This window comes from Phyllobates terribilis, unplaced genomic scaffold (genome assembly GCF_046119375.1).
Source record: "Phyllobates terribilis strain yellow unplaced genomic scaffold, ASM4611937v1 Scaffold_8__6_contigs__length_399053987, whole genome shotgun sequence".
In the NCBI taxonomy this organism is placed as follows: Eukaryota; Metazoa; Chordata; class Amphibia; order Anura; family Dendrobatidae; genus Phyllobates; species Phyllobates terribilis.
The window spans coordinates 284,715,954-285,727,092 of NW_027362768.1; the positions used below are offsets into that span (position 1 = coordinate 284,715,954).

Here is a 1,011,139-nt window from a genome sequence, read left to right on the forward strand (position 1 = left end):
ACCTAGAATATATAAGACATATGTAACATACCTGGTGGCGGGCTTGCATGGTGCTCCATCTCTCACCATGCAAGATCGCAAACTTGATCATCAGTCCAGTCTGCTAGCCTGGCTTCTTTCCATGCTGTCTGTTTGTCTCTGTTCTGACTGCTTAGGGCGGCGGCCGGTCACTTCCAGTTTCCTGTAGCTGCTGTGAGCACACTCCTAATGCGTCCTCAGCCTATTGCTGTCAGTCACTGGATATTTAAACCAGCTTCACCTGGAAGCTGATGCCTGAGCAATGCTTTCATTCAGTTTGCCCCTTGGCTCTGAATGTGCCAGGTCCGTTTCTGTTCTTGTCTGTTTCCACCACTCTGGGGACTGTATTCCCAGACTGGTTCCTGTATCTCTCTCAGTAGCAGTTCCTGTCTGAACTGTATCCTAGCCTGTTCGTCCCGCCTTCTAGGGGCCACATGCCTAGACCTGTTGTCTGCGTTTTCTTGCCTGTCTGTCTGCCTTCCTGGAGGCTGTATTTCCAGGCCAGTCTGAACACGCTCCTAGCCTGTTTGTTCCGCCATTTCTGGGGGCCGCTTACCCAGACTCGCTCCTGTATCTCGCTGCAGTGTCAGTTTCTGTCTGAACACTCAGTTCCTGTCTGAACTCTCTCCTAGCCCGTTTCCTGTTTTTCTCTATGTCTGTACCTTCGGTTTTTCTGCAGAGTCTGAACCTGCACCTAACTCCTACTCGTTGTCGCTGTACTTCCGTTTGTGAGTTTAGAGTCCACTCGCTACTTCATTGCAAGTATCTTGTGCGTATCGGGTTCTGCCTTTCCCTTCCAGTCTGTTCCGTGTGAACAGAGCCCTGTCCCCTCTGCTCTGCCTTGCTCACCGCTCTAGCGGTTCTTGCCTGCTCTGCCTTGCTCACCGCTCCGGCGGTTCTTGCCTGCTCTGCCTTGCTGACCGCTCTGGTGGTTCTTGCCTGCTCTGCCTTGCTCACCGCTCCGGCGGTTCTTACCCGCTCTGCCTTGCTCACCGCTCTGGCGGTTCTTGCCTGCTCTGTCTTGTTCACCGCTCTGGCGGTTCTTGCCTGCTCTGCCTTTGCTCGCCGCTCCAGGCGGTCTCGCTCTGCTCTGCCTTTGCTCACCGCTCCAGGCGGTCTTGCTCTGCTCTGCCTTTGCTCCCCGCTCCAGGCGGTCTCGCTCTGCTCTGCCTTTGCTCACCGCTCCAGGCGGTCTCGCTCTGCTCTGCCTTTGCTCACCGCTCCAGGCGGTCTCGCTCTGCTCTGTCTTTGCTCACCGCTCCAGGCAGTCTCGCTCTGCTCTGCCTTTGCTCACCGCTCCAGGCAGTCTCGCTCTGCTCTGCCTTTGCTCACTGCTCCAGGCGGTCTCGCTCTGCTCTGCCTTTGCTCACTGCTCCAGGCGTTCTCGCTCTGCTCCGCCTTTGCTCACCGCTCCAGGCGGTCTCGCTCTGCTCTGCCTTTGCTCACCGCTCCAGGCGATCTCGCTCTGCTCTGACTTTGCTCACCGCTCCAGGCGGTCCCGCCCTGCTCTGCTCTTGCTCACCGCTCCGGCAGTCTCACTCTGCTCTGCTTGTCTACCGCATCTGCGGTTCTGTTCCTGAGTCCCAGTCTGTACTGGACCTTATCCAGTCTGTGCTCCAACCTGTCGGCACTCCAGCCGTGCGTGCCAGTACTCCCTGCCTGCATACCAGTCGTGCTTACCAGTGCCCGTCTGTCTGCATACCTGCCGTGCCTGCCTATACCCACCAGTCAGTGTGCCAGCCTAACCTGCCTGTTCCTGTATTCTCCGGTGTGGGTCAACAGCCGTGTCCGGGGTCTGTCCTGGAGTAGCACCTCGTCCCTCTGCTCAGTTCCTCCCTGGTGCACTGGCGTCGTTAGCCGTCGTGTGACCTTGGTCGGATCGGGTAGATACTTAGTTACGCCCCTCTAGGGACTCTCCGGTTCATGGTCCAGTGGGATCACTAAACACGCACACGCCAGTCAGTCCGGGCGTGTGCATAACAGTTTGCTCAGGCCATGGTTCCCGTTGAGCCCCACGGCCCTTCGCTCTCAGAGACATTTTGAATCCGTCTCCAGCGAATACGTGCATTAAAAAGTAAATAAATAAAAAAAAAAATGTTTTCTCTAGCTATGGCCCAGGCGAATTACCCACCTGTCCAAATGGAGCTATCGGCACTCTATCCTGCGGATCCGCCACGTTATTATGGGGATCCAAAACAAAGCCGTGCGTTTGTGGAGCAATGCATGCTGCATTTCAAGTTCTACCCTCTCTATTTTCCTACCGATTGGTCTAAAGTGGCATTTATGTTATCCTACCTAGCGGGTCATGCCTTGAAATGGGTCACCCCCCTATAGGAAGCATGGGATCCTATCGTCCTTGACCTGCAGGCCTTCCTGGTGGCTTTTCTAATGGTCTTCGATGACCCCAATCCTGAAGCCTCTGCTAATGATTCACTTCCCAGTATCCCTGAGCAGCCCCGATGGGTAATGTGTGTGGGTAGCTCACCAGTTCTCCAGCCCGAAGAGACTGCTGCCCACCCAAAATCCACACAGGATGACTACGCTCCACAGAATACTTCTCTTCCCAACCTCAAGAGGCAGTCCAGACGTGCTAGGCATAGAGGCAAGCCATCATGCCAGGTTCTGTCCTCCCAAAGACCTCTTATTCCCCAGCCTGCAGAAGCAGCTACCTGCACTGAATCCATGAAGGTTGACCATGTTTGGCAGGCAAAGCAGAGGCCGGAACTCAGTCACGAAATCGGATTGCAGTCCCCCTGCGGTTGTTTGGGTCCCCCTGACGGTCTTTGTCCAGTGAAGGTTGGAGAATCCCAAGACATTAGGCCTGTAGGAGAGGCTGCCCTTGGCCTTAGTGTTTCCTCTCCACAGATGACCATGACTGTCTCCGTGGCAAGTAAAAGCCTCGGATTAACCGGAAGTTTCGGGCTTAAAGCCTTGAAGAGTCAGTGTCTGATTCCCGTCCGAAAACTCCAGAAGCCGGTTTGGGCATTGTCTGCAGAAGGACGAGCCCTACTCAGAAACAGTCATAAGATGTCTGTACAAATTAAGCTCCAGATTGGAGCATTACACTTGAAGAAGCTTTCCTTTCAGGTGCTGACAGGTTTACCCACAGGTCGTCCAGAGCTGAGAGATCTAGTGCCCGCTCAGGTCTGGAGACCTTGCATGGTGTATCCTGGGGGACTGTTAAGGTACAAGGGGTGTCCAGTCCCCATATCTTCAGGACAGTCAGCAATGTCTTCTTCTTCTTCACCAGATCTGCTAGTCACTGACTCGCTGTGCGCTGAAGTCTCCGAAGGAAGAGAAGCGGAGGCAATGTCCCCACACAGTCTCGACGATTGTACCAATGATCTGGCTTCAGGTACCGTCCCGCCTCACAGACATGTCATCTCTGAAACCAGTTTGAGGATGGTCCCAAAGCATGGACTCTCCATCTTTAATAAATCTGGCCTTGCGTCCATTGAGGCAGTGGATACCCCCAAGTCTCTGAACCCCTCCAACCAGGCGGAGGACCTCCAGTTGCCTCCTGAATCCTCCAGGGTGCTACCTGATAACAAATGGACAGAGACTTTCCTACACCATGTACCTGATACCTCGCTCACTTCGTCCAGTGAGCTTGACCAAGTGTACCCCGAAGCGGTGGTTACCCCCAAGTCTCTGCACCCCTCAACCAGGCGGAGGACCTCCAGTTGTCTCCTGAACCCTCCGGGGTGCTACCTGATAACAAATGGACAGAGACTTTCCTACACCCTGTACCTGATATCTCGCTCACTTCGTCCAGTGACCTTGACCAAGTGTACCCCGAAGCAGTGGTTACCCCCAAGTCTCTGCACCCCTCAACCAGGCGGAGGACCTCCAGTTGTCTCCTGAACCCTCTGGGGTGCTACCTGATAACAAATGAAGAGAGACTTTCCTACACCCTGTACCTGATATCTCGCTCACTTCGTCCAGTGAGCTTGACCAAGTGTACCCTGAAGCAGTGGTTACCCCCGAGTCTCTGCACCCCTCCAACCAGGCGGAGGACCTCCAGTTGTCTCCTGAACCCTCTGGGGTGCTACCTGATAACAGATGGACAGAGACTTTCTTACACCCTGTACCTGGTACCTCACCCACTTCATCCGTTGCTGAGGATGGCTTGAAGGGAGAAAGCATCCTAGGTACCAAGATGATGAGACCAGTTTCGTTTCCTCTAGTGGACAGAAGAGGTAGTCCTCTTGAAGAGAAGGATTGGCCTCCAAATTCTCTGCGGAACTCTCTTGCAGGCTTGAAGAAGAGGTGGCGTAAAGGGGGGGTACTGTAACATACCTGGTGGCGGGCTTGCATGGTGCACCATCTCTCACCATGCAAGATCGCAAACTTGATCATCAGTCCAGTCTGCTAGCCTGGCTTCTTTCCATGCTGTCTGTTTGTCTCTGTTCTGACTGCTTAGGGCGGCGGCCCGGTCACTTCCTGTTTCTTGTAGCTGCTGTGGGCACACCCCTAATGCGTCCTCAGCCTATTGCTGTCAGTCACTGGATATTTAAACCAACTTCACCTGGAAGCTGATGCCTGAGCAACGCTTTCATTCAGTTTGCCCCTTGGCTCTGAATGTGCCAGGTCCGTTTCTGTTCTTGTCTGTTTCTGTAGCACCCCGAGGACTCGGCTGCTACAGGGGTATTGCACCTCAAACCAGAGGTGTGGTATTCCACTCCCGGGTAAGGATGGAGTGTGGGACCGAGCTCAGTAGCTGCATGCACTACACTCATCCCATTTCCGGGGGACAGAACAACGGTACTCCCACTAGGTAGATGTGCAGGTACGACAGCGTCTGTCCCTGGCTGGAGTGGGAGGGGGGGAGGAACATCCCAGTAGTGTAGGAGCAGACAGGGGAGGGACTCTGGGCATAGGAAGGAGCCCATTGGGTGCTAGTCACCTGGGCTCGGGTGTCAGAGGGAGTATAAGAGGTGGGCACCATCTTTAGACAGGGTCTGTTCTGAGGGAGAGTTCAGCCAGAGAGGGCTGACAGGGAGCTGTGGCTCCGGCTGGGCCCAGCTCCAGGGCCAGGCCTGAAGCGCAGAGAAAGAGGAAGAAGAGGAAAAACCCAGTGAAAGGCCCAGAGACACAAGCAGAGGGAACCCTGAGATCCCACAAGTGAACTAAGACGGGTGAAGGGTTGGCAGAAGAGGGTACCGGATCCCAAACTGGTAGAGGCAAAACATCCTTAGCCAGGAACCGGAGGTCGTGGACAAGTTTTGGCGCGACCCCTCACCATATCCACCAGGAAGGCAAACCACGCATAGGGTCAGGGAAGCCGGGAAAGGTTTCGCCACCAAAAGACCCGAGGGAGCCGGACAAAGGTGGGTCCCTGGTGAGGACGGCCCGTAGGAAGGAATAGAGGGGAGCTCGGGACCACGCTCTGGAACTGCCTGGGGGTTGGCCGAGTCCCGCACCTGGTGGACGCAGCACGGCTCGGGTGGTCACTGCTGGCCAAAGTGACCGGAGCAACACCTGTGAGTAAAAGCCTTGAAACTGCACCACACGTCTCTGAGCTTCCTTGCTGCACCATCACTCCCACTATCATCCACATCTGCTGCCCTGAGGCCATACCCCTCCCGTTGGGGGTTATACCATCCACGCTGCACATCCGTACCACCGGCCTCAGCGGACTGTCCTGCAGCGGCGGCTTCATAGCCGCATTCAACGGGTGGCGTAGTCGAACATTCTAACATCTACTGCTGAAGACTGCCGCTCAGTTTGACTCCCTGGGCACGGACCGGGTCACCGCCACGAGACTACTACCCCCATCTGATCCGGCTCCGGGTAAGCCCCCGTGCGTGCGATGCCGCACGACACAGCAGGCCCAGGGGCGCGTCAACTTTGGCGTAGTCGGCAGGATTACGTGCCCGCAACCGACGGGTACTGCGTGCCTGAAGAAAAGTTCACATTTACCGTAAAAAGGAGTCTCCCGCCAATTCCGGAGGGTCCCCGCCATCGGACGCCATCTCGGATCGTTTCCCGCCGTTTGCCCGCCATCTGCAGCCTTTTCCCGCCATCCACGGAGTTTCCCGCCATAAAGAGACGATTCCCGCCATCTGAGACGATTTCCCGCCCTGGCAGAGCGGACTCCATTATGGGCGTGCCAGAAGGTGGCAAGAGGCCACCTCCCATCGTGGGCCAGGTCCAGGAATGGCGCCACAAGCGGAAACCGCCCCCACCAGCAGAGACTGCAATGATAGAAATGTCCATCAGTGTGAGAGGGCTGCCCCTGGAACTGACAATCACTAAGTTGCCCCGGGACCACCCTCAATGGGGGCGGATACAGAACAAAACCAAGAAGATGGGTGCGGCCTGGAGGAGTCTGGACAGATCGCACCCGGAGATGGAGGGAGAGTCGATCAGCACCGACCCTGTGGTCCGGAACATGTTGCAGGCTGCCACCCCGGAAGGCCTGGTGGAGATCCTGGCACAGCTCCCCAGAAATCGGGAGCGTGCACAGACCGCGCTGGAGGCCTTGGCCCGGAAGATGGCCCGGGTACAGCAAGAAGCGCTGGCCGAGTGGAGGAGAGAGATGGTCCAGCAGGCTGGAACCAGCCAGCAGAGGACACCACCCGCAACGTGGAGCATGTCTGCCCCTGAGGATGGTGCAGGAGGAACGGAGGCAGGAGACGACGCCGAAGAGGGAGCCGCAGAGATGGAAGCAGGTAATGGGGACGTCATCACCCCGTGCCCAGTAGCCGCAAGCCTGCCCCAGCTCCCCGTCGCAGAGCCCGAAGTTCCACTTACCGCGCCCGTTGCCGCACCGCCGCTGCTTCCAACTAGGCCTCAAGCGGCAGGAGCCGCGGTCGTGCCCTCTGTTACGCCACGCCCCTTGACCCTGAGCGCGGCAAAAGAGGAAGTGCCCCCGGCCTGGTCGCAGGGCCGAGTACCCCCGGGCGCCGCAGTCTCCACAGCGCCCTCTACCTCCACAGCGCCACCGTCCTGGTCGCAAGGCCGAGTACCCCAGGGCGCCGCCGTCTCCACCGTACCCTTCACCTTCAGAGTGCCACCGGCCTGGTCGCAAGGCCTGGTGAATCCGGGCCCCGCTGCCCCCACCGCGCCCTCAACCTCTACAGTGCTGCCCCTGGGTGAAGACCTATTCACGCAGCACACTTGCCCGGACGGGTCTGAAGACTATCCTCAGGAGGAGCCAAGGAGAAGACACCGCTACTGAAGGGAAGTAGCCCAAATAAAGTACTGTAAATAGTTACCCGTAAGGGTACTTGACATGCTGCTAATCAGAGTATGGTCCCCGTTGGGACTAGTGTGGAACTGTTTAAAAGAACTGTTTCCTGTGTGCCCCTATCCCTTACCAGGCTGAGGACTGTGAGCAGCCATTCCCCTATCCCCACTGGCCGAGGACTGAGAGCGGCCATACCCTGTAAATAGTTGCGCTTCCTAAAGCGCCCCCTTTTGGTTTTATAAAGAACTGTTTTTCTATTAGTGACTGTTGCACTTTACCCGGTCACAAGTTGCACCGTGGCCGGAAGAACAAGAACATTTTATATAAAAGAGTTTTATATAATATAAGAAGTTACCCGTAACGTTATATTTTCTGATAATGTTTTTTATAATGTTTTATATGTTAGTGTGTACTTTAAAAATTTTGTATGTCTAAATGTCTTTACTCTTTTCCAGCCCGAGGACGTGCTGTGGTTTACCAGGGGGGAATGCAGCACCCCGAGGACTCGGCTGCTACAGGGGTATTGCACCTCAAACCAGAGGTGTGGTATTCCACTCCCGGGTAAGGATGGAGTGTGGGACCGAGCTCAGTAGCTGCATGCACTACACTCATCCCATTTCCGGGGGACAGAACAACGGTACTCCCACTAGGTAATGTGCAGGTACGACAGCGTCTGTCCCTGGCTGGAGTGGGAGGGGGGGAGGAACATCCCAGTAGTGTAGGAGCAGACAGGGGAGGGACTCTGGGCATAGGAAGGAGCCCATTGGGTGCTAGTCACCTGGGCTCGGGTGTCAGAGGGAGTATAAGAGGTGGGCACCATCTTTAGACAGGGTCTGTTCTGAGGGAGAGTTCAGCCAGAGAGGGCTGACAGGGAGCTGTGGCTCCGGCTGGGCCCAGCTCCAGGGCCAGGCCTGAAGCGCAGAGAAAGAGGAAGAAGAGGAAAAACCCAGTGAAAGGCCCAGAGACACAAGCAGAGGGAACCCTGAGATCCCACAAGTGAACTAAGACGGGTGAAGGGTTGGCAGAAGAGGGTACCGGATCCCAAACTGGTAGAGGCAAAACATCCTTAGCCAGGAACCGGAGGTCGTGGACAAGTTTTGGCGCGACCCCTCACCATATCCACCAGGAAGGCAAACCACGCATAGGGTCAGGGAAGCCGGGAAAGGTTTCGTCACCAAAAGACCCAAGGGAGCCGGACAAAGGTGGGTCCCTGGTGAGGACGGCCCGTAGGAAGGAATAGAGGGGAGCTCGGGACCACGCTCTGGAACTGCCTGGGGGTTGGCCGAGTCCCGCACCTGGTGGACGCAGCACGGCTCGGGTGGTCACTGCTGGCCAAAGTGACCGGAGCAACACCTGTGAGTAAAAGCCTTGAAACTGCACCACACGTCTCTGAGCTTCCTTGCTGCACCATCACTCCCACTATCATCCACATCTGCTGCCCTGAGGCCATACCCCTCCCGTTGGGGGTTATACCATCCACGCTGCACATCCGTACCACCGGCCTCAGCGGACTGTCCTGCAGCGGCGGCTTCATAGCCGCATTCAACGGGTGGCGTAGTCGAACATTCTAACATCTGCTGAAGACTGCCGCTCAGTTTGACTCCCTGGGCACGGACCGGGTCACCGCCACGAGACTACTACCCCCATCTGATCCGGCTCCGGGTAAGCCCCCGTGCGCGCGATGCCGCACGACACAGCAGGCCCAGGGGCGCGTCATTTCCACCACTCTGGGGACTGTTTTCCCAGACTGGTTCCTGTATCTCTCTCAGTAGCAGTTCCTGTCTGAACTGTATCCTAGCCTGTTCATCCCGCCTTCTAGGGACCGCATACCTAGACCTGTTGTCTGTGTTTTCTTGCCTGTCTGTCCGCCTTCCTGGAGGCTGCATTTCCAGGCCAGTCTGAACATGCTCCTAGCCTGTTTGTTCCGCCTTTTCTGGGGGCCGCATACCCAGACTCGCTCCTGTATCTCACTGCAGTGTCAGTTTCTATCTGAACACTCAGTTCCTGTTTGAACTCTCTCCTAGCCTGTTTCCTGTTTTTCTCTATGTCCGTACCTTCCCTTTTTCTGCAGAGTCTGAACCTGCACCTAACTCCTACTCGTTGTCGCTGTACTTCCGTTTGTGAGTTTAGAGTCCACTCGCTACTTCATTGCAAGTACCTTGTGTGTATCTGGTTCTGCCTTTCCCTTCCAGTCTGTTCCGTGTGAACAGAGCCCTGTCCCCTCTGCTCTGCCTTGCTCACCGCTCCGGCGGTCATTGCCTGCTCTGTCTTACTCACCGCTCCGGCGGTCCTTGCCTGCTCTGCCTTGCTCACCGCTCCGGCGGTTCTTGCCCGCTCTGCCTTGCTCACCGCTCTGGCGGTTCTTGCCCGCTCTGCCTTGATCACCGCTCCGGCGGTTCTTGCCTGCTCTGCCTTGTTCACCGCTCTGGCGGTTCTTGCCTGCCCTGCCTTTGCTCGCCGCTCCAGGCGGTCTCGCTCTGCTCTGCCTTTGCTCACCGCTCCAGGCGGTCTCGCTCTTCTCTGCCTTTGCTCGCCGCTCCAGGCGGTCTCGCTCTGCTCTGCCTTTGCTCACCGCTCCAGGTGGTCTCGCTGTGCTTTGCCTTTGCTCACCGCTCCAGGCGGTCTCGCTCTGCTCTGCCTTTGCTCACTGCTCCAGGCGGTCTCGCTCTGCTCTGCCTTTGCTCACCGCTCCAGGCGGTCTCGCTCTGCTCTGCCTATGCTCACCGCTCCAGGCGGTCGCGCCCTGCTCTGCTTGTCTACCGCATCTGCGGTTCTGTTCCTGAGTAGAGATGAGCGGTGTTCGACTAGAACTGTTCGCCAATCTCAAATTCGAGCTGTTTTGGGCGGTGTTCGAGTTGTTCGACGAACCCGAACGATTTGCAAAAAATTCGGCTGTTCGAGGTTATGTTCGATAACTGTTCGTGCACCAAAAGCGTGTCCTGCATGTCTGGCGCTATTTAGAGCACCAATCATTCAGGGATTGTCTGCCACTCACTGTAATGCCACAGCCATGGTGGTTGTGGCATTACAGTGATTGCCCAAATCGATGGGAACAGTGCCAACAGTGAAACATGAAAAGCCGGCAATTCAGCAGCGGCATACACCTGTACCCGACAATTTAGAACCGAAAGAATAGAGCTTCACACATAGATTAGATAGATATAAACATGTCAGCCACATATATACGAAGTACAGTGAAAGTGCTGCTTACTGTACTTGTCATTTAGCGTAAAGGATTTATCAAAAAAAATAATAGTGTTTTCATGCACCGTCTCTTTAAAAAAGCTGGCCGGCAATTCAGCAGCGGTATCCGACAATTTATAACAGACAGAATAGAGCTTCACACATAGATTAGATAGATAGAAACATGTCAGTCACATATATATGAAGTACAGTGATAGTGTTGGTTACTGTACTTGTCATTTAGTATTAAAATAAAGAATTTATTATTAAAAAAATTGGCGTGGGGTTCCCCTTAATTTTAGGCTCTAGCGGAGGTTAAGCAGACGGCTGGGGCAGATGTTTGAGACCTGGGAAGGGGGTAATACCCACGGAGCTTCCCAGGCTACTAATATCAGCCCCCAGCTGAATACATAGCCTTTACTAGCTATTAAAATGGGGGACCCCCCAAAAAAAATGACGTGGGGTCCCCCCTAATTTAATAGCTAGCAAAGGCTAGGCAGACAGCTAGGGGCTGATATTAATAGCCCAGGAAGGGAGCCATGAATATTGGCCCCCTCCCAGGCTAGAAACACCAGCCGTCAGCCGCCCCAGAAATGGCGCATTCATAGGATGCGCCAATTCTGGCACTTAGCCTCGCTCTTCCACGCTGCCCTGGTGCGGTGGCAGGGGGTAATAGGGTTGGGGTTGATGTCAGCTTATAATGCCAGCTGACATCAAGCCCAGGTTAGTAATGGAGAGGCGTCTATAAGACACCCCCATTACTAACCCCATAGTCAAAGTTAAAAAAAACACAAACACCCAGAATAAAGTCCTTTAATTGAAATAAAGACACAATCCTTTATTGTTCTAAATTAAACCATACTTACCGTCACGCCCATTCCAGCTGAAGCCAACGATCTCCTGCAATAAAAGAAAAATAATAAAGCAACCTCATCCTTACCTTTCCATGGTTCCCACGACAGCTTCAGCTCTGCTACATCGAGATGACAGGCTGGACCGCAGCAGAACGCTGCCATCCAGCCTCTCATCCCGCAGACACTGAGAAGCGCAGGCTTGCTTGCGCTGCTCAGCGTCTCTCTGTGACGACATCCAGATGAGCCGAGTTCATGTCCAATGAACTCGGCTCACCTCATGCATGTCACTGACAGTGTGGGAAAATTCTCACGCTGAAGCGGTGAGTGCAGGAGAATTCTCCCATGCTGTCAGTGACGTGCATAAGGTGAGCTCATGTCCAACGAACTCAGCTCACCTCCTGCACGTCACTGACAGCGTGGGAGAATTCTCCTGCACTCAGCGCTTCAGCGTGAGAATTCTCCCACGCTGAAGCGCTGAGTGCAGGAGAATTTTCCCACGCTGTCAGTGACGTGCATAAGGTGAGCTCATGTCCAATGAACTCAGCTCACCTCCTGCACGTCACTGACAGCGTGGGAGAATTCTCCTGCACTCAGCGCTTCAGTGTGAGAATTCTCCCACGCTGAAGCGCTGAGTGCAGGAGAATTTTCCCACGCTGTCAGTGACGTGCATGAGGTGAGCCGAGTTCATTGGACATTAACTCGGCTCATCTGGATGCCCTCACAGAGAGACACTGTGGAGCGCAAGCAAGCCTGCGCTTCTCAGTGTCTGCGGGATGACAGGCTGGATGGCAGCGTTCTGCTGCGGTCCAGCCTGTCATCTCGATGTAGCAGAGCTGAAGCTGTCATGGGAACCATGGAAAGGTAAGGATGATGTTGCTTTATTATTTTTCTTTTATTTCAGGAGATCGTTGGCTTCAGCTGGAATGGGCGTGATGGTAAGTATGGTTTAATTTAGAACAATAAAGAATTGTGTGTTTATTTCAATTAAAGGACTTTTTTCTGGGTGTTGTGTTTTTTTTAAATACTTTACTAGAAATTCATGGTGGTCATGTCTAATATTGGCGTGACCCCATGAATTTCGGGCTTAGGGCCAGCTGATAATGCCAAGCTGGCCCTAACCCCTTTATTACCCAGTGAGCCACCGCATCAGGGCCCTGGATGAGTTGGGTACAGCGCCAGAAGATGGCGCTTCTATGAACGCGCCATTTTCCGGGGTGGCTGCGGACTGCAATTTGCAGCGGGGGTGGCCCAGAAAGCTTGGGCCTCCCTGCGCTGCGGATTCCAGCCCCCAACTGCATAGTTGTACCTGGCTGGACACAAAAACAGGGCGAAGCCCCACGTCAATTTTCTTTAAATTATTTCAAGAAATAATTAAGAAAAAAAGGGCTTCCCTATATTGTTGTGTCCGGCCAGGTACAAATAGGCAGCTGGTGGATGGGGGCAGCCCGTTCCTGCCTGCTGCACCTGACTGGACACAAATATAGTGGAAGCCCCACGTCAATTTTTTTTAAATTATTTCATGAATTTCCTGAAATAATTTAAAAAAATTGAAGCGGGGCTTCGCACTATATTTGTGTCCAGCCAGGTACAGCAGGCAGGAACGGGCTGCCCCCATCCACCAGCTGCCTATTTGTACCTGGCCGGACACAACAATATAGGGAAGCCCTTTTTTTCTTAATTATTTCATGAATTTCATGAAATAATTAAAAAAAATTGAAGTGGGGCTTCGCACTATATTTGTGTCCAGCCAGGTACAGCAGGCAGGAACGGGCTGCCCCCAACCACCAGCTGCCTATTTGTACCTGGCCGGACACAACAATATAGGGAAGGACTTTTTTTCTTAATTATTTCATGAATTTCATGAAATAATTAAAAAAAAAGTACGTGGGGCTTCGCCCTATTTTTGTGTCCAGCCAGGTACAACTAGGCAGCTGGGGGCTGGAATCTGCAGCGCAGGGAGGCCCAAGCTTTCTGGCCCCCCCCCCCTGCTACAAATTGCAGTCCGCAGCCACCCCGGAAAATGGCGCGTTCATAGAAGCGCCATCTTCTGGCGCTGTACCCAACTCATCCAGGGCCCTGGTGCGGTGGCTCACTGGGTAATAAAGGGGTTAGGGCCAGCTTGGTATTATCAGCTGGCCCCAAGCCCAAAATTCATGGGGTCACGCCAGTATTAGACATGACCGCCATGAATTTCTAGTAAAGTATTTAAAAAAAACACAACACCCAGAATAAAGTCCTTTAATTGAAATAAAGACAAAATTCTTTATTGTTCTAAATTAAACCATACTTACCATCACACCCATTCCAGCTGAAGCCAACGATCTCCTGCAATAAAAGAAAAATAATAAACCAACCTCATCCTTACCTTTCCATGGTTCCCACGACAGCTTCAGCTCTGCTACATCGAGATGACTGGCTGGACCGCAGCAGAACGCTGCCATCCAGTCTGTCATCCCGCAGACACTGAGAAGCGCAGGCATGCTTGCGCTCCTCACTGTCTCGCTGTGACGGCATCCAGATGAGCCGAGGTCATGTCCAATGAACTCGGCTCACCTCATGCACGTCACTGACAGCGTGGGAAAATTCTCACGCTGAAGTGCTGAGTGCAGGAGAATTCTCCCACGCTGTCAGTGATGTGCATGAGGTGAGCTCATGTCCAATGAACTCAGCTCACCTCCTGCACGTCACTGACAGCGTGGGAAAATTCTCCTGCAATCAGCGCTTCAGCGTGAGAATTTTCCCACGCTGTCAGTGACGTGCATGAGGTGAGCCGAGTTCATTGGACATGAACTCGGCTCATCTGGATGTCGTCACAGAGAGACGCTGAGCAGCGCAAGCAAGCCTGCGCTTCTCAGTGTCTGCGGGATGACAGGCTGGATGGCAGCGTTCTGCTGCGGTCCAGCCTGTCATCTCGATGTAGCAGAGCTGAAGCTGTCGTGGGAACCATGGAAAGGTAAGGATGAGGTTGCTTTATTATTTTTCTTTTATTGCAGGAGATCGTTGGCTTCAGCTGGAATGGGCGTGATGGTAAGTATGGTTTAATTTAGAACAATAAAGGATTGTGTCTTTATTTCAATTAAAGGACTTTATTCTGGGTGTTTGTGTTTTTTTTAACTTTGACTATGGGGTTAGTAATGGGGGTGTCTTATAGACGCCTCTCCATTACTAACCTGGGCTTGATGTCAGCTGGCATTATAAGCTGACATCAACCCCAACCCTATTACCCCCTGCCACCGCACCAGGGCAGCGTGGAAGAGCGAGGCTAAGTGCCAGAATTGGCGCATCCTATGAATGCGCCATTTCTGGGGCGGCTGACGGCTGGTGTTTCTAGCCTGGGAGGGGGCCAATATTCATGGCTCCCTTCCTGGGCTATTAATATCAGCCCCCAGCTGTCTGCCTAGCCTTTGCTAGCTATTAAATTAGGGGGGACCCCACGTCATTTTTTTTGGGGGGTCCCCCATTTTAATAGCTAGTAAAGGCTATGTATTCAGCTGGGGGCTGATATTAGTAGCCTGGGAAGCTCCGTGGGTATTACCCCCTTCCCAGGCTTCAAACATCTGCCCCAGCCGTCTGCTTAACCTCCGCTAGAGCCTAAAATTAAGGGGAACCCCACGCCAATTTTTTTAATAATAAATCCTTTATTTTAATACTAAATGACAAGTACAGTAACCAACACTATCACTGTACTTCATATATATGTGACTGACATGTTTCTATCTATCTAATCTATGTGTGATGCTCTATCTTTCTGTTCTAAATTGTCGGGTACAGATGCTGAATTGCCGGCCGGCTTTTTTAAAGAGACAGTGCATGAAAACACTATTATTTTTTTAAATAAATCCTTTACACTAAATGACAAGTATAGTAAGCAACACTATCACTGTACTTCATATATATGTGACTGACATGTTTCTATCTATCTAATCTATGTGTGAAGCTCTATTCTTTCTGTTCTAAATTGTCGGGTACAGATGCTGAATTGCCGGCCGGCTTTTTTAAAGAGACGGTGCACGAAAACACTAATATTTTTTTTAATAAATCCTTTACACTAAATGACAAGTGCAGTAACCAACACTGTCACTGTGCTTCTTATATGTGTGACTGACATGTTTCTATCTATCTAATCTATGTGTGAGGCTCTATTCCTTCTTGTCTAAATTGTCGGGTACCGGTGTATGCCGCTGCTGAATTTGCCGGCCGGCTTTTTTAAAGAGAGTGTCTTCTGAGCAGTTTGTCAGCTTTTGGACACCTTTGCAGGTGTTTTCTATGTGTTTCTATGTGTTTTTGTTTGCCTGCCATTGGTTTTAACGGTGTTCGACGGTGTTCTAAGGTGTTCGACGAACAGTTCGACGAACAGTTCCTCGAACATCCCGGTGTTCGACGAACCGAACCGAACCCGAACACTACGGGGGTGGCTCAACACTATTCCTGAGTCCCAGTCTGTACTGGACCTTATCCAGTCTGTGCTCCAACCTGCTAGTGCCTCCCTGTTGGCACTCCAGCCGTGTGTGCCAGTACTCCCTGCCTGCATACCAGTCGTGCTTACCAGTGCCCGCCTGTCTGCATACCTGCTGTGCCTGCCTATACCCACCAGTCTGTGTGCCAGCCTAACCTGCCTGTTCCTGTATTCTCCGGTGTGGGTCAACAGCCGTGTCCGGGGTCTGTCCTGGAGTAGCACCTGGTCCCTCTGCTCAGTTCCTCCCTGGTGCACTGACGTCGTTAGCCGTCGTGCGACCTTGGTCGGATCGGGTAGATACTTAGTTACGCCCCTCCAGGCACTCTCCGGTTCATGGTCCAATGGGATCACTAAACACGCACACGCCAGTCAGTCCGGGCGTGTGCATAACAACATATTTTCAGTTGTTTCACACTTTTTTTATTAAGTATATAATTCCACATGTGTTAATTCATAGTTTTGATGCCTTCAGTGTGAATGTACAATTTTCATAGTCATAAAAATACAGAAAAATCTTTAAATGAGAAGGTGTGTCCAAACTTTTGTTCTGTACTGTATGTAGTAAGGTACTGCATGAATAATAAATACTACAGATGAGAGGATCTTTTGACATTTGAATTTGCCAACTTTGCTGTATTTTTCCCCTAAAATTAGATTGGCAGCAAATCATTTTGTGCGAATCTCAATACTAGAAAGCTTGCAATTGCTTGGAAAATGGAGGAGAGAAAGAGAGAGTCGACACCTCTGACCATAAGAGCTTACACTTTACAGGCGAGAGAGGAAGGACCCCACTGACCATAAGAGCTTACACTTTACAGGAAAGAAAGTGAACCCTGCTGACCATAAGAGCTTGCACTCTACATGAGGGAGAGGACCACTCTGACCATAACAGCTTACACTCTACACAATTGAGAGGACCCCGCTGACCATAAGAGCTTACACTTTACAGGAGAGAGAGAATCCCGCTGACCATAAGAGCTTACACTCTACAGGAAAGAGAGGACCAATCTGACCATAGCAGCTTACACTCTACACGAATGAGAAGAACCCGCTGACCATAAGAGCTTACACTCTACATGAATGAGAGGACCCCACTGACCATAAGAGCTTACACTCTACACGAATGAGAGGACCCCACTGACCATAAGAGCTTACACTCTACATGAATGAGAGGAACCCACTGACCATAAGAGCTTACACTCTACACGAATGAGAGGACCCCACTGACCATAAAAGCTTACACTCTGCACGAATGAGAGGAACTCACTGACCATAAGAGCTTACAATCTACACGAATGTGAGGACCCCACTGACCATAAGAGCCTACACTCTACACGAATGAGAGGACCCCACTGACCATAAGAGCTTACACTCTACACGAATGAGAGGACCCCACTGACCATAAGAGCTTACACTCTACACGAATGAGAGGACCCCACTGACCATAAGAGCTTACACTCTACACGAATGAGAGGAACCCACTGACCATAAGAGCTTACAATCTACACGAATGAGAGGACCCCACTGACCATAAGAGCTTACACTCTACACGAATGAGAGGACCCCACTGACCATAAGAGCTTACACTCTACATGAATGAGAGGACCCCACCGACCATAAGAGCCTACACTCTACACGAATGAGAGGACCCCACTGACCATAAGAGCTTACACTCTACACGAATGAGAGGACCCCACTGACCATAAGGGCTTACACTCTACACGAATGAGAGGACCCCTCTGACCATAAGAGCTTACACTCTACACAAATGAGAGGACCCCACTGACCATAAGAGCTTACACTTTACAGCAGAGAGAGAACCTGTAGGTTGTTGGCAATGAATCCCTAAAGGGGCCAATTGTGATAATATTATTTAAAGAAATTGCTATTTTAGCTAATCTCTAATACATTATTTAAAGTGACTCTGAAGGTGGAGCTTTGCTTTAACTGAAATCCTTACTTTTATTATTAATACCTCATGATAATTCAGTCGCGGCATTTTTCTAACTGTAATAAACTATTCCATTTGTAATTAATAACTCTAGAGAGCCATGTTACACATGGGTAAAGTACAGTATTTTCTGATTGTTAATTTTAATTCATATTGCTAATACGATTTGGAGAAATGTTTATTAATTATTCTGTTTGATTATTTCTTCTACACAAAGCTTAAAATCGTGTTATGTTCAGCAAAGTTAGGAAGTAACTAATTCACTGCCATTAATTTCAGAGTTTTAAAGAAGTTTGTCCTAGATTTTCAAAGTAGTTGTCATAAATAAAACACCATCAAGTTTTTTTGTATTACAGAAACAGAAAGCCTGATCACCACGCTTAGATGAACTTTTTTTTCCCAGTTTGTAGAAGTGTGAGAAGGAACTGGAGCAATGAGGAAGAAAAAAATTAACATTTAACTTTTTAACAAAAACTCTAATTTAGACCTATTTTTTTTATTTTCAAAAGGGTAACAGATAAAAATGGACCCCAAAATGTATTGTGCAGTTTCTCCTGAGCATGCCGATACCCAATATGTGGCGGAAAATAAATGTTCGGGCACATGGCAGGGCTCGGAAGGGACGAAGAGCCATTTGACTTTTTGAACCCAAAATTGGCTGAAATTGAGAGCGAACACCCTGTCGCATTTGGAGAGCCCCTGATGGGCCTAAACAGTGGAAACCCCCCCCATAAGTTACCCCATTTTGGAAACTAGACCCCTCGATGAATTTATCTAGATGTGATGTGTGGTGAACATTTTGAACCCCCAGGTGCTTCACAGAAGTTTATAACGTAGAGCCGTGAAACTAAAATGTAAAATTTTTTCCACAAAAGTGAACTTTTAGCCCCAATTTTTTTTATTTTCAAGGAAAAAGAGAAAATTGACCAAAAAAGTTATTGTGCAATTTCTCCCAAGTATGCTGATACCCCAAATGTGGGGGAAAACACTATTTGGGCGCACGGCAGGGTTCGGAATGGAAGGAGCACCGTTTGACTTTTTTTTTAGCACAAAATTGGCTGGAATTGAGAGCGGACGCCATGTCGCATATAAATTTAGAGAGCCCCTGATGCACCTAGACAGGCTAACAGGAGAAAATGGACCTCTCATTTTGTTGTGCAATTTCTCCTGAGTACGTCAATACACTACATGTAATTGGGAACTATTTTTGAGGCACAGTTCAAGGAGCACCATATTATAGTTGTTGAAACCCAACATGCATTAGTTCAGATTTTACTGTTATGGTTTGAGGGTGCCATGACCCATTGGCAGAGCCCCTGAGGTTCCAGAACAGCAGAACCCCCCATAAGTGACCGCATTTTACAAACTACACCTCTAAATGAACTCATCTAGGGGTGCAGTGATCATATTGACACCACAGGTGTGTCACAGAATTTTATAACAATGAAGAAAAAATTATTACATTTTCACATTGAGAGAATGGATAAAAATGGCACCAAAATTTGTCCCACAATTTCTGATGAATGTGGCAATATCTCATATGTGTCTGTACAGTACTGCTTAGCCATACCGCTACACTCGGGAGAGACGGAGCGCTATTTGTCTCCTGGTGCACAGATTTTTCTAGAATAGTTTGCGGCCTCCATATACAGAGCCCCTAAATGCTAGAAGAGCAGAATCCCCCTCAAGTGACCCCGTTTTGGAAATTATGCCGTTGCCAAACATGTGGATGCTAAATGTGGCTTAGGTACACACAGGGGTGGCATTAGAATTTCAGAGCGCAGAATTTGCTGAATTTCTTTTGGGGGCGAGGAGCCATTTCTCTTTTCCAGAGCTTTTGTGTTGACAGTTAAGTGGAAGTCCCCTATATTTCCATTAACAGATGATGGCCCTGAATGGAGAGTTGAAGTTTTTATTGGGAACATTTTACATAATATTTGGGATCACATTTATCTGGTGCTCTATGCTGAGCAATTACTTTGGGGTTTCCATCTAAATCTCTGAGTGACATGATTCAGATGAAATCCCTGTGGGATCCATTCACTATAATGAGGCAGCAGAGTTACTCTGGACTCCGTTTGGCCTCTGTTCAGCGTTGTCCTTCTTTTCAGAGGTGCACAAAACTGTGGCCGACCGCGCGACCGACAGGTCAGACAGCGTCCACAGTGCCTCCATCTGCCTCATTATGGGGAATCTTCCTCTGAGACAGTGATGTAATGGCTTGTCTTTTGCGGGACGAGTTGAAGTTTATATTGGTACCATTTTCAAGCACAAGTTATTTTTTAATTGCTTTCTATTCGATTTTTGAGGAGGCAGAATGAACAAAAATCGGCAACTCAGGAATTGTTTTTTTTATGCCGTTCCCCGTGTGGTAAAATTGATAAGGCAGGGTTATTCTTCGGGTCAGTACCATTACAGCGTTACCTCTTTTATATATTTTTTTATGTTTTGGCACTTTTACACAATAAAAACTTTTATAGAAAAAATAATTATTTTTGCATCGCTTTGTTCTGAAAGCTATAACTTTTTATTTTTCCGCTGATGGGGATGCATGGTAGCTTGTTTTTTGTGGGACAAGATGACATTTTCAGCGGTACCAATTTTATTTATATTCATTTTTTTGATCGCGTTTATTTCCACTTTTTTCCAGCGGTATGATGATAAAGCATTGTTTGCCTCATTTTTTTGTTTTGTTTTACGGCGTTCACTGAAGGTGTTAACTAGCGTGACACTTTTATAGGTCAGGTCGTTCCGGACGCGGCGATGTCAAATTTGTGTACTTTTTTTACTTATTTAAATTTTTTACATAAAAATGTGTATCTATTAGTGTAATGTTATTATTATTATTATTATTATTATTTTGTAATATTTTTTTTACGTATTTTTACAATTGTTTGAACCATTTTTTTACCTAGTCCTTTTATGGGATGTTCACTTTTTTTCCCTTTCATCACAGGTATAATGCATTGCAATGCACTAGATTGCAGTGCATTATACCTATAGCGAAAACTCCTGAGACCATGTTGTGAGCATGGTCTCAGCAGCTTTCCGTAGCTTGGTGACTCGGGGGTCATCGTGATGACCCCTGGTCACCATGGCAACGATCGGGCCCCGTGATTATGACTCGCCCCCTGGGCCGTGGGGTACCCGGAACCGGGCTTCTGTACGATGCTGGAGGTAGTAGTGGCAACCCAATCCCGTGGCTCAGGGTGGTCAGACCAAATTGTGGCGGTCTATTTATCAGTGTTTTGAATGTCCGATTATGCCACCCGTGGATTGCGGTCAGGGATAACTGCCGCTGCAGGGCAGGCCATTGGGGCTGGTGTTGGTGTGCAGCACAGAGGTAGAATAACTCCCCACGGGAGGAGTGTAGCCCCAGGGTAGTGTAGGTGGATGTTGGGGGTGATAGTTCCGTCCTCGACGGTCAGAATGCAGAGTCCGCTTAAACAGTTCAGGGTCTTTATTATAACAGATGGTAATGACCCAACAACAGTACCGGCTAGAAGGGGGCCTGGATGTCTGAGAACACTCGGGAAGCCCCTCTGGTCAGGGTGAGGGTGTAGGCCTACCGTGCTCTCTAAGCTCTTTCTGACTTTTTCCCCCTTTAGTGGTAAAATAGCCCTACGTCCCTGTGCATGCCGTGTATTCTCACCCGTATGGCTTGCAACTTGGACTCCTTTTACCTCTGGCCTCTCTTGGCTTTGCTGGTCCCTTCTGTTGTGGCGGAGCCTCCGGGCTTTTTAGGCCAAAGGATATGAAATCCCTCGCGGATTGGTTCTCTGCTGCTGTACTTAGAATCTTTACAGCCTCGGACCCCAATGTCCGGTAGATTATTCTCCCTTTCTGCCAGGACAGGCTCTCGGCACCGTACGTCCCTTGCTAGCAGTTCCTCCACCGCCTCACGACCTCCTCAGCTACAGCTAAACTGTCCCTCCTTCTCTGGGACTAGTCTCACTCCTGAGCTAGGTCGTCCAGTTCTCTCTAACCCTGCCCCCAGTTCCAGCTTTTATAGGGGCAGCCAGCTCCTGCTCTCAGACACAGCCTTTATTATTTGTGGCATCCAGGCCTGGGGTGACACAATTACATCGTGGAGGTGCCGATCTGAAGGCAGAGGGAGCTTCCAGCCCTCTGCATTCCTCCTGAATGCTGTGATCGCGCTCGATCGCAGCACCCAGTGGGTTAACTGCCAGGGACAGCGCTGACACCGCTCCTGGCTGTTTAGTACCGGAGCTCAGCCACCAGCAGCACTGACCTCCGGCACTGATCGTGCAGGAGGTGCTGATATTACAGCATCTCCTGTACTATCATGCTGAGATCGGTCAGTCAGATTGACTGACCGATCACAGCGATCTGGGTATGGGGACCACCGGCATGGGTCCCTGCACCTCTTCCCCTGCCACTCAGCTGTCACAGACTGCTGTCGGCACTTAACTGTGATTGCTTGTTTACACGCAGTGACAGTTCAAAGCCATGACGGACAATGCACGGCAATAAAGGGGAACTAACACCCACTCATGCTGTGCAGTGTCCATCATGGAACCTTATGGGGTTAAAGGGCTTGTGACGGCTGACTTGTGCATCCTCACTTCGTGTGCACTGCACGCTATGAGGATTCTTAATGGCGTTGGGAGTGGCGGTTATGGAACAGTGCTGACTAAATAGGTGCGACCTCATTTAATACAAGTGTATTGATTAAAGCTGGACAAGTCTAGTCGAAATGTGGCCCAAGTATGCAAATCACAAACTTGTGGTCACATGACCTACTGCTCCCACTACCGACACTGGAGAATCCTTACAGCATGCGGTGTGCACGGTGTGATGATTCAGAAGTCTGCAGTCAAAGTCCCTTTAATTACGGGTCCACAACAAAAGTATGTGTTTCAACTAGTACAAAGTAAAAGAGTAGCCTCTCTACAAAGTTTGTATGGGTCTTTTGCATATCTGTATCTTGTATTTAAAGAAAAAAATCCAAAAAGGCTCATGACTCAGCAGTAACCACTTATTCTCCCAATTCCTTCTTTATGGATTAACCCAAAGAAAAGTTTCTGAATGTGTACTTTCAAAGTGTAAGCCGTGCAGCTCACACACCGTACCCTTCATTCTGTACAAGTCATCAGATAGATAACATATGAAGTGTTGCAGTTTATGTAAGAATCTATTTTGTGAGTCACACCATTAAAAAGTGAGGAAAACTTATTTTGCAGTTTCAGTATAATTACATGTTTTACTTCCCACCTAAAACAACACTTGGTATTCAACCAGATCTTATTCCACCTCTCACTTCCAAACCTGCTGGGTTAAAGGGAACCTGACAGCTGATACATGCTATCTGATCCACGGTCAGCATTTATCAGACCCTGGTTGTATGATTTCAGCCAGGTATGTTTGACTCTGAAATGCTGCGGCATTTCAGAGGAAGTCCTACTTTAAAATCTGTTGGGAACTGAGCCGTACAGGAGACTAGTCGGAAAGGCGGACCTCCAGAGCCTTCTCCCCTACCCACTGCCAGTAAGTGACAGGTCTCTTCCTATACAGGCATGCAGGAAGAAACTTGATAATCCAGGTCAGCGGGTGGGGAGAAGCCGCCGGGGACCTACTTGTCCGACTAGACTCCCATGCGGAAAAGTATGTTTTTATGCCGCGGCATTTCAGAGTCAATCATACATGGCTAAAATCATGCAACCAGTGTCTGATACATTCTGCCCATGGATCGGGTAGCATGTATCTGCTTTCAGGTTCCCTTTAAGTATTGTATTTTGTCTTGTCATGTTTTTTTTGTTGTAAAAATATATTTAAGATCTTATAATATTTTAGATTTCATGGAGTAGAAAAAAAACACAGAGAGAAATTTGTTTATGGAAATTTTGGTACCCTTAGTTTTGGAATGTTGACTCCCTACTGCTCACTACTTTTCTCTTGGCTAGATTAATGGACCATGTAGAGAACCCAACTTTTGCTAATCGAGTGCAGAACTTTTCTGCAGTTTTTATTTGCTTTAACTCCTCAACCGGAATCTATTTTTGACATGAATTGAATGTTGCAAGTCAATGTGAAGAATAGTGTTCTTAATAACAGTCAATAATAGATACAATTTCATTAGCCACATCCATTGTGATGTGGAAATTCAGTAAGACTAGCTTGTTTCTATGAACCATTAAAATCAATTTTAAATGCAGGCAGTTGTCATTTAGGTGCTATAGGACGTACTTTAATATAAGATGCAACGGAAGTTACACAGCAGAAAATATGAAAAACATACATTCTACTAATTGAAACTTCCTTGCTGGTGTAAAGAAGTGGAGGGGTCAATACCACTAATTTTAATGCACTAAGCTAGAATATGGAGATAGTTGTTCTCCTAGCGTTTCTCTTCAGTATGTGTTTTATACACATATACATGTAGCTTTAGAGCATGCGAATTATGTATATGCTCTGCAGCACACACATATATACAAAACTGCTGTATGCACAGTACCTACACACTCATATCTTCTATATACACACAAGCTCTGCTACATCCTCACACACAGCACTGCTACACACACGCACAGCACTGCTACATTAACACACACAGATCTGCATCATCAAATCACACACAGCTTAGCTACATTAACACACCACACACACACCTCTGCTGTAGCCTAAATACTATGAATGCACTACCATATTTTGAAGTTCCTTTCAGGCATGTTCTGGTAGCACCTGCACAGTGTTCACAGTGATTGAGAAGGACGATGTGTCAGCATTCTCTCCAACCTTAGGAAGTTGCTTCTGGACTATAAGACTCAAATTTTTTTTTACCAACATTTTTATCTTACTAAAAATTGCTTCTTACAGTCCAAAAAATAAGGTAAAATCTAGCATGGCCACCACATCATAAGCCAGTTTCTGGAAATACTATTGTTCACACTGAAATGCCATCCAAGTCAGGTGGAAAAAGTAAAATTTTCACCACAAAAAGGCTACATGTAGTAATTCATACAAGAATTATGGCCTATCAAGGGAAAATTTCCTCAAGAACATCAACTTCCACAGAATGTTGCTTATATAACGACCACTATTCAACAATGTGAAAAAGCCTGAGAAAGACTCACGTAGAGTCGAAACGCTGCTGTTTTTTACTTTTTCAATGGAACAAAGAAGGAATTTTTTTTATCCTCTAGAGTTCTATGGTAATCTTCTCTTTTCACATACACATTTGGGGCTTTTAAGCTAAAGCCTGACACTATGTGCACTCGATTTGAATTATTGGCTGTCTACTCTTTAATGCTAAAAAGGATATGAGGTGCTGCTGATTTTCATTTTTGTCTAAACAATTTTGAAAAATTCACACTTACCTACTGATTTACAGATGTAAATTGGCTGCAGCATTTTAGACAAATATGTATCCAAATTACAGTACTGGAAACTAAAGAAAGAACATATGTAAAGGAAATTTTTCTTTTTAAAAATCTTCTATTTTTTAAATAAAAGCTATGGCAGACTTTAACATTTATTGTTCCTGGGTGTTAGAAGGCATAGTGGATGTGGGTCTAGTTATTCGCCCTTACACCAGGTTAACCCCTTAGTGAAAAGGCCTCAATGGACATTAATCAGGTTTTATCGTATATGAGCTTTTAATGGCACAAAAAAAAAATTTCACTGGGATATTAAAATAATTTCAACCCCCTTTTTTAACAATACCTGGGACTTAATTTTATATCATTTTTAAATTCCTTTTTTCTTTGCTTTTTTCTCTTTGTGGGGGGAAATGTAAATAAAAATAGGAAATACAAGTCTATTTTTAATTTTGTTTATATAGATTTTTTTTCCAACCACAATTTACAACTAAAAACAGTTTAAATTGCATTACCTTCTCCATGTAAATTATTTTTTAATATTAAACATATTTGATTTTCAATGATGAAGAGGCTAGAAACAACGATTCAAACTGTCAGTGTCTCTTTTTCTAGTTTTGTTTTATTTCTTTATTTATGCCTTTTTCTATTTTTTTTGTTTTGTTTATTCATTTATTTTTTCACTTATTTTACACACATTTATTTTACACTTAAAATAGCTTTGTTTGGGCATTTTAACATATTAATACAATCTTGTTATTCTTGATTTCCCCTGTAACTGGGGTTGGTATATTAAGTCTAGTTACAGAGGAAATTCAGCCTCCAGGCTGCATAGCAGAGATGACAAAGTCTTCTAGAACTCAGCAGCTCCTGCACCCTCCCAACACCTAGTGATTACATATTCATTTGATAATATCAATGCTACTCCTTCCTAATCTGTATACACGCTGGTTCAGTTTTGTGTGTACAGAGATAAAGAAGGTAGACATGGTAATAAACCTTGTTTATCTTTTCTCTGGGTATTTTGGTTGTGCCTGATAGAAGACTTCCTACCCCTACAGCTGCATGATCTTGTTCAAGTAGCATTTCCAGAGTTGAGTGGGGACTATGCAGACGTTTATATTCTATGGAGAGTGCCAAAGATGTTAAAGGGGTTTTCCCACAAACAAAATCGTGGGAAATTTCAGCTGTGATCCCCTGCTGAAATGTCTGTATATTCTTTTGCTTCCTCCCCTGCCCAGGAGATGTGGTATGATCAGACATTTCACGTGTGATCACCTGCTGAAATGTCTATATATTCTTTTGATTCCTCCCCTGCACAGGAGATGTGGCATGTTCCTTACACGGTCAGACACAGCCATTGATTACAATGAACTTTTGTTGGTGGGAAAACCCCTTTAATGACAGGCCATTTTTTTTTGTTTTTGCCTCTCCTCTTTTCAGCAGCAATCATTTTCTATTTTTTCATTACCATTGCTGTATGGGGCTTTGTTTTATGTGGGATAAATTGTAATTTTTTTTAGCACTGTTTTAGGGTACATATACATTACTGTGTAAATGCTTTTTGCATAAATGAGAGCCCCAATTACAGGGGAAATCAGCTCCTTATAGTAACAGAAGTAACTGGTAGAGTGATCATGTGATTTCCAGGTCCTACAGAAGAATCGGCAATGCCAAAGCTTCTGTTTACTTGCGTGTTGATCACTGTACTCTGAGTTACTGGTGCACTAGTAGAGTCCTTCCCCTTATAGTAGATATGAAGAACTAGGAATTAGGTAGTTAAATTGGTAATATTTTATAAGCAATTCAATATATACAATGTTTCGGTCAATAGACATTAGACCTTCTTTAGAAAAACTATAAAGTCAAAGTGACACTGCATATTGCAAAATAGTAATAAAAATAATGTAAAAAATAATAATAAAAATCCCCCATAAATATACATATATTATGGTAAGGCAAATTCCAAAACATCAATAAACAGAGACAATGAGGTATATTGCAGGCAAAATATAATTATGGCTGATGTCAAATATCCAGGCGTGTGTTAATAAGACAAGTATTTGAAGTGATGCCTTGACTGTGTGGAAGATGTATGGTGTATGCTAATGCATGGAAAAGAGGTGGGGAAACAATGTAGAGACTTCTTATTTTTTATTACTTTTTTCTCCAGATGTTTTGTTTTTTTGCATCCATCTGAGCCCCAGTTACATGGGACAACAGCTACTAGGTCCTATAGAAGCACTGGCAAAACCGATGCTTGTGTTCAAGGCAAAGCACTCACTGAGTACTATACTGATGGCAGAAGAGAGGACAGAGCCCTTGATAACTCACATGTCTCTTCCCCCCCAAGAATGCCCAGTTTATTTTACATAGTGCACTAGACCTGCTTCCACGACATTGCAGGAGCTTCAACCTTGTGCCTTGAATTTACAATGGCGTCGGGTTTAAGCAAAAGACCAACTGAGTTAACTTTTTGGCTTTCGGTCGTTACCAAGTTAAACTAATAGTTCCTTCTTCATATAGTCTAAAGTTCATGAGAATTCTGTAATATTATTGTGTTTGTCTCATTTACATATCTCGGTAGAGGGGTTGGGGTAGAGTAATTCCTTTAATTCTGGTGATATTGGTTGTCCATTATATTTTTAGAAAGTGATAGAGTATCATCAGAGATTGTGTTAACAAAGTCTGTTCCACATTTTGAGGACAACACAAAGATTTTCTGATTGTAGAAGACAATGCACTTTAAGGAATAGCCTAATTTTGGAAACCCATTTCAAATAGTGTATTCAAGAATTCTAAGTTAATAGCTGTCTTAAGAGCGGACAGCAGTTTCTAGGAGAATCTCTTCCACTGGAAGATGAAATACGTCTGTGTACTACATGAATGGTCTCTTGATTTCATTGGACAAGAACATAATGTAATGCTTAAAGGGAATCTGTCAGTACTATTAACCCTACTAAGCAGTCTATATGGGCACACAGGTCACAGAAAGTTGAAAATAATGATATCTTAATATTTGAGATCTGATGTCTTATTCCAAAGAAATTGGCTTGGGAAAGGTTCTCAGTCAGAACCGATATGTCGGCATTATGGGCTATTAAATAGCACTTTTTTCATTTTCTACAAATTGCTGTGCTGCCTCCATTTTTTCTACTTTATCAAAAAAATCCACATTTTTAATATATGCTAATGAGCTGTTACGATATATGGGCCGGACATAGATCTCCTGGAGAATCTGCTTTCTGCGCTTATTTTAAATGAAAGGAGGTGTTACCAGTGTAAGATATGTAATGACTGACACATTGCTCTCATAATGACACACAGCTCTGCAGTGAGATCAGAATTAACACAGTAGATCAGAGCTAAAACAGTACAGCAGAGGTGAAGTTTATATCATTACAAAAACATTTGCAGCTGCAGTCCTCTCAGAGTGCTTCAACTTCCATGTCATAGACAGTCAGTGTGGGGGAAGGGCAGTACAGCAGAGCTGACAGTATTGTAAGAAGTCAGCTGAAAATGTGCTTTTTGTATTTGTAATGAGCAAGACTCAACTCTGCTGTACTCTGTTGGCTATAATCAGACACAGCTCTGCAAGCTGGTTTAGCAGCCAGCTGTGGGCAGATGTTTGTAGCCTGGGAAGGGGATAATACCCATGGAGCTTCCCAGGCTATTAATATCAGTCTCCAGCTGTATACTTAGACTTTACTGGCTATTAAAATGGGGGACCCCCCAAAAAATTTAAGTGGTGTCCCCCTATTTTAACAGCCAGTAAAGGATAGGCAGACAGCTGCTGGCTGATATTAATAGCCTAGGAAGGGGCCATGAATATTGGCCCCCGCCCAGACTACAAACACAAGCTCTCAGCCACCCCAGAAATGTCACACCCATAAGATGCGCCAATTCTGGCACTTAGACTCTGTTCTGCCCATAGCCCTGTGGTGGTGACAAGTGGGGTTATAGGGATGGGGTTGATGTCAGCTTATAACGCCAGCTGACATCAAGCTCAGTTTAGTAAGACGACCCCACTACTAACCCCATAGTGAAAGTTAAATAGTGAAAAAAAAAACACCTAATTTAAACCCAACTTACCATTACGCCCATTCCACTGAATCCATTGTCACCTGTAATAAAAACAAAATAAACCAAACTCATCCTCAACTCTCCGATGTGAAGAACATAATCCATTTGTTCCGCGATGGGTCCCGCTCTGCTACATCGAGAAGACAGGCATAGTAGCTTAATGCGACTATCCAGCCTGCCATCCTGCAGAGACACCGAGGAGCGCATGCTTGCGCACCTCAGTGACTCGCAGTGACGTCATCAAGTTGATCGGAGTTCTTATCATATGAACTTCGATCACCTCATTGACGTCAGCGTGAGAGTGAGAAGGTTCTCACGCTCACGGTGCCGGTAAATGACGTCAGCGCATGCGCAGTGAGAAATTTCCCACACTCGCGATGACGTGAATGGAGTTCATACAGTTTGAACTCCGCTCAACTTGATGATGCCACTGTGAGTTACTGAGGTGCACAAGCATGCGCTCCTCAGTGTCTCTGCAGGATGGCAGGCTGGATATCAAGCTACTATGCAGCCTGCCATCTAGATGTAGCAAAGGGGGTCCCATCGTGGGACAAATGGATTATGTTCTTCATGTCAGAGAGGTGAGGATGAGGTTGGTTTATTATTTTATTTTTATTACAGGTGACAATGGATTCAGTGGAATGGGAGTAATGGTAAGTTGGGTTTAATTTAGAACTAGTAAAGGAGTCTGCATGGTTATTTCAAATAAAAAATTTTATTCTGGGTGTGGGTGTTTTTTTTTCACTATTTAACTTTCACTATGGGGTTAGTAATGGGGCATCTTATAGATGCCTCTCCATTACTAACCTGGGCTTGATGTCAGCTGCCAATTTTATTTGACATCAACCCTATAACCCCACTTGCCATAACCACAGGGCAGTGGGCAGAGCGGAGGCTAAGTTCCAGAATTGGTGCATCTTATGGATGCACCATTTCTGGGGCGGCTGAGAGCTGGTGTTTGTAGTCTGGGAAGGAGCCAATATTCATGGCCCCTTCCTAGGCTATTAATATCAGCCCGCAGCTGTCTGCCTAGCCTTTGCTGGCTGTTAAAATAGGGGGACACCACATCATTTTTTTTTTAGGTCCCCCATTTTAATAGCTAGAAAAGGCTAAGTATACAGTTGGGGTTGATATTAATAGCCTTGGAAGCTTCATTGGTATTACCCCTTCCCAGGCCACAAACATCTGTCCACAGCTGGCTACTTAACCTCTGCTGGTGTGTAAATTTATGGGGGCCCCATGATATTTTTTTTTTAATTCTTTAATTTAGCAATAAATTACATGTACAGTAAGCAACACAGTCACTGTACTAATTATGTATGTCACTGGCATCTTTCTATCTAACTATTCTATGTATGTATAAGTATTCTCTCTATTCTATAATGTCGGGTACCGCCGTGATTTTACAGATGGCGGCTGATGAATTGTCGGGTTTCAAGGAGATGCATGCATGAAAATTGGACCGCACTCGCATGGTCTGAGTGCCGTGCGATTTTTTTCATGCATCCATTGACTTGCATTGGCGAGTCTCGTCCGAGATACACGGCAATACGCAGCATGCTGTGATTTCTTTCTTAGTCCGATTTCAGCTGAGAAAAAAATCGCAGATGAGATGTGCCTCATAGAATAACATTTTTATCGGATTGCACTAGTCCGTTTTTCTCGCAGATGAGTATGAGCCCTTTTAATTATATACATATCATGAAGGCTATACCTTACTGATTATACTATATTCTAGTTATTCTATCAGGTTCAGACATAATAACAGTAAAATTTGGTTTGTGGGAAATTTCCATCCAAACAAAAGCTGCACAGAAATGTCAAAATTGTTTGGGCCTCCTGAGGTTTAGTTTTAAAACAGACTCCTCGCAGGGAATGAAATATCATTTTAGAGAGTGCAGCAGCAGTTTATAACATGTCGCTGCAGTCTAGATTGATGACTTGTCACCTGAAACCCGCAACTGACAAGTAGATCATTTCCAAAGTTAATTCCTATTGTCAGCAAAAAAATAAATAATAATGGAATATCTTTGTATTACAAGTAGGGAATGGGGTATGAAATATTGTGAAATTTTCTTTTAAGCTTAGTAAATCCGCACAAGCTGTAGACTGAATAACTTTAGCTTTCCACAGTGTTTTTTGAGGTTTCGGTATTCCCTTAACAATATAGAGTAACTTTGACTGGGGCTAGGCAGCGGCGTTTCTCTCATAAAATATATTACAGTGTGCCCTGGATTTCTGGAACAAGACGTTGGAACTCTATTCCCAATATATATATATATATATATATATATGTATATATATATATATATATATAATTTATTTATATATATATATTTATATATATATATTAAGAGTACTTGACGCGCCCCCTGGGCCTGTGTTGTGCAGGGGAACCCGGAACCGGGCCTGTTGTAGAATGCTGGGGGTTGTAGTCTCCGTGTGGCGGTGACCCGGTCCGTGCCCAGGGTGGTCAAACCAGTGGCAGTCTTAATGTATAGCAAATGTCTGACTATGCCACCCGTGGATTGCGGTCAGTGGGGACCGCCGCTGCGCTGCCGACCGCTGAGGCTGATGTTGTTTGCGCAGCCGAGTATGGGATAACTCCCCACGGGAGAAGTATTGCCTCAGGGCAGCTAATGTGAGAGATGATGGGAGTGATGGTGTGAGGGTCCCAGTGCTAATGGTGCTGGTGCGGCAAGGAATCACAGAGACGTGAGGTGCAGTTCAGGGTCTTTACTGATGGTACAAGGCAGACCCTCCCGGGAGTACTGGCTAGTATAAGGGGCCTGGTCAGTCTGCGAGCAAGCAGGAGTTCCCCTGGCCAGGTGGAGTTGTAGGCCTCCCCGTTTATCTGCACTCTTCCTGGCTACCTTGCTGTCAGCGGTTACAAGTAGCCCACGTCCCTGAGTATACCGTGTGGTGCTCACCCGTATGGCTGGTGACTTGGGGCCTTCAGTTAGCCTCCGCTCCTGGATGGCGGCGCTGGTCCCTTCTTTGTGACTGAGCCTCCGGGCTTCTATGGCCAGAGGACCTGGAATCCCCTGCCGGTTGGTTTCTGCTGCTGGGTATATATCAGTCCCCACAGCCTCGGACTCCTGTGTCCAGTTTTAGTAACTTCAGCCAGGGCGAGCTATATCTCTGCTCACAGCCCCTGGCCTTCAGCTGCTGCTCCTACAGAGCTCCTGTTCTCACTTTCACTCTGACTGCTCTGCTTGTTCTGCAGGCTCTGTCTAACCTAATCCCGCCCCAGACCCAGTTTATAAGGGCAGATTCCTCCCCTCCCAGGTCTGGGTGGGCCGTGTTGCATGCTTAGGGCTCCTGACCAGAGAAACCTCCCACTTTCTCTCAGACATAATATCTCTATTACTGTGGCAACCAGACCCCTGGGGTGTCACATTCCCCCCTAGTAAATTTTAGTACTCCGGGACTAAACACATGTTTAAAACATAATAACAGGGAATAAACAATAATACGATAACATATTTACAAGAAGCTTTAGTTTTTTTTTTTTTTAAAGGTCACGGCGTGTCCGCAACCAGGTGTCCATATCACCCAAGGTGAAGCTTTAAGCGAAGTAGGGGACCTGTCCAAAGCAAACCCCTTGCGTTGGCCTTGGGCGTGGCTGCAAGGCTGGAGCTAGCTACTTTGGGCCGCAAGTAGGCCACGCCAGACAGGTTTTCTCTTCCGCGGCCGTCTTCGCAAGAGGCACCAAGGTGCAACTATCTACAAAACTGTTCTGGTTATCAGTGTCCATAACCTGTTAGTCCATAAAAATCTGCTGGGTAACTGAGAAACATAATTAATAACAGGCAACAAACATAAACCATAAACAGTTAGCAGATAAATTCACAGTGCACTAGTTTAGATTCTCCAGCGAGCGGGCATCTGACCTCTAGTGACTCTAGTGGACCTACGCAGCTCACTAACTGGTTCTGCACTACAGGGTGTAGGAGGTGTTATGGGTAAGCTGGACAGCTGTCTGCGCACGCTTTGGCTCACTAGGGGCACGGCAGGCTCACTACTAGCAGAGGGTTGATCCTCCTGTACTGCTGATGTGGACTCTTCAGCCTCTTGGGCCGGCTGCTCTTCCAGCTCTACCGGTTCCTCTGTAGGCACTTGCGGGGCTGGCTGGAGAAAGGTGAGGACGGGTACCACGACAGCGCCGTTTACTTGTGTCCAAGACCGGGGGAAGTCTCCGAGTACGGTACTGATCATTTCTTCCCTTTCCTCTGCGGGTTGAGGGTTTGCTTGATCTTCTTCAGGGCTTTGCAGCTGCTCGGGACACTTCTTCAGATGGTCTCTGGAGACAATGGCTGTAGTTTCTCCTCCATCCTTACTGATTACGCAGATTTTTGGGTTCTCATGGCTTGATGGCAGTACGGTGTACGGGTCCTTCTCCCACTGGTCGTCCAACTTGTGGAGCCGCCTCTTCCTCTTCAAGACCTGCTCTCCAGGTACCAGGGGAACAGCGGGAGCATACTGGTTATAAGCCTTCTCTTGCCTTTCTCTAGCTTGAGACAGACTTCGCTCGACGCTCTCCTGTACTTTCCGATACTGCTGCTGCCGTTCTGTATCCCAGTCTGCCTCTGGCGAGGTGTCCTCAGGCGTCAGGACTCCCATATCCAGGTCAATAGGCAGCTTACCAGGTCTTGCTCTCATTAGGTAAGCCGGGGTACAGGTCGTGGAACCTACAGGGATGTGGTTATACAGGTCCACCAGATCGGGCAGTTTCTCAGGCCACAGACTGCGTTCTTCCAGGGGCAATGTTTTTAGCAGATCTATCACCACCTGGTTCATCTTCTCGCAGAGTCCATTGGTTTGAGGGTGATAGGGCGTTGTTCTTATCTTCTTGCAGCCATACAGGTTGCAGAACTCCTGGAAGACCTCCGCTTCGAAGGCTGGTCCTTGGTCTGTCAACACTTGGTCCGGGTACCCGTGTGGACGGCAGAAGTGCTGCTGAAAGGCTCTAGCTGCTGTTTGAGCCGTTAAGTCCTTGACCGGGACCACCACCAGGAACCGGGAGTAATGATCTACGATTGTGAGGGCGTAGACATACCCAGATCTGCTTGGAGCCAGTTTCACATGGTCCAGGGCTACCAGTTCCAGTGGCTGTCTGGTGATGATGGGCTGCAGGGGAGTCTTCTGGCTGGCTCGGTCTTTTCTTCTCAGGTGGCACGGGCCACAGTCTCTGCACCACCTCTCGATGGCTCCTCTCATGCCTACCCAGTAGAACCGTTCACGCAACAAGAACTCCAGCTTCTTCCATCCAAAATGCCCTGCTCCGTTGTGGTATGCCTCCAGAACCATAGCCGCGTCTCGTCTTGGGACCACCACCTGCCAGGTCAACTCATGTGTTCGAGAGTTAACCATTCTCCGGCACAGCTTCTCCCTGTAGAGGAACAGCTTACTTTTCTCCTTCCACAGTTGCTTGGTCTCCTCCGGAGCATCTGGGTCAAGACGGGCATCGGCCTGGGTCAGCATTTCCTTCACCAAATGGACTGCGGGATCACTGTCTTGCGTCTCCGCCCAGTTGTAGTGGGGCAAGGGATTGAACGTCACGGAGCGCCTGTCCTTCACACGGTGGGAATACAGGGTAATCCCATGACGGTGGAACGCAGGGAGCTCAACTTCTTCCAGATCTTCTGGATCTTCCCCTACGTCCGGTAAGTTCGGCATTCTAGACAGGGCATCCGCGTTGGCATTTGAGCGTCCTGCCCGGTATTTGATGGTGAATTCAAAGTTGGACAGGCGGGACATCCATCTCTGTTCCAGGGCACCAAGCCTTGCAGTGTCCAGGTGTGTCAACGGGTTGTCATCCGTGTACACGGTGAATTTAGAGGAGGCAAGGTAATGCTTGAAACGTTCGGTCACTGCCCACACTACTGCCAGGAACTCCAGCTTGAACGAGCTATAATTCTCAGGGTTCCTCTCCGTGGGCCGTAGCTTTCGGCTGGCGTAAGCGATTACCCGTTCTTTCCCTTGCTGGATCTGGGACAGTACGGCTCCTAGCCCGATGTTGCTTGCGTCCGTGTGGAGGATAAAGGGCTGGCTGTAGTCTGGATATGCCAGGATTTAATCCCCCGTGAGGGCCATCTTCAGCTGGCAGAAGGACTCCTCTTCCAGCTTTTCCCACCTAAAGGGCGGCTTCTGGTTTTTGGCTTTCCGAGATTGACCTACCAGGAGGTCCTGCATAGGGGCTGCCATTTTGGTGAAACAGGGAATGAATCTTCGGTAGTAGCCTACCAACCCGAGGAACTGCCGCACTTCCTTTATGCTGGAGGGTCTCGGCCAGTCCTTAATCACGGTGATCTTATCAGGGTCAGGAGCCACTCCGTCAGCACTCACCACGTGTCCCAGGTATTGCACCTTTGGTTTCAGGAGGTGACACTTGGAGGGTTTCACCTTTAGGCCGTAGTTTGTCAGAGCTTCGAACACTTCTGCCAGGTGTTTCAGGTGGTCCTCGTAGGTCTTGGAATAGACGATGACATCGTCCAGGTATAACAGGACCGTCTCGAAGTTCCGGTGTCCCAGACAGCATTCCATCAACCGTTGGAAGGTTCCTGGTGCGTTGCAGAGCCCGAACGGTATACAGTTAAATTCGCTGAGACCCATCGGGGTGGTGAATGCGGTCTTCTCCCAGTCCGCCTCTGCTACAGGAACCTGCCAGTACCCGCTAGTGAGATCCAAAGTAGAGAAGAAGTTAGCAGATTTTAATGCAGCTAAGGACTCTTCTATCCTTGGTAACGGGTACGCATCTTTGTGTGTGATACGGTTGACCTTCCTGTAGTCTACACACAATCTCATGGTGTTGTCTTTCTTTTTCACTAAGACTAGTGGAGCTGCCCAGGGGCTACAGCTGTCCCTGATTACCCCAGCCTCCTTCATGTCTCTAAGCATCCCCTTGGCGTGTTGGTAGTGTGCCGGGGGTACGGGTCGGTATCTCTCCTTTATGGGAGGATGGTCTCCCGTGGGGATGTGGTGTTCTACCCCCTTTACTCGCCCGAAGTCTAGCGGGTGTTTACTAAACACTAGAGATGAGCGTTGTTCTACTCGAACTGTTCGCCAATCTCAAATTCGAGCTGTTTTGGGCGGTGTTCGAGCCGTTCGGCGAACAATTTGAGAAAAATTCGGCTGTTCGAGGTTATGTTCGATAACTGTTCGTGCACCAAAATCATAACTGGATTTTTTCTCAGTAATGATGAAAATTAATGTTAATACGCAGTTTGAGTGTACAGCGGGGTGGGGGGAGGGGCAGGGGATGGATCTCTGCAGGAACAATGAAGATCTCCATTTATTTTTTGTCTTTCCCGCATTTGCAGTGGGGAGGTGCAATCTGTCAGCCTATCAGCAGCGCACACACGGAGCGAAGTGCTTTTTTTCACACAAGCAAGGGCATGTGTCATTGGCAGTGTATGTCACATGTCCTTGCCCTATAAGACCAAGCCATTTTCCCCGTCTCGCCACCATTTTCTCACTGCTGCAGCTGCGTGTTAGACGGCACCGCTGTTGCTGTGTGCGCTATATCTTGTTAATTTCAAGCCAATTTTCGCACAAATCTACAGATAGCTTAGGAGTAGGGAATAGTTGTGATTGCAGTCCTTTTAAGGACTAGGTTACAGCATTTCCTATGACATTTATCAGGCAGGTCTGTGCTCTTAAATAGATAGATTGTGGGAGTAAAGACTAATTGTAATTGGAGTCCTTTTCAGGACTAGGTTACATCAGTTCCTATCAGTTTTTGCCAGGCAGGTCTGTGCCAGTGCTGTGCAAGTTTTTTTCACAGCATTTGGCTGAATCTAGCAAAGCTAATCCTTTTTGGCCTATTGCAGAGTGTGTTAGTCAGTGGAGTAGCCTATCTGTGTTGCAAGATATACCACCTGTGTATAGAATACCAATTTTTTTACTGCACCTAGTGAAGTAAAATCTTTTGGGCATAGCATCATTCTATTAGTCCATCTATACTGACCTCCATCAGGTTGCAAATTGAATATAATTTTTTTCTGCATCTAGCTCTGAAAAAATATTGGGCTTCTAGATGTGTGTGGGACTTGTTGTATTAGTCCATCTATACAGACCTCCATCAGGTTGCAAACTGAATATATTTTTTTCTGCATCTACCTCTGAAAAAATATTGGGCTTCTAGCTGTGTGTGGGACTTGTTCTATTAGTCCATCTATACTGACCTCCATAAGGTTGCAAACTGAATATAATTTTTTTCTGCATCTACCTCTGAAAAAATATTTGGGCTTCTAGCTGTGTGTGGGACTTGTTCTATTAGTCCATCTATACTGACCTCCATAAGGTTGCAAACTGAATATAATTTTTTTCTGCATCTACCTCTGAAAAAATATTTGGGCTTCTAGCTGTGTGTGGGACTTGTTCTATTAGTCCATCTATACTGACCTCCATAAGGTTGCAAACTGAATATAATTTTTTTCTGCATCTACCTCTGAAAAAATATTTGGCCTTCTAGCTGTGTGTGGGACTTGTTCTATTAGTCATCTATACTGACCTCCATCAGGTTGCAAATTCAAAATAATTTTTTGTCTGCATCTACCTCTGAAAAAATATTTGGGCTTCTAGCTGTGTGTGGGACTTGTTCTATTAGTCCATCTATACTGACTTCCATAAGGTTGCAAACTGAATATAATTTTTTTCTGCATCTACCTCTGAAAAAATATTTGGGCTTCTAGCTGTGTGTGGGACTTGTTCTATTAGTCCATCTATACTGACCTCCATAAGGTTGCAAATTCAAAATAATTTTTTGTCTGCATCTACCTCTGAAAAAATATTTGGGCTTCTAGCTGTGTGTGGGACTTGTTCTATTAGTCCATCTATACTGACCTCCATAAGGTTGCAAACTGAATATAATTTTTTTCTGCATCTACCTCTGAAAAAAGATTTGGGCTTCTAGCTGTGTGTGGGACTTGTTCTATTAGTCCATCTATACTGACCTCCATAAGGTTGCAAATTCAAAATAATTTTTTGTCTGCATCTACCTCTGAAAAAATATTTGGCCTTCTAGCTGTGTGTGGGATTTGTTCTATTAGTCCATCTATACTGACCTCCATAAGGTTGAAAACTGAATATATTTTTTTTCTGCATCTACCTCTGAAAAAATATTTGGCCTTCTAGCTGTGTGTGGGACTTGTTCTATTAGTCCATCTATACTGACCTCCATAAGGTTGCAAACTGAATATAATTTTTTTCTGCATCTACCTCTGAAAAAATATTTGGGCTTCTAGCTGTGTGTGGGACTTGTTCTATTAGTCCATCTATACTGACCTCCATAAGGTTGCAAATTCAAAATAATTTTTTGTCTGCATCTACCTCTGAAAAAATATTTGGGCTTCTAGCTGTGTGTGGGACTTGTTCTATTAGTCCATCTATACTGACCTCCATAAGGTTGCAAACTGAATATAATTTTTTTCTGCATCTAACTCTGAAAAAATATTTGGCCTTCTAGCTGTGTGTGGGACTTGTTCTATTAGTCCATCTATACTGACCTCCATAAGGTTGCAAACTGAATATAATTTTTTTCTGCATCTACCTCTGAAAAAATATTTGGGCTTCTTGCTGTGTGTGGGACTTGTTCTATTAGTCCATCTATACTGACCTCCATAAGGTTGCAAATTCAAAATAATTTTTTGTCTGCATCTACCTCTGAAAAAATATTTGGGCTTCTAGCTGTGTGTGGGACTTGTTCTATTAGTCCATCTATACTGACCTCCATAAGGTTGCAAACTGAATATAATTTTTTTCTGCATCTACCTCTGAAAAAATATTTGGCCTTCTAGCTGTGTGTGGGACTTGTTCTATTAGTCCATCTATACTGACCTCCATAAGGTTGCAAACTGAATATAATTTTTTTCTGCATCTACCTCTGAAAAAATATTTGGCCTTCTAGCTGTGTGTGGGACTTGTTCTATTAGTCCATCTATACTGACCTCCATAAGGTTGCAAACTGAATATAATTTTTTTCTGCATCTACCTCTGAAAAAATATTTGGCCTTCTAGCTGTGTGTGGGACTTGTTCTATTAGTCCATCTATACTGACCTCCATAAGGTTGCAAATTCAAAATAATTTTTTGTCTGCATCTACCTCTGAAAAAATATTTGGGCTTCTAGCTGTGTGTGGGACTTGTTCTATTAGTCCATCTATACTGACCTCCATAAGGTTGCAAACTGAATATAATTTTTTTCTGCATCTACCTCTGAAAAAATATTTGGGCTTCTAGCAGTGTGTGGGTCTCATTGTATTAGGCCATCTATACCAAGTTCCACCAGCTTTTCAATTAATAATAATTTTTCGCTGCATCTAGCCCTGAAAATAATTTTTCTTCCCAATAGTGGTAGCAATAGAAATATGGGGCGCGCTCCTGGCTTACAAAAATATACGCTTCATAACAAAAAACACCAGCTTAGCGCACTGCATTAATAAGATGGCATCATCGTCTCTCCCAGTGCTAGGCCTACTACCCAGGCTAGCATTCCTGTGCCTAAAACACAATGTATGGGTCCGCGCTAGCCACTATGCTGAGGGGTCTAAAGCTGCTGCTAACGCTTTATAACAATTCAATTGGCAGATTTTCACAGAGCTCTTCCACAATGCCCACCCATCGGGACAACAGTTGCCCACCTTCCCTATGGGATCTAGTGGCGAATAGTTGATGCCATTAATCAGAGCGTCAGTTGCCCCGTCGACGTGGCAAGCATACGGTAAGGCATGGGAAGAGTGGACACGACTAGTAGCAGGCAGACGGGTTGACCAATGTGAACAAGCCAGATCACAAGTCACCATAGAATTTCTCCACCAGCTAATGATGAGGGGCATATCAGGGGCGTCAGCGCAGCGGTGTCTGACCGGAGTAGCATTTCACTTCCAACTACTGAATTGGGGAGATGTGACAAAGATTCATCATCAGACAATCCATAAAAGGGTGGAAAAGGGGTCAGCCAAGTCAGGAGTGTAGACGTCCCGTCCCGTGTCACTAAAACTGATTTCTCACATCATATCCCTAACACCATTAACATGACACTCACAATTTGAAGCAACACTACTGTCTACTGCATTTGTGATCGCCTTCTTCGGGGCGCTATGCATAAGCGAATTAGTCCCTCAATCCAAAATTAGCACCAGTGGAGGCTTATTACACCAGGACGTAGTCATAGCCAATAATGCAATACGTCTACGCATACACAAATCGAAAATGGATCCAGCGGGAAGGGGCACTTGGGTACTTCTACAACCCACAAACGGTACACTGAGTCGGGTAACAATAGTAAAACCATATCTAACCATCAGATCACAAAGTAATTTGTTCCTATCACACATTGATGGGACGCCATTAGCAAGATACCAGTTCCAAGCTATATTTAATAAATACATAACATCGGCAGGGAACCACCCCAAAGATTACGGGACACACTCATTCCGCATAGGCGCGGCCACAGAAGCAGCAAGAGCAGGACTGTCAGAAACGGAAGTTCAGAGGATAGAGAGATGGTGATCCACGTGTTTGGCAAGATACATAAGACCGGACTTGTTATCCTAACGTGGTTTGTTTCTTTTACAGGTGACGCTAAGCCAACAGTGTGGGTGATAGGCCACTCGTATATATATTGGGCAGATTAAAGGGCGAAAGTCCGCCCAGGCGGGAGGAAATTAGAGTTTCATAACACATATTTCAACTGGAGAGGTATTAGAGGCCTGCTATGGCCACAGGTACTAATGGAGGTAATCAAGGTAGGGAGAGAGGCAAGATGTCTGGTCATCTTAGTTATACAGGCCGGGGGAAACAACCTAGGTCATCACAAGAGCGCATAACTAATGGCAATAATGAAACTAGACACTGAGCGCTTCAGAGAATTTTTCACAAAACTAGCTATAGTATGGTCAGAGATTGTGCCGATAGCGGTATGGCAAGGTGCGCGAGACATCACGGCCATCGAACGGACAAGGCGGGTAATAAATATTCGGATGGCAAAATTTAGAAGAGACAGAGGCGGTGTAGTGGTATGACACCGACAACTGGAAGGAGATAAAGCAGGCCTCATACGGCCCGACGGTGTTCACTTAATGGATATTGGACTGGACATATTCCTGTCAGGACTCCAGGACGGAGTGGAACAAGCGTTAAGAGTGATGGGTGGGGGTCAGAGTCCTGCATACGAGTACGCAGGATCCTCCGTGGCCTGGAAATAGAAAGGACATGTTGGAGAGTTACACTTGTTGGCCAAGTTGCCGGAGTGGAGACCCAGGGCATGCTGCAACAAGCTGAATTATTTTAGAAATAAAATGTCTTTCTAATGGAATGAGTATAAAGAGTTAATAAAGCTGTGACCGATCCTCACCCATCCAGTTGTAAGAGTTACATTATTGTATTGTCAAGGAAAGGGGGGCGGTAGGGGGGCTGAGCGTCTGGGTTTGGTTGGGGGTCCCCACAGTCTGCCTAGGCTAGATGCATTTAAAAATTCTTATTAGATACACAGGCGGTGCAGCTTGCTTCGCAGCTGGGCTACTACGCCCAAAGTACTGCCTAGGCTAGATGCAGTTAAAAATTCTACACTGACTAGCAGACACTGAAGATTTGGAGCAGACCTCTGAGTAAACAGCTCTTCAGACTCAATCATCTGTGTTACCCCAAGCCATAGTGTATGTAGTTTCTTACAGTTAAAAGGGGGGGGGGGGGCGACCCAACCCACCTGGAATTGACGATGCCAACGTCACGTAAGACACAGCAAGGGGACTCCAAAAAGAGTTTTCATTTTTTCCCAAAACTGTGGCACAGACACCACTTAACCCTAGAATGCATACCTGGGGCCTCGCAGTCCCGCCCTGTTAATTGTTTTCTATTTTCTGCAAGATTACTTTAGTTAGAATTTTGAAACTCTAGGTATTCTTCATGTATATAGTTGTTTGTCATTTGAGTTTGAGTTATTCAATGTTATTTGCACACGGGCCTAAAAGGCCCCAGGTATATGAAAGTGTAGATTTTTATGGTCATGCGTTCTAGGGTTAAGTGGCATCAATTGCCCCACAGTTGCTTAAAACGGTTGGTGAGGTGATATTACCAAATCCTCAAGCTTTTAGCCTCCCAAGGATAACACAGGATTAGAAAAGTCCTTGCGAATCCATGATTTGTTCATCTTTATGAACGTGAGTCTGTCTACATTCTCAGTGGACAGCCGCGTGCGCTTATCTGTCAGCACACCATCAGCAGCGCTGAACACACGTTCAGAGAGAACACTGGCTGTAGGGCATGACAAGATCTCCAAGGCGTGAGTGGCGAGCTCCGGACATTTTTCCAGATTGAGCAAGGGTCCAGTGACACAGTCATGGCTTCGATGTTCACTTGGAGATACTCCTGCACCATCCTCTCTAGGCATTGACTATGTGTCAGACTTCTTGTCTCCTGTGGCCTTGCAAAGGATGGTCTAAAAAAGTGGTGAAATGATTTCACAAAATTGCTGTTACCAGCAGATACTGTGTTACTGTTACGGTTTGAGTGATGAAGACTCGACAGTCCCGCGGTTGGCAAGTTAGAACTGTGAGATTCACTTCGTGCACCACTGGTGTTTTGTGGAAAAGCACATGTAAGATTCTGCAACAGCGTCTGCAGATACTCCTGCATGCGTCAATCCCTTTTTATGGCAGGAATTATTTTGGCAAATTTACTTTTGTACCGGGGATCTAAGAGTGTGTCAACCCAGTAGTCGAGATTACTTCGAATTCTGCAATCTGAGGGTCATGTTGCAGGTAGTGCAGCAAGAAGGCACTCATGTGTCTTGCGCATCCAGGAGGACCAAGTCCTTGTTGTGTTGGTAGCGAGGTAAGAATCATGCTTCTTTCCTCTGCCCTCTCCCCCCAACCTCGCACAACAGAAATGTGATCAAGGTCTCCCTCATCTGATGAGTCTTCCTTGCCCATCGCCAGTTCATCCTCCACTTCTTCCTCGGCTCCTGCACCTTCCTCAACAGTTTGGCTGCTACCATGCACCCTGTTTAATCCCTCTCCCCCACCCTCCCATGCCTGCCTCCTTGGTGCTGCCAACCGTCTGGACCTTGGAGATGTTATCCCTTCCGCATACGACTCCTCCTCTACTTCCTCCACCTCCTCTTGTCCGACCACCTGACTCTGAATTCTGAATTCTGTTTAATGTGTGCTCCAGAATGTAAATCACCGGAATAGTTATGCTGATAATGGCATCGTCGTCAGCACTAAACATCTTCGTCGCCATTTCAAAACTGTGCAGAAAGGTGTGTGGCGCCCCTGAGGGTGCAGTCACAACAGAGTTACTGCATCTCACCCAGAGGTGTGGTATCTCACCCTCAGGTAAGGAAGGCGTATGGCTCGGGACCCTAAAACCTGCATCCAACACATACCCGCAGTGGGGTTAGGGCGAGATTGCTCCTAAGGGAGAGCACAGTCCCAGGTCCCTAGCTGGTGGGAGGATCCTATGTAGTGGGTGCTTAGGGGAGCAGCTTAGGGGAGCACATATAAAGAGCAAGCCAGTCAGAGGAGGAAAAGTGACAGGAGCAGAGGCTCGGCATGAGCTCTGCTCCGGAGGCGGGCCTAGCCTGGGAGGCCCAGGACTGAAGGAGAGAAGAGAGGAGTGGGAGCAGGAAGGCTCCAGGAACCGAAGGGACCCTAGGGCTACGGGCCATGCAGAAGGCCACCTGTACTCCCGCTGCTACCAGGAGGTAGAGGGGTCAGGTCAGATAAGGGGAACCGGTCCCTCAACTAGAGGAGAAACAGCAAGGCTCAACTAGAAACCGGAGGCTGCAGCATTTCATGTACTGCAGGCAAAAGTCCACACCAGTCTCACTAAGAAGGTCGCCACATAGGACCCAGGGGACGGAACACAAGTCGCCCGCCAAGGCCCGAGGATACTGGATAGAAGTGTCACTGGGTGTGAGGTGCAGGGAGAAGGCCAGAGAAAGGACACACAGAAGGGGGTCCTGCTAAGTACTCCGGAGCTATCTGGGGGTGGACTGAGCCCCTCACTGAGTACGCACAGCACGACGGGTGAGATAGCTCTGGTACCTGTAATCTGGACTGCAACAACTGTGAGTAAAGATCTTGGGACTGCATCACACGGACTCTGTGTTCATTACTGACTCCCTGCACTACAACCACCATCATCCACCCACACTGCCCTGAAGCTACACTCTTCCTGTGGTGAGTAATAATACCATTGCAGCAAAACCACCAGCTTCAGAGGACTGTTCCGCAGCGGCGGCCCCTTTGGCCGCACTCCACAGGTGGCGTAGTCGGACATTATAAAATCCATATATACAAATTACCGTTGGATTGACCGCCCTGGGTCACGGACCGGGTCACCGCCACAGTGACTACAACCCCCAGCGTCTACCGGCCCGGCTCCGGGTACCCCACGGCCCAGGGGGCGCGTCAACTTCATAGGTCCCTGATCTGAGACCACTCGTGCTGTGTGATTTGCCCCACCTCTGGATCTCGTTGGCCCAGGCTATACGTCAGAAACTATTGCACCAGGGCTTGTCGGTGCTGCCACAGTCGCTGCAACATGTGCAGAGTTGAATTCCACCGTGTCGGCACATCGCATTTCAGCCGGTGAACTGGCAGGCCCAACGACTTCTGTAAAGATGTAAGTCGTTGAGCTGCGGGATGCGAACGGCGGAAGTGAGCACACAGCGACCGTGCCCTCTGCAGAAGGCCATCTAGTCCGGGATAGTGGGCTAAAAATTTATGGACAACCAGGTTCAACACGTGAGCCATACAAGGCACGTGTGTAACATTGCCCCGGCGAAGGTTTGCAGCATTGTCGCACACGGCCTTCCCTGGTTGCAGGTCCAGTGGAGACAACCATTCATGAAACTGGGTCTCCAGAGCTGACCACAAGTCCTCAGCTGTGTGACTCACATTTCCCAGACATTTCAAAGTAAACACTGATGCCGTTGAGCCCTGCTGCCAGCATAGTAAGGAGGTGCGCAGTTAGAAAGCAGGTGGCATTACCAGACAGGCTTTGGGTGCAGGTGGAGGACCGAGAGGAGGTTGAGGAGGCAGAAGCAGTGGAGGAACTTCTAAATAAAGAGGATTGACGTACAACTCGCGGGGACGGCAAGACTTGGACAGCAGCCCCTTGTCCTGCTGTCACCATAGTTACCCAGTGCCCTGTCAGCGACATGTAACGCCCCTGTCCATGCCTACTCGTCCAAGTGTCTGTGGTGAAATGCACCCTGTCACACACAGAGTTTCTCAAAGAAGCGGTGATGTTGTGTGCGACATGCTGGTGGAGCGCAGGCACACCTTTCTTTGAGAAGTAGTGCCGACTGGGCATCTGGTACTGGGGCACTGCGACGGACATAAGGTCTCAAAAATCCACTGTGTCCTCCAGGCGGAAAGGCAGCATTTCTGTAGCCAACAGCTTGCAGATGGTGAAATTCAACCTCTTAGCTTTCTCATGGCTAGGAGGAAATGGTCTTTTACTTGTCCACATCTGAGGGACCGAGGGCTGGCTGTTGTGCTTTGACGGGGTTGAGTAGGGTGTCCCTGGCAAACTGCCGGTCTGTGAGGAAGATGCAGGCGGACATGTTAGGTTGCCTTGATCCAAAGGTGGTGCTCTCGATGTCAGAGAGCTCTCAACACCAGCAGGTGTTTCCACTTCCCAATGAACTGACGACCTGCCAATCACACTGGCTGTTGCAGGTAAAGAGGTGGCAGGTCTGCGTCCAAAAACATGTGTGACTGCTGTCCCCCCAGTCACAGAGGATGAAGAGGCCGCGGATGCACAAGATGGGGCAGACGGTGGTTGGCCCAGCCTGCTAGGCCGCATTGTAGCACAGTGAGCTTCCCACTGCAACTTATGCTTCATATCCATGTGACGGTACATGCATGAAGGACTCAAACTATGGATTTTTTGGCCTCTACTTAGCTTTTGGTGACAAATATTACAGATAACACGAGTTGGGTCATCCTTATCGATCTGAATAAATGCCCAGGCTATGCAAGGCTTAGAGCCCATGCGACCTGAAGAGCCACTACGACTTGTGGTCAGAGGCGGAGTTGTGGTTGAGGATGCAGTTGTTGACGTGCTTCCAGTACTCCGTCTCTGTCCAGGAAGGCGCAACCTAACCTCGTCGTCAATAGCATCTGTGACGCCCCGCTGCGCTTGGTATCACAGATCCTAGAAGAGTGTATTGATGGAATCCTCCACAAGAGGCCCCCATAAACATTCACACATCTCCACCTTCCACCTCAGACCAGCAGAGGGAGCCCTTTAGGGATATAAATAGGGAAGGTGGAGCTAGGCAGTTCAGTTCCTCTGAAGAGTTCCTGCAGTAGAGAAGCCTAAGAGAGGTCAGTCTGCAGTGGAGCTCAGTCTAGTCTAGAGAACTCAGTTAATAGTTCAGCAGTGGAGCACGAGGCTCCTGCTAGCTAGATTCAGGGAGCCCAGATAGAGCTTAAGGTGTGCCAGCGTCATAAGATCGGTGAAGCGCGGCAAGCTGCCGTTAGTCTGTATAGCCTATTGAGGGCCCGAGTAGGCCGAAGGCGAGTGGCGAGTTAGTACATAAGGGGCAGAGGAGCTTAACCAGCTCACCCCGAAGCATTTACCGGACACCGGATCCGAGCTTACCGGGATCTCTATGACCCAGTAAGGCATAACCGGAATCCCTGGAGAACTACAAGTCCCAGGATCGCTAAGGTGCTGATACGTAACAGAGCCAGGAGACGCTTAGGCCCCGCATACTGGGAGCGTGAACTTCAAGAGAAGGCCCTACCACAAGGTCAGCCAGCGCAGGACAGAGACAAAGTTAGGCCTAGCTCCAGGCAGGTCAGAAACTTACTGCGCAGAGGCAAGAAACAGGAGGCCCTACACCCGCTCATTGGGGAGGATCCTGATATGCACCCTTCACCCTACAGTGCTCCAGGATGTGCCTGAATTTCCTCCAGTAAAAGGTACTGAAGTAACTACCGTGTCCGTTTCCGTTCTTGCTCTGACCCAGCTGGGTCTCGCCTGTCCTGCATTCCCCCTGCATACGCTGCCCTGAGACCTAGCTCCACCTGTGGGGAGCTATACCATCGAGCTGCCTTATCACGGGCCTCAGTGGACTGCTGCAGCGCTGGTGCTTCTCAACAGATACCACAGGTGGTGTCACAAACTCTTATAAAATTAACAATTATCCACCCTTTTAAAGAGTGACCCCAGGGTACGGGCCAGGGAGCCGACCACCGCGACACCCCAAAGGTCAGGCAAAGGCCCGGGTGACCTCATCGACTGGCTGACTGTGGGTTGACAGTAAGTGGGATCTCCAACCTTGTCATCATCACCCTGTGTGTTATCACACCCGTCGTCCTCAAAGCCAACCTCTTCCTGCCCTGACCGAAAAGTCAAGTTGTCGCTCCAATCAGGTATTTGAGTCTCATCATCGTCTTCATCATTGTCTCCACCAACAGGAGTTACAGTTTGGGAACGAGGGTCTACATTATGCTCAGAACCTTCTTCATCTGGTCCTGGATCCGACTTATAAAGATTCTGGGCATCAGTGCAGATCATTTCCTCGTCTGGATTAACAGAAGCTCTGGAGCAGACCTCCGTTTCCCAGGCTATAGTATGAGTAAACAGCTGTGCAGACTCAACCATCTGTGTTACCCCATACTCAGACGGGCAGCTGGAGACTTGGGAGCTGTGAGGAAGCAAGTGCGATTGGGGTGACACCTCTGAGGACTGGAGTATTTGTGATGTTGAAGTTGAGGTGGAGGAGAGCCCACTTGAAGGAGCACTTGATATCCGCTGAAGCACCTGCTGTTTTTGTGCCTCATCTGGAATTTGTAGCGATGGGCGTGTCCGTAACAAAGGGTTCGTATCACATTGTCCACGAAAAGAAGTCGACATGTTAGTTTGGCTGGAAGATGGTCTTTCTTCTGCAGATGTTACTCCCCCCCCACCGCGGGGGGCTCGACCCACCAGCGGACAGGCACCAGTATTAGGAGAGGGGGGCTGGCCGTCAGGGTCCACCGCGGCTCTGGCACAAACCCGGCGACACGGAGGTGGCACGGGCAGGAACGGACTGGCCGTGTCGGCTTCTCACTTTTTGGATTTTAGAAGGGCATGACATGCCTATATCTGTGTCTCCCCCTCCTTTTACTCCTCCACCTCTTTTCTTTTCGCATGACTATATGTACTTGTCACTTTTCCATGTGTTAGTTATGTCTTCTGAGCAGTTTGTCAGCTTTTGGACACCTTTGAATGTGTTTTCTATGTGTTTCTATGTGTTTTTGTTTGCCTGCCATTGGTTTTAACGGTGTTCGAAGGTGTTCGACGAACAGTTCGACGAACAGTTCGGCGAACACACGGGTGTTCGACGAACCGAACCGAACTCGAACACTACGGGGGTGGCTCAACACTACTAAACACTCTCTCGTACTCTCGAACCACCCGATAGACTCCCTGTTTCTGGTGTGAGGGAGTGGAGTCAGTACCCAAATGCAGTTGCTGACACCAGTCCTCCATTGGTTTCTTAGAGCCGTTACCTTCCTCTGGTTGAGATGGAGGCAAGGGTTCCACGGCCTGTACAGAGTTCTGGTTGATGGTGAACAATTTGACTAGCGTGGCATACCGGGGCAGGTGTACTTCTCTCTCCCCGATATTTATGATGCAAACGGGCACCCTCCCATGGCATACATCGACCACCCCCCGTGCCGTCAAAATGGTGGGCCTACTGTCTGAGTAGACGGGTTCTACCATTGCTTGGTAGTCTCTACCTCTTAGACCAATAGCTGCCCGGCACCAAATCATCATCTCACTTTTTGGGGGCATGGCAATAGGGAACGGGTCACACATTCTCACGCTACCTATCTCACCACCAGATAGTTCCACCTGTTGCCGCTTCATCAGTGCCCGGATCTCTTTTTGGAGCACACGCTGCTGGCCGGAACTGGCGTTCTTGGCAACCTGCTGTAAAATGAGAATCACCTCTGCAAGACAATTTTCAATCACATTAGTTCCCAAGGTTATTCTAGGGTGACTCTCATGACGGTCTATGTCCACTATAATCAGTCCTTGTGCCGCCAGTTTGACTTTACCGATCTTAATGGTCACCTCTTTGAATCCCACCTGCGGCACGGGCTGACCATTGCTGGCGATGATACTCAGGTCGTCAACTGGGTAGCGGGTTATGTCCGAGTCATTCCAGTACTGTTTAAAGAGCACGTACGGGATGGTGGTCACCTGTGACCCAGTGTCTAGTAGGGCACTCATAGGAATGCCATCCAGTACCACAGGCAAGATTGGACGTCCCCCTACGTATTTATCACGCCAGTTTGATGGGCCTGATGGTCTTATGCCTGGGGGTTGGCCCTCTACCCCAGGTTGTGCCCGTTTAAATGACAGTACCTTGCCACATGTCCGGGTTGATTGCAGCGGCGGCAGATGGGTCATCCGTCCTCGTTGTATCTGTCGCTGGGTCTTCCTCTGGCCGGTGGGGTCCTCCTCAGTCGGCGCCACGGGACGTCCTCCGGTCCAGTTGCCAGCTGGATCTTTCCTGGAGAAGAGACCTGTAAAGACTGCACAGTTCTGGTTAGGCCGGCAACGCTCTTAGTCAGCTCTTGGACCTGATGGTGCAGGTCTGTAGCCGGGTCACTGTTTAAAGCCTGCACATCAGCTCCCACAGGCCCTGCAGACAAGGGCGCCGTCTCCTGGTGGTAAGTGATAGCAGGGCGCCTGTGGGTCACAGCGCCACCTGGTGCCGGTTCTCGGAGCACCCGGAAGGCTCTGTCCTTGAACTGTGCAAAGTCCAGGTCAGGGTCCTGTAAGGCCATTGCCCGCAACTGGGTTCGGTGGGCATTGCACAGTAGACCCTCAATAAATTGTTCAGTCAACAGCTTATCTTCATTTCCCACGCTGTCAGGGTCTGCCTGCTTAATGGCTCTCAGGGCCTCTTGTAGGTTTAGAGCATAGTCTCTTATACTCTCATGTGCCCGCTGTTTACACCCGTAAAATCGTAGCTTTATTTCGGCTGAGGTGCGGGTATCAAATGTGTCTTTCAGCCGGGCTAGTATTTCTCTGACAGTCCTCTTCCTCCCAGGTGGCCAGGACTTTACCTCCCTTTGGGCTGCCCCGATTAATTGGGCCACCAGAATGCTCACTTTTTGCTCTTCTGTGAGGGGGTACACCTGGAAGAGGCTATCCAGTCTTTCTCTAAAGTCATTTAGAGTATGTGACTCCGCTGAGTACTGGGGTAGCCAGGTTGCCCCCGGGATATAGGGCATGGTGAATGGCATGACTGCTGCAGCGGTTGCGCTGGCGGTGGCTGTGGCAGTGGAGCTCCCCTCGGTATCCGGCATCCTCCTCCCCCCTAGTGGACCGTGGCCTACCTTGCGATGCTCTTCTTCCGTAGGCCGCAGCTCCGCAGTCGATCGTCGGGGTTGAGGACCTGGCGTCGCGCTCCGATGACGTCAGTGTCGCTCTTCCTCCCTTCCAGGACCTTGTGCAGCGTCAGAGTGTGAGGCGGAGCGTGGGGCGGAGCTTCGGATCTTGCGCGCTTTCGGCGTCTACGCCCCTCTTCTTCCCATGCGGCGTCCCGAAGATGGCGTCCGAAGGCGGGAAGCAGCTGCGGATGGCGGGAAGAAGGCAGAAGACGGCGGGAAACGGTCCAAGATGGCGTCTGATGGCGGGAATCGGCTCCGGATGGCGGGAAACGACTCTGGACGGCGGGAAACTTCACCACAGGTAAGTATAAAAGTCTCTTTTTCAGGCACGCAGTACCCGGTGGTTGCGGGCACGAAATCCTGCCGACTATGCCAAAGTTGACGCGCCCCCTGGGCCTGTGTTGTGCAGGGGAACCCGGAACCGGGCCTGTTGTAGAATGCTGGGGGTTGTAGTCTCCGTGTGGCGGTGACCCGGTCCGTGCCCAGGGTGGTCAAACCAGTGGCAGTCTTAATGTATAGCAAATGTCCGACTACGCCACCCGTGGATTGCGGTCAGTGGGGACCGCCGCTGCACTGCCGACCGCTGAGGCTGATGTTGTTTGCGCAGCCGAGTATGGGATAACTCCCCACGGGAGAAGTATTGCCTCAGGGCAGCTAATGTGAGAGATGATGGGAGTGATGGTGTGAGGGTCCCAGTGCTAATGGTGCTGGTGCGGCAAGGAATCACAGAGACGTGAGGTGCAGTTCAGGGTCTTTACTGATGGTACAAGGCAGACCCTCCCGGGAGTACTGGCTAGTATAAGGGGCCTGGTCAGTCTGCGAGCAAGCAGGAGTTCCCCTGGCCAGGTGGAGTTGTAGGCCTCCCCGTTTATCTGCACTCTTCCTGACTACCTTGCTGTCAGCGGTTACAAGTAGCCCACGTCCCTGAGTATACCGTGTGGTGCTCACCCGTATGGCTGGTGACTTGGGGCCTTCTGTTAGCCTCCGCTCCTGGATGGCGGCGCTGGTCCCTTCTTTGTGACTGAGCCTCCGGGCTTCTATGGCCAGAGGACCTGGAATCCCCTGCCGGCTGGTTTCTGCTGCTGGGTATATATCAGTCCCCACAGCCTCGGACTCCTGTGTCCAGTTTTAGTAACTTCAGCCAGGGCGAGCTATATCTCTGCTCACAGCCCCTGGCCTTCAGCTGCTGCTCCTACAGAGCTCCTGTTCTCACTTTCCCTCTCCAGGCTCTGACTGCTCTGCTTGTTCTGCAGGCTCTGTCTAACCTAATCCCGCCCGAAACCCAGTTTATAAGGGCAGATTCCTCCCCTCCCAGGTCTGGGTGGGCCGTGTTGCATGCTTAGGGCTCCTGACCAGAGAAACCTCCCACTTGCTCTCAGACATAATATCTCTATTACTGTGGCAACCGGACCCCTGGGGTGTCACATACTTTCCTGTCTATACTAATTTACTCTTGTGTTTTTGTATTATATCTTTATATATTTTACACCTGTGTTATAATTATATTAACTGACAATTTAGAATATAATAAAATCTAACAACTATTGAGTTGAAGGTGTATTCTCTTACCTTTGTCCCTAATGTATTTATTTTTTTCTTTTACCTTTAAAGAGCTAACATATTCTAAAGTGGTGCAAATACACTAGCATTACTTATACTGGTCTCTGTATAGACATCACCATCATTCAGACAAGTCTCTATATGCAATATGTCTCAAAAATCCATTTTATTACCTGAAACAGTGAACAATTAACTGTATATTTTTATAGCCTGCCAATCAACACAGAGAGATCTCACAAACCGCTGTTGGCCTTGGTTTAAGTGGAACCCAAGAGCCCAATGCAGTAATGCACCAAATCTAACTAATAGTGGTATAATTAGAGTATGATGGACCCTGGTGCAAAATTTGGCCCTGGGCCTCTACCTGCATGTTTGTCAGACATATGGGCCCTTGCAGTGTTCCAAATCCTGTGAAGACATATGTGTTCGCCCCTCCATGTAACAATGTCCCCCATCCTATAATATTGTCCCCGATCCTGTCCCCTTCCTGTAATAATGTCCCTGATCCTGGCCCCTTCCTGTAATAATGCCCCCCTTCTTGGTATAATGCTCCTCATCATAGGCCTCTTCCAGTAATATATGCCCCCATCCTAATATAATGTCCCCCATCCAGGGCCCTTTACATTAATATATGCGACCCATCTTTTTATAATGTGCCTTATCTCGGGCTTCTTCCAGTAATAATGTCCCTGTTCTGCTGCTCTTCTCCATCAAATATAAAAAAAACAGATTCTACTCATTTTCTCCCGCTCTCATGATGTTCAACATCCTCTTCTAAAGCTGGTGCAGAAGCCGGAAGCTGACTTCAGCATACAAGTGACAGAACTCGCATGACGTCACTGCCATGACCTGCCAGTGACTTGCATGCCAACATCAGCTGGTGGCTTTTGAAAGAGAGCAAAGAGAGAGAGATTTTCCAGCTCAAAAGTCCTGGTCTCCATTGTTTTCAATGGGGTTCGGGTTCCGGTTCAAGTTTGTGTACAGTTCTGATACCCGAACAGAACTTTTGAATAAAGGTTGGGTCAGGTACCAGAACTTGAACTTCCACTGGTCCACTCATCCCTAATTACATTCTCTGCCTTATAGAAAAAAAAAAGTATATAGACTTATTTAACCTTAGTTATCTTCTCATTTTTCTTTGTAGTTGCAGATAGTATGTATTGTGCTCCCAAAATTAGTAGAGAGTGGAGTTTTGTTGTAATGAATATTTATATAATAGGTACCAGTGTATTTTACATGTCAGGAGATGTCCCAGTCTCACACCATATTGGTTGTAATAAATGTATTTCAGTTCACTTAGTCCCACAACTGGATAGGTAGGATTTGTTTTGTGGAAGTCTTACAAAGGTCATTCTTGTCTGCAAAGTTGTTACATATTTTATTCTTTTGAACTCCCCATGTAATGTGCTGACACTGCATAAAAAAGAATATGTACAGTCTACAGAACACATTTATTGAATTTATTTATAAGGATGATGTTTTTTTAATATAGACTCAAAAAAGTTTCAAGAACATGGTATTTGGTGCCTGGCATAGTGGATGATTTCTAGTATCTTCATCGGAGTAATGGTCATTTTTACAGTATCTTCATAATTGTATCAAAAGTTCTCATGCATGGAGCCTGTAGAAAAATTCCCTATTGATGGGTATTATGGAGCTGTAAAAAATGGTTTAAGGATTGGATACCTCCATAATAATAATACAGCATTTTTAAGATAACTAGATTCCAGATCTGTACGAAATAAATGATCTAAGTAATATTTATATGCATTATTCCCATACTTTTATCCATGTTCATCCTCTTCAAAGCATTATCTGAATCCTTACGACATTAGCTGCCTTCATGCAGAGGAGCAGCAATCAGCAGTAACATGACACTGTGCTTTTCAAGTCTCTCAATCACAGGTAATTTCAATGCTAATCTGATGTGATTACACCACTATTGATGTGACTATTGGTTTGAAAAACTTCTGATAGACAAGTTAAAAGTTTCAATCGGTGAAGATCTCATTTCTGAGACTTTCACCAAGACTGAAATGAATGGGAATAAAAACTAAGCTAGATATTGTGCTGCTATAGCTATGGATTACCTCAGAGAGGTGGAGTGACGGGTATATAGGGTAGAAATAAAAAAGATCAGGCAAATTCTCCTGATTTTCTTATGGGCTTATAAATCACTTTTTTCTCTTTTTTCAAAGAGGAGTGCTGTATTCATATTTTTGCATTTATTTAAAAGCTTTTGTATTTGCCTGGAGGATTTGCACTTATTCAGTCCTGTATGTCTGCTGGTGAGGCTTCTTCTTTTTTTCTTTTTTATGGATTACCTCAGAGAGGTGGAGTGACCGGTATGTAGGGTAGAAATGAAGAAGATCAGGCAAATTCTTCTGATTTTCCCAGGAAACCTTGATCAGCAAAGACGTTATTTTTCACAAGTTCAATGTCCCTTATTATGCTCTTGAACAGTGGACCCCAACATTTCTTACCGTGAGAGCCACATTCAGCTTTGAGAGATGGTCACAAGCCACATTCAGAGCCACCCCTTCCCCACCCCACACAGTAGTGACACTGAGAACCTGGTATAAAGACAGCCAAAGCTTCCCCGCAAAAAGCACATCATGACCTTGTTCCCCTTTCCTTATAGGAGTGCCCACTTTTCCCCCCATTCATTATTCTTACCTCAAGCATACTCACCTAACTGGTAGTATCATTCTATCTCCAGCTTACCATATTTATCCCACCCATCCAGTATATGAGCATCCAAATCTGCTCTTCCGTGAGGTGATACTCAGGAAAGTCAACATCTGGAGACCTGCTCTTCATAGATGTTTGCTAGTTATGGTGCTAATGCACCAAGCTGGCAGACAGCCACAAGCCACACATCATGGGCCTGCGAGCCACAGGTTGGGGAACCCTGCTCTAGAGTCTCTCTAATTCCCAAAGTATAATAAACATATAATGTTAAAAATAAAAAATAGTTATACTCATCTCACCAGGCCTCTCTGCTCCTTACTTTCACTTGTCTGGTTTTCATCACATCTTCTCATAACCGCCGCGAGGCTTGAATCCCCAAACCTCTAATAAACCCCAGTAAGGTTTTGCACAAGTGGACAAAAGGTCAACTCATAACACAATGAAGTCACAACGTGTGCCATGACCTTGTGCACACATGTGCAAACCTGGCCATCAGAGCTGGAAGTCTGAGCCTACAGCGAGAGGCTTGAAGATTTTAATTCTCCACGTGGAGTTAAGAAGATGAGACGATGACCAAACGGGTGATTGTGAGGAGTGGAGTTGCCGGAAAGGTAAGTGGTAAGTTGAAAATAAGTATTTTTTTTACATTTTTTAACCTATTGATGGCCCTTTATGGTTCAGAAAAATGGCGGCCACCAGCCAAATCCATGCAGAATCGAAGTACAAAAAAAGTCTGCATATTGGAGAATGAAGATTTTTGTAATATTCAAGTAGAATTCAATTTCACTCGAATATATTTGCTCCACTCTAGTTATAAACTTTCTATGTTCCTATTCACATTTCTATTAGCGGGGTCTTAGCAAGCAACGCCCACCAATCAAAATTTGATTTTTTTTTTACTGCAGTTACCCTTTAAATAAGAATAATAGTAATGTAATTTCAAAAGATATTTCAAACAATTAAATGCTGAAGAGCTGTTATCTGAGGTCAAATCACAAAGCATTTTTCAAAAGTGGTCACTGTAAAATTTATGAGAACCCACTGAGCTATGTTAAATTTTGTAATTTTGTACAAAAAAAGCTAAGAAAGAGGTATAAGCCTTATGTATTGAAAATTCCTCTAGTTTTTTAAGAAGTGTCCACTGATTAAAAAAAAGCTAGCGACTGGGACTCTCAGCAATCCGCTGTTAACTGTGTACAATTTCCTTGCAGCTCTCCCATAGGTAAAACAAGGTATTACATTTTTGTGTTCTATTGAAATTAATATACAGTCCATACAATGCATAGGTGAGTCTGGGCCTCCAGAGGAAGAAATGCTTTTTGGCCTGGCTAATAGGTAAGGATTAGTGCTGAGCGAGTATGTTCTGTTAACCCTTTCGCCGAGTATGCTTGGGCCGAGCACCGAGTATTTACAGCTGCTCGGTGATATGTTTGAAATGCTCCCGTGTGCATGATTTGCAACTGTTTGACAGTTTTAATACATGTGAGGAATGTCTATTTCTTACACATTCCTCACATGTAATAAAGCTGTCAAACAGTTGCAAATCATGCACACGGGAGCGATTCAACCATATCACCGAGCAGCTGTAAATACTCGGAGCTCGGCCCGAGCATACTCGGACAGAACATACTCGCTCAACACTAATAAGGATTCCTCCCCTCTTCCTCTCAGAATTCCTTAATAATTAAAATATTTATTTTTTGAATCAAACTCTTAATTTAAAAAAATAACTGTATCTCTTCTCTATTGGGAAATAGATTAGATTATCCTACTATTCAAATAATTTATAAACTTATATTTTATCATTATTAGTTTGTCCCACTAAATGACCATTTCCATGATGTGTAGGAGACAGATGCAGTTTAATAATGCTCCTATTTTGCCTACTAAATGGATACAGAATCTCTTTTTCTCCCCATCCCCTCCCTTTCTCTAATTTCCTGCTCTTCTAAAGCTCTTCAGCGCATAAAAGAAACTGGCAATTTCTAGTAGTGTGTCGCACAAAAAGATTAATACAAACATCAAGAAGCAAATCACAAAGATGGCAAGCAATATTTGAGACATGCTTTTGTTGTGTCCTAAAGTAATTGAACACTTGGCTTATATTTTATTTATTTTTTTGGGCTTTTAGGCACCAGCACATAGATGTATTAAACAGACAGTACACTTAAATCACATTTAATCCCGCGGTGGAGGGAATTCTGCAAAACTGATGCTGCCAAGATTGCTCTATAATTAAACCAAGAATAGATAAACTAGAAATAAACTCTTCCACTGGTGAAGACATTTTGCATTTCCTAAACAATCTTTCGTTTTATACCTATTTGCGTCTGCCTCGATACTTCTCCACCAACTTATATGTACAGCGTTTCATATCCCTCGGTCTGTCTTTCAAGAGGCATGACTATTGCAGCTGTCATCACTCATCATAGTATTTCTAGCCACCATAAGAAAATGACTTGAATAATATTTACAATTTTTGTTTAAAATTTCCCATAGAGAAACGCTCTTGATTACTGTATGAAAAAGCTCTATTTTAAATGTTATATATTTTATAAATTACAGGTCTTATCACACATTTACGGATGTGTTTGTTCAATCTGTAACCTCAGTTCAATGGACATCACACATTGAGCAACCACAGCTATAAAGGTGTACTAAGACATGCAATTTTTGGATTTTAATGGAAACCCATAGAAGTTTACAATGGTAGCATTTATTAACCCCTTCGCAACATATGACGTACAGTTACATAATACAGTATGTTGTGTCCCTGACTTTGATGCGGACCTGCTTTTTTCCTGGCTGATGATGGCTAAATTCTTCAACCATCATCTGCCCCTAAGAGCCATGAGCGAAGCTCTGCCCGCAGATGTTGACATGTTAAATGCTGCTGTCAATCTCTGGCAGTAGCATTTAAAATGCACCAGAAGGAGATTTCATCATTCCACGCACCCATCGACGTGCCCATATTGTGATTGCGGGGTGCCAATGGGTTGACATGACAGCTATGGACCTGCTGAAGACCACCATGCTTGTCATGACAACTCTCTTGTGAACGCCAGCCTGTAGCTGGCGTTCATAGGAGATTGTGATTTTAACTATACATAGCAGTGCTATAGCCCTGGTATGTGTAGCACAAGCGATCAGATGATCACAGCTTCTAGTCCCCTAAGGGGACTAACAAATACAGTTAAAAGTGAAAAAAATGTTTTTAAAAATATGAAAAAATAAAAAAAAATGCAAAAGTTCAAATCACACCCCTTTTGTCCCATTAAAAATAAAATAATTAAAATAAATATAAAATACATATGTTTAGTATCATTGCATTTGTAAAAGTCCAATCTATCAAAATATAAAATAAATTTATCCGATTGGTAAATGGAGTAATGAGAAAAAATGAAGAAAATGTATCTACCCCAAAATGGTATCAGTAAAAATGTCAGCTCAGGGCACAGAAATAAGTCCTCTCACAGCCCCATATCCTGAAAATTTTAAATGTTACAGGTTTTGAAAATGGCGACATAAGCAACATTTTTTTAAAAATACACATTGCCAGGTGAGTTTTACCATATAGTGAACATGGTAAATAAATAACCCAAAAAACAATAGTGAAATTACACTTTTATTGAAATTGCAACGCTTTCCAGTGCATCACATGATAAAATAAGTGGTGTCATTCATAAGAACACCTCGTTCCACAGAAAACAAGGTCTCATATGGTTATGTGGGCGGAAGAATAAAAAAGTTATTGCTTTTGGAAGAAGGGAAGAAAAAAAAAAGGAAATTGGCCACGGCCTGAAGGGGTTGAAGAGTAACTATACTTTCATTTTTCATTGTTAACTTTGTCCAGCATGGAAAGTTATAAAACTTTAAAAATCACTTTGTCTTCACTTCTGTAAAAAAATTGTATGAAAGTGGTTTCCAAACTCCTGCTATTATGCGGTTTGTCTTCAGCTGCATCGATATCATAACATATTCAGATGGAGAACAGATGATAGCAGTGAAAAGCTCTGCACCTGTCTCCACCTCTGAGTTTTGTGCTAGTAAGAAAAATCTCCTGAAACAACTTATCCCCAGAGTTATTGAGACACAGATTCTGAGCAGACCCATCACTGCCATCATCTGTACTCCGAATGAGTGAATTCTCAAATTAATGTACCTGAAGAAAGCCAAAAATAATGAGAAAAAGCAGCAGTTTGTAAACTACTTACATGCAATTACTTTATAGGAAGGAAGACAAATCACCTCTTAAAGTCATGAGCAAACTTTCATAACTTTCTATACTGGACAAAGTTATTAGAAAAAAACATAAACAAAAGTTCAGTTACTCTTTAAATGAATACTTGAAGCACTGCGAGCATCAGGGTTGTTAACTTGCCCTTCTATTTTTTCAGGACAGCTTTTCAAAAAATCAATATTTTTTTATAGACACATTGGAAAACCATAATAAATCATTATGATTATAAGTGATTCATGTCTACAGCCCATAATTCTGATATGAAGACATCATCTGCATTCACTGTATAAAGACAAAATAATCTGTATAAGTTTCTTGAGCTTCAAAAAAATCATGAATGTCTTACATTTTTTTTTACGGACAGGGCAAAAAAGTGTCTTATTTTTATGCACAGTCCAGGAACTTCTGGATGGTTGGCAACCCTGATGATCATTGATTTGGTGCACCAACTGTTTGTACACGATCTATGTTATAGGCAGTAGAGGAGTAAACTCTATAGATTGGCTACAATAACTAAGTTGTCCGCCATGCCAGTCAGGATCAGAATTGCTTCATCTGGACATTGCTGAAGATATGACTACACACTCCTGGACCCCATGTGAAATCTGTAACAGGACCCTCCGCTTTTCATGTGCCATTTATAATACTGGTGTCTCCAAAAAGAAGCCTTTAGGCAGTGGCGTAACTTGAAGTAGCGTTCCCCAGTGCAAGATCTCCAAGAAGGTCCCCAGTCATTGCAGGTCTGTAATATTAATAGTCTTTTGATATGGGCTAAAGGAACTTTTTGGCCCCCTTAGACTCTGGGGCCCGGATGCAATTGCATCGTCTTCAGCTATTATAGTTACTCCCCTGCCTTTAGGAACCAGTGCTCACTTATGACCACTCTGAATGCCCATGTTGCATTGCTAGCGTGGTATGTGGGCAGTTGTAAAAGTTATCATATCTTTGCACTTGCTCTACTTATCAAGGTTGACAACCTATTGACAATAAATCTGCTTATTTCTTTTCACAGACAAAAGTCCCTTATTTTTACAGGCAGTATGTGATTTTATGATTCTCCGTTATGTCACTTCCTTTGTGTACTACTGTATTAGGCACTGCAAGGAGTGGATGCATAGATGTGTTTTTATACAATGGTATACAGACAAGAGGATGGCAGCTCTAAGAAATGAAATACTGTAACAAGTAAGAGGAAATTCCATGAGCATGAGAGTAATCTCTTATAATAGGACCCATTAGTGCATATGGAGGTTGTAGAGGTGAACGCATTTCAGTAGTTCTTCTACGAAATCTAGTTAGAGTTTCATTACTTACATTGGTCCAAAATACCTACTGTACATGCAGAGAAAAAATCATGAATTCTCCAAATACCAGTCCTGTTTTGGAGAACTAGGTGGGACTGTATGTTGCATACATCCATTTCACCCACATTTTCCTTGCCTGAGGATGATCATCTAGGGGTCATCAGGATCATTCAACTGCTACATCAGTAACAATCAACTGATCACCATTGAGTTGGTATTTAGAAAAAGGGTTTTCTTGATGAGAGAATATTTTTAAGAGGCTGGTCAGTAGTGTTTTCTTTTTTTAGGCAGAGAAAATCCAGGATCATTCACCGGAATTCACAAAAATAAATATTTATTAAAAACACAACGCGTTTTGGTTGTACCTAGCCTTCCTCAGTACAGCCAAAATGTGTTGTGTTTTTAATAGTTTTTTATATTTGCAAATTCCGGTGAATGATCCATCTTTTTCCTTTGGGGCCGCCAATTACCTAGATTTTTTCCATCTGATTACATTTTTTTGGGACTCTCCCTGGAAGAATTTTCCACAGCAACCAGGTCGGCTGCAGCCTTCCACAATTGTTCATGAGGTTTATGGAGTTGTGCCCTACCTGCAGAACCTCAGCAGGTGAGAGGTTTTTCCTTTAATGGTCACATTAATACTAACCTACTATGCGCAGAAAAGCACTGCTGTCTCTTGTTTTCTATATAGTACGGTATATATATATATATATTTTTATTATGAGTTATCATTAATTTTCTCCGCACTGTGTGTGCGCTCTAGTAGACACTGTGTAATGGTCCTGTATCTGAAAAATCTTTCAGATGGAGAGAAGTGTGCTGATCTTGTTGGAAGCAGTGACTTGTCTGGTGTCAGATTATGTGTGTTAGAACAGAAATGTACATGACAAAGACAAAATCAAAGTGTGATGTTAAAAAAAAGCTTTGAGCTTGCAGACCTATCATCAGAACAATCGATTGAACTGAGTGATAAACTTATACTCCATAAACAAGACCCATGGATGAACCTGGATGAAAGGATAGATGGATGTTTCTTTTTATTGCATTTTATTGTACATGGTGTTACCTTTTATGATGTGGCTTTTACTGAAGATATTCTAGATCTGGAATACATATACTGTATATGTAAATGTATTGGGACACCTGCATATTGTACCTACAGGAGCTTTAATTCTACATTCTACATTTATAGACATTAATATGGAGTTGGTTCCCCCTTTGCAGCTATAACAGCTTTTACTCTTCTGAGAAGGTTTTCTACAAAATTTTCTAGGATGTCTAAGGGAATTTTTGCCTATTAATCCAGAAGAGCATTTGTGAGGTCAGACACTGATGTTAGACAATCTCCTTTCTAGTTCAATCTAAAGGTGCTCGATGGGGCTGAGGTCAGGGCTCTACATGGGCAAAGCTACACCACAGGGCAATGCAAGTATTTCCACATCAAGCATACCCAACCTAGACATTATGGACTTTGCTTTGTGAACTTTACTTGTGCTCACCTGACTCCAAAATATCATGATCTGCTGAAGGATTAAAGCATCGCTCCAGCGCTTTTGTTTTTTTAAATTTCTCCTCTGGAGTGGTTTCACTATTCCCTGTTTCCTGCCCCTAGTAATATACTTACCAGTAGTTGTTTCCTGTTCTTCCCGGCACCTCTCCATTTCCATTTTGCCATCTTGTGATCGCAACTTCTGACTGCCTGGAAGTCAGGGGTAATGGTCACAAGCTCTCAGTGTAAGTCTAAGAGATCATTGTTCTGGCTTTGTTTTGGCTCTCAAAGACTTACATTGAGTTGTGACTCCCGGACGACCCAGAAAGCACTAGAACAATCCAGCAGGTCAAAGACTGCAGAAGATGACCGGAGCGGCGCCGATAACAGCAGGAGACGGCGGCTGGTAAGTATATTACTAGAGGGAAGGAACTTACATTTGTGACACCACTCCAGCGGTAAAATAAATAAAAAATGCTTGCGTGGTGCTTTATGTTTTCATTCATTAGAGCAAAGGGACCAATGCTGACTACTGAAAAACAGCCTCATAGTATTATCCTTCCTCCACCAAACTTTACAGTTAGTACAATGCAGTAAGGCAGGTAAAATTCTCTTGGCTTTCGCTAAAAGCAATGTCATCCATCAGATGTCAGATAGAGAAGTTTGAGTCATGACTCCACAGAATACATTTCATTAATAAATACAGTGCATTGTGAAAGTATTTGGCCCCCTTGAACTTTTCTACCTTTTGCCACATTTCTGGCTTCAAACATGAAGATATAAAATTAATTTTTTTTTGGGAAGAATCAACAAGTGGGACACAATCGTGAAGGGGAACGAAATTTATTAGATATTTTAAACTTTCTTAACAAATTAAAAACTGAAAAGTGGGGCGTGCAATATTATTCTCCCCCTTTACTTTCAGTGTAGCAAACTCACTCCAGAAGTTCAGTGAGGATCTCTGAATGATCCAATGTTGTCCTAAATGACTGGCATTGATAAATAGAATCCACCTGTGTGTAGTCAAGTCTCCGTATAAATGCACGGGCTCTGTGATAGTCTCAGGGTTCTGTTTCAAGTGCAGAGAGCATCATGAAGACCAAGGAACACACCAGGCAGGTCCGACATACTGTTGTGGCAAAGTTTAAAGCTGGATTTAAAGCACTATGCAAGCGATCATATTGAAATGGAAGGAGTATCAGACCATTGCAAATCTACCAAGACACGGCCGTCCCTCTAAACTTTCAACTCGAACAAGGAGAAGACTGATCAGAGATGCAGCCAAAAGGCCCATGATCACTCTGGATGAACTGCAGAGATCTACAGCTGAGGTGGGAGAGTCTGTCCATAGGGCAACAATCAGTCGTACACTTCACAAATCTGGCCTTTATGGAAGAGTGGCAAGAAGAAAGCCATTTCTCAAAGATATCCATAAAGTCTCGTTTGAAGTTTGCCACAAGCCACCTGGTCAGATGAAACCAAAATCAAACTTTTTGGCCACAATGCAAAATGATATGTTTGGCGTAAAAGCAACACCGCTTATCACCCTCAAAACACCATCCCCACTGTCAAACATGGTGGTGGTAGCATCATGGTTTGGGCCTGCTTTTCTTCAGCAGGGACAGGGAAGATGGTTAAAATTGATGGGAAGATGGACGGAGCCAAATACAGGACCATTCTGGAAGAAAACCTGTTGGACTCTGCAAAAGACCTGAGACTGGGACGGAGATTTATCTTCCAACAAGACAATGATCCCAAGCATAAAGCAAAATCTACAATGGAATGGTTAAAAAATAAACGTATCCAGGTGTTAGAATGGCAAAGTCAAAGTCCAGATCTGAATCCAATCGAGAATCTGTGGAGAGAGCTGAAAACTGCTGTTCACAAACGCCCTCCATCCAACCTCAATGAGCTCGAGCTGTTTTGCAAGGAAGAATGGGCAAGAATTTTAGCCTATCGATGTGCAAAACTAATAGAGACATACCCCAAGCGACTTGCAGCTGTAATCGCAGCAAAAGGTGGCGCTGCAAAGTATTAACTCAAGGGGGCCGAATAATATTGCACGCCCCACTTTTCAATTTTTAATTTGTTAAAAAAGTTTAAAATATGCAATAAATTTTGTTTCACTTCACGATTGTGCCCCACTTGTTGATTCTTCCCAAAAAAATAGAATTTTATATCTTTATGTTTGAAGCCAGAAATGTGGCAAAAGGTAGAAAAGTACAAGGGGGCCAAATACTTTCACAATCCACTGTATATTAAAAAGAAGTGGGGCAATACCAATACTGATCCCTGTGGTACCCCACTGTTAACTGTTCCCTAATATTAGTATAGTTTGGGAAAAGAAGGCGCTAAGGGCTCTTCACTAACAGTAGCTGTGAATTTTGGACAGGGAACCACTTTATGTCCTTAAGTGTAAGTATACTAGTAGTTTAGGTATAAATTCACGCTGACAGTAGTGAGGCGGATTCGAGAGGGAGGATTAAAAAATTGCTTCTTTATTGGACCATAGGTTAAAAGATTTTTTAAAATAGTAGTACAATACAGAAGCTGTGTATTGTTATTTAGACAGCGTAAAAACAATATTTAAAAAACAATAAATAGTCAAATACAGGTTAATATTATAAATTAATAATACAGGCTATCAATACAGTTCGGTGCTCTTGGGGTTCTTTAGAGTACGATGATGCTTTTGGGTGGCTAGGTAGTGTGACTGCTCAGACCTAGTAAGAGAAACAAATAGAGGGGGTAGTTAGGTCTAGTAGGAGGGTAGTAGCGCAGTATTTGTGTTCTTAAGATTACCTGGTGAGATGCAAGGGCGTATCTCTTCAGGACAGATGGTTATAATCTGGTTGGTTCACTCTAGTGGTATCTAAAATAGAGGATGGGTGGTTATAGTAAGGCAGATATGTGTTGAGAGGTAGGTGGAGTATTTAGTTACCTGTTATTGGATAGGAGATGGACACGTTGCCGGGGGCTGGCTGTGCAGGTGTCCTAGAGGGCTGTTGTCCTTATAGATGAGGTTCCTATAGGGTTATCTGTGGAAGGACAGTGTATTAATCGACTGGTGTAAACTTAAGGTATTGAAGTTGAAGGGTACTTAGGAGTCACCTGGTTGGAGGATCCTTGTGGGGCTCCTTGGCTTGTGCTTAAGGACTAGAGGTCGATCTAATTTTTCAAGTGTCCATATTGCCACGTGGTGTGGTCTGATAGAGCAAAGCCGGATCGGGAGTGTAGACAACATTCTATGGAGAAGGGTGTGACAGTATAAGCAGGGATACTGATTGTGATGCTGTCAGATGGTGGTCTGACATATAGAACTACTCACCCTTTTTAGTGGATGTATATGGTTCAGATGGGGCTGTATAGCCTAGTAGGGATGATGTTGGCTTGGAGGGTGATTGCTGTCCTAATGGGTGCAGCAGAGGTCTCTGGCTGAGTTAGAGAGAAGTCTAGGTAACAGCCAAGTCCTGAGGAGACAAGTGTACTGGTGTGAGTAGAGGTACAGGTTATGATATCTGTCACGTGTGGCCCGGTTTACTAGGTACTCACAGGATGTGGATGGGTCCTGTTAGGGTCTGATAGAGCTTTACCATCTTGTAGTTTGACAGTGGTGGCTGTCCTGGTGAGGAAGATGCAACAGGAGGCTCTGGCTAGAAGGGTGGTAGCACAGTGTAAGAGGTTACTTACAGTTAGAAGGTCTGTGTGTCCAGGGCCAAAACTACATGATACTCACAGTCCAGCAGTTCAGTCTGGGTGTGCAGAGGTCCGGAGCGAGAGCGGAGTCCGGGCCGGTGACTGCCGCAGGATTGCATACTTCCGGGTTGGGAGGGGACGCGCTCCCTGCAGAGAGCGCGCGAGAGGTTCTGGATGACGCGGCGTCACGTGGTGCAAGGAGTGCACGAGGTACGGAGGCCTGAGAGCGCCTCCTTAGCTAGTTAGGGACAGATTCCAACGCGTTTCAACAGCTGCGGCTGTCTTCATCAGGGATAGTCCTAGCTAGCTACGTGCTGTCTTTATATACCTTTGAGATGATGGGATAATTGAGGTCTGCCTGTCAGTCATTAAAGGCAAACAACTCAATTTCGCAGTTCAGTCCCTTTGGTCTTAGAGTGTTTAATTTGAATATCCATTCGCTCTCCTTTTTAGACATACTCTTAATAAAATCTCCTTGTCTCCAGTGTCTATGTATTGTCTGTATGCCTGTCACTTTAACCCCTTTGATAGATCCATTATGCTTCTCCATAAAGTGTTTAGATAATGGGTGGCCAGTGTACTTATGTTTAATGTTCCGTAGGTGTTCATTTATTCTGGTATTCATGGGTCGTTTTGTTCTACCTACGTACATTTTTCCACATGGACATAGTAACCGTAAATAACCCCTGTGGTGGTACAGGTTATGAAATCTGTAATGGGATATGACTCTTCCTGGTGGCTAACCATATTTTGTTTTTGTGTTAATATTGATTTGCACATTTTGCATTTTTTGCATGGGAAAAAACCTTTTATCCTCTGCTGAAATGGGGTATATGGTTCATTTCTAGCTTTATTATTTTTTACAGTGGGTGCTATAATTGACCCTAGATTGCGTGCTTTCCTGACTATGAATCTAGGTCTAGTGGTCACCTGGTCCCCGATTATTTTGTCATCTTTTAATGTGTACCAGTGTCTTTCCACGATTTTCCTAAAGAGATGGGTATTTGCACAGTATGGTGTAATGATGGGGATATCTATGTTGCATTTGTTTTTGTCTTGTTTTGGTTTGTTTGTGGTGGACACACTGAGGAGGCTTTCTCGTGGTATAGCTGCTGTTTTTTGAGCTGTGTTATGGAGAAATTGGGCGTTATACCCCTTTTCCAGGAGTTTTTTTGTTAGTTGCTCTGCTTTTGTGTTGAAATCTTTAGGTTTTGAACAGTTTCTATGTAGTCTCAGATATTGACTGCGGGGGACATTCAGAAGCCAATTTGGAAGATGGCAGCTATCCATTGGAATATATCCATTTGCATCGGTAGGTTTATGGTAGGTGCGGGTTTGAATATGATTGTCCTCAATGTATATGTTGAGGTCTAGGAAATTTATTGTCGTGGTACTAGTAGTAGATGTGAACTCCAGGAAGAAGCCATTCTTATTTATTTGTTGTAGAATATGTTTAGAGAGGATTGGTCACCTGACCAGATAAAAAGAATATCGTCTATGAATCTCCGCCAGAGGACCAAGTTCGTGTGTAGGATGCCTCCAGGGTGGATGGCTAATGATTCCCATCTGCCAACATATAGGTTGGCGTAGCTGGGTGCGAACCTAGTCCCCATGGCGGTGCCCCACTGCTGGGAGTAGTAGCCCCCCTCGTATAGAAAATAGTTATGTGTGAGAATGAAGTGCATACATTCAGCAATGAGCGCACTTTGTTCTGGGGGCATATTTTGTTGAAGAAAATGGCGGGAGGCCTCACATCCTTTTTTATGTTGGATGTTGGTGTATAGGGATTTTATATCCATTGTGCCTAGAATGTAGTGTTTCTGCCACGGAATATCATTTAATATCTGGATGATGTGTTTATTGTCCTTCAAGTGGGAAGGTATGGTCGGGACTAAATCTTGTAGGTGGTGGTCAACTAACCTAGAAAGGTTAGCTGTCAGGCATTGGATTCTGGAGATAATTGGTCTCCCTGGGGGGTTTTTTTGGACTTGGCTGTTACCTAGACTTCTCTCTAACTCAGTCAGAGACCTCTGCTGCACCCATTAGGACAGCAATCACCCTCCAAGCCAACATCATCCCTACTAGGCTATACAGCCCCATCTGAACCATATACGTCCACTAAAAAGGGTGAGTAGTTCTATATGTCAGACCACCATCTGACAGCATCACAATCAGTATCCCTGCTTATACTGTCACACCCTTCTCCATAGAACGTTGTCTACACTCCCGATCCGGCTTTGCTCTATCAGACCACACCACGTGGCAATATGGACACTTGAAAAATTAGATCGACCTCTAGTCCTTAAGCACAAGCCAAGGAGCCCCACAAGGATCCTCCAACCAGGTGACTCCTAAATACCCTTCAACTTCAATACCTTAAGTTTACACCAGTCGATTAATACACTGTCCTTCCACTGATAACCCTATAGGAACCTCATCTATAAGGACAATAGCCCTCTAGGACACCTGCACAGCCAGCCCCCGGCAACGTGTCCATCTCCTACCCAATAACAGGTAACTCAATACTCCACCTACCTCTCAACACATATCTGCCTTACTATAACCACCCATCCTCTACTTTAGATACCACTAGAGTGAACCAACCAGATTATAACCATCTGTCCTGAAGAGATACGCCCTTGCATCTCACCAGGTAATCTTAAGAACACAAATACTGCACTACTACCCTCCTACTAGACCTAACTACCCCCTCTATTTGTTTCTCTTACTAGGTCTGCGCAGTCACATCACCTAGCCACCCAAAAGCATCATCGTACTCTAAAGAACCCCAAGAGCACCGAACTGTATTGATAGCCTGTATTATTCATTTATAATATTAACCTGTATTTGACTATTTATTGTTTTTTAAATATTGTTTTTACGCTGTCTAAATACCAATACACAGCTTCTGTATTGTACTACTATTTTAAAAAATCTTTTAACCTATGGTCCAATAAAGAAACAATTTTTTAACCCTCCCTCTCAATCCGCCTCACTACTGTCAGCGCGAATTTATACTTAAACTACTGTTCCCCAATATTATTTAGGATAGAAGAAATTTTGCAAACGAACTGATTGCAGCAGTGTCATCCTTTTACAGGACCTCACTCAAGTTCACTCAAGCTGTATACAAAGAGCCATTGTTTCACAAAAGTTTTTGTTTTATAAAGGCAAACATGGCGAGAGGCTGGATGTTATACACCAGAGGGAATGGCACTGGATGAAAAACCTGAATTCAATAATTAAAACGTGTGTCCCAATGTCTTCTTACCTTTTCATTATGCTTCCTATAATACTATGAGTTTCTAAGAAAAACATAAATAACTATACTAAGCTTACTCCAATGCTTGTTATCATATAGTAAAGTTCTTCAGGGAAATATGTCATATGAAAGACACTATAATCCTGACTGAAGGCTGATGGACTCCATTATGAATCAATATGATCCGACGTGATCCAAGTGAGAATGGATCCTTTATACATGGCTTCATTAAGAACAGAAAGCAATTATGGGGGGGTGAACACAGATTAAGTGGTTTCTACTTGTCATAAAAAATCCATCAGAAATAAATATTTTCATTTCTGTGAAATAAATGTGTATGAAATAAACTCAGAGATTGGATTAAGGTATTATACATCTGAAATGGTTGTTACTGTATGAGATCAAGCTGTGAAAATTGCAGTGCTATTGAAGGGATTAGTTACCTGCAATTCACCATTGCTTTTTAAATTCATTAATAAACTGTGAGGACCTTTCTATCCCCCTACAATTTCTATCATAACCATCTATTAATATAATTTCACTTTCATATCTTATTATCAGGTTGACTGGTGTTTGAGATAGGTGGGAACTCTCATTAAAACTTCTTTGTCAAAAATCCCTGCCAATAAATCACTTGGTATGAGCAGCATAAAATTAGTAAAGTGCTTGTGGTCAAGTTTCTGGAACCGATAGGAAATGACTATCATAGCCTGCTGTTTTTGATGGATTTCATATGCAAGGTTTAGTGGGGATTCCACTGTGCATATAGAAGTCTAAGTTTCATAGAAACTTTTTTTGTCAAGTGTTTTTTTAAATAGAATATATGGGACTTTTAGAGTTGAGCAAAAAGAATTTAAGGTCTCTGGTCCAGTGCCCATGTTGGTAATCCAATAAACCAGAAATGTCCTCCAATCTGTTGGCATGTCCAGTGACCCTTCTGTTTTTAGGTCCGGTGTAATGTCATGCGTGGATTGTGGCACAAAAATAATGTCATGCTGGGTCTACTAATCATAAGAGACACCGCGGATGCCGACAGTTTGATGGAGGTTCGCTGAACCAGGGTCCAAAGAATGTCTACGAGCTTCTTGCAACTCAATATTATATAAATAAATGTTTCCCTGGGGTAATCAATAATTTTCTTTCTTACTTGGCGGAATTTCTGACCATATATAACAGTCATTGGTAGACTAGTCAACTATTGTCAGGGTGTTTGGGAAAAAAGGCAAGATAAAACGATGGAGAGGACCCTGGTAGACCTATGTAAGTGTGTACAAGAGAGATCTTCCTACAGAGCGTTCATTAAAAAATAAATAAAAAACAATGTCAGCCACTATACTGTAGAAATCTTTAAAAAAAATAAGTGGCAGGAAAATCTAGTATAAGATGAAGATATCACTTTATTTAAAAATTGATATCATACTGGATTTTCTGGCCAATTTTATATTTTCATCGATAATATTTGACTGGATAAGCCAATGGGCCAGGCAGTATCACAGTTAAAAGCAGTTGTGGAAAGCTGAATTGGAGGGATCCAATGGCTGGATGTCCTTAAGGACAAAAATGTCCAGGAAGGATGGGAAATTTTTAAAAATGAGATTCTCAAAGCACAATCGTTAACAATCCCGAAAAGTAGGAAGAATGGGAAGCATTTAAGGAAACCAGGATGGATGAACACAGAACTTAAACACATGCTAAAAAGAAAGAAAGAAAGGTTTATTAAATGGAAAGAGGGAGGCATATCTAAAGAAGATTATAATGCAGTCTGCAGATCCTGCAGGGCACGTATCAGGTTAGCTAAAGCTGACAATGAATTAAGGCTTGCAAGAGATGTCAAAAGCAATAAAAAAGGATTTTGGGGGTATGTCAAAAGTAAAAGAAAAGTCAAAGATGCTATAGGATTTTTACAGGATGAAAATGGAGAAATGGTAAGAGAGGATGTTGAGAAGGCCGAACTTTTTAATTCCTATTTTGCATCTGTTTTCTCTCAGAAAGAAAATGTAACATCAACTGATCTTCACTGTCCTTTTAAAGGAATAGAGGAATCCAAGTTATCAGTAAACAGAAAGATTGTGAGGGAATATTTAGCTAACATAAATGAGTTCAAGTCTCCAGGTCCAGATGAATTACACCCCAGAGTACTGAAGGAGATTGTAGAAGAAATTTTAGAACCACTCTCCATAATCTTTGAAAATTCTTGGAGAACAGGAGAAGTCCCAGAAGACTGAAGAAGAGCAAATGTTGTTCCTATCTTCAAAAAGGGGAAGAAGGTGGACCCAGGGAACTATAGGCCGGTGAGTCTGACTTCTATACCAGGAAAGATCTTTGAACAAATTATTAAACAACATGTATGTAAGTACATGGATAAGAATGAAGTGATTAACCAGAGTCAGCATGACTAACAAGTCATGTCAGACTAACTTAATTTCCTTCTATGACAGAATCACTGACTGGGTGGATCAGGGAAATGCTGTAGATATAGTATATCTTGACTTCAGCAAAGCATTTGACAAAGTATCTCACATCATCCTTATTGAAAAAATGACCAAGTATGCAATGGACCAGGCAACTGTTAGGTGGATTCATAACTGGCTTAGTGATCGGACTCAAAGTGTGGTTGTAAATGGCTTCACATCCAGCTGGATGAATGTCTCAAGTGGGGTACCACAGGGCTCCGTCCTGGGACCTGTATTGTTCAACATCTTTATCAATGATTTAGATGAAGGAATTGAGGGTAAACTGATTAAATTTGCTGATGACACAAAGCTAGGAGGGATAGCTAATACTAGAGAAGAGAGAGAGAGGATTCAAAAAGACCTAAATAAACTGGAGCAGTGGGCAGCAACCAACAGAATGGTTTTTAACAGGGAAAAATGCAAAGTACTACATCTGGGCAATAAAAATGAAAAAAGCATATACAGAATGGGAGGAATAGAGCTAAGCAACAGCACATGTGAAAAATACTTAGGTATACTAATAGATCATAGACTGAACATGAGTCAACAGTGTGATGCAGCAGCAAAAAAGGCAAATACAATTCTGGGATGTATTAACAGAAGCATACAGTCTAGATCACGTGAAGTCATTATCGGTCTTTACTCCTCTTTGGTCAGACCTCATCTGGAATACTGTGTACAGTTTTGGGCACCACATTTTAAAAAAGACATAGACAAACTGGAGCAAGTTCAGAGAAGAGCGACCAGAATGGTGACTGGTCTGCAAACCATGTCCTATGAGGAACGGTTGCAGGATTTGGGAATGTTTAGCTTGCAAAAAAGAAGACTGAGAGGAGACTTAATAGCTGTCTACAAATATGTCAAGGGCTGTCACATTGTAGAAGGATCATCTTTATTCTCATTTGCACAAGGAAAGACTAGAAGCAATGGGATGAAACTAAATGGGAGGAGACACAGATTAGATATTAGAAAAAACTTTTTGACAGTTAGGGTGATTAATGAGTGGAACAGGCTGCCACGAGAGGTGGTGAGTTCCCCTTCAATGGACGTCTTCAAACAGAGGCTGGACAGACATCTGTCTGAGATGATCTAGTGAATCCTGCTTTGAGCAGGGGGTTGGACCAGATGACCCAGGAGGTCCCTTCCAACTCTACCATTCTATGATTCTATGATTCTATGGTGAGCCAATAATTTTCTGTGTTACTTGCTTTAGAAGTCTTTACCTTAGGCCATGGCGCTGTGGCGGACGACAAAGGGCCCTGTCAGCGGCGCTGTGGCAGGCTGCGGAGGGCGCTGTGGAGGGCGGCGGAGGGCCCTGTCAATGACGCTGTGGTGGGCGGTGGAGGGCCCTGTCAGCAGCGCTGTGGCGGGAGGCGGAGGTGGCCCTGTCAGCGGCACTGTGATGGCTGAGAGCCCTGTCAGCAGAGGGCAGCAGAGGGTCCTGTCAGTGGCACTGTGGCAGCGGAGGGCCCTGTCAGTGGTACTGCGGTGGAGGGCCTTGTATTAAATTCTACTTATCTGACCAATCCCAGGGATTCACTGCTGCACACCTGGAGCTGTTCGTCTTCATCCTCCTCCATGTCAGGGATCTGGTGGGTGAGTCTCAAGATGGAAACTTTTTTAATGTGTATATACAGTAGTTGCTGTATATTCAATATATAGGTTATACTGCTTTATATATTATGTATGTGATACTGTGATTATATACAGCCATTGTAGTATCAGCTATATATTGTATATACAGCAGTCTATATACATTATATTGGTGATGCTGTGACTGCTGCATATATATTACGTAGTTGATACTGCTGTATATATGTTACATAGGTGATACTGTGATTGCTGTGCATAATTGCAATATCACCTATATAATGTATACAAAGCAGTAGCACTATCACATACATAATGTATATACAGCAGTCTGTATACAATATATCGGTGATAATGTGACTGCTGTGTATACATTATATAGTTGATACTGCTGTATATATGTTACAAAGGTGATGGTGCAATTATACACAGCAAACACAGTATCCCTTATATATTATATAAGTGATAGTGAGACTGCAGTATATACAGTGTATATACAGCAGTCACAGTATCACATGCATAATGTATATACAACAGTCTATATACATTATATAGGTGATACTTCAACTGCTATATATACAATATATAAGTGATACTGTGACTGATGTGTATAGCTGCAGTATCACCGATATAGTATATATGCAGCAGTCTCTATGTGATATATATTCAGCAGTCGTGGTGTCTTCTACATGATGTATAGTATATAGTAGTATAATGCGGTCTGTCTTAATTATAATGTAGATTTCTGTATATATAGTATATAGTGTAGAGATGTTTATATAGTATGGTGCTGTGTATATACTGTAGTATATAGTGTGGAATCCCCACTATATCCACTGGCACATCTCTACACCATATACTATGTAGTATACACACAGCTCCAATCTATATTCTTTTGCACAGTATATATTTATATGTATATAATTGACTGTAGCATATAGCATATATTGTGGAGCTGTGTATACTTCTCCTGTCCTTATACATATATATATATACAGTGGTGGCCAAAAGTATTGGCACCCCTGCAATTCTGTCAGATAATACTCAGTTTCTTCCTGAAAATGATTGCAATCACAAATTCTTTGGTATTATTATATTCATTTAATTTGTCTTCAATGAAAAAACACAAAAAGAATTGTCCTAAAGCCAAATTGGATATAATTCCACACCAAACCTAAAAAAGGGAGTGGACAAAAGTATTGGCACTGTTTGAAAAATCATGTGATGATTCTCTAATTCGTGTAATTAACAGCACCTGTAACTTACCTGTGGCACCTAACAGGTGTTGGCAATAACTAAATCACACTTGCAGCCAGTTAACATGGATTAAAGTTGACTCAACCTCTGTCCTGTGTCCTTGTGTGTACCACATTGAGCTTCGAGAAAAGAAAGAAGACCAAAGAACTGTCTGAGGACTTGAGAAACCAAATTGTGAGGAAGCATGAGCAATCTCAAGGCTACAAGTCCATCTCCAAAGACCTGAATGTTCCTGTGTCTTCCGTGCGCAGTGTCATCAAGAAGTTTAAAGCCCATGGCACTGTGGCTAACCTCCCTAGATGTGGACGGAAAAGAAAAATTGATGAGTGATTTCAACGCAAGATTGTGCGGATGGTGGATAAAGAACCTCGACTAACATCCAAACAAGTTCAAGTTGCCCTGCAGTCCGAGGGTACAACAGTGTCAACCAGTACTATCTGTCGGCGTCTGAATGAAAAGGGACTGTATGGTAGGATACCCAGGAAGACCCCACTTCTTACCCCGAGACATAAAAAAGCCAGGCTGGAGTTTGCCAAAACTTACCTGAGAAAGCCTAAAACATTCTGGAAGAATATTCTCTGGTCAGATGAGACAAAAGTAGAGCTTTTTGGGAAAAAGCATCAACATAGAGTGTACAGGGAAAAAAAAGAGGCATTCAAAGAAAAGAACACGGTCCCTACAGTCAAACATGGCGGAGGTTCCCTGATGCTTTGGGGTTGCTTTGCTGCCTCTGGCACTGGACTGCTTGACCGTGTGCATGGCATTATGAAGTCTGAAGACTACCAACAAATTTTGCAGCATAAGGTAGGGCCAGTGTGAGAAAGCTGGGTCTCCCTCAGAGGTCATGGGTCTTCCAGCAGGACAATGACCCAAAACACACTTCCAAAAGCACTATAAAATGGTTTGAGAGAAAGCACTGGAGACTTCTAAGGTGGCCAGCAATGAGTCCAGACCTGAATCCCATAGAACACCTGTGGAAAGATCTCAAAATGGCAGTTTTGAGAAGGCACCCTTCAAATATCAGGGACCTGGAGCAGTTTGCCAAAGAAGAATGGTCTACAATTCCAGCAAAGCATTGTAAGAAACTCATTGATGGTTACCGGAAGCGGTTGTTCGCAGTTATTTTGGCTAAAGGTTGTGCAACCAAGTATTAGGCTGAGGGTGCCAATACTTTTGTCTGGCCCATTTTTGGAGTTTTGTGTGAAATGATCAATGATTTGATTTTTGCTTCATTCTCTTTTGTGTTTTTTCCTTGCAAGCAAATTAAATGAAGATAATAATACCAAAGAATTTGTGATTGCAATCATTTTCAGGAAGAAACTGAGTATTATCTGACAGAATTGCAGGGGTGCCAATACTTTTGGCCACCACTGTATATATATATACTGCTCAAAAAAATAAAAGGAACACTCAAATAACACATCCTAGATCTGAATTAATGAAATATTCTCATTGAATACTTTGTTCTTTACAAAGTTGAATGTGCTGACAACAAAATCACACAAAAATTATCAATGGAGATCAAATTTATTAACCAATGGAGGCCTAGATTTGGAGTCACCCCCAAAATTAAAGTGTAAAAACACACTACAGGCTGATCCAACTTTGATGTAATGTCCTTAAAACAAGTCAAAATGAGGCTCAGTATTGTGTGTGGCCTCCACGTGCCTGTATGACCTCCCTACAACGCCTGGGCATGCTCCTGATGAGGTTGCGGATGGTCTCCTGTGGGATCTCCTCCCAGACCTGGACTTAAGCATCCGCCAACTCCTGGACAGTCTGTGGTGCAACGTGATGTTGGTGGATGGAGCGAGACATGATGTCCCAGATGTGCTCAATCAGATTCAGGTCAGGGGAATGGGCTGGCCAGTCCATAGCTTCAATGCCTTCATCTTGCAGGAACTGCTGACACACTCCAGCCACATGAGGTCTGGGACTGTCCTGCATTAGGAGGAACCCAGGGCCAACCGTACCAGCATATGGTCTCACAAGGGGTCTGAGGATCTCATCTCGGTACCTAGTGGCAGTCAGGCTACCTCTGGCGAGCACATGGAGGGCTGTGTGGCCCTCGAAAGAAATGCCACCCCACACCATTACTGACCCACTTCCAAACAGGTCATGCTGAAGGATGCTGCAGGCAGTAGATCACTCTCCACGGGGTCTCCAGACTCTGTCACGTCTGTCACATGTGCTCAGTGTGAAGCTGCTTTCATCTGTAAATCCTGGTGTTCTGTGGCAAATGCCAAGCGTATTGCACAGTGTTGGGCTGTGAGCACAACCCCCATCTGTGGACATTGGTCCCTCATACACACCCTCATGGAGTCGGTTTCTAACCGTTTGTGCAGACACATGCACATTTGTGGCCTGCTGGAGGTCATTTTGCAGGGCTCTGGCAGTGCTCCTCCTGTTCCTCTTTGCACAAAGGCGGAGGTAGCGGTCCTGCTGCTGGGTTGTTGCCCTCCTATGGCCCCCTCCACGTCTCCTGGTGTACTGGTTGTCTCCTGGTGTACTGGCCTGTCTCCTGGTAGCGCCTCCAGCCTCTGGACACTACGCTGACAGACACAGCAAACCTTCTTGCCACAGCTCGCATTGATGTGCCATCCTGGATGAGCTGCACTACCTGAGCAACGTCTGTGGGTTGTAGAGTCTGTCTCATGCTACCATGAGTGTGAAAGCACAAATAACATTCAACAGTGACCAAAACTTCAGCCAGAAAGCATTGGTACTGAGAGGTGGTCTGTGGTCCCCACCTGCAGAACCACTCCTTTATTGAGTGTGTCTTGATAATTGCCAATAATTTCCATCTATTGTCTATTCCATTTGCACAACAGCATGTGAAATTGATTGTCAATCAGTGTTGCTTCCTAAGTGGACAGTTTGATTTCACAGAAGTTTGATTTACTTGGATTTAAATTCTGTTGTTTAAATGTTCCCTTTATTTTTTGAGTAGTGTATATATACAGTATATACATACATTATTATTAATTCTATATATATATATTTATTTACATATACAGTGGTGGCCAAAAGTATTAGCACCCCTGCAATTCTGTCAGAAAATACTCAGTTTCTTCCTGAAAATGATTGCAATCACAAATTCTTTGGTATTATTATCTTCATTTAATTTGTCTTCAATGAAAAAACACATAAAGAATTGTCCTAAAGCCAAATTGGATGTAATTCCACACCAAACCTAAAAAAGGGGGTGGACAAAAGTATTGGCACTGTTTGAAAAATCATGTGATGCTTCTCTAATTCGTGTAATTAACAGCACCTGTAACTTACCTGTGGCACCTAACAGTTGTTGGCAATAACTAAATCACACTTTCAGCCAGTTAACATAGATTTAAGTTGACTCAACCTCTGTCCTGTGTCCTTGTGTGTACCACATTGAGCATGGAGAAAAGAAAGAAGACCAAAGAACTGTCTGAGGACTTGAGAAACCAAATTGTGAGGAAGCATGAGCAATCTCAAGGCTACAAGTCCATCTCCAAAGACCTGAATGTTCCTGTGTCTTCCGTGAGCAGTGTCATCAAGAAGTTTAAAGCCCATGGCACTGTGGCTAACCTCCCTAGATGTGGACGGAAAAGAAAAATTGCGAGAGATTTCAACGCAAGATTGTGCGGATGGTGGATAAAGAACCTCGACTAACATCCAAACAAGTTCAAGCTGCCCTGCAGTCCGAGGGTACAACAGTGTCAACACGTACTATCCGTCGGTGTCTGAATGAAAAGGGACTGTATGGTATGATACCCAGGAAGACCCCACTTCTTACCCCGAGACATAAAAAAGCCAGGCTGGAGTTTGCCAAAACTTACCTGAGAAAGCCTAAAACATTTTGGAAGAATGTTCTCTGGTCAGATGAAACAAAAGTAGAGCTTTTTGGGTAAAATCATCAACATAGAGTGTACAGGAAAAAAAAAGAGGCATTCAAAGAAAAGAACACGGTCCTTACAGTCAAACATGGCAGAGGTTCCCTGATGTTTTGGGGTTGCTTTGCTGCCTCTGGCACTGGACTGCTTGACCGTGTGCATGGCATTATGAAGTCTGAAGACTACCAACAAATTTTGCAGCATAATGTAGGGCCCAGTGTGAGAAAGCTGGGTCTCCCTCAGAGGTCATGGGTCTTCCAGCAGGACAATGACCCAAAACACACTTCCAAAAGCACTATAAAATGGTTTGAGAGAAAGCACTGGAGACTTCTAAGGTGGCCAGCAATGAGTCCAGACCTGAATGCCATAGAACACCTGTGGAGAGATCTCAAAATGGCAGTTTGGAGAAGGCACCCTTCAAATATCAGGGACCTGGAGCAGTTTCCCAAAGAAGAATGGTCTACAATTCCAGCAGAGCATTGTAAGAAACTCATTGATGGTTACCGGAAGCGGTTGTTCGCAGTTATTTTGGCTAAAGGTTGTGCAACCAAGTATTAGGCTGAGGGTGCCAATACTTTTGTCTGGCCCATTTTTGGAGTTTTGTGTGAAATGATCAATGATTTGATTTTTGCTTCATTCTCTTTTGTGTTTTTTCCTTGCAAGCAAATTAAATGAAGATAATAATACCAAAGAATTTGTGATTGCAATCATTTTCAGGAAGAAACTGAGTATTATCTGACAGAATTGCAGGGGTGCCAATACTTTTGGCCACCACTGTATATACATATACTGTATATATACACTCTGATTAATTGTCAAAAAAGTGGAGGACTCCCTATTAGCCCATGTGATAATTTTTCGGATCCACAACAGAACACATTTCTCTGTTATGGAACTGAAATGTCGTCACATGGGCTGACTAATAGAGTCCACTGCTTATTTTGTTCTGCTCAGAGTACCACTTCTCCTGCCCTGTATATATGCACTGCACAGTACCACCACTCCTGTCCTGTATATATACACTGCACGGCACCACTTTTGTCCTGTATATACACACTGCACAGTACCTCTCCTCCTGTCCTGTATATATACACTGCACAGTACCACTTCTCCTGTCCTGTATATATACACTGCACGATACCACTCCTCCCGTCCTGTATATATACAATGCACGGTACCACACCTCCTGTCCTGTATATATACACTGCACAGTACCACTCCTCCTGTCCTGTATGTATACACTGCACAGTACCACTCCTCCTGTCCTGTATATATACACTGCACGGTACCACTCCTCCTGTCCTGTATATATACAATGCACGGTACCACTCCTCCTGTCCTGTATGTATACACTGCACAGTACCACTCCTCCTGTCCTGTATATATACACTGCATGGTACCACTTCTCCTGCCCTGAATATACTGTAAACACTGCAAATAAATATTGGAAAACTTGCTTAAAAGGATTATCCCAAGTAATCCCCTATCCCGAGAACTTTCCAATCGGGGGTCCGACTGCTGAAACCCCCATGATCCCAAGAACCAGTGATCTGAAGAGCACCATGTAATTGCAGCTGTGGTGGATCATGCGCCCTGCTGCACCAGTCACATGAGACTCTTCAAATAAGGGCTCTTTCACAAGTCAGTATTTCCGGTACGAGTAGTGACAGTTTCCACACGTACCGAAGACACTGACACACGTAGAACCATTCAAATGAATGGGTCTGCAAACAAGTCAGTGTGTTTCCACGGACCATGTGGTTCACACGTAGACATGTCCGTTTTTGGCCAGCAATACAGATCACACGGACCCATTCAAGTCAATGGGTCAGTGTAAACACGTATCGCACATGGATGCCATCTGTGTGACATGTACCGGCGCCTGGGAATCAGCGGTACAGTTAGCACTGTTCCCAAGCGCCGGGTGCTGAACACTACCCTCATCATTGTCCCCTGCCGGCGCAGCGATCAGCACCAGCAGGGACAATGATGAGAGTAGTAGTATTCTGCTTCCGCTGTCTCCACCTGTAAAAATAAGAATAAAATTAAAAAATTCTTATACTCACCTGCCTAAGTGTCTCCCGTTGTAATCCATGCAACTGTTCACACCGAGGAGCCGGGGAGAATGACTCTTGCAGCGAGCGAGCCCCAGAGCTCCGCTCAGCGAGTGGTATACTGTCACTCATTGAGCTCACCACAGACCAGGGGCCCGCTCGCTGCAGGAATCATTCTCCTCGGCATGATCAGTCGCATGGATTACAACGGGGGACACTTGGGACAGGTGAGTATAAGGATTTTTTTATTTTATTCTTATTTTTACAGTCGGACACTGCGGGATCAGAATGCTATTCATCATTGTCCCTGCTAGTGCTGATCGCAGCACCGGCAGGGGTCAATGATGAGGGGAACGTTCAGCACCCGGCGCTTGGGAACAGCGCTAACTGTACACTGATTCCCAGGCACCGATACGTGTGCTCCTGATGCGGCACACAGATACGGATATCTCCAGTACTGGTTTTTCTGGTACTGGAAATATCAGGACGTGTGAAAGAGGCCTAACGCTGTTAAGAGAGTGATGAGGGATACGAGAAAGTATAGGAAAAATCACTGATCTGGGGTGGGGAGTTTTATAGTATGTGGGCTGGTGGGATTTGTGTGGTAGGGCTGCTTTTTTATCCCAGTCCGGCCCTGCTGGCACTCTTCCTTTAACTTTTTTTTGACCCTTTATTCGCTTTGCCTAAATTAGTTTATACATATTTGAATTTGGTGTGAAAGACTGAAAACAGACAATATTTCAATATGTCAATGTACGTTTTGGCAGCTAAGTATTTAGTATTATAGCTTAAATAAAACTTTGATATAAGTCTTAGGGTACGCCCATGAGTAATGATAAAATTTATGTTGCGGTTGTTTTATTTCATGCCGATTTTGTTGCAAATTTGCAGTGAATTTAATCCTATACATTGCAAAGAGTGAAATCTAGAAAAAAACCTGCAGACAGAATTGACACGCTGCGGATTTAAAATCTGCACAGCAAGTCATTTTTGGCACAGACATAATGTATTCACAGTATGTGGATAAGATTTCTTAAAAGCTCATTCACTGTGCAGTTACTTTAATACGCTGCTGATTTTCTGCCCAGAAATCTGTATGTAAAATCCACAGCAAATCTATTATGTGTGAATAAAGCCCTAAAAGTTATTTAATCTGAGAAAAAAAGTAAAGTGAAACCTTGGAGTATAAAATATATGTGTAGCATCGGCGTCTCTGCCCCATACTAGGCAGAGACGCCGTCCCTCTCACCTCCCCGCTCCTGGCGCGGCGTCCTCCAGCGCTTCTCTCCCCGCTGCTTCCGGCACGCGCTCCTTCCCCGGCAGTGCGCTTAGGGCACGCGCGCGCGCGCTCCCTCTCTCTTAAAGGGACCGCGCGCGCCGTCCTAAGGAGTCCCTGGCCAATTGCCGGAGGACCTCCCATATATAAGGCACCTCCTCCAAAATGGAGGTGCCCGAGCAATGTAGTTGCAAAGCCTTCACTCTGCTTCAGCCCTCAGGTCCCGTTACCAGTTACCTGCCAGTCACCTGCCAGATTTCTGCTTGTTACCTGCCAGTCACCTGCCAGATTCCTGCCTGTTACCTGCCAGTCACCTGCCAGATTCCTGCTTGATACCTGCCTGATATCCGCTACCCGCTTGCAAGCCTGCGGTCCGACGGTCTGCCCTCCGACTCCTGTCAGTCTGTCTATGGACCAGCCTGCCCGCTCACCTGGGAGCGCTCACCTGTTACCTGCCTGCTAGCCTACCTGGAGGCTCTGCCGTCACTTGCCGTGACCACCTGCCTGTCCAGAGACTCTTGCCCGCTCACCTGGGAGCGCTCACCTGTTACCTGCCTGCTAGCCTACCTGGAGGCTCTGCCGTCACTTGCCGTGACCACCTGCCTGTCCAGAGACTCTTGCCTGCTCACCTGGGAGCGTCCATCCGCTACCTGTCTGCTAGTCTACCTGGAGGTTCTGCCGTCACTTGCCGTGACCACCTGCCTGTCCAGAGACTCTCGCCCGCTCACCTGGGAGCGCTCACCAGCCACCAGCCCGCTGCCCTTCTACCCGTTACAGTTTGCTCGGGCCATGGAACCCGGTGGCCCCCAGATCTCCGATCTGCACCTGGAAGTCTTACGTCAGAAAACTCAGCAGGAGGTGGTACTGTCCTATCTACGGTCCGTTAACTCTCGTCTAGGCGCATTGTGTGACTCGTCTATGTCTACCTCTGGTCCAGCCGTGCCCATTCCTGCGGTACCGCAATCCAGTCCCTTCATGGTACCCGACTATGGACCTCGTCTTCTGGCACCTCCACGCTTTGCCGGCGAGCCTACTTTAGCTCGGGGTTTCATAAACCAGTGCACCCTGCACTTTGAGCTATTGGCATACCAGTTCATCTCCGACCGGGCCAAAGTGTCCTTCATCATGTCCCATCTCACTGGGGAGGCACTGGCATGGCTAAATCCCCTGTGGGAGAGAGGGGATCCCCTGGTGTCCGACCTGCCGTCTTTCCTCGCTGCTTTCCGGAAAGTCTTCGATGAACCTGGACGGAAAACCTCTTCTGCCTCCTCTCTGCTACGTCTCCGCCAAGGGAGTCTCACCGTGGGCCAATATGCCATACGGTTCCGCACCCTCGCTTCTGAGCTTGCCTGGAAAATGAGGCTCTGGTGTCCGTCTTCTGGGAAGGTCTTTCCGGTCGGATTAAGGACGAGTTAGCTGGTCGGGACATTCCTACCACTCTGGATGACCTGGTGTCACTAGCTAACCGGATTGGCATCCGGTTCCAAGAACGTGCCAAAGAGACTGCCTGGGAGAAAGACTTTTCTTGCTCTGCTCCTACTTCCCTGAGACCTGCCTCTCAACCAGTCACTCCGCGGGCGCTCTCGCCTGAACCTATGCAGATCGACCAGACCAAGATGGTCAGATCTCGCCAAGAATCTCGCCGAGCCGAGGGAAGCTGTTTCTATTGTGGCAGTATGGAGCACTTCATCCGTTCCTGCCCGGAAAAGCCGGGAAACGCCAGTGTCTAGGACCGCTCGGAGAGGTCGTCCTAGACAAAAGTAAGCCCTCTCCGTCTCAGACTTTACCGGTCTCTATTGCTTGGGGAGAAAACCGTCACTTTGAACTCGCCCACCTGGATTCTGGAGCTGCTGGAAACCTCATCTCCCAGTCTCTGGTAGAGAGATACCGTATTCCCACCATGTCCCTGGCTGAACCATTGTCAGTCGCCTCCGTGGATGGAAGACTTCTCTCGGAGACCATCCTGCTCGTCACTGAACCCATAACCCTGCAGGTGGGAATGCTGCACTCTGAGGAAATCTCATTCCATGTGCTGTCTGGACTTTCTCACTCCCTGTTGCTAGGTCTACCTTGGCTCCAGACACACGAACCCGTACTGAACTGGCGATCCGGTGAAGTACTCCGATGGGGTCCAGACTGCCATAGGACCTGCCTGGTTCCGGTCCGCCCAGCTCGCCCTCCGCCTACTCCAGCTAATTTACCAGGTCTCCCAGCTCCTTACTGGCCCTATGCGGACGTTTTCGGTAAGAAGGAAGCAGAGACGTTGCCCTCCCCATAGGCCATATGACTGCCCGATCGACCTGCTACCTGGCACCACTCCTCCCCGTGGGCGTATCTACCTGTTGTCTGCAGCCGAGACCCGGGCCATGTCTGAGTACATTGAAGAGAATCTGGCTAGGGGATTTATCCGAAAATCTACCTCCCCGGCTGGAGCCGGATTCTTCTTTGTCAAAAAGAAAGACGGCTCGCTACGTCCCTGTATTGACTACAGAGGACTCAATCTCATCACAGTAAAAAACAAATACCCCCTGCCGCTCATCTCCGAATTGTTTGACCGTCTCAAGGGCGCCAGGATCTTCTCCAAGCTGGATCTGCGAGGAGCATATAACCTGGTCCGTATCCGTCAAGGAGACGAGTGGAAGACGGCATTCAATACCCGGGACGGTCACTATGAGTACCTTGTGATGCCCTTCGGTCTCTGTAATGCTCCCGCTGTCTTTCAAGAACTAGTCAACGACATCTTCCGCGACCTCCTGTACTCCTGCGTAGTGGTATACCTGGACGATATCTTGGTCTTCTCTCCGGATCTCCCCACACACCGAAGGGATGTTCGTCAGGTCCTGCTTAGGCTTCGGCAGAACCACCTCTATGCCAAATACGAGAAGTGCCTCTTCGACCAGACCTCCCTACCGTTTTTGGGCTATGTCATCTCCCAGACAGGTCTGCAAATGGATCCCGAGAAGCTCTCTTCCGTTCTAAAATGGCCTCGTCCTGAAGGTTTGATGGCGATACAGCGATTCCTGGGCTTCGCTAATTACTATCGTCTTTTCATCCCACACTTCTCGTCTCGGACTGCTCCCATATCTGCACTTACCCGTAAGGGGGCTAATCCCAGGACATGGTCGCCTGAAGCCGACGAGACCTTCCTTTCCTTAAAGAAAGCCTTCGCCTCTGCCCCCGTCTTGCACCGTCCGGACTGTAATAAACAATTCTACCTGGAGGTTGATGCCTCCTCCTCCGGAGTCGGAGCGGTACTCACCCAAAAATCTTCTACCGGGAGAATGGTAACCTGCGGCTTCTTCTCCAAAATCTTCTCCTCGTCTGAGCGCAACTGCTCCATAGGAGACCGGGAATTGTTAGCCATTAAATTGGCACTGGGGGAGTGGCGCTATCTGCTTGAAGGGGCTCTCTACCCGGTAATTATCTACACGATCACAAAAACCTGGCATATCTCCAAAATGCCCAGAGACTCAATCCTCGCCAGGCCCGGTGGTCGTTGTTTTTTGCCCGCTTCGACTTCATTCTTCATTTCCGTCCGGCGGACAAGAACGTCAAAGCTGATGCCTTGTCCCAGTCCTTCCTGTCCTCCGATCAAGAGGAGGAGCCTACGCACATCATCGACTCATCCAAGGTGATGAATGTGGCCCCCTTGGATCTGACTCGTCTCCCACCACGTAAGACGTTTGTAGCCGTACCAGATCGGGAGAGGGTTCTTCGCTGGGGACATTCTTCTAAGCTAGCTGGCCATGCTGGCCAAAAGAAGACCTTCCAACTCATTACCCGGAATTACTGGTGGCCTACCCTGCGTAAGGACGTGGTAGACTTCGTCGCGACCTGCTCACCCTGTGCCCGTAACAAAGTTCCCAGACATCTACCAGCCGGCCATCTCCTGCCCCTTCCCGTACCTGCTGCTCCTTGGCAGCACATTGCTATGGACTTTATCAGCGATCTTCCTATTTCTGCCGGTTGTACAGTCATTTGGGTTGTCGCTGACCGCTTTTCTAAGATGGCCCACTTCATTCCCCTGCCTGGTCTCCCATCTGCACCCGAGCTGGCTAAAGACTTGATCCGCCACATCTTCCGTCTCCATGGCCTGCCCCTCCACATCGTGTCGGATCGTCGGGTTCAGTTCACCTCACGCTTCTGGAGAGCCACATGTAAGCTGCTAGACATCACCCTGGACTTCTCCTCCGCTTACCACCCACAGTCCAATGGTCAAGTGGAGCGGATCAATCAGATCCTGACCAGTTACCTCCGGCACTTCGTTAATGCACACCATTCGGACTGGGTGGATCTCCTACCATAGGCCGAGTTCTCTTACAATAACCATGAGAGCGAATCCTCTTCCAAATCCCCGTTCTTTATAGTCGGTGGCCAACATCCCCGGATTCCACTTCCTGTCTCCGTTTCTGTGGACAACCCTGCTGCGGAGTCTCTTGTCAGCGAATTTTCTACTATTTGGGAGAGTACCAGGTCCGCTCTTCTTCTGTCCTTTGAGCGGATGAAGAGATATGCTGATAAGAGACGTCTGGATCCACCTCAATTCCGTCCGGGAGACAAGGTTTGGCTCTCGTCCAAACATGTGCCGCTCAAAGTACCCTCTTTCAAGTTGGGCCCTCGATTCATCGGTCCCTTCGAAGTCCTCAGGCAAATTAACCCTGTGGCCTACAAATTAAATCTCCCGGCCACCCTACGGATTCCCAACTCCTTCCACGTATCTCTCCTCAAACCCGTTGTCTTTAACTCTTTTTCCAATAATCCAGGTGCCCCTCCTGCTCCGGTTTCCGCTGATGACGTCTTTGAGGTAGAGAGTATTCTGGCCTCCAACAGGGTAAGAGGAAAGACCTTTTTTCTGGTAGATTGGAGGGGGTTTGGTCCTGAGGAGAGAACTTGGGAACCCAGGGAGAACATCAACGCCCCGCTTCTCCTTGAAAAATTTCTTTCTGGCCAAAAAAAGAGGGGGCCTAAAGGGGGGGGTACTGTAGCATCGGCGTCTCTGCCCCGTACTAGACAGAGACGCCGTCCCTCTCACCTCCCCGCTCCTGGCGCGGCGTCCTCCAGCGCTTCTCTCCCCGCTGCTTCCGGCACGTGCTCCTTCCCCGGCAGTGTGTTTAGGGCGCGCGTGCGCGCTCCCCCTCTCTTAAAGAGACCGCGCGCGCCGTCCTAAGGAGTCCCTGGCCAATTGCCGGAGGACCTCCCATATATAAGGCACCTCCTCCAAAATGGAGGTGCCCGAGCAATGTTGTTGCAAAGCCTTCACTCTGCTTCAGCCCTCAGGTCCCGTTACCAGTTACCTGCCAGTCACCTGCCAGATTCCTGCTTGTTACCTGCCAGTCACCTGCCAGATTCCTGCCTGTTACCTGCCAGTCACCTGCCAGATTCCTGCTTGATACCTGCCTGATATCCGCTACCCGCTTGCAAGCCTGCGGTCCGACGGTCTGCCCTCCGACTCCTGTCAGTCTGTCTATGGACCAGCCTGCCCGCTCACCTGGGAGCGCTCACCTGTTACCTGCCTGCTAGCCTACCTGGAGGCTCTGCCGTCACTTGCCGTGACCACCTGCCTGTCCAGAGACTCTTGCCCGCTCACCTGGGAGCGCTCACCTGTTACCTGCCTGCTAGCCTACCTGGAGGCTCTACCGTCACTTGCCGTGACCACCTGCCTGTCCAGAGACTCTTGCCCGCTCACCTGGGAGCGTCCATCCGCTACCTGTCTGCTAGTCTACCTGGAGGTTCTGCCGTCACTTGCCGTGACCACCTGCCTGTCCAGAGACTCTCGCCCGCTCACCTGGGAGCGCTCACCAGCCACCAGCCCGCTGCCCTTCTACCCAGAGACTGCCCCTGTCACTTGCCGTGACTACCTGCCCCTCTACCCAGAGACTGTCCCTGTCACTTGCCGTGACTACCTGCCCGTCTTCCCTGGGGGCCACCCGCTTCCTTACAAGGACTGCCCCCTTGTATAGTTGCTCAGAGGTTCCACCTCCCAGACCCGTTACAATATGCACATACTGTCCATATAATCGTAGGATTAAAATAACGACCCAATAAGGTAAGTAAAGAGGAAGTATTCTTTTTTTATGCATTCACAATATAATATGAATAAAATGAAAAATATCCAAAAAAAAACAAAATAATATTGAAAATATTGTACAAAGATGCTAGATTATAAGATTATTGGTAGTGATGCCAATGTTAAGGGGTTTGTCAGAAGCTATTAAACATATGTCCTACTGAGTCATATGATCACCGTAAGCTCTAAAAGGCCATGTGGACTGATAGTACCCTGTTCAATTGTTACTTGCTGTAAATAAGGGTGAATAATCAATGTATAATCAAGCATTTTGACCTTGATTTAAATTAATTCCTCACTATGTAGCTAAATAGTGACTTGTTGTAACAGGACTACTGTACGTGGTCTAAAGAGGGCTACCAGGAGCAGGCTTGGCCCTAGCTAGTCTGTTTTACAGATCCCAGGGGTTGCCCAGGCCTTCATAGTTTAACACCTTTCCAGGGATTTGGATTTGACAATGACCCCATGGCTGGGGCCACTGAGTTAGTTGCCGGTTGATGGTGCGAGCTGGAAAGTAAAATAGTCCAGTAGCCGGGTCAGAAGCAGCAAATCAGTACAGGGACAAAATGACAAAGCATGAGAGCAGTCAAAAAATGAGCCACAGTCAAAAATAAGGAATGTCTACAGGGAGTCAAAGCAGGGTTCTGAGAAGTTCTCTAGGAGCAAGTCAAATTATAACCAGCAGTGGACTGCAGGCTTTCAGGAGCTTAAATAGTCTGCAGCCCCACCCAGGACACATAGAAGCAAACAAACACTGAAAAACGATCTCCAGATCTCCCAGTACGGACAGAACTACAGTAACTAAGAACACGGAACTAGAGTAGTTGCCTCAAGTTGTTCGCAACAAGAGCGCAACGTCGCTTGGTGACTGAAGTAGAGACAGGAAGGCCAGACACCGACACAGATGTCGCACTTGTGCCATTTAATGCCCAAAACAAGAGTGGTGCAAGACTTTGCACAACAAGGATTTCATGGGATTTGGAATATGAAGAAATATCCTGCACTGCAAAATAACGTGTCAGATGAGACTAGTTACTTTAACAGAATAACAATCCAAATATATGATGTTTTGGTCAATCAGACCTTCATCAGGCTAATGGATTGGGGAGAAGCGCTGGATGTAGCCGTTTTGGTGAAGTGACGTAGGTCACCTTTCTTACTAGTGCTATTCCTTCTGATCTCTTCACCCCACGAGCAGAGCAATCAGTTTGTCTGATGAAGGTTTGATTGACCAAATATCATATATTTGGATTGTCGATCTTTTGGACTATGTTCGCACAATTATATTTTGGTGATTTTTTTTACGTTGCATAGTTTTGGAAAAATAAACGTAACCTATTTTACTTAATGGGTGCAGAATTGGCACAAAAAATCTGCAACATCAAAAACTCACAAAAAAATCATCCTAGGAATGTAGCCTTAAAGCATCTATCCACATTTGACATGTTATTAGGAGTGCGGGTTTTTTGTTTGTTTTTTTCCAAATTCTCAACTAATGATTGGAATCATATCTGTGCGTCCAATAAAAAGTGTGGACGGACATGTATTTGTTTCATCATTTTGTGGGATTTTAGCCTTGCCTCTTTCCTTTTCTCTTTCTAGAAGTGAGTTGGGAATTCTAATTGATTGCCATCGAGTGACAGTGTCAACTGCGACATTTTATGGATGACACATCACAGATACATTATTCTACTTAATGAATTCCTACAAGAAGCAGATTTACACCACTGCTCTTGCAGGATTAAATATACAAATAAACTCTGGCCTATGCACCATACAGCTATATGATGGATTAGTTACCGAAGATTAATCAGTCTGTAAACTCACATGTATCTTTTATGATTCAACATAAAAAAAAGACCAAGCAAGATATTTACATTTATGGGAAGAGATGCTTGGCCTCGAACTCCATATCTTAACATGTTCAATGATCCAAACGACAAGTGGGCCTCAAAATAACCAAGACAACATTTCAAAATGGATTATGGAAATGTGCCCACACATCTGAGACATCACCTGGAAAGATGAATGGACCTGGACAAATAGAAAATAAATGAGCTCTTCTGTATGGTCTCCATTCAGCTCTTGGGCACTGTCATTTCTTCTGCTTATGCTTCATTGATTCTAAGCAGAATCGTCCTCCCCCCGACTGCACCGCATGTCTTTATCATATAGCTAAATATGATTATAAAAGTGGGACATGCTCTCTCATTGTTTCTAACTTGTTGTTATTGCTTCTGTCTCACCGGCTTTAATAGAAAAATGTAAAATTCAGCGGAAACCCTTTTATCTGCATTTAGGGGAATGACGTAGAATAGTGCCTGGAACTGACCTTAAGAGCAGAAGAAAAGATGTCTACCTTCTCATTTTTTTTTTACTTCTTAAAGCTCACTCTACTAAAAGTAACCTTTCATTATGTTTGTTATTGGATTTTATTTTGTGCTTTTGTGGTCATAAGTAGCATTTGCTATTAGAGATGAGTGAATATATTTTAGTGGAATTCAAGTCTACTCGAATGTTACAAAAATCCACGTCCACCAAAATGCAGATTTTTTTGTAATTCGCTTCCTCGTGGATATAGTAAAGTGGTGGACTATAAAAAGACCAAAAAATAAATACTTATACTCACTTTATCACTCACTCTCCAGCACCTCTGCTCCTCACCACTCCCTTTCAGGACCTCGTTTCATCTTCTCTTCACCCACTCCAGCACTTCTCATGCTAGACTTAGACTTCTAGATGTGATGAAGCCTGGTAGTGTTCTTTTCATCCACGCGCAAGGTCACGCCGCACATTGTGACGTCATGACATCATAACCTTTCATTTGCTTGCGCAGAACCCTCACGGGACTCATTGGAGCCGGAAGTCCTGGCATAATTTGAAAGGTCTGAGTATTCAGCACTTGCAGTGGTGATAAGAAGATGCGTTGAGAACCATGGGTGACTGTGAGGAGCGGAGGGCGGGAGAGGAGAGTGATGAGGTGAGTGTAATTTTTTCTTTTAGTTTTTACATATTACGTTTATTATGCCCTAGGGTTTGGGGAGAACCTAGAGCATAATAAGAGACATTAAATTAGTGGAGAACAACTTCTTTGCAAATTGAATTTACCCCCAAAAATCCACACGAACAAGAATATTAGAATTTTACTTGATCTGCTCATCTCTTGCCGCCATATCTGCTGACCTATTACTAGAAATTTTATCTATAATGTAGACCAATGGTCTTCAACCTGCGGCACTTGAGCTGCTTCAAATTCCAAATCTTAATAGATGCAAGAAGTTGTAGTTTTGCCACAGGGTAGAAACTCCTTTGTAGACTATACTATCTGGCAAAAATCTTTTTCAAGAACTTAGGTTGTTACTTTCATGCAGATCTTCATTCATGACTGTAACTTTTAGTCAGTTTAGATATTTTAGTCTCGCACCTCACTCTGCCCCAATCCCCAATTGGGACAACCCATTTAAGGGTGAGGTTTGTATAAGCACAGTCCCTTTTTAACTCATACAAAAATTCCAGATAAGCTTAAAGTATGGAGTGTGTCTTATTCACCATCATTGTGCAGTCCAGGGGAAATAAGTTTTATATAAAGGCACAGGCGTCTTGCTCTGTCACTTCGATTTATGTCCACAATTATTCCATAAGTTGTTGACACAGATGGCTTCAAAATTAATTGCATCTTCCTTTATAGTACCAGTCGGTAGCAGACATCTGACTGGGGCCACGTTCACACGTTCAGTATTTGGTCAGCATTACATCAGTATTTGTAAGTCAAAACCAGGAGTGGAACAATCAGAGATAAAGTATAATAGAAACACGTCACCACTTCTGTATTTATCACCCACTCCTGGTTTTGGCTTACAAATACTGATATAAAATACGGACCAAATACTGAATGAGTGAACAGGGCCGAATAGGAAGAAACATAGTGCAGATCCACCAATTTTCAATGTAGAGTAACAAATGCTTTATTAATCATACTGAAAAATACAGCCTAAAAAGTGCTTTTATAAAAATAATAGATGTAAATTTCCATACGCGACAACCTTGTAATAACAGTGATCCATAAGCCCAACCCAGGGTTTCGCCTACAAGTATGGCTTCTTCTGGAGTATGAGCAAAATACCAAAATTTGCTGCTTTAAATAAATAATACTTCATTGCTAATTTAAAAAAAACACAATATGCACACAAAGACAAATCCACATTAAAAGACTATCATCATACAGTATATATTGGAGACAAATAATATACAGTCATATGAAAAAGTTTGGGCACCCCTATTAATCTTAAGCTTAATGTTTTATAAAAATTGGTGTTTTTGCAACAGCTATTTCAGTTTGATATATGTAATAACTGTTGGATACAGTAATGTTTCTGCCTTGAAATGAGGTTTATTGTACTAACAGAAAATGTGCAATCTGCATTCAAACAAAATTTGACAGGTGCATAAGTATGGGCACCTCACCAGAAAAGTGACATTAATATTTAGTAGATCCTCCTTTTGCAAAAATAACAGCCTCTAGTCGCTTCCTGTAGCTTTTAATGAGTTCCTGGATCCTGGATGAAGGTATTTTTGACCATTCCTCTTTACAAAACAATTCCAGTTCAGTTAAGTTTGATGGTCGCCGAGCATGGACAGCCTCTTCAAATGATCCCACAGATGTTCAATGATATTCAGGTCTGGGGACTGGGATGGCCATTCCAGAACATTGTAATTGTTCCTCTGCATGAATGCCTGAGTAGATTTGGAGCGGTGTTTTGGATCATTGTCTTGCTGAAAGATCCATCCACTGCGTAACTTCAACTTTATCACTGATTCTTGAACACTATTGCCAAGAATCTGCTGATACTGAGTGGAATCCATGCGTCCCTCAACTTTAACAAGATTCCCAGTGTAGGCATTGACCACACAGCCCCAAAGCATGATGGAACCTCCACCAAATTTTACTGTGGGTAGCAAGTGTTTTTCTTGGAATGCTGTGTTTTTTTGCCACCATGCATAATGCCTTTTTGTATGACCAAACAACTCAATCTTGGTTTCATCAGTCCACAGGACCTTCTTCCAAAAAGAAATAGGCTTCTTCAAATGTGCTTTTGCATACCTCAGCCGACTCTGTTTGTGCGTACTTGCAGAAACGGCTTCTTTCGCATCACTCTCCCATACAGCTTCTCCTTGTGCAAAGTGCGTTGTATAGTTGACCGATGCACAGTGACACCATCTGCAGCAAGTTGATGCTGCAGCTCTCTGGAGGTGGTCTGAGGATTGTCCTTGACTGATCTCACCATTCTTCTTCTCTGCCTTTCTGATGTTTTTCTTGTCCTGACACTTCTGGCCTTAACAAGAACTGTCCCTATGTTCTTCCATTTCCTTACTATGTTCCTCACAGTGGAAACTGACAGGTTAAATCTCTGAGACAGCTTTTTGTATCCTTCCCCTGAACAACTATGTTGAATAATCTTTGTTTTCAGATCATTTGACAGTTGTTTTGAGGAGCCCATGATGCCACTCTTCAGAGGAGATTCAAACAGGAGAACAACTTGCAAGTGGCCACTTTAAGTAGCTTTTCTCATGATTGCATACACCTGGCTATAAAGTTCAAAGCTCAATGAGGTTACAAAACCAAAAAAAGTGCTTTAGTAAGTCAGTAAAAAGTAGGCAGGAGTATTTAAAACAAGAAAATGATAAGGGTGCCCATACTTATGCACCGGTCAAATTTTGTTTGAATGCAGATTGCACATTTTCTGTTAGCACAATAAACCTCATTTCAAGGCAGAAACATTACTGTGTCCAACAGTTATTACATATATCAAACTGAAATAGCTGTTGCAAAAACACCAATTTTTATAAAACATTAAGCTTAAGATTAATAGGGGTGCCCAAACTTTTTCATATGACTGTACATACATACATACATGAGACAACAAGAGCTTTTAAATGCAAATACGAAAATTCTTTATTAAATAAATATATAAATTGTAAAAATTTCACATAGAGTCAATAAAACATCTACAATGTGTACAGGACAGAAGCAGACACCCCAAACGGATAACCACTCCAAAGAGTAAAGTGGAAGGTAATGAAGTTAACAAGTGTACAAAAGCCACCTATCAGCACATTAACCACCTAGCAGAAAGACTATTAGGAGGTAACATTAGGTGCTAAAACAACTTCGCACCCTTTCATCCCACTGGGGGGGTCTCCTATCCTTGGGTAAGTGTCCACTACTGGTTTCACTTTTGTTCCATTTCAGCACAATTTTTCAGGAGGGCTATCATTCAGTGTTCCCTCTGATTGGCTTTTGATTAGCTATGGGGTGTTTTAGCAGCATTGTCTGCTCCCCTTCATCTAATGTTACCTCCTAATAGTCTTTCTGCTAGGTGGTTAATGTGCTGATAGGTGGCTTTTGTATACTTGCTAACTTCATTACCTTCCACTTTACTCCTTGGAGTGGTTATCCGTTTGGGGTGTCTGCTTCTGTCCTGTACACATTGTAGATGTTTAATTGACTCTATGTGAAATTTTTACAATTTATATATTTATTTAATAAAGAATTTTCGTATTTACATTTAAAAGCTCTTGTTGTCTCCTGTTATTATATGTATCTTGGAGCTATGCTGCTGTCCCGGCACGTTCTTACCTATTGGTATTGACGTGCCTACAGCAACCATGAATTTGGGTTTTGTGTTTCTAATACATACATACATGTTGTATGTTATGCATTCTCCACATCCAGCCTCATGCATTTGAGGAGATATTTCTAACTTTAGAAAAAGCAACCAAGTTAAGTTAGTGGTAGGAAAACTATTATTCTTCCTCAGGACGTGCATTCTGCACAACTGGATTAGTAAAGAACCTCCATCATTTGCAACATGAATAAAGTTCTTAAACAAATTTTATTATAGAAATTGGTTTATGTTCAACAAGCCTAAGTAAAGTAATATATTATATGGAATTTGGGCCTAATGGTATAAAGGTTATGGAGTTATAAAATCTAGATTGGGTATAGAGAGGAGATTGGTGGAAGGAGAGGGATTTTTTGTGCCCTCTTTTTTCTCCAGTGACTTTGGGTGGGGGATTGTTTTTACATTCTGGAGTTCTAATTTTTAGATTTGTTATTTTATTGTTTAACCCATTTCAAGATCTGGCAATTCTTTCTGCTTTCGTTTTTTCCTCCGGTTTTTCAAGAGTCTAAATTTTTTTTAGGACATAACTATATAAGGGCTTGTTTTGGGATGAATTGCAGCTTTGAATGACTCCATTCATTTTACCATCTTTTGTACTTGAAAAAAAAAAAACAGGAAAAAACTTTCAAGTATGGTAAAATGGTGAAAAAAACACCCACAATTCCTCCATTGTTTTGGGGTTTTTTATTTTTATGGTGTTCATTGTCCTTTTAACATGACTTTGAAATTTGACTCTCCAGATCATTAGGATTTCTGCTTAATATGTTATCGAATATGTATATGAAGTCGTTGTCATACAAAAAAGATTTGTATTGCTGTAAACATCTATCTCATGCCTGTAGTTATTGCTAAGTAGTGGTGTAAGAAAATTGCAAGATGTAAAAGTGTGGTGTGTATAGCAGAAGATGAAGTGTGTACGGGACTCACTTAGTGAATGAGCTATTGACGGCTCAACATGCCCAGAAGTTCCAGCCAGGCGTGGATTGCTGCTAATAAGCACACACCTATTGTTCAACAGAAGTAGGTGTCACTCAATACAATGCATCAATAAAAGGGTAGTAAATCCTGACACATTTCATTAAACCACTTTCTTAGCTAAAGAGTTTTCAGAAAAAAACAAGATACAAATGTCTAAATACCTATAAGTTGCAATTGTTACAGCCAGACTAGTGCAATTTCTGTTATAGCTCGTTCAGGCGAGCGTATTATATGGACGTGTGTTGTCCAAGTTAAAATCAGACAGCACTTAGAGAGCACACTTACCAATATTATTCTATAGGGCCGTGCAGATGAGTTTTTTCACACAAGCTGAGTGTCTCTGTGTGGCAAAAATTGCTGCATTCAAGTCTATGGTTGCGTGAAAAAATCGAACCACACAGCATCTGACTATAAAGGATACATTGCCGTTCTCAACATAGAGATCTGTATTTGATCTTGTACTTTTTAAACTGTTGATGTATAAAAACAAATGTCATATGGATGTGTAGCACCCTGAGGATTCGGCTGCTACAGGGGTATTGCACCTCAAACCAGAGGTGTGATATTCCACTCCCGGGTAAGGATGGAGCTCGGTAGGCTGCATGCACTACACACATCCCATTTCCGAGGAGCAGACCGACGGTACTCCCACTTAGAAATGTGCAGGTACGACCGAGTCTGTTCCTGGCTGGAGTGGGAGGGGGGTGGTACATCCCAAGTAGTGTAGGGGCAGATAGGGGGAGCAGCCTGGGTAAAGATAGGAGCTCATTGGGTGCTGGTCACCTGAGCTCACACATAGAGGGTGTATATAAGGTGGGCACCATCAAAGATCAGGGTCAGTCAGTCTTTGCAGAGGAGGAGAGCAGAGAGCAGAGAAGCCCCAGAGAGAGAGAGAGAGGAGAAAGCAAGAAAGACCCAGAGGGGGAAACAGAAAAGGAACTCTGAGAACCCAAAGTCCATCAGCGGGTGAAGAGTTGGCATTAGGGTACCGGATCCCAAGCTGGTGGGGGCAAAAGCACACCCTAGCCAGAGACCGGAGGCCGTGGGCAGCGTCTGCCACGGCCACCCACCACATCCACCCCGAAGGCATACCACGTGGAGGGTCAGGGAACCCAAGGCCAAGGGTCTCCCAACAGAAGGCCCGAGGGAGCTGGACCTGGGTGGATCACTAGTGGGGACGGCCAGAGGAAAGGACAGAAGGAGAGCTCAGGGTCACGCTCCGGACTTGTTTGGGGGTTGGCTGGATCCAGGACCTGGTGGACGCAGCACGGCTCGGGTGGTCACTTGAAGCTGGAGTGACCGGAACATCAGCAGTGAGTAAATACCCTAAACTGCACAACCCGACTTTGTCTTCCTTTAACATCTATGCTGCACCACCACAACCCCCATCCTCTGCACCTGACCCCCTGAGGCTATACCCCACCCGTTGGGGGTTATACCACCAAAAGCTGCACCTACACCATCAGCCTCAGCGGACCCTGCTGCAGCGGCGGCCATAGTGACCGCAATACAACGGGTGGCGTAGTCGACAATAAAGAACTTAATAACATCTGTAGGACTGCCACATACAACTGAGTTTGACACCCTGGGCACGGACCGGGTCACAGCCACTCGGAAGACTACAACTCCCATCTGATCCGGCTCCGGATATTCCCCCTAAAGAATATGGCCCAGGGGGCGCGTCAGATGTAAAACACGGGTGATAATACGGATGTATTGTATTGTCCATTTTTCCTGGATGTAAATCGAACAATTTTTCATATCTTCATCTGAACCTGGCTTTAGGCCTCATGCAGAGCTAAGTGCACAAGGTTCGTACAGAGATCCAAATTATACTAAGTACCATGTACCCCAATATGGTTCCATGTCTATTGAGTTATTCTTGCATCTAAAAAAAATGCCAAATCACAAAAGGAGGCCTTACTTACACAGGTGCAATGGTGAAAAATGCTGATGAACACATCAATCATTCATTGGTGGGAAGAATGGGTGGGGTTATTTCTATTTTTACATCCATGTAGAAAAGACCGCTTTCCACTCATGTGTCATCTGTTTTTACTCCGTTTTGCATCCGTGTTGGATATGTTTGATTTTTTCTTATTAGTATTTAAAAAATGAAGAAGGTAACTATCTGAACTTTTTTTATCCATTGACTTATAGCAATAGACCAGTTAAAAACGGGTGAAACATGGATGGAACATTGAAGTAAAAAGGTGTCTTCTGTTTCATCCAATTTTTAATAGATTCCCATATACTTTTATGGCCGAGTCTGGATGGATGAGAATAGGACATTCTCCGAGTCTCAGGGATCAGATACATGGATTTGTTTTTAAAACTGATGTGTGTATGGATTAATGAAATTCTGTGGGTCCATGTGCTGTCTGAGAAAAAAATGGTCAGCAATAGGAAGCGTAGAACAGATGTGTGAATGCTGTTTTATACTTGCACATAAATAAGCCTTCTATAGGGACCTTTATAATTAACTTGTATATTGTCGAAGCCTACATGTAGACATAAATTTATGAAACCCCCAACACACAAACACTCAAGAATATTTTGCACCTGTGCACCATCCCCTTTAATAATCCCAACTCTCCAGGAAATGTCTGGGAGCAGTGCTTTGGGTAAAGGTCTTGTATATATAGAGTTGAGTAAACTGATTCACAGGACCCTGTTTTAGCAGTCATGTTAGTAGTCCATGGCCAACAGAGCAGAGTCCTGAAAACCTCATCCTATCTGGAGCGTCTTCTGATTAGAAAGCTTGATGTGGATGCTACCCCAAGGCCCTGCAAATCTTTTTGCTCAACTATATGTACGTGGCCCGGCACACACACATTCAATGAACAAGTTGAAAAGCCATGAGGAGTGTGGAATGGACATGGGGGGCTTTAAAACACTTAGAGCTGGTGTGTAAGCCGGCCCTTATATTAATAATTATGACCACTTTCTGTAATTGCTTTAAGCATCTGTCTGAGGCTATTACTCAAAAAGACTACCTCATACAGACTTACAGTCTGTACACCTTATCCTTCACTGTTTTACCCTTTATAGGGATCTGGACTTACATGGTCCCTTGAGTTGTGTCCACAGAGCAACTGCAGGCCGGAGGAGCGTGCTTGAGGCAAGAGCAAGTGGTCAAATTATTTAGGTCGATAACAAGAGAGGTGCCAGCAGTAACAAGATCAGGAGACATATAAAGTAAGGTGAATAATTGGGGTCAGGTACCAGGAAGTCAGTCAAAGCAGAGTCAAACAATTTGAGGTCAAGATCAGTGGGAATCTCAGAGTCAGACATAGGCTGGGCCAGGTCAGGATCATGATCCAAAACTCAACAATAATACACCATGCGCTTAGGGAAAGCCAGATACAATAGCTGCTAACTCCCAGTTGACTTTTAATGGATTAAAGGGAAATCTGTCATATACATGTAGTCCGATCTGTGGACAGCACGGCATAGAGAAGGAGAAGCTGAGCAGAATGATATATGTTTGTTGGCAAAAATTCAGCATAACTTGTATTTTATTCATTGAAATCCCTTGTGTTTCTATGCATATGAGTCCAGTGGGTGGTGATACTCAGTGACTGAGAGCTATCTTTACATGACCAGGCATAGGACCGCCCACCGGACTCATATACATATAAACACTAGGGATTTCAATTAATAAAATGCAATTTTTACTGAAACTTTTCCCGCAAAAATATATATTGGTCTTATCAGTTCCTCCTGCTCTGAAACATTCTGCCTGCAGATCAAATACCATTTTCCATACGACAATTTACCTTAAATAGAGCGTGGTGGTTCCCTGTTGGTCACAGAGTGAATGACTAATCACACCTGCTGTAAAGTCCAACGATAACCTGGTCAGCAGAGACACAGGGTACTTGGCTAAGCGGCACTACGACACCCAGCCACAACAATACACATAGTTGAATGGCGCTAGTGAACAGTGTCAGGGCGGCAGCAACTAGTGAACAATTAGATGTCATGGGAGTAGGGCCAGGTAGGTATGTTACAAATGTTAGGTAGATTTTATCCCATTTTCTGTAATTTGTTTGTAGGGGAGATTACCTCCATAGTACAGAATCCAATGGAACATGGTGAGATTTATTTCTCTTAGATTGTTTTTGAGGTGCTGTACGGACAGTGTACAACACCAAGGGTATATGAAGATATATTATGGTGGTGTACATTAAGCTTTTATCATGTTTTCATATCAATATATTTATTAAATATTAAATATTGATATTGAAATAAAATTATTTATTACACTATGCTGTACCACATGAACATTGATAAGTGTGTGCAGAATGTAGGCCGTAATAAGTTTCTGGTTCTCATTTCAGTTTTTTAGCAACCAATTCTAGGTCTGGTCACACAGCAATGGCAAAAGTCACATCCATAACACAAGAGCAAAACTAGCAAATTGGACTAATTAATTTCAATTTAAAAGTAAAATTATTCTTTCAGTGTCTATATGGATTGTCAATGGATTTTTCATTATACTTTGTACCAGAATCTGTATTGTTCTAACTCAGATTTAAATTTTCAAGGTGATTACTACAGCGATAAAAGTATTTTAGCTACATGTAGGTGCACTAATCTTCTTTAGGATTTAGGCATTTCCAGAGGAACTATAATCTTAGAAATTTCATAAACATCAGTTTAGAGGAATGTAGCTATAGCGAGGGCCGAGGCGGCAGATGAACTCGAGCCCTGGTTCTTGATGACTCCTAAGTTTCATAGTCAATACAAAAAGGATGTATGAAATATAGGAAATGAGAAAAGTCTGAAACTAGGAGCACATGCATATTAGCGGATTAAAAAATTAATGACAGAATGGCAATGGAAGTCTTAGTGCACTTTTTTTTTTTACACTCGTGCTGTGAACATTTGCGCATCTGCAATAAAAGCAGATTCAAACTTAAGCTATATTTACTTTGAAAATCCAAGTCAAAATGTCTGTATCATCCTGATATTATAGAGGCTGTCAGGCCTTAGGCTACAGGTCTGCAGTCATTGTATGTGACTGCAGACTTGTGAATCCTCACATCATGCCCAGTGCATGGAGTGAGGATTCTCCAGTGCCGGCACCAGGCACGGCGTCAGCATGGCCGCAAGTATGCAATTTGCATACATGCAGTCACATGCCGTCTAGACATGCACCGCATCACTTAATGCAAGTGTATTGAGCAAGGCCAGACACGTCTAGTCAGAATGTGTCTGGAAGTATGCAAATCGCATACCTGTGGTCACATAACCGCTCTCTCCCGGGAACCAGAGAATACTCACAGTGCCCAGTGCATGTGATGTGAGGATTCACAAGTCTGCAGTCACTCTTTCACTGCAGACCTGCAGCCTAAGACCGGACAACCACTTTAAGATGACAAATTTATGAGCTCAGCTGCAGCTTGCCCTGAGCAATGTGAGATCTCAGCAGAGAGGAGGACAATGAGGAGCTGTCAGTCAGGTGGTGTGAATGTAGATTGAGGTAAATATTCTTAAAAGATTATAGGGACATTTTTACATGAATTGAGCTGAATGGAACTGATATTCAGCTGTTGAAATTTCAGTAAAGTGCCTGTCATATGTGAATGTACTCTAAATTTTTAACTGTTTATTACAAATCTACCTTAGTTACCATCATGACTTTCAGGAGGACCAATAAAAAGAGAATACAGCATTGAGCCCTGGCAGTAATTTATAGGCCAGACTATGACTAAGAAGCGGCCCTGGCACAAACCCAACCAGCTCACATACATATGTGCCCCCCTCCACATATCCCAGAAATTTCCTGCACTGCATGCATGCTTCAGAATATGTAGCTTTACATGCTTATTCCTCTTATACATGTTATACTGTACATAAACCACACTCCTAATAGAAGAAGGAAAAGAAACATTGAACAAAACACAGAACTGGATAGTCAGGGGAAAAGATATACATACTTTTTCAGTCAGAGCAAAGTTAATTCTACAGTTACACAAGCAGCAACATAGCCAGTAATACCGCCATACACTGACCATGGAGTGGTAAGATACCACACCTACACAGGTGGTCTGCAGAGTATTACCATGCTGCAGACTATACAGGAGAATTCCCTCTGCTCTTGAGCATCTGTTGTAGAGTCCATCCAGAGTGCAGAGAACTTGAGGCACTTCACAAGAAGGGAACACCCCCGTGACATTTTTCATTAAGGCGTGCAATAGATTAAAATGTAGATTTTTGATATATTCAAGCAGTAATAGCATCAACAAAGGTATTATTAATCCTTCTTTATGCCTCACCCCACTAATGTTGTCAGCAGTCTCCAGAAGTCAAAACTGCTGACAGACTCCAATTAACGAGTAGGTGCTAATTTGTGGCTGCCATTACTACCCCTGGACAACAGATTCTCCTCAATGGTTGGCAGTATTTCATTATACTTGCTGCCAGTATTCCGGCTTTCTGAGCTGTATACACCTTCAGCATGCATAGCCATGACCCCCCCTAGCTTTTTCCACACTCCACACATTAAATATATGATGCACACTTGTCACTCACACTTTAGAGACATGAAACATATCACTGACATGAGATACATGATATAAATTGGCATCTCCGCTGCGATAACCACCAGGTCTATGAAAATGATAGGCTCCACCAACAAATCAGATCAGCCCCAACCCATTTTCCATTAAGCATGTCCCGAACTTACCCTTGTTTTAGGGGACACCTTTAATAAAACTTACTTAAATATTTAGCAGTACTTACGAGTTCTCTGCTCTCTAGTATATATGTCCTCACTCATTTTCTGTGCCCCACAATAGCCATAATGCATTAGACTACAAGTAACTCAAACTCACCACCCTTCTTACTACCTAGATCCCTGTCCACCGATGCCTCATGGTATTATACATACAGTTCCATCTCCTCCTTTCCTACCTCTACTTTGGGCCACTAGGTCTCTCCTTCCTTCTCCGTACTTCTCTTCCTTCCGCAATTGCTTATGCTTTCTTCTTTACTCTTTTGCTTGCTTCCTTATCCTCACTTGCCTCTTGTTCTGTTCCTTTCTTTTGTGTTTCTCCTTCCTCCTCCTACAAGGCTGGATTCTTCCAGTCCTCCGTCTCCTCTTCTATTAGCCAGTGCAGGTATAAGAAGGAGGCAAAGCTAATGATCAGCTTCGCACAGGATAATCTTCGGCATGTTCAATGAAGCTGTAGTGAGCAAAGCAACTTATCAGCAGGCCCACCAGGAATCTGCCCAGTAAGGCAGATTGTCAGTCCAGACCCTTTGTTTAACAGACATCAAACTTGACTTGCCATAACAATCCACTTGATGCATAACCTCATGTACTAAGCTAAAATGTATATGTCCTACTGAGTATGTCTATCAATTAGCTTCAAAGGGATATTTCCAGTGCATGCAAACATAATTTTCTTGTGCTTTAAGCTCACTAACTTAAAATAAAAATAAAAATTTTATCCATATTACTGTAGATTAGCAGCTGCTTGCTCACTGCAGGTAGCACACAAAGGCTACTAACTGATAACATATTGCCATATTGCTTTAAGAAAATGAAAAAATAGCAAAAAAATAATATAAATAAAATTCTAACATCCATCATGCTTGTCCAGGTAGAAAAATGTTACAAAAAAAAGAATGCGTACTACGAATGCTTTAATTTTCATTCTCTCCTTCTTCCCAAAACTCTTTACTTTGTTTTCTTTCCATTATTGCTAGGGTTTTTGTACCTGTCAAGAGTCCTGTGCAGGGTCACGCTGCCAGAGCAAAGGGTGAGGGTACGATGCTTATATGTTATCCATTTTTATACCAATACTATCCTCAGGGATTGCCTTTCCAATCCCTGGGTAAAGTTTAGGGCCTCTTGGGCCCACATGGGTGCTGCAGCAATCTGTGTCCACCCCAATAGATACATCCCTGTATTTGAATGTGAAATATAGCACATGCTAAGAAAATGAAAACTGCTTAACACACTAGTTCTGCCCACAGGCAATTTTACAACAATATGTCAAATTCTTGGCTTTCCTTCAAAGAGCTAGTTTCTCTATATGCATCCTATCTTTAGACTTTGCCATCTGCGATAACTTTACCAATGGTCATGGCTGAAATGTTTTAATGGGCTCATGGAACAATTATTGTTAATGTGTCTCTCAGTCCTTAATTCCCTTTTTCTATATGCAGACGGAAGAAACTTGACCTGATCTTTAAAGGGTTATCAAGAGGAGAACAAGTCATCAGCATTAGAAATGCTTCCTTTAGGACAGTTTTGCATTTCACCAAACTGATGGGCTACAGCTACCTGCAGCATATGTCTCCATTGTTTCCATGGCTAAAGTCATGGATAAAGACAGTGGTGTTACTAGAATCCGATGGGTCCCCGTGCAAAATTTGGATCTGGGCCCCCACTTGCATGTTGGTCAGATATATGGGCCGTTCTAGCATTTTAGATCCTATGAAAATAAATCAAACTGGAAAAACAAAAAACACAAATAGGGTCTTATCTGATAATCAAATAATATAAAATGTTATTGGTATGCTCACCTGATAGGGTTGTGACAGTCACAACTCCTATAGAAGCATGTAAAGGCTGCTGCAGGACCACCAAGAAGATACGTTGCAATAAATGAGGAATACGGTGGTTCAGAGTCCGCGCTGCCCAATGGTTCGAATGTACAATCACACATGAAGGTGAAGCATGAATGTGGTTTATTTTGTCAACGCGTTTCAAGGTTTTCAAACCTCTTTATCAAGACCAAGCTAGAAAGATGGGGTTTGGTCCTGATGAAGAGGTTTGAAAACCTTGAAATGCGTTGACAAAATAAACTGCATCCATTCTTCACCTTTGTGTGCGATCGTATATTTGAACCATTGGGCAGCACGGACTCTGAACCTCCGTATTCCTCATTTATTGCATTAGATCCTATGAAGACATCCATGTTCGTGCCACTGTGTAATAATGTCCCCCATCCTGGCTGTGTCCTGCAATTATCTCCCCATCCTGGCCCCTTCCTGTAATAATGTCTCTCATTCTGGACTCTTTCCAGAAATAATGCCCCCCATCAGGAACCCCATGCTATAACAATGTTCTCCTTCCTGTGTCCCTTCCTAATATAATGTTCCCCATCATGTAATAATGTTCTCCATCCTGAGCCCCTTCCTATAACAATATCCTACATCCTGGGCAACTTCTCGTAATAATGTCCCATCCTGTCTTCTTCCAGTAATAGTGTCTCCCCGTCCTGGGCCCTTCCAATAATAATGCTCCCCATCCTATAACAATATCCCCCATACTGCCACACTGGAACCCTTCCTGGTATAATGTCCCTCATTCTGGGTCCCTTCTTTTCTTCTCCAGCATTTTTAAAAAGAAACAAATGATTATTCTTACCTTCCCGCACTCCTACAAAGTTTGTCTTCCTCTAAAGCTGGCACAGAAGTTGGCGCAGTGATGATGACATCATTGCCATGAGCTGTTAGTCATGGGCAAGCCTACGTCTGCTTGCCAGCCTCTGCTTGGCCAGCAGAGTGTATTGCAGCACAAGAAGCCGCAATACATTTCAGATGAATGTGAGTCCAAGAACGCAAAACCACGTGAAATTGGCGCTGGCATTGGCTGACCACCTCCCGCAAGGGCCCAGGTCGTGGTTGCACCCTCTGCGACCACGATCGTTACACCTCTGACTAAAGACATAGATATCTTGTTATTATACATGACATGTAAAAAAAAGCCCATAGCTGGGCCATATCCTGAATGGAACAGAAGACTACACATAATGTGAATTACACTTTATGTGCTATTTGATGAACGTGTGGGAGACGTTACTTATCAGTGGATCATCCAATAGACCTAGATCTTCAATAGTATAAACTGACGTCTATGCAATAAGATTTTACAACGCTCTATCAGGAGTTATTTATGCTAAGTCTCGGACTAGGGTGCTGAGGGACCACCAGTAGCATTTACTTAAGGGGCCCACTATTCAGCTACATGCAAATATTACATTTCCCTCATTCAGATAAGTTACCTATGCTTCTATATAATAATAAACTGAGTAGTTTATCAAATAATTAATGAGATACTGCCTTTGTCAATGCATTAACATTCAAGTGTTTTATGCCAACTATTGCTCACATAGAGGGGCCCACCGGGGAATTCACCTGTTCCCCGTGGGCCAGTCCAAGCCTGTTTATGCTTTATCTTGGTTGTCACCCATTGGTTTGATATTGATTGCCGCCTGTTGATGAGTTTGTTAGCACATTGTGATGCCATATTGGCTTCTAACATGAAAAAATTCAGCATACATTCAAATTTATGGAAAGCATGGAGACATCTGTAACAATAAGTTGCGACAAATCAAATTCAGCCTGTTTACAACTATATACAGTCATTGATTAACTGTATATTACTGGATGTCATCCAAAAAAAATTATCAATAGCTGACTGTTTTACTTTCTCCTGGCTGCTGGCTCGTGATCATTAATTCCCTTATCTCAGAAGCAGAGTGCTGGAAAACTATGCTCAATGTATAATCACATGCAAAAATATTAAGCTGGCAACTGCTACTACTGTGCTTCCAACAAATAGATGACTATTCCAGCTCCTAGGGATTCAAAATGTCTTTTCTGCTCTTTAAGTTGCCAATATGTTTTAGAGCAAATTTGTCACCAGGCTTCACAATACAAACTGTATAAACAATTAAATGGATCTCTTAGACCTGATGAGACTGGTGTATTTGCTTTGAAAATCCACGTCAAAGTGGCTGATATTAGGATGAGCATTTATGAGTCACAGTGAATTCAGTCTCTACCCACCCAGCCTGACTGATAGCTGCAGCTTGAAGAAGTGGGAGATTTCAGTAGCAGGAGGGACACTGAGGAGCTGTCAATCAAACTAGGTGGGCGGAGAGTGAGTTCAACTTTCATGAAGGATTACACAGCCATTCTGACATTGATTGAACATGGAATAAGGACAGTTTTCAATAACAAATTTTTGTAGCACCTTAAATCCCATTATGCTAATGTATCAACTGATAGATCCACAAGGTGTGAGCTTTACCTAATGGCTTTTCTCTTTGTGTCATTATACAAGTTTTTCCAGAAATTTACCAAGTCATTCTCCTCCATAGCGTTTAGTCCTCACTTTCTATCTACATCAATGAAGTTGGAACACTCCTAAAATTTCAAAAATGGATAAATTAGTCCTTCTGGATAAACTATATTGATTATTTTGCCACCTCAAGTGTTTTATGTAAAACCCTGGGTTTTGTTTAAATAATTTATACCTGTGCGGGATATTTCCATTTAATATATGGAAAAGTTTTCTCTGCTAGTGCTTTATTCTAAAACACCGCTCCAACATTTTATTTCAGTGCTGGAGTGGTGGCACAAATTGAATGTACCTGTCTCTAGTAGTTTGTTTACCAGCCTCCATCTTCATCTGTTATCGGCACCGCGCCGGTTGGTCTTCTGCAGTTTGTGAACTGCCGGATTGCTTTAGTGTTTGCTGAGCAATCCGGAAGTCACAACTCAATGTAAGTCTATGAGGTTAGAACGAGGTTCTCATAGACTTATACTGAGAGCTTGTGACCGTTACCTCTGACTTTCGGTCAGTCAGAAGTTGCGGTCACAAGTTGGCTAGAGCGACGCCGGGAACAGCAGAAGATAGCGGCTGGTAAGTATATTACTAGGGACAGGGAATTTACATTACTTCCACCACTGCAGTACTGGAATAAAAAAAAAAACGCTAAAATGGTGCTGTAAAATATGTTTAATAATATTCGCCCAAGGCTGGAATTATAGTATAGCTTAAGTGCCAGCTTTTCTGGATGCAGGACTATTGTAGCACTCTAAGCGATCAGCTGGATTTATCCACCATAGCTTTGCCTCCTTTTTTAGACCATGATTTTTCAAACTTCTTTCTTGCCGGCTACATGAGTCCTTGGACGCTAGGGCTCTGTCAAATGAGGAAGCTCATGCACAAGAAGTTTTAAAGAAATTGTGCTTTCTTGAAAGTTTTGGCTTCGTCTGGGAGATTCACCATCTTATCCGGGAACATGAGGTCTTCTCTTTTGCAGGAACCTCTCACACATTTCGGGAGAGTTTGCAAGAATGCACTGTACTCCAAAAGGGCACGACATTTCTCTCGAGTGACATCACACATCTTTCCAATTGCTCTCTCACAATATCCTTTTTCTGATCTCGGTGATAGCGTCACACTTAATGTGGAATCACCATTAATGGACCTCATTATTTCTGGTCAGCTCTTATCTGCTATTGAATTTATGGACATGACCATATACTATATTGTTACACGTTGCACATTTTTGCTATTTCTTTAATCTGAGGGCCTCCTTAGCAGTACCATACGACACAAGGGTGGGAAAGATGTCAAAATAAGAAATGCATTTGGATGTTCTTCTTGATGCACATGGTAAAGTTAGAGAAATAGTATTAGCAACTGTTTGGCTCTTTAAAGGGAATCTGTGAGCAAGTTTTTTCTACCTCATCTGAGTGCAGCATGATGTAGGCAAAGAGACTTTGAATCCAACGATATGTCAATTAGTTTAGTTGGTGCAGCCGTTCTGACACAATCAGAGCTTTTAGATTTAGCAGTGCAGCAGAGCTGAGAAAGCTAACCCCGCCCACACCAGGCTCCCTGTGTATAAATTCTATAGATAGTCAGCTGCTTATCACAGGAGGGGGCAGAGTCGGACTAGCATGCATGCACAGCTGTAGCTTCTGTAGTCCTGACAATGATAATCAGCAGACTATTAAACCTTCAGTATAAGTAAACAACTGCACACAGCCTGACATGTGACACATCGTTGAATTCCACGTTTCAACACATACCTCATGCTGTCCTCAGATTACCAGATTATATAGCAAAATCCTGCTGACAGATACCCTTTAAAGAAGTCTTCTAATTTACCTTTCTTCAGGAGCACACCATACCTCCTAACTTCCTGCTTGCCAAAGGAGGTGTGTTCCTAAAAATTAACAGTTCAGATTAGTGGCATGGTTGTGTAGCGTGGCGTAGCGTGGTAGCCGTGGGTGAGCCACTTGTCTCATTTTATGCCCTGGCGAGCTAAATCGCAGTGTGGGTCTGGGCTGGGTGTGTGGACTTGTGCTTTGGAGGCATCATGCCCATGCAGGCTGCATGTAGCCGGTGGTGTGGGCCAGCCAGGACCATAGGTTTCACAGTTCAATAAAGGAGACCATCGTTCAAACATAGAGTCTTTACTGAATGATGGCTTGGCAAAGATTATGTACAAGGGATAGTGGGTTCAAAGTCTTATGGACCTTTCCTCTGCGGTAATAAGCATTTTCCCCTCACGCTGTATCCTTACTCTGCAATTCTACTCCAGGGCTTTGCAGACACTTTGTTTCATCCTATGTCGCCACAACCCAGCCTAAACGCCACAGTCCTGATCAGCAAGTCTCTCTTCTCGCTCAGAGGTTCCGCATCCTATTTCTTCCACTACTGGCGCCCTGGATCTACCGTTCGGGAACCCCACAAGATCCATGAACTTGGTCCTGTTTAGGTCTGTTAACTTCGCCATTGCAAGCTCGAGGGTTTGTGAATCAGCGTCAGAAAGCCCACTGTGACTAATCAAGAAAAAAGCAAGAAAAAAGGCTGAAAAGGAGCACTTCTGAGGAGGGAGGAGGGGAAGAAAAACTAAAAAAACACACTAAAAAGATATCTTGAATGTGGACAACTTTATTACCACTCAATCAGCCTGTTGCTACCAGGTCTGGACATCCTAATCAGGTGCCATATTGTAGGACAGCTGAAAACAGAAACAAAAAAGGAGTGCCAGCTGACGAAGATGGTAGGTCCACGCCGGGAGTAAGAAAGTTGAAAGATTGAAGCTCCACTTACTTCATATGGGGAGAAAGATTCCTATCCCCCTTCTTCCAGATCAGCATGATTTGACTCTGTTTATTTGTTATTGAGTTGTAAAAGTATTTTTATTTATTAAATTAATTCTGTGAGTCTCTGGCTGGATTGGCAATCAATCTAGTATATGGTTTAACTTCCACTGCATTGCTCAGTGTGCAAGGAGAGACTGACCTGGAAGAAGGGAATCTTTCTCCCCCTTACGAAGTTGAGCTTCAATTCTTCAACTCTTTTACTCCCCATGTGGACCTACTGTGCTCGTCGACTGGCGCTCTTTTTTTGTTTGTTTGTTTTTTCAACTGTGACTAATCAGTCACCTCCTCTTTAGGATCTCACTATCCCTGTCCTTAAGTCACCTCTTACTGTGGATCACCCCAATGTCAGCACTGCTCACGTTACACTATAAATTCTAACTCTAACTAACTATATCCAGGAAGCAGTCTCTTACTATAATACTAAGCCTCTCCTACTATGGGCTAGTCCCAAACATTAACTCTATCTTACCCTAATCTGATTTCCTATGCTATATTTTACTATCTATCCCTTTACTATCCACCTTATATACCCTATACTGTACATTGTTTACATTACTTATCTTACATTATACATTACAACACAAAATATACAAAGACGCAGGACATTATTTACACACAATGCGATTGGTGTCTTCACGGGTATGAACGCTGCAGCACAGTCCACCATCCTTACAGTTTCACCAATAAAAATTGACAATTCGATTCATCAGTGACATGGTCACACCATTAATCCTAAATGATTACTCTACCATACTAGTAGAATAGGCAAAATTGTCTCTGCAGTATGGGAAAAGCACAGGAACACCAAAGCTGGCCAAATCCAGCGTTTCGGCCAACTTCAGAGCTGCGCTTGCAGGCTCTAAAGCATGGAGATTGCAGGCGGTGTGTGCTCCTTGCCTAGGAAACTGAGACTGCACAGGTAATGACCAGTCACCATAAAATTAAAAATCCATCTATTATTGAGAAAGGGTGGAATTTTTCTTAAGAAGTCGATTGCCAAGTTGCTTGAGTTCACAAATACTTGCAATATTAACCATTTAATAGGATGAGACAAACTCTTTAAAGTTGATGGTTGTTGTAAAAAGACACGAAGCAAGAGGATGCCATTTTTGATGTTGGGAGTATGTAAGAATGTTTTTGAAGAGTAAAATAAAAATGATATTAAGTGACTAATTCTATTCTCATATGGAGTTTATTATTCTTGTATCATATCTAAAAAAAGATAGACAAATATTCAATCTAAGAATACATTGCATTTGGGTTGTGCTGTACGCACCGACAATGCAGCATTAGTTGGCAGCACATCATATAGAGTCAGTGGCAGTGAAATGGCTCGTGCAGGACTTAAGTGCCTTCTTTGTACTCATGCCTTAATGCATTTCTATTATTTTTCAGTCTTCTCATTGCTCTGCTTGTTGTTCTCTCATTTTATATCCTCATTTTTCTCCTAGGTTTTGTGTTGTTATAATATGTTGAAGTTCATTGTGAAGGACTCTATTCAGATTACAGCAGCATTGTCTCCATATGCAGCAACAGCGCCAAGATGGGAAAGAGGCCAGGCTTGTTTTTTTTTCCTCTAATGAAATGGGTATAAGTACTTCTGATAAGAAGGAAGGAGGGTGGTTGAGGGAAACGAAAGAGGAGAAATGTAAGACAAAATACCTAGGACAGATTTCTAAGTAGCACATGTTTATTAGGGGGTGAGTACCTGCAAGAGTTAAACTTAGAGAATGATCTACAGAGTATGGACTCACGCTGTGAGACTGCGGGATGGATGGTTTAATAGGAAAGCCGGTATTTTCATGAGGTTTTATATATCAACTGTATCAAAATGAGTTATATTACCCCAGGTTTATAAAACACTTCAAAAAGTCACAAATACCCCAATGTGAAAAATACAATATTAATACAAAGAAAAAAACAAACACAGAATAAATGGACTACATAACATGATTTTTTTGGCATCTTTGTTTTTTAATTAATGTTATCTTGATGCTTGTTGCTAAATAATTACTTGTACTTACAAATGCAATACAAATACAAGAAGCTTAAAATTTTTTTTTTTTTCTCCCAGTTATTAACAAAGACAGATAAATATGAAATGATATTAAGATTGCAGAACCAAACAAAATAATAGTGATATGAAAGGCAATCGTGCTTAAAGAGAATCTGTCACCAGGTTTTTGTTTCCCTATCTGAGAGCAACATGATGTAGGGGCAGAGACCCACGATTCCAGCGATGGGTCACTTATTTGGCTGTTTGATGAAGTTTTGATAAAATCACAGATTTCTCTGCAGCAGATCTAGCTACTCTGGATGCTGAACTCCATATAACCCCGCCCACTCCACTGATTGGCGGCTTTCTGTGTACACTGTGCATAGGCAGAAAGCTGCCAATCAGTGGTGGGGGAGGGGTTATACAGAGCTCATGAGTATAGAGGACTACATGGCAGCAGGTTTAATAGTCCTCTAATGATAATTTACTACTGATAAAAGAATGATTTTATCAAAACTTCAGCAAACAGCCCAGTAAGTGACACATCGATTGAATCAGGGTCTTTTTCTCTGTCTCTGTTATGCTGCTCTCAGATTAGGAGGAAAAATTAATAAGACAACCCCTTTAAAGGGAAGTTATCTAGGACACTGATGGCATATCAACCCAATATGCCTTAAATGGCTAATCATTGTAAATCCCACTATTGGGAGCAGCATCTAGCTCAGCAATTTTCAGGGGATCCTACAGAAAAAAAGAGAGTATTGTATGTGCACCCATGGCTCCATTCCTCAAAGTGTGCAACTAGGGCCCATTTTAAAGATAAATCCATGTTCTGCTGGTGAAACAATAATCATGAGAGGAGAGGAGGGCAGGGAGCTCCACGTAGTGTCCTGTGCACAGCTGAGGTAAGATAATGTGTCACTGGCGGGTGCCGATCCAGCTGGTGAGCCCAGCCATAGTGAGGAAAAGCAAGGGAGGATACAATCCGGCATCAACCGTCCAGGTAAAATTACAACATTTTATTCAAAAATCATACTAAAAACTTAAAATAAACCTGAGGTTTCTTTAGTATGATTTTTGAATAAAATGTTGTAATTTTACCCGGACGGTTGCTGCCGGATTGTATCCTCCCTTGCTTTTCCTCAACATTAATCATGCTCCGACTACTGGGGAGCACATAGTTACTATGGTGTTTGCCACATAAGGGTGAAACAATATCATATCTTGCTAAATAAATGTACAATGATGTAATTAAATTTTACAGGGCTATTTTTCTACACAAATGTTATCCTGTTTTCATATTGTGTTTTTTTTAACGGCCTTCAGCTCAATCCCGAGTCATGACGACTTGATGAATGAATGATCTGTAGGAAAATCGATCTTGTGCAAGTCTAGATGAGTCCACCAGGGTCTTCTCTGTCATTATCTTGATAGTATAAAGTCAACGAGTTGTTGGTCTTTCTCTTCGCCTTGTTCCTTCTATTCTTCTGACCATGATATCCTTCTCCATGGATTGCTCTCTTCATATGATGAACCATCCATGGTATTGATAACATCCTTTTCCAGCACCATATTTCAAAGGTGTCGGTTCTTCTTCTGTCTTGCTTTTTAATCGTCCAGATTTCGCATCCATATGCAACCACAGAAAAGACTGAACTATGTATAAGCCATGTGTTTATCGCAAGTGAAATATTCCTCGATTTGAAGACCATATCCATTATCTTCATTGTTCATTTGCCCATAACTATTCTCCTTTTGACTTCCGGTGTCGTCGCTACATCTTGAGTTATCATCGATCTGAATAGATTGAAATCCTTTACAACTTCCAGTGCGTCACCGTCCATCTCAAATGTGTCTCGGTTGTACCTGGCAGAAGTCAATATCTTTATTAATACCTAAAATATTTATAGAGTATATAGAGGTTATATAGTGGAATGTGTTCACATATGGCAGGATGGCATTTATTTGCCGATTGGTTATGAAACAGGTAGAGCTTTTATACTCAAATCAATTATGGCAATTAGCTAAACTTTTAACCAAAAGAAAAATATTATAGAATTCCAGCTCACTTCCTAGACAAATGTGAATGATTATTTTTTTCATAAATATTTACTCTCTCTTTGCTTTCTGATTGTGCATGCTGTTCCTGGTGGGAGGATTTTGGGCACACTGTTCCTGGTGGGAGGTTTTTGGGCACTCTGTTCCTGGTGGGAGGTTTTTGTATGTCCTGAGCCAATCAGATGTTTCCCCACTGCTCCTCTTTCACAACATACAGTCTCACTTCAGTCAAGGTTTAGATTTTATAAAAGTAGCTAACAGAAACCAGCCATATATATATAGATTAAATCTAAACATGTTCACACATAATATTAAAGGCTGTCAAATCTAGGACTATCTAGAAGACTGATCATCTTACATAACTAAAGCTAAATAAAACAATAACTAGTTGAAAATCTGCCCTCGTTTTTGAAGGATACAGTGGATCTATTGCGGAGTGTTGATGGGGTATATTTAGAGCCTGATGTATTGATGCTAACAGCGGACGTAGAGTCCCTGTATACCAATATTAGGCATAACGATGGCCTTAGAGCAACTAAATTATTTCTGGACAGTTCCCATTTACCAGTCACCATCCGCAAACTGGTGACTGAGTTATTGGAATTTACATTAACACATAATTTTTTGTCTTTAAGGGGTCCTTCTTCCTGCAGCTCCAGGGAAGAGCTATGGGTGCGGCCTTCGCTCCCTCTTACGCCAACCTGTTCCTGGGGCTGTGGGAGAGGGACCTCCTCCTGTCAGATCAGCATTCGTCGATGGACCGCGTCCTCTCCTGGGCGCGCTACATCGACGACATATTATAAACCTATAAACGACTTGGAAGATTAGCGCCAGTATAATAAAACATGTAGTTTTTATTGACATATATTTAAAATACAACATAAAATACATAAAAAGTGGGAAGGAAACTAGAACAGAAAAGAACTACACAAGCCAGTTATAACATGATATAGCCACCATATTGAGCAAGTGCTCAAAATTGCAAAAATCACTGAACCATAATTATGTTGATTAAATATATCGAATTATAAGAATTGAGAAATTTATCAAAATCAAATCACAGAGTGCCATTAGCTATAGTGCAAATCAGCTACCATTTAAATAAAGTGCAAATTAATAGTGCAAAGAAAATAAGCACCACCTTGAGGCCACAAATACTGCAAGTGCAGAAAAAAATCACATAAAATGCATATGGACAACTATGCAAATAAGCTACAATTATAAGGTGCAATTGATAGTGCAAGTAATGCAAGCACCTTCTCAAGGCCACAGATATTGCAAGTGCAAAATATACTTCATACACAGTGCATATGAATCAGTGTGCAAATAAGCTGCCATATATATATATATAAAGTGCATATTGCTTGCTGATCTGGCAGTGTCCTGTTCAACAGCTGGAAACTTTTATGTCTGGTTTGAATGTTAATGACCTGAACATCCACATTACATATCAATAAGATCCCAATAAGGCGGTTTTTCTTGATGTTACACTTAGGAGGGATGGGAAGAATGCTATACAGACCAATATTTATAGGAAGCCCACATGTACTAATATGTTATTGCAAGCATCATCCTCTCATCCGAAACATATGGTACAATCTGTTCCCGTGGGACAGTTCCTGCAACTCCGCAGGATCTGTTCCACAGATCAGGATTTTGAAAATCAGGCCCGAGACCTAAAAAATAGGTTCTATGACAGAGGATACAGTCACAGGATGATTAAGAGAGCATACCATAGGGCTAAATATTCATCCCGTCAGAATCTCCTTTATGGATCTCGAGCCACCAATGATGGTGACTTGGTGAGATTCATAACTAAGTTCCTCTCACAAGTTCCAGCTATGAGGGAAGTCCTCTGTAGAGCAAGGCCAATCCTGAAAGCAGACCCAATAGTCTCAAAATTTGTACCAGAGACACCTGCCATTGTGTTTCGACGGTCTAAGAATCTTCGGGACAGGCTTGTTAGATGCCATTATGTGGGTGAATCTTCATTGACATTTTTGGATGGTGCTGCAAGGAAATGTGGATGTGTTCCGTGTGGACGCTGCGTAGCTTGTCCTAATGAGGAACGCTGCAATGATTTTTTAAATTCTAGCGGATCCACTAATTAAAAGATCAAAAAATATATCACCTGTTTATCGAAAAATGTTGTTTATTATGCCACATGCCCGTGTGGGTTAATTTATGTTGGACTCACGACACGCCAGCTTAAAGTGCGTGTAAGAGAACACGTTTTGGGCATAATTGCTGCAGTGGATCACACGGACATATCCTCATTGAAAACGATCCCGCGTCATTTTAAATTACACCATCAGAGCAATGGTAATCTTCTAAGGGTGAGAGGAATTGATTTGATTGAGGTGGGAATTCATGGTTGACAGATATCCCAGCGCCTGGCCCAATTGTAGTCCAGGTGGATATGGACAATGAACACTGTTCATCCGGCAGGGCTAAATGAAAATTTAGGTTTCGCGCCATTTTCTATAGTTTACTCCTTATACATGCACTGTTGTTGCCATGTGTTGTTTTTATATATTTTTTTAATTTGGTTTTTATTTTTGTAAGGTCCTCTGGTCCTGTGGCATCCATCTTTGATATGTTGGCATACTGTTTTTGCTCCCTAGGATTTCCATACTTGCCGCAACGACGTGATTCATCCTACCTTTGATACACAGCAAGCTTATATACCCTTATGTGAAATGGCATTCCATCATAATAAGAAATCATGATGCAGCCGTATACCATGTTATATTGTCTTATAAGTGTTATAAGAGAATGCCAAGAGTGTGCAAAGCAGTCATCAAAGCAAAAGGTGGCTACTTTGAAGAACCTAGAATATAAGACATATTTTCAGTTGTTTCACACTTTTTTGTTAAGTATATAATTCCACATGTGTTAATTCATAGTTTTGATGCCTTCAGTGTCAATGTACAATTTTCATAGTCATGAAAATACAGAAAAATCTTTAAATGAGAAGGTGTGTCCAAACTTTTGGTCTGTACTGTATATGTGCAAAAAACAGACACTGACATCATTTAGATATTGTATATGGTAGCCATATACATGTTTATCTCGTTCTCCTGTGTCCTATTTTCCACATGGCAATTATTGTTGGTGTTTTTATCTCACATTAACCTGTTAATATTTTTAACAATAAAGTTTATCCAATTTTTGTATATTTTGGACGCCTTTTTCATCATTTTGGCGACTATATGTCGTCTCCCCCTTTATTTGAGGTTTAGATTTTGCAGTCGAATCTCTTCCTCCATATTTACTATTTTTCACTAAACGGATTTTTTTGGGTGTCTAATGAGATTTCTTAATATTTACACTGGTTTTACAAGCAGAGAAAGATATTCTTCTATAGCACAGCTCTATATAACTAGATCGCTTTGTTTTACGATGTCCACTGCCAGCTTCATTCATGCAAAATATTGGCTACAGATATGCATATCAATCCAGAAATGACTAAATGTAAACTTGCCAAATGGACATTCTCATCTCTAGCTGGGACATTTAGTTCTATCGCTACTGGCAAGTCACAATTTGGCTGGAGTGCAAGGGTCATACAACAGTCAGGAAATGTGCTACCTGCTGCTTCATTCATAAAGGTTTTCGGAAAGCTAAAAATATAGAGTAATCAGGAAATTATTAGGCGGCGAGAGAAGGATAGAGATGAATAAGATGTTGGAGGAGGAAAAAAACAGTGTGAGGAAATTAATGGAACAAGAAGTATGAGCAGAATGCGGAAAAATCAGGTTAATTGAATGTATTGAGGGCAAAATTTTTTAAACTCTCTGTGTGTTTATGTGCGGGGCTGGTGATTTAAATAAAATGTGCATAATCCACTATGTATTGCTCTAATAATGTGTTCAAAGAGCCCTGCGTTCTAAGAGCAACCTTATGCCTTAGTATTATGTTCCATGGATATTTCTGGTGCTGCATCGTGTCCCCTTTTTAGACCTCCTGCCCCATGGCGTCTTTTCATATTTTATAAGAATGTGTGTGTACTTAAAAGTGCTACTGAGGCTTAATATATTTTGTGCTCATAACGCTTAGAGTTAATAATTCAGATTGCAGAAAACACAAACTCAGGATGCAGTGCAGGAAAGAACATGGGAACCATGGACAGCGACCTCGTCGAGCTTTAGCGGGAAGTAGGACAAGTTTTTGGATAAAATAATTTTTCATTTTTCTTCATGCAAAGATATTAATCCCTTCATTGCCAGACATGACAAGCAGAGCTTTCATCGCATAGTTTAACCTGCTAATGTAATAGGTAGCATCCTGAGACTCTAATTAATCTGTATTAGCTGTCTCTGTTAATCACGGTAGCTTGAATAGAGACTTTGGTATAAGAAGCCTTGATGGAAGGTATAAAGTGAAATTATGAGCAAGAAGAAAAAAAATAATCCAAGTAATATTCACAAATTGGATATTGAAAAGCACCTACTTTATATCCAAAGTTATACAGCTATAATACATACCAACTGTGAATAGTTTACGATTACCATGACTGTAAAGTGGTCCCAGTTTAAAGGGAATCTGTCAGCAGGTTTTTGCTGTGTAATATGAGAGCAGCACGATGTAGGGCAGGGGTATCACACTCAGCCGGGTAAATGGGCTATACATAGTAAAACATTTCATATGAAGGGTTTCATTCTTTGCAGGACAAGATGATGTTTTCAGTGATATAATTTTTGTTCTGTATGACTTTTTGATCATTTGGTACCATTTTTGGCATGTTTGTTTAATGGTGTTTAACACATGTGTTATGGTACAAGCTTTCTTTTTTACTTCAGTTTTTACATAAAACATTATTTTTAGTGGCAAAATATTTTTGTTTTGAATTTCTTTTAAATTTATAAGAAATGTTTTCATTTTTTTGCCCGCCAATCGGCCCCAAACAGTAATATTGTTGAACAAATAGCCTTACATAATAATTCTAGCTCCAATCAAGTAATAATGTACCTCATCCAGGTCCCCAGCTTGTTGTAATGTCCCCATGCTACTCCCTTTCTTCTAGTAATGTCCCTATTCTGGTCCCATCTTTTAGTAATGTCCCCTATACTGGTGCCCTTCTCATAGTAATGTCCTCTTCTTGTAGAAATGTCACCATCCTGGTCCCATCTTGTAGTAATGTCCCCCATCCTGGTCCCATCTTGTAGTAATGTCCCCATCCTGGTGCCATATTGTTGTAATGTCCCCATCCTGTTCCTATCTTGTAGTAATGTCCCCCATACTGGTCCCCTTCTTGTAGTAATGTTCCCTTCTTGTAGTAATGTCCCCACCCTGGTCCTATCTTGTAGTAATGTCCCCCATACTGGTCCCCTTCTTTTAGTAATGTTCCCTTCTTGTAGTAATGTCCTTATCCTGGACCTATCTTGTTGTAATGTCCCCCATACTGGTCCCCTTCTTGCAGTAATGTTCCCTTCTTGTAGTAATGTCCCCATCCTGGTCCCATCTTGTAGTAATGTCCCACATCCTGGTCCCATCCCGTAGTAATGTCCCCCCATCCTGGTCCCATCTTGTAGCAATATACCCATCCTAGTCTGGTCTCATCTTGTAATAATGTTCCTCCATACTGGTCCTACCTTGTAGTAATGTCCCCCAGTATACTCCACTTCTCATAGTAATGTCCTCTTCTTGTAGAAATGTCACGATCCTGATCGCATCTTGTAATAATGTCCCCCCATCCTGGTCTCATCTTTTAGTAATGTCCCCTATACTGGTCCCCTTCTCATAGTAATGTCCTCTTCTTGTAGAAATGTCACCATCCTGGTCCCATCTTGTAGTAATGTCCCCCATCCTGGTCCCATCTTGTAGTAATGTCCCCATCCTGGTGCCATATTGTTGTAATGTCCCCATCCTGTTCCTATCTTGTAGTAATGTCCCCCATACTGGTCCCCTTCTTGTAGTAATGTTCCCTTCTTGTAGTAATGTCCCCACCCTGGTCCTATCTTGTAGTAATGTCCCCCATACTGGTCCCCTTCTTGTAGTAATGTTCCCTTCTTGTAGTAATGTCCCTATCCTGGACCTATCTTGTTGTAATGTCCCCCATACTGGTCCCATCTTGTAGTAATGTCCCCCCATCCTGGTCCCATCTTGTAGCAATATACCCATCCTAGTCTGGTCTCATCTTGTAATAATGTTCCTCCATCCTGGTCCTACCTTGTAGTAATGTTACTCCACTTCACATAGTAATGTCCTCTTCTTGTAGAAATGTCACGATCCTGATAGCATCTTGTAATAATGTCCCCCCATCCTGGTCTCATCTTTTAATAATGTCCCCTATACTGGTCCCCTTCTCATAGTAATGTCCTCTTCTTGTAGAAATGTCACCATCCTGATAGCATCTTGTAGTAATGTCCCCCCATTCTGGTTCCATCTTGTAGTAATGTCCCGACATATGGGCCCCTTCTTGTAGTAATGTTCCCTTCCTGTAGTAATGTCCCCATCCTGGTCCTATCTTGTAGTAATGTCCCCCTTACTGGTCCCCTTCTTGTAGTAATGTTTCCTTCTTGTAGTAATGTCCCCATCCTGGTCCTATCTTGAAGTAATGTCCCCCATATTGGTACCCTTCTTGTAGTAATGTTCTCTGCTTGTAGTAATGTCCTCATCCTGGTCCCATCTTGTAGTAATGTCCCCCCCATCCTGGTCCCATTTTGTAGCAATATCCCCATCCTGGCCTGGTCCCATCTTGTATTAATGTTCCTCCATCCTAGTCCCACCTTCTAGTAATGTCCCACATCATACTCCCCTTCTTGTAGTAATGTCCTCCCATATATGCCATTTTTCACATACACATTAAAAAAAATTCTCTCCTGACCTCACTCCCTTGGCGAATAGCATCCTTATCCTCCTGTGCAACTAGGGTGGTGCATGGCAGTAACGTAATGCGCTGCTACGATGGACACAATGACGTCAGCTTCTGGCCTCTGATTGGCCTGCGACTGGTATAGGTATTGCTGTGCAAAGAGCTAGTCTCTGCCCCACGATGCAATTCAATTAAATGTGCGTCCTCTCACTGATTAGCAGCTATCTGTCAATATACAATGAAAATAGAAAGCCGACAATCAGAGGTATCAGCAGGGTTAGCTTTCCAAATACTCCTACATCTACAGCAGAGAAAACGTGATTGTGTCACAACTGCTACACCCAGTAAACTAAGTGATACATCACTGGAATCAGGTTCTCTTTTCCTATATAACGCTGCTTTCAGATGAGGTAGCAAAACCATTGTGACAAATTCCCTTTAATAATTTTTATTCATTCTATATTGGGCTACAACCAAATCCTATTTTATTTCCTAGATCAACCCCTTTAAATAAAGTAACTATGATGGTTGTTATCATTACACAATATATACCTTGAAATTTTCCATTTCTGCTAATGTAAAGTGAGAAGGAAGCTTATTACTCCTTCACTTTTCCACTCTTACCCTTTGCATTGGACAGTGGGAATATGCAGAAGCTAATGTTTCCATTACTTTCATAGTACATTTTTTTTATTTTCTGCACCGCTCTATGTTTGGTAGCTAAGGGCAACATAGTGAAATTTTAATACTATGCATTCTCTTGACAAGTCATTAATCTTGAAGAAAGAAAAAATAAAATAAAAATCTTGGCATCACTCACCATTTCTATGAAACAGAAATACAGATGCATGACATGTATAGTATGTATGCAAACCAACCTAAAAGAAGCATGGTGTCATTCAACTCTTCTATTATTGATATAATATTCTGCATGCCAATATAAATTGGCAAATTAAAGTACGTGTTTACAACCAGCATATGTGTACGGTTCATAGACAATAATGCACCCGTATGCCATATGAACAGCACAGAGACAGACCACATGTATTGTGCCTCATCTTCCCAGACATAATTCATTCCATCTCTGTTAGGAACCATCAGGATTCAGTCTTTTGCTCTTCACGTTCCTTTCTGTGTTACTTGTAACTTGGCAAACATGTTAATTTGTTGGCTTCCGCTAACATTGCTGTGCCAGTGACATAGAAATGTACTTTTTTCCCTTCCGACATCTCTTTGTGTGTCTACATTTTCCTATTTCCTTCCATTCCTCAAGCCTAATGTACGGTCAATATTTCCTCTCCGAGTCTACTTTTCGCCAGTATCCAATTTTTTATTATTTATGCTGTATTAGAAGCAATATTGATTTATGCTGTATGTTTCCATTGGTAGAATTATTTTTCCTGTATTTAATATATTATAAAAAAAAAATGTACATTTAACCAGTATTTTCTAATGCTATAAATGAGATTTGAAATCTATAACTGATGTTTTGTGCCGCCGAATTCGGAAAATTTCCCTAACTAGCATTTTGTATATCAACGTATATTAGATGAGCTGCTGCTCTGTCTTTTATATTAGCCAATTTAGTAGCAGCTTTTAGTCGTGCATCACTTTCCCCGCTAATGGCCGTGATACAATATATTTAAATAAATAATGTACTTGCTGCAGTCAATTGCGCTGCTGTGTTCATCGTCTTCCAGAGAGAAGTGCTCAAACAAATCATGATTTAGGTCTCATGTTTACAGCAATAGCGCATGCAAAGACCTGTGCGGCTGCAAATGGACTACTACAGGTTGCTAATATAGAGCCATGAGCTCTATAGAGATGGAAGCAGTCACCATTATGGCTACACTATAGCGTAGTGTGCCATCGCTATTTGCATAGTGTGCCACTAATTCATAGTGAGTGAGAATGGTCCCACTGCACAAATAATGTAGAGTGTTGGCTTTAAAGGGGTTATCTAAGATTATAAAAAAAATTTTACTTTATAAAAGGCTAACAGGCAGGTGGTTTCATACTACCAGCCTGTTGTGCCTAGCCCCGCTCTTGCCGGCAATTCTGCTGCTTCCACTGACATCATGGCTTCTCTGTTGACTGGTCGTGACTGCAAACGGCATGCTGATAGGCAGCGGGTAACCTACCATCAAACTGCGGGCAGCCAGCTGTCAATCAGCACAATGTCGGCAGTCACACCCCATAGACAGAACACCCTAGAAGAAGAAGAGCTGCTCTGTTGATGTGGGACAGCTGAATCGCTGGCAAGAGTGGTCGGTGATCGCTCTTAACCGCTGCCAGGTAGAACAGGCAGGTAGTTACCTCTGCCTGTTAGTTTGTAGGTCCATAGTAAAAAAATAAATAAAATAGTCCTGGACAACACTTTTAATACATAATGCCCCACCAGTCGTCATATTGGTGCTGCTATAACTGCATATGTGTCGATATATGGTGCTTCCGTGAGGTATCATATCTTTCTAGGAAGGGAGAATTAATTCAAATCACGTCATGTTTTGCAACATACTAAATCTGCTTTCGACAAAAATTAAATGTAATTTGGTTCCGCCCAGATTCAACAAGATGGTGGCCGCTGGAACCATAAAGGGCCATCATTTGGATAGAGTACAACATCCCAATCACTGGAATACAACCACTGATCCTGAGAACCAGAGCATCAAATAGAGAATAAAGCAGTGAACGAACATTCCCACACTCCATAGGAGATAGCTGAGTGCTCTGATCAATTGGTCTTCGGCACTCCCGGGAGAATGAATGGAACTGTACTGTGCATAATTGACCACCTTTGTGTTCACACTGGGATCTTTAAACTCCAATTATGGATGTCTCTACGGAGATCGGGAATTTATCCTCTGTCCCTTGGATTGGGGATCAATTCCTAATTTTAGAATACCATCTTAATGTATAAATGTTATGCAAAAATTTCCTGAACTCCCCCTAGTGTTGTCCGTAGAAAGGCAGAATTTGATCATAAGAGTATTTTCATGCTCCGTATCAGAAAAATGGAGCTCAAAACCATAGAAAGATGTATTAACAAAAACAATTAGAGTATCATTATTTACACATCGAAAAGAGAAAACTACATGACATCCAATAGTGGAAATTCAGCTAAAGTAAATAAAGAAGCCTGGGGTCTTACCGGGGTTCTAATACCCATTACAAAACCCATTGTTAAAGGTATCCAGAGTTATGACAGTGGGGTAAACAGTAATGATATTTTGATTGGTTTCTGTCAATGTGTTTCTATTGTTTTGAGCTCCATTTTTCTGACATGGAGCTTCAAATTTCCCGAAGTTCAACATAAGTTCTTGCTCAACTTTAGTCTTTTAGTGTAACTCTGTTAAGCAATAAATCTTGACTGTGCTCAACATTTATGTGCAGCGACTGTGTGCGCGGCGGTTACTGCTCTCAATTTCTCTTGCATTCAATTTAGCTCTTACAGACAATTTTTTCTGTTACAGACTCACCTAGAGATGTCAAACAAAAGGTGCAAGTGCTCCATTATGTAAAGTATTTAAGATAAAGGTTGTGAAAACATTGGTAAAATCAAGGCTTCCTCTGGGTAGAATCGGTTGCTCACTGTGTTATATTATAAAATGACAATGCTACAGAAGCATTTTAAAGCTATGGGTCCTCAGTAGAGTAATATAAGAGGAATATACGGAATCCTCTGATAGTGTAAGGGTGCATTTACACCACACAATGCGCGGCATTAAAAATCCGCCAACAGGCAAAGTTTAATTGCCTGATTAGATAGGTCGACGGGAGTTCAGATGCGGACAGAATGATCTGTAATAGATCTCAGTAAGCATGGGCTGCTTTTGAAATATAAAACTATCAACACATTTAAATCCTTTGTTTCTGCACTCCAGACTAATTTATGTTTTCATTTACATTCAAATGAGATGTTAAGTGCTCTGGGTGTGACAAAGCACTTCCCAGCCTCTATCTCCCTCACCTGTTTTCTTGCCCAGCACCAGCCTCTTTAGTTTCATTGATAGCTCACTACTGTGTTATCTCAGGTGATCTCTTACACTGAGTCTGTTACTGCTGCCAGTAACTCTTCTATCACTTTCCCACCTATCAATTGAATTTCTATATTATTTCCATATTATTACTTTCATCTTCTATATTAAATTACCCAAAAGAAATGGCTGCTGTATTCTTTGCTTAAGTTTTTACAGGTGCTATGACGTTCCTCTTAATTAGCTGCTCTATACCAAGTGATTTGATAGCTGCAACGCATTTTGGGGAGGCCCACGTGTCACGGGTGTGTCAGAACTGACAGACAGTCGCCTTGCAGTTGGTTTCAGGAGATCTCTACGTTTGGCATTACAGACACCTTCTTAGAGTCTATCTCTAGGACCCAGCTGCTACTTTGCTTTGGCTAATTATCACTCTGGCCTGGGTGTATAAATACCCGCTGTGTGTCAGAGGGAGGTGCCGGTGATATTCATTACTTCTTGTGAAGGCTTGAGCGAGAGCAGCACTTTTTCCTCTCTGGTGCTTGAGGACGTGTGCTCATTTGTCTGAAGTCGTCTAAAGCGAAGCAATTTTCCCTTGTTGGTCCTCCCTTGTTGTCTTTAGTGTTCAGTGAGGATCGACTAGTGCTCATCCCCTTCCTTCCCTAGCCAGGGCTAAACGCCAGAGAAAGACAGGGCAAAGAACACGTGCTGTGATTGGTGAAGAGCCAATATAGGGATGTTAGGGGAGACAGGGTGATATTCTATCAGCCAGGAGCTCTCCACTCCCCCCTTTCCCTAGAGTCTGGGCTTCCTTTCCCTCTTACCTTTGTGTTGCATTAAGTCTTTCCCACACCTTGTGTGACACCACGTGGTCACGCCTAAGGACATATCAGCCTTCTATGACTGATGCAATCTTCTGCTTAAAATGAAAAAAAAATGTAGTCATTCACAAGAAGCGAATCGCAAATTGTTTAAATTCCCTGGAACTTCCGAACTCCAGAAAAAAAATTCAACTCAAGTTGGATTTGCATCAAATCGATTAAATCATCTATACCTACTACCTAATATTTACATGTTAAACTCAGCAAGAAACCACTATGCTGTTCAAAATGTAAATATATATATATATATATATATACAGTATATATTAATATATATATGTAGCACCCCGAGGACTCGGCTGCTACAGGGGTATTACACCTCAAACCAGAGGTGTGGTATTCCACTCCCGGGTAAGGATGGAGTGTGGAACTGAGCTCAGAAAGCTGCATGCACTACATACATCCCATTTCCGGGGGACAGATCAACGGTACTCCCACCAAGTAGATGTGCAGGTACAACAGCGTCTGTCCCTGGCTGGAGTGGGAGGGGGGTTGGAACATCCCAGTAGTGTAGGGGCAGATAGGGGAGGGACTCTGGGCATAGAAGTAGGAGCCCATTGGGTGCTAGTCACCTGGGCTCACACATAGAGGGAGTATATAAGGTGGGCACCATCTAGGACAGGGTGAGTTCTGAGAGAGAGTTCAGCCAGGAGGGCTGACAGGGAGCTGTGGCTCCGGCTGGGCCCAGCTCCAGGGCCAGGCCTGAAACAGAGAGAAGGAGGAAGAGAGGCCCGGAGACATAAGACCAAAAGGGAACCCCGAGATCCCACGAGTGAACCAAAAGGGTGAAGGGTTGGCAGAAGAGGGCACCGGATCCCAAACTGACGGAGGCAAAACATCCTTAGTCAGGAACCGGAGGTCGTGGTCAAGTTTTGCCACGACCCTCACCACATTCACCAGGAAGGTACACCACGAGTAGGGTCAGGAATGCCATAAAAGGTTTTACCATTGAGAGGCCCGAGGGAACCGGACAAAGGTGGATCCCTGGTGGGGACGGCCGGAGAGAGAGAGAGAGAGGGGAGCTCAGGACCACGCTCCGGAATTGCCTGGGGGTTAGCCGAGTCCCGCACCTGGTGGACGCAGCACGGCTCGGGTGGTCACTCCCGGCCGAAGTGACTGAAGTAACACCTGTGAGTAAAAGCCCTGAAACTGCATTATATGTTTCTGACTCTCCTTGCTGCACCATCACTACCTCCATCATCCACATCTGCTGCCCTGAGGCCATACCCCTCCCGTTGGGGGTTATACCATCTACGCTGCACAAACGTACCACCGGCCTCAGCGGACTGTCCTGCAGCAGCAGCCCTAAAGCTGCATTCAACGGGTGGCGTAGTCGACACTTAAACAACATCTACTGCTAATACATCGCCGCTCAGTTTGACTCCCTGGGCACGGACCGGGTCACCGCCACGAGACTACAACCCTCAACAGATCCGGCTCCGGGTAAGCTCCCGTGCGCGCGATGCCGTGCGACGAAGGCCCAGGGGCGCATCATATATATTTATATATATACTGTATATACTAACCAATGGCAATAAGATATAATAAAAATATACCCTTTTCTTACTAGTTAAATCCCACCACCACTTCAGGGAAGCTGCTCTGGTGCTCCGGCAGGTTATTGTGTCATTGCTTACTTTACTGCGGCAAGGACATGACATATAATCATGTGACAAGTGAACAGAGCCCAGCGAAGACCTCCAGAGCATCAATGCTAAAGTCGCAGGGGATTTACCAGGATAGAATTGCTTAAAGAAGCACTTCCACCAAATTTATTTTGATTAAATGTATGTATATATGCATGTAACGTAGTATGAGTGTGTTAATATACTCCCCGACCACTGCTTTCTCCGGTGTTCAGCGCCGTTCTTCTCCTCTTCTCAGTGAGGTCATCACCATTCCGACAGCCTGCTCACTCTATGCGTGAGCCGGATGTCTCTTTTATATTATAAGTCTATGGATCCCCGCTCTGACACTCAATAACCTACATTGTAAAAGCCACTTCTGTGTCACGCAGAGAGCAGCATGACCTGGAGAGTCTGCAGAGCGGTGACGTCACTGAGAAGAGGAGAAGAACGCGGCAGAAACCAGAGAAAGCAGCGGTAGATGAGTATATTAATACACTCACATTACAGTTCATGCATATATACACACATTTAATTTTAAAAAATTAGATGGGAGTGCTTCTTTAATGCTATATTTTATCACATTGCCTGTTGTTACAAGAGCTATTTTAAAACGTGAATAATCCCTTAGAGCTCCACCTATTGGCTACTATAGGCAGCCAGAATGTTATATTTTTAATAAATTTCTATTCAAGGTATATGTAGTATAATATAAGAAAGAATATTACTTGCAGGTGAGATTATCTCCATATTATGGCTCCCCATGAAGCATGCTGGAGGATGTGCAGAAATTTTTGAAAGCTCACATACAACTAATTACGGTAGTATGTGGGTCAACAGCTTGTCAGTGAAATAAAAAACGACCTTTAATGGTTAGATATTTAGAAATGCTCAGTAATTGCCTGAACAATCAATTAGTCAGGGATAATTATATGATTTGAGTTATTGATTGTACTAGTGAACTCGTGTCATGGACCTATTGCTGACCAGTACAATTGTGGAGCGTGGAAGCATCTGCATTTATATACCCCATATATCCATAATTCTGATAAGTGCAGCCATGCAAGCTTTACGGTGTTCTTTATATGTGTATATCTTGACTTCTTTAAAATCATTTTTTTCCTACATGAATCATCATTAAATCTACCCAATGAATTATTGATAGCATGTCCCCTGTGTCTATTAGCTCTTCAACAAATGGCAAGACTATTATGCATTCCTATGCATTTACATATTTCAATATTACCTTGGCTAAATTGTGTGAGACAGAACGCAGCAATGTCATGGTGCTAGAAATTTTCCAGCAACTTAAATGAGAAGTGTTTTTTTCCATTACTTAGATGATGTGCCTCAATAGCTCTCATTGTGGAGGAACTTACACAAATCTAGGCACTGACAGATGCTTCAAAATTTCCGGCAGAAGTGAGAATGTACATCCCTGTGTCTGTCTCAGTCATGGCTCAATTCCCCACTCTGGAGCAGAACTACGTAGTTCTACCATCAGTAATGAAAGCGTGCACAGGAGATATACAGTATATACGCTGCTCAGAGCAAAATATATTCTTAACTGTCCTTTATTTCTTCTGTAAAAAAAATTAGCTGCCATCAAGAAAATGTGACAGATACGTAATTGCAAGATAAATGCAGCAATATGGAATTACAGATTCAAGTGCACTTTACAACGTGAATGTTCTACTGATAGAACTGGGTCTCTACATAGTAAACACAGGCAGATAATCCTCTGAAGAGTAAAGCCTGCAAGCGGCGTGCACTCCTTACCTAGGTAACCGGCCACTTTTGAGACTGCAGGGTAGTCGGTAACCTTGGCAAAGAGCGGTACACTATAACATTTAAAAATCCCTCTGTTCTTGAGAATGGAAGGGATTTGTACTTGGAGGTAGATTGCAAAGTTGCTTGTTTTTACAAGCACTTTGCAACTTTACCCATTTAAGAACTTGAGACCACCTCTTTAAAATTACAGGGCTTACGGCTACTCTGAGGAGGGAAAACCGCACAATTCATGTTATTCTAATAGTTTATGAAGGTATTACCATTCGGATCATTTTTTTATCTCCCCAGAGTACACCTTTAAAGGGGTGGTCTGAAACTAAAATTTATTTTAATCCTAAATGTCTGGTTATTTAATGTCATAATCTAATTTATTTTCTAATGTACTTTAATTAAAAAGTCCATCGATCCCTCTCTATTCTCCCTAATTGCTTTAATTATTTTTCTTTACTACTTGCTCTTTGTCGAAGCTTTGTTTGAGAATCCCAATTCATGCTGGGATACTCAAATGAGCCGTCATCAGGGGGTAAAGGCTGCAGTCACTGCCTCAGTCTCTGTCCCCACCCTGAAATTAAGTGACATCAGTGAACTCCATTTCAGAGGCTGGGCTAGTCCCTGCTCAACTCTAATGAGTTGGTTATCAATCTCCACTTATGCACACAAGCTTGGACTGGCCCACAGGAGAATCCGCTGATGGGCCCCTGTGCAGGAGTGGGCCACCACCGTCTTATATGAGCAGTACTTGACACAATATACTTGAATCACTACGTACAGACAAAGGCAGCATCTTATTCATTTAACAATCTACCCAGCTCATTGTTATATAAAATTGTGATTGAGGATAATGTCCCATTTGTATGCAGTTGAAAAATGAGGCCCTAGAGTTGGTTACTAGTGGACCCTTGGCTCCCTAGTCTGACACTGTATGCCCAGTTAGAGCTCCCTTCTTACTGTGCACTATTGTTTTCTGTACACTCTTGCCGACTCTAATTAGAAGCAATGAGCTTGCAATTGAGCGCACTGTCAGTGCACATTGTAAGGAAAGAACGCTGTGAGCAGAGTCCTGCCCTTAAAAAGTACATCACTTTTTGGAGAGGGGATGTTGCAATAGGCACAGTGACAGTGCGCTCTCTCACTGAGTCTGATCAGAAGTGATGACCCAGCAAGAGAGTGCACTGTCAGTACACATTGTAAGGAGGGAATGAGCAAGCAGAGACCAGCCCCATCTTCGCAAGTGACATCTCCTGTAGTGGGGCTGCAGAAGAAACCTTCTAGTTTTAGTGGTGTCCCATCATAGAAGCAAGCTGTGCTGGCAAGAGGCTGTATGATAAGTTAATACTAAGGTACTCTTAACAAAATAGGAGAACCCAAATATTATACAGATCTCTTAGTTTAAATGTAAACATATTCTGACTCTTAAATAACATTAATTCTGCATTAAATCATTCTTCTCAGATAAAAAAAATCACCTATAAATTCTACCCAGCATATACCGATTGATGTATTTTCATTGTTTTTTATAAGGTTTCAAAGTGGAATTATAAGTCGATTCATCAAAGTTACAAATCTAAGTGAAGCTAACATTAACTAAGTGAACTTTATCAGTTCTCTTCATGGCACGATCTGAACTTACAAATCAAGCACAATAGGCGTAAAATAAAATTCTGAATACAACTGACTTTCAAGACATGCAGACAGTGATGTACCGCCAATGGCAGCAGACCACACGACTGCTATGGGGCCCTTGAGCCGGGGGGGGGACCCCATAGCAGTGGCCTGCACCATGTACGCCCCGCATCGGGGCCCCTGCCGCCCCTGCAATGGGCACCCCTCCCAGGCCCGGCGTCAGCACCTGAGCAAGTGCCGGGTCACTGAACAAGCAGGGGGGACCCCCCCGCTCCACTCAGGGCCCCGGCACAATACTTACCTCTCCCCGTGCCTCCGCAGCTTCAGTGTCTTCCGGGTCCTCTGCTGTGACGTCTCAGGTCAGAGGGCGGTATGATGTCTTTCCTCCTCGCCCTTTGCTGAGCAGTCACAACGCAAAGCGGGAAGACAGTGAAGCTGAGCAGTCCGGAGCAAAGCAGTGGCAGCAGGAGAGGTGAGGTGAGATGAGTATGTGATTTTTTTTTTTAATGTATGGAGGTATGGGGCAGTAGATGGGGCCCATACACTATATGGGGGCCCGCACACTGTATGGAGGACTATATGGGGGCCAGTATACTGTATGGAGGTCAATATGGGGGCCAGTGTACTGTATGGAGGACTATGTGGGGGCCCATACACTGTGTGGAGACTATGTGAGGCCAGTATACTGTATGGAGGACTATATGAGGCCCATTATTCTGTATGGAGTACTATATGGGGGCCAGTATTCTGTATGGAGTACTATTTGGGGGCCAGTATTCTGTATGGAGGACTATGTGGGGCCATTATTCTGTATGGAAGACTATATGGGGGCCAGTATACTGTATGGAGGACTATATGGGGGCCAGTATACTGTATGGAGGACTATATGGGGGCCAGTATTCTGTATGACGAGTGTGGAGGACCATGGTGAGTTCATTAAACTCTGTGGAGTGTGAGGGTCACAGTTGGGGGATCATACTGTGTTGGGGTCACCATACTTTGCCTTGGAAGGTGGGGTACAGTAGGGTTATTATACTGCGCATGTGGAGGAATTCACTATGGGGTTATCATACTGTGTCGGGGGGGCACTTTTGTTGGCATCACACCTTATGGGGCAATAAAAGAGGAATCTAGGACTTCAGCAGGAGGAAAATTACTGTGTAAAGGTTGGAAAGTTGTGAGATCTGCTCTTCTGTGACCCCAACAATTATTTTCATTATTTGGGAAGGGGGGGGCAATTAGAACATCTGCTATGGGGCCCCATGATTCCTATGTATGCCCCTGCATGCAGAATGAACTTGTTATATAATATGTTTTTTTGAATAAAGAGAACTTTCCCCAATGAAGATTCATTCATCAAGTCCGGTGTTGTTCATGTCAGTCTTGAGGAGGTGGACTGGAGTCAGACATTCATGATTGAATCAGTAGCGCCAAATGAGTGGCGTGCAGGGGCGAAGCCAACATTTGTCATGAATTTGATGAGTGGCGGTCACCACGCCCCCATCCCTCCCCAACTCTGCTTATTCAGAAGAGTTGTGAGAAACTGAAGGTTCCAGAAGTCTCAACATTTTGTGACTTTTCTAAGCTTTTACTTGAGAATTCTAGCATGAAAGCTTTGATGAATTGGACCCATCGTGTCTGAAGATTTGCAGTAACAATGTTTACAGCAAATGGAACTGAGTACTTTGCTATATTTGTTTTTTTGGGGAAAAGATTCAGCATAACTTTCATTTATTTTGATCCCTGCTCTTTCTTGGATTAGGACTCAATAGGGCGTTTCTAATAAGTAAGTGATAGATATCTCTATAACCACAATGTTACATGGAAGTCTGTTAATCAATAAATTGGACCGCTTAATAGAGTCCTCTGAAACATAAAAAGAGCAAAGGTTTAATAGAATAAAATAGAAGTTATTTTGAATCTTTGCTTGTAAAACTATATATCAATCTGTTCAGCCACTCCTGTTTAGAACATGCTGCCCACAGATACAACTGTATGTACAACATTAAATGTCCAGATTAATCTCCATATGTCTGTTTTGTAGATCTAATAAAACACCATTTATGTAGATATAGTTTTGCTACTAACAGACAAGAAAAGGAGAAAAGAAAAAAAAAAAACAGATCCAGACTGGGTTATGCCTACATTGGCTATTCCAGCATACAAAAATATATTCTAATTTTTGAATAAATAAATGTCAAAGAAGACATAGTACGGTTCATACATTGATATGTTTGCTAATGAAAGACTAAACCTACATATTAATGTCTGAATTAATATGCAAATTGCCTCTTCAGAGAGAAAGAAGACTTGAACTCTTTGGCGCCACCTATTGAAAGCAGCAATCCTACAAGTCACAATCAACCCTTTAACGAGTCGTGCAATATGACTTAGGATAAAAGCAAAATCAGAATCTCAATTTGCAGACACATGTTTCAGGCTATTGGCTCTCGTCAGTGCAAAGTATGAGAACTGATTTGGCTATATGAGAGGCTCTGGAGTGAGGTCTAAGGGGTAACACTTCTCCCTGTGGAGAGTGACATACCGGCTCTGGCATGCCAAAGTAAGGAGGCTTATTCACAAGGAGAAGCGTTACCCCTTAAAACCTCACTTCAGAGCCTCTCACCTAGCCAAATCAGTTCTTGCACTAACGAGGGCCAACAGCCTGAAACACTGTGTCTGCAAATTGAGATTCTGATTTGTCTTTTATCCTAAGTCATATTGCACGACTCGTTAAAGGGTCGATTGTGACTTGTAGGATTGCTGCTTCCAATAGGTGGCGCTATAGACTTCAAGTCCTCTTCCCCTCTGAAGAGGCAATTTGCATATTAAATTTCCCAGAGGAGCATTGCACGGTGAATAAGCCTCCTTACCTTGATGTGCCAGAGCCAGTATGCCACTCTTCACAAAGAGAAACGTTACCTCTTAGACCTCAGTCCAGAGCCTCTCACCTGCCAAATCAGTTCTCATACTTTGCACTGACGAGGGCCAACAGCCCGAAACACCATGTCTGCAAATTGAGATTCTGATTTGTCTTTTATCCTAAGTCATATTGCAAGACTCGTTAAAGGGTTGATTGTGACTTGTAGGATCGCTGCTTCAAATAGGTGGCGCTATAGAGTTCAAGTCCTTTTTCTTTCTGAAGGGGCAATTTGCATATTAAATTTCCCAGAGGAGCATTGCACGGCAAATAAGCCTCCTTATCTTGGCATACCAGAGCCGGTGTGTCACTCTCCTCAAGTAAAAGAGTTACCCCTTAGACCTGTCTGAATTAAGAAATATTTTACCACAGTGTTAGGGCAGGTGCATGCGAATGTTTTCTCGCCATCCAAGAAATACAGTCAGATTATGTAGATCAGACTCTGATCAGAGTTTGATCAGAGTGGAATCAGTTTCTCCACCTTCTCCATTATGTCAACCCGTGAAAATCGGACCGCACTCCGAGTTCATGCTGTTTTTAATATTCATTTTTCTATGTTATCAACACAAAAGGAAGTCAATTAAAGTGAAAAAATGTAACATAAAAGGAGTATAATATATTTGACCTTTTTATGTAATCACAGGACATTGCAATCTAATGAAGCTTTTATTATGTTGGTATTAAAGATAAAAAAAAAAATTCTGCTTTTTCTTTTTGATAATGGTCCTGCTTGGCATTGTATTACATGTATTTATTAGATGTGTTTTCCAGTGAAGCTATAAAATAGATTAATGAACCAGTTTCTGAGCAGCACTGATACGCTTAATAAAGTTTCACAACTCACTAACATTAGGGAAATATCAAGACTTTCAGAATATTAACCAAGGCCAGAAATAAAATGGGAATGATCTGCTAGATATTGCAGGTAGGCAATGAAAATATGCAGGTTAGAGAATTCAGATGAATTTCTCAAGGTCGATAATAACATTTATTTATTCTTTAGACATTTTGCAGCTGAATAAAATTGTTCTTTACATCATTGATGTGTATTGGAGCACTTACACTAATGACTCACAGAACTAAACACAGAGTGACTGCTATGGAAGGTTCTCATAATTCTGTTTGGAAAAAATGGAGTCAAAATTGATGTTCACTATGTTCAGACTGTTGATATCTGTTCAAACCAAAATCAATCTTTAACCAAACAAAATCTTTCTTTTATGTCCTTTCATGGTCAAGATATATTGAGGTCTCCAGACCATGAGAACTGCAGAGCAGGAATGGAATAATGCTATAATCTGTCCCTTATAATATTTGTCCCACATGGTACAGCACGGGACATTATGACATCAGTGCATGCTTGGAAACATGTTCATTGTTATTTTTGTCTGTGTAACTGGCTGTTCCTGAATTTGGCCATGACATTTTAGAATGGTTTATTGGATTTCTCCTTTAAAGTTAGACTGTAAGCATAAAATGACTGTTCAAACCAAGCACAGGCGCTTGGTGCTCCCTTGGTGTGGCCAAACAGTTCAGTGCTCCTTCCGACCTAGTTATTTTCTCCCAATCTCTATCCCTTCTTTTGATTGACAGCTCTGTATTCATTGAGCCAGAGAAGGGCAGAGATAGACTGAAAACAAGTAGATGGGAAGGTGCACTTAAATGTTTGGCCACACCAAGGGTGCACCGAGTGCCTGTACTTGGTTTGAACAATCATTCTGTGCTAACAGACTCCTTTTAAGAAAGTATTTCTTGTCTAATTTGTATATTTGAATGGCCAAGATGCAAAAAAATATGTAAAGCAGAGGCAGTTGACTATGATGTTAAAGTTTAAACTTTGTTGAATTAAAACATCAATCCCCCACTGCTCCTGGTACTTTGCTGATCTCTAGTTCCTGCTGCAGCACTAAAATCCTGACACAAGAATGTGTGACCACTGTAGCCAATCACTGACTGGCTCCAGCTGGTAACTACTATGGCCAGTGATTGGTTGCAGTGGTCACATGAAATCATCAGTGCAGCAGGAAGTAGATTGCAAAGGATGACCAGACAACACTGGAACAGGTGAAGCAGGTTGTTGGTGAGGCCATTGTTGTTCCTTTACATTTTTTAATCCATTCGGAGCCTTTTGGAGATAAAATGCACTCACTAGACAATCCCATTAAAAACAATCTGACAGGTCCCCCATACTCCCCAAATCACCAGCATTTGCATCTTCCTGTATAAACACCTTGCCTAACAAGCCTTTTATCCTGGATGACAGATCTTTAGAAAAAGTATTTCTAAAGTCCGTTTTCATATGCAAATTAGCTTTTGACTAGTCGATGGGCTATCGTTTCCCCAGACTAGTCGGCCCTCACAGCATATTATCACGTCCATGTGGGCATGTTAACATGATTTGCAAGAGCAAGTGTCATTGCCAGATCTCAGCAAATCTCACGCATGTGCTAGTCTTTCTTTCCCACAGGTAATTGAGCCTCTGGAGCCGGGAAGCATACATTGGCTTCAGAGGCTCAATTACGTTTGGGAAAGAAGGACATGCGAGAGATTTACAGAGAGCTGTCGATAACTCCGCACTGTGCATGTCCAGAAGCAGAGAAGACGCCTGACATCAATGGAGGAGCCAAAGATCAATTGTCTTCTTTGCTTCCGGACATGTACAGTGCAACTCTGAAGCCGGGAAGCATGCACTGGCTTCAAAGGCTCAATTACACTTGGGAAAGAAGGACATGCGCATGCGCAAGATTTACAGAGAGCTGACGATAGGTGCACAGTGCGCAGTGCACCTCTGAAGCCAGGAAGTGTACACCAGACTTTAGAGGTGCAATGACATGTATGGAAGAAAGCTGTGCGCATGCACGAATTTTGCAGAGAGCCAGCAATGACATCAACTCTTTCAAATGAATCAAAGGCCCCTGTGGGCATGATAACATTATTGTCAGATCTCTGCAAATCTTACACATGTGCGCATCTTTCTTTCCCACAGGTAATTGAGCATCTGAAGCCGGAAAGCGTACACCGACTTCAGTGGTTCAATTACCAGTGGGAAAGAAAGATGTGCGCATGTGCGAGATTTACAGAGAGCTGGCGATAACTCTGCATTGTGCATGTCCAAAGGCAGAGTAGAAGCCTCACGTCAACAGAGGAGCCAAAGATCAATCGTCTTCTTTTCTTTTGGACATGCACAGTGTGCCTCTGAAGCCGGAAAGCGTACATCGGCTTCAGAGTCTCAATTACCCGTGGGAAAGAAAGACGCGCACATACTTGAGATTTACCGAGAGCTGGCGATAACTCCGCAGTGTGCGTGCCAAGAAACAGAGACGAAGCCTGACGTCAATGGAGGAGCCAAACATCAAGCTTCTTCTTTGCTTTTGGACATACGCAGTGAACCTCTGAAGCCGGAAAGTGTACACCAGTTTTCAGAGGTGCAATGACATGTATGGAAGAAAGCCGCGCGCATGCACGAGTTTTGCAAAGAGCCGGCAATGACATCGACTCTTGCAAATGAATCAAAGGCCTAATTAGCATATGATAAACAGACTTAAAAATACTTTTTCTAAAGATCTGTCTATATGTCAAATGTACTAAAGTAATAAAGGGCTTGTTAGAAAGGGTGTTTATAAAGGACCATACTAATGCTGGTGTTTTGAGGCAGGGGGACCTGTCAGGTTCCTTTTAAGGAGGATGCAGAATTTAGGTTTATCAAAGATCCTCCACTAATTTTCTTTGCACAGATTATCTGTGTTTTCATTCCTTCTATACATTTCTGTTTGTCTTTGATTTCAACTGAATTGATAACACATAAAATTATTATATGTTGACCTTATATATTAGGGAAAGGATAAGTAAAAAAAAAGTTAATAAAAATTCTCATATTTCCATCTGAATGACAAAGCTCAAATCAGTATAGTATTTCCAATCCAATAAATTTATTAAATTATTCAAAGTTAACACTGAAGCTTAATGGCAGCTTTCTATCGTTTGTATTCCAGCTGCAGGTACACAAGGCAGATTTTATTGGCACATACCCAGAAAGCTTTGTGACTTTAATTGTCTTTTCAGGGGGTCTACCTGCCCTCATTAGTATTGGTGTCAGCTTTAAGTTATAGGATTTAATCTTTATTTTGTTCATTCACCCTAACTGAAATTTGTGAAACAATTATATTATTGGAGTCTTAAATTAAATTGAAGCAGCTGATTGCATTACTGAAAAGAATTGCATTACCCATATAGCTGTTCACAGGTCACTGTAAGTGAATTAAGGGATCGGAGATAGGTAAGAGTAAGGAAGACTTTCATTACTGAGTCAATTAATATCCTCCGGCTTCAGGTCAGAGTCGTCTTGGATTAGCAGGGGGTATTCAAGGTCAAGACTCAGGTGCCTCTTTGTTTGGAAACGCAAGAAACGTTTGGAATTTTAAACAACAAGGGACACATTCATTTATTGCAGATATGGACCTTAAAATGGGAAAAGCCAGAGCACAATATTTATATAGAACCTATCCACCATTTGTTAATGGTCAGTTTATTAGAAAACTTTTATCATAGATAATGAAAAAGTTTGAAAACAAGAATGGACACAGTTTATAACACAAAAGTGTGAAAGAGTAAAACTGGAGAAGGATAAGAAAAAAATAAAAAAAAACAATAATCATCATCCACTTTTCTCTGTACATTAATATCTGAACTTTTAACTTTTTAAAACAAACATTTTTAAAAGCACCACTCCAGCGTTTTTTTATTTTTTTATTTCAGCACTGGAGTGTAAGGTCGCTGACCCTAGTCTCATACTGTATTTACCAGCTGCCATCTTCTGCTCTTCCCAGCACCACTCCCGCACCGCCATCTTGTGACTGCAACTTCTGACTGATCATAAGTTCTTAATATACGTCTATGAGAGCTTCTTTCTGGCCTCGTTCTGGCTCTCATAAACTTACATGAAGCAGTGACTTCCGGTCACCCAGCAAACACTGGAGTGATCTGGCAGGTCACAAACTGCTTGAGACTGACCAGAGAGGCGCTGATAACAGATTATGACGGTAGGTATAAGACCAGAGGCAGGGAATTTAGATTAATAGCACCACTCCAGCGTTGCATTAAAAAAAACACTGGAGTGGTGCTTTAAGCCCTTTAATTGCCTACAAATTGGTGGGGGTCTGGATTCTGATACCCTCCTCCCCTCACCGATCACTGAAAAGACCTCTTAGAAGTATTCAGCTTGGTAGCAAAAAATGCATTTGAGATATCTGGCACAAAGAAAAGAAGTAAAATGTAAAGTGCTAGTGCCATATTTGTAATAAGTAGCAACTTTGTACATACCTGAGAGATGAAGACCCTAAAAAAAGCACAAAGGCTCTGGATCTGATATGTCCTAATGGGAAGATACTGATGGTAGATCTAGGGAAGCCATTGTTAGAGCTCTGTCTTTGTAAACCAGCAGTACAAGGGTGACCTGACAGAGGAAGCCTTCTCCTTCTGTCAAACACCTTATATGCTGCAGTCACTTTTGACAACAGAATTTAAAGGTTTAAACTGATAGTATTGGAGGTAACACCAACAGTGAAAACAGTAACAACTGGGGCCTCTCTCTTCTTTAAACAGAATGAATAAAAACCTTCATAGACATCTTTTTCAGACATCTGTTGGGATAATTTCAGATCAAAAGCACTCAATAGTCCGTCATTCATGGTACAATAGTCCACCTGATTGTTGCCATCTTATACTGTATCATACCAATTTTGTTTCTCTACACTTTCTGAAGAATGAAGAAACATAATGCATTGTGCATTTGTGACATGCTCGGTAAAGTAGAGAAATATGGGTATGTCGAACCGATCACGGTGGATTCACTGCGGGTCAATTACTCTTGCATTGTGTAAAAAATATAGCTGTCACAGGCATCATTGACCATTGTTCCTTTTTGTTATAAGAAAATGTCTGCTAGCTGTATTTTGACATTGTAATCAAAGAATTCAGCGTAGTTCTCAGGCATATCAAAAGAAAACTGGAGAGTGAAGAAAATAGACATTGCAGAGACGTGGTAATAATCCTGCCTAATTTAAATTTTTTTGTGCATTTTATAGATTACAGCTTTAAAGTGTTTGTAGCGGGAAAACAGAAAACACAACATGGTACTGATATGAATGCTGCTTACATTGTTATTATGTTGGGAAACAATTCTAGATTTCATTAAAGAAAATGTATATGAGTATCATATTACTTTTACAGTATATATCAGTAAATTTCCCCAAGAAAGATACTGATGGCAGAGTATGTAATCAACATCCAGTCAGTGGAAGTGCAAGCACTTTCTCAATACTTAGAACAATGTGGATAAGTGATGAAGTGCCACTTAAAGGGGTTATACTCAGACAACCCCTTCTCAATCCCAATGTTTCCCCCTAGTAAAAATAAAAACACTTATACTCACCTCTGGTGCCTGCGTTGTTCCAGCCGTATCAGCACTGGTTCTCCCAGGGATTGTGTGACATTGTTACTTCACACGATCCATGCGGTCAATCAGTGCTGGCTTCTCTTCCAGCCTTCTGACAAATCACATATATCTGGAGGAAGTGAGACCTGCTGCCCTGGATGTATGGAATTCGTCTGGAGGCAGCGAGAGTGAAGCCCTTGCTGATTGGCAGCAGGGATCCCTTAACATAACAATGTCATACAATCCCTGGGTGAGCCAGTGCTGACAACGCTAGATTGGTGCCAGCACCAGAGGTGAGTATAAGTGTTTTTATTTTACAAGGGGGAAACATTAAGATTGAAAAGGGTTGAGTATAGGTATTATTATTTTACAAGTGGTCAACATAGAGATATAGAAGGGGTCATCCGAGTAGTGTACAACCCCTTTAATCTACTGTAGGTTAAATTTTTTTCAGAGGTTAAATTATTAGGTATTGACTTTGTAGAATCTGCCAAGTTTTGGAGTGCGAGTTAATAATTAAAAATAGCTACTGGATTTTTAAAATAGGATGTATTACAAACAGGGTATTTACAATGACATACATAAGTAAAAAGTAACTAAGGTACTACAATGAGAAGGTTCAAAGCCAATACACACAGTTCTTTCACAATAGACCAACGGTCCCAAGTGCTAGTGCACCCCTTATAGTTATGTCCCTGGGTGCATCCCTACTAGTATTCTACATGCCTTTTCATCTTCCCTGTCCAATCTTATACAGTTTATGTCATTGCAGGTTTTCCTGGAGGCGTCACTGAAAAAACTGTGCATATAGTGATATAACTAATGATGCTTTTTATAACAGCTTAAAAGAGTAATGAAAAGTAAACCTAGGATAGAAATCTTGTAGGGGTGCAGTCTATGAAAAACACCTTTTAAAATAATTTTCAGATGTCGATATAATTATTTTTGAGGGGTTCTCTGACCTAGAGATATTTGAGATGAGGTAATGATCATGGAGGTGGATATTTTTGTGGACTTCTAGTTTGTAAGTCTCATTGAAAGTCTCTACAGTTACCCTCTTTATTTAATGGGAGCAGTACAATGCATTTATATGTGCAACAAATTTAGATGCCATATAAAACAAGGAGACATGTGACACACGCATATCTACTGGGACTCACGATAGTCAATTGCAACCATTGGTGGCCCAGTGTACATAGGTTCCTTCAGGGTTTAACCCCTTTACCACCTTAGGATTTTCCATTTTTGCATTTTAATTTTTTGCTCCCCTTCTTCCCAGAGCCATAATTTTTTATTTTTCCATCAATATCGCCATGTGAGACCTTGTTTTTTGTGACACGAGTTGTACTTTTGAACAACACCATTGATTTTACTATACAATGTACTGGAAAGCAAGAACAAAAATGCAAGTGCTTTCAAATTGCAAAAAAGAGTGCAATTCTACAATTTTTTTTAAATTTCTTTTTTACCATGTTCACTACATGCTAAAATTGACCTGCCATTACGATTTTAGGTTCTTTTTTATTTAAGTGGTGAAAAAAAATCCAAAATTTGAAAAAAAGAAAGAAAATGGCTTCATTTTCCGAGACCCATAGAATTTCCATTTTTCTTGATCTGGGGCTGGGTGAGAGTTTATTTTTTGCGCTGAGCTGATGCTTGTCAGTCAGATGGATTGCGGCATGGGACACTGTATTATTTACACTTCGGGCATGTGAGGGTATTGTTCCTTTTTATTTTTGGTTTGTTTACAGGGGACAATGGCTTCAGGGAATTAGGTGTAAAGGTGAGTATAATGTGTTTTTTATTTTATTCTTATTTTTACACTTGTTGTATTCAGCGAGGGCTGAATACAACTCTTAACATTGTCCCTTGCTCAAGCTGATCGCAGCGCAAGCAGGGGACAGTGATGACAGATGCCTTCAGCACCTAGAGCTTGGGAAGAGTGCAAACTGCTGATTCCCGGGCACCAATACATGTTATACTGATGACACACGGATGTCATATGTGTGTCATCAATGTGGACATTTTGCGACCTGTGCTTCTGATAAAAAACGGACATGTCAGCGTGTTTCGCCCATAGACACACAGTCTATGGAAACACAATGACATGTGCGAAGACCCATTGATTTGAATGGATCTATGTGTGTAAGTGTCTCCAGTATGTGTGAAAACTGTCACCCCACGTACTGGACACACTGACACGTGAAAGAGGCCTTAAAGACTTTCATTAATTCTCCTATAGAGTGAATAAATTAACATTGGTAAAAATGTAATTGAAAGCTCTAGCTACAGTTTAGGACTACAATAATCAATCTAATAAATTGTTGAATTGGCTTAATTTTTATGTAAAGTGTGAAAAAGACTTTAACAAATGCTTATAAGCCATAGTATTAAAATTTGACTGACCAATATTATTTAGATCTCCTTTATACTGCACAAACAGCTCTGACCCACTGAGGCAATCTCTCCTCAAGACCTCCAAAAGTCCATTAGTATCTAGTGAAAAGTCCTTAGCTGTTGATTCTTTTGGTCCTGTTGCATAGTAGGGCTTCCTAGGGACTTTGTGCTCAATTGGATTAGAGACTAGGGAAATTTAGAAGCTAAGTTTCCCCTAATATGAAGCTACTAATGTTTGCCCAATGGGGTTCTTGCCTTCCTCTAGATCAACATGTTAGGCTATGGGTTGAACTAGATGGACTTAGTCTTCCTTCAACCTTAAAAACTATGTTACTATGTTACTATGTAATATGAAGCTACTAATGTTTGCCCAATGGGGTTCTTGCCGTAGTTTGAGGGGTCCTCAAACTACGGCCCGTAGGCCACATGCGGCCCGTGGAGGACTTTCATCCGGCCCGCCGGGCTATGGGCGGAGGAGAGGAGAGCTGTGCCGTTGCCTGCCCTTCCCCCCGCTTGCTGACCTCTCCCCGTGCCTCCGCAGATCCGCTGTCTTCCGTGCTCTGCGCTTCCTGTGACGTCTCAGGTCAGAGGGCGCGGTGACGTCTTTACACCGTGCCCTCCCGAGTGCTGTCACAGGCAGCGCAGAGCGGGACAACGTCGCCGCGATGCTGGAGTCCAGACCAGAGCAGCGGCAGCAAGTGAGGTGAGTATTGGATTTTTTTTTTTTTTTTAATGGATGGAGGCATAGGTCATTATATGGAGGGTGACATCCTGCAAGAGGTATAATATGGGGGGGTGACATCCTGCATGGGGCATGATATGGGGGGAAAGGGACATCCTGCATGGAGCATAATATGGGGGGAGAGGTGACATGCTGCATGGGGCATAATATGGGGGGGTGACATGCTGCATGGGGCATAATATGGGGGGGTGACATCCTGCATGTGACATTATATGGGGGGGTGACATGCTGCATGGGGCATTATATGGGGGGGTGACATGCTGCATGGGGCATAATATGGGGGGTGACATGCTGCATGGGGCATTATATGGGGGGGTGACATGCTGCATGGGGCATTATAAAGACAGGGGAGTGATATCCTGCATGGGGCATTATATGGGGGGTGACATCCTGCATGGGGCATTATAAGGGGGGTGACATCCTGCATGTGGCATTATATGGGGGGTGACATGCTGCATGGGGTATAATATGGGGGGGTGACATCCTCCATGGGGCATGATATGGGGGGAAAGGGACATCCTGCATGGGCCATAATATGGGGGGAGAGGTGACATGCTGCATGGGGCATAATATGGGGGGGTGACATGCTGCATGGGGCATTATAAAGACAGGGGAGTGATATCCTGCATGGGGCATTATATGGGGGGGGTGACATCCTGCATGGGGCATTATATGGGGGGTGACATCCTGCATGTGGCATTATATGGGGGGTGACATGCTGCATGGGGCATTATATGGGGGGGTGACATGCTGCATTATATGGGGGGGTGACATGCTGCATGGGGCATTATAAAGACAGGGGAGTGATATCCTGCATGGGGCATTATATGGGGGGATGACATCCTGCATGGGGCATTATATGGTGGGTGACATCCTGCATGGGGCATGATATGGGGGTTGACATCCTGCATGGGGCATTATATGGGGGGGGAAAGGGACATCCTGCATGGGTCATTATATGGGGGGGTGGCATCCAGCATGGGGCATTATAAGGGGGGGAACAGCCTGCATATGGCATTATAAGGGCAAAACAGCCTGCCTATTGGGAACATTTACCTGCCCATTGAGGACCTATGCTGCCTATTGTGGACCTATGCTGCCTATTGGGGACCTTTGCTGCCTATTGGGGATATTTACCTGCCTATTGGGGATATTTACCTGCCTATTGGGGACCTATGCTGCCTATTGGGTACAGTTACCTACCTATTGAAATACCGGTTGATTTAACTTTACTTGTTCTTCATTTTAAATATTGTATTTGTTCCTGTATTGTTTTTTTTACTTCAAAATAAGATATGTGCAGTGTGCATAGGAATTTGTTCATATTTTTTTTAAAAAACTATATTCCGGCCCTCCAATGGTCTGAGGGACCGTGAACTGGCCCCCTGTTTAAAAAGTTTGAGGACCCCTGCTCTAGATCAACAGGTTAGGCTTAAGTCAACTTTCAACCTTAAAGGGGTTGTCCCGGACTTAATAGATAAAGGTTTAAAAATGAGTTCAAGAAAAAATAGTGACATCAGTGGAGGAAGATAAGAGATAAATAAATAATAATAAATAATAATAAATAAATAATAATAAATAAAAGTACAGCAAAGTGGAAGTGAGTTACAGTTGTATGAAAAGATTAGCAAAAAAACATATATAAATATTAATAAAGGCTGTCATAGTAAAGAGTCGAATACTTAATACCCAGAATTAAAATCTCATAGTAATAAATATTATCTACAGTATAAACTAGAGATAGAGGCAGCCAAAAACTAATGGAGCTGAAATACATCCAATGTAAAATAAGACAAACAATATCAGTATATTGATGTATGCTACAGTTGAAATGCATCATACAGGGCAGAAAAGCAAAATAAATGCATACTCATACTAGAAGCATAAAATGAGCCCTCCCCAACAATGCCAACAGCTGCGCGTTTCAATTGAACATTCATTTGGAATTTTGTCTAACCATTAGTGATAAGCGAGTGTGCTCGTTTAACCCTTTCGCCGAGCATGCTTCGGTGCTTTCCAAGTATCTTCGGCGTGCTCGTATATTAAGTTTGAGTCCCTGCGCCTGCATGATTTATGGCTGTTAGTCACCTTCAACACATGCAAAGAGTGCCTGTTTGTTAGGAAATCCTCATATGGGTTGGGGCTGACTAACAGTCATAAATCATGCAGACACAGAGACTTGAACTTAATATACAAGCATGCCGAAGATACTCGGAAAGCACCCGAGCAAGCTCGGCGAAAGGGTTAAACGAGCACACTCGCGCATCACTACTAACCATCCCAAAAGTTTGTCTAGCCTTCCCAATTTGGCACTCGTCAAAGTCTCAGATGCTTAAAAGGGGTGGCCAAAACTAACATTTATTTTAATCCTTTATGTCTGTCTATTTAATGCCATTACCTAATCTCTTTTCTAATATACTTTAATTAAAAAGTCACTATCATGTTATTACTTTGCTACCTAACTGCTTTATTTTTTTTAACTTCTTCCTGTTTAACGCTTTATTTGAGAACCCCTAGTTCATGCTGGGATACTCAAATGAGCCATCATCAAGGGGGGATGAGTCGGCAAGTGACAAGTGATGAGTTGGCAAGACTGTCAGTGCGAATTGTAAGTAGAAAACCTGGCATTCAGAAAAAGCAGAAACCAGTGCCGCCCCAGCAAGTGATGTCACTTGTGGGGGCGTTGCTGGTCTCTGCTTTTCCTACACACCGGATATTCTTCCTATAGTGCACTCTTTTGGAGGACCGTCACTTCTCATCAGAGCCGGCGAGCGAGCGCACTGTCACTGTGCAATATGCACAGTAACAGTGCACTCGCTTGCTGGCTTTGATAACCTGGCAAGAGAATGCACTAGAAAAAAAGAATCTACTGAGAATACTTCAGAATTGACAACCAACACATACTCAGTAGAGCAAGGACTAACCCAGCTTCTGAAACAGACATCACTGATGATGCTTCATTTCGGGATGGGGGCTGAGGTTGCCCAGTGACCACAGCCTCTGCTCCCTGCTGATGACTCATTTGAGTATCTCAACCTGCGCTGGGATTCTCAAACAAAGCATCATCAAACAGGAAGTAGTAAAAAAAAATAAAGCAGTTAGAGTGGTGAGAGAACAGTAGGGACTTTTAAATTTAAGTATATTAGAAAATATTTAAATTATCACTTTAAAAAGATAGACATATAGGATTAAAATAAAGGTTAGTTTTGTACAACCCCTTTAAGCTTGCTCATAGTTCCTGCTTCTAGCATAACTTACTGCTCACTTGCTGCATAAAATGTCCAACAGGACACCTTCTGCATTTGTCAGTGGTTTAATTTTACGGCTTTTTGGTATATAGACCTAGATTTAGAGATAACACCTTTATATTGAAAATTCCTTGGCAGCTGTGGTGAGTGACAGTTTTAATTCTCATTGTCTGAAAGTAAACAACCATGTGTTCTATCCAGTGTCTTCACTGATACTAAAAATAGTAAAGAATTTATACCTAAGTATATAAAAAAATGTAGGAATACTCCTTTAAATTGGTCATCGCACAGATAATATTTTGTTGTTTTCAAATAAAGTTGATAATATTTATTTATATTCAATTCAAATGGTTCTTTCACAAAATATGTACAATTATTAAACTTATCATAGTGCCTCTAAGTATTGTCCATATTACTAAATGTTAAGAAATGCACACAAGTTTCTCTGGTTTTGTTGCATGTTCCTCTCTTGCTCAGTATGGAAGGAATCCTGCTTTCCTGAGCAGGCTGTCTAAACTATACCTTGTACTCTGCTTCTCAGAGAAGTAAATAACTAAGAGTAACAGCATTCTCCTGACAAGCAGAGAAGATATCACATATGTGCTGCTGAGTAATGTAAATGACAGATCTTCTGAATTATGTAATTGAGAGAAAGCATTACTCTGTGTGCAGCTTGGGGATATTGTATTACTGCTTTTAGAGAATGGCTTTTGTAGTAGAGAAGCGTTACTCAAGATCTGGCTACACAGGACAAAAAGTGATGATGGGAAAAGGGATTAAGTATTATATTATTAATTATATTCTCCTGCTTTTTTTCCTTTTATATAGACTCTTAGATCTTCCCCAAATAGTGCATTTACTGTGCATATCATTACAAAGGTATTGCCACCATGTTTTGTAGATACAGCAAAAGTCATTTGATCTTACAAAAATATTTGATTTTAATACTTGAGTATAAGTTTCTAAAAGTTATAAGGTCCGAAAAATATAATAATTTTTGGATATAATAATGATATGCAAGTGCAAAGAATCTGCCATGTACAGGTCCAGCAAATGTTAATCTCCCTGCAAATTTCTCTCTCTCCTGTAGAATGTAAGCTCTTATGATCAGCGAGGTCCTCTCTCTTTCTCCTGTAGAGTGTAAGCTCTTATGCTCAACAGGGTCCTCTCTTTATCTCTCTCCTTCTCTCCTGTAGCATGTGACCTCTTATGGTCAGCGTGGTCCTTTTTCTCCTGTAGGTGTGACCTCTTATGCTCAGCAGGGTCCTCTCTCTCTCCTGTAGAGTGTAAACTCTTATAGTTAGCAGGGTCCTCTCTCTCTTTCCTGTACAGTGTAAGGTCTTATGGTCAGTGGGTCCTCTCTTTCTTTCTCTCTCTTTCCTGTACAGTGTAAGGTCTTATCGTCAGCGTGGTTCTCTATCTCTCTCCTGTAGAGTGTAAGCTCTTATGCTCAGCATGGTCTTCTCTTTCTCCTGTAGACTGTAAGCTCCTATGATCAACAGGGTCCTCTCTCTCTTGTAAAGTGTATGCTCCTATGATCAGCAGGGTCTTCTCTCTCTATCTTGTAGAGTGTAAGCTCTTATGATCGGCAGAGTCCTCTCTCTCCTGTAAAGTGTAAGCTCCTATGATCAGTGGGGTCCTCACTCTCTTGCCTGTAAGGTGTAGGCTATTATAGTCAGTGGTGTCCCCTCTCTCTCTCTTTTCTCCCCCACATGTATTTTCTGACCAATTACAAGCTTTCCATTATTGAGATTCGCCACCAATTAAATTTTTTGGGAAACTTTTATTTGGCAAATTCGAATTTTAAAAGATCAGCTCATACATCCTGTGCATAACTTTGTGTAACAACTATAGTCCATAAAAAAGTCCAGAAGGGCAAAGAGAACTATTTATTAATATATGCAGTTTATATTATGAAATTTGGTGAAAAATCCGCCTTTGAAATTAAGTATAAAATTAGACCGAGTGCTATATGATAAAGCATCAAAGAGCATTCGGGCGTTTTATACGCTCATGTGAGCGAGCCCTTATTTGCTGACTTTACTTACTAGCTAGCTGCTTTAGCTGTGTCATGGCAAGAATGTAAAGGTTATAAGATTATCAATAATGTTTCCCCCTAAATAACTTTAAAAGGTGTCTACAGAGCTAAGGGTCAACAACATATACAAAGTAGTTCTAGGGGGATTAAAAACAAACCAAATATATATATATTTATTTATTTGTTTTTTTTAATTCCACCAGAACCAATATTCTGGCTATAGACTAAATAACTCTACATTGTAAGCACCCCAATAAATTAACCCCATCCCACAAAACTTTTTTAGTACAGCAGAATAATGTATTGGATAGAGAGTAAGATCACTGACTAATGATGGTTTTTGACCCCTCAAAACAACACAAAGTTCTAATAAATAAATAAAAGTACTGCCCTCACATTTCTAGTTGTAATTGTATAGTGATGGTGTATAATTACTGTATGTGATTAAAGGCCATTATTGATTGATTACTGACCATTATTTAACTTGTATATGGAATTTTTCACCTGTGTTCTCCTCTGCAGGCTCCAATCCTAATTGTCAATTGTCTCTGAGCTAGTAAGTGGAGATTAGTTGTTATGATGACACCCATACACAGTATATAGAGACATAAGTGATTCTTGCTCTCCCTTCTCTATGTCAAACATGTTCAGAAGACACCTGATGAAGGCTTACAGAGTTGAAATGCGTTGTGTATGATTTTTAGAACATTTTTATTTGTATATATAAACAACAATTGCATTTTAAGTGCTAGCTTTTTAAGGAAAAAATAAAAAACATTTTTTAAAAATTCACTGGAAATCAACCTCTTTTGGCTGACAACCAATTTGGGATTTCTTCCTTAAAGCAGAAGTGCTGTATGGATTTTCACCTGCATCATGTTCAGAAGCAGTTTCCCAGCATTATAAAGCAGTATCGAGCAGTGTAGCTGTGAATGCAGAACTTTGATGAGATAAACATTTACTGGAATGCAGCTGCAAGGTCTTTCTGCCTTCTCATTCTGCTCCTTTTTCCTGTACCCCCCCACTCCCTACATAAACTTCAATAGGCAGCAGTAATCTGATCCCTCCACCTTGATTGAAACAAATTTAGCTTTTTTTCAGAGTGATTGATGAGTTCAGGAGGCACAGAGAGGAGAGAAAGTATATGATAAGCCTAGAAAGAAGTAGAGAATATCGTATCAGATAAATATATGTACATACACTCTATTACAAAGTGTCTTATATTCACTTAAACTATTAATTTATGCAAAGTTTGATTGAACTGACAGTCTCCAATTAATATCCATGTGCTTCATATCTGCTTTAAACCAGAGGATGATGGAGAACAATAGAAGATTTATTAAAGCAAGGTTATAAATAATTGTGCAATATTATTTATTGATCATGGAAAAAACAGTTGTACTATTACAATGGAAGTGAGATATGTCATTACAATGTATATTTACCCCAAAACTAGTTTGCAGGGAAGCAGTTATTCAGGAATAACATGTCACAAGTGTGTGAGGTGTGACAGACAGTCGCTCTGGATCCGGCTGTAGAAGGTCACTGCGCTTGGCATTGCAGACGCCTTTTTGATCCTCTAATCTCTGTAGTATAGTTATATCCTTCTTCCTTTAGCACCCAGCAACAACCTCCACCTTCTGCTGCTGATTGACACACCCTTACTTGGCAGTTAAAAACTCTCAGTTTCTCCAGAGAGTAACCGGTGATAGTTCTATGTAGCAGACTTGGAGTACTGGCAGCCGGCTAGTCTCGTCTTTGGTGCCTTTGGAGGATAGTTGGCATTATGTCTCTGGTGTCTGCTCAAGCTAAGTTTATCTCCTTTGTTTGTTTACCTTGTTGTCTTTAGTTTGTAGTGGGGCCTGACTAGTGCTTACCTCTGTCCCCTCCCTATCTAGAGACATACAGGGTTTAGGTTCCTGATCGGTGATAGGTGCAGAACCTATATAAGGATGATAGGGTAGTCAGGGTGATATTAGATCTGCCTAGGGGTCTCCACTCCCCCTTTCCCTAGCTGTTGGGCTCCCTTCCCCCTCTTCCCATCATGGTACACTTGTTCCTTCTCTCACCTCGCGTGACATAACGTCTCCGAAATTTAAGGAAAATACTAAAATTATAGTGCAGAAGCTGAGATCAGAAAATATACTGCTTTGCTTTAGAGTCCAATCATTTAAGCAAATGTATTAGTAGCAAAAAAAAACATACTTGTAACCAGGGGACGTGGGGATCCCGCTGTGACCCCAATATACTATGAAAGCTTAAGATTCTTTTTGCAACAGGGAATCACAAGTGTAATCTCTATATTATTTACAGAACCATTCGCATAAAGGTGGCTGTACAGCACTCCTCCGAAATCCTATCCTACAAAATCTTTTGGTACAAAGCACCTAATCAAAATTGGATCTACATGGATGTTTTTTCTTTGCAATAATTCCAAAAAAGATAGTTGCTTTTTAGCCTCAAAACCCTAGACCACGACAGTCTATTTTTAATAGGTTTCCCAAAGAACACACAAAAGACACAATGTCACTGTTTATACTCCCAGCAATAACCTGTAATTTGTGGCGGACACAGAAGCAAGTGGATCATTCCCCCGCAGAACTAAAAGAACGTTATGTTCTTGTCCAATGAAATGGACTGTTCATGTAATACATGGACATGTTTCATCCTCCAGTGGGGAAATGCTCCTAGATGCTGCTGTCCGCTCTTAAGACCACTATTAACTTTTAGGTGGATGTGCACACGTTCAGGATTTTCAGCAGAAATTTCTGCACCATTTTTGCATGTCTTGGCTGGAAAAATGCTGCTTAAAATATGCGTGATTTTTGTGGCTATTTTTACATGTAGTTTTGGTGCAGATTTTTCCCCATTCATAGGAGAAAAAAAGGAAAAAATAAGCAACGTGTGCATCAGACTTCAGGAATCTCAATCACTTTGTTTTGTGACAAACTGCAGAAAAAATACAACAAAAACAGAACATGTGCACAGACCCTAAAAATCTGTAATCGGTTAAAAAATTAAGCATTTCCTTGAAGTGCATTGTCTTCTACAATCAGAAAATATGTGCGTTGTCCTTAACATGAGGAACACACTTAGTTAAGACAATCTCTGATTATATTTTATCTATTTCTAGACATATGGTGGACAACCAATAGAACCAGACTGAAAGAGAACATACTACAATTAAAACTTTTGATTTATTAGATATGTGTTAAAAAGTCTAAGATAATAGAATTTGTGCTAAAAAATAAAGTCTAGATAAAGAATTCAAGTAGGTTGAATACCTTTATGGAGAGAAAAGTATACCAGAGCGCCCTACGTAGCCCTCATAGGAAAATGCACCCTACCTAGCTGCGAAAGTTGGCACCCTTTGAACGCAAGTGGCACCCCGCTCAATATACTGTATTACCTTATCCAATCTCTTCAGTGATAAACAAGACTTAAAGCCCTTGGAATGTTTTATCAGAAAGCATATCTTTTAAGATGTTTTCACCTGCATGAATCAGCATTAGAACTACAATTCCACATCATTGCAAAGTCCCTGGCAGGGGGATGAGTGGAGCAACTGGGTAAGGAGTTGAAGAGGAGGTTGAGCTGGGCTGCCAGGGACTTTGCAGTGATATGCAATTGTAGTTCTAATAATGGCTCATGCAGGGAAAAGATACCTCATCTTTCTACATAGAGCTTAGAAGGATTCAGCTAGTCAGTTTTTAATCACGTGATGTCATAGTCCTAATGGAAAAGATAATTATCTGGGTATAAGGGAAAAGTGAGCAATTGTAAGTACACAGTGCTATATAATATGATGACTGCAATATATTAAGAGGATAAAAGCTTTGATGGGAGGAGGAGGAGGGCTGCTTTAACTGTATTTCTGTAGAAGCTGAGCAAGATGACAACTCCTGTAGCAATAATAGTTGTCATCCAGCTTTTCCCTAGAAAGAAAAAAAAGGATGAATATAAACAGAAGATACAAGAGGACAACCAAGGCCATGTCCTTTAAAATAAATTAATTAAAAAATACAGGCCCTTCCCTGTTGTATGTCAACAATACCTGTATGCAAAGCCTATTTAGAACTTATAGGTAGGTTGCAAAGTAAATGGTATTTTGCCCACAGTTCAAGCTTTCATTCTCCTTGGCCCATGTCCTATCACAACTACCTGACAGACTTCCTATTGTCTTTATAGGGCAACATCCAGTATTCTCTTTTCTACCTAAATCCTAAATTCCGCCATACGTGCGTTGAGCCAACACAGCTGCCCTGGACATTAAGCTACAGCACAATAAAACATAAAATACTTTTAGTGAAGAAAAAACCGACTCGTGATTTTTTATGAGGGTTAATTTATAAAACACAACTACTGTAAAATCTACTTGATACACAACATCCAATGGTCACTAAGTGGCCATTTACACAAAGCACAGCATAAAAATGTAACGTATAGCTTGAGATCCTGGTATAACAGCTCTGTGTTATGGCACAGTATTCTTTTTTATAAGGGAGTAATATTTCTTCGCTGAACTACTCACTTATGGCTTTTTTTATCCTTTTATGTGACCTGCAGGCGCATTGTAAACCAAAATGACTAAAACCGTCATAAATATCAAAGAAAATGCCGCACTGTCCTCACTTCCCAGTACAGTTAACTTATTTTGCCATCTAAATGTCATATTTTTAGTTATCATAGCAATTTAATTGGAAAGTTGGGTAATTATTAGTATTCCCCTTTTTACAAATCCCATTGTAGGTATCATTGACTTTTTCCAGATTCATAACAGTATTCATCCCGCCCTGTAAGTCTGCATGAGGAGGCTGCTCTCATGAGCTATGCGACATCTCTTGACGTTATAAAAGCTGACATGTTGGTTGTTACCCATTTTTTTCAAGCAACTGGAATAACCAAGTTATTAAAGGGTTATTTTCATGTTCACAGATGAGTATTGTTGGATAGTGCTTGCAAAACAACCACTTTTGCAGTTTACTATTTTTTTTCTTTTGTTTACAACTCGATGCCTAGGAGACCGACCACCACTGCTTTCTAGTTTGTAAGGACAGTACTAAAGCTGATTTGGGGATTTGTAGATAATGGTGCACTCCAGCACTCCCACCATATTTAAAGCAGTGCTTGCAAGCTCAATTTTAAGCCATTCTTGAGCTAGTAACATTTTTCTATTGTTTACAACTCGATGACTAGGAGACCGACCACCACTGCTGTCTAGCTTATAAGCACAGCAATAAAGGTGATTTGGGAATTTGGAGATAATGGTGCGTCCAGCACTCCCACCATATTTAAAGCAGTGATTACAAGCTCAATTTTCAGCCATTCTTGAGCTAGCAACATTTTTATTTTGTTTACAACTCGATGCCTAGGAGACCGACCACTGCTGCTTGTCTAGCTTGTAAGCACAGCACTAAAGCTGGCCCGAGGATTCGGTGATAATAGTGCGCTCCTAGCACGCCCACCATATTTAAAGCAGCGCTTACAAGCTCAATTTGCATCCATTCATGAGCTAGCAACATTTTTCTTTTGTTTACAACTCGTTGCCTAGGAGACCAATCACCACTTCTGTCTAGCTTGTAAGCACAACACTAAAGCTGGTCCAGTGGTTTGGAGATAACGGTGTGCTCCAGCACTGCCTCCAGATTTAAAGCAGTGCTTGCAAGCTCGATAGAAAACAGTTTGTAAGCATGCTAAACTGCAATGTGGTCGGTCAGCTATATAAAAAAGTGTTAATATCTCAAGAAGAGCTAAAAAAAGTAATAAACAATAAATTGTAAAAGTGATTGCTTTTTACAAGCACTATCCCACAATACCCATAAATCAAAATGGGAATAACTCTTTAAATAAAATTAACAGCTGACTATCGGTCAGCCGGCGCCCCCGTACATATTAGACTAATGTCGGACAAACTCACCAATAGCAATGAGTTCGGCCGATGGTCTAATGTGTATGGGGGCACCGACTAACTAATAGTCAAGGGGAGATGTTGATCGCACATGTCTAATTTTGGACTGCCGATTTCTTTGTTCTCTCGGAGATAAGCCATCAGGAGAGATGTCTGTTGATGGTTTTCTATTAGAGAACACAGGAGTGCTCGACCAGGCGAGCACTCCTGCATATGACAGTTGGCTGAGTTGGCTGTTGGCCATACGATCCGCAGAAGCCTCATTCAGCTGTGTGACAAAGTCACTGGCAGAATACTGAAAGGGAGATATGTTTCACTGAGGCTATTAGCTTCAGTGATGTGAAGCTTGGAAGTCTTCTCCTGCATGGTAGGTGCAGAGAGGGTTAATCAGCCATATTTAAAAGGGCATATTTTGTTAAGAACAACCATAGAGCGGGTTGGAGGTTGTTCTCCATATCTCCACCTGAGGGTGTGGTCTGGGCTATAAATAGCCAGCCTTTTGACTCAGGTGTTGTTCAGTGTATGGAGAAGCTAGCTTCTGAGAGAGCTATTCTATTGTTAACCCTGAGTGGCCGAACCCCAGGCCGATATACGGACTGTGCTGTATCTTTTATTTTTGCTTTGCCGTTATGTCGAATGGGCTGTGTTTACTTTATGAACTCTAGGTTGGTTTATGACATTTTTAATAAACCAATCCGAACCTTAAAGACACAGTTTTCCATGTCTACCTCCGTGTACAGCCGAGCAAGCCACTCTACCACAGGCTGGTAGACATCTAATATGTATGGCCAGCTTTAAAGGAACACTCGAGATACAACTGATTCATAGTATTTATGGATTCCATTTTCTAATTTTATTTAACAAAGAGACATTCTTTAACAAATCATGATAACATTGGGTTATAGCTCCTACAAGAACTCATCTTGACATGTCCGGTTGCTTTTAGGTACAATCACAAGAGCTACTCTATATAAATGTCCGTTATATTGGAAATTCTATCTTCACTTTATAATTAAGACTCTTTTTCTCTTATGGTACCATCATATTATTATCAGAGATGTGTGGACTCTATTATTATCCTTGCTGCAATTATGGGCAACAGAGTTTCATAGCTCTGTTTATTATCTACAGTATGGTTGTATCATAATGAGGTTCCTAGAAAATCATGGGTTAAAAGTAGGTGTACTGCAGCTCTAGACATGCAGAGATGGGCTGGTTAGAGAGGAAAAGTTGGATGTAAATGGAGAGAGATAATCCCTATTTCTCTAAACCCGCTGAGGATTAAGAGTCGGTTAACAGCAGCTTTCATAAAATGAAAACCTTTTACTGGAGTGAAATAGAAATGCAGTGTTGGCTTTAGTCCTTCTCTTCCCCTGATGATGTCAGGCAGGGTCATCTGTTTCCAAATTCCTCTACCCTTCTATCAACATTATACTTTTTTTTTTATAATGCCCTAAGTTAAGAGGAGATAAGTATTTAAATGACGGAATATCATAAAAAATCCATTTAAGAAACAGTCATAGTGCATCGCAGCAAGTAATGAATCCATAATATCTCCTAATCTCGTCTTATCAGTTCATTTCTAAGTACTTTTCTGGCTTTGATGTTTTTGGCAGGTGAAAGTGCAAAAGGTTTTAGGACAAGACCTAAAAGGAACTATTCTGAAAATGAAAATACTCCAACAGAATTTTTTTTTTTTTTCTGAAGTGACATATTAGATTATCACAAATGTTGGAATCATAGAATGATAGAATGTTAGAGTTGGAAGGGACCTCCTGGGTCATCGTGTCCATCCCCCTGCTCAATGCAGGATTCACCAAACCATCTCAGACAGATGTCTGTCCAGCCTCTGTATGAAGATTTCCATGAATTGTTCTTAAATTATTCGCACTTCCAAGGATTTTTTTTAAGAGGGGGCTGTTCGAAAGGGCCAGACGACCTCTGCTGGTTGCCAAAAAAGGAGGTTCAAAATATGCTGTCCATCCTAACTCAACATGAAGACTGCCATCATATATGTCATATATTGAGCCCCTCCTACTCACCTTCCCCAACAATCCCTAAATGTTCCACTAATTAACCTCTCCACAGTCAGCTTTTTTTCTTACAGTGAAGCATTAATTGGTTGCAGTGGGTGCTTGTCACACAGTAAGTCTCTATGGTGCTCTATTCTATTAGAGGGGTTATCCACTATTCAGACAAACCTCTTCTAAAATACTATATTTCTCCTTGTAAAATAAAAATACACGTTTCTACTGCCATTGTTTCACGGATCTTGGTGTTGGGTCTCCCAAGGCTGGCGAGACATTGTTTTGCCATGTGAGACCTGCAGCAAATCAGTGGCCACTGTTGGGTTGCCATGCTCTCACTTCCTTTGGATGAACCTCGGATGTCCGAAGGAAGTCAGAGCATAGCAGCCTAATAGTGGCCATTAACTGGTTGCTAGGTTCATGTGGCATAACACTGTCACTCAAGCCTCAGGAGACCTGAAGTCAACATTGCTTGAACGTCACTAGTACGGGAGGTGAATAAAAGGTGCTTTTATTTTACAAGGGGAAATACAGTTTGTACGGAAAGTATTCAGACCCCTTTAAATTTTTCACTTTTTGTTTCATTGCAGCCATTTGGTAACTTCTAAAACGCTCATTTTTTTTCTCATTAAAGAACATTCTGCACCCCATCTTGACTGAAAAAAAACAGAAAAGTAGAAATTTTTGCAAATTTATTAAAAAAGAAAAACTGAAATATCACATGGTCATAAGTATTCAGACCCTTTGCTCAGACACTCATATTTAAGTCACATGCTGTCTATTTCCTTGTGATCCTCCTTGAGATGGTTCTACTCCTTCATTGGAGTCCAGCTGTGTTTAATTAAACTGATAGGACTTGATTTGGAAAGACACACACCTGTCTATATAAGACCTCACAGCTCACAGACCAAATGAGAATCATGAGCTCAAAGGAACTGCCCAAGGAGCTCAGAGATAGAATTGTGGCAAAGCACAGATCTGGCCAAGGTTACAAAAGAATTTCTGCATTACTCAAGGTTCCTAAGAGCACAGTGGCTTCCATAATCCTTAAATGGAAGAAGTTCGGGACCACCAGAAGTCTTCCTAGACCTGGCCGTCCGCCAAACTGAGCAATTGTGGGAGAAGAGCCTTGGTTAGAGAGGTAAAGAAGAACCCCAAGATCACTGTGGCTTAGCTTCAGAGATGCAGTAGGGAAATGGGAGAAAGTTCCACAAAGTCAACTGCAGCCCTCTACCAGTCAGGCCTTTATGGCAGAGTGGCCCAATGGAAGCCTCTTCTCAGTGCAAGACATATGAAAGCCCACATAGAGTTTGCTCAAAAACACATGAAGGACTCCCAGACTATGAGAAATAAGATTCTCTGGTCTGATGAGACAAAGATAGACCTTTTTGGTGATAAATCTAAGCGGTATGTGTGTAGAAAACCAGGCACTGCTCATCACCTTCCCAATACAATCCCAACAGTGAAACATGGTCTTGGCAGTATCATGCTATGGGGGTGTTTTTCAGCTGCAGGGACAGGACGACTGGTTGCAATTGAAGTAAACATGATTGCGGCCAAGTACAGAGATATCCTGGATGAAAACCTCTTCCAGAGTGCTCTGGACCTCAGACTTGGCCGAAGGTTCATCTTCCAACAGGCAATGACCCTAAGCACACAGCAAAAATGACAAAGGAGTGGCTTCAGAACAACTCTGTGACCATTCTTGACTGGCCCAGCCAGAGCCCTGCATCTTCCTGTTTTACTGCTGGGACCATCAGAAGGTTAAGGCATACTTGCCACAACCGGCCTATCTGGACGTTTCACCAGCCTTTCTGTATACATGTTCCCATGCTACTGTGGCGCCCCTGAGGGTTCAGTCACCACAGAGGTACTGCACCTCACCCAGAGGTGTGGTGTCTCCTTCTCTCAGGTAAGGAGGGAGTGCTGCCCGGAACCCCAACACCTGCATCCAACACTACACTGCTTCAGGCCAGCTGGAAGGGCAAGGCGCAATGTATGTTTCTGCTGAGCCCTGACCCTGGCTGGAGTGGGGGGAACCCAAAGGTAGGGGGAACCAGTAGTGGGTGTGGGTGGAGGAAGTAGTTAGGGGGAGCACTTTGGTAGGAGCATAAATAGGAAAGCCATCATAGGGTGGCAGTTCAGTTCAGAAGAACAGTTCAAGACGACATTCTGGGAGCAGGGGCTCTTTAGGAGGGTACGGCGAGTGCAGGAAGGCACCCGTACGCCCCGCATCTGTCAGAAGACAGAGGGATCGTAGGCCGCAAGAAGCGGACCGGCCCCTGGCCCAGTCATGTACTTCAAGTCTCGGCTGGAAAAACCGGAGGCTCCTGGCTTATATAGTCAGTTGCCGAAGCTTCATTCTAATCCCCGTGAGGGTCAAGCAGGTCTGTGAACTCCGACGGACAGGAGGGACTTCAGAGCACCCGAGCAGGATTCAGAGTGGGGAAGAGCAGGGCAGGAGGGTGAAAGACCCAGCGTGAAGTCTAGCTAGGAACACGAGAAAGTGGGGTACTGTCAGGCCTGGTGAATGCAGCACGACGTGGGAGGTTGAAGCCTGTACAGTGCACCAGTGGAACTGTCACAAGAACTGTGAGTAAAGACTCGGATGACTACACCGCACTGTCTCTGTCCATTCTTTAATCTGCGCCATCGTTCCCTCTCTGCACTACAACGCCCAGCGCAACCACCATCTTCCTACACTGCCCTGGAGCTAGCTCTACCTGTGGAGAGCCACACCATCCCTGCTGCCATAACACCAGCTCCAGAGGACTGCTCCGCAGTGGCTGCACCCCTTAGCCGCATTCCACAGGTGGCGTCACGAACAATCCCAAAAACCCCATATAAAAGTACCCCCCTTTTGCACTGACCGCCCTGGGTCACGGACCGGGCCAGCCACCATGATACTCCCCTACCGGCATACACAGGGGCCCGGCTGCCGAGTACCCCACGGCCCTGGGAGCGCGTCACTACTCCATGGGTCTTTGAGGCCACTGTGCCTTTATCTTGTATAGATTGCCCAATCACCCACAGCAGTAAGAGTGAAGCATGCATAGTAGGTCTCTGGTCAAAGTGGTTCTAACTATCCCTGTCCAAGTTTTTATTATAAGGGGGTAGATACTGACTCTTTAAGGGAACTCATTTAGTTAATAACAGCATTTTAACAGAGATAACATCATACATGTTTCATCCAACTTGCAATTTACAATGCAAAAAAAAAATTCTCCATCTTCTCCATTCTGTGAGTCATTCCACAAACTCATTGGCTTGAAGAGCGATTTGAATATGAAATCAAATTCGGGCATGCTGTGATTTTTTTTCCCAAGACGGGCTCTGCCTGAGGAAAAAAAATCGGGCATGTGCATGGCTCCATAGCATAACATTGGTCTGAGAGAGATCCATTGTTTTTCAGGTACTTCTATGTTCTTCTTCATGATCTTTCCAGAAAATGAAGAATGTTTTGTTCTTCACATGAACCCTCTGAGGGCACCGCGGCTACTTCAAATGAACAGCTGATCAGCATCAGTGATACCTCAGCTGTTCATTTGAAATAACTGGCAGGAAAGCCGGCAGTGAAAAGACTTCACTGCCGGCTTTCCCGTTCGGTGCTGCGCTCCCCGCTCCCTGATGTACGCTCCTCGCTCCCCCGCCGCCTCCCATCCCGATCCTAAGTTAGGACCTAGCGGGGAGCGAAGCACCAGGGAGCGGGGAGCGTACATCAGGGAGCGGGGAGCGCAGCATCAAACGGGAAAGCCGGCGGTAAAGTCTTTTCACTGCCAGCTTCCCCGCCCGGGTCCTTCGCTCCCCGCTCACTGGTGCTGCGCTCCCCGCTCCCTGGTGCTTCGCTCCCCACCCTGTCCTAACTTAGGATCAGGATGGGAGACGGCGGGAGAAGCGGAGGATGGGGATGGGAGGCTGAGGGGAAGCGAGTATGGGGCTGAGTGATTGTTTAAAAGCTGGCGGCTTTTTACGGACGGCTTTTAAACAATCATGCACCCATTTCAGCCTTTTCCTCAGCCCCCAGACCGCTTTATAGGCTCCAGCAGACAATTACTCGGCTTACTCGCTTTTCCCATTGACTTATATTGGACTCGCTACTTGTAACGAGTACCCGAGTATTGGAACGTACTCATTACGAGTATAGCGAGTCCGATTATTTCACTACTGGCTCATCCCTAACAATAAGCCTTTACTAATTTTTTAAAATAAATTTAGGTGGAAAACGGCATTTTGAACACTGCATTGCTTGGACCTACATATGACACACTTGTGTTTTTCTTCCCAGAGGGGTACTGAGTCTGCCAACCAAGACAAGTTCTAGTATTAAAATAAAGGATGTGCCTATACTTATGCCAAGCATGTCCATTTTCCACCTTTGATTTTATAGGTCTCTTTATTTCAGCGTGCTTTACTTCACCCCCATCTATGGAACTTCCTAGGAAATTAAAACTCAATTTACTGTGATCCTATGGGACTGAGTCAATTAGATGCTCAGCCAGTAACCACATAACTGATCACTGTGAAAAATATGATTACATAGCTATTTAAAAACAAAGGGGTTGAGACAGCTATCAAACTGATCTGTCAAAGGTAAAGATCAAAGATGAATGGTTGTTTTATTTATCTGACTGACAGTTCATGCAATTATCCAAGTAGACTGGATCTTCCCCGATCATTAAATATATGTTGGCTCAGAAGAAAAAGAATCTGAGCATAACACCTCTAGTAATTATTCTAGAGGCTGGATGTGTACGTACTCCAATACACTTCAAGGTAAATAATATCAGGGAAGGAGCTTGCCTGGGGTTGAACGGATAAGAGAAGAACAGGAGATGTTGAGCAGAAATAATTGATATACAGTATGTTCTCTGACATGGGGTATACAGTATTTCTATCTCATCTTCTTGTGATGTGTTTCTATGGACTTGACATCTGGTCATTTTTACAGTGTCCGTCTGGAAGGCCACCGGTTGGACATCACTTTTCTATATCCATCCATGTTGCTTGTATTTTGTTAATAGTGTTGCAAGCTATATAGAGATGTAGCTAATGTAATAGTATAGTCTTTATGGTATGAATTTTTAAAGAACGTACTATGTACTCATGTCTCATCTGGTTTAAGAGATTTGTTGAAATAAATTTACTCAAGTTGTTTTGTGAAATCTGATGGAAGATCCCCTTTAAATACTGGAAACCTAGATATGTTACCAGATTTCATAACAGAAAATGTTTCTCTTATACCTTATGAGGCTGGTATATTTATTTTGAAAGTCCATGTCAGAATGGCTGTATAATCCTTTTTTCAGATTTTGAAAGTCTCCTTTCTAATTTATTGATCATAGTTCTGAGACTCAAAAGAATGGGAGACCGAAGTTGGGTTCCCTGCTTTCTTACTGTTTTAATAGCTTCATGAGCCTCCTTGCTTTTTGAGCTAGAAGATACCTCTATGTGGGGGGAAAGTGGGAGTGTTCAGCATGGAAACATATGGGAGATGTGTATTGCTGTCTTACTGCTATTATTTAATGTTGAATGTGACTCGCCCAGGGGGATATGGGGGACTCAGTACCCGGGCCTTTACCTTCTTGGGATGTCACGGCGGTCGGCTCCCGGGCCCGTACCCTGGGGTCACTCTTGAAAAGGGGTTGTTGCTTGAAGGGATGATAAACGGTTTTGTCTCGTGACACCACCTGTGGTTCCTGGTAATGGGTACCAGCGCTGCTGCAGACTTCCGGGGGGTGATGGGATGGCAGCTGAGATGTTTCTGCTCCCCACAGGCGGCGCAGGCCCCGGGGGCAGGGTTGATGGAAGGGATGCAGGTGAGAGGTGGCCCAGTCGGGTCAGGAGAATGATGGACACACACACAGGGGATTTGCTTCAGTACCTTTACTGGTGTAAACGGCAGGTATGATCCAGGGTACTTAGTAGGAAGGGTGCACTTCTGGACTCTCCCCAGTGAGCAGGTAGTAGGCCTCCTGATCTGTTTCTTGCTCTCTCTCTCTGAAGCTCCTGGCCAGCCTGGAACTAGGCCTAGCTTCTGTACTGTTTCACTCTCTCACCTGTCTGCTTGGTAGTAAGAACTTTTCTCTGGCTACCACTATCCCTGGACACTGGGGCCTTCGTGGTTCCTAGTTCTGTAGATGATTGTAGCTTCAGGTTGACCAGAGGTCTGGAATCCTCCTGGTATACAGGTTATTCCTACTGGGCGTAGAGGATCCTGTAGGCGTGGACCCGGTGTCCGGCTTGTGTTCTGGGGTGAGCTTAAGATGCTCCTCTGCCCAATTAACTCCTCTCTCCTCTCCTTGCCTCCGGCCATGCTCTAGGCCCTCAGGCTTCAGCACGTGCTTTAGGCCTTGGCTTGCCCTCAGCACAGCAGCTCAACAGGTACTGCCTCTTCACTAATCTCAAGTGCCAGCACACTCTCCCTACCTAACTCCACCCTCCAGTATATATGTCCCTAACAGGGCTCCCTCTGGTGGTATGAGGTGGAAGGGTGGAGGTGTCTGTGTGTAGTAAGGGCCTCTTGTGGAGAAGTCCGTCCATGCACTCTTTTAGGTCCTGTGGTACCTGTGTGTATCAGGGTGCCACATTCCCCCCTAGTACAACTCAGTACTCCTGGCCTGAAGCATTTTTTTGTAAACAGGTCACAACAACAATTACGATAACAATAACACATATCAAAGTTACAGTGAGTCCCATAACCAGGTGTCCATCTCAATGGGGAAGGTGCAACATGAGTAGCATGAGGGACCCGTCCGAAAACCCTCAACGTAAGCCCTGGGCGTGGCTACAGGGCATAAGTGATCCAGGTGTTGGACCACGTCTTCGGCTACGCCAAACGGGTTTTTGTTCAGTGGTCTCTTAATATAAAACCAATAGGGGGCACTTTAATAAGTGCAACTATTTACAATGGACAGTTTTTGGCTGCTCACAGTCCTCAGCCTGCAAGTCCTTATACCCTTTACGGGTAACTAAATGCACATATATAACTTTTCCAGTTCACACAAACAATGCTATACCCTTCCGGGTAGCTATTTACAATGTAGGCATTTTGTACCTTATTCCCTATACCTGGTAGGGATTTGGCCTTGTGTACAGCGTGTGGATCTACGTAACACTGGGGTGATACTTGTGTCTGTGCATGCACTATCCGCTAACCTATCAGGTCTACGTGCGGGTAAGTTATAGAACTGCCTCAGCATCTCTATAGGACTGGCAAGTGTACTGTTTACTGGACCCTCAGGTTCTGCTTCAACTGGTGATCCTCCTCTTACTGGGGACTCTTTCTGTTCCTGAGCAGGTTCTTCCAGGGTGCTCACAGGTTCTTCTTGTGGTGGAGGTTCTTCTGGTGGCTGACAGAAGTGTATCACTGGTATGATAACTGCTCCATCGAGTTGAGGCCAGTCCGCGGGGAAGTCTCCTAGGACTGTATGAACTACATCTTCCTTGGGTTTTCCCGGTATTATAAGAGGTACTTCTTCCTCCTGTGTCTTCTGTAGACCTGGGCACAATTTCAAGTGGTCTCTTGAGACTTTTGTGGTTATCCTACCTCCATCCTTGCTGATCAGGCAGGTTTTGGTGTTGTCAAATCCGGAATTTAACACGGTGTAGGGCTCTCTTTCCCACTGGTAATCGAGCTTGTGACCTCTTCTTTTCCGCTTTAGCACTATTTCTCCGGGTGCCAAGGGTTCTGCCGGTGCATGCTTGTTATACTGGTCTTCTTGTCTTCCCCTGACTTTGTTTAGGCTGCCTTCAACACAGGCCTGTACTTTCCTGTACTGCTTTTGCCGATTTGTGTCCCAGTCTTCAGTGCACATATCTGTATCACGTTCGACCACTCCGAGTTCCAGGTTCAAGTGCAATTTTCCGGGTCTTGCTCTCATAAGGTATGCTGGGTTAGTAGAACTCACAGGTATGTGGTTATATAGGTCCACCAGATCAGGTAGTTTGTCTGGCCACTGGTTCCTCTCTTCAAAAGGTAGGGTTTTTAACAGGTCAATGACGATGTTATTCATTTTCTCGCACATACCGTTGGTTTGAGGATGATGTGGTGTAGTCCGGATCTTCTTGCATCCATACAGGTGACAGAATTCTTTAAATAGCTCAGCTTCAAAGGCAGGGCCTTGATCTGTTAGCACCTTGTCTGGGTATCCATGGGGCCTGCAGAAGTAGGTTTGGAATGTTCTTGCTGCAGTTTTTGCTGTCAGATCCTTGACAGGGGCTACCACCGGGAACCGGGAATAGTGATCCACCATGGTCAGGGCATAGGAATAGCCTGATCTGCTAGGCGGTAGTTTGACGTGATCAAGAGCGACAATCTCCAGCGGTTGGGTTGTTTTGATGGACTGCAAGGGTGCTTTCTGACTTCCGTAGTCTTTCCTTCTGAGGCTACAGGGCCCACAATTCCGGCACCACCTTTCTATGGAACTCCACATTCCAACCCAATAGAACCGGTCCTTCAGCAGGGTTTCCAGCTTCTTCCAGCCAAAATGACTTGCTTGGTCATGGTAGGCCTCTAGCACCATCTGGATATCCATCCTGGGCACTACAATCTGCCACACCATTTCATGGGTTCTAGGGTTGACATACCTCCTGCACAGCTTTTCTCTGTAGATGAAAAGCCGGCTTCGCTCATTCCACAGGTGTTTGGTTTGTGGAGGAGCATCCTTTTCCAGGTGAGATCCTTCTTGGCTTATCAGTCCTTTGATGGGGCTGACAACCGGGTCACTGTCCTGGGTCTCCTTCCAGCTGTGATGAGGTAAAGGGTTTAGCGTCTTACCATGACGTCTTCTGGAGGTGTGTTGCTCGTGGACCATTCCATTTCTGTGGAAAGCAGGTAATTCAATTTCTTCTAGTTCATCCACTTCATCCTCGGTGTCCGACTGGTGGGGCATTCTTGACAGGGCATCAGCATTGGTGTTCTTGTGACCTGCCCGGTACCTGATTGTGAACTGGTAATTTGACAATCTGGCCACCCAACGCTGTTCCACGGCTCCCAACCTGCCTGTCTCCAGGTGTGTCAAGGGGTTATTGTCGGTAAAGGCTGTAAATTTAGTTGAGGCTAGGTAATGTTTGAATCTTTCGGTGATAGCCCAGACCAAGGCCAGGAACTCCAGCTTGAAGGAACTGTAATTCTCCGGGTTCCTCTCAGTAGGGCGAAGCTTCCTACTGGCATAGGCAATTACCTTTTCTCTGCCGTTTTGCTTCTGGGACAGCACAGCTCCCAGTCCCTCATTGCTGGCATCTGTGTATATCAGGAAAGGTAGGCTGTAGTCGGGGTAAGCCAGGATTTACTCACAGGTCAGGGCTTCCTTCATTAATGCAAAGGACTCAGTCTGTTCTTTGCCCCACTGAAATGGGGGACTTTTACCTCTTTTGGACTGTCCTACTGGGAGATCTTGTAAAGGTGCTGCCTTTTTGGTGTAGTCCTTAATGAACCTCCTGTAGTACCCGACCAGTCCCAGAAATTGACGTACTTCTTTGATGTTCCTTGGTTCAGGCCACTTCTGGATGGCAGTGACCTTCTCCGGGTCTGGTGCTACCCCCTCTGAGCTGACTTCTTTGTCCCAGGTACTGAACCTTCCGTTTGAGCAGGTGGCACTTGGAAGGTTTTAGTTTCATCCCATACCGGGATGAAATACCTCCGCCAGGTGCTTTAGATGGTCTTCATACGTCCTCGAGTACACAATAACGTCATCCAGGTATAGCAGCACTGTCTCAAAGTTCCGGTGTCCCAAGCAACACTCCATTAACCTCTGGAACGTTCCGGGTGCGCTGCAGAGTCCAAATGGCATTCTGTTGAATTCGCATAATCCCATCACGGTGGTGAAGGCTGTCTTCTCCCGGTCTTCCTCAGCAACAGAGACTTACCAGTACCCGCTAGTGAGATTCAATGTGGAGAAATAATTGGCAGATTTTAATGCAGCCAGGGATTCCTCTATCGGGGGCAAAGGGTATGCATCCTTATGTGTTATTCGATTAATTTGTCTATAATCTACACACATCCTCATGCTACCGTCCTTCTTTCTGACTAGGACCAGGGGAGCTGCCCAGGGGCTACAGCTATCCCTTACTACTCCTGCCTTTTTCATGTCAATGTGCTGGTGGTATGGGTCTGTAACGCTCCTTACTGGGTGGATGGTTACCTGTGGGTATGTGGTGTTGTACCCCTTTGACCCTTCCAAAATCAAGTGAGTGTTTACTAAACACCTGTTCATATTCCTGAACCACTCTGTAGGCACCGTGTTTTTGATGGACAGGAGTGGCGTCAGTTCCAACATGGAGCTGTTGACACCATTCCTCCAGCTGGGTTTTGGAGTCATTGTCCTCCACCGTATCTGGTGGGGTCAAGGATTCCACTGTGTGTATGGCATTATTATTCACAGTATACAGTCTGGCAACAGTGGCGTATCTTGGCAATTTGACTTCCTCCTCCCCACAATTTATGAGGCGTACGGGTACCCTCCCATTGCACACATCAACTACCCCTCTAGCAGTCAGGAGTGTAGGTCTGTGCTCTGAGTTAACGGGCTCTACTACAGCCTGGTAGTTCTGTCCCTTGAGACCTATTGCTGCCCTACACCAAATCAGTATTTCACTTAGTGGGGGAATTACAATGGGTATCGGGTCTGTCACCCGTACATTACCAATCTCATCGCCTGTTAGTTTTACCTGTTGCTGGTACAGGAGGGCGCGAATTTCCTTCTGGAGCACCTTCCTCTGCCCTGGTCTGGCAGTATCAGCAATCTGTTGGAGTAAGAACAACACTTCTCCCAGTTACCAACAACATTTGTACCAAGTATCATATATGGGTTTGTATCACCAGGGTTAGACTCTATTACAATCAGTCCTTGGTCCTTTAGTTCCACTCTTCCCACCTTCACTGTCACGTCCTTAACCCTGACTAGGTTAAGAGGAAGGCTATTGGAAGCATACACAGAGAGGTTTGGGTCTGGCGGGTGGAGTTCATCTATGGACCAGTACCTTTTGTAGAGGACATCAGGTATGATGGTTACCTGTGACCCGGTGTCCAGTAGTGCAGGTGTTGCTATTCCGTCCAGCACGATGGACAGGAAAGGCCTTCCTCCTACAAACTGGTCGTACCAGCTCGATGGGCCTGGGTGATCTACTCCTGGGTGTCGGCCCTTGGCCCCAGGGTTTGCCCATTTAAAGGACAGGTCCGTGTGGTGTGGCCTGCCTTGTGGCAATGGTAGCAAATGAGTTCACCTGGAGGGCGAGGTCGGTTGTTGGTCCTCCCACGGGGTGGCGTTGCCCTCCTTCTTCTCCTCATCCAGGGGACATCCTCAGGACTGTCGGCGAGTAGGATCCTTCCATCTTGCTCGGACTCAATCTGTAGCTGCAGGGCGCTCAGGACAGTGGTCAGGGTTTTACTTAGCTGACGCACTTCAGAGCGCAGGCTGTCCAGCTCGCTAGGGGACGTTGTTTGCACTTTTGCCTCAGCCGCTAATGAAGGAGCATTGAGTGCTGTGGGCATTGGGGTGGCCCCACCCTGGTAACGCTGGATAGCAGTATCTGATGTTCCCAGGGTCTGAAGGCCTTTAATAGCCATGTCCTTCAGGGCGTCAAAGGTGGCATTTGGATGATCTAAGGCCCACCACCGTACAGTTCTGCTCTCCTCCTGGGACCTTAACCCTGGGATGAATTGTTCTATCAGTATTTTGTCCTCATCATGTATGCTGGCTGCACTAACCTGTTTCAGGGCCCGCGGGGCCTCTTGTAAATGCCGGGCATAGTCCCGGATACTGTCCTCAGGTTTCTGGGTACAGTGGTAGAACCTCATCCGAAGATCTATCTCAGTGCGGTTTTCAAAGACAGTTTGCAGTCTCTTAAATATAATAGATACTGATTCCTGGTCTGCGACTGGCCAGGTTTCAACTTCCCGCTCTGCGGCACCAGCCAATTGTCCCAGCACAAAAGCGGCTCTCCGTTTACCAGTCATTGAGTACATGTCCAATACACCGCATATTTTTCTTTTGAACCCAGACAGGGTGTCTGGTTTGCCGTCATACTGGGGAAGCAATTTCGCTCCGGGGACGTACGGCAGGGCCATGGGTATCACTGGAGTCACGACCCCTGCTGGTGGGGCAGCCGCTCCGGCCTGAGCAGCGCCGGGCGCGAGTTGAGCATCAGGAGCGTTAACCGGTGCTCCGGCATTTTGCTGGTCGTCGGCCATGGTTGCGCCCCCCCAGTAAACCGTAGCCTACCTTCTTTGCTTTTATCGGGTAGGCTGCAGCTCCGCAGATCACGGTCTCCTTCCAGGACCTGACGCTTCCTGGTGCGGTGTCAGAGCGCGAGACGGGGCTTGGGCGTCGCGCACTAACAGCGGTCACGCCTCTCTGGTTCCTGCAGTTACACCCCTCTTCTTCCCGCGTGGCGACGCGGTAATGGTGGCGATGTTCACCACAGTTCAAACACAGTTCAAATACGGCACACAGTACACGGTGGCAACGGGCACAAAATCCTGTTCGTGACGCCAGGAAGAGATGACTCGCCCAGGGGGATATGTGGGACTCGGTACCCGGGCCTTTACCTTCTTGGGATGTCATGGCGGTCGGCTCCCGGGCCCGTACCCTGCGGTCACTCTTGAAAAGGGGTTGTTGCTTGAAGGGATGATAAACGGTTTTGTCTCGTGACACCACCTGTGGTTCCTGGTAATGGGTACCAGCACTGCTGCAGACCTCCGGGGGGTGATGGGATGGCAGCAGAGATGTTTCTGCTCCCCACAGCGGAGCGGGCCCCCGGGGCAGGGTTGATGGAAGGGATGCAGGTGAGAGGTGGCTCAGTTGGGTCAGGGGAATGACGGACACGCACACAGGGGATTCGCTTCAGTACCTTTACTGGTGTAAACGGCAGGTATGGTCCAGGGTACTTAGTAGGAAGGGTGCACTTCTGGACTCTCCCCAGTGAGCGGGTAGTAGGCCTCCTGATCCGTTTCTTCCTCTCTCTCTCTGTAGCTCCTGGCCAGCCTGGAACTAGGCCTAGCTTCTGTACTGTTTCACCTGTCTGCTTGGTAGTAAGAACTTTTCTCTGGCTACCACTATCCCTGGATGCTGGGGCCTTCATGGTTCCTAGTTCTGTAGATGATTGTAGCTTCAGGTTGACCAGGGGTCTGGAATCCTCCTGGTATACCGGTTATTCCTACTGGCCGTAGAGGATCCGGTGTCCGGCTTGTGTTCTGGGGTGAGCTTAAGATGCTCCTCTGCCCCCTTAACTCCTCTCTCCTCTCCTTGCCTCCAGCCACGCTCTAGGCCCTCAGGCTTCAGCACGTGCTTTAGGCCTTGGCTTGCCCTCAGCGCAGCAGCTCAACAGGTGCTGCCTCTTCACTGATCTCAAATGCCAGCCCACTCTCCCTACCTAACTCCACCCTCCAGTATATATATCCCTAACAGGGCTCCCTCTGGTGGTATGAGGTGGAAGGGTGGAGGTATCTGTGTGTAGTAAGGGCCTCTTGTGGAGAAGTCCATCCATTCACCCTTTTGGGTCCTGTGGTACCTGTGTGTAGCCGGGTGCCACAAATGCTATTTTGTAGAGGCAATGTAAGATGGATTCCTGTGTATTATGGAGCAGCAGGAGGATGCTAGAAACATCAACTGAGATAAATCAGATGGCCGTCTGTGTGCAGTGTATAGCAAAAGACTCATACTAAACTTTTCCAGACAGTTAATTCCTTGTTTTTCATAATAACTCTTAAAATCCAGCTATCTTCTCCTCTTGCAAACTTTCCTTTAGAAGAAGCTGTATACCCCAGTTAAGATAGGCTGCATAATTGAAGAGGACATTTTATTACATGGCTAATAAATAACACATATTTCATGGGGACACAAATTATTGCATGGCTGATAAATATTACATAATTCATAGGGACATCTTATTATATGGCTGATAAAGAACAATATTCTGCATGATGTAAAGTTCTGGCTCCACAAAAAAAAGCAAAGTTCATTTTTTTTCTGGTTTGCATATGTCTGATCTACTGCCCATTAGGATGCATTAACCCCTTCCCGACATCTGCTGTGACACTAGTCGGAAGAAGGTTTATGGTGCAGGCTCAAAGGCTTAGCCTGCACCACACACAATAGGCTCTCTCTAACAGCTGCAGGTGGAGCAGAGCTCTGCCTGAGACTGTTAATTTGTTGAATGCCGCTGTCAATCTCTGAGAGAGGCATTACCAGCGCTCTAATATAGGTGCACATTATTCTATGTGATATGGGTTGATATTACTACAAGGGGTCTATTGAATAGCCCCATGACTATTATAATAGAGCTCTGCTGAAACCCAGGTGTAAGTTTGGCACGTGCTACAAATGTACGACCTTGTGAAAGGTCTTTTGCAGATAAATAATGGATTGTCTATTCTTAATATATTTTGAAACATGTGTGTAAATACAGTACATGAACAAAAGTATTGGGACACGTACACATTACACCTAGGGCAGCACGGTGGCTCAGTGGATAGCTCAGCAGCCTTCCAGTGCTGGCGTCCTGGGTTCAAATCCCTCTGAGGACAACACCTGCAAGGCGTTTGTATGTTCTCCCCATGTTTGTCTGGGTTTCCTCCGTGTTCTCCTGTTTCCTCCCACACTCCAAAGACATACTGATGGGGAATCTAAATTGTGAGCCCCAATGGGGACAGTGATGATAATGTCTGTAAAGTGCTGTGGAATATGATGGTGCTATATAGGCAAACATAATAAATAAATAAGAGGAGCTTTAATGGCATTTGATTGTAAATCCATAAGAAGTAATATGGAGTTGGTTCCCCTATTGCAGCTAAAACAGCTTTCACTCTTCTGGGGAGACTTTATACAAGAATTCACCATCAGACTGACAGATAGAAAAGTGTGATCCGTCACTGCACATAAAACATTTTCTCTGCTCTTTAGTTTGGTATCGGTTGCTGCATTATACCACTCCATCCAACACTTGGCACACTGCTTAGTGATGTAAGACTTGCATTCAGTTGCTAGGCTATGGAAACCCATGTCATGAAACTCCCGATGCAATTTTTGTGCTAATGTTAATGCTCATTTGGTACTGGGCAGTTATTGAGTAGAGGAGCGCGCTGGTGACTTTTATGAACTATAGTCTTCAGCACTCGGCGACCTTCTGTAACCTTTGGTGGTCTGCTACTTTCTGACTACGTTGCTGTAGTTACTAAACACTTCTACCGGTGAGGAATATAATATCTCACCAGTGTGTAATGATGCATAAACAGGGGCACGCATAGAAATCATGGTGCCCCATAGCAAAAGTCCTCAGTAGGTCCTTTCCCCAAAATAAATGATATTCAGCAGAGAAGACACATGCACATAGGCACAGTCACAGAAGGGCATACCTCCCAACATATAAATTCAAGGAGAGGAACATGTATTTTGTCACTTGCACAGTAATTTTTCCCCTATTGAAGCCCCTGAGTATTGTCAGTCACTGCGATACCCCTTTCATGGCACCCATAAAGTATGATGTGCTCAATAATGCCCCATCCCCTCAACACAGTATAATACCTCTATTGTCAATTTACCCAGCAGTATACTCGCACACACAGTATGATACCTCAGTGGCCCAACACAATATAATGCCCCCACAGTTCCTCCCACCTATGTTATGAGACCCCACAGTGACTCACACAATGTATGATGCCCCTCAATCCCTCCACACAGTATGATGGACCCACAGTCCCCCCACTCAGTATGATGACCCCCACAGCATCCCAAAACAGTACAATGGTCACCACAGCTTCTTTACAAAGTATGATAACCCTCACAAGACCCCCAAACAATATAATGGCCCCTTAGCCCACAAAAATAGTACTATGAGCCCCACCACCCCCACACATAGTGTGATTGCCTCCTCATCCAACCCACACACAGTATGGTGCTCACACAGCCCCCCAGATAGTATGGTACACCCACAGTTCTCACTACACAGTATGATGAGCCCCACAGCGCTCTACACAGTATGATGCCACCACACAGTATGATGACCCCAACAGCCCCACCTCACATACAGTATGAAGCCCCACAAGTTCACAAGTATAGACTGATAAAATAAAAAAAGACTACTCACCTAGCCCTGTTCCCCTGATGGACTGTTCCACTCTGTGAAGCTTGTGGACTGAGGTGCGATTTAGTAATCTAGACTCAGCCACATTAGCTGAAAGGTGGAATAAGGGGCCATCAGTCGGCATTATATGCACTTACGGTGCAGACACAATTGAAAATGAGCTGCTGGTAGGAGAGGTAGTACCGTTTGATACCGGCCACCCCAGATTCATGGGCCACACAGTGGTCATTAGCGATATGTTATTATGCATAAATATACATAGAATAAGGTCTAAATTTGAAATGCCGCTCAGAACCAGTGTTGTGTGCCCTATGTATTGTACATTTCATCTAAGAATAGCTTTCATTACCATTCTTACATTTCCATGTTTACAGCATAATTAGATGATTTTTCCACATTTTTCTAATACCTTCCCTAAATTTTACTTTGTAAATAGTGAATAGAGGAATTAGCCTGTGTTCTACTGTTACAGCAATTGCCCTTTACAGGAACATTATCATTACATATTTTGTAATTTGTGCAAAAAGAAATTATTACATTACAAAATACAGTAAAATGCTGTAAGCAGAAGTACAAGCTCAACATAAAAAGCAACAGCTTAGTCAATTTTTATACTATTTAAATGCTTTGAGTTATAGTTAAAGGGGTTTCCAAGCAGTTAAAGGTTAGTGACCTCTTTGTAGGATATGTCAGCAATGTTTGATCTATAGGGCCATACACACTGTCAGGATTAACCAATCTGCTGTCACAGAATATTTCTGCCTACAGAAATATTCCTTATGTCAATAGAACCCCTTTAAAATAAAAAATTCCAACCAGAATCTTTGGTAATAGTATAGACTGAACTACTGACATTGTTGGTATGCTCTCAAGGCTGCTGTCTGCAATATGTGGTCACCTATAAAGGTATGGGTTGCTTTGCCTTTCTCTCTTTTCTCACATCCTCCATCCTGTACAGCATTGTGATGTGTACTTAAAGTAGTACAGGGGATTTTTGTAATTGGCAGCCCCTATTGATCAGAATGTAGATATGATCCAAAATACAGTACATTTAATAGAGTTAAAGGGAATTTGTCAGTTGGATCAACTCTATATGGGCATCTACCTTGATATCTATGATCCAATGTCTTATTCCCTAGAAATCCTTGTTTGTCTGTAAAATGAGTTGTTAAGATCTACGGGCCGGACATAGATCCCCCTGAGAATCCGCCTCCATTGCTTATTTTACATGAAAGGAGGCACTGGTTATGCCACCTTTCATGTAAAATAAGCTCTAGAGGAAGATTCTCAGGGAGATCTATGTCCAGCCCATAGATCTAAAAAGCTAATTTACATATTAAGATAACTGTGGATTTTTCTGGAATAAAACATCGGATTGAAGATATCAAGGTATCATTTTATTCAGCTTCCTATGACCTACTGTCACGCATAGTGTAGAAAAGACTAAGTGCAACATGAAGGGATGAGGGGAAGGGAGCCCAGACACTAGGGAAAGGGGGAGTGGAGACCCCTAGGCTGATCTAATATCACCCTGTCTCCCCTACCGTCCTTCTATTGGTTCCTCACCAATTGCCGAACCGGAAACGTAAGCCCTGTAAATCCCTAGAGCTAGGACCTGGATAGGGAAGGAGGGGGGGCTTGAGCACTGGTCAGTCCCCTCTATAAAGTAAAGACAACAAGGGAGACAAGGGAAGTAACTTAGCTTGAGCCGACTTCGGAGAGATTTCACCAAACATCCTCCAAAACACCAGAGAGGAAGTAAGCCGACTGCAATTGCTCCAAGCCTTCACAAGGGAACATGTGAATATCACAGGCCCCTCCCTGCAGAAAACTGAAAGTATTTAATCACTCAGGTCAGGGTGTCAATCAAAGGTAGCCACTGGGTTCTAAAATAAGATAGATCTAAGGAGGCGTCTGTAATGCCAAATGAAGTGATCTTGTGCAGCCAGCTGCAGAACGACTGCTGTCACATCTGACACACCCGTGACACCTACATGCTCGTACAGACGGCTGAGACATCCCTTCAAAGAGAAAAGTGTGCACTAAGCGACAGCTGAGGGTGTGCATGTTGGGACGTAGCCATTTTAATCCTTATTATCTTGGACCCCTGTACATAATACAATGCATAGTACCCTGATGGCGGCTCTGTGTGGTGTCATGAGACAAATCATCTGATTAATTACGATAAATAAGCTCAGTTTATTAAGTAGAAAGCTATTCCACAACTGGCATCTTCATCAGACCTGTACATTTCCCGGAGTAGGTAAGAAGTCAGAGCTTAAACTATAAATGTTTATGTTGATTATAGATTTTTGCCTCATTTTTCGATGTCTATATTACGCCTTTCCCACAAAATCTTGTTACATGCACCCATTATATTATAAGTATATTGCCATGATAAATCACGAACCTGAAATCTGAAAACGTTGTACAAATATTGCTCATAATTTGTTATTTAAGAATAGTTGTACAACAGAACGTAATCGCCTGTAGTTGCGATATAAAAGTCAGCTGATGATATAAACTGACTTTATTGTGCCATTCTGCAGAGGATAATGGTGTGTGCAGCATAACAGCATAATCGAATTTTCCAATTTCCTAAGGCAGTTACAGAAGAGTTCTCATCAACATATAAATAGCGCTCATCGCTTGCTTCCTATAGGACTTCCTAAAGTTTTCCTTTTCAATTTAACAAAACATTTACAGCTAACAGCGATTTGAAGGTAAAAGTAGAAATCCGTAGATTGTGTAGCAGATCATGTTCCTGAAATGACAAGTATGACTGCTACCAGTTTTTCACCTTTAGATCTCTGATTAACCCCTTTACAACCCAAGATGGTTTGCACGTTAATGACCAGGCCAATTTTTACAATTCTGACCACTGTCACTTTATGAGGTAATTACTCTGGAACGCTTCAACGGATCCCCCTGATTCTGAGACTGTTTTTTTCGTGACATATTGTACTTCATGATAGTGGTAAAATTTCTTCAATATCACTTGCGTTTATTTGTGAAAAAAATGGAAATTTGGCGAAAATGTTTAAAATTTTGCAATTTTCAAGCTTTAAATTTCCATGCTCTTAAATCAGAGAGATATATCTCACAAAATAGTTAATAAATAACATTTCCCACATTTCTACTTTACAATAGCACAATTGTGGAACCAAATTTTTTTTTTGTTAGGAAGTTATAAGGGTTAAAAGTTGACCAGCGATTTCTCATTTTTCCAACAAAATTTACAAAATCATTTTTTTAGGGACAACATCACATTTGAAGCAACTTTGAGGGGCCTTTTTGACAGAAAATACCCAAAAGTGATACCATTCTAAAAACTGCACCCCTCAAGGTGCTCAAAACCACATTCAAGAAGTTTATTAACCCATCAGGTGCTTCACAAGAATTTTTGGAATGTGGAAGAAAAAAATTAACATTTAAATTTTTTCACAAAAATTTTAATTTAGGCCCCAATTTTTTTTTTTCACAAGGGTAACATGAAAAAATGGACCCCAAAATTTGTTGTGCAATTCCTCCTGAGCACACCGGGGGAAAACCACTGTTTGGGCACACGGCATTGTTCGGAAGAGAAGGAGTACCATTTGACTCTTTGAATGAAAAATTTGCTTGAATAATTAGCGTACGCCATGTTGCATTTGGAGAGCACCTGATATGTCCAAACAGTGGAAACCCCAACAAGTGACCCCATTTTGGAAACTAAACCCCTCAGGGAACTTATCTAGATGTGTGGTGAGCACCCTGAACCCCCAGGTGTTACACAGAAGTTTATATCATGGAGCCGTAAAAATAAAATTTTCACATTTTTCCCACAAAAATGTTTTAGCCCCCAAATTTTGCATTTTCAGAAGGGTAACAGGAGAAATTGTGCCAAACCATTAGTTGTGTAATTTCTCCTGAGTAAGCAGATACCCCATATGTGGGAGAAAACCACTGTTTGGGCGCACGGCAGGGTTCAGAAGGGAAGGAGCGCCATTTGACTTTTTGAATGTAAAATTTGCTTGAATAATTAGCGGACGCCATGTTGCATTTGGAGAGCCCCTGATGTGCCTAAACAATGGAAACCCCCATCAAGTGACACCATTTTGGAAACTAGACCCCTCAGGGAACTTATCTAGATGTGTGGTGAGCACCCTGAACCCCCAGGTGCTTCACAGAAGTTTATAACATGGAGCAGTGAAAATAAAAAAATCTAACTTTTTCCACAAAAATGATGTTTTAGCCGCAATTTTTTTATTTTCACAACGGTAAGAGGAGAAAATGGACCCCAAAAATTGTTGTGCAATTTCCCCTGAGTATGCCGATACCCCATAAGTGGGAAAAATACAGTGTTTGGGAGCACAACAGTGTTCAGAAGAGAAAGAGCACGGTGTGACTTTTTGAACGCAAAATTGGCTGGAATTGAGAGCGGACGCCATGTCGTATTTGGAGAGCCCCTGATGCGCCTAAATAGTGGAAACCCCCCACAAGTGACCCCATTTTGGAAACTACACCCCTCAAAGATTTTATCAAGGGGTATAGTGAACACTTTGAACCCAGAGGTACGACACAAAATTTGATAACATTAGGTCATCATATTGAATAAGTTGTTATTAGTCTTGAGTGCAAGTGCTCACTACATGAGTTTGCATCAGGTACTCGGGTATGCACCATGTATCGCGGGTGCTCAAGTGACATGCTCGAGTCACCACCCCACATGTTTTGCGGTTGTTAGACACTCAAAAAAAAACATGCGGGGATCGCTCGGCAATGGCAGGCAATCCCCGCAAGGTTTTTTTGGCCGCGAAGCATATGGGGCGGAGACTCGAGCATGTCACTTGAACACCCGAGCACCCGATGCAAACTCAAATAGCGAGCACTTGCGCTCAACACTAGTCACCATATCGTCATCATTTCTTTTTTCTTTACTTTCAAAAAAATTCCAACCCCATCACAACCCGAACCCAGAGCACAACCCTATCCCTAACCCTAGCTCAACCCTAACCCTAACACAACCCTAACCCTAATCCTAGAGTTTATTTTTTACGCCGTTCCTCTTGTGGTATAAGTGATTAGATGACTCTATTCTTAAGGTCGGGGAGATTACAGCGATACCAGATTTATAGAGGGGTTTTATTATTGACAGCTGTCACACACTAAAAGACGTTTTTATTTGCAAAGACTAGTTTTTACATCGCCATATTTTGAGAGCTATAATTTCTCCATATTTCAGCCAACAGAGTCATGTGACGGCTTGTTTTTTGTGGGACAAGTTGACTATTTTAATGGTACGATTTTCAGGCACGTGACATTTTTTGATCGCTTTCTATTCCGATTATTGGGAGGCAGAATAAACAAAAAACAACAATTCAGGAATTGTTTTTTTTTTACATTTTTTTATGCCGTTCCGCGTGTGGTAAAATTGATAAGGCAGCTTTATTCTTTGGGGCAGTACGTTTACACCGGTACCACATTTATATCCTTTTTCTATGTTTTGACACTTTTACACAATAAAAGCAATTTTATAGAAAAAATAATATTTCTTGCATCGCTTTATTCTGAGAGCTGTAACTTTTTTATTTTTCAGCTGATGGAGCTGTATGGCGGCTTCTTTTTTGTGGGACAAGATGACATTTTCAGCGGTACCATTTTTATTTACATTTGTCTTTTTGATCGCGTTTTATTCCATTTTTTGTTTGGCGGTATGATGATAAAGCATCGTTTTTTGCTTTGTTTTTTTTTTGTTTTTTTTACCGTGTTCACTAAATGTGTTAACTAGTGGGATACTTTTATAGGTCAGGTCGTTCTGGACGCGGTGATGCCAAATATGTGTACTTTTACTGTTTTGTTTTTTTTTCATAATAATATTTATTGATGGGTACATTATATTTTTATTTTTTGGTGATTCTTTTTTTGATTTTTTTTTATATTTTTGCAATTTTTTTTTCATTTTCTAACACTTTTTTTTACTTTTATACTTTGTCCCACTATGGGACTTTCACTTTTTTTTACTCTGATAGCCTGTATAACATAGGGATGGAGCACCATCCCTGTGCTATACAGGATGTCAGCGCTGCAGAGACAGAAGATACTTTGATCTTGCACTGCGCATGATCAAAGTATCTTCCGGCTGTCTGGTGACCCGGATGTTGTCATGATGACATCTGGGTCACCATGACAACCACGGGACCCGGCCTCAGAAAGCGCGGGACGCCGGGGAAGAGGTGAGTACCGGCGCTTACCTCCCGAATGCTGCGATCGACTTCGATCACAGCATTCCGGGAGTTATTGTGCCGGGAGTGGTGCGGGACTGCTCCCTACACATAGCACCGGGTGTCAGCTGTGACAATCAGCTGACACCCCGCGGCGATCGCGCCCGCACAGCCTGTGTGCGGGCACAATCGCCAGGGGGTATTAATATGCACCTGGCTCTTAAAGTCCAGGGCGCAGGTCCATATTAGTATGCCCTGGGCTTTAAAGGGGTTAAAGGGGCTGTAGCCCTGCAACACAATGCTGGTCTCCTCAAAAGCTGTGCTGTGGCTGGTTGCAATGGTGCATTATCAGTGAAAGCCCCCTGTGCAGTACCATACAAAAGTTTTATGCAGGTGTAGAAAAAATGCTGCAAAGTAAGAATATTTCCAAAATAGAAGTGTCAAAGGCGTTGTCCGGTCCAAAATGATAAACCTGCAGTCAGTTTGTGTGATTGCAGAATTATAAATCCCCCCAGAGCACGCACTGTGTGGATTCGCTGGTTTCTGAGCCGGGACCGTCGGGTATGTATGTGTTATACATACTCCCGGCCAGAGCCCGTCTAGTGGGTGCGGCCTTGCTTCATATTTTTGTATTGAGCGAGGCCGCGCCCCATCTAGTGACATAGCCATCCAGTGGGCATGGCGACTACTGGGCGTGGCCTCACTCAATACAAGTGTACGGAGCAAAGCCATGACCACTAGATGGGTTCTGGCCGGGAGTATGTATAACACATAGGTACCCTCCGGTCTCGGCTCAGAAACCAGCAAGTGCTGGGGGGATTCATAAGTCTGCAGTCAAGCAGATTAACTGCTACCCTATCATTTTGGACCAGACAACCCCTTTAAAGGGAATCTGTCAGCAGGATTTCTCACCAGGCACTCTTTATGTGCACATGTAGTTTTTGCAAAGACAAGTCCAGCAATATCTTTACATGGCCAGACCGTTCCTCCATAACTGAGAAATCAAAGTTTGAATTGATATGCAAATGAGGCTCTAGATCTGAAACCTCTGTCACTCCAGTTCTATCCCCTGCACAGCGCCGCCTTCTTCTTCTTGACTGACTGCTCCTTTTCCTGAAGTCACACAGCATAGAGGTTGTAAGTAGTGTTGAGCGAGTATGTTCTATTAACCCTTTCGCCGAGTATGCTCGGGCCGAGCTCCGAGTATTTACAGCTGCTCGGTGATATGGTTGAATCGCTCCCGTGTGCATGATTTGCAACTGTTTGACAGTTTTATTACATGGGAGGAATGTCTATTTCTTACACATTCCTCACATGTAATAAAACTGTCAAACAGTTGCAAATCATGCACACGGGAGCGATTTAACCATATCACCGAGCAGCTGTAAATACTCAGAGCTCGGCCTGAGCATACTCGGACAGAACATACTCGCTCAACCCTAGTCGTAAGTCAAACAGGAGGAGGGCGGGGAACAGAGCTGGAGTGCCAGAGGTTTCAGATTTACAGCATCATGTGCATATTATTTCCAATGCTAATTTATCAGTAAAGGAGGAGTAACTGGTCATGTAAAGTTATGGACTGTGTTTGAAAGAGCTACATGCACGCATAAACAGTTAAGGGGGTGAAATCCTGCTGACAGATTCCTTCTAAGTTTATTTTTATCAATTAGCAAAATGCAAAGTGAATGAACGAGAGAGAGATCTAAATCACGTCAATATTTGGTGTGACCGCCCTTTGCCTTCAAAACAGCTTCAAAGCCTTTATTCACAGAAGATCAGTGGTCAGTTCTCGAAGATGTTTGGAACAATCTCCCTGCTGAGTTCCTCAAAAACTGTGTGCAAGTACCTAGGGGAATTGATGCTGTTTTGAAGGTAAAGGGCGATCATACCAAATATTGATGTGAATTAAATGTATCTTTTGTTCATTCACTTTGCATTTTGTAAATTGTTAAAAATAAACTATCAACATGTCTATTTTTCTTTTAAACCATTCTTACTTTGCAGCATTTTTTCCACACCTGCCTATAACTTTTGCACAGTACTATAGGTAAAATATGCACATGTTAATACATAACATTTACATATCACATACTACAAACATGCACACAATCATATATGGAACAAACACATGCATAAACAAAATGACATTTCTGATGCATTTGTTCAGATGAGCGGACAATTTTTTTTCTTCGTTTTAACAGCCATAACTTACTTTTTTTATTTAACTTTCACTATTTGCAGCCTTGGTTTATATTAGATAAATTGTAGTTATTTAAAACAAGCTACGGAGGCATATTTTCATACATATCTCTGTCCTGCCCATAGATCTTAACATCTCATTTATAGAAAAAAAGAAAAATGTGTATATCTCTTTCATCAGATATCAAGGTATCACTTTATTCAGCTTCCTATGACCTACATGCCCATATAGATGAGGGTTGATCCTACTGACAGATTCCCTTTAAGTGCCATTTTACTAAAATGAATGTAGTGTTAACTGTGTATTAACATTTTAATTGGTTTAATGAAGAAAAATACAAAAACAAGACATCACATAATTTTTTTCAGCACTTACCATGACCATAAAAAATCTGTTCACTGCATTGTACGGGTTGTTACGATTACAGGGATGTCAAATATGTCCATATTATTTACTGATATTTATTTTTAAAAAGTGTATTGAAAAATGTAACAAGCCCTATTATTGTATATGAAGTGGGTTCTCCAAACGAGAAAAATGCGTTAATAATAATCTCTTGAACATAAAAACCCCAGTACTGTTGCTGTCATGTTAACAATAGAAATACCTTTGACATTTTATTTGGAATTATGCAAGTTTCACATTTAGTTCATGTTTACTCATTTTCTATTCTATTTTCCATTTATAGTGATCATTATATTTTTTTCATGAGCTAAGGCTGTTCTGGTAAATTAAACATGCAGCTGTATTCTGTATTCTGAAAATGTCTAAACCCCTGCACATAAAAATAAAATACCAGGCCTGGAATATAACATGCACTGCTTCATACTCATTTATATCCATCAGTATTTATCTGTAGATGATGGACAGATTTACACATCTACTCCGATTTGTTGAGTCCACATTGTAACAGAAGCTAGACAGCAATACCATCTTTGAATTAAATTACAATTCTGTCTGCTTTTTATATAGAGACCTACGGAATGATGATGTGGAGCTAATAAATGCTTACCATATGGAATTCAAATTGTAATATATGCTTTGGCTTGGTAACATCAATGTAAGGCACATAGCCAGCCAACCCATATACCTCCACTATCCTAGATATCACCCACTGCCACTAGATTTCTGAATACACAACATGGAATCTCGAAGGTATATATAGATGTATGTTCAAAGAAAGCAGAAGAGAACTATGAAATAATATGAAAAAATACAATATTTATTTGAAGATAATAATTCATAAAGCATTAAACAAAGGGAGCCTCTAAAAGAAGAACACATGAGATTGTGTCGTGTGCCACGCACCCCCAGGAAGAAGTGAGATAAAACACGCGTCGGGGTAGTGGGACACTGTGCCTGGTATCTTTCCAGCATTAGTGCTTTCATTATTTAAGGTATCTGGACTTTCTAATCTGCCTTATGTGGGCTCCATTTCAAGGTCTGAGTTTTATGGCTTTTTCCTGTATCCGAGCTAATGTAGAGGGTTACAGGAAGGGCTTATGATTATTTTTTAGCACTTGCTTTTGCCCTTCCCCCTAACTACTAAGCCTATGGGTTTACCATATATATTTACTTTGCACCAGGATTTTCATGTGTCCTTCCTTTAGAGGCTCCTTTTGTTTAATGTGTTTATGAACTATTACCTTCAATAAAGTATTGTATTTTTATATTATTTCATAGTTCTCTTCTGTTTCCTTTGAGTATATGTATACATCTATATCTACCTAACGGATTCCTTGTTGTATATTCTATTTGAAGTGCTATGTGTCATGGTGGTTTTTAATTTTTTGGACATTATTAATGTATGACACTAGATTTCTGAGGAAGCAGGTGGTCAAGATCTTGTGGCTGCAGGCACTTAGGTTTCAATTTACACAATAAGGCACATAGTAAATTTCGTAGGTTTCCTGGACCAAACGCCAAGGTTTACACCTCTACTTACCCAAAAGCACAAGAAAAGTTGGCTTCAATATGCTCAAAGCCTTATAATAAGACTGAGAAGTTTTGCAATCCTGTTCTGAAAAACATGGAACTTTTTGGGCCTATGAATGAGCTGTATGTCTAGAGGAGGAAGAATAAAGCATATGATGAAAAAACCCTCTGCTACAGTGAAGCATGGTGATTGCTCTGTGATGCCTACAGTAAAGCATGGTGGTGGCTTGGTGATGTCTACAGTAAAGCATGGAGGTGGCGCGATGATGCCTACAGTGAAGCATAGGGATGGCTTAGTGGTGCCTAAAGTAAAGCATGACAGTGCCTCAGTGATGCCTACAATGAAGCATGGCAGTGGCTCGGTGATGCCTACAGTGAAGCATGGTGATGGCTAGGTGATGACTACAGTGAAGCATGGTGTTGACTTGGTGATGCCTAGAATGAAGGTTGGTGATGCCACCAGTGAAGCATGGCAGTGGCTTGGTGATGCCTACAATGAAGCATGGCAGTGGCTTAGTGATGCCTACAATGAAGCGTGGCAGTGACTCATTATGCTCTGGGACTTATTTCCTTCCTCAAGCACTGGAAATCTTTAAGGTGAGGAGGGCAAGATGGATTCAATCAATTATAAGGAAATCCTAGGAGAAAATCTCATGCCTTCAGTGCCTATTGGAGTGGCCTTCCCAGTCACCTGAATAGAACATCATTGAAAATGTGTGGTGGGATTTGAAAAAGTTGAAACCCAAGAATATTAGTAAACTTAACGCTTGTGTCCATGAGGGATGGGGCTAGATTCCTCAGGAAAACTGCCAAAAGTTGGTGTCTGGTTATGTATCACGTTTTCAACCGGTCAGAACAGCCAAAAGGGCTCAACAAAGTACTAAAGTCGCTTGTTATGAAAAGGGTGAATAATTTGGAGACTGCAGTAGTCATTTGAAGTGCCATTTTGTGCTGAATTTGGAGAAACCACTTGTTTTTTTTTAATTGTGTTGTAGTGTTTAGATTGTTCTTGTTTCAATGGTTTATTGAAAACAGCAGAAAGTTCATACATTTTGCTAGTAAACCTGATTTGTAATTGAGATTGAATAATATTGATTGGAACTCTATAGAGCTGCAGAGTGATAATGTAGAGCTAAAAATGCTTAATGTATGGAAGCCAAATTCTAGTATATACTCATGGGAAAACTAATACAATACTCATAGCCAGGCCAAATACCTCTACACTACTAGGTGTATGCTACTTCTTGGTAGCCACAGAATAGCTCTTTGAATACAGATTTACATTTAAATGTAGGTTACAGACAAACCTAAAGAAAGTTAAAATGACAACATACCGTATAAAGGCATAATATGTATAGGTGATGACTATGAGATTGGTAGGCATCCAACCACTATGAGCCCCAATGCTAAAACAGGGCCTCTGCATCTTCCATTTGAATGGAATGGCAGTCCTACATGGTCAAAGCCTTTGGGACTGACTGAGACATTAGAGAACACTACAGTATCCCTGGCAGTCATATAGAGATTGAAGGAAGCGATGGTTTGGACTCTGATAGATCCTGTGCATAGATGATTACTTCTTAACAAGCTAGGGCACACGGCCATAGATTCTCTCATCCGAGAGAATCAGATCGACTATGCAAATGACACTGAGATCAAACTCTGATCAGAGTGTGAGCATAGTGAGATCCAATTTTATTGGATAAGGAGAATCAAACAACACCGAGAGGAGAAGATGGAGAACAAAATTTCTCCATCTTCTCCATTGTGTCATTGTGTCAGTGCTCAGAAATCAGACTCCAATGATTTCCATGCACTCATTGACTTACAAGGCTGAGTGAGATCCGAATATCAGCTCAAAATCGGACATGCTGTGAGGCCCCATAGAATAATATTGGTTCGAGTGCAATCCGATATTTTTTTGGATTGCACTCGAATGTAAAATATGGTGGTGTGAGCGAGCCCTCACCAGAATAAAAGGGTATAAGGTTGAAGAAAAAAACATGGCTCCTAGCTATAACGTCACCCTACCTGTTCATGGGTTGTTTTTGCTCTATCAAACTGGGGCTACGAGGAAACTTTGGCACCCAAAGATTAACACTGGGCAGAGTGCTATGCCATGTTTTGTTGCATAGCACTTGGCTGTGTTATACGGTAGTGTGACTCCGAACTTAGAGCGAACAAGGTCGATCTGCAATAGCCCACATGACCTGTGTGGCTCAGATTTTGGATGAAAGCAGCCTAAATGAAAGAAAAAAGTGAAGGCAGTGTCTATTTATCTTACATTGTTGCACTACATAATATCACACAGGCCAGGTATCAGTCAGTTTTTGCTTAGTACAGTACAATCAATAATAACCATATATGCCCTATATTGCCTTGCAGTAGATAAAAAGCAACTTTTATTTTCTGCTTGTGGAAGCATTAAGGGCAGAAAACAACAGAGGGATGGATGGAGAGACCATGTGTGTTTGTGAATGTGTGCCCTGGGGATGTTCACTGTGTACATGATTAGACATTGTATTGCCCAAAGGATCGAGATAAGAAAACAAGGAACGCTGCCTTGGAGGAAGAAGACTTTCAATGTAATTTATTAAAAAAAATCCAAGTGGCAATTCTGTTCTATAAAGATGCTCGCAGAGACAATTTAATTAGATGTCTTTCAATACTGTAATAATGATATACTTTGATCTTGCATGTGTAGCTATAGTGAAGAGAACCTCGCTGTTGCTTATATTATCAATGGCCCTCCATTGCAAAGATTAACCCCTACAGAGCTAGTTCTGCCAACAGCTGAAAAGTGGATACAACTAGATGCAATCTGGGCTAAATACATCTGCACAAACCTGGAAATGTGCTAGAATCAAGGTTGGACTGACCGACCAGATTACCGGAGAATCCTCCGTTGGGCCCTGGCTTCTCCTTCAGGAAAGTTCATAGTGCAAACCTTGCAGCTGCTATGGGTCTTTTGAATGGGGGAGAAAGGTGGGCCCTCAGAATCAAATCCTCTTGTGGGCCCAATGTTCTTCAGTCTGACACTGCCTGCAATGTATCAGTCCAGGATATTTAGTGCACATAAAATTGCGTAGACTATGGTCGTGGCCAAAAATTTTGAGACTGACACAAATTTTGGTTTTCATAAAGTTTGCTGCTTCAGTGTTTTTAGAACTGTAGGCCGTATTCCCATGATGAGTTTTTGCCGCTGCATATTTTCAATGCATCAAAAACGCAGTTCCAGTAAAGTGGATGGGATTTATAGAAATCTCATGCCCACTGTGTTTTTTTTAGCACAGTGTAAACTGACCACAACATGTCAATTTCTCTTGCGGGTTTTGTTTGAAAATTTTCCCCATAGACTTGCATTAGATGCGGAAATCCATAGGTAAAAAATGCACATGCATTTATAGTGCGTTTCAGCTAAAGAAGTCCGCACATGACTATATCAATAGTTACTTTCAAAGCCAAATACCAAGGAATATTAAAAGCAAAGCAGCTTAATTTAAAACAAGGAATACCAAAAAGAGGCAAAAAACAAAGAGTCAGAAACTAGGGTTGACTTTGATAGTCGGGAGTCTGTTGCAGACCTTCATGTCTGTCATCATTGAGCTCTGTTGAAACCTAGCCCATGGCTGAATTTCAAAAGAGCCTGTGAGTTTTACCATATACAACAATACTGAGGTACAAGCAATCAATTGATGGCAGTTTCAAGTCCCCTAAGGGGACTAATGAATACAGTAAACAGTAAAGAAAAGTTTTTAAAAAGATAAAAACACATAAAAATCCAAATCAACCCCCTTTTCCCTATTAAAAAATAAAGATAATAAAAAAAACATATATAGTAACACTGCATCCGTAAAAGTCCGATCTATCAATATCCAAAATTAATTAACCTAATTTAATTGGTAAACACAAAAAAAATTTGAAGTGCCAAAAATGCTTATTTTTGGTCACCACAACACTGCAAAAAAAATGTAGTAAGAAACGATCAAAATGTTAGATCTATACCAAAATAGTGTCAATAAAAACTTCAACTCGACCCACAAAAAAATAAGCCCTCACATGACTATCGACTGAAAAATTAAAATTTTATGAGTCTCGGAATTTGGTGACACAATCCTCCCAATTATTTTTTACAAATCTCTGTTTTTTTCACTATTAAAACAGTAAGAAAACTGAACAACTTCAGTATTGGCGTAATTGTACTGACGAGGACAAGCATGATGCCAGATAATTTTTACAAGACAATGTACACTGGAAAAACAGTTCCAAAAAAACAATGTCATAACTGAAGTTTTTAAAATGGTAAAGTGCTGCGAAATATGTTGGCGCTATAAAAATAAAAAATAATTATTATTATTATTATCACAATTTCACCGCACTTGGATATTTTTTCCTCTGTTCTAGTACACTATGTGGTAAAATGAATGATATCATCCAAAAGTACAACTTGTCGAACAAAAAACAAGCCCTCATACATCCGTGGAAGAAGGAGAGGAAAAAACAAAAATGCAATAAAAGATATTGGCCATGTCGGAAAGTGAATAATAGTCCTCTATTGATAATCTCCTGTTGATAAAGCGATGATTTTATGAAAACTACAGCAAACAGCCCAGCAAATGACACATGGCTGGAATGAGGGTTTCGGTTTGTTCTCAGAATAAGTAGCAAAAATCTGGTGTCAGATTCCCTTAAAAGGGAATCTGTCAGCAGTTTTTTGCTATTTAATCTGAGAGCAAAATAAAGTAGGAGCAGAGAGCCAGATTCCAGGATGTGTCACTTACTGGGCTGGGAGTTGTAGTTTCAATGCAATCAGTGTTTTATCAGCAAGAGAATATCACTGCCTGACTAGGTGTGATGTGCAGGCCAGTCAGTCAGTCTAATCTGTGTAACCCCACCCACACCACTGATTGGCAGCTTTCTGGCAATGTACAATGTACACAGGAAGCTGCCAATCAGGGGTGTGGGCAGCGTTATACACAACGTAGCATTCACCACATCTACAGCAGCTAAAACAGGTATTCTATCAAAATTACACCAAGCAGCCCAGTATTATAGAATCATAGAATGGTAGAGTTGGTTGGGACCTCCAGAGTCATCGTGTCCAACCCCCTGCTCAATGCAGGATTCACTAAATCATCTCAGACAGATATCTGTCCAGCCTCTGTTTGAAGACTTCCATTGAAGGAGAACTCACCACCTCTCGTGGCAGCCTGTTCCACTCATTGATCACCCTAACTGTCAAAAAGTTTTCTCTAATATCTCATCTGTATCTTCTCCCATTCAGTTTCATTCCATTGCTTCTCGTGTTTCCATGTGCAAATGAGAATAAGGATGATCCCTCTACAGTGTGACAGCCCTTCTGATATTTGTAGACAGCTATTAAGTCTCCTCTTAGTCTTCTTTTTTGCAAGCTAAACATTCCCAGTTCCTTTATCCGTTCCTCATAGGACATGGTTTGCAGTCCGCTCACAATCCTGGTAGCTCTTCTCTGAACTTAATCCAGTTTTTCAATGTCTTTTTTAAAATGTGGTGCCCAAAACTGGACACAGTATTCCAGATGAAGTCTGATCAAAGAGGAGCAGAAGGGGATAATTACTTCATGTGATCTAGACTCTATGCTTCTCTTACTACATCCCAGATCTGTGTTTGCCTTTTTTGCTGCTGCATCACACTGTTGACTCATGTTCAGTCTGTGATCTATTAGTATACCCAAGTCTTTTTCACAGGTGCTGTAAGTGATACATTACTGGAATCAGAGTCTCTGCCCCTATATAATGCTGCTTTCAGATTACATAGTAAAAACTTGGTGATAGTTCCTTTAAACAACTATAATGTGTATTAAACTGGCTCTCATGACCATTATTCTACTTCCCTTACGCCTTATTAGGAGGCAGCCGTAAGAATGGACCAGTGGATCCCAGGTAGAGGGACCTTTATCACAGAAAACAGGGTATTGCTCCTTATGAAAAAGGCTAGCTGCATCTGTTTATTTAGGGAGTAAGATTAAATAGAGTGAAATATGTGTGACCCTTGAATGTTGACCTTTATAGGGCTCAGAGGTAACTTTTCTGTGACTTTTATGCACATACCCCGTCCTTGTGTCATCATTTCATCCTTGGTTGTGCCATGTTCTTTACATTATATCCATTGTTGTCCATGGGCAGATACATAGATTCACATTGCTCGGTCTCCTCACATCTATAAGCTGTATAATGGTATTATAATGGCATTCTGATTAAATTATGTGTGAATAAAAGCTGTTAGGATCAACATTTCATCACTCTGATGGATGGATGGATAGTATTCTATTGTCATTTGAAGCTTTTTAAATTTACAGTAATGCATGATGCCTGAGTAATTCGTGTCTCTTAATATGGAGGGTTAGTGACTCATCAAGAGGATGATAATAGCATCTGATTGATATTTATGTTTGAGTTATTGTCCATCCCGCAGTAAGAGTTAGTCATTGATTTCATTGTAGCTTTGCCTCTGCGCTGTTCCTGCTGATTGCAGCCCTAACAGTTCGATACTCATAAAGTTGCTGGGTGGCTCTGTGATATCGCCCGTAACGAGGTGTTTGCACTAAATCCACTCTCAAAGACACCCGTGCTGATGAGAACAATTAAGTGCCCATCTTCACCCTTGGAGGATTCAAAATAAGGAGCGATCTTTAAATGTCCTTGTAATAAACACTCCGAATAGGAAACATAGTGCGGCACATTGATCCGAGAATAGATTGAAGAAGTTGTCTATTGTTTGCTGACGGTGTGCATTATGTGGAGGGAGATGCCTTCACAATGAACGGCGAGGTATTTTGCTACTTAATTGGTGACTTATACATGTAAAAATGACATTGTTTGTGCAAGATCTAAGCAGCTGATTGCTGATGTGGACTATACAGTATGTAAATGTGGCGACGGAAAATATATTAGTTATTACCGCCAAACAATTGATAGAAAATGCTCTTGAAGAGGGTGGTTTGGTAATTGTGATGAATTTGAGTTAGATTAGAGTCACACAGCAGTATATTCTTTCATCCAAGATAATCGGGCCGATTTTGCAAATCACACTCTGATCAGAGTTTGATTAGAATATGATCACAGTGTGATCCGATATTCTCAGATGAGGAGAAGATGGAGAAAAACAATTCTCCATCTTCTCCATTGTTTCAGTCTGTAAAAATCGCACCACATTTGGACTGCAGCCCAATGTTTTCCTTGGACTCATTGACTTGCATGGCCAAATGTGATCTGAATATCTGATTAAACTGGGGCATGCTGCGATTTTTTTTCCCTTGGACTGGCCCTGTCCAAGGAAATAATTGTACATGCGTAACGGGCAACAGGGTGGTAGCCATGGTCGAGTGACACATCTATTTCACTCTGGCCCGCTACAGGAAATTGTGTACTGTGGGGTTGCATTTGCGACGATGCTTCGAAATATGAGATCTCCACAGTCCCCGTTAATGCACTGGGTGCAGAATCGTCCCGTTTAACCCTCTCAGTCAAGGAGCCAAACTAGCTGTTGTAAATGGTGTTCATAGTCAAACAGTTGAACAGGGAGTAACAAGTTATGCATTATTCATCACTTCCCACACAGCACACCAGCTCCATTCAGAGATACAGACTGCAATTTCTTTCTGGCAACAGGTACAGAACAGGAATGAGGAGAGATCCTAAATGCCTACATTTTCCTTAGGGGTAGGGTCATACGGGTCCACATGTATCGTTATGCCCTGATATCCTGTGCCCTTGCTTATATCAGTCCCAGGGGCCACTCGTAGAAACATGCTCCATGTTTCTGTAGCCACAGCAAGGCGCTACCTTGTCCCAAGGTCGCTTTATCGCTGGGCAGTACCTTCAGTACCCACAGCAGGGCGCTATATCGTCCTAAGGTCCCCTTCTCACTGGACATTACGCTTCCTGGACTTCTAAGTCTTTTTCTTGCAGGGTCCCCCACTTGCCTGTGCCATTCTGCCACCTCTGCAACTAGATCCTTTTCCTCCTGAGCATTGTAGTTCTACACTAGGAAAAACCTGTCTTGTCTCCTTCCCTTCCTCCTCTTTTTGAGTGATCAAAATAGATTCCTTTTCTCCAGAATCCCACAGAACTCCCTCCCACTATGGGCCGTACTTCTAGTTAACCCTCACACTGTCTTTGTGCCTGCGGTCTGTTCCTGCCAGGTTACTGGGCAGATTTCACCTTTCACCTACATTCTCTATGAGAGTGAAAACCAAGACAGTGACATCATGTGGCCATTGGTTAGTACTGCAGCCCACAGGGAAATGAACAGTTGTTACGGCAAGAAAACATATCAGTATCATAACATTATTCACATTGCACATAATCTATACCACAGTAGCATTGATGTCTTCAGGGGGAACATGGTAGCTGGTCCACCTCCTCACACATGTGCATGGCACAATAGAATAACATTAGTCTGAGTGCGGACCAATGTTTTGTCAGATAATTTTGGCGAGATTGGACAACTCTTTGTTGTGTAAGGGGATGTCCCATTTCTTCTGATACCCCACAAAGAAGGATTGGGTATGTTGGATTTCAATATGCCAGATCTTTTTTTTTTTATATGGAGATAAGAAGCCATCGTAAATTTACTGCTATCTCACTTTCCCATTGAGAACACATGCAGGATCAGACACCTTTTTGTTGTCTAGGGTTGTACATATTAACAAGAGTTGTACCGGATTAGAAAAACATATCCTTTCTTCCCAAAACCATGCCGCACCTGTCCACAGGCTTTGACTGGTGCTGCCTCCAACCCCATTGACTTCAATGGAGCAGAAATACCAGGTGCAAACCCTGGATTAGGTGTAATGCTGTTTATTGAAGAAAGCAGCCATGTATTCTAACATCTATCTAATGTCCATCTTTTAACATACATATATATATAAAAAAATATATATACATATTTAAATATATATATATATATCATTAAAAGGTGACTAATTTTGATTTAATATTCATTTGTATTAAGGACATAAGAAGAGGAAGAAGCAGAGAGAAGGGAGCAAAGGTTGGATTAGGCTTCTGCCCGATGAACAGTATAATTGTAACCCGCAGAGAAGTCTCCACGTGGGGCCTGCAGAAATTTCCTTCATGTGGAATAAAGGCTGCCTGGCTTTCATTGCAAAGTATTATTCATCTCATCCTAGGTTCTGAGGCTGCTTAGTTCCTTGCAGATAAAGTATCGGAGCAGCACAGGATCGGGTGGTCCGGACTGAGATATGTAAATTCATAAGGCTTAGTCATGCCAAATCGAGTTTTTTAGAGATAAGAGACAATATGACTAACGCTACATGATAACGACATATAATTCACAGATAAACAGCTAACATCATATCTATGCTTTGGTATGATTACTGGGCTAATCTGAGATATTTTTGCTCATGGGATTTCTGATGTATTGAGAATTCATATCAGATAACTCAGTATTTATTTATTTTATCTTTGTAATTATTTTGCTATTCAATTATTGACGTCTAATTCCCCGTTTATAATTATATCGAATTATTAATTTTTGTCACCCCTTTTGTGTCTTCCATATACATTTCTGCTCTGTCCCGGCTGGTATCTGAGTGATGCATCACATTATATTTTTTAAATCTCTTGGGAAACTATCTTTCTTCAATACTCACGTGCATTCAGATGTAACGCATGATGCATTGCATTGACTATTAATATCAAGCGTCATCCGGTTACATTGGGGAAGTGACACCACTTCCATATTCCTTTACCAGACTGGGGCGCCACCGCTGACACACGCGTTCCGTCTCACTACGTTCCGACCATATGAAATTTAGCATTCATTCACAGCGCTGGTCCTCTTCCTTTCTACCACTTGAATAGTCCCTTGATGAACCCCGAGATCCCTGGGGAGGAAGCGTATCAGGAAATGAACAATGGACCTTAGGGATAATGGATCACAGCTAAGTGTTCTTCTCATATAACAAGTTGATATCTATCATATACTTTATATTTCTTTGTGACAGGCTGTCTGTTGGGACATCTAATATATGTATTTTCAGGACAGTATATTTATATATTTTTACTATAGTCCAGTGATTTCTGGGCATTGATACAGGTTGTAAATTTGGACATTCCAAATATATATATATATACAGTGGGGAAAATAAGTATTTGATACGCTGATGATTTTGCAAGGTTTCCCACCTACAAAGAATGGAGAGGTCTGTAATTTTTATTGTAGGTACACTTCAACTGTGAGAGACAGAATCTAAAAAAAATCCAGAAAAACACATTGTATGATTTTTAAATAATTAAATTGCATTTTATTGCATGAAAAAAGTATTTGATCATCTACCAACCAGCAAGAATTCTGCCTCTCACAGACCTGTTAGTTTTTCTTTATGAAGCCCTCCTACTCTGCACTTATTACCTGTATTAATTGCACCTGTTTGAACTTGTTACCTGTATAAAAGACACCTGTCCACACACTCAATCAATCACACTCCAACCTCTCCACCATGGCCAAGACCAAAGAGCTGTCTAAGGACACCAGGGTCAAAATTGTATACCTTCACAAGACTGGGATGGGCTACCGGACAATAGGCAAGCAGCTTGGTGAGAAGACAACAACTGTGGGCACAATTATTAGAAAATGGAAGAAACACAACATGACTGTCAATCTTCCTCGGTCTGGGGCTCAATGCAAGATCTCACCTCTTGGGGTAAGGATGATTCTGAGAAAGGTCAGGAATCAGCCCTGAACTACATGGGAGGACCTGGTCAATGACCTGAAGAGAGCTGGGACCACAGTCTCAAACATTACCATTAGTAACACACTACGGATTAAAATCTTGCAGGGCGCACAAGGTCTCCTGATGATGCCAGCACATGTCCAGGCTGATTTGAAGTTCGCCAATGACTATCTAGATGATCCAGAGGAGGCATGGGAGAAGGGGACAGGATGACTGCACCGTATTGAAGGGAGGATGGATGGGATCATGTATCACAAGATTTTGGCCAACAACCTCCTTCCCTTAGCAAAAGCATTGAAGACAGGTAGTTGCTATGTCTTCCAGCATGACAATGACCCGAAACACACAGCCAGGGCAACTAAGGAGTGGCTCCTTAAGAAGCATTTCAAGGTCCTGGAGTGGCCTAGCCAATCTCCAGACCTGAATACAATAGAAAATCTTTGGAGGGAGCTGAAACTCAATGTTGCCCAGCGACAGCCCCAAAACCTGAAAGATCTGGAGAAGATCTGTATGGAGGAGTGGGCCAAATTCTCTGCTGCATTGTGTGCAAACTTGGTCAAAAACTACAGGAAACGTCTGACCTCTGTAATTGCAAACAAAGGTTTCTGCACCAAATATTAAGTTCTGTTTTTCTATTGTATCAAATGCTTATTTCATGCAATAAAATGAAAATTATTATGTAAAAATCATACAATGTGATTTTCTGGATTTTTTTAGATTCTCACTCTCACAGTTGAAGTGTACCTACGATAAAAATTACAGACCGCTCCATTCTTTGTAGGTGGGAAAACTTGCAAAATTGGCAGTGTATCAAATACTTCTTTTCCACACTGTGTATATCTGGAACAAAAATTTATATTTCTCTTACACCATTACAGTTCAGTGACTTCTGATTACAGATTACAGATACTATTTTTTCTTTCTCTATATTGAATTGACCTCTTGTCAGATAATTTTTCTTTCTATCGTCTTCATCTATCATTGCACTGCGTCCATATATATGTATGTATTTATTGCTATCTTCTATCACTCACTTATGGGTATTTATCTATGACCAGGGAGGGTATATACTATGGTTCTATAGGAAAAGTCTACATTGAGTGGGGGCACTATATTGATATATTTAGGGTGCCAACCTCCGTCGTAAGGAAAGGATTATTAGGGCTATCCAGGAACAGTACATCCTATTTTTTTCTTTTTTTATTTACCAAACATTTTTTAGACCTATCAAATTTTTCTGGGTGGACAATATGTGGTTTCCATTTGGTCTATATTTATCTGTACTTTATATAGTGCCGTCGTTTTAAGGTATACTTAAAGAGGTACTTATTCTATCCAGTTAATTATTCTCCTTTCCATTAGGTTTATGACATCATGTTATTAAAATCAGACTAGCTCCATCCTTCTAAGCTCTATGTAGTAACAGGAAGTATTTTTCCATGACATGAGTAATCATTAGAAGTACAATTCTACAGCACTGAAAAGTCCCTGGCAGCCCAGCTCCACCCCTTATTCAACTTCCGACCCAGATGCTCCTCTCCTCCCCCAATCTAGGGACTTTGCAGTGATGTAGGATTGTAGTTCTAATAATGACTCATGCAGGTAAAAGAGACTTCCTGTTTCTACTTAGAGCAGAGAATGATTCAGCTAATCAGTTTTTAATCAAGTGATGTCATAGGCCTAATGGAAAAGAAAATAACTAACTGGGTAGAAGGGTAAAATGAGCAATTGTAAGTACACAGTGCTATATAACATGATGTTTGCAATATCTTAAAAGGATATATATTTTTTGGTTCTTTCTGATCTGAGATATTACAAGATGCTGTACTTAGAGGGTTTTCCAGCTTTAGAAGAAAATTATGGTACAAAATGTCAAATATATTTATACTTATCACCCCGCAGTTCTTTACAAATCTTTCCTTAAGTGGTTGTAACCGTGATTTGCCGCATCAACACGTGACCTCATGTGTCAGTATGGGACATCATTGTTGCACAACCTATGTAAGCAGAAACCAATGGAGAGCTCGCCGATTGATGGCACTGAAGCATAAGGCGATTTATAAGGTAGTGTAACAAATTGTTCTGCATTTTCCTTTCCCTCCACCGCCATAACAGTTAATCTTTTAAATTCTCGACTTTCAATTCTGCAAATGAGAGTCTTGTCTCCTAAGCCACAGCACTCAAGGTGTTAATAAAAAAAATTCACAACTTCTTCCAGTTGATGTGTTGGATGAGAATAGTCAGCATTTAGACTTGAATGAAATGGGATGGAGGATGTAGAGGAGATGACTCAGATGACTAGCAGTGGTGGTGGTGGAACTAGTAGATAACACCACCACCAAACGTCCTCCAAACACCAGAGAGGAAGTAAGCCGACTGCAATAGCTCCAAGTCTTCACAAGGGAACATGTGAATATCACCAGCGCCTCCCTGTAGCAAACTGAAAGTATTTAAACACCCAGGCCAGGATGTCAATCAAAGCAGGAGGGAGGTAGCCACTGGGTCATAAAGTAAGACAGATTTAAGAAGGCGTCTGTAATGCCAAACGAAGTGACCTTCTGCAACCAGCTGCAGAACGACGGTTTGTTACATCTGACACACCCGTGACACCAGATCAGGGTGCCGAGGAGGAGCTGTCAGCATCAAAGAAGGGTGATGGTGTTGGCGCTAAAAATAGGGGCTGATGTTTAGCCAAAAGATCTTCCAAGGGAAGATCTGCTTCTTCTGCAATCTGCTTCTTTATAGTTGATGCCGTAACTGATGTTGATGGAGGAGTCTCAACAATGCCTGAAAGGTCTGGTTGTGGTCCAGGTGTGGGAATTCTTTTCCATGTTACCATCCGATGAACATTTTGCAGTGTGCGGAGGAAAATAAGCTGTGGACTTCCCAGCACAAATCTGCCTCAGCACATGAAGCAGCATAATTTTTAGACCGCTGCTTATCATAAGCCATGCTTTTTCAATATACACCTTATGTACAGTATATCAACATTAGAACGACAGCCATCTGCCAAAAAAAAGAAAGAACATTTTTTCTAATTTTTAAAATCTGACAGTGCAATGTGTTGTTAAATGGGCTGTCAGTTACTGCCAGTTATGATCCCTTTACCCATAGCCATACATGTTGAGGTCACTATGCCATTACTAAGGCTGAGTTTGCATTGAAGAGCTGTAAAGGGATTGGATACATTAAAGCTACATGCACATCTTTACAGGGCAATTGGAGACTTTGCAGAACTTTAGAAATGCTGTGAAATTGTACCACAAATCAAATTTTTAGGGAAGCTGATGAAAGTGAGTTTCAAAAGATTCGTTCATCTCTATTTATTATTTTTTACCTGTTGATTTATATATGTCAAAATTTCTTACACTATGAAAATGATATGTTATGGTAATGCAGGGGCTGCAGTGACACGGAGATATCTAATAACTAAGCAATTGTGTCATGAAATCTAGGCCAGAGAGGGGCACTACAATTGTTTGTGGACAAATAGTACAAAATTATGTAACTGGGTCACAAAGCTCCAATAGCAGACTAGACTATAGGACTGATAGATCCACAGTGATTATCATAAAGACAGTAAGACATACACAAAGGGTGATCTAACTATATCATCTCACTCTTTAATTCTCATATCTTCCTATTTTTATGATAGAATTGATGCTGGTTTATCGTGCAGTTACCATTTTTTTACATATACTGTATATGCAACAGCACTCTTCAATTAATGCATATACGAACTTTACTATAGATACACACCTAAAAGCTTAAGGTACTTCATTTACAGCTTGCTGACCATTGTGTAAGCCCACCAACCAGCAGCATTTTTATATGGGACCCTGACTCTACAGTCTCATCTCCCTGTGCTCTGACTTGAAATGAACAAGTGAAGAACACAATCAAGTGATTAGAGATGAGCGAACCCGAAGTTTTAAGTTCGGGGTTCATACCAGACAGTTAGTGTCCGGAGCTAAATGCCGAACACGGACTTCTCTCGGAAGTCAGTTGCAAAGTTCGGAGTTCCGGGGAAAGTCTGTGAGAGAGAGAGAATTTTTTTCCAGATCCAAATTCGGGTCTCCATTGTTTTCAATGGGGTTTGGGTTCAAGTTTAGGTACAGTTCTGGTACCCGAACCGAACTTTGTTCTAAAGTTTGGGTAGGGTACCAGAACATGAACTTCCATGGGGCTGCTTATTCCTACTAGCGATACTTTACTGTGATTAAAAATATTTCTGGAAAAGATGGGTAGATAATAGGGTGCACAGTCACCCTACAGCAAAAAAAAATATTGGTAGCACAGTGGTTCGGTGGATAGCACCACAGCCTTGCAATGCTGAGGTACTGGGTTCAAATCCCACCAGCGACAACAACTGCAAAGAGTTTGCGTGGGTTTCCTCCAGGTTCTCCAGTTTCCAAAGACATATTGATAGGTAGTTTAGATTGTGAGTCCTAATCGGGACAATGATAATAATATCTGTAAAGAGCAGTGGAATATGATGGCACTATATAGGCAAAGCATAATAAATAAATACTGACTTTGGCCAACATATTTCCTGCATCGTAGAAGTGGGTGGCAACCTCCAAAGCTGTGCTGTGACCCTATTATTCTCCCATCTTTACTAGACTCATTTTAATTAGAGCAAAGGGTAGTTGGATCCTGTTCTTCCTCAGTTCATTTGAGTCCTATTCACCCAGTTGACTTTGTAGGGTCAGAGTCCCCTTGTCGCTAGTGGATGACTTACACAATATAAATACTGTAAACTATGATATAGACAAATATAGATGGATATAGACAGATGTAGCAATTTTAAGACACAATTTGTTTGTTGCAACAAATATTCACACAAAATTTACATAGCGCCCACCTCAATATAAAGTGAATTGCCGGCTGTGCTATATTTATTGTGTAGGTGCACTACATAGTGCAGATTCATTTTAAGATATATACAGTATTATATATACAGTATATATACATAATGGTATGCTAACAGCAAAATAAAATGACATGCCTCAACAAGGACAGACCGTCTTTTCTAATTACAGGCATATTAGAGTTAGGAATATCCCAAATAGGGTCACTGTGACGAGGTGGGATGGCTTTTACATAATTTTGATCAAAATTATGTTAACTAAGTACCCTATATTATTTGCATGTGCTATTGCAGTTTATTTATTTATTGTAGGGTATTTGTGTATAGTGTTTCTGTCTTTGATTTATACATCTAGTGGCTTTGGATAATTGAATGCATTAATGAAGGAATTGTTACTTGTATACATACATGTATGCACATTTTCCTTAAGGTCGCAGCAGAGTGCGGCACATTCATGACAGCTGCCCAATCACCACTCGGAAGCATCTGAACATAGTTGAACTGTGTGATCTTGCGCGTTACGCTACTCAACCAGGGTCAGTTGCTGCCAATCGGTGACTGGGCAGCGTTCTGAGAGGGTAAGGAATAGAGCGCCAGATCATCCAGGTTCACATGCTACCGAGTAATGATTGGGCAGCATCAAGGAGGTGGAGAACTATGCAACCCAGGAGGAAACTCTTGTGAAACGGCTTCTTGGATCTCTTTATACATCCATAGACCCCCATTTCTTACATTTTGGTAGGTTACTTTTCAGTGTTTATCAGACTGTACTATTCCATACAGTGATATATGTGCAGTGCATATTTTTTTAAAGTGGAATACAATAGGTGACAGATATCACTGAATGGCATCAATCACAAGTTTCCATTAAACGTATACATCTGTAGCTCTTCAGTGTGTGTTTAACGTAAGCTAAAATTGCAGGGTAAAAAGAGCCTTAAAAACACAGCAGGATCCTCTCAACAGTTTTCTGTTTGGTTATATTATGTACTATTGGGATGGAGTTTGGGAATAGACTTGCAGAATGGTGGTAACAGCATAGAGGAGAATTTGAGAGTCTGTGAGTTAGAATTATATAGTGGAAAGATACAAGTACAAGTCCTCCATGTCAAATGGTTTGAGCCCAGTTGTGAAGATAACAGAATATATGATCCCCACTGTTTTATTGTAAATTGTCTTGTTGCTTCTCTCATTTACATCATGGCCAGGGATACAGCTTAAGCAGTTATAGTTCCAGAGAGCGGTGCCAGCACTCCCGCGGTGCCCAGTGTGTGCCAGCTTTGATGATAACCAATCCAAAAGCACAGAAACATTTCACTAAAGATACTACAAAGTAACCAGTGACTTTTCCAGCTAATGGAAATTGAAATGCAAATGTTTCCAGAACGTGAGGAAAGACCTCATAAATCAGGACTGACAAAAAACACAGAGAAAGTCATCAGGGTCTATTTGTACAATCAGAAACGGTAGCAGGAACCACAGGAGAGTACCTGCACTCCCAAAACGACACACTATCTGCTCTTCTAGTCAGTGTGACCCTCTCTGAGACTTTACGGGAAATCTTTTTACTTAGGAAATATATTTGCCCAAACAAGTGTAAACATGATGAAGTTCCTGCTTTGTGCCCTGTGCTGACTTTCTACTCCCTGGTTGTTCTATCCATCTGAGACACCATCTGCTCACAGCCCTGGGCTGGTAAAAACAAAGAATCAACCATAAATGATCTCTGGCTCCTTTCCTTGTCTGGTTACAAGGTGATGGTCTGTGATATTTCTGGCATAACTCATGGCCACCCAGCGCTCAAGAAGAAGATACTCTTTGATTTTCACTGGCCTGAGCAGACTGTATGTAATGCATTAGTAGGCTACATCCAAAGCGTATAATGCACTTGATCCTATCAGGACGGCTCTGCCAGTTGTATACGGCATTATGTGGTATTACGCTTAAAAACAATATCCTCTTTTGCAAATATTGTTTGTTTTTATTATCTCTCTAATGCATCTAAGCAACTTTGCAGATAGTCTTCATTAACATATATCTTACCATTTACGTCTACAGCTTTGATGCATCCCTTGCGGTCTTTTCTTCTATTTTGTTTTGGGATATTTTTTACAATATTTTTATTAGTTTTCAATTTTACAATCAACAGTAGCACAGTATGTTTTAAATATACATTGCAATGGAATGACATAAGTAAAAGAAAAAAAGAAGAAAAAAGCAAAAAAAGAACTGGATGCTCAAGTTTTTACATTTATAAATGTACCAGTTAAAGCTACTATAAAGAAACCAGAATAAGATCCAAGTGTTACCTTGTGTGTATATAAATATATTTATATATATATACTAGATGGTGGCCCGATTCTAACGCATCGGGTATTGTAGAATATGTATGCGGTGACCAATCAGAGAAGCGGTGTTTTAAATTTCGCACCAATATCTCTGATTGGTCGCGGCCGGGCGGGTGCGACCAATCAGCGAAGCTTGTTTCAAATCCGGTGCCAATTCGCGGCCGGACTGCGCTCGTTGCTGATTGGTGGCGGCCGGTCATCTCCCGGCTGCATCGCCGCTGACCTCCATGTGGCTACCGTCGGGAGATCAGCGGCTAGGGCCGCTGATCTCCTGACGGCAAGTGTGAAGGGAGGACCGGGGAGCGGCGCCGCCTAGGCCGCTGGTCGGGGTGCTTCTGCTGCGGCAGATGAGCCGCTAACGGCCGCCATTTTATTCTGAAATCCCACGTCGCTGATTGGCCGCGGCCGGACCAATCAGCGACGCGGGATTTCCTGGACGGACAGACAGACGGGATAAGCCGATTATATAGTAGATATATATACATACAGTCATGGCCGAAAGTATTAAGTATTTCTCCTAGAAAATTCCTGAAATTACACGTTTTGCTATACACATGTTTATTTCCTTTGTGTTTATTGGAACAACACAAAATAAACAGAGAAAAAAAGGCAAATCAGACATTATTTCACACAAAACCCCAAAAGTTGGCCGGAAAAAATTGTTGGCACCTTCAACTTAATATTGGGTTGCACAGCCTTTGGAATAAATGACTGCAATCAATCGCTTCCTATAACCATCAACAAGCTTCTTACACCTCTCAACTGGAATTTTGGACCACTTGGACCATAATTTTGGTTCTCATGTCCTCAGTTCTCTTCTCTTTCTGTTTTCCATGTTTAGTGTGGCACACACAGACACACAATGCAAAGATTCAGTCAACTTCTCTTTTTATCTGGTTTCACATGTGATTTTCATATTTCCCACACCTGTGACTTGCCATAGGTGTTATGATCTGCTACAGGGACTAAGGAAAGACAGGAGATCTGTCCCCACAAAAGAACTAAACTAGATCCCTACGATGTAACGGGGAACCTGATCCTGCGATCAGACCCGCTAAAGTCCTCGGCTAGTCTGTACGAAGACCTATAGATGTGAGGGAGGGATCCCAACAAGAACTAGGGACTGGGATATGTTGGACACCTCCTAGCAGAAATAGTAGCAGTCAAAGATAAACACACAACAAAAAGCATAGAGGTCAGAAGACCTAGCAAAACTAACAGAGAACGGCAACAGAGCACCAAGCTAGCTCAAGAGTAGTAAATACAATGAAGTCCAGCAAGGCCAGGAGGGCGGAGCCGGATTAAATAGGCAAAAATGGTCATGTGACCAGCAAACTAAAAAAAACCTAACAGGAGAGTTCTAACAGTACCCCCTCTTCTAAGAGGATCCTCCGGATCCCCTAGGCCCAGGCTTACCAGGAAACCTCCTGTGAAAAGCTCTGACAAGTCTGGAAGCAGAAACATCATCTGCCCTCACCCATGAGTTATCCTCAGGTCCGAAACCCTTCCAAGCGACGAAATACTGCAAACTCCCTCTATGCCGTCTAGAAGTTAGGATGTGGGAAATTCACAGACCTTATGAGTAACACTCTTCAAGGGAGAGCCATCAACAGAAACCACAGCAATAGGGGATAACAAAGTTTTAGGTTCTAATCTAAGTTTTTCCAAGAATCCCCCATCAATCACATTCAGAGTAGAACCACAATCCACAAATACCCGAAATTCAATTAATTCATCCTGAGCAGCGGTAGTAGCAGATAGGAATACTCCCTTCGAATTTAAACAGGCAATACGTGCATGACTGACCATTTTTTTTTCTTTCTTCATACGAAGCACACAGTTTTTAATAAAATGACCAGAATTTCCGCAATAGAAGCACAAGTCTTCAGAAAGCCTGCGGTCTTTTTCCTGAGAGCGGGGTGCCATCGCCCCAATCTCCATCGGCTCTCCATTGTCAGCACAGACCCTCTCAGGACTCGGAGCTGACATAGCAGAGGATTTGCTCTCATTAACCCTTGCACGCAGTCTCCTGTCCACCCGTATAGTTAATTGCATTGCCTCCTGCAAGTTTCCAGGTGTGGGATAAGCAATCAGTAAATCCTTAACCCTTTCACCTAGCCCTGCAAGAAACAAGCTTTTCAAAGCTGAATCGTTCCACCCCACCTGGGCAGACCACCGACGGAAGTGAGAACAATATTTTTCCACATTACCTGATCCCTGCCTCAAACGTCTCAATTCAGACTCAGCAGATGAGACACGATCAGGATCATCGTACAACAAACCCAAAGCAGAAAAAAAAACTATCCACTGATCTAAAGCACGGATCACTAGGTTGGAGAGAGAAGGCCCATCCCTGAGGATCTTTGCGCAAAAGTGACATTATGAACGCTATGCGCTGTGATTCATCACCAGAGGATCCGGGTCTCAAACGAAAATACAATAAACAAGCATTTTTAAAAGAAAAAAAATCTTGTTGTTCGCCAAAAAATAAATCAGGCAGACGTACCTTTGGTTCCACAAAATGTGCTCCAGAACAGCTACTCACGTGTTGTTGGAGCTTGGCCACCTCCAGAGAGAGTCCCTGCAAGCGTTGAGCCAAATCTTGAACCGAGACCATGATGGAAAACTGGAGGTCTTTCCTTAGAGAAATTTTTTTTTTTTTTTTTCTTTTAGGGCTGGACTTACTGTTATGATCTGCTACAGGGACTAAGGAAAGACAGGAGATCTGTCCCTACAATAGAACTAAACTAGATCCCTACGATGTAACGGGGAACCTGATCCTGCGATCAGACCCGCTAAAGTCCTCGGCTAGTCTGTACGAAGACCTATAGATGTGAGGGAGGGATCCCAACAAGAACTAGGGACTGGGATATGTTGGACACCTCCTAGCAGAAATAGTAGCAGTCAAAGATAAACACACAACAAAAAGCATAGAGGTCAGAAGACCTAGCAAAACTAACAGAGAACGGCAACAGAGCACCAAGCTAGCTCAAGAGTAGTAAATACAATGAAGTCCAGCAAGGCCAGGAGGGCGGAGCCGGATTAAATAGGCAAAAATGGTCATGTGACCAGCAAACTAAAAAAAAACTAACAGGAGAGTTCTAACAATAGGTGAGTTTGAACGAGCATCACATACTTGAAACAAAGTTGTTTACCCACAATTTTGGAAAGATGACAGCAATTTTGTCCAGGCCCATTTTGGGGATTTTGTGTGAAATTATGTCCAATTTGCTTTTTTTTCTCTGTTTTTTTTTGTGTTGTTCCAATACACACAAAGGAAAAAAACATGTGTAATTGCAATAATTTTCTGAGAGAAATATTTCATTTTCTGGAACAATTTCAAGAGTGCCAACACTTTCGGCCATAACTATATACATATATGTATATACTGTATACATACTATATAACAACATTGCAGTAACTTGATCGCCCCACTTGCTTAAATTTAAAAAACACCCAGTCTCAGTCAAAGCCAACAGGGCGAAAGTTTGGCTTTCAGTTTGCTGGTGATGTTTAACTTTTAGGTCTCCACTTTCATGATTCCCAAATTCTCTTCAAATCCTCTACATTACACCACTTTGTGTATATTAATAGACAAACAAGATCTTGAATTCTTCCCCTGGAAGAATGGGTTTCAATAAATGTCTTCCATTTCTTAAAGAATTTGCATTAAGGCAGTATAGACCAAGTTTTTATTAATTTTACTTGCTTATGTAGCACCATTAGCTCTACGGCGCTTTATAGACATTCTCATAGGGGCTCACAATCTATATTCTCTATAAGTATGTCTTGGAGTGTTGGAGGAAACCGGAGAACCCGGAGGAAACCCATGCAAACACGGGGAGAATATACAAACTCCTTGCAGATGTTGTCCTTGGTGGGATTTGAACCCAGGACCCCAGCGTTACAAAGCTATAGTGCTAACCACTGAGCCTGAATAACAGAGGTTCTTGTCCAATCCTCTGATGAAATAAACATCTTAATGCCCATTGGGGAACTGATGTATTGCTTTCTGAAACATCTCTAGTGGGTCTGAAGTGGTGGAACAGAATTGCCTGTGAAGTCAGAGGGACAAACAATCTCCAGTCGTGGTGAGGGTGACACTCTGCCAATAGTTTTGAGGATGTGGACATTCCCAAACCACATGCTTTAGGTTAGTAAGAGGGCTGTGACATTTTGGACACTGTGATCCTATCAGGAAAATTTGAGGAGGGTAATATACTAGAGCCACAGAGGGCATTATGCATTAATTTAAAATAGATTTCCCTCCCATGTTCATTTCTTATGCATTTCTGGACCTTGCTCCATTAATTTAATATATGTTCTGTAATAACAACACAACTAACCAAAAATGGCACAATATATTACACCAGGTAATTCATTAATCTTCAATGTAAGACTCTCTCAAAAAAACAATGAAAAAACACTCAATCATTTTAAAATTATTCATTTAATAAATTTATATAAAAATACACATATAAATCAAAAGACATAATCACAGGAAGACAGACTCAGGGATATATAGTAAATACCCAATAGTTAATTTGTTGTGAGGCATAGATTAATGTAGGGAGAAATATAAATAGCAGATCCAAACTATGTGTTAAGGTCCATAGTGCAAACGAATACAATATAATAGTAGCCCAGAAATAAATAAATCAAATCACAGTGGATAAATATATATATATTAGGGTACTAAAAAATGCATTAAAGGTGCATTAAAGTATATACTCCTTGAGAAAGCCATCCGGCGAAACGGCGAGGAGGTGGTGGGGCCTAGCCATATGGTATTTTTATTGAAGTTATTACCTTCTATGTCTTTAATTGAGCACCTTTAATGCATTTTTAGCACCCTAATATATATATATATATATATATATATGTCCACTGTGATTTGATTTATTTATTTCTGGGCTGCTATTATATTGTATTCGTTTGCACTATGGACCTTAACGCATAGTTTGGATCTACTATTTATATTTCTCCCTACATTGATGTATGCCTCACAACAAATGAACTATTGGGTATTTACTATATATCCCTGAGTCTGTCTTCCTGTGATCATGTCTTTTGATTTATATGTGTATTTTTTTATATAAATTTATTAAATGAATAATTTTAAAATGATTGAGTGGTTTTTCATTGTTTTTTTGAGAGAGTCTTATATGTTCTGTAATAGCCTGATCTCTAGTCCATTTTGCCCAGATCTTGATCAGCATGTTTGGATCTACTTTGAGAAGGTAATTCCTCAGGCCATTGTTTAATGTAGCAAAAGATTACTCCGTGTGGGTTTTGACCACTATCTCATCTGATGTGTGTGTATGTGCCTCCAGGCTTAGGTCTTGTATCCTGAACTTACAAAAGGTGTGTACATGTAAGATACATAAGAAATAGCTGTTCGGGAGCAAAAATGTATTTTTTATCTTTGTAGGAGAAAGCCATCTCTTCTCACAAACATTCATCAGATCTTTTGAAATCATGATACCTTTATCTTGCAACTTCATAGGCCATCCAGCCTTCTCATGGTGTGGGAGCTCTGGGCGAGACCACAAGGGCATTTTGAAATGGAGAAAGGAAGCTTTATTACCTTCCAGACTTCATTCCATGTGACTATGGTGTCTCTGATATCTCTGATTAACCAATAACTAATTGTGAGCGTTTAGCCACCTTTGTATGATGTAGTGCCTTCAGGTCGCACACATCTAGGGGGGGTCTTCATAATAACACACTAAATACAAAAACTGTGTTGTCTGATCCTCCCGTCATTCTTTCTTTCACATGAAGACAATTTGCAAAGCTTCTTCAGTTTTCATTTACTGTAAATGCATTGCAACAAAAATATGACCTTTATGTAGACATGAAAAACATATTTCTTGTCATGTTAAGTCGAAAAAAATAAATTGACTTGTTGGTTATTAGCTTGTATGAAACACAACAATGCCTCATGGTAAAAATATTTCATTGGATACTAATGTTATTCCACGTTTTTGTCCGTCGATGTCAAATCTGCAGATTTAGCAAGGCTGAGTTTGTCAATGAAGTAGAATATAGTAGTAGCTATATGTAAAAAACAATATATATGAGTGGCAGTATGAACAGCCAGACAGATCGGTGGTTACCCTTCTACAGACGCTAATTATGTTTTCTTTAAATTCTGCCCCAAACTTCAATAGGTGTATTTGATGAATTTCTCCATGCACAGCACCCATGGAAAATAGTATATTTGTTTCCCTTTCTACCTCTTTCATGCACTCAGAAGTTGCAGCAGCATGGAAGACATAATACAGCAGTACTGATCAGTGTTACTGTGAATCCAGCACTGCGGTGACATAGTAAAATACTGATTAGACGCAACAGCAGTATCTTTCATTCTCTCTCTTTCTCCTGTTCCTCTTTGTGTGTCTCTCTCCTCTTCCTCTCAGTCTTTCTCTCATTCTCTCTCCCTTTATCTCTCTCCTCATCTGTTTCTCCTCCTCTCTCCCCTTCTCTCTGGCTAGACTTCTATTGGTAGCAGCTGTAACCTGATCTCTCAGTTAGGAGGTAATCCATTGTCATCCCTGCCTCACTGAAGACAAATTTTAAAAGTAAATGAAAAGTAGATGATCAGTGCAAAAGGAAGAAAGAGGAAGAGAGGAGTTCAATAAGTGAAGAACTAGGCTTTTCTGTAATAAGATTTGTTACAAAGTTTCATAACTACTATTGACTCATTGGAAAATTAATTGAAAGAAACTCTTTAATATATCTTTATAAATATTGAAGCTCTGCTTTTTTTTTATAAAAAAAAATCTTAATATCCACTGAACTGTCATGAAATTGAATCACAGAATTCTGAATAGTTATTACTACTAAGGGGAGTGTTTTCTTATACTGTTTTTGTTATTAGTATCACTGTGCTAAATATGTAAATGTAGTTAAAGTTATGTTTACCCTGTAAAATCATTTTGGCTTTCTAGCCAAATTAATTTCTTGATATATAGCTAGAATTTAAAGGGTAAATGCTGTTTTAATTGATTTTTTTTTATAAATCAGTAGTACACATGGAAATAGGAAACTTTGCAATATATATTATTAGTAAAAATCTGCTTATTTCTCCTCCTGGACTAATCAGTTATTCTTAAAACCTTCAATTCTCATGGAAAATCTGTGAAGACAGATTTTCCTATTACTGAAATAGGAAGTGACAGTTGGTGCTCATAAAGTTCTGTGGAATTTGCAGTAGAATGTATGTATCTGTCTCTCCCTCCTCTTCCCCACTCCTCTCTTTGTGGAATCATATGAGCAGTAACTGTCATCTCCCATCTCAGTAATGGGAAAATCTGTCTTCATTGAATGAGAATGAAAGATCAGTCCAGGACGTGAAAGAAGCTGATTTATGTGATACGATGTGTTCAAAAGTTGCTGATTTTCAAGTTTACTATTGATTTATGAAATAAAAACTAAAATGACGGTAACTCTTTAACTATTTAACGCTACGTCTATGCAATGATTTGGAACGTGATATCAAAATAACAATGTTTTGGAAAATATATATGTTAAAAAATTAATTTAGCTACAAAAACAAAATGATTTTCCAGGGTAGACATAACTTGAAGGACAAGTAAGGCAATTAATAGTATTAAAGGGAATCTGTCCTCAGGTTTTTGCTATGTAATCTGAAGACAGCAGATTGAAAGACAGGAGACGGAGGTTGAAACACAGAATTCAGGGATGTGTCACTTGTCAAAGTGCTGCTGTTGTTTACTAACTGTGAAAGATTTATCACTAAGAGATTAAGATTGCCGGACTAGTCTGACACGCCGCCTCCTGTGATAAGCACCTCACTGTGTATGGACTTTGTACACAGAGAGTCTGGTGTGGGCGGGGTTAGCTGTGATGAGGGTGGGGCTAGCTTTCTCAGCTCTGCCTCATTCTAAATCTAAAAGCTCTGATTGTGTCAGAATGGCTGCACCCAGTAATCTAAGTGATACATGGTTGGATTCAGTTTCTCTTTGCCTATATTATGCTGCTCTCAGATGAGGTAGCAAAAATTTGCTGACAGATTACCTTTAAAAAGAAAAAAAATAACAGGTTCACGTCACCGCTGACCTTTAAGTATAGTATATTGGAGCACATTTACTAATTGTCTATTTTTAGATCATATAAATTTATACTAGTAGACCATCTTAAAATGCATCAAATATATCACAGTGGCTTATGCTGGATGATCAATAACTATAGCTAGCCTTACAGCACTGTACACCGCGTGCAGAATTATTAGGCAAATGCGTATTTTGATCACTTCGATACTTTTTATACATGTTGTCCTACTCCAAGCTGCATAGGCTTGAGAGCCAACTACCAATTAAGTAAATCTGGTGATGTGCATCTCTGTACTGAGGAGGGGTGTTGACTAATGACATCAACACCCTATATAAGATGTGCTTAATTATTAGGCAACTTCCTTTCCTTTGGCAAAATGAGTCAGAAGAGAGATTTGACGGGCTCTGAAAAGTCCAAAATTGTGAGATGTCTTGCAGAGGGATGCAGCAGTCTTGAAATTTCCAAACTTTTGAAGCGTAATCACCAAACAATCAAGCGTTTCATGGCAAATAGCCAACAGGGTCGCAAGAAGCGTGTTGGCCAAAAAAGGCGCAAAATAACTGCCCATGAATTGAGGAAAATCAAGCGTGAAGCTGCCAAGATGCCATTCGCCACCAGTTTTGCCATATTTCAGAGCTGCAACGTTACTGGAGTATCAAAAAGCACAAGGTGGGCGATACTCAGGGACATGGCCAAGGTAAGGAAGGCTGAAAAACGACCACCTTTGAACAAGAAACATAAGATAAAACATCAAGAATGGGCCAAGAAATATCTTAAGACTGATTTTTCAAAGGTTTTATGGACTGATGAAATGAGAGTCACTCTTGATGGGCCAGATGGATGGGCCAGAGGCTGGATCAATAAAGGGCAGAGAGCTCCACTCCAACTCAGACGCCAGCAAGGTTGAGGTGGGGTACTGGTATGGGCTGGTATCATCAAAGATGAACTTGTGGGACCTTTTCGGGTTGAGTGAAGCTCAACTCCCAGACCTACTGCCAGTTTCTGGAAGACAACTTCTTCAAGCAGTGGTACAGGAAGAAGTCAGTATCGTTCAAGAAAAAGATGATTTTCATGCAGGACAATGCTCCATCACATGCATCCAACTACTCCACAGCGTGGCTGGCCAGTAAAGGTCTAAAAGAAGAAAAAATAATGACATGGCCCCCTTGTTTACCTGATCTGAACCCCATAGAGAACCTGTGGTCCATCATAAAATGTGAGATCTACAGGGAGGGAAAACAGTACACCTCTCGGAACAATGTCTGGGAGGCTGTGGTGGCTGCTGTACGCAATGTTGATCAAAAACAGATCAAGCAACTGACAGAATCTATGGATGGAAGGCTGTTGAGTGTCATCATAAAGAAAGGTGGCTATACTGATGACTATTTTTTTTTGTTTGTGTTTTTGCATGTCAGAAATGTTTATTTCTAAATTTTGTGCACTGATATTGGTTTACCTGCTGAAAATAAACAAGTGAGATTGGATTATATTTGTTTTTTATTAAGTTGCCTAATAATTCTGCACAGTAATGGTTACCTGCACAAACAGATATCCTCCTAAAATAGCCAAATCTAAAAAAATCCCACTCCAACTTCCAAAAATATTAAGCTTGGATATTTATGAGTCTTTTGGGTTGATTGAGAACATAGTCGTTGATCAATAATAAAAATAATCCTCTAAAATACGACTTGCCTAATAATTCTGCACACAGTGTATTTTAAGATCACTTTTTAGCACCAAAATGTAGCTTCACATTGGCCCATCTAAAGCCATGTCCCTTTCTAGCTAAGATACTTCCTCCTAGTGAAGAAATATCACCTTTTCCAGTGAGGACGCTATTGTGTTTGTTTTAAATAGACAGACACCAGAGGTGAAACAGAATCCAAAGTGACTCCATTATAATAAATGGCACCAATAGGGTTTAATCTAAATGCCTTTTTTCAGGTATACAGACGAAAACCCCGACGCTGTGCCCGGCGTAGAGCAATATTTCTCATCTCCAGTCCTCTAAGTACTTCAAATAGTTCATATGTTCAGGATTTCATTAATATTGCATGGATGATTTCATTATCATTAAGTCGTCAGAAATTGACATAGGTCTTCTCTTTCAAGGCTATCTTCAAAACATGCAAAATTACCTTTAAAGACGTCAGTGGAGGCCAATAATGTATAAAGTACCAAGATATGTATTTTATTTACGGTAATTCACAAATACGGCTGGACACAGACAAAATACAAAAATACATGAGGACAATGACATTTAAAACCATGATAGTTGGAGGGACACAACACATGTAATGTATATGGTATTCTGTAAATGGATATATATGATAATAAGTCAATTTAAACCATGATTGAATCAAGAATTGACAATATAATAAATAAAGATAAAAAAAGGAATTATAGCAAAAGTAAACCAATATAAGGCCAGGGATACAGAATAGTGATTAATACAATAAAAAATAACACTCAAATGAACATACAGTATAAAAGATAAGTAACATAAGACACAAATATATGAAGTGTAGATAAAAATGCTAAATTATGTGCCATTATATAGGATCACCAATGGATCCACCAATTAGGATGCGGTCCATAGTGATATCTTCAAAACTTGGCCTGTTGGAAATACTTAAAGAAGTTGTCCAGTACTTTTTATTATCTCCCCAATGTATTCACCCTGTGCCCATAAGGTTTGTAAAAACCTTTGATTGTCCTTCTTGCCTGTAAGCGGCGCTATTGCTGGCAGCTCACAGGCATCATGTGACCCCCGGCGGCAGCCGTCTTTTTCTTAAGCTGATGTCACGTCAAGTGAGGCGTCCCCGCGGTGGATGCTGGGCTGTGGGTGGGGTAACCCTGTGCGTCACACCCAGTATCCACCGTGCGCTTTCCCAATGAATGAGGGGAGGCAAAGCACGCAGTGGTGCTGGATGTGACGCAAGGAGTAACCCCATCCACAGCCCAGCATCCACCGTGGAACACAGCACTGAGTCACACCAGGCTGCAGCCGGAACTTGACGTGACATCAGCGGATGTCAGAGCCGGCTGGGTGTCACGTGATGTCTGTGACAGGTAATACATACAACTAAAGGTAATTACAAAAACACTTATGGACACAGGGTGAATACATTTGGGAGATAATAAAAAGTACTGGACAACTCCTTTAAGAGATGGATTGAGAAACAAGCGCAGAGCACTGGATAAATGTGAAGCCAGCCACAGTGCTGACTTTCTGAGCTATCCATGGTGCTGAACGCTACACTAAGTGCACAGTCATGGCTAAAGATTTGAGACTGACACAAATTTTGGTTTTACCATAGTTTTCCGCTTCAGTGTTTTTATTTCTCTTAAACAGATGTTTCTATGGTTACTGAAGTACAATTATAAACATTTCATAAGTTTTTAAACTTTTATTGACAAATACATCAAATTAATGTAAAGACTCAATATTTCCAGTGTTGTCTCTTAGGGGGCTTTCACATTGTGTTTTGGCACCCGTTCAGTGGCCCAGTTGGGGCTTACATATGAACCCCCCTTCCCCTGCGTAAAACAGGATTTGGACGTAAGGGCCAATGGGGCCATAAACTATAATGGTGCCGACAAAGTGAACGTGCACTCTGACATTAATCATTTTCGAGCATGTACAGCTACTGGAGGCGGACACCCATATAGTCTACTACATTTGAGTGTCCACCTGCTTCCAGTAGGCGTACACGCCCAAAGAAGATGTACGTCACAGTGCACGTTCGTTCTGTCGCCACCATTATATGGCCCCGTCGGTGCATACGTCCAAATCATATTTTGTGGGGGGTTTGGATGTAAGCCCCAACAGGCCACTGAACGGGTGCCAAAACACAATGTGAATGCACCCTTATTTTACACAAGACTTCTGCCCTTCAACCTGGCATAATGAATATCAGCTTTTGGGCCAAGTCCTGGTCGATTACTGCCTATTCTTACCTAATTAGTGCTTGGAGTTTATCACAATTTCTTTGTTTTTGTTTGTCCACCTACTTCTTGAGGATTGACCACAGGTTGTCAATGTGCTTGTGATCTACAAGTACACCCAGATCCTTCTCCACAAGTGACTCTCCTAGTTTTACTCCTCCTAGAACATATGATGCCCACTGCTCACATATTATTAGTACCCAGATGAATGACTTTTTATTTATCCACATTGTACCTCAACTGCCAGTGGATGCCCAAAAACTCAGTTTGTCCAAATCAGCCAGTAAATTATGAACATACTCCATGGACTGCACTATACTATAGCTTGGTCTCATCTGTAAAAATAGAATCAACACCATTAATATAATCTCATCTTCTATATCATTGCTAAATATGTTGAATAATAGCATAGTCAGTACTAAACCTTGAGGTCATACCTTATAACCATAACTCATAACTGTGAATCATTCAGAAGAGCAGTCTTTCAACACAACTCTCTGGGTCTAGTCTTTGATCCAATATAAACCTTACTTACTACTCATCCTATATAGACTTTATTTACCCTTTAGGTGAGTATATGTTACAGTGTCAAATGCCTTTGCAAAGTCCTAAAACATCATATATATAGGTAACCCTCAGTCCAGGTTTGTATTCACCTCTTCATAAAAATTAATCAGGGTGCTTTCCTTGGCTACCTGCCCTTCATTTTCTATTTTAGCTGATTTGACTACTCTTACAGATTCTATTCAGCTCTTTGTAGTTTTGAAATGATAGAGCTGTCTTCTCAGATTTCTATATTGTAAATTCTCTTTTTTTGTCATTAATAGCCATTCTAACAGTAGGTATAAGCCATGTTTGGTGTAATTTTTGTAGTCTATACTTATTATCTATAGAAATACATTTTGACCTCCGTGTAACCAATACAGATGTAAAGGCTCCCATTTATCATTTGTATTGCTATCACTATCCATGAGGTTATTAATGGTTGTCTGTGGAATGTTCTGCCACTCTGAATGCACCTTGACAGCAAATCATCAAGATCTGCTACTGGAAGCTCCCTCTGTAATTGACAACCCATGACTTCCCAGACGTGATCAATGCAAAACTAGTCAGGAGATGTGGCAGGCCATGGTAGCATGTTTTGGCCGTGCAGGATGCTCACAGTCACACGAGCAACGTGCGGCCTGGAATTGTGTGGAAAAATGGTCCTGGAACCCTTTATGTTCCCTCTTGAAGGCCTCGTCATGGCATTGCCCATGTGGTCTACGGACGACCCTTAGGCTAATATGGCATCCAAGTCAAAAGCGGGACTCATCCTCATCGGTAAAAAGGAAAGACATCCATTCGAGCCTCTGTTTTTCATTGCCGTGGTTTTGGGAGGTCAATAATACACCAGTAGCTGGACATCTGGCTTGTAGCCCAATGTCATGAAAATACCTTCTGTTGGTTTGTGTAGACACTGACGCAATAGGTTTGGCATGTCATGTCTAATTTCACAGAATGGGTCATTCAGAGCCATTCCTCTAAGCTAATGAGATGAGTTGGGCAACGCTATGTAGAGGTCTCGACAAGGGATCATCATACTTGTCCTATGCCTGGGATTATGGTGTGGGTAGCATAATGTATGATAGCCGGAACCCTATAGCCTGTATTCCAAGTACACTAACAGCTCCATGATACATTGAATTGGTCGTACAACCAGTGGTACAGCCATTTCTCTGAAGTGTCCAAGGAGCTGTTTTTCATGTCTATTCATCCTGTGGTTTTCATAATTCTGTGACTTTCCCTTCTTGGTGTTGCAATTTCAACGTTGAAGAGTATATATTCCCCTTAATTCCTACTAATTATGCCTTAGTAGACTCGTCAATGGCATCTTAGTCAAGTGTAATAGGTTGAGTTTTTTGATGATCAAAGAATGATGACAAGTAGAGCAGAATATATTAAAATGAATATATTTTAATAGGAGAAATGAAATAACATGATGCGTTACTGCATTTAAAGATGTTCCTGAATAATAGTATTTCCATGATGAATCCCATCATCTCTTTTGATGATGATAAAAAGGTTGCTGGGCGCCAATTAGACCCAAATGAAGTCACGTAAAAACCCATTGGTATTCTAACTAACTGTTGGTCAGGCCAGCTTCTAGGATAGTGTCTGTAGTAAACGGCTGACCATATACTGCTGTTGGGGCTGGTTGTAAACTAGACATATCAATAAATTGTGATGGGGGTTTATTTAGCTAGAAATAGACAAGATAGAATATACTGTATTTTCACATACACACTAATATATCTGAGCTATATATATATATATATATATATATATATATATATATATATAACGGCACAGAAATAGACTGGAGTGACCATAAATGAGTAGCTATGGAGTAAGGGAACATATACCAGCTGTTTATTAACAGAGTTAAAACTCCTTCATTGGGTTAAAACCTCTTCCTTTCACATCAATAAGACATTTTTATTGTATAGAACAATCTTGTTGGGCTAGAAGTATATACTAAGGCTCAAACCAAAGAGAAGTAAAGCATCCGCAAGCCATCTGGGTCAGTAGCTTGGTTTCAGGTGCAACCCTGCCCAACCTAGAAGACCTCTTGAAGGCAGGAGGATTTTTTGATGCATGAGATTGTGTAACACAAAGGGTTAGTTGCTGGTTTGACCTTTTCATTGTGATGATGCGACTCTACGTAAAGGAACAATATACATGGCTTATAAGGTAGGCACAGTAAGAGCATATTCTGAGCCAATATGGACATAAATTCTTACTATGAACTTATACCAAAAAAAGAGTCTAACATGTGGGCACTACCCATACAATCTTTCGGCAGTAAAGAGTTTATATGTATATTGTTGCATTAGGAGGAGCTTAGCAAAGTAAACATAAAAGAGATATACTAAACATAGTTAAAAAAAGAAAAGATTGCGGCACTCACCATAAGTACAAAAAATGCTTCTTTTGTTGGTCCAAGCTGGAGCAGTTAGACATAGGGCTAACAATTGCATTCCCTGCGCCTTTGGGTTTCTTGATTCATTATGATATATAGGGTTTCATAATTAATACTCCCTTATATAATTAGAAGAAACCCCACCTCCTTTGGTTACACTTGTTCTTTAGGGATTATATCCCACTGTATAGTAGTATATTTATAGGTTTTCATAGGGCTGGAGTGGGCTCACTTCTCCTTAGTCAGCACGACAGCCGTTTCGCTTCACAGTTCATTCTTCACCTTACCCTAGGCACCAGATGAAGCGACACGAAACGGCCGTCGTGCCGACTCAGGAGAAGTGAGCCCGCTCCAGCCCTATGTTTAACTACTCCAGTTTGGGGCAATAAAAGTAGCATTTTTTTGTACTGATGGTGAGTGCCACAATCTGTTCTCTTTTATACTGTATTCTTATAAACAGTCTTGCAATGTTTTCAATGAGTAATTCATGTTGCTGTTCATAAGGCTCAAAAACTTTCTACCCACCACATGTGAATTGACCTAAATGAATTAGGCTTATCCGCATGCAAAATCGTGGCAGTTTAACCTGAAAATACTCTGCATAAATACTGAGGTCAACCTTATGTTCTATGACGAATACATTATATGGATGTACTCTTAGGGTCATACTGAAGGTTTCAGCACAACTCATAGTCACGAATATGCTCTAATTTCCCAATTAAAGGGTTTATCTTATCTTGTCAATTCAATTGCCCATTACTTCCCAACCTCCCTGCCTATTGAGGGTTCGCTCCTGCTTGATTGACCGTTTGGACCAAAGGAATTGTTATGTCACTGGCCAAAACTGTGCACTCTCTAATCGTGTTATATAAGGCAGTTTTGCCCCTGCAGCATTGGAAGAGCAGTGACACTGAAGCTGGCTGGGGTCGACGCTAACAGTGCGCTCCTGGCCAGTTTCAGAGCAGTGCATACAAGCTTTACAGGAAAGAGTTTGTAAGCACTGCACATCATAGAATGCAGTGGCAACTGGTCTCCTTATCGATGAGCCATAAACAATAAAATAAAAAAAAGGACTCTGTTCTTTGACAGCAGAGAGGAACTTGTATTACAAATAAATTCCAAAGAAAAACACGCATGAGAATAAACCTTTGAAGGGTTGTTCAGAATTTAACATTGATGGCCTACCCTTATGATAGGTCATCAATGTTTGATTGGTGAAGGTGCGACAACTGGCACTCTCGCCTATCAGCTGTTCCCGTTGTCAGCGGCGGCCAAAACTGCTCAGTTGAGAATCTGCACAACACAGCTCCGTCGACATCCGAGAACTGAGCATCCGCTTCTAATTCAAATCAATAGAGGGTGGATGTGCAGTACCCATCTGTGGACACGATTCAGTCGACAGAGCTGTGTATCTCCAGAGGAACAGCTGATCGGTGGTGGTGCTCGGTGTCGCACCCCAACAATCAGACCTTGATGACCTATCTTAAGGATAGACCATCAATGTTAAAGTCCCAGACAACCCCTTTAAATGTTCTGCTTTAGTTGTGAGATACCTCCTATGTATACTGATACATCTTGTCCTTTCTTGAAATCTGTTTTAACAAGGGAAGTTGTGCCGTTATCAGGCGCAGGTTGATTTACAACTGTATGTGTCTGGGGATTGCTAGTTATGCATTTTTCATTACCATCAGTTCAATGTACTGTTGGATACAGATCAGTAGACAGCATTATTTGTTATATTACTTCCACTTCCATGATATATCTGTAATTTAGGGATTACAATTGTGAACTATTCCTCAACCAAGAACGAATTGATAAATGGAAAAGAACTCAATAAAGTTCGTGGCTCAGGGTAATTTCTCTTGATATTCAGTTAGGGCATTTCTCTAACAGCAGCATAATTTGACCATTAACTGCTTTTAGAAATCAGTTATACTTTGGATATGTGTTATGTAATACAATATTAGTTGGCGATGCATTCATGCTTGTTAAGTAAGCTAGAGTGAATTTGGGTCAAACAAGGCTAATGCTGTATTAAGGTGTCATGTATTTAAAGAGGCAAGGAGCCCTGTCAAGATGTAAGAGACCATGGCAGATTTCACGCAGTGGAGATGTGATAGATACCAGTTAGAGAATCTTTGCCTTCCCTTATGATCAAAGCGTTCACATTAAATCATCAGAAGCAATACAAAGTATGGGAAAAGAGGCAGTATAACTTGTATTTTACTCATCAAAATCCCTGCTAATTCTGGGCTTAGTGGGCAGTTCTACTCAGTGATTGACAGCTCTCTCTGTGCAGAGTCATAGAGAAGGCTGTCAATCACTAAATAGCACCACCCACATGACTCCTCAGCATATAAAGAGCAGTGATTTAAAAAAAAAACAACACAGATTGAATGGATAAGAGTTATGCTGTAGTACCTGGTAGGACCACCACACATTGAATGGATAAGAGTTATGCTGTAGTACCTGGTAGGACCACCACACATTGAATGGATAAGAGTTATTCTGCAGTACCTTGCAGGACCACCACACATTGAATGGATAAGAGTTATGCTGCAGTACCTGGCAGGACCACCACACATTGAATGGATAAGAGTTATGCTGCAGTACCTGGCAGGACCACCACACATTGAATGGATAAGAGTTATGCTGCAGTACCTGGTAGGACCACCACACATTGAATGGATAAGAGTTATTCTGCAGTACCTTGCAGGACCACCACACATTGAATGGATAAGAGTTATGCTGCAGTACCTGGCAGGACCACCACACATTGAATGGATAAGAGTTATGCTGTAGTACCTGGTAGGACCACCACACATTGAATGGATAAGAGTTATTCTGCAGTACCTTGCAGGACCACCACACATTGAATGGATAAGAGTTATGCTGCAGTACCTGGCAGGACCACCACACATTGAATGGATAAGAGTTATGCTGCAGTACCTGGCAGGACCACCACACATTGAATGGATAAGAGATTTATGCTGCAGTACCTGGCAGGACCACCACACATTGAATGGATAATAGTTATGCTGCAGTACCTGGCAGGACCACCACACATTGAATGGATAAGAGTTATGCTGCAGTACCTGGCAGGGCCACCACACATTGAATGAATACCCATATTGCTGCTCTGTTCCACATGTTTGCATCCAACAGCTATTGGAGCAAATAACAGCTGATTGTGGGGGTGTCGGGTGACCCTCACCACTACCGGTAGGTTACCAGTATAATATGCTGTGAACAACCCCTTTTAAAGTGTATATGAACTTTCAGAAAACTTTTGTTATGCTATAATATAGAGATATGTCAGAACTTTAGACTGTGGGACTCCAGGTGCTGAGAACCCTATCAATCTCTAAAAGGACAGCGGAGATGGGCTTAACTGAGCGCTGCTTTCCTTATAGACTAACAATTCAAGACTCAAAACTGGCTTGTCTTCAGTCTCAGCTGAGGGTCTTATTTTTCTGAAAGTGCAGACATTTCAAATGAAAATTGTCAGTACTTTCTTTACACATGGAAGTAGTGACAATCCTATATACGATATTGCTATGGGGTTCATGACTGTCAGGGGGGCCCGGTTCAGCTCAGTACTGGGTCTCCTTCCCTTCCCCTGTCATCAGAATTTCAGTGGTATCTGCATCCCCAGGACGCGGATAATGTTGAATATAATGGAAGAGCCAAAAGCTCCATAATCCCTCCATATTGAGCGTGGGGCCTGGTGGGGGACATTATACTGCGTGGGGAGCTGGTGGGGCCATTATACTAAGGGAGGGCTGGTGGGGGCCGTGATTCTGATTGAGGGGCAGGTAGGGGCCATTATACTGAGCTGAGTGAGGGAAATGTGGAGGCCATTATATTGAGTGGTAGGCCATTACACTGAGTGTGTGGGTGGACTGGACTAAAGGGTTATTATACTATGGGGGTTGCACTTTAGAGGCATCATTCTGTAGGGGTATTATATTGTGCTAGTGGCACTATGGGGACATCATACTTTACTGGAGGCACTGTAGAGTCATCATAATGTTCATGTGGGGTGAATCTGTGTTTGGAGGGGGTTTCGCTGTGGGGATACCATAATCTGAGTGTGCTGTTGGGAACATGTTTTGTTTGGAAGCATAATACTCTATAATTATCATAAAAGGGGTATAGCTGTTGAGAACACAAAGGTGCTCCAACAGGGACATAATTACTGTGTTCGTGTCCTTCCCGTGGCTTATAAAAGTTGAGAGATATATATGGGGAGAAAATACAAACTCCAGTTTTATTGTTGCTGTATTGACAGAAGGCAAGATCTGTGTGGCAGATTCCCTATCATATGTGCTTGACAAGCGTTGGTCTTAGCCAGAGGTGTAATGGTTTCGTGCATATGGCCCAATATCGCAGCTGCTTACTACTTTATCATATGCAGCCACACTCAGTAAATGGGGAAAAGGGCTCAATTAATGGATTTCTCTGAAAATTTTGTTTAGTGGCAAACTTATTCTCCGCAAGTCGAATTTCCCTTATAATGCTCTGGGGTCTGGAAAGACTCCAGGGCTTAAGAACAAAATGATGTAGAAAACCCCCCCACAAATAATACTCACTTTACCACTCACCTCCACAGCTCCCTGTTCTATCTACAGTCCTCTGTACCTCTTTTTACCACCACCACACGCTGAAAACTCAGGCATCGTCACAATTCCCGTGACTATGCCCGGAAGTAAATCTTGTAAGGTTGCACAATGTCATCACAACCTTATATTCATGAGCAGAGAGGTCCTGTATCTAGCCGGAAGTTCCAGCCTAGAGTGGAGAAAAAGTTTTTTGTTATCATTCATATTCTCTGAAACAAGGCCAAGAAAGGAAAAATTCTGCCTGGGTATGTAAACTTTTGAGCACAACTGTAATATGATGTAATTTCTCTGTAACACATTTTAAACATTCTCAGCATGTACATGATTTCCTCCCTGTGTGAATGGCTGTAGCGTCGGCGTCCCTGCCTCCTGCTAGGCAGGGACGCTGTTCCCCTCACCTCTCCGCTCTGTGCCCGGCGTCTTCCTCCCGCTCTGCTGGCAGCGCGCGCTGCTTCCCGGCCACGGTGCTTAGGGCGCGCGCGCGCTCCTAAGGAGTCCCCGGCCAATGGCCGGAGGACTTCACCATATATAAGGCACCTCCTCCAAAATGGAGGTGCCCGAGCAATGTTGTTGAAAAGCCTTCACTCTGCTTCAGCCCTCAGGTCCCGTTTCCAGTTACCTGCCAGTCACCTGCCAGATTCCTGCCTGTTACCTGCCAGTCACCTGCCAGATTCCTGCCTGTTACCTGCCAGTCACCTGCCAGATTCCTGCTTGATACCTGCCAGATATCCGTTTAACTGCTTGCAAGCCTGCGGTCTGACGGTCTGCCTTCCGACACCTGTCAGTCAGTCTATGGACCAACCTGCCCGCTCACCTGGGAGCGCTCGTCTGCTACCTGCCTGCTAGTCTACCTGGAGGCTCCGCCGTCACTTGCCGTGACCACCTGCCTGTCCAGAGACTCTTGTCTGCTCACCTGGGAGCGCTCATCTGCTACCTGCCTGCTAGCCTACCTGGAGGCTCCGCCGTCACTTGCCGTGACCACCTGCCTGTCCAGAGACTCTCGCCTGCTCGCCTAGGAGCGCTCACCTGCTACCTGCCTGCTAGCCTACCTGGAGGCTCTGCCGTCACTAGCCGTGACCACCTGCCTGTCCAGAGACTGTCCCTGTCACTTGCCGTGAGTACCCGTCCTTCTACCCAGAGACTGTCCCTGTCACTTGCCGTGACTACCTGCCCTTCTACCCAGAGACTGTCCCTGTCACTTGCCGTGACTACCTGCCCTTCTACCCAGAGACTGTCCCTGTCACTTGCCGTGACTACCTGCCCTTCTACCCAGAGACTGTCCCTGTCACTTGCCGTGATTACCTGCCCATCTTCCCTGGGAGCCACCCGCTTCCTTACAAGGACCGCCCCCTTGTATAGTTGCTCAGAGGTTCCGCCTCCCAGACCCGTTACAGTTTGCTCGGGCCATGGAATCCGGTGGCACCCAAGCTCCCTCGCTCTCGGACCTATGTCATGAACTGTCCCGTCAGAGGTCCCAACAGGAGTCCATCCTGAGTCACCTGTGGAGTGTCAACTCTCGCCTGGACACTCTGTCTGCTCCACCTGCAACCACCGCTAGTGTCATGAATCGCAACCCGGCAGCGCCGTTGCCCACCAATACCATGGTATCCTGTCCCGGACCCCGGTTTTCTGCACCTCCTCGTTTCGGAGGTGACTCCGCTCAAGCTCGGGGCTTCATAAACCAGTGCACCCTGCACTTTGAACTCTTGTCCCACCAGTTTATCTCCGACCGGTCCAAAGTAGCCTTTATCATGTCCCACCTCACGGGGGAGGCTCTGGCTTGGCTAAATCCTCTGTGGGAGAGAGGAGATCCCCTGGTGTCCGACCTGCCAGCCTTTCTCACAGCTTTCCGGAAAGTCTTCGACGAACCCGGACGGAAGACCTCATCCGCATCGTCTCTGCTACGCCTCCGTCAAGGAGATCTCACCGTGGGCCAATATGCCATACGGTTCCGTACCCTTGCTTCGGAGCTGGCCTGGGATAACGAAGCTCTGGTGTCTGTCTTCTGGGAGGGTCTGTCCGGCCGTATTAAAGAAGAACTCGCCGGTCGGGACATTCCTACCACTCTCGACGACTTAATAACACTTGCCACCCGGATTGACATCCGATTCCAGGAGCGCGCCAAAGAGGTCACCCGTGAGAGGAGGTTTCCACGTCTAGCCCCCACCTTCCAGAAATCCGTCACTCCCTCCGTTACTCCCCAGGCACACTCACCTGAGCCTATGCAGGTCGACCAGACCAAGATGGTTAAAACCCGTCAAGACTTATGCCGTGCCGAGGGGAGCTGCTTCTACTGTGGCAGTAAGGAGCACCGGATCCGTTCCAGCCCAGAGAGGTCGGGAAACGCCTGTGTCTAGGATCGCTCAGAGAGGTCGCCCTAGACAAAAGTAAACCCTCTCCATCTCTGATGCTGTCAGTCTCTATCACCTGCGGAGAGAACCGCTATTTCGAACTGGCTCAACTTGACTCAGGAGCTGCTGGAAATCTCATTTCTCAGTCTCTGGTAGAGAAATACCGCATTCCCACCAAACCTCTGGCCGTACCTTTATCTGTCGCCGCCGTGGATGGGGGCCTCTTACCACATCCCATCCAACTCATCACCGAATCCATAACTCTGCAGGTGGGAATGCTGCATTCTGAGAGCATCTCCTTTCATGTTCTGCCTGGACTCTCTCACGCACTCTTGTTAGGCCTACCTTGACTCCAGAAACATGCACCCGTGCTTGACTGGCAGACCGGAGAAGTCCTTCACTGGGGACAGGACTGCCATAGGACTTGTCTAGTTCCCGTTCATCCTGCTCGTCCTTCTCCTACCCCAGTCAGTCTACCCGGTCTACCGGTTCCCTATTGGTCTTATGCGGATGTCTTCAATAAAAAAGAAGCAGAGACATTACCCCCTCATAGACCATACGATTGTCCAATCGACCTGATACCCGGCTCTACTCCTCCCCATGGGCGTATCTACCCTTTGTCCGCAGCGGAGACCCGGTCCATGTCAGAATATATTGAGGAGAATCTGGCCCGGGGATTTATCCAGAAATCTACCTCCCCGGTGGGAGCAGGCTTCTTCTTCGTCAAAAAGAAGGACGGCTCACTCCGTCCATGTATAGATTATAGAGGCCTTAACCAGATTACAGTGAAGAATAAATACCCCCTCCCGCTCATTCCTGAATTATTTGACCGCCTGAGGGGGGCTAGAATCTTCACCAAACTGGATCTCCGTGGGGCGTATAACCTGGTCCGTATCCGTCAGGGGGATGAGTGGAAGACGGCATTCAACACCCGGGACGGCCACTATGAGTACCTTGTAATGCCCTTCGGTCTCTGTAACGCTCCTGCCGTCTTTCAAGAGTTGGTCAATGACATCTTCCGTTACCTTCTCTACTCCTGCGTGGTGGTGTACCTGGACGACATCTTGGTCTTCTCTCCGGACCTTCCTACTCACCGGAGGGATGTTCGTCAGGTCCTGCTCAGGCTCAGGCAGAACCACCTCTACGCTAAATATGAGAAGTGCATCTTTGAGCAGACCTCTCTTCCATTTCTGGGCTACATAATCTCTCAGACCGGCCTACAAATGGATCCTGAGAAACTGTCTGCCATCCAGAAGTGGCCCCGACCAGAGGGGTTGAAGGCTATTCAGCGGTTCCTGGGCTTCGCCAACTATTACCGCCTCTTCATACCGCACTTCTCTTCCCGGACTGCCCCTATCTCTGCGCTCACCCGTAAGGGTACTAATCCCAGAAGATGGCCGCCCGAAGCTGAGGAGGCCTTTCTTTCCTTAAAACAGGCCTTCTCCTCCGCCCCGGTGCTGCATCGTCCAGACGGCAACAAACAATTCTTCCTAGAAGTTGACGCTTCCTCCTCCGGAGCCGGGGCGGTACTTACCCAAAAGACATCTTCCGGAAGAATGGTAACCTGCGGTTTTTTCTCCAAACTCTTCTCCTCTTCTGAGCGCAACTATTCTATTGGAGACCGTGAATTGTTAGCCATTAAGCTGGCACTGGAGGAGTGGCGTTACCTGCTCGAGGGGGCTCTTCACCCGGTAATAATTTACACGGACCACAAGAACTTGGCTTACCTTCAGAGCGCCCAGAGACTTAACCCGCGCCAAGCCCGGTGGTCCTTGTTTTTTGCCCGCTTTGATTTTGTTCTTCATTTTCGCCCGGCAGACAAAAACATCAAAGCTGACGCCTTGTCCCGATCCTTCCTGGTGTCTGATCTAGAGGAGGAACCTAAGCACATCATTGATCCCGCCAGAGTAATGCAAGTGGCTCCTGTGAATCTAAATCGTCTCCCTCCCGGTAAGATGTTTGTAACTGTACCTGATCGGAAGACGGTCCTACACTGGGGTCATTCGTCTAAGCTAGCTGGCCACGCCGGTCAGAAAAAGACCCTCCAGCTCATTACCCGGCATTACTGGTGGCCTACCCTGCACAAGGATGTAATAGACTTTGTTTCTGCTTGTGTGTCCTGCGCCCGCAACAAAGTTCCGAGACACCTGCCAGCCGGTCGCCTTCTTCCTCTTCCAGTACCTGCTGCCCCGTGGCAGCATATTGCTATGGACTTTATAACGGATCTTCCTGTCTCTGCCGGTTGTACGGTCATTTGGGTGGTCGCTGATCGCTTCTCCAAGATGGCGCACTTCATTCCCCTGCCGGGTCTCCCGTCTGCACCCGAACTGGCTAAAGACTTTATCCGCCACATCTTCCGTCTCCATGGCCTGCCCCTCCACATCGTGTCAGATCGTGGGGTTCAGTTCACCTCATGCTTCTGGAGAGCCACATGTAAGTTGCTTGATGTCACTCTGGACTTCTCCTCCGCTTACCATCCACAGTCCAATGGTCAAGTGGAGCGGATCAATCAGAACCTGACCAGTTACCTCCGGCACTTCGTTAATGCCCACCATTCGGACTGGGTGGATCTCCTACCATGGGCCGAGTTCTCTTACAATAATCACAAGAGCGAATCTTCCTCCAAATCCCCGTTTTTTGTAGTCTTCGGTCAGCATCCTCGGATCCCATTTCCCGTCTCCACCTCGGTGGACAATCCGGCTGCGGAATCTCTCGTTCGCGAATTCTCCTCCATTTGGGAGAGTACCCGATCCGCACTCCTTTAGTCGTCCGAACGGATGAAAAAACACGCTGACAAGAAACGCCTGGATCCTCCACAATTCCGTCCTGGAGATAAAGTCTGGCTCTAGTCCAAATATGTCCGGCTCAAGATTCCCTCCTACAAGTTAGGGCCTCGGTTCATCGGCCCACTGGAAGTTATCAAACAGATCAACCCGGTGGCCTATAAATTAAAACTCCCGGCCAACTTACGGATCCCTAACTCCTTCCATGTATCTTTCCTAAAACCCGTGGTACTTAACTCTTTTTCCAAGTCTACAGGTAAGCCTCCTGCTCCGGTTTCCGCTGAGAACGAGTTTGAGGTAGAGAACATTCTGGCCACCAAAAGGGTAAGAGGAAAAACCTTTTTTCTGGTAGATTGGAAGGGGTTTGGTCCTGAGGAGAGAACGTGGGAGCCCCGGGAGAACATCCATGCCCCTCTCATCCTTGATAAATTTCTCTCTGGCCTAAAAAAGGGGGGGCCTAAGGGGGGGGTACTGTAGCGTCGGCGTCCCTGCCTCCTGCTAGGCAGGGACGCTGTTCCCCTCACCTCTCCGCTCTGTGCCCGGCGTCTTCCTCCCGCTCTGCTGGCAGCGCGCATTGCTTCCCGGCCACGGTGCTTAGGGCGCGCGCGCTCCCCCTCTCTTAAAGGGGCCGCGCGCGCCGTCCTAAGGAGTCCCCGGCAAATGGAGGTGCCCGAGCAATGTTGTTGCAAAGTCTTCACTCTGCTTCAGCCCTCAGGTCCCGTTTCCAGTTACCTGCCAGTCACCTGCCAGATTCCTGCCTGTTACTTGCCAGTCACCTGCCAGATTCCTGCCTGTTACCTGCCAGTCACCTGCCAGATTCCTGCTTGATACCTGCCAGATATCCGTTTACCTGCTTGCAAGCCTGCGGTCCGACGGTCTGCCTTCCGACACCTGTCAGTCTGTCTATGGACCAACCTGCCCGCTCACCTGGGAGCGCTCGTCTGCTACCTGCCTGCTAGTCTACCTGGAGGCTCCGCCGTCACTTGCCGTGACCACCTGCCTGTCCAGAGACTCTTGTCTGCTCACCTGGGAGCGCTTATCTGCTACCTGCCTGCTAGCCTACCTGGAGGCTCCGCCGTCACTTGCCATGACCACCTGCTTGTCCAGAGACTCTTGTCTGCTCACCTGGGAGCGCTCATCTGCTACCTGCCTGCTAGCCTACCTGGAGGCTCCGCCGTCACTTGCCGTGACCACCTGCCTGTCCAGAGATTCTCGCCTGCTCGCCTAGGAGCGCTCACCTGCTACCTGCCTGCTAGCCTACCTGGAGGCTCCGCCGTCACTTGCCGTGACCACCTGCCAGTCCAGAGACTCTTGCCCGCTCACCTGGGAGCGCTCATCTGCTACCTGCCTGCTAGCCTACCTGGAGGCTCCGCCGTCACTTGCCGTGACCACCTGCCTGTCCAGAGATTCTCGCCTGCTCGCCTAGGAGCGCTCACCTGCTACCTGCCTGCTAGCCTACCTGGAGGCTCTGCCGTCACTAGCCGTGACCACCTGCCTGTCCAGAGACTGTCCCTGTCACTTGCCGTGAGTACCCGTCCTTCTACCCAGAGACTGTCCCTGTCACTTGCCGTGACTACCTGCCCTTCTACCCAGAGACTGTCCCTGTCACTTGCCGTGACTACCTGCCCTTCTACCCAGAGACTGTCCCTGTCACTTGCCGTGACTACCTGCCCTTCTACCCAGAGACTGTCCCTGTCACTTGCCGTGATTACCTGCCCGTCTTCCCTGGGAGACACCCGCTTCCTTACAAGGACCTCCCCCTTGTATAGTTGCTCAGAGGTTCCGCCTCCCAGACCCGTTACAATGGCCCACTACGATTTAGAAAAAAGTCGGTCAGCCGCATGATATTTTGCTGGATTCGCTTATAGCCAATTACAAAAATATCAGCGATCTGAAGAATAGGTATTTTTTTCTAAAACTGAATATAGTTCAGTTTCAAATCACCCAATTCTATGCTCTATACATATTTGCAAATGGATCTGTGCAAATTTTTACAACGTACATAGTGAAATACATCCCCGTTATACTAAAAATCGAGATCTCAATCTGAATTATTCACCTAATAGAATTTAACAATTAGGAAAAAACATGTAGTGCTTGTCTGCTGTTCATCTGCTATTAATATGTTAAGCAGCGTTCACTACTTTTAGCCTCAGGTGGCAATCAACTCTCCACGCTATTAATTTATTAAAGACTAACTCCACCATGACTGTTTAATGAATTAAGAAGAATTATTTACCTCTGTTTCCATCGGCTTCTGAAGGAAGTCGCTGGCCCAGTAGCAGCAAGTTAAACTGTGTTAATACAGGCCTTTGATATTATTAAAGCATTACTCATCTCCTCCTGTCAGTAATTCACTACAGAAGCTTTAAGGAACTTAATGTAATTATATAGATTTTTATACATACATAGAACTTCCCGTAAACAATATAAAGGATTTCTATACTATTGTGATTCCTGTTCTGAGCTGGAACATGCTATGGATGTATGAGCAGCAGAGATAAGTGAATGAATTCGATGGAAATTCATGTTGAATTTTTAGGAATTTGCTGAATCCGATTAATTTGAAAAATTGATTGTTGACATTTTACGCAATGCAGAAGATTGCGTCAGCCAAAGAAAGCTCCATGACTTCCTTTCCCCGCAATGCCTAGAAGCTATCATGGTATAGCACAACGAATCAGGATGGACTATCATAGTTAGAGATGAGCGTACCTATGGAAGTTCACGTTCTGGTACCCGACCCAAACTTTAGTCCAAAGTACCTATGGGTACTGAAGCTGTGAACCAGAAACCGAACCTTATTCAAAACAATGGAGACCCGAACTTTGGATTTGGAAAAAAAAATTCACTCTCACTCTTCAACAGACTTCCCCCGGATCTCCGAACATTGCAATGGACTCCCGGGAGTGGTCCGTGTTCGGCGTTTAGCACCGGACAGTTACTTTAAGTTCGGGTTCGCTCATCTCTAATCATAGCCTGTATCATAGCCTGTATAAAAGCAGAGTCAGGGAATGCAGCAGCACAGCTTAGCAAAACAAATAGGGAAATATTGCCATAAAGCACTGAATAGACATTACACATAGCGTGTGACAGCACAGCAGTGAAGAACGTTTTTCATCTGTTTATACATAGTCATATAGGTGGAGGTCTCTTTGGCACTATTAAGGCTGTGTGGTCTTTGAGGAGCTTAAAAAAGATTGAATACAGTCTTAAAAGACTTCAGAACAATAGACATCTTTTCAGGGCAATTGGAGTACTTGCAATCAATTCGCAGGAAATCAAATTTTTTGTCAAAATTTGTGGAAGCTGGCGAATCCAAATTTAAAAAAATTCTCATCTGTGATGAGCGCCTTCTACACTGATCAGCCATAACATTAGAAACATGTGCCTAAAATTGCTATGTACATGCTTTTTCCGTTAGCTCCATAGACAATGAATGGAGCTTCAGGACACATAATGGACTGCCACCCTATTCAATCTCCTCCTCACTGCAATCCACATGTGCCAGATCAGCAAGAGATTGAAGGGAACAATGTCCAAATCGAAGTCAAAACATAGTAAGGGTAGCTGAGTTCAAGTCCATGGTTAGGCAGTAATGTTAGGCAGTCCAAGTGTCAATGCAATAGGGAATTATAGAATATACAATTGCTGCCAAATTTACTTAGGTAAGAGAGAATTTAAATATAACACCCAGAGATGCTCATATCCATGCCAAATCAATCTGATAAGTCAGCAGAACCATGACAGAGATGCAGCTTTATCCTGTTATTTGTGTGGCACCAACAAATTGTGTAATTCTTTACAATATTATTTCTCTATTTCACACTCAGCAAAAAGATGATCAGGGATAATATACAATTTCAGTTGTTCATGTATTTCTCCAATAGAATTTTAATGAGTTAGTAAACCCTGGTAAAGCAACATAATACTTGACTGGGCATAAACAAGCACTCCTCCCATCAAATTTTTTTATCCTCTTAATATATTTCAATCATCGCATTATATAGCACTGTGCACTTACAATTGCTCATTTTGCCTTTCTACCCAGTTAATTATTCTCTTTTCCATTAGGTCTATGACATCACATGATTACAAACTGACTAGCTGAATGCTTCTAACCTCGATGTAGAAACAGGAGGTCAATTTTCCCCGCATGACTCATCAGTCGCTGCAAAAGTCCCTGGAAGGGGGAGGAGGGAGCAGCTGGGTCAGGAGGGGACTGATAAATGCAGGGACAAGAGACTTCCTGTTTCTACATAAAGCAGAGAAAAGAAAATTATTAACTTGGTAGAAAGGCAAAATGAGCAATTGTAAGTACACAGTGCTATATAATAGGATGATGGCAATATATTAAGAGGATAAAAACTTTGATGAGAGTGATTTTTTCATTATTCCAGTATTATTTAAAGAGCACCTAAACTTTTTTTTTACGTTTAGTTATTTATCAGACATTACAAAGCTAGGAATTGTTTTAAGATACTTCATAACCTGATTCAGCTTTTTTCTCTCTCAGACACTCTGCGGTACTGTCTCGCATGGACAGATAAAGGAGTATTCCCATCACCAAGATTTTATTCTATCCCCATATCCATGGTTACAACAACTAACGGATAAACAACTAACTGTCACTATATAAATGGTTGTGACCATGGATACCTAAGCTACCTCAATGCCCTGCACATGGGGTAAGTGACATGGCGAAGAAGAAGAACTATGCTACATTTCTAATTGAAAGTATTTGCTACTATTATTATTATACCTACTACATATTGTGATAGGATAGTTAAGCAAGTCGAGATGACAATGTCAACACATTTTGCTAGGCAATTTATATATTAAGGATAGATAGAGAGATAAGTAGGTAGAATCAAAGTAGCTCACCACATTCTCTATTGACCATGGTTCTGACAAAATCATGCGACCATATACCTCATGAGGTTCGCAGTGGATTGCTGCCGGGGTTGTACTTTCTGACAACTTGATGTTATTTGATAGACAATATGCAAGTCACTGTATTTCAAAATTATTTTGTCTCCCCCATAAAAAAAAATTACTCTAAAGTGCCATCCACTTTGTGTCTTCCTTCCTTCTGTATAATATGTTGTCTATTTCAGCCTGTTGTCCAGTCTAATGTGTCTCTAGCAGCAGAGACACTGAGGCAGACTTCAGGAAGTGGGGAAGGGTCTTTGTCTCTCTGTTTCTGTTCCTTTTCTGTCTATCAAAATGTATAATAATAGCCAAATCATTGGACATTAACAGAGGCAGTGCATGCTGAGAAGTGGGGGTACGGAAGTCTTAGCACCTACAGTGCTGCCAAAATGTTGATGAGGAGGAACTTCCCCAAAAAAGTGAATGGCAAGAAAAAGGAGCATAAGAATTGGGACAATTTCTAGACTTATTAGTCTGGTATGAGCACTATGTCACATATATGAATCGTGGACCCACTGTGCCATGAACTGGGCTTACCAAGAAGGGGTGTGGCTAAGCAAAAACTTGGTTTATGCTAGAGCTCTTGATGGTGGAGTTAGGCTTGCCCTTCAGGTAGCCATCAGGTATTACTCCTGGGCAGTCCCAGTACTGCAGCAGCCAACCACAAGGGTCAGGATTGCAGTCACAGACACAAACTCGAAGTCACTGGCAGGACAGGATTTGGATAGTGGTTCTGGTTCAGACAGTGCAGACTCTGGAACACAAGACAGGACGGACACTGGTACTGGCTCAGGTACTGCTGGAAGGGCTGCAGGCTCAGGTAACACCAGAGTGGCTTCAGGTTCAGGTACTGCTGGAGCGGTTTCAGGCTCTGGTATCGCCACAGTGGTTTCAGGCTCAGGTACCGCCAGTGCGGCTTCAGATTCAGGTACTGCTGGGGCAGTTTTGGGTTCAGGTAACACAGATATCAGGAGCAGGTTCTAGCACAGACAACACAGGTTTCAGGGGCAGGTTCAGACAATACGAGACTCAATAACAGGGACCTGGCAACATATTTGTAGCACACACACACTAAGTAGGGAAACTACAGGGGTTGCTCAGGCACCTCCCTCTTGAGGAGGGTGCCTAATATACCTGATGACACCAAGCTATTGGCTGAGGGAAATTCTAAATGCGCATTCTGCCCCTTAAAGAATCGGAGATTGCGTTCACTAGGCGCACCGCTGGGAGACCTGCGCGGCGTGCGCATGCCATAGAAGCAGGAAGCTACAACAGGAAATGGGGACACAACCACACAGCCAGCGAGGTGAGTTTGTCGGCGTCCCTGCTGGGAGGAGGGATAGGGACCGCGAAGGAGCGCTGTCACTGGTGTTAAACACAAAAAGCAGTTTTTACTTGCTATGAGGGATGAGGGTAACTAAACCATGCTTTTCTACAATTGCAGAAATATATAATAATATTTTGTATAAAGCAAACAAAAGAAAATTATGTAGTGGGTTTTAAAGAAATATTTTATTATGGTTATGTGCATACATTTAACATTGTATAAACCAACATACGGGTGACATTTTTGGAAGCCAGGAATTTGTTTTGGAGACCAAAGCACCATAGACCAGCTTTAAAAACATAGACATATGGAAAGATAGAAAGACAGACATACAGATACTGTAGATTATTTTTCAAACAAACTTTATAGAATTTTATTGCAGAAAGATAACATACATTTAGTATAAACTAATACAATATACAGTAATATAATTCTTTCATGATCTGAATGTTGTGAATCACTGGTTGGTTACATTTTAATAATATCTTGCTTAGATTCAATTACCACTGGTGGAAAAATAAAAGAATATTTTTTATACAACACAAGCAGAAAAAATATTCATTTTGGACCCAAAATATGCAGTGAGTCATAGAAGAAGAAATGTTGCTGCCAGGAAAAATATAGTCATGGGGAGGAATGATAATATGGGGATGTGGATGCATTTAATAGTGCAACGTTTAAGCCATTTAACGATCAATAACGTCCTTGCTACATTCTACATATATTAAAATATACAATAGATAGAGACATAATTATAATTTTGTAATGAAAAGACTTAAAAGAACAGAGCAGTGATGTGAAGGAAAAAAAAAACAGAGGGAAAAGGCAGAGCGGAGACATATGAAAGGTAGTGGTTAAAAACAGCATGTCGTACATTCCCTCGTGTGGAGAGGCAGCTGTGACTGATCTGCACATTGAGGTCAATGGTAGGAGATCCAGGAAAAGTAGAAACGTAAAATGATGGGTTGTTTGATGATCCAGTATGACACAAAATACATGTATCTGCGAGCCGGGATGCAATAATGTGATTCTCTCCAAACTTTCCAGCTGCAGTGAGACAGTCTGCAGTTTTGGGCTCTCAGGCTATGTTCCCACGTAGCAGATTTGATGCAGAGCGTTTTTGCCTCTCTCTGGCAGAAAAAAATGCATGCAGATTTACATGCGTTTTTTCTGCCAGAGAGAAGCGTTTTTACATGCGTTTTTACATGCGTTTTTTCAAGCACTTTTCCAAGCGATTTTGAGCATCACTTGGAAAAGTGCTTGACAAGTTGATCACGCAATATAAATCCATGCAACCGACGTCAGCGGTCACGTGACCATCAGGTGACTAAATGACGTCACCGCAGGTCCTGACAGTACAAGGAGAGAGGACGTGGCCGGGAGCAGTCCGGGGGCTGCCGGAGAGGTGAATATACAGGTTTTGCTTATTTTTAACTTTTTTATTTCTTTTTTTCACCGTGTGGTAGCCGGGATGAAGAGGAGTTGTAGTCTCCTCTTCATCCTGGGTACCACACGCACAGCGATTACGCTGCAGCGTAATCGCAGTAGAAATGGTCATGTTGCGTTTTGCAAAGCAATGCGAATTCGGCGCGCAAATTAACTCATCATGTGCACAGCACATCCGAATTCACATTGCTTTGCATTTTCGTAAAAACGCCGCAAAAACGCCACAAAAACGCTACGTGGGCACATAGCCTTAGTGTAAGAATCTAGAGGGATGAATTACCAGGCTCAACCAAACAATGACATCAAAAGACAAACAAGTCAATGCTGCTCTTCTTGGGTTAAGAAGGATTGCAATATCCAATATATATGCATGTGAGGACCCTAAGAATCAGTAATGAGTTGTTGAACGTAAGGAAATTATATGTAATGTAGACAATTATATTGTCAGAAAGGAGTATTATAAGGAATTAAGGTGGTAGTGCCATCATAGAATCATAGAATGTTGGAGTTGGAAGTGACCTTCAGGGTCATCGTGTCCAACCCCCTGCTCAATGCAGGATTCACTAAACCATGTTTACTAAATCATGTAAAGTGATGGCATGTTGATAGGGTCTGTCATCACTTTATTGATCAGTGGGGTCCAACCTCACACACCACCATGAATCCGGAGAATAAAGGAGTTATAGCATTAATTCAATGATATGGTGCTGTCACAATACTTTCCTGCACTGCCATGCCCCAGCTGCCAGCTGTGCGGGGTATCTGCTGCACAGCTTGAATATGGCCAGCTGCAGTCGTAGGCACAGTCAGGTGGCCCGCTCTACTGCAGTGCAGGGAAAAGCAGTAAAGGGACGCAGTATAGTCTCATGATCAATGAGGGTCCCAATGATCAGACCCTCACCTAAGATAAGATAATGGCATAACTTATGGTCCAAGAACAGGATAACCTGTTTGAAAAGATATACCATTGGAGTCATTTTCCTGTGTGATATTTCCTTCTATGCCAAATTATGTCCTCCTGTCTGCACCTGTCAATCAAATCACATAACTTTGTGTCTTAGTGATTAGAGATTAGTCTAAAAGAAATAAATTAATTTAAAATAGACAAAACTGTTGTGATAATGAAAATAATTTACAAGGGGCTTAATAGAGAGCAGGGCACTCTCCTCGTGTATTTGGCAATGCTTACAGTCATTTGAATTAGTGGGAATGCTGCTGTTTTTTGCGGATATACGGGCGTAAAAAAAAAATGGAGACAAGTCTGTCATTGATACTAATCACTGATCAGACTCACCTATTAGCTTTTTTTCATGTGAAAATATGAAAAGGAACATGTCACCAGAAAAAAATAGTATTAACCTGTAGATATGGGGTTAATCTGCAGGTTAATAATGTTATTATGCTGCCCGGCGCCTGCACTTAGCCTAACGCTGCGGGGAGAAAATGAACTTTATTCCCTCCAGCAGTGTTCCGGTATCAGACTCGGGGTGACACCGGTTTAGTCACCACTCAGAGTATACCCTGTAACCGCCACTGGCCATGACTGACACTTGCTCTGCAATGAGGTCTGCTGTCAGTCAGGGCCGGTGGCGGGGTTACAGCGGCCACTCTGTATACTAAGAGACTGAACCAGCGCCTGCGGCGCCCCCATGACTGTAACTGGAACACTGCTAGGGGCAATAAAGTTAATTTCCTCCCTGTAGCATTCAGCTAAGTGAGGGTGCCGGGCAGGTTAGTAACACTATTAACCTGCAGATTAACCCCATATCTGCAGGGTAATAGCATTTTTTTCCAGTGACATGTTCCCTTTAACATCAATATTTTGCACCAGTATTTATTAGCCAAAATCAGGACTAAAATATAAACAGAGAAAATTATATTGAGAAGATTTGCAACTACTCTTTATTTTAGACCCATGCCTTGGCTTACAAATACTGGTGCAAAATACTGATATAAATACTGACATGTGAAAGAAGCCATTCAAGTGTATGGGTCAAAAACTAGTGATGGCAACCTAGATGCATCCTGACTGGCTGCAAGGAAAAGCTTTAGAAATCTGCATTAGTTGTTTGTTTGTTTGTTTGTTTTTTATCATTTGAGAAGAACTGGTGAAATCCTGATGACAAAAACTGATACACTAACGACATACCAATTAAAATCTGATATGGTCCATATTTTTGTGTATGAGAAAGATGACTGACCTTGAATGATGCCTAATAGAAAGTGTCTGATCTCTGGATTAAAACTGCTGGATAATTGTTTAAACTAGATAATGAATTTTTAATCCTCTATATCTATTAAAAATGCATCATTTACTTATTTTTTTTCTACCACAATGACAATCCTTAAATTTGTAAATGTTTGTTAGATTGTTTCTGACAATGATTTGACAATGCTTGTAAAATTTGGTAACAAAATGACAATTTCTTAAAGGGTTTGTCCACTACTAGGACAACTCCTTCTTGATCTAAATGTTTGGTGCCGATAAAATAAAAAAGCCTATACTCACCTCCCGTGCCGGCCCTGTTCCACAGGTGGCGGCACTTGTGGTCCCGGGGCTCTTGTGCGGTTATGACACGTGAGCCCTGTGCCCAATCAGTGCAGGCGTCACTGTCACCGCCTTTGGACATATTGAACATTAAAAGGCAGTGAGAGAGCAGCCACAGCCCGTACTTCGTCTTCGTGTTCAATTCGCACAAAGGCGGAGACAGAGATGCCAACGCTGATTGAGTACAGGGGTCACGTGTCATAACAACCGCACAAGAGCCCCGGGAACGTGAGTGCCACCACTGGTGGAACCGCGCTGGCATGGGAGGTGAGTATAGGCTTTTTTATTTTATCGGCACCAAACATTTAGATCAAGAAGGAGTTGTCCTAGTAGTGGACAACCCCTTTAAATAGAATGACTTTCCGGTTTAGGTGATATATATAATATAGTACCTATTGCTTGTGTGATTTGTTTTTAGCAGATCTTGCTCTTTATGCTTCGTTTTAGCTCTGCTCCATTATGGCAGAACTGTGATCTGTGGCTACAATTAGTGAGACTAAAGTAGTCTTAGACACACCTCCTGTCTCACTATTGGTCCAGGCTGCTATCGGCCCCCTCCTCCTGCAGCTATGCCACTTCTGATTGGCTGCAATGTATAAACAGAAGATTACCAGGAAGTCAGTGCATAAGGAGCAGATGTCTATTACCACAAGGGCAGAATGATTAAAATGCATAGCCTGCTAATCCACAAGTGAGAAAAATGTACATTGGGTAATTTCCACATAAATAATGAGGCAAATGAGCCTTACGACGGGGAAGCCTAAGGAGTTGCTTTGAATAGCCCAGATTCATATGCGGTGAAAGTGTGGATGATATCTGTGCTAATTTAGCAGTCCATCGGTGAAACGCTAATGAAAATAAAATGGCTGGCTATAAGCACTGTTAGAAATATTAAAAGTCAGGGCAAAGTCCGAAAGATTCCCCATTGTTTACTATCAATGTTTTATAGCAGGAACATTAAATGTTATTTGTGCTGCTGCCAGAGATTATTATAAGACAGCAAAAGAAATTCCGACAGAACCAATTAACTTAGTAAGTTAAGGCTATCGTTAGCAAAATCTGATAAAATAATTTTATATTCGAAAACCCAAACAATTTATGCAGGAAAAGATTTCACCTAAGAATCACATTAATTACCAATTAAACATTTAAAAGTTTATTCAGATAATACAATCCAGTATGTGAGGAGCAGGGGGATTTTAATACGCATTCAACATTAAAAATCATACAATTTTGTATTTATACTTATATAAAAGTCATTACCGACCTTTTATAAAGTATAAATCCAAAATTGGATTATTTTTAATGTTGAATGCGTATACTGTAGTTGGAAAAAGCAATGCTTATATCATTAGGACCTATATACACAGTAATAGGGCTCCATAGCATAATAGGGCAGCACGGTGGGCTCAGTGGTTAGCACTGCAGCCTTGCAGCACTGGGGTCCTGGGTTCCCACCAAAGACAACATCTGCAAGGAGTTTGTATGTTCTCCCCGTGTTTGTATGGATATTATCCCACACTCCTAAGACTAATAGGGAATTTAGATTGTGAGATCCAGTCTCACAAGATTGATGATAGATGTAGATTACATGGCACCTACCTGACCTACAACCTTTTCTTTATTCCCTGGAAGTATTCCAATGAGTTATTTGACTATTATAACCAATCTAGAAGTGCTGTCAATATGGTGTGTAATAGGACTATTTACTAACACTATACGTTTGCATTAAAAATTAGATAATTTTATTGCATAAAGTTTGTGATCCTATTAAATCAATATATGTATGAGATACAGCGCAACAAGTAAATGTAATTCTCTGTGATTATTTTCATTGCTATGCCATAAAAATGAAGTGCTCATAATTTTCCTTAACGATCTATCCTTCACGTGGTTCGAGTGTTTGAGCATGATGGTAATCCTCCTGAACTGTGTGACTCTGGGAATGTTCCAGCCCTGTGAAGATGTTGACTGTTCCTCTGATCGGTGCCAAATCCTTCAAGTAAGTTCTTGTCTTTAAAACCATATGATATACACACTGGACTGTCAAGAGCAGATAGTTACTTTCCAGCAGTTTCCAAAGCAAAAGTCCCTAATTTCAGTGGCATGACAGTCAGACAAAGATACAAAGTGGCTTATTGTATATTAAGATATTACACCATATTTAAATTTAGTTATGGGCAATATTTGGCTTATACCCCAGGGAAACCCTCTTGTGTGCACCGAATGCAAAGTCCCAAAGTAAACCATACAGTTGCATTTGTCATGCATACTACCCCTTGCAAAAAAAGAATACTTTACAGTATGATTTTTTTTTTGGTAGCTCAGTATATAGGAAAGCATAGTAGGCAGTGATGAGCGAATGTGCTTGTTTAACCCTTTAAATGAGCACACTCGGGCACTCGACGAGTAGTTTCGGCATGCTCGGCATTTCAGTTTCAGCTGCCGCAGCTGCATGGGTCGTGGCTGTTACACAGCTGTGAAACATGTAGGGATTACCTGTTTGCCTACATTTGTCACATCTGTGTAACAGCCGCGGCAGCTGAAACTGAAATGCCGAGCATGCCGAAACTACTCGGCGAGTGCACGAGTGTGCATGTTTAAACGAGCACGCTCACTCATCACTAATAGTAGGCTTAGCAAGTAACCCTTATTTTAATTTTTATTTCATAAATCAATAGTACACATGAAAATAAACAAATTTGTAATGTATCTTATCAGAGAAATCTGCTTCTTTCTCCTCCTGGACTGATCTTTCATTCCTAAAAAAGATAGACTCTCCCATTACTGAGATAGGAGATGGCAGTAGGTAATGGGAAGAGAAGAGGGGAGTGTTAACTACATAACCAGATAACCAGACATACAGTACTACTATCACTTTGGGTCCTCTTGTTGCTGTTGTGCCATCCATTGGATGACTCACAATTTTAATCTGCATTTTATATATATTTCATCTAATTAATAAAGTTATATGTCTCTATACCATTGGTTGTTTTTGCACATTTTCTTGTGTGCGTTATAGAATCTTATCAGTAGCAATGTCACCTCCTATCTCAGTAATGTAAAAATCTGTCTACACTGAATACAGATTTTACCTGTGAAACGGAGACTATTGAGAATAAAAAATTAGTTTAAAAGAAAGTTGCCTATCTAGTGCCACCCATTGGAGGTAGGTAGACTATAAATCAATGTCCCACATAACTTATTTTTCTTTCTATTGAGTTTGTATACATTTCTCCCAAGAAACATTTTCTAGACTATAAGTTTTACTTTATCAGCTTTCCGGTCTCCACTACAAAAATCAGCAACTATCTAGACCTTCTGTTCCAAATACTAATAAAAAAAAGAAAATCAAAGAAAGTGGCAGCCATAGTGGCTTTGGTGCACTGCAGCATCTAGAAGTGTCTAGAACCTGTCACTTGATTCATGCTGCCCAAACCACAGGCAGAATGAATCAGACCCTGGCTGCGTATTTGCAGCTGTGTATTTTTTTTCTCTGAAAAACAAAGTATAGTTTGAAGAGACGGTAGGGAGAGACCAGATGTGACTCAAGTGGTTTATGCCTGCCCCACTTATGGTGATTGACAGGTCTATTCTGTGTATGTAGGAAAAAACTTGTCAATCACCTGGAGCCGGGCGGAGAAAGGCCACATCGGACTCAGTTTTTCTCCTACTCCTTAGTCTCTTCAAACTATATGTTCTCTCAATTGCTTTAGCATGCTTAGCAAGGAATATCAGCTGCCATTGAGCAACCAGGCTCTGATTCATGAGGTCCATTGATTGGGCAGCATGAATGAAGTGACAGGTCCCTTTAACTCATACCGGAGCTTAACATTTCTATTCTGGATTTTGCAGAATGGTGTCAACTTTAACAGCTGTGAATGGTTTGGCACAGCTCCTTAGACTGCCCCATTCATGTACCATAATAGTATGGTGTTAAAAATGTACTGGTATGTTATATACTGTATATAGCAATATATTATAATTGCTTCCTAACTTTTTTCCTCTCTCAATTGTATTAGGTATTTGATGACTTCATCTTTATCTTCTTTGCAATGGAGATGGTAGTTAAGATGGTGGCCTTGGGAATTTTTGGGAAGAAGTGTTACCTCGGAGACACATGGAATAGATTGGATTTCTTCATTGTAATGGCTGGGTATGTAAATACTTCACTATCTCAAATTTAATTTATTGTGCAGATTATGTTTCCCCTTACAGAAAACTGATTAAGACTTGACTTTTGCGAAGGTGACATTAAACATAATTTGTACTAAGTAATGGATAGAAATAGATGAATGCTGAAGTTCCTATCAAGAATAAACCTAAACTATAAATCTATGTAGGCAGGAGAGCTAAAACATATCATCATGCTAGATGTGTGCTTGTTTCTCTATCCCCAACTGTATATTTGGATGCTTTTTTTTTTTGTAATCCATATGACTTTGACCCCATTAATGCCCCCCAAACACTTTAGACTAAAGTCAGCCAAACTTGCCACTATTGGCAGCATGAGTGAGAATCTGGGGGGACGTCCTGACTCTCCATGATGATGTAGGGGGAGATAAGGGTCCTACAGTTTGAATTTCAAAGCCGACCCTTTTGTTTTTTAGAAGGTAAGTCACTGTCATTGCCGTTTCTCTGTTCTTCCCTTTTAAAATATGAACTTTCAGCTGAAATAAACATTCATGTGTATGGAGGATTTGAGAGTGATGGCTGACGGTCAAATGCTCGGCTGGCAACTATCGCGTGGATACGGTCAGCTTTAGGGCAGGTACAGACGACTATAGGTTCTCTCATCTGAGAAAATCGGGTCGATTATGCCAATGAAACTGTGATCAAACTCTGATCCGAGTGTCAACATAGTGTGATCCAATTCTCTTAGATGAGGAGAAGATGGAGAAATAATGGCTTTATCTACTCAATTCTGTCAATTGGTGGAAATAGGAGGACTGCACTCAGATGTCATCCAAGTGCAGTCCGATGGTTTCCACGGATTCATTGATTTGCATGGCCGAGTACGATCCAAATATTGGGCATGCAGCAATTTATTCCTCAGACAGAATCTTCTGGGAAAAAAATCTGACATGTGCAAGACCCCATGGACTAAGATTGGTCCTAGTGTGATCCAATATTTTGTCCGATCGCACTCAGACCGAAATCTGCAGCTGCCAATAGCCATTCACCTACTCCTCCTAATTTTTATTCCACTCGTGACTTGTAGATTACAATACAGAGATATTAGACAGATTCAGGTTTTTATTTCTTCCTTCTTACTCTCACAGTGAATATCCAGTACTAGTCTTATTATTATTTTCTATCTCATTCTATGCTTTTACGCAGGTTTACAGGCTAATTACTTTCTTCAATGTTTACCAGCCTAGTTCCTTTTAGGTTTGCACTATTAGTTCACAGCTATAATTTATGACTGCAGCATAGCTGCACTGTCCAGGGGGAGTCTGAGGTCATCCAAAATTCAGCATCGGTTTCATAAGAAGTTCAAGCTGCTGCTATCATTAATGCTGCAGTTCAGTTATAAGTATCAGTTATAAGTTTCTTCCTTTGTATATGTCCAAGCTTTTCAGTGCACGGCAAACCTATTTTCGTTACATTTCCTTTACTTAGAGAAGATAGATGATAATAATAGGCTACAATAAGCTAAACCACACAGGGCAAATCTTTTGAAATTCAAATTTTTTTTAATTAAAATCTCTGCCAATCACAACTACTCCAAATGTTCGAAAAAAATGTGTATACCACTCTAAGATCTACTAGGACTGTATCCAAACACAGCCTTAGTAATGTCTAAGTGATCTCAACATATATGGCCATGGGAATGCGGATAGTAGCAATTCTTCTCTATTGTGCTGTCACACACTTTCCACAGATTTTGTCCACTGTTTTACGGCTTTATCTCTTTTATCTTTATTGTTAAATGGAATCTGTCAGCAGGTTTTTGCTACCTCATCTGAGAGCAGCATGATGTAGAAAAAGAGACCCTGATTCCAGCGATGTATCACTTAGTTTACTGGGTGCTGCAGTTCTGACACAATCAGAACTTTTAAATTTAGCAATATAACAGAGCTGAGAAAACTAGCCCCGTCCCCATCAGGTTCCGTATGTATATTGTCTATTGACAATGAACTACTTATCACAGAAGGGGGCGGAGTCGGATGAGAGCCCCAGTGCTACCTAGGCACAACAATGATAATCACCAAGTGATAAATCCTTCAGTGTAAGTAAACAAAAGCACACAGCCTGACATGTGACACATCGTTGAATTCAGTGTTTTAATCCCTACCTTATACTGTCCTCAGATTTCATAGCAAAACCTGCTGACAGATTCCCTTTAAGCTGTGAGCTGTGATGTCTTCTTACTATCTAGATTCACCCCAGAATGGCTGCTGCATTCCCTGCCTATGATTTTATACATATTATAATAGTCCTTTCTGATTGGCTGTGGTAAACCATGTCATGTGAAAATTGCAAAGCATTATGGGGAAGCCTGCCCAGTCATGGTTGGTGGCTGCTGCAATCTTTTGCATTGTGTAAAATAGTAGTGGATATTTTTGGCAATTCATATAAAGTGAATTGCAAATTACTCAAATTGCTTAGTCTAGTAGATTTTCTAAATTTCAACAGAGGTCAATTTGCTCCTCTCTAACTTAAAGTAAAAATATATATATTTTTTTATTTTATTCTTCATTTACCTCAAGCCTGGCTAATTAATTCCCATTTAAAAGGAACCTGTCACATTATAAATGCAAACTGATCGGTGTAGAAATGGAGAAGCTGAGCAGAATGATATATAGGTTTGTTGGAAAAGATTCAACATAACTTGTATTTTATTCATTGAAATCCAAGGTGATCAACTCTCCTGATGTATACCCTGTTGAAAGGATGAGAAGTATGCAAGTATATTGGGATACAGCGGCATACATTCTCAAAAGGCTTCTATTGTGTTAAAGGGTCTGACTGACAAATTTAAAAAAACCTCTTGAGTAATGCACTCCATTATTTTAACCATATAAATTTAAAATATGCCATTCTCCAGTGTAATTTTCACCCCTTTTTGCCACTTTACTCACTCCTGTGAAATTATATACAAAACTGCACACTATTTTTAAAATGATATACAGTATATTGCAAATACTCTTCTTTTGAAATTCTCAGTTGAGCATACTTTCTATGGGACAACCCTTTTAGACTCCTTCCCATGCTATGACATATGTACTGTATATGTTGTGAAGTGTTATTTGCTGCACCACGACATACAAATACATACGGTGATGGAGTGGACACGGAAGGGAGCTGACTTTCGATCTTGGCAGTTTATCTCTTTACATATGCAGCAGTCAGTATGGACTGTGGCATATAAGGAGTAGTGTTGAGCCACCCCCGTAGTGTTCGAGTTCGGTTCGGTTCGTCGAACACCCGTGTGTTCGCCGAACTGTTCGTCGAACTGTTCGTCGAACACCTTCGAACACCGTTAAAACCAATGGCAGGCAAACAAAAACACATAGAAACACATAGAAAACACCTTCAAAGGTGTCCAAAAGCTGACAAACTGCTCAGAAGACATAACTAACACATGGAAAAGTGACAAGTACATATAGTCATGCGAAAATAAAAGAGGTGGAGGAGTAAAAGGAGGGGGAGACACAGATATAGGCATGTCATGCCCTTCTAAAATCCAAAAAGTGAGAAGCCGACACGGCCAGTCCGCTCCTGCCCGTGCCACCTCCGTGTCGCCGGGTTTGTGCCAGAGCCGCGGTGAACCCTGACGGCCAGCCCCCCTCTCCCAATACTGGTGCCTGTCCGCTGGTGGGTCGAGCGAGCCCCCCTGTGGTGGAGGCAGCTCTAAGCTTTTTAATTTAAATTGTCTCTCTAATTTGAATGAATACACTTTAAATCCATTTACAAGGATCTATTGGAGGGCAAGTCTCATGCCAGCAGCCGCGGTAATTCCAGCTCCAGTAGCGTCCACTAAAGCTGCTGCAGTTAAAAAGCTTTTATAAGGATCGAGCTCGGCTGTCCACCGCAAGGCATCCTACTGCCAGTCCCAGCCCCTATGCCTTGGGGTGCCTCCTGATGCTCTTCACTAAGTATCCCATGGTCCCGAAGCATTTCCTTTGAAAAAATTAAGTGTCTAAACTACAGGTGGTGCAGCTTGCTTAACAGCCGGGATAATCCGCTTACTAGCAGACACTGCTACTAGGCACAAAGTATTTCCTGGGCTAGATGCAGTTAAAAATTTGTAATTAGATACTCTCGTTGGATGCTGAGAAAGCATTCCATAGAGTCTCCTGGCACGCCATATATGATTCTCTTAAAAAGCTTGGGGTAGGGGTCTAGGGGACCCTTTTATAGCCAAAATCATGGCCCTGTATCGCAATACGTCATCTAGGCTGAAGATAAATGGAACTGTAGCACCCTGAGGGCTCGGTTGCTAAAGACGTATTGCACCTCACCCAGAGGTGTGATATCTCACTCTCAGGTAAGGATGGAGTGTGGATCAGGACCCGACACCTGCATGCATTACACCACATTGCCGTGGGGCAGGGCGACCAATATGCCCCTGAGATGGGCACGACAGTCCCTGTCCCTGGCTGGAGTGGGGGGAGGGAACACTGAGGAAGGGGAACCCTGTAGTGCAGGAGCAGGGAGGAAGCAGTTCCTGGGTGCATTGAGAAGGGAGTATAAAAGGTGGGCACCATCTTAGTTCAGTGCAGAGAAGTCTGAGCAGAAGTGGCAGGGAGCAGGGGCTCTGCATGAGCTCTGCTCCGGAGGCGGGCCTAGTAACAGAGGCCCAGGCCTGGAAGAGGGAGAAGGAAGGAAGAGGAGCGGAGAAGGCTCCAGGAACGAGGAATGAAGGGATCCCAGGGGTGCGGACGGGCGAGTCGCCACCGCACGCCCGAATCCACCTGCGTGGAGGGGTCAGGCCAAAGGGGGAGACCGGTCCCCGAACTAGTGGAGGCAGGAAACGACCCTCAGCTAGAAACCGGAGGCTCTGACATTTTATGTGGCGCAGCCCCTCGCTACACCCGCTAGGAAGGCACCACATAGAGTCAGGGAAACTGGCGCCAAGTTTACCAAGAGGAGGCCCGAGGCAGCCGGACAGAAGTGTTGGTAAGAAAGGCCAGACAAAGGACACACAAAGGGGGTCCTGTGAAGTGCTCCAAAGTTATCTGGGAGTTGTCTGAGCCCCTCACCTGGTGAGCACAGTACGACGTGGGCAGCCGTTACCTGCAGACGTGGTCTGGATAATAAGAACTGTGAGTAAAGGCCCTGAACTGCATCACTGACTCCGTGTCGTTACTGCTGCTGCCCTGCACCATCACCCCCATCCTCCGCATACACTGCCCTGAGGCTATACTCCTCCCGTGGGGAGTTATGCTACGCTCTGCTGCACCCACAACACCAGCCTCAGTGGTCTGCCCTGTAGCGGCGGTTCACTCTGACCGCAATCCACGGGTGGCGTAGTCGGACATTTAAACATGAAAACCACATAAATAGTTCCGCCACTGATTTGACCGCCCTGAGCCACGGAACTGGGTCGCCGCCACGAAGACTACAACCACCAGCATCCACCAAAAAGGGTCCGGCTCCGGGTGTCCCAAGGCCCAGGGGGTGCGTCAGAACATTTTCATCACCTTTCACAATCACCAATGGGACAAGGCAGTGATGTCCTCTGTCCCCTCTCTTATACATCCTAGTGACGGAGCACCTGCTCTCATCAATTCGCCATAACCCCAATATTAGGTGGATTGAGGTGGGAGGCACCGAGTACAAGTGCTCTCTATTTGCTGATGATGTCCTAGTATATATCACTCAATCACATATATCCATCCATGCTGTTATGGCTGAAATAGATCACTTTGTTACATGGTAAAATTTTAAAATCAATGCAGCGAAGTCTGAGGCCCTCGATGTCTCCCTCCCCAAATCCATATAGGATTCCATCCAGTCCAACTTTCCCTTTGCCTGGCCCTCACAGGGTATCAAATACTTAGGAATTCCTATTCATAGAGACCTCTCCCATCTATGTTATCTTAATTTTGGGCCCTTTATTGAACAACTCCATACAGACCACGGTTGGCAAGTTAGAACTGTAAGATTCACTACGTGAACCACTGGTGTTTTGTGGAAAAGCACATGTACACTGCGTTCCAAATTATTATACAAAAAGTGTTTAGGAGTGATAAGGGAAGAATTTGTTTGTTTGTCAGTTAAACTCATTGATGGTGATGTGTGTCAGGGCTCTTTATATCACTGTAAGCAATTGCAGACACCTGTGCTAATTAGTTTGGCAGGTGTGTCCAATGAAAGGCAAGACTACTTAAGAAGGCTCTCTCACATTATTAAGCAGCCTACATTTTCTGCCAAAATGGGAAAGAAAAAGGATGTGTCGGCTGCTGAGAAGCAACAAATTGTGGAGTGTTTAGGTCAAGGCATGACTACAATCAACATTGTGCGATGATCAGGATGAAGTGTCTTGGCAATCAAGAAGTATGTAGCTGATTCACAGTACACACGTGTGCGTGCTGATAAGGGCAAATTGAGGACTCTTTCCTACAGGCAATTACGTCAGGTTGAAAGAGCAGCGGCAAAAAAGCCTTGTCATAGCAGCAGACAAGTTTTTGAAGCTGCTTGTGCCTCCAACGTCCCCCGAACAACAAGATGCAGGGTCCTTCAGAGGTTTGCAGCTGTGCATGCGCCATCCTGTCGACCTCCTCTATCCACTTCACACAAGCAGAAACGGCTCCAGTGGGCCAAACATTACATGAAGACTGATTTCAAAACTGTTTTGTTCACGGATGAGTGCCGTGCAGCGCTCGATGGTCCAGATGGATGGAGTGGAGGATGGCTGGTTGATGGACACCCCACGCAAACACGGCTACAGCGCCAACAAGGAGGAGGTGGAGTAATGTTTTGGGCTGGAATCATGGGGAGAGAGATTGTCGGCCCCTTTAGGATCCCTGAAGGCGCTAAAGATGAACTCCATAATGTATGTGGATTTTCTCAAACAGCACTTCCTGCCATGGTTCAAGAAGAAGAATCGTGTATTTCACAGCAAGATCATTTTTCTGCATGATAATGCACCATCTCATGCTGCACATAAAACATCTGCATCTCTGGCTGATATGGGCATAAAAGGGGACAAACTTATGGTGTGACCCCCATGCTCCCCTGACCTCTACCCCATTCAGAACCTTTGGAGCATCATTAAAAGGAGTGTCTATGATGGCGGGAGGCAGTTCACATCTAAGCAACAGCTCTGGGAGGGTATTCTGTCCTCATGCAAAACAATTGAAGCAGAAACCATCCAAAACCTGACAAATTCAATGGACGAGAGAGTTCAGAAGCTCCTTTCGAACAAGGGGTCCTATGTGAAAATGTAACATCACCTAGAATAAAGTTTTGAGTTGAAAACTGTTTGATTTCAGTTTCTAACAACCTGCTAATGCTTATAATTTCAAAAATGACCATTTTTTTGGTCTTTATTAAAATGAAAAGGTTGATCGAAAAGTTTGGGGGATCTAAGAGTGTGGCAACCCAGTAGTCATGATTACTTCGAATTCTGACAATATGAGGGTCATGCTGCAGGTAGTGCAGCAAGAAGGCACTTATGTGCCTTGCGCATCTCGGAGCCCCAAAATTATTTTCCGGGCTAGATGCAGCTAAAAATTATTTTTAATTTTAAATCTGGTGAAGCTTTAGTATAGATGGCCTAATAGGATCAGTGCTGCACACTGCTACAAAGCCCAAATTATTTTCCAGTCAAGATACAGATAAACATGATTAGTAATTTGAAAGCTTAAAACGGTTGGTAGGGTGATTTTAACCAATCATCAAGCTTTTACTCTCCCCAGGATGACACAGGGGTAGAAAAGTCGTTTCGGATCCATGATTTGTTCATCTTTATGAACGTGAGTCTGTCTACATTATCAGTGGAGAGCCGCGTGCGCTTATCTGTCAGCACACCACCAGCAGCGCTGAACACACGTTCAGACAGAACGCTGGCTGCGGGGCATGACAAGATCTCCAAGGCGTAAGTGGCTAGCTCCGGCCATTTATCCAGATTGGAAGCCCAAAAAGAGCAAGGGTCCAGTGACACAGTCGTGGCTTCAATGTTTACTTGGAGATACTCCTGTACCATCGTCTCTAGGCGTTGACTATGTGTCAGACTTCTTGTCTCCTGTGGCCTTGCAAAGGATGGGCTAAAAAAGTGGTGAAATGATTCCGCAAAATTGATGTTACCAGCAGATACTGTGGTTCTGTCACGGTTTGAGTGCTGAACACTTGACGGTCCCACGGTTGGCAAGTTGGAACTGTGAGATTCACTACGTGCACCACTGGTATTTTGTGGAAAAGCACATGTAAGATTCTGCAACAGTCTCTGCTGATACTCCTGCATGCGTGCATCCCTTTCTATGGCAGGAATAATTTCTGCAAATTTACTTTTGTACCGGGGATCTAACAGTGTGGCAACCCAGTAGTCAGGATTATTTCTAATTCTCACAATTCGAGGGTCATGTTGCAGGTAGTGCAGCAAGAAGGCACTCATGTGTGTTGCGCATCCAGGAGCACCAAGTCCCTGTTGTGTTGGTGGCGAGGTAACAATCATGCTTCCTTCCTCTGTCCTCTCCCCCCAACCTCGCACAACAGAAATGTGATCAAGGTCTCCCTCATCTGATGAGTCTTCCATCAGTTCGTCCTCCACTTCTTCCTGGGCTCCTGCACCTTCCTCACTAGTTTGGCTGCTACCATGCGCCCTGGTAAAACCATCTCCCCCACCCTCACATGCCTGCCGCCTTGGTGCTGCCGACCGTCTGGACCTTGCAGATGTTAGCCCTTCCGCATACAACTCCTCCTCCTCTACTTCCTCCACCTCCTCTTGTGCCACCACCTGACTCCGAATTCTGTTTAACATGTGCTCCAGCATGTAAATCACCGGAATAGTCATGCTGATAATGGCATCGTCAGCACTAAACATCTTCGTCGCCATTTCAAAACTGTGCAGAAGGGTGCATAGGTCCCTGATCTGAGACCACTCCTCCAGCGTGATTTGCCCCACCTCTGAATCTCGTTGGCCCAGGCTATACGTCAGAACGTATTGCACCAGGGCTTGTCGGTGCTGCCACAGTCGCTGCAGCATGTGCAGAGTTGAATTCCACCGGGTAGGCACATCGCATTTTAGCCGGTGAAGTGGCAGGCCCAACGACTTCTGTAGAGATGTAAGTCGCTGAGCTGCGGGATGCGAACGGCGGAAGTGAGCACACAGCGACCGTGCCCTCTGCAGAAGGCCATCTAGTCTGGGATAGTGGGCTAAAAATTGCTGGACAACCAGGTTCAACACGTGAGCCATACAAGGCACGTGTGTGACATTGCCCCGGCGAAGGGCCGCACCCAGGTTTGCAGCATTGTCGCACACGGCCTTCCCTGGTTTCAGGTCCAGTGGAGACAACCATTCATGAAATTGGTTCTCCAGAGCTGACCACAACTCCTCAGCTGTGTGACTCACATTTCCCAGACATTTCAATGTAAAAACCGCCTGATGACGTTGAGCCCTACTGCCAGCATAGTAAGGAGGTGTGCAGGATCCCTTCTGCGCAGTTAGAAAGCTTGTGGCATGACCAGACAGGCTTTGGGTGCAGGTGGAAGACCGAGAGGAGGTTGAGGAGGCAGAAGCAGTGGTGGAACTTTGACATAAAGAGGATTGACGCACAACTCGTGGGGACGGCAAGACTTGGACAGCAGCCCCTTGTCCTGCTGTCACCATAGTTACCCAGTGCCCAGTCAGCGACATGTAACGCCCCTGTCCATGCCTACTCGTCCAAGTGTCTGTGGTGAAATGCACCCTGTCACACACAGAGTTTCTCAAAGAAGCGGTGATGTTGTGTGCGACATGCTGGTGGAGCGCAGGCACACCTTTCTTTGAGAAGTAGTGCCGACTGGGCATCTGGTACTGGGGCACTGCGACGGACATAAGGTCTCGAAAATCCTCTGTGTCCACCAGGCGGAAAGGCAGCATTTCTGTAGCCAAGAGCTTGCAGATGGTGAAATACAACCTCTTAGCTTTCTCATGGCTAGGAGGAAATGGTCTTTTACTTGTCCACATCTGAGGGACCGAGGGCTGGCTATTGTGCTTAGACGGGGTTGATAAGGGTGTCCCCGGCAAACTGCCGGTCTGTGAGGAAGATGCAGGCGGACATGTTAGGTTGCCTTGATCCAAAGGTGGTGCTATCGATGTCGGACAGCGCTCAAGACCAGCTGGTGTTACCACCTCCAAAGAAAATGATGACCTGCCAATCACGCTGGCTGTTGCGGGTAAAGAGGTGGCAGGTCTGCGCCCCAAAACAGGTGTGACTGCTGTCCCCCCAGTCACAGAGGATGAAGAGGCCGCGGATGCACAAGATATGGCAGACGGTGGTTGGCCCGGCCGGCTAGACCGCATTGTAGCACACTGAGCTTCCCACTGCAACTTATGCTTCATGTCCATGTGCCGGTTCATGCATGAAGTACTCAAACTATGTATTTTTTGGCCTCTACTTAGCTTTTGCTGACAAATGTTACAGATAACACGAGTTGGGTCATCTTTATCGATCTGAAAAAATGCCCAGGCTATGCAAGACTTAGCACCCATGCGACCTGAAGAGCCACCACGACTTGTGGTGAGAGGCAGAGTTGTGTTTGAGGATGCAGTTGTTGACGTGCTTCCAGTACTACGTCTCTGTCCAGGAAGGCGCAACCTGACCTCGTCGTCACTAGCATCTTCCTCCACCTCCTCTGCTGACCTCATCTCTTGGCTGACTGTGGGTTGACAGTAAGTGGGATCTCCGACCTCATCATCATCACCCTGTGCGTTATCACACCCGTCGTCCTCAGAGCCAACCTGTTCCTGCCCTGACAAAAAACTAAAGTTGTCGCTCCAATCAGGTATTTGAGTCTTATCATCGTCTTCCTCATTGTCTCCACCAACAGGAGTTACAGTTTGGGAATGAGGGTCTACATTATGGTCAGAACCTTCTGCGTCTGGTCCTGGATCCGACTCATAAAGATTCTGGGCATCAGTGCAGATCATTTCCTCGTCTGGATTCACAGAAGCGCTGGAGTCGACCTCTGATTCCCAGGCTATAGTATGAGTAAACAGCTCTGCAGACTCAACCATCTGTTCTACCTCATACTCAGACGGGCAGCTGGAGATTTGGGAGCTGTGAGGAAGCAAGTGCGATTTGGGTGACACCTTTGAGGACTGGAGTATTTGTGATGTTGAAGTTGATGTGGAGGAGAGCCCACTTAAAGGAGCACTTGATATCCGTTGAAGCACCTGCTGTTTTTGTGCCTCATCTGGAATTTGTAGCGATTGGCGTGGCCGTAAGAAAGGGATCTTATCACATTGTCCGCTAAAAGAAGTAGACATTTTAGTTTGGCTGGAAGATGGTCTTTCTTCTGCACCTACCCCACGGACACAACCTTTTTTCCCCTTCCCAACACGCCTATTCCCCTTTCCACCAGCAGCAGGCCTTTTTCCACTCATTTTGGTGGTTAACTAATTCACAACTCTGGAGTTGTTTGCACAAAAAAACAATGGATGGTAACCGAGCAGAGCTGAGTGGCCAAACTGTGGTATTAGGCCAAAACTATTGGCTGGGTTAGATGCAGAAAAAAATTATTTTTAATTTGCAACCTGATGGAGGTCAGTATAGATGGACTAATAGACCAAGTCCCACACACCGCTAGAAGCCCAAATATTTTTTCAGAGCTAGATGCAGAAAATTTTTTTATTCAATTTGCAACCTGATGGAGGTCAGTATAGATGGACTAATAGACCAAGTCCCACACACTGCTAGAAGCCCAAATATTTTTTCAGAGCTAGATGCAGAAAAAAATTATTTTTAATTTGCAACCTGATGGAGGTCAGTATAGATGGACTAATAGACCAAGTCCCACACACTGCTAGAAGCCCAAATATTTTTTCAGAGCTAGATGCAGAAAAAAATTATTTTTAATTTGCAACCTGATGGAGGTCAGTATAGATGGACTAATAGAACAAGTCCCACACGCTGCTAGAAGCCCAAATATTTTTTCAGAGATAAATGAAGAAAAAAATTATTTTTAATTTGCAACCTGATGGAGGTCAGTATAGATGGACTAATAGAACAAGTCCCACACGCTGCTAGAAGCCCAAATATTTTTTCAGAGATAAATGAAGAAAAAAATTATTTTTAATTTGCAACCTGATGGAGGTCAGTATAGATGGACTAATAGACCAAGTCCCACACACTGCTAGAAGCCCAAATATTTTTTCAGAGCTAGATGCAGAAAAAAATTATTTTTAATTTGCAACCTGATGGAGGTCAGTATAGATGGACTAATAGACCAAGTCCCACACGCTGCTAGAAGCCCAAATATTTTTTCAGAGATAAATGAAGAAAAAAATTATTTTTAATTTGCAACCTGATGGAGGTCAGTATAGATGGACTAATAGACCAAGTCCCACACACTGCTAGAAGCCCAAATATTTTTTCAGAGCTAGATGCAGAAAAAAATTATTTTTAATTTGCAACCTGATGGAGGTCAGTATAGATGGACTAATAGAATGATGCTATGCCCAAAAGATTTTACTTCACTAGGTGCAGTAAAAAAATTGGTATTCTATACACAGGTGGTATATCTTGCAACACAGATAGGCTACTCCACTGACTAACACACTCTGCAATAGGCCAAAAAGGATTAGCTTTGCTAGATTCAGCCAAATGCTGTGAAAAAAACTTGCACAGCACTGGCACAGACCTGCCTGGCAAAAACTGATAGGAACTCATGTAACCTAGTCCTGAAAAGGACTCCAATTACAATTAGTCTTTACTCGCACAATCTATCTATTTAAGAGCACAGACCTGCCTGATAAAAGTCGTAGGAAATGCTGTAACCTAGTCCTTAAAAGGACTGCAATCACAACTATTCCCTACTCCCAAGCTATCTGTATATTTGTGCGAAAATTGGCTTGAAATTAACAAGGTATAGCGCACACAGCAACAGCGGTGCCGTCTAACACGCAGCTGCAGCAGTGAGAAAATGGTGGCGACGGGGAAAATGGCTTGGTCTTATAGGGCAAGGACATGTGACATACACTGCCAATCACACATGCCCTTGCTTGTGTGAAAAAAAGCACTTCGCTCCGTGTGTGCGCTGCTGATAGGCTGACAGATTGCACCTCCCCACTGCAAATGCGGGAAAGAAAAAAAAAAATGGAGATCTTCATTGTTCCTGCAGAGATCCATCCCCTGCCCCTCCCCCCACCCCGCTGTACACTCAAACTGCGTATTAACATTAATTTTCATCATTACTGAGAAAAAATCCAGTTATGATTTTGGTGCACGAACAGTTATCGAACATAACCTCGAACAGCCGAATTTTTCTCAAATTGTTCGTGTTCGCCGACCGGCTCGAACACCGCCCAAAACAGCTCGAATTTGAGATTGGCGAACAGTTCGAGTAGAACAACGCTCATCTCTAATAAGGAGTTTGACAGAGGGAGAATGCTCCCTCTGTCACTACGTGGGCCTCCCCCAGTAGTGATAAATTCCTATAGCAGCCAGAGGCCTATCAATGGCTTTCAGTACTGCCAAGACAGAAGCATATTAAGTCCTGCAGGAGACCGGATAAGTAGGGCAGTATATTATTTAAGTGACCAAAGTATTGCATTTTCAAGACCCTTTGTCTAACTAAAAAATATATATATATAAAAATAATAGGTAGAAAGTATATCAAAAATGGAAAAGCAGACCCCAAATTAAAAAGTTTAAGCAAATAAACACTTTCGAGGGGAGAGAGCGCAGCAAGAGTGGCTAAAGATGAGAGCAATGAGATGAGTATTAATTTTTCTTTTGTTCTTTTAACCTTTTGCTGGATCTTTGAGGTTTAGCAAAATGGCTGTCATCAAATTTGCATGGAGCGATTTACAAAAAAAGTCGGCCTTCTGGAGAATATGCATTTTGTAAAATTTTAGTAGAATTCAATTCCACTTGAATAAATCCGGACAACTTTATAGGGAATCTGTCAGCAGGATCAACCCGCTGTCAATATGGGCATGTAGGTAATAGGAAGCAGAATAAAGTGATACCTTGATATCTGATGTCTAATTCCAAAGAAATTCATGTTTTTCTTAATATGTAAAGGAACGGTTAAGATCTATGGGCCGGACATAGATCTCCCTAAGAATCTGCCTCCAGAGATTATTTTAAATAAAAGGAAGTGTTATCAGTGTGAGACATGTAAATCAGGAGAGCAGACTGTCAGTCATTACTTGTCTCACATTACATGCCCATATTACAAAGGTATTTCCCCTACTAACACTACTCCATATGGTACCAAGTAGCTCCAAGTAGGTCCCTAATAGTCATGAGCGAGCATGCTCACTACTGCTCGGTGCTCGCCCGAGCATCTCACTGCTCGAGATGCTCAGCGCTTGCCGAGTGTTTCCGGGGTAGCTTGGCGGGAGCTCGGGTCCCCTCCCTGCATGTTTGGCACTCTTTAGAGCACCAATCAACATGCAGGGATTGCCTGCCACTCACTGTAATGCCGTAGCCATGTTGGTTGTAGCATTACAGTGATTGGATGGCCGCATAGCGTCATCGGGTCTATATCAGATCTGGCGCCGCTGTGCTCGTCACAGTCACTCCTGAATCAGACAGTGTAGGGAGAGGTGCTGCTGCGTCACGGAGAGTTTTGCTTGTGTATTAGGTAGTGTAGGGAGAAAAACCGTACATTACACATATCCATCTTAACAAACAGTCCTTTTGAGGACTAACTAATCCATCTGCAGAGATATCAGGCAGCAGTGTATATAGGCAGGCAGACAGGGTACTGTAAATTACAGACTGCAGTGCATATAGCACAATAGGCTCCATTCCAATTCTGCCTTCTGCTGCTGTTAGATATTTCTATACAAAGGCCCAGGTCTCAGGGGCCAGGAATACTTTTCTTTGGTTCTTATTTGCTTTAAAAGCAATCCAGAGAACACAGTTTTTCTGCGCTATTTGCTTGCTGGCACTGCAGAATACAGCCAGGTCCTTTCCATATTACAGCGCTAGAAATCCAGCTATTTAAAACTGTGTTTTCTCCGTCAAACGGATCACATATACCTTGTCAGAAAATACTGCCATTTCTGGCCTCCATTAAAAATTTACTTTAGTGTGTCAGTGAAGCAAATCACACCAGTTTGCTGTTCAAACTACTTACCTACAGGCCAGGTATTTAAAACTCTGTTTTCTCCGTCACACGGCTCACATATAAGTTCGCTCCAAACTCAGTCATTTGTAGTGAGCGTGGAAGATACTGTCCTCAATTTAAAATGGGCAAGGCACGTGGCAAGGGACGGGGAACTGGACGTGACGGTAATGGTGCATACAGAGGCCGAGGTCAAGGCCGTGGGCAAGCTGAAATTGTGCCACAACAAAAACACACATCTTCTCGCCTGACCTTCCTTTACCAATTTCTAGGGGACCGGAGAACCACTATTGAACCCAGAGCAGTGTCAAAAGGTTGTTGGTTTGTTAGCGGATAATGCTTCCAGTCACTTAGCCACCACCACCACCCTGTCTTCCACAAGGTCAAGTCTCATTAGCCGTGAGTCTGGACCGCATATTCCTCACCCTGATCCTCCTTCCTCCCACCATGCCGAGTACCCAGAGACAACTGATCCCACACTTGGACACTCTGAAGAGCTGTTCACTTTTCCATTTATAGATTCGGCCTCTCGCCCGGTCCACTTGAAGCGGGGCAAGAGGAGATCACGTGTAGCGATGCCCAAATATTTGAGCAGCCACGGTCACACGAAGGGGATGGTGGGAAAGTATCACAAGAGGTGGACGATGATGAGACACAATTGCTAGAAAGTCAGGAGGAGGACCAGGGTACGGAAGTAGAAGACGAGGTGGTGGATGATATAGTAACTGACCCAACCTGGCAGGAGGACATGCAGAGCGATGACAGTAGCACACAGGGGGAGTGAGGCAGAGCACCCCAACAGGCAGAAAGAAGCAGTGTGGTGGCCGCAAACAGAAGGCAGGCAACCGTTCCCCGTAACACCAACACGAAGGAAGTTGCCAGTACAACTGTTAGGTCTTCCCGAGTCTGGTTGTTTTTTAAAGACTCTGATGATAACCCCAAAAAGGCCATTTGCACCACCTGCAAGGCCAGCATCAGCAGGGGTGGCAAAACGACCAGCCTGACCACCACCAGCATGATCAGGCACATGGCAGCAAAGCACCCGACTTTGTGGGCCAAACCCCAGGGTCCAGGAACAGTGTCTGTGGGTGGCACCATTGCTTCTTCTGCTGTTGTGCATGCAAGCCAATCCCCTGTTCATAGTGCATGCAAAGATGCCTTCTGCCCTGCACCTGTCGTTGCACACTCTCAAGTAGCAACATCAGGAAGCACATCCATGTCCTTATCCCAGCGCAGCGTTAAGTTGTCCATACCCCAGTCCTTGGAACGCAAGCGCAAATATGCAGCCAACGTCCCACAGGCCACACTACTAAATTCTCACATTTCACGACTGCTTGCGCTCGAAATGTTGCCTTTTAGGCTCGTGGAGATGGAAGCATTCCACAACCTGATGGCGGCGGCCGTCCCTCGGTACTCGGTCCCCAGCCACCACTATTTCTCCCGGTATGCCATCCCCGCATTTCACAAGCACGTGTCCCAAAACATTAGCCTTGCCCTCAACAACGCAGTAACCGGGAAAGTCCACCTAACCACGGACACGTGGACAAGTGCTGGTGGGCAGGGACGGTAAATCTCGCTGATGGCACACTGGGTTAACATAGTGAAAGCTGGGACCCAGTCGGACCTTGGGACGGAACACGTCCTCCCGACGCCAAGGATTGCGGGCCCCAGGTCAATCAGGGTTGCCCCCACGGTCTACAGCTCCTGCACCTCATCCTCCTCAGCCGCCTCCTCCTCTTCAACCTCCATCTCCGAAATGACCACATCAGTCACAAGCTGGAAGCACTGCAGCACTGCCTCGGCCAAGCGGCAACAGGCTGTGCTGAAGCTAATATGCTTAGGTGACAAAACGCACAATGCTGAAGAGTTGTGGACAGCTCTGAAAGAGCAGGTAGATCTGTGGCTCACACCGCTGAACCTACAGCCAGGCATGGTCGTGTGTGACAATGGCCGGAACCTGCTGGTGGCTTTGAGGCAAGGCAAGCTCACACACGTACTATGCCTGGCCCATGTGCTTAACCTCGTGGTTCAGCGGTTTCTCAAATCCTACCCGGAGCTGCCGGATCTGCTTGTTAAAGTACGCCGCCTGTGTGCCCATTTTAGAAAGTCAGCTACAGCTTCCGCCACCCTTGCAGTGTTTCAGCAGCATTTGCAGCTTCCGGCTCACAGACTGGTGTGTAATGTCCCCACGCGTGGGAACTCTACACTGCAGATGTTGGGAAAGATTTGTGAGCAAAAGAGGGAAGTTACACACAGCCAAGCCTCATCTCATCTCAACGTGGATTGGGTGACAATGAGGAAGAGGAGGAGGAGGAAGGACAGGAGCTAGTTTCATGCACTATAGACGGTACCACCTGCACAGCTGTCATACCGTCTGTTCAGCATGGATGGCCAGAGGACAGAGAGGAGCAGGAGGAGGAGGAGGAGGAGGAGAGCATGGTTAGTCATCCTCTTGGTGAGGACACGGAAGTCTTGCCTGTTAGTAGTCTGGCACGAATGGCTGAGTTTATGTTACGCTGCTTTTCCTATGACCCTCGTGTTCTCAAAATTTTGGGTGACAGTCATTACTGGTTGGTGACACTTCTAGACCCATGCTACAAGGAGAACTTTCTATCTCTTATTCCTGAGGCGGACAGGTCTACAAAATTGGGGCTGTACCAGAAGGCCCTTGTTGGGGAAGTATTAAAAAAATTCCCATCTGAAAACGCTTGCGGCAGAGGGCACACTTCGTTGGACAACCAAGGAGTACAGGCGAGAGAGACACAACTTCAATCCAGCAGAGGCAGGGGAACACTGTTAAAGTTCTGGGACAGTTTTCTCAGACCTTCCCATCGCACAGGCCCTGAGGCGCGGGGTACTCTCACAAGGAGTGCAAAGTTTGGGAAAATGCTGAGGGAGTACCGTGCCGACCGTACCAATGTCCTCCGTGATTCCGCTGTGCCTTATAATTATTGGGTATCCAAGCTGGATACGTGGAATGAACTGGCTCTCTATGCCTTGGAGGTCCTGGCCTGCCCTGCCGCCAGCGTTTTATCAGAGCGGGTTTTTAGTGCCGCTGGTGGAATTATAACTGATAAGCGCATCCGCCTGTCAACTGAAAATGCTGACAGGCTGACTCTTATAAAAATGAACAAGGGCTGGATTGGGGCAGACTTCTCAACACCACTGAATGATAGCAGCGTAACATAAACTCAAATCCAGTGTCTTTTCTTGGGAGGTGTATTCCCATGCACCTTTTCACACCCACACATGGGTATACGCTTCCTGATTTTGGCTATTTGCTCTTGTCCTCCTCCTTCTCCTCATCCTCCACCACCATATCACCATGGTGACCATGGTCCGTGATGCAAAACCCACATTATTTTTTAAAGGGTGTTTATGATGCCCGTAAAAAAATTATTTTATACTGTATGGTCATGTATACCCCCAAGGGGTTAATGTTTGTCAGTCCATACACTTAGTGCATGGGCATTACAAGTATAGGAGGCCAGCTCCTTTCTAATGGAAACATTTTTTTATGAGGCCCTCCTCCACGTCTCTTCTAAGGGGCATTGAAGTGCCTCCAAATTTTTGGCAGCCATTGCATTCACTACATAGGCCAACACCATGGGAGACTCTCTCCTTTCTAATGGGAATTTGTCATTACTGTGGCTCTGCTCTATGTGTCTTTAAATTCATAGTGGGGTTTTTCCTAAAATTGGTCAGCCGTTGGACTCACTGCATATCCTATAACTGTATAGCAGACTCACTCCTTTCTAATGGGAACATGTCATACTTGTTACTGTGGCCCTGCTCTGTGTGTCTTTAAATTCTTAGTGGGGTTTTTCCTAAAATTGGTCAGCCATTGGACTCACTGCATACCCTATAACTGTATAGCAGACTCTCTCCTTTCTAAATGGAATTTGTCATTACTGTGGCCCTGCTCTATGTATCTTTAAATTCTTAGTGGGGTTTTTCCTAAAATTGGTCAACCGTTGGGCTCACTGCATACCCTATAACTGTATAGCAGACTCTCTCCTTTCTAATGGGAACATGTCGTACCTTGTTACTGTGGCCCTGCTCTATGTGTCTTTAAATTCTTAGTGCGTTTTTTCCTAAAATTGGTCAGCCGTTGGACTCACTGCGTACCCTATAACTGTATAGCAGACCCTCTCCTTTCTAATTTGAACATGTTGTACTTGTTACTGTGGCCCTGCTCTGTGTGTCTTTAAATTCTTAGTGGGGTTTTTCCTAAAATTCGTCAGCTGTTGGACTCACTGCATACCCTATAACTGAATAGCAGACTCTCTCCTTTCTAATGGGAACATGTCGTACTGGTTACTGTGGCCCTGCTCTGTGTGTCTTTTAATTCTTAGTGGGGTTTTTCCTAAAATTGGTCAGCCGTTGGACTCACTGCATGCCCTATAACTGTATAGCAGACCCTCTCCTTTCTAATTTGAACATATTGTACTTGTTACTGTGGCCCTGCTCTATGTGTCTTTAAATTCTTAGTGGGGTTATTCCTAAAATTGGTCAGCCGTTGGACTCACTGCATACCCTATAACTGTATAGCAGACTCTCTCCTTTCTAATGGGAACATGTTGTACCTTGTTACTATGGCCCTGCTCTATGTGTCTTTAAATTCTTACTGGGGTTTTTCCTAAAATTGGTCAGCCGTTGGACTCACTGCATACCCTATAACTGTATAGCAGACCCTCTCCTTTCTAATGGGAACATGTCGTACTTGTTACTATGGCCCTGCTCTATGTGTCTTTAAATTCTTAGTGGGGTTTTTCCTAAAATTCGTCAGCTGTTGGACTCACTGCATACCCTATAACTGTATAGCAGACTCTCTCCTTTCTAATGGGAACATGTCGTACTGGTTACTGTGGCCCTGCTCTGTGTGTCTTTTAATTCTTAGTGGGGTTTTTCCTAAAATTGGTCAGCCATTGAACTCACTGCATGCCCTATAACTGTATAGCAGACCCTCTCCTTTCTAATTTGAACATGTTGTACTTGTTACTGTGGCCCTGCTCTATGTGGCTTTAAATTCTTAGTGGGGTTTTTCCTAAAATTGGTCAGCCGTTGGACTCACTGCATACCCTATAACTATATAGCAGAAACTCTCCTTTCTAATGGGAATTTGTCGTTACTGTGGCCCTGCTCTATGTGTCTTTAGCCCTTTCGCAACCCTGGGATTTTCCATTTTTGCATTTTCGTTTTTTGCTCCCCTTGTTCCCAGAGCGTTTTTATTTTTTGGTCAATATGGCCGTGTGATGGCTTATTGAGAAAGCCATCTTGAGAAAGCGATCCACGCGAAACGCGCGTCGAGGCTTGCGGGCTTTACACCTGTTCTCTCCTGCCTTGTCAATTCACCCTCCTGCCCTCTCCTTCTGGCACTGTTATTGGTGAGCTACCTCTATTTATAATGATTGTATATGCTGGATACCTCTCAATACTGTATACCCTTTATTTATAATGATTGTATATGCTGGATAGCTTGCAATGTTGTATACCCTTGGGTTGATTACATGTATATCTTTGGTATCCAGACCCTTTATGAACTTTTGAGCCATGGATTTCTTGCTCCCGATCTAGGTGTATCACTATTTTAACCCGGTCGTGCCTGCACCCTAGGGGAACACTTTTATTAATGACTTATTTTTGGATTTCATTCTGAATTACTTTGTACTATTGGTCTATGTGTTCCCCTTCGTTGCAGTATGACTGTGGTTGCTTTTTGTACCTTTTACCCTGTGATATGTTCCGCAATCTACATATATTTGTAATCTACACCATTTTAGATGTGATTTTCTCAATATTTAATAAAGTTTTTTCGAATTTTTCCGCATACTCGAGTTTCTCTAGTTTTTCATACCCTATAACTGTATAGCAGACTCTCTCCTTTCTAAATGGAGTTTGTCGTTACTGTGGCCCTGCTCTATGTGTCTTTAAATTCTTAGTGGGGTTTTTCCCAAATTTTGGCAGCTCTTGCAGTCACAGCATGGGCATTACCACTATAGGAGACCCGCTCCTTTATAATGGAAACATTTTTTTTTACTGAGACCCTCCTCTATGTCTCTTCAAAGGGGTATTGGGTTGCGTCCAAATTTTTGGCAGCCCTTGCAGTCACTAGATACACAATAACAGCATAGGAGACCCACTTGTTAATAATGGGAACAACAAAGCATAGCCGGCTGATGGCTCTCTAACAATAGCGAGGGCCGACTGCTGGCCGTTTAAGAATAGTAAGGGCCGTCTGATGTCCCTATAAAAATAGGCTTTATGACTTTCAGCGTCCCTCCATCATAAATAAAACAGGATGTGTCTGATGATGTGTCACACACCACATTGCCAGATAAGGTTGTAAAATGTTAAAATGACATTTCCCTGTGAATGCATTTGTCTTTAAAAATAACGCAAAAAACCCCAAAACAATAGGATCTCTCTTTAGTATAAAAAACAGCGTCACCAATTTAACCTCAATGTAATCACATTGTTCATCTCCTGCACCTCCTCCTCCATCTCCGAAATGACCATATCCGTCACAAGCTGACAGCACTGCAGCACTGCCTTGGCCAAGCGGCAACAGGCTGTGCTGAAGATAACATGCTTAATGCTTAATTGACAAACCGCCCAGCGCTGCAGAGTTTTTGAAAGCTGTAACACAGCAGCCTGATCTGTGGCTCTCACCGCTGAACATACAGCCAGGCATGGTCATGTGTGACAATGGGGGGAACCTGGTGACGGAGAAATGACAGCCGGAGTAGACGCGGTTTCCCTCTATGCCAGTCCTTTCACCGAGCTAAATACAACTCACAGCAAAAAAAGCTGTGGACTGGCTCCGTACCGTCCCTGGCCACATTCACCTGTCCATGTGTTTGTGGTTAGGCGGTCCTTCCCAGTAAGTGCAGTGGGGAGGGCACGGGTAATGTTGTGGGAACCGTGCTTGTGGAAGGCGGAGACGATACCAGGAAAAACATGGCGGCTGGGGACCGAGTATGGATATCCCGCCGCCATAAGATTGTGGACAGCTTCTGCCTCCACGTGCCTAAAAGGCCATATTTCAAGTGCAAGCAGCTGCCCAGAAATCTGGCAGTTTAGTGTTGCGGCCTGTGGGTGGGTGGCTGGCTGCATACTTGCGCTTGCATTCCAAGTAACAGAAAACTAAGCAGATGGTGGCATCTATCATCATCATGGCCTCACCTCGGCACTATGAACTCTCCTGAAGGAGAAGCCAGGGCCCACCGGAGGAGTCTCCGGTTCTCTGGTGGGCCCGTCCAATCCTGCCGAGAAGCAGCCCTGGCTAAGAAAAGTGAGGGGGAAGGTTCCCGTACACTCTATGGCTGCTTTTTTATGGCTGCTTTTTTAATGTGGATTGGCCATGCTTATTCATGTTATTTCTTAAACCGCATTGCAGATCAGGCCATTGTCCAACTCTGTATTCATGAAATTAAATGCGCAAAGAAAGATGTTTGTGTGTCAAAGCACCACCGACAAGTGCGAGTTGATGTTGGACGGGCTGCCATTGCTTCTGCAACAAGCTGCATTAGAGGACTTCCTGGGAGAAATGACACCCAGGGTAGATACGGTTTCCCTCTATGGCAGTCCTTTCACCGAGCTAAATACAACTCTCAGCAAAAAAAGCTGTGGACTGGCTCCGTACCGTCCCTGGCCACAATCACCTGTCCACGTGTTTGTGGTTAGGCGGTCCTTCCCAGGAAGTGCACTGGGGAGGGCACGGGTAATGTTGTGGGACCCGTGCTAGTGGAAGGCGGAGACGATACTGGGAGAAATAGTGGCCGCTGGAGACCGAGTATGGAAACCCAGCCGCCGCCGGCATGAGGTTGTGAAAAGCTTCTGACTCCACGAGTCTAAAAGGCCACATTTCAAGTGCAAGCAGCTGTCAAAAATTTGGCAGTATAGTATTGCAGCCTGTGGGTGGATGGGTGCCTGGCTGCATACTTGCGTTTGCATTTCAAGGAATGGGGTAGGGACAACTGAACGGTGCACTGGGACAAGGACGTGGACGATGATTGTTGCAAGTCTGCAACGACAGGTGCATGGCGGGAGGCATCTTCGCATGCGCCAAGGATCACTTATGATGGGCACACTTTTAGGCAGTGACCTGGGAATCAGAAATGCTTTCAGAGGTCTTCCCCATGCTGTTCCCATGTCTTTTCACCACTGCATGCACGTGTCTGATGATGTGTCACACATCACGTGGCCAGATAAGGTTGTAAAATGTTAAAATGACATTTCCCAGTGAATGCATTTGTCTTTGTTGAAAGCAATGTAAAAGTGCAAAAATGCATCAAAAACGCTACGTGTAAACATAGCCCAAGGTGTGGAGGAGTATTTTTGGTTTTGGTGATTTATTTTGCCTTATATACAAGTCATTACCCTGGAAAGGATGTTCCTTAATATATTTCCTAGGAAAATCCATTTTGGTTTTGTTTTTGTATGTTTTATTTTTCAATCCGTAAAAGTGGCGTAATACTGTGACAACGTTGTTGACAGCAGTGACCTGGGAGTCAGAAATGCTTCCAGGGGTCTTCCCCATGCTGTTCCCATGTCATTTGAGCACTGTTCCCATCGATTTGGGCAATTTTTAGGCCCTCTGCAGACTGCCGGGGGGAGCCACCTGAAAAATGCTCTAGTTTACCATAGACTTACATTGGGCTCGTTGCTCGGGTCGAGCACCCGATTATTCCAATTTGCTCGACCCGAGCAACGAGTACCCGAGCATTTTAGTGCTCGCTCATCACTAGTCCATAACAGTGCCTCCATATAGAGTGTATGCATGTACTGGTGAATGAACTGCTCAATGTTTGGCTATGTAGTCGCCATACATAAAATCACATATTTAAATACTCTGTATTTGGAAATCACCTCTGCTGAGAATTAATTTGTAATATATATATACTAGCTATTGAACCCGTTCTACTCCCGGGTGGCGAGCATTTTTATAGGTATGTGGTCTCCCATGCTGGTATGTGCTGCCCCCCTCCTGGTATTTGTGCTGCCCCCATCCTGTCCCCACCATCCTATCCTTGTATGCATGGCACCCCTCACCCCCAAGCCTGGTATGCATGGCACCTCTCAACCCCAATCCTGGTATGCATGCACCCCTCACCCCCAATCCTGGTATGCGTGGCACCCCTCATCCCCAATCCTGGTATGTGTGGTACCCCATCCCTCATCCCTATCCTGGTATGTATGGTATCTCTCATCCTGGTATGCATGAGCCCCTCACCCACATCCTGGTATGCATGGCACCCCTCATCCCCATCCAGGTATGCATGGCACTCTTCATCCCTATCCTGGTATGCATGGGCCCCTCATCCCCAATCCTGGCATACATGGTACCCCTCATCCCTATCCTGGCATACATGGTACCCCTCATCCCTATCCTGCAATGTATGGTACCCCTCATCCTGGTATGCATGGTACCCCGCATTCCTATCCTGGTATGTATGATATCCCTCATCCCTATTCTGTATGCATGGCACCCCTCACATCCCTATTCTGTATGCATGGCACCCCTCACCCTTCAATCCTGGTATGCATGGTCCCCTCACCCCCCAATCCTGGTATGCATGGTTCCCTCACCCCCCAATCCTGGTATGCATGGTCCCCTCACCCCTCCAATCCTGGTATGCATGGTCCCCCCATCCCCCAATCCTGGTATGCATGGTCCTCTCACCCCCAAATCCAGGTATGCATGGTCCCCTCACCCCTCAATAATGGTATGTGTGGTACCCCTCATCCTGGTATGCATGGTCCCCTCACCCCCCAATCCTGGTATGTGTGGTACCCCTCACCCCCCAATCCTGGTATGCATGGTCCCCTCACCCCCCAATCCTGGTATGCATGGTCCCCTCACCCCCCCAATCCTGGTATGCATGGTCCCCTCACCCGCTAATCCTGGTATGCATGGTTCCCTCACCCCCAATCCTGGTATGCATGGTCCTCTCACCCCCCAATCCTGGTATGCATGGTCCCCTCACCCCCCAATAATTGTATATGTGGTACCCCTCATCCTGGTATGCATGGTCGCCTCACCCCCCAATCCTGGTATGTGTGGTGCTCCTCACCCCGCAATCCTGGTATGCATGGTGCCCTCACTCCCCAATCCTGGTATGTGTGGTACCCCTCATCCTGGTATGCATGATCCCCTCACCCCACAATCCTGGTATGCATGGTCCCCTCATCCCACAATCCTGGTATGTGTGGCCCCCTCATCCCCCAATCCTGGTATGTGTGGCCTCCTCATCCCTTTCACACTGTGCACACATACAAAAAAATAAACAGTTATACTCACCTTTCTTCTCTGTGCTCCAGCGCTGCTGCGTCCTGTTCTGCTGGAGACCAGGGGAGGAGTGTGGCGCCGGAGCACTGCGCTGTCCGGCGCCATTTTGCTGAAGACACACTGCAAATGTGTCTTCAGTAAAATGGCGCCGGATAGCGCTATGTGCATTTGCTGATCCGACGCCTCACTCCTGCCCCGGTCTCCGGCGAAGAGAGGCGCCGCGGCAACGCTCTTCCCTGTCAGGTAAGTATGTAAGTATGGCGCCGGAGATCGCGGCATACCGCGATCTCCGGCACCATACACACTCCTCTTACCTGTAACGGCTGTTACCTTGTTTCAGAAGTTTTTAGGCTTATCTCTGTGCTGTTGGGCATATTGTAGGGGAGATACTTTGTGGCATTTGCACAGTAATGCCCATTTTTCTTCAAGTGCCTCCTTATTGTGCATCTTGAAATGCTGCTGACTGGCATTATCAATTCCTTGGATATTTTTTTGTATCCCTTTCCTGTGTTATACAGTTCAACTACTTTTTCCTGTAGGTCTGTTGACAATTCTTTTGCTTTCCCCATGACTTACAATCCAGAAATGTCAGTAGCTGGATGAAAGATGCAAGAGTCTGTCTGGATCCCAGAAGCTCACTCAGCTTTTATGCACACACACTGATTACAAGCAAACAGGTCACAGGTAAAGATGTTACCTTTAGTAGCCATTCAAACCCATTTGTGTCAAATTCTGTGCATGTTATCAGGCCAAAATCACCAGGGTATGTGAACTTTTGATCAGGGTCATTTGGATGTTTTTGGTTGTCATTAAGATTTAAAAAGAGAAAACACAGTAGTTTGACAATAAATAGCTTCACCCAACCAATAACCATGAGCGGAGAAAAAATTTATTTGTGATCATTCATATTCTTTGAAACAAGGCCAAGAGAGGAAAAATTCAGCCGGGGTATGTAAACTTTTGAGCACACTGTATATATATATATATATGTATATATATATATATATATATTTTTTTTTTTTTGGTTATTATTATTATTAGTTGTTTTTTTTTGTAAATCCGCCATACAGTTCCAGAGACATGGACATTTTTTTAGTACTACTTTTTTTGGTCTTTACCAAGAGGGTGCTGCTCATGGGGTAATAATGCAGAGCAGCATAAACACACGCCCCCAAGGAATCCTGTGAGCCACGCCTTCTCGGTAAAAAGCAAAAAAGTACCAATTAAACAAACAAAATGGAATACTCAAGAGCAGCGGGAATAAAACAAAAGCAAAACTGGCTACTTTTGACCTGGTGACAGGTCCTCTTTAAACATATTACTAAGAGATCTACATATTGCCCTTCATTAAAAAATAATCCTTACTTGTATAGAACCATTGCTGTTTTTACTTATGTGTCAATGTAACAGATTTATTCTCGTGTGCACACAGGATGTTGCATCTAACTCACTGTCAGTGTGGACTATCAGAGGACTGTGGTACATAAAGGGTTATTGAGCTCCATGGCATTACTTTAACAATATATTTATCCAATTCACATAAGCCGCTGTGAATCGAGCTGGATACAAAGCCTGTGCTCTGCCTGTGTCTTTCTGCGCTAGTCCTCCCTATCTCTTCCCTCACCTGCATAATTTCTTTCTGTTAAAACAGCATTTCATACCAAGAAAAGAATATGCACAAAGAAGCAGGGAGTTTGATAAACAGAAATTTCCGGATGAGTCAAAGAAGTGCAGCATAAAATAAATCGCAGTATGAGCAAACAAATCCTGTGTGATGTACCAATCATATGCACAGATACATAGTCTTACTGAAATATACTGCTAGCCTTTTACACACATGATATTGCATAGAACCAGAGAAATAGAGTAGAATTTGGACATTTCTTCAGTTCATGCTAGAAAAGTGCTAGTATTGGTGACAGATATAGAGTGTTAGGGGCCAGTAATCCAGTACCCCGTATTCTAATCCTTCCACATACACAAATAAACATTACCTGGGCAAAAGAGTCAACTCATTATACTTTAAGGGCGCAGTCAGACGGCCATATATCATGGACAAAAATCGCATTGCAATGTTCGGACTGGCTGGCGGCTCTCCTGACCCGAGCGTGGCTGCATGTATTTCTATGCAGCTGTCACACTTGTTACAGGAGAGCTGCCAGCCAGTCCATGCACTGCGATGCGATCGTCAACCATGTTAAACGATCGTCTATTTGCTCCCTAAAAAAATAATATGTCAGAGAATGACATTCTCTGTCCATAAGTCGTATTAGGTCCCAGTTCAGGCCCCCGGTTTAGAAGTCTAAACATAGACCTGCTATATAAGAGTTGTCTTCACTTTGGAAGATTCTGCAACATGTGTTAAAGGGCATTTACACTGGCCGATAATTAATACATCATATTCCAATGGTAATGACTCATTGTTCACGATAATTATGCAATGTGAAGGGGTTGAGCGACTTTATTGGATGGGTCCAATAAACGCTCGTTTATTATGTATTAGAATTGCTTAGGTGAGTGAAAAAATTCTCATTCATTTTTTGAAAATTGTGTAAAATTTGCTCGAAAAAGAGTGGAACGATTGCTATTCTACAATTTCTCATCCTGTATAATCAATTGCCTGACATCGTTTGCTAGTCGTCAATTATGATCGCATTTTACATTGTTTAAAAGATTGTCTGCTCGTGTAAATGAACCATAATGTTATGCTCACGCCTGGACAGACTGGAGTAAGCGTGATTAGTGATCCCACTGTACCATGAACCGAGGAGTGCCTGGAGGGGCGTAACTAAGTATCAACCCGATCCGACCAAGGTCGCACGGCGGCTCAGTCGACTCCGTGAACCAAGGAGGAACTGAGCAGAGGGACCAGGTGCTACTCCAGGTCAGACCCCGGTCACAGCTGTTGACCCACACCGGGGAATGCAGGAACAGGCAGGTTAGGCTGGCATACAGACAGGTGGGTATTGGCAGGCACGGCTGGTATGCAGACAGGTGAGTACTGGCAAGAATGGCTGGTATGCAGACAGGTGGGTACTGGCAAGCACGGCTGATATGCAGACAGGTGGGTACTGGCAAGCACGGCTGGAGTGCAGACAAGGAGATACTGGCAACCACGGCTGGAGTGCAGACAGGGAAGTACTAGCAGGTTGGAGCGCAGGCTGGATAAGGTCCAGTACAGACTGGGAGACAGGAACAGAGCCGCAGGTGCGGTAGTCAATCAGAGTAAAGTGAACCCGCCGGAGCGGAGGACAAGGCAGAGCAGAGAGAACAGCTGGTACGGTGAGCAAGCAGAGCGGAGCGAAAACCGCAGGTGCGGTGGGCTAGGCAGAGCGGAACCGCCAGAGCAGTGAACAAGGCAGAGCAGAGAGGAACCGCCAGAGCGGTGGACAAGGCACAGCAGAGCGAAACCGCAGGTGCGGTGGACGAGGCAGAGCAGAGCGAAACCGCAGGTGCGGTGGACAGGGCTGAGCAGAGCGAAACCGCAGGTGCGGTGGACAAGGCAGAGCGGTGCGAAACCGCAGGTGCGGTGGACAAGGCAGAGCAGAGCGAAACCGCCGGAGCGGTGGACAAGGCAGAGCAGAGAGGAACCACCGGAGCGGTGGACAAGGCAGAGCAGAGAGGAACCACTGGTGTGGTGAGCAAGTCAGAGCAGAGAGAAGCCGCTGGAGCGGTGGGCAAGGCAGATCAGAGGGAAGCCGCTGGAGTGGTGGGCAAGTCAGAGCAGAGAGAAACCGCTGGCGCGGTGAGCAAGTAGAGCCGAACAGGGCAGAAGGTGCAGGCAGAGAGGACAGGACTCTGTTCACATGGAACAGACTGGAAAACACAAGAAGATGGCTAGAACACAGGAGGAAGATACAGAGGAAGGGAAAAGGGACAAGCAGAACCAGATACACACAAGGTACTTACTATGAAGTAGCGAGTGGACACAAAACTCACAAACAGAAGTACAGAGGCAACGAGTAGGAGTTAGGTGCAGGTTCAGATACTGCAGGAAAAGGGAAGGTACGGACATAGAGACAAACAGGTAACAGGCTAGGATACAGTTCAGACAGGAACTGCTACTGCAATGAGATACAAGAACAAGCCTGGGTATACAGCCCCCAGAGTGGCGGAAACAGACTAGAAGTCACAGGTAACAGGCCTGGGTATACAGCCCCCAGAGTGGCGGAAACAGACTAGAAGTCAGAGATAACAGGTCTGGGTATGCAGCCCCCAGAGTGGCGGAAACAGACAAGATACAGGACAGGACCTGGCAATTCAGTTGCAAAGACAAACTGAGTGAAGGTGTTGCTCAGGCACCTCCTTCTGGGTGGAGGGGGTTTAAATATCCAGTGACTCACAGCAATAGGCTGAAGACGCATTAGGGGTGCGCCCACAGCAGCTATAAGAATCAGGAAGTAACCGGGCCGCCGCCCTAAGCAGTCAGTGAAGAGACATGCACACAGCATGAACTGGAGCATGGTTTGCAGGCTGGACTGACAGGTAAGATTGCGGTCTTGCATAGTGGGAGGTGGTGCACTATGCAAGCACGCCGCCAGGGATGTTACACATAATGTATTTCACAATTCATTTGAGTGGTTGCCATAGATTACAACATTTTCTTTTCTGTACGTGTCTGGACAATAAAGTAGAACTGTCAATCTTCCAACAAACTTACATATTACTTTGCTTAGCTTCTCCTTTTCAATATCATACTGTCCCCAGATCGGACTGTATGTACAGCATGACAAGTTCTCTTTAAACATTTGAATATACCTTATCATGGATATACCACAAAGGTATGTACTGTATAGCATATTGCTTTTATGAATATTTAAAGTCATAATTAGTGACTTTTACGGAGCTGAAAAAGTGAAAAATAATTTCCCCTTAGCCAAACCCCTTTAGAGACCACACCCCTTAATAGATAAACCATACCTATTTCACACCCAATTCTAGGCCCCCTGAACATACAGCTGGATGCCAGTCATCACACTTGGTGTCAATGATGTTTTTGGAGGCTTCTTCAGCACCCACTACATTAACAAACTATAACTGGAGTTCGGAAGGGCACAATCCTTTCACCAGGCACTTTCCAGACTTTCCAAGACATTTAGAAAGTTAGTTTATATTTTAAATTCCCAACCCAGGTGCATATCTACTGTATATTAACATGTGTCCCTCTGTATTGACACATTATAAAGAGTTTTCTGCCGATAGATGTTGAATAATGATTTGTGGTGCTGTGTTTCCAATATCATTTGATTCCTGGTAAATGGTACTGGCTGTTTTTTTTTTGTGTCATCAAGCTAAATAGCAAGTTAATGGTATGTGCACATCAATTTTTTTTTTTTTTTTTAAGCAACCAAAAACAACAAGTTTTCTACTGGAAATTGCTTTAATAAACATTTTTTTAAACATGAAGTGAAAAAGGTAACACTCTTAAGGCTAGAGTCATATGTGCGTATAAAAAATTGGTCCGATTTTCATCTAGAAAGGTGGGACGATTTTTCTTCTCACTTGTGATCCGTGATGAAGCATTAGTGAAACGCGCGTTGGGTCATTAATGGGTGAGCCTGTATGTATATATTCTTCTAACCTATTGGTCCTGTTATTTGTATACACTTGGATATTAGATGTTTACATTTTTAATGGGACTATTTGTAAAAGTGTTGGCACTAATATAACTATTTACCTATTATTCATGATTCATTTACTCCCTGTATGAGTTCTGATAGCTACCTGCTATTCCTACTTTGAACTTATTTGCATATACTTGTTTTGGTTGGTCATCTTGATACATACGTTTTCTGCCTATGCACTTTTTTTTTTTTATAGAATTTTACATCTTGGGGCAATTATTCCATCTTTTTTCCTTCTTAGGCACACCCACCTCCTTTTATTGTATTTTGTCATGTTGAATATTCATTTCCCTATTCCTTGTTTTTAATCATATTTCTTAATAAAGATTTATATTATTGGTACTTAATACAATTGTTCTAGCACTTTTTCCTTTATTTTTGGTTCTTGCAATTTTTGTGCTATTAGAAATTTGGGGGTTACAATTCCATTTATTCATATTTTTGTTTACAAGTTAATAAGTTAATATGCAAAGTGTGAAATAAACAGTAGAAAATATGCTGAAATTTTTTTTCTATATAACATATTTTGCATGGATCCATCTTTCATCTTTTCTTATGATGCCACTGTACAAAGGAAGTTGCACTGCAGTCCTCAGCTCCAGCAAAGTACTGTGACATTAAATCATTAAAGCGGAGAAAATCCAGACTGCCACGGTTTTTCTTTCTCTAGTATTTCTGGCTCCAAACAAAAGCAACTCCAAGCAAGTTTATTGTCATAAGCCAAACATTTAAAAAAATAAAAAATAAAGATGATGTTCACTCTTTAATCTTATGAAGCTTGTTCGGGACACATGAGCCATGGAGAGGTCTCTTTATAATTTATCGAAAGTAGAGAGCGCTGCAGTCCTTAAAGTTCTGCACCAGAATGCTTTATTGGCTGCTACAAGCTGTTACATCCAGCTGAGAGCAGAAAACTGCTGCCTTAGATCCAATACAGATATATACACATTAATAAATAACAATGATGTGAAAATAGCAGGAGGCAAACTAGAGAAAAACCTGTCGAAAGTGACTTCAGGAAGCAGCAGCAGCAGCGGTAGCAGAAACAATGCAGTTGCTGCATGAGAGATGGCAGGTCAGAGATATTATTCCTCCAAGTGACAACTCTCTTGACAAGTCAATGGGATAAAAACGCACAGATGCTAATTCTCAGAAGGAGTAATACAAGAGATTAGGCTAATGATAGAGTAAAACTTGCCTACAGCTAAAGGACAGCAGTGTGTAATGTGCCACAACAGCATAATATATTTGGATTTTGAAACCTTTCAGACTACGCTTTTTATAGACTTAGAAAACCTTTTTTTTTTCCCGCTGGAGGCACCTGCAAAGAGTACATTCAGAGAAACAAGCATAAATTAGCATAATGAAGCATTGAACTAGAAGGACTCGACGTAACACTTATCAACGCATAGCATTAGCGAAGAAAAACTCATGACAATCAAAGGGTTAAAGCTCCTACTGCAACAGCACGTTACAGTCTCTGCTCTCTGCCGCATGGTGTATCAGCTGGGAGATTACTTAGATTTTATTACCTGCAACCTTTATTTCTGATCACTCCATCTGTTTTTTTTTGTTTGTTTTTTTCATCCTGACAATATTCATTTAGATAAATGCCACATACTGAAAAGAACAGGGACAAACACTGACACCCAATAGGCTGCATGGAAAATAACTACATTTCTGCAAATCCAGGGTCTCCAGTCATAGAAAAAAAATCATTCAGAGATTAAATGTTTTGGGTCATGTATCAATTGTACAATATTTTTTCTGCTGCACTACAGTCTGACTTACAGCTATCTGAAGTCAGAGCTTTTGACATTTGAGATAAAAAAGACAGAATAATTACAGAAACACTTTCATCAAACTTTTTATCCTCTTAATAAAGTGCAGTTATCATATAGCACTGTGTACTTACAATTGCTCATTTTGCCTTTCTACCCAGATAATTCTTCTCTTTTTCATTAAGTGTATGACATCACAAGATTAAAAACAGACTAAGGCTATGTGCCCACGATGCATAAATGCTCAGGATTTTTTCCTGAGCGTTTCTGCATCTCCCTGGCGGAAAAAAACGCATGCGGATTGTACATGCGGATTGTACATGCGGATTGTACATGCAGATTGTACATGCGGATTGTACATGCGGATTGTACATGCATTTTTCCTGCCAGGGACAAGCGGATGTGAAGCGTTCTTCACTTGCATTTCCGCATGCGGGTTGACAAGCGCTTTCCAAGCGATTTTAGCATCATTTGGAAAGTGCTTGTCAACTTGGTCACACTATATAAATCCATGCAAAAGGCATGGATTTATATAGTGTGACCGAGAGAATGTCAAAAAATAAAAAAATAAATGTATACTTACCTCCGATGGCCCCCTGCAGTCTTAATTTCCTCCGACCCGGCTGCCGGCAGCGGTAGAGTGAAGGACCTGCCGATGTCAGCGTCGCGTGACCCGTCACATGACTCTGACGTCAGCGCAGGTCCTTCATTCCATCGCGAACTGCTGCCAAGCAAGTAGGAGCGCACCGCGGGCCACCAGAAGGTAAGTATATATTTATTTTTTATTTTATTCTTTTTTTTACAGATTTTTTAATGGTACCTGGGTGTGGAGGAGACTCTCCTCTCATCTACACCCGGGTACCATCCGCACAATAGAACGCTTGGATTACGCATCTACATATACAGTGATGCATAATCCATGCGGTCTAATGCAAGTCAATGACGGCGAAAACGCAGCACTTCCGCAAAATAATTGGTAGTGCTGCGTTTTTTTCCGCATTGATAACTCGCAGCGGAAATTTCCACAGCATGTGCACAGCACATGCGGATTATCATTGGGGAACATGGCAGGCCTTCTACCATGCGTTTTTTAAGCGTTTCTGTAGCGTTTTTGCCGCTGCGGAAACGCTTAAAAAACGCATCATGGGCACACAGCCTAACTGAATCTAGGAATCCAGGAAGTATCTTTTCCCTGCCTGAGTCATAAGTCACTGCGAAAGTTCCTGGCAGGGGGGAGGAGGGAGCTGCTGAGTCAGGAGTTCAAGAGAGGGATGACTCATGCAGGGACAAGATACTTCATGTTTCTACATAGAGCAGAGAGAAGAGAAGAATTATCTGAGTAGAAAGGCGAAATGAGCAACTGTAAGTACATTACTATGTAATATAATGACTGCAATATATTAATAGAATAAAAACTTGGATGGGAGTGCTTCTTTAACCCCTTCACCCCAGGGCCATTTTCCGTTTTTGCGCTTTCATTTTTTGCTCCCCTTCTTCCCAGAGCCATAACTTTTTTATTTTTCTGTCATTATGACCATGTGAGGGCTTATTTTTTTTTGCGGGACAAGTTGTACTTTTGAACGACACCATTGGCTTTACCATATAGTGTACGGAAAAACGAGGAAAAAATTCCAAGTGCGGTGAAATTGCAAAAAAAAGTGCAATTTCACAGTTGTTGTTTTTTTTTAACCATGTTCACTAAATGCTAAAACTGACCTGCCATTATGACTCCCCAGGTCATTACGAGTTCGTAGATACCAAACATGTATAGGTTCTTTTTTATTTAAATGGTGAAAAAAAATCCAAAGTTTGTTAAAAAAAAATTTAAAAAATTGTCGCTATTTTCTGAGACCCATAGAGTCTCCATTTTTCGGGATCTGGGGCCAGGTGAGGGCTTATTTGCGCCGAGCTGAATTTTTTATTGATACCATTTTGGGGTAGATCCGATGTTTTGATCACACGTTATTGCATTTTATTGCAATGTTGTGGCGACCAACAAAAACGTAATACTAGCGTTTTTACTTTTTTTCTCATTACACTGTTTACTGATCTGATTAATTATTTTAATATATTGATAAATCAGGCAATTCTGAGCGCGGCGATACCAAATATGTCTGTATTTTTTTTAATTGTTTTATTTTGAATGGGGCGAAAGGGGGGGTGATTTAAACGTTTATATTTTTTTAATTTTTTTAAATATTTTTAAAAACATTTTTTTTATTTTACACTAGCTTCAATAGTCTCAATGGGAGACTAGAAGCTGTGATTATCTGATTGCCTGTGTGTAGCAGAAATGCTCACTGGCTGTGAGCGCTGACCGCTGGGTGGTGCTCATAGCCTCCTGGTAATGACAACTGCAGGGGTCTCTTGTTGTCATGCCAACCCATCGGCGACCCGCGGTCTTGTGACACAGGCGCCGATGGGCGGGAATTATGACTTCGTTCTGCCGCGGCCATGTTAAATGCCGCTGTCTGAGATTGACAGCGGCATTTAACATGTTAACAGCCGCAAGTGGATTGCGATTCCACCCGTGGCTGCTAGGGGCACATGTTAGCTGTACAGATCAGCTGTCATGTCCCCGGAAAGGTGCGAGCTTATTGCCGGAGCCCACACCAAAAGGGAGAGACCTGACATGTGCCGTACATGTACAGCACATGTCAGAAAGGGATTAAAGAAGCATGTTTTGGCTATAGAATTGTTGTCTGTGATTTAAAATTGCTGACAGCTTTTTAGCAGGGATCAAAAATTAATTAGAAATTAGTTTTATGAAGGAACTATATGAATTTTTTATAGATCATTTTACATTGCCGTGTAAGTTTACAATTACAGGCGATAAGGGTACATTCACACTGCATCTTTTTCTGGCAGTCAAATATGTCAATTTTTCAAGCAAAAGATGCTTCAGGAATTATCCTGCTTTTCTGGTATTTTTTCAGTCTTTCTCACTCCTGTGTGTTTTTTTTTAGTGTTTTTTGTCATTTCCTAAAGTTCTTAGTTGAATTTTTTTTTACACTAATGTTTGCAGTTAAACTTTTCTTTCAAATTTTTTGAGGCTTTTCGATGTTTTTTTACAAATCCGTTAAAGGGGTTGCCCAGGACTTTTTTTTTATTATGGGTGAAAAAACGAATAGGTATGCAGTTGCTAACAATGGCATCTACCTGCCTGTTGTACCTGATGCTGGCATAGAGAGGTCACCGATTGCTCCTACCAGCGATTCTGTTTTTACATATCTGCAGAGCAGCTCTTCTTCTTACAGGCTGGTCTGTCGATGGGGTGTGACTGCTGACATCCTGCTGATTGACAGCCGGCTCCCCGCAGTTAGGCAGCAAAAATGCTTACAAAACGGTCAAAAAGATCTCCCAGTAACATCCAAGTGTCTTTTTAGCCTTCCCTTATTGGATATTTTCCTATAAAAAATAGACATCTTTAAAATGATTGGCATATTTGAAAAAGTAAAGAAGTTAAAAGACGCTCAAAAGTCTGAACACATGAACAGCAAATTATTTTTCCAAAGAAATGACTAGGAAAATTCTTTTGAACATTTTGTGAGCACTTTTTCTGGCATTTTTATGATTGCAGCAGCTCAAAAAACATCAGAAAAAGACGCATTGTAAACATACCCTAAAGTTGCGTTCCCATGATGGGTTTTTGATCCATACAGGCATGTGCAAGCGTATATACAAGCATAACTTTATGGCCTATTTAGACAGCTGAAAATCTATAATGAGAGTTTGTTAGAACACTTCTTTGCTAATTATCAGCTTGTGTATACATTCTGGCAATCACCTGACGAATGAGCAAAACGCTCATTGATTAATTTTTCGTGCCGACACTAAAATCATAGTTATTGGCAGCACTTCGCCCCTTTAAAACTTATTATGTGCTGTAGATAACAATGATATGCTATGTGCACAGAATGATTTTATTAGTGATGATTTTGTGCACATAGAATTCTGATTTGGCTGTTTAAACAGGCCATAAAGCAGAGGTGGAGAACCTCAGGACCATGGGCCATTTACGGCCCTCAGTGACCTTTTATCTGGCCCCCGGGCAGATTCCCAGGGATTCTAGTGCTTGGGCCAGCAGCTGTATTTTGCCAGCCGCTGGCCCATTAATTTCTTCTTGCTCAGCGAACACGCGCATTACTGACTGTTGAGGTGCATGCAATGAAAGACTACGTCCTTGTTAGGAATCGTGGTTCTGTGCTCGCACCTGTGAATAGAGCAGGTCCGGTGCTGCCCTACTCTGGTTGCAGGCGCCGCCATTGTCCTATTCCTGGAGGCAGAGCTACTATGCTTGCACGGAGACTGTCCCAATCTTTTCAAGCATCGCGTTCTGGTGTTGTAGGATGTGTGAGGACGCGGGACGCTGTGTCTGTCACTGATTTCCCTGGTTGCCAGGCAAAGCAGGACGCTGCTTTGTCTGGTACTAAGCAAAGGTGGAATTGTGTTCATTCTGCTGTGCAGGCTAGCAGGAAGTGGCAGTCTGAGGATGATTGGGAGGTATTCAACACCTGATTATTAGATGGGCTATATAATCCTTCTCCCTGCTCAGTGCCTTGCTGTTTATTCTAGTTCCATGTGCTGTAGTGGTGCTAAAATTAGATTTGATATCTTTTCAGGGGTTTACTCATTTTATCTTCTGGTTTCACTTCCTGGGGTTCTTGCAGAGGTAATCACCTAGTTCTTGACTAGGCACCAGCCGCGTCACTAGACACCAGCTGTCTGGCAACAGTGGGCCTGGGAAGGGCTCTGCCAAAGTCCCCCTTCCATTTACTGGGAGCTGGCTGAAGAGTATTCCTGGCCCTCAAGAACTCGCCTAGCTGAGCAGCTTGCACCAAGCGCATCTGTGGCTGTGCCTTTGCTAGTTTGGCACCAGTCTTGCTGGGTCCTGCTGCAAAGCACATAACAGTCCTGACACCAGTGCCAGCATCAGAACGTACTTTGAGGACGGAGTTACTACGTAATTTGTATGGCCCCCCGAAGGGTGGTGTAAATATCCAAATTGCCCTTGGCAGAAAAAAGATTCCCACCCCTGACATAAACTAACTGCTGATTAGCTTGTATTTAAGAGTTGCTGTCGACTCGTATATATTAACGCTTAGTCAAAGGAGAGCCCTGTAGTCTCTAGATCATATCAATACTTATAGTAGGAGAGAGCAGTATTCAGGTATTACTCACTACAGATGATCAAATCGAATTTGAGTAGAATTCATGAAATTCACAGTTCCAAGTGAATATGATACAATTTGCAATTCAATTCAGATTGCTAAAAAAAAATGGCCAACACCATTTCTCATGTTGCCAAAGATTGCATCAGCCATAGAGCAGACTCACATAACATAAGGCATGGCCGCGAGGGCTTTCCCATAATGCCTTGCAGCTATTAAATCACATTGTCTAGCACAGCCAATGAGGGAGGACTATCACAGCCACTATAAAAGATGAGGCATGGAAAGCAGTAGTCATTTTATGGTATTACATCTTAGAGCTGGATAATCGTAGCTCACAACTCATCATTAGACCTCATTCATATGTCTGTGCGGTGAGCATATGATCTATTAACGTTTTTTACAGACTCCACATGTACCAATTATAAGCTATGGGGCTGTTCACATGTCCGTATTTTTCATGGACCATGTGTGTCTGTGCAAAACTCACAATCATTGAAAATCACGGACTGCACACAGATGGTATCCATGTGCCATCTCTGTGCTGTCATTGATTAACATTGCAAAGGATAGGTAATTTAATGATTTATTTATCCATACATGAAAATAATGATGACACAAAGACTGAACTCTGACACTCATCCAAAATACTGATGAGACCGGTACCATCGAGTATAATTTAGCAACTGTACACCCTCACCCTGTGATAATACTGTGTGCTGTTGCCATTCTGCTTTTCAGGTGTGTACCTACTTAGCAGCATATCATTTTTGGCTTACAAATTTTTTGTCAAATAAAATGAGGGGACAATCTTTTTTTAAAAAAGGTCAAAAGTTAAATAAAATATACAAAAAAATACAAAAGTAGTTCAATATTTTGCATACCTAGTATACCTGATATCTGCCTGAGATACGAATGCACCTGGCTGTTGAGCCGGTGCATCTGTTTGCTGAAGTTTGATAGGTTGTTAAAATGCAAATAAAACATCTACTTCATCATTTCAAAGATACTGTAGCTGTTGTTGTAGACCTAATGATGGCGCAGGTGGGGAAGCATTGTATTTGTAGGGATTGCAGTTAGGTCTACTGGTCCGTTGTGCATTCAGCAGGAGTCCGCTCGGCAAATGTTTTGCAGAACAGGTAACACATCTTATTCTGGTGATAAGCCAATTTGAACTCCTTTTCAGAAGTTGGAGAAAATTCTCCATTTTGCTTTTATAGCAAGGGTCTAAAAGCATTGCTATGCAATAGTAACACCTTTACTTGAAGCTAACTATACACCTATCATTCCACAGGCAGTCCAGGATACAATTTGTCATACTAGCCAGCACAACCAAGGACCCTGTTTTATTTTAATCATCCCGATGCGATGGTTGGTTGTAATGGCCAGCATTGTCGTCGTCATTTTCACTGTCAATCTCGTCCCCTGTCTGTGCCAAATCTATGTTCCTCTCATCAGATCCATCTGCTGCTGCTTATCCTACCCTTCCTCTCCCTTATGTTCCAAATCCTGCTCCATGTAAAATGAACCTTGAGGGTCCCCAATAGAAAAAGGGCAGGTTCAAGATATTGTTCTTCCTCCATCCCCTCTTGCATTCTGGTAAGTGTTTTTTCCAGAATAAATACAGTGGTGTGAAAAAGTGTTTGCCCCATTCCTGATTTCTTATTATTTTGCATGTTTCTCACACTCAAATGTTTCAGATCACAAAACCAATTTAAATATTAGACAAATATAACACAAGTAAACACATAATTCAGTTTTTAAATGAAGGTCTTTATTATTAAGGGAAATATAAATCCAAACCTACAGGGCTCTGTGTGAAAAAGTAATTGCCCCCTAAACCTAATAACTGGTTGGACCACCCTTACCAACAACAACTGAATTGCTGTGAATGGCAATACTGCAAAGCCTGTAATTGCATGGTAAAAACATGTGTAACATTGTTAGGTCTTTTGCGACTGTATGAAACATCAAGCTCATTAATATAACATAGACACCACCTAAATAATAGTAATCTCAACATGTTTGGTTATGGGTAAATGGATGGTAACAGGTGGTATCCAACATGTTTAATAGCACACCATTCTAATAATTTCCTGTAAGTCCATGAGAATGACTAAAATTTTCTGCACTGGGGCCAACTAAGAATTTACCAGCCTAGCCCTGTGGTCTACATCAAACCTGATTGACCATGAATTGATAAATGATTGGCAGCTGATGAGAGACATGTGTCGTCAACGGAGGCAACCAATTTTGTCAGTAGGGACAAGTGTGAAATCAATTATGTCATACTTGGGGGGTAAAATCCTGTTTGACAGATTCCCTTTGGGGCAGGTGCACATGATAGTTTTCTTTCGATTTGAGTAAAAAGGTCAACTTTTGCTAATCAGACTCTGATCAGAATTTGATCAGTGTAGGATCGGAGTTTCTTGGAGGTGGAGAGAAAAAAAATGTTTATCCACCTTCTCCATGAAGTCAGTCTGTGAAAATTGGACCACACTAGGATGTCATTTGAATGTGGCCCGATATTTTTCACGGACCAATAGACTTGAATGGGTGAAACCATCCAATTTTCAAAGGCAAATCATGCATGATGCAATTTTTTCTTTGGACCACTCATGGTCCAAGCCCCATAAAATGACATGGGTACAAGTGCGATCCGTTAAGACCACAGATAACTCCTGTCCAATTTATACGGTTGTGTGCACAATCCCTTAATGTGTGTTATGTGTTCTGCTCTATCCTTTAGGCACTAAGCATGCTCTCATTTGTAATGTTTCATTCTGAGTGTCATTGCAGGTTCAAAACAATATATATACATAACTATCAGAGCATGGTATCACATTAATAGTGCATAAAGGTACAGCTGAAAAAAATAAACATGAAATGGAGCGGATGCCATTTAATTACACCTTCATTATAACCCTTGAAAGTTGTAGTCCTTTACATAATGCTCCACAAATGCATTAAAAATTCTTACTAGTGGCAAAAAGATTTCTGGTTCTTTACAGCCCCTGCAGTTTTCCCATTATTATATTACATAGCTCAAATATATGAGTTTTCCAAGCGGCATTTCTATCATGGGTGAATGCTTTTTAGTTGCTTCATTAACTCCTTTGATGCCGGGAGTCGACAACTCTCCCGGAGCTCCGTCCTCTGAAGTGAGCTTGGACACACTGATGTGAAATAGCATTAATATGCGATAGGAAGAGTGAAAACATACTTATAGACATGTTCATGTGTATTTAAGCAGGAAGGGAACATGAAACATCTTAACAGCTGCTTCTACGCGAACAGAGACAACGGCGCAGTTGATCCAAGATGTCTAACTGTGGTTGTAGGGAATCTCCTTTCCTCCTTCCACCCCACGCATTTCAACGGTTCACATTTTTTGTCACTAAAAATATTTGGTTGCCATGGAAACATCTCTGCTAGCATCATCACCTAGTGTCAGCAAGCAGGGAAATAATCCCAAGTTTGCATTCATTAATGACTGTACATGTATATGTATATGTCTATATTGTATATATATATATGTCTGTGACACAACACCTGGGGGGGTAATTTAACGCAAGTCTTTCATCTTCTGGACAAGAAGCCATAAAAAATGAAGACTTAGATGCTGTTCTATAAAGGGCTTTTGCATCATCACAGTCTGGTCGTTCAGTCCCAAAGACTCCACATTTCATTGCCACTCATTAAGGATAATTAGACAGTCTGGGAACATGGTTATTGGTTTGGAAAGCACTGATTGCCTCAACAATTCCTTGTAAGACTGCATTAGGGCAAAGTCACAATAAGGGTCCTGGCAACTTCAACTGTCACATTATCAGTCATGCTGGATGTACGGGTCTAACACATGACAAGGGCTGTGATTTGACAAGGACTGGTCCAGCGTCTGTAATGGTGTTACTGGGTATAAAGGTTGGCATCACATTGACCTTTTCCTAACATTTCATTCTAATTGGTTCTGTGTGATAATGGAATGAGCACAGGCAATGTGATTATGATTTTTAGAATCATTGGTGCATGTCCTTTGGCTCATATATCTTGGAGATGTTGAGTAATCATTTAGCATCAAAATCTGATCAAATGATACCGCTGATCATTGTAATTAGCAACTGAATAGCTTTGCAAATTCTCCCATGTTTCATATTCTTTTCTCAAATCTTATCCAAAACTTCTTTCAAAACTTGTTGAAAAACTTTTCTGGGTGCCATTTCTTTGTAACATTTAGTTGCTTAAGTTTCATTTAGGTAGTTTCTACATATACTGTACATCTGCACCCCATCCATGTCATGATTTCTTCTGGTGCAATACAAAAACTCCAGAGGGAAAAGAATACAAAACTGATCAATAATTTTTTATGGAAATAATTTTGCATCCAGTATCATCAATTGTGTGTGTTAGATCTTTGCAACTATTTCCATACAGTTCCAATCTCTTCCCATACAGTTACACGTGTCGGTGAATGACTCCCATTGTAAAATATCATTGACTGCACAGCAGGCATTTTGTCTGCTGTGTCCCTGGCTAAGTGTAGTTTAATATTTTTCTACATCAGCCATGCACCACATACATGGTGTGGATGATGATGGTGACAAAGATGTGAACCAGTAATAAGCGAATCTGCCAAAAATTGAATTTGGCAGGTCGCTCAAGTTCACTGGCCAAGAAATTCAATTCACATCAAATTTATATGATGTGATTTGAATGTACATTAATTTGCATTTTTATGTTCTGAAATCTCTCTAGACCCAAGAGCATATTAAACATGTAGACTAAAAAAAATAATAATTATACTCACCCAGCCCTCATCTGTCCCTCTGTGTCCTCTTTGGTCCGGTCGTCAATAAAGTCTACAATGAGCCATATTCAGTGCATTCTGGTGCCCTGCTATGACCAGGCCATGACATCATGTAATGACATCATGGTCTAGTCATCGCAAGACTTGCCAAATAAGTTTGGAACCAGAAGACACTGAAGATGATCAAGCAAAAATTGCACAAGTGACCAGGACCAAGGAGGAAAAGTGAAGGTTGGGTGAGCATTATTTTTCTTTTTTTTTAATCTTCTCTAATCCCTTCCTTGCCTTTTTGACTCAAGTAAAAAAAAAGTTACTGGATTTGCCCCAATGAAATCATAAAATAAATTGACTCTGTGGAATCAGGATTTTTTTCTGAAACTCAAGGCAAATTCAATTAGCCTCAAAGAATTTCTCCCATCTCAAATGTCAACCCTTTCTTTATTCTCCAACTTTTAGAAACATGACTTCAGGAAGATTTATTAGATGACTCTGAACATTGAATCGTTGCTACAGGACATTGACAGTAATGTATGGGACAGATGAAGCTCTTAAGAGGCCTTTTTAGTGGTCTGTCCTGTCATAGGTTCCCATAAAAAGGGTTGTTCACTACCTGGACAACCCCCTTTTTAAATTAAGTAGTCCCCATTATAAAATAATATTAACATAGACTCACCTCCTGCAGCACCGTGCGGTACCAGCAATGTCAAAGCTTGAAGGCCAAAAAATCTGATTCTAATTAAACTAGAATAAAACTTAACTTTTACTAAGTAATAATAAAATGCGAACTAATATATACAAAGTGCGAAATAATTATGCAAGTGCACAATTAACAACACTGCTTCATCCTAGGTAATTGGTACATATGTTCCCTTAGTGTATTGCCACCAATAAGGCAGTGGTAAAGGTCCGACTGAATTATTATTAGCTGATGCTTATTACAGAGATTCCTGTCAAATGCACGAAATTCATTAATTTGGACTATCCACTTGCTGTTATTAGTCATCAAAGGCCTTTTTTAAATGAATAGATAGTGCATTAACGATCTATAGCAAAATTAAGCACTTGCCATAAAGGTTAGCCTCACAAGATGTGTTCAGAGAGCAGCGACAGTCCGCAGACTGTTCCCTGAGGAATATGCAGACTCTAAGTTGTATTACCCAGAGACGGAGCACTGTTTAAAAAGAGCCTCCCCAATAAGTTTCACCCAAAACTGGACTTCATTACCCTGATGAAACTGCCTTATTGGTGGCAATAAACAAGGGGATTTATTATATGTCTTTTGGTATGAAAAAATCCAACTACCTAGAATGAAGACTACATAGCTATTTGTATAGCACATATATATTTTTCTTTCGGCTGGTGCATGTAGAGTGGTAGAGAAGTAAAAACTGTCGTCTTAAAGAAATATATTTAATACTTACCCATAGAATATCTCCCCTTGAGAAAACCACTATATGGGACTCCCCTTGAGAAAGTGTAAAAAGCCTGAACGAGATAGTCGTGGCCAATCTGCTGCTTCTGCTCACTTGGCACCCTACAGACAAAACGTGTCCCTGTCCCGGTGTGCTGCTGTGTGTGGGGTGCATCACACTTACCTCTGGCCTATAGGCTTCCACTGACTAGAGGCTTTCCTCTCCCAGAGCCTTTGCAGCAAACAATCCAGGAGACACTGGATTCATAAAAACAATCAAACTTTTACTTGACAGCTTGCAGTCTTTATAATCAGGCATATAGGATAGGGCCCAATGGGTTACAGTCTTTCCCACAGGTACTGGACATAACTTCAGCCCTGGTTCTCCGTATGGGTAGATCATCCCTCTTGCTAACTTCCCTAGCACTAGGTATTCTTCTCCACCACTAGCAGGGTACCCAGATTCCATTACCCTTTGCCTCTGAGAGTTTGAGTCCATCTTTCCCAGGCTTCGCAGGCTGAGTGTGCTCAAGGGCCCTGACGTCCATCTTCAGATTCTCAGGCCGACAGAAGGATTTGCACAGAAGAGTTCTTTGGCAATCCACTGCCCCGAGTAACAGGCTCACATTGTCCCTAGCAGCCTATGGCCTGTGACCACTGCTGTCACTTCTCCTTACTTCTCCTAACTGAACTGTCACTTCGTGAACTTGGTACTAATTCCCATCCCCAATCTGGGCCGGCCATACAGTTAACTCTGTCTAGGCTAAGCTGCAGCCCCAAGTGGTTCTACCTTCAGAAACACATTAATATAAAACACATTAAACCCCTTGAAGTGTCAGGGAGCAGAACATCACCTCCATGATTCCTACATACTCTCTGCCCTTGAGAAAGCGGCGTGGGCTGCGAAACGTACGTTGGGCATTCCTGTCTTCACTCCTATGCTCCCCTTGTGACCAGTGGTGCCTCATAGGTAGGTTGCTAGGTTACCTCTCCTTATGCCACCTCTAGTTTTTTGATATGTGGGTCCGTATGAACCATAGGCGATGATCCCTAATACTCATTGTTACTTCTGATGTGGCTGTAGAGGAGGGTGGATCTTTCTAAGTAATATTTTGGGGCACCTATGGCATGCATTGTGACCCCAGCCTGTTACCCTGATGCTGGTTGGTTTACAATTTAAGACTAACAGTATGGCCTGTATGGGCATTGTGCAATTGTGTTGCCTCTCAGTACCATGAATTTATTAATTTCCTACCGTGATGTAATACACCATCCGGCACTATCTCCTTGTATGTAATCTATCCATACTGTGTGTTTTATATAATAAAACATTGTTATTTGTATGCAAGAAAATTTTGCTGTGTTGTACTCCCATTTTTTCAACAAGTCTTTTTGCTCAGCTTTCATGTGGACAGCATTCTGTTTACTCCACAGGGTACTGCCCACTCCCCTTGTTTTCATTAATTGTTATTTATGGCAAACCTTTGTTGTTATTCACATTGTCCCTAGCAGCCTATAGCCTGTGACCACTGCTGTCACTTCTCCTAGCTGAACTGTCACTTCATGAACTTGGTACTAATTCCCATCCCCATTCTCGGCCGGCCATTACAGTTAACCCTGTCTAGGCTAAATTGCAGCCCCAAGTGGTTCTATCTTCAGAAACACATTAATATAAAACACATTTAACTTCTTGGAGTGTCAGGGAGCAGAATATCACCTCCACGACTCCTACAAAAACACTGTATGAAAAACGCATCAGGGTGTTTGTGGTGGTCCCCATACTACATATACTATGGGTAAGCATTAAATCTATTTCTTTCAGATACAATTTTTTACTTCTCTGACCCTCTACATGTACCAGCACTTTGCTTTAAGTATATATATGGGAGCGTATTGAATTTATATACTGTATGTGTATCTGTAGATAATGCTTTTTATGTGGTCCATTCTCTATTTCACTTGAGCCTCTTTACAATCCTATTTTTGTATTAAATATATTGTTAATATTATTTAATAAAATTATATTTGAGTTTAAATATTTGTGGGTGGTTTTGTGAAAACCTCTAGTGTTCATGTGTAGACATAAATATTACTAGAATGAAGCTTGTTTTTAATTGCACACTTGGATAATCAATATACACTTTGTAAATATTAGTTAATATTTTATTATTACTTAGTAAAAGTTAAGTATTATTCTAGTTTGGTTAGTACAGTATTTTTGGGGGCTTTTGGGCTATTGGTAATGTAAATGAAATATGAATCCCTACCATATTATAGAGAAAATGAATATTTTTCTTGACATAGTTCCACCAATGTTGGCATCGGGTCTCCCAGGGCTTGTGTGACATTATTATGTCACCTAAGCCCTGAAGATAATCAGTGGCACTATTGGACTGTTGCTCTCTCACTTCTTATACTTGTCTGAGGTCTATCCAAAGGAAGTGAGAGCGCAGCAGCCCAATAGGGGCCATTGACGGGCTGCAGGGCTCATTGTGCGCCCAAGGAAACCTGATGTCAACATCCATCGCTGGAATGTCGCCAGTGCTGGAGGTGAGTATATGTTATTTTTATTTTACAAGGGGGACTACTTTATTTAAGAAGTTTTCCATTTAATGGAAAATCCCTTGAAAGGTTATTGTATTGTATTACTGAGATTTTCAAAACAAGTAGTCAGATCAGTTCCTACTTCTAAGGTTCACCTTTCATACAAATATATTCATTGCATTGAAGAACTGTATAACTGAATTCCACATTTTTACAGTAAGTGCTTTATGTAGTGGAGAGGATACAGCTATTGACCTATGACATGAATAGAATGAAGTGGCTTATCATAAAGGTGGCAATGGCTGAATATTTTCTGTAAATTACTATTATTTTAAGACAAGTTAAAAGGATTGTACCTAACTCATGTTAGAATGAGAAGGCATAGCGTTGGTTGACTTTAGTTCTCTGCATGTATTTGGTGATCCCAGCAAGCCTAGCTTCTGTACATTATTCATATTTTATAAAGAATATATATTGCTGTGTCAAGTAGGCAAACATATGTATAGCTTAACAGCATAATGCAATTTCCTTACAAACATAAAGCAGGGCTAAGCTGGTAAATTGTTTGGAGATTTAGAAACATATCATATTGTCAAAAAGAATTATGTGCAAAGTGTGTTTTCTTTGTAACTAAAATGTGTTACCTCTTTCTAATATTAAAAATATACAGAGGGAAAAAAATCTCCTTCATTTGGATCAGGCGTTGCTTTCTTTTATATCAATGAACCAACAGGGGTTAATGTAGATAGCAATTTTATTTAGACAGTGATAAATTATTTCTGCGCAGCTCCCGCGCCTTCATGCATCTGACGAAAGCGCAGGAGCTTCGCAGGAATGCTTTATTCAAAACTGTCTGAATAAATCTGCTATCTACATTTACTCCTAATGATTTGTTTCTACTACTGTTTATATGAAAGAAAGCAGCACCAGCCCCAAGTGAAGGAGGTTTTTACACAATGTATTTCTGGGCTGTTCTCCTCTGACAAAGTGAGGTTTCTAATGATCCTCTGGGGCCGGGCAGCAGCTTTTAACCTACTAGGAAGGTATAAGTGCTCAGACAGGATCTTCATAGATTTGTGCCTACTTTTGCACAACTCTTTCAGGTGTGTGGTTAACCATAAATATATGGTCACATGGAGTTTTTAAAGTTTTTTTTTTAGTAAATATGCTCCATAAACCTTTTAAAAAACAGCTTAAAAAAAGCTTAACTCTTCCTACTTCAACGGGGAATCCAATGTGCTGTTTATATGAGGGTATGTTCACACATAGCTTTTTGCGATGCAGTTTTTTCTGCAAGAAAAACGCAGGTTGTGAGTATGGAAATTCCATGCATTTTTGATGCATTTTGTAAAAATTCTGAACCAACTTGATCTCGATTGGGGAACATTAAAAACACTGAAAGAATTCACAAGTTGGGATTTTTTTTAAAAATATTACACATCAAAAAAGGCAAAGGAAAAAAATCAATGTGTGAATGAGATTATAGGAATTTCATTCATTTTGCTGTAACTGTAAAATGCAAATTTTTTTCCTTATGATAAGACTTACGGAAAAAAAAAACACATCAAAGCTGCTATGTGGGAGCTTTTTATTCTTTTCCAAAAGCTGATTTTTTTCTTGTGGAAAAAAAGTGCACGTCACTTCATTGAAGAGACACAAAACTAGACACAGTGAAAAGAAAATGTTGCTAAAAATGGTCAAGAAAAGAAAAGCTCCTCCAAAAAACTCCCCAATAAGCTGTCCCCGCTTGAAAAACTTGTGGTTCTCACATGCCTCAAAAAATTCTCTGTGAACATATTAAAGCTCAGCCATTCCTCTGCCACCTATTCTCTTTTTTAAGAGTTTGTAATTTATTGCAGCAGGCAACTTTTCTCTCATTTGTATTTCTGTGTATTTGTATTGTATGTATCAGAAAATATTATGAAGTATCAAAAATTAAAGGTGATAAAGGTTATTCAATGCACTTATCAACTTGTGGGTATTAGGCCACGTGCACATGTTCAGTATTTGGTGACTTTTTTACCTCAGTATTTGTAAGCCAAAACCAGGAGTGGGTGATAAATACAGAAGTGGTGACGTGCTTCTATTATACTTTTCCTCTGATTGTTCCATTCCTAATTTGGGCTTACAAATACTGAGGTAAAAACTCACCAAATACTAATCGTGGGAATGTAGCCCTAGGGCGCATGCACATGTTGAGTATTTGGTGACTTTTTTACCTTAGTATTAGAAAGCCAAAACCAGGAGTGGGTGATAAATACAGAAGTGGTGACGTGATTGTACCTCTCCTGGTTTTGGCATACAAATACTGAGGAAAAAAACTCCCCAAATACTCAATGTGTGACCATGGCCTTAATAAGCGGACCTCAGGTATGTGTTTAGGTTACGTTTGGTGAGTTTTTGACTCTATATATGTTTTCTGCTTCAAAAACGCAGCATCGTACAGTTCCAGCAAAGTGGATGGGATTTGTAGAAATCTTACACCCTCTGTGTTTTTTTTAAGCAGCGTAAACTGACCTGTGGTGCGAGTTTGAAAACCGCAACACGTCAATTTCCCTTGTGGTTTTGCTGAGTTTTATGTGCATATTTTTCCCATAGACTTGTATATATGCAGAAAATCCGCAGGTAAAAATGTATATGCGTTTTTAATGCAATTCCACCTCGAAAATGCACTAAAAACGCATGTAATCCACAGATGACTATCAGTAAAGTTTTGACAAAGCCAAGTACCAGGAAATATCCAAAAAAAAGCAGCTTTATTTTAAATATGACACACCAAAAAGTGACAAAAAACACAGCGTAAAAAAAAATATGATTAAAACCATGTAAAAAAGCACGCTCAAAAATGCAGTGAAATCAATGCAAGTAACCTAATTTACCTAACTGGTGCAGAAAATCTGCATCATCAAAAGCTCCTCGTGGGAACGTAGCCTAAGACAAGTAATTTGTATAAAACAAATCCTAGCGCTGAGGGTTTCATTTTAATTAGATGAAAATATTATGTATTTCCTTTGTGTTCTTATAGCTATCATATGATGGTGAAGTTGTTATTAAGAAATGGTATGAAGTGCCTCCATGCTTTGTCCGTCTTTATTAAATTCATTAGCAGTCTCTCTTTTTTTTTTTTGTAAGTTGAGGCTATGGTGAGATGTGAAATAAGTGGCTTTGACATGAACTGCTGAGTTTGGCCCTCCAGTTGTCAGAACAGATTCCGCATGCATTGCTGATAGAACATTACTATTTATCGTGAGCTCAGGACACATTGCATTTCTGATTTCTAAGAATTGCATCTTCGTAAAAGTTCTAGAAATAACAGAGATTTCACAAAGATAAAATTGCTGCCCAGGTAATTGCATTTCCACAGTGATATCACCGATGTCATTATGCTTATCCATTCAACTACTGAAAATGAAGATTTCATTTCTGTTACAGTCAGTCATTGACCTTTTCAGTAAGATTCCTCGAATCCTGTGTCATGGGTATGACGACTGCGGGGAGACAGATGAAGTGTTAAGTGTAATTGCAAAGTGCTGCGCAATGTGTTGGCTCTATATAAATACAATTATTATTATTATTATTATTATTATTATTATTAGTCTATTCTTGTTTAAACACTTGATATCCAAAATCAGAACAGAAGACATAATTCTTTTGGTAGATGGTCACAAGTTTATTGGAAAAAAAGCTCGTAAGAATCTTCTACATTTTATCACTAGAACATTGAAGTGGTAAGTAAGTCGTTGAACTCCCAACAGCCAAGCCCACCTTCAAAGCTCCACTCCCACTGCCATCTGACATTTCTAAACACCAGAGCCAAACAAAAGGCTCTTACCTCAAACAGGCCCTATTCTGCTCTGTCTGAAAGGCGCGATAGAAATAAATTGGCATGAATATCGGTGGGGTGGGTTTCTGATTTAAAGCACAACTCTGGAGTGGTGCAACTAATCTAAAGTCACTGACCCTAGTCTTATACTTACCACCTGCTGTCTTCAGCTGCTCCTAGCGCCACTTTGGCCCACGCCGTTATCTTGGGATTTCAGAAGTCAGTGATAACGGTCACAAGCACTCGGTGTAAGTCTATTAGAACCTCGTTCTGCCTCTCACAGACTTACAATGAGTTGTGACTTCCAGATCGCTGAACAAACATTGGAGCAATCCAGTAGGTCATGATCTGCTTGAGACGATCGGAGCAGCGCCGATAACAGCTGAAGATGACGGCTGGTAAGTATAATACTATGGGCAGAGAACTTACATTAGCATCACCACTTCAGCGCTGCAATAGAAAAATCCGCTGGAGTGGTGCTTTGAGCTAGGGCTACAGATCGACATGTGTCACTCGACGGCAGTTCTCTGAAAAAACATTGTCTGTAACTTGCTATTGCACAACTATTTTAGATCTCTGAATTTGCTGTTTATAGAACAGCCAAGTTGCTGTTATGATCTGCAACATGTACTAAGGAAAGATAAGGGAAAACTGTGCCTACAGTAAAACTAAGCTGAATCCCTACGATGTAGCGGGCTGCCTGTTCCTAGCGAACAGACCCGCCTTAGTCCTCGGCTAGTTTGAACGAAGACATATAGCATAAGAGGAGGGGTCCCTAAAAGAACTAAGGACTGGGACAAAAATGTGACACCTCCTAAACAGAGAAGTTCTTGCAGAACACAAAAAGACAAGCAGCCAAAAAAGTACTAGAGGTCCCAGAAGGACCAAACGAACTGACAGAGAAAGGCACAGAAGCACCTGGCTAGAGAAACAGTCAAACACTGAAGTCCAGCACAGCCAAAAGGGCGGAGCTGGAATATAAAGGCAGATGGTCACGTGACCGCAAAACACAAGATGGAAAAAAAACAAACAGGAGGGTTCTAACAGTACCCCCTCTTTTATGAGGATCCTCCGGATCCCCCAGGCCTATCCGGAAACCTCTTGTGGAAAGCTTTAACAAGCCTAGGAGCAGAGACATCATCCGTCTTTACCCAGGAGTTGTCTTCGGGACTGAAACCCTTCCAGGAGACAAGATACTGTAATCTCCCTCTATGACATCTAGAATTCAAGATACGAGAAATTTCATATTCGTCGTCTTCCACCACAGGAGGAACTGAGATAGTGGCATCCCTATCTGATACATCAGCCTTTTTCAACAAGGAAACATGAAACACAGGATTAATCTTCCAGGAAGTAGGGACATCCAACCTAACAGCAGACGGGTTAACAACCTGAAGCACCTTAAATGGACCCACAAACTTAGGACCCAGTTTTTTAGAGGGAATCCTCAACCGCAGGTTCTTTGAGGAGAACCAAACCATGTCACCCACAGTAAACAAAACCTCCTTACGTTTCCTGTCAAAATACTTCTTGGACTTCTTGTTAGCCTCTTGAAGGTTGCAATGTACATTAGTCCAAACTCTCTCCAAATCACCGGAAAAATTCTCCTCCTCCGGCACCGCCGACCCCAATTTGGAGAACGAACCAAAAGACGGATGTCTCCCAGTACAACCAAAAAAAGGAGAACACCCAGCAGAGGAGGATGTATGATTGTTAAGAGCAAATTCTGCGAGAGGCCGAAACTCAGACCACACTTCTTGATTGTCCACCACAAAATAACGCAAAAACTGTTCAACATCCTGGTTCTTTCTTTCAGTCTGTCTATTAGACTCAGGATGATACCCAGACGAAAATGACAAATGGACTCCCAACCTGTCACAAAAAGCATGCCAAAAGCGAGCCATAAACTGAGGTCCTCTATCAGAAACAATATCCGTGGGAACGCCATGGAGCTTGACAATCTCCTTAACAAACGCCTTAGCGAGTGTCTTTGCGCAGGGCAACTTAATGAATGGAACCAAATGACACATCTTACTAAAACGGTCCATGACCACCCAGATGACAGTAAAACCCTCTGACAAAGGAAGATCAGTAATAAAATCCATTGTGAAATGCGTCCAAGGCGCACTAGGAACCTCCAGAGGGCAAAGCAACCCCGCAGCAGGAGTATGTGAAGCCTTTGACCTAGCACACACAGTACATTGACGCACCCACTTGATGATTTCCTTCTGCCATCCAGGCCACCAAAAACTGCAACTGATCAGTCTCTTAGTCTCAGAAATTCCTGGATGACCTGCCAACCGAGACTCATGACACTCCACAAACAAATCTCTCCTAAAGGCTCTAGGCACGAACAACCTCCCATGGGGAGTGTTAGATAGAGCATCATCTTGAGCTTTCAGAATCCCATTCTCCAAAACAGAGTCCAATGTCTCCACCACAACTCCTTTCTGTAAAATGCTCTCCTCCTCCTCGGCACCGACCGTAGAAGAGAAGCTGCGAGATAAAGCATCGGCTTTAACATTCTTGGTACCAGGGATATAGGTAACAGAAAAATGAAACCGAGAAAAAAAAGTGTCCACCTAGCTTGACGGGCATTCAAGCGCTTGGCAGCATCCAGATAGATCAAATTCTTATGATCTGTGAAAACCTGAATAGGAAATCTAGCGCTTTCCAAAAAATGACGCCAATGTTCAAACGCGAGTTTAATAGCCAGCAACTCCAGATTTCCAACATCATAATTCAGTTCGGTTTCCGAAAATTTTTTCGAAAAAAAGGCACAAGGATTTACTCCATCCTAGTTCTCCTGAGACAAAACTGCTCCGACCCCCACCGATGAAGCATTGACCTCGACCAAAAAATGCTTGGTCTCATCAGGCTGCATAAGGAGAGGGGCAGAACAGAACCTCTCTTTGAGATACTCAAACGCTCCAATGGCCTCAGTAGTCCACTGGGCCGTATTCGCACCTTTCCTGGTGAGATCGGTTAGAGGTTTAACAATTACAGAAAAATTCTTAATGAATTTCCTGCAATAATTGGCAAAACCCAAAAATCTCTGTATAGATGTCAAACTAATAGGCCTAGGCCATTCCTGCACAGCCTGAACCTTCACCGGGTCCATCTCAAAGCCCTCGCTGGAGACAATGTAGCCCAAAAAACTAATTTTCTGCAAAGCGAACTCACATATCTCCAGCTTAGCAAAGAGTGAATTATCACTCAATAACTGCAAAACTTCACGTACACTCTGCCAATGGGACTCTAGATCTGGTGAATAAATCAAAATGGCATCCAAATACACAACCACATTCTTACCAATCAAATGTCTAATGATGTCATTAATAAGGTTCTGAAAAAATGCAGGTGCATTGGTAAGACCAAAAGGCATCACCCTCCTTCACTCGTAACAACTTGTATGCCCCCCGGAGATCAATTTTAGTGAACCACTTGGCCCCCACCAACTGGTTAAACAAGTCAGGAATTAACGGCAATGGGTAGGAATTGCGTACGGTAATCTTATTAATTTCATGAAAATCCAGACATGGACGTAAACCCCCGTCCTTTTTTTTAACAAAGAAAAATCCCACTGCCACAGGCGACTTAGCAGGTCTAATGTGACCAGCTGCCAGGCTAGTCTGTATGTAGTGCTCCAAGGCCTTTCTTTCAGGGATAGTCAGATTAAACAAGCGACTCTTGGGAAGAGTAGCTCCAGGAACAAACTCAATGGCGCAATCATAATCCCTATGAGGAGGTAAAACTTGCGACTCCTCCTCTGAAAAAACCCTCCAAAAATCTTGAATAGGTACAGGTAATTCCCCTTTTTCCACAGCCGCAATGCGACCATTACAACATTTATCATAGCACTTCGGACTCCAAGACTTAATCACATTAGTAGACCAGTTCAGCAAAGGATTGTGCAGTTTTAACCAAGGCAATCCTAGAACGACCGGAGAGGGTAAATTATCTAATACAACCAAGTGCAAAATGTCTTGGTGATCTCCATTGATAGTGAGGGGAAATGCAGCAACCTTGTGAGTAATACATTTCAAGGGAGTGTTATCAATTGCAATCACAGAAATAGGTGATGACAAAGGTTTGGATTTCAATTTAAGGTTTTCCAAAAACCCTTTATCAATCACATTAAGTGTTGAACCACAATCCACAAATACCTGAAATTCAATCAAATTTTCCTGCAAAGTAGTACTCCCAGAAAGAAATACTCCTGCAGAGTGTAAACAGGCTATACGGGCGTAACTGACCTTTTTTTTTTCTTTACTTAAACGGAGCTCACAATACTTAATCAAATGGTCAGCTTTACCACAATAAAAACACAATCCCTCGGCAAACCTGAGAGGGAAGCGACTTCACCTCAACCTCCATCGGTTCTCCGCCGTCAGAGAAGATTTTCTGGAGACTAAAACCTGGCATTACAGGAGTCTTTACCTCATTCTGTCTAAATCTCAGTCTTCTATCCACACGAACAGCTAATTGCATGGCATCCTGCAGAGTCTCAGGTGCGAGGAATGCAATTAGCAAATCCTTAACCCTTTCACTCAGACCAGCAAGAAATAGACATTTTAGAGCAAGATCATTCCATTTAACTTCTGAGGCCCATCTTCTGAAGTGTGTACAATAATTTTCAACATCACCTGACCCCTGATTCAAATGCCTGAGTTCTGCCTCAGCAGATGAGATTCGATCAGGATCGTCATATAATAGCCCCATAGCAGAAAAAAATTCTTCTACAGACCTTAACCGCTTCGCGACGGCCCACTGTAGATAAACGTCGGCTCTTGCTGGGCTCTGTGCAGCGCCGACGTTTAAAAATGGTGGGTGGTCTTGCAGTGCTCGGGACCCCCAGGGTCCTGCAAGCACTGCGATTCCGGTGCAGAGCATTAGCCCTGATAGGGAACATCATTGGGAACTGATTGGATCAGGTCCCAGTGATGTTAACCCTTTGCTGTCTTCTATATGCCGCAATCTATAGTGATCGCGGCATATAGAAGACAGCAGGAGGAGAGGGGGTCGTCCACTTACCTCTCCGACGGCCCCCTTATACCTTCCAGGACCTGGCGTTGCTATGGCAGCTGGATGTCACATAACCGCCTCCAGATCTGCCATATATGGTGTCCTACCTGGCTCAGCCTGCAGCTGAAGCCTGGCAGGACACACTGACTGTGAAAGTCAGCAAAAATCTCATGTAATGTAATACATGTCTATTACATTACATGAGATCAGTGATCAGAAAAATAAAAATTAATGTCCCATACAGGGACTAAGTAAAAATGTAAAAAAAAGTTAAAAAAAAATGTTTTTAAACTGTTAAAAAAAAAATCACAAGATAAATAAAAATAAATAAATAAAATATTAAACCAATAAATCCGTATATTTATGCAAAACCAAAAAAAGTACACATATTTGGTATCGCCGCGTCCGAAACAACCCGATCTATAAAACTGTCACACTAATTAACTCCTTCTATGCACACCGTAATAAAAATAAATAAAAAACGGAGCAAAAAAATATGCTTTTTCATCATATCGCCAAACAAAAAGTGGAAAAAAATGCGATCAAAAAGCAAAATGGAAATAAAAATGGTACCGCTGAAAATGTCATCTTGTTCCGCAAAAAAAGCCGCCATACAGCTCCATCAGCCAAAAAATAAAAAAGTTATAGCGCTCAGAATAAAGCAATGCAAAAAAAATATTTTTTCTATAAAATTGTTTTATTGTGTAAAAGCGCCAAAACATAAAAAAATATACAGTAAGTGTAGTATCGCTGTAAACGTACTGACCCGAAGAATAATGCTGCCTGATCACTTTTACCACACGCAGAACGGCATAAAAAAAAAACTCAAAAAACAATTCCTGAATTGTTGGTTTTTGTTAATTTTACCTCCCAAAAAACGGAATAGAAAGCGATCAAAAAATGTCACGTACCCAAAAATGGTACCAATAAAAATATCAACTCGTCCCGCAAAAAACAAGCCATCACATGACTCTGTCGGCAGAAATATGGAAAAATTATAGCTCTCAAAATATGGCGATGCAAAAACTAGATTTTGCAAAAAAAAGCGTCTCTTAGTGTGTGACAGCTGTCAGTCATAAAAACCCGATATAAATCTGGTATCTCTGTAATCGCACCAACCCGAAGAATAAAGTAATCTCATAACTTATACCGCACGAGGAACGGCGTAAAAAATAAATAAAACCAATTCTTCACCTGCTACTGATTTGTTTATTATGTCTCCAAAAGATCGCAGTAAGGCTCTGCCCACATTTATCCTGCGCTCTGCGCTGAGCACTTACACCAGAGTTTCCGTGTAAATCTCTGAAATACGTGATTCAGACGGAACCCATGACGGAAGATTCCCTGTAATGAGGCAGATATAGGCCACTGTGGATGCCGCCTGGCCTGTGATCCCATGGTGCCATTTGTTTTAGGCGTGCATAAAAGTCTGGTTCGCCACAGTTTTGTGCACTTCAGATAAAAAGAACACCGCTAAACAGAGGCCAGACGGAGTCCAGAGTAACTCTGCTGCCTCATTACAGTGAATGGATCCCGCAGGGGTTTCATCTGAATTACATCACTTGGAAATTTAGATGGAAACCCCGATGTAAGTGCTCAGCCTAGAGCGCCGGATAAATGTTACGTAAAATGTTCCCAATAAAAGCTTCAACTCAGTCCTCAAAAAAGTTAGTCCCCACTCAGGTCCGTCATCTGTTAAAAATATAAGGGACTTCCAAGTTACTGGTAGCAGAAAGGCTCTGGAAAAGCGAAATGGCCCTTGCCTCCCAAAAGAAATTCAGAAAATTTTGTGCTCCCAAATCCAAATGCCTATTCTACAATAATTTGTTCTCCAGTTGTCAAATAGCGCTCTGTCCCCCCCAGATCTCGCCGTATGGCTGAGCGGTACGATACAGCCACATATGGGGTATTGCCACTTTTAGAAGAAATTGTGTGACACATTTCGGCACCATTTTTACCCATTGCCCTGTGTGAAAATGTAAAATCTGAGTGTAAAACATTTTTTTGTGGTAAAAATATAATTATGCTTTTTTCACTGCCCAATGGTATAAATTAAAAAATTAAAAAATACTCACTACTTCCCTAGATGAATTCCTTGTGAGGTGTAGTTTACAAAATGGGGTCACTTGTGGGGGTTTCTGCTGTTTCGGCATGTCAGCGACTCTTCAAATGTGACATGGTGTCTGCAACCTATCCCAGCCAACATAGCGCTCCTTTCTCATCCGAACCCTGCCGTACACCAAAGCAGTAGTTTTCCCCCACATATGGGGTATCGGCGTACTCAAGAGAAATTGCACAACAAATTTCATGGTGCAATTTATCCTGTTACCCTTATGATAATGCAAAATTAGGGAATGAAAAACATTTTTTGTGGGAAAAATGTGAAAATTTTATTTTTATGGCTCAATATTATAAACTTCTGTGAAGCAGCTGGGGGTGCAAGGTGCTCACCACGCATCTAGATAAGTTCCCTAATGGGTCTAGTTTCCAAAATAGTGTCACTTGTGGGGGGTTTCCACTGTTTAGGCACATCAGGGGCTCCCCAAATGCAACATGGCATCCGCTAATTATTCAAACAAATTTTACATTCAAAAAGTCAAATGGCGCTCCTTCCCTTTCAAACCCTGCCGTGCGCCCAAACAGAGGTTTGCCTCCACATATGGGGTATCAGCGTGTTCAGGAGAAATTGCACAAATTTCATAGTGCAATTTATCCTATTACCCTTATGATAATGCAAAATTAAGGGATGAAAAATGTTTTTGTGGGAAAAATGTGAAAATTTTATTTTTACAGCTCAATATTATAAACTTCTGTGAAGCACCTTGGGGTTCAAGGTGCTCACCACACATCTAGATAAGTTCCCTAAGGGGTCTAGTTTCCAAAATGGTGTCACTTGTGGGGGGTTTCCACTGTTTAGGCACATCAGGGGCTCTCCAAACGCAACATGGCGTCTGCTAATTATTCAAACAAATTTTACATTCAAAAAGTCTAATGGTGCTCCTTCCCTTCCGAACCCTGCAGTGCGCCCAAACAGTGGTTTTCCCTCACATATGGGGTATCAGCGCGCTCAAAAGAAATTGCACAAAAAATGTTGGGGATCCATTTTTTCCTGTTACCCCTGTGAAAATAAAAAAAATTGGGTCTAAAGTAACATTTTTGTGAAAAAAGTTAAATGTTAATTTTTTTCTTCCACATTCCAAAAATTCCTGTGATGCACCTGAAGGGTTAATAAAGTTCTTGAATGTGGTTTTGAGCACCTTGAGGGGTGCAGTTTTTAGAATGGTGTCACTTTTGGGCATTTTCTGTCATAAAGACCCCTCAAAGTGACTTCAAATATGATGTGGTCCCTAAAAAAATGTTTTTGTAAATTTTGTTGGAAAAATGAGAAATCACTGGTCAACTTTTAACCCTTATAGCTCCCTAACAAAAAAAAATTTTGGTTCCAAAATTGTGCTGGTGTAAAGTAGACATGTGGGAAATGTTATTTATTAACTATTTTGTGTGACATATCTCTCTGATTTAAAGGCATGAAAATTCAAAGTTTGAAAATTGCAAAATTTTCAAAATTTTCGCTAAATTTCCGATTTTTTCACAAATAAACGCAAGTGATATCGAAGAAATTTTACCACTATCATGAAGTACAATATTTCACGAAAAAACAGTCTCATAATCAGGGGGATCCGTTGAAGCGTTCCAGAGTAATTACTTCATAAAGTGACAGTGGTCAGAATTGAAAAAATTGGCCCAGTCACGAAGGCAAAAACAGGCTCTGGTGCGAAGTGGTTAAACATGGATCATTAGGTTGGAGAGAAAAGGCCCACCCCTGTGGCTCTTTGCGCAAAAGTGACATAATAAAACTAATGCACTGTGATTCATTCCCAGAGGACCTTGGTCTCAAATGAAAATATAACAAACAAGCATTTTTAAAGGAAAAAAAAATCTTGCTGTTTGCCTTAAAAAACATCAGGCAGTCCTACCTTGGGTTCCACAAAATGCGCTTCAGAACAGCTACTCACGTGTTGCTGGAGTTCGGCCACCTACTGAGACAATCCCTGCAGGCGTTGAGCGAAATCCTGGACGGAAACCATACTGATCTCCGAATTTCTTTCCTTTTAGTTTTTTTTGGGGCTGGACTTACTGTTATGATCTGCAACATGTACTAAGGAAAGATAAGAGAAAACTGTCCCTACAGTAAGACTAAGTTGAATCCCTACGATGTAGCGGGCTGCCTGTTCCTAGCGAACAGACCCTCCTCAGTCCTCGGCTAGTCTGAACGAAGACCTAAGCATAAGGGAGGAATCCCTAAAAGAATTAAGGACTGGAACAAAAATGAAACACCTCCTAAACAGAGAAGTTGTTGCAGAACACAAAAAGATAGACAAAAAAGTACTAGAGGTCCCAGAAGGACCAAACGAACTGACAGAGAAAGGCACAGAAGCACCTGGCTAGAGAAACAGTCAAACACTGAAGTCCAGCACAGCCAAAAGGGCGGAGCTGGAATATAAAGGCAGATGGTCACGTGACCGCAAAACACAAGATGGAAAAAAAACAAACAGGAGGGTTCTAACAGTTGCAGATAAGTCGTTCACAAGTCGTATATTAAGTGTGACTGGCATTGATGTCTATGGCAAGTGTGTTGCATGTGACTTGCAACGAGAGGCAAAACATTCAAAATATTTGGAAGCAGATACGACTTTCTGTCGCAGTTTGCAACAGAAAACCATAAATATTCATTAAAGCCAACGATGCAATGTGTCTCTCTTTCAATTTCACGTGACACATGTAATCATTTAACCCTAGCCTTAATTAACATGCTTTAGCTTTCTTTTAATTGGCAATGATGGACTGCCACACTACAGCAAGAGCAGACAAGAAGGTATATAAATATATTTTCTGTATAATGGGTCATCTCCTCTGCTCCTTTATACCTGATCCTTTGTCAAACCAATTGGCAAACAATCACAGAAAAAAAATTTAAATAAGTCCTGGGAATTTGGAATGCATGATGGTCAACAATTCCACCATATGATAATATCACAAAGAACCTATTACCATCTCATATCTCAAATAGTGAGAAGACAGAGACATTCCAGGACAAGACTGGGACACAAGAAGAAAGACTGTTGCAATGCAATAAACAAAATACAACAATGAACAACCGACCCATAACGTAAGATGTAGATCTTTCAGAATATAGTCAGCAAACAGCAAAAAGAGATTCTAATGTTAAAATATAATTTTTAATAATTATGTTAAAAAACAAGGTTATTACAAAAGTAGCACGATGGAAAAGCCTAAGTAAATCACTTATTTTCAACACATTAGGCATAACTAACTATATAAAAGCATGACATAAATGCTACATGTATGTATCACATTAAAAGGGTTGTTCAGTACTTTTTAAAATATGCCAATGTGTTTTAATGATAAATAGAAGTGCAGCACCCTGAGGACTCGGCTGCTACAGGGGTATTACACCTCAAGCCAGAGGTGTGGTATTCCACTCCCGGGTAAGGATGGAGTGTGGAACTGAGCTCAGATAGCTGCATGCACTACATACATCCCATTTCCGGGGGACAGATCGACGGTACTCCCACCAATATATGTGCAGGTACGATAGTGTCTGTCCCTGGCTGGAGTGGGAGGGGGGTGGAACATCCCAGTAGTGTAGGGGCAGATAGGGGGAGCAGTCTGGGTAAGGCTAGGAGCTCATTGGGTGCTGGTCACCTGAGCTCACACATAGAGGGAGTATATAAGGTGGGCACCATCTTAGATCAGGGTCAGTCTTTTGTAGAGTGAGTCTGTCAGAGTTCAGTCAGAGGAGCAGAGCAGAGAAGCTCAGCCAGAAGGGCTGACAGGGAGTTGTGGTTCCGGCTGGGCCCAGCTCCAAGGCCAAGTCTGAGAGAGAGAGAGAGGAGTCAGAAGGACCCAGAGAGAAGAAGAAGGAACCCCAAGACCCCAGAATACAAACAGCAGGGTGAAGGGTTGGCACCCAGGGTACCGGATCCCAAGCTGGTGGAGGCCACTAATCCTCAGCCAGAGACCGGAGGTCGTGGGCAGGATCTGCCACGATCCTCACTAAATCCACTAGGAAGGCATACCAAGTATAGGGTCAGGGAACCCAGAAGAGGTGTACCCACCAAGAGACCCGAGGGAGCCGGACATAAGTGGATCCCTAGTGAGAACGGCCAGAAGAGAGGGAAAGTCAGACAGGAGCTCAGGACCACGCTCCAGAATTGCTTGGGGGTTGGCCGAGTCCAGGACCTGGTGGACGCAGCACGGCTCGGGTGGTCGCTTCAGGCCAGAGTGACCATAAGAACACCCGTAAGTAAAAACCCCTGAACTGCACAGCCCGACTCTGAGTCTTCTTGCTGGATCATCCTGCACCTTCACAACCACCATCCTCTACATCTGACCCCCTGAGGCTAATACCCCTCCCGTTGGGGGTTATACTATCACAGCTGCACACATACCACCAGCCTCAGCGGACCCTTCTGCAGCGGCAGCCTTTTGACCGCAAATTAACGGGTGGCGTAGTCGACACTAAGAACATCAATAACATCTATCAAGACTGCCACACACTGAGTTTGACACCCTGGGCACGGACCGGGTCGCCGCCACTCGGAGACTACAACCCCCATCTGATCCGGTTCCGGGTATCCCCAAAAAGCACTGGCCCAGGGGGCGCGTTAACTTTGGCGTAGTCGGCAGGATTTCGTGCCCACAACCACCGGGTACTGCGTGCCTGAAGAAAAGTTCAAATTTACCTCAAAAAGAAGTCTCCCGCCGGTTCCAGAGGGTCCCCGCCATGGGACGCCATCACGGATCGTTTCCCGCCGGTTGCCCGCCATCTGCAGCTTTTTCCCGCCATCCACGGAGTTTCCCGCCACTGGGAGACGATTCCCGCCATTTCCAGAAGATTTCCCGCCTTGGAAGAGCGGACGCCATTATGGGCGTGCCAGAGGGTGGCAAGAGGTCACCTCCCATCGTGGGCCAGGTCAAGGAATGGCGCCAAAAGCAGAAACCGCTCCCACCAACAGAGACTGTGGTGCTGGAGATGTCCATCAGCGTGAGAGAACTGCCCCTGGAACTGACAATCATAAAGTTGCCCCGGGACCACCTTCAATGTGGGCGGAGACAGAACAAAACGGAGAAGATGGGTGCAGCCTGGAGGAGTCTGGAGAGAGCGCACCCGGAGACAAGAAGTCTGGAGAGGACTCCGGAGAAGTCGTACCCGGAGATGAAAGGAGAGGCAGGCAGCACCGACCCAGTGGTCAGGAGCCTGTTGCAAGCAACAACCCCACTAGGCTTAGTGGAGATCCTGGCACAGCTCCCCCGAGACCGGGAGCGTGCACAGACCGCACTGGAGGGCTTGGCTCAGAGGATGGCCCGAGTGCAGCGGGACGTACTGGCCGCATGGAGCAGAGAGATGGCCCAGCAGGCTGGAACCCGCCAGCGAAGCACGCCACCCGAGACGAGGAGACAGACCGCCTCTGAGGATGGTGCAGGAGGAGTGAAGGCCGGAGACGGCGCCGAGGAGGGAGCTGAACAGATGGAGGCAGGTAAAGGGGACGTCCCTACCCCGAGCCGAGAAACCGGGTGCCTGCCCCAGCTCCCCGTCGCAGAGCCCGAAACTCCCCTTGCCGTGCCCGTCGCTGCATCGTCACCGCTCCAGACAAGGCCTCAAGCAGAAGCCGCGGCCGCGACCCCTGTGACGTCACGCGCCTCAACCCTGAGCGCGGCAAAGCAGGAAACACCACCGGCCTGGTCGCAAGGTCTAGTACCCCCGGGCGCCGCAGTACCAACAGCGCCCTCTACCTCCACTGAGCCACCGGCCTGGTCGCTGGGCCAAGTAACCCCGGGCGCCGCCGTCTTCACGGTGCCCTTTACGTTCAGGGTACCCCAGGCCTGGTCGCAAGGCCTGGCGAACCTGGGCGCCGCCACCACCACCGCGCCCTCAACGTCCACCGTGCCGCACCTGGGTGAAGACTTGTTTGCCCAGCACACGTGCCCGGATGGGCAGCCCTTTGTGTGGCCACCGGAGTTCCACCATCCCCGACTCCGGAAAGAAAGACCCCTAGATGAGCCCCTGATTCCGGTTCCGAAGCCCGTTAAGATCGCCCCACTCTCGTTGGAGGAAGCGCAGTTTGCGTGGGACCCCACCGGAGGAGACCTCATGGGATTCACCCAAGAGACTCGGGCAGCCGCAGCTGAGCGTGCGGAGTGCTGCCGGCAGCAGTTAGAGGTCTTCGACCGGGAGCGAAGAGAGAGGCGGGTCCGTGAGCAGCGGCTGCAGGAACAAAGCGCAGGGCAGAAGAGCCGGACCAGGAGGAACCCCCGTGCAGCCCACGGTCCCCGTGCCACCGGGACTGTAATTAAATTCCAACTGCAGCACGGTTGGGGTTTCATCAGGGATCATCACACCCCCGGCGACGTCTTTGTCACCCGCAGAGACGTGGAGTCCCATCTGCCGGAGGGACACAGAGGTCGTGACCTATATGTAGGGGACGAGGTCACGTTCACCCGGCACAAGTGTGCCAAAGGACCCTACGCTCTCCATGTACACCGGCTGACGGAGGAGGAGCTACGGTGTGAAGAGGAGCAAGAGGATCCGGACGGGTCTGAAGGAGGAGCAGGAGTACGCCGGCATTAAAGTACGGTAAAGAGACTGTACATAGTTACCCGTCAGGGTATATGCCATGCTGCTAAGTTAAAATATAGTCCCCGTTGGGACAAGTGTGAACTGTTCCAGTGTGTCCCATCTTACCCACAGGCTGAGGACTGTGAGCAGCCATCCCTTTTCCCCACTGGTCGAGGACTGAGAGCGGCCACCTTCCCTTGTATATAGTTGCGCTTTCTAAGGCGCCCCCTACCGGTTTTATAGGAAACTGTTGTTTTACTACAAGAGACTGTCGCACTTTACCCGGTCACAAGTTGCACCGTGGCCGGAGGAACAAGAGTGTTATTTATGAAAACCTTTATATGAAAAGTTTATGCTGATAATATATGATGTTTTATATGTTTATGTTTTATGAAAAAAAAAAATGTATGTTTGTGGATGTTTTTATTTTCTTACAGCCCGAGGACGTGCTGTGATTTACCAGGGGGGAATGTAGCACCCTGAGGACTCGGCTGCTACAGGGGTATTACACCTCAAGCCAGAGGTGTGGTATTCCACTCCCGGGTAAGGATGGAGTGTGGAACTGAGCTCAGATAGCTGCATGCACTACATACATCCCATTTCCGGGGGACAGATCGACGGTACTCCCACCAATATATGTGCAGGTACGATAGTGTCTGTCCCTGGCTGGAGTGGGAGGGGGGTGGAACATCCCAGTAGTGTAGGGGCAGATAGGGGGAGCAGTCTGGGTAAGGCTAGGAGCTCATTGGGTGCTGGTCACCTGAGCTCACACATAGAGGGAGTATATAAGGTGGGCACCATCTTAGATCAGGGTCAGTCTTTTGTAGAGTGAGTCTGTCAGAGTTCAGTCAGAGGAGCAGAGCAGAGAAGCTCAGCCAGAAGGGCTGACAGGGAGTTGTGGTTCCGGCTGGGCCCAGCTCCAAGGCCAAGTCTGAGAGAGAGAGAGAGGAGTCAGAAGGACCCAGAGAGAAGAAGAAGGAACCCCAAGACCCCAGAATACAAACAGCAGGGTGAAGGGTTGGCACCCAGGGTACCGGATCCCAAGCTGGTGGAGGCCACTAATCCTCAGCCAGAGACCGGAGGTCGTGGGCAGGATCTGCCACAATCCTCACTAAATCCACTAGGAAGGCATACCAAGTATAGGGTCAGGGAACCCAGAAGAGGTGTACCCACCAAGAGACCCGAGGGAGCCGGACATAAGTGGATCCCTAGTGAGAACGGCCAGAAGAGAGGGAAAGTCAGACAGGAGCTCAGGACCACGCTCCAGAATTGCTTGGGGGTTGGCCGAGTCCAGGACCTGGTGGACGCAGCACGGCTCGGGTGGTCACTTCAGGCCAGAGTGACCATAAGAACACCCGTAAGTAAAAACCCCTGAACTGCACAGCCCGACTCTGAGTCTTCTTGCTGGATCATCCTGCACCTTCACAACCACCATCCTCTACATCTGACCCCCTGAGGCTAATACCCCTCCCGTTGGGGGTTATACTATCACAGCTGCACACATACCACCAGCCTCAGCGGACCCTTCTGCAGCGGCGGCCTTTTGACCGCAAATCAACGGGTGGCGTAGTCGACACTAAGAACATCAATAACATCTATCAAGACTGCCACACACTGAGTTTGACACCCTGGGCACGGACCGGGTCGCCGCCACTCGGAGACTACAACCCCCATCTGATCCGGTTCCGGGTATCCCCAAACAGCACTGGCCCAGGGGGCGCGTCAGAAGCTTCTTTCTAATTACCTCCTGGTGCTGTTTCTGCCTGTGAGCGGCGCTATCAGAGGCCGAAACAGCACCAGGAGGTAATTAGAAAGAAGCTTCTATTTATCATTAAAACACATTGGCATATTTTTAAAAAGTACTGGACAACCTCTTTAATAACTTCGTCAGTAATAAATTGCTTCTATCTCACTCAATTCTGATGATAGGTTGTTGTAATTCATGGTGCCCTTTGGGGGTGACAGCAACATGGATCTAGGAGTTAGTCCACATTCACACGTTCAGTATTTTGGTCAGTATTTTACATCAGTATTTGTAAGCCAAAACCAGGAGTGGGTGATAAATATAGAAGTGGTGACTAGTGATGAGCGAGCATGTTCACTACTACTCGGTGCTCTCCCGAGCATCTCACTGCTCGACATGCTGGCACTCGCCGAGTATTTCCGGGGTTGCTCGGCGGGAGCTCAGGTCTCCTCCCTGCATGTTGCTCTTGAGCGCGCCAATGAACATGCAGGAATTGCCTGCCACTCACTGTAATGCCATAGCCATGTTGGTTGTGGCATTACAGTGATTGGCTGGCCGCACAGCGTCATCAGGTCTATATCAGACCTGGTGCCGCCGTGCTCGTCACAGTCACTCCAGAATCAGACAGTGTAGGGAGAGGTGCTTGCTGAGCTAGGGAGAGATTTGATTGTTTCTAGTTAGTGTAGGTGTACCAAATAATATTAGAGACACATATCCATCTCAACAAACAGTCCTTCTGAGGACTAATCCATCTGCAGAGATATCAGGCAGGCTGTGTATATAGGCAGGCAGACAGCGTATATAACAGACTGCAGTGCATATAGCACAAGAGGCTCCATTCCAGTTCTATCTGCTGCTGCTGTTATATTTCTAGAAATAGGCCCAGGTCTCAGGGGCCAGGAATAGTTTTTTTGGGATCTTAATCCTCATTATTTGCTTAAAAAGCAATCCAGAGAACACCGTTTTTCTGCGCCATTTGCTTGTTGGCACTGCAGAATACAGTCAGGTCCTTTTCATATTACAACGCTAAAAATCCAGCTATTTAAAACTGTGTTTTCTCCTTCACACAGATCACATATACGTTGACAGAAAATACTGCCATTTCTGGCCTCCATTAAATTTTTTTTCAGTGTGTCAGTGAAGCAATTGACAGCAGATTGCTGTTCAAAATAGTTACCTACAGGCCAGGTATTTAAAACTCTGTTTTCTCTGTCACACGGATAACATATAAGTTCGCTCCAAATTCAGTCATTTGTTGTGAGCGTGGAATATATTGTCCTCCATTTAAAATGGGCAAGGCACATGGCAAGGGACGGGGAACTGGAGGTGATAGTGATGATGGTGCATGCAGAAGCCGAGGCCATGGGCAAGCTGAAATTGTGCCGCAACAAGCAAGCAAATCTTCTTGCTCGACCTTCCTGTCCCAATTAATAGGGGACCGCAGAACACCACTATTGAACAAAGAGCAGTGTGAAAAGGTTATTGGTTGGATAGCAGATAATGCTTCCAGTCACTTAGCCACCACCACCACCACCTTGTCTTCCATAAGTCAAGTCTCAGTAGCTGTGAGTCTGGACCGCACATTCCTCACCCTGAACCTCCTTCCTCCCACCATGCCGAGTGCCCAGAGACAACTGATCCCACACTTGGACACTCCGAAGAGCTGTTCACTTTCCCATTTATAGATTCGGGCCTCTCACCCGGTCCACGTGAAGTGGGGCAAGAGGAGATCGCATGTAGCGATGCACAAATATTTGAGCAGCCACGGTCACACGAAGGCGACGGTGGGAAAGTGTCATAAGAAGTGGACGATGATGAGACACAATTGCCAGAAAGTCAGGAGGAGGACTAGAGTGCGGAAGTGGAAGATGAGGTGGTGGTTGATATAGTAACTAACCCAACCTCGCTGGAGGACATGCAGAGTGAGGACAGCAGCACACAGGGGGAGGGAGGCAAAGCACCCCAACAGGCAGGAAGAAGCAGTGTGGTGGCTGCAGAAAAAAGGCAGGCAACCGTTCCCCGTAACACCAACACAAAGGAAGTTGCCAGTACAACTGTTAGGACTTCCTGAGTCTGGTTGTTTTTTAAAGACTCAGCGATAACTCCAAGAAGGCCATTTACACCACCTGCCAGACCAGCATCAGCAGGGGTGGCAAAACAATTAGCCTAACCACCACCAGCATGATTAGGCACATAGCAGCAAAGCACCCGACTTTATAGGCCGAACCCCAGGGTCCAGGAACAGTGTCTGCAGGTGGCACCATTGCTTCTTCCGCTGTTGTGCATGCAAGCAAATCCCCTGTCCATGGTGCATGCGAAGATGCCTCCTGCCCTGCACCTGTCGTTGCACAATCTCAAGTAGCAGCATCAGGAAGCACGTCCATACCGTTGTCCATACCCCAGTCCTTGGAATGCTAGTGCAAATACGCAGCCAATGTCCCACAGGCCACAGTACTAAATACCCACATTTCACGACTGCTTGCGCTCGAAATGTTGCCTTTTAGGCTCGTTGAGACGAAAGCATTCCGCAACAAGATGGCGACGCCCGTCCCTCGGTACTCGGTCCTCAGCCGCCACTATTTCTCCCGGTGTGCCGTCCCCGCATTACACAAGCACGTGTCCCAAAACATTAGCCGTGCCCTCAACCATCCAGTTACTTGGAAAGTCCAACTAACCACGGACACGTGGACAAGTGCTTGTGGGCAGGGATGGTACATCTCGCTGACGGCACACTAGGTTAACATAGTGGAAGCCAGGACCCAGTCGGACCTTGGGACGGAACAAGTCCTTCCGACGCCGAGGATTGTGGGCCCTAGGTCAATCAGGGTTGCCCCCACAGTCTACAGCTCCTGCACCTCATCCTCCTCAGCGTCCTCCTCCTCTTCAGCCTCCATCTCCAAAATGACCACATCAGTCACAAACTGGAAGCACTGCAGCACTGCCTCGGCCAAGTGGCAACAGGCTGTGATGAAGCTAATATGCTTAGGTGACAAACCGCACAATGCTGAAGAGTTGTGGACAGCTCTGAAAGAGAAGGCAGATCTGTGGCTCACACCGCTGAACCTGCAGCCAGGCATGGTCGTGTGTGACAAATGGCCGGAACCTAGTGGCGGCTCTGAGGCAAGGCGATCTCACACACGTACCATGCCTGGTCCATGTGCTTAACCTCATGGTTCAGAGGTTTCTCAAATCTTACCCTGAGCTGCCGGATCTGTTTGTTAAAGTACGCCACCTGTGTGCCCATTTTAGAAATTCACCTACAGCTTTCGCCCCCCTTGCCGTGTTTCAGCAGCGTTTGCAGCTTCTGGCTCACAGACTGGTATGTGATGTCCCCACGCGTTGGAACTCTACACTGCAGATGTTGAGAAGGATTTGTGAGCAGAAGAGGGCAGTTGTTGAGTACCAGCTTCAACAAGGCCGTCGGTATTCAGTTCAGACTCCACACATAAGACCTCAGGAGTGGACATGGATGTCAGACATATGTACCATCCTCCAAAACTTTGAGGACTCCGCCAAGATGATGAGTGGCGATGATGCCATAATTAGCATCACCATACCACTTCTCTGTCTTCTGAAACGCTCTCTGCTTACAATCAAAGAGAATGCATTGCAGGCGGAGCACGATGAGATGGAGCAAGGAAAAATACAGGGTGATTACACACAGCCCAGCCTCATCTCATCCCAACGTGGATTGGGTGACAATGAGGAAGAGGAGGAGGAAGAACAAGAGCTAGTTTCATGCGCTATAGACAGTACTACCTGCACAATTGTCATACAGTCTGTTCAGCGTGGATGGCCAGAGGACAGAGAGGAGGAGTAGAAGGAGGAGGATAGCTTGGTCAGTCATCCTCTTGGTGAGGACACGGAAGTCTTGCCTGTTAGCAGTCTGGCACGCATGGCTGAGTTTATGTTGCGCTGCCTTTCCCATAACCCTCGTGTTCTCAAAATTTTGGGCGACAGTCATTACTGGTTGTTGACACTTCTAGACCCATGCTACAAGGAGAACTTTTTATCTCTTATTCCTGAGGCGGACAGGTCTACAAAAATGTTGCAGTACCAGAAGGTCCTTGTTGCGGAACTATTAAAAAATTCCCATCTGAAAACGCTGGCGGCAGAGGTCACAGTTCGTTGGACAACCAAGGAGTACAGGTGAGAGAGACACAAATACAATCCAGCAGAGGGAGGGGAACACTGTCAAAGTTCTGGGACAGTTTTTTCAGACCGTCCCATCGCACAGGCCCTGAGGTGCGGGGTACTCTCACAAGGAGTACAAAGTTTGGGAAGATGCTGAGAGAGTACCTTGCCGACCGTATATATATATTCATATATACTCCCAGAGGTAAATGTTTGTCAGCCCATACACTTAGTGCATGGGCATTACAAGTATAGGAGGCCCGCTCCTTTCTAATGGGAACATTTTTTTATGAGGCCCTCTCCACGTCTCTTCCAAGGGGCATTGAAGTGCCTCCCAATTTTTGGCAGCCCTTGCATTCACTGCATAGGCCAACACTATGGGAGACTCTCTCCTTTCTAATGAGAATTTGTCGTCACTGTGGCCCTGCTCTATGTGTCTTTAAATTCTTAGTGGGGTTTTTCTTAAATTTGGTCAGCCGTTGGACTCACTGCATACCCTATAACTGTATAGCAGACACTCTCCTTTCTAATGGGAACATGTCGTACTGGTTACTGTGGTCCTGCTCTATGTGTCTTTAAAATCGTAGTGGGTTTTTTCCTAAAATTGGTCAGCCGTTGGACTCACTGCAAACTCTATAACTGTATAGCAGACTCTCTCCTTTCTAATGGGAATTTGTTGTTACTGTGGCCCTGCTCTATGTGTCTTTATATTCTTAGTGGGGTTTTTCCTAAATTTGATCAGTCGTTGGACTCACTGCATACCCTATAACTATATAGCAGAAACTCTCCTTTCTAATGGGAATTTGTCATTACTGTGGCCCTGCTCTATGTGTCTTTAACCCTTTCGCAACCCTGGGATTTTCCATTTTTGCATTTTCGTTTTTTGCTCCCCTTGTTCCCAGAGCGTTTTTATTTTTTGGTCAATATGGCCGTGTGTTGGCTTATTTTTTGCGGGACGAGTTGAGCTTTTCTGAACGACATTACTGGTTTTACCATATAGTTTATGGGAAAATGTGAAAAAAATTCTAAGTGCGGTGAAATTGCAAAAAAAGTGCAATACCACAGATGATTTTTTTTTTTTTTTTACCATGTTCACTGAACGCTAAAACTGACCTGCAATTATTATTCTCCAGGTCATTATGAGTTCGTAGACACCAAACATGTATAGCTTCTTTTTTAGTTAAGTGGTGAAAAAAATTCCAAAATTTGCTTAAAAAAAAAAAAATGGCACCATTTTCCAAGACCCATAGCGTCTCAATTTTTTGGGATCTGGGGCCGGGTTAGGGCTTATTTTTTGCGCGCCAAGCTGAAGTTTTTATTGATACCATTTTGGGGTACATTCGATGTTTTGATTGCCTGTTATTGCATTTTATTGCAATTTTGCGGCGACCAAAAAATGTTATTCTGGCGTTTAGAATTTTTTTCTCGTTACGCTGTTTACCGATCGGATTAATTCTTTTCTTATTTTGATAGATCGGGCGATTCTGAACGCGGCGGTACCAAATATGTGTATGTGGGGTATTTTTTTATTATTTTATTATGAATGGGGCGAAAGGGGGGTGATTTAAACTTTTATATTTTTTAAATTTTTAAAATATTTTTAAATCCAGGTTTTTTTCACTTTTTGCTTGCTTCTATAGTCTCCATAGGAGACTAGAAGCAGCATTTGTCTGATCACCTCTGCTACATAGTGGTGATCAGCAAATCACCACTATGTAGCAGAAATGCTCCTGTGCTATGAGCGCCGACCACTAGGTGGCGATCATAGCGATCAGCTCATGACAACCACTGGAGTCTGCTGCAGACCCAGGGTTGTTATGACCACCCATCAATGACCCGCGATCACGTGACGGGGTCACCGATTGGTGGGGTAAGTGATGCGCTCCCGGAGTGGCCGCTGTCAGAGATTGACAGCGGAATTTAACATGTTAACAGCCGCGGATGGATCGCGATTCCACCCGTGGCTGCTGCGGGCACATGTCAGGTGAAATAATCAGCTGACATGTGCCCGGTTCAGTGCAGGCTCAGCGCCGGAGCCCTCACTGAACCGGGGGTTACAGCCTGGTGCGTACTAATACGTCCCAGGCTGTAAAGGGGTTAAATTCTTAGTGGGGTTTTTCCTAAATTTGGTCAGCCGTTGGACTCACTGCATGCCCTATAACTGTATAGCAGACTCTCTCCTTTCTAATGGGAACATGTCGTACCTTGTTACTGTGGCCCTGCTCTATGTGTCTTTAAATTCTTAGTGGGGTGTTTCGTAAATTTTTGCAGCCCTTGCAGTCACAGCATGGGCATTACCACTATAGGAGACCTGCTCCTTTATAATGGGAACATTTTTTTACTGAGACCCTCCTCTATGTCTCTTCAAAGGGGTATTGAGTTGCGTCCAAGTTTTTGGCAGCACTTGCAGTCACTGCATACGCAATAACAGTATAGGAGACCCACTTGTTAATAATGGGAACAACAAAGCATAGCCGGCTGATGGCTCTCTAACAATAGCGAGGGCCGACTGCTGGCCTTTTCAAAATAGTAAGGGCCGTCTGATGGCCCTATGAAAATAGGCTTTATGACTTTCAGATTCCCTTCATCATAAATAAAACAGGATGTGTCTGATGATGTGTCACACACCACATTGCCAGATAAGGTTGTAAAATGTTAAAATGACATTTCCAGGTGAATGCATTTGTCTTAAAAAATAAGGTAAAAAACCTCAAAACAATAAGATCTTTCTTTAGTATAAAAAACAGCGTCACCAATATAACCTTAATGTAATCAAATTGTTCAGCTCCTGAACCTCCTCCTCTAGTTCCGAAATGACCACATCAGTCACAAGCTGACAGCACTGCAGCACTGCCTTGGCCAAGCGGCAACAGGCTGTGCTGAAGATAACATGCTTAATGCTTAGGTGACAAACCTCCCAGCGCTGCAGAGTTGTTGAAAGCTGTAACACAGCAGCCTGATCTGTGGCTCTCACCGCTGAACATACAGCCAGGCATGGTCGTGTGTGACAATGGGCGGAACCTGGTGAAATGATAGCCAGAGTAGATACGGTTTCCCTCTATGCCAGTCCTTTCACCGAGCTAAAGAATATGGCTGTGGTGAAATATAACTCCCACTGAGAAGCTGTTTCAGATTGAAAAACATTGTGCCCACCAGAGGATTTGATTCTGAGGGCTCACCTTTCTCCCCTGCTCAAGAGCCCCATAGCAGCTGCAAAGTTAGCGCTATCATGAACTCTCCTGAGGTAGAAGCCAGGGCACATCAGAGGATTCTCTGGTGGGACCGTCCAACCCTGCCGAGAAGCAGCCCTGGCTAAGAAAAGTGTGGGGGAAAGTTCCCGGACACTCTATGGCTGCTTTTTTAATGTGGATCAGTCGTGCTTATGAATGTTATTTCTCAAACCACATTGCAGATCAGGCCATTGCCCAGCTCTGTAGTCATGAAATTAAATGTGCAAAGAAAGATGTTTGTGTGTCAAAGCACCACCGACAAGTGTGAGTTGATGTTGGATGGGCGGCCATTGCTTCTGCAACAAGCTGCATTAGAGGAGTTCCTGGGAGAAATGACACCCAGAATAGATACGGTTTCCCTCTATGTCAATCCTTTCACTGAGCTAAATACAACTCAGCAAAAAAAGCTGTGGACTGGCTCCGTACCGTCCCTGGCCACATTCACCTGTCCACGTGTTTGTGGTTAGGCGGTCCTTCCTAGTAAGTGCACTGAGGAGGGCACGGATTGTTATGATCTGCTACAAGCACTAAGGAAAGACAGGAGATCTGTCCCTACAATAGAACTAAGCTGGATCCCTACGATGTAACGGGGAACCTGATCCTGCGATCAGACCCGCTAAAGTCCTCGGCTAGTCTGAACGAAGACCTATAGATGTGAGGAAGGGATCCCTACAAGAACTAGGGACTGGGAGAAAGATGGACACCTCCTAGCAAAAATTGTAGCAAAAATAAGACAAACAAACAACATAGAACATAGAGGTCTGATGACCTAGCAAAACTGACTAAGAAAGGAAACAGAGCACCAAGCTAGCTCAAGAGTAGAAATTACAATGAAGTCCAGCAAGGCCAGGAGGGCGGAGCCGGATTAAATAGGCAAAAAGGTAACCAGCAAACTAGAAAAAACCTAACAGGAGAGTTCTAACAGTACCCCCTCTTCTAAGAGGATCCTCCGGATCCCCTAGGCCCGGGCTTATCAGGAAACCTCCTGTGAAACGCTCTGACAAGTCTGGAAGCAGAAACATCATCCGACCTCACCCATGAGTTATCCTCGGGTCCGAAACCCTTCCAAGCGACGAGATACTGCAAACTCCCTCTATACCGTCTAGAATTTAGGATGCGAGAAATTTCATATTCCCCGTCCTCCACCACCGGAGGAACAGTGGCAGAGGCGTCACCATCCGACACATCAGCTCTTTTCAACAGAGAAACATGAAACATCGGATTAATCTTCCAGGAGGTAGGAACCTCCAACCTAACAGCAGATTGGTTAACTACCTGAAGCACCTTAAAGGGCCCTACAAACTTGGGACCCAATTTTTTAGAAGGAATCCTCAATCGCAGATTCTTAGAGGACAACCAAACCATGTCACCAATAGCAAACGAAACCTCTTGCCGTTTCCTATCAAATTACCTCTTAGATTTTTTGTTAGCCTCCTGAAGATTACCACGCACATCCGTCCAAACTGTCTCCAAATCACCGGAAAAACTCTCCTCCTCAGGCACAGCCGATACCAATTTTGAGAATGACCCAAAAGACGGATGTCTCCCAGAACAACAAAAAAAAGGCGAACACCCAGCAGAAGAGGATGTATGGTTGTTAAGAGCAAATTCAGCAAGTGGCAGAAACTCAGACCACACCTCTTGATTGTCTGCCACAAAACAACGCAAGAACTGCTCAACATCCTGGTTCTTTCTTTCTGTCTGGCCATTAGACTCAGGATGATATCGGGATGAAAACGACAAATGAACTCCCAACCTGTCACAAAAGGCACGCCAAAAACGAGCCACGAACTGAGGTCCCCTATCAGAAACAATGTCAGTTGGAACGCCATGTAGTCTCACAATTTCCTTGACAAAGGCCTTAGCGAGTGTCTTAGCGCAAGGCAGTTTGATGAAGGGAACCAAGTGACACATCTTGCTAAAACGGTCCACGACCACCCAGATGACCGTGAAACCCTCAGAGGGGGGAAGGTCAGTAATAAAGTCCATAGCCAGATGTGTCCAAGGTGCACTAGGAACCTCCAGAGGGCAAAGCAACCCCGCAGCAGGAGCATGCAAAGACTTAGATCTAGCACACGCAGTACATTGACGCACCCACTTAATGACTTCCTTCTGCCATCCAGGCCACCAAAAACTGCGACCCACAAGTCTCTTGGTCTCAGAAATTCCTGGATGACCTGCCAACCGAGACTCATGACACTCAACAAACAAATCTCTCCTAAAGGTCCTAGGCACAAACAACCTCCCTTGGGGAGTGTTAGATGGGGCATTCTCCTGAGCTTTAAGAATCTCATCCTCCAAAACGGAGTCCAAAGCAGCGATCACAACACCTTCTTGTAAAATGCTCTCCTCCTCCTCCTCAGCACTGACCATGGGTGAAAAGCTGCAAGACAAAGCATCAGCTTTAACATTCTTGGTACCCGGGATGTAAGTAACGGAAAAATTAAACCGCGAGAAAAAAAGTGCCCACCTAGCCTGACGGGCATTCAAGCGCTTGGCAGCATCAAGATAGATCAGATTTTTATGATCAGTGAAAACCTGAATGGGAAATTCAGCACCTTCCAAGAGATGACGCCAGTGTTCAAATGCGAATTTAATAGCCAGCAATTCCCGATTACCAATATCGTAATTAAGTTCAGTCTCAGAAATTTTTTTTAAAAAAAAGGCACAGGGATGTACTCCATCCTTGCTTTCCTGAGACAACACCGCACCGACCCCCACAGAAGAAGCATCAACCTCAACCAAAAACGGCTTAGTCACATCAGGCTGCATAAGGATGGGAGCAGAGGTGAACCTCTCCTTTAGAAACACAAAAGCTTCAATGGCCTCAGAAGTCCACTGAACCGCATTAGCACCTTTCCTGGTGAGATCGGTCAGTGGTTTGACAATAATAGAAATTTTTTTTATGAATTTTCTGTAATAATTGGCGAAACCCAAAAACCTCTGTATCGATTTCAAACCAATAGGCCTAGGCCATTCCTGCACAGCTTGAACTTTAACCGGATCCATCTCAAAACCTTCACTGGAGATAATGTAACCCAAAAAACTAATTCTCTGTTCAGCGAACTCACATTTCTCCAGCTTAGCAAAAAGCGAATTGTCAATCAGTAGCTGCAATACCTCACGTACGCTCCGCCAATGAGACTCCAGGTCAGGCGAATAAATCAAAATGTCATCCAAATACACAACCACATTTTTGCTGATCAAAGGTCTAAGGATGTCATTAATAAGATTCTGAAAAAATGCAGGACCATTGGTAAGACCAAAAGGCATAACCAGATTCTCAAAATGACCCACAGGAGTGTTAAAAGCAGTCTTCCATTCATCACCCTCCTTCATGCGCAACAAATTGTATGCCCCCCGGAGATCAATTTTAGAGAACCACTTGGCCCCCACTAACTGGTTAAGCAAATCAGGAATCAATGGCAGTGGGTAAGGATTGCGTACAGTAATTTTATTAATCTCACGAAGGTCCAGACAAGGACGTAAACCGCCGTTCTTTTTTTTAACAAAAAAAAATCCAACAGCCACAGGAGACTTGGAAGGCCTAATGTGACCGGCGGCCAAGCTTGTCTGTATGTATTCCTGCAAAGCCTTTCTCTCAGGAATAGTAAGATTAAATAAACGATTTTTAGGAAGAGTCGCTCCAGGGACAAATTCAATGGTATAATCATAGTCTCTATGGGGAGGCAAAATTTGCGATTCTTTCTCAGAAAAAACTTTCCAAAAATCCTGAATAGGTACCGGTAATTCCCCTTTATCCACAGCAGCAATGCGCCCGTTACAACACTTGTCATAACACTTAGGGCTCCAGGACTTAATTTCATTGGTAGACCAATCCAGTACAGGATTGTGCAATTTTAACCAGGGTAACCCCAACACTACTGGAGAAGGCAAATTATTTAATACTACCAAATCCAAATTCTCTTGGTGAGTACCATTAATAGTGAGGGGAAATTCACAGACCTTGTGAGTAACACTCTTTAAGGGAGAGCCATCGACAGAAACCACAGCAATAGGGGATGACAAAAGTTTGGGTTTTAATTTAAGTTTTTCCAAGAACCCCCCATCAATCACATTTAGAGTAGAACCACAATCCACAAATACCCGAAATTCAATTAATTCTTCCTGAAGAAGTACACCCTTAGTATTTAAACAGGCAATACGGGCGTAACTGACCTTTTTTTTTTCTTTGTTCACACGAAGCACACAGTACCTAATGAAATGGTCAGATCCACCGCAATAAAAGCACAAACCTTCAGAAAATCTGCGGTCTTTTTCCTGAGAGCGGGGTGACATCGCCCCAATCTCCATCGGCTCTCCAATGTCAGTACAGACCCTCTCAAGACTCGGAGCTGACATGGCAGAGTATTTACTCTCATTAACTCTTGCACGCAGTCTCCTGTCCACCCGTATAGCTAATTGCATTGCCTCCTGCAAGTTTCCAGGTGTGGGATAAGCAATCAGCAAATCCTTAACCCTTTCACCTAGCCCCGCAAGAAACAAACTTTTCAAAGCTGAATCGTTTCACCCTACCTGAGCAGACCACCGACGGAAATGAGTACAATAACTTTCTACATTACCTGATTCCTGCCTCAAACGTCTTAATTCAGACTCAGCAGATGAGACACGATCAGGATCATCATACAACAACCCCAAAGCAGAAAAAAAACTATCCACTGATCTAAAGCATGGATCACTAGGTTGGAGAGAAAAGGCCCATCCGAGGTTCTTTGCGCAAAAGTGACATTATGAACCCTATGCGCTGTGATTCATCACCAGAGGATCTGGGCCTCAAACGAAAATACAGCAAACAAGCATTTTTAAAGGAAAAAAAATCTTGTTGTTCACCAAAAAATAGATCAGGCAGACGTACCTTTGGCTCCACAAAATGCGCTCCAGAACAGCTACTCACGTGTTGTTGGAGCTCGGCCACCACCAGAGAGAGTCCCTGCAAGCGTTGAGCCAAATACTGAACCAAGACCATGATGGAAACTGGAGGTCTTTCTTTAGAGAAATTTTTTTGGGCTGGACTTACTGTTATGATCTGCTACAAGCACTAAGGAAAGACAGGAGATCTGTCCCTACAATAGAACTAAGCTGGATCCCTACGATGTAACGGGGAACCTGATCCTGCGATCAGACCCGCTAAAGTCCTCGGCTAGTCTGAACGAAGACCTATAGATGTGAGGAAGGGATCCCTACAAGAACTAGGGACTGGGAGAAAGATGGACACCTCCTAGCAGAAATTGTAGTAAAAATAAGACAAACAAACAACATAGAACATAGAGGTCCGAAGACCTAGCAAAACTGACTAAGAAAGGAAACAGAGCACCAAGCTAGCTCAAGAGTAGAAATTACAATGAAGTCCAGCAAGGCCAGGAGGGCGGAGCCGGTTTAAATAGGCAAAAAAGGTCATGTGACCAGCAAACTAGAAAAAACCTAACAGGAGAGTTCTAACACGGATAATGTTGTGGGACCCGTGCTTGGGGAAGGCGGAGACGATATCAGGAGAAATAGTGGCGGCTGTTGAACGAGTATGGACACCCGGCCGCCGCCGGCATGAGGTTATGAAAAGCTTCCGCCTCCACGAGCCTAAAAGGCCACATTTCAAGTGAAAGCAGCTTTAGAGGACGTCCTGGGAGAAATGACAGCTGGGTAGATATGGTTTCCCAAGTCCTTTCTCCAAGCTAAATAATATGGCTGTGGTGAAATGCAACTCAGCAAAAAAAGCTGTAGACTGGCTCCGTACCGTCCCTTGCCACATTCATCTGTCCACGTGTTTGTGGTTAGGCGGTCCTTCCCAGTAAGTGCACTGGGGAGGGTACGGATAACGTTGTGGGACCCGTGCTTGTGGAAGGCGCAGACGATACCAGGAAAAATAGTGGCGGCTGGGGACCGAGTATGGATACCCGGTCACCGCCGCCATAAATATGTGGACAGCTTCCGCCTCCACGAGCCTAAAAGGCCACATTTCAAGTGCAAAAAGCTGCCCAGAAATCTGTCAGTTTAGTATTACGGCCTGTTTTGGCTGGCTGCATACTTGCGCTTGCATTCCAAGCAACAGAAAACTAAGCAGATGGTGATCTCTATTATCATCATGGCCTCACCTCGGCACTATGAACTCTCCTGAAGGAGAAGCGAGGGCCCCCTGGAGGAGTCTCCAGTTTTCTGGTGGCTCCGTCCATCCCTGCCGAGAAGCAGCCCTGGCTAAGAAAAGTGTGGGGGAAGGTTCTCGGACACTCTATGGCTGCTTTTTTAATGTGGATCAGACGTGCTTATGCCTGTTATTTCTCAAACCGCATTGCAGATCAGGCCATTGCCCAACTCTGTAGTCATGAAATTAAATGCGCAAAGAAAGATGTTTGTGTGTCAAAACACCACCGACAAGTGCTAGTTGATGTTGGACGGGCTGCCATTGCTTCTGCAACAAGCTGCATTAGAGGACTTCCTGGGAGAAATATGTAGATCTAAATGTGGGGAACAGAGCGCACAATAGGGTGATACCCTATGGAGGGAGAGTAAGAGAGTGCTGGTTACACTCACCTGATGGTGTTGTGACAGGCACAACTCCTATGAAGGCATGAAGAAAAACAACTGCTGCTGCTCCATGGCTGGAAGATAAGTCCTCCAGGAGATATTGGATCCAGTTGGATAAACACGTAGGTGGGGTGCGCTGCTGAAATGAATAAATTCTTCAGAGATGATGATGATGAAAAGGCTTTTTATTAACAATGCATTTCAACGCCATACAGACGTCTTTTTCAAGTAAAAAAAACAAATGTTTTTTTTTACTTATAACAGACGCCAATATGGCGTTGAAACGCGTTGTTAATAAAAAGCCTTTTCATCATCATCATCTCTGAAGAATTGATTTACTTCAGCAGCGCAGCCCACCTACGTGTTTATCCAACTGGATCCATTCCTGGGAGAAATGACACCCAGAGTAGATATGGTTTCCATCTATGCCAGTCCTTTCACCGAGCTAAATACAACTCAGCAAGAAAAGCTGTGGACTGGCTCCTTACCATCCCTGGCCACATTCACCTGTCCAGGTGTTTGTGGTTAGGCGTTCCTTCCCAGTAAGTGCACTGGAGAGGGCACGGGTAATGTTGTGGGACCCGTGCTTGTGGAAGGCGGAGACGATACCGGGAGAAATAGTGGCGGCTGGGGAACGAGTATGGACACCGGCCGCCGCCGGCATGAGGTTATGAAAAGCTTCCGCCTCCACGAGCCTAAAAGGCCACATTTCAAGTGAAAGCAGCTTTAGAGGACTTCCTGGGAGAAATGACAGCTGGGTAGATATGGTTTCCCAAGTCCTTTCACCAAGCTAAAGAATATGGCTGTGGTGAAATGCAACTCAGCAAAAAAAGCTTTAGACTGGCTCCGTACCGTCCCTGGCCACATTCACCTGTCCACATGTTTGTGGTTAGGCGGTCCTTCCCAGTAAGTGCACTGGGGAGGGCACAGATAATGTTGTGGGACCCGTGCTTGTGGAAGGCGCAGACAATACCGGGAAAAATAGTGGCGGCTGGGGACCGAGTATGGATACCCGGTCGCCGCCGCCATAAGATTGTGGACAGCTTCCGCCTCCACGAGCCTAAAAGGCCACATTTCAAGTGCAAGCAGCTGTCAAAACTTGGCAGTATAGTATTGCAGCCTGTGGGTGGGTGGCTGGCTGTCTGCATACTTGCGCTTGCATTCCAAGGAATGGGGTAGGGACAACTGAACGCTGCACTGGTACAAGGACGTGGACGGTTATTGTTGCATGTCTGCAATGACAGATGCATGGCGGGAGGCATCTTCGCACGCGCCAAGGATCACTTATGATGGGCACACTTTTAGGCAGTGACCTGGGAGTCAGAAATGCTTCCAGAGGTCTTCCTCATGCTGTTCCCATGTCTTTTCACCACTGTATGCATGTGTCTGATGATGTGTCACACACCACATGGCCAGATAAGGTTGTAAAATGTTAAAATCCAAGTGAATGCATTTGTCTTGGAAAGCAATGCAAAAGTGCAAAAACGCATCAAAAACGCTACGTGTGAACATAGCCCAAAGTGTGGAGGAGTATTTTTGCTTTTGGTTATTTATTTTGCCTTATATACAAGTCATTACCCTGGAAAGGATGTTCCTTAACATATTTTCCAGGAAAATCCACTTTGATTTCGTCTTTGTATGTTTTATTTTGAGTCCCTAAAAGTGGCGTAATACTCTGACGTTGTTGACAGCAGTGATCTGGGAGTCAGAAATGCTTCCAGGGGTCTTCCCCATGCTGTTCCCATGTCATTTGAGCACTGTTCCCGTTGATTTGGGTAATTTTTAGGCCCTCTGCAGACCGCCGGGGGGAGCCGCCTGAAAAATACTCGCGTTTCCCTTAGACTTACATTGGGCTTATTGCTCGGGTCGAGCACCCGAGTATTCCAATTTGCTCAACCCGAGCAACGAGAACTCGAGCATTTTAGTGCTCGCTCATCACTAGTGGTGACGTGTTTCTATTATACTTTACTCTGATTGTTCCACTCCTGATTTTGGCTTACGAATACTGATGTAAAATACTGAACATGTGATTGTAGCCTAACCCTAATTCTTCCTGTCTTGCCTCGTGCAGTGGCTCCCACCCTCACAAGGAGCCCAAGTATAGTACTAACCTTGTGTCCACCCAAATAAAAGAAGATCCATCCTGACTTGCTTCTACCTCAATTCCAAGGAGTTATCAGGGGAGTGTACATGTGTGGGGCAAAAAAAGGAATAAAATAGATAAATATCAAACTTTTGTCAGATTATAATTTAGGTACAAGAAAGACACCTGGTCTTGTAGTGACAAGTTAACCCTATCTGGTGTGCAGAATGCTGCATTACCAGAGAAAAACTGGGAAGGATACTCCTAGATCCATGTTTCTGTCACCCTTCTAGAGCTCCACAAACTACAACAACCCATCATTGGAATTGGGTGAGATTGAAGCAATTTATTATCGCCACTGTTATTAATACTGCACTTACATCTAGCAATTATGTCATACTTTTTGTACCTATTTATGCCTAGCGACTGAAAAATAAGTGGTTTACTTAAGCTTCTCCATTGTGCTAATTTGGGAACATCTCTAAAAGTTATATTTTAACAGTAGAATCTATTTTTGCTGGTTGCTAACACAATACACAACTCAAAAGTTGTCAGTCCTAAAACAGTCTGGCCAATTTCTAAATGCAGTGTTCTGGTAGCTTAACCCACTGAGATCCTAGCAACATGTAATCAGAAAACCTTGCTTATAGGCATGATTATGCAAGTAGAGAAAAGGAGAACTAGAGGGCACTGCATTTGATACAAATTATCCTTAGAAATCTGGGTTGTGGAGTCGGTAAGCCAAACCTCCAACTCCGACTCCTCAATTTCCATGACTCCAACTCCGACTCCATGACTCCGACTCCCTCATACATTGCTCATGTTTAAGTGATAAATTTGCTGCAGCACAGATTCATCTCAGCTAAAAGTCTAGACCCTGAGATCAAGAATAGGTCAGACATTTATAGGACATTTCATAACTTTCCCAAATTCTTATGAAAAAATATTCCCCACAAACTGCACTGAACTACTGTACCCAATTTATTATATATTTTAGGAGTTGAAGTTGGTCCATTTTATACCGCCTCCGACTCCAACTCCACCAAAATGGACACCGACTCCACGACTCTGACTCCGACTCTGACTCTGACTCCTACACAGCCCTGTTAGAAACAGAACCTAAAAAAAACCTGCAGCCATGTTCAAAAAGCAATCAAAAACATCCACAACATATCAGTCTTGATGCCCAACTACAAGGGTGTGGTAGCCCTGACCTGCATCTTTTCTTTAAGCATCAGAACACCAAAATACCCTATAAAAACAAAAAGCATCCAATATGTACTTGCAAAAAATCACAAACAGTGGGCACCATGAAATGGAAATCATCAAAGTAGTTAATGACAATGCTGAAACTGGCTTCCTACCACCATTCTAAGTAGGAACTAATATCTTGAAATAGAGGTATTAAGTGGATTAGTCCATAGGAAGATAAATCCTTAATGCAGCACAGAGGAAGCAATAACAATCAGAATGCAATGTCAAAAGACAGAAGGCTAACTCAATGTTAAATTTCACTCACCCTGCCTTCCTGAGGAGAGAAACATCTCAATCAAAAGAAATGTGTGAAACCAAAGAATCCTGTGGGAAATGTTGTCATATACAAACAAAGCCTTTAAAGTTCTTTAGCTAACTTATCATTTGCTAACCTTGGGCTGGACCCTGACAAAAACAGGATTCCTGCAAAACAAAATAGTAATAAGGGAATCAGAATTAAATCCAATGCACAACTGGACAGCGGACTCACTTTAGGTCAACATGGATAACGAGTTTAGAAGTCAACAAGGAAGCAGTCCCAGAGCAGCAGTCTGTGGCATTGGGGACCTTACAAGGTGAGCACTCATATCTATACTTGCAGAGGCCAAAAAATTTACAGGGTCCCTTGTGTAACAGCAAGTCCCAGGGCACAAGATAGCCCTTATTCCTGGGTTTGGTGTGCCCCTAGAACAATTGTCTGTAGAGAAAAAGAGGGAATATTTTTAAGCTACCATCAAATGCAGTCAAAAGTAAATTGCCTTTAAAAATGATCAAGTTTCCAGCTGCAAAGTTAAACATCAGCAGATTTTGCCACCAGATGGTGCCACCATGAAATTTATAGAAGCTATGCACAGCATGCAAGAGTATTCAGGATTCAGCATATCCAAAGCATTCAGAATGCTTTTGACTGATAACATAGCCCTGTATGAAAAGACCTGTAACCAATAGTTTATTGTCTTGACTATCCTTGACTTTTGATGATACAGTTGTCTAAATCTTCCTTGTCTACAATATGCTGAGCAACAGAAATTAAAGACCAAATATAACTATCACTCAAAATTTAAATGAGCACCAAGTGGATTTACACCATAGTCTTATCGGTATCCAAGGGGTAATGTTTCTCCTAGCTGAGTGTAACATGTCAAGCCTGACATGCCAATGTGAGGAGACTTTTAAGCTGCATTGCTCCTTGAGGAAATATGCAAATTGTCTCTTGAGAGAGGAAGAGGACTAGAACTCTAGTGCCACCTATAAGAAGTATCAATCCTAAAAGTAAATATCAAATCTCAAACAAGCCTTGTCACATGACTTAGGATTAAAGCCAAACCAAAATCTCAATTTGCAGACAGTGTGTTTCAGGGTACTGCCTCTCATCAGTGCAAAGTGTGAGATTTGGTTTGGCTTGGTGAGAGATGTCTGACCAGGATCCAAGAGGTAATGTTTCTCCTTGTAGAGAGTGACATGCCGAGCCTTGTCACATGACTTGGATCGCGGTGGCACTAGAGTTCTAGTCCTCTTCCTCTCCGAAGAGACAATTTGCATAATTCCCAGAAGAACATTGTAGCTTTAAAGTCCCCTCACCTCATAATGTCACTCACTGCAAGGAGGAATGTTACCCCTTGGATCCCAGTCAGATGCCTCTCACCCAGCCAAACCAGATCTCATACTTTGCCCTGAAACACAGTGTCTGCACATTGATATTTTGGTTTTGGCATTAATCCCAAGTCACGTGACAAGGCTCGTTAGAGAGTCAATAATGACCTTTAGGATTGATACTTTTTATAGGTGGCACTAGAGTTCTAGTTCTCTTCCTCTATGAAGAGACAATTTGCATATTTCCCAGAGGAGCATTGCAGCTTAAAAGCCTCCTCACCTCGACATGTCAGACTTGACATGTCACTCTCTGCAAGGAGAAACGTTACCCCTTGGATCTCGGTCAGATGCCTCTCACCAAGCTAAACCAGATCTCACACTTTGCACTGATGATGGGCAGTACCCTGAAACATAGTGTCTGCAAATTGAGATTTTGGTTTTGGCTTTAATCCTAAGTCATGTGACAAGGCTCGTTAGAGAGTTGATATTGACTTTTAGGATTGCTACTTCCTATAGGTGGCACTAGAGTTCTGGTCCTCTTCCTCTCTGAAGAGACAATTTGCACCATATTCTTATAAATGCCATCATATGTGTGTGTGTTGAGAGAGCGCTAACACTAAGAGCTAGTGAGAGAGCTAACTAAATCTATGTTAGGCCCACCACACTTAGCCCCTACGCACCCATGCATTAAAACTTTTGGAATGAGAAGGAGCATCAGCATCATCTATTTTATCCAGGGAAACTGCATCACTGGAAGCTTTGATAAGAAGAAGAGGAGGGAGACCTACTTTATCCTTTGACTGGATCTGCAGGGCAGGGAATTGAATAATAAAATAGCAAGCTATCCCTCCAACAGACGAGACTTGTCAAGTGCAAGGGGGTAGACCCAGTAGTATAAAAAAATAAGCCTTCATGGCCCCTTGAGGTCTGTTGGGCTGGTGAAGAATGGAGAAAAGGTTTTGCCTGAACCGATACTGCTGGCAGCAAATATTCCATAAAAAGAATAGGAACACAGAAAGGAGAGAGAAGAACAGCAAAGTTGGATGCAAGCTCTGTGCAAAGGGTGGAATTTAACAGAAGGCTGCTGGCACATGTGGCCATGCAGCATGAAAATGACCAAGGTTAAAACAAGCTGTACGATGAGATTGCCGCATGGATACAGCATGCATAGCCAAAAAGTAAGGAGAGCTAAGCAGAGGTAATATTTGGCTTAAATACAAGACTTCACAAAAAGGTTGGAAAAAACTGCTCATATTGCTCCTATTGTCCGCCTATTGGCCCACGACAGGACAAAATTATCAGAAGTAATGCATAGAGGCAACAGTCATAGGGGAACTGACCGTAAGGGCAAGCTAGATGGCCACATAATCTGAAGTGCTTCAAACTGTTAGTTGCCTGATCCTTAATTGTATGAGCTAAGTGTACTTAGGATGATCTATCATAATGGACCGTGCCTTTAGTGGGGTTGGTTAGTTGACCAAGAAATAAAAACAAAATCTAAATACAGATACATACACTAAGTAAGAAGTATAACATGGCACCTAGATGTTCTTCAAGATATGAATTCTGGTCTGGATGTTTTGTTTAGCTTTTAACAACCACCTTTTCTGAATTGGAAACCATATTACTCAAATGTCTTCACTAATGTACACAGGGAGCCAAATTTATAGAGATTCTGACAGCAAAAAATAACTGTCTCATCCAAGTACACCCTTCAAGTACACCTTTGGCATGGTCAAACATTTCAGTGCACCTTTTCACTTACTTGTTCTCTATCTATCTCTGCCCTTCTCTGGATCTATAAAAACAAAATTGTCAATCAAAGAAGATGGTGGGGGGATGGAGAGAGAGGGAAGACAAGTAAGTGGAAGGTGCAGTTACATGTTTGGCCACGCCAAGGGTGCACCGAGCGCCTGTACTTGGTTTGAACAATCAATCTGTGCTGATAGAGCCTCTTTAAAGGGACTCTGTCAGCACAGAATAACTGTTCAGACCAAGTACAGGTACTCAGTGCTTCATAGTAGGGCAAATCATTTAGGCGCACCTTCCGACCTGCTTGATTTCCATCTATCTCTGCCCTTCTCTGGTTCTGTGAAGCCAGAGCTGTTAATCAAAGAAAAGGGAGAGTGGATATTGAGGTAAAACAAGCAGGTGGGAAGGTTTATTTAAATTATTGGCCCCATCATGAAGCACCGATGGGCAGTACTTAGTTTGAACAGTCATCCTGTGAGGACAGAGTTCCTTTAAGGAAATATGTCTGAATCAAACCTTCAGCTGCTAGGACCGTGGTATTCTACAGTAGTTTAAAATGCAAGAGTAACTTTAGCTCAATGAGTAACACAGATAAGAAAGTTAACCAAAGACACAAGTTCATCATGTTCTATCTGTGATCTAGAAAACAGCAAACAACTCTCGTGAGGTCGTTATTTGCTTCATACAATATTAGTACTTGATCTTTTTTTCACAGTCCATTTTGGCTTACAAATACTGATGTAAAATACTGACCAAATAGTGAACGTGTGAACGAGGCCTAATATACAATGACTTCCAATCAAAGGTCATCATTTGTATCCTTCATTTGCAAAATTAAAGTGAACAAGAATATCAATTATTTTTCCACTGCTGCAATGAGATAGCAACACTGATTGGTAAAGTAATTTTAGTAAGGTCAGTAAACATACAGAAATGAAGACTCATATTTTAATCTGACTGAAATATATTCATTTACTGGAAATATTAAAAATAATGTGAGTAATGAGACAAAGAGTATTAATTAAGTTGTAATGAAGTTGTTTTCAAATGGCAAGCAACAGCAGTGTCACAACATCTTTGCTTTTAGTTCCTTCGCCAGAAGTGTGAGCAAAACAGTTAACACCAAAGTATTTAACGAGAAAAAAAATATTTACAAATGGGTAATTAAGACCACTACTTGATAGAGAATCTTCACCAGACCAAGTGCCAATAAAGAGGGGCAAGGAAGAACTTCCTACTAAATGACACCTTAGAATGGTGATTTCCAATCTCATAAGCATGAGGAACCCTCCAACAATGTTGAGGAACATCTACTTTCATTCCCAGGCATCTTGATGGAGAAGTGGTTAGAGCATTATGTAATTCTTGACTAACTTTGCAGTATATTCTAGTTGAGATGTGTTGACTGTTATGCCAAGCCTGTTTTAGAAGGGAGAGATCAGTTTGACATTTGTACTTTGAAACGGGTCTTCCTTTTCTGGGAACCTCTGAATAGATTCTAGCAAACTCTATCTCGGAACCATTCTATTAAAGAGGGTTTTCCATTAAAAATGTGAGGACTTGGCACACTCAGGAATCAAAGGAGAAGCAAGGTGGATAAAATGGAATCCAGCAGGGATGAAAGCAAGTTGAAGCACAGAAGGTGTAGCACACCAAACAGAAGTCTAGAGTGTCAATCCTAAAACACAGGTGTGTACCCTTATGGGCCTTAAATAGGATTAGGGAGATGTCATTACTGAGCTATGCCGGGCAACCTGCAAAATACGACGTGGAGCGCAACAGAGGATACCGGACCAAAGTGAAGGAAGCAGAGCCCGGGATACCTGGGACAGGTGTGTAAGGAGAAAAGTCACATTGACAGTGTATATCAATGCTACAGTCAATCACTGAGCTCAACGCCTTGTGTAGTCTACATTCACAGAGCCACTGAGTGATTGGGTGCAGCAATGATGTGCACAATCAACATGATGTCATTCCTGTAGCCTACACAAAGAGATCACAGCAGTGGCAGAGAGCAAGTGCTGGCGCCAGGGAGGGTGAGTAGTGTTGGCATATGCAACAGATCAGGACTTATTATAAGTGAAAGGAGGACTTTATACTAACCAGACAGCAGATGGCGATAGTGTGTAAAGTTATATGCTTGCTGTAAATGAGGGGAGGAAAGCTCTCAATTGTTGGTTGTTTTTACTTCCTGTGTGTTCTTTTTTTCCTGAATGTGTTATATCAGCAGCACACGGACTGTATGACACTGAATTGTATCTCATGTTTAACTAGTACGAAGTAAATACTGTTTACTAAAGATATCTTGCTGATTGAAGCTCTCGTAAGTACAGTGGTGACTATAAGAAGATGGACTCTGCGACAGGTTATGGGCCCAGGCCGGAACCCAGACACTAAAGCCCAGACACTACAGGCCCGCACTACAAGAGCATCCTGGTTTATAACCCCAGATAACGGAGCACACAGATAAGCTCTGTAAACAGAAGGAAATAAATCCAGATACAGAGTGACAGAGGAATTCAAGATCCCAGGAGCTGGATATAATTACAGAGAATTCAACACAGGCAGTACATACAGGAACTATCAGCAAAGAAAAAACAGGAGAATATCTTCAGTACAACTCTCTAAACAAGTAAGACTATATAAAGATGATGAGTAACACAGAACTGAAATTCACAGTAGCAAAACTGAATAGTGAAAATTATCAGTTATGGAAATTCAAAGTAGAGATGTTGTTATCTAAGGATGATTTATGGGAAGTAATTGTTACAGAAAGACCAGATCAAGATAATCAGACATGGGATAAGAAGAATAGACAAGCGAGAGCCACAATTAGCTTATTAGTGGATGATGCTCAATTAATACATATAAGAAATGAAGAAACAGCTAAAGGAATGTGGGAAGTATTAAGAAAACTGTATGAAAGACCTAGCTTGAATCGCAAGTTATTTTTATTAAGAAAGCTTTACAGTATGAGATTGAGTGCAAATTACGTCATGCAGAAGCGCATATTCTCAATGATGGAAGTGATATCACAGCTAAGATCTATTGGTGAAGACATTAAAGATAGTCATGTAGCAGCCATATTATTGTGCAGTTTACTAGATTCGTATACAGCCTTGATAAATGCCCTTGAGACGAGACCAGAAACTGACATTACATTAGATTTTGTGAAAACAAGACTAATAGATGAATATCAGAGAAGAAAAGAACAAAGAAATGATTCTTCTACTGAAAAGGACAGTGAAAGCGCTCTTAAAGCTACAGAATTTAAAAAACCCTATAATAGACAAGAGAATGCTTCAGATGTAAGAAAAAAAGTCATTTAAAGAAAGACTGTACCATATGGAAAGCAGAACAACAAAAATTACAACATAAAAAGCATACACAGAAAGTAAAAAACACAATTTACGATTCATGTGAGAATAATTGGAATGGCACATTTAAAGTAACAGACAAGAATTCATCACTTGGTTGGTTTATTGATTCAGGAGCAACGAGTCATATGACAAGTGACAAGAATTTCTTTACTGATCTTGATTTAGATAAGAAAGAAACCATTTATCTTGCAGATGGAAGCAAAATAACCGCAGAAGGTATCGGACAAGGTATGCTAAATTGTTCAAACAAGTTCGGACAAGATTCAAAGATACTTGTACAGGATGTGTTGTATGTTCCAAAATTGGAAGGCGGATTATTATCTGTGAAACGTTTAACAGCAAAAGGACTTACAGTAAAATTCAAAGACAATGAGTGTGCAATTATTGCAGGAAACAAGGTGATAACCAAAGTCAAGGCAGATGAACAATTATATCATTTTGACACACCAAAGGAACAGATGAAGGTATGTACACATGATCACAAAAACTGTATTCACATGTGGCATAGACGTCTAGGACATAGACACCCTGACAATATAAGGGAACTACAGAGAAAAGAATTGACAAAAGATTTAAAGATATCAGATTGCTCAATTACCGTAAGATGTGAATGTTGTATAAAATCCAAAGCCACAAGGATATCTATTCCAAAAGAAAGTGAGATGAAAAGCGAAAAACCACTTGATTTGGTGCATACTGATGTATGTGGACCCATGAAAGTGACTACATCAGGAGGCAATAGATACATGTTGACTTTTATAGACGACTACTCAAGATATACAGTCACATACTTAATTAAGAACAAAAGTGAAGTTTTTGATAAACTTGTAGACTATGTAACAAGATCAAGTAACAAATTTCAAAGGAAGCCAATTGTCATCAGAAGTGATAATGGAGGTGAATTTACAGGTCACAGAATAGAAGAGTACTTAAGACAAAATGGAATAGAACACCAGAAAACTGTTCCATACACACCTGAACAAAATGGAGTAGCAGAAAGGAAAAACAGAACTTTAACAGAAATGATAAGATGTATGCTGACGGATTCCAAACTACCAGAGAAATATTGGGGTGAGGCAGCAATGACAGCTACATATCTACAGAACCGACTTTTTTCCAGAAAACTGACGAAAACTCCATATGAACTGTGGCAAAGTATGAAACCAAGTGTCAATCATTTAAAAGTTTTTGGATGTAAAGTTTTCATATTCATTCCAACAGAAAAATGTTCCAAACTTCAAAACAGATCCATGGAAGGAATATTCGTTGGATATAGTGAAAATTGCAAAGGATATAGAATCCTAGATCCCGAAATAGACAGAGTTACGGTGAGTAACAGTGTGACATTCATTGAAGATTTAAATGAAGACATTATGATTTCAGTTGAAACAAAAAATTAGAAAAACAATAGTGCCATAACTGAAGAAATATCTGATGAGAAAGAAGTAGAAATTAATGAAGAATAAAATACTGAAAGTGAAGAATCACAACTACAAACAGACACAGAACCAAGACGTTCAATGAGAGAGAACAAAGGAAAACCACAAAAACGTCTCTCATACAAGACAAGCATAAGAAAAATCTATGAGCCTACCTCTTGGGAAGACATATCTAAACTTCCTGAAGAAGAAGCTAATAAATGGATAGAAGCAACAGAAACAGAAATTAAATCCATGCATGATTCAAATACATGGACACTAACAGATTTGCCAGAAGGAAGAAAAGCCATAGGATGTAAATGGATTTTTAAAGTAAAATACCAAACAGATGGCACAGCTGAAAGATACCGAGCAAGACTCGTACTAAAGGGTATTCTCAAAAATATGGAGAAGACTATGATGAGACATTTGCTCCAGTTGTCAAACACACTACAATAAGAACTTTACTTACAGTTGCAGAAATGAAACAGATGGAACTGAGACATCTGGATGTAAAGACAGCTTTTCTGAATGGATATTTAACAGAAGAAATTTACATGGAACAACCTCCAGGATTCAAAGATGAAAGAAATCCAAACAAAGTTTGCAAACTACAGAAAAGCATATATGGTTTAAAGCAAGCAGCTAAAGCGTGGAATGACAAAATCACGGAAGTACTTACAAATGAAAAATTTCAAAGAAGCAAAGCTGATCCATGCTTGTACACAAAAAGGCTGATTAATAGATGGATTTATGTACTCATATATGTAGACGACATTTTGATTTGTTTTAAATAGGAAAGGGATAAAGAAAACATTCTAAAAATCCTGAAGCAACATTTCGAAATCAAAGACTTGGGAAATGTAAAACAGTACCTAGGAATACAGGTAGAAAGAGAAGAAGAAGGAAGTTTCCTACTGAATCAATATCACATGATTCAAGAGATAACAGAAAAATTTGGATTAAAGGATGCAAAAACAGTAAAGTCTCCAATGGAAACTAATTATCTCAAAGAGATGAACAGTGAAAAAAATATTCTACCAAATAATGAAGAATACAGAACAGCAATAGGAAAACTACTGTATCTAGCGACTGTTACAAGACCAGACATCGCAGCAGCAGTAGGAATCCTGAGTAGAAAGGTATCAAAACCAAATAAAGCTGATTGGAATGCCGTGAAGAGAGTAATGCGTTATTTGAAAGGAACTAGCAATGTTAAGCTGAAATTACCCACAAGTGATAATTGCATTTTAACAGGATATGTTGATGCAGATTGGGCTGGAGATCCAACTGACAGAAGATCTACCAGTGGACATATTTTTTTTCTCTCAGGTGGACCAATAATTTGGACAAGTAAGAAACAGTCAATTGTGACACTGTCTTCAACAGAAGCAGAATATGTTGCCGCAGCACATGCGAGTCAAGAAGTACTGTGGCTAAGACAATTGTTGACAGAATTAGGACAACCACTGTTGGAACCAACAAAACTGAAAGAGGACAATCAAGGATGTCTTGTTCTTGCTCAGATGGAAAGAGTCAATCCAAGAACCAAGCATATTGATGTGAAATATCATTTCTTGAGAGATCATCAGGAACAAGGAGTCTTGAAGTTAGAGTATTGTCCTACTGAAGAAATGACAGCAGACATCTTCACGAAGGCGTTGAATGCTGATAAACACCAGAGACTAATAAAAAAGTTGGGTTTGATTGAATAAGTCCTTACTGTTGAGAAAGGGTGTTGGCATATGCAACAGATCAGGACTTATTATAAGTGAAAGGAGAACTTTATACTAATCAGACAGCAGATGGCGATAGTGTGTAAAGTTATATGCTTGCTGTAAATGAGGGGAGGAAAGCTCTCAATTGTTGTTTTTTTTTACTTCCTGTGTGTTCTTTTTTTCCTGAATGTGTTATGTCAGCAGCACACGGACTGTGTGACATTGAATTGTATCTCATGTTTAACCAGTATGAAGTAAATACTGTTTACTAAAGATATCTTGCTGATTGAAGCTCTCGTAAGTACAGTGGTGACTGATGCACTCTGCGACAAGTAGTTGCTCTTTTGTAATTTTAACAGTATAAAAGCATTTATAAACATTTCATAAAGAAATTTCATTAAGAAATGCCTTTAAGAACACTAGCCTTTCTGTTTTTATAGTATCAGATCTAAGGAACTATGACCCATTCAGCTTGGTTGCATTGGCTAAAGTTATACTGTTTATTGCAAATTTTGGTTCAGTGTTAGCAAAGAACCTGGTAATATTCATGTTCTAAGCCAATTCGGACTAGCTTCTTGAGAACACTATTTTTCAAAAACTCTTTATAGGTTGTGAAAAAGTTTCATGATACTGACCTACAAGTAAAGTCGTTGATGGGATATGAACCCAAGACCAAGACCCTAGCACTACAAAGTAACAGTGGTAACCACTAAGCCACTATACAAGCAACCAAGAGTGTGTATACTATAGACATGCAGTAGGGCTGAAGACAAGTTGAGCCTAGCTAAGAATATCCCTGTCTTCCCCGTAGGTGCACAGTTACTTCTTCCACAGGCAGCATAATATTAGCAAACTCAGGAAGGGAACCTGACATGGGTCTTGCCTTCTGTTTTACAAAGCTAAATAATGGGGGTGAATAACAGATGTTGAAGCCTCTTTTTCCAAATTGGAGTTGATGCTGAGCCCTTAATCTTTTGTGCAGGAAACTACTGTTTTGCAATTCAAGTTATGGGCTCACACAATTGGGTTGTCTCTCTGAAAATGTAGATGAACACATTCTATAAAACAAATAAAAACTAAACATATATATAAGATATTGCACTTGCTATTTTTACTCCACTTTGTTGCTCCCTTTGTAGGGTTAACCTTCCTTACTAGAGCACGGATGGTTGCAGTTACACACGGAGGATAAAAATAACTCTCTGCGGGAGATAAATGCAAGTGCATATGTATCTGTTCTTAAGCACAGCACCCACACGTTACAGTCTGATGAGTGATTTTAATGGATTTTCAATGCCTAGTAAGGAGTTAAATTGAACTGACTACAAGATGTAGTGTAAGAAACAGGGACCCTATTAACCTACTTGAGTGGGAAAAACAATAGCTCTAGACTATGTCTCCCTCAGTTATAAATGTTACGAGTGAATGCTTTATCATTCACGAACATTATCGAAATCATAATGTGATGTTGTACCAGGTCAAGAATACTCCAAGGTTAAGCTGCGGAAAATAGAGATTTTTGTCTCTGAATTTTCATTCTTTTTTTATATATATATATATATATACCGTATATATTTTCTCTATTTTTTTGTTTGAGCGAATCTCTACAAGAATAACTGTATTCCAAGACAGTACAATTCTGTACCTTGCAAGGTCAAAGAGAGATGTTGGGAGATAATATGTTCGCATTAGCCCTGTCCACTTCACTCAGTCCAGCCATAATTGGAAGTTACGGAAGATTTTTCCGGAGAGCAGGAAATATCTCCGAAAAGGAAATAAGCAGACGACATGAATGATGATGACTCAGGATTACTCTGTGAAAAAATAATCTCTTATCTCATTCTGTTATCTTTTTTCTGAATTGACTGCTAATTTCTAAGGGGTTGCACTCCTAAAAAATTGTGTGTCTACAATTCATCAGAAAATGTGCACAGCCCAACTTCCCAGCAGAAGAGTAAAGTAGATGACATACAGATGGGGAGTGTTCATTAAAGGAATGTCAGGCATGGTGACGAGGTTAAAAGCAGCATAGATAAACTATGATTACAAAGTGGTTTTCTAGGGCATGGCACGCTTTTACTACCAAGAAAATATTTTTAAGCAAGCAAAATTTACAGACCTGGAAAAAAAAAAAAAAAATCTTCACTGACCTGACAAATATAAAATAATACAGATATAATGTGTTATTGCATATTTCTTATATACAATGCTTTCCCATTTTTAATGCAATGTAATATTAGGGTAATAGAACATTAGAACTTGATGCATTATCGAATTTGCACCTTTCTTTTGTCTATTTGTTTTTGCCGTTTTACGCTTTTTTCATTTGTGCCTAATTTTTCTTTTAATTCGCGCCTTTTTTAAAGTCACTTTTTTATATGTTCGTCTGTTTTGTTTTTTTAGTTTATTCTGGGCAAGACTTGGGGTTTCAGATGTTTTTGCCTGATTCATCATTTGCGACTTTCGTACATTTACTCCTGTCCCTTAATGGAGTGATTTTATATACAGCATCAATTTTTGCACAATTTTTATATTTTATATTTTGCTAAATGTGCTACTCTTTGCACTAAAAAGTTGTAAAAAAAAGGTTACAGACAAAAAATGAAGTTGATTTTTGACTTTCTGCAAAATTCATGAACCACGTCAGCCATTTTGAAGAATTAGGCACAAAAAATGTCAACAAACATCACAAGCCAAAAAAGAAAACTGATTTTATAAATAGCACAGTGGATGAATCAGGCCTAAAAGTTTATATTTGGTAAAAAGTTACCAAACTCCCATATCACTTATGTAAATATGTAATTGCATCATCTTTAGCAACAATAAATGAAACAACCAGAGTATAGTCTTTACAGAAATTGTCCACTACTTTCACATTGATGCCCTATCCAGAGGATAGGGCATCAATGTATGATCGGCCGGGGTCCCGCACGTGGCACCCCTGCCGATCAGCTGTTATCGGTGCCGGCAGCGGTCTCGGACCGGAAGTGCTTACCTGCGGTGCTTGGCCATCATGTTGTAGTGGCTGGCTCTTGTTACTGCACATCTGCCTCCTATTCAATTGAATGGAAGGCGGATGTGTAGTACCCTGCTCCGGCCACTAAAGATGGACGGCCAAGCACCGCAGGTAAGCACTTCCAGCCTGTGGCAGCCGCCGGCACCAATAACAGCTGATCGGCGGGTGTATTGCATGCGGGACCCCAGCCGATCATACATTGATGGCCTACCTACAGCTAGGGCATCAATGTGAAAGTAGTGGACAACTCCTATAACATTGATTAATTTCTTTCTTTCCAGAGCCTCTTTATTTGGTTTTAGTGCATAACCTGATCATGCAGGGCCTACCTCAAAAGTAAACAAAAACGTTTATTTACTTTTTTTTAAATTCAGATTAATTTAAATTTTTTATTCACTTTCTACTTAGCCATTCACCTTTAGACATGATTTATACCTGGACAGGGCGGCAGATAAATTACAGTTCACTTGACATTTTCTTTAATAGTTTTCAAATACAATGTGGTGTTAGTAATAGTGTTGAGCCACCCCCGTAGTGTTCGGGTTCGGTTCGGTTCGTCGAACACCGGGATGTTCGAGGAACTGTTCGTCGAACTGTTTGTCGAACACCTTAGAACACCGTCGAACACCGTTAAAACCAATGGCAGGCAAACAAAAACACATAGAAACACATAGAAAACACCTGCAAAGGTGTCCAAAAGCTGACAAACTGCTCAGAAGACACTCTCTTTAAAAAAGCCGGCCGGCAAATTCAGCAGCGGCATACACCGGTACCCGACAATTTAGACAAGAAGGAATAGAGCATCACACATAGATTAGATAGATAGAAACATGTCAATCACACATATAAGAAGCACAGTGACAGTGTTGGTTACTGCACTTGTCATTTAGTGTAAAGGATTTATTAAAAAAAATATTAGTGTTTTCATGCACCGTCTCTTTAAAAAAGCCGGCCGGCAATTCAGCATCTGTACCCGACAATTTAGAACAGAAAGAATAGAGCTTCACACATAGATTAGATAGATAGAAACATGTCAGTCACATATATAATAAGTACAGTGATAGTGTTGCTTACTGTACTTGTCATTTAGTGTAAAGGATTTATTTAAAAAAATAATAGTGTTTTCATGCACTGTCTCTTTAAAAAAGCCGGCCGGCAATTCAGCAGCGGTACCCGACAATTTAGAACAGAAAGATAGAGCATCACACATAGATTAGATAGATAGAAACATGTCAGTCACATATATATGAAGTACAGTGATAGTGTTGGTTACTGTACTTGTCATTTAGTATTAAAATAAAGGATTTATTATTAAAAAAATTGGCGTGGGGTTCCCCTTAATTTTAGTCTCTAGCGGAGGTTAAGCAGACGGCTGGGGCAGATGTTTGAAGCCTGGGAAGGGGGTAATACCCACGGAGCTTCCCAGGCTACTAATATCAGCCCCCAGCTGAATACATAGCCTTTACTAGCTATTAAAATGGGGGACCCCCCAAAAAAAATGACGTGGGGTCCCCCCTAATTTAATAGCTAGCAAAGGCTAGGCAGACAGCTGGGGGCTGATATTAATAGCCCAGGAAGGGAGCCATGAATATTGGCCCCCTCCCAGGCTAGAAACACCAGCCGTCAGCCGCCCCAGAAATGGCGCATTCATAGGATGCGCCAATTCTGGCACTTAGCCTCGCTCTTCCACGCTGCCCTGGTGCGGTGGCAGGGGGTAATAGGGTTGGGGTTGATGTCAGCTTATAATGCCAGCTGACATCAAGCCCAGGTTAGTAATGGAGAGGCGTCTATAAGACACCCCCATTACTAACCCCATAGTCAAAGTTAAAAAAAACACAAACACCCAGAATAAAGTCCTTTAATTGAAATAAAGACACAATCCTTTATTGTTCTAAATTAAACCATACTTACCATCACGCCCATTCCAGCTGAAGCCAACGATCTCCTGCAATAAAAGAAAAATAATAAAGCAACCTCATCCTTACCTTTCCATGGTTCCCACGACAGCTTCAGCTCTGCTACATCGAGATGACAGGCTGGACCGCAGCAGAACGCTGCCATCCAGCCTGTCATCCCGCAGACACTGAGAAGCGCAGGCTTGCTTGCGCTGCTCAGCGTCTCTCTGTGACGACATCCAGATGAGCCGAGTTCATGTCCAATGAACTCGGCTCACCTCATGCACGTCACTGACAGCGTGGGAAAATTCTCACGCTGAAGCGCTGATTGCAGGAGAATTTTCCCACGCTGTCAGTGACGTGCAGGAGGTGAGCTGAGTTCATTTGACATGAGCTCACCTCATGCACATCACTGACAGCGTGGGAGTATTCTCCTGCACTCAGCACTTCAGCGTGAGAATTTTCCCACGCTGTCAGTGACGTGCATGAGGTGAGCCGAGTTCATTGGACATGAACTCGGCTCATCTGGATGCCGTCACAGCGAGACAGTGAGGAGCGCAAGCATGCCTGCGCTTCTCAGTGTCTGCGGGATGACAGACTGGATGGCAGCGTTCTGCTGCGGTCCAGCCAGTCATCTCGATGTAGCAGAGCTGAAGCTGTCGTGGGAACCATGGAAAGGTAAGGATGAGGTTGGTTTATTATTTTTCTTTTATTGCAGGAGATCGTTGGCTTCAGCTGGAATGGGTGTGATGGTAAGTATGGTTTAATTTAGAACAATAAAGAATTGTGTCTTTATTTCAATTAAAGGACTTTATTCTGGGTGTTGTGTTTTTTTTAAATACTTTACTAGAAATTCATGGCGGTCATGTCTAATACTGGCGTGACCCCATGAATTTTGGGCTTGGGGCCAGCTGATAATACCAAGCTGGCCCTAACCCCTTTATTACCCAGTGAGCCACCGCACCAGGGCCCTGGATGAGTTGGGTACAGCGCCAGAAGATGGCGCTTCTATGAACGCGCCATTTTCTGGGGTGGCTGCGGACTGCAATTTGTAGCGGGGGGGGGGGCCCAGAAAGCTTGGGCCTCACTGCGCTGCAGATTCCAGCCCCCAGCTGCCTAGTTGTACCTGGCTGGACACAAAAATAGGGCGAAGCCCCACGTACTTTTTTTTTAATTATTTCATGAAATTCATGAAATAATTAAGAAAAAAAGGCCTTCCCTATATTGTTGTGTCCGGCCAGGTACAAATAGGCAGCTGGTGGTTGGGGGCAGCCCGTTCCTGCCTGCTGTACCTGGCTGGACACAAATATAGTGCGAAGCCCCACTTCAATTTTTTTTAATTATTTCATGAAATTCATGAAATAATTAAGAAAAAAAGGGCTTCCCTATATTGTTGTGTCCGGCCAGGTACAAATAGGCAGCTGGTGGATGGGGGCAGCCCGTTCCTGCCTGCTGTACCTGGCTGGACACAAATATAGTGCGAAGCCCCACTTCAATTTTTTTAAATTATTTCAGGAAATTCATGAAATAATTTAAAAAAAATTGACGTGGGGCTTCGCACTATATTTGTGTCCAGCCAGGTACAGCAGGCAGGAACGGGCTGCCCCCAACCACCAGCTGCCTATTTGTACCTGGCCGGACACAACAATATAGGGAAGCCCTTTTTTTCTTAATTATTTCATGAAATAATTTAAAGAAAATTGACGTGGGGCTTCGCCCTGTTTTTGTGTCCAGCCAGGTACAACTAGGCAGCTGGGGGCTGGAATCCGCAGCGCAGGGAGGCCCAAGCTTTCTGGGCCACCCCCGCTGCAAATTGCAGTCCGCAGCCACCCCGGAAAATGGCGCGTTCATAGAAGCGCCATCTTCTGGCGCTGTACCCAACTCATCCAGGGCCCTGATGCGGTGGATCACTGGGTAATAAAGGGGTTAGGGCCAGCTTGGCATTATCAGCTGGCCCTAAGCCCGAAATTCATGGGGTCACGCCAATATTAGACATGACCACCATGAATTTCTAGTAAAGTATTTAAAAAAAACACAACACCCAGAAAAAAGTCCTTTAATTGAAATAAACACACAATTCTTTATTGTTCTAAATTAAACCATACTTACCATCACGCCCATTCCAGCTGAAGCCAACGATCTCCTGAAATAAAAGAAAAATAATAAAGCAACATCATCCTTACCTTTCCATGGTTCCCATGACAGCTTCAGCTCTGCTACATCGAGATGACAGGCTGGACCGCAGCAGAACGCTGCCATCCAGCCTGTCATCCCGCAGACACTGAGAAGCGCAGGCTTGCTTGCGCTCCACAGTGTCTCTCTGTGAGGGCATCCAGATGAGCCGAGTTAATGTCCAATGAACTCGGCTCACCTCATGCACGTCACTGACAGCGTGGGAAAATTCTCCTGCACTCAGCGCTTCAGCGTGGGAGAATTCTCACACTGAAGCGCTGAGTGCAGGAGAATTCTCCCACGCTGTCAGTGACGTGCAGGAGGTGAGCTGAGTTCATTGGACATGAGCTCACGTTATGCACGTCACTGACAGCGTGGGAAAATTCTCCTGCACTCAGCGCTTCAGCGGGAGAATTCTCACGCTGAAGCGCTGAGTGCAGGAGAATTCTCCCACGCTGTCAGTGACGTGCAGGAGGTGAGCTGAGTTCATTGGACATGAGCTCACCTTATGCACGTCACTGACAGCGTGGGAGAATTCTCCTGCACTCACCGCTTCAGCGTGAGAATTTTCCCACGCTGTCAGTGACGTGCATGAGGTGAGCCGAGTTCATTGGACATGAACTCGGCTCATCTGGATGTCGTCACAGAGAGACGCTGAGCAGCGCAAGTAAGCCTGCGCTTCTCAGTGTCTGCGGGATGAGAGGCTGGATGGCAGCGTTCTGCTGCGGTCCAGCCTGTCATCTCGATGTAGCAGAGCTGAAGCTGTCGTGGGAACCATGGAAAGGTAAGGATGAGGTTGCTTTATTATTTTTCTTTTATTGCAGGAGATCGTTGGCTTCAGCTGGAATGGGCGTGACGGTAAGTATGGTTTAATTTAGAACAATAAAGGATTGTGTCTTTATTTCAATTAAAGGACTTTATTCTGGGTGTTTGTGTTTTTTTTAACTTTGACTATGGGGTTAGTAATGGGGGTGTCTTATAGACGCCTCTCCATTACTAACCTGGGCTTGATGTCAGCTGGCATTATAAGCTGACATCAACCCCAACCCTATTACCCCCTGCCACCGCACCAGGGCAGCGTGGAAGAGCGAGGCTAAGTGCCAGAATTGGCGCATCCTATGAATGCGCCATTTCTGGGGCGGCTGACGGCTGGTGTTTCTAGCCTGGGAGGGGGCCAATATTCATGGCTCCCTTGCTGGGCTATTAATATCAGCCCCCAGCTGTCTGCCTAGCCTTTGCTAGCTATTAAATTAGGGGGGACCCCACGTCATTTTTTTTGGGGGGTCCCCCATTTTAATAGCTAGTAAAGGCTATGTATTCAGCTGGGGGCTGATATTAGTAGCCTGGGAAGCTCCGTGGGTATTACCCCCTTCCCAGGCTTCAAACATCTGCCCCAGCCGTCTGCTTAACCTCCGCTAGAGCCTAAAATTAATGGGAACCCCACGCCAATTTTTTTAATAATAAATCCTTTATTTTAATACTAAATGACAAGTACAGTAACCAACACTATCACTGTACTTCATATATATGTGACTGACATGTTTCTATCTATCTAATCTATGTGTGAAGCTCTATTCTGTCTGTTATAAATTGTCGGGTACCGCTGCTGAATTGCCGGCCGGCTTTTTTAAAGAGATGGTGCATGAAAACACTATTATTTTTTTGGATAAATCCTTTACGCTAAATGACAAGTACAGTAAGCAACACTGTCACTGTACTTCGTATATATGTGGCTGACATGTTTCTATCTATCTAATCTATGTGTGATTCTCTATTCTTTCTATTATAAATTGTCGGGTACAGATGCTGAATTGCCGGCCGGCTTTTTTAAAGAGACGGTGCATGAAAACACTATTATTTTTTTTGATAAATCCTTTACGCTAAATGACAAGTACAGTAAGCAGCACTTTCACTGTACTTCGTATATATGTGGCTGACATGTTTATATCTATCTAATCTATGTGTGAAGCTCTATTCTTTCGGTTCTAAATTGTCGGGTACAGGTGTATGCCGCTGCTGAATTGCCGGCTTTTCATGTTTCACTGTTGGCACTGTTCCCATCGATTTGGGCAATCACTGTAATGCCACAACCACCATGGCTGTGGCATTACAGTGAGTGGCAGACAATCCCTGCATGATTGGTGCTCTAAATAGCGCCAGACATCCTGGACACGCTTTTGGTGCACGAACAGTTATCGAACATAACCTCGAACAGCCGAATTTTTTGCAAATCGTTCGGGTTCGTCGAACAACTCGAACACCGCCCAAAACAGCTCGAATTTGAGATTGGCGAACAGTTCTAGTCGAACACCGCTCATCTCTAGTTAGTAATGTCAGAGTTATCCATGTGATTCGTGAGCTTTCTTGGAAACAAGGCATCCCAACAATAATATCATTACTATAAAATTTGACTATTAAAGGGGATGTCAAATACTTTGATAACCCCTTCTCAATCCCTATATTTGTCCCTTCTTTCGGATGTCTTGATTTATACAAAGGAGAGAAGAGTGAAGCCAGTGATGGTTGGCCACAGTGATCACGTGACATAACAATATCACGTGAGCCCTGGGAGAGACAGTGCTGACACCACTGGCATGGTGCTGGCGCCGGAGGTGAATGAAAGTATTATTATTTTACTGGGGGAAAAACATACTTGTTGAGAAGGTGCTGTCCGAGTAGTGGACAACCCCTTTAAGTTGTGAACTGTTGCAGTAGGTTTATAGACATTATTAGACACTTTTACCTTCAAACTGTCTGTAGAATATTATCCATAATGATCTGGGTATTATTGAAGTATTCTGTACTGCTTTTCTGTAATGAATACCATTTTTGCTCAGTTCATTTCCTATTGTTGAGTCATAAACAATGTATTTGGCTAGGAGTTAAATCGAAGAGGTATATACTGTAAATCATGACTATGCAGTTGCTATGTGGCCCTTAAATAGAGGTCAAACCCTAAATGGTCCCACCACCTTTGCTAGTTGATGGCAAGAACCAAAGCAGGTTTCCTCTCTCCAGAGAACCTGCATTATTTTCAAACAAGAGTCAGAAATTGGTCCAAGGATCTTAGAAAAGGCAACACGAGAGATAAAAAAAACCTGAAGCCTTTATTTCCCAAATGGCAAAACTCATCACCACAACATGGACCCTGTTAAATGCAGCGATTACAGAGCTATTACTGCTCCCCACTCCAACACCATTCTCTGTTGTCTTCAAAGTGGGTGCACTATATTGCTAGGCAACTGGTGACATATGGTCACCATGGCAATGGGATGCCATCTAACCCCTATTGCCTATTTAAGCAAGTAAGGTCCTGAATTCTCATTATAATTGTTCTGGCTCCTGTGTTTCCTTGATTCTGCTTTGTTCTCGGTGCCTAATGCAAACTCCTGATTTCTGTCCCCTAACCAGTAGAAAGATAATGTCAGGTCTTGTTGGGTCGATGCTGGCCTGAATTTGAATTTGAAGAAGCGTTACTGTCCTGGCTACTGTCTTTTATGATTCACTGACACGTTTTTTGTTCTCTCTTTAAAAATGGGTCGGATCTATGATGGCTTTTTCAGAGCAATCTTGAGATTGACTGGTCTGCTGGATAGCTTGTTCCCTGGTCGACCCGACCTCCTGCTTCCAGAGATGCCTACAAGTTGTTGCTGTTTATGTGCCATTGTTTTGTGCTAACAAGAATAGTGGGTCCATTGTCTTGTACTATTTTTTCAAGTAAAGCTTCATCTAGTCTCCTGCCCTGTCTTGGAACTCTGCAAAGTCTTGAGTACAAGCTGGGTACTTTCTGGGTACCAGAAACTAGAAAACCCAAGATCCTTGTTCAAAGCCTATCTCGAAAAATGTGTTAATTTTTATCTGAACGAACATTGAGAAATTTGATTTGCGCTAAAGTTATACTGAATCTTCCCTGTTATGCTCTGGATTCTTTTGAGACCCAATAGCATAATAATACATGTAAAATGAAGAAAATAATACTGATCACTCACCTCTCCGGCCAACCCTGTTGCTCACTTCCCGCTATCTAGTCCTCTACACCTCAATTGCGCTGCATCTTCAACTTTGCATTAGCAGTGAACTTCGGGCCTTGCTCACAGACAGATGTCCCTGCCTACAGTGAACAACTGGATGGAAATACTGTGCGAAGGAGGCACGGAGAACCAGACAGAGAACAGTGGGACATCCGGAAAGGTGAGCGGTGACGTGAACTTGTTTTTTCTTTTTAACCTTTTCCCTGTCTTTTACTGTTCATTTTTTTGCAATATTGCTGAATGGCAAGTAGCAAATTACAACAATTTTATATTTGCCAGAATGAGGATTTTTGTAAAATTCGAGTAGAATTACGTTTCACTCAAGTAAATTCACTCTTCTCTAGTAATGATTTTTGTCTATCATGGAAATATTTTTTGGTTTGCAGTAATCTACATGATTGCTGCTTCACTTAAGAAGAATATGCAACATTCATCTTCCTAGAACAGACAATTACATGGAGCATCGTCAAAGGAGCATCATATGCAGCCTGCCAGAAAGTTTATCCTATAAGCTCCATAAGTACTAAAAAAAAAAAATATATGCTTTACTTACAATGCTCAGGTAACATTTTTGAGTCTCCTCCACTGCTCCTGTCTGCAGCGCTGCACGTAACTGAGCTCAGTAGAAAAAGGCATGCCATGCTGAACTCAATGATTGGCTGCTGTGCTATCATATTTTAACTCCTTTAATCTAAAATGTTCTAATCTTAGGAGATGACAAACAAACATAAAGGGTCCCTGAATACACCCCATAAATATGTTGAAAATGAAGTGGGAAATCATTGATCCAGATGAAAATGGACCAGGCACCAACACAAAAGAACTCCCAGTCTACTACCAATTAAAGATATAAATCTAACATAGCCTACAAGAGATGTAAAATCACTAATAAATTTGTCTAGGGTGACATTTGAGCTCAGACATACAGTTGAAACCAGAAGTTTACATAGACTATATAAAAAGACACATATGCATGTTTTTCTCAATATCTGACATGAAATCAGAATAAACTTTTCGCAATTTAGGTCAGTTAGGATTACCATCATTTTTAATATTTGCCAAATGCCAGAATAATGAGAGAGAATGTTTTAAGGCATTTTTATTACTTACTGCAAAGTCAAAAGTTTATGTACATTTCATTAGTATTTGGTACCATTGCCCTTAAACTGAATGACTTGGGTCAAATGTTTAGGATATCCTTCCACAAGCTTCTCACAATAGTTGGTTGGAATTTGGGCCCATTCCTCCTGACAAAACTGATGTAACTGATCCAGGTTTGTAGGTAGCCTTGCTCGCACCTGTCTTTTCAGCTTTGCCCATAAATTTTCAATAGGATTGAGATCAGGGCTTTGTGATGGCCACTCCAAAGCATTGACTTTGTTATCCTTAAGCCACTTTGTTACCATTTTGGCAGTATGCTTCGGGTCATTGTCCATTTGGAAGACCCATTTCCGCCTAAGCTTTAACTTCCTGGCTGATGTCTTGAGATGTTGCTTCAGTATTGCCACATAATCTTTTCTCATGATGCCATCTAGTTTGTGAAGTGCACCAGTCCCTCCTGCAGCAAAACAACTCCACAACATGATGCTGCCACCCCCGTGTTTCACAGTTGGGATGGTGTTCTTAGGCTTTCAAGCTTCTCCCTTTTTCCTCCAAACGTAACGATGGTCATTATGCTCAAAACGTTCAATTTTAGTTTTATCAGACCACAGGACATGTCTCCAAAATTAAGGTCTTTGTTCCTGTGTGCATTTGCAAACATTAATCTGGCTTTTTTATGTTTCTTTTGGAGTAATGGCTTCTTCCTGGCAGAGTGGCCTTTCAGCCCATGTTGATACAGTACTCGTTTCACTGTGGTTTTTATTGACTCAATCTTACAAGCTTCTGCCATCATCTTCACAAGGTCTTTTGCTTTTGTCCTTGGGTTGATATGCACAAGTCGGGCCAAAGCACGTTCATCTCTGGGACACAGAATCCGTCTCCTTCCTGAGTAGTATGATGGCTGGACATTCCCATCTTGTTTGTACTTTCATATAATTGTTTGTACAGATGAATGAGGCACCTTCAGGTATCTTGAAATTGTACCCAAGGATGAGCCAGACTTGTGCAAGTCCACAATTCTCTTCCTGATATCTTGGCTGATTTCTTTAGACTTTCCCATGATGCTACACAAAGAAGCAGTGTGTTTCAGGTGTGCATTAAAATACATCCACAGGTGTGTCTCTAATTAACTCAGATGTTACCAAAAAACCTATCAGAATCTTCAAAACACATGACATCATTATATGGGCAATCCAGAATTATTTAAAGGAATAGTAATCTTAGTGTATGTAAACTTTTGACTTTGCAGTAAGTAATAAAAATGGCTTAAAACATTTTTTCTCTCTCATTATTCTGGCATTATTCTCAGATATTGAGAAAAACATGCATATGTGTCTTTTTATATAGTGTATGTAAACTTCCGGTTTCAACTTTATAAGTTAGAGTATTTAGCTGGTTTCACACAGTCATTTTTTCTTAAATGTGAAAAACGGTCTGTATTTTATCAATATGCTGGACCCACTTTAGGTCCTTGCATCAGTTTTTACAATCTGTGTTGCATCCATTTTTCTCATCTGAAAAAAATTCTTAGCTTCTCATACCAATTAAACAGTAAAATATGGACAGCTCTTATGGTCAGAGGGGTCCTCTTTCTAGTGTAGAGCATAAGCTCTTGGGTTATATTCCCATGATGAGCTTTTCGTGAGTTTTTTTGATGTTGCAGATTTTCTGCACCATTTCTTCACCCATAACTGAAAATAGGCTACTTGCATTTTTTAAAAAATACGCTGCGTCAAAAACTCACCAAAAGCTCATTGCGGGAATGTAGCTTTATGGTCAATGGGGTCCTCTCTCTCCTGTTGAGTGTAAGCTCTTATGATCAACAGGGTCTTCTCTCTCTCTTATTTGAACCATGATTGTTGTTTTAAAGCTTATTGCTTCCGTACTTGTTATTCCTCGTCTGGTTCTCAAATGCAGTAGAAGTCATTGAGGCAAAATGAGCAGCTAAATATGTTGAATATACTAATAACAGTGGCATTGATAAGGTACTAATGGCATTTCAGGTTTCTACTGATTTGATGAGTCACATCCCTTTCTTATAAATTACCTGATTTCCCTCTGTGATTGTAATGGCATAGCAAAATTTGTTAAAAGTAACTATTTGTCAGGACTGTATTCAAAAATATGCAGGAACAAAACGAGAAAACAGAAAGTGAGTAACCAAAAAATACTAAGTCACTTCCAGAAAGTGTCAACGGACTAGTATAAAAGCTCTCACGTCTTATGGGGAGCAGCTCATGTGTCTCCGCACTTCCACAAAGAACATTTCAGATTAACGTGTGGTGCTTCGGTGAGCAAAAAACCTCCAGCACCCATGTCACCACTCCATTAAAAAGTGTTTATCAATAACAATAATTTCCATAAAAAGCAAATTTAGGGGGAGCTACGCGTTTGGGGTTTTCTCCTTCTCTGGAAATCTCCCGACAGTAACTCACCAGGTTAAATATCATATATATTTTTGCTAATTTTATGTAAATTATTGTTACTAATAAACACTTTTAAAATTGATTTGTGTTGTGGATACTGGAGGTTTAATGCCCACCAGAGCACTATGTAGGGATCTGATACATTTTTCGTGGAAGTGCGGGGACACATGAGCTGCCTCCCATAAGAAGTGAATGCATTTATACTACTCCGTTGACACTTTCTGGAAGTGCCTTGGTGTTTTTGGATTACCTATGCTTCTTTTTTTTGTTTTATTTCTGCACATTGTTTGTACAGTACATGCACTTATAAAGAACGCACCGGTTGTGGATTGTAGCTGAAGAACCAGTTCACAATGTGGAGATTTTTGGTGGATGAGGATTTTGAGTTGCAGCTACTTGTCATTCACAAAGTGTAAGTAAAGGCTGCAATATAATTATATTATCATTTCGTACCCATCAGCTTGGACAGAAGTTCTCTACTAGTGGCATATTTTTATGTTTTTTCTGTCTTCAAAAATAAGTATGTGAGAAAACATTTGATGACGAGCTGCAGATGTAAGGGGAAGACCGGGGTGTGAGTGCTTTCAGATCAAGGGATCCGGAACTGCCGGGGCCGTACCTCTTGTTGCAGGGGGAAGACAGACTGCAAGCAGAGGAGTCATGTGACAGCGAAGCAGGGGGTGTGTCGAGAGAGAGAGCTGGGAGGTCAGGTGACAAGGGAACTCCTGGTGTGACTGGAGAAAGGAAGAGATGAGTACGTTTTGCGCGGGAAAGCGGAGCTGGATCTGGCTCAGCAGAGCAGAGTGAGAGGGTCCAGGCTCCTGGCTCCAGGACTGGGAGCAAGAGCCGAGTGCAGTGGACTGGAGGAGTCAAGCCGACTAGAGAAGAGACTCAGGGTCGGTGGAGCCGGGCACGTGAGGTGCCGTGTTATGGACTAGGGGCTCAGCGGGTAAAACCGGAGACCGCCTGCTGCCGCCAGAAGATAGAGCATTGTTTGGGAGGAGACGCCTGAAAAATCAACACCGGCATCAGCGTGCATCAGCCTTGTGAGGAGCGAGAGTCAGCTAAGTGAAAAAAACTATTGATTATAACCAGTTTGACTCTGCTACATCCAGTTAAACTGTGAACTGTCAGTGATAGACTTTGACCTGCTTTTCCCTTGTTTTTCCCCCATATTTTTCCCTAATACTCCCTGCGTGGAGATTTACCCTGTTATCATAAACTTTCCCTGCTTATTAACCCTGTATTGGCTGCTCTGTGTTTCTGTGTCGCTGCATCTAAAGTACCTGTGTTACACAGACAAGAAAAAAAAGGAGGATGCACAGCACATACATGTAATATACTGCATCACCTCTGCTGTGCTGTGAGACCTCCTGCTCCTCTATGACTTGACTTATCTCTAAGAGGAGTGAGGAGTCCCCAAAAGATGACAATTGTTGAAGTTGAAAATATAATTTGCTTATTTAACAGTGACAAACATTTGACTGAACAGTACTTGTACCAAAACCAGAGACCCCGCGCTTTCTTGGAAGTCTCCTTAAGCCAGTTACACCAAAGTGATCATCAGATAATCAGTCCATCCTACTGTGGCACTATGGGTCTCAGAGAGGCTTCTCTCTGCTACAGTTTAACCACCTTTGTGTTGCACTTAGGAATGCACCAGTCATATATGTAACAATTCTAAAAATGTGTGTTCAATACAACAAATGGTGAATGGTCACTATTAGAGTTGGTGTGAATGGATTCACAGGACCGGGTCCATCAACCACATCATTAATCTGTGGCCACTGGTGGGAGCCATGAGAATTGCCTCCTACCTCTCGGCACCCATGCTCTTCTTTTGATTGGCCGGCCTGGCATGACCTTCTTGCTGCGGCGTGACACACACGTGATGTTGCACCAGGCTGGTTAATCAAAAGAAGAGCTGCAGAAGCTGTCAGATAAAAGATAGTTCTTGGGGCTCTCATCCAGTCACCAGAGATTGTTGACATGGCCGATGGAGTGGATCCTGTGGATATATTCGCACCAATTCTAGCCACCATCTTAAAGGTGTATACATTTAATTACCATAATAGGAAGGATGTAGCTTACTGCACAGCTGAACGTGTTAAAACTATTAATGAAGGGAGGGGACCAGTGATGACTTCAGTCTGTGAATGACAGAGCAGTTCTTTTTAGTGCACAGACAGGCCATTGGCACAGTCAAAGTTCCAACAGCTGGCATTACTGAAAAACATCATTAGTTTACTTGAACTTTACAAAGTTACAGATTGTCTATAAAGAAGATTTCATTGTGTATTCCATTAATAACAATGCTCAAACTGATTTGATTTTGATTAAAAGTTGAAGAGTAAGGTCTCATTCATTTTTTTGGTGGACGAGCTATAGTTCTGAATTACACCAATTACTTTACCATATAACTTACTGGAAAGGAGGAAAATTCTAAGTTTGGGTGAAATGGTGAATAAATATTGGTTTGTCTCAATACGTCAAGATTTTTTAATGTCTGTAGACATTTATTTTTATTTTTCTGTCGATGGAGCTGTATTGTAACTTGTTTTTTGAGTGGTGAGCTGAAATCTTTTATTAGTACCATTCTGGGACACATAAGACTACATAATTGCTCCATTTTTTTTTGAGTGTTAACAATGACGACTGAAAAACTGTAATTCTGGCATACTTACTTTTGATGGTATGGGTAAAAGAAATCTCTTATGAAGGATTGAACTTTTAAAGATGAGACAATATCAAATTTGCCAATTTTTTTTTAAATTCAGATTGGGAAAAGCTGGGTGACTTAAATTTTTAGGGTTTTGTTTTTTTATTTTTTTTTAAAACAATCTTTTTTACATTTTTGTTAGTCCCTGGTTTCTTTGTGAGCCATGAATCTGAAATTGTTTGATCATTTGCATATTATACCATAATTGTTTAAGACTAGAGCTACACATTGACTTTGGCTGAAATTCGCTTGGTTCTGCTGCTACATTGCAGCGATATAGAATGGAGTCCCATTGTGACATGTACACTACTGCAACTGCGTCAAGCAAGTCATAAAAAAATCAGGTTGTATTTTTGCAACTTGTTTGTCATGCTAGTTTAAGTGTCGAAATGTGGCCCCCTTGTAGCGCTGCGATGTAGTAGCAGCACTAAGCAAATTTTGAACGTGTGGCGGCTTTCATTGCCAAAGTCGGCATTAAACTCTATCCAAAAGTGACATACACCAATTTAGTAAATGAAATGCTAGATCATTTAAAATTTTGTATTTTTTTTAAATTACAGTTACAAGTCTCTTTTTCCAGGATAAGCAGTGCATGTATCCAATCTTTGCACACCTAACAACATTGCCCTATGTTGATCTCATGTATTTTATTGAACTGCAATGCTCTATCACCTTGGCTGAGGATGCTGGCAGGTGCCCCTGGGCTGAAATAGCTTTTTCAATATAACTCATTTCCCTACAGCATTAAAAGCATTATAGTCAATTAAAGGTTTTTCAACTGGAAAGTTCTGAAAGAAAAAAAAATGATTATATTTTTAAATGCAAAAAATATTTTATTACACATGTAAATGGATTACATAACAAGATATCAGTGATGCATGGTATGGAATACTGTACAGCGTTTCACACATTATGGATATAAAGGAATGTGTAGGAAACAGATTTTCTAACTGCGAATAGTTGTGAAAGATGTATGGCATAAGTACGTGTACTGGAATAAGATAACAGGCAGACCTTCTGCTCTTATATCCCTTACTACCGTTATAGCAATAGAAGCAACTTCTACTAGAGGATTGGCTTTGAGTCGAATTTCCTGAAATTTGCGGTTTCACGTGAATTTGAAAATTTTGAGATTCGATTTGTGGTTTGCAAAAAAATATATATTTTAGAGAGGAGGTTGTAGATAGAAGATGAAAGGCAAATGGAGAGACTGTATTACCAATGGAGATGTCAAAGTCCCCAATGATGGCAGCGGGTATGTCAGCGGATAGACAATGGGAAAGCCAGTGTGCAAAGTGATCCAGGAACTGGTTGGTTTGGTCTGGAGGTTGAGATGCAACCACATGTCCCGACTCCCGGGGAGAATATCTGGTTGTGTGGATCTCAAAAGATGGGAATTTAAGTGAGGGTACTGAGTGAATGACTAGAAAAGGAACAAAGCACTCTTTTGCACAAGTAATTGGATATATACCAAGCTTTTTTTAACACAGGACATTAACACGCTCATTTCTAGCACATATCTACAAAAAATTGGAATGAATCCTCATGCTGGGCCAGTGGATATAGCCATGCACTGTGTGTAGAACACAGATACAGCCTAAAACTGGTTTAACCTATCCAATATTGCCAGTCCAACTATGGATCAAGATGTCCAGACTGGATGTGATTTAACATGTGCCATATTCCTGGTTCAAGTATAGACCTAAATGTCCAGACCGGTTGTTGTTTAACATGTCCAATATTCCCAGTCCAAGTATAGACCAAGATGTCCAGACCAGAGACGGATCTCCTGAACTGAACTCAACACTCTCCTAGGAATACATGACGCTTTTGAGTTTGGGTCAGTAGACTCAAATCTGGTCCACGCATTGTGGACTCTACTCAGTCTGTGAACGTTGGACATGTAAAACTGGGCTATTAAGTACAAAGTTATTTTCTCCAAATTCCATAAAGCTGGAAGGGCTTATAAGTGGAGCTGATCCAATCTGACAAGATTCATATTCAGCAAATCACTCAAATTTGATGGAAATTTGACTCTCATTGAAGTTATTCAATACACATTGGATGTTCCTTATTATTCTGTGGGGTCTCTACAGACCCCAGTTCATAATAAATATACAATGAAACACTAAAAAATAATAATACCTACCTCACCGCCCACCTGTCCTCCAACCCCTGCAACCCAACGTTGGAGGAGCCATCAATATTTAATCTGTCTGTATCCCAATCTTAAGAAGTCACACTGCAAAATGATGAGGTCAGAGGTATTTAAGTGTAAGAGACTAAGTTGCAGTCCCTGACACAGTCACATGTATAGATGAACGGCTTTGCCAGGAGAAGTAATGAAGAGCGCTCAATGCCTTTGTTCTGCCTAGTGGGATTACCAGGGTTTGGACCCATCAATGTTTAAGTCCCAGATAACCTATTTAAACATATTATATATCTTATAATTATTGACCAATGGTTTAACATATGAAATTAACTATGGTTTAACATGTGAAATTATTTAGAAAGTAGTGCTAAATATTGTTAATGGGGTAGTCAACCTTTAAGGATTTGTTTTTAATCAAATGCATGTATTTGGAGCTAAAAATTATTTCAGCAATTGGGTTTCGTTAAAAATGTTGCACCATTTGGCTTTTACCTGCTCATTGTTTCCTTGCAAGTTCAAATTTGACATACTCTGTAGCTATACTGTAGATCAGCTAAGAGGAACCAATAAAAAGACAAATCATCGACTTACAAACTCCCACCATCAGATCATAACGGGCAGATTCTTAGTTAAAGGGGTTTTCCCATGAATAAAAGTTCATTTTAATCAATAGATCTTGGAATAATAATAATTTCCAAAATTGGATGTGTTTAAATAAAATGTTCCTGTGCTGAGATAATCTTATAAATATGTCCCTTCTGTGTACTGTGTAATGGCTGTGTCTGACCGTGCAGGAACATGGTCTGATCATGCCACATCTCCTGGGCAGGGCAGGAAGCAAGAGAGTATACAGACAGAACATCACAGATTGCAAATGATTAGTGATGAGCGAGCATGCTCGCCACTGCTCGGTACTCGCCCGAGCATCTCAGTACTCGAGATGCTCGGAGCTCGCCGAGTACTTTCGAGATGCTCGGGCGGGAGCTTGGGTCCCCGTCCTGCATGTTTGGCGCTATTTAGAGCACAAATCATGCAGGAATTGTCTGCCACTCACTGTAATGTCACAGCCATGGTGGTTGTGGCATTACAGTGATTGCCCAAATCGATGGGAACAGTGCTCACAGTGAAACATGAAAAGCCGGCAATTCAACAGTGGCATACACTGGTACCCGACAATTTGGAACAGAAAGAATAGAGCATCACACAGAGATTAGATAGATAGAAACAAGCCAGTCACATATATAATAAGTACAGTGATAGTGTTGGCGTAGGGTTCCCCGTAATTTTAGTCTCTAGCAGAGGTTAAGCAGACGGCTGGGGCAGATGTTTGAAGCCTGGGAAGGGGGTAAAACCCACGGAGCTTCCCAGGCTACTAATATCAGCTCCCAGCTGAATACCTAGCCTTTACCAGCTATTAAAATGGGGGACCCAAAAAAAAAATGATGTGTGGTCCCCCCTATTTTAATAGCTAGCAAAGGCTAGGCAGACAGCTGGGGGCTGATATTAATAGCCCAGGAAGGGTGCCATGAATATTGGCCCCCTCCCAGGCTAGAAACACCAGCCGTCAGCTGCCCCAGAAATGGCGCATCCATAGGAATGCGCCAATTCTGGCACTTAGCCTCACTCTTCCCACTGCCTTGTAGCGGTGGCAATGGGGTAATAGGGCTTATAATGCCAGCAGACATCAAGCCCAGGTTAGTAATGGAGAGGCGTCTATAAGACACCCCCATTACTAACCCCATGGTCAAAGTTAAAAAAAAACACAAACACCCAGAATAAAGTCCTTTAATTGAAATAAACACACAATTCTTTAATGTTCTAAATTAAACCATACTTACCGTCACGCCCATTCCAGCTGAAGCCAACGATCTCCTGCAATAAAAATAAAATAATAAACCAATCTCATCCTTACCTTTCCATGGTTCCCAGGACGGCTCCAGCTCTGCTACATCGAGATGGCAGGCTGGATCGCAGCCGAAAGCTGCTATCCAGCTTGCCATGCCGCAGACACTGAGAAGCGCAGGCATCCTTGCGCTCCTCAGTGTCTGGCTGTGACGGCATCCAGATGAGCTGAGTTCATGTCCAATGAACTCAGCTCACCTCATGCATGTCACTGACAGCGTGGGAGAATTCTCCTGCGCTTGCCGTGAGCGCAGGAAAATTCTCTCACGCTCACCGCAAGCGCAGGAGAATTTTCCCACGCTGTCAGTGACGTGCATGAGGTAAGCTGAGTTCATTGGACATGTCCAATGAACTCAGCTCACCTCATGCACGTCACTGACAGCGTGGACATGTCCAATGAACTCATCTCACCTCATGCACGTCACTGACAGCGTGGGAAAATTCTCCTGCGCTGGCATTGAGCGCAGGAGAATTCTCTCACGCTCACCGCAAGCGCAGGAGAATTTTCTCACGCTGTCAGGCACGTGCATGAGGTGAGCTGAGTTCATTGGACATGAACTCGGCTCATCTGGATGCCGTCACAGCCAGACACTGAGGAGCGCAAGCATGCCTGCGCTTCTCAGTGTCTGCGGCATGGCAACTGGATGGCAGCTCACCTCATGCACGTCACTGACAGCGTAGGAAAATTCTCCTGCGCTTGCGGTGAGCTTGAGGTGAGCGTGAGAGAATTCTCCTGTGCTCACGGCAAGCACAGGAGAATTGTCTCACTCTCACCGCATGCGCAGGAGAATTCTCCCACGCTGTCAGTGACGTGCATGAAGTGAGCTGAGTTCATTGGACATGAACTCGGCTCATCTGGATGCCGTCACAGTCAGACACTGAGGAGCGCAAGCATGCCTGCGCTTCTCAGTGTCTGCGGCATGGCAAGCTGGATGGCAGCGTTCTGCTGCGCTCCAGCCTGTCATGTGAATGTAGCAGAGCTGGAGCCATCCTGGGAACCATGGAAAGGTAAGGATGAGGTTGGTTTATTATTTTACTTTTATTGCAGAAGACATTGGCTTGAGCTGGAATAGCCGTGAGGGTAAGTATGGTTTAATTTAGAACATTAAAAAATTGTGTGTTTATTTCAATTAAAGGACTTTATTCTGGGTGTTTGTGTTTTTTTTAACTTTGACTATGGGGTTAGTAATGGGGGTGTCTTATAGACGCCTCTCCATTACTAGAGATGAGCGTTGTTCTACTCGAACTGTTCGCCAATCTCAAATTCGAGCTGTTTTGGGCGGTGTTCGAGCCGGTCGGCGAACACGAACAATTTGAGAAAAATTCGGCTGTTCGAGGTTATGTTCGATAACTGTTCGTGCACCAAAATCATAACTGGATTTTTTCTCAGTAATGATGAAAATTAATGTTAATACGCAGTTTGAGTGTACAGCGGGGCAGGGGGAGGGGCAGGGGATGGATCTCTGCAGGAACAATGAAGATCTCCATTTTTTTTTCTCTTTCCCGCATTTGCAGTGGGGAGGTGCAATCTGTCAGCCTATCAGCAGCGCACACACGGAGCGAAGTGCTTTTTTTCACACAAGCAAGGGCATGTGTGATTGGCAGTGTATGTCACATGTCCTTGCCCTATAAGACCAAGCCATTTTCCCCGTCGCCACCATTTTCTCACTGCTGCAGCTGCGTGTTAGACGGCACCGCTGTTGCTGTGTGCGCTATACCTTGTTAATTTCAAGCCAATTTTCGCACAAATATACAGATAGCTTGGGAGTAGGGAATAGTTGTGATTGCAGTCCTTTTAAGGACTAGGTTACAGCATTTCCTACGACTTTTATCAGGCAGGTCTGTGCTCTTAAATAGATAGATTGTGGGAGTAAAGACTAATTGTAATTGGAGTCCTTTTCAGGACTAGGTTACATCAGTTCCTATCAGTTTTTGCCAGGCAGGTCTGTGCCAGTGCTGTGCAAGTTTTTTTCACAGCATTTGGCTGAATCTAGCAAAGCTAATCCTTTTTGGCCTATTGCAGAGTGTGTTAGTCAGTGGAGTAGCCTATCTGTGTTGCAAGATATACCACCTGTGTATAGAATACCAATTTTTTTACTGCACCTAGTGAAGTAAAATCTTTTGGGCATAGCATCATTCTATTAGTCCATCTATACTGACCTCCATCAGGTTGCAAACTGAATATAATTTTTTTCTGCATCTAGCTCTGAAAAAATATTTGGGCTTCTAGCAGTGTGTGGGACTTGGTCTATTAGTCCATCTATACTGACCTCCATCAGGTTGCAAATTAAAAATAATTTTTTTCTGCATCTAGCTCTGAAAAAATATTTGGGCTTCTAGCAGTGTGTGGGACTTGGTCTATTAGTCCATCTATACTGACCTCCATCAGGTTGCAAATTAAAAATAATTTTTTTCTTCATTTATCTCTGAAAAAATATTTGGGCTTCTAGCAGCGTGTGGGACTTGTTCTATTAGTCCATCTATACTGACCTCCATCAGGTTGCAAATTAAAAATAATTTTTTTCTGCATCTAGCTCTGAAAAAATATTTGGGCTTCTAGCAGTGTGTGGGACTTGGTCTATTAGTCCATCTATACTGACCTCCATCAGGTTGCAAATTAAAAATAATTTTTTTCTGCATCTAGCTCTGAAAAAATATTTGGGCTTCTAGCAGTGTGTGGGACTTGGTCTATTAGTCCATCTATACTGACCTCCATCAGGTTGCAAATTGAATAAAAAATTTTTCTGCATCTAGCTCTGAAAAAATATTTGGGCTTCTAGCGGTGTGTGGGACTTGGTCTATTAGTCCATCTATACTGACCTCCATCAGGTTGCAAATTAAAAATAATTTTTTTCTGCATCTAGCTCTGAAAAAATATTTGGGCTTCTAGCAGTGTGTGGGACTTGGTCTATTAGTCCATCTATACTGACCTCCATCAGGTTGCAAATTAAAAATAATTTTTTTCTTCATTTAGCTCTGAAAAAATATTTGGGCTTCTAGCAGTGTGTGGGACTTGTTCTATTAGTCCTTCTATACTGACGTCCAGCAGGTTGCAAATTGAATATAATTTTTTTCTGCATCTAGCTCTGAAAAAATATTTGGGCTTCTAGCGGTGTGTGGGACTTGGTCTATTAGTCCATCTATACTGACCTCCATCAGGTTGCAAATTAAAAATAATTTTTTTCTGCATCTAGCTCTGAAAAAATATTTGGGCTTCTAGCAGTGTGTGGGACTTGGTCTATTAGTCCATCTATACTGACCTCCATCAGGTTGCAAATTAAAAATAATTTTTTTCTGCATCTAGCTCTGAAAAAATATTTGGGCTTCTAGCAGTGTGTGGGACTTGGTCTATTAGTCCATCTATACTGACCTCCATCAGGTTGCAAATTAAAAATAATTTTTTTCTTCATTTAGCTCTGAAAAAATATTTGGGCTTCTAGCAGTGTGTGGGACTTGTTCTATTAGTCCTTCTATACTGACCTCCAGCAGGTTGCAAATTGAATATAATTTTTTTCTGCATCTAGCTCTGAAAAAATACTTGGGCTTCTAGCGGTGTGTGGGACTTGGTCTATTAGTCCATCTATACTGACCTCCATCAGGTTGCAAATTAAAAATAATTTTTTTCTGCATCTAGCTCTGAAAAAATATTTGGGCTTCTAGCAGTGTGTGGGACTTGGTCTATTAGTCCATCTATACTGACCTCCATCAGGTTGCAAATTAAAAATAATTTTTTTCTTCATTTAGCTCTGAAAAAATATTTGGGCTTCTAGCAGTGTGTGGGACTTGTTCTATTAGTCCTTCTATACTGACGTCCAGCAGGTTGCAAATTGAATATAATTTTTTTCTGCATCTAGCTCTGAAAAAATATTTGGGCTTCTAGCGGTGTGTGGGACTTGGTCTATTAGTCCATCTATACTGACCTCCATCAGGTTGCAAATTAAAAATAATTTTTTTCTGCATCTAGCTCTGAAAAAATATTTGGGCTTCTAGCAGTGTGTGGGACTTGGTCTATTAGTCCATCTATACTGACCTCCATCAGGTTGCAAATTAAAAATAATTTTTTTCTGCATCTAGCTCTGAAAAAATATTTGGGCTTCTAGCAGTGTGTGGGACTTGGTCTATTAGTCCATCTATACTGACCTCCATCAGGTTGCAAATTAAAAATAATTTTTTTCTTCATTTAGCTCTGAAAAAATATTTGGGCTTCTAGCAGTGTGTGGGACTTGTTCTATTAGTCCTTCTATACTGACCTCCAGCAGGTTGCAAATTGAATATAATTTTTTTCTGCATCTAGCTCTGAAAAAATATTTGGGCTTCTAGCGGTGTGTGGGACTTGGTCTATTAGTCCATCTATACTGACCTCCATCAGGTTGCAAATTAAAAATAATTTTTTTCTGCATCTAGCTCTGAAAAAATATTTGGGCTTCTAGCGGTGTGTGGGACTTGGTCTATTAGTCCATCTATACTGACCTCCATCAGGTTGCAAATTAAAAATAATTTTTTTCTGCATCTAGCTCTGAAAAAATATTTGGGCTTCTAGCAGTGTGTGGGACTTGGTCTATTAGTCCATCTATACTGACCTCCATCAGGTTGCAAATTGAATAAAAAAATTTTCTGCATCTAGCTCTGAAAAAATATTTGGGCTTCTAGCGGTGTGTGGGACTTGGTCTATTAGTCCATCTATACTGACCTCCATCAGGTTGCAAATTAAAAATAATTTTTTTCTGCATCTAACCCAGCCAATAGTTTTGGCCTAATACCACAGTTTGGCCACTCAGCTCTGCTCGGTTACCATCCATTGTTTTTTTGTGCAAACAACTCCAGAGTTGTGAATTAGTTAACCACCAAAATGAGTGGAAAAAGGCCTGCTGCTGGTGGAAAGGGGAATAGGCGTGTTGGGAAGGGGAAAAAAGGTTGTGTCCGTGGGGTAGGTGCAGAAGAAAGACCATCTTCCAGCCAAACTAAAATGTCTACTTCTTTTAGCGGACAATGTGATAAGATCCCTTTCTTACGGCCACGCCAATCGCTACAAATTCCAGATGAGGCACAAAAACAGCAGGTGCTTCAACGGATATCAAGTGCTCCTTTAAGTGGGCTCTCCTCCACATCAACTTCAACATCACAAATACTCCAGTCCTCAAAGGTGTCACCCAAATCGCACTTGCTTCCTCACAGCTCCCAAATCTCCAGCTGCCCGTCTGAGTATGAGGTAGAACAGATGGTTGAGTCTGCAGAGCTGTTTACTCATACTATAGCCTGGGAATCAGAGGTCGACTCCAGCGCTTCTGTGAATCCAGACGAGGAAATGATCTGCACTGATGCCCAGAATCTTTATGAGTCGGATCCAGGACCAGACGCAGAAGGTTCTGACCATAATGTAGACCCTCATTCCCAAACTGTAACTCCTGTTGGTGGAGACAATGAGGAAGACGATGATAAGACTCAAATACCTGATTGGAGCGACAACTTTAGTTTTTTGTCAGGGCAGGAACAGGTTGGCTCTGAGGACGACGGGTGTGATAACGCACAGGGTGATGATGATGAGGTCGGAGATCCCACTTACTGTCAACCCACAGTCAGCCAAGAGATGAGGTCAGCAGAGGAGGTGGAGGAAGATGCTAGTGACGACGAGGTCAGGTTGTGCCTTCCTGGACAGAGACGTAGTACTGGAAGCACGTCAACAACTGCATCCTCAAACACAACTCTGCCTCTCACCACAAGTCGTGGTGGCTCTTCAGGTCGCATGGGTGCTAAGCCTTGCATAGCCTGGGCATTTTTTCAGATCGATAAAGATGACCCAACTCGTGTTATCTGTAACATTTGTCAGCAAAAGCTAAGTAGAGGCCAAAAAATACATAGTTTGAGTACTTCATGCATGAACCGGCACATGGACATGAAGCATAAGTTGCAGTGGGAAGCTCAGTGTGCTACAATGCGGTCTAGCCGGCCGGGCCAACCACCGTCTGCCATATCTTGTGCATCCGCGGCCTCTTCATCCTCTGTGACTGGGGGGACAGCAGTCACACCTGTTTTGGGGCGCAGACCTGCCACCTCTTTACCCGCAACAGCCAGCGTGATTGGCAGGTCATCATTTTCTTTGGAGGTGGTAACACCAGCTGGTCTTGAGCGCTGTCCGACATCGATAGCACCACCTTTGGATCAAGGCAACCTAACATGTCCGCCTGCATCTTCCTCACAGACCGGCAGTTTGCCGGGGACACCCTTATCAACCCCGTCTAAGCACAATAGCCAGCCCTCGGTCCCTCAGATGTGGACAAGTAAAAGACCATTTCCTCCTAGCCATGAGAAAGCTAAGAGGTTGAATTTCACCATCTGCAAGCTCTTGGCTACAGAAATGCTGCCTTTCCGCCTGGTGGACACAGAGGATTTTCGAGACCTTATGTCCGTCGCAGTGCCCCAGTACCAGATGCCCAGTCGGCACTACTTCTCAAAGAAAGGTGTGCCTGCGCTCCACCAGCATGTCGCACACAACATCACCGCTTCTTTGAGAAACTCTGTGTGTGACAGGGTGCATTTCACCACAGACACTTGGACGAGTAGGCATGGACAGGGGCGTTACATGTCGCTGACTGGGCACTGGGTAACTATGGTGACAGCAGGACAAGGGGCTGCTGTCCAAGTCTTGCCGTCCCCACGAGTTGTGCGTCAATCCTCTTTATGTCATTTTTCCTCCACTGCTTCTGCCTCCTCAACCTCCTCTCGGTCTTCCACCTGCACCCAAAGCCTGTCTGGTCATGCTACAAGCTTTCTAACTGCGCAGAAGGGATCCTGCACACCTCCTTACTATGCTGGCAGTAGGGCTCAACGTCATCAGGCGGTTTTTACATTGAAATGTCTGGGAAATGTGAGTCACACAGCTGAGGAGTTGTGGTCAGCTCTGGAGAACCAATTTCATGAATGGTTGTCTCCACTGGACCTGAAACCAGGGAAGGCCGTGTGCGACAATGCTGCAAACCTGGGTGCGGCCCTTCGCCGGGGCAATGTCACACACGTGCCTTGTATGGCTCACGTGTTGAACCTGGTTGTCCAGCAATTTTTAGCCCACTATCCCAGACTAGATGGCCTTCTGCAGAGGGCACGGTCGCTGTGTGCTCACTTCCGCCGTTCGCATCCCGCAGCTCAGCGACTTACATCTCTACAGAAGTCGTTGGGCCTGCCACTTCACCGGCTAAAATGCGATGTGCCTACCCGGTGGAATTCAACTCTGCACATATTGCAGCGACTGTGGCAGCACCGACAAGCCCTGGTGCAATACGTTCTGACGTATAGCCTGGGCCAACGAGATTCAGAGGTGGGGCAAATCACGCTGGAGGAGTGGTCTCAGATCAGGGACCTATGCACCCTTCTGCACAGTTTTGAAATGGCGACGAAGATGTTTAGTGCTGACGATGCCATTATCAGCATGACTATTCCGGTGATTTACATGCTGGAGCACATGTTAAACAGAATTCGGAGTCAGGTGGTGGCACAAGAGGAGGTGGAGGAAGTAGAGGAGGAGGAGTTGTATGCGGAAGGGCTAACATCTGCAAGGTCCAGACGGTCGGCAGCACCAGGGCGGCAGGCATGTGAGGGTGGGGGAGATGATTTTACCAGGGCGCATGGTAGCAGCCAAACTAGTGAGGAAGGTGCAGGAGCCCAGGAAGAAGTGGAGGACGAACTGATGGAAGACTCATCAGATGAGGGAGACCTTGATCACATTTCTGTTGTGCGAGGTTGGGGGGAGAGGACAGAGGAAGGAAGCATGATTGTTACCTCGCCACCAACACAACAGGGACTTGGTGCTCCTGGATGCGCAACACACATGAGTGCCTTCTTGCTGCATTACCTGCAACATGACCCTCGAATTGTGAGAATTAGAAATAATCCTGACTACTGGGTTGCCACACTGTTAGATCCCCGGTACAAAAGTAAATTTGCAGAAATTATTCCTGCCATAGAAAGGGATGCACGCATGCAGGAGTATCAGCAGAGACTGTTGCAGAATCTTACATGTGCTTTTCCACAAAATACCAGTGGTGCACGTAGTGAATCTCACAGTTCCAACTTGCCAACCGTGGTCTGTATGGAATTGTTCAATAAAGGGCCCAAAATTAAGATAACATAGATGGGAGAGGTCTCTATGAATAGGAATTCCTAAGTATTTGATACCCTGTGAGGGCCAGGCAAAGGGAAAGTTGGACTGGATGGAATCCTATATGGATTTAGGGAGGGAGACATCGAGGGCCTCAGACTTCGCTGCATTGATTTTAAAATTTTACCATGTAACAAAGTGATCTATTTCAGCCATAACAGCAGGGATGGATATATGTGATTGAGTGATATATACTAGGACATCATCAGCAAATAGAGAGCACTTGTACTCGGTGCCTCCCACCTCAATCCACCTAATATTGGGGTTATGGCGAATTGATGAGAGCAGGTGCTCCGTCACTAGGATGTATAAGAGAGGGGACAGAGGACATCCCTGCCTTGTCCCATTGGTGATTGTGAAAGGTGATGAAAATGTTCTGACGCACCCCCTGGGCCTTGGGACACCCGGAGCCGGACCCTTTTTGGTGGATGCTGGTGGTTGTAGTCTTCGTGGCGGCGATCCGGTTCCGTGGCTCAGGGCGGTCAAACCAGTGGCGGAACTATTTATGTGGTTTTGATGTTTAAATGTCCGACTACGCCACCCGTGGATTGCGGTCAGAGTGAACCGCCGCTACAGGGCAGACCGCTAAGGCTGGTGTTGTGGGTGCAGCAGAGCGTAGCATAACTCCCCACGGGAGGAGTATAGCCTCAGGGCAGTGTATGCGGAGGATGGGGGTGATGGTGCAGGGCAGCAGCAGTAACGACACGGAGTCAGTGATGCAGTTCAGGGCCTTTACTCACAGTTCTTATTATCCAGACCACGTCTGCAGGTAACGGCTGCCCACGTCGTACTGTGCTCACCAGGTGAGGGGCTCAGACAACTCCCAGATAACTTTGGAGCGCTTCACAGGACCCCCTTTGTGTGTCCTTTGTCTGGCCTTTCTTACCAACACTTCTGTCCGGCTGCCTCGGGCCTCCTCTTGGTAAACTTGGCGCCAGTTTCCCTGACCCTATGTGGTGCCTTCCTAGCGGGTGGAGCAAGGGGCTGCGCCACATAAAATGTCAGAGCCTCCGGTTTCTAGCTGAGGGTCGTTTCCTGCCTCCACTAGTTCGGGGACCGGTCTCCCCCTTTGGCCTGACCCCTCCACGCAGGTGGATTCGGGCGTGCGGTGGCGACTCGCCCGTCCGCACCCCTGGGATCCCTTCATTCCTCGTTCCTGGAGCCTTCTCCGCTCCTCTTCCTTCCTTCTCCCTCTTGCAGGCCTGGGCCTCTGTTACTAGGCCCGCCTCCGGAGCAGAGCTCATGCAGAGCCCCTGCTCCCTGCCACTTCTGCTCAGACTTCTCTGCACTGAACTAAGATGGTGCCCACCTTTTATACTCCCTTCTCAATGCACCCAGGAACTGCTTCCTCCCTGCTCCTGCACTGCAGGGTTCCCCTTCCTCAGTGTTCCCTCCCCCCACTCCAGCCAGGGACAGGGACTGTCGTGCCCATCTCAGGGGCATATTGGTCGCCCTGCCCCACGGCAATGTGGTGTAATGCATGCAGGTGTCGGGTCCTGATCCACACTCCATCCTTATCTGAGAGTGAGATATCACACCTATGGGTGAGGTGCAATACGTCTGTAGCAACCGAGCCCTCGGTGCTACAGTTCCATTTATCTTCAGCCTAGGTGACGTATTGTGATACAGGGCCGTGATTTTGGCTATAAAAGGGTCTCCTAGACCCCTACCCCAAGCTTTTTAAGAGAATCATATATGGCGTGCCAGGAGACTCTATGGAATGCTTTCTCAGCATCCAACGAGAGTATCTACTTACAAATTTTTAACTGCATCTAGCCCAGGAAATACTTTGTGCCTAGTAGCAGTGTCTGCTAGTCAGCGGATTATCCCGGCTGTTAAGCAAGCTACACCACCTGTAGTTTGGACACTTAATTTTTTCAAAGGAAATGCTTCGGGACCACGGGATACTTAGTGAAGAGCATCAGGAGGCACCCCAAGGCATAGGGGCTGGGACTGGCACTAGGATGCCTTGCGGTGGACAGCCGAGCTCGATCCTTATAAAAGCTTTTTAACTGCAGCAGCTTTAGTGGACGCTACTGGAGCTGGAATTACGCGGCTGCTGGCATGAGACTTGCCCTCCAATAGATCCTTGTAAATGGATTTAAAGTGTATTCATTCAAATTAGAGGGACAATTTAAATTAAAAAGCTTAGAGCTGCCTCCACCACAGGGGGGCTCTCTCGACCCACCAGCGGACAGGCACCAGTATTGGGAGAAGGGGGCTGGCCGTCAGGGTTCACCGCGGCTCTGGCACAAACCCGGCGACACGGAGGTGGCACAGGCAGGAGCGGACTGGCCGTCTCGGCTTCTCACTTTTTGGATTTTAGAAGGGCATGACATCTGTGTCTCCCCCTCCTTTTACTCCTCCACCTCTTTTCTTTTCGCATGACTATATGTACTTGTCACTTTTCCATGTGTTAGTTGTGTCTTCTGAGCAGTTTGTCAGCTTTTGGACACCTTTGAAGGTGTTTTCTATGTGTTTCTATGTGTTTTTGTTTGCCTGCCATTGGTTTTAACGGTGTTCGAAGGTGTTCGACGAACAGTTCGATGAACAGTTCGGCGAACACACGGGTGTTCGACGAACCGAACCGAACTCGAACACTACGGGGGTGGCTCAACACTATCCATTACTAACCTGGGCTTGATGTCAGCTGGCATTATAAGCTGACATCAACCCCAGCCCTATTACCCCACTGCCACCACTACAGGGCAGTGGGAAGAGCGAGGCTACGTGCCAGAATTGGCACGTAGCCACCCCATGGATGCGCCATTTCTGGGGTGGCTGACGGCTGGTGTTTCTTGCCTGGGAGGGGGCCAATATTCATGGCACCCTTCCTGGGCTATTAATATCAGCCCCCAGCTGTCTGCCTAGCCTTTGCTAGCAATTAAAATAGGGGGGACCATTTTTTTTTGGGTCCCCCATTTTAATAGCTAGTAAAGGCTAGGTATTCAGCTGGGGGCTGATATTAGTAGCCTGGGAAGCTCCGTGGGTATTACCCCCTTCCCAGGCTTCAAACATCTGCCCCAGCCATCTGCTTAACCTCCGCTAGAGACTAAAATTACAGGGAACCCCACGCCAATATTTTTTTTAATAAATCCTTTATTTTAACGCTAAATAACAAGTACAGTAACCAACACTGTCACTGTACTTATTATATGTGTGACTGACATGTTTCTATCTATCTAATCTATGTGTGATGCTCTATTCTTTCTGTTCTAAATTGTCGGGTACCGGTGTATGCCGCTGATGAATTGCCGGCCGGCTTTTTTAAAGAGACGGGTGCATGAAAATCGGAGGGCACTAGTGTGTTCCAAGTGCCCTGCTATGTTTTTCATGCACCCTCCTATATACCCTGCCTGCCTGTCTGCCTATATCTTCTGCCTGCTTGACATTTAATTGAGCACCGTTCCCATCGATTTGGGCAATTTTTGACCTTCTGTAGACCGCCAGGGGGACCACCAGAAAAATGCTCGAGTTTCTCATAGACTTACATTGGGCTCGTTGCTCGGGTCGAGCACCCGAGTATTCCAATGTGCTCGACCTGAGCTTCGAGCACTCGAGCATTTTAGTGCTCGCTCATCACTACAAATGATTCTTTCTTTGAAGCAAAACATTGTTTGAAAACAGGCAGGGGAAAGGTTTTACCTCACAGAAAAAAACAGCGGTGTTCCTGTGCTGTCCTGTCTGTATACTGTGCTGCGTCCTCCCCTTGCCAGGAGATGTGGTATGATCATACCCAGTCCTTGTCCGTACATATACCACCATTACACAGTACACAGCAGGGGCACATTCATAAGATTATCTCAGCACAGGAACATTTTATTTAAACACATCCAATTATGGAAGTTATTATTATTTCAAGATATATTAATTAAAATTAACTTTTGTTCATGGGAAAACCCCTTTAACTCATTCTGCAACCGATAAACAGTGCAACACAGCGGCTATAGAAGGCAAATGGTGCAAATGCTTTTTTATGAAACTCAATTGCGAAAATTTTTAGCTTCAATTACATACATTTAATAAAAAAAAGTTATTTCTATCAATATGTTAAGAGATACCACCCAGAACACTTGCATTCTGATGATAAGTCAACTCTGACTCCGAAAATGGGGCTCTAAAGAGAGGATAACTTCCAAACTTGACACAACACCTTAAATACCAAGTCTATTTTGGTATTACATTTTGCAAGAATCATTTAGTTTTTCTGTTTCCAATTTCAAAAACTAATTTACTTTTCCCTCAGCATAAAAACATGATAGATTTTCATGGAGTGAGTTGTATTTTTTTTATTTTGAACCTAACACAACCTATTGGTTAAATGGTTATTCCCAAAATAGTAAGTTATTCCTTATTCATCTGAAAGGAAATACCTTACTGTTAACTTGGGTTCCAACAGCTAGACCTCTTATCATCCCTGAAAATGGTCCTCTGGAACCTGGGAACTGGCCTGTCTTGAATGGAGCAGAGATGTATAAGATGGGGCTCTACAGAGCCCAGTTCCCGGGTTCGAGAGCCCCATTCTCAAGATTGCTGGGGTCCCAGCAGTCAGACCCCCAGCAATGAGTAAATTACCCACCATAGTTATTGGATTTCAAATTGAAATCGTAAACTGCCCATCATAACTAATGTTCTTTATTTATTTATGCATTTTATTGATCTGTAAGATGACAGCAATACCAAATAGTTTTTTTTTTTTTCTTTTGCACAATAATAACATTTCTCACAAAAAAAACAAAATGCTTTTGTTTTTTTTGCGACTGTAATATTTGGGCTTATTTTCTTTTCTTAAATAGCTATTTTGAAGTAGATGTAATTTATTGACTAACCATTTACATCATTGACAGTAAGGTTTATATAAAATGTATACTTTATTATACTGGTTTTGACAATTTTGGCAATACCATAAATGGTTACTTTTAACATTTTTACAAATTAAAAACACTTATTATTAAAATAGTGTTTTTTAAATCAATTTTAACATTAGAGATGAGCAAATCGATTCACGGAGGATAGAGTTTGAGTCTAATCTCCACACGAATTCAAACATTTTGAGATTCGATTTGCGTTTCTCAAAAAAAGAACTTGCTCGACACCATTTTTCACACTTTTGAAGCATCAGAGAGCGGGATAACGTAATTTTGCATTTCCACGCATATGCTTCCCCATAATGCCCTGCAGCTATGACATATTATGGACTATGATACGTTGTACAGTGGTGGTCAGTAGTGTTGAGCGAATTTGTTCGGCATTTCAAATTTGGGTTATTTTAGAAAATCTGCGTGACAGTGTGGCAAATCAGGGATGTTCGTGGGTGGAGTCAATTTTTTGGCGCGAAGAAGCCGGAACTCCCGAACACGAACACGAATTTGAAATGCCGAACAAATTCGCTCAACACTAGTGGTCAGTACTGGGGCCATCACAGATCAGCATTTCCCAGCAGAGCACAGTTTGTAAGGCAGAGTCGTTTTCCATCTTCAGAGTCACTTGGTAAGTCTCTCTCCTGTAGAGTGTAAGCTCTTATAGTCAGCTGGATTTCTCGCCTCCAAAGCATAATCTCTTACGATCAGTGAAATTCTCTCTCTCCTGTACCCACTATGTATTTTACAAGCAATTACAAGCTTTCCAGTATTGAAACTCGCATAAATTTATTCGCTACAAGTCAAATTTTGGGGGAAAATTTAGCAAATTTGAGTTTCAACGGATCCGCTCATCTTTAATTAACATGTATCTATTTTTTTCGGTAGGTGATATCATAATTTAATGCTTTGGTATACTCAGTATATATTCACTAGAATGGCCCACAAATGTGTTCATATGTTCCTAATGAGTTATAGTTGGAGCACCCTCCCTCTGTCAAACCACTGAGATTTGATTGACCCAACATCTAAGAGGTTAAATGGCCGCCGTTGGAGTAATCTCCACTCCTAGTCATTACAGATGGAGCCTGACGGTCAGTTAATGCCAGGATTCCATGGTGATTACGTTGGTACTGCTCCATGTGCAATCACCATGACATGAATCCATGTTTTAGGGACTTAAGTCCCTCGGACTAAAAGGGCCCCAATGATCAGCCATTTTTTTATTTGTTTGTTTTTGTCTCTCTACACATCAGCAGTGATGATTTATTTTCACTGACATGACAGTATGGAGTAATTTTTTATGGAAGAAATTGTATACATTTCTGTGTAATTTTATAACTTTTTTTGTGACACAAAAATAGAAAAAAAAATGGGCATTATTTTCTGCTCATTATTTTCTAATATGCATGTTTTACACTAAGTAATCTGCTGAGCTAATTCTTCAGGTTGTTACACTCGTTTGGATATCTATTGTCATGTGTCATCAATTGCATTTTGTATGAAACAATTATATTTTTCTGAGGGAAGGCTTTTATGTTATTTTCAATTTTTTTTTGGTCTGTGACCTATATTTTACATAATTTGTCCCTAAAATGTTGGGGTACAAAATTATAATTTTTTTTACTGTATATTTGTTCACTGTACCTGGGACATCTAATGGATCCCTATTTACAAAGCAAACTGGTGCCCTAAAATGATATAATACATTGGCAGAACTGATATGGGTCTGTTACGACACATCAGCTCCACTATACCAGGCAGACACCTGACGATCATGTGATTGCTGGGTCGAATAAAAGCATAGGCATGACTTCTATTCAATACATACCACTCTTTGAGCACTATATAGTGAAAAGAGAAGACAGAAGCAGTGAAAGAACACTTCTGTCTTCTTCCCAGAGTAACTAGCTGTGTCTGAGAGCTGGAGAAGATCCAACGCTCTCCTACTAGATTTCAGAAGATTTATCCTCACTCCTAAATATACAGTGCTGCTGGATTAACCCCTTTACCCCCCAAGGTGGTTTGTGTTACACTGTTTATCGGTTGCAGAATGAGTTAAAGGGGTTTTCCCCCGAAACAAAAGATAATTTTAACCCCTTTACCCCCGAGGGTGGTTTGCACGTTAATGACCAGGCCAATTTTTACAATTCTGACCACTGTCACTTTATGAGGTAATTACTCTGGAACGGATTCCCCTGACTTTGAGACTGTTTTTTCGAGACATATTGTACTTCATGATTGTGTTAAAATTTCTTTGATATCATTTGCGTTTATTTGTCAAAAAAATGGAAATCTGGTGAAAATTTTGCAATTTTCAAAAATTGAATTTTTATGCCCTTAAATCAGAGAGATATGTCACACAAAATAGTTCATAAATAACATTTCCCACATGTCTACTTTACATCAGTACAATTTTGGAACCAAATTTTTGTTTTATTAAGGAGCTATAAGGGTTAAAAGTTGACCAGCGATTTCTCATTTTTCCAACAAAATTTGCAAAACCATTTTTTTAGGGACCACATCACATTTGAAGTCACTTTGAGGGGTCTTTATGACAGAAAGTACCAAAAAGTGACAACATTCTAAAAACTGCACCCCTCAAGGTGCTCAAAACCACATTCAAGAAGTTTATTAACCCTTCAGGTGTTTTACAGGAATTTTTGGAATGTGGAAGAAAAAAAATTAACATTTAACTTTTTTCACAAAAATGTTACTTTATACCCAATTTTTTTATTTTTGCAGGGGTAACAGGAGTAAATAGATCCCAAAATCTGTTGTGCAGTTTCTCCTGAGCACGTAGATATCCCATATGTGGGGAAAAAACACTGTTTGGGCACACGGCAGGGTTTGGAAGGGAAGGAGCGCCATTTGACTTTTTGAATGTAAAATTTGCTTGAATAATTAGCGGATGCCATGTTGCGTTTGGGGAGCCCCTGATGTGCCTAAACAGTGGAAACCCCCCACAAGTTACACCATTTTGGAAACTAGACCCTTCGGGGAATTTATCTTGATGTGTGTTGAGCACCTTGAACCCCCAGGTGCTTCCCAGAAGTTTATAACATTGAGCCGTAAAAATAAAATTTTCACATTTTTCCCACAAAAATGTTTTTCAGCCCCCAATTTTGCATTTTCATAAGGGTAACAGGAGAAATTGCACCATGCAGTTTGTTGTACAATTTTTCCTGAGTAAGCAGATACCCCATATGTGCAGGAAAACCACTCTTTGGGTGCACGGCAGGGTTTGGAAGGAAAGGAGCTCCATTTGAGTTTTTGATTGTAAAATTTGCTTGAATAATTAGCGGACACCATGTTGCATTTGGAAAGCCCCTGATGTGCCTAAACAGTGGAAACCCCCCACAAGTGACAACATTTTGGAAACTAGACCCCTCATGGAGCCTATCTAGATGTGTGGTGAGCACCTTGAACCCCCAGGTGCTTCACAGAAGTTTAGAACATTGAGCTGTAAAAATAAAATTTTCACATTTTTGCAACAAAAATGTTTTTCAGCCTCCAATTTTGCATTTTCATGAGGGTAACAGAAAAAAATTGCACCATGCAGTTTGTTGTGCAATTCCTCCTGAGCATGCCGATACCCCGTATGTGGGGAAAAACCACTGTTTGGGCACATGACAGGGCTCGGAAGCAAAGGAGCGCTATTTGACTTTTTGAATGTAAAATTTGCTTGAATAATTAGCGGACTCCATGTTGCGTTTGGAGAGCCCCTGATGTGCCTAAACAGTGGAAACCCCCCACAAGTTACACCCTTTTGGAAACTAGACCCTTCGGGGAACTTATCTTAATGTGTGGTGAGCACCTTGAACCCCCAGGTGCTTCACAGAAGTTTATAACATGGAGCCGTGAAAATAAAATTTTCACATTTTTCCCACCAAAATGTTTTTCAGTCCCCAGTTTTGCATTTTCTTAAGGGTAACAGGAGAAATCGCACCATGCAACTTGCTGTGCAATCTCTCCTGAGTAAGCCGATACCCCATATATGGGGGAAAACCACTGCTTGGGCATACGGCTGGGTTCGGAACGGAAGGAGCACCATTTGACTTCTTGAATGTAAAATTTGCTTGAATAATTAGCGGATGTGCCCCTGATGTGCCTAAACAGTGGAAACCCCCCACAAGTGACACCATTTTGGAAACTATACCCCTCAGGGAACTTATCTAGATGTGTGGTGAGCACCCTGAACCCCCAAGTGCTTTACAGAAGTTTATAACATAGAGCCGTGAAAATAAAAAAATCAAACTTTTTCCACCAAAATGATGTTTTAGCCCCAATTTTTTTATTTTCACAAGGGTAAGAGGAGAAAATGGACCCCAAAACCTTTTGTGCAATTTCCCCTGAGTACGCCAATACCCCATATGTTGGGAAAATACAGTGTTTGGGCGCACGGCAGAGTTCAGAAGGGAAGGAGCACTGTGTGACTTTTTGAACGCAAAATTGGCTGGAATCACGAGCGGATGCCATGTCACGTTTGGAGAGCCCCTGAGTTGCCTAAATAGTGGAAACCCCCACAAGTGACCCCATTTTGGAAACTACACCCCTCAAGGATTTTATCAAGTGGTATAGTGAACATTTTGAACCTAGAAGTACGACACAGAATTTGATAACAATAGGTCATCACATTGAATAAGTTGTCATTAGTCTTGAGCGCAAGTGCTCGCTACTTGAGTTTGCATCGGGTATTCAGGCATGCACCATGTATCGCGCGTGCTCGAGTGACATGCTCGAGTCCCCACCCGCATGTTTCACGGTTATTAGACACCCAAAAAAAAACATGCAAGGATCACTCGTGCATGGCAGGCAATCCCCGCGAGTTTTTTTTGGCCACGAAGCATATGAGGCGAAGACTCGAGCATGTCACTCGAGCACCCGCGATACTCAGTGCATACCCAAGCACCCGATGCCAACTCAAGTAGCGAGCACTTGCGCTCAACACTAGTCGCCCTATTGTCATCGTTTTTTTTTACTTTTGAAAAAAATCCGAACCCTAACGCCAAACCTAATACAACCCCAACCCTAACCTTAGCCCAACGTAACCCTAGCCCAGCCCTAACACTAACCCCAACCCTAGCCCAACCCTAACCCTAGCCCAACCTTAATCCCAAGCCCAACCTGAACCCAAAACCTAGCCTAGCCCTAACCCTAGCCCAACCCTAACACTAGCCTAGCCCTAACCCTAGCCTAGTCCTAACCCTAGCCCAACCCTAACCCTAGCCCAACCCTAACCCTAACCCTGGCCGAACCCTAACCCTAGCACAACCCTAACCCTAGCACAATCTTAACCCTAGCACAACCTTAACCCTAACCCTAGAGTTTATTTTTTATGCCGTTCCTCGTGCGGTATAAGTGATTATACAACTTTATTCTTTGGGTCGGTGCGATTACAGCGATACCAGAATCATATGGGGTTTTTATGATTGACAGCTGTCTCACACTAAAAGACGCATTTTTTGCAAAATATAGTTTTTGCATCGCCATATTTTGAGAGCTATAATTTTTCCATATTTTGGCTGACAGAGTCATGTGACAGCTTGTTTTTTGTGGGATGAGTTGACGTTTTTATTGGTGTCATTTTCAGGCTCATTACATTTTTTGATCGCTTTCTATTCTGATTTTTGGGAGGCAGAATAAACAAAAACCAACAATTCAGGAATTCTTTTTTTTTATTTTTTTTTAAGCTGTACCATGTGTGGTAAAATTGATAAGGCAGCTTTATTCTTCGGGTCAGTACGTTTACAGCGGTACCACATTTATATCGTTTTTCTATGTTTTGGCGCTTTTACACAATAAAAGCCATTATATAAAAAAAAATTTTTTTTTGCGTCACTTTATTCTGAGAGCTATAACTTGGAGCTGTATGGCAACTTGTTTTTTGCGGGACAAGATGACGTTTTCAGCGGTACCATTTTTATTTATATTCGTCATATATTTTGGTTGCGTGTTATTCCATGTTTTGTTTGGTGGTATGATGATAAAGCATTGTTCTGTGCTTCGTTTTTTATATATTTTTTTACCGTGTTCACGAAAGGGGTTAACTAGTGGGACAGTTTTATAGGTCAGGTCGTTCCGGACACGGCGATACCAAATATGTGTACTTTTATTGTGTTTTTTTTGTTTTTTTTCATCATAATATTTATTGATGGGTACATTATATTTTTATTTTTGGTGGATTATTTTTTTTGATTTTTTTAAAATATTTTTAACAATTTTTTTTTTCATTTTTTAACACTTTTTTTACTTTTATACTTTGTCCCACTATGGGACTTTCACTTTTTTTTACTCTGATCGCCTGTATAGCATAGGGATGGAGCACCATCCCTGAGCTATACACGCTGTCAGCGCTGCAGATGCAGGAGATAATTTGGTCATGCACTGCGCATGACCAAAGTATCTTCCTGCTATCTGGTGACCCGGATGTTGTCATGACGACATAGGGTTGTTATGGCAACATCCGGGAAGCCACGGCAGACAGCGTTGGACGCCGGCAGGAGAGGTGAGTATCGGCGATAACCTCCCCTTGTGCTGGGAGAAGTGCGGGACCGCTCCCAGCACATAGCACCTAGTCGCTTCCACTGTATGATAAGGGTTCCAAAAATAAAATGAAAGGGTTTCTTTGCAGAAAAAACAATGGAGTGGTAGGCTCAAACTTTCTGGATGGTTCATTGTAAAAAACAGCATTAAAAATGCAATGCGTTTTGGCTATTCAGCTTTCATCAGGATTTCTGCAAAAAATTTTTTTTCATTTTTGGAATTCTTACCATACAGTGGAAGCATTGATATCTTGGTTTTTCATTTTTTTACATCATCTCCACGTTGGGATCTTTTGAAGGACTCACTCGCGATTCACTACCCTGGCAGCAGGTCACTACTAAAGACTACCAGAAGATACAGGCCACTACTATGGACGACCACAAGATACACGCCACTACTGAGTTGTGCCTGATACCTTATAAGGTGAGCAGCATCCCTTTCTCACCTGCAACCATTTTTGATACCTTTAATGCCACACTTAGATAGCGCTCCCTTATTTCCCCTATATTCTAGGTAATGCTTTGCATCCATTTATGGCGCTCGGTCACTATCTCTCACAGGTGTATCAAGTGTGACAGATAGTCGCTCTGCATCCGGCTGTAGAAGGTCACTTCTCTTGGCATTGCAGACACCTTCTTGATCCTCTCATCTCTGTGGTGTAGTGATATGCTTCTCCCTTTAGGACCCGGTAGTGACCTCCACCTTCTGCTGCTAATTGACACACCCTTGCTTGGTAGTTAAATACTCCCAGTGTCTCCAGAGAGTCACTGGTGATACTTCTTTGTTCCTCTGTCCATGCCTGGAGAACTAGTAGTCGGCTAGATTCTTCTTGGACTTCTCTTGGAGGGAAGTTGGCATTATCTCTCTGGTGTCTTCTCAAGCTAAGTGTATCCCCTTTGTTTTTTTACCTTGTTGTCTTTAGTTGCAGTGGGGCCTGACTAGTGTTCACCCCATCCCCTCCCTACCTAGGTCCAAGCTCTAGGGACATTCAGGGATTAAGTTACCTGCTCAGCAATAGGTGCGGAACCTATATAGGGACGATAGGGTAGTCAGGGTGATATTAGATCTGCCTAGGGGTCTCCACTCTCCCTTTACCTAGTTTTTGGGCTCCCTTCTCCCTCTTACCGTCATTGTACACTTGTTCCTTCCCTCACCTTGCGTGACATTATCAGGTCAATATTGTCAAAAAGTGTTGTACATTTGTATCATGTTTGCTTAACCAGTTAGTATTCTGTACCAAAGTGTATAAACAAATCTTTCTTGCTGTAGTGATGATGACCAAGTTTACGCCTGAGATATATTTAGATAATCCTACATTCCGTGCTATGTTTCTGTACCATCATAGAGCCCCATATGTGAATTGATATTTTTCTACTAGTGGATCGTTAGACAACTACAGCAAGTCCAGGAACTCTTAGACAGACATAAACAATAGAAACAATATTCCCCTGGCTGAATTAACATTCACTAAAAAATATATTTGTGCGGCCTATGTTGTAGCTTTCTGTCTTCTGGAAGAAGATAGCATACAATGAATTTCTACGGAGGCAAGTCAGGGGAGTATAAATCCTCTGGAGGAGCTGCTAAGATGCTGGAAGCTGTGTCAGAGGGCTTCTACCTGCTGGAGCCGCTCTCATCCAGCTGTAATGAGCTGTCTGCTTAGGTCAGTTATCAGCGCTACCTGCTTCTGCCAGACTTCCCAGGTATGCTTCACTACGGCGCAGGAACATACAGTCAGCTTGAAGAATGAAACAAGACACTTGGAACATCATGGGCGGTAATTGCAGACTAAGTTCCTCTATAGCCCTTGAGGACACCCTATGTGTGATAAAGAAGCCACAAATTCATCATGCAGCCTGTGAGAGGTGTCAGAGACACTTTAAAAATGCATTACCTTCCTTTATAAAGGTGAAAAGAAACACTGAGCCTTCTGTCTGAGCGTGCGTAGGGAATTCATATTAAAGGACCATTCCTCTGTTAAACTGTATATAGTAATGTGTTCATTTATTTATGATACCGTTCACACCACTGCAGCAACATAAACTTCTTTCTGTCGTTGTAATTGAATTCAGTTTCTTTAAAATAATGAGCAGATGGCTTGTTCCACATGGGTATTGAAATATACACACTACTAAAATTTGGTCCCTTGCTGGCTAACAAGTGGCTTTATATGGGATTGAAGAGAATTTATATGTTGTCTTATATGTTATACTGTCTAACGAGTTTGCACCTTTCAGATCTGCTAAGGATAAGCCATATACATTATGGTATGTGAAAATCAATCTGTGCTGTTTTTCGCAGCCTTGATGACACGATAAACTAGAATATATGGCCAGGATCTGACCAGCTTTACAATATTTCTCTTAGATTTTTTATGTGTAAGATCGTTTTTAGTGATTTTGTATCATAATAATAATTATAATATTAATGGTGTTTACTGTTTATTATTAGTGATGATCGAGCGTGCTCGTTTAAACCCTTTCACGAGCACGCTGTTTTCGGCATGCTCAATAACAATGTCCTAGCCACCTAACAAACAGGCAATCCCTGCATGTGTCGCAGTTGTCTAGCAGCCGCGGTGGCTCAAACATAGCTGTTGAGCATGCCGAAAATACTCGGGCAGCACCCGAGCGTGCTTGGTGAAAGGGTTTACCAAGCACCCTCGATCATCACTATTTATTATTATATATCTATTTAATATATAGACAATTTGTATAGTGCCAACTGAGCATTGATGGGATAAGCTCTTTTGGCCTGCAAGGCAAAGGTATCATGTTCGCCCCTACCCATCCAACTTTTTGATTTTATGGGTTAATTCTTCAGCCTGAACTGTAGCTACTGCACATACTTGGCCAGGCTGTGGTGGTTGGTTTCCTTGACAGCTAGTTGTACACTATGTAAGATAAATAGTGTCACATTGGAGCAAGGAAATGCCTGGTGTGTAGCTCAAAAGAGGGGAAAACCCCGTGAAAAAGGCAAAGGGAGCCCTGATGATAGGGAGAGGGGAGGAGCAAGACCCCTAAACACTCACCTGAGACTGAACCCTGCGCTCCCTATTGTCCCTACACAGGTCCCCCCCCCCCATGTGCATCGTTACATGCCTGAGCCCTGGCTAGCCCTGAGCTAACCCTGACTAATGAGTAAGGCAGCAAGACACTAGTCTCACTATTACAGTAAGAAAACACGGAGGGAGACATACAGGGAGAAATCAAACAACAAGTGACCTGTTGTTTTTTTTTTACACTTGATAAAGATGCCAGTGTGGCATTGAAATGCATCGTGGACATTAAAAAACCTTTTAATGAATATCACAGCAAGAGACTTCTTTCCAGCAACACAGCCAATTTTTAAATGTGTTTTTATTCTGGTTTGGTAACAAATGGAACTCCACAGCTTTAACTGGAACAACGTCTCCAGGGAGGCCAGCATAGAAAACCTATAACTGGCACAGGAGAGAGCTAATAGTGAGTTTAAATAATGGAAGGGAGTGGCAGCAAGATGCAGCAGGTGAGATTAGAGCCATACAGAATCCCTACAGCATCAAATAGGAACTCTTAACCCCTTCACCACTAAGTGAAAATCAATCTGTTCCACTAAAGTTAATCGTCAAGCTGACTCCAAAGAGGACTGCCAATCGCTGTGACCTTCTGATCCCAGATACCCCAAAGGTCTCAGCAGGACACGGTACATTAGTGACACATAGTACGATAACAACAGCAGGTCAGAAAAGCAAGTCAATTGCAAACTTGCTTATTTTCATGTTAACTAATTCAAGCAGAGTTAAACTATGAGCGATGGATTAAGAGGCAGCATATGTTGTACAAATAGGTGAAACTACATTTTACTACATGCAGCTCCGCTGCCAGCATTAGTTTTCTGGAAGCCATACTGTTTAGACTCTCATCGGTATGTTATAAGGGAAGACTGCACATGGAGAAGTCATTGTTGCTCTACACTCAGTGCCAGCCTGTGACCCCCGTCCATCCATCTCCTCTATGCTGGGTGCTATCTGGATGAAGCAGATGCTGTTAAACAGTTCTTGGGTGTGGCTATGTTTCAGGCACTGCTCTAAAACTAATGAGCTCTTCCCTACAGTGCATGGAAAATACTCATTAGACTCCAGCACCCGATGTGCAAGTGTGACCAGCCGTTCAGATATGCTGCTGAGCAACTGCAGTTATTCAGATTATTTTCCACCCCCAGTGTTTGAAGTTTAATAGTGCCCAAGGAAAGTGCCTACTCTGGTCTACCTAATGTCCCGGCCCTGTAGCTGAGTTTCAGTCCAGAGGACACATGTACAAGCGAAATCAGACATCACAGAATCAAGATGACTGAGGGCACTGCTTGCAAGCTTACAACCTGGGATGACACAAAAAGTAAAAAGCATTTGTTTTATACAATGGTCCGGCCATCTTTTATAATAAATAAAGTTACACATGTCAATCTGCATGAGCCAATCACTAACCTGTATCTGTGAATGTACAGGTATGAAGTGCTATCAAGGTCATGGAGTTTGAGTCTGTGGAATGCGGTAGAAAGAAGAGACCAATTTATGATGGAAAATATAGAAAAGGAGAAACAGAAAAATTAGATGATTGATGTACCGTATTTTTCGGACGATAAGACTCACCGGACTATAAGACCCACCCCAAATCTTGGGGTGGAAAATAGGAAAAAAATATTTTTTATAAGATGGGGTCCATCTTATAGTCTGATTAGGTATCTTACCTGTGGGGTGGTGGAGCGGTGGTCACAGGAGGCAGGGTCCTTCAGGAAACCGGCCCTGCGGAAGTGGAGGAATGCTGCGGACCCTGGATACATGAAGCCGATGTTCCAGCAGCTGTCAGTTGCGATGGTAGTGGAGCAGGAACGCAGGTCCCTCCGTTCCCTGCCTCAGGAAACCGGCGGCAGCAGACGAGGTGAGATGCCGGTGTCTGGCTGGGGCCTGTGGACCTGCTGGGGCCTGTGGACCTGCTGGGCCCTGTGGGCTGGCTGAGGCCTGTGGACCTGCTGGGGCCTATGGCCTGGCTTGGGCCTGTGAACCTGCTGGGGCATGTGGTCTGGCTGGGGCCTGTGGACATGCTGGGGCCTGTGGCCTGGCTGGGGCCTGTGGACCTTCTGGGGCCTGTGGACCTGCTGGGGCCTGGACCTGTGAGCGGCGTCCGGCGGTGAAGCAGAGGAGCTGGGGCCTGTGCCGAGCTGTGAGTGGCGTCCGGCGGTGCAGCAGAGGAGTGTGTGTGGCTTCCGGTGGCCGCGGCCATCTTCCTGAGGCCGTGATCTACAGTAAAATGGCCGCCGGAGCTCCCGGTCGGCACATGCTGAAAAAGCAGAAACAAACGTTTCTGGCAACTGCTTATTCCCCTTTTACACATATAAACTTGGCTCACAAGATTGTACAAAAAGTCTATCCAGCCCTGGACAATCCTTTTCATAAATGAAGACCTGCTGACAATCATCTAACTGCCACATGTCTTGCAGCAGAAGCCCAAATGATCAGATGCTACTACTAGGGGGCAACTGAACATTTCTGGATAGCGTTACTTGTACTCCAATGACATGATTACTGACTATTTTTACATAGCTGTGCTAAACCTTCCAGAGTGAGGGACAATCTCTGTAGTGGCTCTTCATTGTATCTGAACGAATGGAGGAAGTAGAGCAAGTAATTGTCCTCCAAGACATCCGTTTGCACCAATAGGTTATATTGACAGAGTTTGTCCCAATAGGAGGCCTTTATTAGGATATGCTCATCTTTATTACTAAAATTAAGTATATAAATTAGTTTCAATAGTAGTCTTCTTCATACAACAGCTTACATTCAGGTAGAAAAACCATAGATGAAGACAAAGTCTCAGAATTTGTAGAAAATTCAGTCAAAATTACTTGAAAAATGAATCACAATCTAATGTAAAGTCAGGTGAAGAACTAGAGAACAGGTAGACCTAAATAACAAATGACCACAATCTGTAAATTGACAATATTAAAGAGGTTATCCACTACTTTTTGATTGTTGACCTATTCCTATGTGTGATCTGCAGGGGCCGACACCCGGCACCCCCGCCAATCAGCTGTCATTGGTGTTGGCGGCAGCGGCCGCCGGCAGGAAGTAGTCACTTGAGGCTTGGTACTATATAACTGCTCCTATTCAAATCAATAAGAAGGTGGATGTGTAGTACCCTGTGGCGGCCACTATCAGAAGACAGCCAGCTCCGCAAGTGAGTACTTCTGGTCGGCGGCTACCGCTGCTGACATCAGTAACAGCTAATCGGCAGGAGTGCCGGGTGTCGGACCTTATCCAATCAGACACTGATGACCTATCCTAAGGATAGGTTATCAATCAAAAAGTAGTGGACGACCTCTTTAAAGAAAGCAATTATCCAGCTGCCGGGGCAGGGAGAGTGGTTGTCAGATTGTGACAGTGATTCTGTGCTAGTAGGGTTATGTAACTGCTTCACATGACCAATAAAAGTCCAGGAAATTCTTATTTCTTACGGCAAGTGCAAACGAGCGTATTTTCAGTCCGAGTGCGATCCGGCAAAACATCGGATCACACTCAGACTAATGTTAGTCTATGGGGCCATGCAGATCCGATCACACTGTGATAATCTGTCAGAGCCCAGAGAGAAGGCCACTATACAGATTAGATGGTTGGCATGAAACACTACTACAGATGTAAATACAATATAGGGAAGGTATACCAGTCATTTAATTTTTGATAAAGATATTGCAGTCAGCTTGACATTAACCAGGGGTTGTTTTTGAACAGTGATCTAGTCACCAACCATCATTATTAGATGTGCATCGTATTGACCCTAGTGAATTGCATGTTACATCTTGTTATTTGTGTTCTGCTCATGCCGTCTTGCATCTTTATAATGTAACTGGATTTTCAAAAAGTTGCAGTGTCCTTGATTAAAAACTACCGTTAGTCATTTGCCCCTTTCACCTTCAAAGTGGCAACAATGCCCTCCTTTATTATAAACTGACAATAAACACCATAATGTAGAAGAGCAAAGGGACACAAATCCCAGATAAAAGAGCAGTGTATAAACTGAAATACATTAAAAGTATCAAAGCAACACAGTACCTATTTGAGATAAAGAGTCATATTTCCACTTTGTTAAGGTGTTCTCTATACAGTCCTTGTCTTTCCTGGCCTAACCTTAAATCTGCATTTCAATACATTCAAACATAGTACAGACCCAGCTTTGTATTTGTGTTCTGTACATGCTATCTTGTAACGTTAAGTATCTGGATTTTCAGAAAGTTATAGTGTCCTTGATTAAGAACTAAAAAACTACCAATAGTCATTTGCCTCTTTCACCTTCAAAGTGACAACAATGCCCTCTTTTATTATAAACTGACACTAAACACCATAATGTAGAAGAAACAAAGGACAGACATCGGAGGACACAAAGCCCAGATAAAATAGCAGCGTATAAACAGAAAAACATTTGAAAGTATCAAAGCAACACAGTACCTATGTGAGATAAAGAGTCATATTGCCACTTTGTTAAGGTGTTCTCTATACAGTCCTTGTCTTTTCTTTCCTAACCTTAAATCTGCATTTCAATACATTGAAACACAGCAGAGACATGTGATAGAAGCCTTCACAGCAACCTCATTCAATTAGAGCTGCATTCTCCTTGGTTGGAAATGAATCTGTCCATGGCAGCATTTTACACTCAAACTGTAGTTACTCCTCCTCTTGTCTATTTGTCCCTTGAAATGCGAGGAGGTTTGGCGGTTTTGCCTGAAGCTGCAAATGGCAGGTTGCCCCTTCTACAAAAAGAACACTCATGTTTAAATTTACAGCTATTTAACCATTCCTATTGTGATACTTTCAATGCCCAGCTCAAGTCATTCTTCAACATCTGATTACCTGGCACCACCTGCTATTGTGGGCTTTTCGATTTGCTCTGTGGTCACATCTTGCTAATTCACAGCTCCGAACTCCTTTGTTTCCTATTTTAGGAAATAATACAATTTGTCATAAAATGCGTTACATTAAAGCAGAAGCATGACATATTTGATAAGAAAATACATTTCCCAGGCAAGGTTTTTTTCGCATTTAAAACAGTAATCCGATTGTTGGACTAGTGCTATTGCTCCTCCAATGGTTTAAATTAATTTGCAGGAGAAAATGTGGTAGGACTGACTGCTTATCTATATTGATGTACCGCTCACTAATGAAGGGAAGTCATAGAGAATATGCTTACCGATAGCAATACCTGCAGCTGTATTCTTCTATTTTCCTCCAGTGTCATGTAATTACTTTTCGTCAAACTCATGCCATATCTTCTGAAATATGCATACTCAGATTTTTTCTTGACTCTCGGAAATATTTTTTTTCCGCTGACATCTAACTGCTGAGGAACATACTATATACTATGATATATTGGCTTATAGACCAACTTAGATTTTTAATCTCTTGTCTACAGAGTTTCCTACTGCTTGTTATTCAGGCAAATGCTGTTATTTCATGCCCATCGGTCCATATTAGGATTATGTTCTAATACAAGGGTGACTAATGGCGGAGTTTAATGAGTTATATTTCCGTGTTTCCAGAGTGTGAGTTTGTTGAGGATAAGAGAACATTTCTGAAGATGGATAATTAGAAAGCTTTTGAAAATTTGGCAGCATCAACAGAAGTGATAAAAAGGCAAAAAACTTTTATTCCTTAAACATCAATTGGATTAGGTGCAGTATCTGGCATGTGTGGGGCTGCTGTGTTACACCCATATGCTGCTTATACAATCATGAGAATAACTAAGTGCAACTTCTTTACATTTATCAGAAAGTGTGACTACCACTATAAAACAGGAGATTTGGCAGTTTTCTGGTCTGGAACATTTAAGAACAGTGGTGTGGAGGGATACATAATTTCAAGCAGGAAAGGTAACAATTATTTTAGCAGTTGTTGAGGCCCATTAAAGAAGCACTCTCATAAAAGTTTTTATCCTCTGAATATATTGCAGTCATCATATTATATACCACTGTGTGCTTACAATTGCTCATTTGCCTTTCTACCCTGCAAATTCTTCCATTTTCCATGCACAATGTAGAAACAGGAAGTGTCTTGTCACTGAAAAACTCATTCCCCTCTTTAACTCCTGATCCAGCTGCTCTCTCATCCCCCAGCCAGGGACTTTTGCAGTGACTCTTGACTCATACAGGGAAAAATGACCTCCTGTTTGTATATAGAGCTTAGGAGGATTCAGCTAGCCTGTTTTTAATCATGTGATGTCATAGACCTGAAGCAAAAGAAAAGAATTAGCTGGGTAAAAAGGCAAATTGAGCAAGTGTAAGTACACAGTGCTCTGAAGTGAAAAACATTCAAATACTTGACATTCTTCCAAGGAGTGGACTTCCCAGCAATTTACTACATTGTCAGACCACGCAATGCTCAGAGAAATTGCAAAAAAAATCCTAAGAGCTACAGCTCAGACTCTAAATGCATCAGTTAGCATGTTAAATGTTCAAAGTCATGACAGTACAATTAGAAAAAGACTGCAAATTGTGGTTTGTGTACAGAGGTTGCTAAGTGAAAGCCTCTTCTTTCTAAAAAAAGCAGAACAGGATGGCAAAAGTTTGCAAAGTTGCATCTTCATAACCCTGAAAACTTCTGGAAGAATGTCTTTTGGACAAATGAGACCAAAATGGAGATGTTTGACCATAATGTCTTGCACTATGCTAAGCGAAAACCAAACAGTTTAACAGCACAAACACGTTATACCAACTGTTAAGCATGGTGGTGGCGGGGGAGGGGTGATAACTTGGTCTTTTTTTTGCACAGGACCTAGGCACCTAGCAGACATTAAGTTGACCATAAACTGCTCTGTAAATAAAAGTATTCTAGAGTCAAATGTGAAGCCATCTATCCAAAAGCTAAAGCTTGACCTAGACTGAGTCAAGCAGCTGAACAATGATCCAGGAGTTGCAATGCCCCAGTCAAAGTCCAGACTTCAACCCATTTAAAATGCCCTCAAACGTCAATAAACTAGAGCAATGTTGTGAAAAAGAGTCGGATAAAATTCCTCCAGAACAATGTGAGAAACTGAAAGTCATATAGAAAATAATTAATTCAAATTCTTACTGCATTTTGGTCTAGTTTTTCTTAAGTAATGACACTGTATAATTTGTCATGTTATTCATTATGCTGTTGTTCATCAGAGGTTATATTTACCTAATTTCAATGACCAGATGTTTTTTTTTAGTATGTCCAGATATATAAAACCATAGAATTCAAAAAGGGTGTACTTTGTTTTTCTCATGATTGTATATGCTGGAGCAGATTGTAGCTAATCGGTGAGGTTGTGGGGTACAGTGGGTGCGGAAAGTATAAAGACCCCTTTAAATTTTTCACTCTTTGTTTCATTGCAGCCATTTGGTAAATTCTAAAAAGTTCAATTTTTTCTCATTAAAGTACACTCTGCACCCCATCTTGGCTGAAAAAAAACAGAAATATAGAAATATTTGCAAATTTATTAAAAAAGAAAAGCTGACATATCATATGGTCATAGGTATTCAGACCCTTTGCTCAGTATTGAGTAGAAGCACCCTTTTGAGCTAGTACAGCCATGAGTCTTCTTGGGAATGATGCAACAAGTTTGGCACACCTGGATTTGGGGATCCTCTGACATTCTTCCTTGCAGATTCTCTCCAGTTCCGTCAGGGTGGATGGTGAACGTTGGTGGACAGCCATTTTCAATTCCCTAGTGTCGTGACGTCAGCAGATGTCAGCACCGGCTGCAGCCGGGGGTCACGTGATGCCTGTGAGCGGTCAGTGATAGCGCCGCTCACAGGCAGAAACAGCAGAGGAAGGTATTTACAAAGCTTCTATTAATCATAGAAATACATTGGGCTATTTTCAATAGTAGTGGACAACCCCTTTAAGTTCAGTAACCATTTTAATATATAAACCACCTACAATAAAAGCAAATCTGTTGGCTCTTGGTGTGTGAGAACACAAATCCATTGTAATAACAATCAAAAAGAATTTTAATAAAATACGTATAAAATAAAACCTGTTCTTGCTATTCCAAGTACAAATGGTTATTTTTTGGACTTTGTGAGATAGTATAAATATTAAATGTCTGATGCTAAATATATTTTTAAAAAATTGTTATATTAATTTTAATTCATTTTAGCTTTATGGGCATTTTTTTTAATATAAATTGAGATTAATCAAAGCAGTGAAATGTTTAAATAATCTTAACTAGCATTGTGCTATTTATTAGAAAAGACAATGGCCCCGATTCATCAAAAATCACAAAATTTTGGGGCAACTTGTGTGCCTCTTCATGAATCAGGAGCGTCTGACACCACCCCGTCCATTCATCAAGACTGGTGAGAAAATAGTCGGTCTTGATAAATCGGAGCCAATAATTATCCTACTAATTTGTCCAAATACTTTTGTATATAACCATCACTGTCAACATAACAAATAATGCAAAAATAAAAACACTTGAATACCAGAATTACAATTTACTATGGGTCTACAATCATTGGCAGACAATCTCCTTCCTATTATGTGATATTCCCTACACGTGTTTCAGAGATGGTCTTACAAATGGCTACCCGCAATGGACTTCTGAAAAATGGCTGCCATTGTGCACATGCACACTGTGCTCTGATGCCTTTTCGCTCCGTCTGGCCATCCATTGTGTGATGCGCTCATGTTCATGACGCCACAGAGTCTGATTGAACAAACACGCGTGCACCGCTGTGATGGCAATAGGCGGTAGCGATATAGTGGCGCGAGCTGCAGCACCCATGCTCTGCTTTAATTGGCACCTGTGACCACAGTATAAATATCTGATAGGACACCAATCATATGATACCTCCCATTGAAAAAGCTACATGCGAAACATGTGTCGGGGCAGCATGGTGGGTTCATCTAATCCCCTCTCATCATGGGTAAGCAACAATACTGACCCGTGCTCCAGTTTCACCTATTGTCTATGGCCATTTGGCCTCTTCAATCATATGTGGTTCGTTGAAACTTATTATTATTATTAATTTATATAGCGCCATTGATTCCATGGTGCTGTACATGAGAAGGGGTTACATACCAAATACAAATATCACTTACAGTAAACAAACTAACAATGATAGACTGGTACAGAGGGAAGAGGACCCTGCCCTTGCGGGCTTACATTCTACAGGAATGGGATGGAGACAGTAGGTCGAGGAGTTGAAATTGCTCTGGTGTTGTTGAGGAGGCAGTGGGGTCATGGCAGGCTGTAAGCTTGTTTGAAGAGATGGGTTTTCAGGTTCCGTCTGAAAGATCCAAGTGTGGTGGATAATCAGACGTGTTGAGGCACAGAATTCCATAGGACGGGGGATATTCGGGAAAAATCTTGGAGGCGATTGCGTGAGGAACGGATAAGTGTGGAGGAGAAAAGGAGGTCTTGAGAGGACCGGAGGTTACGTGAGGGAATATATCGGGAGATTAGTTCAGAGATGTACGGATGAGAGAGGTTATGGATGGCTTTGTAGGTCAGTGTTAGTAGTTTGAACTGGATACGCTGGGGGAATGGGAGCCAGTTAAGGGATTTGCAAAGGGGGGTAGCAGAGGAGTAGCGAGGCGAGAGATGAACAAGTCGTGCAGCAGAGTTGAGGATGGACTGGAGGGGTGCGAGAGTGTTGCAGGTAGGCCACAGAGGAGGATGTTTCAATAGTCGAGGCGGGAGATGATGAGGGCATGCACAAGCAGTTTAGTAGATTGAGGGTTGAGGAAAGGACAGTTCTGGAAATATTTTTGAGCTGGAGGCGACAGGAGGTGGCGAGAGCTTGCATGTGGGGTTTGAAGGACAGGGCAGAGTCAAGGGTTACTCCGAGGCAGCGGATTGTCGGTACAGCGGAAAGAGTGATGTCAATTATTGTGATAGAATGATCAGGTGGGAAAGATATGTGAGATGGGGGAAAGATAATGAGTTCAGTTTTGTCCACATTGAGCTTGAGGTAGTGGGAGGAGAAGAAGGAGGATATGGCTGCTAGACATGCTGGGATTCTGGACAGCAGAGAGGTGACATCTGGGCCAGAGAGGTAGATCTGGGTGTCATCGGCATACAGATGGTACTGGAAGCCATGGGATTTTATGAGCTGTCCCAGGCTAAGAGTATAGATTGAGAAGAGTAGGGGTCCTAGGACAGAGCCTTGAGGGACTCCAACAGAGAGGGGGCGGGGTGAGGAGGTAGTGTGGGAGTTGGAGACTCTAAATGTGCGGTAAGAAAGGTATGTGTAGTGCCGGTGTCCCTGCCCTCTGCTAGGCAGGGACGCTGTTCCCCTCACCGCTCTGCTCCGTGCCCGGCGTCCCTCTCCCGCTCTGCTGGCAGCGCGCGCTCCTTCCCGGCCACTGTGCTTAGGGCGCGCGCGCGCGCCCTCCCTCCCTCTTAAAGGGGCCGCGCGCGCCGTCCTAAGGAGTCCCCGGCCAATGGCCGGAGGACTTTACCATATATAAGGCACCTCCTCCAAAATGGAGGTGCCCGAGCAATGTTGTTGCACTGTTCACTACTCTGCTTCAGCCCTCAGGTCCCGTTGCCAGTTACCTGCCAGTTACCTGCCAGTTACCTGCCAGATTCCTGCCTGATTATCTGCTACCTGCCTGCTAGTCTGAGGTCCGACGGTCTCCCTTGCTACTCCTGTCAGTCTGTCTAAGGACCAGCCTGCCCGCTCACCTGGGAGCGCACACCAGCCACCTGCCTGCTTGCCTGAGGTCCGACGGTCTGCCTTCCTACTCCCGTCAGTCTGTCTATGGACCAGCTTGCCCGCTCACCTGGGAGCGCTCACCTGCTACCTGCCTGCTAGTCTACCTGGAGGCTCCGCCGTCACATGCTGTGACCACCTGCCTGTCCAGTGGCTCCTGCTCGCTCACCTGGGAGCGCTCATCTGCTGCCTGTCTGCTAGCCTACCTGGAGGCTCTGCCGTCACGTGCTGTGACCACCCGCCTGTCCAGAGACTTCTGCCCGCTCTCCTGGGAGCGCTCATCTGCCGCCTGTCTGTTGGTCTTCCTGGAGGCTCCGCCGTCACATGCTGTGACCACCCGTTTATCCAGAGACTCTCGCCTGCTCACCTGGGAGCTCAAGTCTACCATCAGCCGCCACAGGTCGTACCAACCCTTCACCCAGAGACTGCCCCGGTCACTTGCCGTGACCACCTGCCCGTTCACCCAGAGACTGCCCCAGTCACTTGCCGTGATCTCCTGCCCGTTCTTCCAGAGACTGTCCCGGTCACTTGCCGTGACCATCTGCCCGTTCACCCAGAGACTGCCCCAGTCACTTGTCGTGATCTCCTGCCCGTTCTTCCAGAGACTGTCCCGGTCACCTGCTGTGACTGCCTGCCTGGTCGCCACCCGCTCCCTTACAAGGACTGCCCCCTTGTATAGTAGCTCAGAGGTTCCGCCTCCCAGACCCGTTACAGTTTGCTCGGGCCATGGAACCCGGTGGCACAAAAGCTCCCTCGCTCTCGGACCTCTGTCATGAACTGTCCCGTCAGAGGTCCCAACAGGAGTCCATCCTGGGTCACCTGCGGAATGTCAATTCTCGCCTGGACACTCTGACTGCTCCACCAGCAACCACCGCCAGTGCCATGACTCGCAACCCGGCAGCTCCGCTGCCCACCAATACCATGGTATCCTACCCCGGACCCCGGCTTTCTGCACCTCCTCGCTTCGGAGGCGACCCCGCCCAGGCTCGGGGCTTCATTAATCAGTGCACCCTGCACTTTGAACTATTGTCCCACCAGTTTAACTCTGACCGGGCCAAAATTGCCTTCATCATGTCCCATCTCACCGGGGAGGCCCTGGCCTGGCTAAATCCTCTATGGGAGAGAGGAGACCCCCTGGTGTCCGACCTGCCTGCCTTCCTCACGGCTTTCCGGAAAGTCTTCGATGAACCCGGACGGAAGACCTCATCCGCATCGTCTCTGCTACGCCTCCGTCAGGGAAGTCTCACCGTGGGCCAATATGCCATACGGTTCCGTACCCTTGCCTCGGAGCTGGCCTGGGATAACGACGCTCTGGTATCCGTCTTCTGGGAGGGTCTGTCCGGCCGTATTAAAGATGAACTTGCCGGTCGGGACGTTCCTACCACTCTCGATGACCTAATAACTCTTGCCACCCGGATTGACCTACGGTTCCAGGAGCGTGCCAAAGAGGTCACCCGTGAGAGGAGGTTTCCACGTCTAGCTCCTACTTTTCAGAAACCCGTCACTCCCTCCGTCTCTCCCCAGGTACACTCTCCTGAGCCTATGCAGGTCGACCAGAGCAAGATGGTCAAAACCCGTCAGGACTTACGCCGTGCCGAGGGGAGCTGCTTCTACTGTGGCAGTAAGGAGCACCGGATCCGTGCCTGCCCAGAGAGGTCGGGAAACGCCTGTGTCTAGGTTCGCTCAGAGAGGTCGACCTAGACAAGAATAAATCCTCTCCATCTCTGCTGCTGTCAGTTTCAATCGTCTGCGGGGAGAACCGTTATTTCGAACTAGCCCAACTGGACTCTGGAGCAGCCGGGAATCTTATTTCACAGTCCCTGGTAGAGAAGTATCGCATCCCCACCAAACCTCTGGCTGTACCCTTGTCTGTTGCTGCCGTGGATGGGGGTCTCTTACCACGCCCCATCCAACTCATCACCGAATCCATTACTCTGCAAGTGGGAATGCTGCATTCTGAGAGTATCTCCTTTCATGTTCTGCCTGGACTCTCTCACGCCCTCCTGCTAGGTCTACCTTGGCTCCAGAGACATGCACCCGTGCTTGACTGGCAGACCGGAGAAGTCCTTCGCTGGGGACAGGACTGCCATAAGACCTGTCTGGTTCCCGTCCATCCCGTCCGTCCTTCTCCTACCCCAGCTAATCTACCTGGACTTCCGATTCCTTATTGGTCTTATGCTGATGTCTTTAATAAAAAGGAAGCAGAGACACTACCCCCTCATAGACCATACGACTGCCCTATCGACTTGTTACCCGGTACTACTCCTCCCCGTGGGCGTATTTATCCATTATCCGCTGCTGAGACCCGGTCGATGTCCGAATATATTGAGGAGAATCTGGCCAGGGGATTCATCCGGAAGTCTACCTCCCCGGCGGGAGCAGGCTTCTTCGTCGTAAAAAAAAAAGGACGGCTCTCTCCGTCCCTGTATAGACTATAGAGGCCTTAACCAGATCACGGTGAAAAATAAGTACCCCCTTCCGCTCATTCCGGAGTTATTTGATCGTCTGAGAGGGGCTAGAATCTTCACCAAACTGGACCTCCGTGGGGCTTACAACCTGGTTCGTATCCGTCAGGGGGATGAATGGAAGACGGCATTCAACACCCGGGACGGCCACTATGAATATCTGGTAATGCCCTTTGGCCTCTGTAACGCTCCTGCCGTCTTTCAAGAGTTGGTCAATGACATCTTCTGGGACCTTCTCTACTCCTGCGTAGTGGTGTACCTGGACGACATCTTGGTCTTCTCTCCGGATCTCCAGACTCACCGGAGGGATGTTCGTCAGGTCCTGCTCAGGCTCAGGCAGAACCATCTCTACGCTAAATAGGAGAAGTGCCTCTTTGAGCAGACCTCGCTTCCGTTTCTGGGCTACATTATCTCTCAGACCGGCCTACAAATGGATCCTGAGAAACTGTCTGCCATCGAGAAATGGCCCCGACCAGAGGGGTTGAAGGCTATTCAACGGTTCCTGGGCTTCGCCAACTATTACCGCCTCTTCATCCCGCACTTCTCTTCCCGGACTGCCCCAATTTCCGCGCTCACCCGTAAGGGTACTAATCCCAAAGAGTGGCCGCCCGAAGCAGAGGAGGCCTTTCTTTCCCTAAAACAGGCCTTCTCTTCCGCCCCGGTGCTGCATCGCCCGGACGGCAACAAGCAGTTCTTCCTGGAAGTTGACGCCTCCTCCTCTGGAGCCGGAGCGGTACTTACTCAAAAATCATCTTCCGGGAGAATGGTAACTTGTGGCTTCTTCTCCAAACTCTTCTCCTCTTCTGAGCGCAACTATTCCATAGGAGACCGAGAGTTATTGGCCATCAAGCTGGCGTTGGAGGAGTGGCGTTACCTACTCGAGGGGGCTCTTCATCCGGTAATAATTTACACTGACCACAAGAATTTGGCTTACCTCCAGCATGCCCAGAGACTTAACCCGCGCCAAGCCCGGTGGTCCTTGTTTTTTGCTCGCTTTGATTTTGTTCTTCATTTTCGCCCGGCTGACAAAAACGTCAAAGCAGACGCCTTGTCCCGATCCTTTCTGGTGTCCGATCTCGAGGAAGAACCTAAACATATCATCGATCCCGCCAGAGTAATGCAGGTGGCTCCCGTGAGTCTAAATCGTCTCCCTCCCGGTAAGACGTTTGTTTCAGTACCTGATCGGGAGAAGATCCTACACTGGGGCCATTCGTCTAAACTAGCTGGCCACGCCGGTCAGAAAAAGACCCTCCAGCTTATTGCCCGGCACTATTGGTGGCCTACCCTGCACAAGGACATAATAGACTTTGTTTCTGCCTGTGTGTCCTGCGCCCGCAACAAAGTCTGCCAGCCGGACGCCTCCTTCCGCTTCCTGTACCTGCTGCCCCCTGGCAGCATATAGCAATGGACTTTATAACAGATCTTCCCGTCTCTGCCGGTTGTACGGTCATTTGGGTGGTCGCTGACCGCTTTTCCAAGATGGCTCACTTTATTCCCCTGCCAGGCCTTCCGTCTGCACCCGAGCTGGCTAAAGACTTTATCCGCCACATCTTCCGTCTTCATGGCCTGCCCCTCCACATCGTGTCGGATCGTGGGGTACAGTTCACCTCACGTTTCTGGAGAGCCACTTGTAAACTACTAGACGTCACCCTGGACTTCTCTTCCGCTTACCACCCACAGTCCAATGGTCAAGTGGAGCGGATCAATCAGAACCTGACCAGTTACCTCCGGCACTTCGTTAATGCCCACCATTCTGACTGGGTGGATCTCCTACCATGGGCCGAGTTCTCTTATAATAATCACGAGAGCGAATCCTCCTCCAAATCCCCGTTTTTTGTAGTCTTTGGTCAGCATCCTCGGATTCCTTTTCCTGTCTCCACCTCTGTGGACAACCCGGCTGCGGAATCTCTCGTTAGCAAATTTTCCTCCATTTGGGAGAGTACCCGGTCCGCACTCCTTCTGTCATCCGAGCGTATGAAAAGACACGCTGACAAAAAACGCCTGGATCCTCCACAATTTCGTCCAGGAGATAAAGTCTGGCTCTCATCTAAATATGTTCGACTCAAGATACCTTCTTACAAGTTAGGGCCTCGGTTCATCGGTCCTCTGGAGGTCATCAGTCAGATCAACCCGGTGGCCTATAAATTGAAACTCCTGGCCAACTTACGGATCCCTAACTCCTTCCATGTATCTCTCCTCAAACCCGTGGTGCTTAACTCTTTTTCCAAGTCTACAGGTACGCCTCCTGCTCCGGTTTCTGCTGAGGACGAGTTTGAGGTAGAGAACATTCTTGCCACCAAAAGGGTAAGAGGAAAGACCTTTTTTCTGGTAGATTGGAAGGGGTTTGTTCCTGAGGAGAGAACGTGGGAGCCCCGGGAGAACATCCATGCCCCTCTCATCCTAGCTAAATTTCTATCTGGCCTAAAAAAGGGGGGGCCTAAAGGGGGGGGTACTGTAGTGCCGGCGTCCCTGCCCTCTGCTAGGCAGGGACGCTGTTCCCCTCACCGCTCTGCTCCGTGCCCGGTGTCCCTCTCCCGCTCTGCTGGCAGCGCGCGCTCCTTCCCGGCCACTGTGCTTAGGGCGCGCGCGCGCGCCCTCCCTCCCTCTTAAAGGGGCCGCGCGCGCCATCCTAAGGAGTCCCCGGCCAATGGCCGGAGGACTTTACCATATATAAGGCACCTCCTCCAAAATGGAGGTGCCCGAGCAATGTTGTTGCACTGTTCACTACTCTGCTTCAGCCCTCAGGTCCCGTTGCCAGTTACCTGCCAGTTACCTGCCAGTTACCTGCCAGATTCCTGCCTGATTATCTGCTACCTGCCTGCTAGTCTGAGGTCCGACGGTCTGCCTTGCTACTCCTGTCAGTCTGTCTAAGGACCAGCCTGCCCGCTCACCTGGGAGCTCACACCAGCCACCTGCCTGCTTGCCTGAGGTCCGACGGTCTGCCTTCCTACTCCCGTCAGTCTGTCTATGGACCAGCTTGCCCGCTCACCTGGGAGCGCTCACCTGCTACCTGCCTGCTAGTCTACCTGGAGGCTCCGCCGTCACATGCTGTGACCACCTGCCTGTCCAGTGACTCCTGCTCGCTCACCTGGGAGCGCTCATCTGCTGCCTGTCTGCTAGCCTACCTGGAGGCTCTGCCGTCACGTGCTGTGACCACCCGCCTGTCCAGAGACTTCTGCCCGCTCTCCTGGGAGCGCTCATCTGCCGCCTGTCTGTTGGTCTTCCTGGAGGCTCCGCCGTCACATGCTGTGACCACCCGTTTATCCAGAGACTCTCGCCTGCTCACCTGGAAGCTCAAGTCTACCATCAGCCGCCACAGGTCGTACCAACCCTTTACCCAGAGACTGCCCCGGTCACTTGCCGTGACCACCTGCCCGTTCACCCAGAGACTGCCCCAGTCACTTGCCGTGATCTCCTACCCGTTCTTCCAGAGACTGTCCCGGTCACTTGCCGTGACCATCTGCCCGTTCACCCAGAGACTGCCCCAGTCACTTGTCGTGATCTCCTGCCCGTTCTTCCAGAGACTGTCCCGGTCACCTGCTGTGACTGCCTGCCTGGTCGCCACCCGCTCCCTTACAAGGACTGCCCCCTTGTATAGTAGCTCAGAGGTTCCGCCTCCCAGACCCGTTACAGTATGAGGAGATCCAGATTAGGGCAAGGTCTTTGACGCCAAAGGAAGAGAGGATCTGTAGTAGGAGGCAGTGTTCAACTGTATCGAAAGCAGAGGACAGGTCAAGAAGAAGGAGTACAGAGAATTGTCTGTTAACTTTGGCTGTAAGTAAGTCATTGGTGAGTTTGGTAAGGGAAGTGTCGATCAAATGGTGGGGGCGGAAGCCGGATTGTCGGTTGTCGAAGAGAGAGTTAGATGAAAAGTGGGAGGAAAGTTCAGCGTGAACGTGTTGCTCAAGGAGTTTGGAGGCAAATGGGAGCAGCGATATGGGGCGATAGCTGGACAAGGCGGTTGGGTCGAGGGATTGCTTTTTGAGGATGGGCGTGATTGTGGCATGTTTGAAGGCAGCGGAGAAAGTACCAGAAGATAGTGATAGGTTGAAGAGATGGGTTAGGGATGGGATGAGTGTGGGGGTGAGGTTGGGGAGGAGGTGGGATGGGATGGGGTCGAGTGCACATGTGGTGAGGTGTGATTTGGAGAGGAGATGAGTAGGGTCTCTTTCCGTGATGTTGGGAAGGGAGGTTATAGGGGTAGGGAAATGGTGGAAAACAAAGGGGTTGTGGTGGTCAGACAGTAAAGACTTGCCGTGTTTGGTCAATCTTATTTTTAAGGTGTGTGGCGAACTCCTCAGCAGAGATGAGGGAGGTCAGAGGGGGCAGTGGAGGGCGGAGGAGAGAGTTAAAAGTGTTGAATAGCTGTTTGGGGTTGTAGGATAGGGAGGATATGAGGGTTGCGAAGTAGGCCTGTTTGAATAAGGATACTGCATATTGAGTGTTGCTTGATGTATTGGACCTTTTTGATGCTCCCCACTTCTTTTCCTCCATATTTGTCTCATATGTATGCAATGGTAACTATTTTTATTGTGAATTTTTTCAATAAATTATCTTTTTAACTTTATTGGTGGTTCATGGCTACTCTGCTGGTGTAAATTTTTAGATAAACACATTTATGAGCTGAAGATAAATAATTTCAAATAAGTTATGGCATAGAACAAAAAGCACAGAACAAACAATACTTGAAATGTTATGGATGTACTAAGAGCGGATAACAATTCTAAAATAGTCTGTCCATTATTACATCTCAATATTTTATTTTCTGTAATTTCTGTATTAAGTTAATGTAAACTGACCATTATAAAGGTTCCTGGTTGTAGTCCATATTAATTAGACATCTTTGCTGAAAAGTTGACAACTAGTGATGGGCGAGCACTAAAATGCTCGTGTGCTCGATGCTCGGGTCGAGCAAATTGGAATACTCGGGTGCTCGACCTGAGCAACGAGCCCAGTGTAAGTCTATGGGAAACTAAAGCATTTTTAAGGTGGCTCCCCCCGACGGTCTGCAGAGGACCTAAAATTGCCCAAATCGATGGGAGCAGTGCTCAAATGACATGGCAACAGCATGGGGAAGACCCCTGGAAGCATTTCTGACTCCCAGGTCACTGCTGTCAACAACGTTGTCAGAGGTATTACGCCACTTTTACGAACTCACAATAAAACATACAAAAACAAAACCAAAATGGATTTTCCTGGGAAATATGTTAAGGAACATCCTTTCCAGGGTAATAACTTGTATATAAAGCAAAATAAATAACCAAAAACAAAAATACTCCTCCACACCTTGGGCTATGTTCACACTTAGCGATTTTGATGCGTTTTTGCACTTTTGCATTGCTTTCAACCGTGACAAATGCATTCACTGGTAAATGTCATTTTAACATTTTACAACCTTATCTGGCCATGTGGTGTGTGAGATATCATCAGACAAATTTTGTTTCATTTATGAAGGAGGGACTCTGAAAGTCACAAAGCCTATTTTTATAGGGCCATCAGGCGGCCTTTACTATTCTTAAAGGGCCAGCTGTCGGCCCTCACTATTCTTAGAGAGCCATCAACCGGCTATGTTTTATTGTTCCCATTACTAAAGAGTGGGTCTCCTATACAGTTATTGCATATGCAGCTAGTGGCAAGGCTGCCCAGAATTTGGACGCACCCCAATACCACTTTGAAAATTTGGACGCACCCCAATACCCCTTTGAAGAGACTTAGGGCCTCCTGAAAACAATGTTCCCATTATTAGGAAGTGGGTCTCCCATTGTGTTTGCCTATGCATTGAATGTAAGGGTTGCCAAAAATTTGGAGGCACTCAAATGACCCTTGGAAGAGACATGGAGGACAGAGGGCCTCCTGAAAACAATTTTCCCACTATTAGGAAGTGGGTCTCCCATTGTGTTTGCCTATGCAGTGAATGCAAGGTTGCCAAAAATTTGGAGGCACTCCATTGCCCCTTGGAAGAGACGTAGAGGAGGGCCTCCTGAAAAAAAATGTTCCCATTTTTAGGAAGTGGGTCTCCCATAGTGTTGGCCTATGCAGTGAATGCAAGGGCTGCCAAGAATTGGGAGGCACTCCAATGCCCCTTGGAAGAGACGTGGAGGAGGGCCTCATAAAAAATGTTCCCATTAGAAAGTAGCAGGTCTACTATACTTGTAATGCCCATGCACTAAGTGTATGAGCTGACAAACATTTACCCGTGGGGGGTATATATGAACATACTGTATAAAATTTTTTTTTTACGGGCATCATAAACACCCTTTAAAAAAGGATGGTGGTGGTGGAGGATGAGGATGAGAAGGAGGACAAGAACAAATAGCCAAAATCAAAAAGCGTATACCCATGTGTGGGTGTGAAGAGGTGCATGGGAAAAAAAGACACTGGATTTGAGTATATGTTACGCTGCTATCATTCGGTGGTATTGAGAAGTCTGGCCCAATCCAGCCCTTGTTCATTTTTATAAGAGTCAGCCTGTCAGCATTTTCAGTTGACAGGCGGATGCGCTTATCAGTTATAATTCCACCAGCGGCACTAAAACCTGCTGTGATAAAACGCTAGCGGCAGGGCAGGCCAGGACCTCCAAGGCATAGAGAGCCAGTTCATTCCATGTATCCAGCTTGGATACCCAATAATTATAATGCACGGAGGAATCACAGAGGATGTTGGTACAGTCGGCAAGGTACTCCCTCAGCATCCTCCCGAACTTTGCACTCCTTGTGAGAGTACCCCACGCCTCAGGGCCTGTGCGATTGAAGGGGCTGAGAAAATTCTCCCAGAAAATTGACAGTGTTCCCCTGCCTCTGCTGGATTGAAGTTGTGTCTCTCTAGCCTGTACTCCTTGGTTGTCCAACGAACTGTGACCTCTGCCGCCAGTGTTTTCAGATAGGAATTTTTTTAATAGTTCCGCAACAAGGGCCTTCTGGTACTGCCCCATTTTTGTAGACCTGTCTGCCTCAGGAATAAGAGATATAAAGTTTTCCTTGTAGCGTGGGTCTAGAAGTGTCACCAACCAGTAATGACTGTCACCCAAAATTTTGAGAACACGAGGGTCATGGGAAAGGCAGCGTAGCATAAACGCAGCCATGTGTGCCAGACTGCTAACAGGCAAGACTTCCGTATCCTCACCAAGAGCATAACTGACCATGCTCTCCTCCTCCTCCTCTCTGTCTTCTGGCCATCCACGCTGAGCCGACGGTATGACAGTTGTGCAGGTAGTACCGTCTATAGCGCATGAAACTAGCTCCTGTTCTTCCTCCTCCTCTTCCTCATTGTCACCCAATCCACGTTGGGATGAGATGAGGTTGGGCTGTGTGTAATCAGCCTGTATAGTTCCTTGCTCCATCTCATCATGCTCCACCTGCAATGCATCCTCTTTGATTGTGAGCAGAGAGCATTTCAGAAGACAGAGAAGCGGGATGGTGACGCTAATTATGGCGTCATCGCCGCTCACTATCTTGGTGGAGTCTTCAAAGTTTTGGAGGATTGTACATATGTCTGACATCCATGTACACTCATCAGGTCTTATGTGTGGAGTCTGAACTGAATACTGACGGCCTTGTTGATGCTGGTACTCAACAACTGCCCTCTTCTGTTCACAAATCCTTCCGAACATCTACAGTGTAGAGTTCCAACGCGTGGGGACATCATACACCAGTTTGTGAGCCAGAAGCTGCAAACACTGCTGAAACACGGCAAGGGCGGCAGAAGCTGTAGTTGACTTTCTAAAATGGGCACACAGGTGGCATCCTTTAACAAGCAGATCCGGCAGCTCTGGGTAGGATTTGAGAAACCGCTGAACCACAAGGTTAAGCACATGGGCCAGGCATGGTACGTGTGTGAGCTCACCTTGCCTCAGAGCCGCCACCAGGTTCCGGCCATTGTCACACATGACCATGCCTGGCTGTAGGTTCAGCGGTGTGAGCCACAGATCTACCTGCTCTTTCAGAGCTGTCCACAACTCTTCATTCAGCATTGTGCGGTTTGTCACCTAAGCATATTAGCTTAACCCAGTGTGCCGTCAGTGAGATGTACCGTCCCTGCCCACAAGCACTTGTCCACATGTCCATGGTTAGGTGGACTTTCCCAGTAACTGCGTTGTTGAGGTCACAGCTAATGTTTTGGGACACGTGCTTGTGTAATGCAGGGACGGCATACCGGGAGAAATAGTGGCGGCTGGGGACCGAGTACCGAGGGACGGCCGCCGCCATCAGGTTTCGGAATGCTTCAGTCTCCACGAGACTAAAAGCCAACATTTCGAGTGCAAGCAGTCGTGAAATGTGGGAATTTAGTAGTGTGGCCTGTGGGGTGTTGGCTGCGTTTTTGCGCTAGCATTCCAAGGACTGGGGTATGGACAACTGAACGCTGCACTGGGTCAAGGACGTGGACGTGCTTCCTGATGCTGCTACTTGAGAGTGTGCAAAGACAGGTGCAGGGCAGGAGGCATTTTCGAATGCACCATGGACAGGGGATTGGCTTGCATGCACAACAGCGGAAGAAGCAATGGTGCCACCCGCAGACACTGTTCCTGGACCCTGGGGTTCGGCCCACAAAGTCGGGTGCTTTGCTGCCATGTGCCTGATCATGCTGGTGGTGGTCAGGCTGGTAGTTTTACAACCCCTGCTGATGCTGGCCTGACAGGTGGTGCAAATGGCCTTTTTGGGGTTATCGGCAGAGTCTTTAAAAAACAACCAGACTCGGGAAGACCTAACAGTTGTACTGGCAACTTCCTTCGTGTTGGTGTTACGGGGAATGGTTGCCTGCCTTCTGTCTGCGGCCACCACACAGCTTCTTCCTGCCTGTTGGGGTGCTTTGCCTCCCTCCCCCCGTGTGCTGCTGTCCTCGCTCTGCAGTTCCTCCAGCCAAGTTGGATCAGTTACTATATCATCCACCACCTCGTCTTCCACTTCTGCACCCTGGTCCTCCTCCTGACTTTCTGGCAATTGTGTCTCATCATCGTCCACCTCTTGTGACACTTTCCCACCGTCGCCTTCGTGTGACCGTGGCTGCTCAAATATTTGGACATCGCTACATGCGATCTCCTCTTGCTCCGCTTCAAGTGGACCGGGCGAGTGGCCTGAATCTATAAATAGAAAATTGAACAGCTCTTCAGAGTGTCCAAGTGTGGGGTCAGTTGTCTCTGGGCACTCGGCATGATGGAAGGAAGGAGGATCAGGGTGAGGAATATGCGGTCCAGACTCACGGCTACTGAGACTTGACCGTGTGGAAGACAGGGTGATGGTGTTGGTGGCTAAGTGACTGGAAGTATTATCTGCTATCCAACCAACAACCTTTTGACACTGCTCTGGGTTCAATAGTGATGTGCTGCGGTCACCTAGGAATTGGGACAGGAAGGTCGGGCGAGAAGATGTGGGTGTTTGTTGTAGCACAATTTCAGCTTGCCCACGGCCTCGGCCTCTGCATGTACTATCACCATAACGTCCAGTTCCCCGTCCCTTGCCACGCGCCTTGCCCATTTTAAATGGAGGACAATATCTTCCACGCTCAGTACATATGGGTGAATTTGGAGCAAAGTTATATGTAATCCATGTGATGGAGAAACCACAGTTTTAAATACCTGTCCTGTAGGTAAGTAGTTTGAACAGCAAACCGGTGTCGAAAAATTTGCTGACACACTGAAAAAAAATTAGAATGGAGGCTAGAAATGGCAGAATTTTCTAAAAACGTATATTTGATCCGTGTGACGGACAAACCACAGTTTTAAATTCCTGGCCTGTAAGTAACTATTTTGAACAGCAAACTGGTGGCAAAAACTTTGCTGACACACTGAAAAAAAATTTGAATGGCAGCCAAAAATGGCAGTATTTTCAGCGCAATTATATGTGATCCGTGTGATGGAGAAAACACAGTTTTAAATACCTGGCCTGTAGGTAACTATTTTGAACAGCAAACCGGTGTCAAAAACTTTGCTGACACACTGAAAAAAATTTGAAAGGAGGCCAAAAATGGCAGTATTTTCAGCGCAATTATATGTGATCGATGTGACGTACAAACCACAGTTTTAAATAGCTGGATTTTTAGCGCTGTAATATGGAAAGGACCTGGCTGTATTCTGCAGTGCCAACAAGCAAATGGTGCAGAAAAACGGTGTTCTCTGGATTGCTTTTTAAGCAAATAATGAGGATTAAGAAAAAAAAATTATTCCTGGCCCCTGAGACCTGGGCCTTTGTCTAGAAATGTCTAACAGCAGCAGAAGGCAGAACTGGAATAGAGCCTCTTGTGCTATATGCACTGCAGTCTGCTATATACACTGCCTGCCTATACACCCTGCCTGCCTGATATCTCTGCAGATGGATTAGTCCTCAGAAGGACTGTTTGTTAAGATGGATATGTGTAATGTACTTGTTTTCTTCCTACACTACCTAATACACGAGCAAATCTCTCCCTAGCTCAGCAGCACCTCTCACTACTCTGCCTGATTACAGAGTAGACTGACAAGCACAGCGGCGCCAGGTCTGATATAGATCTGATGATGCTGTGCCACCAGCCAATCACTGAAATGCCACAACCAACATGGCTGCGGCATTACAGTGAGTGGCAGGTGACCTGAGCATCCACCCAAGCATCTCACAAGTACTCGGCGAGCTCCGAGCATCTCGAGTACTGAGATGCTCGGGCAAGTACCGAGTACTTGAGAGTATGCTCGCTCATCACTACTGACAACACAGGGTGACTATAAAGACTGTAAAATGGCTGTAATGTCAGCAGAAACCTGTCACGTCAGATAACGCTATTATCCTGCAGATATGCGGTTAATCTGCAAGTTAATAGCATTATGAAGGTGCAAGGGTGCTGTACTGAAAGCTATGACCTGTGAAAAAATTTCCATTATTCCTCCTGGGATGCAATAGCTTTCAGGCATAAAGGAGTGCCAGTGCGGCTAAAGTCACATCTCACAGAACAACCCTAAAGACACACTCTGGGACTTTGAATGGCAGCTGGCTCTGCACTGATGCACTGTAGAGCTTGTGTGTGCTCACAGCCGCTCACAGTACTGTAAGCAGTGACTGTAGCCACGCCTGTATGATTAAAAGCTGGAGGCTTTCACTCCTGGATTGAAACTACTGTGCACACTCAGCCAAAGTCTGGTGGCCGAGCTTCAAACAAACCAGATGTACACTATGAAAGATAAAAGTTCTCAGTGAAGGACAATGACATCAGATAGAAAAAGCAAATCAATTGCACACTTGCTTATTTGCAGAATTTTCTGACGGCGGGGCATTTTCAGTACAGCCGCACATAGACCTTCCTCAAATATGAGGCGCCATACTGATAGTGGTATTCTCACGATTTACCTGCGCTAAATGCGATGCTAATTTCCAGCACCTTTCTGTGTTTGCTGTGGACTGCAATTAAATCACTTCTTCATTTATTACTTGAGTACCAAGTTCTCTATACAGTATATCATATTATGGGTTGGGCCCTTACATGAGCACCAAACCAATCAGGAGTGCCGTGTTATATTTATAGATTTTCAATAGAGCATCCAAGCACCTTTCTAATGCTATTAACCTGCAGATTAACTTTATATCTGTAGGATAATAGCATTTTCAAACGTGATAGGTTCCCTTTAACCGGTTCAGGACCGCCCACTGTACATAAACGTCGGCGCTGCCTAGGCTCTGTGCAGCGCCGACATTTAAAAATGGTGGGTGGTCCCGCAGCGCTCAGGACCCCCAAGGTCCTGCAAGCGCTGCGGTTCCAGTGCACAGCGATAGCTATGACATGTGACATCATGGAGACCTGATTGGATCAGGTCCCCATGATGTTAACCCGTACCTATCTTCTAGATGCCGCGATCCATAGCGATCGCGGCATTTAAAAGATAGTGACAGCCGGTGGTCGGTGATCGGGACCCCCACATACCTTAACAGCGAGGGGATCCCGGTGCTGTGACCTCTGACCTCACCGAGACCTGATTGGCTCAGGTCTCGATGATGTCAGCATCACACCAGCCAATCAGAGAGATCACTAGGGAAGTTTGTTTTAGCAACAAACTTTCCCAGGCGATCTGCCTGATAAATACACTGTTTCCCCTCAGATCTCAGCGAGAGAGCAGAGGAGAAACAGTGTGGCAAGAGCTGTGTCAGCCTTGCCACCGTGACAGTAAAAAAAAAAAAAAAAAAAAGTAAGAGTTAGGCTAAAGTTAGGGTTAGCCTTAGGGTTAGTCAGTCCTGTCAGTCAGTCCTGTCAGTCAGTCAGTCCTGTGTGCAAATTGAGGTGGTCAGTGGGGCGCTAGAAACTGGATAAGGCACTGGAAAAGGATAAAACAAACCACTTTATTGAAGTTCTAATGCCCACAACGCGTTTTTGCAGCGATTTGCTGCCTTAATCTGGTGGAGTTATGGGAAAATGGCAGAAACAGGCACTTTTATACATAAAGCAAAGGAACTCAATGGGAGGTACCAAGGGAAAATTTGGTACTTTAACCCCTTAATCATCATTTAAAAAGACAATTACAATTTAATAACAAAGGGGACTTAAAAAGGCATTACGGGTCAATAACTACACATTATAAACTTACCATGAAGATGCTGTACAAGATGCAGACATTAAGGGCAATGCTTTAAAAACACATACATGTAAAAATGCATATATAAATGAGGGTAAATAAACATATTCCATAAAAACTGGTAAGGCATATCCTAAGTATACACCTCAACCAGTTTTTATCCTCAAAAAATATATATATTAATAATTCATCAGCACACATTATCTATCGCTAAATTCAAACCTTCCGGATATATTGTACCCAATTTAAAAATCCAAAAATTCTCTCTCTTCATAAGATAATTAAGCCGATTTGTTACATTATCAGGGACTTGTTCTAAAATCGTGAGTTTCAAGCTACTGGGATCTCTCTGGTGGGCAGTCAGAAAGTGCTTGGAAATATTATGCTGCACATACCCATTCTTAATATTAGAGCGATGTTTATTGAGGCGGGCCTGCATTCTTTGTATGGTTCGGCCCACATATTGCAAACCACATCCACACTGCAGCAAGTAGACCACATAGTCAGAGTGACAGTCTACTTTACAGGTGATGGGGAATTGTTCACCAGTGGTTTGCGAGCAGAAGGATACTGCCCCATGATTAATGGTATTACAGCATAAACAGCCAGGAGATCTGCAAGCAAAACAACCTACTCCTTCTTGCCTTTGCCTCCCATATCTCCGTACTAAAGCTGCAGATTTCAATGTCGTGTTACTGGGCGATATAAAGGACCGTAAATTCTGATTCTTCCTATAAACAATCCTGGGTTTACATGGCAAATGCTTGGAAAAAAGCTGATCCCCCAACAGGACGCACCAATAACGACTTAATAGTTCCTGTATGTACACTCTAGATTTATTGAAAGTAGTCACTAAACTCCAATCTTTATATCCTGTATTCGCATGCTCACAGCTAGGGCCAGAATTTCGAGCCAAACATGATTCCTGACTGAGCGGCTTAATTCTTTTATGTGCATCCCTAATCAATTTCTTAGGATACCCCTTCCTCAAGAATCTTTTTTCAAGGACATCAGCCTCCTTTTCAAAATCTTCATCCTGCGTACAATTTTTCCGTATACGCCAATACTGGCCATACGGAATGTTCTTAATCCACCTTGGAAGATGGCCACTGTCAAATCTGAGGTAGCTATTCACATCCACAGTTTTGAAATGGGTGGATGTGAGAACCCTCCCCAAATCATCCAATTTCAAAACTAAGTCAATAAACTGTATGGAGTCACTTGACATGGATGCAGTGAACTTAAGACACCATGGGTTATTATGCAAAATTTCAAAGAAATCCTGGGCTGATTTTTCCGTCCCTTCCCAGATAAAGAACAGATCATCGATATAACGACGATATAATCGTATATGGCCTTGGGTTAGAGGAGAAGACGTGATGAACAAAGATTCAAAGCGTCCCATGAAGATATTCACGTAGCTGGGAGCTACCCTCGTCCCCATTGTACAGCCCTTTATTTGCTTATAAAAATTATCTTCAAATGAGAACACATCATTATTTAATATGAATTCTATTGATTTCAAAATGAACTCTTTTTGAAAAAGGGGGATACTATCATCTTCCATTAAGTAGTGGCGCACCGCTTCTATACCCAGTTCGTGGGAGATATTACTGTAAAGAGCTGCAACGTCTGCTGTAATAAGAATACAGTTTTTCACAGACGGCAAACTTCTAACTGTGGCAATCAAAGTTGAGGAGTCTTTAAGATAGGACCCCAATTCACATACTTATTTCTGAAGAAACAAATCGATGAAGTGTGATAGATTGGACGTAATGGAATTTATCCCGGATATGATGGGGTGCCCAGGCGGGTTACAAGGATCCTTGTGTAACTTAGGTAAAAAATAAAAAATGGGGGTCTGGTAACTTGAGATATCTAAAAACCTCTTTTCATTCTTATTCAGAATGCCCTTTTTATAACCTTCCTTAATCAAATGATTATAATTAACAAAGATGGAGATAGAAGGATCAATATCCAATTTATGGTTGTATTGGTCGTCACTAAATATCCTAAGACCCTCACACAAGTACCAGGATCTGTCCATAATCACGACTCCTCCTCTTCCGCCTGTTAACCCAGAGGAGACGCTGAAGGCATCGTGGCAGCGCTATCAGCACCAGCAGCTGTTTAACCTGGGTTGTGCGGTCTGCACAACCCACTCAGGTGAGCAGACCACTGTATCTGCACGCATATTCCACTTCCATACAGGTTCACACAAGCACTACGCTGTTCCACCCCACCCCTTTTAGTCAGTCAGTCCTGTCAGTCAGTCGTGTCAGGTCAGTCCCATCTGTCTTGTCAGTCTGTCTGGTCAGGTCAGTCCGGTCCGGTCAGTCCAGTCCAATCTGGTCAGTCCAGTCCAGTCCGGTCAGTCAGGTCCGGTCAGTCCAGTCCAGTCTGGTCAGTCCAGTCTGGTCAGTCCAGTCCGGTCAGTCCAGTCTGGTCAGTCCAGTCCGGTCAGTCCAGTCCAGTCCGGTCAGTCCAGTCCAGTCCGGTCAGTCCAGTCCGGTCAGTCCAGTCTGGTCAGTCCAGTCCGGTCAGTCCAGTCCGGTCAGTCCAGTCCGGTCAGTCCAGTCAAAAAATATAAAAACAAATAAAATGGCCCGTCAGACTTATACCGCAGAGGAGGTGTATGCTCTGCTATGTTCTGACACTGATGACAGTGCAATCTCAGATGGAGATGTGGATTTTGAGGCCTTTTGTAGCTGTGACAGTGAGAGCTCAGAAATGAGCAGTGATTCTGGTCCATCCTCAAGCACAAGGACCAGTACAACAATAGGGGCAAATAGCGCTACTGGAGTAACGTCTCCAAATCAGGGAACACTGCCCAGTACAAGCGCTGTCCCTGCTACTAGTGAATTGGCGCACGCCAGTGTACAAGGGGATTTACCACTGCATACAGAATTTCCCAAATGGGAGGCTTCGGATTTGGCTGCTCCATTCAGCCCTGATTTCAACGCCATTCCTGGTTTAAATGTGGAGGTGGAAGATTTTGGACCAATTCATTTTTTAATTTGTTTTTTACAGACAGCTTGCTAGAGCATATTGTCGTGCAAACAAATTTATACGCATCCCAATTCATAAGCCAGAATCCCCGATCTTACTATGCTAGGGCAAATTTATGGACACCAACTAATGTCCCAGAAATAAAAATTTTTTTAGGACTTACATTTTCCATGGGGCTTGTTAAAAAACCAAGCATTCGATCCTACTGGTCCAACCACCCTGTTCAAGCCACCCCTATGTTTTCAGTCGTTCTTCCTAGGACCCGTTATGAAATGCTCATGAGGTTTTGGCATTTTAACGACAATAGTCAATGCCTGCCCAGAAATGCCCCAGAACATGACGAGTTATATAAAATTAGACCCATCATTGAAAATTTGTCAGAAAAATTCTTAAGGCTCTACACCCCAACACAAAATATTTCTATAGATGAGTCCCTTGTAAAATTCAAAGGAAGACTGCACCTCAAGCAATTTATCCCAACTAAAAGGGCAAGGTTTGGAATAAAGCTCTATAAAATGTGCGAAAGTTCAACCGGATACCCATCCGCTTTTCGCATATATGAGGGGAAAAATAGCCAACTAAACCCACCAGGATGCCCTACTTATCTGGGGACATCTGGAACAATTGTTTGGGAGCTGATAAGTCCATTTTTTCAAAAAGGCTACAATCTATATGTGGACAATTATTACACCAGCATACCCCTATTTAAAAGTCTGGTTGAACACAACATCGGAGCTTGTGGGACCATTCGTAGAAACCGTCAGGGGTTTCCACAACCATTGGTCAACCAAAAGTTCCAAAAGGGGCAGTCAGGGGCTGTACGCAACGGAGAGCTGCTTGACCTGAAGTATAGGGATAAGAGGGATATTTTTGTCCTCAGCTCGATCCACACAGATGCCACAAGGGCCAATGTAGAACTAGGATCCACGGCTCCAAAGCAAAAACCTGTGTCAGTCATTGACTACAACAAACACATGGGGGGTGTGGTCCTTGCAGACCAGGTTGTACAGCCATACCAGGTATCAAGAAAGTCCTATACCTGGCATAAAAAGTTGGTTATTTATTTGTTTCAGGTGGCCACATACAATTCTTTTGTGTTGTACAAAAAGCAGGAAATTCAGATCCTTTTCTTGATTATCAAGAAAAGGTAATTGAAAATCTTGTTTTTCAAAGTGTTAGACCCGCTCATCCATTAGAATCTGAGGATGTGAAAAGACTCACTGAGCAACATTTTATTGCACTTATTCCAGCAACGGAAATGAGAAGGAACCCCCAGAAAAGATGTCGTGTATGTACTAAGAGAGGAATGAGGCGTGATACCCGCTACTATTGCCCACAATGCCCATCATTGCCAGCCTTATGCGTCACTGACTGCTTTAAAATCTTCCACACAGAACTACGTTTTTAAACTGTAAAAATGTATCCCCTTTTGTCATTCAAACATTTGGTTCATTTAGTGAATGACACATTCGAGTAGAGCTCACTTAATTTCCAGGGGTGGGCGGGGGGGGGGTTTCTCCAGAATCTAAACCTTCCATTGCGTGCTTGTTTCTGGAAATCATCCATTGAGTTAAAATGGTCACTAAACCCATAGATGAATTCCCAGAGGGGTGTCATTTCCAAAATGGGGTCACTTCAGGGGGGATTCTTTAGTTCTGGTGCTTAGCGGCTCTGAAAAGTGCCAGAACAGCAGAATCCCCCCTGAAGTGACCCCATTTTGGAAATGACACCTCTCTGGGAATTCATCTATGGGTTTAGTGACCATTTACCTATCTACTTATTTTCCCACCACTAGATTAATTTATACAGAGGAGTAGATTGTAAAATTCAGTCACTTTTGGGGGTTTCCTCTGTTTAGGCACCTCAGGCGCTCTCCAAATGCAACATGGCGTCCGCTATTGATTCCAGCCAATTTTCCATTCCAAAAGTCAAATGGCGCTTCTTACCTTCCAAGCCATGCCGTGCGCCCAAACAGTGGTTTTGCACCACATATGGGGTATCAGCGTGCTCAGGAGAAATTGCACAACACATTTTGGGGTCCATTTTTTCTGGCTGCCCTTGTGAAAATTTAAAATTTGAGGCTAAAGTAGCAGTTTTGTGTTAAAAATGTGTTTTTTTATTTTCACACTTCAACATTATAAAATTCTGTGAAGCCCCTGGGGGTTCAAGGTGCTCACCACACATCTAGATAAGTTCCTTGAAGGGTCTACTTTCCAAAATGGGGTCACTTGTTGGGGGTTTCCTCTGTTTAGGCACCTCAGGGGCTGTCCAAATGCAACATGGCGTCCCCTATCGATTCCAGCCAAATTTCCATTCCAAAAGTCAAATGGCGCTCCTTACCTTCCGAGCCATGCCGTGCGCCAAAACAGTGGTTTTGCACCACATATGGGGTATCACCATGCTCAGGAGAAATTGCACAACACATTTTGGGGTCCATTTTTTCTGGCTGCCCTTGTGAAAATTTAAAATTTGAGGCTAAAGTAGCTGTTTTGTGTTAAAAATGTGTTTTTTTATTTTCACACTTCAACATTATAAAATTCTGTGAAGCCCCTGGGGGTTCAAGGTGCTCACCACACATCTAGATAAGTTCCTTGAGGGGTTTAGTTTCCAAAATGGGGTCACTTGTTGGGGGTTTCCTCTGTTTAGGCACCTCAGGGGCTGTCCAAATGCAACATGGTGTCGCAATCGATTCCACCCAAATTTCCATTCCAAAATTCAAATGGCGCTCCTTACCTTCCGAGCCAGGCCGTGCGCCCAAACAATGGTTTTGCACCACATATGGGGTATCAGCAAGCTCAGAAGAAATTGCACAACACATTTTGAGGTCCATTTTTTCCTGTTACCCTTGTGAAAATTAAAAAATATTGGTAAGGTAATTTTTTGTGAAAAAAAGTTAAATGTTCATTGTTTTCTTCCACATTCCAAAAATTCCCATGAAGCACCTGATAGGTTAATAAACTTCTTGAATGTGGTTTTGAGCACCTTGAGGGTGCAGTTTATAGAATGGTATCACTTTTGGGTATTTTCTGTCATAAAGGCCCCTCAAAGTCACTTCAAATAAGATGTGGTCCCTAAAAAAATGTTTTTGTAAATTTTGCTGTAAAAATGAGAAATCCCTGGTCAACTTTTAACCCTTATAGCGTCCTAACAAAAAATAATGTTGGTTCCAAAATTGTGCTGATGTGAAGTAGACATGTGGGAAATGTTATTTATTAACTATTTTGCGTGACATATCTCTCTGATTTAAGGGCATGAAAATTCAAAGTTTGAAAATTGCAAAATTTTCAAAATTTTTGCCAAATTTCCAATGTCTTCACAAATAAACGCAAGTGATATCGAAGAAATTTTACCACTATCATGAAGTACAATATGTCACGAAAAAACAGTCTCAGAATCAGGGGAATCCGTTGAAGCGTTCCAGAGTAATTACTTCATAAAGTGACAGTGGTCAGAATTGAAAAAATTGGCCCAGTCACGAAGGCAAAAACAGGCTCTGGCGCGAAGTGGTTAAACTTAACCTACCACAGTTTGTGCTTCATAGTCCAAAAGTAGATCAATAGCCATTAGTAAGAAGTAGTGGTAGATCAATAGCCAGTAGTAAGGAGTAGTGGTAGATCAATAGCCAGTAGTCGAAACAGAAAAATAAAAATCACAATAGTGCCAGATCCATCACATGAAGAACACCAATGGTGCCTGAAGGACCCCTCTGACTATCATGGAATTGGTCGGCTTTCTGTCGTGGCTGTTCATCTATCAGCAATTTTTTTACACAATTTTTTTTATAGAATCTGCCAATAGAGCCTTGATCACAAATGTAAACCTAGCTTAAAGGATTGATCGATATTGGACAACCCCTGCTTAATAGGCTGATGATCAGCAGTAGCCTTTCAATATTCCGTCAGAGTGGAAATGCTCTGACTATTGGGAGACATAGTGCCGACATCACAAGTCTGGGGACAATCTGGGAGTTAAGTATTACATTTTTAATTTAGTTCTGCGCCTGCAAGCTATTAAAGAAGGAGTTGTGAAATAGTTGAAAAGCCTTTCAACTTTTACCCTTTTTATCATTGAAAAAAAAAGGTTGCTTGTTAATAATTGTGCTAAAAGGTAACAATTATATTTACCTGAATGTATATTCTCCATTTATTGCAGGATGGTGGAGTACTCTTTGGATCTCCAGAACATTAATTTATCTGCTATTCGTACTGTGCGTGTCTTAAGACCCCTGAAGGCCATCAACAGAGTGCCCAGTAAGTGTCCTTTCTGCACTAGGTATGGTATCATGAGCCTCTTTAGTTGCTGCTTAAAAACAGTTCCCAACATATTCTACCACAATGCTTTGTTGGGGCATACTGAGAATTGTAAATTATCAGCTGAAAAGTTGTCAGTTTCCTTAGAATTTTCTTCTCAAATATCTTTGAACTTTTCATTTGTTCTTGTTGTGGGTGAGAGGTTGGTGGAATATGGGGGTGTGTTATCTTTGTCTGGGACCCCCTTTAGCTCTTTGTCTGCATATTTACATACTATCGTTATCATAATTAAAAAAAAGATTTATTTTCACACTTTTTTAAAACTCTATGATAATCATTCAAGCTATGTACATTAACTGGGCTTTTCAGACTAAGAGCTAGGGGAATCCACTACATGTTCCGCCCCTCTATCTGTATTATTGTACTGTCTGTCTGTCCATGCTGTACTTCTTCTCTCAGGGCCAATTCCGCCTTTAGCTCTCCATCTCATCGCCTGTCTTTCTCCGGCCAATCAGCGGCTTGCCTTTGTTACTAAGCCCCGCCCATTCCATGCGTCCTCGTCCAATTGTGTCACGTAAGTGCTTGAATCTTTTACGTACCTTAATGTTTCTCTTGGCTGGTTGTTTTCACTGCTTCGAAACATTGTGCCCTCCATCTGGTTTTATTTTATTTCAGAGTTTTAAAAAGTTAAAAGAATGGATAAAACAAACTGATGTAATGCAATTTAAAGTTGTGAACAATAAAAATGGAATAATAAACAATGCACTATAAACATACTTCCAATAGAAAAATAAAGAGGCTATAATGTGCAGATTGTTAACCCATCTGATGAAGTGAGATCAACAATTAGTAACATGTAGGTAATTTTTAGTGGTGAGGGGATCAGGAAAAATTCAAATTAGCCTGTTCTTGCAATTTTTCCCAGGAAATTAAATTTACAAGGAAGTTATTCTCCATGATTTTAATGTCCCTTATTATGCTTTGGGGTCCCTGACCCCAGAGCATAATAAATATATGTAAAAGTTGTAAAAAATCCTAATACTCACCTTACTGCTCACCTCTCCGGCCCCACACCATCACCCTTCCGGTCCTCGTTGCGTCTTCTGATCGCTGCCACGAGTGCTAAGCCTGGACTTCTCACTCTGTTGAGCGTTCTGCACAAACATGCGAAGGGTCCCAACCTCATGACATCACGACATATGCCGTGACATTACATACATGCAGAGAACTGCCCTAGGCCTCATCAGAGCCGGAAGTGAGGGCTCACAGTGAGAGCAGTTGAGATCCGGAGATGCGGCGAGGACCAGATCGTTGACGGTGAGGAGCAGAGTGGTCGGAGAGGTGAGTAGTAAAGTGAGTATAATTGTTTCTAATTTTTAATTGCCCTTTACTGTTCAGAAGAATGGCGGCCAGTGGCCCCCATTTTGCTGAGTCTGCGCAGAAGGGAATTACTGAAAATTCTTATTTTGGCCAATGCAGATGTTTGTAACATTCAAATACAGTTCAATTCCACTCACTTTTATTCACTCATCTCTAGTAATTTATAGCCAAAGATTCTTATTCATAAAGTTGAAGAACATTTGGCAATCATTAATGGATCTAGAACAGGTCCAATTAAGTCTGTTACTTTTTTATTATTAATGGTAGGTTGCTAGGACTTATTCATAGGCCTATTTCAATTTTAGTTATGTCTGATAAATACCCGCTGTGCCCTCTATTCACATTTATGGATTAGTTATTAGGGTGCTCGATAATTTAATGAGTAAAGTTTCTGATCTTTAAATCAGAAATTCAATGACAAAGCATTTATTCATTGCCTCCAGATATACTAACCAATAAAATAAGTAAGTCCGGTATGTTGCTAATAGTGTCGACAATTTGCAGCATAAGGACACAAGGTCTATTTTTACTGCATTGTTCCTTCCAAATTAAGAAAAAAATGAGATGTGATGGTGATCATGTGGCAAAGGAAAAGTGTAAATTCAAAAGGAAGATGTGGTCTCCTAAATATCCGATAGAGTAAGATTATCAGTGGTTTAGTGCAGGTGTTAGATGCAGAAAAAAATTAATTCTTCTGTCTTAAAGGAGTTTATTCTGAATTAGAAGGTGTTCACAATTCTTTAAGAAGAACCTGTCACTAGTTCAACAGCAGCCAGTTTTTGCTCTTATCTTATTCCTGCTGCTTCCGCGAGTAATTCATTTTTTTTCAACTATACAGTTCCTTTTTATGCAGTGCAAGTTTTAATGGTCTTTACAAGGGGGCGTTGCAAATCGGGTTCCCTGGGGGCATGTTGTTTAGGTTCTCTGCATTATTGACCTATGGTAAAGACCATAAATATTAGCACCAAATAAAAAGACTCATATCTCTGGAATTCTGTAGAATAACAAAAATACTTAGGGTGCACACACACACACACACACACACACACCTGATGTACCATGTGACATGTCACATAATCCCCTGTGATAGATCATGTGATAGTTTAATCTTAAATTAATTTTGCACAATATTAATATATTCTAATAATTTTTTTACGTTAATTGTATGACTTAATATTGAGAACAATTAAGTATGCTGACATCCCCTATATACAGTATGAGATCCTACACACAATATGAGCTGCCACATAATCCTCATATACACAGCAGGAGGCTGCACGTAGCCATCTATACACAGCGGGAGGCCGCACGTGGCCATCTATACACAGCAGGAGGCCGCATGTAGCCATCTATACACAGCAGGGGACCACACGAACCCAATCTATACACAGCGGGAGGCCGCACGTAGCCATCTATACACAGCGGGAGGCCACACGTAGCCATCTATACACAGCAGGAGGCCGCACGTAGCCATCTATATACAGCGGGAGGCCGCACGTAGCCATCTATACACAGTAGGAGGCCACATGTAGCCATCTATATACAGCGGGAGGCCGCACGTAGCCATCTATACACAGCGGGAGGCCGCACGTAGCCATCTATGCACAGCAGGAGGCTGCACGTAGCCATCTATACACAGCAGGAGGCCGCACGTAGCCATCTATACACAGCAGGAGGCCACTCGTAGCCATCTATACACAGCGGGAGGCCACACGTGGCCATCTATACACTGCTTGAGACCCCACGGTGCCATCTATACACAGGCCGCACGGCGCCCCCCAGATACAGCGGGAGGAGGCCGCATGCAGTCATGCACACACACACAAACATATACAGACATATACATACACGCATAAACACATTTGAAATACAAAAATACATATAAACAGACATCGCACAATGATATCTGCCTGCACACACACACACACTGTGACACGCACATGCACGCACACGCACACACACACATCACTCACCATCCCCCGGCTCAGCTCCAGACGTCATACAGCTCCTCTCCGGTGCAGCAGTGCAGGGCACACACTGTGTGACGTCACACTAGCAGACACGGCCGCGTTCAGGGCTGTGTCTCCTAGCTGTGATGCAGTGGGCCTGCACAAGCACACAGGGAAGTTAACAGATGCAGTGCTGGCCCGGCCGAAGAAGAAGCAGCGGCCCTGAGCCGCTGCTGGGGGAGCGCTCCGGGGCCCCTCCCACCTCTGCCTGCCGGTGTATGCCTCATTGGTGCCACCGCGCCGCACATATTATAATGAGGGCAATCTGGCCAAGGGCCCCCCGAAGCCCGGGGCCCCGGGCGATAGCCCAGATTGCCCTCATTATAATCCGCCGATGAATGGGAATAAAGTAAGAGCAGAAACTGGAATGTTTTGCCCTAGCCACATGTCCTATTTAATAGAGATGAGCATTGTTCGACTCGAACTGTTCGCCAATCTCAAATTCGAGCTGTTCGGCGAACACGAACGATTTGAGAAAAATTCGGCTGTTATGTTCAATAACTGTTCGTGCACCAAAATCATAACTGGATTTTTTCTCAGTAATGATGAAAATTAATGTTAATACGCAGTTTGAGTGTACAGCGGGGTGGGGGGAGGGGCAGGGGATGGATCTCTGCAGGAATAATGAAGATCTCCATTTTTTTTTCTCTTTCCCGCATTTACAGTGGGGAGGTGCAATCTGTCAGCCTATCAGGAGTGCACACACGGAGCGAAGTGCTTTTTTTCACACAAGCAAGGGCATGTGTCATTGGCAGTGTATGTCACATGTCCTTGCCCTATAAGACCAAGCCATTTTCCCCGTCGCCACCATTTTCTCACTGCTGCAGCTGCGTGTTAGACGGCACCGCTGTTGCTGTGTGCGCTATACCTTGTTAATTTCAAGCCAATTTTCGCACAAATCTACAGATAGCTTGGGAGCAGGGAATAGTTGTGATTGCAGTCCTTTTAAGGACTAGGTTACAGCATTTCCTACGACTTTTATCAGGCAGGTCTGTGCTCTTAAATAGATAGATTGTGGGAGTAAAGACTAATTGTAATTGCAGTCCTTTTCAGGACTAGGTTACATCAGTTCCTATCAGTTTTTGCCAGGCAGGTCTGTGCCAGTGCTGTGCAAGTTTTTTTCACAGCATTTGGCTGAATCTAGCAAAGCTAATCCTTTTTGGCCTATTGCAGAGTGTGTTAGTCAGTGGAGTAGCCTATCTGTGTTGCAAGATATACCACCTGTGTATAGAATACCAATTTTTTTACTGCACCTAGTGAAGTAAAATCTTTTGGGCATAGCATCATTCTATTAGTCCATCTATACTGACCTCCATCAGGTTGCAAACTGAATATAATTTTTTTCTGCATCTAGCTCTGAAAAAATATTTGGCCTTCTAGCAGTGTGTGGGACTTTCTCTATTAGTCCATCTATACTGACCTCCATCAGGTTGCAAATTAAAAATAATTTATATCTGCATCTAGCTCTGAAAAAATATTTGGCCTTCTAGCAGTGTGCGGGACTTTCTCTATTAGTCCATCTATACTGACCTCCATCAGGTTGCAAATTAAAAATAATTTTTTGTCTGCATCTAGCTCTGAAAAAATATTTGGCCTTCTAGCAGTGTGTGGGACTTTCTCTATTAGTCCATCTATACTGACCTCCATCAGGTTGCAAACTGAATATATTTTTTTTCTGCATCTACCTCTGAAAAAATATTGGGCTTCTAGCTGTGTGTGGGACTTGTTCTATTAATCCATCTATACAGACCTCCATCAGGTTGCAAACTGAATATAATTTTTTTCTGCATCTACCTCTGAAAAAATATTTGGGCTTCTTGCTGTGTGTGGGACTTGTTCTATTAGTCCATCTATACTGACCTCCATCAGGTTGCAAACTGAATATAATTTTTTTCTGCATCTAGCTCTGAAAAAATATTTGGCCTTCTAGCAGTGTGTGGGACTTTCTCTATTAGTCCATCTATACTGACCTCCATCAGGTTGCAAATTAAAAATAATTTATATCTGCATCTAGCTCTGAAAAAATATTTGGCCTTCTAGCAGTGTGTGGGACTTTCTCTATTAGTCCATCTATACTGACCTCCATCAGGTTGCAAATTAAAAAAAATTTTTTGTCTGCATCTAGCTCTGAAAAAATATTTGGCCTTCTAGCAGTGTGTGGGACTTTCTCTATTAGTCCATCTATACTGACCTCCATCAGGTTGCAAACTGAATATATTTTTTTTCTGCATCTAGCTCTGAAAAAATATTGGGCTTCTCGCTGTGTGTGGGACTTGTTCTATTAATCCATCTATATAGACCTCCATCAGGTTGCAAACTGAATATAATTTTTTTCTGCATCTACCTCTGAAAAAATATTTGGGCTTCTAGCTGTGTGTGGGACTTGTTCTATTAATCCATCTATACAGACCTCCATCAGGTTGCAAACTGAATATAATTTTTTTCTGCATCTACCTCTGAAAAAATATTTGGGCTTCTAGCTGTGTGTGGGACTTGTTCTATTAGTCCATCTATACTGACCTCCATCAGGTTGCAAACTGAATATAATTTTTTTCTGCATCTAGCTCTGAAAAAATATTTGGCCTTCTAGCAGTGTGTGGGACTTTCTCTGTTAGTCCATCTATACTGACCTCCATCAGGTTGCAAATTAAAAATAATTTTTATCTGCATCTAGCTCTGAAAAAATATTTGGCCTTCTAGCAGTGTGTGGGACTTTCTCTATTAGTCCATCTATACTGACCTCCATCAGGTTGCAAATTAAAAATAATTTTTTTGTCTGCATCTAGCTCTGAAAAAATATTTGGCCTTCTAGCAGTGTGTGGGACTTTCTCTATTAGTCCATCTATACTGACCTCCATCAGGTTGCAAATTCAAAATAATTTTTTGTCTGCATCTAGCTCTGAAAAAATATTTGGCCTTCTAGCAGTGTGTGGGACTTTCTCTATTAGTCCATCCATACTGACCTCAATCAGGCTGCAAATTAAAAATAATTTTTATCTGCATCTACCTCTGAAAAAATATTTGGCCTTCTAGCTGTGTGTGGGACTTGTTCTATTAGTCCATCTATACTGACCTCCATCAGGTTGCAAACTGAATATAATTTTTTTCTGCATCTAGCTCTGAAAAAAATATTTGGCCTTCTAGCAGTGTGTGGGACTTTCTCTATTAGTCCATCTATACTGACCTCCATCAGGTTGCAAATTAAAAATAATTTTTTGTCTGCATCTAGCTCTGAAAAAATATTTGGCCTTCTAGCAGTGTGTGGGACTTTCCCTATTAGTCCATCCATACTGACCTCCATCAGGCTGCAAATTAAAAATAATTTTTATCTGCATCTACCTCTGAAAAAATATTTGGGCTTCTAGCTGTGTGTGGGACTTGTTCTATTAATCCATCTATACAGACCTCCATCAGGTTGCAAACTGAATATAATTTTTTTCTGCATCTACCTCTGAAAAAATTTTTGGGCTTCTAGCTGTGTTTGGGACTTGTTCTATTAGTCCATTTATACTGACCTCCATCAGGTTGCAAACTGAATATAATTTTTTTCTGCATCTAGCTCTGAAAAAATATTTGGCCTTCTAGCAGTGTGTGGGACTTTCTCTATTAGTCCATCTATACTGACCTCCATCAGGTTGCAAATTAAAAATAATTTTTATCTGCAGCTAGCTCTGAAAAAATATTTGGCCTTCTAGCAGTGTGTGGGACTTTCTCTATTAGTCCATCTATACTGACCTCCATCAGGTTGCAAATTAAAAATAATTTTTTGTCTGCATCTAGCTCTGAAAAAATATTTGGCCTTCTAGCAGTGTGTGGGACTTTCTCTATTAGTCCATCTATACTGACCTCCATCAGGTTGTAAACTGAATATATTTTTTTTCTGCATCTACCTCTGAAAAAATATTTGGGCTTCTAGCTGTGTGTAGGACTTGTTCTATTAGTCCATCTATACTGACCTCCATCAGGTTGCAAACTGAATGCAATTTTTTTCTGCATCTACCTCTGAAAAAATATTTGGGCATCTAGCTGTGTGTGGGACTTGTTCTATTAGTCCATCTATACTGACCTCCATCAGGTTGCAAATTGAATATAATTTTTTTCTGCATCTAACCCAGCCAATAGTTTTGGCCTAATACCACAGTTTGGCCACTCAGCTCTGCTCGGTTCCCATCCATTGTTTTTTTGTGCAAACAACTCCAGAGTTGTAAATTAGTTAACCACCAAAATGAGTGGAAAAAGGCCTGCTGCTGGTGGAAAGGGGAATAGGCGTGTTGGGAAGGGGAAAAAAGGTTGTGTCCGTGGGGTAGGTGTTAAAGCAACAGTAACATCTGCAGAAGAAAGACCATCTTCCAGCCAAACTAAAATGTCTACTTCTTTTAGCGGACAATGTGATAAGATCCCTTTCTTACGGCCATGCCAATCGCTACAAATTCCAGATGAGGCACAAAAACAGCAGGTGCTTCAACGGATATCAAGTGCTTCTTTAAGTGGGCTCTCCTCCACATCAACTTCAACATCACAAATACTCCAGTCCTCAAAGGTGTCACCCCAATCGCACTTGCTTCCTCACAGCTCCCAAATCTCCAGCTGCCCGTCTGAGTATGAGGTAGAACAGATGGTTGAGTCTGCAGAGCTGTTTACTCATACTATAGCCTGGGAATCAGAGGTCGACTCCAGCGCATCTGTGAATCCAGACGAGGAAATGATCTGCACTGATGCCCAGAATCTTTATGAGTCGGATCCAGGACCAGACGCAGAAGGTTCTGACCATAATGTAGACCCTCATTCCCAAACTGTAACTCCTGTTGGTGGAGACAATGAGGAAGACGATGATGAGACTCAAATACCTGATTGGAGCGACAACTTTAGTTTTTTGTCAGGGCAGGAACAGGTTGGCTCTGAGGACGACGGGTGTGATAACGCACAGGGTGATGATGATGAGGTTGGAGATCCCACTTACTGTCAACCCACAGTCAGCCAAGAGATGAGGTCAGCAGAGGAGGTGGAGGAAGATGCTAGTGACGACGAGGTCAGGTTGCGCCTTCCTGGACAGAGACCTAGTACTGGAAGCACGTCAACAACTACATCCTCAAACACAACTCTGCTTCTCACCACAAGTCGTGGTGGCTCTTCAGGTCGCATGGGTGCTAAGCCTTGCATAGCCTGGGCATTTTTTCAGATCGATAAAGATGACCCAACTCGTGTTATCTGTAACATTTGTCAGCAAAAGCTAAGTAGAGGCCAAAAAATACATAGTTTGAGTACTTCATGCATGAACCGGCACATGGACATGAAGCATAAGTTGCAGTGGGAAGCTCAGTGTGCTACAATGCGGCCTAGCCGGCCGGGCCAACCGCCGTCTGCCATATCTTGTGCATCCGCGGCCTCTTCATCCTCTGTGACTGGGGGGACAGCAGTCACACCTGTTTTGGGGCGCAGACCTGCCACCTCTTTACCCGCAACAGCCAGCGTGATTGGCAGGTCATCATTTTCTTTGGAGGTGGTAACACCAGCTGGTGTTGAGCGCTGTCCGACATCGATAGCACCACCTTTGGATCAAGGCAACCTAACATGTCCGCCTGCATCTTCCTCACAGACCGGCAGTTTGCCGGGGACACCCTTATCAACCCCGTCTAAGCACAATAGCCAGCCCTCGGTCCCTCAGATGTGGACAAGTAAAAGACCATTTCCTCCTAGCCATGAGAAAGCTAAGAGGTTGAATTTCACCATCTGCAAGCTCTTGGCTACAGAAATGCTGCCTTTCCGCCTGGTGGACACAGAGGATTTTCGAGACCTTATGTCCGTCGCAGTGCCCCAGTACCAGATGCCCAGTCGGCACTACTTCTCAAAGAAAGGTGTGCCTGCGCTCCACCAGCATGTCGCACACAACATCACCGCTTCTTTGAGAAACTCTGTGTGTGACAGGGTGCATTTCACCACAGACACTTGGACAAGTAGGCATGGACAGGGGCGTTACATGTCGCTGACTGGGCACTGGGTAACTATGGTGACAGCAGTACAAGGGGCTGCTGTCCAAGTCTTGCCGTCCCCACGAGTTGTGCGTCAATCCTCTTTATCTCAAAGTTCCTCCACTGCTTCTGCCTCCTCAACCTCCTCTCGGTCTTCCACCTGCACCCAAAGCCTGTCTGGTCATGCCACAAGCTTTCTAACTGCGCAGAAGGGATCCTGCACACCTCCTTACTATGCTGGCAGTAGGGCTCAACGTCATCAGGCGGTTTTTACTTTGAAATGTCTGGGAAATGTGAGTCACACAGCTGAGGAGTTGTGGTCAGCTCTGGAGAACCAATTTCATGAATGGTTGTCTCCACTGGACCTGAAACCAGGGAAGGCCGTGTGCGACAATGCTACAAACCTGGGTGCGGCCCTTCGCCGGGGCAATGTCACACACGTGCCTTGTATGGCTCACGTGTTGAACCTGGTTGTCCAGCAATTTTTAGCCCACTATCCCAGACTAGATGGCCTTCTGCAGAGGGCACGGTCGCTGTGTGCTCACTTCCGCCGTTCGCATCCCGCAGCTCAGCGACTTACATCTCTACAGAAGTCGTTGGGCCTGCCACTTCACCGGCTAAAATGCGATGTGCCTACCCGGTGGAATTCAACTCTGCACATGTTGCAGCGACTGTGGCAGCACCGACAAGCCCTGGTGCAATACGTTCTGACGTATAGCCTGGGCCAACGAGATCCAGAGGTGGGGCAAATCACGCTGGAGGAGTGGTCTCAGATCAGGGACCTATGCACCCTTCTGCACAGTTTTGAAATGGCGACGAAGATGTTTAGTGCTGACGATGCCATTATCAGCATGACTATTCCAGTGATTTACGTGCTGGAGCACATGTTAAACAGAATTCGGAGTCAGGTGGTGGCACAAGAGGAGGTGGAGGAAGTAGAGGAGGAGGAGTTGTATGCGGAAGGGCTAACATCTGCAAGGTCCAGACGGTCGGCAGCACCAAGGCGGCAGGCATGTGAGGGTGGGGGAGATGGTTTTACCAGGGCGCATGGTAGCAGCCAAACTAGTGAGGAAGGTGCAGGAGCCCAGGAAGAAGTGGAGGACGAACTGATGGAAGACTCATCAGATGAGGGAGACCTTGATCACATTTCTGTTGTGCGAGGTTGGGGGGAGAGGACAGAGGAAGGAAGCATGATTGTTACCTCGCCACCAACACAACAGGGACTTGGTGCTCCTGGATGCGCAACACACATGAGTGCCTTCTTGCTGCACTACCTGCAACATGACCCTCGAATTGTGAGAATTAGAAATAATCCTGACTACTGGGTTGCCACACTGTTAGATCCCCGGTACAAAAGTAAATTTGCAGAAATTATTCCTGCCATAGAAAGGGATGCACACATGCAGGAGTATCAGCAGAGACTGTTGCAGAATCTTACATGTGCTTTTCCACAAAACACCAGTGGTGCACGTAGTGAATCTCACAGTTCCAACTTGCCAACCGTGGGACCGTCAAGTGTTCAGCACTCAAACCGTAACAGAACCACAGTATCTGCTGGTAACATCAATTTTGCGGAATCATTTCACCACTTTTTTAGCCCATCCTTTGCAAGGCCACAGGAGACAAGAAGTCTGACACATAGTCAACGCCTAGAGACGATGGTACAGGAGTATCTCCAAGTAAACATTGAAGCCATGACTGTGTCACTGGACCCTTGCTCTTTTTGGCTTCCAATCTGGATAAATGGCCGGAGCTAGCCACTTACGCCTTGGAGATCTTGTCATGCCCCGCAGCCAGCGTTCTGTCTGAACGTGTGTTCAGCGCTGCTGGTGGTGTGCTGACAGATAAGCGCACGCGGCTCTCCACTGATAATGTAGACAGACTCACGTTCATAAAGATGAACAAATCATGGATCCGAAACGACTTTTCTACCCCTGTGTCATCCTGGGGAGAGTAAAAGCTTGATGATTGGTTAAAATAACCCTACCAACCGTTTTAAGCTTTCAAATTACTAATCATGTTTATCTGTATCTTGGCTGGAAAATAATTTGGGCTTTGTAGCAGTGTGCAGCACTGATTCTATTAGGCCATCTATAATAAGCTCCACCAGATTTAAAATTACTAATCATGTTTATCTGTATCTTGACTGGAAAATAATTTGGGCTTTGTAGCAGTGTGCAGCACTGATCCTATTAGGCCATCTATACTAAGCTCCACCAGATTTAAAATTAATAATAATTTTTAGCTGCATCTAGCCCGGAAAATAATTTTGGGGCTCCGAGATGCGCAAGACACATAAGTGCCTTCTTGCTGCACTACCTGCAACATGACCCTCATATTGTCAGAATTCAAACTAATCATGACTACTGGGTTGCCACACTCTTAGATCCCCCAAACTTTTCGATCAACCTTTTCATTTTAATAAAGACCAAAAAAATGGTCATTTTTGAAATTATAAGCATTAGCAGGTTATTAGAAACTGAAATCAAACAGTTTTCAACTCAAAACTTTATTCTAGGTGATGTTACATTTTCACATAGGACCCCTTGTTCGAAAGGAGCTTCTGAACTCTCTCGTCCATTGAATTTGTCAGGTTTTGGATGGTTTCTGCTTCAATTGTTTTGCATGAGGACAGAATACCCTCCCAGAGCTGTTGCTTAGATGTGAACTGCCTCCCGCCATCATAGACACTCCTTTTGATGATGCTCCAGAGGTTCTGAATGGGGTAGAGGTCAGGGGAGCATGGGGGTCACACCATAAGTTTGTCCCCTTTTATGCCCATATCAGCCAGAGATGCAGATGTTTTATGTGCAGCATGAGATGGTGCATTATCATGCAAAAAAATGATCTTGCTGTGAAATACACGGTTCTTCTTCTTGAACCATGGCAGGAAGTGCTGTTTGAGAAAATCCACATACATTATGGAGTTCATCTTTAGCGCCTTCAGGGATCCTAAAGGGGCCGACAATCTCTCTCCTCATGATTCCAGCCCAAAACATTACTCCACCTCCTCCTTGTTGGCGCTGTAGCCGTGTTTGCGTGGGGTGTCCATCAACCAGCCATCCTCCACTCCATCCATCTGGACCATCGAGCGCTGCACAGCACTCATCCGTGAACAAAACAGTTTTGAAATCAGTCTTCATGTAATGTTTGGCCCACTGGAGCCGTTTCTGCTTGTGTGAAGTGGATAGAGGAGGTCGACAGGATGGCGTATGCACAGCTGCAAACCTCTGAAGGACCCTGCATCTTGTTGTTCGGGGGACGTTGGAGGCACCAGCAGCTTCAAAAACTTGTCTGCTGCTATGACAAGGCTTTTTTGCCGCTGCTCTTTTAACCTGACGTAATTGCCTGTAGGAAAGAGTCCTCAATTTGCCCTTATCAGCACGCACACGTGTGTACTGTGAATCAGCTACATACTTCTTGATTGCCAAGACACTTCATCCTGATCATCGCACAATGTTGATTGTAGTCATGCCTTGACCTAAACACTCCACAATTTGTTGCTTCTCAGCAGCCGACACATCCTTTTTCTTTCCCATTTTGGCAGAAAATGTAGGCTGCTTAATAATGTGAGACAGCCTTCTTAAGTAGTCTTGCCTTTCATTGGACACACCTGCCAAACTAATTAGCACTGGTGTCTGCAATTGCTTACAGTGATATAAAGAGCCCTGACACACATCACCATCAATGAGTTTAACTGACAAACAAACAAATTCTTCCCTTATCACTCCTAAACACTTTTTGCATAATAATTTGGAACACAGTGTACATGTGCTTTTCCACAAAACACCAGTGGTTCACGTAGTGAATCTTACAGTTCTAACTTGCCAACCGTGGTCTGTATGGAGTTGTTCAATAAAAGGCCCAAAATTAAGATAACATAGATGGGAGAGGTCTCTATGAATAGGAATTCCTAAGTATTTGATACCCTGTGAGGGCCAGGCAAAGGGAAAGTTGGACTGGATGGAATCCTATATGGATTTGGGGAAGGAGACATCGAGGGCCTCAGACTTCGCTGCATTGATTTTAAAATTTGACCATGTAACAAAGTGATCTATTTCAGCCATAACAGCATGGATGGATATATGTGATTGAGTGATATATACTAGGACATCATCAGCAAATAGAGAGCACTTGTACTCGGTGCCTCCCACCTCAATCCACCTAATATTGGGGTTATGGCGAATTGATGAGAGCAGGTGCTCCGTCACTAGGATGTATAAGAGAGGGGACAGAGGACATCCCTGCCTTGTCCCATTGGTGATTGTGAAAGGTGATGAAAATGTTCTGATGCACCCCCTGGGCCTTGGGACACCCGGAGCCGGACCCTTTTTGGTGGATGCTGGTGGTTGTAGTATTCGTGGCGGCGACACGGTTCCGTGGCTCAGGGTGGTCAAACCAGTGGCGGAACTATTTATGTGGTTTTGATGTTTAAATGTCCGACTATGCCACCCGTGGATTGCGGTCAGAGTGAACCGCCGCTGCAGGGCAGACCGCTGAGGCTGGTGTTGTGGGTGCAGCAGAGCGTAGCATAACTCCCCACGGGAGGAGTATAGCCTCAGGGCAGTGTATGCGGAGGATGGGGGTGATGGTGCAGGGCAGCAGCAGTAACGACACGGAGTCAGTGATGCAGTCCAGGGCCTTTACTCACAGTTCTTATAATCCAGACCACGTCTGCAGGTAACGGCTGCCCACGTCGTACTGTGCTCACCAGGTGAGGGGCTCAGACAACTCCCAGATAACTTTGGAGCGCTTCACAGGACCCCCTTTGTGTGTCCTTTGTCTGGCCTTTCTTACTAACCCTTCTGTCCAGCTGCCTCGGGCCTCCTCTTGGTAAACTTGGCGCCAGTTTCCCTGACCCTATGTGGTGCCTTCCTAGCGGGTGTAGCTAGGGGCTGCGCCACATAAAATGTCACAGCCTCCGGTTTCTAGCTGAGGGTCGTTTCCTGCCTCCACTAGTTTCGGGGACTGGTCTCCCCCTTTGGCCTGACCCCTCCACACAGGTGGATTCGGGCGTGCGGTGGCGACTCGCCCGTCCGCACCCCTGGCATCCCTTCATTCCTCGTTCCTGGAGCCTTCTCCGCTCCTCTTCCTTCCTTCTCCCTCTTCCAGGCCTGGGCCTCTGTTACTAGGCCCGCCTCCGGAGCAGAGCTCATGCAGAGCCCCTGCTCCCTGCCACTTCTGCTCAGACTTCTCTGCACTGAACTAAGATGGTGCCCACCTTTTATACTCCCTTCTCAATGCACCCAGGAACTGCTTCCTCCCTGCTCCTGCACTACAGGGTTCCCCTTCCTCAGTGTTCCCTCCCCCCACTCCAGCCAGGGACAGGGACTGTGGTGACCATCTCAGAGGCATATTGGTCGCCCTGCCCCACGGCAATGTGGTGTAATGCATGCAGGTGTCGGGTCCTGATCCACACTCCATCCTTACCTGAGAGTGAGATATCACACCTCTGGGTGAGGTGCAATACCTCTGTAGCAACCGAGCCCTCAGGGTGCTACAGTTCCATTTATCTTCAGCCTAGGTGACGTATTGTGATACAGGGCCGTGATTTTGGCTATAAAAGGGTCCCCTAGACCCCTACCCCAAGCTTTTTAAGAGAATCATATATGGCGTGCCAGGAGACTCTATGGAATGCTTTCTCAGCATCCAACGAGAGTATCTAATTACAAATTTTTAACTGCATCTAGCCCAGGAAATACTTTGTGCCTAGTAGCAGTGTCTGCTAGTCAGCGGATTATCCCGGCTGTTAAGCAAGCTACACCACCTGTAGTTTGGACACTTCATTTTTTCAAAGGAAATGCTTCGGGACCACGGGATACTCAGTGAAGAGCATCAGGAGGCACCCCAAGGCATAGGGGCTGGGACTGGCAGTAGGATGCCTTGCGGTGGACAGCCGAGCTCGATCCTTATAAAAGCTTTTTAACTGCAGCAGCTTTAGTGGACGCTACTGGAGCTGGAATTACGCGGCTGCTGGCATGAGACTTGCCCTCCAATAGATCCTTGTAAATGGATTTAAAGTGTATTCATTCAAATTAGAGAGACAATTTAAATTAAAAAGCTTAGCGCTGCCTCCACCACAGGGGGGCTCGCTCGACCCACCAGCGGACAGGCACCAGTATTGGGAGAGGGGGGCTGGCCGTCAGGGTTCACCGCGGCTCTGGCACAAACAAGGCGACACGGAGGTGGCACGGGCAGGAGCGGACTGAACGTGTCGGCTTCTCACTTTTTGGATTTTAGAAGGGCATGACATGCCTATATCTGTGTCTCCCCCTCCTTTTACTCCTCCACCTCTTTTCTTTTCGCATGACTATATGTACTTGTCACTTTTCCATGTGTTAGTTGTGTCTTCTGAGCAGTTTGTCAGCTTTTGGACACCTTTGAAGGTGTTTTCTAGGTGTTTCTATGTGTTTTTGTTTGCCTGCCATTGGTTTTAACGGTGTTCGAAGGTGTTCGACGAACAGTTCGACGAACAGTTCGGCGAACACACGGGTGTTCGACGAACCGAACCGAACTCGAACACTACGGGGGTGGCTCAACACTACTCTTTAACAATGTTCGGAGAGATAGAAAAAGTGTGTTGGGGATTGGGATCTTTACAAATAGATCACTGGTAAAGACAGGCATGGTCTACGGTAGTTAAGTCCCCTACCTCAAGATCTGCCAGTAATGGGTCTATTAAAGCATACCTGTAATTTCAGGCAAATTTTCAGTATGAGTGGCTATGTGCGTGAAGGGTAAATTCAGGATGCAAGGGAAAGTGACTCATAAGTGGAGAAAGAAGCGAAATTCTCTGAAACGACATTGTTCATTTAAATCCTATTTACAGAATCAGAGATTATGATTGTAATGAGTTGCGTTAGATGATATACCAAGTTGATCTGCACTCATTTAGCTTCATTTACATGGAACCATAATGGATGAACGATCTTTCATATGTAGGAGAATCTGTACAAGCATTGTTCCTGATATAATTTTATTAGTGCTTCTGACGCGCCCCCTGGGCCTGTGCTGCTGCTGCTGTGCAGGGGGAATACCCGGAGCCGGATCTGATAGGGGTAGTAGTCCTCGTGGCGGTGACCCGGTCCGTGCCCAGGGTGTCAAACCAAGTGGCAGAACTTAGAATAAGATGTTATATTGTTCGACTACGCCACCCGTTGATTGCGGCTATGAAGCCGCCGCTGCAGGGCAGACCGCTGAGGCCGGTGGTACGGTTGTGCAGCGTGGATAGTATAACCCCCAACGGGAGGGGTATGGCCTCAGGGCAGCGGACGTGGATGATGGGGATAGCAGAATCGCACGCAGGCACTAGGAACCACTCAGAGACGGTGAGGTGTAGTTCAGGGTCTTTACTGGTGGCAAAGGTAGACCCTCCCGGGAGTACTGGCTAGCGATCGGGGCCTGGTCAGTCTGTGAGCAGATAGGATCTCCCCCGGCCAGGCGGAGTTGTAGGCCTCCCCAACTTATTGTACTCTCCCTGGCTACCTTGCTAGAAGCGGGTAAAAGTAGCCCACGTCCCTGAGTGTACCGTGTGGTGCTCACCCGTATGGCCGGTGACTCGGGGCCTTCTGGTAGCCTCCGCTCCACAACGGCGGTGCTGGTCCCTTGCGTGTGACCGTGCCTTCGGGTTTCTTGGCCAGAGGACCTGAAATCCCCTGCCGGTCGGTTTCTGCTGCTGGGCATGGATCAGTCCCCACTGCCTCGGACTCCGTGTCCGGTGAGATCTCTTCAGTCAGGACGAGCTCTACAGCTTCCAGTCTCTGACCCCTTTTATCACTGCTCCCACAGAGCTCCTGATCTTGCTCTCCCTGTATCTGCTCCACTCCAGACCAGACTGTGTCTCTGTCTGGGACTCCTCTTCTTCTCTTCTAACCCCGCCTCAGCCCCAGTTTATATAGGGGAAGTTCTTCCCCTCCCAGGACTGGGCAGGAAGTGTTGCATGCTTAGGGTTACTGACCAGGAGACCTCCCACCTGCTCTCAGACGTAATATTGCTATTACTGTGGTAACCAGACCCCTGGGGTGCCACATTCCCCCCTAGTAAAATTTAGTACTCCGGGACTAAACATATTTTTGAAAACATAAGAGGGTATAAACAGGAACAATACAATAAGGGAAAACACGTTAGGGCGGTCACAGCGTGTCCGCAACCGGGTGCAGTTTTTGAAGCAATAAGGGTGTCCATTTCACCAAAGAACAGGGAGCCGTAACCAGGTGGGGGTCTGTCCTACCCCGAGTCTTTAGCAGTCTTAGTCCATTCCTGGGTTACGCTCCAAACATATATACAAAGAATTCCGGTTAATCCACAAAAGACACCTATAAAATAACTGGAAAAACATAATTATTTACAAGCAACAGTAAACAGGTAAATACCAATATAACAGTCTGAACACTTTAGATCCTCCAACGTACTGGCAACTGGCCTCTAGTGGCCCTAGTAGACCTACGGAGCTTACTGACCGGTCCTAAGCTACAGGGTGTAGGAGCTGTCAAAGGTAAGCTGGGCAGCTGTCTACGGGTTCTTTGGCTCACTAGGGGCACGGCAGGCTCACTATAAGCAGAGGGTCGATTCTCCTGGTCTGCTTGTGTGGGGTCTTCTGCCTCCTGGACCGGCTGCTCTTCCAGCTCTACCTGTTTTTCCGTAGGCACTTGGGATGCTGGCTGGAGGAAGGTGAGGACGGGTACCACAACAGCGCCATTTACTTGTGTCCAAGACCGAGGGAAGTCTCCGAGTACAGTACTGACCATTTCTTCCCTTTCCTCTGCGGGTCGAGGGTTTTCTTGATCTTCTTCAGGGTTTCGTAGCTGCTCGGGACACTTCTTCAGGTGATCTCGGGAGACAATGGCTGTGGTTTCTCCTCCATCCTTACTGATTGTGCAGATTTTTGGGTTTTCATGGCTTGATGGCAGTACGGTGTACGGGTCCTTCTCCCACTGGTCGTCCAACTTGTGGAGCCGTCTCTTCCTTTTCAAGACCTGCTCTCCAGGTACCAGGGGAACAGCGGGAGCATACTGGTTGTAAGTCTTCTCCTGTCTTTCTCTTGCTTGACAGAGACTTCGCTCAACGCTCTCCTGTACTTTCCGGTACTGCTGCTGCCTCTCTGTGTCCCAGTCTGCTTCTGGTGAAGTGTCCTCGGGTGTCAGGACTCCCATATCCAGATCAACAGGCAGCTTACCAGGTCTTGCTCTCATTAGGTAAGCCGGGGTACAGTTGGTAGAACCTACAGGGATGTGGTTGTATAGGTCCACCAGATCAGGCAGTTTCTCAGGCCACAGACTGCGTTCTTCCAGGGGCAACGTTTTCAGAAGGTCTATCACCACCTGGTTCATCTTCTCGCAGAGTCCATTGGTTTGCGGATGATAGGGTGTTGTTCTTATCTTCCGGCAGCCATACAGAGTGCAGAACTCCTGGAAGACTTCCGCTTCAAAGGCAGGTCCCTGGTCCGTCAGCACCTGCTCTGGGTATCCGTGTGGACGGCAGAAGTGCTGCTGAAAGGCTCTAGCTGCTGTTTGAGCCGTTAAGTCCTTGACGGGGACTACAACCAAGAACCGGGAGTAGTGATCCACGATGGTTAACGCATAGACGTAGCCACTTCTGCTGGGGGTCAGTTTTACATGATCCAAGGCTACCAGTTCCAACGGCTGCCTGGTGACGATGGACTGCAGGGGAGTCTTCTGACTGGCACGGTCCTTCCTTCTTAGGTTGCATGGGCCACAGTCTCTGCACCACCTCTTGATGGTTCCTCTCATGCCTACCCAGTGGAACCGCCCGCGCAGCAGGAACTCCAGCTTCTTCCATCCGAAGTGCCCAGCTCCGTCGTGGTATGCCTCCAGTACCATAGCCGCGTCTCTTCTTGGCACCACTACTTGCCAGATCAGTTCATGCGTCCGGGAGTTAACCATTCTACGGCACAACTTCCCCTTGTAAAGGAACAGTCGACTCTTCTCAGCCCACAGTTGCTTGGTTTCCTCCGGAGCGTCTGGGTCAAGGCGAGCATCTGGCTGAGTCAGCATCTCTTTCACCAGTCGGACGGCGGGGTCACTGTCTTGCGTTTCCGCCCAGTTGTAATGAGGTAAGGGGTTGAACGTAGCGGATTGCTTACCCCTTACACGGTGGGAATACTGGGTAGTCCCATGACGGTGGAACGCGGGGAGTTCAACTTCTTCCAGTTCCTCTGGATCTTCCCCTACGTCCGGTAGGTTTGGCATTCTGGACAAGGCATCCGCGTTGGTATTGGAGCGTCCTGCCCGGTATTTGATGGTGAATTCATAGTTGGACAGGCGGGCCATCCATCTCTGCTCCAGGGCACCGAGTCTTGCAGTGTCCAGGTGTGTCAACGGGTTGTTATCCGTGTACACGGTGAACCGGGAAGAGGCGAGGTAGTGCTTAAAGCGTTCGGTGACTGCCCACACCACTGCCAGGAACTCTAGCTTGAATGAGCTGTAATTCTCAGGGTTTCTTTCGGTGGGTCGCAGTTTTCGGCTGGCATAAGCAATTACCCGTTCTCTCCCCTGCTGGATCTGGGACAGTACGGCTCCTAGCCCGATGTTACTTGCGTCGGTGTAGAGGATAAAGGGCTGGCTGTAATCAGGGTATGCCAGGATTTCATCCCCCGTGAGGGCCATCTTCAGCTGGCGGAAGGACTCTTCTTCCAGCTTCTCCCATCTGAAGGGCGGCTTCTGGTTCTTGGCCTTTCTGGACTGGCCTATCAGGAGGTCCTGCATAGGAGCTGCCTTTTTGGTGAAACCGGGAATGAATCTTCGGTAGTAGCCTACCAACCCGAGGAACTGCCGTACTTCCCTTATGCTGGAGGGTCTTGGCCATTCCTTAATCGCGGTGATCTTATCAGGGTCGGGAGCCACTCTGTCAGCACTCACCACGTGTCCCAGGTACTGCACTCTTGGTTTTAGCAGGTGACACTTCGACGGTTTCACCTTCAGACCGTAGTTTGCCAGGGCTTCAAACACTTCCGTCAGGTGTTTCAGGTGGTCCTCGTAGGTTTTGGAATAAACTATAACATCGTCCAGGTACAGCAGGACCGTCTCAAAGTTCCGGTGTCCCAGACAGCATTCCATCAATCGTTGGAAGGTTCCTGGTGCGTTGCAGAGTCCGAACGGCATGCAGGTAAACTCGCTAAGTCCCATCGGGGTGGTGAATGCGGTCTTCTCCCGGTCCGCCTCTGCTACAGGAACCTGCCAGTACCCGCTAGTGAGATCCAAAGTGGAGAAGAAGTTAGCAGATTTTAAAGCAGCCAAAGACTCCTCTATCCTTGGTAAGGGGTACGCATCTTTGTGTGTGATACGGTTGATTTTCCGGTAGTCTACACACATTCTCATGGTGTTGTCTTTTTTTTTTAACCAAGACTAGTGGAGCTGCCCAGGGACTACAGCTATCCCTGATTACCCCAGCCTCCTTCATGTCTCTAAGCATCCCCTTGGCGTGTTGGTAGTGTGCAGGGGGTACGGGTCGGTATCTCTCCTTTATGGGAGGATGGTCTCCCGTGGGGATGTGGTGTTCTACCCCCTTTACTCGCCCGAAGTCTAACGGGTGTTTACTAAACACTCTTTCGTACTCTTGAACCACCCGATAGACTCCCTGTTTCTGGTGTGAGGGAGTGGAGTCAGTACCCAAATGTAGTTGCTGACACCAGTCCTCCATTTGTTGCTTAGAGCCGTTACCTTCCTCTGGTTGAGATGGAGGCAAGGGTTCCACGGCCTGTACAGAATTCTGGTTTATGGTGAACAATTTGGCTAGCGTGGCATACCGGGGCAGGTGTACTTCTCTCTCCCCGATATTTATGATGCGAACGGGCACCCTCCCATGGCGTACATCGACCACCCCCCGTGCTGTCAAAATGGTGGGCCTACTGTCTGAGTAGACTGGTTCCACCATTGCCTGGTAATCTCTACCTCTCAGACCAATAGCTGCCCGGCACCAAATCATCATTTCACTTTTCGGGGGCATGGCAATAGGGAAAGGGTCACACATTCTCACGCTACCAATCTCACCACCGGAGAGTTCCACCTGTTGCCGTCGCATCAGTGCCCGGATCTCTTTTTGGAGCACTCGCTGCTGGCCGGAACTGGCGTTCTTGGCAACCTGTTGTAAAATGAGAATCACCTCTGCAAGACAATTTTCAATCACATTAGTTCCTAGAGTTATCTTTGGGTGACTCTCGCGCCTGTCAATGTCCACAATGATCAGTCCCTGTGCTGCCAGTTCGACTTTACCGATTTTAATGGTCATCTCTTTAAATCCGATCTGTGGCACGGGCTGACCATTGCTGGCGATGATACTCAAGTCGTCGTCAGGGTAGCGAGTTATATCCGAGTCATTCCAGTACTGCTTGAAGAGGCACTCATAGGAATGCCATCCAGTACCACAGGCAAGACTGGACGTCCTCCCACGTATTTGTCACGCCAGTCCGATGGGCCTGGTGATCTTATTCCTAGGGGTTGGCCCTCTACCCCAGGTTGTGCCAGTTTAAAGGACAGTACCTTGCCATATGTACGGGTTGATTGCAGCGGCGGCAGATGGGTTGTCCGTCCTCGTTGTATCGGTCGCTGGGTTTTCCTCTGGCCGGTGGGGTCCTCCTTGGTCGGCGCCACGGGATGTCCTCCGGTCCGGATGCCAGCTGGATCTTCCCTGGAGTAGAAACCTGTAAAGACTGCACAGTTCGGGTTAGCGCAGCAACGCTTTTAGTTACCTCTTGGACCTGATGGTGCAGGTCTGTAGCCGGGTCATTGTTTAAAGCCTGCGCATCAGCTCCCACAGGCCCTGCCGACAAGGGCGCCGTCTCCTGGTGGTAAGTGGTAGTAGGGCGTCTGTGGGTCACAGCGCCACCTGGTGCCGGTTCTCGGAGCACCCGGATGGCTCTGTCCTTGAACTGTGCAAAGTCCAGATGAGGGTCCTGTAAGGCCATTGCCCGCAACTGGGTTCGGTGGGCATTGCAATGTAGACCCTCTATAAATTGTTCAGTCAACAGCTTGTCTTCGTTTCCCACGCCGTCAGGGTCGACCTGCTTAATGGCTCTCAGGGCCTCTTGTAGGTTTAGTGCATAGTCCCTTATATTCTCATGTGCTCGCTGCTTGCACCCGTAGAATCTAAGCTTGATCTCGGCTGAGGTACGGGTATCAAAGGTGTCCTTCAGCCGGGCTAGTATCTCTGCGACAGTCCTCCTCCTCCCGAGTGGCCAAGACTTTACCTCCCTTTGGGCTGCCCCTGTTAATTGAGCCACCAGGATGCTCACTTTTTGCTCCTCTGTGAGGGGGTACACCTGGAAGAGGCTATCCAGCCTTTCTCTGAAGTCATTTAGGGTATGTGACTCCCCTGAGTACTGGGGTAGCCAGGCTGCCCCCGGGATATAGGGCATAGTGAAAGGCATGACTGCAGCAGCGGTGGCTGTGGCAGTGAAGCTCTCCTCTGTATCCGACATCCTCCTCCCCCCTAGTGGACCGTGGCCTACCTTGCGATGATCCTCTTCCGTAGGCCGTGGCTCCGCAGTGGATCGTCAGGGTTGAGGACCTTCCGTCGCGCTCCTGTGACGTTGGCGTCTGCTGGGCTCCTTCCAGGACCTTACGCAACGTCCGGACGTGAGGTGGAGCTTCAGTTCTCGCGCGCTTTCAGAGTCCACGCCCCTCTTCTTCCCGCGCGGCGTCCTCAAGATGGCGTCCAATGGCGGGAAAACACCACGGATGGCGGGAAGAAGGCAGAAAATGGCGTCGGATGGCGGGAAAACTCCACGGATGGCGGGAAGAAGGCAGAAGACGGCGGGAAACGGTCCAAGATGGCGTCTGATGGCGGGAATCGGCTCCGGACGGCGGGAAACTTCACCACAGGTAAGTATAAAAGTCTCTTTTTCAGGCACGCAGTACCCGGTGGTTGCGGGCACGGTATCCTGCCGACTACGCCAAAGTTGACACGCCCCCTGGGCCTGTGCTGCTGCTGCTGTGCAGGGGGAATACCCGGAGCCGGATCTGATAGGGGTAGTAGTCCTCGTGGCGGTGACCCGGTCCGTGCCCAGGGTGTCAAACCAAGTGGCAGAACTTAGAATAAGATGTTATATTGTTCGACTACGCCACCCGTTGATTGCGGCTATGAAGCCGCCGCTGCAGGGCAGACCGCTGAGGCCGGTGGTACGGTTGTGCAGCGTGGATAGTATAACCCCCAACGGGAGGGGTATGGCCTCAGGGCAGCGGACGTGGATGATGGGGATAGCAGAATTGCATGCAGGCACTAGGAACCACTCAGAGATGGTGCGGTGTAGTTCAGGGTCTTTACTGGTGGCAAAGGTAGACCCTCCCGGGAGTACTGGCTAGCGATCGGGGCCTGGTCAGTCTGTGAGCAGATAGGATCTCCCCCGGCCAGGCGGAGTTGTAGGCCTCCCCAACTTATTGTACTCTCCCTGGCTACCTTGCTAGAAGCGGGTAAAAGTAGCCCACGTCCCTGAGTGTACCGTGTGGTGCTCACCCGTATGGCTGGTGACTCAGGGCCTTCTGGTAGCCTCCGCTCCACAACGGCGGTGCTGGTCCCTTGCGTGTGACCGTGCCTTCGGGTTTCTTGGCCAGAGGACCTGAAATCCCCTGCCGGTCGGTTTCTGCTGCTGGGTATGGATCAGTCCCCACTGCCTCGGACTCCGTGTCCGGTGAGATCTCTTCAGTCAGGACGAGCTCTACAGCTTCCAGTCTCTAACCCCTTTTATCACTGCTCCCACAGAGCTCCTGATCTTGCTCTCCCTGTATCTGCTCCACTCCAGACCAGACTGTGTCTCTGTCTGGGACTCCTCTTCTTCTCTTCTAACCCCGCCTCAGCCCCAGTTTATATAGGGGAAGTTCTTCCCCTCCCAGGACTGGGCAGGAAGTGTTGCATGCTTAGGGTTCCTGACCAGGAGACCTCCCACCTGCTCTCAGACGTAATATTGCTATTACTGTGGTAACCAGACCCCTGGGGTGCCACACTTCAGACAACAATGTCCACATTATTATGTCCACATGCAGTCTGCTAATCATTAGTAGAGTTGATATGAATCAATTTGCGTGCCCACGACTTCTGCTATGAAGTCGGTCCGTGGTTGCTGCACGAGAGTGTGAGTATCACCTCTTATCTGCCAGCATCTGCGGCTGTTCTTTTGATTAGCCGGCCATCAAATCTGCACCAGGCCTCATTGATGACCAGGTCGGCTAATCGAAAGAAGAGTTGCAGATGCAGGTAAGAGGCAGTACTCCCTCACATTACTGTCATGGCTGATAAAATGGGATGCACCATCTCTACTCATTTATTATTTGACTGTTAGACATGTTTACACTGGCAGTGATCGAAAACAAATGTCTAAACGGGACTTTAGTATATATTGTAATAATGTATTAAGGGAGGTTGAGCATTCCCTACCTATAAAAATTATGTGGAAATGTTTAAGGCAATCTGTCAGCAGGTTTTTGCAACTTCATCTGCGATCAGCATGATATAGAAGAAAAAAGAAATGAAAAGTGCGCTGTGTGAAGGACCGGGTGGACCAAATTAGATTAAGGATGGCAAAGAGGCCACTCACCTACTGGAGTTGTGCACTCCTGCACAACACTGGTGACTGCCAAAAGGTGGAGGGATGGTGATTCTCACCGCACAGTACGGGCCGGTATGCTCATCACGTGCTGCGTGCTGCGAGCCACTGTCTGTGACTGCTGCTTCCGGGTTCCTGGTCACGGACCACGTGACCGACCACAGACCACGTGACTCGGGACTGGGTGCGCATCACCGCAGGTCCTGTGGGTTTAGGAAGGGCGGCTCCGGTGTCGCAGGTCCTCAATTGATGAAGTGGGGAAATTGCAGGGATGGTTGGCAAATGATCCAAGAGCTGCTCCTGCCGCTAACCCTCTAGGAGGGAATGGAAAAGACTATGTATGAGAAAAAACAACAGCGGTCTGTGGACCGCTGGAGTGATCACTAGGAATCAGAATTAGGGCTAAAATCATTTAATGAGCCCTCTCCACAACGCGTTTCGTTAGCCAAACTATCTTCATCAGGTGGTACAAGGGTATGTACACAGGAAAAAACATATATATACAAAGCTTCACAATAATTGGTTGACATACTAATTAGTTTTACAATGATTGGTTCACAAGCTGATTAGTTAATCTTGGGTTCAAAAAGAACCCTTCATGTGCCAGTGTGCATATACTTCTAATAGTCGCACATGGACAACCTTCACATGAATTCAAAGATCAAGAACACAATAGATAAGTTGTGGAATATAGCAATACATATTGATAAAAAATATTGAAAAATACAATATTAGTATAAAAAACACAAAAATAAAATGTTATGTGTTATAACACATTGCAAATATAAAAATGATAATAATAAAAGGGGAGAATGGCGGATAAAATCAATCTGAGAGGAGAAAGACAAAATCACTAGGAACTGATCACATTTTCAAGGGCTAAATTCAAACCTTCAGGGGCTAATGTGTCCAGTTTGAAAATCCAAAAACTCTCCTTATTAATTAAACTCGCCAATCGATCTGAAACGGTATCAGGTACATGGTCAATAATAGTGAGCCTCATAACTCCTGGATCTTTTTGATGGACAATACTGAAGTGTTTCGATACACTATGTAATTGATAACCTATCCGAATATTATGTCTATGTTTATTTAGACATACATGCATGGTTTGTATCGTTCGGCCCACGTACTGAAGGTCACATGTACACTCCAGTAGGTAGATCACATGTGTTGATTGACAATTCACGTCTAGTGTTGAGCGAGTATGCTCTATTAACCCTTTCGCCGAGTATGCTCGGGCCGAGCTCCGAGTATTTATAGCTGCTCGGTGATATGGTTGATTCGCTCCGTGTGCATGATTTGCGACTGTTTGACAGTTTTATTACATGTGAGGAATGTCTATTTCTTACACATTCCTCACATGTAATAAAACTGTCAAACAGTTGCAAATCATGCACACGGAGCGAATCAACCATATCACCGAACAGCTATAAATACTCGGAGCTCGGCCCGAGCATACTCGGACAGAACATACTTGCTCAACACTATTCACGTCATATTTAATAGAGAATTTTTTTTCCTGTAGTGTGTAATGAAAAAATCTTTTGAGCGCCATTTTGAATGGCTTTACAACATAAACACTTTAGTGTATTGCACGGATGGCAACCTAACCGGAAACCATCCTGTGGTGGCTGTGTTTTGGACTTCAAAGATGTATTGCTTGGTGCTATTAAACTTCGTAGATTTTTATTCTTCCTATAGATGATACTTGGTTTGTTGGGTATAAAAGGCCCTAAAATTGGGTCGCCCTTCAAAATGAACAAAAATTGTTCAGGATATTATGAACGGTGACTCTAGATTGACTAAACGTGGTAACCATACTCCATCTAGCCAACTCTGAGGCTGCTTTATTTTTATTTTTACCAGTGGATAATTCTATCCTATCAATGCACATATCCTGGGTGAGAGCCCTAGTTTTAGAAAAGGCATCCTTCAATAATCTTTTGGGGTAACACTTCTGTATAAACCGTTTCCTCAATATTTTAGATTCTACCAAAAATTCAGAGTCTCTGGTACAATTTTTTCGAACCCTCCAATATTGTCCAGTGGGGACATTAGTAATCCACTTTGGGAGATGTCCACTATCAAACCTCAGATAACTGTTTACATCCACTGGTTTGAAAAAGGTTGATGTGAACAATCTTCCCATCATGTCAAACTGCACCATCAGGTCCAGAAATTGGAGGGCAGTTTCAGAAAGAGTTGCTGTGAAAGATAAACCCCACGAGTTAGAATTGAGCTCATCAACAAATTTCAATGCACTCTCAATTGTGCCCTTCCATAAAAAGAGTAAATCATCTATATAACGACGGTAAAAAAACACATGGTCAGCCGCCATGGGGGACTGTGTGATGAAGACGGACTCGAAGAACCCCATGAACAAATTAGCGCAACTAGGGGCGAATCTCGTCCCCATAAAACAGCCCTTACATGACTGTAGACCACCCCCTCAAGCGTGAATACATTGTTGTTCAGTATGAACATAATAGATGTTTTGAGAAAATTCTTTTGCTCTACTGGGATGTTGATATTGACGTGCCCAGGGGATGGGGACGACTTGGCGCCCGGGCCTTGTTGTTGGTTTTGGGGGATGCTGCGGTGGCCGGCTCCCGAGGCCATACCCTGCGGTCACTCTTTAAAAAGCGAGGAATTGGGGGAAAGGTGTATGGGATAAGAAAAGTTCTTGACGCCACCCGTGGTGTCTGGCGAGGATCACCAGCGCTGCTACAGTCCTCTGAGGCCGGTGATCAGGCAGGTTAGTTGGTACGGCTCCCACAGGTGGAGCTGGGCCTCAGGGCAGCATAGGAGAAGGAATGCAGAACAGAGCGCTGGCGGGTGCAGAGCCGCGGAGGAAAGAACAGACAGAGGCAGGATTTGAAGTCATCCAGGTCTTTACTCACGGTAGTGCTTTCTCAGCCCAGAGGTTCTCTCTGCTGTCACACGGCGAGCTGCGGCCGCCAGGGTGGGGTTCAGCACACTCCAGGTAGTTCAGGAGCGCTTGACAGGACCCCTGTTCTAAAGTGTTCCTCTCCTTGTGAAGCTTTTCCCGCCTCATGTCCCCCACTGTGTCCCGTACGGGTACTGCGATGTCCTTGATGGGTATGGTGTAGCCCCCGGACCGATTGTGTGCCCTTCTTGGTTACTAGTGGTGAGAACTTGGCATAAGGCCGGGTCCCTCTGGATGAACTCAGATTAAGGAAAACAGGTGGCGACTCTGCTCCGTCCGTATCCCCCTGGGATCCACATAAGCCTCCTGATTTTTCCGACAGAGACGTGAAGTGCAAAGTCAGATAATCAGGGACCGGTACCCCCTCTTGCGGCAGTGTCTCTCTGGCAGGGCCAGAATAAGGTATGCAGGTGGCGACTCCACTCCGTCCGCACCCCCTGAGATCCTTTCGCCTGTGGAGCTTAACTCCTCTGCTCCCCTCCTGGGCCTTCTTGGTTGGACTCTGACCGGGGACAGAGCCGAGTATACTCTGCCCCAATTCCCCGTCTCGAGGCCTGAGACCGGGAATCGTGGACCCCTCAGCCGGTTGCAGCTTACTGCTGACTTGCCGTCCCAAAGACCCACGACTAAAGACCCGGTTATTAAAATGGCCCCCAGTTATATATGATTCTATTAAGTGCTAAAGTAAAGTGCTTCCTCCACCCTCACTCACTACTTGGTTCCCCCTAACTTTGGTTCCCCCCAACTCCTCCATTCCGGAACGGGGCAGCACTATGGTGCTTTTAGGCCCCCTGCACAACTGGAGTGGTGTAGTGTTGAGTGTGTTGGTTGGGGTCCTGTGTGGTGCTCCACCCTTACCTTGGAGAGGAGATACCACACCTCATTTTGAGGTGCAGTACCCCTGTGGCGACTGAACCCTCAGGGGCGCCACAATATCAGTCGACAAAAATTGTTCGATTGCTCTCAACCCCAATTCATGGGATATGTTACTGTAAAGGGCACTTACATCAAGAGACAGAATGAGACAAATGGGGGGGGAGACCTCTTAAGAGTTTGATCAGTTGAGAAGAATCTCTTAAATATGAGTCAAGTTTGAGAACATATTTTTGAAGAAAGAGATCAACATAATGGGAGAGGTTGCTAGTGATGGAACCAATTCCCGAGATGATTTGACGGCCGGGGGGTATTTGTAGGACTTTTGTGTATCTTGGGGAGGAAATAAAAGAAAGGGACCCTGTATTGTGTTATGTCTATGAACTTCTTCTCTTTTTTATTTAAGAGACCATTAGCATATGCGGTTTTAATGAGTTCCTTGTATTTCAGGAATATCGAAACCGAGGGGTCATGGGATAACATTTCATAATAATCATGGTCATTTAAGATCCTTCTTCCCTCCCCAAGATACCAGCCTCTATTCATCAATACTATACCACCCGCTTTGTCTGCACTCTTAATGATGAGGTTTTGATTGTCCCTAAGTGAAGTAACGGCTCGTCTCTCACCGGGACTTAAATTATTCCTAATTTTCAAATGCTCAAAAGACCGAATATCTTTTAAGATGAGTTGTTGAAATGTTTCAATATGGGAGCATTTATGATGTAACGGGTAAAATTTACTCGGATATCCATGTACAACTACATGTACCGGTTCAACCTCTGAATTATTTGTAGGGGAGGGGTTTTGTAAGGGTGATACCTGATACCGTTTCAGATCGATTGGCGAGTTTAATTAATAAAGAGAGTTTTTGGATTTTCAAACAGGGCACATTAGCCCCTGAAGGTTTGAATTTGGCCCTTGAAAATGTGATCAGTTCCTAGTGATTTTGTCTTTCTCCTCTCAGATTGATTTTATCCGCCATTCTCCCCTTTTATTATTATCATTCTTATATTTGCAATGTGTTATAACACATAATATTTTATTTTTGTGTTTTTTATACTAATATTGTATTTTTCAATATTTTTTATCAATATGTATTGCTATATTCTACGACTTATCTAATGTGTTCTTGATCTTTGAATTCATCTGAAGGTTGTCCATGTGCGACCATTAGAAGTACATGCACACTCTCACATGAAGGGTTCTTTTTGAACCCATGATTAACTAATCAGCTTGTGAACCAATCATTGTAAAACTAATTAGTATGTCAACCAATTTTTATGAAGCTTTGTCTATATATGTTTGTTCCTGTCTTCATACCCTTGTACTACCTGATGAAGATAGTTTGGCTATAGAAACGCGTTGTGGAGAGGGCTCATTAAATGATTTTAGCCCTAATTCTGATTCCTAGTGATCACTCCAGCGCTCCACAGACCCCTTTTGTTTTTTCTCATACCAGCATGATATTGAGGCATAGACACTGATTCCTCCGATGTGTCACCACAGTTTACTGGATACAGCAGTTGTGATAGAATCAGTTTTCTCTGCAGAGCTGTGAATGCTGAGCCCTGTTTAATCCCATGATTGACACCTTTCTGTGTAGACTTCATAGTGACAGAAAGCTTCTAATCAGTGATGCGATTGAGGTTACTCTGAACAAGTAGACTAGGAGGCACGAGACAGCTAGTCCTGTAGTTATAATATCTTGCTGATAAAACATAGATTTTACTGAAACAGCACACAGCCTAGTAAGTGATATTGTGCTGGAATCAAAGTTTCAACCTCTACATCATGGTGCAGTCAGGATACATTGCAACAACCTGCTGACAGATTCCCCTTAAAGGGGTTCTCCACTACTTAAACAAACCCATCTGAATCCCTTTGTTTCCCCCAGTAAAATAATAACACTTACAGTGCCTACAAGTAGTATTCAACCCCCTGCAGATTTAGCTGGTTTGATAAGATGCAAATAAGTTACAGCCTTCAAACTGCAAACGAGAGTAGGTTTTATGAACAGAACCATAAATCTTACAAACCAAAAAGTTATGCTGCTCAGTTGAATTTTATTAAATTTTAAACATAAAAGTGTGGGTCAATTATTATTCAACCCCTATGTTTAATATTTTGTGGAATAACCCTTGTTTGCAATTACAGCTAATAATCGTCTTTTATAAGACCTGATCAGGCCGGCACAGGTCTGTGGAGTTATCTTGGCCCACTCCTCCATGCAGATCTTCTCCAAGTTATCTAGGTTCTTTGGGTGTCTCATGTGGACTTTATTCTTGAGCTCCTTCCACAAGTTTTCAATTGGGTTAAGGTCAGGAGACTGACTAGGCCACTCCAACACCTTGACTTTTTCCCTCTTGAACAAGGCCTTGGTTTTCTTGGCTGTGTGCTTTGGGTCGTTGTCTTGTTGGAAGATGAAATTACGACCCATCTTAAGATCCTTGATGGAGGAGCGGAGGTTCTTGGCCAAAATCTCCAGGTAGGCCGTGCTATCCATCTTCCCATGGATGCGGACCAGATGGCCATACCCCTTGGCAGAGAAACAGCCCCACAGCATGATGCTGCCACCACCATGCTTGACTGTAGGGATGGTATTCTTGGGGTCGTATGCAGTGCCATCCAGTCTCCAAACGTCACGTGTGTGGTTGGCACCAAAGATCTCGATCTTGGTCTCATCAGACCATAGAACCTTGAACCAGTCTGTCTCAGAGTCCTCCAAGTGATCATGAGCAAACTGTAGATGAGCCTTGACATGACGCTTTGAAAGGAAAGGTACCTTACGGGCTCGTCTGGAACGGAGACCATTGCGGTGGAGTACGTTACTTATGGTATTGACTGAAACCAATGTCCCCACTGCCATGAGATCTTCCCGGAGCTCCTTCCTTGTTGTCCTTGGGTTAGCCTTGACTCTTCGGACAAGCCTGGCCTCGGCACGGGAGGACACTTTCAAAGGCTGTCCTGGCCGTGGAAGGCTAACAGTAGTTCCATAAGCCTTCCACTTACGGATGATGCTCTCAACAGTGGAGACAGGTAGGCCCAACTCCTTGGAAAGGGTTTTGTACCCCTTGCCAGCCTTGTGACCCTCCACGATCTTGTCTCTGATGGCCTTGGAATGCTCCTTTGTCTTTCCCATGTTGACCATGTCTGAGTGCTGTTCACAAGTTTGGGGAGGGTCTTAAATAGTCAGAAAAGGCTGGCAAAAGAGATCTTTAATCCACACATGTGAAGCTCATTATTCTTGGTGCCTGAACTACTTCTTAATACTTTAGGGGGACCAAACAGAATTCTTGTGGTTTGAGGGGTTGAATAATAAATGACACTCTGAATTAACTTTTAACGTATAAAAAAAAAAAAAAAAAAAAAAAAGCAAAAACAAAATTTGCTGCAGTGCATTTCCCACTTCCAGGCTGATCTACAGTACAAATGTCACAATGCCAAGTTAATTCCGCATGTGTCAACCAGCTAAATCTGCAGGGGGTTGAATACTACTTGTAGGCACTGTATATTCACATTTTTGGTGCTGGCACCCTCTCAGCAGCATCGGCACAGGATTTCCCGGGGTTCGCATGACATTGTCATGTCACGAGATCCCTGTGGCAAATCAGAGTTGGCTTCATGCTCCTCTTCTATAGGTGTAGCTGACATCCAGAGGAAATCAGAACTACTGCTACTCTTTCATTTCCTTTGGATGTATTAATTGGTCCCAAGAAAAGGAGAGGGAAGTGACCACTGATCGGCCACAGGGATTTCATGGCATAACAAATGTCATGCAATCCCCAGGAGAGCCAGTGCTAATATCGATGGAAAGGCGCCAGCACTAGAGGTGGGTATAGATGTTATAATTTTACTTGGTAGAAACAAAGATATGGAAGAAGTTGTCTGAGAAGTGGAAACCTCTTTCAGTGTGGCAACCAATGTGTTGTACTGCTGTGGTAAGGATATATAATGAATTGTTACTATTTTTATGACAATAACTACTTTTATTATGTACAATTTTTCAGATATAAAACTACCTTACAACTGCTGGTGCCAGAACAAATTTCTGAAAATATTCAAGCAGTCAGCAGCTAGATGGCCAGAGGTTTCCCATTTCTGATTTATTCAGGTCACAATAAAAAGTTCAATTAACTCATAGAGTTAGCAGATCACTTGCAATGCTGTAGAGGCTGTTATATCTGAGACTGAATAGTTACAGGCCTAATGCAGTCTATTACAGAGGTATTAGAGATGCTCTCATCCCGGTGAGGATGGTACTCCAGTCACTACAGAATGATCAGCACACAATGGGGTTCTAATGAGACCTGCACATGTCTCCAGGCTCATGATTACATCCTACGTGACACCGCCAGAAACTGTTAACCTGAAAGAATGATTGTTTAGACCCTTGAGTGAAAAAAAAACCTGTATACCAGAAGATTAAGAAACTCTTTAGCTGCCAATATAAAGATATTGGCATATCACGCTCCAAATTAACCTACAATTTGGTCTTGTTTTGTATCTAGTCCCTTAACATGAAACTTGCTGATTTTATCAGAAACCTTCAGACTTTAGTAGTTTTTGCATGCAGAATAAAATAGTTTGCTCTGCTATTCTACCCAAAGAAAAAAAAACATAAATCTAACAACTTCTTTAGGGAGATGTCCTATTAGGACAATTTCTGTTCATATTCTACATTGGGGGACCTCAACATACATTTACACTTCTTATGCAGTGGTCACAGATGAGATAGAAAAACCTGGTGACAGATTCCATTTGAAGGCAACCCCTTTGAAGTAATTTTTTGCATTGTTTGCCAAAAGTTAAGAAAGGTGTATGCTTATAATGGAGTTGGTGCATATTTTACATTTTAGCAAGATTTTTTTCTTTTTAAGAAAACACAAAAATGTGCATTTTTTATCATTCTATGAGCAGATATAGATTTCATTTTCTTATGTTTGAAATGCACACATGTTTTTGAGAACTGTGTGCATTTTAACCCATTTTTTTATGTGTAATGTCAAATACATATATGTTCAAGGTCATGTGCAAGTGTATGGAGCAGGCTCCAGATCTGAGTCAGTTTCATACAGGGTAGGTGCAGGTTGTGCTATACAGCCAACACCTGCATCTAAAGATACAGTCAAATGGCCGTATAACACCGGTGATTTTATCGGAATGCTCGGACTGGTCGGCGGCTCTTCTGATTCAAGCATGACAGCATGCAGCATGCAGCTATCACGCTCGGGTCAGGAGAGTCGCTGGCCAGTCCAGGCACTACAATGTGATTGTCGTCCCTGTTATACGGCCATCTGACTGCGTCCTAACAGCAGTGATCAGAGCTAGTTCTGATAGCTGATATTTAAATGCCGCTGTCAATCTCTTAAAGCAGCTCTTAAGTGGAGCAATCACACCACGCAACCAATGTGACTTTCAAAGCCACCATCAAATCCGCATGTAAAAACGCTGCAAAAACGCGGCAAAAACGCATGTAAAATTCGCAAGCGTTTTTACTGCCAAGAACATGCAGAAACGCTGCGGAAATTTTCTGCTTCAATTCTGCATCGTGGGCACATAGCCTTAAACTGACTTCCAGGAGAAGTCTGTGTTCCGAATTTAGCACCGGACGCTAGATGTCCTGTACGAACCCCGAACTTTACAGTTGGGGTTCGATCATCTCTATTAGCAATCTATTCATAAAGGGTGGGGACACTACTGTATTGTTAAGTAGAGAAAGAGGCATGAGTCTGTACATTTACAGCTTGTCTCATCAGTAAAATAAGTAAATGCATTAATCTAAGGGCAAGTTTTTTTTTCTTTTTTTAAAACCAGACTGCTTTTCTCAGAAAGAAACTATGACTCTCTTTTGACCCAATATCACTTTGAGAGATGAAACATGCAGATTTATTTTGCAATACATCCTATTATAAATTCTGCATAAATATCTTATCCCATGTTGCTCATATACTTCCAAGGGGTTGATTGGTTCTCCCACCTCTTTTGACTGTTATGTGCTGTCATACGTAAAGGTTACATTTGCAGCAAAGGAGGTTGATCAACACTGTTCCCGGCACAGGATGCAATATCCTAGTTCCAGTAATGTAATCAATTGCTCTCAGAAAGTGTATGCTGTAGGACATAGGACAGTGAACATCAGGAATCTTAATTGGACCTTGCGCAGCATAATGGACTGTAATATAACAGGGGAATGCACACAACTAAAAATGTCCGACAACTTGAGGTAGATGGAAAAAATTATACCATCATCAAGGCTGGGAACTGGTTAGGTGTACGAAGCTACAGCACAGGCTAATGCAGTACGCTGATAATATTTTGACTCGTACAAGGTTCTCCTCCAGGACAGCTAGATTTACAATTTTGAGTATTAGTTTGCAAATGCATTTCAGAAGTAACCACAGAGAGAGAAGATGGATAGCTCTCAGGCTTCTATCTACCTGGGATATTGTACGGCCGTTGAATATTCATGGGCTCCTAGCGCTGCGTTATCATCTCTATAACTGCATTTCTTTTATGTGGACATGACCTTTGCTTGACATGAATCATTTAAACATTCAGACACTCTGAAGAAGTCTGTGTTTTATTCTATGTCTTGTGTATACTTAGCAGATCTTCCATTGACTATTGCTTCTGAAATATCAAAGCGTCAAGATGAGAAAAATATGCCATCCATCTGATTTACCTCTATAATCTTTCAAGATTGACACAAAAAAAGGCATCAAGTCTGGGACATTGTTTCCGCCTCCATTGACTTCACAGATTTTTAATGTGGCATATACTGTATGATCTCACAAAAAAATGGACTTGAATCTATCAGAGTAAAGATCTATGAATATGCCAGGAAAAAAAATATTGTTTCAAGATGGTAGGCATGAAGCACATAATTCGATGCTATTCTGAATATTCTCTGATCACATTGGTTTTATGATTGCACAAAGTTGCAAACCACAATTTGTCTGTTCCCATGCTTTGCTTAAACTTATCTTGATATTATTATTAATATTGCTGATATCAACGTATGTGGCCTCATCAGGCCCCAGTGTCCAGGCATGACTGCAACTCCTTCCCCACCCATATAGCTACATTCATTTTACAGAAAAGAATTATATTTTTCTAATGGTTGAAAAGTCAGACACAACTTTAATTAAACTGGTGTTCGAAAGTTTGAAAGATAACTTTACAATCTGGTGGGCCGACCATCATGGTCCCAACCTATCCTAGAAAGAAGGGCTCTGAAGAACCAGGCTAAATAGAGCTGAGGTCAATCATGTGTAAGAGGGAAGACCGGGGTGTAAGTACTTTCAGAACAAGGGATCCGGAACTGCCGGGGCCGTGCCTCTGGTTGCAGGGGGAAGACAGACTGCGAGCACAGGAGTCAGGTGACCGGGAAGCTGGGGGCGTGTCCAGAGCCAGAGCTCAAGGGTCAGGTGACTGGGGAACTGGAAGTGTGTCTAGGAAGAGGGAGAAAAAGGAGTTTTGCGCGGGAAAGCAGAGAGTTGACAGTTGGGGTCAAGCCCCACTAGAGGGAGAAGAGACGCAGGGTCCGTGGAGCCGAGCAAGTGAGGTGCATTGTTATGGACTAGGGGCTCAGCGAGTCAAACCGGAGACTGCCCGCTGCCGCCAGAAGACGTGGAGCCGAGCAGGTGAGGTGCAGTGTTATGGACTAGGGGCTCAGCGGGTCAAACCGGAGACCGCCTGCTGCCGCCAGAAGACGGAGCATTGTTTAGGCGGGGAAGCCAGAAGAAAACAACACCGGCATCAGCCGGCAACTGCCTTGTGGGGAACAAGAGTCATCTAAGTGTAAAACTGCCGATTACAACCGTGTCGACTCTGCTATATCTAGCCAAACTGTGAATTGTCGTTTGTATTCTGTTACCTGCTACTCCCCTTGTTGTCCCCATATTTCCCCATATTTCCCCTGCTACTCCCTGCATGGAGATTAACCCTGTTACAATAAATCCCCCCTGTTTATTAACCCTGTACTGGCTGCTCTGTGTTTCTGTGTCACTGCATCTAAAGTACTGTACCTGTGTTAGGCTGTGTGCCCACGATGTGTTTTTCAAGCATTTACGCTGTGGAATTTCCGCAGCGTAAACGCATGGGAAACGCTTGGTAAACCTTCCCCCACGGTCTCCAATGCAATTCCGCACTTTCAATGCCCATGCTGCGTATTTTTCCGCAGCGTTTATGCTGCGCTCAAAAATCCACAGCATGTCCATTAATTTTGCGGAAGCACTGCGTTTTCGCCGCCATTGACTTGTATTAGAACGCGCCAATTCCGCAAGACTGCATCTGTACTTGCGCAATTGGCGCGTTCTAATGTGCGGATGGTACCCGGGTGTGGAGGACAGGAGACTCTCTTCCACACCCAGGTACCTTAAAAGCTGTAAAAAAAAGAATAAAATAAAAAATAAAGATTATATTCACCTTCCGACGGCCCCCGGACTCCGTCCCTGTGCTTGGCGATAGATCGCGCAGGACTGAAGGACTTGCGCTGACGTCACAGTCATGTGACGGCAGTTCCTTCAGTACAGCGTACCACGATCTGCCGGCAGCCAGCACAGGAGCGCAGCAAGACTGCAGGGGCCATCAGAAGGTAAGTATAGGTTTATTTTTTTATTTTTAACCATTCTCTCGGGTCACACTATATAAATCCATGCTGGTTGCATGGATTTATATAGTGTGACCTAGTTGTCAAGCACTTTCCAAGTGATGCTAAAATCGCTTGGAAAGTGCTTGACACCAGCATGCGGAAATGCCAGTGAAGAACGCTTCATTTCCGCATGTCCCTGGCATGAAAAACGCATGTACAATTCGCATGCGTTTTTTTCTGCCAGGGAGATGCAAAAACGCTCAGGAAAAAATCCTGAGCATTTCTGCATCGTGGGCACATAGCCTTACACATGTGCACTGACTGGCGCTCCATTCATTCTAATAGGAGCGCTGAAAATCAGCAAAGCGCTCCAATTAAGAATGAATGAAGCAGTAATGCGAAATATCAATCTCTTCAGAGCCCCGGTTGTCTAGATTGATGGGGGCCATGGCAGTCAGACATCTTACAAACGAAAAGTTATCCTCCATACTTTGACTCCTTTCTGCTCTTTGATACACTTTTACATCATGTAGTTATCTGGAGCTTCACAAAGGGCAGGTGCTTGCTGGTTCATTATATAGCTAGCACCTTCCTCTAAAAGTAGTGATTGGTAGAGATGATGGAATCTTTTGAAATTTGAATATCCGTCAAAATTTTCCCCCAAAAATTCAATACTCGTCGTATAAATTAATTCTACTGCAAAGTCTTTAATTGCCCAGAAAAGATTTGTAACATTATGACGGTACCAAAGTCTTTATTGATCTCCTTTCAAACTCTTTAATGCAAATACAGCCATACAAATAACAAAGTGACCTCAACATATCTGGCTATGGGTAAGCAGATGATAACCGCTGGTAAGAGCCTGTTTAACAACACAATGCACTGACAGATTTTTTAGACTTTTTAAATTGTAAAAATGTTCCACACATCCAAACATCCAAACATTATCTCTTTTTGAAGGTAGATGCCTGCCTCACTGGTGTTTATACACAGGTGGTGTTGTACACAGAAGAAGCCATGGCTTTTTTAGAAACTATGGATCTAACATTATACCAGTTTGGTAAGTTTGTTCTTTGTTAGATGAAGAAACTATAGTTTTTAAAGAGTCTTCTAAATATGATTACTATATTGAGATCAGCAACAGGTTTGCTGTTTGGAAAGAGATGAAACAATGGCTTCTTAACAAATCATGCAAAAATTATTCCTGTTATTTTGGGATCAACAACCAGGTGTTTGCAAAATGAAGAAACAGTGGCTTTGCAAAATGAAGAAAAAGCGTTTTTTTAACAAGCTGTCCAAAAAATGATGCCCTTTTCATGGGGATAGGAACAGGGTTGAAGTTCTGAAAGAGAAGAAGCAATGGCTTCTTAAAAGGTCAAGCAAAAATTATCTATTTTGAGAGACCATTTTTAGGTGTATCTACCTGGAACAGGATAGTATTCCGAGCAGCAGTACAGCATATGTATAGAACACAATGGACAAGCAGGAGATGTACACTGCTCAAAAAAATAAAGCGAACACTCAAATAACACATCCTAGATCTGAATGAATGAAATATTCTCATTGAATACTTTGTTCTATACAAAGTTGAATATGCTGACAACAAAATCACACAAAAATCATCAATGGAAATCAAATTTATTAACTAATGGAGGCCTGGATTTGGAGTCACCCCCAAAATTAAAGTGGAAAAACACACTACAGGCTGATCCAACTTTGATGTAATGTCCTTAAAACAAGTCAAAATGAGGCTCAGTATTGTGTGTGGCCTCCACATACCTGTATGACCTCCTTACAATGCCTGGGCATGCTCCTGATGAGGTTGTGGATGGTCTCCTGTGGGATCTCCTCCCAGACCTGGACTAAAGCATCCGCCAACTCCTGGACAGTCTGTGGTGCAACATGACGTTGGTGGATGGAGCGAGACATGATGTCCCAGATGTGCTCAATTGGATTCAGGTCTGGGGAACGGGAGGGCCAGTCCATAGCTTCAATGCCTTCATCTTGCAGGAACTTCTGACACACTCCAGCCACAGGAGGTCTGGCATTGTCCTGCATTAGAAGGAACCTAGGACCAACCGCACCAGCATATGGTCTCATAAGGGGTATGAGGATCTCATCTCGGTACCTAATGGCAGTCAGGCTACCTCTGGCAAGCACATGGAGGGCTGTGCGGCACTCCAAAGAAATGCCACCCCACACCATTACTGACCGACTGCCAAACCGGTCATGCTGAAGGATTTTGCAGGCAGCAGATCACTCTCCACGGCGTCTCTAGACACTGTCACGTCTGTCACATGTGCTCAGTGTCAACCTGCTTTCATCTGTGAAGAGCACAGGGCGCCAGTGGCGACTTTGCCAAACCTGGTGTTCTGTGGCAAATGCCAAGCGTCCTGCACGGTGTTGGGCTGTGAGCACAACCCCCATCTGTGGACGTCAGGCCCTCATACACACCCTCATGGAGTCGGTTTCTAACCGTTTGTGCAGACACATGCACATTTGTGGCCTGCTGGAGGTCATTTTGCCGGGCTCTGGCAGTGCTCCTCCTGTTCCTCCTTGCACAAAGGCGGAGGTAGCGGTCCTGCTGCTGGGTTGTTACCCTATTACGGCCCTCTTCATGTCTCCTGGTGTTCTGGCCTGTCTCCTGGTAGCACCTTCTTGCCACAGCTTGCATTGATGTGCCATCCTGGATGAGCTGCACTACCTGAACAACTTCTGTGGGTTGTAGAGTCTGTCTCATGCTACCACGAGTGTGAAAGCACAACCAACATTCAAAAGTGACCAAAATATCAGCCAGAAAGCATTGGTACTGAGATGTGGTCTCTGGTCCCCACCTGCAGAACCACTCTTTTATTGAGTGTGTCTTGATAATTGCCAATAATTTCCATTTATTGTCTTTTCCATTTGCACAACAGCATGTGAAATTGATTGTCAATCAGTGTTGCTTCCTAAGTGGACAGTTTGATTTCACAGAAGTTTGACTTACTTGGAGTTATATTCTGTTGTTTAAGTGTTCCCTTTATTTTTTTGACAATCAGTGAATGTCAATAGCGGTATCACAGCACCAATATCAGGGCAAAAATTAATTAAAATGACTGATTTATTAATACACACAACGCGTTTCGGTGGACAAAGCCACCTTCATCAGGTGGCTTTATTTTTTTGAGCAGTGTATATATCTGTCTATTGAATTTGGCAATGGCGGCAGATGTGGCAGCAGCACTCCAGCAGCACACAGTATAAAATATCATGGGGCAGGCAAGGTGATGTCTGGCCATGCATTTCCAGCATTGATAGACCTGGCAGCAGCACAGTATAGCAATAAAACACAGTCGAGATGCAGGAAATGTGTTACTAGACTGGCTATCTATTGGCATTGCCAATGGCAGTGATAGAAGCCGTACAACATAGAATAAAATGGAGTAGAGATTTTCAGCAGTGTGTGGCCAGCAATGGCAGCCTTGGCAGTAGCACAGTATAAAAATAACATGATAAACAGGCAGGACATGCCTGGCTTGGTGGATGGCATTGACTGTAGAACTCAAGGGTTAGGAAGGCAGATACTGCTGATGATCTAATCTTTGGCATCAGCTGTAGGCGAATGAAAACCAGCATGCCTGATATTTTTCACAAATGTAAAGTTTCTAATGCTTCTGGACGATAGTCAGGTCCTCTTGGATGTGCTAAATTATCCTGCTGTGTTGAATACCCTCTCTGACAATACACTGAAGGCTGAACATGACAGTATGCCCATGGAAAACTTGTCCAGTTCTTGCCACTTGTTTAAGCTGCTGACCCAAAAGACCATGAGGTCAGGGTCTAGGTTGTCTGCCAGAGAAAGAACACAGTCCAGGTATCACTGAATCATGTTATTCTGGCAGTGCATTTTTGTTTGCTGAAGTGCATTAGGTTGGCGTATATGTACTGTAATTGCTGCTGCCTCAGATATTCGTTATAACCCTAGCATTGGAAAAAGCAAGTGAACTTTGACTTTATGGGGAGCGGAGAAGTGTCTCCTAGTCAGATAGGAACTCTACAGGCAGTGAAAATTTTGAACACACAACTTATCCTGGTACTGTTTCAATTTTTATTCCATTTTGGAAGGTGGAAAAAAACTCCCCTATTTTGCTTATGTAGCAAATTTCTAAAAGAATGGCTATCCAATAGTCATTCTTTTACTTGATGCTAACAATACACCTCTCATGACACAAGCAATTGAACATACAGCTCATGCTCTCCTGTATAACAGAGTGCCCTTCTGCAATGGTTGGCCACCCAGGCCAGCTTTGTCATTGTTATCATTTTCACTCTGTCAGCCTTGTTCCCTGCTTGTACCTGGTATAGCCTAATGTCTCCCTACACATCCACGTGCTGCTACTCCTCCTCCTTTATTTCCACATACTGCTGCATGTAACATTGACCTTGAAGTTCCACAGCGGCCTCAGGGCGGCGAAGGACATATATATGTTGCTGCTCTTCCTCCATTACCTGTTGCATTCTGCAGCTGATTTTTCCAAAATAAATATGAAGGGTACAACACAGTTCTCTCTACTGTTAAATTTAGTAGCCTCTTTGAAGGACCGCAGATGGGTATCTTCCAGCAAGGCTGGAACCACACACACCAATGCTAAGGGGTGATGTTGCACTAGGTTATTTTGGGCATCGCATGTAACCTTCCTAGCATTTTTTGTTCATTCCCTTTTATCATGGGTTGGATAAATGTGGTTGAACATTTTTGGAAACCTAATACTTTTGTACAAAATGTATGGTAAAAGAAAAAGTGACAATGGCAACAGATGGTGTAGTGTGAAAGAAAAAAACCCATACCATAGCAAAGACTGTGGGAGCCAGTAGCAGCAGCACCACCGCTGCTGTTAGTTGGAAATACAGCAGTTCTCCATAAGCATATGAAGCACCATGCTCACTTGGGAAATGGCAAACTGACCAACCTTGTTAGCGAGGCTCAAGCTCTCCTCCTTCTCTCAATTGTCTTTCTTGTAGCAAGGCTGCATTCTCAAATACTGTCAGATTGTTGTCATTATAATTATCCTCATCTATTGCTTTCTTCCTCCTCTGCTGCATCATCAGTTAGCCATATGTGTACCCAGGAAACACATATGTCCGTTTGAGTGGGAACTGAACTTCCACATGTCCAAGTTCAGCACAATTTATGTCGTACCATCTGAATTGTACTTCTTTTTGCGAAATGATGTCCTGCGCTCAGCTTGGATGGAAGATGCATAGCCAAAATTATTTCTAGAGGAAAGAGGATCTTAGCTTCTCTTTCATTTATTTGTGAAATCAAGTTTTTGGGCATCAACTGGGGTAAATTTCCTAAGGAAAACCTTATACAGGATTTGGCCACTGTGCAGAGCTGGGCACAAAAGGTAAACATTTTTATAAAAACAAAATTCATGGGCTTTTAAGATTCAAATTTTCTTTATGTATCAGCTTCTTTTCTTCCTTATTTTCACAAAATAATCTTTTGGGGGCATTAACTGGGGTGAATTCCATTATAATACAAAAATTATGGGCTTCTATGACTCTCAATTCTTTTCACGTATCAGCTTGACCTTCATTTTTTATGAAAGTAAGCTTATTGGCATCAGTTGGGGTGAACCTCCCCCGTAAGACCCTGTGCAGACTTGGGTCATTATGCAGGTCTGGAGACAAAGGGAAAATTGTTTCTAGTAAACAGTGATGAGCGAGTATGCCTCATTAACCCTTTTGGCGAGCACGCCCGGGTGCTCACTGAGTATTTTGGCGTGCTCGACGTTTCATTCATTGTGCCCACACCTGAAAGTGTCATGGCTGTTAGACAGATGTGACACATGCAGAGATAGCCTGGTGAACAGGTTATCTCTGCATGTGTCACAGCTGTCTACCAGCTGTGACACTTGCAGGCGTGGCCACAATGAATGAAATGCTGAGCACGCCAAAATACTCGGCAAGCACCCGAGCGTGCTCACCGAAAGGGTTAATGAGGCATACTCGCTCATTACTACTAGTAACCAAAAAATCGTAGTATTCTGTAGCTGCAATTTTCTTTAATGAAATTCTCAATTTTGGAAAAAATTATGACTTTTGGGTCATGTGATGTTCTACAGTAAAACCCTGAACAGGATTTGGCCTCTGCCCAGGATTGGGTGCATAAAAGACAGTGGTAATGTTTCTTTACACATATTCCCTGTATTCAAAATGAAACACATAGCAATTAGCTTAGGAGAAGGATCCTGCTCAATACTGTCAGATACATTTTCAATAAATGGTGATAATAAATAGTCATGTTGAGAATTCATCACTTCAAGTGTTTCTGAGTCAACAGAATTTACATTATCAATGCCTAATTCTTCATCAAAATTCTCCAATACAGGTTCTTCATTCAGCAGTGTCATTCATCGTCACTAACTCGCATGGTTGGAGAGGGTGATCAGACAAGGAATCAAACTTTGACTCTCTTATTACCATTGTACGAACAACAAAGGTGTGAATGGCAGGATTGCAAGTAGACAGTCAATGCTCTCCCAAAAGAACATTACTACTCATCTGCAGTTTGCTAAAGATTATTTGGAAAAGCCAGAAGGCTAATGGAACAATACTTTGTAAACAAATGAGACCAAAATAGATATTTTTGGTTTAACCCCTTTACTACCCAAGGTGGTTTGCACGATAATGACCAAGCCAATTTTTACAATTCTGACCACTGTCACTTTATGAGCTAATTACTCTGGAACGCTTCAACGGATCCCCCTGATTCTGAGACTGTTTTTTCGTGACATATTTTACTTCATGATTGTGGTAAAATTTCTTCGATATCACTTGAGTTTATTTGTGAAAAAAATGGAAATTTGGGGAAAATTTAGCAATTTTCAAAATTTGAATTTTTATGCCCTTAAATCAGAGAGATATGTTACACAAAATAGATAATAAATAACATTTCCCACATGTCTACTTTATATCAGCACAATTTTGGAAGCAACATTTTTTTTTATTAGGTAGCTATAAGGGTTAAAAGATGACCAGCGATTTCTCATTTTTCCAACAAAATTTACAAAACCATTTTTTTAGGGACCACATCACATTTGAAGTCCCTTTGAGGGGTCTTTATGACAGAAAACACCCAAAAGTGACACCATTCTAAAAACTGCACCCCTCAAGGTGCTCAAAATCACATTCAAGAAGTTTATTAACCCTTCAGGTGATTCACAGGAATTTTTGGAATGTGGAAAAAAAAATTACATTTAACTTTTTTCACAAAAATGTTACTTCAGACCCAAATTTTTTTATTTTCGCAGGGGTAACAGGAAAAAATGGACCCCAAAATTTGTTGTACAATTTCCACTGAGCACGAAAATATCCCGTATGTTGGAAAAAAAGCACTGTTTGGGCGCACTGAAGGGTTTGGAAGGGAAGGAGCGCCATTTGACTTTTTGAATGTAAAATTTGCTTGAATAATTAGTGGACGCCATGTTGCGTTTGGAGAGCCCCTGATGTGCCTAAACAGTGGAAACCCCCCACAAGTGATATCATTTTGGAAACTAGACCCAACAGAGAACTTATCTAGATGTGTGGTGAGCACCTTGAACCCCCGGGTGCTTCACAGAAGTTTATAACATTGAGCCGTAAAAATAAAATTTTCACATTTTTCCCACAAAAATGTTTTTCAGCCCCCAATTTTGCATTTTCATAAGGGTAACAGGAGAAATTGCACCATGCAGTTTGTTGTTCAATTTCTCCTGAGTAAGCAGATACCCCATATGTGGGGGAAAATCACTGTTTGGGCACACGGCAGCATTCTGAAGGGAAGGAATGCCATTTGACTTTTTGAATGTAAAATAAGCTTGAATAATTAGCAGACGCTATGTTGCATTTGGGGAACCCCTGATGTGCCTAAACAGTGGAAATCCCCCACAAGTGACACCATTTTGGAAACTAGACCCCTCAGGGAACTTATCTAGATGTTTGGTGAACACCCTGAACCCCCATGTGCTTTACAGAAGTTTATAACATGGAGCCGTGAAAATAAAAGAATCAAACTTTTTGCACAAAAATTATGTTTTAGCCCCAATTTTTTTATTTTCACAAGGGTAAGAGGAGAAAATGGATCCCAAAAACTTTTGTGCAATTTCTCCTGAGTACGCCAATACCCTATATGTGGGGAAAACACAGTGTTTGGGCGCACGGCAGAGTTCACAAGGGAAGGAGCACTGTGTGACTTTTTGAACGCAAAATTGGCTGGAATTGAGAGCGAATGCCATGTCGCGTTTAGAGAGCCCCTAATGTGCCTAAATAGTGGAAACCCCCCACAAGTGACCCTATTTTGGAAACTACACCAGTCAAGGATTTTATCAAGGGGTATAGTGAACATTTTGAGCCCAGAGAACACAGAATTTGATAACATTAGGTCATCATATTGAATAAGCTGTCATTAGTTTTGAGCGCAAGTGCTCGCTACTTGAGTTTGCATCAGGTACTCAGGTATGTACCATGTATCACGGGTGCTCAAGTGACATGCTCGAGTCCCCGCCCGCATGTTTCATGGTTATTAGACACCCCCAAAAAAATGCAGGGATCGCTCTTGCAAGGCAGGCATTCCCTGCAAGGTTTTTTTGGCCATGAAGCATATGGGGCAGAGACTCGAGCATGTCACTCGAGCACCCGCGATACTCAGTGCATACCCGAGCACCCGATGCAAACTCAAGTAGCTAGCACTTGCGCTCAACACTAGCCGCCATATAGTCATTTTTTTTTTACTTTTGAAAAAAATCCCAACCCTAGCACCACCCTAACACTAACCCTAGAGTTTATTTTTTACGCCATTCCTCGTGCGATATAAGTGATTAGACGACTTTATTCTTCAGGTCGGTGCGATTACAGCGATACCAGAATCAAATCAGGTTTTTATGATTGACAGCTGTCACACACTAAAAGACGCATTTTTTTGCAAAATATAGTTTTTGCATTGCCATATTTTGAGAGATATAATTTTTCCATATTTTGGCCGACAGAGTCATGTGATGGCTTGTTTTTTGTGGGATGAGTTGACGTTTTTATTGGTAACATTTTCAGGCACGTGACATTTTTTGATCTCTTTCTATTCCGATTTTTGGGAGGCAGAATAAACAAAAAACAACAATTCAGGAATTGTTTTTTTTTTAAATCAAATTTTATGCTGTTCCGCGTGTGGTAAAATTGATAAGGCAGATTTATTCTTTGGGTCACTACATTTACAGCAGTACCACATTTATATCGTATTTCTATGTTTTGGCACTTTTAGACAATAAAAGCTATTTTATAGAAAAAAATATTTTTTTGCATCGCTTTATAAGCGAGCTATAACTTTTTTATCTTTCGGCTGATGGAGCTGTATGGCAGCTTGTTTTTTGCGGGACAAGATGATGTTTTCAGCAGTACCATTTTTATTTATATTTGTCTTTTTGATCACGTTTTATTCCATTTTTTGTTTGGCGGTATAATGATAAAGAATTGTTTTTTGCTTCATTTTTTATTTTTTACCGTATTCACTAAAGGAGTTAACTAGTGGGACATTTTTATAGGTCAGGATGCAGTGATACCAAATATGTGTACTTTTATTTTTATTTATTTATTTTTTTCATAGTAATTTTTATTGATGGGTACATTATATTTTTATTTTTGGTGGATTCTTTTTTTCATTTTTTTTTATATTTTTACAATTTTTTTTCTCATTTTTTAACACTTTTTTTACTTTTATACTTTGTCCCACTATGGGACTTTCACTTTTTTTTACTCTGATTGCCTGCATAGCATAGGGATGGAGCACCATCCCTGTGCTATACAGGCTGTGAGCGCTGCAGATGCAGAAGATACTTTGGTCATGCACTGCACATGATCAAAGTATCTCCCTGCTGTCTGGTGACCTGGATTTTGTCATGACGACATCCGGGTCACCATGACAACCCCGGGACCCGGCCTCAGGCAGCGCGGGATGGCAGGGAAGAGGTGAGTATTCAGTGCTTACCTCCACAATGCTGCGATCGACTTCGATCGCAGCAGTGCGGGGGTTAATGTGCTGGGAGCGGTGCGGGACCGCTCCCAGCACATAGCACCGGGTGTCAGCTGTGACAATCAGCTGACACCCGGCGGCGATCGCGCCCGCACAGCCTGTGTGCGGGCGAAATCAACAGGGTGTACTAATACATACCTGGCTCTTAAAGCCCAGGGCGTAGGTACGTTTTAGTACGCCCTGGGCTGTAAAGGGGTTAAATGAGAAACATTAAGTTTGGAGAAAGAAAAATACATCATTACAGCATAAAAACTCATACAATCTGTGAAGCATGGTGGTAGTATCATGGATTGAGCCTGCATCTAGACCAGGATGGCTTGCCATCATTGTTGGAACAATGAAATCTGAATTATATCCGTGATTTCTAACAGAAAATGTCAGATTCATCCATGAAGCTGAATCTCAAGAGAACATGGTTAATGCAGCAAGACATTGGCCCAAAGCACACAAGTCATTCTTCAAAAGAATGGAAAAGAAGAATAAAGTTAAAGTTTGGAATTGCCAAGTCAAAGTCTTGACTTTAATGTAATAGAAATTTTATGAAAGAGCCTGAATCGAGCAGTTCATAGGAGAAAACCTAGCAGCTCTTTTGTAGGGAACAATGGGCTAAAATTCCTTCAAGACGATGTGAAGGACTAATCAACAATTACTAGAGGTGAATGGATTTATCTGTAGATGATTGGGTTTGACTCAAATTTCCTGAAATTCACAGTTTCAACTCAAATTCTAACATTTTGAGATTTAATATGTGGTTTGGAAAAACAAAACTTGCCGTCACAATATCTCACACTGCTGAAGCATCAGAGAACGGGCTAACATCATTTTGCGTTGCTGCATGGGCCTCCTGATAATGCCCTGCAGCTAAGAGATCTATCAGATTATCATACCTTGTACAGTGGTGGTCAGTACCTGGGCCAACACAGATCAGGGGTTCCCAGTGGAGCACAGTTTGTACGGCAGAGTAGTTTTTCATATTCGGAGTCTCTTCTATAGTGTGTAATCTATTATGATCAACAGGGACGTCTCTCTCTCCTCTCCCCTATGTGTATTTTCCAAGAAATGACAAGCTTTCCAGTATTGAAATTTGTGCATGTTTAAATTTTTTGAGAAAATTAGGCGAAGTCTGTGAATTTCCGTTTTCAAACATCCACTCATCTCTAACAATTAGCAGAAACTAGAGATGAGCTGATCAATTCGCAAAAGATTGAGTTTGAGTCGAATTTTCAGAAATTTGCAGTTTCACACAAATTTGTACATTTTGAGATTTGATTCGTAACCATACAGGCTTGCCCATAATGCCCTGCAGCTATGATACCTTGTACAGTGGTGGTCAGTATAAGATTCTACAGGTGAACAACTGGCTACGTCGATGGTGCCGTCAACAAGGATTTGGATTTCTGGATCACGGAATGAATTACCTATACGATGGACTACTTGCTAGAGATGGGGTGCACCTTACGAAGACTGGAAAACATGTATTTGGAAGTCGCCTTGCTACACTCATCAGAAGAGCTTTAAACTAGAACAATGTGGGAAGGGAAGCAAAAGGCCAGAAAAAGCCATACAGCTGACAAATACTATTGAGATCTCTGCTACTGGAAGTGGAAAGGAAGAACAAAGACAAAACAATTTAAATAATAAAAGTATGGGAGGAAGAGAAACCAATCACAAACTAAAATGTTTTTATACAAATGCACAAAGCATGGGCAACAAACAAGGAGAATTGGAACTACTAATGCAGGAAAAGGAATATGATGTCATTGGAATCACTGAAACTTGGTGGGACGATACACATGATTGGAATAAAAGGCTAAAAGGATACAACTTATTTGCAAGAAACAGACTTGATAAACGAGGAGGAGGTGTTGCATTGTATGTTAGAAAAGCGTATATCTGCGCAGAGATTGAAGCTTCAGAGACTGGGAGTTCTGTGGAAACTCTTTGGGTAAGAATACAAGGAGAGAACAACGGAAAGGACACCATTGTAGGCATTTACTACAGGCCACCTGGGCAAGCTGAAGATATGGATGAACTCTTTATTTTACAAATGACCAAGTTCTCCAAAAAATATGACGTAGTGGTCATGGGAGATTTCAACTATCCAGACATTTGTTGGGAATCTCTCTCAAGTAAAACTAACAGGTCAAGCAAATTCTTATCCTCTCTTGCTGACAACTTTATCTTCCAAAAGGTAGGGGAGAAAACAAGGGGATCTGCTACTTTGGATCTAATCCTTATAAACAGGGAGGAAATGGTTGAGGAGGTAAAGGTGGCTGGGACCCTAGGAGGCAGCGATCATGCTATTATAGAATTTTGGATAACTAGAGGAGGAAGACATGTGAAGACTCAGACTTCAAGGTTAGATTTTAGAAAGGCAGATTTTAAGAGACTCAGAAAGAGAATAGGAGGGATCCAATGGCTGGATGTCCTTAAGGACAAAAATGTCCAGGAAGGATGGGAAATTTTTAAAAATGAGATTCTCAAAGCACAATCGTTAACAATCCCGAAAAGTAGGAAGAATGGGAAGCATTTAAGGAAACCAGGATGGATGAACACAGAACTTAAACACATGCTAAAAAGAAAGACAGAAATGTTTATTTAATGGAAAGAGGGAGGCATATCTAAAGAAGATTATAATGCAGTCTGCAGATCCTGCAGGGCACGTATCAGGTTAGCTAAAGCTGACAATGAATTAAGGCTTGCAAGAGATGTCAAAAGCAATAAAAAAGGATTTTGGGGGTATGTCAAAAGTAAAAGAAAAGTCAAAGATGCTATAGGATTTTTACAGGATGAAAATGGAGAAATGGTAAGAGAGGATGTTGAGAAGGCCGAACTTTTTAATTCCTATTTTGCATCTGTTTTCTCTCAGAAAGAAAATGTAACATCAACTGATCTTCACTGTCCTTTTAAAGGAATAGAGGAATCCAAGTTATCTGTAAACAGAAAGATTGTGAGGGAATATTTAGCTAACATAAATGAGTTCAAGTCTCCAGGTCCAGATGAATTACACCCCAGAGTACTGAAGGAGATCGTAGAAGAAATTTTAGAACCACTCTCCATAATCTTTGAAAATTCTTGGAGAACAGGAGAAGTCCCAGAAGACTGGAGAAGAGCAAATGTTGTTCCTATCTTCAAAAAGGGGAAGAAGGTGGACCCAGGGAACTATAGGCCGGTGAGTCTGACTTCTATACCAGGAAAGATCTTTGAACAAATTATTAAACAACATGTATGTAAGTACATGGATAAGAATGAAGTGATTAACCAGAGTCAGCATGGGTTTGTAACTAACAAGTCATGTCAGACTAACTTAATTTCCTTCTATGACGGAATCACTGACTGGGTGGATCAGGGAAATGCTGTAGATATAGTATATCTTGACTTCAGCAAAGCATTTGACAAAGTATCTCACACCATCCTTATTGAAAAAATGACCAAGTATGCAATGGACCAGGCAACTGTTAGGTGGATTCATAACTGGCTTAGTGATCGGACTCAAAGGGTGGTTGTAAATGGCTTCACATCCAGCTGGATGAATGTCTCAAGTGGGGTACCACAGGGCTCCGTCCTGGGACCTGTATTGTTCAACATCTTTATCAATGATTTAGATGAAGGAATTGAGGGTAAACTGATTAAATTTGCTGATGACACAAAGCTAGGAGGGATAGCTAATGCTAGAGAAGAGAGAGAGAGGATTCAAAAAGACCTAAATAAACTGGAGCAGTGGGCAGCAACCAACAGAATGGTTTTTAACAGGGAAAAATGAAAAGTACTACATCTGGGCAATAAAAATGAAAAAAGCATATACAGAATGGGAGGAATAGAGCTAAGCAACAGTACATGTGAAAAAGACTTAGGTATACTAATAGATCATAGACTGAACATGAGTCAACAGTGTGATGCAGCAGCAAAAAAGGCAAATACAATTCTGGGATGTATTAACAGAAGCATACAGTCTAGATCACGTGAAGTCATTATCGGTCTTTACTCCTCTTTGGTCAGACCTCATCTGGAATACTGTGTACAGTTTTGGGCACCACATTTTAAAAAATACATAGACAAACTGGAGCAAGTTCAGAGAAGAGCGACCAGAATGGTGACTGGTCTGCAAACCATGTCCTATGAGGAACGGTTGCAGGATTTGGGAATGTTTAGCTTGCAAAAAAGAAGACTGAGAGGAGACTTAATAGCTGTCTACAAATATGTCAAGGGCTGTCACATTGTAGAAGGATCATCTTTATTCTCATTTGCACAAGGAAAGACTAGAAGCAATGGGATGAAACTAAATGGGAGGAGACACAGATTAGATATTAGAAAAAACTTTTTGACAGTTAGGGTGATTAATGAGTGGAACAGGCTGCCACGAGAGGTGGTGAGTTCCCCTTCAATGGACGTCTTCAAACAGAGGCTGGACAGACATCTGTCTGAGATGATCTAGTGAATCCTGCTTTGAGCAGGGGGTTGGACCAGATGACCCAGGAGGTCCCTTCCAACTCTACCATTCTATGATTCTATGATTCTAGTACCGGGGCCATCACCGATTAGCGGTTCCCAGTAGAGCACAATTTGTAAGGCAGTGTCGTTGTCCATCTCCAGAGTCACTGGGTAAGTCTCTCTCTCTTGTAGAGTGTAAGCTCTTATGGTCAGTGGGGTCCTCTCTCTCTTTCTCCTGTAGAATGTAAGCTCTTATGGTCAGCATGGTCCTCTCTCTCTCTTGCCAGTAAATTGTAAACTCTTATGGTTAGCTGGGTCCTCTATCTCTCTTTCACCTGTAAAGTGTAAAATCTTATGATTAGCAATGTTCTCTCTATCACTGTCTCTTTCCTCTTCCCCTCTTGTATTTTCAGTGCAATTACAAGCTTCCCGGTACAGAAATTCACACACATTTATTTGCCATTAATCTATTTTTGGGGGAGAATTCGGCAAAATAGTTGTATTTGAATTTCAAAAGATTCACTCATCTCAACCAGAAATGTTCATATGCAGTAATTCGTTTTTAGGGATGGAGCATACATTTCCAAAATTTGCCACAACATCTGGTTCTAGGTGTCAATATTTGAGCCTCCTAAATATCAGTTCGCTTTTACTTTGGCAGCCACAAGGCAGTTAGCCGGTCATCTGTGGTATATATAATGAAGGACTTTCTATTTGATGCCTGCACAGTAAGAGAGTCAGCTGAGTGACATTGTGAAGTGACACCGCATAACAGTCCTCAGTTCTGGAACCTTACCTTTTTGACACTAAATCCATTATTCTATGCTGAAAATACGTGAGGCTTTATCTGATCAGATGGTGGTTTTTGGTTTATCATGTGATACATTTGAAAACTTAATATCAAATTTCGGATCTTTTTGGTTTATAACAAAAAAAGAATAATTATGTGGCGCTTAGAATAGAAAATGTTACGTTATAGTTATTTTATGTCTCAGACTCATAGTTTTTTGGTATTGGATCTATACTGTATTTGAATTGCTCATTATCTGATTTTGTTCTCCTATCTACTGGTTTCCAGTAATATTAGGGGCGCTTTGCTTTTAACACTCCTCTATTAAACTTACCATTTCTCCTATGTTATTTCCTTTCCGGTATTCCCAGCATCAATGCTCTCACTACGTATGCTCAACTCTCGGTTACTTATACTTTCATGAAATCATTTTGACTTTAATTAAATCTACACAGCGACGTCTTACACTTTGTTGAAATCTGTTAGCTCAACCCTGACCATATGAAGTTAATTTTCTCTTCAATATCCTGTCTTATATATATTTAATTAGCACAATGTAAAGGTATCATCTGGAGTTTGATTGCTTACTTGCTGTTCCATCCTAACATAAAAAGCTCTTCAGTAGTTGATTCGGCAGATTAGTCACTAGAATTAGTCACCGTGAAGCATATTGTTTCTGTTAACACTGGGCAGGCATCTTGTGAACAACAGATTCTTCTACCTTATGATAGCCTTACGCTATATTTTTTTCCACTTACCAGGAAAACATATATGGCAGGCTCGGACTGGCCCATGGGAGCATAGGTGAATCTTCCGGTAGGCCTCTTTTAACAGTGAACCCCTGGTTCTCAACTGATCTTCTTGAGCAGTGCTTGGCACAGTAAACTTGCTGCATTATACAAGCAAGCCATCTGCCATAGTATGAACATGGATCATCAAAACAGTCTTAAATGTCACCTCTGGGATCCTTATATATTAGGTGGATGGGGGTCCACCAGTTGCACCCCACTACATCCTCCATATACTTAAGTGAAGTTGTGGCTGCACGCTTAACTCAGCTATCTATCCATTTCAATACATGGAGAATGTGTTGGCTGGAACATTGTGCACACGGGTCAGGTAATATTTGCATGTAGATGTAAAGTGGACCCTCAGAATCAATTGTTAGTGATGGGCCCTTGGCATCCCAGTCTGACACAGATATATGGTATCATCATTTCCAGTTCCAATTTTTCAAATCTGTTTAAGAGATTGGATGAGATTTGAAAAAAGGTCTGTTTTAAAAAAAAAATTGTACATGAGCATGCTGAAGTGGTCCACTGGTGGACCAGTGTTTTACACATAGCTGCAGGCCCAGAAGTGGGAGTAGACCCAACTCCATTAGGCATTTAGTATTTCCCATTGAAAGGATCAACTTTCTAGATGTTTGTAACCCTGATGTTCTGCTAGAAATTACCCTATAATAATAATCCTAATTTTATTTCTATAACGCCAACATATTTCGCAGCACTTTACCAATCAGAGGGGACATGTGCAGACAAATACATTACACAGCGATACATTATTCAACAATTCAAACAAGAGTCGTGCGGGTCCTGCTGGCATCTTACAATCTATGAGGGAATAGAGTGGACACAGAACATAAAATGATGTGCGCTTATCGGAGTGTTGACCATGTTATCTATGTTAATAGTATAGAAAATGTGAAAATGGTAGTTTCCTAATAGAGATATGCTGTCACACCAACATTTTATTTACAAAGGAGGAAAAAAATATTATTATTTTGATATTTATCGTCACTTTATGGAGGATGTAGCCATATTGTTCACTATCTCAACTAGGTTTCATCTCCGGGACCCTACAATCCAATTGTGTTTGGCTTGGAAATTATTCAAACAAAGGTTGTGTGGTCTTGCCCAATATGTGCCAAGCTTTGGGGAAAAAAAAACCATATTGACATTTTATCTGCCAGACTCAAATGTTTGCAAATAGCTTCTCCCTGACCATAAAGTGGTTTATGCAATAAACAGCATTGATCACCTATTGACAGGACAGGTGCTAAATATATAATGGCTGGGAATCTGACTGCTTGATCACAAAAACATGGCTGCCAAAGACCCCGGTATGAATTGAACAGTACTGTGCATGTGGGACCATCACTCCATTTATCGTATGTGGGAGTGGTGGTCACACGTGCACTAATTCTTCCATATAGCCATAAAAGTGAATACATTGCAGGTCTCAAACACACACTACTCCATTTTACTGCCACAGGGGATTTTGGCAAACCATTCTGAGAAAAAACAGGAGTGTGGATGATCACTACCCACCAATATTTAATGCTTGTGTGACAAGTGGACACAGCAATATAGGACAAAATCGCCTTCACACTTAACCCATACCCGGGTCCATAGGGGATAAATAGGATTTGATTGCCTCACTTGCGACACATGCCGCCATTGTACAACTACTTCTAACATTAACCCTGAACCTAGGAATATAGGTACTGTTCTTTGAATTCTGATAAGCCGGAATCTTGTCTCCTTATATACTGTGACAGAGTCATTGGTGTTATATGTGAGGGGGGATATGTTTCACTACGGCTACTAGCCTTAGTGAACTGAACCTACAACTTTTCTCCAGCATGTTATATGTTGGTGACGCGCCCCCTGAGCCGTGAGTGGGTGAATACCCGGAGCCGGGTCTCTGTGTAATGTCAGGGGTTGTAGTCTCTGTGGCGGCGACCCGGTCCCGTGGCTCAGGGTGGTCAAACCAGTGGCGGATCTGTTTACTTGGTTTTTAATGTTGAAATGTCCGACTACGCCACCCGTGGATTGCGGTCACTGAGAACCGCCGCTGCGGGACAGACCGCTGAGGCTGATGTTGTGTGCACAGCAGAGGGTAGTATAGAGGAGTATAGCCTCAGGGCAGCGTGTGTAGATGGTGAGGGTGGTGGTGCATGGGCGCAGCAGAAATGACTCAGAGTCCGTGCAGTGCAGTTCAGGGTCTTTACTGTTGGTAATGAAGAAGGCCCTGCCGGGAGTACTGGCTAACATTAGAGGCCTGGTCAGTCTGTGAGCAAACAAGAGTCCCTCTGGCCAGGTGGAGGTGTAGGCCTTCCCGTCTGACTGCACTCTTCCTAGCTACCCTGCTGTAGTCGTGTAGTAGCCCACGTCCCTGAGTGTACCGTGTGGTGCTCACCCGTATGGCTGGTGACTTGGGGCCTTTGGTACCTTCCGCTCCTCGATGGCGGTGCCGGTCCCTTGCGTGTGACTGAGCCTCCGGGCTTTCTATGGCCAGAGGACCTGAAATCCCCTGCCAGGAGGTTTCTGCTGCTGGATGTGGATATCCTCACAGCCTCGGACTCCGGTGTCCGGTTCTCTGCGTCTTCGGCCAGGACGAGCTCTGCTAGCTCCAGTCCCTGGCCTTCAGCTCCTGTCTCCTACAGAGCTCCTTGCTGCTCCTCTGCTCTACTCGACTCCCTAACCCCGCACCAGATCCAGTTTATAAAGGGCAGGTTCCTCCCCTCCCTGGACTGGGGCAGGAGGCGTTGCATGCAATAGTGCTCCTGACCAGGAAAAACCCATGTTCGCTCTCAGACATGGTATGTCTACCACTGTGGCAACCAGACCCCCTGGGGTGCCACATTGGGAGGTTAAATCACGATTGTGAAGGGAGTGGTTTTGTGTGAATGACATAGAGACGGGAGGGAAGTGATTCACCATATCTCCACCTCAGGGTGTGGCTGGGCAAGGTTAAATGCTCAGTCACTGTTCTTTTTCTGTGGTTGGGAGTTTGGAGAAGCCAGTCTCCAGATGGTGGGACTTCAGCTCTGGAGGAGCTGAAGTGTGCTGCAAATTGGTGCAGGCAAACCCACACACATATGGACTGTTATCCTTTGTCTTTTGTTTTACCTTTATGCCAGCAAGGCTGAGTTTATTTTGCTGAAATCTACAGTGCTTTATGCTGATATAATAAACCTGCAGTCAAAACTGTTTCTGTGTCTGCTTCCGACTGCAGCCGAGCGAGTCTTCTTACCACAATATATACATATATGAAATGATTTATATGTCTAGTGTATAGGCTGAAGAAGGTCACAGAGACCTAAACATCTAAAATATTCTAAAAATCTATTCTTTAATTGCAATAAAAATCTTTAAATGAGTGCCGGATTCCATTAAGTTGTTATTGTAAGGATTGGGACCCTATTCGCACATGTCAGATAATTGAAGTGCCGTTCTTCCTTTCTTAAATAAAATTACACAAAATATTACGTCATCTTTAACATTAATTCAAATGTAAGGACAAAGACAAAAATGAAAACTACTTAAAAACTGATATACTATAACATTAGCGCAAATAATGGCACCATAAAAATAAGGAAAGAGAGTCAAAGAATATGATAACTTCTATTTGCAGGGTCCTGCAAGCTATGAGATTGAACAACAATAATAGAATATGCAAAAATTCTCACCAAATACTACTAAAATGAGCTAGTGAATAAAAATTATTGAATCTGCAAAGATTCAAATTCAGCAATTTCAAATGGAAATTTGATTCACGGTAAAGTTATTTGATGCAAATTGAATGTTCTATTTTATACTATGGGGACTCTTTGAACCCTGGAGCATAAAGGTTCAATGTTTAAAAAAAAATCCTCACCTCACCACTCACCTGTTCTGCCACCCCTGCAGCCCCTCATCTGGAACTCCATGCCTCGTCTTTTTCCCTTACCCATGCATCCTCTTCAGCCACTTTACTTGACCCCAGGTCGACATGGTGTGCAATGAAGTCAGAAGCCTGGTGAGCAATGGAAGAGATGGCATGGAGAGAAGTGACTAAAAAGGATGTGTGTGACTGGAGAAGGGGGAAAAAGAGGCAAGGAGGACTGGATGGTGGGCTGCGGGGGCAGCCGGAAAGGTGAGTGGTGAGCATTGTGGGGTTTTTTTTACCTTTGGTCTTGCCCTCTATGGTTTAGCATAATGGTGATCACAGTCATCTGCCATTTTGGTGAATTTGCGTGGAGCGATTTGCAAAAAATCTATATTCTGGAGAACATACATTTTTGTAACATTCAAGGAAGATTCAATTCCAGTAGAACAAGTTCACTATAAATATGCAAGTCAACTCAAAGTGTGAATAGGTATACCTACAAAATAGAAGCCAACCAGCTGATAAAGTTCAATTTATCGCACTATATAACAATTGAAACACTAGCAGTAAATGAAAATCAGGACTGAATGCAAAGCTGGCAATATGAGGAAATGCTTAAGTAAGTTTGGAGATGACCACAACACCCAGGTGTAGCAGGAAGGACTGTTTTTGGGAGTGGTGGTCAATTCTGTGCACTACCACTCATATATACCCATAGAAATGAATGAAGTGCTGGTCTGACATGGATTCTATTCACACAAGTGACTTTGGGAACCCATTCTTGTGATCGGATCTCCGCGGTTGGACATTCAGTTAGCATATATTTATCAACTATCTTGTGGGTAGATGATTTATGTTTTCATGTGACTTTGAATTGATGATGATATAGCATAGCGCAGATTGGAACTTTACTCTCTCAAGATTCCCAGTGCATGTTTCATTCTTGTCTATAAAGTATCCTTGGAGCGCTTAATGACCAATGATTAATTTTCAACTTGCAATTACTGTACATGCACTGTATTCAAAGAGTATTTTCACATTTTGTAACATTATAGCCTTATCACAGAGATGGGCAAATGTATTCAAGTCGAATTAAATTCGTACGTTTACAAAAATCCACATCCTGGCAAATCCGTACTTTATTTGTCATTCGCTCCTTGTGAATTCAGCAAAATGGTGGTTAGCTGTGGGCGACATCTTGCTGAACAGTAGAGGGCTGGAAAAAGTTAAAAAGAAAAAAATATATACTTACCTCACTACTCGCCTTTTTGGCCGTTCCCCACTGCTCCCTGTCTGCTGTTTGGTCCGTCGCACTGCATCTTCAGCCATTGCCTACTTGCAGCAGGAAGAAGCCCCAGTGCAGAGTAAACACCATGCCGAAGATGTTGCATGACGGGGGTGCGGAGGACCACACAGCAGGCGGAGCAACCGGTCTGGATGTAAAGGTGAGCAGTGAGGTGAATATTTTTTTTTTTCATTTTTAACATTTTGCCAGTTGCTCAACTCTCCGGCCACCCTCACTGCTCCCTGTCCACTGTCTGTTCCTTCACTGCAACACATCTCCTGGCCGGTGTTCACTCTAGACAGCGGCTTATGGAGATCCTGGAAATCACTGTGCATGCGGAGGGCCCTCTTGTGCCTATTGCTGGAATTATCAGCTCAGTATTCACTTTAGTCCGGACCCTGCAACAAGCAGACTCCAGAGTTCACGTTGCATGAACAGTTGACTCCAGGGCCTGCCCGTGTCCAGAAGTCTCAGTCTAGAGTGAATACTGGGCAATAAGTGTGGCGTGACACAGGTTAGTGATATGATTATGATTTTTTTTTACTTTTTATTTATTTTTTATCAAAAGATCCCCCACATTCAATTTGAAAATCAAATTTTCCGGTAAAATCTGCGTGATTTGTTGAATTAGATTTTTGTTGGATCTGCTTATCTCTACCTTTTTAAAGAAAGAATAATATTCATTTTTTGTTATCACTCTACATGCAAAACCTAAAAATGGCACTCATGAATTGTAATATTTACATAAATGATATCATGTAATATTTCATCATTCATAGCAAAAATACCAATAATACCACCAGCACTATATTCATGAAAATTAACAACTATTTCATTTAAGAGGGAATACATTATTGATTATGTATGTGGGACTCCTTCACATTGTATTGTTATCATCTTAGAAGTTTTTCTAGATACTGGTCGATTTAGAATCAGGACAATCCAGTCTCATCTTCTCCTTGTTATGCTCATAATGAAACACATTTTCCATGTTGAAGTTTCAGTTAGGTCTAAAATTGAATTTTAGAATATCACATTACTTTTTATTAATGTAGTGTTTCAACTTATAAGAGATGATAGGTTAAAAATAATGCTGCAATGTTTTCTCATTAGTTTTATTATGAACACACATCTTCATCTTTGTCCTGTTTTTATTGTAACATTTTGCTTAAGCAGCGAGGTGGCTCCTTGTAAAGTCTCATTCAGACTTCAGTATTTTCCACATATGAGACAACCGGACTGATTATTCTGATCAGACTTTGATTAGAATTTGATTAGAATGTGGCTTGAGTGTCATGTCTGAGTGTTTTTCTCATATGTGGAGACAAAAAAAGTTTCTCCAACTTTTAGTTTCTGACTGTAAAAAAGCTGACTGCATTGGATGACATTCAAGTGCAGTCCAATATTTTCACGGTCAAAAATTGGACATGTCTCAGATATTTTCCGCGGACCATTCAGTCCCAGGAAAAAAAATAGAAATATGCACAGCCCCATAGAATATCACAGGTACGAGTGCTATCTGTGAAAACCACTGATAGCGCTCGTAAGAAAAAATTGGTTGTGTGCACAAGGCCAACAACATGCTCAGGTAATTATTTGAAATTCATTTTAATATTGTAATAAATATATACATCAATACTGATTTATGAATCAGTTGGGGTTTGGCAGAATTCCTACTGATTGTTCACAAAGTGGTTTTAATACATTTCTTCTCAAAAGAGGTGATTCGAATTGATGAAAACCAAATTTGTGTAAAATTTTTATCAAATTAATTTTAACAATTTGTAATTTGATCCACATAAATCGCAACAAAAATACCCGTCGCAGACTTTCCATATTGCTTTGCAACTATCACATCACATGGTATAGCTCATTTAATCAGAAGAAACTATATCAGCCTATGTAAAAGCAGAGGCAAGGAATGCAGCAGCCATTTTAGGGTGATTCTGAAGATTAAGAGGACATCAAAGCTCACAGCTGTGCAATAGAGATATATAGAGAGGGCCTAAAACATTGGACAAATACCAATGATGGCACTAAAAAGATGACAATAGTAGCCTGCCACAAGTAGACAGCCACATAGCTCCTGCCTGTCCATTGTGTTTTATAGTTATACTCTGCTTCTGCTGTCATGGCTGCCAGTGCTGGCCTTACACACCGGACATCTCCTTTCCTGTTCTGTTATATTCTACACTGTTCGACTACTGCCACTGTTCCTTAAACTGCCGATAAACAGTTGCACATCTCTTTCCTGTCCCATTGAATTGTATACTGTACGCATGTTGTCACTTCTGCTACCTCTAATGGTAGACAGCCACAGATCTCCTGCCTGTTCCATCATAATCTATACGTTCCTGCTGCTGCTTCCACTGCCATTGCTGATAGACAGCCACACATCTCCTGCTTGTCCATTATGCGCTAGAGCAATACTGTACTGCTGCTAGGAACTAAAAAGGGATAATATTTGCATGGCTTTCTTAGAAGCCATTGCTACTTCACTTACCAAACAAAAAACCTGTTTCTGCCTCCAAAAAAGGGGTAATTTTTGAATGGCTTTTTAAAAAAGCCTTTGATTTGTATATACAGTACAGACCAAAAGTTTGGACACGCCTTTTCATTTAAAGATTTTTCTGTATTTTCATGACTAAGAAAATTGTGCATTCACACTGAAGGCATCAAAACTATGAATTAACACATGTGGAATTATATACTTAACAAAAACGTGTGAAACAACTGAAAATATGTCTTATATTCTAGGTTCTTCAAAGTAGCCACCTTTTGCTTTGATGACTGCTTTGCACACTCTTGGCATTCTCTTGATGAGCTTCAAGAGGTAGTCACCGGAAATGGTTTTCACTTCACAGGTGTGCCCTGTCTGGTTTAGTAAGTGGGATTTCTTGCCTTATAAATGGGGTTGGGACCATCAGTTGTGTTGTGCAGAAGTCTGGTGGATACACAGCTGATAGTCCTACTGAATAGACTGTTCGAATTTGTATTATGGCAAGAAAAAAGCAGCTAAGTAAAGAAAAATGAGTAGCCATCATTACTTTAAGAAATGAAGGTCAGTCAGTGTGAAAAATTGGGCAACCTTTGAATGTGTCCCCAAGTGCAGTTTCAAAAACCATCAAGCGCTACAAAGAATCTGGCTCACATGAGGACCGCCCCAGGAAAGAAAGACCAAGAGTCACCTCTGCTTCTGAGGATAAGTTTATCCGAGTCACCAGCCTCAGAAATCGCAGGTTAACAGCAGCTCAGAATAGAGACCAGGTCAATGCCACACAGAGTTCTAGCAGCAGACACATCTCTACAACAACTGTTAAGAGGAGACTTTGTGCAGCAGGCCTTCATGGTTAAATAGCTGCTAGGAAACCACTGCTAAGGACAGGCAACAAGCAGAAGAAACTTGTTTGGGCTAAAGAACACAAGGAATGGACATTAGACCAGTGGAAATCTGTGCTTTGGTCTGATGAGTCCAAATTTGAGATCTTTGGTTCCAACCACCGTGTCTTTGTGCGACCCAGAAAAGGTGAACGGATGGACTCTACATGCCTGGTTCCCACCGTGAAGCATGGAGGAGGAGGTGTGATGGTGTGGGGGTGCTTTGCTGGGGACACTGTTTGGGATTTTTTCAAAATTGAAGGCATACTGAACCAGCATGGCTACCACAGCATCTTGCAGCGACATGCTATTCCATCCGGTTTGCGTTTAGTTGGACCATCATTTATTTTTCAACAGGACAATGACCCCAAACACACCTCCAGGCTGTGTAAGGGCTATTTGACCAAGAAGAAGAGTGAGGGGGTGTTACGCCAGATGACCTGGCCTCTACAATCACCAGACCTGAACCCAATCGAGATGGTTTGGGGTGAGCTGGACTGCAGAGTGAAGGCAAAAGGGCCAACAAGTGCTAAGCATCTCTGGGAACTCCTTCAAGATTGTTGGAAGACCATTTCCGGTGACTACCTCTTGAAGCTCATCAAGAGAATGCCAAGACTGTGCAAAGCAGTCATCAAAGCAAAAGGTGGCTACTTTGAAGAACCTAGAATATAAGACATATTTTCAATTGTTTTACAGTTTTTTGTTAAGTATATAATTCCACATGTGTTAATTCATAGTTTTGATGCCTTCAGTGTGAATGTACAATTTTTATAGTCATGAAAATACAGAAAAATCTTTAAATGAGAAGGTGTGTCCTAACTTTTGGTCTGTACTATATCTATATATTTTTTTCTTGTGGCAATTTACACTACTGTATGTGTAGCATCTATAATGTGTTTCATTATTCGCTATTTAACACCAAATAGTGAAACATATTCTTTCCCTCTAATTGTTTTTTATTATCTGATTCAAGATTTTGTTTTTATTTTCTATTCATGATTATATAGGTGACTATTTTGATTGAGTTTCTGTTGATAACATTCAGAGTTATGCTTTACAGCAGCTATATGGACAATAGGGACCTGTAGCCTATCGATGACCCATTGGCATCTATTGTAGAGTTTTGTGAGCATGCTCTGTGACCTGTGCAGTTATCACTGTACAGGGAGAAGGAGGAGATGACCTGTCTCCATCACCTATTGTTAATTGTGTGATTGGTCTTATCTTTCATTGAAATTATACTGGTGACGATAAGATGACTGCTAAGAAGAAGGCTCTACAGGACAGAAAGTATCAAATTAATACAAGGCTCTAAGGCCAACTGGTAGATTCCATGATGATAGTGATATAGAAAATAAAAAAGATCATAAGCATTTTAAAAATATACAGTACAGACCAAAAGTTTGGACACACCTTCTCATTTAAAGATTTTTCTGTATTTTCATGACTTTGAAAATTGTATATTCACACTGAAGGCATCAAAACTATGAATTAACACATGTGGAATTATATACTTAACAAAAAAGTGTGAAACAACTGAAAATATGTCTTATATTCTAGGTTCTTCAAAGTAGCCACCTTTTGCTTTGATGACTGCTTTGCACAGTCTTGGCATTCTCTTGATGAGCTTCAAGAGGTAGTCACTGGAAATGGTCTTCCAACAATCTTGAAGGAGTTCCCAGAGATGCTTAGCACTTGTTGGCCCTTTTGCCTTCACTCTGCGGTCCAGCTCACCCCAAACCATCTCGATTGGGTTCAGGTCTGGTGATTGTGGAGGCCAGGTCATCTGGTGTAGCACCCCATCACTCTCCTTCTTGGTCAAATAGCCCTTACACAGCCTGGTGGTGTGTTTGGGGCCATTGTCCTGTTGAAAAATAAATGATGGTCCAACTAAATGCAAACCAAACCGAATGGAATAGCATGCCGCTGCAGGATGCTGTGGTAGTCATGCTGGTTCAGTATGCCTTCAATTTTGAATAAATCCCCAACAGTGTCACCAGCAAAGCACCCCACACCATCACACCTCCTCCTCCATGCTTCACGGTGGGAACCAGGCATGTAGAGTCCATCCGTTCACCTTTTCTGCGTCGCACAAAGACACGGTGGTTGGAACCAAAGATCTCAAATTTGGACTCATCAGACCAAAGCACAGATTTCCACTGGTCTAATGTCCATTCCTTGTGTTCTTTAGCCCAAACAAGTCTCTTCTGCTTGTTGCCTGTCCTTTTCAGTTGTTTCCTAGCAGCTATTTTACCATGAAGGCCTGCTGCACAAAGTCTCCTCTTAACAGTTGTTGTAGAGATGTGTCTGCTGCCAGAACTCTGTGTGGCATTGACCTGGTCTCTAATCTGAGTTGCTGTTAATCTGCGATTTCTGAGGCTGGTGACTCGGATAAACTTATCCTCAGAAGCAGAGATGACTCTTGGTCTTCCTTTACTGGGGTGGTCCTCATATGAGCCAGTTTCTTTGTAGCGCTCGATGGTTTTTGGAACTGCACTTGGGGACACATTCAAAGTTTGCCCAATTTTTTGGACTGACTGACCTTCATTTCTTAAAGTAATGATGGCCACTCGTGTTTCTTTACTTAGCTGCTTTTTTCTTGCCATAATACAAATTCTAACAGTCTATTCAGTAGGACTATCAGCTGTGTATTCACCTGACTTCTGCACAACACAACTGATGGTCCCAACCCCATTTATAAGGCAAGAAATCCCACTTATTAAACCTGACAGGGCACACCTGTGAAGTGAAAACCATTTCCGGTGACTACTTCTTGAAGCTCATCAAGAGAATGCCAAGAGTGCGCAAAGCAGTCATCAAAGCAAAAGGTGGCTACTTTGAAGAACCTAGAATATAAGACATATTCAGTTGTTTCACACTTTTTTGTTAAGTATATAATTCCACATGTGTTAATTCATAGTTTTGATGCCTTCAGTGTGAATGTACAAGTTTCAAAGTCATGAAAATACACAAAAATCTTTAAATGAGAAGGTGTGTCCAAGCTTTTGGTCTGTACTGTATATATATTTGAGCTATAAACTTGATTTAAGAAATAAGTCATTTTATGATGACACATTTTCATTCAAGTGTGAACAACTCCTTTGAATTAGTAGTACCAGCGAAAACATACAATTTTGTATGTTAAATTGAGTTTTTGGTGAGGTTTTGACATTGTGTATTTTTGCTGTGTTAAAAACGCAGGGTATTCTGGTTATAGCAAAGTAGATGGGATTAATAGAAATCTTAGGACCATTGGGCTCTTTTTTATGTTGCATAAACTGTCCTGTTGTGCATTTTTTAAATCAGCAACATGTCAATTTCTTTTGCAGCTACTTTGTGTTTTATGTGTGTATTTTCCCCTTAGAATTACATTTGATGTGAAAAACCTGCAGGTTAAAAGTGCAAATAGACGCACATGACTGTAATCAATAAAGTTTTGTCAAAAAATAAATATCAGGAAGTATAAAAAAATATATAGTTTCAAAATGTGGGAAAAACATAATCAGAAATGCAATGAAAAAAATGCAATAATGTAATCTAGTTAATCTGTGCAGAAATGCTGCAGAAAATCTGCAACATAAAAACTCACCAAATATTCATTGTGGGAATGTAGGCTAATATAATATATATTCTACAAGGAAAAGTGGCATAATACATACATCTTCCAGGACTAGATGTGTTTCTTATGTCTAATGAAATTAAGGAAGCACTCCTCCCATCAAATTTGTTATCCTCTTAATATATTGCAGTCATCATATTATATAGCACTGTGTACTTACAATTGCTCATTTTGCTTTCTACCCAGCTAATTCTTCTATTTTCTCTTCTCTTTGTAAAAACAGGAAGTCTCTTGTCCCTGCGTTTATCATTCCCCTGTTCAACTCCAGACCCAGCTGCCCTCTCCTCCCCCAGCCAGGGACTTTTGCAGTGACTCATGACTTGTGCAGGGAAAATTGACCTCCTTTTTCTACATAGAGCTTAGAAGGATTCAGCTAATCTGTTTTTAATCATGTGACGTCCTAGACTTAGTGGAAAACTGAAGTATTGACTGGGTAGAAAGGCAAAATGAGCAATTGTAAGTACACAGTGCTGTATAATACGATGATTGCAATATATTAAGAGGATGAAAACCTTGATAGGAGTGCTTCTTTAAGAGTTAAGCTGTTTTATAATTGGCTAATTGATTTAGATAAATGATCTAATTGCTTTATGAGGTAGCTACCTTGGGGTTCATATTTTGCTTTACTTAAATAATTGTCCACGTTTTGGTTTATACAGTAAATTGGTTCATTGTGATCTGAAAAAAAAAACATAAACTAACCCATCAGACCTCTGCTGCCCATGTCCCAGTTGGTCTCCTTGCTTTCTCTTTCAAACCAGGACATTCTGTGACCACTGCAGCCATTCAGAGGCCACTGGTCATATGCAGTGGTCATGTACCCTCTGAGATGGAAATAGCCTCTTCAGACAGGAAAAGGACTTAAACTTGAACCCCTTTGATTTAGGAATCCTAAAAATTAATATTGACCCTTTTAACGAGTTTTGCCACATGACTTAGAATAAGAAGCCAAATGGAAACTTCATTTGCAGTCACGTGTTTCAGGGTGTTTGTCCCTCATGAGTGTAAAGCAGGTGATATGATTTGGCTGGATGAGAGGCCTCTGACTAGGGTTTCAAGGTTGAACGTTTCTCCACAAGGAGCTATATTTCAACTTAAATCATCCATCTGAGATGGAAAGACAGTGAGAGAGTTGCTCTATTTCTTTGCAGTGATCAGTGGTGGCCCTTACTCGAGTAGAAACTGATGAAATTGGTGGATATCATAGGCAGCAGTATAGATGATCAGCGAGTGGGTGGGTTTGTGGGTTTTTTAATATTTTCAAATTAGTTTTAATTTTTTAATCTTTAGACAGAAGAATTAAAACTAAAAACATATAACCTTGGTTAAAGAATGTTACCCTGATTGTATATAAATGTGTCTTCTGTGAAGGACCAGGGCTATAAACTGTAGTGTGACAAAGACTTCTGGAAAGACTTGTATGATTTGTTAGCTCTAGATTCAGGATAATTGTTTTTGGATAATACCCTAACACCATGGACTAACCAATCCTACTCTCATTCCAGTATCAAGATTAAGCTCTTAATACATTTAGATCCCCCACTAGGCCGTACAAGTAACTCCGAAAAACTCTGATATCCTTCTGTAAACACTGGTGGGTGCTCATCAAAGCATTATTCCCTTTTAGTTTTTGATCTAAGTGTTTGCTGGAAATCCCTAAGGGAAAGATCAGAGAAAACCATTTCAAAGAGTTTGTACTTCCTCTAAATTTGTTACCATTAGAAAAAAAAGAGGCCAAGTTTACTCTTCCGAAAATAAACAGGAAAAAAAAAAGGATAAACCTGACACATCTTGGGACGCTGCAGGAGGTTTGTCAACATGAGTGAATACTCTTGCTGTCAGACGCTAATGAAAAGTGCTTGTGGTAACGGCATTGCAAGGAACTGACTGATAGGATATCTTTATAACTCATGTCAGATTTCCTCAACCGATGCTCTTTTTGTTGCTTCCTTTGGTCAATTATAATCACTAAGGTAAACACTTTAAAGCATGCATCAACTCATATCTTTTCTGTCTTACCTCACTTACCTCACTTTTTCCCCATGTTCTACATTATTATAAAGTCTTTGACACTATAGTTTTATGGGATGGAATATGCTGTTTTTTTGTTTGTGGAAGTAGGTTGGTTCGGATTGTGTCCATAGGTGGTGGAAGATGTAGCAAACATGCGTGAAAGTATCTTCTAGGTCAGATCCATCTTTTGGTTTTAATGAAATAGAGATACATAGTAGACTCAAATATGTCAGAAAGACTGCTAATCATTATACTTGGAGCTTTTTGTAAAATAGAGTAAGCAGAAATTTGCTTCATTTTTACCATCATTATGTACAATTATATTTAGTCACTTGATTTACTAAACCATTAATGGCGTGGAATATCAAAGGAAACTAAACAGCAGGCACTCTCAAGATGTACCTTAGATTGGAAGGTGTATACATGAACTCACAAAACTCTCAATTAAGAGATGTTCTTAAAGAGAACCTATCATTAGATTTGTCCTGCCTAAACCACTCGGCTGATCGATTGCAGTCAGGTATGTTTTACTCAGAAATTTTAAGGATGGTTCAGAATAGACATTGTTTGGGAAGCCAGCCGGGGACTATAGCGAGAGACCCGACTAGTCTATCCCTGGCCGATTTCTCCATTGCCTACTTCACATGATTGTCAGGTCTCTCCCCTATGTACTGAAGCTTTTTAGAGTAAAGCATGCAATCTACAAGCATTATTTTAGCATAAACAGTAATCCACATAAGTTCTACTGGTTCCCAAAGCCAATATTTTAGCATGAACAGTACTCTACAGTAATGTTAACAGAGGAGTCTACTAGTTCTCAAAGCCAAGTCAGATTTGATGTTTCCCTTTCCATTTATCCAATGTAAGAACTAATGCATATATAAAACTCCTTGTAGATGGCTATTTACATTAGGCCCCTCTTACTTTGCGCATATATATCTATATATATGTAGATATATGTATACATATATACAGTATATATATATATATATATATATATATAAATCTATATAAATATATATGTTTATATGTATATATATATATGTATATATACAGCGAAGGAAATAATTATTTGATCCTTTGCTGTTTTTGTAAGTTTGCCCACTGACAAATACATGAACAGTCTATGATTTTAAGGGTAGGTTAATTTTCACATTAAGAGATAGAATATCCCAAAAAAAATCAAGGAAATCACATTGTATAAATTAGATAAATTTATTTGCATTTTGCAGTGAGAAATAAGTATTTGTTCCCTCTGGCAAACAACACTTTATACTTGGTGGCAAAACCCTTGTTGGGAAGCACAGCAGTCAGACGTTTTTTGTATTTGATGATGAGGTTTGCGCACATGTCAGGGGGAATTTTGGTCCACTCCTCTTTGCAGATCATCTCTAAATCATTCAGATTTGAGGCTGTCGTTTGGCAACTCGGAGCTTCAACTCCCTCCATAAGTTTTCTATGGGATTAAGGTCTGGAGACTGGCTAGGCCTCTCCATGACCTTAATGTCCTTCTTTTTGAGCCACTCCTTTGTTGCCTTGGCTGTATGTTTTGGGTCATAGTCTTGCTGGAAGACCCAGCCACAACCCATTTTTAATTTTCTGGCGGAGGGAAGGAGGTTGTCACTCAGGATTTTACGGTACATATCTCCATCCATTCTCCCATTGATGCGGTGAAGTAGTCCCGTGCCCTTAGCAGAGAAACACCCCCAAAACATAATGTTTCCACCTCCATGCTTGACAGTGGGGACGGTGTTCTTTGGGTCATAGGCAGCATTTCTCTTCCTCCAAACACGGCGAGTTGAGTTAATGCCAAAGAGCTCAATTTTTGTCTCCTCTGACCACAGCACCTTCTCCCAATAACTCACAGAATCATTCAGGTGTTCATTGGCAAACTTCAGACGGGCGTGTACATGTGCCTTCTTGAGCAGGGGCACCTTGGGGACACTGCAAGATTTTAAACCTTTAAGGCGTAATGTGTTAACAATGGTTTTCTAGATGACTGTGGTCCCAGCTGCCTTGAGATCATTAACAAGTCCCCCCTGTGTAATTTTAGACTGATCTCTCATCTTCCTCATGATCAAGGATACCCCATGAGGTGATATTTTTCATGGTGTCTCAGATCGATGTCGATTGACAGTCATTTTGCATTTCTTCCATTTTCTTACTATTGCACCAACAGTGGTTTCCTTCTCACCCAGCGTCTTACTTATGGTTTTGTAGCCCATTCCAGCTTTGTGCAGGTCTATGATCTTCTCCCTGACATCCTTAGAAAGCTCTTTGGTCTTGCCCATGTTGTAAAGGTTAGAGTCTGACTGATTAATTGAGTCTGTGGACAGGAGTCTTTTATACAGGTGACTATGTAAGACAGCTGTCGTTAATGCAGGTAACGAGTTGATTAGGAATGCTAACTGGTCTGTAGGAGCCAGCACTCATAATGGTTTGTAGGGGGATCAAATACTTATTTCTCACTACAAAATGCAAAAAAAATTATCGAATTTATGCAATGTTATTTTCTTGATGTTTGTTGGATATTCTATCTCTCAATGTTACATGTTAAAATTAAGCTACCCTTAAAATTATAGACTGTTCATGTCTTAGTCAATGGGCAAAACTTACAAAAACAGCACGGTATCAAATAATTATTTCCTTCACTGTAGCTATAAATATATATATATATATATATACCTATATATACATAATATTCACAAAATACACAGGCTTTGAGTACAATCTTTAGGAAAGTACAATAGGTGACATAATTTCAAAGAGTATTTGAAAAAAATATGGCTATTGACAGTCATGATTCATGAAATGTGTAAAATGGGGATAGCAAAAAGAAATGTCAAATTGAGCAACTGAGTTGATAAGTCATATGTGTATGGGGCAAAGCCATGAAAAAATAAGTTTGTTGACTACTTTCATCACAATGGTTGTAATGTATAAGGCTGGTAAGAAATAGGATAATATTTAGGATAGCAATTTTTCTTTATCTGCAGTCAAATTCAGTTTCACATTTACATTCTTTTTTGCATTGCTTTGTAGATTAAACCAAATGGGGTCCAAAATGTGGTTTAATGGTATATCAATTAAAAGTCATGAGAAAAACTAAGTACACCCTCTTTGAATTTTATGGATTTATATATCAGGACATACCGTAATTAAAAAATCTGGTCTTTAGAAGGTCTTAAAATTAGATAAATACGACCTCAGATGAAGAACATGACAAATTTACAAGACATCATTATTTATTTACCAAAAACTTAGCCAAAATGCAGAAGTTATTAACTTAGTTCCCAATGCCAACATACACATTTAGATTACACTTTTAATTCCATTTTTGAGCATTCGCATAATTTGTTCAATGCTTGTGAAATAATATTCCCTTGAGTATGATCATTTTTATTGGCTGGTCTACATAATGCCAAGAATCACTCCTCCAGCCTTGCATAAGAGGATAAAGTAAATTAATATCTATTATTGGGACAACCCATATGAAGAAGTCTACTGTAGCGATTGTCTTCCAGTATCCTCTATAGTACTGCTGTGTTTTACCTTCTTTAATTCATCTATAATTTTGCCTCTTTATTTCTCCAGATTATTTTATTTCTCATAAACCACGATCCGTGTCTTTGTATCATTCATACCATGTTTCTCAAACCTTTCCTCTCGTCCATCTCATTACTTGTTCCTTCCTGTCTTATTCTTGTCTTGTCTTTCTTTTTTCTGTCCATCTCTATCAGTTTCAATTTAATCTTTCAGTCTCCACTGATTTTCTTATTATCTCAGAAGAAAAGGATTTGCTCTGGCAGCCAAGAGCTTAAAGGCCCCGTCACACTAAGCGAGATCGCTGCCGAGTCACAAGTTTTGTGACACAACAGCGACCTCAGTAGCGATCTCGCTATGTTTGACACTTAGCAGCGACCAGGCCCGTGCTGTGAGATCGCTGGTCGTGTTGGAATGGTCTGGACATTTCTTTGATCGTTGAGGCCCCGCTGGGTAGCATGCATCGGTGTGTTTGACACCTTACCAATGACCTTGTTGACAACTCAAACACAGAAACACATTGGCGTGCATCGTTATACAGATCGTTACGGGTCGCTGCATCGCTGCTGCGTCGTTGGAAAGATCTGACTGTTTGACATCTCACCAGCGACCACATAGCGATGCAGCAACGATCCCTGACAGGTCGTATCATCGTCGGGATTGCTGTAGCGTCGCTTAGTGTGACGGGGCCTTAACAGGAAGACTGACTGCATAGCAGGAAACCAAAGCCGTGCAGACCGTCTCATGATTCAGGGTTACATGACAAAGTAGCCACTTTTCTGAACTGCTGATCTTTCAGAAAACTTATTGGCCTTTTCTGGATGAGGTGCAGTGCCCTCTTTTATGTAAATGAAGCTGGATAAATATGCAGGATTACAATTATTCTTCTAATTCCGATATTTTATTTGGTGAAATTAAATGAAATGAAAGGTGATTGTAAGCTGTGAAACAAAAATATGTTGTAGATTGGATATTGCTGCAGTGATGACTATAGATCTTGACTCCCGTCTTTAGGTTTCATCACGTCACCATTTTTACTTAATCAATAATAGATATTACCATTAGGATAAGGTTGAAAGGGTTGTCCAGAATATCTAAAAATATGGCAACAGTCATACAGTAAAATAAATGTTAAAATAAGAAAATAGGCATCAATCCATGAAGAATGGACTTTCACGCAAAGTCAAACAGTTCACGTGGGTTGAAAAAAAAATGATGGTGCAATCTCAGACACTGCTGAAGAAGCAAAGAGCAGGCTAAGGACATCAGAAGCGGCCATGCAGGCTTCTCCATAATGCCCTGCAGCTCTTCTTGCCCCATTCTTTGTTTTAAAGTTTCAAAGGTGAAATTTATTCATTTTTTATATAACGGGCACATTTTAATTTTTGAATACCTGTATTAATAGTCCAATTTATTAACAGTACACCTCACGAACATACAGCACACTATTGCCATATTTTTGTTTCCAGGTGTGAACCTACATGTGACTCCTTTTCAATGTAGTATTTTGGGCTACCTTGCATTTTTGTTCAAGGAGGGGTAGCAAAAAAACAAACAGAAAAAGAGGTTAAGGTTTTACAACTGTTTTAGCGTTGAATTTAACAACTGTACGGGCCATAACATGCTGGCAGCTGCTTACTTTTCATGCTTTACCTAATAAACATCTTAGCATTCTTGGTTAGCTTTTTTGCTCAGGGGTAATATAAGTGTTTTAAAAAAAAATAACAATTTGAAAGCGTTGTACACACTATTTACTTTTTTTGCCTAACTTTGAATTTTACAATTTGGTAACCATATTTCCCAAAACTATACAGTGAGCTGTTACTGCATTTTGAGGCTGTGTCTCTATCACTTAGTATTTGTTGTTATATGTTCCATTTTGAGCAGGGGGAATTAATCTGTTTCAGGGGTCTTTCACACGTTCGTGTTTCGAGTACGTGTGGTGACAGTTTCCACATGTACTGGAGACACTGACACACATAGACCCATTCAAATGAATGGGTCTGTGCACATGTCAGTGTGTTTTCACGGACCATGTGTGTCCATGGGCAAAACACGCTGACATGTCCATTTTTTATCCGCAGCACAGGCAGCAAAACGTCCTGCATACGTGCACACTGATGACCCATGGATGAAATCCGTGGGCATCCGTGTGACACATACTGGCGTCTGGGAATCAGCGGTACAGTTCGCGTAGTCTCCGTGTGCTGCAGGCATCTGTCATCATTGTCCCCTGCCGGCGCTGAGATCAGCATGAGCAAGGGACAATGTAGAGAGTAGTATTCTGCCCCCTCTATGTCCAGCAAGTGTAAAACAAGAATAAAATAAAAAACATTATACTCACCTTTACACCTAATTCCCTGAAGCCATTGCCCCCTGAAATAGAAATAATATAAAAAACAACCATAATACTCACCTGTCCGACATACTGTCCCATGCTGTAATCCATCTGACCGACAATTCTGCATCGCTTGAGGCAACCGAACACACGAGCAGAAGAGAATGAGTTGTTGCAACGAGCGGACCACTGAACTGCGCTGAGCTCACTGAGTAACAGGACACCACTCGGTGAGCTCAGGGCAGATCATGGGCCTGCTCGCTGCAGCGAGTCATTCTCTTCATCTCCTCAGCGTGCGCGGTCAGATGGATTACTGATTGGGACACTTATTTAATCTTTGGACAGGTAAGTATAAGGATTTTCTATTTTATTCTTATTTTTACAGGTTTTGGAGACAGCGGGAGCAGAATACTATGTAACATCCCTGGCGGCGTGCTTGCATGGTGCACCACCTCCCACCATGCAAGACCGCAATCTTACCTGTCAGTTCATGCTGCACTCTTTGCTCCAGTACCTGCTGTGTCCATGTCTCTTGTCTGATTGCTTAGGGCGTCGGCGCGGCTTTCTGCTTGTTTCTTATAGCTACTGTGTGCACAGTCCTAATGCGTCCCCAGCCTATTGCTGTAAGTCACTGGATACTTAAACCCCCTCCACCCAGTAGGAGGTGCCTGAGCATCACTTTCTTACAGTCTGTTCTGTGCAACTGTGAGTTGCCAGGTCCTGTCCTGACTCGTCTGTCCGCCACCCTGGGGGATGAGTACCCAGGGCCTCTACCTGTACCTGTGACTTCTAGTCAGTTTCCGCCACCCTGGGGGCTGAGTACCCAGGGCCTCTACCTGTACCTGTGACTTCTAGTCAGTTTCTGCCACCTTGGGGGCTGAGTTCCCAGGCTCGTTCCTGTATCTTGTTGCTGGTTCAGATCCTGTCTGAACAGTGTCCTAGTCCGTTACTTTTTTGTATCTATGTCTGTATCTTCCCTCTTTCCTGCAGTATCTGAACCTGCACCTAACTTCAACTAGTTGTCTCTGTACTTCTGTTTGTGAGTCTTGTGTCCACTCGCTACTTCATTGTAAGAACCTTGTGTGCATCTGGTTCTACTCGATCTATTTCCCTCCCTCTGTATCTAACTCCTGTGTTCCAGCTATCTTCTTGTGTTTTCCAATCTGTTCCATGTGAACAGAGCCCTGTCCTGTCTATCGCATCTGCGGGTTTTGCTTTGCTCTGCTTGCTCACCGCACCTGCGGTTTTGCTCTGCTTTGCTTGTTCACCGCACCTGCGGTTTTGCTCTGCTTTGCTTGTTCACTGCATCTGCGGGTTTTGCTCTGCTTTGCTTGTTCACCGCATCTGCGGTTTTGCTCTGCTTTGCTTGTTCACCACATCTGCGGGTTTTGCTCTGCTTTGCTAGTTCACCACATCTGCAGTTTTGCTCTGCTTTGCTCATTCACCGCATCTGCGAGTTTTGCTCTGCTTTGCTAGTTCACCGCATCTGCGGTTTTGCTCTGCTTTGCTTGTTCACCGCATCTGCGGCTTTTGCTCTGCTTTGCTTGTTCAACGTGACGCGCCCCCTGGGCCATGTTGTGTAGCATTGCGCACGCGGGGAATACCCGGAGCTGGATCCGATAGGGGTAGTAGTCCTTGTGGCGGTGACCCGGTCCGTGCCCAGGGTGTCAAACTAAGTGGCGTTATTGATATGATGGTATTAGTGTCCGACTACGCCACCCGTTGAATGCGGCTATGAAGCCGCCGCTGCAGGGCAGTCCGCTGAGGCCGGTGGTACCGATGTGCAGCGTGGATGGTATAACCCCCAACTGGAGGGGTATAGCCTCAGGGCAGCTGATGAAGCAGGAAAAGATGATAGTGTTAGTGGTGGTGTGACAAGGAAGCTCAGAGACGTGCAATTGCAGTTTTCACAGCTTTACTCACAGTTCTTTATCAGGTCCCTTGTGTACAGCTAGGACCACACGAGCCGTGCTGCGTCCACCAGGTGCGGGACTCGGCCAACTCCCAGGCAGTTCCAGAGCGTGGTCCTGAGCTCCCCTCTCTTCCTTTCTACTGGCCGTCCCCACCAGGGATCCACCTTTGTCCAGCTCCCTCGGGCCTTCTGGTGGTGAAACCTTTCCCGGTTTCCCTGACCCTATATGGTATGCCTTCCTGGTAGATATGGCGAGGGGTCGCGCCAAAACTTGTCCACGACCTCCGGTTCCTGGCTAAGGATAATTGGCCTTCACCAGTTTGGGATCCGGCACCCTGTTCTGCCAACCCTTCACCCGTTATTTCGTGGGATCTCAGGGTTCCCTCTCTCTTGCGTCTCTGGGCCTTTCCTGGTGTTTCTGTTCCTTCTTCCTCTGACTTCTCTCTCTCTCCCTCTCTCAGCTTCAGGCCTCCACTCCAGGCCTGACTCTGGAGCTGGGCCCAGACTGAGCCACAGCTCCCAGTCAGCCCTCTCTGGCTGAGCTCCTCTCTGCACAGAACAGACAGACCCTGTCCTAAGATGGTGCCCACCTTATATACTCCCTCTGACACCCGAGCCCAGGTGACGAGCAACCAATGGGCTCCTACCTCTGCCCAGAGTCCCTCCCCTCTCTGCTCCTACACCACTGGGATGTTCCTCCCCCCCCCCACTCCAGCCAGGGACAGAAGCTGTCGTACCTGCACATCTATCTGGTGGGAGTACCGTTGATCTGTCCCCCGGAAATGGGGTGAGTGTAGTGCATGCAGCTATCTGAGCCCAGTTCCACACTCCATCCTTACCCGGGAGTGGAATACCACACCTCTGGTCTGAGGTGCAATACCCCTGTAGCAGCCGAGTCCTCGGGGTGCTACATTCCCCCCTGGTAAACCACAGCACGTCCTCGGGCTGGAATAGAGCAAAAGCAAATTACAACATACAAAATTTTTAAAGTGCACTCACATATAAGACGTTAACCAACAACTCATCCCTTTATGGGAGGTACTCTTTTCTTCTTTCTCTTAACGTTACAGGTATAAAACATTATATAAAACTTTTGGCATATAAAACATTCTTGACCAACACGTTCTTGATCTCTGGCCACCGTGCAACTTGTGACCAGGTAAAGTGCAACAGTCTCTAGTTCTAAAGTAGAAGCGCAGTTCTTCTATAAAACCAGTAGGGGGCGCCTTAAGAAGCGCAACTATTTACAGGGTGGCCGCTCTCAGTCCTCGGCCAGTGGGAATAGGGGAATGGCTGCTCACAGTCCTCAGCCTGGTAAGGGATTAAGGGCACACTGGTAACAGTTCACACAAACACCAATTTTACGACAGTTCTTGTACCCCGACGGGTAACTATATACAGTCCTTCTTTACCACTCTCTAATAATGGTGTCCTCTTCGTGCTCCTTCCTGAGGGTAGTCTTCAGACCCGTCCGGGTCCTCTTGGCTTTCCTCATACTGTATCTCCTCCTCAGTCAGCCGGTGTACGTGAAGGGCGTACGGTCCTTTGGCACACTGATGCCGGGTGAAGGTGACCTCATCACCCGGGTAGAGGTCACGTCCGCGGTGTCCCTCCGGCAGGTGGCTCTCAACATCCCTGCGGGTGACAAAGACGTCGCCGGGGGTTCGGTGATCCCGGATAAAGCCCCAGCCATGCTCCAACTGGAACTTTATTACGGTCCCGTTGGCGCGGGGACCGTGGGCCGCACGGGGGTTTCGTCGGGCCCGGCGTTTCTGCTCCGCGCTTTGGACCTGCAGCTGTTCCTCGCGGATCCGCCTCTCTCGCCGTTCTCTCCCAAAGACCTCTGGCTGTTGACGGCAGCACTCCTCACGCCGGGCTGTGGCCGCCCGGGTTTCCTTGGTGAACTCCATGAGGTCCTCACCGGTCAGATCCCATGCAAATTGGGCGTCCTCCAATGAGAGCGGGACAATTTTGACGGGCGCCGGAGCCGGGATCAGAGGCTCGCACAGGGGCCGTTCCTTCCGGAGTCGGGGGTTGACGTACTCCGGTGGCCACACGAAGGGCAGCCCGTCCGGGCTGGTATGTTGTGCAAACAGATCGGCGCCCAGGGGTGGCACTGTGGAGGTTGAGGGCGCCGTAAGGGCGGCAGCGCCCGGGGGTGCTCGGCCTTGCGTCCAGGCCGGAGGCATTCTATCTGGGTCCAGGTATGGCACCTTCCGGGAGGAGGGCGCTGTGGGGGCCGCGGCGCCCGGAGGTACTCGGCCTTGCGACCAGGCCGGGGGCATTTCTTGTTTTGCCGCGCTCGGGGTCGAGGGGTGTGGCGTAACAGAGGGCGCGACCGCGGCTCCTGCTGCTTGAGGCCTAGTTGGGAGCAGCGGCGGTGCGGCAACGGGCGCGGTGAGTGGGACTTCAGGCTCTGCGACGGGGAGCTGGGGCAGGTTTTCGGCTACTGTGTTCGGGGTGGTGACGTCCCCATTACCTGCTTCCATCCCTGCGGCTCCCTCCGCGGCGTCGTCTCCGGCCTTCGTCCCTCCTGCACCATCCTCAGGGGCAGACATGCTCCACGTTGCGGGTGTCGTCTTCTGCTGGCGGGTTCCAGCCTGCTGGGCCATCTCCCTCCCCCATTCGGCCAGTGCTTCCTGCTGTACTCGGGCCATCTTCCGGGCCAAGGCCTCCAGCGCAGTCTGTGCACGCTCCCGATCTCTGGGGAGCTGTGTCAGGATTTCCACCAGGCCTTCTGGGGTGGCGGCCTGCAGCAGGCCCCGGACCACGGGGTCGGTACTGCTTGTCTCTTCCTCCATCCCCGGGTGCGATCTGTCCAGACTTCTCCAGGCTGCACCCATCTTCTCCATTTTGTTCTCTATCCGCCCCCCTTGGGAGTGGTCCCGGGGCAACTTAGTGACAGTCAGTTTCAGGGGCAGACCCCCCACTTTGATGGACATTTCCATGGTGGTAGTCTCGGCTGGTGGGGGCGGTCTCCGCTTTTGGCGCCCTTCTGGGACCGCGCCCACGATGGGAGGTGGTCTCTTGCCACCCTCTGGCACGCCCATAATGGCGTCCGCTCTGCCAGGGCGGGAAATCGTCTCAGATGGCGGGAATCGTCTCCCGCTGGCGGGAAACTTCGCAGATGGCGGGCAAAGACTGCAGATGGCGGGGAAACGGCGGGAAACGACCCCAGATGGCGTCCGATGGCGGGAACCCTCTGGAATTGGCGGGAGACTCCTTTTTGAGGTAAATGTGAACTTTTCTTCAGGCACGCAGTACCCGGTGGTTGCGGGCACATAATCCTGCCGACTACGCCAAAGTTGACGCGCCCCCTGGGCCATGTTGTGTAGCGTTGCGCACGCGGGGAATACCCGGAGCCGGATCCGATAGGGGTAGTAGTCCTTGTGGCGGTGACCCGGTCCGTGCCCAGGGTGTCAAACTAAGTGGCGTTATTGATATGATGGTATTAGTGTCCGACTACGCCACCCGTTGAATGCGGCTATGAAGCCGCCGCTGCAGGGCAGTCCGCTGAGGCCGGTAGTACGGATGTGCAGCGTGGATGGTATAACCCCCAACGGGAGGGGTATAGTCTCAGGGCAGCTGATGAAGCAGGAAAAGATGATAGTGGTAGTGGTGGTGTGACAAGGAAGCTCAGAGATGTGCAATTGCAGTTTTCACAGCTTTACTCACAGTTCTTTATCAGGTCCCTTGTGTACAGCTAGGACCACCCGAGCCGTGCTGCGTCCATCAGGTGCGGGACTCGGCCAACTCCCAGGCAGTTCCAGAGCGTGGTCCTGAGCTCCCCTCTCTTCCTTTCTACTGGCCGTCCCCACCAGGGATCCACCTTTGTCCAGCTCCCTCGGGCCTTCTGGTGGTGAAACCTTTCCCGGTTTCCCTGACCCTATATGGTATGCCTTCCTGGTAGATATGGCGAGGGGTCGCGCCAAAACTTGTCCACGACCTCCGGTTCCTGGCTAAGGATAATTGGCCTTCACCAGTTTGGGATCCGGCACCCTGTTCTGCCAACCCTTCACCCGTTATTTCGTGGGATCTCAGGGTTCCCTCTCTCTTGCGTCTCTGGGCCTTTCCTGGTGTTTCTGTTCCTTCTTCCTCTGACTTCTCTCTCTCTCCCTCTCTCAGCTTCAGGCCTCCACTCCAGGCCTGACTCTGGAGCTGGGCCCAGACTGAGCCACAGCTCCCTGTCAGCCCTCTCTGGCTGAGTTCCTCTCTGCACAGAACAGACAGACCCTGTCCTAAGATGGTGCCCACCTTATATACTCCCTCTGACACCCAAGCCCAGGTGACGAGCAACCAATGGGTTCCTACCTCTGCCCAGAGTCCCTCCCCTCTCTGCTCCTACACCACTGGGATGTTCCTCCCCCCCCCACTCCAGCCAGGGACAGAAGCTGTTGTACCTGCACATCTATCTGGTGGGAGTACCGTTGATCTGTCCCCCGGAAATGGGGTGAGTGTAGTGCATGCAGCTATCTGAGCCCAGTTCCACACTCCATCCTTACCCGGGAGTGGAATACCACACCTCTGGTCTGAGGTGCAATACCCCTGTAGCAGCCGAGTCCTCGGGGTGCTACAAAAGCATCTGCGGTTTTGCTCTGCTTTGCTTGTTCACCACATCTGCAGTTTTGCTCTGCTTTGCTCATTCACCGCATCTGCGAGTTTTGCTCTGCTTTGCTAGTTCACCGCATCTGCGGTTTTGCTCTGCTTTGCTTGTTCACCGCATCTGCGGTTTTGCTCTGCTTTGCTTGTTCACCGCATCTGTGGGTTTTGCTCTGCTTTGCTTGTTCACCGCATCTGCGGTTTTGCTCTGCTTTGCTTGTTCACCACATCTGCGGGTTTTGCTCTGCTTTGCTAGTTCACCACATCTGCAGTTTTGCTCTGCTTTGCTCATTCACCGCATCTGCGAGTTTTGCTCTGCTTTGCTAGTTCACCGCATCTGCGGTTTTGCTCTGCTTTGCTTGTTCACCGCATCTGCGGCTTTTGCTCTGCTTTGCTTGTTCAACGCATCTGCGGTTTTGCTCTGCTTTGCTTGTTCACCGCATATGCGGGTTTTGCTCTGCTTTGCTTGTTTACCGCATCTGCGGTTTTGCTCTGCTTTGCTTGTTCACCGCATCTGCGGGTTTTGCTCTGCTTTGCTAGTTCACCGCATCTGCGGTTTTGCTCTGCTTTGCTTGTTCAGCGCATCTGCGGGTTTTGCTCTGCGATGCTTGTTCACCGCATCTGCGGTTTTGCTCTGCTTTGCTTGTTCACCGCATCTGCGGGTTTTTCTCTGCTTTGCTTGTTCACCGCATCTGCGGTTTTGCTCTTCTTTGCTTGTTCACCACATCTGCGGGTTTTGCTCTGCTCTGCTTGTCTACTGCACCTGTGGCTCTGTTCCTATATCCCAATCTGTACTGGTCCCTATCTTGCCTACGTTTCTACTTGCCAGTACCCGCCTGTCTGCATGTCAGCCATACCTCCCTGTGCCCACCTGTCTGCATGTCAGCCGTGCCTGCCAGTGCCCACCTGTCTGCATACCAGCTGTGCCTGTCAATATCCACCTGTCTGCATACCAGCCGTGCCTGCCAGTACCCACCAGTCAATATGCCAGTTTAACCTGCCTGTTCCTGCATTCCCCGGTGTGGGTCAACAGCTGTGACTGGGGTCTGACCTGGAGTAGCACCTGGTCCCTCTGCTCGGTTCCTCCCTGGTTCACGGAGTCGACTGAGCCGCCGCGTGACCTTGGTCGGATCGGGTTCATACTTAGTTATGCCCCTCCAGGCACTCCTCGGTTCATGATACAGTGGGATCACTAATCACGCTCACGCTAGTCTGCCCGGGCGTGTGCGTAACATACTACTCTCAACATTGTACCTTGCTGGCGCTGATCGCAGCGCAGGGGACAATGATGAGGGTGCTTGGGAATAGTGCTGATTGCTGATTCCGATGAGCAGGTACGTGTGATACTGATGCAGCACACGGTTTCCACATGTATCATACACACGGATATCTCCGGTACTGGTTTTTCCAGTACCATAAATATCCGGATGTGTGAAAGAGCCCTTAAAAAAACATTTGAATGCAAAGTATTGCATTGCAGAGTATGCTGAGATATTTAACAGTACAGGTCTGGTTCGGCACATCAGTTAAAATTGTCAAACTGGATACATACAGTCATGGCCAAAAATGTTGGCACCCTTGAAATTATTCCAGAAAATGAAGTATTTCTCCCAAAAATTATTGTAATTACATGTGTTTTGTTATACACATGTTTATTTCCTTTGTGTGTATTGGATCAACAAAAAAAACAGAAAAAAAGCAAATTGCACATAATTTCATACAAAACCCCCAAAATGGGCTTGACAAAATTGTTGGCACCCTCAAATTAATATTTGGTTGCACACCATTCGGAATAAATAACTGCAATCAATCACATTCTATAACTATCAACAAGCTTCTTACACCTCTCAAATGGAATTTCGGACCACTCTTCTTTTGCAAACTACTCCAGGTATCTCATATTGGAAGGGTGCCTTCCCTTAAAAGAAATTTTAAGATCGCTCCACTGGTGTTCAATGGCATTTAGATCCAGACTCATTAATGGCCATTTCAGAACTCTCCAATGCTTTGTTTCCATCTATTTCTGGAGGCTTCTTGAAGTATGTTTGTCCTGCTGGAAGACCCATGACCTAAGATACAAATCCAGCTTGCTGACACTGGGCACTACATTGCAACTCAAAAGCCTTTGGTAATCTTCAGATTTCATGATGCCTTGCACGCAGTCAAGGCACCCAGTGCCAGAAGCAGAAAAACCACCCCAAATGTCTTTGAACCTCCACCATATTTGACTGTAGGTACTGTGTTCTTTTCTTTGTAGGCCTTATTCTGTTTTCAGTAAAAAGTAGAATGATATGCTTTACCAAAAAGCTCTATTTTGGTCTCATGTGTCCACATGATGCTTTCCCAGAAGGATTTTGGCTTACTCACGTACATTTTGGCAATCAGCAGTCCAGCTTTTTTATGTCTCTGTGTCAGCAGTGGAGTCCTCTTGGGTCTCCTGCCATAGCGTTTCATTTCATTCAAATGTCGCCGGATAGTTTGTGCTGACACTGATTTTGAGCCTGCAGGACAGTTTGAACATCTTTGGAACTTGATTGGGGCTGCTTATAAACCATTTGGACTATCCTGCATTGCTACCTTTCATCAATTGTTCTCTGCTGTCCATGTCCAGGGAGATTAGCTACAGTGCCATGGGTTGTAAACTTCTTGATTATGTTGTACACCATGGACAAAGGAGCATCAAGATCTCTGTAGATGGACTTGTAACCTTGAAATTGTTGATATTGTTCAGCAATTTTTGGTTCTCAAGTCATATGACAGTTCTCTTCTCCTCTTTCTGTTCCCAGTGCTTTGTGTGGCACACACAGACACACAATGCAAAGATTGAGTCAACTTCTTCTCTTTTTATCTGGCTTCAGGTGAGATTTCCATATTTCCCACACCTGTTAATTGCCACAGGTGAGTTTGAATGAGCATCGCATGCTTGAAACAAAGATGCTTAACCACAATTTTGGAAAGGTACATACCAACAATTTTGTCTGGCCTATTTTGGGGGTTTTGTTTGAAATTATGTCTAATTTGCCTTTTTTTTTGTTTTTTTGTGTTGTTTCAATACACACAAAGGAAATAAACATGTGTATAACAAAACATGTATAATTGCAGTAATTTTCTGGGAGAAATTCTTAATTTTCTGGAACAATTTCAAGAGTGCCAACACTTTAGGCCATGACTGTTTGTTATATGAATGAGCAAAACTTACGGACAGGCTGATATTGCATTAGCCTTTTTGGCTGTCTTGTGAACCCTGTCTTACATTTTTCATGGTTCGTTAGGTATGATAATAATAATTTTTCTAAATGACTTAAATGTTATATGTGTGTCTAAAATATATGTTAAACCAAGAGAGAAAAAGCTATCTATACCACAGCAAAAATGTGATAGCCGCTAGCAGCACCACTTCTGGCAGCAACTGTCCCATCAGTAGTATGAAATGCAAGTCACATTTGGCGTACTTTGCCTTCAGCAAGCGTATCATTGAGGAGGAAGCAGAGATCGTCATGGAATATATGTCACATTGCTGGTTTCAGTCACAGCAAAATGATGTAGTCTCTGACAGTTTTTTGGTGTGTCCATCTCCTCTGCCGCCATAACACTTAATGTTGTAGAGAGCAGAATTTCAATTCTGCCAATTACAGCTATTTCTTCCTTTTAGTCTCCTAACACACAGCACCCCAGAGGCTAAGCAAGATACTACACTAGAACAACTTCTTCCAGTTGATTTATTGGAAGACATGAACAGTCAGGCTTTGCACTCCAAAGGCATGGGATTGGAGGAGATGGAAGACTTGATTTAAACTCCAAGCTTTGCTTCTCGCTCTGCGAGCTATTTTGGTAAGGACACTGGTAGTGGTAGTAGCTCTCTGAGCCAGGGCAAATCTCAAGATGGGAATCTGGTAAAGGGAAAGGAGCTCATGTTATTTACCACAAAAATGCAATTAAAAGTCGAATCCAGAATGACAATGATGATTTTGTGGTGGACAAGACCTGGTAATGAGACTGGGGTGCGGAAGAGGTAATGTCATCAGAGGAGCAAGCTGTTGGCCTCAGTGACACACTGTGCAGGCAACATGGCAGCCAAAAGATGCTCATTTATGGAAAAGCAAAGTGGCCAGAGCAAACCTAGAATTGTCTTCTTTACCCTTCTCGTCATGCTTGCCTTTCAGTCAGCTTAGCTGTATCCTCATGTACGATCTGGTCAGTCTCATCATTACCATCACGATCGTCATCTACTACTGCTGCTTTTTACGCTACGTCCGATTACGCTACATCTTCCTTCTCCATTTTTTTCCAACAAATATCCATCCCTGATTGTGTGTTGAGGAAACAGTCGTACGCTACCAATCCCACCACTTTAAAGCTGTGGCGGGTAAAAGTAGCCCACGTCCCTGAGTGTGCCGTGTGGTGCTCACCCGTATGGCCGGTGACTCGGGGCCTTCTAGTAGCTTCCGCTCCACGATGGCGGTGCTGGTCCCATGCGTGTGACTGTGCCTTCGGGTTTCTGGGCCAGGGGACCTGCAATCCCCTGCCGGTCGGTTTCTGCTGCTGGGTAGGAGTTAGTCCCCACAGCCTCGGACTCCGGGTCCGGTAAGAAATCTTCTCAGTCAGGGCGAGCTCTGCAGCTGCCAGCCCCTGACTCCTTGTAACACTGCTCCCACAGAGCTCCTGATGTTCTGTTCCTATATTTGCTTCTTTTCTCTGTCTCTACTTCTTCTCTACTCACTAACCCTGCCTCAGCCCTAAGTTTTTATAGGGGAAGTTCTTCCCCTCCCAGGACTGGGCAGGAGGTGTGGCATGCATAGGATTCCTGACCAAGAGACCTCCCACCTGCTCTCAGACATAACATTGCTGTTACTGTGGAAACCAGACCCCTGGGGTGCCACATTCCCCCCTAGTGAAATTTAGTACTCCGGGACTAAACATATATATATTTTTTTTTTTTTAGAAAAACATAACAAGGTACAACATTAATAATGCAACAAGAAAAACACATAAAGATGGTGACGGCGTGTCCGCAACCGGGTGCAGTCTTTGAAGAAAAGCAAGGTGTCCATTTCACCAAAACAGGGAGACGTAACCAGGTAGGGGTCTGTCCTGCCCCGAGTCCTTAACAGTCTTTAGTCCGTCCTGGGTTACGCTCCAACTATACACAAAGGATTCCCGGTAAATCCACCAAAGACTCCTATAAATAACTAGAAACACAAAATTACACACAAGCAACTATAAACAGGTAAACATTATAAAATAGCTTAAACATTTAGATCCTCCAACGTGCGGGTAACTGGCCTCTAGTGGCCCTAGTGGACCTACGGAGCTGACTGTCTGGCCCTGAACTACAGGGTGTAGGAGCTGTCAAGGGTAAACTGGGCAGCTGTCTACCGGCTCTTTGTCTCACTAGGGGTACGGCAGGCTCACTATAAGCAGAGGGTTGATCCTCCTGTTCTGCTTGTGTGGAGTCTTCTGCCTCCTGGACCGGCTGTTCTTCCAGCTCTACCTGTTGCTCCGTAGGTGCTTGGGATGCTGGTTGGAGGAAGGTGAGTACGGGTACCACAACTGCACCATTGACTTGAGTCCAAGACCGAGGGAAGTCCCCGAGCACAGTACTAACCATATCTTCCCTTTTCTCTACGGGTCGATGGTCTTCTTGTTCCTCTTCAGGGTTCCGTAGCTGTTCAGGACACTTCTTCAGGTGGTCCCGGGATACAATGGCTGTGGTCTCCCCTCCGTCTTTACTAATGGTACAGACCTTCGGGTTGTCGTGGCTTGAGGGCAGTACGGTGTACGGGTCCTTCTCCCACTGGTCGTCCAACTTGTGGAGCCGTCTTTTCCTCTTCAAGACCTGCTCTCCGGGTACCAGGGGAACAGCGGGAGCATACTGGTTGTAAGTTTTCTCTTGTCTTTCCCTAGCTTGACAGAGACTTCGCTCCACACTCTCCTGTACTTTCCGGTACTGCTGCTGCCTCTCTGTGTCCCAGTCTGCTTCTGGTGAAGTGTCCTCGGGTGTCAGGACTCCCATTTCCAGGTCAACAGGTAACTTACCAGGTCTCGCCCTCATTAGGTAAGCCGGGGTACAGTTGGTGGAACCTACCGGGATGTGGTAGTATAGGTCCACCAGATCGGGCAGCCTCTCAGGCCACAGACTGCGTTCTTCCAGGGGCAACGTTTTCAGAAGATCCATTACCACCTGGTTCATTTTCTCACAAAGTCCATTAGTTTGCGGATGATAGGGTGTCGTCCTTATCTTCCGGCAGCCATACAGATTGCAGAATTCCTGGAAGACCTCCGCTTCAAAGGCAGGTCCCTAGTCCGTCAGCACTTGGTCCGGGTATCCGTGCGGACGGCAGAAGTGCTGCTGGAAGGCTCTAGCTGCTGTTTGAGCCGTTAAGTCCTTGACGGGGACGACAACCAAGAACCGGGAGTAATGATCCACGATGGTTAACGCGTAGACGTAGCCACTTCTGCTTGGGGTCAGTTTTACATGATCCAAGGCTACCAGTTCCAACGGCTGCCGGGTGACGATGGACTGCAGGGGAGTCTTCTGGCTGGCACGGTCCTTCCTTCTTAGGTTACACGGGCCACAGTCTCTACACCACCTCTCGATGGTTCCCCTCATGCCTACCCAGTGGAACCGCCCGCGCAGCAGGAACTCCAGCTTCTTCCATCCGAAGTGTCCAGCCCCGTCGTGGTATGCCTCCATCACCATGGCTGCGTCTCTTCGTGGCACCACTACTTGCCAGATTAGTTCATGTGTCCGGGAGTTAACCATTCGGCGGCACAACTTCCCCTTATAAAGGAACAGTCGACTCTTCTCAGCCCACAGTTGCTTGGCTTCCTCCGGAGCGTCTGGGTCAAGGCGAGCCTCTGGCCGAGTCAGCATCTCCTTTACCAGCCAGACGGCAGGGTCACTGTCTTGCGTTTCCGCCCAGTTATAGTGAGGCAAGGGGTTAAACGTAGCGGCTTGCTTACTCCTTACCCGGTGGGAACACTGGATAGTCCCATGACGGTGAAACGCGGGGAGTTCGACTTCTTCCAGTCCCTCTGGATCTTCTCCTCCGTCCGGTAGATTTGGCATCCTGGACAGGGCGTCCGCGTTGGTATTGGAGAGTCCTGCCCGGTATTTGATTGTGAACTCGTAGTTGGACAGACGGGCCATCCATCTCTGCTCTAGGGCACCGAGTCTGGCTGTGTCCAGGTGTGTCAACGGGTTGTTATCCGTGTACACGATGAACCGGGAAGAAGCGAGGTAGTGCTTAAAGCGTTCGGTGACTGCCCACACCACTGCCAGGAACTCTAGCTTAAATGAGCTGTAATTCTCAGGGTTTCTCTCGGTGGGTCGCAGTTTTCGGCTGGCATAAGCGATTACTCGTTCTTTCCCCTGCTGGATCTGGGACAGCACAGCTCCTAGCCCGATGTTACTTGCGTCGGTGTAGAGGATAAAGGGCTGGCTGTAATCCGGGTACGCCAGGATTTCATCCCCCGTGAGGGCCATCTTCAGCTGGCGGAAGGACTCTTCTTCCAACTTCTCCCATCTGAAGGGCGGCTTTTGGTTCTTGGCCTTCCGGGACTGGCCTATCAGGAGGTCCTGCATAGGAGCTGCCTTTTTGGTGAAGCCGGGGATGAATCTGCGGTAATAGCCTACCAACCCAAGGAACTGCCGCACTTCCTTTACACTGGAGGGACTTGGCCATTCCTTAATTGCGGTGATCTTATCAGGGTCGGGAGCCACTCCATCAGCGCTCACCACGTGTCCCAGGTACTGCACCTTCGGCTTCAGGAGGTGACACTTAGAGGGTTTCACCTTCAGGCCGTAACTTGCCAGGGCTTCGAACACTTCCGCCAGATGTTTCAGGTGGTCCTCATAAGTCTTGGAATATACGATGACATCGTCCAGGTACAACAAGACAGTCTCGAAGTTTTTGTGTCCCAGACAGCACTCCATTAATCGTTGGAAGGTTCCTGGTGCGTTACAAAGTCCAAACGGCATACAGGTAAACTCGCTAAGTCCCATCGGGGTGGTGAATGCGGTCTTCTCCCGGTCCGCCTCTGCTACAGGAACCTGCCAGTACCCGCTAGTGAGATCCAAGGTAGAGAAGAAGTTAGCAGATCTTAAAGCAGCCAAAGACTCCTCTATCCTTGGTAAAGGGTACGCATCCTTGTGTGTGATACGGTTGATTTTCCGGTAATCTACACACATCCTCATAGTGTTGTCTTTCTTTTTGACTAAAACTAGTGGGGCTGCCCAGGGGCTACAGCTATCCCGGATTACCCCAGCCTCCTTCATGTCTCTAAGCATCCCCTTGGCGTGTTGGTAATGTGCAGGGGGTACGGGTCGATACCTCTCTTTTATGGGAGGATGATCTCCCGTGGGGATGTGGTGTTCTACCCCCTTGACTCGCCCGAAGTCTAACGGGTGTTTACTAAACACTCTCTCATACTCTTGAACCACCTGGTAGACTCCCTGTTTCTGGTGGGAGGGAGTGGAGTCAGTTCCCAAGTGTAGTTGCTGACACCAATCCTCCATTACTTTCTTAGAGCCGTTACCTTCCTCCGGGTGAGATGGAGGCAAGGGTTCCACAGACTGTATAGAGTTTTGGTTGATGGTATATAATTTGGCTAGCGTGGCATACCGGGGTAGGTATACTTCCCTCTTCCCGATATTTATTAGGCGAACGGGCACCCTCCCATGGCGTACATTAACCACCCCCCGTGCTGTCAAAATGGTGGGCCTGCTGTCTGAGTAAACTGGTTCTACCATTGCCTGGTAATCTCTACCTCTCGGACCAATAGCTGCCCGGCACCAAATCATCATTTCACTTTTTGGGGGCATGGCAATAGGGAAAGGGTCACACATTCTTACGCTACCAATCTCACCACCGGAGAGTTCTAGCTGTTGCCGTCGCATCAGTGCCCGGATCTCTTTCTGGAGCACTCGCTGCTGGCCGGAGCTGGCGTTCTTGGCAACCTGCTGTAAAAGGAAAATCACCTCTGCAAGACAATTTTCAATTACATTAGTTCCTAGAGTTATCTTTGGGTGACTCTCGTGTTTGTCAATGTCTACAATGATCAGTCCCTGTGCTGCCAGTTCGACTCTACCGATTTTGATGGTCATCTCTTTAAATCCGATCTGCGGCACGGGTTGACCATTGCTGGCGATAATACTCAAGTCGTCGTCAGGGTAGCGGGTTATATCCGAGTCATTCCAGTACTGCTTGAAGAGCACGTACGGGATGGTGGTGACCTGTGACCCGGTGTCCAGTAGGGCACTAATAGGGATGCCATCCAGTACCACAGGCAAGACTGGACGTCCTCCCACATATCTGTCGCGCCAGTTCGATGGGCCTGGTGATCTTTTTCCTGGGGGTTGGCCCTCTACCCCCAGGTTGTGCCAGTTTAAAGGACAGTACCTTGCCATATGTCCGGGTTGATTGCAGCGGCGGCAGATGGGTCGTCCGTCCTCGTCGTATCGGTCACTGGGTCTTCCTCTGGCCGGTGGGGTCCTCCTTGGTCGACGCCACGGGATGTCCTCCGGTCCGGATGCCAGCTGGATCTTCCCTGGAGTAGAAACCTGTAAAGACTGCACAGTTCGGGTTAGCGCAGCAACGCTTTTAGCTAGCTCTTGGACCTGATGGTGCAGGTCTAGGGCCGGGTCATTGTTCAAAGCCTGCGCATCAGCCCCCACAGGCCCTGCCGACAAGGGCGCCGCCTCCTGGTGGTAAGTGATAGCTGGGCGCCTGTGGGTCACAACGCCACCCGGTGCCGGTTCTCGGAGCACCCGGATGGCTCTGTCCTTGAACTGTGCAAATCCCAGATGAGGGTCCTGTAAGGCCATTGCCCGCAACTGGGTTCGGTGGGCATTGCAATATAAACCCTCTATAAATTGTTCAGTCAACAGCCTGTCCTCGTCTCCCACGCCGTCAGGGTCGGTCTGCTTAACGGCTCTCAGGGCCTCTTGTAGGGTCAGGGCATAGTCCCTTATACTCTCATGTGCCCGCTGTTTGCACCCGTAGAATCTAAGCTTGATCTCGGCTGAGGTGCGGGTATCAAAGGTGTCCCTCAGCCGGGTTAGTATCCCTGCGACAGTCCTCCCCCCAGGTGGCCAGGACTTTACCTCCCTTCGGGCTGCCCCGGTTAATTGGGCCACCAGGATGCTCACTTTTTGCTCTTCTGTGAGGGGGTACACCTGGAAGAGGCTATCCAGCTTTTCTCTAAAGTCCTGCAGGGTATGTGACTCCCCTGAGTACTGGGGTAGCCAGGCTGCCCCCGGGATATAGGGCATGGTGAAAGGCATGACCGCAACAGCGGTGGCGCTGGCGGGGGTTGGAGCGGTGAAGCTCTCCTCCGTATCCGACATCCTTCTCCCCCCTAGTGGACCGTGGCCTACCTTGCGATGATCCTCTTCCGTAGGCCGCGGCTCCGCAGTGGATCGTCAGGGTTGAGGACCTTCCGTCGCGCTCCTGTGACGTCGGCGTCTGCTGGGCTCCTTCCAGGACCTGACGCAACGTCCGGACGTGAGGCGGGGCTTCAGTTCTCGCGGGCTTTTCGGAGTCCACGCCCCTCTTTTTCCCGCGCGGCGTCCTCAAGATGGCGTCCAACGGCGGGAAAACTCCACAGATGGCGGGAAGAAGGCTGAAAATGGCGCCGGATGGCGGGAATCTTCACGGATGGCGGGAAGAAGGCTGAAAATGGCGCCGGATGGCGGGAATCTTCACCACAGGTGAGTTTGAAAGTCTCTTGTTCAGGCACGCAGTACCCGGTGGTTGCGGGCACGAAATCCTGCCGACTACGCCAAAAGTTGACGCGCCCCTGGGCCTGTATCGCGCTGCGTTGCGCACGCGGGGGCTTACCCGGAGCCGGATCTGTTGAGGGTTGTAGTCTCGTGGCGGTGACCCGGTCCGTGCCCAGGGAGTCAGACTAAGTGGCGCTGCAATAGCAGTGATGTTAGATGACTACGCCACCCGTTGAATGCAGCTTTAGGGCTGCTGCTGCAGGGCAGACCGCTGAGGCCGGTGGTAGGATTGTGCAGCGTGGTAGTATAACCCCCAACGGGAGGGGTATGGCCTCAGGGCAGCCGACGTGGATGATGGGGGTAGCAGAAACCACTCGGAGACGGTACGGTGTAGTTCAGGGTCTTTACTGGTCACAAAGATAGACCCTCCCGGAGTACTGGCTAGCGATTGGGGCCTGGTCAGTCCTTGAGCAGATGGGATCTCCCCTGGCCAGGCGGAGTTGTAGGCCTCCCAAACTAACTGTACTCTTCTGGCTACCTTGCTAGAGGCGGGTAAAAGTAGCCCACGTCCCTGAGTGTGCCGTGTGGTGCTCACCCGTATGGCCGGTGACTCGGGGCCTTCTAGTAGCTTCCGCTCCACGATGGCGGTGCTGGTCCCATGCGTGTGACTGTGCCTTCGGGTTTCTGGGCCAGGGGACCTGCAATCCCCTGCCGGTCGGTTTCTGCTGCTGGGTAGGAGTTAGTCCCCACAGCCTCGGACTCCGGGTCCGGTAAGAAATCTTCTCAGTCAGGGCGAGCTCTGCAGCTGCCAGCCCCTGACTCCTTGTAACACTGCTCCCACAGAGCTCCTGATGTTCTGTTCCTATATTTGCTTCTTTTCTCTGTCTCTACTTCTTCTCTACTCACTAACCCTGCCTCAGCCCTAAGTTTTTATAGGGGAAGTTCTTCCCCTCCCAGGACTGGGCAGGAGGTGTGGCATGCATAGGATTCCTGACCAAGAGACCTCCCACCTGCTCTCAGACATAACATTGCTGTTACTGTGGAAACCAGACCCCTGGGGTGCCACAATTGCATTCAGAATTTAGCTAAATCTTTCACGCTCAACCCATTTTACGTCTTCAAATTTTCATACAAGATTATTGTTTGAGAAGCTAAAGGGACAAGCAAAGAGACACAATGCCTTGTGTGTTCATCATGATGTCAACTATGATCATATAAAAGTCACAGATCTTCCAATGCTGAGCACATTGATGGCAGTAACTACAATATTTCTTTGTGGTCACAGTGACCTCAGTAAACCACAGTACACCAATAAAAGATACAGTGTCAAAGTCCTCAAATTTAACAACTATAAGTCATCAGCACAAGACCTTGGCATTCCGCTGTTATTACTAGTTAAAGCTGTGGAGAAAATTAATGATGATATTGGCTTCATTCAAATAATTGAGCTACTATCTAATATAGTAATCAATACAAATTAGCCAGCCACAATAAAGCTGTAGTAAAACAACAAAAACTTGTATTCCTACTATTTCTACTACCACTACTACTATTCAAGGATAAACATATCATTGAAGCTTCCAATGCAAAGTTATCGGGTACATGGAGTCCTAAATATCCCATCTTGAGATGAACGAATTTAATTTAATTTGCTACAAATTTCCCAAAAAATTTGGATTCACCAACCAATTGCCATTCTGCTAGATTATTTTGAGGGCTGGAAGGGGTGAAAGTAAAAGTAAAATGATTATATTTATTGGTCCTAGGCCAGTTCCTCTCCTGTTCTGACACCATAGCTCCTCTCCCGGTCCCAATCTCACTTTGAATCGGTCTTCTGTTCAGTCTTCTCTTTGGCCTCTTCTTCGTTCTTTGGTACTGATCTTCCGATACTTACTAAGCATCACGTCGTTACATTGGTGGCGCGATGAACATTAATTACATGAATTACACCCCAGATAACGACATAGGAAATAGTCAATGATGGAAGATTCAGACCAAAGAGAAGACCGATCCAAAGACATATCCAAATCAAGTGGATGACTGGATGAAGGACTGTGATAACCAGGACAGGTCAGTGGTAGATCTGGGAACAGTAAGTATAATTTTTATTTTTTATTTTAGAACATCTTCCTTCCCATCACTTTTTCTATTGGGTTGTGAGAACATGCACAAAACTTCAGAATAATTGTGTTGTTAGCAAGCAAATAAGTAAGGTGCTTAACCAAGGGTTATGTCAAGGGGGTAGAGGGAGAAACAAAACAGCAGACCTTCTTATTTAAAATGCAAACCTAGGCAACCATTATGATCTTTTTATATGGATATACTTTGTATGTCATTGTTACTACTAGTGTTTGTATTACACATGTCCTAGGTTACCAGCCACTTCTGCTGTTTAGCACTTTTTGGCAGAGTAAGCAAATTGCTTAAAGGCTCTTTTTAATTGAGTTTGTAAGCACTGCTCTAAAGCTTGCTAAATTTCTGGAGTGCACGATCCAGCTAGCTTTTAGTGCCCTAAGTGCTCCTATATAAAGCATGGGAGAGCACGCACTATTGACCAACAGCTCAACCATGCCACTGGTCCGAACAGTCACTCTTCATGAGCGCACCGCTCCTGGCAAACAGGAAACCTGGAGGCTAGTGGGCAGTGTGCTCCTGAAGATGAAACTTGAGAATGGTCCTTTAACAGAAAACAAGGCTAATCAGGTATTTTTCAGATCTGCAAAGGAACATTCTATATAAACAGCAAAAAAAAGAACAAATACATATACATATTTCCAGGTTTTATTTGACATGAAGCAAGAAGCTATGCATTATTTAGAGAGCACAGAGAAGCTTATTAAAAGATTTCATCCACATAAAAGTGTATATTTAAAAAGTGAGTGGGTAGAACTGTGGCTGCAAACCGACTATTATATCATTAATTTCTTGTTATATATACAGCTTTATTGAACATATGCTGTGAACCAAAATCTGCTTATAACAGATCATTTAGCACACTATGTCAGGAATATACGTAAAATATATCTTCTTACACTGTCATTCCGTAATTGATGCATGTATAAATGTATTTATCACTATCAGTTTAAAGGGGATTGTCCCTAAACGAAGCAAAAGCAATAAAAACGAAACAAAAACATAACACAACTTTTAAATCCTCTGCTCGTCCTGCAGTAATGACATTATAGGCACTTACTTGACCGCTGCAGTCAATCATTAGCCTGAGAGGTGATGCCTGACTTTACAGCAAAAGATTTCCAGGGATTGAAGATCACAGATTGTAGAGTGCATAATAATACTCAATTTTTATTAAACCATTAAAATCATTGACAAATTGGTACACCAAAAAAAAGGTAAAACCTTTCAGGGTATAATTTACGCCAGCTAAGGGCGAGGTGGTGAAAGTATTGGGGTATTAATCTTATTGTTTGAGAAATGAATGCACTTATAAAATTCTACTGAAATTACTACGGATACATATATTCAATTCCTCTCCAAACAGTGGAGTACATAGCACACTAATGATGGTTATCTCATGAAAAAGGACAGGGGAGACTAGCGCCCTCAAGATGGCATTTGCCTACCACTTCTTATGTAAGAACTATCAACCTCATATACTATTGTCAACCATAATTATTTCCAGCTCTATCGGTGAGAGACAGAGAACACAGTGTTCGGTATTGCACGTCCTAACAAGGACGTTGAGTAAGGCGCCCCTGTGGTGGACTTGGTCACTTCATCCCATAGGGGTACTATCAACCCGATTAGGACCAAAGAACCATTTAATGCTGAACACGTGGATCATGGACAGTGATTATTGTCACATAAGAGACAGTTGTGGTTGGCGCACTATGTCCCAATGATGTCCTAGGAGATATCCAACTCCACCCACATTTGGTGGTATAAGCAAAACCCTGGAATGTGATTATGGTCCTAACTAGAGATGAGCATTGTTCTACTCGAACTGTTCGCCAATCTCAAATTCGAGCTGTTTTGGGCGGTGTTCGAGCCGTTCGGCGAACACGAACAATTTGATAAAAATTCGGCTGTTCGAGGTTATGTTCGATAACTGTTCGTGCACCAAAATCATAACTGGATTTTTTCTCAGTAATGATGAAAATTAATGTTAATACGCAGTTTGAGTGTACAGCGGGGCGGGGGGAGGGGCAGGGGATGGATCTCTGCAGGAACAATGAAGATCTCCATTTTTTTTTCTCTTTCCCGCATTTGCAGTGGGGAGGTGCAATCTGTCAGCCTATCAGCAGCGCACACACGGAGCGAAGTGCTTTTTTTCACACAAGCAAGGGCATGTGTCATTGGCAGTGTATGTCACATGTCCTTGCCCTATAAGACCAAGCCATTTTCCCCGTCGCCACCATTTTCTCACTGCTGCAGCATCGTGTTAGACGGCACCGCTGTTGCTGTGTGCGCTATACCTTGTTAATTTCAAGCCAATTTTCGCACAAATATACAGATAGCTTGGGAGTAGGGAATAGTTGTGATTGCAGTCCTTTTAAGGACTAGGTTACAGCATTTCCTACGACTTTTATCAGGGAGGTCTGTGCTCTTAAATAGATAGGTTGTGGGAGTAAAGACTAATTGTAATTGGAGTCCTTTTCAGGACTAGGTTACATCAGTTCCTATCAGTTTTTGCCAGGCAGGTCTGTGCCAGTGCTGTGCAAGTTTTTTTCAGAGCATTTGGCTGAATCTAGCAAAGCTAATCCTTTTTGGCCTATTGCAGAGTGTGTTAGTCAGTGGAGTAGCCTATCTGTGTTGCAAGATATACCACCTGTGTATAGAATACCAATTTTTTTACTGCACCTAGTGAAGTAAAATCTTTTGGGCATAGCATCATTCTATTAGTCCATCTATACTGACCTCCATCAGGTTGCAAATTAAAACTAATTTTTATCTGCATCTACAGTACCTCTGAAAAAATATTTGGGCTTCTAGCTGTGTGTGGGACTTGTTGTATTAGTCCATCTATACTGACCTCCATCAGGTTGCAAACTGAATATATTTTTTTCTGCATCTACCTCTGAAAAAATATTGGGCTTCTAGCTGTGTGTGGGACTTGTTGTATTAGTCCATCTATACTGACCTCCATCAGGTTGCAAACTGAATATATTTTTTTCTGCATCTACCTCTGAAAAAATATTGGGCTTCTAGCTGTGTGTGGGTCTTGTTCTATTAATCCATCTATACTGACCTCCATCAGGTTGCAAACTGAATATAATTTTTTTCTGCATCTAGCTCTGAAAAAATATTTGGCCTTCTAGCAGTGTGTCGGACTTTCTCTATTAGTCCATCTATACTGACCTCCATCAGGTTCCAAATTAAAACTAATTTTTATCTGCATCTACAGTACCTCTGAAAAAATATTTGGGCTTCTAGCTGTGTGTGGGACTTTTTGTATTAGTCCTTCTATACTGACCTCCATCAGGTTGCAAACTGAATATATTTTTTTCTGCATCTACCTCTGAAAAAATATTGGGCTTCTAGCTGTGTGTGGGACTTGTTGTATTAGTCCATCTATACTGACCTCCATCAGGTTGCAAACTGAATATATTTTTTTCTGCATCTACCTCTGAAAAAATATTGGGCTTCTAGCTGTGTGTGGGACTTGTTGTATTAGTCCATCTATACTGACCTCCATCAGGTTGCAAACTGAATATATTTTTTTCTGCATCTAACCCAGCCAATAGTTTTGGCCTAATACCACAGTTTGGCCACTCAGCTCTGCTCGGTTACCATCCATTGTTTTTTTGTGCAAACAACTCCAGAATTGTGAATTAGTTAACCACCAAAATGAGTGGAAAAAGGCCTGCTGCTGGTGGAAAGGGGAATAGGCGTGTTGGGAAGGGGAAAAAAGGTTGTGTCCGTGGGGTAGGTGTTAAAGCAACAGTAACATCTGCAGAAGAAAGACCATCTTCCAGCCAAACTAAAATGTCTACTTCTTTTAGCGGACAATGTGATAAGATCCCTTTCTTACGGCCACGCCAATCGCTACAAATTCCAGATGAGGCACAAAAACAGCAGGTGCTTCAACGGATATCAAGTGCTCCTTTAAGTGGGCTCTCCTCCACATCAACTTCAACATCACAAATACTCCAGTCCTCAAAGGTGTCACCCAAATCGCACTTGCTTCCTCACAGCTCCCAAATCTCCAGCTGCCCGTCTGAGTATGAGGTAGAACAGATGGTTGAGTCTGCAGAGCTGTTTACTCATACTATAGCCTGGGAATCAGAGGTCGACTCCAGCGCTTCTGTGAATCCAGACGAGGAAATGATCTGCACTGATGCCCAGAATCTTTATGAGTCGGATCCAGGACCAGACGCAGAAGGTTCTGACCATAATGTAGACCCTCATTCCCAAACTGTAACTCCTGTTGGTGGAGACAATGAGGAAGACGATGATAAGACTCAAATACCTGATTGGAGCGACAACTTTAGTTTTTTGTCAGGGCAGGAACAGGTTGGCTCTGAGGACGACGGGTGTGATAACACACAGGGTGATGATGATGAGGTTGGAGATCCCACTTACTGTCAACCCACAGTCAGCCAAGAGATGAGGTCAGCAGAGGAGGTGGAGGAAGATGCTAGTGACGACGAGGTCAGGTTGCGCCTTCCTGGACAGAGACGTAGTACTGGAAGCACGTCAACAACTGCATCCTCAAACACAACTCTGCCTCTCACCACAAGTCGTGGTGGCTCTTCAGGTCGCATGGGTGCTAAGCCTTGCATAGCCTGGGCATTTTTTCAGATCGATAAAGATGACCCAACTCGTGTTATCTGTAACATTTGTCAGCAAAAGCTAAGTAGAGGCCAAAAAATACATAGTTTGAGTACTTCATGCATGAACCGGCACATGGACATGAAGCATAAGTTGCAGTGGGAAGCTCAGTGTGCTACAATGCGGCCTAGCCGGCCGGGCCAACCACCGTCTGCCATATCTTGTGCATCCGCGGCCTCTTCATCCTCTGTGACTGGGGGGACAGCAGTCACACCTGTTTTGGGGCGCAGACCTGCCACCTCTTTACCCGCAACAGCCAGCGTGATTGGCAGGTCATCATTTTCTTTGGAGGTGGTAACAGCAGCTGGTGTTGAGCGATGTCCGACATCGATAGCACCACCTTTGGATCAAGGCAACCTAACATGTCCGCCTGCATCTTCCTCACAGACCGGCAGTTTGCCGGGGACACCCTTATCAACCCCGTCTAAGCACAATAGCCAGCCCTCGGTCCCTCAGATGTGGACAAGTAAAAGACCATTTCCTCCTAGCCATGAGAAAGCTAAGAGGTTGAATTTCACCATCTGCAAGCTCTTGGCTACAGAAATGCTGCCTTTCCGCCTGGTGGACACAGAGGATTTTCGAGACCTTATGTCCGTCGCAGTGCCCCAGTACCAGATGCCCAGTCGGCACTACTTCTCAAAGAAAGGTGTGCCTGCGCTCCACCAGCATGTCGCACACAACATCACCGCTTCTTTGAGAAACTCTGTGTGTGACAGGGTGCATTTCACCACAGACACTTGGACGAGTAGGCATGGACAGGGGCGTTACATGTCGCTGACTGGGCACTGGGTAACTATGGTGACAGCAGGACAAGGGGCTGCTGTCCAAGTCTTGCCGTCCCCACGAGTTGTGCGTCAATCCTCTTTATGTCAAAGTTCCTCCACTGCTTCTGCCTCCTCAACCTCCTCTCGGTCTTCCACCTGCACCCAAAGCCTGTCTGGTCATGCCACAAGCTTTCTAACTGCGCAGAAGGGATCCTGCACACCTCCTTACTATGCTGGCAGTAGGGCTCAACGTCATCAGGCGGTTTTTACATTGAAATGTCTGGGAAATGTGAGTCACACAGCTGAGGAGTTGTGGTCAGCTCTGGAGAACCAATTTCATGAATGGTTGTCTCCACTGGACCTGAAACCAGGGAAGGCCGTGTGCGACAATGCTGCAAACCTGGGTGCGGCCCTTCGCCGGGGCAATGTCACACACGTGCCTTGTATGGCTCACGTGTTGAACCTGGTTGTCCAGCAATTTTTAGCCCACTATCCCAGACTAGATGGCCTTCTGCAGAGGGCACGGTCGCTTTGTGCTCACTTCCGCCGTTCGCATCCCGCAGCTCAGCGACTTACATCTCTACAGAAGTCGTTGGGCCTGCCACTTCACCGGCTAAAATGCGATGTGCCTACCCGGTGGAATTCAACTCTGCACATGTTGCAGCGACTGTGGCAGCACCGACAAGCCCTGGTGCAATACGTTCTGACGTATAGCCTGGGCCAACGAGATTCAGAGGTGGGGCAAATCACGCTGGAGGAGTGGTCTCAGATCAGGGACCTATGCACCCTTCTGCACAGTTTTGAAATGGCGACGAAGATGTTTAGTGCTGACGATGCCATTATCAGCATGACTATTCCGGTGATTTACATGCTGGAGCACATGTTAAACAGAATTCGGAGTCAGGTGGTGGCACAAGAGGAGGTGGAGGAAGTAGAGGAGGAGGAGTTGTATGCGGAAGGGCTAACATCTGCAAGGTCCAGACGGTCGGCAGCACCAAGGCGGCAGGCATGTGAGGGTGGGGGAGATGGTTTTACCAGGGCGCATGGTAGCAGCCAAGCTAGTGAGGAAGGTGCAGGAGCCCAGGAAGAAGTGGAGGACGAACTGATGGAAGACTCATCAGATGAGGGAGACCTTGATCACATTTCTGTTGTGCGAGGTTGGGGGGAGAGGACAGAGGAAGGAAGCATGATTGTTACCTCGCCACCAACACAACAGGGACTTGGTGCTCCTGGATGCGCAACACACATGAGTGCCTTCTTGCTGCACTACCTGCAACATGACCCTCGAATTGTGAGAATTAGAAATAATCCTGACTACTGGGTTGCCACACTGTTAGATCCCCGGTACAAAAGTAAATTTGCAGAAATTATTCCTGCCATAGAAAGGGATGCACGCATGCAGGAGTATCAGCAGAGACTGTTGCAGAATCTTACATGTGCTTTTCCACAAAATACCAGTGGTGCACGTAGTGAATCTCACAGTTCCAACTTGCCAACCGTGGGACCGTCAAGTGTTCAGCACTCAAACCGAAACAGAACCACAGTATCTGCTGGTAACATCAATTTTGCGGAATCATTTCACCACTTTTTTAGCCCATCCTTTGCAAGGCCACAGGAGACAAGAAGTCTGACACATAGTCAACGCCTAGAGACGATGGTACAGGAGTATCTCCAAGTAAACATTGAAGCCACGACTGTGTCACTGGACCCTTGCTCTTTTTGGGCTTCCAATCTGGATAAATGGCCGGAGCTAGCCACTTACGCCTTGGAGATCTTGTCATGCCCCGCAGCCAGCGTTCTGTCTGAACGAGTGTTCAGCGCTGCTGGTGGTGTGCTGACAGATAAGCGCACGCGGCTCTCCACTGATAATGTAGACAGACTCACGTTCATAAAGATGAACAAATCATGGATCCGAAACGACTTTTCTACCCCTGTGTCATCCTGGGGAGAGTAAAAGCTTGATGATTGGTTAAAATCACCCTACCAACCGTTTTAAGCTTTCAAATTACTAATCATGTTTATCTGTATCTTGACTGGAAAATAATTTGGGCTTTATAGCAGTGTGCAGCACTGATCCTATTAGGCCATCTATACTAAAGCTTCACCAGATTTAAAATTAAAAATAATTTTTAGCTGCATCTAGCCCGGAAAATAATTTTGGGGCTCCGAGATGCGCAAGACACATAAGTGCCTTCTTGCTGCACTACCTGCAGCATGACCCTCATATTGTCAGAATTCGAAGTAATCATGACTACTGGGTTGCCACACTCTTAGATCCCCCAAACTTTTCGATCAACCTTTTCATTTTAATAAAGACCAAAAAAATTGTCATTTTTGAAATTATAAGCATTAGCAGGTTGTTAGAAACTGAAATCAAACAGTTTTCAACTCAAAACTTTATTCTAGGTGATGTTACATTTTCACATAGGACCCCTTGTTCGAAAGGAGCTTCTGAACTCTCTCGTCCATTGAATTTGTCAGGTTTTGGATGGTTTCTGCTTCAATTGTTTTGCATGAGGACAGAATACCCTCCCAGAGCTGTTGCTTAGATGTGAACTGCCTCCCGCCATCATAGACACTCCTTTTAATGATGCTCCAAAGGTTCTGAATGGGGTAGAGGTCAGGGGAGCATGGGGGTCACACCATAAGTTTGTCCCCTTTTATGCCCATATCAGCCAGAGATGCAGATGTTTTATGTGCAGCATGAGATGGTGCATTATCATGCAGAAAAATGATCTTGCTGTGAAATACACGGTTCTTCTTCTTGAACCATGGCAGGAAGTGCTGTTTGAGAAAATCCACATACATTATGGAGTTCATCTTTAGCGCCTTCAGGGATCCTAAAGGGGCCGACAATCTCTCTCCCCATGATTCCAGCCCAAAACATTACTCCACCTCCTCCTTGTTGGCGCTGTAGCCATGTTTGCGTGGGGTGTCCATCAACCAGCCATCCTCCACTCCATCCATCTGGACCATCGAGCGCTGCACGGCACTCATCCGTGAACAAAACAGTTTTGAAATCAGTCTTCATGTAATGTTTGGCCCACTGGAGCCGTTTCTGTTTGTGTGAAGTGGATAGAGGAGGTCGACAGGATGGCGTATGCACAGCTGCAAACCTCTGAAGGACCCTGCATCTTGTTGTTCGGGGGACGTTGGAGGCACAAGCAGCTTCAAAAACTTGTCTGCTGCTATGACAAGGCTTTTTTGCCGCTGCTCTTTCAACCTGACGTAATTGCCTGTAGGAAAGAGTCCTCAATTTGCCCTTATCAGCACGCACACGTGTGTACTGTGAATCAGCTACATACTTCTTGATTGCCAAGACACTTCATCCTGATCATCGCACAATGTTGATTGTAGTCATGCCTTGACCTAAACACTCCACAATTTGTTGCTTCTCACCAGCCGACACATCCTTTTTCTTTCCAATTTTGGCAGAAAATGTAGGCTGCTGAATAATGTGAGAGAGCCTTCTTAAGTAGTCTTGCCTTTCATTGGACACACCTGCCAAACTAATTAGCACTGGTGTCTGCAATTGCTTACAGTGATATAAAGAGCCCTGACACACATCACCATCAATGAGTTTAACTGACAAACAAACAAATTCTTCCCTTATCACTCCTAAACACTTTTTGCATAATAATTTGGAACACAGTGTACATGTGCTTTTCCACAAAACACCAGTGGTTCACGTAGTGAATCTTACAGTTCTAACTTGCCAACCGTGGTCTGTATGGAGTTGTTCAATAAAGGGCCCAAAATTAAGATAACATAGATGGGAGAGGTCTCTATGAATAGGAATTCCTAAGTATTTGATACCCTGTGAGGGCCAGGCAAAGGGAAAGTTGGACTGGATGGAATCCTATATGGATTTGGGGAGGTAGACATCGAGGGCCTCAGACTTCGCTGCATTGATTTTAAAATTTGACCATGTAACAAAGTGATCTATTTCAGCCATAACAGCATGGATGGATATATGTGATTGAGTGATATATACTAGGACATCATCAGCAAATAGAGAGCACTTGTACTCGGTGCCTCCCACCTCAATCCACCTAATATTGGGGTTATGGCGAATTGATGAGAGCAGGTGCTCCGTCACTAGGATGTATAAGAGAGGGGACAGAGAACATCCCTGCCTTGTCCCATTGGTGATTGTGAAAGGTGATGAAAATGTTCTGACGCGCCCCCTGGGCCTTGGGACACCCGGAGCCGGACCCTTTTTGGTGGATGCTGGTGGTTGTAGTCTCCGTGGCGGCAACCCGGTTCCGTGGCTCAGGGCGGTCAAACCAGTGGCGGAACTATTTATGTGGTTTTGATGTTTAAATGTCCGACTACGCCACCCGTGGATTGCGGTCAGAGTGAACCGCCGCTCCAGGGCAGACCGCTGAGGCTGGTGTTGTGGGTGCAGCAGAGCGTAGCATAACTCCCCACGGGAGGAGTATAGCCTCAGGGCAGTGTATGCGGAGGATGGGGGTGATGGTGCAGGGCAGCAGCAGTAATGACACGGAGTCAGTGATGCAGTCCAGGGCCTTTACTCACAGTTCTTATTATCCAGACCACGTCTGCAGGTAACGGCTGCCCACGTCGTACTGTGCTCACCAGGTGAGGGGCTCAGACAACTCCCAGATAACTTTGGAGTGCTTCACAGGACCCCCTTTGTGTGTCCTTTGTCTGGCCTTTCTTACCAACCCTTCTGTCCGGCTGCCTCGGGCCTCCTCTTGGTAAACTTGGCGCCAGTTTCCCTGACCCTATGTGGTGCCTTCCTAGCGGGTGTAGCGAGGGGCTGCGCCACATAAAATGTCACAGCCTCCTGTTTCTAGCTGAGGGTCGTTTCCTGCCTCCACTAGTTTCGGGGACCGGTCTCCCCCTTTGGCCTGACCCCTCCACGCAGGTGGATTCTGGCGTGCGGTGGCGACTCGCCCGTCCGCACCCCTGACATCCCTTCGTTCCTCGTTCCTGGAGCCTTCTCCGCTCCTCTTCCTTCCTTCTCCCTCTTCCAGGCCTGGGCCTCTGTTACTAGGCCCGCCTCCGGAGCAGAGCTCATGCAGAGCCCCTGCTCCCTGCCACTTCTGCTCAGACTTCTCTGCACTGAACTAAGATGGTGCCCACCTTTTATACTCCCTTCTCAATGCACCCAGGAACTGCTTCCTCCCTGCTCCTGCACTACAGGGTTCCCCTTCCTCAGTGTTCCCTCCCCCCACTCCAGCCAGGGACAGGGACTGTCGTGCCCATCTCAGGGGCATATTGGTCGCCCTGCCCCACGGCAATGTGGTGTAATGCATGCAGGTGTCGGGTCCTGATCCACACTACATCCTTACCTGAGAGTGAGATATCACACCTCTGGGTGAGGTGCAATACCTCTGTAGCAACCGAGCCCTCAGGGTGCTACAGTTCCATTTATCTTCAGCCTAGGTGACGTATTGTGATACAGGGCCGTGATTTTGGCTATAAAAGGGTCCCCTAGACCCCTACCCCAAGCTTTTTAAGAGAATCATATATGGCGTGCCAGGAGACTCTATGGAATGCTTTCTCAGCATCCAACGAGAGTATCTAATTACAAATTTTTAACTGCATCTAGCCCAGGAAATACTTTGTGCCTAGTAGCAGGGTCTGCTAGTCAGCGGATTATCCCGGCTGTTAAGCAAGCTACACCACCTGTAGTTTGGACACTTCATTTTTTCAAAGGAAATGCTTCGGGACCACGGGATACTCAGTGAAGAGCATCAGGAGGCACCCCAAGACATAGGGGCTGGGACTGGCAGTAGGATGCCTTGCGGTGGACAGCCGAGCTCGATCCTTATAAAAGCTTTTTAACTGCAGCAGCTTTAGTGGACGCTACTGGAGCTGGAATTACGCGGCTGCTGGCATGAGACTTGCCCTCCAATAGATCCTTGTAAATGGATTTAAAGTGTATTCATTCAAATTAGAGAGACAATTTAAATTAAAAAGCTTAGAGCTGCCTCCACCACAGGGGGGCTCGCTCGACCCACCAGCGGACAGGCACCAGTATTGGGAGAGGGGGGCTGGCCGTCAGGGTTCACCGCGGCTCTGGCACAAACCCGGCGACACGGAGGTGGCACGGGCAGGAGCGGACTGGCCGTGTCGGCTTCTCACTTTTTGGATTTTAGAAGGGCATGACATGCCTATATCTGTGTCTCCCCCTCCTTTTACTCCTCCACCTCTTTTATTTTCGCATGACTATATGTACTTGTCACTTTTCCATGTGTTAGTTATGTCTTCTGAGCAGTTTGTCAGCTTTTGGACACCTTTGAAGGTGTTTTCTATGTGTTTCTATGTGTTTTTGTTTGCCTGCCATTGGTTTTAACGGTGTTCGAAGGTGTTCGACGAACAGTTCGACGAACAGTTCGGCGAACACACGGGTGTTCGACGAACCGAACCGAACTCGAACACTACGGGGGTGGCTCAACACTAGTCCTAACAATGACAGTTTAGGTTAAAGCTCTCAAAAGGGCATTTGACCACCTTTGAGGATACTCTCCACCATATGTCCCTATTGGGATTTTGGATCCATTTGGTAACAGCCCACATGGAGCATGTAGACTGTGGTTTATGGCCTAAGAAGGACAGTTGGAATAAGTGCCCTCAGAAGCATGAGGGCACACAGAAGCTTTGCCCTATTCAAGTATTTTAACATTATTTCCTGATTAGGACCATACTTTTAAAAATCAGAGATTACTGCTTTAAAATACTATTCACTGGTAAGAAGCACACATCAACGCATATAACATAAGGAATATAAGCAGAGTTTGCATAAAGATACAGGTTTTCATCCTACCCTTAGGTTTGAGACCCCAAATGGTCTCCTATCACAGTTACATTTAAGTCTTCATTCACACTTCAGTGTGAGTGCTATCATCTGAGAGAAATGGATCGATTTTTTTTTCAGGTGTCATCGTAGTTATATCCTAGTTGCTTTTGTTCATATGTTCAAAGAAAAGACACGGTTGAATCCCCACATACCCCTGTCTGCACTGTACAAACAACCACTATAGCACCTTGGTAACTACGTACATGGTACTCATACATGGTAAACTCACATGTCTTACTTTTGGGGAGCACGTAAAGGGAATCCGTCAGCAGGTTTTTGCTATATAATCTAAGGACAGCATGAGGTAGTGGCTGAGACACAGATTTCAGGGATGTGTGACTTATTAGGCTATAAACTGTTGTTTCCATCCAATGAATGTTTTATCACCAGGAGATTATGACTGCCCAGGCTAGCTTCCTCGTGCCAAGTGGTCAGGCCACTCCTGTCAATAGACAATGTACATAGAGAGCTTTGGCGTGGACGGGGTTTGCTTTCTGAGCTCTGCTGCATGCTATTCCTAAGAGCTCTGATTGTGACACAACTGCAACACCCAGTAAACTAAGTGATACATTGTTGGAATCAGGGTCTCTTTTCGTACATTATGCTGCTCTCAGATGAGGAAGCAAAAACCTGCTGACAGATTCCTTTTAATATTGCGAATCTCATGCCATCACTTTGTGGTCAGTAAGGGATCCAACCTCTGGGACTCCCACCGATCGTCAGAATAAATGATCCACAACTCTTTCATTGTTTTTTCCAGCATAGTAGCAACCTAGTTATATAGGGAACAGCCATATTTACTGGTGGCCATCATTTTACGAGAAGAGAAAACCCCTTTATAGATACCTGGCTGGTAAAGGTCCCTTGGCAACAGCCGCTTTTCCCTCTTTATATATACCGAACGGACTACAGATGCCGCCTCTGTGGCAAGGACATCAGGGTAATACACATTACAGCTGAGATGTAATAAAATTAATAGATTGAAAATTATGTATCAGTACTTCAGGCAAAGCTAAATTACTATTTCGAAGCCAATAGACCACTTTTTTCCATTATTTAATTCTGACCTTGATTAGAGACAATTCCTTCTCATGTACGAAGCTGTTACTTCTTGGAATGACTAGCCTTCTGTCTGCGAGAGCCACACTAAATAATAAAGACTTCACAGACTTCGAGCAAGTTCATAAAAAGTCTTTATGTGATAATACTGATGATTTGGGCAATGAGATGGCGATTTGCCAGCTCCTCCTGATTCTTATTCATGAATGCCAATTAATCTTCTTCTGTTCTCTATATTCAAAGTTGTAACTGTGCAATAAGAATAGCCGACTGCGAATCCTAGAGAATATCGATTTAGTGCAGGTTCTGCTACCTTTTAATGTATTGTAATAGGATTTCATATACTAATAATGTTTAGTGCATTTATATGCCCCAGACGTATTGTTAACTTGTAAGGCTATAAAGAAGTGGATGCAAAATGCTATGGTGGTATTAAATACAAACGTCATTAGCTATTGTGTTGGCCATGCTGTTATTAAAGGTAACGCCAGCCAATAAATATTATATGGAGACTTCAATAATGGCTACATAAATTAGGATCGTAGATCATCCATTGGCACAAAAGAAATCCGAATCCTAATCAGTTCTTCGTTCCACCCCCTCTCCCTATCGGAGTTAATTACCAGTTTCTGAAATCCTAATTAGTAAATTAGAAAGTGCCCGACATTAAACAGACAAGAGCTTTTCATATGATAGTAACACTAAACGTTATCCTTCTGTTGGATCGTGAGAGAACAGACAACGAGCTCCAAAGCAGAATCAAAAATTACTGAGCCCATTTCTTCACGGAGAAAGTTGCCAGATTAATGACATTTGGAAATGCAGCCATCTGTTTACCGACAAAAACCAGATATGAATGGAGTGTATTCCTGTTACAATTCCAGCACTACCGGACAACATGTTAGCACTTACTTCTCTCTAAATTTACAAATAGGGATAAAAGCTGGACAACGTGTTTTTACAACTTCCCGTTTGTAGGGATGGATCTTCTTTAACAAGTCATAATTTTTTATATAGGCTTCCTTGTGAAAAAAAAAATCATGAATTTTATGCATTTTTTCTGGTGATTAGTGATGAGCGAGCATGCTCGTTACTCAAGATTTACGAGCATGTTATGTTTTCGTCACTCAGTGCTCATGATTTGCGACTGTTTGACAGCTTTAATACATGTGAGGAATGCCTGTTTCTTAGGCATTCCTCACATGTATTAAAGCTGTCAAACAGTCGCAAATCATGAGCACTGAGTGTCTAAAGCATAACACCGAGCACGCTGAAGATACTCGGGAAACACCCGAGCATGCTCGCCGAAAGGGTTAACAGAACATACTCACTCATCACTACTGGTGATCCTTTATAAATTTTTACGTGCAGGTTTTTTCAGTCCTATAGAAAATCCCTAAGAAAAATACTTGGGGAAAAAAAACACCTAGAGCTTGCTATGCTATGAACAAAATGCCACAGAGCCAAAGACTGCACTAAAAATGTGAAAAAATGGCACCAATATACAATGTTTGCAGTGTGCTATATCTTTTTCTATTGGCTTTAAGCTAACATCTGGTGTAGCATTATAAAAAGGAATGAAAACAATAGTATGTATGAAACCATTGTATATGAAAATAGTTATTGTAGTAAGCTTTTACTGTTGCTACTCGTAATAATACAAAAATATACCATTGTAGTGCAATAGGTGAGTTTTATGATCTGCATTCAGAAACAGAACTGTAAGGGCTCATTCAAACATCAGTATTTTCCATATAAGAGGAAAATGGACCCTTCATTCTGATCAGACTTTGATCACAGTGTGGTCTGAGTGTCACCAGTTTTTCTAGTATGTGGAAAATAAAAAATGTTCTTCCATCTTCTCCTTTGTAACAGTCCCTGAAAATTGGACCACACTCAGATGTCATCCAAGTGCGGTCCAAATTTTTCACAGACCCAAAGACTTGAATTGCTGATTTTGATCAAAATTGTCTCCAATATTTTCCTTGGAACACTTGGTCCAAGGAAAATATCGGACACGTGCACAACCTCATAGAATACCATCGGTATGAGTGCTGTCTGTGAAAACCAAGGATAGCACTCGTATGAGAAAATCGGAGATGTGTACGAGGCCTAAGAAGTTTAGAAGTAGATGTAACAGTTATTTCTTCCACACAAAGGCCCCTCAACTACATCATAAATTGTTAGCAAAATTGGTGAAAGTCTTTGTTACACTTTATCTCTAATTTAGCATTGTGTTATATCCATTAAATGGTGCCCATATCTACAAGCCCAAACTGTAGATATATATGACTTTTAATCATGGATGTCAACCATCCAGAAATTCCTGGACAGTCAGCAAAAATAGTGCACTTTATTGCCCCTGTCTGTAAAAAATTTTTGAATTGTCCATGTTTCGTTTTTTTTAAGCTCCTGGCGTCTGTCCCTGGAGAATCCTCACAGCGTGTGATGCACGCGATGTGAGGATTGACAAGTCTGCAGTCCTACAGAGTGGCTGCAGACTTGTACCCTAAGGCCAGACAACCCCTTTAATATAGAGCCACAGAAAGGGTATTTCTCACAAATTAATTTAGAATCAGTAGAATAGAGTATTCTATCACCTACCATATTAGGGAGTTATTCTTATACAGTACATGATAGTGAAAAAGAAAACTTGCACCTTCTAAAGATTTGTTATATTAGCTGCAGGTAGTCAGACATGAGTGCAATGCAGTGGCACATGATAGTAACCACAGAGTCATTGCAGCTGTGATGTCTGGAGAGTCACGACAAAGGCAGACATTGATGGACAGAGTCAGGTAAGTATGATAAAGTTAGGAAATCAGACTCCCCAAACCCAAGAAGACTGTACAAAGAACCTGCAAACATCAAGCAGCTGTCGACTTAGTTGAAGTCAAACCCAGCATTTCCAACTACTGAGTTACTAAGCTGGCCACAACCCTTATGTAGTTTAACAATATTTTCTGCTTTTCGTAGAGATGGATGTTTTCAAATTAGATGATGAGATAGCCATTGTTTACTATTATGTGATCTTCTTGACCTGAGAACAATGGCACTAGTAATGAGTGATCTTCTAAAATTTGAATTCTGCAGTTTTGTTTCCAATTTTGCCAGAAAATAATCTTTTCTTTCTTCAATTGAATGTCCCTAATTATGCTTTGGGATCTCTCTAGATTTCTAGACTCCAGATTATAATGAAAGTAGGGGTAACAAAAAATTAAAAAACAGTACACTGACTTTACTACTCATTTGTCCCACTGCTGCAGCTCCCCAATGGTTTTTATGGTGGGTGATGTCCTCTTCCGCACCTTCCTTTATTCAGCACCGGTGCTTCCTGTTCTGACTAGGCTTCGGACAACACACATCGTGACATCGTGACATCACAATGTCATGACATGAGTCCCCCAAGGCTTAGTACAGGAAGACCCGGAAGAAAGTGAAGGAAAATGCAGAACAAATTACAAACTGCCAGAAGTGACGGTAGAGAGAAGGAAACAGTGCAGGACAGGGAAAAGAGTTGCGGCTAAGAAGTGAATATACTACTTTTTATAACACTCTTCTTGGCCAAACAATGTGCTGGATTCAAATAAATGAAATAACAAAATTAAAAATTTGAGTAATCTAATTTTCTTTTGTAAATTATGCATCAAATTCGAGCATCTCGAGTATACTCGCTCATCACTACTATCCCCTAGCTTTAGGGAAAGGGAATGAGCCCTTAGCTCCGATATATCCTACAACAGAACCGTGACACTATGTATCATTACTATATGAGCCAAGCCCCCTTCTAAAGGCCATAAAAATTTGCATGAAATAAAAAGGCCAATATCTCTGCAACCATATGGCAAATTAAAAAAAAGGGAGGAATCAGGGCAACAGGGGGAATCAAATAGGAGTATACACTGGTCATTTTTGACCTGGTGTAATGTTCTCTTTATCAATGCGAGGTAATACCTCTACCTTTTGTCACAATGGACTCAAAGTACAGAGGCTGCGTTCGCACAATGTGGCTAAGCTGTGGTCGAAAACCGCAGCGATGCCAAAGCCCAGCTGCTACAATATTTTAACTGATGCTTGCACAATCACTTAATGTTGCAGGAAAGCAGCTATTTCATCCACAAAAACACATTGGCCATGTGTTCAGCTATGTGAAATTGCAGTACGGCCGCAGCATGTGAATGCAGCCAAAAGTTAGAGAATAGAGACGGATTCCTATATATTATTACTACTGATTAAGTATCCACAATTAATAAAACAGCCATTAAATGCAGAAGGAGTAGATTGTTTAATTGTAAATTGCATAATAATATACTATATATTTGTCATCAGTCCTGCCTGGAAAAAAGAAAAAACATCCTATTTAAAGATATCAGAAGGTTTATCATACTATTAAGCCTATTTTGGGTAAATTTTGTTTTTAGTTTTTTTTTCCATTGCCACATACAGAGAGCCACAACTTTTTATTTTTCCATCTTTGACTTGTTTTTTTGTGGGACAAATTGTATCCTTCAAAAGAATAATTTTCTGGAATATATAAGTTGCTTAACTTTTATTCATTTTTTTTAGAGAAAATGAAAAAACAACAATTCTATTAGAGTTTTCTTTTCATTTTAAAGACACATTATTCATCCTGTTACCTTTATTCTATGGGTCTGTATAATTACAGAATTACAAAAATATATACAGTATATAATTTTTATGTTTTACTACTTTTGCATATAAAATACACTTCCTTAAAAATATCATTTTTTTTGTGTCACCACATTCCAAAAGCCATATTTTTTGTAATCCGTCTGTTGATGTACCATATGTAAAAAGAATAATAATTTTAATTGAATGATTTGGAGGGATAAATTATTAATTTTTATTATTTTTTTTGTCAAAGAGTAAAAAAAAGTGTTTTTAAACCTTCTTGTCAACACAAGTGTAAATTTTGTGTTAATTTTGCTAAAGAGGCTTAAATGTTTGCGGCAATACCACATATGTGTATTTTTTTTTACATCTTTGAAAAGTAAAACTACTTTTTAGGGAATTTATGCACACACACATATATATATATATATATATATATATATATATATATATATACATAATATACACACATATATGTATATATGATAAAAAAAACCTGGCCACACCAGATGGGCTAATAAAACCACTTTCTTTCACTCATTTTTTGGAGTGCTGCCTGCTTTTCTTTCTACATATATATATATATATATATATATATATATATTAGTGTTGAGTGAACATGCTCGAGACTGCTCGGTACTCGCCCGAGCATCACGCTACTCGGGATGTTCGGCGAGCACCGAACATTTCCGGGTTACTCGGGCGGGAGCTCGGGTCTCCGCCCTGCATGTTCGGCGCTCTTTACAGAGCCAATGAACATGCAGGGATTGCCAGCCAGTCACTGTAATGCCGCAGCCATGTTGGTTGTGGGCATTACAGTGATTGGCTGGCCGCACAGCGTCACCTCGAGTATTTAAAACCGGGCGCCGCCATCTTGGATACAGTCGCTCCGGATTAGACAGTGTAGGGACAGCGCTGCTGATTTAGGGAGAGATATAAACTGCGAAATAGTTAGTGTAGGGTCTGTAAAGGCTGCCAGAACAAACAAACAGTCATTTTCAGGACTAATATCCATCCCAGATACCAGGCAGGCAGGCTGTATAGGAGACACAGTGGTTATACCAGCAAACGCTGCATCACAATCCTGTGTGCTCCTGTTGCTGAAATTGCTGGACTTAGCACCAGGTGTCGGGGGCCAGGAAAAATCCTTTTTTTATCATCTAAATCCTCCTTTTTTTTTCCTCCTTCACACTGTACAAATACCCGTCTTATTAACCTTTTGGTGTGTCCCCCCCCCAGCCAAAAAAAAGCGTGTCTCTGATTTTTCAGACACAAATATAACTGTTGAAAATAGTCTGGTGTAGGCTAGAGAAACAGAAGTGTTGTTTTGCACTTCCACGGTTCAAACCTCTGTATTATCCATTTTGGGCCATTTGTATCTAAAAAAAAAAACAGTTTGAGTGTGCCACTCACTGTTCAGCTTCAAATCTATATATTTAAAAAAGTCTGGTATACTCCAGTAAACAATAACTGTGGTTTTGCTATCCCACGGTAAAAAATCTCTATCAATCAGCTTTGGTATATTTTCCATAAAGAAAAACAGTAGTGTCTCCTGACTGTTGTGACACAAAAATATATCTGTTGAAAATAGTCTTGTGTAGGCCCGACATCCCAGTGTGGTTTCGCAGTTCCATGGGTCAAATCGCTGTACTATCCAGTTTTGGGCCTTTGGTATCTAAAAAAAAAAGCAGGTTGAGTGTGTCGCTCACTGTTCAGCCGCAAATATCTCTATTTAAAAAAGTGTGGTATGCCCCAGTAAACAATAACTGTGGTTTTGCCATCCCACGGTAAAAAATCTCTATTATTCAGCTTTTGGTAGTTTTTTCCGTAAAGAAAAACAGTAGTGTCTCCTGACTGTTGTGACACAAAAATATATCTGTTGAAAATAGTCTTGTGTAGGCCCGACATCCCAGTGTGGTTTCGCAGTTCCACGGGTCAAATCGCTGTACTATCCAGCTTTGGGCCTTTGGTATCTAAAAAAAAAGCAGTTTGAGTGTGTCGCTCACTGTTCAGCCGCAAATATCTCTATTTAAAAAAGTGTGGTATACCCCAGTAAACAATAACTGTGGTTTTGCCATCCCACGGTAAAAAATCTCTATTATTCAGCTTTTGGTATTTTTTTCCGTAAAGAAAAACAGTAGTGTCTCCTGACTGTAGTGACACAAAAATATATCTGTTGAAAATAGTCTTGTGTAGGCCCGACATCCCAGTGTGGTTTCGCAGTTCCATGGGTCAAATCGCTGTACTATCCAGTTTTGGGCCTTTGGTATCTAAAAAAAAAAGCAGTTTGAGTGTGTCGCTCACTGCTCAGCCGCAAATATCTCTATTTAAAAAAGTGTGGTATACCCCAGTAAACAATAACTGTGGTTTTGCCATCCCACAGTAAAAAATCTCTATCATTCAGCTTTTGGTATTTTTTTCCGTACAGAAAAACAGTAGTGTCTCCTGACTGTTGTGACACAAAAATATATCTGTTGAAAATAGTCTTGTGTAGGCCCGACATCCCAGTGTGGTTTCGCAGTTCCACGGGTAAAATCGCTGTACTATCCAGTTTTGGGCCTTTGGTATCTAAAAAAAAAGCAGTTTGAGTGTGTCGCTCACTGTTCAGCCGCAAATATCTCTATTTAAAAAAGTGTGGTATACCCCAGTAAACAATAACTGTGGTTTTGCCATCCCACGGTAAAAAACCTCTATTATTCAGGTTTTGGTATATTTTCCATAAAGAAAAACAGTAGTGTCTCCTGACTGTTGTGACACAAAAATATATCTGTTGAAAATAGTCTTGTGTAGGCCCGACATCCCAGTGTGGTTTCGCAGTTCAACAGGTCAAATCGCTGTACTATCCAGTTTTGGGCCTTTGGTATCTAAAAAAAAAGCAGTTTGAGTGTGTCGCTCACTGTTCAGCCGCAAATATCTCTATTTAAAAAAGTGTGGTATACCCCAGTAAACAATAACTGTGGTTTTGCCATCCCACGGTAAAAAACCTCTATTATTCAGCTTTTGGTAGTTTTTTCCATAAAGAAAAACAGTAGTGTCTCCTGACTGTTGTGACACAAAAATATATCTGTTGAAAATAGTCTTGTGTAGGCCCGACATCCCAGTGTGGTTTCGCAGTTCCATGGGTCAAATCGCTGTACTATCCAGTTTTGGGCCTTTGGTATCTAAAAAAAAAAGCAGTATGAGTGTGTCGCTCACTGTTCAGCCGCAAATATCTCTATTTAAAAAAGTGTGGTATGCCCCAGTAAACAATAACTGTGGTTTTGCCATCCCACGGTAAAAAATCTCTATTATTCAGCTTTTGGTAGTTTTTTCCGTAAAGAAAAACAGTAGTGTCTCCTGACTGTTGTGACACAAAAATATATCTGTTGAAAACAGTCTTGTGTAGGCCCGACATCCCAGTGTGGTTTCGCAGTTCCATGGGTCAAATCGCTGTACTATCCAGTTTTGGGCCTTTGGTATCTAAAAAAGAAGCAGTTTAAGTGTGTCGCTCACTGTTCAGCCACAAATATCTCTGTTTAAAAAAGTGTGGCATACCCCAGTAAACAATAACTGTGGTTTTCCTTTTCCACGGTTCTAATCTACTCTTTATTACCCTTTTTCCATTGATATTGCAAGTGTAAGCTATTTTACTTCATTTACAATGGGCAAGGCGCGTGGCAAGGGACGTGGAAGTGGACGTTCTGGTGATGGTTCGTGCAGAGTATGGGGCCATGGCCAAGGTGAAAATGTGCCACAACCAACAGCCACATCTTCTCGCTCCCACTTCTTGACCGAATTACTAGGGAAGCACAGAACAACACCAGAATTGAGAACTGATCAGTGTGAACAGGTTATTAATTGGATAGCAGATAATACTTCCAGTTATCTGGGCACCACCAACTCCGGTCTGTCTTCCACACAGTCAACTCTTAGTAGCCGTGAGTCTCGACCGCATACTCCTCCTCACCCTGATGCTCCTTCCTCCCACCATGTCGAGTGTCGTCAGACAGCAAGTGATCCCACAGTTGGACACTCTGAAGAGCTGTTCACTGGTCCATTTCCATATTTGGGCCCCTCGCCTGATACGCTTGAAGTGGTGGAAGAGGAGATCCCATGTTGCGATGCCCAAATATTTGAACAGCCACGGCCACAGGAAGTCGACGTTGGCAATCTGTCACAAGAGGTGGACGATGACGAGACACAATTGCCAGGAAGTGAGGAGGAGGATCGTGGTGCGCAAGTGGAAGAGGAGGAGGTGGTGGATGATCTAGTAACTGACCCAACGTGGAAGGAGGACATGCAGAGTGAGGCCAGCAGCACACAGGGGGAGGGAGGCAGAGTACCCCAACAGGCAGGAAGAAGCAGTGTGGTGGCCGCAGACAGAAGGCGGGCAACCGTTCCCCGTAACACCAACACGAGGGACGTTGCCAGTACAAGCGGTAGGTCTTCCAGAGTCTGGTTATTTTTTAAAGACTCTGCTGATAACCCCAAAAAGGCCATATGTTCCACCTGCCATGCCAGCATCAGCAGGGGTGACAAAACTACCAGCCTGACCACCAATAGCATGATCAGGCACATGGCAGCAAAGCACCCGACTTTGTGGGGCGAAACCCAGGGTCCACGACCAGTGTCAGCGGGTGTCACCACTGCTTCTTCCACTGTTGTGCGTGCAATAGAACCCCCTGTTGTGTGTGCAAGGCAATCCCCTGTCCATACTGCATGTAAAGATGCCCCCTCCTCTCAGTCTTCACTTGTTATGGCAGTGTCTCAAGAAACAGCATCAACGTCCACGTCCCACCGCAGCGTTCAATTGTCCATATCCCAGACCTTTGAACGAAAGCGGAAATTCGCAGCTAACGCCCCACAGGCCACAGTTCTAAATTCGCACATTTCACGACTGCTTGCGTTGGAAATGCTGCCTTTTAGGCTGGTGAAGACGGAATCCTTCCGCAATCTTATGGCGGCGGCCGTCCCTCGGTACTCGGTCCCCAGCCGACACTATTTTGCCCGGTGTGCCATCCCCGCACTACACAAGCATTTGTCCCAAAGCATCTCCCGTGCCCTTAACAACTCAGTTACTGGGAGAGTCCACCTGACAACGGACACGTGGACAAGTGCTTGTGGCCAGGGAAGGTACATCTCTCTGACGGCACATTGGGTAAACAAAGTGGAAGCCAGGACCCAGTCGGACCTTGGGACGGGACACATCCTCCCCACACCGAGGATTGCGGGCCCTATGTCAGTCAGAGTTGCCACCACAGTGTACAGCTCCTGCGCATCCTCCTCCTCCTCCTCCTCCTCATGTTCAGCCTCCATCTCAGATATCACCACATCAGTTACAAGCTGGAAGCATTGCAGTACTGCCTCCGCCAAGCGGCAACAGGCTGTGCTGAAACTCATAAGCTTAGGTGATAAACCTCACACTGCTTGTGAGTTGTGGACAGCTGTGAAAGAGCAGGCAGATCTGTGGCTGAGACCGCTGAACCTACATCCCGGCATGGTCGTGTGTGACAATGGCCGTAACCTGGTGGCGGCTCTGAGGCGAGGTGAGATCACACACGTACCATGCCTGGCTCATGTGCTTAACATCGTAGTTCAGCGATTTCTTAAATCGTACCCCGAGTTGCCAGATCTGCTCGTGAAAGTACGCCGCCTGTCAGCTCATTTTCGCAAGTCGGCTACAGCTTCCGCCGCCCTTGCTGTGTTGCAGCAGCGTTTGCAGCTTCCGGCACACCGACTGGTGTGTGATGTCCCCACACGTTGGAACTCTACCCTCCACATGTTGCAAAGGATTTGTGAGCAGAAGAGAGCAGTTGTGTAGTACCAGCTGCAACAAGGCCGTCGATATTCAGGTCAGACTCCACACATAAGACCTCAGGAGTGGACCTGGATGTCTGACATATGTACCATCCTGACAAACTTTGAGGAGGCCACCAAGATGGTGAGTGGCGATGACGCCATCATTAGTGTCAGCATCCCACTTGTCTGTCTTTTCCAACGCTCTCTGCAGAGAATTAAAGAGGAGGCATTGCAGCCAGAGTATGATGAGATGGATCAATAAGCCGTAGCGGGCGATTACACACAGCCCAGCCTCATCTCATCCCAACGTGCATTGGGGGACAAAGAGGGAGAGGAGGAGGAGGAGGAGGAAGAACAGGAGCTGCTATCATGCGTTGTAGATGGTAGTACCTGTACAAGTGTCATACCGTCGGTTCAGCGTGGGTGGCCTGAGGACAGGGGGGAGGAGGAAGAGGAGGAGGAGGAGAGCATGGTCAGTCGTCATCTTGGTGAGGACACGGAAATCTTGCCCGTTACCAGTCTGGCACGCATGGCTGACTTTATGTTACGCTGCCTTAACCGTGACCCTCGCGTTGTCAAAATGTTGGGTGACAGTCATTACTGGTTGGTGACACTTGTAGACCCCCGCTACAAGGAGAACTTTCACTCTCTTATTCCTGAGGTGGAGAGGTCTACAAAAATGGGGCAGTACCAGAAGGCCCTTGCTGCAGAACTCTTAAAAAAATTCCCATCTGAACACGCTAGCGGCAGAGGTCACAGTTCGTTGCCCAACCAAGGCGTACAGGCGAGAGAGATGCAACTCCAATCCAGCAGAGGCAGGGGAACACTGTCAATGTTCTGCGACAGTTTTCTGACACCCGCCCAGCTTACAGGCCCTGAGGCGCGGGGTACTCTCACAAGGAGTGGAAAGTTTCAAAAGATGGTGAGGGAGTACCTTGTCGACCGTACCAGCGTCCTCCGTGATTCCTCTGTGCCTTTTAATTATTGGGTATCCAAGCTGGACACTTGGAATGAACTCGCTCTGTACGCCTTGGAGGTCCTGGCCTGCCCTGCCGCTAGCGTGTTATCGGAGCGTGTTTTTAGTGCCGCTGGGGGAATTATAACTGATAAGCGCACTCGCCAGTCAACTGACAATGCTGACAAGCTGACCCTTATCAAAATGAACAAGGGCTGGATTGGGCCAGACTTCTCATCACCACCAAATGACAGCAGAGTAACATAAAGTCAAATCCACTGTGTTATTTCGGGAGATGAATTCACATGCACCGCTTCACACCCACACATGGGTATACGCTTCCTCGTTTCGGCTGTTTTATCTTCTTCTCCTTATCCTCAGCCTCCACCACCACTATACCACCAGGGTGCCAGCATTGCAAGTTCCTCCGTCCTTATTTTTGGCAGCTTTTGCTTGCAAGGCATAAGCAAATACTATGGGACACCCACTCCCCAATAATGGGACTTATGTTTGTAATATGCTGTACTGCATGGCTCTTGTAAGGGGCATTGCAAGTTGCTCCGTCCTAATTTTTGGCAGCTTTTGCTTGCAAGGCATAAGCAAATACTATGGGAGACCCACTCCCCAATAATGGGACTTATGTTTGTAATATGCTGTACTGCATGTGACGCGCCCCCTGGGCCGTGTGTACACGTGTGTGGGATACCCGGTGCCGGGTCTCTGGGGTCTGTAGTCTCCGTGGCGGTGACCCGGTCCTGTGGCTGAGGCTGGTCAAACCAGTGGCAGTCTTTCTTAGGTTTTGAGGTTAATTGTCCGACTGCGCCACCCGTGGATTGCGGTCAGGGAGTACCACCGCTGCGAGGCAGACCGCTGAGGCTGGTGTTGTGTGAGCAGCAGAGAATGGGATAACTCCCCATGGGAGGAGTATATGACTCGCCCCCTGGGCCGTGGGGCACTCGGAACCGGACAATAGGGAGACGATGGGGGTAGTAGTGGCGACCCGGTCCCGTGGCTCAGGGTGGTCAGACCAGTGGCAGCCTTTTAGATGTTTCAGATAATGTCCGACTACGCCACCCGTGGATTGCGGTTATTAGGAACCGCCACTGCAGGGCAGACCGCTGGGGCCGATTATGTATGCAGCTGGGATGGTGTGACTCCCTACGGGAAGAGTGCGGACCCAGGGCAGTGTAGTGGATGGTGGGAGTGATGGTGGTGAGAGTCCCAGTACCGGTAGTGCCGGAGGAGCGAAAAAGCACACAGACAACGTACTGCAGCGCAGGGTCTTTACTCACGGTTAATATCCAAGTCACTTCTGCAGGGAATGACTGCCCGAGCCGTGCGGCGTCCACCAGGTGAGGGGCTCGGTCAACTCCCAGGCAGCTCAGGAGTATGGCTCAAGACCCCCTGTTGTCCTTTCTCTGGCCTGCCTCACCAGTGATGCACTTTTGTCCAGCTGCCGCGGACTTGTGCGGTTAAACGTGGGCTCATCCTCCGCTGTCCTATATGGTGCCTTCCTAGCAGGTTTGATGAGGTGTCGCACCAATAAATGATCACGACGTCCGGTCTTTGGCTGAGGGTAGTTTCTCCTCCACCAACTTGGTATCTGGCACCCTTAATCTGCCTGACCCTTCACCCTGGATTCTCGTGGGTTCTTAGGGTCCCTTCCACCTTCTTGTTCCTGAGCCCTTCTGTTTCTCTCTCTTCTCCTTCTTTCCTGTTCTGTCTTCTCCTCCTTCCCTTGGCCTCTTCTCCAGGCCCTCTTCTCCTCCTCCTCTCAGGCTCTGGCCTTTTCTCTAGGCCTGCCTCTGAGCAGAGCTCCTACAGAGCCTCTGCTCCCTGCCTTCTCTGACTGGACTTCTTCTCCCAGAACTAAGATGGTGCCAACCTTTTTATACCTCCCTCTGACCTTGAGCCCAGGTGACCAGCAACCAATGGGCTCCTTCCTACGCTCAGGAACCAACCCCTATCTGCCCCTACAGCACTGGGTGTTCCACCCCCCTCCCCACTCCAGACAGGGACATAGTCGGTCGTGCCTGCACTTCTAGTGGGAGCACCGTTGAGCTGTCCCTCGGAAATTGGGTGTGTGTGCTGTATGCAGCCTACTGAGCCCTGGTCCATACTCCATCCTTACCTGGGAGTGGAATATCACACCTCTGGTCTGAGGTGCAATACCCCTGTAGCGGCCAAACCCTCGGGGCGCTACATATAGCCTCAGGGCAATGAGTGTGGATGATGGGGGTGATGGTGCACGAGCGCAGCAGGAACGACTCAGAGTCTTTGCAGTGCAGTTCAGGGTCTTTACTGATGATTATAAGGTAGACCCTCCCGGGAGTACTGGCTAGCATAAGAGGCCTGGTCAGTCTGTGAGCAAGCAGGATTTCCCCTGGCCAGGTGGAGTTGTAGGCCTCCCCGTCTGTCTGCACTCTTCCTGGCTACCTTGCTGTAAGCGGGTAGAAGTAACCCACGTCCCTGAGTGTACCGTGTAGTGCTCACCCGTATGGCTGGTGACTTGGGGCCTTCTGTTAGCCTCCGCTCCACGACGGCGGTGCTGGTCCCTTGCTTGTGACTGAGCCTCCGGGCTTCTATGGCCAGAGGACCTGAAATCCCCTGCTGGCTGGTTTCTGCTGCTGGATATATAAGTTCTCACATCCTCGGACGCCTGTGTCCGGTTCCTATTGTCTTCTGCCAGGGCGAGCTCTGCTCAGCTTCCAGCCCCTGGTCTTTAGCTCCTAGCTCCTACAGAGCTCCTTGCTGTTACTTTCCCTTGCTCTCACTCTGTCTCTGACTGTTCTCTGTTCTATGACTCACTCAACCCCGCCCCAGATCCAGTTTATAAGGGCAGAAATCTCCCCTCCCAGGACTGGGGCAGGAGGATGTTGCATGTTTAAGGGATCCTGACCAGGAAACCTCCCACTTGCTCTCCGACGTAATATCTCTATTACTGTGGTGACCAGACCCCTGGGGTGCCACACATGGCTCTTGTAAGGGGCATTGCAGCTCCTCATAATTTTTGGAAAGCCTTCCATTCACTGATTAGGCCAACAGTGCACAGGAGACCCAGTTGCTATAAATGGAAAAAAAGGTTTAGTTAACGCCCTCTGACCTCCATGTCATTTCCAAGGGGCATTGGAGTGCCTCGAAATTTTTGGTAGGCATTGCACTCACTGTATGCCCTATAACTGTATAGCCGAACCGCTCCTTTTGTTACAGAAGCATATCCTACAAGACATATCTGGTTGACTGGCCTGATATTGATGTGAATGGTCCCTGTTCCTCTTGCTCTTTCTCCTTTGCCACTACCTCATCCATCATTTATCACCTGAAGCTTTGTTTTAACGGGAGTCATAGAACTTGGATAGTAGCAGGAAAACATCCAGCAATCCTCGGAGGAGGTAGGATATGCGCCAAAACGCTGACCACCTCAGGCCTAGCCGCTACTACATACATGCGCTTGCATTACAACAAAACAAAGCAGATGCTAACTTCTATCATCCTCATCATGCTCCTCACCTTGGCACTCTCAACTCCCCTGATGGAGAAGCCAGGGCCCACCGGAGGAGTCTGATAGTCCGGTGGGCTCGGCCAATGCTGCCCTAAAGCAGGCCAGGCTAAGAAAAGTGTGGGAAAGGTTACCGGGACAAATAGGGGTGGCTGGGGACCGATTATGGACACCCGGCCACCCCCTGGAGGCTGGAGAGCAAGCAGGGACACCCGGCCACCAGGCGGCTGGGGACTGAGTATGGATACCAGGCCGCTGACACAGCCATGGCGTGGTGGCCAGATTCCGCCTCCACATGCCTAAAAGGCCCAATTTAAAGTGCAAGCAAGCAAGCAGTATGATATTGCAGCCTGGGGGTGGGAGGGTGGCAGGCCGCATACTTGCGCTTGCATTGCAAGGAATGGGAGAGGTACAATTGAACACTGCCCTGGGACAAGGACTTGAATGGGGATAGTTGCAAGTCTGCAACGACAGGTGCAAGGTGGGAGGCATCTTCGCATGTACCATGAACAGGGGTTTGGCATGCACACACTACAGCGGAATAGGATCTCCTTCCCACTAAATGCACTGGGGAGGGCACAGGTAATGTTTTGGTATACACGCTTAATCTTATGTATAAGGCACACCAGGACAAATAGGGGCGGCTGGGGACTGAGTATGGATACCTCGCTGCCGAAGCAGCCATGAGGTAGTGGCCAGCTTCGGCCTCCTCCAAACTAAAAGGCCCCATTTCAAGTGCAAGCTAGCAGTATGGAATTGCAGTCTGGGGGTGGGTGGGTGGCAGGCTGCACACTTACACTTGCATTAAAAGAAAACATAGCAGATGCTAACTTCTGTCATCATCATCATGCTCCTCACCTTGGCACTCTCAACGCCACCAATGGAGAAGTCAGGGCCCACCGGAGGAGTCTGGTTCTCTGGTGGGCTCGTCCAATGCTGCCTAAAGCAGGCCGGGCAAAGAAAAGTGTGTGGGGGGATGTTCCAAGGAGAAATAGGGGCGGCTGGGGACCGTTTATGGACACCCGGCTGCCCCCAGGCGGCAGGGGACCGTGCGTGGACACCCGGCCGCGGGGCGGCTGGGGACCGAGTATGGACACCCGGCCGCCGGGGGGCTGGGGACTGAGTATGGATTCCAGGCCGCCAACACAGCCATGACGTGGTGGCCAGATTCTGCCTCCACATGCCTAAAAGGCCCAATTTCAAGTTCAAGCAAGCAAGCAGTATGGTATTGCAGCCTGGGGGTGGGTGGGTGGCAGGCTGCATACTTGCGCTGGTATTGCAAGGAATGGGGGAGGTACAATTGAACACTGCCCTGGGACTAGAACTTGCATAGGGATAGTTGCAAGTCTGCATCTTCTGATGCGGCAAGGATCACTTATGATGGGCACACTTTTAGACAGTGACCTGGGAGTCAGAGATGCTTCCAGGGGTCTTCCCCATGCTGTTCCCATGTCTTTTCAGCACTTTATGCATGTGTCACACAGCACGTGGCCAGATAAGATTGTAAAATGTTAAAATGACATTTCCCGGTGAATGCATTTGTCATAGTTGAAAGCAATACAAAAGTGCAAAAACGCATAAAAAATGCTACTTGTGAACATAGCCGAAGGTGTGGAGGAGTATTTTTGTTTTTGGTCATTTATTTTAACTTATACACAAGTCTTTTCCCTGGAAAGGATGTTCCTTAACATATTTCACAGGAAAAAAGTTTCACTTTCGTTTTTGAACGTTTTATTGTGAGCCTGTAAAAGTGGCTTAATACCTCTGACCACGTTGTTGACAGCAGTGACCTGGGGGTCAGAAATGCTTCCTGGGGCGATCCCCATGCTGTTCCCATGTCATTTGAGCACTGTCACTATCGTTTTGGGCACTTGTTAGGCTTTTAAAAGACTGCCGGGGGTGCCACCGCAAAACTGCTCGAGTCTCCCATAGACTAACATTGGGCTCGTTGCTCGGGTCGAGCACCCGAGTATCACGGCGAGCTCGGCCCGAGCTTCGAGCACCCGAACATTTTAGTGCACGCTCAACACTAATATATATATATATATCTATGTATATATACAGTACAGACCAAAAGTTTGGACACACCTTCTCATTTAAAGATTTTTCTGTATTTTCATGACTATGAAAATTGTACATTCACACTGAAGGCATCAAGACTATGAATTAAGACATGTGGAATTACATACATAACAAAAAAGTGTGAAACAACTGAAAATATGTCTTATATCCTAGGTTCTTCAAATTAGCCACATTTTGCTTTGATGACTGCTTTGCACACTCTTGGCATTCTCTTGCTGAGCTTCAAGAGGTAGTCACCGGAAAAGGTTTTCACTTCACAGGTGTGCTCTGTCAGGTTTAATAAGTGGGATTTCTTGCCTTATAAATGGGTTTGGGACCATCAGTTGTGTTGTGCAGAAGTCTGGTGGATACACAGCTGATAGACCTACTGAATAGACTGTTAGAATTTGTATTATGGCAAGAAAAAAGCAGCTAAGTAAAGAAAAACGAGTGGCCATCATTACTTTAAGAAATGCACGTCAGTCAGTGCGAAAAATTCGGAAAACTTTGAAAGCGTCCCCAAGTGCAGTTGCAAAAATCATCAAGCGCTACAAAGAAACTGACTCACATGAGGACCGCCCCAGGAAAGGAAGACCAAGAGTCACCTCTGCTTCTGAGGATAAGTTTATCCGAGTCACCAGCCTCAGAAATCGCAGGTTAACAGCAGCTCAGATTAGAGACCAGGTCAATGCCACACAGAGTTCTAGTAGCAGACACATCTCTTCAACAACTGTTAAGAGGAGACTTTGTGCAGCAGGCCTTCATGGTAAAATAGCTGCTAGGAAACCACTGCTAAGGACAGGCAACAAGCAGAAGAGACTTGTTTGGGCTAAAGAACACAAGGAATGGACATTAGACCAGTGGAAATCTGTGCTTTGGTCTGATGAGTCCAAATTTGAGATCTTTGGTTCCAACCACCGTGTCTTTGTGCGAATGAGGAAAAGGTGAACGGATGGACTCTACATGCCTGGTTCCCACCGTGAAGCATGGAGGAGGAGGTGTGATGGTGTGGGGGTGCTTTTCTGGTGACACTGTTGGGGATTTATTCAAAATTGAAGGCATACTGAACCAGCATGGCTACCACAGTATCTTGCAGTGGCATGCTATTCCATCCGGTTTGCGTTTAGTTGGACCATCATTTATTTTTCAACAAGACAATGACCCCAAACACACCTCCAGGCTGTGTAAGGGCTATTTGACCAAGAGGGAGAGTGATGGGGTGCTACGCCAGATGACCTGGCCTCCACAGTCACCAGACCTGAACCCAATCGAGATGGTTTGGGGTGAGCTGGACCGCAGAGTGAAGGCAAAAGGGCCAACAAGTGCTAAGCATCTCTGGGATCTCCTTCAAGATTGTTGGAAGACCATTTCCAGTGACTACCTCTTGAAGCTCATCAAGAGAATGCCAAGAGTGTGCAAAGCAGTCATCAAAGCAAAAGGTGGCTACTTTGAAGAACCTAGAATATAAGACATATTTTCAGTTGTTTCACACTTTTTTGTTAAGTATATAATTCCACATGTGTTAATTCATTGTTTTGATGCCTTCAGTGTGAATGTACAATTTTCATAGTCAAGAAAATACAGAAAAATCTTTAAATAAGAAGGTGTGTCCAAACTTTTGGTCTGTACTGTATATATATATATATATATATATATATATATATATATATATATATATATATTCTTAATAGTTCGGGGTCTTTTCCAGACAGTTAGTGTCCAGTGCTTAACTCTGAACATGGACTCCTCCCGGGAGTCCGTTGCAATGTTTGTAGTTCCGGGGAAGAGAGCTCAAAAGTTTGGGTCCCCATTGTTTTCAATGGGATTTGGGTTCTGGTTCAAGTTCGGGTACAGTTCTGGTACCCAAACCAAATTTTGAAATAAAGTTCGGGTTGGGTACCAGGACCTGAACTTCTACTGGTCTGCTCATCCCTACCTATGATGTCATTGCAATTTCTAATTTCTTCTTCTCGCCATTTTTGTATTTACTTAATACTTCCTTGGAACCCTATTTGTTGTACACTAGACTGAGGAAGGCATCAGACTGGTTCTGAAACGCGTTGCATTTACACTCTTTTCAAGTAGGCTTCTGATATTCTATTGACAAATCCGCGAAGCAGAGAGTTGCGTGGCAGTAGCATGTCTCACATAGGTGAGCATACTACCTCGAGCACCTGTCTCTCCCTTATTAGTTGCCACTTTCTAGCAAAGGATTCTGCACCATGGAGCGCCATGTGTTTCTACTCTTTTGCATTCAGCTATTTCTAATAGGCATGTAATATTGTTAAGTCTGAGACTTTTGTTGGGCCCCCAATTGTAGATGCAAGTCATCTCTCCTTACATCAAATTGCAGGGTGGGGTGACAGAAGGAGTCACTATGGACCACAGTATCTAGAAAGTTTATTGATGTGCCATCACTTAAGGTCTTCCCTCTGACGTCAGGAGTCTACTAACGGAGCAGTCACAGGGATCCGGATCGTCAGCAGTGGCGGCGGATAGTTAAAGTAGCTGTTGTATTATTATGGCGGCTCACGGTTATCACCCTTCTCCTGTGATATATATATAGTTGTGTGGCAGCAGGGAAGCATGAAAAGGAAACGATACAAAAATGAGCTAATTTATTTCATTATGTGAAAAATTGTTATGAAGGATAGATTACTCTTGGTCTTATCCTCTACAATTTTCAGCAGTCCCATCACCATATTAAAAGCCAGATTGATGCATGTACAGCAATAAATCACAATAAGGTCACACCGCAGCATGTTGAGTGCATTAGTCAACAATTTTACCATCTGTGTGTTGTGATCTCGTCATTGCTTTCCATGTGCTTTGTTACTATTATGTTGTATGCTCGGGTTGGAACATTTAACTACTGAGATCAACCCATCAATATCTGATGGGACAAACTGCTTTTCTTTTTGTTAAAAAGTTCTGTCATCTGGGGTTATCCTTTCGTCTCCTTTCCCAGTTCCTTGCGTATTTCAACTCTTCACTATCCATGACCATCTTTCATTCTCCTCCATATCATCTTTGCCCATGCTGTCCTTGCTTTAGTCTTTTACATATTATTTATGCATATTCCTTCACAATTTCTTCTTCCATTTCTGCTGTTTTTTTCTTTCACTCCTCTGCAGGTATGAGGATCCTGGTAAACTTGCTGCTGGATACATTGCCTATGCTGGGGAATGTCCTTCTTCTGTGTTTTTTTGTCTTCTTCATATTTGGAATCATTGGGGTGCAGCTTTGGGCAGGACTGCTTCGTAATCGATGCTTCTTAGAAGAGAACTTTACTATGTAAGTCCATTCGTAGATTTCTGACTTTGTATATGTTTGTGTACTTTTTACTTGTTTGTGTGCTATTATGTGTGATTATTCAATGTATTTCTTCAACATCCTAAAAGCATTTATGTTGTATACACAATTTACACCTTTACATCAAATCATAGTAAGGAGGTACCAAAGCTGGAAAAAGCACAAAGAAAGTTATCGAAGGGTTGCACATCTACTAATATATCGAAAGTGGGGAAATAAGTATTTGATATACTGATGATTTTACAAGTTTTCCCACCTACAAAGAATGAACAGGTCTGTAATTTTTATTGTAGGTACACTTCAACTGTGAGAGATAAAATTCAGAAAATCAAATTGTATGATGTTTACATAATTCATTAACATTTTATTGCATGAAATAAGTATTTGATACAATAGAAAAACAGAACTTTATATTTAGTACAGAAACCTTTGTTTGCAATTACAGTAGTCAGACGTTTCCTGTAGTTCTTAACCAAATTTGCACACACTGCAGCAGGGATTTTGGCCCACTCCTCCATGTAGATCTTCTCCAGGCCTTTCAGGTTTGGGGCTGTCGCTGGCCAACATTAAGTTTCAGCTCCCTCCAAAGATTTACTATTGGGTTCAGGTCTGGAGACTGGCTAGGCCACTCCCGGACCTTGAAATGCTTCTTACAGAGCGACTCCTTAGTTGCCCAGGCTGTGTGTTTCAGGTCATTCTCATGCTGGAAAACCCAGCGATAACCCATCTTCAATGCTCTTACTGAGGGAAGGAGGTTGTTGACCAAAATATTGCGATACATGACCCCATCCATCCTCCTTTGAATACGGTGCAGTCGCCCTGCCCCCTTTGCAGAATAGCACCCCAAAGTATGGTGTTTCCCTCCCCATGAGTCATGTTTGGGACGATGTTCTTGGGGTTGTACTCATCATTCTTCTTCCTCAAAATACGGCGAATGGAGTTGATGCCAAAAAGTTCTATTTTAGTCTCATCTGACCACATAACCTTCTCCCATGCCTCCTCTGAATCATCCTGATGGTCATTGGTGAACTTCAAACAAACTTGGACATGTGCTTGCGTGAGCATGGAGACCTTGCGTGCCCTGCAGGATTTTAATTCATGACAGCGTAGTGTGTTACTAACGGTAATGCTTGAGACTGTGGTCCCAGCTCTCTTCAGGTCATTGACCAGGTCCTCCCATGTAGTTCTGGGCTGATTCCTGACCTTTCTCAGAATCATCCTTACCCCACGAGGTGAGATCTTGCATGGAGCCCCAGACCAAGGAAAATTCACAGTCATCTTGTGTTTCTTCCATTTTCTAATAATTGTGCCAACAGATGTTGCCTTCTTACCAGGCTGCTTGCCTGTTGTCTTGTAGCCCATCCCAGCCTTGCACAGGTCTACAATTTTGTCCCCTGTGTCCTTAGACAGCTCTTTGGTCTTGGCCATGGTGGAGAGGTTGGAATTTAATTGATTGAGTGTGTGGGCACTGCTGGTGTCTTTTATACAAGGAATGAGTTCAAACAGGTTAATTAATACAGTTAATGAGTACAGAGTAGGAGGGCTTCTTAAAGAAAAACTAACAGGTCTATGAGAGCCAGAATTCTTGCTGGTTAACAGGTGATCAAATACTTATTTCATGCAATAAAATGCAATTTCATTATTTAAAAATCATACAATGAGTTCTTCTGTTTTTTTGTCTTTAGATTCTGCCTGTCACAGTTGAAGTGTACCTACTGTACGATAAAAATTACAGACCTGATAATGCTGCCAATATTGTCCCTCACTGGTCTCTGTACTTCCTGCTCTATCCAGATAGGCAGGTGACCATTGCAGCCAATCACACTGGTGAGTGATGAGTTGGTCATCGCTGTGGTTAGTGATTGATGGCAGCCATTTGCCCATCTGAACTGAACAGGAAGTACAGAGACTTGCAGGGGAACCAAGATAACCTTGAAATAAAAGTGGCAAGGAATCAGTAAGGTGTTATCTGATTTATTTATTTTAAAGCATTCTAAGGGATTTTTTAGTGTTAGGCCAACACCTTTAACAGTTAGTGCTCCTTGACGGATATATCCTTCATGCTGATCACATGGTACAGCTTCTATACTAGCACAATCAGCTGCTGGAGCCCGACTGATAAACACAGCAAAGCTCATATGGTAACTGCTAAGATTGGTGTTCTCACCGGTCTTAGCAGTTTAACCCTCATATGTCACTGTCAATAATGACAGTGGTACACAAGGAGTTTGATAGAGGATGTGGCTTAAGGATTGTGGGTGGTCACGGATTACTATGGCAACCTGATGGCCTGGTAATGCCCCCTAAGTCTGCCACACTCTACTGTCTATTAGATCTCCCCGGAGTTGGGGTCTAATAGCCCACCTTTCAGTCAAACACTGACAGGATAAAAAAATGCATTCTACTACATATGTAGTGCAGTGCAATACCTATGAGATCATAACATTGTTTGCTCAAGTCTCCTTGGAAGACTAATAAAAATTGTAAAAATTACAAAATAATGTTTTTAAACCTCCCCAAAATTCAAATTTTTCCAATAAAAATAGTTTAATCAAGAAAAAATAAATGTCCCTTACAGATGACACTTACTTTTTATGGCAACCTCCATAGCGGATCACATTATAACGCTATATCATTAATTATCCCATTCAGTGAATGTCACAAAACGTTTTTAAAACAATGTCAAAATTGCTGTTTTTTGTTCATCCCAACGAAAAAAAAAAAAAAAAAAATGATCAAGAAGTTGTATGAATCCAAAAATGTTGTTAAAGGGTTATTCTATAGTTTGCAAGTTATTCTTTGTTCCCGATTAATGGTGGATATGATTGCTGGGACTCCCACCGATTGCAAAAATAATGTGAATAGAGTGGAGGCTGCTCATTGCACTACATCTCCCTTCATTCTTATGAGAGTGCTGAAAAGAGTAGATCGCAGTGCTTGACTGTCTCCGACAGTCCCCTTGAGAATAAATGGAGAGGCAGTGCACTTGATTAACCGCTGCTTAATTTATAAATTTATATGGAAGAGCCCGGATTCTCGGGATTGGTGAAGGTGCCGGCAGTCAGACCCCCTAGTGATCGAGAAGTTATCCCATATCCACCGGTTAAGGGATAACTGGAAACTTGAGAATACCCTTGGAAAGACCCGGGGTCTTCCGTGGGCGTAGCGCTACTCAGACTACAGTGTGAGGTTACATGAACGTTTCTTATAGGGGATTAATCCCAAGAAAACACAAGTATATTAGATCATAAAATAAAATTTTATTAACAAAAATAAATAAAAACAAGATAAAAACCAATTACTTCATGAAATGGCAGGTACCGCTTAACATATGTATAAATAAGTCACACCCACCGTAAGGATAATGATTTTAAACATGCATAACCATAGATGAATTCATAGCTGTATCCAATGGTGACAATGATTATAGACAAACACAAATTCTCAATTTATAGCACCCATTGCTGCAAGTAACAAACATGTATGTTAGTATCATAAATCATTACCTCCGTTGGTTAGTAGGTGTGAACACAATCAGCTGCCCGCCGCGCGTTTCGTCAACCTTCTTCAGGAAGCGAAAGTTGACAAAACGCGCGCGATCTCTAATAAAACACAATAAGGTATTTCTCTTGACTTAACAAATCGAATCGTCTGGATAATTAAGATTTTACGCTGTATCGTCACAACCCTTTTAAGATATTTTCTTGTGCAAAAGTAGTAAAACAAACAATAAAGATATAAAAAAAGATATAGAATTGTAATGACTTATACTATAAAAATATATAAATATTGATCCTGTGCTGTGAATGCCATAAGAAAAACATCTGAAAAACAATACCAAAATTTGTGTATTTTGTTCTTCAAGCCTCACAAAAAATTTTAATGAAAAGTTATAATAAAGTCAAACATACCCAAAAATGGCACTAGTGAAAACTCCACTGGTCCCTCAAAAAATAAGCCCTCAAACAGCTTTGTCCACAGAAAAATAAAATACTTTGGGGTCTCATAAAGCGGCAACCACCTCTCCAAAAAAAGAATAAAAACACATACATTTTTTTTTAACTAGTAAAACATAAAATATATTTATATTTTATATATTGTTATTTTTGTGTCGATCTGCAGAATAAAGTTAACATATTCAATTAAACAAATAAGCTGAATAGGGCACAGTGTAACACAAGAATTACTTTTTCTTATATCAAAAAATGTAATGAGAAATTATCAACAAACCAGGGGAGGAGTCCTGAGGAGATAATTTGCATATTCCCACTGCATTTTGGGGTAAGTGAAGAGTCTCCGCGAGCTCAAAGAACACTGGATTTTGGCTGTTGGAGCTGAAAAGAGGACATCGGTAAACCAGGGGAGGAGTCCTGAGGAGATAATTTGCATATTCCCACTGCATTTTGGGGTAAGTGAAGAGTCTCCGCGAGCTCAAAGAACACTGGATTTTGGCTGTTGGAGCTGAAAAGAGGACATCGGTAAACCAGGGGAGGAGTCCTGAGGAGATAATTTGCATATTCCCACTGCATTTTGGGGTAAGTGAAGAGTCTCCGCGAGCTCAAAGAACACTGGATTTTGGCTGTTGGAGCTGAAAAGAGGACATCGGTAAACCAGGGGAGGAGTCCTGAGGAGATAATTTGCATATTCCCACTGCATTTTGGGGTAAGTGAAGAGTCTCCGCGAGCTCAAAGAACACTGGATTTTGGCTGTTGGAGCTGAAAAGAGGACATCGGTAAACCAGGGGAGGAGTCCTGAGGAGATAATTTGCATATTCCCACTGCATTTTGGGGTAAGTGAAGAGTCTCCGCGAGCTCAAAGAACACTGGATTTTGGCTGTTGGAGCTGAAAAGAGGACATCGGTAAACCAGGGGAGGAGTCCTGAGGAGATAATTTGCATATTCCCACTGCATTTTGGGGTAAGTGAAGAGTCTCCGCGAGCTCAAAGAACACTGGATTTTGGCTGTTGGAGCTGAAAAGAGGACATCGGTAAACCAGGGGAGGAGTCCTGAGGAGATAATTTGCATATTCCCACTGCATTTTGGGGTAAGTGAAGAGTCTCCGCGAGCTCAAAGAACACTGGATTTTGGCTGTTGGAGCTGAAAAGAGGACATCGGTAAACCAGGGGAGGAGTCCTGAGGAGATAATTTGCATATTCCCACTGCATTTTGGGGTAAGTGAAGAGTCTCCGCGAGCTCAAAGAACACTGGATTTTGGCTGTTGGAGCTGAAAAGAGGACATCGGTAAACCGCGCGCCTACCGGCGCGCGCATTTTGAAGCTTTTTTTTTAAGCTTTTTTCACTGTTTTCAGAACATTAACAATAAGAACATGGAAAAGTCCAGGAGCCATTTGGTGAGCTGCATATCCTGCTACATGTTCACAGACTTGCCAGTGGAAAAGCCAGACTTCACATGCCAGAAATGCAAGCTTGTGTCCCTGTTGGAGGAAAAGTTGCGAAATCTAGAAGAGAGGTTAACTACCTTGAAAATCATTAAGGAAGGTGAAGAGTTCTTAGACAGAGCAGAATTATCTCTTCATGATTCAGAAAGAGAAGAAATTCGAACTGCACCTGACGAAACAGAGGAATGGAAGCATGTGACCCACAGAAGCAGGAGGATCGAGAGGCAGTCAGCACCCATACTGCTCAGGAACCAGTACCAGGCTCTCACACAGGAGAACCATGAAGAAATACAGCAAGATAAGACTTTGCCAGCAATGAATGACCTTGTAAGCCCTCAGAATCCTCCTGGATGGAGAAAGAAGAATGTTGTGAAGAAAAAACGGAGAGTGGTGGTCATGGGGGATTCCCTGTTAAGAGGAACAGAGGCCGCTATCTGCAGACCAGACATAACCTCAAGAGAAATGTGCTGTCTTCCAGGAGCAAAAATTAAAGATGTGTCTGACAGGATATCAAGACTCTTCAGACCTACAGATCACTACCCATTCCTGCTAATACATGTGGGGACAAATGACACCGCAAGAAAGGACCTGGCAACCATCTGCAGTGACTTTGAAGACTTAGGCAAGAAAGTGAAAGAATTGGGAGCGCAGGTGGTCTTCTCATCCATCCTCCCAGTGGATGGCCATGGAACAATGAGGTGGAATAAGATTCTACAGGTGAACAACTGGCTACGTCGATGGTGCCGTCAACAAGGATTTGGATTTCTGGATCACAGAATGAATTACCTATACGATGGACTACTTGCTAGAGATGGGGTGCACCTTACGAAGACTGGAAAACATGTATTTGGAAGTCGCCTTGCTACACTCATCAGAAGAGCTTTAAACTAGAACAATGTGGGAAGGGAAGCAAATGGCCAGAAAAAGCCATACAGCTGACAAATACTATTGAGATCTCTGCTACTGGAAGTGGAAAAGAAGAACAAAGACAAAAAAATCTAAATAATAAAAATATGGGAGGAAGAGAAACCAATCACAAACTAAAATGTTTTTATACAAATGCACAAAGCATGGGCAACAAACAAGGAGAATTGGAACTACTAATGCAGGAAAAGGAATATGATGTCATTGGAATCACTGAAACTTGGTGGGACGATACACATGATTGGAATAAAAGGCTAAAAGGATACAACTTATTTGCAAGAAACAGACTTGATAAACGAGGAGGAGGTGTTGCATTGTATGTTAGAAAAGCGTATATCTGCACAGAGATTGAAGCTTCAGAGACTGGGAGTTCTGTGGAAACTCTTTGGGTAAGAATACAAGGAGAGAACAACGGAAAGGACACCATTGTAGGCATTTACTACAGGCCACCTGGGCAAGCTGAAGATATGGATGAACTCTTTATGTATCAAATGACCAAGTTCTCCAAAAAATATGACGTAGTGGTCATGGGAGATTTCAACTATCCAGACATTTGTTGGGAATCTCTCTCAAGTAAAACTAACAGGTCAAGCAAATTCTTATCCTCTCTTGCTGACAACTTTATCTTCCAAAAGGTAGGGGAGAAAACAAGGGGATCTGCTACTTTGGATCTAATTCTTATAAACAGGGAGGAAATGGTTGAGGAGGTAAAGGTGGCTGGGACCCTAGGAGGCAGCGATCATGCTATTATAGAATTTTGGATAACTAGAGGAGGAAGACATGTGAAGACTCAAACTTCAAGGTTAGATTTTAGAAAGGCAGATTTTAAGAGACTCAGAAAGAGAATAGGAGGGATCCAATGGCTGGATGTCCTTAAGGACAAAAATGTCCAGGAAGGATGGGAAATTTTTAAAAATGAGATTCTCAAAGCACAATCGTTAACAATCCCGAAAAGTAGGAAGAATGGGAAGCATTTAAGGAAACCAGGATGGATGAACACAGAACTTAAACACATGCTAAAAAGAAAGAAAGAAATTTTTATTAAATGGAAAGAGGGAGGCATATCTAAAGAAGATTATAATGCAGTCTGCAGATCCTGCAGGGCACGTATCAGGTTAGCTAAAGCTGACAATGAATTAAGGCTTGCAAGAGATGTCAAAAGCAATAAAAAAGGATTTTGGGGGTATGTCAAAAGTAAAAGAAAAGTCAAAGATGCTATAGGATTTTTACAGGATGAAAATGGAGAAATGGTAAGAGAGGATGTTGAGAAGGCCGAACTTTTTAATTCCTATTTTGCATCTGTTTTCTCTCAGAAAGAAAATGTAACATCAACTGATCTTCACTGTCCTTTTAAAGGAATAGAGGAATCCAAGTTATCAGTAAACAGAAAGATTGTGAGGGAATATTTAGCTAACATAAATGAGTTCAAGTCTCCAGGTCCAGATGAATTACACCCCAGAGTACTGAAGGAGATTGTAGAAGAAATTTTAGAACCACTCTCCATAATCTTTGAAAATTCTTGGAGAACAGGAGAAGTCCCAGAAGACTGGAGAAGAGCAAATGTTGTTCCTATCTTCAAAAAGGGGAAGGTGGACCCAGGGAACTATAGGCCGGTGAGTCTGACTTCTATACCAGGAAAGATCTTTGAACAAATTATTAAACAACATGTATGTAAGTACATGGATAAGAATGAAGTGATTAACCAGAGTCAGCATGGGTTTGTAACTAACAAGTCATGTCAGACTAACTTAATTTCCTTCTATGACAGAATCACTGACTGGGTGGATCAGGGAAATGCTGTAGATATAGTATATCTTGACTTCAGCAAAGCATTTGACAAAGTATCTCACATCATCCTTATTGAAAAAATGACCAAGTATGCAATGGACCAGGCAACTGTTAGGTGGATTCATAACTGGCTTAGTGATCGGACTCAAAGGGTGGTTGTAAATGGCTTCACATCCAGCTGGATGAATGTCTCAAGTGGGGTACCACAGGGCTCCGTCCTGGGACCTGTATTGTTCAACATCTTTATCAATGATTTAGATGAAGGAATTGAGGGTAAACTGATTAAATTTGCTGATGACACAAAGCTAGGAGGGATAGCTAATACTAGAGAAGAGAGAGAGAGGATTCAAAAAGACCTAAATAAACTGGAGCAGTGGGCAGCAACCAACAGAATGGTTTTTAACCGGGAAAAATGCAAAGTACTACATCTGGGCAATAAAAATGAAAAAAGCATATACAGAATGGGAGGAATAGAGCTAAGCAACAGTACATGTGAAAAAGACTTAGGTATACTAATAGATCATAGACTGAACATGAGTCAACAGTGTGATGCAGCAGCAAAAAAGGCAAATACAATTCTGGGATGTATTAACAGAAGCATACAGTCTAGATCACGTGAAGTCATTATCGGTCTTTACTCCTCTTTGGTCAGACCTCATCTGGAATACTGTGTACAGTTTTGGGCACCACATTTTAAAAAAGACATCGACAAACTGGAGCAAGTTCAGAGAAGAGCGACCAGAATGGTGACTGGTCTGCAAACCATGTCCTATGAGGAACGGTTGCAGGATTTGGGAATGTTTAGCTTGCAAAAAAGAAGACTGAGAGGAGACTTAATAGCTGTCTACAAATATGTCAAGGGCTGTCACATTGTAGAAGGATCATCTTTATTCTCATTTGCACAAGGAAAGACTAGAAGCAATGGGATGAAACTAAATGGGAGGAGACACAGATTAGATGTTAGAAAAAACTTTTTGACAGTTAGGGTGATTAATGAGTGGAACAGGCTGCCACGAGAGGTGGTGAGTTCCCCTTCAATGGAAGTCTTCAAACAGAGGCTGGACAGACATCTGTCTGAGATGATCTAGTGAATCCTGCTTTGAGCAGGGGGTTGGACCAGATGACCCAGGAGGTCCCTTCCAACTCTACCATTCTATGATTCTATGATTCTACAAGTTCTAAGTGCCATAAAATTAAGCCAATGAAAAGTACGAGGGTCAGTCAATAAGTAATGCCTCCTATTTTTTTTTCTCCTTTTAATTGGCAAGAAATTCAAATGCAATTACATAGGTTGAAAACCACAACATTAACGATTAATTTGTCACTTTTCAATGTAATCTCCTTCCATTTCCACAGTCTAGGTCCACCGTTTAACAAGGGCATGTATTCCAGCATGGTAAAAAGCATTCTTGGGACCCACCATGCACAAACTTTTCTGTATCCCAGTTGTCCAATAATTTTCATCACACTGCCTTTACTGAGGCAGATAATACCACACAATTCATCTGCAGTCACCCGGCGGTCACCACGAATGATGTCATCGACTCGCTGAATGTTGCTTGGAGTCACAGCAGTTACTGGCCTGCCACTCCGCATTTTGTCAGCCAACGGTGATGGCCCTTCAGCTGTGTTACAGCGACTAACCCATCGTCTAACAGTACTGACATCCACTGTTGCATCACCGTACACATTTTTCAGTCTCTCATGAATTCGAATGGGCGTTTCACCTTCTGCATGCAAGAATTCAATCACAGAACGTTGTCTAATACGAACATCGATGTCAGCCATTTTGCAAATGGATACAGTCCTGCCACCTGTTGGTGCAGGAAGTTGCAATTGCTGTGGATTGGAGAAGAAGGTTTGTGGAATTGTGCCAAATTCGAATATTTAACATAACTACCTTATTTAAGGAGAAAAAAAATAGGAGGCATTACTTATTGACTGACCCTCATACATTTTGTGAATTGTGATGCAAAAAGTACACTAAGCACTCAAACAGCTCTATTGACGGAAAATTGTAAAACATAGGTGCAAGGATTTAGGGCATAAAACAAATGCTATAAAGTAAAAATGACTTTAAAAATAGAATTGGCATTAGCCTATTCTTATCAATTAGCAAAATGCAAAGTGAATGAACAAGATGGAAATCTAAATCAAATCAATATTTGGTGTAAATATCCTTTGCGCTTTGAAGGAACTTGGCAGGGAGGTTGTTCCAAACACCATGGAGAACTAACCACAGATCTTCTATGGATGTGCCTTGAGCATATTCTTCTGTCTGTTCATATAATCCCAGACAGAATAGATGAATTTGAGTTTAGGGCTTTGTCGGGCCATATAATCACTTCCAGGACTCATTATTTAAGCTGAAGATAGTTCTTAATGACAATAAATACAATGAAAAAATGCATGCACTCTGCTTCTCCTCCCCTCTGAAGATGCATTTGGTTTTATGACTTGACAGATAAGAAAAAGTTTTTTGCACCAGTTGGTGATTGTCACATTTTTTCCTTCTATTTACTATTAAATTGGACTGTCTGGATGAAGAGCAACACCGATATTGGTATATTTCCGATTTGCCCTACCTTATTCATAATTAATTAAACCCTTAAACACAATGCCAACAAAATTTCTTATTTTCTTCTATGAATTAGTACTTAATGATGTTGGCTATATTTTGGGGGTCATTTTCCTGCTGCAGAATAAATTTGGAGCCAATCAGACGTCTCCCTGATGGTATTGCATGATGGATAAGTGTCTGCCTGTATTCTCAGCATTAAATGGACTCTGTCACCACATTTTACCTATCTAAACTATTAATATGGGCATACGGGTTATATACAGGTTATAGACGGCTGGAAAAATTCCTACCTGTATGCCTCATATCAGATGCATTGTTGCTGATAAATCACCTTTCATCACTTTATATAAATGGCCTCTTCCAGGCTCTGGGGAGGACGCTGCCTGGAGATAACTCTCTACCTCCATGGATTAGTTACCAGTGTGATGTGTGATGGCCGCTCTCTGCTCTCCTGATCTCACTGCAGAGCTGTGTGTGATTATACCTCACACATCTGCAGGTTCCTTTCAGCTTCCAGCTCACAGTCAGACAGGGCTGCAATATTGTTACAATACAGCAGAGCTCAGAAAGCTGCAAAAAATGTGTTTGCAAGAACACAAATTTCATTTCTCCTGCTCTGCGTTAGTTACTTGTCTCACACTGGTAACTCCCCCTTCATGTAAAATAATTCCTGGAGGCAGAGTTATCTCTGAGGCAGCATCCTCCCTATAGCCTGGAGAAGGCCATTTACATGTAAGAAAGATGTGGATTTCTCGGGAATAAGACATCACAACCCACATATCAGGATATCATTTTATTCAGCTTCCTAGGACCACATGTCCATATAGACGGCTTGGAAAGGACAATCCTACTGACAGATTCCCTCTAAGGACACAAATTTATCCTGACCATATCCCCAACTCAATTTGTTGAAATGCAGTCCCAAACATGCCAGAATCCTCCACCAAGCCTCACTGTTCTGCAGTCACTGATTTGTACCACTTTTCAGTCATTTGGCAAAAAATTAGCTTCTGTTACAGACAAATATTTCACATTTTGACACATCAGTTTAAAGCACCTGCTGCCAATTTTTGCACCCCAGTTCCTATGTTTTTGTGCAAAGTTGAGTCACTTGACCTTGCTTCTACTCTATGTCGAAGATTGGCTTTTTGGCTGCATTTCCACCATGAATACCACTTCTGGCCATACTTCTCAGAAGAGTGTAGCTGTGTCTCACTGGTTGTTGCCAGTTTGGAGCTTGTGGCGCTGCTGGACATTTTTTTATTTTGAAGGGAAGTAATCAGGAATCATGTGTTTTTCATCTGCTGCACTAGGTTTCTGTGGCGCCCCTGAGGATTCAGTCGCCACAGAGGTACTGCACCTCACCCCGAGGTGTGGTGCCTCCCTTCACTCAGGTAAGATGGGAGTGCTGCACGGAACCCCAACCACCTACATTCAACACAACACGGCTCCAGGCCAGCAGGAGGGGCAAGACGCAATGTAGTTTTCTGCTGAGCCCTGGCCCTGGCTGGAGTAGGTGGGAACCCAAAGGTAGGGGGAACCAATAGTAGGTGTGGGTGGAGGAAGTTTATACAGGAAGCCATATTAGGTCTACAGATCAGTCTGAGGAGGAAAGTGAGAGAAGCAGAGCCTCTGTAGGAGCTCTGCTCCAGAGGCGGGCCTAGCCAGAGAGGCCCAGGAGGGGAGCAGGGAGCAGGCTCCATTCTACAAAAAGGATCCCAGGGGGTACGGCGCGTGCAGGACGGCACCCGTATGCCCCCCTCCTGCCAGGAGACAGGAGGGATCGTGCTTGCCGCATTCGAAACCCCAGGGGGTCAGATTGGTCCCAGATCCGACGTACAGGAAGGACTTCAGCATACCCGAGCGGGACTGAGAGTGGGCAGCGTAGGGCAGCGGTGAGAAGGACCAAGTGTGAAGAAGGTCAAGTTAGGCACATCTGAAAGTGGGGTTCTGCCAAGCACCCCTAAGCTGCTTGAAGGAGGACTGAACCCCTTCCCGTTGAACGCAGCGTGACGAGGGAGGCTATCACGTGTAAGCGCACTTGTGAATTGCCTTAAAGAACTGTAAGTAAAGCCCTGGACGACTGCATGAAGTGCCTCTGTCTGTTTCTTTACTGGCGCCAACTTTCCTCACCGCACCACAACGCGCAGCACACCCACCTCCATTCATCGTACACTGCCCTGAGGCCTGCTCCGCCTGTGGGGAGCCGTCCCATCAAAGCTGCCCCTCACATCAGCCTCAGTGGACTGTCGCAGCGCTGGTAACCTCTTACCAGAATCCACAGGTGGCGTCACAAACTTTTATTTTCATTTTATTAAAAAACACTTTTTTGGGAGCACTGTCCGCCCTGGGCCAGCCACCGTGATATACATATATACTGCCCCAGACAGTAAGGCCCCACCGGGGGCGAGACAGCTCACTTTTGGCATCACGAACAGGATCGCGTGCCCGTTGCCACTGGGTACTGTGCGCCTTAAGAAACTGTAAAACTCACTGTGGTGAAGCTATTCCAGCCATTTTCCGGAGTTTCCCGCCACTGGCCGCCATTTTCCGGACGCCGCGCGGGAAGAAGAGGGGCGTAACCGCTGGAAGCGCGCAAAGTCGAGGACACGCCCCGCCCCTGACGTCGTACCAGGAAGCATCAGGTCCTGGAAGAAGCCAGAGGACGCCCTGACATCAGAAGCGAGCGACGCAAGGTCCTGGAAGAAGACTGTCGCTCGCGGAGCTGCGGCCTACCTAAAAGAAAAGTGAAGAAGGTAGGCTCCGGTTCACTGGGGGGGCGCAACCATGGCCGACGACCAGCAAGCCACCGGAGCACCGGATAACGCTCCCGACCGGAATCTCTACCCTGGTGACTACGTCACCTACACCAGGCAGAGAGGTGAAAGGGGCTGGTATGCCCTGAATGTCTACAGGGTGGTGGAAGAGAGAAAACCCTCGCCATCTAGAGCTGATGACCCAGCTGGGCCAGCCTATTGTGGACAGGTGCTTCCCCGGAGGGAGCACCATTATTGAACTGCTGAACATTTTGTGTGCATAGTTACCCGTAAGGGTATATATATAAAGGAGTCGGTGGCTGAGGACTGTGAGCAGCCAGAAAGTTAAAATGTTTTGAAAAATGTAACTTGCAATGTTTAAAGTAATGTGCCTCTCGTAAAGGGAAGATAGTTTTTGCTATGATCTTGTATATACACTGTGTTTCAAATTATTATGCTAATAATATTTTCTCAGATTTTCCCAAATTACCTATATGAATTGCAGTCATTGTAATTTTCCAGTCAAATAACTATTAGAGTACAATTGAAAGGTTTTTGTACAAACTGCCTATGATAACAGTATATTTTTAAAAAAATAAAAAACTCAAACTGCACTCAAAATGCATGTTCCAAATTATTATGCACAGCAGAGTTTTCAACCTTTTCATTTTAATAAAGACCAAAAAAATGGTCATTTTTGAAATTATAAGCATTAGCAGGTTATTACAAACTGAAATCAAACAGTTTTCAACTCAAAACTTTATTCTAGGTGATGTTACATTTGCACATAGGACCCCTTGTTCGAAAGGAGCTTCTGAACTCTCTCATCCATTGAATTTGTCAGGTTTTGGATGGTTTCTGCTTTAATTGTTTTGCATGAGGACAGAATACCCTCCCAGAGCTGTTGCTTAGATGTGAACTGCCTCCCGCCATCATAGACACTCCTTTTGATGATGCTCCAGAGGTTCTCAATGGGGTTGAGGTCAGGGGAGCATGGGTGCCACACCATAAGTTTGTCCCCTTTTATGCCCATAGCAGCCAGAGATGCAGATGTGTTATGTGCAGCATGAGACGAGGCATTATCATGCATGAAATGATCTCGATGGTCCAGATGGATGGAGTGGAGGATAGCTGGTTGATGGACACCTCATGCAAACATGGCTACGGCGCTAACAAGGAGGAGGTGGAGTAATGTTTTGGGCTGGAATCATGGGGAGAGAGATTGTCGGCCCTTTTAGGATCCCTGAAGGGGTAAAGATGAGCTCCATAATGTATGTTGAGTTTCTCAAACAGCACTTCCTTCCATGGTTCAAGAAGAAGAACCGTGCATTCCGCAGCAAGATCCTTTTCATGCATGATAATGCCCCGTCTCATGCTGCACATAACACATCTGCATCTCTGGCTGCTATGGGCATAAAAGGGGACAAGCTTATGGTGTGGCACCCATGCTCCCCTGACCTCAAGCCCATTGAGAACCTCTGGAGCATCATCAAAAGGAGTGTCTATGATGGCGGGAGGCAGTTCACATCTAAGCAACAGCTCTGGGAGGGTATTCTGTCCTCATGCAAAACAATTAAAGCAGAAACCATCCAAAACCTGACAAATTCAATGGACGAGAGAGTTCAGAAGCTCCTTTCGAACAAGCGGTCCTATGTGCAAATGTAAAATCACCTAGAATAAAGTTTTGAGTTGAAGACTGTTTGATTTCAGTTTGAAATAACCTGCTAATGCTTATAATTTCAAAAATGACCATTTTTTTTGTTCTTTGTTAAAATGAAAAGGTTGAAAACTCTGCTGTGCATAATAATTTGGAACATGCATTTTGAGTGCAGTTTGAGTTTTTTATTTTTTTAAAAATATACTGTTATCATAGGCAGTTTGTACAAAAACCTTTCAGTTGTACTCTAATAGTTATTTGACTGGAAAATTACAATGACTGCAATTCATATAGGTAATTTGGGAAAATCTGAGAAAATATTATTTGCATAATAATTTGGAACACAGTGTAATGCATTCCAAAAATTTGCATGTCATGTATGCCATGTTTGCTTTGTTACAGCCCGCGGACGTGCTGTGTTTTACTAGGGGGGAATGTGGCGCCCCTAAGGGTTCAGTCGCCACAGAGGTACTGCACCTCACCCCGAGGTGTGGTGCCTCCCTTCACTCAGGTGAGATGGGAGTGCTGCATGGAACCCCAGCCACCTACATTCAACACAACACTGCTCCAGGCCAGCAGGAGGGGCAAGACGCAATGTAGCTTTCTGCTGAGCCCTGGCCCTGGCTGGAGTAGGGGGGAACCCAAAGGTAGGGGGAACCAATAGTGGGTGTGGGTGGAGGAAGTTTATACACGGAGCACATATACAGTAAGCATATAACAGGAAGCCATATTAGGTCTACAGATCAGTCTGAGGAGGAAAGTGAGAGAAGCAGAGCCTCTGTAGGAGCTCTGCTTCAGAGGCAGGTCTAGCCAGAGAGGCCCAGGAGGGGAGCAGGGAGCAGAATCCATTCTACAAATAGGATCCCAGGGGGTACGGCGCGTGCAGGGTGGCACCCGTACGCCCCGCTCCTGCCAGGAGACAGGAGGGATCGTGCTTGCCGCATTCGAAACCCCAGGGGGTCAGGTTGGTCCCGGATCCGACGAACAGGAAGGACTTCAGCATACCCGAGCAGGACTGAGAGTGGGCAGGGTAGGGCAGCGGTGAGAAGGACCGAGTGTGAAGTAGGTCAAGTTAGGCACATCTGAAAGTGGGGTTCTGCCAAGCACCCCTAAGCTGCTTGAAGGAGGACTGAACCCCTTCCCGGTGAACGCAGAGCGACGAGGGAGGCTATCACCTGTAAGCGCATTTGTGAATTGCCTTAAAGAACTGTAAGTAAAGCCCTGGAAGACTGCATGAAGTGCCTCTGTCTGTTTCTTTACTGGCGCCAACTTTCCTCATCGCATCACAACGCCCAGCGTACCCACCTCCATTCATCCTACACTGCCCTGAGGCCTGCTCCACCTGTGGGGAGCCGTCCCATCAAAGCTGCCCCTAACATCAGCCTCAGTGGACTGTCGCAGCGCTGGTAACCTCTTACCAGAATCCACAGGTGGCGTCACAAACTTTTATTTTCATTTTATTAAAAACCCCTTTTTTTGCGCACTGTCCGCCCTGGGCCAGCCACCGTGATATACAGTACAGACCAAAAGTTTGGACACACCTTCTCATTTAAAGATGTTTCTGTATTTTCATGACTTTGAAAATTGTGCATTCACACTGAAGGCATCAAAACTATGAATTAACACATGTGGAATTATATACTTAACAAAAAAGTGTGAAACAACTGAAAATATGTCTTATATTCCAGGTTCTTCAAAGTAGCCACCTTTTGCTTTGATGACTGCTTTCCACACTCTTGGCATTCTCTTGATGAGTTTCAAGAGGTAGTCACCAGAAATGGTCTTCCAAAAATCTTGAAGGAGTTCCCAGAGATGCTTAGCACTTGTTGGCCCTTTTGCTTTCACTCTGTGGTCCAGCTCACCCCAAACTATCTCGATTGGGTTCAGGTCTGGTGACTGTGGAGGCCAGGTCATCTGGTGTAGCACCCCATCACTCTCCTTCTTGGTCAAATAGCCCTTACACAGCCTGGAGGTGTGTTTGGGGTCATTGCCCTGTTGAAAAATAAATGATGGTCCAACTAAACGCAAACCGATGGAATAGCATGCCGCTGCAAGATGCTGTGGTAGCTATGCGGGTTCAGTATGCCTTCAATTTTGAATAAATCCCCAACAGTGTCATCAGCAAAGCACCCCCACACCATCACACCTCCTCCTCCATGCTTCATGGTGGGAACCAGGCATGTAGAGTCCATCCGTTCACCTTTTCTGCGTCGCACAAAGACACGGTGGTTGGAACCAAAGATCTCAAATTTGGACTCATCAAACCAAAGCACAGATTTCCACTGGTCTAATGTCCATTCTTTGTGTTCTTTAGCCCAATCAAGTCACTTCTGCTTGTTGCCTGTCCTTAGCAGTGGTTTCCTAGCAGCTATTTTACCATGAAGGCCGGCTGCACAAAGTCTCCTCTTAACAGTTGTTGTAGAGATGTGTCTGCTGCTAGAACTCTGTGTGGTCTCTAATCTGAGCTGCTGTTAACCTGCTATTTCTGAGGCTGGTGACTCGGATAAACTTATCCTCAGAAGCAGAGGTGACTCTTGGTCTTCCTTTCCTGGGGCGGTCCTCATGTGAGCCAGTTTCTTTGTAGCGCTTGATGGTTTTTGCAACTGCACTTGGGGACACTTTCAAAGTTTGCCCAATTTTTCACACTGACTGACCTTCATTTCTTAAAGTGATGATGGCCACTCGTTTTTCTTTACTTAGCTGCTTTTTTCTTGCCATAATACTAATTCTAACAGTCTATTCAGTAGGACTATCAGCTGTGTATCCTCCAGACTTCTGCACAACACAACTGATTGTCCCAACCGCATTAATAAGGCAAGAAATTCCACTTATTAAACCTGACAGGGCACACCTGTGAAGTGAAAACCATTTCCGGTGACTACCTCTTGAAGCTCATCAAGAGAATGGCAAGAGTGTGCAAAGCAGTCATCAAAGCAAAATGTGGCTACTTTGAAGAACCTAGAATATAAGAAAATTTTTCAGTTGTTTCACACTTTTTTGTTAAGTATATAATTCCACATGTGTTAATTCATAGTTTTAATGCCTTCAGTGTGAATGTACACTTTTCAAAGTTATGAAAATACAGAAAAATCTTTAAATGAGAAGGTGTGTCCAAACTTTTGGTCTGTACTGTACATATATACTGCCCCAGACAGTAAGGCCCCACCGGGGGAGAGACATTTCCTTGGCCAACTACTGTATCTATGGCCCTCAGCCCATTTCTTGTTTCTTCTCCAAAAGAGCTTGAACAGTAAAGCTTGAAACTTTAGTCTGTTTTGAAATTTTTGTTTGGAAGACACCTTGCTGATGAAGTATAACTACCTTGTTGCTGTCCTCAATCTTGTCAAGGTGTATGTCATACGATCTGTGACATGAAACTGTGTTCCACAATCTCATTTTAGTAGTAAAATTTGTCTGTTCCTCACCCGGTTTTAAGCTTCCTACTTAGTTGTTTCTGTTTCAGTTAATGACTGTGTTTCAACCTAGATTTGAAAATGATGATCATTATTACCTGTTTGGTATAATTGGTTACTCATTCACCTGAGTGTAATCCTACAAGATCCCTGACTTTGTGCACGTGTACATGGAAAAACTGATACTATTCTTAAGGCACAGGATGGTTACCCCAAATATGGATTTGATTTAGATTTTGATAATTGCTAAAAATAAACTACTTACACTTCCATTTTTGAATTCTTACTTTGCATCATTTTTTCCGTTTGTTGATAGATAGATAGATAGATAGATAGATAGATAGATAGATAGATAGATAGATAGATAGATTGATAGTGCATAGCTGTTTGTGAATGGCTGGCATGCATACAGTGAGTTATTTCTAGGAAGCATTAGTGCCATTATCATTAATGGATGAAAACTGTGTCTATACTTGTCTTCCTATCAGCATGTGCAGTACAGCTTGCTGATTATAAAAGCTATTAAAAAATCAGTGTTCATTATCTGAGCTCAGAGATAAACATATTAACTGATGGTAATACACAGTCTAGTCCAAACTATTCTGGAGTCAAGTGTAGGCACAGTGCATGTTACAGAGACAGCAAATTACTCCTGCACGCACTACAACAATATCTGACGACAGATGACCCATGCTCAAAAACAGAACATTTATGTCAATTATAAAAGTCATAAGAAAGAGTGTTGTAGCCATATAAAAAAGTAGATTAAATTAGAATTACGGTAAATGCACAATTTTGAGAAATAATTTACTCTTCTTGATATCGACATCAGGCCATGTTCCCATATGACATAATTTTTTTTATTTTTTGGTACGTAAATTCTGCTTTGTTTAACTGTATAAGCAAAGTGGATGTGATTTAATGAAATCTTATGGCCACTGAGCATATAAAGATGCTATCAATCTATATGTTTATTGGTGCGTTTTCTCACTATAAGCTTCTATGGGGAACCTGAAGAAACGCATGTAAAAAACATAGTTGCATTTTTAATAGTGGAATTAAAGCTTTTCTGTGCTAAAAAAAAACGCATTACAAGTCAGGACCAAAATATGCAATAAAAATCTTCTCGGAACTGTTGAGTTTTTTGATCAAATTTATAATGCATTTTGCAATTTATTTGATGCGTTTTTTTGCGTCAAATAAAGTTTAAAATGCATTTAAAATTTGAGCAAAAAACTCAACAATCCCGAAAAGATTGTTATTGCATATTTTGGTATGGGCACCTGCAGAAAACATTCGATTAAAAAGCAGCAGAATTTACACTACCTGTGAATACTTCTGTATAATCTTTTTTGTATGTTTTCCCACTTGATATTGAGTTGGGCTCATAACCTACTAAATTATATTATGTGGAATTTGAGAATAAAAATGTACAAATTTTGAGATAAATGACTGAATTCCAGAGGTAGAAATTGGCCAGTGTAAAAAAAAACTATTCTTATATATAGTTAATAAAATATTGTTTGTTCACCATCAGAATGGTTTAAAAGATTGGACAAATTCAGATCCTCTTTTTGTATGCTAGATATACTATTTATTAATAAAGGGAACAATAATGGGGAAAATGTATCAAGCTGAATTCTGGCATAATTGCTCCAAAAACTGTCTTTCACACAAATGTATCATGTTTTAGACACTTTTGTGTCTTGTACTAGAAAGGATATGATCTCGATGGAGAAGAGCATAACCTAACTTACAATATTTTGTGGCAAAAAATGCTCCACAATTTTGGTACAAATTTCTTTCTCAAAGTAAGCCCAGTAATAAGTGGCATAAACTCAGACTAGAGCATGATGAGGCACTGTGATAATTCTGGTACATTTTAAAACTGTAGTCTAACTTTGCACTAAGAATTAAACGGTATTAATAAATATGCCCCATTATGTTCTTAAGGGCTCTTGCACACGGATAGTTTTGATGGCTAGGACTCGTCCCCATGTTATTCTATGGGACTATGCAATTGTCCGATTATTTACTCAGACCAAGTCGGTCCGAGGAAACAAGTCGCACCATGTACAAATTGCTTCTGATTATCAGATCACATTTGGCCACTCATGTCCATAGGTCCGCGAAAAAAATCAGACTCCACTTGGGTGACATCTGAGTGCGGTCCGATTTTCACGGACTGACGAGATGGAGATTATGGAGTATTTATTTTTTATTTTCCACATCCGTGAAAATTGGTACACAATACCTGATCACAGTGTGTGGACCGGTTTTCTCGGATGAGAGAAAATCGGTCATGTAACTCTAGCTTTAAGGTAGGTTCATGCGACTGTTTTCTCTCCATCCAAAAAAAAACTTTCTGATTATTTTGATCATAGTAGCATCAGTTTTTCTTGGACATGGAGAGAAAAAGAAAGTTTCTCCACCTTCTCCATTCTCTTAGTCCATGAAAATCAGACCACACTTGGATGTCATCCAAGTGCAGTCCAATGTTTTCCACAGACCCATAGACTTGCATTTTGATTTTGATCTTACACAGTCCCACAGAATATCATGGGTATGAGTGCTATCTGTGAAAACCACAGATAGTACTTGTCCAAAATAATAATCGGTCGTGTGCACGAGACCAAATTTTGATGTCATTAAAGGGGCTGGCCACTACTAGGACAACCCCTTCTTAAACTAAATGTTTGGCCCCGATCGGTCCGGGATCAGCTGCAGCCCTGGCTTCCTCTTCATGTTGAATTTGTCCAAAGGTGTAGACAGTGACATCAGCACTGGTTGAGCGCCGGGCATCACGTGTCACTCCACCGCATCACAGCCGCGGGACCACGAGTGCTGACACCACTGGAACTGAACCGGCGCGGGAGGGGAGTATAGGTTTTTGATTTTATCGGGGACGAACATTTAGTTTAAGAAGAGGTTGTCCTATTAGTGGACAACCCCTTTAATAAGATGTTCATATGTAGAAGGAAATTCGTTTTTTTTTTTTTTTCAAGAAAACTTTGTGGGGATGGCTAAACTGAGGATTTTCTGAATTAATTGTATAGACATGGCAGCTGCAATATAAAATAATCAACTAAGTGTTTTTTTTTATAAATTATTAGATGAGATTTATAGATTATGATGAAGTACAGCGCACTCTAAGAGGAATGAAATGGGATATCCATAGAGATTCTTATCTGTGTAAATGGTGTAATATCCCGACTTACAGTGGAAGACTGCAGTTGTTAAATGACTGCAGATAGTCTACATGGACGTCAAACGGCGGCTGTTTAATAGACTGTCTAAGAAAAGTCGACTACACTTCCACAAGACCAGAACAATCATTTCTACAATCATTTTCAGTGCATGGAATATGTTTGTTCTCGGCAGCACAAGTCCTGTTTACACAGATCAATGTGCTGCTGAAAACAAAGCCAAAAATGATATAAATAAAACCGTCAGATTTGTCACACAACAAACAAGCTCTCACCCAGCTCAGTCGATGGAAAAACAAAAATGTTCCGCGTCTCTGAATATGATGTATGGTGACTAGTGTTGAGCGATACCTTCCGATATCGGATCGGATTGGATCGGACCGATACCCAAGAAGTATCGGATATCGCCGATTCCGATACCGGAAACCAATGCAAGTCAATGGGACACAAATATCGGAATAAAAAAAAACCCTTTCTTTCCTTGTAGGTTAATTCTACATGAAGGAAAACAACTAAGAATAATGTAGAATGTATTACATGAAAAGCCGGCAATTCAGCAGCGACATACACCGGTACCCGACAATTTACAACAGAAAGAATAGAGCTTCACACATAGATTAGATAGATAGAAACATGTCAGTCACATATATAAGAAGTACAGTGACAGTGTTGGTTACTGTACTTGTCATTTAGTGTAAAGGATTTATTTAAAAAAATAACAGTGTTTTCATGCACCGTCTCTTTAAAAAAGCCGGCCAGCAATTCAGCATCGGTACCCGACAATTTAGAATAGAAAAAATAGAGAATCACACATAGATTAGATAGATAGAAACATGTCAGTCACATATATAATAAGTACAGTGACAGTGTTGATTACTGTACTTGTCATTTAGTGTTAAAATAAAGGATTTATTAAAAAAAAATTGGCGTGGGGTTCCCCGTAATTTTAGGCTCTAGCGGAGGTTAAGCAGACAGCTGGGGCAGATGTTTGAAGCCTGGGAAGGGGGTAATACCCACGGAGCTTCCCAGGCTACTAATATCAGCTCCCAGCTGAATACCTAGCCTTTATTAGCGATTAAAATGGGGGACCCCCAAAAAAATGACGTGGGGTCCCCCCTATTTTAATAGCTAGCAAAGGCTAGGCAGACAGCTGGGGGCTGATATTAATAGCCTGGAAGGGTGCCATGAATATTGGCCCCCTCCCAGGCTAGAAACACCAGCCGTCAGCCGCCCTAGAAATGGCGTATCCATAGGATGTGCCAATTCTGGCACTTAGCCTCGCTCTTCCCACTGCCCTGTAGCGGTGGCAGTGGGGTAATAGGGCTGGGGTTGATGTCAGCTTATAATGCCAGCTGACATCAAGCCCAGGTTAGTAATGGAGAGGCGTCTATAAGACACCCCCATTAGTAACCCCATAGTCAAAGTTAAAAAAAACCCACAAACACCCAGAATTAAGTCTTTTAATTGAAATAAAGACACAATTCTTTATTGCTCTAAATTAAACCATACTTACCATCACGCCCATTCCAGCTGAAGCCAACGATCTCCTGCAATAAAAGTAAAATAATAAAGCAACCTCATCCTTACCTTTCCATGGTTCCTACGACAGCTCCAGCTCTGCTACATTCACATGACAGGCTGGATCGCAGCCGAAAGCTGCCATCCAGCTTGCCATGCCGCAGAGACTGAGAAGCGCAGGCATGCTTGCGCTCCTCAGTGTCTGTCTGTGACGGCATTCAGATGAGCCGAGTTCATGTTCAATGAACTCATCTCACCTCATGCACGTCACTGACAGCGTGGGAAAATTCTCCTGCTCAAGCGCTGAGCGCAGGAGAATTTTCCCACGCTGTCAGTGACGTGCATGAGGTGAGATCATGTCCAATGAACTCAGCTCACCTCATGCATGTCACTGACAGCGTGGGAAAATTCTCCTGCACTCAGCACTTGAGCAGGAGAATTCTCCCACGCTGTCAGTGACGTGCATGAGGTGAGCTCATGTCCAATGAACTCAGCTCACCTCATGCACGTCACTGACAGCGTGGAAAAATTCTCCTGTGCTTAGCGCTTGAGCAGGAGAATTTTCCCACGCTGTCAGTGATGTGCATGAGGTGAGCTCATGTCCAATGAACTCAGCTCACCTCATGCACGTCACTGACAGCGTGGGAAAATTCTCCTGCGCTCAGCGCTTGAGCAGGAGAATTTTCCCACGCTGTCAGTGACGTGCATGAGGTGAGCTGAGTTCATTGGACATGAACTCGGCTCATCTGGATGCCGTCACAGCGAGACACTGAGGAGCGCAAGCATGCCTGCGCTTCTCAGTCTCTGCGGCATGGCAAGCTGGATGGCAGCTTTAGGCTGCGATCCATCCTGTCATGTGAATGTAGCAGAGCTGAAGCTGTCGTGGGAACCATGGAAAGGTAAGGATAGATGTTGCTTTATTATTTTACTTTTATTGCAGAAGACATTGGCTTCCGCTGGAATGGTCGTGATGGTAAGTATGGTTTAATTTAGAACATTAAAAAATTGTGTGTTTATTTCAATTAAAGGACTTTATTCTGGGTGTTTGTGTTTTTTTTTTTAACTTTGACTATGGGGTTAGTAATGGGGGTGTCTTATAGACATCTCTCCATTACTAACCTGGGCTTGATGTCAGCTGGCATTATAAGCTGACATCAACCCCAGCCCTATTACCCCACTGCCACCGCTACAGGGCAGTGGGAAGAGCGAGGCTAAGTGCCAGAATTGGCGCATCCTATGGATGCGCCATTTCTGGGGCGGCTGACGGCTGGTGTTTCTAGCCTGGGAGGGGGCCAATATTCATGGCACCCTTCCTGGGCTATTAATATCAGCCCCCAGCTGTCTACCTAGCCTTTGCTAGCTATTAAAATAGGGGGGACCCCACGTCATTTTTTTGGGTGGGTCCCCCATTTTAATAGCTAGTAAAGGCTAGGTATTCAGCTGGGAGCTGATATTAGTAGCCTGGGAAGCTCTGTGGGTATTACCCCCTTCCCAGGCTTCAAACATCTGCCCCAGCTGTCTGCTTAACCTCCGCTAGAGCCTAAAATTACGGGGAACCCCACGCCAATTTTTTTTTAATAAATCCTTTATTTTAACACTAAATGACAAGTACAGTAATCAACACTGTCACTGTACTTCTTATATATGTGACTGACATGTTTCTATCTATCTAATCTATGTGTGATGCTCTATTCTGTCTGTTATAAATTGTCGGGTACCGCTGCTGAATTGCCGGCCGGCTTTTTTAAAGAGACGGTGCATGAAAACACTATTATTTTTTTTAATAAATCCTTTAACACTAAATGACAAGTACAGTAAGCTGAGCGCTGCCATCCAGCTTGTCATCCTTCAGAGACACTGCAGAGCGCAGGCATTATGGGAACTTCCGATTCCGGTATTCGATATTCTAAAAGTATCGGAACTCAGTATCGGAACTCCGATTCCGCGAATATCGGTCGATACCCGATATTTCAGTATTGGAATGCCCAACACTAATGGTGACTCAAACAAAAATTTCTCAATTTTTTTCCTCCACCTAAATAAAAAATAATAAATAATAAAAAATAATCTATACAAGTTTAGTATCTCAGTGATTGTATTATCCCGGAGAATCATGATTTAGGCTGCGTGCCCACTATGTGTTTTTCAAGCATTTTTGCCGCAGAATTTCCGCAGCGAAAACGCTTAAAACACGCTTGGTAATACGTGCCCCATGGTCCCCAATGATAATCTGCATGTGCTGTGCACATGCTGCGGAAATTTCTGCTGTGGATTATCATTGTGGAAAAATCTTCAGCATGTCCATTATTTTTGCAGAAACGCGGAGTAATTGCCGCCATTGACTTGCATTGAATCGCATAATATCCGCATGTGTACATGTAGTCATGCGGATATTAAGTGATTCAATGTGCGGATGGTACCCGGGTCTGGAGAAGAGGAGACTCTCATCCAGACCCGGGTACCATAGAAACTGTAAAAAAAAAGAATTTAAAATAAAAAAAAAAACATTATACTCACCTTCTGATGGCCCCCAGTCTCCTCTCCGGTGCATCCTGGCTCCCCGGTGGCTCGCGATGGTGTAAAAGGACCTTCCATGACGTCATTTAGTCATGTGACAGGTCACGCGACCGCTGACGTCGGCGGTCGCGTGACCTGTCACATGACTAAATGACGTCATGGAAGGTCCTTTTACACCATCACGAGCCGCCGAAAACACCGGACGCATCGGAGAAGGAGACCGGGGGCCATCGGAAGGTGAATATAATGTTTTTTTTTTATTTTTTACCATTTTTATTCTTTTTTTTAACTATTAACTTGGTCACACTATATAAATCCAGGCCGGTTGCATGGATTTATATAGTGTGACCAAGTTGTCAAGCACTTTTCCAAGTGATGCTAAAATCGCTTGGAAAAGCGCTTGATAGCCCGCATGCGAAAATGCATGCAAAAACGCTTGACAAACACTTCTACCTGGCAAGAAAACCACATGTAAAATCTGCATGCGTTTTTCCTGCCAGGGAGATGCAGAAAAAATCAGCAGCATTTCTGCATCGTGGGCACATAGCCTTAGAGTAACTTTTACTACGGAATGTCTGGAAGTCACAACTCAATGTAAGTTTATAAGTCCAGAACGAGGCTCTCATAGACTTAGAGTAGGGTCAAACGACCGATTTCTCCACATCTGGGAAAAATTATCCTATTATTCTGATCAGAGTTTGATCAGAGTGTCATCAGTTTTTCTTGGACGTAGAGAGAAAAAAAAAATTTCTCCACCTTCTCCATTCTGTCAGTCTGTGAAAATCAGACTGTAGTGCGGTCCGATTCTTTTTCTCGGAACCATAGACTTGCATTGTCGATTTTGATCTGACACTCAGATCAAAATTGGATATGTCTCAGATTATTTCCACTGACTTCTTGGTCCGAGGATAAGATTGTACATGTGAAAAGGCCTATAGAATACAAGTGCTATTTATGAAGACCATGGATAGCTCTCGTTCTAGAAAATTGGTCGTGTGCATGAGCTCTTACATTGATGGTTTGTGGCTTTTATCTCTGACTTCCGGTCAGTCAGACGTTGCAGTCACAAGATGGCGGAGTGAGACCGGAGTGGCACCGGGAACAGGTGAAGACGTCAGCTGATAAGTATAATACTAGGATCAGGGTTCTTAGATTATTGGCACCACTCCTGAAATAAAAAAAACATTGGAGTGGTTCTTTACTTTTATATTTTATTTACTTTTTGGACAATAAAATCACGTTTTATGAAAAAAAAAACACTTTTTTTTACTTCAGTTAAAGAGCCTGACTACTTTTTATTTTTTCATCAATGTAGTCAAATGTGAGCTTGTTTTCTTTGTGGGATAAATTGCGTTTTTTAACAGCATCATATTGTGATTCATATGGTTTATTGATTGATTTCCATTACCTGAGAACATTTTTTTTACATTTTTTTACATTATGCACTGTTCAGTAAACACTATGGGCTAGATGCATCGTAGAATTTTTGTCAGTTTGGTGTGAATACCTCTCAGTGACATTTTGACCAAATTCATCAAATCATTTCCTCCTTTTGAAAAGTCTTTTGTGCTTTAGTCTGTTCTATCATTTTTACATCAATGTGGCTTTTTCAGATGTTTTAGACAGATTCATGAAATATGACTTTTTAACTAGAGATGAGCGGTGTTTGACTAGAACTGTTCGCCAATCTCAAATTCGAGCTGTTTTGGGCGGTGTTCGAGTTGTTCGATGAACCCGAACGATTTGCAAAAAATTCGGCTGTTCGAGGTTATGTTCGATAACTGTTCGTGCACCAAAAGCGTGTCCTGCATGTCTGGCGCTATTTAGAGCACCAATCATGCAGGGATTGTCTGCCACTCACTGTAACGTCACAGCCATGGTGGTTGTGGCATTACAGTGATTGCCCAAATCGATGGGAAGAGTGCTCACAGTGAAACATGAAAAGCCGGCAATTCAGCAGCGGCATACACCGGTACCCGACAATTAGAACCGAAAGAATAGAGCTTCACACATAGATTAGATAGATAGAAACATGTCAGTCACACATATAAGAAGCACAGTGACAGTGTTGCTTACTGTACTTGTCATTTAGTGTAAAGGATTTATTAAAAAATATAATAGTGTTTTCATGCACCGTCTCTTTAAAAAAGCCGGCCGGCAATTCAGCATCTGTACCCGACAATTTATGACAGACAGAATAGAGCTTCACACATAGATTAGATAGATAGAAACATGTCAGTCACATATATATGAAGTACTGTGACAGTGTTGCTTACTGTACTTGTCATTTACTGCAAAGGATTTATTAAAAAAAATAATAGTGTTTTCATGCACCGTCTCTTTAAAAAAGCCGGCTGGCAATTCAGCATCTGTACCCGACAATTTATAACAGACAGAATAGAGCTTCACACATAGATTAGATAGATAGAAACATGTCAGTCACATATATATGAAGTACTGTGACAGTGTTGCTTACTGTACTTGTCATTTACTGCAAAGTATTTATTAAAAAAAATAATAGTGTTTTCATGCACCGTCTCTTTAAAAAAGCCGGCCGGCAATTCAGCATCTGTACTCGACAATTTATAACAGACAGAATAGAGCTTCACACATAGATTAGATAGATAGAAACATGTCAGTCACATATATATGAAGTACTGTGACAGTGTTGCTTACTGTACTTGTCATTTACTGCAAAGGATTTATTAAAAAAAATAATAGTGTTTTCATGCACCGTCTCTTTAAAAAAGCCGGCCGGCAATTCAGCATCTGTACCCGACAATTTATAACAGACAGAATAGAGCTTCACACATAGATTAGATAGATAGAAACATGTCAGTCACATATATAATAAGTACAGTGACAGTGTTGGTTACTGTACTTGTCATTTAGTATTAAAATAAAGGATTTATTATTAAAAAAAATTGGCGTGGGGTTCCCCGTAATTTTAGTCTCTAGCGGAGGTTAAGCAGACAGCTGGGGCAGATGTTTGAAGCCTGGGAAGGGGGTAATACCCACGGAGCTTCCCAGGCTACTAATATCAGCCCCCAGCTGAATACCTAGCCTTTACTAGCTATTAAAATGGAGGACCCCCCCAAAAAAATGACGTGGGGTCCCCCCTAATTTAATAGCTAGCAAAGGCTAGGCAGACAGCTGGGGGCTGATATTAATAGCCCAGGAAGGGAGCCATGAATATTGGCCCCCTCCCAGGCTAGAAACACCAGCCGTCAGCCGCCCCAGAAATGGCGCATCCATAGGATGCGCCAATTCTGGCACTTAGCCTCGCTCTTCCCACTGCCCTGTACCGGTGGCAGTGGGGTAATAGGGTTGGGGTTGATGTCAGCTTATAATGCCAGCTGACATCAAGCCCAGGTTAGTAATGGAGAGGCGTCTATAAGACACCCCCATTACTAACCCCATAGTCAAAGTTAAAAGAAAACACAAACACCCAGAATAAAGCCCTTTAATTGAAATAAAGACACATTCCTTTATTGTTCTAAATTAAACCATACTTACCGTCACGCCCATTCCAGCTGAAGCCAACGATCTCCTGCAATAAAAGAAAAATAATAAAGCAACCTCATCCTTACCTTTCCATGGTTCCCACGACAGCTTCAGCTCTGCTACATCGAGATAACAGGCTGGACCGCAGCAGAACGCTGCCATCCAGCCTGTCATCCCGCAGACACTGAGAAGCGCAGGCATGCTTGCGCTCTGCAGTGTCTGGCTGTGACGGCATAAAGATGAGACGAGTTCATGTCCAATGAACTCGGCGCACCTCATGCACGTCACTGACAGCGTGGGAGAATTCTCCTGCACTCAGCACTTCAGCGTGAGAATTCTCCCACGCTGTCAGTGACGTGCATGAGGTCAGCTGAGTTCATTGGACATGAATGAGCTCACCTCATGCACGTCACTGACAGCGTGGGAGAATTCTCACGCTGTAGCGCTGAGTGCAGGAGAATTTTCCCACGCTGTCAGTGACGTGCATGAGGTGAGCTGAGTTCATTGGACATGACCTCGGCTCATCTTTATGCCGTCACAGAGAGACACTGAGGAGCGCAAGCATGCCTGCACTTCTGAGTGTCCGCGGGATGACAGGCTGGATGGCAGGGTTCTGCTGCGGTCCAGCCTGTCATCTCGATGTAGCAGAGCTGAAGCTGTCGTGGGAACCATGGAAAGGTAAGGATGAGGTTGCTTAATTATTTTACTTTTATTGCAGAAGACATTGGCTTCAGCTGGAATGGGCGTGATGGTAAGTATGGTTTAATTTAGAACAATAAAGAATTGTGTGTTTATTTCAATTAAAGGACTTTATTCTGGGTGTTGTGTTTTTTTAAATACTTTACTAGAAATTCATGGTGGTCATGTCTAATATTGGCGTGACCCCATGAATTTCGGGCTTAGGGCCAGCTGATAATGCCAAGCTGGCCTTAACCCCTTTATTACCCAGTGAGCCACGGCACCAGGGCCCTGGATGAGTTGGGTACAGCGCCAGAAGATGGCGCTTCTATGAACGCGCAAATTTTCTGGGGCGGCTGCGGACTGCACTTTGCAGCGGGTGGGGCCCAGAAAGCTTGGGCCTCCCTGCGCTGCGGATTCCAGCTCCCAGCTGCCTAGTTGTACCTGGCTGGGCACAAAAATAGGGCGAAGCCCCACGCATTTTTTTTTTTAATTATTTCATGAAATTCATGGAATAATTAAGAAAAAAAGGGCTTCCCTATATTGTTGTGTCCAACCAGGTACAAATAGGCAGCTGGTGGTTGGGGGCAGCCCGTCCCTGCCTGCTGTACCTGGCTGGACACAAATATAGTGCGAAGCCCCACGTCAATTTTTTTTTAATTATTTCATGAAATAATTTTTTTAAAAAAGGGCTTCCCTATATTGTTGTGTCTGGCCAGGTACAAATAGGCAGCTGGTGGTTGGGGGCAGCCCGTTCCTGCCTGCTGTACCTGACTGGACACAAATATAGGGCGAAGCCCCACGTCAATTTTTTTTAAATTATTTCAGGAAATTCATGAAATAATGAAAAAAAAATTGATGTGGGGCTTCGCCCTATATTTGTGTCCAGTCAGGTACAGCAGGCAGGAACGGGCTGCTCCCAACCACCAGCTGCCTATTTGTACCTAGCCGGACACAACAATATAGGGAAGCCCTTTTTTTCTTAATTATTCCATGAATTTCATGAATTTAAAAAAAAAATATGTGAAGCTTCGCCCTATTTTTGTGTCCAGCCAGGTACAACTAGGCAGCTGGGGGCTGGAATCTGCAGCGCAGGGAGGCCCAAGCTTTCTGGGCCCCACCCGCTGCAAATTGCAGTCCGCAGCCGCCCCGGAAAATGGCGCGTTCATAGAAGCGCCATCTTCTGGCGCTGTACCCAACTCATCCAGGGCCCTGGTGCGGTGGCTCACTGGGTAATAAAGGGGTTAAGGCCAGCTTGGCATTATCAGCTGGCCCTAAGCCCGAAATTCATGGGGTCACGCCAATATTAGACATGACCACCATGAATTTCTAGTAAAGTATTTAAAAAAAACACAAACACCCAGAAAAAAGTCCTTTAATTGAAATAAACACACAATTCTTTATTGTTCTAAATTACACCATACTTACCGCCACGCCCATTCCAGCTGAAGCCAATGATCTCCTGCAATAAAAGTAAAATAATAAAGCAACATCATCCTTACCTTTCCATGGCTCCCACGACAGCTTCAGCTCTGCTACATCGAGATGACAGGCTGGACCGCAGCAGAACGCTGCCATCCAGCCTGTCATCCCGCAGACACTGAGAAGCGCAGGCTTGCTTGCGCTCCTCAGTGTCTGGCTGTGACGGCATCCAGATGAGCCGAGGTCATGTCCAATGAACTCGGCTCACCTCATGCACGTCACTGACAGCGTGGGAAAATTCTCACGCTGAAGCGCTGAGTGCAGGAGAATTTTCCCACGCTGTCAGTGACGTACATGAGGTGAGCCGAGTTCATTGTCGGCTCATCTGGATGCCGTCACAGTCAGACACTGAGGAGCGCAAGCATGCCTGCGCTTCTCAGTGTCTGCGGGATGACAGGCTGGATGGCAGCGTTCTGCTGCGGTCCAGCCTGTCATCTCGATGTAGCAGAGCTGAAGCTGTCTGGGAACCATGGAAAGGTAAGGATGAGGTTGCTTTATTATTTTTCTTTTATTGCAGGAGATCGTTGGCTTCCGCTGGAATGGGCGTGATGGTAAGTATGGTTTAATTTAGAACAATAAAGAATTGTGTCTTTATTTCAATTAAAGGACTTTATTCTGGGTGTTTGTGTTTTTTTTTTAACTTTGACTATGGGGTTAGTAATGGGGGTGTCTTATAGACGCCTCTCCATTACTAACCTGGGCTTGATGTCAGCTGGCATTATAAGCTGACATCAACCCCAACCCTATTACCCCCTGCCACCGCACCAGGGCAGCGTGGAAGAGCGAGGCTAAGTGCCAGAATTGGCGCATCCTATGGATGCGCCATTTCTGGGGCGGCTGACGGCTGGTGTTTCTAGCCTGGGAGGGGGCCAATATTCATGGCTCCCTTCCTGGGCTATTAATATCAGCCCCCAGCTGTCTGCCTAGCCTTTGCTAGCTATTAAATTAGGGGGGACCCCACGTCATTTTTTTGGGGGGGTCCTCCATTTTAATAGCTAGTAAAGGCTAGGTATTCAGCTGGGGGCTGATATTAGTAGCCTGGGAAGCTCCGTGGGTATTACCCCCTTCCCAGGCTTCAAACATCTGCCCCAGCTGTCTGCTTAACCTCCGCTAGAGACTAAAATTACGGGGAACCCCACGCCAATTTTTTTTAATAATAAATCCTTTATTTTAATACTAAATGACAAGTACAGTAACCAACACTGTCACTGTACTTATTATATATGTGACTGACATGTTTCTATCTATCTAATCTATGTGTGAAGCTCTATTCTGTCTGTTATAAATTGTCGGGTACAGATGCTGAATTGCCGGCGGCTTTTTTAAAGAGACGATGCATGAAAACACTATTATTTTTTTTAATAAATCCTTTGCAGTAAATGACAAGTACAGTAAGCAACACTGTCACAGTACTTCATATATATGTGACTGACATGTTTCTATCTATCTAATCTATGTGTGAAGCTCTATTCTGTCTGTTATAAATTGTCGGGTACCGCTGCTGAATTGCCGGCCGGCTTTTTTAAAGAGACGGTGCACGAAAACACTATTATATTTTTTAATAAATCCTTTACACTAAATGACAAGTACAGTAAGCAACACTGTCACTGTACTTCATATATATGTGACTGACATGTTTCTATCTATCTAATCTATGTGTGATGCTCTATTCCTTCATGTCTAAATTGTCGGGTACCGGTGTATGCCGCTGCTGAATTGCCGGCCGGCTTTTTTAAAGAAAGCGTCTTCTGAGCAGTTTGTCAGCTTTTGGACACCTTTGAAGGTGTTTTCTATGTGTTCCTATGTGTTTTTGTTTGCCTGCCATTGGTTTTAACGGTGTTCGACGGTGTTCTAAGGTGTTCGACGAACAGTTCGACGAACAGTTCCTCGAACATCCCGGTGTTTGACGAACCGAACCGAACCCGAACACTACGGGGGTGGCTCAACACTATTTTTAACCCCATCACCACATGGGCGATTTTGTCTTTTTTAGTTGTTTTTTTTTATTCCTCCCCTTCTTCCAAGAGCCATACCTTTTTTATTTTTCTGTCAATATATCTGTATGAGGGCTAGTTTTGTTCGGGACAAGGTGTACGTTTGAATGACACCATTCATTCTACCACATAGTGTACTGGAAAATGGGGAAAAAAATGCGTTGAAATTTAAAAAGAAGTGCAATTTCACAATTGTTTTTTTTTTTTTATTTACCATGTTAACTCTATGGTAAAACTGACCTGGCAATATGATTCTCCATGTCAGTACAAGTATGCAGGTACACAGATAGCAAATATGTAAAGTTTTTCTTTTTATTTAAGTGGTAAAATTTTTTTTGTAAATTAATATTTTGTTTTTGTCAACATTTTCCAAGGCCTTATTTTTTGCGCCCCGAGCTGACGTTTTTATTGATACCATCCTGGGGTAGATACGATGTTTTGATGGCCTCTTATTGAATAATATTCCAATCTTGCGACGGTCCAAAAAAGTAATTTGAGCTTTTTTATTTTTTTTCTTGTTACGCCTTTTACTGATCGGATTAATTTATTCTATATTTTAGAAGATTGGATTTTTACGAATGCAGCGATGCCAAATATGTGTATTTTTTAACTTGTTTTATTTTTTAATGGTGAAAAAGGGGAGTGATTTGAACATTTGTGTCTTTTTTATTTTTTTCATATTTTAAAAACTTTTTGCACTTTTTACTGTATCTAATAGTCCCCTTAGAGGACTTGAAACTGTGATTATCTGATCACTTGTGCTACACATAGCATTGCTGTGCATAGCTAAAATCACGATCTCTTATGAACACCAGCCACGGGCTGGCTTTCACAGGTGGATCATAATGATAGGCACAGGGGGTCTTCAGCAGACCCCTAACTGTCATGACAACCCATTGGCGCCCACGTAAGTTTACATCATATGTCGTGAAGGGGTTAAAAAGTGCAATATTTGGCGCAAATATACTCTCGTCTCCCCCCGCAGTGATTTTTTTGTATACCAGTTATTTCTGTGCAAATTTTACACCATTTTATAAAACTTGTGACTTTTGCGCTTAAAGAGTGCAAAACGGGGTCAAAGACAAAAATCAAGTAGTTTTAATCTTGCACAAAATTCATGAAGTAAATAGCAATGAGTACCACAAAACAAAAAAAGAAAAAGTAAGTAAAAAAATCCAAAAATGGTAAATAGGGATTAATATATATTGTATTCTATGAGTCATTAAAATTGCAAGCTGCACAAAATATTTTTGTATTATCGTTTATGTATAGTTTTTAAAGTTCACTTTTTTTATTAAAATAATTATAGAAAGATCATCTGCCTGCACCTGATATCTCTTAAAGTTGCATACTTTACGAGTATATTAAAAACAGATTGGAAACCTATTAGAGGTAAACAGGGACAAGGACAACCTTACACAAACCTTGCCATCCAAGATGGTTTTTATGGTTTCTTCTAATAAGATTTGCTTTTTTTATAAGATGCATACAGCACTCACAATTGATGATTACACAACCATGTGAATTCATATATAGCCTACGGCCCCAAAAAGGGGAAGACGGGGAATAAAGGATCCTACACTGATACTCAAGAGTTGGACCTCACTCAGGTTCTTCATGAACCGTAAGACTTGCATTGACAATTTTGATCCGACACTCAAATAAAAATCAGACGTCTCCAATATTTTCCATGGACCACCACTCGTTCCGGGAAAAATTTGAACATGTGCACAGCCCCATAGAATATCATATGTAAGAGTGTTATCTGTGAAAACCTTGGATAGCACTCATATGAGAAAATTGGACGTGTAGATGAGCCCTCAGCATTTATTCCTGGTAGGGACACACACATGTAAATGAGAAATGTCTGAAACTACTGTATTAGCAGGTTGAAGAGTGCAAATAAGAAGGTTTTGGTAATGAATGTCATAAAGGAGATTGCAAAGTGAGACTTAGGGCACACTTTTTAACTAGAGATGAGCGAACTTTAGAGTGGAGATGAATTCATCTCAAATTTTACAAAAATTCATATTCTCCAGGATATGGAGAATATGGATTTTTTGTAATGTGCTCTGCACAAATTCAACAAAATAGCAGCTGACTGGCTGACATTTTGCTGAACTGAAGATGGTCAGCAAATGGTTAAAGAAGTTGTCCACTACTTGGACAACTCCTTGTTATACCCGAGGCTTGACCCCGATAAAATTAAAAAGGCTATACTCCCCTCCCGTGCCAGCAATCAGCTGAAGCCCTGACTTTCTCTTCATGTTCAATTCGACAGAAGGTAGAGACAGTGATGCCAGCGCTAATTAGGCTCCAGGGTCACGTGTCTCAACAACCTCACGGGAGCCCCGGGACCGCGAGTGCCGACACCATTGAAACATTGCTGTCACGGGAGGTGAGTATAGGCCAAACATTTACATCAAGAAGAGGTTGTCCTAGTAGTGGACAATCCCTTTAAAAAAAAGAATGAATACTCATCTTAAGGGAAGAGTCACACAGCTGTGTAACTCAAACAAGGATCCGAGGGTGACAGCTTAATGCATTTCTATTCATCTGTCACGTTCGGGTCAGGAGAGCTGACTGCCAGTCCGAGCATTGCGTTGAGATCCTCGTCCGATTTCTATGGCCATCTGACTGCTCCCTAAGGCTCACCTTCCCACTGGCCTGCAGCCCACCATCCTTTGCACCTCTTCTTTTTACCTTCCTCTACCTCACTCATCTTCTTCAGCCTTCTGCTTCACTCTGTGTCATGGTTTCCAGCTGGCTAGGCATCTGACGTCTCTGCCCGCTCTGTATCCCCCAAGATGCCAACTAGTCTACAGCTGATGTTCTTTATAACATTGCGACGTCACAATGTGCGCCATGATGGCAGTGTGTAGGGACGTTGCCAATGGTGTCCATAGTCTTTACATATGTATACTGAGTTAGTTTATTGTGGCATTGTAGATTTGAATAGTATTCCGACTTTTCTGTATGCTTTATTATATTGATTATTCATTATAGTTTTTTTCTACTTATGTCTTTCAGACAAGGTGATATCACATTGCCACCATATTACCAGCCTGAAGAAGATGATGAAATGCCATTTATCTGTTCATTATCTGGTGATAATGGAATCATGGGCTGTCACGAGATCCCACCACTTAGGGATCGGGGACATACATGCTGCTTGGATAAAGAGGACTATTACTACTACAATTCCATCCGACAGGAGTTTAATGTCAGCGGCATGTGTGTCAACTGGAATCAGTACTACAATGTTTGTCGCACCAGCAACACCAATCCCCATAAGGGCGCCATTAACTTTGATAACATTGGTTATGCTTGGATTGTCATATTTCAGGTGGAGTTTTGTAATTGATATTTTTGAGCCACTATGATAGAATCATTGCCTATAAATGAACTGTAGAAATAACTATACCTAGGTCATTGCACATTAGTTTAGTCATTGCTCTAAAAAAAAGTAGCATGCTCCAATTCCTGTTCTCTGTCTTACAGGTCATTACATTAGAGGGCTGGGTAGAGATTATGTATTACGTCATGGATGCACACTCCTTTTACAACTTTATCTACTTCATTCTGCTGATTATCGTAAGTCATGTATGCTTTAAAAAATTTCTTCATTAATGGAATGATAAGAAAAGGTGATAAGTTTATAATCGCTGGGGGTCCGACTAATGGAACAAGAATAGTGATGCGTGAACGTGCTCGGGTAAGGTGTTTTCTGAGCACTCTTGAATACTATGTTCGAGTCACCATGGCTGCACGTCTTGCGGCTGCTAGACAACCAAAACACATGCAGGGATTGCCAAACAAACAGACAATCCCTGCATGTGTTGTGGCTGTCGAGCAGCCGGGAGACATGGAGCCGCGGCAACTCGATCATAGTATTCGAGCACTCCGAAGCTACTCGGTTAGAACCCGAGCGTGCTCGGACAACACCTTATCCGAGCATATTCGCTCAACACTAGACACAAACAAATCTTAAAGGGAACATGTCATGTGAAAAAACACTATTAGCCTTCAAATATGGGGTTCCTCTGCAGGTTAATAGCGTTCTAAAGCTGTGTGGCCACCGCACTGAAAGTCCAGCTGCTGGGATGAAATTAACTTTATTTCTCCTAGCAGCCTCTGGCTTTCAGTGATAATGGCACAACCGGCGGGGCTTTGATCACCGCTCAGCGCATAATGAGTGGTGGCTGTGACCACTTCCTGCACTGACAGACAGCCGGCTCAGCAGTACATCAGTACAGAGCCAGCTATCAGTCGGTGTCGGGGCGTAGTTTCAGCCGCTGCTCACTATGCACTTAGTGGTGACTGAAGCCAAAATGGCCATGCCTCTATGACTGAAAGCCAGGCTGCACAAAAGCCATCACTATCTCAGCTGATCTGGGACTGCTATGAACCAACAGCTTTGCTATGCTGGCCAGGGACCCAGCAATCATGTGATTGCCAGGTCATACAGAAGCATTCTGTAGTACTCACTAAGTGCTAGGTAGCTGGAAAGGAGTAGACAGAAGTGGTAACATTTGGGGTATGTTAACATAGTGTTAAAATGCAGTAGACTTTCTGTTGCATATTCGCTTGCACTTTAATTTTAAAAAATTTCAAGCAAATGCAGAAAAATAACTGCAGCGTAAATCGAAAAGTGCTGCGAATTTGATATCTGCAGCATGTCAATTTATCCTGCAGATGTCCAAGCGTATTTCATCCTTTTCAATGCTCACCCACAACTTTTTTTGCAAGGATATCTGAAGTTGTAAATACTGATCTAGATATAGCTGCAGCAAAGAAGCGATGCAGGAACGTACCCTAAGAGTTGATGTTCTGTAGGTCTTTTTCTTAGATTTTCCTCTGGTGGGCCCTGGCTTCTCCATCAGGGGAGTTGAGAGTGCCAAGGTGAGGAGCATGATGATGATGATAGAAGTTAGCATCTGCTTTGTTTTCTTTTAATGCAAGCATAAGTGTGCCACCCACCCACCCCCAGGCTGCAATGCCATACTGCTAGCTTGCACTTGAAATGGGGCCATTTAGTTTGGAAGAGGCCGAAGCTGGCCACTACCTCATGGCTGCTTCGGCAGCGAGGTATCCATACTCAGTCCCCAGCCGCCCCTATTTGTCCCAGTGTGCCTTATACATAAGATTAAGCGCGTATACCAAAACATTACCTGTGCCCTCCCCAGTGCATTTAGTGGGAAGGACAGCCTATTCCGCTGTAGTGTGTGCATGCCAAACCCCTGTTCATGGTACATGCGAAGATGCCTCCCACCTTGCACCTGTCGTTGCAGACTTGCAACTATCCCCGTTCAAGTCCTTGTCCCAGGGCAGTGTTCAATTGTACCTCTCCCATTCCTTGCAATGCAAGCACAAGTATGCAGCCTGCTACCCACCCACCCCCAGGCTGCAATACCATGCTGCTTGTTCGCTTGCACTTGAAATTGGGCCTTTTAGGCATGTGGAGGCGGAATCTGGCCACCACATCATGGCTGTGTTGGCGGCCTGTAATCCATACTCAGTCCCCAGCCGCCCAGCGGCCGGGTGTCCACACTCGGTCCCCAGCCACCAGGGGGCGGCCGGGTGTCCATACTCGGTCCCCTGCCGCCCCGCGGCCGGGTGTCCACACACGATCCCCAGCCGCCTGGGGGCAGCCGGGTGTCCATAAAAGGTCCCCAGCCACCCCTATTTCTCCTTGGATGATACAAGTTAGCATCTGCTTTGTTTTCTTGGAATGCAAGCGCATGTATGTAGTAGCGGCTAGGCCTGAGGTGGTCAGCGTTTTGGCGCATATCCTACCACCTCCGAGGATTGCTGGATGTTTTCCTGCTACTATTCCAGTTCTTTGACTCCCGTTAAAACAAAGCTTCAGGTGATGAATGATGGATGAGGTAGTGGCAAAGGAGAAAGAGCAGGAGGAACAGGGACCATTCACATCAATATCAGGCCAGTCAACCACATATGACTTGTAGGATATGTTTCTGTAACAAAAGGAGCGGTTCGGCTACACAGTTATAGGGCATACAGTGAGTGCAATGCCTACCAAAAATTTTGAGGCACTCCAATGCCCCTTGGAAATGACATGGAGGTCAGAGGGCCTTAACTAAACCGTTTCTTCCATTTATAGCAACTGAGTCTCCTGTACACTGTTAGCCTAAACAGTGAATGGAAGGCTTTCCAAAAATTATGAGGAACTGCAATGTCCCTTGAAACAGACGTGGATTACAGCGTACTAAAAACCTTCTACCCATTATTGGGGAGTGGGTCTCCCTTAGTGTTCGCCTTTGCATTGAAAAGCAAAAGCTGACTAAAATTAGGAGGAAATGCAATGCCCGTTGGAAGAGTCGTGGAGGTTAGAGGTAATTAAAAACAACATTTCAATGCCCCTTGGAAGAGCTGTGGAGTTCAGAGTGGCTTAAGAAGATGCTTTTAATGCCCCTTTGAAGAGACGTGGAGGTCACAGTAGCTTAACAAGATGGTTTGAATGCCCCTCGTAAAAGTGGTGGAGGTCACAGTAGCTTAACAAGATGGTTTTAATGCCCCTTGGAAAAGACGTGGAGGTCCCATTAGCTTAACAAGACTATTTGAATGCCCCTTGGAACAGACGTGGAGGTCACAGTAGCTTAACAAGACGCTTTTAATGCCCCTTACAAGAGCCATACAGTACAGCATCTTATAAATATTATTCCCATTATTGGGGAGTGGGTCTCCCATAGTATTTGCTTATGCCTTCCAAGCAAAAGCTTCCAAAAATTAGGACGGAGCAACTTGGAATGCCCCTTACAAGAGCCATGCAGTACAGCATATTACAAACATAAGTCCCATTATTGGGGAGTGGGTCTCCCATAGTATTTGCTTATGCCTTCCAAGCAAAAGCTTCCCAAAATTAAGACGGAGCAACTTGCAATGCCCCTTACAAGAGCCATGCATTACAGCATATTACAAACATAAGTCCCATTACTGGGGAGTGGGTCTCCCATAGTATTTGCTTATGCCTTCCAAGCGAAAGATTCCCAAAATTAGGACGGAGCAACTTGCAATGCCCCTTACAAGAGACATGCAGTACAGCATATTACAAACATTATTCCCATTATTGGGGAGTGGGTTTCCCATAGTATTTGCTTATGCCTTCCAAGCAAAAGCTTCCAAAAATTAGGACGGAGCAACTTGCAATGCCCCTTACAAGAGCCAGGCAGTACAGCATATTACAAACATAAGTCCCATTATTGGGGAGTGGGTCTCCCATAGTATTTGCTTATGCCTTCCAAGCAAAAGCTTCCCAAAATTAAGACGGAGCAACTTGCAATGCCCCTTACAAGAGCCATGCAGTACAGCATATTACAAACATTATTCCCATTATTGGGGAGTGGGTCTCCCATAGTATTTGCTTATGCCTTCCAAGCAAAAGCTTCCAAAAAGTAGGACGGAGCAACTTGCAATGCCCCTTACAAGAGCCATGCAGTGCAGCATATTACAAACATAAGTCCCATTATTGGGGAGTGGGTCTCCCATAGTATTTGCTTATGCCTTCCAAGCAAATGCTTCCAAAAATTAAGACGGAGCAACTTGCAATGCCCCTTACAAGAGCCATGCAGTACAGCATATTACAAACATAAGTCCCATTATTGGGGAGTGGGTCTCCCATAGTATTTGCTTATGCCTTCCAAGCAAAAGCTTCCAAAAATTAGGAGGAAATGCAATGCCCGTTCGAAGACTTGTGGAGGTCCCAGTAGCTTAACAAGACGGTTTTAATGCCCCTTCCAAGAGACGTGGAGGTCAGAGTGGTACAAAAAGACGCTTTTAATGCCCCTTACAAGAGACGTGGAGGTCAGAGTGGTATAACAAGACGCTTTTAATGCCCCTTACAAGAGACGTGGAGGTCAGAGTGGTATAACAAGACCGTTTTAATGCCCCTTACAAGAGCCATACAGTACAGCATCTTAAAAATATTATTCCCATTATTGGGGAGTGGGTCTCCCACAGTCTTTGCTTATGCCTTCCAAGCAAAAGCTTCCAAAAATTAAGACGGAGCAACTTGCAATGCCCCTTACAAGAGCCATGCAGTACAGCATATTACAAACATAAGTCCCATTATTGGGGAGTGGGTCTCCCATAGTATTTGCATATGCCTTCCAAGCAAAAGCTTCCAAAAATTAGGAGGAAATGCAATGCCCGTTCGAAGACTCGTGGAGGTCCCAGTAGCTTAACAAGACGGTTTTAATGCCCCTTACAAGAGACGTGGAGGTCAGAGTGGTATAACAAGATCGTTTTAATGCCCCTTACAAGAGCCATACAGTACAGCATCTTAAAAATATTATTCCCTTTAATGGGGAGCAGGTCTCCCACAGTCTTTGCTTATGCCTTCCAAGCAAAAGCTGACAAAAATAAGGACGGAGGAACTTTCAATAATGGCAACACGGGCCACGGTCACCCTGGTGGTATAGTGGTGGTGGAGGCTAAGGATAAGGAGAAGAACATAAACCAGCCGAAATGAGGAAGCGTATACCCATGTGTGGGTGTGAAGCGGTGCATGTGAATACACCTAGCGAAATAACACAGTGGATTTGACTTTACGTTACTCTGCTGTCATTTGGTGGTGATGAGAAGTCTGGCCCAATCCAGCCCTTGTTCATTTTGATAAGGGTCAGCTTGTCAGCATTGTCAGTTGACAGGCGAGTGCGCTTATCAGTTATAATTCCCCCAGCGGCACTAAAAACACGCTCCGATAACACGCTAGCGGCAGGGCAGGCCAGGACCTCCAAGGCGTACAGAGCGAGTTCATTCCAAGTGTCCAGCTTGGATACCCAATAATTAAAAGGCACAGAGGAATCATGGAGGACGCTGGTACGGTCGACAAGGTACTCCCTCACCATCCTTTGAAACTTTTCACTCCTTGTGAGAGTACCCCGCGCCTCAGGGTCTGTCCGAAGCGAGGGTCTGAGAAAACTGTCGCAGAACGTTGACAGTGTTCCCCTGCCTCTGCTGGATTGGAGTTGCCTCTCTCTTGCTTGTACGCTTTGGTTGGTCAACGAACTGTGACCTCTGCCGCTAGCGTGTTCAGATAGGAATTTTTTTAACAGTTCTGCAGCAAGGGCCTTCTGGTACTGGCCCAATTTTGTAGACCTCTCCACCTCAGGAATAAGAGAGTGAAAGTTCTCCTTGTAGCGGGGGTCTACAAGTGTCACCAACCAGTAATGACTGTCACCCAACATTTTGACAACGCGAGGGTCACGGTTAAGGCAGCGTAACATAAAGTCAGCAATGCGTGCCAGACTGGTAATGGGCAAGATTTCCGTGTCCTCACCAAGATGACGACTGACCATGCTCTCCTCCTCCTCCTCCTCCTCCCCCCTGTCCTCAGGCCAACCATGCTGAACCGACGGTATGACACTTGTACAGGTACTACCGTCTACAGCGCATGATAACAGCTCCTGTTCTTCCTCCTCCTCCTCCTCTCCCTCATTGTCCCCCAATGCACGATGTGATGAGATGAGGCTGGGCTGTGTGTAATCGCCCACTAAGGCTTCTTGATCCATCTCATGATACTCTGGCTGCAATGCCTCCTCTTTAATTCTCTGCAAAGAGCATTGCAAAAGACAGACAAGTGGGATGCTGACACTAATGATGGCGTCATCGCCACTCACCATTTTGGTGGCCTCCTCAAAGTTTGTCAGGATGGTACATATGTCAGACATCCAGGTCCACTCATGAGGTCTTATGTGTGGATTCTGACCTGAATATCGACGGCCTTGTTGCAGCTGGTACTCCACAACTGCTCTCTTCTGCTCACAAATGTGGAGGGTAGAGTTCCAACGTGTGGGGACATCACACACCAGTCGGTGTGCCGGAAGCTGCAAACGCTGCTGCAACACAGCAAGGGCGGCTGAAGCTGTAGCCGACTTGCGAAAATGAGCTGACAGGTGGCGTACTTTCAAGAGCAGATGTGGCAACTCGGGGTACGATTTAAGAAACCGCTGAACCATGAGGTTAAGCACATGAGCCATGCATAGTACGTTTGTGATCTCGCCTCGCCTCAGAGCCGCCACCAGGTTACGGCCATTGTCACACACGACCATGCCTGGATGCAGGTTCAGCGGTCTCAGCCACAGATCTGCCTGCTCTTTCACAGCTGTCCACAACTCACAAGCAGTGTGAGGTTTATCACCTAAGCTTATGAGTTTCAGCACAGCCTGTTGCCGCTTGGCGGAGGCAGTACTGCAGTGCTTCCAGCTTGTAACTGATGTGGTGATATCTGAGATGGAGGCTGAACATGAGGAGGAGGAGGAGGATGATGCACAGGAGCTGTACACTGTGGGGGAAACTCTTACTGACATAGGGCCCGCAATCCTCGGTGTGGGGAGGATGTGTTCCGTCCCAAGGTCCGACTGGGTCCCGGCTTCCACTATGTTTACCCAGTGTGCCGTCAGGGAGATGTACCGTCCCTGGCCACAAGCAGTTGTCCACTTGTCCGTTGTCAGGTGGACTCTCCCAGTAACTGCATTGTTGAGGGCACGGCAGATGTTTTGGGACACGTGCTTGTGTAGTGCGGCGATGGCACACCGGGCAAAATAGTGTCGGCTGGGGACCGAGTACCGAGGGACGGCCATCGCCATAAGGTTGCGAAAGGATTCCGTCTCCACCAGCCTAAAAAGCAGCATTTCCAACGCAAGCAGTCGTGAAATGTGTGAATTTAGGACTGTGGCCTGTGGGGCGTTAGCTGCGAATTTCCGCTTTCATTCAAAGATCTGGGATATGGACAATTGAACGCTGCGGTGGGACATGGTCGTGGACGTTGATGCTGTTTCTTGAGAAACTGCCATAACAAGTGAAGACTGAGAGGAGGGGGCATCTTTAAATGCAGTATGGACAGGGGATTGCCTTGCACACACAACAGGGGGTTCTATTGCATGCACAACAGCGGAAGAAGCAGTGGTGACACCCGCTGACACTGGTCGTGGACCCTGTGTTTCGCCCCACAAAGTCGGGTGCTTTGGTGACATGTGCCTGATCATGCTGGTGGTGGTCAGGCTGGTAGTTTTGTCACCCCTGCTGATGCTGGCATGGCAGGTGGTACAAATGGCCTTTTTGGGGTTATCAGCAGAGTCTTTAAAAAAATTCCAGACTCTGGAAGACCTACCGCTTGTATTGGCAACGTCCTTCGTGTTGGTGTTACGGGGAACGGTTGCCCGCCTTCTGTCTGCGGCCACCACACTGCTTCTTCCTGCCTGTTGGGGTACTCTGCCTCCCTCCCCCTGTGTGCTGCTGGCCTCACTCTGCATGTCCTCCTGCCACGTTGGGTCAGTTACTAGATCATCCACCACCTCCTCCTCTTCCACTTGCGCACCACGATGCTCCTCCTCACTTCCTGGCAATTGTGTCCCGTCATCGTCCACCTCTTGTGACAAATTGCCAGCGTCGACTTCCTGTGGCCGTGGCTGTTCAAATATTTGGGCATCGCTACATGGGATCTCCTCTTCCACCACTTCAAGCGTAGCAGGCGAGCGGCACAAATATGGAAATGGACCAGTGAACAGCTCTTCAGAGTGTCCAAGTGTGGGATCAATTGCTGTCTGACGACACTCAGCATGGTGGGAGGAAGGAGCATCAGGGTGAGGAGGAGTATGCGGTCGAGACTCACGGCTACTAAGAGTTGACCGTGTGGAAGACCGACCGGAGGAGGTGGTGTCCAGGTAACTGGAAGTATTATCTGCTATCCAATTAATAACCTGTTCACACTGATCAGTTCGCAACACTGGTGTTGTTCTGTGCTTCCCTAGTAATTCGGTCTAGAAGTGCGAGCGAGAAGATGTGGCTGTTGGTTGTGGCACATTTTCACCTTGGCCACGGCCCCATCCTCTGCACGCACCATCACCAGAACGTCCAGTTCCACGTCCCTTGCCACTCGCCTTGCCCATTGTAAAGGAAGTAAAATAGCTTACACTCGCACTATCAATGGAAAAAGGGTAATAAAAAGTAGATTAGAACCGTGGAAGAGGAAAACCACAGTTCTATTTCTCTGGCCTACACCCGACTCTTTTAAACAATCAGAACAATCAGGGAGAAACTATTAGTGTTTTTCCTTATGGAAAAAATACCAAAACCTGAATAATAGAGATTTTTTACCGTGGAATGGCAAAACCACAGTTATTGTTTACTGGTGTATACCACACTTTTTAAAATATATAGATTTGCGGCTGAACAGTGAGCGACACACTCAAACTGTTTTTTTTTAGATACCAAAGGCCCAAAACTGGACACTACCGAGATTTTACCCGTAGAACTGCAAAACCACACTGGGATTTGTCAGGCGTACACCAGACTATTTTCAACAGATATATTTTTGTGTCAGAACACTCAGGAGACACTACTGTTTTTTTTAAGGCAAAAAAGCGAATAACAGGATAAGAGAGATTTTTTACCGTGGAACAGCAAAACCACAGTTTTAATATACTGGTGTATACCACACTTTTTAAAATATATAGATTTGCGGCTTAATAGTGAGCGACACACTCAAACTGGTTTTTTTTAGATACCAAAGGCCCAAAACTGGATACTACAGAGATTTTACCCGTAGAACTGCAAAACCACACTGGGATTTGTCAGGCGTACAACAGACTATTTTCAACAGATATATTTTTGTGTCAGAACACTCAGGAGACACTACTGGTTTTTTTTACTGCAAAAAATGCGAAAAGCAGGATAATAGAGATTTTTTACCGTGGAAGAGCAAAACCACAGTTTTAATTTACTGGTGTATACCAGACTTTTTAAAATATATAGATTTGCGGCTGAACAGTGAGCAACACACTCAAACTTTTTATTTTAGATACCAAAGGCCCAAAACTGGATACTACAGAGATTCTACCCGTGGAACTGCAAAACCACACTTCTGTTTCTGTGGCCTATACCAGACTCTTTTCAACAGATATATTTGTGTCTGAAAAATCAGAGACACACTTTTTTTTTGGGGGGGGGGGGGACACCAATAGGTTAATAAGACGGGTATTTGTACAGTGTGTAGGAGGAAAAAAAAAGAGGATTTAGATGAAAAAAAAGGATTTTTACTGGCCCCCGAGACCTGGAGCTAAGTCCAGCAATTTCAGAAACAGGAGCACACAGGACTGTAATGCAGCGTTTGCTGGTATAACCACTGCGTCTCCTATACAGCCTGCCTGCCTGGTATCTGGGATGGATATTAGTCCTGAGAAGGACTGTTTGTTTGTTCTGGCAGCCTTTACAGACCCTACACTAACTATTTCGCAGGAAAAATCTCTCCCTAGCTCAGCAGCGCTGTCCCTACACTGTCTGATCCAGAGCGTCTGTGTCTAAGATGGCGGTGCCCGGTTTTAAATACTCGAGGTGACGCTGTGCGGCCAGCCAATCACTGTAATGCCCACAAACAACATGGCTGCGGCATTACAGTGACTGGCTGGCAATCCCTGCATGTTCATTGGCTCTGTAAAGAGCGCCAAACATGCAGGGCGGAGACCCGAGCTCCCGCCCGAGTAACCCGGAAATGCTCGGTGCTCGCTGAACATCCCGAGTAGTGAGATGCTCGGGCGAGTACCGAGCAGTGTCGAGCATGCTTGCTCAACACTAATAATAATAAATTGCAAAGTTTCTTGTTTTTACATGGATTTTTTCAATTTTGCCAATAAAAGAACATGAGAATAACCCTTTAAGGCAAGTGCCTCCTACTCAAGCAAATGACATTAGAATACCTACTTAGGCTATGATTGAACATAGTGTAATCTCATAGATATATGACATGCATCTCCCATGTACCACAAGTTGAGAACCTAGTCTTTAAAGGGAATCTGTCACCAGGTTTTTATCTCTTTAATCTGAGAGGAGCAAACTGTATAGACATAGACACTGATTGCAGCTATCATTTATTGGGCTGCTTACTGTACTTTAGATAAAATCACTGTTTTATCGGCTGGAGACTAGTAAACCTGCAGCCTTGCAGTCCTTTCTGAGCTCTGTATAACCCCGCCCCCACCACTGATTGGCAGCTTTCCAACATTCTACACAGTAAGCTGCCAATCAGAGGTGTGGGCGGGGTTATACAGAGCTCAGCATTCAGAGAACTGGTAGATCTACAGCAAAGGAAGCAGGGAATTATCAAAACTGCAGCGAGCAGACCAGTAAGTGATACATTGCTGGAATCAGGCTCTCGGCACCTATATCATGCTGCTCGCATATGAGGTAGTAAAAACCTGGCGATAGATTCTCTTTAAGTGGTGTAAACATTGCAAGAATCCACTATGGCCTGGACTTGGAGGAGGCAGATATAGCAGAAATAACAGTCAGCAACTATGCTATCATATCATATCCAGCTGAGGAAATGAAATCTCCAATTCACCCAAATGCAGCCTGTAAATGTTGTTTACTGATTCACATAAAAGTTGCTTTCAAATGGTACATTGCAAAACAAAGGAATCCAAACATAGCAGTGGGTGTAATTAGGAGCTTTTCCTGACCTACTGTGCTTCTGCCGAGAAGAACATCACTATCTTGTAACTGTTTTAGTTACCTGCTATTTAGCTTCCTAACAGTTTGACTCTGCAGAGACACCAAGCGGTCCCACACTAATGAGACCAAGGGGGGGTCACATAGCTGACACTCAGCAGAACACCGCGGAGCGTGGCTACGTTCTCTAGAAACACTGGAACGGAGCCGCAGACTGGGCACATTGTGGGGGGACTAAGCTGAGAAATATACTGTATGCTACATGTGTATTGTGCTATACACAGTGACCAATGTTCAGCTGCTGCATACAGTACTGCTATCTAAGAACAACTAAGTGCAAAGTCAGATCAAAAATTACAAAAAGAGGATCACTTTTTCCCTTGTTTTTTTATATCCAGAAGCATTTTTTAAATGAAAAAATATGAAGCAATCTTCTTTTATTAAATAAATAGTAATAAGGCAACTTTCGATATTTAAAGGTTGATATTATATTGGTCTAACTAAGTCATTTGCTTGATGCCGAATTGTGGTGTTTTTTACTAATTATTTAAAGGAAATCTGTCATCATCACATTTGTTCTGACCCATCTGAGAGCAGTATAATGTAGGGGCAGAGACCTTGATTCCAACGATGTATCACTTACTGAGCTGCTCACTATAGGTTTGATAAAAAAATCACAGTTTTCTCATGCTTCAGAACTACCATTTCTCTGATCAGCATCTCTGTATAACCCTGCCCACACCACTGATTGGCAGCTTTCTGTGTACACTGTGCATAGGCAGAAGGCAGCCAATGAGTGGGTAGGCGTGGTTGGACTACAAGGCAGCAGGTTTGCTAGTCCTCTAGTGACAATCTTCTGCTGAAAAAACAATGATTTTATGAAAACTGCAGCAAATAGCCCAGTAAGTGACACAACACTGAAATCAGGGTCTCTATCTCTATATGATGCTGCTCTCAGATTAGGTAGCAGAAACCAGCTGCCTAATTTAATACAAGCATTGCTTTATATCCATGATTTTTTATTGCTTCAGCAGTGTTCGCCATTCCATTTCTTCCCCTCTTCTGCATTAGTTTGCACACACTGGTGTCACCCACTGTCTGGACTAGGAGGCAGCAGGAGCTGACATTGGAATGACATAATACAAAGTCTTTTCAGACAGTTATAGCTGAAGCTATAGACTGGGCATACTGAGGTGGATAATTCCCTTGTAACGGAGTAAGCCTAGAAATATGTGTTAGGTGTGTATTGTGTTATACACAGTGACCAGTTTACAACTGCTGCATACAGTACTGCTATCTAAAAACAAAGACTGCAAATTTCTCTACTATAAGTGGAGCACATTATTCAAAGAGGTTGTCTGAGGCTACCATACTGCAGTGTATCTCCCATTCAACTCAGCAGCGGCCACTATGTTCTGCTCTATACATTGCTTGGATCTGATCACCGCTGGAGCAGATATACACTCCTATGGGATCTGACACAGGTCTTTGCACACCGGGTATTCTGACAACGTGTATTGACAGTGCACTCTCCTGCCAGCTCGTTACTGCTGATCTGAGAGAGCGCACTGTCATTGTGCACATCGCACAAGTGCATGTCTTGTAGGGACTAGCCCAGCTCCTGAAACAAAGGTCACTGATGATACTTCATTTCAGGGAGAGGGCAGGGGTTGAGGCAGTGACAGCAGCTCTGCCCCCGGAGGACGCTTTATTTGAGAATCCCAGCATGTACTGAGATTCTCAAACAAAGAGTCATCAGAAAGGAAGTAGGAAAAAAAGAAAAGCAGTTAGATAGTGTAGTTAGAGAAGGATAGGGAATTTTTAATTTTAGCATATTAGAAAATAGTTTTGATTATGGCATTAAATAGATAGGGATTTAGGATGAAAATTATTTTGTATTTCGGACCACTCTTTCAAGTACAGAGGAGTGGACCCCTAGTGCTTGGAATTCTTTAAACACTGTCCAATCGTTTTATAACCAAGGCTCCTTGGCTTCCATGTGATGCAGTGTGAAAGTTTAGCTCTGTGGCTTCATTATAGTGTTGAATGGACTGACCATGACCACCCATTCTGCGACCCCTTCACTTCTACCTGGAACTAAACTTTATATTAGCTCTAATGTAATTATGGAGACTGATTTTTATAGACATTCAATGTACTTAAAAAGTAACTGCCAAATCACAAAAATGGCTTTAAATGTCATAGAGACTTGAGAAGATTCGATCTGTGGGAGCCCATTGGTGAGACCTCCACTGACCACTATGCGAGGAAGTTGGGAGAGATAATAGTTTCACCAACCGATATCAAAGGTGTATGGGCACATTAAAACACTATATGGCATCACATGGATTTGGTATAGGTTCCTATTTTATATATTGAAATTAAATACATCCAAAATAAAAGTGTCCTTACTGGACCACAATTTAGACCTTTTGAGCGGACAGGGGCTTAATGGACTCCACAAGTCAAATCAGTTGCAATGAAAAAGAGTCTCATGGAAATTCAGTATAAAGTTACTTTTTTTTTTCTACATAAAATATCTCTTTTCAAGGTTGAAGTCTTTGTCAGGCTTACTTATTTTATTAAGCATGTCGTAAAATGTGATCAGTAAGTTCTAAGTAGCCATATTACTATAGCAAACACCATGTTATAACATTATGTAAACTTTCCGAAGGTCAAGAATGAAATGTGTTGAAGATTTATTTCGTAACCAAGCCATGATCAATGCTTAAAGGAAGACATTTTGAAGAAATTAAAAAGCACATGGTTTGAATAATTTTCTCGTTGTTTCAGAAAGAAAAGCAATTAATCTCTTCCCTCCCTGGAGTTGGAAGTTTTTCACAACCTTGTGAACACCTGAATATGCCAGTTGTACGCCAAGGTTCCAGTGTGGACCATTGAAATTTTGTTTTTCTTTTTTTTTACTGCAGGTTGGATCGTTTTTCATGATCAATTTGTGCCTAGTTGTTATAGCCACTCAATTCTCAGAGACCAAGCAAAGAGAGCACCAGCTGATGCAGGAGCAGAGGGCTTTGTATTTATCCTCCAGCACTGTCGCTAGTTATGCCGAGCCTGGGGACTGTTACGAGGAGATCTTTCAATATGTCTGCCACATCCTTCGAAAGGCCAAGCGTCGTACGGTCGGGCTTTACACCAGCCTTCAAAGCCGAAGACAGAGTCGAATTGAGCTCAACAACACTAAGCTCGGAATCAATGGAAAAGAACAGCACCAGTTGTGTAAGAATGGCAAATTCGGCTCTTCCTTATTAGTCTATATCAATATATGAACAAAAACTGCATTTTTAACGTGTATTTTTTTTTTTGCCATTTCTGGAGCCGGCTGTGACTTGAAAGAAAAAAAATGCACCAAAAGTGAAGTTCCATATATTTCACTCTTGATAATCACATTGGCTGCATTGACTCCCATTTGAACTGACTGTAGTATGGCTACAACAACCAAGCCCTGTGTAATTCCACCAAACGGAGCTAATAATACAGAATAAATAGATATATCATAGATGATTAATTAGAACTTTAAAATCACAGAACCTGCATGAAAGGGTCATTCCCAAACTATGATGTTATCCCCTTATCATAGGATAGGGGATAACTTATTGATAACTGGAGGTCAAACCGTTGGGACACCCAAAGAACTCAAAAACTGGCTCTAGAATCCATGAACAGAGCCCAGACTTGGATAGAGGGGGGTGCACATGAACAATCTCTGCTCCATTCATTGTCTATGAGACTGCCGGAGAAAGTTGAGTTCTTTATTTAGGTTTTCCACAGCAGGTCCATGGAATATGAATGAAGTGAAGGTCAAGCGTGCTCCTCTCTATTCAAGATTGGTTTCCGTAGAGCCCCATTCTCAGGATTACTGGCCGTCAATGCCCCAGCGATCAGTAAGTTATCCTTTGGATAGAGGATCATTTCATATTTTGGGAATAACCCCTACAGGCACAGCGCTATGCAGTTTTGTTGTGGCTGTGACTGGTACTGCAGCTCACGGCAGCTTAGTGCCAATGAAGTGAAAGGAGCAGAGCTGCAGAGCCAGGCACAACCACTTCTAGATGATTAGACAATTAGCCATCAATACTACAATACTATTGCACAGCGCATCTACAGAACCTCTTAATAAACATTGCATTTGCAGCAGAACCATTTTTTGAACAAAGATCTACATAGATTCACCCATTTTAGCCTGCAGCCTCATGCTTCTAAGTCATCAGTGAATTACTGAGTACCTCTTAATATTTCTTAACGACCTTGGACGTAGAGATACGTCCAAGGTCACCTTCCTGTCTTTGGTGCAGGCTCCGGCGATGAGCTCGCACCTTTTCAGGCACATGACAGCTGATCTGATCAGCTGTCATGTGCCCCTAGTAGCCATGGGTGGAATCGCGATCCACCCGCATCTGTTAACATGATAAATGCCGCTGTCAAAAAAAGTTCAAATCCCCCCTTTCACCCCATTCAAAATAAAACTATTTAAAATCAATAAAAAATACACATATTTGGTATCGCCGCATTCAGAATCACCCGATCTATCAATATAAAAAAAGAATTAATCCGATCAGTAAACATCGTAACAAGAAAAAAATCAAAACGCCAGAATTAATTTTTTTTGGTTGCCACAACATTGCAGTAACATGCAATAACGGGCGATCAAAACATCGGATCTACCCCAAAATAGTATCAATAAAAACTTCAGCTCAGTGTGCAAAAAAATTAGCTCTCACCCGGCCCCAGATCCCAAAAAATGGAGACACTACGGGTTTCGGAAAATGGGGCCATTTTTTATTTTTTGCAAATTTTGGATTTAGTTTTCACCACTTAAATAAAAAAGAACCTACACATGTTTGGTATCTACGAACTGATAATGACCTGGAGAATCATAATGGCAGGTCAGTTTTAGCCTTTAGTGAACATGGTAAAAAAGCAAAAAAAAAAAACAATTGTGGAATTGCACTTTTTTTGCAATTTCACCGCACTTGGATATTTTCCCATGTTCCAGTACACGATATGGTAAAACCAGTGATGTCGTTCAAAAGTTCAACTCGTCCGCGAGAAACAAGCCCTCACACAGCAATATTGAAGGAAAAAATAAAAAAGTTATGGCTCTGGGAAGAAGGGGAGCAAAACATGGAAATGCCAAAAACGGAAAATCCCAAGGTCGTGAAGGGGTTAAGCAGATGTGGAAAAAAATGCTGCAGAGTAAGAATGCCTTAAAATATAGAAGTGTTAATATTTTATTTTTATTATTTAACAAAATGCAAAGTGTATGAACAAAAGAGAAATCTAAATAAAATCAATATTTGGTGTGACCACCTTTTGGCTTCAAAACAGGATCAATTCTTCTAGGTATACTTCCGTAAAGTCAAGGAGTGTAGGAGGCTTAAAACAGAATGAGGAACAGTCAAACTCTGCTACAAAGGTTGTGGAAGACAGTATCTTTCCATACACCAGAACAAGACTGAGCACAGCAACAATACCTAAGGTAGTTATACTGCATCACCAAGGTCTCTCCCAGGCCAAGATTTCAAAGCAGACTGGGGTTTTAAGCTGTGCTGTTGAAACTCTTTTGAAAAGGAACCAAGTAATGGGCAACATTGGGGACTGTAGTTATAGTGGTCAACCACGGAAACTTAGTGTAGCAGATGAAAAACATATCATGCTTACTTCTCTTCGATATTGTAAATTGTCCAGCAGTGCCAACAGCTCAGACCTGGAGGCAACCAGTGGGACCCAGCTACACCTTTTTACTGTTTGAAAATGTCTGGCCAAAAGTGGCCTTCATTGAAGAATTGTGGCCAGAAGCTACACATTTGACATGGAAACAAGGCCAGGAGACTGTTGTATGAACAAAAATATAAGAACTTAGATGAAGAAAAATGGCAACAGGTGTTCTGTACTGAGGAGTCAAAATTTGAAGTATTTGTTTGTAACAAGACAGTTTGCTTGCCCAACGGCTTTAGAGAGGTACAATAATGAGTGTCTGCGGGCAACAGTGAAGCATGGTGGAGGTTCCTTGCAGGTTTGGGGCTGCATTTCAAAAAATGAAGTTGGGGATTTTGTCAAGATTAATGGTGTCCTTAATGCTAAGAAATACAGGCTGATACTTCATCATCATGCAATACCATCAGTGTGGCTTCTGATTGGCTCCATACTTATCCTGCTGCAGGAAAACCACCTTAAACATACAGCCAATGTCATTAAGAACTATCTTCATCATCAAGAAGAACAGGAAGTGATGATATGGCCCCCACAGAGCCTGGATCTCAACATCATAGAGTCTGTCTGGTATGATATGAAGAGACAGAAGATTATGCGCAAACCTACATCTACAGAAGATCTGTGATTAGTTCTCTAAGATGTTTGGAGCAACCTCCCTGCCGAATTCCTTCAAATACTGTGTACAAATATACCTAGAAGAATATATGCAGCTTTGAAGGCAAAGGCCATTCACACCAAATATTGATTTCTTTTTTGTTCATTCACTTTGCATTTTTTTTAACTATTAACACTTCTATTTGTGAACGCATTCTTAATTTGCAGCATTTTTTCCACACCTGTATAAGACTTTTGCAAAGTTATGCAGCACCAGCATAGTCACCAGATCTCTACAGAGATTGGCATCACCTAAATCAAATTTTACATCATACAATCATTAATTAGTCCATCACTATGCTTTTGGTGTGTATGAGAGGACCAGAGGACCTTCAGAAAACCCATGGAAATATAGGGAGATGTCTTTCTTCCATTTGTGACCCTGTACTCCAATTTCCTGCAAAGCAAGAGCTCTAGCCACTGAACTACTATGCAGCACTTGCACTTCGCCTACAGTGCACTTGAACCTACAATGCAAACATTGTACACGTGACTCGCCAACAACAGCTTTAACCCCATTCAGATATAAAAAGCTGATTTTTAATTGCAGAAATTTCTGCAACAAATCTGGTGCATGTGTATATCCACCATCCTTACAAGGTTGTTGTAGTTGCTATAAGACAGAGTAATACCTGAAAATGTTATTGCGCACTTTAAATGCTAAAATGAGCTTTTAGAATAAAGTTCCCAAATGCTAGCAGAGTTTTACAAAACTGTTTAGTGATGTTTAAATGCCACTAAATGTGATATTTCACTACAAAGGATGAACTTCAATGTTCATTCCCCTGTCAAGCTCAATATAATCATTTATTAATTATAATCAGAACATTAGGAGATAAAATATGATAAACTAAAAGAGGCATGAAACTTATGTGACAGCAAGTCCAGGGCCGAGAAGGGAGAATTCAGTAAGGACGACATTAATTCTGTTGTGGGCCACAACTGTGCAAGGTACTTTGCATTCATTTACAGATTATAATTTTATGATATACTATTCTCATTTGTCTCAGCGTAATGCATTTACAATTTCGATTTTTGCAAATATGAACTTTGACAAAAACTTTAGAAGAACTTACTGTCCTAGAAGCTGTACAATAAGAAAAGTGTTGTATGTTATCTATGGCTATGTTCACACTAGGCATTTTTTCAGCGTTTTTTTTCTACTGCAAAACCTGAGAGAGCACTTGGAAGAAAAAAGAGAGCACTTGGAAGAAAAGAAGCAGCGTCAAAAATGCAGTTTTTGATGCGTTTTTCAGGATCTCAAAGTTCAGCTTTGCTTCCACCACAGAAGCATGAACACAAGTCACCAATGCACGACATATGTGAAACCATATTAACCAGAATTACAAATGTAACAGTGGGGGAGGTGAATTGTTCAGGAATAGTTTAACTAAGACATTGACAGGTCATTGAGTTAGTAGGACACTGTTTACTTTCATACCTTGGTCGGCCACAGATATTGTTCAATCTCACACCTTGGTCAGCCAATGTTTACTTTTTACGCATAACTAATCTAATTAAACTGTACCAATCCTAACTGCTATCTCAGGTCACCACAGCAAGATGGTTTAAACTTGGGAAAATCAGAAGAATAAATGGGTTTCACATATTGATGGATTTGCTTTTTTTCACTAAAAACACAGAAAAACCTGATACCTGTGTTTTTTGCAGCATTTTTTCAGCTGTTTTTCCACTCCCCGTTGCTTTCAATGGGTGACAAACACTGAAAAGAATGCAGAAAGAAGTGACATGCTCTATTGTGCAAAAAAAACATGCAAAGCACAAAATACTGAGGACTAAAAAAACTGAGCTGTGAGCATGAGATTTCTGAAATTTCATAGACTTTGCTGGTACTGTAAAACACAGCTGAAAATTTGCAAAAAAAAGCATCAAAAAGACGCTGAAAAAACACCTAGTGTGAACATAGCCTTAGGGGGAAAGTTTCTCCTTGTGGAGAGTGTCAATCCTGCGTAAGGAGACTTTTAGGCAATGCGATGCTACTCTGGGAACTTAAAACACCACTCCAATGCTTTTTTTATTTTACTGTTGGAGTGGTGCCACTAATCTAAGTTCCCTGACCCTAGCATTATACTCACCGCTCACGTTGTCTTCTGCAGGCTGTGACCTGCTGGATTTCTCCTGTGTTTGCTGGGCGATCAGGAAGTCACTACTCAATGTAAGTCTATGAGAGTCAGAATGAGGCTCTCATAGAGTTACATTGGGAGCCTGTGACCGTTACCTCTTACTTCCAGTCAGTCAAAAATTGTGGTAACAAGATGGTGGCATGGGACCACAGCAGTGCTGAGAAGAGCAGAAGACAGTGGCTGATAAGTATATTACTAGGGGCAAGGAACAATCACTAGTGATACCACTTCAGTGGTGAAATAAAAAATATGTTGGAGTGGTGCTTGAAATATGCAAATAGCCTCTTCAAAGAGGAAGAGGACAAGAATTCTAGTTCCACCTATTGGATGTCGATATAGACTTTTAGGATTGCCAACTTGACACTCTCCGCAAGGAGAAATGTTCCTAATTAAAGGCCTCACATCCAGCCAAATCAGACTGCATGGTTTGCACTAATGAGTGGAAAACACCCTGAAACACGAGTCTGCAAAAGGCGTAACTTAAAGGTGAAATTCATTTAAAATAATTTACTGATGTAGCATAGATACATGTGAAAGGCATCAATCTTTTTGCTCACAGATTTCTTTAACTGGAAAAACTATAACATTTTATGACAAAGGGCATCAAAAGAAAGGGCAGAGGGACAAGAAAGTCGCAATGTAGTGCCAAATGAGTGCTCTATATAGCACTTGAATGTTGATTAATGCTTTAATTTTCAGACTTCATCGTTGTATTTTGCATGTATTTCTGACACATCAGATACCTAGACTGATATATAGAAAATAAGTTCTCTTTTAACATTCATGGTCTTTTTTTACCATTTGTCCTAGAGTGTCATCTGCAATTCTTTCTTGCATTTCTTAAACCAGTCTTGAAAAAAAATCTGCTAGAGAAGGTGCGACAAATTTATCAAGATGCTCACTTACCTTAATAAATTTGGCGCATATTGAGTTTTTCATTTGGCATAAAATGAAATTTACAATAACTCATAGATTGATGCCTATTTTCTGGTGTAAAGTATAGTAATTTTCTCATTAGGCTAAGCCTTACATTTTTCTTTTAGAAAAGTTTTGAGAGTGGTGCAAAATTTTAAAAAGTTGTCAAATGTATGCGGTACAATTGTTTTTAGGCCAGTTTTCTGGTGCATCTGCATTGCCAAATTGTCCCATATTTCCACACCAGTGATAAATAGCAACCATTGTGTCCTCCCTTACTTTTCTAAAAGATTTAATAAGAACTCTTAATTTCTTACTAACTAGCTGGACAGTGGTTCATTGCTGTCAGTGGATATATCCTTTCCATTTGCAACTTGATTGAAGAGGTCACTGTGCTTTATAAAATAATACTAACTGACTGTTTCCTTTTTTAGGGGTATGTCAAAAGCACAGTCAATTGGATTATACTCCTCATGCAATTGTACAACCCATTGCAATGACGTTAACATCCGACCTTTCAAACTGCCCTCAATGTACCAAAGGTAAATGGGATGATGGACGAAAACTTTCCGCACCAGAAAGCAACAAATCCAGCCAAGAAGGGACTCAAGGACAAGCCAGCGAGAAGGAAAGTGGTGGCAGCATGACTGAGCTTGACAAGGAGGCAGAGGAAGATGCCGATGAAGGCTTTTGTGAACGACTCGGTGCAGAATTACGTGTGAAGCTCAGAGGAATAGTGGACAGCAAATATTTTAACCGTGGAATCATGATAGCTATTCTTGTGAACACAATCAGTATGGGCATTGAGCACCATGAGCAGGTATGTCACAGTCATATGGTTGCATGTTTCTGTTAGTAAAGTTCATTGCAATTTTGGGTTGTCCAATGTTCTACCCTTCAGGAGCACACTGCTCTTCAGCTTCCTGAGACCACATGCTCAAAAGGGTTACCTCAGACAAAAGCGGTGCAAGCCACTCAGGCAGATAAATGAGGAACCCCTTTAATCCCTGTGCAGGGATTTGGTCTTAAAATGGGGTTCAATGGATTGCTTCCACGGAAGGGCTGCTGTCCAGAAGAGCGAACCAGGGCAAGAGAATGGTCAGGTAGCTGGGTCAAAAGCTAGAGGTAGCAAAGGTACAAAATTGACAGCCAGGAGAAATGACAAAAAAACAAGAGAAATGTAAAAACAGGGGACACATACACTAACCAGAAGACACACAGAACTTAACAAGAGGAGCACAAGTCTATATCTAGCAGTTTCCAGCAATTTGCTGGGAGTTTTAGTAGGGTGTGGTGCCCTCCAATTGGCAGAAGCAGGGAGCTGATTACTCCAGCTGGACAGTACACACACCCATACTGTCAGACTGGACGGCACTGCAGGTTCCAGCCACTTTAGTAGATTTAGAAAGATTAGCTGTCATGTGCCGGGAAAGATGTCGGCTCATCACTGGAACCCGCATCAAAGGGAGGGAGACGAACTTGGACGTACCTATACGTCCAAGGTCTTAAAGGGGTTAATAAGATGTTAGTTGTGAAATTTCTTCGTTTTTACAACAACTTAGTGACTTTACCAATTTAAAAAGAAGAGAACCCCCTTTTAGGCTGCATGCCCACGTTGCGGATTACAAGCGTTTTTGATGCGGAATTTCCGCAGCGGAAACGCTTGTAAAACGCTTGCTAATCCGCACCCCATGGTCCCCAATGGGATTCTGCAAGTTCTATGCCCATGCTGCGGATTTTTCCGCAGCGTTTATGCTGCGTTCAAAAATCCGCAGCATGTCAATTAATTTTGCGTTTCCGCAAGCGGAATTGCCTTTGTCCAATGCATAAAAAACGCAAGGCAATTCCGCATGTGGAAAACGTGCGATAAACGCGAGAAAAACGCACGATAAACGCGTGCGGAATTCCGCATGCGTTTTTCTGGGAGAGGACTTGCAGAAATGAAGCAGAAAATTTCTGCTTCATTTCTGCAACGTGGGCACATAGCCTTAAGATGCTTGTGACGCGCCCCTGGGCCTGCTGCTTCGCGCGGCATCGCACGCACGGGGGAGCTTACCCGGAGCCGGATCTGTTGAGGGTTGTAGTCTCGTGGCGGTGACCCGGTCCGTGCCCAGGGAGTCAAACTGAGCGGCGATGTATTAGCGGTAGATGTTGGACGACTACGCCACCCGTTGAATGCAGCGAAGGAGCTGCCGCTGCAGGGCAGACCGCTGAGGCCGGTGGTAGGATTGTGCAGCGTGATAGTATCACCCCCAACGGGAGGGGTATGGCCTCAGGGCAGCCGACGTGGATGATGGGGGTAGCAGGAATCACTCAGAGACGATGCGGTGTAGTTCAGGGTCTTTACTGGTGATAAAGATAGACCCTCCCGGAGTACTGGCTAGCGATCGGGGCCTGGTCAGTCCTTGAGCAGATGGGATCTCCCCTGGCCAGGCGGAGTTGTAGGCCTCCCAAACTGACTGTACTCTTCTGGCTACCTTGCTAGAGGCGGGTATAAGTAGCCCACGTCCCTGAGTGTACCGTGTGGTGCTCACCCGTATGGCCGGTGACTCGGGGCCTTCTAGTGGCGTCCGCTCCACGACGGCGGTGCTGGTCCCACGCGTGTGACCGTGCCTTCGGGTTTCTTGGCCAGAGGACCTGAAATCCCCTGCCGGTCGGTTTCTGCTGCTGGGTGCAGATTAGTCCCCACAGCCTCGGACTCCGTGTCCGGTGATAGCTTCTCAGTCAGGGCGAGCTCTGCAGCTGCCAGCCCCTGACTCCTTATAGCACTGCTCCCACAGAGCTCCTGATGTTCTTTTCCTATATCTGCTGCTCTTCTCTGTCTCTACTTCTTCTCTACACACTAACCCTGCCTCAGCCCTAGGTTTATATAGGGGAAGTTCTTCCCCTCCCAGGACTGGGCAGGAGGTGTGGCATGCATAGGATCCCTGACCAAGAGACCTCCCACCTGCTCTCAGACGTAATATCTCTATCACTGTGGCAACCAGACCCCTGGGGTGTCACACTTGTACACTTAAATGGTTGATGGCCAACAGCTATTCCTAAAAAAAAAAACATATATACATGAATGTTCCATTTAGCCAAGTATGCCTGTGTGTTTTTAATGGGGAGAGGGGAGTAAACTACTGCCAGACAGCTCTGCTTATTTCCCTTGAGAAAAAAAGAAGATTGTGTAATGAAATTCGACATTTTCCATCTGTTCTCTTTTATCTTTACTTTCTCTGTTGAGGAAGAGTCATGAGGCCCCCATACTACTGGCGACAAAGACAGAAAAGGGCCCCTGTGCAAGAACAGTATATGGGCCCTTTGCAGTCCAATAGCTCATCATAATGCACAATTGCACATGTTTTGGAGATGGAAATGGACCCTTTAAACTCTTGGGTCCCTGTGGGGCTACACAGGTTATACCAATGAGATGTCCGCCCCTGCCCCATACACATAACTCAGTTGGCCAGTCTATCCAAAGTCGATGGCTTTGGAACATTTTTCGCCATTTTTCATGAACTTTGAAATGCTTACATGGAAGAGATCATAAATAAAGAGAACAATGGTAAAATATAATTAATGTCAGGGTTGACAAGCCGCTGATGAGGCCTCATTAAGGATCTTTAATAAAGTACAAGCAGTAAAGAGCTTCTGCTATGTGACTCCTGATGAACCCCATAGGAAGTAGTTTGAGTTGGTGATTTAAATCTATCTTGTCTATGCCACAGTATTCACCGGCTCTTTGGATTATTGTTGAAGGAGCTGCAGTTCTGTAGATGTTGCTGAACTATTACTAATTCCCTTCATAGTGGGAGTTGCAATACAGCGAGCAGCGGGATGTCGTTACAATGTTTTGGAGACTCAAGACAAACATAAAATGTCTCTCGCTGAAAAGATTTCATTTCTTGCTGGTAAAAATGTGAAGTAAAATAAAAACTGTATAATCATTATATTTACTGTGTGTCGTAGATCATCATTGTGCAGGCACACTGTGTATGACACAACAATAGAAACCATAAAAAACAGTAAACTGAAAATCAGTTAAGAAATATATATGAACAAAAAAGGCAGTGACTGTAAAAGAAAAAGATACATTAAGATACCTAGATCTACGATAACGGCAAATGCCCTTATTATAAAATATAACTGTACACAAATGGAAACTACTTAAAGAAGCACTCCTACCATCAAAGTTTTATCCTCTTAATATATTGCAATCATCATATTATATAGGACCATGTACTTACAATTGCTCATTTTACCTTTCTACCCAGATAATTCTTCTCTTTTCTCTGCTGTCTGTAGAATCAGGAAGTCTTTTTTACCTGCATAAATCATTCCCCTCTTCAACTCCTGACCCAGCTGCTCCGCCCTTCCCCTTTGCCATTGATTTTTGCAGTGACTTATGGCTCATACAGGGAAAATTTACCTCCTGTTTCTACATGGAGTTTAGAAGGATTCAGCTAGTCAGTTTTTAATCATGTAATGTCATACACCTAATGAAAAGAGAAGAATTAACTGGGTAGAAAGGCAAAATGAGCAATTGTAAGTACACAGTGCTATATAATATGATGATTGCAATATAGTAAGAGGATAAAAACTTTAATGGGAGGAGTGCTGCTTTAAAGAGATTGTCTGGCCTCCCCCCAAAATTTATAGAGTACCTATAAATGTGTACAATTATTGCAATTTGTGTTACTTCTACATCTTTCTGTAACTTTGCTTCATCACCTTATTCTTGATGCTCCCTTAAAAAACAACACTTCCGGAAGAGTTTTCTCTCCTGCAAAATGGTGCGCTCCTACACAAATTACAAATCCCAGCATCCTTGACCATCACTTGTTCTTTCCACTGCTCTGCTGTTTCTCCCACCCATAAAGTCCACCTTAACAAACGCTGCTCCTCTCCCTCCCACCATCATGTAATGATTCCTCCCCACCCACTGCACTGCATCATGCCCCCATTGCTCTTTACATGCACTTCTTATCCTGCAAGTGTCATCATTATTACAGCACAGCAAGCATGATATGTGTACGGTATATACACATATAGAAGCATAGTAGAGGGGCAGCCACTCTGGCCCACTCATATGGAGGGGTCCACTTCATACCACTGCTTCTTGCAGCGTGCAGAGCTCAGCAGTCAAAGGATCATCAGCTGCTGGTCTCTGCACACTCAGCACTTACTGCTCTCGCCTTTGTCAGTGCCACTGCTGCTTCTGCAAAGCCTATCAGTCGAGGTGACCTTTTCATCTGCTGCTGCACTCTGTACATTCAACATCAATGTACATAGTGTTGTAGCTGGTGGTGATTTGACTGCTGCACTCTACAAGGTGTTATTTGACCACGCTCAATTCCTAGCTGAGTGTCTTCGGCGTGTTCGTCAAATATGTTCACCTCGGCAGTATGTCTCACATCTGTTAGACAGCCGCAACACATGCAGAGATTGCCTAAAAAGCAAGCAATCCCTGCATGTATTGCAGAGTCTAACAGCCGTGAGACATACTGCCGAGGCGACACGAACATATTTGACGAACACGCCGGAGACACTCGGTTAGGACTCGAGTGTGCTCAGATAACACCTTTTCCAAGCACGTTCGAGCAACTTTAATGAGCACACATCCCACCAGTGGAGGGAGGTAACTGCTCTGTGGTGACGTTCTACTGGGGGCAGGCTTGAATAATGAGCTTTAATCAAGCGATGCCCCGGAGCTATGAGTCAGTGACCCAGATGGGAAGGGGAGCGATTCAGAGCAGTATTTCTTAGGTGACATGACATCACAAGAAGATCTTAAAACTTCTCAGCCTCCGGCCAGCGGTGAGTATGTGGTCTTCAAAAAAACTGACTTGCAACTGGGATGGGAGATATTGATTTAATTATTTCCCTTAGTTAATGCAATTGAACAAATATTTGGTCTCCATGGAGTACCCCTTTAATGGGAATCTGTTACCGGGTTTTTGCCACCTAATCTAAGAGCAGCAAAATGTAGGGACAGAGGCCCTGATTCCAGCATATGTAACTTACTGGGCTGCTTGCTGTAGCTTTGATATCATTACTAGTGATGAGCGAGTACTAAAATGCTCGGGTGCTCGATGCTCGGGTCGAGCAAATTGGAATACTCGGGTGCTCAACCCGAGCAACGAGCCCAATGTAAGTCTATGGGAAACTCGAGCATTTTTCAGGCGGCTCCCCCTGGCGGTCTGCAGAGGGCCTAAAAATTCCCCAAATCGATGGTAACAGTGCTCAAATGACATGGGAACAGCATGGGTAAGACCCCTGGAAGCATTTCTGACTCCCAGGTCAGTGCTGTCAACAACGTTGTCAGAGTATTACGCCACTTTTACGGACTCACAATAAAACATAAAAAAACTAAACCAAAATGGATTTTCCTGGGAAATATGTTAAGGAACATCCTTTCCAGGGTAATGACTTGTATATAAGGCAAAATAAATAACCATAAACAAAAATGCTCCTCCACACTTTGGGCTATGTTCACACGTAGCGTTTTTGATGCGTTTTTGCACTTTTGCATTGCTTTCAACCAAGACAAATGCATTCACCAGGAAATGTAATTTTAACATTTTACAACCTTATCTGGCCATGGGGTGTGTAACAAATCATCAGACACATGCATACAGTGCTGAAAAGACATGGGAACAGCATGGGGAAGACCTCTGGAAGCATCTCTGACTCCCAGGTCACTGCCTAAAAGTGTGCCCATCATAAGTGATCCTTGGCGCATGAGAAGATGCCTCCCGCCATGCACCTGTCATTGCAGACTTGCAACAATCACCGTCCACGTCCTTGTCCCAGTGCAGCATTCAGTTGTCCCTACCCCATTCCTTACCTATACTGTGCAAGTATGCAGCCAGCCACCCACCCACCCACAGGCTGCAATACTATACTGCCAAATTTTTGACAGCTGCTTGCACTTGAAATGTGGCCTTTTAGGCTCGTGGAGACGGAAGCTTTTCATAACCTCATGCCGACGGCGGCCGGGTGTCCATACTCGGTCCCCAGCCGCCACTATATTTCCCGGTATCGCCTCTGCCTTCCACAAGCACGGGTCCCACAACATTACCCGTGCCCTCCCCAGTACACTTACTGGGAAGGACCGCCTAACCACAAACACGTGGGCAGGTGAATGTGGCCAGGGACGGTACGGAGCCAGTCCACAGCTTTTTTTGCTGAGTTGTATTTCACCACAGCCATATTCTTTAGCTCGGTGAAAGGACTAAGGAAACCATATCTACCCAGGTGTCATTTCTCCCAGAAAGTCCTCTAAAGCTGCTTTCACTTGAAATGTGGCCTTTTAGGCTCGTGGAGGCGGAAGCTTTTCATAACCTCATGCCGACGGCGGCCGGGTGTCCATACTTGGTCCCCAGCCGCCACTGTTTCTCCCGGTCTCGTCTCCGCCTTCCACAAGCACGGGTCCCACAACATTACCCGTGCCCTCCCCAGTGCACTTACTGGGAAGGACCGCCTAACCACAAACACGTGGACAGGTGAATGTGGCCAGGGACAGTACGGAGCCAGTCCACAGCTTTTTTTGCTGAGTTGTATTTCACCACAGCCATATTCTTTAGCTCGGTGAAAGGACTGGCATAGAGGGAAACCGTATCTACTCTGGGTGTCATTTCTGCCAGGAAGTCCTCTAAAGCAGCTTTTGCAGAAACAATGGCAGCCCGTCCAACATCAACTCGCACTTCTTGGTGGGTTTTTGACGCACAAACATCTTTCTTTGCACATTTAATTTCTTGACTACAGAGTTGGGCAATGGCCTGATCTGCAATCCGGTTTGAGAAATAACATGCATAAGCATGGCCGATCCACATTAAAAAAACAGCCATAGAGTGTCCGGGAACCTTCCCCCACACTTTTCTTAGCCAGGGCTGCTTCTCGGCTGGATTGGACTGGTCCATCACAGAACCGGAGACTCATACGGTGGGCCCTGGCTTCTCCTTCAGGAGAGTTCATAGTGCCGAGGTGAGGCCATGATGATGATGGAGGCCACCATCTGCTCATTTTTCTGTTACTTGGAATGCAAGCGCAAGTATGCAGCCAGCCACCCACCCACCCACAGGCTGCAATACTAAACTGCCATATTTCTGGGCAGTTGATTGCACTTGAAATGGGGCCTTTTAGGCTCGTGGAGGCGGAAGCTTTTCACAGCCTCATGCCGGCGGCGGCTGGGTGTCCATACTCGGTCCCCAGCCGCCACTATTTCTCCCGGTGTTGTGTCCGCCTTCTACAAGTGGGGGTCCCTGAACATTACTGCTGGTACTTTTCTGTGGAAATATTTCCAGTAAACTATGGTACGACACCATGGTATTAGCACTGCCCCCAGTACCAGTAGCGAAGCCTTCCCCAATTTTCTTCTCAGGAATTTTATTTGGTAGACTGAGTGGCTGCCCAAATACATTAGTTTCTCACAAAGGAGCTGAAGATAGAGTGGCAGTAGGTGCAAGTTTCTCCAGCCTGTTAGATATTAGAGGGTGAACGGCAGCACATTGGATTAGTGGTTAGCACTGGAGCCTTGCAGCGCTGGGATCCTGGGTTCAAATCCCTGCAAGGACAACATCTGCAAGGATTTTGTATGTTCTCCCCGTGTTTGCATGGGTTTCCACCTCAGTAAAAAAGCAGCAATAGAGTGTCCGGGAACCTTCCCACACACTTTTATTAGCCAGGACTGCTTCTCGGAAGGGTTGGACGGTACCACCAGAGAATCCTCTGGTGTGCGCTGGCTTCTACCTCAGGAGAGTTCATGATCGCGCTAACTTTACAGCTGCTAAGGGGCTCTTGAGAGGGGGAGAAAGGTGAGCCCTCAGAATCAAATCCTCTGGTGGGCCCAATGTTTTTCAATCTGAAACAGCTTCTCAGTGGGAGTTGTATTTCACCACAGCCATGTTCTTTAGCTCAGTGAAAGGACTTGCATAGAGGGAAACTGTATCTACTCCGGCTGTCATTTCTCCATCACCAGATTCCGCCCATTGTCACACACGACCATGCCTGGCTGTATGTTCAGCGGTGAGAGCCACAGATCGAGCTTCTGTGTTACAGCTTTCAACAACTCTGCAGCTGGGCGGTTTGTCAGCTAAGCATTAAGCATGTTATCTTCAGCACAGCCTGTTGCCGCTTGGCCAAGGCAGTGCTGCAGTGCTTTCAGCTTGTGACTGATGTGGTCATTTTAGAGATGGAGGAGGAGGTGCAGGAGCTGAACAATGTGATTACATTGAGGTTACATTGGCGACCCTGTTTTTATACTAAAGAAAGATCCTACCATTTGTTTGTTTTTTTACGTTATTTTTTAAGGAAAAACCCCACTAACAATTTAAAGAGACATAGAGCAGGGCCACAGTAATGACAAATTCCCATTAGAAAGGAGAGAGTCTGCCATACAGTTATAGGGTATGCGGTGAGTCCAACGGCTGACCAAATTTAGGAAAAACCCCACTAAGAATTTAAAGACACAGAGAGCAGGGCCACAGTAACAAGTACGACATGTTCCCATTAGAAAGGAGAGGGTCTGCTATACAGTTATAGGGTATGCAGTGAGTCCAAAAACTGACCAAATTTAGGAAAAACCCCATTAAGAAATTAAAACAACATAGAGCAGGGCCACATTAACGACAAATTCCCATTAGAAAGGAGAGAGTCTGCTATACAGTTATAGGGTATGCAGTGAGTCCAACGGCTGATCAAATTTAGGAAAAACCCCACTAAGAATTTAAAGACACAGAGAGCAGGGCCACAGTAACAAGTACGACATGTTCCCATTAGAAAGGAGAGGGTCTGCTATACAGCTATAGGGTATGCAGTGAGTCCAACGGCTGATCAAATTTAGGAAAAACCCCACTTAGAAATTAAAGACACATAGAGGAGGGCCACAGTAACGACAAATTCCCATTAGAAAGGAGAGAATCTCCCATAGTGTTGGCCTATGCAGTGAATTCAAGGGCTGCCAAAAATTTGGAGCCACTTCTATGCCCCTTGGAAGAGACGTGGAGGAGGGCCTCATAAAAAAATGTTCCCATTAGAAAGGAGCGGGCCTCCTATACTTGTAATGCCCATGCACTAAGTGTATGGGCTGACAAACATTTACCCCTGGGGGGTATACATGAACATATTGTATAAAAAAAATTTTTTACAGGCATCATAAACACCCTTTAAAAAAATGATGTGGGTGTTGATCATGGACCACGGTCACCCTGGTGACATGGTGGTCGAGGATGAGGAGAAGGAGGAGGACAAGAGCAAATAGCCAAAATCAGAAAGCGTATACCCATGTGTGGATGTGAAAAGGTGCATGACAACACACCTCCCAAGAAAAGACACTGGATTTGAGTTTATGTTACGCTGCTATCATTTGGTGGTGTTGAGAAGACTGGCCCAATCCAGCCCTTGATCACTTTTATAAGAGTCAGCCTGTCAGCATTTTCAGTTGACAGGCGGATGCGCTTATCAGTTATAATTCCACCAGCGGCACTAAAAACCCGCTCTGATAAAACGCTGGCGGCAGGGCAGGCCAGGAACTCCAAGGCATAGAGAGCCAGTTCATTCCACGTATCCAGCTTGGATACCCAATAATTATAAGGCACAGAGGAATCACGGAGGACATTGGTACGATTGGCAAGGTACTCCCTCAGCATCTTCCAAAACTTTGCACTCCTTGTGAAAGTACCCTGCGTCTCAGGGCCTGAGCGATGGGAGGGTCTGAGAAAACTCTCCCAGAACTTTGACAGTGTTCCCCTGCCTCTGCTGGATTGAAGTTGTGTCTCTCTCGCATGTACTCCTTGGTTGACCAACGAAGTATGCCCTCTGCCGCCAGCATTTTCAGATGGGAATTTTTTTAATAGTTCCGCAACAAGGGCCTTCTGGTACAGCCCCATTTTTGTAGACCTGTCCGCCTCAGGAATAAGAGATCTAAAGTTCTCCTTGTAGCATGGGTCTAGAAGTGTCACCAACCAGTAATGACTGTCACCCAAAATTTTGAGAATGCGAGGGTCATGGGAAAGGCAGTGTAGCATAAACTCAGCCATGCTTGCCAGACTACTAACAGGCAAGACTTCCGTGTCCTCACCAAAAGGATGACTGACCATGCTCTCCTCCCCCTCCTCCTCTCTGTCCTCTGGCCATTCACGCTTAACAGATGTGCAGGTAGTACCGTCTATAGTGCGTGAAACTAGCTCCTGTCCTTCCTTCTCCTCCTCTTCCTCATTGTCACCCAATCCACGTTGGGATGAGATGAGGCTTGGCTGTGTGTAATCACCCTGTATTGTTCCTTGCTCCATCTCATTGTGCTCCGCCTGCAATGTATCCTCTTTGATTGTGAGCAGAGAGTGTTTCAGAAGACAGAGAAGCGGGATGGTGATGCTAATTATGGCGTCATCGCCGCTCACCATCTTGGTGGAGTCCTCAAAGTTTTGGAGGATGGTACATATGTCTGACATCCATGTCCACTCCTGAGGTCTTATGTGTGGAGTCTGAACTGAATAGCGACGGCCTTATTGATGCTGGTACTCAACAACTGCCCTCTTCTGCTCTCAAATCCTTTCCAACATCTGCAATGTAGAGTTCCAATGCGTGGGGACATCACACACCAGTCTGTGAGCTGGAAGCTGCAAACGCTGCTGAAACACGGCAAGGGCGGCGGAAGCTGTAGCTGACTTTCTAAAATGGGCACACAGGCGGCGTACTTTAACCAGCAGATCCGGCAGCTCCGGGTAGGATTTGAGAAACTGCTGAACCATGAGGTTAAGCAGATGGGCCAGGCATGGTAAGTGTGTGAGCTCGCCTCGCCTCAGAGCCGTCACCAGGCTCCGGCCATTGTCACACATGACCATGCCTGGCTGTAGGTTCAGCGGTGTGAGCCACAGATCTGCCTGCTCCTTCAGAGCTGTCCACAACTCTTCAGCATTGTGCAGCTTGTCACCTAAGCATATTAGCTTCAGCACAGCCTGTTGCCGCTTGGCCGAGGCAGTGCTGCAGTGCTTCCAGCTTGTGACTGATGTGGTCATTTCGGAGATGGAGGCTGAAGAGGAGGAGGAGGATGAGGTGCAGGAGCTGTAGACCGTGGGGGCAACCCTGATTGACATAGGGCCCGCAATCCTTGGTGTCGGGAGGACGTGTTCCGTCCCAAGGTCCAACTGGGTCCTGGCTTCCACTATGTTAACCCAGTGTGCCTTCAGCGAGATGTACCGTCCCTGCCCACAAGCACTTGTCCACGTGTCCGTGGTTAGTTGGACTTTCCTAGTAACTGCGTTGCTGAGGGCACAGCTAATGTTTTGGGACACGTGCTTGTGTAATGTGGGGACGGCACACCAGGAGAAATAGTGGCTTCTGGGGACCCAGTACTGAGGGACGGTCGCTGCCATCAGGTTGCGGAATGCTTCCGTCTCCACGAGCCTAAAAGGAAACATTTCGAGCGCAAGCAGTCGTGAAATGTGAGAATTTAGTAGTGTGGCCTGTGGGGCGTTGGCTGCATATTTGTGCTTGCGTTCCAAGGACTGGGGTATGGACAACTAAACGCTGCGCTGGGGCAAGGACATGGACGTGCTTCCTGATGCTGCTACTTGAGAGTGCGCAACGATAGGTGCAGGGCAGGAGGCGTCTTCGCATGCACCATGGACAGGGGATTGGCTTGCATGCACAACAGCGGAAGAAGCAATGGTGCCACCTGCAGACACTATTCCTGGACCCTGGGGTTCAGCCCACAAAGTCGGGTGCTTTGCTACCATGTGCCTGATCATGCTGGTGGTGGTCAGGCTGGTCGTTTTACCACCCCTGCTGATGCTGGCCTGACAGGTGGTGCAAATGGCCTTTTTGGGGTTATCGGCAGAGTCTTTAAAAAATAACCAGACTCGGGAAGACCTAACAGTTGTACTGGCAACTTCCTTTGTGTTGGTGTTAGGGGGAACAGTTGCCTGCCTTCTGTCTGCAGCCACCACACTGTTCTTCCTGCCTGTTGCTGCCTCCCTCCCCCTGTGTGCTGCTGTCCTCGCTCTGCATGTCCTCCTGCCAGGTTGGGTCAATTACTATATCATCCACCACCTCGTCTTCCACTTCCGCACCACGGTCCTCCTCCTGACTTTCTGACAATTGTGTCTCATCATCGTCCACTTCTTGTGACACTTTCCCACCGTCGCCTTCATGTGACCACGGCTGCTCAAATATTTGGGCATCGCTACATGCGATCTCCTCTTGCCCTGCTTCAAGTGGACCGGGCGAGAGGCCCGAATCTATAAATGGAAAACTGAACAGCTCTTCAGAGTGTCCAAGTGTGGAATCAGTTGTCTCCGGTCACTCGGCATGGTGGGAGGAAGGACGATCAGGGTGAGGAATATGCGGTCCAGACTTACGGCTACTGAGACTTGACCGTGTGGAAGACAGGGTGGTGGTGGTGATGGTGGCAAAGTGACTGGAAGCATTATCCGCTATCCAACCAACAACCTTTTGACACTGCTCTGGGTTCAATAGTGGTGTGCTGCGGTCCCCTAGTAATTGGTAAAGGAAGGTCAGGCGAGAAGATGTGGGTGTTTGTTGTGGCACAATTTCAGCTTGCCCAAGACCTTGTCCTCGGCCTCTGCATGCACCATCATCACTATCACGTCCAGTTCCCTGTCCCTTGCCAAGTGCCTTGCCCATTTTAAATGGAAGACAGTATCTTCCACGCTCGTTACAAATGACTGAGTTTGAAGCGAACTTATTCGTGATCCGTGTGACGGAGAAAACAGAGTTTTAAATACCTGGCCTGTAGGTAAGTAGTTTGAACAGCAAACTGGTGTGAATTGCTTCACTGACACACTGAAAAATTTTTTTAATGGAGGCCAGAAATGGCAGTATTTTCTGACAACGTATATGTGATCCGTTTGACGGAGAAAACACAGTTTTAAATAGCTGGATTTCTAGCGCTGTAATATGGAAAGGACCTGGCTATATTCTGCAGTGCCAACAAGCAAATGGCGCAGAAAAACGGTATTCTCTGGATTGATTTTTAAGCAAATAATGAGGATTAAGATCCAAAAAAAGTATTCCTGGCCCCTGAGACCTGGGCCTTTGTATAGAAATATCTAACAGCAGCAGAAGGCAGAATTGGAATGGAGCCTCTTGTGCTATATGCACTGCAGTCTGCTTTATACACTGCCTGCCTATACACCCTGCCTGCCTGATATCTCTGCAGATGGATTAGTCCTCAAAAGGACTGTTTGTTAAGATGGATATGTGTAATGTACGGTTATTATCCCTGCACTACCTAATACACAAGCAAATCTCTCCCTAGCTCAGCAGCAGCTCTCCCTACTCTGCCTGATTCTCGACTGACTGTGACGAGCATGGCGGCGCCAGGTCTGATATAGACCTTATAATGCTGTGCGGCTAGCCAATCACTGTAATGCCACAACCAACATGGCTACGGCATTACAGTGAGTGGCAGGCAATCCCTGCATGTTGATTGGCACTCTAAAAAGCGCCAAACATGCAGGGAGGGGACCCGAGCTCCCACCGAGCAACCCCGGAAATACTCGGCGAGCGCTGAGCATCTCGAGCAGTGAGATGCTCGGGCAAGCACCGAGCAGTAACGCGCATGCTCGCTCATCACTAATAATCACTGATTTATCAGCAAGAGATTATAACTAGAGGACTAGTAAACCTGCTGCCATGTAGTGCTCCATATTTATGAGCTCTGTATAACAATGGCCACACCACTGATTGGCGGCTTTCTGCCTATGCACAGTGTACACAGAAAACTGCCAATCAGAGGTGTGAGCGGGGTTATACAGAGCTCAGCATTCAGAGAACTGGGAGATCTATAGCAGATAAAATAGTGATCATATCAAAACTACAGCAAACAGCCCAGAAACTGATACATTTATGGAATCAGGGTCTCTACATCTTCATCATGCTGCTCTCAGATGGGGTTTCAAACACCTCGTGACAGATTCCTTTTAAAGTTTTAAGTAAATGTAACATGTAGAAAACATAGAACCTACATCTTCAGCACATAATGTTTCAATTAATGGGAATGACCAAATAAATGGACTTATTTACTATAAATCTATTTACTGCCATTTCTCTTAAACTAGATGTCTAGGTCCATTCATTTGGTCATTTGTTCTCTTAATTGCCAATTTTATATTCTGAAGATGTACGGTAGGCTCTATATGTTCTACATGTTACATTTACTAGCTAACACCTTAAGTACATTCAATCTCCATTTGTTAATTAGGATGAAGGAACAACTTGGTGATAGGGTGGTTTACCCTGCACAATGCTACTGGCATGTTGCATGCTAGGAAATGTAGTTCTGTTACACACACACTGCATGTTACACACACACTTACACACATATTATACATACACTGTATGTTACATACACACACTCCATGCTACACACACACACTCTGTTTTATACAGACACTTTATGTTAAACACACAAACATTCATATATTATACACACTGAGTTGCACACACATACACACACTTCATGCTACACACACACACTCTATTTTATACACTTTATGTTACACACAAACATTCATATATTATACACACTGAGTTGCACACACATACACACTTCATGCTACACACACGCACACACATACACACACACACTCTATTGTATACAGACAATTTATGTTACACACAAACATTCATATATTATACACACTGAGTTGCACACACACACTTCATGCTACACACACACACTCTATTTTATACAGACACTTTATGTTACACACAAACATTCATATACACTGTGTGTAGAATTATTAGGCAAGTTGTATTTTAGAGGATTATTTTATTATTGATCAACAAATATGTTCTCAATCAACCGAAAAGACTCATAAATATCCAAGCTTAATATTTTTGGAAGTTGGAGTGCTTTTTTTTTAGATTTGGCTATCTTAGGAGGATATCTGTTTGTGCAGGTAACTATTTCTGTGCGGAATTATTAGGCAACTTAATAAAAACCAAATATAATCCCATCTCACTTGTTTATTTTCACCAGGTAAGCCAATATCAGTGCACAAAATTTAGAAATAAACATTTCTGAAATGCAAAAACAAAAACCAAAAAAATTAATGATCAATATAGCCACCTTTCTTTATGATGACACTCAACAGCCTTCCATCCATAGATTCTGTCAGTTTCTTGATCTGTTTTCGATGAGCCACCACAGCCTCCCAGACACTGTTCCGAGAGGTGTACTGTTTTTCCTCCCTGTAGATTTCACATTTTATGATGCACCACAGGTTCTCTATGGGGTTCAGATCAGGTGAACAAGGGCGCCATGTCATTATTTTTTCTTATTTTAGACCTTTACTGGCCAGCCACGCTGTGGAGTAGTTGGATGCATGTGATGGAGCATTGTCCTGCATGAAAATCATGTTTTTCTTGAACGATACCGACTTCTTCCTGTACCACTGCTTGAAGAAGTTGTCTTCCAGAAACTGGGAGTTGAGCTTCACTCCATCCTCAACCCGAAAAGGTCCCACAAGTTCATCTCTGATGATACCAGCCCATACCAGTACCCCACCTCCACCTTGCTGGCGTCTGAGTCGGAGTGGAGCTCTCTGCCCTTTATTGATCCAGCCTCTAGCCCATCCATCTGGCCCATCAAGAGTCACGCTCATTTCATCAGTCCATAAAACCTTTGAAAAATCAGTCTTAAGATATTTCTTGACCCGTTCTTGACGTTTTATCTTATGTTTCTTGTTCAAAGGTGGTCGTTTTTCAGCCTTCCTTACCTAGGCCATGTCCCTGAGTATAGCACACCTTGTGCTTTTTGATACTCCAGTAACGTTTCAGCTCTGAAATATGGCAAAACTGGTGGCGAATGGCATCTTGGCAGCTTCATGCTTGATTTTCCTCAATTCATGGGCAGTTATTTTGCGCCTTTTTTGGCCAACACGCTTCTTGCGACCCTGTTGGCTATTTGCCATGAAACGCTTGATTGTTCGTTGATCACGCTTCAAAAGTTTGGAAATTTCAAAACTGCTGCATCCCTCTGCAAGACATCTCACAATTTTGGACTTTTCAGAGCCCGCCAAATCTCTCTTCTGACCCATTTTGCCAAAGGAAAGGAAGTTGCCTAATAATTATGCACACCTTATATAGAGTGTTGATGTCATTAGTCAACACCCTCCTCATTACAGAGATGCACATCACCAGATTTACTTAATTGGTAGTTGGCTCTCAAGCCTATGCAGCTTGGAGTAGGACAACATGTATAAAAAGTATCAAAGTGATCAAAATACGCATTTGCCTAATAATTCTGCACGCGGTGTATTATACACTGTAACATACCTGGAGGCGTCCTTGCATAGTGGTCCATCTCCCACTGTGCAAGAGCGCGCACTTGATCTCCAGTCCAGTCTGCTAGACTGGCTTCCCTCCATGCTGTCTGCCTGCCTCTATTTCTGCTGCTTAAGGGCGGTGCCCGATCACTTCCTGTTTCTTGTACCTGCTGCAGACACACCCCTGATGCGTCCTCAGCCTATTGCTGTCTGTCACCTGGTATTTAACCCAGCTCCTCCCAAGAAACCCTGCCTGAGCATTGTGTTCTGTCAGTTGGCTTCTGTCACTGACGTGCCTGGTCCTGTCTATGTTTCCTGTCTTTCGGTATCAGTTCCCGTGTCTGAACTGTGTCCTGTCTGAACTATCTTCTAGTCTGTTGTCTTCTGCCTATCCTGGAGGCTGTATTTCCAGGCCAGTGTGAACACGCTCCTAGCCTGTTCTTTCTGCCTTCTAGGGGCCGCATACCTAGACTCGCTCCTGTATCTTGCTACTATGTCTGTTCTTGTCTGAATACTCTCCTAGCCTGTTACCTGTTTTTCTCTATGTCCGTACCTTCCCTTTTCCTGCAGAATCTGATCCCGTACCTAACTCCTACTCGTTGTCCCTGTACTCCCGTTTGTGAGTTTAGAGTCCACTCGCTACTTCATTGCTAGTATCCTGTGTGTACCTGGTTCTGCCTTTACCTTCCAGTCTGTTCCGTGTGAACAGAGCCCTGTCCCCTCTGCTCTGCCTCGCTCTGCTCTGACCCTTTGCTCGCTGCTCCGGCAGTCACAATCTGCTCTGACCCTTTGCTCGCTGCTCCGGCAGTCTCGCTCTGCTCTGACCCTTTGCTCGCTGCTCCGGCAGCCTCGCTCTGCTCTGACCCTTTGCTCGCTGCTCTGGCAGTCACGCTCTTCTCTGACCCATTGCTCGCTGCTCCGGCAGTCTCACTCTGCTCTGACCCTTTGCTCGTTGCTCCGGCAGTCTCGCTCTGCTCTGACCTTTTGCTCGCTGCTCCGGCAGTCTCGCTCTGCTCTGACCCTTTGCTCGCTGCTCCGGCAGTCTCGCTGTGCTCTGACCCTTTGCTCGCTGCTCCGGCAGTCTCGCTCTGCTCTGACCCTTTGCTCGCTGCTCCGGCAGTCTAGCTCTGCTCTGACCCTTTGCTCGCTGCTCCGGCAGTCTTGCTCTGCTCTGACCCTTTGCTCGCTGCTCCGACAGTCTCGCTCTGCTCTGTGACCCTTTGCTCGCTGCTCCGGCAGTCTCGCTCTGCTCTGACCCTTTGCTCGCTGCTCCGGCAATCTCACTCTGCTCTGACCCTTTGCTCGCTGCTCCGGCAGTCTCGCTCTGCTCTGACCCTTTGCTCGCTGCTCCGGCAATCTCGCTCTGCTCTGACCCTTTGCTCGCTGCTCCGGCAGTCTCGCTCTGCTCTGACCCTTTGCTCGCTGCTCCGGCAGTCTCGCTGTGCTCCGACCCTTTGCTCGCTGGTTCGGCAGTCTCGTCCTGCTCCTCTCTCGCTCACCGCTCCAGGCGGCCTTGTCCTGCTCTTCTCTCGCTCACCGCTCCAGGCGGTCTCGTCTTGTTCTGCTCTTGCTCGCCGCTCTGGGCGGCCTCACTCTGCTGTTTGTCCACCGCATCTGCGGTTCTGTTCCTGAGTCCCAGTCTGTACTGGGTCCTATCCACTCGGTGCTCCAACCTGTCGTACCTGCCAGTACCTCCCTGCCTGCATACCAGTCGTGCTTACCAGCATCCGCCAGTCTGCATACCAGCCGTGTCTGCCTATACCCAGCAGTCTGTGTGCCAGCCTAACCTGCCTGTTCCTGTATTCCCCTGTGTGGGTCAACAGCCGTGTCCGGGGTCTGTCATGGAGTAGCACCTGGTCCCTCTGCTCGGTTCCTCCTTGGTGCACTGGCGTCGTATGCCGTCGTGCACCCTGGTCGGATCGGGTGGATACTTATTTACGCCCCTCCAGGCATTCACTCTCCGGCACGGTCCAGTGGAATCACTACATATACACGCACACGCCACTCAGCCCAGGCGTGTGCATTACAGCATGCTCAGGCCATGGTTCCAGTTGAGCCCCACGGCCTTCGCTCTCTGAGACTTTTTCCAGCGAATACATGCTTCTAGAAGAATTTATTTATTTTTTTTGCTACCAGCTGAGTTTCAGGCGAATTACGCATCCGTCCAGATGGATCTATCAGCACTCGATCCTGCGGATCCGCCACGGTACTATGGGGATCCAAGACTGAGTAGTGCATTTGTGGAGCAATGCATGCTACACTTCAAGTTCTACCCTCTTTGTTTTCCCACCGATCGGGCTAAGGTGGGATTCATGATGTCTTACCTAGCAGGTGATGCCTTGAAATGGATCACCCCCCTATGGGACGCACAGGATCCTATTGTCCTGGACATAATGGCCTTCCTGGTGGCCTTTCTAATGGTCTTCGATGACCCTAATCCGGAGGCTCCTGCTGCAGCTTCACTTCCCAATAACCTGGAGCAGCCCCGTTGGGTAATGTGTGTGGGTAGCGCACTAGTCCTCCTGCCCGAAGAGACTACTGCCCACCCAGAATCCACACAGGATGACTGTGCTCTCCGGAATACTTCTCCCAACCTCAAGAGGCAGTCCAGACGTGCTAGGCGTAGAGGCAAGCCGTCACGCCAGGGTCTGTCCTCCCAAAGACCTCCTGACCCCAACCTTGAAGTCCCTGCTGAAGCTTCACTTTCCTGTATCCCGGAGCAGCCCCGACGGGTAATGTGCGTGGGTAGCGCACCAGTTCTCCTGCCCGAAGAGACTTCTTCCCACCTAGAATCCACACAGGAGGACTTCCTGCACCCGGTATCTGATGCTTCACCCACTTTAACCGGTGAGCCTGTCCAAGGGTACTCCGAAGCAGTGATTACCTCCGAGTCTGTGCATCTCTACTACCTGGCGGAGGACCCCCTGTTGCCTCCTGAATCCTCCGGGATACCACCTGATGACAAATGGAGAGAGACTTCCCTACACCCTGTACCCGATACTTCGTCCACTCCGTCCTGTGAGCCTGACAATGGGTACCTCAAAGCGGTAGTTAACCCCGAGTCTCTACACCCCTCTGACCAGGCGGAGGACCTCCAGTTGTCTCCAGAGCCCTTCGGGGTGCTACCTGGTAGCGAATGGACAGAGTCTTCCCTATACTCTGTACCTGATACCTTGCCCGCTTCGTCCAGTGAGTCCGACCTAGTGTACTCCGAAGCAGAAGTTATCCCCGAGTCTCTACACCCCTCCGACCAAGCAGAGGACCTCCAGTTGTCTCCTGAACCCTTCGGGGTGCTACTTGATAGCGAATGGACTGAGACTCTCCTATACTCGGTACCTGTTACCTCGGCCGCTTCTTCCAGTGAGTCCAACCTAGTGTACTCCGAAGCAGAGGTTATCCCCGAGTCTCTACACTCCTCCGACCAGGCGGAGGACCTCCAGTTGACTCCTGAACCCTTCGGGGTGCTACCTGATAACGAATGGACAGGGACTCTCCTATACTCGGTACCTGATACCTCGCCCGCTTCTTCCAGCGAGTCCGACCTAGTGTACTCCGAAGCTGAGGTTACCCCCGAGTCTCTGCACTCTTCCGACCCAGTGGAGGACCCCAGTTGTTTCCTGAATCCTCCGGGGTACCACCAGATAGCAAAGAGACAGTGACTTTTCTACACCTTGTACCTGATACCTCGCCCATTTCATCCTGTGAGCTTGACAAGATGTACCCCGAAGCAGAGGTTTCCCCCGAGTCTCTGCACCCCTCCAACCCGGCGGAGGACTTCTAGTTGTCTTCTGAACCCTCTGGGGTGCTACCTGATAATAAGTGGAGAGAGACTTCCTTGTGCTCTGTTCCTGGTACTCCTCCCGTTTCGTCTGTTGCTGAGGATGGCTGGATAGAAGGTAGCATCCTAGCTACCCAGATGAGACCAGTTTTTCCAGTGGACAGAGGAAGTGATCTCCTTGAAGTGAAGGATTGGCCCTCGAATTCCCTGAGGAACATTCTGGCAGGCCTGAAGAGGAGGGGGCGTAAGGGGGGGGTACTGTAACATACCTGGCGGCGTCCTTGCATAGTGGTCCATCTCCCACTGTGCAAGAGCGCGCACTTGATCTCCAGTCCAGTCTGCTAGTCTGGCTTCCCTCCATGCTGTCTGCCTGCCTCTGTTTCTGCTGCTTAAGGGCGGCGCCCGATCACTTCCTGTTTCTTGTACCTGCTGCAGACACACCCCTGATGCGTCCTCAGCCTATTGCTGTCTGTCACCTGGTATTTAACCCTGCTCCTCCCAAGAAACCCTGCCTGAGCATTGTGTTCTGTCAGTTGGCTTCTGTCACTGACGTGCCAGGTCCTGTCTATGTTTCCTGTCTTGCGGTATCAGTTCCCGTGTCTGAACTGTGTCCTGTCTGAACTATCTTCTAGTCTGTTGTCTTCTGCCTATCCTGGAGGCTGTATTTCCAGGCCAGTGTGAACACGCTCCCAGCCTGTTCTTTCCGCCTTCTAGGGGCCGCATACCTAGACCCGCTCCTGTATCTTGCTGCTGTGTCTGTTCTTGTCTGAATACTCTCCTAGCCTGTTACCTGTTTTTCTCTATGTCCGTACCTTCCCTTTTCCTGCAGAATCTGATCCCGTACCTAACTCCTACTCGTTGTCCCTGTACTCCCGTTTGTGAGTTTAGAGTCCACTCGCTACTTCATTGCTAGTATCCTGAGTGTATCTGGTTCTGCCTTTCCCTTCCAGTCTGTTCCGTGTGAACAGAGCCCTGTCCCCTCTGCTCTGCCTCGCTCTGCTCTGACCCTTTGCTCGCTGCTCCAGCAGTCACGCTCTGCTCTGACCCTTTGCTCGCTGCTCTGGCAGTCTCGCTCTGCTCTGACCCTTTGCTCGCTGCTCCGGCAGCCTCCCTCTGCTCTGACCCTTTGCTCGCTGCTCCAGCAGTCACGCTCTGCTCTGACCCTTTGCTCGCTCCTCCGGCAGTCTCGCTCTGCTCTTACCCTTTGCTCGCTGCTCCGGCAGTCTCGCTCTGCTCTGACCCTTTGCTCGCTGCTCCGGCAGTCTCGCTCTGCTCTGACCCTTTGCTCGCTGCTCCGGCAGTCTCGCTCTGCTCTGACCCTTTGCTCGCTGCTCCGGCAGTCTCGCTCTGCTCTGACCCTTTGCTCGCTGCTCCGGCAGTCTCGCTCTGCTCTGACCCTTTGCTCGCTGCTCCGGCAGTCTCGCTCTGCTCTGACCCTTTGCTCACTGCTCCGGCAGTCTCGCTCTGCTCTGACCCTTTTCTCGCTGCTCCGGCAGTCTCGCTCTGCTCTGACCCTTTGCTCGCTGCTCCGGCATTCTCGTTCTGCTCTGACCCTTTGCTCGCTGCTCCGGCAATCTCGCTCTGCTCTGACCCTTTGCTCGCTGCTCCAGCAGTCTCGCTCTGCTCTGACCCTTTGCTCGCTGCTCCGGCAGTCTCGCTCTGCTTTGACCCTTTGCTCGCTGCTCCGGCAGTCTAGCTCTGCTCTGACCCTTTGCTCGCTGCTCCGGCAGTCTCGCTCTGCTCTGACCCTTTGCTCGCTGCTCCGGCAGTCTCACTCTGCTCTGATCCTTTGCTCGCTGCTTCGGCAGTCTCGTCCTGCTCCTCTCTCGCTCACCGCTCCAGGCGGCCTTGTCCTGCTCTTCTCTCGCTCACCGCTCCAGGCGGTCTCGTCTTGTTCTGCTCTTGCTCGCCACTCCTGGCGGCCTCACTCTGCTGTTTGTCCACCGCGTCTGCGGTTCTGTTCCTGAGTCCCAGTCTGTACTGGGTCCTATCCACTCGGTGCTCCAACCTGTCGTACCTGCCAGTACCTCCCTGCCTGCATACCAGTCGTGCTTAGAACATCCGCCAGTCTGCATACCAGCCGTGTCTGCCTATACCCAGCAGTCTGTATGCCAGCCTAACTTGCCTGTTCTTGTATTCCCCTGTGTGGGTCAACAGCCGTGTCCGGGGTCTGTCCTGGGGTAGCACCTGGTCCCTCTGCTCGGTTCCTCCTTGGTGCACTGGCGTCGTATGCCGTCATGCACCCTGGTCGGATCGGGTGGATACTTAGTTATGCCCCTCCAGGCATTCACTCTCCGGCACGGTCCAGTGGAGTCACTACTTATACACGCACACGCCACTCAGCCCGGGCGTGTGCATTACATACACACTGAGTTGCACACACACACTGCATGCTACACACACACACTCTATTTTATAGAGACACTTTATGTTACACATACACACACACATACAGTTATATGAAAAAGTTTGGGCACCCCTATTAATCTTAAGCTTAATGTTTTATAAAAATTGGTGTTTTTGCAACAGCTATTTCAGTTTGATATATGTAATAACTGTTGGACACAGTAATGTTTCTGCCTTGAAATGAGGTTTATTGTACTAACAGAAAATGTGCAATCTGCACACACTGTATGTTTCACATACATACACCAACACACAATGTAGAAGACATACCAGGCTCTCTCCTCCACTTTAGTTTCTCCATATTCGAGCAGGTTGAAGAACATTTGGTCACATGACTATGATATCACCAAAGAGCCTTCTATCATTTTAACCTCAGAAACTGAACTAATAATGCAGGACTGAATTAATCATTATGATTTCTAGTTTGTAAAGGCAGATGGTTAAAGCATAAAGGGCCCCCTAAACCTGCAGCTGTGTAGAGTCTCACTGGTGGCCCTCTTGGAGATTGAGGGACATGGGAAATTTCCCTGGTTGCCCCTTCAACCTCTCCTACACTTCCGAACATCCACCCTTCACATAAGCACCACATCAGGAAGTGAAAAATAAAATCAAAGGTGGCCATTGGGAATAAAAAGTATAGTAGAATGTAAAAATTGTTTGCACAGTAATCATCTAATCTATATATTTAGTAAAAGAAACAGTTGGGATAGTTTTTATTTGCTCCTTGAAAAACCCCTATAAGCCACAATATTTGGCCCTCCAGAGGGTGCTTTAAGGTACTGAAGTAAAAAGTAGATTTTTTTTTTAAAAATGACACCTTTCCAAAATGCAATCTGTCACTGTCTTCATAAATGTAACATGATATGACCTCACACGTGTTTACATGTCTGCGCTGACATGTGTATGCATTGAAGCCAAGCATCAGGTTGAACAGATGCATGACAGGAGCAGCACATGATGCCTTCACAGTTTGCAGAAGAAAGCTTGGCTTTATTTGTTAATTTTTCTTTGCTGAGCTACTGTTTGATTAATTTTACATAATCCATTAACTCCTAGATTAATTACAACTATGACGGATTTCCAGGGATCCTTGTTTCCTATAACATTTCCCACCAAAAGGTTAAGAAGAAAAATTATGGCTATTATGAAGAATATGCTGCATAAAATAGGACTCAGGATTCAGTCCAGGAATAGGGTCATATTTCAATCCAAATTCTGATAGGTCATTGCTGTCACTGATATTCCTGAATAAAATTACAGAACCAGTAGGAATCTAAAAGAAATGCTTATCTTACTTACTTTTCAGGTTATTGATTTACAGAACTGTATCAGTCTGTTACAAGAAAGTTAGTGAAATATCCATTACTTCTGTTTTCAGAACCATGGACAGCTGCTGATTTTCTCTAAGCAGCTGTTCAATATACTGTACTTGCCAGATTATAACATACTAGCTATTGAACCACCCGTTCTACGCCCGGGTGGCGAGCATTTTTATTGGTATATGGTCTCCCATGCTGGTATGTGCTGCCCCCATCCTGTCCCCACCATCCAATCCTGGTATGCGTGGCTCCCCTCATCCCCGATCCCGGTATGCGTGGCTCCCCTCATCCCCGATCCCGGTATGCGTGGCTCCCCTCATCCCCGATCCCGGTATGCGTGGCTCCCCTCATCCCCGATCCCGGTATGCGTGGCTCCCCTCATCCCCGATCCCGGTATGCGTGGCTCCCCTCATCCCCGATCCCGGTATGCGTGGCTCCCCTCATCCTCGATCCCGGTATGCGTGGCTTCCCTCATCCCCGATCCCAGTATGCGTGGCTCCCCTCATCCCCATTTCTGGTATGCGTGGCTCACCTCATCCCCATTTCCGGTATGTGTGGCTCCCCTCATCCCCATTTCCGGTATGCGTGGCTCCCCTCATCCCCATTTCCGGTATGCGTGGCTCCCCTCATCCCCATTTCCGGTATGCGTGGCTCCCCTCATCCCCATTTCCGGTATGCGTGGCTCCCCTCATCCCCATTTCCGGTATGCGTGGCTCCCCTCATCCCCATTTCCGGTATGCGTGGCTCCCCTCATCCCCATTTCCGGTATGCGTGGCTCCCCTCATCCCCATTTCCGGTATGCGTGGCTCCCCTCATCCCCATTTCCGGTATGCATGGCTCCCCTCATCCCCATTTCTGGTATGCGTTGCTCCCCTCATCCCCATTTCCGGTATGCGTGGCTCCCCTCATCCCCATTTCCGGTATGCGTGGCTCCCCTCATCTCCATTTCCGGTATGCGTGGCTCCCCTCATCCCCATTTCTGGTATGCGTGGCTCCCCTCATCCCCAATCCTGGTATGCGTGGCACCCCTCATCCCTATCCTGGTGTGTATGGTATCCCTCATCCTGGTATGCATGGCACCCTATCCCTCACTCCCAATCCTGGTATGCGTGGCACCCCTCACCCCCAATCCCGGTATGCGTGGCACCCCTCACCCCCCAAATCCTGGTATGCGTGGCACCCCTCACCCCCCAATCCTGGTATGTGTGGCCTCCTCAACCCCCCAATCCTGGTATGTGTGGCCTCCTCAACCCCCCATTTCTGGTATGTGTGGCCTCCACAATCCCCCATTCCTGGTATGTGTGGCCTCCTCAATCCAAGTATCCTGGTATGTGTGGCCTCCTCAATCCCCTAATCCCTGGTATGTGTGGCCTCCACAATCCCCCATCCCTGATATGTGTGGCCTCCTCAATCCCCATCCCTGGTATGTGTGGCCCCCTCAATCCTCTAATCCCTGGTATGTGTGGCCTCCTCAATCCCCCATCCCTGGTATGTGTGGCCTCCTCAATCCCCCATCCCTGGTATGTGTGGCCTCTTCAATCCCCTAATCCCTGGTATGTGTTGCCTCCTCAATCCCCCATCCCTGGTATGTGTGGCCCCCTAAATCCCCTAATCCCTGGTATGTGTGGCTTCCTCATCCCCCATTCCTGGTATGTGTGGCCTCCTCAATCCCCCATCCCTGGTATGTGTGGCCTCCTCAATCCCCCATTCCTGGTATGTGTGGCCTCCTCAATCCCCCATTCCTGGTATGTGTGGCCTCCACAATCCCCCATTCCTGGTATGTGTGGCCTCCACAATCCCCCATTCCTGGTATGTGTGGCCTCCTCAATCCCCCATCCCTGGTATGTGTGGCCTCCTCAATCCCCCATTCCTGGTATGTGTTGCCTCCTCAATCCCCCATTCCTGGTATGTGTGGCCTCCACAATCCCCCATTCCTGGTATGTGTGGCCTCCTCAATCCAAGTATCCTGGTATGTGTGGCCTCCTCAATCCCCTAATCCCTGGTATCTGTGGCCTCCTCAATCCCCCATCCCTGGTATATGTGGTCCCCTCAATCCCCTAATCCCTGGTATGTGTGGCCTCCTCAATCCCCCATCCCTGGTATGTGTGGCCTCCTCAATCCCCCATTCCTGGTATGTGTGGCCTCCTCAATCCCCCATTCCTGGTATGTGTGGCCTCCTCAATCCCCCATTCCTGGTATGTGTGGCCTCCTCAATTCCCCATTCCTGGTATGTGTGGCCTCCTCAATCCCCCATTCCTGGTATGTGTGGCTTCCTCATCCCCCCAATCACTGCACACATAAAACAATAAACACTTATACTCACCTTCCTTCCTCACCTCTGCTCCAGCGCTGTGTCCTGTCTGCAGCAGCTGCTGTCGGCACATTGATGCTTCTCCATGCGGGGACTATGGGCGTGGAGAAGCGTGAATATGCTTTCTCTTTAGCGGCGGCCACTGACAGCAGGAGCCGGGGCTCAGCGCTCCTCCGTGGCCGCTACTAAAGAGAATGAATATTCCGTCTTCTCCACGCCCATGGGAGTGGCCTCAGAGGGAATATTCATGTCCCTTTAGCAGCGGGCACACGTGGTAGTGTGCTCCGCTCCTCTGCCGCCGCCACCTCCTACTCACCTATCCTCCTCGTTCCCACGCTGCTTGGGGCCCTCACGGGCCCCCTCCGGCCACGGGCCAGGCCCCATAGCAGTGGCTGTCTTACCTGTAACTGCTGGATGCGGGTCTTCTGTCTGGAGCCAGACTGCGCGTCACGCATGCGCAGTCTATTGAGGCTTCGGACAGAGACACGCTTCTGCCGTTATATTATAGATTTAGCTTTTTTATTATAGTAGTTGTAGCAAAATATAAAAATCCATCTTAGACTATGGGGTAGTTATGTGGCTTCAGAAATTTGTCACATTGCTGGCAACGACACTGAGACTTATATTGTAAAACTTAGAACCACACAATGTAAAAGTAGTTATCCAACTTGTAAGAAAAATCTAAAAACAGCTGCAAATGTAATGAAAATAAAAAAAACAAACACTTATCATTTTTTCTTTCCCAATTGATCCATTGCCAGTGCTTCAATTGTACTCCCAGTCTTTACAAGCAGCTTGCATATGACCACTGCAGACAATCCTTGGTCACAGCAATCATGAGTTCTGCTTTATGGGCATCACCACACTCAGCAGCATGCCAGTAGTATGGGATCTCAGGGGTAAAGTTTCTCCTTGTGGAGAGTAATCTGCCTGACATGCCAGGGTATGGAGACTTAAAGTCCATGCAATGCTTCTCTGGAAAAATTAACTATGCAAATTGCCTCTTCAGAGATGAAGAGGACTTAATATTGAACGCTAGTGCCCCTTATTGGAAGTAGTAATCCTAAAGTCAATATTGACCCTTTAACAAGCCTTGCCACAAGACTTAGGATAAAAGCAAAACCAGAATCTCAATTTGCAGATGTGTTTCAGGATGTTTTCCACTCATCAGTGCAAGCCAGGACGTCTGATTTGGCTTGATGAGAAGCCTTTGAATGGGGAACATTTCTCCTAGTGGAAAGTACTAAGTTGACGTAATGGAGACTTCTAGGCCGTAGAATGCTCCTCTGGGAATTTAATTATGCAAATAGACTTCATAGAGGATGAGGACTGAAACTCTATTGCCACCTATTGGATGTAGCAATCCTAAAAGTCAATATCATATCGACATCCAATAGGTGGCTCTAGAGTTAAAGTCTTCTTCTATTTGAAGACACATGTTTTGGAGTGTTACCCTTCCTCAGTGCGAAGCACGAGATCTGATTTGGCTGTATGAGAGGCCTCAAATCAGATCTCATGTTTTACACTGAGGAGGGGGCAAGACCCGAAAACACATGTCTGCAAATTTAGATTCTGGTTTGACTTTTATCCTAAGTCATGTGACAAGGCTCAGTAAAGGGTCGATACTGATTTATAGGATTGCTTCTTCCAATAGGTGGCGCTAAAGTTCATGTCCTCTCCGAAAAGACAATTTTTATATTTATTTTCCCACAAGAGTATTGCATAGCTTATAAGCCTCCGTACACTGGTTTACCTTGGCATGTCAGGCATATCACTCTCCACTAGGAGAAACATTACCCCTTAGCTCCTAGTCTCATACTGCAAATCAGATCTCATGCTTTGCACTGAGGAAGGGCAATACCCCAAAACACATCTCCAAATTGAGATTTTGGTTTGGCTCATATCCTAAATCATGTGGCAAGGCTCACTAAAAGGTAAAATATTGACATATAGGATTGCTATTTCCAAAAGGTGGCACTCGAGTTCAAGTCCTCGTCATCTCTGCAGAGACAATTTACATCAGTAGTATGGGATGTGACCACTGTGGCCACTGATTGGCACATGCTGCATTCTGGTAAACACAAAAAGGAGCACCACTGATTAAGATTTTTCATAATCCCCTTATATGAATAGTGAAATCTGTAGCGTCGGCGTCCCTGCCTCCTGCTAGGCAGGGACGCTGTTCCCCTCACCTCTCCCCTCCGTGCCCGGCGTTCTCCTCCCGCTCTGCTGGCAGCGCGCGCTGCTTCCCGGCCAATGTGCTTAGGGCGCGCGCGCGCTCCCCCTCTCTTAAAGGGGCCGCGCGCGCCGTCCTAAGGAGTCCCCGGCCAATGGCCGGAGGACCTCACAATATATAAGGCACCTCCTCCAAAATGGAGGTGCCCGAGCAATGTTGTTGCAAAGCCTTCACTCTGCTTCAGCCCTCAGGTCCCGTTACCAGTTACCTGCCAGTCACCTTCCAGATTCCTGCTTTTTTCCTGCCAGTCACCTGCCAGATTCCTGCTTGATACCTGCCTGATATCCGCTTACCTGCTTGCAAGCCTGCGGTCCGACAGTCTGCCTTCCGACACCTATCAGTCTGTCTATGGACCAGCCTGCCCGCTCACCTGGGAGCGCTCACCTGCTACCTGCCTGCTAGCCTACCTGGAGGCTCTGCCGTCACTTGCCGTGACCACCTGCCAGTCCAGAGACTCTTGCCCGCTCACCTGGGAGCGCTCACCTGCTACCTGCCTGCTAGCCTACCTGGAGGCTCTGCCGTCACTTGCCGTGACCACCTGCCAGTCCAGAGACTCTTGCCTGCTCACCTGGGAGCGCTCACCTGCTACCTGCCTGCTAGCCTACCTGGAGGCTCTGCCGTCATTTGCCGTGACCACCTGCCAGTCCAGAGACTCTTGCCCGCTCACCTGGGAGCGCTCACCTGCTACCTGCCTGCTAGCCTACCTGGAGGCTCTGCCGTCACTTGCCGTGACCACCTGCCAGTCCAGAGACTCTTGCCCGCTCACCTGGGAGTGCTCACCTGCTACCTGCCTGCTAGCCTACCTGGAGGCTCTGCCGTCACTTGCCGTGACCACCTGCCAGTCCAGAGACTCTTGCCCGCTCACCTGGGAGTGCTCACCTGCTACCTGCCTGCTAGCCTACCTGGAGGCTCTGCCGTCACTTGCTGTGACCACCTGCACGTCCAGAGACTCTTGCCCGCTCACCTGGGAGCGTCCACCTGCTACCTGTCTGCTAGTCTACCCAGAGACTGTCCCTGTCACTTGCTGTGACTACCTGCCCTTCTACCCAGAGACTGTCCCTGTCACTTGCCGTGACTACCTGCCCTTCTACCCAGAGACTGTCCCTGTCACTTGCCGTGACTACCTGCCCGTCTTCCCTGGGAGCCACCCGCTTCCTTACAAGGACCGCCCCCTTGTATAGTTGCTCAGAGGTTCCGCCTCCCAGACCCGTTACAGTTTGCTCGGGCCATGTAACCCGGTGGCACCCAAGCTCCCTCGCTCTCGGACCTATGTCATGAACTGTCCCGTCAGAGGTCCCAACAGGAGTCCATCCTGAGTCATCTGCGGAATGTCAACTCTCGCCTGGACACTCTGACTGCTCCACCAGCAACCACCGCTAGTGTCATGACTCGCAGCCCGGCAGCGCCGCTGCCCACCAATACCATGGCATCCTGCCCCGGACCCCAGCTTTCTGCACCTCCTCGCTTCGGAGGCGACCCCGCTCCACCTCGGGGCTTCATAAACCAGTGCACCCTGCACTTTGAACTCCTGTCCCACCAGTTTATCTCCGACCGGGCCAAAGTAGCCTTCATCATGTCCCATCTCACGGGGGAGGCACTGGCTTGGCTAAATCCTCTATGGGAGAGAGGAGACCCCCTGGTGTCCAACCTGCCAGCCTTTCTCACGGCTTTCCGGAAAGTCTTCGACGAACCCGGACGGAAGACCTCATCCGCATCATCTCTGCTACGCCTCCATCAAGGAAATCTCACCGTGGGCCAATATGCCATACGGTTCCGTATCCTTGCTTCGGAGCTGGCCTGGGATAACGACGCCCTGGTGTCTGTCTTTTGGGAGGGTCTGTCCGGCCGTATTAAAGATGAACTCGCCGGTCGGGACATACCTACCACTCTCGACGACTTAATAACTCTTGCCACCCGGATTGACATCCGGTTCCAGGAACGCGCCAAAGAGGTCACCCATGAGAGGAGGTTTCCACGTCTAGCCCCTACCTTTCAGAAACCTGTCACTTCTCCCGCTACTCCCCAGGCGCACTCACCCGAGCCTATGCAGGTCGACCAGACCAAGATGGTCAAAACCCGTCAAGAGTTACGCCGTGCCGAGCGGAGCTGCTTCTACTGTGGCAGTAAGGAGCACCGGATCCGTTCCTGCCCAGAGAGGTCGGGAAACGCCTGTGTCTAGGATCGCTCAGAGAGGTCATCCTAGACAAGAGTAAACCCTCTCCATCTCTGTTGCTGTCGGTCTCTATCATCTGCGGGGAGAACCGTTATTTTGAACTAGCCCAACTTGACTCTGGAGCTGCCGGAAATCTCATTTCTCAGTCTCTGGTAGAGAAATACCGCATTCCCACCAAACCTCTAGCTGTACCCTTATCTGTCGCTGCCGTGGATGGGGGCCTCTTACCACATCCCATCCAACTCATCACCGAATCCATAACCCTGCAGGTGGGAATGCTGCACTCTGAGAGCATCTTCTTTCATGTTCTGCCTGGACTCTCTCACGCCCTCTTACTAGGCCTACCTTGGCTTCAGAGACATGCACCCGTGCTTGATTGGCAGACCGGAGAAGTCCTTCGCTGGGGACAGGACTGCCATAAGACTTGTTTAGTTCCCGTCCATCCTGTCTGTCCTTCTCCTACTCCAGCCAATCTACCTGGTCTTCCGGCTCCTTATTGGTCGTATGCGGACGTCTTTAATAAAAAGGAGGCAGAGACATTACCCCCTCATAGACCATACGACTGCCCAATCGACCTGATGCCCAGCGCTGCTCCTCCCCGTGGGCGCATTTACCCTTTGTCCGCTGCTGAGACCCGATCCATGTCAGAATATATTGAGGAGAATCTGGCCCGGGAATTCATCCGGAAATCGACTTCCCCGGCGGGAGCAGGCTTCTTATTCGTCAAAAAGAAGGACGGCTCACTCCGTCCCTGTATAGACTATAGAGGCCTTAACCAGATCACGGTGAAGAATAAATACCCCCTTCCGCTCATTCTGGAATTATTTGACCGTCTGAGGGGGGCTAGAATCTTCACCAAGCTGGACCTCCGTGGGGCGTATAACCTGGTCCGTATCCGTCAGGGGGATGAATGGAAGACGGCATTCAACACCCGGGACGGCCACTATGAATACCTGGTAATGCCCTTCGGTCTCTGTAACGCTCCCGCCGTCTTTCAAGAGTTGGTCAATGACATCTTCCGGGATCTTCTCTACTCCTGCGTAGTGGTGTACCTGGACGACATCTTGGTCTTCTCTCTGGATCTCCCCACACACCAGAGGGATGTTCGTCAGGTTCTGCTCAGGCTCAGGCAGAACCACCTCTACGCTAAATATGAGAAGTGCCTCTTTGAGCAGACCTCGCTTCCGTTTTTGGGCTACATAATTTCTCAGACCGGCCTACGAATGGATCCTGAGAAACTGTCTGCCATCGAGAAGTGGCCTCGACCAGAGGGGTTGAAGGCTATTCAGCGGTTCCTGGGCTTCGCCAACTGCTACCGCCTCTTCATACCGCACTTCTCTTCCCGGACTGCCCCTATCTCTGCGCTCACCCGTAAGGGCACTAATCCCAGAGAATGGCCGCCCGAAGCAGAGGAAGCCTTTCTTTCCTTAAAACAGGCTTTCTCTTCCGCCCCGCTGCTGCATCGCCCGGACAGCAACAAGCAATTCTTCCTGGAAGTTGACGCCTCTTCCTCTGGAGCCGGAGTGGTACTTACCCAAAAATCGTCTTCCGGGAGAATGGTAACTTGCAGCTTCTTCTCCAAACTCTTCTCCTCTTCCGAGCGCAACTATTCTATAGGAGACCGAGAGTTATTGGCCATTAAGCTGGCATTGGAGGAGTGGCGTTACCTGCTCGAGGGGGCTCTTCACCCAGTAATAATTTACACGGACCACAAGAACTTGGCTTACCTCCAGAGTGCCCAGAGACTTAACCCGCGTCAAGCCCGGTGGTCCTTGTTTTTTGCTCGCTTTGATTTTGTTCTTCATTTTCGCCCGGCTGACAAAAACATCAAAGCTGACGCCTTGTCCCGATCCTTCCTGGTGTCTGATCTTGAGGAGGAACCTAAACACATCATCGATCCCGCCAGAGTAATGTAGGTGGCCCCCGTGAGTCTAAATCGTCTCCCTCCCGGTAAGACGTTCGTAACGGTACCTGATCGGGAGAAGATCCTACACTGGGGTCACTCGTCTAAGCTTGCTGGCCACGCCGGTCAAAAAAAGACCCTCCAGCTTATCACCCGGCACTACTGGTGGCCTACCCTGCACAAGGACGTAATAGACTTTGTTTCTGCCTGTGTGTCCTGCGCCCGCAACAAGTTTCCGAGACACCTGCCAGCCGGTCGCCTCCTTCCTCTTCCAGTGCCTGCTGCCCCCTGGCAGCATATAGCTATGGACTTCATAACAGATCTCCCTGTCTCTGCCGGTTGTACGGTCATTTGGGTGGCCGCTGACCGCTTTTCCAAAATGGCTCATTTCATTCCCCTTCCAGGCCTCCCGTCTGCACCCGAGCTGGCTAAAGACTTTATCCGCCACATCTTCCGTCTCCATGGCCTGCCCCTCCACATCGTGTCGGATCGTGGGGTTCAGTTCACCTCACGCTTCTGGAGAGCCACATGTAAGCTGCTAGACGTCACCCTGGACTTCTCCTCCGCATACCACCCACAGTCCAATGGTCAAGTGGAGCAGATCAATCAGATCCTGACCAGTTACCTCCGGCACTTCGTTAATGCCCACCATTCAGACTGGGTGGATCTCCTGCCATGGGCCGAATTCTCTTACAATAATCACGAGAGCGAATCTTCCTCCAAATCCCCGTTTTTTGTAGTCTTCGGTCAGCATCCTCGGATCCCATTTCCCGTCTCCACCTCGGTGGACAATCTGGCTGCGGAATCTCTCGTTAGCAAATTTTCCTCCATTTGGGAGAGTACCCGATCCGCACTCCTTCAGTCGTCCGAGCGGATGAAAAAACACGCTGACAAAAAACGCCTGAATCCTCCACAATTCCGTCCTGGAGATAAAGTTTGGCTCTCATCCAAGTATGTCCGGCTCAAGATTCCTTCCTACAAGTTAGGGCCTCGGTTCATCGGCCCACTGGAAGTTATCAAACAAATCAACCCAGTGGCCTATAAATTGAAACTCCCGGCCAACTTGCGGATCCCTAACTCCTTCCATGTATCTCTCCTCAAACCCGTGGTACTTAACTCTTTTTCCAAGTCTACAGGTACGCCTCCTGCTCCGGTTTCCGCTGAAAACGAGTTTGAGGTAGAGAACATTCTGGCCACCAAAAGGGTAAGAGGAAAAACCTTTTTTCTGGTAGATTGGAAGGGGTTTGGTCCTGAGGAGAGAACTTGGGAGCCCCGGGAGAACATCCATGCCCCTCTCATCCTTGATAAATTTCTGTCTGGCCTAAAAAAGGGGGGGCCTAAAGGGGGGGTACTGTAGCGTCGGCGTCCCTGCCTCCTGCTAGGCAGGGACGCTGTTCCCCTCACCTCTCCCCTCCGTGCCCGGCGTCCTCCTCCCGCTCTGCTGGCAGCGCGCGCTGCTTCCCGGCCACTGTGCTTAGGGCGCGCGCGCGCTCCCCCTCTCTTAAAGGGGCCGCGTGCGCCGTCCTAAGGAGTCCCCGGCCAATGGCCGGAGGACCTCACCATATATAAGGCACCTCCTCCAAAATGGAGGTGCCCGAGCAATGTTGTTGCAAAGCCTTCACTCTGCTTCAGCCCTCAGGTCCCGTTACCAGTTACCTGCCAGTCACCTGCCAGATTCCTGCTTGTTTCCTGCCAGTCACCTGCCAGATTCCTGCTTGATACCTGCCTGATATCCGCTTACCTGCTTGCAAGCCTGCGGTCCGACGGTCTGCCTTCCGACACCTATCAGTCTGTCTATGGACCAGCCTGCCCGCTCACCTGTGAGCGCTCACCTGCTACCTGCCTGCTAGCCTACCTGGAGGCTCTGCCGTCACTTGTCGTGACCACCTGCCAGTCCAGAGACTCTTGCCCGCTCACCTGGGAGCGCTCACCTGCTACCTGCCTGCTAGCCTACCTGGAGGCTCTGCCGTCACTTGCCGTGACCACCTGCCAGTCCAGAGACTCTTGCCCGCTCACCTGGGAGCGCTCACCTGCTACCTGCCTGCTAGCCTACCTGGAGGCTCTGCCGTCACTTGCCGTGACCACCTGCCAGTCCAGAGACTCTTGCCCGCTCACCTGGGAGCGCTCACCTGCTACCTGCCTGCTAGCCTACCTGGAGGCTCTGCCGTCACTTGCTGTGACCACTTGCCCGTCCAGAGACTCTTGCCCGCTCACCTGGGAGCGTCCACCTGCTACCTGTCTTCTAGTCTACCCAGAGACTGTCCCTGTCACTTGCTGTGACTACCTGCCCTTCTACCCAGAGACTGTCCCTGTCACTTGCCGTGACTACCTGCCCTTCTACCCAGAGACTGTCCCTGTCACTTGCCGTGACTACCTGCCCTTCTACCCAGAGACTGTCCCTGTCACTTGCCGTGACTACCTGCCCGTCTTCCCTGGGAGCCACCCGCTTCCTTACAAGGACCGCCCCCTTGTATAGTTGCTCAGAGGTTCCGCCTCCCAGACCCGTTACAAAATCTTAATAGTGAATTATTATAATTGTACTTTCAGCATTAGTTAAACAATGACAACATGTATCAGATGTTACATAGATACCACCTAGAGATTACTTTAGCTAATAATTCCCTATATATATATGGAAACAAAGAAAAAATGAACCAATAATAAATCACAGCTGTTGCCCTTCAAATCCATTAGCATAATACAGGCTTGTGTATACTGACAGATTGATTAGGGAGCCAAGGGGAATTGGATTTCCTGCATGTTCCTTGGTCTCTTATAGCAACATGTCTACTTGTAAAAGGAAAAATGCTGATAGGCATATGACTCACCCCCTGGGCCAGTGCTGTAGTGCGGCGCGCGTGCGCGTGGGGGATACCCGGAGCCGGATCCGATGGGGGTAGTAGTCTTCGTGTGGCGGTGACCCGGTCCGCGCCCAGGGTGGTCAAACTAAGTGGCGGTTATTGGTATGATGGTATTAGTGTCCGACTACGCCACCCGTTGAATGCGGTTATGAAACCGCCGCTGCAGGGCAGACCGCTGAGGCCGGTGGTATAGGTGTGCAGCAATGTTGATATAACCCCCAACGGGAGAGGTATGGCCTCAGGGCAGCGGATGTGGATGATGTTGGGAGTGATGGTGTGGATGTCCCAGCACTAACGGTGCGACAAGGAAGCACGGAAACGCGAGGGTACAGTTCAGGGTCTTTACTGATGGTACAAGGCAAATTCCCCCGGGAGTACTGGCTAGTAGTTGGGGCCTGGTTAGTCTGCGAGTAAGCCGGAGTTCCCCTGGCCAGGTGGAGTTGTAGGCCTTCCCGTTAGTCTGTACCCTTCCTGGCTACCCTGCTTTCGGCGGTTACAAGTAGCCCACGTCCCTGGGTATACCGTGTGGTGCTCACCCGTATGGCTGGTGACCTGGGGCCTCCTGTTAGCCTCCGCTCCGGGATGGCGGTGCTGGTCCCTTCGTTGTGACTGAGCCTCCGGGCTTTTATGGCCAGAGGACCTGGAATCCCCTGCCGGATGGATTCTGCTGCTGGGTATATCTTAGTCCCCACAGCCTCGGACTCCTGTGTCCGGTTTTTGTACCTTCTCCCAGGGCGAGCTCTGCACAGCTCCAGCCCCTGGTGCTTCTCCTTGGCTCCTACAGAGCTCCTGAGGTCTATCTGTCCCTGTTTCTGCGTGTCCAGACCAGACTCCGTCTCTGTCTGGAACTCCTCTCTCTAACCCTGCTTCAGCCCCAGTTTATATAGGGGAAGTTCTTCCCCTCCCAGGACTGGGCAGGAGGTGTGGCATGCTTAGGATTCCTGCCCAGGAGACCTCCCACCTGCTCACAGACGTAATACTGCTATTACTGTGGAAACCAGACCCCTGGGGTGCCACATCCCCCCCTAGTAAAATTTAGTACTCCCGGACTAAACATAACAGGGTATAAACAATAACAATTAAATACATGAGATGGTCACGGCATGTCCGTAACCGGGAAGCAATAAGGGTGTCCATTTCACCAAAGAACAGGGAGCCGTAACCAGGTAGGGGTCTGTCCTGCCCCGAGTCTTTAACAGTCTGTAGTCCATTCCTGGGTTACGCTCCAAACATATTTACAACAGAGTTCCGGTTACTCACTGTCCATAACCTGTAACTGAAAAACATAATTAGCAACGGCTACAACAAAACAGGTAAACATAAAATAGTTAAAGCAACTAGCCAACTTAGATTCTCCAACGTACGGGCATCTGGCCTCTGGTAACCCTAGTGGACCTACGGAGCTCACTAACTGGTCCTGCACTACAGGGTGTAGGAGGTGTTATGGGCAGGCTGGGCAGCTTTCTGCGCACTCTTTGGCTCACTAGGGGCACGGCAGGCTCACTACTAGCAGAGGGTTGATCCTCCTGTACTGCTGGTGTGGACTCTTCTGCCTCTTGGGCCGGCTGCTCTTCCAGCTCTACTGGTTCTTCTGTAGGCACTTGCGGGGCTGGCTGGAGAAAGGTGAGGACGGGTACCATGACAGCACCCTTTACTTGTGTCCAAGACCGGGGGAAGTCTCCGAGTACAGTCCTGATCATTTCTTCCCTTTCCTCTGCGGGTCGAGGGTTTTCTTGATCTTCTTCTTCAGGGCTTTGCAGCTGCTCGGGACACTTCTTCAGGTGGTCTCTGGAGACAACGGCTGTGGTTTCTCCTCCATCCTTACTGATCACGCAAATCTTTGGGCTCTCATGGCTTGATGGCAGTATGGTGTACGGGTCCTTCTCCCACTGGTCGTCCAACTTGTGGAGCCGTCTTTTCCTCTTCAAGACCTGCTCTCCAGGTACCAGGGGAACAGCGGGAGCATACTGATTATAAGCCCTCTCTTGCCTTTCTCTAGCTTGAGACAGACTTCGCTCCACGCTCTCCTGCACTTTCCGATACTGCTGCTGCCGCCCTGTATCCCAGTCTGCCTCTGGCGAGGTGTCCTCGGGCGTCAGGACTCCCATATCCAGGTCGATAGGCAGCTTACCAGGTCTCGCTCTCATTAGGTAAGCCGGGGTACAGTTGGTAGAACCTACAGGGATGTGGTTGTATAGGTCCACCAGATCAGGCAGCTTCTCAGGCCACATACTGCGTTCTTCCAGGGGCAATGTTTTCAGGAGGTCTATCACCACCTGGTTCATCTTCTCGCAGAGTCCATTAGTTTGTGGGTGATAGGGCGTTGTTCTTATCTTCGTGCAGCCATACAGGTTGCAGAACTCCTGGAAGACTTCCGCTTCGAAGGCTGGCCCTTGGTCTGTCAGCACTTGGTCCGGGTACCCGTCTGGACGTCAGAAGTGCTGCTGGAAGGCTCTAGCTGCTGTTTGAGCCTTTAAGTCCTTGACCGGGACCACCACCAGGAACCGGGAGTAATGATCTACGATTGTGAGGGCGTAGACATACCCAGATCTGCTTGGAGCCAGTTTCACATGGTCCAGGGCTACCAGTTCCAGTGGCTGTCGGGTGATGATGGGCTGCAAGGGAGTCTTCTGGCTGGCACGGTCCTTCCTTCTTAGGTGGCACGGTCCACAGTCTCTGCACCACCTCTCGATGGCTCCTCTCATGCCTACCCAGTAGAACCGTTCACGCAATAAGAACTCCAGCTTCTTCCACCCGAAATGTCCTGCTCCGTTGTGGTACGCCTCCAGAATCATAGCCGCGTCTCGTCTGGGGACCACTACCTGCCAGGTCAACTCATGCGTTCGAGAGTTAACCATTCTCCGGCACAACTTCTCCCTGTAGAGGAACAGCCTACTTTTCTCCTTCCACAGTTGCTTAGTCTCCTCTGGGGCGTCTGGGTCCAGACTGGCATCGGCTTGGGTCAGCATTTCCTTCACCAGGTGGACTGCAGGATCACTGTCTTGCGTCTCCGCCCAGTTGTAGTGGGGCAAGGGATTGAACGTCGCGGAGAGCCTGTCCTTCACACGGTTGGAATACAGGGTAATCCCATGACGGTGGAACGCAGGGAGCTCAACTTCTTCCAGATCTTCTGGATCTTCCCCTACGTCCGGTAAGTTCGGCATTCTAGACAGGGCATCCGCGTTGGCATTTGAGCGTCCTGCCCGGTATTTGATGGTGAATTCAAAGTTGGACAGGCGAGCCATCCATCTCTGTTCCAGAGCACCGAGCCTTGCAGTGTCCAGGTGTGTCAACGGGTTGTTATCCGTGTACACGATGAATTTGGAGGAGGCAAGGTAATGCTTGAAACGTTCGGTCACTGCCCACACTACTGCCAGGAACTCCAGCTTGAATGAGCTATAATTCTCAGGGTTCCTCTCGGTGGGTCATAGCTTTCGGCTGGCGTAAGCGATTACCCGTTCTTTCCCCTGCTGGATCTGGGACAGTACGGCTCCTAGCCCGATGTTGCTTGCGTCCGTGTTGAGGATAAAGGGCTGGCTGTAGTCTGGATATGCCAGGATTTCATCCCCCGTGAGGGCCATCTTCAGCTGGCAGAAGGACTCCTCTTCCAGCTTTTCCCACCTGAAGGGCGGCTTCTGGTTTTTGGCTTTCCGAGATTGACCTATCAGGAGGTCCTGCATAGGGGCTGCCATTTTGGTGAAACCGGGAATGAATCTTCGGTAGTAGCCTACCAACCCGAGGAACTGCCGCACTTCCTTTATGCTGGAGGGTCTTGGCCAGTCCTTAATTACGGTGATCTTATCAGGGTCGGGAGCCACTCCGTCAGCACTCACCACGTGTCCCAGGTATTGCACCTTTGGTTTCAGGAGGTGACACTTGGAGGGTTTCACCTTTAGGCCGTAGTTTGCCAGAGCTTCAAACACTTCCGCCAGGTGTTTCAGGTGATCCTCGTAGGTCTTGGAATAGACGATGACATCGTCCAGGTATAACAGGACCGTCTCGAAGTTCCGGTGTCCCAGACAGCATTCCATCAACCGTTGGAAGGTTCCTGGTGCGTTGCAGAGCCCGAACGGCATACAGTTAAATTCGCTGAGACCCATCGGGGTGGTGAATGCGGTCTTCTCCCGGTCTGCCACTGCTACAGGAACCTGCCAGTACCTGCTAGTGAGATCCAAAGTAGAGAAGAAGTTAGCAGATTTTAATGCAGCTAAGGACTCTTCTATCCTTGGTAACGGGTACGCATCTTTGTGTGTGATACGGTTGACCTTCCTGTAGTCTACACACATTCTCATAGTGTTGTCCTTCTTTTTCACTAAGAATAGTGGAGCTGCCCAGGGGCTACAGCTGTCCCTGATTACCCCGGCCTCCTTCATGTCTCTAAGCATCCCCTTGGCGTGTTGGTAGTGTGCAGGGGGTACGGGTCGGTATCTCTCCTTTATGGGAGGATGGTCTCCCGTGGGGATGTGGTGTTCTACCCCCTTTAGTCGCCCGAAGTCTAACGGGTGTTTACTAAACACTCTCTCGTACTCTTGAACCACCCGATAGACTCCCGGTTTCTGGTGTGAGGGAGTGGAGTCAGTACCCAAATGTAGTTGCTGACACCAGTCCTCCATTGGTTTCTTAGAGCCGTTACCTTCCTCTGGTTGAGATGGAGGCAAGGGTTCCACGGCCTGTACAGAATTCTGGTTTATGGTGAACAATTTAGCTAGCGTGGCATACCGGGGCAGGTGTACTTCTCTCTCACCGATATTTATGATGCGAACGGGCACCCTCCCATGGCGTACATCGACCACCCCCCGTGCTGTCAAAATGGTGGGCCTACTGTCTGAGTAGACGGGTTCTACCATTGCTTGGTAGTCTCTACCTCTTAGACCAATAGCTGCCCGGCAGCAAATCATCATCTCACTTTTTGGGGGCATGGCAATAGGGAACGGGTCACACATTCTCACGCTACCTATCTCACCACCAGATAGTTCCACCTGTTGCCGCTTCATCAGTGCCCGGATCTCTTTTTGGAGCACACGCTGCTGGCCGGAACTGGCGTTCTTGGCAACCTGCTGTAAAATGAGAATCACCTCTGCAAGACAATTTTCAATTACATTGGTTCCCAGGGTGATTCTAGGGTGACTCTCATGACGGTCTATGTCCACTATAATCAGTCCTTGTGCCGCCAGTTCGACTTTACCGATCTTAATGGTCACCTCCTTGAATCCCACCTGCGGCACGGGCTGACCATTGCTGGCGATGATACTCAGGTCGTCGTCTGGGTAGCGGGTTATGTCCGAATCATTCCAGTACTGCTTGAAGAGCACGTACGGGATGGTGGTGACCTGTGACCCAGTGTCTAGTAGGGCACTCATAGGAATGCCATCCGGTACCACAGGCAAGATTGGACGTCCCCCTACGTATTTATCATGCCAGTTTGATGGGCCTGATGGTCTTATGCCTGGGGGTTGGCCCTCTACCCCAGGTTGTGCCCGTTTAAATGACAGTACCTTGCCACATGTCCGGGTTGATTGCAGCGGCGGCAAATAGGTCGTCCGTCCTCGTTGTATCGATCGCTGGGTCTTCCTCTGGCCGGTGGGGTCCTCCTTGGTCGGCGCCACGGGATGTCCTCCGGTCCGGATGCCAGCTCGATCTTCCCTGCAGTAGAAACCTGTAAAGACTGCACAGTTCGGGTTAGCGCGGCAACGCTTTTAGTTAGCTCTTGGACCTGATGGTGCAGGTCTGTAGCCGGGTCACTGTTTAAAGCCTGCGCATCAGCTCCCACAGGCCCTGCAGACAAGGGCGCCGTCTCCTGGTGATAAGTGATAGCAGGGCGCCTGTGGGTCACAGCGCCACCTGGTGCCGGTTCTCGGAGCACCCGGATGGCTCTGTCCTTGAACTGTGCAAAGTCCAGGTCAGGGTCCTGTAAGGCCATTGCCCGCAACTGGGTTCGGTGGGCATTGCACAGTAGACCCTCAATGAATTGTTCAGTCAACAGCTTATCTTCATTTCCCACGCTGTCAGGGTCTGCCTGCTTAATGGCTCTCAGGGCCTCTTGTAGGTTTAGAGCATAGTCTCTTATACTCTCATGTGCCCGTTGTTTGCACCCATAAAATCTTAGTTTTATTTCGGCTGAGGTGCGGGTGTCAAATATGTCTTTCAGCCGGGTTAGTATGTCTCTGACAGTCCTCTTCCTCCCAGGTGGCCAGGACTTTACCTCCATTTGTGCTGCCCCGATTAATTGGGCCACCAGGATGCTCACTTTTTGCGCCTCCGTGAGGGGATACACCTGGAAGAGGCTATCCAGCCTTTCTCTGAAGTCATTTAGGGTATGTGACTCCCCTGAGTACTGGGGTAGCCAGGCTGCCCCCGGGATATAGGGCATGGTGAAAGGCATGACCGCAGCAGCGGTGGCGCTGGCGGCGGCTGTGACGGTGAAGCTCTCCTCCGTATCCGACATCCTCCTCCCCCCTAGTGGACCGTGGCCTACCTTGCGATGATCCTCTTCCGTAGGCCGCGGCTCCGCAGTGGATCGTCAAGGTTGAGGACCTTCCGTCGCGCTCCTGTGACGTCGGCGTCTGCTGGGCTCCTTCCAGGACCGTACGCAACGTCCGGACGTGAGGCGGGGCTTCAGTTCTCGCGGGCTTTCGGAGTCCACGCCCCTCTACTTCCCGCGCGGCGCCCTCAAGATGGCGTCCAATGGCGGGAAAACTCCACGGATGGCGGAAAGAAGGCAGAAGATGGCGTCGGATGGCGGGAATCGGCTCCAGATGGCGGGAAACGACTCCGGACGGCGGGAAACTTCACCACAGGTAAGTATAAAAGTCTCTTTTTTCAGGCACGCAGTACCCGGTGGTTGCGGGCACGTAATCCTGCCGACTACGCCAAAATTGACTCACCCCCTGGGCCAGTGCTGTAGTGCGGCGCGCGTGCGCGTGGGGGATACCCGGAGCCGGATCCGATGGGGGTAGTAGTCTTCGTGTGGCGGTGACCCGGTCCGCGCCCAGGGTGGTCAAACTAAGTGGCGGTTATTGGTATGATGGTATTAGTGTCCGACTACGCCACCCGTTGAATGCGGTTATGAAACCGCCGCTGCAGGGCAGACCGCTGAGGCCGGTGGTATAGGTGTGCAGCAATGTTGATGTAACCCCCAACGGGAGAGGTATGGCCTTAGGGCAGCGGATGTGGATGATGTTGGGAGTGATGGTGTGGATGTCCCAGCACTAACGGTGCGACAAGGAAGCACGGAAACGCGAGGGTACAGTTCAGGGTCTTTACTGATGGTACAAGGCAAATTCCCCCGGGAGTACTGGCTAGTAGTTGGGGCCTGGTTAGTCTGCGAGTAAGCCGGAGTTCCCCTGGCCAGGTGGAGTTGTAGGCCTTCCCGTTAGTCTGTACCCTTCCTGGCTACCCTGCTTTCGGCGGTTACAAGTAGCCCACGTCCCTGGGTATACCGTGTGGTGCTCACCCGTATGGCTGGTGACCTGGGGCCTCCTGTTAGCCTCCGCTCCGGGATGGCGGTGCTAGTCCCTTCGTTGTGACTGAGCCTCCGGGCTTTTATGGCCAGAGGACCTGGAATCCCCTGCCGGATGGATTCTGCTGCTGGGTATATCTTAGTCCCCACAGCCTCGGACTCCTGTGTCCGGTTTTTGTACCTTCTCCCAGGGCGAGCTCTGCACAGCTCCAGCCCCTGGCGCTTCTCCTTGGCTCCTACAGAGCTCCTGAGGTCTATCTGTCCCTGTTTCTGCGTGTCCAGACCAGACTCCGTCTCTGTCTGGAACTCCTCTCTCTAACCCTGCTTCAGCCCCAGTTTATATAGGGGAAGTTCTTCCCCTCCCAGGACTGGGCAGGAGGTGTGGCATGCTTAGGATTCCTGCCCAGGAGACCTCCCACCTGCTCACAGACGTAATACTGCTATTACTGTGGAAACCAGACCCCTGGGGTGCCACACATATGTTATGCTACTGCAGTTTATCCCATTTCCTAATATAAGCATGTTGGTAATGTAACTGGATCTTGCACTATCCTTCATTTAAATGGGCTAAAAATGAACATTATTTCACACAGCTTCTCATAAATAGAGCTTCCTCCACTCCACACAAAAAAGTAGAAAAAATAAAACTTATAAAAGTACTCCAATCAAAGTTTATATCCTCTTAATAAACAGCAATCATGATATTATATACCACTATGTACTTACAATTGCTCATTGTGCCTTTCTACCCATATAATTCTTCTCTTTTCCATTAGGTCTATGACATCACATGATTAAAAGTAGATTAACCGAATCCTTTTAAGCTTCATGTAGAAACAGGAAGTCTCTTATTCCTGCATGAGTAATCATTAGAACTACAATTCTACATCACTTCAAAGTCCCTGGCAAACACACTCCTTCCCCTCTTCAACTCTTGACCCATCTGCTTTGCTGTTCCCCCCTGCCAGTAACTTGTGATGTAGAATTGTAGTTCTAATGGTGACTCGTGCAGGGTAAAGAGGTTTCCTGTTTCTACATAGATCTAAGAAGAATTCAGCTAGTCTGTTTTTAATCATGTGATGTCATAGATCTAATGGAAAAGAGAAGAATTAACCGGTCAAAAGGGCAAACTGAGCAATTGTATGTACATAGTGCCATACTGTATAATATGATGATTGCTATATATTAAAAGTGTAAAAACATTGATATAAGTGATTTAGCAATTTAAGTTAACCATGACACCACTACTGAAAATGAATCTGTCACCAGATTTCACAAGACAAATTATATACATTATTGCATTAATTTCTTAGACCTGGATGGGGCTTTTGTGCTTATTTCATGCAAAAATACCTATAGTCCTCTGTGAAAGTTTTCATGCATAAAATTAAAATTAGCATTTTATGGGTCCAGCTCAAGCTGGCATGGAATTTCAAAGTAAGTACACCAGCCTCATCATGTCTAAGATTCAATAATGAATGCAGATTTGTATTGAGAAATATATATTGAGAATTGGAAATAACAGTCTACTAGGAAATATAGCCCAAATGTATTCACATTTCACAATACCAAGGGCCATCAAGAGGCGGGGTGCTACATCCTATACATTGAAGTGCGCCAACCATCGTGGTCAGGAAGGCAATTTCTATTGAGGAATTAGAGCAAGGTCTAAAAAGACTTGAATATCATGATTTTTCCTGTGGAGTCCATACTAGAAAAGTATCACGATAGGTGTGTTGAGCTATTAATATACAGTGGGTGCGGAAAGTATTCAGACCCCTTTAAATTTTTCACTCTTTATTTCATTGCAGCCATTTGGTAAATTCTAAAACGATTATTTTTTTCTCATTAAAGTACACTCTGCACCCCATCTTGACTGAAAAAAAACAGAAATGTAGACATTTTTGCAAATTTATTAAAAAAGAAAAACTGAAATATCACATGGTCATAAGTATTCAGACCCTTTGCTCAGTATTGAGTAGAAGCACCCCTTTGAGCTAGTACAGCCAAGAGTCTTCTTGGGAAGGATGCAACAAGTTTTTCATACCTGGATTTGGGGATCCTCTGCCATTCTTCCTTGCAGATCCTCTCCAGTTCTGTCAGGTTAGATGGTGAACGTTGGTGGACAGCCATTTTCTGGAAGAAGTTTTCATCCAGGATATCTCTGTACTTGGCCGCATTCATGTTTCCTTCAATTGCAACCAGTTGTCCTGTCCCTGCAGCTGAAAAACACCCCCATAGCAAGATGCTGTCACCACCATGTTTCACTGTTGGGATTGTATTGGGCTGGTGATGAGCAGTGCCTGGTTTTCCCCACACATACAGTTTAGAATTATCACTAAAAAGTTCTATCTTTGTCTCGTCAGACTGGAGAATCTTATTTCTCATAGTCTTTGAGTCCTTCATGTGTTTTTGAGCAAACTCTATGTGGGCTTTCATATGTCTTGCACTGAGGAGAGGCTTCCGTGAGGTCACTCTGCCATAAAGGCCCGATAGGTGGAGGGCTGCAGTGATAGTTGACTTTGTGGAACTTTCTCCCATTTCCCTACTGCATCTCTGGAGCTCAGCCACAGTGATCTTTGGGTTCTTCTTTACCTCTCTCACCAAGGCTCTTCTCCCACGTTTGCTCAGTTTAGCTGGAAAGCCAGGTCTAGCAAGACTTCTGGTGGGCCCAAACCTCTTCCATTTAAGGATTATGGAGGCCACTGTGCTCTTAGGAACTTTGAGTAATGGTGAAATTCTTTTGTAACCTTGCCCAGATCTTTGCCTTGCCACAATTCTGTCTCTGAGCTCCTTGGGCAGTTCCTTTGAGCTCATGATTCTCATTTGGTCTGACATGCACTGTGAGCTGTGAGGTCTTATATAGACAGGTGTGTGCCTTTCCAAATGATTTCCTATCAGTTTAATTAAACACAGCTGGACTCCAATGAAGGGGTAGAACCATCTCAAGGAAGATCACAAGGAAATGGACAGCATTTGACTTAAATATGAGTGTCTGAGCGAAGGGTCTGAATTCTTATGACCATGTGATATTTCAGTTTTTCTTTTTTAATAAATTTGCAAAAATGTCTACATTTCAGTTTTTTTTCAGTCAAGATGGGGTGCAGAGTGTACTTTAATGAGAAAAGAAAATTATCTTTTTAGAATTTACCAAATGGCCGCAATGAAACAAAGACTGAAAAATTTAAAGGGGTCTGAAGACTTTCAGTACCCACTGTATAGCACCTTTGATTAGCTTTATCTGTAATACTATTTCTCTTTTTTGATATTTATCCATCGGTTTTGTTCGCTATGAGATATTCTTAAATATATCTTTGAGAATGACATTTCTATTCCTATCGCATTTATGGGGTAATTTTAGTAGTTTGTGCAATTTTTATTTTTAGTATTGAGATAAAAACTTGTTTTCATTATAGAGTTTTTTCTATTTAGAATGTGACAGAGTGGCTGAAAAAACATATAACCTTGTTTAAACCTAGTCTTGTCTGTGAACAGCTTGCCCTCTGCAGACTATAAATTAAACCTATACATGTGCACCTGCTTAAAGGAAATTAAAAAAATAAAATTAACATAAAAAATTCAAATAAAAAAAAAATAATTTTAGATTCTGAACCTCGACGGATACAATAAATAATACAAGTGTCTGTGTTCACTTTAGCACTTTGGCTGGCATTAAAAACATTCTTTTAAAGCAGGGGTGGGGACCTTCCTGTTGTAGGTTGGTCCTGCCCTCGGGCAGAATTCTGGTGGGTCATAGTACTTGTGCCATTTTTTTCTGCTGCCAGCCCTTTAATCCTTTGGCAAAGTGCACGCCCGCAGCATTCACTACTGAACGCTACCGCCATGCACTCAGCTCTAGATTATGTCAGACCCTGTCCAATAGCATTGTTAGTATGTTCTTTCTGGCAGAAGTTAGCACGTTCTGTACTCCAGCCTGTTATGTATGCAGCAGTCACAGTGTCTCCTATGTGATGTATATACAGCAGTCTCAGTGTATCCTATGTAATGTATATACAGCAGTCTCAGTGTCTCCTATGTGATGTAAATACAGAAGTCTGTCTCCTATGTTATGTATATATAGCAGTGTGTGTCTCCTCTGTGATGCTTATACAGCAGTCTCAGTATCTCCTATGTGTTGTATATATAGTAGTCTTAATGTATCCTATGTGATGTATATACTGCAGTTTCAGTTTCACCAGGAGATATATACAACAGTATCAGTGTCATCTATGTGATGTATACAGCAGTCTTAGTGTAGTGCAGTCTTAGTGTAGTGTAGTCTCAGTTTCAACTGTATGATATATAGCAGTCTCGGTGTATCCTATATGATGTATATACAGCAATCTCGGTGTCGCTTATGTGATGTATCTTATGTGATGTATATACAGCTTATACATAGCTTATGTGATGTATCTTATTTGATGTATATAAAGCAGTCCCGTGTATCCTATGTGATGTATATACAACAGTCTCAGTGTATCCTATGTGATGTATATACAGCAGTCTCGGTGTCACGTATGTGATGTATCTTATGTGATGTATATACAGCTTATACATCACTTATGTGATGTATCTTATGTGATGTATATACAGCAGTCCCAGTGTATCCTGTGTGATGTATATACAGCAGTCTCAGTGTATCCTATGTGATATATATACAGCACTCTCTCCTGTGTTATGTTATGCAGACTTTCCACTGCTTGCGATCTATTAACGTTACGTGAACAGTGGGGAATTCATCACTTTGAGAAGATATGTATAGAGATATGTGACTCGCCTCCTGGGCCGTGGGGCACCCGGAACCGGGCTCCAGTGCGATGATGGGGGTAGTAGTGGCAACCCAATCCCGTGGCTCAGGGTGGTCAGATCAAATGCTGTGGCAGTCTATTTGTAGAGTTATGAATGTCTGACTACGCCACCCGTGGATTGCGGTCAGGGATGACCGCCGCTGCTAGGCAGACCACTGAGGCTGATGTTGGTGTGCAGCACAGGGATAGGATGACTCCCCACGGGAAGAGTGTAGCCTCAGGGCAGCGTATGTGAATGCTGGGGGTGATAGTGCAGGCCGCAGTAATAAAAGTTCAGAGTCCTCTTCAAACAGTCCAGGGTCTTTATTGTTGGTATTAATAATGACCCAACAGGAGTACCGGGCAGGAATGGGCCTGGGTGTCTGAGAGCATTCGGGCGAGCCCCACTGGTCACGGTGAGTGTGAAGGCCTACCGTTCTCTCTCTGCCCTTGCCGACTATCCCCCTTTTTGTGGTGTAATAGCCCACGTCCCTGAGCTGGCCGTGTACTCTGCCTGTATGGCTTGCGACTCGGGCCTTAGGTACCTTTTGCTTCTCCTTGCTGTACCGGTCCCTCTGTGTGGTGGAGCCTCCAGGCTTCTTAGGCCAAGGGACCTGAAATCCCTCGCAGGTTGGTTCTCTGCTGCTGGGCTTGCAACCCTGATAGCCTCGGACCCCAATGTCCGGTAGTGTAGTTCTCTCAGCCAGGATCGGCTCTCGTCGCCTCTGTCACTGGCACGCAGCTTCTCCTCTGCCTCACGGACTCCTTGGCTACAGCTGAACTGTTCCTCCTTCTCTGGGACTAGTCTCAGTACTGAGCTAGGTCGTCCAGTTCTCTCTAACCCTGCCCCCAGTACCAGCTTTTATAGGGGCAGCCAGCTCCCCCTACTGGCCTGGGACAGGAGGTGCTGTATGCTAATGGTCCCTGACCAGGGAACCTCCCTCCTGCTCTCAGACACAGCCTTTAATATTTGTGGCATCCAGGCCTGGGGTGACACATATGCATCTGTGTAACAACTTGCTACTGTGAACAGTTCTTTCAAAACTTACTGTCACAGGGAGTCAACTGTGCTCCAGACTGACCAATGTAAACCTGGAAAAGCAATAGCAAGTAGCAATATTTTTAATTTCACCTAACATCACAGCCTCACCAAAGAGAAGCAGTTCCAGCCATCACATTAGTGGTGAATTAATTAAATGTTTACCTGAATATGGCAGGATAATTTTAAAGTTGATAATTTTCTATAATCTGCAAATTATGTTATAAATATTCAAATGGCCCTTTGCAAAAAGGTCCCCCCATGGATTTAAGCCACTGGGCTCATTGAAATATCTGTAAAGGGAACCCTCCTACCATGTGCTATTTAAAGAGATTGCCCACTTTCAGAAAAGTCTGCCCCAAACAGTATAAAGTACATAAAATAACAAACTTGAGTGGTGATGTTGTGTGGACAGCAATCATCACCATTTTAGTCAGTTACTGACTCAGAGGCTCATGCCGTTAACCTCAGGACACAAACACTGAGCTCAGTGACTGACTGAAGTGGTGACGATTGCTGTTGAAGTGACTTCACCGTTGTAGTAAAAAAAACAGGACTAGAGCTGGCACTGGACCCAGGGAGGGTGAGTACCTCCTGAGTTTGTTATTTCATGTACTTTACACAGTTTTAATCCCACTTTATTGAAAATGGACAATTCCATTTAAATACTAAGGGTTTTTTTGTGACCTGGAGGTGCCTTTAGTGAGATAGTGACCAATGTCAGACAGCTGCTGCCAAGGCAAATAAAAATATGTTCTACATTTAAAGAGGCATATATTCTTATGACAAGAACGTAGTTTTGCCTCTATACAAGGCACACTTAGAATACTGTATACAATTTTGGTCTCCAGTGTATAAGAAGGACATGATATAGAGCGGATGCAGAGCAACCAAGGTTATTAAGGGAATGGGTGCAAGACTTGTTATCAAACTTGGGGTTATTCAGTTTGTAAAAATGAAGGCTTAGGGGAAATCTTATTACAGTGTGCAAATATATGAAGGGAAAGTATAGAGATCTGTATAATGATCCTTTTCACTTATGCCTGCAACAATAACAAGGGGACATCCTGTGTGTCTAGAGGATAAAAGGTTTAATCATAATGACAGACAGCGATTCTTTACTGTAAGAGCAGGAGATTATGGAACTCTCTGCACCATGATTTTGTAATGATTGAGTCACTAAAAAAGTTCAAGCCTTTCTTGAAAAATATAATATTGCAGATTATGGGTATTTGATTCTGTGATGGGGAGTTGAACCAGGGAACTAGTCTGAATGCCGTATGTAGAGTCGGGTAGGATTTTTTCCTCTCATATGGGGCAATTAGCATCTGCCCCATGGAGTTTTTACCTTTCTCTGGATCAACATGTTAGGGTATAAGGTGAACTTGGTGGACTTGTGTCTACCTACAACCATGAAACTATGAAACCAGGGCCTGAGTGACTACCACCACCTCTGCACTCTTTGTAGCTTTGTTCTTTGTGTCTATTTTAGAAATGAGTGAACCTGAACTTAAAATTTTGGGGTTTGTACTGGACAGTTAGTGTCTGATGCTAAACATCGAACAATGACTTCTGCCAGAAGTTCGTTGCAAAGTTCGGAGTTCCGAGGAAAGTCAGAGACAGAGAGAATATTTTCCAGGTCCCCATTGTTCTGGTTCTGGTGCAAGTTTGGGTACAATTGTGGCACCCGAACCAAACTTTGAAATAAAGTTTGGGTCGGGTACCAGAGCCTGGACTTCCACGGGTCCACTCATCCCTTGTCTATTTATAATGGCACCATGACAGTTATGCTTTTTCTGTTGTAAAATGGATATCTGCAAACTCTAGTGGACTCCATTAACTTTATTGCTTTCTGTCAGATTTCTTGTACTTTTTAAAGGAAAATTGTTCTAGACTATTCTTGCCATCCAAAATAACAGAAAGGTCAATGGAAACCTCCCCACTGGGACGCCCACCAATTGCTAAAACTTGGTTCCTATGCCCTTTGTTTCTCCTCACTGCATGACGTTATTAACAAGGGGTTTATATAGAGCTGTAGTCAGGAATGTTCCCAGCTGCTCCTTTCTTGTCAACCAAGCACAGAACTCAGTTGTCAACAATTAGCATAGTCTATGGGCGTCTGTGTTTATGCTCATACAATTATTTTGCTTGTTACTCTCTCCTCCCAGAACTTAACATCCTGCGGCCACTTGAGAACATCGACACATTGGCCATGCACAGTAGACCTCTACTTACATGCAAGAGGATTGAGGTCACACTGGACATGTCCCAAGACACAATGTTCACAAGCAGCAACAGGATGCTAAGTTTGGGGAGGAGACAGTGAGGCTGGACCAATCATAATCACGTGTCTGTGGGCGTGCTATCGGCAGATGAGGCAGGACCGGTCCACCCATTGTACACACCTTTTAAACTAGTCAGAATCTGTTGGATACGGGGCAAAAGAAGATTGAAAAGGTGCATATCACTATGAACTGTAAAGTTTCCCCACAAAATGGGGTTGCCTGTAATCAGCCCTAAAAGACAGAAGCAGCCATATAACTAGTTTAAGGTGTTGATCCACCTATCAGGTTCCCTTTAAGTTTTTTAGTGTTATTGGAATGATAGGTTATGTGTTATGCAGTATTGGGCGCCACACTTTTGGGCACCTGTATAGCCCTTGCATTTGTAGATAACCGACGGGCTACTGTACATGGCGATTCTGCTCATGAGATCGCATGGGATGTTCAGCCTCCATTAAAGGGGTTGTCCACTTTTTGGACAACCCCTTGTAAAATAAAATAGTCTCCCATGTAAATAACACCAGCATATACTGATATACTGGACTGGTGCCATTCCAGTGATGTCTACACTGTGTCCATGGGTGCAAGCATGACTTTTTTATGTCACATGAGTGCTGCAGCCCATCAGCAGCTATTGATGGGCTGCAGCGCTCACACTTCTCTCAGACTAAACAGTTTCGGAAAAGAGAAGTGTGAACGCTGGAGCCCATCATCAGCTGTCAATGTCATGCAAGTGCCTACAGGAAAAGTGCTGGTCCAGGAGGTGAGTATATGTTGTTTTTAATTTACATGGGGCATTGTTTTAATTAAGAAGGTGTGTCTAATTAATGGACAATCACTTTAAATGTCTTGATGATGTCTGGGCAAAAGTGAACTGACTGAGAGCCTTACTGGAGCAGTTCAGTATGGTCCAGAATAGCTGATGTGAGTTTCTGGGTGGGCCAGAGTGAGGGATCCATAGTGCTGAGCGGAGCTGCACCTATTGGCCTTGGTATTGAAATGCAAGCAAACAATTTCATTTACAATCTGTGTGCACTTGTCACACTGACTCTGCGTACAGGAGGTCAGGGGCCTAAGCTGACCCTAAGCTGGGGCCCTGACTAATCCCTCTACCTGGAGGTACTGTTAAAGGTACAGAGGTCCAGGCCGCCAGCATAACCCCTACCTCCTGAGGATCCCTGCACCTCAGTAATCTAGTCCTGAGAAGGACCCCGATCACAACAATAGGGGACAGGAAATAATAAGCCAACACTCAGTACTTAGACGAACGAGACAGTACAAGGGTCCAACCAAAAACCACCTTGCATACAAAAACTACACCACAACTACAGAGGGAACACCAACGGGAAAGGAGATAAATGATAAAGCGAGGAAGGGAAAAACCACACCAAATACACTTAGCTCAGAACTCCAAAATACCACGATACGCTCTGTTTGTCTGTATGAAATGCTTTCACCGACACTTCCCTAACAGACCGGCAGGCATTTGAAGGAGTCCCACTACTGCAGCATTGATTGCAGCTGGGTGAGGCTGGACCTCGTCTAGCACAGAGAGAGAGAGTTAACTCCCTCACTGCCGAAAACCACAAAACACCAAAAACTCAGCTGCGAGAAGTCAGGCTGTGTAATCGTGACGATCTTCGTGGCGACACACCCGTGACAGTACCCCCCCTTCTACGAGGGGCCTCCGGACCCTCAGGGCCAGGTTTATCCGGGTGAGTCGTGTGGAAGGCCCGAACTAATCGGTCTGCGTTAATATCTGATGCAGGAACCCACATCCTCTCCTCAGGACCATACCCCTTCCAGTGAACCAGGTACTGAAGGGACCGGCGATTAAAGCATGAATCGATGACCCTTGATACCTGGAACTCCAAGTTACCATTGACCACCACTGGAGGGGGAGGTAAAGGTGACGGTATCACCGGCGCCACATACCTCTTAAGCAACGATCTGTGGAACACGTTGTGAATTTTAAACGTAGGGGGGAGGTCAAGACGGAATGCCACTGGATTAATTATAGAACTGATCCTGTACGGCCCGATGAACCTGGGACCCAGTTTCCAGGAGGGAACCTTAAGTTTTATATTCCTGGTAGACAACCATACCCGATCGTTCACACATAGGTCCGGACCAGACACTCTCCTCCTATCAGCCATACGTTTGTATCGGTTCCCCATAGTATTCAGATTCTTCAGCACCCCTCTCCATACTGAAGCGAGTGATGAGGAAAATCGTTCCTCCTCAGGAACCCCTGAAGAGCCCCCCCTACTGAAAATACAAAACTGGGGGTGAAAACCATATGCCCCAAAAAACGGGGACTTACCAGTGGACTCGCTCCGCCTATTATTAAGAGCAAACTCTGCCAGAGGTAAGAAAGAAGCCCAGTCCTCCTTGTTCTCTGACACAAAACACTGGAGATATGTCTCCAAGCTCTGGTTCATACGTTCCGTCTGACCATTGGTCTGAGGATGAAAAGCCAATGAGAATGATAAATGCATCCCCCGCCGTGTACAAAATGCCTTCCAGAATTTGGACACAAACTGAGACCCCCGATCTGACACCACATCGGAGGGTACCCCGTGAAGCCTCACAATCTCCCCAATGAACACCTGCGCAAGAGTTTTAGCATTAGGAAGAGCAGGAAGAGCGATAAAATGTGCCATCTTGCTGAACCTGTCCACTACAACGAGTATGACCGTTTTACCCGAAGACGGCGGGAGGTCCGTAATAAAGTCCATAGACAGATGAGTCCAAGGACGCTCCGGGATCTTCAAAGATAAGAGGGCCCCAGACGGACGGGTATGTGAGGTCTTAGAGTGCGCACAAACCCCACAGGACGCGACAAAAGTTACCACCTCCCCATGTAAGTTAGGCCACCAAAACCGACGCGAGAGGAGGTCCACCGTTGCTTTACTCCCCGGGTGTCCTGCAAAAACTGAGTTATGGTGTGCCTCGATCACCTTTTGTCGCAACTGATCTGGAACAAACAGTCTCCCTGGAGGTCCAACAGGGGCGTCCCCCTGAGCCTCCAATACCTCCTCCTCAAGCTCAGAGCATACTGCCGAAACCACCACCCCCTCCTGAAGGATAGGAACCGGGTCGTCCGTATTCCCGGCCCCAGGGAAACTATGAGATAAGGCATCCGCCTTTACATTTTTTGACCCAGGACGATATGTAACGACAAAATTAAACCTGGTAAAAAACAATGACCACCTAGCTTGTCTGGGATTCAGACGTTTTGCGGACTCCAGATATAGCAGGTTCTTGTGATCGGTGATGACGGTGACCGGATGGACTGCCCCCTCTAAAAAATGGCACCACTCCTCAAAAGCTAACTTAATGGCCAAGAGTTCCCTATTGCCGACATCGTAATTCCTCTCAGCGGACGACAATTTTTTAGAGAAAAAGGCGCACGGATGCCACTTACCAGGGGACGAACCTTGTGACAATACTGCTCCCACCCCTACCTCTGAAGCGTCTACCTCTACAATGAATGGCTGTGATGCATCAGGTTGAATGAGTATGGGTGCCGAGGCAAAACATTTTTTCAAGGAGGAGAAAGCTTGACAAGCCTTGTCAGACCACCTAGAAAAATCCGTCCCCTTTTTTGTCATGTCTGTGAGAGGTTTAACCATGGACGAGAAATTACGAATGAACTTCCGGTAATAATTAGCAAACCCCAGGAAACGTTGTAGTGCCTTAAGATTCTCTGGCAGATCCCACTCAAGAACTGCCCGCACTTTCCCAGGGTCCATACGAAAACCGGACGCTGAAACCAGGAAGCCTAAAAACTGGAGTTCCTGTACGGCGAACACACAGCTTGCAAAAAACTTCCCTGACCGAGGGGCCTGGCATCGATCGAGAATATGGGGATGGGTTTAGCCAACTCACTCAATCGCATACCTTGAACCCGGGCAAACCGAGCGTCCACCAGATTAGCCCCGGGCCCACTATCCAGAAGAACAGATATCCTCTCAGTTCTCGTACCCACCACCACCTCCGCCGGTACGAGAAACTGAGATGAACCTAGGGACGAAATACCTACTCCCAGATTGCCGTCCACCACACAACCTGGGATCAACAGTTTTCCGACGACTCTTCACTCTGCAAGGGACAGGATGGACAGCCCCCCAAAAAATGTCCCTTTCTCCCGCAGAAGAAACACCTTCCTGTCTTATGGCGCACCACCGGTCCCCTCCCCCGAAATGATGTCCCTCCTAATTGCATAGACTCCTCTGGACTGACCAGCGGACCCTCCATATAATGAACCCTTGTAGAAGGTGGAGTCATCACAGGGGGCGGAGTTGCCCCGCACCTCTCCCGAAGCCGTCTGTCAATGCGAATAGCAAGGGCCATAGCGGCTTCTAGTGACGCGGGAGGGTCATACTGAGCCAACACATCCTTTAATTTGTCGGATAAACCTTGACAAAACTGGCTCCTAAGAGCCGGGTCATTCCACTGGGTGTCCGTGGCCCACCTACGGAACTCCGAACAGAATTCCTCCGCCGGACGATCTCCCTGCTGGATCCTACGTAACTTAGATTCAGCAAGGGAGATCCGATCCGGGTCATCATATACGAGACCCAGAGCTGCAAAAAACCTATCCACTGACTGGAGAGCCGGGGAGCCTGGGGGAAGAGAGAACGCCCAAGATTGTGGGTCCCCTTGTAGGAGCGAGATGACAATTCCCACCCTTTGTTCTTCACTCCCCGACGACCGAGGCCGCAGCCGAAAGAACAACTTGCATGCCTCCCGGAAAACAAAAAAACTTGTCCCGCCCCCCAGTGAACCTGTCAGGGAGAGCTACTTTAGGTTCTGGTCCGGCTTGCTCCTGGGGATACAAAACCTTGGACCTAACATCCGCCAGCTCCATGGACAAACTCTGCAACTGCCGAGCTAGACTGGCTACTGGATCCATGGTAGCTGGAGAGAATCTTAGTGGGTCGGTGAAAATGTCACACTGACTCTGCGTACAGGAGGTCAGGGGCCTAAGCTGACCCTAAGCTGGGGCCCTGACTAATCCCTCTACCTGGAGGTACTGTTAAAGGTACAGAGGTCCAGGCCGCCAGCGTAACCCCTACCTCCTGAGGATCCCTGCACCTCAGTAATCTAGTCCTGAGAAGGACCCCGATCACAACAATAGGGGACAGGAAATAATAAGCCAACACTCAGTACTTAGACGAACGAGACAGTACAAGGGTCCAACCAAAAACCACCTTGCATACAAAAACTACACCACAACTACAGAGGGAACACCAACGGGAAAGGAGATAAATGATAAAGCGAGGAAGGGAAAAACCACACCAAATACACTTAGCTCAGAACTCCAAAATACCACGATCCGCTCTGTTTGTCTGTATGAAATGCTTTCACCGACACTTCCCTAACAGACTGGCAGGCATTTGAAGGAGTCCCACTACTGCAGCAATGATTGCAGCTCGGCGAGGCTGGACCTCGTCTAGCTCAGAGAGAGAGAGTTAACTCCCTCACTGTCGAAAAACACAAAACACCAAAAACTCAGCTGCCAGAAGTCAGGCTGTGTAATCGTGACGATCTTCGTGGTGACACACCCGTGACAGCACTATGATGCATGCAAACAATGAATATATTAATTTTGAACTACATTGATGCTATATAGACTATACCTATAAGGCTATGGTCACACGAGCGTAGATTCTTTCATGCAAGAGAATCGATAGATTAGGTTAATGACACTCAGCTCAAACTCTGACCCAAGTGTCAGCACAGGCGCAAAGAAGACAAAGAACTTAATTTCTCGATTGTCTGTGTCAGTGGAAATCGGACTGCACTCAGATGTCATCCGAGTGCAGTCTGATGTTTTCCACGCACCCATAGACTTGAATGCGTGTGTGCCATTCAATTTGCATTTTGAATCGGCATGAGAAAAAAAACACAGATCTGAGTTGCCCCATAGAATAACATTGATCTGAGAGCTATCGTTAGAACCCTCCTGTTGGTTTTTTCCATCTTGTGTTTTGCGGTCACATGACCACCTGCCTTTATATTCCAGCTCCGCCCTTCTGGCTGTGCTGGACTTCAGTGTTTGATTGTTTTTCTAGCCAGGTGCTTCGGTGCCTATCTCTGTCAGTTCGCTTGGTCCTTCTGGGACCTCTAGTACCTTTTTGTCTGTTTGTCTTTTTGTGTTCTGCAGCAACTTCTCTGTTTAGGAGGTGTCCCATTTTTGTTCCAGTCCTTAGTTCTTTTAGGGACCCCTCCCCTTATGCTATAGGTCTTCGTTCAGACTAGCCGAGGACTAAGGCGGGTCTGTTCGCTAGGAACAGGCAGCCCGCTACATCATAGGGATTCAGCTTAGTCTTACTGTAGGGACAGCTTTCCCCTATCTTTTCTTAGTTCATGTTGCAGATCATAACAGTAAGTCCAGCCCAAAAAAACTATAAGGAAAGAAATTCGGGGATCAGTATGGTTTCCATCCAGGATTTGGCTCAACACTTGCAGGGATTGTCTCTGGAGGTGGCCGAGCTTCAGCAACACGTGAGTAGCTGTCCTGGAGCGCATTTTGTGGAACCCAAGTAGAGATGAGCGTTGTTTGACTCGAACTGTTCGCCAATCTCAAATTCGAGCTGTTTTGGGCGGTGTTCGAGCCGTTCGGCGAACACGAACGATTTGAAAAAAATTCGGCTGTTCGAGGTTATGTTCGATAACTGTTCGTGCACCAAAATCATAACTGGATTTTTTCTCTGTAATGCTGAAAATTAATGTTAATACGCAGTTTGAGTGTACAGCGGGGCGGGGGGAGGGGCAGGGGATGGATCTCTGCAGGAATAATGAAGATCTCCATTTTTTTTTCTCTTTCCCGCATTTACAGTGGGGAGGTGCAATCTGTCAGCCTATCAGCAGAGCACACACGGAGCGAAGTGCTTTTTTTCACACAAGCAAGGGCATGTGTCATTGGCAGTGTATGTCACATGTCCTTGCCCTATAAGACCCAGCCATTTTCCCCGTCGCCACCATTTTCTCACTGCTGCAGCTGCGTGTTAGACTGCACCGCTGTTGCTGTGTGCGCTATACCTTGTTAATTTCAAGCCAATTTTCGCACAAATCTACAGATAGCTTGGGAGTAGGGAATAGTTGTGATTGCAGTCCTTTTAAGGACTAGGTTCCAGCATTTCCTATGACTTTTATCAGGCAGGTCTGTGCTCTTAAAAAGATAGGTTGGGAGTAAAGACTAATTGTAATTGCAGTCCTTTTCAGGACTAAGTTACATCAGTTCCTATCAGTTTTTGCCAGGCAGGTCTGTGCCAGTGCTGTGCAAATTTTTTTCACAGCATTTGGCTAAATCTAGCAAAGCTAATCCTTTTTGGCCTATTGCAGAGTGTGTTAGTCAGTGGAGTAGCCTATCTGTGTTGCAAGATATACCACCTGTGTATAGAATACCAATTTTTTTACTGCACCTAGTGAAGTAAAACCTTTTCGGCATAGCATCATTCTATTAGTCCATCTATACTGACCTCCATAAGGTTGCAAATTGAATATAATTTTTTTCTGCATCTAGCTCTGAAAAAATATTTGGGCTTCTAGCAGTGTGTGGGACTTGTTCTATTAGTCCATCTATACTGACCTCCATCATGTTGCAAATTCAATATAATTTTTTTCTGCATCTAGCTCTGAAAAAATATTTGGGCTTCTAGCAGTGTGTGGGACTTGTTCTATTAGTCCATCTATACTGACCTCCATCACGTTGCAAATTCAAAATAATTTTTATCTGCATCTAGCTCTAAAAAAATATTTGGGCTTCTAGCAGTGTGTGGGACTTTCTCTATTAGTCCATCTATACTGACCTACATCAGGTTGCAAATTAAAAATAATTTTTATCTGCATCTAGCTCTGAAAAAATATTTGAGTTTCTAGCAGTGTGTGGGACTTGGTCTATTAGTCCATCTATAATGACCTCCATCAGGTTGCAAATTGAATATAATTTTTTTCTGCATCTAGCTCTGAAAAAATATTTGGGCTTCTAGCTGTGTGTGGGACTTGTTCTATTAGTCCATCTATACTGACCTCCATCAGGATGCAAATTGAATATAATTTTTTTCTGCATCTAGCTCTGAAAAAATATTTGGGCTTCTAGCAGTGTGTGGGTCTTGGTCTATTAGTCCATCTATACTAACCTCCATCAGGTTGCAAATTAAAAATAATTTTTATCTGCATCTAGCTCTGAAAAAATATTTGGGCTTCTAGCAGTGTGTGGGACTTGTTCTATTAGTCCATCTATACTGACCTCCACCAGGTTGCAAATTGAATATAATTGTTTTGTGCATCTAGCTCTGAAAAATATTTGGGCTCCTAGCAGTGTGTGAGACTTGTTCTATTAGTCCATCTATACTGACCTCCATCAGGTTGCAAATTGAATATAATTTTTTTCTGCATCTAGCTCTGAAAAAATATTTGGGCTTCTAGCAGTGTGTGGGACTTGTTCTATTAGTCCATCTATACTGACCTCCATCAGGTTGCAAATTAAAAATAATTTTTATCTGCATCTAGCTCTGAAAAAATATTTGGGCTTCTAGCAGTGTGTGGGACTTGTTCTATTAGTCCATCTATACTGACCTCCATCAGGTTGCAAATTGAATATAATTTTTTTCTGCATCTAGCTCTGAAAAAATATTTGGGCTTCTAGCAGTGTGTGGGACTTGGTCTATTAGTCCATCTATACTGACCTCCATCAGGTTGCAAATTAAAAATAATTTTTATCTGCATCTAGCTCTGAAAAAATATTTGGGCTTCTAGCAGTGTGTGGGACTTGGTCTATTAGTCCATCTATACTGACCTCCATCAGGTTGCAAATTGAATATAATTTTTTTCTGCATCTAGCTCTGAAAAAATATTTGGGCTTCTAGCAGTGTGTGGGACTTGTTCTATTAGTCCATCTATACTGACCTCCATCAGGTTGCAAATTAAAAATAATTTTTATCTGCATCTAGCTCTGAAAAAATATTTGGGCTTCTAGCAGTGTGTGGGACTTGTTCTATTAGTCCATCTATACTGACCTCCATCAGGTTGCAAATTGAATATAATTTTTTTCTGCACCTAGCTCTGAAAAAATATTTGGGCTTCTAGCAGTGTGTGGGACTTGGTCTATTAGTCCATCTATACTGACCTCCATCAGGTTGCAAATTAAAAATAATTTTTATCTGCATCTAGCTCTGAAAAAATATTTGGGCTTCTAGCAGTGTGTGGGACTTGGTCTATTAGTCCATCTATACTGACCTCCATCAGGTTGAAAATTGAATATAATTTTTTTCTGCATCTAGCTCTGAAAAAATATTTGGGCTTCTAGCAGTGTGTGGGACTTGGTCTATTAGTCCATCTATACTGACCTCCATCAGGTTGCAAATTAAAAATCATTTTTATCTGAATCTAGCTCTGAAAAAATATTTGGGCTTATAGCAGTGTGTGGGACTTGGTCTATTAGTCCATCTATACTGACCTCCATCAGGTTGCAAATTCAATATAATTTTTTTCTGCATCTAGCTCTGAAAAAATATTTGGGCTTCTAGCAGTGTGTGGGACTTGTTCTATTAGTCCATCTATACTGACCTCCATCAGGTTGCAAATTAAAAATAATTTTTATCTGCATCTAGCTCTGAAAAAATATTTGGGCTTCTAGCAGTGTGTGGGACTTGGTCTATTAGTCCATCTATACTGACCTCCATCAGGTTGAAAATTGAATATAATTTTTTTCTGCATCTAGCTCTGAAAAAATATTTGGGCTTCTAGCAGTGTGTGGGACTAGGTCTATTAGTCCATCTATACTGACCTCCATCAGGTTGCAAATTAAAAATCATTTTTATCTGAATCTAGCTCTGAAAAAATATTTGGGCTTCTAGCAGTGTGTGGGACTTGGTCTATTAGTCCATCTATACTGACCTCCATCAGGTTGCAAATTCAATATAATTTTTTTCTGCATCTAGCTCTGAAAAAATATTTGGGCTTCTAGCAGTGTGTGGGACTTGTTCTATTAGTCCATCTATACTGACCTCCATCAGGTTGCAAATTAAAAATAATTTTTATCTGCATCTAGCTCTGAAAAAATATTTGGGCTTCTAGCAGTGTGTGGGACTTGTTCTATTAGTCCATCTATACTGACCTCCATCAGGTTGCAAATTGAATATAATTTTTTTCTGCATCTAGCTCTGAAAAAATATTTGGGCTTCTAGCAGTGTGTGGGCCTTGGTCTATTAGTCCATCTATACTGACCTCCATCAGGTTGCAAATGAAAAATAATTTTTATCTGCATCTAGCTATGAAAAAATATTTGGGCTTCTAGCAGTGTGTGGGACTTGGTCTATTAGTAGTGTTGAGCATTCCGATACTGTAATATCGGGTATCGGCCGATATTCGCGGTATCGGAATTCCGATACTTAATTCCGATACTTTTACAATATCGGATACCGGAATCGGAAGTTCCCATAATGCCTGCGCTCTGCAGTGTCTGTGAAGGATGACAAGTTGGATGGCAGCGCGATCCAGCCTGTCATCAGAATGCCATCCCAGCGGGGGAGAATTCTCCTGATTGTTTAAAAGCCGCCGGCTTTTAAACAATCACACAGCCCCATACTGCTTCCCCGCAGCCTCCCACCCCGATCCTCCGCTCCCCTCGCCACCTCCCATCCCGATAGTAAGTTAGGACCGGGCGGGGAGCGCAGCTCCAAGGAGCGGGGAGCGAAGGACCCGGGCGGGGAAGCCGGCAGTGAAAAGACTTCACCGCCGGCTTTCCCGTTCTGTGCTGCGCTTTCCCGCCGGTTATTTCAAATGAACAGCTGAGGTATCAGGTGATGCCGATCAGCTGTTCATTTGAAGTCGCCGCGGTGCCCTCAGAGGGTTCATGTGAGTTCATGCTTGACTGCATGAACTCACATGAACTTTCCCACGGCCGCACAGGTCAGCCTCACCTCCCAGACCATCAGCCCGTCATGATTAGTGTGTGTGCGGTGTGTGTGCGTGATGTTTGTGCGGGTGTGCGCGGTGTCTGTGCGATGTGTGCGGGTGTGCGCGGTGTCTGTGCGTGCAGGCAGACATAGGCCGATGTGACACTACTACTCCCATCGGCCTATGTCTGTCCCCCGTCCACTCCTGCCAGCAGGATCAGCTCGATGGGAGCAGTAGTTCCCATCAGCCTGATCCTGCTATTTAAATTGCCCTACTGTGTCCCCAATAAATGTTAGATACATGTCATTGGTGGCCAGTGGTTACCTACAATAAATTAGTTTATACATTACCTGTCCCCGCCGATCGCCACCTAAAATAAAGTAAAAAATAAAAAACTACACCTATACTCACCAAGACACCTAATTCCCCGAAGCCATCGATCTCCTGTAATAAAATATAAAATAATAAACCACAACCTTATCCTTACCCCTCCGTAGCAGTCCACGAGTGTCCCACGAAGATCTCCAGTTCAGAGCAGCCACATAGAATCTGACCGCTCTGAACCGCTGCCGCCGCTAGAATGACGGGGCCGTAAGGGTTCACCAGAGTTAAGGCAGCGGTGCTCCGGTTAGCTGCTTTACGGCCCTGCTGTATCGTGAGAAATTCCCACGGTACAGCACTGCCGTAAACGAGGTCTCCGGAGCTGCGCTGCCTGAATGCACTCCGGTGACCTCAGTCAGTGGCTCCCGCTGCCGGGAGCGGACGTGTTCCCGGCAGCGTGAGCTTACAGCAGCCATGCACAGCTGTCACCATCTCCAGATGTGACAGCTGTGCATGGGAGATCAGCGCAGGAACGTGGACAGGTAACTATTATTTTTAGTAAACTAAGAATTAAATAAAATTGTGTGTTTTATTTCAAATAAATTATTTTTTTCTGGGTGTAGTGTGTTTTTTCTTTTTAACACTTTGTAGGTTAGGAATGGGGGTGTCTTATAGACGCCCATCATTACTAACCTGGGCTTCATGGCAGCTGGCGCTGACATGAACCCCAGCACTATTACCCCCTGCCACCGCACCAGGGCAGCGTGGAAGAGCGAGGCTAAGTGCCAGAGTTGGCGCATCCTATGGATGCGCCATTTCTGGGGCGGCTGACGACTGGTGTTTCTAGCCTGGGAGGGGTCCAATATTCATGGCACCCTTCCTGGGCTATTAATATCAGCCCCCAGCTGTCTGCCTAGCCTTTGCTAGCTATTAAAATAGGGGGGACCCCACGTCATTTTTTTTGGGGGGGTCCCCCATTTTAATAGCTAGTAAAGGCTAGGTATTCAGCTGGGGGCTGATATTAGTAGCCTGGGAAGCTCCGTGGGTTTTACCCCCTTCCCAGGCTTCAAACATCTGCCCCAGCCGTCTGCTTAACCTCCGCTAGAGACTAAAATTATGGGGGATCCAACGTTATTTTTTTTTTAAATAAATCCATTATTTTAACACTAAATGACATTTGAGGAGTTAATAAAGATGCAGTCCCTAAATTATTATTTATTTTTTAATTAATTTTTCCCAAAACTTTTGACGTGGGCTTCGCCATATTTTTGTATGCCAGCCAGGTACAGCATCCAGCTTCTATGAACGCGCCATTTTCCGGGGCGGCTGCGGACTGCAATTTTCAGCGGGGGGCAGAAAGCTTGGGCCTCCCTGCGCTGCAGATTCCATCCCCCAGCTGCCTAGTTGTACCTGGCTGGACACAAAAATAGAGAGAAGCTCCACGTTTTTTTTTTTTAATTATTTCATGAAATTCATGGAATAATTAAGAAAAAAAGGGCTTCCCTATATTGTTGTGTCCGGCCAGGTACAAATAGGCAGCTGGTGGTTGGGGGCAGCCCGTTCCTGCCTGCTGTACCTGGCTGGACCCAAATATAGTGCAAAGCCCCACGTCAATTTTTTTTTAATTATTTCAGGAAATTCATGAAATAATTAAAAAAAAATTATGTGGGGCTTCGCCCTATATTTGTGTCCAGTCAGGTACAGCAGGCAGGAACGGGCTGCCCCCAACCACCAGCTGCCTATTTGTACCTAGCCGGACACAACAATATAGGGAAGCCCTTTTTTTCTTAATTATTCCATGAATTTCATGAAATAATTAAAAAAAAAAATACGTGGGGCTTCGCCCTATTTTTGTGTCCAGCCAGGTACAACAAGGCAGCTGGGGGCTGGAATCCGCAGCGCAGGGAGGCCCAAGCTTTCTGGGCCCCACCCGCTGCAAATTGCAGTCCGCAGCCACCCCGGAAAATGGCGCGTTCATAGAAGCGCCATCTTCTGGCACTGTACCCAACTCATCCAGGGCCCTGGTGCGGTGGCTCACTGGGTAATAAAGGGGTTAAGGCCAGCTTGGCATTATCAGCTGGCCCTAAGCCCGAAATTCATGGGGTCACGCCAATATTAGACATGACCACCATGAATTTCTAGTAAAGTATTTAAAAAAAACACAAACACCCAGAAAAAAGTCCTTTAATTGAAATAAAGACACAATTCTTTATTGTTCTAAATTAAACCATACTTACAGTCACGCCCATTCCAGCTGAAGCCAACGATCTCCTGCAATAAAAGTAAAATAATAAAGCAACCTCATCCTTACCTTTCCATGGTTCCCAGGACAGCTTCAGCTCTGCTACATCGAGATGACAGGCTGGACCGCAGCAGAACGCTGCCATCCAGCCTGTCATCCCGCAGACACTGAGAAGCGCAGGCATGCTTGCGCTCCTCAGTGTCTCGCTGTGACGGCATCCAGATGAGCCGAGGTCATGTCCAATGAACTCAGCTCACCTCATGCACGTCACTGACAGCGTGGGAAAATTCTCCTGCACTCAGCGCTTCAGCGTGAGAATTTTCCCACGCTGTCAGTGACGTGCATGAGGTGCGCCGAGTTCATTGGACATGACCTCACCTCATGCACGTCACTGACAGCGTGGGAAAATTCTCACGCTGAAGCGCTGAGTGCAGGAGAATTCTCCCACGCTGTCAGTGACGTACATGAGGTGAGCCGAGTTCATTGTCGGCTCATCTGGATTCCGTCACAGCCAGACACTGAGGAGTGGAAGTATGCCTGCGCTTCTCAGTGTCTGCGGGATGACAGGCTGGATGGCAGCGTTCTGCAGCGGTCCAGCCTGTCATCTCGATGTAGCAGAGCTGGAGCCGTCGTGGGAGCCATGGAAAGGTAAGGATGAGGTTGCTTTATTATTTTTCTTTTATTGCAGGAGATCGTTGGCTTCAGCTGGAATGGGCGTGATGGTAAGTATGGTTTAATTTAGAACAATAAAGAATTGTGTGTTTATTTCAATTAAAGGACTTTTTTCTGGGTGTTTGTGTTTTTTTTAAATACTTTACTAGAAATTCATGGTGGTCATTTCTAATATTGGCGTGACCCCATGAATTTCGGGCTTAGGGCCAGCTGATAATGCCAAGCTGGCCTTAACCCCTTTATTACCCAGTGAGCCACCGCACCAGGGCCCTGGATGAGTTGGGTACAGCGCCAGAAGATGGCGCTTCTATGAACGCGCCATTTTCCGGGGCGGCTGCGGACTGCAATTTGCAGCGGGTGGGGCCCAGAAAGCTTGGGCCTCCCTGCGCTGCAGATTCCAGCCCCCAGCTGCCTAGTTGTACCTGGCTGGACACAAAAATAGGGCGAAGCTCCACGTTTTTTTTTTTTAAATTCATGAAATTCATGGAATAATTAAGAAAAAAAGGGCTTCCCTATATTGTTGTGTCCAACCAGGTACAAATAGGCAGCTGGTGGTTGGGGGCAGCCCGTTCCTGCCTGCTGTACCTGACTGGACATAAATATAGGGCGAAGCCCCACATCAATTTTTTTTAATTATTTCATGAATTTCCTGAAATGATTTAAAAAAAATTGACGTGGGGCTTCGCACTATATTTGTGTCCAGCCAGGTACAGCAGGCAGGAACGGGCTGCCCCCAACCACCAGCTGCCTATTTGTACCTGGTTGGACACAACAATATAGGGAAGCCCTTTTTTTCTTAATTATTTCATGAATTTCATGAAATAATTAAAAAAAAAAAATACGTGAAGCTTCTCCCTATTTTTGTGTCCAGCCAGGTACAACTAGGCAGCTGGGGGATGGAATCTGCAGCGCAGGGAGGCCCAAGCTTTCTGCCCCCCCCCCCCCCCGCTGAAAATTGCAGTCCTCAGCCACCCCGGAAAATGGCGCGTTCATAGAAGCTGGATGCTGTACCTGGCTGGCATACAAAAATATGGCGAAGTCCACGTCAAAAGTTTTGGGAAAAATTAATTAAAAAATAAATAATAATTTAGGGACTGCATCTTTATTAACTCCTCAAATGTCATTTAGTGTTAAAATAAAGGATTTATTTAAAAAAAAATTGACGTGGGGCTTCGCCCTATATTTGTGTCCAGCCAGGTACAGCAGGCAGGAACAGGCTGCCCCCAACCACCAGCTGCCTATTTGTACCTGGCCGGACACAACAATATAGAGAAGCCCTTTTTTAAAAAAATTATTTCATGAAATAATTTAAAAAAAATTGACGTGGGGCTTCGCACTATATTTGTGTCCAGCCAGGTACAGCAGGCAGGAATGGGCTGCCCCCAACCACCAGCTGCCTGTTTGTACCTGGTTGGACACAACAATATAGGGAAGCCCTTTTTTTCTTAATTATTCCATGAATTTCATGAAATAATTTAAAAAAAAAATGCGTGGGGCTTCGCCCTATTTTTGTGCCCAGCCAGATACAACTAGGCAACTGGGGGCTGGAATCCGCAGCGCAGGGAGACCCAAGCTTTCTGGGCCACCCCCGCTGCAAATTGCAGTCCGCAGCCGCCCCAGAAAATGGCGCGTTCATAGAAGCGCCATCTTCTGGCGCTGTACCCAACTCATCCAGGGCCCTGGTGCGGTGGCTCACTGGGTAATAAAGGGGTTAAGGCCAGCTTGGCATTATCAGCTGGCCCTAAGCCCGAAATTCATGGGGTCACGCCAATATTAGACATGACCACCATGAATTTCTAGTAAAGTATTTAAAAAAGCACAACACCCAGAAAAAAGTCCTTTAATTGAAATAAACACACAATTCTTTATTGTTCTAAATTAAACCATACTTACCATCACGCCCATTCCAGCTGAAGCCAACGATCTCCTGCAATAAAAGTAAAATAATAAAGCAACATCATCCTTACCTTTCCATGGCTCCCACGACAGCTTCAGCTCTGCTACATCGAGATGACAGGCTGGACCGCAGCAGAACGCTGCCATCCATCCTGTCATCCCGCAGACACTGAGAAGCGCAGGCATACTTCCACTCCTCAGTGTCTGGCTGTGACGGCATCCAGATGAGCCGAGGTCATGTCCAATGAACTCAGCTCACCTCATGTACGTCACTGACAGCGTGGGAAAATTCTCCTGCACTCAGCACTTCAGCGTGAGAATTTTCCCACGCTGTCAGTGACGTGCATGAGGTGAGCTGAGTTCATTGGACATGACCTCACCTCATGTATGTCACTGACAGCGTGGGAGAATTCTCACGCTGAAGCGCTGAGTGCAGGAGAATTTTCCCACGCTGTCAGTGACGTGCATGAGGTGAGCTGAGTTCATTTGACATGAACTCGGCTCATCTGGATGACGTCACAGAGAGACACTGAGGAGCGCAAGCATGCCTGCGCTTCTCAGTGTCTGCGGGATGACAGGCTGGATGGCAGCGTTCTGCTGCGGTCCAGCCTGTCATCTCGATGTAGCAGAGCTGAAGCTGTCGTGGGAGCCATGGAAAGGTAAGGATGAGGTTGCTTTATTATTTTACTTTTATTGCAGGAGATCGTTGGCTTCAGCTGGAATGGGCGTGATGGTAAGTATGGTTTAATTTAGAACAATAAAGAATTGTGTCTTTATTTCAATTAAAGGACTTTATTCTGGGTGTTTGTGTTTTCTTTTAACTTTGACTATGGGGTTAGTAATGGGGGTGTCTTATAGACGCCTCTCCATTACTAACCTGGGCTTGATGTCAGCTGGCATTATAAGCTGACATCAACCCCAACCCTATTACCCCCTGCCACCGCACCAGGGCAGCGTGGAAGAGCGAGGCTAAGTGCCAGAATTGGCGCATCCTATGGATGCGCCATTTCTGGGGCGGCTGACGGGTGGTGTTTCTAGCCTGGGAGGGGGCCAATATTCATGGCTCCCTTCCTGGGCTATTAATATCAGCCCCCAGCTGTCTGCCTAGCCTTTGCTAGCTATTAAATTAGGGGGGACCCCACGTCATTTTTTTGGGGGGGTTCCCCCATTTTAATAGCTAGTAAAGGCTAGGTATTCAGCTGGGGGCTGATATTAGTAGCCTGGGAAGCTCCGTGGGTATTACCCCCTTCCCAGGCTTCAAACATTTGCCCCAGCTGTCTGCTTAACCTCCGCTAGAGCCTAAAATTAAGGGGAACTCCACGCCAATTTTTTTTTACATAAATCCTTTATTTTAACACTAAATGACAAGTACAGTAAGCAACACTGTCACTGTACTTCATATATATGTGACTGACATGTTTCTATCTATCTAATCTATGTGTGATTCTCTATTCTTTCTATTCTAAATTGTCGGGTACAGATGCTGAATTGCCGGCCGGCTTTCTTAAAGAGACGGTGCATGAAAACACTATTATTTTTTTAAATAAATCCTTTACACTAAATGACAAGTACAGTAAGCAACACTGTCACTGTACTTCTTATATATGTGGCTGACATGTTTCTATCTATCTAATCTATGTGTGAAGCTCTATTCTGTCTGTTATAAATTGTCGGGTACCGCTGCTGAATTGCCGGCCGGCTTTTTTAAAGAGACGGTGCACGAAAACACTAATATTTTTTTTAATAAATCCTTTACACTAAATGACAAGTACAGTAATCAACACTGTCACTGTACTTCATATATATGTGACTGACATGTTTCTATCTATCTAATCTATGTGTGAAGCTCTATTCTTTCTGTTGTAAATTGTCGGGTACCGGTGAATGCCGCTGATGAATTGCCGGCTTTTCATGTCATTCTACATTATTCTTAGTTGTTTTACTTCATGTAGAATTAACCTACAAGGAAAGAAAGGGTTTATTTTCATTCCGATATTTGTGTCCCATTGACTTGCATTGGTTTCCGGTATCGGAATCGGCGATATCCGATACTTTTTGGGTATCGGCCCGATCCAATCCGATACGATATTTCCTGATATCGGAAGGTATCGCTCAACACTATCTATTAGTCCATCTATACTGACCTCCATCAGGTTGCAAATTGAATATAATTTTTTTCTGCATCTAACCCAGCCAATAGTTTTGGCCTAATACCACAGTTTGGCCACTCAGCTCTGCTCGGTTCCCATCCATTGTTTTTTTGTGCAAACAACTCCAGAGTTGTGAATTAGTTAACCACCAAAATGAGTGGAAAAAGGCCTGCTGCTGGTGGAAAGGGGAATAAGTGTGTTGGGAAGGGGAAAAAAGGTTGTGTCCATAGGGTAGGTGTTAAAGCAACAGTAAAATCTGCAGAAGAAAGACCATCTTCCAGCCAAACTAAAATGTCTTCTTCTTTTAGCGGACAATGTGATAAGATCCCTTTCTTACGGCCACGCCAATCGCTACAAATTCCAGATGAGGCACAAAAACAGCAGGTGCTTCAACGGATATCAAGTGTTCCTTTAAGTGGGCTCTCCTCCACATCAATTTCAACATCACAAATACTCCAGTCCTCAGAGGTGTCACCCCAATCGCACTTGCTTCCTCACAGCTCCCAAATCTCCAGCTGCCCGTCTGAGTATGAGGTAGAACAGATGGTTGAGTCTGCAGAGCTGTTTACTCATACTATAGCCTGGGAATCAGAGGTCGGCTCCAGCGCTTCTGTGAATCCAGACGAGGAAATGATCTGCACTGATGCCCAGAATCTTTATGAGTCGGATCCAGGACCAGACGCAGAAGGTTCTGACCATAATGTAGACCCTCATTCCCAAACTGTAACTCCTGTTGGTGGAGACAATGAGGAAGACGATGATAAGACTCAAATACCTGATTGGAGCGACAACTTTAGTTTTTTGTCAGGGCAGGAACAGGTTGGCTCTGAGGACGACGGGTGTGATAACGCACAGGGTGATGATGATGAGGTCGGAGATCCCACTTACTGTCAACCCACAGTCAGCCAAGAGATGAGGTCAGCAGAGGAGGTGGAGGAAGATGCTAGTGACGACGAGGTCAGGTTGCGCCTTCCTGGACAGAGACGTAGTACTGGAAGCACGTCAACAACTGCATCCTCAAACACAACTCTGCCTCTCACCACAAGTCGTGGTGGCTCTTCAGGTCGCATGGGTGCTAAGCCTTGCATAGCCTGGGCATTTTTTCAGATCGATAAAGATGACCCAACTCGTGTTATCTGTAACATTTGTCAGCAAAAGCTAAGTAGAGGCCAAAAAATACATAGTTTGAGTACTTCATGCATGAACCGGCACATGGACATGAAGCATAAGTTGCAGTGGGAAGCTCAGTGTGCTACAATGCGGCCTAGCCGGCCGGGCCAATCACCGTCTGCCATATCTTGTGCATCCGCGGCCTCTTCATCCTCTGTGACTGGGGGGACAGCAGTCACACCTGTTTTGGGGCGCAGACCTGCCACCTCTTTACCCGCAACAGCCAGCGTGATTGGCAGGTCATCATTTTGTTTGGAGGTGGTAACACCAGCTGGTGTTGAGCGCTGTCCGACATCGATAGCACCACCTTTGGATCAAGGCAACCTAACATGTCCGCCTGCATCTTCCTCACAGACCGGCAGTTTGCCGGGGACACCCTTATCAACCCCGTCTAAGCACAATAGCCAGCCCTCGGTCCCTCAGATGTGGACAAGTAAAAGACCATTTCCTCCTAGCCATGAGAAAGCTAAGAGGTTGAATTTCACCATCTGCAAGCTCTTGGCTACAGAAATGCTGCCTTTCCGCCTGGTGGACACAGAGGATTTTCGAGACCTTATGTCCGTCGCAGTGCCCCAGTACCAGATGCCCAGTCGGCACTACTTCTCAAAGAAAGGTGTGCCTGCGCTCCACCAGCATGTCGCACACAACATCACCGCTTCTTTGAGAAACTCTGTGTGTGACAGGGTGCATTTCACCACAGACACTTGGACGAGTAGGCATGGACAGGGGCGTTACATGTCGCTGACTGGGCACTGGGTAACTATGGTGACAGCAGGACAAGGGGCTGCTGTCCAAGTCTTGCCGTCCCCACGAGTTGTGCGTCAATCCTCTTTATGTCAAAGTTCCTCCACTGCTTCTGCCTCCTCAACCTCCTCTCGGTCTTCCACCTGCACCCAAAGCCTGTCTGGTCATGCCACAAGCTTTCTAACTGCGCAGAAGGGATCCTGCACACCTCCTTACTATGCTGGCAGTAGGGCTCAAAGTCATCAGGCGGTTTTTACATTGAAATGTCTGGGAAATGTGAGTCACACAGCTGAGGAGTTGTGGTCAGCTCTGGAGAACCAATTTCATGAATGGTTGTCTCCACTGGACCTGAAACCAGGGAAGGCCGTGTGCGACAATGCTGCAAACCTGGGTGCGGCCCTTCGCCGGGGCAATGTCACACACGTGCCTTGTATGGCTCACGTGTTGAACCTGGTTGTCCAGCAATTTTTAGCCCACTATCCCAGACTAGATGGCCTTCTGCAGAGGGCACGGTCGCTGTGTGCTCACTTCCGCCGTTCGCATCCCGCAGCTCAGCGACTTACATCTCTACAGAAGTCGTTGGGCCTGCCACTTCACCGGCTAAAATGCGATGTGCCTACCCGGTGGAATTCAACTCTGCACATGTTGCAGCGACTGTGGCAGCACCGACAAGCCCTGGTGCAATACGTTCTGACGTATAGCCTGGGCCAACGAGATTCAGAGGTGGGGCAAATCACGCTGGAGGAGTGGTCTCAGATCAGGGACCTATGCACCCTTCTGCACAGTTTTGAAATGGCGACGAAGATGTTTAGTGCTGACGATGCCATTATCAGCATGACTATTCCGGTGATTTACATGCTGGAGCACATGTTAAACAGAATTCGGAGTCAGGTGGTGGCACAAGAGGAGGTGGAGGAAGTAGAGGAGGAGGAGTTGTATGCGGAAGGGCTAACATCTGCAAGGTCCAGACGGTCGGCAGCACCAAGGCGGCAGGCATGTGAGGGTGGGGGAGATGGTTTTACCAGGGCGCATGGTAGCAGCCAAACTAGTGAGGAAGGTGCAGGAGCCCAGGAAGAAGTGGAGGACGAACTGATGGAAGACTCATCAGATGAGGGAGACCTTGATCACATTTCTGTTGTGCGAGGTTGGGGGGAGAGGACAGAGGAAGGAAGCATGATTGTTACCTCGCCACCAACACAACAGGGACTTGGTGCTCCTGGATGCGCAACACACATGAGTGCCTTCTTGCTGCACTACCTGCAACATGACCCTCGAATTGTGAGAATTAGAAATAATCCTGACTACTGGGTTGCCACACTGTTAGATCCCCGGTACAAAAGTAAATTTGCAGAAATTATTCCTGCCATAGAAAGGGATGCACGCATGCAGGAGTATCAGCAGAGACTGTTGCAGAATCTTACATGTGCTTTTCCACAAAACACCAGTGGTGCACGTAGTGAATCTCACAGTTCCAACTTGGCAACCGTGGGACAGTCGAGTGTTCAGCACTCAAACCGTAACAGAAACACAGTATCTGCTGGTAACATCAATTTTGCGGAATCATTTCACCACTTTTTTAGCCCATCCTTTGCAAGGCCACAGGAGACAGGAAGTCTGACACATAGTCAACGCCTAGAGACGATGGTACAGGAGTATCTCCAAGTAAACATTGAAGCCATGACTGTGTCACTGGACCCTTGCTCTTTTTGGGCTTCCAATCTGGATAAATGGCCGGAGCTAGCCACTTACGCCTTGGAGATCTTGTCATGCCCCGCAGCCAGCGTTCTGTCTGAACGTGTGTTCAGCGCTGCTGGTGGTGTGCTGACAGATAAGCGCACGCGGCTCTCCACTGATAATGTAGACAGACTCACGTTCATAAAGATGAACAAATCATGGATCCGAAACGACTTTTCTACCCCTGTGTCATCCTGGGGAGAGTAAAAGCTTCATGATTGGTTAAAATCACCTCACCAACCGTTTTAAGCTTTCAAATTACTAATCATGTTTATCTGTATCTTGGCTGGAAAATAATTTGGGCTTTGTAGCAGTGTGCAGTACTGATTCTATTAGGCCATCTATACTAAGCTCCACCAGATTTAAAATTACTAATCATGTTTATCTGTATCTTGGCTGGAAAATAATTTGGGCTTTGTAGCAGTGTGCAGTACTGATTCTATTAGGCCATCTATACTAAGCTCCACCAGATTTAAAATTACTAATCATGTTTATCTGTATCTTGGCTGGAAAATAATTTGGGCTTTGTAGCTTTGTGCAGTACTGATTCTATTAGGCCATCTATACTAAGCTCCACCAGATTTAAAATTAATAATAATTTTTAGCTGCATCTAGCCCGGAAAATAATTTTGGGGCTCCGAGATGCGCAAGACACATAAGTGCCTTCTTGCTGCACTACCTGCAACATGACCCTCAGATTGTCAGAATTCAAAGTAATTCTGACTACTGGGTTGCCACACTCTTAGATCCCCCACACTCTTCGATCAACCTTTTCATTTTAATAAAGACCAAAAAAATGGTCATTTTTGAAATTATAAGCATTAGCAGGTTATTAGAAACTGAAATCAAACAGTTTTCAACTCAAAACTTTATTCTAGGTGATGTTACATTTGCACATAGGACCCCTTGTTCGAAAGGAGCTTCTGAACTCTCTCATCCATTGAATTTGTCAGGTTTTGAATGGTTTCTGCTTCAATTGTTTTGCATGAGGACAGAATACCCTCCCAGAGCTGTTGCTTAGATGTGAACTGCCTCCCGCCATCATAGACACTCCTTTTGATGATGCTCCAGAGGTTCTGAATGGGGTAGAGGTCAGGGGAGCATGGGGGTCACACCATAAGTTTGTCCCCTTTTATGCCCATATCAGCCAGAGATGCAGATGTGTTATGTGCAGCATGAGACGGTGCAATATCATGCATGAAAATGATCTTGCTGCCGAATACACGGTTCTTCTTCTTGAACCATGGCAGGAAGTGCTGTTTGAGAAACTCCACATACATTATGGAGTTCATCTTTACCCCTTCAGGGATCCTAAAGGGGCCGACAATCTCTCTCCCCATGATTCCAGCCCAAAACATTACTCCACCTCCTCCTTGTTGGTGCTGTAGCCGTGTTTGCGTGGGGTGTCCATCAACCAGCCATCCTCCACTCCATCCATCTGGACCATTGAGCGTTGCACGGCACTCATCCGTGAACAAAACAGTTTTGAAATCAGTCTTCATGTATTGTTTGGCCCACTGGAGCCGTTTCTGCTTGTGTGCAGTGGATAGAGGAGGTCGACAGGATGGCGTACTCACAGCTGCAAACCTCTGAAGGACCCTGCATCTTGTTGTTCGGGGGACGTTGGAGGCACCAGCAGCTTCAAAAACTTGTCTGCTGCTATGACAAGGCTTTTTTGCCGCTGCTCTTTTAACCTGACGTAATTGCCTGTAAGAAAGAGTCCTCAATTTGCCCTTATCAGCACGCACACGTGTGTACTGTGAATCAGCTACATACTTCTTGATTGCCAAGACACTTCATCCTGATCATCGCACAATGTTGATTGTAGTCATGCCTTGACCTAAACACTCCACAATTTGTTGCTTCTCAGCAGCCGACACATCCTTTTTCTTTCCCATTTTGGCAGAAAATGTAGGCTGCTTAATAATGTGGGACAGCCTTCTTAAGTAGTCTTGCCTTTCATTGGACACACCTGCCAAACTAATTAGCACAGGTGTCTGCAATTGCTTACAGTGATATAAAGAGCCCTGACACACATCACCATCAATGAGTTTAACTGACAAACAAACAAATTCTTCCCTTATCACTCCTAAACACTTTTTGCATAATAATTTGGAACACAGTGTACATGTGCTTTTCCACAAAACACCAGTGGTTCACGTAGTGAATCTTACAGTTCTAATTTGCCAACCGTGGTCTGTATGGAGTTGTTCAATAAAGGGCCCAAAATTAAAATAACATAGACGGGAGAGGTCTCTATGAATAGGAATTCCTAAGTATTTGATACCCTGTGAGGGCCAGGCAAAGGGAAAGTTGGACTGGATGGAATCCTGTATGGATTTGGGGAGGGAGACATCGAGGGCCTCAGACTTCGCTGCATTGATTTTAAAATTTGACCATGTAACAAAGTGATCTATTTCAGCCATAACAGCAGGGATGGATATATGTGATTGAGTGATATATACTAGGACATCATCAGCAAATAGAGAGCACTTGTACTTGGTGCCTCCCACCTCAATCCACCTAATATTGGGGTTATGGCGAATTGATGAGAGCAGGTGCTCCGTCACTAGGATGTATAAGAGAGGGGACAGAGGACATCCCTGCCTTGTCCCATTGGTGATTATGAAAGGTGATGAAAATGTTCTGACGCGCCCCCTGGGCCTTGGGACACCCGGAGCCGGACCCTTTTTGGTGGATGCTGGTGGTTGTAGTCTCCGTGGCGGCGACCCGGTTCCGTGGCTCAGGGCGGTCAAACCAGTGGCGGAACTATTTATGTGGTTTTGATGTTTAAACGTCCGACTACGCCACCCGTGGATTGCGGTCAGAGTGAACCGCCGCTGCAGGGCAGACCGCTGAGGCTGGTGTTGTGGGTGCAGCAGAGCGTAGCATAACTCCCCACGGGAGGAGTATAGCCTCAGGGCAGTGTATGCGGAGGATGGGGGTGAAGGTGCAGGGCAGCAGCAGTAATGACACGGAGTCAGTGATGCAGTCCAGGGCCTTTACTCACAGTTCTTATTATCCAGACCACTTCTGCAGGTAACGGCTGCCCACGTCGTACTGTGCTCACCAGGTGAGGGGCTCAGACAACTCCCAGATAACTTTGGAGCGCTTCACAGGACCCCCTTTGCGTGTCCTTTGTCTGGCCTTTCTTACCAACCCTTCTGTCTGGCTTCCTCGGGTCTCCTCTTGGTAAACTTGGCGCCAGTTTCCCTGACCCTATGTGGTGCCTTCCTAGCGGGTGTAGCGAGGGGCTGCGCCACATAAAATGTCACAGCCTCCGGTTTCTAGCTGAGGGTCGTTTCCCGCCTCCACTAATTTCGGGGACCGGTCTCCCCCTTTGGCCTGACCCCTCCACGCAGGTGGATTCGGGCGTGCGGTGGCAATTCGCCCGTCCGCACCCCTGGGATCCCTTCGTTCCTCGTTCCTGGAGCCTTCTCTGCTCCTCTTCCTTCCTTCTCCCTCTTCCAGGCCTGGGCCTCTGTTACTAGGCCCGCCTCCAGTGCAGAGCTCATGCAGAGCCCCTGCTCCCTGTCACTTCTGCTCAGACTTCTCTGCACTGAACTAAGATGGTGCCCACCTTTTATACTCCCTTCTCAATGCACCCAGGAACTGCTTCCTCCCTGCTCCTGCACTACAGGGTTCCCCTTCCTCAGTGTTCCCTCCCCCCACTCCAGCCAGGGACAGGGACTGTCGTGCCCATCTCAGGGGCATATAGATCGGCCTGCCCCATGGCAATGTGGTGTAATGCATGCAGGTGTTGGGTCCTGATCCATACTCCATCCTTACCTGAGAGTGAGATATCACACCTCTGGGTGAGGTGCAATACCTCTGTAGCAACCGAGCCCTCAGGGTGCTACAGTTCCATTTATCTTCAGCCTAGGTGACATATTGCGATACAGGGCCGTAATTTTGGCTATAAAAGGGTCCCTTAGACCCCTACCCCAAGCTTTTTAAGAGAATAATATATGGCGTGCCAGGAGACTCTATGGAATGCTTTCTCAGCATCCAACGAGAGTATCTAATTACAAATTTTTAACTGCATCTAGCCCAGGAAATACTTTGTGCCTAGTAGCAGTGTCTGCTAGTCAGCGGATTATCCCGACTGTTAAGCAAGCTACACCACCTGTAGTTTGGACACTTATTTTTTTCAAAGGAAATGCTTCGGGACCACAGGATACTCAGTGAAGAGCATCAGGAGGCACCCCAAGGCATAGGGGCTGGGACTGGCGGTAGGATGCCTTGCGGTGGACAGCCGAGCTCGATCCTTATAAAAGCTTTTTAACTGCAGCAGCTTTAGTGGACGCTACTGGAGCTGGAATTGCGCGGCTGCTGGCATGAAACTTGCCCTCCAATAGATCCTTGTAAAAGGATTTAAAGTGTATTCATTCAAATTAGAGAGACAATTTAAATTAAAAAGCTTAGAGCTGCCTCCACCACAGGGGGGCTCGCTCGACCCACCAGCGGACAGGCACCAGTATTGGGAGAGGGAGGCTGGCCGTCAGGGTCCACCGTGGCTCTGGCACAAACCCGGCGACACGGAGGTGGCACTTGCAGGAATGGACTGGCCGTGTCGGCTTCTCACTTTTTGGATTTTAGAAGGGCATGACATGCCTATATCTGTTACTCCCCCTCCTTTTACTCCTCCACCTCTTTTCTTTTCGCATGACTATATGTACTTGTCACTTTTCCATGTGTTAGTTATGTCTTCTGAGCAGTTTGTCAGCTTTTGGACACCTTTGAAGGTGTTTTCTCTGTGTTTCTATGTGTTTTTCTTTGCCTGCCATTGGTTTTAACGGTGTTCGAAGGTGTTCGACGAACAGTTCGACGAACAGTTCGGCGAACACACGGGTGTTCGACGAACCGAACCGAACTCGAACACTACGGGGGTGGCTCAACACTATTCCTGAGCCCTTCTGTTTCTCTGTCTCTCCTCCTTGTTTCCTGTTCCTTCTTCTCCTCCCTTCTCGTGGAACTGGGCTGAGGTGACACCACAGCTCCCCTTCACCTCCTCCTCGGCCTCTCACTAGGCTCTCCTGGAGTAGAGCTCCTACAGAGCCTCTACTCCCTATCTTCTCCTCCCTGGACTGAACCCAGATCTACGATGGTGCCCACCTTTTATACCTCCCTCTGACCATGAGCCCAGGTGACCAGCAACCAATGGGCTCCTTCCTACGCTCAGGAACCAACCCCTATCTGCCCCTACAGCACTGGGTATTCCACCCCCCTCCCCACTCCAGACAGGGACATAGTCGGTCGTGCCTGCACTTCTGTCTAGTGGGAGCACCGTTGAGCTGTCCCTCGGAAATGGGGTGTGTGTGCTGTATGCAGCTAACTGAGTCTTAATCCATACTCCATCCTTACCCGGGAGTGGAATACCACACCTCGTGCTGAGGTGCAATACCCCTGTAGCGGCCGAACCCTCGGGGCGCTACATTCCCCCCTGGTAAACCACAGCACGTCCTCGGGCTGGAAAAGAGCAAAAAAAACAGTTAATTACAGGACATGCAAAAACTTTTTTTCAATAACGTTTTTACATTTAGAAACGGACGACACAGAAGAATTCCCTTTATGGGACACACTTTTCTTTTCACTAGGCATTATAAAAAACATTTTCAATACTTCCGGAACTCTTTTGCATAAAACATCTTATAAAACTCTTGCATTATCACCTAGCAGCATATAAAACTTTCTCATGTCAAACATTTTTAAGTAAAGCACATTCTTTGATTCTTGGATCATGGCCGCGGTGCAACTTGCAACCAGGTGTTCTTCCCTCTTAAACGTGCAAGAGTCCAGCAAATTTATCTTTAGGTAGACGTTGCAGTCTTTTTATAAAACCAGTAGGGGGCGCTTTAGGAAGCGCAACTATATACAAGGGATTGGCCGTTCCCAGTCCTCGGCCGGTTTTGGGGAGGGGAATGGCTGCTCATAGTCCTCAGCCTGGTAAAGGGAAGAGGGATGGTTGCTCTCAGTCCTAAGCCAGGTTACCTAGGGGATAGGGCAACAGTCAAACAGTCCTATATCAGTCCCAACGGGGACCACACTCAATTTGAAACAGTCCCAAACAGTTCCTTTGTACCCTGATGGGTAACTATTTACACTGGTATGCTACTGTTCACTGGTAGCGATACCCTCCAGCCGCTCCTTGCTCCTTATAATCTTCAGGCCCGTCCGGGCCCTCTTGGTACTGGGGGTCTGAGTGTTACCGCTCCTCCTCTTATCCTCTGGACATGAAGGGCATACCATCCCTTTAGGCCTCGGTGTCGGGTGTAGGACACCAAGTCTCCTGGAAACAGATCCCGTTCCGGATGGCCCTCTGGCAGGTGACCCTCCACATCCCTCCTGTCAACATGGATGTCTGTGGCGGTGGCAGAGTCCCGAATGAACCCCCACCCTTTCTTCAGGTGGAATTTCACCACGGTCCCAGGTGTTTTAGGACCGCGTGCTGCATGGGGGTTCCGGCGGGTGAGCGTCTTCTCCTCCGCGCTTCGGGCCTGCAGCTGCTCTCTCTTCCGACGCCGTGCCCGCTCCTCCTCCGGACCTGCCAATTGAGCATACAGGTCCGTGCCCAGGGGTGGTGGCTTCGAGACCGGGTGCGCACGCGTTTGGGAGGCGCCTGGGTAGATCAGGCCTTGCGACCGGGCCTGGAGCGGGCCACTTCTTACCGCACCCGGGGTCAGAGGACACGACGGGGGGCGTGGTTCAGCGACTGTGCTCGTGGCTTGTGGCCTAGGTGTTTGCGGCGGGCGCGTGGAAGCTGCAGCGGCTCCTGGGACTTCTGGCTCCGCGACGGGATCCAGAGGTAAGGCTACGGTGTCAGGACCCGGGGCAGGGGCGTCCGCCTTACTTGCCTCTTCTGCAGTGTCGTCCTCGGCTTCCATTCTGTTTTCACTGCCCTCGGAGGCAGGCGTGCTGCTGGGTGCCGGTGGCACCTCCTGCCGTTGGATCACGGCCCGCCAGGCCATCTCTTCCTTCCACCCGGCAATCACGTCCCGCCGCGCTCTGACCATTCTCCGGTCCAGCTCCTCCAGCGCAGCTCGCACATACTCGGGGTCTTCCTTGGGGAGGTGTGCTAGCAGCTCCGTGAAGCTGCATGGGGATTCGGCCTGCAGCAGGCCACGCGCCAGGGCGCTGGAGCTGGTTCCTGTCTCTCTCTCCGGGTGTGGTCTGGCCAGACTGATCCAACCCACACCCTGCCCCGCAACCTTCTTCTCTCTCCGCCCCTGTTGGGGGTGGTCCTGGGGCAGTCTGCTGACAATCACTCTCAGGGGCAGCCCCCCCACCTTGATGGACATCTCCACAGCCGCACTCATGGCTGTTGGGGGTAGGCTCCTTCTTTGGCGCCATTCTGGGACCTGGCCCACGATGGGAGGTGGCTTACTGTTGTCTTTTGGTGCGCACATTATGGCGCTCGTTCTTCTGGGGCGGGCGCCATCTTTAGTACAGTGAAACAGTCTCTTTTCAGGCGCGCAATACCCGTTTATGGCGGGTTGGTAACGATCCTGCCGACTACGCCAAAGCTGACTCGCCCCCTGGGCCGTGGGGCACTCGGAACCGGGCAATAGGGAGACAATGGGGGTAGTAGTGGCGACCCGGTCCCGTAGCTCAGGGTGGTCAGACCAGTGGCAGTCTTTTAGATGTTTTAAGAGATGTCCGACTACGCCACCCGTGGATTGCGGTTATTAGGAACTGCCGCTGCAGGGCAGACCGCTGGGGCCGATGATGTATGAAGCTGGGATGATGTGACTCCCCACGGGAAGAGTGCGGCCCCAGGGCAGTGTAGTGGATGGTGGGAGTGATGGTGGTGAGAGTCCCAGTACCGGTAGTGCCGGAGGAGCGAAAAAGCACACAGACAACGTACTGCAGTCCAGGGTCTTTACTCACGGTTAATATCCAAGTCACTTCAGCAGGCAATGACTGCCCGAGCCGTGCTGCGTCCACCAGGTGAGGGGCTCGGTCAACTCCCAGGCAGCTCAGGAGTATGGCTCAGGACCCCCTTCAATCCTTCCTCTGGCCTGCCTCACCAGTGACCCACTTTTGTCCAGCTACCGCGGACTTGTGCGGTTAAATGTGGGCCCCGTCCTCCGCTGTCCTATATGGTGCCTTCCTAGCAGGTTTGATGAAGTGTCGCACCAATAAATGATCACGACGTCCGGTCTTTGGCTGAGGGTAGTTTCTCCTCCACCAACTTGGGATCCGGCAGCCTAAATCTGCCTGACCCTTCACCCTGTATTCTCGTGGGTTCTTAGGGTCCCTTCTGCCTTCTTGTTCCTGAGCCCTTCTGTTTCTCTGTCTCTCCTCCTTCTTTCCTGTTCCTTCTTCTCCTCCCTTCTCATGGAGCTGGGCTGAGGTGACACCACAGCTCCACTTCACCTCCTCCTCGGCCTCTCACTAGGCTCTCCAGGAGTAGAGCTCCTACAGAGCCTCTACTCCCTGTCTTCTCCTCCCTGGACAGAACCCAGATCTAAGATGGTGCCCACCTTTAATACCTCCCTCTGACCATGAGCCCAGGTGACCAGCAACCAATGGGCTCCTTCCTATGCTCAGGAACCAACCCCTATCTGCCCCTACAGCACTGGGTATTCCACCCCCCTCCCCACTCCAGACAGGGACATAGTCGGTTGTGCCTGCACTTCTGTCTAGTGGGAGCACCGTTGAGCTGTCCCTCGGAAATGGGGGTGTGTGTGCTGTATGCAGCTAACTGAGTCTTGATCCATACTCCATCCTTACCCGGGAGTGGAATACCCCACCTCTGGCAGAGGTGAAATACCCCTGTAGCGGCCGAACCCTCGGGGCGCTACATTTATCAATGTCGTATGGTATAGTAATTTGTATTGTCACTGATGAAGAAGCTGGTGATTGGTGAAAGAGAGGCTGTGAAAGTCTGATGGAGCCATTGCTGGGACACTGTTAAAGCCCCGTGCATTTATATTTAGTAGACTGAGCGTACTCATGGGCCAGCAAATAGTAAAAAACTATCTGCCCCGAGACTCAGCTTATTACTCGGAGTCTAGAGAAGGGAACAGGCTGGTGTGTTGAAGAGGGACAGTGAAAAGCCCAGAAGGCTCTTGGTAGAAAAGTCAAGTGGTAGAAAGTCATCCCTGCTGCATAGAAGTGCGGTTCAAGTGCACTGTAAACTGCAAGTTATCCTGTGTGAAATGACTGCTTTTATTGGTGCTGTTATACTCCTGTTACAAGTTAACACGTCCTTACAGAGAAGGCCCTTTATCCTAATAAGTTCTGCAACAGTACCCCTGAGTAATGTATTATTCAACATGCATGTATCATGTTCACAGTCTTTAAAGGAATATGTCACAAGGTTTTGTTATTTAATCAGAGAGCAGCATGATGTAGGGGCAAAGACCCTGATTCCAGAAATGTGTCACTTATTAGTCTGTGTTTTGCTGTTTCAATAAAATCTGTGTTTTATCAGCAGGAGATTTTCACTAAGACTGGATGTCTCATGCTGCTTGGTCCAACCACGCCCCCACCACTGATTGGGAGATTTCTGTCAATTCTACAGTGTATACAGAAAGCGGCCAATCAGTGGTGTGGGCGGGGTTACACAGAGTTCAGCATTCCGAGCTCTGCTAGATCTGCAGCAAAGAAAACTGTGATTGTAGCACAACTGCTGCACCCAATAAACTAAGTAATACATTGCTGGAATCAGTGTATCTACCCTTACATCATGTTGCTCTCAGATTACATAGCAAAAGCCTGCTGACAGAATCCCTTTAATTGTTGCATCCATAGAATATAGTGACCCATGGAGGTGAAGAGCAGAATTTACATCCAGTGACTGCTGCAACCTCACTTTTGGTGTATAGACAGAACAGACTGTGTATACTGCCAGATGACAAAAAGTCAACAGTCACTTTGGACACAATTAGACTTTGGTGAACCCGTTGACATATTCCTGGTCCTCAGCTCCAATGAAGAAGTTCTTCAAATGTGTTGTGAAGAAAATGTTATTTGTTAGTAACATAGTAACGCAGTTTTACTGATCTCATGCCTCACGGGGATCTGAACAGAGTAAGGTTTTGTTCACAAGAAGTTTTTCATGTAGTCTTTCTAGCTCAAACCCAGTATGGGATCTTGAAGACTGAAGGAAAAAGAAAGACTGTAAGAGCAGGACCTAGGGCTTTTAGAATGTGACTGGTTCCAGCTACTGACAGAGAAGTTTAGTAGGAGATCACTTAATTTGTCTGAAACTAGGGAATAAATATTTATTCTGTTTCATTTACTAAGAGTAGAGACAAACTTCAAACTTTCAGCACAACCAGATATTCTCCTGAAACTTATGTGCTGCCGCTTTCAGGGAATAAGGACTTTTTTTTTGCCGCCTGATTATTATTTCTTTGCCTGTTACTCATCCTCCACGTGCCGCCTCCTTCTGCCGCTCTGTGCCAGGCTTTCCTCTTATCTCCACCTTTCCGCTTGTCTCTGATACAGCACATTCCATCTCACTGGGATTGCTGTGACAGGTGATTAATAGCCTATTAGGACCAAATTACCAGATGAATGTTAGTCTGGGAAGAATTGACAGAAAAAGTGACAGGAGCAGTGGTAAAACCAACACCTATATATTCCGGAAAACAAATGCCACATTTCTAAAATAATAGTCATTGATGCAGCTGAAAGGTATTTAATGATTTAAGAAACTGGCAATTATAACGGACTGTAAGGAGCTATGATGGCAAATGTCACAGGGATTTTCGAATATTTTAAAGAGTGTGAGGTGCTTGACATGGATTCATTCTTCCTATAATACCTCCATTATTAAAGAGAACCTGTCACCTGAAAAAAACGCTATTAACCTGCAGATATGGGGTTAATCTGCAGATTAATAGCATTGTGAACCTGCCCAGCACCGGTACTTAGACCCTTGCTGGCGGGATGAAATTAACTTTATTTCCCCCGGCAGAATTCTGCTTTCAGTCACAGGGGCGGGTTCAGTCACTGCTCAGTGTATAGAGAGTGGTGGATGTAACTGCGCCCCTGACACTGACTGACAGCCGGCCCCAATGCATGTCCTTTTGTCAGTCAGTGCGGGGGGTGCGGTTACAGACACTGCTCTCTATACACAGAGAGGTGACTGAACCCGAACCGGCGCCACCCCTATGACTGAAACTGGAATGCTGCAGTGCTGAGGTAATAAAGTCAATTTCCTCCCAGACAGGTTAACAACGCTACACATTAACCCCATATCTACAGGTTAATAATATGGGACAGGTTCCCTTAAAGCATAGATTAATATCACATTTTCTTGAATTCATTGTTTCTAGTCCATTGTCTGTTCAAGCCAAAACTAGATATTACACTATACACTTCAATATCTCCTTCAAATAGTTGTGTGTCTAGAGCCGATATGGTAGCACTCAAAGTCCCTACTGCTCCATATGGTCAGGCTTGCCAAACGTCCAGAAATTCCTGGGCAGTCCATAAAAATATGACACTTTTTTTTCCCGTCTGTAAAAAGAAATTTAAGGTGTCCGTGAATCTTTGTTCAAGCTGGAGAAACTCGTACAAATTATTATGACTGTAATTATCATCTTTTTTTACAGTTCACAATGAATACCGATGTGGTCATATCAGAAAATGAGCTGTAGACACATAGTCCTGCTCATCGTTATTGGCACCCATGAAGTTTAAGTACATAATGTGGAATATCGCATGAAAAAAATGAATCAAGTGAAACAGTTTTTTTGTCTAGAGACTCGTGTTAAATACAAAAGAGCAAATGATAAAAAATAATTAAAAAAAAAAACAAAGGGAGGGGAAAATAGAAAAACCTAAAGCTTTCTGTGTCACTGGTATTGGCACCCTTTACATTAATTTAGTATGGAAACACATTTTGACTCACCTGTGGTAAATGACAAAAGAGATCCACTTGTGATTAATTGTTGGTGCCCATGTGACATGAATTGGCCAACGAATGATGACTTCAGTATTTTAAAAAGCCACATAGTGGGCCCTGTTCCCCTGTTCCTTTTTCACAATGGTGTAGACAAAGGAGCTGTCTGAGAACATCAGAACTGCTATTATTATCAAACACAAGACTTCCAAAGGGTATAAGGCCTTTTCCAAAGACCTTGGTATCCCAGTTTCAACAGTGCGCAATGTTATTAAGAAGCTTGCCAAGCATGGAAGTGGGGGAAAGAGGAAAATTGACAAGAGATGTCTTCGAAGGTTGGTGCGAATGGTGGAAAAAACACCACATCAAACATCCAAAGACCTGAAGGCCAACCTGGAACAGTCTGGGTGTAGCGTCGGCGTCCCTGCCTCCTGCTAGGCAGGGACGCTGTTCCCCTCACCTCTCCGCTCCGTGCCCGGCGTCCTCCTCCCGCTCTGCTGGCAGCGCGCGCTGCTTCCCGGCCACTGTGCTTAGGGCGTGCACGCGCGCGCTCCCCCTCTCTTAAAGGGGCCGCGCGCGCCGTCCTAAGGAGTCCCCGGCCAATGGCCGGAGGACCTCACCATATATAAGGCACCTCCTCCAAAATGGAGGTGCCCGAGCAATGTTGTTGCAAAGCCTTTCAACTCTGCTTCAGCCCTCAGGTCCCGTTACCAGTTACCTGCCAGTCACCTGCCAGTTTCCTGCCTGTTACTTATCAATTGCGGTCCGACAGTCTGCCTACCAGCCCGGCCAGTCTGTCTATGGATCAGTCTGCCCACTCACCTGGGAGCGCTCACCTACTACCTGTCTGCTAGCCTACCTGGAGGCTCCGCCGTCACGTGCTGTGACCACCTGCCTGTCCAGAGACTCTTGCCCGCTCACCTGGGAGCGCTCACCTGCTACCTGCCTGTTAGCCTACCTGGAGGCTCCGCCGTCACGTGCTGTGACCACCTGCCCGTCCAGAGACTCTTGCCCGCTCACCTGGGAGCGCTCACCTGCTACCTGCCTGTTAGCCTACCTGGAGGCTCTGCTGTCACCTGCCGTGACCACCTGCCTGTCCAGAGACTCTTGCCCGCTCACCTGGGAGCGCTCACCTGCTACCTGCCTGTTAGCCTACCTGGAGGCTCTGCCGTCACGTGCCGTGACCACCTGCCTGTCCAGAGACTCTTGCCCGCTCACCTGGGAGCGCTCCTCTGCTACCTGCCTGCTAGCCTACCTGGAGCCGTCACTTGCTGTGACCACCGGCCTGTCCAGAGACTCTTGCCCGCTCACCGGGGAGCGTCCACCTGCTACCTGCCTGCTAGCCTACCTGGAGACTCTGCCGTCACTTGCCGTGACCACCTGCCTGTCAAGAGACTGTCCCCGTCACTTGCCGTGACCTCCTGACCTTCTACCCAGAGACTGTCCCCGTCACCTGCCGTTTCCTCCTGCCCTTCTACCCAGAGACTGTCCGCGTCACTAGCCGTGACTACCTGCCCGCCTTCCCTGGGAGCCACCCGCTTCCTTACAAGGACTGCCCCCTTGTATAGTTGCTCAGAGGTTCCGCCTCCCAGACCCGTTACACTGGGTCATGGTTTCAACAAGTACCATACACCGCACACTAAACCAAGCAGAGCTTTATGGGCGAAGGCCAAGGAAGGAACCATTGCTGAAGAAAAGATATAAAAAGGAATGACTAATTTTTGCCAAAGAGTACCTTGGCGAACCACAATCCTTCTGGGAAAATGTTTTGTGGACAGATTAAATAAAAAGAGAGCGTTTTACAAACCAAAGCAACAGTTTGTTTACAGACGACGCAATGAAGCTTATAAGTAAAAAAACACCTTACCAACAGTTAAGCATGGTGTAGGATCCACAATGCTGTGGGGTTGCTTTGCTGCGTCTTCTACTGGAGGCCTTGACTGTATCACAGGAATCATTAAATCAGAGCATTGTCAAGAGATTTTAGAGCGAAATGTTCTATCCAGTGTAAGAAAATTTGGTTTGAGTCGAAGATCATGGATCCTCCAGCAAAACAATGACCCAAAGCGCACATCCAAATGTACACAGGAATGGTTGAAAAATAAAAAATGGACTGTTAAAATGGCCAGCAATGAGTCCTGACCTCAATCCCATTGAAAATCTTTGGGGAGAGCAGAAATCTTCCATTGGGAAAAGCTCCCTGCAAACATTCAAGAGCTCGAACAAACTGCTAAGGAAGAGAAGAGTGGGAGAAAATTCCAACTGAGAAGTGCAAGAAGCTTATAGATGGCTACAAAAAACGTTAGGAGACGGTCATCAATGCCAAAGGTTGTGCAACCAAATATTAATTAGGGGTGCCTTTATTGCTGCACATGCTGTTCATTCTGTTTCTTCTTTGAAATTGCAACATGGAAGTTGAAAAACAATGTTTTATTGTTGTATTACTTTGGACCACTAATTAAAAAATCCTGAGGATATAACTTTGGTACATTTCTATTTATTTATGAAGATATGGTACAGTCTATGAAAAAAATGAAGGGGTGCCAATAATGATGACCAGCATTGTATATAACTTAAAATCCTAATGATTATTTATGGTTTCCAATGTGTCCATAAAAATGTTAGCTGTCTATGATTTTTAGATAAGTTGTTCAGAAAATGTAAATAAGTAAAGGGGTTGTCCACTATTAGGACAACCCCTTCTCAATCTTAATGTTTTTCCCCACACTTATACTCGCCTATGGTGCCGACGCCATTCCAGCAGTGTCGGCACTCGTGTTTCTGGGGCTCATGTGAGGTTGTTACCTCACGCAAGCCTTGCACCTAATCAGCGCTGGCATCATTGTCTCCGCCTTCAGGAAAATCGAACAACAAGAGGAAGTCAGAGAACAGCTGCAGCCGTAACTTCCTGTTGATGTTCAATTTGTCTGAAGAAGGAGACAGTGAAGCCAGCGCTGAGTGGGCACAGGGTTCTTTTGACGTGACAACCTCATATGAGCTCTGGGAACGTGAATGCCGACACCGCTGGAACATCGCAGGCACAGGAGGGGAGTAGAAGTGTTTTTATTTTAGCGAGGGCAAACATTCAGATTCAGAAGAGGTAGTCCTAGTAGTGGACAACATCTTTAAGTTGGTAACACTGCAAATGGTGCAGCTGTAGATACTCAGCCACGATATGATGCCCTTTGTACAATGCTGCATTCTCTTTAAAGGTAGAGTATCATTGTGGTATTTTAGTTCAATTCAGTAATGCATAACATAGAAGCAGTGCCACAAACATAAGAAGCGAAAAAAAATGTTTGTGGGTGAGACCATTTAGGGAGCATAGGACATATATTTGGTGGCTGCTAATTGAAAATGGTGATTCGTTCCACCAATGAAATCTAAAAGTTACAGTTTCCCAGACAGGGCAGCCATTCATTTTTGGAAAAATAAATGGTTTCCTTCCATGAGGATATTGCTGGTTGACCTTTGTTCTTTTGTTGTGTTCTGTCTGGTATAGCATATGTTTGTTTGGCGTCATAACTGAGCACAGCTATATTGGTTGTGCATACTGCACTGTACTCTACTGATCAAGGGCTATCATCTTCAGAGCTATACCTTTTTGTTAGTCCTCTATATATATTATTCTTTGGATGAAACGTGGATTAATGGGTTATCCTGTAGAGTGTAAGTTCTTATGGTCACCAGGGTTCTCTCTCTCTTCTGCCACACTTTTATTTTCCAAGTATTGAGATTTGCCAAATTTACTTGCCTCAAATTGAAATTTTTGGGAAATTTTGCAAAGCTTGCAAATATGAAATTCAAAAGATCTTCTCATTTCTAGTTCCAGCTTTTGAAACACCAGAAGTCTTACCTATTTGGTTGTAGAAGGTATATACCGTAAATATGTGCAGCGTTTCAACTTCTCAAATGAACTTTTTATCAAGCATTGCATGAGTGTTGCCTACACTTTTTTTGGCTATCCAGAGGACTTTTTGGGCTACTCCCTTAGGAATGATTGCACTACAGGCTGAAGCCACCAGGGATTGAGAAAGCTTATATGAAGGATGGCGGCAGGGGAAACAGGGTGCAGAGAGCAGGGTGGCAGCAGTGATGATAGTCATGGTGATAGCACAGCTGCGGGGAGGCACAGAAGAAGACAGACACGAGGAATGCAGTCCGGTTACCTTTGCTGCAGAAAAAGCTGTGGAGTCCAGGGCACTGATCACTAGATCCAGGAGGGTCCGGTCAGCCTGGAAGCAATCAGAGTCCACCCCGTCAGGTGGGTTTGGAGGCCTGCCTGCTGCGCTCCTCCGTTGCGGGCCTGGCTGCCTGTGAGCTATCATGCGGTCCCTTTTCTTCACTCCTGCCCTAAGCTCCGTACTAGCAGGCGGTGTGAACCTATAACGGGTACTGCCATCTTGGGTGCAGCTCCGGGCTCTAGGTATACCGCTGTGCTGCCGGGCCTCTGCTTGTGGCCAGGAAACTTGCAGTCTCCTGTCCCCCAGATTCGGTTGCTGGGACGTGCAATACCCGTACAACCCAGGACTCTGGCGTCCTCTGTTCCGCTGCCTGGGGTGAGCTCTTCACTTGCTCTGCTCCCCAGAACTTTCTCCTTCTCCCTCTGCTGCATTCTCCCCCTCTCCCTTCCCTCTCACACTCACTGACTAACTCCTCCCCCCAGCCGGAAAAGGCAGCTCCCCAAAATAGGGTGTAGAGCTCCCCCTTCAGGTCAGGGATCAGAACCTGTGTGTGCATGGGAGCTCCTCCTGCTTCCAAACGTAATATTACCTCCGGTGAAGGAGGCAAAACCACTGTGGCAACCGGCCCATGGGGCGCCACATATGTGCTACCCCCCATCATGGGCCTCTTCCTTACATACAGTACAGACCCAAAGTTTGGACACACCTTCTCATTTAAAGATTTTTCTATATTTTCATGACTATGAAAATTGTACATTCACACTGAAGGCATCAAAACTATGAATTAACACATGTGGAATTATATACTTAACAAAAAAGTGTGAAACAACTGAAAATATGTCTTATATTCTAGGTTCTTCAACGTAGCCACCTTTCACTTTGATGACTGCTTTGCACACTCTTGGCATTCTCTTGATGAGCTTCAAGAGGTAGTCACCGGAAGTGATCTTCCAACAATCTTGAAGGAGTTCCCAGAGATGCTTAGCACTTGTTGGCCCTTTTGCCTTCACTCTGCGGTCCAGCTCACCCCAAACCATCTCGATTGGGTTCAGGTCTGGTGACTGTGGAGGCCAGGTCATCTGGCGTAGCACCTCATCACTCTCCTCCTTGGTCAAATAGCACTTACACAGCCTGAAGGTGTATTTGGGGTCATTGTCCTGTTGAAAAATAAATGATGGTCCAACTAAATGCAAACCGGATGGAATTGCATGCCGCTGCAAGATGCTGTGGTAACCATGCTGGTTCAGTATGCCTTCAATTTTGAATAAATCCCCAACAGCGTCACCAGCAAAGCCCCCCCTACACCATCACACCTCCTCCTCCATGCTTCACGGTTGGAACCAGGCATGTAGAGTCCATCCGTTCACCTTTTCTGCGTCGCACAAAGACACGGTGGTTGGAACCAAAGATCTCAAATTTGGACTCATCAGACCAAAGCACAGATTTCCACTGGTCTAATGTCCATTCCTTGTGTTCTTTAGCCCAAACAAGTCTCTTCTGCTTGTTGCCTGTCCTTAGCAGTGGTTTCCTAGCATCTATTTTACCATGAAGGCCTGCTGCACAAAGTCTCCTCTTAACAGTTGTTGAAGAGATGTGTCTGCTGCTAGAACTCTGTGTGGCATTGACCTGGTCTCTGATCTGAGCTGCTGTGAACATGCAATTTCTGAGGCTGGTGGCTCGGATAAACTTATCCTCAGAAGCAGAGGTGACTCTTGGTCTTCCTTTCCTGGCGCGGTCCTCATGTGAGCCAGTTTCTTTGTAGCGCTTGATGGTTTTTGCAACTGCACTTGGGGACACTTTCAAAGTTTTCCCAATTTTTCGCACTGACTGACCTTCACTTCTTAAAGTAAAGATGGCCACTCGTTTTTCTTACTTAGCTGCTTTTTTTTGCCATAATACAAATTCTAACAGTCTATTCAGTAGGACTATCAGCTATCAGACTTCTGCACAACACAACTGATGGTCCCAACCCCATTTATAAGGCAAGAAATCCCACTTATTAAACCTGACAGGGCACACCTGTGAAGTGAAAACCATTTATGGTGACTACCTCTTGAAGCTCATCAAGAGAATGCCAAGAGTGTGCAAAGCAGTCATCAAAGCAAAAGGTGGCTACTTTGAAGAAGCTAGAATATAAGACATATTTTCAGTTGTTTCACACTTTTTTGTTAAGTATATAATTCCACATGTGTTAATTCATAGTTTTGATGCCTTCAGTGTGAATGTACAATTTTCATAGTCACGAAATACAGAAAAATCTTTAAATGAGAAGGTGTGTCCAAACTTTTGGTCTGTACTGTATATGTCCCCCATACTGGTATATATGCCCACAGTCCTGGGTTCCTTCCTGCTATATATCTCACCCATCCTGGTATATACGTCCCTTTTCTGCTGCTGTTCTCTAATGCATAAAAAAAACACATTTTATTCACCTTCCCCTACTCCCATTACACGTGGTGTCTTCTTCTATAGATGGTGCAGAATCCAGCAGCTGACATCTTTGTGGCTGCTATGGGCGATGTATAATGTCACTGCCATGTGCTGTCTGCTGATGTCAGCTGCTGGCCTCTGATTGGTCAGCAGTGTGTATTGTGGGTCACTGCACCGCAATACATTTCAGCTAGATGTGCGTCCTAGGATGCTCATTCCGCTGAAATAGCAGCAGGTTTCAGCAGGCCCCTCTCCCGCACATGCTCGGTTGCACCCTCTGCGACCGCGATCATTACGCCCCTACTGGCCATCCTGTGATAGACTGCAGCAGTGGCTGGTCAACTAGACAATGAGCAGTAAACAATATTGAGATTGAAGAGAATTTTTAATAGGAAATATATTGCAAAGTTGCTTGTTTTCACAAGTATTTTGGAATGTCACCCATTTAAGAATTTGAGAATAACTCCTTAATTTATCCAAAGCAGAGTGACATGAGATTATAAACTCACATCAGTCTGGTTCCCTATTGGAGATCACATTTTTATATGACTGTCTCATACATTCGGGACAATTTTCTAAGTAGCCCATTATACTGTATGTAGGACTATGTGGGGCCCATTATACTGTAAGGAGGACTACGTGGGGCCATTATACTGTATGGAGGACTATGCAGGCCCATTATGTTGTAAGGAGGATTATGTGGGGCCCATTATTCTGTATGGAGGACTATGTGGGGCCCATTATACTGTAAGGAGGACTATGTAGGGCCCATTAAACTGTAAGGAGGACTATGTGGGGCCCATTATACTGTACGGAGGATGATGTGGGGCCCATTATTCTGTATGGTGGACTTTGTGGGGCCATTATACTGTATGGAGGACTATGTGGAGCCCACTATACTGTATGGAGGACTATATGGAGCCCATTATACTGTAAGGAGGACTATGTGGGGCCCATTATTCTGTAGGGAGGACTATGTGGGGCTCATTATACTGTTAGGAGGAATATGTGGGGCCCATTATACTGTAAGGAGGACTATGTGGGGTCCATTATACTGTATGGAGGACTATGTGGGGCCCATTATACTGTATGGAGGACTATGTGGGGCCTATTATACTGTAAGGAGGACTATGTGGGCCCATTATACTTTAAGGAGGGCCATGTGGGCCCATTAAACTGTATGGAGGACTATATGGGGCTCATTATACTGTAAGTAGGACTATGTGGGCCCATTATACTGTAAAGATAACTATGTGGGGCCCATTATACTGTATGGAGGACTATGTGGGATCCATTATACTGTAAGGAGGACTATGTGGGGCCCATTATTCTGTAGGGAGGACTATGTGGGCCCATTGTTCTGTATGGAGGACTATGTGGGGCCCAATATTCTGTATGGAGGACTATGTGGGCCTCACTATACTGTAAGGAGGACTATGTGGGGTCCATTATACTGTATGGAGCACTATGTGGGTCCATTATACTGTAAGGAGGACTATGTGGGCCCATTATACTGTATGGAGGGCTATGTGGGGCCCCACTAAACTGTATGGAGGACTATGTGGGGCTCATTATACTGTAAGGAGGACTATGTGGGCCCATTATACTGTATGGAGGGCTATGTGAGGCTCACTATACTGTAAGGAGGACTATGTGGGGTCCATTATACTGTATGGAGGACTATGTGGGTCCATTATACTGTAAGGAGGACTATGTGGGACCATTATACTGAATGGAGGGCTATGTGGGGCCCCACTAAACTGTATGGAGGACTATGTGGGGCTCATTATACTGTAAGGAGGACTATGTGGGCCCATTATACTGTATGGAGGGCTATGTGGGGCCCCACTAAACTGTATGGAGGACTACGTGGGCCCATTATACTGTAAGGAGGACTATGTGGGGCCCATTATACTATATGGAGGACTATGTGGGGCCCATTATACTGTAAGGAGGACTATGTGGGGCCCATTATTCTGTAGGGAGGACTATGTGGGGCCCATTATTCTGTATGGAGGACTATGTGGGGCCCAATATTCTGTATGGAGGACTATGTGGGGCCCATTATACTGTATGGAGGACTATGTGGGGCTCATTATACTGTAAGGAGGACTATGTGGGGTCCATTATACTGTATGGAGGACTATGTGGGGCCCATTATACTGTATGAGGACTATGTGGGGCCCATTATACTGTAAGGAGGACTATGTGGGCCCATTATACTGTATGGGGGGCTATGTGGGGCCCCATTAAACTGTATGGAGGACTATGTGGGGCTCATTATACTGTAAGGAGGACTATGTGGGCCCATTATACTGTAAGGAGGACTATGTGGGGCCCATTATACTGTATGGAGGACTACGTGGGGCCCATTATACTGTAAGGAGGACTATGTGGGGCCCATTATTCGGTAGGGAGGACTATGTGGGGCCCAATATTCTGTATGGAGGACTATGTGGGGCCCATTATTCTGTATAGAGGACTATGTGGGGCCCATTATACTGTAAGGAGGACTATGTGGGCCCATTATACTGTATCTAGGGCTATGTGGGACCCCATTAAACTGTATGGAGGACTATGTGGGGCTCATTATACTCTAAGGAGGACTATGTGGGCCCATTATACTGTAAGGAGGACTATGTGGGGCCCATTATACTGTATGGAGGACTATGTGGGGCCCATTATACTGTAAGGAGGACTATGTGGGGTCCATTATACTGTATGAAGACTATGTGGGGCCCATTATACTGTTCGGAGGACTATGTGGGCCCATTATACTGTATGGAGGGCTATGTGGGGCCCCATTAAACTGTATGGAGGACTATGTGGGGCTCATTATACTGTAAGGAGGACTATGTGGGCCCATTATACTGTAAGGAGGACTATGTGGGGCCCATTATACTGTATGGAGGTCTATGTGGGGTCCATTATACTGTAAGGAGGACTATGTGGGGCCCATTATTCTGTAGGGAGGACTATGTGGGGCACATTATTCTGTATGGAGGACTATGTGGGGCCCAATATTCTGTATGGAGGACTATGTGGGGCCCATTATTCTGTATAGAGGACTCTATGGGGCACATTATTCTGTATGGAGGACTATGTGGGGCCCATTATTCTATATGGAGAACTATGTCGGGCCAATTATTCTGTATGGAGTACTATGTGGGGCCCATTATTCTGTATGGAGGACTATGTGGGGCCATTATTCTTTATGGAGGACTATGTGGGGCCCATTATACTGTATGGATGACTATGTGGGGCCCATTATTCTGTATGGAGGACTACGTGGGGTCCATTATTCTGTATGGAGGACTATGTGGGGCCCATTATTCTGCATGGAGGGCTATGTGGGGCCCATTATACTGTATACTGGTTGGCCCGGGACTTTGTCTAAGTTTTTAATTTTGTTCCTCTGTGTGTTTTAGTTTGATATCCCAGTCCTAGAACTATGGCATTTCTGCAAACTCATGACAATGTTCCAAGACATGGTGTACACAGTAAAAAATCTATATTAGTGTCTTTAATGGAACATCATCTTCTGCCGCTCAAAAATATATATCTGTACCTTTAAAGATTCATTTTACAGAAATTACCTAAGGAGTTCTTCATTATTTTGTATCAAGGAGATCCAATAAAGGATCAGAAAGTGACGATTGTCACCTCCATTTAGCATCTAGTTGTGTCTTCAATGATATTGTCATTAGCTCAGTGCTATTCCATACTTCCCTGCTTCGTCTCATTTCTTATCATTGCACGTTATTCAGCAGTAATTACACACATCACAATATGTCTGCCCTCAGATTTCCAGATCAGCTAAGCCTGGGTCCTTGCAGGTATTGAGGGTTTGGTTGCAAAGCATAATTTCGCATATTACAGACAGGAATCCTGAATCCTGATTCAACATGCCAAATTATTATAATTTAAATGTATTTCCTTTTTTCTATATCACGGAACTTGATATAACAGTGTATTCAAAGTCCCCACTGCCCTAGCAATACACTGCATTTAGTAATTTATCTCGGAGAATGTGATGGTCTGGAAATATTTCAATACATCGGTTAAGGCCATAAGAATGGAACTTTTATTAGGATTATAGTTGTATTATTAGTCAGGTTTATTAAATTGAAAATGAGTCCTTCACTTCTTACAAAAATTCTTACTAAAATTCCCTGCTGTAGCAGAGATGCGGCTTGGTTGCCTGAGTTGCCTTCTTGCCATGCAAGTGTTCTAGTTATGTTGTACTGTAAGGTGCCCCAGTGAGGTATTCATGGGAAAGTTGTTGTCCCTGCTCGCTTTGGCACCTAACAGACACTTCGTGTCCTCCCTCTGATGTGTGGTTGTGCATGTGACATTCTTCACTTACTTCACACCATCTGGTCGCGGCTGTTTCCAGACATTTCTCTTCTGGGACCAGGGCGGTCATAATTTCAGAGGACACAAAGTTATTAACTATAACTGGGGTTTTACTTGGGGGAAAGGAGTAATTACAATATTTACAGTCTGGTAGATTGGATAAGGCCAAACAGGTTCTTGTCTCCCATATAGGTGCTAAAATCATCTTCAGCCCTGGTGCCCTCTTTAGATGAAGCATCTCTCTGTGTCTATTCCTTAGCCTAAGAGACGGTTCCTCATCAGAAACAGTGTGCCCAGATACTTTATCTCCCTCACGGCTTATCCTGGAGTCCTATTTTCCTCTGCTACCTGCAGACTAGAAGTGCCCCGGGTCCTCAATACCTCCGTTGAGTTTCTCCGGCCGGCTAATGGGACTCCTGCATGAGGAGCTATTCACACTACGGATTCACTGTCTGAGGGTAGAGAGCCCCTGTCTACCATAGCAGCTAAATTCCCTGAATGTCCGTACTTAAGAGTTGCTGTCACGTCTCTGACAGGGCTTCAACTCAACTCAATATAAAGGCTGCAACTATTTTTAGCACACCTAGAGGCTCCACCCACTAAGCCATCTGCTTAGCAACTGCCTTGCCTCTCATTGACAACTGTGCCCAGCAGTGGCATCTTGTGGCTAATAAAAATTACTGCAGCCCCACAAGGAATTATATCTAACCTCTAGACATGCCCAATGTCTATCCCTGTCACTACGTTTCCCCCTTACTCCACTGACAGTGCCACTGAAATTAACCCCTTAACTTGACCTAACAGCAGTTCAGAGAGATCTAACTATGGGAACATGTTATTTTAACTACTTCAGTACCGGGGGAAGGTTACACCCTTCCTCACTATTACAGTACTGTATCCTTTATATTAATGCACTGAGTTGCTGTTGACATGGCTGGATCAGGCGGTAGAGTGTGGTTTCCTGTAAGTATATTAAAAATGTTTTTTGGCATAGCTCCCAATTGTTCCAGATTCAGAGGGATTATTTCGGATGTGGGTCTCTGCCTCACTGATTTGGGCAATCAGCTGAATGTCTCGCAGTGCGACCTGGCCCCAGCCACCACAGCCCACCTTGTAACTCCTCCTCCATGAGTGTAGCGCTGTGCAATGTGAGCAGACCACTTAATTGTTCAGTGAACACTTTGCAACATCATTCTGACCTCAGTCTTTCCGGCTGCAGCACGTTCAGGTCTGGAGACACCCAAATGTGTTCCCTTGTGTGTTTCCTTCTGCAACTCCTGTGATTCCCTATGCATGCCTGCTTCCTCTTTTAGCTCTGGGTTTAGCTGTCTACTGCTGGCATACACATGGACCCTGAGGAGAAGACAGAAGTGATTTGTCACCGCTTATGTCCTCTCTTTTGCAGACACATTTAGCTCTTAGTGAGTACTACAGTCATGGTCACAAGTTTTGAGACTGAAGTAAATTTTGGTTTTCACAAAGTTTGCTGCTTTAGTTTTTATTCTGGAAAAATGATATTGTTATCAAGAAAATTGAAAAATTGCAAAGTAATTTCTTGCCATGAAAATTAACTTATTCACAAAAAATGCCATTTCCACTGAATTTCAGTCCTGTCACAAAGTGACATTCTTACATCACTTCAGTGATCTTCTTATTAACTCAGGAGAAAGAGTTATCCAGGACAAGGCAGCTGATACCACTCTGTCATACTAATTGAATTATAAAAGCAGACTGGTTACTTTAAAAGGGATCTGGTGCTTGATTTCATTGTCGTCTTCTTCTTCTTGAACATGGTTACCTGCAAGGAAACACATGTAGTCATCATTGCTTTGCTTCAAAAGAGCTTAGAGGCAAGGACATTGCTGCTTGTAAGATTGCCCCTAAATCAACCATTTATCAGATCATCAAGAACATCACAGAAAAAGTTTCAATTGCTGTGAAGAAGCCATCAGGGCACCCAAGAAAGTCTAGTAAGTGCCCAGACAGTCTGTTACGGAGAAATCAGCAAGGGAATCGGTTCAAGATCAATGCCGACTTTGCTTAGGAATGGCAGCAGGCAGGTGTCAATGCATCTGCACAGACAGCTTGAGACAAGACTTTTAAAGGCTTGCCTGATGTCAAGAAATGTAGCAAAATTGCAACTTCTCTCCAGGAAAAATATTGAGAACTTACATTCTGCAGAAAGTACAAGCATTGGATTGCAGAGGGTAAAGTTATTTTTTCTGAGGAATACATTTTAAGACTATTTGGAACATCTGTAAGAATGATTATCAGGAGAAGAAAATATTAGAGCTACTATGGGTCCTGTTCCATGCCAACACGAAAATATTCTGATGCCATTCATACAAGGGGTTGCTTTTAATCCAGGGTTGCCAATCGTCCAGAAATTCCTGGACAGTCCATAAAAATGTGGAACTTTTTTTTCCCTACTCGTAAAAAAAATTTGATGCTTTCATAATTTTTTTGATGCTCAAGAAACATGTACAGATTAATTTGACTGTAACTATAATCCTTTTACAGTTCAAAATTAATGCAGATAATGTCTTTTCTAATATATCCATAAAAAAGTTGACTGTTTATGATTTTTTGATAAAGTGTACAGAAAAAAAAAATTGGCAACCCTGGAGTGGGCCCACTCAGAATTTTTCCAAAGAACGCTGCCATGATAAAAAAAAATGGGATCTAAACATCCTCCAAGAACAAATTCTTCCAATGGTCGAGGAGCAATTTGGTGATGAACAATGATTTTTCCAACATGATGGAGGCCATGTCACAAGGGAGAAGTGATAACTAAGTGTCTCAGTGTACAAAACATTAACATTTTGTGTCTATGGCAAGGAAACTCCCCAGATCTCAATCCCATTGAGAACCTGTGGTTAATCCTCAAAAAGCGAGTGGACAAACAAAGGCACAGAGATTGTGATAAACTCCAAGCACCGATTAGACAAGATTGGGTTGTCATTAGTGATGAGCCAGCACTAAAATGCTCGGGTACTCGTTGCTTAGGTCGAGCAAATTGGAATACTCGGGTGCTCGAACCGAGCAACGAGCCCAATGTAAGTCTATGGGAAACTCAAGCATTTTTCAGGCGGCTCCCCCCGGCGGTCTGCAGAGGGCCTAAAAATTGCCCAAATCGATGGGAACAGTGCTCAAATGACATGGGAACAGCATGGGGAAGACCCCTGGAAGCATCTCTGACTCCCAGATCACTGCTGTCAACAACGTGGCCAGAGTATTACGCCACTTTTACAGACTGACAATAAAACATACAAAAACGAAACCAAAATGGATTTTCCTGGGAAATATGTTAAGGAACATCCTTTCCAGGGTAATGACTTGTATATAAGGCAAAATAAATAACCAAAAACAAAAATACTCCTCCACAACTTGGGCTATGTTCACACGTAGCGTTTTTGATGCGTTTTTGCACTTTTGCATTGCTTTCAACCAAGACAAATGCATTCACCAGGAAATTTCATTTAAACATTTTACAACCTTATCTGGCCATGTGGTGTGTGACACATCATCAGACACATGCATACAGTGCTGAAAAGACATGGGAACAGCACGGGGAAGACTTCTGGAAGCATCTCTGACTCCCAGGTCACTGCCTAAAAGTATGCCCATCATAAGTGATCCTTGGCGCATGCGAAGATGCCTCCCGCCATGCACCTGTCGTTGCAGACTTGCAACAATCACCGTCCACGTCCTTGTCCCACTGCAGCGTTCAGTTGTCCCTACCCCATTCCTTGGAATGCAAGCGCAAGTATGCAGGCTGCCACCCACCCACCCACAGGCTGCAATACTATACTGCCAAATTTTTGACAGCTGCTTGCACTTGAAATGTGGCCTTTTAAGCTCGTGGAGGCAGAAGCTTTTCATAACCTCATGCCGACGGCGGCCAGGTGTCCATACTCGGTCCCCAGCCGCCACTATATTTCCCGGTATCGCCTCCGCCTTCCACAAGCACGGGTCGCACAACATACCCGTACCCTCCCCAGTGCACTTACTGGGAAGGACCGCCTAACCACTAACACATGGACAGGTGAATGTGGCCAGGGACGGTACGGAGCCAGTCCACAACTTTTTTTGCTGAGAGTTGTATTTAGCTCGGTGAAAGGACTGGCATAGAGGGAAACCGTATCTACGCTGCATGTCATTTCTCCCAGGAAGTCCTGTAATTGAGCTTGTTGCAGAAGCAATGGCAGCCCGTCCAACATCAACTCGCACTTGTCGGTGGTGCTTTGACACACACACATCTTTCTTTGCGCATTTAATTTCTTGAATGCAGAGTTGGACAATGGCCTGATCTGTAATGCGTTTTGAGAAATAACATGCATAAGCATGGCCAGTCCACATTAAAAAAGCAGCCATAGAGTGTCCGGGAACCTTCCCACACACTTTTCTTAGCCAGGGCTGCTTTTTGGCAGGGTTGGACGGGCCCACCAGAGAACCGGAGACTCCTCCGGCGGGCCCTGGCTTCTCCTTTAGGAGAGTTCATAGTGCCGAGGTGAGGCCATGATGATGATAGAGGCCACCATCTGCTTAGTTTTCTGTCACTTGGAATGCAAGTGCAAGTATGCAGCCAGCCACCCACGCACGCATAGGCCGCAACACTAAACTGCCAGATTTCTGGGCAGCTCTTTGCACTTAAAATATGGCCTTTTAAGCTCGTGGAGGCGGAAGCTTTTCACAACCTCATGCTGGCAGTGGCCGGGTGTCCATACTCAGTCCCCAGCCGCCACTGTTTCTTCCGGTGTCGCCTCCGCCTTCCACAAGCACGGGTCCCACAACATTACCCGTGCCCTCCCCAGTGCACTTACTGGGAAGGACCGCTTAATCACAAACACGTGGACAGGTGAATGTGGCCAGGGATGGTACGGAGCCAGTCCACAACTTTTTTTGCTGAGAGTTGTATTTAGCTCGGTGAAAGGACTGTGTGTCATTTCTCCCAGGAAGTCCTCTAAAGTTGCTTGCACTTGAAATGTGGCCTGAACATTACTGCTGGTACTTTTCTGTGGGAATTTGCTTGCCTCCTACCAGCCTGGAATATTTCCAGCAAACTATGGTACGACGCCATGGTATTAGCACTGCCCCCAGTACCAGTAGCGAAGCCATCCCCAATTTCCTTCTCAGGAATTTTATTTGGTAGACTTAGTGGCTGCCGCAATACATTTTCTCACAAAGGAGCTGAAGATAGAATAGCAGTAGGTGTAAGTTTCTCCAGCCTGTTAGATATTAGAGGGTGAACGGCAGCACATTGTAATGTAATTATATTGAGGTTAAATTGGTGACGCTGTTTTTTATACTAAAGAAAGATCCTATTGTTTTGGTTATTTTTTAAGACAAATGCATTTACCTGGAAATGTCATTTTAACATTTTACAACCTTATCTGGCAATGTGGTGTGTGACACATCATCAGACACATCCTGTTTTATTTATGATGTAGGGACTCTGAAATTCATAAAGCCTATTTTTATAGGGCCATCAGACGGCCCTTACTATTCTTAAAAGGCCAGCAGTCGGCCCTCGCTATTGTTAGAGAGCCATCAGCCGGCTATGCTTTGTTGTTCTTATTATTAACAAGTGGGTCTCCTATACTGTTATTGCGTATCCAATGACTGCAAGGGCTGCCAAAAATTTGGACGCAACCCAATACCCCTTTGAAGAGACATAGAGGAGTGTCTCAGTTAAAAAAATGTTCCCATTATAAAGGAGCGGGTCTCCTATAGTGGTAATGCCCATGCTGTGACTGCAAGGGCTGCCAAAATTTTGGAAAAACCCCACTAAGAATTTAAAGACACATAGAGCAGGGCCACAGTAACGACAAATTCCATTTAGAAAGGAGATAGTCTGCTATACAGTTATAGGGTATGCAGTGAGTCGAACAGCTGACCAATTTTAGGAAAAACCCCACTAAGAATTTAAAGACACACAGAGCAGGGCCACAGTAACAAGGTACGACATGTTCCCATTTGAAAGGAGAGGGTCTGCTATACAGTTATAGGGTAGGCAGTGAGTCCAATGGCTGGCGAATTTTAGGAAAAAGCCCACTAAGAATTTAAAGACACATAGAGCAGGGCCACAGTAACAAGGTACGACATGTTCCCATTAGAAAGGAGAGGGTCTGCTATACAGTTATAGGGTATGCAGTGAGTCCAACGGCTGACGAATTTTAGGAAAAACCCCACTAAGAATTTAAAGACACATAGAGCAGGGCCACAGTAACAAAGTACAACATGTTCCCATTAGAAAGGAGAGGGTCTGCTATAGAGTTATATGGTATGCAGTGAGTCCAACGGCTGACGAATTTTAGGAAAAACCCCACTAAGAATTTAAAGACACATAGAGCAGGGCCACAGTAACAAGGTACAACATGTTCCCATTAGAAAGGAGAGGGTCTGCTATACAGTTATAGGGTATGCAGTGAGTCCAACGGCTGACCAATTTAAGGAAAAACCCCACTAAGAATTTAAAGACACACGGAGCAGGGCCACAGAAACAAGGTACGACATGTTCCCATTAGAAAGGAGAGAGTCTGCTATACAGTTATAGGGTATGCAGTGAGTCCAACGGCTGACCAATTTTAGGAAAAACCCCACTAAGAATTTAAAGACACATAAAGCAGGGCCACAGTAACAAGGTACAACATGTTCCCATTAGAAAGGAGAGAGTCTGCTATACAGTTATAGGGTATGCAGTGAGTCCAACGGCTAACCAATTTTAGGAAAAACCCCACTAAGAATTTAAAGACACATAGAGCAGGGCCACAGTAACGACAAATTCCCATTAGAAAGGAGAGAGTCTCCCATAGTGTTGGCCTATGCTGTGAATGCAAGGGCTGCTAAAAATTTGGGGGCACGTCAATGACCCTTGAAAGAGACGTGGAGGAGGGCCTCATAAAAAAATGTTCCCATGAGAAAGGAGCGGGCCTCCTATACTTGTAATGCCCATACACTAAGTGTAGGGGCTGACAAACATTTACCCCTGGGGGGTATAGATGAACATACTGTATAAAAAAATTTTTTACGGGCATCATAAACACCCTTTAAAAAAATTATGTGGGTGTTGCATCACGACCACGGTCACCCTGGTGATATGGTGGTGGAGGATAAGGAGAAGGAGGAGGAAAAAAGCAAATAGCCAAAATCATGAAGCTTATACCCATGTGTGGGTGTGAAAAGGTGCATGAGAATACACCTTCCAAGAAAAGGTGCATGAGAATACACCTCCCAAGAAAAGACACTGGATTTGAGTTTATGTTACGCTGCTATCGTTCGGTGGTGTTGAGAAGTCTGGCCCAATCCAGCCCTTGTTCATTTTTATAAGAGTCAGCCTGTCAGTATTTTCAGTTGACAGGCGGATGCACTTATCAGTTATAATTCCACCAGCGGCACTAAAAACCCGCTCTGATAAAACGCTGGCGGCAGGGCAGGCCAGGACCTCCAAGGCATAGAGAGCCAGTTCATTCCACGTATCCAGCTTGGATACCCAATAATTATAAGGCACAGAGGAATCACGGAGGACTTTGGTACGATCGGCAAGCTACTCCCTCAGCATCTTCCCAAACTTTGCACTCCTTGTGAGAGTACTCCACGCCTCAGGGCCTGTGCGATGGGAGGGTCTGAGAAAGCTCTCCCAGAACTTTGACAGTGTTCCCCTGCCTCTGCTGGATTGAAGTTGTGTCTCTCTCGCCTGTACTCCTTGGTTGTCCAACGAAGTGTGCCCTCTGCCGACAGCGTTTTCAGATGGGAATTTTTTTAATAGTTCCGCAGCAAGGGCCTTCTGGTACAGCCCCATTTTTGTAGACCTGTCTGCCTCAGGAATAAGAGATATAAAGTTCTCCTTGTAGCGTTGGTCTAGAAGTGTCACCAACCAATAATGACTGTCACCCAAAATTTTGAGAATGTGAGGGTCATGGGAAAGGCAGTGTAACATAAACTCAGCCATGCGTCCCAGACGACTAACAGGCAAGACTTCCGTGTCCTCACCAAGTGGATGACTGACCATGCTCTCCTCCTCCTCTTCCTCCTCCTCTCTGTCCTCTGGCCATCCACGCTGAGCAGACGGTATGACAGCTGTGCAGGAAGTACTGTCTATAGTGCATGAATCTAGCTCCTGTTCTTCCTCCTCCTCCTCCTCTTCCTCATTGTCACCCAATCCACGCTGGGATGAGATGAGGCTTGGCTGTGTGTAATCACCCTCTATGGTTCCTTGCTCCATCTCATCGTGCTCCGCCTGCAATGCATCCTCTTTGATTGTGAGCAAAGAGCGTTTCAGAAGACAGAGAAGCGGTATGGTGACGCTAATTATGGCATCATCGCCGCTCACCATCTTGGTGGTGTCCGCAAAGTTTTGGAGGATGGTACATATGTCTGACATCCATGTCCACTCCTGAGGTCTTATGTGTGGAGTCTGAACTAAATACCGACGGGCTTGTTGATGCTGGTACTCAACAACTTCCATATTCTGCTCACAAATCCTTCCTAACATCTGCAGTGTAGAGTTCCAATGCGTGGGAACATCACACACCAGTCTGTGAGCCGGAAGCTGCAAACGCTGCTGAAACACTGCAAGGGCTGCGGAAGCTGTAGCTGACTTTCTAAAATGGGCACACAAGCGGCGTACTTTAACAAGCAGATCCGGCAGCTCCGGGTAGGATTTGAGAAACCGCTGAACCACGAGGTTAAGCACATGGGCCAGGCATTGTACGTGTGTGAGCTCGCCTCGCCTCAGAGCCGCCACCAGGTTCCGGCCATTGTCACACATGACCATGCCTGGCTGTAGGTTCAGCAGTGTGAGCCACAGATCTGCCTGCTCTTTCAGAGCTCTCCACAACTCTTCAGCATTGTGCGGTTTTTCAGCTAAGCATATTAGCTTCATCACTGCCTGTTGCCGCTTGGCCGAGGCAGTGCTGCAGTGCTTCCAGCTTGTGACTGATGTGGTCATTTCAGAGATGGAGGCTAAAGAGGAGGAGGAGCCTGAGGAGGATGAGGTGCAGGAGCTGTAGACCATGGGGGCAACCCTGATTGACCTAGGGCCCGCAATCCTTGGCGTCGGGAGGACGTGTTCCGTCCCAAGGTCCGACTGGGACCCGGCTTCCACTATGTTAACCCAGTGTGCCGTCAGCGAGATGTACCGTCCCTGCCCACAAGCACTTGTCCACGTGTCCGTGGTTAGGTGGACTTTACCGGTATCTGCGTTGTTGAGAGCACGGCTAATGTTTTGGGACACGTGCTTGTGTACTGCGGGGATGGCACACCGGGAGAAATAGTGGCAACTGAGGACCGAGTACCGAGGGACGGCTGTCGCCATCAGGTTGCGGAATGCTTCTGTGGCACCCCAGGGGTCTGGTTTCCACAGTGATAGCAATATTACGTCTGAGAGCAGGTGGGAGGTCTCCTGGTCAGGAATCCTAAGCATGCCACACCTCCTGCCCAGTCCTGGGAGGGGAAGAACTTCCCCTATATAAACTGGGGCTGAGGCAGGGTTAGAGAGGAGAGAAAGAGAAGAAGAGGAGTCCCAGACAGAGACACAGTCTGGTCTGGAGTGAGGCAGCTATAGGGAAAGAGAGATCAGGAGCTCTGTGGGAGCCGTGCTAAAAGAGGTCAGGGGCTGGAAGCTGTAGAGCTCGCCCTGATTGAAGAGTTCTCACCGGACCCGGAGTCCGAGGCTGTGGGGACTAATCCTTACCCAGCAGCAGAAACCGACCGGCAGGGGATTTCAGGTCCTCTGGCCAAGAAACCCGAAGGCACGGTCACACGCAAGGGACCAGCACCGCCGTCGTGAAGCAGAAGCTACCAGAAGGCCCCGAGTCACCGGCCATACGGGTGAGCACCACACGGTACACTCAGGGACGTGGGCTACTTTTACCCGCCTCTAGCAAGGTATCCAGAAGAGTACAATTAGTTGGGGAGGCCTACAACTCCGCCTGGCCAGGGGAGATCCCATCTGCTCACGGACTGACCAGGCCCCGATCGCTAGCCAGTACTCCGGGAGGGTCTATCTTTGCCACCAGTAAAGACCCTGAATTACACCGCACCGTCTCTGAGTGTTTCATCATCCACGTCCGCTGTCCTGAGGCCATACCCCTCCCGTTGGGGGTTATACCATCCACGCTGCACGACCGTACCACCGGCCTCAGCGGTCTGCCCTGCAGCGGCGGTCTCATGACCACATTCAACGGGTGGCGTAGTCGAACAATATAACATCTTATGCCAAGCACCGCCACTTAGTTTGACTCCCTGGGCACGGACCGGGTCACCGCCATGAGACTACTACCCCTATCGGATCCGGCTCCGGGTAGGCCCCCGCGTGCGCAACGCCACTCAGCACAGGCCCAGGGGCGCGTCACTTCCATCTCCACGAGCCTAAAAGGCAACATTTCGAGTGCAAGCAGTCGTGAAATGTGAGAATTTAATAGTGTGGCCTGTATGGCATTGGCTGCATATTTGTGCTTGCGTTCCAAGGACTGGGGTATGGACAACTGAACGCTGCGCTGGGACAAGGACATGGACGTGCTTCCTGATGCTGCTACTTGAGAGTATGCAACGACAGGTGCAGGGCAGGAGGCGTCTTCGCATGTATCATGGACAGGGGATTGGCTTGCATGCACAACTGCGGTAGAAGCAATGGTGCCACCCGCAGATACTGTTCCTGGACCCTGGGGTTTGGCCCACAAAGTCGGGTGCTTTGCTGCCATGTGCCTGATCATGCTGGTGGTGGTCAGGCTGGTCATTTTGCCACCTCTGCTGATGCTGGCCTGGCAGGTGGTGCAAATGGCCTTTTTGGGGTTCCTTTGTGTTGGTGTTATGGGGAACGGTTGCCTGCATTCTGTCTGCGGCCACCACACTGCTTCTTCCTGCCTGTTGGGGTGCTCTGCCTCCCTCCCCCTGTGTGCTGCTGTCCTCGCTCTGCATGTCCTCCTGCTAGGTTGGGTCAGTTACTATATCATCCACCACCTCGTCTTCCATTTCCGCACCCTGATCCTCCTCCTGACTTTCTGGCAATTGTGTCTCATCATTGTCCACCTCTTGTGACACTTTCCCACCGTCGCCTTCATGTGACCGTGGCTGCTCAAATATTTGGGCATCGCTACATGTGATCTCCTCTTGCCCCGCTTCAAGTGGACCGGGCGAGAGGCCCGAATCTATAAATGGAAAAGTGAACAGCTCTTCAGAGTGTCCAAGTGTGGGATCAGTTGTCTCTGGGCACTCGGCATGGTAGGAGGAAGGAGGATCAGGTTGAGGAATATGCGTTCCAGACTCACGGCTACTGAGACTTGACCGTGTGGAAGGCAGGGTGGTGGTGGTGGAGGCTAAGTGACTGGAAGCATTATCCGCTATCCAACCAACAACCTTTTGACACTGCTCTGGGTTCAATAGTGGTGTGCTGCGGTCCCCTAGAAATTGGGACAAGAAGGTCAGGCGAGAAGATGTGGGTGTTTGTTGTAGCACAATTTCAGCTTGCCCACGGCCTTGTCCTCGACCTCTGCATGCACCATTACCATCACGTCCAATTCCACGTCCCTTGCCACGTGCCTTGCCCATTTTAAATAGAGGACAGTATCTTCCATGCTCACTACAAATGACTGAGTTTGGAGCGGACGTATATGTGATCCCTGTGATAGAGAAAGCAGAGTTTTAAATATCTGGCCTGTAGGTAAGTAGTTTGAACAGCAAACTGCGGTGAATTGCTTCACTGACACACTAAAGAAATTTTTAATGGAGGCCAGAAATGGCAGTATTTTCTGACAACGTATATGTGATCCGTGTGACGGAGAAAACACAGTTTTAAATAGCTGGATTTCTAGCGCTCTAATAATGGAAAGGACCTGGCTGTATTTTGCAGTGCCAACAAGCAAATGGCTCAGAAAAAATGGTGTTCTCTGGATTGCTTTTTAAGCAAATAATGAGGATTAAGATCCAAAGAAAAGTATTCCTGGCCCCTGAGATCTGGGCCTTTGTATAGAAATATCTAACAGCAGCAGAAGGCAGAATTGGAATGGAGCCTCTTGTGCTATGTGCACTGCAGTCTGCTATATACACTGCCTGCCTATACACCCTGCCTGCCTGATATCTCTGCAGATAGATTAGTCCTCAGAAGGACTGTTTGTTATGATGGATATGTGTAATGTACGGTTTTTCTCCCTACACTACCTAATACCCAAGCAAATCTGTCCCTGACACAGCAGCAGCTCTCCCTACACTGTCTGATCCGGAATGACTGTGACGAGCATGGCGGCGCCAGGTCTGATATAGACCTGATGACGCTGTGCGGCCATCCAATCATTGTAATGCCCACAACCAACATGGCTGCAGAATTACAGTGTGTGGCAGGCAATCCCTGCATGTTCATTAGCTCTCTAAAGAGCGCCAAACATGCAGGGAGGGGACACGAGTTCCCGCCCGAGCAACCCGGAAATACTCGGCGAGCGCCGAGCATCTCGAGCAGTGAGATGCTCGGGCGAGCACCGAGCAGTAGCGAGCAAGCTCGCTCATCACTAGTTGTCATCAGTCAGGATTTGGCCCAGACTGTGATATTCATGTGCCAGGGCGAAGTGCAGAAGTCTTGAAAAATAAGTGTCAAAATCTGGAGATATTGAGTCTTTACATAAGCTTGACGTATTTATCAATAAAAGTGTAAACACTTTTGAAATATTGATCATTGTACTGTACTTCAGTAACCATGGAAATATCTGACTAAAAGATCTACACGCTGAAGTAGCAAACTTTATGAAAATCAAAATTTGTGCCAGTCAAAACTTTTGACAATACGGATGAAAAATCAATGATTTTTTTTTGTGGATGAAAATACTTTGCTCCTGTGAACTTAGTGTTATTTATATGTTTCCCAAAACCGTACAAAACATAACGCAATTTTTCCTGCATGAAGCAAAGCGTCGTAGAGCCACATCAGTGATAAAAAAAAGTTATGGCTGCTGAAATGCAGAGAGGGAAATACGCAAAATATTGGCCGGTCATTCTGCACACCATCAAAGTTCCCATGTCAAAAATTGTAAAATTAGCTACAGGTGCTTCTCACAAAATTAGAATATCATCAAAAAGTTAATTTATTTCAGTTCTTCAATACAAAAAGTGAAACTCCTATAATATATAGAGTCATTACAAACAGAGTGATCTATTTCAAGTGTTTATTTCTGTTAATGTTGATGATTTTGGCTTACAGCCAATGAAAACACATACAGTTATATGAAAAAGTTTGGGCACCCCTATTAATCTTAAGCTTAATGTTTTATAAAAATTGGTGTTTTTGCAACAGCTATTTCAGTTTGATATATGTAATAACTGTTGGACACAGTAATGTTTCTGCCTTGAAATGAGGTTTATTGTACTAACAGAAAATGTGCAATCTGCATTCAAACAAAATTTGACAGGTGCATAAGTATGGGCACCCTTATCATTTTCTTGTTTTAAATACTCCTACCTACTTTTTACTGACTTACTAAAGCACTTTTTTTGGTTTTGTAACCTCATTGAGCTTTGAACTTCATAGCCAGGTGTATGCAATCATGAGAAAAGCTACTTAAAGTGGCCACTTGCAAGTTGTTCTCCTGTTTGAATCTCCTCTGAAGAGTGGCATCATGGGCTCCTCAAAACAACTGTCAAATGATCTGAAAACAAAGATTATTCAACATAGCTGTTCAGGGGAAGGATACAAAAAGCTGCCTCAGAGATTTAACCTGTCAGTTTCCACTGTGAGGAACATATTAAGGAAATGGAAGAACACAGGTACAGTTCTTGTTAAGACCAGAAGTGGCAGGCCAAGAAAACATCAGAAAGGCAGAGAAGAAGAATGGTGAGATCAGTCAAGGACAATCTTCAGACCACCTCCAGAGAGCTGCAGCATCAACTTGCTGCAGATGGTGTCACTGTGCATCGGTCAACTATACAACGCACTTTGCACAAGGAGAAGCTGTATGGGAGAGTGATGCGAAAGAAGCCGTTTCTGCAAGCACGCCACAAAGAGAGTTGGCTGAGGTATGCAAAAGAACATTTGGAGAAGCCATTTTCTTTTTGGAAGAAGGTCCTGTGGACTGATGAAACCAAGATTGAGTTGTTTGGTCATACAAAAAGGCGTTATGCATGGCGGCAAAAAAGCACAGCATTCCAAGAAAAACACTTGCTACCCACAGTAAAATTTGGTGGAGGTTCCATCATGCTTTGGGGCTGTGTGGCCAATGCCGGCACCGGGAATCTTGTTAAAGTTGAGGGACGCATGGATTCCACTCAGTATCAGCAGATTCTTGACAATAATGTTCAAGAATCAGTGACAAAGTTGAAGTTACGCAGGGGATGGATCTTTCAGCAAAACAATGATCCAAAACACCGCTCCAAATCTACTCAGGCATTCATGCAGAGGAACAATTACAATGTTCTGGAATGGCCATCCCAGTCCCCAGACCTGAATATCATTGAACATCTGTGGGATCATTTGAAGAGTGCTGTCCATGCTCGGCGACCATCAAACTTAACTGAACTGGAATTGTTTTGTAAAGAGGTATGGTCAAAAATACCTTCATCCAGGATCCAGGAACTCATTAAAAGCTACAGGAAGCGACTAGAGGCTGTTATTTTTGCAAAAGGAGGATCTACTAAATATTAATGTCACTTTTCTGGTGAGGTGCCCATACTTATGCACCTGTCAAATTTTGTTTGAATGCAGATTGCACATTTTCTGTTAGTACAATAAACCTCATTTCAAGGCAGAAACATTACTGTGTCCAATAGTTATTACATATATCAAACTAAAATAGCTGTTGCAAAAACACCAATTTTTATAAAACATTAAGCTTAAGATTAATAGGGGTGCCCAAACTTTTTCATATAACTGTAAGTCATTATCTCAGTAAATTAGAATACTTTATAACAACTGCTTGAAAAATGATTTTAAAATCCGAAATGTTGGCCTACTGAAATCTATGTTCAGTAAATGCTCTCAATACTTGGTCAGAGCTCTTTTTGCATCAATTACAGTGGCATGTAAAAGTTTGGGCACCCCTGGTCAATATCACTGTTATTGTGAACAGTTAAGCAAGTTGAAGATGAAATGATCTCTAAAATGCATATTGTTAAAGATGACATATTTCAGTTGTATTTTAGGCAAATAAATATATATATTGTCTTTTTTTTTCATTTAAAAAAATTACAATAAGGGAAATGGGCCTATGCAAAAGTTGGGGCACCCTTGGAGATTTGTGTGCTTTGATAATTTTGACCAAGGTTTCTGACCTTAATTAGCCTGTTAGGGTTATGGCTTGTTCACTACCATTGTTAGGAAATGCCAGGTGATGAAAATTTCCCAGCTTTATAAAAACCCAACCTCCTCTAACTTTATGCCAAAAAAACAGCAGCCATGGGTTATTCTAAGCAGCTGCCTAGCACTCTGAAAATGAAAATGGTGGAGGCCCATAAAGCAGGAGAAGGCTAAAAGAAGATAGCAAAGTGTTTTCAAGTTGCCCTTTCCTCAGTTTGAAATGTAATTAAGAAATGGCAGTTAACAGGAACAGTGAAGGTCAAGATAAGGTCTGGAAGACCAAGCAAAATTTCAGTGAGAGCTGTTCGTACGATTGCTAGAGAGGCAAATCAGAACCCCCGCTTAACCTCAAAAGACCTACAGAAAGATTTAGCAAACTCTAGCTTTGTGGTTCATTGTTCTACTGTTCAGAGACACCTGCACAAATATGACCTTCATGGAAGAGTCATCAGAAGAAAACCTCTCCTGCAGCCTCACCATAAAATTCAGCATCAGAAGTATGCAAAAGAACATCTAAACAAGCCTGATACATTTTGGAAACAAGTTCTGTTGACCGAAAAGGTTAAAATAGAAGTCTTTGGCCACAATGATCAAAGGTATGTGTGGAGAAAAAAGGCCACCAAATTTCAGGAAAATAACATCTCGCTAACTATTAAGCATGGGGGTGGATCAATCATGCTTTGGGGTTGTGTTGCAGCCGATGGTACAGGGGACATTTCACGGGTAGAGGGAACAATGGATTCAATGAAATTTCAACAAATTCTTGATGCAAACATAACACCATCTGTAAAAAAGCTGAAGTTGAAAAGAGGATGGCTTCTACAAATGGTTAATGATCCTAAACAAACATCAAAATCCACAATAGGCTACCTCAAAAGGTGCAAGCTGAAGGTTTTACAATGGCCCTCACAGTCCCCTCTTCTGAACATCAATGAAAATCTGTGGCTAGACCTCAAAATAGCAGTGCATGCAAGATGACCAAGGAATCTCACAGAACTGGAAGGATTTTCCAAGGAAGAATGGATGAAAATCCCTCAAACAAGAATTGAAAGACTCTTGTCTTGCTACAAAAAGCTTTTACAAGCTGTGATACTTTCAAAAGGGGGTGCTACTAGGTACTAACCATGCAGGATGCCCAAACTTTTGCATTGGTCCATTTTCCTTTTTTGTCATTTTTAAAATGTAAAAGATTAAAAATATATATATTTTTTGCCTAAAATACAAAGGAAATCTGTTATCTTTAACTTCAGGCCTTTTAGAGATCATTTCATCTTCAACTTGCTTAACTGTTCACAATAACACTAACTTTGACCAGGGGTGCCCAAACTTTTACATGCCACTGTACTGCATCAATGCGGCGTTACATGGAGGAGATCAGGCTGTGGCACTGCTGAGGTGTTATGGAAGCCCAGGTTGCTTTGATAGCAGCCTTCAGCTCTTCTGCATTGTTGGGTCTGGTGTCTCTCATCTTCCTCTTGACAATACCCCATAGACTCTCTATGGGGTTAAGGTCAGGCGAGTTTGCTGGTCAATCAAGCACAGTGATACTATTGTTTTTAAACCAGGTATTGGTACTTTTGGCAGTGTGGACAGGTGCCAAGTCCTGCTGGAGAATGACATTTCCATCTCCAAAAAGCTTGTCGGCAGAGGGAAGCATAAAGTGCTCTAAAATGTCCTGGTAGACGGCTGCGCTGACTTTGGTCTTGATAAAACACAGTGGACCTACACCAGCACATGACATGGCTCCCCAAACCATCACTGATTGTGGAAACTTCACACTAGACCTCAAGCAGCTTGGATTGCGGCCTCTCCACTCTTCCTCCAGACTCTGGGACCTTGATTTCCAAATTAAATGCAAAATTTACTTTCATCTGAAAACAACACCTTGGACCACTGAGCAACAGTCCAGGTCTTTTTCTCCTTGGCCCAGGTAAGACGCTTCTGGCGTTGTCTATTGGTCATGAGTAGTGTTGAGCGATACCTTCCGATATCAGGAAATATCGTATCGGATTGGATCGGACCGATACCCAAAAAGTATCGGATATCGCCGATTCCGATACCGGAAACCAAATCAAGTCAATGGGACACAAATATCGGAATGAAAATAAACCCTTTCTTTCCTTGTAGGTTAATTCTGCATGAAGTAAAACAACTAAGAATAATGTAGAATGTATTACGCGAAAAGCCGACAATTCATCAGCGGCATACACCGGTACCCGACAATTTACAAAAGAAAGAATAGAGCATCACACATAGATTAGATAGATAGAAACATGTCAGTCACATATGTAAGAAGTACAGTGACAGTGTTTATTACTGTACTTGTAATTTAGTGTAAAGGATTTATTTAAAAAGATAATAGTGTTTTCATGCACCGTCTCTTTAAAAAAGCCGGCTGGCAATTCAGCAGCGGTACCCGACAATTTACAACAGAAAGAATAGAGCATCACAAATAGATTAGATAGATAGAAACATGTCAGTCACATATATATGAAGTACAGTGACAGTGTTGATTACTGTACTTGTCATTTAGTGTAAAGGATTTATAAAAAAAAATAATAGTGTTTTCATGCACCGTCTCTTTAAAAAAGCCGGCCGGCAATTCAGCAGCAGTACCCGACAATTTAGAATAGAAGGAATAGAGAATCACACATAGATTAGATAGATAGAAACATGTCAGTCACATATATATGAAGTACAGTGATAGTGTTGATTACTGTACTTGTCATTTAGTGTAAAGGATTTATAAAAAAAAATAATAGTGTTTTCATGCACCGTCTCTTTAAAGAAGCCGGCCGGGAATTCAGCAGCAGTACCCGACAATTTAGAATAGAAGGAATAGAGAATCACACATAGATTAGATAGATAGAAACATGTCAGTCACATATATATGAAGTACAGTGACAGTGTTGATTAATGTTCTTGTCATTTAGTGTTAAAATAAAGGATTTATTTAAAAAAAAATTGGCGTAGGGTTCCCCTTAATTTTAGGCTCTAGCGGAGGTTAAGCAGACGGCTGGGGCAGATGTTTGAAGCCTGGGAAGGGGGTAATACCCACCGAGCTTCCCAGGCTACTAATATCAGCCCCCAGCGGAATACCTAGCCTTTACTAGCTATTAAAATGGGGGATCCCCCCAAAAAAATGACGTGGGGTCCCCCCTAATTTAATAGCTAGCAAAGGCTAGGCAGACAGCTGGGGGCTGATATTAATAGCCCAGGAAGGGTGCCATGAATATTGGCCCCCTCCCAGGCTAGAAACACCAGCCGTCAGCCACCCCAGAAATGGCGCATCCATAGGATGCGCCAATTCTGGCACTTAGCCTCGCTCTTCCCACTGCCCTGTAGCGGTGGCAGTGGGGTAATAGCGCTGGGGTTGATGTCAGCTTATAATGCCAGCTGACATCAAGCCCAGGTTAGTAATGGAGAGGCGTCTATAAGACACCCCCATTACTAACCCCATAGTCAAAGTTAAAAAAAACACAAACACCCAGAATAAAGTCCTTTAATTGAAATAAACACACAATTCTTTATTGTTCTAAATTAAACCATACTTACCATCACGCCCATTCCAGCTGAAGCCAACGATCTCCTGCAATAAAAGAAAAATAATAAAGCAACCTCATCCTTACCTATCCATGGTTCCCACGACAGCTTCAGCTCTGCTACATCGAGATGACAGGCTGGACCGCAGCAGAACGCTGCCATCCAGCCTGTCATCCCGCAGACACTGAGAAGAGCGAGTATGCTTGCGCTCCTCAGTGTCTCGCTGTGACGGCATAAAGATGAGCCGAGGTCATGTCCAATGAACTCAGCTCACCTCATGCACGTCACTGACAGCGTGGGAGAATTCTCCTGCGCATGCGGTGAGCGTGAGAGACTCGGCTCATCGGGATGCCGTCACAGCGAGACACTGAGGAGCGCAAGCATGCCTGCGCTTCTCAGTGTCTGCGGGATGACAGGCTGGATGGCAGCGTTCTGCTGTGGTCCAGCCTGTCATCTCGATGTAGCAGAACTGAAGCTGTCGTGGGAACCATGGAAAGGTAAGGATGAGGTTGCTTTATTATTTTTCTTTTATTGCAGGAGATTGTTGGCTTCAGCTGGAATGGGTGCGATGGTAAGTATGGTTTAATTTAGAACAATAAAGAATTGTGTGTTTATTTCAATTAAAGGACTTTTTTCTGGGTGTTGTGTTTTTTTTAAATACTTTACTAGAAATTCATGGTGGTCATGTCTAATATTGGCGTGACCCCATGAATTTCGGGCTTAGGGCCAGCTGATAATGCCAAGCTGGCCCTAACCCCTTTATTACCCAGTGAGCCACCGCACCAAGGCCCTGGATGAGTTGGGTACAGCGCCAGAAGATGGCGCTTCTATGAACGCGCCATTTTCCGGGGTGGCTGCGGGCTGCAATTTGCAGCGCGGGTGGCCCAGAAAGCTTGGACCTCCCAGCGCTGCGAATTCCAGCCCCCAGCTGCCTAGTTGTACCTGGCTGGACACAAAAACAGGGCGAAGCTCCACGTCAATTTTTTTTAATTATTTCATGAAATAATTTAAAAAAAAGGGCTTCCCTATATTGTTGTGTCCGGCCAGGTACAAATAGGCAGCTGGTGGTTGGGGGCAGCCCGTTCCTGCCTGCTGTACCTGGCTGGACACAAATATAGTGCGAAGCCCCATGTCAATTTGTTTTTTAATTATTTCATGAAATAATTTAAAAAAAAAGGGCTTCCCTATATTGTTGTGTCCGGCCAGGTACAAATAGGCAGCTGGGAGTTGGGAGCAGCCCTTTCCTGCCTGCTGTACCTGGCTGGCATACAAAAATATAGCAAAGCCCACGTCAAAATTTTTTGGAAAAATTAATTAAAAAATAAATAATAATTTAGGGACTGCATCTTTATTAACCCCTCAAGTGTCATTTAGTGTTAAAATAAAGGATTTATTAAAAATAAAATTGGCGTAGGGTTCCCCGTAATTTTAGGCTCTAGCGGAGGTTAAGCACACAGCTGGGGCAGATGTTTGAAGCATGGGAAGGGGGTAATACCCACGGAGCTTCCCAGGCTACTAATATCAGCCCCCAGCGGAATACCTAGCCTTTACTAGCTATTAAAATGGGGGACCCCCCCAAAAAAATGACGTGGGGTCCCCCCTAATTTAATAGCTAGCAAAGGCTAGGCAGACAGCTGGGGGCTGATATTAATAGCCCTGGAAGGGTGCCATGAATATTGGCCCCCTCCCAGGCTAGAAACACCAGCCGTCAACTGCCCCAGAAATGGCGCATCCATAGGATGCGCCAATTCTGGCACTTAGCCTCGCTCTTCCACGCTGCCCTGGTGCGGTGGCAGGTGGTAATAGTGCTGGGGTTCATGTCAGCGCCAGCTGCCATGAAGCCCAGGTTAGTAATGATGGGCGTCTATAAGACACCCCCATTACTGACCTACAAAGTGTTAAAAATAAAAAACACACACTACACCCAGAAAAAAATAATTTATTTGAAATAAAACACACCATTTTATTTAATTCTTAGTTTACTAAAAAAAAAAATAGTTACCGGTCCACGTTCCTGCGCTGATCTCCCATGCACAGCTGTCACATCTGGAGATGGTAACAGCTGTGCATGGCTGCTGTAAGCTCACGCTGCCGGGAACACGTCCGCTCCCGGCAGCGTGAGCCCCTGACTGAGGTCACCGGAGTGCATTCAGTCAGCGCAGCTCCGGAGACCTCCTTTACGGCATTGCTGTACCGTGGGAATTTCTCACGGTACAGCGGGGCCGTAAAGCAGCTAACCGGAGCAGCGCTGCCTGAACTCTGGCGAACCCGCTTATGCAATGACGGGGCTGCTTTACGGCCCCATCATTCTAGCGGCGGCAGCGGTTCAGAGCGGTCACATTCTATGTGGCTGCTCTAAACTGGAGATCATCGTGGGACACTCGTGGACTACTACGGAGGGGTAAGGATAAGGTTGTGGTTTATTATTTTAGATTTTATTACAGGAGATCGATGGCTTCGGGGAATTAGGTGTCTAGGTGAGTATAGGTGTAGTTTTTTATTTTTTACTTTATTTTAGGTGGCGATCGGCAGGGACAGGTAATGTATAAACTAATTTATTGTAGGTAACCACTGGCCACCAATGACATGTATTTAAAATTTATTGGGGACCATGGGGCAGTTTAAATAGCAGGATCAGGCGGATGGGAACTACTGCTCCCATCGAGCTGATCCTGCTGGCACGAGTGGACGGGGGACAGACATAGGCCGATGGGAGTAGTAGTGTCACATCGGCCTATGTTTGCCTGCACGCAGACACCGGCAGACATCGCACAGACACCGCACACACCCGCAGACATCGCACAGACACCGCGCACACCTGCACACACCCGCAGACATCGCACAGACACCCACACACACTAATCATGACGGGTCTGGGAGGTGAGGCTGACCTGTGCGACCGTGGGAAAGTTCATGTGAGTTCATGCAATGCAGTCAAGCATGAACTCACATGAACCCTCCGAGAGCACCGCGGCTACTTCAAATGAACAGCTGATCGGCATCACCTGATACCTCAGCTGTTCATTTGAAATAACTGGTGGGAAAGCGCAGCACAGAACGGGAAAGCCGGCGGTGAAGTCTTTTCACTGCCGGCTTCCCCGCCTGGGTCCTTCGCTCCCCGCTCCTTGGAGCTGCGCTCCCCGCCCGGTCCTAACTTACGATCGGGATGGGAGGTGGCAAGGGGAGCGGAGGATCGGGGTGGGAGGCTGCGGGGAAGCAGTATGGGGCTGTGTGATTGTTTAAAAGCCGGCGGCTTTTTACCGCCCGCCGGCTTTTAAACAATCAGGAGAATTCTCTCACGCTGGGATGGCATTCTGATGACAGGCTGGATCGCAGCTGAGCGCTGCCATCCAGCTTGTCATCCTTCAGAGACACTGCAGAGCGCAGGCATTATGGGAACTTCCGATTCCGGTATTCGATATTGTAAAAGTATCGGAATTAAGTATCGGAATTCCGATACCGCGAATATCGGCCGATACCCGATATTTCAGTATCGGAATGCTCAACACTAGTCATGAGTGGCTTGACACAAGGAATGCGATACTTGTAGCCCATATCCTGGATACGTCTGTGTGTGGTGGCTCTTGAAGCAATGACTCCAGCAGCAGTCCACTTCTTGTGAATCTCCCCCAGATTTTTGAATGGCCTTTTCTTAACAAAGGCTGCTGTTATCCCGGTTGCTTGTGCACCTGTTTCTACCTGTTTCCTTCCACTCAACTTTCCATTAATATGCTTGTGCCATCTACACCAACATTATCATTAAGCCCTATGAATGTTTTCAGCATTCATGTGCGCTTTAGTCGTGACGTCAACGTGCAGCCTGTAAACAATCACAGGGAGCAGCGGCAGAGAGCCGGCACTGGAGAAAAAGTAGATGAGTAATTATGATTTTAATATTTTTAACACTGGCATGCGGATGATATGCAGAAAATGGAAAGGAGAAAACCTCTTTTTAAGGGTTAGCTATTACGATTGCCTCTATTATGATGCTCCTCTCTGCCCGTGGTCCAGAGCACATTGTGATATTTAGAATTGTGATATACCTTGGCCTTAGTTGAGAGAAAAAAGCTGAGATAGCCTGAGCTTAGACTTATAAGAACAAGACCTTAGATTTCAAATATGATGGACACCTGGACTAAAAGTTGATGGAGCTCCTTACAGTCAGTGGAGACATTTGAGCTGATTTGTGTCTATTGATGAATCCATCCGCCGACTGGTCTCCATTACTCTGTTCCTATACTGAAACAAGACAATGGAAGGAATTACCAGTATTGTGAACAAAGCCTTAAAGGCATCACTTTCAATTTATTTTTATGTGGTAATGGTAGAATTAAATTGTATGGCTAGGGGGTATGGGCAAGGGATGTGGCCTGAAAATATACAGCCGCCACTATGCACCTCATTATATGTCTCTCATTCTGTTCTTCAAAAGTTGGGAGATATGGTTCTTGTTTTCCACTGGTAGTGGTGCGACAGCAGAGAATAGCTGTTGGTTTATTATGTTGGTTAGTTGCACTCACAATTCATTTGTGCTACCCCTGGGCGTTAGAGAAGGATGCGGTGGAACAAGCAAAAAAGCTCCAGCCTAAACTGGAGTCAGTGCAGTTTGTCCAGAGTGGATGAGATTTACATTACAGCACTGGTATTAGAGCTTGTGCACATGATCATATTTTCGTTCCTTGTGCTATCCGTCAAAATATTGGATGAACGATTTTTTATACAGTCTTATGAAACTAACTTTAGAGAAAGGGCAAAATTACCTCTGTAAGGGGGAAAAGAAAGGCTTATTCTTTGGAGTGAAGAGAGGATCCACTGATAAGTTAAAGTTTGGCCACCCACAAAGGGGCTAGGAGATGACAACACTAAAGGAATTCTGTATGCTGATGTCAGGCTGTGAAGAGGTGTGCTAGACAAGGTTATGAGATTGGTAACTGAGACAGAAGGCCACAATGAGTGCATTGTTGCCAGAAAAAAGAAACAATGGGCATCGAGAGATTGCTGTGTCGTGCTGCATTGAGAGTGACACACAGACTTTGCCAGAGTAAAAGAAGAGCTGCTAAAATTATTACCATTAGGCTGTGTAAAATGTCGCAAGTCCGACCAACCATTGTACAGGCCAACTGTCTACCTATGTTGATACCAAGATGTTGTTGAAAACATCAAGCTTGTTGCTTCTGGTAAGACTCCTTAACTACCAAGCTCATTGACTTCTTATGAGAAAAACTGTTATTGAATGCCTTCCTATTAGTGTTGAGAGAGCACTAAAATGCTCGGGTGCTCGAAGCTCGGGCCGAGCTCGCCGTGATACTCGGGTGCTCGACCCGAGCAACGAGCCCAATGTTAGTCTATGGGAGACTCGAGCATTTTTGCGGTGGCACCCCCGGCAGTCTTTTAAAAGCCTAACAAGTGCCCAAAACGATAGTGACAGTGCTCAAATGACATGGGGACAGCATGGGGATCGCCCCAGGAAGCATTTCTGACCCCCAGGTCACTGCTGTCAACAACGTGGTCAGAGGTATTAAGCCACTTTTACGGGCTCACAATAACACGTTCAAAAACGAAAGTGAAACTTTTTTCCTGTGAAATATAAGGAACATCCTTTCCAGGGAAAAGACTTGTGTATAAGTTAAAATAAATGACCAAAAACAAAAATACTCCTCCACACCTTCGGCTATGTTGACAAGTAGCATTTTTTATGCGTTTTTGCACTTTTGTATTGCTTTCAACTATGACAAATGCATTCACCGGGAAATGTCATTTTAACATTTTACAACCTTATCTGGCCATGTGCTGTGTGACACATGCATAAAGTGCTGAAAAGACATGGGAACAGCATGGGGAAGACCCCTGGAAGCATCTCTGACTCCCAGGTCACGGTCTAAAAGTGTGCTCATCATAAGTGATCCTTGCCGCATCAGAAGATGCAGACTTGCAACTATCCCCATGCAAGTTCTAGTCCCAGGGCAGTGTTCAATTGTACCTCCCCCATTCCTTGCAATGCAAGCGCAAGTATGCAGCCTGCCACCCACCCACCCCCAGGCTGCAATACCATACTGCTTGCTTGCTTGAACTTGAAATTGGGCCTTTTAGGCATGTGGAGGCGGAATCTGGCCACCACGTCATGGCTGTGTTGGCGGCCTGGAATCCATACTCATTCCCCAGCTGCCCGGTGGCCGGGTGTCCATACTCGGTCGCCAGCCGCCCCGCGGCCGGGTGTCCACACACGGTCCCCAGCCGCCTGGGGGCAGCCGGGTGTCCATAAACGGTCCCCAGCCGCCCCTATTTCTCCTTGGAACATCCCCCCACACACTTTTCTTAGCCCAGCCTGCTTTAGGCAGCATTGGACGAGCCCACCAGAGAACCAGACTCCTCCGGTGGGCCCTGACTTCTCCATCGGTGGAGTTGAGAGTGCCAAGGTGAGGAGCATGATGATGATGACAGAAGTTAACATCTGCTATGTTTTCTTTTAATGCAAGTGTAAGTGTGCAGCCTGCCACCCACCCACCCACCCCCAGACTGCAATTCCATACTGCTAGCTTGCACTTGAAATGGGGCCTTTTAGTTTGGAGGAGGCCGAAGCTGGCCACTACCTCATGGCTGCTTCGGCAGCGAGGTATCCATACTCAGTCCCCAGCCGCCCCTATTTGTCCTGGTGTGCCTTATACATAATATTAAGCGCGTATACCAAAACATTACCTGTGCCCTCCCCAGTGCATTTAGTGGTAAGGAGAGCCTATTCCGCTGTAGTGTGTGCATGCCAAACCCCTGTTCATGGTACATGCGAAGATGCCTCCTACCTTGCACCTGTCGTTGCAGACTTGCAACTATCCCCATTCAAGTCCTTGTCCCAGGGCAGTGTTCAATTGTACCTCTCCCATTCCTTGCAATGCAAGCGCAAGTATGCAGCCTGCCACCCACCCACCCCCAGGCTGCAATACCATACTGCTTGCTTGCTTGCACTTTAAATTGGGCCTTTTAGGCATGTGGAGGCGGAATCTGGCCACCACGCCATGGCTGTGTCGGCGGCCTGGTATCCATACTCAGTCCCCAGCCGCCTGGTGGCCAGGTGTCCCCGCTTGCTCCCCAGCCTCCAGGGGGTGGCCGGGTGTCCATACTCGGTCCCCAGCCACCGCTATTTGTCCGGTAACCTTTCCCACACTTTTCTTAGCCTGGCCTGCTTTAGGGCAGCATTGGCCGAGCCCACCGGACTATCAGACTCCTCCGGTGGGCCCTGGCTTCTCCATCAGGGGAGTTGAGAGTGCCAAGGTGAGGAGCATGATGAGGATGATAGAAGTTAGTATCTGCTTTGTTTTGTTGTAATGCAAGCGCATGTATGTAGTAGCGGCTAGGCCTGAGGTGGTCAGCGTTTTGGCACATATCCTACCTCCTCCGAGGATTGCTGGATGTTTTCCTGCTACTATCCCAGTTCTATGATTCCCGGTAAAACAAAGCTTCAGGTGATAAATGATGGATGAGGTAGTGGCAAAGGAGAAAGAGCAGGAGGAACAGGGACCATTCACATCAATATCAGGCCAGTCAACCAGATATGTCTTGTAGGATATGTTTCTGTAACAAAAGGAGTGGTTCGGCTACACAGTTATAGGGCATACAGTGAGTGCAATGCCTACCAAAAATTTCGAGGCACTCCAATGCCCCTTGGAAATGACATGGAGGTCAGAGGGCGTTAACTAAACCTTTTTTTCTTTTTATAGAAACTGGGTCTCCTGTGCACTGTTGGCCTAAGCAGTGAATGGAAGGCTTTCCAAAAATTATGAGGAACTGCAATGCCCCTTACAAGAGCCATGTGTGGCACCCCAGGGGTCTGGTCACCACAGTAATAGAGATATTACGTCGGAGAGCAAGTGGGAGGTTTCCTGGTCAGGATCCCTTAAACATGCAACATCCTCCTGCCCCAGTCCTGGGAGGGGAGAATTCTGCCCTTATAAACTGGATCTGAGGCGGGGTTGAGTGAGTCAGAGAACAGAGAACAGTCAGAGTCAGAGTGAGAGCAAGGGAAAGTAACAGCAAGGAGCTCTGTAGGAGCTAGGAGCTAAAGACCAGGGGCTGGAAGCTGAGCAGAGCTCGCCCTGGCAGAAGACAATAGGAACCGGACACAGGAGTCCGAGGCTGTGAGGACTTATATATCCAGCAGCAGAAACCAGCCGACAGGGGATTTCAGGTCCTCTGACCATAGAAGCCCGGAGGCTCAGTCACAAGCAAGGGACCAGCACCGCCGTCGTGGAGCGGAGGCTAACAGAAGGCCCCAAGTCACCAGCCATACGGGTGAGCACTACACGGTACACTCAGGGAAGTGGGCTACTTCTACCCGCTTACAGCAAGGTAGCCAGGAAGAGTGCAGACAGACGGGGAGGCCAACAACTCCACCTGGCCAGGGGAACTCCTGCTTGCTCACAGACTGACCAGACCTCTTATGCTAGCCAGTACTCCCGGGAGGGTCTACTTTATAATCATCAGTAAAGACCCTGAACTGTACTGCAAAGACTCTGAGTCGTTCCTGCTGCGCTCGTGCACCATCACCCCCATCATCCACACTCACTGCCCTGAGGCTATACTCCTCCCGTGGGGAGTTATCCCATTCTCTGCTGTGCACACAACACCAGCCTCAGCGGTCTGCCTCGCAGCAGTGGTACTCCCTGACCGCAATCCACGGGTGGCGCAGTCGGACAATTAACCTCAAAACCTAAGAAAAACTGCCACTGGTTTGACCAGCCTGAGCCACGGGACCGGGTCACCGCCACGGAGACTACAGACCCCAGAGACCCGGCACCGGGTATCCCACACACGTGTACACACGGCCCAGGGGGCGCGTCACATGCAGTACAGCATATAACAAGCATAAGTCCCATTATTGGCGAGTGGGTGTCCCATATTATTTGCTTATGCCTTGCAAGCAAAAGTTGCCAAAAATTAGGACGGAGCAACTTGCAATGCCCCTTACAAGAGCCATGCAGTACAGCATATTACAAACATAAGTCCCATTATTGGGGAGTGGGTGTCCCATAGTATTTGCTTATGCCTTGCAAGCAAAATCTGCCAAAAATTAGGAAGGAGCAACTTGCAATGCCCCTTACAAGAGCCATGCAGTACAGCATATTACAAACATAAGTCCCATTATTGGGGAGTGGGTGTCCCATAGTATTTGCTTATGCCTTGCAAGCAAAAGCTGCCAAAAATTAGGACGGAGCAACTTGCAATGCCCCTTACAAGAGCCATGCAGTACAGCATATTACAAGCATAAGTCCCATTATTTGGGAGTGGGTGTCCCATAGTATTTGCTTATGCTTTCCAAGCAAAAGCTGCCAAAAATTAGGACGGAGCAACTTGCAATGCCCCTTACAAGAGCCATGCAGTACAGCATATTACAAACATAAGTCCCATTATTGGGGAGTGGGTGTCCCATAGTATTTGCTTATGCTTTCCAAGCAAAAGCTGCCAAAAATTAGGACGGAGCAACTTGCAATGCCCCTTACAAGAGCCATGCAGTACAGCACATTTCAAACATAAGTCCCATTATTGGGGAGTGGGTGTCACATGGTATTTGCTTATGCTTTCCAAGCAAAAGCTGCCAAAAATTAGGACGGAGCAACTTGCAATGCCCCTTACAAGAGCCATGCAGTACAGCATATTACAAACATAAGTCCCATTATTGGGGAGTGGGTGTCCCATAGTATTTGCTTATGCTTTCCAAGCAAAAGCTGCCAAAAATTAGGACAGAGCAACTTGCAATGCCCCTTACAAGAGCCATGCAGTACAGCATATTACAAACATAAGTCCCATTATTGGGGAGTGGGTGTCCCATAGTATTTGCTTATGCCTTGCAAGCAAAAGCTGCCAAAAATAAGGACGGAGGAACTTGCAATGCTGGCACCCTGGTGGTATAGTGGTGGTGGAGGCTGAGGATAAGGAGAAGAAGATAAAACAGCCGAAACGAGGAAGCGTATACCCATGTGTGGGTGTGAAGCGGTGCATGTGAATACACCTCCCGAAATAACACAGTGGATTTGACTTTATGTTATTCTGCTGTCATTTGGTGGTGATGAGAAGTCTGGCCCAATCCAGCCCTTGTTCATTTTGATAAGGGTCAGCTTGTCAGCATTGTCAGTTGACAGGCGAGTGCGCTTATCAGTTATAATTCCCCCAGCGGCACTAAAAACACGCTCCGATAACACGCTAGCGGCAGGGCATGCCAGGACCTCCAAGGCGTACAGAGCGAGTTCATTCCAAGTGTCCAGCTTGGATACCCAATAATAAAAAGGCACAGAGGAATCACGGAGGACGCTGGTACGGTCGGCAAGGTACTCCCTCACCATCTTTTGAAACTTTCCACTCCTTGTGAGAGTACCCCGCGCCTCAGGGCCTGTAAGCTGGGCGGGTGTCAGAAAACTGTCCCAGAACGTTGACAGTGTTCCCCTGCCTCTGCTGGATTGGAGTTGCATCTCTCTCGCCTGTACGCCTTGGTTGGGCAACGAACTGTGACCTCAACCGCTAGCGTGTTCAGATGGGAATTTTTTTAAGAGTTCTGCAGCAAGGGCCTTCTGATACTGCCCCATTTTTGTAGACCTCTCCACCTCAGGAATAAGAGAGTGAAAGTTCTCCTTGTAGCGGGGGTCTACAAGTGTCACCAACAAGTAATGACTGTCACCCAACATTTTGACAACGCGAGGGTCACGGTTAAGGCAGCGTAACATAAAGTCAGCCATGCGTGCCAGACTGGTAACGGGCAAGATTTCCGTGTCCTCACCAAGATGACGACTGACCATGCTCTCCTCCTCCTCCTCCTCCTCCCCCCTATCCTCAGGCCACCCACGCTGAACCGACGGTATGACACTTGTACAGGTACTACCGTCTACAACGCATGATAGCAGCTCCTGTTCTTCCTCCTCCTCCTCCTCTCCCTCATTGTCCCCCAATGCACGTTGGGATGAGATGAGGCTGGGCTGTGTGTAATCGCCTGCTACGGCTTCTTGATCCATCTCATCATACTCTGGCTGCAATGCCTCCTCTTTAATTCTCTGCAGAGAGCGTTGCAAAAGACAGACAAGTGGGATGCTGACACTAATGATGGCGTCATCGCCACTCACCATCTTGGTGGCTTCCTCAAAGTTTGTCAGGATGGTACATATGTCAGACATCCAGGTCCACTCCTGAGGTCTTATGTGTGGAGTCTGACCTGAATATCGACGGCCTTGTTGCAGCTGGTACTCCACAACTGCTCTCTTCTGCTCACAAATCCTTTGCAACATGTGGAGGGTAGAGTTCCAACGTGTGGGGACATCACACACCAGTCGGTGTGCCGGAAGCTGCAAACGCTGCTGCAACACAGCAAGGGCGGCGGAAGCTGTAGCCGACTTGCGAAAATGAGCTGACAGGCGGCGTACTTTCACGAGCAGATCTGGCAACTCGGGGTACGATTTAAGAAATCGCTGAACTACGATGTTAAGCACATGAGCCAGGCATGGTACGTGTGTGATCTCACCTCGCCTCAGAGCCGCCACCAGGTTACGGCCATTGTCACACACGACCATGCCGGGATGTAGGTTCAGCGGTCTCAGCCACAGATCTGCCTGCTCTTTCACAGCTGTCCACAACTCACAAGCAGTGTGAGGTTTATCACCTAAGCTTATGAGTTTCAGCACAGCCTGTTGCCGCTTGGCGGAGGCAGTACTGCAATGCTTCCAGCTTGTAACTGATGTGGTGATATCTGAGATGGAGGCTGAACATGAGGAGGAGGAGGAGGAGGAGGATGCGCAGGAGCTGTACACTGTGGGGGCAACTCTGACTGACATAGGGCCCGCAATCCTCGGTGTGGGGAGGATGTGTCCCGTCCCAAGGTCCGACTGGGTCCTGGCTTCCACTTTGTTTACCCAATGTGCCGTCAGAGAGATGTACCTTCCCTGGCCACAAGCACTTGTCCACGTGTCCGTTGTCAGGTGGACTCTCCCAGTAACTGCGTTGTTGAGGGCACGGCAGATGCTTTGGGACACGTGCTTGTGTAGTGCGGGGATGGCACACCGGGCAAAATAGTGTCGGCTGGGGACCGAGTACCGAGGGACGACCACCGCCTAAAGATTGCGGAAGGATTCCGTCTCCACCAGCCTAAAAGGCAGCATTTCCAACGCAAGCAGTCGTGAAATATGCGAATTTAGGACTGTGGCCTGTGGGGCGTTAGCTGCGAATTTCCGCTTTCATTCAAAGGTCTGGGATATGGACAATTGAGCGCTGCGGTGGGACGTGGATGTGGACGCTGATGCTGTTTCTTGAGAAACTGCCATAACAAGTGAAGACTGAGTCGAGGGGGCATCTTTACATGCAGTATGGACAGGGGATTGCCTTGCACACACAACAGGGGGTTCTATTGCACGCACAACAGTGGAAGAAGCAGTGGTGACACCCGCTGACACTGGTCGTGGACCCTGGATTTCGCCCCACAAAGTCGGGTGCTTTGCTGCCATGTGCCTGATCATGCTGGTGGTGGTCAGGCTGGTAGTTTTGTCGCCCCTGCTGATTCTGGCATGGCAGGTGGAACATATGGCCTTTTTGGGGTTATCAGCAGAGTCTTTAAAAAAATTCCAGACTCTGGAAGACCTACCGCTTGTACTGGCAACGTCCCTCGTGTTGGTGTTACGGGGAACGGTTGCCTGCCTTCTGTCTGCGGCCACCACACTGCTTCTTCCTGCCTGTTGGGGTACTCTGCCTCCCTCCCCCTGTGTGCTGCTGGCCTCACTCTGCATGTCCTCCTTCCACATTGGGTCAGTTACTAGATCATCCACCACCTCCTCCTCTTCCACTTGCGCACCACGATCCTCCTCCTCACTTCCTGGCAATTGTGTCTCGTCATCGTCCACCTCTTGTGACTGATTGCCAACGTCGACTTCCTGTGGCCGTGGCTGTTCAAATATTTGGGCATCGCAACATGGGATCTCCTCTTACACCACTTCAAGCGTATCAGGCGAGGGGCCCAATTATGGAAATGGACCAGTGAACAGCTCTTCAGAGTGTCTAAGTGTGGGATCACTTGCTGTCTGACGACACTCGGCATGGTGGGAGGAAGGAGCATCAGGGTGAGGAGGAGACTCACGGCTACTAAGAGTTGACCGTGTAGAAGACAGACCGGAGGTGGTGGTGCCCAGGTAACTGGAAGTATTATGTGCTATCCAATTAATAACCTGTTCACACTGATCAGTTCTCAATACTGGTGTTGTTCTGTGCTTCCCTAGTAATTCGGTCAAGAAGTGGGAGCGAGAAGATGTGGCTGTTGGTTGTGGCACATTTTCACCTTGGCCACGGCCCCGTCCTCTGCACGAACCATCGCCAGAACGTCCACTTCCACGTCCCTTGCCACGCGCCTTGCCCATTGTAAATTAAGTAAAATAGCTTACACTTGCACTATCAATAGAAAAAGGGTAATAAAGAGTAGATTAGAACCGTGGAAGAGGAAAACCACAGTTATTGTTTACTGGGGTATACCACACTTTTGTAAATAGAGATATTTGCGGCTGAACAGTGAGCGACACACTCAAACTGCTTTTTTTTAAGATACCAAAGGCCCAAAACTGGGTAATACAGCGATTTGACCCGTGGAACTGCGAAACCACACTGGGATGTCGGGCCTACACAAGACTATTTTCAACAGATATATTTTTGTGTCACAACAGTCAGGAGACACTACTGTTTTTCTTTACGGAAAAAACTACCAAAAGCTGAATAATAGAGATTTTTTACCGTGGGATGGCAAAACCACAGTTATTGTTTACTGGGGTATACCACACTTTTTTAAATAGAGATATTTGCGGCTGAACAGTGAGCGACACACTCAAACTGCTTTTTTTTAGATACCAAAGGCCCAAAACTGGATAGTACAGCGATTTGACCCGTGGAACTGCGAAACCACACTGGGATGTCGGGCCTACACAAGACTATTTTCAACAGATATATTTTTGTGTCACAACAGTCAGGAGACACTACTGTTTTTCTTTACGGAAAATATACCAAAACCTGAATAATAGAGATTTTTTACCGTGGAATGGAAAAAACACAGTTATTGTTTACTGGGGTATACCACACTTTTTTAAATAGAGATATTTGTGGCTGAACAGTGAGTGACACACTCAAACAGTTTTTTTTTAGATACAAATGGCCCAAAATGGATAATACAGAGGTTTGAACCGTGAAAGTGCAAAACAACACTTCTGTTTCTCTAGCCTACACCAGACTATTTTCAACAGTTATATTTGTGTCTGAAAAATCAGAGACACGCTTTTTTTTGGGGGGGGGACACACCGAAAGGTTAATAAGACAGGTAGTCGTACAGTGTGAAGGAGGAAAAAAAGGATTTTTCCTGGCCCCCGACACCTGGTGCTAAGTCCAGCAATTTCAGCAACAGGAGCACACAGTACTGTAATGCAGCGTTTGCTGATATAACCACTGTGTCTCCTATACAGCCTGCCTGCCTGGTATCTGGGATGGATATTAGTCCTGAAAAGGACTGTTTGCTTGTTCTGGCAGCCTTTACAGACCCTACACTAACTATTTCGCAGTTTATATCTCTTCCTAAATCAGCAGCGCTGTCCCTACACTGTCTAATCCGGAGCGACTGTGTCCAAGATGGCGGCGCCCGGTTTTAAATACTCGAGGTGACGCTGTGCGGCCAGCCAATCACTGTAATGCCCACAACCAACATGACTGCAGCATTACAGTGACTGGCTGGCAATCCCTGCATGTTCATTGGCTCTGTAAAGAGCGCCAAACATGCAGGGCGGAGACCCGAGCTACCGCCCGAGTAACCCGGAAATGCTCGGTGCTCGCCGAACATCTCGAGTAGCGTGATGCTCGGGCGATTAACGAGCAGTGTCGAGCATGTTCGCTCAACACTACTTCCTATCTATCTATCTATCTATCTTGTATACTTGCAATTATATTTAAATGGGGATTCCATCGCTTTTATAATGAAGACCTATCCAATGTTTAGAGCGGAAACCGCTGCGTTACACTTTTTAGTGGCTGCTGCCTATTCAAATAATAAGAGATCTGTAGTACCAAGCAGCAGTCATTAAAAAAATCCACAGTGACTGTATCTATAGCAGCTCTGTGACAATTGAACCTGGCACTGGAAGGTCATCTCTACAATGTATATTGTACTATAACCCTGTCGCCATTCTTTCATCAAAGAAGCTTGATGTAGGGTTCATAAACCATTTTATGATTATTCCTTTGTTATATCTTCCGACTTTTTACCAAGCTTATTTCAGTATGTGATAATCAGTTTGCTATCCCTACTAAAGCTAAAATAATCTAAAGCAAAATGTCTTGCTGCTGCTGTGTTCTGGAAAACCTGTAAATATGTTTTGAGGAACCTCTGTGTTCCAGAAGAAACACTGGTTACGAAACATTAGTGTAAGGACTGTCAGACTAGGTTTCCTTGATACAACAGAGAAAATAGTTATGATAACCCACCATCTACCTATGCAGAACATGTGTACATTCAGCGCCATTGTTATTTTTTATTTCATTGCTCAGGGGAATATCCCATCAGTGAGGTCTAATAGTGTATTTGTGAGTCATTCCATTACAAATAGACTCTAGAGCAGGGATCTCAAACTCAAAACACACAGAGGGCCAAAATGAAAAACTTGGACAAAGCCACGGGCCAACCAGTATATAAGATAATGGGCCTCACACAGTCCTCCATACAAAATAATGGACCCCACATAGTCTCCAAACAGTAGAATGGCCCCACATAGCTTTCCTTACAGTATTATGAGCCCCACATAGTCCTCCATACAGTATAATGGCCCCCACAAAGTCCTCCATACAGGATAATGGCCCACATAGTCCTCCGTACAGTATAATGGGCCCCACAAAGTCCTCCATACAGAATATTGGCCCCACATAGGGGTTGTGGTTCTGATGTCGTGGGCCAAATATAAACACCCTGCAGGCCACATTTAGCCCACAGGTAAGCAGACTGCAACAGCTCCAAGCCTTCACAAGGGATCATGTCAATATCACCAGCGCCTCCCTATTGCAGAGTGAAGGTATTTATACACCCAGGCGAGGGTGTTAATTAGCAAGAGGAAGGTAGCCACTGGGTCCTAGAGTGAGACAGATCTAAGAAGGTGTTTGTAATGCCAAATGAAGAGATCTCCAGCAACCAACTACAGGGCGACTGTCTGTCACATCTGACACACCCGTGACACCTGGAGAATGAATGGTTATTTTCATGTAGATGTACTTCTTCTACCCTTTATGGAAACTCTTAGATGGAGATGTTTACCGATTTGACTGGTAAATGTGTTTGAGAAAGACACTTACAAGCTTAAGTATCATCAATTTTCACTAAGGGAGAATGAGAGAGAAAATTAATTTGGAAACCAAGGAGATTAATTTAATTTGCTCAGGGTTGTTAAACAGTAAGACTAATTAGCAAAAGGGAAAAAAGTTTCCAGCTTTCTTAACGAGAATAAGGGGATTGACAGGAGACTGGAGACCAATAAATAAATATGAAGGTGAAATATTGTACTGGAAGAATGATAATACTAATGGGTTATTAGAGAAACTAGAGACTTATCATAAAATGATCAATGCTATTTTATGCATGTATTATATTGTGTTTCTAACAATGCACCTTCTGTGAGATAACCTGACCAATTTGTATATAATTGAGCAAGTTTGCTATTCTGAAGTGTACCGTATTTCTTTTTTTTTAAAAAATCATCAACAAATTCAGTCTATCGAAGGCATACATACTATTGAGGGAGACTTTGGTCCCATGTCTTATTACAGTATATACAGCAATGATGAGCAAGTTTGCTAGTCTGAAATGAAATTTTGCTTTAAAAAAAAGAATGAGAGGATTAGTATGTGAAAATCATTAACAGATACAACGTCGGTCAACCTAAGGCATACATGGTGTTGAACCACATAACTAAACTATGGCAAGGAGTCCTTGAGCGAGTAAGTCCTGTCCGAGTAGGTCTCATCCCATCCCTTTGCTCTTAATTTTGAAAAACCTTTTTAGGAGCCCACAGGTACGGAATTTATGGCTATTCTTTCCATGATAGCAATGTCTGCAAAATAACAGAGGATCCATTTTTTTTTTTTGCCCTCTTTCTTTAATGTAACGGTCATTACAGAAGTCATCAAACATTGATGGAACAAAGAATTTAAAATCAATAGTCAGCCTAAAACAAAAATATATATATGAAAAGCCCTTTAAACAGTTTCTCAAAGAATGTTGTAAAATGGACCCCCGTCACATACTTCAAACAGCTGCCTGTCTTAGTCAAGTGTCAGGGCAAACTGCAGTCTGAAGAAGCACAGCTCCCAAGACCTGTGTCTCAACTGACAGAGGAGCTGTATCTTAAGCACAAATACTGGATCTACTGAAGAAGGGATGTGACACGAGAAGATTTAATTTTTTCCTCAACTGACTGAGCACAGAGGACTGAGGCTGGAGAAAAAATCCTTTGTGCTCAGTCAGCCAAGGAAAAGATTAATTCCTTCTGATGTTACAGCCCATCTCCACGGCTCATAGAAGTACTTTTTGATTATGATACTGCTCCTATTATAGTTGAGATACAAGTGTCGAGAGCTGTGTTTTTTTCAGAATAATTTGGTTACCCATTTTTATTTCAATACAGTAATATATGTTACTATTGACTAATCTGCAAATTCAATGCAGTTCTGTCTTTATCCAACCAACATTGATTGCATTAATAATGCAATGTTATTTTTAAAACTAGGTAGTAGCTACTAGTAATGTGTGAAACTTTAAAATGGCGAGGCGGTAAGAACATTGCATTCTGTCTCACATGAGATGGTCATTGTGACATGTTACAGCACACAAGACAAAAACTATCACTCCATGTATTCCTAGCAGGTTCAAAATTGCTGAACTGTTCCTCCATTATCAGTGTTGCTGGGCTCTAAATCTAAATTTAAGTTTTGTGTAAGAGCAGAAAAGTTTTTTTTAGGTTGATGTAAAAAGTGCTTAAGCAAAAATATGGTCAAGAAGCAAACAAACTTGTAAATGTTAAGTCGGCATGTTCTGTATATTCAATTATATTCTATGCTACAAGTGTCGGCATCGTTCACAGCTTGTCTTCTTTGTAATGTCTAGGTGTAATGTGAAGAAAAATAGCTGTTAAGTGTTTTACAATCAATCCCCTTAATTAGTAACATTTTCTGTTACTGTATACTGTACATTAAATAACTGTGAGGAACTGGAATATCAGCATAATAAATCAAAGGAGTTTTCCATGTCAGACTTTTTAAGAGCATCATTGGGGATCGTGTGAGATGACTGTTTAATACTATTTTTCTTTCAAAATTGCACTTATTATGGTATTATTTGTGTTATTTTTCTCCAAAAAAAGCGTAAAAAATTTACACGGAAGACACAATTTTTGATTCAGCGTTTTCTGGTGGATTTTTTTATGCTGTTTTAGTGTATGGGCATTTTTCTGCTTCTATTTGATTCATTGGGCAAATTTGAAGCTTTTTTTTAGGCATAAATGCCTCAAGAATTGAGATACTGCTTTTTTTTCCTTGCTAGAAAAAACATGAAAAATAATAGTACCACGTGTACGATATGAGTGTTCTCTAATTGGAATCAATAGGAAGCTTATTAGAAGAGTGTTTGAAGCATCTTATGATGTGGAATTAGAAGCAGAAAGTGCTCCAAAATATTTATCAAAATTTCAGTGTTAAAATACCGTAAATATAGAAACCCCTCTGCAAAATAACAGAATTAGGCCAGGTCCAGCAGGCCATATACCACGGACTGTATGCGGACTGCAATGCCCAGACTGACCATGGTCCCCTGACCTGCACTTTCAACTTCTTGTATGCCTATGATGCTGCAGGTTCGTCTATTGTTACCTAAAAAAAAAGCTTTGAATTTTCCTGACGTTGACAGATGAGGAAGAAGGAAGGCAGGAAACATGTTATACAGTATATGAATAGTACAACATATGAGTTGTTTTTTCCCAAAGAGAACTTTTATTGACTAAGACACTTTATTATTATTATTATTATTTATTATTATTATTTATTATTATAGCGCCATTTATTCCATGGTGCTTTACATGTGAAAAAGGGGTATAATACAAGAACAATTACAATAATCTTGAACACAATGTGACAGCGACTGGTACAGAAGGAGCGAGGACCCTGCCCGCGAGGGCTCACAATCTACGAGGGATGGGTGAGGATACAGTAGGTGAGGGTAGAGCTGGTCGTGCAGCGGTGTGGTGGAGAGATGGTTACTGCAGGTTGTAGGCTTGTCGGAAGAGGTGGGTCTTCAGGTTCCTTTTGAAGGTTTCCACGGTAGGCGAGAGTCTGATACGTTGGGGTAGAGAGTTCCAGAGTAGGGTGGAAGCACGGGAGAAATCTTGTATACGGTTGTGGGAGGAGGAGATAAGAGGGGAGTAGAGCAGGAGATCTTGTGAGGATCGGAGGTTGCGTGCAGGTATGTAACGGGAGACTAGGTCGGAGATATATGGAGGAGACAGGTTTTGAATGGCTTTCTATGTCATGGTTAGGGTTTTGAACTGGAGTCTCTGAGCAATGGGGAGTCAGTGAAGAGATTGACAGAGAGGAGAGGCCAGGGAATAGCAGGGGGACAGGTTGATTAGTCGAGCAGCAGAGTTTAGGATAGATTGGAGGGGTGCGAGAGTGTGAGAGGGGAGGCCACAGAGCAGGAGGTTGCAGTAGTCAAGGCGGGAGATGATGAGGGCGTGCACTAGTGTTTTTGCAGATTCATGGTTTAGGAATGTGCGGATCCGGGAGATATTTTTGAGTTGGAGTCGGCAGGAAGTGGAAAGGGCTTGGATATGTGGTTTGAAGGAGAGTTCCGAGTCCAGGGTTACCCCAAGGCAGCGAGCTTGAGGGACTCGGGAGAGTGGGCAGCCATTGACGTTGATAGATAGGTCAGTTGGGAGGGTTGAATGAGATGGCGGAAAGATGATGAATTCTGTTTCTTAAAAGTTCCTATAAGCATCTAATTGGGGATATTTCAGTTTTATGAGTAAAAGCACTAAAGTTATAGAACTTCAACACCTGCTGTACGTTTTAACAAAAGTTTTATGAAATGGGGACACCTTTGGGGTATTTTTTTATTTTACTTAACTGCATGTGTTTATGGCTAAAAGTCATTTTTGGGATTGGTTTTTATTAAAAATTTTGTACTGTTTGTCTTCTATAGGCTATGTGTTGCATTGACTATTGGTGGCTGTAGAATGGGTTAACAGAGAATCCATCAGTGAGCTCATTCTGATGGACCAATAAAATAGTTTGTAACTCTTTTATCTGCTTTTTTCTGAGCTCCTCTCACCTGGTTTATGCCCACAGACCACATCAAAGTTGAATGCCGCTGTTAAACAAAGAGCCTGTAAAAACAAAACGGTGCAAAATTTTTAATGAAATCGCATTGCAAACATTATTTTTAGCCCGAAATACATGCATGTAAGTAAAATAAAAATTGTTCTCATAAGTGAACAACTGCCTTTGACAGGTGGGAACCTTTTTTTCTGAAAAGGGCCATTTGGATATTCATAACATCATTATTGGGCTTTACAAAAATATCAACTTAAAAATTAGCCTACTATATTGGATCAGACATTTAACTCACCCCAATGTGATGTCTGGAACTGCTTTTCCTTGGCACGGAATAGGCTGTTAGCTGGTATTAATGATGTTGCTATTTGCAATTACCGCATATGGCGGATTATAAGACACATCAGATCATAAGATGCACCCCAAATTTTGGGGAGGAAAATAGGAAAAAATGTTTTTTAATAAAATGGGGGTGTATGTTATAGTCTGCTTTTATGGTAGCTTACTGGTGAAGGTAGGGTGGTGGCTGCGGCGGAGCAGGGTCCCAGGAGGCAGGGTCGCTACTGCAAGAAGCTGGCGGCAGGAGTGGGGCGATGCTGCAAACCCTGGGCTGGGAGGAGGGGGTGCTCGGCGGTGCAAGGCTGCAGCGGGTCCTGGGCTTTCAGAAAATGTTTGCAGAGTCCCCGCACTTCTTATCGTTTTCACTGCAGTGGACATTGGGAAAATGGCTGCCAGACGTGGTGTATGCACAGATTGAGATCTCGGGAGCCGATATCTCAATCTGCGCATGCGCCGCCTTCGGCTATTTTCCAGAAGTCCACCACAGTGAATACGATGGGAAGTGTAGGGACTCCACCGAGATTGCTGTATATACATCACATAGGAAACACCGAGACTGCTGTACATACATCACATAGGAGACACCGAGACTGCTGTATATACATCACATAGGAGACACCGAGACTGCTGTATATACAGTACAGACCAAAAGATTGGACACACCTTCTCATTTAAAGATATTTCTATATTTTCATGACTATGAAAATTGTACATTCACACTGAAGGCATCAAAACTATGAATTAACACATGTGGAATTATATACTTAACAAAAAAGTGTGAAACTACTGAAAATATGTCTTATATTCTAGGTTCTTCAAAGTAGCCACCTTTTGCTTTGATGACTGCTTTCCCCACTCTTGGCATTCTCTTGGTGAGCTTCAAGTGGTAGTCACCGGAAATGATCTTCCAACAATCTTGAAGGAGTTCCCAGAGATGCTTAGCACTTGTTGGCCCTTTTGCCTTCACTCTGCGGTCCAGCTCACCCCAAACCATCTTGATTAGGTTCAGGTCTGGTGACTGTAGAGGCCAGGTCATCTGGCGTAGCACCCCATCACTCTCCTTCTTGGTCAAATAGCCCTTACACAGCCTGGAGGTATGTTTGGGGTCATTGTCCTGTTGAAAAATAAATGATGGTCCAACTAAACGCAAACCGGATGGAATAGCATGCCGCTGCAAGATGCTGTGGTAGCCATGCTGGTTCAGTATGCCTTCAATTTTGAATAAATCCCCAACAGTGTCACCAGCAAAGCACCCCCACACCATCACACCTCCTCCTCCATGCTTCACGGTGGGAACCTGGCATGTAGAGTCCATCCGTTCACCTTTTCTGCGTCACACAAAGACACAGTGGTTGGAACCAAAGATCTCAAATTTGGACTCATCAGACCAATGCACAGATTTCCACTGGTCTAATGTCCATTCCTTGTGTTCTTTAGCCCAAACAAGTCTCTTCTGCTTGTTGCCTGTCCTTAGCAGTGGTTTCCTAGCAGCTATTTCACTATGAAGGCCTGCTGCACAAAGTCTCCTCTTAACAGTTGTTGTAGAGATGTGTCTGCTGCTAGAACTCTGTGTGGCATTGACCTGGTTTCTAATCTGAGCTGCTGTTAACCTGCAATTTCTGAGGCTGGTGACTCAGATAAACTTATCCTCAGAAGCAGAGGTGACTCTTGGTCTTCCTTTCCTGGGGCGGTCCTCATGTGAGCCAGTTTCTTTGTAGCGCTTGATGGTTTTTGCAACTACACTTGGGGACACTTTCAAAGTTTTCCCAATTTTTCGGACTTACTGACCTTCATTTTTTAAAGTAATGATGGCCACTCGTTTTTCTTTACTTAGCTGCTTTTTTCTTGCCATAATACAAATTCTTACAGTCTATTCAGTAGGACTATCAGCTGTGTATCCACCTGACTTCTTCACAACACAACTGATGGTCCCAACCCCATTTATAAAGCAAGAAATCCCACTTATTAAACCTGACAGGGCACACTTGTAAAGTGAAAACCATTTCCGGTGACTACCTCTTGAAGCTCATCAAGAGAATGCCAAGAGTGTGCAAAGCAGTCATCAAAGCAAAATGTGGCTACTTTGAAGAACCTAGAATATAAGACATATTTTCAGTTGTGTCACACATTTTTGTTAAGTATATAATTCCACATGTGTTAATTCATAGTTTTGATCCCTTTGGTGTGAATGTACAATTTTCATAGTCATGATAATACAGAAAAATCTTTAAATGAGAAGGTGTGTCCAAACTTTTGGTCTGTACTGTATATCACATAGGAGGCACCGAGACTGCTGTATATACATCACATAGGAGGCACCGAGACTGCTGTATATATATATCACATATGAGACGCCAAGACTGCTGTGAATACATTGCATAGAAGAGACTGAGACTGCTGTCTATACATCACAAAGGAGAGACCGAGACTGCTGTATGTACATCACATAGTAGAGACTGAGACTGCTGGATATACATCCCAATGTGGCACTGATACTCTGCTGTATAGATCACAGATGACACAGTGTGACTGATGCATTCATCACACGAAGAAGCGAGATAGGAGCGCAGAACTGTGCTAACTCTGCCCACAAATATCATTCTGGCACTGGCCAGTGTTAGGACGTAATTCGGTGTTGCGTGCGCTGAGGCATTCAGATGTGAATGCTGTATGTGCAATCTAGGAAAAAATTAAAGTGTTGATGGCTAAAAAAAATTGCCCGAGAATTGGAACAAATGACATTGTGAACCGTAAATGACCCGCGGGCCAGAGGTTCCCCGCCTCTGTCCTAGGACATGCAATCGGCCTAAGTGCTGTGAAACCTTCTGATCACTTGAACACTCGAAAGTGCCATTCCACTTGGGCTTCTGTTGACTCCACTTGTCTTTTTCCACATGACTGAATGATAAGTCATTTCACATGTTGGGCTGATCTAAAGGCCCCAGGGAAAGATCATGCTGAGCAGATACACACTGGCATAGTGATTCCTTAGCTCTGGTGCACAATTATTCTAGCAATTTATGAGTTTACAATGGTCAGATGTTGATCTGCGCGATTTGATATTGGTGGCCTGTACTACATAGTAGCCAGTATTACAAATAGATCTTAAACTATTTATTTGTCTGTTCCAACAGCCGGAGGAGCTCACCAACATCCTAGAGATCAGCAACATTGTCTTCACCAGCATGTTTGCTCTGGAAATGATGCTGAAACTTTCTGCCTTTGGTCTTTTTGACTATCTTCGAAACCCCTATAACATCTTTGATGGCATCATTGTCATAATCAGGTATTGTAGATGCTATTTTATACTTGTTTCTCAACTTCTAGAACAATTTCCCTAATGTGCTGATATGTTTAATTCTAGAAGATTGGTAATCATCTACGCTATTAATGTAATTAGTGAAGGTTTTACCTGCTGCTTATATCTGCAGTGGTTCATCTATGCTGTTTTATTCTGGTATATTGATTGAGTTTCCATGATTATCAGTCTTTTTATAATAAAATGCTGGCCCGCTGTGTACAGAAAATGCAGATGAATCTGTGCATTAGTTCAGTGTATAGCTTGGGCAATGGAATAATTTAATATTTGCATTAGACTTACAGTATGTTTCTAATGATGAAAATGTATATGCTTTTCTATTCAGATGCTTCACATTTAAAGGATATAGACACATTTGACATAGATTTTTTTTTCATATGTTAGCAGTTAACGTTTGTTTAAAAAACAAATTCTGCAATTTTCACACATTCATTCATTTTCAGACAGATCCAATTTTTTAGATTTTTCTCTTGAGGGAGTGTCCCTCCCTGTAATACATGCTGTATGTGAGCTCTAGGGTGCTGCTGTCTTCACTTGCTTTCATATATCAATACAGCTCCAGAACTGTACTTATTGCCTCTCCATCTACTTTCCTCCTTGTTTATAGACTGATTTCTCTGCCCTCCATAAACCTTTAGATACTTTCCATTTTTTTTGCCTGTTAATCTGTGTACAACCCCTCCTCGCTCCTGCTATCTCTAACAATAAAAGAAGAGAAAAAGGAGCAGAGAGCTGCTAGAACCAGGAGCTGTGGCAGCTTTGTGTCTTTTTTGGAGATCACTCAGGATCACAACAGTAGTGCATTTTCTTTAATGAAAACTGTTCAGCAACAGTTGCTTCACTTTGCATTTAGGAAGCAAATTCACATAAAAAAATTCTGTGTGAAGGTGTACATAGCGATAAGGTCTTAGGACTTAACTGCAGCCATTGTCTTCAGTGGTTCAGTGGCTGAATGTCATCATAGGACACTGCCTGAGAGGTGGCACCAGAGTGGCAGATGATTGGATTTCCCTTGTCTCCGGCAAAGTTTGAAAAGTTGTGAAAACCCCATTAAAATGATATCTTACAAAATTTTAAATGTAGCCATCTTTTTTACTTGACCGAGTTGTAATATTTTAGTGTACATGATGAGAGCATCACATTACGGAAAACCATTTCAAAATACAATCCAGGGGCGATCAGCTGTTTGCCTTAGGTCCTCCTTGCAAACAGTTGATTTTGCCAGGGAAAGCCACAGCCAGCAAGACATCTATGGTGCAGCAGTCATTGTAAGTTAAATATAGTGTAATATTACATGGCGACCATTCAGATAAATTGCTGTCCTTGTAATACAAGGGTGGCTTGAGTCCACCAGAACAGGACTCCCTCATAAAGAAGGGTCCAAGTACAGGACCTCTCCCTCTATGTCATCCATATACACTAATGGGGCATATATACTTGGTTTGCCATCATGAAGCAACCCCTTTGAAATAAACACCAGCATATAAAATCGTCTCAGCAGCTAATGGAGATAAGTGATTCATATGGTAGGACAGCAGCAAGGCAATATGGCTTCAGTCAAAATCTGTATATCATGGGAGGGTGAAATGTCATTAAAGGAGTTATGCAACAAAAAATCATTTATCATCTATCCACCTTGTCTTGGGCGTCCAACCACCAGATCTCCCACTTATCCCAAGAACAGGGGTCCCAAGTCACCTGCGTGAATGGAACAAAGGAATGTTCACTGTTTATGTGAGCAGTGGTCACCTTAATTTTCACTGGGAATATGGGACCTCCATTCTCAGGATCGGTGGAGATTCCAGTAGTCGGACGTAATATCACTAGAGATGAGTAAACCTCAACTGTAAAGTTTGGGGTTCATTTCGGACACATGTCCGGTGCTGAACGCCAAACACTGACTTCTCCTGGAAGTCAGTTTTAGTGTTCGGAGTTCTGGGCGAAGTCCAGGAGAGAAAATGAGAGATTTACAAAACCAAAGTTCGGGTCCCCATTGACTTTTATTGGGTTTGGGTACTGGTTAATGTTCAGGTAGAGTTCTGGAACCTGAACCAAACTTTGGACTAAACAGACGAACCCGAACGTCCACGGGTCCGCTCATCCCTATTTATCACCTATTACTCTGATAGGTGATCAAAGATTTTTATGGGAGAATTCAGGGTTACGCAACAACTAAATTGACCTGTGCCTACTTGAGATTCTGAACCTCCAGAGCCCATTTACACAGAACTTGGGCATCTACTTATAATTGCGTTGTAAATGTATTATTATTATTATCATGGCACATCACAGTATCAATTAGTTCTTATTGATTATTGGGAAATCATCCGATAAGAAATAAAACCTAATGTTCCACTACTGTGTCAGATCCTGGGTCCACCAGAAGATCCACTGGTCTTTAGTAGTCAATCTAACCCACTCTGTGTGGCTACTTTCTGTTGTTGTTTTTTTTTTCACATATACTGTAATTAATAAAATGATTTTCCCACAAGCTTCATGGCATGTTCAGTTCTTAGGACCATGATGATCTTATCTCACTTTTCCACTTATGTTATAGACTTATCTACGTGTTCCCATCACTTGTTTGCTTTACCACTTTTTAGGTTTCATGTATTCTGTTATCTTTCTTGTTGCAGTCATTTGCTATCACTGTCTTCATCATTGTTCCTTCCACCCTTCCCTGTAATTAGATGTTTTCACACACAGAACAAGACCCTTCTAACCTAGAAGAATCCATGTTGAAGAACAGAGTTTTCAGTTATGAAATATGTATAGCTAGGAATCATTAAGTCTTTTTTTCTCTATAATGATCATTTACAATTCATATTCCCCAGCATTATTAATATCTACAGCAGGTTTAATCGGCCATTGCTAAAATAACTTTACTCTTTCTCTCACTGGCTTTGAAAATCACTGTAATTACTGACTTAGTATATCATGCAAGGAAAATTTAAGAAAGAGTTAGAAGTTGAGGAATATGTTTTATATGTATTGATTTCTTTTCCTGTCTAATAATCACATTTTCTATTAATTGTTCCTAATTACTGCTGGTGTCTTTTCCCCAGTGTCTGGGAGATTATAGGGCAGAATGACGGTGGTTTGTCCGTTCTGAGAACATTTCGTCTCTTGCGTGTGCTAAAACTTGTGCGATTCATGCCTGCGCTGAGGAGGCAGCTGGTGGTCCTAATGAAGACGATGGACAATGTGGCCACATTCTGCATGTTACTTATGCTCTTCATCTTTATTTTCAGGTGAAAAAAGCAAAAGATTTATATGTAATATATCCATAATTCCTTTAATTTACTGTACTATATATTAGAATTACTAATCTCAATATGGCGGCATTTTTAACCTATTCATTACTGCAATTGCCCCAAAACGCTACTTGTAGTATAGTGTGTGGTAAAGCAACTTGCTTGGCTCTCACAGAGGCAAACACAGGAAACACGTCTCGGATTAACTTCCAGCAGGTTTATTGATATATGACATAAACCACAGCATGGTGCCACAAAATAAACCTGTCCTGTCCGGGATAATGAAAAACAAAAAGTTAAAGTATGGTACAGTCCATAGGGGAGCGGGGTTTCGCCCACTCTGGGTAGCACATTAAGGTTTTACCACAAAGTCCTTCTGTGGAACTCTCTGGCTTCCACACACATAGTCTCGAGACTTCCTCCTCCAGACCACACCAGAGAAAAAAAACAGTGACTGAGCATTTAACTTTCCCAGCCACACCCTGGATGTGGAGATATGTTGAATGGTCTCCCACCCTTGACAATGTCATCTACAAAAAAACACTCCCTTTTAAAATGGTGGTTTAATCCCCCAACACATAACATACTGGAGGAAACTTGTAGGTTTAGTTCACTGATGCTAGTAGCCGCAGTGAAACATATCTCCCCTCATATATATCAATGACTGTCACAAGTGATAGATCTGCAAGAAAAGTGTGAGAAATTTCATTGGCCTTGGATATTATCAAAGCTGTTGAAACTTAAAGGGGTTATCCAGTTTATCTGTAGTTATAGGGATCCTGTCAGGTCTGATAATACTATTGCATTATTATTGCTATTAATGATATTAACCTATATAGGGTTAATCTGAAGGTTAATCGTGTTATGAAGGTGCCTGGCCACTGTACTGAAAGTGCAGCATTCGGGTGAAAATTAACTTTATTTCTCTCTGGAGCTACCGGCTTTCAGTCATGCAGTTGTGCCGGCGCAGCAACAGTCACTGCTCACAGCACTGAGAGCGGCAGCATGTCCCTGCAGTGATTGACAGCCGGCTCTGTAGTGCATTAGGGCTTATAGCCACTGCTCTCAGTGCAGTAAGAAGTGATTGTAGCCATGCAGGCACACCTGTATGACTGAATGCCGGAGGATCCTGGAAGAAATAAAGTTAATTTTCTCCTGGGTGCCACACTTTGTGCTCTGTGGGCGGGCACCTTCATAACACTATTAACCTGCAGACTAACCCTACATGACTAACCCTATATCTGCAGGTTAATAGCACTGTCCAACCTGACAGGGTCTCTTTAACCAAAGTGTTGTGGTTGTGACTTTGTGGCACTTACTAAAATTTAATATGTTTTCTCCTCATGCATGCAGCCTTAGTGCAGCCTTCCTCACAAACTTAACAGAGCTCCTGTTCTCAAAGAGGCTGCTGATGGAAGAGTGTACCACCAGACCTGTCCATCAGCTTCCTTCAATTAAAGACTTCACATGGGAAAGCTGTTTTTCTTCTATTGGAGGAGGCTGATGGAAAGAGCTGGTCACTTGCAGGCTTGGACTGGCCTACAAGAGAACAGGAGAATCCTCCGGTGGGCTCCCATGTAGGAATGTGCTCTCCATTCCACCTATATGAGAAGTAGTTGGCTTAATACATTTCTTTCACTATGTACAGAAAAGGGCATCATCTCAACATTCATTTAACAAAGAACCCATTTATTATTATTAAAGAAACATAGGCAAATTTGTGAATGAGGATAATGTGATATTTGCATGTAGCCAAAAAGTGGGCCCCCAGAGTCAATGCTTTTGGTGGGCCCTTGGCACCCCTGTCTGGCACTGGTCACATGACCTTCTATTATGCTCTACAACACCCCAATTGGACTTCATGTTCAACATGATGATTTTTCTGAAAAAGTGTGTATAATCCTAACACTAGGCTTAAAAGGAACCTGTCAGTTGAATAATGCTACCCAAATCGTGGGAAGCAGGGATCAGAGCCCAGATCCACGATTGAAGCCAAGTATGTTTTTCTCTGAAATGCTCCGGTGTTTCATGGAAAACATAGTTTGAACATTCGAGGGAGCTACCTGACAAGTCTGGAGCTGCCTCCTCCCCACACCGCTCTAGTTGATTGACAGACCTTTCCCATGTGTGTACATCAGGATCTTTAAACTATGTTTTCTCTGTAACACCGGAGCATTTCAGAGAAAAAAATACCTGGATGCAATTGCACAGTCAGGCTCTGATCCATGCTGCCTGTGGTTTAAGCAGCATGAATCAGCTGACGGATTCCCTTTAAAGGTATGCAAAGTTATGAGGTGTTAAAACCTGTATTAAATATCTATCTAGAAAAAACAAACAATGTTTCAAGCAATATAATAGTAATAATTATTTTTTTCTTTCCCCATACAGTATTCTTGGGATGCATATTTTTGGATGTAAATTTAGTCTTAGAACAGACTCCGGAGATACTGTACCTGACCGGAAAAACTTTGATTCTTTGCTTTGGGCCATAGTTACAGTATTCCAGGTATGTCCTTGAATTCTTCATGAATAATGTAGTTTTCATATGTATTTTTACATGATTATACTCTCTATATGCATTTTATCCATACTGTGAAATTGGCCTAGGCACACTCATGTGCACTGGAAAATGTGACTAAGGGGAGGTTATTCGAGGTTTTTTTTTTAACCAAGTAATATTAGTTATTAGATGCTTTCCAGATCTCTACTGTCAGATGCTCTGCTGTGAACAGAACAAATGAAAGGAAAATTCAAAATTCCTATCTTCTTTCAAAAGCCAGCAACTTTGCAAATTACTTTTTGTTCAAATTTTTCCCCATTCGCAATATAACGCTCCTTTTTTTGTCTTTAATTGTGCATTTATTTGTACACTTTCTTTAATTGTTCTTTAATTGTACATTGCTTATTGCCAAGTGGGCTGGCCACCACCACTGTCTAGGACCAGTGGTCAAATGGATGCAGCGCTTACAAGCTCTTTCCTACTGAGCTCGTAAGCACTGCACTGAGGCCAGCCAGGACAGCTGGATTGAGTGGTTAGCTCTTATTCTCTGCCATCTCTCTCCAGCCCCACTGAGCTTTCAAATCAGCAAACTGGAAAGGATGCCTCGTTATAACAGCATTGAGAGTACACACTATTCAGGCTAGCCGTGCAACAATGTGGCTGGACTTAACTGTCACTTATGCAGGAGAACCTACCCACCCAGCAAAAACAAAATAAGGAGGCTGGGGAGCGCTGTGCTCCTGCTTGATAAGTCTGTCTGATAGTAACAGTTATGCTTATGTAGCACCCTGAGGATTCGGCTGCTACAGGGGTATTGCACCTCAACCCAGAGGTGTGATATTCCACTCCCGGGTAAGGATGGAGTGTGGATCTGAGCTCGGTAGGCTGCATGCACTACACACATCCCATTTCCGAGGAGCAGACCGACGGTACTCCCACTTAGAAATGTGCAGGTACGACCGAGTCTGTTCCTGGCTGGAGTGGGAGGGGGGTGGTACATCCCAAGTAGTGTAGGGGCAGATAGGGGGAGCAGCCTGGGTAAAGATAGGAGCTCATTGGGTGCTGGTCGCCTGAGCTCACACATAGAGGGTGTATATAAGGTGGGCACCATCAAAGAACAGGGTCAGTCTGTGAGTCTTTGCAGAGAAGTCAGAGGAAGAGGAGCAGAGCAGTCCCAGAGAGAGAGAGAGGAGAAAGCAAGAAAGACCCAGAGGGGGAAACAGAAAAGGAACTCTGAGAACCCAAAGTCCATCAGCGGGTGAAGAGTTGGCATTAGGGTACCGGAACCCAAGCTGGTGGGGGCAAAAACACACCCTAGCCAGAGACCGGAGGCCGTGGGCAGCGTCTGCCACGGCCACCCACCACATCCACCCCGAAGGCATACCACGTGGAGGGTCAGGGAACCCAAGGCCAAGGGTCTCCCAACAGAAGGCCCGAGGGAGCTGGACCTGGGTGGATCAATAGTGGGGACGGCCAGAGAAAGGACAGAAGGAGAGCTCAGGGTCACGCTCCGGACTCGCTTGGGGGTTGGCTGGATCCAGGACCTGGTGGATGCAGCACGGCTCGGGTGGTCACTTGAAGCTGGAGTGACCGGAACATCAGCAGTGAGTAAATACCCTAAACTGCACAACCCGACTCTGTCTTCCTTTAACATCTATGCTGCACCACCACAACCCCCATCCTCTGCACCTGACCCCCTGAGGCTATACCCCACCCGTTGGGGGTTATACCACCAAAAGCTGCACCTACACCATCAGCCTCAGCGGACCGTGCTGCAGCGGCGGCCATAGTGACCGCAATACAACGGGTGGCGTAGTCGACAATAAAGAACTTAATAACATCTGTAGGACTGCCACATACAACTGAGTTTGACACCCTGGGCACGGACCGGGTCACAGCCACTCGGAAGACTACAACTCCCATCTGATCCGGCTCCGGATATTCCCCTAAAGAATATGGCCCAGGGGGCGCGTCACTTACATTTTAAAGAGCATTTCAAGTTTTTTTAAACAATATATAAATAATAATGATGAGCGAGTGTGCTCGTTTAACCCTTTCACCTAGCACGCTCGGGTGCTTTCCGAGTATCTTCGGAGTTCTCGTATATTATGTTGGAGTCCCTGTGTCTCCATGATTTATGGCTGTTACACAGCCTAAACACATGTGAGGATTCCTTAATAAACAGGCAATCCCTGCATGTGTTGAAGCTGTCTAATAGCCATAAATCATGCAGACGCAGTGACTCCAACACAATATACGAGCACGCCGAAGATACTCGGAAAGCACCCGAGCGTGCTCAGTGAAAGGGTTAAACGAGCACACTCGCTCATCACTAATAAATAAGTAAAAAAATAATATATTTCTCACCCATTTAATCTCTGCATTTCCAGTACAAATTCATTGATCCTTCCAAATAGTATTCTATTTACCTTGACTGCAGCTTTGATGTCCTTTATCCTTCATGTGACCACTGCAAGCAATCACTGGCCTCATCAGTCTCATGCCTTGCCGGGCTTAGGTCAGTGACAGTCTTGTTATGTATACAGGATGTCTACGCTATAACCAAGGTAAATAGAAGACCAGCTGGGTAGATCGCCATCGAAGTGCTGGAACAGCAGAGATTAAATAGATGCATACACATTTTTTATTTATCTGTCCTGGCTGCTGTATGCAGCTTTTTTGAATCATGATTTCATCTATATTATACTTCTGAATAAAATTAATTGTTTCAGCAAGGCAATCTTATTCTGGATTATGTATGTCAAAGAGGGGTAGCCTGCTGAGAATCCCTCCACTAGCCAGCTCAAAGAGCTGCTTCAGACTTTAGCTTTCACTCTTGCAGACTCGGCTTATCCATATATATTACATGCACATCCATTTATTTTAATGACAATCATATGGCAAACCCCTTTAAGACGTGTTGTCAGTTAGGCAACACATTATGCAGAATTCAGCCTTAGTTACATATTAACATATGTATAATATTTTAGTACAATATTTGCATTCATACCTGAATCATTGTGTGGGCTGAGATCCCAGAAGACAGTTTTTAAAAACCCCTGAGATATATCTCTTACCTGACTTCCTTTCTCAATGCATATTGCTGAATAATGAAAAGTAGCACGCACTGGGCAAACGACATTAATATAAAATGAATTGCAAAGTAATAAGAACATTGTTTTCAATTCACATACCCAGCATTTTGACTTTAGCATGTATTTCCAGGGATATTTCTTTTAAAGATGTGTGATGGGTGCAGATTTACTAATTGTGCTGTACCACAAAGTAGCATGCAAGTATGTAATAGCAATATGGTTATGACAATTTTTCCATAGATGCCTCATGTTAATTAAAGGAATCTGTCACCAGGTTTTGTTGCCTCATCTGAGAGCAGCATAATGGTGGAAAAGAGACCCTGATTCCAACGATGTACCATTTAGTTTACTGTGTGCAGCAATTGTGACTCAATCAGAGTTTTTAGATGTACCATGAAGTGGAGCTGAGAAAGCTAACCTCGCCCACACCACTGCTTTCTGTGTACATAGTCTATTGACACTGAGCTGCTTATCAGAGTAGAGGGCATGGTCAGACTACTTGGCCTGTGGGAGCTAGCCTGGGCAGTGCTAATCTCTTGGTGATAAAAGATTCATTGTATGGAAACAATAGCACACAGCCTAATAAGTGACAGATCCCTGAAATCTGTGTCTCAGCTCCTATCTCCAGCTGTACTCTGATTACATAGGAAAAAACAGCTGACGGATTCCCTTGAAATAATGTGGCATAGTTTCTGAATTACATCTAAAATATAAAGTCCACCATGGGACTCCCTTTCTGAGCAAGAATGAAGAGTCACATTGTACTGATGGCCTTCATTTAAAACTACATTTCCATAGAGCTGCCACAGCTGAAATGCCTGGCTGACCAATGGTACATGCACTTGACATGAGAATTCAAGAAAAAAAAACAGCACAGCGCCATATAATTTGACTTTTTATAGCTCCACAGAACCCTTCTCCCAATACAAGGGAACTGGGAATAGATAAAACTATATTGAAATAGCCACACAACTTTTATAAGCAATCAGCCACAGCCATGTCTAATCCTGGGGGAAAACATGGTGTTATCCAGAAAATCTTAAGCAGAAAAAAACAAAGGAAAATCAGATAAGTTACCCAAAGAAACCAATCAGCTTCCAGTCTTGTATTTAGGAGCACTTGAAAATTGAAAGCAGCAACTTAGTGCATTTCTATGGGCATCTGCTTGACTTTTCCTCTCCCCCACTGTTTTCTTGCAATATATGAAATTTTGTCTATTTAGTAGAGTTGAGCCACCCCCGTAGTGTTCGGGTTCGGTTCGGTTCGTCGAACACCGATGTGTTCGCCGAACTGTTCGTCGAACTGTTCCTCGAACACCGTCGAACACCGTTAAAACTAATGGCAGGCAAACAAAAACACATAGAAACACGTAGAAAACACCTTCAAAGGTGTCCAAAAGCTGACAAACTGCTCAGAAGACACAACTAACACATGGAAAAGTGACAAGTACATATAGTCATGCGAAAAGAAAAGAGGTGGAGGAGTAAAAGGAGGGGGAGACACAGATATAGGCATGTCATGCCCTTCTAAAATCAAGAAAGGCTGGAGTAAAAATCTAAAATCAGCCTACCAACACCCAGACGTCGTGACAAGAAAATTAAAAAAAGAAATATCTTTAGGTAGAATGGCGGTTCCATTCAGAACACTTTCCTTACAAGACGTAGTGGTATCCCCGTTGTGAGTTGTGCCAAAAACGGAATGCAATACATTCGGACTAATCCACCATTTGTCATATCCAAGGGGCAGGTCAGTAAACGACAACGTCGATGCGGTACCAAGTACAGTAGTATATACTGTACATCCTTTGACAAGGCAATCAGGCGGATCAAGAAGTTGGGAAGGGTCATCCTAATGGCCAAAACAGACATTCCGGTTACTTACTACCTGTGCCTCCGAATAGTGTCCACCTATTGGGCTGCTTCTGGGAAGGAGCATACTATATAGATCGCTGTTTGCCCATGGGGTGGTCCAGATCCTGCTCACTATTTGAGGCGTTTAGTTGCTTCCTCGAATCGGTTGTAATGAACGTTTCTAAGGGGGCACATATTATCCATTACCTCGACAACTTCTTATGCCTGGGCCCAAAAGATTCGCCACAGTGTGAATACACGCGGTAGTCCATCTGTGAGAAGGAGAGAGCTGGAAGGAGAGCGAACACCACAGAGCCGAGGGGTTAGATGGAGAATGGAAGAAGGAAAGAGGGCGAGGGAGGTAAGGGAGTACAGTGGAAGGCCGACCTGAGCTCCCCCACATTCCTGCTGGGCGGGGAACAGCCCTGGGATGAAAAGCCGCTTGCGCATCCCTTTGAGGTTACGGGCGTGACGCTGGAGTGCGAAGCCGACACGGCCAGTCCGTTCCTGCCCGTGCGACCTCCGTGTCGCCGGGTTTGTGCCAGAGCCGCGGTGGACCCTGACGGCCAGCCCCCCTCTCCCAATACTGGTGCCTGTCCGCTGGTGGGTCGAGCCCCCCCCCCCCCCCCACGGTGGGGGGAGTAACATCTGCAGAAGAAAGACCATCTTCCAGCCAAACTAAGATGTCTACTTCTTTTCGTGGACAATGTGATATGATCCCTTTCTTACGGGCACACCCATCATTACAAATTCCAGATGAGGCACAAAAACAGCAGGTGCTTCAACGGATATCAAGTGCTCCTTCATGTGGGCTCTCCTCCACCTCAACTTCAACATCACAAATACTCCAGTCCTCAAAGGTGTCACCCCAATCGCACTTGCTTCCTCACAGCTCCCAAGTCTCCAGCTGCCCGTCTGAGTATGGGGTAACACAGATGGTTGAGTCTGCACAGCTGTTTACTCATACTATAGCCTGGGAAACGGAGGTCTGCTCCAGAGCTTCTGTTAATCCAGACGAGGAAATGATCTGCACTGATGCCCAGAATCTTTATGAGTCGGATCCAGGACCAGATTCTGAGCATAATGTAGACCCTCGTTCCCAAACTGTAACTCCTGTTGGTGGAGACAATGATGAAGACGATGATGAGACTCAAATACCTGATTGGAGCGACAACTTGACTTTTCGGTCAGGGCAGGAAGAGGTTGGCTCTGAGGACGACGGGTGTGAGAACACACAGGGTGATGATGACGAGATTGGAGATCCCACTTACTGTCAACCCACAGTCAGCCAGTCGATGAGGTCAGCAGAGGAGGTGGAGGAGGATGCTATTGACGACAAGGTTAGGTTGCGCCTTCCTGGACAGAGACGGAGTAGTTACATAGTTACATAGTTACATAGTTTATAAGGCCGAAAAAAGACAAGCGTCCATCCAGTTCAGCCTATTTCTTGTGCACTGCAGCTATTCCGCAGCGTTGATCCAGGGGAAGGCAAAAAAAAAACATGCGGTATAGGCCAATTTACATCATTGAGGAAAAATTCACTTCCCGACTTCAATCTGGCAGTCAGATTAAATCCCTGGATTAATTAACTATCACTAAGCATAATATGTAATTTTATTGTTCTCAAGAAAGGCATCCAGGCCTCTCTTGAACTCATTAAGTGAGTTGGACATCACCACTCCCTCTCCCAGAGAGTTCCAGAGTCTCACGGCTCTGACCGTAAAGAATCCCCTTCTATGCTGGTGCAGGAACCTCCTTTCCTCCAGATGCATAGTGTGCCCCCTCGTCTTTGTCACCATCCTTGGTATAAACAGGTCATGGGAGAGATCTCTGTACTGCCCCCTGATGTATTTATACATGTTTATGAGGTCTCCCCTAAGCCTTCTCTTTTCCAATGTAAATAGGCCTAATTTTGACAACCTCTCTGGATATTCTAGTCCCTCCATTCCCTTTATTACTTTAGTCGCCCTCCTTTGTACCCTCTCTAGCTCCAATATGTCTTTCCTGAGCACCGGAGCCCAGAACTGTGCACAATATTCTAAGTGCGGCCTTACCAGCGCTTTATACAGAGGAAGAACAATGTTCTCATCATATGCCCCTATTCCTCTTCTGATGCATGCCATGACTCTATTTGCCTTCGCAGCTGCTGCCTGACACTGGCCACTCCAATTTAATTTGCTGTTAACCAAGACACCCAGGTCCTTCTCCATGTCAGATTTCCCCAACGGTTTCCCATTTAATATGTACGGGTGACTGCTGTTTTTCTTCCCCATGTGCATGACCTTACATTTATTGACATTGAACCCCATTTGCCATTTTTTGGCCCAACTCCCCAATTTATCTAAATCCTCCTGTAGCTGTGCCCTATCCTCATCTGTATTAACTACTTTACAAAGTTTAGTATCATCTGCAAATATTGCTATTTTACTATGCAACCCTTCCACTAGATCATTAATAAATATATTAAATAATATAGGGCCCAAGACAGACCCTTGAGGCACCCCGCTAGTAACCCTGACACACCCTGAGCTTACTCCATTGATAACCACCCTCTGCTTTCTATCACTCAGCCAGCTATTTACCCACTTGCACACATTATCCCCCAGACCAAGCATTCTGGAGTACTGGAAGCATGTCAACAACTGCATCCTCAACCACAACTCTGCCTCTGACCACAAGTCGTGGTGGCTCTTCAGGTCGCATGGGCTCTAAGCCTTGCATAGCCTGGGCATTTTTTCAGATCGATAAGGATGACCCAACTCGTGTTATCTGTAATATTTGTCACCAAAAGCTAAGTAGAGGCCAAAAAATCCATAGTTTGATTACTTCATGCATGAACCGCCACATGGATATGAAGCATAAGTTGCAGTGGGAAGCTCACTGTGCTACAATGCGGCCTAGCGGGCCGGGCCAACCACCGCCTGCCCCATCTTGTGCATCCGCGGCCTCTTCATCCTCTGTGACTGGGGGGGACAGCAGTCACACATGTTTTTGGATGCAGACCTGCCACCTCTTTACCCGCAACAGCCAGTGTGATTTGGCAGGTCATCATTTCATTTGGAAGTGGAAACACCAGCTGGTGTTGAGCGCTCTCGGACATCGAGAGCACCACCTTTGGATCAAGGCAACCTAACTTTTCCGCCTGCATCTTCCTCACAGACCGGCAGTTTGCCGGGGACACCCTACTCAACCCCGTCTAAGCACAACAGCCAGCCCCCGGTCCCACAGATGTGGACAAGTAAAAGACCATTTCTTCCTAGCCATGACAAAGCTAAGAGGTTGAATTTCACCATCTGCAAGCTGTTGGCTACAGAAATGCTGCCTTTCCGCCTGGTGGACACAGAGGATTTTTGAGACCTTATGTCCGTCGCAGTGCCCCAGTACCAGATGCCCAGTCGGCACTACTTCTCAAAGAAAGGTGTGCCTGCGCTACACCAGCATGTCGCACACAACATCACCGCTTCTTTGAGAAACTCTGTATGTGACAGGGTGCATTTCACCACAGACACTTGGGCGAGTAGGCATGGACAGGGGCGTTACATGTCGCTGACTGGGCACTGGGTAACTATGGTGACAGCAGGACAAGGGGCTGCTGTCCAAGTCTTGCCGTCCCCATGAGTTGTGCGTCAATCCTCTTTATCTAGAAGTTCCTCCACTGCTTCTGCCTCCTCAACCTCCTCTCGGTCCTCCACCTGCACCCAAAGCCTGTCTGGTAATGCCACCCGCTTTCTAACTGCGCAGAAGGAATCCTGCACACCTCCTTACTATGCTGGCAGCAGGGCTCAACGGCATCAGGCGGTGTTTACTTTGAAATGTCTGGGAAATGTGAGTCACACAGCTGAGGAGTTGTGGTCAGCTCTGGAGACCCAGTTTCATGAATGGTTGTCTCCACTGGACCTGCAACCAGGGAAGGCCGAGTGCGACAATGCTGCAAACCTGGGTGCTGCCCTTAGCCGGGGCAATGTCACACACGTGTCTTGTATGGCTCACGTGTTGAACCTGGTTGTCCAGCAATTTTTAGCCCACTATCCCAGACTAGATGGCCTTCTGCAGAGGGCACGGTCGCTGTGTGCTCACTTCCGCCGTTCGCATCCCACAGCTCAACGACTTACATCTCTACAGAAGTCGTTGGGCCTGCCAGTTCACCGGCTGATATGTGATGTGCCTACCCGGTGGAATTCAACTCTGCACATGTTGCAGCGACTGTGGCAGCACCGACAGGCCCTGATGCAATACGTTCTGACGTATAGCCTGGGCCAACGAGATCCAGAGGTGGGGCAAATCACGCTGCTGGAGTGGTCTCATATCAGGGACCTATGCACCCTTCTGCACAGTTTTGAAATGGCGACGAAGATGTTTAGTGCTGACGATGCCATTATCAGCATAACTATTCCGGTGATTTACATGCTGGAGCACACGTTAAACAGAATTCAGAGTCAGGGAGATTAGGGAGATAAATAAGTGGCTCAAGAACTGGTGTAGGAAGGAGGGATTTGGGTTCCTGGAGAACTGGGCCGACTTCTCAGTTGGCTACAGACTCTACGCTAAGGACCGGCTGCACCTTAATGGGGAGTGTGCAGCTGTGCTGGGGGAGAAAATGGCTAGAAGGTTGGAGGAGTGTTTAAACTAGGGATTGGGGGGGAGGGTATTCATTTTATAGGTGGGGAAGATAGTGCAGATAGTGACCTGGGCACAAATAAAGAAATTGGTGGTGGAGTTAGAACAGTCAATAAAGTAAGAAGGAATAGAGGTACAGAGAGATACATAAAATGCATGTACACTAATGCCAGGAGCCTCACCAACAAAATGGAGGAATTAGAATTAATTTTGTTGGAAAATAATTATGACATGGTAGGGATATCTGAGACGTGGCTGGACGAGAGCCATGACTGGGCAGTTAATTTACAGGGCTATAGTCTGTTCAGAAATGACCGTACAAACAAGCGAGGGGGGTGTGTGTGTTTATATGTAAAATCATCCTTAAAACCTGTCTTGCGGGAGGATATATGTGAATCTAATGAAAATGTAGAGTCCCTGTGGGTGGAGATAAGGGGAGGGGGAAAAAATAATAAATTACTGATAGGGGTTTGTTATAAGTCTCCAAAAATAATGGAAGTAGCGGAGAATATCCTCGTAAAGCAAATAGATGAAGCAGCGACTCAAGGAGAAGTCATTATTATGGGAGACTTCAACTACCCTGAAATACATTGGGGGACAGAAACATATAGTTCAAGCAAAGGAAATAGGTTTTTGACTACTATGAGAGACAATTACCTTTCACAACTGGTTCAGGACCCAACAAGAAGGGGGGCACTGCTAGACCTAATATTAACCAATAGGCCAGACCGCATATCAAATATACGAGTTGGGGGTCACTTGGGTAATAGTGATCACAAAATAATACGTTTTCATGTAACATTTAATAAGATGTGTAGTAGAGGGGTAACAAGGACACTAAACTTCAGGAAGGCAAATTTCCAACGGTTAAGAGATGATCTTAGTGCAATAAACTGGGACGATATCCTGAGACATAAAGCTACACAAAGCAAATGGGAGACATTTATTAACATCCTGAATAGGACCTGTGCACAATATATACCCTATGGGAATAAACGTGCTAGAAATAGGAGGAAACCACTATGGCTAAATAAAGCTGTAAGGGGCGCAATAAGTGACAAAAAGAAAGCATTTAGAGAATTAAAGCAAGTAGGTAGTGATGAGGCATTAAATAAATATAGAAAATTAAATAAATTATGTAAAAAACAAATCAAGGCAGCAAAGATTGAGGCAGAGAGAATCATTGCCAGAGAAAGTAAAAATAACCCCAAAATATTCTTTAACTACATAAATAGTAAAAAACTAAAAAAATGATAGTGTTGGCCCCCTTAAAAATAGTCTGGGTGAAATGGTGGATGAGGATGAGGAAAAAGCCAATATGCTAAATGATTTTTTTTCAACCGTATTTACACAAGAAAATCGCATGACAGAAAACATGATTAGTGATAACAAAAATTCTCCAGTAAATGTCACTTGCTTAACCCAGCAGGAAGTACGGCGGCGTCTAAAAATCACTAAAGTTGACAAATCCCCGGGCCCGGATGGGATACACCCGCGAGTACTGCAGGAATTAAGTAACGTCATAGATAGACCATTATTTTTAATCTTTAAAGATTCCATAATAACAGGGTCTGTACCACAGGACTGGCATATAGCAAATGTGGTGCCAATATTCAAAAAGGGGACAAAAACTGAACTTGGAAATTATAGGCCGGTAAGCTTAACCTCTACTGTGGGTAAAATCCTGGAGGGTTTCCTAAGAGATGCTATAATAGAGTATCTGAAGAAGAATAACCTCATGACCCAATATCAACATGGGTTTACGAGGGACCGTTCCTGTCAAACTAATCTGATCAGTTTTTATGAGGAGGCAAGTTCTGGACTGGACCAAGGAAATGCAGTGGATGTTGTGTATATGGACTTTTCAAAAGCTTTTGATACGGTTCCACACAAAAGGTTGATACATAAAATGAGAACAATGGGGATAGGGGAAAATATATGTATGTGGGTTAAGAACTGGCTCAGTGATAGGAAACAAAGGGTGGTTATTAATGGAAAGCACTCAGACTGGGTCTCAGTTAACAGTGGGGTACCACAGGGGTCAGTATTGGGCCCCCTTCTTTTTAACATATTTATTAATGACCTTGTAGGGGGCATACAGAGTAATATTTAAATATTTGCAGATGACACTAAACTCTGCAGGGTAATCAATACAGAGGAGGAAAATTTTATATTACAGGAGGATCTATGTAAACTAGAAACTTGGGCTGATAAATGGCAAATGAGCTTTAATGGGGATAAATGTAAGGTAATGCACTTGGGCAGAGGCAATAAAATGTATAATTATATGCTTAATTGTAAAACACTGGGCAAAACTGTAACTGAAAAAGACCTGGGTGTATTAGTGGACGACAAGCTCACGTTTAGTGGCCAGTGTCAGGCTGCTGCTGCAAAGGCAAATAAAATAATGGGATGCATTAAAAGAGGCATAGATGCTCATGAGGAGAACATAATTTTACCTCTATACAAGTCATTAGTGCGACCACACTTAGAATACTGTGTACAGTTCTGGTCTCCGGTGTATAGGAAAGACATAGCTGAAAAAGAGCGGGTGCAGAGAAGAGCGACCAAGGTTATTAGAGGACTGGGGGGTCTGCAATACCAAGACAGGTTATTACACTTGGTAGCAGCCAAACTGTTGAGGAAGGTGCAGGAGCCGAGGAAGAAGTGGAGGACGAACTGGCGATGGGCATGGAAGACTCATCAGATGAGGGAGACCTTGATCACATTTCTGTTGTGCGAGGTTGGGGGGAGAGGGCAGAGGAAGGAAGCATGATTCTTACCTCGCTACCAACACAACAAGGACTTGGTCCTCCTGGATACGCAAGACACATGAGTGTCTTCTTGCTGCACTACCTGCAACATGACCCTCGGATTGTCAGAATTCGAAGTAATCCCGACTACTGGGTTGCCACACTCTTAGATCTCCGGTACAAAAGTAAATTTGCCGAAATAATTCCTGCCATAGAAAGGGATTCACGCATGCAGGAGTATCAGCAGAGGCTGTTGCAGAATCTTACATGTGCTTTTCCACAAAACACCAGTGGTGCACGTTGTGAATCTCACAGTTCTAACTTGCCAACCGTGGGACTGTCGAGTCTTCATCACTCAAACCGTAACAGTAACACAGTATCTGCTGGTAACAGCAATTTTGTGGAATCGTTTCACCACTTTTTTAGACCATCCTTTGCAAGGCCACAGGAGACAAGAAGTCTGACACATAGTCAACGCCTAGAGAGGATGGTACAGGAGTATCTCCAAGTGAACATCGAAGCCATGACTGTGTCACTGGACCCTTGCTCATTTTGGGCTTCCAATCTGGAAAAATGTCCAGAGCTCGCCACTCACGCCTTGGAGATCTTGTCATGCCCTGCAGCCAGCGTTCTCTCTGAACGTGTGTTCAGCGCTGCTGGTGGTGTGCTGACAGATAAGCGCACGTGGCTGTCCACTGAGAATGTAGACAGACTCACGTTCATAAAGATGAACAAATCATGGATCCGCATGGACTTTTCTACCCCTGTGTCATCCTGGGGAGACTAAAAACTTGAGGATTTGGTAAAATCACCTCACCAACCATTTTAAGCAACTCTGGGGCAATTGATGCCACTTAAGTGGCGTCTGTGCCACAATTTTTGGAAAAAATGGAGACTGTTTTTGGAGTCCCCTTGCTGTGTTTTACGTGACGTTGGCATCATCAATTCCAGGTGGGTTGGGTCGCTCCCCCCTCCTTTTAACCGTAAGAAACTACATGCACTATGGCTTTGGGTAACACAGATGGTTGAGTCTGAAGAGCTGTTTACTCAGAGGTCTGCTCCAAAGCTTTAGTTTCTGCTAGTCAGCGTAGTAGCCCAGCTCTGAAGCAAGCTACACCGCCTGTGTATCTAATAAGAATTTTTAGCTGCATCTAGCCTAGGCAGACTGTGGAGACCCCCAACCAAACCCAGACGCTCAGCCCCCCTACCGCCCCCCTTTCCTTGACAATACAATAATGTAACTCTTACAACTGGATGGGTGAGGATCGGTCACAGCTTTATTAACTCTTTATACTCATTCCATTAGAAAGGCATTTTATTTCTAAAATAATTCAGCTTGTTGCAGCATGCCCTGTGTCTCCACACCGGCAAGTTGGCCAACAAGTGTAACTCTCCAACATGTCCTTTTTATTTCTAGGCCACGGAGGATCCTGCGTACTCGTATGCAGGACTCTGACCCCCATCCATCACTCTTAACGCTTGTTCCACTCCGTCCTGGAGTCCTGACACGAATATGTCCAGTCCAATATCCATTAAGTGAACACCGTCGAGCCGTATGAGGCCTGCTTGATCTCCTTCCAGTTGTCGGTGTCGTATCACTACACCGCCTCTGTCTCTTCTAAATTTTGCCATCCGAATATTTATTACCCGCCTTGTCCGTTCGATGGCCGTGATGTCTCACGCACCTTGCCATACCGCTATCGGCACAATCTCTGACCATACTATAGTTAGTTTTGTGAAAAATTCTCTGAAGCGCTCAGTGTCTAGTTTCATTATTGCCATTAGTTATGCGCTCTTGTGATGACCTAGGTCGTTTCCCCCGGCCTGTATAACTAAGATGACCGGACTTCTTGCCTCTCTCCCTACCTTGATTACCTCCATTAGTACCTGTGGCCATTGCAGGCCTCTAATACCTCTCCAGTTGAAATATGTGTTATGAAACTCTGATTTCCTCCCGCCTGGGCGGACTTTCGCCCTTTTTTCTGCCCAATATATATACGAGTGGCCTATCACCCACACTGTTGGCTTAGCGTCACCTGTAAAAGAAACAAACCACGTTAGGATAACAAGTCCGGTCTTATGTATCTCGCCAAACACGTGGATCGCCATCTCCCTATCCTCTGAACTTCCGTTTCTGACAGTCCTGCTCTTGTTGCTTCCGTGGCCGCGCCTATGCGGAATGAGTGTGTCCCGTAATCTTTGGGGTGGTTCCCTGCCGATATTAGGCATTTATTAATTATAGCTTGGAACTGGTATCTTGATAATGGCGTTCCATCAATGTGTGATAGGAAGAAAATACTTTGTGATCTGATGGTTATATATGTTTTTACTATTGTTACCCGACTTAGTGTACCGTTTGTGGGTTGTAGAAGTACCCAAGTGCCCCTGCCCACTGGAACCGTTTTCGATTTGCGTATGCGTAGACGTATTGCATTATTGGCTATGACTACGTCCTGGTGTAATAAGCCTCCACTGGTGGTAATTTTGGATTGAGGGACTAATTCACTTATGCATAGCGCCCCGAAGAAGGCGATCGCAAATGCAGTAGACAGTAGTGTTGCTTCAAATTGTGAGTGTCATGTTAATGGTGTTAGGGATATGATGTGAGAAATCAGTTTTAGTGACACGGGATGGGACGTCTACACTCCTGACTTGGCTGACCCCTTTTCCACCCTTTTATGGATTGTCTGATGATGAATCTCTTTGTCACATATCCCCAATTCAGTAGTTGGAAGTGAAATGCTACTCCGGTCAGACACCACTGCGCTGACGCCCCTGAAATGCCCCTCATCATTAGCTGGTGGAGAAATTCTATGGTGACTTGTAATCTGGCTTGTTCACATTGGTCAACCCTTCTGCCTGCTACTAGTCGTGTCCACTCTTCCCATGCCTTACCGTATGCTTGCCACGTCGACGGGGCAACTGACGCTCTGATTAATGGCATCAACTATTCGCCACTAGATCCCATAGGGAGGGTGGGCAACTGTTGCCCGATGGGTGGGCGTTGGGGAGGAGCTCTGTGAAAATCTGCCAATTGAATTGTGATAAAGCGATAGCAGCAGCGTTAGACCCCTCAGCATCGTGGCTAGCACGGACCCATACATTGTATTTTAGGCACAGGAATGCTAGCCGGCGTAATAGGCCTAGCACTGGGAGAGACGATGATGCCATCTTATTAATGCAGTGTACTAGGCTGGTGTTTTTTGTTACGAAGCATATATTTTTGTTAGCCAGGCGCGTGCCCCATATTTCTATTGCTACCACTATTGGGAAGAGTTCCAGGAGTGTCTGTTTTTTGTCAGCACTTGTTCTGCCCAATACGGAGGCCATAAGCTTGTGCACCATTGGTTATTTAGTATCGCTGCATATCCGTACAGATGGGCTACTCCAATGAGTAACAGACACTGCTACAAACCCAAAAGGTTTTACTTCGCTAGATGCAGTAAAAAATTGTTATTAAATACAAAGGTGGTGTAGCTTGGTACAGATGGGCTACTCCACTGACTACCAGACACTGCTACTATGCCCAAAAGGTTTTACTTGGCTAGATGCAGTAAAAAATTGTTATTAAATACAAAGGTGGTGTAGCTTGGTACAGATGGGCTACTACAATGAGTAACAGACACTGCTACAGTCCCAAAAGTATTGACTGAGCTAGATGCAGTAAAAAAATGTTATTAAATACAAAGATGGTGTAGCTTGGTAAAGATGGGCTACTACAATGCGTAACAGACACTGCTACAGGCCCAAAAGGATTTACTGGGCTAGATGCAGTAAAAAATTGTTATTAAATACAAAGGTGGTGTAGCTTGGTACAGATGGGCTACTACAATGAGTAACAGACACTGCTACAGGCCCACAAGTGTTTACTGGGCTAGATGCAGTAAAAAATTGTTATTAAATACAAAGGTGGTGTAGCTTGGTACAGATGGGCTACTACAATGAGTAACAGACACTGCTACAGGCCCAAAAGTATTTACTGGGCTAGATGCAGTAAAATATTGTTATTAAATACAAAGGTGGTGTAGCTTGCTACAGATGGGCTACTGCAATGCGTAACAGACACTGCTACAGGCGCAAAAGGATTTACTGGGCTAAATGCAGTAAAAAATTGTTATTAAATACAAAGGTGGTGTAGCTTGGTAAAGATGGGCTACTACAATGAGTAACAGACACTGCTACTATGCCCAAAAGGTTTTACTTGGCTAGATGCAGTAAAAAATTGTTATTAAATACAAAGGTGGTGTAGCTTGGTACAGATGGGCTACTACAGTGAGTAACAGACACTGCTACAGGCCCAAAAGTATTTACTGGGCTAGATGCAGTAAAAAGTTGTTATTAAATGCAAAGGTGGTGTAGCTTGGTACAGATGGGCTACTACAATGCGGAACAGACACTGCTACAGGCCCAAAAGGATTTACTGGGCTAGATGCAGTAAAAAATTGTTATTAAATACAAAGGTGGTGTAGCTTGGTACAGATGGGCTACTACAGTGAGTAACAGACACTGCTACAGGCCCAAAAGTATTTACTGGGCTAGATGCAGTAAAAAGTTGTTATTAAATGCAAAGGTGGTGTAGCTTGGTACAGATGGGCTACTACAATGCGGAACAGACACTGCTACAGGCCCAAAAGGATTTACTGGGCTAGATGCAGTAAAAAATTGTTATTAAATACAAAGGTGGTGTAGCTTGGTACAGATGGGCTACTACAATGAGTAACAGACACTGCTACAGGCCCAAAAGGATTTACTGGGCTAGGTGCAGTAAAAAATTGGTATTAGATACACAGGTGGTGTAGCTTGCAACACAGATAGGCTACTCCACTGACTATCACACACTGCTAGAGGCCCAAAAGGATTGGCTTAGCTAGATTTAGCCAAATGCTGTGAAAAACACTTGCACAGCACTGGCACAGACCTGCCTAGCAAAAAAAGTGCTAGGAACTGCTGTAACCTAGCCCTCAAAAGGGCTTCAATTCCAACTAGTCCCTACTCCCTAAACCTGTCTGTCTATTTAAGAGCAAATTCGCTTGCAATTCACACAGTTACAAAGTATAGCGCCCACAGCAGCAGCGGTGCCGTCTAACACTCAGCTGCAGCAGTGAGAAAATTATGGCGATGGGGAAAATGGTTGGGTCTTATAGGGCAAGGACATGTGACATACACAGCCAATGACACATGCCCTTGCTTGTGTGAAAAAAAAGCACTTCGCTGCATGCGTGCGCTGCTGATAGGCTGACAGACTGCACCTCCCCACTGTAAATGCGGGAAAGAAAAAAAAAATGGAGATCGGCATTATTTCTGCAGAGATCCATCCCCTGCCCCTCCCCCCGCCCACTCTACACTGAAACTGTCTATTAACATTGATTAACAGTATTACTGTGATAAAATCCAGTTACGATTTTGGTGCACGAACAGTCATCGAACATAACCTAGAACAGCCGGATTTTTTGCAAATCGTTCGGGTTCGTCGATCGGCTCGAACACTGCCCAAAACAGCTCGAATTTGAGATTGGCGAACAGTTCGAGTCGAACATCGCTCATCTCTACTATTTAGACAAATTTTTACATCTTGAAAAATATATTGCAATAATATATATTGTACAGTAATGTGCAAAGGTTTTAGAACTAAAATACAAAGTAGAAATTGGAAGTGTTAATTTTTAGACAATATAATTTTTAGTCAATGTGTTTATTTTTGTCAAATAATAAAATGCAGAGTGAATGAACAAAAGCGAAATGTAAATCATACCAATATTTCATGGTACTATCTTTTTTCTTCATAGCAGCATTAAATCTTCAATTCCCCTAGGTACACTTGTATGTTCACACAATTATTGAAAGAACATGGCAGGGAGGTTGTTTGAAACATCTTGGAGAACTCACTACAAATATTCTGAGGATGTAGACTTATGTAAAGCTTTCTGTCTCTTCATGTAATCCCAGACAGACTGGAGGATATTTTAGATTAGGTCTCTGTGGGGGCCGTATCATTACTTCCAAGATTCCTTCTTCTTTACATTGAAGATAATTCTTAATGACATTGGCTGTATGTTTGGGGCCGTTGTCCTACTGCAGAATAAATTTGTTGCCAATCAGACGCTTTCCTGATGGATTGATGAGTCAAAATAATGTGAAATATTTGGCTGTACAGAAGGCAGTTTGTTTGCTGAATGACTGGAGAGCAGTACTATAATGAGTGTCTTCAGGCAACAGTGAAGTCTACCTGATAGTTTGGCATGATGGATATATTTCTGCCTGTATTTCTTAGCATTGCGGAAACCACGAAATGAATAACATTGAGGATCGTAGACGCAGTGGTCAGCCAAGGAATTTTAGTGCAGCAGATGAAAGACACATCGTGATTACTTCCCTTTGAAATTGGAAGGGGTCCAGCTGTGCCATCAGCTCAGAACTGGCAGCAACCAGTAGGACCCAGCTACACCTATCTACTAGGGATGAGCAAGCCCGTGGAAGTTCAGGTTCTGGTACCCGACCCAAACTTCAGTTCAAAGTTCGATTCGGTTACCAGAACTGTACCCGAACTTGAACCAGAACCCGGACCCCATTGAAAACAATAGAGACCCGAACTTTAGATCTGGAAAAAATAAAATCTCTCTCTCTCTGAACATTGCAACGGTCTTCTGGCAGTTGCCGTGTTTGGCATTTAGCACCGAACAGTAACTGTCCATTACGAACTTTCAACTTCGGGTTCGCTCATCTCTACTATATACTGTTCAGGGAATTGTGGCCAGAATGGTTTTCATGGAAGAATTTAGGCTAAAAACCTTATATTCAACATGGAAACAAGGCCAAGTGACTGAAATATTCAAGAAAACTAAAGTACAGAAAAATGGCTGCAGGTGTTTTGGACTGATGAGTCAAAATGTGAAATATTTGTCTATAACAGAAGGCAGTTTGTTTTCCAAAGGGCTGCAGAGCAGCACAATAATGGGTGTCTGCAGACAGCAGTGAAGCATGGTGGAGGGTCCTTGCAAGTTTGGGGCTGAATTTCAGCAAATAAAGTTGAAGACTTGGTCAAGAATCAGTGTCCTCAATGCAGAGAAATATAGGCAGATATTTATCCATCATGCAATACAATCAGGGTGGTGTTGGATTGGCTAAAAATGTACCCAGTAGCAGGACAACAACTCCAAACATGCAATCAATCTAATTAAAACTATCTTCAACATAAAGAAGAACAAGGACCCCTGGAAATGTTGATAGGGCCCTCACAAGTCTACCTCCACAGAAGGTCTGTGGTTGGATCTTTAAGGTGTTTGGAACAACCACCCTGCTGAGTTCCCTCCAAACTGGATGTAAGTGCACCTAGAAGAGTTAATGAGGCAAGTATGACTACAGTTTCCAAAGACATCCAATAAAATCCAAAAATCTTTACTGTAAAAAAAGTACAATTTAAAAGTAGTCGCAGCTACCATACCCTGGTTGAACAAGCAAACGCGTTTCAGACATAGGCATCCTTAATAATTGCAATGGTTTGCCATGATGAAAAGGTGAAGAGGTTGGATTACCTCGAAACACGCTGACAAATAGAACTGCATCTACACTCCATTTAGTTTCCTATTGTGTATTGTATCTCTGGCAGGGCGGCTTTACTCCCACCTCATCTTCCAGCATTTGTGTTATAGCAGCTGGAGCAGCAGTCTTCTATCATTTGGTTCTATACTTGCATCGAAGTTGTGCCGTACACAACTCACCCAAGTGAGTAACATATATCCCGCCTTCTTATCGATTACCCTGTGGTATTACACAGGGAGCGCTCCCTTTTTCTTTATTGTCTTCAAATCATTTATTAACACTTCTATTTTAGAAAGCATTCTTACTTTCCAGCATTTTTCTACAATTGCCTAAAACTTTTGCACAATACTGTGTTCACGAGTTAGGAAGGAATTTTACTCCCTAATAAGAGGCAAACGGCAATTACTTTACCTTTTATTGTTTTTAAGATTTTTGAAGATCTTGGTGCATTTTTTAGAGCCAAAACCACGAGTAGATCCGAATGGCTGAAACCCAAACTTTTTTGACCAACTTCTGACTTTGACTCTAAAACTACACAAAATATTATGTAATATACTAAAATTGTATTAATTAGCATATTCTTTCTTACAACATATAGTTTGCGATTAAGATAATATAAAGTTGATATTTGGGATGTGCCCAGGCTCGAATCTCTGCTTTTACTCATCTAGCTGTTTTTCAGTGTCAGTGATTCTATATCTGTCAGAGAAAGTATTTTTATGTTGCACCATTTCTGAAATAGCATTGAATGCTTGAAATTCTGTGCATATTAATGTGCGCCTGAGAGGTTTTGAAGTCCACATAAAATGAAGGAGATGTATGGAAACAGGAGGTGGTTAACAGCCCATGGTTGAGAATATTGTGTTAATGTGAAACTATGAGTGCTATAAAGCTGTAAATTGAATTTAAGAAGCTTTGTGCTAGATGATGTTTCCCAGAAATTACATGCAGTGGGAAATACTGGTATAATACGGAATAAAACAAGAAAATGGTACATTCTCCAGATGGTAGGAGCGGGATAAGAAATTGATGGTAGAGAACTCACCATTGACTTACTTGAAAATTGCCGTCACACATTCCTAGTCTTTACCTTTTACTATGAAAGAAGCATCTCTTATACCCATATCATTTTAAGATATTTTGGAGATTAATCAACTTTTTAATGTCTTATATGTTGATGGGGCATCCGACTGTTCAGCTAGTCATCAAAAGTGATTGTCCCTGGGGATCCGCAAGTAACACTGACCTACTTGCTGGTTCTTTTGTCAATATTGGCATGAATCCCCTTGGTTCACATTGCGTGAAATTGTGTTTTTTATTAATAAACTGCATGCAATGGCATAACCACCCTGTTATCTTGCTAATATACTATTCACAAGTGGGACTGTCAGAGCAGGTTCTAGTTTTTGGAGAACTAATATGTCTATACCTGACTATGGCCATATGACCGCCCATCAGATGAATGTAATATTTAACATTAGGGACACTACAAGCCTTACTCAATATGCTAAGCAATGGAGACGCTATAAACATGCACATAAAACTATTTCATGCCCTTTTGGCATAACTATAGACTGAAGACATAGTATGTAGTGTCTAACCATTTCCTGGACATGCAATGTGGAGGTGGAAAAGGCGTAGTGGGATACTCACACATGCATACGTCATGGGGCTGAATGCAGAGTAGACCTTTATGGTTTAAAGCACCACTCCAGCTTCAGCTCTTCCCAGCGCCACTCCGGTCCCAATGCGCTATCTTATGACTTCAACTTCTGAGTGATTGGAAGTCAGAGGTAACAGTTACAAGTTCTCAATGGAAGTCTATGAGAGCCCCATTCTGGCTCTCATATACTTATATTGACTTGTGGCTTCCAGCTCGCCCAGCAAACACTGGAGCAATCTGGCAGGTCACAATCTGGAGAAGGCGACCGGAAGTGCGCCGAGAACAGAAGAAGACGGCAGCTGGTAAATATATTACTAGGGGCAGGGAACTTACATTACTGACACCACTCCAGTGGTAAAAAAAAGAAAACACTGGAGTGGTGCTTTAATGGATTGCTTTTGATTTTTTTCACTGATATAGAGTTAACACTGGGGTGCTGTAAAAACTATTACTGTTGTGTCAATTTTATAAGCGGTCCTCAAAAAGTAGTACAGTAATGTTGTGCGACTCTTATTCGCCCTCTTCTGATATTTTTATGTTCTCCTATTTCTGACGCGCCCCCTGGGCCTGTGCTGTGCAGGGGATACCCGGAGCCAGATCGCTGGGGGTTGTAGTCTCCGTGGCGTTGACCCGGTCCGTGCCCAGGGTGGTCAAACCAGTGGCAGTCTTAATGTTGTAACAAGTGTCCGACTACGCCACACGTGGATTGCGGTCAGTGGGGACCGCCGCTGCACTGCAGACTGCTGAGGCTGATGTTATATGCGCAGCCAAGTATGGGATGACTCCCCACGGGAGGAGTATAGCCTCAGGGCAGTTAGTGTGGAGATGATGGGAGTGATGGTGTGAGCGTCCCAGTACTGATGGTGCTGGTGCGGCGATGAAACACAAAGACGTGGGGCTGCAGTTTCCAATGCTTTACTCACAGTTGTTATTCGTGTCAATCCTGCAGGCGATGACTGCCCAAGCCGTGCTGCGTCCACCAGGCAAGGGGCTCGACCAACTCCCAGGCAATTCCAGAGCGTGGCACAGTGGCACAGGGCTCCCTTCTCTTCCCTTCTCTGGCCGTCCTCACCAGTGACCCACCTTTGTCCAGCTCCCTCGGGCCTTCTCTTGGCGAAACCTATCTCCGGTTTCCCTGACCCTATGTGGTATGCTTTCCTGGTGGATGTAGTGAGGGGTCGCACCAAGATGTGGTCACAACCTCCGGTCTTTGGCTGAGGAATCAGTTGCCTCCAACAATTTGGGTTCCGGTACCCTGCTCTGCCAACCCTTCACCCGCAATCTCCTGGGCCTATGGGGTTCCTTCTGTCCTCGTGTCTCTGGGCCCTTCTCTGTGTTCCAGTTCCCTTATCTCCTTTCTGTTCCAGTTCCAGTTCCTGCTTCTCCTTCTCCTCTCAGGCTCCGGCCTCTTCTCTAGGCCTGCCTCTGGAGCAGCACCCAGCCTGAGCTGCTGCTCCCTGTCTGCTCTCCTCACAGACTGCACTGAACTGGACACTGTCCTAAGATGGTGCCCCCTTATATACCTCCCTTATGTGTGAGCCCAGGCGACTAGCAACCAATGGGCTCCTACCTATGCCCAGAGACCCACCCCTATCTGCTCCTACACCACTGGGTGTACTTTCCCCTCCCCACTCCAGACAGAGACAGATGCTGTCGTGCCTGCACTCCTGTCTCGTGGGAGCACCGTTGACCTGTCCCTCGGAAATGGGGTGTGTGTGGTGCATGCAGCTAAACGAGTCCTGGTCCACACTCCATCCTTACCCGGGAGTGGAATATCACACCTCTGGTTTGAGGTGCAATACCCCTGTAGCAGCCGAGCCCTCGGGGTGCTACATTTCTATTTGTTTTTGTGCCCATTGGTGTGTGCCTACCTTTTCGCCCCTGTGTGTTTGTCATTTTGGTGGTGCATGCCTGCCTTGTCCTTTGTGTTGATGCTCAAAAAGCCATTGGGCATGGTCAAGCTGCGAAAACTTGCCAGCATCACTGATTGCCAAAAATTATCAGCCAGGTTTAAGCATAGCTTGATGCTGAAAAAGGAGTAGTGCATCTGGATTTAAACTGCATTTGTTGCCATTTGGATTAGAGACAATACTGCTAATATAGTGCAGATTATATTTTGATGTGCACATTGCAAGCTTGCAACTGAGAGAATTGAGATCTGTAAGTGGCAGTTGTATAGTAGCCATAAGGGTCAATGAAGGCCCAAACAATTTGTTATTGAGTGACTGAGGCTTGCTCTCCAGGTGCATGGGCATAGGAGGATTTTTGCCCAGCCTGCTTGATGGGAGGTCCTGCTTAGGTCAATATCTCTATTCCTTCTTGTAGGACAACCATTAAAGATTTTGCATGTTTTTAATAACAAACTTGTTCAAGTGCAATGTCTGTGTCTTTCTTGTTCGCCATACGTATGGCAAAATTAAGCTTAAATTATCTGTAACAGAGAAATTACAATTATAGACTTATTTTTTTTATTAGAAATGGAAGAAACATAGATACATATATTTATTATATAAATATAATTATACTGTCTAAATAGTTTACCTTAAAATAGCTTAATATAACATTATACTGTACAGTGGTTCTGTTTGTGGTCACTGAATAGCTCTAAACAGAGCTTCCATGAACAAGCTTTGTGCTAGCTACTCCATCTAAAAAGTTCCAAGAGTACTTTGGCATTTACCATTTAATATCAGTACAGGCTTTTGGACTTATACAGGGGTCCTGGGTTGAGTCCATGGAGTAGCTGCTGGTTGGTAGAGCAGGCTGGCAGGAATAATCAGAGTGTGGTTCAGTAGCAGGAGGTACAGATAAAGGACAAAATCATCAGGCAGAAGAATAGTCAGAAAATGAGCCAAGGTCTGAAACAGGAATAATCACTAAAACAACAGGAACAGACAACAAGGGTGCAGATCAGGTAAGGCAGAACTTGTAACTGGCAGTGGGACGCAGAGATTCAGGAGTTATAAAGTGAGTAGGCCCTGTCAAGGCTCACAGTAGAGTTAAAACTAAACAAGATAGAAATTAACTGGATAGTGCAACAAGTCCAGGACTGCCATGTTGTTACCCGTAATGAAGGTGCAGCATCACCCTGTGACAGAAGCGGAAACAGAGGGGACAGGTACCAACATGGCTTTACACATATACAGACATTTGACAGTACTTCTTTTGGTACTTCATACATCTTTAGGCAATTCCTCAGACAGATAATAAAGCAATAACAGTTTAAGCACTAAGCCATGGGTTCCAAATTTGAAGGAATCTATCAGGAGTTCCTCCACCTAGGAACACATAGTTTATACATAGGAAGAGTGACTTCTACTAACTGCACTTGATTGATAATAAAAGGGCTCTTGGTGGGGCTTCCAGTTGAGATGTATAGGTTTCCTATCATGGCAAAATAAAAGTTTGAAAATAATTTTACCACATTCGGTATCAATCAGGTTCATTACCTGACCCCGTAGACTATTTATTGGGTAACACACGCTTGGATACTCTGCCCCCTGTTATAGCTAGTATCTCTGTCACTGGAGAGCTTCCCCATTCATATCAGCCACATTGGGGTCAAATACTAGTGTTGAGCCACCCCCGTAGTGTTCGAGTTCGGTTCGGTTCGTCGAACACCCGTGTGTTCGCCGAACTGTTCGTCGAACTGTTCGTCGAACACCTTCGAACACCGTTAAAACCAATGGCAGGCAAACAAAAACACATAGAAACACATAAAAAACACGTTCAAAGGTGTCCAAAAGCTGACAAACTGCTCAGAAGACATAACTAACACATGGAAAAGTGACAAGTACATATAGTCATGCGAAAATAAAAGCGGTGGAGGAGTAAAAGGAGGGGGAGACACAGATATAGGCATGTCATGCCCTTCTAAAATCCAAAAAGTGAGAAGCCGACACGGCCAGTCCGCTCCTGCCCGTGCCACCTCCGTGTCGCCGGGTTTGTGCCAGAGCCGCGGTGAACCCTGACGGCCAGCCCCCCTCTCCCAATACTGGTGCCTGTCCGCTGGTGGGTCGAGCGAGCCCCCCTGTGGTGGAGGCAGCTCTAAGCTTTTTAATTTAAATTGTCTCTCTAATTTGAATGAATACACTTTAAATCCATTTACAAGGATCTATTGGAGGGCAAGTCTCATGCCAGCAGCCGCGGTAATTCCAGCTCCAGTAGCGTCCACTAAAGCTGCTGCAGTTAAAAAGCTTTTATAAGGATCGAGCTCGGCTGTCCACCGCAAGGCATCCTAGTGCCAGTCCCAGCCCCTATGCCTTGGGGTGCCTCCTGATGCTCTTCACTAAGTATCCCATGGTCCCGAAGCATTTCCTTTGAAAAAATTAAGTGTCTAAACTACAGGTGGTGCAGCTTCCTTAACAGCCGGGATAATCCGCTTACTAGCAGACACTGCTACTAGGCACAAAGTATTTCCTGGGCTAGATGCAGTTAAAAATTTGTAATTAGATACTCTCGTTGGATGCTGAGAAAGCATTCCATAGAGTCTCCTGGCACGCCATATATGATTCTCTTAAAAAGCTTGGGGTAGGGGTCTAGGGGACCCTTTTATAGCCAAAATCACGGCCCTGTATCGCAATACGTCACCTAGGCTGAAGATAAATGGAACTGTAGCACCCTGAGGGCTCGGTTGCTAAAGACGTATTGCACCTCACCCAGAGGTGTGATATCTCACTCTCAGGTAAGGATGGAGTGTGGATCAGGACCCGACACCTGCATGCATTACACCACATTGCCGTGGGGCAGGGCGACCAATATGCCCCTGAGATGGGCACGACAGTCCCTGTCCCTGGCTGGAGTGGGGGGAGGGAACACTGAGGAAGGGGAACCCTGTAGTGCAGGAGCAGGGAGGAAGCAGTTCCTGGGTGCATTGAGAAGGGAGTATAAAAGGTGGGCACCATCTTAGTTCAGTGCAGAGAAGTCTGAGCAGAAGTGGCAGGGAGCAGGGGCTCTGCATGAGCTCTGCTCCGGAGGCGGGCCTAGTAACAGAGGCCCAGGCCTGGAAGAGGGAGAAGGAAGGAAGAGGAGCGGAGAAGGCTCCAGGAACGAGGAATGAAGGGATCCCAGGGGTGCGGACGGGCGAGTCGCCACCGCACGCCCGAATCCACCTGCGTGGAGGGGTCAGGCCAAAGGGGGAGACCGGTCCCCGAACTAGTGGAGGCAGGAAACGACCCTCAGCTAGAAACCGGAGGCTCTGACATTTTATGTGGCGCAGCCCCTCGCTACACCCGCTAGGAAGGCACCACATAGGGTCAGGGAAACTGGCGCCAAGTTTACCAAGAGGAGGCCCGAGGCAGCCGGACAGAAGTGTTGGTAAGAAAGGCCAGACAAAGGACACACAAAGGGGGTCCTGTGAAGTGCTCCAAAGTTATCTGGGAGTTGTCTGAGCCCCTCACCTGGTGAGCACAGTACGACGTGGGCAGCCGTTACCTGCAGACGTGGTCTGGATAATAAGAACTGTGAGTAAAGGCCCTGAACTGCATCACTGACTCCGTGTCGTTACTGCTGCTGCCCTGCACCATCACCCCCATCCTCCGCATACACTGCCCTGAGGCTATACTCCTCCCGTGGGGAGTTATGCTACGCTCTGCTGCACCCACAACACCAGCCTCAGTGGTCTGCCCTGTAGCGGCGGTTCACTCTGACCGCAATCCACGGGTGGCGTAGTCGGACATTTAAACATGAAAACCACATAAATAGTTCCGCCACTGGTTTGACCGCCCTGAGCCACGGAACTGGGTCGCCGCCACGAAGACTACAACCACCAGCATCCACCAAAAAGGGTCCGGCTCCGGGTGTCCCAAGGCCCAGGGGGTGCGTCAGAACATTTTCATCACCTTTCACAATCACCAATGGGACAAGGCAGTGATGTCCTCTGTCCCCTCTCTTATACATCCTAGTGACGGAGCACCTGCTCTCATCAATTCGCCATAACCCCAATATTAGGTGGATTGAGGTGGGAGGCACCGAGTACAAGTGCTCTCTATTTGCTGATGATGTCCTAGTATATATCACTCAATCACATATATCCATCCATGCTGTTATGGCTGAAATAGATCACTTTGTTACATGGTAAAATTTTAAAATCAATGCAGCGAAGTCTGAGGCCCTCGATGTCTCCCTCCCCAAATCCATATAGGATTCCATCCAGTCCAACTTTCCCTTTGCCTGGCCCTCACAGGGTATCAAATACTTAGGAATTCCTATTCATAGAGACCTCTCCCATCTATGTTATCTTAATTTTGGGCCCTTTATTGAACAACTCCATACAGACCACGGTTGGCAAGTTAGAACTGTAAGATTCACTACGTGAACCACTGGTGTTTTGTGGAAAAGCACATGTACACTGCGTTCCAAATTATTATACAAAAAGTGTTTAGGAGTGATAAGGGAAGAATTTGTTTGTTTGTCAGTTAAACTCATTGATGGTGATGTGTGTCAGGGCTCTTTATATCACTGTAAGGAATTGCAGACACCTGTGCTAATTAGTTTGGCAGGTGTGTCCAATGAAAGGCAAGACTACTTAAGAAGGCTCTCTCACATTATTAAGCAGCCTACATTTTCTGCCAAAATGGGAAAGAAAAAGGATGTGTCGGCTGCTGAGAAGCAACAAATTGTGGAGTGTTTAGGTCAAGGCATGACTACAATCAACATTGTGCGATGATCAGGATGAAGTGTCCTGGCAATCAAGAAGTATGTAGCTGATTCACAGTACACACGTGTGCGTGCTGATAAGGGCAAATTGAGGACTCTTTCCTACAGGCAATTACGTCAGGTTGAAAGAGCAGCGGCAAAAAAGCCTTGTCATAGCAGCAGACAAGTTTTTGAAGCTGCTTGTGCCTCCAACGTCCCCCGAACAACAAGATGCAGGGTCCTTCAGAGGTTTGCAGTTGTGCATGCGCCATCCTGTCGACCTCCTCTATCCACTTCACACAAGCAGAAACGGCTCCAGTGGGCCAAACATTACATGAAGACTGATTTCAAAACTGTTTTGTTCACGGATGAGTGCCGTGCAGCGCTCGATGGTCCAGATGGATGGAGTGGAGGATGGCTGGTTGATGGACACCCCACGCAAACACGGCTACAGCGCCAACAAGGAGGAGGTGGAGTAATGTTTTGGGCTGGAATCATGGGGAGAGAGATTGTCGGCCCCTTTAGGATCCCTGAAGGCGCTAAAGATGAACTCCATAATGTATGTGGATTTTCTCAAACAGCACTTCCTGCCATGGTTCAAGAAGAAGAACCGTGTATTTCACAGCAAGATCATTTTTCTGCATGATAATGCACCATCTCATGCTGCACATAAAACATCTGCATCTCTGGCTGATATGGGCATAAAAGGGGACAAACTTATGGTGTGACCCCCATGCTCCCCTGACCTCTACCCCATTCAGAACCTTTGGAGCATCATTAAAAGGAGTGTCTATGATGGCGGGAGGCAGTTCACATCTAAGCAACAGCTCTGGGAGGGTATTCTGTCCTCATGCAAAACAATTGAAGCAGAAACCATCCAAAACCTGACAAATTCAATGGACGAGAGAGTTCAGAAGCTCCTTTCGAACAAGGGGTCCTATGTGAAAATGTAACATCACCTAGAATAAAGTTTTGAGTTGAAAACTGTTTGATTTCAGTTTCTAACAACCTGCTAATGCTTATAATTTCAAAAATGACCATTTTTTTGGTCTTTATTAAAATGAAAAGGTTGATCGAAAAGTTTGGGGGATCTAAGAGTGTGGCAACCCAGTAGTCATGATTACTTCGAATTCTGACAATATGAGGGTCATGCTGCAGGTAGTGCAGCAAGAAGGCACTTATGTGCCTTGCGCATCTCGGAGCCCCAAAATTATTTTCCGGGCTAGATGCAGCTAAAAATTATTTTTAATTTTAAATCTGGTGAAGCTTTAGTATAGATGGCCTAATAGGATCAGTGCTGCACACTGCTACAAAGCCCAAATTATTTTCCAGTCAAGATACAGATAAACATGATTAGTAATTTGAAAGCTTAAAACGGTTGGTAGGGTGATTTTAACCAATCATCAAGCTTTTACTCTCCCCAGGATGACACAGGGGTAGAAAAGTCGTTTCGGATCCATGATTTGTTCATCTTTATGAACGTGAGTCTGTCTACATTATCAGTGGAGAGCCGCGTGCGCTTATCTGTCAGCACACCACCAGCAGCGCTGAACACACGTTCAGACAGAACGCTGGCTGCGGGGCATGACAAGATCTCCAAGGCGTAAGTGGCTAGCTCCGGCCATTTATCCAGATTGGAAGCCCAAAAAGAGCAAGGGTCCAGTGACACAGTCGTGGCTTCAATGTTTACTTGGAGATACTCCTGTACCATCGTCTCTAGGCGTTGACTATGTGTCAGACTTCTTGTCTCCTGTGGCCTTGCAAAGGATGGGCTAAAAAAGTGGTGAAATGATTCCGCAAAATTGATGTTACCAGCAGATACTGTGGTTCTGTTACGGTTTGAGTGCTGAACACTTGACGGTCCCACGGTTGGCAAGTTGGAACTGTGAGATTCACTACGTGCACCACTGGTATTTTGTGGAAAAGCACATGTAAGATTCTGCAACAGTCTCTGCTGATACTCCTGCATGCGTGCATCCCTTTCTATGGCAGGAATAATTTCTGCAAATTTACTTTTGTACCGGGGATCTAACAGTGTGGCAACCCAGTAGTCAGGATTATTTCTAATTCTCACAATTCGAGGGTCATGTTGCAGGTAGTGCAGCAAGAAGGCACTCATGTGTGTTGCGCATCCAGGAGCACCAAGTCCCTGTTGTGTTGGTGGTGCGGTAACAATCATGCTTCCTTCCTCTGTCCTCTCCCCCCAACCTCGCACAACAGAAATGTGATCAAGGTCTCCCTCATCTGATGAGTCTTCCATCAGTTCGTCCTCCACTTCTTCCTGGGCTCCTGCACCTTCCTCACTAGTTTGGCTGCTACCATGCGCCCTGGTAAAACCATCTCCCCCACCCTCACATGCCTGCCGCCTTGGTGCTGCCGACCGTCTGGACCTTGCAGATGTTAGCCCTTCCGCATACAACTCCTCCTCCTCTACTTCCTCCACCTCCTCTTGTGCCACCACCTGACTCCGAATTCTGTTTAACATGTGCTCCAGCATGTAAATCACCGGAATAGTCATGCTGATAATGGCATCGTCAGCACTAAACATCTTCGTCGCCATTTCAAAACTGTGCAGAAGGGTGCATAGGTCCCTGATCTGAGACCACTCCTCCAGCGTGATTTGCCCCACCTCTGAATCTCGTTTGCCCAGGCTATACGTCAGAACGTATTGCACCAGGGCTTGTCGGTGCTGCCACAGTCGCTGCAACATGTGCAGAGTTGAATTCCACCGGGTAGGCACATCGCATTTTAGCCGGTGAAGTGGCAGGCCCAACGACTTCTGTAGAGATGTAAGTCGCTGAGCTGCGGGATGCGAACGGCGGAAGTGAGCACACAGCGACCGTGCCCTCTGCAGGAGGCCATCTAGTCTGGGATAGTGGGCTAAAAATTGCTGGACAACCAGGTTCAACACGTGAGCCATACAAGGCACGTGTGTGACATTGCCCCGGCGAAGGGCCGCACCCAGGTTTGCAGCATTGTCGCACACGGCCTTCCCTGGTTTCAGGTCCAGTGGAGACAACCATTCATGAAATTGGTTCTCCAGAGCTGACCACAACTCCTCAGCTGTGTGACTCACATTTCCCAGACATTTCAATGTAAAAACCGCCTGATGACGTTGAGCCCTACTGCCAGCATAGTAAGGAGGTGTGCAGGATCCCTTCTGCGCAGTTAGAAAGCTTGTGGCATGACCAGACAGGCTTTGGGTGCAGGTGGAAGACCGAGAGGAGGTTGAGGAGGCAGAAGCAGTGGAGGAACTTTGACATAAAGAGGATTGACGCACAACTCGTGGGGACGGCAAGACTTGGACAGCAGCCCCTTGTCCTGCTGTCACCATAGTTACCCAGTGCCCAGTCAGCGACATGTAACGCCCCTGTCCATGCCTACTCGTCCAAGTGTCTGTGGTGAAATGCACCCTGTCACACACAGAGTTTCTCAAAGAAGCGGTGATGTTGTGTGCGACATGCTGGTGGAGCGCAGGCACACCTTTCTTTGAGAAGTAGTGCCGACTGGGCATCTGGTACAGGGGCACTGCGACGGACATAAGGTCTCGAAAATCCTCTGTGTCCACCAGGCGGAAAGGCAGCATTTCTGTAGCCAAGAGCTTGCAGATGGTGAAATTCAACCTCTTAGCTTTCTCATGGCTAGGAGGAAATGGTCTTTTACTTGTCCACATCTGAGGGACCGAGGGCTGGCTATTGTGCTTAGACGGGGTTGATAAGGGTGTCCCCGGCAAACTGCCGGTCTGTGAGGAAGATGCAGGCGGACATGTTAGGTTGCCTTGATCCAAAGGTGGTGCTATCGATGTCGGACAGCGCTCAACACCAGCTGGTGTTACCACCTCCAAAGAAAATTATGACCTGCCAATCACGCTGGCTGTTGCGGGTAAAGAGGTGGCAGGTCTGCGCCCCAAAACAGGTGTGACTGCTGTCCCCCCAGTCACAGAGGATGAAGAGGCCGCGGATGCACAAGATATGGCAGACGGTGATTGGCCCGGCCGGCTAGGCCGCATTGTAGCACACTGAGCTTCCCACTGCAACTTATGCTTCATGTCCATGTGCCGGTTCATGCATGAAGTACTCAAACTATGTATTTTTTGGCCTCTACTTAGCTTTTGCTGACAAATGTTACAGATAACACGAGTTGGGTCATCTTTATCGATCTGAAAAAATGCCCAGGCTATGCAAGGCTTAGCACCCATGCGACCTGAAGAGCCACCACGACTTGTGGTGAGAGGCAGAGTTGTGTTTGAGGATGCAGTTGTTGACGTGCTTCCAGTACTACGTCTCTGTCCAGGAAGGCGCAACCTGACCTCGTCGTCACTAGCATCTTCCTCCACCTCCTCTGCTGACCTCATCTCTTGGCTGACTGTGGGTTGACAGTAAGTGGGATCTCCGACCTCATCATCATCACCCTGTGCGTTATCACACCCGTCGTCCTCAGAGCCAACCTGTTCCTGCCCTGACAAAAAACTAAAGTTGTCGCTCCAATCAGATATTTGAGTCTTATCATCGTCTTCCTCATTGTCTCCACCAACAGGAGTTACAGTTTGGGAATGAGGGTCTACATTATGGTCAGAACCTTCTGCGTCTGGTCCTGGATCCGACTCATAAAGATTCTGGGCATCAGTGCAGATCATTTCCTCGTCTGGATTCACAGAAGCGCTGGAGTCGACCTCTGATTCCCAGGCTATAGTATGAGTAAACAGCTCTGCAGACTCAACCATCTGTTCTACCTCACACTCAGACGGGCAGCTGGAGATTTGGGAGCTGTGAGGAAGCAAGTGCGATTTGGGTGACACCTTTGAGGACTGGAGTATTTGTGATGTTGAAGTTGATGTGGAGGAGAGCCCACTTAAAGGAGCACTTGATATCCGTTGAAGCACCTGCTGTTTTTGTGCCTCATCTGGAATTTGTAGCGATTGGCGTGGCCGTAAGAAAGGGATCTTATCACATTGTCCGCTAAAAGAAGTAGACATTTTAGTTTGGCTGGAAGATGGTCTTTCTTCTGCACCTACCCCACGGACACAACCTTTTTTCCCCTTCCCAACACGCCTATTCCCCTTTCCACCAGCAGCAGGCCTTTTTCCACTCATTTTGGTGGTTAACTAATTCACAACTCTGGAGTTGTTTGCACAAAAAAACAATGGATGGTAACCGAGCAGAGCTGAGTGGCCAAACTGTGGTATTAGGCCAAAACTATTGGCTGGGTTAGATGCAGAAAAAAATTATTTTTAATTTGCAACCTGATGGAGGTCAGTATAGATGGACTAATAGACCAAGTCCCACACACCGCTAGAAGCCCAAATATTTTTTCAGAGCTAGATGCAGAAAAAAATTATTTTTAATTTGCAACCTGATGGAGGTCAGTATAGATGGACTAATAGACCAAGTCCCACACACTGCTAGAAGCCCAAATATTTTTTCAGAGCTAGATGCAGAAAAAAATTATTTTTAATTTGCAACCTGATGGAGGTCAGTATAGATGGACTAATAGAACAAGTCCCACACGCTGCTAGAAGCCCAAATATTTTTTCAGAGATAAATGAAGAAAAAAATTATTTTTAATTTGCAACCTGATGGAGGTCAGTATAGATGGACTAATAGACCAAGTCCCACACACTGCTAGAAGCCCAAATATTTTTTCAGAGCTAGATGCAGAAAAAAATTATTTTTAATTTGCAACCTGATGGAGGTCAGTATAGATGGACTAATAGACCAAGTCCCACACACTGCTAGAAGCCCAAATATTTTTTCAGAGATAGATGCAGAAAAAAATTATTTTTAATTTGCAACCTGATGGAGGTCAGTATAGATGGACTAATAGAACAAGTCCCACACGCTGCTAGAAGCCCAAATATTTTTCCAGAGATAAATGAAGAAAAAAATTATTTTTAATTTGCAACCTGATGGAGGTCAGTATAGATGGACTAATAGACCAAGTCCCACACACTGCTAGAAGCCCAAATATTTTTTCAGAGCTAGATGCAGAAAAAAATTATTTTTAATTTGCAACCTGATGGAGGTCAGTATAGATGGACTAATAGACCAAGTCCCACACACCGCTAGAAGCCCAAATATTTTTTCAGAGCTAGATGCAGAAAAAAATTATTTTTAATTTGCAACCTGATGGAGGTCAGTATAGATGGACTAATAGACCAAGTCCCACACACTGCTAGAAGCCCAAATATTTTTTCAGAGCTAGATGCAGAAAAAAATTATTTTTAATTTGCAACCTGATGGAGGTCAGTATAGATGGACTAATAGACCAAGTCCCACACACCGCTAGAAGCCCAAATATTTTTTCAGAGCTAGATGCAGAAAAAAATTATTTTTAATTTGCAACCTGATGGAGGTCAGTATAGATGGACTAATAGACCAAGTCCCACACACTGCTAGAAGCCCAAATATTTTTTCAGAGCTAGATGCAGAAAAAAATTATTTTTAATTTGCAACCTGATGGAGGTCAGTATAGATGGACTAATAGACCAAGTCCCACACACTGCTAGAAGCCCAAATATTTTTTCAGAGCTAGATGCAGAAAAAAATTATTTTTAATTTGCAACCTGATGGAGGTCAGTATAGATGGACTAATAGACCAAGTCCCACACACCGCTAGAAGCCCAAATATTTTTTCAGAGCTAGATGCAGAAAAAAATTATTTTTAATTTGCAACCTGATGGAGGTCAGTATAGATGGACTAATAGACCAAGTCCCACACACCGCTAGAAGCCCAAATATTTTTTCAGAGCTAGATGCAGAAAAAAAATATTTTTAATTTGCAACCTGATGTAGGTCAGTATAGATGGACTAATAGACCAAGTCCCACACACTGCTAGAAGCCCAAATATTTTTTCAGAGCTAGATGCAGAAAAAAATTATTTTTAATTTGCAACCTGATGGAGGTCAGTATAGATGGACTAATAGACCAAGTCCCACACACTGCTAGAAGCCCAAATATTTTTTCAGAGCTAGATGCAGAAAAAAATTATTTTTAATTTGCAACCTGATGGAGGTCAGTATAGATGGACTAATAGACCAAGTCCCACACACCGCTAGAAGCCCAAATATTTTTTCAGAGCTAGATGCAGAAAAAAATTATTTTTAATTTGCAACCTGATGGAGGTCAGTATAGATGGACTAATAGACCAAGTCCCACACACCGCTAGAAGCCCAAATATTTTTTCAGAGCTAGATGCAGAAAAAAATTATATTCAGTTTGCAACCTGATGGAGGTCAGTATAGATGGACTAATAGAATGATGCTATGCCCAAAAGATTTTACTTCACTAGGTGCAGTAAAAAAATTGGTATTCTATACACAGGTGTTATATCTTGCAACACAGATAGGCTACTCCACTGACTAACACACTCTGCAATAGGCCAAAAAGGATTAGCTTTGCTAGATTCAGCCAAATGCTGTGAAAAAAACTTGCACAGCACTGGCACAGACCTGCCTGGCAAAAACTGATAGGAACTGATGTAACCTAGTCCTGAAAAGGACTCCAATTACAATTAGTCTTTACTCCCACAACCTATCTATTTAAGAGCACAGACCTCCCTGATAAAAGTCGTAGGAAATGCTGTAACCTAGTCCTTAAAAGGACTGCAATCACAACTATTCCCTACTCCCAAGCTATCTGTATATTTGTGCGAAAATTGGCTTGAAATTAACAAGGTATAGTGCACACAGCAACAGCGGTGCCGTCTAACACGCAGCTGCAGCAGTGAGAAAATGGTGGCGACGGGGAAAATGGCTTGGTCTTATAGGGCAAGGACATGTGACATACACTGCCAATGACACATGCCCTTGCTTGTGTGAAAAAAAGCACTTCGCTCCGTGTGTGCGCTGCTGATAGGCTGACAGATTGCACCTCCCCACTGCAAATGCGGGAAAGAGAAAAAAAAATGGAGATCTTCATTGTTCCTGCAGAGATCCATCCCCTGCCCCTCCCCCCGCCCCGCTGTACACTCAAACTGCGTATTAACATTAATTTTCATCATTACTGAGAAAAAATCCAGTTATGATTTTGGTGCACGAACAGTTATCGAACATAACCTCGAACAGCCGAATTTTTCTCAAATTGTTCGTGTTCGCCGACCGGCTCGAACACCGCCCAAAACAGCTCGAATTTGAGATTGGCGAACAGTTCGAGTAGAACAACGCTCATCTCTATCAAATACGCTCTGTGAACTAATTCATTTGTATGAGTTGATCCGTATCACTAATTACAGAGGCCCTCTACATGGAGGAAAGCTCCTCCATATGATAATCCTCTGGCTCTGGAATATCCTTCCTCCAGAGCTCAAACACCTTTTCTAGTGACAATTGTTGTCTTTCTAGGATAGTTTTGTAAAAATTTAGTCTTTTTAATCAATAGGGTGTGGTCTTCATCTCTTCTCTGTGAGTGTCTTCTTGAGGACCATGCACAATTAGCTAAAAAGACTTTGGCCCCGATTCATCTCTTGCATTTTTTTTTTAAGTACACTTTTTTTTGTCTTGTATTATTCAATGACATTTAATTGGTTCTTGAATTTTGTGCACTGTCAAAAATTTGCTTTTTTCCCTGGTCAGTAACAATTTTTGCAACTTTTTGAGGAAAAATTGGAATCTTTTTTAAAATGTTGCAAAAATTGGGAAGTTTTGCTAAACATTCAGAAAATCACTCCTGGGGGAAATTGGAGTCGCAAATAAAAAAAAATCGCAAATAAACAATCAGCCGAAAACATTTAGAATCACTAAACTCTGTTCACAAAGCGTAAAACAAAGAAAAAAGAACCGAACACTTATAAAAATAGACTGCAAAAAGGCGCAGATACAGTAGAATGGTGAATTGGATGCAAATAAAAAAAACGCAAAGCACAAAAGTAAGTAATATACAGGGAAAAGGCAGGGATATTACAGGGAGGGAGAGGTAACAAAAATGAAACAATGTCAAATTCAGGAGTAGAGCGAAAAGTTACATATTTTTGGCCAGTGACAAGTTCTCTCTAAAGGGGTTGTCTGGTCTTAGGATACAAGTCTGCAGCCACTCTATGTAACTGCAGACTAGTGAACTCTCACATTGCATGCACTGTGCTCTGTGAGGACTCTCTGGTGCCAGTGCCGGGAACAGCGGTCATGTGACCGGTAAGTATGTGATATGCATGCTTCCGGCCACATTCCGACTAGACTGTTTCCGGTTTCACTCAATACACTTGCATTGAGCGAGACCACGCACATGTAGTCAGAATGTGGCAGGGAGTATGCATATTATATACTTGTGGTCACATGATCGTCACCCCCTACGCCGGCACCAGAGAGTCCTCACAGCGCGCACTGTGTTTTATGTGAAGATTCACAAGTCTAGAATCACATAGGGTGACTGCAGACTTGTACCCTAAGGCCGGGCAACCAATTTAACCTGTATTGTCATGAGCTATAGAACACCCATGTGCATGAGTTGTAACTTTATGTTCATTTCTGGTATATCCAACAATGATATCTGATAACTTAGGCATTGGTTACTGCCTTGAGGGCCGTTGTTATTGTATCCAAAGCTGATTATCTTTGATTTACATCAAATACTGCTTGTGTGTGTGCAGCTGTGACAAATGGACCATTTGAAAAGCCCACATTTCATATGACCTTTATTCACATATTATGTACATGAGTGCAACTTCCCATTAGTAATGTGTCACTGGAAATGGATTTCAATTATTGGCTACTGAGACTTATTTACATCTGGTACCAAAGGATTCACTTGCAACATCAACACTCCCAACTGGTACAATGCCAACAGATTGAATTTGGAATATTAAATACAGTGGTGGCCAAAAGTATTGGCACCCCTGCAATTCTGTCAGATAATACTCAGTTTCTTCATGAAAATGATTGCAATCACAAATTCTTTGGTATTATTATCTTCATTTAATTTGTCTTCAATGAAAAAACACAAAAAGAATTGTCCTAAAGCCAAATTGGATATAATTCCACACCAAGCCTAAAAAAGGGGGTGGACAAAAGTATTGGCACTGTTTGAAAAATCATGTGATGCTTCTCTATTTTGTGTAATTAACAGCACCTGTAACTTACCTGTGGCACCTAACAGGTGTTGGCAATAACTAAATCACACTTGCAGCCAGTTAACATGGATTAAAGTTGACTCAACCTCTGTCCTGTGTCCTTGTGTGTTCGACATTGAGCATGGAGAAAAGAAAGAAGACCAAAGAACTGTCTGAGGACTTGAGAAACCAAGTTGTGAGGAAGCATGAGCAATCTCAAGGCTACAAGTCCATCTCCAAAGACCTGAATGTTCCTGTGTCTTCCGTGCGCAGTGTCATCAAGAAGTTTAAAGTCCATGGCACTGTGGCTAACCTCCCTAGATGTTGACGGAAAAGAAAAATTGACGAGAGATTTCAACGCAAGATTGTGCGGATGGTGGATAAAGAACCTCGACTAACATCCAAACAAGTTCAAGCTGCCCTGCAGTCCGAGGGTACAACAGTGTCAACCCGTACTATCCGTCGGCGTCTGAATGAAAAGGGACTGTATGGTAGGATACCCAGGAAGACCCCACTTCTTACCCCGAGACATAAAAAAGCCAGGCTGGAGTTTGCCAAAACTTACCTGAGAAAGCCTAAAACGTTTTGGAAGAATGTTCTCTGGTCAGATGAGACAAAAGTAGAGCTTTTTGGGAAAAAGCATCAACATAGAGTGTACAGGAAAAAGAAAGAGGCATTCAAAGAAAAGAACACGGTCCCTACAGTCAAACATGACAGAGGTTCCCTGATGTTTTGGGGTTGCTTTGCTGCCTCTGGCACTGGACTGCTTGACTGTGTGCATGGCATTATGAAGTCTGAAGACTACCAACAAATTTTGCAGCATAATGTACGGCCCAGTGTGAGAAAGCTGGGTCTCCCTCAGAAGTCATGGGTCTTCCAGCAGGACAATGACCCAAAACACACTTCCAAAAGCACTATAAAATGGTTTGAGAGAAAGCACTGGAGACTTCTAAGGTGGCCAGCAATGAGTCTAGACCTGAATCCCATAGAACACCTGTGGAGAGATCTCAAAATGACAGTTTGGAGAAGGCACCCTTCAAATATCAGGGACCTGGAGCAGTTTGCCAAAGAAGAATGGTCTACAATTCCAGCAGAGCATTGTAAGAAACTCATTGATGGTTACCGGAAGCGGTTGTTCGTAGTTATTTTTGCTAAAGGTTGTGCAACCAAGTATTAGGCTGAGGGTGCCAATACTTTTGTCTGGCCCATTTTTGGAGTTTTGTATGAAATGATCAATGATTTGATTTTTGCTTCATTCTCTTTTGTGTTTTTTCATTGAAGACAAATTAAATGAAGATAATAATACCAAAGAATTTGTGATTGCAATCATTTTCAGGAAGAAACTGAGTATTATCTGACAGAATTGCAGGGGTGCCAATACTTTTGGCCACTACTGTATGTACTTTAAAACCTAAAGAAATACTATTTTTCTATATTACCCTTTTACTGGGCAATATAGAAAAATATATACTTATATTAACAAGTATATCAAGTTTATATAAAGACTCAATGTTTCCAGCATTGACCCTTATTATTCAAGACTTCTTCCCTTCGCCCTGATATACTCGATACCGGCTCTTTGGCCAAAATTCACCCTTTCTTGCCTAATCAGGGCTTGGAGTTTATCACAATTTTTGTGTTTTTGTTTCTCCTCCCTCTTTTCCAGAATTGACCACAGGTTATCAATGGGTTTTAGAACTGGGAACTTTCCTTGCCATGGATCCAAAATGTCAATGTTTTGTTCTCCGAGCCACTTAGTTATCACTTCTCCCTTGTGATATGTTGCTCTATAATGCTGGAAAAAGCATTATTCATCGACAAATTGCTCCTGGATCACAGGGAGAAGTTGTTCTTGGAGGTTGTTTAGATATTTCTAGATTCTTTTTTTCATGGCCTTGTTCTTAGGCAAAATTGTCAGTGAGCCCACTCGATGCATGAAAGTCCCTACACATGGGTGGTATCAGGGTGCTTTATTGTTGACATGACACAGAAATCATGGCAGTGCTCATCTTTTCTTCTCTAAACAATCATTTTTCCAGTTGTCCCAAATAGAGCTGAGAGAATAAATTCTAATGGAATTGAATGCTACTTGAATTTTACAAAAATTCGCATTTGCCAAAATGCGTATTTTTTGTTCTTCACCTCTACACAAACTCAGCAAAATGGCAACCCCTGACCTCCATTTTTCTGAACCGTAATGAGCCATCAAAATAAACTGTTATGATCACCTCACTGCTTGTGTCTTTGCCCCTCTGCTACTCACTTCCACTCATCCGGTTCTTGAGACATCTTCTGATCTCCCGCATTGGGATTTCAGGCCAGTCGCTCTGTGCCAAAATTTCAGATGTCATTGTACCCAGAAGGGCTCTGCCTAAGTGCGCAGGAGTTCACGACACATATCATGCCATCATGCGCCATTGACCACTTTGTTGTCCTCTTTGGTGTCAGTACCGGCCAGGTTCGCCAAAGTGGACAGGTCATGGAAGGGACAGGGTCGTGGCAACATCCGCCAATCTAATTGATGACCAGCCATGGTGTACCTTACTCCAGAAATATTACTCCCGACTCCTGCCTGGAGTAACATTTCTTGCGATACGCATGGTTGGTGCCTCTTAATGAATCAGGCACCTCTTACTCCATCCACGTACGTTGCCAGTCTTAATGAATCAGGGCCCATAAGTCTGCATTCTTCTGAAATATCATAGCGTAGTGGAAGAGGATAACAAGATCACCCTTCTCTTTGAGCACCAGGCTCTTCTTTGGCCATGTTGGACCTACATAATTTCCCTTTAACTGTCATCCAGAAAACTATCAATTCTTTGTCTGGTCACAGCATCACATGTACAATGGCGCCACTTGGCCATATATGCTATAGCATGTGTAAATGACTTGATTAATTACATTTGAGTAGTCCCTCAGTAAACTTGTAGCTCTTAAAGATTTATTCCAATCTTCGTAGATTCATATTGTCAGATAGTAAAAAGAAGCAATTATGAAAATTGGCAGCTGTTCTTGACACATTAAAATTTTGTTTCCAACTCGTTGCCTAGAAGACCGACCACCACTGTGGTCTACTTAGCTGAAGTTGACGGGGTTTAGAAGAAAATACTGTGTTCCAACGACCCCATCTGGCTGTTATATAGGCCAAGCCTAAGCATAATCTTGGTGGTTATGTATATACACCATCTAATAGCTTATTCTGTGGTATTTATTGTAAAGCAAATAAAGAATGAACAGTAGAATAAAAATGTCTGCTCAATAAAATGCTTCCACTGTTAACTGTTAAAATAAATGCTTTTGTTCCATTGTTGTGTGTGGATGACATTTAAGTTTTCCTAAGTTTGTTGTTATTTTATTTTTATACCTGCCTTACCTATTCGGCTTTGTGGTAATTTACCTAATTATTTTTCTATAACAGATTAATTACTAGTATTGTCTAGATTGTTCATACATCCCATATGCAGTGTAAATTAGATTAAATTAAACTGCATTAAAGCACATTTTAAATAAATTAAATTATAGTTCTCAGTTTTCGACAGCTGCTTTCTCATTTATAAAATAAATACATTGTAATTTTTCAGGATAAAAAAAAGCTGCAATATGTCCTGGTCTCAAACAATGTATTAATTTTCATGTGTGTTTAGGGAAAAAAAGCAGGAGAAGTCAAATTATGCAAATGTATATACTAGCTAATTAACAGTGGTACTTTGCCGCAGTTTATATTATATATATTAATTATATTACAGTAATTTTACATTTTCCAGAACTTACTGTAACTTTTAAAATGGGGTTGCTTAATGCTACGTTCTGACAGAAAGCATCTACTGCAGACCTCCAGAAATGATTTTCATCCATAATTTTGGTCAGAGTTTCATCTGAGTTTTATCAGAGTTTGGTTTGAGTTTAATGAGTTTTTCTAGTACGTGAAAAAAAAAACTTCCCCTTTCTAATAGTTCATGAAAATTAAATTGCGCTCGAATGTCATCTGAGTGCTGATCGATTTTTTGTCATGGACTTATAGATTTGCATTGCCGATTTTGATCCGACATTTGGGTCAAAATAGGACATGCATTTCACCAGAATTTGGTCAGTGTGTCAGTTTTAACCATCAGAGTTTGGTCAGAGTTTCTTCAGTTTTTCTCCGATGAAAAAATTAACTAATGGGGGTTTCTCAAGCTTCTCCTGTCCAACAGTCTGTGAAAAATGCGCAGCACCCACATGACATCTGGGTGCTGTCTGATTTTTTCATAGACATGCGTTGGCAAGTTTGATGTGAGGCTTGGATAAAATTCGGACATGTTTCCATGATTTTGCACCAACCACTCACTCCATGAAAATATTCGCATATATGAACAGCCCCATAGACTATACTATAAACTAAAGTAAGTAAGAGTTCTTCTATACATGAAAAACGCGAATAGAACTTGTACAGGAAAAACTGACATCTGAATAAGCCCTTAGTTGCGGGCTGAAACATATACAGTTAGGTCCATATATACAGTATTTGGATAGAGACAACATTTTTCTAATTTTGGTTCTAGACATTACCACAATGAATTTTAAACAAAACAATTCAGATGCAGTTGAAGTTCAGACTTTCAGCTTTCATTTGAGGGTATCCACATTAAAATTGGATGAAGGGTTTAGGAGTTTCAGCTCCTTAACATGTGCCACCCTGTTTTTAAAGGGACCAAAAGTAATTGGACAGATTAAATAATAGTAAATAAAATTTTAATTTCTAGTACTTGGTGGAAAACCCTTTGTTGGCAATGACTGCCTGAAGTATTGAACTCATGGACATCACCAGACGCTGTGTTTCCTCCTTTTTGATGGAAACATTTTTTAATAAAACCTTAGTGTAAAAAATATTTTTTAGCCCAAAATACATGCATTTAAATGCAATTTAAATACATGCCAAAGGTGTACAGTATATATCCTTTAAGGTGCAAAGTCAGATCATTTTAAACTTTAAATGTATCTTATATGTGTATTTTATTAATAAAACATTGAGTTACTCTAGAAATATGAGTTCTTCTAGCTTGTCGAAGCCTGCACTACAGAATTTTTTATAGTCCTTTCTCATTTCAAATAATATTTTTTTCCTAAACATCCCTTGCTCGTTTAGTATCTGATTATGGCCTCATTCCGATATCCGTGTTGCATTTATGTGTTGTATACTTATTTTTCACAGATAGAACACATATCCATTAAAATTTATGGTGCTACTCACATATCCGTGTTTTCACATGGACCATGTGTCTGTGCAAAACTCATGGAGACATGTCTGTTTTTTTCTGTTATCATGGATGTAAAAAGCCAATACAAGTCTATGGGTCAGTGAAAAACTTGTATAGCACAAAAATGGCATTCACGTGCTGTACATACTTAAAGGGGTTGTCCACTACTTGGACAATCCCTACTTGATCTAAATGTTTGGCCCCGATAAAATAGAAAAAGCTTATACTCACCTCCCGTGCTGATGCTGTTACAGTGGTGCTCTCATGCGATTGTTGTAACATGTGACCCCGGTGCCCAATCAGCTCTAGCGTCGCTGTCTCTGCCTTTGGACAAATCGAACATGAAGAGGAAGTCCGGGATCAGCTGCTCTCTGACTTCCTCTTCATGTTCAATTTGACAAGAGGCGGGACATCAATGCTGATTGGGCTCCAGGGGTCATGTGTCACAAGAACAGCACGGTAGCCCCGGGGGGCGGGGCAAGTGCCGACACGGCAGCAATGGCGCTGGCACGGGAGTTGAGTATAAGTGTCGCGGGTGTGTCAGAAATGACAGACAGTCTCCCTGCAGTTGGTTGCAGGAGATCTCTATGTTTGGCATTGCAGACACCTTTTTAGAAGCTGTCTCTCTAGGACCCAGTGGCTACCTTTCTCTTGCTAATTAACACCCTGGCCTGGGTGTGAAATACATGCTGTTTGCTAGACGGAGGTGACGGCGATACTCACATGACCCCTTGTGAAGACTTGGAACTAGTGCAGTACTTCTTTCTCTCTGGTGGTAAGAGGACTTTCATCTCTCTGAATCAACTTAAAGCTAAGCTATCTTCCCTAGCGCTCATCCCCTCCCTTCCCTAGCCAGGGCCAAATGCGAGGGAAAGACAGGGCGAAGTTCCTGTGCAGCGATTGGTGCGGAACCAATATAGGGACGTTAGGGGAGACAGGGTGATATAAGGTCAGCTTAGGAGGTCTACATTACCTCCTTTCCCTAGAATCTGGGCCCCCTTTTCCCCCTTCCCTTCTTGTTGTACTTAGTCTTTCCTACACCTTGCGTGACAATAAGCTTATTTATCTTATCGGGGCCAAACATGGGGGATAACAATTAATTGTTCAAGTAGTGGTCAACTTCTTTAACATTGCAAAGTATAGGAGAAGCTTTGTAATTGATTTATTTATCCATCCATGAAAAACGCTAATGACTGATGGTAAAAACAGACACACGGAAAACACACTGATGGTAAATTATGACACCCCTAATCCAAAACACTGATGACACCAGTACCATGTCAGGTTATACAGTAGGTTGAGCCCAGTGGACTTATGACAACCTTTAACTTTAAAAACTATGAAACTATAAGATGCTTTTTTTGCCATGCTTGTAATCCAGATATACTTTTATTGATTAAGCATGTATGCCTTGTGTAAGTCTACAATTCAAATATACTGTATTATTTTTAAACTTTCCCCCAGATCTTGACACAAGAAGACTGGAACGTGGTGCTGTATAATGGGATGGCCAGTACTTCTCCTTGGGCTGCTCTCTACTTTGTGGCCTTAATGACATTTGGGAATTATGTCCTCTTCAATCTATTGGTTGCTATTTTGGTTGAAGGATTCCAAGCAGAGGTAAAATTATATTGTATTTAATTTTTATTATTATATTATTATACACTGCCTAAGCCTATTGGTTGTGATGGGAAAACTGGACCACTTGAAAAATATGTCTAACGCTTTATAAAGAGCGTCCAGTCTTCAGGGAAATTTCTTTGAAGCATGCTGATGAAAAATATAATTTGACAACATGTAATATACAACATTGATAACAACAAGCGTAGATGGAATGAAGGACTTATTATGGAGTGTCAAAATGGAAAGCTCTAGCATGAGATGGTACTCAACACAAAGAAGACAAAGATATTGACTACTGGCAGGTACGAACGGGACAAATTTGAGAGGTATGGAGATAAACTGGAAGTTGTAAAGGACTTCAACCTACTTGGATCGACGATCATTCAAGAAACAGCGACGACACCAGAAGTCAATAAGAGAATAGCTATAGAACAATCAACAATGAAGACACTGGATAAGGTCTTCAAATCGAGGAACATTTCACTAGTGATGAAGACACGGCTCGTTCATAATTTGGTCTTTTCTGTGGTAGCATACGGATGCGAAATCTGGATGACAAAGAAACAAGACAGAAGAAGAATCTACTCCTTTGAAATGTGGTGCTGGAGGAGGATGTTATCAATACCATGTATGGTGAAGGGAACAAACATCAATTTTGGAACAAATCAAGCCAGACATGTCACTCGAAGCAAGGATTACCAAGCTACAACTTGCCTACTTTGGACATGTCATACGAAGAGAGAGAATTCACTGGAGAAGGACATCATGGTGAGAAGAGTAGAAGTAACAAGGCGAATAGGAAGGCCAGCAACTCAATGGCTTGATACAATCAAAACAACAGCCGAGAGGACCCTGGTGAACTTATCTAGACTTGCACAAGATCGATTTTCCTACGGATCGTTCATCCATCAAGTTGCCATGGCTCGAGATCGAGCTGAAGGCCATTTAAAAAAAAATGAACTTTCTGCCCTAACTAGTCTATCCAGCTGTAATGGGGATTGAAAGAACACTTTCAAATGAGCATTACTATTTTAACAGCCACTTGCTAGGTTTCCTAAAATATGCCATTTGTAAATCTTATGCTAAATCAGAGCAGTTTAACTGGGACTGACATTTATTTAGTCTCCAATTCTCATACATAATGAAGTGCCATATATTTATTCATCATTTCTACATTGGTGTTTTCTTCCACTGGCCCGTATCATAGCCTCAGATTGCTATTGTGATACTGATTGCAAGGTCTTGCTTCTCGAGATGCAGCCATGACGTAAACTAGGAGATCAGATGTTCAGGTATTGTTGCAATCAGAATGGCAACGCTTGCTTGTTTTATAGCTCTGCCATCGTAGTTAGTGGTCTTTATGTCAACTTATTTTTACAAGGCAGGCTCGAGAATCCACATACTATTTGCAACAGAATACCTGAATATTCTAGAACCAAGCAAGATACAAAAGCAAGAAAAAAATATATCTATTTATGGGGTTTAGTGGCAAATGGCCTAATTGTTAATTAAACACATTTCACTCGTGTCCAGGTTGTTCCAGGGATATAAGTCAAGCTTGATGGCACAGCTGCATACACGAATATTAATGTGCATTAGAAGGATTTAATGTTTAAATAGCCAGCAATTACAAGTCTCTAATTATAATTAGTTTCAACCATATGTTACGTGGGAATAGCTCAGTCCGTTTTCCCACCGGCATTTTTTAGCAAATCTTGTCCACAATTGCTTAAGTGGAAAATATTAAAATGACCTTATTGGTATGCGTAACACAAGAGTCTTCTGTTGTGTGACAGGGTCAAGTGTTTCATTCATAAAGTGCTTGGCACTTCAGGGTCAGCATCAATTTGCTGTAATAACTTTAGATCTGTCCAGTTATGACGCCCAAAGGCAGATTAAAGGGAATCTGTCATCAGGTTTTTTTACCTCATCTGAGAGCAGCATAATGTAGGAAAAGAGACCCTGATTCCAGCGATGTATCACTTAGCTTACTGGGTGCAGCAGTTGTGACACAATCAAAGTTTTTAGAGGTAGCATGTAGCAGAGCTCAGAAAGCTAACCCTGCCCACACCAAAGCTCTATATGTACATTGTATATTGACAGTGAGCTGCTAATCAGTGCTGGGGGCGTGGTTGGACCAGTTCTCATGTGGGACCTAGTCCAGCAGTGACAATCTCCCACTGATAAAACACTCATTGTAATGAAACAACAGCACACAGCTTAATAAGTGACACATCGCTGAAATCAGTGTCTCAGCCCCTACCTCATGCTGTCCTCAGATTACATTGCAAAAACCTGCTGACAAATTCCCTTTAAATAGACCATAGACACTGGACTTTTCACCCAAAAATGTTAGACTGAACACATTGACAATAATGAGTTGTTAATTGGGCCTTGGCTACAAAAAGAATATTTGTTTGCTTTTCATGGAAAATAAATATTTGCTAAAATAAATAGGTCAACAAATGTGACTGCTCCTCCATGGGTTAGTCTCTTTATTTTTATTGTTCTCCATCCAGCCTTGACCACTATGACAACTACAGGTTTGCTGCTCAGACATTTTTGGCCTTTCTGTCGTCACCCCAGTCTTGATAGCAAGTAACACAAATGAATTCAGACCAAACCCTTAAATTAAAGGGGTAATCCAGGACCTCCGAATAGCTTATCACTATCAGATTGAACGGAGTCCAACACCTCTCATCCCTACCTATCAGCTGTTGCAGGTCAGATGTATACAGTATATAGACCAGAATAGTACAGCTCCGTACACCATGTAGTGGTCATTCCTGGGTACTGCAGCTCAGCTTCTATTCACTTCAACAGAGGATGAGCTGCAGTAGCTGAGAATCGCTACTGCACAGTGTATATAGCTGTACTGATCTAGCAATAACCCCTTCACTCCGCAGCCCTTTTCCGCTTTTGCATTTTCATTTTTTGCTCCCCTTCTTCCCAGAGCCATAGCCTTTTTATTTTTCTGTCAATATGGCCATGTGAGTGCTTGTTTTTTGTGGGATGCGTTGTACTTTTGAACGCCACCATTGGTTTTACCATAATGCATACTGGAAAACGAGAAAAAAATTCCAAGTGCGGTGAAATTGCAAAAAAAGTGCAATTTCACAAATTTTTTTTTCACCATGTTTGCTAAATGCTAAAACTGACCAGCCATTATTATTCTTCAGGTCATTACGAGTTTGTAGACACCAAACATGTATAGGTTCTTTTTTATTTGAGTGGTGAAAAAAAAATCCAAAGTTTTTTTAAAAAAAAGGTGCCATTTTCCGAGACCCGTAGCGTCTCCATTTTTCGTTGTCTTGGGCTGGGTGAGGGCTTATTTTTTTGTATTCCGAGTTGAAATTTTTATTGATACCATTTTGGTTCAGATACGATCTTTTGATTGCCTGTTATTGCATTTTATTGCTATGTTGCGGCGACAAAAAAAACGTAATTCTGGCGTTTCGATTTTTTTATCGTTACGCCATTTACCAATCTGATAAATTTTTTTATATACTGATAGATCGGGCAATTCTAAACGCGGCGATACCAAATATGTGTATATTTGATTTTTTTTTTGTTATTGTTTTATTTTGAATGGCGCGAAAGGGGGTGATTTAAACTTTTATATTTTTTTATTTTTTTAAATATTTTTTAAAAACTTTTCTTCTACTTTTTACTTGCTTGAATAGTCTCCTTAAGAGACTTGAAACTGCGATTGTCTGGTCGCCTATGTTGCACAAAGCAGGGCTTGAGCCCTGCTATGTGTAACAAAAATGCTCATCTGCTATGAACGCCGACCACTGGGTGGCGCTCATAGCAGATCGGCTATGACAACCACAGGGGTCTCATCCAGACACCGGGTTGTCATGCCAACCCCCATCGGTGACCCGGGGTCATAGAGTGATGGGCGGAGCCAATGACGCGCTTCCCGGAAGCGCAAATTAGATGCCGCTGTCAGAGTTTGACAGCAGCATTTAACTAGTTAAAAGCCGCGGTTATTCCACCCTTGGCTGTTGTAGGCACATGGCAGCTGTAAGAATCAGCAATATGTGCCCGGAAAATTGCGGGCTCAGCACCGGAGCCCGCACCGCAGGGGGGGGACACGTAAAGCTCAGTACACGTACGGCACATATTGTGAAGGGGTTATGGATAGGTCAACAATATCTTAAGGTCAGATTAAATTCATGCTCATGCCCTGTTCATTTAGCCCTGGAATGTGAGCTATGTTCCATAACTAGTTCTGCCTTCATAGGTGGAATCTGACTGTCCTGCTTTTTCCCACAATTAAAAAATAATGGAGATACATACCAGCTATAGAAACAATAATTGATGGGTAAGGAACCGGATACATATCTATATATATAATCGTCTTATCCCGTCTGTCTGTCTTTCTGTCTGTCCAGGAAATCCCGCTTCGCTCATTGGTCCGGCAGCGGCCAATCAGCGACGCGGGATTTCAGAAAAAAGATGGCGGCCGTTAGCGGCTCATCTGCGGGACGGGATACTTCTGCTGCGAGCGGCCGCTCATCTCCCGGCTTCTCGCAGCAGAAGTAGCCGCACAGGCAGCGGCACTGACATCCATGCGGCTAGGGTGTCAAGGGAGGACTGGGGAGCGGCGCTGCGGGTCGGGATACTTCTGCTGCGAGCAGCCACTCATCTCCCGGCTTCTCGCAGCGGAAGTAGCCCCACAGGCAGCGGCGCTCCCCGGTCCTCACCAATACGATTCCTCTCCCCGGTTCTCACCAATACGATTCGATGATTGGTCACGGCCGGATCAGTGAGCTTGGCGCAAAAGTTAAACACCGCTGTGCTGATTGGCCGCGGACGCTGCCCGCCACCAATCAGCGATTTTGGCGCCACATTTAAACACTGCTGTGCTGATTGGTCGCAGACGCTGCCCGCGACCAATCAGCCATTTTGGCGACACATTTAAACACTGCTGTGCTGATTGGTCGCGGACGCTGCCCGCGACCAATCAGCCATCTTGGCGCCACATTTAAACATTGCTGTGCTGATTGGTCGCAGACGCTGCCCGCGACCAATCAGCGATCTTGCCGACAAATTTAAACACTGCTGTGCTGATTGGTCGCAGACGCTGCCCGCGACCTATCAGCCATTTTGGCGCCACATTTAAACACTGCTGTGCTGATTGGTCGCGGACTCTGCCCGCAACCAATCAGCGATCTTGGCGCCACATTTAAACACTGCTGTGCTGATTGGTCGCGGACTCTGCCCGCGACCAATCAGCGATCTTGGCGCCACATTTAAACACTGCTGTGCTGATTGGTCGCGGACGCTGCCCGCGACCAATCAGCGATCTTGCCGACAAATTTAAACACTGCTATGCTGATTGGTCGCCCGCTGACCTCCATGCGGCTAGGGTGTCAAGGGAGGACCGGGGAGCGGCGCTGCGGGTCGGGATACTTCTGCTGCGAGCAGCCGCTCATCTCCTGGCTTCTCGCAGCGGAATTAGCCGCACAGGCAGCTGCGCTGACATCCATGCGGCTAGGGTGTCAAGGGAGCACCGGGGAGTGGCGCTGCAGGTCGGGATACTTCTGCTGCGAGCAGCCGCTCATCTCCCGCCTTCTCGCAGCGGAAGTAGCCGCACAGGCAGCAGCGCTCCCCGGTCCTCACCAATACAATTCCGCTCCCGGGTCCTCACCAATACGATTCGAAGATTGGTCGCGGTCTCCGGCCGCGACCAATCAGTGATCTTAGCGCAAAAGTTAAACACCGCTGTGCTGATTGGTCACGGACGCTGCCCGCGACCAATCACCGATTTGGCCGCCACATTTAAATAGCGGCCGCGACCAATCACCGATCTTGGCGTCACATTTAAACACTGCTGTGCTGATTGGTCGCGGATGCTGCCCGCCACCAATCAGAGATTTTAACGCTAAATTAGAACACGCTGTCCGCTCCTTAGTAACACGGCGCGCGAGATTTAAAACCCGCTTCTATGACTGGTCGCGGATGCCGCCCGCGAGCAATCACAGATTTTCGCGCCAAATTTAAACACGCTCTCTGGCCAATTACCGCAGAATTTCAAATAGGTACGCCACCTTCGGGAGATAGCAGGGCTAACTCCGCCCATGTGGTCATGTGACTCACAAACTGCTCATAATGTACTGAGCAGGTTTTCTCACTCACACTGTGCGAGGGACTTCAGTCAGACTGTGCGAGGGACTTCTGTCACACTGTGCGAAGGACTTCAGTCACACTGTGCGAGGGACTTCAGTCACACTGTGCGAGAGACTTCAGTCACACTGTGCGAGGGACTTCAGTCACACTGTGCGAGGGACTTCAGTCAGGTTTACTGAACACGTTCTGCCAGTGACAGCGCGCTGAAGAGATACTTCTTTACGCTTCCTGTTTTATAATGGGTCGTAAGCGAAAATACGCCACGGAGGAAGACAGAAAAGCAGCAGAAGCAGCAAGAAAACGACAACGTCGAGAGCAATAGACACCACAACATACTGCCGCCAGACAAGCCCAGGATGCAGAATCTCACAGACAATGTCGGAAACGGGAGACACCGCAACACAGTGCCGCCAGACAAGCCAAGGATACGGAAGCTCACCAAAAACGCAGGGAACAGGAGACACCGCAACACACTGTCGCCAGACAAGCCCAGGATGCGGAGTCTCACCAAAAACGCAGAGAAGAGGAGACACCGCAACACACTGCCGCCAGACAAACCCAGGATGCGGAATCTCAAAAAAAACACCGAGAACAGGAGGACACCGCAACACACTGCCGCCAGACAAGCCCAGGATGCGGAAGCTCAACAAAAACGCCAGGAACAGGAGACACCGCAACACACTGCCGCCAGACAAGCCCAGGATGCGGAAGCTCAACAAAAACGCAGGGAACAGGAGACACCGCAACACACTGCCGCCAGACAAGCCCAGGATGCGGAAGCTCACCAAAAATGCCGGGAACAGGAGACACCGCAACACACTGCCGCCAGACAAGCCCAGGATGCGGAATCTCACCAAAAACGCCGGAAACAGGAGACACCGCAACACACTGCCGCCAGACAAGCCAAGGATGCGGAATATCACCAAAAACGCCGGGAACAGGAGACACCGCAACACACTGCCTCCAGACAAGCCCAGGATGCGAAATCTCACAGACAACGTCGGGAACAAGAGACACCACAACACACTGGTGCCAGACAAGCCCAGGATACGGAATCTCACAGACAACGTCGGAAACAGGAGACACCACAACACACTGCTGCCAGACAAGCCCAGGATACGGAATCTCACAGACAACGTCGGGAACGGAAAACACCGCAACACACTGCGGCTAGACAGGAACACGATGCGGAATCCCATAGACAATGTCAGCTGAATGAATCTCCAGAATCCAGGACAAACCGAGAACAACACAATCGCCAAATTTATCAAAAATGAATACTCTACCAACTAAGGCAAGCCCAGCAGAACATTCAACATCTTGCATGTTACGTAACAGACAATGAAACTATAATTATTCAACACTACTGTGGGAAGATGAATGTAGTTTGTTCTAAATGCGACTCTCTAAATTTCATCGAGGAAAAACCATCTGACAATCAGTTTACTCAATGCTGCCAAAAAGGAAAAGTGATGCTACCAAGATGTCACTACTCAGATCTGTTTGAGCAGTTGATGAAAGGAACGCATGAACACAGTAGAAATTTTATGGAAAATATCAGAAGTATCAACAGTTCTCATGCGTTTGCTTCATTTGGTGCCAACATTGCACCGCCCCCTGGATTCGGACCGTATTGTTTTAAAATTCATGGCCAGATCTTCCACCGCACTGGAACACTTCACCCAGAACTAGGACAACCACCAACATTTGCACAATTATACATCTTTGATCCAAATGAGGCTACAGAACAAAGGATGAACCTAAAAGAAAATGAAAAGTGTAATGCAGAATTGATGAACCTAATTGCCGTACATTTAAAACAATCAGCCCATTTGCTTCCGCATATCGCATGCTAAAAGACATCGAAGCTGAGGAGGAACAGAGAGCTATACAAAATGGGACGGAAATGCCTTCTATTATCATGCCCATTAAACAAGACGTCAACAAGATCCCCGATGTTACAACAAACCACGTGTAAGTGAGGTCGCAGTTGTTTTTCAAAACGATGATGGAGAGCCTCCTTTTCAAAGAGATATATTAGTCCATCTTAAGCCAGACAAAAACAACCCTTTCGTTCCTAAAACACAACGAATTAGCATTTTGCACAGCAACCTTGATGCTCTTCTGTACCCGCTATTCTTTCCAAGCGGTGATCAAGGGTGGCATGAAAACCTACACCAGCAAGGAACTTCAAGAAGAATTACACAACTACAGTACTACAGTTTTCTTCTGTCTGTCCGAAATTACTTCAATCCTATTTTAAACGGTGGGAAACTGACACAACAGTACTTAGTCGACGCATACGTTAAAATTGAAGCTAATCGGCTCAATTTCATACGAATCAACCAAAAACAACTTAAAGTTGAAGACTACTGCATTCTTCAAGAACATTTGCAAAAACAATCCATTCAAAAAGGAATTCCAATTGGAAAAACAGTAATTCTCCCGTCGTCCTTTGAAGGTAGCCCCCGCAACATGCAACAGCGTTATTAAGATGCAATGGCAATAGTAACAAAGTATGGAAAACCTGACATTTTTTTAACAATGACCTGTAATCCTAAAAGGCCGGAAATTACTGAAAATCTACAACCCTGGCAGCAAGTTGAACACAGGCCGGACTTAGTTGCATGCGTATTTCGACTAAAACTCAGCAGCCTTTTTAAAGACATCAAAAATGGGCTTTATGGAACAGTCGTAGCAATGGTACACGTCATAGAGTTTCAGAAACGAGGTCTCCCACATGCGCATATATTAATTATTTTAGACGCGGATTCAAAGTTTCGCACGGAGGACGAAATTGACAACATAGTGTGGGCTGAAATTCCTAACCAAGAAAAGAATCCTGAATTGTATAATATTGTAATCTGTAATATGGTTCATGGCCCATGCGGTGTAGCAAATCCAAAAAGTCCATGCATGGAAAACGGAAAGTGTACAAAAGGGTTTCCAAAGCAGTTGAAACAACGCACTGTTAAAGATTTGGATGGCTACCCATCCTACCGGAGACAACTGATTGATAACATTGTACACAACAAAAAGATTATAAATAACTCATGGATAGTTCCATACAACCCGTATTTATTAAAACGCTACAACTGTCACATCAACGTTGAAATCTGCGCTTCAATAAAAAGTGTTAAATATCTTTTCAAGTACATCTACAAGGGGCATGACAAAGCTAACGTCGAAATACAACAAAAAACAGTCAATCACGATGAATCATCACGGTTTGTTGACTCAAGATATGTCATTGCTCCAGAAGCTGCTTGGAGAATATTTGCGTTTCCAATGCATTCACAGTCCCATGCCATTATACGTTTAGCTATTCATTTACCAAATCAACAGCAGCTTTATTTCTTTGAAAATGCTCAAGTCGAAGATGTCTCAAAAAATTTAAGCACAACGTCAACATTAGTGGAATGTTTTTTGCTGAACCAACGTGACAAAAACGCAAGGCAGTATTTGTATCGAGAGATTCCAGAGCATTACGTTTGGAATAAAACTTGGAAGCCAAGACAACGAGGACTTAGCAGAATAATTGAATGCATGTGTACTGTTAGTGTCAAGGATCAAGAAAGATATTGCCTTCGGCTGTTACTACTGCATGTCAAAGGAGCAAGAAGTTACGAAGATTTGAAAACAGTTAATGGAGTATTGCACGATACATTTAAAGCTGCAGCTTTGGCTTTAGGACTTCTATTGGATGATACTATGTGGACACTTACTTTAGAAGACGCAGTTACCCTACATATGCCTAAGAAACTTCGTGAATTGTTTGCCTACATTTGTGTCTTTGGACCGCCTACAAATCCGGCTCAACTTTGGACAAATTTCAAAGAACATATAATTGAAGATTACTGCTTACGTCTTCACAACAAAAGAAGAAATTGTTAAAATTGCGAATCTTATGCCATGCAAGATGTCCAAAATGTCCTACTACTGTATGGAAAAATGTTTTCAGACTTTAATTTGCCACAGCCTGCAAGTCAAGTTGCACAAATTCAAGAGTATGATGAAGCTTATGAATTATTGTTGGCAACAGAGAAGAAAAACTCCTTAAATCAACAACAACTGATTGCATATGACACTATTGTGAGCGCTGTAGAAAACCAAGCCGATCCAACGCCAAAATGTTTCTTTATTGACGGTCCTGGAGGCAGCGGTAAAACATACCTCTATGAAGTTTTAATGCATCACGTTAGAGGGTTGGGAAAAGTCGTATTGCCATCGGCTACAACAGGTATTGCAGCAAACCTTTTACGAGGAGGTCGCACTATGCATTCACTCTTTGGGATACCAGTTTCAGTCAATGAAATCTCCGTTTCCAGAATCAAACAAGACACATTTGCAGGAAAACAGTTAAACAGTGCAAATCTTTTGATACTTGATGAGTGCACCATGGCACCCAAATATGCTTTGAGCTTAATTGACAGACTTCTGCGTGAAGTTATGACTACAAATATTGCAGAAAAAAATGAAATTCCTTTTGGAGGTAAAGTTTTTGTCCTTGGCGGAGATTTTAGGCAATGCCTTCCAGTTGTACCAAATGGAACAAGAACAAATATTATCGAGTCCACCTTAAAAATGTCTGACCTTTGGAAAGAGTTTAATAAACTCCAACTAATTAACAACATTCGATCTTCTGACCCAGAGTACAGCTACTGGCTTCTTAAACTTGGTAATGGTGAACTTAGCAATGAATATAACCTTGGAGAAGACATTATTGAAATACCAGAAGACATGTTGTGCACTGACTGCATCGTAAGTGATGTTTTTGGACAACGCGTTGAAATTGATGTGAACGACCAAAGCAGTGTTGAGAGGGCCTCTTCCTATGCAATTCTCTGTCCCAAGAACGATGACGTAGCTCTGCTAAATTCCCGTGTGATGGATAGAATGCCTGGAGAGTATAAATTGTACAAAAGTGATGATTCGGTGGATGTAGACAATGAAGATGAACGAGAGCATTATCCAGTTTAATTTTTAAATAGTGTTACGCCATCAGGAATGCCATCCCACAGACTACAACTTAAAGTTGGAGCAATCGTAATGTTGCTGCGGAATCTAAATACAAGAAATGGTCTATGTAATGGAACTCGCCTTATTGTTACTGGACTCCATTCCCACATAATTCAAGCAAGAGTGATCACTGGATCTGCAAAAGGAAACGAAGTGTTCATTCCACGCATTGATTTATGTCCTTCAGACACCGGTCTTCCATTTAGGCTTCGACGTCGACAGTTTCCAGTAAAACCAGCATTTGCCATGACAATAAACAAGTCACAAGGTCAAACTCTACACCGTGTTGGCATATATTTACCGGAGCCCGTTTTTGGTCATGGACAACTCTATGTTGCATTTTCAAGAGTTAAAATGAGATCCAATGTCAAGGTGTAAGTTTTGGATACCCATTTACAAGGAAAGTTGCTTACAGATAGTCCAAAAGTATTCACCAAAAATGTTGTGTACAAAAATATTTTAGGTTGATATTGTTAAGAAATATATTCTAGGGTCGTACTTCTTTTGTCCGATGATTTATTTTAAAATATATTTAGATATTCATGGAATAGTTTATATATTTCGATCATCTGTTTAATAATTTTGTTCAGTTGTACTAAGTTGTATAACCAATAATAGTTAATAATAAAGTATTATTTTACACAGAAAATTCTGTGTACTCATTGTATTATTCTTAAATCTTCATAGCGACATCGGCAGCATCTGCTACTAAAGTGAATGCAGATTTGTGCCTCTCCACGCACTTAGTCGTGGCGTGGAAAGCAGCGAATCTACAGGCAGCAGCTAATCACAGCAGTATCTGAGAGCGCGTGCTGTGCCTCACATCCTGCGAGGAGCTGCTGAAAACAGGACGGACAGCGCTGGAGCAGAGAAAAGGAAACAAGGTGAGTATTAGGGTTTAGTTTTTTAACTGTGCTGTGGAGATTGGGGAATGAGTAGGTCATACAAAACCATGATAAGCTGGCCATACAAGCTAAGATGAGGAAGCCGTACAATCCAAGATAAGTCAGCCATACAAACCAGGATTAGAGGAATGACGGAGCCATACAAACCACATTGACAGACCGCGCTGTGGATGCTGGATGTGACACGATGGGGGATAACCCCGCCCACAGCCCGTCATTCACTGTGGTGCGCGGAACAGCAGACCCCTGGCTGCAGCCGCAAATAGTCGTGATGTAAACGGAAGCAAGATCCGGCTGCAGGCGGGAGAATTCCGTGCTGGCTGTGCGTTGTCAGCGATGTTGTCACAAGCCGGATTGACAACATGACGTAATGACAAAATTCATTAGGGGCACCGAGGGGATACATTGTGAAGTTAATTTAAAGTAGTGCACAACCCATTTAAACACTGCTTCGCTGCTTAGTCACACCCGGTCGGCCGCATGCATATTCTAGAATACCCGATGCATTAGAATCGGGCGACCATCTAGTATACAGATAGTCTTTGTACAATACCAACAGAGGAGGAAAAATGGATAATGATGATAAAATACATATGGCAGTTAGGAAGACTATTGCAATCACAGAACACTCCTTATACATTAGATAACTGTTGGCTAAATGATCATTCGGCCGTCAATTATCTCTCCCATCTTCCCCATATACAGGAATGCCCAACCCAGCCAAGGTCTCCTGTGTTCTCTATGAGAGAGCCACTGCCAGACTCCTCTGGAGGCAGATTATCTCCTGGAGAACAAAACAATCGGCCATTGAAATTCAACAACCAGATTCTTCTCTTCCCTGACATCATCTGTCGGGAACCAGTTAGTAAGACTCCTTACACATTAGCCTGTTAGCTGATTCCATTCTGCTTACTTTAGCCTAATTTGTATGAGGACCTTTTAAGGGAACCTTCCATGTCCCCAAATACTATTAACCTGCAGATATGGGGATAATTTGCTGGTCAATAATGTTTTAAAACCATGCATCGCCTGCACTGAGAGCCCCACTGCCGGGAGGAACTTAACATTATTCCTCCCAGAAGCCTTCGTCTTTCAGTTATAGAGGCGTAGTTTCAGTCACCACTCAGTACATAGTGAGCATCGGCTGTAACCAATTCCCGACACTGACTGACAGCCGGATCAGTACTGATGCACTGCTGATCTGGCTGTCAGTCAATTCCTGAGCCTTAAATGTTTTGGATGTGCCTTATTTCATACTGGTGCATCTTTTTCTTCTTTCTTTTTGGTACTTATTTGTATTTACACCAGTTTATTGACCATTCTCATAAATATTTACAGTACCCGCCATAGCTTAGTTATCACCCTAATATTTTGGTGAGTTTTGTAAAAGCCTAAGTAACCCCTATGTTCAATGTAAGGTGAAGGTGAATCTTCAGTGCAACAGTTGTACGGGTTCAGAATTATGATTCTCTGTTTGGATGTCTGCAAAACACAATTAATGATACAGAACAGACAGTAATTTGCTCAGTGACCTTCATACAGTTGCACTATACTGTTCATCAATAAATCAAAATGAAACATAAATGAATATAATGAATGCTTATTACAGTTTTCTTACTCACAGGGTGATGCCAATAGGTCATATTCTGATGAAGAAAGGAGCTCTTCAAACATGGATGACTGTGACAAGTATCGTGAAATCCAGACTGGGTCAGGTAAAAATAAAAATACCCATTAGGTTACTCAAAGTGTCCTAATAATAATCAAGGCACCGATCCTGTTTGCTTTGTATGAAAGCAGGACAAATCATAAATGTAGTCCATTTAATTGTTAATAGATGAACATTCTAGCTCTATTAATTGTATGTTTAGATCCAAAGCTTTGTACTGTTCCGATGACTCCAAATGGACACCTAGAAAACAACCCTCTAACAAGCCAACAGATCTCCGGAGGAATGATGAACACGTCCAGGAATTCATTACAAAGGGATCAAATGCATATAGCCATGGACTGCAGGAAAAGCAGTGTCATGTCATTAGGACGAATGACCTACGACCAGAGATCTCAGGTAGGTGGTCATCTCAGGGAATTTCTACTGATATCTATAATAGTTTCCCTGATTACAAATGGGAAAAATTGGGAGTGTTTGGTAATAGGTGGTTAATACTTAGGGAACCTGTCATGTTGAAAATTACATCTGATCCGCAGCTTATAGTGCCAGAGGAGCTGATCAGATTGATATATTTTTTATGGGAAAAGATTCAGCAAAACTTGTAATTTATTCATTAAAATTCCTGATGTATGAGTCCAGTGGGCGGGCCTATCCGTGATTGATTGTCTTTCCTGTACTGTGAGTGCAGAGATAATAATAATAATCTTTTTATTTATGTAGCGCCAACATATTCTGCAGCTCTTTACAATTCACAGACATTATGGGCACTGTCCCCATTGTGGCTCACAATCTACATTCCCTATCAGTATGTCTTTGGAGTGTGGGAGGAAACCTGAGAACCCAGAGGAAACCCACGCATACATGGGGAGAACATACAAACTCCTTGCAGGTGTTGTCCTTAGTGGGATTTGAACCCAGGACCCCAGGGCTGCAAGGCTGCTGTGCTAACCACTGAGCCACCATGCTGCCCTAGCAGTCAATCACTATTAGGACCTCCCACTGGACTCATTTACATAGAAACATCGGGGATTCTAATGAAAACATGCAAATTATTCTGAATCTTTTCCAATAAACCTATATATCATTCTGCTCCGCTTCTTGTGTTGTCCGCAGATCGGACGGCATGTGCAACGTGACAAATTCCCTTTAAGGGTCAAGAGTTTTTTATAATGAGGTTTTTTTTCTTGTGCTTATATACCTGGTCACTATGTTGATAAGGAATCTTTTCTTTGCTACTTGTAGTGTCTCTGGGTCTTTGCTTTTTTTTAGTGCATTAACAACTAATTCCCCAACTAATCCCCAAACTTTCTTCCAAAACTTGAGAAATGGAAGAAAAAGTAGCAACCTATTTACAATATATGGTCTCATGCACATGGCCGTATTTTCGATCCAAGTGCAATCTGACAAAACACTGGATTGCATTTGGACCAATGTTATTCTATGGAGATTGTCCGAGGAAAAAAGTCACAGCATGCCTGAGCTGGATCCAATATTTGGATTGTACTCGACCATGCATGTCAGTGTTTTCGTGGAAAACATTAGACTGCACCTGGATGTTATCTGAATGAGTCTGATTTTTATGGACTGACACAGTGGAGAAGAAGGAGAATTTTTTTTCTCCATCTTCTCCTCGGATCACACTATGTCCACACTCTGATTAAAGGTTGATCATAGTGTGATTTGCATAATTGTCCCGTACCTCTCGGGTGAGAGCATATACGCTGGTGTGATCCTGGCCTAACAGTATAACTTTTCTGTTTGCCCATTGTGGAAATGCTACTCACTTGGGTGTGTGGTGAGGTAACACAGGAGTTTTTTCCATTTAAATGTCCAGGTTGGTTTATTGGTGCTTCATAAACCACGCCACACGCAAAGGAAAATAAACATCCTTTCAGTGCAGGCAAAACAAAGTAAACAGTTCTAACAAAGTCACTTTATGGACAGTCCAGGACGCACAGGCTGGATAGCATCCAGTATACCGGCTCAGTCTGGAATCATCACACAGGAGGTCTTCTCAGCTCCAGATAGAGACCACTTGTCTAACAGACTCCATTTTACCCTGTGAACCACACCCAGGGGTGGGGTATGTGGGCAGCCAGACCTGCCCATCTCTCAAGCTGCCCGTAAACCTGGCCCAGATGCACCAAACAAACCTCTTAGTGCTATGTACACTAAAGCATTACACCAGGTTTACATCACAGATGACAACCACCTTTGTGATATATACCTCCCATCAACTATGTGTCCGGTAGCCACTTTACACCAACAACACTTGTCATTGACTTCTATTGTAAGGGAACAAATCTGAACAATTCTTGCTTTTTGGTCTGTGCTGTTCAAAATGTTAAGCAAAAATAAATATCTGTTATAAACTTGCCAATCATACGGCAAAGAGAGACACTTTTGACATATTTCTTAAACTATAGAGCTTTAAGTTATTTCTATAGACAATTACTAAATGTTTAGCATTTATTTGATTTCTGTTGTGAAAGATTAACCATTACATCTTTGGTATTATGGTTTGCAGGCAGGAACTCGCCCTACTCACTGGAACAAAACTGGCGGATGGGGCAGTCGTAGGTCTAGTTGGAACAGTTTAGGCCGTCGACCCAGTATAAAACCAAGACCAAGTACAGCAGAACATGAATCTTTACTTTCTCGGGGAGAGGACCATAGAGAGAGAATCCATTCCAGAAGATCATCCAGCCTAAAACACAGGAGGGCTATGTCTCTAGACAATAAGGGCTCTCAAGATATCCCAGATCACCCTGGACTACACACAAATCACAAGGCACCCAGCAAAGTAACCTGTTCGTCTGGAGAATATCATGACACGTCTGGAAAAGCTTCTCAGATCATGAAAGATGTTTTCCCCAAGATGAACAATCGCAAAGATAAAGAGGAGGAAGAAGAAGAGATTGATTATGTAAGTAATGGGATCAGTGCATCTAAAAGAAACCACTATACCAGCAGCGGACATAGGCAGAAAAAGACCCTTGGGCAACAACGGTATATTGGCCCTTTGAAGTCCAATAGTTCTGCATATGACAGAATCTGTTTGATGCTTTGGAGGTGGTAGTGGCCACTTTAATCCTTGGACCCCTATGTGGCTGCACAGGTTGCGTCAATGCTATGTCCGCCCCTACACATTACTGATGTTTCTCAATTGTGTATCTTGAGGGGCTGTAGAGCTTATACATTGGAGGCTCATAGCTCCCCTTCTGTCGATAGCTTGTATATGGAACAGAGTTTGTCAAGCACCTACCTAGTTATATATAGGTCCTTTATATTCCATTATTAATACATTGCATTGAATCCTCGGAATGTTGCCATTTTATCAAACATTTGTTTCAATTATAACCATAAGACACTTTAATTATCACTACTAATTATTGTACGAACAAACAGGTGGCAAAACTGAACCAGATGGTGCAGGCAACTCCTGGCGAGATATTCCAAAAATCATCTTACAGTTCATAACTCCACATGTCGTATAACTTTTCATTTGTTATTACACGCTAAATGTAAAGAGAAGACAAGTACAAGGTGCTTGGTGGATATTGTGGAGAGTCCCCTGTATGTGTTTGGTCACCTATCAGTCGGTCAGCTGTCGGATGCGCAAATTCTCGTAATTTAAGCAAGTACCCTTGAAAACAGCTTTTTGTGGCTTAAATGCCTTAGTACACACACAAATACAGACAAAAGTATTGGGATACATCCACACTATAACTACAGGAGCTGTTATGAAAGCCCATTCTAGATCCATAAGAGTTAATTAGGAATTGGTCCCACAGTGCAGCAATAACAGGTTGTACTCTACTGGGAAGATTTTCTACAAGATTTTGGAGTTTGTGTGATAATTTTTGCCCATTGATCCAGAAGAGTTTTTGTGGGATCAGCTACAGATGTGGGAAGATAGGACATGGATCGCAATCTATATTCTAGTTCATACTAAAAGTGTTGGATGGGGTTGAGGTCAAGTGTAGGCCAGTGAACTTCTTCCGCCCCAAACTCACCCAACCTTTACTTTGTGCACTTGGCACAGTCATAGAGAACAGAAAGGTATTTCCCCAAACTGTTTCCACAAAGTTGGAATCTACATTTGTCAAAAGCATCCAATTGTCAATTAATATTTCATTTCACTGAAGCTAAGGAGCTTAGACAAACCCTTGAAAATAACTGAATTATCCCTCCAAATTCCAGTTTGCACAATGCAGTCAGGCAGGTAACATTCTCCTGGCATTCGCCAAACCCATATTCGATTGTCAGACTGCCAGTGAGAGAAATGTGATTCATCACTCCACAGAACACGTTTCCACTACTCCAGTGTCCAGTGGCTGCTTTACACCGCTCCATCCGACTATTTGCATTGTGCTTGGTAATGTAAGGTCTGCATGCATCTGCTCAGGCATAGAAACCAGTGTTGTGAAGCTCCTAGCTCACAATGTTTGTAGCGATGGTAATACCAGAAGAGGTTTGGACTTTTCAGTCGCTGAGTCAGCAGAGCGTTGGTGACTTTTAGGCAGTCATCACTCAGCACCCCGCTCTTCAACTTTGCAATGTCTGACACTTTGTGGCTGAGTTGCTGTGGTTCCTAAACGCTTCTACTTTTTCAATAACACCACTTACAGTTGATGATGGAATATTTAGGAGGAAAAATCATTCTATGTGCATAGAATATCATGTTATTGGGAACATATCATCTGTTGACACAGGACGATGTGCTGCCGATAGCAATGACTACTAACCCAACTTAAAAATCATTACATCGGATGAACGATTACTTTCTTTATCGAAGGGCTAACAATTGGGAATGATTATCCACTGTATGCTTATTTCCAGATTATCGCCCATCTAAATGGGTTTTAAAAGAGTATTTTCCAAGTTGGAAATTATTCCTTATCTATACGATAGGGGGAAACTTCCCAATCACTGGTGATCCAACTGGTTGGACCCCTACGATTCCGAGAACTGTGACTCTAAAGAACCCAGTGTGAATGGAATGGTGGTTGCTACATATGGGACTGCCAGAGATCTCTGAGCACAGCGTTCCCCCGTTCTTTTCCATAAAGAATAAATGAAATGGCAGTGCCTATGATTGACTAATGCTCCATTCACTCAAGGCTCTCCAGAGCTCCAGTTTTCAGGATTGGTGGCGGTTTCAGTGGTTAGACCACCAGCGATCTTGAAGTAATCCCCTATCCCAATACTTTTGCCCACACATAGCACGATATATAGGACTTGCCTGATTGTCTTCTTATTTCTTATTTACTTTTACATACTTCATATATTTTACTAATGATGTGAAAAAAATTCAGCACACTGTGCAATGGTTACGGATCTGGTCATCACAGCATTCTCCCTGAACATGCCGAGCTGCAGTATTTTAATACCATAACCTGACATTCTTTTTAATTTCTCTTTCATTTGAATATAATATGCACAGAGGATAGAAGTGGTTGCACATTAATCATATGGTGGACGTACATTGCTCTGAAAATAGAACCAGAAAATTCCAAAAATCATAAAATTTACTATATATTAATATCTGTCTGCTTAGAAGGATCCTCCAACAATAGGTTGATCTCAGTGTGTCCAGCTGTGAAAAGCCTAGCAATCAGATGTAATTCGTTGGAGAACCCAGCAGCAAAGTGTTCAATTCCCCAGCAGGAAAAATGAACATTACGCAGTTTACATTGAAATCAATGGGTTGTCTGTGCAATGCTGTTGAAATCAATAGGTTGTCTGCTCTTTGACTTGGAAAAAGTAAACTTAAAAAGTGTGAAAATTAACATATACAATTTTAATTCTTCTGTGATCAGCACATTGCTCAGCTATTTCCAACAGCGCCATAGACAATGAATGGAACAGAGGTTGAGCATTTAGGTAGCAGAGCCCAATCTTGGTATCACAAAGGGTCCTTTAAGATTGAACTCACAGCATTCAGTAACTTATCCCCTATCTTGTGGATAGGGAATAATAACCTAATTTATTGGAAATAGTCATTTAAACATTTAGTGGGCAGGCAACCCAGCAATGTCCAGTGGATGCAGTGCTGGATTACCTAGTAGACATAGTAGGCATCAGCCTATGGGCCCTATGTCTTTTGAGGCACCTGAACAATGGATGAAAAATAATATAGATTTGATATTGAAAGAAATTTACAATTAGAGTGCCGGCCCGGCCGACTGACATTGGAGACCAAATAGAGCTTTGGAGCTCCAATGCGAACATTATAGCGATCAGTGGTGAAATGATGATTCATAATCAAGAATTCTTGAGTAGCAAAGGAGGGGCATCAATACAATCGGACATGGCAATTGTGTGATTGGCTAGTGAGTGGAAGTGGATTAGAGGTAAGTGGCTACAAGTTCTTGCCGACTCTAGATCATAATAGAACATTTATGAGCAGGAGCTTCGGGAGCACAGATGAGTACATAGAAGAAGATACCTGTGGTAGACATTAGTTTTCTGGCTTAGAATGAAGTTTGATTAACTTAATTTTTATTCTGTTTAATGAAATTTCATTGGTGTAATACAATTATTGTTAAAAAATTTAATAATGTATTAGAAAATACATTGGAGGAGGCCCCAAGATTTTGACTTTCTAGAGGTTTCCAAAGGGTTTAATCCAGCACTGAGTGCATGGACATTTTATCAAGGGCTAGCCTTTGGTGGCTCAGTGGCTCAGTGGTTAGCACTGCAGCCGTGCAGCACTGGAGTCCTGGGTTCAAATCCCACTAAGGACAACATCTGCAAGGAGTTTGTATGTTTTCCCTGTGTTTGTGTGGGTTTCCTCCAGGTTCTCTGGTTTCCTCCCATACTGATAGGGAATCTCGATTGTGAGCCCCAATGGGGACAGTGCCCATAATGTTTGTAAATTGTCTGAATTGTAAAGCGCTGTGGAATATGTTGTCGCTACATAAATAAAAAGATTGTTATTATTATTACTATCAAACATAATTGCCGCGGAATCTAAGCCAAGATGTATAATGGGTTCTAATAGGAAACATCCATTGTGAATCTTCCATTTACCAGGGGCTTTTTCCATTACTTATCGTGGCTTATTTCGGCCGCAGATTGATTCTGCACAATTGGACCAAATGTCAGGCGTTGTTGGGTTTGCCTGCTCAATAAGTAATTTAACAACTCAAGTTGGATGTGCGTAATACTTTCTCTACACGGTTTGTCCATGCAACATCACCATTGAGCATTCACATATCTTATAAATCCTGGAAATGATGGGGTTAGCAAGTCAGATCTAGAAAATGACAAAATGATTATGTTTTTGTACCTCTTCCCTCTTAGTGTCCAGCATAGAGGTCATAGAGGTGGCCACTATATTGGTGCTCTGTGTGGGCACATACTCAGATTGCTACGAGTCTATAGGGCTTATGTGAGTGCTGCTGTATCTGATACACACTGATGTTACTTGTCTAATGGGGTAAACATGATTCAGCAGCCATTAAGTAGCAATTATGATATGATAACGTATAATTAATCTATTAAATAGAGATGTGTCGACTCGAGTCAACAGAGACTTGGATTGGCCATAATCAGCACAATATTACTCTTCAAAGGCTCCTTGCCAAGTATTTACATGAAAGGGACTGATGGCAGCAGAAAGTAATAGTGTTTTTAGGATTGCGGAGTAAACACTGTGACATGCACAGAGTTTACTGGAAAAATGACACATTGCTGAATTGTGACAGCAGATGACAGCTCCAATTACATATAAACAAGTGACTTGTAAATGCTAAGTGAAAATAAAAAAAAGAAGACAGGAGTAGTGCAGTGTGCCGCCATAAGATATTATCGCTTCTCTCTGCAGAGTTTATGCTTCCGAATCAGAAAAATGATTGAAGTGTATCGGCCTGACTGGTGTGAATTACGGGAAGACTGGTCCATATTTCTCTTCTCACCGCAAAACAGGTAACAAATTAAAGCCTTTTTGTTGTATCCTTGTAAAAAAGCTAAAAAGGTCTCTTGTCGACTGGGCCATAATAGACCTTTATAACTTTCTTAAGGTCTCTTGTAGTCTATCCGGCTGCCCCTCAACATGTAAATTAGATTTTTGGTTATAGTAACATGTTGCAAGCTCCTAAGGGGTCAGACTCAAGATATAGAAAGTGATAGAATAGCTTAAATGGCTAGGAAGTTTAGGAAGTTTCTTAACTGGTAAGAGTCCAATAATATCAACATATGATTGGATCCTAATTAGTTAAGAAATGTCCTAAATTTAAAAAGTAATTCAACTTTCATTTAATCATATATAATTTCAGAAAAGTTATATATACAAGGGGTAACGTTTCTCCTTGCGTAGAGTGACATGTTGAGCATGTCAAGGTGAGGAGACTTTTAAGCTGCAATGCTCCTCTGGGAAATATGCAAATTGTCTCTTCAAAGAGGAAGAGAACTAGAACTCTAGTGCCACCTATAGGAAGTAGCAATCCTAAAAGTCACTCAGCCAAACCATATCTCACACTTTGCACTGACAAGGGACAGTACTCCGAAACACAGTGTCTGCAAATTGAGATTTTGGTTTTGGCTATTATCCTAACTCATGTGACAAGGCTCGTTAAAGGGTAGATATTGACTTTTAGGATTGCTGCTTCCTATAATTGGCACTAGAGTTCTAGTTCTCTTCCTGTTTGAAGACACAATTTACAGAAAAGTTATGAAACTTGGCACACCCCCCGCTTTCCCCCAGTCTATTTGCCTGGCTTTGGTATCAGAATATACTCCTCATTTGGAGTACATATGATGGCAGTGAAAGTATCAGCATCTGTGTGTAACTGTGGGGATAAGCTGCTGCAAAATATTATTATAATAAACACAACACTCAGAGGACGACTCAGGTGCTCACCCTGTCACTGCCATCAGCTGTACTCCAAATGAGTATGTTAAGTGCAGCTGAAAACAGGAAAATAGACTTGTGAAAAGAAATGGTGTGGAAGCCATTTCCATGCAATTTTTTTACAGGAATGAAACCAAATCCCCTAATAAATTGATTTGTAAAATTTCTTAACTTTTCGGACAAAATTATTTAAAAAAGGGAAAGTTTAGTAACTCTGTAAAGCTTACGTGTCCTTTCACACAAAACCTTAAAAAACATGGCCTTGGTAGACTCATCTCTCCCAACAATTAAAACTGCTTTTGGTGCACATACCAGTATATTGTGTCCAGGAACCGATTCCGAAGCTTGTAACTTGCCATTTTTAGTGGGTGGCTCCTCTTCTCTCACAGCATACATTGTTTCTGCCATTGACCATTTGGTTTGCCTATCCTGACCTGAAAGTCTATATGCAGTTGACCGATAGGAGAGCAGGAGCAGAAAGACCCTTTCCCAATTTCTGTAATTAATTTCTATCTCTTGACAACATGAATAAATTATCCAGTGAAAGGGGACAATGTCCAGAAAGGCAATACTCCAGTGGCAAAACAGTGTAAAAACTGGATCACTGAGAAGTGGAATTACATTTTTTGGTCAGTTGGTCAGTTGAATCCAGATTTCTGTTACACCATGTTGATGAATTGGTCAGAATTTGAAACACGTAGCATGAATTGGTGAACTCTTCCTGTCAAATGTAAAGACTTTGAGGTTGTAGAGGTAAAGTGATAGTGTAAGGATTGTTTCTGCTTTTTTGGATACCCTGGGTCCTTTGTTACAGTGGGAAAAATAAGTATTTCATACACTGCCGGTTTTGCAAGTTTTCCCATCTACAAAGAATGGAGAGGTTTGTAATTTTTATTGTAGGTACACTTCACCTATGAGAAACAGAATCTAAAAATAAAAAACTATAAAATCACATTGTATGATTTTTAAATAATTAAATTGCATTTTAGTGCATGAAATAAGTATTTGATCACCTATCAACCAGCAAGAATTCTGGCTCTCATAGACCTGTTAGTTTTTCTTTAAGAAGATCTCCTACTCTGTACTCATTACCTGTATTAGCTGCACCTGTTTGAACTCGTTACCTGTATAAAAGACACCTCAATCAATCACACTCAAATCTCTCCACCATCGCCAAGACCAAAGAGCTGTCTAAGGACACAGGGACAAAATTGTAAACCTGCACAAGGCTGGGATGGGCTACAGGACAATAAGCAAGCAGCTTGGTGAGAAGGCAACAACTGTTGGCACAATTATTAGAGAATGGAAGAAACACAAGATGACTGTCAATCTTGCTTGGTCTGGGGCTCCATGCAAGATCTCGCCTTGTGGGGTAAGGATAACTCTGAGAAAGGTCATAAATCAGCCCAGAACTACACTGGAGGACCTGGTCAATGACCTGAAAGAATGCTGGGACTACAGTCTCAAACATTACCGTTAGTAACACACTACGCCGTCATAGATTAAAATCCTGCAGGGCACGCAAGGTTCCTCTGCTCACACCAGCACATGTCCATGGACGTTTGAAGTTCCAGAGGAGGCATGGGAGAAGGTGATATGGTCAGATGAGACCAAAATAGAACTTTTCGGTATCAATTCCACTCGCTGTATTTGGAGGAAGAAGAAGGATGAGTACAACCCCAAGAACACTGTCCCAACCGTGAAGCATGGTGGGAAAAACATCATACTTTGGGGGTGCTTTTCTGCAAAGGGGACAGGATGACTGCATCGTATTGAAGGGAGGATGGATGAGGTCATGTATCATGAGATTTTGGCCAACAACCTCCTTCCCTCACTTAAATCATTGAAGATGGGTTGTGGCTGGGTCTTCCAGCATGACAATGTCCGGAAAAACTCAGCCAGGGCTACTAAGGAGTGGCTCCGTAAGAAACATTTCAAAGTCCTGAAGTGGCGTAGCCAGTCTGCAGATCTGAACCCAATAGAAAATCTTTGGATGGCGTTGAAACTCGATGTTGCCCAGCAACAGCCCCGAAACCTGAAAGATCTGCAGAAGATCTGTATGGAGGAGTGGGACGAAATCTCTGCTGCAGTGTGTGCAAACTTTGTCAAGAACTACAGGAAACGTCTGACCTCTGTAATTGCAAACAAAGATTTCTGTACCAAATTTTAAGTTCTGTTTTTCTATTGTATCCAATATTTATTTCATGAAAAAATGCAAATTAATTATGTAAAAATCATACAATGTGATTTTCTAGATTTTTTTTAAGATTCTGTCTCTCACAGTTGAAGTGTACCTATCATAAAAATTACAGACCTCTCCATTCTTTGTAGGTGGGAAAACTTGCAAAATCGGCAGTGTATCAAATACTTAGTTTCCCCACTGTATATGTGGATGGACATTTGGACTTTGAGGCTATGTGCCCACGTAGCAGATTTGATGCAGAGCGTTTTTGCCTCTCTCTGGCAGAAAAAAAACGCATGCAGATTTACATGCGTTTTTTCTGCCAGAAAGAAGCGTTTTTTCAGCGTTTTTACATGCGTTTTCGCATGCGTTTTTTCAAGCAGTTTTCCAAGCGATTTTGAGCATCACTTGGAAAAGTGCTTGACAAGTTGGTCACACAATATAAATCCATGCAACCGGCATGGATTTATAATGTGTGAACAACTGATGCTATAAATGCAGCATCTATAGTAAAAAAAAAGATAACTAAAACGTTAAAAATAAAAAAAAACCTGTATACTCACCTCTTCAGTCTCCTCCAGTCTGCTCCCGGCGGCGTCCACTCTCCTCGGCGTCCCGCAGTGTACTGTCAGGACCTGCGGTGACGTCATTTAGTCAGCTGATGGTCGCGCGACCATCACCTGACTGCTGACGTCAGCGGTCGCGTGACCATCAGGTGACTAAATGACGTCACCGCGGGTCTTGACAGTACACCGCAGGATGCCAAGAATGAAGGACGTGGCCAGGAGCAGAACGGGGGCCGCCGGAGAGGTGAATATACAGGTTTTGTTTATTTTTAACTTTTTTTATTTCTTTTATTCACCGCGTGGTAGCCGGGATGAAGAGGAGTTGTAGTCTTCTCTTCATCCCGGGTACCACATGCATCGTGATTACACTGCAAATTCGCAGCCATTGAATTTAATTGAAATGCAGCAAGTCCACATATACCTGCGGGTTTGCTGCATTTCAGTGTTCCTCAATGGCCGCGAATTTGCAGCGTAATCGCGGTAGAAATGGTCATGCTGCATTTTGCAACACAATGCGAATTCGGCGCGAAAATTAGCGCATCATGTGCACAGCACATCCGAATTCACATTGCTTTGCATGGCAGACTGTTTTACAAGCGTTTTCGCAGTCGTAAAAATTCCGCAAAAATGCTACAAAAACGCTACGTGGGCACATGGCCTGAAGTCTTACCTAAGCATTGTGGAAGACTAATTAATTCCTTCATTATACTTGTTTACTCTATAGATGGAGGTCACTTTGAGCAGGACATTGCACCATCCCCCAAAGTCATATGGGTATGGATTGTTTCCAAATACATGACAATGGGTTTTCCTTGCTTCTTTGGCCTTCATAGTCTCCAGATCTTAATCTTGTTGAGCATTTTTGCACAAGGAAGAACAGGCTGTTCAGAGCACTCTATCTAATTCGCAGCAACTGTTAGAAGCAATCCTGTCCAAATGAAACAATCTTACTATTCAATAATAACAATATCTAGTGGATTTCATGCCAAAATAATTGCTGTTTGAAGGACAAAGAGGACCAATGTTCTACTAGATATAAAGCAATTTATTTAGTGCTGACTTATTTAAAGAGCACCTTTCACTGGATTTTTTAAATTTAAGCCAAGTACCTCCTCCAATTGGTGCAGCTCCACTGATTCTGGAACATTTTTTATTTTTCTCTGTTACCCTCCATTCCAAAGTTACGATCTCTGGAAATAAATATGCAAATTTTCCCTTCGACCAGCTTGCCATATGCCCCAGAACTTCTATGTAGGCATTTGTTTTTTCGTATCTGATCCTAGCCAATCAAAATAAGGCCATGCCCACAGAGAAGTTCTGAGGAACACACCCAGTTGCTTAAAGGGAAAAGTTACATCTTTTTTTGGAGGGTATAACTTTAGAATGGAGGGGCCCAGAAGAAAAAGAAAAACTGATCCAGAATCAGCGTCGCAGCAACAATTGGATTCTGTTTGGATTCCGCAAGTGTTCCTCTCAGCACTCTACTAATACACGATAAAGTTGCCAATGGAAACCATGATGAGAATTTGAAACAATTATAAAGCTGAGCAATCTATCTACATTTATCAATCAAAGGAGGTACTTGGTTTAAATAAAGAAATATTCAGAAAAAAAGTCCTCTTTCAGGTTCCTCAGATTTTACTACATTAAAAAGGTTGTCCACTACTTTTTCATTAATGACCTATCCTTAGGATAGGTCACCAATGTCTGATAGGCTGGGGTCCGACACCTGGCACCCACGCTGATCAGCTGTTATCGATGTTGGCAGCGTTGTCCGCCGGCAAGGAGTACTCATTCGCCTAACTGCTCCGTTGTAGTGGCCGGGGCTTGGTACTACACATTCACGTCCTATTGATTTGGTGGCCACTACCAGAAGATGGAGCAGCTCGGCAAGTGAGTACTTCCGGACGCAGCAGTCGATACCGATAACTGCTGATTGGCGGGGGTGCCAGGTGTTGGACCCCTGCCGATCAGACATTGATGATCTATCCTAAGGATAGGTCATCAGTGTAAAAGTAGTAGACAACATCTTTAAAGGGTCTATTTGCTCCTAGCAGCAAGACCCCACCTAATCTGAAATGTCTGATTTCCGAGACTGGACCATCTAATCCAGCCAGTCCCTTTAACCACATGCATTAAACGACTCATTTTATGTGACGGACTAAAACATTTTGTACCTAAAACAAAACTCAGCAGGCAATTATTTGTATCAGAAATTGGAGAGCTGTAGTGATACAAAATAATCGCCAGCTGCACAAGATGCAAAATATTAGATCTCCAATCAGACTGGAGGTTTAATAATTCTGTATTAAAATGACTCAAACTCATTGAATGAGCAGCACACGGAAATATGTCTTAGTTTAGGAATCAAATTGGCATAATATATCAACACCATATAACCCCTTGCCTTTTATGCAGTACTACAGAAAATAGATCAGTGCAGTAATTTATGTTTTGAGATTAAATTTCCAGACTCCTATGGTTAGAGATTTGCATTTCGGCTCTCTAAAGCATTGAAAGGCTGTGTTTGATTAAACTCAGAAGCTGTTTTCTTTCATCCGCTCGCTGAAAACACTCATGGAACATCCTGCTGTCTCCCTGCTCCACTCCTTCTAGTTCACTAACTACCATGAAACTATAAGATGAGGTTCACGTGCCGCACAAATAACTGTGCTCTGAAAAATTTTACAAGCTTGAGAGATTTTTCCAGGACCTTGGACAGCAGCTGCAAGGATGTTGTGGCACGGAAATCACTGTACGTTACAATGAAATCATTCATTATAGCACTCGCCAGCCAAAATATGCAATTTAACTTTCTGGCACCAAGTTTTAATTACTGAAGTATTGCGCGACATAAGCTTGAATATAATCCAGCAAGCGCCGAATCCTCAATCTGGTCCGACAGACAGGAATAATACAAGCACTGATCGGTTTTGTTTAGACCACAATGATTTTTTCATATGCGGAGCTAATACATAAGAATGGTGTCGTGGAGTGGCATTTTTAGGCAACGTCTCCGGATTGAGCTGTGATTGCCTCTGTCTCCGTTCCATGCAGGTTTCGCATCATGTGTCAGACAATAATTGCACACAAGCTTTTCGACTACGTGGTCCTCGCATTTATTTTCCTCAACTGCATCACTATTGCTCTGGAGAGGCCTCAGATTGAGCACAAGAGTACGGTGAGAATCATCTTTATTATTCCGGATGTTGGATTCTTCTTCTAGTGACTGTAGCAGTATAACCTGATTAAGTCAGTAAGAGAGGAGATGATAAGGTTAATCCATTCACTGCCAACTCCGGCAGATGCTACCTAAGCATTGTAATACTATGCAGATTAATGGGGAACACTCATGGTAATGATCAATTGGTAAAATGAGCTCCAATCTACTGTATAATCATGTTGTTAACATGTGCAGTTATATGTTACAGTGATCGGATGCTATTTCATAACTGTTGTTGCTTGCATTGAACCATAATTTTTTATAGCTCCATCATTTCTCTATTATTTCTCATAGAAGTGTATGAATAAGTTGACAATTGGGTACTTCTAGTTGGGGTTGTGCCTCTGCATAGTCTGAGGGCTCGTGCATATGGCCATATTTTTGGCCAAAGTGCGATCCGGCAAAACATCAGATCGCACTTAGACCAATGTTATTCTTTAGGGCCGTGCACATGTCCAATTTTGTTTGAGGAAAAAAATAGCAGCATGGCCGAGTAGGTTTTAATATTCAGGTCACACTCAGCCATGCAAGTCGATGAGAGCGTGGAAAACATCGGACTGCAATCGGATGACATCTGAAAAAGGACTTGGCTTTCCTCATGTGTCTGTTTTAGAACCACTTTAATAAGTATTCCTTATAAATCGACATTTCTGGAGCAAGTTTTTTTTACAACCATGTATTTTGCTTTTCTCTGTTATTCTACCTAAAAATTTAAGAATAAATTGCCAATAGTTGCTGCCATTCCTTTTACCAAAGAGGTCTATCCCTAGATAGTCGGAAGTGATTGGACCATGTCAGGTGTAACGGACTGGGTGGTGGAACCACTGTGCCATGATCCGAGGAGAGCCTTGAGGGACGTGACTAGGTGCCTCACCAAGTCTGACCTCGGATGCACGGAGGCTGACAAAACTGTGATCAGAGGAGAGACGAGTGGGGCGGAACCAGGTGCTACACCAGGACTGACCTCGGGCGGATGGCAGCTGACCCCGAAGGGACAGGAGGCAGGAACGGCCAGGAATGGTAGTCTTGGCTACTGGCTGGCATGGCTGGTATAATGACCACCAGGCCAGACACACAGGCAAGCAGGTACTGGTGGGCACAACTGATATCCAAGCAGACGGGTGCAGGCGAGCACGGCTGATATACAGGCCAGCTGGCGGGCATGGCTGATATACAGGACTGGTATACTGGGATACGAGCACTGGGACTTGAGAACTATCAAGCGTGTTAAGAAACAGACTATCAATGTTGCACAGGCACCTCCATGCAAGTGGAGGTGTTTTAAATAGTAATTGTCTCCCAGGGATTGGCCCCTTCTTCGGCCCCTTTAAGAGGGAGGGAGCGCATGGTTGCACCCGAAGCACAATACCTGGGGATCTGCGCACAGTGCGTGCACCCTGGACATCAGCAACAGGAGAGGAGGAAGGAAGTGTGGGACCACCGCGGTGAGTGAGAGTCGACGTCTCTGCCGAGCAAGGGAGGCAGAGTGCAGAGATGCAAGTGCTACATCAGGCTAGGGTCACACTAGCGTATATTCTCTCATCTGAGAGAATCGGGCTGATTATACAAATCATACTCTGATCAGAATTTGATCAGAGTGTGTTCATAGTGTGATCCGATTTTCTCGGATAAGGAGAAGATGGAGAAAAAAAATTCTCCATCTTCTCCATTCTATCAGTCCGTGGAAATCGGACCGCACTCAGTCTGATGGTTTCAATATTTTCATTTACTTGCATGGCTGCATGCGATTTGAATATCGGATGCAAATAGAGCATGCTGCCATTTTTTTCCCCCGACTGGCCTTGTCCGTGGAAAATATCGGACATGTAAATAGCCCCATAAAATAACCTGGGACTAGTGCTCTCCATCAAAACAATGGATAGCACTCATCCGATTTATTATGGCTGACTGCTTGAGCCCTAAGGATAGGAGCCAATTTGCTGATCACTGGGTTCCAGCAGTTGGGACCCACAGAGGTCTCAAGAACAGGACTCTGTAGATCTTGAGTGGAGCAGAGGTGTGCATGCTCGACCTTATTTCCACTTAATCCCATACACCCATGTTTCTTCACATCTCAACGACTTTTGTTATTTTTTGGCCGGTATAACGTACTAGATGTTATGGTTTAAATGTAACAGAAAATAGCTGATCACATTATGCATCTGTTCATAGAACTTCCCGGCAGTTATTTAGACCCATATCTCATGTCATGAGCCTCTTTACCTGTCTTCTCTCGTGTCGCCTCCATTTATACTAATGTTATTTCCTTATCTTCTGCAGGAGAGACTTTTTCTCAGTATATCAAACTACATATTCACTGCTATCTTCGTAGCTGAGATGACATTAAAGGTATGTCAATGTATTCCAATCCAAGTCAGTCAAATATTTATTCACATTTGTCCTCTCTTTATGGAAATGAAGTTCCGCTTATCTTTTTTTTCCAGTATAATCTATCTCTATGTCTTTCATTGTTTTCTTCAGGTGGTTTCTCTAGGACTTTACTTTGGTGACCAGGCATATCTCCGCAGTAGCTGGAATATACTAGATGGGTTCCTCGTGTTTGTGTCATTAATTGATATTGTGGTTTCTGTGGCATCTGCTGGTGGAGCAAAAATTCTTGGAGTTTTGAGAGTTTTACGACTTCTACGGACATTACGACCTCTGAGGTGATTAAAATTAAACTTTCATTTTCTTACAAGCCGTAACAATGTGGTGACTGGTAGAGAGTAGTGATATACGTTTTTATGTAAAACCTCAATTCGAAAAAAGTTGGGACTTTTTTTAAAAGGTAAAGAAAACAAGAAGGCAATGATTTGGAAATTTGTTACAGCCATATTTTATGCGCAACAGAACATAGATCACAGATCAGAAGGTGAATGTTGGACATTTTTCAATTTAATTTTAACAAATGAACTAATTTAGAAATTGGTGGCAGCAGCACATCTGAAATAATTGGGTGAGGGCGAGGTCTACCATTGTGTGGAATCCCTTCTACTTTTTACAACAGTCTGTAAATATCTGGGAAGTGAGGAGACAATCATTGGAGTTGTGAGAGAGGAATGTTGTCCTGTTCTTGTCTGATGTAGGATTCTCGCTGCTCATCAGTCCGGGATTTATGCCAGATTTTTCATATCATAATGTGCACCATGTTTTATATTGGTGGAAGCTCTGAACGGCAGACGGCCGAGTCATCACTCGAACTCTTCTTTTGAGAAGCCATGCTGTTGTGATGGATTTCGGATTGGGTTTAGCATTGGCTGAAATATCCAAGGTCTTGTCTGAAATAGACATTGTCTGGATGGAGCATATGTTGTTCTAACAGTTCTATATAATGCTCAGCATTGATAGCGCCTTTCATGTGTAAGCTAACCATGTCATAGGCACTAATACAGCCCCAACCATCAGAGATGCAGGAAGTGTGCGCTGATAACAAGCTGGATGGTCCTTCTCCTCTTAAATCTGCAGGACGCGGCGTCCGTGGTTTCCATAAAGAATTTCACATTTTGATTCATCCGACCACAGGACAGTTTTCTACTTTGTTTCAGTCATATAAAATGAGCTTTGGTGCAGAGAAGACGCCAGCGTTTCTGGATTGTGTTGATATATGGTTCCTTCTTTGAATGGTAGAGCTTTAACTTGCATTTGCGGACCGAGTTCACAGGCGATGATTTCTGGAAGTATTGCTGACCCATGCAGTGATTTGCATAACTGAATTGTGACTGTATTTAATGCAGTGCCACCTGAGGGCCTTAGATTCTGTACATCCATTATTGACCTTCGGCTTTGTCCCTTGTCATGGATTTCTCCAGAATCTCAAATCTTTTGATGATATTATGTGCTGCAGATGGTGGGATATTCAAAGTCTTTGTAATATTATGTTAAGGAAAATTTTGATGAAACTGTTTCACAATATTTAGACACAGATATTCACACATTGGTGAACCTCTGACCATCTTTGCTTCTGAGAGACTCTGCCTCACTAACATGTTCTCTATATACACAGTCATGTGACTTAGTTGAAAATTGACACTCCAGTTGTTCATTAGTGCCACTTACTTTTCCAGTCTTTCATTAACACTGTTCCAACTTTTTTGAGATGTGTTGCTGCCATCAATTTCTAAATGAGTTTTTTTTTTTAATGAAATGGAAAAATGTCCAACATTCACCATCTGATCTGTGTTCTGTGTCCTGTTGGGAATAAAATATGGCTATATGAGATTTTCAAATCATTGCATTCTTATTTTCTTTTGCACTTTACACAGTATCTCAACCTTTTTTTGGAATTGGGGTTGTTATCAAGGTTCGTTACCCAATGGCCTTGGAACTTGGAAAAACATAGGGTCATAGAAAGGGAACTGATCAGTGATCATGATCACTGATTACTTTCCTCTCTTTGCTGCTAGCAGCATAACTACTAATCTTCCTTGGATATTGGTAGTTTTTTTGTGGGTATTCCATGCTAGCAGGGCAAAAAGCAATTGACAATGGGACATCATTGCAGCAAATATAGTAGATACCTATTTTAGTATACTTTGCAGTTTGGTAAAAACTGGTTATAGTTTACACATAGCTTCTAAATTCCTAACATACATAAGGGTCCAGTATGTAGGTCCCCTCTGGATTTTCCCTGCCAGTCTCAACTTGATTGACAAGTCTTTTGCTATTTGCGTATCAGGAGAGAGCTGTCAATCATGCAGATTGGATGAGCAGAAGCTGAAAGGGTGAAACCCAGTGGACTCTTCTTCCTGTGCTTGTCCTTTTTTCAGAATATACTTATAGTGACACAACAGCGTTACCTAAACTAAATGCACCAGAATTTTGGTGGAATTGGAAACAAAAAATGGCGTACATGTCTTGTACTGCATTTATTAAGTGTTTTAGACACTTTATTGCTTTGCTCAACAAAGAGAGCCTTATGTATGTGAAAATAGGATGCGGAATCCAGGCAAGTGGTAATGTTTCAAATGCAGCACTGTACCCAAAACTTTTGACACACTTTATTTGGCATAAGGTGTAAACTTTCGATAGACACTAAAGATAAAAATGCCCTATATTTATTAAACATCTTGGAACACTTTGCGACTTTTTAGAAAATCTATTTTATCTTTACAATGTCTAAAAATTAGTCGTGATTATAAGACTTCACCAACGTTTTTGTAGTTGGAAGCCAGTTGGTATTTCATTCTGCCTTTGGTTACAGCAGCATAATTCTCCTACTGGGTTCCCTTTAAGTATAAGTCAAAGTCAAAGCAGAAGGTCTATTCTCCATCAAGGTTAGAGATATAGAAGTTTATGTAGAAAATATATTATTATTATTATTCATAGTAATATTTTTATTTAAAGGACAGGAATGAAGGTAATTGTGCTCTCTATTTCTTGTACTTTTTTTAATCAGGGTAATTAGCCGGGCTCCAGGGCTGAAACTTGTCGTAGAAACCCTAATATCTTCTCTAAAACCAATTGGAAACATTGTCCTGATCTGTTGTGCCTTCTTTATCATATTTGGGATCCTCGGGGTACAGGTACAATTCCTTGTTATATTATATTAGCAGTCTTCCATAAAGATTTCTTAATTTTATAGATATGATTTGCTGTGAATTTACTAAATGTGACTGCATATTTTCTAGCAGAGCATTGTATAGAGGAGAGGTGGGCAATTAATTTTCCAGAGGGGCCACATGAGAGACCGTGACTGTTGTGGAGGGCCGAAACAATAGGCTGAAATTAACTCTGCTCAATATTAACATATTAATTATAATTACTTTATATTAATATTAATTGTAGCACTTAATATTGAGCAGAATTAAGTATGCTCACAACCCCCTATATACCGTTTGAACACACACCCACAACCCTCTATATACCTCCCATGTTCAGCAGGAGACCCCCATAGCCTCCCCATGTCCAGCAGGAGACCCCCATAGCCTCCCCATGTCCAGCAGGAGACCCGAGTAGCCTCCCAATGTACAGCAGGAGACCCCCATAGCCTCCCCATGTCCAGCAACTGACCCCCACAGCCTCCCCATGTCCAACAACTGATCCCCACGGCCTCCCCATGTCCAGCAACTGATTCCCACAGCCTCCCAGGTCCAGCCACTGACCCCTACAGCCTCCCCATGTCCAGCCACTGACCCCCATAGCCTCCCCATGTCCACCAACTGACCCCCACAGCCTTCTCATGTCCAGCAACTGACCCCCACAGCCTCCACATGTCCAGCAACTGAACCCCACAACCTCCCCATGTCCTGCAACTGACCCCCACAGCCTCCCCATGTCCAGCAACTGACCCCCACAGCCTCCACATGTCCAGCAACTGACCCCCACAGTCTCCCCATGTCCAGTAACTGACCCCCACAGTCTCCCCATGTCCAGCAACTGACACCCACAGTCTTCACATGTCCTGCAACTGACCCCCACAGCCATGAAAAAAAAACACCACATACTCACCTTGCTCCCGTTCCCGTTGCCCCGGCACTGTGCCTCTGCTCCTGTCTCCGGTTCGCAGTGCACAGCTCAGCTGAGTTGATGCTAACACATGACGTCATCGCGTTAGCTGTCTCACTCACTGATTGGTGGAAGAAGGGGCCGGGTGGCACCATCTTTCACCAATGCAGTCACCGCTGTCTGCATTCTGAGGCTGCAGTAAGTGGTGACAGTGGGCAACAGGCAGGGGAGGGTGCGGTGCGGCCAGTGGGTCACTGTTTTCAGCCCACAGCTGTCTCAATCCATGGGCTGGACAGGGACAGTCACAGGGATGGACGGGGACAGCCACAGGGTCGGATGTGGCCCGCGGGCCACACTTTGCCCAGCCTGGTATAGAGGATAAAATGCCACTAAAGATGAATAGCCATGTAAACAGAAATATATAGATACTGTATAAACACCAGACTGCCTCCCAACTTTGGGATGGCTTCTTTCCTAAAAGCACATTTGCAGCTGTAAATTCTAAAAATACATATTTCTTTTTGTTCTCTTTAGCTTTTTAAGGGAAAATTTTTCTACTGCCTTGGTATAGATGTTCGAAATGTCACTAACAGGTCAGATTGTGAAGCTGCCAATTATAAATGGGTACATCACAAGTACAACTTTGATAACCTTGGACAGGTAATACCTGAAAAAAAAACAAGGTGATAACACCACTGTGCTGCATTGCCACTTCTATGGACTATCCATATTTATCTGCCGTTTTCTGTTTTAGGCCTTAATGTCACTGTTTGTTTTGGCATCTAAAGACGGATGGGTTAATATCATGTACAATGGACTAGATGCAGTCTCTGTGGACCAACAGGTATAAAACCTCAACACTGCCATAAATTCAATTAGTTTAATTAAGAAATATGTATAAAATATATATTACACTTAAAAATAACACCACTAGTTAAAACAATCTACATTTTTTCAGCTTTTAATTATGAGACACCCCCAACCCAATTTATAAATTTAGTTGACCACCTTAGATTCTGCTCCAGCTCTTATATATTCCTTATCCCAAAACTACATATAATATTTAAGATGATGCATTACTAGCAATTTTTCTGGGAGCCACTGTTAAATTTTGAAACATAGTTTTTATTTTTATGCACCCTAAAATTGTATCTGCTTTTGCAGCAGCTGCTTGGCATTGAGTGCTTCGGCTCCTTAACTTACTGTTAATTGGATTACTGTACCCAAGTTCTTTTTTTAGCCTTGTTATCCCCAGTTGAATTTATTTTGTAGTATAAGGCCTGCTGGCTACATGCTTCTAGGACTTTCTGAAATATTTCCCAATCAAGCTAAGTTTTAAGTATCCTACATTGTTATCATTAAAAAATAAACCCTTTACCTTCAGTTCCATTTATGGGGTGATTATTTAAAAAGAATAAAACTGGAACTGATTCAGAAACTTCTGCTACTTCACTGCTGACTTTAGCCCATTTTGAGTTTATATTTGCAGCTGCTCTTAGAATTAGAATGTGCCGTTAAACTGCGGAATTGCATTCACAAATCACTGGAGGCTTTTGTTTAGTAAACTAAAAAGAAAAGATTTAAACAAAGAATAATAAAATGGCTGGAAATAGTCCTTAATGGTTTTCCTTTCTTTTTTTTTCCAGCCCATTACCAACCACAACCCCTGGATGTTACTCTATTTCATTTCTTTTCTGCTCATTGTTAGTTTCTTTGTATTAAACATGTTTGTGGGTGTAGTGGTAGAGAATTTCCACAAGTGCCGACAGCATCAAGAAGCAGAAGAGGCTCGAAGACGAGAGGAAAAGCGATTGAGACGTCTGGAAAAAAAACGAAGGAGTAAGAAAAAGCCTAAGTGTTCGGTCGGTTCGTAGGCACTATAACTTCTTCCTATCTTCTTCCTCCTTCCTTCAATGCCACTATTAGTGTTCATGATCTACCATGCACATTTAACTTTCAGTTTGTAGACCCTATTGACCTGAACAAAGGAAGATAATAGACATAGATTGGCCATGTTTGAACAAATAAATGTTGGAGGGTCTATCTATCAAGTAAAAAACTATGGTCGGATGTACTCATCCTGTCCTATAATTAGTCTTAAAATGTGCCAGTTGGATCACAGTGGCCAAAGCTGGAGGAGAAATTTGGCACATCTTAAAGGGAACATATCACCAGGTTTGACTGATATGAGATACGGCCACCACCTTTCAGCCTTCAAATACAGCATTCTATAAGACCTGCAAGACACGCAAAAGAGCTTTTATTATACTCACCTGGATGGCAGTCCGGTCTGAGGGGTGTCGCTCATCTTGGTCCGGTGCCTCCCTTCTTTCGGTTCCATCCTCCTTCTTGCTTCGTGTGGATGACGCGTCCCTACGTCATTCACACAGTCTCCCCGGCATCACGCTCCTGGGCAGGTGTACTTCTCTGCCCTGACTAGGCTAAAGTACGAGCGACACCCCTCGGAACGCACCACCCCACAGGTGAGTATAATAAATGCTCATTTTCTTGTCTTGCAGGTCGGATCAGGGGGATTATACACAGCATTATAGAATGCTGTATATGACAGCAGAAAGGTGGTGGCCGTATCTCATATCAGTCAAACCTGGTGACAGGTTTGCTATAAAGTGAATCTGTCAGCAGGTTCTTGCTATGTAATCTCAGAGCACCACGATATAGTGGAAGAGAGCCTGATTGCAGCGATGTGTCATTTCCTAGGTTGTGTTTTACTGTTTCAACACAGTGTTTTATCAGCAGGAGGTTATCACTAGAGGACAACTGACCTTGTGACTCCTAGTCCAGCCAAGCCGCCAGCACTGATTAGCAAATCTCTGTCTCTATACAAAGTACACATAAAGCTGTAAAGTAGGTGGGACAACAACTGAGCCCTGCTAGATCTGCAGCCGAGAAAAATATTGCATTATCATAACTGCTGCACCTAGTAAACTAAGTGACACATCACTGGAATCAGGGTCTCTGTCCCTACATCATGCAGCTGTCAGATTATATAAAAAAAAACTGCTTCCATTTAAGACACTTCTGCCCACATTTCCAATACCTCTTGGTTGACATTCTTTGTGCCGATTTTTTTGTTTCCAAATTTGACTCCAATGTGGTACACATTGGTACATTTTAAGCCAGACCCTTAACCATGAAGCCATGCCCCCTTTTCAAGCAAAAAATTTTAACACATTATAAAAAAGATCTAAAACTAAATGCAACAATTTGCACCAAAATGTGGCACAAATCAAGGTGCACTCACAATAGAAATGCTGCCCCATTATGCTTAATGAAGAAAGTTCTTATTATTCTACATGGCCGTCTTAATGTTACCGACATTATGGTAATTTCGGGGGGATTTTTAATAAAAAGTAAAGTCATAATTTAATCTAATCTGCTTGGTGGGATAACAAAAGGGCTAAATCCCTTATTTTAGTAACGGGTGCCCAACAAACTATGATTTCTCAGTTATTGCAGAAAAATGAACGATATTAAACTTAAAAATTGTTTTATGAATCTAGCAGACAATAATGTGTAGTTCTAAAGTTAGTTTTGATATATAGACCCACCATAGGTTATATTACGTATATGCCAAGTTAAAGGGTTTACACAGATTTAGAAAAACATTTTCTTCCAGAACCGGAGTCGCACTTGTCTGTTTGATGTATCCCGTATTGCAGTTCAGCTCCACTGAGCTTAGCAGCAATACCGTTTGCATCCTGTGCACAGGTGTGGCACTGTTTTTAAAAGAAAGCTGTCATGTTTTTCTAATTCTGGGGAACCCCTAATGATGCCTGGCCACAGACAACTCCTATAATGCTCTAAAAGCCTTTAATAGACTTTATATTTAGAGTAATGGCTATACATGATCTGCCTAGCCATATATACGGACAAAGCGGAAATCCCATTGCTATATATTAGCGCCCTCATCCACTTAAATGTGATCAATAAAAATTGTAAACCACTAAACAGAAGAAAAAGGGGGAGTGAAGAAAGATAGATAAGGGAAGAAGGAGGTGGCTTGTAATCATATGCAAAGAGAACTTCCTAATTTGCATATTTTTCTGTTGTATTTTGCCCACCCTTTACCCGTAACCGCTTCCTTTCCGGAGGAATTTGCAAGCAGCTGCAAACTTTCTCTGGCAGTGAATGGGGTTAACTTTCCAAGTTCATTGTCATGTTCATGTGTTTTTCTATTCAGCCATAGTTCACCATGTTTTATTTCATTCATCTGTAATATTTTTGCATTTGCAAACACTTTCCTGTTATTCCAAACCAGAAGTTGAAAGACACTTTCTAGCCCCCAAGGATCCCAAGGTGACTTTCCTCACTGTTAAAAAAAAGAGCTGAACTTTATAAACATTGACTGGAGTGATTGAGCTCTTTCTGATTATTCCTATCATTTTATACTAAGGCTGCCTCAGGCGCTGACACATTTTGGGTCAGTTTTTTAGACTGTATGACTTTATTGCTTGAAAGCTGATTTTCAGTCTTATGATGGCATGAAATCACTGTGATACGCGCTTTTGCACTCCGACGTGCTTGACAAGGTGATAGAATGTAATTTATGATGGGATAATATATATTGTCGTTACAACTTTTACTAATGAAGTTAAAAGGATAAACATATAGCTTATATATTATTAGGTTTGCAACCATTTTAATATTGCTTCAATGTATCTTGATTAAAGATTGAGGCAACTTTGCAAGCAGTCTTCATAAAAAAAATGCTTCAACATTTTTGATAAAGATTGGCTGCAAAGTTTCGATGTTCTTTATTTTAGGTGCATGAGAACAGTGTCAAATGGATGCAGAAGTGTCAATTCTCTCTAATGCTTTATATAAATAAATAGAATTAAAATGATTCAATGACTGACTAATACAGATGCAAAACAGCTGGGAGGGTAAATTTTCCATAGCTTGTTTGCCAGTTATTAGTGATGAGCGAGCTTGCTCGCTACTGCTCGGTGCTTGCCCGAGCATCTCACTGCTCGAAATGCTCGGCACTCTCCGAGTATTTCCGGGTTGCTCGGCGGGAACTCGGGTCCCCTCCCTGCATGTTTGGCGCTCTTTAGAGAGCCAATGAACATGCAGGGATTGCCTGCCATGCACTGTAATGCCGTAGCCATGTTGGTTGTGGGCATTACAATGATTGGCTGGCCGCACAGCGTCATTAGGTCTATATCAGACCTGGCGCCGCCATGCTCGTCACAGTCATTCCGGATCAGACAGTGTAGGGAGAGCTGCTGCTGTGTCAGGGAGAGATTTGATCATTTATTAGGTAGTGTAGAGACAAAAACCATACATTACACCTATCCATCTTAACAAACAGTCCTTCTGAGGACTAATCCATCTGCAGAGATATCAGGCAGGCAGGGTGTATAGGCAGGCAGGGTATATAGCAGACTGCAGTACATATAGGAGGCTCCATTCCAATTCTGCCTTCTGCTGCTGTTAGATATTTCTATACAAAGGCCCAGGTCTCAGGGGACAGGAATACTTTTCTTTAGATCTTAATCTTCATTATTTGCTTAAAAAGCAATCCAGAGAACACCATTTTTTCTGCGCCATTTGCTTGTTGGCACTGCAAAATACAGCCAGGTCCTTTCCATATTAGAGCGTTAGAAATCCAGCTATCTAAAACTGTGTTTTCTCTGTCAAACGGATCACATATACGTTGTCAGAAAATACTGCCATTTCTGGCCTCCATTAAAAATTTCCTTTAGTGTGTCATTGAAGTAATTCACAGCAGTTTGCTGTTCAAACTACTTACCTACAGGCCAGGTATTTAAAACTGTGTTTTCTCCATCACACGGCTCACATATACATTCACTCCAAAGTCAGTCATTTGTAGTGAGAGTGGAAGATACTGTCCTCCATTTAAAATGGGCAAGGCACATGGCAAGGGACGGGGAACTGGTAATGGTGCATGCAGAGGCCGAGGACAAGGCCTGGGCAAGCCGAAATTGTGCCACAACAAACACCCACATCTTCTCGCCTGACCTTCCTGTCCCAATTTCTAGGGGACCGCAGCACACCACTATTGAACCCAGAGCAGTGTCAAAAGGTTGTTGGTTGGATCGCGGATAATGCTTCCAGTCACTTAGCCACCACCACCACCGTGTCTTCCACACGGTCAAGTCTCAGTAGCCTTGAGTCTGGACCGCATATTCCTCACCCTGATCTTCCTTCCTCCCACCATGCCGAGTACCCAGAGACAACTGATCCCACACTTGGACACTCTGAAGAGCTGTTCACTTTTCCATTTATAGATTCGGGCCTCTCGCCCGGTCCACTTGAAGCGGGGCAAGAGGAGATCGCGTGTAGCGATGCCCAAATATTTGAGCAGCCACGGTCACACGAAGGCGACGGTGGGAAAGTGTCACAGGAGGTGGAAAATGATGACACAATTGCCAGAAAGTCAGGAGGAGGACCAGGGTGCAGAAGTGGAAGACGAGGTGGTGGATGATATAGTAACTGACCCAACCTGGCAGGAGGACATGCAGAGCGAGGACAGCAACACACAGGGGGAGGGAGGCAGAGCACCCCAACAGGCAGGAAGAAGCAGTGTGGTGGCCGCAGACAGAAGGCAGGCAACTGTTCCCCGTAACACCAACACGAAGGAAGTTGCCAGTACAATTGTTAGGTCTTCCCGAGTCTGGTTGTTTTTTATAGACTCTGCCGATAACCTCAAAAAGGCCATTTGCACCACCTGCCAGGCCAGCATCAGCAGGGGTGGTAAAATGACCAGACTGACCATCACTAGCTTGATCAGGCACATGGCAGCAAAGCACCCAACTTTGTGGGCCAAGCCCCAGTGTCCAGATACAGTGTCTGCGGGTGGCACCATTGCTTCTTCCGCTGATGTGCATGCAAGCCAATCCCCTTTCCATGGTGCATGCGAAGATGCCTCCTGCCCTGCACCAGTCGTTACACACTCTCAAGTAGCAGCATCAGGATGTTAGAACTCTCCTGTTAGTTTTTTTCTATTTTGGTCACGTGACCTGCTGCCTATTTATTCCAGCTCCGCCCTTCTGGCTTTGCTGGACTTCAGTGTTATTTGACTCTCTATCTAGCCAGGTGCTTTTGTACCTATCTCTCTAGTTCATTTGGTCCTTTGGACCTCTAAGTACTTTTTGTCTGTTTGTCTTTTTGCTCCGCTACAACATCTGCTAGGAGGTGTCCAATATTGTCCCAGTCCTTAGTTCTTTTAGGGACCCCTCCCTTTATTCTATAGGTCTGTGTTCAGACTAGCTGAGGACGAAGGCGGGTCTGTTCACAAGGAACAGGTCGCCCGCTGCGACGTAGGGAATCAGCTTAGTCTTATTGTAGGGACAGATTCCCTTTCTTTCCTTAGCTCTTGTAGCAGATCATAACACAGGAAGCACGTCCATGTCCTTGTCCCAGCGCAGCGTTCAGTTGTCCCTACCACAGTCCTTGGAACGCAAGTGCAAATATGCAGCCAACGCCCCACAGGCCACACTACTAAATTCTCACATTTCACGACTGCTTGCGCTCGAAATTTTGCCTTTTAGGCTCGTGGAAAAGGAAGCATTCCGCAACCTGATGGCGGCGGTCGTCCCTCGGTACTCGGTCCCCAGCCGCCACTATTTCTCCCGGTGTGCCGTCCCCGCATTACGCAAGCATGTGTCCCAAAACATTAGCCGTGCCCTCAACAACGCAGTTACCGGTAAAGTCCACCAAACCTCGGACACGAGGTCAAGTGCTTGTGGGCAGGGACAGTATATCTCGCTGACAGCCCACTGGGTTAACATAGTGGAAGCAGGGACCCAGTCGGACCTTGGGACTGAACACGTCCTTCCGACGCCGAGGATTGCGGGCCCTGGGTCAATTAGGGTTGCTTGCACATTCTACAGCTCCTGCACCTCCTCCTCCTGAGCCTCCTCCTCCTCTTCAGCCTCCATCTCCGAAATGACCACATCAGTCACAAGCTGGAAGCACTGCAGCACTGCTTTAGCCAAGCGGCAACAGGCTGTGCTGAAGCTAATATGCTTAGGTGAAAAACCGCACAATGCTGAAGAGTTGTGGACAGCTCTGAAAGAGCAGGCAGATCTGTGGCTCACACCGCTGAACCTACAGCCAGGCATGGTCGTGTGTGACAATAGCCGGAACCTGGTGGTGGATCTGAGGCGAGGCGAGCTCACACACGTACCATGCCTGGCCCATGTGCTTAACCTCGTGGTTCAGCGGTTTCTCTCCTACCCGGAGCTGCCGGATCTGCTTGTTAAAGTACGCCGCCTGTGTGCCCATTTTAGAAAGTCAGCTACAGCTTCCGCCGCCCCTTGCCGTGTTTCAGCAGTGTTTGCAGCTTCCGGCTCACAGACTGGTGTATGATGTCCCCACGCGTTGGAACTCTACACTGCAGATGTTGGGAAGGATTTGTGAGCAGAAGAGGGCAGTTGTTGAGTACCAGCATCAACAAGGCCGTTGGTATTCAGTTCAGACTCCACACATAAGACCTCAGGAGTGGACATGGATGTCAGACATATGTACCATCCTCCAAAACATTGAGGACTCCACCAAGATGGTGAGCGGGGATGACGCCATAATTAGTGTCACCATCCCGCTTCTCTGTCTTCTGAAACGCTCTCTGCTCACAATCAAAGAGGATGCATTTCAGGCGGAGCACGATGAGATGGAGCAAGGAACCATACAGGGTGATTACACACAGCCGAGCCTCATCTCATCCCAACGTGGATTGGGTGACAATGAGGAAGAGAAGGAGGAGGAGGAAGGACAGGAGCTAGTTTCATGCACTATAGACGGTACTACCTGCACAGCTGTCATATTGTCTGTTCAGCGTGAATGGCCAGAGGACAGAGAGGAGGAGGAGGAGGAGGAGGAGGAGAGCATGGTCAGTCATCCTCTTTGTGAGGACACGGAAGTCTTGCCTGTTAGTAGTCTGGCACGCATGGCTGAGTTTATGTTACGCTGCCTTTCCCATGACCCTCGCGTTCTCAAAATTTTGGGTGACAGTCATTACTGGATGGTGACACTTCTAGACCCACGCTGCAAGGAGAACTTTATATCTCTTATTCCTGAGGCGGACAGGTCTACAAAAATGGGGCAGTACCAGAAGGCCCTTGTTGCGGAACTATTAAAAAAATTCCCATCTGAAAACGCTGGTGGCAGAGGGCACACTTTGTTGGACAACCAAGGAGTACAGGCGAGAGAGACACAACTTCAATCCAGCAGAGGCAGGGGAACACTGTCAAAGTTCTGGGAGAGTTTTCTCAGACCCTCCCATCGCACAGGCCCTGAGGCGCGGGGTACTCCCACAAGGAGTGCAAAGTTTGGGAAGATGCTGAGGGAGTAACTTGCTGACCGTACCAACGTCCTCCGTGATTACTCTATGCCTTATAATTATTGGGTATCCAAGCTGGATACTGGGTCCTGGCCTGCATTGCCGCCAGCGTTTTATCAGAGCGGGTTTTTAGTGCCACTGGTGGAATTATAACTGATAAGCGCATCCGCCTGTCAACTGAAAATGCTGACAGGCTGACTCTTATAAAAATGAACAAGGGCTTGATTGGGCCAGACTTCTCAACACCACGGAATGATAGCAGCGTCACATAAACTCAAATCCAGTGTCTTTTCTTGGGAGGTGTATCCCCATGCACCTTTTCACACCCACACATGGGTATACGCTTCCTGATTTTGTCTATTTGCTCTTGTCCTCCTCTTTCTCCTCATCCTCCACCACCATATCACCAGGGTGACCGTGGTCCGTGATGCAACACCCACATAATTTTTTTAAACGGTGTTTATGATGCCCGTGAAAATTTTTTTTATACAGTATGTTCATGTATACCCCCCAGGGGTAAATGTTTGTCAGCCCATACACTTAGTGCATGGGCATTACAAGTATAGGAGGCCCACTCCTTTCTAATGGGAACATTTTTTTATGAGGCCCTCCTCCACGTCTCTTCCAAGGGGCATTGAAGTACCTCCAAATTTTTGGCAGCCCTTGCATTCACTGCATAGGCCAACACTATGGGAGACTCTCTCCTTTCTAATGGGAATTTGTCGTTACTGTGGCCCTGCTCTGTGTGTCTTTAAATTCTTGGTGGGGTTTTTCCTAAAATTGGTCAGCCGTTGGACTCACTTCATACCCTATAACTGTATAGCAGACCCTCTCCTTTCTAATGGGAACATGTCGTACCTTGTTAATGTGGCCCTGCTCTATGTGTCTTTAAATTCTTAGTGGGGTTTTTACCAAATTTTGGCAGCCCTTGCAGTCACAGCATGGGCATTACCACTATAGGAGACCCGTTCCTTTATAATGGGAACATTTTTTTTACTGAGACCCTCCTCTATGTCTCTTCAAAGGGGTATTGGGTTGCGTTCAAATTTTTGGCAGCCCTTGCAGTCACTGGATACGCAATAACAGTATAGGAGACCCACTTGTTAATAATGGGAAGAACAAAGCATAGCCGGCTGATAGCTCTCTAACAATAGCTACGGCCGACTGCTGGCATTTTAAGAATAGTAATGGCCGTTTGTTGTCCCTGTAAAAATAGGCTTGATGACTTTCAGAGTCCCTCCATCATAAATAAAAGAGGATGTGTCTGATGATGTGTCACACACCACATTGCCAGATGAGGTTGTAAAATGTTAAAATGACATATCCCGGTGAATGCATTTGTCTTAAAAAATAACGTAAAAAACCCCAAAACAATAGGATCTTTCTTTAGTATAAAAAACAGCGTCACCAATTTAACCTCAATGTAATCACATTGTTCAGCTCATGCACCTCCTCCTCCATCTCCGAACTGATCACATCAGTCACAAGCTGACAGCACTGCAGCACTGCCTTGGCCAAGCGGCAACAGGCTTTGCTGAAGATAACATGCTTAATGCTTAATTGACAAACCACCCAGCGCTGCAGAGTTGTTGAAAGCTGTAACACAGCAGCCTGATCTGTGGCTCTCACAGTTGAACATACAGCCAGGCATGGTCGTGTGTGACAATGGGCGGAACCTGGTGACGGAGAAATGACAGCCGTAGATACAGTTTCCCTCTATGCCAGCCCTTTCACCGAGCTAAAGAATATGGCTGTGGTGAAATACAACTCCCACTGAGAAGCTGTTTCAGATTGAAAAACATTGTGCCCACCAGTGGATTTGATTCTGAGGCCTAACCTTTCTCCCCCGCTCAAGAGCCCCATAGCAGCTGCAAAGTTAGAGCTATCATAAACTCTCCTGAGGTAGAAGCCAAGACACACCAGAGGATTCTCTGGTGGGACCGTCCAACCATGCTGAGTAGCAGTCCTGGCTAAGAAAAGTGTGTGGGAAGGTTCCCGGACACTCTGCGGCTGCTTTTTTACTGAGGAGGAAACCCACGCAAACACGAGGAGAACATACAAAGTCCTTGCAGATGTTGTCCTTGCTGGGATTTGAACCCAGGATCCCAGCGCTGCAAGGCTTCAGTGCTAACCACTGATCCAATGTGCTGCCGTTCACCCTCTAATATCTAACAGGCTGGAGAAACTTGCACCTACTGCCACTCTATCTTCAGCTCCTTTGTGAAAAAATGTATTTGTGCAGCCACTCAGTCAACCAAATAAAATTCCTGAGAAGGAAATTGGGGATGGCTTTGCTACTGGTACTGGGGGCAGTGCTAATACCATGGCTTTGTATCATAGTTTGCTGGAAATATTCCAGTCTGGTAGGAGGCAAGCAAATTCCCACAGAAAAGTACCAGCAGTAATGTTCAGGCCAAATTTCAAGTGCAAGTAGCTTTAGAGGACTTCCTGGGAGAAATGACTCGCAGGGTAGATACGGTTTCCCTCTATGCCGGTCCTTTCACCGAGCTAAATTCAACTCTCAGTCAAAAAAGTTGGGGACTGGCTCCGTACCGTCCCTGGCCACATTCACCTGTCCACATGTTTATAATTAGGCGGTCCTTCCCAGTAAGTGCATTGGGGAGAGCACGGGTAATGTTGTGGGACCCGTGCTTGTGGAAGGCGGAGTTGATACCGGGAAATATAGTGGCGGCTGGGGACCGAGTATGGACACCCGGCCGCCACCGGCATGAGGTTGTGAAAAGCTTCCGCCACCACGAGCTTAAAAAGGCCATATTTCAAGTGCAAAGAGCTGCCCAGAAATCTGGCAGTTTAGTGTTGCAGCCTGAGGGTGGGTGGGTGGGTGGCTGGCTGCATACTTGCACTTGCATTCCAAGTAACAGAAAACTAAGCAGATGGTGGCCTCTATCATCATCATGGCCTCACCTCAACATCTTGAACTCTCCTGAAGGAGAAGCCAGGGCCCGCCAGAGGAGTCTCCGGTTCTCTGGTGGGCCCGTCCAACCCTGCCGAAAAGCAGCCCTGGCTAAGAAAAGTGTGGGGGAAGGTTCCCGGACACTCTTTGGCTGCTTTTTTAATGTGGATCGGCCATGCTTATGCATGTTATTTCTCAAAACTCATTACAGATCAGGCCAATGTCCAACTCTGTATTCAAGAAATTAAATGCGCAAAGAAAGATGTGTGTGTGTGTCAATGCACCACCGACAAGTGTGAGTTGATGTTGGACGGGCTGCCATTGCTTCTGCAACAAGCTCAATTCTCGAACTTCCTGGGAGAAATGACACGCAGGGTACATACGGTTTCCCTCTATGCCAGTCCTTTCACCGAGCTAAATACAACTCTTAGCAAAAAAAGTTGTGGACCGGCTCCATACCGTCCCTGGCCACATTCACCTGTCCACGTGTTTGTGGTTAGGCGGTCCTTCCCAGTAAGTGCACTGGGGAGGGCATGGGTAATGTTATGGGACCCGTGCTTGTGGAAGGCGGAGGTGATACCGGGAAATATAGTGGCGGCTGGGGACCGAGTATGGACACTCGGCCGCCGCCGGCATGAGGTTGTGAAAAGCTTCCACCTCCACGAGCTTAAAAGGCCATATTTCAAGTGCAAAGAGCTGCCCAGAAATCTGGCAGTTTAGTGTTGCGGCCTGTGGGTGGGTGGCTGACTGGCTGCATACTTGCACTTGCATTCCAAGTAACAGAAAACTAAGCAGATGGTGGCCTCTATCATCATCATGGCCTCACCTCGGCACTATGAACTCTCCTGAAGGAGAAGCCAGGGCCCGCCAGAGGAGTCTCCAGTTCTCTGGTGGGCCCGTCCAACCCTGCCGAAAAGCAGCCCTGGCTAAGAAAAGTGTGGGGGAAGGTTCCCAGACACTCTATGGCTGCTTTTTTAATGTGGATCGGCCATACTTATGCATGTTATTTCTCAAAACGCATTACAGATCAGGCCATTGTCCAACTCTGTATTCATGATATTAAATGCGCAAAGAAAGATGTGTGCGTGTCAAAGCACCACCGACAAGTGCAAGTTGATGTTGGACGGGCTGCCATTGCTTCTGCAACAAGCTCAATTACAGGACTTCCTGGGAGAAATGACACGCAGGGTACATACGGTGTCCCTCTATGCCAGTCCTTTCACCGAGCTAAATACAACTCTAACGAAAGAAAGTTGTGTACTGGCTCCGTACCGTCCCTGGCCACATTCACCTGTCCACGTGTTTGTGGTTAGGCGGTCCTTCCCAGTAAGTGCACTGGGGAGGGCATGGGTAATGTTGTGGGACCCGTGCTTGTGGAAGGTGGAGTCGATACCGGGAAATATAGTGGCGGCTGGGGACCGAGTATGGACACTTGGCCGTCGCCGGCATGAGGTTGTGCAAAGCTTCTGCCTCCACGAGCCTAAAAGGCCACATTTCAAGTGCAAGCAGCTGTCAAAAATTTGGCAGTATAGTATTGCAGCCTGTGGGTGGCTGCCTGCATACTTGCGCTTGCATTCCAATGAATGGGGTAGGGACAACTAAATGCTGCAGTGGGACAAGGACGTGGATGGTGATTGTTGCAAGTCTGCAACGACAGGTGCATGGCGGGAGGTATCTTCGCATGCGCCAAGGATCACTTATGATGGGCACACTTTTAGGCAGTGACCTGGGAGTCAGAGATGCTTCCAAAGGTCTTCCCCGTGCTGTTCACTTGTCTTTTCAGCCCTGTATACATGTGTCTGATGATGTGTTACACATCACATGGCCAGATAAGGTTGTAAAATGTTAAAACACTGTTCCCATCGATTTGAGCAATTTTTAGGCCATCTGCAGACCGCCGGGGGGAGCCGCCTGAAAAATTCTCGAGTTTCCCATAGACTTACATTGGGCTCGTTGCTCGAGTCAAGCACCCGAGTATTCCAATTTGCTCAATCCGGGCAACGAGTACCCGAGCATTTTAGTGCTCGCTCATCACTACCAGTTATCAGAATACTGTCAGAAATCCATCCACTCAAAAATATGCTTCCAAGGACAGGCTTTGCGGAGTCACTTTGCTCACCAGCATCCATGAGCACCCTGGGTTTCATCTATTTTTCCCTATATAGAATCTGACTTTTGATGCTTAAGACCCTGGGTTGCATCCACAGAATAGCTGCTATATTTTTACCTTTTTTTTTTTCACTTTCTGAATCTTTTTTTTACTTTTACACTTTGTCCCACTATGGAACTTTCACTTTTTTAACCGAGATCACTTGCATAGCATAAAAATTCTGCAGCAGCATCTCTATGCTATGCAGGCAGCAGCCCTGCACACACAAGTTAGTTAGACCGCGCACTGAGCATGATCTAGCTAACTTCCTGTTGCCTGATGACCCGGATGTCGTCATGACAACATCAGGTCACCATCACAACCGCCGGGACTCCCGGCACAGACAGTGCGGGACGCCGGAGAAGAGGTAAGTAAGCAGTGCTTACTTCCCCTTGCTCCCAGAATGCTGCGATCGACTTCGATCGCAGCATTTCGGGGGTTAATGTGCTGGGAGTGGTGCAGGACCGCACCTGCCACATAGCACCGGGTGTCAGCTGTGACAATCAGCTGACACCCAGCGGCCATCGCCCCACACCACTTGTGTGCGTGCACGATCCCGTGATGCGTAATAGTACGTACCTGGTCCAACAGGCCAGGGCCAGTGTCACGTCAGAAAGGGGTTAAAGATTAAAGATTAATATTTAAACATTGAACAACTTTAGTGATGTATCTCCTTGTAGGCTTTAACATTTGAATTTGATACATGACCATACCATACTTATGTTATTTATTATACTGTACTTCGTTAAACCTATTTATTACTGTAAAATTAAAAATAATAAAACACCTTATTCCTCACCTGTCCGACGATAATCCATTTGTCCCATGACATGCTACATCTAGATAACATGGCTCAGCGGTGGCATGATGCGACCGCTCAGCCATAAATCCGGAGACACTGAGCTGAGCCTGAACACTCAGCTTCAGAGCCAAGCTCTGACATCAAAAGGTGATCGGGGTTCATCGGCTATGAACTCCGGCCTACAAAAAATAGAGGGGACCCCATGCCATTTTTCATTTTATTTATTGCACAGGCGCCAGCTTGTGAATATTCCCATCAGTGCCACCGGCTCTTGCTGCTATCAGCGAAACCAGGCATACGCTGATGAGAGTACTAATCTCATCAGCCGATGCTTGTGACCGGCGGTAACCTTTTTACCGTCGGTCAGAGCTGCTGCTTTGATTAGCAGTTGATCTCGTGCGACATCGTGCCAGCATCACACTGCCATTATGATATCATGCTAGCCTGACTAATTATAAGAAGGGCTAGGGATGCTGGCAAGTAGAGGCGGTAGGTAAGCAAGGCTCTTGTCTGGTGACCACAGAAGACTAATGTAGGCAAGCAAAAATATTTTCAAGTCCTTGGTTCAGCAGCCACAGACTACCAGAACACGTCAAAGTTCCGACCTCTCAACGTTCGTCTGTTTAGTATTCTTCACTACATCATTACATTACAATATGACACACGTATGATGTCATGGGGACTAATCAGAAGAGGTGCCAGAGATTCAACATAGCAGGAGGTTCGTAAGGCTCTGGTCTAGAGGTGGTGACTTCGGGCTACTGATGTGGTCACTGGATCAAGGAATAAGAAATCTTTTTGCTCAACATCAATAAAGGACCATTTTCTGTCCCAGGTTTTCAGGGCTGTGGGAGATTTGCAGGGAATGTGATCTCCCACAATATTGCAATTTCTATTATTAGAGTATTTCCAGCTAGTAAAGAGGTAAAGTCCTGGGTGCCATAGAATATTTCCACCTAGTAAAGAGGTAAAGTCCTGAGTGCCATCAATTTGTAATTGAAAATCACAAGACAAACCAGGTGCACTTAGGTATAACTTGTAAAAAAAATTGCAAAAAATTTTGACATGTGATAGAGACCCGCACTGTTTGCTAAAACGGGGGAGTGAAAGTGACTAGCCGAGTGCTGCTCTCCTGACAATGAGGAATGTTTTTTTTTTTCATAGAATTTCTATTGAGCCAAACTCAGAAGAGAATAGAGCTCAGTTGAAAGCCTTCTCTCCTTCCGTTTAGTGAACAGTTTGGACTTTCCCTGTTCACCACTGATCTGAACATTGACTTGTTAGTTAATGTACAGCACATTTAAATGTAAAAATAAACTAAAATTAGAAAAAAATGCTTACTTTAGACTTGCATGATGTCAAAATGTACAAGGAAGCAGTATTTTAAAATGAAAGAATGATGGGAGCATTTAACTGGACATTTTTTTTAACTTTTCAGATAAACAGGGCAGAATGAGAGTGAAAGAGTCTCAGTATATGTATAATGCCACTGCCTACCAGGCATGAATATCAGCTTTCTCAGAGCACAAAAGCAAATAGATTGACAAATGGAATCTCTTACCAGGTTTTTGCCACTGAATCTGAGCGCAGCATAATTTAGGAAAAGAGACAATAATTCCAGCGATGTGTCACTTACTGGGCTACTTTCTGTAGTTTTGATAAAATTATTGTTTTATCAGCAGGATATTATCATTAGAGGACTAGTAAACCTGATGCCATGTAGTCCTCCATATTCATGAGCTCTGTATAACTCTTTCCCACCACTGATTGGCATCTTTCTGCCTATGCGCAGTGTACACAAAAAGCTACCAATCAGTGTTGTGGGCGGGGTTATGCAGAGCTCAGCATTCAGAGAACTGCTCAACCTACAGCAGAGAAAACTTTTCGATTTTATCGAAACTGCAGCAAGCAGCCCAGTAAGTGATACATCACTGGAATCAGGGCCTCTGCCCCTACATCATGTTACTCTCAGATAGTGAAGCAAAACCTGGTGACAGATTCTCTTTTAAATGAGCAACTGTAAGTTTAGATGCATTGTCTGGTGGAAAAACATGTCCTCTTGTGATCCTTCATGTTGTCTTTGCTTTGTACCTAATATTGTATTTTCATCCTAATATTTCATCTGCTGTAAATACTTGTCATCTGTACCTCTAATACTTGACCAAAAGTATATGGATACCCATTCTAACCCGTGAAACGGCCTCTTCAGCTACAACTATCACTAACAGGAGCAGAAATGAATATAGCCATTTGGTCTCTATACACTTATAGACACTTTCAGTAGTGTTATTTATAGTGAAGAGTTCAGCTGATTAGTTTGCACCACTCCAGCCCTGCAATAAGAAAAATGCTGGAGTGGTGCTTTAAGGCTGATGTGAAATAAACTTTACTGGCCTTTACAGAGGTCTCCTATCAAACTCCCCAAACTATGAGCAAGACTATATAGCATTTGTGACAAAACTTCCTACTGTAAATTAATGAAAATTCCTATAATCATGCTGCAGAATATAGTCAGCGCTGTTATAGAAGTCGATGAAAAAGAGAGCGTATATCAATGTTCCCATATACCTTTGGCCATAGAGAAGATCATTGTCTTGCTTTTAAATACCCTGTTTTCCAGTTTCTCTTGCTCTCAAATGTATCTAAAAAAAAGTCTCCTTTTGCTTGTTTTGTACAGAAGCTCAACGTTTGCCATATTATGCCACCTACTGCCCTGCACGTCTCTTAATTCACTCGGTCTGTACAAGCCATTACCTGGATATTTTCATTACAATTATCATTTGCCTTAATGTTATCACAATGTCATTGGAGCACTACAGTCAACCGAGGGTGAGTTTAGTGCTTTTGTATATCTTATTGTTCTATTTAGCACAAAGTGAGATATATGATACATTTTCAGTTTAAAAAATATCTGTTAGGGCCTGCTCACATCATGTATGGGCAACACATTTGTGGCTCCATCAGGGGCTCCATTGAACTTCTGAAAAATGAGGATTCAGACATGCCCCCACGAAGCAGCAACGTCAGAGCCATTTACACTATTGAGGTAGATAGAGTCACTTTGTTCTCTATCTGGCGTCTGTTCTGGTGGCATCTGTTTTTCAGTAGACACTAAATCATAGACTACCAATCTATTATGTTCACCTAAAAAAGACAGCAATGCTAGAACGGAGGCCAAACAGGGAGGAAAGTGACTGCCTGGCTCAGCATAGTGAATGGTTTCTTCGGTGCTCCATCGGGGACACGTCCAAATTGAATTTTTTGGAACTTCAGACAGAACCAACGAAGTCATAAATGTGGTCCAAATGTCATACGAGCAGACACAGGCCCTTATGATAGTTTTGAAGTTTACTTATTAAACGCTAGAGGTCTTGAAAGGGAGAACAAGAGGGGAGAGAACAGAGAGCTCTATCTAAGCATAGTAAATGTGTACTGATGTCAAGGAGAATGAAAGTGTTTCACTCACCTGCGATGGTTGTGCAATTCAGGCACAACGTTAAACATATGGATTCCTTCACCAGAATACTGCCATTCCAGTGGACCGTGGAGGAGATTTGTCCTTTCCAAAGATATTCCTTCACACGTGAAATTGTATAACAAAGGCGTTTCAATTACACAGAGGAATATTCCATGATGAATCAATAAGATGCCATTGTGAATGATAATAACAATAGTATTTTATTTAAAAAAATGTAAACTTTTTTTGGTTATCTAGGCGGTGTACTGAGACACCTGATGAAGGTTATACTAGCCGAAACGCATTGTGTTAATCCCTTTTAATATATATTTTACAATTTATGATTGGCAGTTGTAGTACTTTTTGTTATGATCTGCTACAAGAACTAAGGAAAGAAAGGAGATCTGTCCCTACCATAAAACTAAGCTAGATCCCTACGATGTAACGGGGAACCTGATCCTGCGATCAGACCCACTAAAGTCCTCGGCTAGTCTGTACGAAGACCTATAGATGCAAGGGAGGGATCCCTACAAGAACTAGGGACTGGGATAAAGTTGGACACCTCCTAGCAGAAATTGTAGCAGTAAAAGACAAACACACAACATAGAACATAAAGGTCCGAAGACCTAGCTAAACTGACTGAGATAGGTAACTAAGCACCAAGCTAGCTTAAGAGTAGAAATTACAATGAAGTCCAGCAAGGTCAGGAGGGCGGAGCAGGACTAAATAGGCAAAAAAAGTCATGTGACCAGCAAGATAGAAAAAACCTAACAGGAGAGTTCTAACAGTACCCCCTCTTCTATGAGGATCCTCCGGATCCCCTAGGCCCAGGCTTATCAGGAAACCTCTTGTGAAACGCTCTGACAAGTCTGGAAGCAGAAACATCATCCGCCCTCACCCATGAGTTATCCTCGGGTCCGAAACCCTTCCAAGTGATGAGATACTGCAAACTCCCTCTATACCGTCTAGAATTTAGGATGCGGGAAATTTCGTATTCCCCGTCCTCCACCACCGGAGGAACAGTGGCAGAGGCGTCTCCATCCGACACATAAGCTCTTTTCAACAGAGAAACATGAAACACCGGATTAATCTTCCAGGAGGTAGGAACCTCCAACCTAACAGCAGATTGGTTAACTACCTGAAGCACCTTAAAGGGCCCTACAAACTTGGGACCCAATTTTTTAGAAGGAACCCTCAACCGCTGATTCTTAGAGGACAACCAAACCATGTCACCAATAGCAAACAAAACCTCTTGCCGTTTCCTATCAAAGTACCTCTTAGATTTTTTGTTAGCCTCCTGAAGATTACCACGCAGATCCGTCCAAACTCTCTCCAAATCACCGGAAAAACTCTCCTCCTCAGGCACAGCCGATACCAATTTGGAGAATGACCCAAAAGACGGATGTCTCCCAGAACAACAAAAAAAAGGCGAACAACCAGCAGAAGAGGATGTATGGTTGTTAAGAGCAAACTCAGCAAGTGGCAGAAACTCAGACCACCCCTCCTGATTGTCTGCCACAAAACAACGCAAGAACTGCTCAACATCCTGATTCTTCCTTTCTGTCTGGCCATTAGACTCAGGATGATATCCGGATGAAAACGACAAATGAACTCCCAACCTGTCACAAAAAGCACGCCAAAAATGAGCCACGAACTGAGGTCCCCTATCCGAAACAATGTCAGTAGGAGCGCCATGTAGTCTGACAATTTCCTTGACAAAGGCCTTAGCGAGTGTCTTAGCGCAGGGCAGTTTGATGAAAGGAACCAAGTGACACATCTTGCTAAAACGGTCCACGACCACCCAGATGACCGTGAAACCCTCAGAGGTGGGAAGGTCAGTAATAAAGTCCATAGTCAGATGTGTCCAAGGTGCACTAGGAACCTCCAGAGGGCAAAGCAACCACGCTGCAGGAGTATGTGAAGACTTAGATCTAGCACACACCGTACATTGACGCACCCACTTAATGACTTCCTTCTGCCATCCAGGCCACCAAAAACTGCGACCCACAAGTCTCTTGGTCTCAGAAATTCCTGGATGACCTGCCAACCGAGACTCATGACACTCGACAAACAAATCTCTCCTAAAGGTCCCAGGCACAAACAACCTCCCATGGGGAGTGTTAGATGGGGCATTCTCCTGTGCTTTAAGAATCTCATCTTCCAAAACGGAGTCCAAAGCAGCAATCACAACACCTTCTTGTAAAATGCTCCCCTCCTCCTCAGCACCGACCATGGGAGAAAAGCTGCGAGACAAAGCATCAGCTTTAATATTCTTGGTACCCGGGATGTAAGTAACGGAAAAATTAAACTGCGAGAAAAAAAGTGCCCACCTAGCCTGACGGGCATTCAAGCGCTTGGCAGCATCAAGATAGATCAGATTTTTGTGATCAGTGAAAACCTGAATGGGAAATTCAGCACCTTCCAAGAGATGACGCCAGTGTTCAAATGCGAGTTTAATAGCCAGCAATTCCCGATTACCAATATCGTAATTAAGTTCAGTTTCATAAAAAATTTTTGAAAAAAAAGCACAGGGATGTACTCCATCCTTGTTTTTCTGAGACAACACCGCACTGACCCCCACCGAAGAAGCATCAACCTCAACCAAAAACGGCTTAGTCACATCAGGCTGCATAAGGATGGGAGCAGAGCTGAACCTCTCCTTTAGAAACACAAAAGCTTCAATGGCCTCAGTAGTCCACTGAACCGCATTAGCACCTTTCCTGGTGAGATCGGTCAGTGGTTTGACAATAATAGAAAAATTTTTAATGAATTTTCTGTAATAATTGGTGAAACCCAAAAACCTCTGTATCGATTTCAAACCAATAGGCCTAGGCCATTCCTGAACAGCTTGAACTTTCACCGGGTCCATCTCAAAACCCTCGCTGGAGATAATGTAGCCCAAAAAACTAATTCTCTGTACAGCGAACTCACATTTCTCCAGCTTAGCAAAAAGCGAATTGTCAATTAATAACTGTAATACCTCACGTACGCTCCGCCAATGAGACTCCAGATCTGGTGAATAAATCAAAATGTCATCCAAATACACAACCACATTTTTGCCGATCAAAGGTCTAAGGATGTCATTAATAAGATTCTGAAAAAATGCTGGAGCATTGGTAAGACCAAAAGGCATAACCAGATTCTCAAAATGACCCACAGGAGTGTTAAAAGCAGTCTTCCATTCATCACCCTCCTTCATGCGCAACAAATTGTATGCCCCCCGGAGATCAGTTTTAGAGAACCACTTGGCCCCCACTAACTGGTTAAACAAATCAGGAATCAATGGCAGTGGGTAAGGATTGCGTACAGTAATTATATTAATCTCACGAAAATCCAGACAAGGACATAAATCGCCGTCCTTTTTTTTAACAAAAAAACATCCAACAGCCAAAGGAGACTTGGAAGGCCTAATGTGACCGGCGGCCAAGCTTGTCTGTATATATTCCTCCAAAGCCTTTCTCTCAGGAATAGTAAGATTAAATAAACGACTTTTAGGAAGAGTCGCTCCAGGGACAAATTCAATGGTACAATCATAGTCTCTATGGGGAGGCAAAATTTGTGACTCCTCCTCATAAAAAACTCTCCAAAAATCCTGAATAGGTACAGGTAATTCCCCTTTTTCCACCGCAGCAATACGTCCATTACAACACTTGTCATAACACTTAGGGCTCCAGGACTTAATTTCATTGGTAGACCAATCCAGTACAGGATTGTGCAATTTTAACCAGGGCAACCCCAAAACTACTGGAGAAGGCAAATTATTTAATACTACCAAATCCAAATTTTCTTGGTGAATACCATGAATAGTGAGGGGAAATTCACAGACCTTGTGAGTAACACTCTTCAAGGGAGAGCCATCGACAGAAACCACAGCAATAGGGGATGACAAAAGTTTGGGTTTTAATTTAAGTTTTTCCAAGAATCCCCCATCAATCACATTCAGAGTAGAACCACAATCCACAAATACCCAAAATTCAATTAATTCTTCCTGAGCAGCAGTAGTAGCAGAAAGAAGTACACCCTTAGTGTTTAAACAGGCTATACGGGCATAACTGACCTTTTTGTTTCTTTGTTCATACGAAGCACACAGTTCTTAATAAAATGGTCAGATTTCCCGCAATAAAAGCACAAACCTTCAGAAGACCTGCGGTCTTTTTCCTGAGAGCGGGGTGCCATCACCCCAATCTCCATCGGCTCTCCAATGTCAGAACAGACCCTCTCAAGACTCGGAGCTGACATGGCAGAGGATTTACTCTCATTAACCCTTGCATGCAGTCTCCTGTCCACCCGTATAGCTAATTGCATTGCCTCCTGCAAGTTTCCAGGTGTGGGATAAGCAATCAGCAAATCCTTAACCCTTTCACCTAGCCCCGCAAGAAACAAACTTTTCAAAGCTGAATCATTCCACCCCACCTGTGTAGACCACCGACGAAAGTGAGTACAATATTTTTCCACATTACCTGATCCATGCCTCAAAAGTCTCAATTCAGTCTCAGCTGATGAGACACGATCAGGATCCTCATACAACAAACCCAAAGCAGAAAAAAACTATCCACTGATCTAAAGCATGGATCACTAGGTTGGAGAGAAAAGGCCCATCCTTGAGGTTCTTTTCGCAAAAGTGACATTATGAACCCTATGCGCTGTGATTCATCACCAGAGGATCTGGGTCTCAAACAAAAATACAACAAACAAGCATTTTTAAAGGAAAAAAATTCTTGTTGATCACCAAAAAATAAATCAGGCAAACGTACCTTTGGCTCCACAAAATGTGCTCCAGAACAGCTACTCACGTGTTGTTGGAGCTCGGCCACCTCCAGAGAGAGTCCCTGCAGGCGTTGAGCCAAATCCTGAACCGACACCATGATGGAAACTGGAAGTCTTTCCTTAGAGATATTTTTGGGCTGGACTTACTGCTATGATCTGCTACAAGCACTAAGGAAAGAAAGGAGATCTGTCCCTACCATAGAACTAAGCTAGATCCCTACGATGTAACGGGGAACCTGATCCTGCGATCAGATCCGCTAAAGTCCTCGGCTAGTCTGTACAAAGACCTTTAGATGCAAGAGAGGGATCCCTACAAGAACTAGGGACTGGGATAAAGTTGGACACCTCCTAGCAGAAATTGTAGCAGTAAAAGACAAACACACAACAAAGAACATAAAGGTCCGAAGACCTAGCTAAACTGACTGAGATAGGTAACTAAGCACCAAGCTAGCTTAAGAGTAGAAATTACAATGAAGTCCAGCAAGGCCAGGAGGGCGGAGCAGGACTAAATAGGCAAAAAAGGTCATGTGACCAGCAAGATAGAAAAAAACCTAACAGGAGAGTTCTAACACTTTTCAGTACACCGCCTAGATAACCAAAAAGAAATGTAAAATATTTTTTAATAAAATTCTGTTGTTGTTATCATTCATGATGGCATCTTGTTGATTCATCAAGGAATATTCCTCTGTGTAACCAAAGCGCCTTCCAAGAATTTTGCTTATAAGTTTACTTAGTTGTTAAAAAGGTGTTCTGATGTAGAGGTAGCAACATGGTTGGAACCTTCAAGAATTAATTGGATTCTCTGGGAAACAGAAGAAGCGTGTGGATGAACCTGGTCTTCAAAGTGAGTTAGACACTCAGATGTCACTTTTCCTCTCTGGCAGTTAAATCAAGTTCAATAAGGGGAAAGTCAACTTTAATAAGTAATAGAATATTTGAAAATATTATTTATCAAAAACCATGAAATCCCAGAATAACCATAATTTTAATTTTTATTTCATAAATCAATAGTATACATGATAATAAGCAACATTGTAATATATCTAATCAGAGAAATCTGTTTTGTTCTCCTTCTGGATTGATCTTTCTCTCTGAGTTTACAGATAAAGTCTGTGTTCAGTGAAGACAGGCTTTCACATTACTGAGATAGCAGATGGCATTTGGTGCTTATAAGGTTCTATAGAGAGGGGAGGGGGGAGAGGAGGGAGGAGCTAGAGGCAGACACAGACATTCTGCTGCAAGTTCTCCTGAAAAGGACAGCTACATGCTAAATATTTCTTGCACATGTTTGATGTATTATGTGGAATATTATGGTATGGACATTTTGTAACATTAATCTCTGGGTGAGAATTGTTTATTGTGATTTTTTTTTTTTGCAGTCTCTAGAAATTGCCCTGAAGTACTGCAACTACATGTTTACTACAGTATTTGTACTTGAAGCTGTGCTGAAGTTGGTGGCCTTTGGATTTAGACGTTTTTTCAAGGACAGGTAAATGGTTTGTTCATGGGTATATGTACAGTACCTACACATGGTAAGGTTTTTCTGATGCAATGATGAGTTGCAATAATTAGAAAAGTTGACAACTTGAATTAAAATCACACACAGGATTACAGTGACTGCACCTGTCGCCGTCAGTCAGGTTTTGTGGTATAGCATAGTAAGATCTTTAAGTGGCTAATGTATTGTGCGGGCTGCACTCTGTCGTGACACTGTGGATCTCAAGTAGTGATGAGAGAGCATGCTCGCCACTACTTGGTACTCGGCCAAGCATCATTGTGCTTGAGTTGCTCGGCACTCGTCGAGTATGTACGGGGTTTCCCGGAGGGAGCTCGGGTCCCCTCCTTGCATGTTTGGCGCTCTTTAGAGAGCCAATGAACATGCAGGGATTGCCTGTCACACACTGTAATGCCATAGCCATGTTGGTTGTGGCATTACAGTGATTGGCTGGCCGCACAGCATCATCAGGTGTATATAGGACCGGGCGCCGCCATGCTCATCACAGTCTATTTTGGAATCAGGCAGAGTAGGGAGAGCAGCTGCTGCGTCAGAGAGAGATTTGCTTGTTTAGAGTTAGCATAGGTATTCCACAACATATATCTATAATATCCATCTGAACTAACAGTCCTTCTGAGGACTAATCCAGCTGCATATAATCAGTGGTGATAGCAGGATAGCAGGAGTTAGGCAAGCAGGCAGTGTATGTGGCAGACTGCAGTGCATATAGCAAGAGGGTCCACTGCACGTCCTGCTAGTCTAGGTATTCCACAACATATACAGTATATATATATCAGAGCTAGGCAGGCAGGCATGTGTATGTGGCAGACTGCAGTGTATAATACAGCACAAGAGGCTCCATTCTAGTTCTGTCTGCTGCTGCTGTTACAGATATTTCTACAAATAGCCCCAGATATCAGGGGCCAGTGATAATTATTTTTTTGATCTTAATCTTGATTATTTGGTTAAAAAGCAATCCAGAGAACACCGTTTTTCTGCTCCATTTCCTTGTTGCCACAGCAGAATTCAGCCAGATTCTTTCCATATTACTGCGATAAAAATCCAGAAATTTGTAGTGAACGTGGAAAATATTGGCCTCCATTTAAATTTGTTGCAGTGTGTCAGTGAAGTTATTGACACCAGGTCGCTCTGAAAAATAGTAACTTACAGGCCAGCTATTTAAAACTGTGGTTTTCCGCCACACTTATCACATATAAGTTCGCTCTAAATTCATCCATTTCTGGCCTCCAGATAAATTTTGTTGCAGCGTGTCAGTGAAGTTATTGACACCAGGTCGCTCTGAAAAATAGTAACCTACAGGCAAGCTATTTAAAACTGTGGTTTTCCGTCACACGTATCACATATCACTGCGGTTCAAATCCAGCCATTTGTAGTGAACGTGGAAAATATTGTCCTCCATTTAAAATGAGCAAGGCACGTGGCAAGGGATGGGGAAGTGGACGTGATGGTGATGATGGTGCATGCAGAGGACTTAGCCAAGGCCTTGGGCAAGCTGAAATTGTGCCACAACAAACACCCACATCTTCTCGCTCGACCTTCCTGTCCTAATTAATAGGGGGCCGCAGAACACCACTATTGAACACAGAGCAGTGTGAAAAGGTTATTGGTTGGATAGCAGATAATGCTTCCAGTCACTTAGCTACCACCACCACCCTGTCTTCCACATGGTCAAGTCTCAGTAGCCGTGAGTCTGGACTGCATATTCCTCACCCTGATCCTCCTTCCTTCCTTGGAACGCAAGCGCATATACACAGCTAACACCTCAAAGGCCACTCTACTAATTTCACACGTTTCGCGAATGCTTGCTCTCGAAATGTTGCCTTTTAGGCTCATGGAGATGGAAGCTTTCCATGACCTCATGGCGGCACCCGTCCCTCGGTACTCGGTCCCCAGCCACCACTATTTCTCCCGGTGTGTCGTCCCCGCATTACACAAGCACGTGTCCCACAACATTAGCCGTGCCTTCAACAACGCAGTTACTGGGAAAGTCCACCTAACCACGGACACGTGGTCAAGTGCTTGTGGGCAGGGATGGTACATCTCGCTGACAGCACATTGGGTTAACATAGTGGAAGCTGGGACCCAGTCGGACCTTGGGACTGAACACGTCCTTCCGACGCCGAGGATTGCGGGCCCTGGGTGTTAGAACTCTCCTGTTAGGTTTTTTCTAGTTTGCTGGTCACATGACCTTTTTTGCCTATTTAATCCTGCTCCGCCCTCTTGGCCTTGCTGGACTTCATTGTAATTTCTACTCTTGAGCGAGCTTGGTGCTCTGTTGCCTTTCTCAGTCAGTTTTGCTGGGTCTTCGGACCTCTATGTTCTATGTTGTTTGTTTGTCTGATTTCTGCTACAATTTCTGCTAGGAGGTGTCCATCTTTCTCCCAGTCCCTAGTTCTTGTAGGGATCCCTTCCTCACATCTATAGGTCTTTGTTCAGACTAGCCGAGGACTTTAGCGGGTCTGATCGCAGGATCAGGTTCCCCGTTACATTGTAGGGATCCAGCTTAGTTCTATTGTAGGGACAGATCTCCTGTCTTTCCTTAGTGCTTGTAGCAGATCATAACACTGGGTCAATTAGGGTTGCCTGCACATTCTACAGCTCCTGCACCTCCTCCTCCTCTTCAGCATCTATCTCTGAAATTACCACATCAGTCACAAGCTAGAAGCACTGCAGTACTGCCTCGGCCAAGTGGCAACAGGCTTTGTTTAAGTGACAAAGCACACAATGCTGAAGAGTTGTGGACAGCTCTGAAAGAGCAGGCAGATCTGTGGCTCACACTGCTGAACCTACAGCCAGGCATGGTCATGTGTGACAATGGCCAGAAACTGGTGGCGGCTCTGAGGCGAGGCGAGCTCACACACGTACCATGCCTGGCCCATGTGCTTAACCTCGTGGTTCAGTGGTTTCTCAAAACCTACCTGGATCTGTCCGACCTGCTTGTCAAAGTACACCGTATTTGTGCCCATTTTAGAAAGTCAGCTACAGCTTCCGCCGCTCTTGCCGTGCTTCAACAGCGTTTGCAGCTTCCGGCTCACCGACTGGTGTCTAATGTCCCCACGCGTTTCAACTCTACACTGCAGATGTTGGGAAGGATTTGTGAGCAGAAGAGGGCGGTTGTTGACTACCTGCATCAACAAGGCCTTCAGTATTCAGGTCAGACTCCACACATAAAACCTCAAGAGTGGACATGTAGGTCAGACATGTGTACCATCCTCCAAAACTTTGAGGACTCTACCAAGATGGTGAGCGGCGAGGATGCCATAATTAGAGTCACCATCCCACTTCTTTGTCTTTTGAAATGCTCTCTGCTCTCAATTAAAGAGGATGCATTGCAGGCAGAGCACGATGAGATGGAGCAAGGAACCATACAGGGTGATTACCTCATCTCATCCCAATGTGGATTGGGTGACAATGAGGAAGAGGAGGAGGAGGAGGAACAAGAACAGGAGCTAGTTTGCTGCGCTATAGACGGTACTACCTGCAGAACTGCCATACCTTCTGTTCAGCGTGGATGGCCTGAGGACAGAGAGGAGGAGGATGAGGAGGAGAGCATGGTCAGTCATCCTCTTGGTGAGGACACGGAAGGCTTGCCTCTTTGCAGTCTGGCACACATGGCTGAGTTTATGTTGCACTGCCTTTCCCGTGACCCTTGCGTTGTCCAAATTTTGGGGGACAGTCATTTTTGGTTGGTAATGCTTGTAGACCCACGCTACAGGGAGAACTTTCTGTTTCTTATTCCCTAGCAGGACAGGCCTAATAAAATGGTGCAGTACGAGAAGGCCCTTGTTGCGGAATTATTTAAAAATTCCCATCTGAAAACGCTGGCGGCACAGTTCGCTGGACAACCAAGAAGTACAGGCGAGACCGCCACAAATGCAATCCAGCAGAGGCAGGGGAACACTGTCAAAGTTCTGGGACAGTTTTCTTAGACCCTCCCATCGCACAGGCCATGAGGCGCGGGGTACTCTCACAAGGAGTGCAAAGTTTCGGAAGATGGTGAAGGAGTACCTTGCCGACCGTACCAACCTCCTCCGTGATTCCTCTGTGCCTTATAATTATTGGATATCCAAGCTGGACACGTAACATGAACTGGCTGTCTATACCTTGGAGGTCATGCCCTGCTGCTAGCGTTTTGTCAGAGCGGGTTTTTAGTGCCACAGGTGGAATTATAACCGATAGGCGCATTAACCTGTCAACTGAAAATGCTGACAGGCTGACTCTTATGAAAATGATCAAGGGCTGGATTGGGGCCGACTTCTCAACACCACTGAATGATAGCAGCGTAACAAACTCAAATACATTGTTTTTTTGGGGGGAGGTCTAACTCTATTCCCATGCACCTCTGTCTTCATACCCAGACATGGGTATACGCTTCCTGATTTTGTCTGTTTGCTCTTGTCCTCCTCCTTCTCCGCATCCTCATCCTCCTCCACCATATCACCACTATCTGTACCATATCAACATATCTACGTCTCTTGCAAGGGTCATTAGATTTCCTCCAAATTTTTGGCAGCCGTTGCTTCACTGCATAGGAAAACACTATGGGAGACCTAGTTCCTAATAATGGGAACATTGGTTTAGGAGGCTCTCTGACCTCTACGTCTCTTGCAAGGGGCATTGGAGTTCCTCCAATTTTTTGGCAGCCCTTGCAGTCACTGCATACACAATAACAGTATAGGAGACCCACTCGTTAATAATGGGAACAACAAAGCATAGCCGGCCGATGGCTCTCTAACAATAGCGAGGGCCGACTGCTGGCCCTTTAAGAATAGTAAGGGCAGCCTGATGAGCCTATAAATATAGGTTTGTGACTTTCAGAGTCCCTCCATCATAAATAAAACAGGATGTGTCTGATGATGTGTCACACACCACATGGCCAGATAAGGTTGTAAAATGTTAAAATGACATTTCTCGGTGAATGCATTTGTCTTAAAAAATAACATAAAAAAAACAACACAGTAGGATCTTTCTTTAAGAGAAAAACCAGAGTCGTCAATGTAATCTCAATGTAACCACATTGTTCAGCTCCTGCACCTCCTCCTCCAGTTCGGCCTCCATCTCCGAAAGACCACATCAGTCACAAGCTGAAAGCACTGCCTTGGCCATGCGGCAACAGGCTGTGCTGAAGATAACATGCTTAATGCTCACCGCTGCAAAGTTGTTTAAAAGCTGTAACACAGCAGGCTGATCTGTGGCTCTCACTGCTGAATATACAACCAGGCATGGTCGTGTGTGACAATGGGCAGAACCTGGTGACGGAGAAATGACGGCTGGAGTAGATACAGTTTCCCAAAAGTCAGTCCTTTCGCCGAGCTAAAAAATATGGCTGTGGTGAAATACAACTCACCGACAATCTGTGGACTGGCTCCGTACCGTCCCTGGCCACATTCACTTGACGTCGTGCTTGTGGTTAGGCGGTCCTTCCCAGTAAGTGCACTGTGGAGGGCACGTGTAATGTTGTGGGACCCATGCTTGTGGAAGGCGGAGACGACACGAGGAGAAATAGTGGTGGCTGGGGACCGAGTATGGACTGCTGGCCGCCATCGCCATGAGGTTGTGGACAGCTTCCGCCTCTACGAGCCTAAAAAGCCACATTTCATGTGCAAGCAGCTTTAGAGGACTACCTGGGAGAAATGACAGCTGAGTAGATACAATTTCCCAAGTCCTTTCACCAAGCTAAAGAATATGGCTGTGGTGACATACAACTCTCAGAAAAAAGCTGTGGACTGGCTCCGTACCGTACCTGGCCACATTCATTTGACCACGTGTTTGTGGTTAGGTGGTCCTTCCCAGTAAATGCACTGGTGAGGGCACGGGTAATTTTGTGGGACCCGTGCTTGTGGAAGGCAGAGACGACACCGGGAGAAATAGTGGTGGCTGGGGACCGAGTATGGACATCCGGCCGCCGCCGCCATGAGATTGTGGACAGCTTCCGCCTCCACGACCCTAAAAGGCCACATTTCTAGTGCAAGCAGCTGTGAAAAAATTCTCAGCATAGTATTGCAGCCTGAGGGCGGGTGGGTGGCAGGCTGCATACTTGCGCTTACATTCCAAGGAATGGGGTAGGGACAACTGAGCGCTGCCCTGGGACAAGGACATGGACGGGGGTTGTTGCAAGTCTGCAACGACAGGTGCATGGCGGGAGGCATCTTCGCATGCGCCAAGGATCAGTTATGATGGGCACACTTTTAGGCAATGACCTGGGAGTCAGAGATGCTTCCAGCGGTCTTCCCCATGCTGTTCCCATGTCTTTTCAGCACTGTATGCATGTATCTGATGATTTGTCACACATCACATGGCATTTTTGTTTTTGGTTATTTATTTTGCAAAAGTGCAAAAACGCATCAAAAACTCTACATGTGAACATAGCCCAAGGTATGGAGGTGTATTTTTGTCATTTCCCTGGAAAGGATGTTCTTTAACATATTTTCCAGGAAAATCCGCTTTGGTTTAGTTTTTGCAAGTTTTATTGTGAGTCCGTAAAAGTGGCGTAATACCTCTGACAACGTTGTTGACAGCCGTAACCTGGGTGTCAGAAATGCTTCCAGGGGTCTTCCCCATGCTGTTCCCATGTCATTTGAGCACTGTTCCCATCGATTTGAGCAAACATTATGCCCTCTGTAGACCGCCGGGAGGAGCCACTGGAAAAATGCTCGAGTTTACCATAGACTTACATTGAGCCCGTTACTCGGACCAAGCACTCGAGCATTCCAATTTGCTTGACCCAAGCAACATGTACCCAAGCATTTTAGTGCTCGCTCATCACTAATCTCAAGGTGATGGGCGCCCATCAGTATGACTCTCAGCATAATGTATTTTAATTTTTCCACCACCATGGATATATTGCTTGGGTTAATGTGATGCCACTACTGTAGAATATTCCTCCATGCACCTACGCCTGATAGTCTCATTACATTTCTACTCACATGTGATATGCTTACTGACAGTTTAGTTAGTGTTAATTATGTTAAGAAATACACTGTCCATCAGTGGGATCTGTGGACCGTAGCATTACAACAAAAAGTTACATTGTGGCAGATGAAGCTGATTATCGTAGCTTTAACTAATCATCTAATATACTCAGTTTGCCAAATGTAGATATTGTCCAAGCTAAATTCAATAAAATCAATGTGAACAAAGACCCCAACTCAGATTTGCTGCTCCCAAGAGTTCTTAGGGAGCTCAGCTCAGTTATTGCTTTGCACCCATACATAAATTTTAGTGTCTGGCACTGTGACGAGTAACTGGCGGAAAGCTAACGTGATGCCCATTTTCAAGACAGACTCTAGGTCTTTTCCAGGTTTTCTGAGGATCTCCTCCCAGACATGGATCAGGGCATCAGTGAGCTTCTGGAAGGTCATTGGCGCTACTTGACAGCGTCGGATGTACTGATACTGTCACATCTCCCCTAGGACTTGCTCCTGCAACATCTGCTTCTGTCGCCAGGCGCCGCCGTAGTCACTCTGTGGGTGTTGCTGGTGATAGAAGAGACATCAGAACCAAAGGCTCTGGACTGTGCAGGTTCTGTCCATCCATTAAGATTAGCGTGGCTGGGACCTGCAGTGCTGTCCAGTCTGACAGTAGTTGTGTGTGCTGTCTAGCTGGAATTATCAGCTCTCTTTTTCAGCCTATTGGAGAGCACCACACCATATTTAAGCTTGCACTTTACTGCTGGAAGCTGACAGATACAGTTCTGTGCTCCTACGGTTCAGTCCTGTTAGTTCAGCTCCAGTGTAGTTTGTGTTACAACAGCGCCAGCACCTCTGCACGTGTCTCCTTCATCCCCCTGCAGGGACGTCGGCAGGTTCACTTACCTGTCCGAGCTCCTCTAGCATTTTTCTCCTTCCAAGGCCTGCGCATGGCGTGCAGGTCTCCCGGGAGAATGCTTAGGGTGCCCGTGCGCGCATTCCCTGCTTATTAAAGGGGCCGCGTGTGTTTCTGAAAATGTCACCAGCCCATTGGTGGGAGACATTAAGTGTTTAAGACACCTTCTGAAAAGGGGTGGTGCCTTAGCAACTCAGTATTCTGTGTGTTACCAGCTTCCAAGTTGTAAGGTCCCTGTACCTGTGGGCTCTGAATCTGATCCTGTCCGTCCTGTTTACCTAATCCTGTTCGCCCAGTCTGCACCTGTTCCAGTCCGTCATGCTGTACCTACATCCGAATCTTCCCTGCCTCTGCTTAGTCCTGTTCCTGATCCATGTGAACCAGCACTTGTGTACCTGTCCCTGTGATCCCGTACCTGTGGCTGTCCCATGTTCCTGTACCTGTCCTGCCTGTGCCTGAATTCCACATCTGTCTACCTGTCATATCTATCCTGCTTATTCAGTTCCTGACCGTCCCTGTTCTCCTGCTCCTTTGGGGGTCATCTGCCATGGCTCCGGCATCTGTTCTGGAGTAGCACCTGGTGTCCATCTGGGTTCAAGTCTAACCACACCATCCGGGGCTCCAGTGAAGAATCAGGTGTTCGCTTAGTTATGCCCCTCCAGGCTCTCCCCAGACCGTGGCACATGCGTAAGAGTGTGTTTGTTTTCCTGTTTTTACCTCGGCTTGTTTCTGACTATTCTTGCATCTTCCGATTTTGGATTTTTCCTGCCTACTTGGTTCTGACCCAGCTATCTGACCTCTCCTGCCAGCCTGCACCATCATACAGAATCTTATTCCGTGGCCCCAGCCTGAGGACCCCTGTTTAAGTCCAGACCGCAATATAGGTGTTAAAGAGTGAAGGCCAGGGCAACCCCTGAGATCTGGTAAGTGGAGTGACTTCCGCTAAGCCTGTCCGTGGTAGCCATTCTAGTGCTACCAGGAAACCACTGTCAGAGCCAAATTGCAGATACATAATGTGAGGTTCTCAGCTGGGCTCAGGTATGGGGAGGTGAGAGTTCTTCAATGCTATCAATGCCTTTTTATCCAAAAATTGCCTAAGCACTCTGTTCACATGAAACTGGACATTGTCCTGCACCAGGACAAACCCAGGGCTCAATGCACCAGTAGAATTTCTGACGATGAGTCTGAGCATTTCATCCCTGTACCTAACAGCAATCAGTGTATCGTTGTCTTTTACATGGAGGCTTGTGCAATTCTCCAATGGTATGCCTCTCCAGAACATTACTGACTCGCCGCCAAACCGTTCTTGCTGGATGATGTTACAGGAAGCATGACATTCACCACAGTGCCTCCAAGCTATTTCATGTCTGCCACATTTGCTCATTACGAACCTGCTCTCATATATGAAGAGAATATGGCACCAGTGATGGATTTGCCACTGCTGGTGTTCTCTGGCAAATGCCAATCAAGTTGCATTGTGCTGGACTTTGAGCCAAAGTCCCACTAAAGGACATTAGCCCTTTATGCTCCTCTCATAAAGTCTATGTTATGGGGACGATTGCAAACAACTTTATTAATAATGGAAAGCAACCGAACCCGGGGTCCGCGATGCAGCCCGGAAGACTGCGGCCGAACACCTTCCGGGTAGAAGGTAAAACAACCAACTAATATATCAATCCCTCCCGTGTTACTGCACACTGGGACGGGAATAGGGATTCGCACTATCTCCGTTAACAGCATGAGAGATGTGCGACAGATAATGTAGCCGTAGCCCTGTTAACTGCACAGAGGCTACGCAGTAGGCGCTAGGACGTGTGAGTGATTCACGCCGGCGTGAACGTGCTCCAAGCCGGCGTGCTACCGGACTGCGGAGTATCTCTCCACGTGGCTAACAGGCGGTGCCAGGGATACGGAGTCCGCAGTCTGCTCGGGGTGTATAGCGACCCCCTTGTCGGAGTCAGACTGTCAGACGAAGCTACCTGCCTCCCTCCATCTAAGGCTGCCTATCCCCCGCTAAACCTGCCTGTCCGAAGCTATAACAGCAAGAGAGCACGTGGAGCCCAAACAAACAAGCATCCACACAGTTACACAACCTCAGCTCAGTGATCAGAGCGCGCCGCCATGTTTGTGGGTGGGCTATTTAAAGATTAAGCTCTGCCCACCGTCGCATTATTGGTGATGTCACCCGTGGCCAATCAGGCGGTGCCAGGTCACCGGGTCAGCTGACACCCAAACCACCAATCACGGTCCGCCATGTCACGGGCATGCTCAGTGCAGTGCATCCTGGACTTAGGCTGTAGTAGCCCTGTTCCCCTCCGCAACCTATGCTTCACATTGCTAGGAACAAAGTCCTGAGAGGCAACTTGTACACCTCGTGCACCAGCTAGGCATTGGGACTGATGGTGATGCTGAGCAGCATCTGCCCTGGCTGGAAAAGAATGGGAGACCACAGAATCCACTGATGATTCTGAACTAATTTCAGATCCAGCAAACACCTGATGCCTAAGAGTCTATTTCTGCAAGTTTGGTCAGAAACATGCATACTAGTAGCCAACAGGAGGCAGTTTTGTAGTGCTCTGGCAGTGCTAATGTGCTCTGCCAGCACAAAGAAGCAGATACCCATACTTGTGCTGGGTTGATGTCCCTTTATTCCCTGGTCCATCTCTCCAAGTGTAACAGTCATGTGCTGATATCTGCTCCATGCTTTTGAGATTGTACTGGGAGACAAAGCAAACTTTACGACAGCACATACTCTATGAATGTGCCATCTTGGAGGAGCTGGAGAACCTGTGCAACATGAATGGTTGGCAGATGCCCCCTCATATTACCAGTAATAACAAGGACACTAGCAAAACTAATGAAGAATCCGTCAAGAATGATAAGGAGACAGTGATTGGCTTTGCCTACCACCAAATAAATTCCTTTTGAGAGTTGTCTTGCTGTGCTTCTCCAGGGCTCCTTTTGTCACTTTCATTTACACCACAGCAGGTGAACTTGATTCACAATGGCTTATGCTCCCTAACCAGACAGATTGAGATCCCTGAAGAGTAATTGATTTGGATCCATGCAGTAATGTGCAAGCATTCCCTTAATTTTTGTGAGCAGTGTATTTTACTTAAGCTGAAGAAGAGTCATAAAGCACAATGCCTACCATATAAATTAGCATATATAGCTTTGGAGTCAAAAAAGGACAAAACGCAGGACAGCAGCTGTTTTCTATACTTTTAAACCTCCCTGAGCTCAGAAAAGGTGAAATGGTTTCAGTTACAAAGGAGAAATTTTAAGTCTTACACTCTGGCGACAAAAGATTAGGGAATTGTGCTATTTCTTCCTGTGCCTTACTATCTAGTAATTGTCCTGGCATTTCCATTTTGATGTATGAGTCCTCCAGGCGCCCTTGTGCAGTTTACAGTGTTTAATCAGCTGTAAGGTTTGCAACAAAACACTTTTCCTTTTTCATAACAGGGATTTTGTTACAGGTTATTGTACGCTCATACAATGCTACACAAGAAAAATGAAATGCCTTTTATGTGTAATCTTGGAATTGTACGGTCAAAGTCAGTGAGAGCTGACCTGAAGTAAAATCAAGCTCCAAGGGAATGGAGACTAAAGCATATTTATAGACCCATCCAAAAATTAAGCAGAAGTAGTTAAATCTAAGTTTATTGCTGATTTAAAAAAAAAAAAGTAAAAAAAATAAATTAACCCTAAAGGGGTTTTCCTACAAAGTTAATTTTAAAGTTGATTTTAATCAATAGATCTTGGAATAATAATACTTTCCACAATTGGATGTGTTTAAAAAAAATGTTCCTGTGCTGAGATAATCTTATAAATGTTCCCCTGCTGTGTACTGTGTAATGGCTGTGTCTGACCATGCCAGAACATGGTCTGATCATACCACAGCTCCTGGGCAGGGGAGGAAGCAAAAGAGTATACAGACAGGACAGCAGGGAATCGCAAATAATTATTTTTGATAGCACAGCATAGGACCAAAAAAAGAATTATTTGCGATCCCCTATTGTAATGTCTATATACTCTCTTTTGCTTCCACCCCTGCCCAGGAGATGTGGTATAATCAGACCATATCCCTGCACGGTCAGACACGGCCATTACACAGTACACAGCAGGGGAACATTTATAAGATTATCTCAGCACAGGAACATTTTTTTTAAACACATCCAATTGTGGAAATTATCATTATTCCAAGATCCATTGATTAAAATGAACTTTGTTTATGGGACAATCCCTTTAATTCTAAAACATATGTTAAAAGAGCCGAGAACAATAAATCAAACAAATTATAACATTGGTATATGTATCTGATCACTTAGTGCAGTAGGGGCAAAAGAGAGAAGAGGCAATATACAGTAACACTCAAAGACTATGGCCCAGCTCATCAAGACTGGTGATTTTATCACCGGTGATGATGAGGAGGTGTCCTGGAGTCAGCCGCTCCTGATTTATTAAGAGGCGCACACCTTGCCACAAATCTTACACCAGTCATCAGCCCTGAATGTCTGTGAAAATAAATACATATGTCAGATATTTAGATTGTCGACCAAACAAGCACTCCTGTGTATGGGAGAGCCGGCAAAACAATTGGCCTGACCATCGTTTGGCCAATCGCTGTCTAAGGGCTCATGCAGACGTCTGGGAATCTCAGTCCGATTATGGACAGCAATGCACAGACTGGCCGGCAGCTCTCCCAACCCGAGCATGACAGCTTCATATATTTCTATGAGGCTGTTACGTCTGGGTCGGGAAACCCGCGGCCAGTCCATGCATTGCTGTCCATGATCGAACCGAGATCTACAGACGTCTGCTTGAGCCGTAATGTGTATGGCAGCATTAAGAAATAAGTATCTTGTAAAGCAGATAAAAGGATTGCATTATTGCAGTTATAATCAGGTTTGAATCCTTTATCTTACCACAAACAGCCTTCCTTAGGTGACATAGATCAGAGTTGGTAAATCAGGTTTAGAAGGTAATTTGCAGATAACCATGTTTGCAAACCCATTTAAAATAATAACTCCATTCTTGCCCTTGTTCAATCAGCCAAGTCTGTATATTTCTATTTATTTATCTTATTGAGTAGCATTATGGGATTATTTTGGACTCCAGAATGTCTTTTTGACTACTTTGTGGATCAATATTTGACCCAGGGCTGAACTTCTATATATTTTCTATTGGAACAATCCACTGCACGGTGTCAGAGGATCCAAACCTCTGTTGGAGTGCATTAGTGCATTTAATGTTTACTGCTTTTATCGGCAAATAACACTTTTCTATGTGGAAGATGGTGTCTGTGTGACCTCTAGAGGTTTTCCCATCGCATTTTTATATTTTTAAACAAATAATTGGTCTACAAAATATATATTATTTTTACTGCTAGCTCAGACTTCTGAAATTAAAACTTTTCTCATCTTTTAGATATTTACTTTCTATAATTTTCTTTATATTTTTTCACTTTGGTTTTCTTTCCATAGAAGTCTAGTAGCAGCAGTAGCTACAGTAGTAGTATTAAATGTGGTATTAGTGTAGTGCATGTATTATTTAAACATTTTACCAGTATTTAACATAAATTACCCTTATAGACTCTTGTACGAACTCAATTCTCTCAATGTTGGTCCTTATTGATTCAAGAAAAAGTAATTAAAAATAACTGTCATTTATTTTATAAATCTGTAGTAATAATGTGAAAATAAGAAACTTTGTTACAAAGTAGTTACATAGTTACATAGGTTGAAAAAATACATTAGTCCATCAACTTCACCCTTTCTCCATCAGTTCTACATTCTCTAGATCTAGAATATTTATAACCCACAATGCCTTTTGTTGTGAAGAAAGCATTTAGCCTTTTTTTTAAATCTGATATGATATCTGCCATTAATATCTTTTGTGGTCGTGCATTCCACAGTCTGACTGCTCTAACTGTAAAGCACCCTTTCCTATTTAGCTGCAGGAATCACAATTCTTCAACAAATAATGAATGTCCCCTGGTCCTTAGTATTTTCTTTGGAAGGAATAAGTCACGTGTAGTGATGGGCAAACCCGTGGATGTTCGGGACCGGTGGGTTCGGCCGAACATGTAAAAAAAGTTTGGTTCGGGTATCAGAACTGTACCCGAACGTGGACTCCACTCAGATGAATGGGGGACCCAAACACCTGTGGTTTCCCACGCTGTCATCTGGTTCCAATGCTGTCAGATGACTAGAGGCAAAAAGGTTACCGCCGGTCGCAGGCGTCAGCTGATGAGAATACTACTCTCATCAGTGTAAGCCAGCTGTCGCTTATAGCAGCGAGAGCAGGCACCGCTGATGAGAGTATTCATCAACTGGTGCCTGTGCTATAAATAAATAAATATAAAAATGACATGCGGTATATTCCATTTTTGATAACCAGCACAATCAAAACCGACAGCTGTGGGTTTTATCATGGCTGGTTATCCAGAATAGAGGGGTCCCCAAGTCATATTTTTTAATTGTTTAAATAAATAATTTAAAAACGGCGTAGGCCCCCACCCACCCTTTTTTGACAAGCAGCCAAGCTAAAGTTGACAGCTAGGGGCTGGTATTCTCACAATGGGAAGGGACCATGGATATTGACCCTGCCCAGCCTAAAAATAGCAGCCCACACATCAGTGACTACTCTCCACATCATCTGGATCATCGTGCGACACATATGGATTATCATCAGACAGGTGAGGGATTTGGTGGTTTATTATTTTCTGTCTTTTACAGGTGACATGGGCTTCAGTGGATTAGGTGTTAAGATGAGTATAAGTTTGCTTTTTTATTTCAAATAAAGGAGTTGGTTTCAATTAAATTACTTTATTGCTTAGCCTTTACTGATTATTATAGGGGAGACCTCCCTAAAAATTAATGGGGGGGTCCCCCCTATGTTCACTAACAAGCAAAGGCTAAACAGACTGCTGTGGACTGATATTAATAGCATATTAAGGGGCTATGGTTATTGGCCCCCTCCCAGCCTAAAAACATCAAATCTCATCCTCCTCAGAAATGGGTCATCCATTAGATGTGCCAGTTCTGGCACTTAGCCTCGCTCTTCCCACTTGCCCTGGTGCTTTGGCAAGTGAGGTAATAGTATTGGGGTTTATGTCAGCTTTGTATTGTCAGCTGACATCAAGCCCAGGGGTTAGTAATGGACACGTATCTATAAAGACGCTCCCATTACTAACCCCATAGTAAATTTTGAGGTCAGTGACACCACCGATAGCACCATGAGAATTTTCCCGCGGTGAACTGCTGCGACCTCAGTGAGCTCAGAGCAAGAACCGTGAGAAAAAGCACCTTGAGAATTTTTGTCACGGTGCTAGCAATGATCTAGAATGAGGTCCCCGCAGGTCATCGGCCCGCTCGCAGCAGCTCATTCTCACCTGGTTTTCAGCAGGGATGGTCACATCATGCTCATTTTGAATACCAAATGTCGCACAGATGGATTTCAGCATGGGACAGTATGGATTATTTTCACATCGGACAGGTGAGAGATATGGTTGTTTATTATTTTCATTTTTTTACAGGCTACATGTGCATTGGAGGGCTATCTTCACGACGGACAGGTGAAGGACATGGTTATTTATTATTTTTGTTTTTTCACTGGGGACATTGGCTTCAATGATTAGGCGTAAAGGGGAGTATAATTATATTTTTTATTTTTTAATAAATGTGTAAAACAGGGAGTTGAGTTTTATTTCAAATAAAGGATTTTATTCTTGCTGTGTGTTTATTTCAAAACATACTATGGGGTTAGTAATGGGGGGCATCTTATAGACGCCTCTCCATTACTAACCCCTGGGTTTGATGTCAACTGGCAATACAAAGCTGACATCACCTATTACCTCACTTGCCACCACACCAGGGCAAGTGGGAAGAGCAGTGCAAAGTGCCAGAATTGGCTCATCTAATAGATGCGCCTATTCTCCGGCAGCTGCAAGCTGCTATTTTTAGGCTGGGGGGGCAATATCCATGGCCCCTTCCCATTATGAGAATACCAGCCCCCAGCTGTCTGCTTTAGCTTGGCTAGTTGTCAAAATTGGAGGGGACCTCACACCATTTTTTTTAATTATTTTTTTAAATAATGTAAAAAAAGGCGTGGGGACCCCTCTATTTTTGATAATTAGCCATAATAAAGCTGGGGGTTGCAGCCTGCAGCTGTCGGTTTTGCCTGCACTGGTTATCAAAAATAGAAAAGACCCCATATGATTTTTTTATTATTTATTTATTTATAGCTCAGGCGCCAGCAGGCGTACGCCGACGCATGTCAAAGCTGCTAGCTGACGCTGTCATTTGACAGAGTGGGAACAGTAGCTCTCTGACTGGCGGTAACGATGTTACCGCCGATCAGAGCTACCAGTGTTTCTCTCATTGTCACACAGATGACAGCGTGGGAAACAGCCGATGTTCGGGTTACAGAACCAGAACAGTAACACAGACTTCCTCAGGAAGTCCATGTTCGGGGTTCATGCCAAAACACTAGATGTTCGGTACGGACCCCGAACTTTACTGTTTAGGGTTTGCCCATCTCTAGTCATGTGGCAGTCCTTTGTACTTTGTCCTTTGACCACACATACATTTATACAAATAAATGAGATCTAGTCTGAGATATATTATTTGTAAGCTGAACAAGCCCAACTTTTCCAAACTGTCATCATATGAAAGGCCTTCCGTCCCTTGTAATAATCTAGTTGCCGCCTTTGAACTGACTTCAACTTCTGTACATCCTCTTTAAAATGTAGAACCCAAAACTGGATCCCATATTCTAGATGTGGCCTCACCAGTGATTTGTAAAGGGCTAACAGTACATTGGGATCACAGGATTTTCTTTCTCTTTTAATACTCCCTAAAATGTTTGCTTTTGCAGCTGCTGCTTGACTTTGAGTACTGCTGCTCAGCTTACCTGTAACCAGAATACCCAAGTCCTTCTCCTGTTCTGTAGTCCCGAGTATACTCCCATTTAATGTACAGTGGGTATGGAAAGTTTTCAGACCCCTTTAAATTTTTCACTCTTTGTTTCATTGCAGCCATTCGGTAAATTCTAAAAAGTTATTTTTATTCTCACTAAAGTACACTGCACCACATCTTGACTGAAAAAAACAGAATCTAGAAATGTATGCAAATTTATTAAAAAAGAAAAACTGAAATATCACATGGTCATAAGTATTCAGACCCTTTTCTCAGACACTCATATTTAAGTCACATGCTGTCCATTTCCTTGTGACCCTCCTTTAGATGGTTCTACTCCTTCATTGGAGTCCAGCTGTGTTTAATTAAACTGATAGGACTTGATTTGGAAAGACACACACCTGTCTATATAAGACCTCACACCTCACAGTACATGTCAGACCAAATGAGAATCATGAGCTCAAAGGAACTGCCCAAGGAGCTCAGAGACAGAATTGTGACAAGGCACAGATCTGGCCAAGGTTACAAAAAAATTTCTGCATTACTCAAGGTTCCTAAGAGCACAGTGGCCTCTATAATCCTTAAATGGAAGAAGTTTGGGACCACCAGAAGTCTGCCTAGACCTGGCCGCCCAGCCAAACTGAGCAATCGTGGGAGAAGAGCCTTGGTGAGAGAGGTAAAGAAGAACCCCAAGATCACTGTGGCTGAGCTCCAGAGATGCAGTAGGGAGATGGGAGAAAGTTCCACAAAGTCAACTATCACTGCAGCTCTCCACCAGTTGGGCCTTTATGGCAGAGTGGCCCGACGGAAGCCTCTCCTCAGTGCAAGAGATATGAAAGCCTGCATAGAGTTTGCTCAAAAACACAAGAATGACTCCCAGACTATGAGAAATAAGATTCTCTGGTCTGATGAGACAAAGATAGAACTTTTTGGTGATAATTCTAAGTGGTATGTGTGGAGAAAACCAGGCACTGCTCATCACCTGCCCAATACAATCCCAACAGTGAAACATGGTAGTGGCAGCATCACGCTATGGGGGTGGTTTTCAGCTGCAGGGACATGAATGCAGCCAAGTACAGAGATATCCTGGATGAAACCCTCTTCCAGAGTGCTCTGGACCTCAGACTTGGCCGAAGGTTCACCTTCCAACAAGACAATGACCCTAAGCACACAGCTAAAATAACAAAGGAGTGGCTTCAGAAAAACTCTGTGACCATTCTTGACTGGCCCAGCCAGAGCCCTGACCTAAACCCAATTGAGCATCTCTGGAGAGACCTGAAAATGGCTGTCCACCAACATTCACCATCCATCCTGACGGAACTGGAGAGGATCTGCAAGGAAGAATGGCAGAGGATCCCCAAATTCAGGTGTGAAAAACTTGTTGCATCATTCCCAAGAAGACTCATGGCTGTACTAGCTGAAAAGGATGCTTCTACTCAATACTGAGCAAAGGATCTGAATACTTATGACCATGTGATTTTTCAGTTTTTCTTTTTTAATAAATTTGCAATAATTTCGACATGAACCTTTTAGAATTTACCAAATGGCTGCAATGAAACAAAGAGTGAAAAATTTAAAGGGGTCTGAATACTTTCCGTACCCACTGTATATGCAGTAATAGGATTACTCCATCCTAGGTGCATTACTCTACATTTATCTACAATAAACCTCATCTGCCAAGTGTTTGCCCAGTCAGACATCTTATCCATATCGTTTTGTAATATTTTACTGTCAAGATCAGATTTTAATATCTTACATAGTTTGGTGTCATCAGCAAAGACTGACATTTTACTCTCAATGAAATCCACAAGGTCATTAATAAAGAGCATAAAAATAATTTATTGTAACCAGGGGTGTACATAGGAATCATGGGGCCCCATAGCAGAAGTTCTAATTGGGCCCCCCCCCCTAAAAAAATGTAAAAATGTAAATAATTGTTGGGGTCACAGAAGAGCAGATCTCACAACCTTCCAGCCTGTACATAGTAATTTTCCTCCTGCTGAAGTCCTAGATCCCTTTTTCATTGCCCATAAAGTGTGATACCAACAAAAGTGTCCCCCAAACACGGTATGATACCCCCATGGTGAATTCCTCCACATGCGCAGTATAATGTCCCTACTGTACCCCACCTCAACTCCCAGGGTAAAGTATGGTGACCACAACACAGTATGATCTCCCAACTGCCCCACACTCCACACAGTACAATGCACTCCCCCGTGGTCCTCCACACAGTACAATGCACTCCCCCGTGGTCCTCCACACAGTACAATGCACTCCCCCGTGGTCCTCCACACAGTACAATGCACTCCCCCGTGGTCCTCCACACAGTACAATGCACTCCCCCGTGGTCCTCCACACAGTAGAAGACACTCCTCCGTGGTCCTCCACACAGTACAATGCACTCCCCCGTGGTCCTCCACACAGTACAATGCACTCCCCCGTGGTCCTCCACACAGTAGAAGACACTCCGCCATGGTCCTCCACACTGTAGAAGACACTCCGCCATGGTCCTCCACACAGTAGAAGACACTCGCCATGGTCCTCCACACAGTATAATGCATTACCCCATGGTCCTGTACGCAGTATAATGCAGCCCCCCATAGGGTAAAATGCAGCCCCAGCCCTCCAGTATTATCAGTACACACTGATTTAAAAATAAATACATACTTACCGCTCCTCATTCCCCGCTGCTTCAGTCTCTGCAGCGCGTCTCTGTCATCACCTCAGCAGCTGCCAGCTCCACTGTCTGACACAGCGTGGCGCGTCATCATGCTGCTGCGTCAGACGCAGAGGAGGAATGATGGGAGAGGGAGTGTCACATGATGCTCCCTCCTCCAGGTTTTCATGGGCCCCGGGCGAAAGAGTTTCAGTGGCCCCTTTAACACATCCAACAATTCAAGATGCACAGATACCGCAGAGAAATTATAGATATAGTACAATGCCAAAAATTTCACTGACTTCTTACATGTCATGAGTGATATCTATTGTAAATTCTACAATAGCTCAGAAACCGGTGAATCCTCACAGCGCACAGTGCAGACCGGACAATATAGTCCTCCATACAGTGTTATGGCACCACTAAGTCCTCCATACAATATTATGGACACCACATAGTCCTCCATACAGTATTATGAGCCCCATATAATGCTCCATACAAAATACTGGATCCCATATAATGCACCTTAGAGAATACTGCCTGGTCCCAATGTAATGCCCCATGTAATGCCATACGCAGGCTGGACCCCATGTAATGCCTCATGCCTCCTGGGCCCCACACAGAGCTCCCACAAGCCCACAGCATCCCCCCCAGAGCACCCACAAGCCCGCAGCATCCCCCCCAGAGCACCCACAAGCCCGCAGCATCCCTCCCAGAGCACTCACAAGCCCGCAGCATCCCCCACAGAGAACCCACAATTTCCCTTAGGGCCCCCACAAGCCCGCAGCATCCCCCCAGAGGCCTATTTACTCCCCTCCCCCACCCTCCACATTGTGTGCAGGACTCCCCCTCCCCCCTCCACATTGTGTGCAGCCAGGGGCCCCCACCTCCACCTCCACCCACCCTCCACATTGTGTGCAGCCAGGGGCCCCCACCTCCACCCACCCTCCACAATGTGTGCAGCCAGGGGCCCCCACCTCCACCCACCCTCCACATTGTGTGCAGCCAGGGGCCCCCACCTCCACCCACCCTCCACATTGTGTGCAGCCAGGGGCCCCCACCTCCACCCACCCTCCACATTGTGTGCAGCCAGGGGCCCCCACCTCCACATTGTGTGCAGCCAGGGGCCCCCCTCCTCCACCCACCCTCCACATTGTGTGCAGCCAGGGGCCCCCCTCCTCCACCCACCCTCCACATTGTGTGCAGCCAGGGGCCCCCACCTCCACCCACCCTTCACATTGTCTGCAGCCAGGGGCCCCCACCTACATCCACCCTCCACATTGTGTGCAGCCAGGGCCAGGGGCTTCCACCTCCACCCTCAGGAGTCAGCAAAGAGCAGCGCCAGCACAGTGAGGGGACACATTAAAAAAAAAATACACACTGCCGTCCCTGCTCACCGTCTCTCTCTCTCTCCGTCCACACAGAATGGATGTGTGGCACCCCAGGGGTCTGGTTTCCACAGTAACAGCAATGTTATGTCTGAGAGCAGGTGGGAGGTCTCTTGGTCAGGGATCCTGTGCATGCCACACCTCCTGCCCAGTCCTGGGAGGGGAAGAACTTCCCCTATATAAACCTAGGGCTGAGGCAGGGTGAGTGAGTAGAGAAGAAGTAGAGACAGAGAAGAGAAGCAGATCTAGGAAAAGAACATCAGGAGCTCTGTGGGAGCAGTGCTATAAGGAGTCAGGGCTGGCAGCTGCAGAGCTCGCCCTGACTGAGAAGCTATCACCGGACCCGGAGTCCGAGGCTGTGGGGACTAATCTTTACCCAGCAGCAGAAACCGCCCGGCAGGGGATTTCAGGTCCTCTGGCCAAGAAACCCGAAGGCACGGTCACACGCGTGGGACCAGCACCGCCGTCGTGGAGCGGACGCCACTAGAAGGCCCCGAGTCACCGGCCATACGGGTGAGCACCACACGGTACACTCAGGGACGTGGGCTACTTATACCCGCCTCTAGCAAGGTAGCCAGAAGAGTACAGTCAGTTTGGGAGGCCTACAACTCCGCCTGGCCAGGGGAGATCCCATCTGCTCAAGGACTGACCAGGCCCCGATCGCTAGCCAGTACTCCGGGAGGGTCTATCTTTATCACCAGTAAAGACCCTGAATTACACCGCATCGTCTCTGAGTGATTCCTGCTACCCCATCATCCACGTCGGCTGCCCTGAGGCCATACCCCTCCCGTTGGGGGTGATACTATCACGCTGCACAATCCTACCACCGGCCTCAGCGGTCTGCCCTGCAGCGGCAGCTCCTTCGCTGCATTCAACGGGTGGCGTAGTCGTCCAACATCTACCGCTAATACATCGCCGCTCAGTTTGACTCCCTGGGCACGGACCGGGTCACCGCCACGAGACTACAACCCTCAACAGATCCGGCTCCGGGTAAGCTCCCGTGCGCGCGATGCCGCGCGACGAAGGCCCAGGGGTGCGTCAGATGCGCACACCCTCATGTGCTGAGTTCCTGCTTTCGGCCCGGGCCCTGCACACTGCTGCTCTCTGGCTGGAAAGCTACGTCAGCCAGGAGGCGTGACGTTCTTATGCAAATCCAGCCAGAGCATTCAGCCAGCAGCAGACCAGGAACCAGAAAGGAAGAAGATTAGAGGAAGGTATACGGCGGCTGGCGGGCGTCGCTTACATTTAATTAAAGGCATACAGCACTGTCAGCACAGCCGCCGGACCGCAGCGGCGGTCGCGGGCCCCCTCACCCGCCGGGCCCCATAGCGGTCGCGTGGTACGCCACTGATTGTAACATAGATCCTTGAAGTCCCCACTGTTCCCAATACAGATCCTTATCGTCTCCACTGCTTCCAGTACAGATCCTTGTGGTGCCCACTGCTGACATTATCCTGTTTAGAAGCTTAGAGAACCAATTTTTTTACCCATCTGCATATAGTTTCCTCGAGTCCTTGCTTCTGTAGCTTCAGTATAAGGCTGTAATGTGGTATAGTATCAAATGCCTTTGCAAAGTCCAGATTTGCACTTACCTCTTCATAGAAACCAAAACAATGGTTAGACACGACTTATTCTTCATGAATCCGTGCTGGTTGTCAGTTATTATGTTATCATCTGCAATATACTGTATTTCTGCAGGTCATCTCTTATAATGTCCTCAAAAATTTTTCACACCATTGATGTCAGACTTTTCAAACGGTAGTTACCTGGATCCACCTTCTTACTTTTTTTAAAATATTGGTACCACACCAGCCATCCTCCAATCCTGCGGCACCACCCCTGTTACAAGAGTCTAAGAATATGAGATACAGCAGGCTGTCAATTACTGAGCTCAATTCCCTCAATATCCATGGATGAATGTGTAGCACCCTGAGGATTCGGCTGCTACAGGGGTATTGCACCTCAATCCAGAGGTGTGATATTCCACTCCCGGGTAAGGATGGAGTGTGGATCTGAGCTCGGTAGGCTGCATGCACTACACACATCCCATTTCCGAGGAGCAGACCGACGGTACTCCCACTTAGAAATGTGCAGGTACGACCGAGTCTGTTCCTGGCTGGAGTGGGAGGGGGGTGGTACATCCCAAGTAGTGTAGGGGCAGATAGGGGGAGCAGCCTGGGTAAAGTTAGGAGCTCATTGGGTGCTGGTCACCTGAGCTCACACATAGAGGGTGTATATAAGGTGGGCACCAACTAAGAACAGGGTCAGATGCAGAGAACAAGTCAGGAGCAGAGGAGAAGGAAAGACCCAGAGTGAGAGAGGAGAGAGAGAGACCCAGAGGCACAGAAGAACAGGACTCTAAGATCCCAAATTAAAACCCCGGGTGAAGAGTCGGCATCAGGGTACCGGAACCCAAGCTGGTGGGGGTAAAAACATTCCCCAGCCAGAGACCGGAGACCGTGGGCAGCGTTTGCCACGGTCACCCACTACATCCACCCCGAAGGCACACCACATGAAGGGTCAGGGAACCCAAGGCCAAGGGTGTCCCAACAGAAGGCCCGAGGGAGCTGGACCTAGGTGGATCACTGGTGGGGACGGCCAGAGAACGGGACAGAAGGAGAGCTCAGGGCCACGCTCCGGACTTGTTTGGGGGTTGGCTGGATCCAGGACCTGGTGGACGCAGCACGGCTCGGGTGGTCACTCGGAGCTGGAGTGACCAGTACAACATCTGCAGTAAGTAAACACCCTTAACTGCATAACCCGACTCTGTCTTCACTGCCGTCTGCACTGCACCACCACAACCCCCATCCTCTGCACCTGTTCCCCCTGAGGCTATACCCCTCCCGTTGGGGGTTATCATCACAAGCTGCACCTGCATCATCAGCCTCAGCGGACCCTGCTGCAGCGGCGGCCACAGTGACCGCATCACAACGGGTGGCGTAGTCGACACAAAAGAACTCTTAATAACATCTGTAGGACTGCCACATAACACTGAGCTTGACGCCCTGGGCACGGGGCCGGGTCACAGCCGCTCGGAGACTACAACCCCCCCATCTGATCCGGTGCCGGGTATTCCCCTCAAAAAGGAATATGTCCCAGGGGGCGCGTCAAATGCCATCAGGCCTTTGACAATATTTAATTTGCTGAGACACAGCCATACTTCTTCTTGTGTTAAGTTAGTTATATTGGGTGGTGAACTTTCATTTCTGTCTCTCTGAATTATCCCTGGAACAGTCAGTTCATTAGTGAATGTAATATATCTTATCAGAGAAATTTGGTTATTTCTTCTCCTAGACTGATCTTTTACTCTTAATTCCCATTACTGAGATAGGAGATGACAGTTGGTGCTTTTAAGATTCTATGACGTGGGAGGAGCTAGAGGCAGACATTCTGCTGCAAGTTCTTTTAAAATGACAGTTACAATTCTCCATAGAAATTTATGAACACCAACTGTCATCTCCTATCTCAATATTAGGAAAATCTTTATTCACTGAATACTAATACATACATCATGCTCCTTTTCAGGAGCTGTAAACTGAAATCCACCACACGTTCAGTATTTGGTCAGTATTTCTAAGCCAAAACCAGTAGTTGGTGATAAATGCAGAAGTGGTAAAATGTTTCTATGATACTTTTCTTCTGATTGTTCCACTGCTGGTTTTGGCTTACAAATACTGATATAAAATACTGATTAAATACTGAACGTGTGAACGTGGCCTTATTCTGTGTTGCATAAACAAGCAATAATCATACACCATGGAATTTAAGCACCTATCACCTAATTATTCATAATTATGGAGACCTATTATAATCTTAACTATATTTCTGAGTATGGGGAAGTTACGATATCACTGAGCCATGAGGGATGGCGTCATAGACTATTAAATAAAATATAAATTCAGACTTTTGGCGAATTTGACTTAAAATAACTGTTAACAAGCTGTTTGCTGTTGACTATTACATGAAATGTGGTTCATTAGGATTTTTTTTCAACCCATAGACAGAATTATGTCACTTCTTGTACTGTAATTACTTTCAAAATCCAATCGGGGGCTTTTCATGATCGGGCAATCTTCTCGTCTCTACATATTTTATTTATATCATCATTAGGCTTTTATTGGCTTTATTGATGGTGCGTAGTGATTGCCTTCACTAACTAACTGGAACTCGGGAATCTAGGAGCAGACATTGAAAGTACAGTAATTAAGCCGGAATCATCTGGGCTCCTGATCAGCAGAGCGTGCATGGGGAGTAGCGGAAGAGATTACTTTGCAGACTCCTTTAATGATGCCCCAATCCTTGTAAATAGTGTAATTAGCTTAGGTGTATGCTTTGGATATGACACTGAGTGATGTGCCCCAGGGTTGTTTGATGAGCTCAGCATGTTATATGTAAGGCTGGCCGAGGAGCTGTCCGGCCTGCTGAGCTTCATACACCATCAGGACAATGTGTGAGACGACATTACACATTTATTCTCTACCTGGACAGATGGCAGCCAATTAAAAGATTTAATACAGTGTCCAGGTGGAAAGATATAGCTGCATTTGCCGGAGACAGTTTTCTCCACCGTGCACTATAATGCACTTTTTTACACCGAATAGCTTTCTGTCTTGAGGGAAAACGAAGAGATTTCTGGCTCATAGATCGACACTGACATCAATTTTAATGTTCTGCCATTTAATGGCAAATTATCGTGATGTTTCAGGCTTATGTCCTATAATTTTTTGCTACATTTAATTCTACAAGGCAGTTTCCAAATTCTTTCCAAAAAAGCAATTTCAGAATTTTAAAGCACACCGTTCATTCTCTCGCACCCTCAGCGGTTTGTGCTGTAGATTTTCAGTCTTCTCGAGCATGAAATATCTGAGAAATATAACCATTGTCAGCCAAATTGGTCGTTATAAAGCTTTTTTTTCTGCTACTTGGTCACGGAGAGGGTCCTCTCCATCGTTCTTTATCTGGTCTCTCAGAGAGATCTATCAAGCTAAGTGCACCGGAATACTTGCACAATTTGCACTAAAAAAACAAACAAACTGTCTCTTGTGAATTGCACCATATTTATGATGTGCTTTAAATACTTTATGCTTCTGGTCCAACAACCTCTTCTATGGCTTCATAGAAATTAATGTGGCCTGGTAGGATAGCGGTGTAGTTTAATGTGCACAAAAAAAGCACTAGAATTGTGGTGCACATTTCTGGCACAAAGTAAGGCCTCATTCAGATGTCAGTTATTTTTATGTATGAGGAAGATGCCCCAAATGTATTTATTTATTTTACTCACTTATATAGCACCATTAATTCTACAGCACTTTACGTATATCATCATCACTGTCCCCATTGGGGCTCACAGTCTAGATTCCCTATCAGTATGTCTTTGGAGTGTGGGAGGAAACTGCAGAACCCGGAGGAAACCCCCGCAAACACGGGGAGAACATGCAAACTCCTTGTAGATGTTGTCCATGGTGGGATTTGAACCCAAGACCCACCAGCTAAGCCACCATGCTGCCTTATCCTCAGCATTTCATCAAAGTGTCATCAGAGTTTGATCAAAGTTTCATCAGTTTTCCTCTGACGAGAGTACAGAAAAAAAGTTTCTCCACCTTCTTTAATCTATCAGTCCATGAAAAATGGACAGCACTCTTATGGCATCCTGGCTCTGTTCGATTTTTTTTTTCTAGGACCCATAGAATTTCTTTGCCTAGTTTGAGCCCAAACTCAAATCAACATCAGACATGTTTCTTTGATTTGGCATTGACCACTCAATCCGCAAAAAATCACGGACACGTAAAAAGCCCTATAGACCATCATGGGTATGAATGGTATCCGTGAAAAACATGGAGAGCACTCGTACGTGAAAAACTAATGTGTAGGGCTGAGAGGACCCAGGGAAGTTCAGCTTCTGGTACCCGACCCAAACTTTATTCCAAAATTTGGTTCTGGTACCCAAAATTTACCAGAACCTGAACCCCATTGAAAACAATAGGGATCCAAACTTTTGTGCTGGAAAAAATCTTTCCTCAACAGACTTCCCCCGGAACTCCGAACATTGCAACAGACTTCCGGGAGAAGTCAGTGTTTGCTGTTTTGCATCGGACACTAACTGTCCAGTACGAACCCCGAACATTTACCTTCGGGTTCACTCATCTCTACTGATGAGTGGATGAGTCAATTCATACATGCTCATGCATGCATCAGTAAAACATGGTCCGAGCACGGAACCGCAAAGCACGATTTCCCCACCTGAGCGTGACAGCTTCACATATTTCTATGAGACTGTTACTCTCAGCTCAGGAGACCTGCTGTCAGTCAGTGCATTGTGGTCCATGTTTGGACAATGTTGCACGGATGTATTTTTGAGCTCTAATAGGTGTAAAATTATGGTAAAAATAATCCAGCATGAACTACTTTGATACATTTACATTTATCTAGTCTAATTTTGCATGGTCTAAAAATTAGACAGTATTGATCAATACAACCCACTGTTTTATTATTATATTATTGTTACACGCACACTGCTAGGTTCAGATAGGGGCGAGACAGGTTACATGAATTATTTAAAATCCTGGGGGAACTGTTACTCAGGGTGACCATAGACCATGTGCTGCAGCTTCTCTTAGGCACACAGGGGTATTGACCCTCAGGCACAGACACGTAGGTTGTTTCACCTGCTGACCAGACACACTTGCCAAGAGTCCTCATAAATGGTAGAACAGTAGCGTTTAATAGGAAGCCGCACAGCCAGTACAAGTTAAGTCTTACGAGCAACAGGCTCCAGTGATAAACAGTACAGTTTCCTTAGCAGCACAGCATCAGTCTTCCCAGTAGTACAGGACAGCACAGTGCTAATGCAAAGGCGCATTAATGAACACAGCATTCTTTACAGCACAGTGAGATGAAGGAGGGGGGAGGGTTTGCTGAGGGAGATGATCCCTGTGACACCATTTCTTCCAGTCCTTATCTTTCTGCCTGACAATACTCTGCTCTGTTAGTTCAGGAACTCTACCTGACCTGTGCTTAGCTTCACTCCTGACTTGAATCCTTTTCACTTGCAGGGGATCTTCTGTGAGATACAGAACACACACACCACCTTTCTCTTCGGCTCCAGCCAGACAGTAAACAACTTCCCCACAATCTCCCTGGGGCTCTGCTAAAACACTCACCTTCTCCTGTGACTGTGTTAACCCCTCTAGTTGCTGGATGCTTCTGGAGCTCAACACTTCCTGTCTCCTATGTTTGTGCTACTTCTAATAGTTGCTGAATGCTTTTAAATCAACATCGCTACTTCTGCATGTCACACTCTGCACCAGCACTACTTCTGCATGTCATGTTATATATATATATATATATATATATATATATATATATATATATATATACAGTACAGACCAAAAGTTTGGACACAACTTCTCATTTAAAGATTTTTCTGTATTTTCATGACTATGAAAATTGTACATTCACACTGAAGGCATCAAAACTATGAATTAACACATGTCGAATTATATACTTAACAAAACAGTGTGAAATAACTGAAAATATGTCTTATATTCTAGGCTGTTCAAAGTAGCCACCTTTGCTTTGATGACTGCTTTGCACACTCTTGGCATTCTCTTGATGAGCTTCAAGAGGTAGTCACCGGAAATGGTTTTCACTTCACAGGTGTGCCCTGTCAGGTTTAATAAGTGGGATTTCTTGCTTTATAAATGGGGTTGGGACCATCAGTTGTGTTGTGCAGAAGTCTGGTGGATACACAGCTGATAGTCCTACTGAATAGACTGTTAGAATTTGTATTATGGCAAAAAAAAAGCAGCTAAGTAAAGAAAAACGAGTGGCCATCATTACTTTAAGAAATGAAGGTCAGTCAGTCCGAAAAACTGGATTAACTTTGAAAGTGTCCCCAAGTGCAGTTGCAAAAACCATCAAGCGCTACAAAGAAACTGGCTCACATGAGGACCACCCCAGGAAAGGAAGACCGAGAGTCAACCTCTGCTTCTGAGAATAAGTTTATCCGAGTCACCAGCCTCAGAAATCACAAGTTAACAGCAGCTCAGATTAGAGACCAGGTCAATGCCACACAGAGTTCTAGCAGCAGACACATCTCTTCAACAACTGTTAAGAGGAGACTTTGTACAGCAGGCCTTCATGGTAAAATAGCTGCTAGGAAACCACTGCTAAGGACAGGCAACAAGACGTGTTTGGGCTAAAGAACACAAGGAATGGACATTAGACCAGTGGAAATCTGTGCTTTGGTCTGATGAGTCCAAATTTAAGATCTTTGGTTCCAACCACTGTGTCTTTGTGCAACGCAGAAAAGGTGAACGGATGGACTCTACATGCCGGGTTCCCACCGTGAAGCATGGAGGAGGAGGTGTGATGGTGTGGGGGTGCTTTGCTGGTGACACTGTTGGGGATTTATTCAAAATTGAAGGCATACTGAACCAGCATGGCTACCACAGCATCTTGCAGCGGCATGCTATTCCATCCGGTTTGCGTTTAGTTGGACCACCATTTATTTTTCAATAGGACAATGACCCCAAACACACCTCCAGGCTGTGTAAGGGCTATTTGACCAAGAAGGGGAGTGATGGGGTGCTACGCCAGATGACCTGGCCTCCACAGTCACCAGACCTGAACCCAATCGAGATGGTTTGGGGTGAGCTGGACAGCAGAGTGAAGGCAAAAGGGCCAACAAGTGCTAAGCATCTCTGGGAACTCCTTCAAGATTGTTGGAAGACCATTTCCGGTGACTACCTCTTGAAGCTCATCAAGAGAATGCCAAGAGTGTGCAAAGCAGTCATCAAAGCAAAAGGTGGCTACTTTGAAGAACCTAGAATATAAGACATATTTAAAGTTGTTTCACGCTTTTTTGTTAAGTATATAATTCCACATGTGTTAATTCATAGTTTTGATGCCTTCAGTGTAAATGTACAATTTTCAAAGTCATGAAAATACAGAAAAATCTTTAAATGAGAAGGTGTGTCCAAACTTTTGGTCTGTACTGTATATATATATATATATATATATATATATATATATATATTATATTATTATTCTATATTAGGCTTTATTCATTGGTGCTTATGTTCATTGTTAAATCTCCCACTGTGTGCAAGATTTCCAACAGTTAGCGCAGGACTCATTGACTTATAATGATGTATTAACCACTTCGCGCCAGAGCCTGTTTTTGCCTTCGTGACCGGGCCAATTTTTTCAATTCTGACCACTGTCACTTTATGAGGTAATTACTCTGGAACGCTTCAACGGATCCCCCTGATTCTGAGATTGTTTTTTTGTGACATATTGTACTTCATGATAGTGGTAAAATTTCTTTGATATCACTTGCGTTTGATTGTGAAAAAATCGGAAATTTGGCGAAAATTTTGAAAATTTTGCAATTTTCAAACTTTGAATTTTCATGCCCTTTAATCAGAGAGATATATCACACAAAATAGTTAATAAATAACATTGCCCACATGTCTACTTCACATCAGCACAATTTTGGAACCAAAATTTTTTTTTGTTAGGAAGCTATAAGGGTTAAAAGTTGACCAGCGATTTCTCATTTTTACAACAAAATTTACAAAAACATTTTTTTTAGGGACCACATCTTATTTGAAGTGACTTTGAGGAGCCTTTATGACAGAAAATACCCAAAAGTGATACCATTCTAAAAACTGCACCCCTCAAGGTGCTCAAAACTACATTCAAGAAGTTTATTAACCCTTCAGGTGCTTCACAGGAATTTTTGGAATGTGGAAGAAAACAATGAACATTTAACTTTTTTTCACAAAACTGCTACTTTAACCTCAAATTTTTAATTTTCACAAGGGCAGCCAGAAAAAATGGACCCCAAAATGTGTTGTGTAATTTCTCCTGAGCACGCTGATACCCCATATGTGGTGCAAAGCCACTGTTTGGGTGCACGGCATGGCTTGGAAGGTAAGGAGCGCCATTTGACTTTTGGAATGGAAATTTGACTGGAATGGATAGCGGACGCCATGTTGCATTTGGAGAGCCCCAGAGGTGTCTAAACAGAGGAAACCCCCAACAAGTGACCCCATTTTGGAAACTAGACCCCTCAAGGAACTTATCTAGATGTGTGGTGAGCACCTTGAACCCCCAGGGGCTTCACAGAATTTTATAATGTTGAAGTGTGAAAATAAAAAAACACATTTTTAACAGAAAACTGCTACTTTAGCCTCAAATTTTTAATTTTCACAAGGGCAGCCAGAAAAAATGGACCCCAAAATGTGTTGTGCAATTTCTCCTGAGCACGCTGATACCCCATATGTGGTGCAAAGCCACTGATTGGGCGCACGGCATGGCTTGGAAGGTAAGGAGCGCCATTTGACTTTTGGAATGGAAATTTGACTGGAATGGATAGCGGACGCCATGTTGCATTTGGAGAGCCCCTGAGGTGCCTATGTAGCACCCCGAGGGTTCGGTTGCTACAGAGGTATTGCATCTCACCCAGATGTGCGATATCTCACTTCCAGGTAAGGATGGAGTGTGGCTCAGGACCCTAACACCCACATGCACTACACCACATTTCCGGGGGACAGCTCGACGGTGCTCCCATTAGTTATGCAGGCACGAGTGAGCATGTCCCTGGCTGGAGTGGGGGGAGGGAACACCTAGAGAAGGGAACCCGGTAGTGTGTGCGTGGGGGAAGTAGATCCTGGGTGCACTCTGTACAGGAGTATAAGGGAGGCACCATCTTGGAAAGGGAGGGAGTTGAGAGAGGAGAAGACAGGGAGCAGAGCTGCTTTATGGGCTCTGCTCCACAGGCAGGCCCTGTCAGGAGGCCTGAGCCTGGAGGAGGGAAGAAGGAGGAAGAGGAGCAGACTGGGCTCCAGGAAGGACAGAGGGGACCCCAGGGGTGTGGACTGGCTGGTAGCCACCACACGCCCGCCGCTACCTGAGTAGGGGGGGTCAGGTCAAGAAGATGGGAACCGGATCCCAAATTAGTGGAGGAGAGAAACTACCCTCAACTAAGAACCGGAGGCTGCGACATTACATGTGGAGCAGCCCCTCGCCACACCCGCTAGAAAGGCACCACATAGGACATGGGAAACGCAGGCCAACGTTTGCCAACCAAGAAGGTCCGAGGCAGCTGGACATAAGCGTGGTCACTAGTGGGGTTGAAGACCAGAAACAGGGGACATAAAGGGGGTCCTGCAAAGCACTCCAGAAAGACCTGGGAGTTAACCGAGCCCCTCACCTGGTGAGCACAGCGCGACGCAGGCGGCCACCTCTGCAGCGGTGGCCTGGAGCAGTAACCAAGTAACCGTGAGTAAAGACCCTGAACTGCACCACCAAGACTCCGAGTTGTCTTTGTTGCGCCCGTGTACCACCATCACCCCCATCATCTATCCCTGCTGCCCTGAGGCCATACCCCTCCCGTTGGGGGTTATACCACCACGCTGCACATCCTTATACACCTGGCCTCAGTGGACTGTTCTGCAGCGGCGGCTTCAAAGCCGCACTCAACGGGTGGCGTAGTCGATCAAGTTAACATCTACTGCCATAGACTGCCACTTAGTTTGACACCCTGGGCACGGACCGGGTCACCGCCACAAGGACTACTACCTCTATCCAGATCCGGCTCCGGGTATCCCCTGAATATGGCCCAGGGGGCGCGTCAACTTTTGGCGTAGTCGGCAGGATTTCGTGCCCGCAACCACCGGGTACTGCGTGCCTGAAAAAGACTGTTCAAACTTACCTGTGGTGAAGATTCCCGCCATCCGGCGCCATCTTCAGCCTTCTTCCCGCCATCGGTGAAGATTCCCGCCATCCGGCGCCATTTTCAGCCTTCTTCCCGCCTTCCGTGGAGTTTTCCCGCCGTTGGACGCCATCTTGAAGACGTCGCGCGGGAAGAAGAGGGGCGTGGACTCCGAAAGCGCGCGAGAACTGAAGCCCCGCCTCACGTCCGGACGTCGCGTAAGGTCCTGGAAGGAGCCCAGCAGACGCCGACGTCACAGGAGCGCGACGGAAGGTCCTCAACCCTGACGATCTACTGCGGAGCCGCGGCCTACGGAAGAGGATCATCGCAAGGTAGGCCACGGTCCACTAGGGGGGAGGAGGATGTCGGATACGGAGGAGAGCTTCACTGCCTCAACCCCCGCCAGCGCCACCGCTGCTGCAGTCATGCCTTTCACCATGCCCTATATCCCGGGAGCGGCCTGGCTACCCCAGTACTCAGGGGAGTCACATACCCTGCATGACTTTAGAGAAAAGCTGGATAGCCTCTTCCAGGTGTACCCCCTCACAGAAGAGCAAAAAGTGAGCATCCTGGTGGCCCAATTAACTGGGGCAGCCCGAAGGGAGGTAAAGTCCTGGCCACCTGGGGGGAGGACTGTCGCAGGGATACTAACCCGGCTGAGGGACACCTTTGATACCCGCACCTCAGCCGAGATCAAGCTTAGATTCTACGGGTGCAAGCAGCGAGCATACGAGAGTATAAGGGACTATGCCCTGAACCTACAAGAGGCCCTGAGAGCCATTAAGCAGACCGACCCTGACGGCGTGGGAGACGAGGACAGGCTGTTGACTGAACAATTTATAGAGGGTTTATATTGCAATGCCCACCGAACCCAGTTGCGGGCAATGGCCTTACAGGACCCTCATCTGGGATTTGCACAGTTCAAGGACAGAGCCATCCGGGTGCTAAGAGAACCGGCACCAGGTGGCGTTGTGACCCACAGACGCCCCACTACCACTTACCACCAGGAGGCGGCACCCTTGTCGGCAGGGCCTGTGGGAGCTGATTCGCAGGCTTTGAACAATGACCCGGCTCCAGACCTGCACCATCATGTCCAAGAGCTAGCTAAAAGTGTTGCTGCGCTAACCCGAACTGTGCAGTCTTTACAGGTTTCCACTCCAGGGAAGATCCAGCTGGCATCCGGACCGGAGGACATCCCGTGGCGTCGACCAAGGAGGACCCCACCGGCCAGAGGGAGACCCAGCGACCGATACAACGAGGACGGACGACCCATCTGCCGCCGCTGCAATCAACCCGGACATATGGCAAGGTACTGTCCTTTAAACTGGCACAACCTGGGGTAGAGGGCCAACCCCCAGGAAAAAGATCACCAGGCCCATCGAACTGGCGCGACAAATATGTGGGAGGACGTCCAGTCTTACCCGTGGTACTGGATGGCATTCCTATGAGTGCCCTACTGGACACCGGTTAACAGGTCACCACCATCCCGTACGTGCTTTTCAAGCAGTACTGGAATGACTCGGATATCACCCGCTACCCTGACGACGACTTGAGTATCATCGCCAGCAATGGTCAGCCCGTGCCACAGATTGGATTTAAAGAGGTGACCATTAAAATCGGTAGAGTCGAACTGGCAGCACAGGGACTGATCATTGTAGACATTGACAAACACGAGAGTCACCCAAAGATAACTCTAGGAACTAATGTAATTGAAAATTGTCTTGCAGAGGTGATTTTCCTTTTACAGCAGGTTGCCAAGAACGCCAGCTCCGGCGAGCAGCGAGTGCTCCAAAAAGAGATCCGGGCACTGATGCGACGGCAACAGGTGGAACTCTCCGGCGGTGAGATTGGTAGCGTGAGAATGTGTGACCCTTTCCCTATTGCCATGCCCCCAAAAAGTGAAATGATGATTTGGTGCCGGGCAGCTATTGGTCTGAGAGGTAGAGATTACCAGGCAATGGTAGAACCAGTTTACTCGGACAGTAGGTCCACCATCTTGACAGCACGGGGGGTGGTTAATGTACGCCATGGGAGGGTGCCCGTTCGCATAATAAATATCGGGAAGAGGGAAGTGTACCTGCCCCGGTATGCCACGCTAGCCAAATTATATACCATTAACCAAAATGCTATACAATCTGTGGAACCCTTGCCTCCATCTCACCCGGAGGAAGGTAACGGCTCTAAGAAAACAATGGAGGACTGGTGTCAGCAACTACATTTGGGTACTGACTCCACTCCCTCACACCAGAAACAGGGAGTCTATCGGGTGGTTCAAGAGTACGAGAGAGTGTTTAGTAAACACCCGTTAGACTTCGGGCGAGTCAAGGGGGTAGAACACCACATCCCCACGGGAGACCATCCTCCCATAAAAGAGAGGTATCGACCCGTACCCCCTGCACACTACCAACACGCCAAGGGGATGCTTAGAGACATGAAGGAGGCTGGGGTGATCAGGGATAGCTGTAGCCCCTGGGCAGCTCCACTAGTCTTAGTCAAAAAGAAAGACAACACCATGAGGATGTGTGTAGATTACCGGAAAATCAACAGTATCACACACAAGGATGCGTACCCCTTACCAAGGATAGAGGAGTCTTTGGCTGCTTTAAGATCTGCTAACTTCTTCTCTACCTTGGATCTCACTAGTGGGTACTGGCAGGTTCCTGTAGCAGAGGCGGACCGGGAGAAGACCGCATTCACCACCCCGATGGGACTTAGCGAGTTTACCTGTATGCCGTTCGGACTCTGCAACGCACCAGGAACCTTCCAACGATTAATGGAGTGCTGTCTGGGCCACAGAAACTTCGAGACGGGCCTGTTGTACCTGGACGATGTCATCGTATATTCTAAGACTTATGAGGACCACCTGAAACACCTGGCGGAAGTGTTCGAAGCTCTGGCAAGCTACGGCCTAAAGGTGAAACCCTCCAAGTGTCACCTCCTGAAACCAAAGGTGCAGTACCTGGGACACGTGGTGAGCGCTGACGGAGTGGCTCCCGACCCTGATAAGATCACCGCAATTAAGGAATGGCCAAGTCCCTCCAGTGTAAAGGAAGTGCGGCAGTTCCTCGGGTTGGTAGGCTACTACGGCAGGTTCATCCCCGGCTTCACCAAAAAGGCAGCTCCTATGCAGGACCTCCTGATAGGCCAGTCCCGGAAGGCCAAGAACCAGAAGCCGCCCTTCAGATGGGAGAAGTTGGAAGAAGAGTCCTTCCGCCAGCTGAAGATGGCCCTCACGGGGGATGAAATCCTGGCGTACCCGGATTACAGCCAGCCCTTTATCCTCTACACCGACGCAAGTAACATCGGGCTAGGAGCCGTGTTGTCCCAGATCCAGCAGGGGAAGGAGCGAGTAATCGCTTACGCCAGCCGAAAACTGCGACCCACCGAAAGAAACCCTGAGAATTACAGCTCATTTAAGCTAGAGTTCCTGGCAGTGGTGTGGGCAGTCACCGAACGCTTTAAGCACTACCTCGCTTCTTCCCGGTTCGTCGTGTACACGGATAACAACCCGTTGACACACCTGGACACGGCAAGACTCGGTGCCCTAGAGCAGAGATGGATGGCCTGCCTGTCCAACTACGAGTTCACCATCAAATACCGGGCAGGACGCTCCAATACCAACGCGGACGCCCTGTCCAGGATGCCAAACCTACCGGACGTAGGAGAAGATCCAGAGGGACTGGAAGAAGTCGAACTCCCCGCGTTTCACCGTCATGGGACTATCCAGTATTCCCATCGGGTAAGGAGTAAGCAAGGCGCTACGCTTAACCCCTTACCTCACTACAACTGGGCGGAAACGCAAGACAGTGACCCTGCCGTCCGGCTGGTGAAGGAGATGCTGACTCGGCCAGAGGCTCGCCTTGACCCAGACGCTCCGGAGGAAGCCAAGCAACTGTGGGCAGAAAAGAGTAGACTGTTCCTTTACAAGGGGAAGTTGTGCCGCAGGATGGTTAACTCCCGGACGCATGAACTAATCTGGCAAGTAGTGGTGCCACGACGAGACGCAGCCATGGTGATGGAGGCATACCACGATGGAGCTGGGCATTTCGGATGGAAGAAGCTGGAGTTCCTGCTGCGCGGGCGGTTCCATTGGGTAGGCATGAGGGGAACCATCGAGAGGTGGTGCAGAGACTGTGGCCCGTGCAACCTGAGGAGGAAGGACCGTGCCAGCCAGAAGACTCCCCTGCAGTCCATCGTCACCCGGCAGCCGTTGGAACTGGTAGCCTTGGATCATGTAAAACTGACCCCAAGCAGAAGTGGCTACGTCTACGCGTTAACCATCGTGGATCATTACTCCCGGTTCTTGGTTGTCGTCCCCGTCAAGGACTTAACGGCTCAAACAGCAGCTAGAGCCTTCCAGCAGCACTTCTGCCGTCCACACGGGTACCCGGACCAAGTGCTGACGGACCGGGTCACCGCCACGAGACTACAACCCTCAACAGATCCGGCTCCGGGTAAGCTCCCGCGTGCACAACGCAGCGCGACACAGGCCCAGGGGCGCGTCACTTAAACAGAGGAAACCCACAACAAGTGACCGAATTTTACAATCTACTCCTCTGTATAAATTAATCTAGTGGTGGGAAAATAAGTAGATAGGTAAATGGTCACTAAACCCATAGATGAATTCCCACAGAGGTGTCATTTCTATAATGGGGTCACTTCAGGGGGGATTATGCTGTTCTGGCACTTTTCAGAGTACCAGAGCTAAAGAATCCCCCCTGAAGTGACCCCATTTTGGAAATGAAACCCCTCTGGGAATTCATCTATGGGTTTAGTGACCATTTTAACTCAATGGATGTTTTCCAGAAACAAGCACGCAATGGAAGGTTTAGATTCTGGAGAACCCCCCCTGGAAATTAAGTGAGCTCTACTCGAATGTGTCATTCACTAAATGAACCAAATGTTTGAATGACAAATTGGGATACATTTTTACAGTTTAAAAACGTGGTTCTGTGTGGAAGATTTTAAAGCAGTCAGTGACGCATAAGGCTGGCAATGATGGGCATTGTGGGCAATAGTAGCGGGTATCACGCCTCATTCCTCTCTTAGTACATACACGACATCTTTTCTGGGGGTTCCTTCTTGTTTCTGTTGCTGGAATAAGTGCAATAAAATGTCGCTCAGTGAGTCTTTTCACATCCTCAGATTCTAATGGATGAGCGGGGCTAACACTTTGAAAGACAAGATTTTCAATTACCTTTTCTTGATAATCAAGAAAAGGATCTGAATTTCCTGCTTTTTTGTACAACACAAAAGAATTGTATGTGGCCACCTGAAACAAATAAATAACCAACTTTTTATACCAGGTATAGGACTTTCTTGATACCTGGTATGGCTGTAGAACCTGGTCTGCAAGGTCCACACCCCCCATGTGTTTGTTGTAGTCAATGACTGACACAGGTTTTTGCTTCGGAGTGGTGGATCCTAGTTCTACAGTGGCCCTTGTGGCATCTGTGTGGATCGAGCTGAGGACAAAAATATCCCTCTTATCCCTATATTTCAGGGCAAGCAGCTCTCCGTTGCGTACAGCCCCTGACTGCCCCTTTTGAAACTTTTGGTTGACCAATGGTTGTGGAAACCCCTGACGGTTTTTACGGATGGTCCCACAAGCCCCGATGTTGTGTTCAACCAGACTTTTAAATAGGGGTATGCTGGTGTAATAATTGTCCACATATAGATTGTAGCCTTTTTGAAAAAATGGACTTATCAGCTCCCAAACAATTTTTCCAGATGTCCCCAGATAAGTAGGGCATCCTGGTGGGTTTAGTTGGCTATCTTTCCCCTCATATATGCGAAAAGCGGATGTGTATCCGGTTGAACTTTCGCACATTTTATAGAGCTTTATTCCAAACCTTGCCCTTTTAGATGGGATAAATTGCTTGAGGTGCAGTCTTCCTTTGAATTTTACAAGGGACTCGTCTATAGAAATATTTTGTGTTGGGGTGTAGAGGCTTAAGAATTTTTCTGACAAATTTTAAGTGATGGGTCTAATTTTATATAACCTGTCATGTTCTGGGGCATTTCTGGGCAGGCATTGACTATTGTCGTTAAAATGCCAAAACCGCATGAGCATTTCATAACGGGTCCTAGGCAGAATGACTGAAAACATAGGGGTGGCTTGAACAGGGTGGTTGGACCAGTAGAATCGAATGCTCGGTTTTTTAACAAGCCCCATGGCAAATGTAAGTCCTAAAATTTTTTTTATTTCCGGGACATTAGTTGGTGTCCATAAATTTGCCCTAGCATAGTAAGATCGGGGATTCTGGCTTATGAATTGGGACGCGTATAAATTTGTTTGCATGACAATATGCTCTAGCAAGCTGTCTGTAAAAAACAAATTAAAAAAATGAATTGGTCCAAAATCTTCCACCTCCACATTTATACCAGGAATGGCGTTGAAATCAGGGCTGAATGGAGCAGCCGAATCTGAAGCCTCCCATCTGGGAAATGCTAGATCATGTGGCAACGCCCCTTGTACACTGGCGTGCGCCAATTCACTAATAGCAGGGACAGCGCTTGTACTGGGCAGTGTTCCCTGATTTGGAGATGTTTCTCCAGTAGCGCTATTTGCCCCTATTGCTGTACTGGTCCTTGGGCTTGAGGATGGAACAGAATCACTGCTTATTTCTGGGCTCTCAGTGTCGCCGCTACTAAAGCCCTCAAAATCCATATCTCCATCTGAGATTGCGCTGTCATCAGTGTCAGAACACAGCAGGGCATACACCTCCTCTGCGGTATAAGTCTGACGGGCCATTTTATTTTTATATTTTTTGACTGGACTGAACGGACCGGACTGAAAGGACGGGACCGGACTGGACTGACCGGACTGATCTGACAGGACTGACTGACTGATGTGACAGGACTGACTGATCTGACAGGACTGACTTACTGACTGATCTGACAGGACTGACTGACTGACAGATCTGACTGACTGACAGATCTGACAGGACTGACTGACTGACAGATCTGACTGACTGACAGATCTGACAGGACTGACTGACTGACAGATCTGACAGGACTGACTGACTGACAGATCTGACAGGACTGACTGACAGATCTGACAGGACTGACTGACTGACAGATCTGACAGGACTGACAGATCTGACTGGACTGATCTGACAGGACTGACTGACTGACAGATCTGACTGGACTGATCTGACAGGACTGACTGATCTGACAGACTCACTAACCCTAACTCTTACTTTCTTTTTTATTTTTATTTTTTTTTACTTTCACAGTGGCAAGGCTGACAGCTCTTGTCACACTGTTTCTCCTCTGCTCTCTCACTGAGATTGGAGGAGAAACTGCATTTATCAGGCAGATCGCCCGGGAAAGTTTGTTGCTAAAACAAACTTCCCTGGTGATCTCTCTGATTGGCTGGTGTGACGCTGACATCATCGAGACCTGAGCCAATCAGGTCTCGATGATGTCAGAGGTCACAGCACCGGGATCCCCGCCGCTGACAGGTATGTGGGGGGTCCCGATCGCCGACCACCGGCTGTCCCTATCTTTTAAATGCCGCGATCGCTATGGATCGCGGCATCTAGAAGATAGGAACAGGTTAACATCATGGGGACCTGATCCAATCAGGTCCCCATGATGCCACATGTCAGAGCTATCGCTCTGAACCGGTACCGCAGCGCTAGCAGGACCCTGGGGGTCCTGAGCGCTGCGGGACCACCCACCGTTTTTAAACGTCGGCGCTGCACAGAGCCCAGGCAGCGCCGACGTTTATGTACAGTGGGCGGTCCTGAACCGGTTAAAATCAACCTACTGTATAAAAGAAAAAAGGAAGAAATGATGCCTCATGTGTCGTATCCTCAGAAAGGGTATGAAGACACGAGAGGGAATCATGCTCACCAGGATAAGTTGTGCCATCAGGCAGAGCTTTCATGGAAACAAATGATCATCAGTCGAACTGCTGCCCTCAACCCTCCTTGACACGGTTGGCAGTCTAGCCCAGTAGAGAATAATTTGAGAAAAAAAAGAAAAAATGTGGTCTTGCTGCAGGCATTTGTGCACAGCAGCGTATTTTTATACCTTGTCTTATGTTAGTGACGCGCCCCCTTGGCCGTGGGGTACTCGGTGCCGGGCCGGTCGTTGCTAGGGGAGATGTCACAGTGGCGGTGACCCGGTCCGTGACCCAGGGCGGTCAATCAAAAGGGGTTTATCACAGGGGAATTAAAGTTCTTATATACAGTTCGTGACGCCACCTGTGGTATGCGGCTATATGGAGCCGCCGCTGCGGAGCAGGTCCTCTGGAGCTGGTGTAAATGCAGCAGAGTTGGTTCAGCTCTCCACTGGTAGAGCTTAGCTCCAGGGCAGTGTAGATGTTGCTGTTATGGAAGTAGCACTCGTGGTGCAGTGTAGTGCAGGGGGGTGATGGCGCAGCAGTAATAATTGACAGAGACGGTGGGGTGCAGTCTTCCGGATTTACTCACAGTTCTCACTTTGCTCCTGGTTACAACTGCAGATCATAACTTTCCACGTCGTGCTGCGTTCACCGGGCAGGGGCTCAGCCAACCCTCATGTACCTCTGGAGTACATAACAGGACCCCCTTCTGTGTTTTCCTTCTGGCCGTCTCCCTACACCTCACACCTAGTGTCCTAATCCAGTGACCGTGGACCTTGCCGGGCGACGTCTTCTCTGTCCCCTGGATCCTCTATGGCCACCTTCTTGGTGAGACAGATGTGGCTTGTGGCTGAGGTACCTGAAATACTGCAGCCTCCGGTTTCCTAGTTGAGGCTTAAAGAATTCCGCTAGTTTAGGGACTGGTCCTCTCTGTGTGACCTGACCCCTCCACCTCCTGGCAGATTCGGGCGTACTACCCGTACCTCTGGGGTCCCTTCCACGTTCCTGGGGCCTTTCTCCTGCTCCTCTCTCTCTTCAGTCTTGGGCCTCTCTGGCCAGACCCTCCTCCTGAGCAGAGCTCCTACAGAGGTCCTGCTCCTCTTACTGTCCTCCCCTGACTGAACTCAACTCCCAAGATGGCTTCCCTCTTTATACTATTCCTAACAAGTGCTCCCCTGATTTACTTCCTCCACCTACACCCATTACATGGTTCCCCCTACTTTGGTTCCCCCCACTCCAGCCAGGGACAGGGCTCAGCAGGGAAGAGACGCATCTTGCCCCTCCTGCTGGTCTGGAGTAGTGTAGTGTTGGATGCAGGTGTTTGGGTCCCGGGCCGTACTCCTTCCTTACCTGAGAGTGAGATACCACACCTCTGGGTTAGATGCAGTACCTCTGTGGTGACTGAACCCTCAGGGGCGCCACATTATCGTTATTTTTTATTTTTTGATTTATTTTTATAGTGATTGTGTGTTATACAATACACTCTTGATTAGAAATAAATATACATCTCCTGGTGCCATCATAGTATTTGGAACAGCTCCTGCAGCAAGACCCTATTTTTTCTTTTTTTTTTACTGCAATTATAATGGAGTTTGTCAAAGTTTCTGTCATGGCGCTGCATGATGCGTTCATGTTGTCATTAAATGTTATGGAATTGCAGAGGCTCAGGATGAAATACGTAGCCTTATAATTGTGGAAAGCAGAAATTACAGACGTTTCAGAGTAGAACCAGTTGTCAGTTTACTGCTAAGTATGGCTGTCAATTCTTGAAGATGAAAACTTTTACCTAAGTGTAGGATGCATATGGGAGACGCGCAACATAAACCAGTGGATGCAAAAGTGACAAAAAGCGCTGGGCAGAAAAACTCACCTATTAACAACCATTAATTTTAGTCTGTAATTGAGCTGCACTTAGGAAGGCAGGAAGGCAATAATGGCAGTACAGAGCCCTTAAATGTCTTAGAAGGTAAAACAAATGAAAAGTGTGACAGGAGTAATATAAACCCACCATACTCTATATTCTACCGCCATTACAGACATCACTTCGTGTATGTGCTTGCATAAAAAGGACACACACACTTCCATGGAATCTACCATCAGAAAATAACCTAAGGTTTAACCCTTTCGCAACCCTGGGATTTTCCGTTTTTGAATTTTCGTTTTTTGCTCCCCTTGTTCCCAGAGCCATAGCGTTTTTATTTTTTGGTTAATATGGCCGTGTGAGGGCTTATTTTTTGCGGGACAAGTTGTACTTTTCAACGCCATTACTAGTTTTAGCATGTCATGTATGGGAAAATGGGGAAAAAATTCCAAGTGCAGTGAAATTGCAAAAAAAGTGCAATACCACAGATGTTTTTCTTTTATTTTTTTTACGACGTTCATTGAATGCTAAAAATGACCTGCCATTATTATTCTCCAGGTAATTACGAGTTCAAAGACTCCAAACATGTATAGGTTCTTTTTTATTTAAGTAGTGAAAAAAAATTCCAAAGTTTGCTAAAATAAAAAAAAAAAAGCGCTATTTTCCAAGACCTGTAGCGTCTCCATTTTTCAGGATCTGGGGCCAGGTGAGGGCTTATTTTTTGCATGCCGAGCTGAAGGTTTTATTAATACCATTTTGGGGTAGATATGATGTTTTGATCGCCCGTTATTGCATTTTATTGCAATGTTGCGGCGACCAAAAAACGTAATTCTGGTGTTTAGAATTTTTTTCGTTACGCCGTTTACCGATCGGATTAATTCTTTTTTTATATTGAGAGATCGGGCGATTCTGAAGGCAGCGATACCAAATATGTGTGTGTGGGGTTTTTTTTTATTATTTTATTTTGAATGGGGCGAAAGGGGGGTGATTTAAACTTTTATATTTTTTTAATTTTTTTTATATTTTTAAAAACATTTTTTTTTTTCACTTTTTGCTTGCTTCTATAGTCTCCATAGGAGACTAGAAGCAGCACTTGTCTGATCACCTCTGCTACATAGAGATGATCAGCAGATCACCTCTATGCAGCAGAAATGGTCCTGTGCTATGAGCGCCGACCACTAGGGGGCGTTCATAGCGATCAGCTCATGACAACCACTGGAGTCTGCTGCAGACCTAGGGTTCTTATGCCCATGCGATCATGTGACGGGGTCACCGATGGGCGGGGTAAGTGACTCGCTTCCGATGCGGCGATGTTAAATGCCGCTGTCAGAGATTGACAGTGGCATTTAACATGTTAACAGCCGCAGGTGGATCGCGATTCCACCCGCGGCTGTTGCGGGCACATGTCAGCTGTAAGAATCAGCTGACATGTGCCCGGTTCAGCGCCGGAGCCCACACTGAACCGGGGGTTACAGCCTTGTGAAATACGGCACAGGCTGTAAAGGGGTTAAATAAGTCTTTTGTGTTGTATATATTTTAGCAATTATTTTTTTTATCATAGTAAGATTTTTATTAAAAAACAAAATCAGTAATTATGCAATTTTTCACAGTGCTTTTTTAGACGCATACTTCCTGTCCTTTTAGGAAGAGTTTTCAGCAAGCTCATTATCATCACAGGCACAGTTAAAAATTACAGTTAACACCTCTATACACAGCTGATAGCACAGGATTCACCAATCACAATAGGCCATGACACTGCTAACCCTGCTTCCCCTCCCTTCACAATGACCTTTGCATAGGTTCATTAGATGCTTCAATATCAAACATAATAGGGTCAGAGTCTGTTCATTGTAGCTATGTACACGTGTTGTTTCCTGAAACAATAGAAAGTTAGAGCTTAGAATATCCCCAGTGGTCAGTGTGAAAATTGCAAGATTTTTAATTTGTATTTTAATACTAATTTTGATATGGGGAAAAAAAGCATTGCAAACAATGAAAAAAATGAATTTAATGGGGTTGTCCCACAAACAAAGTGCATTTTAATCAATAGATATTTGAATAATAATAAGTTCCACAATTGGACATGTTAAAAAAAATGTTTCTGTAAATGTGTCACTGCTGTGTACTGTGCAATGGCTGTATCTCACCACGCAGGAACATGGTCTGATCATGCCACATCTCCTGGGCAGGTGAGGAAGCAAAAGAGTATACAGACAGGACAGCATGAGATCGCAGCTGCTGCTTGCTGTGAGGTAAAACATTTCTCTGCCTGTTTGAAAACATATTTTACCTCACAGAAAGAATCAGCTGCGATCCTGTCCTGTAATGTCTGTATACTTTCTTTTGTTTCCACCCCTGGCCAGGAATTGTGACAATGTTTCTGGTCAAGGGAGGAAAAAAAGAGTAAATAGACATTACAGCACGGAACTGCAGCTGATTCTGTGAGGTAAAATATTTTTTCAAACAGGCAGGGAAATATTTTACCTCACAGAAAGCAGCAGCTGTGATCCCATGCTGTAATGTCTGTATACTCTTTTCCCTCCTCCCCTGACCAGGAGATGTGGTATCATCAAACCATGATCCTGTACGGTCAGACACAGCCATTACACAGTACACAGCAGGGGCACATTTATAAGATTATCTCAGCACAGGAACATTTTATTTAATCACATCCAGTTGTGGAAATGAGGGAAAAAATACATTAAAAGATTAAATTCAGTGGACATAGCTTAAAAATGCATTTATCCTGAGTGGGCCTTCAAGACAAAACTGTTTCCTTTCCGTGGTTCGTAAGACAAAACTATCTTTGTTGCCGATAATGGTTCACTCAGAGCTCAGATTTTTTTTTTTACCAGCACTATGTAAGAGATGAATGAGGCCAATCGTATCGTTCCCAGACAGTCACGTTTGCAGAGGGGAGTAATGTTGTGCGTAAATCCAATATGACATATTTGATCCAACAAAGCATTGTAAGGGTAAATTCACACGACAGATATCTCCACATCCGAGAAAAACGGTCAGATAATTCTGAGCGGAGTTTGATCAGAGTGTCATCAGTTTTTCTCAGACGTCCAGAGGAAAAAAAAATAGGTTCTCCTTCGTCTCCATTCTGTCACTCCGTGAAAATCGGACCTTGCTCGGATATTATATGCGTGTGGCCTGATTTTTTTTTCACGGACCCAAAGACTCGCATTGCCAATTTTGATCCGACACTCTGATCAAAATCGCACATGTTTCAGATTTTTTTTGTGGTCCGAGGAAGAATCAGACATGTGCACAGCCCCATAGAATATAATATTGCTATCCATGAAAACCATGGACAGCACCCAGGCGACAAAATCGGTCATGTGCACGAGCCCTAATAGTGGAGGCATATACACACAGGATCACTCACACACTCACAGAAACTTAGGACAAATTAGTCAATTTCTATACCTTCTCATTTCAGCAAAAGGCAGTATATAGTACATGGTTTGGTGGAGATGTGGTCTAACAAAGGATCCATGATGCAAAAAAAAAAAAAAGACAAACATGTGTTCAGACACTGTTCATTGTTGCAGACATCCAGGAGAGGTTTATGAGAAGCCTGAGGAAATCAATACAAAAATCATTCCAGCAGAACAACTTGTCGACAAAAACTTAAAGCGGGACTGGCAACAGATTTTACAATAAGATCTACAAAAATAAAATAGATATTTTAGACCTGATGACCTGGTGTATTTACTTTGAGAATCCATTTCAGAATGGCCGTGAAAATCTTCAAATTAAAATTTGTATAGCTGGACTCATAGAATGTTCATTTTAATAATAGGCAGGCATAGATTTCACAAAGGAGTATACTGACATTCTGACATGGATTTTCAAAGTAAGTGCACTGGGTTCACCTAGTCCGGAAGATCTATTAAATGATGTAGGTAGCTTGAATTCTGAAATCTGCTTTAAAATGAACTATGGCAAGATTCTTTAACGTTAGTTTTTATCTAATTCTCTTCTTCTAGATGGTTCTACACAATCTACTAACTACAGTGCTCTTAGTAATTTGGAGTAACTCCTTCAGAGCTTATGCCTACGGTTGTACCTCTATTCTGTTTTCATAGAGCTCCTGTTGAAGCCCAGGGGCCCTTTATTGTACCTTTATATGCTTTGGATTACATGCAGAAGTTTTCTTATTTTGGATATGGATCCATTATACTTCATTTGTACTGGATAATCCTGCCCTAAAAGCATTTATCTCTATATGTCTGGAATCTAATAAGACCTGGATAGCATTACATGGAAACTATGATTCTATGAAAGAAAATGTATGGCTGTTTCATGGATGTATTTTTTTATCCTTTGCAGGTGGAACCAGTTGGATCTGGCCATCGTGCTCCTATCTGTAATGGGAATCACTTTGGAAGAGATTGAAATTAATGCTGCTTTGCCTATCAATCCCACTATTATCCGCATAATGAGAGTATTACGCATCACTAGAGGTAATAAAATAAAAAAATAAGACAAAATGATAAATAAATACTTAAAATAATATTTACATTATAAAATAACTAAATAATAGTATGGCAATGATGATATAATGTAACACTCTTTAAGCCACCTCTGTGTTCGGTAGTTCTCACCTCGGTATGGCGCAGTGCCTCCACCCGAATCTTGCTGGGAGCTCTTGTGGAATGTAGGAGGGTCTTACTCTACTGCCAGGGTTCGACTCGGGAAACATCTGTCCACACTCTGTAAACACTCACAAGAGATGAGATTGAAACATTCAACAGATTTATTTATAGCAGGGTTAATGGTGAAAAATGCAGGGGGAATAACAAGGAACAGCAAAACAAATGTTACCACATAAATGCAGAAGACATGTTATTCTCGTCAAGGTACAGAATGTGCTTTGCAGTGGGCCTGGATGTTAAGTATGACACTTTCCCTTTAAGTGACACCAGACGCACTCCGAACTAATCATACTTAACCCACAAATGGCTGCAGCAATGCAAATAACACAGTCCAATATAGGGGCACGGTTGACATGGATGTTGGCGCGCCTACAGGAACCATTGGTGCACTTAATAACCCAATGAGAAAAATATCCCCTTTATTGATGGTCCCATTATAAACTCCTGGCATGTGGAACCACAAGTCCAATCAATACTCCCTTAACAGGTTGTTCAATTATAACTTCCTTAAAAGTGGAACCAGAAGTCCTAGCAGTAGCTGCTCACTCATTGATGTGGCAGGTCTGGGGTCACACAGGGATACAGCAGGGCTGCAGGGTCCAGGTGCTTTGGGACACCAGGAATGAATGGCAGGATTCTCCTCTGAGTTAAGCCAGACGGCGGTGGGCAACTCTTGGTAATCTGGCTGGTCTGTAGTTGTGGTACAGCTGTGGGGGTTACTGTTCAATCACACTAGGCTGTAGAGCTGTTAGCGCTCACCCTGTGCTCCTGTCCTGGGTCCTCACTGTTTTTTCAGCAATGGATGTGTAGCACCCCGAGGGCTCGGCTGCTACAGGGGTATTGCACCTCGAACCAGAGGTGTGGTATTCCACTCCCGGGTAAGGATGGAGTGTGGGACAGAGCTCAGATAGCTGCATGCACTACACTCACCCCATTTCCGGGGGACGGAACAACGGTACTCCCACCAGATAGTTGTGCAGGTACGACAGCGTCTGTCCCTGGCTGGAGTGGGGGGGGGGGGGACATCCCAGTAGTGTAGGAGCAGATAGGGGAGGGACTCTGGGCATAGGTAGGAGCCCATTGGGTGCTAGTCACCTGGGCTCGGGTGTCAGAGGGAGTATATAAGGTGGGCACCATCTTTAGACAGGGTCTGTTCAGCCTGGAGGAGTGGAGAGAGGAGCTCAGCCAGAGAGGGCTGACAGGGAGCTGTGGCTCCGTCTGGGCCCAGCTCCAGAGCTAGGCCTGAAGCAGAGAGAGGAGAGAAGGAAGAGGAGAAACACAAGGAAAGGCCCAGAGACGCAAGCAGAAGGAACCCTGAGATCCCACGAGTGAACTAAAACGGGTGAAGGGTTGGCAGAGAAGGGTACCGGATCCCAAACTGGTGGAGGTCAATCATCCTTAGCCAGGAACCGGAGGTCGTGGTCAAGCTTTGGCACGACCCCTCGCCACATCCACCAGGAAGGCACGTCACATAGGGTCAGGAAAGCCGGAGAGAGGTTTTGCCCCATAAGGCCCGAGGAAGCCGGACATAGGTGGGTCCCTGGTGAGGACGGCCAGTAGGAAGGAAGAGAGGGGAGCTCTGGACCACGCTCTGGAATCGCCTGGGAGTTGGCCGAGTCCCTGACCTGGTGGACGCAGCACGGCTCGGGTGGTCCTACTGTGCACAAGGATCTGATAAAGAACTGTGAGTAAAGCTTTTGAAACTGCACTTTCTGCCTCTGTGTTCCGGCCGTCACACCTGCACCCTCAGCACTGGGACACCCGCACCATCACTCCCATCATCATCTCTAACAGATCTGCCCTGAGGCCATACTCCTCCCGTGGGGAGTCATCTCATTCTCAGCTGCACAAACAACACCAGCCTCAGCGGGCTGCCGTGCAGCGGCGGTCCCGTGACCGCAATCCACGGGTGGCGTAGTCGAACATTCTAACATCTACTGCTAAAGACTGCCGCTCAGTTTGACTCCCTGGGCACGGACCGGGTCACCGCCACGAGACTACTACCCCCATCTGATCCGGCTCCGGGTAAGCCCCCGTGCGCGCGATGCCGCACGACACAGCAGGCCCAGGGGCGCGTCAACTTTGGCGTAGTCGGCAGGATCTTTACCAACCCGCCACAAGCGGGTATTGCGTGCCTGAAGAAAACTGCACATGTGCCTTAAAAAGAAGTCTCCCGCCATTTCCAGAAGTTTCCCGCCGTCCGGAGTCGTTTCCCGCCATCCGGAGCCGATTCCCGCCATCAGACGCCATCTTGGACCGTTTCCCGCCATCGGACGCCATCTTGGGTCGTTTCCCGCTGTCTTCCCGCCATCCGCAGTAGTTTTCCCGCCATCGGGCGCCATCTTCGGGACGCCGCGCGGGAAGAAGAGGGGCGTGGACACCGAAAGCGCGCGAGATCTGAAGCTCCGCCTCACGCACCGACGCTGCGTAAGGTCCTGGAAGGGAGAGGGAGCGACGCTGACGTCACAGGAGCGCGACGCAAGGTCCTTAACCCCGACGATCGACTGCGGAGCCGCGGCCTACAGAAGAGGATCTCCGTAAGGTAGGCCACGGTCCACCAGGGGGGAGGAGGACACCAGGAACGGACAGCAAGATGGCGGACCGGCAGCAGACTAAGCTGCCCAGCATCGGCAGTACCCCAGCCGTCGCGGGCCCCGACCAGCGCCAGGAGAAGACGCGTGATGCAGGAGCGGTCGCGGGAGCAGGTAAGAGGAGTCTCCCTGTCCCGGACGCTGCCAGCGTCAGCCTGCTTCCGGGCCCCCTGGTGGAGCCGCCACTCCCGGGCGCTGCAGACACCGACCTGCTCCAGACCCCGCAACAAGCCCTGCAGCCGAGCCCTCCAGCCCTGGGCACCGCCACCACCAGCCCGCGCCCAGGCCCAAATTCGCACTCTCTGACCCCGGGCGTCATCAACGGCGACCCTCTCCAGGCCCGGTCGCAAGGCCTGAACTCCCCGGGTGCCAAAGGACTGTACGCCCTCCATGTACACCGTCTGACTGAGGAGGAGCTGCGGTATCGCCCAGACACATGCCACCCTGAGGATCCGGACGGGTCTGAAGAGTACAAGGAGGAAGCATCAGGAGGACACCGTTACCAGTGAACGGTAAAGTGGAACTGTAAATAGTTACCCATCAGGGTAAAAGAACTGGTACAAGAACTGTTGTAAAATTGTCGACCCTGTGAACTGTTACCTGTGTGCCCCTAATCCCTAACCAGGCTGAGGACTGTGAGCAGCCATTCCCCTATTCCCACTGGCCGAGGACTGAGAGCGGCCATACCCTTGTACATAGTTGCGCTTCTTAAAGCGCCCCCTACTGGTTTTATACAAGAACCGCAACGTCTACCTCAAGGCGGATTAAAATGGACTGTTGCACCTTTACCTGGTCGCAAGTTGCACAGCGGCCAGAACTCAAGAAAATGTTCTGAAAGTATTTTACTTGAAACTGCCTTAATGTGAAAAGTTTATGTGCTGCTAAAATAGTAATGCCAAAAAGTTTTATATGGTGTTTTGCAAAAAGAGTTCCGGTGGCATTAGTAGAATGTTTTTGTAAAAATGTTTTATACCAGTAACGTTAAAGAGAGAAGAGTACCTCCCATAAAGGGATGAGTGAAAAGTTAATGTCTTATATATGAGTGCACTTTAAAAAAATTTTGTATGTTTATTATGTTTTGCTCTTTTCCAGCCCGAGGACGTGCTGTGGTTTACCAGGGGGGAATGTAGCACCCCGAGGGCTCGGCTGCTACAGGGGTATTGCACCTCGAACCAGAGGTGTGGTATTCCACTCCCGGGTAAGGATGGAGTGTGGGACAGAGCTCAGATAGCTGCATGCACTACACTCACCCCATTTCCGGGGGACAGAACAACGGTACTCCCACCAGATAGTTGTGCAGGTACGACAGCGTCTGTCCCTGGCTGGAGTGGGGGGGGGGAGGAACATCCCAGTAGTGTAGGAGCAGATAGGGGAGGGACTCTGGGCATAGGTAGGAGCCCATTGGGTGCTAGTCACCTGGGCTCGGGTGTCAGAGGGAGTATATAAGGTGGGCACCATCTTTAGACAGGGTCTGTTCAGCCTGGAGGAGTGGAGAGAGGAGCTCAGCCAGAGAGGGCTGACAGGGAGCTGTGGCTCCGTCTGGGCCCAGCTCCAGAGCTAGGCCTGAAGCAGAGAGAGGAGAGAAGGAAGAGGAGAAACACAAGGAAAGGCCCAGAGACGCAAGCAGAAGGAACCCTAAGATCCCACGAGTGAACTAAAACGGGTGAAGGGTTGGCAGAGAAGGGTACCGGATCCCAAACTGGTGGAGGTCAATCATCCTTAGCCAGGAACCGGAGGTCGTGGTCAAGCTTTGGCACGACCCCTCGCCACATCCACCAGGAAGGCACGTCACATAGGGTCAGGAAAGCCGGAGAGAGGTTTTGCCCCATAAGGCCCGAGGAAGCCGGACATAGGTGGGTCCCTGGTGAGGACGGCCAGTAGGAAGGAAGAGAGGGGAGCTCTGGACCACGCTCTGGAATCGCCTGGGAGTTGGCCGAGTCCCTGACCTGGTGGACGCAGCACGGCTCGGGTGGTCCTACTGTGCACAAGGATCTGATAAAGAACTGTGAGTAAAGCTTTTGAAACTGCACTTTCCGCCTCTGTGTTCCGGCCGTCACACCTGCACCCTCAGCACTGGGACACCCGCACCATCACTCCCATCATCATCTCTAACAGATCTGCCATGAGGCCATACTCCTCCCGTGGGGAGTCATCTCATTCTCAGCTGCACAAACAACACCGGCCTCAGCGGACTGCCGTGCAGCGGCGGTCCCGTGACCGCAATCCACGGGTGGCGTAGTCGAACATTCTAACATCTACTGCTAAAGACTGCCGCTCAGTTTGACTCCCTGGGCACGGACCGGGTCACCGCCACGAGACTACTACCCCCATCTGATCCGGCTCCGGGTAAGCCCCCGTGCGCGCGATGCCGCACGACACAGCAGGCCCAGGGGCGCGTCAGATGACAGCCCACATGTTCCACAGTGCAGTTAGTGCCTCACTTTTTCTCCAGCTTGCTCAACAAATCAGTCATTTTCTCTGCTGCTGCTTCTCCTCTTCCAGGTTGCAAACAAGAGCAAAGGTTTCTGGGAGTTGTATTCCAAGGCAATGCAACAAAAGAGGGATTAATGTGTATTAGGGAAGATTCAGACGTCCATACAAATCAGTATGAAATTGGACCTCAATGCACGGACTAGCCATGGCTCTCCTCACCCGAGTGTGACAGCTTTATATATTTCTTTCAAGCTGTCACACTTGGGTCGAGAGAGCCGAGACCAATCCATAACCTTGTGGCCCGATCCCTGACTAATTTGTGGAGATGTCTGAATGCACCCTTCTGTGAAACCCTGTTTGCTCCCAGCTGCAGCAGTTTCTGTACATCATGTTCCCCCTACAAGGGATACAATAAAAAAAGTCAATTAATAAAAGTAAATATACTATCAGCTAATGATGATGGCAAATGATCAGATGCAATGCAGTTTATTTTCTTGTGACATTCTGTTTTCAATTGCCTCCAATATACAGTGTTAAAGCTGCTGAAAATGGCAACCGGAATGAGGGCATTACTGGACACCGTGGTTCAGGCTCTGCCGCAGGTAATGTTAAGGTCTAACCACTCTACTTCGTATTATTAATTTTATTTTATGTTCAGTGCAACTGGAGATTTTACAGTGATGAATCATACAGTGAGAGCAGGGCGTACATAGAAATCATAAGGGCCCATAGCAAAAATCCTAATTACACCCCCCCCCCCACCTCTCAAAAAAAAAAAAAAAATTGACAGGGTCACAGAAGAGCATACCCCACAACTTTACAACCCTTACAAAGTAAGTTTGCCTTTATTGAAGCCTTTTAATGTTCCCACAAGCTACAATACTCCTTTCATGGCCCCCAGAAAGTATGATGCCAAAATACAGTATGTGCCCTCAAACACCGTAAGATACCCCCATAGTGAATTCCTCTACAGTACCCACCACACGCTCAGTATGATGACCCTACAGTACACCCCTGCAAAGTATGATGCCCCACAGTGACCCCAATGCAGTATGATGGTCCCCATAGTCCCCCAAACACAGTATAATGGCCCTAACACAGCCCTCTTCACAATATGATGGCCCTCCATACAGTATAGTAACCCTTAATACAGTATAGTGGCCCCCACACAACTCTCCACACTGTATAATGGCCTGCACACATTATAATGGCCTCCACTACCCATCCAAACAGTATAATGGCCCCCAACATAGCCCCGCACACAGTATAATGTTCCCCACACAACCTTTCACACAGTATAATGGCACCTGGCACACCCCTGCACACGGTATAATTGGCCCCCATACAGCCCTCCAAACAGTATAATTGGCCCCCATACAGGCCTCCAAACAGTATAATGGCCACCACATAGTCCTCCAAATAGTATGATGACTCCAGAAAAGTACTCATTGATTTTTTTTTTTTTAAAAAAATACTCACCGCTCCCCATTCTGCCGCTGCTCCGGTCTCTGCAGCCTGTGGTCTGCACTGCTCGGCATAGCGGTTACGATGCAGTGACAACGTCGCACCTACTGCACTGAGACATTGGGTGTACAGGGAGAATGATGGAGGAGGGAGCTTCAGCTGACAGCTCCCTCCTCCAACAGTACTTCAACTGTATCGGCATCCAGGATGCGGATACAGTCGAGAGTTGGGCAGGGGCTCTGGGCTATTTGTATACGTATTGGAAATATTTTGTGCAATTGTTTATTATTATTATTTATTATTATAGCGCCATTTATTCCATGGCGCTGTACATTAATAATACATATAGAATTGAAAAAAAAAAAAGTATAGATACAGTGCATTAAAGGGCATATATCATTGTACCCACAGATAACACAATACTTTCTTGGTAGTGCAATGAGTCTGTGCTGCTTCATAGGAGCCGTACAAGATGTATGCCAGTATGCATGAAGCCTTAAATGTCATGTACATTGGCCATACAAAATGTACTCAGTAAAGGTAGGAATCTGCATTATTCTGCTTTAATTTAGAACAGCCTTGGACAGGTGGGAGATGTAAACGGTGTGGACCCTCACATATGCAACGCAAAAGATGAGGGTACTCAGCGCCCCCTAAAATCTCATTTAAATGTCTATTTTTCACATATGTGTTCTACCCGCATTTTTCATGGATAAAACATAACGTATCGATTATAGTCTATGGGGCTGTTCACATGTTTGAGTGTCCATAAAAAAAGGATCCATGGCTGCTTTTAATCCGACTTATAGATCAAACTCGCCTATTCAAATCAATGGATCAGTGAAAAAAAACAGCAGCACACGGAAACCATCCAAATGCCACCTGAGTGTTGTCCATATTTTACTAAATAAACGGTTGGAAAAGTTTTCTTGTTTTTTTTTTTTGGTGCATACGAGAAAAACAGGTGAAACAAAAAATAACACATAGACAAAACACTAATGAAAATCCCCCCAAAAAATCTGTCTATTTTTTTCTCGTACTCCACAAAAACAGTCTTCTGAATGAGGTCTACCAAAGTGAAAAATATACTGTCAGGTTCAAATATTCTGTAATTGTAATGCCAAAGCGGGGCAGGCATAATGATGCAGCTGGACTCAGACACTAGGATTCATGTAAACATTTGATATTTATTTTAAAGGAAATCCATTACCAGGTTTTTGCTACCCTATCTGAGAGGAGCATGATGTATGGTCAGAGACCCTGATTCCAGTTTTATCTGCTGCAGAGCTACCAGTTCTCTGAATGCTGGGCTCTCTATATCCCCGCCCACACCACTGATTGGCAGATTTCTGTGTACACTGTGCATAGGCACAAAGCTGCCAGTCATTGTTGGGGTTATACAGAGCTCATGAATATGGAGGACTACATGGCAGCAGGTTTACTAGCGATAATCTCCTGCTTATAAAACTGTCATTTTAGCAAAACTAAAGCAAGCAGCCCAGTAAGTAACACATCACTGGAATCAGGGTCTCTGTCTCTACATTATACTGTTCTCATATTAAGTAAAAAAAAAAACTGGTGACAGATTTCCTTTAAACTGCATCACTGGTACCATACTTAAATGTGTGGTTTTTGTATCATAATTGTCATATTTGGCAATGTAAGCTGAAAAAGTAGGTTAACTTTTTCTTGGTGTGGTATATTGGTTAGGCTGGAAAAAGACTTACAATATGTACTTTGAGTTAAAAATAATGATCCAGAAGAAGGCAAAATCTATAAGGCCAAGGTACAATTAGCTTTAGAGGGTAGACAAAATGCATCCCGTCCCTTGCCTTGAATGTCAGCCCTATGCTGACTAGATGGATTACATTTGAACAATCCTTTTATTGCTGGAAATGAAATGTGTTCCTGCCAACCAATGGCTCGACCTGTGTCCTCTATGAGCGCTTTTGTCAAGTTTAGTTTTCCCATTCATTTAGGAAATGTGAAATGTATATGGTGAATGGTAATCATATCTCTTAACAATGATCTATATTAGTTTGACATTTTCTTAGGAAATCATACTGGCTGCTTAGGATATATTCACACATGCCAGATTTGTTGCAGAAATTTCTCTGACTGTCCTGTACATCTGATTAGGGACTTACAGAAATCTATATACCGGCTGCTGAAACAACACTATTCAGATTAATAGAGAAGATATCCGGTTGCAAAGTTCTTACTTTGTATTGTCTTCTAAAATCTGAAACACAAATTCAACTTGAGGGCTAATGTTTTACAGGAATAAAAGTTTTGGCTAATCGTTCATCCGACAGCCATCTCAGCCGACTCTGCCATGCACAAGAGCTCTTGTTCGATTGAGTGCTCCTTTGTTCTCTATGAGAAAGTCTCTGGCAGTCACATCGGTTGGCAGTTTATCTCAGAGGCAGGGATGTGATTGTCAGTCCAAAATCGGACATATGTGATTGAGTTGTCTCCTGATCATCAGTTGGCCAGTGCCCCCTTTCAAATTAGACCATCGGCTGAGCTTGTTAATATTGACGGGTTCAGCTGACATTAGGCTAATGTTAATGGGGGCCTTTTAGGGGTTGTCCACTATTTGGACAACCCTTTCTGAATCCATATGTTTCCTTCCAGTAAAGTAACAACACTTATACTCACCTTCACTGCCGTACCAGCGGGGTCACACTTGCTTTCCCGAGGATCACAGACATTGTTATGTCACGCCATCCCTGCGGCCAATCACAGCTAGCTTCACGCTCCTCTCCTAGGGACATAATTGACATCTAGAGGAAGTGAGAGCTACGGCTGCTATCTCACTTACTCTGATTGTCTTGATTTGCCAAAAGTAGGGGAGAGTGAAGCCAGTGCTGACTGGCCACAGGGATCGTGAGGTATAACAATGTCACGTGATTCCCGGGAGACCCAGTGTCAATATCGGTGGAACAGCGCCGGCAACAGAGGTGAGTTTGTTACTGTTTTACTGGGGGGAAAGATAGGCATTCAAAAGAGGTTGTCCGAGTAATGGACAACCCCTTTAAGTTATTAAAGGGTTGTCAAATCTTTCAACTTTAGTCTGAGGTTTGTATTAAGGCGGGTCTGGTTTACGGGTTTTAGAAAGAGAGTGTGATCTGGGGTCTGTGTTAGGGATATCTGTCCAAGGATCTGTAGTTCTTTAGGGTGTCTGATCTGAGTTTTCTCTTACTATAGGGTTTCTGGGGTCTCTATTTATTCAGAAGCCCATGATAATGTGCATTTTGTTAAAGGATCTGTATTTGTTCAGATGACCTGTCACGATTCCTCCTTTCAGTGTGTCTGGACGCAGTGAATGACAGTTCTGCCATCCAATCTAGTATTGGGGCATGCTGAGCTGTCAGTATGATGATGAACTATACAGCCGTCCAATCCGGATGCTGGGGTGTGCTGAGCTGTCAGTGTCTTGAGTGACAGTTTAGTCATCCAATCAGGACCAGGGTGTGTCAGGGCTTCCTCCATGTGTCGCCTGTTTGGAGTAATGACCTGGTTATTTAGCCAAGCTCTCTGCCTTAGATTACTGCCAATTGTAGTTTTTTTCAAGAGATGTGTATGTGCTCTGTGCTCTTAGTCTTATATTCTGATATTTGCTGCTCGACCTTGGATTTGCCTTTGACCATCCATTTGCCAAGCCCTTTTGTCTTGATCCGCTACCTTCTTGGAATTCTGACCCTGGAGTGTTACCTGACTACACATTTGTCTCACCTCTCTGTCTATGACGTACCTTCCTGGCTTTTAACCTCAGACCTCTTGACTACGTGCATAGTGACTAGCGTCACATGATCTTTATTCGTGAATGACCTATTCAGAGGTTTATATTTTGGTGGTGCAATCTGGGCTTTATACTCATTTTGGGTGTCTAGTCTGGATGTCTGTATAAATATTAAGAGATTTAGGGTCTGTATTTATTTAATGGATTTGGTCTTTGAACTGTATTATTAGCTTAGGCTAGGTTCACATTATGTTTTTTGCCACAATTGATAGTCCTGTCGGGGCTTCCATTTCAAGCCCTGAAAAATGGGATTTAGACTAAAACCCCATCAAAGGCATTGACCACAATGAAGCAGATGGACTTACTTTGGCCTCTGTCTGGCCTCAGTTTTGGCACAGCCAAAGTGCTGTTGACCATACTCAGATGCCCGTCTAAAAAAGACAGACACATTTAGAACAGAGACCAAACAGAGTAAAAGTGACTCGATCTGGTACATTATAGTGAAAGCCTCTGTTCTGGCTTCTGTCTAGATCACATTTTTCAGGGATTTTGACTGAGCTACAAATGTATAGCAGAAACGTAATGTGAGCATAGCTTTCAATATAAGCAGATGTGGCATAAGGCCAAAAATTTAGCATGGTGCTTTGTTCATCTCTTTTCGGAATCTTCCTGACATACCATCTGAAAAGTTAGCAAGTATGAATTACAATGTCTAACATCTATGGGGACTTATGTTAAGAAATGTTAATCTCTGTAAAAGGAAAATCTATGAAACTTCCATATGAAAGGGGCTGTCAGTCATTAAACAACCCTTTTAAAACCCATATAGATCTAATCCTGCCTTCAGCTGAAAGGTGCGCTCACTTGTATTAAATCCTGGCAATCCTTTGTAAGCTATCCATCCTGGACTCCAGTCTGGTACATTTTACCTACACGGATAGATTTAGCTGGAACATATAAAAAAACAGGCGAACACATATAAAATAGATCATAAATTAAAAGTAGAATTCATCGCAAAGCGAAAAAACTCAATAAACTAGTCAAAAATAGGCAAAAATGCTATAATGAATTCAACTGGAGAAGTTTAAAATGTTTCAGGTTATTTTTAGTGGTGCACAATGTTCGATAAATCTTGCGCACCTTTAAGCTCACCCTAAACTTTAGACTATTGTTGGCCAAAAAAGTGATAATGACAGGTTCGGCCGACAGACCAATGTGTATGGGAGCTTTATTATCAAGGGAAATATTAATCCGGCACTTCCAATTTTAGGCTGCAGGTCATATTGTCTACTGGAGAAAAGCCACCACCAGATATGTTTGGTGACAACTTTCTTATAGAGAACACAGGAGCGCTCAACCGAACAAGCACTCCTGTATATAGGAGAGGCGGCCAAGATGGCTGGTGGCCAAACGATCGGCTGAATCATCAGACAGCTGACAGCCATTTCATGTGTATGATGACTGTCTAGTCTATACTAATAGTTGGCTTTAGTGATGAGCAAATCAATTTGGAATAAATTTGTTGAGTTTCCCGAAATTTTCTCATTCATGTAAATCCCACATTTTTGAAATTTTTGTGATTTGATTCAAAAGAATGTCTTCTGTTAAGTGCTGCTCAGGGGTTAAAGAAATAATTAGCAGTATATAAACCTGTTGTAGGACCACCTCCTTCACTTGTCCTTACGCCTCTGCTCCCTTTCTTGCTCTGATCCAATTTTTCAAATCTTATGGTGCTACCTTCCAATATTGAGGCCTGTGTTTGGCCTCACATTGTCACGTGGGTGGTGATGGATGTTAATGACAAGCTTGGTCCTTTCACATGACTGCATGGGGTGATTAATGTCATTGATGTCAATGCCGGGTTGTGCCCCCACTTGACCACATGAGAGCAATCTCTGGCCTCAGCTCAGGAAGTGAGTGCGACAGGTCCAAAAACTGATGTGCGGAGATCCGGGAACTGAGGTGGTGTGAGGACAGGTGAATAATTGAGTATATAATGTTCATTGTTTTTTAACCCCTTCATAAGGGTTTATTGTTTTTTAACCCCTTCATTCCCCTACATGCTTTGAAGTCTGGAGAGACCTCAGACCATAATAAATATTTTTTGGATGAATATTCTATTTCATTTCTATTCCAAATCAAATCTGCAGGTTGAATCAAAGTTGGCCAAAATTAATTTTTACAGATTAATTAATATCTAGTTGACTTACTATGAATCAATCAGGCTATGCTACTTCTTGCTAAGCCACGCCTCTTTCAGCGATGCCACACCCACTTGTTGGGTTAGGCACAGAAAGTGTCTAAATAGGGTACAAGTCATGAAAGACTTTTGGTCCAAATAGCACCAGAATTTTGACATTTTTAGCTTGATAAATCTACCCCACAGAATTGTCTTGATAACATGCGGTATTACATTGGCACTTCAGGCATAAAAGCATAAATGAGCAGCTGAGAATTGTGTTAATAAAGCAACCAAGTATCCCCGGAGGAACCTGAAATATGGCTCCCAATGTGTGAACAGACGATAAGGGAATTCTACAATGTTTGTCACAATGGATTTCTCACTATGGATTATGTATTTTGACTTTTCCGGCTGGTAATAGTGTTTACTTGTGCTGTTGTGTAAAACATACTGATATGATTAATAACGCGGCATCAAGCACATAACATAATAGTTGCCTTTTAGGTGCTGCTGGGCGTCATCATGCTGGATGGCTACTGCTGCTGGGCATTTATTAGTTTTTTTCCAAAATGTTTGTGTGTTTTTGAAAACATATATTTCTTCTTTCTCCGTATAATATGTAATATAATATGTACATTATCTAATATATGTGCATTCTATATGCTATGTTCTGTACCAATAGTAGCATCCATTTTCAGCCAGAAAAATCACTCAAAAGTGACTGCTTCACTTCTGTTAATTTGCTATCAAGTGCCTTTTCTCATATGTAATCCGTCTCTAGCAGCGACAGATTACAGGAAGTAGCGGCAGGTCTTTGTCTCTCTGCTCCTGCTCTCCTGTCAGTCAAACTGCATACAGGCATAAGACAGGGGAGAATTAAGCTTTCAGTTCAGGGCAGGTAAACCAATAGACAACAATAGGCACAATGCATACTTGGAAGTGAAGATAAGGAAGTTCCAGCACCTGTAGTGCTGGCATTATGATGATAAAGATGAACCACCTACTGAAAAAGAGTGAATAGCAGCTTATAGTGCATGACAATTGGGAAAGTTCCTGTGTACATTAGATTGTTACGTATACGAAAAGTCATTTTCACCTGATAAGGGGGACTAAGTCAGCAAGTTCTTGGTTCACTCTGGATTTTAGTTAAAATTGTTTAAAGTTCTGAACTCTGTATCAAGGTTGGCCAACTTGTCACAGAACATGGATAATATACTCAAACAACAGGATAATAGAAAGAATGAGATTGCTGATTGGCTGTAATAAAACCGGATCCGTCACAAGGGACGACACAATGATGTCACAGTACAGCGATAATGAACATCGCAATGTCTCAGTGCAGGAATAATTAACACAGTGATGTAATAGAAGTGACGCAATTAAAGGTTGTTTCACTACTTTAACATTGTTGACTTACCTAATAGGAGCGGATCTGCAGTACCTGTCAGTGGCCACTACACAGTAGAAGGAGCTGTACTGTTCAGTTCCACAACTGTTAACATCCTGCCATCACCGGCACTGAAAACAGCTGATCAGTGGGGATGATGGGTGTCAGACCCACAAATCGATCTGATATTGATGACCTTATTCGTGGGATAAATCATCATTATAAAAAAAGTAGGAGCAACCCTTTAACAAAGGGGTAAATATGAACATTACAGGGATAATAAACTTCACGATGTCACAGTACAAAGATAATAAGCAATAATATTCTCTTACATGGCGGAACAGTCATTAAAGGGGTTGCCCCACAAAGAGTACATTTTAATTAAATTAATAATAAGTTCCACAATTGGATGTGTTAAAATGATGTTCCTGTACTAAGATGATTTTATATATGTGACCCTGGTATGTACTGTGTAATGGCTGAATCCAACATGTATCACAGCTCCTGACTGGAGGGAAGGGGGCAGCATAAGTCACTTATGATAAGTGAGTGTACAGATGAAACAGCAGGGGCATGCAGCTGCTGCTTTTTGAGGTAACATATTTCCCTACCTGAGGTAACATATTTCCTTGTTTAATCACAAGAATGAGTGTTTTTGCCACATCACCAGCCCTGTGAGCTCATCATAATTCAAGTCAATGACAAATAAGATCAACTCATACATCACTGACTTGATTTATAAGCTCAGAAGTCAGGAGACGCATTGGAAACACTGACTCCTGTGATAAAACAGGCTAGGAAATGTGTTACCTTAGAAAGCAGCAGCTGCATGCCCCTGCTGTTTCATCGGTATACTCACTTATCATAAGTAACTTATACTATCTCTCCTGGCCAGGAGCTGTGGTATGTTCCGACTATGAACTGGAGCAGCTCTGCATGGACAGACACAGCCATTACACAGTACACAGCAGGGGCACATTTATAAGATTATCTCAGTTCAGGAACATTTTTTTAACACATCCAATTGTGGAATTTAGCATTAATTTGAGATCTATTGATTAAAATGTACTTTGATTTTGAATCAACAGCTTTAAGGCTCCTTAAGAGCTTAGGTTGTACTATAGTCTACATTGATGATAGAACTAACTTTAGTGAGAGGAATTCTCTGTTAGTCCCTTTTCATGTTGCCTTCTTTATCTTTCCTTTTCCCTTCTTCAGCTATGTCATCATAACAGAGCTGCCACCTATTAGATCAATACTCCTCTTCATCTACTATTGATTGCTTCCAATCAACCATACTCTTACCCCTAAGGGAACTGGGCTCCCCACACCACCATAATTGACAATGAAAACTCCAGATGCATTTCATTTTAAAGAGTTGTGGATGACAGAAAGTGTAATGAGATTTATGTCAGTCTCCTGATGGATGAGTTGGCCCTGAGCGAGCCTTATTCCTAGGAATCTTAGGCAGGTGATCATTAAGGAGAGAACAAGAAAAAGACAACAGCAATATTGATTTCAAATCAGATCACCGCTCCGACATCAGGCCAGCTGATTTTTACTTCATATTCTTGCTCATGCGTTTGATAAATCTCCTGGGGCCTTCAGTGCACACACTGATGTATTTTACCAATTTATAGACCTATCCCCGCTCTTTCCCCTCCAGCCCTACTTACCATTTATTCTCTTAAAGTCACTAATCGGCACGGAAGCTGCATGGCTGTTGTCTCTGTTCCCTGCAGCATCAGAGTCTATGGCAGATGATGATGATTTGCCTGTCTGATTGTGTTATCAAGATGTTCCACAATATTGAAACATGTGATGAGTCTGATTATTTTCATAGACCACACAAACTATGACAGATTTATCCTTTCGCGGCCATGTTAAAGTTCCTGCCAACAGTGCAATCTAACAATCTGTAGTCAGCACTCACTGATGATAATTAAGTGTTTTCACAATCCAATATTAAAGGGGTTGTTCAAGATTTTAAAAAATTGCTGCTTTCTTTATAAAACAGTGCCCCATCTGTCTACAGGTTATGTGTGGTATTGCAGCTCAAACCCATTCACTCCAATAGAGTTGAGCTGTTATACAAGACACAATCTTTGGACAGGTGTGGTGCTGTTTAGGAGTTCCTCTTTAATATTGTCCTGTTTGGAGATTTGTACTTGCTCCAGTCCTAGATCAAATATTGCTAAGGCTCTATCTGCATCCTGGCCTCCTGGTGACTTACACTGTGTGTAGAATTATTAGGAAAGTTGTATTTTAGAGGATTATTTTTATTATTGATCAACAACTATGTTCTCAATCAACCCAAAAGACTCATAAATATCCAAGCTTAATATTTTTGGAAGTTGGAGTGTTTTTTTTAGATTTGGCTATCTTAGGAGGATATCTGTTTGTGCAGGTAACTATTACTGTGCAGAATTATTAGGCAACGTAATAAAAACCAAATATAATCCCATCTCACTTGTTTATTTTCACCAGGTAAACCAATATCAGTGCACAAAATTTAGAAATAAACATTTCTGACATGCAAAAACAAAAACCAAAGAAATTAGTGATCAATATACCCACTAAGAATGAGAGCGTAGTGAAATAATCGGACTCGCTATACTCGTAACGAGTAGGTCCCAATACTCGGGTACTCATTACGAGTAACGAGTCCAATGTAAGTCAATGGGAAAAGCGAGTAACCCGAGTAAGTGTCTGCTGGAGCCTATAAAGCTGTCTGGGGGCGGAGGAAAAGGCTAAAATGGGTGCATGATTGTTTAAAACCCGGCGGTAAAAAGCCGCCGGCTTTTAAACAATCCTCAGCTCGAAAAGGTCCCACAAGTTCATCTTTGATGATACCAGCCCATACCAGTACCCCACCTCCACCTTGCTGGCGTCTGAGTCGGAGTAGAGCTCTCTGCCCTTTACTGATCCAGCCTCTGGCCCATCCATTTGGCCCATCAAAAGTCACTCTCATTTCATCAATCCATAAAACCTTTGAAAAATCAGTCTTAAGATATTTCTTGGCCCATTCTTGACGTTTATGTTATGTTTCTTGTTCAAAGGTGGTCGTTTTTCAGCCTTCCTTACCTTGGTCATGTCCCTGAGTATCACACACCTTGTACTTTTTGATACTCCAGTAACGTTGCAGCTCTGAAATATGGCAAAACTGGTGGCGACTGGCATCTTGGCAGCTTCACGCTTGATTTTCCTCAATTCATGGGCAATTATTTTGCGCCTTTTTTGGCCAACACGCTTCTTGCGACCCTGTTGGCTATTTGCCATGAAACGCTTGATTGTTCGGTGATCACGCTTCAAAAGTTTGGAAATTTCAAGACTGCTGCATCCCTCTGCAAGACATCTCACAATTTTGGACTTTTCAGAGCCCGTCAGATCTCTCTTCTGACCCATTTTGCCAAAGGAAAGGAAGTTGCCTAATAATTAAGCACACCTTATATAGGGTGTTGATGTCATTAGTCAACACCCCTCCTCATTACAGAGATGCACATCGCCAGATTTACTTAATTGGTAGTTGGCTCTCAAGCCTATGCAGCTTGGAGTAGAACAACATGTATGAAAAGTATCATGTGATCAAAATACTCATTTGCCTAATAATTCTTCACACAGTGTATAATCGGGCCCATCAGCTTTCCATAAAGCTACAGAATTTTGAATGTTGTAGAATATTAATATGAGCACAGTGAGGTACAAGCTATATGTAAATCCCTGACTACTCATTATGGTTAGTGGTAGTGCACCAGTAGTCATTTAAACCTGAACTTTGCTTAAAAAGCCTTTGCATTTAAAGGGAATCTGTCAGCAGGATTTCATCCCCCAAACAATTTATAAATGCATGTAGCTCCTTTAAAGACAAATACAGCAATATCTTTACATGGCCAGTCCATTCCTCCATTACTGAGAAATCAGAGTTTGAATTGATTTGAAATTGAGGCTGAAGAACTATGATAGATCTGAAGCCTCTGTCACTCCAGTTCTATTCCCCGTCCAACATCTCCTCCTCCTTCCTGCTTGATTGACTTCCCTTTGAATAAAGTCACACAGCTTAGATGTGGTCAGTCAAGCAGAAGGAGGCGACGGCTACATGGGAAATAGAGTTGGAGTGACAGAGGCTTCAGATCTATCATAGCTCTTCAGGCATATTAATTGAAATGCTGATTTCTCAGTAATGGAGAAATGGACTGGCCATGTAAAGGTATTACTGAACTGATCTTTGAAAGAGCTACATGAGCATATAAATCATTTGGGATGTGAAATCCTGCTGACAGATTCCCTTTAACTGTAGATATGTTTACAAAGCTACTATATATAATAATATTAATGCTGATTTATCCTTTTGTTATATTATATTATTATTAACTGTACTGTATTATTGCCTGTCATTTGTTTTTGTTTTGTTTGTTTTAGGTGGGAAACTTGGGTCTGCTCTTCATGCTTCTGTTCTTTATCTATGCAGCTCTGGGGGTTGAGCTGTTCGGGAAGCTTAGTGAGTAACTGAAAGAAATATCACTTTTAAAAATAAATCAGAAATTATCAAATATATATATCTATATATCTATAGTAGTGATGAGCGAGCATGCTCGTTACTCGAGATTTACGAGCATGCTCGGGTGTTTTCCGAGCATCTTCGGTGTGCTTGAATGTTATGTTTGAGTCACTGTGTGTCCATGATTTGCGACTGTAAATCATACACACGGAGTGACTCAGACTTAACATTCGAGCATGCCGAAAGGGTTACAGAACACGCTCGCTCATCAATAATCTATATCAAAGCATAATATGACCACTTTGCTATTGCAGTATGCAATGATGATCATCCATGTGAAGGAATGAGTCGACATGCTACTTTTGAGAACTTTGGAATGGCTTTTTTGACTCTTTTCCAAGTTTCTACTGGCGATAACTGGAATGGCATAATGAAGGTAATATATCATTGTCTATAGCTAGTATTATTTTTTTGTCATAGATTTGTGTTATCCATATGGACTTTTGGCAGAGACTTCTTCTGTATAAAAAAATATATAGGGTATTATGAAGAGATGAGCAAAACAATTTAGGCAAATCTACTGTAATTTCAATTCAATTCAATTTAAAAGAAAATTAATCTAAATTTCATATTCGACATCATATACTGCAGCTCTGCACCTCTATCTATGTTCTATACCTTTTTTTGAAAACCCGGAAAGTCTGAAGATATACAGTAGACCAAAATGCTAGACATTGCACATGGGATTGCTTAAACAAATAAAGAAAAATCTATTTTTTCTCAAAAATTGGAGTGCAGGGTTGTTTTTTCTTTCTTAATGCTTGTTTTAGGCTGCATGCCCACTATGCGTTTTTCAAGCGTTTTTTGCTGAGGAATTTCCGCAGCGAAAACGCTTAAAAAACGCTTGGTAATACGTGCCCCATGGTCGCCAATGATAATCCGCATGTGCTGTGCACATGGTGCTGAAATTTCCGCTGCGGATTATCATTGCGGAAAAATCCGCAGCATGTCCAATTATTTTTGCGGACACGCGGCGGAATTGCCGCGATGGTGTAAAAGGACCTTCCATGACGTCATTTAGTCGTGTGACCTGTCACATGACTAAATTACGTCATGGAAGGTCCTTTTACACCACCGCGAGCCGTACAAGAGACCGGACGCACCGGAGAGAAGACCTCGGGCCATCAAAAGGTGAGTATAATGGGGTTTTTTTTAACATTTTTATTCTTTTTTTAACTATTAACTTGGTCTCACTATATAAATCCATGCCAGTTGCATAGATTTATATAGTGTGACCAAGTTGTCAAGCACTTTTCCAAGTGATGCTAAAATCGCTTGGAAAAGCGCTTGATAACCCGCATGCAGAAATGCTTTACAAACGCTTCTACCTAGCAGGAAAAATGCATGTAAAATCTGCATGCGTTTTTCCTGCCAGGGAGATGCAGAAAAAAATCTGCAAGCATTTCTGCATTGTGGGCACTTAGTCATAGGCTAAGTTTGCATGAGTATATAAAAAAGTCGTCAGATTGTCATCCAGAAAAAACAAACGATTTTTCATCAGTATTGTCATCCATCTTGCATTTGCTTTTATACATAAACAGTGAATAAAATTAACAAGAACAAAACCATTCTCCTATGTTAATAATGGCAATGTAATGGTAAAAATCAGATGATATACAGTTGATCTGCAAGGTATCCAATTTTTTGACTTGAATAGGTGATTTTCTTCCAAACTTCAGAAGAGACTAGTGCATGCTGTAACTTTTTTTCATGCAGACATTCGGTTCATTCTAAAAAACTGTTATCTTGAAGCCCAATTGAATGCCATTAGTCTTAGTGCTGTCTGTGTGATATTTTTTTCCATGCACAACACTAGGATCAAATATACAGTTCTCTAAATGAAGTCTTACAGAATGGGATTCCATTTAAGCCCCCAGCCCCCGGAAGTGACGTATCTCGAAAATTATTATGCTATATGTTATAGCATTAAGATCCTAATAAAAACTACAGTACCCCCAGTGCCGTAATCTTAAGCAAGTGTTCAATTTTCCTGCACCACCTCAGGGCTCAGGCAGACTTCCATGGATTTCGGTCAGATCTTGGACTGCAATGCATGGACTGGCCATGTCTCTCCCAACCTGAGCATAACAGCCTCATGGAATATATGAAGCTGTCATGCTTGGGTCTGGAGACCAGCGGCCATCCCGTGCATTGTGATCCAAGATTGGACTAAGATCCACTGACATCTGCCTGAGCCTTTCGAGGAATTTAAGCATAAGGTCTCATGCAGAGATCCATGCAAATCCGTCCGAGTATGGACTGCAATGAACGGACTAGCTGCAGCTCTCCCGACCCAAGCATCACAGCCTCATAGATTTATATGATGCTGTCACTCTTGGATCAGGAGACTCGCGGCCAGTCTGTGCTTGGACCGATTTACATTGACGTCTGCACGAACCCTTACTCAGTCACCATTGAAATAAACAGGTCCCCTAGAGCTGAAGACACTCTCTGTAGATGTGAATACATTAGCTTACAGTAATTGGATTTAACGATCAATTTTTGTCCATGATAATTTACATTCTGGACTAATAATTAGCGTAATAGTAAATAAATATAGTAACATGTAATGTAATAACATACTGTACAATGCTATAGGTATTTCGTTCATAAACCAGGCAGTAAAATATTTCAACAACAAGATCACAGGCTTAATTAAGGCTCAAGATACATAAGAGTATTTTTAACCTAAAATTGTCTTTATTCAAAATTATATATGTATAATAAAAACAGTGATAGCAGAAATATCAGAGTGCAACTAAAAAGAAGGGATACATAACATGTAATAATCTGGCAAAATACCAACTTTATGTTGATAATATCTACAGCGACAAGGTTGATTTAGGTCAATCTTTCACATAATCACATAAATTATGCATGGTTATAAGAATGTAGCTTTTAGGTACTTTACAGGTAATGTTTAAACACAAGTTAGTACAACCCCTGTAAAACAGCGCCAATACATACTGTTCAATGAAAGGGACATCATCTGATGTCAATGTAATAAATCTACATGGTATGCTGTGCAGAGCTTCACCGCAAAATGGTGCACTAGTGCTCTATGCCAGTAGTAATTAAAATAATATAACCTGCTGCTACCTACAGGTGGATGCAGATGAAATGTTCCCCATGCCGCCCCAACGCGCGTTTTGCACATTTTCTGACGCCCCCTGACAAAGAAAAAGGGCGAAACGCCCTTTGGGGTGGCAGGGAGAACATTTCATCTGCTTCCATCTGTAAGTAACAGCAGGTTATATTCTTATATTTCTTTATACCCTTTCAATGGTGGGTTATATTCTACCCATGCACACCACGAGAACAAACAGGCATATAGCACTAGTGCTGGTGAAGCTCTGCACAGCCTACCATGTAGATTTCTTTCATTGGCATCAGATGATGTAACTTTCATTGAACAGTGTGTATAAGTGCTATTTTACAGGGGTTAAACTAACTTGTGTTTAAACTTTACCTGTATAGTACCAACTTTCTTATAACGATGCTTAATTTATGTGATTAAATGAAAGATTGACCAAAAACAACCTTGACACTGTAGATATTATCGACATTCAGTTGGTATTTTGCCAGATGATTACGTTATGTATCCCTGCTTTTTTAGTTGCAATCTGATATTTTTGCTATCACTGTTTTTATTATACATATATAATTTTGAATAAAGACTACTTTAGGTTAAAAATATCCTTGTGTGTCTTGGACCTTAATTAAGCCTGTGATCTTGTTGTTACATTGCTATAATTGAGTTCTTGACCATAATACTGATATGAATTCACATGGGAAATTGTTGTATTTAGTAAAATATTTCAATCTGTTTGCAACAGCGACTGTTTTATCTATTTGTGACAATGAATTACTGGGATTCTTAGATATTCCTTCTGATCTGCACGCAGGATACACTCCGTGATTGCACCAATGATGACCGCAGCTGCTTGAGCAATCTCCAGTTTATCTCCCCTCTGTACTTTGTAAGCTTTGTGCTCACAGCTCAGTTCGTTCTAATAAATGTGGTGGTTGCAGTATTAATGAAGCACCTGGATGACAGCAATAAAGAAGCACAGGAGGACGCAGAGCTGGACGCTGAGATCGAGATGGAGTTGGCTCATGGTCTTTGTTCTCAAACGTCACCTGTTTCTCCTCTTGATAATGGAGGACGCGGCGGAAGACCGGCTACAGAGGGACATCGTAACTTGAGGTGCTTTTCCCCAGCTCAGGTAAATAATGCAGGATTGGGTATTCGATTGGGTGTAGATTATTCTCAGCAGTGAAATTTCACACAATGTATCTGAACGAAACTTTAGAAACCTTGAACAGGTGTATACACTATATAGATACAGATGATCTTTTGAAATTTGAATTCGCCAACTTCGGCAAATTTTTCCAAAAAAATGTATGTACCACTCTGGGGTCTCCAATGAAACTTGTCCAACTCCTTTCAAGCCCATTAAATCAAACACAGTCTTAGGCCTCATTCAGACGTCAGTTATTTTGACATACGAGAAAAAAAGGGATCAAGTTTCATCAGTGATTTTCATCAGTTTCTTCAAAATTTGGTTAGAATTTAATCAGTTTTTTTCACTTAGTAAAAAAAAGTTTTTCCATCTTTTCCTATCTATCGGTCAGTGAAAAATGGACAGCATATGGATGGCATCCAAGTGCTGTCAGATTTTTTTTCATGGACCCATAGACTTGAATTTTCAATTTTGATCTGACAATCGGATCAAAATCAGATATGTCTCCGCAATTTTGTATGGACCATTTGACCTGAGGATAAAAATCAGATATGTGAACAGCAAAAAACATAAATGGAGGGCACCATCTAATATTTGAGATCTACATGCAGCATACCAAATACACATATGAAAAACCCAGAAGGAACAGAGGTATACTATGGAAGCAGTGATCACCATACATAAATAATCATAAACTAATATGGAAAAAAAGAGAATATACTGTATATATAAATTTTATTGGAATAAATACAAACACATCAATGACACAAAATACATTAAAACACAAGTAAAAACTCAGTGGAAACCCTCACTGAATGAGAGCCCATCCACTATAAAAATCATCCCGCAAAAAATAGAACATCAAAGGTCAGATAGGTACCAATATATAGGTGCATCTCACTAAATTAGAATATCATCAAAAAGTTAATTGATTTCAGTTCTTCAATACAAAAAGTGAAACTCATATATTATATAGAGTCATTATAAACAAAGTGATCTACAGTATTTCAAGTGTTTATTTCTGTTAATGTTGATGATTATGGCTTACAGCCAATGAAAACACAAAAGTCATTATCTCAGTAAATTAGAATACTTTATAACAACAGCTTGAAAAATGTTTTTAAAATCCGAAATGTTGGCCTACTGAAATGTATGTTCAGTAAATGCACTCAATACTTGGTCGGGGCTCCTTTTGCATCAATTACTGCATCAATGCGGCGTGGCATGGAGGCTATCAGCCTGTGGCACTGCTGAGATGTTATGGAAGCCCAGGTTGCTTTAATAGTAGCCTTCAGCTCGTCTGCATTGTTGGGTCTGGTGTCTCATCTTCCTCTTGACAATACCTCATAGATTCTCTATGGGGCTAAAGTCAGGTGAGTTTGCTGGCCAATCAAGCACAGTGATAGTGTTGTTTTTACACCAGGTATTGGTACTTTTGGCAGTGTGGACTGGTGCCAAGTCCTGCTGGAGAAGGAAATTTCCATTTCCAAAAAGCTTGTCGGCAGAGGGAAGCATGAAGTGCTCTAAAATTTCTTGGTAGACGGCTGCGCTGACTTTGGTCTTGATAAAACACAGTGGACCTACAGCAGCAGATGACATGGCTCCCCAAACCATCACTGATTGTGGAAACTTCACACTAGACCTCAATCAGCTTGGATTGTGGCCTCTCCACTCTTCCTCCAGACTCTGGGACCTGGATTTCCAAATGAAAATTGGAACTCTGAGACCTTGTGGAGTGTGTCTATGACTGCCTTCTGGACATCTGTCAAGTCAGCAGTCTTCCCCATGATTGTGGAGCCTACTGAAACAGACTAAGGGACCTTTTTAAATGCTTAAGAAGCCTTTGCAGGTGTTTTTGTTAATTATTTTAATTTACTGAGATAATGCCTTTTGTGTTTTCATTGGCTGTAAGCCATAATCATTAACATTAACAGAAATTAACACTTGAAATAGATCACTCTGTTTGTAATGACTCGATATAATATATGAGTTTCACTTTTTGGATTGAAGAACTGAAATAAATTCACTTTTTGATGATATTCTAATTTTGTAAGATGCACCTGTATATGAGAGCCAACTGGCCCAAAAATATCTCTGATGGTCAATACCCCACATAGGCCAAAATAAGATCAGGTAAAAGAAATCCTATCTTATTGATGTACAAGATTGAAATGCATAGTAATTTTAGTCTCTTATACAACAATTTTCAAACAATTATAACCCAAAAGGAGGATGCCAGATGAATATAAACAAAGACCAAATAAAGCTTAATAAAGATGCAGTGGTTTGTAAGTACTAGAACATATCTAAGCTTCCTATTCAGCCACCAGATCTAAGATTGGATTATAAATACAAGGTAAATACCCCCAGCATATCCTACATAGGCAAAACCTATCACTGATACCAGAAACCGGGATGGTGTGGATGGACTGTCAGTGCTGATGAAGCCACCTGATGAAGCCACTGTGAGTGGCGACACGCGTTTGGTACTGACAGTCCATCCACACTATCCTGGTTTCTGGTATCAGTGATAGGTTTTGCCTATGTAGGATATGCTGTGGGTATTTGCCTTGTATTTATAATCCACTCTTAGACCTGGTGGCTGAATAGGAAGCTTAGAATTGTTCTAGTGCTTACAAACCATTGCATGTTTATTAGGCTTTATTTGGTCTTTGTTTATATTCATCTGGCATCCTCCTTTTGGGTTATAATTGTTTGAAAATTGTTGTATAAGAGACTAAAATTACTATGCATTTCAATCTTGCACATCAATAAGATAGGATTTATTTTTCCTGAACTTATTTTGGCCTATGTGGGGTATTGACCATCAGAGATATTTTTGGGCCAGTTGGCTCTCATATACAGTACAGACCAAACGTTTGGACACACCTTCTCATTTAAAGATTTTTCTGTATTTTCATGACTATGAAAATTGTACATTCACACTGAAGGCATCAAAACTATGAATTAACACACGTGGAATTATATACTTAACAAAAAAGTGTGAAACAACTGAAAATATGTCTTATATTCTAGGTTCTTCAAAGTAGTCACCTTTTGCTTTGATGACTGCTTTGCACACTCTTGGCATTCTCTTGATGAGCTTCAAGAGGTAGCCACGGGAAATGGTCTTCCAACAATCTTGAAGGAGTTCCCAGAGATGCTTAGCACTTGTTGGCCCTTTTGCCTTCACTCTGCGGTCCAGCTCACCCCAAACCATCTCGATTGGGTTCAGGTCTGGTGACTGTGGAGGCCAGGTCATCTGGCGTAGCACCCCATCACTTTCCTTCTTGGTCAAATAGCCCTTACACAGCCTGGAGGTGTGTTTGGGGTCATTGTCCTGTTGAAAAATAAATGAAGGTCCAACTAAGCGCAAACCGGATGGAATAGCATGCCGCTGCAAGTTGCTGTGGTAGCCATGCTGGTTCAGTATGCCTTCAATTTTGAATAAATCCCCAACAATGTCACCAGCAAAGCACCCCCACACCATCACACCTCCTCCTCCATGCTTCACGGTGGGAACCAGGCATGTAGAGTCCATCCGTTCACCTTTTCTGCGTTGCACAAAGACACGGTGGTTGGAACCAAAGATCTCAAATTTGGACTCATCAGACCAAAGCACAGATTTCCACTGGTCTAATGTCCATTCCTTGTGTTCTTTAGCCCAAACAAGTCTCTTCTGCTTGTTGCCTGTCCTTAGCAGTGGTTTCCTAGCAGCTATTTTACCATGAAGGCCTGCTGCACAAAGTCTCCTCTTAATAGTTGTTGTAGAGATGTGTCTGCCGCTAGAACTCTGTGTGGCATTGACCTGGTCTCTAATCTGAGCTGCTGTTAACCTGCGATTTCTGAGGCTGGTGACTCGGATAAACTTATCCTCAGAAGCAGAGATGACTCTTGGTCTTCCTTTCCTGGGGCGGTCCTCATGTGAGCCAGTTTCTTTGTAGCGCTTGATGGTTTTTGCAACTGCACTTGGGGACACTTTCAAAGTTTTCCCAATTTTTCGGACTGACTGACCTTCATTTCTTAAAGTAATGATGGCCACTCGTTTTTCTTTACTTAGCTGCTTTTTTCTTGCCATAATACAAATTCTAACAGTCTATTCAGTAGGACTGTCAGCTGTGTATCCACCAGACTTCTGCACAACACAACTGATGGTCCCAACCCCATTTAGAAGGCAAGAAATCCCACTTATTAAACCTGACAGGGCACACCTGTGAAGTGAAAACCATTTCCGGTGACTACCACTTGAAGCTCATCAAGAGAATGCCAACAGTGTGCAAAGCAGTCATCAAAGCAAAAGGTGGCTACTTTGAAGAACCTTGAATATAAGACATATTTTCAGTTGTTTCACACTTTTTTTGTTAAGTATATAATTCCACATATGTTGATTCAAAGTTTTGACGCCTTCAGTGTGAATGTACAATTTTTATAGTCATGAAAAATCAGAAAAATCTTTAAATGAGAAGGTGTGTCCAAACTTTTGGTTTGTACTGTATATTGGTACCTATTTGACCTTTGATGTTCTATTTTTTGCAGGATGGTTTTTATAGTGGATGGGCTCTCATTCATTGAGGGTTTCCATTGAGTTTTTATTTGTGTTTTAATGTATTTTGTGTCATTGATGTGTTTGTATTTATTCCAACAAAATTTATATATACAGTATATTCTATTTTTTTTCCATATTAGTTTATGATTATTTATGTATGGTGATCACTGCTTTCATAGTATACCTCTCATCTTTCTGGGTTTTTCAGATATGTGAACAGCCCCATAGTCTGTCAGGAATATGAGTGCTTTCCGTGAAAATGATGGATAGCACTTGTTTGTGAGAAACTGATGTGTGAATGAGCCCTTAGTACTGTTAAAGTGATCTCCACATATTTGGCTATGATAAACTGATGGTAATTATTATTCACTGCTGTTCTGTCACACACATCTGTACAGTATATTCAGAGGGTTTTTTTTGCTTTTTCTACCTATTTTTATTGCTAAGCTTTGAGTTGTGGCCTCCTCTCACTAAACAGATTTACCCCAAAAAGGTAGCTGCACTCCCTGCTTTGGCTTTTATACAGTCTATGAAAGGATGTACAATACTATGTGATGTGATAGCTGCAAAGCGTTATGGGGAAGGCACAATCTAGGTCATATGAGCTTTCTTTGACTGATGTAATCCTAACCATTGTGTAAAATATCAGCAGGCATTGAATCTAAAATTGTTTAAATTTGCTAAGTCCAGTAAATTTCCTAAAATTCAATACAAATTAGATTTTTTTCTGAATCAATTCATTCATTTCTAGTGCTGATTATGCTAGAATAACTGCTCATGACTTTAGTCTGGGTTGTATAAGATGAGTTAAGTTGCTATACAAAGAGACTTGAAAACTGCGTGACCCATATACCTTTATAAAAAAAAGTTGTTCATGAAATGTGTAACACCTTCTATTGGCTTCTACCATTTCACATCAGTATTTGTAAGCCAAAACCAAGTGAGGAACAATCAGAGAAAAAGTATAATAGAAACAAGTGCACCAGTTCTTCATTTATGACCCACTCCTGGTTTTAGCTTATAGATACTGATGTGAAATACTGACCAAATACTGATAGTGTGACCGTACCCTAAGCTATATAAACTTGAATGCTTATTGGATTAAGAAGATCAGGTGATGTGTATATGTAGAAATGCTGACTAGTGGAGTCAGTATTATACTTGTAGAAACCTAGAAATGAGGACCTGTGGAGTCATTATTATACTTGTAGGATCCTGGAAGTGAGGACCTGCGGAGTCAGTATTTTTCTTGTAGGATCCTAGACGTAAGTACCTGTGGAGTCAGTATTTTTCTTGTAGGATCATAGACGTAAGTGACGCGCCCCCTGGGCCATATTCTTTAGGGGGAATATCCGGAGCCGGATCAGATGGGAGTTGTAGTCTTCCGAGTGGCTGTGACCCGGTCCGTGCCCAGGGTGTCAAACTCAGTTGTATGTGGCAGTCCTACAGATGTTATTAAGTTCTTTATTGTCGACTACGCCACCCGTTGTATTGCGGTCACTATGGCCGCCGCTGCAGCAGGGTCCGCTGAGGCTGATGGTGTAGGTGCAGCTTTTGGTGGTATAACCCCCAACGGGTGGGGTATAGCCTCAGGGGGTCAGGTGCAGAGGATGGGGGTTGTGGTGGTGCAGCATAGGTGTTAAATGAAGACAGAGTCGGGTTGTGCAGTTTAGGGTATTTACTCACTGCTGATGTTCCGGTCACTCCAGCTTCAAGTGACCTCCCGAGCCGTGCTGCATCCACCAGGTCCTGGATCCAGCCAACCCCCAAGCGAGTCCGGAGCGTGACCCTGAGCTCTCCTTCTGTCCTTTCTCTGGCCGTCCCCACTAGTGATCCACCCAGGTCCAGCTCCCTCGGGCCTTCTGTTGGGAGACCCTTGGCCTTGGGTTCCCTGACCCTCCACGTGGTATGCCTTCGGGGTGGATGTGGTGGGTGGCCGTGGCAGACGCTGCCCACGGCCTCCGGTCTCTGGCTAGGGTGTGTTTTTGCCCCCACCAGCTTGGGTTCCGGTACCCTAATGCCAACTCTTCACCCGCTGATGGACTTTGGGTTCTCAGAGTTCCTTTTCTGTTTCCCCCTCTGGGTCTTTCTGGCTTTCTCCTCTCTCTCTCTCTGGGACTGCTCTGCTCCTCTTCCTCCTCTGACTTCTCTGCAAAGACTCACAGACTGACCCTGTTCTTTGATGGTGCCCACCTTATATACACCCTCTATGTGTGAGCTCAGGTGACCAGCACCCAATGAGCTCCTATCTTTACCCAGGCTGCTCCCCCTATCTGCCCCTACACTACTTGGGATGTACCACCCCCCTCCCACTCCAGCCAGGAACAGACTCGGTCGTACCTGCACATTTCTAAGTGGGAGTACCGTCGGTCTGTTCCTCGGAAATGGGATGTGTGTAGTGCATGCAGCCTACCGAGCTCAGTTCCACACTCCATCCTTACCCGGGAGTGGAATATCACACCTCTGGGTTGAGGTGCAATACCCCTGTAGCAGCCGAATCCTCAGGGTGCTACATTCCCCCCTGGTAAATCACAGCACGTCCTCGGGCTGTAAGACATAACACCAAAAACATACAAATTTTTGCATAAACATATAAAACATATAAAACAACATATATTAGCAGATAAAACATTCTCGTCGCCTCTGGCTCCTCCTCCGGTCACTGTGCAACGTGTGACCGGGTAAAGTGCGACAGTCTCTCTAGAAAACTGGTTTTCCTATAAAACCGGTAGGGGGCGCTTTAGGACGCGCAACTATATACAGGGGTAGTGGCCGCTCTCAGTCCTCGGCCAGGTATTGGGGAGGAATGACCGCTCTCAGTCCTCGGTCAGTGGGATTTAGGGGTTAAACGGGTAACAGTTCACACTTGCTGGTCCCAACGGGGACTATATTTAGCAACAGTAACAGTTTCAGTTTCAGTTTCAGTTTATGGTGCCCCGACGGGCAACTATATACACTTCTGCTTCGCTGTACTTAACGACGGCGTCCTCCTGCTCTTGCTTTATGGTTACCTTTGGCTTCAGACCCATCCGGGTCCTCTTGTTCTTCCTCCTCACACCGCAGCTCTTCCTCCGTCAGACGATGCACATGGAGGGCGTAGGGTCCTTTGGCACACTTGTGCCGGGTGAAGGTGACCTCGTCCCCGATGTAAAGGTCACGACCTCTGTGTCCCTCCGGTAGGTGGGACTCAACGTCTCTCCTCGTCACGAAGACGTCGCCTAGGGTGCGGTGGTCTCGGATGAAGCCCCACCCATGCTGCATGTTAAACTTTATCACAGTCCCGGTGGTGCGGGGACTATGCGCTGCACGGGGGTCTCTCCTGGCCCGGCTCTTCTGCTCCGCGCTCCTTACTTGAGCTTGCTGTTCCCGGACCCGCCTCTCTCTCCTCTCCCTCTCAAAGTCCTCGAGCTGTTGGCGGCAGCACTCAGCACGCTCCGCTGCAGCTGCCCGAGTCTCTTGAGTGAACCCCATGAGATCTTCTCCGGTGGGGTCCCACTCAAACTGCGCTTCTGCTAGCGGGGGCGAGATCCTCTTTACGGGCTTTGGAGCCGGGATCAGGGGTTCATCCAGGGGTCTCTCTCTCCGGAGTCGGGGATGGTGGAACTCCGGTGGCCATATAAATGGCTGCCCATCCGGGCACGTATGCTGGGCGTACAGGTCCTCTCCCAGATGCGGCACTCTTGGTCTTATGGGCGCGGTGGTGTTAGCGCCCGGGTTGCCCGGGCCTTGCGGCCAGGCCTGGGGTATCTGGAAGGTAAAGGGCACCGTAAGGACGGCGGCGCCCTGTGCTACTTGGCCCTGCGACCAGGCCGGGGGCTCCGCGGAGGTAGGGGGCGCTGTTGGTATTGCGGCGCCCGGGGGTACTAGGCCTTGCGACCAGGCTGGTGGTACTTCCTGCTTGGTCACGCTCGAGGTCGAGGCGTGTGACGTCACAGGGGTCGCGGCTGCGGCTTCCGGTTGAGGCCTAGTCTGTGGCGGTGACGTTGCGGTTACGGGCACGGCAGGATAGACTTCGGGCTCTGCGACGGGGAGCTGGGGCAGGTACGCGGTTTCCCGGTTTGGGGTATAGACGTCCCCTTTACCTGCTTCCACTCGTTCGGCTCCCTTCTCGGCGCCGTCTCCGGCCTTCAATCCTCCCGCGCCATCCTCAGAGGCGGTCTGTTTCCTCGTCTCGGGTGGCGTGCTCCGCTGACAGGTCTCGGTCTGCTGGGCCATCTCACGGCTCCACTCCGCCAACGTCTCTCGCTGCACCCGGGCCATCCTCCTTGCGAGGCCCTCCAGAGCGGTCTGTGCACACTCCCGGTCTCGGGGAAGCTGTGCTAGGACCTCCACTAGGCCTAGTGGGGTCGTTGTTTCCAGCAGGCTCCTGACCAACGGGTCGGTGCTGCTCTGCTCTCCTTCAGTTGTCTCCAGCAGGCTCCTGGCCAGCGGGCCGGTGCTGCTCTGCTTTCTCGCCATCTCCGGGTAAGCTCCTCCGATACTCTTCTCCAGGCTTCTTGCCTCCGGGTGCGCTCGCTCCAGACTGCTCCAGGCGGCACCCATCTTCGCTCTCTCCTTTCGTCTCCTCCCACCTCGAGGGCGGTCCCGGGGCCACTTGGTGATTGTCAGCTCCAGGGGCTGTTCTTTCACGCTGACAGACACCTCTAGCATCACAGTCTCTGTTGGTGGGGGCGGTTTCCACTTTTGGCGCCATTTTCGGTCCTGGCCCACGATGGGAGGCGGCCTCTCACCACCCTCTGGCACGCCCATAATGGCGTCCGCTCTTCCAAGGCGGGAAACCTTTGGAAATGGCGGGAATCGTCTCCCAGTGGCGGGAAACTCTGCAGATGGCGGGAAAAAGCTGTTAATGGCGGACAACCGGCGGGAATCGACCTGTGATGGAGTCCGATGGCGGGGACCCTCCGGAACCGGCAGGAGACTTCTTTTTGAGGTAAACTTGTTCTTTTCTTCAGGCACGCAGTACCCGGGTGTTGCGGGCACGTAATCCTGCCGACTACGCCAAAGTTGACGCGCCCCCTGGGCCATATTCTTTAGGGGGAATATCCGGAGCCGGATCAGATGGGAGTTGTAGTCTTCCGAGTGGCTGTGACCCGGTCCGTGCCCAGGGTGTCAAACTCAGTTGTATGTGGCAGTCCTACAGATGTTATTAAGTTCTTTATTGTCGACTACGCCACCCGTTGTATTGCGGTCACTATGGCCGCCGCTGCAGCAGGGTCCGCTGAGGCTGATGGTGTAGGTGCAGCTTTTGGTGGTATAACCCCCAACGGGTGGGGTATAGCCTCAGGGGGTCAGGTGCAGAGGATGGGGGTTGTGGTGGTGCAGCATAGGTGTTAAATGAAGACAGAGTCGGGTTGTGCAGTTTAGGGTATTTACTCACTGCTGATGTTCCGGTCACTCCAGCTTCAAGTGACCTCCCGAGCCGTGCTGCATCCACCAGGTCCTGGATCCAGCCAACCCCCAAGCGAGTCCGGAGCGTGACCCTGAGCTCTCCTTCTGTCCTTTCTCTGGCCGTCCCCACTAGTGATCCACCCAGGTCCAGCTCCCTCGGGCCTTCTGTTGGGAGACCCTTGGCCTTGGGTTCCCTGACCCTCCACGTGGTATGCCTTCGGGGTGGATGTGGTGGGTGGCCGTGGCAGACGCTGCCCACGGCCTCCGGTCTCTGGCTAGGGTGTGTTTTTGCCCCCACCAGCTTGGGTTCCGGTACCCTAATGCCAACTCTTCACCCGCTGATGGACTTTGGGTTCTCAGAGTTCCTTTTCTGTTTCCCCCTCTGGGTCTTTCTGGCTTTCTCCTCTCTCTCTCTCTGGGACTGCTCTGCTCCTCTTCCTCCTCTGACTTCTCTGCAAAGACTCACAGACTGACCCTGTTCTTTGATGGTGCCCACCTTATATACACCCTCTATGTGTGAGCTCAGGTGACCAGCACCCAATGAGCTCCTATCTTTACCCAGGCTGCTCCCCCTATCTGCCCCTACACTACTTGGGATGTACCACCCCCCTCCCACTCCAGCCAGGAACAGACTCGGTCGTACCTGCACATTTCTAAGTGGGAGTACCGTCGGTCTGTTCCTCGGAAATGGGATGTGTGTAGTGCATGCAGCCTACCGAGCTCAGTTCCACACTCCATCCTTACCCGGGAGTGGAATATCACACCTCTGGGTTGAGGTGCAATACCCCTGTAGCAGCCGAATCCTCAGGGTGCTACATAAGGACCTGTGGAATCAGTATTATTCTTGTAGGATCCTAGAAGTGAGGATCGGTGGAGTCAGTATTATATATGTAGAACCCTAGAAATGAGGACCTGTGGAGTCAGTATTATACTTGTAGGATCATAGAAGTGAGGCTCTATGGAGTCAGTATTATACTAGTAGGATCCTGGAAGTGAGGACCTGTAGAGTCAGTATTATTCTTGTAGGATCCTAGAAGTAAGGACCTGTGGAGTCAGTATTATTCTTGTAGGATCCTAGAAGTAAGGACCTGTGGAGTCAGTATTATACTAGTAGGATCCTAGAAGTTTGGCTCTATGGAGTCAGTATTATACTAGTAGGATCCTGGAAGTGAGGACCTGTGGAGTCAATATTATACTAGTAGGATCCTAGAAATGAGTACCTGTGGAGTCATTATTATACTTGTAGGATCCTGGAAATGAGGACCTGTGGAGTTAGTATTATTCTTGTAGGATCCTAGAAGTAAGGACCTGTGGAGTCAGTATTATTCTTGTAGGATCCTAGAAATGAGGACCTGTGGAGTCATTATTATACTTGTAGGATCCTGGAAGTGAGGACCTGTGGAGTCAGTATTATTCTTGTAGAATCCTAGAAGTAAGGACCTGTGGAATCAGTATTATTCTTGTAGGATCCTAGAAGTAAGGACCTGTGGAGTCAGTATTATTCTTGTAAGATCCTAGAAGTAAGGACCTGTGGAGTTAGTATTATACCCATAGGACCATATATAGGAGGAGTCAGCAATAGTTGTGCAGTTGTAATAAATTTTCACCCTGTTCATTATTTTATATATATTTTAAATCTTACTGACTGTGGCGCTCAAGGCCTGCTCCTGTAGGGTTAACATTAAACTCTTAGACTGCTGAAACCTACTATCCAGTGACTTCTCCTTTTATCTATGGACCAGAGATGAAGTGCAGCAGTTCACAAATACACCTAGTACTTAGGAATGACATGAACACTGACTTTTATGAAGAGCAGTGAATCACTGTCTTCTTCTTGTGCATCTGACGTCAGGAGGATCTGCCACAAAAAACACTATATATAGACTCCTATCTGAGTGGTATAATACATTGTCTGACAAATCTATGGCAAATGAGGTCTTCAATACAAAGAATGCTACAAGTGATCGATTTCGCTAGTAACCCTAGCAATAATTAATGAGAAGGCTTTTAATGACAAGTCCTATTACCATACCAATACTTGATGTCTACGGTATACGTGAATTGCAGAGGTTGAATGGGGCAGTTCTGTAGTTCCTGCACTGTGGGTGGCCGATGCACCGCTGTGCAAGGAAAACAGTGAAGGTCTAAATCCATAACTCAATCCTTTCATTCTCAGGATCAGTAGAGGGTCTTATAAAGTGATGGCATGACCTAATAATACACGGTATAATATAGGAAAACTCTTTTCACATGTTTCCATTAAAGGGTCTGTACCAAGTTTACAAATTATCCCCTAACCATGGGATAGAGGATAACCTCCTGATCACTGAGGATGTGACCGCTGGGATCCTCACCATTCCTGAAAACCAGGCTCTGAACAGCCCCGTGTGAATGGAGCAGTTTTCGATCATTACCACCTCCACGCCATTCATTCTTAATGGGAGTGCCGAACACCATCCAAACTATTCCTAGCAATTTCTGATGGTCCCATTAAGAATGAATGGAGCAGACATGCATATTAACGACCTCTGCTCTATTCACATGGGGGACTTCGGAGCCCCCGTTTTCCGAATTGGTGGGGGTCCCAATGGTTGGACTCCCAGCGATTGGGAAGTTACTGCCTATCCAACGGATATTGGTCACTTTTAAACTTTGTTCATTTCCCGTATGCAGTGTATAGATAGATTGTCCATGTTGTATGCAAATTTTTTTTTATCGTTAATGATGTAGTCTTTTGTATTCAAAATAATAGCAGTGTGTTCAAAAACATGAGTTGAGCACAAAATCTTTAGACTGGTTGTTATTTCCATGCATTGGGAACATTGCACACTGTTTTCTAATTCAAAACATGAAGAGAAATGTATATAATGTTAACTACTTTACAGAAAATAACAAAAAATGAACATTGGGCTGTTCTGAAAAATAGCAGTGTCTGCATTTGTCTTTACAAACTCACAATGTGTACTCTTTTTTTTTTTTGAGGATTTAGCATTCCTGTGAATCACTAACCTAATATTTAGTTGTATACCCATAGTTTTTTAGAACCGCTTCACATCTATGTTGCATAGAGTCAACCAACTTCTGGCACCTGTCAACTGTTATTCCAGCCCATGATGCTTTGACTACATATCACAATTTTTTGGCATTTGTTGGCTTTGCCTCAGAAACGGCATTTTTGATGTCACACCACAAGTGTTATATCGGATTAAGGTCCGGGGATTGGGCTGGCGACTCCATAACCTCAATTTTGTTGGGCTGGAACCAAAATTTTGCTTGTTTACTGGTGTGTTTAGGGTCGTTGTCTTGTTGAAACACCCATTTCAAGGGCATAACCTCTTCAGTGTAAGGCAACATGACCTCTTGAAGTATTTTAATATATGCAAACTGGTCCATGATCCCTGGTATGCGGTAAATAGGTCCGACACCATAGTAAGAAAAACATGCCCATATCATGATGCTTGCACCACCATGCTTCACTGTCTTCAGAGTGTACTGTGGCTTGAATGCAGAGTATGGGGGTCGTCTGACAAACTGTCTCTGGCCCTTGGACCCAAAAAGAACAATTTTACTTTCATGAGTCCACAAAATGTTTCTTCATTTCTCTTTAGGCCAGTTGATGTGTTCTTTGACAAATTGTATCCTCTTCAGTACATGTCTTTTTTTTAACAGTGGGACTTTGCAGGAACTTCTTGCTAAGAGATTAGCTTCACGCAGGCGTCTTCTAACTGTCACAGTACTCACAGGTAACTTGAGACTGTATTTGATCATCCTGGAGCTGATCATTGGCTGAGCCTTTGCCTTTCTGGCTATTCTTCCGTCCATTCGAATGGTAGTCTTCCATTTTCTTCCACGTCTCTCTGGTTTTGCTCTTCATTTTAAAGCATTGGAGATCATTTTAGCTGAACATCCTATCATTGTCTGCACTTCTTTATAAGTTTTACCCTCTTCAATCAACTTTTTAATCAAAGTACGCTGTTCTTCTGGACAATTTTTCGAATGACCCATATTTCTCAGGCTTTCAAGGAGAAATGCATGTACAACATGTGCTGGCTTCACCCTTAAATAAGGGCCACCTCATTCACACCTGTTTCTTCACAGAATGATTGACCTCACTAATTGAACTCCGCACTGCTATTATTTTGAACACACCCCCTTTCAATTAATTATTCAAATACACAGACTCAAAAACCTGCAGATCATGAATTCTGAATCTATTGGTTTTCTTAGTATCTACTGCACCAACTGGTAAATTGTTTGACATGTGGTAATATAATGTATACAAAAACAGTGATTGATCCGGTTAGTCATATTGGACTGCTGTTATTTTGAACACTACTGTATCTCACCTTGTTATCTTTCCTAGGAGAACTTGTGGCTGGACAGCGTTTCTTTGATAATCAAGGATTCATTTGAAGGAGAACTAATGATAATTGATAATCTCTCCGGGTCGGTTTTCCATCACTATTCTTCACCAGCCGTGTGTGAAAAGTGCAACCACGATAAGCAAGAGGTAAAATGTAGCTCTTGTTACTTTTCTAGTTTCTAATCGCGAAGTACAGACCAGAACTATATAGTTCACTTCTTTGGTTTTAGGTCAATAAATTATTTTGTTTTTTGCGCTGGATGTAAGGAGAGCCCTGCTTAGAATACGGTAATAGGTCACATTATTTCACCTCTCTTAATGCCATTTGTTGTGGATTTTTTCCTTTCATTATTTTTGTACTATGCCACAGTCCAGAGCTGCACTCACAATTCTGCAGTCTTCAAATGTAAAATCTTCCAGAGTTTCCTTCTGCTCATAAGGTCCTTTAATAGGGAGCAATGATAGCCAAATGATCATCATGGGCAATAAGTGAACAATCATTGAAAACTCCTTGAATCTTTTAGACTAAGGTGCGAAAACACAACAGATTATCCATTGCATATCTGATTGCAGAAAATCCTCTCTGTTTTACTGCACCAGGATGATGCATGTGATTTAAAAAAAATTCATGCATCTGCTTTGAAATATATTTACAGGGTAAACTGATAGAAAGTGCAGGTTTTAGATCCACAGCCTGTCAATTCATGCTGCTAGTAAATAGGGATGAGCGGATCTGTGGAAGTTTGGGTTCTGGTACAAGACCCGAACTTTACTCTAAAATTCGGTTCAGGTACCAGAACTGTACCCAAACTTGAACCAGAACCCAAACCCCATTGAAAATAATGGGGATCCGAACTTTTGAGCTTGACATCTCTCCCCCTCTCTCTCCCCGGAACTCCGAACATTGCAGAGAGAGAGTATTTTTTCTTACCCAGACCCAAAGTTTAGGCCTCCATTGTTTTCAATTGGGTTTTGGTTCAAGTTCGGGTACAGTTCTGGCAACTGAACCAAACTTTGGAATAAAGGTCAGGTACCAGAACCTGAACTTGCACGTGTCCTCTCATCGCTAATTATTATGAGAAAGGTAGATAAATAGCACAATCATCAACTGGAGCTCATTTACAAGCTGTTCTTCTGCCAATCCAAAATGATCCTTAGGCTGTGTTCACATGTCCAGGATTGATCAGTTAGAATGGATCCAGCAACAATTTGTTGGCAAAAAGTTGTGCAGACACAACTTTTTAGCCCATTTTTAAATAAGTGATCTCTGCTAGATTCAGTAAGCAAACAATGGATCGGTTACAAATGAAAGAAAAATGGATGGCTAATTAACAGATCCGTTTTCCACAGACTTCAATATTAACATTACGGATCCAGAATAGATCAGTTAATTAAAAACGGACTAAAAGTTGTGTCTGCACAACTTTTTTGCCAACGGATTGCTGCTGGATCCATTCTAACTGATCACTACTGGACATGTGAACACATCCTTAGTGTATGCAGAGAGCTTGCTCCAATGATTTTGGGAAATGTCTTTTCACCAGTAAAATAATTTCATGCAAGGAAAACTATCTCCCTCCTCTACTGACTTATATTAGATCAGCTACACATTTAGACAATGTGTCTGATACAATAACTTGTCAATGGCCAGAAGCATTGTGATTGCAGCTCTGAATTGAAAAAAAAGATAAAATTGAGAAAGAGTAATATGGGGCCACTTGTCTTGCAATGATCACTAGTTACAGCCTGATCATTCACTGACCTGTCTCCTATTTTACATAATGCATCTAGTAGTGCGGGGCTAGGTAAAATAGGAGGCAGGTCAGTGAACGATCAGTAAGCTGTCATAAGAGCATGCAGATGAATATGTAAGCTGAGCACCAGATAGAGCGCCACCTCACAGGCCACCCCGAAGCACGAGCATATCATTATCTCCAGACTGAAAGTAAAGATTACACAAGAACCACAGGATGGCTTTCATTAACCAAGCTATCATATTAATCAGTGTAATGTCACCCACCTGACAGTGTATGTAGTTTACTGAGCACAATCCTGCTGATAGGTGCACTTTAACTTTGCTGGTTATCAAAAATGGGGGGACCCTACGTTAATTTTTTAAATTTATTTATTAGGTTAATACATATGTAGTAAGCTACACACACAAGGCACAAATTATATATGTGATGGATACCTATTTATCTATCTGTTATCTCTCTGTCATCTATATATTTTCACATTTTTAACACAAAAAAATCTGTCATTTCTATTCTGCAGTCTATTCCGGTACGTGTCACATGAATGACACATGGAAGGCACACGGATGTTACACACATACACACGGATTGCACATGGATGGTACACACGGACGGTCAACGTAAAACCACACGAATAGTAAAAATGGACCGTCTCACATGTACGTTTTTTTAAGCGTACGTGTGAAGGGGGCTTTGGTTGAAGTTTCATTGCACCATCTGCCTGTACTATTTTTTAGAAAAAAATCTTGTTTCGGACTTTTCATTTCTTTGTATTAGTTCAATAGAAAGCTGCCATACACCAATGGCTTTCTCAAGGAGTGCACAGGATTGCCTGCTCTTCTATCAAGAATAGATATCAGTAGAAAGCCAAGCTGACCTCCATAAAACTTTTTGCCTAGCAATATTCATAACATTTTTTGCCTTCCTTGACCTAGCCCGATACAATAACTATGTGACTGCCACCAAAATGTCGCAGTTCACATGAGACTATCTCATCCAGCAAAAAATCCAGAAGGTTCCAAGACATTGGATGTCTTGTCTTTCTTTCCACCATTTTTCTATTTTGCCCACATGAATATGCTACAGAAACTGTAAAATTAGACATATTGGTGTATATTCAGAAAGAAAAGAGAAATGAACTTCTGCTCTCCTCAGTAAATGGCACTGCAGTCTCAAGTTCCGGACAACAGTCGTGCACCACAGCCCGGAAATATCTTTAGTTTCAAGTAGACATATTTTTATCTCCTATTTACGGTAGTTTCGGGTTTTAGTTTTTTTGAATCTAATGTCGTTTATAGATTTTAGAAGACAATTAGGGATAAGTATTACTGAATATTGTATAGGTAAGATGATGTCGGTCCTTTTACAACTCTTTAACAATTTGTACCGGCAGCCTAGCATTCTGGATATTTCTATGTATCAAAATTTGAAGAATCAGGAGCGTCAAGGCAAAAAATATTCAGTTACAGTTGATATATCTGATTATAGAAATTTCATGCAGAAATACTGAAGATTTTTCTTCTGAGACAAACAGAGCAAGGTCATACCCGTACTTACTTGAATTGACATTTTTTATGGCAAGTGACTTAATGATGCTATTTTCTTTATTACTCTGCCCAGAGTTTCACATTTTCTGTCAAAATCATGTCTCTTATCAGCTCATGGATCATTTACATATATTTCACTTGAGCTCGGCACAGTCTTCTCATCTCCATTTATAGGCTGCATTTAGCACCATCATATATGCTGAAAACACGGCATCAGTAAAATCTTGTTTAAGAGAAGCATTTTTGAGAATATTTATTTAAATGAAGCCGTAAAACTCAAGTTTCCTTCATGTACCATAATTGTTGATTTGAAATGCTCTGTTTAGCAATGGGCACGTTCTGATCATAACCTAGAGACAATAAGGGGGGCCACAAATCAGAGAGAAAAATGGACCCCTATTATGATATTCATTTTGTCACCTAGAAAAGGTGGGCACCTCTTAAAATAACTTTCCACGAACCTTGGGCCAATTCCTCACTCTTTAAAGGGGTATTCCGATCTCCATGATTCTATGACAATATGTAGTAGCTCTAATAATAATAATAATAATAATAATAATAATAATAATAATATAATAATAGCAAATAACTTCAACTAGAAATGTAGTATAGTTTTTCTGTTTGCTATGTCTCTTTCCTGATGTGCAGGCATTGCAGGACCTTGGGTATCCATGGTTGCAACCACTGATATAGTGACAGTTAGCTAGTTCCTAGTGGTCGTAACCATAGATACCTAAGGTCCTGCAATACCTGCACATGAGGAAAGAGACATAGCGAATCAGAAAAACGATACTACATTTCTAATTAAAGGCATTTGCTAATATTATTATTATTACACCTACTACATATTGGGATAGGATCTTGGAGATGGGAATACCCCTTTAAGGCTCGGTTACACTGGCCAATGGAGGCTATTAAATAATTGCCGATCAACTACATGTTTGCCATTGGTCAATCATATAAAAGTCTGCTTAGACAGGCTGACCGCTCATTTGATGAGCACAGAACGATCAGTAATAGATCCTGGCTTTGTTCTCAGCAGCACAGGACATTTGCTGCAGAGAACAATGATTTAGAAATAGTTTCACCCGACGAGCGCACGTTTTGCTAGTTTGCCGGATAATTTCCAGCCTGTTTACACTTGGCAATGGGAACCACCAAAAAAGCAATGATGAAACCAACCAGAACTGGGCCTCCTCTCCAGAAGGGCCCATAGGAGCAGCATGATCTGCCTATGGTACTTAAACACTTGGCTCCAGGAATAAACTTTAATGTCCATCCCAAATATTTCCATGGCTAATGTGGGGCATTTCCAATACCAATGTTATGTGAAGAAATCGTATGCAATTAATTTTTTACGTATTCCCAATGATGGTGCTTGCATTTAGTTAAATTATAATACAATATTCATAAGCTACCTATATCGACTTTTTTAAGCTCTCTGAGGAAGAGAAATACAAATGTCAACCGGCCCTCAGTTGTGCAGATCAAGCCTCCCTATTCCTGCAGGCACGTCCTAAGCATATATTTGTTCCAAATAATGTGTATCCCTGCTGCTCTGCAGAGCTTACAATCTCCTCTGGTGCACAATACAATGTGAAGGTTCATCAAAATCCCTCACATCTAGATATATCTTTTGCACACTCCAGGAGACTGAAGCATGCAATTTTTTTTTTTAGGGTCGGATTTTTGTAAACAAGTGTCATTTAGGCTGCTCAATTTTTGACAAGTAAATGGAGACAGATATTCACCCAGGGATCATTGATCTGTGTCAAAATACTCCATTGCTGTGTATAATGGACTCCCAGCAAAACTCACTGACAGAAGAGAGACATGCCTTATTTTTCCTAACTTACTTCACCATTTATTTGTAAACTCTAAGTCTGGGTTCATAGATTGGAGCTTTGTCACTTTTTGGCCATGTTGTAAGTTATATAAAAACTTATCTCATAATTGTTAAAGATAACTTATCACACGGTTTTCCCAATATAAAGTACGGCCACAACCTTCAAGGTCTCTTTTACAGTGTTCTAGTAAGCCATATGTAAGTCCCCAGTCTACTCTACATAGTACAAAAAAATAACTTTTATTATAACCCCCATACAGTGTGGTCTGGTGCAATGGGAACCTAAGGTGTTGATCAGGCGCCTCCTGTCTTCACCATCCTCCTTTCCTGATTAGTGTGGATGATGCATCCTATGTCATCCACACACTGCCCCTAATCACGCTCCTGTACAGGCATACTTCACTCTGCCATGCTGTGGTCAGAGCAAATTACTTTAATGTGCATGTGGTTGGAGAGGCCAAAGAGCGCCGATGACTTTGAAGTAAAGCCGGCTCATGCGCATTACAGTACTATGCTTTGCCAAGAGCAGGGCAGAGAGAAGGGCACCTGCGCAGGTACGCGATGGGGTACACTGTCTGCCGTCGTCCACATGAAGCAGGGGAGCAGGACCGTGATTGTAAGAAGAGAGGAGACACCGAAGTAAGGTAGGACCGGACCGTGCCGTATGGGGATATATTAAATGCTATTTTTTGTACTATGCAGAAAGGATAAGGAAGTTATACACAGCTGTTATGATACTGCTGTAGCACTGCTGGAATCCAGTGGCCGGAGGAACACGAGCAAAAAACGTCAGAAAGTAGAAGTTCTTGCAAGTAGGAGTTGTAACAACAATTCATAGAGAAGTGGGAACACTCTGGTTAAGATAGTTCTCAGAGCAAGGAGCTTGATACTGAAGTACACTAAACAGCTAGACACAATACTCAAGCAATGAGGCCCAAACAGGAAACAAGATGGATTCCACAGGTTCAAAATCTGCCATCTTAGTAAAGGGCAATTGCAGTACACATCATCAGCCTCTAATGGTAAGAGGTGGAATTGCCGCACAATATGAAGGTGAACAATAGCAGCCACTAGTGGTCAAACTGTAAAAGTACAACAGGAATCCTCACAACAGCATACTAGAATACAGAGGCCTTAAAGGTGGTGGCCATACTTTATATGGGGAAAACCTGATGACAGGTTCCCTTTAATGCAGTCTTCTGCTGTGTTTGATATTGTATGTCCACCCAAAATATTTAAATGAGGCTAACCTGCAATACTAGACACAGCATGTTTACAAGGGTCCCAATTTAAAGTCAATCTGTTTTTAAAGATTTTGTGCAGCCTAACAAAATATTAAAACCCCCGATAAATTAGCTTTAAATAATAAGTTCTATAATGTTTAACTAATATTGTTCCTTTATGCCAGGGGCCCTGATCCTCTGGTAACTGCTTTACTACCAAGTCCAAACATGTTCACTTCTGGTCCTGTGCTTGCTACATGATAGTATTTTCTGACTCGGCACAAGACCAGAATAGTGTGCATGGAGAGCTAGATGACTATTTTTACTGCTAATGCATAAATGAAAAACGGGGCTGGCCTAGCTCCAAAATGAGATAAAAGAATATAGCAATAGAGGGGAAATTAGAGCAGAGAGAGAGAAAAGAACAAAGGAGGTAAAGTAAAAAAAATGGGGCACAGGGGACAGGGTGCTGTAAGAAATCTTTGTGTGAACATTTACCTTTGCTTCTTGTACAAAAGAAAAAACAGAAGTATCTCCACAGAGGGTCTTTCAAGAAAAGTTTCTGAAGATGCCTCTCTACTCTGCAGATTGTTGAAATTCCATCCAGTAGCTCCAGTTTTTACAGAATATCATGTGTCATGTAAGGAAGAGGTCACTTTTCCATATGCATGATGTCAATGACTTTGGAGAACCAGAGTGAAATTGAAGGAGGGTCTTTCTCTTTCCATAGCGCCCGAGCCACCATCAGTAGTGAGTGTCTATGGACTGATGTAGGGATTTCGTAGTGGTGCGAAAAGGAAGAGCACAACAACATTCATCTGTTGATAAGGGCAAATTACATAAGCAAAAATTCCCTTATATTTTATGTCATGGAGATATTAAGAAAAATATTAAGGATTTCTCTGTTTCCCTGAAACCCCTCTTCATCCCCCTCCCCATACCATTTGTCAAAGGACCATGATCTGACACCTGGACCATTTGCTCCGATGCAAATTATCCCCCACAGCAGAAGTGTCTTGGACCGATGCTGGCACAAAGAAAGGTGCTACAAACCCAATTAGAATGCGAGTGTGCTTTCCCCTGACACAGACCTGCGGCACTTTACATCTAGCTGAGGAAACTTTATTTCCGGGACGTCAAAGTGAATTTAACAGGTCTGGCAGCCGACCCGAAATATGGAATATTGGAAGTTCCATAATTTTAATAATAATGGGGCCCATATGTTTGGTGTCAGGGTCAGCTAAGGAAAAATATGGACATTTTCCCATCGCTGTAAGCCCCTCTGGGGGGCTGTGGCGCAAAAGTAACAAAATAGCAGACCGCAACTATGTCATGTGTTGTCTCTAAAGGAAGGAAAATTCATAACGGAAAAAATGGTACTCTAATAAAAATATGAAGGCTGGAGACCAGCCCCGTGATGTAATCCCAGGGGGTTTGTGGGCAGGTCTCCCCTTAAGCACAAAAGAATCCACGGATGATGGATGAGTACTCATTGCCGGGAGTATATGTATCATAAGCAAGGGGTTGCGTTCGCTGAACGCTCTGATCAAGTGGAGTGTCTTCCCTCCAGCTATATTGAGTTGTCTCTGCGAACGATATAGTAAGTTTCTTCTTTAATCCGGTTTATTTTGTGTAACTGTATATTCTGTATTGTAATGTCCCCTTTTGTAAAATCTTGCCTATTTATCCAAAACACTGCCTCCCTTTTGGATTAAATATAAAATGTAATAGTTCTGTTTCTTTTGCTCTGTAATCGTTCCCTCCCCTGAAGCCATACGCTACCAGAAAGCAGGCGTCCAGCCAGGCCTGCATTATATTTCAAATTTGGTCGGTGGTGGCAGCTAATAATATTAATTGTGCAATCGTGAAGCTGGCAGGAAATTAGTTGGGGCGTATACACATATTTCATGTGTTGGAATCCGAAGGTGTGACACCATACGCTTTCTGCTCACTTGCCGATAGCTACATAGTGAGTAGTCAGGATCGTGTGCTCGCGAATCCCTGACGAAACCCTGACAAATTGGTGGCAAGCTGTGGAATATTACAGAACATCAGTGGCTGGATTGTGCAATCATTCCTGTCACTGAAAACTTGCATGGTTCTTGTGAGAATTCTATGCAAAATTTTAAGAAATCAGACTCAGTGTTTAAATATTTTTTATCTGAGACTTTACTGCACGTGTAGCAGTTGCATCCCCTTCCCTTCTCTTGTTTTTCTGTCCTATCTTTTATTTGGCAATAATGGCTACACGTGGAGAGCCCTGGTATACCCAGCAGTCGAAGGTCACTCTCACTGCCCTCTGTGAGCTGTTGACCCCATGTGCAAAAACAAGGCCCAAATGATTGCTGAACTGTTGCAATGCGCCAGTCCGACAGCAGATGATGGGTCAGCCAGCCAAGACTCGGGTGACGCTGCTGCAGGGGTCTCACCTGTTATTGCCAGCAGATGGCCTTGGAGCTGCTCACCGCAGACGATCGTGATGGACGACTGCAGCTGATCCTGAAATTCCAGAAGCGAGCTGCGCGAGAGGCCCAGGCTGAGAGAGCTGAGCGACAGGCGCAAGCTGACCAAGTGGCTGCTGAGCGAGAGGTTGAGAGAGTTGAGCGACAGGCCCATGAGGAGCGTCTGCACCAGTTGGAGCTAGCCCAGATTCAGAAGGAGTTATCCACCCTGCAGGCCCGTGAGTCCAACAACACAAAAGTTTTAAACCCCATCCTGAGCATTTCCCTGTAATGGAAAAGGATGGGGACTTGGACATATTTCTGCAGGGATTTGAAAAGGCCTGCAGGCAGTACCAGCTGCCTGAGGACCAGTGGGCCCGATATTTAACCCCAAGGCTCAGAGGAAAAGCTCTGGAGGTGTTTGCCTCTCTCCTTTGAGCCCAAGATGGAGACTATGAAGCCGTCAAGCAGGCCCTGATAAAAAAAAAAATACCAGCTGACTCCGGAGGTTTACCGGAAAAAGTTCAGAGCCCTCCAACGTGGACCACATGACAGCTACAGTGACATGGTGGATGGGCTCAGGACCAGCTTTGAGCAGAGGGTCCAAGGACTGTCGGTCACCACATTCGAGGACCTGAAGGATCTGATGGTGAAGGACCAGTTTATTCATCTTTGCCCTGTGGAGATGAGACAGTTTGTGTTGGACCGGGAGCCGAAGGAAGCCGCCAAAGAAGCACAGATCGCAGATGCCTATGAGGTCAACCGCACACTAGAGGTGCGGAAGTCGCCGCTGCCAGCTGGAAAGGGGGTCATCCGACAGCCACCCTCAGTGTTCTAGCCAGCCGGCCCTCAGCGGGTTCTGCCCCGTCTTCCAGCACCTGTCCTGCATTTGACTCCCGTAAGTGCTATACTTGTGACCAAATGGGTCACATCAGCCTTGTCTGCCCGGAGATGCAGAATATGGATCCCACACTTGAGGCCCCAGGGCCTACTGCAGCCATTCGTTTTGTGGGTGGGGCGGTTGGCTGGGCCCGTGAGAACTAACAACCGGTTACTGTGGGCAACACCATTTCTGTTGGCCTTAAGGACACTGGCGTAGAACGCACCCTCATCTGCCCTGAATTCGTGTTACCCAAAGAACTTATTCCTGGGAAGACCCTGACTGTCACTGTATTTGGGGATGTTCGCCATCCCATACTGATGGCCAGAGTTTTCCTGGACTGCGGTGCGGGGAGGGGTTTAAGGGAAGTGGGGGTGTCAGAGAATCTCCTCACTAATGTGCTATTGGGAACTGATCTGGGATGGTTGGTTGCCCCATACATTCCTGACAACCCTCTTAGATCTGATATGTCATGTAATTTCACTGTCAATGTCGATGTAATGCATAATAAAAATGTGTGTTGTGGTAAAGGGGAACTCAGCCACCTCACCCTGTGGGGTGATGCTGGTGAAGATCCACTAAAATGAGCCAGCATAAGTGCTAGGGCAAAGGGGAGCAGAGCAGGCACGGACACCAGGAAGCAGGTCATCCCGTGCAGGTGACCAGTGTCACGCCAGATAGTGACATGGTCAGTGGTAGCTGCCCCATGACTAGCACGGCTCCAGAGGTGATGAGAAAGGATGGGAAGAAACACGGGGGTCATAGGGAAAGTTGTCCCGTGCCACCGACCGGTGTCACGACGGACTGTGACATGGCCAGTCGTAGCTCCCCCATAGTGAGCACGGCTCAGAAGGCGGTAATGACAGGTGAAAAGGTAGGCCCCTCAACCAGGCAAGGTAACAGAAATGTGTGTCCCCCTGTCTGTCAGGAGTATGGGAGGAAGGTACCCATAGCCTGTCATAGGTTTGGGGAAAATGTACCCTGAACCGGTCAGGGTGATCGGAAAGCTGGATCCCCAGTCGGTCAGCGTGGTGGGCGAGTTGGGTCCACTGCTTGTTAGATCAGCAGGAAGGGTGGGCCAGGAGGTTGGCTTAAGGGGCAATCTGTAAATCAGCCCCTACGCCACCTCAAAGAGGGGGAGATGTCATGGAGATATTAAGAAAAATATTAACGATTTCTATCTTTCCCTGAAACCCCTCTTCATCCCCCTCCTCTATACTATTTGTCAAAGGGCAAAGAGCTGACACCTGGACCATCTGCTCCTATGCAAATTAGCCCCTACAAAAGTGGCTTGGACAGATGCTGGCACAAAGAAAGGTGCTACAAACAAAATTAGAATGCGAGTGTGCTTTCCCCTGACACAGACCTGCAACAATTTACATCTAGCTGAGGAAACTTTATTCCCAGGACGTCAAAGGGAATTTAACAGGTCTGGCAGCCGGGACAGAGCCGACCCCAAATTTGGAATATTGGAAGTTCCATAATTCCGATAATAATGGGGCCCATATTTTTAATGACAGGGTCAGCTAAGGAACAATATGGATATTTTCCCATCGTTGTAAGCCCCTCTGGGGGGCTGTGGTGCAAAAGTAACAAAATAGCAGACTGCAACTATGTCATGTGTGGTCTCTAAAGGAAGTTAAATTCATAACAGAAAAAATTGTATTACTTCCGGGCTTCTCCGATCAACCAACGATGAGTTATCGCAAAAGCCAGATATTCTAATAAAAATATGAAGGCTGGAGAACAGCCCCCGTGATGTCATCCCAGGGCGTTTGTGGGCAGGTCTCCCCTTAGGCATAAAAGAATCCACGGATGATAGATGAGTACTCATTGCCGGGAGTGTATGTATCATAAGCAAGGGGTCGCGTTGACTTAACGCTCTGATCAAGTGGAATGTCTCCCCTCCAGCTATATTGAGTTGTCTATATGAACGATATAGTAAGTTTCTCCTTTAATCCTGTTTATTTTGTGTAACTGTATATTCCATATTGTAATGTCCCCTTTTGTAAAATCTTGTATATTTTTCCAAAACACTGCCTCCCTTTTGGATTAAATATAAAATTTAATAGTTCTGTTTCTTTGGCTCTGTAAACGTTCCCTCCCCCGAAGCCATAAGCTACCAGAAAGCGGGCATCCAGCCAGGCCTGTATTTTACTTCAAATTTGGTCAGTGGTGGCAGCTAATAATATTAATTGGGCTATCATGAAGCTGGCAGTAACTGTACTGGGGCGTATACACATATTCCATGGGTTGGAATCCGAAGGTGTGAGGTCATATGCTTTCTGATCGCTTGCCGATAGCTACATAGTGAGTAGTCGGGATCGTGTGCTCGCGAATCCCTGACGAAACCCTGACCTTTTACTATTAACTACTGTTCGCTGTTGGATGATACAAAAGAGAGTAGGGCATCTGGATGAGTCCTCATTCTCTCGATTTGATGCAGTATGTTTATGCTTTTTGGAAATGTATGTTTTCCTATTTTGAGTTAAAGAGAACATGACAACAGGATTTATCCCTATGCTGTGCACCTACTTCCTTTTATGATCTTAAAAGATCTTTATAAAATTATTACATATTCATTTGACGATTGTGGGTCCACATTCCTTAAAAAAAAGTTGTTTTTAAAACTCATATGTTACATGCACATTTAGGCTTTTCTGTCTGATGGAAATATCCAGATGGTCTAAAGGTCCATTCACCCTGCCCAACCCGTAGCATTAAAAAACGACTAACCGGTCAGGGATCATTTAATAACTTGATTACAATGGCCAACTTGACTTCAGATTGTTCAGTGTGCATAGGCTACTATTGTTCTCGGCAGTGTAGATGATGTTTACACAGGACGATGTGCTGCCGAGAACCATGATCATTTCTGCAAACCAAAAGATTATATTATCAGAAAAACGAATGCTTTGCTCATTTATCAGATGATTGGCAGCCTGTCTAGAATTCATGTCATGATTATTGTGAAATAAGCATTCCTACGAACACTTGTTCACCAAAATTGTGTAGTGTAAATGCTTCTTAAGTCTTCGGGTTAGTCTTTGCTGGATAAGTTAAAAAAATGGGAGTAAGAATTCCTCCTTCGTCGCATTTTTTTATTAATCCTATTGGTCTATATCTATATTTATGTGTGATACATGTGCTTGAGAAAAGACCTCTCAGTAGATCGAAGTAGGAAAGGTAGGAAGGAGGAATTAGAAGGGGCAGGATCAAGATGAATTATTAATACAGGAAGACAACACAGTACAATACAAATACAATAAACTGATCTCAACACAACAGTAGAGGGTATCATCATAACTCATCAAGAAAACATGAAAGCGACACCAAGGAGGTAAATATAACTGACAGAAACAAACATAATATTAGTTTGTTTAACTAAACTACATAGATAAATTTAGTATGGGACTATAATGGTATACAGATTAGATATGTAGGAGATACAACAAGAGGCAGAGATTTCTGTGTTGAGATTTTTTTGCATACAGCCATGCATAATTTTAAAGTAGTCCCAATGTAACATAACATTACTCTCAACAGAGTGACTGCGACTTTTATACAATTCACGCAAGTCTCAGCATTAACTAAGGGTGCTTTCACACGAACCAGTTGTGGCCATTAAACAACCACCCACTGGCTACACTTAAGTCCATAAGTCGATTGGTGGTGCTGCTGAAAACGATAATTTTTAAGCAAGCTTAAAAATTATTTTGCCCGATAGACAAGCATTTTGCTCATTCGTCAGGTGATTGGCAACCTGTTTAAACAGGCCGATTATCAGGAACATGATTTGGTTCTTGATAATAAGCCAGTCCTAATTCACCCGAAATCTAAATGTTAGGAAGTAGGTCATTTAAAAACAAGTTTTATATTTAAATTATAATTATTCTAATCACAAATTTAAAACTAGATAAAGAGCATGTAACACCTAACCATAGCCCAACATATAAATATAACTAAGAACATATATATATAATTAAGGATCTCCAAAATGGTTGATAGCTGATACTCAGTTTAAAGTTAAGGCCCCCATACAGGATCGTTTGTCCGACAGCTATCTCTCCCGACTCCCTCATATACAGAAACGCTTGGTTCGACAAGTGCTCCTGTGTTACCTATAAGGGAGCCACTGCCAGACTTATCTGGCACCAGCATTTCTCCCTGGCAAACAAAAAAAAAAAATTGGTTGTTGAAATTTCACCACTAAGATATTTCTGTCGCCCAACATCATCTGTTGGAAGAGTGTCAAGTAGACTGTTGACTGATCCTGGCGATATCACCATCTGACTTTAGTATTATCTTCATGGGGTTTATACCCTAGTCTCAGCCACTGCATTTTTGAATTTCATCCAGATGGATAATGTGTTTTGTACAATAGACAATGGCATCTGGATGGCCATCCTATCGTATCCTGATTTTAAAGGTACCTTTTCAAACAGATGCAAAAACAATGTGTGAAGCTAATCCTAAAGTCAAGAAGTTGGAGCTTTGGCTATGCAGTATACACTGTGTTCCAAATTATTATGCAAATAATATTTTCTCAGATTTTCCCAAATTACCTATATGAATTGCAGTCATTGTAATTTTCCAGTCAGATAACTATTAGAGTACAATTGAAAGGTTTTTGTACAAACTGCCTATGATAACAGTATATTTTTAAAAAAATAAAAAACTCAAACTGCACTCAAAATGCATGTTCCAAATTATTATGCACAGCAGAGTTTTCAACCTTTTCATTTTAATAAAGAACAAAAAAATGGTCATTTTTGAAATTATAAGCATTAGCAGGTTATTACAAACTGAAATCAAACAGTTTTCAACTCAAAACCGCTTGTTCGAAAGGAGCTTCTGAACGCTCTCGTCCATTGAATTTGTCAGGTTTTGGATGGTTTCTGCTTCAATTGTTTTGCATGAGGACAGAATACCCTCCCAGAGCTGTTGCTTAGATGTGAACTGCCTCCCGCCATCATAGACACTCCTTTTGATGATGCTCCAGAGGTTCTCAATGGGGTTGAGGTCAGGGGAGCATGGGTGACACACCATAAGTTTGTCCCCTTTTATGCTCATAGCAGCCAGAGATGCAGATGTGTTATGTGCAGCATGAGACGGGGCATTATCATGCATGAAAATGATCTTGCTGCGGAATGCACGGTTCTTCTTCTTGAACCATGGAAGGAAGTGCTGTTTGAGAAACTTAACATACATTATGGAGTTCATCTTTACCCCTTCAGGGATCCTAAAAGGGCCGACAATCTCTCTCCCCATGATTCTGGCCCAAAACATTACTCCACCTCCTCCTTGTCAGCGCCGTAGCCGTGTTTGCATGGGGTGTCCATCAACCAGCCATCCTCCACTCCATCCATCTGGACCATCGAGATCATTTCATGCATGATAATGCCCCGTCTCATGCTGCACATAACACAGCTGCATCTCTGGCTGCTATGGGCATAAAAGGGGACAAACTTATGGTGTGGCACCCATGCTCCCCTGACCTCAACCCCATTGAGAACCTCTGGAGCATCATCAAAAGGAGTGTCTATGATGGCGGGAGGCAGTTCACATCTAAGCAACAGCTCTGGGTGGGTATTCTGTCCTCATGCTAAATAATTGAAGCAGAAACCATACAAAACCTGACAAATTCAATGGACGAGAGAGTTCAGAAGCTCCTTTCGAACAAGGGGTCCTATGTGCAGATGTAACATCACCTAGAATAAAGTTTTGAGTTGAAAACTGTTTGATTTCAGTTTGTAATAACCTGCTAATGCTTATAATTTCAAAAATGACCATTTTTTTGTTCTTTATTAAAATGAAAAGGTTGAAAACTCTGCTGTGCATAATAATTTGGAACATCCATTTTGAGTGCAGTTTGAGTTTTTTATTTTTTTAAAAATATACTGTTATCATAGGCAGTTTGTACAAAAAACTTTCAATTGTACTCTAATAGTTATTTGACTGGAAAATTATAATGACTGCAATTCATATAGGTAATTTGGGAAAATCTGAGAAAATATTATTTGCATAATAATTTGGAACACAGTGTATAGTACACACATCATACTTGGTACCTGGGTGCTTAGAGTTATTAGCGCATCCTGTCTGGTTAATTGCCGCTGTCCCAATTGGGAAGTTGCAACATTGTTAAAATACTAATTATCCACATTTAGCCTTGTCGTCTTGAAATGTAATATCACTGTTTGATTAATGATGTCCATTGAAAAAAGTCCACAGCAATGTGGAAAGTGTTGGTATAATTGGCAATTACCGTGGCGGCAATGTGTATTGATTATTCCAGGCTCTTAGTTACTAAACATAGTAAGCCACTGTGGTCTCCCGGAGATGAACAGTCCTGCGGGTACTAGAAGGGGTTTGCCTACAAACAACACTGCTGACTTCCATGCATTGCTTATGAGTTGTATTGAATTTGTGCACTGTGGGATTAGCATATTGGATTAACATAAAATACCTGCTCTCCCATAGACTAAACAGTCAGAGGTGATTTACCTAAAGCTTCTGAAAGCTTAATTCTCTAATCAGAGATTGTATGCTAAGCAGGAAAAAGTAAAATGTTTGAACGGGGCAACTCACAAATCCATATCACTAATAATGGTTTTGCTTAGGTCCAGCTGGCAGAAATGGAGGCCTTTTCTTTAACCTCTGACAAGTCCTCTTCAGTATTGACTGATGATCTCAGTTCAGAAGAACAAGGTGTCACAAGTCAGTTAAAGGAGATGAAGGTAAAAGCAAATTTTGTAAATTATTGGAATTCAAAGCCGAGAAGATTTTAATTACTTCCCTAATCTACATGGATTATCTTGTTTAGGACCCCATCAGCACCATCTAGATAATGGCTCATTGTGCTCATTTTATGGCTTCATAAAAATGCCTAATTGGATGTTATTAGAATGGTGCTTCATAGCAGATGTAACATTATTGGTTTAATGCACTTTTCAACACTTAAAGGGAATATGTTATTATTTATGACCCCTCGAAATTCTTGTGATTACATAGGCGCTAAGAAAAGAAGTGTGCACATACCAATGTTTGTCAACACTGATAAATCTTAACTTAGAAAATCAACTTTTATCTACTCCCGTGCCAAAAGTAAATATATCTTGAAGTGTCCACTGGACAGCCCTTCATTTGTGTAGTGTCCTGTGTTAAATAAGCACTCCAATCAAAGTTTTTATCCTCTTAATGTACTTCAATCATATTATATAGCACTGCTTACTTACAATTGCTCATGTTGCCTTTCTACTCAGTTAATTCTTCTTTTTTCTCTGCTCTATGTAGAAAAAGGAAGTCTCTTTTCCCTGGATGAGTCACCCCCCTCTTCATCTCCTGACCCAGCTGCTCAGCTCTTCCCCCTGCTAAGGACTTTTGCAGTGATGATTCATGCAGGGAATAGAGACTTCCTATTTCTACATAGATCTTAGAAGGATTCAGCTAATCTGTTTTTAATCATGTGATGTTATAGACTTACTGGGAAAGAGAAGAATTAACTGGGTAGAAAGGCAAAATGAGCAATTGTAAGTGCACAGTGCTATATAATATGATGATTGCAATATATTAAGAGGACTACAATTTTGATGGGAATGCTTCTTTAATGACAGCCACCACTCCTAAACTCTTTCCATCTGCTGCTCTGCAGAAGACGTTGAATGACAAAGAAGGCAGCAAGATTAAAGGCGTTTGGAAGGGGTTGCCTTCATTAAATGAAGACTGGAGTTGAACAAATATATTTGTGCTGCTCTGGTACGACCTTCAGTCTGGTTCCCTATGGCAGCCACACCAGAGTAGTCTTCACTTCCACAGCCAGCATCTTCGGCCCTGCATCCTGGGCACCTCTTGCTCTTAGTAGGCACATTGATGTAATAACAGCCACCGCTCCGAAAACTCTTCCCATCTGCTGCTCTACAGAAGACGTTGAATGACATGGAAGGCTGCAGGATGAGAGGAGTTTGGAAGGGGTTGCCATCGTTCAAAGAGAACTAGAGTTGAGCAAAAACATTTATGCTTCTCTGGTACAGCGCTCAGTCTGGTTCTTTGTGGCAGCTGCATCAATGCAGATTTTACTTCTACAGGTCACATCTGTAGCCCATCCCGGCACCTTTTTGGGCTTACTAAGCTCAGTGAGGCAATGATATCACATGAGACTCAGTCACTAGATCTCATATGACATCATGACTTTGCAAGACCTTGTAAGCGCAAAAGGTGCAAAGGATGCTGGACGTAAGATGTTGGCTGCAAAAGTGAAGCTTGCTCTGGTCAGGATGCCATGGAAGACTGCTACAGACAAAGGATCTAGGCAGTTTTTGCTCAACTCTACAGGACACTTCAAAAAAGAAAGAACACCCAGTTGACACTTCAGAAGTCATTTAAATAGAAGAGGACTAAAGTGTTAAAAGTTATTTTTGAAGGTATGCTTTATGGATATGCTTGCACTTCTACCCTAGTACCCGATATTTTTTCAACTTAAGATCAAAATTATGACAGAATGCCTTAAATGTTGTCTTTTTTTGTTTTATTTTGTTCTTTAACAACCTAGATCCTTTTATGTTTTACTTATGTTTCATATCTCCTACCATTCACCCGTCCTGACATTAAACCATGGACAATCATGTAAGAATATATAATAAAGGATTAGTTTGGATGCAAATTGGTACTTATGAGGTATTTCAACAGAGTAATACAATACCCAACTACAAACTGTGGTGTTAAAAAGGAATCGCAAGTGGGGGTTGGTTTCATGGGCCTCACCATCACCACCATTCCTTACTCAATGTACATTTTTGCATCTGTTTTGGTCAAAATAAGTTTTTCCACAATTCTTCACCTGTCGACAATGACAGATGCAATATGAAGCTCTATATCTGTCGGTCTTTGTATGGCAGACCACATCCAATGTAAGGTTAACAGAGTTCATAATTATTGCAAAAGGTCAGACATAACTGAAGGTCATGAGTGATTCACATTTACAGAAATACAATCCCGCACAAGTTATTATAAAGAAAATTGGCAATATGGATTATTTTTTCCTTTTTTTCAAAGAAATATTGCATTAAGAAAAAAGGCCCACAGAGTCTGTGTTGGCACAAGATTTCATGTCTGTTCTTAGAAATGTTAAATCATTTATCTTGGGTGATTTTTATTGATAAAGCATTGCCAGTTCAATAAATGTTTAAAACGTATTACAAGAAGCGATGGTGGTAAATATGTACATACATTTGATTCAGTCTGTAATTACATCATAATTAGAAGCCCATTTTAATGCTTCAGTATACTTGTACTGATCAGTCTAGTTAATCTTGCCGCACTTAAAATAATATCCTTAATCAGTAAACTCTGTGGAAATGTGTTATAATTTGAACATGAAAAAGCATTATCTTATAATTAAATTTGCATCAGTCACATTTTCAAACACCCAGTGATCCAGGAATTAGCATTCAGCCCACTCAATTGTTCATTGGTTTAATTGTTGCATACAAGTAAGAAGGAACCCTTATAAGAGATCACAAAGTTTCTGATTTTTTATTCTTTTTCATTTCAGTCTCTACTAAAAATAGTCTAGGCTTTTTACAACTACATTTAAAACATAGCAGTAGTCATCTGCTAATATTCTGAGCAATACTTGTTGAGCAGAGATGAGTGTGTAAGGGACATAGGACGGTAGTCATGGGTGAGGGGCTACTGTCTTCCCACACCCTGGCTCCTCGCAAATAAAAGATAATGTCCTGTCTGTCGTGTGGTTTGCATGTAATGAACACTCACTTGTGTTCTTTGAAGCTCCATCTGTTCCACAGTCCCGGGTCCGGGCTCGATCACACAGTTCACACCCGACTCTTGGCTCAACCTTACTCAATAAGCTTAGTTCAGACTTGGTCATGGGTACAGCACAGTGTTTCACAGCAGTTACGGTTTCGGTCGCCTGCGTTATCCCTTGCTCTAACGACGCTTCTTGCCCCAGGGATGTCTCGCTCGACACATCAGATTCCCAGCATTCTGCCCCAACTTGCCTCTGTGGATTCCTGTCTTTTCTCCCCTTAGGAGACGAAAATGAGGTAGGCACCTCCATACCTCTTTCCAGCCGTAGGTCGCAGACGTTCAGGGATGTCCCACTGAATATTGTCGCTGCTGTCCTCATGCTGCTTTCTGTTGCTGTTACCTGTTCCTTTCAGGTTGTTCTGTTCCCTGAATGACCCTCGGCCCACTATCTCTGAACTAGCCCCTTTTCTCTTATTCTCCCTACTACCCTTCACTAGAAAATACTTCCCCTTAATATAACCTTGTCCTCCTCCCTAACCAGGGGTGTTCCTATAACTGTTAACCCCTACCTTATTCTAACTTAACTATTTCCTGAACTACAGTGCTCTCCACTGTACTTCCCAATCCTAACACTTTTCCTAATCTTGACACAATATCATAAAACATGCATGTAATAAATGAGTCATCCACAATAAAACCGTTATCAAAATATGTGAACAGTCTATAACATCATTCACGCCACTGTACTATGCGTTCCCATTTTATTAGGAAGGCCATAAATTAACCCGGGCATACCCTTACAAGTGAATCAGAAAAAATTTAATTTCGAATGTTCGTGCTGTTTTCCCAGGGAGATTCGATTCGCAAAGAAGTTATTCTCCATGAATTTAATGTCCATTATAATGCTCTGAGTTTTCTACAGACTCCAGAGCATAATAAAAGTAGTATGTTAAAAAAATATCCTTATACTCACCTCACCTCTCACCTCTCCGGCCCCTCTGCTCCTCACAGTCACCCATGTGTTCCTCGTTGCATCTTCTGATACCCCACGACTCACGATGGAATCTTTCGATCACTCACAATGTGCTGGACTTCCAGTTCTGATGAGGCCTGGGAGGATTCTGCACAAGCCTCAGAAGATCACAAAGTCATGGCATCACTACATGCACTGTCACCTTGTGAGTACAGGATTTCAGAGATTTTAGTGCTGCAGGGGATCAGAAAATGAGGACCGGATGGGTGACGGTGTGGAGTAGAGGAGCTAGAGGGGTGAGCGCTAAAGTGAGTATAAGGTTTTTTTAACTTTTTGATGGCCATTTACGGTTCAGAAAAATGGTGAACAGCAGTCCGCAAGGAAGTGAATTACAAAAATTCTGCATTTTGGCAAAAATGGATTTTTGTAAAATTTAAGCAGATTTCACTTCCATTTGAATGTATTTGCTCAACATTATTATTGAGCTCACTCCCTTACCACTATTTTTTTCTTGAAGTGGTTTCCAGATTGTACAAAACCTACTTGTTGGAAGGATCTCAGCCTCATGACAATAATATCAAAGCAGCCCCTCTGTTGAAACACTTAGAAATTTACTTTTAGGATGTGTTCACACTGCATTTTTTTCTTTGTTTGGAAAATGCTGCAAGAAAGCCTTAAAAGAATGAACATATTCAATTCTATGCAAAAATTACTTTTGTTCATATGTTCAGACTTTTGAGCTTCTTTTAAACTCTCAAGCTTTCAAAAGATGCCAAGCATTCAAAAGAAGTATGTCCATTCTTCATTTCCTCTAAGAAGACACTGATTACTTACAATACAAGTCAATGTGAAAGCTTTTAGCCTGGAAGACGCAAAGGCTTTTTTTTTTGCATTTTCTATTGCTAAAAATAAAATGCTAGTGTTTTCTTCATTTCTCTATGGAAATGAAGAAAACATCTGGAAAATGCAAAAAAAAATGCAGCAAAAATGCAAAAAAAATTACGCTTCATATCTCCAAAATCTATGTGAGTAGACCTAAAGTCATGTCTTAGATCCCAGATAAATCATTCCCATTCTTTGTGTAAAGTGGTACAAGAAAAATCCTGTTTTTACTCCAGAAAAAAAATTCACTATATGGTCAAAACAATTGGGGCACACCTCTTAAGCATTAAATTCAAGTGCTAGGGCAGAGACAGACTGCCCTATAACTCGTGCGATGATCGCTCAAAAAATAGCTTTGCCCTTATATTCAGTCTCATAGCCACAGGTATATAAAATCCAGCCCCTCTCCTTTCAGTCTGCCTTTACAAATATTTGTGAAAAAATTAGACATTTTAAAGAACTCACTGAATCCAAGTATGATATTGTAATAGTCTGCCACCATTGCAAGTCAGTTTGTAAAAGCTCTTCCCTCCTAAATATTCCAAGATCAACAGTGAGTGGTATTAATGAAAAGTTGAAGCGTTTTGAAACCACAGCAAGGGCTTGTTCACATGTTGCGTTTATGCGCATTTTTCCAGGGTAAAAAATGCTGCAGTTTACAGTACCAGTGAAATCAATGAGATGTCTGAAATCTCATGCACACGCTGCTTATTTTTTCCCTTCAGATTTTAACCACCAATGTGTTTTTCAAATCTGCAGCGTGTCAATTGTTTCAGTTTTTGCAACGTTTTTCACCTATTCAAATAATTGGGAAAAAACCACAAGTAAAAACACATAGAAAAATGCATAAAAAAAGCATCAACAACACACATATTTTATGCAGCATTTTGCTTGGGTTTTGTTGTAGAAAAATATGCTGCAAATACTCAAAGTGTGCACATAACCTAACTCAGTCAATTAAAGTTAGAGACAGGGTTGGTGGTGCACTGAGACACAAAGGGCATAAAAGTTGCCAATGCTCTACTGACTCATTGATTGCCAAGTTCTTAACCTCTTCAGACATTAACATTCGCACATAAAAATGCATTGGGAGATCACGACATGCGTTTTCTGGTTCCATGGCTTCCCAAGTGAGGTGGATTTTAGAATTTGTAGCTCAGGGTGAGCAGAACAGAATGAAGTCAATGATACAGTGCAGGTGTATTTGCCTTATGACATGTAGATCAACAAGGACCAGTATAGCCGGGTATGCAGAGAAATAGATGCACAAGCAGAGCTTGAAGCACTAGATGTAGCTGAGCCAGATGTGCTGACAGTACAAGAACAGCATAGGTGCATAAGCAAACTGGTAACTTGCTTGTTGAGATGCGATTATTCACAAAAATAGCAGAGTAACAAATGTGGACAGCGTAAGGATAATAGAGATAATCTTGTTAACAACTTGACACAACAGAGATGAGCGTGCACTAGCACCAAGAGTTGATAGACTGAGCTTTAAAATAGCAGCAAGTTGCTGGATGATTTCAGTCAGGACTAACTGTGAAGATAATAAGTCACCTGGCAGGAGCAGACTCTAGAGGAATCTGAGGTTTTCTTCAGAAGCACGTTGTAGCAGGGTGCTATACATTCTGAATACTCAGGTGGTGGATGGCTGGCTAAACTGGCCTTAAAAGGCCTAAAATGATGAAGTCAGTGGTGCTTGCTGTGCTACCTCAGTACCCCAGTATGGACTAGCACAAAGGGAGCTGCCGTAAGGGAAGGAAACTGTTATGATCTGCAACAAGTACTAAGGAAAGATAGGGGAAAGCTGTCCCTACAGTGAGACTAAGCTGAATCCCTACGATGTAGCGGGCTGCCTGTTCCTAGCGAACAGACCCGCCTTAGTCCTCGGCTAGTCTGAACGAAGACCTATAGCATAAGGGGAGGGGTCCCTAAAAGAACTAAGGACTGGGACAAAAATGGGACACCTCCTAAACAGAGAAGTTGTTGCAGAACACAAAAAGACAAACCGACAAAAAGGTACTAGAGGTCCCAGAAGGACCAAGCGAACTGACAGAGAAAGGCACCGAAGCACCTGGCTAGAGAAACAGTCAAACACTGAAGTCCAGCACAGCCAAAAGGGCGGAGCTGGAATATAAAGGTAGATGGTCACGTGACCGCAAAACACAAGAAGAAAAAAAACAAACAGAAACAAAACTTGACTCTAGAGTCAGGACAATGTAGTCACATTTTCCATGTCCGAGCAGCTACATGTGAGCCTTACATTCAACAAGCACAGTGCCAAGCATTGGAATGAGTGGTGTAAATTATACTGTCTTAACTAGAACAGTGGAAACGTGTGCTGTGGAGTGACGAAGCATGGCCTCTATCTTGTAGTCTGATGGGTGTGACAAAAACCTGGATAATGGTACCTGACTGACTCCACTGTGCCAACTGCAAAGTTTGGTGGAGAAGGATAATATTATGGGGTTGTTTTTCAGGGGTCAGGTCATGCCCCTTACCTACAGTGAAAGGAAATTTTAATACTACATTATAGTAAGACATTCTGGACAATTAAACTTTGTGCAAACAGTTTGAGGTAGAATGTTTTCTGTTTCAACATGACTTACCCAGTGCACAAAGCAAGGTCCATAGAGGAATAATTGGGTGAATTTTGTTTGGAAGAAGTTGACTTGCCCACACAGATCCCTCACTTTAACCTCATCCAACACCTTTTGGATGAACTAGAATGGATATTGCAAGTCAGTCCCTCTCGTCAAACATCACATCCAACATCACAAATGTTCCTCTGGATTAATGGACAAAATTCCCTCAGACAGACTCCAAAATCTTGTAGAAAACTTTCCCAGAATGGTGCATGCAGCTTTAGCTGCAAGGCATGTCTATGAATTTAGAACTAAAGCTCCTGTAGAAGTAATGTGTAGGAGTCCCAATACTTTTGTCCATACAGTGTAGTTCCTGCTGGACCTTGCACAACTAATAAAACTTTCTTACCTTCTATATGTAACATTGCCATATTATCATCCTTGTGTCATCTGTGTGTTCGTATTTTACGACCATGTGACTTTTGTGACTTCTGTACTTATACATCAACATAAAATGTACATGATCAAATACAGCTTCCTAGATTAATAATAGCAAAGTATCTGTAAAAATTGGTTGCAATACAGATGATCCTTATCGGATCCGTTTTGCTTTTTTTATGCACCCATTATGAACCCTGTTGAATGAGTGAGTCTCATCCAATATATGGAAGAGAATAGTTCATGCTGCTATTTTTTACACACGTACACTAGGTACACTCAATCCATGTGAAAAAAATTGTCTTCTAAAAAGCTCTATTGAATTACATCAGTCAGTATGCTGACTTTACTCGGACAGCATACGTCTGTATAACACACTTTTCCCTAAAGCAGAACTACACAACAGAATACACAGCATCTTTTCATTTACATTGTCCTTCCTTACCTCTTCAAAATGTACAGCATACATTTTTTGACAAAAGTAATGTTACATACCTTTGTGTCCAAAAAGATATTATTATAGGAGTGATATCTTTGTCATTGGTAACTGTGAACAAAATAAGTTAATAGCTAGTGATGAGCAAATCTGCCGAAATTTGAAGACGGTAGTTTGCTTGAATTTGAACTGGAAATTCGATTCACATTAAATTCGTTTAATGCAAATCACATCTTTATTATTGCGCTCTGGGATCTCTCTAAAACTCAGAGCATAATAGATATATGCAAAAAAAAATATTTTTCACCCAGCCCTCACCTCTAGGCATCCCTACTCCACTTCACTTGTCTTCACTTGGCCAACTTTGACGTCTTTTGTCGTCCAGCATCTTTGGTATGTTCCAGAGCCCGGAATTTTCTCCTGTGCTGACTAAAGTCATGACATTATGACTTTATGGCCTAGTCAGCGCAAGACACCCTTAGATACGCATAGGCTCTTCTCTACTAATAACGTTTGCATGGCCAAACTAAAGGAGTAGTTATTATTAACGTGTGTGACTAAACCTTCAGCTTACTTCAGTGGCTTCAATTTAACATGCCATCTATCTTTTCAAGAAGAGTAAGGGCCAGACTAAGTGGTCATGGTATAGCCGAAAATCAGCTTCAAACCACAGTGGTTTTCAAATTGCTAGTTAATTACTTGATTTTGCAAGTGAACAGATGTTTCACCCGCAAAATTGTGTCCGTCTGGCTTTACCCTTAACCTAATGAAGACTTTTTACAACTGATTCACAATCACAACATAATTGTAATGGTTCAGAAGCCGGGGGTCCTGTTTTTTCTTTTTGCCATTTTTGTTGGTTGTTAATTGGTGACACAGAGACAATTTGTCTGGCTTAAAAATTAAAGTTTAATGGCTACTGGAGAAGAAATGTAGTAGTATAGGACAGTCTTTCAGGTGAAATGAATGGGCAGGCAGGGTCCTCCAGAGTGAGATCTGCTGCTTGTTAGCAGCTCTGAACTCTGAAGTACTGAAAGGTGGCCATATGCCCAAAATTGTCCTGATGGGACAACACAATAGTAAGTAAATAAGTAACTAGTAATACATACTGTATAAATAACATAGGGTACTTAGTTAATACCATTTTCATCAAAAAAGCGTAAAAGCCATCCTACCGCAACAAGGTGAACCCAATTGGGACAGTCCTATCCTGTCTTAAGTATTTAAATCTTACCTTGTGTCAGCCAACCTCAATTTGAATAAGGACAGAGCAGGACAGGAGCCCAACTGTTCAGACACCTGTACAAAGTACAACAAACTACAACAAAACCAAAAAGAAATGAGCCGGAGCAGAAGCTGGTATTCGTGCAATGATTCTTGTCTTTTTTCTTGAATTTTGTCTGTGAAATGGTCACAATGTGAATGTGCTTTTACACATTGCACGTTTACCAACTTGTGCTCCAGTTCATTTCTTTGGCTTTTGCTGATGAGACAACACATTTTATATATACCAAAATATCAACAATATTATATATTTTTTGTAAAATTTAATTTAGAAATAACTTGCCGCTTTTTATTCCTATCTAAATCAATGAAGTAAAGTATTTTGTAGAGATGATCGTAAGTTTTGAACTTCGAATTTGCCAAGTCCAGCAAATTTTTTCCAAATTTTCAATTTATTTGCAGTGAATATCTAGTAGTCCAAGTCTCCAGGAACGTTTTGTAGAGCATTTTTTAGTCTCTCCCCACATGTACCCAAACGGTTTTATTATTATTAAGGTAGGTTCACATGACCAATTTCTCCACATCCGAGACAAACTGAGCCATTATTCAGATCAGACTTTGATCAGAGTGGCATCGTTTTTTCTCGGACATGGAGAGATAAAAAATACGTATTTTATCTTCTCCATTCTGTCAGTCCGTGAGAATCAAAAATCAAAATCGAACATGTCTCTAATTTTTTCCGTGGACCACTCAGTCTGAGGAAGAAATCAAACATACGCTCCATAGACTATCACAGGTATGAATGCTATTCGTGAAAAGATGAATAGCACTCGTACAAGTAAATCGGACTTGTGAACTAGCCCTTATAGTGAGAGAAAGAGATTGACTCTGGCTATGATAGTCCCCGTGGCCGCTCTTGTCTCCATCACCCCACTTTGTGACTGTTCAGTAGTGAGTGAAATGACGTTGAACATTCTTTTTTTTCGGTTGATCATCTCTAATATTTACCCCACATCAGATTTCACTAAATGTATTGATGCACAAAAAGCAGAACTTGTTTGTCCTATTTGTTTCTTCTCTATCATAACATCAAATTTTTAATGAATCCTAGGTATGCTAAGGGGGTGCGGAAGCTGCTGACTAGGTCTCTTGGGTCTATGAGACACACTCTTGCAAATAAAAGTGTAAAGGTTTATCGTTTATATTTTTAATAGTTTAAATAGCAAAATCTCTTAAAAACTCCATCGGGCAAACAGAAAAGTGACAGGTCCTCTATATATTATATTCAGGAAAAAAACTAAATTAAATCAAGGGTAAACATAATTATAATAATCTCAAGCGAGAAACCCCGAGATGTTGCATATCGATGGTGATGGTAGCCATCCTATCTCTTACCCTCTGGCTGTGAAAAGATTAACCACTAGTGTTGAGCGATACCTTCCGATATCGGGAAATATCGGATCGGATTGGATCGGACCGATACCGAAAAAGTATCGGATATCGCCGATTCCGATACCGGAAACCAATGCAAGTCAATGGGACATAAATATCGGAATTAAAATAAACCCTTTCTTTCCTTGTAGGTTAATTCTACATGAAGGAAAACAACTAAGAATAATGTAGAATGTATTGGGGGAGGTGGGGGAGACAATAAAGGCATAGAGGTTTAGCCCAATCAAATGGAATAGCAGGAATTACTATTTTTTTAAGATGTTCTGAGTTACGGAAATATTAACTATGTTAAGTATTTTTATATTTTGTCAGATATTTATGTTTCACTACTTCCATGCTCTTCACCTTCTTTTTTACTTCTCCCACACTTTCTCCTTCATCATCCTCAGCATCTTTTTCATCCACTTCTTCTTCACCTTCTTCTTCTTCACCTTCTTCGTATTATTCTTTTTTTACATTCTTCATATTCTACTTCTTCATCTTCTTCATATTCTTCTTCTTCATCATATTCTTATTTGTGACAGGCATTCCTGTAGTTGTTATCTATAAAAGGTTGGACATTACACCTTTCGTTCTGCCCGTCACAAAAGATTCACAACAGGATTTGTCCGCGTTCAGTTTGGCCTGCAGCAGCAGGTCTTTTCCAGGGGCACCACGAGGAGGAACGGACTCACCCCCATACACTGCTTAGTCATATTCTGCTTATAATTTAGATATTATCTTTTGCTCTGAATTTTAATCTTATGCTTAATGTTCTTCCGCTTTTTGTTCTGCAGCTTCTTGTATTTCTGCTTCTTGGTTTTCTGTCTCTTGTTCTTCTGTATCTTGGTACTTGTCTTCTCTTCTTTGTCCTCTTGGTCAACTTCTTCAGGGTCATCTTCTTGGTCTTCTTCAGGGTGGTCTTCAGGGTGGTCGTCTTCCGCGTCCTCGTCTTCGGGGTCCTCGTCTTCTTCGGGTTGGTCTTCTGGGTCCTCGTCTTCGGGGTCCTCGTCTTCTTCGGGGTGGTCTTCAGGGTCCTCGTCTTCTTCGGGGTGGTCTTCAGGGTCCTCGTCTTCTTCGGGGTGGTCTTCAGGGTCCTCGTCTTCAGGGTCCTCGTCTTCTTCGGGGTGGTCTTCAGGGTCCTCGTCTTCACAAGGTCCGCACTCTATGTGGACCTTGTGAAGCAGTGCATCAAGATCCGGATAGTCCCTCAAAAAACTCTGCACGACCAAGTTGAGCACATGTGCCAGACATGGGATGTGAGTGAGGTTGCCTAGGCCCAGAGCTGCCACCAGATTTCGGCCATTGTCACACACTACCATGCCTGGCTGGAGATTCGCTGGCACAAACCACACGTCGCTCTGCTGCTTGATGGCATTCCAGAGCTCCTGCGCTGTGTGGCTTCGATTCCCCAAAGAAATTAATTTTAATACAGCCTGTTGACGTTTGGCCACGGCTGTGCTCATATCGGTCATCATAACAGGTAACCGTTCACGGGTCGATGTGGAGGTAGACCGTGACGGCTCCTGCAGCACTGATTCAGAGGAACTGGAGCATGAGGAGGAGTCAATGTGTACAGACTGGATTCCTGCAATCCTTGGAGTTGGCAGAACACGTACAGCGCCACTCTCAAGATTTGTACCCGGCTCCACAACATTTACCCAATGGGCAGTGAGGGAAAGGTATCGTCCCTGTCCATGCTTACTGGTCCACGCATCGGTGGTCAGGTGGACCTTGCTACTGACGGCGTTTTGTAGCGCATGTTTAATTTTTCCATCCACATGATGTTGCAGGGCAGGGACGGCTTGCCTGCTGAAATAAAAGCGGCTGGGCACGTTGTATTGTGGGACTGCCAATGCCATAAAGTTACGGAATGTGTCAGTCTCCACCAGCCTGAATGATAGCATTTCAAGGGCCAGTAGTTTAGCAATGCCAGCATTCAGAGCCTGTGCTCGGGGGTGGTTTGCCGAGTATGGGCGCCTTTTCTCCCATGCCTGTGCTAATGATGGCTGTAGACTGGCCTGGGAGTGTGAGGATGACTGGGAAAGTGGTGCTGTGGGTGGAATTACACTGTGTCTCTGTACAACAGTGCCAGAGATTCTTCCATGGCGATCCTGTGAGGAAGCCGAACCAGCTGTGTGTGAGCTGGAGGAAGAGGCTACAACACGAGCTGAAGAGGTGGTAGGTGGCGCTGTAGGTTGGCCTAGGTCTTCAGTGTGTTTTTGTAACTCCACCACGTGCTTGGTCCGCACATGTTTCCACATATTTGTGGTATTGAGGTTGCTGACACTTTTCCCTCTTTTCACCTTCTGATTACACAGCTTGCATTTGACAAAGCAAATGTCATCTGCAACTGTGTCAAAAAAGGACCAGGCACTGCAAGTCTTGGGAGCGCCCGCTTTGGATTTTGGAAGAGCCATGCTCCTAATGGGTGCCGAAGTGGAGGCTACAGGCAACCAAGTCTGCCCCCTCCCTCTCCCTCCTTTTTTGGGCCGTTTGGGGAATCTCTTCCTCAGAGCTGCTCCCACCACCTTCCTGTCCCTCACGCCATGATGGTTCAAGGACCTCATCATCTACACCACCCTCTTCAAACAACTGCTTCTCCTGGGTAGTCTCGACAGCACAGTACGCACCAGAAAGTGGCACCTGAGTCTCATCATCAGATGCGTACTGAGGTGTGCTGCTGACCATAGGCACTGGCCCACCCGCCTCTTCAGATTCAGAGAGACAAAACGGTTGCGCATCACTGCATACTACCTCTTCTTCAAATTCTAGAATTCTGCTTGGCTGGCCCCCTCTTTCCAAGCCAAGAGATTCAGAGAACAGAAGTAGAGATGGCTCCTGTCCAGGGCTCTCTGACTGCCTGGGCAATTTGGCAGGTGGTGAAGAGACAGATGGGTGCTCTTCAGTGCTCAGGACCTGAGAGGATCTGGAACTAATTGAAGTCGATGCGTTAGCTGCCATCCATCCGACAACGGCTTAAATTTGGTCCTCGCGCAGCAGTGGGGTACGGCTAGCTCCTACAAAGCTGCGCATAAAGGACTGTTCCCTGGTAAAACTGGGGGATGCTGAGTCACTGGTGCCCGCAGCAGGCACAGAATCCCCACGTCCTCTCCCTGCAGGCACAGAATCCTCACGTCCTCTCCCTGCAGAAACTCCACGCCCACGCCCACGCCCACGACCACATGCCTTACTCCCTGCCTTCTTCATCTTGGTAGACTGATAAAGATAGGCAGAAAAGTACTAAGGGCTTAGTGTGCTTATTCCTGAACAGCTGCTAACAGGTATAAGAAACACTAATTTTATAAAGTGTGGACTAGACTTTAATATGAGCTAATGTGGCCTACACAACTGTAAAGTGGAGTGTTTGGTGAACTTTATTTAGGTTTTTTTTGTCACAAAAAGACACTGGATGTGCCTAAAGATGTAATAACGATAGTATCACAAACTTTTTGTAGCTATTACAATGTAGGAAGGTAACCTACAATGCAATAGATGAGGCTGCAAAAAATAGGCTAATACTAATCTGGCTGGGGCTGCAGGGCCCAATGCTGCAGAAAGGCTCCTCTATCGACTCCTATATAGTGTGTTTGGAACCAGTTTAGCTGAATACGGATGGAACCACCACACTAATAGGAGATATCAGGAAAAATTATGAATTGGCAATAAAGGACAATGTATGAGGCAGTGACACACACTGAGTGCACTACAACCAGACGGGGTTGAAGCACACACTACAGGGTGAGCTGCACTCACACACCAGACCTTGCAGACAGCGGTGAACAGTACAGATGCAGAGCACTGTGCACTAGCGCTGCAAGACCAAAAAAATTTCTCTATCTACTCCTATATAGTGTGTTTGGAACCAATTTAGCTGAATACGGATGGAACCACCACACTAATAGGAGATATCAGGAAAAATTATGAATTGGCAAAAAAGGACAATGTATGAGGCAGTGACACACACTGAGTGCACTACAACCAGACGTGGTTGAAGCACACACTACAGGGTGAGCTGCACTCACACACCAGACCTTGCAGACAGCGGTGAACAGTACAGATGCAGAGCACTGTGCACTAGCGCTGCAAGACGGAAAAAAAATTCTCTATCTACTCCTATATAGTGTGTTTGGAACAAATTTAGCTGAATACAGATGGAACCACCACACTAATAGGAGATATCAGGAAAAATTATGAATTGGCAAAAAAGGACAATGTATGAGGCAGTGACACACACTGAGTGCACTACAACCAGACTTGGCTGAAGCACACACTACAGGGTGAGCTGCACTCACACACACAGACCTTGCAGACAGCGGTGAACAGCACAGGGAACTGTGCACTAGCGCTGCAAGGCACAGTGATTTAGAAAGTAGCTTGGGTAAAGCAGTATAGAGCAAATAGGTAGCTAAAACTGTCCCTCAGAACAACAGCGTCCTATCCCTAACTGAATTCACAGCAGAGTGAGCTCAAAATGGCGGCGGCGGCTTTTATAGTGCATCATGACATCATTTCAGCAGCCAATCACAGCCATGCCATTAGTTAAGATGCCTACATGCCTAACAGGATGTGCCCACACTTCTTAGGATCCTCATTGGCTGAATAAAATGAAAATGGCTCATTGCATTATGGGAACTTCCGATTCCGGTACACGATATTGCAAAAGTATCGGAATTAAGTATCGGAATTCCGATATCGCGAATATCGGCCGATACCCGATATTTCAGTATCGGAATGCTCAACACTATTAACCACACATGTGGCTTTCCATGTTCCACACAGTCTCCAAGACTTAAACTGCTTAAAGTCTAAACCATAAACTACTTACATTGCTTAGTCCTTATTCCATTAAAGTCAGAAATTCCCCAGTTTGTCCCGATAAACTAGATATTTGTCCAGTAAACGAATTCATGGCATTTACCACAGTGTAAGCTCGGGCTATCAAGATGGTTTCTAGAGGTTTTGACATTTGACAAGTATCTTATCACTGCAGTGAAAATGCGGCTTACTTATAAAAACACACAGATGTAGCCACATGTCCACCACAGTATATTTTGAAACTGGATCCCGATACTGGATCACACACTGTTTCACAACACACACTTAACACTTATTTCAATGGTGTAATAAAAAGCACCTGCCAGCTCTCCTGACAAATTTGCCTTAGTAAATAATTGTGTTCACCATAATGTAATAATTCTTTAGCATCTTCAGCATTGTTCCCTTCCTTAATTACTCCTCCTAAAAATTAATAAATTGACATCTGGGTGTTATCAGTAGGGGTGTGTTTCTGCACAGTGTGACTAAGGCCAATCAGTGTGTCATTGTCACACGCCTCCTTGACCAAGAGATTGGTAACACCCAGTTGCCAATTTAGTCATACATTTCTTTGACTAACAGAGGAATAGTATAATGAAGTGTCCTGAGAAAAGATGCTCCGAATTGTTACTTCATGGGCAATACAAGGAGTCCCCAACTTCCGAACATCCAACTTACATACAACTCGTAGATATGGATGATGGATGTTCAAAAAAGTAATATTCACCTCACCGCTCAGTGCTCCCTTCTCCGGTTGCCCACTGCTCACCACCCGCCTTCTAGTCCTCTTCTTTCTGCTGTTGCGTGCCACATCTCTATGCTCTTCACTATAAGCCAAGACTTCTGGGTGCATCTCCAGCCTGCCAAGGTCACTGCATGTTGTAAGGTTGTGACATCATGATCATGATGTAAAGATGTGCGCTGTGACTTAATGATGCCAAGTTACCTCTGAGGCTTGGACATGGCTGTAAGTCTCGGCCTATAATGAAGAGGCAGAAGATGCGACATTCGATAGCAGGCATCGAGGAGGCAGTAGAGGTAAAAGATGAGGTGAATATTGGTTTAAAAAAATACTCACCTTTCCAGCCCTCTCTCTGCCCATCATCTAGTCCTCTTCTTTCCAGAGTCATGCACCACATCCCTGGCCCCTTCACTATAGGCAAGTACTTCGGGTCACGTCCATGCCCTGGAAGTCACCGCACATCATAAGGTTGTGACGTTGCGACCTTATTACGTGCAGTGATTTCTGGGGCATGGACACGACCAGAGGTCCTGGCCTATATTGAAGAGGCTAGGTACAACTTAAAGAAGCGCTACGACTTAAAGAAGAAACAAGCGTGAAACAAGCAGCAGAGTGACCTGAGAGGTCAGCAATGAGGTATCAGTTCTTTTTTTCCTGGCCCTGTTCCAACTTGCATACAAGTTACGAACAAACCTATAGTCCTTATCTAGTTCGTAATCCTGGGACTGCCTGGTACATGTATATATTTAACAGAAATGTCACGATAGATATTATTTCCTCTATTACTTAAAACAAGCAGGCAAAACAAAATTCTTTGAAAATTAGTGCTTTTTTTGCTTGTCACAACCCAATATCCCTAAACACAAATCACTGGTGTTGAGATCCAGACTTCAGTCCTGTATTGTCTGAAGGACAGCGTCTAATTTGTTTGATGCAAATAGGATCAAATCAAATAAATGAATCACAAATTGTAAAACTTTCTAATTTTTTATTGAGAAAAATGATCAAATATCACATGTTTGTGTGCAGCTAAAGTATGTGAACCTTTAGGATTAACAGATAATTAGATGATGACATTTGATTCTGGTGTTTTCAATGAATGGTATGACAATCAGGTGTGATTAGGAAAACTGTATTATTTCAAAAACTGAGATCTATCAAATTATAGTCTTGACAACACATTTGTGGAAGTGTTTCATAGCACAAACAAAGGAGATTTCTGAAGACCTCAGAAGATGCATTTTCCATGCCTTTCTGGCTGGAAAAGTTTACAAAACCATCTCTAAAGAGTTTGGACTGCACCAATCCACAGTCAGGCAGATTGTGTACAAATGGAGGAACTTGTTGACCATTATCATCCTCTCCAGGAGTGGTCAACCAACTAAGATTACTTCAGAAGCAGGGGCGGACATATCATTGGTGCAACCTGTGCAGTCACACAGGGGCCCAAGAGGTAAGGGGGACCAATTCCGACCTCCAAAGCAGGAGGAATTGTGCATTATAATGACTGATTACTGATAGGGGTTTGTTATGAGTCTCCAAAAATAACGGAAGCAGCGGAGAATATCCTCATAAAGCAAATAGATGAAGCAGCGACTCAAGGAGAAGTCATTATTATGGGGGACTTAAACTACCCTGAAATACATTGGGGAACAGAAACCTGTAGTTCCAGCAAAGGTAATAGGTTTTTGACAACTATGAGAGACAATTACCTTTCACAACTGGTTCAGGACCCAACAAGAAGGGGGGCACTGTTAGACCTAATATTAACCAACAGGCCGACCGCATATCAAATATACAAGTTGGGGGTCACTTGGGTAATAGTGATCACAAAATAATAAGTTTTCATGTATCCTTTAATAAGATGTGTAGTAGAGGGGTTACAAGGACACTAAACTTCAGGAACGCAAATTTCCAACGGTTGAGAGATGATCTTAGTGCAATAAACTGAGACGATATCCTGAGACATAAAAGTACACAAAGCAAATGGGAGACATTTATTAGCATCCTGAATAGGACCTGTGCACAATATATACCCTATGGGAATAAACATGCTAGAAATAGGAGGAAACCACTATGGCTAAATAGAGCTGTAAGGGGTGCAATAAGTGACAAAAAGAAAGCATTTAGAGAACTAAAGCAAGTAAGTAGGTATGAGGTATTAAATAAATACAGAAAATTAAATAAATTCTGTAAAAACCAAATCAAGGCAGCAAAGATTGAGACAGAGAGAATCATTGCCAGAGAAAGTAAAAATAATCCCAAAATATTCTTTAACTATGTAATTGTAAGAAACTAAAAAATGATAGTGTTGGCCCCCTTAAAAATAGTCTGGGTGAAATGGTGGATGAGGATGAGGAAAAAGCCAATATGCTAAATGATTTTTTTTCAACAGTATTTACGCAAGAAAATAGCATGAAAGAAAATATGATCAGCGATGACAAAAATTCTCCATTAAATGTCACTTTCTTAACCCAGCAGGAAGTACGGCGGCGTCTAAAAATCACTAAAGTTGACAAATCCCCAGGCCCAGTTGGGATACACCCGCGAGTACTGCAGGAATTAAGTAACGTCATAGATAGACCATTATTTTTAATCTTTAAATATTCCATAATAACAGGATCTGTACCACAGGACGGCGTATAGCAAATGTGGTGCCAATATTCAAAAAGGGGACAAAAACCGAACTTCAAACTTGGAAATTATAGGCCAGTAAGCTTAACCTCTACTGTGGGTAAAATCCTGGAGGGTTTCCTAAGAGATGCTATACTAGAGTATCTGAGGAGGAATAACCTCATGACCCAATATCAATATGGGTTTACGAGGGACCGTTCCTGTCAAACTAATCTGATCAGTTTTTATGAGGAGGCAAGTTCTGGACTGGACCAAGAAAATGCAGTGGATGTTGTGTATATGGACTTTTCAAAAGCTTTTCATACGGTTCCACACAAAAGGTTTATACATAAAATGAGAACAGTGGGGATAGGGGAAAATGTATGTATGTGGGTTAAGAACTGGCTCAGTGATAGGAAACAAAGGGTGGTTATTAATGGAAAACACTCAGACTGGGTCTCAGTTTACAGTGGGGTACCACAGGGGTCAGTATTGGGCCTGCTTCTTTTTAACATATTTATTATTGACCTTGTAGGGGGCATACAAATATTTCAATATTTGCAAATGACACTAAACTCTGCAGGGTAATTAATACAGAGGAGGACAATTTTATATTACAGGAGGATCTATGTAAACTAGAAGCTTGGGCTGATAAATGGCAAATGAGCTTTAATGGAGATAAATGTAAGGTAATGCACTTGGGCAGAGGAAATAAAATGTATAATTATATGATTAATTGTAAAACACTGGGCAAAACTGTCACTGAAAAAGACCTGGGTGTATTGGTGGACGACAAGCTCACGTTTAGTGGCCAGTGTCAGGCAGCTGCTGCAAAGGCAAATAAAATAATGGGATGCATTAAAAGAGGCATAGATGCTCATGAGGAGAACATAATTTTACCTCTATACAAGTCATTAGTGCGACCACATTTAGAATACTGTGTACAGTTTTGGTCTCCGGTGTATAAGAAAGACATAGCTGAACTAGAGCGGGTGCAGAGAAGAGCGACCAAGGTTATTAGAGGACTGGGGGCTCTGCAATACCAAGACAGGTTATTACACTTGGGGTTATTTAGTTTGGAAAAACGAAGGCTTAGGGGTGATCAAATTACTATGTCCAAGTATATGAGGGGACAGTACAAAGACCTTTCTACTGATCTTTTTACCCTGAGGCCAGAGACGGGGACAAGGGGGCATCTTCTACGTCTGGAGGAAAGAAGGTTTAATCATAATCACAGACGGGGATTCTTTACTGTAAGAGCAGTGAGACTATGGAGCTCTCTGCCGCATGATGTTGTAATGAGTGATTCACTACTAAAATTTAAGAAGGGCATGGATGCCTTTCTTGAACAGTATAATATTACAGGTTATATATACTAGATTCCTTGATAGGGCGTTGATCCAGGGAACTAGTCTGATTGTCGTATGGAGTCAGGAAGGAATTTTTTTCCCCAATGTGGAGCTTAGTGTTTGCCACATGGGTTTTTGTGCCTTCCTCTTGATCAACATGTTAGGCTATGGGTTGAACTAGATGGACTTAGTCTTCCTTCAACCTTAAAAACTATGTTACTATGTTATTGGATTGCAAAGGGCCCATATATTGATCTTGCACTGGGCCCCTCCTCTGTCTGTGTTCACCAGTGTTCAGATGCAAGGCGTATTATGGACCGCAATGTTACAAAGAATCCCAAGGTAACCTCTAAGCAACTGAAGGCCACTCTCACATTAGCTAATGTTAATGTTTAGGCAGGGGTATTTCTTGCCCATGCACTCTGTATTTAAAAATAACGGATCTTTGTGACCATTTCTTTAAAGCAGATGATATTGATGACTTATCTTTAGGAGCAAATAACCCCCACTGATCTGATATTGCTGGCCATAATCATCTAAATGTGTCCTTAAAGTCAAGTTCAACTTGTCATTGAGAAAACTACGCCAGTTTGTTAAGTTTCGGTTAGTGTGTTAACGTTAGTGTTTTTTAAGGGTTAATATAATGTCAGCGAGACCTATGGGATCACATTGAGTTACATGGACACAGCTGTAAGTTTTGTTTTGAAGATATAAAGGAGTTAAAATGATAGCAGAGTACATATAAGAGTACAAAACTGAATTATGAAACGTGGGATTATAATAATGTTGGGATCTTATATCAAATTTCTGATAAATTATTCATATTTTGTTCTGATAATGAAATATTAATAACTTGTATGTAAAGGGATTGTCCACTACTCGGACAACCCCTTCTAAATCCCTATTTTTCCCCCTTGTAAAATAACCACACTTTTACTCACCTCCGATGCCAGCATCGTTCCAGCGGTGTCAGCAGTGGCTCTCCGAGGGATCACATGAAATGATCTCACATAATCTCTGCAGCCAATCAGTGCTGGCTTCACTCTTTCCACCTTCTGATGTATCACATACATCTGGAGGAAGGGAGAGAGCAGCAGCTGAGCTAGCTTCCTTCGGAAGTTTGTCCAAAGGATGGGAGAATGAAGCCAGTGCTGATTGTCTGCAGGGAACAGGTGATTTACCAATGTCATGCTATTCCTGGGAGAGCCAGTACTGACACCACTGGAACTGCACCTGCACCAAAGGTGAGTAGAAGTGTTGTTATTTTACAAGCTGGAAATATAGGGATTCAGAAGGTGTTGTTCGAATAGCAGACAATCCCTTTAAACATGCTATCAGATCACTTCAATATACAAACATATCACCATGTTAATACCATATCCAAGTGATCTCCTAAATAATACAACCCAGTTAAATTAATCTAGAGATTCAGAAACGTATGCAGGATACAGAGCTTCATATAGTCATGAAATAACATCATCATATTCCATATCAACCTCTTCTCATGTCATTGTGATGCCAAATTAATTTTCTTTCATATCTTCGTAAATGGATGTGTCCCAAGAGATTGAAATTGTCCAACCTCCAACAGCACAATTCATCTTTTTTTTCTAGAAGTTCTTGGACAGTGATCGGGGCGAGAGATTAATATACTATTAATTTATTAGCACATCTATAGTACATTTTGAGTACATTGTGTGTGTAAAGAAAAGCAATGTTGTACTATAGATTATGGGATGAAGATTTCAGAATTGTGGGCCAGCTGCCAGGATCAACCCACCTGAGATCAAGTAATAGCGCCTAAAGCCTGTATACACTAAAGATTGAAGTTATAGGAGATGTGGGTATCTTGTGCTGCTGGTTGTAGAATCAAGAAAATCCAATACACGGCATGTGAGGAACAGTGCGGTTTAATCGCTACACGTTTCGAAGTACTCTGACTTCATCAGGAGAACCACAAAGTATTTTTGTGGTACTCATGATGAAGAAGTCAGAGTACTTTGAAACATGCAGAGTATTGGATTTTCTTGGTTGCTTCAACCAGGAGCACAGGATACCCGCATCTCCTATTACCTCAATATTACTTTGGATCCTCCGACCTGGGGAGCTGCAATAGCTGGATATTATACCCTCAAATTCTATTAGTGTTGTGTCTCACACAACTGCATCAGGTGGGCAGAACTGCTTTGCTCACCACATTGTTATCTGGATAATGCCCTATTGCGCTGATTTGTCTTCACAGCCTTTTCTATACACAAAAGATAGCTTTTCAGCCGATATCTATCTTTCCCGAGTCCCCATACACAGGAACGTTCAACACGGCCGAGTGCTCATGTGTTCTCTATGAGAGATCCCCCGCTAAACTCCTCTGATCAAAATGATCGGCCGTCGGAAATTGGACATGCCGAATCCCTCAGTTCCCCAGCATCATCTGTCATGGGAGAGTCAAGAGGCCACTATACACATTAGACTGTAGTCTGATCCCGATGATATCAGTGGGATCGGTCAACATTAGTCTAGTGAGCATGGGTCCCTTAATGTTTGTGGAGCAAGGTGATACCTTATGATATGCATTTTTTAACTGAAGGAGCAAGAGAGTTTTTATTTGGAGCCGACAGCAAAATGTTAGACATGTTAGATGCACCTTAATTCTACATACGAATGTAAGGAGCACAAATTGTGAAAGACACACAGATCCCAACATAAAGTAAAACTATCACACATTTCCAGCATATAGGAAGCATTACAATTTTTTTTTTGTTAACAAAAGTATTGCGATGCACCATGCATCAGCACTGTCCTGTGTTTTATCCTGGACAACCAGGAAAGCTGAGAGGGTGAAACCCAACCAGGGGAAGATGTGACTCGCCCCCAGGGCCGTGGGGTACTCGGCAGCCGGGCCTTGTGGCTGCTTGCAGGGGATATCACGGTGGCTGGCCCGGTCCGTGACCCAGGGTGGTCAGTGCAAAAAGGGGATATTTATAGGGGATTTGTCGTGACGCCACCTGTGGTGTCTGTTGAGCATCACCAGCGCTGCAGCAGTCCCCTGATGCAGATGTTAGGGCAGCTTGAGATTGAATGGCTCCCCACAGGTGGAGCAGGCCTCAGGGCAGTGTAGATAAATGGAGGTGCGCTGGGCGTTGTAGTGCAAGGGGAACAATGGCGCCGGTGAAAGGATGGACGGAGGCAATACAGTGCAGTCATCCAAGATTTTACGTTCAGTCCCTCCTCAAGCAGCTCGGGCGTACCTGGCAGAACCCCACTTTCTTGTGTGCCTCTCTAGACCGGCTTCACGCTGGGTCTTACTCCCTCCTGCCCTGCGCTACCCACTGTGAATCCTGTTCGGGTGCTCTGAGGTCCCCCCTGTCCGTCGGAGTTACACAGACCTGCTTGACCTTACTTGGATTGGAGTGGGGATTTGGCTACTGGCTATAAAAGCCAGAAGCCTCCGTTTTTTCCAGCCGAGGCTTGAAGCTGCACGACTGGGCCAGGGGCCGGTCCCCTTCTTGCGGTCTAGATCCTCCTGACACCTGGCAGGTTCGGGGTGTACGGGTGCCGCCTGCACTCGCCGTACCCCCTAGGACCCCTTCTTCAGAGCGGAGCTTCCTCCCTGCTCCCCTCCTGGGCCTCAGAGACTAGGCCCCGCTTGGGGAGCAGAGCTCTGACTGAGACTCTGCTCCCTGACTGACTTCACTCTCTCCTCTCACTGACTGAACTGCACTATTCTAAGAAGGCTTCTTTTTATATCTTTACTGTATGAGTGCTCCCCTAAACTACTTCCTCCACCCACACCCACTACTGGTTCCCCCTACCTTTGGGTTCCCCCCACTCCAGCCAGAGACAGGGCTCAGCAGCTGCGCTCTGCATGTTGCCCCTCCAGCCGGCCTGGAGCAGTGTGGTGTTGGATGCAGGTGTTTGGGGTTCCGTGCAGCACTCCCTCCTTACCTGAGGGAAGGAGACACCACACCTCTGAGTGAGGTGCAGTACCTCTGTGGCGACTGAACCCTCAGGGGCGCCACAGATGCATGGGTTGTCATTATACTTATTGTTTAGAGTGTTTTCATTCCAAGTTTTGGACTAAATCGTCTTGTCATACTGTGTTTCTAATGGTCCGCTCATTATTTTAGACTGCTTGTAATTTAGACTGCTTGTGTCTCTGATGCAGAATAATATATCCTGCTTTCCTAAAAAAGAAAAATCCCTTAAAAATTGTTTGAAAATACTAGTATTTAGTGTGTGATATAATAAAAAAAGATTTGAACATCTGCTTTTTCCAAAAGTGAATACAATGTAATTTTGTAAAACTAATATGAAATCTGCAAAACTCATGAATTTATTTTATTAAAAAGGAAGGCCAAGACAGCCCAGATTCTTTGGGGATTGGAGTATTTGGGGAAAGCCTGTTCCCTCTTGCAAGCATTCCTGGTTCCCCTACACCGGATCGCTATCTGTGTGAGATTGACAAAGTCTCATTAACCCCAGCAGAGTCGTGGGAGAGTTGGCTCAAAGAAGAGAGCCACCCAGGTGAGGAGTGTATCTTTTAGAAGAAAATGCTTTTAAAATGCCTCGGTTTCCAAAGCTTTTTTATAAAATAGAAAAAAAAAATGACTGCTCGTTTTCAGGCAAATTGTAGAACTAACACCATTCTTGTGGACTGGCACTGACCTTTAGATAACAATGTTTCTCTACAAATGCAATGTTCCAGCATTTTGTCCACCAAACATACAATAACACGACTTCTATCCTTTCAGGCTTTTTCTCGCAATTCTAAATTAATACACTGCAGTCAGTGCAACACAATGTTTTATTCGCAGAATGAATTGGGTTATTTGTAACAGTTTTTTTTCTCTACATTGAAACTACAAACCGAAAACTGACAGATTATTCCACTGGAGGGATGGAAAAAATAAGGGAAAATGTGTAGTGTTTCATCTTTGCACAGCTCTGGTGACCAACAATTAGGCTCGGGTCATCAGCCTCTAAATATTGTGTAGCATTTGGCCTAGAGAATTGGAATTGTAAAGAAGCAATTGTCAGGATTTTAGCCACTATTTTTAGGAATTATAAATGGGACATCATAAACTTGGCATTTCCTTATAACATCCAGATGTTGAGTATTACATCATTGTATAGCAGCTTAAATAATTCTTATTAGGAACCTGTCATCTCAGTTATGCTGCCCTCATGGAGAGCAGTAGAAAGTGATGGCAGACTTGCTGATCTCAGCGATCTGTCACTTATGTGTTTATGTTAAGTAGTTTCGGAGAACTTACTTCTTTGGCAGCTGAAAAGTGCAGAGTAAGTTCTCCAAAACTAAATAACATTAGCAAAAAGTGACAGACAACTGATATCAGCATGTCTGTCACCACATTATGCTGCCCCCTGTGACTGAGGGCACAAAAAGCCTGCTACACTTGGCCCCTACTATCAACTTAGCAATGCCTATAGCCACATACCTTAAAGGGGATGTCCACTACTTGGACAACCTCTTCTGAATCCCTATGTTAGTTTCAGTAAAATAATAACACTTATACTCACCTCCAGTACCGGCAGTGTTACAGCTGTCTTAGCACTGTCTCTCCTGGGGATTGCGTGACATTTTTATGTCACAAGATCCCTGCAGCCAATTAGCGCTTCTTCACTCTCCTACAGAAGTAATTGACTTCTGGAGGAAGTGAGAGAGCAGCAGCAGCGCTCACTTCCTCTGGATGTCTTGTTAGCCAGCATTGATTGGCCTCAGGGATTGCGTGACATTTTTATGTCACAAGATCCCTGCGGCCAATTAGCGCTTCTTCACTCTCCTACAGAAGTAATTGACTTCTGGAGGAAGTGAGAGGGCAGCAGCAGTGCTCACTTCCACTGGACGTCTTGTTAGCCAGCGCTGATTGGCCTCAGGGATTGCGTGACATTGTTATCAGGTGAGCAAGTGCCGACACTGCTGGAATGCCTCCAGCACTGGAGGGGAATATAAGTGTTATTACTTTAATGGGAGAAAACATAGAGATTGAAAAGTAATTTTAACAAGTAGTGGACAACCCCTTTAAGTAAAAAAATGCATAATGTAACAAGATTTAAATTAATTTTAAATAATAATTCTGTTCCTGCTAATTCTGGAAACCATAAGTTTCATACAATGCCAATTTAAAGGGAATCTGTCATCAAGTTTTTGCCACCTAATCTGAGACCAGCATTATGTAGGGACAGAGACCCTGATTCCAGCAATGTATCACTTACTGGGCTGCTTGCTGTAGTTTTGCTTATATCACTTTTTTCTTATCAGCAGAAGATTATCATTAGCGTAAGCCTGCTGCCATGTAGTCCTCCATATTCATGAGCTTTGGATAACCCTGCCCGCACCACTATTGGCAGCTTTCTACATATGCACAGTGTACATAGAAAGCAGCGAATCAGTGGTTTGGGAGGAGTTATGCAGCAAATAAAACAGTGATTTTATCAAAACTGCAGCAAGCAGCCCAATAAGTGACACTTCGCTGGAATCAGCATTTCTGCCCCTCTGTCTTGCTCCTCTCAGATGAGGTAGCAAAAAACTTGGTAGCTAGGGATAGATACCAGCTCATCTGTTTGCGGTTCAAGTAGAATGGAGCACGGAAGAAGTCCTGACTTAGACGTAGAAATGCAAATGGAAAAAAAATGATTTCCAGCTCCAATAAAACATTAAATTTAAATTTGTCAAAGCTGTGACTAAGGACGCTGGAATCGCTTCCGAAATGTGTAGCCATGCTTGTGTAAATCGCCACCCCCTCCTCCCCCCTCTGTTTTGTGGCTATGTCTTCTTAAGGATTTCATGTTTTACTGGGGCTGGAAATCATCACTTTTGTTCCATTAGCAAAAACTTGGTGACAGATTTCCTTTAATTCTGAAGGACAATTATTAGTATTGTCTTTAATTTAGACAGTTTAGAACAATAATAGATACACCAAATGTATTATAATGGCTCATGCTGGATGATAAATTTGCCATATCTTTTGTTTAGCTTTATGCCACCTCATAATTGATTTTTTTTAGAATTTAAGTTAGTACAATTTTTACACCATTTTTAGATATTCCACTTTTCCAAAGGCTATGTCATAATTTCAATTTCGGGCCGTGAACAAGGTCCTCTGTGGACCGAAACGTTGGCCCATTTGTTTGTATGGAATTGTTCCTGTTATTTTCATTTGAAGTCCTTTGATTCATGTCTTCTTATATTTGACGGGCCTCCCTACCATGGAGCATCCAATTCTCAACTCCCACCAGAGCTAATTGTGTTGTATTACATAATTAAAATTTTTATCATGAAAAATTAAGACCCATCAGTATTAAAATAACAACTATGACTAATAATAATATAGCCTTGCATTGCAGAATAAGAAAACAAGCTTGCCATGATGGTGATACTAACCATTTGTTTTTTCATTTTCCATTCTGAATTTTTGCTCCTCCAGTTTCTTCGCAGCCGTGTCCATCAGACTCATTGATTCCCCTTTTACCAGTCCCTGTAGAGTTCTTCCATCCATCTATACCTACCACAGATTCTGATCCAGAAGATCAAACCCTGAAGAATAGTCTCCCCAAACTTTCTCCTCCAGATTCTTGGGCAACACTACGATCACCAGATGTCAACTGTGCGCTTCTTAGGCAGGTAAGTTTTGTTCTAAAAAGTAAAACATTTTCACAAATGTAATTACATATTTTTTTTTCAGTAAATTAAGGAGATTTCCCTTATTTTCAGACAACAGAAAGCAATTCATCCATTGAAAGTGGCAGCCCAACCTCTGAAGATAGCCTACAGACAACTCTTGAGGATAGCTTAAATCTAAGTGACTCTCCCCAATGCACCTTGGACCTCCCTGATCTCCGAGTAGCTCCTACATCACATCATACCACACTTCCTATTTCTTCATTATCCATGGTACAGAGGAGAAGCAACCGCCCTAGTTTTGCACTTCAAAAGGTTCGCAGGCATCAGCGGAGCCATAGCAGTGGTGGTAGCACTAGTCCTGGATGTACTCTTCATGACTCTATGGACCCTTCTGATGAAGAAGGGGCTGGAGGAAGCCTAAGAGGCGCCAGTGAGCCCTCAGAGACTTTTAGTAGTTTATCCCTCACATCCCTCTTTTCACCACCTCCCTCCTTAACGCCACCTGGTGGTGTAATGAAAAAATGCAGCAGCGTAAACAGTCTATCTGTTGCTTCCTCTAGGGTAAGAGGAGCAAAGCAATTTTACGCAGTTGATCCACAGGGCTTCCTTTCAATGCCATCATGGGTGATGGATTTTTACCAAACTTCTGCTCCCTCAGAAACCCAAGAAAGTTGTAGCAGTTCTGCAAAATTACCAGCTACGGAAAGAGGGATTCCTACCAGTAGTGTCTCAGGAAATGTGGATTTTGGCAATAATAGTCGAAGAAACAGATGAGATTTTCTTTTATGTTTGTGTGCTTCGTTTTTTTGGTGGGTGCCAGGTTAGTTTCCTGAAGGATCATTTCCTAGCTCTGTAATGGGTGGGAATAGCCTTAGGGCTCCCAAACAGACCAGCAGGAAACGCTACATTACCTCACTGTGTGAGCCAGCCAAGCAATGCAACTGGAGAGATGACAGGTGAAGTTGGCTGAGCTCTCAGGCTCTGAAGTGGAAGAACCGCTGTACTGTAACCAGCCTCTGGGGCTATCACATATAGTATATAATACATATATACATATATATATATATATATATATATTATTTTATTTATATATATATTTTATTTTTAACCTTGCTTGGGACTTCTTGAAAGTTTGTATAAAAGGTATCTTTATGTGGCAATACAAATAATTGGTGGAGGAGAGTTAACGCCCTTGATTTGGGTTAAACATTTATTTTCTTATTGGTGAGTTCCATGCATACTGATTGTCAGATTGCATTCGTTAGGGACATCCCTTCTGTCGATCAGTCTCTTGTAACCAAATTGTTGACAATTTATTGCAAATTCATATTCATATCCTCCTATCCTAAATCATGAAGTTTCCGCTGTGCCCTGGAGAAAGGAAGGATAAAAAGCTGCTAAGTACGAACGTGCCATAAGATTACAGCATGGACGTGTTCTCCGAAACTAGGATACAAATACTGGAACCCGATGGAAACGAGTCAATGTCATTCATAATCCTAAAGCGCGGCATCCATCAGTGCAGCGCTACATGCTACTGCTGGTGTTCTGGAGTATTCACACACTTATACAATGTGACAAGTGGAGCTTGATTGATTGAGTTTTACCTTATAAAGTTCTTAGTTATCCCCATTGTTCCCAAATACAGCACATGCGTTTTTAGTACCAGTCCAAAATAGAATACATTGTCTGACATGTAGGTGGGTGATGATAATAATATAGCTGGATAAGACGTTCTCTTTTCCCATTTTTGCCATATTTATTTCTGGGGACACAGTTCATACTACTCAGGTGCAGTTTATATAATTAAAGGGACCCCTATTTCTTTAAAGGGAATCTGTCACCGGGTTTATTCTACTATGTAATCTGAGAGCAACATAATGTAGGGGCTGAGAGCCTGATTCCAGCAATGTGTCACTTACTGTGCTGCTTGTTGTCATTTTGATACAATCACAGTTTTTTCTGCTACAGATCTAGCAGTGCTGTGGAAGCTGAGCTGTGTATAACCCCGCCCACAACACTGATTGGCTGTCTGTGTACATTGACAGAAAGCTGCTAATCAGTGGTGGGGGCAGATTACACAGAGCAGTTGACTAGGAGGTACGAGACAACTAGTCCTCCAGTGATAAATTACTGATTTTATTGAAACAGCAACAAACAGCCTAGTAAGCGACACATCACTGGAGTTAGGCTCTTAGCACCTACATTACTCAGATCTTGGAATATATAGAAAAAAACTGTACATCTATAAAGAAAAATGGGATATATAAAGTGGTGGCTACAACCTCCTCATTTACTAATGTTTAACCTTAAGAGCTTTGCAGTGAAAAGCGCATTGGCCTATGCTTTGGATAGACCATAAATGTGTGATTTGAGGTTGTGTGATCAGCAAAAGGAAGAAGCTGTTTGGCACTGCCTGGTACTGAGGGTCAGACCTGAGCTGGAGTTGATGACCTATTTTAATGGCCATGATGGCTCATCTTAATTACTACTTTTACAATAAAACATTGAAATCGGTTACCGTTATTTTGCGAGCTATAAGACGCACCAGACCATAAGATGCACCCCAAATATTTGAGCGAAAAATAGGAAATTTTTTTTTAGTAAAATGGGGACCCGTCTTATAGTCCGAATTTATGGTAGCTTACTAGGGGGGCGGCTGCAGTGGAGCGGGGTCACAGGGTCACTGCTGCAGGAAGCTGACAGAGGCGGCAGGAGTGGGGCGATGCTGAGGGCCCCAGGCTGGGAGGAGAGGGTGTCCCGGCAATGCGAGTCTGGGGGCTCTGGGCTTCAAGAAAATGTCGGCTGTGAGGCACGAGCAGAGTCCCCACTCTGCCCATTGATTTCCCTGCGGTAGACTTTAGAAAAATGGCCACCGAAGGCTGTGCATGCGCAGATTTAGATTTCGGCTCACCACTGAGCCGAGATCTAAACCTGCACATGCGCCGCCTCTGGCGGCCATTTTCCTGAGATCCACGGCTGGGAAATCAATGTGCAGAGCAGAGACTCTGCTCCTGCCTCACAGCCGACATTTTCTTGAAGCCCAGAGCCCCCAGACTCGCATCGCCGGGACACCCTCTCCTCCCAGCCTGGGGCCCTCAGCATCGCCCCACTCCTGCCGCCGCTGTCAGCTTCCTGCAGCAGCGACCCTTACTCCTGTAACTCTGCTCCGCCCCCCAGTAAGCTACATTCAGATTATAAGACGCACCCCCATTTTCCTCCCAAATTTGGGGGGGAAAAGATGCATTTTATAATCCGCAAAATACCGTACAATGTGGCAGCAAGAGGAAATTAAAGGGGTTATCAAGCCCTTTAGAATTGATCGTTTTTCCTTGGGATATTAGATGGGGCAGTCTGACTCTCTTTCACCTCTGTCAATCAGTTTCTTGATGTGCCCTTAGCCCCCATATGAAAAATGTTTTTTTTTAATGTTATATTGGGATTCAGACTGGTTCCAGTTGGCACTTGCCGGACCCTCTGTAGCTTCTGCACATGATATTGCAATGCTGTCTCATTCAAGTGATCAGCTGCTCTCCAAGAGTTGGACCTCCCCAATCTTATATTCATGGTCTATCCTACATGTAGACCATCAATAGTAAAAGGCCAGATAAACCCTTTATGGGCGTAGACTGAAAGTCAATTTTCACATTGCAGACAACGTTTTGTTCATTTTCCATCTTAGGCATGAAGACATACTGCACAAAGTGTTACTTTCTAACAAAGAGTTACAAAGAGATACTAACTTTGTTTCTGAGCACAAACTTACTATTCTTAATGGTATTTTACAAATATGGTCACTTCTCTCATTATAGAAGGCAATCATTCTGAGACCTGAACCAATATTCACAGGAATGCGTCATAGCAATCAACTAGAATTTAAGGGAATCTGTCACCAGATTTTTGCCACCTAATCTAAGAGCAGCATTATGTACAGGCAGAGACCCTGATTCCAGCGATGTGTCACTTACTGGGCTGCTTTCTGTCATTTTGAAAAAATCATTGTTTTATCAGCAGGAGATTATTACTAGAGGACTAGTAAACCTGCTGCCATGTAGTCCTCCATAGTTCTGAGCTGTTTATAACCCCGCCTCCACCACTGATTGGCAGCTTTCTGCCTATGGCTGCTTTCTGTGTACACTGTGCAATCAGAGGTGTGGGTGGGGCTATACACAGCTCAGCATTCAGAGAACGGGAAGATCTGCAGAAGATAAAACAGGGATTTTATCAAAACTGTAGGAAGCAGCCTAGTAAGTGATATATCACTGGAATTAGGGTCTCTGTCTCTTCATCATGCTGCTCTGAGATGGAGTAGCTTAAACCTGGTGGCAGATTCACTGTATGTGCACTTACAGGACTATACTTCCAACATTTATGGCATATATTGTAAAAAATTGGTTCAGATCACAGTATGGCAGCCTTCACTAGCTGTGTGTAATAGCATGGTGAATAACAGATAAGATGTTTTTTGGCTGATAATATTACACCAATGTGCAGTCTTGAAGTAGATAGGCTTATCAAAGCAGTGATCTTATTGGATGTTACAAGTTAAGGGTATTATACCGCCAAAGGAACATAAGTGGCAAAAATATAGTTATTATTGAGTTATATAACACTTCTCATTGTATAAAATTATCGAAATTTGATTGACATTAGCAATAGGAGTTTGGTCAGTGTCCTATTGTCACTATAGCTTGGATATCGGCGTAGACAATGTTCCGGCCAAGGTGGCGATCTTTGGAAATCCATATGAATTACAATATATTTAGATAAATCACAAGTTAAAGGGACATTTCACTCAAGTACATGTTCTAAACCGATGTTCCTATAGTTCTGTTTTAGTAGATGATGAATGCTCACTTTAGTCCATATGCCGAGCCTGTAAACTCTCTGATCCATTACTCAGCGGTTCTTTAATAAAGGGCTTTGAACAACCTGGTTTTCAGATGGTAAATAACTTTCAGCTAACCTTCTCCTCCTTTTCCTCCCCTGACCATGGAACGACAGTTTCCTGCAGAGCCGGATAAAAGCAGCGGCCACCAGGACATGTAAACAGCCCTTATAAACCTTTGTTTAAAAAGGAACTTTAAATGACACGTTTACCGCGTCTAAAATAAAGGAGCAATTTCACCTAAAATGTCTGTCTCCCTTGTGACTTCTGGACTTCAGTGTCCATTAGCTGTTTTAATTTTTCCATTGACGGAGTGCTGAGTTTTCGGATGAAATCTATTATTTCACAATAAATACAATTTGTTTTTCTATGAGTTCTTTTTGGTCTTTGTTAATAAAAAAATATTTTACAGGACATTTCACATAAATCTATGTGGAGTTGCTACGGTCATGTTAAGTCTGTGTCGTCATAAAATATGGAAATATCTAGAATAATCCAGAAATGTGTACAAAACTAGGAAAACATAAGAAGTCATATACACGTCAGATTACAATCCTGTTTCCACAACCGAAATCAGAGGCTGTGTCCTTGGATTTTTGTTGCAAGTGTAAAGCAGATCCACAACAGATTCTCATAAGGTCTCATGTACGACGTAGACATGGTCGTAGACGACCATATTTTTTGTTTGCCAAAGCATCGGATCGCACTCAGATAGGGATGAGCGGACCTGTTGAAGTTACGGTTCTGGTATTCGAACCAAACTTCAGTCCAAAGTTCAGTTCAGGTACCAGAACTAGACCCAAATTTCAACCAGAACCAAAACCCCATTGAAAACAAGGAGGAACCAAACCTTGGATTGGGAAAAAAATTCTCTCTCTCTCTGCAACGGACTTCCCCCGGTACTTCAAATTTTGCAACAGACTTCCAGAAGAAGTTTTAAGTTTGGGTTCGCTCAACTCTACACTTAAACCAATGTTAGTTTATGGTGTCCATATCCAATTTTAATCTCGGACAGACTCTGTCCGAGGTAAAAATCTGAGCATGTCCAAGTTTGATCCGATATTTGGAATCTACTCAGCCATGCAAGTCAATGAGTCATTGAAAAACATTGTACTGAACTCGGATGACATCTGAGTGCAGTTCGATTTCCACAGATTGATAGAATGGAGAAGATGGAGAATTTTTATTTCCATCTTCTCCTCATCGGTGAATATCGGATCACACTATGATCAAACTCCGATCAGTGTGTGATCAGAATGTCATTTACATAATCGACCCAATTCTTTCGGATGAGAGAAAATTCGGTGGTGTGACCCTAGTCTTAGAATCAGTTCTATTGTCATTCCTAGGGATAATCTTTAACATAGAGCCTCATTCAGATGTCTGTGTTTCACGTACTGTATGTGTTCTATCTGTTTTTCATGGGTAGAACTAATATCAATTATAGTCTATAGCATGATATCGTATCCTTTTCTTTTTTTTTTTTTTGCAGACCGATTTTCCTAAAAACAGAATAAAATCCAAATTGATCCCATTTGTGGATTAAACTTGCCTATTCAAACGATGGGTCTGTGAAAGAAAACTATAGCGCTCAAATAACATCCGTGTGTCATCCGAGTGCTATCCATTGCTTGTGCACACACTTTTTTGTCGTGTTTTTTCAAGGGTAAAAAACTTTACACTTTACAGAACCATCAAAGTGAATGATATTTCTGAAATCTCATACTTATTTTTTTCAATGTGGATTTGTGATATCAACGTATTTTTTATAATTTGCAGCATGTCAATTCTTTCATTGTCTTTGCAGGGGATTCACCCATTTAAGTTAATGAGAAAAAATGCAATTAAAAACTCGTAAAAAAGGCAAGTAAAAAAGCGCAGAAAAATCTACTGCAAATACTCAAGGAGTGCACATAACCTCATGGTTAGGAGAAGTTTGAAAAATGTAGACCAGATAAAGAAAAAAAACGAAATCTGTTTCTCATACACAGAAAAGAAAAAAAGGAATCTGAATGAGGCCTAAGTAACATACAGTGGTGTGAAAAAGTGTTTGCCCCCTTCCTGATATATTATTCTTTTGCATGTTTGTCACACTTAAATGTTTCAGATCACAAAACAAATTTAAATATTTGACAAAGATAACACAAGTAAACACAAAATGCAGTTTTTAAATGAAGGTATTTATTATTAAGGGAAAAAGAAATCCAAACCTACAGGGCCCTGTGGTGTTATGGAATGGATGCCCAATAAATGTCAAACTTTTTTTATGGCTGATGGAAAATATTATTCTTTTTTCTGATGGATGTTATTTGGATATCGGATTCAAATTGTCTGGACGCCATTTTGGGTGAGGAAAAACTGCTTGGATTGTTTTTCTTTTGTTCCTACACTCCTCCATTCCTAATATATGGTCATCTCTTCCAGTGTCCAGTGGGTTCAAGACTAGCGTAAGAAAAGCAAGTCTTGATTATTTTCCTCCCATGAATTCTTATTTTATGCTGCAGCAATATTTGCAGTGAAATTTAATAATACATATACTATCAAACCAATGTTTCATGAGTTGAGTTCTTCACAAGTGATCTTTAGGGCAACGCTCATAAGGTTTGATATTTTTTACTCCAAAGGGGTTAACATTTGAAACCACTGTTTTCTTACTGGGTGTATAAATTCCCTTTGGTTATTAAAAATAATGCTTCTGGAAACTGTTATACTTATTCCTGTAGTGGTATTAAAAGTAAGAACTGAAAAAATAAAAATATATGAAAGGTCATATACTTTGAAAGGTCATATACTTTGCTCAATTAAATGGTATTTTGCTGTTATTAAAATTCTTTACTTAGATAGTATAAAGAAAATTTTTGCACTTGATTTACCTCTTCTATCTGCTGTCATTCTCCTGCAATGAGAGCTTTTATCTTACATGGTGTACAGCTTGCCTCCATATAGTTATATTCCAGGAGAACAGGAGAATTAATTTCTAACATATCAGTTACCTCTCTCCCATTGATTTCTATGCACCAGTTAGCTGCTCATCTCTCGTCCACTCCCCCTTCCTCTTTATTCCTAACAAGCTGCTGTTACAAAGCGTACAAAATCACCAGCCCCCACCACTGGCTGCTTCCAGAGCAGTTCTCTTAATCACACCTCTCACTTTGCTGAGCTGTGTGGTTGTTCAAATACCCAGTTATCTTTACATGCAAAACTTTGTACCACAGTGTCCCATCCAAGTTTCATCAGTATTTGACTGATCCATTGCCAAAAGTCAATGGATAAAAAAAGTTTACACAGTCTTCCGTGAAAAAAATGGTTGCAACATGAATGAGATAAAATCGTTCTGTTTCTCTTGGATGGTAACCCTCAGTCTAAATTCACACAAGTGTTTAAAAAATCTTCTGATTTTGATGCAAATAAAATGGATGAGTTTTCATCTATAATGTCATTCATATGGCATTCGTTTTATACATCAGTAGTAAATAACAATTAGAAAAACAATAATAGTTTCCATGGTTAACAATAGGAATGTAAAAATATAATTCTATATGGCTGATCTGTATGGGATCTGAATTTATGTGTGTAGCCATAGATTTGAGTAGACAAGTGTCATCTGAAATACGGGAGAGAATAGCACATGCTGCAAATTTTCTTTTTTTTTTTTTTGCACGCACTCTTGGTTTGTATAAAAAAAACTATTATCTGAACAGCCCAATTGAATAATGTTGTTTCAATTTCTGTCCCTGTGACCTCAGTTTTTTCCACAGACAGACCAAAAATGTGGTTGTGTGAACGTAGCCTTAGGATAGGGATGTTAATCTCAAACACACAGAGGGCCAAAATGAAAAACATGGACAACGTCATGGGCCAACCAATATACAGTATAATGGGCACGACATAGTCCTCCATACAAAATAATGGGCCACACACAGTCATCCATACAGAATAATGGGCCCCACATAGTCCTCCATACAGAATAATGGCCCCACATAGTCCTCCATACAGTATAATGAGCCCCACATAGTCCTCCATACAGAATAATGGCCCCACATAGGCCTCCATACAGTATAATGGCCCCACATAGTCCTCCATACAGTATAATGTCCCCACATAGTCCTCCATACAGAATAATGGGCCACACACAGTCATCCATATAGAATAATGGGCCCCACATAGTCCTCCATACAGAATAATGGCCCCACATAGTCCTCCATACAGTATAATGAGCCCCACATAGTCCTCCATATAGAACAATGGCTCCACATAGTCCTCTATACAGAATAATGGCCTCATATAGGGGTGGTGATTTTGGTGTTGCAGGTCAAATATAATCACCCTGCTGGCCAGATTTGGCCCACTGGCCAGAGTTTGACATGTATGCCGTAGGATGATAATGGACTGTGGTCATCAGTGATGAGTTAATTCATAATTGACAAAGCAAATTAAATTTTTTACAAATTTCGCAAGAAAAATGTAAATCGACAATCTGAATTTTTCTTTTGCAATTCAATTAATTCGAATCCAGCAAAATAGAACCTGGTGGTTAATTTATTTGGGTATTTTTAGGGCCTGAAAGAAGTAAAAAAATAAAAAAAATGATAATCACCTGTCTTGCCCCACAACTTCCTGCCCAATCCTCCACTGGGTCCATCCTTCTAGCTGTGGTTTTTTTCTCTTCAGCTTTTACCCTTTGGGACTTGTGGCACTGATTAAACCTCATACGACTTCATGACATCAGGGGACATTGCTCATCATGACGTCATGTGAGGCCTAGTCATTGACAATGCATGAGGGTAGTCTGTGCAGGAGGCATCAACAAGTGAAGACTGAAGAAAAGACTGGAGCCAAAGCGGGGAACTAGCAAAGGACCGGTCGAAGAGTTGCAGCAAAGGAACAGGTGAAGGACAAGATGAGAATAATATTTTTTTTTATTTTTTAAATGTCTTTTACCAATTATCAAGGCCCATTTGATTCTCATTGAATAAATTTAATGCAAACGCCAATTTTGAGCTAAACTTCTGAACTCATTACCAATACATTTACATGTATGCATGCAACACGGCAAACTGCCGAAACAACTTCCATGGATGCAGTCCAGTCACATAAAATTATGAAAGCTGGTGGTAAAGGAGGCTTGAAGGTTACTGGATTTATACAGCTAGTATTAATTAAATGGATCTGTAAAAATCTGTCTTCAATTGCTCCCCCTAGTGGTAGCCTTAGTTTAGAGATATTCAGACTACTGAGATGGGGCTATGTTGAGTGCTGGGTTTCATGGAAGCTGTATTACTTGCTACCTTAGTAATTCCAAAAATGATTTTAGGAATAAGAATTATTTTTTGCGGTTAATAATAACCTATCATTACTGTTTTATAGCATTCCTAGAAAGTCAATTGTAATTGCCAATCCTCATAGCAATTAACAAGTAAAAATACTGATTTTATTTTTCAGATTGCTCTAAGGCTATAATTTACTTAAAATGAACTGAAATACCCTGGAGAGATTTGATTACTCCATAACATTCCACATGATTTTCCTTCCAATTCTGCAATATTATGAGATTTATTTATTTCCTTAATCATGTCAATGCAGGTGGAACCATCGTAAGATATGCGTCTGAAGTTAAAGATTTAAGTGGCAAAAACATTGAACTATCCTGGGAAAACTGGGTCACAAGAGAAATCACAGCAGCAAACAAAATTAATAAAAAAATTCTGCTTGATTCTAATTATATGAACCGAACATACAGTGATTGGGAAATGCACCATCCTTCAAATCTGTGGTTTTATATATCAGGACATAATTAACAATTATCTAGTCCTCAACCAAGTCTTAAAATTAGATAAATCTAATCTTGTATGGCAAATAGCTTGTAACAGATTTCACATCATCATTATTCAACAAAAATAAACCAATATGAAAATGTAAGTAGTGGGTGCAGCTCCGAGCAACAAAAGTCTGAAGTCCTTCATCCCAAAACAAAATCAGCTCCTGGGCCCCATCAACTCTCACATGCTATGACTTCAGATTATATTGGGTCTACATGTTATACGACAGATACATACTAGTGATGAGCAAGCATGCTTGCTAATGCTCGGTGCTCGCCCGAGCATCTCACTGCTCGAGATACTGGGCGCTCGCCGAGTATTTCTGGGTTGCTCGGCGGGAGCTCGGGTCCCTTCCCTGCATGTTTGGCGCTCTTTAGAATAAGACAGTGTAGGGAGAGCTGCTGCTGCGTTAGGGAAAGATTTGCTTGTGTATTAGGTAGTGTAGGGAGAAAAACTGTTCATTACACATATCCATCTTAACAAACAGTCCTTTTGAGGACTAACTAATCCATCTGCAGAGATATCAGGCAGGCAGGGTATATAAGCAGGCAGTGTACATAGCAGACTGCAGTGCATATAGCACAAGAGGCTCCATTCCAATTCAGCCTTCTGCTGCTGTTAGATATTTCTATACAAAGGCCCAGGTCTCAGGGGCCAGGAATACTTTTTTTTGGATCTTAATTGTAGCGTCGGCGTCCCTGCCTCCTGCTAGGCAGAGACGCCGTTCCTCTCACCTCCCTGCTCCGACCTCGGCGTCCTCTTCCCGCTCTGCTGGCAGTGCTCGCCGCTTCCTGGGCACTGTGCTTAGGGCGTGCGTGCGCGTGCTCCCTCTCTCTTAAAGGGGCCGCGCGCGCCGTCCTAAGGAGTCCCCGGCCAATTGCCGGTGGAGCTCCCATATATAAGGCACCTCCTCCAAAATGGAGGTGCCCGAGCAAAGTTGTTGCAAAGCCTTTCACCTCTGCTTCAGCCCTCAGATCCCGTTGCCAGTCTGTTTTCCAGCTCTGTCTACCTGCTTGCATCCCCTGCGGTCCGACAGTCTGTCTACCAGCATCCGCCAGTCTGTCTATGGACCAGTCCGCCTGCGGATCAGGAAGCACCTGCCTGATACCTGCCAGATACCTGCCTGATATCTGCCTGATACCTGCCGTCACTTGCCGTGACCACCTGCCAGCCAGCCGAGAGTCTCTTACCCGCTCACCTGGGAGCGCTCACCTGCTACCCGCCAGCTAGCCTACCTGGAGGCTCTGCCGTCACTTGCCGTGACCACCTGCCAGCCAGCCGAGAGACTCTTACCCGCTCACCTGGGAGCGCTCACCTGCTACCCGCCTGCTTGCCTACCTGGAGGCTCTGCCGTCACTTGCCGTGACCACCTGCCTGTCTAGAGACTCTTACCCTGCTGTCACTTGCCGTGACCACCTGCCTGTCTAGAGACTCTTACCCTGCTGTCACTTGCCGTGACCACCTGCCTGTCTAGAGACTGTTCCCGTCACTTGCCGTGACCTCCTGCCCTTCTACCCAGAGACTGTTCCTGTCACTTGCCGTGACTACCTGCCCGCCTTCCCTGGGAGCCACCCGCTTCCTTACAAAGACTGCCCCTTTGTATAGTAGCTCGGAGGTTCCACCTCCCAGACCCGTTACAGTTTGCTCGGGCCATGGAACCCGGTGGCACCCAAGCTCCCTCGCTCTCGGACCTATGTCATGAACTTTCCCGTCAGAGGTCCCAACAGGACTCCATCTTGGGCCACCTGCGTAGTGTTCACTCCTGCCTGGACACACTGACTGCCTCGTCGGGAGCTGCTTCCACTCGCACAACTACTACCCCTTCAGCGCCGCTGCCCATCAATACCATGGCATCCCTTCCCAGTCCCCGCCTTTCCGCCCCGCCTCGTTTTGGTGGAGATCCCGGTCAGGCACGGGGCTTCATTAACCAGTGCACCCTGCATTTCGAACTTTTGGCACACCAGTTTTCCACCGACCGAGCCAAAGTGGCCTTCATCATGTCCCATCTCACTGGGGAAGCGCTGGCTTGGCTAAATCCTCTATGGGAGAGAGGAGACCCCCTGGTGTCCAACCTGCCAGCCTTTCTCACGGCCTTCCGGAAAGTCTTCGACGAACCAGGACGAAAGACCTCTTCCGCCTCATCTCTGCTACGCCCCGTCAAGGGAGTCTCACCCTGGGCCAATATGCCATACGGTTCCGTACCCTTGCTTCGGAGCTTGCCTGGGATAACGACGCCCTGGTGTCCGTCTTCTGGGAGGGTCTATCCGGCCGGATTAAAGATGAACTTGCCGGTCGGGACATTCCTACCACTCTCGACGACTTAATAACACTTGCCACCCGGATTGACATCCGGTTCCAGGAGTGTACCAAAGAGGTCACCCGTGAGAGGAAGTTTCCTCGCCTTGCTCCTACTTTCCAGAATCCCGTCACTTCCTCTGTTACTCCCCAGGCGCACTCACCTGAGCCAATGCAGGTCGACCAGACCAAGATGGTCAAAACCCGTCAAGAGTCACGCCGTGCCGAGGGGAAGCTGCTTCTACTGTGGCAGTAAGGAGCACCGGATCCGTTCCTGCCCGGAGAGGTCGGGAAACGCCTGTGTCTAGGATCGCTCAGAGAGGTCGTCCTAGACAGGAATAAACCCTCTCCATCTCTGATGCTGTCAGTCTCTATCATCTGCGGGGAGAACCGTTACTTTGAACTAGCTCAACTTGATTCTGGTGCCGCCGGAAATCTCATTTCCCAGTCCCTGGTAGAGAGATACCGCATTCCCACCAAACCTCTGGCCAAACCCTTATCTGTCGCCTCCGTGGACGGGGGTCTCTTACCGCATCCCATTCAACTTATCACCGAAACTCTGCAGGTGGGAATGCTGCACTCTGAGAGCATCTTCTTCCATGTTCTACCTGGACTGTCTCATGCTCTTTTGCTTGGCCTACCTTGGCTCCAGAGACATGCACCCGTGCTTGATTGGCAGACCGGAGAAGTCCTTCGCTGGGGACAGGACTGCCATAAGACTTGTTTAGTTCTTGTTCGTCCTGCCCGTCCTTCTCCCCCCCAGCCAATCTACCCGGTCTGCCAGTACCCTATTGGTCTTATGCTGATGTCTTCAATAAAAAGGAAGCAGAGACATTACCTCCTCATAGACCATACGATTGCCCTATCGACTTGGTATCTGGCACTACTCCGCCTCGAGGGCTTATCTACCCTTTGTCCGCTGCTGAGACCCGGTCCATGTCTGAATATATCGAGGAGAACCTGGCCCGAGGATTTATCCGGAAATCTACCTCCCCGGCAGGAGCAGGCTTCTTCTTCGTTAAAAAGAAGGACGGCTCACTCCGTCCCTGCATAGACTATAGAGGCCTTAACCAGATCACGATGAAGAATAAATACCCCCTGTCGCTCATTCCTGAATTATTTGACCGTCTGAGGGGTGCTCGAATCTTCACCAAGCTGGATCTCCGTGGGGCCTATAACCTGGTTCGTATTCGTCAGGGGGATGAATGGAAGACGGCATTCAACACCCAGGACGGCCACTATGAATACCTCGTAATGCCCTTCGGTCTCTGTAATGCTTCCGCCGTCTTTCAAGAGTTGGTCAATAATATCTTCCGTGACCTTCTCTACTCCTGCGTGGTGGTATACCTGGACGACATCTTGGTCTTCTCTCCGGATCTCCCTACACATCGGAGGGACGTTCGTCAGGTCCTGCTCAGGCTCAGGCAAAACCACCTCTACGCAAAATTTGAGAAGTGCCTCTTTGAGCAGACCTCGCTTCCATTTCTGGTCTACATCATCTCTCAGACCGGTCTGCGAATGGATCCTGAGAAACTTTCTGCCATCCAGAAGTGGCCCCGACCGGAGGGGTTGAAGGCTATCCAGCGGTTCCTGGGCTTCGCCAACTACTACCGCCTCTTCATTCCGCACTTCTCTTCCCGGACTGCCCCTATCTCTGCATTCACCCATAAGGGCGCTAATCCCAAAGAATAGCCGCCCGAGGCAGAGGAGGCCTTCCTGTCTTTGAAACAAGCTTTCTCCTCTGCTCCTGTGCTGCACCGTCCGGACCGCAACAAACAATTCTTCTTAGAAGTAGACGCTTCCTCCTCCGGAGCCAGAGCGGTGCTCACCCAAAAGTCGTCCTCCGGAAGAATGGTAACCTGCGGCTTCTTCTCCAAACTCTTCTCGTCATCTGAGCGCAATTATTCTATAGGAGACCGAGAATTGTTAGCCATTAAGTTGGCACTGGAGGAGTGGCGTTACCTGCTCGAGGGGGCTCTTCACCCGGTAATAATCTACACGGATCACAAAAACTTGGCTTATCTCCAGAGTGCCCAAAGACTTAACCCGCGCCAAGCCCGGTGGTCCTTGTTCTTCGCCCGCTTTGATTTCATTCTTCATTTTCGCCCGGCAGACAAAAATATCAAAGCTGATGCCTTGTCCCGATCCTTTTTGTTCTCCGATCTAGAGGAGGAGCCAAAGCACATCATCGACCCCGCCAAGGTAATGCTGGTGGCTCCGGTGGATCTAAATCGTCTTCCACCCGGTAAGACGTTCGTACCAGTACCTGATCGTGAGAAAGTCCTACACTGGGGACATTCGTCTAAGCTAGCTGGCCATGCTGGCCAGAAAAAGACCCTCTTGCTTATTACCCGGCATTACTGGTGGCCTACCATGCACAAGGACGTAATAGACTTTGTCTCAGCCTGTGCGTCCTGCGCCCACAACAAAGTTCCTAGACATCTGCCAGCCGGCCGTCTTCTGCCTCTTCCCATACCTGCTGCCCAATGGCAGCATATAGCCATGGACTTTATAACGGATCTCCCTGTCTCTGCTGGTTGTACGGTCATTTGGGTGGTCGCTGACCGCTTCTCTAAGATGGCTCACTTCATTCCCCTGCTGTGTCTTCCACCTGCATCTGAATTGGCTAAAGACTTTATCCATCATATTTTCCGTCTTCATGGTCTCCCTCTCCACATCGTATCCGACCGAGGAGTTCAGTTCACCTCTTGCTTCTGGAGAGCCATGTGTAAACTGCTGGGGGTCACCTTGGACTTCTCCTCTGCTTATCACCCACAGTCCAATGGTCAAGTAGAGCGGATCAACCAAATTTTAACCAGTTACCTCCGGCACTTTGTTAATGCCCACCATTCCGACTGGGTGGATCTTTTACCATGGGCCGAATTTTCCTATAATAATCACGAGAGCGAGTCTTCCTCCAAATCCCCATTTTTTATTGTCTACGGTCAACATCCTCGGATCCCGTTTCCCGTCTCCGCCTCGGTGGATAATCCGGCCGCGGAATCTCTTGCTAGCGAATTCTCCTCCATTTGGGAGAGTACCAGATCCGCACTTCTTCAGTCCTCCGAGTGGATGAAGAAACAGGATGACAAAAGACGTCTGGATCCGCCCCAATTCTGTCCTGGAGATAAAGTCTGGCTCTCGTCCAAGTATGTCCGGCTCAAGATTCCTTCCTACAAGTTAGGGCCTCGGTTCATTGGCCCACTGGAAGTTATCAAACAAATCAACCCTGTGGCCTATAAATTGAAACTCCCGGCCAACTTGTGGATCCCTAACTCCTTCCATGTATCTCTCCTCAAACCTGTGGTACTTAACTCTTTTTCCAAGTCTACAGGCACGCCTCCTGCTCCGGTTTCTGCTGAAGACAAGTTTGAGGTAGAGAGCATTCTGGCCACCAAAAGGGTAAGAGGAAAGACCTTTTTTCTAGTGGATTGGAAGGGGTTTGGTCCTGAGGAGAGAACGTGGGAGCCTTGGGAGAACATCCATGCCCCGCTCATCTTTGATAAATTTCTTTCTGGCCAAAAAAGGGGGGTCCTAAAGGGGGGGTACTGTAGCGTCGGCGTCCCTGCCTCCTGCTAGGCAGAGACGCCGTTCCTCTCACCTCCCTGCTCCGTCCTCGGCGCCCTCTTCCCGCGCTGCTGGCAGCGCTCGCCGCATCCCGGGCACTGTGCGTAGGGCGCGCGCGCGCTCCCTCTCTCTTAAAGGGGCTGCGCGCGCCGTCCTAAGGAGTCCCCGGCCAATTGCCGGTGGAGCTCCCATATATAAGGCACCTCCTCCAAAATGTAGGTGCCCGAGCAAAGTTGTTGCAAAGCCTTTCACCTCTGCTTCAGCCCTCAGGTCCCGTTGCCAGTCTGTTTTCCAGCCCTGTCTACCTGCTTGCATTCCCTGCGGTCCGGCAGTCTGTCTACAAGCATCCGCCAGTCTGTCTATGGACCAGTCCGCCTGCGAATCAGGAAGCACCTGCCTGATTCCTGCCAGATACCTGCCTGATACCTGCCTGACACCTGCCTGATACCGGCCTGATACCTGCCATCACTTGCCGTGACCACCTGCCAGCCAGCCGAGAGTCACTTACCCGCTCACCTGGGAGCGCTCACCTGCTACCCGCCAGCTAGCCTACCTGGAGGCTCTGCCGTCACTTGCCGTGACCACCTGCCAGCCAGCCGAGAGACTCTTACCCGCTCACCTGGGAGCGCTCACCTGCTACCCGCCTGCTAACCTACCTGGAGACTCTGCCTGTCTAGAGACTCTTACCCTGCTGTGACTTGCCGTGCCACCTGCCTGTCTAGAGACTCTTACCCTGCTGTCACTTGCCGTGACCACCTGCCTGTCTAGAGACTGTTCCCGTCACTTGCCGTGACCTCCTGCCCTTCTACCCAGAGACTGTTCCTGTCACTTGCCGTGACTACCTGCCCGCCTTCCCTGGGAGCCACCCGCTTCCTTACAAGGACTGCCCCTTTGTATAGTAGCTCAGAGGTTCCACCTTCCAGACCCGTTACATTAATCCTCACTATTTGATTAAAAAGCAATCCAGAGAACCCCATTTTTCTGCGCCATTTGCTTGTTGGCACTGCAGAATACAGCCAGGTCCTTTCCATATTACAGCGCTAGAAATCCAGAAATCTAAAACTGTGTTTTCTCCGTCACACGGATCGCATATATGTTTTCAGAAAATACTGCCATTTTTGGCCTCCATTCCAATTTTTTTTGCACTGTGTCAGCGAAGTTTTTGCCACTGGTTTGCTGTTCAAACTACTTACCTACAGGCCAGGTATTTAAAACTCTGTTTTCTCCGTCACACGGATCACATATAGGTTCGCTCCAAACTCAGTAATTTGTAGTGAGTGTGGAAGATACTGTCCTCCATTTAAAATGGGCAAGGCACGTGGCAAGGGACGGGGAACTGGAGGTGGTGGTGATGGTGCATGCAGAGGCCGAGGACAAGGCCGTGGGCAAGCTGAAATTGTGCCACAACAAACACCCACATCTTCTCGCCAGACCTTCATGTCCCAATTCCTAGGGGGCCGTAGCACACCACTATTGAACCCAGAGGAGTGTCAAAAGGTTGTTGGTTGGATAGCGGATAATGCTTCCAGTCACTTAGCCACCACCACCACCCGGTCTTCCGCACGGTCAAGTCTCAGTAGCCGTGAGTCTGGACCGCATATTCCTCACCCTGATCCTCCTTCCTCCCACCATGCCTAGTGCCCGGAGACAACTGATCCCACACTTGGACACTCTGAAGAGCTGTTCACTTTTCCATTTATAGATTCGGGCTTCTCGCCCGGTCCACTTGAAGCGGGGCAAGAGGAGATCGTGTGTAGCGATGCCCAAATATTTGAGCAGCCACAGTCACACGAAGGCGACGGTGGGAAAGTGTCACAAGAGGTGGACGATGATGAGACACAATTGCCAGAAAGTCAGGAGGAGGACCAGGGTGCGGAAGTGGAAGACAAGGTGGTGGATGATATAGTAAGTGACCCAACCTGGCAGGAGGACATGCAGAGCGAGGACAGCAGCACACAGGGGGAGGGAGGCAGAGCACCCCAACAGGCAGGAAGAAGCAGTGTGGTGGCCGCAGACAGAAGGCAGGCAACCGTTCCCCGTAACACCAACATGAATGAAGTTGCCAGTACAACTGTTAGGTCTTCCTGAGTCTGGTTGTTTTTTAAAGATTCTGCCGATAACCCCAAAAAGACCATTTGCACCACCTGCCAGGCCAGCATCAGCCATGGGGGCAAAACGACCAGCCTGACCACCACCTGCATGATCAGGCACATGGCATTAAAGTACCCGACTTTGTGGGCCGAACCCCAGGGCCAAGAAACAGTGTCTGCAGGTAGCACCATTGCTTCTTCCGCTGTTGTGTGTTAGAACCTTCCTGTTAGTTCTCTTTCTATTTTGTTGGTCACATGACTTTCTGCCTATATAATCCATCTCCGCCCTTCTGGCCTTGCTGGACTTCAGTGTTTCTTTTACTCTTAAGCTAGCCAGGTGCCTTGTACCTAACTCTGTAGTTTGCTTGGTCTTTGGACCACTAGTACTTTTGTTTGTTTGTCTTTGCTCTGCTACAATTTCTGCTAGGAGGTGTCCATCTATATCCCAGTCCTTAGTTCTTGTAGGGACCCCTCCCTTATATCTATAGGTCTGCGTTCAGACTAGCCGAGGACTTAGGCGGGTCTGTTAACAAGGAACAGGTCCCCGCTGCATCGTAGGGAATCAGCTTAGTCCTATTGTAGGGACAGTTTTCCTTTCTTTCCTTAGTGCTTGTAGCAGTTCACAACAGTAAGTCCAGCCCAAAACAAAAATAAAACACTTTAAGGAAAGAAATCCAGATATCAGCATGGTGTCGGTTCAGGAGTTGGCTCATCGCCTACAGGGACTGTCTTTGGAGGTGGCCGAGCTCCAGCAACACGTGAGTAGCTGTCCTGGAGCGCATTTTGTGGAACCGAAGGTAGGACTGCCAGATTTTTTTTATGGTAAACAGCAAGATTTTTTTTCCTTTAAAAACACTTGTTTATTATATTTTCATTTAAGACCCAGATCCTCTGGGAATGAATCACAGCGCATTGGGTTTATAATGTCACTTTTGCGCAAAGAACCACAGGGATGGGCCTTTTCTCTCCAACCTAATGATCCGTGTTTTAGATCAGTTGAAGATTTTGTTTCTGCTATGGGGTTGTTGTATGACGATCCTGATCGAGTCTCATCTGCTGAAACTGAATTAAGATGTTTGAAGCAGCGATCAGGTGATGTGGAAAATTATTGTACATACTTCAGAAGATGGTTGGCCGAAGTGGAATGGAATGACTCGGCATTAAAATGTCTGTTTCTTGCTGGTCTAGGTGAAAGGGTTACGGATCTGCTGATTGCCTTCCCAACACCTGGAACCTTGCAGGGGGCAATGCAATTAGCTATACGTGTGGACAGGAGACTGCGTGCTAGGATTAATGAAGAGAAATCTACTGCTATGGCAGCTCCTAGTTTTCAGAGGGTCTGCTCGGAAGGTGGAGAACCGATGGAGAATGGGGCGATGTCACCTCATTCTCAGGAAAAAGACCGCAGGTTTGCTAAGGGATTATGTTTTTATTGCGGTAAATCTGACCACTTTATTAAGAACTGTGTGCTTCATTTGAACAAAGAAAAAAAAAAGGTCAGTTACGCCCGTATAGCGTGTTTAAACTCAAAGGGAGTATTTCTTTCTCGGAGCACCTCATTTCAGGAGGAGTTGATTGAATTTCGGGTATTTGTGGATTGTGGTTCTACACTCAATGTGATTGATAAGGGATTTTTGGAAAAATTTAAATTAGAATCCCAACTTTTGTCATCTCCTATTTCTGTGGTTGCTGTTCATGGCTCTCCTTTGAAATGTATTACTCACAAGGTTTTTGAATTTCCCCTCACCATTAATGGTATTCACCAAGAGAATTTGAATTTGGCGGTATTAAATAATTTGCCTTCTCCAGTGGTTTTGGGGTTACCTTGGTTAAAATTGCACAATCCTATACTGGACTGGACTACCCATGAAATTAAGTCTTGGAGTCCTAAGTGTCATGATAAATGTAACGGTCGCATTGCTGCTGTGGAAAGAGGGGAATTACCTGTACCTATTCAGGATTTTTGGAAGGTTTTTTCTGAGGAGGAGTCTCAAGTTTTGCCTCCTCATAGGGACTATGATTGCACCATTGAGTTTGTCCCTGGAGCTACTCTTCCCAAGAGTCGTTTATTTAATCTGACTATCCCTGAGAGAAAGGCCTTGGAGGAATACATACAGACAAGCTTGGCCGCCGGTCACATTAGGCCTTCTAAGTCTCCTGTGGCTGTTGGATTTTTTGTAAAAAAAAAGGACGGCAGTTTAAGTCCATGTCTGGACTTTCACGAAATTAATAAAATTACCGTACGCAATTCCTACCCACTGCCATTAATTCCTGACTTGTTCAACCTGTTAGTGGGGGCCAAGTGGTTCTCTAAAATTGATCTCCGGGGGGCATACAATTTGTTACGAATGAAGGAAGGTGATGAATGGAAAACTGCTTTTAACACTCCGGTGGGTCATTTTGAGAATCTGGTTATGCCTTTTGGTCTTACCAATGCACCAGCGTTTTTTCAGAACCTTATTAATGACATCCTAAGACCGTTGATCGGTAAGAATGTGGTGGTGTATTTGGATGACATTTTGATTTATCCACCAGATCTGGAGTCTCATTGGCAAAGCATACGTGAGGTATTGCAGTTGTTAAGTGACAATTCACTTTTTGCTAAGGTGGAGAAATGTGAGTTCGCTGTGCAGAGAATTAGTTTTTTGGGCTACATTATCTCCAGCGAGGGCTTTGAGATGGACCCGGTGAAGGTTCAGGCGGTGCAGGAATGGCCTAGGCCTATTGGTTTGAAATCGATACAGAGATTTTTGGGTTTCGCCAATTATTACAGAAAATTCATTAAGAATTTTTCTATAATTGTTAAGTCGTTGACCAATCTCACCAGGAAAGGTGCGAATACGGTTCAGTGGACTACGGAGGCCATTGAAGCTTTTGTGTATCTCAAGGAGAGGTTCAGTTCTGCCCCCATCCTTATGCAGCCTGATGAGACCAAGCCTTTTTTGGTCGAGGTTGATGCTTCTTCGGTGGGGGTCGGGGCTGTTTTGTCTCAGGAAAACAAGGATGGAGTACATCCCTGTGCTTTTTTTTCAAAAAAAATTTCTGAGACTGAACTTAATTACGATGTTGGTAAACGGGAATAGCTGGCTATTAAACTCGCATTTGAACATTGGCGTCATCTCTTGGAAGGTGCTAAATTTCCCATTCAGGTTTTCACTGATCATAAGAATCTGATCTATCTTGATGCTGCCAAACGCTTGAATGCCCATCAGGCTAGGTGGGCACTTTTTTTTTCGCGGTTTAATTTTTCTGTTGCTTACATCCTGGGTACCAAGAATGTAAAAGCTGATGCTTTATCTCGCAGCTTTTCTCCCATGGTTGGTACCGAGGAGGAGGAGAGCATTTTACAGGAAGGTGCTGTGATAGCAGCATTGGACTCCGTTTTGGAAGATGGGATTCTGAAAGCCCAGGAGGACCTGATGGCATACACCCACGGGTACTAAGGGAACTAAGTAATGTGATAGACAGACCGTTATATCTTATATTTAAGGACTCTGTTGAGACTGGGTCTGTACCACTTGATTGGCGACAGGCGAATGTAGTGCCAATATTCAAAAAGGGAGCGAAAAGTGACGCCGGAAACTATCGGCCGGTGAGTCTGACGTCCGTTGTGGGCAAAATTTTTGAAGGCTTTATTAATGAGGCAATCATGGAGCATCTTGACGCTAATAATCTATTAACCCCGAACCAACATGGATTCATGAGGAATCGCTCCTGCCAAACTAACCTGATTGACTTCTTCGAGGAGGTTAGCTCTCGAGTAGATCAGGGGGAACCAGTGGATGTCGTGTATCTCGACTTCTCAAAAGCGTTCGATAGCGTGCCACATAATAGGTTGGTATACAAAATGAGAATGATGGGGCTGGGGGAAAATGTCTGCAAGTGGGTAGCTAACTGGCTAAAGGATAGAAGGCAGAGGGTGGTTATAAATGGAATATACTCAGATTGGGTAAGCGTCACTAGTGGGGTACCACAGGGGTCTGTACTAGGCCCAATGTTATTTAATATCTTTATTAACGACATAGTCAACGGGATAAATAGTAAAATATCAATATTTGCAGATGACACAAAGTTATGTAAAACAATTAATACAAAAGAGGATAGTGAAGACCTACAGAGGGATTTGGATAAGCTGGGTAGGTGGAGCATTAAATGGCAAATGAGGTTTAACGAGGAGAAATGTAAGGTCATACATATGGGAAGGAAAAATGGAAGTCACCAGTACTCACTGAATGGGAAATCATTGGGGAATTCAGAGATGGAGAAGGACTTGGGCATCTTGATTGATAGCAAACTAAATTGGAGTGCCCAAAGTCAGGCCGCTGCTGTAAGGGCAAACAGGGTAATGGGATGTATCAGAAGAGGTATAGCTGCAAAGGAGGAGAACATTGTTCTTCCACTGTACAGAGCACTGGTCAGACCACACTTGGAATACTGTGCTCAGTTATGGGCCCCAATATATAGAAAGGATATAAATGAGCTTGAAAAGGTACAAAGGAGGGCAACAAAATTAATAAAGGGAATGGAGGGACTGCAATACCCAGAGAGGTTGGCAAAACTAGGACTATTCAGCCTGGAAAAGAGAAGGTTGAGGGGGGACATAATAAATGTGTACAAATATGTTAGGGGACAGTATAGAGACCTTGCCCGGGATTTGTTCAAAAGGAGGGATATTACGGTAACAAGAGGGCACTCACTAAGACTGGAAGAGAAAAGGTTTCAGCACCAGCATAGGAAGGGGTTCTTTACGGTAAGAGCAGTGAGAATATGGAATTCACTGAGTGAGGAGACGGTAATGTCGGATTCACTAAACCAGTTCAAGCGGGGACTGGATGCATTTCTTGATACCAGGCAGATTTCTGCATATACTTAAAAATAGAATAAAATAGTAGGTTGATACAGGGATTTATTCTGACTGCTGGTTTCAGAGTCGGGAGGGAATTTTTCCTCAGGTGAAGATTGGCTAAATCATTTGGGTTTTTTGCCCTCCTCTGGATCAACTTTAGCAATTACAGAACTAACAGGTCGAACTTGATGGACGCAAGTCTTTATTCGGCTTTACTAACTATGTAACTATGTAACTATGTCTAACACTCCCCATGGGAGGTTGTTTGTGCCTAGGAACTTTAGGAGAGAATTGTTTGTGGAGTGTCATGAGTCTCGGTTGGCAGGTCATCCAGGAATTTCTGAGACTAAGAGACTTGTAGGTCGCAGTTTTTGGTGGCCTGGGTGGCAGAAGGAAGTCATTAAGTGGGTGCGTCAATGTACTGTGTGTGCTAGATCTAAGTCTTCACATGCTCCTGCTGCGGGGTTGCTTTGCCCTCTGGAGGTTCCAAGTGCACCTTGGACGCATCTTGCTATGGATTTTATTACTGACCTTCCTGCCTCTGAGGGTTTCACAGTCATCTGGGTGTTCGTGGACCGTTTTAGCAAGATGTGTCACTTGGTTCCTTTCTTCAAACTGCCCTGCGCTAAGACACTCGCTAAGGCTTTTGTTAAGGAAATTGTCAGACTCCATGGCGTTCCCACCGACATTGTTTCCGATAGGGGACCTCAGTTCGTGGCTCGTTTTTGGCGTGCCTTTTGTGACAGGTTGGGAGTTCATTTGTCATTTTCATCTGGATATCATCCTGAGTCTAATGGACAGATAGAAAGAAAGAACCAGGATGTTGAACAGTTTTTGCGTTGTTTTGTGGCTGACAATCAAGAGGGGTGGTCTGAGTTTCTGCCTCTTGCTGAATTTACTCTTAACAACCATACATCCTCTTCTGCTGGGTGTTCTCCTTTTTTTGTTGTACTGGGAGACATCTGTCGTTTGGGTCATTCTCCAAATTGGTATCGGCAGTGCCGGAGGAGGAGAGTTTTTCCGGTGATTTGGAGAGAGTTTGGACTGATGTACGTGGTAACCTTCAAGAGGCTAACAAAAAATCTAAGAGGTACTTTGACAGGAAACGTCAAGAGGTTTTGTTTGCTGTTGGTGACATGGTTTGGTTGTCCTCTAAGAATCTGCGGTTGAGGATTTCTTCTAAGAAATTGGGCCCGAAATTTGTAGGGCCGTTTAAGGTACTTCAGGTAGTTAACCAATCTGCTTGGAGGTTGGTTGGTTGGAGTTTCCCACCTACTGGAAGATTAATCCGGTGTTTCATGTTTCCTTGTTGAAAAAAGCTGATGTATCGGATAGGGATGTCACTGTCACAGTTCCTCCGGTGGTGGAAGATGGTGAATATGAAATTTCTCGCATTCTTAATTCTAGATGGCATAGAGGGAGATTGCAGTATCTCGTCGCTTGGAAAGGTTTCGGTCCCGAGGATAACTCCTGGGTAAAGGCGGATGATGTCTCTGCTCCTAGACTTGTCGGAGCGTTTCACAGGAGGTTTCCTGATAGACCTGGGCCTGGAGGATCCGGAGGATCCTCGTAGAAGAGGGGGTACTGTTAGAACCCTCCTGTTAGTTCTTTTTCTATTTTGTTGGTCACATGACTTTCTGCCTATATAATCCAGCTCCGCCCTTCTGGCCTTGCTGGACTTCAGTGTTTCTTTTACTCTTAAGCTAGCCAGGTACCTTGTACCTAACTCTGTAGTTTGCTTGGTCTTTGGACCACTAGTACTTTTGTTTGTTTGTCTTTGCTCTGCTACAATTTCTGCTAGGAGGTGTCCATCTATATCCCAGTCCTTAGTTCTTGTAGGGACCCCTCCCTTATTTCTATAGGTCTGCGTTCAGACTAGCCGAGGACTTAGGCGGGTCTGTTCACAAGGAACAGGTCCCCCGCTGCATCGTAGGGAATCAGCTTAGTCCTATTGTAGAGACAGTTTTCCTTTCTTTCCTTAGTGCTTGTAGCAGTTCATAACATTGTGCATGCAAGCAAATCCCGTGTCCATGGTGCATGCGAAGATGCCTCCTGCCCTGCACCTGTCATTGCGCACTCTCAAGTAGCAGCATCAGGAAGCAAATCCATGTCCCTGACCTAGCGCAGCATTCAGTTGTCCATACCCCAGTCCTTGGAACGCAAGCAGAAATATGCAGCCAATGCCCCACAGGCCACACTACTAAATTCTCACATTTCACGACTTCTTGCGCTCAAAATGTTGCCTTTTGGGCTCGTGGAGACGGAAGCATTCCGCAACCTGATGGCGGCGGCCGTCCCTCGGTACTCGGTCCCAAGCCACCACTATTTCTCCCAGTGTGCCGTCCCAGCATTACACAAGCATGTGTCCCAAAACATTAGCCGTGCCCTCAACAACGCAGTTACCGATAAAGTCCACCTAACCACAGACATGTGGACAAGTGCTTGTGGGCAGGGACGGTACATCTCGCTGACGGCACACTGGGTTAACATAGTGGAAGCTGGGACACAGTCGTACATTGGGACGGAACACGTCCTCCCGACGCCAAGGATTGCGGGCCCTAGGTCAATCAGGGTTGCCCCCACGGTCTACAGCTCCTGCACCTCATCCTCCTCAGCCTCCTCCTCCTCTTCAGCCTCCATCTCCGAAATGACCACATCAGTCACAAGCTGGAAGCACTGCAGCACTACCTCGGCCAAGCGGCAACAGGCTGTGCTGAAGCTAATATGCTTCGGTGACAAACTGCACAATGCTGAAGAGCTGTGGACAGCTCTGAAAGAGCAGGCAGATCTGTGGCTCACACCGCTGAACCTACAGCCAGGCATGGTCATGTATGACATTGGCCGAAACCTGGTGGTGGCTCTGAAGCAAGGCGAGCTCACACACATAACATGTGTGGCCCATGTGCTTAACCTCGTGGTTCAGCGGTTTCTCAAATCCTATCCGGAGCTGCCGGATCTGCTTGATAAAGTACGCCGCCTGTGTGCCTATTTTAGAAAGTCAGCTACAGCTTCCGCCGCCCCTTGCTGTGTTTCAGTAGTGTTTGCAGCTTTCGGCTCACAGACTGGTGTGTGATGTCCCCATGTGTTGGAACTCTACACTGCAGATGTTGGGAACGATTTGTGAGCAGAAGAGGGCAGTTGTTGAGTACCAGCATCAACAAGGCCATCGGCATTCAGTTCAGACTCCACATATAAGACCTCAGGAGTGGACATGGATGTCAGACATATGTACCATCCTCCAAAACTTTGAGGACTCCACCAAGATGGTGAGCGGCGATGACGCCATAATTAGCGTCACCATCCCACTTCTCTGTCTTCTGAAACGCTCTCTGCTCACAATCAAAGAGGATGCATTGCAGGCGGAGCACAATGAGATGGAGCAAGGAACCATACAGGGTGATTACACACAGCCCAGCCTCATCTCATCCCAACATGGATTGGGTGACAATGAGGAAGAGGAGGAGGAGGAGGAAGGACAGGAGCTAGTTTCATGCGCTATAGATCGTACTGCCTGCACAGCTGTCATTCCGTCTGTTCAGCGTGGATGGCCAGAGGATAGAGAGGAGGAGGAGAGCATGGTCAGTCATCCTCTTGGTGAGGACACGGAAGTCTTGCCTGTTAGTAGTCTGGCACGCATGGCTGAGTTTATGTTACGCTGCATTTCCCATGACCCTCGCATTCTCATAATTTTAGGTGACAGTCATTACTGGTTGGTGACACTTCTAGACCCATGCTACAAGGAGAACTTGATATCTCTTATTCCTGAGGCGGACAGGTCTACAAAAATGGGGCAGCACCAGAAGGCACTTGTTGCGGAACTATTAAAAAAATTCCCATCTGAAAACGCTGGCGGCAGAGGGCACACTTCGTTGGACAACCAAGAAGTACAGGCAAGAGAGACACAACTTCAATCCAGCAGGGGAACACTGTCAAAGTTCTGGGAGAGTTTTCTCAGCCCCTCCCATCGCACAGGCCCTGAGGCGCGGGGTACTCTCACAAGGAGTGCAAAGTTTGGGAAGATGCTGAGGGAGTACCTTGCCGACTGTACCAACATCCTCCGTGATTCCTCTGTGCCTTATAATTATTAGGTATCCAAGCTGGATACGTGGAATGAACTGGCTCTCTATGCCTTGGAGGTCCTGGCCTGCCCTTCCGCCAGCGTTTTATCAGAGCTGGTTTTTAGTGCCGCTGGTGGAATTATAACTGATAAGTGCATCCGCCTGTCAACTGAAAATGCTGACAGGCTGACTCTTATAAAAATGAACAAGGGCTGGACTGGGCCAGACTTCTCAACACCACCGAATGATAGCAGCATAACATAAACTCAAATCCAGTGTCTTTTCTTGGGAGGTGTATTCCCATGCACCTTTTCACACCCAAACATGGGTGTACGCTTCCTGATTTTGGCTATTTGCTCTTGTACTCCTCCCTCTCCTCATCCTCCACCACCAGGGTGACCGTGGTCCGTGATGGAACACCCATATAATTTTTTTAAAGGGTGTTTATGATGCTCGTAAAAAAAAAAATTATACAGTATGTTCATGTATACCCCCCAGGGGAAAATGTTTGTCAGCCCATACACTTAGTGCATGGACATTACAAGTATAGGAGGCTGGCTCCTTTCTAATGGGAACATTTTTTTATGAGGCCCTCCTCCACGTCTCTTCCAAGGGGCATTGGAGTGCCTTCAAATTTTTGGCAACCCTTGCATTCACTGCATAGGCCAACACTATGGGAGACTCACTTCCTAATAATGGGAACATAGTTTTGAGGAGGCCCTCTGACCTCCATGTCTCTTTAAATTGTTAGTGGGGTTTTTCCTAAATTTGGTCAGCTGTTAGACTCACTGCATACACTATAACTGTATAGCAGACTCTCTCCTTTCTAATGGGTATTTGTCGTTACTGTGGCCCTGCTCTATGTGTCTTTAATTTCTTAGTGGGGTTTTTCCTAAATTTGGTCAGCCACTGGACTCACTTTATACCCTATAACTGTATAGCAGACCCTCTCCTTTCTAATGGGAATATTTTGTACTTGTTACTGTGGCCCTGCTCTATGTGTGTTTAAATTCTTAGTGGGGTTTTTCCTAAATTTGGTCAGCCGTTGGACTCACTGCATACCATATAACTATATAGCAGACACTCTCCTTTCTAATGGGAACATGTCGTATTCGTTACTGTGGCCCTGCTCTATGTGTCTTTCAGAGTCCCCCCATCATAAATGAAACAGGATGTGTGTGATGATGTGTCACACACCACATTGACAGATAAGTTTGTAAAATGTTAAAATGACATTTCCCGGTGAATACATTTGCTTTAAAAAATAACGTAAAAAAAAACAGTAGGATCTTTCTTTAGTATAAAAACAGAGTCGCCAATGTAACCTCAATGTAATCACATTGTTCAGCTCCTGCACCTCCTCCTCCATCTCTGAAATGACCAGATCAGTCATAAGCTGAAAGCACTGAAGCACTGCCTTGGCCAAGCGGCAACAGGCTATGCTGAAGATAACATGCTTAATGCTTAGGTGACAAACAGCCCAGCGCTGCAGACTTGTTGAAAGCTGTAATACAGCAGCTTGATCTGTGGCTCTCAACGCTGAACATACAGCCAGGCATGGTCGTGTGTGACAATGGAGGGAATCTGGTGATGGAGAAATGACAGCCGGAGTAGATATGGTTTCCCTCTATGCCAGTCCTTTCATTGAGCTAAAGAATATGGCTGTGGTGAAATACAACTCCCACTGAGAAGCTTTTTCAGATTGAAAAACATTGTGCCCACCAGAAGATTTGATTCTGATGGCTCACCTTGTTCGCCCACTCAAGAGCCCCATAACAGCTGCAAAGTTAGCGCTATCATGAACTCTCCTGATGTAGAAGCCAGGGTACGCTAGAGGATTCTCTGCTGGGACCATCCAACCCTGCCGAGAAGCAGTCTTGGCTAAGAAAAGTGTGTGGGAAGGTTCCCGGACACTCTGCTTTTTTACTGAGGTGGAAACCCAGGCAATCATGGGGAGAACATACAAATAGAGATGAGCGGTGTTCGACTCGAACTGTTCGCCAATCTCACATTCGAGCTGTTTTGGGCGGTGTTCGAGCCGTTCGGCGAACACGAACAATTTGAAAAAAAATCGGCTGTTCGAGGTTATGTTCGATAACTGTTCGTGCACCAAAATCATAACTGGATTTTTTCTCAGTAATGCTGAAAATTAATGTTAATACGCAGTTTGAGTGTACAGCGGGGCGGGGGGAGGGGCAGGGGATGGATCTCTGCATAAATAATGAAGATCTCCATTTTTTTTTCTCTCTCCCGCATTTACAGTGGGGAGGTGCAATCTGTCAGCCTATCAGCAGCGCACACACGGAGCGAACTGCTTTTTTTCACACAAGCAAGGGCATGTGTCATTGGCAGTGTATGTCACATGTCCTTGCCCTATAAGACCCAGCCATTTTCCACGTAGCCACCATTTTCTTACTGCTGCAGCTGCGTGTTAGACGGCACCGCTGTTGCTGTGTGCGCTATACTTTGAGTGTTAATTTCAAGCCAATTTTCGCACAAATATACAGATAGTTTGGGAGTAGGGAATAGTTGCGATTTCAGTCCTTTTGAGGACTAGGTTACATCATTTCCTACGACTTTTATCAGGCAGGTCTGTGCTCTTAAATAGATAGGTTGGTAGTAAAGACTAATAGTAATTGCAGTCCTTTTGAGGGCAAGGTTACATCAGTTCCTATCACTTTTATCAGGCAGGTCTGTGCTCTTAAATAGATAGGTTGGTAGTAAAGACTAATTGTAATTGCAGTCCTTTTGAGGGCTAGGTTACATCAGTTCCTATCACTTTTATCAGACAGGTCTGTGCTCTTAAATAGATAGGTTGGTAGTAAAGACTAATAGTAATTGCAGTCCTTTTGAGGGCAAGGTTACATCAGTTCCTATCACTTTTATCAGGCAGGTCTGTGCTCTTAAATAGAAAGGCTGGGAGTAAAGACTAATTGTAATTGCAGTCCTTTTGAGGGCTAGGTTACATCAGTTCCTATCACTTTTATCAGGCAGGTCTGTGCTCTTAAATAGATAGGTTGGTAGAAAAGACTAATAGTAATTGCAGTCCTTTTGAGGGCTAGGTTACATCAGTTCCTATCACTTTTTTTAGGCATGTCTGTGCTCTTAAATAGATAGGCTGGGAGTAAAGACTAATTGTAATTGCAGTCCTTTTGAGGGCTAGGTTACATCAGTTCCTATCACTTTTATCAGGCAGGTCTGTGCTCTGAAATCGATAGGTTGGGAGTAAAGACTAATTGTAATTGCAGTCCTTTTGAGGGCTAGGTTACATCAGTTCCTATCACTTTTTGCCAGGCAGGTCTGTGCCAGTGCTGTGCAAGTTTTTTTCACAGCATTTGGCTAAATCTAGCTAAGCAAATCCTTTTTGGCCTCTTGCAGTGTGTGTTAGTCAGTGGAGTAGCCTATCTGTGTTGCAAGCTACACCATCTGTGTATAGAATACAAATTTTTTTACTGCACCTAGCCAAGTAAAACCTTTTGGGCATAGCATCATTCTATTAGTCCATCTATACTAACCTCCACCAGGTTGCAAATTCAAAATAATTTTTATCTGCATCTAGCTCTGAAAAAATATTTGGGCTTGGGCTTGTAGCAGTGTGTGGGACTTGTTCTATTAGCCCATCTATACTAACCTCCACGAGGTTGCAAATTCAAAATAATTTTTATCTGCATCTAGCTCTGAAAAAATATTTGAGCTTGGGCTTGTAGCAGTGTGTGGGACTTGTTCTATTAGTCCATCTATACTAACCTCCACCAGGTTGCAAATTCAAAATTATTTTTATCTGCATCTAGCTCTGAAAAAATATTTGGGCTTGGGCTTGTAGCAGTGTGTGGGACTTGTTCTATTAGTCCATCTATACTAACCTCCACCAGGTTGCAAATTCAAAATAATTTTTCTCTGCATCTAACTCTGAAAAAATATTTGGGCTTGGGCTTGTAGCAGTGTGTGGGACTTGTTCTATTAGTCCATCTATACTAACCTCCACCAGGTTGCAAATTCAAAATAATTTTTATCTGCTTCTAGCTCTGAAAAAATATTTGGCTTGGGCTTGTAGCAGTGTGTGGGACTTGTTCTATTAATCCATCTATACTAACCTCCACCAGGTTGCAAATTCAAAATAATTTTTATCTGCATCTAGCTCCTAAAAAATATTTGGGCTTGGGCTTGTAGCAGTGTGTAGGACTTGTTCTATTAGTCCATCTATACTAACCTCCACCAGGTTGCAAATTCAAAATAATTTTTATCTGCATCTAGCTCTGAAAAAATATTTGGGCTTGTAGCAGTGTGTGGGACTTGTTCTATTAGTCCATCTATACTAACCTCCACCACCTGTGTATGTAATAAAATTGTTTTACTGCATCTAACCCAGCCAATACTTTTGGGCAAATACCACAGTTTGGCCACTCAGCTCTGCTCGGTTCCCATCCATTGTTTTTTGTGCAAACAACTCCAGAGTTGTCAATTAGTTAACCACCAAAATGAGTGGAAAAAGGCCTGCTGCTGGTGGAAAGGGGAATAGGCGTGTTGGGAAGGGAAAAAAAGGTTGTGTCCGTGGGGTAGGTGTTAAAGCAACAGTAACATCTGCAGAAGAAAGACCATCTTCGAGCCAAACTAAGATGTCTACTTCTTTTAGCGGACAATGTGATAAGATCCCTTTCTTACGGCCACGCCAATCGCTACAAATTCCAGATGAGGCACAAAAACAGCAGGTGCTTCAATGGATATCAAGTGCTCCTTTAAGTGGGCTCTCCTCCACCTCAACTTCAACATCACATATACTCCAGTCCTCAGAGGTGTCACCCCAATCGCACTTGCTTCCTCACAGCTCCCAAGTCTCCAGCTGCCCGTCTGAGTATGGGGTAGAACCGATGGTTGAGTCTGCAGAGCAGTTTACTCATACCATAGCCTGGGAATCAGAGGTCGGCTCCAGAGCTTCTGTGAATCCAGACGAGGAAATGATCTGCACTGATGCCCAGAATCTTTATGAGTCGGATCCAGGACCAGACGCAGAAGGTTATGACCATAATGTAGACCCTCGTTCCCAAACTGTAACTCCTGTTGTTGGAGACAATGAGGAAGACGATGATGAGACTCAAATACCTGATTGGAGCGACAACTTGAGTTTTTTGTCAGGGCAGGAAGAGGTTGGCTCTGAGGACGACGGGTGTGATAACACACAGGGTGATGATGACGAGGTTGGAGATCCCACTTACTGTCAACCCACAGTCAGCCAGTCGATGACGTCAGCAGAGGAGGTGGAGGAGGATGCTAGTGACGACGAAGTCATGTTGCGCCTTCCTGGACAGAGACGTAGTACTGGAAGCACGTCAACAACTGCATCCTCAAACACAACTCTGCCTCTGACCACAAGTCGTGGTGGCTCTTCAGGTCGCATGGGTGCTAAGCCTTGCATAGCCTGGGCATTTTTTCAGATCGATAAGGATGACCCAACTCGTGTTATCTGTAACATTTGTCAGCAAACGCTAAGTAGAGGCCAAAAAATACATAGTTTGAGTACTTCATGCATGAACCGGCACATGGATATGAAGCATAAGTTGCAGTGGGAAGCTCAGTGTGCTACAATGCGGCCTTGCCGGCCGGGCCAACCACCGTCTGCCACATCTTGTGCATCTGCGGCCTCTTCATCCTCTGTGACTGGGGGGACAGCAGTCACACCTGTTTTGGGATGCAGACCTGCCACCTCTTTACCCGCAACAGCCAGCGTGATTGGCAGGTCATCATTTTCTTTGGAGGTGGAAACACAGCTGGTGTTCAGTGCTGTCCGACATCGATAGCACCACCTTTGGATCAAGGCAACCTAACATGTCCGCCTGCATCTTCCTCACAGACCGGCAGTTTGCTGGGGACACCCTTCTCAACCCCGTCTAAGCACAACAGCCAGCCCTTGGTCCCACAGATGTGGACAACTAAAAGACCATTTCCTCCTAGCCATGAGAAAGCTAAGAGGTTGAATTTCACCATCAGCAAGCTCTTGGCTACAGAAATGCTGCCTTTCCACCTGGTGGACACAGTGGATTTTCGAGACCTTATGTCCGTCGCAGTGCCCCAGTACCAGGTGCCCGGTCGTCACTACTTCTCAAAGAAAGGTGTGCCTGCGCTCCACCAGCATGTCGCACACAACATCACCGCTTCTTTGAGAAACTCTGTGTGTGACAGGGTGAATTTCACCACAGACACTTGGACGAGTAGGCATGGACAGGGGCGTTACATGTCGCTGACTGGGCACTGGGTAACTATGGTGACAGCAGGACAAGGGGCTGCTGTCCAAGTCTTGCCGTCCCCACGAGTTGTGCATCAATCCTCTTTATCTCGAAGTTCCTCCACTGATTCTGCCTCCTCAACCTCCTCTCGGTCCTCCACCAGCATCCAAAGCCTGTCTGGTCATGCCACAAGCTTTCTAACTGCGCAGAAGGAATCCTGCACACCTCCTTACTATGCTGGCAGCAGGGATCAATGTCATCAGGCGGTTTTTACTTTGAAATGTCTGGGAAATGTGAGTCACACAGCTGAGGAGTTGTGGTCAGCTCTGGAGAACCAGTTTCATGAATGGTTGTCTCCACTGGACCTGAAACCAGGGAAGCCGTGTGCGACAATGCTGCAAACCTGGGTGCGGCCCTTCGCCGGGGCAATTTCACACACGTGCCTTGTATGGCTCACGTGTTGAACCTGGTTGTCCAGCAATTTTTAGGCCACTATCCCGGACTAGATGGCCTTCTGCAGAGGGCACGGTCGCTGTGTGCTCACTTCTGCCGTTCGCATCCCGCAGCTCAGCGACTTACATCTCTACAGAAGTCGTTGGGCCTGCCACTTCACCGGCTAAAATGTGCCTACCCGGTGGAATTCAACTCTGCACATGTTGCAGCGACTGTGGCAGCACGGACAAGCTCTGGTGCAATACGTTCTGACGTATAGCCTGGGCCAACGAGATCCAGAGGTGGGGCAAATCACGCTGGAGGAGTGGTCTCAGATCAGGGACCTATGCACCCTTCTGCACAGTTTTGAAATGGCGACGAAGATGTTTAGTGCTGACGATACCATTATCAGCATGACTATTTCGGTGATTTACATGCTGGAGCACATGTTAAACAGAATTCAGAGTCAGGTGGTTGCACAAGAGGAGGTGGAGGAAGTAGAGGAGGAGGAGTTGTATGCGAAAGGGCTAACATCTGCAAGGTCCAGACGGTCAGCAGCACCAAGGCGGCAGGCATGTGAGGGTGGGGGAGATGGTTTTACCAGGGCGCATGGTAGCAGCCAAACTAGTGAGGAAGGTGCAGGAGCCCAGGAAGAAGTGGAGGACGAACTGATGGAAGACTCATCAGATGAGGGAGACCTTCATCACATTTCTGTTGTGCGAGGTTGGGGGGAGAGGGCAGAGGAAGGAAGCATGATTGTTACCTCGCCACCAACAAAACAGGGACTTGGTGCTCCTGGATACGCAAGACACATGAGTGCCTTCTTGCTGCACTACCTGCAACATGACCCTTGAATTGTGAGAATTAGAAATAATCCTGACTACTGGGTTGCCACACTGTTAGATCCCCGGTACAAAAGTAAATTTGCAGAAATTATTCCTGCCATAGAAAGAGATGCACGCATGCAGGTGTATCAGCAGAGACTGTTACAGAATCTTACATGTGCTTTTCCCCAAAACACTATTAGGCCATCTATACTAAGCTCCACCAGCTTTCAAATTAATAATAATTTTTAGCTGCATCTAGCCCGGAAAATAATTTTGGGGCTCCTAGATGCGCAAGACACATGAGTGCCTTCTTGCTGCACTACCTGCAACATGACCCTCAGATTGTCAGAATTCGAAATAATCCTGACTACTGGGTTGCCACACTCTTAGATCCCCCACACTCTTCGATCAACCTTTTCATTTTAATAAAGAACAAAAAAATGTTCATTTTTGAAATTATAAGCATTAGCAGGTTATTAGAAACTGAAATCAAACAGTTTTCAACTCAAAACTTTATTCTAGGTGATGTTACATTTGCACATAGGACCCCTTGTTCGAAAGGAGCTTCTGAACTCTCTCGTCCATTGAATTTGTCAGGTTTTGGATGGTTTCTGCTTCAATTGTTTTGCATGAGGACAGAATACCCTCCCAGATCTGTTGCTTAGATGTGAACTGCCTCCCGCCATCATAGACACTCCTTTTGATGATGCTCCAGAGGTTCTCAATGGGGTTGAGGTCAGGGGAGCATGGGGGTCACATCATAAGTTTGTCCCCTTTTATGCCCATATCAGCCAGAGATGCAGATGTGTTATGTGCAGCATGAGACGGTGCATTATCATGCATGAAAATGATCTTGCTGCCGAATACACGGTTCTTCTTCTTGAACCATGGCTGGAAGTGCTGTTTGAGAAACTCCACATACATTATGGAGTTCATCTTTACCCCTTCAGGGATCCTAAAGGGGCCGACAATCTCTCTCCCCATGATTCCAGCCCAAAACATTACTCCACCTCCTCCTTGTTGGCGCCATAACCGTGTTTTCATGGGATGTCCATCAACCAGCCATCCTCCACTCCATTCATCTGGACCATCGAGTGTTGCACGGCACTCATCGGTGAACAAAACAGTTTTGAAGTCAGTCTTCATGTATTGTTTGGCCCACTGGAGCCATTTCTGCTTGTGTACAGTGGATAGAGGAGGTCGACAGGATGGCTTATGCACAGCTGCAAACCTCTGAAGGACCCTACATCTTGTTGTTTGGGGGACGTTGGAGGCACCAGCAGCTTCAAAAACTTGTCGGCTGCTATGACAAGGCTTTTTTCCGCTGCTCTTTTAACCTGACGTAATTGCCTGTAGGAAAGAGTCCTCAATTTTCCCTTATCAGCACGCACATGTGTGTACTGTGAATCAGCTACATACTTCTTGATTGTGCGATGATCAGGATGAAGTGTCTTGGCAATGTTGATTGTAGTCATGCCTTGACCTAAACACTGCACAATTTGTTGCTTCTCAGCAGCCGACACATCCTTTTTCTTTCCCATTTTGGCAGAAAATGTAGGCTGCTTAATAATGTGGGACAGCCTTCTTAAGTAGTCTTGCCTTTCATTGGACACACCTGCCAAACTAATTAGCACAGGTGTCTGCTATTGCTTACAGTGATATAAAGAGCCCTGACACACATCACCATCAATGAGTTTAACTGACAAACAAAAAAATTCTTACCTTATCACTCCTAAACACTTTTTGCATAATAATTTGGAACACAGTGTACATGTGCTTTTCCACAAAACACCAGTGGTTCACGTAGTGAATCTTACAGTTCTAACTTGCCAACCATGGTCTGTATGGAGTTGTACAATAAAGGGCCCAAAATTAAGATAACATAGATGGGAGAGGTCTCTATGAATACAAATTCCTAAGTATTTGATACCCTGTGAGGGCCAGGCAAAGGGAAAGTTGGACTGGATGGAAACCTGTATGGATTTGGGGAGGGAGACATCGAGGGCCTCAGACTTCGCTGCATTGATTTTAAAATTTGACCATGTAACAAAGTGATCTATTTCAGCCATAACAGCAGGGATGGATATATGTGATTGAGTGATATATACTACGACATCATCAGCAAATGCAGAGCACTTGTACTCGGTGCCTCCCACCTCAGTCCACCTAATATTGGGGTTATGGCGAATTGATGAGAGCAGGTGCTCCATCACTAGGATGTATAAGAGAGGGGACAGAGGACATCCCTGCCTTGTCCCATTGGTGATTATGAAAGGTGATGAAAATGTTCCATTTATCTTCAGCCTAGGTGACGTATTGCGATACAGGGCCGTGATTTTGCCTATAAAAGGGTCCCCTAGACCCCTACCCCAAGCTTTCTAAGAGAATAATATATGGCGTGCCAGGAGACTCTATGGAATGCTTTCTCAGCATCCAACGAGAGTATCTAATTACAAATTTTTAACTGCATCCAGCCCAGGAAATACTTTGTGCCTAGTAGCAGTGTCTGCTAGTCAGCGGATTATCCCAGCTGTTAAGCAAGCTACACCACCTGTAGTTTGGACACTTAATTTTTTCAAAGGAAATGGTTCGGCCCCCGGGACACTCAGTGAAGAGCATCGGGGAGGCACCCCAAGGCACAGGGGCTGGGACTGGCGGTAGGACGCCTTGCGGTGGACCGCCAAGCTCGATCCTTATAAAAGCTTTTTAACTGCAGCAGCTTTAGTGGACGCTACTGGAGCTGGAATTACCGCGGCTGCTGGCATGAGACTTGCCCTCCAATAGATCCTTGTAAAAGGATTTAAAGTGTACTCATTCAAATTAGAGAGACAATTTAAATTAAAAAGATTAGACCTGCCTCCACCGCAGGGGGGCTTGCTCGACCCACCTGCGGACAGGCACCAGTATTGGGAGAGGGGGGGCTGGCCGTCAGGGTCCACCGCGGCTCTGGCACAAACCCGGCGACACGGAGGTCGCACGGGCAGGAACGGACTGGCCGTGTCGGCTTCGCACTTTTTTGGTTTTATAAGGGCATGACATGCCTATATCTGTGTCTCCCCCTCCTTTTACTCCTCCACCTCTTTTCTTTTGCTGCTGCGACGGGGTCTCCTGAAATCCTCTGTGCTGCTGGGCCTGGCTCTCCTGACATTCTCTGTGCTGCTGTTTCTGGCTCTTCTAGCATCCTCTGTGCTGCTGTGGCTGGCTCTCCTGACATCTTCTGTGCTGCGGTGACTGGCTCTCCTGAAATCCTCTGTGCTGCTGTGGCAGGGAACCTAGAGGAGGCTGTGTACATATGATTGGTTTATGTAGATGAGAGAGCTCACCAAGAGCCCCGTTGCCTGAGGAGTCCCTGCACTCCCAGCAGGGAATTTCCCAGCTTCAGTGCAGCCAGTGGCTTAGTTTAAAATGAGCTTAGTACAAAGACCCAAGCACTCCAGGACCACGCGATACTCGGCACTGTTCGGTACTCGATCAAGCACCGAAATGCTCGATCGAGTATCAAGCAATGCCGAGCACACTCGCCCATCACTAGAGATGACACAGGGAAAAATAATTGACCACGCTTACTGAAATGTATTTAATACTCTGTACAAAAGCCTTTGTTGGTGATGACAGCTTCAAGACACCGCCTTTATGAAGAAACTAGTGGCAGGCATTGCTCAGGTGTGATTTTGGCCCATTTTTCCACACACTCTTCAAATCCTGAAGGTTCTGTGGGCTCCTTCCATGAACTCTGAGATTAAGAGCTTACAACTCTGAGTTTATGACCATAAGAGCTTACATTCTACAGGAGAAAAAGAGGACCACGCTGTTAAGGGGACGGTTGCAAACAACTTTATTAAATAATGGAAAGCAACCGAACCCGGGGTCCGCGATGCAGTCTGGAGGACTGTGGCCGAACACCTTCCGGGTAAGAAGGTAAAACAACCAACAGAAATAACAATCCCTTCCGTGTTATTGCACACCGGAACGGGAATAGGGATTCACACTATCTCCGTTAACCGCACGAGAGATGTGCTACAAATAATGTATCCGTAGCCCTGTTTACTGCACAGGGACTACGCAGCAGGCACTAGGATGCGTGTGTGATTCACGCCGGAGAATACGTGCTCCCAGCGTAAATCTCTCCACGTGGCTTACTGGCGGTGCCGGGAATACGGCGTCTGCAGACTGCTCGGGGTGTATGTCGACCCCTTTGTCGGAGCCAGACTGTCAGACGAAGCTACCTGCCTCCCTCCATCTAAGGCTGCCTATCCCCCTCTAAACCTGCCTGACAGAAGCTAAAGCACATGTGGAGCCCAAACGACCAAGCGTCAACACAATTACACCATCATAGCTCAATGATCAGAGCGCGCCGCCATGTTTGTGGGTGAGCTATTTAAAGATTAAGCCCTGCCCACCATCGCCTTATTGGTGACGTCACCCGCGACCAATCAGGCGGTGCCAGGTCACCGGATCCGATGACTCCCAAACCACCAATCACAGTCCGCCATGTCACGGGCATGCTCAGTGCAGTGAATCCTGGACTTAGGCTGTAGTAGCCCTGTTTCCCTCCACAACCTACGCTTCATGTTGCTAGGAACAAAGACCCAAGAGAGAACCTGTACATCTCGTGCACCAGCTAGGCATTGGGACCAACAACAAAGCTGAGCAGCATCAGCCCTGGCTGGACCAGAATAGGAGACCTCAGAATCCACTGATGGTTCTGAACCCATTTCAGATCCAGCAAACACCCAACACCTAACATTATCCCCTTTCTAACATTCACCTCCACTTGACGGTCATCTTCCTCAACAAGCAGGGGAGCATGAATGTGGTCCACCGGTTTCCAGGAATGATCCTCAGATCCATGGCCCCTCCAGTGTACTAGGCAACATTTTTTCCCACGAACCATCTTAGACCCCATAATAGCCTGCACCTCGAGATTATCACCCCTGGTGTCAGTAGCAGGTTGGGGTTTAGCGAGTTTTGTCAGGCGAACGGGCTTAAGGAGCGACACATGAAAAGTGTCGTGACTCCTCAGGTGTCGTGGTAACTGTAAACGGTACATTACTGGGTTTACTTGGGCAAGAATTTTGAAAAGACCAATAAAGCGGGAGGCAAACTT

The 1,011,139-nt window shown here is 44.5% G+C and overlaps 1 protein-coding gene across 2 annotated transcripts; it reads left to right on the forward strand.

Annotated features, from left to right (window-relative positions):
• Positions 1-236,637: 236,637 nt before the first annotated feature.
• CACNA1I (calcium voltage-gated channel subunit alpha1 I) lies at positions 236,638-973,676 on the forward strand. Of its 2 annotated transcripts, XM_073644335.1 has the most exons (35): positions 236,638-236,745; positions 238,766-238,899; positions 408,771-408,868; positions 535,031-535,190; positions 571,655-571,970; positions 572,126-572,218; positions 586,024-586,330; positions 592,974-593,359; positions 731,685-731,836; positions 734,935-735,120; positions 737,512-737,629; positions 782,517-782,672; positions 796,359-796,449; positions 796,606-796,802; positions 798,934-799,332; positions 804,238-804,338; positions 811,069-811,192; positions 813,515-813,583; positions 813,716-813,900; positions 816,630-816,756; positions 818,213-818,338; positions 818,433-818,522; positions 819,325-819,517; positions 835,546-835,697; positions 842,472-842,581; positions 889,171-889,304; positions 895,052-895,122; positions 907,718-907,796; positions 908,111-908,232; positions 911,762-912,082; positions 926,398-926,544; positions 942,712-942,828; positions 967,697-967,871; positions 970,793-970,989; positions 971,080-973,676. In XM_073644335.1, the coding sequence occupies exons 1-35, from the start codon at positions 236,653-236,655 to the stop codon at positions 971,761-971,763; spliced, it is 6,210 nt and encodes a 2,069-aa protein (XP_073500436.1). In that variant the 5' UTR covers positions 236,638-236,652; the 3' UTR covers positions 971,764-973,676. The 2 variants fall into 2 exon arrangements, with proteins under 2 accessions (XP_073500436.1, XP_073500437.1); XM_073644336.1 differs by lacking the exon at positions 942,712-942,828.
• The last annotated feature ends 37,463 nt before the right edge of the window (positions 973,677-1,011,139 follow it).

Coding starts and splice junctions, on each gene's coding strand:
- CACNA1I (XM_073644335.1), top strand. CDS start 236,653: ATGATGGTAATCCTCCTGAACTGTGTGACTCTGGGAATGTTCCAGCCC. Junction 572,219..586,023: donor ACTTCATTCTGCTGATTATC/GTAAGTCATGTA, acceptor TTTTTACTGCAG/GTTGGATCGTTTTTCATGAT. Junction 818,339..818,432: donor ACTTTGATAACCTTGGACAG/GTAATACCTGAA, acceptor TTTCTGTTTTAG/GCCTTAATGTCACTGTTTGT.